Genomic DNA, 1,153,433 nt, shown 5'->3' with positions numbered 1-1,153,433 from the left:
AGTTTCACTAATTTCAAGGTGTAGAGTTAGATGATACTATTACATTGAACTGAATAGTGTGATTATATCTGATCCTTTTACTTCTGACATTCTTTATGGAAATTTCAAATATACAACAAAATTAAAAGAATTATTTCGAAAACAGAACAAACTTGATTTTTCTACTATTGGAGAGAACATAATTTGTATCACCTAATGTACTTTGACCAGATAAGCCTAGGCTGCGGGCTGTTATTTTTTTCTGTGACCCTTCAACACTGAAAACTCAGGAGTTAAAACCATTGCCTATGTGTATGACAAGCTGTGGATAGTACATGTCATGCTTGTAGGGAAAATTCTAAAATAGAGTGTACAAGAGCTATCCAAACCCTTTTATCTACTGTCACTATTTACACAATAGTGAAAAATTTTCATAAACAACAAAATACTGTACATCAAAGTGTGTGATTGCTTTGAGATGAATATAGGCTCTTTTATTCAGAAGTTCTGATGCTTTTATGAATAAAAGACTCGAGGAGATCATTGCTCTGGACTATTCTTCATATTTGCGTAGATCACATTTTCTCATTATTTTCCCTTGCGAGGATGGGGTTGCTGGAGGAAGTAGTATAAAGGCTGCCAATGAAATTTTAACTGATTTGAATGTGCACTAATCTTTTCTGATTTTCCCATGGTGATAGTTATGATTCAGGTGAGAGATTTTTGGCCCACAAAAGAATACTTGTTTATCGTCTTCCTCTGTCAATCTTCCATCTTACTCAGTATTCTTCAAATAAATTGAATCTCTTTTATTCCTGTTTAAAGATGGCTTCTTGAAAACTATAATAACAATTAAACTATGACAGGCATCTTGAGTATAAAAGAAAAACAAAAAGAAACAGAGGTGCAGCTCTAGGCTGTGATTTTTTTTCTCAGTGGATTTGAGCATAGCATAGATAGGTCATTCCCTTTTTTTCTGAAATATTAGTGATTTAAAATAATTACTGCAACATTTATGGGAAACTGCTGGCATTTTCAGCTTATGGAATTGCCTTTTAAATGTGCATAGGCTATAACGCCTTTGTTCCTCAGGCTGCAAGCATCCAACCAAAACTAATAACTGTAAGCTACTCAGTGCAACACCTGACAGATTGTGATTTGTTTCATAAGTTAGTGAATGATTAAAGTTACTGCAATGAGAAAATATGTACATGTAGACACATACACACACCCACACACCACACATGGGAAGTATGAAAAGAATTGTGTGGAAATATGTATGCAAATATACACATATGTATGTATTTCTGTGCGGATAAAATTATTCTGTGTAAAACTAAAATAACTTGTAAAGTTATTATATATTTTTGCCTTAGGATCTCCAAATGCAGCAAGATATTTTATAGAATTCAAAAGAATTTTTTTTGGACTCTCATGAGAGAACCTGAAAGGAACTGTGAGGGCCATTAATCTGAGCTTTGAGCATGCAGTTATGCTCTGTATTAATCTTCTCTATCATTTTTCTTATCAAACTTGTATTATTGCAGAACACAGGATAGATTTTTAAAATCTTTCTTTTGCTCTATGAACCATGCAGGTAGCTGACTCTTGATCTCAAATATGTGTCACTTTCTGTGATGGGTAAGTACTGAGTTTTTTCCTAAGATATAATTGGAGATTTAGCACCATCTTGAACAAAAGACTTTCTCAATATAGCTCTTACTCTTATCTGCTATGGAGAGAGAGGTTAAAGTAAGAGGGAAATAACAGCTTTCCCCCTATTGAATTTTGTTTTTGATTGGCACTGTAAGGATCAAAATTTTGTCTTAGTTCTTCATAATATTGTTACTAAGCACCCCCTGACTTATTCTTTACTTCAAGAAGAACCCGAGATTGCAGGTTATATGAATCATGTCTTCCACAGCCTTCCAAGTGAGACATTTGCTAACCAGATGAAGATAAGCTTTTCCCTTTTAGTTGGCAGATCATTTGAAATTGATGCCCATGAAGAAATCAGGTAGTTTGCTTTTAACTCACATGCCCTGAGAAGCACAAGGGCAGCTAGATATAATTAAGGGTCATCATGATTATTGTAAGGACATTTGTTCAGTTTGGAAATGTTTTCAAACTCTTAAAGATGTATTTACTTGTGTTCAACTGAGACAGGCAGCTGAGCTGTTTCTTTTTGAATGGTATTGCAGACATCCCAATAGGTCAACCATTCCTCAATGTGATTATAAAAATTTATTTGGTAGGAATCAATTCTAGAGAGCTCATAAAATTATTACGTCTTCACCCTGTTTTCTGGCATCTTAGTGAGATGAGAGCACCCACCAGAGAATAAAATTCTTCATCTATTATTATACATGAAATTCAATGGTTTTTAAGATTTCGTGGTTAATTTTGAGATTGTAATATGGCCACAATACTTCTCTCTTCTCTTCCTTCCCTCCAAACCTTCTCAAATACCTTTCTTTTCTCTACTTCGTAGCTACGATCTCCTTTTTCATTAATTTTTGTCACAGGCATGTATGGATGCACATATATACTCCTAAATATAACCTGATTAGTCTATATAATGTTACTTATATGTATGTTTACAGTGCTATTAATTCAGTATTAGATAACTAGTTATCTGTAATTATTTGTGTAGTGTTAAGATCCAACATTCTAGGGACAGTCTAAGTTCCCGTTGTAGGGAATTTATAGTTTTTTTCAGGAATTACATTAAGTATCTGTACGTGAAAGTCAAGAGTACTTAGGTTTTGAAATTTCTTCTTTGAAAAGGATATATTTAGGGAATTTGGCAGGCCTGTGCATTTCTAGGTACCACTTTCACAGTCTATGTTTTCTTTATTCCAAGTTTTTTTTTTTAATTTTTTTATTCCTTGGTCTACATGCATTTTTGTCCTTTATTTTATTTTATATACCAACCAAGTTTCTTTTCCCTCTTTTCTTTCTGTTTTCTCCCCCACATCTTTCGATCCTCCATCTACTTTTCCTCCATCTTTATTCAGATGGAGTAAGGTTTCCCTTGGGAATCAACAAAGCATGGCTTCCCACATGCTTTTAGGTCTTCATTTTTTTCTCTCTTCTATGGCCTGAAGTATTAGCTGGTGTAGAAGTTGATACACTTCACTTAGAAATCATCAAAAGGAAAGAGCATTTTCAATGAATAGAACAAAGCCAACAAAGCCATTAGTTGTTTTGGTCAGTATTGGGACACTCCACATTAAGTAGTGTATATGCATGAACATCTTAGAATACCTGTTGTTTTATTTAGGATTTCTATTGCTGTGAAGGGACACCATAACCATGGCCACGATTAAAACGTTTAGTTGGGGCTGGCTCATAGTTTCACAGGTTTATTCCATTATAATCATGGCAAGGCATGCTGGTATGTAGGCAATCATGGTGCTGGAGAAGGAGCTGAGAGTTTACATCTTGATCTACAAGCAGCAGGAAGTGAACTGTGCCACATGGCATAGTTTGAGGATAGGAGACCTCAAAGCCTGCCCCTACAGTAACATACTTTCTTCAATAAGGCCACACTTACTCCAACAAGGCCACACTTTCTAACAGAGCTTATTGGGGCCAATTATATTCAAACCACTCCACCTGTGCTATGTCCTTTGGGATGGTTTTTCTGATAATTCTCATAGTTTTTCAATTTTGTAGGGAGATTCAGGTGTTGCCTGAGATGACACATGAATCAGAAGCAGAGAAAGAATATACCTCTAACTCTTCTGCTATCCACAGGTATGGAATTTATAAGTTCCTGCAAATTGATAATTTAGAATGTTCTCACATCCAGTATTCAGGTTCTTATCAATGGTCATATAACAAGCTAAATTGGACAAGTAAGTTGCAAGCCTGCTTCTGAGCCTGCTAACTGGAAATAAATATAATATTCTTCTGTGCATTGCAACGCAAGCTATTTTATGCCACATGGTTGCCATCTGTCTATATTGGTTCTATTCACATGGATAAGCATGAAAAGAGTAATCAAATGAGCACATTATAGTATCAGTTTTTTGGGTACATTGCATTAATTCCTTTGACTAACTCTGAAATTAGTAGTAAAAGAAACCAGGAAAACACCTACTTTAACCAAGAGATAGTTTTTCTCCATTAGAGAATTCAATAATATACTATTGGACACAGTTGTCAATTTACTGGTTGTATTGTATATTTAATGATTTATTGCATTCTTATTAACAATACATGACAATTCATTTTTTTTCTGGATTGAAGTCAAGGTATAGATTTAGGTTGCAGTTATATCTGAAGCTTGGCATTTTTTTCTCCACTCACTCAAGTTGTTGGCAGAATTCTGTTAATGAGGTGATAGGAATGAAGCCTTGGCTTCTATAACTGTCTTTTCCCAGGTACAGTACTGTTCATGATATACTGTGCTTCTCCTAGGCCTTCTTTTGTGGTTTTCTTTGCTTCGGATCTCTGTGACTTCTGTCTACATCTGTAACTCATTCTTGAAAATTCCCCCCCCCCTCTCTTGTGTGTGTGTGCACATGTATGTACTGAGGTCAAGGACCAATGTTAGGTATGTCTTTTATTGATTCCCTCCTTACTTTTTGAGACATGGTCTCAAAACTAAAAGTGATGGACTGTCTAGATTTGATGGCTAACAAGCCCTTAGGATACTCTTTTTGTTTCCCAATGCTGGGACTACAGGTCCACACCAAAACACCTGACTTTTCGTATGGGCACTAGGGGGTCTAAACTCTAGTCCTCATGCCTGCACAGTAACCATTTTATCCAAGAACATCTTTCCACTTTGTGTTTTTTCATAAAGCTCCTATCTGCTTAGGTCATGTGCACTTTGGACAGTCCCTTTTTTAGCTCAGTTTATTTTTAGAGACTTTGATTGTACCTGGAAAATTCTTTCATGCATTCCATATAACATAATCTAGTTACAGATTCTGCCCATATGCCAACCCAAGAGATGATGGTCACCTTATCTACAAAGGGGATGGGATTAGAGGTCATCAGAAACTTCTTCCTTCCACAATGAGAATGTAAGAAAACCATATATGTTTTAAAATGGCAATAATACATATAATATCCTGAATAAAATGCTTTCTTGGCCTATTTGGATTTTTTTCCTCTTTGAATACATTTTAAAATAACTTCACATATGTATACCATATTTCTTGCTCATTTATATGCCTCAGTTCCTCTATCCAGCTCCCCTGCTCCCAAATGTAACTCTCACCTCTTTTGTAACCTTTTAATACATATAATACACGTGTGTGTGTGTGTGTGTGTGTATTATATAATTTTTTCCTTGTGCAGTGAAGACATAGCACCGAGTTTGGAAAAGGTCAAAATTCAAAACAAGCCCATCCCTGTTTGAGAAGCTATTGTCATTTTCTGGCTTCTGGGAGAAGGAGAGTATGATTTCTTCAGTGATGTGCTCCCTAATAGATTATAGTGGATGGCCTACTTCCATGCTCATAAAAGCAGCATTAAATGGACTCAGTGGGTTAAAATAAGAGAATCATGAAGTTAAGAGGGAGGCATGATATGGGATTTTTTTGAGGAGCTGAAAGACAGTAGAATGTGGATATGATCAAAATACATTGTATACAAATACAGAATTTTCATATAATAAATATTAAAAAGTAAAAAACAAAACAAACTCTATAGCCAAGCTTAGTGAGAACTGGACTTCTGTATTGCACTAACTTGCCAATGCTAACACTTGTTTTGAGTAATATCTGTGTTTCCAAACTCCACTTAAAATACAGAATAGTTTATTCTTGTTATTCAGAGACTACCACAAGATAACTCCTAAATTATGTTAGCAATGAAGTAATCTGATCTAGACAGACAGGGTAAAGAACACTCACAGGAAATATATTTACATCTACCCATATCCCAGACATGTTAGCAACTTTCTGAGCACTTGTCCTGGTTTACATTAATGTCTATGTATGATGGTGCATTTTCCTTTGAAAGTAGAAAGGATTTGTGTTCAAATCTTTTATTCCATCTTGTCAGATCATTGATAATTCTGTGCTATACAATTTATGTAGGGTTTTCTTTGTAAGCAGAGCTGAAAATGGGCTCCTGTTTAAACAGTTTGCTACTAGAATTTGGTATCCAGGCTATTATCTTATAGTTTTCATTTTCAGTGATTTGTTTATTAACAAATGCAACTTCAAATCCACACTTTCAAAACCAAAGAGCATTTGTGTATTATGAATACTTAATTAAGCCATGAAAATATATAAAAAATCAACACTAATTGTAGGACTTAATTTTACATGGTCTGTATAAAATTTGGAGTCTGTATTTCTGATAAACCTTGTTTAAAAGTAACTGTGTGTCAGCCCAGCATCTAAAAGCTTTGTTGAAACTCATGTCTTATGGAATGGAAGTAGGTCATCCCATGGTGGGGATGAGGATGTGTAGGGTTAGCTTAAGAAAGAAGGCAGAGTCAGCACTTCTTGTCCTCATTTAGCTGACATCATGTGGATTTGGATGTGCCAGCCAGGGGGTCAGCAGATGCTTCAGCATCCATTCCTCTCTGAACATTCTGGTTATATTAGTGCATCATCTGTCTATCACTCATTGTCTCCCAGCATGGATTTCTACCTGATTCATCAGCAAAACTTCAGCAGGATGCTAGCAATATTACTTCTTTTCTCCAAAGCAGTGAACTTATTATGTTTGAGAAAGTGATCCAAGACTTCATCACAATTGAATATGAAGATCATCTATATTTAATTTGTTCATTATAACAAAGTGACCTTTAATATGTCTTTTGTATAAAAAAAAGAAAGAAAAGAAAAAAAACAGAAAAAACAAAACAAAGCACACATACACACAAAACATAAAATGAGGACTCAAGGAGGGCCGGGGTTACTCTGAGGCCATTCTCAGTAACAGCTTTTCTTCTTAGGACCATTTCTTTCTCATCTCTGCTGCAGGCTTTTAGCCTTCTTTTTAATAACTTACATTTTGTTCTTGAAGGAGATGCTGAGCACCTCATTGTAATGAAAAAGTTTCCAAATTCAGTTGTTCAAAGTGCTTGTTTCTATTTTTAGAGTATATGATACTTTCAACATACTTAGAATTTCACATATTTAAGAACATCTCTTTTCATAAAATTTTAGTTAAACTTCAATTTATTGCTCTTATCATTCTTGTTTCTATAGTTAGATCTTCTTGAAGCTGGAAGATCAGGTTTTAATATACTCTGCTTCATAAAATGGAAATCACTTATATTTTACTATAAGACATAGAGTAGGATACTGCCAAACTGCTTCCAAAACGCTAATAGCTTAGATGCTTGCTGACAGTAAAGGAAAGTATCTGCTGTATGTCTTACTTAGGTTTTACATCCTTGTCATTTTCCTGGGCACCAAAAAAACCATTGTTTGAAAAGTTTAAAAGTTGAGAAGTAGCACAGAACATTCTTTCCTGGATGAGGTGCAACTAAAGAATAGGAGGATGTTAGACCTAACAAAAGATGAACTTGCACATAGGGGAAGAAAAGAGACCTTAAAATGAAGGACTTGGAGAACCACTTGAAGTGTCTTACAGGATAGAGTCATGTATTTGAATGTTTTTCTAAGCATAATTTAAGCATTTTTTTTTTGTGCTGGATACTGACATACTGGAAACAGAAAGACCTGTTGGGAAATTGTCAGTGTATTCTAGATGGGCCATAATGAGGACCTGAACTACAACAGGATTCCAGGACAAATGAAAATAAATAGGTTTTATGGGACTAGCACAGAGTATACTTAACATCTTTGGCTTTCTGTCTACGTTTTTTTTTTTTTTTTTCTAGTGTCTGAGAAGACAGTGAATTTGTAAATCTGGAAGGAATGCAGGAGAAGATCAAGACCGAGGGGAAAAGAAATAAACTCAATAACTGACAAGTACAGTTTGAGGGAGCTTGGGAAAGACTGAAGTCAAGGAGGCATTGTGTTTGAAAGTCAGCAGAGAATTTGCCTGATGGGCTTAGGGCATTTCCACATGTAGACAGTAGTAAATACTCTGTGGACAATGTGAGGCAATATTTACTGAAGAACAAATAAGACTGGCATTCTCCTGTAAACAGATTGGTGATTACCCTAATTGTCATCATAAAACCTTCATTTAGTAGCCGGGCGGTGGTGGCACACGCCTTTAATCCCAGCACTCGGGAGGCAGAGGCAGGCGGATCTCTAAGTTCGAGGCCAGCCTGGTCTACAAGAGCTAGTTCCAGGACAGGCTCTAGAAACTACAGGGAAACCCTGTCTCGAAAAACCAAAAAAAACAAAAAAAACAAAAAACAAAAAAACCTTCATTTAGTAACTGATAGAAGCAGATGCAAAAATTCACAACCAAGCTCTGGGCCTAGCTCCTGGAGTCAAGTTGAAAAGAGGAAGAAGAGATTATATGAGCAAGGGGAGTGCATCAAGATCATGAAGGGGAAACCCACAGGAACAGCTGATCTGAGCTCCCGGAGCTCATAGACACTGGACTGATAGCTAGAGAGCATGCATGGGACCTAACTAGGCCTTCTGCATGTGGACAACAGTTGTATAGGTTGGTCTGTTTGAGGAGCCACTGGCACTGGGACCAGGATCTATCCCTGGTGCATGAGCTAGATTTTTGGAACCCATTCCTTATGGTGACTGGGATGTCTTGCTCAGCTTTGATGCATCAGGGAGGAGCTTGATCCTGACTCAACTTGATATGCCAGGCTTAGTTGACTCTCTAAAGGAGGCCCTATCCTTTCTGAGGAGTGGGTGGAGGGTTAGAAAGGAGGTAGGGGAGGGAACAGGAGGTTAGAAGGAAGGCAAAACTATGGTTAGTATGTAAAATAATAAAAAAAACTAATAAAAATACTGGGATTGAATTCTGAAGAATTTAAGTTTGAGAGGTGTGTGTAGAGGAGGGGAAAGAGACACAGAGAGAGAAAGTTTAGAAATTTGCTTACTTAAACTATGTCATTAGAGATGTTATTTATAGTTGTTACTACAACTTGATGAGAGCTATAGACAAGTAGTAGTATAAGAAACTATAGAATCTAAAGTGATTACTTTGAAGGGAATATTGGTCAAATTTGAAATGCCCATACAAATACATTTGGTGCCAATTATTGGTTCATTGGTCTTCCACTGGAGTACTGTCTATTTACTAAGGTCCACACCCATTAAGAAAACCGATTCTCCCTCTCCCAATAGCTATCAATGTAAAGAACTTCTCAGAGAGGAGTGAAACTTCATATTCAACTCTCCTCTCTCTGCTGGAATTCTGCCTGGCTTGAGCGTAAACAGGTCTTATAAACACTGTTTCAACTTCTGTGAATCCATATATGTGACTGCCTTACTGTGTCTGGAGAACAGTTTCATTGTCCTAATACAGTCTCTCTTGCTGTTAGAGCCTTTTCTTCCTGTCTTTCCCAATGATCCATAAGCCTTGGGAGGAGGGGTTATGATATAGATGTTCCTTTTAGAATTGACAATTCCTCTAGTCTCTTATTTTATCCATGTTGGACAATTGTAAATCTCTATTATAATCACCATCTATTGTAAAAAGAAGTTCCTCAGATGAAGGTTGACAGAGTACTTATATATGGGTATATTAATAAGTCATTTAATATTCTGTCCATTCAACAGTAGTGGTTTATGACTTGTTTGGCCACTGACTTTTAGCCCTGATAGGGTCCAGGTATGGGTTTGATCTTGTGAAATAGACCTTAAGTATAATCAGAAAGTTTAGCTTCATGACATTTATGCCACTTGTGATGGTTTGAATAAGAAAGCCCCCACAGGCTCGCATATATTTCATGCTTGGTCATCAGGGAGTGACACTAAGAAATAGAAGGTCTGACTTGTTGGAGGAAGAATGTTGCTGAGGGGTAGGCTTTGTGGTTTCAAGAACCCAAACCGGGTCTAGTTACTCTTTCTTCTGGCTGCCTGCAGATATGGATGTAGAACTTTCAGCAATTTCAGCAATTTCTCTAGTACTATGTCCACTTACATGTTGTCATACTCTCAGCCATGATCACTATGGACTAAATCTTTGAAACTATAAGCAAGCTCCAATTACATGCTTTCCTTTATTTTTTTTTTATAAAGTTGCTATGGTCATGATCTCTTCACAGCAATAGAACACTGACTGAGTTACCACGATTACACAATTAAGCATTTCTCACCAGACCAGCAATTTTTGCAGCTTATAGGATTCACAGCTGGGTAAGACTGATCATCATTTTTCTTCCCCGGTGGTGTGAATAGCACTTTCTATAAAGCTATCTAGTAGAGATCAAACTTCTGCCTCAGTACCAGATTTCTCCATGTTCTATGACTCACGTATTGTAGTGAGAGCTGTGGGCCACTTCCTGCCGCCCAGCTCCCAGCCGCCTGGCTAGCTTATGCCCCGAAATAACAACACACAAATTGTATTCTTTTAAACACTGATTGGTCCATTAGTTTCAGCCTCTTAGCTAATTTTCACATATCTTGCTTTAACCCATATCTAATAATCTATATAGCACCACGAGGTGGTGGCTTACTAGGAAGATTCTAGCTCACATCCATCTTGGGCCAGAGCTTCATCGCATCTGACCCAAAAAGGAGAGGTATGGCGATTGTCTGAGCCATCTGCCTCACTTCCTTCTTCCTGTTCTGTCTACTCCACCCACTTATGTTCTAACCTATCAGGCCAAGCAGTTTCTTAATTAATTAATCAATGAAATCATCAGATAGAAGACACACCTACATCAACGTATGTTGTGTCTTCAGCAATAAGGTCTTGCTATAGAGTCCAGGGGTTGGGGGAGTTTATGTGACACTCATTCTGGGGAGACACTTATTTACTCCAGATAGGCCGAAGTACAGATTCCACTGAAGTGACACTTAGTGAGTGAATGAGTTTTATTGATGTTGCTTACAGGAATATGTGTGAGGATTTAGTTAGAGGACAAATATAAATCAAAGATAGCTGCATCACCCAAACCCACCTTAGCGTGGGTGACAGCTCACAGAAGCTGGAAACCTGGAGCTCACTGTACAACCGACAAGTGATTCAAGAGGTTAGAGAGTGTCCTTCTCTAGAAACTTGTCTTATGTCTCGTTCCTGGCAGCTCAGCTTGTCTTAGAATGCCTCACAGCTGTTATTACTGCTCATATATTTGTGTGGGAAGAAGGACCTTGTGAATCTGGTCAGTTTCAGAAATTTCTTGAAGCTGCTTTGAACTGTTTACTTCCTGGGCTTAAGGAGCATCTTTGAAGGATTCATTGTTTAAGCTTCCTTTAGAGCATCCTGCTGTTTATCTCCCTTTTAAGATCCCATGTCTTAATAAGCTTCCTTCCAAATAGAATAGTTTTATCTAGGAGGAAATTGCTACACAGTAGGAGTGTAACGAAGAGAAATGGAAACAGACTGCACTATTTGGAAATGTCTATGGGACTTCACTGACCAACAACTCTCAAAGAGGTAAACCATTTCAGAACCAGGATTGCCATTTGTTCACCTGAGTGAGCTAGTAGGAACATTGCCATCCCTCTTAAAGGTAATGTCATTTTAATTTTTATATGTGTGTATATGTGTATATTTTCAGGAGCTTCTACAGTCATTGGCTTGCATATTATTTTGTTAAAAGGTTTTATAGAGCAGGTTGTACTTTTGTATTTAGGAATATACAAGTGTGTGTGTGTGTGTGTGTGTGTGTGTGTGTGTGTATAGCCGATCTTTCTCTGTCCTGCCTGCCAATTCCCAAATAACCACAAGAAGACTTCTTATTAATTGTGAAAGCTTGGCCTTATCTTAGGCTTGTGTATAATTAGCTCTTATAACTTATATTATCCATTTCTATTTATCTGTGTGCTGTCACATGGCTCATGACTTTTAACTCTCCTCCTGCATGTCCTTCTTCTTCTGTATCCGACTGGCAACTCCCCCTCTCTTATTCCCAGAGCTCTCTCTGTCTGGGAGTTCCACCTATACCTCCTGCCTAACTATTGGCTGTTTAGCTTTTTATTAAACCAATCATAGTAGTATGTCTTTACACAGTGTAATCAAATATCTTATAACGTGTGTGTGTATTATAAATTAAGGGCTGACCTTTTATTTTTGCACAACCCATTTGTGTGTTCTTCCCTCAAGAAAACTGTATCACTATATCTCCTATGCTTAGCACTCTTGGTTCTTATGCAAGGTTGAGAATCTGTGAGTTTTCACCCTGCCCCTACACCACATAAGCATATATATTGGTGTGCCTATTTACTCAGCTCAGTATTGGTAATGACACAATCTCACTGCAAACTCTGAAGTGTGATTAATCAAAACTCAGAGTCAGAAATTTGGGTTCAACCTGAAGGTCAGTAAAGCAAAATAGCTAGTCACTGGCTCTTACCTCAATCTCAGTATGAAAATGGCAATTCTGCCTCCAGAAATCTCAGAATGAGACTATGCCTGAGAGCTGTCTCCTTCTGTTTTATAATCTTCTCTAGGACTGGGTTTAAAAGCGTGTACCTCTGGGATTAAAAGCATGCACCACCCAGTTTCCATGATAATTTTTTTTTGTTTTTACTCAAGCAGTCTTTAATGAAAACTGTATGAGACGCCCCTACTCCTGAATCTTCTCAATTGTTTCTTCCTTGTATTTGCCCTTCTCCTTTCCTACTTGTCGAGACTTGGCTTTCCTTTCCAGAATCTTCTTTCGGTCTTTGTCCAGCTTTAGCCTGGTGATCAATACCTTGCTGGGGTGGATGCCCACGTGGACAGTTGTGCCATTAGCCTTTTCTCTCTGCACCCGTTTAATGTAGATGACGTATTTCTTCCTGTACACCTGGACCACTTTGCCAATCTGCTGGCCTTTGTAGTGTCCCCGGACAATCTGAACTTCGTCATCCTTTCAAATGGGCATCGAGCGAACATTGTACTTCTGTCTCAGCTCTTTGGAAAGGGGGGAAGACATGGGTTGCTGGGATTAATGGTGTATGTTATTGCTGCCTGGTCTGTAAGACTGGCCAATGTGGCTGTTTTAATTTTCTGATCATCAGGCATGTTTTATTTATTAAAATACAAGTGAAATGCAACCTCAAAACTCCTTGATCCTCTGGTTTATGTAACTGGAGGTTTCTTGTCCCTCATAGTCCCACAGCAGCTTTTAAAATATCCACTCAGAGGCTTAATATTAATTACATACTGTTTGACCTATTAGCTCAGGCTTATTACTAGCTATCTCCACCACTTAAATTAACGTATTTTTTATTTGTTTATATTTTACCATGAGGTTTGTGGCTTGTTACCTCATATCCTGCTTCACTGGCAGCTGCTTGAATCTTCTTCAGCCCCACCTTCTTTCTCCCTGAATTCAGTCTAGATTTCCTGCCTGCCTCTATTTTGCCCTGCCATATGTCAGAGCAGTTCCTTTATTAATCAAAGGTAATAAAATCATATTCACAACATAGAGAGGGGCATCCCACATTAGATTTACAGTGTTTCTTCCCCCATTTTTACAGCAATCCTTGAACGTTAAGTGTAAGAGTTGTGCTGTAGCTATATCATCTGTACTGGTATATAAACTATGTATTTTGGGATCCACAACTCTGCATTTTGATTGGTTGTGGTTTTCTGTAGTGGTCTCTAGTTGTTTAAAGAGAGTAGAAAACTAAAATTACTAATAAAAATTGGTATTCAGCACTACAACAAATTGTATATGTGTATGTGTCTAAGTGGCATGAATTTTTCTCCTTTTCTGGACATTTTTATTAGTTACTTAATATTAAAATCCTAAATAATTATGATTAAACATAATACACTTGAGTTATAAATAACAGTTCATGAATAGGTAACTGAGTGATGGAAAAGCAAAACAGGTAGGAAGTGTCATTTCCTTGAGTCTTTGGCAAAGTTACGGCAGTATACTTTCCTGTACGCTTTCTCACAACCCTGAAATGGAGCAACACTAGCATCTATTGGCTGCTGCATATCTTCTGTCTATCTCACAGAGATCATGGAGTAATATTGAGAAGTGTGTATTAAATAAGCAAGAACCCTCAGGATAGGACAACATCAAAGATGAATTTTAAACTATTGACAAGCTAGTCAAGAGCAAAGTGTCTCAGAAAAAAAAGTGTCTCAGTGAAGGCACAGGTTCTCACCAAGGATGAAACTGAAGTTCCTATTTAATGAAAAGGAACACTGTGATAGTTTCTTCTTCATGGTTCCTGCAGTGCTATAGCTAAGAGGCATGCTTGTTTATTTTTCTGTGTAAGTTCCTCAAGGGCAGAGACTGTGTTTTTGCCCAGCAGATTGATTGGTGTTCAATAGACATTAGAGAAATAAATCCCTGAGAGCACAGACAGTGAAGTCCATTCTGAAGATGTTCTATTGGCACTAGGCTTGCTATCTAGCTTCCCTTTTCTTTTCCTAGTCAGATACTAATAGTTTGGGAGTTTGAATGATAAGTACACATTTGCTTTCATTTTATATATAATTACAACAGGAAATCTTTCTTTCAAAAATTCTTCATTTTTATTATAAGAAAATCTTTTAGGGACTAATTGAATATTTGGGCTAGTTATGTCAAAACTATAAATTGACTAACAATTTGCAACAATAAGTTTATGGTAATTGTTTCAAATTCAGTAACTAATTAGTATAGTGGTAGAATTATCATGCCTACTAGAATTTAATATATATTAACAAAAAATACCAAGTAGGTCTAATAGAGACCACAGTGATTATTGAGGAAAAAAATCTATAAGAAAATATCTATTTCTTATAATTTGCTGAATTATTTTGATTTTCTCAGCCTTTTAGTCACTATATTATGTAAGATTAAAAGTCACAGAACCTCAAATATAATCTTAGACCATGATTCATTAAGCCATATGGCAATATAGTAATTTTGTGCTATTAAATCATAATAAAACCAAGAAATTTGTTGGGCACATCATTTTATAGAATCTTGAGATATATTGCAAAAGTTTTTGTTCATTTGTTTGATTTTTTATTTTAAAATGCTACTGTAATAGATTGGCTTGAAAACTGAACATATTTTCCCATTCCTTCATGTAACCCTAGATTGCAATTTTAATTTTCATGAATGGTTCTTTCTCTACTGTCCTTAGAGATATTTTAGTAAGTTCCCCTGGGCTGCTGCTGTCTCTGAGCCTGAACCTCAGGCAAACTTATGGACTTTTCCTTTTGGAACCATACTTCCCCATGTTATTCCACTCAAATAACCTCTTGGAGTGGGGTAGACTGGTTGTCCCAGGTAGGTTTGCCTTAGACCAGGCTATTTCTACTTGACTTGCTAGCAGGCACATGACTGATGCCATGGAGCCCAGATGAGACAGCAGAACCATTTAGTCAATCAGAGCCTACCCAGCATACATTTTGGTGTATCCTACTTGACTACTAAGATTTTGTGGTTATCTGTTAAGGAAATGTGAGGTTTCCTTTTATTAATATGAAGGCATTCAATTCAATTTTATTTATTTTTTATTTTATTTTTTTTTATTCAAGATTTCCATCTCCTCCTCTCCTCCTCCCCCTTTTCTCCCCTCCTTTCCACCCATACCCCCACTCCACCCCTCTCCAAAGACAAAGAGCCATCAGGGTTCCCTTCACTATGTTAAGTCCAAGGTCCTCCCAGCTCCCCCTAAGTCCAGGAAGGTGAGCAACCAAACTGACAAGGCTCACAGTGAGCCCGTCCATGCTGTAGAGTTCATGTTCATTGCCATTGTCCTTGGTTTCTCAGTCCTCCTCCACCGTCAGCCAGATTCAGAGAGTCCGGTTCGGTCCCCTGTTCCATCAGTCCCATTCCGACTGGACTTGGTGGTCTCCCGTTAGATCTGTCCCACCGTCTCAATGGGTAAAAGCACTCCTCATGGTCCTGGCTTCCTTGCTCATGATCTCCCTCCTTTTGCTCCTCATCAGGACCTTGAGAGCTCAGTCTGGTGCTCCTATGTGGGGCTCTGTCATTTTCTCCATCCAATACCAGGTGAAGGTTCTATGGTGATATGCAAGATATTCATAAGTATGACAATAGGATCTGGACATTTCTGGCACCCTCTCCTCAGCTGCCCAAGGAACTAGCTGGGGGCGTCTTCCTGGACACCTGGGAACCCCTCTAGAATCAAGTCTCTGCCAATCCTAGAATGGCTCCCTTAACTAAGATATATAATTCCTTGTTCCCATATCCACCCTTCCTATATTCCAACCATCCTATTCCCCCAAGCTCTTCCCATCCTCCACTTCACACTTTTCTCTCCCCATCTCCCCATCCCCCCATCCCACCCCACCCCCATGTTCCCATTTTTGTCCGGCAATCTTGTCTACTTCCAATATCCAGGAGGATAACTATATGTTTTTCTTTGGGTTCACCTTCTTATATAACTTCTCTAGGATTTTTTTTTACGAATTATAGGCTCGATGTCCTTTATTTATGGCTAGAAACCAATTATGAGTGAGTACATCCCATGTTCATCTTTTTGGGCCTGGGTTACCTCGCTCAGGATGGTGTTTTCTATTTCCATCCATTTGCATGCAAAATTCAAGATGTCATTGTTTTTTACTGCCGAGTAGTACTCTAATATGTATATATTCCACACTTTCTTCATCCATTCTTCCACTGAAGGGCATCTAGGTTGTTTCCAGGTTCTGGCTATTACAAATAATGCTGCTATAAACATAGTTGAACAAATTTACCCAAGAGATGCCCAATCATATTTCAATTTTTATTTTTATTCAGTCTTTGTGGATTTAACATCACGCATTCTGATCCCTCTTATCTCCCTGTCCCTTGCATCTTTCCTCTGCCCTTGCAACCTCTCCCCAAAACAAAACAAAAATTAAAAGAAAAACAAAACCCAAACAAAACAAAGCCAGAAACAACAAAAAGAATCTTGTTGTGGAAGCTGTAGTTTGACCTCTTGAGGTACGTAATTTACCCTTTAGTCTGTTCATCTTTATTTGCAAGTGTTCATTACCACGAGTCATTGGTCTGGCTCCAGGCCTCTGGTTTCTGCTACACCACTGATAATAGACTTTTACTAGGATCTCTCTTGGATATCCTGTTGTTATCCTGTGTCAAGGAGATACTGATATTTTGGATCTGTAGGTGTGTTTCCTTTACATGCGACAACAGTTAATAGATTTGGTGGATGTTGGGGCAAGCCATTTCGGCCCTGGTTCCATGCCTAGGTTTTGGTCAGCTCACTAACATTCCTTCATCATCACTACCTAGCTAGCACTACCTCACCTAGCTCATCCAATGCAGCTTACAGCAAGGAGTTGGGGCAAGTTTTCCTGTTCTTGGGTTTTTGGGTCTGGGCCCCCCTCACTTATAATGCCAAGGCCAACTTACTGTCTTGCCCAGGCAAGGTGTAAGGCATTCTCCCCTGATTGCTGTAGGGGCCATATGAGCAGATGGTGGGATCAGCTTTCCTATTCTTCTCTCAGGGCTGGTGCACCTGCAGCAAAGTAACAAGGTCAGCTTTAGTGTGTTGCCCAGGTAGGTTTCAGGGTTAGCTCTACTGTGTGTTATAAGCGGTGTAGGGCAAGGCTAGTTCTCTTATTCTTGTGCCCCTGGGACAGCTCTATTTCCTGCCACAGTTAGCAAGGGATAGAGTGGGTAGGCATCTTTCCCTCATCCATGTCACCAAATGGCAAAGGGGTCAGGGTCACCTCTGTAGCTCACATACACTTAGAGCTGGCTTACCTGTGATCCCCAAAACAGGATTAGTTCTAGTGTGCTTCCAAGGTGAGGTACATGCTTATGGTGAGGAATGGGACAAGCTCTTCCTTGAGGGGTAGGGATGTAAGCAAGTGTGAGTGCTGTAGCTCTGGAGTAACAACAATATCCTAACTTATTGGGAAGCCAGGCTACACCTAGAGCTGCAGCAATAGGACTGCTCTGGATGGGTAGAGCCACAATAGGACAGCTTTGGAAGGGGGGACCACAATAGGACAGCTCTGGAGGTTGCAACTGCAATAAGACAGCTCAGCCCTGGAGGGAAAGGTGTCTTGACTTGTTAGGAAGCCAGACTACCTGAAGATTGGGTACAGTGGGTGATAATCTCCCTCTAGGAAATAACAATCCTGCTTCTCTCTCAGAAAGCAGCTACAGCTGAACTTTCCTCTGTCCCTCTAAAGGAATGTTCTAGAAAAGCTATCCAAGTCTACACTCTGCTAAAGGGAAGCCCCTGCATAAATGTAGCAATATCTTCATGTTCCTGTGAAAAACTGTTACTGTTTTGGTTCAGCCTTGCTCAGGCCCACTAGGGGAATGTCTCAGCAAGGTTTTTCCTCCTTAGTCTGGGGATGTATCAGCAAGGTTCTTTTATTCTGTACTGACAAATGAAGATTCTTCTTCATTGAAGATTTTTTTTGGGGGAAGAGATTTATTTGGGAATAGACAGAAGAATGGCTGTCTCTGCCAAGGTGGGAAAGGAAAGCCTGCAACTGAACAGGCAGAGGGGCTTCTACTGTGCCTCTTAGGGGTGGAGTTCTCCCAGGGAGAAGCTTTTCTGTTCAGGGATTGGTTAATTTCCCAGTTCAGGGCTTGGTTAGTTTTGTTGGTCAGGGACAGAGATGACTCTGATTTCAGGGCCAAACTGTGTTTCTTTCACTGTTCCTTTTTAGTCCTGTAGCTCTAATTTTGGGTCAGGACGTATTGTTTTCACTGGCTCTGATTCTAGAAACAAAGTATATTTCTTTGGCCTTGGTTTCAGAGTCAGGGTGTGTTTTTTTTGGTTCTGGGTTCAGGGATAAAGTGCTTTTCTCACTGACTCAGGTTTCAGATCTTGGATATGTTTCTTTCTCTGGCTGTGGGTTCAGAGTCAGGGTGCTCAGGGATTGGTTGGTTTCTTGCTCATGGAGGGATTGGTTAGTTTTTCTGCTCAGGGATTGGTTGGTTTGTGTTTCAGTTGGTCAAGAGGAAAGATGGCTCTGATTTCAAGGCTAAACTTTGTTTCTTATACTGGTCCTTTTTAGTCTTTGGCTCTAATTTTAGGGCCATGGGATATTTCTTTCACTGGCTCTGATTCTATGGACAAAATGTATTTTGTTGGCACTGGTTTCAGAGTCAGGGTGTGTTTCATTGCTTCTGGGTTCAGGGCTAAAAGCGATTCTTTTCCTGGCTCAGATTTCACATCCTGGGTGTGTTTCTTTCACTGACTCTGGGTTCAGAGTCAGGGTGCCTCAGGGATTGGTTGGTTTCCTGCTCAGGGATTGGTTGTTTTTCCTTGGCTGGCCCTTTTACCCTAAGAAGGCAAGTTCTCCTGCTGCAACATCTAGTTAGGAGTAGGACCAGCCATTCCAGAACCAGTAAAGGGCTGGGATGGCTCAACACATCATTGTTCCAATGATCCCTGTGTTAACATTGGCCATGGATATTACCACAGACCCCAAGCTGCAGTAGGACCATGGACCCAGATGTAGTTCTCAGCAGCAGCTCAGTCCCAGATACCACCACGGCTCTGGTGGCAGCACAGGCCCCCCAGTTCAGCATGGTCCCAGCAGTATCATGGTCCCTGGGCATCAACATGGTGTGAGGTGACTGGCCAGACTCCTGGCGTCCTTATAACCTTCAGTAGCAATTGAAGCCATGGAAACCACCCCAGAAAATGGCCACCATAGGACCACAAACCCAGACATGACCCTAGGGAGCAGCCCATTGGTACCAGCTGGCAGCACCAGCCATCTAGATCAGCATGGCCCTGGGCACGGCGTGGTCCTCGGACACTGACATGGTCTTAGGTGGTTGACCAGACTCTGATCCTCCACATGGCCTTTGGTGACAATAGACATCAACTCAGATCCTGGCATGGTCCTTTTCAGCAGTCCTGGCCCAGATGACACTATGACTATGGGTGACAGTACAGGCTACTCTGATCAAGATGTAGGTAGTAGCATGGTCCTCAAACACCCTCGTAGCCACAAGTTGTGGCCCAGACCCCAGGAATCTATGTCACCTTTGGTGGCAACATGGGGCAAGGGCATCAATACAAACCCTGACTATGGTAGGACTACAGAGCCAGTCATAATCTTATGCAGCAGCCTGAGCCCATATATCTCCATGATGCAGGCCATCTGGACCACCATGGCTCCTGCAACAGTATGAACCTTGGATACTAACATAGCCCCAGTAGAAACCTAGACCCCTGACATTGTCACAGCCTTCGATTGTCTCAGAGCCACAGACATCAACACAGACCTTGTTGTTGTAGGGCCACCGTCTAAGACGTGACGCTTGGCCACAGCCCTGGTCTAGATGATACCATGACCCTAGATGATAGCCCTGGCCACTCAAATCAACTTGGCAATGGAAGCGGCACAATCCCTAAACACAAACATGGCCACAGGCTGTGGCCCAGACCCTAGGCATCCACGTGGGCCCTGGCAGCAACATGGGCCAAGGACATCAACACAGACCCTGGCTGCACCAGGATCACATTCATTCAAGTTTTTAAGAACACCATGTCAGTCAATCAAAACTCTGTGTCTATAAGTTCAGACCATAAGGCCCATTTTTGACTATTTAAAATATGACTTCTGACATGTGTTCCATTTGCTGAATATTTATCTTTAATGACTTTGAAGCTGGCTGCAGGGGAGAGGAATTGTGCACATCCTCTCCTTGGAGAGGATCCATTGGATCCAATGGATCCATTCTACTACCTTCCCTTATTACATACCTAGAGGCTAGAGGATACTATCTAACCTGCTGGAAAACAAGTACAGCATCTGGAAAGAACTGTGTCTGTGTTGCACTTAAGGCACTTCCCTTTGGTGCAGAAGAGTTCTCTGAGGCACTGATTAGGTATTAACTTTCAGAGCTTTATCCTAGCTGTCAGAGCCCACCCTGAAATGAGTCTTATAAGTCTCAAAGAATAAACTCTTCATGAGTTTTACACATACAAAGTTTCAGGTTAGCTGCAGGTTATATTTTCCCCTGAATATCAGAAGAGTAAAGAAATAAAAACTTACATTAGCATGCCATTGTCATTTTGGATACAGTTCAGAGGTTCAGGAAGATTGAATACACAGTCTATTTAAAATGAATTTGGTAGTTACAGTGTCTGCCTTCATTTGAGACTCTCTCTTTCTCTCTCTCTCTCGCCACATACAAACACACACACAACTGGTAGTAAAAGAGGGTTGCAGAAAGCACAGGAACGAACACAAAGATGATCCTTAACTTATGATAGGCTACAACCTGATGAATTCACTGCAAGTTGAAAACATCATCAATAGCAATACACTTAATACCCCTCACCTGCATAACATCACAGATTAACAACATGGTGCCACAGGGTATTTGTTGCTTCTTCTCATAATCACATGGCCAACTAGTAACTGAAGCATCCTAACACTGCCTGGAATTAAGGAAGCAAAAATTCTGCACATTGCTAGTTTGGAAAAAGATCATAATTCAAAAGTACAATGTCTACTGAATCCATAGCTCCTTTGCACCACTGTACATGAAAAATAATTCAAAGGACTATAAGAATGACATGTAAATGAGATATCTAAGAATGACTTTTAAATATTTGAAGTAGAAAATGAAGAAACACCAGAAGAAAATTCAATCTTTCAATTATCCTGTTAGAAATTGCAGAGTTAACGAAACAGCAGAATTGTGGTAGTAGCCATAATGCTCACTGGCTAAGAAAAGAACCAGAGAGGGTTTATTTCTAAGCGCTTCCATTCCTTCCATGACTGCTTATATTTGCAGGGAAAGGATCTTGCTAGCACAGAGTAAAACAGCGACTTACCAAATACAACTTAAATGATTGACATGGGGGACAGCTAACATTTCTCTAAATAGTAGCATCCCTAATGGTAGAAGAATTCATCTGTTCAGATCACTAATGAAGGCTTATAATAAAAATATTAGCTACAACTAAAGTATTTTACTTATGTTCCTAAAGTTTCATATTTATTCACCTCTTCCATAAAAGTACATTTTCTTAATCTTCTGGCTGGTTGTTTATTTATTCACCCCGTGATCAATTCAAATACTGTTTATTGTGTACTTTAGACATTGCAAAGGCCCTGCAATGCAGTATTAAAGAAGGGAGTCATGTTCTTCAATGGAATTTACATTTTAACTGGTGAAACAAGTTTGTAAAAAATTATTAACACATGCAGATAAATTTACATGACTTTAATAATATCAGTTATGTACCAGATAAGGAGAATAAAGGAGTGGACTTTATAGTGAGAAAATCCTTGTGTACAGAAAATGCTTTTACAGACAAATATCAATAGGAATAAGCCACCTTGAGGACAGTTTTCACTGATGAGCAAGTAGTTCGGTTTTGAACAGTTCTCCTGCTGAGAACCATTATAGCTGTCATGAGAACAAAATCAAAAACATTTACTATCAGTGAAGCATCAAGTCAGTGTGAATATATAAGAAAACAGCTAGAAACGAGTTCTATATTTGACACCAGCTTTTCCCTTGAGGTACCTATTGATTCAAAAATGGTTGCTTCTGAGAAAACAAGTTAAAAGCTTGGTTAGAGAGTCAGATGCTAAGCAGAGATTTTTAGAATCTCTAGAGGTGAGGCCCTTGAAAGAAAAGGAGAATCATAATATTTACCTGAAGGTTTAGTTGAGTGCCCAGAGCAGGAATCTCTAAGATTGACAATATACTAATAAAAAACAAAAACTAAACAAAACAAAAAGCTCTACAGATGATGAATGTTCAGTCAAGTTTGTTCAGTGCCTGAATAAATTATAGTTATCTTTCTCCAGACTAGTTCCTTGCCAAAAGCAGTTGTAAATCCTTTCTGGTGAGAAGAACACAACTGAGAGCTTTGTAAGTATTTGGCACTACCCTAAAATATCTACATGTGTATAAAGATAATTGAATGATGGCCAATAAAACAAAAAACCCTGGAAAGCAGAACCTCTTTCATTGAAGAATCAAATTTACAAAATTATACAAATTGGAAGGTACAACAAATGATTAATATTATTAACATGACTTAGAATAAAAATAATGGTTTCAGTAGAGAAGTAGAACTTTTAAAAAGATGATAAATATTTTATGATGATAGAAATAACTGAAACCAAGAACTGATTGAAGAGTTTATCAGCAGATTTATTACAGCTTGAGAGAGAATTGATAAACTGGAAGGTAAGTCAGGAGACAATATTCAGAATGAAGCTCAGGGAAATAGTGGAATGGAAAATGGGAAAGCACGTATTATAAATGTTATCCTGGCAATTAGAGGGCCAAGGAATGCAGCAAAAATCACACCAGACCTCATGCAAAGAGGGAACTCAAAAGGCTTCCTCTGAGCAGGAATGGGAGAGAGAGAGAGAGAGAGAGAGAGAGAGAGAGAGAGAGAGAGAGAGAGAGAGAGAGCGAGCGAGCGCATGGAGCATGAGAGCCTTGGCTTTATCGGGGGTAAAAAGCATTGACATAGACACAAGGAAAATATGTGACAATGGTGACATGGGGATGCATGTTTGCTCTTTAGTAAGGTGGGGTGGGGGATAGGGGAGTACCTGCTTCTGAAATGTAGGTGGTTCTAACATTCCTTTCTTTTGTGTATTTTAAAAGGTAAGGAAATAAGAAGGGGTGACTGGTAAGGTAGGAGTGAGGCTAGCATACTCTTTAGGCTGCTTACTATTGTCTGGGGGCTTTAACATTTTTGGGGAGCCAAGAAAGCTGGAATACTGGCCAAAGATGTGAAGAGCATGTTGTTTCACTTGCTGTCTAGACTCTGCAGGACCATCTGGGACTTGGGAAATGCAGGCTGCATTGGAGTAGTTTGCAGTCTTTAATAGATCTGAAAATCTGATGAAATATAGGACAAAAATTAATGTTAAGGTACTTAGGGGAAATTCTTTTTCTTAGTTGTATATTTGAAATTTTTAGATCCATGGTCCTGGTAGTTGTACTTCCAAGACCAGGAATGGGGTGTGGATCCTGCACTCAGGAATAAGCAGAATAGGAAGGTGGAGAAAGAGGCTGCTGATTGATAGTACTTATCTGGAGTCTATTTAACCTTCAAGAGGTGGTGCATTCAAGTGAAGTCATTGAAGCTTACAAGAATTATTTTAAGTTTACACAAAGAGATAAGTTTCTGATATATTAGAATTACCACCTAATATGGTAATGATATGTTTGTAATCTACACTGATATCCTCACTGTAGAAAGAGAAGTAATATCAATGCTTTGAGTTATAGTAGAAGCTTAGGGATCCAAAATGATTTTGGATTAACACCACTAGTGTTATTTCCAGGTTAATTACACTCATAAAAACATAGGAAATGAGTAATATCTTACCAACAACACCAAAAGAAGAAACACACACACACACATACACACACACACACACACACGGCACCACCATCAATAACAACAAAAATATGAAGAATTAGCAACTATTGGTCATTGATAATTCTCAATATCGATAGTTTCAATTCACCAATAAGAAAACACAGAGTAACAGAATGGATGTGAAAACAGGATACATACTTTTGCTGCATACAGGAAACACATGTCAACACCAAAAATAGACATTAACTCTGACTGAAGGGTAGGAAAAAGATCTTCCATGAAAATGAACCTAAGAAACAAGCTGATGTAACCATTCTATTATCTAACAATATGGACTTTAAGCCAAAATTAAACAAAAGAGATAGGGCAGGACCCTATCAAAGAAAAGAGCCACCAAGATATTGAAAAATTCTTAATATCTGTGTCTCAAACAAAAGACCACCAATATTTGTAAAAGAAGCACTTCTAAAGCTTAAATCACATATTGAGCATCACACTCTCATAGTGGGAGACTTTAGTATTCCACACTCACCAATGAACAAGTCATCCAGACAAAAACTAAACATAGATATGACAGCACTAACTGATGTTATAAACCAAATGAACCTAAAAGATATTTATAGAAAAAGGATATTTATAGAACATTTCTTCTCAGCATTTCCTTGGGAAGGAGAAATAAAATACCTTCTGGGTGTGTGGCATGCTCAGCTATAAATGGGTCTCTATAACACAAATCCTCTTCCTAAGGTTCATAAGGTTTAGGAAACATTATGAAAGAGGATACTAAAATACTGTAAGAGCCATAGCTTTGAGAAGACCAGGAAGAAGGTATCTTCTGTGCATGACAGAACTGCTGCACTCATAAGGTCACAACTACCACTGTTGCCTTCACAAGATCTTCACAAAACCATGCCAGTCATCATTCTAGCATGGAATGGGAAGGGATTTATGAGCTCTTGATTTTTTTCAGAAAAAATATTGATAGTTGTGTTTTTGGATATTTGTACACTGTGTAAAAATCTATTGCTGTGATTAGTATAATAAGAAGCTGAATAGTAACAGCAAGGTAACAGGTATTGGTGAGACTTCAGGGCAGAGAGAGAACTCAGGGAAGAAGAAGATGCAGTTTCTAGCCATCATGGAGGTAGCAGCATGACCAGTATAGAAAAATGAGAGAATGAGCCACATGATAGAACAACAAAAACTTCTATCATTAGGGGACAAATCAAAGTATTTGGAGCAAAAGTTTTACTTCCATAAAATTGAACTCTGCAGCCTTTAATTGGATTACTAAATCCATATAAAAGGCCTTTAGGATCTTTCAAAGATCAGGGGCACAAACTTTGCAATTGTTCTGCTTAAACACTTTGCTTTAATGACTTTGCTAATAAATTCAGATTTCTGGAAGGAGATAAATTCCTTAGAGTATTTCTTCATTCAAAATAAATGCAGAATTACTGGCATGCCCTGATGCCATTATTTGATTTATAAACCAAAGAAAGTATGGTATGTGGAGGAATATTTGGTGTTTAGAACAGGGTTACTATCTGGATGTCTTAGAGACTTCCTTGTTTGGGACAGACTTGTCATGCTTTTTGACTGGGTAGAATCTCTGCCCTTATATACCAAAGGAACCTTACTTAAACTGCACACCCAAATACATACCTGCCCAGTTGCCTAAGAACATATTCTACTTCTTGCTTTGTACTTTCCTCCGGCAGCCAGAATCACAGTCCCTGATGCATGCTGGGCAGTTGAAGGAAGCAGAAAGGATGTATTGCTTGAAGGCCAGCATGCTCATAATAAAGTATGTTCACTGCTAACAGGCTCTTTGCTACATAATGTATTTCATTAGGCATAAAATGATTTGTAAAGCTGCAGTGAGCATTTAAGAAGAGTATAGATGAATTATTTGACAGGACAACATGTCAGGAAACTTCGGAAATGATTCATTACAGGCAAAAGCAGTCAGAGTAAGCAGTGTAACTGAAATCCATTCTTTGGATGTGTTGACAAAAAATTATACTGAATTATCCCATAGCAATAAAGCATATGTTATTTGATTTCTTGTCACGATTAGGGAAACTGATAGTTTTAAAATTGTTCAACTTACATTCAATACAAATAGTTCAAACTAATGAATAAGTATATATTGACAGCAAGTATTATTTGATGTCATATTTCAGTTATGAGAGATACTTTGAACTTCAAGTTAAAAATAAAATGATGAACAGATAGGCTATTTATAAGCATCAGACTCTTGGGTACCAATATTCTGTATATTGATTCACATTATTTTATGAAGATTAAAGCCAGGACTACATGATAGAAGATCTAGCAGGAACTGTTTGATATTCTTATGCTCATAAGAGTATAGAGGGATCAACAGTCAAACTAATGACAGATGCTGACTTTAATTTGCAAACACATCTCTTCTTTATTTGGAACAGATATGGACTTTTGTTTATAATATTGAATTTATAATCTTTTTGTCTGAATTTAGGATTATTATTTAAATTATACTGAGAAATTTCAAAGAATGTCAAAACCACCTTATGTTCACATTTAATCTACAAATAATTCATATGATTTACAAAGAAAGTATATAAAACAATTAACAAATTTATGGATATTTGTACAAAAAAGAAGAGAGAAAAACAAGAACTAATGGAATAGGAGAGCATAAAAAGTACACATCTAAGGGATGATAGAGATGCTAAGAAAGATAGAAGGAAGTGCAGACAAGGACTAAAGTAGATTGCTGCCTAATGTTTTTATTGTTAACTTGAATATTACTGTTCAATTTAATATATTTGATACATACTCAATGCAGTCTATTACAGTTGAATCTATAACATCATATTACAGCACAGTATGTTGATTTGTTGAAATGAAAGATATGTTGCTATTTACTTTAGTAGTCTGGTCATTTATATTCTCTGTAGTTTTACTCCAGAGTAAAGTTATATTTATGAGATTATTTTGTTAACCGGAAATGTTCTCAGGATTGTATTTTGCTAGCTTTAGTAAAAATGACTTCTGCACAATTCACATCTTTGGAATCATATGAGACATCTGTCTTCCCACATTAGAGACATATTTCACAGATATTGATTTGCATTTTCTGTCTCTCTGGTACAGTGACATCATATTGTGCTTTTGACTGCATTTTGCTTTAGTTATACAACACTTGTAATAATATGATCTGGATCAGGAACAATATATGCAGGCTTGACAAAACTTGAAGACAGGGTGGGAAAAGGTCATAGCAGGGCAACTCTGAGGTTGAGATCCTGTATAGCTGCAGTTGTGATAATGTAAGCTTAAAAGAAAAGACACAGCCAATGCAAGGGCTTTTAGGGAAAAGAGAAATTCACTTGAGGTTGAGGTATAATTATTACTTTATAATGGGTTGCCATGGCGTTGGATTCGTAGGCTTGCTAGTCCCAGATCATTAAAAATCATCTTTCTAAAAAGCTTCATTGTATCATTCAATAGTCATGTTCCAATAATAAATCAAAGTACACTTTGAAGAAAGTACTAGAAAATATTAAAGTTTCCAAGCAAAGTTGTAGAATTGTGCAAGGTTGTGTCTGTATGTCCCTACACAGAACTCATTTTTACCTGTTCATTCCATTAATGGTGAACTTCCATAAGGGTGTACAGATTCTGCACAGGGGTGATGTCACAGATTAGGGAAATAAGTAAGTTGTTTGCTCATGTGGTCACTTAGATATTACAGTTGCTTATTATAGGAGTTTACATGTGGGTGAAGATCTTGTATTTCCAAAAGCTTTAGTCACATTTTAATCTTTAAACAATTTGACAGGCTAAAGAAATATTGAAGTATTGAAGTTTGATCCTGAAAATGCCTCTCATTTTATCTTCACAGTATAATTTCAATAAAAGTTTGTCTTTGAGTAGAAGAACTTCCAAGTAATTTTGGTGATATACTGATTTCAAGGGTGAAACTAGAACTTGTGCCTTTTCCCCATGACATTTTTTCTCATTTTTAATGACTTTCATATTTCTTTAGGTAAAATGTTGTCACTTTAATGAAGATGCATTTATAGGAATGGTTAGTTACCCGTGGCTGGAAGTCACATATTGCTGTAGAGTTTATTGGGCTATATAATTAGATTTTGGGGTAGTTTTATTACATAGAGTTAAAATGTGATAAGAAATTTGACTTACACATGATAAGGATGTCTCCTATGTTCACCTGTTAAGTTTCTACATCTTTGTACTCAAATGAGAGTAATGACCTCTCTCAAATCTTGGCTTATCTTTGAGGCTTAGTTCTCACGCGTATGGCAAGTTGTACCACGTATTGAAACCTCTGAGATCTGGAGGAAAAATGAGTTAAGTATGTGGTATCTGAGTGCATTCATATTTTATTAGAAAGAGTCAATCAGCACAAGATAAGAAAAAATAGTTATTAATTAGAACAAGTTATTTCTTTTTAAGATTTTATGCTAATACAGATAGAAATTTGGTATGGTAGGCAATGTTCTTATTTAGCAATAAAGAGTGACAAGAAACTGGAGAAATGCCTCTGCTGTTGAAAGCGTTTGTTGCTCTTCCAGAGTACTGAGTTTGACTTTTGGCTTTTATGTCTGGTATAATTTAAGCTCCAGAGGATCCAACACCCTCTTCTCACCTCTGTAGGTGCCTACAATTATGTATTCATGCAAGTACACAGATACATTTACAAGAAATATTGGAAGGAATGACAAGATGTTTTTAATCTTCCTTTCGACTTTGCACATATCTTCCAGAATCTATCTTTGCCTCTTGACTTAGAGATTTTACTTTTGAAAATTCATAATTGTATATTCATTCATTTGCTTTGACATGAAAGTCTAGAACTGAGAACTGTCTTTCTCAAGTTCCTGGGAGTCCTTTCTCCTAAGTGAAATAAACTGGGCCTGTGTGTGAGATGGCTAAGCATCAGGATGAGGGTTTGATTCCTAAAACCCATATGGTCAAAGGCAAGAACAGATTCCTGATAGTTCTCAGATTTCTGTACATTCCATGATATAGGCGCTTTTACCATACATGAACATGTACATGTAAAATAAGTATCATTAAAATATTTTTAAAAGAAATAGAATCATCAAGAAACATACCACTTCCTCCTATTAAGTTTTCTTTATTTTTTCACCCCTTTAATTAAATATAGATTATTTTATCATACAATATAATCAGAATGTAATTTTTCCTTCCTCTACTCCTCCCAGTTGCCCCTGCCCCTACTTCTGTCTCTCATTAGAAAAGAACAGACTTCTAAGAGATACAAACAAATCATAACAAATGTAATATAATAAGATTCATCACATCAAAGTTGAGCAAGAGAAGTCAACAGAAAAATTAGAGTCCCAAAAGAAGACACAAGAATCAGGAACTGACTTGTTTACACATTCAGGAGTTGCATCAAAACACTAAACTGAAAGCTATAGTATACACATGCAGAGGACATGTAACAGGCCTGGGTAGGCTCTAGGATTACTGTTTCCATCTCTGTCAGTTCATATGAACTTTACTTTGTTGTTTTAAAGTGTCTTATTATCTTATTCTATTTTTATTCTTTATCTTCCTGGTCCTCCCAATTCTTTCTGTCTCCTCTTCCACACAGTTCCCTAAACTCTGACGGGGGAGATTTGATGGAGGTATCTCTTTTAGAGCTGTGCTTTTCAAGGTCTCTCTCTCTCTCTCTCTCTCTCTCTCTCTCTCTCTCTCTCTCTCTCTTTCTCTGTCTCTCTCTCTCATGCATGTGTTTGTTTATGTAATGTCTGGTTGTTGATTTCTGTATGTTCTTCCATCTGTGACAGGATGAAGCCTCTCCAATGATTCCTGAACAAGGCATCAATCTATGAGTATAACAGAATATCATTAGAAGTCATTTTATTGCTACTTTAAATACATAAATGCATGCATACACACACATATAACACACACTCATATATATATATATATATATATATATATATATATATATATATAAAATTTAGGGTATTCAGTCTCTGGTTCTTGGTCACTGAAACAGTGTTGAGTATGGGTTCCATTTGTGGACTGGGCCTTAAGTCAAATAAGACATTGGTTAGTTATTCTCACCAGCATTATGCCACTATTGTCCTGGTATATTTTGCAGGCAGAACAGATGGTGGATCAAGGTTAGTGGTTGGGTTGGTGTTTCGTTATTTTGTTGTTAGTCTGCTAACTATCTTCCATTTCAAAGACACTAGAACATGGGTGTAAAAGTTCTTTTTAGGTACCAGTTTGAGCTCTCCATGTTCAATGATTTATATGGGTGTTGTCTTCAGTAATGGGACTTTACCAGTTTGTGGAGAGCAAACTGTGATCTTAGCAATACCTCAGGTTGTTTGTTTCTTTGGTGCATTTGCATGGAATATCTATTTCTAATCCTTTATCCTGAGGTAATGTCCATTTTTGATGTTGAGGTGTGTTTCCTGTATGCAACAAGAGGATGGATCCTGTTTTGAATTTAGCTTCTGTCTTTTTAATTATTATTTTTATTATTATTAAAAATTTCTGCCTCCTCCCCGCGTCCCATTTCCCTCCCCTTCCCCCCACACTCCCCATTCCCTTCTCTTCCCTCTCCAGTCTGAAGTACATTAAGGGTTCCCTGCCCTGTGCGAAGTCCACAGTCCTCCCCTCTCCATCCAGGTCTAGGAAGGTGAGCATCCAAACAGACTAGACCCTCCAAAGCCAGTTCATGCAGTAGCATCATAACCCAGTGCCATTGTCCTTGGCTTCTCAGCAGCCCTCATTGTCCGCCATGTTCAAGGAGACCGGGTTTATCCCATGCTTTGTCAGTCTCAGTACAGCTGGCCTTTGTGAGCTCCCATTAGATCAGCCCCACCATCTCAGTGGGTGGATGTACACCTCGTGGTCCTGACTTCCTTGCTCATGTTCTCCCTCCTTCTGCTCCTTATTTGGACCTTGGGAGCTCAGTCCTGTGCTCCAATATGGATCTCTGTTTCTATCTCCATCCATTGCCAGATGAAGGTTCTACGGTGATATGCAAGGTATTCATCAGTATGGCTATAGGATCGGGCCATTTCAGGCTCCCTCTCCTCAGCTGCCCAAGGAACTAGCTGGGGACATCTCCCTGGACACCTGGGAACCCCTCTAGAGTCAAGTCTCTTCCCAACCCTAAAAAGGCTCCCTTAATTAAGATATATACTTCCCTGCTCCCATATCCACCCTTCCTTTATCCCAACCATCCCATTCCCCCAAGCTCTCCCCATCCTCTCCACACTTTTCTCTCCCCATCTCCCCTTAGCCCCATCCCAACCCACCCCCAAGTTCCCAATTTTTGCCCGGCAATCTCATCTACTTCCAATATCCAGGAGGATAACTATATGCTTTTCTTTGGGTTCACCTTTTTATTTAGCTTCTCTAGGATCACGAATTATAGGCTCAATGTCCTTTATTTTTGGCTAGAAACCAATTATGAGTGAGTACATCCCATGTTCTTCTTTTTGGGTCTGGGTTACCTAACTCAGGATAGTGTTTTCTATTTCCATCCATTTGCATGCAAAATTCAAGATGTCATTGTTTTTTTACCGCTGAGTAGTAGTCTAATATGTATATATTCCACACTTTCTTCATCCATTCTTCCATTAAAGGGCATCTAGGTTGTTTCCAGGTTCTGGCTATTATAAATAATGCTGCTATGAACATAGTTGAACAAATGCTTTTGTAATATGATAGGTCATCTCTTGGATATATTACCAAGAGTGGTATTGCTGGGTCCTGGTGTAGGTTGATCCCGAATTTCTTGAGAAACTGCCACACTACTTTTCAAAGTGGTTGCACAAGTTTGCAATTCCACCAGCAATGGATCAGTGTTCCCCTTACTCCACAGCCTCTCCAGCAAAGGCTATCATTGGTGTTTTTGATTTTAGCCATTCTGACAGGTATAAGATGGTATCTCAACATTGTTTTGATTTGCATTTCCCTGATCGCTAAGGAGGTTGAGCATGACCTTAAGTGTCTTTTGGCCATTTGAACTTCTTCTGTTGAGAATTCTCTGTTCAGTTCAGTGCCCCATTTTTTAATTGGATTAATTAGCATTTTAAAGTCTAGTTTCTTGAGTTCTTTATATATTTTGGAGATCCAACCTTTGTCTGTTGCGGGGTTGGTGAAGATCTTCTCCCAGTCAGTAGGTTGTTTTTTTGTCTTAGTGACAGTGTCCTTTGCTTTACAGAAGCTTCTCAGTTTCAGGAGGTCCCATTTATTCAACATTGCCCTTAATGTCTGTGCTGCTGGGGTTATATGTAGTGGGAAGTACTCTACAACATATGGGCACAGGAGACCGCTTCCTATGTATATCTTCTGTCTTTTTATTGGGAAATTGAGACCACAGATATTGAAAGATATCAATAACCAATGGTTGTTAATTCTTGTTATTTTTTTGGTTGAGGTAGTTAAAAATTGCTATGGAGAAGGTTAAGGCTCACAGTGAGCCCGTCCATGCTGTAGAGTTCACATTCATTGCCATTGTCCTTGGTTTCTCAGTCCTCCTCCACCGTCAGCCACATTCAGAGAGCCCGGTTTGGTCCCCTGTTCCATCAGTTCCATTCCAACTGGACTTGGTGGTCTCCCGTTAGATCTGTCCCACCGTCTCAATGGGTAAACGCACTCCTCACGGTCCTGACTTCCTTGCTCATGATCTCCCTCCTTTTGCTCCTCATCGGGACCTTGGGAGCTCAGTCCGGTGCTCCTATGTGGGGCTCTGTCATTTTCTCCATCCAATGCCAGGTGAAGGTTCTATGGTGATATGCAAGATATTCATGAGTATGGCAATAGGATCTGGACATTTCTGGCACCCTCTCCTCAGCTGCCCAAGGACCTAGCTGGGGGCGTCTTCCTGGACACCTGGGAACCCCCCTAGAGTCAAGCCTCTGTCAACCCTAGCGATGGATGGAGATAGAGACAGAGCCCCACATTGGAGCACCGGACTGAGCTCCCAAAGTTCTGATGAGGAGCGGATGGAGAGAGATCATGAGAAAGATAGTCAGAACAATGAGGGACGCGTTCACCCACTGAGACGGCAGGACAGAACTAATGGTAGACCACCAAGTCCACTTGGAATGGGACTGATGGAACATGCGACGAAATCGGACTCTCTGAGGGTGGCTGATGGTGGAGGCTGACCAAGGAGCCAAGGACAATGGCGATGGGCTTGGTCTCTACGACATGGACGGGCTCTGTGTGAGCCTTGTCTGTTCGGTTGCTCACCTTCCTGGACCTGGGGGGAGTTGGGAGGACCTTGGACTCAACATAGTGTAGAGAACCCTGATGGCTGTTTGGCCTCAAGAGGGAGGGAGTAGGGGTGTGGGTGGAGGGGAGGGGAGGGAAGGGGGGGGAGGAGGAGAGGAGGAGATGGCAATTTTTAATAAAAAATAAATAAACCGGAAAAAAAAATTGCTATGGATCCCCGAGTAGCTTACTGCAGGATTCCTGGCAGGCAGGCGGGTCTCCGAATGTGGCTGGTCCCTGGCAGCTAGCCATGTGGCTGGTGGGCGGGTGAGAGAGACAGATAGGAACACCATGCAGAGTGAAGTCGGACATTTATTAGGTGGGTTATGAAGAGGAAGGACACTTATGGAAACATGTGACATCCTTAGCCATCAGTGAAATGCAAATCAAAACAACTATGAGTTTCCATCTTACACCTGTCAGAATGTCAAAGATCAAAAACACTGATGGCAGAGGCAGGTGGATCTCTGAGTTCGAGGCCAGCCTGGTCTACAAGAGCTAGTTCCAGGACAGGCTCTAGAAACTACAGGGAAACCCTGTCTCGAAAAAAACAAAACAAAACAAAACAAAACAAAAAAACAAAACAAAAAAAAAAAAACACTGATGACCGTTTATGCTGGAAAGGATGTGGGGTAAGGGAAACTTGTACAGCCAATTTGGAAAATAATATGGTGATTTCTCAGAAAATTTCAAAACAACCCACCTCAAGACCCAGCAATATCATTTTGAGTGAGGTAACCCAGATAAAGAAATACAATTATATGATCATCTAAATAGATAAAATCCTATAAAAATTCAAGGTGGGGATAAGGGGAGATGGGGGAGAGAAAAGAGAAGGGGGGATGGGGAGAGCCTCAGGGAATGGGATTGTTGGGATGGAGGAGGGGTGGTTGGGGGAACAGGGAAGTAGATATCTTTTAAGGGAGCAATTTTAGGGTTGGCAAGAGACAAGACTCTAGAGGGGTTCCCAGGTTCCAAGGAGATGTTCCCAGCTTGTTCCTTGGGCAGCAGAAGAAAGGGTGCCTGAACTGGCCTTGTCTTATAGCCTCACTGATGAATATCTTGCATATTATCATAGAACCTTCATCTGGTGATGGATGGAGATAGAGACAGAGACCCACATTGGAGCACTGGACTGAGCTCCCAAGGTCCTAATGTGGAGCAGAAGGAGGGAGAATATGAGCAAGGAAGTCAGGACCGCGAGGGGTGCGTCCACCCACTGCAACAGTGGGGCAGATCTAATGGGAGATCACCAAGGCCAGTTGGAATGGGACTGATGGATCAAACCGGACTCTGAATGTGGCTGACAGTGGAGGCTGACTGAGAAGCCAAGGACAATGGCACTGGGCTTTGATTCTACTGCATGGACAGGCTTTGTGGGAGCCTTGTCTGTTTGGATGCTCACCTTCCTGGACCTGGGGGGAGTTGGGAGGACCTTGGACTTCCCATAGGGTAGGGAACTTTGACTGCTCTTTGGCCTGGAGAGGGAGGAAGAGGGAGAGTCGGGGAGGGAAGGGAAGTGCGAAGAAGGGAGGAGGTGGAAATTTTCAATAAAAAAAACCTTCAACATCTCTTCATGATAAAGCTATGAAGAAACTAAGAATAAGAGAAACACAGAACAACATAATAAAAGTTATAGATGGCAGACTAAGAGATAACATCATATTAAATGAGGACAAAGCATTTCCTATGAAAACAGTAACCAAAGTGCTCTCTCCACTCTTATTCAATAGCCAGAAAAACAAGGCAAGATAAAGAAATAAAAATGTTAAAAACAGGAAATAAGAATGTAAAATTATCACAAATGACAGATGATCTATTTTATAAAGTCTCCACTGGAAAACTCTTAAGATTAAGAAACACATTCAGCAAAATAACAGGAAACAAAATCACAATGATAAATATCAGGACCTAGATATCAATAATGAACACACAAATGCAATCCTACTCACAATATCTTCAGAACAAACATACACACACACACACGTGTGTGCCTGTCAACTATAATTTTGTTGTATTGTAAATTTTTTTTTTTGCTTTGCAAAGATGGATAAAAAACGGTACCCTTTTCTCATCATTTTGTTCAGGGTTCTAAGTTGAGATATATTGTTTCCATAGTGAATTTGGTAGTCAATATTTGATGCCTGCATCTAGTCTTTCACTCTCTACTGTTGATTTTAGGCTTCTTTCTATATTCCTTCTCGTGTCTTTCTTTCACTAACTGACTGTATGTCTTTTTTGGAATCATGGGTATTCAGGGGAGCTGTTTATCCCTACTTGGCCATTTTTCTTCTCTCATAAAAATCAATATTTTAATCATTCTATTTATTTGGTTTTTTATCAAGGATCTCCTGTGAACTGAATATTAAAAATATGTTGATTTTAATTCTCTCAGTATCACAACTCAATCTTAATGGGATTTAAAAAATGCAGGCAAAGTTTTAATCAAAGGGTATTAGTGCATGTGGTATTTATAATAAATTATGATAAAAGAAGCATTGATGACATAATATCAAAATACAGGAATCAAATAGAACAATTAGCATTGAAGTACAAACACTGATTTTCCTGGGGTGGCTTGTTACAAGATTTTCTTAAGTTCTTTATACTTTTTTGCTGTAGGAATTCCTACCACCAGAAGCTGTTAAGTTACCCACCCACTTGGGCATGGCCTCTTATACTATTTATGCTGATGTAAGGCACATGTCCAGCCTCTTTTCCTGCTGTGCGATTTGGTTGCTGTTTTCCATTCCAGCAGAGGATTCTGATCTGTGAGTCTACCTCAGAATAACCCTCTATTAGTCTCAATTCTGAACTAGTGTGGGATTTCTTTTAAGTTTCCTTCTTCACTTTTTGCAATTTAAAATTGAGAAACAATTTATCTCACCTAAAATCTTTAAAAATATGTCACTTCTAAAACAAACTTTGTGATTATATTGAGTATTATAGCCTAAGAGCAAAGTATTTGCTAATAACTCTTTAGAATTATTAGTTGTATAAGAGTAAATATACATTGTAAATACATTCTGTGAGAATGAATATATTCAACTTTATATTTGAAATGTGGCTATGCATTCATAGTCACAATCTTCAATATTTATTACAATTACCTACTTTTGAAATTTTATTGCCTCTGTTATCTCAACTTTGCAAGGTCTAGTGGGAGATACCTTTTATATAAGTACTTGGGAGGCAGAGGCAGGTAGGCTGTTGTGAGTTAGGAGGCCATATTGGATTACATAGTAAGTTTCAGGCTACATCAGACCCTGTCTTAAGAAAAAAGAAGAAAAGACAAAAATTGAAATTTATATTGTAAAATTTTGAGATTTTTAAAAAAGCTTTTTCTGCAAGAATTATTTGTTTGTGTATGATGAGATAGATTCTTATTTGTAAGAAAATATTTCAACTCTAAAATTAACAGTATCAATCATTCTTTTTTTTCTGGAGAGGTTGTGGGGTAAGGGGTACACTCATCCATTGCTGGTAGGAATGCACACTTGTGCAACCACTTTGGAAAGCAGTGTGGCGGTTTCTCAGGAAATTCGGGATCAACCTACCCCAGGACCCAGCAATTCCACTATTGGGAATCTACCCAAGAGATGCCCAATCATACTACAAAAGCATTTGCTCATCTATGTTCATAGCAGCATTATTTGTAATAGCCAGAACCTGGAAACAACCTAGATGCCCTTCAGTGGAAGAATGGATGAAGAAACTGTGGAATATATACATGCTAGAATACTACTCAGCGGTAAAAAACAATGACATCTTGAACTTTGCATGCAAATGGATGGAAATAGAAAACACTATTCTGAGTGAGGTAACCCAGACCCAAAAAGATGAACATGGGATGTACTCACTCATAATCGGTTTCTAGCCATAATTAAAGGACATTGAGCCTATAACTTGGGATCCTTGAGATGATAAGAAGGTGAACCCCCCCAAAAAGTATCAATCATTCTTATGAATTTTATTCTCATATTTGTTTCCATGGCAACTCAATTATACTTTACAGGCTGGGGTATCATACTTTCTGAGGTGTAGAGACGAGATAATGTCTTTAAATTTTTCTCCATTTTCCTATGGCTTGGAAGTTTTCTTTTAAAGTGATTAAACATATCTTGAGATGACACAGAAACAGGAGTAATGGCTGCACTATAGGGTGAGTAGGACCTTTCTATTCTTTTCAGTTTCTTGGGTCACACTTTTCCCCAAAACCTAGGCTTGTATTTGAGGCAAAGCCCTTATTTCTTAGCCTTTTTGACTGAGATGAAGTCGTGGTGGGGTGAACTCATTCTTTAAAAAAAATGTCTTTTAAACTATAATGACCCCTCTTATTTCCTGTAGATCCATGGGTTGTGAAGGAGAATGGACTAGCCCACAAAAGCTGCTACTTAATTTTCATTTGTGAAAGTCACAGGCGTTGTGCTTCTGCGATTTAAATAATAGAAAATTAAATTTCTATTTGACTCAATTTCTCGAAATTTTCTATTTCTAAGTCACAAATAAGTCCTTATGACTTAACTAAAGTGTGATGAATAGGATAAATAATTCAGTGTGGAATAATATTTTTGTATTATTTATGTTTTAAGTTTTCTTTCAATTTCCTGTGTTAATTACTAGAATATTATAGGATGATAATACAATAATTTGAATTGTTCATAAAGCTCATGAGGTAGAAGTATATGTGTTTTTATTAGATTCATTGTATTTAAGAAATTTTCTTTAAAAATATAAAAAAATAATTTGTACTTTAGACAGTTAAATACTAAATTCTGTCCATTAGGAAATGTTAGTGATAGTTAGTTATGTATCTTACTGCAAACAATAAAATATCTTTTTTTTCACAGTGGTCTCATTTGATTTGAATGATTATTTCCAAAACTGATTATAGAAATCCCAAATTATTTGACTTTTAGAGTTACTATGAACACTTGTTCTATTTAATTATGGTTGTTAACATTTTTGCCTAAATTTTTTGTTAGAATATTTTGGAGGTGATGATTATAAAACAATTTCTTACCAAAACTACTTAGATTAGATCTTTTTTTTTCTTTTCTTTTTTTTTCTTTTTTATTTTTTTTTTATATTTAAAAATTTCCATCTCCTTCCCTCCTCCTCCCCCCTCCCTCCCCTCCTCCCCCCCTTCCCTCCCCTCCTTCTCCCCCTTCCCTCCCCTCCCATCCACCCATACCTCCCCTCCCTCCCTCTCAAGGCCAAGGAGCCATCAGGGTTCCCCACTCTCTGCTAAGACCAAGGTCCTCCCAACTCCCCCCAGGTCCAGGAAGGTGATTGACCAAGCTGAGAAGGCTCCCACAGAGCCCGTCCATGAAGAACAATCAGAGCCCAGAGCCATTGTCCTTTGCTTCTCAGTCAGCCCCCCGCTGTTGGCCACACTCAGAGAGACGGGTTTGGTCGCATGATCCATCAGTCCCGTTCCAACTGGAGTTGGTGATCTCCCATTAGTTCTGTCCCACCGTTTCCATGAGTGAACGCACCCCTCTCGTTCCTGACTTTCTCCCTCATGTTCTCGCTCCTTCTGCTCCTCATCGGGACCTTGGGAGCTCAGACCAGTGCTCCAATGTGGGGCTCAGTCACCTTCCCCATCTGTCGCCAGCTGGAGGTTCCCTCACGGTCCTGACTTTCTTTCTCATGTTCTCTCTCCTTCTGCTCCTCATCAGGATCTTGGGAGCTCAGTCCGGTGCTCCAATGTGGGGCTCTGTCATTTTCTTCATCTATCGTCAGGTGGAGGTTCTTCTTATTATCTTCTCAAGGATCCCAAATTTATAGGCTCGATGTCCTTTAATTATGGCTAGAAACCGAATATGAGTGAGTACATCCCATGTTCATCTTTATGGGTCTGGGTTACCTCACTCAGAATAGTCTTGATCTGAAACCAAGAACTATTCAACTACTATCTAATAAGTCGATATTATTCATTTCTTAGAACCAGGAGAATGCAATGCTTAATAGATTTTTCAAAAACAGTATTCATAGCTTTGATAGGAGGAAATTACAGCTTCTTCTCCAAAGAAGTATTCTCCCTAGTAACTGAAATGGTGTGTAGATGGTCAAACCAACAGAAAGAGTATGGAAGAATAAGTTTGAAGCTAGTATTCTGCCCTCTGACAAGAAGCACCACTGAGGGTCATGACAGGAGAGCAATGGGAAAGAGTAGTTACATAAGTCCAGAGAATTGTGGAGCAAATGCAGTGTTATCAGCCAGCACCTGGCAGTGAGATGAGGAAAGAGACTCTGTAGCTCCCCTCCCTTTCATCTCTAATTTGCACCTGAAACCTCTCATTGGCACCTTCTCTCAAGCAGAGTCCATAGGTTAAAGACAGCCTCCTGGACACAGAGCCAAGCAGGGAAGAATGAAAAGCATAACTGGTTCAGGACAATGGTCTGTATTCTGTCAATTATGTTTTAATTAAACGCTGATTGGCCAGTAGCCAGGCAGGAAGTATAGGCAGGACAACCAGATGGGAAGTAGAGGCGAGTCAATGAGAACAAAAGAATTCTGGGAAGGAGGAAGCACATTCCTCCCCAGTCCTGTCCAGACACCGAAGAAGGAAGATGTTACCTGCCCCACCGAAAAAGGTACTGAGCCATATGGCTAACACAGATAAGAATAATGGGTTAATATAAATTATAAGAGTTAATAAGAATCCTGAGCTAATGGGCCAATCAGTTTATCACTAATATAGATCTTTTTGTCATTTCTTTGGGACCTAATGACTGTGGGAACTGGGCAGGACAGAAACCTCAGACAAAACACAACTAGAGGAGAGATGGAGGAAATTTCTGTGACACTTGCTATTTGAATTCAACGAGATAACATTGGAGACAGCACAAAGGTGTAACAGGACTCTCTAGTGTTTCCAAGAAACCAGAATCTGAACATGATTCTATGAATGCAGTGAAAATTCAAATAGCCTATCAATAAGGTCACAAGCAGTGTTGGGACTATTTTTGAATGCCATAAAAACAACGTGTATTTTACACACCCAATAATGTGAATATGATTCATGAGCAAGCCTAGGTTTTCATGCAAATTTATATATTTAGCTTAGGAATAACTCATATAAGACCCCCAGGTTCAGTGTGGAAGGGGTTACAGAAATTGAAGGTTTTTTTTGATACTATCAGACAGAGATAGTACATGTCCATGCTTTATACCACACTCCTATGTGAAACCAAAGTCAGCTTTGCTGCAAAGTCTTTGTCTATATCTACTATTGTGTATAAAACTTATTCTGCTTTGATTCATAGAGAGGTAGTGACAGCCAGAGACTGAACCTGAAAAAATATAATAGCAAAAGGGGAAATCTTGCATTATAGAAAAAAGTCATACTATGATTCAAGAGCTAAGGTAATATAATTGCTTCTTAAATATTTCTTAATTATGGGAAATATATATCTTCCATATGTATTTTAAACTTTTACTTCAAATTAAATTTTATGTAAGAATCATTAATTTATAACAGTAAATGAATCTTTTACTTAGTTTTTATATTCCCAGTATGAATAAAAAGTAATAATTTGATCACTGAAATATTCATAAAATGAACTATTAGGCAAGAATATTAAAGCAAGATTCGAGAGAAAATAATAATAATCAGTATTTGCCTGAATAGGCTGATTTGTTCAAATAAAAATGATATGGATTGATGAGACTTATTTGGGAGAGTACTTGCCTAGCATGCTTGAAGCCCTAGGTTTGATCCTCAGTGCAATATATACTGGTGATAGTGGGGCATGCCTGTAATCCTAGCATTCAGGAAGTGCAAGCAGGAGGATCAGAAGTACAAGGTTATCATTTATAGAGTTCAAGGTCAACCTGGGCTACAACACAAGGTACTATTTCAACAAACAAAACTAAGCTAACCAAATAAATAAAATAATTATGTACAGCAGTAAGATATTTCAGAAGACAGAATATATGTATTATATATTTAAAAAACCTTCACTCATTAGTATGACTATAAGATCTGGCCTTTTCTGGCTCCCTCTCCTCAGCTGCCCAAGGATGCATATTACCATAGAAGCATCATCTGGCGATGGATGGAAATAGAGACAGAGCCACACATTGGTGCACCGGACTGAGCACCCAAGGTTCAAATGAGGAGCAGAAGGAGGGAGAACATGAGCAAGGAAGTCAGGACTGCGAGGGGTGCTCCCACCCACCGAGTTGGTGGGGCTGATCTAATCGGAGCTCACCAATCCAGCTGGACTAGGACTGAAAAAGCACGGGATAAAACCGGACTCCCTGAACATGGCGGACAATGAGGGCTGCTGAGAAACAAAGGATAATGGCACTGATTTGGCTCCTACTACATATTCTGGCTTTGAGGGGGCCTAGCCTGATTGGATTCTCACCTTCCTAGACCTGGATGGAGGGGGAGGAACTTGGACTTCCTCTTTGCTTATTGCTCTTTGGACAGGAGAGGGAGGGGGAGAGGAGGGGGGAGGGGGAGGTAAATGGGAGGCAGGGAGGAGGCAAAAATTTTTAACAAAAAAACCCTTCACTCTTTTGTCTATAGCAATTAGCCATATGAACCATCTTAATGTAGTTTTGAAAAGTATTCTAAATCTAGTTGTATGTGTTTAGAGTTAGAGATAATTATTTTCTTTTTGCCTTCAAATTAACACCACTACAAGTCAGTAGCTACTGAAAGATTTTCTTCAATATCCTCTCCTCACTTTACTTAATAACTTCTATTATACTTTCAGCATCTATGTGGAAGACCTTTTCAGTTTCCACATATGAATAGAGATTGCAATATCTATGTTTCATGCCTCATTTTACATAATTGTCTTTTAGTTCCATACATTATCATAATGGACATGATTTCATCCTTTATAATGGTGAGGTAGTATTGTATTATATTCATATAGCTTATTTTGGCACTTTAGTTTATTCTACTTGACTGTTATGATTAATATTACAATAAATTTGAGGCATATAGAACTTGTCTTGAACATACAGATTTAATTTCATTATATATACCTACTAGTGAGATTGTTAAATCATAAGACAGTTTTATTTTAATTTCTTGAAGAACATCCATATTTCTATATCTGTGTTAATTTATATTCTGATCAAAGCTATGTAAGTATTTTCCTTTATCCATATCCTTGCCAACAGTAGCCTTTCTTTTTATAGAAACCATTCTTCTAAATATTTAGAACTGCACATTTTTTTCACCACTTTAATTCACCCAACTCTTCCCATGTTCCCCACTTCTTAAATTCCTGAACTCCTATTCTTTAATTATTACTGTTATACATATATGTTAATAAATATATAAATATAATCTGCTGAGTCCAGTTAGTGTTGCTTGCATGCACATGAACTTATGGCTGACTACTGTTGCCAGTTGGGACAAGAAGGTCATCACAACAAAAGTTATGGAAACAGTAAATGGTTCAATGTAAGGAATGCATGCTGTTTCATCAACAGGAATGATACCTAGAAAGATGTACTTTTGCAGCATACTGCCATAAAAAAGAACAATCTCAGGAAACACCTCTGCAGTGTAGGGCATGGAGAGACTGTGGAGTTCAATATTGTTGAAGGAGAAAAGGGTTCAGAGACAGCAATGTTACAGGCCTTGAAAGAGTTCCAGTTCAAGACAGTAAATACACAACAGAACAAAATAATTATAGATGCCACCCACATCATAGGGGGTCTCTGAGCAATTAACAGCAAAATTACCAGAGTTTTCCCACAGGTTAGTTACCTTTGGATATGTGGTTTACTTCTGGTCTTTTTACTTTGTTGTATTTTGCATTTTTTAAAAGAAATCATTGAATTCAGCTTTGAACATTGGGTTTTTCCTCACTTTTTAAATTTTGCTCATAAGTAGTAAGTATTTTGCAGTCTCTTTTCTCGGAGGTGATTCCTGGTAATGCAGTTGCTAGTGTTCTGACTATATGTGTATGACATGAGTTTTCTAAATCTTATCAGCAGAATCTCCTTCTCTTGTCCTCTGATTGGAGAATCCATGCCCTTATTTCTTTCTGCTGTGTAATTTGGAAATAACACCTTTTTTGTGATGTAATTACTGTTCTAGCACTGTGAATGCACACCATGACAAGGCAGCTTATAGAAGAAAACATTTAATTGGGAGTTTGCTTATGGTTTCAAAAACTTAGTTCAAGATTATCATGGCTAGAAACATAGAAACATGCAGCCAGGAATAACACTGGATCAATACCTGAAAGCTTTATATTCTAATCCACTAGCCTGAAGCAATTAGAGCAAGATCAGGCCTGATATGGGCTTTTGAAACCCAGAGACATACTTCCTTTAACAAGCCCATACCTACTCCAACAAGGCTACATCCTTCCTAAATAGTCCACCAGCTGGGGACTAAGCATGCAACTAATGAGCTCAGAAAAGCCATTCTCATTCAAAACACCATAATATGTATATTTTTATGTCATGTACCTCTTATACATGCATGTGACAGTCAGAATACAGCCTTAGTAGTTTTGGTGTTATTTCTCAGGTGTTTAGGGATATGGCCTCTCATTAACATGAAACTCACTTATTAGACTAGACCCCAGAGAGCCTCATATCCCCATATCCTACTAGGATTACATTATAACATACTTGGTGTTTTATGTGGGTGGTGGGGATCAAACCCTGGTCCTCATGTTTATGTAGAAAGCACTTTAATAAATAAACTATCTTATCAAACACATAAATATTACAATTTTAAATGTGGATACTGTGGGATAATTTTCTTGTATAGATTTATATATATATATTCTTGTAAAGATTTATCACTCAGATTGGTTTAATAGAACACTGATTGGCCAGTAACTATGTGGTAAGTATAGGCTCAGTGATCCAAATAAAGGTAAGGAGAAGAAGGGCAGAGTAAGGAGTTACCCGCCAGACACAGAGGGAGCAGGAGATAAAGATGCTATGCTAATAAAGGTACTGGTAAGTGGCAGAGCATAAATAAGGAATATGAGTTAACTTAAAATATAAAAGCTATTTAGTAACAAGCCTGAGCTATTAGCAGAACATTTATAAGTAATATTAAGAGTATGCATGGTAATTTGGGAAGTGGTTGCTGGATATTTCAGAATGAGCAGCTCCACGACAGGAAACTTCCACCTACATGTGGAACTTCAGTCTATCTACAAACCTGCAAGCTTAACTCTAGTGTCAGGGCCTGAGAACCCTTTGCTGGTAAGTTACTTCCTCTGTTTGTTATCTACCATTATTTTTTCTCAGTGCTTCCCTGAGTAGTGATCTCCATACCCACAGGAATAGTTCTAGATGGGTGACCTTCAAATTTGCTTTCTTTCTTTTGACTGGGGAGATTTTCTTTCGCTCTCCCATCCTTCCATCTGCCTGCTGCCATCTGTACCCATAAGCCTATCTCCTGATTCATGGTTTGGGAACCATCTTCTTCTAGTCCAATTAAATAGCTTATCTCCCAGCTTTACCTTTTCTATCTCAGATCACATATCTCCTGCATCAGCCCAATCTGTCACATCAGACACATAACCAAAGAATGAAGTCCACGCGTCTAGGTCAAACAGCAGAAACAAAACAAAGCAAAAACTTGCGAATGGTCAAGACAGTATGTCTTCCATCAAACCCACAATCTGGTAGAATGATTCTTTCATGAGAATTGCCTAGATGAATTCCAGGAACCAAAATTTGAAAGAACAATAATAAATTTCATCAAAGAATTCACAGAATTGAAAGAAGACATGAGTAAATACTTCATTGATTGAACTCCTAGAGAATTTTAATGAATACTTGAGTGATTTCTAAGAAAATACAAATACACAGTTGAATGAGCTAATGAAGAGAATTCATTATTTAAAAACCAAATGCAATAAAGAGAAATACATTGAGGAGAACACAAGCTAAAATGAACAAGATATTAAAAAAAACTCAATATCCTAATTAGAAAGCCTTAGAGACAGAATGAATCAAGAAGCAGATGCTAGGACTCAGAGATAAAGTAGAGGATCTAGATGAAATAACTAAATAATAAGAAAAAATTAAAGATCACAAGAAAGAAACTTGTAGTAAATGTGGGATATCATGAAAAGACCAAACATTCTGAATTATACATTACATTTTTAATGAACTACACAATCACAATACCTTAAGCAAGAGCAGAAATACATATACATATGAAAAATTGACCATAAAATCCATACCAATGCAAAGTATTCATATCTATATCATACCCCCTTTCAATGTAAAAGAACATTTGTAAACAATATTTGGGAATGTGGGTGCAGTTATTTCTCTCCAAACTGCTTCCTGCTGAATGGGATGCTGTTAATCAGATCTTTCATGGTGTAACCTGTGTTCGAGGTTCCTCTCAGTCAGGAGTTGAGCAAAGTAATTTTTTGAGAGTGTTCACAGCAGCCTTTCAGGAGGGCGTGGTCTATCATACCATATTGGGATAGAAGCAATCCATAGGGTCTCATCTTCCGTAAAAACAAAAGAAGAACTTTTCCAAAGCATCATAACCTTAGATTCAAATTTTGAAGTCAAGGTATTTTCAAAATATCTATGTTGGATTAGTTCAGCAGCATTTATAAACAAATATCTTTTAGCAGCTGTTGCTTCTTTTTCAGCATTCAAACAATTCAAAGAGAACATAATAGTGTACAGTATCAAGATTCTCTGTGTATTTTCCATCTTTGTGAAGCTTTATTTTAACCTCTATTTCATTTATTTTTACTTTTATATTTTGAGACAGGTTCTCTGTATATCTTTGTCCTAGAATAACTCTGTAGACCAGGCTGTCCTCGAACTCAGAGATCCTCCTGTCTCTGCCTCCCAGGTATTGGGATTAAAGGTGTGTGCTGCCACAATTTGAAGTCACAGAGGTCAATCTACCTCTACCTCCCAAGTGTTGAGATTAAAGGTGTGTACTACCACACCCAACTACTTCCTTTTTTTCTTTTTTACTTTTAAGAACTTTGACCTTTAGCCTGAATATATTTTTAACACATAGTAAACCATTTAGACATTTTCTTCGACTTTGAATATTTCTTTTACTGTATATCTCTCTTTTTGTGACCACATGAGTCTTTAATTTATGAAATAATATCGGTAGGACTAAAGCTGTGACTTTGGTGGATGGATCCAGCCCATTCCTTAGCTTTCCAGCCTCATGGCAGAGGTACTGGCTGTAGCCATTTTTATTGTCACAACTCTATGGCATTTCAAGGTCCCTGCCAGCAAGCAAGCTGCAGCATTCTGCTCACAGACCACACTCATTCGGATTGCCTGCTTGAAAGAGTCAGAGTTTGTCCTGGCAGGATGGCCCAGAAAGCCAGCATTTTAAAACAGCACAACTTTTTTCCTGCTACAGCTGAAAACCTAAAAGCATGCAGTTGGCTTTCCTTCAACACTATGTAAGTGTTTCATGGCAGGACCTCTCTTTTTTTTAGGGTTTTGCAGCTAAAGTTGAGTCAGGAAGCCTCTCTTAGATTAAAGCACTTGGTTGCCTCTAGCAAACAGAGCAGACCTGAGAAATTGCTGCTACCAAGAAAACATGCTTTACTCTAATCTTTCCCAAGCTTTCTTAAGCTTTCTGTGGATTCAGTTATCCATGTCTGGGAGCCATTCTGTAGTGAGGAGGTGAGCAGGCCTGCTTATCATCCCACCCAGCTCCCGCATGGCTAGCTCAGTTGGTAGAGCATGAGACTCTTAATCTCAGGGTCGTGGGTTAGAGCCCCACGTTTTTGCGCCATTCTGTAGTGAGGAGCAGATGGGCCGCGTTCCTGCCGCCCTGCTTCCTGCCACCCAGCTAGCTTATGCCCGGAAATAACAACACACAAACTGTATTCATTCAAACACTGCCTGGCCCATTAGTTTCAGCCTCTTATTATCTAATTCTCATATCTTGCTTTAACCCATATTTAGTAATGTGTGTAGCACCACGAGGGGTGGCTTACCAGGAAGATTCTAGCACATCCATCTTGGACCGGAGCTTCATCACATCTGACTCACTTCCCTTCTTCCCAGCATTCTGTTCTGTCTACTCCACTCACCTATGTTCTATCCTATCAGGCCAAGCAGTTTTATTTATTAATTAACCAATGAAATCAACAGATTGATAGAAAACACACCTACATCAAGGGAGAAGATGCCCAGTTCAATAACACAGACCAGATAAACAAAAATCATCTAAGGAACCCCAAAATTCAAAAAATTTTTTGTAATATTAGCTTGTAGGCAAGTCTGTAGGGCATTTACTTAACTAGTGATTGATGTGGGAGAACCCAGACTATGGTGAGTGGTGCCATATATTGGCTATTGGCCCTGAGTTCTCTAAGAAATCAGACTGATCAAGCCATGTGAAACCAGCCAGTAAGCAGAGCTCTTTTACAATCTCTGTATCAGCTCCTGCCTCCAGGTTCCTGCGCTGTTTAAATTCCTGTCCTGACTTCCTTCAATAATTAATAGTGGTTTGGAAGTGTAAGCCAAATAAATGCTTTCCTCTCAAAGTTTCTTTGCTCATAATGTTTCATCACAACAATGATAACCCTAACTAGGAAAAAATCTTTAACTAAATCAGAGATAAAAAATCTTTCCCAATCTAAGGAAAGACCCTCTCATACAAATACAAAACACAGAGACCACTAAATAGACAAGACCAGAAAAGAAACACCCCATGGCATGTCATACTTAAAACACTAAGTATACATAATGAAGAAAGTGTAGGAAAAAAACCTCAAGAGAAAAAAAGCACAAGCCATATTTAAGGGAAAACCCATCAGAATAACAACTGATTCATCAACGAGAACTTTGAAAGCTGGAATAGCTTGGAGCAATACACTTCAAGTGCAAAAAGACCATGACTGTCAACCTAGAATACTGTAACAAGGAACAACTATCTGTCATGGTAGAAGCAGAAATAAAAACTTTGCATGTTGCATATGTTCTAAAAACTTAATATTCAATGATGATGATAAAAACAATAAACAACTACTAAACAGAATACTGCAAGCAATACTTTGAACTGAAGAGAGGAATACAGACAGCCAAGTAAATCTAGAAAGAAAACAAAGATATACTTTAAAAAGTACAGAGCATAACTAAGAAAACACACATTTCAATAATAGTTTTAAATATTAATGACCTCAACTCTCCAAAAAAACTACACTCGCTAACTGAATGAATTAAATAATGCAATCCATCTATCTGTTATTAATTATAAACTCATCTTAGATTTAAAGACAGGTCCTGCCTTAATCTGAAAAGATGGAAAAATTTTTCCAAGTAAATATGATCAAGCACCAAGCAGATATTGCCATTCTATAGACTTCAAAGTAAAAATAAAGAGTAGGGTAAAAGAAGGGTATGTAATTCTAAACAAGAGATCAATTAATTAGGACAATATCACAATATTAAGATATAAACCAAATTCTGGCACATCCAATTTTATAAATAGCATAATAATAGATTTAAAGGCACAGATTAGCATGTACCCCATAATTATAGGTGATTTCACTACCTTACTTTCTTGGAGAGGTCATCTGAACAAAAACTAAACAAAACTCAGCAGCAAATGACATCTTATATCAAATGAACTTAATGAATATCTGCAGAATATTTCACCCAAACACCAAAGAATATATTTTACTTGGCAATACACATAGTCTTCTTTAAAATAGGCCATATGTAAGGTCACAAAACAAACCTTAACAAATACAGAAAAAAAATGGAATAATTTCATGTATTTTATCTGGTCATTATGAAGTAAACTTAAAGTCAACAGTAAACAGAGCTCCAGTAAGTATCTACACTCATGGAGATTAAGAAACTCCTTGATGAATAATGGATGGGTCAAAGAAAGAAATTCAAGAAAGGAATGAAATATTTCTGTAACTAAATGAAAATTAAAACAACACAATTTAATGAAAGTTCTGTGATATATCAAAGTTTTTCTAAAAGTTTAGAGCCCTTATATCCCTAACTACATACATCAAATGGCCAGTAAAACATGCAAACAAATGACTCAGTGATGCAGAACAATAATTTGGAAAAACAAGAACAAACCAAACCAATTCCTCATAGATGGCAAGAAATAATAAAAATCAAAGCAGAAATTAATGAAATAGAAACAAAGAAAACAATACAAAGGTTCTTTGAGATGATAAATAAAATCAATAAACCTTTGGCTTAGTTAGCTAAAGAAAGAAATTACTCAAATCAACAGAATCAGAAATGAGCATAGAAACATGATTAGATGATGAAAGTCCTAGAGAGCATTTGACTGGAGGGAACCTACTTCAACATAGTAAAGGGTATATATAACAAATCCACAGCCTATATTATCCTAAATTGGAAAAAACTGGAAGCAATACTACTACTACTAATAAATAAAATAATAATAATAATAATAATAATAATAATAATAATAATAATAAAATCAGGAATCATCTTTGGGCTTCTATTGCTATGACATGATCTCATGACCATGACAACTCTTATAAAGAAAACATTTAATTGAGGCTGGCTTACAGTTCAGACTGGGTTTAGTCCATTATCATCATGGTGGGAAGCATAGTGACATGAAGGCATACTTGAAGTAGTTACTGAAAGTTCTATATCTTGATCTGTAGACAGTAGGAATAGAGACCAACACTGGGACTGGCTTGAGCTTCTAAAAACTTCAAAGTCCTTTCTGGTGACACACTGCCTCCAACAAAGACACACCTACTTCAACAATGTCACACCTCCTAGTAGTGCCCATGGGCTTTTGGGAGCCATTTTCTTCAAACCTCTGTGGATAAAATGTTCTGTTAGGTCCTTTTCATTTATAATGTCAGCTAGATCCAGCATATTTCTGTTGAGATTTTTCTCTGCATGACCTGTTTATTAGAGTGGGTTATTGAAGTCTCCCACTACCAGTGTGTGAGGGTCAGTATGTGATTTAACATGTAGTAATGTTAAATTGTTGTTTCTGCCTTCACCTGTCATCTACTGGAGCCTCCTTCTGCGCATCACAGGTCCTGGGTAAGGGAGGTGAATTAGTAAACAGATGTGAAACAGAAGCAGATACTGTGGCTAAAGGTGGGGCATCTTTCAAATAAAGACAGGATCCAGATAGAGTGTTATGATGACCTATGAACCCTCCATTTAATTTCAGACCTGATAGTTGAGCTGCTTTGGTTTGTGAAAAGATAGAGAAGAAGTTAGATTATTTCTTGTTGTCAAAGAGAAGAGACCGCAATTTTGAGAGATCTCTGTGTTTTTATGATAGGAGTTTCCAGAGAGAGATAGCCTTATTCACATTACCTCTTACTATAGACACTTACTCTTTATTTACCTCAACATGCAAATGCTGGTGTTAATGGTAGAGGTCTTTTAAGAAGTAACTTTACTCTCACTTATAAGTCATGTTGAATTAAATTGAAGCTGTATATTGTTATATAAAGAGTGCAACTTTTAAAGGAGCAAGTGCAACATAAGAAAGAGGTTTTTAATAATATGTGTTATGGTATATAGAACTATGAAAAGTAGAAATTAGAAAGTGGAACCTTGCAATCATAATGATTATTTCTAGACAATAGAATTGTTAGCAATTTGAAATTATTTCTACCTTTTTGAATTGCATTTTAATATACATTATTTTATATTTATAAGTAAAATATTTTGAGAAAACAAGCATATATATAGCAACTAAAATGCATTCACATACATTAAAATATATAATAAATCTATGCATGTTTCTTCTTATCTCACAGAAAGTTTTAGGGGAATCATTTTACAGGTATGAATATCAATCCTTTGAAGAAATTCACATACAAATATACACAAATATAATGTAATTAATTTCTGTCTTAGAAGGTGAGACTTTCTGGTACATATCTAGTGATTTTTGGAACATGTTCTCAAATATTAGTGACAATTTTCCCACATGTAAAGCTTCCTCATCTGCTTCTTATACAGTACAGGTATACTTCTCCATAAATAATTAAAAATGGTCTTTGGTTACAGCAGTCAGAAGAAATTGTTCAGTTTGGAAGCATTCATTAAATTCAAATGATTCCAATATTCAAGCAAATTACTCAGATATGAAGCAAAGGAAAATATAAAGTTAACTTTTTCCAAGAACCATAAGTTATTTTTCATGCCTCACCTATCTACTATACTTTGGGGCACTCTTAGCCTATAATACAGCAATGTTAAAGTATCTAAGATTTTTCATTTAAAATTTTCCCTACAAATTTTATAATGCCTTGTTATTTTGTGTGCTTATATTGTAATTTCACCCTAAAACAATATATCACATTAAAAATAACCATGTATATACATGGGAAACTTGGTTAACTGTCTTGACTTATTTTTCTTTGAGGACTTGCATGAAGAAATGTTTCTCAAAGAGAGCCAAAGTATTTTACCTGAAGCAATATTAAATAATAAGTTAAAGGCATAGTTTATAATATCCTCAATGGAAAATGTATTGAGAGTTTAGTGGCTGCTGTAAGAGCAGACTGAATACAGAAGAATTAGATTTTTCTTTCCTCCGAATACAGAAGAAGATGAACAATTTTCTATGGTCATAAATTTGAAAATATTAGTTTGTTGAGAATATTATCATGACCTTCAGGGAAGACAAGCTCTGAGTTCTCTGTGATTTTGAGGTTTGGAGGTTCATTGACTAGTCTGAAATAATAGTAGAATGAGCAGAGTTTACAAGGAAGCAAACCATTGAAATATGGACAATGATGTGTCAATGTTAGTGAGAGAATTTGCTGGGGGAGGGAACTGTGTGACTCAAAAACAAGTATGGAATTAAACTTCAAAGTCATTGATCAGCAAAGATATTAGTATAGCAAGAGAAGGCAGTATAAGTTGGTAAGAAAAAGATCAGTAGCTTAGGATCCAGATATGGAATATCTTGAACACCAAGCAGAACAGCTGAGATTCAGAATGTGGTCAAATGTTAATGAGTACTAGAGCGAACAAGCTTTATGACAGCCTGTGCCATCTATACCATGCAATTAGTCTGGCAGTAGACTCAGCTACATTTTTGGTAACATGATTCAGGTTAGGTTAATATTAAAAAATCAAGAATGGGTGCATAAGAGTTTCTAAAATTCAATAGAATTTGTCTACTGATCAACACTGAATGTAGATTTCTTTTCATGATTTACTTTGAACCTTATATTTTTAAAAACATGTGTAAAAGAAAAACAATTTAGATGCAGAACTTATATAGAATTTGGTCTGTGACATTTGCAAACATTAGGACACTGAATCCTTGCAGAAGTTAAGGATCCTTTTGGATATTATTCAGCGATGTAGTTTTCTAACCTTGATTTGATATTAGGAACTTTGTATTTAGCTCTAGACTGATTCTTCTGTGTTTTAATTTTTGCAGACAAAATTTTAAATCTCTGAAATGTTTTATAAAGATATAGCACCTGGGTTGCCTGCGTGCAAGCTTAGGTTGAACATTATGAGTATTGGATGCTTTGACAACTGCAAGTATCACACAATAAGTAATGATGTGACTCATAGGCACACAGAACTAGAATGATTCAAACCTTTTAATTCACTTTTCCTTTGATTCATTTAACATACAATCTTATTCTTGTCATGTTCTTCTAGAGGAAGAAGTCTCAGAAAAACAATCCCTTTAAATTTAGTGTTTCCAGGACTCAATTACAATATATATATATATATATATATATATATATATATATATATATATATATATATACATATACTTGAATGGAATATAGAAAACAGGTATATTTATTTTAAAGTAATATTATCTATTTCAAAATCTTTCTAAAATTAATTTTGAAATCCTTATAATGAGTAAAGGAATTAAATGACTACAAAATAAGCATAGAAGTTAATTTGTTTGCTATATAAGAACAAGCACTAGTGTCTCCAAATAAAATGATGGTTACATTTTCCCCCATAAGACCCAGAAGGCTGTGGTTTCATGGGTTCTTTCCATTCTCATTTAGGCATGCTTTTTGGTGTCATCCTTGTTCATTTAATGTTTTGCACCTATGTTGGTGAGTCTTTATTGGAGTACTTCTGACATTTGTAGAAGACATAATTTCACAGCAAACTCTTTGATCTTACAATCTTTCTGATCCTTCTGCAGTTTTTTTCCTGAGCCTTAGATGTGGGGGTGTTTTGCAGATGTATTCACTGGGATTGGGCTCCACAACTCTGTATTTTAATTGGTTCTATTTAATTAATTAAGAGATAAATGTTCTTTGTTGCAAAAAGAAGTTTCCTTGATGAAGAGTGAAGACTACAGTTATCTGTGGGTTTAAGGACAAATATTTAGAATTTAGTTAGAAATTATGCTTGTTTAGTAAAGTGGCAGTTGAAGGTTCTATAATATGTATCTAACAACAACTAATGGAAAAGAGGTTATGAATTTGAAAGAGAGTCAGGAACACTATATGGGAGGGTTTGGTAGGAAGAAAAGAAGGGAGAAATGATATAGTTATATTATAATCTCAAAAATTGGAAGAAATAGCTTTAAAATTAGGTAAAATATTTAGATGTAACAGTTAATATAGTAAAAATGTAACTATTATGTTGTAAGGTGAATATCTTAGCCCAAGAGAATCTAAGTCTACAAGTTCTGCAGGAGACACTGAGCACAGTGGTCCCCATTGTTATTTTCCTTTACATTTTTCTGAAGTCTATAGCTATAGTCACTGACTACTCAGCAGTGCCTAAGGTGTGTCATATGATAGTTCTGTCTTTAAGTCATGATAACTTACTATTTCTATATCACTGTGCAGAGTTATATTTTTACCAACACTTCACAGTTTCCCCTTCTTTTATCTGCTCCAATACTTGTTTTCTATCTGTCTGTCTGTCTGTCTGTCTGTCTGTCTTTCTGTCTCTATCTATTTACATATGTATATACATATATGTAATACTGCTTTGTATCTTTTGATAATTACCATTCTAATAGAGTGAGGTAATCTTTTTTCCTTCCTTCCTTCCTTCCTTCCTTCCTTCCTTCCTTCCTTCCTTCCTTCCCTTTTCTTTCTTTCTCTTTCTTTCTTTCTTTCTTTCTTTCTTTCTTTCTTTCTTTCTTTCTTTTTCTCTCTTTAACCGAGTAAAATTGACTTTTAAACTGAAACATATCAAGTATTTGTGGCATTTGTACGAAAAAGTAATAGTATCAATGAGTACAATATAGGCTAAAATAACAGTGATTTAGAAATTTGCTCACAACCACATTAATTAATAGACTATTTCTTAATTTGTTCAATATTGGTTTTCTTCAATTTAACAAAATTGATTTGGTAGATTAAGGAATTATTGATGAAGTTAAATATTTTAAAAGTTTACAGGTGATTATGTAATTTATCATGCCAATTCTTCATGGACTTTAGTCAGATTTGTCCTGCTTTAGGGATTGACCTAACTGGAGGGGAGCGAATGAATAAAAGAATAGACACTGTAGGAATGACAGGCACACCATACACAACAAAGTTGTAATAGAGTGGATTGAGCTTTTGGGTAGGTTAGCCCAGAAGCTCAGTGTCTTTATTAGGCATGGTTATTGTATACATCCGATAAGCAGGTAGGATTTATGATATACAGATAAACAAGGAGGCAAAGTTATTATATACATCTGATCAAAGAGGTGGATTTATTTGATGTTTGCACAGCAGCCACTGGAGGGGAGCAGTCTTCAAATCATAACCAATGGGGGAAGAAAAAGCTATAGTGGATATTTTCTGTATTACCAGTCTCATGAGTCTGAAGCCTTATTCTTTGACACGTTGTGCTCATGTCAACACCACAAATTCTCTCAAGACCTCACTTGATTCCTACAGAATGTTTCTGGAGTTTTATATGTCTTGGATATTAACATCTAATTAGGTGTATGGTTTGCAAATATTTTCTCCCATTTTGTAAGTTGTTTATCCATTCTTTTGGCTGTTATCCATACTGTGTAGAACATTTTGCTTTGATACAACCCCATATGTCTGTTTTTGTTTTTCTTGCCTGTGGTTTTGGGCTGATATCTACAAAGATGCTACATAGACTAATATGGAACTCTTGTGTTATGCTTCCCAATAACTATTTTTGATATTTTATAGTTTCAGTTCTTATGATTTAAATTCATTTTGGTTGATGTTTGTGTGTGCTGCATTAATAATTCTGCATGTGACTATTCAATATTTCCAATATAATGTATTTAAATACCACGTCTTAGTAAGCATGCAGAACAACAGGCTTCATTATTACATTTTCATAAATGTGTATTCTTCCTTGCTGTTCCTTTCTACTCTTAAAGCAGTTCACTCTTTTACATGGTTTTTTTAACCTCTGTTATTCTCTCTCACTCTACTTCTCTCTTTGTGTGTTTTCCTCTCCTTTCATAGTCTCTTTTCTTCAGTGTCTTTTACACACACACACACACACACACACACACACACACACACACACACACACACACACCTTAGTTACTGGAGTCATTTTAAGAAAGTTCTTCCTTATTCCTATACCAGGAAGTATTTTTCAGGTTTTATATTTAGATCCTTGATATATTTTTAGTTGATTTTTAGACAAGAGACAATAAGAATATAGTTTCATTCTTTTAAAATATAGATATACAGATGCATTTTAGGAACACCATTTATTTAAAAACTATTTTTTCACTGTTATATATATTTGGTACCAGTGACAAAACTTAGGAGGCTGTAGCCACATGGCTTTATTTCTGGGTCCTCTCTTTTATTCTGATGTTAAACTGTTAAACTGTCTGGTTTTGTGCTGGTGCCATGGTATTTTTGTTCCTATTTTTTCTTGTACTGTAATTTGAGACCAGATTCTGTGTTATTTATCATTAGGCTTAATTTGGCTACTCCCAATCTTTTTTCTTCCACATGAGTTTTAGGATTGATTTTTATAGTCCTTGGAATACTGTCATTGGAAAGTTGATATTAATTGTGTTATTTTTATAGGTTGAGTTGGAAATATAGAAATTTTCACTATATTAATTTTTCCAGTGCATGAGTAAAAGTTGTCTTTCCATCTTTTAGACTTCTGAATTTCTTTCTTTAGTATTTTAAACTTTTCCTCATATTTCATCTCCTTGGTTAAGTTTATTCTGAAGTTTACTAGTTTTTGAAGCTATTGTAAGGGGTATTTCTCCTCCACCTGATTTCTTTTTTTTCCTTTTATTTTTTTTATTAAAAATTGCCATCTCCTCCCCTCCTCCTCCCCCTTCCCTCACCTCCCCTCCACCCATACCCCCACTCCCTCCCTCTCCAGGCCAAATGGGACTGATGGAACATCCGACCAAACCGGACTCTCTGAAAGTGGATGAGGGTGGAGGCTGACCCAGAAGCCAAGGACAATGGCGATGGGCTTGGTCTCTATGACAAGGACAGGCTCTGTGTGAGCCTTGTCAGTTTGGTTGCTCACCTCCACCTGGTTTCTTATTCATCAAATATATTATTACTATCTAGAAAAGTTTGTTATAGATTGCTGTTTGTTGAGTTTTCCTTCTGCTATTCTGCTCTGTTCATCATTATAGAGTCTTTAGGATCATGGCATATGCAGATAGGAATAATCTGAATTCTTCCTTTTCTATTTGGATCCTTTTTATTTCTTCCCCCTTGCCCTTTTTCTGTGGCTGAGACTTCAAGTAGCATTTTCAATAAGTCCAAATAGTGGACATTCTGGTGTCACTCCTGTTTTTAAATTTTTACCCCATTTATTACAATGGTGCCAATGGATTAGTTGTATATAGCCTTTGTTATACTTAGCATGTTCCTTCTCTTTACAGTTTCTTCAGAGACTTTACCAGGTCAGAATTCTAATATTTCTAGTTGCTTTTCCTCTGCTTATTTATATGATCACGTGACTTCCTCCTCTTCTTCTTCCTCCTCTTCCTCCTCCTCCTCCTCCTCCTCCTCCTCCTCCTCCTCCTCCTCCTCCTCCTCCTCCTCCTCTTCTTCTTCTTCTTCTTCTTCTTCTTCTTCTTCTTCTTCTTCTTCTTCTTCTTCTTCTTCTTCTTCTTCTTCTTCTTCTTCTTCTTCTCCTTCTTTCTTCTTCTTCTTTATTCTTCTGTTCCTCCTCATTGTCCTCCTCTTCCTCATCCTCCTCATCCTCCTCATCCTCCTCTTTCTTCCTCCTCATCCTCCTCTTTCTTCCTCCTCGTCCTCCTCATCCTCCTCGTCCTCCTCGTCCTCGTCCTCCTCCTCCTTCTTCTTTTTGATTTTTTGAGACAGGCAACCCAATAAGACAAAATGAGTACCAAATGTAGGCAAAAGAGTCAGAGACAGATCCACTCCCACCATTAGGAGTCCCACAAGAACACCAAGCTACACATATGCATAGCATATATGCAGAAGACCTGGGTATGACCTATACAGACTCTCTGATGGTCAGTTAAATTGCTTTGAGCCCCTGAGCCCTGGTTAGTTGATTCTTTGGGTTGTGTTTTTTGTGGTGTCCTTGACCCCTGGCTATTACAATTTTCCCCTACTCTTCCAGAGGATTCCCTGAACCCCCATCTACTGTTTGGCTTCTGGCATCTGCTTCTGCTCCTATTAACTAATGAATAAAGCCTCTGTGATCATTATGCTAGACTCTGCTCTACGAATATAGCAGAACATCATTAGGAATCATTTCATTGACTTTTTTTGCCAGTTGTGCTTGTTTCTGTCTTATTTCTCTGGATGTTCAGTATCTGGTTCCTAGCCATCCTTGCAGTGTCAGACTTGGGATACCTCCTGTGGTATGGGTATCAAATAAGATTAGTCATGGGTTGGCCACTCCCACAAGTTCTGTGATGTGGGAATCCCTTCTGTATGCTGTGAATAAAGAACTGCTTTGGGCCGATAGCAGAGATATAGGGGAACAGAGCTAGGCAGGAAAAACTTAGCTGAATGCTGGGAGAAAAGGGGGGAGTCAGGAGAAGCCATGGAGCCTCTGCCAGAGACAGACACGCTGAAACTTTACTAGTAGGCCACAACCTCGTGGTGCTGCACAGATTAATAGAAATGGGTTAAATTAATATGTAAGAGTTAGCCAATAAGAAGCTAGAGCTAATGGGCCAAGCAGTGATTTGATTAGTACAGTTTCTGTGTGATTATTTTGGGGCTAAGTGGCTGGGATCCAACAGGCAGCCTTCATATACAGTTCTGCACCACCTTTACTCCAGCATCTCACAAGCAGGATAGATTATAGATCAAAAGTTTTTTGACTGGGTTGGCATCCCAATTCCTCCACTGAAAGCCTTTCTTGTTAATGGAGATGGCTTGTTCATTGCCCTTTATTCCCTAGGAGTCTTAGCTAGGGACACCTTCATAGAATCTGGGAGTTTCCATTACACCATTTTGTGAGCCTTCCTGTGGTATCTTTGACCCCTCTGACTCCTACACTCCTTTCTCCCCCCCTCCACAGGATTCCCTAACTGCCCCTAATGTGTAGTTGAGAGTCTCTGCATCTGCCTTCATCAGTTGATTGATGATGCCTTTCTGATGGCAATTGGTCCAAGTACTAATCTGGTCACAGGAGATGGCCAATTCAGGCTATTTATATATACACTTTTGTTAAGAGTCTAAGCTGTGGTCCTCCCCATAGGCTCCTGGGAGATCCCTCTGCACCATGCTTACACCTTACCCCCAAATGCCATCCTCCACAAGTTCCCCTCAGCACTCTCCCTCTCGGTGCTCCCCAAAACCTGAGCACTCAAGATCTTATCCTTACCTGCCCTCAGTCCACTTCCAAAATCTCTTCTATATCCCCTTTACAGGGAGATCTGGTTGTTCTGCCACAAACCCTCCTTGTTACCTACTCTCTCTGGGTCTATGAATTATAGCATAGTTATCTTTTATTTTACAGCTAATATCTATCTACTTATGAGTGAGTACATACCATGTTTGTCTTTATTGGTCTGGGTTACATCACTCAGGATGATTTTTTCCAGTTACAACCATTTGCCTTCAGATTTCTTGGTGTCCTTGTTTTTGGTAGTTGTATAAAGGTACCATATTTTCATTATCTATTCCTCTGATTAGGGACATCTAGATTGTTTCAAAGTTCTAGCTATTACAAATAAAGCTGCTATGAATATAATTGAGTAAGTGCCCTTGTGATATGTGTGAGCATCCTTTGGGTATATGTCCAAGTTTGGTATAGCTGGGTCTTGAGGTAAATTGATTCCCAGTTTTCTGAGGATTTGCCACACTGAGTTCCAAAATGTCTATGCAAGTTTGCACTCTCACCAGCAAAGGAAGAGTGTGATGATATTCTGTTTGTGCTTTAATAAATAAAACCTGCCTGGAGATCAGAATGTGGAGTTAGCCACAAGTTAGCCATAGAAGCCAGGCAGTGGTCACACACACCTTTAATCCTAATACTTGAGAATCATACGCCTTTAATCCCAACACTAGGGATATGAAAAGAAGAAGGGATGTCACTGGACAGAGAGAGGAATATAAGATGGGAGAGGATAGGAAGTCAAAGCATTATCCTGAGAACTTGTAGAGACAGGATACCCATTCAGTCTAAGGTTTTCATAGAGGTAAGAACTAGTGGCTGGCTACTTTGCTTCTCTGATTTTTCAGCTTTCACCCTATAATATCTGATTCTGGGTTGTTATTATTAAGACCAATTAGAAACCATACTACAGAGGAATATTCTCCTTGGTCTACATCCTCTCTAGCATCCTTAGTCATCAAGAAAATGCAAATCAAAACTATTTTGAGATTCTGTCTTGCATCTTTTAAAATGGCTAAGGATGCTGAGCATTTCTTTAAGTATTTCTTCAACATTTGAGATTCCTATATTGAGAATTCTCTGTTTAGATCAATACCTCACTTTAAAATTGGATTATTTGGTTTGTTCATGTCTAGCTTCTTGAATTCTTATATATTTTGGATATTTGACCTCTGTCAGATGTGGAATTGGTGAAAATCTTTTCTCATTCTGTAGACTGCTCCTTTGTCCTATTGACAGTGTCCTTTGTGATGCAGAATTTTTTCAGTTTCATGAGGTCCCATTTAATTGTTGGTCTTAGTGTCTATAGTATGGATGTTCTTTTCAGGAAGTGTCACCTGTGTCAGTGCATTCAAGGCGCTTTTAATCAGGTACAGTATATCTGGTTTTATGTTGAAGTCTTTGATTTACTTGAACTTGAGTTTATATGGGGTAATAAATATGGATCTATTTGCATTCATCTACATACTAACATGCTGCATCTCTGGGATGAAGCCTACTTGGTCATAGTGCGTGATCCTTTTGATGTGTTCTTGGATTCAGTTTGCACACATTTTGGGGGGTATTTTTGCATTTATGGTCATAAGAGTAATTGGTATGTAATTTTCTTTTGTTGAATCATTGTGTGGTTTGGATATTAGCGTGACTAGGCCTTATAAAATGAATTTTGCTATGTTTCTTCTTCTATTTCTATTTTGTGGAATAATTTGAGGAGGATTGGTGTTAGTTCTATTTTGAAAGTCTGGTAGAATTCTGCATTTCAAATGGTGTGGCCCTTGGCTTTTTTGGGTTTGGAGACTTTTACTGACTAATGTTGTTGTGGTTTCTGTCCTGCCAGTTCCCACAATTGTAAGTCCCATCCTGAAGTCCTGACCCAGCCACAGAGCAAGCAAAATGTTGCTGGCCCAGCCACTGCCTTACTGAAAAAAGGTACCAAGCCATGTCACTAACATAGACAAGAATAATGGGATAATATAAGCTATGAGAGTTAATAATAAGCCTGTGCTAATGGGCCAGTTTATTGTTAATGTAGACCTCTGTGTGATTTCTTTGGGACTTAACGACTGTGGGAACTGGGCAAGACAGAAACCCCAACAACAAATGCTGCTCAACGTGGGGCTCAAACCCATGACACTGAGATTAAGAGTCTCAGACTACCTCTGCTTTCTTGAGGGCTATATGTTTATTTAAAGCAATTATCTGATCTTGATTTTCAATTTCTTTTAGATTTTCCAATTTTGTAGAGTACTGGTTATAAAATTATGGCTAATGATAGGATTTCTTAAATATCTGTTGTTATGTTCCCTTGTTCATTTCTGATTTTGTTTATTTGGATATTCCCTCCCTGCTTGCCTTTTAGTTAGTTTAGATAAGAGTTTGCCTATCTTGTTGATTTTCTCAAAGAACCAATTATTTGTTCCATTGGTTTTTATATTGTACTCCTTGTTTCTATTTTATTGATATCAGTCCTCAGATTATTTCCTGCCATCTACTTCTTCCAGAACTTACAGGTGTTCTGTTAAGTTTATGGTGTGAGATTGCTCCATTTTTTTTAATGTAAGCACTTAATGCTATGAACTTTTCTCTTAGTACCACTTTCATTGTGTCCCTCAAATTTTGGTATATTCATAGAATTCCAAGAATTGTAGAAAGTCTATAATTTCTTTATTTCTGTCTGACCCAGAAGGCATTCAGTAGAGAGTTGCTCAGTTTCCATGAGTTTGTAGGATTTCTGCTCTTTTGTTGTTGCAGTCCAGCCTTAATCTATGGTGGTCTCTTAGAATGCAGGAGTTATTTCAATTTTATTGTATCTATTAAGACCTGCTTTGTTACTGAGTATGTGGCCAATTTTGAAGAAAGTTCTGTCAGGTGCTGAGAAGTAGGTACGTTCTTTTGAGTTTGGGGCAAAATGTTCTATAAATACCTTTTAGGTCCATTTGGTTCATAATGTCTGTTAGCTTACCTTGATTGTTCATTTCTAGAATTTCCTCAGTTTGTGTTTTCTTTATTGATTCTTTTTTCCATTTTCAGGTCTTGAACAGTTTTAATCCATCAACTTGGAAAAAAATCTTCATTCAGCACATTTGATTCTAAGACAGCATTTTTCAACCTTCTGAATACTGCAGCCCTTTAGTGCAGTTTGGCATGTGGTAGGTAATCCCCAACCATAAAATTATTGTTCTTTCTACTTCATAACTGTAATTTTGCTACTGTTATGAAATATAATGTAAATATCTGCATTTTCCACAAGGGTCTAGGTGACCTTTGTTGATAGGGTTTTTTGACCCAAAGGGGTCATGACCCATAGTTTGAGAACCACTGCTTTAGGAATGTATTTTATCTCAAACAATTACAAACTCTAAATGTATTCATTTAAATATGTATATATATATATATATATAATTTTGCACTGATAAAACTAAATTCTTCATACATAAAGCATTTCAAAATCTTTCTTTTCCCCCTCTTATTGAAAATAGATTATCTTCTCATACATATATATTAATTACAGTTTTCCATTCCTCTCCTCCTTCCAGTTGTTCCTCACCTCTTCTCTCATCTGTATCTACTACCTTTCTTTCTCTCATTAGAAAAGAACAGGCTTCTAAGTGATAACAACAAAATATAATATGATAAAACAAAAACCATTACATTGAAGTTGGACAAGTCAAGCCAACAGAAAAATGAAAGTGAAGACACAAAAAATCAGGGATCCATTCATCTTTACATTCAGGAGTCCCATAAAGTACTAAACTGAAAATTATAATATATATGTAGAGTACCTGGTGCAGACCCATGTAGACCCTGTGATTGCTGCTTCTGTCTCTATGAATTTATATGAAACTTGCTCAGTTGATGTAGAGGGCCTTGTTCTTCTTGTGCTCTCTGACTGCTCTTATTTTTCTTCTGCCTCTTCTTCCTGAGAATTTTGTTGAGCTCTGAGGAGAAGGAGGTAATGGAAGACATTCATCTAGAGTAGTGTGTTCCAAGGTCTCTTTCTCTTCATAATATCTGGCTGTGAGGATGACCCCAGCTAAGAGTCCTTGTAATATCAGATATGTAGCCTGAACTGGCCACCTCCTGTGAACAGACTGGGCCAAGCCTGTGGTGTCATCAAAGAGGCTTCAGCTACCAACTGCTGGAAACAGATGCCAACCACAGTCCAACATTAGATGGAGTCTGGAGCATCCTGCAGAAGGGTAGGGGACAGGATTGTAGGAGACAGAGGGGTCAAGATCACCACAAGAAACTCACAGCATCTACCAACCTGGGCTCATAGGGGCTCACAGAGACTGAACTGACAACCAGGGAGCCTACATGGGACTGACCTAAGCACTCTGCATGTATGTCACATTGTGTAGCTTTGTCTCCTTGTGGGACACCTAACAATGGGAACAGAGTCTATCTCTGACTCTTTTGGGATCCTACTCCTCATACTGGGTTGCCTTGCCCAGCCTTAATGCAACTTAATATGCCATGTTTTGTTGATATCTACCAGAGGCCTGCCTTTTTCTGAATAGAAATGGAGGAGGAGTGAATGGGGGAGGGGCAAGAAGGAGGTGGGGGTGAGCTGGAAGGAGAGGAGGGAGGGGAAACTGTGGCCAGGATGTAAAATATATAAATAAATGTATAAAAAAACAAAAAAAATCTGGCTGTGAATCTCTGTATTTGTTCTCATCTGCAGTAAGAAGAAACCTTTCTGATCATCACTGAATAAGAAAACTATTGTCTTGGCAACATTTTGGGTTGTTTAGGGATTTCAATGGTACCACTGTGGCCAACAACTTAATTGGATATAACCCAGTTCCAGTACCGGAAGCTTTGTTTGGTGACAAGAGATGATCAGGGGAGACTCTTACCTCCCTCATTATTTGGAGATTTCATTAGAATCAACTTCATATATTTTAGGAAGTTTCCACTTCACTAGGTTTCCATACCACTCAATTTCCCATCAATTCAAGCTGTTTCTTACTGCATTTCCTCCCTCAAACCCATATCCTCTCTCCTTCTTCTTCACCTGATCCTCCAATTCCACTTCACAATCTGCTCCTTGTCCACTCATAAAATCTATTCTATTTTTTCCTTTTATTAAGATGCATGTGTCTTTCTGTTCTCTCTATACCTAGCCTCTCTGGGACTATGGATTGCATATTGGTCATCATTTATGGAACAGCTAATATTCACATATAAGTGAATACATACCATATTTATCTTTGTTGGTCTAGGTTACCTCACTGATGATTTTTTTCTAGTTCCATCCATTTACCTGCTAATTTCATGATGTCATTTTTAAATGGTTGAGTAATACTCCATTGTTTAAACATAATAAATTCATTTATCCATTCTTCCATTGAGGGATATCTAGGTTGTTTCTAGTTTCTAGCTATTATGAATAGAGCAGCAATGAACATGGATGAGTAAGTGTCCTTGTGGTAGAATGAAGCATTTTATACGTACGCTCAGGATGGTATAGCTGGGGTTTGAAGTAGATTGATTCCTCTTTGTGAAGAACCACCATACTGTTTTTCACCATCAATGGAGGAGTATTTTGCTTATTTCATATCATTGACAGCATGACCTAATACTTATTTTATTGATCTTAGCAATTATGACAGTTGTAATATGAAATCTCAAAGTATTTTGATTTTTATTTCTCTGATGGCTAAGGATATTGAACAGTTCTTTAAGTGTTTTTTGACTATTTAGGTTTTCTCTATAGAGAATTCTATGTTTAGACATGTGCCCTATTTTAAAACAGAACTATTTGATTTTATGATGTTTAGTTTCTTGATTTCTTTATAGATTTTAGATATTAGTCCTTGACCAAGTGTGGAATTGGTAAAATCCTTTTCTATTCTGTAAGCTACTGCTTTGTCTAAATGATGGCATCTTTTGTCTTACAGTTTCATGAGGTCCCATTTATTAATTATTGATATTAGAGCATGCACTAATGGTGTTCTATTCAGAAAGTATTCTCATGTGTCAATGAGTTTAAGGCTTTTCTCTACTTTCTCTTCTATAAGGTTTAGTGTATCTGGTCTTTTGTTAAGGTCTTTAATCCATTTGGAGGTGAGTTTTTGCAGAATGATATGTATTCGCATTCTTCTACATGCAGCTAGTGTTGACTAGCACCATTGATTGAAGATATTGTCTTTTTTCCAGTGTTTATTTATGATTTTTAAATCAAAACTGAGGTGTTTCTAGGTATATGGACTGTGTGGGAGGTCCTTATGTCTATGTGTTGCTTTTATTGGTTAATGAAAAAAGAACTGGCTTGGCCTATTATAGGAAGAAGACCTGCTTATTGGTTCTGTTGCCCAGTTCTTGGACGCCCTACCAGCTTAGCCCCAAAATAACCACACAGAAACCATATTCATTAAATCACTGCTTGGTCCATTAGCTATAGCTTCTTATTGGCTAACACTTACATATTAATTTAAACCATTTCTATTCATCTGTATAGTGCCATGTGGCAGTGACTTACCAGTATTGATTCAGCCTATCTATCCCTAGAAGCTCCATGATGTCTCACTGACTCTGCCTCCTTTCCCCCAGCATCCCATTTAGTTTTCCCTGCCTGCCCAAGTTCTGCCCTATCAACAGGCCAAGGCAGTTTCTTTATTCATTAATGGTATTCAAGCATACAGAAGGAAATCCCACATCAACCCCCTTTTTTATTTAAATAAAAAAGGCTTTAATTTAACATAGGAAAACCACATATAACAAAATGGTTATCAAGCAAGAATTACAGTTACAATATTTATATCTACTTCATCTTTTATCATAACTAAGGGAAACTATAACTATAAATTCTTCAACTCCATCAAAGAATCCAGTAGGATATATTACCTAAGTAAACAGGAAGTACATTGTAAGCAACTTCCAAAACTCTAGAATTGACAGAGGCATCTCACTGCCAGTACAGTCACCCAAAGTTCTTTTGTACTGTTGGGGCATCCATTTTCAGCCTACAGGCTCATAGACTTTTCCATAAAGCAGGAAATTTCAAAGACAGTTCCACTTATATTGGTAGTTTGTCAGTCACATTTTTCTGTGTCCTGCAGAATGTCTAGCAGACTCTTTCATGAAGCAGGAACCCCGAAGGATCATTTCACCTAGTCAAGTTCAGCAGTCATTTCTCTGTGGGTCCTGGAAGTTCAGTTAAGCAGTCTAGGCAAGAGCAGTTTTTTTTTCCCAAATGGCTAACAAACTCCATTAGGAGCCTCTTCGATGCCCAATTCCTCTTGAAGTAATTGGTGCTGCCAGGAGCAGATGTATCTCATTGTCATGAAAATTCCTAAATTATTAAAATATTTTAAATGCCATATTCTGAAAGTCTCTGAAAGATTTAAAGAATACCTATATAACTGAAATATATCTCTATATATCTAGAGAATCTAACTAACATGACTACAAGCTTGACTCTTATAGATGATTATCTATTAACCTATACTTCTTAAGTATACATTATATTTTTAAATTAATTATACAATCACACTACCTTAATCAACAGCAGAAATATACATATAACAAAATTGACCTTAAATTTGTATCAATAAACCAAGATTCATACCAATGCAAGTTATTCATTTCTATATCATATCCTCCTTTAAATGTAAACAAACATTTATAGACAATATTTGGGAATATGAGCATAGTTCTGTCTATACTGCTTCCTACTGTTTGGGGGCACTGTTAATCAGGTGTTTCATGGTATCTTGTATGCTAGGTTCATCTCAGTCAACAGTTGGGTAAAGTAATTTTTTGAGGGTGATCACAACCACCTTTCAGGGGGATATGGTCTATCAAATGATATTGGTCTGGAAGAAATCCACAGGTTCTCATCTTCTGTGAAAACAAAAGAAAAACCTCTTTTCCACAGCAACGTATCCTCAGACCCAAATTCTGAAGTCAAGATATCTTTATAATAGACATGCTGGTTTAGCTTAGCAGCTCATACAATAAAATGTCTCTCTGTACTTAGCTCCTTCACAGTCAAAAAATTCAAAGAAAACACAATAATATACGTAATCCAGACTCTGTGAATTTTCCATTTTTAAGTGACTTATTTTTCTTTACTCCTTTTAATCCATACTATCTGTACTCTGTCTCATTGAAGACTTTACTCTTTTTTTAAAGCATTAACTTAATTTAATCTATACTTTTTTTCTTCTCTTTTCTAAGACTACCTACATTTATTCAATACTATGAGTCATCTGGATTTGTCTTTATTGCGTATCTATAATTCTTTACTGTCCAGGAGCACTTTTAAAAGTGCTAAGTGCTTCTTAAAAACATAAGCTGCATCATTGGTAGGGGTAATATGGTACTTTTTGTTTGCCTTCCCAGTCTAAAACTTAAGCTGCACTAGTACTATGATATATATGGTACTTCCTCCTTGCTCTGCACAGTCCGGCATGATGGAGCCACTTGCACCTCTGAGCCATGCACACTGCTTCAATTCCAGGTACAGAGCTGGTCCAAGGTGCCATCAAGCAAGCCACAGTACACTGTTCACAAATCACATCCAAATATTCTGTCTCCTGAAAGAGCCAGAGATGGCAACATGGCACAGAAAGCCAGCATTTTAAAATAGCCATGGCTTTTTTCCTGCTAAGGCTGAATCAGGAAAATCTCTCTTAAAGGAGCTGTGGCAAGCCACCAGCAAACAACAAGAAGCTGTGTTAAACTCTATATTTTTTTGTATAGAATTCCTTTTCGAGTCATCTCAGGTTTTAAGTGGATTTAGTTGGCCATGATGGTACCAATTTGTAGGAGGAAAGCCTGCTTGTTTGTTCTGCTGCCCAGATCTTGACCACCCTGCTAGCTTAGTCCCAAAATAACCAAACAGAAACTGTATTCAATAAATCATTGCTTGGTCCATTAGTTCTAGCTTCTTATTGGTTAACTCTTACATATTAATTTAACCCATTTCTATTAATCTGTATAGCTCCATGTGTCAGTGGCATATTGACAAAGATTCAGCATGTATATCCCTGGTGGCTCCAGGTGTCACCCTGACTCTGCCTCCTTTCTCCCAGCATCACATTTAGTTTTTCCCATCTACCTAAGTTCTGCCCTATCAACAGCCCAAGATAGTTTCTTTATTCATTAATGGTATTCATGAATACAGAGGGATATCCCACATCTGCCTATAGCATGGGAGGAGGAAGGTGGAGTCACAGAGAAGCCATGAAGCTGCAGGAGACAGATGCTGGGAACTTTAGTAAGCCGCAGCCACGTGGCTATACATAGATTAATAAAAATGGGTTAAATTAAGATGTAAAAGTTAGAAAATAAGAAATTAGAGCTAAGGGGCCAAGCAGTGATTTAATTAATGCAGTTTATGTGTGATTATTTTGGGTCTAAGCTAGCTGGGCAGCTGGGAACCAACAGGTGGCTTTCTCGTAACATATGGATTTATGTCTGGGGCTTCAATTTGATTCCATTGATCAATATGTCTGTTTTTATGTCAATACCATGCTGTTCTTATTTCTATAGCTCTACAGAACAATTTTAGGTTAGGTTGGTGATACTTTTGCAAGTTCTTTTATAGTTCAGGATTGTTCTAGGTTTACTGTTTTGTTGTTGCTTTTGTTTTTGTTGTTTCTTCATTTTTATATGAAGCTGAGAAATTATCTTTTCAAGTTCTGTGAAGAATTGTGTTGGAATTTTGACAAGGATTTTATTGAATCTATAGACTACATTTGGTGGATGGCCATTTTATTATGTTTATCCTAGTAATCCATAAGAAAGGGAGATCATTTTATTTTCTGATATCTTCTTTGATTTCTTTCTTAAGTGATGTGTATTTTTTATCATAAAAGTCCTCTGCTTTCTTGACTAGAGTTAACCCAAGATATTTCATATTATTTGAGGCTTTTTTTAAAGGTATTATTTCCATGATTTCTTTCTCAGTCCATTTGTCATCTGTATATTGGAGGGCTACTTATTTTTGTGAGTTAGTTTGGTATCTAGATACTTTGGTGAGAACTTTCTGGTACAAAGTTTAGGGTTATTTATGTTATACCATATCACTGCAAAGAAAGATAATTTTACTTATTTTTTCTAATTCATATCCCCTTGATCTTCTTCAGTTGTCTTATGGCTCTAGATAAGACTTAAAGAGCTATAATTTTGTTGAAAATATTTTTTAATATCTTTGACCTGGATTTCTTCTCTTTGTTCTATTCCTATAATTCTTAGATTATGTATTTTCATAATGTCCCAGATTTTCTGGATATTTTATGTCAGGAGTTTTTAGGTCAACATTTTCTTTGATCAACTGACTCATTTTTTTTTCTATTGTGTCGTCAATGCCTAGGAGTCTTCTACATCTTGTGTATTGGTGAAGCTTGCCTCTATAGTTTCTGTTTGAATTCCTAAATTTTTCATTTTCTGAACTCCCTCAGTTTGCGTTTTAGAGTTCCTTCAGTTTCATCATAAAATCTACTTTCATTTTCATGCCTTGGACCGTTTTATTCATTTTCTTGTGGTGTAGGAGGCTTTTCTGTATTTATGTTGCATTCATTGGTTGAATAAAGATAGTGCCTTGGCTTTTTGATAGGGCAGCCCTCGTGTAGGCAGGGAAAACAGAAGGCTGGGAAGAAGAGCAGAGTCAGGAAGATGCAATGAATCTCTGGCCTGAGATGGACTTAGGTTAGAATCTTGCTGGTAAGCCACAGTTACGTGGTGATACACAAATTATTAGAAATGGGTTAATCAAGATGTGAGAGTTAGCCAATAAAAAGCTGGAGCTAATGGAACAGGCAGTAATTTAATTAATAAAATTTCTGTGTGGTTACTTCAGGGGCTAAGCTAGCCAAGTGGCAGGATGCATCCCACTGCACCACTGCTCTTACTAGAGATTGGCTGCCCAACATGGCCAATTAAATTCACTTAAAAACCTGAGGGAGCTTAATTTTAAACACAGAAAAACCAGAGTTTAATGCAGCTTTTTGCTGTTTGGTGGCAGGATGCTGCAGAGAAATTTTCTTGACTCAGCACCCTCAGCAGGAAAAAAGCTGTTCCATTTTATAGGGCAGCTTCCTGGGCTGTCCTGCCAGTGCAAACTCCGGTTATGGAGCATTTGTGGGTCCAGATGTTTGTGTGTCCACTCGGGGTCGGGAACAAAGTACTCTGAGACCATGACAATGGCTCAGTGCTCTCTGTCTGGGCAGTCAGTGGGATCGAATCTACTAGGCGTGCATAGGCAGGAGAACATGGTGGACTCCTGCCACCATACACAGAGATGTTTCCAGGCTGTGCAGTGCTCTGCCTGGCAGATTTGCTGTAACTCAGATAAAAAGCTCAGTCTCAGAGTTAAAGTGCTGAGTATGGCTCCTTCCTGGCAACCCTAGAGCTAGCAGAAATGGTATGTTCACCATTTTGAAATTGGAGAGAGGTGGAGCCAACATTAAGAGAAGTCCTGCCATGCTAGCAGTGCAGTGCACACATCTCAGAGGTACAAGTGGCTCTGCCATGTTGTTGGACTGGGTGGGGCAAGCAGGCAGTACTTGTATTTGACCTGGGATTGTCACAGCTTAGAATCTTAAGAGCTTAGCATTTTAAAAGCTCTTCAAGAAAGTAGAGAATTAAAGACAATGCAATAGAACAGATTCAGACATAAAAGACCTCTAAATAGGTCATAGTGTTAGATAAAGTATGCAGGCTTAGGAGAGAGAAGAAAAGAAGTATAGAAAGTCATAAAATAAAGTTAATACTTTTTTAAAAAGTAAAGTCTTTAAAGAGACAGAGTACAGATAGTTATAGGTTAAAAGAAAAAAATAAGGCATGTAAAAATGAAAAATTCCAGAGAGTCTGGATTATGTGTATTATTGTATTTTCTTTAAATTTTTTGACTGTGAAGGAGCTAAATACAGAGAGACATTTCATTGTGTGGTCTGTTAAGCTAAACAAGAATATATGTTGTATTTAAACTCTTCACCTGATCTTGATTTAATTTTGGTATATTGTACTTATCTAAAAAGTGTCCATTTCTTTCACATTTTCCAATTTTGTGGCATACAGGCTTTTGTAGTAAGATCTAATGATTCTCTGAATTTCCTCTGTGTCTGTGGTTATGTCCCCCTTTTCATTTCTGATCTTGTTAATTTGCATGTTCTCTCTCTGCCATTTGATTAGATTGGCTGGGGTTTGTCAATCTTGTTGATTTTCTCAAGGAACCAGCTTTTTGTTTCATTGATTCTTTGGATTGTTTTCTGTGTTTCTATTTTGTTGATTTCAGCCCTCAGTTTGATCATTTCCAGTCTTCTACTCCTCCTGGGTAAATCTGCTTCTTTTTTTTTTCTAGAGCTTTCAGCTGTGCTATTAAGACACTAATGTGTGCTTTCTCCATTTTCTTTATGTGGGCACTTAGTGGTATGAACTTTCCTCTTAGCACTGCTTTCATAGTGTCCCATAGGTTTGGGTATGATGTGTCTTTGTTTTCATTGAATTCGAGGAAAACTTTGATTTCTTTCTTTATTTCTTCCTTGACCCAGGGGTGGTTCAGTAGATGACTGTTCAGTTTCCATGAGTTTGTAGGCTTTCTGGGGTTAGAATTGTTGTTGAATTCTAGCTTTATTCCATGTTGATCCGATAGTACACAGGTGGTTACTACAATTTCTTTGTATCTATGGATGTTTGCTTTGTTACCAATTATGTGATCAGTTCCATGTGATGCTGAGAAGAAGGTATATTCTTTTCTGTTTGGGTGGAATGTTCTATAGATGTCTGTTAGGTCCATTTGGTTCGTTACATCTTAAAGTTCTCTTATTTCTCTGCTGAGTTTCTTTCTGTTTGACTTATCCATTGGTGAGAGTGGAGTGTTGAAATCTCCTACTATTAGAGTGTGGGGTTTGATGTATGCTTTGAGTTCTAGTAATGTTTCTTTTACATAAGCGGGTGCTTTTATATTAGGGGCATAGATATTCAGGATAGAGACTTCCTCCTGATGAATTGTTCCTGTTATGAGTATAAAGTGTCCATCTCCATCTCTTCTGATTGATTTTAGTTTGAAATCAATTTTTTAGATATTAGTATTGCCACACCCGCTTGTTTTTTTTTTTTTTTGGTTCATTTGATTGGAAAATCTTTTCCCAACCCTTTACTCTGAGGTAGTGTCTATCTTTAAGTTTAAGGTGTGTTTCTTGTAAACAGCAGAATGTTGGGTCCTGATTTCACATCCATTCTCTTAGCCTGTGCCTTTTTATAGGTGAACTGAGTCCATTGATATTTTGATATTAAAGACCCGTGGTTGTTAACTCTGATATTTTTTCTGGTGGTAGAGTTTGTGCGTTTCCCTTTTGAGAGTTTTGCTGGTGGAGGGTTGCAGATGTTTGTGTTATTATGGCTGTTGTTGGCTCCCTTGGTTTGTGAATTTGCTTATAGTATTTTCTGTAAAACTGGGTTTGTGGCAATGAATTGTTTAAATATCTTTTTGTCCTGGAATATCTTGTTTTCTCCATCGATGGTGAATGCAAGATTTGCTGGATATAGTAGTCTGGGCTTGCATCTATGGTCTCTTAGTGTCAGCAGTACATCTATCCAAGACCTTCTGGCTTTCATGGTTTCCATTGAGAAGTCAGGTGTGATTCTGATAGTTTTCCCATTATATGATACTTGACCTTTTTCACTTGCAGCTCTTAATATTTGTTCTTTATTCTGTATGATTTGTGTTTTGATTATTATATGGCAAGAGGATGCTTTTTATGATCCAGTCTATTTGGTGTTCTGTAGGCTTCTTGTATCTTCATAGGAATATCCTTCATTAGGTTGGGAAAGTTTTCTTCTATAATTTTGTTGAATATAATTTCTGGGCCTTTGAGTTGTAACTCTTCTACTACTCCTATTATTCTTAGGTTTGGTCTTTTCACAGTATCCCAGACTTCCTGGATGTTTTGTGTTAAGAATTTGTTGGATTTGTTTTGTTCTTTTTTTTGTTTCCTAACCCTGACCCTAAAACCTAACCCTAACCCTAACCCTAAACTAACCCTAACCCTAACCCTAAACCCAACCCTAACCAAACCCTATGCCTAACCCTAACCCTAAACCCTAACCCTAACCCTAAACCCTAACCCTAAACCCTAACCCTAACCCTAACCCTGACCCTGACCCTGACCCTGACCCTGACCCTAACCCCTAACCCTAATCCTAACACTAAACCCTAATGTTTTGTTCTTTAATCAGTGAGTTTATTTCCTCTGTAGTATCTTCAGTGTCTGAGATTTTTTCTTCTGTCTCTTGTATTCTGTTGGTAATACTTGTCTCTGCAGTTCCTGTTCATTTACCCAGATTTTCCATATCCAGCTTTCCCTCGGTTTGTATTTTCTTCATTACCTCCATTTCATTTTTCAAGTCTTGAACTGTTTCCCTAACCTGTTTGATTGCTTTTTCTTGTTTTTCTTGGGTATCTTTGAGAGATTTATCCATTTCCTCAATCTTTTTGTTTGTCAACTCTATTTCATTATGGCAGTTTTTCACCTCCTGTTTAAGGTCCTCTAATATTTTCATAGTGTTCTATTTAAAGTCAATTTCTTCTATTTCTTCTGGAGTAGGATGTTCAATTCTTCTTGTTTTGTGATCCCTTGTTTCTGGTGATGTCATGTTGCCTTTCAGGTTGTTGGAGGCATTCTTGCATTGGCACCTGCCCATCTCTTCCTTCAAATGGAGCCAGGAGAGACTTGGTGTCTTAGTCCAGTCTGCTGTGACTGACTCTCTGGGTGGAACTCCTCAGTGCAGGAGCAGGAACTGTTCCTGTCCCTTGGGATGAAACTCCTCAGCACTGAAACAGGGATACCTGGTATTCCAAGGCCACCTCAGACCCAAGGGTGGACATGGGGCCAGGGCAGGGTAGGATCAAGTGGAGCAGAGAAATCCTGCAGCAGGAGCTGGGGTGGGGGTCTGTGCTCTTTTGGGACAGTCTGCCCCTGGATAGCACACACTCACCTGCCTGGATGAAACTCCTCAGCACTGAAACAGGGATACCTGGTATTCCAAAGCCACCTCAGACACAAGGTATTTTCTTGATTTTTAAAAATAAACTGTCTGATTATCCTATTGTACAATGGGATTTTATAAAAAATGGTTTTAAGTCCTGAATCCATTTTACCATATGAATTTCACAATTGGATCAGTGTTTCTCCAACAGAAAGTTTTATAAAAGCTAGAAAGTAAGTTGGATATATAAAATATTTTATATAATGAGCAAAAACTAAAAGTACATGTTTGTGATAGTTACTGATTATTAGGGTTAAGAGAGATTATAAAAATCATAATGGCCAATGGTCTAGGACTGACTCTCTCTCTCTCTCTCTCTCTCTCTCTCTCTCTCTGTGTGTGTGTGTGTGTGTGTGTGTGTGTGTGTGTGTGTGTATACATCTCTATGCACCTAGGGCCTGTGCAAATGATTCACCCTAAAGAATACTTATTTGTAGCTCTTAATATAAAAATAAAGGGCATTTTAATTTGTTTTTAAGCCACATCTTTTTTCTTTCTTTCAATGAAAATTCACCAAAATGTGGCACAGATAAAAGGATAAGTGTGCTGTGCAGCATTTCAGCAGATGGCTGTGTTTAACACAATGTTTAGAAAAGCAACATGATGACATTATGCAGTAGCTGGAGCATACAGACATTCCCCAATGTGTTAAGGCATCGTATGCTGAAGACTGGGAAGGTGGAGCTGAGGATTCTGACCCACGCTGAAGTTTATCATTCAAGTTTCTGAAATAAGTGTTCCTTAAAGTAATGTTTGCGACATAAGGAAGGTCTTAGACATTTTTAGTTCTTATGTTGAGGTTGGGTGCTACAGGCATCTGGGGTGGAGGCTAGGCAATCAGTGTTATGCTGGGAAGTCCCCCAAATAAGCACATTATGTGACCACAAATATCAGTAGTGCTAAGGGCAAGAAAAGAATTGAGCTAAGGTAATTTATTTTAATTGAGTTTATTTTACATTGATGTTATTGCAATCACTTCAAAATAAGCACAACAATGGTTTAATGCAATATTGTTCCAAGTCTATGCTATTAAGTATCAGATATTCTGTGAGAAAAGAAGCAAATATGTGTAGGAACAATGCATAAGATGTTGCCATCTTCTAGATCAGTGAGGAAAACTATCACCTTGTAGGCTCTGATGGGTCCTGTAAGAAGAATCTGCTTGGTTCTGCCACCACTTTACCTGTATTCCATTGTGTAACATATCTGACATAGTCCCTATGAATGATGATGCTTCAAGACACAGTTACTTTTTAAAAGTCCTTTAACAATCTGCCATACTGGAATAAACCATTTTTAAGATAGAACCTAGAAAAAATCCTCAGCATTTTCACTTAAGCCCTTTGTCCCAATTTATCCTTTCTCCTTCATTTCTGAGGCCAATAGAAAATTTTGTTTTAAAAACATTTGATATTTAGTGTTAGAGGATAACTCTCTGTGTTAGTTCTCTCCTGCCTCCTTGCAGGACTCAGGGATTGGACCCTGGTCATTAGGCTGTGTGAAAGCAGCACTTTCCTACCCAATTTTTATTTTTCTAATCATACAATTAAGATAGTATCACTTTAGAAAATATATAAAATGCATATAAGCAAAAAAAAATCTCCCATAACTCTGTCACTGTTAATTTAATATTTTCAAATTTATTTCAGATTGATTAAAACACAATATAAATGTGACTGCTTCTGTTTTCTTTTAATTAAACATACACATACAACTTTAATATTATTGTATGATTATAATAATAATGGTAATGAATATTCAGGCATTATTTTGGATATAGAATATATTTGATATATTGGCTCATGGTATTCAATTCCTAGGGATGGATCCCTTACATTACAGAGGCTCCCTATTAAAGGACATTATGTTTATTTGTAGATGGAATGGCAGGCTGCGTCCCGCCACCCATTCTGTAGTGAGGGCTGTGGGCCGCATTCCTGGCGCCCTGCTCCCGGCCACTGGCTAGCTTAGCCCCAGAAATAATTACACCGAAACTGTATTTTTTTAAACACTGCCTGGCCCATTATTTTCAGCCTCTTACTCACATCTTGACTAACCCATATCGAATAATGTATGTAACACCACGAGTGGTGTCTTACCCAGAAAGATTCAGCATGTCTGACCTGGTGGCTGGCTTCATGGCAACTCTCCCTGAGGAGAGGCATGACAGTCTGCCCCAGAGAGGAGAGGCGGGGCAACTGTCTGAGCCATCTACCTCACTTCCTTTTTCCTGTTCTGTCTACTCCACCTATCTAAATCTTGCCCTATCAAAAAGCCAAGGCAGTTTGTTTATTAGCCAATGGGAATCCTCCATCATTTATTTTGCTGGTTTTCAGGGTACTCTCATGAATGATGACCTATATATACATTTGTACATACTATTATTTCCCGGAAGTGATGTATGAAACAGTTGGGAAGGACGTTGAGTCAGGGCTATACTACTGGTGCTGATGAATGTAACTTTAAGGCTTTAGTACTAAAAGCTTTCCTTCCTTCCTCAAGGTAATGGGTATGAGTGACACCAAGTCTTATATTTATGTGTATGTCTCTCTATGTTTACACATGCATGTGTGGTTCTCAGTTCCTCTAGATCAAGAGATACAGGCAGTTGTGATATGCCCAGGGTGGGTGCTGGGAATTGAATTCAGGTCTTCTACAAGATCAGCAATCACTCTTAACCACTGAGTTGTCTCTTCAGATTCTAGGTTTTTTATTCTTATATCATTCCTATTTATCTGTTCCCTTTTATTTTGCCTGTAATATTTTTAGGCCCAAATGCTGCTGGCTCCTTGGTTTTCAGATTGTCTTATTACATCCTCATTTTCTGTGCTCATGCACTCAATTCAAATTCTGGATTTAAAAAAAAATTCTTCTGGAGCTAGAGAGATGGCTCAGAGGTTAAAAGCATTGCCTGCTCTTCCATAGGTCCTGAGTTCAATTCCCAGCAACCACATGGTGGCTCACAACCATCTGTAATGGGGTCTGGTGCCCTCTTCTGGCCTGCAGGCATACACAGAGACAGAATATTGTATACATAATAAATAAATAAAATATTTTTAAAAAGTCTTCTTGTTTTAATTATCAGTTATATTGACTTTCACATTTCACAGTTTGATATTGCCTATGTTGCACTGAACTGTATCATACATTCATGTGTTTAAAATGTTTCATTTTATGTGGTGTGTGTGTATGTGTGTGTGTGTGTGTGTGTGTGTGTGTGTGAATGTGTATGGAAGCCTGTATACCATGCACATATGTGGAGATTAGATGACAATTTGTGGAATTTGTGGTTCCTTCCCCCATATGAATTCTGGGACTTGAACTCAGGTCCTCAGGTTTGGTGGCAAGTGCCTTTATGTGCTGAGCCATTTTGCCAGCCCTTGTGTATGCATTATTCCATTGGTCTCTCCAATTTATGCATACTAATGAAGTCTACATCAGAATGTTAAGTAGGTCTAGTCACTGTATGGAGCTCCCAAGGCTATTAGAATAAAGCGGACCTGTATGTTGTTATGAGTGGCACACTGTGCAGTGGAAACAGAGAAGCTAAAATGAAAAACAGTGACACAGTGAAAATGACGATAGGTGTAAAGACTGAGACCTGAGAACTAGGAAAGGCTTCCTGGAGGACAGGTCCTCTGCAGGAAGATGAGTAGTGGTCTGAGTAGGTGAACACAGAAAATTATGGATGCTGACAGCATTTGTGTTTGTGTAACATATCAGAGAACACAGCCTGCTAGGGAGAAAATATGAATTCTACAATTGTGAAATAGCAAGAAACAAGCCTAAATAGAGACAAAGCCTGAAGTGTGAGTGAATGATCTCAGATTTGTTCTGGTAAGAGGAGGGATAAAGAAGTAGATTGATTGATTCAAAGCACTCTGGGAAGTTATGATTACAATTCATTTACAAATTCATAGTGTCAAGTATGGGTTAGCCCCAAGACTTGTGTGAATGTATTTCAAAATTTCATATATCACTTTGTACCTGATTTTAGAAAAGGATTATTGGCTCTGTGATTTAATTTCCTGGGCTTTACTATGCTTGTTAATATGGCAATTGTCATCAGAAGTATACTTCAAGTACTGGACCTACAATAATCAGAAGGGTGCATGGAATATATTATTTAGCAAAACTTATCTGAAGTGTAAATGTTTTGTTTTGTTTTCTACTCCTGTGTGAACTGGGCATGATTATGTAGGTTTTGTGTCCTGCTGCTTCAACATAAGCTTTTCCAGAAAGATTTTGATATGGGTTTATTCCTTTGCATTTTGCTGGGACACTTACTTCATTCCACACAGGAGATTAGTGAATAGTACCAGTAGGTGGGAAAGACCTTTCTTGGAATTATATTGTCAGGAAATGAAGATAATTTTTATTCTACAGAGAAAAGGAGACATTTTGTTTGTGCTACGGTCTTAATATTTTAGAAATTTTATTAAAGAAAATAGACAACTTTCCGGATAAATATCACTTAACAAAATTAAATCAAGACCAGATAAGCAAATTAAACAGACCTATAGTTGCTGAAGAAATAGAAACAGTCATCAGAAGTCTCCCACTAAAAAAAGCCCAGGACCAGATGGTTTCAGTTTAGAATTCTACAAGATTTCCAAAGAATAACTAACACCAATACTCCTCAAATTATTCCACACAATAGAAACAGAAGAAACATTGCCACATTCTTTTTATGAGGCTACAATTACCCTGATACCCAAACCACAGAAAGACATTACTAAAAAAGAGAACTACAGACCAATCTCACTCCTGAACATTGATGCAAAAATACTAAATAAAATACTGGCAAATCGAATCCAAGAACACATCAGAACCATTATCCACCATGATCAAGTCATCTCCATCCCAGAGATGCAGGGATGGTTCAACATATGAAAATCTGTCAATGCAATCTGCCATATAAACAAACTGAAAAGTGAAAACCACATGATCATCTCATTAGATGCCGAAAAAGCTTTTGACAAAATACACCATCTCTTCATGATAAAGGTCTTGGAGAGAGCAGGGATACAAAAATAAACCTAAACATAATAAAGGGAATATACTGCAAGCCAACAGCCAACACCAAACTAATTATAGATTTTCATATAAAACTTTGGACTCTGAAAATGTAGCCATCATGACAACAGACAACACTGAGTTCTTGTTCTTTGCCTGAGAATCTTTACTCATTTTAAGCCTCCATCATTTAGGGTGGCACAAGACATCTGTAGTTCCTACTTTGTTCATGTATTTGAAAGAAATAAAAAGATGGGTGGTTTCTAGAGAGAACATTTTATTCTCTTTTCTGCCTGAAGTTGAGATGCTGAGAGTAAGCTTTCACACTTTGTGGATTATAGAATAATACACAACCCAGACAAACAGTATAGGGTAACTGGAATTATTATGCAGAAAAAATAAAAACTCTTTGAAATTTAAAAATATAATTTCAAGCAAACTGTCTGAAAATCTTCATCAGACACAGACTCCCCATGAGGCTACTGATGCTTATCTTATGGATGGAGACATCAAAATCAAGTGATTTTTTTTTCTTCAGAGTCTGAGGAAATATATGTAGAAGACCTAGCATGGATAAACACATTATTTCTTTTGTTGTTATTACATCACTTTGTTATCATGAACTCACAAATAAATCTTCACACAACTAGATTATGATAACCATAAAACATTTGCCAAATCCCAAACTCTATGCATCATAATGGATGAAGTTGTGGAGCTTTGTACTTTTACATCAATTATATTTTTATAGACATGATCACACACACAAAAACAACTGTGACAGTGTTGAAACTAGAAAAAGAATTAGCTTTATGTCCCTTTTCAGGACTCAGTTGTTCTTTGCCTGCATTTCTTTCTTCCCCATTGTGCCTTTTAGTCTCTTTTCTGCATGCTATACTAGCTCCATACTGACAAAGTTTATAGATAATGTATACAACATTTCTTAGGAATTCTTCCAGGACTTTCCTTAGCACAGTATCTAGAACATTCTCTATATCTGCTGGGAGGATGCACCTGTAATGCACTGCCTGGGGCAACCAGGTGAGTTTCAAAGGCCTCCTTCTTTGAGGTTTACTCTGAGGGCCTTTTAAGCTTTCTGAAGTCCTAATAAATCCCGAATGATTGTTTCTTCATTGGTTTCAGAAGGGGACTTATTGACATGTAAACATTTCAAGAGTCACTCATATCATCTCAAGGTTAAGTAGAGTTACATTCTGCTGATGTACTAGTGATTGCTGATAGAAGTTTCAATAACAAAGAAAATTTAGGATTGCTGATTAGAATTTAAGCAGTAGATATTTGTGTTTCCCTAAGGAACTAAGGTTTAACTAGAAGAATTAGATTTCATGTTTATAAATAGAAGCATTAACTTATTGTTAAATTTTAGTAGAAGATAATTCCATTTAAATTCACCTATCTTGGAATTTGTAGCATATTATTTACTTTATTTTCTTTGCCACTCCAAAAGTTTCATGTGGAAAAAAAAGTTTCTATTTTTGAATATTTTGGAAAGGTTGTATATGGAGAAAAATGAGCCATTTAATAGTTCAGTTACATTAATAATCATTACCAGCAGAGCCTATCCTGGCAACTCTGACAGTAAAAATCTTCAGTGACAATCTATGTCTTGGTTGAGATGTTCAGATCTACCTCTTATGCCCTTAATGATCCTTGCATGACTAATCTGCAGTGATATTAAAGGAGCTCTCATCTAAAACCGTTAATATTAATTTTGAAAATACTCATCTGTGGCATATTTGCCAGCAAGAAATGAAGCTGAGAAATTCTTAACATCTTTTTCATAAGTGTTTACAGAATGCTATAGGATTTGTGTTTTGTGACCACAATGTCCAAAACAATAAATAGAGTAGAATACAAATTTAAAATACAATTAAAACATTTTTAGAAAAGCTTTCTGTATATTGAAAGGGAATATTTGAGAGCTTGATTGAGGGTACATCCCAGTGAAAGAAGTGGAGTAAAAGCAGGACAAGGCTCTTTGGCAAAAGCAGGAGGTGACTGTGCTGTTGTGTGATGCAGGTTGACTGTGTAGGATGCAGAAATGACTGGAGCTCTAAAGATCCCCTGTGAGTTAGTATGGTAGCCCCTCACCTCATCAGGAGGAACTTCAAGCTAGATTGTTCATTTGGAAAAATGTGGGTGAAACTGTCCATTTCATTTGACTAGTTTCATTGGTGGTGAGAGTCTCCCTTAATGTTCCCAAGACTTTTTTTCCATGTGGACACACTCCATGTGTAGACAATATGTTCAGATGCTTGATTTGAACTCTCTATTCTGAACCTGAATGGGAAAGAGAGAGAGAGAGAGAGAGAGAGAAAGAGAGAGAGAGAGAGAGAGAGAGAGAGAGAGAGAGAGAGAGAGAGAGAGAGAGAGAGAGAGAGAGAGAGAGTTGTTTTCATCTCCTGGTGAAAATGGTCTTCAGTATCTCTCTAGATATGAACAGCCCACCACACCTTCCTTTTTAATCAATTAATCAGTCAATCGAACCATCAATCATCAATGCAGTAGTCTCTATCTGTGTACCTCTTTTTAAAATTATTTTGTTTTGTTGTTGTTGTTTGTTTTTTTTTCCAAACAAGGTTTCTCTGTGTAACAGCCCTGACTGTTCTTGAATTGGCTTTGTAGATCCGACTGGCCTTAATCTCATAGTCATCCTCCTAGATTTGTTTCCTGAGTGTTGCGATTAAAGGTGTGCACCACCACTCCTGATGAAACCTTTCCTTCTTCAAATTATAGTCCTACTGAATGTGTACCTCAACCTGAATGTATGTATTATTATTTTTCTATATCTATCATATGCACTTGTCCTTAATTTTTAAAATCCCTCAGCTTGGCACTATGCCTGGGGCAGCTGTATAAGTCATACATTTCTCTCTCTGATCATAATTTCCATTCCCCGCCATTGGCCTCAAGTTGAGTCTGCATTGAACTCAAACAACTGCATGAAACCATGACTTGACCAAACCAAATCCTTGACCTGAAACTCATTTCCCAGCCAGACTTCTGGTAGCCAGCTGTATTCAATTTATAATATCACAGGGAATTTATATGCCAGATAACCTAAGACAGTATATTCTAGTGACAACATCAAGTCTTGTAAAAACTTGATTCTACAGACACATTAAGGATCAACTGACATGTCAAAGAAATGTTCTGACATGTTAAAGGGCATTGCATTCTTCATCATCCCTTTTTGTGTGTTCACGTACAAGTACTTTAAAATTATGGGCCTTCAAATATCTAGTTTTTGTTTTTTAAAATCCTTAATCATTAGATCTCTGCAAAAATTTATGGAATAGTGTTCTGTATTTAATAGAATCATTTTTCAGATGTCAAAACAATAAATAACAATGTAGAGTCACAGTTAAGAGATATCTGCCCTTGGATGCACTGATTGGTCATGCCAGGCAAGTATTCCAGAGTCAGGGAGCTTGGGAGTTGGAGCACACAGTGGAGATAAGCTGGGTTTCTTATAGTCTCTATACATGGTGTGTTATTGGGTGGAACACAAATGAAGACAGATGCAAATGAGTGAAAGCGAGAGAATGAGCACATGTGCCCCATGAGAAAACAGCATATTTAGTGAAATCTTGGGTAAATATTCAGCATTGAGATGACATAAGATCAAATCTGGAAAGTAACTTAAAATGTTGGTGACACAAATACAGAGAGAGAAAGAGTGATGCAGCTGTGGGAGGAGGAGGAAGTAGAATCAGTTCCAGATGTGAGCACTTAGGAATTCAATACTTGTTGATTTGTTGCTGGGGATGGTGGCAGAGCCACAGGTTGAGTAATCTGTACTGAATTCCAGGACTCAGAGGGAAAAAGGAGAACAAGAAGCAGCTTTACCTGGCGCAGTTTTCCCCTGACCCACACATTGGGATCCCCTGATGAGCTCTATAAAGGAAGGATTCCTGGGTCCCACATCCAGGGTGTTAAATTTAATTGTTTAGTGTGTGACTAGGAAGCTGGATTTCAAAGTTGTCCAGCTAATTGTGATGAACAGCCGAAATCAAAATTACTACTTTAGAATTCTAAAAGATATTTTAAGAAAAATCTGAAGGTACAGTTAGAATATTTTAGCTTTCCCAGGTCTAGGCTATACTTAAACAAGGATATGAGTTTTATAGGGAAGGAAATAGGAAATTAGGATTAAAAGCTATACTATATTTGATATACACACACGTATATGTGGAAGGAAGAGTAATAAACTAACCAAGGGGGGAAGAAAATGGGAGCTAAGGCACACATCAGCAACTCTCCAATAAGCTTTCACTTATTTACCCTTTTAACAGCTGTACCCTGAGCAGAGCACCTCCTGACACGGACACTGACCCTTGACAGAGCTTCCTGTTCTAGGTACATCAGTAAAATTTAACTCATAGATGCTCATCTCATGGAACATATATTTTAAATTGTAATTATGTGTGGGGGAGTAGGTTGAGAGAAGGTAAGAGAGGAAATGGGGGGAATACTTGTCTTAAGAGTAATGAACAAATTGGGATGTGAACTTTTACAGAGTTGTGTGACCCCCCCCCCCCACACACACACAAACAAAAATAAACATGTGTGGGTTGAATTAGTCTGAACTAAGCACATTTGTGACTTTTTGAGACAGAAAATAATCTTTAGATTCCCAAATATCTTGATAGGAAGCAGGCCTAGTGCTAAAGACATGGAACATTTGCTCCACTGAGCATTTTAGACATGGCTAGGTTGATGAAGGACAGGAACGAAGGGCCTTCTTCAAGAGCAAAACCAAGGTCAAGGACAGCAGTGGTCTAAGAAATGGCTTTGGAGAGAAGAATTAAAGCCCCGTCAAAGAACAGCTTCCACCCTCTTGCATATATATCTTCTAATCGCTACCCTCACCTGTGATCGATCTTCTATGTGTGTGTGTGTGTGTGTGTGTGTGTGTGTGTGTGTGTGTGTGTTGGATAGTTTTATTCTCTTAAAATTCTCTTTCTATTTGAAATTTCATATTCATTTTATATAACAACCACAGTTCCCCCTCTTTCCTTTCCTCTCACTCCCCCAAGCCCACCCCCATCTACTCTTCCTATGGGAAGTCAACAAAGTCTGGCACATTCAACTGAGGCAAGACTAAGCCCCTCCCCCATGCATCAAGCTTAAGCAAGGATCCTATCATAAGAATGGGTTCCAAAAAGCCAGCTCATAAACCAGAGGTAGATCCTGGTCCCACTGTCAGAGGCCCCTCAAACAGACCAAGCTACACAACTGTCGTCACACACAGAGGTCCTAGTTAGGTGTCAGGCAGACTCCCCAGCTGTCAGCTTAGAGTCCATGAGCTCCCAAGACCTCATGTCAGCTGACTCAGTGAGTTTCCATGCTGTGATCTTGAACCCCCTTATAAACATATAATTATGATTATGCTCATATAATCCCTCTTTCCTCTTTTTTAAAGTTTCTTCTAATTTTTTTTGTCTTTCACATCATGCATCTTGATCCTGTTCATTTCTCCTTCCTGTGTATCTGCCCTCTGCTTTTTCTGCTCTTGCAGCCCCGCCCTGGCCCAATAAAATTAAAGAAGAAAAACGAAAAGGAAAAAAGTGTGTGTGGGGGAGATCTCATCATGGATACTGCAGTGTGACATAGTGAGTCACCTTTTTGTTCATATATCTTTACAAGTGTTTATTGCAAAAAGTCATTGGTCTGTTTTGAGGCCTCGGTTAATGCTACACTATGGATGCTGGGCCCTCACTGGAACTCCTCTTGGTTATTCTATTGTTACCTTGTTATGAAATCCTTCAGTTTCGACTCTGCAGGATGGGTCCCTTCACATGCTCCAGTAGATCACAGATAGGGTGGATATTGAAGTGCGCCAACCTATAACCCTGGTTCTTAGCCTGGGTATTGCAGGATTGATTAGACCACCAGCTCTCCCTTGTCCTCACCACCAGGGTAAACTCTCCTATAGGGGGCAGGGTCAGTTCTGCTTTCATGTACTCATGGTTGAATCTCCCACACCTATACCTTCAGGATCGAGTCTACTGTGTTGCCCAGGCATGGCATAGGAGCCACCCTGCTGACTGCTGCAAGAGATGAAAGGCAAAACATCTTGCCCACTGTTATAACCTCAGGGCCAGCTATCTCCTACCTACCTCGGGTGTTGATGGGTGAGATGTGGTGAAGAGAAACCTTCTTCAGTCAAGGGTCTTTGAGAGGCTGGACCAGTTTGAGTCTCTCTCTCTCTCTCTCTCTCTCTCTCTCTCTCTCTCTCTCTCTCTCTCTCTCTCTCTCACACACACACACAAACACACACACACACACACACCTGGATTTCATTCCTGTTCCTTGTGATCTGTGAGTTCTCCTTTAAATAAAGAACCCCATTATTATACCCTATTTGGAACTAGTGTGGGATTACTTTATTCATGTTCCCCTTCATTTGACACATTCCCTTTCATCTGGCAGTTTGTCCTTAGGGTTAGAGTCATTAATTAAGGCTTGATTATAACTGGTATAGGGTTGGGGGTAGAATGAAAGTTTTGTAGGCTCAGGGATTTCATTTAAAAAAAGGGAAATTGAATGGGATAATAGGTAGATTAGTGTGAACTTACTCACACTAATAATAATAATGAGTAATAGAGTGAATACTTGTGAGCTATTATTTATAGACAGTTTACAGTGGGATAGATTCTTGTATATTGATACAAATTCAAATTATATTTGTTATATTAAATATGCTTCTATTTCTGTTTATAATATTTATACATCTATACTAATATAACTATATTTTGTCATATTTTATGTTTGCATGCATGTTTCTACCTATGTTTAAGATATTTTGTATACTGACACAATTTTAGGATATCTGTATCATATTGCATTATATATTTCTACCTCTGATCAAGATACTTATACATTGTTTACATTTTGAGGTCATTGTCCTCATTTGCTGCACAGTTGTTTAAAGATTGTTTAATGTTCAAACATGAAGTGTTAGTCTTTAAGTTATACAGGTATTAAGTATTATAGGTCAATAATTATCCATGTTTGTCATACTTATAGTTAGACTAATCAGGTTATTTAGATACATAGAGATTGTATTCTGCATAGACAGACAATCTTCAACCACTTTAAGAAAGCTGTAAAATAGGGCATTTAAATAACTTATGGTTCTGATGACCTGACATATGATTGCTCCTGGCAGCACCAATCTATTCCTGAGAGAAAATTGAGACCGAAGACACTTGGTGCTTGTTTTCTTCTTGGCAATAATGGCTCTTGGGCAAGGAACTGACCATACCTCGACCACTGACAAAATGCACAGTGTCCAGACTAGACAAGCAGGATACAAGAAAAAAGACTGCCAAACCTTGCCAAGACAGGGTAAGATGGTTTTGAAAAATTTCCCACCTCTGAAAATGTTCTGTCAGTTACTCTAGGCCTTAGACAAAATTGGTTATTCCAACATTACAAATGGGACTTTGGGTGATTGCCCAGGTAGCCAGTTGTCTCTGTCTCTGTCATTTGTTGCAATTGTCATTGGAAGCTGCTTGATTGTACTTCCTGCCTACTCAAGTAATATTATTTCCCTTCTTAGGCCTTTCTTAGATCATTGTGTTACTTTCCTCTTATGACTTAGCCAAGCCATTTCTAATACAAGACTTAGACTCCCTAGGATAAAATAATTATTAAAACATTTAGCATATGTTTCTTGCCTAATATTGTTGTGTAATTCTAATTTTTGTACTTGATATCTGTTCTTATTGTGTATAGTTTTGTTTTGGGTTTGGAACTCTCTTATTTAGACAAAAGGAGGAGGTGATGGGTAACTTTTGAGAGGCTGGACCAGAATGGGAGTGGCTTTGGGTACCAAAAGGTACCTGTCTGCCACTTCCCCCCACCCAGAGCTTTCACACCTGGATACTGGATTCCATTCCTGTTCCCCATTGTGATCTGTGAGTTCCCCTTTAAATAAAGAATCCCATTATTATACCCTATTTGGAGTTAGTGTGGGATTACTTTATTTGCATTCTTTTTCATCTGGCACATTCCCCATCAGAGTGGGACATCTTTCTTCCACACATACTGCCACATGACAGGTGAGTAATGGGGACAGCTCTCCCATGCTTTACAATTTAGGGGCTGGCTTGCCCATAGCTCTGCCAATGGGCCTGGCTCTATTGTGCTGCCCACTCAAGGTACAGGGCCTGCTATCCCAAGTTTTCCAGATGGTGGCAGTCAGGGACAGCTCTTCCACCCTTCTGACCTCAGGGCCTGTGGCTATCTTCTAATCTCCACTCTGAGGTGTGATTTATTGATCTATCTTTTAATCTCCATCCTAAACTATGATATATATTCTAATTGCTGTGGGACACTGACTACTTTTATCCTTCTCTCTGTTCTCACCACAAATGTGTTTATCACCCTTATCCTGATTGTTTTTTTACTATTTTATTTAGGGTGTACACAAAAGCTTATTATAATTATTAATTCTATGTTACCCATGTTAAAGGAAGCTTAAACTCAGGGGAGAAGCTGTTACATATTATTAGGAGATCCTGGACCCAAGCTTGAAAACATGCCAGATATGATGTTCTGTTGTCCCCATGGAGTGACAGATTCTGGGGATGTTGCAGAAAAACAAAGAGATAATGATGGTCATGAATAGGGAAATACAAGTAAAAATTGAGAAAATCTTCAATTCAAGATGTATTTTGAGGGAAAAGGGCAATTGCTAAGTACTGGAAGAGACAGAGAAGGAAAGGAAGAATCAAAAATAATTTTGAGGTTGCACTGTGATAATGTGTCTTGAGACAGGAGGAGAACAATAAAAGGTTTAGCTTTGGACATACTGATACTTAGATGTGTGTAAAACAGTTAAAAGTTGTGAAAAGTAGCTTTTTATGAGTTTGGATATTAAGTTATGATTGATGTAAGAAATCAAAGTTTCTGGGAGACAATCATAAAAATAGTTTCAGTCAAGATACATACACTTTCATAAATGTAGAAAAGAAGCTAGGCCAGGCCCGAGCACTAAATATTATAAACATTTTATGGATCTAGTGTTGGGGAGTAAGAACCTGTGAAGGAAGGAAACAAGGGATGAACGAGAAGTAGGAGCACATCTTGGAGTCAGAATTCTCAGTTCTTCCCTCAATAAAGGATGGAGTAGTTAGCCTAATTACCTGAGTGGTTAGGGATAGAAATGTACATACCAGAGCAACAGAGACAAGATCAGACAGAAGTGGGCTGAGGGAGAAAAGAGGTAAGAAAATAGAAGGCTTAAAAAAAAAAAGAATTTACTCATGATCTCCCTCCTTTTGCTCCTCATCAGGACCTTGGGAGCTCAGTCTGGTGCTCCTATGTGGGGCTCTGTCATTTTCTCCATCCAATGCCAGGTGAAGGTTCTATGGTGATATGCAAGATATTCATGAGTATGGCAATAGGATCTGGATATTTCTGGCACCCTCTCCTCAGCTGCCCAAGGAACTAGCTGAGGGCATCTTCCTGGACACCTGGGAACCCCTCTAGAGTCAAATCTCTGCCAACCCTAGAATGGCTCCCTTAATTAAGATATATAATTCCTTTGGACGGTGGGACACATCTAACGGGAGACCACCAAGTCCAGTTGGAATGGGACTGATGGAACAGGGGACCAAACCGGACTCTCTGAATGTGGCTGACGGTGGAGGAGGACTGAGAAACCAAGGACAACTGCAATGAGCTTGAACTCTACAGCATGGACGTGCTCACTGTGAGCCTTGTCGGTTTGGTTGCTCACCTTCCTGGACTTAGGGGGAGCTGGGAGGACCTTGGACTTAACATAGTGAAGGGAACCCTGATGGCTCTTTGGCTTGGAGAGGGAGGGAGTGGGGGTATGGGTGGAAGGGAGGGGAGGGAAGGGGGAGGAGGAGGGGAGGAGATGGAAATTTTTTATAAAAAAAATAAAGAATTTAAAAAAATAATTTAGCTATGTGGTAGAGTTCTAATTTGCATTTCTCTGATGGCTAAGGATGTTGAACATTTCCTTAAGTGTCTTTCAATCATTTGAAATTTTTCTGTTGAGAATTCTCTGTTTAGTTCTGTACCCCAATTTTTAACTGGGTTATTTGGAATTTTGATGTCTAATTTCTTGTGTTCTTTATATATTTTGGAAATCAGTCCTCTGTGTGATGTGGGGTTGGTAAAGATCTTTCCCATTCAGTAGGCTGCCTATTTGTCTTTTTGATAGTGTCCTTTGCTTTACAGAAGCTTCTCAGATTCAGGAGGTTCTATTTATTTATTGTTGCTTTCAGTGTCTGTGCTACTGAGGTTATATTTAGGAAGTAGTCTCCTGTATCCATGCATTGAAGGCTAATTCCCACTTTCTCTTCTATCAAGTTTAGTGTAGTCAGATTTATATTGGTGTCTTTGATTAATTTGGACCTGATTTTTATGCATAGGGATAGATATGGATCTATTTTTATTCTTCTACATGTTGACATACAGTTATGCCAGCACCATTTGTTAAAGATGCTTTCTTTTTTCCATTGTATACTTTTTAGCTTCTTTGTCAAAAAACAGGTGTCCATAGGTGTGTGGATTAATATCTGGGTCTTCAATTTGATTCCGTTGGTCAACCTCTCTGTTTTTATGCCAATACCAAGCTGTTTTCTTTACTGTAGCTCTGGAACAGAGCTTGATGTAAGGGATGGTGATGTCTCCAGAAGTTCCTTTATTGTACAGGATTGTTTTGGCTATTCTGTGTTTCTGTCTTTCCATATGAAGTTAATTATTGGTCTTTCAAGGTCTATGAAGAATTCTTTTGGGATTTTAATGGGGATTGCATTGAATCTACAGATAGCTTTTGGTAGGGTTGCCATTTTTAACATGTTGATCTCTATCCAAGAACATGGGAAATCTTTCCATTTTCTGGTATCTTCAATTTCTTTCTTCAAAGACTTAAAGTTCTTGTGGAATAGTTCTTTCACTTCTTTGGTTAGTGTTACTCCAAGGTATTTTATGTTATTTGTGGCTATTGTGAAAGTTGATGTTTATCTGATTTTTTTCTCAGTCCCTTTATCATTTATATATAGGAGGGCTACTGATTTTTTTTGAGTTGATCTTGTATCCTGCCACATGTCTGAAGGTATTTATCAGCTGTAGGAGCTCCCTGGTAGAGTTTTGGGGGTCACTTATAATTTCTTATAATTTTATATATCTTATAATTTGCAAATAATGAAAGTTTGATTTCTTCCTTTCCAATTTGAAAAATTCCCTTGATCTCCTTTTGTTGTCTTATCTATATAGCCAGAACTTCAAGAACTATGTTGAAAAGGTATAGAGAGAGTGGACAGCTTTGTCTTGTTCCTGATTTTAGTGAACTTGCTTTGAGTTTCTCTCCATTTAATTTGATATTGACTGTCAGCTTGCTGTGTTATATAATATAATTTTATTATATTTAGATATGTTCTTTGTATCTCTGATCTCTCCAAGACCTTTATCATGAAAGGGTGTTGGATTTTGTCAAATGCTTTTTCAACATCTAACAAGATGATCATATATTTTTTCTTTCAGTTTATTTATATGATAGATTAAATTGATAGATTTTCGAATGTTGAACCATCTCTGCATCTCTGGGATGAAACCAACTTAATCATGGTAGATGATTTTTTTATATGTTCTTGGATTTGGTTTGTCAGTATTTGATTGACTATTTTTTCATCTTTGTCCATGAATGAGATTGGTCTATAATTATCTTTCTCAGTCTTTGTGTGGTTTCGGTATCAGCGTAAATGTAGCCTCATAAAAAGTGTTTGGCAATGTTTTTTCTGTCATAGCAGCATTATTTGTAATAGCCAGAACCTGGAAACAACCTAGATGCCACTTAACCAAAGAATGGATAAAGAAAATGTGGCACATTTACACATTAGAGTACTACTCGGTGGTTAAAAAAAAAAAAAAACAAAAAAACAATGACATCTTGATTTTTTTTAATGTAAATGTATAACACTAGAAAACACCATCCTGAGTGAGGTAACCCAGACCCCCCAAAAAATAAATAAAAACCACAACCAAAACCAAACAAACAGAAAACAACAGAAAAAAACAAATATGGTATGTACTCACTTATAAGTGTATACTAGCTATAAACAAAGGATACTGAGCCTATAGTTCATGATCCTAGAGACGCTACATGATAAGGTAAAACCCAAGAAAATCACCTAGAAAGTCAAAATAGACAAGGTCATCTGACAAAATTGGGAGCATGGGGATGGGGAAAGAAGGGAGAGTAGAAGGGGAAGAGGTGGGGAAAAGGGTAGGGGTAGAGGAGTACTTGAGGATACAGGATAGTCTAGATAGAGGAAAGAGAGATGAGAGCAAAAAAAGAGATATCTTGGTTGAGGAAGCCATTATGGGGTTAGCAAGAAACCTGGCTCTAGAGAAATTCCCAGAAATCCACAAAAATGTCCCCAGCTAAGATGGTAAGCAATACAGGAGAGGGTGCCTGAACTGGCCTTGCCCTGTAGTCAGACTGATGACTATCTTAAATATCACCATTAAACCTTCATCCAGCAACTGATGGAATAGAGGCGGAGACCCGCATTGGAGCACTGGACTGAGCTCCCAAAGTCCAGTTGAAGAGTGGGAGGAGTGAGGATATGAGCAAAGAGGTAAAGACAATGACAGGGACACCCACTAGAGAAGTCTACCTGAGCTAATGGGAGCTCACCAACTCCAGCTGGACTGGGAAGGAACAAGCACAGGACCAAACTAGTTCCTCTAAATGTGGTTGACAGTTACATGGCTGGGGCAGACTGAGGGGTCACTGGCAGTGGCCCCAGGATTTATCCCTACTGCTTGTACTGGCTGTTTGGGAACCTATTCTCTTTGGATATATACCTTGCTCAGCCTAGATATAGTAAGGAGGGCCTTGGACCTTCCCCAAAGCAATGTGCCTTACCCTATCTGAGGTGTGGATGGGGGTGGGGTGGAGTAAGTGGAGGGAATGGGAGGAGGTAGAGAGTGGGAACTTGCATGGGGTATGTATATTGAAAAAAATAGTTTGTTTTCTTCTCTAAAATAAATAATTAAATGAGGAGCAGAAGGAGAGAGAACATGAGAAAGAAAGTCAGGAACGTGAGGGGTGCGTTCACTCATGGAGACAGTGGGACAGAACTAATGGGAGATCACCAACTCCAGTTGGAATGGGACTGATGGATCATGCGACCAAACCCGTCTCTCTGAATGTGGCCAACAGCGGGGGCTGACTGAGAAGCAAAGGACAATGGTGCTGGGCTCTGATTGTTCTTCATGGACGGGCTCTGTGGGAGCCTTCTCAGCTTGGCTGATCACCTTCCTGGACCTGGGGGGAGTTGGGAGGACCTTGGACTTAGCATAGAGTGGGGAACCCTGATGGCTCCTTGGCCTGGAGAGGGAGGGAGGGGAGGTATGGGTGGAGGGGAGGGGAGGGAAGGGGGAGGAGGAGGGGAGGGAAGGGGGAGGAGGAGGGGAGGAGATGGAAATTTTTAAATATAAAAAAATTAACCATGAAAAAAAATATTTTAGCTATGCAAATGTGAGCAGAAGATTTGGGGATTGATTACTTTTTTATTTCTAATATGCCATGATGAGTTTGTACAAGACGGAATGTTACAGTAGAGAGGGAAAAATGGCTGAGCAAAGGGGGAAGAAATTGCCTGAAGTCCTTGAGTTGAGTGGTGATGATGGGAAATGAGCTCATAAGGATGAATTGAACTTTGAGAGGAGAGAGGAAGAAAGGAAATGAATTCAGATAAGCAAAGTTTTGTGAGTTTAGGGCAGAGAATATAAAGCAGATCATTGATTTTCTTATTGTCTGGGTAATGTGGTGAGACTTTTTTACTCAAGCGAGGAGAAAGTATGTGTAAAATAGTCCATGGCGAGTTACAAAGTAATACTGGCAGAGAATTACAGTTAGTAGTGAGACCTACTCATGGCTCATTGCTACAAATGTCACATGAAAGCATCAGGTTGGTTGAGTGATTTTCTGCTTAAACATAGGTGTTATTAGGCTAACCTATCCCCAGGACTAGTAAAATGGAGTCAGAGAAGGGAGTTCATTAACAAAGCAGTGAAAATGGTGGGTTTGAGTAGGGACTGCATAGGAAAATCTGTGAGTAAAACCAGAACCTATAGAGGGTGAAGCCAACAAGTTAGAAATTGAAGATTTCTGTGGCTAGAGGAACAGGTTGTGGCAGGGGAATTTGAGGCAAAGATGGAAAATTGAGGATCATGAGGGTAGGTGGCTGCGGTGGTATTGGAGATGTTGAATTTGGAGCAGCTGTTGGCCATCTGAAGGCTGTTGAAATGAAAGGTTGAATATGATCATGGTTCCTAGGAAACTGTGATTCTGTAGATAAAATGTTTCAAAAATGATGCTGAATGAGCAAGTGTTTGAAATATGACTTCAGCAAAGATGGGGCTAGAGAGACATGTCTGTTTGGTGGAGGAAGACGTTTTAGGAGGTCTGCAACATGGAGCATCCTCAGCAGTGTGTTTTCCTATGGCAGGCAGGCAGGGTGGGTATGCAGGGTAAATGTTCAAACAAAAGAGCTTTTCTTCAAAGGAAGTGTAGGGCAGGTAGCATCCAGATACCCTTTTGAATATTCCAAGCAGAGGGAAAGGAGGGTTTGCTGATTTTGCAGAGAGGTTCCAAAAAGCAGGTGTGGGTGTCGTTTGTGGGACCTGGGAGGGAGGCACCTTGTTGATGATACAGTCCATAATAATTTGTATTTGGGAGAACATCTGAAGACAAAATTCTCTGAGTGGACTCCTCAAGAGCCACTGTTGCAGCAGCTTTCTAGTTTTATATCTGCATTTATTATTGGTTTTCTAACCCTAATTTGTGTTCATCTCTGTACTGTAGCTTTTCTTTTGTTCAGGGAGGATCTGGAGTTTATCCACATTAGCATTTCTTACCCACACTAGATGTCACTGTTGCTTGCCTTCTAATTTCAGTCCTAAGCTTAGTCAGTATGATTGTTCAGTGTGGCAGTCTTCACCCTGGGGCCACCCTTTGCCTTACCCAAACAAAGACACACACATAAGGTTTAATGAGACTCTGGTGCTTATAAAACCACTGAAGTGTTAAATAGCTTAGGGTTAAACAGAGCTTCTTATGGATATATTCTATGAAGCTGATTATTTAGCTTTTGGGGGGAAATTAAAGGCTGAGCATGAACTCAGACTGGAATTCTTTGCAGAAAACATCTACTTCCTCCTGTGAAAATATAGCATTGTACTCCTAAATTCAAACTTCACTAATGAGGGGTGTCCTTCCTTTCAGTTCTGGGGAGTTGGAAGCCTGGTGTTAAATTACATTTAGTCACCTCTATCACCTTGATGTGTGGTAGGTGATTTTCCTGGTCTAAGTGCAAATGTAGTGTCAATATGGTTTATTCTAGGGCACAGCCATGAAAACTTTCTTAGTCCAAAAAAGAGGGACTCTGCCAGCAAAAGAGCATTCTTATAGTGATTTGGGCAACTGGCAATGGGCAAACGTAGAAGCCCCTTTTACTATCAGAACTAGAAGTTGCTGGTGGGTAGGCAGCTACTTTTCTTTTTTCCCAGCAAGAATCTATTCATTCAAAAAGCGTTTAAGAGAAAGGGAGTTGGGGGTGTGGAGTGAAGCTAATTTCCTTTAAATTTGAAAAGATCCATTTATTTAACCAATCTGTACAAGTCTTTATTGCGCAGTCACCATATCTCAGGTGCAGCTCGAGGTGCTGGGGACACTATGGTAAACAAAGGCAATCCATTTCTCTTTGAAGAATCTCTGCTGTGAGATAGAAAAGACTGAAATAAATAGGGAGACTAAAATTCGAACTTGTTAGAAACAAAAACAGAAAGATAGGATGTACATCTAGGCCTGCACTTAGCTAGTAGGAGATAACAGAGTTGATGGGAGGACAAAGACAATTCGTACAGAGAGAACTTGACCCCCCCACCCCCAGGTTCTTCTTCAGAAGGGAACAAAAAAGAACAGGCCAGAACATATGGGAGAGGACAGAAGGCTTGAAGTGAGGAAAGGTGAGAGTTTTAATCTACAAATGTAGAAATCTTACAGGTTACACGTTCATGGCTTAGGTTTTTCTTTTTTCTAAGTGCAAAGGTGAATGACTGGGAGTTTTTAAGGAATGATAAAGTGATTTGATTTGTCTTTTAAACAGATTGTCCAGAATGTTACCTGAAAGCAAGCAGGGGCCAGAATGGAGAGCAAAGCCATCTGTTAGAAAGAAGGAGCAGTGAGCTGAGGGATGATGGCGATGAATCAGACCAGGTCACTGGGGTTTGAGATCATTTGAGATCATTTCTTCAACAGTTTGATGTTTTATCAGTCACTTATTATAGAAGGGAAGTGGGTAGTGGAAGAGGAAGGATGGGAGCCAAATCTTGAAAGGGCAGGCAAGAATCTAAGAGCCTTTCCCCAATAGCTGCCTTCACTGTATCAACCCTAATGCATTTTCACTCTGCAGCAAACTCACTGCTCTTCCGAGAACAAAGGTGAGGAGATGAGAGTTCCTTCCCTCTCATTAGACATGCCAAAGGATGGAGACTAACAATGTCAGCAGCACAGCAAATAGACTCTCTGGGGGCCTGAGGCACAGGGACCTCATAGTTACCTCTAGAGAAATCCTCAAGGGACCAGGAGAGAGAGATGCTTACAGCTGTGCTGACCTTCCCAACATGATTTTCAACAAACGTTATGTGGGAGCCTAGGAGAAAGAGGGTTGGGGGAAGGCTGTGGGTGTACAAAGGGACAGCACACACCACTGTGTGGGGCTGAGTGGCAGATGGGCCTGTCATTCATGCACCTTATGCACACACAGCTTCCCTGACTTCAGCTCATCTCACATTACCCCTGGGAACAAAATGCCAGCTGCATACACATACCATTAGGCCAAGGCAGGAAAGTTAAAAAAAAACCACTTGCTGCTCAGCAGCCAATCTGAACTGACCCCCAGAGCCATGGGCTCAGGAATCATGCTTTAGTGTTTCTCAAAGTCTCTGCGTAGGTACACATTTTTTTTCTCACGTACATGAACTTGGACATGTGGAAATTTTTATCTCAGTGCTTATGTTTTATGAAGAAATCTTGCCTTTAACAGTGAAAAATCTGTTTTGTTTTTTTTTTTTAGTGATTAGAGTCTGTCTACAAAGCCTTTGTTGTGCTTATTATATAGCATAGCCCAACCAGAATAAAAATCTTTAGTGTTTTCTTCAATCCTAATCTGTCTCTAAAACTGTATTTCTAACTGGTAAATACTTAAAAACTATACAAGTAAAGCCATGGAAGAGTGAGTAAATTCCTGTCAAGTATTACTTTGAGGCATAAAAGGAAAGCGTGGGGACAGCGCTGGGAGCCCCTTACAGTAAGGAAATCTTCCAGGTGTCAGTCCAGGCTTTGTTGCAGTTGTCACAGGCTGATTCTCATTAACTCCTGGAAAGATGGATCTGTTGGCACTGTTTCAGAAAGCTCTCTGGTTTGTGGAGAGGCTGAGGGATATGAAGAGTGACAGGAAGGCAGGTAGTGAGGACTGCAGTCAAGGTCACAACAAGGGAAAAACCTGGGAAGGACCTGCTGCCACCATGCCACACTAGCCCCACGAAGATGCTTCTTGGAATGCATTCAGAATTTTTCCCATTTCTTAGGTCACTTGTGAACAATTTCAACTCCCTGACAGGATGGTCCAAGCCTTAGTTACCTGCCCAGCCATTGGCTGACAGCTAGAGGTTTCTCTGACACCCTTAGATGTTCGGAGAAAAAAAACCTTGTCTTTCACTACATAGGGAGTTTCAGATGCTACACAGTGAAAAAGCTGGAAACATGTGAACTGTGATTGTAGAATATTTTAGGCATAAAATATTCATATGAAAAATTTAAGGCAACATGGTTATTGAAAGGAACTACATCAATGATCTCAGAATAGCTTGAGGTCAGGGGAGGGGTCATTTCCTCTCTATTTGCATACAGATGATCTTGCCAGCCATTTGGTTTTGTGTTAAGAATCCCAATATGACATTATGCAGTTATTGGAATAAAGACTGGTTAGCATCTTCCTTCCATTTATTTCATTTATCTCTGATAGGCATTGTGGGAATAGTTGTCAGTAATCCAAGCCATCAGAAAGCCTTTTACACATTCCTTCTGGCTATGTCTGGTTTTCACTGTGTTTGGAATAATCAGCTATTTTTTTTAATGGAGCTCATTCAAATCAGCTCCTCCCACCCCCCAAAGGAATGCTGTGTTTTTGAATTTTATTGTTCTAGTCAGAGATTAAGCATTTGTGTCACTATATTCTGAAATGTACACAGGCAACCTACTTTATCATATGAACACTGATGTGACAAAGTTTTAATTCATGCAGTAATTACAGTGTTTGCCCCTAGTTTTCAAAGCAGAGATCAGAGGACATTCAAGGGACAGTTTGAAATCATTAATGCAGCATGCTTACTTTTAATATGCAGGAATTTTATGTTTCTATGATAGGAGGATAGTCAAATTAGACTATTAGAAATGAAAATAAATTCATAATTAAAAATACAGCCAAAATAAAATTAACAGTGCTAAATTTTATGGAAATTGAACCTGTCAGAACAAAGCATCAAAGAACTAGAGTAGATCTATTATATTTTTATTTACTTAAAGCAACCAACCATTAATCTTGTTTTAGCAGGGACTACTCAGTATCATCTTGCTACTGTAAGACTTGACTCAAATTATTTATGCCTCTCCCATTCACTTGCAAAATCTACAAAAATTATGACTTTAGAAAATAAAGTATTTATGTTATTCAAGTTCCCTTAGTCCTTCTTCTCTCAACACTCAAGTGACAATTCCAGATTAATTTCTGGAGTAAGGATAGTGCCAAAGAGCCTGAAGAGGCATATTCAGTCATATCTCTGAAAGAAGAGCAAATACTGTAAAATTAAGAAAAATATAGGATTAAAACATAGAAAGAAGTAAGTAGAAAATTTAACAAAATAAAATTCTTTGCTATATACATTTTGGGGGAAATGTTCCATTAGAAAGAGTGTTGTGTATTTTATGCTCTTAGCATGTGCTAACTACTTATTGTTTTTCTGTATAACACTAGCTTCCTGTTCTGACAGTTTCTCATATTGCTGCGTCTGGAGGAAATCAATCTTTCTTTTTCTTCTCTTCCTCCCCCATCTGAGCCTCCCCCATCTGAGCCTCCGTGTGTGTGTGGGGGGGGGGGCGTGTGTAATATATGTGTGATTGGGACATTAATGTGAACATGACATGCAGGTACACACATCCCAGAACCTGCATATGTGGAGCTGAGTAGGATTTTCCCTTCCAATCTCCCTGCCTCATTCTCTCAGTGAACCAGAAACTCACTGTTTCTGCTAGGGTGGCCAGGCAGTGAGTTTTCAGAAACCTCTTTCTGGTTCCCATGGCTTAGATAGAGGCACACAGAACCATGCCTGGTGTTTTAAATGGCCCTAGGGTGTGAAACTCAAATCCTCGTGCTTGCACACCTAGCCCTACAATGCTTCGAGTCATTTCTCCAGCTAACCAAATGTTTTCCATACTTGATTCAGCTTGATCATTAAATAATGCCACAGGTAAGTGCTGTGAGCTAAAAAGCTGAGATCTTGAAACACTGAAACATTTGTACCCTACCTTGGTTTCTGTGTCTATCCTGACACCCCGTGTTTCACTGAAGCCCTCCCACGGACCACTTTCTTTAATGTCCTTGCGTAAAATCACATTATTTCTTAACATGTGTTATTCGAGAGCAGAGGACATATTCTGACTTTAGACATATAATGATGACCTAGGCCCGTGGGAGGCTCAGAAATGATCAAAATGATAAAGTTCTGATTTCTCTAGCTCTACAATGAGCCTCTCACGGATATCATTAGGTTTCTTTACCACAAGTTCAGGAATCCATGTCAGCGACTTTGAAGTTATGTCCTTCTAGCTACCTGAGTATGGTAAAGATTGGGGTGAATTCTTATAATAATGAATAAGGACAAAGACCTATTGAGATCATGTGAGTAAGGACAAATGCATGTCACTAAATGCATGACAAAAGTCATGTCACTAAGGACAAAGGCGTGCATGAGCAAGCTCCTCTTAGGCTAAGAGTTTCCATTGGATTTGTACAGCTTGTTGAGTAAGTGTTGAGTAAAAGCACTAGTTTCTAACAGTGATCCATATCTGATCATATTTATAGCACTGAAATATGTTGGTAGGATGGAGTAGAAAAGGGATGTGTTGCTGGTAGACTTGTCTTTTTTTTTTTATCACTTTTGACTTCGAGGCTATAGCTTTTCCTCTTGAATCTGGATTTGATGCTCTGCATCACTACAGGAATGAGTCACTTCATTATTTTAAAATAAATTCAGCCGGGCGGTGGTGGCGCGCGCCTTTAATCCCAGCACTCGGGAGGCAGAGGCAGGCGGATCTCTGTGAGTTCGAGACCAGCCTGGTCTACAAGAGCTAGTTCCAGGACAGGCTCCAAAGCCACAGAGAAACCCTGTCTCGAAAAACCAAAAAAAAAAAAAAAAAAAAAAAAAAAAAAATAAAATAAATTCAATATTAAGTCTTTAGAATTAATCAGGAAAACACATGCTCTCACAACATAGCTCTCATAATCTATTTGTTTAAAAATAGGAAAATTCAGAAAGACATCAATTTTCATACCAAAATATTCTTAATAAGAAAAAGTATAATTTTATAAACTTGTTATATGTCTGACCTCACAAAATTTGAGAAAAAACACATAAGACAACTAAATTTAGTACATGTTATATATGCTTCAGAGTTAAGGAATCTAGGCTAAAGTAGCTACAGGAACCCCTTTATTGTATTTTGTCCTCACATATGTACTTATATTGTTTGAAGAAATGGCATTACATCATATTACATTATTAAATCAAATGTTTGAAATGTTTGGAGGAGATGAGATAATGTAGACAAGAAGAGGTATGTGGAAAGCTCAGCACTTAGAGGGTATCTGTGTTCACAATTGAAGGAGAATGACAGAACCCACTTTTTGCTTTTTCAAATACTTCTTCTGGCATGAGCATCTGCATTACACATCAGTGGCATCACTTGAAGTTTTATTTGGAATTGAGGCAAAGCTTGCCAAAGGGCAAATTTCTTACTTAAGTTAGTATTGTTGGACATGTTTCTTTATTGTAATAATGGATTGAACATTGTTTGTTCCTTCCTTTAATAACTATTTTTGTTGACATTTCGATGAAGGGATGCATACATTCTTTGGGCATCATGTCATTTTTTATAGGCCCATCTTGGTGTCGACTGATATCTATGTAATTAGAGTATATATAATGTTTTATGAGAAAGAGCCTCACTTTGTGGCTCAGGTTGACTAAAAATTTTGTAGCCCAGTCTTGCTTAGAAGCCATGACAATCTTCCTGTCATAGCTTCTCAAGTAATCAGGAGTATTTACTGAAAATCTGTTATATGTTTATGCATGGATATAGTTACAAAAGTAACATTGTAGTAACTGTTTAGTTAGAAATCACCAAACAAAACCCAATAGTTCCATATCATGAAGAATTGTGATTGTCAGTTTGTGGTGTCAGGATGAAGATCTGAGACTTCTGTTCAACTTGATGAACTAGAGGGTTTTCCTGAATACCTGGGCCAAGTCATGAAGCATCAAAATATAAGATTATTACATTTACATGCTCTTTAGTATAGTCTCTTCTTTGTAAATTAGAGATTGGCACTTTATTTCATTTATCCATTCAATTTTTGCATTGTCAGTGAATTATTACTTGGCACAGCTGAATTGCTTATTAATTAGTAGTAACTGCTCATCACGTTTAGTTTTCAGAACCAACTCATATTTGTGTTAGAGAATAAAGCAATTGACAGAGAGAAGAGAATACTTTTCTCAATCTTAACTTGGAAATTTTTTGTCAAAGGAGGGCAGAAAGTTGGGGGATGTTGGAAGGGCATTGGCTAAACATTTCTGGTATTTCTTCCCATTATCTCTCCTTTCCCAACCCCCAAGTTCACTGTAAGGTTTTTGGTACATTTCTCAACGTCTCGGCTTTGTCCTAATGCATTATTTTCTGTACTATTCTTATCTCATCTCAGGGAATTTAAAGGCCGAAATCCATCTAAGTCTGAAAGTCGCTGAGGCTTGCTTGTTAAATGGCCCAATTCTAACAAGCAGAATGAACCCAGGACCCCTGTACATGTTTCTCTCTTCTTCCCCCATTATGTTCATATATAACTAAAGTCTACAGTCAAAAGTCAATGTATTTAAAGTGCATCTCCTTCACAACCCTTTTTTAAATATCTATATTTTATTTGAAAAAGGACAGGAGTGATTTGTTTATCAACTGCTTTATTGTTTTTTTAAAATTTCTTGCCAGCAATTTATTTGTTCATCTTTTTCTATTCTTAGTCCTTTGAGACTATCCACCACTCCTCTCCCAGCTCTTCCCAGAGCTACCTTCACTTTTATACTCGCATATTTTTTCTTTTTTACTTTTCCCATGAACATACATTTTGTTACCCAAACCTTCTCAGATATGTGGTTTCTCACTGAGGTATGGTCAGCTTGCCAGGTGCACGTAGAGAAAACTATTTAGTGTCTAACATTGCCAAGAGAATTGGAACGGAATGGACTTTTTTCCAATATTCCCTCTCCATGCTTGAATTTTGTCTGGGTTGGGCTTGCACAGTTATTGTGCATGCTAGCACAATCACTATGAGTTCATATGTGTAGTTGTCTTGCTGTGTCCAGAAAACATCATTTTCTTGTGCTCATCCACCATTTCTGACTCATACATTCTTTCAGACACACTTTCATAATGATTCTTATGTCTTAGGAGGAAGGCTTGTGGTATATATGTTCCATTTATGGTTGAAAACTCTGTAGTCTATTATTCTTTATCTATTGGCCAGTGTTTCTACCGGTTCTATTCTGAAAGCATTTAAAATCATTGTGTTGTGAGTCTGTGTGGAGGTGTTATGTGTGTGCTGTGGTATGTGGTATGTGATGTGTTTGGGTTTAGTGTATGTCTATATGGATATGTGATATGTGATATATGTGTGTGTGTCCGCATGTCATATATGGTGTGAATCTGTTTGAAGGCATTATGTATGAGTGGTGTTAAATGTGATATATAGTGTGTGTAATCAGTGTGTGTGTGTGTGTGTGTTTGTGTGTGTGTTGTGTGCTTGTCTAAGTGCTAGATATTGAATCCAGTACCTCAAACATTCTAAACACGTTCTCTATCAGTGAGACACACACCCAGATAAGAAGCACTTTAAAATATTGCAACCCGGGACAAGCCTACATTACAGTTACACATTCATAAGGGTATTTCCCCTCCCCAAAGTTACAGCAATTTACTTTCCAGGCTTATTTCTGAATAGTCCTTCCTCAAGGGATGGGTGTTTGAGTAAGATTGTTTCAATTTCATTCACATCTTTCTAAATAAAATGTAGTCCTTTGGGATTTTATAGCTTTGTGAGTGAAGGTCGTTTTATATTGTAAAAAATCGGGCACTTTATGGGTCCATTCATTACACCTGATTCTACAGTCACAAACACAGAAGTCAAGAAGGATCAGTGTTTGGCGAAGCTGATTTTAAGACTACTAGAAACCTTGGCATTCATTCATCATTATTTCTTTTCATGCCAATTCATAGATTAATTTACAGCTTTAAAAATATTTGATCCAATATTTTCTTTATTTTTCTGGGCATTTATTTAGCTCACCAGATTGGTGGAAAGTGAGTTGGCAAAATAACTACTAGAGAGCCCTGATCCAAATTCTTCAGAACACTCAACCACATAGGAGTAAGATACGGAAAGAGTGGAAACTGAGCTGCTGATGGAGACAACCAGGGTCCAGGAATATTACTCTATTTATAGATTATCCCAGGCCCTTTGCTTTCTTTTCTGCATTTAGAGACCTTATCACAAGACTTTACTCTGATAGGAACCACAGTATTTAAATCTAATTTTTAATAGAAGCTCAAACCCCATACCATATCACAGAGCCCATTTGACCTAAATTTTACTGTCCAAGGTTCATACAGCAGCAGTGTTTTTAACAGTTTGTCAGTTTACTGATTACCAGGCTGCTGCTATGTTCTTCTTCCATTATACTTCTCTGCTATTTTCCAAAGCTTTCAATACTGTGTGTGCTCACTGTCAGTCCTGGGTCTCCTTGATTTTAATTGGCCTTTGTGGGCATTGTCCTCCCTCTGACAAGAGATGCCATTTCCAGGTATGTAGATTCAGCATAGCTTAATGGATCAGGCAGCCCAGCAGGAGCAGCAGCAAACCGTAAAATCCATGATTTTAAAGTGTCAGGATCAGTATTTCATGGATCCTCCTGTTAATTCTAGAATCAGATCAACTGGGAACAGACTTTGGAGCCAAATGTTGACAGGTGCAGCTACTGCCATAGTGCCACTGTGCTTTCTCTAATGTGCCCATCTGCTCCCAGGATCCCTCTGCTTCTCTCTAAAAAAGTCCATCTTTTGCTTTCATTGCCTCAAACGGCCCACTTTGTCATTGAAGACAAAGTCCACACAGACAAGTCGATGCAGACAGGAACAGAGCTATTATATGCCATTAGAGTGCCGAAGGCAGCCTCTCTGAATAATCCCATCCTGCAAATTGGTTGTTCTGTCTGTGCTTCTCTAATTACCCAATATTCTCTGCATGCATTAGGATTTTTCCTGTCTGCACATAAGCAAATAAGAGAGGTAATTAAACTATTGGTAATGGATAAAAATGTTTCAGTGAATTTATTCATATAAATGTTTTCATAAACAACTAATCACTAAACATTATTTTTCTGTTATGGTGGTTAATAAAAGGCATTTCCTACTCTCGGGAGTCTATAAAATATAGTATTTATTAGTAAACTATTTACTATTAAAATTCGGTATGAACTATTTTTTGAAGAATCAAAAGGAAAAGGTAACTACTTTGTAGGGTATATTGTGAGCATGGGCTAGACCAGATTGAGCTTCTGTGCTGCACAAAAAGCAGGGGATGAACTGTAGCTGGTCAAGTGGCTGGGATTTGCTAACCCTTGCCTTAGAATAATGACATTAAGATTTATTCATTCTTCTCCCTTCTCATAGGGAATAGAAGAACTTGGGTCAAATAAGCAGAGATTTGCATGTTTCCACAGCTGCTTACTTCACAAGGGTTTGTGTGGTTTTTCTTTTCTGTGCTGTGCAGGCTTCTATGCAGGATAGGAGTTGGATGGGAAGTTGGGTGAACTATGGGTTTCCAAACTTGATGGCAACCACATTGCTGTGTTTGTAGCTGTTCCCTTTGCTCTGGAGTGAGAGACTCATATGGTTTGCACTTTCCTACCTCTTTGAGAACATGTCTGCTTAGTCTAATCCCACTCTAGTTCATAAGAATGACAATAAAAGGTTCAAATATGTTTCCTGTCCCTTTATCCTTTTTAGTCACGTTTTATTCAGTTTTTTTTTTATTTCTGACATTTTTCCAAATATCCTGGAATTCCACATTCAGAGAGAAATACAATATAATTATAATAAGTTGTTAATGAAAAATTAGGTTAAATTATCATTCATGAGGCTTTGAACTTTGAGCACAAAACATTATATAATAAAAATATAAAAAGAAAAACTTTGTACTACCATTTTTAAATTTAAAACTTCTTAATATTTCAGCCATTACTATATTTATATTGCTTCCATCCATTTCCTTCCCAATTCCATCTCCTTCTATGCCCCTACTTTTTCTGAAATTCATGACCTTTTTATTTAATGTCATTTTGTGTGCGTGTACAAAGTACTGAATGTAGCTCCTACACGTGTTTAGAGCTAGAGTTTGTCTAACTTGGAGAGCTCATCACTAAAGAAAATTGATTTTTCCTCTCTCAGCTGCCATTGATTGCCTAAAGCTTTCATTTAGAGGTGAGGCCCTTACAAAATTTCCCCACTCAGTGACAGCTCACCAGCTGTATTGTCATTAGTGAGCATGCATTGTTTAGGTGACATAATATTGGTATTTGAAATGTAAAGTGTCTGTATCATGTGTTGTGCATTGTTTTGACCCGGTACCCTGGTCCTTTGATTCTTAGAATCTTTCTACTGCTATTTCTCCTCTGCTCTTATTGTATGAGCAAATCATTGTATGTTTTATGAGTCAGAATGCAGAGAGTAAGTGACCATGGGATGCTCAGTCCCAAATGCTGCAAGGGATTTGCGCAGTCCCAAATGCGCAGATATGGAGGGACTGGGAAATGAGTGGGATTTGGGTACATAATGTGAAATTCCCAAAGAATCAATAAAAAGTAATTTAAAAAAAAAAAAAACAAAAGCATAACTTAGCTAATGGTTAAAGTATCCCCACCTTTCTATAGTCTCTTAAAATAGGAAGGTAGGGCCTAGATACCTGTATAAAATACATTTAAATGAACTATAGATTGTCTGAGTTTGATCAATTGACTTAGGTTTTATTATTGTTAAACACTTTATACCATGATGCAAAGTTAAGAATCCCAACTTCTAATGTCAAAATTTGATCTTTTTTGGGTTAGGGATATATGTTGAGATGCTCTCACATGGTCTTGGTAGCAGCAATGGCTGATCTCCCAGCCTGCTAGGCCATCCTTGTAACAGTTATGGAAAATAACTGATACTGAACACAGAACTTCATTTTGTGTTTTATGCATCCCATCTTGTTTCATAGTCTGCCCCATGATACTTTTAAGAACTACAATTATTTTCTTAATATGTGACTTTTCACAAGGATGGGGGAATATTTCAAAGCTGTATCATAGTTCAGGAGAACACTACCAGTGTTTATGGTGTTTAGGGCTATTTTGGTAGAAGAACATTGGTTTTAATGACCAACTCTGACACTAGTTGTCTTGGACAAATTCTAAACTTATCTCATTTTCCTCAGCCAAAATAGTTGATAATAAGAGAAGGAGGGACATTGCATATCCTATGAATTAAGAAATTCTTTTTTTTTTTTTTTTTTTTGGTTTTTCGAGACAGGGTTTCTCTGCAGCTTTAGAGCCTGTCCTGGAGCTAGCTCTTGTAGACCAGGCTGGTCTCGAACTCACAGAGATCCGCCTGCCTCTGCCTCCCGAGTGCTGGGATTAAAGGCGTGCGCCACCACCGCCTGGCTAAGAAATTCTTTTTGTTAGCAATGAGCATTCATTTTTAAACCCTGAAATATATCACCTACTGTTTACTTAATATAAGTAGAGAACTGATATTATATATACATTATTCCTATATTCTTTAATGATTCACCATATAAAGCAAGTATTTTCCCTATGGACTTAGTTAAATTATTGTATGTAGACATTGCTATCATGAAAAAGAACAGCATTTCTATGATAACCATCTCTGAGTCCATCTGATGATATGAGTGTATTGCATTCTTCTCCTTAACTGAATATATTCACTCTCTTCTGAAATGAGTTGGTGCTCCCAAAGAATCATAACAAAAAAGTGTAATTCTTTTTTTTGAGAGTAGGCACATTACCTTTTTTTTTCTCCATCCTTCCACTTATAAAGATCCATATGACAATGAAGATTTGGAGTTGGAGAGAGCTCTGTATATATGCCACTACTGCCACAGCTATCTGATTCCAAGTTTCAGTCTTTCCACTGTGATATGGGGATAACAACACAACATAATCAAGGGGTTTTAGGATCTAATATAATGTTTATAACTTTCATAGCTCATTGCCTGGCTTAATAATTGCCAACTCTTACAATAAATTTAAAGATATGTTTGCAGTATTATATGGATTCATTTTCTAATTAAAGTCTGGGAAATGAATCTTATGACACAGTGGTCTGTAAAAATACTTCTGTTGCCAAGGCTCTCCAGATCTCTGAATTATCCGGCCTCTGATTCTCGGTGCTACAGGTAGTGTCACGGGTGGGCTACCTCTTGTGGCTTGGGTCTCAGGCTGGACCTTTGGTTGATTGGTCACTCCCATAATTTCTGTGCCACCTTTACCTCAAGGCTATCACTGTAAGTTTTAATCAAAGATTCAGGTATGTGTAATTACTTTGCATTTCTGTTTCAAGATTTCCTCAGGACATACTCAAAAACAAATACCTTACTGTTGGGTGCAATATGGAAACAGACTTTGGAGCACTAGATGCAGCCAGTTCACCTATGACTGCTGCTGAAATACTGAAAGTGGTTCCAGCAAGCATAAAAGAGAGAAGGAATGATGAGGGAATGGTTACAGAAAATAATTGCAATAAGATAGATTAACTTTAGAAACATTAGTATTTTTCAACCCCTTTGAGTTTTCACATGAATATATTAATATTTTTAGAAATTAAAGGAAAACTACAGAAAGCAAACATTTAAAAGCAAATTGAACAAAACTCAATTTCTTTCCTTACCCCAAAGGCATGGCCTGATTATGTCTAGTCTATTTGAAAGTGACATTAACTCCTTGTAGCTTTAAGGTTGGTATTTAGTAAAAGATCTTTTCACTTCAATTAATAGAATAATATCTTAGGATAATTATATGATATTTTGGGAAACTTTGAGATTTTCAGGATTATTGTAGATAGAACAAGGCTGCAAGATGCAATGCTTAGTTCACCAGCTCCTTTCAGGAGGATCAGCACCTCTTAGATAAAAAATGAACAAGGAGGGTCCTGATAGGAAATGAGGTCAAACAGGCAGCCATGGGCCAGTGACAGAGGCAACAACCCCAGAGGAACAGATTGAATGGTGAACATACTAATACTAAGGGAATTATATCACATGGAAGACTGGGTTTATTTTATTAAATGTCAGACTTTTATTCTCTCTCTGTCGTCTCTCTCTCTCTCTCTCTCTCTCTCTCTCTCTCTCTCTCTCTCTCTCTCTGACATAGTATACATGGAGATCCTAAGACAGCCTTCAGGCATTGGTTTTCACCTTCCACCATATGAGTTCCAGGGGTTGAACTCAGGTTTGGTAGCAAGTGCCAATAGCAGTTTCACTGCCTTCCAGAATTGAGTTTAACAGAAAGAAGTAAACTTATGACTAGTCTAACTAGTCAAAATTTGGAGATTCAAGTGACTGTTGAGTGCTCAGATATAAAGGAGATACCTATATCACCCCCTTCTAAGATTCAAGAAGCATGATAGAAAAGACAATGTAAAGATTGTAAAAATCAGGGGATAAGTAGAAGTTCTAAAAATGATGGATTCTGGATAGAACATGGCTGATATACTTAAGAGTATGCAGAAGCTTTGGCTACCTGAACAAAATAATAAGGCATAGAAGTAGGAAGAGGACTAACTGGGAAGGAAAGAAGGAGATCCAGGAAAGGGAGGGAGATGAGCGAAGGTAATGGGGGTGAAAATGATTACAATATATTGTATACAGGTATAAAATTGTCAGTCATTTAAACTATTCATCAAAGATGTATTAATTAAAACAAAACTGTAGAAATTGGCAAGAGCATCCAAGAGTGCCAGGTGCAAAGAAGGGGTTAGTTTTCAGAATTAAACAAAAAGATCAGGCTAAACTTTATGGGTAGGGAAAAGACTTGGAAAAGGTTCAAGAAAGAACTATGCAAATAACCAGAACTCACAAAACCAGACAAAGACAGCAGTGAGTGCAAAGCCTCAAGGCAGGGTGCACCACACAAGTTCAGATACCAAAAGGGAGATTAGTGTGTCTTATGCAGAATGAATTGAATAAGTACAAGGCACAGAAGAGGGTCAGTGGGCTAACTGGGAGTTGTAGCATTCAGGGTTCTATGGGCTTTTAGATAGGTTTTATTCAGTGTGAAACTGAGAGAAGTCGCAAGGTTTTGCTTAAGATTTTTATAAGATCTATCTATGTATTCTGTATATTTAGTCATAATCCATGTGGAAGGAGATAGATAGGGTGGTAAGAAGAGTGTCATTCCATGAACTAAATAGAAGGTTATGCAACAATGCTGTCAAAACATGCTGGTGACTCAGACTAAAATCCTGACAGTGGAAAGGATGCTGCCATTATCTGCAGTATTTTGCCATTTTCTGTCTCTGAGTCCAGGTTTTTAATAATCAGCTGAGTAAACAATTCTAATTCTCTCCAGCTGCTCATGACAGCACATGAAATCATTTAAGGATGTACTTGACCTTCCAAGCATACTGAACAGAGGCAGAGGATGGTGGAGCTTGAACATGGATATCCTCTTATAAGATGATTCGCCAGGCAAGGAATGAGTATAAGCAATAGAGGAAAAAACTTGACTACAGAAGATGCCTTTGCCAGCTGACAAAGCTATGCATACAGGACGAGGCTCAGGGTACTTTGTGTCCATCACAGTATTTTATTTACTTATTTCTAGTAATGATTATTGTTTAGTCTTTCTTCATTAGTAATATTTAGGTAAAAGGAGTTGTGAAACTGTAAACATCAATGGATATATTTCAACAGATTTCTTGCCCAGACCCTTCATTTGGAATTGTGCCACAAGAGTACTGGTCTGAAGAGTTACATGGGTCATTGTTCTCAGAGACAATCTCTGCATATTTGTCTGTTAAATAAACATCAAAGCATGCATGTGTGTCATTAACTTGTTTAAGGCCTCTGGAAAAAGCAGCACCCACAGGCCCTGACTAAGTTGTCAGAGTGTGGCCTTCTGTACCTTACTTTCCACACTGCGGCATAATTCTTCAGTTCAATTTTCATTTGTTGGGATTTCTAATCACAAGCATCAAGGCTAAATCAATTTAGTATGAAAATGAGTCCTTTGGATGACAGCTTACATAATTACTAGAAACACTAAGTCTAGAAATGGCGACAAAGGAGGTCAGTCTCAGTGGAAAACAGAGCAGGTCATAGCTCAGGTCAATAGCCTGCCAGAACTCTGCTGGAGACCTCCCAGTGCACCTTCCCTAGAGCTGGCAGAACTCTGGTCTGGGCCTCCAGTCTAGATTCCATTCCCTAACAGGAGTACTCAACTGACTAATGGCCAATTGTGTGACTTGTTTTGGCTCTCCGAGTTCAAGGAAGAACCCCTAGACCCTTCAACTGCATCATCAAAGGTATTTGGTTTACTTGCATCATACTATGTCAGATTTCTTTCCTTGCAGAAAATATCATGTTAGATAGTTATACAGAGGAATGCAATTAGAAACCCTTGAAAGGACAAACCCAGTGGAATACATAATGCTTGGCGCATATAATACCTTTGTCCTAATGGCCTTACTCTATGTTTTATTCTAGGGCATGTTTTTATTTAAAATATTAGCACTAACTTAGAAATTTCTTTTTAAATTTTTTTTTAAAAAAATTACATTTCTTGTACTTGCATGTATCTGTGTGGATCAGGTGCTTGTCTGGTACCTGCAGGGTAGAGAAGAGGACAGTGAACACTCTGGGACTAGAGTTATATGTGGTTGTGAACTGCTATGGTTGGGAGCTGAGAAAAAAACTCAGTTTATTTTGCAAAAGTAGCAAGTGCTGTGTACTGCTGAGCCATCTCTATTGCCATAACCTGGAAATTCTTACAGATTGAATATGTGTCTCTTTGAAGTTTATATGTTGAAAGTCCATCTACCTCAGGAAACCAGTGTAGCACAAGGGCTCAGACTGAGTACTCTGGAGTCAGACTGTTGATGTCAACCACATAATATGATCCCAAGACTGGATTGTTAAAAAGATTCAGAGCCTTGTTATGTGTATAGTAGTGGCCATGGCAGGCTATGCAGGCTATGGGCAGGGCAAAAGAGAAGTCATTGTGTTCATTATTACACTGTAGCTGTGTGAAAGATTGGCTATTCCTTATCTCATTGTTGTAGGGTCCTGGGATAATTTTTAAGACACCAAGATAATGAAATAAGCATGTATGTTTATTCATTTAAATGATTTAAGTCAAATTCAAGAATATTTTCCATGCCAAAGAGTTCTTTAAATTAGCTTTATTTATTTGTTTGTTTGTTTGTTTATTTATTTGTGTGTGTGTATGTGTGTGTGTGCATGCGTGTGTTCACAAGTGTGCTAGTGAAGAGGTCAAAGGAAAACTTCAGGGGTCAGTTTTATTTTCTATATTTGGGTTCTAGGAATTAAACTCTCATCAACAGACTTGGAGGCAAGACTGCTTACTCACTGAGCAATCTTGCTGGCTCTAACTTTCTTCTTAAATGAGACTTTGAGATGGCTTAGCACTTAACACTTGTTCTTGCTGAGAATTCAGGTTCAGGTCCCACATAATGACTTACAACTGTCTATAACTTTAGTTCCTGGTGATCTGATGCCTTCTTCTGACCTCCTTGGGAATCAAGCATGCACATGGTACACATATATACATGTAGACAAAAGACAAATTCATATGAAATTATTAAATGGATCTTTGAGAATTTCATACTACAAGTGGTGACCACTGTTAATCCTATAATTTCTTCTTGATTTGCTGTTTTAAATTGTCTATTTTCACCCACCTTCACATAGTAACATGTTATCTTGAAAATTTTCAAACTTGTATTAAAATATTATGAATTTGAAAAGGAGGTCCTTATTCCTAGTTTAGATTTCTATAATTAACATTATCACATTCATAATATGTACATTATATATTTTGTTATAGTAGAGGAGTAAGGCATATGGGCCTTACAGGCTCTTTTTTCTGCCTGTATTATAGAACCGATTATAAGACTCCTTCCTAATTTCTTATTTTTAAAATTGAATAACGTTATTGATTTAAAAGTCTCAGGAAGGTTGAGATGACCAGGAGTATGACAGACATTTGATGAATGTTACTTTTTCTCTTTTCTCTTTATATTATTTATTGTCACAATGTTTTAAATAATTGTATTGTGGATAAGTGGCCATCCTTGAGTATTCTGCCTTTAAAATCCATAAATGAAATTGATACAATATATTGAGACGCTCATGCTGGAAACAGGTAATGTGCTGATATTATGCAGTGATTTGCAGATTACATTTGGGCTTTTTCTTTACAATTTCAACTTGTTTTTAGTTGTTGATGTCCCATGGCTTTTCATAAGTTAGGTCAACTCACTACCACTGAACTATAGCCCTAATCAAAGCTAGGATTTTTTTTTTGAAGCAGTAGTATTAAGCTCCTCTGCTTTATTTTTCCTGACATGCGATTTCATGTTTCTTTGTTTTTTGCTTCAGTCTTAGAAGCATTGCTTTCTTTCTTTTTTTTTTTTTAATTTGGGATACATTGATTTTCCTTGAAACCTTTCACAAAACATTTTGACCTGCTCCCCGTCTCATTTCCTTGTGTGTACTCCTCACTGGTCATACCAATCTCCATTGCTCACTTTGCCTCGTGCATTCCTCACTGTTGTTTCTTGATCTTATTCACAAAATATGCAATCAGAAAGCACTTAAGTTGTGCCTCTGCCTGATCCTTCTTTCCATTTTAAGAAATGCTGGTGTCTTGTGCATCAACCAAGCTATTCTCTGTGTACTTTAAGGCTTTTCTTGTTGGCTTTGCAGCATGGAGCACATTCTATTCCCCAGCTTCCTCCATGTTTGCAAGATCTGCTATTGGAAGATATTCTTTTGTTTTTCATTTTGTCTTCATGTATTCTTGTATATTCCTAATGCAGTATTACCCATAAGGAATCTACTTTGAATTCTACCTTTACTCTATATAGAACATTTCATTGACAAATAATTGAATTCAAACAACTGTTTAGAAGGCCATCATTATTATTGAGGATTTAGCTTTATTTAATGCTCAGTAGATTCATTTCAACAGTTTTCTGTTTTCGGTGTTCTAGTGTATATGAATGTTCACATTCCTTTTATCCACAAATATTTAAATAATAGCCAGTGATGGATCTTGGCTTCTAGTTGTCAACAAGTCATTAGCTACGTTTTAAATATTTTGCATCTTAAAATTATATATAAAAAAGTTTTGCATCCAAATAATTAGGTTCCATATTTATGAAATGGCTCAAGCCCCAAATCCTAGATTTTATGAAGATAAAAATCTACCATTTACACCAAGATCTTCTCACATTAATGCTAGTTATTTTCCTGACTCTTTGCTGTAGGCTCTAGCACTGAGGGGGCAAAGCTCTGATGAATCCTGTGTGGGAATCCTAAAAGCATGCATCCTAGAAGCTTCTTGCTTTCATTTATGTCCATATGAAATTTCCAATCAAACAATGATCACTCGAAAGCTAAAAAATACTTTCAAATCAGTGTCTTTTAAAATAGTAGTATCTGGACTATAAAAAGAACTATTGAAGCCAATAGTAAAAACAAGTAAACAGTTTATTTCAAACATGATAATGTACATGAATACATATTTCACCCAAAGAGATGTTGATGGCAAATAAGATTAAATAATTAAATTTCTTTTAATTTATATTAACATAATGCAAATCTAGAAGAAAATGCCAATAAATGGTCACCAGAATGATTCAAATGCAAACAAGAAATGGGGCAACACTAAATCTTCCCCAGAATAAAACAGTTGAGACTTTTTTCGTGTGGGTGCTGTATATTGAACCAGAGCACAACATGCTGTGAACTATATCTTTATCCCTGCAGTTTGAACTCATATACACTGCTGATCAGAGATTCAAAATGCTACAATCATTGTAAAAAAATCACTAGGGCATTGTTCATTAGGTGGAATGAATGTTTGCCACATTCCCAGCCCTCCAACTTTTAGGCAATTTAAAAGAAAGCATCAGAAAGCATATAGTAATAACTACAGTAGCTTTGTTTGTAATAGTCCAAATTGGACCAAAATAACCAAAATGTTCTTCAGCTGGAAAATGTATGTACAACCTTCAGTATATCCATAAGGCATACAGGGAGATGGACTACAGATTCATGGAGTGATGTGCATAAATCTAAGACAGTAATTATGTTGAGTGAAAGAAGCTAGTTTGAAATTGCTATGTATTATATAATTTATTTATATGTAACCCTTATAAAAACAATACAACAGGCCATTATCAAATCAGTGTTGTCAGGTTATAGGAGGAGAGGAAGAAATCTAACACAGGAATGAGCAGATTTCCTGATAGGAAGTAGATTTTTTTTGATGTGGGTGATACAATTGTATTCACTTTCAGGACCAATCACACCAATAATAGAATTGTACTTTTAAAATGTTAAATGTACTCTATATGTACATTGTATATCAACAAACAGAACTGAAAAAACAATAGTCTTTGATTTAAAAAATTATTTTAAAGTGGAATTGATGGCGTAGGTCACACACATCTCATTTTCTATTTTTTGACTAAGATCAAGAGTAGTATTTGTTCTTATCAGTTTAATATTTAGTAACACCAACATTCTATCTTCTCACTCTTTTCAGTTTTTCGAGACAGGATTTCTTTGTGTCTCCATGGCTGTCCTGGAATTCTGTCTGTAGACCGGGATGGCCTCAAACTCACAGAGATCCTCCTGCCTCTGCCTCCCAAATGCTGGGATTAAAGGTGTGTGCCACTACTGATTGGCTTTACTTTTTAATTTGCTAAGTATTGTTTTAAGGAAAAAAAGACATTTGGAACATGCAATTCATGAGATTTAATTTTCTCTTGTCTTTAATGCTAGTAACATTCATACTTAGTAGACAATATTTATTAAGGGACTGTTAATATGGCAACATGTGAAGTTGTTGTTTGTTGACACTTCTGGTCTCAGTAGTGGGTGTTCTTTGATATATTATGCTGTATCTCAGGATTATAATTATAGTGCCACAGGATTCTCAGATTTAACCAAAAAATTGGATATATTGTATTCCGGGTCCTTATCATCTGTGGTAATGCTATAGCTTCTGCAATGGTAAGACCTAGTAGTTACATATTAAAGTTATTTTGGTATTTATTTTTGTATGATTTTGAGTAATTCAGGACTTTACAAAACTGTATCTCTTAATACTATTCCAATATAATAATTAATTTGGTCTTGAATGGTGTTGCCATTGAACATTTTGTCATCGATAGGTTTTGTTGTAAAGTGAGTCTAATCATCCTCAGATGACTGACTTGGTTCACATACGTGACAAGGGAAAGATGGAAAGCTGTGAGTCACCAATATATCCTGTGTACACAATCCCATTCTGTTAGTTCCCAATACTACAAAGTGATTGATTTAAATAACCAAAGTATATCAACTCATTTCTGGAGCTGTAAGCCTACAATAAAGTTATCGATTGGTAGTATTCTCTGAAAGGAACCAAGAAAAGATATGATCCAGGCTGTTTTCTTGGTTCCCAGGCTTGAATCTGTAGACATAGATTCTTCACCAGTATTCTTTTTTTGCATGAGAATCAACATTGAAGTATACCTTTGTCAAGAATCTCAGTCATGCTGGATGTAGAGCCTTTCTAACTCGAGTACACCCCTGTTGAGTAGCTATGTCTACATAGGCTCTATATACAAATAAGGTCATATTTTAAGTACAGGGTTTAGGACCTAAACATATGAATTCAGTGGTACTGAATTCAATCAATAACTCCTATGTTCTCACATATGGAAGATGTATGATGACAGAGGTAGGGATCTGAGACAAAGGGAGAGACCATGAGTGCAGACCACTGTGAAGTCAAAAACACTAGCAGCACACCATCACCCTGACGTTGTATTTAGAGGAGGGCTTTGCACTTATTTTGCATCATAGCTACCACAGATAAGATATTTTGAGTTCTGTCACCGATATCCGCAAATTTCTATTTTTGTTTCATTTGGAATTAAGCTCTTCTTTTGAGAATTAGTGATAAAGACCAAATATTTCTGGTCAAAGATCAACAGCCAATATTCAGGTTTCAATGTATTCTTTGTTCCAAAAGAAGGATGAAAACGATGGATTTACACCTTTAGAAATGAGTTTTGTTCTGGAAGAATTTGCTATTTCTAAATGCCTGCTCTGTTTATGGACTTATTATCATTAGCTTTGGTCATTCACTCTTTTCTCATTTCTTGTTTTCACAGCATGTTTTAGAATTGGTCCTTTGAGGCAAGTATTTGATGAAAACATATAGAAAAAGGGGTTTAGGGAAGCTCAAACACTAGATAGAAATGTCAGCTGGGTCCCCACTCCCTTCTCAGTAGGCTCATTCTCTAGTGTGTGCCAAATCATTTCAATGATTTATTTTTTCTAAGGTATTTATGCTTGCATATGGTAGGCATTATTTTACCTTTCAATTTATTCTTGCACAGAGTATTTAGAAATGGCATTGTCTAGTTTTTCTCCTTGATAATTAATTTAAAAATAATTCCCCATTTCATGTCTTACAGTATCTCTGTACATATTTCCTTTTTATTTCAGACATTTTAAACTCAGCAGGAGAAACTAAATCCTACTTTTGGTGTCATTGTAGCACCACAGACAGTGGTGATTACTCTCCAGGTTAGATAAAAACCGAAGGTTCCAGTCAGCTATTCTCTCTCGGTAGCTTGTCACAAATAGAATCATATGCTGTTTCAGGTCTGTCCTCAGGCAGCTAAGGTCATTAAAGGTCATTCCACTGAAGGAGAAGCCTCTCTGGGTTCTCACTGTGCCTGTCATTCAATTAAGTTCTTCAGTATGTGTAACTGGCAGAGGCAAGCTTTGTATTTCTTCTCTGTGAAGCAGAATGTGAACTTATAACTGAAAGCTGGTTCATGTTGAGGAATCTGGTATTTCTAAATAAAGACCATGACCACGTTGTTCTTCTACCAAAGGATAAGAACCAGGCAACTGATTGGACGAGGCACTGACTGAATCCATAGTTCTGTGAGCATTTGTGGAAGGGGGGAGGGCAAACAAAAGCAGTTAACCATTCCTTTTTGAATTCAGATTTATCTGATCATCAGACTCTCCATTCAAAACACTTACTAGAAATCCAACGTATCTATTTTCACTAGAGTTGCTAAATTTATATATACTGAGTTTCTTTTTGCCAAGAATGTTTTGACAAAGAATTCCTATAGTCATAGAGAATAGCTTACACTCTCACTTTTAGGAAGACCTTACTGAAGTGATTGGAAGAGGCAAGAGGAAAGCAGGACAGGATTTCAGATCATTCTCTTGAGAATACAATGGCTCAGTGGAGATTATTGAGGATGTTAAAAAGAAAAATTTTTTCTCACGTGAAAATTGAGATTCTGGTTTTTCTTTCTATTCTTTAATGTAAAGTACATTTGTGTTTGTATACATTGCCTATTTGGTAGATTATTATTTGGTAGACTATTATAATTATTTGGTGGATTCTATAAAGGTATAAGGACACCTTAATATATAAAGACAATTGATATATAAAACATAAGAGCATATACATTTACCACAGTTTACCATATATGTACCACTGTTTACATAGTATAAATCAGTAGGTTCAACATACCCAACAAGCTCAAAGATAATTTCTTTGTAGTGAAAGTAGTCCTCTCTCCCAACTTTCTAAAACTACTGCTTTTAGTACTCACCCAACTGTGCTTCTCCCTAACTATAAATTCTTTCCCACTAACTTTTATTCGCCCTGGTCTTTGGTAACCACCACTCTAGTCTTATTTCCTTGAGGTCAACTTTTTAGTGTTCAAATACGGCATAATTTGGTATTTGTCTTTCTGTGTCTGTGACTCCTGTTACAAGGTTATATCATTCATTTTTTACTCTTAAAGACTTATTGTTGACTGAAGTAAGAATCAGAAGAAGTAGCACTCAGTAGGACTGCCTATATCTCTTGACAGTATGTTCCTGTTGCTTTGCTTTAGCTTTTTTCATTCTTTTGACCAAAAGTATAGGATATTATACAGCCTCTTCCTTATTTGTCATATCGTGTTTCCTTACATTAATATTGAGAACAATAAGTCAGCATTTGTATTTCAGGATACATGGAGTGACAAGATGATGAATCCTTGGGTTCTTTTATCCTGGGCTTCTTGCCTTCTTTATTTAAGGGGTTTCTGACAACATATTGGCAGGCATCATCTTATCATCATTTTTAGACAGATTGAAAAGTTTTCAGGTTTTGCTGTTTCTTTTGGGTCCCAACCACTAAGGTATGACATCAGTCCAGGAATATCCCTTTCTCTCTCTGTCTCTGTCTCTCTGTCTCTGTCCCTCTTTCCCTTTCTCCCTCCCCCCTCACACACCAAGTTAGGAACACTAAAATCAGCATCCACAATGCATTTGGTAATTCTTCCTTGTTGTAAGAGGCTGCTTGTTTGTTCCTCACTGCTCAGCCCTGAAACAATCACACAGAAATTATATTAATTAAATCACTGCTTGGCCTATTAGTTCTAGCTTCTTATTGGCTAGTTCTTACATCTTAATTTAGCCCATTTCTATTATTTTATATTTGCCACAAGGCTTGTGGCCTACCGGCAAAGTTACAGTATGTCTATCTTGGTAGTGGCTACACTGTACCTCCTTCCTCCACCTTCTTTCTCCCAGCATTCAGTTTTGTTTTCCCCGCCTACCACTATTCTGCCCTGCCAAGTCCAAGACAAATTCTTTATTAACCAGTTGTAGTCACAGCATACAGAGGACAATCTCATATCCCCTTCTCTTACCAATTTCCCTTAATCTAGAACAAGAATGATTCTTATGAAGTCATAATGCTCTTATGACACAGGAGTCACATCCTACTGTGGCTCATGGGAAAGCTTTGTTTGTTTTTTCTATAACTGATTTTAACAACATAACCCACATTACACTGAGAGCATTAACAGCTACTTCTTATAGAAAGTATAAAGTTTGAATTTATCATATAGTTAATGTAATTTCTGACAGCTGGTGGGTGGAAACTATATACTCAACTTCATCTGCTGTCAGCCTAGGAGATGCCAGGATAAAGTTTTATCTGGCTCTTAATATAATCACCAGTTTCATCTATATTACATGACTTCATTCTTTTTCAAGACTGAATGGTATTCTATTTCATCTATGCACACTTAATCATTTGTCAGCTAATAGATCTTTGAGGTGTTTCTTGTCTGTTTTCAGTAGTGTTACAATGAGTTTAAGAATGCAGGATCAATATGACATGGTGATTTCATGTTCCTTTGAAGGACTCTTTAGTTTGTTTCCATGATTGTTGTAATTTTCATTCTCAAGAACAGCATGCCAGATCTCCCTTTTCTACATCTCTGCATGCTCTTTTGTTAACAGCCATTCTTGCTGAGGCAAGGTACGGCTAACTGTGATCCCACTTTGTGTTTCTTGATGACTAGTAATGCACATATTTTCTCATTTATCTGCAGGCCATTTGGTGTTTCTTTCCAAGAAATGTCTTCTTATGTTTTTACTCTATTTTCTCCCAGGCTTTATTGTTATTATTAATTGAGTTTGGGGATTTGTTTCGTATTCTTTACCAAATAGTGTTACCATGATAAGTAGTTTACAAATATCTTCTCTGTAAGTTGTTTATTTATTTGATCAGTCTTTTACTCTGTTGAAGAGATGCCTTTTAGTTTGATTAACCTTCTTTGCCTATTTTCACTTGTCTTTTTGGGTCTTTGGGTTTCTTGTTAATAAAAGCTTTCATCTTTTCTATCGTCCTGACTATTTTTTTCTTTCAGTTCATGCTTTTAAGCATTCTTAAAACATTATCAGCTTTTTTTTACAGCCAGTAAGAAATAGGAATCTGGTTTTGTTCTCTGTGTGAACACATTTTCCATAACAGTATTTATTAAAACATAGTTATGCAGTATATATTTTTACCATCTTCATCAAAATCAGTTGATCATAGAAGCATGGATATGTTTCTGAATGCTCTATTCCATTATATTTGTCTATATTTTAACCTATTTCATATTTTGTTAAAACTGTAATAAACATATATTTCCAAAGAGAACAAAGGAGGCATTCTACTACCTGACTTCATATAGAATAATATATAAATTTGGATATTGTTGGCATTTAAATAATGTTGATTCTTGCAGTACATGAACACAGGACATCTCTCTGTTTGCATGGGAGTAGGTATCTATAACTTGACCCATTGGTATTTTACCAATGGTATATACCATTTTAACTGTAGAGAGTTGTTACCAGCTACTATTTCAATTTATTTCTAGGTAAATTATTTTAGTGGTAGCAAATGCTTTCTCTATTTTGATTCTAAGTAATCTTTTATATCCGAGTAATAATGCTACTGAATTTTGTGTATTGATTTAATAATCTGAAGCTTTTTATAACTTTTTCAGTTCTAATAGTTTGTCATTGTTTAATTTTTGGTGAAGGTTTGAGTTTTCAGCACATGAGATCAAGATGTCTGAAAATACTGAGAATTTGTTTTGGTCTTTTCTAAAAGATGTTGTTTATTTCTTTTTCTTTCTTGGTTACTGCATTGGATTTCCAATGCTGTGTTGAATAGATAGTAAAAAAAAAGATACTCTTGCTTCTTTATCTCCAAGGTAAGATGTTGAAACTATCTATTCTCAACTTTATTGTAAGTTACCTCAAGTTGTTCTTAATGCTTCAGTTATGTGTTGTTTATTCTATATACTTTGCATATTAAATATTCTTCCAATTCTTATTTAATAATAATTGTATGAACTGGTAAATTAAACAATAGACAGATTGTCTATTTCATTTCTAAAATCCTCTAATCTGTGTTTTTGTGTTTATATGAAATGAGTGATTAATTACTGGACTTTGGACAGACAGTAAGACTAACATAAAAGAGAAAAAATATTTACTCTATTTTATCTGGCATGTCATTACCATTTAAAATAAAATCTTGGAGTTCTATTCATGCTCTGTCCTGGATCCTGGGAAGCAGTGATCTAGCCCATAGAACATAAACCAGAATATATAATCTGCCATCTTGAATCTCTGGTTGGCATTTTGGAAATTGACATTTAACTTATCCTTTGTGACAAAACATTTATAACTTTTAATGTGATTGGGTGGAATAAAACTTAGTATATTGAATTTCTGTGTTTCCTCAATCCTATGCTCTTTGAGATATGCAATAATAAGATAAGTGAGGAAAGTCCCTCTTTTTCTGTATAATAATACAAACATACAAACATTGATATAAAGGCTGATCAAGTATGCTATACCTATATGTTATACCACAATCTAGAGTCAAAAACCTAAGTGAACAAATTCATATAATATACAGGATCATATTTACATCCTGTAATAGTAGATGAAGAGAGGGACAGGGTTTGACTGTTGAAAGAAGGACTTGAATAAAGCTATTCTGGGAAAAACAGTCTGCATTGTGTAGCTGGATATAACCATAGGCCAGGGTGTATTTGAAAAGTAGTGGGAAATAAGTTTAAAAGGATGTTGTAATCTTGTTGCAGAGTGACTGAGTATCACACCAAAAATCCATACTTCACTTAATTGAAAATAGAGAGCAATGAAGGAAGATTGAAAAAGTATGTGTTATGCATCCACGTTCAAAAACTTAGATAAAGATATATGTTATCAGAGTATGGAAGATATATTGGGAAATTACTCATGAACTAAAGTACCTGCATTAGTAGGAAGTAATGAGATTGTAAGGCAGTGAGAGGCATTATCAGGATTCAGACAAAGACATACTAGTTGGAAATTTTAGACTTTTATAAAGAACTATTTTCTAAGGTGTGAAGAAGAGCTAAAGCTTCAAGGGACAGTTATGTGGTCGTTTCATACTAGTTGGGGCAGGGACAACCACCACCCTTTTATATCTAGTGGTTTGGAATGGAAGCATCTTTAGTGATGTGGATTCAGAAGGAGAGAATTGGGTGGAGAAGAAATTTAGAATATAGGGATGGAGTCTGTCTTAGTTAGGGTTTTAACTGCTGTGAAGAGATACTATGACCACATCAACTCTAATAAAGAAATACATTTAATGAGATGGCTTATAGTTTCAGAGGTTTAGTCCATTATTATCATGGTTGAAAATGTTGGTATGTAGGTAAACATGGTGCTGGAGAGGTAACTGAGAGTTATATATCTTGCACAGGCTGCATAAAGTGGTTTGAGATACTGGGTGATATCTTGAGCATATATGAAACCACAAAGCCTGCCTCCACAGTGATACACCTTTTTCATCAAGGCCATACCTACTTCAACAAGATCACATGTCCCACTAGTGTCTTTCCCTTTCAGGACAATTTCCTTTCAAACCACCATATTCCATTTTCTGCCTCCAAAGGTTTGTAAACATATCATAATGCAAAAATGCATCCAGTTCAACTTTAAAAGTTTCCATAATCTATAACAGGTTCAAACTTACTTAAAAGTTTAAAGTCTTTCCTGAGATTCATGCAATCTCTTAAATATAATCTCTTGTACAATAAAAACACAAAAGCAGATCACATAATTTCAACATATAAAGACACAAGATATACATTACCAGTCTGACTCATAGAAAAGGGAGCATAGTGAGGAAATACTAGACCAAAACAAGGCTGAAAAGCATCTAGGGAAATGATAAATCTGCATCTCCATGTCTGGTGTCAAAGTGTTCTTCAGATTTTCTTTTTTTTTTTTTTCCTCATGGTTTATTTTTTTTTTATATTTAAAAATTTCCATCTCCTTCCCTCCTCCTCCCCCCTCCCTCCCCTCCTCCTCCCCCTTCCCTCCCCTCCTTCTCCCCCTTCCCTCCCCTCCCCTCCACCCATACCTCCCCTCCCTCCCTCTCAAGGCCAAGGAGCCATCAGGGTTCCCCACTCTATGCTAAGACCAAGGTCCTCCCAACTCCCCCCAGGTCCAGGAAGGTGATCGAACAAGCTGAGAAGGCTCCCACAGAGCCCGTCCATGAAGAACAATCAGAGCCCAGAGCCATTGTCCTTTGCTTCTCAGTCAGCCCCCGCTGTTGGCCACATTCAGAGAGACGGGTTTGGTCGCATGATCCATCAGTCCCATTCCAACTGGAGTTGGTGATCTCCCATTAGTTCTGTCCCACCGTCTCCATGAGTGAACGCACCCCTCTCGTTCCTGACTTTCTCCCTCATGTTCTCGCTCCTTCTGCTCCTCATCAGGACCTTGGGAGCTCAGTCCAGTGCTCCAATGTGGGGCTCAGTCACCTTCCCCATCTGTCGCCAGCTGGAGGTTCCCTCACGGTCCTGACTTTCTTTCAACTCCTTTCAGCTTTGTTGTCTGCAGCACACATCTTTCTCTTGTACTGGTTCCATCCCTGTTAGCAGCTTTCCTCAGCAGGTATCCCTTTACTCTGACATGTCCAACGACTTGAGGTCCCCAAGGAAATCCCGGCTTCAACTTCACAGCTTCACACAATGGCCTTTCTAGGTCTCCATTCAGGGACACCCCTGAAACATGCCTGGCCACAGTAGCTTTTCTTAGTTACAGAGGAAAGTTCCATAACCACATTCTTCTATCCTTAACTCTATAGCCAGAACCACATGGCCAAAGCTGTTAAGTTCTGCTGCTTTCTTGGGCTGAAACAGCATCCCTTGCTAAATTAATATCTTCACCAGCTTTCTGTTTTTTCATGGTTTCCTTCACTTTCCAAACTTGGCTGTTCTCGAACTTGCTCTGCAGACCAGGCTGATTCCAAACTCAGAGATCCACTAGCCTCTGCCTTCCAAGTACTTGTATTAAAGGAGTATACCACCACACCTGACTCTAAGCTTTTTTTTTAAGTTCCTTTACATAAGTTGGAAATTTAGCTGGTTGGGATCTTTTTCAAATCAGAGCCACACAACTACAGGCACATAATTTTTATGGTAAGATTTGATCCATAATAATTTATTAAATGACTGAAGGAGAGATACATGAATAGTCTATTACATAAGAGTCAGTCAAATTGGCCTCTGGGGCTAGTCTTGACATCTAACCTGTTCAACTCCTTTACTGAAAACTAAACTTGCTTAAGTATCCCATCCAGCAGGACCAAACGGGGGTTCCTGATAAACCTGGAGGGAAGAAATGGAAGGGCAAGAGACACAAGAAATGATAGCAAGACAGTCTTTCTGATCAAGCTGCCCACTTTATTATTCCTCAAGAGCTGTTATATAGCAAACAGGCAGGAAGAGGGGAGGGTGCCAGGAAAGTCAGGTCTGCTGGAGTTCAGGTCTGGAAGGTCTCTTGCTGAGAGAAAGAGATATTAACTATCAAAGGAAATGCTAATTGCTTCTAAAGCCTGGAGTCTGCAGAACTCACTAGGAGATAAGATACCAAGTTAATTTCTTAGACCTGGAATTTACCCTACAGAGGTGATAGAGGTGAATATTTTACTTAACTTGTGAACTTAAGATGGCATAAACAAAATACAGGTCTCAAAATACAGGTCTTTCCTTCCGGCACTTAAGTTCTCTAAGAAAAATCAAGAAATTAAAAATTCCCTTAAAGTTTACTGTAGAAGTTAAGTGAATTATTAATATTTTCACAATTCAAATGTTGAGGTCAAATTACATATCTTCTGGATAGAGTTCTTAGAATAAAATATCATCATTTTATCATCTTTCTGATTTTGTCCAAGAAAATGGATGACATATTTCTAAATGTTTTATGATGTGTCATATTCATTGTTCAGTTTACAGTATATAAATTAAGATATTGCTGATTACTCATAATGTGATCATAGTATTGTGAAATTAGTGACATCAAAGTGTTTGGGCCAGATGATAAAGTAGAGTCCAGTATGAATTGTGAATGATAGGGAATTGTAACCACTGATTTCCTCAAACAGAAGAAGAAAATTCTCTCATCATTTTCATGTTAGGTGAAGAAGCACACTAAAAAGAGAAATACTATACTAGCTCAGAATTGAGTATAATAAAAGGTAATTTATTTATTCAGGGGGAGACTCACAATCACAGTCCTCTGCTGGAACAGGAAACAACTGAATCCTGCGAGAAAAAAAGGCAGGATGCATGCTTCTCATCTCCATACATTGTACAACAGGCCACGCCCAAGTGGGTGGGTAACTTAAAGGCTACTGGTAGTAGGAATTCCTACAGCACCTCTCCCTTTTATTTAAATAAGAAAAGTTCTAAGCCTAATACAAAGTTATAATCAAAAAGAACAAATATTAGGTATAGAAATTAGAATTACAACCAGCATAAACAATATCAATCAAGAAACATGTGATAAATGTTTATCCTATCCTAATGAGTTAAGTCCTGTATAACTTGATCAAGTCATGAGAGGAAAGTAACTACAGATATCTAGTCTTCAACTTCATCGAAGACCTGAGAAGGGAAATAATATTACTATAGTAAGCAGGAAGTGTAATCAAGCAACTTCTAAAATGATATGCAACAAATGACAGAGGCAACTGGCTACCTGGGCAATCACCCAGTCTCATTTGCAATGTTAAAGCAACCAACTTTGGTTAAGGCCTAGAGTAACTGACAGGCCATTTTTAGAAGTAGGAGATTTTGCAAAGCTATCTTACACTGGCAAGATTTGACAATCATTTTTCTTGTATTCTGCTTGTCCTGTCTGGACATATTGCATGTTTTCAGTGATTGTTGCATGGGCAGTTCCTTGCCCAAAGGACAGTTTCACCAAGAAGAAATCAAGCTCCAAGTGGAGTGGCTTTAGGGCTCAATATTCACTTGGGAATAGATTGGTGCTGCCAAGAACAATCATGTCTCACTTCAACAAAACCCTAAGTTATTTAAATGTCATATTATACAGCTCTTTGAAGTGGTTGACGATTACCTATCTATGCAGAACACAATCTCTATTTATCTAAAGGACATGATTAGCCTAACTATAAGTATGACAAACATGGATGACTATTGACCTATAATTCTTAATACCTATATAACTTAAAGACTAAGGCTTCATATTAGAATCTTAAACAATCTTTAAACAACTATGCAACAAATAAAGGCAATGATCTCAAAATGTAAACAATGTATAAGTATCTTGATCAGAGGTAGAAATGTATATTGCAATATAATAAATATATCCTAAAATTGTATCAATATTAAAAAATGTCTTAAGCAGAGGTAGAAGCATGCATGCATACAATAAGACAAAATAATTTTGCCTAGGTATACAAATATTGCAGATGAAATTAGGAACATATTCAATATAATTTAAGCTTGTATCAACATATAAGAATCTATACCAATGTAAATTGCCTATAAATAATAGCTCACAAATATTTACTCTATTACTCACTATTATTATTAGTGTGAGTAAGCTCACACTAATCTATTCCATCCAATTTCACCCCCCTTTTTTCAAAGAGATCCCTGATTGTACATAATTTTCTCTCCAACCCCCAACCCTATACCAATTATAATCAACTCCTAAATGATGTCCCTAACCCTGAGGACAAATTTTTTTGGGAGAGGGGATGTTGTCTTCTAGAATTACTTCCAGCTGTCATTGGGGCAATGTTCTTTCTATGGGATCCTGTGAAAGTAAAATGATGGTTATATTTCAAGATTACTATTTGGTATAATTCAAATAGTCTCTTAGTATTTGGTAGGGTTTTTCTGAGGTTCCTATTTGGAGTTCTGGCCAGAATGTTGTAAAAACGTATGCCATTTCACCTAACCAACTTGGAAACATCTGGATCAGCTGGAACCCAAAACAGGTTTTATAGTAGCACTATCAGCATCATGATGTTGTATCAACCAGGTGGAGTTGTTGTTGTGGGCCCCAATCTTCTTCCTGGAAATGTCAAAGATTACTGCAGGAAAATTCATTGTTCATTTTGAAAAACTTAAACATTATTTATATAGACATATACAGACATATACATTCAGTGAAAGGTGAGATAGAGAAAAAATAGATATGAAGAAAAGCAAATTTTTTCTAAATTCTTTCTTTTTTCTGTCCCATACCAGATACCTCTTAACATGAGACAGAAACTGAATTTCTGTTTTAACAACATGCTTGGATTTAGAGAAGGACTGTCCTATTGACCAATTCCAAAGCCAACCTGTTCTTACAAATCACATTCCTTTTCCTTGATGATCCTTATTGAATAGTTACTTTTACTTCTGTCACCATCCAAGCATCGAGGGTCTTTTGAAGATATATATTTTCCTGTAAAGACAAGAGAAGAACCCTGCCCTAAACCTATATGGTTTCCTTACCACCTGTATGGTTTTCACCATTGTGAATGAGTTGCCATTTCTCTTTCTACAGAGATTTCTCTTTTTCAAAGTGAATGTTTATTAATTTTGATGATATCCATAGTTTTTCTTCTGTGAAATCAAGATCAAAACCCCTTTCCCAACATAGCATATCTCCTGGCTTCCATTGTGAAGTCAATACATCCTTGAAATACACTGGCTGATTTAATTCAAAAGACTTTTCTATTATCTAGTGTCTCTCTGTTGCTGTTGTCCCTTTCTCATTAGCGTTAAGAAAGTTTAAGGTTAATAAAGTATTACATAATCTACTTCTGGGGTATTTTCCATCCTTTTCTGTTTGTTTAACATATCCTTTATAGTTCAATTTGATTTTTCTACAACTGCCTGACCTGTAGGATTATGTGGTATACCTGTAATATGCTTAATATTATAATAAGCATAAAATTGTTTCATTTTTAGAGACATATGTTGGACCATTATAATTTTTATTTGTGCAGGTATAACCATAATGGCCATAACTTCTAATAAATGTGTGATTACTAAATTAGCCTTTTCTGAACTTAAAGCAGTTGCCCACTGAAAACCTGAATAGGTGTCAATGGTGTGGTGTATACATTTTAATTTCCAAATTCTGTAAAGTGGAACATATCCATCTGCCAGACTTAATTCCTTTGAGTACCCTTTAGGTTAGTCCTTTCAGTTAGTGGTGTTTGGTTATAGAAAGAGCAAGTATAGAAAGTAGCTTGTTGCCACAAAATAGAAAACTTTTTCTCTAAACCTTTGCTATTGACATGATGTTTCTTATGGAATTCTGAGGCTTTCAACGCACTTCCAATCAGTAATCAACCAATTTCTGCATTACCTTGTGCTAGAGGACCTGGTAGACCTGTAAAGGGATTGTATGTGTGTTGTGTATATGGGACAAAACCTACACCTGACTATATCTTGAACCTGTATGAATAATAAAGTCAATTCTGTATCATCTGGTATAAATTCAGTGGTTTAAATATACAAAACAACTCCTTCTACATATTGTGAATCAGTAATAACTATATTAAGAGGTTCTTTAAAATCCTTTATCACCATGAGAATAGCATATAATTCTTCCTTTTGGACAGAATTATAAGGGCTTTGTTCTAGCTTAATTAATTCTTCTAATTTGTAACCTGCATTCCCTGAATTATTTGCATCAGTATAAAATGTTCAGGTTCCAGTTATTAGAGCAGCATTTACAATTTGGGGAAGAATACAAGAAGTTCTCTTTATAAAGTTAAGTCTATTGCTTTTGGGATAATTGCTATTAATGTCTCCCAAAAAATTAGCACAAGCTCTTTGCCATGGTTCATTGTCTTCTCATAACTTTTATTTTATCAGTAGTAAAAGACACTATAATCTCTACTGGGTCTATACCTGATAATTGATGAAGTCTCAATTTACTTTATGTAATTAATTCAGAGACTTTTTCCATGTAAGGTTTTAATTTTTTACTTGGTTTATGTGGTAAAAAATTCATTATAAGATAATATCTTTCCTTTGTGTTTAAATTTCTATATAGGAAATTCTGGAAGGCAATATGACTAGAATATAATTAAGATTTGGAATCACCCTATCCACATGTTCCTCCTGTAATTTCTCCTCAATAATTGCTTCAGCTTTTAATTCTCTGGGACTATTCAAGTATTTATCATCATCTAAGGTGTTGTTTAAATGAATTATTAGATCAGGTGTTATCCCAACAGCTGGTCATAGACTGGAAATGTCTCCTAACAATCTTTGAAAGTCATCAAGAGTCTGAAACCGATCTCTCCTAATTTTTGCCTTTTATGTCCTAATTTTCTGTAAACCTATTATATAAGCTAGGTAATTGACAGAATATCCTCTCTGTATTTTTTTCAGGAGCAATTTGTAATCCCCATTTTGGCAAAACTTTCTTTACTTCAAACATTCTTTCTAAAGTATATATGTTTGAATCAGATAACAAAATGTCATCCATGTAATAGTAAATTATAGACTTAGGAAATTGCTATGTATTATTTCCAATGTCTGACTTACATTGGCATAGGGTAGGGCTATTGAGCATGCCCTGTGGAAGCATTTGGGGGGGTCTGGTGTGTTCTTTGGTGGGTGGTGTCATTTATTTAACACCCTCATCAATACATGTAACACTTAGCTTCATCCACAAACTTTTGTTTAACTGTAAAAAAAATCATATGCCTACTATTTAACATTTATTGTTTTATATGATCTTCAACACATTAAGAGAATGAACATGTTTAAACAATAAAATGTATTTATAAATTTTATACATCCAGAACTGAAATAAATGTATAAAATTTATAAATACATTTTATTGTTTAAATAAAACTAGTAAAGGAAAAATGATATTATCTGTGTAGTGGTTGAATAGTAAGTTTTTTAAAAACAGTCAAGATGTTCATTCCATATTAAATTATAGTTTAATATGGTGTTAGGGATACTGAGCCTTTTGATGCTGTAAAAACATCACTGTCTTGGTCTGATTATAAATCAGAAACACCACCTGTGGTGTCTCTGCTAGACTCAAAGGACTCTCTGATCATATAAAAAAGTCAAAAATCCATGGTAAATTGGGGCTTTCAGCATCTAAGCATGTGAGTGTTTTGGGGCATAGGAAAAGTATATTTCCAAGTCATATCTTGGTGGATTCCAGCTAAGATCTTAGCAAGAATAAAGCTTCCATGGATAAAACCATTTTTTCCATCCTCTTGTTTACACTAAACCACTCCCTAAAAGTATTACCAGATTGTTTATTCCTTTACCAGATCCACTGGAAAGCCAGCATCATGTACAGCTTTGTGTTCTTCACAGTGAATATCTGCTGCCTGCCACATGATAGGTGCTTAGTAGAGTGATTGCAACAAGAGCAACTGCATGTTGGAATATGGCATAAGGTAGTTGTGTGCAACACTATATTAAGCTCAACCACAAACTGATAGACATTTGTTCAGTCAGTTGATGCTGATAATTTGGAAAAGGTATTGAGTAAAGGAGCACTTATTTCAGTTTTGAAGCTATTGGCCTTGGGAAAGGCTCAGCAGAGTATGCTCCCCTCACCTAAATAAATAAAGTATTTGAAGAGGAAAGGAGAAAGCACACTCATTATATGTTCAATGTGCAGTTAGAAAGTTCTTTTGTAAGGTGGGAAAGTTAAAATTCAGTTCCTGTTAAATACTTTTGGTATTGACTTTTTGTCATGTATTAACCCATTTCAAAACATCTCGGTAAAAACCACAGAATTTCAGTTTAGAATAGGTTTTTTATATAATTGTTTCATTTGTTCTCACTTGATTCTCACAAGTACCCAAGAAAAATGCTTTAGGTATTTTTATTTTAATTTCAACAAGACTAATTCTGTAACTCAGATAGATATTCATTTTCCTCAGTAATTCATGATTATCTATTAGAAAGTGGAACCAGAATACAGAATTTTCTGACTTCTGTTGTGGTATCATTTATATAAGATGTTGCCTGAGACATAGAAATGAAGTTATAGATCTTTGCTAACAATTCTAAATTACAAAAGCATATACAATATTCAGGCATGGTTTACTATTATATATGATTTGGAGATATACATCCTATCTTATTTCAATTCATGACATATTCAAATTAAATACCAAGAGTAAAAAACAGATTGAAAGGCATAATTCTGAGGCTTCTCAATTAATTTCCTTAGAGTTCATTTAACAGAATTTTCAAGGAAAATTATGACAATGGTCTACCTTCCTCTACTGATTGCTCAATTTCCTCCTTCTTAATCCTTGACATTTTTTAGTTTGTTCTCTCACTTCAAAAGAGGAGTCAGAAGCTGGTAGTTTTCTGACTTCCACAACAGCCAGAAATACATAGCGAGACCTTGTTTCCAAGGCAAACATACAAAAAAGAGGAGGCAGCACCCTATAGAGAGGGGTAACTTGGTTCCGCAGCATGAGCTGTCCAAGTTCATTGCAATAGTCACTCAAGCAAAAAAAAAAAAAAACTGAGAATTTCAATTGCCAGTATGAACCCCCAAAAGGAATTATAAAGAAACAGATAAAATACTATAGACTATAATTATATCTATAATTATATTCTACAAGGATCTACAACAACATAATTTTCATAAATTGCCTTCAAAGAAGAGGAAAATGGCCATAAGCATTATTTTCTCTTGTATGATTTTTGCCACTTTAATGATTTGAAGAATTTAAGTGAGTATACAAAGAAAATTACCTCCTGTGTCTGTGAAAAACAACATCCATACTCAAAGGAGAAGTGATGTAAATGGATTTTTATGTATTTCTAATTATGAAATTATCCTTATGGGGGCATCTTGCTAAAATACTTTACATAGGTAGAACATCAGTGGATATTTATGAAGTCCTTCCAGTGTGTGTGATGCTAGTGGGATTTTCCAGTCTCATCTTCAGAGGATTTTCAGACTAGTGGAGCATATACAGACTAAGCATCTACCATGAACTATAAGAATTTATAATCTTTATTGAGGAAGAACAAGCAAAAAGTATGGCAGATCAAAGAATCAGGAGAGGCGATTTCTATTTGGAGGAAAACAAAGAGTTTTGTAGGGTAATTAACTTTTGGTTAGACCTGGAAAACCATGCAGATTTCAAAATATGGATATAAACAATACATGTTTAGTATGATCAAAGGAAAATTTGTAACAAAATATTAGAAAGGTTAGCTGATTTGCATTTCTCTGATGGTAAGGATGTTGGGCATTTCCTTATGTGTTTTTCAGCCATTTTTGATTCCTCTGTTGAGAATTCTCAGTTTAGGTCTGTACTCCATTTTTATTGGATTATTTGTTATTTGATGACCAGTTTCTTGAGTTCTTTGTATATTTTGGAGATCAGACCCTTTGTTTGATGTGGGGTTGGTGAAGATCTTTTTCCATTCTGTAGGCTGCTGTTTTGTGTTGTTGACCATGTCCTTTCCTTTACAGAAGCTTTTCAGTTTCAGGAGGTCCCATTTGTTAATTGTTTCTCTCAGTGTTTGTGCTGCTGGGGTTATATTTAGGAAGTTGTCTCCTGTGCCAATGAGCTCAAGTGTACTTCCCACTTTCTGTTCTATGAGGTTCAGTGTGGGTGGATTTATGTTGAGATCTTTGATTCATTTGGACTTTAGATTCCATCTTACACTGGTAAGAATAGCCAAGATCCAAAACATTGATGACAACTTATGCTGGAGAGGATGTGGAGCAAAGGGAACACTCCTGAATTGTTGGTGGAGGTGCATATTGCTATAGCCCCTTTGGGTATCAGTATGGCTATTTCTTAGAAAATTAGGAAACAACCTTCCTTAAGACCCAGCAATACCACTTTTGGGTATATATCCAAAGGATGCTCAATCATACCACAAGGACATGTGCTCAACAATGTTCATAGCAGCATTGTTTGTCACAGCCAGAACCCGGAAACAACCTAAATGCCTCTCAACTGAGGAATAGATAAGGAAAATGTAAATGTGATACATTTATACAGTGGAGTACTATACAGAAGAAAAAAATAATGACATCTTGAAGTTTGCAGGCAATTGGATATCTAGAAAACATTATATTGAGTGAAGTAATCCAGACCCAGAAAGACAAATATCATATGTATTCACTCATAAGTGGCTTTTAGTCATAAAGCAAAGAATACTAGCCTACAGTTGACAATCCAAGAGAACCTAGACAATAATGAAGACCCTAAGACAGACATACATAGATTTAATTTACATGGGAAATAGAAAAAGACAAGATCTCCTGAGTAAATTGGGAGCATGAGGACCATGGGAAAGGGCTGAAGGGGAGGGGAGAAAAAGGGAGGAGAGCAGAGAAAAATGTATAGCTCAAAAAAATCAATTAAATTTTTTTTTTAAAAAGAGAAAGGTTAGCTGGAGACCAAGAGGAATTTGGATTTATTGTGTGGACAAAGGAAAATCACTTAAGGTTCTTGAGCCATGAGTGAAATGATCATAGCTCTGCCTCTGAGATATTAACCTGTAAAGTTGTATTAATGAGAGAAATCAATGGGAACAGAGTTATAGTTATTTGACTATTGAAGCAGCCTAGAAAAGTAAGTACATGACTGAGTTAGACTAGTAGTGGGAATGGAAATGAATGATTGTAATATGAAGGGCCAGCTTGTTGGGGTTTCTGTCCCGCCTGGTACCCCACAGCCAGCAAGTCCCAGAGAAAATCACACAGAGATCTCCATAAGTTATAAAACTGATTGGCCCATTACCTCAGTCTTCTTATTAGCTCTTGTAGCTTATATTAACCCATTATTCTTATCTATGTTAGCCATGTGGCTCAGTACCTTTCACAGAGTGGCAGATTACATGTTGCTTCTTCGGAGTCTGGGCAGAAGTGGGAGAAATAGGCTTCATCCTTTCCAGAATTCTCCTGTTCTCATTGCCCTGCCTCTACTTCCTGTCTGGTTGACCCACCTATACTTCCTGCCTGGCCAATCACCATTTTATGAAAATACATGATTGACATAATACAGACAATTATCCCAAAACAAATGATGACTGAACACTCAGTGTGTACTGGAGACCATGTATTCTGTGAGGCTTTGATTTAATATTGATGAGTAAAAGTCAAGTGATCCTTTGCCTTCTAAAGACTTTTAAGATATGGGGAAGTTATTAGAACACTCTTTTCCTTACTTAATTATAAACACAGAGTGGACTACATGGTTAAGATGACATCTAAGACCCAGTTCTATGTGAGTGGTAAAAGAACATTTGATGAGAAATCAGGTTAGGAAAGATATATGTATATGTATATGTATGTGATGTATATGTATATGTATATGTATATGTATGTGTATGTGTATGTGTATATGTATATGCTGAAGCTAATGAATAGCATTCTAGTCAGATGAATGATCTGGGAGAAGTTGGGGAGGGGAAATAATATGATCAAAATATATTGTATGCTCTTCCCAGGGAAGAGCACACCAATTGGTTATTTAATACCAAATAGTCAATCTTAAAGCACACAAATATATATAGACTGAGCAGGGTATATGTAGTATATGTATGTATTTAGGAATATATATGCATATGTAGACATGCATGTGAAAACAATTACTGAAAAAAAGCACAGAGAGCAATATGAGAATGTGTGTGTGTGTGTGTGTGTGTGTGTATGTGTAGAAGCAGGAACACACAGTAGCTGTTTACATTGTGTCTGAAGTCAGAGAAGTTTGGTGCTCAGCTTGCTTTTTTCTTTTATTCATTCTAGGACTGCAGTCATCTCTCCTGTCTGTCTGTCTGTCTGTCTGTCTGTCTGTCTGTCTGTCTATCTATCCATCCATATCTATTCCTATATCTATCAATATCTGTTTCTCTCTATATAGTTACAGATTAATCTATCTCTATCTCTGTATCTATCTCTATATCCTATCTACCTATATCTATAGATGTATCTATATAGACATATATTATATATAAATATAAGGTATAGATATATACTTAGATACCTATAAATATAGATATATTTATAGATAGAAATATAGATATGGATATGATGTAATTATATTACAATTTTAAAATAAAATAAATCTTTTTTAAAAATGAAAATATTTAGAAAGTCCTTGGGATGAGAAACTGGCATTAGGTCAAGCAACAGAGGGAGACACTGAAGCACAGTAGCGAAAATATAGACAAAAAAACCTGAAGTTCTAGGGACACAAAAATGGGAAAGATCTTTTAAGGTAAAATATGTCAGATTAAGCCTATTTTAATCTAACAGGAGTGACTTTAAAATAGGAGAGAGATTAGTGTGTAATTTAAACAGATCATAGTTAAGGCTATATGGAAAATGATATAAAGACAGGAAAATTTGAGCTGGGGAGGTAAGCAGTTCTGGTAAAATAGCTCAAAGATGAGGTCACAATAGGTAGAAATAATTTGCTTGAAGGACATGACAGAGAAGAAAATTATGCACAACACTGGCAACCTAGTTGAAATTAGAGGCTAGACATAATTTAGAATATTTATTGATTCTTGAAGCTATTCAACAATTAGGTAGAAAGCAATGAATTTCTCTTTTTCATTTTTTAAAATTTATTTTACATACAGACTACAGTTTCCCCTCCCCCCTCTCCTCCTGTTCCCTCTAACAACCTCCCTTCAACCTCACTTTCACTCCTCCTCCATCTCTATTCTAAAAGGGCCAGGCCTCCAGAGAAGTATTTAAGTTGTTTTGCCTAAGTATGTACCTGAGATGAATACTCAGGTCTGAAACTGGATACTGGGTGGATGACAGTATTGGCAAGTTAAAAATTAGTACTGGCTAGGAGAGAATGTATCAGTATAGACAATGGAGAATGTGGAGCCAAAGATAATTGACTGAGGAGCATCTTAGGAGAAAAGGAAAGAAGGCTCAAAAGTGAGTCACAGTGATGTGTGTTGGTGACCAAGTACTGAGTATATCCCCAAGAGGTGCACAGGATATCCTCCTCAGGGTTAGCTTTTGGGTGACACAGGGATCCCAGTGGAACAAAATGTTCAAGGTAAAGCTTGAAGAGACAGAGATGAAAGCAGCAAACCCAAACCAAGAAAACACTTAGGAAAGGTTAGAGAACAGAGAAAGTGAGATGGGGTGATAGCTAGAAGAAAGAAATGGAGTTGAGATTTTTAAAAATAGAATAACCTCCTTCAGAAAATTATTTGAGTCACTTTGTGATAAATGTTAAATGTACTATAAGGTCTAAACAGAAGTTGAAAAGTGCAATCCAGTGGAAGCCGGGCAGGCAAACACTGTTCATGAGAGGTGAGCTGGTAATTGAATACTGAGTTTTGCTTAAGATGGCCTTCAGACTAACAATAAGAAAACATTGTCACATAAGCTTCATTAGCTAATGGCAAAGGTAAGAACAATTCATATTAATCCATGACTTCTGAGATGTATGCAGTAGCTCATTTAGTTTTTGCTGAAGCACATGAAGTCATTATTTCTATAAATTTTATTTTCCATAGAGAGTAAGTAGGCAAGATTATGAAAGTGGCAAAATAAAGTATGAAGTGAACACTTTGACTCAGAGCCCACATTCATTCCTGACTCTGCTACACAATAAGATGGGCACTATTCTTCAGAGAAGTAAGAGTTCCTGCTGCTGTGAACCTCCAAAAATAATTGGTCATATGGGATTCTATAGGGTAACATCATGGGGGCTGTCCATGTGCTTTTAGTGGACACCTCAGGCAGCTTATATAGGTGCATTCCTGACCCTACAAGGGGAGCTGGTGTACCTGTCCTCTGTCCTGTACAGGGAGCTTGTCCAGGTTCTGCTTTTACCTTACTTTAAAACCTTTGCTCATTTACTTTGTAAATTTTCCATCTGGGTCTCTATAAAGGTCCAATTCTATTGAGGTTCATAGAGTGTTTTAACAATTGATGTGGTCAGGCTGTTTCTCCCTCTTTCACTTCCACCCTTCCTCCCTCCCTCCGTTATACCTTTCTTCTCCCTTCCTTCAGCCCCCTTTCTCTCCCCTTCTCCCTCCCTCCTGTTCCCCTATTCTCCTCTATTTCTCTCTATCTTCCTCACACTAATTTAAAGGATTGGTATATAATCATCACATAAAACTTGAGGAAATTAGAAAAGATAAAATAATGACAAAATTAAAGATACTTAGAAGCACTTCCTTTTAAAAATGATTTATCACTATTTTATCATTATTATTATTATTATTATTATTATTATTATTATTATTATTATTTTACATCCTAACCGCAGTTTCCCCTCCCTCCTCTAATCCAAGTTCATGCTACATACTCTCTGACCCTACCCCTAACCATTCCTCTTCCCTTTATATTCAGAAAAGGGCAGGCCTCCCATAGATATAGATTAAATATGGCTTATCAAATTGCAATAAGACTGGGCACCCCTCTTACATTAAGGCTGAACAAAACAACACAGTGTGAGGAAGGAATCACAAAAACTGGCCAAAAAAGTCAGAGAAAGCCCCAATTACCACTGTTAGGAGTTCCATAAGAAGAACGAGCTACACAACTGTAACATATATGCAGAGGGCCTAGGTGAGTCCTATGCAGGCTCCCTGGTTGTCAGTTCAGTCTCTGTCAGTCCCTGAGTCCGGGTTAGTTGATTCCATGTTTTTTCTTGTGGTGTCCTTGAATCCTCTGGCTCTCACAATCCTTCTTCTCCCTTTTCTGCAAAATTCGCCAAGCTCTGCCTAATGTTTGGCTGTGAGTCTGCATCTGTTTCCATCAATTGCTAGATGTAGCCTCTCTGATGACAACTGAACTAGGCACTGATCTGAATACAGCAGAATATCATTATGAATTATTACACTGACTTTTTTCTCCAGTTGTGTTTACATCTATCCTAGGTCTCTGGGCCATTCAGCCTCTGGGTTCTGGGACCCAAGACGGTGTCTGGTGGCATGTGTCTCAGGCTGGACCAGTCTTTTGTTGGTCACTCCCACAATTCAGGTTTTCTTCTTGTTTGACAGTGATGGATGATGTTGTTTTTTTATAAAATGATTTTCTGTGCATAGAAAGGATTTTTCTTCCTTGAAGAAATTTTAAGAGTTTAAATTGCTATGTAAAAACAGCATTTTATATTCTTAGAATTAATATAAACAATAGCAAAATTCTGACTTAGACAAACTAGCTTGTCTCGAAAGAACTGTTCTTAGATTAAATGTGATTATCTGTAGAAAATGGTGAATTGCTTTTTACTTACTAGTTGCTCAATAAAAGATGGTAATTATTATTCCTGATTTGTAAACTGTGATTGATCATTGAGCTGAGTTATAGGGGATATTAATCTTGCATGGGAATAATTTTCTATGAAACAATCATTTTATTATCCAGTTCCCTTATAGTAACTGTTTTATTCTAGTATTCCCATTTGAAATCATAATGAGAAATACTTCGGTAGCTTTCAATTTGGCAAGCACTGAATTAAGAAATCTTTTCGTGTGCAGATGTCATTAGTCTTCACACACATGCACATTGTTATTATAGTCACTTTGCAGATGAAAAATTGTCTGAAAGTTGTCACATGAGACATCCAAGTTTGTACATATTGCAGGTAGTGGGGTCTGGGCATCAAGCAACCCTAACAAGACCAGTGCCTACCCGTAGTTGCTCTGGAGAGAAGAAAAATAAACTGAACGCAAGCTAACAGTGGGCCAGTCTACTTCTTGTTAACTAAAACCCCCTTTAAAATCTATCCTCATGTTTTTATTCCATTTATTCTCTCAAAATCTATTGTTATTAATCACACAAAACATTTATTTAAGGCTCCATCAGTTCTGATTATATTTTAATATTCATGCAAGCACGTTTTTGACAGTTTACACATTAGTGAACTGATAAGTGGGGTTGAGGGATGGTATTGTCAAGAGAACTCTAGAACATATTACCTGCTCAGGAAGCCTCCTTTTAACTACCTGCCATCCTTCCCCCTCCCATGCTTTCTTTATTCTCGTCATCCTTCTCCATTATTTCTCTTTTCCCTCTCTTCTTCTAATTTTCTGACTTCTCTTTTATAACTTACTTTAAATGAAAATACAATTGTAACAATTCTCCCCTGTCTTCATTCCTACTTTTCCCTCTCAAAATTATTGTTACATATATATGGAATGTATATAATATCTAAATAAATAAATATATAATGCAATCCTCTGAGTCCACATAAAGCTGCTTGTAAGTATCTGTTTTTAGCATTGACCACATTGCATTAGATAACCAATTAGGAGCCCCATCCTTGGCAAGATTGATATTCGTTCTCAGCAGTTGTTAACTGACTAGCTCTTCATCAAGTATTTCAAGTACTTTGGCATGCCACCTAGTGTTGTTATTATTCAGGTCTTCTTTAGACAGCCACCCTCTTCAGATTTCATGGGTTTCTATTATTGTAACACCATGACAAAAACAAACAAACAAACAAAAAACCAAAAACAAGTTGGGGAGGAAGGAGGAAGGGGTTTTATTCAGCTTACCCTTCCACTTTGTTATTTATCACTAAAGGAACTGAAGACAGGAACTGAAAAGGGCAGGAACCTGGACGTAGGAGCTGATATAGAGCTCTGGTAGCGGTGCTGTTTACTTGCTTGGTTACCCTTGCTTGCTCAGCCTGCTTTCTTAAAGAACCCTGAACCACCAGCCCAGGGATGGACCCACCCACAATGGGATAGGCCTTCCCCCATTGATTGCTAATTGAAAAAAAAATGCCTTACAGCTCGATCTCATTGAGGCACTTCCTCAACTGAGGCTTCTTCCTAACTGTTAACTCTAGCTTGTGTTAAGTTTACACAAAACTGTCCAGTACATCTGGCATGTTTCATTCTTTCCTGAGCTATTTTTAGAGATCAATTTCTAGAAACTATCAATAAGAAAAGTAATACAAATGAATCAATCAGTGCTCTTGGAAACAAACAAAATGATGTTTGTAGTCATTAATTTGTGTTCCTTCAAGAAATTAGCACTCTGTGTATTCAGTCCCCCAGGAAAAGCATTGTCCTTGCTCATTCCAGTGAGGAATGAGTAGACAAAAATTGGTGGAAAACAATAAAGCATCTGCGTGAATTCCTAACTTTTTGCATCGCCTATGATCCTGCATTATCCTCAGTAGAAGGATGGCCTCTAACTAAAGGAATGTATTTAAGAAAATGAAGGTTACACAATATTTTCCCCCCAATGATAAAGCTGATTGCTTTTTAAAGCTTTGCCACAGTTGCTGCTTTGGGAGAAAAATGTGTATAGAAGTGGTTCAAGACTATCATTTTTCTTGATTTTTTCTTCTTTTCTTTTCTAAGTGGGTGGAGGAAGATTTTGTGGGCTTTAAGAATGTGTAAATAAATGTTTTCTTATTTACTGAGTTTATGTACTATAGCCCTAGTGATGTCACGAGATATCAGTTCATCCGAAGTCACTTTGGGCATTAGCATATTACCTTACCTGACTAAGAGATTTCCCTCAATAGAGGGGACAGGTTTAAGACCGGTAAGTAAAAGTTAAGAGCAAAAGCCTGGTAGAAACTAATGGGCAACTTACCAGTTTACTCTGAAGTTTTCTTGCTAGGCTTTTCCATAATGCAGTGCCACTGTTTGGAAGACACATTAAGGATTGCCTCTTTTTCTCAGTTAGCTTTGTTGGTTCTAACCAATTAAACCATCTGGCCCTGGTACATAGCTTCTCAGTGAAAAGAGGTGGTGATTGTGAAGAGAAATACAAGTTAAATTCTTGTCTCTATTGTTTGTTTATGAGAGTACCCTTTTCTACCCAGCGTGTGCTTTTGTGCATTAACTTGTGAAGTGGGCTGAGATGGGTTGATGTGGAAGAAAAATGTGATTCTTCCCATTATGATAGGTGGATTACAAGGATGCAGTGCCCTGGATTTCAACTCTAGAATGTTAATTCTCTCATTGTCAAGAGCTGTGTTTACTTCTGAGGTTAGAATAGGATAGGTATTTCTGAAATAACGAAGCTTGTTTTTTTAAAAAATTTTCCCTACAATATATTTTAATCATGATTTTCTCTCCCCAACTCCTCCCAGATCTTCCTCACCTCCTTCCCCACCCAATTTTAATGTTCTTTGTCTTTAAAAAAGGAAAAAAGACCTATATAAACAAATTCAAAAAATAACCCAAAAAACATAAAAAGGAAAATACAACAAACAAATAAAAAAACCCAAATAAGACAAAAAGCTCAAACAAAACAAAATGAAACAATAAGGAACAAACAACTATGGACTTTGTTTTGTGTTAGCTACTTATTCTTGGATATGAGATCTTACCTTGAGTCTGGTTTATATATAAGAATCCATTGAAGCAAACTGATTTTCTCTTTGCTAGTGTGTATCAATTTCAAATAGCTTCTTGGTGAGGGGTGGAACCACATGTCTACTTCCCCCACTAGGTGCTGGGATCCTGTCTGCTTTGAACCTGTGCATGTCTTATGTGTGCTGCCAGTATCTGTGAGTTCATATGTGTATCAGTCCTGTTGTGTCTGGAGATACTGTTAGCTTGGAGTCCTCTATTATCTCTACCTCTTTGTCTGTACAACCTATGCCTGAGACCTGACACTTGCTTATTCCTTGAATGGATCATCTACCAGTTTGGTTTCCAAGTAGCTCTTAATGTCTGGTTATCTCTTCCACAACTTTTCACCTCAAAACTTACAGTTTAATCATATTATCAGCGTGGCACTGGGATTGATGATCAAGTGACATAAAGAAGATAGGGGATACCTAGTTGGGCGGGCCTTGGAAAACTGTGAAGAATTCAGAAATTTGAAGGAAACAAACAAAGCATTCCTAAACATGATGTGGGATTCCTTCTGTATTCTATGAATATCATTGGTGAATACAGAAACTGCCTTGGCCTGATGATAGGGCAGAACTTAGGTAGGTGGGGAAAACAAAATTGAAAGCTGGGAGAAAGAAGGCAGAGTCAGGGAGAAGCCATTGAGCTGTTGCCAGAGACAGATATGCTGAAAATTTGCTGGTAGGCCATGACCTCGTGCAGATGAACAGATTAATAGAGGTGAGTTAGCCAATAAGAAACTAGAGCTAATGGGCTCTAAATAATATAGTTTCTATGTGAATTTTTCAGTTCTGAGCTGCTGAGCAGCTGGGAACCAACAAGTGACCTCCTTTCAACAAATTGGCTTCCAACAAAGTGGCTGACTAAAATCCACTTAAAACCTCAGAGATTGAAACGGAATTCTAGACACAAGAATACAAAGTTTAACACAGCTTCTTGCTGTTTTCTGGCAGCATGCTGCAGCTCCTTTAAGAAGAGTTTTCCTGACTCAGTGGTAGCAGAAAAAAAACCCACACCATTTAAAAATGCCAGTTTTCTGGGTCATGCTGCCCATGTGACTTCTGGCTCTTTCACGGGGCTGAGCGTTTAAATGGGCTTTTTAAAAATGGGGTAAGCAGCACATTACAAACTGCTTAATGGTGCGACATAGACCCACTGATACTTAGAACTGGGGCGGTATGCATGGCTCAGAGGCAATGAATGGACCTCCTCCACCATGCTGAGCTGAGAAGGACAAGCAGGATGTGCCATATATACCCTAGTAATGCTGCGGCTTAAATTTTTAAGATGTACTTAGCATTTTAAAACACACTCCTGGACAGTAAAGAATTACAGATGCACAATAGGACAGATTCAGACATAAAAGACCTCTAAATGGGTCACAATGTTGGATAAATGTATGTAAGCTTAGAAGAGAGAAGAAAACAAATATAGACAGTTATAAAAAGAAGTACATGGTTTTAAAAATGTAAAGTCTTTAAAGAGACAGAGTACAGACAGTCATAGATTTAAAGAAGTACAGAAAGAATAAGCCACATAAAGATGGACTATACACAGAGAGCCTGGATTTTGTATATTATTGTGTTTTCTTTGAATTTTTGACTGTGAAGGAACTAAATAACCAACATATATACTTTAAAGGTAATTTGTCTTCAAAATTTAGGTCTAAGGATATGTTGCTTTGGAAAAGCTGTCTTCTATTGTTTCCACAGAAGATGAGAACCTGTGGATTCATTCCAGGCTAATGTGGTTTGATGAACCAAAACCCCCTGAAAGGTTTTCATAAAGATTCCCCCCAAAACTACTTCACTCAACTTCTGACTGAGATGAACCTACCACACAGGATATACCATGAAAGACCTGATTAATAGCTTCCCCATTTAGCAGGAAGTAGTCTAGAGAACTATGCCCATATTCCCTAGTATTGCGTATAAATGTTTACATTTAAAGGGGGATATGATATAGAGATTTGCATTGGTATGGATCTTGGTTTATTGATACAAATGTAAGGTCAGTTTTGTTATAATGTATATATATATACATATATATAAATATATATATATTTAAGCTCTTGATTAAGGTATTGTGATTGTGTAGTTCATTTAATTTAGAAATACAGGTTAGTAGTCATCTTTAATAGTCAAGCTTGTAGTCCTGTTACTTAGATTTTCTAGTTGTATAGAGATGTATTTCAGATGGATAGGCATTCTTCAAACCTTTCAAAGACTACATAATAATACACCATTTAAAATGTTTCAAAAACTTAGGACTTTTCATGACAATGAGACTCATTTGCTCCTGGCAGTATCAACTACTTCAAGAGGAAGATGGGCATTGAAGAGGCTCCTTATGGAGTTTTCTGGCCATCTGAGTGAGAGACTGCTCTTCCCTGGACTGCATGACAAACTGTACATGCAGGACCCATGGAGAAATGACTGCTGAACTTGCCTAAAAGTGAGACAGTCCTTCAGGGTTCCTGCTTCATGAAAGAGTTTTCAGGACATTCTGCAGGACACAGAAAAAAGTGACTGACAAACTGCCAAGATAGGCGAAACTATCTTTTAAATTGCCTGCTTCATGGAAAAGTCTGCTGGATACTATGGGCCTGTAGGCTGAAGATAGATGCCCCAATGGTGAAAAAGAACTTTGGATGACTGTCCAGGCAGCAAGATGTCTCTGTCAATTCTAGAGTTTTGGAAGTTGTTTACAATGTACTTCCTATTTACTTAGGTAATATTATATCCTTCTGGAGTCTTTGATGGAGTTGAAAATTTTATAGTTATTGTTTTCCTTAGTTATGATAAAAGATAAATTAGATATAAATATTTTAACTGTAATTCTTGCTTGATAACTTTTTTGTTATATGTAAATTTACTATGTTAAAGTTAAAATCTTCCTTTTCATTAAACAGAAAAGGGGAGGTGATGTGGAATTCCCCTTTATATACTGTGAATATTACTGGTGAATAAAAAAATTGCCTTGGCCTATTGATAAGGCAGAACTTAGGTAGGTGGGGAAAACTCAACGGAATCCTGGGAGAAAGGAGGCAGAGTCAGGGAGAAGTCATGGAGCCACTTCCAGAGACAGACATGCTGAAACTTTGCTGGTAGGCCATGACCTCATGGAAATGCACAGATTAATGGAGATGGGTTAAATTAAGATGTAAGAGTTAGCCAATAAGAATCTAGAACTAATGAGTCAAACAGTGATTTAAATAATATAGTTTCTGTGTGATTATTTTAGGTCTGAGCTGCCAAGCAGCCAGGAACCAACAAGCAGCCTCCTACAACAACATAAACAAAGAAACAGACAAAAAAAAACCTATAGTATAAACAAAAAGAAACCATCCTACAGTATAGAAGTTCAGATCTCCTAGATTCATTTGGCCTTTGTGTGCTGTCTCTGATGCCCACACAGAGCCTGGCCTCTTGGATGCATCCCAGACTGGACATTCACAAATATGTTTGTAAATTCTTGCCAAGCAAAGGCGGGAGAAGGGAGCCATCTGGTCTGGGAGGTACATGCTGGTTAACTCTATCAGGAAGCAGGTGGCTGGACAGTAGGGGTTTCCAGGCTGAGAACTAAAGAAAAGTGCACACTGCTCTGGTGTGATGGACACTGGGCATCAGCACAAGAGACAGAAGTATACTAAGTGGGTAGAAGAATTTCATGAGGAGAAACAACCCAGTTTGCTGCATTTTCTCTTTAGATAGTGTTTTATTTTGTTCTACAAGCATTTATTCAATGCCTATAATGTATAGGATACTGAGATTTGGGGGAATAAAAAGAAATATCCTACAATTAAAAAAGAGATATTCTTTAGAGAAGAAATGATTCTGATTGGTTCAAGGCTTCATAGCTGCCTAAGTGTAAATTCGTGACTCAAACTACACTGAAATCCAGGTTTGCTCCTTACAGGAAAGATGCTCACTGTGTTTGCAATACACATGTCCTCTATGGCAGCTTACTTATTTTGTTGCTATCACAACTTAAGAGCAAACATAAAATCTTCTAAGCTTATTTTAAAATTTGATGTGGCAATTTCTTTATTAAAAGACTAAGTGAGGAAACCTCAATGTTTTGCCCAAGTTCACATGATTTATTAGGACTAAAATTTGGGAGGGTAAATTTACATGTCTTTTAATCTAGAGGATACAGCATGGTGCACTTGGCTTCTTGGGCATGGGAAATAAAGCACACTTTATTGAATATGTGGATGATACCCTTTCCGTGGTTACTGTCTGGGAAACCCAATAAGGCTTAGCAAATTTCCCTCTGACCTGCAATGATACCCTCTGTGACATGCAGTCCTAATAAATCCATCATTTGTTTAAAATATCTGTGTGATCTTTAGTCAATAGCCATACAGCAAAATTTTAGAGTTATTTTATTGTTATTTGTTTCAAATTCTAGTACAATTAAATTTTTTATTAATTTCTAAATTAACTGTTTATTCACAAGTAAGCTTTCTGAAAGTATCCTTGACTGTCTGGAACATTAAGGTTATTCCATACTTAAGAGAAAAAACCTTGTGATAGTTTAACTGCAAACAATATTATCCCCAGAGTTGTTTCATGCCCAAGCCCAAGCCATTGACTTCCTTAACTGTCTCACATGGTAAATGACACACAGTATCACTAAAGAGCATTGGTTTATAAGGCCTCAGATATAGCCAGAATATTCCTAGTTATGTTTCTAATGACTCTGCTCAGGTCTAAAACTCCCCTAGTGTAATAAACTTGAAAAATTATTTTGCTATAATTTATATGTGGTGATTTAGTGAGTACTTTGTATATAAAAGACAGAATACTAATATTGGTTTAAGGATGTCTATAAAATGTTGTATGTTTCTTCTAGATGGCGGTGGCACATGCCTTTAATCCTTGCACTCAGGAGGTAGAGGCAGGCAGATTTCTGTGAGTTCAAGACCAGCCTGGTCTACAAGAGCTAGTTCCAGGACAGGCTCTAAAGCTACATAGAAACCCTGTCTCTACAAACAACAACAACAACAACAACAACAAACCCCAAAAACCAAAACCAAAACCAAAAAACAAACAAAATGTTATATGTTTCCTTTCCCTTTCTCCCTCTTTCACTCTGTTCCTCCCTCCCCTTCCTTCCTTCCTTCTTTCCTTCTTTCCTTCCTTCTTTCTTTCCTTCCTTCCTTCCTTCCTTTCCTGTTTAGACAATGTCCTAAGGTGCATTAGAGAGAGCTTTGAACTTGCTGTGATCTGCTCTTTCAGTTTTCAAACTACATAAATATTTTTTCTTAATCTAATAGAATTTTGTCAGAAAAAAAACGACAAAAAAGCTAAGGAGTTGCAATCAATGTTTCAGGAAAGACTTAATTAATTATAACTTTGAAAAAAAATCTGTTCTTGCTCTGTATTTTATTTATAACCTGATTTTACAAAGACACATTAGAAGAAACCATCCATTCTGGCACACACTGGATAACTCAGTGAGTTGACACTGTCTAATTAGCTATAAATACTAAGGCCCTGGTGAAAGCTGTTGCTGCAATCTGCTGCTCAGCCCTTTCTGCTCTTTCTCTATGTGTAATAAGTTTACTTTAGGTCTACCAACGAGTGTATATAATTCTGTAGTGATAGATAATTCCATAATAAAGCTAAAATATTATATGCAATTTTTAAACTACCCTCATGCTTTTCTACTGACTAAGGCTTCTGGAGATTGGCACCATGCTGTGTGCTGATATAGGATCACAACCTTCACAACAACCTGGAAGGGAGCTATTTCCATTATTCCCATTTTACAGATGAGAAACCTGGTACTCATAGAGATGAAGTTAAATTCCAAAAGCCTTCAACCAGTTGGTGGGAAAATTGAACCTTGAATCTGATTCATCAAACCCAGAGACTGTGCACTGATACTGTAACACAGATTCGAATTGTTTCTGTCAGCAACTTAGCTGATAAGTTTGTAGTCAATAAGGTTCTTCCTGCTTGGTCCCATTGACAGTAAGTTACAAAAAAAACTTAGTTGAGGTATGAAAGTAAAATTCTTATCATTAGAAAGAGAATTGTTGTCATCAATTAACTTTCCTTAAGGAGGTGAACAAGCTAATGATGGTAGCATCTCCTGGGGGCGTGTTAGTGCAACTTTGGTCTGTGCCAGAGCCCTTCAGTGGCTTACATGTATGTATACCAAATAGTTTCTCATCTCAAACAGTACATGCGGGCTGAGAAGAGCCTGACTTGTTTGCCGTGACCTTTCTGCAAGAGAAATGCAGTGTGGTTTGTTTTTCTTTTATTTTGATCTTTAGATAAATTTAATACTGCAAAATTTCATTTGAAACATAAGTATATGATACTTAAAAGAGCTGAAACCCACATTTCTGTGTCCAACAATGAGTGATACATGAGGAAAGTAGAGTTCAGTTAATGAATTGCCCAAAGCAGACTGCTGGCAGATCCTAAACTGAAACTCAGATATCTATTTGTCTTCCTTTCAGTAATACACACACACACACACACACACACACACACACACACTGCTCCCATAGGCCCAAAGGAAGTGGCACTGTTAGGAGGTGTGAGTTTGTTGGAGGAAGTGTGTCACTAAGGTCTCAGATGCTCAAGCCAGGCTCAGTGTCTCACTTTCTTATTTCTGCCTGGTGGGCCACATCTCATCTACCTCTCCAGCACCAAGCCTGCTTGCATGTTGCCATGCTTCCTGCCATGACAATAATGAACAAAACTTCTGAAATGTAGGCCAGTCCCAATTAAATACTGTCGTTTTTTAAGAGTTGCTGTGGTCATGGTGTCTTTTCACAGCAATTGAAGCCCTAACTAAGAGAGAAGTTGATACCAGGGTCTGGGGTACTGCTGTGATAGGCTGGACCATGCTTTTGTTTGGAGGAATGTGTAACACTTTGGAACTTTGTACGAGAAAAGCAACTGGATACTTTAATTGGGTCTTAATGGGCATACTAGTAGGATCATGGAAAGAGTAGTGGCAAAGGTTATTTGAACTATGGGTGCCAGTTCAAGGGGTTTCAGAGTAGAAGAATACTATTATGTGGCCTAGAGACCATTCTTGTAATATTTTGGTGAAGAATGTGGCTGCTTTCTGCCCCTATCTAAAAAAAAAAAAAATCAGCTGAGGTTAAATTGAAGAGTTTTAGATTAACAAATTTGGCAGAGGGTATTTTCAAACAACCTAGCAGTGATTGTGCTATGTGGCTAATAGTGGCCAGTCTTACTCAGAGTCACAGTGAAAAGGAATGAGCTGAACAAGAAAAATACAAAACATACAGTTGGAGGAGAAAAAGAAATATAAAAAAGATTTTAAAAGGACCCAGTGCCAAGTGGAATAAAGGTGACCTCAGAGAAATACCTCATCCATCAAAGCTTCAAATTTGTGACAAGGAATTATAGAAAAATTAAGATAAACTAAAGAAGATCTCAGGGTAAGACTAGTGGTGCACACCTTTAATCTCAGAGCATAGAAGGCAGAGGTTGTAGATCTCTGAGTTTAAGACTAGCTTAGTCCACAGATCAAATTTCAAGACAACCAAAGAGGCTGTGAAGGAAACCATTGAAAACAGAAAGCTGGTAAAAAAATGTATTTGAACAAAGGAGCCAGGGTCCAGCCCCAGCAAGTAGTAGAACTGGGCAATTTTGGCCATGTGGTTCTCGCTTTAGAATCAAGGATATAAGAAAAGGGTTATGCAATCTGTTTTCATGGCTAAGAAAAGCCACGCCTGCGCTGGGGGTGTCCCTGTATGGAGGTCCAGAAAAGTCATTAAATGAAGGATTGCCTTGAAGAACCCCAAGATGTTGGAGAAACAAGAGTGTGGGATACCTGCCAAGGAGAGCTGTTAACAGGGAGTGGAACAGTAAGCAGTGTGTTGCAGTCAATAATGCTGAAAGGAATTGGAGATCTGGAGTACTTTTTTTAATATGGTTTATTTTTTTATATTTAAAAATTTCTATCTCCTCCCCTCCTCCTTCCCCTTCCCTCCCCTTCCCTCCACTCATACCCCCCTTCCTCCCTCTCCAGGACAAGGAGCCATCGGGGTTCCCTACTCTATGTTAAGACCAAGGTCCTCCCAACTCCCCCCAGGTCCAGGAAGGTGATCAGCCAAGCTGAGAAGGCTCCCACAGAGCCCGTCCATGCAGAAGAATCAAACCCCAGTGCCATTGTCCTTGGCTTCTCAGTCAGCCTCCACCGTCGGCCACATTCAGGGAGTCCGGTTTGGTCTCATGTTCCATCAGTCCCATTCCAACTGGAGTTGGTGATCTCCCGTTAGTTCTGTCCTACCGTCTCCACGGGTGAACACACCCCTCATGGTCCTGACTTTCTTTCTCATGTTCTCCCTCCTTCTGCTCCTCATCAGGACCTTGGGAGCTCAGTCCGGTGCTCCAATGTGGGACTCAGTCATTTTCTTCATCTATCGCCAGGTGGAGGTTCTATGGTGATATGGAAGAAATTCATCAGTATGGCTATAGGAACTGGCCTTTTCAGGCTCCCTATCCTCAGCTGCCCAGGGAACTAGCTGGGGGCGTCTCCCTGGAAACCCGGGAGTACTTTTTGACATTAGACATGGAGATGCACAGTTTGGAGTGTGCCCAGCTGGTTTAGGTCTTGCATTGGTTCAGTATTTCTTCACTATGCTCCCTTTCCTCCTATTTGGAGCAATAATATATATCCTGTGTCATTCTATCTGGAAAGTATGTGATCTAATTTTTTGTTTTATTTTCAGTTATAGGGGTTTACAGTTAAGAGATTGAGAGTCTTGGAAGAGACTTTGGTCTTTTAAACAAATCTGAGATTGTTATAGACTATGGGGACTTTTGAAGTTGGGCTGAATATATTTTGTATTGTGATATGACTATAAGCCTGTAGGGCTAGGGAGTAGAATGTTGTGGTTTGAATGAAAATGGCTCCTATAGGTATATAGAGAGTGACACTATTAGGCAATGTGATGTGGGATTGCCCTCTGTATGCTGTGAATTCCCTTGGTTAGTAAAGTAATTGCCTTGGCCTGTTAATAGGGTAGCATATTGGTAGGCTGGGAAAACTAAACTGAATGCTGGGAGAAAGAAGGAGGTAGGGAAAAGCCATGGAGCTGCCACCAGAGATAGATGTGCTAAAAGTTTGCTAGTAGGCCACTACCTTGTGATGTACAGATTAATAGAGATGGGTTAAATTAAGATGTAAGAGTTAACAAATAAGAAGCTAGAGCGAATGGGCCAAGGAGTGATTTAAAGAACATGGTTTCTATGTGATTATTTTGGTTCTGGGTGGCCAGGATAAACAAGGGGTCCTTCCTTCAACAGCAATGTGGCCTTTTTGGAGTAGATGTGGCTTTGTTAGAGGAAGTGTGTCACTAGGGGTGGTCTTTGAGGTCTCACCTGCTCAAGCCAGGACCAGTGTATCACTCTCTTCCTACTGCCTGCTGATCTAGATATCAACTATTTCTCCAGCACCATGTCTGAATGAATGCTGTCATGCTTCCTGCCATGAAAATAATGGACTAAACCTCTGAACTGTTAGCCAGTTCCAATTAAATGTTTTATTTTATAAGAATTGTTATGATCATGGTGTCTCTTCACAGCAATAAAAACCCTAACTAAGAAATACATGTGTTGTACAGGAATGGCAGAATATGCTTACAATGAAAAAAGTAAGTGTTTTATCATGGAACTATCTAAAATCAATTTGCTGATCCAGTTTCTGATTTAATTTTGATGGCTATAAACATAAAGGTGAATATATTAGTTTTCTTGACCACAAATTGATAGAAGCTCCTGTAGCCAGGAAGGATTTCTTTGGACTCCTAGTGCTAGGGGGTTCAGCCTATATGGTCAGGATTGAATGGTAGCTGAAATTGTTTGATCTCTGGTGGTAGAGCTTATGGATAGCTTCTAATACCTTGACATATGAGGAAGCAGAGTTCAATCTAGAACTACAAGCAGAAATCATCTTCAAAGTTTGTTCCCAGTGAGCTACTTAGACAAGGTAGAAACCACACCCAAAGTATTCACAAACTCACCTCCAAACAGCTCCCCTAATGGGGACCAAATGTTCAAACATGAGAATCTGTGGAGGATACTTTATATTCAAAATAATGGAGATACACATAATCTTTGTTTTCATCCAACATTTATATCCAAAGATATAAATACTATCACCAAATTACTAATATGGCTTCATTTTTATACAAGGTGAAAAGTAATGTGCAAATTATACTATAGTAAAAATAAATGAATTATAACAGAATATTTTAAATAAAAATCAAAAGGTTCTCTTCTCCCCTGCCCTTTGCTATCACTCTTGCCCCATAAGCAAGCACTGATGTATCCATGTTCTTACTTCTTCCAGGGATTTTCATCAAGCAATGTTACATTTTATGTTACAAAACTGATATTTCATTTTTGAAGGTATGTCTTTTGCAGAAGAGGAGTTAGTGGTTACTTGTATGACTATAAATTATATACTCTTTGTTTACTTATATATTTAAAATATTTCTTTTAAGATTCCTATCTCTCCTGCTATTTCCAGCAATGTAACAACTATTGTTAACTCTAGAATTTGATTCTAAAATTGGAAAGCTAATACATAGCCTTTATGGAAGTAGGATAATATAAACATTTTATGCAGATTCACATTAAAAGGCTCTCTTGTTGATGCCCTTACCCTGAGTGTAGGTTCAGCATTTGATTTGGATTTTATGACTAGAGTATGACAAACGAGGCAGAATGTTGTCCATTACATTATAATTGTATGGCGTGTGTGTGTGATGTGTGTGTGTGTGTGTGTGTGTGTGTGTGTGTGCATGCAGTCTCTCTGTCTGATAGGGGGACTGCAGATATAGGTCAGTGGTTGAGCATGTGTTTATATATATTAAATTCTGGCTTTAGTCCATAGTCCCTGAAAGAAAATAGAATCGTCAGTCTTAATATCACACAGGATTAATTCTATCAACAACAATGAGAATGAGCCAAGAAGTGAATTCTTCAGTCCTGTCTTCAGATGAGAATGCAGTCATGTTGAAAACTAGGCTCTAACATTGTTTAATCCTGAGCAGAGGACAGACTAAGCTCTATTCAAACAGCTGACCAGCAGATATCACAAACTAATGCATATGTGCTCTTTTAATATCCTACTTGTCATATCTTGTTTTTTGAGTTGGAAAACTAATATAATATAGATCCAGGAAGAATTATTTTATCTATGGAGAAAATGCTATTTTATGTCACTAAATCTATAGTCAATCAAAAACAGAACTTCCACATATTAATCTCAGTTTCCCTCTAGTTACCAAATGTTAGTAGGACTCCTACAATGAGCGGAGTCAATTGGGCAGCTCATTCTTCAACTGATTACCATGTTTGATTCATACATAATCTTCCATTCTTTTTCTCTGTCTCTTCTTTTAACTCTCTGTCTCTGCTCGGTCTCCTATGTGCTTTATCTCCCTAGTTCCCATTTTCACTCTATGTTTACACTAGACAAATATCATAAAATTTAATGTGTAGCCATTTATTTGCACAAGTTCAATATACATTCATCAAAATAGTGATTGCCTCATAAAACACTGTCATAGATCTCATTTTTTTTTACCTTTTCTACTAGCATTGTGCATTTGGACCTCCCATATTGTGCATACAACATATTCTTGTTTCAGGAGTTCACAGAATAGCCAGGAGTAGTGGTTTACTATAGTCCCATTACTTCAGGGTGCGGTGGTTTACACATCTAATCCCAGTACTTCAAGGTGTTGCAGTGAGTTCAGGACCAGTCTAGACTAACATTGCTATCCACAGTAAAAGGCTGCAGATTACCCCATGGCAAATTCATTCTGATATCATTAATTTTCCTAAGAGACCCAATCATATTCTTTAAATTCCTGGCACCACAAATAATACCATTTATTAAATTTTATTCTCCCACAAAAATTCATACTATGATTACTGATTCAATTAAAATTGAACTAGAATTTTGATTGGATCAGAAAAGCATATTGATTAGTCAGAAATATCTTCCATCCTCATACTATTAATGTATACCTTTTACAAACAGAAGGGCTATTGATTTATATTGTTTACCAGATATTCCTGCATTATCACATTCAAATCTTTTATTGTTTTATGTGTAATTAATGCCCCATAAATATAATTACATAAATGTAATTGTGCTTTTCCTCTTTTCTTCCTTCTTATTCTTTAGTTTTTCCCTTTTCTTTCTTCATTTTCTACCATTCCTCTCACGTAAATATTAACATAATTTGAAAAGAAAAATCTTTACATTTTTATTTCAAATCATGTCTCTTGTTCCTTTTATAAGTAAGAGTTACCTAGGTCTCTTAGTTGGGATGCATCACACAGTGTTGTAAGGCATGCTTGTTTGTTCTTGACCCTTAATTTTAATCTAGTACTTAGCTGAAAAATTAAATAATTCTCTCCCCACAGGGCTCTTATTCACCACTGCATATCAAGATGTCCAAAGCTTTCTTTCTTTGTAATTTTTAATCATTTTTAAAACTTTTAATGTAAAATTTCAAAGACACACAGGAGACAATGTTAAATGAACCACTACAGAACTGTAAGTAGCCACAATTACTGCTGTTTTGCTCATTTTATTTCAACTCCCATCCCTCCCTTCCTTTCTTCCTTAAGTATTTTATAGAAACTCCCATGCTATTTCACTTAATGTGTATCTTTGGCTGAAAAGAATTTCTTTAACAAAACTGTCATCTCATTGTAACACCTAACTAATGAACTACCATTCTTTAATATCATTTAATATTCAGTCTATATTCAACTTCCATCTAATTATCTGAAAAATATGTCTTCAGCTGTGTTGAACAAGACAAGATCCACTCATTACATCAGGCTGTTAAACTTTTTCAGTATATTCTATCCTATAATTGTTTTCAGAATATTAAAAATATCCTGTGAAAATACATTTTAAAAAGTCCCACAGTCTGGGAATTTATGATATGGATTTATGGATTATACCTTCCTTTAATAGGTCGTTTCCTATTCTTTATATCTATAAATGGCTTCACAAATTTGATTAAATGGGTGTTCTGTTCTGTTCTTTATCACAACATTATTTTTAATTAACAGTAGACATTTTCTTCTGTGTCAGACACACCTCAGGAAGGACATTTTCAGTGCCCACCACTGAAACTTTGTGGAAAAGTGGCTTTAGAATAGGACCTCTTAGAGGTAGCATACTTTCCACTCAGGGGGGACAATTACAAAGCCGTGGAATCTTCATTCCAGGGCTGGTGTGGAAACCAATGGGCTATATTTCTCTTTTCAGAAAATTTAAAATTGATAATATGTGTCTATTTTAAAATTGAATTTTAATTTCAGTTTTGCTCACTATTACTTTTATAATTATTACTTCTTAGACTGGGGCATTTTATTCTCTAATTAAATACAAATTTTTCTTTTAAATCACTTTTACCAAAGTTTCTAGAGGTTCTTTTTTCTCCCTACCTTAATGTACGTTATCTACTATTTTTATCATAAGAAATACTAGGTGACCTACGTTATAAACGCCAAATATGAAAAGATGTTTTTTTTAGTTAAAGAGAATATTTGATCAGCTGGTAACACATAAATGGATAAATAGTATTTCCAGATTTTGTTCAATTTCATTGCAAGCTTTGCTTTTTTGAAATGATTTTAGAAGTCAAGAAATAGTTTAATGAGATTACTTCAATAGATGTTCACCCTGGGATAATGTTTTGCCTATTTCATTGAGTTGTTTTGCATTGACATGTGGTTAATAGAATACCTGATAGATCTGATGATGTCACACATAAAAGGGAATTTATTTATGCGGGTATCTCAGTTAGGGTTTATTTACTGTTATAAAACATCATGACCACAAGTAGCTCAGAGCGGAAAAGGTGTATTTCGGCTTACAATTCTCAGATAACAATGCATCACCTACAGAAGTCAGGGTAGGACCTCAAGGCAGGAACCTGGAGGCAGAGATCTGATGCAGATATTGTAGATGAATCCTGACTATATTCTTCATGTCTTTCTCAATTTGATTTCTTATGAAACCCAAGACCACCATCACAGGGGTGGCATCACCAACAAGAGGCTGCCCCTCCCACATTAGTCACTAATTAAGAAAATGCCCTTCAGATTATCCTACAGTCTGATTGTATGGAAGCATTTTCTCAATTGAGTCTCCTTCCTCTTTATTGACTCTAACTTGTGTCCCGTTGGCATAAAAATGACCAGTAAAGGGGCTGGAGAGATGACTCAACAGTTAAGACCATTGGATCTTCTTACAGTGTACCTGTTTTCAATTTCATCACCCACCTGACATCTTATAACTGTCTGTAGTTCCAAGGTCTGATACCTTCACACAGACACACATGCAGACAAAAACCAATCCAAATAAAATAAAAACAAAATTTTAAAAAAATAACCAGTAAAGTGAACTTCTCACGCTTTGAAATACTGAAGACTGAAGTCAGAATATAGAATCATTTAATAAAGAGAATATAGAGAAATTCCTAGAGTGGTCTCTCCTGGAAGTTATTTCCTCATAATTATGCAGATTTTATGATTGATCAACAATGGCCTGCACTATGTAATAGAGCTTGATTTCATAATTACTTTACTGGAATTGGAAATTCACTTTGGTGAAAGTTTTTCAGTGAAGATGTAAACAGGTGTCAATAGAGCAAGGAGGCTTGGCTTGTATAAATGAAGCAAGGGGAATGTTAGGAACAAAATAAAGCTCAAGAAAGGATGGTTGCCTATTGCCAGGGGCACTGGTAAACTGATGTCTGGTAATCTAAAGTCAGTGAAGTAGGCTGGGATGTTGAAAGATGTGTCCATGTATTTTATAGTAGTGATGCTTCAGTAACAACACTGGCTAAAGTTGAGTGGAAACTATTGGAGAGATAAATAACAACATTAAGAAGGTCTGTTGTTAGGGTGGTGGCCTTGTGAGGTTCTCCCCATCCATTTTGGTATGTCCACTATGTTTCATTCTTATTCAGCTCACATTTGGACTTTGGACATTCATCATGTTGGTGAGTCATGACTATAGTTTCTGACATTACTAAGAGACACAGTAGCAAAGAAAACTCCCCTATTCTCTGGCTCTTACATTCTTTTCTTTTTGCTCACTCTTCCGAAATGTACCCAGAGCTTTAGGTGTGAGGATGTTTTATATCCATAGGGAAGATATCACAAGTTGGTTGACCAATGCCAAATGGTCAGCCCTGAAAACATACATATAAGTACATAGAAGTAACATTTTATTGACTGAGTAGGTGATATTTAAGAATAATATATTTATAAAGTATAAATTATATATAATGCATATATGTATATATAATACAATAACAATAATGAAAATATCATGAATTTGAAGGAAAATGGAAAGGGATATTATATGGAAGGGTTTGGAGGGAGAAAAGGAAAGGGAGAAATGTAATTATATTTGATCTCAAAAATAAAAAGTAAAATAAAATATTAAAGCTCATAAAATAAAAAAATGAAGTCTGAATTACACATGATGTGTACTTTTGTATGAAACATTCAATTGACAACTAAATACATACACACATATGATTTCTTACTGCTTATAGAGATAAACCAGGTGAATGTACTCATCTAGGATTCTGGCAGTAGGTCAAAATAAAAGGACTTTTCTTCTAAAAGTGTTTTTCCAAAACACAGCAATAGACCCATTAACAGGAGAGCAGGCATGGTCAGAAGTAAGAGTTACAGAATTATGATGTGGGAATCCCTTCTGTATATGTGATGCTTTTATTGGTCAATGAATAAAGAAGCTTCTTTGGTTTGTGATAGGGCAGGATAGAGCTAGGCAGGGAATTCTGAACTGAATGCTGGGAGAAAGAAGGCAGAGTCAGGGAAAAGGCATGTAGCCATCACTGCAGACAGATGTGCTGGAACCTTGCTGGGAGGTCATAAACCTCATGGTAAGATATAAAATAATAGAAATGGGTTAATTTAAGATGTAAGATCTAGTTAGATATATGCTTAAGCTATTGGCCAAGCAGTGTTTTAAATAATATAGCTCTGTGTGAGGGTCTGAGTGGATAGGAACAACTAATAACCTCTACCTAAAGGATTAGATATAAACTGATGTTGACCAGTTCAGAACTTAGAAGCAGGGGAGAGGGGGAGTCGAGATATTCCTTTATGTGCTGATTGACATGTTTTCCTTGGAGAGGCACGATTGCTTTAAGGATTCTTTTTAGGGAGTGCCTAGCACTGTCAGTAGTTCTTTATGCTCTTATCCCTGCAAATCCCTTGCTGGTACTTTAAACAATAGACTCAGTGTAAGGTTACTTAGAGAAAACAGAAATCACAAGGTCACTTAAGCACTCAGTTTAAAGTGTGGCAGTACTTTAAATAATAGCTTACCCTATGTTTTCTTTTGTATTGGTCTTTAGGGACATAAAAACTTGCAAAACAAATAGCCACTGAATACATTTTGCGGTAGATGAGAAAGATTTATCTCAACAGATTGATATTCAAGCAAGTATTTTTCTTAATTATAAACATAAACAGTGTCTAGAATACATTCTCAAGCTATTCCACAATCAAATGGGTGCAATGAATTGGTGAGCTGAACAAGTAAATAAAGCAAATGTGAATGTTTCTTATTTAGGGGCCAAATTGAGCTGCATATAGATAAGACAGGGACAAAGGAGGAAGTTCTGGATGCATCAGTGATATGTAGATTAGGAGGGAGACGTAGGTAAGGGGTGGGTATAGTAGTCTACCATAGCAATCTTTCAGAAGATAATGAAGCATTTTAAGAAAGAATGTTATGTCTCAGCAGTAATTTAATAATAAGAGTACAAAGAACCATTTTCTTGTCATCATCAGTTAGGTATCTGTTAGGGATCTTATAAAGTTTGAATGGTAGAGGCATAGATAGAACACAGAGACTATCTTGAATTGTACTGCTTCTGGGCAGTATGTGGTGACTAGACAGAATAATATCATGTGCTAACTTTTTGTATTCATCTATCATGCTTATTTATTTTTTATTACTTTGTACTATTATTACTGTAGAGATGAAAAGTCATTTATTCATTCAGTAAACATCTCAGCTAGGCAGTGGTAGCACAGGTCTTTAAACCCCGGTACTTGGGAGGCAGAGGAAGAAAGATCTCTGTGAGTTTGAGGCCAGCCTGGTCTACAAAGTGAGTTCCAAAACAGCTAGGACTGTTACACAGAGAAACCTTGTCTCAAAGAACCAAAACAAACAAACAGACAAACAAAAACATCCATTATGTACCTCACATTCCATTGAGAACAGTTAAGTGGAGGCCAAAGTGAAGAGGAAAATTCATGGTCTCAGAGCTCTGATGACTTTCTCAAAGACTGTCAAATCTGAGGAGGGGAGCGTGTTTCATAACCCACTGAACGTTCCACAGAGGAAAACAAGATGGATGTGGTGTTCCTTCCCTGAGGCAGTAAACATCTGCTCCCTCTGTCTTAGTTCTATAATTTGTTACTGCTAAGACATCACCACCTCTGTGCTGAGACTTCTACTGATACTCCCCGAATTGTACATTTCCTTTTGTTGTGTTGAGATCTATATAAGGAAAACATTTCCTAACTTTTTGATATATCTTAAGAAAATAGAATGAATTTTTAAAATCAGAACTTAAGATGATCTTTTTTTGGAGTCTGTGCCACTGTGGATTGACTTCCTCTGCTTCGCTGTAACAATCTATGTATGACAAGTTCCTGCTGCTTGAACACCTTGACTGCAAGTGAAGACTGAATGTCTGCAATCATCTCCTTTAGAGCCTACTTAGTCTGTTGACATCTATTGGGCATCTTGTTACTAAAAGCCAATGTAATTTACAATATGTCAGTGACATTATATTTAATAGCTAAATATATCTGCAAGTTTCAACTGAGCCAATGGCAACAAAACCTTCAGAGTTCTTCTTATAAATTAGCAATTTCCAATCTGATATTATATGTCGGTCTTTTGTGCTAATGGATTAATTTTCTTTTTCTGAAATGTGACCTCTTCTCTACCCTGTGATCTAAAGATGACAGAACTGAATTTCGATATCTTTTAAACATTTTTGGTTTTGTTCCCAAAACATAAATTTTATATCTTCATTTTAGATAGAGTTGTATTTGAAAAACTATTAAGCATTCTGTTCCTACATGTAATCCTGCTCAGCAAATTTTAAGAGCAACTGCTTCTTTCTAAATCTTTGTTTTATAGAGAGTAATATTTTAAAGTGTATTTTATTGTAGCAATATGCCATCAGATCTTTCCTAAAGTGTGCAAATATTTCAACCTTAAACAACACATCAATTCAAAAGTTATAAAAAGATGCTTAGTAAAGTAAATAGCTGGAGGAAAGAGACTTTCAAGTACACATAGGCAAAACTTTGGTGGAATGCTTAACTGAGAGTTAGGAAAGGACAGAGTATTAAATGAGCACTAGAATTTCATTTTATTGTGGTTCAAAATGTGACTATTGAAGTAGAGTCTTCAGGTGGTATAATCCCTTCCTGCTATCCTCAGATAAAACCATGGATTGGGGTTCAGTTTACAAAGAACTTCTGAAAGGACTGACTAAAAATATTTAATCTTATCCAGAACTTTCTGGAGACAGCCAGAAGCAAAAGTTGATGGTGATGCCTTATTAGGATGCCATCAATAATGAAGGAAAAGGAAGAAGCAGAGAAGGAGGAACAGGGACTATAAGGTGGCTCATTATTAAACTGGCATGGCTACAATAAAGAAGAGCAACTGCTTGTATTTCACCATGGAATTAAAGTAGGTTCCGAGAACTAGCCCACTTTGAACAGTCTATTAAAATGTGAGACAGACAGGAGGGTGTTATCTCTCACCACAGTCTCATACTTCTGGGTCTTGTCACTTGTCCCATTTAAACAACCCCTGTGGAATCTATGGAAAACATGCAGCATGGCATTTCACTGAGATTATGTTGTAGAATATCAATTTAAGATATGTTACATTTGTTTATTCTGTGGCACATGTGATTTAATGATGTAAAGATGAGTTGTATTCTTTTATGTTGTATTTGTTTAACGCTGTGAAGCTGTGCTACTTTGCTGTCTGAAACACTTGATTGGTGTAATAACATGCTAAATGGCCAACAGCAAGGCAGGAGAAAAGATAGGTAGGGCAGGCAGGCAAAGTGAGTAAATAGAAGAGGTCTGGGAAAAATAGAGAAGGAACAAGAAAAGAAGGATGAGGACATCAGGGACCAGTCACCCAGCCACCCAACTATACAGCAAGCCACCGAGTATGCTGCAAAAAAAAAAAAAAAATGTATACAGAAATAAGAAAAGCAAAAAGCCCAGTGGAAAATGTAAAGGGATGATTTAGGAAAAGCTGGCTAGAATTAAGCCAGGCTAAGGCCAGGCATTTATAAGTAAGGATAAGCCCTTGTGTAATTGTTTGGGAGCTGGGTGGCGATCCTCCATAAGATCAAAGAATAAAGAGTTAAAAGAGTAAAAGCAATGAACTACGAGGCTTAGAGGGATGAAAACGGCACAATCTTGGCTTAGAGTCTGAAGCATAGTCCAGCCTGATCTTGGGAGCAGCGTGCAGCTGATAGTGCTCCAAGATAAGATGTTTCCAAGGCTTTCTAGGCAATAGAGGCCGCAAAGCAGATGAGGCTATGCACATCTGGGAAAACACAAGTTGTTTCTCTTGGAAGCCACCTCTTGCACCTTTCAGATGCACCCACTTATATACCTCAGTGTGGGACGTCTAGGTTTTAAGAAATAAGTCTGTCATCTTATCCCTGAGAAAGGAAGGGTACCCTATCAGGCAACAGTTCTTTCTTTCTTTCTTTCTTTGTTTCTTTCTTTCTTTGTTTCTTTCTTTCTTTCTTTTCTTTCTTTCTTTCTTTCTTTCTTTCTTTCTTTCTTTCTTTCTTTCTTTCTTTCTTTCTTTCTTTCTTTCCTTACTTATTTACTTATTTTTCCATTCAAGAATTTACACTTCCTCAAGTTCTCCCATTGCCCTCCTGCTCCCCCACTCAACCTCCTCTCTCTCCCTCCTTCCTTAAGAGAGGACAGGGAACCCTGTCCTGTGGGAAGTCCAAGGCTGTCCCCCCTACATCCAGGCCTAGGAAGCTTTGCATCCAAATAGACTAGGGTCCCAAAAAGCCAGTACATGCAGTAGAAACAAGTCCCAGTGCCTTTATCAATGGCTTCTCAGTCAGCCTCCATTTTCAGCCACATTCAGAGAGTTCGGTTTGATCACATGCTCATTCAGTCCTGGTCCAGCTGGATTTGGTGGCTCCCATTTGAACAGGCACACTGTCTTAGTGGGTGGACCAACCACTCGCAGTCCAGACTTCCTTGCTCATCTTCTCCCTCCTTCTGCTCTTCAACTGGACCTTGGGGTCTTCAAACTCTATTACAGAGCTACAGTAATTGAAACAGCTTGGTATTGGCATAAAAACAGAGACGTTGACCAATGGAATCTAATAGAAGACCCGGATATTGACCCACAAACTTATGAACACCTGATTTTCGACAAGGGAGCTATAAGTATACAATGGAAGAAAGAAAGCATCTCCAACAAATGGTGCTGGCATAATTGGATGTCAACCTGTAGAAGAATGAAAATAGATCCATATCTATCACCATGCACAAAACTTAAGTTGAAATGGATTAAAGATCTCAATAAATATCCGACCACACTGAACCTGATACAACAGCTCTTTCTTTAAGATGACAGCCACGTGCAACATCTGGAAAGGTCAGTCTCTAAGTCAATGGCAATCCCCTCTAGTATTGTTAATGCTTCTGAAGTATTTGATGGTGTGTTTTTCAAGGTATTTTAACTGTAAGAATTGTTCTCTTTTTTTTTTTTTTTTTTTTTTTTTTTGGTTTTTCGAGACAGGGTTTCTCTGCAGCTTTTTTTTTTAAAGAGCCTGTCCTGGAGCTAGCTCTTGTAGACCAGGCTGGCCTCGAACTCACAGAGATCCGCCTGCCTCTGCCTCCCGAGTGCTGGGATTAAAGGCGTGCACCACCACTGCCCGGCTGAAGAATTGTTCTCAATAAGGTATTAGCATCCTTAATTGCACTAGATTTGGTGGAACAAGGCAGATGCTTATCCACTGAAGATTGTCCTGCACAAGTCAACAAGAAGAGAGTCCTGTGAATTCTTTACATTTACAAACACTCCTTGCTCAGTTATAAGCTCAACTTGCCTGGTAAACAGGTTTTCCTTAACTCTTCCCCTCCTATAATTTCTTTTTATTTCTTCCTACTTTCCAAATGACATGACAAACACAAATGGTCATGCGATTGTCATGTGGTTTAATTCAATAGAAATATTAATGTTTTCCGACAGAACAGGCAACCTCTACTACTAGACTCAAGGTTCTTAACCTCCAGATCTTACATCTTAAGTTTGGAAATTCTGCAAGTGGCTTGCCAGAAGTGGAGGTGGAGTTGTTGAAGAAACACATATAAGCTATAGAACACACTTTATGGTAGATTACAGATGGGCTTACAAAGGGGATGGAAATAGATTTTTATGGACACTGTTGAATATGCAACATGAAGCTAACAAATATGTACATATAAAACTAATATTTAAAAGAAACAGACTTAGGGCTCAGTATAATATCTGTTAAATACAAATTTTCACTCTCTTTCAACTAACTGTGCTAAGGCATTTCTTGCGAGACTTTTTCTCAATTGCTGTGGTGTTTGGAGATTACCTATTTGGCAGCTGAAAATCCCTCGGCTTGGAGTCTGTACAGCCTTTCTTTCTGAAAGGTAGTTTATTTTGGAGGAAGCTGTCATTTCACTCCCAAGGTTCTGCTCTCTGAAGCCATTGAGGGGGACATTACAGGTTTGGCTCATTGCTTATTACAGATTTACATTGAGGGTAGACTTCAAATTCTCTCATAGCTTCTCATTATTTAGTGCTTTATAGTTTCCAGTTAAATCAGGTTAAAAAGATAGAGAATTTATGTGATTACTGTTCATCCCTTCTTTCTGCTAAAATTCTTGTGTTAATATTCAAGCAGAAGCAAATACAGCAGTGACAGAGTACCTGGCCTACAGTTCTGATAGTAACAGGGCTTGGCCATTCCCACTGATTAGGTTTATATGTTTTTAGTGCTTTTTCTAAAAATTTGGTATGAATCCCTTTAATGTCAAACTAGATTATTACTTGTGTTAAATTGTGGAATTCTTTCATTTTTGTTATTTTAAATCTATTCTCACAACTCTCACCAATTTTCATCATTGTTTTTCCCTAGTCATCTAGTGAGTTTTCAAACTTTAAGTGAACAGTTTGCATGTGTGTTTGCTTTTTGTGTGTGTTTGTTTGTTTGTGTGTGTTTGTGTATGTTTAGAGGTTCATATATATGCAGGTATAAATATAGGTGTGTACACATGTGGAGGCTGAAGATTGAGGTTTAGTGTCTTTCTCAATCTCTTTCCATTTTTTCCCACTATTGAAATTGTTTATTGTGTGTATGAGTGTCAAAGTGTTTGTGTAGAGGTTACTGGACAACTGGGGGAATTGGTTGTTTCTTTCAACATGTGGGAAAACTAAACTCAGGTCATCTGGCTTGGCACCACATGCCTGAACACACTGAGTCACGTTTTCGGCTCTCGACCTTATTTGCTGAGGCAGGATCTCTTTCTTACTGGAGCTCATTATTTGGCTAGTTTGGGTGCCCAGCAAACTCTAGGGATCTTCATATCTCTGCTTCCATGTGCTGGGATTATCCACATCTGGCACTGTTCCTGGGTCTGGGCATCAGAGCCTAGCCCCAAACTTCCCAACCAACACTTTACAGCTAAGCCATTTCCCAGCCTGTCCATTGTTTTGAAGTTCATTCTTATTTTCATCTTTGTTGAAGTTTACTCAATATTTGATCTTAACTAAAAGTTTAGAAGTAATTATTGAATTTTATTTTTAATTTATGTGTATGACTTTCTGTAAGGAACATTTATGCACAAGTTTATGTAAAGATTATTCATATCTGACCATATTTGTTCTTTACGGTATACTGCCCAGATCTTACCTTGTAATTTTTACCCTAGTTGTTAATGTCAGCAAGCAGCCATCAGCGTTTGAAATGTCAAGTGGTACAAAGGGAAGTACAGGCAACTGAAGAATGCAGAAGACAGGACTAGTCTTCCTTAGGGAAGAGCACATGAACTATTTATCCAATAGTAAATGGTCATACTTGAAAACATACATACAAACATCACATAAACTGAGTTAGTGGTACTTATGTATTTAAGATTAAACACACACACACATGCATGCACACACAGAACAAAAGTTAATGAAAAATGGCCATGAATTTGAAAGAGATAAAAAGGAGAGTGAGTATATGGGAGGTTTTGAAGGTGTTAAAGGGAAGGAGAAAATGATCTAATATAATATGAAAAACAGAAGAAATAATTAAAAACAAGTTATAGATATATTTTTCTCCATGAAATATTCTCACAGCAAATACTAGTTCTTTAAATGTTTTGGTTCACTCTTTCCCTTGAGATTTTGTAATTTTGTTTTGAAATTAATTTGTAGCATGCCATTATGTTGGTGTCAGCTCACCAGTTGCTACTTATGTGCTAGAGCCTTCTCCTTTCATTTCATGTGCATCAAGCAATCCATTTCCACAGCTTCACTAATGGCTGTTACTGGTGTCTCTAGTTCTCTGCTCGAAGAAACAGATGAGGAAACTTACTCCGGGTCACAGGGTCATACAACAGTGAGGCTGGAAATCAATCTCTGGGGCAATCCGACTCCTCTAGGGATATATTCTCAGTTGCTATATGCAGCTTTCCAAAATATATTTAAAGGACTTTGGGGCTGGAGATATTAACAGTGGGTGCTATAAACTATTTTGGTTTATTCATGAGTTTGATTTGTTTCATTAATATGAAAAGTAAGAGCTAATTGAGCCACATAGAGAAGGTGTCCTATGTAATTACTAGATCACTCAGATAATGTGCTATGTTTAGAGAGATGAATGCAAGAAAAAATGTGTTTAACCTTTTGTCTTTATTTCCAGATAGATAATGCTGTCATTTGTGTTTGTGTGTGCGCGTGTGTTTAGGTACTGAAAGTGCCAAAATTTTACTCTAATTGGCTTTGTAAAAAGTTCTATGTATAGAATCAATCTTGTTAAACACAAATAGAAACAACGTACCATAAACAAATCTAGACACTTTACATCTCAAAAGCAGCAGGTTCAGTTCATGGCTGATAAGGCACCGATTAAAACAGAAGATCTCATGGCTTGTTTTCATGGGCAGCTGGATGACTGATCTCTCAGGACTTATTTTCAGTCAGCAATGTTTATATTTTGGGAAAATGCTTGTAAAGTATTTAAAGAATGTTTTCAGTAGGAGAGATTCTGATTATTTTATCCCTACTTGCACCTTTTAAACACCATTTTGAACAGCAGATGTTTGAATTCAGAAAACATAGGATTTAAATCACTTTTTCATTATTTATAGCTTAATATTTAGAACTCCTCACTGTAGCAAGCCTTGTTGTTGGCCATCATCTCACAAATAATGACTTCTTAGCTTTAGCTTAGGCTTGTCCCACTAGCTCATATAACTTAACCCAATATATTAATCTACATTTGCCTTCTGGCTTTTTTAAACCTTTCTTTGATTCTGTATGTTCAACCCCCTCCATGTCTCATTGGTGTCTCCTGCACAACTAGATTCATCTCCCACTTCCATTCTCTTTGCCCAGAGGTCCTGCCTATTTTTCCTGCCTAGATGTGGGCCATTCTGCTCTTTATGAAACTACTCACAGTAATATATCTTCATACAGTGTACAAATATCCCACAACCCTTCACCTCAGGAAAGAAAGGAAGATCACCAGTTTAAAACACAATATATTTCAGAGTTGCCTCTGTGGGTAGAAGTAGAAGCCATGTCTTTTGTCTGCAATGCATGTTTCATCCATCCAAGTAAATGTGGCATTGTGATCCCAGCTGTCGGCCTTCACCTTTCCTATGCTGCTCTCACTTTAAAGAGAGTCAATAAGCTCCAAATTTTTAAACATGTAATAAAATAATGCTTTAATATATTTAAAAGTTCTTCTGCCGATCAGACAGTTATTTCTCTTTAAAACCACATTGTACAGTATTCTTGGTGTCAAAAGGATGTTGGAGAGGAGAAATTATACAGTGTTATTTTTATTTATTAGTGTGATGTTCCATCCTGAATTTTTTTTGTAGAAACTCTTTATGGAATGGATTGGAAAGACAGAGTAAATGTTAGTTTTTAAGAACACTAGTAAAATACCAATTCTTTGAATTCTTTCTTTCCTCAGCTGAACAGAATGACATATTCATTATAGACCTCTTACTTTTCACACACGGAAACAAAATAAAGCAGAAAGTATAAGAACCCAACACTTTGTAAGATTTTGTTTCAGGTTTTGATTCTTGTAGGTGTATAGTGATATTAATTTTATCTGTAAGAATATTACAAATGTCTATAATGAGCAACCACACAGCTTCTCCCAGGTTCTAGTATGATATATAATTTTAATATACCATAAATTCCATTTTAAAGTGATAAATTTGAAACATAGTTACTAGAAATTTAAAATTTTTCACATGATCATAACCAATATTAAATGTTACTTGTGGGGGGTATTTTCTTCTCTTCTTCAACATAGTTTAGCAATCTACATTAAAAATAAATACCCAGGAAAAACCAAGCTCCATGGGAGTGGGAGTTGGGAGCCCATTCGGTCCAGGACACTGGCAAATCAGGATTGAGCCAGCAACCTGGTCCAGAGCAGTCCTAAGACAGCAAACTACACCAGAACAGGTACAGGGGAGTAATTGATGAGCCAGAGCCAGAGACTGATGAGGGTCTGGACATGAGCCTTGGATTCACAGGAACCTAGAAGATTAATCAACGGGATCACAGACAGCCACAACCACACCTATTAGAGGAAAATATGAGTAGAAAAGGTGAGAACACATGCAACACCATAAAAAGAAACACAACACCAGTAAAACCTAAAGACACTACAACAGCAAAACTTGAACAACCAAATATAGATGAGGTATAAGAAAATGACCTAAAAATTAATTTCAGGAGAATGTTAAAACTCTTAAAGAGAAAATGAAAAATTCCCTCAAAGAAATGGAGGAAAAGATAAACAAAATATTGGAAGGCATCAGTAAATCCCTTAAAGAAAACCAAGAAAAAAAAAACAATCAAATATGAAAGAAACTATTCAAGACTTGAAAACTGAAATAGAGACAATAAAGAAAACACAAGCTGAAAGAATTATAGAAACAGAAATCATGCGAAAATGATGAGGAATCACAAATGCAAGCATGAACAGCAGAAAACAAAAGATGGAAGAGAGAATCTCAAGCGCTGAAGATACAGTAAGAGAAATAGACTCATCAGTCAAAAAATAAACATTAAATCTAAAAAAAGCTTAACCCAAAATATCCATGAAATATGGGACACCATGAAAAGGCCAAATCTTGGAACAATAGGAAAACAGGGAGAAAGAGTTAAACTCCAAAACACAGAAAATATATTTAACAAAATCATAGAAGAAAACTTTCCCAACCTAAAGAAAGATATGCCTATAAAGATACAAGAAGCCTACAGAAGACCAAATAGACTGGATCAAAAAAAGTTCCCTTGCCTCAAAATAATCAAAACACTAAACATGAAGAGTAAAGAAAGAATATTATGAGCTGCAAAGGAAAAAGACCAAGTAACATATAAAGGCAGACCTATCAGAAATACACCTGACTTTTCATTGGAGACAATGAAAGCTAGAAAGTCATGATCAAGCATTATGCAGACATTAAGAGACCATGGATTCCAGCCCAGACTACTTACCCAGCAAAACTTTCAACCACCATAGAAGGACAATACAAGATATTCCATGACAAAACCAGATTTAACCAATACCTAGTCACAAACCAAGCCCTACACAATACTAGAAGGAAAACTCCAACTCAAGGAAGTTGGTTATACCAACAAAAACACAGACAATTGATGGTCTCATAGCAGCAAATCCCAAAAAAGGGGAAAATGCACAAATTAACATCAACAACAATAAAAACTAAAGTAACAGGAGATAGCAATAACTGGCCATTAATATATCTTAATATAAATGGACTAAACTCATCTATAAAAAGACACAGGCTAACAGATTGGATACAAAAACAGAATCCATTCGTCTTCTACATACAAGAAACATATCTCAACCTCAAAGACAGACATTGTCTCAGAGTAAAGGATTAGGAAAATATTCCAATCAAATGGACATAAGAAACAAGTGGGTGTAGCTATCCTAATATCTAACAAAATAGACTTCAACCTAAAATCAATAAAAGAGACAAAGAAGGTCATTTCATATTAGTCACAGGAAAAATCCAGAGGAAATCTCAATACTGAGCATCTATGCCCCAAATAAAAGAATACCCTCATATGTAAAAGAAACACTTCTAAAGCTTAAATCATACATTAAAACTCACACGCTAATAGTGGGAGACTTCAAGACTCCCCTCTCACCACTGGACAGGTCAGTCAGACAAAAAATGAAGAAAGAAATAAGAGAACTAACAGATGTTATGACTCAAATGGACTTTAGACATATATTGAATATTCCATCCAAACGGAAAAGAATATACCTTCTTCTCAGCACGTCATGGAACCTTCTCAAAAATTGACCACATCCTCGGTAACAAACAAACCTTAACAATACAAAAAAAAAAAAAAAACCTGGAATAATCTCATGTATCTTATCAGATCACTATGGTTTAAAACTAGAAGTCAACAGCATGACTAATTCCAGAAAGCCCACAAACATATGGGAATTAAAAAATGTTCACCTGAATCATCAATGGGCAAAGGAAGAAATAAAGGGAGAAATTAAAGACTTCCTAAAATTCTATGAAAATGACCACACAACATACCCAAATTTATGGGACACAATGAAAGCAGTGTTAAGAGGAAAGTTCATAGCACTAAATTCCTACATAAAAAGCTGGAAAAATCCCACACTAGTGAATTAACAGAATATTGAAAACTTTAGAACTAAAAGAAGCAATCTTACCTAAGAGAATTAGATGGCAGGAAATAATAAAATTGAGAGCTGAAATCTACAAAATAGAAACAAAGAAAACAATACAAAGATTCAATAAGACAAAGAGTTGGTTCTTCCAGAAAAACCAACAAAATAGACAAACCTTTATCCAAACTAACCAAAGGGCAGAGAGAATATCCAAATTAACAAAATCAGAAATGAAAAGGAGACATAACAACAGACATGAAGGAAATAAAGAGAATTATCAGGTCATATTTTGAAACCTGTACTCCACATAATTGGAAAACTTAAAGGAAATGGACAACTTTCTGGATAAATATCACTTATCAAAATTAAATCAAGACTAGATAAACAAATTAAACAGACCTGTAATGACTGAAGAAATAAAAACAGTCATCAAAAGTCTCCCATCCAAAAAAAAGCCCAGAACCAGATTATTTCAGTGCAGAATTTTACAAGATTTTCAAAGAAGAAGTAGTACCAATGCTCCTCAAATTACAATAGAAACAGAAGGAACAGTGCCAAATTTTTTTATGAGGCTACAATTACCCTGATACCCAAACCACAGAAAGACATTACTAAGAAAGAGAATTTCAGACCAATCTCACTCATGAACATTGGTGCAAAAATAACAAATAAAATACTGGCAAATTGAATCTAAGAACACATCGGAACCATCATCCACCATGATCAAGTAGACTTCATTCCAGAAATACTGGGATGGCTCAACATCCAAAAATCTGTCAACGTAATCCACCATATAAACAAACTGAAAAGTAAAAACCACACAATCATCTCATCAGATGCTGAAAAAGCTTTTGACAAAATACAACATCCCTTCATAATAAAGGTCTTGAAGAGAGCAGGGATATAAGGAACACACCTAAACATAATAAAGGCAATATACAGGAAGCCAACAGCCAACATCAAACTAAATGGAGAGAAACTCCCAGAGATTCCACTGATATCAGGAACAAGACTAGTTTGTCCACTCTCTCTATATCTCTTCAATATAGTTCTTGAGGTCTCAGTTAGAGCAATAGGACACCAAAAATGATCAAGGTGATACAAATTGGAAAAGAAGTCAAACTCTCACTGTTTGCTGATGATATGATAGTTTATGTATGCAACCTCAAAATTCTTACCAAGGAGCTTGTACAACTCATAAACACTTTCAGTAATGTAGCAGGATACAAGATTAACTAAAAAAAATCAGTAGCCCTCCTGTACCGATGATAAGAGGGCTGGGGAAGAAGTCAGAGAAGCAACACCCTTCACAATAGTCACAAATAGCATAAGATATCTCACAGTAACTCTAACAAACAAGTGGAAGACGTGTATGACAGGAACTTTAAATCTTTGAATAAAGAAATTGAAGAAGATACCAGAAAGTGGAAAGATCTCCCATGCTCTTGGGTAGGTAGTAAAAATGGCAATCTTGCCAAAAGCAATCCACAGATTCAATGCAATGCCCATCAAAATCCTAGCAAAATTCTTCACAGACCTTGAAAGAACAGTACTCAACTTCATATGGAAAAACAAAAAGCCCAGGATATCCAAAACAATCCTGTACAATAAAAAACAATCCCTGACTTCAAACTCTACTACAGAGCTACAGTACTGAAAAAAAGCCTGTATCGGCATAAGAACAGATAGAGGGCCAATGGAACTGAATCAAAGACACGGATATTAATCCACACACCTTCAAACACCTGGTTTTTATCAAAGAAGCAAAGAATATCAAATGAAAAAAAGAAAGCATATTTAGCATATGGTGCTGGCATAACTGGATATCATGCATGATGCAAAGCAGGCAGATTTGGATTGATGGTTGATTGTTAGGAAAATCCACAATAATGCTATGCTGAATATTTTCCTAAGTGAGCTCAAGATAACTCCAGGTATCAGTAAATAAAAGAAATCAATAAATTCCATAGGATCAATACACAAAAACAAAAGAAAAATTGGGCCACAGATGATTAGAGTAATTAAGAACTATGTTTTTCTTTTCATTCTTCCTTCATTCTACTTATCATGTAAGGAGTTTTGAGTCTTAGTTATGTAATATATTAGATCTGAAGTGTTTTCTGAGCATCCAGTAGGATGCTCTAGAAATTCTTTGTCAAAGATACCACAGGTTTTCCTATCTCATCATCCACCAGATCTGGATATTATCTATGACTCATTTCATTATATTCTGTTTTCAATTTTTTTATAGGACAAACTTCAAAATGTTAATGAGTCTCAACCACTGAGGCTAGTAAACAAATTTACTAGTCTTTCTACTAGGAGTCCTGTTCTAACATACATTTTCTAGAAAATGGGACTACATTTTAAAATTGTGAATTAGGATGCTAGAGATGTGACTTAGTGGTTAAGATCTGTTACTTTTCTTGCAGAACTCAGATTTGATTTTCAGCATAAGCATGGAAGCTCGCAACCTTTAAGTCCAGTTTTAGGGGATCCAATGGCCTCTTTTGACTTTTGAGGGCTGCTGAGCATACGTGGTACACAAAATCTCATACAGGTGCACACACATACTCACAATAAGTAATAAAATGTGTATCAGATCCCTCTATTCCATAACTTAGGTAATGATCTTTCACTTCTAGAATGTTATACAGGAAAGGTAGGATAGGATAAGTAATAAAGGTAGTTAGTATAGTAATCATAGGTGAAGTCCAAAACTAAAACAAAGTTTAAAAATTCATACATATAATGCCTTTCTTTTAGGATGAGGGATTGTTAATTATTTCCTTTGGGCCACAGTCACATGAAGTCAATGCATAATAACTCAGAATGGTGATTAGTCAAGGACTAGAGGTGTAAACATATTACTTAAACACATGAGAAGAGAAGTGATAGCTAACACAGTGGGTTACTGGGGTGTTAGCATATGATGTACAGATATATTTATATAATAAGAACCATAAATAACATAAGCTAACTAGGATAGATGATTTTCAAAGTTCATTTATATTATTTAGAATTTTAGCTTCAATCTCTAATGATTAATATTTGCACAATTTAAATTGCTCATCGTTGGAAATTTAAATTTAGGCAGAGTTTAATGGAACTGTTATTTATATTCACCTATATGTTTCTCCCCATTGCATCACAATCTGGAAGATTGACACTTCATTGGAAGGAAAGAGGTTTCTCCCCAAAATTCTCCCCTACTATCTTTTGAGATCTTTAAATTTTCCTCTTGTGACGGGTTTCTCTCAATTATCTTTTTGAACCAAGAATACTCTCTGAAAGAGATGACCTAAAATGTTAATCAATGTATTTGTTTTTTATGTCAGGATTGCCTGCATTTGTGAATACATATATGCTAAGGGAGATCAAAGATACTGGAATATTTATCCCTGTGCACATATTTTCACTAATAGAAGCCTTTGAATGGATTTTCAAATTAAAAATCATTGTAAAGACATTTTCAAAAGAGATTGTCATGAAAAGTAAAAATAAATATCTGTTACAGATATTTTCAAACTTCAGTAAATATCAAAGCAGTGGGAGGGCTTTTTAAAGTAGGCATTGCCTTCGAAGTCTCTGGCTGATATTTCACATAGGGTGTGGCATCTTTCAGTTTTACAAGATGTTACAGAAGTCTAGAGAATGAGTGTAAATTATCATCATCATAAAAATCATTGCTCTAGAATTCTGTGTTTGTTTTACAGATATTAGACCCATCAAGATATAGAACAATTATTACAACTCAAAATTCCTAAGTGCTGTTTTCATTCATTCCCACTGTGCTACACTGACAAAAAACAAAAACCATTCATTTGCTGTTATCATAGATTAGGTTGCCTTCTTGAAATGCTTTCCAGCATCTTGTGCTTATGATTAATTCAGGGTTCTCATATGAAAGTTTTAGGTTTTATTGCTGATTCATGTTAGGGTGTATGCATCCAGCTGGCTCTAGTCCTCTCATAGACCTGCTTCCAAGAGATCAATCCTGCCTGCTATCATCATAGTCCTTCCCAAATCAACAAACACAATGAAGTTAATCTTTCACAGGCATGCCTGGAGTTCCATTACAAAAGTGAGTCTAGATTTTTTTCAGGTTGACAGTTAACAATAACCATCACACTGATTATGTAAAGGAGTTACATACATAAACACAAGAAAATAATTTTATGCTATTTATATAATGGTGAATTCACACATAGACATATATTGCAAAGGGATGATTCAGTTGTCAGTGGAGTACATACATCATGGTGGCTTCACAATTTAAAATAGGCCTCAGTGAAAATTTCCTTTTGACTAGTGATGCTGTGCTTTTCAAAAGATCAGAGTGCAAAGCATTACTTGTGTGTGGTAATTAATAAACTGCACTGTTAGTTGTTTAAAAGTACAAACAAAACTCTTCATAGTATGTAATACTTGGCGATGATAAAAAATGATTTATGGTGCTTTTTCATGTGTGTGTTATGCCATGCTACCTATCATTGCTATTTTAGAGTATACTACTTCTAGTTATAAAGGAGTTCCTGATGTAATATGGTACAACTTGATGGTAACAGCCCCAGGCACTCTATATTCGCCTCATTTCATTATTACATTAAGGTGCTAGACAGAAGGATTGAGTTTTACCATGTTGGTGTTTGCAGCTTTAATTTATGAAATCTTCACAATGGTCAAATCATTTGACAATGCATTTTATAGAAGTAAGCCTGATTTCTGAGTGATGTTCAGTTATTTGGTTGTGAGTTACTTAACAGGAGTATGCTGGTGTCAAACATTAGTAAAGTTCTGTGAAACTGTGGACAGATTTTTAAGATGGAGGAAAAATATGGGGTGGACATTGTTCCCATGTGAATCTATGCTTCCCAAACTTCTTAAATAAATAGTTTGTGATAAATTGTATTCTTTTTAGAAAGAAAACAATTTTTGAAGTGGAAATCTTTATTTATTAGCAGAGTTAAATGGAACCAGTGTCTAAAACTAAAAACACTAAAAATTATAGATTCTTTTTAGCAATGAGAAGATACTGAGAAATGCTCTGGGGAGACTGTGATTGGAAACAATATCCCGCCAAGTTTGGGAAGCACATCCCAGCAATCCCAACATGTAGAATGCATACCAGACTTTAAAGTGTCCACAAGAACTCACTGCTCAGGAGAGGAGATGTGGAAACTTACTTCAAGAGTGGTTCAAACTGCACAAATCCTGAAATCCGGGACAGATTAGAAATTTAAAATAATGGCAAGATATCTCTTTAGGAGAGTATATTCACAGTCCATTGAGATGGGTTAGCAACTAAAGTGCTTGCTGCCTGGAAGCAGAGCCCAGTCCCAGGACCTACATTGAGAAAGAAAGGAATTAACTCCAAAGTTGTCCTCTGATTGCACACAATCAATTAATTAAGAAAACAAATACATTTACTTTATATCTGGCATATTAAACCATAAAAAGTATATATATATATATACATATATATATACATATATACATATGTATATATATATGTATATATATATATGGCGTTAAATTTTAGGCGCAAGAACTCCATACAAAACTCCATAAATGAGAAATTCATGATAGATCTTTATTCAACATTGAAATAATAGGTGATTCAATAGGAGACAGGCAAGAAAATGAATAATAATAAAGTATTTGCTTTTTACTTTAAAAAAAATATAGGTATGAAAGTATTCTTTCTGTAATTCTAATTTAAAAAAATTATTATATTCAATCTTAAACTTTTCTTTAGATAATTTTCTATGTCTAATTGTTTTAATTTGGATAAAGTATAGAATTAAACTTTCTGATTTAATTTTTATAGACCTACTTAATTTAGTATAATATATATTCTTCCTTATTTTTCCAAATTTGTTTAAATTGTATATTTTTGTGCTCTTAAGAGCACAAAACTAGGTTGGTATGGTGGCTCACATCCATAATCCCAGTTTGTGGGGGGTAGCTGATTCAATAGGTTCCCTGCAAGTTCAAGGCCAGCTTGGATTATATAGTGAATTTAAAATTGGCCTGTACTACAGAGAGGGATGTTGTCTTAAAACAAACAACAATCTTTGAAACCACTTCTGGAAAAACAGACAAAATAGTCATGAAAAACAAACTGGATGGGGGGATGCAGCAATAGGTTGAAAGTTCTGATAGCTTTCAAACTGCTTTGAAGTATTATCTTTTAATTTCTTTATAATTTGATACAAGATGAAAAATCAATAAATATTTTTTTCTCTGGAAAGAAAATACTTTTACTTTTCCATAACTAGTTTGAGCTGACATTGGGGCATTGTTATCAGAGCTCAAGAAAAACTGAAAGGTTATTCAAAGGTAAGGAGAGATTGAGCAATGGGGCATTCATCAGAAGCATCTAGTTTGCTGGCTGCACTGAAGGAACAAGGAGCATTTATCTAGGCTACAAAGGTCCACATAAACTTTCAGCAAATCCAGGGCTTATAATCATTTGGAGCAGACTGTAGTCCACAGTTGATGCATGGATATGTCTGTTAGCCAAGTGGAAACCTGTTGAGACACATTTAAACTTGGAACAGAAGTTAAAATTTATGAACTTAAAGGAAAATATTACATTTGAAACTTTCAGGTCCATAGTCTTAGTAAGTGGGAAGGGAAGTAGTACCAAGACTAGGGGAGAGAATAATCATCCTCTGGAATAGACAGGTAGGGAAATCTTAGGTTGTACTTATCTGGAATCCTTTTGACCTGTGAGAAATGGATGCAAGTTTTTTTTTTTCTGAAGCCTACATGAATTTTTATTTTAGAAAAAAATATAAAAGTTTTAGATATTTTAGTATCACCAATCTGTACTGAAATCTATATTGTAAAAAAGCAGGTAACAGGTATCTGTAAAACAGCAAAAATAGACTCATACCTTTGAATTCTAGCAAAAACTACAGATTTGGGTTAGAAGCATGTGCATTTTCTTCTATTCTGAGATCCATGTATAGATTGTACAGAGATATTTTGGCCTGATAAGAAGCACTTTAAGCTTATATTTATTTGGTAACCAAAATAAATCCAAAATCTTGCACATTTGACTGAGCAATAAGTAGTACATAATAATAATAATAATAATAATAATAATAATAATAATAAGTAGTAGTAGTAGTAGTACATAATAAGCTTTACAAGTTTTATCAGAACTCTGTTAAATGCTCAACTCTGAACATAAAAGTAGAAATCAATATAAAACATGGTTTATATCTTAAGGTATTTATTTGCATTTTATGATTTGCATTTACATTGCAAATCATTTTTGAGAACCTCAAAGTTTATAAGTTTTTATATCCTCATACCCTTTTTTAAAGACCCATATCAAGGCTTGATTTTACATATAAAATGAACTAAAAATCTGGCTTTAAAGAACCTGGTTGCCTACTGCTAACTTGAGTTAGTTATAGCTAGCCCAGCCATCAATACTATCAGAGATCCAAGAAGGATGAATTATACCTGAGTGTAGACCAAGCAGTTTCCAGGTCTACTAAAAATGACAGGGACCAGTTCATACCCAGTTAGCCATACCCAGGTCTCCATAACATTGAAGGCAGAAATATCAGAATAACAGTCTTCAGCAGACCCATAAGGTGACGGTCTTTTAAGTGGAGGAACATGGGTAAGATAGACCTTATTTTGTCTAAGCAAAAGAGGTGCTATCTACTCTCCAGTGTCCTGTTGCTTGTCCATAGTTTGAGCAGGGTCCTGGCAGCAGATGTTGGGTTGGGTCATCTTGCCCAATAGTCAGCATTGTCAAATCCAGGTGGTGGCATCTTCTTTGGAGACCTTGAGTCACTGTCAGGATATGGGAGTCTCTGTCTGATAAAATAAGCTTTTAATAAACATTTTAAATGCAGTATTCTATTGATCTCTGAAGTATTTGAAGGCCAACCAGGTATATCTGAATACATAACTTTGTTTATTGCTTTACAATTAAATTTTAAAGTCATATACTGGGGCCTAAGTAAGTTTTATCCCTGTATTTAATTACATCAGTATCACTTAGCATGGCTATAATTAATGAACTTGACCATTTATAAGGATAGTTATTAATTTGTGTTTCTTAACATTCTACAATAGGTTAACAGCTTTGACCTTTTAATATAGTTTCCTATGTTGTGGTGACCCCCTCACCACAAACAAAATTTTTCACATTGCTATTTTACAACTGCAGTTTTGTCATTGTTATGAATCTTAATACAAACATCCATCATGCAGGTGGTCATAGGTCACCCCTGTAAAAAGGTTTTGTAACCTCTAAAGGGTCAAGACTCAATGGACTAAGAAACTGCTCTAACCCCTTTGTCAGACTGCTTAGTTCATTGTCTTGCTACATCATAAGAAATGAACATCATAGTTTCTGGCTAGCGTTTGGTGCTTATGGCTATGACCTAGTTATATTATTAACAACATAAAACATTTTTAAGTACAAATGTTCCATAGCCTTATAAATTTAAATATTTTAAAAACCGTTTTTTAAATTAATCTCTTAAATGTCTTCCTGCAATATCAAAAATAAAGTACCTTTCTCACCCCTGCTCCCTCTTTCTCTTTGTAAGAAGCTAGGATTCCTCTTTGGCCCTATTCTCAACAGCATATACATAGCTTGCATTTTAGAGTTTAGTCTGTCCCATTTTATTGTAGCTAGTGCTTCTGGTGACTATCACCTGGCACTGGCATTTCTAGAACTGTTGCATGTTGGAGGAGAGCCACTTGTTCGTCTCCGCTGCCCAGAACCAAAATAACCACACAGAAACTATATTAATTAAAACACTGCTTGGCTCCTTAGCTCTAGCTTCTTATTGGCTAACTCTTACATATTAATTTAACCCATTTCTATTAATCTGTGTATCGCCATGTTGCTGTGGCTTACCAGCTAAAGTTCTCAGGTCTGTCTCTGGCAGCTACATGGCTTCTCTCTGACTTTGCCCTCCTCCTCCCATGCTAATTCATTAACCAATAAAAGCAACACATAGACAAAAGGACCTACCATACCAGTTACGGTTCATCCTTGTAACGCTACACTCTTTGGAACTCTAGTTCTGCCATACATTTGCAAACCTCAGCTGTTCCATAGGATCCCTTCATGTCTTTAAAAACATTATCACCAGGGTGACTTTTAAATTATAAAGTTTAACTAGAAGAGCAACGTAAACTCTTGAGTATAAAATCACTGAGGTACAACTTTAATATTTTAAATCTTATTTTTTATGAAACTAGTTTTAGGACAGGACATGAATTATCATATAAAATCTATCCCTGTCAAAATTATCTTGGAGAAAAAATTATCTTGGAGACTATCTAGTCAGGCCCATTTTACATGATCATCTCCAATCAAGATGGTGGTGAAATCCTGTGACATATTTTTGTAACTCCAGCAAAATGGCAACCAGCCATGTGACTGACTGAAAACTGGAGGCAATCCAAATTGAATTCATGTTATATGATTTCTTTAAAATTGCCCATATATAGATTTTAATTATTAATTTTCAGTGTTACTAGTTCTAGTCTTTTATCTAACCAGATTTTTAGCCATATCTGGTAAAATAAATTTATCAATTTTTTATTTGTTTGTTTATTTACTTACTTACTTACCATTTTGAGACAGGATTTCTCTATAGCTTTGGAGCCTGTCCTGAAACTAGCTCTTATAAACTAGTCTAGTCTCGAACTCACAGAGATTCACCTGACTCAGCTTCCTGAGGGCTGGGAATAAAGGCCTGTGGCACCACCACTGCTAGGCTTTTATAAATCTTTTTTTAAAGATTTTTTAATATATATATATATATATATATATATATATATATATATATATATATATATATATATATATATATAGCATTCCTTCCATGTATGCCTGCATGCCAGAAGGGGGCACCAGATCTCATTATAGATGGTTGTAAACCACCATGTGGTTGCTGGGAGTTGAAATGAGGATCTCTGGAAGAGTAGTCAGTGCTTTTAAACAATGAGCCATCTCTCCAGCCCCACTTTTATAAATCTTAAGTTACAGAATGTTCTTATAAACCAAGTCCAATTGTTTTTGGCTGTTCTGCTTGCTTTTCTTTTCCTTGTTACCGTGTTGCAGGCTCAGACTGGAGGAACAACACAGAGGAAGCTTTCAAATAGTTTTCCTGGGCCTAATCCAGTTCTAGAGGCAACTTTCTAATAAAAAACAGCATAGAGCAGTTTTAACATTATCCACATCAAAAAGACTTCTGAATTTTTGCTAACCCAAATTCAGGGACCAGCTCTCGGAGCTACATTCTGAGGTCATGCCCATAAATGTGGCCACTGCAGTGGTGGGTGGTGACTGGCTGTTGTTAGCAGCAGAGACAGCAAAAATAGATAAATCATTTCTGTTTCAGCTCTATGTTTGCATCAAAACTTATAAACACACCAGAAAATACAGACAAAAGTTTTCGACAAAACAAGCATACACAACTTTCTCAAGAAATAGACAAAACTTTCCAACAAGACAAAGGCAGAAATTCCCTGCCCTTGACCAGTAGAGTAGCCAAATCTTCTCCATGTTTGGCCAGAAACAAGGCAGACAACCCCCAGGGCAGGCTGAGGGAACCCCATGGGGGTAAAAGATTGTTAACTTTTCTGGCCATAGCAATTAACCCCAGATTCTCTGTTCCGTGTTTGAAATACTACTGGACTACACTCACCACTCGCAGAGACAGGCTGGGCATGAGCCACTGCCACCCGCAGTTCCCATGCCCTTGCCATCAGCCCAGCCTGGCCTCTGCCTGTTTTGGCAGCCCCTGCCTGTGGTGAGGGGCCTGTCAGGCATGGAAGGCTAGCTGCCTCTGTGTGTGCATGTGCAAGTGTAGTCCCTGGTGTACAAGTCCTCTCCCTCTTGCCAGTGCTGGCTCTCAGCCCTATCTCTAAAATCAGTCTCATAAGTCAGAAAGAGGATGGAAAAAAGACAAAAACAAAACCGTACACAGAACAATACAGAGTCCTTTGGAAGCAAAACTGAACCTAAGACTCAGCTCCAAACCAGAATGAACATGTGACCCACTTGTCTTTTTACAGAAACAAGAGGAATTCGATCTCAAATAAAAGGATCTGGTCCTGGAACCCAAATTAGCCAGAGGAATCCATTTCCATACATATGGGTCTTGGAACATCTTCTTGGGTACCCCGCCTGTAATCCTTTCATGCGTTTCTGCTCAGACCATTAACCAGTTCTTTCAGATTCTCGACCCATTTACAGAAGTATATCCAAAACAGAAAAACACAAAAGAAAAAGTAAACAGAGAAAACTTATTGGCTGGCTGAAGGCTGTACAGGCTGGTGGTCCCGGTGGGCTTGAGAGATCCTGGATGAGCCCCCAAATGTTATGCTCAGATCATGAAGTCCCCCCAAAAACCAACTAAGAGACTGAGTCCTGTATGTAAAAGCAAAATGCCTTTATTTTTATTCAAGTTCAAACTCAGACTCTACATGTGTCCAATGTATTGGCACAATCGGAGAACCCCAAGCTCAGTTGGGGTTTTTATGATAGCAGAGGTTGGGATGAGGGACTTCTAAGGTTCAGGACCCTCTGATTGGCTGACATTTGTCTATGGCTGTCTTGATGAAAAGCGATGGGTGTGTGCTGGCAAGTGATCGTATCTACAATGGTTGGAACATTAAAAATTTTCTTTGAAAGGTCTGTTCCTGGGTGGTGCCTGGGTGGTTTCTGTTTGTGGTCTTTCTTGAAACCAGACATTGCCTTAGGGTAAACTGAGACTTGGGCATCTTTTGAGCTTGTCATGGCTGGGTCATGTAGTGTCCTGCATGTTTTTTCTTCTAATGATTAATTTTCTTCTAATGATCCAATCAAATCATTAAAATGACTTAAACATATCAGAATGTCATTTGTTTCTTGCAATAGTGTTCCAATGAAAAAATGATCATTATGATCTCTTGAAAAGGTCTTAATTGCTCTATAACCTACGACAGTGGTGGATGACTAGTAACATCCATTTGGCACTTATGAAAATTATGAAGTTTCAGGGTTGAAAGTTCATGCCTGCCTAAGAGTGGATAAAAGTGCTTCTTCCATTTTCTTGTTGTAATTATATGGAAAAATTAAAAGCAGTCAGAATTTTAAACAACCTCGTAAGCTTGCTTCAATCAATTTGGTGTCTTGTAAGATTTAATTTAGGCATCTTAGCCTAGTTATCATTGACCACAAAAAGGAAATGTGAATTCCAGGTCAAAATACTTTTTAATAAAATGTATTCAGCATACAAATTTGCTGTGTCTATTAAAAAACTATTTAAATTCAAACTGTAGAATATCATAGGTTAGGGAAGAGTAATATCACAATGGTGGGAAAATATTGTGTAGAATATATATACATATATATATATACACACAAACTTATAACAGTATCATTTAATGAATATAATAAAGATATACAATTAGTAAGGATAAAGTCAGACTGATTTGCTTTGTCATTCATTGGTTTATGTATTCAAAACATTTAATAAGCTGTTTCAGAAAGTACAATAGGTGCTTGTGGTAATAAAATTTTTCTTTTTATAAAAACTAGCTTGCCATTTGTAAAATTATACATGCACCTTGGTGTTTCTCTGAGAAGTCTCCCTAGTGTGGAAAGGTGGGTTAAGGTGTGTTCTGAAGCAGGTTTTTCTAATGAGCAACAAGCTACCGACAGAAGGAGGACATCTATCTGCAGAGATGCTCAGCAGGTGCAGAGGATAAATGTGATATTTAACTCTGATAAGAATAGAAGACCTGCAGAAATTCACCAAATAGGACTGGGTGAAAAGACAGCAATAGACATGACAACATACATAGGGGTCCAGAGTCTGAAATGTGTGCACCACAGTGAGCTTCCTTCTTAGGTGCACACAATATCAATCATTTTGTCAAGAAAACAGAATAGTCACCATGAACATACAAAGAAATCTATTAGGGATAGAAAGGTATGAGGGAGCCAGTGACAGGGAAGAAGACATAGGGATCTTTGTTTTAAAAAATCATAATGAAACTTAATTGTAAGCAAATAAAAAATTAATTAAAAAAACAGTGGCCACTATTATGCCTGGGATTCTGCTGATATAAACTTGGTACACATCACAAGTCATTCCAAGACTAGGAGACCTGGAGTAGGAATATTGGGGATTTAGAGACGTTCACGTGTTCGAGATCACGTGTTTCATAAACTCATAACTGATTTCTTAAGAGATGTTACTAACACTATAATATACAAATTGGTAGAGAATCTATTTCTCACCAATGCAGAGTGAGCTCTCCAGATTCACTCAGCTGATGAATTTTCAACCCCATCACTGAAGCACTTGCTCTCTGTTTGATACTCTGTTTGATACTCATTGCTGATGTTCCCAAGACTCCATGCATGGAGTGCAGGAATTATTCGGACCCAGGGGAGAACCCAGGTTAAGGTGTTCCATGGCTGTGAATAAGTAGGAACAAAGAACCAGGAGTCTGCATCTGGGTCAGCTTGTTTATTGGGGTACCAGGCTAATTTATATTGCTTGAAGACAAAGGGACAAGCTATAAACAGTTAGTTTGCATACACTGAGGGCAAGCAGATGTTCTCAGCTCAAATACCAAAAAAGTTCCCATTCAGGAAAAGGACAGGGAGGGAGTGGGAACATTGTATGTAGCAGCAGAGGTAGCACATCCCTTAGTTTTTCCACTGACAGGCTGTCAGCAAAATACCAATTAAAGTATGTTGGCATCAACTTTCTGGTGGGGAGGGAAGGACTTGTCGGCTTTTAAAATGATGTGACCTTTTGTGCCTATGAAGTGGATCTCATTTTTGCATCCCAAGTGAGGAGTGAATCCCTGACTCCTGCCATAATTCTCAAGGACATTTTGAGAGTCTAGGTACACTCTACTAACTAATTTGATTCTGGAATTCCACAACTCATAACAATCTTCGACTCTTCATTCATCTTATATCTGTCTCCCAGTCATGCAACATTTTGACAGGCACTCTTAAAGTCTGTGAAGGTATATTTCAGTTATTTGGAATCGACACCATAATGTCTCTATAAGTGTTGTCAGACATATTGGAAACACTCAAATATTTCTAATTCAAGGAATAGGAATCTTCTTGAAGACTCTCAAGAGCTTTCCCAAGGTCTTTCCTAAAGCCTCAGGCCTTTGTTCTCCATCTGTCTCAGGAATATTTATCCTTACTGACTTTAGCTAAAGATGTGAAAGGTAACATATTATCAATATCCCAAGGATATCCTGGGTTAATTTGTCCCCAGAATAAGCACAAATAAATATACATATATGTATACATATATATGCATCTATATAGTTTGCTTGCTATTTATATATATTATCTCATAGATAATACATTTTTATCTAGTGCTCAGGAAAGCTAACATTTTGATTTTTTGTTATTGAAACATAAGTAAATGAAAACAGCTGAATTTAGTTTGGTATCTTGAACTAAATACAAATTTTTTTAATTTAATCATAATTACAGAAATCTTCTTTTCTCATTAATACAATTACTAATATTCATATTAGCATAAAAATTTAAGGTAATACATATTTAATTACAATATTTAGTTTTACTATGTATGCTTGCTCATTTTAATTGTAAATTATCTGGGCATCCTCTATCAGGCTAACTGTGGTAGGAAAACCCATTTAAATATGGCATCCCCATCCACTGGCAGCACAGATAAAAGGGAAAGCTTTCTGATTCTTGCCTGCTTGTTCAATTGCCTTTGTGATGTGTGATTCTGCTCTGTATGCTGTGAATATCATTGGTTAGTAAAGAAGCTGTTTGGGGCCTGAGATGGAGTAGAGCAGAGCAAGATGGGGAAAACTAAACTGAAGGCTGGGAGAAAAAAGAGGGAGTCAAGGAGAAGCCATGTAGCCCTGCCAGAGACAGGCACTAGAATTTTATCCTGTAAGCCACAGCCTTGTGGTGATATGCAAATTAATGGAGATGGGTTAATTTAAGATATGAGTAAGCCAGAAATATGCTTAAGGTACTGGCCAAACAGTATTGCAAATAAAATGGTTTCTGTGTGATTATTTTGGGGCTGAGTGAACAAACAATTGGCCTCCTACTACAAATTGGCACAGAACATGTGCTAGCTAAATCAACATAAAACCTGAGAGGGCTTGAAAAGGAATTCTAGACAGTAAAAAACAAAATTCAGCCACATTTTTTTTTTTCTGAATGGGCTTTGCTTGTTGGTGGCCTGCTGCAGCTTTTTTAGGAGAGGTCTTCCTGATTTAGTGATAGCAGAGAAAAAATGCAACATGGTTTTGAAACTGGCAGCTTCTTGGGCCATTGGGTCATGCTGCCAGCACTCTGACTCTTTGTAGAGGTCCAGCTATGGAGCCTTTAAATGGGGTTTGTGAGCAGAATGTTACAACTTATGTATTGGCAACACAGACCTGCTGAGACCCAACCCTGGATCTGGGGTGGAAAGAATGGCTCTCAGAAGCAATGAACAGACCTCCAACAAGCTGGACTTGGTGGAGCCAAAAGGCAAAGCAGCCTTAGCCATAGTAATGCTGCTTAGCTTTTTAAGAAGCACTTCTGGGCAGAAAAGGATTATAGATATGCAATAAAGACAAATTCTGATAAAAAATCTCTAAATGGGTCAGAGTTTTGGATAAATATACATAGCTTTGGGAGAGAAAATGAGTATAGTTAGAAAAAGACGTAAATGGTTTATAAAAAAACCAAAATCTTTAAAGAGACAGAATATAGACCATCATAGATTAAAAGAGTAAAAAGCAATAGAGTATAGTGAGGAGCTTCGGGCCAGCCTGCTTTTCATCCCGCCTGACCTCCTGGCTAGCTTATGCCCCGAAATAACAACACACAAACTGCATTCATTTAAACATTGCCTGTCCCATTAGTTCCAGCCTCTTACTCACATCTTGATTAACCCATATCTAATAATCTGTGTAGCACCACAAAGTGGTGTCTTACCGGGAAGATTCTAGCATACATCCATCTTGGGCCGGAGCTTCATCACGTCTGGCTCAGAGAGGAGAGGTATGGCATCTATCTCACTAAGGAGAGGCGTGGCATCTGACTGAGCCATCTACTTCACTTCCTTCTTCCTGTTCTGTCTACTCCATCCACCTAAAGGCTGGCCCATTTAATGGGCCAAGGCAGTTTTTTTTTATTAACGAATGAAATCAACTCAAACAGAAGACTCTCCCACATCAATAGAGTAAGAAAACTAAGTCATATAAAGATAGCAAAAATACACAGAGTCTGGATTATGCATTTTATTGTGCTTTCTTTGAATTATTTGATTGTGAAGGAGCTAAGTAGCCAACATATATACTTTAAAGGTATCTTGTCTTCAAAACTTTGGTCTAAGGATATCTTGCTTTGGAAAAGCGACTCTTCTTTTGTTTCCACAGAAAATGAGAATCTGTGAAATTCTTGCAGACTAATGTGGTTTGACGGAACATGACCCTTTGAAAGGCTGCTGTAAACACTACCAATAATTACTTCATCTAACAAAAAGCAAGAAGCAGTTTGGAGAGAACTATGCACATATTCCCAAATAGTGTTTATAAATGTTTTTTGTTTTGTTTTGTTTTGTTTTTTACATTTAAAGGAAGATATGCTATAGAGATTTTCACTAGTATGGATCTTGGTTTATTGATACAAATTTAAGGTCAATTTTTGTTATATTGTATACACACACACACATATATTTCTGATATTGGTTAAGGTATTTCATTTGTCCAGTTTATTTAAAATGTAATATATAATTAAGAAATACAAATTAATAGAGAGTCATCTATAGTAATCAAGTTTATAGATGTAAGTTAGGGTTTCTAAGTATATAGAGATATATTTCAGTTAGATAGGTATTCTTCAAATCTTTCAGAGACCTTCAGAATATGGCATTTAAATGATTTAAGAGCTTAAGACTTTTAATGACAATGAGACACATCTGCTCCTGGCAACACCAATCAACTTCAAGATGACGGTCATTCAAGAGCCTCTTCATGGAGTTTGCTAGCCATTTGAGCAAGAAGCTTCTCTTTCCTGGGCTGCTTGATGCTATGCTGTATGAACTGGACATACAGGACCCACAGAGAAATGACTGCTGAACTTGTCTAAAGGTGAGATGGTCCTTCAGGGTTCCTGCTTCATGAAAGAGTCTGCTAGGCATTCTGTAAGACACAGAAGAAAGTGACTGACAAACTGCCAATATAAATGGAGTTGTCTTTGAAAGTTCCTGTTTCGTAGAAGTCTACTGGATACTATGTACTTGTGGGCTAAAGACTGGATGTCTCAATGATACAGAGGAATTTTGGGTGACTTTCCAGGTAGTGAGATGTCTCTGTCAATTCTAGAATTTTGGAATTTGCTCATAATGCACTTCCTGTTTCCTTAGGTAATATTACATCCTTTTGAAATCTTTGATGGAATTGAAGGATATATAGTAATAGTTATAGTTTTCCTTAATTATGATAAAAGATAAAGTAGATATAATTATTGTAACTATAATTCTTACTTGATAACTGTTTTGTTATATGTAATTTTACTATGTTAAAGTTAAAACCTTCCTTTTCATTTAAACAGAAAAAGGGAGGTCATGTGGGATTCCCCTCTGTATGCTGTGAATACCATTGGTTAATAAAGAAGCAGTTTTGGGCCTGTGATAGGGTAGAGCAGAGCTAGGTGGGGAAAACTAAACTGAATGCTGGGAGAAAGGAGGCACAGTCAAGGAGAATTGATGTAGTCCCGCTGGAGACAGATGCAGCAACTTTACCCGTTAGGTCACAGCCTCATGGTGATATACAGATTAATGGAGATGGGTTAATTTAAGATATGAGTTAGCCAGAAATACGCTTAAGCTATTGGCCAAACAGTTTTGCAAATAATAAGTTTCTGTGTGAAGCGGCCTCCTACTACACCTTTGGTTATTGCTAAAAATTGGTCAACTTTGCTTGCCACTGCCGCTACTGTTACTCCTTTGCCGATATTAGTGTCCAGTTTTATTGAGCTTTCAGTGTAGACAGAAGGACCTCAGCTCTCCTCAATGCCTTCACTGCCAGACTGAAACTGTTGAGGCATCCAGGTTTATACACTGCACAGTTTTGAGGTTTTCAGCCTGTGTAAAGACAGGCATGGTTGGGCCATCGTGATAGTATTTTTTAAAATCAAACTAATAAATCCCCTTTAAAAACACATTCCTTTCTCTTGGTTCTGTTCCTCTAGTCAGTGATGTTCAACCTGTGGGTCATGACCACAGGGGTCACTTAAGATCATCAGAAAATACAGATATTTACATTACTTTTCATAATAGTAGAAAAATTACTTGTAAATACTTGTAAAGTAGCAGCAAAAATAATTTTATGGTTGGGGGTTACTACACATGAGGAATTGTATTAAAAGGTCACAGCATCAGGAAGATTGAGAACCACTGCTCTAGAGAATCTTGAATAATCATAGGATACATAGTATCAAAAGTAGTAATGGTAAAGTAAGACTTTTCTCATGTGCACACACGCTACTATAATAGTTGAAAGGACTTGGAGGGCGGGCAGACCAGAGCTCAGACAGGCTTTCCTGGTAGTCGTAATAGAGAGTAGGCTTTAGTTTTGGTTCATTAAAATGGAACAGAGCTAAACAGACAGTTTTATGGAAAACCACAACTTAGGAACAGTCAATCAGCAGGTGTCCCATAGCCTTCTGCTAACTCAGCAGGCACCCCAGGACCCCTTCTGCTGACTCAGCAGGTCCCCAAAGTTCCTTTGCTTGCTCAGCAGGCAACCACAGTCTCCTGATAACTAAAGATAGCTTTCTCTACCCTGCTGTTGAAAGGACCTCCTACCATTCAGCCCTAGATTAATCCCTCCTCCCCGGAATCCCCCTAACTCCATTTAAAAGAAGCTTGTGACCTACTGTGAGGGTCACCAAGTGCCACTTCAACGTTTCAGTTAATAAAGTGCTCTTGTCACTACATATGTTGCTGTTGGTCTTCTTTGGGGGCTTCTCTTGGACCCTAACAGTAAATAAGCATTTTGATTTTGCTGAAATCAAGCTGGAACTCCTGACACTGGGGAAGAATTTGTAAACACATTCCTTTTAACCTTTTGAAGTTGTGTCCTAGCTTGTCTAGGCTGTAAAGTTAGAATTTCAAAGGCTCTCCTAAATCCTCATCAAAAATTGGAGAGAACTCAAGATTAGATGATCAAATTCCTTACCACACGCTTCAGGGTCATCTTAAGGCAACAGAGGATACATATCTAAAAGAGGCTTCAGTAATGGAGCTTAGGTAGCATTGTTTTCATTTTTGATTCTGCTTGCACAAGAAAAATCCTTTTTTGACTGTTTTATCAGTTCTAAAGTTTGATCACCAGTTTATATTTAGTCAAGGAATTATCCATCTCTTTGTCATGATTAATATCCTTCTTATCTTCTTTCAGTATTTTAATAACAGTTTGAATTAATGTCCAAGTGACCCAAATTGAATGTGGCTCTTCCTTTTCAGTGTTGTTTTACATTATGCCCTATACTTCTTCTTCCAGAGGTCCATCTTCTGGAAACCAGGAATTATAATCATAAACAACTTGAAAGCCATGTAAACATTACAGCTTGGATAGAAAGTCATCCTGGCATTCGGGAGCCACAGAATACCACAGAGTCACTGCAAGCATAGCAGTTTATGACTAGCTTTGCTCCAGAGAAAGGTTTCCCCAATGTAAAAGTAACAACTCTGCTTCCCTAGGGGAGGGTTTCCCTAGAAAAACTGTTAGAGCTCCCCTCAGGCCCCCTGGAGTATAAAAACCTGTTCCTCTTGGGTAAAGTTTCCGGCAAAAGTGTTACAGTTCTGTTTTGCTTAAATTCTTGCTGCTAGGCTCTGCTCTGGAGAAAGTCGCACAGGGCACAACAAACCCCACTCCAGAGATTTATTGGGAAGGAAAAATCCAGGCCGGTGGCTGTCTCTATGGTGAGAAGCAGTAGCAAACTGAACAGGGTACAGAGAATATATAGGGTTTCTTGGAAAAGGGGGGAGCTGTCCAGGGTGGCTTTGGATTGGTGAGTTTTTTGGTCTGATAGTGGAGCAAGCTAAGGGATTAGTGGATTTTGTGCTTAGGGTTTGGTAGGATTATGAATGCTGAGTCTGGGACAAACCCAGGGATTGGTGAGATTTCAAACCCTGATCCTGAGGTCAAGTCAAGGTCCGAGTGTTTTTTCTTGGTCCATATCCAGGATCTAGCCAGGGGCAGGTTTTTTTTTTTTCCCTTGGCCCTTTTCACCCTACAAGCAATCTAGTGATTGTGATTTTAATACATGTATTCCACCCTTCTTTAAGAAATGATAAACATGCACAATATAAGGCAAAGCCTTCTCTGATTTCTGACCCACTATGCTCACTCATCTCCTTATGTGAGGGTCCCTACCCTGTAATCCCATAGTCAACTTCGGGTCCCTGCTTAGTGGTGCCACTTTGTTTACCCATTTACTCGGCAGAGTGAAACTGGGAGAGCAGGACCTAAGGTGAGGTGTGTTAACGTCTCATGCAATTGCCAATTTTATTTTGAACATCCGACAATTTATAAACTGTGGATTAAGAAAAGTCACCTGAGTAAAGTGTGCAATTACAAGGACAAGCCATATGTGTCCAAAGCATGCTTTTCCGGAGGCATATGAAAAATAATAGCTAAGGAAATGCACTTCTTTCTATTATACCTGGTAGGAACACAAAAACACATTCCAAGACAATTCTCTGTTCTGCATAAACAGAGGTAGACTCATGTCTTATTTTGATACAAACACTTGGAATTCTCACACAATTTCATTCTTAGACTGTGATCCACAAATACTTATCGAAATTTGCATATACTTATTAGGCTTTTCAGTTTGTGCACAATTAAAATACTTCTGTACTCATGGGACATTCAAGAAAGTGTTACTCATTATTCCCCAAACTCTTGTGAAAGAAAATGAAGAAAAAAATGACTGAAATATGGTTTTTGTTCTCCTTTAAATAGTCTCAGGATGGGATGAAATGTCCATACATTCCTGATGTGTGGAGTGTGTGTTGAGGAAAAAGTAGACCAGAGACTGAAGATAGAGTTGGGAGGGCTTTCCAGTGAATACTGAATCCACCCTGAGTTGATTTTTTATAGCCAGTTTACATACCCAGCCAAAGGGGAGGGCAAAAGATTATTATTTATCATGATACAAGAATGATTACTTTTGTAATACTAAAAACATCTAATATCTATGGCCTAAGGCAATGCCTTAGGCCAAATGTCCAGATATCTAGGCAAGACATACAGCAATTTTACCTTAGGCCAAACATACTGTTGTTTGACCTTGTAGAGGCAATAAAAAGCTCAAACTCTTTGGCCTTATTTCATATTGGAGTAGAGCCATTTCTATGGGTCTTAACAACAAACCCAGTACATTAGGGAGGTTCTCATGCAGATTGAATTTTATTGTCCCTTTCTCTATGGATTTTGTATTAGCTTCACTATGACATAGCCATATTAAGACATGTGGGAAAGGTCTTTCATGGAGCAATACAATGATATATATTGCCATGCACATTATAAGACTGTTGTCTAGAGTTATAATTTGTTCTCTGAGAGAACTTATGAAAAAATTCCCATAGGGAATCACAAACAAGTCCTTATTTGTGTTTCTTCCTAGAAACACGTTTTATACTAGACACTATACCAGTTAAGTATAACTAATGTTCCTGTTTGTACTAGGCTGGATGCTAGGAAGTTGAATTTTATAGTCCTTGTCCAGCTAATAGATAACATTTTAAAGCATGTATTAGGGAAGGGGGAGGAAGAGGGGAGGAGATGGAAATTTTTAAATATAAAAAAAAACCAAAAAAATGACCAACAAAAAAAAAAAACAACACATCACAGGACACATAATGGGTGACATATTCCAAAGGAATATATTGTTAACTCTCTGAATACAAGTGCAATAATATATAAATAATAAAATATGTATGACATTGAAAAAAAATTAACCTCATCTGTTTTAATATTCATTTTTCCTCTTACTTTTCTATTTAAATTTTTATGTGCTTTTCTGTTTTGTATATACTGTCACGATAAAGCATTTCTAAAGTAAGGGGAGGTATAAGAAATGAATCTGTTGAAGATCTAAGCAATTGGCTCTGAAGAACTGCCTGGAAAATAACTCTGTTCTGTATTAGTCCTAGGTGTCTACTTGATCTTATTTAGTATGTTACACACACTAAGCTCTTTTTATGGAGAAGTTTCTTTTCATATACTTTCAATACCATATTGACTAAAATCCTCTATGCATTGTCTCCTCTGCCAGTTCACATTTCAACCTGGCACTAGAGCTTTGTACAGTGTGAGGAGTTCTGTATTTTCTGTTTTCTTAAGATGTATTCCTCAGTACTGATTGTCTGTACTCCCAACTTTCCTAGTCTCAGAGTATTCACTCTTGGTTTTGTGTCTCATAGAAAGCCTCATAAAACTTAGACATGGGGGCTTTCTAAGTTGCCAAATCATTGTCACAGTCATCATCAACATCGCAACTAACTTCAGCTCAAAGAATTGTGTAAGCCAGAGAAGCTCAAACCTGTGACTCACTTGACTTGTCAGTAGAGGAGAATTTTGTCTCTTGCCTTTACTCACTTACAACTATTTATGTCACTGTTATTACATTCTGCTTATATGTGCTTCATTGTAGGAGGAGGGCCCGCTTGTTCATCCTGGCTGCCCAGCTATCTTATACCCAAAATAATCACACAGAAACTGTATTAATTAAATCACTGCTTGACCCATTAGCTCTAGCTTCTTATTGGCTAACTCTTATATTAATTTAACTCATTTCTATTGCCATGTGGCAGTGGCTTACCAGGTAAAATTCCCACCATCTGTTTCTAGTGGCTCCATGGCATTCCTGCTGACTCTGCCCTTCTTCCTCCCAACATTTAGTCCTACCTTTCCTGCCTACCTAAGTTCTGCCCTATCAACAGGCCAGGACAGTTTCTTTATTCACTAACCAATGAAAGCTGCACATAGACAGAAGGAACTCCCATAGCATTTCATGTAGGAGATTTTTTTTAAGAGTTGAAGGTGTGTGGTAGCTTTGATTCAAGAAAAATTACTAGTGCCATTTGTCCAATAATACGATCTTACTTTTTGTGTTCATGTCACTGTTTTGAATTTCTCTCAATATTTTAAACTTCATCACTTTGCACGATGATCTGTGACATATAATCTCTCATGTTACTATTGTAATCATTATAAGGTGCCCTTTAATGATGCCAGTATAAGATGGTGAACTTAATTGATAAATGTGTGTGTTTTAGATACTTCACTGACAAGTCACCTGATCAGCCTCCCTATTGCCTTAGAAACAATACATTTGAAGGTATGTTAAATAGTAACCCTGCAGTGACCCTGAATTGTTCATTGAAAGAGTCCCATGCCCTTCACCATAAATAAAAACTAAATAAGCATAATGAGGAAGGGATGTTGAAAGCTTAGATAGGCAATCCCCTTGTGATAAACAGTTACATATTTGTAAATTAAAAAGACATGTTTTAAAAGAAATTAAGAGTGCTATTGCAGTGAGCCCATAGATGATTAAGTGAGGCAACCTGTTACTGATGTGGGAAGGGTTTTCACAGTCTGGACAGAAGAGCAAAACTGCTACCACCCCTTAAACCAAAGTCAAATTTAAAGCAAAGCCTTGACCCTTACAAAAGGTAAGGGAGATGAAAACAGTGAAGCTAAAATGCTTGAAGCTGATTGAAGTTAATTTACAAGGTTAAATGACAACTCATCTCTCAAAATCCAAGGTGAAATACATGTTCTGAGGTAAAACCTATAGCAAATCACACAGGCATTCTTGACAAGACAGTTGGTGATGGGGGCTACCTATATAGAATTTAAATGTAGAAATGGAACCCAAAGCTGTATTGGGATTGCTATAATCCCATGGCAAAACTATAACAAATGAGGAGTTCTAATTGGTAAGTAAAGTACAGCTATCTCCTAGTAAAGATGCCATGAACATTGCTGAAACAGGTTACAGGGGTGTTAGAATTTCACATAAACTTCATTGGCAAAGCAGTGTCAAGGTTGAGGAGGATTGACTCTGCTTCTCAAAGAAGTGATAGTGTGCATAAAAGGAAGAAATTGTTCATTTCAGAAAGTTCCATTGGCATGACATCTTCCATTTTTGTTTTACAAAACTACTGACTTTTAGCCTTTAGCAATCACTCCCTTTATAAATTATATGAAGAAAGGAATATTTCTGTGGGTGACTGAGCTCAGATGTTCCATAGCATGTTTCGGGATTGTGTGTGTGTATGTGTGTGTTGTGTAAGGGTATAGAGTTTCTTTCTATGGCAAAAGATACCTCACAGGAACAATTTAAGGGGAAAGAGCTTACTTGGGTTTAGAGTTTTGGCTCAATTATTGTGCCAAAGACAGCTCAGAACTCATGGCAGCAGAAACCTGTGATGGAGACATTTGTTACAACACTTGGTCCAGTACTTGGAAGAAGAGGAAGCAGAGGCTCACCTGAGTGATTTCTCTCTGCCAGAACATCTTCCACTTCCTAAGCCCATCAGAAAAAAAACTACCTTCTGGGAATAGGCATTTGATGTATGGCCTTGTAGGCCACATTACATATTGAAACCACAACAGGGACTATAATAACAACCACATGACCTATTTTAGCACAATACTTGGCTATATTCCTGTGGTCTGGAATGAAAGTTTCAAGCATGTAACAATGTGTAAACCATGAGGAAACTGATTTAAAAGAGAATAAAATCTCTAGAAAAAGCTGAAGAACCAAAATAGTCCTATAATGCTATTAGGCAAGTAAATAATCACTACAATAAAAGTGCACCTAAATATGACCTGCCAACCTCTTCCTGAGAAGGCTAATTTCTACTATTTAGAAATAATTTGTCAGTATGCCTGCTATTTGTTTGTATAAGTGATGCTGATTAACAAATCCTTTTGCATGTGAGGTAAGTTATCTACCACTAACTATGACCCCAGCCCTCTTTTATACTTTCTGAGACAGGACCCTTAAAGGCTTTCTATGCTGATCTTGAACTTGCTATCTTTCTGCCTAAGCCTCAGAGGTTGAAATTCAAAGCTGTACCACCAGTACCAGTTTCTCTTAATTTTTATGTAAGTATATACTCTGCTTCCTATAATAATAATATTATCAATAATATTCACTAAATGAAAGTAGAAAGAAAAACAGAAGGGTACCTTCCTTCCGAGAATATTCTGGGTGAATTACTACGTGACACTTTCTATGCTGACGGTAATTATTAAACTGTGCTCTCATTTGTCCTCTAGATGTGAACTAATAATTGTTCTGGAAGCTGGAATAAAAGATAATTAGTATATTTAACAAGAGAAACTGAACAGATACTGCTCTTTATATTATGTTAAATAAATTGGTACACACAACTAAAAATGCTATTTTGGCCTGGAATATGTGCATATTAAGAATGTGTTGGATTTTTCAGATATTTTAACTCTGTGGTATTAAGATACTCACTTTAATTTGAACTGTCCTGACTGAAGTTGACTATGAAAATTATATATGTTATGTGTGTGTTTAAAATAATACATATATGTGTATATTCTATATAAATTTTGATTGCACTGTCTACATTTTTTGTTCTTCATTGATAGAGGACTCTCATTGGTTAATAAAGAAACTGCCTTGGGTTTTTGATAGGGCAGAATTTAGGTGGGTGGAGTAGACAGAACAGGATGCTGGGAGTGAGGCAGATGCCTCGGGAAATCACCATGCCTCTCCTTTCTGTGACAGATGCCATGGAGCCAGCCACCAGGTCAGACATGCTGAATCTTTCCCGGTAAGCGACCACCTTGTGGTGCTACACAGATTACTAAATATAGGTTAAAGCAAGAGAGAGTTAGCCAGTAAGAGGCTGAAACTATTGGGTTAGGCAGTGTTTAAAAGAATACAATTTGTGTGTTGTTATTTCGGGTGTAAAGCTAGCCATGCGGGAGCCGGGTGGCGGGATGAAAAGTAGGCCTGCCCGCACCTCCTCACTACACTTTATATAATGTTAACATATAACAGCTTAATGTTCTAAGTGTACACAAGAATAAGGATCTCAATATTTACACATGCAATAAAAACTTAAATTTTAACTTCCTTTAATGGTCATGCTCTACCTTGTCCTGCATAATTGTTTTTGTGTGTAGTTTTTTGTTTTGTTTTGTTTTGAATGCAGAATAACCACAAAAGATTCAAGAATTCAGAGCTAAAGGCTGGCAGGAGTCACACCTCATGTGTTCATGTTAGTGAACAGTGTGAGGCTTTGGCTCACCCTTACCCAGTTTTGAAATATAGAACTGAATTGATATTGCTAATGTATTTTTATTTGTTGCTTATTAAGATATTAATCTGTGGCTAAAGTATGACTAAAATACCCATGCTTGGAAATTTTATCATTTAATATATTTTCAAGGGTAAATTCGCATGTTCACAGGTGTAAAATCTCATTTCCATATTCATCCTTGAACTACATGGAGATGGGTGTGAAGCCTGTTTCCTCCTAAATTTATGACATTTTGTATAAATGTGTGACCAAACACTGACTTTTGACTGGCTCCTACTAGTAACTACTTCCAATCTACTGAATTTCTTTCCTCAACTTGGCCTTTCTGCTGTTTTCCAAGAAATGAATGGGAGATAGCAAAGATTGGTGGCCTCCAAGCTTCCTCTTGGTTTCTTCTAATAGCTTATTACTGAAGGATGTGACTTTTTTTTTACTGCATACAAAGAAGTAAGGAAATGGAAAAAATGGCAGTAGGATAGAAAATTAGAATTTGTTTAAATAAAATGTTGTATTTTATTTATTATATATGAAATATTTCATTCCAAGTAGGAAAATGGATTTCTATTTTTAATCTGTCTAGAAGAGATTGAATGAAGGTAACAAGAAAGCAACTACAATCTGAAGATTATTAAAATGTGTCTACTATAATAAAACTATTACTTTTAATAACAATTATTATTTTAATAACTACCTAGCTATGATGTGCCATCAAGCTTTGAGAATCACTGATGAAAATAAATTTGCTTAAAAGTCAAATTTATCATTAAAAATGAAATTAGTGACCTTAAACGTTGTGAGTGATTTTTGTTGGTTTGCAGATAAGATGAAGCCCTTATTAATTCAGATTCTACTTAATTTGGAATTTGTGATTGTTTGCTGGCTGACATTTCTTTTTGCATTATCTGGAAAGTTTTCACTGAATTGATGAATAGCTTAAAGAAGATGGAGGAGGCCATTTAACCTTTATAAAAGAGACAACATAATTTTAGAACTCTTTATAACATTGTTTATATGCAAATAGATGCTATTATATATGAATTGATTTTTGTCTAGTTACACAAGCCTAGACTAATTTGTTTTTATAAATATAGTTTTAGTTACTCTTGCATACATAAAATAATTTCAGCTAATTAAGGACAGTGAATTGTCTATGCTTATTAGTCATTCAACTGCTAAATAAGTATTTGTTGAGGAATGTTAAAAGACCTATAAACAGATTAGACTCAGACATCATCCTTTTTACTGTGCAGGGTTTTATTTTTTCAATTTACTATAGTATTTTAAATCTTTATTTGCTTAATACTGTTATTAAATATGTTTGAAAATTTACCACATTTATCTGTATACTTTGTAGAATTTTCAAGACAGGGTCTCATATAGCCAAGGCTGACTTCAAATTTGTTATGTAGCTGGGGCTGACCTTGAATTCCTAATCCCTTTGCTTGTACCTTCTAGTTCTAGAATCACAGATGTATGCTAGCATGTCCAGCTGACATATGTACGTTGATTTATAAATCACATGCATGTAGTATTCTACTATTACATGAATTATATTAAAAGTCAATATAAGGATAAATAGAAACAGGATAAGGTAAAAGAAATACAACAAAATATTTTAATAATGAATCTTGGTAAATGTATACTATCTTTCTCTCCTGCTACTTGTATGGAAAACTGCTTAGTAGGTGCTTAGGCATTGAGTTAGAGAAGGAAAATACATACGTATTTCTAAATATAGTAAGTACTATAGGACTATGATACAGCTCAGTGACTATGTGTCTGCTCATAAAAACACAAGACCCTGGGTTCAATTCTTACCACTACAAATAAGTAAAGAAACAAAGTAGAAGAGGGCAAGAGAGAGTCATAAGATGTAAGTATTATTACATTCATTGTATTCCTGTGAAAACTGGCAAAAATTAAATAAAAGCTATTATACTGGAAAAATAATGAGAAAGAAATAGGGGCTGGAGTCATACAGTGAGGTTGGAAATACCATACTGAACAAGTATTTGAATTGAGTCCTGAAAAAACCAGATCAAAAAATGGGAATTCAGAGTTTGTGGTGGGAAGGAATTTGGTGTCTATGAGCTGAAAGGCAGCCAGGAAAGTTGGGCTGTAAGGATTAGGTCTGCAGCAACAAGAGTGTTTCATAGTTAAAGTAGGATAAGAGTAAGAAATTTGGAATTTTGTCTCAGTTCACTGACAAACAGATGCAGGGTTTTAGGCAAGGAGTTTTGAACTTTATAAATGCAAGTTGCTAATGCTAACATGGAGGTTTTGCCCTCAAAATACAGTAGTTGATGCTCTGTGTGCTGAGACAAGTAAAACTGGAAAAATGGGGTTATATTAGGAGCATGCTATGCTTGAGACTGTATTCGCAAGACTCATGTCAGCTTTCATAACAAATTCTGCATTGCAGTAACATGACAGACAAATACATTGCTTCTGTCCATACAGTCAGCAAGTAGTTAAGGAAATTTACATACTGGGCATGCAAACTGAGACAACATGGTCCTCTGAAATTGTTACTGGAAAGGAAAGAGTCTGAAGAATTCACACTCCCTTCTTGTTATACTTATAGCAGAAAGGCAACTATCTATTGTGTTCATATTTGTTTGAAAGGGAGTTAATTACAACATCCTATCAAAGTGTAAAATACACTCTTGGCATTGACAAGCTCAGCTTTCTGAGATTCCACATACAAATGAGATTATGAAGTGTTTATCTGTGCCTGTCTTCGTTTACTCAGCACAGTGTCCTCCAAAGTGGCTAGAAATATGAGTAGAAAAAAACAAAGTACTTTAACATAGACACTTCTCAAAGTGTCATTTATTCTGAAACACTGCTTTCTAAGTATTTTCTCTGGAACATGAATAAAGCAATGACATTTCTGGTAATAGAAAAAAGGCATTCACAAGTGAAGAAATTACGAATATAAACATACTGTGCATGCAGTTTCTCTCTCTTTGAGTGTGTACGTGTGTGTGTGTGTGTGTGTGTGTGTGTGTGTGTGTGTGTGTTTGTAGTGAGATACATAAGGTCAGTTTCCCTTACAATAACATTTTTTTGAGTGTGAAGACAGGAATATGGAATGCCTTTTCTAATGGTGATAAAAAAAGAAATATCTTTGTTTATGGGTAGAGGATGAGGGTATGACAGAAGAACAGATCTTTAATCATGTCCAAGGTTTTCCATGTGAGAAAAAAAAAAAGAACATTAATCTTGAATGCTGGTAGAGTCATAAGTCCTGGTTTGTCAAACCCTAAGCCTTGTGACAGGTGTTTGCTGTCACTAATGACTTTTTCCTTTTCATCATTGCCCTTTGTAAGGGACATGAAGGATCTTCCCACATATTTTTTCCAAGTGTGACTTTGCCAATTATTTTTCTTACTGCTTTGAGGTTTGAGGTATGTTCAGTTGGACTTCAGATTCGTCTTCAATTTTATGTTCACTTTTACGTTATTGGCACTGGGAGAGACAATATACTAGGCATTTCTTAGAGGTAAATAGTTAAACAGCCTTGTGAGTGTACAATTAGATTTTCTACTGATTTGGTACACAAGTTGTTACTAAAATTTGCTTAAAACAATATATATGCATGCATAGTTAATTAAAATTATTATAATTAATCATAATGATAAAAAGACAAATATGGAAAATTTATAGAACTGTCTATGCTAGAAAAGAGGAAGAACAATTCTTTCAAAGATGGAATTAACTATAAACCAATCTGTCAAAGACAAAGGACACTCTTATTCTTCTGAGAGAGAGTTCTGCAATTTCACACCACTCATGCATGCTGATGTTTGGACTAATCAACTAGACCTCTGCTGTCCCTCTTCAAACAGTGGTACCCCAAAGTGTTCTCTCCCTGCAGCTGGATATCCTTTTAGCTCTTAGAGTTTCAGAGGAGACTCATGTTCCTTTCACACATTTTCTGAGTAGTCCTTTTCTTTCTACTTGATTTGACTTTACACTGTGACCTCCTCACTAAGGTTGCACTAGCATTTTCTCCCCACAATGTCAACAACATTCACACAACTTAATAAAAACTGTGTTTTGATCAGAAACAGATATATACTTACTGAAATTAAAATAATTAAAGCTGATTTTCATGAAGAAAATGCAAGTGAGACATGAAAATTAATTCTGAAAGTTTAAAAAGTGGTATTTTAAATTAAGGACTGCTTTTAGCAATCTTTGGAAATAAGAGTATTGTTAAGGAATCATAATTACAAACAAAGTAATTTAATTTAATGTATTAAATAAAAATATTAATCAAACATGCAGAATCATGACCTTTGTCTCCTGTCTCTAAACTTCTCAATTATGTTCTGTTTCAATTGATTATATTATATAATAAATTAAGTTTATCTAGTTTGATATGTTATAAATAATAATGTCTTGAAAATTTATTAAATAAATTTTCTGTTTTTCATTTATAGATATTTTAAGGTGAACTAATTTTAATTTCTTAGGTCTAAATTTATACATTGTGCATAGGTAGCTGTGTAAAATAGAAAATGGAATAAACCTCAAGATTTTAAGATATATTTTCTTTTCTAGAAGTTGGGGTAAATTTTTCAGCTTCTATCACAAAACATTATAACCATAAAATATCAATGACATACTAATTATTTCTGATGCATTATTATTGCTCCAAATAATACATGAGGAAATTGAGATTCATGCTCTGCAGTAGATACTGCCAATGCCCACCTGTGCCTCTTTGATTGCTACACTAGCTTACTTTCAAACTGCCAGTGAATGTGAACATGTACCTTCCTAATCACAATCATAGCCCACGGAGTGCCTGACTTATCCTAATGGAATTTCACTTGGTGTTGTGTGGTCCAAGGAGGCCACTAGCATGACAAAAAGATGGTCTGAGGGCCTGTTAATTCTAATATTGTGTACATACCTGAAGTACTTGGCTTTGTGATATACTGTAACTTTGTTAACTATGTGTCACTAGCTTGGGAACTGAGTTCTGAAAAGGGAGAGCCATTATATGATGCTGTAGATGGAAAGAGAAATGAAACATGTAAGAACTACATAAATCAGTATCTGTTTGCTATTATTTGTGGTTCCTGTGCCCACAGCTTTAAACTTTCTGGATGATAGGTCACACGCCATACTCTAACACATCTAATATAACCAATGTGTAAAAAGAAAATAATTATTTTGTTTCAAGATTTCAGAGGTTTTCAAACATAGTCATTGGTTCTGTTGGCCTGATTCTGTGGCAATGAATCAAATAATAGAAGAAGAGCCTGAAAGAACAAATTGCTCACTTTGTGACCAGCAAGAAGAAAAAGGAAGTGACCAGGATCCTCCAGTACCTTTGAGAACAAGTTTCTCATCACTTACCTTCACAACGCATTAGGTCTTAAAGTTTTCACTACCTATACTGCCAAGCTGTGGGCCACCCCTTTTACACATGAGTTTTTGAGGACATGTCAGTTTCAAATTACAACTGATCTCAAAAACAGGAAGCAAGGCTTCTGCCTATGGATGTGATAAGTGTTTCATTTAATCATAGCTATGGTTTGCACATAGCCAGTTTGTGATTTCACAGATAAGCAGCCAAAGAAACAAGTTATTCTGACTCAAAGTTATCATTCTGGTCCTGGCTATCAAGCGGAGAGGAAGTTTTTGTTACACATAAATACAATTAGCATTCATGGAATTTTTCCACATTCCATTCCCTCATACCTAATTATAATTGTGAATGGATAATGCAGAAGTTCAACCTGACCAAGACATAGTACATAGGAATGTAAAAGCTCAAGAATGAGAATGTGGGTCTCTATGCCAAGTAAGTGGCTGGAGGTGTAGCAGCAGGAGCTGAGGGTGCTTTGAGAATGAGGCAGAAGAAGTGACAAAGGGCAGAGCTAATGCATGCCATTTCTGGTTTCAGTTTCAACTGATGCACTCAAGTTTATTCTGTTGCATTTTTCAAAAAGTAGTTGCGAATATGTAATAGGAGGGAGTGACTCTCACACAATGTGAGTAATTATGAGTTTTTCAAGGAGAAAGTAGCAAGACATCCACCCTAGAGCCCTAGTTTAGTGTTTTCTTACATCTTAACTCTTTTCCAATTGATAGAACTTGTGGCTCTTCAGTTGTAAACTTCTGCTGCCCGGCAGATGCTTCCCTGCCTGCAGTAAAGTCGGGTGGATCACCCCTTCATCCTGGCATATATGAAATGCCACTATGCTCTTTATCTTTTGATAGAAATTAAATCTCATGCCTTACTAATCTTTAGAACCAAACTTTTTCATTTCACAGAGTTTAAGCCACAGCTGTCTACCAGGATATCTTGGTTCATAACTGACTTGTTATAAATTTCTTTCATTTGTTTCTACTCAGCTACTAGTATTTGGAAATCTCTTTCTAAGCCATCTCATCATAGTGAAATATTTAAATTAATGTGTGCTTCTGAGAAACCCAAACTAAGACAGAAAATGACTTGCTAATGTTACCACTTAGTGACAAGAGGACTTTCATTACTACCTGACAGAACTGTACTACATCCATGGGGCTTGCAATGTATTAGCTTCAGATCCTTATGTAACAAGTTACATTAAACAAATCATACAGGAAAATAAGGAGCCATTGAATTTCTCTTCCATCTTTTTTGTTTAGTTCATTAAAGGTGATCAATTGAAATAAATTTTAACTTTAATAAGAAAATTTAATGCATATCCCTAAATTCTTAGGTTTCCTTTCTTTGTATTAGTTCTTTTTCTCATTTCTGTGACTAAGTATCCAACATTCAGCAAATTAAGTGAGGAAGAGCCTACTAGGCTCACAGTTCTGGGAAATACAGTGTATTGTGGAAGAAATGAATGGTATCACCCCACATGTGTAGGCAGAAAGCTGAGAAAGAGATGGTCTTCTGCCTTCCTCCTCTTTTGAAGCAAGCTTTCTTGTCAGTGTTGTAGAATATTATCTTAAGGTATGTTACTTTTTTTATGCTCTGGAACATTTGTTTAATGATGTAAAAATGTATTGTTTTTATTTACATTGCATTTGTTTAACTTTGTTAAACTGTGATTCTTGGCCTGTTTAAAACACCTGATGGTCTAATAAAGAGCTGAATTACCATTAGCAAGGCAGAAGAATGTATAGGTGGGGATGGTAGACAGAGAGTTTAAATAGAAGCAAAAATCTGAATTGGAGGAGAAAGAGAGAACAAGGCGAGGGGGATCAGCCACTCAGCTAAATGGCAAGCCATGAAGAAAGAAGTAATGAAAGGTATACAGAAATATAGAAAGCAAAAATCCCAGAGGTAAAATGTAAATAGTATAATTTAAGTTGAGAAAAATTTGCTAGAAATAAGCCCAGCTGAGACCAGGCACTCATAAAAAGAAAGAAAGAAAGAAAGAAAGAAAGAAAGAAAGAAAGAAAGAAAGAAAGAAAGAAAGAAGAAAGAAAGAAAGAAAGAAAGAAAGAAAGAAAGAAAGAAAAGAATATGCCTCCATGTCTCCATGTGTATGATTTAATTGGGAGCTGGGTGGTGGGCCCCCTAAAGAGTAAAATACAAGCAAGAACATATTGGACTCTCTTTGGACTGTCAGCTCACAAATAATGGCATGGAGACTTACTATTAATGAAAGTTTGGCCTTTCCTTAAGCTTGTAACAACTATCTCTTATAACTTAAATTAATCAATATGCATCAATTTATATTATGTCATGTTTCATTTCTTCTTATCTTTCTTGCACCTCCTGTCTCTTTGTGTCTGGATGGTGACTTTGGTTTTCTTCTTCCCAGAGTCCCCTGTGTCTTGAGAAATCCTGGCTAACCTCTTTGTGCCTAGCTATTGGTCATTCAGATCTTTATTAAACCAAAAAGAAGATGCCTTGGGAAACACACTTCTTTAGAGGGTAAAAAACCATTGCAACATTTCCCCTTTTTATCAAAAATATAGATCATTATTTAACTCCATCACAGTAAAGCTATATATAATAAGAGCGGTTACGCAGTAAGAATTACATTAACAGGGGCTGGAGACATGGCTCAGTGGTTAAGAGCACCAACTGCTCTTCCAGAGGACCCGGGTTCAATTCCCAGCACCCATATGGCAGCTCACAACTGTCTGAAAATGCAGTTCCACGAGATCTGACACCTTCATACCAATGTAAATACAATAAAGTTGAATAAATCATTAAAAAAATTAAAAAAAAGAATTACATTAACAATGTCCAGTCCATTTCTATTTGGCTTATTTGGAAAAGTTCTATATTATCTTATAGATGGACGTTTCTGTTCCATCTCATCCCACAGATATTCAGTCTCAAATAATCGTGCAGAGGATTATAGTAATTATAAACTGATTGCCTGTTGCCCAGGCTTATCACTAACTAGGTCTTACAATTTAAATTAACCCAAAATTCTTATCTATGTTTAGCCATGTGGCTTAGTACCTTTGCTCAGTAAGGCATTCTCATCTTAATGCCTCTACATCTGGCTTATGACTGCATCTCTGGTGTTCAACTTCCCAGAATTCTCATCTGGCCACCCCATCTATATTTCCTGCCTGGATATTGGCCAATAAGCATTTTATTAAACCAATATGAATGGAAAATCTCTATGGTGTATATGAGTAATATCCCATAGCATTTCTCCTTTTTTCTTTTCAAAACAAGAACTTTGAAACTGATCTCTTTTTTTTTTCACTTTTCTTCTGAACATTATCCATAACAACTTGCAACCAACATTCTAAACAAGGACAAACAATCCATTGTTTGGGAATATGGGCATAGTTTTCTAGGCTAGTTCTTGCTGAATGGGGGCACTGGTTATCGCTGGAGGACCCTGAGAAAATTTAGGATTATGGTAAAATATTGACTAGAGTGTTCTGTGAGCCTGGACTGATCACCTTGAAGTTCTTCTCGATGTAGAACTCAGAGGAAATTCCAAAAGAGGTTCTCTAAGACATTGGATCATTTGAGCCATCAGCTCCTTTTGGAGATTTTTCAGGGTCTCTTCCCCATTTAAACCTGATTTTTCTTAACTCAGAATGAATCCACATTCTCTCATCTCCTGTGGAAATAAAAACAGAACTTCTTTACCAAAATAACATATCTTTTGACTTAAATTTTAAAAGAAAAACATTTTTAAACGTATAGGTTGGTTTAATCTAGAAGCATTTATAATCAAATATCTTTTAGCAGCTGTTGTTTTTTCCTCAGCAGTCAAACAATTCAAAGACAATGCAACAACATACAGTATTAAGATTCTCTGTGTATTTTCCATCTTTACATGGATTTTTAAAAATTACTCTTTTTAAAGACTTTCTCAATATTTTTTTCTCTCCCAAGCCTATGTATGTTTTTAAACACACTGTGAGTCATTTAGATTTTTTCAACTGAATCTGTCTTTATTGTGTACTTCTATCATTTTTTGACCACATGAGTCTTTAATCTGCTAAGTACTATGGCTTTGGCAGTGGACTCCACTGTCGGAGTCTAGCTTGATGGTATAGGTACTGGCAGGAGCCACATTTATTGCTACAATTCTTTGGAGTTTTTAAGTCCATGCCACCACCAAAAAGCATGTTGCTAGATGCTCATTAATATCTTTTAAGTGTTTGGTAGCAGGGCCTCTTAAAAGAGTCACAAGGATTTTGCTGTTAACTCTGAGTCAGGAAGTCTCTTTTTAAAAAGCTGTGCTTCTGCTTTCGTCTAGCAAACAAAGTCCACATGAGAAAATGTTGCTTCTAAGGAGCTCTACTTGACTCTTCTTTTTGTCTAAAATTCTTTTCCAAGCTTTCTTCAGGTTTTATGTGGCTGTATTTGCCAAATATTGGGCTCTATTTGTAGACATAAGTTTCTGTCCCACCTGGTTGAACAGCCTTTACTCCCAAATAATCACACAGAAACTATATTAATCACAAACTGTTTGGTCTATTGCTCAGGCTTATGACTAAATAGCTCTTATAACTTATATTGTCCCACAATTCTTATCTATGTTTATCCATATGTCTTTGTACCTTTTCTTAGTGCAGCATTCTCATCTTGCTTCCTCTACTTCTAGATTTGACTGCATCTCTGCTTTTTCTCTTCCCAAAATTGTCCTCATCTGGTTACCATGCATATTCTTCCTGCCTGGCTACTTGCCAATCAGCATTTTATTAAACCAATATGAGGGACAAATCTTTACAGTGTACAAGAGCATTATACCACAGCATTATCTATCATGTCTTATTGAGTCTAAAGTTTTATCCCTAAACCACTTTTTATCATAACTTATATTACCATCCTGAAAATCTTTTTAGACCTTAAAATATCTTCTTAGACAAACAACTTAAGCTTTTATGTTTCTCAATCTTGTAAACTTAACATATCTTATGTAAGATTCTTTTCTGAATTTGGTAACAAGGAAAACTTTAATTATAACTATCAAGTTTTTAACCTCATCAAAGTTCTAAGATGGATGTAATATTATCTGAGTAAACAGGAAGTGAATAGCTAACAAAAAGCAAAACTGTAGCAATCACAGAAACAGCAGGCTACTGGGACAGTCATTCCAGGTTTTGTTGCAAGGCTAGAGTATCCATCTTTAGCCTACAGACCTAGAATACTTAGAAGGATGAATTTTGAAGGATTGTTATACCTTTTCATGCAAAGTTTGGCAGTTACTTTGTTTTGTGCCATGCTTGTCCAATTTGGACAGCATAATGTCAGCAGCTGTGGCAAGAGTAGTTTCTTGCCTAGTGACCAACTCTATATGCCGTAGATACCATTAGTTAATAAAGAAACTGTCTTGGGCCTGCACAGGTAATAGAGGTAGGCAGGGAAAACTAAACTGAATGCTGAGAGAAAGAAGGAGTTAGAGAGAAACCAAGTAGTCCTGCTGGATAAAGACACTGGAACTTTAGATGGTAAGTCACAGCCATGTGGCAATAAACAGATGAATAGAGATGGGTTAAATTAATATGAAAGGGTCAATAAAAATATAGAGCTAATGGGACAAGCAGTTATTTAATTAATAAAGTTTCTGTGTGTTTATTTTTGGGTTCTTGGCAGCCAGGATGAACAAGCAGCCCCCTACAACAAATTGGTGCCTACGTGGCCAACTAAAATACACATAAAGCCCTCTAAATAAGTCACAATGTTGGATAAATGTATGTAGTCTTGGACGAGAGAAGAAAAGGAGTATAGAGAATTATAAAAGGAAGTAAATGGTTTATAAAAAATATAAAACAAAGAATCAGAGTACAGGCAGTCATACATTAAAGGAGTAAAGATAATAAAATAAATATTAAAAAGTAATAGAGTAAAAACAAGCCTCACAAAGATGAAATATGCACAGGGAGTCTGGATTATGTATATTACTTCCTTTTATTTGAATTTTTGATTGTGAAGGAGCTAAATAAAGAGCGACATTTTATTGTATGGGCTGCTGAGCTAAACCAGGATTTATATTAAAAAAGTATCTTGACTTTAAAATTGAGTCTAAGGATATGTTGCATTGGAAAAGAGATTCTTCTTTTGTTTCCACAGAGGATGAGAACCTGTGGATTGCTTTCAAACTAATATTATTTGGTGCACCAAGACCCACTGAAAGATTGCTGTGAATACCCCTCAAAAATTACTTCACCCAACTGCTAACTGAGATGAACCTAGCATTAAACGTAGCATTAAAGACCTGATTAACAGCACCCACAATCAGCAAGAAGTAGTCTAGAGAACTATGCCCAAATTCCCATATATTGTTTATAACTATTTCTTTACATTTAAAGGGGGGAATATGCTACAGGGATTTGCATTGGTATGGATCTTGGTTTATTGATGTACCTATATCTGCTCTTGACTAAGTTATTGTGTTTGTACAGTTCATTTAAAAATGTAATGTATACTTAAGAAATATAAGTTAATAGGGAGTCATCTATAATAGTCAATCTTCTATTCATGTTAGTTAAGTTTTCTAGATATATAGAGATATATTTCAGTTAGATAGATAGTCTTCAAACCTTTCAAAGACTATAGACTATGGCATTTAAAATGTTTTCATTGTCTTTTCATGACAATGAGACACATCTGCTCCTGGCAGCACCAATTACTTCAAGAAGAAGATGGGCATTGGGGAGGCTCCTCATGGAGCTCTTTTTTTTTTTTTTTTTTTTTTTTTTTTTTTTTTTTAGCAATTTGGGAAAGAACTGCTCTTGTCTAGAATGCTTGATGCTATGCTGTATGAACTGGACATTCAGGATCCATAGAGAAATGACTGCTAAACTTGCCTAAAGGTGAGATGATCCTTCAGGGTTCCTGCTTCATGAAAGAGTTTGCCAGACATTCTGCAGGACACAGAAGAAAGTGACTGACAAACTGCCATTATAGGTAGAACTGTCTTTGAAATTTCTTGCTTTATGAAAAGTCTGCCAGATACTATGGACCTATAAACTGAAGATTGATTTCCCAATGGTACTGAAGAACTTTGGGTAAGTGTCCAGGTAGTGAGATGTCTCTGTCAATTTTAGAGTTTTTTTTTTTTTTTTTTTTTTTTTTACTTTATTAAAATACTGAGTTTATTTCACATGTATATTTGTCTCCCTACCATTTCCACATTTGACCACCACTATTACTATGTCCTATCATAACATTCCATACATACTTAAAACCAAGTAAAGGGTGGAGCTCCATCCTTGAAAGTTGCTTACAATGCACTTCCTGTCTACTTAGGTAATATTACATCCTTCTAGAGTCTTTGATGGAGTTGAAGAATTTATAGTTAGTTTGCCTTAGTCATGCTACAAGATAAAATAGATATAAATATTGTAACTATAATTCTTGCTTGATAACTCTTTTGTTATATGTAATTTTACTATGTTAAAGTTAAAACCTTCCTTTTTATTCAAACAGAAAACTGGAGGTGGTGTGGGATTCCTCTCTGTATGCTGTGAATATCATTGGTTAATAAAGAAACTGTCTTTAGCCTGCACAGGGAAAGGACGTAGGCGGGAAATACTAAAATGAATGCTGGGAAAAACGAAAAAGTTAAAGAAAGCCATGTAGCCCTGCCAGAGACAGACACTGGAACTTTAGCCAGTATGCCACAGCCACATGGCAATAAACAGATTAAAAGAGATGGGTTAAATTAAGATGTAAGAGTTAGTAATAAGAAGCTAGAGCAATGGGACAAGCAGTTATTTAATTAATACAGTTTTTGTGTGATTATTTTGGGGTTCTGGGCAGCCAGGATTAACAAGCAGTCCCCTACAACATAAAAGCAATGTCCAAATGGAGGTTCCTGAATGCACATCATTCTTCTCTAAACTAAATTGGTACTGCCAAGAGCAGAAATAGTTTGCTATCATGACAAACTTTAGGATATTATAATGTCTAGAAGGCTATTTCCTATAGGTCTGTGACATTTGAAAACCATCTGCCTATCTGGAATATATCCCTGTTTAACTTTGAAAACAAACCTAACATGACCACAAATCTCATAGTTAAATGACTTAATATATACACATTTACATATATAGATAGTATGTTATAACAAATATAACATTTAATTTGTATCAATATACAAAAATCCATACCAATATAAAATATTATCCTACCATTCTAATATCCCCTTTTCACAACATAATAACTGAAACTAATCTCCTTTGCTTAGTTGCCTCTATGAGCATAAGCAATAACAACTTATAACCACACTCCCCAAATGATGACAAACATTATTACCCACCAAATGACCCAATCACCCACCCCATCTTGGGAATGTGGGCATCAATTTCTCCAGACTATTTCCTGTTGTCTGGGCAGCCTGAGAAAATCTGAATAATGATCATGTCCTGGACGAACTTGCTGTATTGATATCTGTTTAGTCTCTGTGGGACACGAAAGTGCAGGGTTTATCTGAAGTGCTGGAAAAAGTAGTTTAAGAGGCTGGACAATCTTAGTTAGCAGCTTGGAAGCTGTTCTGAATGCAGAATTTTGAGAAAATTCCAACAGAGGCTTTCTGCGAGGCTGTATCACCTGGGCTACTTGTCTTTATTGTTGTTTGGTCCTTTTCATTCTAAAAACATTAAAGCAAGTATGGAATTTGTGGTGTTCACAAGTCACCTGAAGATAATTTTTGTTCTATGTTTGAGTAGGTAAAAGGCATCTGTCAGTGTTATAAGTCCATTTGGTCTCTATAAGAAAACTGTAATATGAATCTTTATATATCCCTGTGCAAAGATGACATGTAATAATAAGTCATGAGGATTCTGTAGCCAACAAGACTTATCATGTCTCTTCTAGTCTCAAAAGGTTCCCATGCAGAGGGATCAGCTTACCTGTCACAAACCCTGTAGGCTTTCCTGATTTTCACCCTCATGTCTGTAGCCGAGGTCCTTAGGGTGTCTCCTCCTATCAAATCTCATCTTTATTAATTTTGAAAGAATCCATAGCTTTTTGTTTTCTGTGGAAACAAAAGCAAAACCTTTCTCTTAGTGCAACATATTTTTTGACTTCCATTCTGAAGTTAAGACATTATTTAAATATATAGGTTCATTTGGCAGCTTTCATAATACAATGTATCTCAGTAGCTATCATTTTTTGTTCATTAGCATTTAAAAATTGAAAATCAACAAACCACCTTATAGGATCGAGACACAAACTTCTTGTGTTTTTTTCCTTTTATATTACTTAGCCCTCTTGAGAGTTTATTATTATTAAATTATTTATTTTTATATTATTTGTCTATACCTATTTTCTTTTCTTTCTTTAGCCTCTCTAAGCACATTTTAATCATGTTATATCTCTTTAGAGGTTTTCTCAGTCTGGACCCGACTTTCTAAGCTCCTATAGCTGTGTACTTGCAGAGTTCTGTGACCACAGGATCCAAACCTTAAATGCAAAGTGACTGATAGGCCTTCTGCTGCCTGGATCTGTTTAGCACATGCCCTAGTAGATAGCTTCCCCCTTCATGTCAATGAGAATGGAGCCTCAGGCCCCGGTCTGGAGCTGGCAATTTCCCCAGTTCTCATAGGTGCTTCTACCTACTCTCCCACCTACAAATATCACATCCCCTGCTGCTTATAAGCCCCATTAAAGTGCTTGCTAGCATGGCCTAATAAGAGAGAGGTGCCTCTGTATCTAGCACTGAACCTACTCAGAACTTTTTTCTTTAAGTTTTCTCAGGCCCTACTGTGGATTTACATGACACGTGTTGGGCACCAAATGTAGCTAGCTTTTTAGTTGGCCACTGGTTCACAAATAACAATAGGACACTTATTATTAATTATGAAAGCTTGGCTTTGGTTTAGGCTTTTTCTCATATAGATCTTATAACTTAGTTCCCGTATATTTTCAATCTATGTTCTGTCACAAGACTCTGTTAACTTTTCTCAGTATGGCACATCTGACTTGCTCTGAGTCTGTTGGTGTAATCTGCATGCCTAGATTCCTCCTCCCAGTCTAACCCCCTCCCTCTTTCTCTTTCTCTCTTCCCAGAACTCCCAACTAACCTCTTTTGGTTTTGGCCTAGCTAGAGGCCATTCTGTTCTTTACTAAAACAATCAGAAGATACCTTGGCACAGTGTAAACAAATATTTTACAACACTCCCTATTATTCAGTTTAGAACCCACAGGCTATAGGATGGTGCACCCATAATCAGAGTTGTCTTCTCGCCTCAGTTAAAACTTTCAAGAAACACGAGTGAAAACACATCCATAGATATGTTTCCTGGTGACTTAATTTACAATCAAGCTGATAATGAAGATCAATTAACACATGCTCTGATACTAAAACTAGGTGGGAGTAGTTGATCAGTTCCTAGGTGGGAACACTTGGTCAGTTACTGGGTAGGAATATCTGGTCAGTTCCTAGCTGTCAATACTTGGTCAGTTCCTGAGCTTTCCTTCATTGTCCAGAGTCTGGGGATGTGTTGATGGGAGAGAAGTAGATTTCCCTCCATATTCCTTCTGTATGAACAATTGTTCAAGACTGGATCATTCAAGTTTCTAGAGAAGGCCAGGAACAGATGATGTCCAGACATGAACATGAAGGATAAGAAACTGGAAAGTAGCATATACTTAAGATTTGCTTCACTGGTGAGCTGAAGTACTACTACATTTAATTCTTGATACAACAAATAAAACACAGAAGAGAAAAAATAAGCTGATGAGCATGGTTTTCATGAAGATCTTAACTGCATGAAGAATTTGTAATCACTAAGTAGAGTCTTAACTGAATTTCACTATTTTTTTGTGTTTTCTTAAGAGTTAAGTGCAGATTATAAGTAATTTTTATTTAATTTTGTTTGACAGTTTCTATGATTGTGATACCATATCTCAGTAGATCACAGCAGACCCCTGTAATTTTCAGGTTAGAAATAATTACATATTCTGCAGCAAATATAGCTTAAATAAAGTTCCTTCTAAATTTAATTTCTGGATCTTCTTTTACCTGTGTAGGAGGCTTGTAGTTATGATGAGACAGCATGACTACCCCTGAATGTGAGGTAAAAAAAGAGCAAAGAAGTAAAGAAACAGAACAGGCTTAATATAGAAATGGTATCAAGAGAAAAGGGTCTAGAACCCTTAGAACAGCTGTGTTCTTCAATTCCAGGCAAAAGGCTCAGGTAGTTCAGCTATTGAAAGGGTCAAGGGAAGGAAAGACATAGTATATGCTCAGGATTCTCCTTAAGAAAAGAAGACTGACTACAGTAGAGCTGGCCACTGGAAATTTGCCTAGAAATGACAGCTCAGTGATGCCTCTCAACAAACCCACTATCACTGTCCAGGTGAGCTGCAAATGTGCACTTGCACAAACAAGCTGAGTTAGTATTGAGAAGAAAAACAAAAAATGGTATAGGAAGGAAGGTAAATGAGTCCAGCTGACTTCACTGTTGTGTTTCTCTTTCAGGACAAGTTGAGGGAAGGGCTTCCTAGGAAATGTGAAAGGGCTTGTTTAGTTTGCAAGGACTGGGGCTGGTGAAGATGCCTTCAATAGAAGAGGACACAGGGGGTTCAGAGAAGTCATTCAGCCAGGTAACGTTGATTAGAAACCCAGTTAGATTGATGGCAACGACAGCAAGAGATATATTTGAGATAATTAAAATTCTTGTTAATAATGGATTTTTTACAAGCTTCAGGTTGGTCTGAGGGAAAGGTGAATTCAACTTTACGAAATACATATGAAGGAAAAAGGTGACCAGGAACTCTGCTTGTGTTTTTAGTTAATCTGAATGAGGCAAAATTAAAGAATTACAAACAAAGAATTAAAATAAAAGTGAGGGGCAAAAATGAGTTAAGGTTGGCTGTGGCAGTGGTACCATTATGGCATATGCATCAAAAGTGAAAAGAGAATAGGGCAGAAACTTCAGGTAGAAGTATGCTGAGCATGAATGACAGCAGAATGAGAGGAACTTCAAAGAAATTCTTGTGAGAAAATTTGTTCTTAGTTTAGTGCTGCTGAACACAACAAAAATGAGCTTAACGACACTGAAGTAAAAACAGTCCATGAACTAGGCACATTGGCACAGGCCTTCAATTCCAGCACTTGTGAGGCAGAGGCAGGTAGATCTCTATGAGTTTCATGCCAGCCAGGACTGTATAGTGAGCTCCTGTCTAAACAAACAAACAAGACATGAAGCAGGGTACTCTTGAAATTCTGATTAGCAGAAAGGTATTTGAAGGAGAAGCTAAACGAAAATCCTTTTGAAGCTGGGAGGCAGAAGAAATAGGTAATGATCTGCAGCTGTTAGGAAAAGGAAAGTGATAAGGAGAAAAGCGAAGACAAATTTTACTTTTAAAACATTGCGGAAACTAATGGCAGAAGCTTTCTGAACTTTGTTCCTGAGAGAGAATTAAATGCCCATTGCTGAGCTTCATCACTGATACCCATGGGTGGAAGGAAAGGAAGTGTAGGAAAAGAATCTGAGGAAAACAAACAGATCAGGAATCTCTTGCACAGAGTGAAATGACCATAAGGGAAAAAAAATGGAATAGTAACAAATGAGCACAAATAGCTACTTGATATGCATATTATAACAAAGAGCTAAAGCAAAGCATGTACATCAGCAGCTTGGTACTCTAGCACATGAAAGGCTTACAAAACACTGTCTCAAATACTGTTTGTTGTGCTAATGGAGAATTGGGAGGGGAGTGAAAGGAGGATGTAGGGGTGAATGAGATTTAAGTTCCAACTTCACACATAATATACTTTCTGTCACAGGATACTTTAACTCTCATTACCACAGCATATTGGAAAGGCAAAGATGTTGATCTTTCTAAAAACCTTCAAAATTACCATATTCAAATTAGAGTTTAAAGTCATTTTTTAAATTAATATGTTTAAATAATAGGATCATTTCTAATTTAAAATATTTTTATATTACTGATACCTCCCAGTCAGCTCTTAAAAGGAGTATATTTGACCACTTGTTTGTATAGTTGTAGCTCATGTTCTTCCCACGTTTGTGTCCCTTTCATAGCATGGGTCTAAACATTTCATACTTGTCCTAACCATTGAATTTTCTTCTTGAATAGCTAGAGCTGAAGAACATCTAGACCTTATGATTTAATCCCTTTTCCATCCATGCCCATTAACCATGAAAAACGGGGGAGATCAAGAGGAAGGAGAGAGACAGAGACAGAGACAGAGAGATAGGATTCATAATGACAGAGTGTTGTGGATATTTTGAAATATATTTCATTTTAAAAAGTGCCAGAAAGACTTGCCAAAGTAAAGTTTTTTTGTTTTGTCTTTGTTTTGTTTTTTTGTTTCTTTTGCTTTTTGAGTCAGGGAAAGGATGATTGTGTTATTTAGTGAAATTAGAAAGATTGCAAAACTGTTGTTCATGTATTAAAAAACTCATTTAGAGCATGCCAAGCATGAGATACCTATTGGAAATCTAGGTAGAGATGTCAAGTAGAAGCAGAATATGCAAGAGTGGTACTTCATGCTAGATATAAGATTTTGTAAGTAATTCAAAACAAGAAATTATGTTTGTGTAGCTAAAGGGCTTAGAAATGAACTCCTCAGGACTCAGCTTCCCAGTATTATCAGCTGTAGGTTTGTCTCTCTCCCTGATCTCAAGTTCATATGGTAAAACACTAGCTCCTATGATCTGTTTGTTATTTGGAGGGTCACTGGTAGGCAATTAGGTCCTGAGGTGGATCCATTATAAACAGGTTTAATGACTTTATAAAAGGCACCAAGAACTCCTTTCATCAATGTGTAGCTACAACAGATTGACTGACTGACAAATAATAACATCATCAATGTCTGATCATGTTCATGATCTGATTCTAATTCTGTGTCCAGGATTGTGAGAATTGAATTTCTGTTTATGGTGACTTGCTATAGTGGCCCAAACTGACTAAGACATATCTTAAGACATTGGAAAGGAAGCATACATGGGAGATGGTGGGCAGAAAAAAAATGGAGAATTATAAATATGTGATTGGACAGAAGTAAAGCAAAAACCATGCTAAGTTAAGAGTGCTCAGTTAGTAAGAGGCAAGGCAGGAAAGTCCAGCAAAGCAGAAATGGGATTGAAAAGGCCATAACAACCTATTGGTGAATAGTATGACTCTAAAGTGGAAAAATCCTGACTAACTGAAGAATGAACGGAAGGTGAGAAGGGAAGACCAAGAGAGCAGGTGTTTAAGAAAATTTCCTATGAATCTAAGGAAGTTCAGAGTTGAGGGAGAAGGTTTATATTTTGAAGGTAGTATAGTAGAATCTTGAATATGTTACTGGCAGCTTGAATAACGTGATAGGAAAGAGAGATCAGCAATGTATGATTGGCAGGGCTAGCCATGAGCATAAGTCCCAAAGAAGTTATCTTAGGCTTTCTATTGTTATGACAAAACACTGTGATAAAAATAACTTGGGGATGAAGGGATTCATTTGGCTTTTGCTTCCACATCACTGTTCATCACAGAAGTAAGTAAGGACAGGATCTCAAACATGGTAGGAACCTAGAGGCAGGATCTGATAGAGGGGTTATGGAGGAATGCTGCTTGCTGGCTTGCTTCTCATGAAATCCTTAGCCTGATTTCTTATACAAGCTAAGGCCACCAGCTCAGCCGTGGCCATACTCAGAATATTTTTGGTCATCCTGACCAATCACTAATCAAGAAAAGGCCCTACAAACATATATTATGAAGATATTTTCTCAGTTGAGGCTCCTTCATCTAGCTTGTGTAAAGTTATCAAAAAGCCAGCCAGAACACAAGGTGAGTGAGCAGTCATGGAAGGTAGAGTCCCAAAGGAATGAGAGTGAGCAGTCACAGGACTAAAGACAGGGAGTATCAGAGTTTGTCTTCCATTACAGCAGAAAGTGGACTTTAGAAAGTAGGGAAGCCCACTGATTGGGTTTGTAAAGACAAGGGTGACTCTCTGTGTTCAAAGAAGTGTGAATCTGCATGAAACAAAACCTGGAGATATTTCAGCAGGAAAAATGTATATAGTGGCAGCCTTGTTGGCTAAGAGACAAAGTACTTCCATACTGGAGATGTGAACCCCAGCTGACATTCACATCATATAATAATCTTTATGCATTTTTCTTTATGGAGTGTATATTCAGGTATTGACAATAAATCCATTATCATCTCCAGAAAATTTTCAAATAAAAACTTTTCTGGAGGTTATTAAAAGTAGATCTAGGGATCTATGGAACTCTATCTTTTACCAGGTTGCATTTATACACTGCTAGAGGATGAATAATGCAGATTAATTAAAAAAAAAACTTTGTTACATTTGGAATAATATTAATGATGAGAAAAAAGAGCTTTCCAGTTACTAAAGAGTTTTGTTTCAGCATTGTATTGAACATCGTGCATTGATTGTCCCATGGTATCATGAAAACAGAGCTCTGAGATGTGAATAGCTTCAGTATTATGTATGAGATGTTTCATTGTTTCATTGCTGTTAAGAAACACCAAGAGCAACACTTAGAAAGGAAAACATCTAATTGGGGCTTACTTACAGTTTCAGAGGTTTAGTCCATTATAAGCATGGTTGGAAGCATGGCAGCATACGTGCAGACATGGTCCTGGAGAAGGAGTGGAGATCCATACGGAGCAAAAGAATGAGTCATTAGGTCTGGCTTGTGCTTTCGCAATCTCAAAACACAGCTACAATCACACATCTCCTCCAAGAAGGCCACAGTACCTAATCCTTTCAAATAGTGCTGCTCCCTAAAAATATAAATATATAAACCTGTGGTATTATTCTCATTCAAAATGTATGTGAGATAAGTAAGGTTGGCCAAGAAAGGAACTTATCCATAAGCATAAATAGCTAGAGTGAATTTATATCAGTACCTTTCAGAGGCAGCAAAATGTATGTGTATCTGTATTTATGTTGTGGATCTATATATGTGTCTCTGTGTGTATTTGTCTATGTATGTGTGTCTATATGTGTATGTGTTTCTGTATGTGTGTATATCTGAGCACATGTTCATGAATGGGGTAACAATCAAGTGTAAGTTTTGAAATTGACAGATTTAAATAAAATCTACACATTTTATTTTCTCTGAAGTAATATAGAAATCTGAATGATTCACCAAAATAAAATTCAGGCTAAAGTAAATAAGCATACCAAGTGCTATAATATTGAATAATTTGTCACTGGAAAGAAGGAGAGGTAAAATGTTGAATATGTTTTAGTCTTAAAAACCAAGTGAAGGCAAATGATCAGAAGGCATGTAGATAAATAGATTCATGATAAACAGGTGTAGCACAATTAATAAAACCCCAGAAACAGATATTAAGGTTCAATCTGTGTGTCAGAAAAGCAAAACAGCCAGTCACTAGTTCTTACCTTTACTTCAGTCTGAAATTGTAATCCTGCCTCCAGTAATCTCAGAATGAGATTGTGTCTGAGAGCTGTCTATTCCTGTTTTATATTCCTCTCCAGGGCTGGGATTAAAGTTATGCACCACTACCACCTGGTTTCTATGGCAAACTGGTGTGGCTACTGGGATTAAAGGTGTCACCACTGCCTGGTCTGTAAAATTGATCAGTGAGGCTGTTTTTACTCTCTGCTTTTAAGGCGAGATTTATTTACTAAAATACAAAAATATCACTACAGACAGCAGTAAGCTAGAGTTTAGATTGTAGAATTACATAATTTTCTGCACTGGAAGCTACATCATATAGCACCCAACTGACCTCTCATGGATAAAAAAAAAGTGAGACCACAGTGGGAAAATGATTTACCTGAGTTTGACCTGGAAATTCATACTCTGGGACTCAACCAAGATTTCTTGCCTTGTTTATACTCTTAATTGTATCATGAGATTTTTGCAAGCACAGATAGAAATGGTCAGAATATTTATTAAAACATAAACATTAAAAGATAAGAGACCAGCACATACTTTGGATAGGGAGAATAAAAGACAAAAGAGATGCAGGTGTTACTTGACCTCCTAAAACATCAAGAAAAGTATGCTCAGTAGCATCAGGGAAGATGGTCAGGTTTAGATGAGTGTGGGGAGAAATAATAGGCTGTTTTATTTTATTTTATTTTTTGGTATTTTTATCAAGACAGAGTTTCTCTGTAGCTTTGGTGCCTGTCCTGGAACTAGCTCTTGTAAACCAGGCTGGCCTCAAACTCAGAGATCCGCCTGCCTCTGCCTCCTGAGTGCTGGGATTAAAGGCATGGGCCACCACTGCTTGGCTTTAGGAGGCTGTTTTAAAATGAGTTTAGAAGTCACTACAGAAATAAAACAAGCAGGGGGCAAGAGAGCCCTGTCTGTCAAAACACTTGCTGTGCAAGTTTGTCAACCTGATTTTATCTTTAGAACCAACTGTAGAAGGAGAGATTCAAGTACTGAAAATTGTCAACAGATGTGTGTGCATTCACACAATAAATATTTGAAGAAAGAAAGCAAACCAGCAAAAGCATGCCAAATGTTAGATAGAATTTGAAAGAGGAAGAAGACCTAAAAGCTTGGATAACATTACAGTTATCTTGGGTGTGAGAGAGTTAGAATGGTGATATCTAAGAAAACCTCAAAACTCTTCAGTGATGCATAAAATGTATCAGATAGCTGCATTATTGAAATAAGGCACTGATTATTTTATCAAAAAGAGAATGGGCAGAAAGAATGTCCTTTTCATAATGCCTTTCCCCATAGTCTCATTGCAAATATTCTCGAAACTGTTACTGATTGATGCCTTGCATCACAGTAGTCTTTCATGAATCAGAAGAGAATTACCAGTGAACTGAAAATGACAAAATATGCTGTGAAGAATGTGGGGGCTCCTCTCAGGACTTTCCTGAGGCATATGAGGACAATACATCTGAATGAACCTAGTCTGCCTACATACCATGGAGGTGGGAAAAGACAAGATGACAGGTAGAAAAAAAATCATGTCTTTCTCATGTAGGTGGTCCCTATTGCTCCTCATAAAGAACTGTGTTGTTTTATTGCAAGCTAAACTACAATTGGGCACTTCCAAATGAGAAGGAGATAGGTGGGTACTGTTTGACACATGATATGGCTTAGAAAGAAGCAGGAGGGTTATAAAAAATGCCTGAAATGCAATATCAATAAAGTGAGTATTGAAGAACATTAAGAGAAGTAGGCATCAAACTTTAAAAGGATATTTTAATACACTTTGTATACACTATACAACTGTTATTCTCTGTAATAGAATATATTTGTGGTTGTGACACAATGTGACAAAACTTTGAGCTATTAACTTTCAGCATGTATAATTACAAATATTTTAATTTGCAGAAGCCCTGAAAGTAAAACATTGATACCAATACACTTTATATTACAAAATATTTTTCCTCTGTACTAAAATGAGCTAGCTTGAACAAAATAATAAAAGTGGATTAAAAAAATTGAAATTAAACAGGGTAACATTTTGTTTTGTTTTTTGCAAAAAACAATAAAGCAAGGGAATTTTTTAATGTCAGTGTGGTATGTGTCTTTTTTATACTTTGGATTAAGGTAAGAATATTGTATGCATTTTTTCTTTATGATATCTACCATTTAAATAAAATTTTGTTACAAATAAAAGCTTGTGTTTTGTTCTAATTAAAGTATAGTCTAAGATTGTTGTTCTCCTATTTTTAGGAATATTTAAATTTTAACAATGTAATTTTAGTAGTCTAGCAATTAACCATGTGTTACTTTCCTATCATTGCTTCAAGTTAAAATACCTACCACAAACTATCTTCAGTTTCAATTTAGGTAAGTTTAGGTATTTGCAGAAAAAAGTTTCTATCTCACCCAGTCCCACAGCCATTCAGTCCCAAATAAACACACAGAGGCTTATATTAACTATAAACTGTTTGACCTATTGCTCAAGCTTGTTATTTACTAGCTCTTATAACTAAAGTTAACCCATAATGCTTATTTAGGTTTAGTCATATGACTTGGTACCTTTTCTCACTAAGTTACTCTTATCTTACTTCCTTTGAATCTGGCTTGCAACTGCATCTCTGCCTTTCCACTTCCCATACTTTTCCTAGTCTAGTTGCCTGCCTTTACTTCCTGTCCGGCTACTGGCCAATCAGCACTTTATTAAACCAATACAGTTGACAAATCTTTAGTGCACAACAACACTATTCCACAGCATTTTCCTTTTATTTCTTTTCAAAACAAGAACCCTGAATCTAATCTTTTTTGTATAGCTTTTTTTTTTCTTTGACCAATACCATAGCAACTAGTAACCAACACTCTTAACAAAGACAAACATCAATAATCCATTCTTTGGGAATGTGGGCATAGTTTGCTAGTCTATTTCCTGCTGATTGGGGGCACTGATCATCTTTGGGGGACCCTGAGAAAATTTAGGATTATTGTGAAATGCTGACTAGAATATTCTGTGAGGCTGGACCAGTCACCACAATGAGTCACCTTGAATCTTTTCTCAATGTAGAGCTCAGAGGAAACTCCAACAGAGGTGCTCTAAGAAATTGGATTATTTGGGCCATCTGTTCTTATTGGAAATTTTTCAAACCTGATTTTTCTTAACTCAGAATGAATCCATAGCCTCTTATTTCCTTTGGAAATAAAAGTTGAACCTCTTTCCCAAAGTAACACAGGTTTTGACTTAAATTTTCAAATGAAGACATTTTAAAAATATATATGTTGGTTTAATTTATCAACATTCATAATCAAATATCTTTTAGCAGCTCTTGCTCCTTCCTCAGCAGTCAAACAATTCAAAGATAATATAATAAGATACAATATCCAGACACTCTGTGTATTATCCATTTTTACATGCCTTTTTTATTATTACTTTATTTCTTTTTTAAAAACTTTCTCTTTGGGGGCTGGAGAGGTGGCTCAGAGATTAAGAGCATTGCCTGCTCTTCCAATGGTCCTGAGTTCAATTCCCAGCAACCACATGGTGGCTCACAACCATCTGTAATGGGGTCTGGTGCCCTCTTCTGGTCTGCAGGCATACACACAGACAGAATATTGTATACATAATAAATAAATAAATATTTTAAAAAAGAAATTTCTCTTTCTGTTCACTTTTCTTTCCCAATACTATGTATGTTTTTAAACACACCATATTCTGTTTAGAGGTATTTTTTTCTACTGAATCTGTCTTTACTGTGTATCTCTATCATTTTCTGACCACATAAGTCTTTAATCTGTTAAGTAGAATGGCTAGGATTAAAGCAGTGGCTTTGGTGGCTGGCTCTGCCACATTCCTTGACTTCTTAAGAGTTTAACTTTAAGACTTGGGTAAGTTAGGAGCCACATTTATTACCACAATTCTGCAGAGTTTCTAGATCCTTGCCACTACTGAGAATCATGCTGCTGACTTCTCATAAACACCATTTAAGTGTCTGGTAGCAGGGTCTCTTAAAAGGGCCATAAGGTTTTTACTACTAACACTGCATCAGGAAGCTTCTCTCAAAGGAGATGTACCTCTGCTTGCATCTAGCAAACAGATCCCACCCAAGAAAATGCTCCTACCAAAAAATCCTGCTTGGCTTTTGTCAAGCAGTTCAAAAGAGCTGTTCAGAAGATTTTAATGTTAAAATTATATGTTCTAAAATATTCTTCATTTTCTGTTTACCTGGAACTTTCTAATCCTCAGCCTTGGCTCTTACTTTTTTATACATTGTTCTCTATTACACTGGAAATGGAATGTTCTAGGATCATTGCTATGATGGTGTTAGTTTCATTAATAAGGGAAAACTGATGAGACTTGGAAGTTGTGAGGACAACAAGGAATGTTGTTTTTCCACAAGTAAGGGTAGGTAGCTAGTTGTGTGGCCTTAGAAAGTATTAAAGTCCTTGATATTGAAATACTGTACTTTTCTTCTAAATTACACTAGTATTACATCTACAGCTTGCAAATATTTGCATGTGTATAGGTTTGTGTAACTGATACCCTAAAATAGTACAGAATACTTTTTATCACATGAAGAATTTCTCCATGTCAGGTGTCAAACATATCCACCATCCATTACTAGATGTATCCATATTCCAACTTCTAGAATTGTAGATTACTTTTGTTTAAATCTGATATTAATTTTCATTAATAGACACACCTATATATTCACTTGCATGTGACTTCTCTCACTTAGTATCATGTCAATAAGATGTACCCACGTTGTTCCAAGTGATGATATCTTATTCTTTTTAGTTCCATTTTAGCAGTCTATTGGAGACTATGCTCTGATTTATGATCTGATGGATATTTGAATTCTCAACAATTTTGGTTTTCATAAGTAAAGTTTAAATTATCATTTGCATACATATGTCCTCAGCAGACATATGGAATAATGTCAATCTACTGTAGTATAAGAGCTAGACTTTCCTGAAGTGTCTCCTGTATATTGTGTTATGGTTACTAGATAGGCCATCACTGTTATCTGATTGTCAGTGGTTCCTGACCTAATCAGATTTCACTGAAGTCTGGTGATAATTTTGAAGGACAAGAGGCCTTCTTTCCCCTCTAGAATATTTTGAAGTACAGAGCTTTCTTTATTCAATTCCAGTTGGCTTGACATACTAAAGTGGGATCTGATTAGTAACTGAAATGTTTGCAAGATATTAACTGTCAGAGAAAAAGAACCGGGGCTGTTTATCTCACTAAGCATTGCTAGATAAACTACAACATTCCTAGCTACACTTGAATTTCAGATAAATAACAACTAATGCTTCATTCTTACGGTGCCCATTCAATATTTAGATATTCATTTGCTAAACTTACCAGCCTTACATGGATCTAGTGTGAAGGAAGCTAGTTTCTCACTAGCAGACACAACTAGATCAATGGAGTGTACAGGAATGCTGTTACTGTTAGTACAGCCAGTGGTTTCCATGAATAAAACTGAGTGATAATGAGAGCTTTGGGAGTCCTGAAAATATGCTGCCAAGTACAATAAATCTCAACTTGTTAGTATAATCTGTAAAATTTGGATGATTAAAAATTTATATCAGAGTGTCACATTAAAAATCACTTAACATATTTTTATTTCAGTAAATGATATGAATCTAACCTAAAATAATTGTCCCAAAGAGTAAGTTCACTCATCTTAATTTAAAAAGGCTGGGCAACTCCAGACCCAAGTATAGCCAATGTGCTACTTTGGTAATTGCCAGTATCTTGATCATGCTGCATTTTAAAAATTATTTATTAATTTATTATGTACCATAGCTTCACATAATTAAATTGTAAAATTTGGTTCACGTTGACCTATTTATATACTCAGCAGAAATGTATGTCATGTCCAGAGAATTTGTAAACTCTTTTTTCTGTCTTGTCTTTTTTCTGGTTTCAGGAAACCACTATTCTGTATTTAGTCACTGTAGATTAGTTTTAGTTTTTTATTGATTTTTACTGAGTTCTACATTTTTCACTGCTCCCCTCCCTGCCTCTTCCTTCCCTCCTTCAACCCTCCCCCAAGATCCCATGCTCCTAATTTACTCAGGAGATCTTGTCTTTTTCTCCTTCCCACGTAGATTAGATCTATATAAGCCTCTCTTAGTGTCCTCATTGTTGTCTAAGTTCTTTGGGGTTGTGATTTGTAGGCTGGTTTTCTTTGCTTTATGTTTATAAACCAATTATGAGTGAGTACATGTGGTAATTGTCTTTCTGTGTCTGGGTTACCTCACTCAAAATAATACCAATCAAAATTTCCACTTTCTCCCCTCCTTCTACTTCCCTCCCCCCTCCAGTTCTAAGAGAGGGCAGGGTGCCATGCCCTGTGGGAAGTCCAAGGGCCTCCCCACTCCATCCAGGCTTAGAAAGGTATGCATACAAATAGTAGCGAATCCAGCTGTACTGGGACTGAGCATGGGATAAAACTGAACCCTCTGAATGTGGCTGCCAATTGGGGCAGATTGAGAAGCCAATGATAATGGCCCTGGGATTTGCCTCTACTGCATGCACTGGCTTTTTGGGATCCTATTCTATGTGGATTCTATTTGGAAGAACCTTAAATCTTTGAAGAAAGTAATTGAAGAAGATACCAGAAAGCTGAAAGATTAGTTTTAGCTTTGTTCTACTATGCAAGTATACAACAAGCGATCTGTTATCTATTGGTTTATTTTTAATAGGATCAGAACAAGTTTAGGATTATTGAAAATAATGTTACTTTGGGTGTTGAAGTATAGACTTTGTATTGATAGCTGATTTCACTCTTTTTCAGGAAATATTTAATGGAATGACTATTTCATATAATAAGTGAATTTTAAGTTAATAAAGTTCCAAATAGTCTCTAAAGTGATTACTGTTTTACATTTTCACCAGCAGTTTATGTGAGTGATTTCCCTTCATTACACTACTAGCACTTGGTATATAAATATTTTTTAATTTTAGTTAATTGATTAGATAATTCATATATTATTAGCCATATTTACTTATACTCATTTGTCTCTGTATATCTTGGTTAATGTATATTCTGATATTTAACTGATTTTTTAAGAATGGGCAATTTCCTCATTTAGTTTTAAATGACCTTTCTATATTATAGTTACAGATTACTATTAGATGAATGGCTTTTAAATACTTTTCCCTTGATTTGTTTCTGTTTTTGCGGCCTCATAAGTCATTCTTCAAACAATAAAAATTTTCTTCCTGAAAACATTCAATCAGGTTTGATGGAGGAGTGTCTAATAAAGAAACTGCCTTGGCTCTTTAAGAGACAGAAAATTAGGTAGGCAGAGTAGACAGAACAGAACTGTGGGAGAAAGGAAGCAGAGATGGGGCAGACACTTCAGGCAGTCGCCATACGCAGTTGCCATGCCTCTCCTCTCCGAGATGGACGCAGGTTAAGATCTCTCTTGGTAAGCGACCACCTCGTGGTGCTACACGGATTACTAAATATGGGTTAATTAGCCAATAAGAGGCTGAAACTATGGTCCAGGCAGTGTTTTAAAAGAATTACAGTTTCCGTGTAATTATTTTGGGTAAAGCTGCTCCTTCTACAAAGGTTTGTGAGGATCTTTGCTAGCCATATTTGCAGTAACTCAGTCACAAAGATGGTTTATGCTTGCTCTAGACCTTGCATTTTAGTATATGCCAATCAGATGTGTCTACTGAAGCAATTGGTGTTGTGGGCAAATTCAGAATGTCATACTTGGGATTGACTTAATCTGGCTCCTGTTGCCAAAAGGTGATCCTTTTCCCAGTTGCCTGCCTCTGAACTACTATTCAAAATCAGTTTTTTGCTTTATATAAACATGTATTAGTCTATTTCTGGTGTCCTTATTCTCTTTCATTAAACTGTTTCTTATTTCTTAATCAAAGTTATACTGGCTTGAATATCATGGTTCATAGTCATCCTTGAAATTAGTAGTGACTCTTGCAACTTTGTTTTTTCTTTTTTTACTATTTTTCATTAAAAATTTCTGCCTCCTTCCCACCTCCTCCCAGCCTCCCATTTCCCTCCTTCTCCCCCCATTCTCCTCCCCCTCCCTCTCCAGTCTGAAGAGCAGTAAGAGTTCCCTGCCCTGTGGGAAGTCCACGGTTCTCCCCCCTCCATCCAGGTCTAGGAAGGTGAGCATCCAAACAGGCTAAGCCCCTCCAAAGCCAGTACAAGCAGTAGAATCAAAACCCAGTGCCCTTGTCCTAGGCTTCTCAGCAACCCTCATTGTCTGCCATGTTCAGGGAGTTCAGTTTTATCCCATGCTTTTTCAGTCCCAGTCAAGCTGGCCTTGGTGAGCTCCCATTAGATCAGCCCCACCATCTCAGTGAGTGGGCACACTCCTCACCATCCTGACTTGCTTGCTCCCTCCTTCTGCTCCTCATTTGGACCTTGGGAGCTCAGTCCAGTGCTCCAATGTGTGGCTCCGTCTCTATCTCCATCCATCGCCAGATGAAATTTCTATGGTGATATGCAAAATATTCATCATTATGGCTATAGGATCGGACCATTTCAGGCTCCCTCTCCTCAGCTGCCCAAGGAACTAGCTGGGGATATCTTCCTGGACACCTGGGAACCCCTCTAGAGTCAAATCTCTTGCCAACCCTAAAATGGCTCCCTTAATTAAGATATATACTTCCCTGCTCCCATATCCACCCTTCCTTTATCCCAACCATCCCATTCCCCCAAGCTCTCCCCATCCTCCCCTTCACACTCTTCTCTCCCCATCTCCCCTTAGCCCCATCCCACCCCACCCCCAAGCTCCCAATTTTTGCCCGGCAATCTTGTCTTCTTCCAATATCCAATATCCAGGAGGATAACTGTATGTTTTTCTTTGGGTTCACCTACTTATTTAGCTTCTCTAGGATCACGAATTATAGGCTCAATGTCCTTTATTTATGGCTAGAATCCACTTAAGAGTGAGTACATATCATATTCCTCTTTTTGGGTCTGGGTTATCTCAATCTCACTCAGAATAGTGTTTTCTATTTCCATCCGTTTGCATGCAAAATTCAATATGTCATTTTTTTAACCGCTGAGTAGTACTCTAAAGTGTATATCCATTCTTCTTTATCCATTCTTCTACTGAGGGGCACCTAGGTTGTTTCCAGGTTCTGGCTATTACAAATAGTGCTGCTATGGACATAACTGAACAAATGCTTTTGTAGTATGATTGGGCATCTCTTGGGTAGATTCCCAAGAGTGGAATTGCTGGGTCCTGAGGTAGGTTGACTCCGAGTTTCCCGAGAAACCACCACACTGATTTCCAAAGTGTTTGCACAAGTTTGCATTCCCACCAACAATGGATGAGTGTACCCCTTACTCTACATTCTCTCCAGCATAGGCTATCATTGGTGTTTTTGATTTTAGCCATTCTGACAGGTGTAAGATGGTACCTTAGAGTTGTTTTGATTTGCTTTTCCCTAATCGCTAAGGAGGTTGAACATGACCTTAAGTGTCTTTTGGCTATTCGAACTTCTTCTTTTGAGATTTCTCTGTTCAGTTCCATGCCCCATTTTTTAATTGGGTTAATTAGCATTTAAAAGTCTAGTTTCTTGAGTTCTTTATATATTTTGGAGATCAGACCTTTGTCTGATGTGGGGTTGGTGAAGATCTCCTCCCAGTCAGTAGGTTGCCTTTTTTTCTTAAGGACAGTGTCCTTTGCTTTACAGAAGCTTCTCAGTTTCAGGAGGTCCCATTTATTCATTGTTGATCTTATTGTCTGTGCTACTGGGGTTCTATGTAGGAAGTGGTCTCCTGTGCCCATGTGTTGTAGAACTACTTCCCACTTTCTCTTCTATCTTATTCAGTGTGGTCAGATTAATCTTGAGGTCTTTAATCCATTTGGACTTGAGTTTTGTGCATGGTGATAGAAATGGATCATGGAGCCTATTTCTGATGTAAATAATACAGAAGGGACTTTGTTTGGCAAGTTTCAGCTCAGACTGCAGCTGTCCAACACGCTGATGCAGCAGATGGATGGAGTGCAGCGGGGAACTCAGGAAAGGGAGGGTTTTTTAAAGGAAAACATCACAAGGAGGAGGTTACATGCCTTGAAGTTTCATGATTGGGCCAGGGGTATGGGATAAGGTGATTTTTTAAATTTTTGGTCAAAATATAGGCACAAACTTCTGCTGACAGGATATCTGCAAGAGCCAGTGAACTGCCAACAGGATGTCTTCAGAAACATTTGGACCTCATTAAATTCTATTGCCTTGTCTTCTAATTGACTGTATCTAGGGGTATTTCCTCAAATTTGCCACCACAGCACACTCTGTGGTTTTCTTTTGTTCTGGAACAACTTCAACCCCCTGTCACCAAATGGTGGTAGATAGACATGCATATTCAGGATGGAGTCTGAGAGGCTAAGAAGGTTTTACTAGGTCTTTACCATGGTGGATGCTCTTTTTTGATGTGCTCTTAGATTCAGCTTTCCAGTATTTTATGAGGTATTTTTGCATCAATGCTCATGATGGAAATTGGTCTGTAATTCTATCTTTCTTTTCCTTTGTGTGGTTTGTGTATCAGGGTAATTGTGGCCTCCTAGAAAAAAATTGGCAATGCTCCTTCTGTTTCTATTTTGTGGAATAATTTGAACAGCATTGGTATTAGCTCTTGTTTGAAAGTCTGGTAGAATTCTGCAATAAAATCATCTGGCCTTAGGTCAGAGATTTTAAAGACTGCTTCCATTTCCACAGGTGTTTTCAGTCTATTTAAATTCTTTATCTGATATTGATTTAACTTACATAAGTGGTATTTATCAAGAAAGTTGTCTGCTTCTTTTAGATTTTCCAATTTTGTAGACTACAGGGCTTTAGAGTATAATACAATGTTTCTATGCATTTTCTCACAGTCTTTTGTCACCCCTTTTATTTCTGATTTTGGTGATTTGGGTATTTTCAATCCCCCTTTTAGTTTGTTTGGATAAGGGTTTATCTATCTTGTTGATTTTCTTGAAGAACCAGCTCTTAGTTTCATTCATTCTTTGTAATTTTCTCTTTGTTTCTATTTTACTGATTATTTCCTGCCATCTCTTCCTTCTACGGTATGCCTGCATTTTTTTGTTCTAGAACTGTCAGCTATTCTGTTAAATCATGGCATGGGGTCTCTCCAAATTCTTCATGAAGGCACTTAGTGCTATGAAGTTTCCTCTTAGCACTGCTTTCATTGTGACCCACAAGTTTGTGTAGTGGGAGGAGGTTGCTTGTTTAGTTCCCAGCCACTTAGCAGCTCAGCCCCAAATAATCACACAGAAACTATTTTGTTTAAATCACTGCTTGGTCCATTAGCTCTAACTTCTTATTGGCCACCTCTTACATATTAATTTAACCCATTTCCTTTAATCTGTGTATCATCACGTGGTTGTGGCTTACCAGCAAGGTTCTGCATCTGTCTCTGGTGGTGGCTTCATGGTTTCTCTCTGATTCCACTCTTCTTTCCCCCAGCATTCATCATAGTTTTCCCCACCTACCTAAGTTCTGCCCTATCAGCAGGCCAAGGAAGTTTCTTTATTCATTCACCAATAAAAGCAACACATAGAAGGAGCTCCCACAACAAGTTTGGGTATTTTTTATACTTATTTTCAATGAATTCTAGAAAATTCTTAATTTCTTTCTTTCTTTCTTTCTTGACCCAGGGCTGATTCAGTTGGCGATTGTTCAATTTCCATAAGTTTGTGGACTTTTTGTAATTAGTGTTGTTGTTCATTTCTAACTTTAAGCCATGATGATACGGGGAACTATTCCATTTTTTTGTATCTGATGAGGTTTTGTTTTTTTTTTTTTCCAAGTATGTAGTCAAATTTAGAGAAAGTTACATAAGATGCTGAGAAGAAGGCTTATTCTTTTGTGTTTTGGTAAAATGTTGAATAGATGTGTACTATACCCTTTTGAGTCACAACATCTGCTAGTTCCTTTATTTATCTGTTTAAGTTTCTGTGTGGCGGTCTTGTCAAGTGGGGAGAGTATGTGATTTGTACTTTAGTAACATTTCTTTTACAAATGTGGGTGCCCTTGTTTTTGGGTTATATGTTCAGAATTGAGACTTCATCTTGATGGATTTTTCTTGTGGCAAATATGAAATGTCCTTCTTTATCAATTTTGATTGATTTTAATTTGAAGTATAGTTCATCAGATATTAGAATAGCTATACCAGCTTGTTTCTTAGGTTCATTTGATTAAAAATGTTTTTATAACCCTTTAATCTGAGGTAATGTCTGTCCTTGAGAAAGAAGTATGTTTCTTGTATGCAGAAGAAGGATGGATCTGGTTTTCATCTCCATTCTGTTAGTTTGTATCTTTTTATAGATGCAATTACTGGTTTTTGAATTCTAACTTTAAATCTATTGAGATTTCCTTTGGTTCCTTGTATGTGTGGTCAGTTTTAGAGAAGGTTGCACAAGGTGCTGAGAAGAATATATATTCTTTTGTGTTTGGGTTAAATGTTCTGTAAATATTTGTTATGTCTATTTGAGTCACAATGTCTGTTATCTCCCTTATTTCTCTGATAAGTTTCTGTCTGACAGACCTGTCCATTGATGAGCATGGAGTGTTGACATCTATCACTATTATTGTATGTAGTCTGATGTATGATTTAAGATTTAGTAATGTTTCTTTTAAAAATGTGGGTACTCTTACACTTGGGGCATAGATGTACAGAATTGAGACACCATCTTGTTGGATTTTTTGTTAATGAATATGAAATGCTCTTCTCCATCTCTTGATTAATTTTGGTTTGAAGTATAATTTTTAGGATTAGGATAGCTATACCAGACTGCTTCTTAGATTCATTAGTTTGGAAAGTCATTTTTAAAGCATTTACTCTGAAGTAATATCTATCTCATATGTTGAGGTGTGTTTCTTGTATACAGCAAAATGTTGGATCCTGTTTTCATATCCAATCCATTAGCCTGGTGAATTGATTCCATAGATAAAATGGGAGAAATTAATGGTCAATGATTGCTAATTCCTATTTTTGATTGATGGTGTTGGTTTTGTGTGTGTGTGTGTGTGTGTGTGTGTGTGTGTCTTTTTGTTTCCCTTTGGAGTTTACTGGTGTGAGATTATCTATTGCCTGTATTTTTATGTGTGTAGTTAACATTCTAGAATTGGAGTTTTTCTTTTAGTACTTCTGTAGACCTGAGTTATGGATAGACATTGTTTAAATTTTATTTTGTTCTGAAATATCTTGTATTATCTATCTATGGTGATTGACAGTTTTGCTGGTAATAGTAGTCGGGGTTAACATCCATTGTCTCTTAGACAATGCAAGGCCCTTTTGTATTGTAAGGTCTCTGCTGACAAGTTGGGTTTGATTCTAATAGGTGCCTTTATATGTTCCTTGGCCTTTTACCCTTTGCAATTTTAATATTTTATCTTTGTTCTGTATGTTCTATGCTCTGATTATTATGTGGTGAAGAAATTTTCTTTTTTGATCTAATTTGAGTGATTTTTTGTAAGTTTCTTGTACTTTTATAGGCTTGTTTTTATTTAGGTTGAAAAATTTTCTCCTGTGATTTTGTTAAATATATTCTTTGAGTTTTTGACCTGGATTTCTTCTTCTATTCCTATTATTCTTATGTTTGATCTTTTCATAGTGTTCCAGATGTCCCAGATGGTTTGTGTTAGGAATTTTTTAGATTTAACATTTTCTTTGACTGATGAATCTATTTCATTCATTGAATCTTCAGCACCTGAGATTCTTTCTTTTTTAATATTTATTTATCTATGTATACAATACTTTTTCTGTGAAGAGGGCACCAGACCTCATTACTGATGGTTGTGCACCACCATGTAGTTGCTGGGAATTGAACTCAGGACCTTTGAAAGAGCAGGCAATGCTCTTAACCACTGAGCCATCTCTCCAGTCCCACTGAGATTCTTTCTTCCTTCTCTTTTATTCTGTTGCTGATGCTTATATCTGTAATTCCTATTCATGTACATATTTTTACATTTTCAGGATTCCCATTTGTGTTTTTTTTATTGTTTCTATTTCCATTCTTCTATTTCTCATTCCTTTCTTGAGAATTTTTCTTGTCTGGTTGTTTTTGATTGTTTTTAGTTTTCTTTTAGGGATTTATTTATTTATTTCAATTTTTCTTCAATTTCTTTAAGGGATTTGTTTATCTTTTTAAAGGACCTCTAGTATCTTCATAAAGTAATTTTAAGACCATTTTCTTGTGTTTCACCTGTGTTGTATTGTTAAAATCTAGCTGTTGTAGGATAGCTGGACTCTGGTCATGCCATATTGCCTTTTCTGTTATTGACTGTATTCTTAGACTGGCATTTAGGTGATGTGAGATTCCCCTCTGTGTGCTGTGATTACCATTAATGAATAAAGAAACTATAGCAGGGCAGAATTTAGATAGGCAGTGAAAATTAAACAGAATATTAGGAGAAAGAAGGGTGAAGTCAGTGAGAAGCCATGGTGTCACCAATGATAGATACTGGGATCTTTAACTTTTAAGCCACAGCCACGTGGTGATACACAGATTAATAGGAAAGGGTTGAGTTAATATGTAAGAGTTAGTCAAAAAGAAGCAAAGAAGCTAGAGCTAATGGGCTAGTCAGTGCTTTAAATAGTATCGTTTCTATGTGATTATTTGGGGCCTAAGCTAGCTGGGCAGCTTGGAACCAACAAGCAACCCTTCTCACTACATTTAGACATCAGGATTTAGGATGATTTTAGATCTAGGTTCTGTGTTTATTTTTGTTGGATGGATATTTTGTTCCTTGGTTTCTCTTTCTTCTTTGGTCTTCTGGTATAATTTGCCAAGGGTTCTGGTGAGTTACATGTCTTCAGGTTTAGTACAATATTGCCTCTAGGTTTTGGGGGCTTTGGGTCCTATAGCCTGGCCTTTGTTTAGACTGTAGTCCTCTTCTAAAATTGACCAGGACATGAAGACCAGGAGAGTGGAGGAGTACTGTGGACTCTAGATCTGATCTAGCTTCTATAGTCCATAGGATCACCCTGGCCTCCAGTAGAACTGCAGGTGCTGGGGTCATTAGATCAGTTCTGTGTTCTAGTAAGGCTTCTAAATTCTTCTGAAGTTGAAGACCTGAGATTCCTAGATCCAGCCTGGCCTCTGGGGTTCCTAAAACTTCTCTGATCTGTACAGCTACTAGGAACTGTAGTCCTTAGTGTAGTCCAGGGGAGGGGGTTTGGTCTCAAGTTGCTAGGCAGGCTTTAAGGAGTATTAGTGATAGGCATTGTCTTACCTGGGATCCTTGATCCTACCTGGCCTCTGGTAAAGTAAAAAACTTCTTTTAAAATAGTATGCCAGATTATGAGATCCAGGAATGGGAATGCAGTTTGTGGTTGTTGGACAGGCAACTAGCAAGGGTCAGAGCTATCTCTCCTACTCTTGTGACCCCTGGGCTAGCTCTCTCACCTACCACAGGTTGCCATGTGTGAGGAGACCACTTTCCCTCACCCATGCCACCCCATGCCATTTGGAGGGGACAGACTAAACTTTCCTGCTCTCATGCTTTCAGGGATATCTCATCTGTGTTCCCAACCACAGGGTCAACTCTAGTATGCTTTTCAGATGAAGTACATGAGTATGGTGAAGGGTGGGGTCATCTTTCCTGATTATAGGGATGGAGGTGTGTTCTCCCCTGAATGTAGGACCAGCTAGCCTGCTGTAATATACAGCAAGGGGAAGAAACATCCATCCCAGGGACAGGGAAGCCAGGGCTGGCTCAGCACAGTATGAATCCAATAATGCTCATGCTACTAACAGTCATGGACAACACCATAGATGCCATTTTTACCAGTATCATGAATTCAGACATGGACTTCAGCAGCTGATCAGGCCCAGATACCACTATGATCCTGGTGGCAGCCTAGGCCATTCAGATACAACCCTGGCAGCAGCATTGATCCCGGACATCAGCCTGATCCCAAGTGGTTGTCTAGACCCTGGGTACTTGAAGAGCCCTCAGAGGCAACTGGTGCCATGGACACCACTCCAGATCCCAGCTTCTACAGGGCCATGGATCCAGACAGGGCCCTTTGCAGCAGTCAATGCCTGGAAGTTTCTATGTTTCCAGGTGGCAGCTTTGACCACCCAGATCAGCATGGCCACAGATGTGGTACGATTCTAGAACACTGACTGTTCTAGATTCTAGAACTCAGACACCAATTAGTAAGAGGTTACAGGCCAGACCCTGAACACCCATGTGTGCACTGGTAGAAACATGGGCCAGGGGCATCAACATAACACCAACTATGGCAACACCACAGTAGCAGTCTAGGTCCTCAACTCAACAGCAGTCTACATTGTCACCATGGCCCCTGGTATTCATGCAGGTTACCCAGAATGGTACGAACTCTATGGAAGCATGGCCTTTGGGCACTGATGTGACCCTACCATATCTGCTAGTGATGACAGAAACCACAGACAAAAGCACAAGTCCTCTCAAGTGAGGGAACTGGATCAAGACCCGGTATGTGGTCATAGTTCAGGCCCTGACATCTCCCTGGACTTAGATACCCAAATGGCCATTCACATCAGCCTGTTCCTCACCATTCTTACCTCTCTGAATCCACTTCTTTCCTCAGACCATAAATCACTCTGCCTCTCCCTTTCTTCCAACTCCACAACTTGTACTTTCTCACCACAATGTTGTCAAACAGTACAGTGTAAAGATTTTGGTTGGGTCACAAGTAGCACTTGATTGAATACTACCCATTGAGGCCATAAGGGATGCCATACAGTTGTTGTATTTCCTTTCTTCCATGCCTGGACTTAGAGACTTCAGCCAGTACTTGGTATAATGGTATCTGATCGTCTGGTATCTCTGGTGACTCAAAAGTCTAAAGTAGGAGGTGCTATTGATGTGGGTTGTCCTTCTGTATATGTGTTGCTTTATTGGTTGATAAATAAAGCTGTTTGGCCAATGACTTAGCAGAGTAAAATCAGGAAGGAAATCCAAACAAATATATATATATATATATATATATATATATATATATAGAGAGAGAGAGAGAGAGAGAGAGAGAGAGGGAGAGGGGGAGGGAGGTACTTCTCTCTCTCTCTCTCTCTTCTCTCTCTCTCTCTCTCTCTCTCTCTCTTCTCTTTCTCTTGTCTCTCGGTCGGCAAATCCAAAGAGACACCATGTAGCTGATGAAGGAAAAAGATCATTAATCCTTACTGGTAGGCCACAGTAATATATAGATGAATAGAAATGGGTTCATTCAAGATGTAAGAGATAGCTAGAAATATGCATGAATCTTGGCCAAACAGTGCTGTAATTTATATTAATTAATATTAATTAAACTATATTGTTTCTGCATGATTATTTAGGTCTGGTGGCTGGGAAACTAATGAGCAGTCACCACTTACAAAATTGGGACTACCATCTGGGGCACAGATCCACATAAGACATGAAAAAATGTTTAGGAACAAAAAGTCAGCTTCTAGACCCACAAAAATGGAAGTCTGTAGTAGGAAGTTTCTTGTTTCTTCCTAGCTGTTCCACCCTGAAATAACCACATAGAAACTATTAATTACAACACTGCTTGGCCTATTAGCTTATACATATCTCTAGCTCACTCTTATTTCTTAAATTAACCCATTTATATTATTTTATATTTTACTATGAAGCTTGTGACCTACCAGCATGGTTGCAGCTAGCAGCTCATACCTTTCCCTCTGGCAGTTACATGGCATCTCCTGACTCTGCCTTTTTTCTCAGTTTAGTTTTCCCTGCCTAGCTCTATCCTGCTAATCCACTGGCTGAAACAGTTTCTTTATTCATTAACCAATAAAAGCAGCACATATATAAAAGGACTTCCCACACCAGGAGCCAAGCACAGCCTTTTGGTAGCTGAATATTTTTTTCAGATAGAAAAGAAATTTATGTTTTCCTGGCAGTGAGAAGAGGCATGATTCCTGTATGGAAAGGTTTCCTTACTTAGCATTAGCAGCAAAAGCTGTGTGGCTCCTTTAAGAGCTGGCTTCTATGGTTTGTGCTGGTCCTGTTACAGAGTACTTAAGTGGGGTCTGTGAATAGTGTGTTACAAATTGCTTAATGGTAATATAGACCCACTGTGTCCATGCAGCTGGGGTAGTGAGCATGTCTTGCAGAGGCAGAGACCATACCTCCTCCATGTTGACTGGGCAGAGCAAACAGACAGAGTCATGGAGTTGGTCCTAGTCATGCCCACTTAGCATTTTAAAAAAAAGGAGCTCCTGGCCAGAAAATGATTATAGATACATAATAAAGAGAGCATTATGTATACTATTGTGTATTCTTTAAAATTTTTGACTGTGAATGAGCTAAGTACAGCAAGACTTTTCTTTACCGTGAGACATGCCTGCTCTGACAGCACCAATTACTTCAGGGAGGTTGATGGGCACTGAAGAAACTTGTTATGAAATTTGCCTTCAATAGGATAAGGCTAGCCATTTGGGCAAGAAATTGTTCTTGTCTGGACTGCTTGACTGTAAGATGTATAAACTGGACATGCAGAACCCACAGGAAAGTGATTGCTGAACTTTTCAAAAGATGGATGGCCATTCAGGATTTCTGCTTAACAGAGGAAACTGCCAGACATTCTACAGGACACAGAAGAAAGTGACTAATCAATGGCCAATATACACAAAACAATCTCAAAGTTCCTGTTTCATGGAAAAGTTTGCCAGATACTATGGGCCTGTAGCCTGAAGATGGATGTCCCAATGTTACAGAAGAAATTTGGTGATTGTCCAGGCAGCAAGTAGTCTTTGTCACTTCTAGAAATTTGGAAGTTTCTTACAATGAATGTTGTGTTTACTTATGTAACATTATATCCTTCTGGGGTTTTTATTGTAGTTGAAGAATAGATAGTTATAATTACAGTTTCCCTTAGTTATGATAAAGGATAAATTAGATATAAATCTTTGGACTCACAAAGATAGGATAGTTCGTAGGGTATTTTCCTTAATTTGCCAAATGTAAATGGACTAAATATTGTATCTATAATTTGCTTGGTAACTATTTGTATATGTAATTTTACTATGTTAAAGTTATAACTTTCCTTTTTAATTAGACAAAAAATGAGAGATGATTTGGGAAGTCTTTCTGCATATGTGTTGCATTATTGGTTGATGAATAAAACTGTTCTGTTCAATGACTTAGCAGAGTAGAGGCAGGTAAAAATCTGAAAAGATCTCTCTCTCTCTCTCTCTCTCTCTCTCTATATATATATATATATATAGTGTATGGTTTTCCACTTCACTGATATTTCACTGGAATTCCCAGAAGTTTGTCCTTTAGGTGATTGTACATCCTGGGAAAGTAAAACAGCCACACTGGCTGGCCTTACAGATCAGACAGCAAAGACATATACCTTTAACCCCAGTAACCACATGACACACACCTTTAATCCCAGTAGCCACACTAGCTTAACATAGAAACCAGTTGGTAGTAGTGCACACCTTTAATCATATATATTTATATATATATGTATATATATATACATATATATATGTATATATATATCCATTGCCTATTGAGGCCTGGGTACAGCTGGTGACTCCTGGTTGACTGTGGCCCCCTACAGTCCCAATAGTCTGAGGCCTGTTCTTTTCTAATGAGAGACAAAAAGGGAATAGATCTGGATGAGAGAGGAGGTGGGGAGGAACTGGAAGGAGCAAAGTGAAAAGAAACTCTAATGAGGATATTTCATATGAGAAAAGAATCTGTTTTTAATAAGGGGGAAACACCTGTAATGTGTTACACAAGAGAAAGGTCACAAGAAAGAATAGGGTTTCAGTCCTGATTTGAGTCACTAGTTTAGTAGGGGAGTGGCACAGGAGTCTACAGAATGCAAAAGGGATTATAATTTCTGAAAATATTGTAATTCACATCATCACAGGAAACTAATCTTAAATTTTCTGTAATAGTACAGGGTCCTCTAGAATATAAATGCTTGAAATAGTGATAACAAACAAAACATATTTATCAGGTTATTTATCTCAACAAACTGGGGTGTCTTTTTAGTAAGTAATCCTCTTTATATTCACTAGGTAAATCTTTACCTGAATAATGTAATTATATTTTTGTGAAATCTTGATTGTGTTTGATGTACTAACACTAAAAATAATTATCTCTTTATGCGCAGATAACTAAAATATCTGGACTGCAGATGGCTAAATTTTAAAATTTTTTCTATCTGTACTACAATATTCAGTTTGGTAAATTTCTGCTAACCATTTGAGATGGTTTAGGTAGTGAATTTATTTTCTTGAGTATTTCATTATGCTAGAGATTATCAATCCTTGGATTTAGAGACTAGAAGAAGTAACATTAATTCTGTCACTAGCAACTTCTTGTGTTGTACATGCTTGGCCGGGTGAGAGTGTAGCAAAACTTGTCACATGGTTGGTGCATTAAGTATTATTACTGTACTTTTGTTTGAGATTTAGGAGCAAATCAGGTAAAGGGCTGTCAGAGTAATTTGTTATGGTTCTTTTTGCTTCCTGATTTTCTAATTGGAATTTCCTTTGGTGTTGGCTCTTACAGCCAAGCTTAAGCAATGGTTTTTATAGAAAAATGTAGCATTCATTGAGCAGGTAAATGAGATCACACAGTGTATTAAGATGCTAAGAAATTCTATTTCAGTTTTTAAGCATAGTATTAACCATCTGCTACAACATAACTGTAGAAGTAGCCATATGTTTAGGTTGTTTTTCTCATCCAACATATAGTTTATTAAAACTGTTAGATTCTGATGTTTAAATACCCTACAGGGTACTTCTTATTATCACTTTTACTAATTCAGACCATTTATTTTGCGAGGTATTTTTTTTATCATAATGAAGTTGAACAAAAATGTTCTTGTAACACATTAAAAAATTTAAGTCAATGGTGTATGTATGTTTAGTTTTTAATTATTCATTAAATTCAGTAGCATTTTAAAAGTTTACATATATAATGTATGTAAAATTGAAGCACATTATTTTCATTTTCAAAAAGATCCTGTGAATTATATATTTGGCAAGTACATAGTATTTTATGCTGAACTTGATAAAAAGTGCTACATTGACTGTTTTAACTTTATGTAGAAACTTGTGTTAGTCTATTGCCAAGATCATAATGCTTAATTTATTGGTTTATAGTTTTAAAAACTTTCAATATACATGTCATTCATAACCCATAAGAAAAAGCATCTTGAAATTTCTTGAGCGCATTCACATTCATAATAGTATGACTCACAAGCCCAAAAGGTAGAAGCAACTTGAGTGTCCACGGAGGCATGAGTGTACAAATGGTACAATGCATATGCACAAAAGATTATCATTCATCCCAAAACCTATATTTTGGCAGAGGTTACCTACTGATGAATAATGAAGTCAAATGCTGAGAGAATAAAACAGGGAAGAAAGGACAAACACTGTTTGAATCCATTGTGTGCCTTTCTAGAATAGTCAACTCAGAAAGAAAACAAAACAGATTGTCAGGGGATTAAGAAAAAGAGCAATTGACTTTTTGTTTCACGGGTAGTAAAAACTTGAGTACTGAAGACAACAATGTTTTGAAGGTTATTTGCACTGCAAAGCAAATACACTTACAAAAGTAACTTAGGGAGGGAGGGTTAACTGTGACTCACAGTTCCAGGGTGCTGTCCATCATGGCAGGGAAGTCAGTGTCAGAGACACGAGGCAGGTGGTCACATTGTAGGCTAATAAGTAGAAGATGAAAGCCAGTTCTCAGCTCCTTTCCTCCTTTTTACTCAGAGTGGAGCCCTAGCCCACAGATTGGTGTTCCTATATACAGTGTATGGTTTTCCACTTCACTGATATTTCACTGGAATTCCCAGAAGTTTGTTCTTTAGGTGATTGTACATCCTGGGAAAGTAAAACAGCCACACTGGCTGGCCCTACAGATCAGACAGCAAAGACATATACCTTTAACCCCAGTGAACTGTAGAAGGAGCGGCAGGCTGCGTCCTGCCACCCAGCTAGCTTTACCCAAAATAATTACATGGAAACTGTATTCTTTTAAAACACTGCCTGGCTCATAGTTTCAGCCTCTTATTGGCTAATTCTCACATCTTCCTTTAACCCATATTAGTGATCTGCATAGCACCACGAGGGGTGGCTTACCAGGAGAGGTCTTAACCTGCGTCCATCTCAGAGAGGAGAAGCATGGCTACTACATATGGCGACTGCCTGAAGCATCTCCCAACTCCTGCTACCCAGCATTCTGTTCTGTCTACTCCGCCTACCTAACTTTCTGTTCTCTTAAAGGACCAAGGCAGTTTTCTTTATTAATTAACCAATGAAAGTAACATAGACAGATAACTCTCCTCCATCATTTCCCCTTTTTCTGTTTAAACAAAAAAGAAAGGCTTTAACTTTAAATAGTAAAATTACATATAACAAAACAGGTATCAAGCAAGAATTACAGTTACAATATTTAAATCTATTTTATCTTTTATCATAACTAAGGAAAACTATAACTATCTATTTATCTTCAACTCCATCAAAGACTCCAGAAGGATATAATATTACCTAAGTAAACAAGTCATATGCAACTTTCAAACTCTAGAAATGACAGAGACAACTCGCTGCCTGGACAGTCACCCAAAGTTCCTCTGTACCATTGGGGCATCCATCTTCGGCCTTCAGGCTCATAGTATCCAGCAGACATTTCCATGAAGCAGGAAATTCCAAAGACAGTTCAGTCACTTTCTTCTGTGTCCTGCAGAACGTCTTGCAGACTCTTTAATGAATCAGGAACCCCAAAAGACCATCTCACCTTTAGGCAAGTTCAGCAGTCCTCTTTCTGTGGGTTCCTTGTGTCCAGTTTATGCAACAGTCCAGGCAAGAGCAGTTTCTTGCCCAAATGGCTAACAAACTCCATAAGTAGCCTCTTCGATGCCCATCTTCCTCTCGAAGTAGATTGGTGCTGCCAGGAGCAGAAGTGTCTCATTGTCATAAAAAAACCCTAAGTTATTAAAACATTAAATGCCATATTCTGCAGTCTTTGAAAGATATGAAGAATGTCTATCTAACTGAAATATATCTCTACATATCTAGAAAATCTAATAACATGACTATAAGCTTAACTATTATCCATTATCCATTAACAACTTATATTTCCTAATTATACATTACATTTTTAAATGAACTACACAATTACAATACCTTAATCAAGATCAGAAATACATATACATATAACAAAATTGACCTTAACATCCATACAATGCAAATTATTCATATCTATATCATCTCCCCCTTTAAATGTAAAAGAACATTTATAAACAATATTTGGGAAAATGGGCACAGTTTTTTTCTCTCCAAACTGCTTCCTGCTGAATGGGGCGCTGTTAATCAGATCTTTCATGGTGTAACCTGTGTGCCAGGTTCATCTCAGTCAGTAGTTGAGTGAAGTAATTTTTTGAAGATGTTCACAGCAACCTTTCAGGAGGGCGTGGTCTATCATACCATATTGGGATAGGAGCAATCCACAGAGTCTCATCCTCTGTGAAAACAAAAGAAGAAACTCTTTTTCAAAGCATCATGTTCTTAGATCCAAATTCTGAAGTCATACTCTTAAGATGTCCTTTCTGGTCTAGCCTGGCAACCCATATAATGAAATGTCTCTCTGTATTTAGCTCCTTTACAGTCAAAAATTTCAAAGAAAACACAATAAAATACATAATCCAGACTCTCTGTGAATTTTCCATTTTTACATGGCTTATTTTCACTCTATCACTTTACTTTATTCTGTCTCTTTAAAGACTTTACCCTTTTTAAGGCATTAACTTTATTCTCTCTATATTTTTCTTCTCTCTCTCAAGCCTACATACATTCATCCAACATTGTGACTCATTTAAAAGTCTTTTCTGTCTGAATCTGTCCTATTGTGAATCTGTAATTTTTTTACTGTCAAGAAACGTGTTTGATTTGTGCCTTTGCATAGCTAAGTGCTTAAGACTCTAAGCTGTGACAATCCTAGGTCAAAAACAGGTACTGTGTGCTTGCCCTGCCCAGTCCAACATGGCGGAGCCGCTTGTGACTGAATATGTTGCACCTCTGAGCTGCAGAGCTGCTGGGCCATTCTGGATGTTGGCTCCACCTCTCTCCAATTTCAAAATGGAGGATGTACCATTTTCTACTAGCTCTGGGGCTGCCAGGTAGGAGCCGCACTCAGCACTTTAACTCTGAGACTGAGCGTGTGTCACAAAAACTCTTTTCATCCAAGTTACAGCCAAATCTGACGCGCAGAGCACTGCAGAGCCTGGAAACATCTCTCTGTATGGCGGCAGAAATCGCCATGTTCTCCTGCTTGCCTAAGCCTGATTCCGCCATCTGCTCAGGTGCAGGCAGGGAGCAGGGAGCCATTGGCCCGGTCTCAGATCACTCTCCTTCCTATCCCAAGTGGGAACACAAATATCCAGTCCCATAAAAGCCATTGAAATGCTTTAAAGCCAGAGTTCGCGCTGGCGGCACAATGCAGAAAGCTGCCTTTTAAAATGACTCAGCTTTTTTCTCTGCCGCTATTGCCGAAACAGGAAATCTCTCTACAGCACGTCCTAGCAAACAGCAAAAAGCTGTGTTAAACTCTCTCTCTCCTTTATTTAAAGCCCTTTTAGGTTTTTAGGTGGATTTAGCCACCACGTTGGAGCGCCAATCTGTAGAAGTAGTGGCGGCACCACCCGGCTAGCTTTACCCAAAATAATTACATGGAAACTGTAATCTTTTAAACACTGCCTGGCCCATTAGATTCAGCCTCTTATTGGCTAATTCTCACATTTTCCGTTAACCCATATTTAGTAATCTGTGTAGCACCAGGAGGTGTGGCTTACCAGGAGAGATCTTAACCTGCGTCCATCTCGGAGAGGAGAAGCATGGTGACTGCATATGGCGACTGCCTGAAGCATCTCCCCACTCCTGCTACCCAGCATTCTGTTCTGTCTACTCCGCCTACCTAATTTTCTGTTCTCTTAAAGGGCCAAGGCAGTTTTCTTTATTAATTAACCAATGAAAGTAACATAGACAGATAACTCTCCTCCATCAAGTAACCATATGACACACACCTTTAATCCCAGTAGCCACACTAGCTTTACATAGAAACCAGTTGGTAGTGGTGCACACTTTTAATCATAGTGGTTCATACCTTTAATCCCAGAACTAGGGAAGTTTATAAAATGAGGTTACAAATGTTCACTCTGTGTTTTGCACTAGTTAAACTGCTTTAGAGTTGTAAGCACTTCTGCTAACATAAATTATTTGAGGTTTGCAGCTTGACGTCACTGAAACTAAAGTTGGGAAGAAGCTTGGGAAACTGCTTCTATAAAAACACCTACCTAAAACTACTTTTAATTTGTGCTGGAATTAAAGGCATGTGATTCCAAGTGCTAAGATCACCTTTGTTTCAATTCTTTTTCTCTTTTAGAGTGGATCAATTTCATGTAGCCCAGTGTGGCCTTGAACTAACAGAGATTTGTCTACCTCTCCTAAGTTCTAGGATAAAAGGTGTGTGTCACCACTGCCTGGGCTCTAGAGGCTTAGTTCTGCACTCTGATCTTCAGGCAAGCTTTATTTGTTAAAACACAAATAAATTATCACTACATAGTACCCAGAAGGCTAAGGCAGAAGAATAAAGAATTTAAGGTGAGCTGGGCTTTATACTGAAATCTAGGCAAAGCCTCTCTATATAGTTAGAAATTGTTTCTCAAAAATAACAAACCAAACTCCAGACAGAGAAACAGGAAGACAACTGCAGATCTTCACTTCTCCCTCAGCTCACTAAAAACAACCCTTATCCCAAGCTCTGTAGCACAGCAACTGCTGCAACCACCTTCCTTAACCTAGCCTCATCTCCTACATATTTTCTTCTACTAAATGCTATCCCCTGAATCATTGCTTTATTGTAGGACTCAACTACAGGAAGAACAACCTAGGAACATTATTCCACTCCAGCCAGAAAAGAATGTAGGCTGATATAGGTGGGTCTTCTGTTTTGTGTTGATTTCATTGGTTAAATAAATAAACTGCCTTGGCCCTTTGATAGGACAGATAATTAGGTAGGTGGAGTAAACAGAACAGTATGTTGGGAAGAAGGGAAGTGAGCCAGATTCCATGACTCTTCTCTCTGAGACAGACGCAGGTTAAGATCTTTCCCGGTAAGCCACTACCTCGTGGTGCTACACACATTAATAGAAATGAGATATGAGATATGAGATATGAGAGTTAGCCAGTAAGAGGCTAAAGCTAATGGGCCAAACAGTGTTTAAATGAATACAATTTGTGTGTTGTTATTTCCGGGGCTAAACTAGCTTTGTGGGAGGCCGGGTGGGACAAAAAGCAGGCCTGCTCGCTGCCTCACTACAAATGGTGCCCAATGCGGCAGAACGCGGCCCGTTGCTACTTCTACAGTAGGCTAACTGCAAATCTTCAACTCCCTTTCAACTCCTCAGAATCCAGTCCCCCATCCTCACTTCTGCTGTGACCTATTTTCACTAGCTGCCCTCATTCCCTGGGGACTAAGGAGATCCTGATAGAACATCCTTCTTTCCTCACTCTTGTGAACCTACTCATCCTTCTCCCCCAGTGTTGGAGGAGGCCGCTTGTTTGTTCCTAGCTGCTTAGACCTGAAATAATCACACAGAAAACATATTATTTAAAACATTGCGTGGCCCATTAGCTCTAGCTCCTTATTGGTTAACTCTTACATATTAATTTAATCCATTTCTATTAATCTATGTATTGCCATGTGGCTGTGGCTTACTGGCAAGATTCCAACCAGTGTCTGTTTCTGGCAGCTCCATGGCTTCTCTCTGACTCTTCCCTTTAGTGAACTAGAGGTTCACTCATCTACCATAAAGTGTTAGAGCACGGAGCCTTGCTTTAAGAGCAGCTTCCTTGGAGTTTAAAAACTTACTATTATGATTTTCCCACCCCATAGAGGTTAAGAGGACTTAGAATTTTACTAATTTTGAGAAAATAAAAGACAGAAAAAGGTCTGTTTGGTGACCTGGTCCTGTGTCCAACAAAAAATTACATTTTCAGTGGTCTTATATGTAATTTTCAGTTTGACTTCAGAAACTTTAAAATATTCAACTTTCAAGTCATCACTTGCTTTAGGAAACCACTTCAGAGAGCAAATAATTGAGCTTATACCCATTACATATTAAAATCATAATATAAAATATTCTAAGAATTAGTGACTTGACAAACTCTGGAAAATCTAAGCACTGACTTAGATTATCTCTGCCAAGTATATGTTACTGATCCTCTCTTCATTTCCATTTCAAAAATAGTGAGCATTTTCTCTGTGTAAGAAGAATCCACATGAATTTACAGTGAAATGAAAGCTTCTTGACTTTGTGAAATTGGACTTGAGAGTCTCCTTTCAATGCTGTAATTGGTGTCAGAATCTGTAACTTGGGCATTAAGGCAGGTGTGATGATAATCTTGGTTGGGCTGGAAGAAAGCTAGTCTTTGTGCCTGCACTGATGTCTATGTCATCACTGAAGCTTTGGTCGGTTTTTGCTCATGAGGCTGGTTTAATAAGGGACGCAGGAATTGAGGAGACATTTTAATCCTCATATAGCTGACACTGATGACTAAGCCTTCCTTTGATGCCTCCTTGTTTTCCTCTTCCTTTTTTTTTATTATCATCAGTCATTTTGGCTACTGTTTTCTAACATTTATTCATTGTCACCTCTATGTTCCCATGATCAGAATGTTTTATTTTTTTAACTTCATATATATAAATATTTTGTCTGCATGTGTATGTATGTGTGAATGCATGTATGTATGTATATGAATCACATGTGTGCCGGATGCCCATAAGGACCAGAAGAGGGCATAAGCTCACCTGAACCCACAGCTACAGATGGGGGCTGGAAACTGAACCCTGAACCTCTGGAAAGCAGCCAGTATTTTTAACCCTGAGAGTGCTCCTTAACTCAAGAACTGGTTTCTTGTAGATCTGAGAGAAAAAAATGTTTTATTTGTGTGAATCTTTCCATATCATGCTTTCCTTGTACATTAAAATAATTATTTCCTTACCAAATTCTACTGCTTTCACCTTGAACTCAGTATTCTAGTTTTTGTTCCATTAAAAGTATGTCTTAATTAGCAATTCTAAGTATATGATTCCATGACTCATCCTTTTGTAGTTCATCATGCTTTTGTTTATTTTTCCTCCTTGAAGATGCAGGACAAAGCCTCCTCTCAACTCTTACTATTTATTTTGGATGTGTAATTTGACTTTGTCCAAATGTCTGTGCTTTATGAATTTTAATTATCCCAGAAAATTGTTTTCTTGTGACTAGTACCAATTTCTCTGTAGTTCATATATTTATTAGGGTAAATCTGTATTTGGAGAAAGTATAACTTTATAGAATAACGTTAGAGGTGAATAGTATGTCTAACTATCATTCTTGTAGAGGCAGAAACTTAATCTCAAATGTGTTCCAAAAAGATAGCATACAGATATGTTAAATCATGTTAACAGAACACACAAAAACCAACATATAAAACAAGAAAGTAGATAACAATTTGAAAAGAAAAATATAATTTTTGAAAGAATTAGGTATTTCTCATTGCTTGCCCTGCCTGATTGTCTATCTATATAAAGTGCTTGGGTTGGGAATTATGGTGATTAGAATAAGATTTACTGTAAAATAGGAACAATACATGATAGCATGCATGTTGGCAAGCTTGTTAAATGCAACTCCAGAGTAGAAACATTCTGTCCAGATCAGTGCTATGTCTGTGTCTAACGAAAAGGTTCTTTCTTTATCAGTGGTCTTTTCTTCTCAGTGAAGATGCTGCCTTCTGTAACAACCTTTCTTCTTGCTGCTATGCTGTATCTTTCTCTTGGTTTACATGCTTTTAACATACTGTTAGCATGAACATTGATTCAGTTGTGATCATTTTTTTTATTCTTTCATACAATGCATCTTAATAACAATTTCCTATTCCTCCACTCCTCCCAGTTCCCTTGTTTTTCCCTTTTTCCCCAGATTCATTTCTCCTCCTTCTCCCATTAGAAAAGAGCAGGCCTCCCAGATATACCAACTGAAAACAGCAGAGCAAATTACAATAAGACAAGGCAGAAACTCATATCAAGGCTGAGCAAGGCAACCCAAGGAAAGGAAATCAAGAGCAGGTGAAAGAGTCAGAGACCCACCCTCTCCCACTGTTAGGAGTTCTGTGAAAACAAGCTAACAGATTTGTAGAGGGCCTAGTGCAGATTCATGCAGGCTCTATGATTGCCACTTCATTCTTGGGGAGCCCTTGGGAGACCTGCTTAGTTGATGTCTGTGGGCCATGTTTTTCTAATTTCTTTGATCCTCTGGCTCATAGAATTCTTCCCCCTCCCCCTCTTCCTCAAGATTGTCACTGCTCTCAGGGAAGGAACCCCATAGAGAGCTCCAATTTGGCCTCTCTGCCTAATGTTTGGCTATGGGTCTCTGCATTGGGTCCCATGAGCTGAGGGAGGAAACCTCTCTGAGTATTATTGTGCTAGGCACTGATCTATGAGTCTAACAAAATATATGATTAATTTTTGTGTGCCAGAGTATATTTATACTTATTAAGTTTATTGTTTTCAATTATTGGAAAAATATCATTTTCTTGCAACAAGCTTTGATTATTTTCTTAATGTGCTTTAATTAAACTTTAATAATAATACATTTAATACAGGCAAATTTATACTTTTAAATGCACACCATGTTAAATTTAGATTTTTATAGTTGCACATCCAGCCTTAAAAATGTGGCAAAACCAATTATGTATGCTTTCAATTCCTTTCCTATTTCTAAGTACCTGGCAGCAAGTCCATATATATATATCCTATTTTGACTTTTTAATCTGGTTGGCAAATGGAGAAAACAGTCAATGTATGCTAAGCGTAGATTGTGTTGAATTGGAAATCTGAAATTGTAGCTTTTGTAGTAATTTGGACATGTGTTTTCAGAGATGAGAAACAACAGACAGAATTATGTCATCAGTTTTCCTCTGTGCACCCAAATACTTGGGAAAGACAGGGTTAAAGTAGACAATGGAGTATTTTAGCATAGAGAATGTTTTAGAAGTGGAACGGTGGAAATCAGAGCTATTTCTTGAGAGAACAGAAGATTGTAAAAAGTGATATTTGAGGTGTGAAAAGAATGAGTATGGTTTTCACTGTCAGGCTAGGGAAGCATGGCAATCTCCATGGGAACACAGCACTCTCCAGGGGAGTACAGCACTCTCCAGGGGAGCATAGTACTCTCCAGTGGAACACAGCACTCTCTGGGGAGCACAGCTTTCTCTAGGGGAGCACAGCTTTCTCTAGGGGAGCACAGCTCTCTTTAGGGGAGCACAGTTCTCACTAGGGGAGCACAGCTCTTTCCGGGATAGCACAGCACTCTCTAGAGAGCACAGTACTATCCAGGCAAGCACAGCATTCTCCCAGGAGCATAGTTTGATGGAGGAGTGTCTATGTGTTACTTTCATTATTAATAAAGATACTGCCTTGGCCCTTTAAGAGACAGAAAATTAGGTAGGCGGAGTAGACAGAACAGAAATATGGGAAAAAGGAAGCAGAGTTGGGGAGACACTTCAGGCAGTCGCCATAGGCGGTCACCATGCTTCTCCTCTCTGAGATGGACGCAGGTTAAGACCTCTCCTGGTAAGCCACCCCTTGTGGTGCTATATAAATTACTAAATATGGGTTAAAGTAAGATATGAGGGCCGGGCGGTGGTGGTGCACGCCTTTAATCCCAGCACTCGGGAGGCAGAGGCAGGCGGATCTCTGAGTTCGAGACCAGCCTGGTCTACAAGAGCTAGCTCCAGGACAGGCTCTAGAAACTACAGGGAAACCCTGTCTCGAAAAACCAAAAAAAAAAAAAAAAAAAAAAAAAAAAAAGATATGAGAATCAACCAATAAGAAGCTACAGATAACGGGCCAGGGGCCAGGCAGTATTTAAGTGAATACAGTTTCCGTGTAATTATTTTGGGTAAAGCTAGCCAGGTGGCAGGACACAGCCCCGCCACTCCTTCAACGATAGTTCTCTCTAGGGGAGTACAGCACTGCCTATATTTGAGAGCACTGGTCTTGTTGAAAATGGGATGCCAACATGGAAAGATTAGCGGTGCATGGTTCTGAAGGCTCTTATTCTGATTGCAAATCTTGGTTTCTTGCTGCCGGAGAATGAAAGTGATGAAGTCTTTTAGGCAAAAGAGTACTGTGACTCCCTTGTGTTTGGTTTTGAAAATTGATATCTGGACACTGAAAAAGTTGTTTGGAGGAGAATCATCCTAGCAGCAATGAGTGCAACAATGTTGTTATTGGGTGAGTTTAGATAAGTAATGAATATTAAATTGAATTGTAGTAGTCATGTGAAAAGGGCAACAGATTTAAAGCATATTTCTAAAATAAGTATTTATGAAACTTGGTCATATTGACATAAAGAAAAAGTGGAGGAGCAATGGTAAAATTGGTATTAACAGAACTAAGTAGAGTTGTCTTAACAAGACAAAAGAAACAGGTAAGGCAGACAGGATGAGAGGTATCTAGTTTGTGTTGACAAGTCAGGTGCTTTCCTTCTAGTGTGTCCATGCCATGACATACCAGGAAAGAAATGCAAATATGAGAGAGACAGAAGTTAGAATTAGAGAGGTTACAGATTACTGCATCTTAATTACAACCAGACAAGCCTATAAGCTGTGAAGAGAAGTTAAGGGTTTTAAGGCAAATACAAATGTCTGTATTCATGCAATGCAAGGATGCCTGTAAAGAATGAAATGAGAGCACTAAACACATTTTAAAGGACTGAAGGTATACCTCAGTGCCAAACTGTTGGTCTAGCATGCACAAGGCAGTTTGAGTTTCCAAAAGTAAAAAGTGTAAGTCATCACTATGAAGGAGTATTTATGGAGGCATTAATTCTAGCAACCTTTGAAGATGCTACATGTGTGAGAGGAATCAAGAAGTGGCTCACCATCCTCTTCTACTCATTTCTAGAGCCCGCAGTCTTATATCTGGATGCCAAATAAGCTTTCGTTCCCAGCAACTTCATTTCTTCAGACTCTCCTTTTTTTTCCTTCTGAAACTGTGTTGAAAATGCTCCTCACCCTTTCTAGTTTTCACATGCCCATCTGTTGCTCTTTGCAACAGATTCTTTTTCGAGCTAAGGAGTACTCCCTCAGCGTTCAATGTATCTTTATATATCCATTGTCCGTTCCTTTGACTCCATCCAGACAACCATCCCCTCTGTTTGCTTACTTCATCCACTAGAGCCTTGTCAATTATCCTCCCACTCTTTCCTTTTCTTAGAAGAATTTGCTACTCTTTGTCAGCCACTTGAAAACCCTTTATTAAATTTGTTTGTTGACAGTTTTGTTCAGGAATATATGTACTCTGATCATTTTCACTCCCAAGTTGTCTCTTATCATTACTCTGCCCCTTTTCATTTCCTCTTACTAGTTTCTTTCCCACCTTCATGTATTTATTATGTTCCTGACCCAGAGAGTTTAGTCTGGGCTATCCATGTGACCATGAGTTTGGAATTATTCATTAGACCCTTGGAGGCTCATTGGTGGATATGCATTGGAAGACAATGATTTTCCTTTCCCCATTAGTAGCCAGTAGTTCAGTAGGAAATGGTTTTAGTTACAGTTCTATTGCTGTGGACAGATACCATTACCGAGATAGCTTATAAAATAAAGCATTTAACTTGGGGCTTTATTACAGTTTCAGAAAGCAGAAAGTTGTTCTATGACCATCATGGCAGAAAGTATGGCAGCTGGCATGTTGTCAGAACAGAGCTTTCATCCCAGTCTGCAGGCAAGAGGGAAGGAGAGAAGGATAATGGGCCTATCATAGGCTTTTAAAATCTCAAAGCCCACCCTAAGTGACACACACCCTCCTAAAATGCCACACTTTCTAATCCTTCCCAAATAGTTCTATCAACCAGAGACCAAGCATTCAAACATATGAACACATTGGGGCCATTCTCATTCAAACCACAACAAAGGAATAGGTCTGGTGGGCATCTCTCTGATCCATATTTCAAACACCTTGCAATTTGAAATCTACTTTAAAAGAAGTTGTTCCTTGATTTATATGACAATATGCTTCAATACCTTTTAAAGAAAGATTGTCCTTTATAGTTACAGTTATGTCTTATAAATACGGAGTTTTAAAGTCTTTTAATGCACCAAGTATAAAATCCTAACATAGAAATGTTTGAAACTAATGTTTATAGAATTCTATAAGTGCTAATATTTCACCATAAATGTTTGCATATAATTCTTCCTAAGGAGAGGATCATATTTTCAATTAATTCATGAGAGTCTACTTGAGTGTTTAAGGATCAAGAACTCATCTTCAACTTATGAGACAGATAAACATGATTAGATTTTATATGTATTTGTAATGATTTGTGTGAATTTATTTCATTGTGCTCCCTCCTACTCTACTTAGTACATTCAATAAGACACAGCAGTTACAGATTGCCTTTCCATAATAATAGATGACTTATAAATATTTCTGAAAGAAACTCTACATAAATTTTCTCTTTGGGGAAAAAAATCTTTTTCAATAACAAAAAATCAGAAACAGGAAAGTGTAACTTTTGGCAGTGTAAAAGCAAAGTATGTAATTTTCTAGCCATTCAGCTGCCACCTGCCTTGCCACCAGAGATTCAGTCTAATTATCCTCACTGATCAAGCCAGGCACAGAAAGAGACAAGATATATGTGAGGGGGAGAGATTTTTTAAAGAGTTAAAGCAATCTTTCTTTATACATCGGTTCTGTTTTTGCCTGATGCTTACTTTAACTGCTTCTTCCTGCCCATGACGCAAACTCAGTTTCCATAGAAGTAGGTGACAGAGTGGAAGATGACAGTACTAACATTAATCATGAGGAAGTCTAATTTCTCTAGCCTTCAGTTGCACTAAGCAGCAGGGTGATTTTCACTTTTCTCTTCCAGAATTCTAATGTGCTAGATGATATTTAGACTTCCTTAAAGTCTCCCAGTGTCATACTGACAAATGACCATGTCTTTTAAATGCTGCCAGGGTTTAGACCCTGAGAGTAGCTATTTAATTTTTTTCTATTATAGGCAAATTCTGATCTAGACAGTAAGGGTGTTTTTCTGTTGGGACCATGGAATTAAGCCAGTGTCAAAGCCCCTCATGGTCATCAACTTATCTAACATTGATATAGATAGCACAACTGCTTTTGCACAGATTGTTTTTAGTTATGGAAATGCAATGGTTTGTAGGTGATGTTGCTAACCTAAACCTGGACGGATACCTGTCAGACAATTATGACTTCTGCAGAGTTACTGTAGTTCAGTTGAAATTCTCTTTTTTTTCACAATTAAAAAAATGTGGTTCATCACTAAAAGATGCAGTCCTAATGAAGGCTTTCAACTGTAAAGTCAGCACATTGCCAAGTTCTTACATTAGCCTTATCTACAGTTTCTCTTGGACTATATTAGGATGGAATGACTTATAAAATGGTATTAATTTCATCTTTCTTTGTTTTAAGCTAAGAAACTTATTTAAAAACATTTACTTTACATGCTAGATGTTAATAATTTTCTATAGACCTTAGGCTTAACAATTAAATTGTTTTATAGAGATGAATCAAAAGTCATGACTTCTTACTTTAATCTTTTTCCATTGTGCTTTCTAAAAACCCATCTCTTTTCTTCCAAAGTATTTTTTTTATCTTTTTATGCTATCTTCCTAAATCAGTATTATTATACAAATATGACTTGAATATGTGTCATAGAATATTTTTAAACAAATTTATTTTATCTAGAGTCTAGTGCATAATGATATAGAATACATATAGATAGTAAAATAGTTACTATACTGAAGCAGATCAAAATATCCATCATTTCATATAGTTTCACTTTTCAGATAGAAAAGCTAAAATCTACTTATTTAATGACATAATGCAGGTTCATTTATTTTTCATATTGCATATTAGCTCTCAAAACCTGTCCATTTATATATTTGCTAATTTAGATCCCTTTAATCACATCTCCCCATTTCTTATCTTCTTCTTCACCCAGATTTATTTTTCTACTACTATATTTTAGATCTTCCTAAGGACTTAATAGAGATAACATGAATGTTTTAGTCATGATTCTATTGCTGTAGAGAAACACCATAACCAAGGCAGGTATTATAAAAGATAGCATTTAGTTTAGGATTTGCTTACAGTTTCAGAAGCTTAGTCCATTTTCATTATGGCAGCAATCATGATGGCATGCAGTCAGGCACTGGAAGAGTAACTGGGAGCTAAATTATAATTATATAATTATAAATTATAATTCACAGGCAGAAATAGAGAGAGAGAGAGACAGAGCCAGAGACTGAGAGAGACAGAGAGAACTTGGGTTTGTGTGGGGCTTTGAAACCTCAAAGCCCAACTCCAGTTGGCTTCCCCTAACAAGGCTACATCTTCCAATTCTTTCAAATCCTGCCGCTCCTTGGTGACCAAACATTCAAATATATGGATCTATAGGAGCCATTCTTATTGAAACCACCACAATTATGCAATATGTTTGTTTTGGTTCTGTTTTTTTTTAACCTTAACTTGCCCTTCAGGTATACCATAAGAATTTCTATTTATATTAGCATATAAATGTATAAAAATTAGCTTTATTGTAACAAGTTCACACACATAGATAATGTATTTTGATCATATCCACCTCCCTTTACCCTCTTGTTTCCTTCCTCCCTCCCCTGCACACTAGCCTGTTTCTACTTTCAAATCATATTTTAGTATTTAAAATTAAGAAATATTGTTAGGCACAGTGTTAGATTATATAGTCAATCTCTGCTCTTCTTTTGTTGTTTGTTTGTTTTCAAGACAGAATTTCTCTATGTAGCCCTGGCTGTCCTGGAACTCATTCTATGGATAAGGCTGGCCTGAAACTCAGAGATCTGCCTGCCTCTCTGTCCCAGTGTTGCTATTAAATTATGTACTACCACTGCCTGTTGCTCTTCAATATTGTAACAAATTATACAGACTCCATGGCTTTGGATTAACATTCATGTACTAGTTTTATTTTTAAAATATATTTACTTAGCTGACAAATCTGAAGTCAAAGCAATAACTAAATCAATTCCTTTCTGGAAATTTTAAGCAAAGACCCCTTTTCAGGTCATTGTTGTTAGAATCCAGTTGCTTGAGCTTGTTGATCTGAGGAACCTGTGTCTTGTGTTTGCTATTAGGGGTGATCACTCCCAACTCCTAAAACAGCACTCCTGTCAAAGAAGCAGGTAGGCTGACTGCAGAATTTTACCTCTTCTTCTGCTCCTCCAGACCCAGTTCCCCAGTCTCAACTCCAGGTCTATACCACAACACCTACAGCTGACTCTTTTCTTTCTGACCCTGTTTCCTACTGATGACAAAGATCTTCTCCTTCAACTTTTCTTCCCCTAAACATTTCCATAAGGCCAGCTTCCAATGCCAGCAGGCAATCCTTAAGAACATACCAACTGAGCCAGCCAGAGAAACAGATAAGCTAACTGAAGAAATTCATCACTCCTCCTTTTCTCCAAATCCAATTCCACAGTCTCATCCAGAGCTCTACCACAGAGCACCTGTTCTAGTCTACCCCCACCAATGCACCTGTAGAGCCCACAGACCTTCCTCTCCTAACCTCCCTCCTCCCACCCAATGCTTTATCTCAGTCCAAACTTCAGCAGGCACTTTCTGCTAACTCCAAGGCTACTCTTGCCAGTGAAACAGGTAGTCTGATGGAAAATCTTCCACTCTCCTTCTGTTTTTCCAGATCCACTATCCCAGGCTCATTCCCAGCTTTATAACATACCTTCTGGGATTAGTTCTCTTCACTCTCAGCCCACATTCCAAAGAGATGAAATAAGATGATCCTGGTTAAACACTGCTCTCCTCCCTTCTGGGAATGCCTTTAGACACTTAGTCTGTCCTTATTTTCAAGCGTCAGTTCCCAATATTCAGAAACACATTTTACCTGCAACCTTAAGTGGGCACAACTACCAGATCCACAGAAAAACTCCTGCCAGGCAACACACATCCACCACATGTTCCTAAAATCCAGAGAGAAAACAGAAGCCCAAGAAGAAAACCCCCACCCTAAAAAGGCAAAATCATATATTAGCATCTATAACTATATTCTTCCCAATCCCAGATGCCTTAATACTAGCACAAAAACAAGATCAATAACATTCACGACAATATGCTTCCACTAGAGCTTGGCAATCTTACCGTAACAGGCACTGAATATTTTAACATAGGTGAAACACAAGAAAAAGACCTTAAAATAGTTTTTAGGAATATGATAGAGGTCCTTAAAGAGGAAAGGAAGAAAGCCCATAAAGACATCCAGAAAACACAAATGGAAAAAAACAAACAAACAAACAAAAAAGCCGGACGTCCTCTTCAATTTCTTTCTTCAAAGATTTAAAGTTCTTGTCAAATAAATCCTTCACTTCCTTGGTTAGAGTTACTCCCAGGTATCTTATGCTGTTTGTGGCTATTGTGAAAGGTGATGGACATGGGAGCAGGGAAGCATATATCTTAATTCAGGTAGCCATCTGAGGGTTGTCAAGAGACTTGACGCTAGAGGGGTTCCCGGGTTTCCAGGGAGACGCCCACAGCTAGTTCCTTGGGCAGCTGAGGAGAGGGAGCCTGAAAAGGCCAGTTCCTATAGCCATACTGATAAATTTCTTGCATATCACCATAGAACCTCCACCTGGTGATAGATGAAGAAAATGACAGAGCCCCACATTGGAGCACCGGACTGAGCTCCCAAGGTCCTGATGAGGAGCAGAAGGAGGGAGAACATGAGAAAGAAAGTCAGGACCGTGAGGGGTGCGTTCACCCATGAAGACTGTGGGACAGAACTAACGGGAGTTGGAATGGGACTGATGGAACATGAGACCAAACCGGACTCTGAATGTGGCCTACAGTGGAGGCTGACTGAGAAGCCAAGGACAAAGGCGCTGGGCTCTGTGGGAGCCTTCTCAGCTTGGTTGATCACCTTCCTGGACCTGGGGGGAGTTGGGAGGACCTTGGTCTTATCATAGAGTAGGGAACCCCGATGGCTCCTTGACCTGGAGAGGGAGGGAGGGGGGTATGGGTGGAGGGAAGGGAAGGGAAGGAGGAGGAGGAGAGGAGGAGATGGAAATTTTAAATATAAAAAATTAAACCATATTAAGTAAAAAAAAGCCGGGCGGTGGCGCTCGCCTTTAATCCCAGCACTCGGGAGGCAGAGGCAGGCGGATCTCTGAGTTCGAGGCCAGCCTGGTCTACAAGAGCTAGTTCCAGGACAGGCTCTAGAAACTACAGGGAAACCCTGTCTCGAAAAACAAAACAAAACAAAAAAAACAAAACAAAAAAAACCAAAACAAACAAACAAAAAAAAAAACAAAAAAAAAAAAACCCAGAAAACACAAATGAAGAGTGCAAAGAAATGAATATGACCAGAATGTTTAAGATCTGAATATGGTAATAGGATCAATAAAGAAAACCTAAACTGAGGTAATCCTGAAAATGAAAATTTTAGGAATTTGAACAAGAACTACAGAGGCAAGCTTCACCAACAGAATACAAGAGATGAAAGACATAATCTCAGGCACTGAAAACACAGAAGAAAAAATGGATACATTGGTCAAAGGAAATATTAAATGAACAAACTTCTGACACAAAACATCTTAGAAATCTGGAACAATATGAAACAACTGAATCTCAGTATGACAGGAATAAAGAACTGAGAATGACTTAGGGGTATCATTGCTGTGAAAAGAGACCGTGACCATGCAACTCTTACAAGGAAAAATTGAATTGAGGTACATTGCTTAGAGTTTCAGAGGTTCAGTCCATTATCATCATGGCAGGGAGCATAGCAGCATGAAAGAAGACATGGTACTGGAGAAATAGCTGAGAGTCCTATATCTTGCAAGCAAAGTACAGACACACTGGGCAGTAATACTGAGCATAGGAAACTTCATAGCCCACTACATAGTGACAAACTTCCTCCAACAGTACCATACCCACTCCAACAAAGTCATTGCTCCTAATAGGACCACTTCCTGTGAGATTATTTGAGCCAATTACATTCAAGTTACCATAGAGAAGTCCAGGTTGTCTTAGTTTTTATTGATGTGAAGAGACTCAGTGACCATGCAATTATTTTTTTCTTCTTCCTTTGTGTTTATTCATAATCATATAATTAACTCTGCAGTCTTGCTAGACTTAGAGGGGAATGAGAAGAATATGAAACCCAAAGAACTTCAGTGAGAGCAAAGATTACAGAATATTGGGAGCAGATGGTTTAGGGGTGCTCTTCTAAGCTACAGAAGGAATGGTCTTGTGAGTAAGAAACCCAAAAGTCAAAGATTAGAGTTGTCCACAGTCAGAAATGATGTTCTTCTTGTGTGTTTTGCTATTTCTGGACCCAAAATGCTTCATGACTACCATGATGTTTATGACTTTTTTCACCTTCCCAAAGACCACAAGTTTGTCATCCAGCCACTCAGTCTTAGAGGTGCAGGTAAAAAACTGAAAATCATTTGTATTTGGGCCAGCATTTGCTGTTGTCAAGATGCCAGGTCTTATATGCCTCAGAATGAAGTTCTCTCTCTCAATTTTTTCTCTCCATAGATGGATCTGCTGCCAGTGCCATTATGGCATGTGAACTCACCATCCTGGCACATGAATCCTGGAATAATTCTGTAAAAGTACAAATCCTTATACCCAAATCCCTTCTCTCCAGTGCTCAGATGCAAAAGCTTTTTGCTGTCTTTGGAATTTTTTCTGCAAATAGCTCAAAGGAGATGCAGTGCAAGGGCTTGCCATTGCCTGATGTTGAAGAACATGGCTGCAAGAAGTGGCAACAGGAGACAGTAAGGTCTACAAAGCAGTGACTATAGCAACTCTCAAAGAGAAAACATTTAATTGAAATGGTGACTTACAGTTTCAGAGATTCGGTCCATTATTATCATGATAGGGAGCATTGCAACATGCAGGCAGACATGGTGCTGGAGTAGCTATGAGTCCTACATTTTGAAGGCAACAGGAAGTTCAGTGACTGTCACACCAAATGATGTTCGAAAAAAGAAACCTGAAAGCCTGCCCCCACAGTTACACACTTCCTCCAATATGACCACAACTATTCTAACAAGGCCACATTTCCTAAAAATGCCACTCCCTTTGGGGCCTATTTTCTTTCAAACTGACATATTCCTCTCCCTAGCCCCAAAGCCATATCATATTGCAAAACCATAATGCAAAAATGCATTCAGTCTAACTTCAAAATCCCCATAGTCTATAACAGTCCCAAACTTGTTTCAAAGTCCAAAGTCCCTTCTGAGACTCATGCATTTTTCTTTAAGTGTAATTGTTATGGTTTAGATAAAATGCTGTGGATCCCCAAGGGGTGCAGCAGTGGGACTCGAGGGTCAGCAGGTCCTAGGCCAGGAGCCATGTGGTGGGTGAGAGACAGAGATGCATAGGCATGCCATGCAGAGTGAGGTTGCATATTTATTTAGTGGGCTATGGAAAGGAAGGAAAAAGGGGAAGGGAGGGAGAAGGGGGACAAGGAGAGAGAGGCAGAGAGAGAAAAAAGAGAAACAGAGGTGGCGGGGGAAGGGAGGAACCACAGCAGCAGTTACCTTTTCAGGAGAAAGATGGAAAACAAGGAGCTCAGGCTAGAAGGGGAAGGAAGATCTACTTGCATCAGTGGGGGAGGGGAGTGGGCACAGTTTGTCTCTTAAGGGCCAGGACAGACCATTATAGTAATCCCCTGTAAAATTAAAATAAAAAAGCAGATCACATTTCTTCAACATATAATGGCACAGGATATACATCACCATTTCAAAAATTCTGCAAAAGGGGCATGTACAGGAAATAATGGATCTAAACAAGACTGAAAACCAGCTGGGAAAACTCCCATTCTGCATGTTCCTGTCTGGTATTGAAATACTCTTAGGCCCCTGCAATTCCATTGACTGGAAAACACTTCTTTCTTTTGGTCTAGTTCCACTCCCTGTTAGCAGCTGTCCTCAGTAGGCATCCCACTACTCTGGCATCTCTAATATCTTGGGTTCTCCAAGGTGATCCAGGCTTCACATTCACAACTTCTCTCAATGGCCTCTCTACTAGGCTTCCAATCATGGACACCCTTGACACATACCTGGCTTTATTCCATAACTCATTTCTTCTATCCTTAACTCTAAATTCAGAACCACAAGGCTAAAACTGCCATGTTCTGCTGCTTACTGGAGCTGGAACCTGCTCTCCTAATTCACTTACATCTTCAGCAGCACTATGCCTTTTACTGCCTAAGTTGGGCTGTTCTGAAATGTTCTCTTTAGACCAGAATGGTCTCAAACTCACATTGGGCACCAATTTGTTGTAAGGAGCACTACTTGTTCATTCCAGCCACCCAGAACTGAAATAATCACACAGAAACTGTATTAATTAAATCACTACTTGGTCCATTAGCTCTAGCTTCTTATTGGGTAATGTTGTCCATGTTAATTTAACCCATCTCCATTAATCTGTGCATTACCATGAGGTCGTGGCCTACCAGCAAAGTTTCAGCATGTCCATCTCTAGAGGCTGTTCCATGCTCTCTCTCTCTCTCTCTCCACTTTTTTCTCCCAGCATTCAATCCAGTTTTCCCTGCCTACCTAAATTCTACCATCTCAACAGGTCAAGGCAGTTTCTTTATTAACCAATAAAAGCAACACATAGACAGGAGGACCTCCCACACCATGGAAATCCACCAGTCTGTCTTTCTACTGTTGGGATTAAAGGCATACACCACCACATGTAGCTCTAAACTTTTCTTTAGTTCCTTTTCACAAATTGAAAATTTAGCTGGGTAGGATCTTGCCCTGAGGTGACCACTCACTTTATTCCATTTCTTTAACTGTTTGTCTCCTTGAACATAGGATTTAGCTCCATTCTGCTTTCTGGTATCCTTTTCTTCTCAAATATTTTTCTTTTCTCAGTTTGTTCCTTTTCATTATAAATCTTCATTAGAGTTGTCACTAATATCCATGTGACAGAGTCTATACCATGCTGTTTTGATATTTTTTCTGCCTATGAAATTAATCTGAAACTCTTTAGCCTCAGGCATACTTTTCAGACAAGGACAAAATATCAAAAAATCATTTTTCAGAAACCTCTAAAATTCTCTGAAACCTCTTGAGCCAACTCCTTACATTTAAAATCATTATCATCACCATTGTATTCTAGTCTCCTAGCAGTATGCTCCACCCTATTAGGCAGTGCTTAAAGCATTCCACTTCTTTATTAACCCAAAATTTAAAGAACTACAAGCCCTAGTGAAATAGGAACAGTTCTTAAAAGTCTCTCTCCCTCCCCATGAAAAGCACAAGGTCAGACAGTTTTAGAATGGAATTCTACCATACTTTGAAAGAAAAGATTGTTCCAATACTCCTCAAATTCCTACAAAATAGAAACAGAAGAAGCATTTTCAAATTCATTTTATGAGGCCACAATTATCCTAATGAATAAACAAACCACATAAATATTTCCAAAAGAAAGAAACAGAATTACAGACCAATTTTCCTCATGAATACAGATGCAAAAATACTCAATAAAATACTTGCAAACTTAATCCAAGAAAACATCATAAAGGTACTGTGATCAAGTACATTTCATCCTAGAGATGCAGATACAGCTTGTGGTAATTTGAAGTAAAATGATCCCGTAGAGAGTGGCACTATTAGGGTGTGTGGCCTTATTGGACTAATTGTGGCCTACTTAGAAGAAGTGTATTACTGTGTGGGTGGGCTTTGAGGACTCATACATGCTCAAGACAAATCCAGTGGGACAGTTCACTTTTTGTTGTCTGAGGATCAAAATGTAGAACTCTCAGCTTCTTCTCTAGCACAATGTCTACCTGCATACTGCCTTGTCCCACCAGATGACAATGGACTAAGCTTCTGAAACTGTAAGTCATTTCATTTAAATGTTTTCCTTTATAAGAATTACCATGGTCATGGTGTGTTTTCACAGAAATAGAAACCCTAACCAAGACATGGACCAACATACAAAATGAATAAATCCACTGTCTAAACAAACAAAGAAAAAATCCACATGATAATTTCATTAGTTGCAAAAAATAGTTTTTGACAAAATCAAACACCAATTCATAATTTTAAAAAAGCCTTAGAGATATTAGGGATATAAATGGAATATCTAAACAAAATAAAGACAGTTTGAACACATTTGACATCATCCTAAATACAGAGAAACTCAAAGTACTTCCACTAAAATCAGAAATAAGACAATGTTGTCCATCCTCTCCGTATCTATTCAATAAAGTTTGAAGTTCTAGCTAGACCAATAAGACAACTGAACAAGATCAAGGGGATACAAACTGAAAAAGAAAAAAAATCAAATTATCTTAAGTTAAGGATAATATGATTATATACATGAATTATCCTAAAAATTTTAGCAGAAAGCTCCTATGGTTAATATACACTTTCAGCAAAAATGGCTGGATACAAAATTAACTCACTGAAATCATTAGCCCTCCTACAGACAAATGACAGAGTGAAAAACAGGGAAGCAACATTTTTCACAAAAGCCTCAAATAATATAAAATATCTTGGGGTAACTCTAACCAAGCAAGTGACAGACTTGTATGATGAAATCTTCAAGTCATTGAAGAAGGAAATTGAAGAAGGTATCAGACAATGGAATGATCTCCAGTCCTTCTGGATTGGTAGAATGCCCAGAATAAAGATGCCCATTCTACCAAAAGCAGTCTACAGAGTCAATAGAATTAGAATTAGAATTCAGACCCAATTCTTTACAGATTTTAAAAGGACAGTGTTGGGGGATATTTGGCCATACTGTGAACCCCCAGTTTTCATTTACCTTAATTATATAAGATCAGCTTTCGGTCAGGAGGTGGAACAAGCAGTTAGTTGACAGAAAGTAATCATAGAGTAAGAGGGAGTCTGGAAAAGGTATAGAGAGATGTGTAGAAAGTAGTAAGGAGGGAATTTGAGTGTGGTTGTCTTTAATTTTTTGTTTTGGTTTGGTAAAACATAAGCATGTTCTCTTTCTGAAATCCTGGCAAAAACAGAGGGTCAACTAGTGGCTTCTCAACCTCTCTGAACTGGCAGGTTTTCACCCCAGTCTCAGATTCCCATGTCTTATTAATAAATAGAATGATAGAGACTTAGCTAAAAGCTATTTCTAGTTGCAGCAAGAGAAGGTAGACTCAGTGGGATGTAAAAGTCCCACAAGGTTGCTGCATGAGAAGTGGGCCAGTAACTTTGGGTCACAATTACTGGCTGAAACAGCAGGAAATTCAGGTACTACAGTCATTGTGACAATGGAAATACAACAATACAATTCTCAGCTTCACATGAAAAAACAAAAAAACCCAGGATACATCAGACAGTACTGAACAATAACAAAGTTCCTAGAAGTATCAGCATTCCTAATTTTGAGTCATACTACAAAACAGCATTGTCATGGTATAAAACAGACACCTTTATCAATGGAATTATATTTAAGACCCAGGCATAAATGCACACACCTATGTACATTTGATCTTTGAAAATGAGTCCAGAGATACCAACTGTAAAATATACCCCTTCCACAAATACTTTTGGCCAGAAAATGGTTATGGATTTCTGCATGTAGAAGGATACAAATAGATCCACACTCATCATCCTGAACAAAATTCAGCTCCAAATATATCAAACAGCTCAACATAAATACAGATGCACTGAGCCTAAGAGAAGAAAGTGGTAGATAGCTTTAAATTCATTTGGATAGGAGACTTAATGAACAGAACACCAGTAGCACAGGCACTTAGATGAAAAATGAACAAATTGTATTTCATGAAGCAGAAAATATTCTGTAAGGCAAAGGATATAGCCAATCAGAAAAAAATGGTATCATACAGAATAGAAAAATAATTTTTACCAATTATACATCTAATAGAGGAGTAATATTCAAAATATATAAATAACTTAAGAAGACAAATAACCTAATTAAAAAAGGGGGTGCAGATCTAAACAGAGTATTCTCAGTAGAATAAATAAAGTAGAAGAAACTCAAATGTCTGAGAAACACTGAAAGAATTTTTCAAAATTCTTATCTATCAAGGAAATAAAAATCAAAACAAGTCTGAGATTTCATTTTACACCTTTCAGCATTGTCAAGATCAATAACAAAAGTGACAGCTCTCTCTGGAGAGGATGTTGAGCAAGGGGAACACTCACACATTGCTGATAGGAGTGCAAACTTGTACACCCACTGTAGAAATCAGTATGACTGTTCCTCAAAAATTTGGAAATCAATCCAACTCAAGATATATCTATACCACCCTTGTGCATGTACCCAAAAAAAGAGTCATCTTACCATGAGGACACTTACTCAACCATATTACTTGTTGCTCTATTTATAATAGCCAGAAATTGAAAACAACCTAGATATTCCTCAATAGAAGAATGGAAAAAGAAAATAGGGTATGGGAGTATTTACACTATGAAGTACTACTTGTCTGTTGAAAATATAACATTGTTGCACTAGGTTTCTAAATGACCCTGAAATGACCCCCTTTCCAGAGGGTTTTTCAGTATTCTTTCTCCTTACCCAAACCTGATCCCTTATTTTTCATCCACACCCACCTCCAGTCCACCCATGATATCTTTTTATTTCTCCTTTCTAGGGACATACAAGTGTCCCTCTTGAGACCTCCTTGTCACCTAGCCTCTCTTGGCCTGAGGATTGTAGTATGATTGTCCATTAATTTATAACGAACATCCACTTATGAGTGAGTACATGTCATATATGGGCCCGTCACTCAGGAAGATATTTTTTACTAGTTCCATTCATTTGCTTTCGAATTTCATGATATTACTGCTATGATTCAGCACAATATGTGTGACACTTCTGGGCTCCAGGGCCATGCATGTGCAGACAAGCCCTGAGGCGTGACCCACATGTGGCAGGTTGCATCACCTACATATGACGCAGCTGTGTGAGCTCTTACACGCATATGTGAGCTCCATCATCTGCATATGACATACCCACATTACTCCCCCTCGTGCACATGTGCTAGGCAGCCTTTAAAAGCTAGACATGCCTTCTTCACCTCTTTCTCTCTCTCTCTGCACACCGACCTTCACCAGGCCTGTAAACCACCCCCCAATAAACTCTTAAGCGGGTTTGTTGCATGTTCTGTGTTTCCTTCTCACTTGCACCATGTAATTTCAATTATAGTTTTTAACAGCTGAGTAATTCTCCATCGTGTAAATGTATCACATTTGCTTTGTCCATTCTTTGGTTTTGGAGCATCTAAGTTATTTCCATGTTCTGACTATTATTATTAAAGGTGCTATGAGCATATCTGAGCAAGTAAACATGATCCCAGATAAAACTATTAGCAATAATGAATATGTAGTCCAAACTGGCCAAGTCTATGGCCAGACAAGTATTCCAGTGGAGGAATTGGTACACCAACCCAACCACACAACTTTTGACCTACAGTCAGTAAGGGATGTGCCAGAATAAGGGTGTCCCACACCACGAAATCAAATTTATACCTGACACTGTTTGGTTACCAAACAGTGAGAAAATCCAGAGACATAGGGTGAAACCAAATACTATTGGGATATTTTTTAAATGCATGATAGAATAACTCCTAATGACATTCTGCTATAATCATAGACCAGTGCCTTATTCAGCTGTCATCACAGAGGCTTCCTCTTGCAACAGATGGGGACAAATACAGAGACCCATAGCCAGATATTATGAAGAGAAAGAGAGACCTTGGTATGCACGGATCCAAATAGGTTGTTCTATCAAATCTTTCCTCTCAGAGCTTAGAGAACCATACAGAAGATGAGAAAGAATGAGTGTAAAAGAGTTGATGGAAGACACCAAAAGAAAAATGTCCTCTAAATCAACTGAGCAATATTTATATGAATTTGCAGACTGAAGTAGCAAGACCAGGGACTATATGACTTGGTTTTTATAAGGTCCTCTGCTTATATAAACTTATATAAGCTCAGCTTCCAGTTTAATTTTTATGGGACTCCTGAGTGTGTGAAGGAATGTTCTGATTCTTGTGCCATCTCTTAGCATTTTTTTCCTCCTGTTGATTTGTCTCATCCAACTGTACGTGATTTTCTTTTTTATCATGTTCTATTTTGTTTTGTTTATATCTCTTTGATTTGAAGCTTGTTCTTTTCTAATTAGAGATAGAAAGAGAATGGATCTAGATTTGGGGGAGGTGGAGAGGACCTTCAAAAATAGAGGGAGGAAAAACTGTAATAAGAATACACTATATAAGAAAATAATCTATTTTCAATAAAAAGAACACAAAAACTTTTAAAGACAGTCACATTGCTTTTCATATTGCCTCCATCTTCTGGCCAGCCAAAGTAATTTATCTTTTGCTTTTCTGTCAATGATCCCTAGATCCATAGTCAGAACGTTGTGTGAATAGATTAGATTCTATATGCAATATAAGTTCCCACTTTAAGACTAATAGATCTGGATCCTTAATACATCTGTAAAAATCTGCCTCAGAGCAGTTCTTACACTGGGCTGTTTTGTTTATTTGTTTTGCTTTGAACTAATCTTCTATAGTTTAAAAATATATAAATATCTACTACAGTCTGTTAACTTATATTAACACATTAGCTCTCTACTCGCTCTGGACTATTTTGGGAGTGTAATCTATTTCCATAAACTCCAGTTCCTTGCCTATTAGACTGGTCTATTAATTGTGTCTCTTACTGTGAAAGACCCAACAGATCATGACATTCAAGTGAGTCTCACCCTACTGCTGCTACTGTCACCCGTGAGATACAGCCAAGGCAGGTCTCATTTTTTGTCAAATCTAAGCTAAACTTCAAAAGAGTTTCATGGACATTTTTTTGCCTTCATTATATCTTTTCCATTAAACACCAAAGGAAGAGAAACAAAAATAAACTTCTTTTTCATTGTTGGAAATCCATGGTTGTGATTCTGTTTATCCCATAAGGAGGGAGAATAGTTGGAATAAAATGTAAATCAGGTTTCTGTCAAATACAGGACAAAGTGCCCCTCTCAGACTCTCCTGTTTTTTTCTTATGATCTGGTTCCCATAAACCTCGCCAGAAAGTGCTATACTCTCCAGCTCCTAAAGGACATCTTATCTAGGGTGAATGAAGGAGAAGCTCCACAGAGAAAAGGAGCAGAATTATCTCTCCCCCATGAATAATTTATCTTGTTAAAAGCTGTATTTTATGTAACATTACCTTTTCCTCTTCTCAGGACTGTATTTTGTCTATCTGTTCAAGATAAGTTTAAGTGTGTAAATGAAGAGTAAAGATATATTTGAGGTCTGACTTGTGATCTTCAAAATGTATAGCTTATGAGCCCCTTTAGTTATTTAAACAACCTGGAATCCTGATTATATGCATCTAATGACACTGAAAATTCCCAAATGGAATGAAATAGTAGGAAATACACTAGCTGCTGGAACACAATTGAAAACAACTGATGTAGCATTTAGAAGATGTGATTCACAATCCCTGGCTGTACTCCCAATATGTATAGAACGTGAACTATGAAGATGGAGTGAAGGCGGGGTCTGTAGTTTGCCAGGTCTATGGTTCTTTTGTCTTGGATTCTTTGGTATAAGTGACATGTTCTATATATAGAAAAATGGTCTGCCTTTTTGAACTTTTGTGTGAAAGCTTTCCCTTCTACATAAAATTTCCAGATACATGAGGTATTTTGATATCCAGAATCCCTGTCTTGTTAAGTCATCAGAAGAAAAAAAAAGACTTGAATACACAGTGCAAATATACTTCATTTCCTCTCCATGCTGCACCTTCCTCAAATTGATAGAGATCAGGACATTATTTAGAATGAGAGTAATGAAGTGTTTGTCTACAAATCTCTTGAGTCTATAAGTCTCAGAATGTTTCTGGTACCAGCCAAGAGAGGATGGAGCAACTAGTGTTACTTGTCCAGCCCACCTTCAGATTTTTTTTTCTGTAACTTGGAAATTTTGTTGATTTTCTTGCTACATGTTCTGTTTCTGCACCTGAGTAATTGGAGGCAGAGGCTGACCTTGTTATATAAGAATAATTTACAACAGTAAATTCATCCCTTTGTATTTTTCAGGTATAGGAAGTCTTTATTTCGTGAGGCATCATAAATTATCTACTCACAGGTTCTGAAATTGTCTTTCCCAGCTTCACAGCTTCATTTAAAGTTCATGGAGTTTGATGTGCATATTTAATCTATGATTAATCCCAGACCCATGACCTTATATCTCTTAACATATGGGTATTTCCTACATGACATTTCCTATTAAGATCAAATCTGATTAGAATGTAGATGCTTATTTCTAGAGAGAAGTTGGTTGTAGCAACTGTTTTTCAATACATGTCTCAGTTGCCACTACATCCACTCCTTATAAAACCTTATTTGTATGAGCTATTTTTGCTTTGCTTCTGTGATTAACATTTACTTAACTTTGATTTTTATGCCATTTTATATTTAACCAGTCATATGTAAAACTATAAATGAAAGAAACCACTTGAAATATGTAAAAAAAATTACTTACATTTAGAGCTGTAAATGAAGAAAAAAGAGCACATAGATTGGAGTTAGTATTTACCTAAGCTTCCATCAGAATAACTGACCAATTTTCAAATAACTTCCAAAAATTGAGCTAAATCTTTTGATCTTTACTAGGAAATAATATATTTCTGCTTTTTAAAATGTAAAAGTATTATAAAGGAAGTTACATTGGAAATAAAATCTTGAAAAGAAACCCTATCTTATGGTCCTTTCTCCCAAGGTCAGGTATCACAGTTCTTAGGAATACAGTATCAAAAATAACAGAACAACAAAATAACCCCCAAAATATAAAAATCTTCAGTTTTCTAGTATTGTCCCAAACACAGCAACTATGGATTTTAAGTTTAACTCTCATTTCAGTTAGATAATGTGTGTGTGTGTTGTTCTTTACCATACTTATGCTTTTATGTAATCCAAAGATTAAAAGAACCCATCTAGGGTCAAGGTCTATAACCACAAATACACTTGCTTTATATAGACTATAAGGCTATAAATGTCTACATATGCTGAGCATAGGAACCAAAGCAGGAAATTAGACTTGGAGGTTACTTTAGAACTATGTTTTCCTGTCTGAAATGGTCTTAATAAAATAGGCAGGAGGAAACAAAGCACATTAGCCATGATGCAATTTATTATGACTAACTCTGATAGGAATATTCAAGTCTTCAAAGTACAATGTGAGTCCACACTGGCTACTAGACAAGCATTTCCAATTTTTGTATGGATAACTTAATTTTATGTACTAAAGAGATTATAAAATTAGCTAGATGTACATGGATTCAGAAATGCAGTTATCTATAATAAGACAGAAGATGAGGAGTTGGTATTAAAAGTAAGATTACCAAAAAACAAACAAAATATGGATAATAAAGTGATGTGGGAAGTCCTTCTGTATTGTAGTGACGGGGTGAGCAGGTCTGCTTTTCATCCCGCCCAGCTCCGGCTTGGCTAGCTTTACACCCGAAATAACAACACACAAATTGTATTCATTTAAACACTGCTTGGCCCATTAGTTCTAGCCTCTTGTTGGCTAACTCTCACATCTTGCTTAACCCATTTCTAATAATCTGTGTAGCACCACAAGGTGGTGGCATACTGGAAAAGATTCAGTATGTCTGACCTGGTGGCTGGCTTCATGGCGACTGACCCAGGGAGGAGAGGCATGGCAATTGCCTCACTTCCCTCTTCCTCCCTGCAGTCTGTTGTTTCTACTCTACCCACCTAAGAGCTAGCCTATCAAATGGCCAAGGCAGTTTCTTTATTAACCAACACAAAACAGAAGACCCTCCCACATCACTGTATATGTGTTCCTTTTATTGGTTAATGAATAAAGAAGCTGCCTTGGGTTGTGATAGCACAGAATAGAGCTAGGTGAGGAAAACTAAACTGAATGCTGGGAGAAGATGGCGGAGTCAGGAAGAAGCCATGTAGCTGCCAGAGGAGAAAGACGCAAGCCATCACTTGGAACCTTGCTGGTAAGCCATAAGCCTTGTGATAAAATATAAAATAATAGAAATGGGTTAATTTAACATATAAAAGCTAGTCAATAAGAAGCATAAGCTAATTGGCCAAGCAGTGTTATAATTAATATAGTTTCTGAGTGGCTATTTCAGGTCTGAGTGGCTAGGAAATGAATGAGCAGTCTCCATCAACAGTAAAGGGCTAGGAACCATAAGAAGAGATCTGTTTTGTCCTCAAAGGTCCTTAAGGTCATAATGTCCCAAGGTGAGATGGCTTGCTGAAAAATATGGCCTATTCAGGATTCCAAATCCTCTTTGGCCTGAGGGAAAGGGGACACAAAAAACAAACAAGTAAATTTGTGATGTAACCATATAGACACATGTTGGTATAACCTTAAAAAAAGCAAAGGACTTCAGGGGCTATATTGCATGACTATTGTTATATCAATTTTATTACCTATAATATGGCAATAAAATGTTTTCATATCTCACCAGGTTATTTGAAGATTAAAAGAATAACTCCTATAATGAGCATCATAATTTGGCCATTGTTATACTTTGTATATGTAGGTTCATATTTAGTACCAATATGTTATACTATGTTTATGATTATTCTCATTTGACCCATACCAAATGTTGGAATCATTTCCATACAAATATTATGTGCTTTTCCATATTTGGATACCTATAGTAGCCTCAAGTTCAGCATATATTTTCCTACTCAAGGAGATGTCCTTGCTATTGTTTATTTGTTTGATCATGAACATATACATTCAAGAGCATGAATTGTATGTTCTCACTGAAGATTCTTCTTAGCATGATAGTATCAATGAGATAATTTCAGAATGGTAAGTACTCTAAAGAAAGAAACAAATGGACAAAGGTGACTAAAATAGAGAGACCACTAACTATTAACTATTGAATACAGGAAAAAAGCCTGTCTACGCAGATGGCCTTTGAGCAGGGATCTGGGTAAAAAGAAATCACCACAAGGTCTTTCAAGAAAAACGGAAGTAGAAACTTGTTCTACTTAAGTTTCACAGGTTCAGAACCAAGATTGGTATGCCTGGGCCTGTACCGACCCAGATGAGAAATGGCCAGGAGGGTCAGTAGATCATGAAACTGGAAGGCTCTGTAATGTTTCTGGTTAGCTTTTATTCAGCTACCAAATTAGCATTGCCACTTGACTATCTCAGAAATAGTTCAAATGGAAAACTTTCTCTAAGCAAACCCTTTATGGGTATTTTGGGGGAGGAAAATACTATAATTTTATTGCTTTAGTATTTGGTCTAAAATAAATTTGTGCTTTCATTAACCTATTTGAGTAGCCAGTGGTGAATTTGGAGACTAGCTATACTCAATTTCCAGAATCCTTATCCTGATCCCCTTTCAGGGGTCCAATGTCTTGGCAGTTTTCCTTGAAACTTAGAAATCTGAACTAGGCATGGTGTCTGGCCTATTAACACCCCTTTACAGAGTCATCGAAATTGCCTGACCACAGCTTCTCTTGTTCATGGACACAAGGAAGGGTATCTGAGGCTTTTAGTCACTATAGGTATAGACCTGAAATAACTCTGAAACCCAGGAAAATTCTTGTCATTACCAAGATGCATGCAGCCAATTTAGACATTCCATTGATATCCGCAATGAGTTTAACATATATGTGTATATATATGTATATAGAGAGGCATCTCAGTGATTTACAGAAAATAAGTACTCTTTTAGAGTTACTTATTTTCTAATATGAAGGAAAAAAAGGTTTAGTTTCAGACCAAAGGAACTCAAGGGTGGGTCTAAAATAGGCTTAGCCACTGTGTTCATTTTGTATGCAGGAACCTTATATTTCATCCTTTAAGGGACTTGTTAACTGAAATGTGGTGTGCAAGTTACTTGTACTTCATGATCCAGTAATATTCTGCCATCAAAATTTCTGAATCCAACATCACATTATTCTTATTGGCTTTCCAGGATTAGCCTCATCACTTAATTTTGAGAAGCTTGTCACTAAGCCAAGGACATCATTCCTTTTCATTAAATGTTAATGCCCATTTTTTTTGGTGAGTACCATGCATCAACTACTCTGTTCCAGATACGGCAATTAATAATATAGTTACAGACCTTGTCATCATTATAGTGAAGTGAGCAGGGATTTTCAAGTACCAGGGAACTTTAAAATACTGTGAGCAGAGTGGCATGCCTAATTTAAACAGTATTATCTATTTTGAATTGTATATGGGAGAAGATAAAGACAGGAATAAAGAGTTGCACTGGGGATGAGGTAAAGTGGAGCAACAATTGTTTATTAGTGATTGAATAACTTCCTTGTGTATTATTTGACAATACTGGATTATAATGAATTACTGCACTTAGCCACTTCTCAAATTTATGACTTTTTTGTCTCATTGTTATTCCTTCTCTTCCTACTAAAGATGCAGTGACTCCCCATCTTCTTTGTGCCCTTCATTGTGTTCTGTTTTAACCATCAGAAAAGTTTCCCACTCACACTTGAAGCTTAATTTAATCCCAGCCACAAGGAGACAGTAAGCCTGAGGACTACAGAAACCTAAGACAGACTAGTTCAGCAATCACCAACTGAACTCAGGTGCCTGGGTTGCCTTTTATAATTATTGAAAATATTAAAATTAGTTCTATGTATTTTGATCAATTCCATTTCCCCTCCTCCCCTCCCTTCAGATCTACTGCTTTCCTATCTACCTAAATTTGTGATATTATTTATATTTTTAAGCTACAGATTTTATTTGTGCATTCATTTGCACATGAATATATGGTTATCAATTTTACACTAGTGAATTTGGGATCATTTGTATACAACATCATGTAGCAAAAGTTACCAATTATAGATCAAAATTATTAAAATGTTGACATCAACAATTGATCTAAGGTTTATTATTATATTTGTCTGTAGTCATGTTTTCTTATTATGTGCCTTAGCTTCGCAAAAGTTTTGGACAAACTTGTTTACCTCCAGAGAAAATAAATCCTTCCGTAACCACCTTGATTCTGTTCTTAGGCCATGCAAGCATATAAAGAAGAATGAGAAAGAATATTAGCCATTGACTGGATCCTGTACACTAATGTTCTCTCAGACATTTTGCTATAAAAAAGACCTATTTCCAACTTTTGTTTCTGCATAGATTTTTCTAGGGAAAAGATTTTGAGATTTTTCTCTAAGTTTCATGTTTGAGATTCTGCTAGGAAGTGGAAATACACAGGGAGCCAAACAATCTTGAATAATATGTTCGTGATATAGTTATCTCTTCACTTATGACCAAAACTCACATATTTATGTCCTAACCACAACATGACTGTCTTCTCAGATAATATTTAAAGACATAATGAAATTATAAAAATATTGCTAAACTTGTCCCTGATTCAGTATGACCAGTGTACTTCTAAGAAGAGGGACTTGGTTTATATCAATCAGGATACTGTTTTCAATTTCCATCCTTTTGCATGCAAAATTCAAGATGTCATTGTTTTTTTATCGCTGAGTAGTACTCTAATGTGTATATGTGCCACACTTTATCCATTCTTCAGTTGAGGGGCATCTAGGTTGTTTCCAGGTTATGGCTATTACAAATAGTGCTGCTATGAACATAGTTGAACAAATGCTTTTGTAGTATGATTGGGAATCTCTTGGGTATATTTCCAAGAGTGGTATTGCTGGATTCTAAGGTAGGTTGACTCCCAGTTTCCTGAGAAACCACCACACTGATTTCCAAAGTGTTTGCACAAATTTGCATTCCCACCATCAATGGATGAGTTTTCCCCTTACTCCAAATCCTCTCCAGCACAGGAAAAAAAGAAGAGGGACTTGGAATGTAGACACCTACTCAGTGGAGAGTGCCTTTTTAAAATTTTGAGATTACAGTATAATCATATATTTTCCTTCCTTCCCTTTCCTCTCCCGTGTACCAAGTACAACTCTTTCAAACTCATGACCTGTTTTTAAAGAGCTAATTACAATGTGTGTTTGTGTGTGCATGTTCCTAAATGCACAAATACAACCTTAACAGTCCATATAATGTTACCTGTATATACATATTTTCAAGACTGACTGTTTGATATTGAGGTAACTAACTGATATGTCTTTCTGTGGGGAATACTATTTTTTCTGCTCATAGGATTCTTTACTTACCTGTAGTTTTTTTGTTTTTCTGTTGGTTTTTTTTTTTTTTTTTTTTTTTTTTTTTTTTTTTGGTCTGGGGTGATTCTTCATGAGCTTTCCCTCTTCCAGGATGACATGGCATTAATCTTGCCCTTGTTCAGTTTATGAATAAACTAATATGACTTAATGAGTATAACTTATATGACATTTCTAGAAAACAATCTCATAGGATGCTCCCTCTTCATCTGGCTCTGCTCCCTCTTTCACAATGATCCCTGTTCCTTAGGTTCAGGAGCTGTGTTGTAGATGTATCAGTTGTGACTGGGCTTCACAACCCTGTGTTTAATTACTATAACCATATTTTCAAAATAAATTATAATCACAGACGAAACCAGGTTAGATTGCGAACCTAAGGGAAAACCTAATACTATTACCTGCTAAAGGGACATAGCAATGTTCTTAATGCATACTATTTTATGTTGCTTAGCTTAGGTAATTTTCACTTTATTAGTTTTTGCTGATATGTTTTTATTTTCTTTTTAAGGTTTTTGGATTTTTGTTCTTTTTTTAATTTTATTTTGTTTTTGTTTTTCTCATTTTTGCTCTTTTCTTTTTTGGAAGAGAAAAAACATAAATTTAGGTGGGTATGGAGGTATAGAATATCTAAGAGAAGTTTGGGAGTAGAAAACCATAATCACAATATACTATATAAAAATTCAATTGAAATTATATAATTAAAATCATATAACAAATCAAATAAACATGGTCTGTCCAAATAAATATTTTTTAATGAAAAAGAAATGTCATACTCAGAGCATTATGAAAAAATAGAGAAGAGATGAAACAATTTTCAAGAATGAACAAACAAAAAATAAAGTCTTCATTAAATGAGCAGTGTTTAGAATTAGAATGATGCCATAGTGTGGCAACACAGGGACACATATATTAGTATATGTTGGTTTGCTGAAGGTACAAGGGAAAGGAGGGGCAGATAAGGAGTAGACACTATGAAGTTAGATGGCTCTTAGATCGGAAAACACTATTTATTTAAAGATAAACATGTAGAGTTTTTTATATAAGTGAACAAACTCAAAGAGTTAGAGATACCAAAACTGTAGGTAGTTCCTTTATAGAATGCACATGCCCAACTGTTATGTTTTAAATAAAATGCTGGGTCTTCCTGAGAAGCACAGGAGTAGAAACGCTGAAGGTCCTCTAGTGGTGGCAGTGGGCAGTAAGTAGGTCATGAGACTCCACCTCAGGTCCCTAAGCAGCAGAAGGCAGTGGGCAGGGAGCCACATGGTGAGTGAGAGACAGATACATGGATAGGCATGCCATTCAAAGTGAGGTTGGATATTTATTTAGTGGGCTATGGAGGGGTAAGGCAAAAAGGTATGGGAAAAAAGCAGAGAGAGAGGGGGGAGAGGAGAGGAGCCACAGCAGCAGCTACCTCTTTGGGAGGAGACTGAGAGGAAGAGTTCTGATCAGAAGGGGAAGGAAGATTTGCCTGCCTCAGTGGTGGATGGGACCTGTCCCTTAAAGGGACAGGACAGACCATTACATTCCCATCTCTTTTTTATAGTAAAAAGGCAGGAGGTTAGACATAACAGGTTAAAGGAATTGGGGTGGTAGATTCTTAAGACTGCTTCCTGCTTATTTGTTGGCATAATCTTGCGGGGGGGGGAATCCTGAGAAAAGCTAGGTACTGGTCACATCCTGAGCAAGTCACAGCACTGATGAAATTACCTGGCAAGATGAGAAGGAAACAGAACATGCAACAAACCCACTTAGGAGTTTATTAGATGGGGTATGTGCAGGCCTGTGGAAGTCAGTGTGCAGACAGAGAGAGAGAGAGAGAGAGAGAGAGAGAGAGAGAGAGAGAGAGAGAGGAGAGAGAGAGAGAGAGAGACAGAGAGAGACAGAGAGAGAGACAGACAGAGACAGAGACAGAGACAGAGACAGAGACAGAGACAGAGACAGAGACAGAGAGAGCATCCAGCTTTTAAAAGCTGCCTAGTGCATACACACAGGGGGTTGACATGACTATGTCATATGCAGATGACAGGGGCTCATGCATGCATGCAAGGGCTTAGCTTAGTCATATGTGGATGATGCAACCACACTGCATGTGTGCCACACAGGGCCCTTTAAAATCCCTGGGGCCATTAGGCACTTCTGCCTGAGGGCTTGTCTGCAAGTGCATGGCCCTAGAACCCAGAAGTGTCAGATTTATTGTAGCTGAAAACATCACACCAACTTTTTTCATTCTCTCAAAGCTTGAACATTATTATTGCAATGTGTAATAATGGAAATTGCCATGATATTAAGATGTGTGTGTATGAATATAGGAAAAAAAGACAATTAATACATAGGATATCATTGCAAAATTATATATTAAGGTATACCATGATGTGAAAAAGCAGAATCAAGCAAATAAAAGTTAACATTGTAACCAAAAGGTGAGAGACAAGCCTGAATGCAAGGAAAAATTAACTGGCTATAGCAAGATCCCAGTGAAATGCAGCATAATATTGATCTCAGACTGAAGAAATAATAGTGAGAATGTAATAGATTAATTAAAAATGCTGTGGATCCCTGGCGGTTACAGCAGCAAAAACGCTGCAGGTCCCTGAGCAACAACAGTTGGCCATGTGGTGGCAGGCAGCAGGCACTGGGTCCTGAGAGCAGCCAGTCCCAGGCAGGGATGGCACAGTTCCCCAAGTGGCTGCAACAGGCCAAGAAGAAAGAAAAATGGCTGCAGTTCTCTAAGGGTGGCTGGTTCTGGGCAGGGAACCACACTGCAAGCAAGAGACAAATGGATAGGCAAGCCATGAAGAGTGAGGTTGGATTTTATTTAGTGGGTTATGGAAGGGAGGGGGAAAAAGAGAAGAGGAGAGGGAGACACAGAGAGAGGGGGGGATAGGAAGGTAAGACAGAAAAGGGAAAAACTAAGGCTGGAAGCTGAAGATCATCCTGCATTAGCAGATGGAGGAGGGAATGGGTGTGGCTTCTCTTTTAAAGAGACAGGACAGAGCATTACAAAGAGGAGAGAGAAAACCTAGAAATGGGATTGAAAAAAACAAGTGGAGAGAGAAATGCAAAAAAGCTAAGAACGGTCACAATTCTTTTGTTCTGAGTCTTAAGTGACAGTGATTCTGATATTGTTACTGGGAATTAATGCAGCAGGAGAAAAGGAAAGATTTCTTTCATTTCATCATACTGAAAGCAAGATACAGAAGATAACTTTAATTGGGCAGAGCCTGTGTGAGTAAATTACAGTGAGAGGTCACCACTTCAATCTTTCATTTTTATCATTATGAGAGAAATGATTAGAATTTAAAAATTACCCTGTCTTCCAAAATACTCATTTGACAAATTCTCCATATATATAAATATATTTTCTGGCATCAAAAACACATCCTTGACTCCCACGTTTTCTGGTTTGTGGCTACTATTAAGCTTTAGTTTTTCCAGTAAAATGAAAATGTTGAATGCTTCATTCTAACACTACGTTATTTTGTCTTATAGTTTGTCTAATGTCATCTCTGAGGCCAAGGAGGAAGAAAGGAGAGTCATTATGTAAGAAACTGATCCCTCGATAGCAACAGATAAGGTGGTTTTACTTGTCACTAGTTTCCAAATAACTCTTTATCACTATGTTTAAGATTGAAATGATTACATTCAAGGCATTTATATTTGAATTTGTATCAATAAAGATAGGTTAATATTACAGTAAAACCCTCCCAACTCTGAGAACTTAACAGGAAGTATTTCACTCAGTCAGTGTGTGCAGTGAGTTGGAAAGAAAACTCCTTGCATCATCATCACCCTGAGACCCAGGGGAGAGTAGTATTTTGTAGGCCTGAGCTTCTAAGGTCACTCTATTGGTGGGAAGAAAATATGGTAAAGCACATAAAAGTCTAATACACAAAACGGTTTTCAACGAAAGTGATTTCTATTATAATCAGACTGCCGGTGTCAAATTGGGTAAGATTTAAATTTTCTTGACAGATTGATTTTAATTCTAATATCTAACTCCAAACGCTTTTGGAGGGAAAGTGATATTCCTGAATTTCTATTAGTTATTCTTATCCTACATCCCTACATAATCAGTGCACCAAATGTTCTTTCATTTTATAGACTAAGTAGTTTCCAAAGATAAAACTTTAAGTTAGTTACACAAGTTGTAAAATCATGTGTGTGTGTGTGTGTGTGTGTGTGTGTGTGTGTGTGTGTGTGTGTGTGTGTTATAAGGACTGAAATTCCATAATTGTTTTTAAGATGTACAGATCAGGGTGAGAAAAGTAAGTAAAACATTGAGCCTGTGGGAGAAAGGAGACAAGTGGATTTTTCTTATTGGGATTCTCTCCAGAAAGAGTCATCTGGTAAGTTGGCAAATATACAATTGAACAGCTATGTGCCAGATGTGCACTGCTGTTGTTGGGCCATCTGCAGTCTGCTTCTCACCATATGCCACTTTTACATTTCATTGGCTGGGATATCAGAGGGAGAACTCATTGTGCAATTGTTTTTGTATTATTCTTATAAATAAGATCAGAAAAATGAACATAACCAGATTTGTTAAGGTGTAAGTGTAGCATAGTTTCTGCAGAGGATGAATACTTCCAGAATCACATAGATCTTATCGGAGGAGCTAGAAATAACTTTGGAACTAATGACAAAGCAGTGACTCTCAGGTATCTTTGTTATTGTCAGCTGTCTCTAAACAATCTTTTCTTATTTCACTTTGTGATTCCTCTAGTCAATGGGTTGCAATACTGCTACTGGAAATAAAACATAGCCAATTACTTTCTCTTTATGAGATGTGGGTACCAATTGTAGTTAAATATTTCTGAGTTGTCTCACATAGTGATGTATAATATAAGGGGAGAAAGGACACATAGCAACACACATACAGAGAAGGAGGAAGAGAGAGAGGAAAGGGAGAGAAGGAAGGAGAGATTTCTTTTACATTAGGCTGTTTATGTAAAATAATAATACAAATGTCAACCTAAGAATAGACAAAATGGATTATTATTGGACTATGGTATATTTACACTTAATATCCAGGATATAATTTCTTGGTTTCCCTACCAGGTTCTTCCAATACATCAGCCACTAATGACCATATATCAGTTGCTTTTTTTTTTTTCAGTCAGGTAAGAATGTAGTTGAAACTGAACTTCAGTTACTTTTCGGCATCATAGCCTAGAATTTTTATTAAGTTAATCAATGGCTACATTTTTAGTAGAAGTGGTCCTAACACTTGAATGTCTCCTACTGTTCATGTTAATATTTTGAAAGTGGTTCCTGTATATACACACAGACACATACATACATTTCATGCATGTACAAACATGTGCATGTGTGTACACATGCATATATACATACACATAGAAATGCACATATACACAGGCACACACATGTCCAACATGGACATATGTGGAAATACATGTATAAAACAGACATACAGAAACATACATACAGGCTCATACATACATACACTCATATAAACATATATGCATATATGCACTCAAATACACATACATTTGCATGTACTATACATTGTTCATGCAGAATAAGGAAGTCCAAAGGACTCTAAAGAAATATAAATAATAGGTTCAAAGGAAAGGAATCTAGAGAGGGTAGCATAAGATAAATTAGTATATATATTACAAATACAATGTTTCAATTCTATCTTAGGGATCATTTTTGTAAATTTTGTAATAAGTGTTCTCATCTTATAAAATTGATAAAGTTCATAGTACTTGGTAAATTCATATCATTCTAAATTTTCACTTATGTTAAGTAATATTTTGAATTTTAAATTAACAGCAAAAGTTTCTCTTACATATTTGCCTTTAAAATTTGAGTTCAGAGCAATTTTGTCGCATCTCAAGAAATTATCTCTATAAGAAACATGTATGTCTATAGACCACACACGATCTTATATGGGGATGGTGAAGGGGTTCTCTATCAACAGCTCAGCTGGATCGTTATCTGAATCCCTATTTGCATGAGATGATCATATTTATATTCAATTCTTAAGTCACCTGACTATCACTTGCAACACTTTGTTTTTGTATTCTATGGCTGTCTCACTTGTTTAAAATGTAGAGAAGAGTTGGAACCGTTCATAAAAAACTGAGGAGGTATGGCAGAGTATTGACAGGAAATGTGTTAGATGCTCTGTGTGTTTCTCTTTTAATCACCAAAGCACACACTTGATTAGACAGTGCATATGAAGTTGCAGGTCAAAACTATGTTATCTTCTGCAACTTCATGTAGTCATTCCAAATGTTTTCTCCCTAGTATACAGACAGATACACTGAGTCCTAGAGAAGTAAGTGGTTTCTGTAGGTTCATGAATGTTAAATATCCATTCAGGTATATAAATATAGTTAACACTTCATAACACTACTTTAGATAACAACTGCCTATAAGTAGACAGGACAGGTCTCTATTTAAATAGCAATAACAGGGCTGGAGAGATGGGTCAGCCCTGTTAAAAAGGCTAGGCTCAGAACCAAATATATAAGAGATAACATGCTAGAAGCCTTTCAAATGGATTTTTATTTATTTATTTTTTTTTCTCATGGTTTATTTTTTTTTATATTTAAAAATTTCCATCTCCTTCCCTCCTCCTCCCCCCTCCCTCCCCTCCTTCTCCCCTTTCTCTCCCCTCCTTCTCCCCCTTCCCTCCCCTCCCCTCCACCCATACCTCCCCTCCCTCCCTCTCAAGGCCAAGGAGCCATCAGGGTTCCGCACTCTATGCTAAGACCAAGGGAAGAATGGATGAAGAAACTGTGGAATATATACATGCTAGAATACTACTCAGCGGTAAAAAACAATGACATCTTGAATTTTGCAGGCAAATGGATGGAAATAGAAAACACTATTCTGAGTGAGGTAACCCAGACCCATAAAGATGAACATGGGATGTACTCACTCATATTCGGTTTCTAGCCATGATTAAAGGACATCAAATGGATTTTTAAAAGGGCTGATTTTGCTTCTGTTGTTGTAATCTGTGGGCCTGATCTGTCACCTGGGTACCCTATCTCTTTAAGAGACAAGCCCCACCCACTACCAACCTCTCCTCTTCCAAAGAGGGGAAGCAAGGGGATCTTCTCTCTCTCCTTTTTTTTTTCTGGAGAGACAGTTTCTGCCTCTCTCTTTTCTCCTCCTCCTTCCCTCCTTCCCTCTTCCCTTCCCCCTCCATAACCCACTAAATAAACTCTATACCCCAGGCTATAACCCCCCCTCGCCACCCAGCTCTCTCTGTATGGCATATCTATTTGTCTCTCAACTGCTGTCTCTGCCAACGAGACTCACCAAGGCCTCGGATGCCCCTCATGGGACCAGTCTCAGTTCACCTGCCTTCATGAATGATAACCCCTATCACATGGCTTTTCTTACAAGATAGCCCAATTTTTATATGATGGTTCTTGACAAAGCTATAAAAATACTGCTGTTTCAAATGTGACTAATGGTCTATAGTCTGCTTTGTGTTTTAAAGAATAAAGTCAAATAATATATCAAGAACATCTACCAGAAAATTTGACTCAGAGTTAAACTCTTAACTATTAGTGTATATCCCTATTTTATTTTTTGAAAATTTCATACATGAATATGAAATTTCATAACTATGTTTGCATAATTTCAGCCCTTACCTCTCTCTGTTCTAATTTCTCACACATTCTCTCACTCCTCAAATTCATACAATTACACACACACACACACACACACACACACACACACACGCTGAATTCATTTCATATAGCTCATATGGATGTGTGCTTATGGCTGACTGATCTTGTCCCAAGACTAATTCTCCTTTTCTTAGGCATCATAAATTTCTTCTATTTCTTCATCTCAGGGTGGGACCTTGTGAAATTTCCTTCAACCAAATTTCTCCCTATTTCTTGAGCCTATACTTTATGCACCAAGCTTCCCCTATTTTCATTTATTGTATACAGTGAGGAGTTATTTGGCTAAAGTAATTATTTTTACCCTAACCTCCATTCTTTTTCCCAGACATGATTTGGAGCAGAATTAATTTTCAGAATTTCTCAGAAAAACACAATGAAAGTTGGAAAAATGTGGACATGAGAATAAACAGGTCCATTCATATGTGGAGTTGTAAAGTTCTGTTTTGTGTAGCTAAGCAGATTGAGAGGGGGGCTGATGGTTTAAATATTTCATTCCAAAGATATTCTGCTCCTTTTAAGAAGTTGTGACTAGTGGGGCTTTGACCTAAGAATCATGCATCACTCATTTGCATCCTATTAGAAAGTACTTGTGAAATGTTTCAGATTATTATTTAGTTAGTTAACTAATTAAATGTTCTGCTCTTTGTTTTTATTTCTCTGAATGCTACTTTCCTTTGGAAAATTCTAACCACCATCTGCAGTACTGGGAACTAGAGAAGTTATTATGACAGTTATATTTCAGATTTGCGTAAGATTACTGGTAAATTGCATGCATTAGCTTTTATAAATTTGGGGCAGATTCTAAACACCTATATTCTAGCTTTTAAAATAAAATGTGTTTCTCATAAATGTTGGAAAATTCTCAAAAAAGAAAAGAACATAAAATCTGTTCACTATGTTTCTTTGAGAATATTTTTCAGAACATAAAATCTTAACTTCATTTAATTAACTGTGGTTGAAACAGAACTAGTTTCTATTATCTCTTTTTAATTTTTTTATTTATTTTCCTGAGTTTTGAATTCATTTTTGACCTTAGAAATACTATGACTCAGTCATAGTATATCTATATTTCTATACATGTGGTTTCTTTATTCCATTGTCCAAAAAATATAGGATTTTATCTCTAATGTTACTGTCTTCTTTCTTTACACTTGTAATGGACTCAGCACATATTTCTCTATAATTTGAACAATTACCTCAAATAGGTGACTTCAAGTATCATTGTCAAGTGACTACCATATTTTCCAGCTATAATTCACATTTCCCACTCTTTGACAATACCCAGAAGTTCCCACAGCATTAGAGTTGAGTCATGTTCTTTTGAATATTTTCCACTATTTTGAAACTTAAGTAAAGAAAAAAATAATTAAAACCTATGTTGCATGTTTGATTATTTTATTTCCAATTCAATCTTTTACAAAACAGTTATTAAATTCTGTTAAAACTTGTGTTTTCTTCGTCCTTTTTACTGCATGCCCTGTTGAATATTTCATCAATTCTAACAAGAGTGAATCTTTTTTAAAACTTTAATATTCTGAAACTGGCACATGTCTTATAATCCTCAATGTATTTAGATTTTGTCACATATTAATTAAATTAACATTACTTCAGGTTCTTTTGTGGTAGTACATAAATAAGGACACTTCTTGCATTTGGTAGTGGCCAAGATCTGAGGTTTCATAATAAGTGAATTAATTATTGCATACTTGAAAAATGATTGGTTTGTCAGGCTCCAGCAGCTTTATTCATCATTATTAGAATATTCTTCTTAAAAGAATACTCTGATCAATCATTTTCTTGTTCAGGAATTATTTCCACTCACTAGTTGCTGTATTAATTCCAAATTCCACATATTGACATTAAAAGTCTCTGAAATTTGATCCAAATCTAACTTGGTATTTATTTGCGGGGATTCTACACTTCCATCTCACATTCAACCCAGAATCACTGAAGAGGATATGGTACACATTCTTTCTCTTGTTTATTGGCAGAGCTAGTCATCAAGAACTACAAGTTTTCATTCTTTTTCTTTAACATTAAGTTGTAGATCAAGCAATAGTTTAAAAGATACTTTCTGTGAAGGTTGGATGATATGCCCAGCATCAATAATTCCTCTCCTTCATAAAGAGAAATATTACTTTTCCCATTGTTATTTTATTTCCAACTTCAAAAGAGAAGAAAGTACAATTCCAAAGAACTATCTTCTAAGAAACTGAATAAAGGATGACAGGATTTAAGCCTGGGTCTGTCTTACTTGAACTAATGTACGCTCTCTAGTTATTGATAAAGTCTAAGCAATGAGCTAAAAAGATCAAGATAAAAGCTCCAAATTATACTTTATTTAGTATATTAGTCCTTAACATACATAATTTTCAACTGTGCTTTCTCATTTTTATAAAGAAAACATAAAACTCTTAGATTTATTATTTATCTCTGTACACAGTACTGTAGTTATTTGCACAGCATAGAGAGATGCATTCAATAATTATATGTCAGCTATTAGTTTATTCTTAAATTAAATTACATTAGCACATCACTGGTATTTCATTGTGTAATTCTAGCTTGGGCAGTCCCATTTTTGAGATATTTTACATGCAAATTTCCTGTTATATCTAGAAGATATTGATGGAGGCTTCCCATTGGCTAATAAAGAAACTGTCTGGCCCATTTGATAGACCGCCCCTTAGGTGGGTGGAGTAGACAGAACAGGAAGAGGAAGTGAGGTAGAAGGGTCAGTCAGATGCCACACCTCTCCTAAATGAGACAGACTACCATGCCTCTGCTCAGAAAGAGAGACGCGATGGAGCTCCAGCCCAAGATGGACGTACGCTAGAATCTACCTGGTAAGGCACCACTTTGTGGTGCTATACAGATTATTAGATATGGGTTAGTCAAGATGTGAGTAAGAGGCTGGAATTAATGGGCCAGGCAGTATTGAAAAGAATACAGTTTCCTTGTAATTATTTCGGGTGTAAAACTAGCCGGTGGCCGGGAGCTGGGAATGATGGAGGCTTCCCATTGGCTAATAAAGAAACTGTCTGGCCCATTTGATAGACCGCCCCTTAGGTGGGTGGAGTAGACAGAACAGGAAGAGGAAGTGAGGTAGAAGGGTCAGTCAGATGCCACACCTCTCCTAAATGAGACAGACTGCCATGCCTCTCCTTAGAGAGAAGCCAGACACGATGAAGCTCCAGCCCAAGATGGACATATGCTAGAAACTTCTTGGTAAGGCACCACTTCGTGGTGCTACACAAATTATTAGATATGGGTTAATCAAGATGGGAATAAGAGGCTGAAAATAATGGGCCAGGCAGTGTTTAAAAGAATACGATTTGTGTGATGTTATTTCGGGGCATAAGCTAGCCAGTGGCTGGGAGCCGGGTGGCAGGAAGCCGCCCGCACCTCTTCACTACAAGATATAATATATTAGCATATTACTTGTCTTCTTGTTGCTATGATCTCTGCCCATTTTCCATGATGTTCCCTGAGCCTTTGGTATACATGTTGTATTGAGAATATAATAGTAGGGTTGGGCATTTCATGTTCAGTTGTTTCTTGCATTTTGATCAGTTTTATATTTCTGTTATAATAATATATTATATATATTATATATTTTACATATAATAGTCTTCATCTGCTTCAAAAAGAGGCTTCTTTGATGAGGGTAGAAAGATGCATGTTTAGAATACAGTTAGAAATTACACTGTTTTGGAAAAAACATTGGGATGTTTTTTCTCTGGGGTTCATGACTTCTCTAACTGCAGTGTTTGTCTAGATTTACAGTAAAAGGCATGAATTATCTATTTTTGAGTGGACCTTAAGTTCAATTAGAGAGCTATGCTATCTCCAAGATAAAAATTTCAGACTCGTTGATCCTGGTTGATCATTGTTGTAGTTCATTATACCTAAAAAGGTTTAATAATTGCTCCTTTCCTTTGGCATCTTGCTCTGTACCTTTAGATACTATGAAGGTTTCAAGTCTGTTCCAGCCCTATCCCTCCAAGACATTTTTTCAGACTATGTGATGTTGTGAACCATAGAGTCTTCTCTTCAAATTCTTGGATGCATCAAGAGAGGTGCCAAGAACTTATATTGCTTTGGGAATTTCTTGGACTATCCAGAGTAATAATGTAAGTTTTTCCTTGACTCTCACTAAATTTTTATTCAGTAGTCTACAACTCTTGGAGGGAACATAATCATCCCATATGTGAACTTCATGTATTTGTACATATATATGTGTATATGTATGTATATATATATATGATTATTTATAGATTTTTTTTTAAACATCCTCAGTGTTATTTATCCCTCTGTCTTCCCTTTCCTTTGTGTACCCTCTTAATTCCTCATGGGTTAAGATCCACTGGTAATTTTTCCATTGCCCCTTTCATAGTACCCGTGTCCTACTAACCACATTTACAGAGCTTTTTCATGCTACAACCCTATGGTACTTTTCTATTTCCTGTGGTTACTCCAGGCTATATACTTGTATCTAAAGATTGAGACCTAGTATTTACACACACACACACACACACACACACACACACAAAAACAAACAAAAAAAAACATGAGGTGTTTGTGTATCTGGGTATGAGTAACCTCGCTCATTGTAATATTTCCTGTTCCATCAATAGACCTGCAAATTCTATAATTTCATCTTCCTTAAGAGCTGAATAGTATCCCATAGTGTGCATGTACCATTTTTTATTATCATTCATCTGTTGAAAGACATTTAGGTTATTTCCATTTTCTAACTATTATGAATAGAGTGGGAATAAATATAGCCATGCAAGTATCTGTGGAATAAGATGTTGAATACTTAGGGAATATGCCAGGGAGTTGAAGAGCTGAGCCATATAGTAGATCTACTTTTTTCTTTCTTCTTTTTTTTTTCTTTTTGGTTTTTCTCAAGACAGGGTTTCTTTGTGTAAGCTCCTTGCCTGTCCTAGAACTTACTCTGTAGACTAGACTGGCCTTGAGATTCACCTGTCTCTGTGTTCCAAGTGCTGGGATTAAATGCGTGCACCATCACCACTTCCCAACACAGATCTACTTTTATCTTTTTGAGAATTCTCCACACTGACTTTCACAGTGGCTGAACCAGTAGATATGCTAACAAGAATAAGGGGATATAATAAAAAAGAAACTAATATGCACATGGACACACATGGGGGAGATAGAAGTAGGTTATATAGTCCAATTTTCCATGAGAATAAAGAGGGTCCTTTCTATATCTCCATACAAATTTCAGGTGTTTCATAGAGGTGCTAAAGAAAGACATCTTGGGGAAGTGTCTTATATTGTGCTAGTTAAAGTTTGTACCCATTATACTGGATGTTGCAATTATATGTGGGGGAGAGAAGTTGTTTAGTGTAAGCTAAGTGTTTTTGATTCAATAGCTCATATTTAAAATTCAGCACTGAGTCTCTTCATAACATGTGCGTTGAAATTATTAAGCATCAAATCAGGTAGACTGACAGCAGATCTTTACTTCTCCAACTTTCCCCCCAGATCCAATCCCCTAATCTCATCCCTAGTTCTACAGAACACCTATAGCATCCTTCCCTGTCCCAACCCCATTTCCTGTGGATCTCACATATCATCCCCTCCTAAGCACTTTCTACCCATTTATTGTATTTTGCCAACCCCCAGTGTCAGCAAGCACCCTCTGCTAACGTAACGGTCACTTCTGCCAAGTAACCAGGCAGGCTAAGTGTAGATTTTCTCCTCTCCTCCTCCCCCAGATCCAATCACTTGGACTCAATTTGGGATCTGTAGAAAAACACCTGCTGTAGTCTCCCTTTACTCTCTGACCTCATTTCCAATAGATCATAAAAATAAAACTCCTTTTCAAAAGTTCCTTCCTCCAACTCATCCCATCATTTCATCCTCTAACACCAATAGACATTACTTAGGAGCACATCAGCTCAGAAGGTCAAGGAAATATGTTCACAAAAAAATTGCTATGAGGCAATAAGTAGCCATCACACTCTCCTGAAATGCATAGAAAAACAGAAAACAAGGAACAAAATAATCACCCAACAAAGACAAAACCAGATACCAGCACCAAAAACTATAATTATTCCAATACCTGATGCCTACATACCAGAAGAGAAAAAAAATAACAGCCAGAAAAAGATGTTTGCATTAGAGCCTAGCAACCCTACCACAACAGTCTCTAAATATTCTAACATAGTTGCAGCACAAGAAAAAGACCTGAAAACAGCTTGTATGAATTAAGTGTTACTTAAAGAGGAAATGAAAAAAATCCCTTAAAGAAATCCAGAAAAGCATAAATAACTATAAGAGGAAATGCATAACTCCATTAAAACAATACAGAAAAATACAAACAGTACAAGTAAAAATAATTTAAATGATTTTTGATCGGAAAATAAAAATAGAATCAATAAAAAACTCAAAATTAGGGAAATCTTTAAATAAAAAAATTTAGGAATTTGAACAGGACCAACAAAGGCAATTTTCTACCACAGAATAAAAGAGATAGAAGAGAGAATCTCAGATGTTTAAAATGTGAAAGAAGAAATAGATACATCAGACAAAGAAAATGATAAATAAACAAAATAACATGAGAAAACAATTCCCAAACTAAAGGAAGAGATGCCTATAATCATACAAGAAGCATACAGAACAACAAATACATTAGTTGAGAAAAAAGAAATTCCCCTCATCATGCAATCATCAAAACACTAAATGTACAGAAAAAGAAAGAATAGTAAAAGCTGCAAGGATGAAAAGAACAAGTAACGTATAGAGGTACATGTACTAGAAATACACCTGACTTCTCATTGGAGATTCTCAAACCTTAAGGTCCTGACAGATTGCTGCAGACTCTAAGAAACCACAGATACCAATACATTACTATATCCAACAAAACATTCAATCATCAGAGATGGAAAAATAAGATATGCCATGGCAAAACCAAATTTAAACAATATTTATCTACAAATCCAGCCCTATAGAAGGTCCTAGAGGAAAAATCCAACCTAAAAAATTAACTATAATCAAGAGGACACAAGTAATAAATAATCTCATACCACTAAAATCAAAAGAAGGGAAACACCAGGACACACACACATATACACAGACACACACCCTCACATATTTTATGACTACCACCATGATCACCACCACCAACAACAACAGCAGAATAAAAGGAATTGAATATCATTGGTCATTTATATCTTTCATCAGTGGTCTCAATTCCCCAACAAAAAGACACAGCATCCATGAAATACATCTCAACATTCAGAATAAACATTGTCTTTGGTAAAGGGGTGAAGGGATAGAGAAGGATATTAGATACTAGTCAATGAGAGAATCTACCCAGAAGATATTTCAACTCTTAACATCTCTGTCCCAAGCACAGGGTCACCCACATGTGTAAAAGAAGCACCACTACAGTTTGAATCACATATTGATACTCACAGACTAAGATTGGGAGAGTTCAATATCTCATTCTCACAAATAGATAAGTCATACAGATAAAAACTAAACAGAGAAATCCTGGAGCTAAGTAATATCATAAATCAAATGGAATTAACAGGTATTTACAGAACATTTCACCCAAAGAGAAATGAATATATGTTCTTCTCTGCTCCTCATGCAACTTTCTCCAAAACTGACCACATTCACAGACAATACAATTCTAAGTAGATATGAGAAAATTGAAATAATTCCTTGAATCCTATCAGACCACCACTGTTAAAGCTGGATACCAACAACAGAAACATCTGAAAGCTTACAAATTAATGGAAACTGAACAATTACCTATTGAACAAAAATGGTTGAAACAGAAATTAAGAATGAAATTAAAGACTTTTTAGAAATAAATGAAAATCAATACACAATGCACCAAAGTTTATAGAATACAGTAAAAGCAGTTCTGAGAGGCAAGTTCAGAGTACTAGTATATGTATAAAAACAAATAAGCAAACAAAAACTTAACAAAACAAAATAAAAGACTGGAGAGATCTCATAAAAAATAAGTAATCACATCTAGGTGGTGGTGCATGCTTTTAACTCCAGCACTTTGGAGGCAGAGGCAGGCATATCTCTGTGAGTTGGAGGCCAGCCTGGTCTACAAGAGCTAGTTCTAGGGCAGGCTCCAAAGCTCCAGAGAAACCCTGTTTTGAAAAACCAACAACAACAAAAAGCAATCAAACGCAAAAGAAGTAGATGACAAGATACCGGCTGGAATCAATAAAATAGGAATCAATGAAATAAGAGTTTGTTCCTTTAAAAATTCAATAAAAAATAAAAAAATCAATAAGATCAATAAACTCTTAACCAAATTAACTAAAAGGAGAGATAATATGCAATTTATAAAAACCAGAAATTAAAAAGGGTACATAACAATAAACACCAAAAATCCAGAGAATCATAGGGATATATTTTAAAATCCTGTACTACAACAAAGTGAAAGATATAGAAGAAATGAATAATTTTCTCAATAGATACCTCTTATCAATGTTAAATGAAGATCAGATAAGCAATTTACACAGACCTATAAGCCACAGTGAAATAGAAACTGTAGGCCCATATTTCAATATGGCACAAGAGCCATAGGCCCAGTCTGAGGTGGCCATGGAGCTTTGCAGACAAGCTGTCTCAGCCTAATAGCCGGGATCTGCTGCTCCTTCCACTTTTGTTATTAATGTAGATTACCTGAGGAGAGGTGTTGACTGAAGCTGATCAGGATGTTTGGCACTCCTTCCTTTTGTAATTTGGAGGATGTCTTATAGAGATGCTAATTTATGGCCTACCTGACAGCTAGCATTCTCGCAAACAGGTAGATGACAAAAAGCCATTCACTTGGTTACTTAGGATAATGTATCTCCCCCCCCCCCCCCCCCCCCCCCCCCCCCCCCCCCCCCCCCGCTCAATTGATGGGATGATATATGAACTGTTTGGAGAATGAACGAGAGAGCTGGCCCTTCAAGGATGACCGTGTAAGTTGTGTCCTATTATTCCTCGCGACTCCGTTCCATTCTAGTTAGGGAAAATAGTTTTCTGTGTTGGAGCCACACGGGCTTCGACAAGAAACAGCCATTAAAATTCTTCCAACCCAAAACAGTTCTGGGACAGATGCTTTCAGCTCAGAATTTTACCATTCCTTCAAACAAAATTTATTTCCAATACTTTTCAAATTATCCCTAAAATGAAAATAATAGGAAAATTTCCAAATTCATTTTATGAGGTCACAGATACCCAAACTATATAAAGACTCAACAAAGAAAGGGAATTATAGATCAATTTCCCTTATGACCATAGCTACATAAATGCTCAATAAAATACTTATAAACTAAATCTAAAAACACATCAAAAAGATTGCCTACTATTATCAAGTATGTCTCATCTCATAGATTCAGATAATGGTTTTATAAACAAAATTCAGTAAATATAGTCCACCAAATAAATAAATTGAAAGGAAAATAATTGACATGCTCATATCATTAGATACAAAAAAGCCTTTGAAAAAATACAACAACCCTTTATGACAAAAGTTGTAGAAATTTTAGGGATACAGAGAAATTACATAAACACAATTAAAGCAGTGTACAGCAAGCCCATAGCCAACATCAATTTAAATGGATAGAAACTCAAAGCAATTTCACTAAAATCCAGAACAAAAAAGCTGTCTGCTCTCCATACCTATTTAATATAGGATCTGAGGTCTTAGCTAGAGCAAAAAGAAAACTAAAGGAAATCAAGAATATGCAAATTGGAAAGAAAAGAGCCAAAGTATCTTTATTTGAAGATATGATAATATACATAAATGAACCTAGTAATTCCACTAGGGAACTTTTACAGTTTATAAATACTTTCAGTAAAGTATCTTGATACAAAATTAACTCACTAAAATCAGTAGACCCCCCCCCCCCCACATACAAATGACAAATGGACTAAGGAAATAATCAAGAAAACAGCATTTCTCTGGGATAATGCTCTTGTACACTATAATGACTTATCACTTGTATTGGTTTAAAATGCTGGTTGACCAGTAGACAGGAAAGAAGTATAGGCACAGTGACCAGACTAGGAGAATTCTGGGAAGAGGAATGGCAGAGGCATAGTCACAAGCCTGAAACAAAGGAACCAAGATGAGAATGCCTTACTCAGAAAAGGTACCAAGCCATGTGGTTAAACATAGATAAGAATTAGGGGTTGTGTGTGTGTGTGGGGGGGGGTGGCACACGCCTTTAATCCCAGCACTCGGGAGGCAGAGGCAGGCGGATCTCTGAGTTCAAGGCCAGCCTGGTCTACAAGAGCTAGTTCCAGGACAGGCTCTAGAAACTACAGGGAAACCCTGTCTCGAAAAACCAAAAAAAATAAATAGAATTAGGGGTTAATTTAAGTTAGAAGAGCTAGTTAGTAATAAAGCTGAGCAATAAGCCAAAAAGTTTATAATTGAATTAAGCCTCAGAGTGATTATTTGAAAAGTGGCAGGTGCAGCACCTTTCATAATAGCATAGCATAATATAAAATATTTTGGGGTAAACCTAACCAAGAAAGTGAACGATTTGTATGGTGAAATTTCAGGTCTTTTAAGAAGGAAATTAAAGAAGATATCAGAAAATGGGAAGATCTCCCATGCTCATGGGTTAGCTGGATTAACAAAGTAAAACTGGTCATCCTACCAAAAGCAATCTACAAATTTCGTGCAATCCCCATCATAATTCCAACACAATTCTTCACTGATTTTGAAAAAGCAATTCTCAGCTTCACATAAAAAAAAGCCCAGAATAGCTAAAACAATCATAAACAATGAGGGAATTTTTGGAGGTCACACCATTCTAGTTTTCTAGTTTTACAACAGAGCTATGTTAATAAAAAATACATGCTATTGGCATAAAAACAGACATACTTATCAATGGAATGGAAATGAAGTCCCAGACATAAATTTGCATATGTATAGTAACTTGATTTTTGATTAAAAAGTCAAAAATGCATGCTGAAAAAAAGACAGTATATTCAAGAAATAGTATTGGTCAAACTGGATGTCTGCATATAGATGAATTCAAATAGATTTATACTTATCATTGTTCATAAAACTCCTTCAGCTGGATCAGAATCTTAACCATAAAACAAGATATCTGGACTGAAAAGAAAGTGAGGAATAGGTGTGTACTCATTTCCACAGAAGAAGGTTTCTGAACACTGAGAGCAAGGCACCAATTATCAATTAATAAATGGGACCTCATGAGATGAAAAAGTTTCTAAAAGGCAAAGGGTATCATCACTTGGACAAAGTGGCAGTGTACAGAATAGGAAAAGATTTTTTACCAACTCCATATCTATTAAAGGACTAATATCCAAAATATATAAATAATTTAAGAGACTAGATATAAAGAAAATAAATTACCTAATTAAAATGGAGTACAGATTTAAACAGAATTCTCTATAATGAAAACCTGAATAGTTGAGAAACACTTAAAGAAATGTTCAACAACGTTAGCTATCAAGGAAAATGTAAATCAAAGCTACTTTGAAATTTCATCTTTCACTTGTCAGAATAGCTATGATTGATAACAAAATTGACAATTCATGCTGTTGATGATTTGGGATAAGGGGAAACATTCATCATACTAAAGGTGCTTGCTCAACTGTGTTTCTTGCTAATCTATTGACAATAGCCAGAAGCTATAATCAGCCTAGATGCCCCTCAACAGAAAAATGGGGGAAAATGTGCCACATGCACAATGGAATATTACTCAGCTGTTAAAACAAAATCGCAAAATTTACAGGCAAATGTATGTAACTAGAGTAAAAGATCATCGTGAGTAAGGTAACCCAGATCCAGAATGATAAATACTTGTGGATATTAGCTCTTAAATAAATGAAAACCAATCTACAATCCATAGACTAGACAGACTAACTATACAGGAAAGGACTAAAGAAGCCACATGGATTTCTCTTGGAGTGAGAAATAGATTGGATTTTATGGATGGACTGGGTTTAGGAGAGACCAAAATAGAGAGATAATATTTGAAGGTGGAAGAAAGCTACAGAGGTAATGTGGGGAGAGAAAGAATTTAGGGGTATTTGAGAGTGGAGACTGCATTACACCAAACTGGCCATTTATTTTCACCAAATGAAGCTTCTAGTACTGGGACAGGTTTACATCAAATTCAGCTTTTAGCCAAAGGGATTCCATGGGAATCCCCCAACAACCCAGACCATTGCGAATCCAGTAAGTTTCTGTCCACAAACTAATAGCAAGGCCCCATTTCTGAAGACAACACCCACAGAATTCATTGAACATGGAGAATTTGAACCAGTGCCAACATAGAACCTTCACTCCCATGTTTTAGTCTCTTTGGTAAAGGAAAGTTCTCTACAGACTACCAAAAAAAGACATGTATATTCAAACTCAGTGACAAATACAGTGACCTACAATGTTGCACTGCCTGAAAAATAAGCTAGGGCAATGGTAGCATAATGTTAGTGAGAGTAGCCAATCAATGTCTGATTTGACTTAAGGCCTACTCTATGAGATAGAGAACTCTTAGCCAACAGTGCTTGGGTGACAACGAAACAGAAATTAAATTTCCCTAGGAGACCTAGGAACCCCATAGATGAGCAGGTGGAAACAGTGTAAGATCCAGAGGGGATGAGGACACCAAAAGAACAAGATTGATTTCAGATGAACTCACAGAAACTGCATCAGCAAGAACAGGGCCTACACGAGTCTATACCAGGACTGTTGTGTTTATATTATAGTTTAATAGCTTTCAGTTTAGTACTTTTATGAGACTCTGAGTATATGAATGAGTAGATCTCTAATTCTTGTGCCTTCTCTTGGGGCTATTTTCCTTTTCCTTCTGTTGACTTACTTTGTCCAACTTTGGTGTCATAATTTTTGTTTTATCTTATTATATTATATGCTTTGTTATTTCTTAGAAGCCTGTTCTTTTCTAATGAGAAACAGAAAAGGTATCGATCTGGGGGGAGAAGAGAAGTAAAAGAAGGGGAAATTGTAATCAGGATAGATTTTTGAGAAAAAAATGTTTGTCATAAAAGAGAGAATAAACTGTACTTTCCGTCAACTGCCTACTCATGAACATCATAAAGGTAACAATTTACTGTTTGTCATTAGTGAAGGCAATACAACATGCATGCATTCATTTTTTATCTTCCTCTGGTTTAACAAAAATATAAGTATACCAAAAATTGACTTTGACTTCATTATTTTATTGAACAAATGTATTTTCTTCATGTGAGTGTATGTATTATATGCTTATGTATATGTCTGTACATGTGTGTATACATTTGTACATGGAATCCCAATATGTGTGTATTATATGTTTATGTACATGTCTCCACATGTGTATATTTGTACACGGAGGCCCTGTGGACATGTGTGTATGCATGGATATGTGTGTATGCTTATGTACATATCTGCACATGTGTATATGTATTTATACATGGAGGCCTGATGTCGAAGGTGGGTATCATCATCAGTCAATTTCCACCTTATTTTTCAAAACATGATCTCTCATTGAAACAAGAGCTCACCAAATGTTCAGTCTACCTGGCCAATAAACTTAAGGGATAAGCCTGTTTCTGCTTCCCTTCCCTACCCCCTATAGCTATAGCTTCACTTGTGTACCTCTGGGCTTGGCTTTTACTTGGGTGTTAAGGATCTGAATTCAATTTCTTACGCTCAGTGGTAAGCACTTCACTGTTTGAATCAGGCTTGGAAACATATACCCAGTGAATCTTAAAAGTATTATATTACACATTTTTGGGTCGAGAACTAGGCTTAACCAAACTAAGGATGATTGTGTTGCCTTTTGTATCCAAAGGACAATTGTTAACACAATCTGACCAGAGTCCCTTCAGGAAAAAAATGGTGTGATGTAGTCCAGTTCTAGTTTTTATTGTATATGGAATCATAATATACAACAGTGGAAAATGCCACTATTTATATAATAAATGTTATTTATATCTCTGAAGGAGGGGGAAGATTATGTGGATTAGGTATCAAAATATTTTCATCACTTGCTAGGGAATATAATTTAGGATATTTAAAAATATATTTATTTGATCTACAAAAAGTTCACTAAGTATTAGTGATACTCCTCTTTTTGGGACTTATTTGTTTGTTTGCTTACGATACTGCTTCATTGTTGCAAATAGTAGTGCCTGGTTCCCTTCCCTCACTTTCATTTGCATTGTATGTATTCATAAAAATTTTCTTTTCCATTCACCTATTGAAAGGCATTTGGTCCATTCTGATATTTTACTATTAAGAGTAAGTCATGATTAATATACTCTTTCAGTGCTGAGAATTGATCACAGGATTTGCATGTCCCGAGAAACTGTTCTGGCACCAAGTTGTAGACCATGTGTGGACACTCTTGATCAAGCTTACGTGGACATAAATTTTCTTTGTTCTTGGTTTTTTAGTGTCTTTTATTGTTTATGAAAAGAAGTACTAGGGAGAGAGGGTTGTTTCAGGCTATGTTTTAAAGTAGTGTCAGTGATGGGGAAGTCTAGGCTTCAGGAGCTTGAAGCAGCAAGGCATATTCTATCCACAAAGAGAAATGGATTCAAATTGTTTTTTTCAGTTTTCTTGTTTCATTTACAGTTCAGATATCAGACAAAGAATGATTCATGGACAATGGGTAAATCTTTCCTCTTCAATTAGTGTAACCAAGGTGATCTCCAATGAGCATGCCCAGGAGATTCTAGAGTCTGTTAAAATGACATTTACTAGTAATGATCACACTTATCAGTATGATACACAAGCATATTTTTAAGTCATAACCTTCTAGTGTGTGTCCCCTATGCTCATATAATGTACATTGCATTTAGCCTAGTATCCAAATCCCCACAGTCATACCTCAACCTATAATGGCACAGAGTAAGCATTCTTTATTTTTTGTAAAAAAAAAAAAAATTAGGGTACAGTAAGAAATCAAAATTCAAAATTCATCAGGGCAAACATTGTATCCTATAGCTCTTTGTGGAACAGTAAGATAAAGTAATTGGTCGGACTGTAATGAGATTGGTAGCCCCACCTCTCAACCTCTGTTACCTATAGCACACAGAGATTCTATCCTGGGCCAGCTCTACCTCACTGCCCAGTTATCCTTATCAAATGTCCCACAGTGGGCATCTCCAATGTTTTGGGACATCTACTGGAGCTGAAGCTTCAGCTTCACACAATAGCCTCTCATGGCCTTACTGCAAGGACTTTGTCACTTCAACATATTGCCTAGCCTCAACTGATCTCCACCCTCCCAGCCTTCAAAACTGGCAACATGTCGATGATACTGCCCATATAGAAGAATCTGGCTACTTTGACCACAGCTGTTCTATTTTGTTTGCTGACCCTGGGGAAATCCTTTGTAGGCAGTAAATAGGGAACTCTTTCACTCAGGCAAGTTTATTGAAAGTGTTTAGCAGATATAAAATGTTCTCTTGAAAAAGGGTGTAGGGATTTTTAAGTATGGAATTATGCTATCTGCCAACAGGGATAATTTGACTTTTTCCTTTCTTCTCTGTATGCCTTTTATTTCTTTCTCTTGTTTTACTGGTCTTTTTAAGTCTCTGAACACTATATTGATTGTGAAGGGAATGGGAAACTTTGTCCTATTCTATTGTCTAGAGAAACTACTCTTCATTTTTTTCCCTATTTAGTATAATCGTGGCTATAGGTTTGTAATAAACTTCCTATATTAATGTATTGACTTAGTTATACTTTTATGTTGTGATGAGACAGCATAGAATGACCAAGAAAACTTATAGAAGAATGGGTTTATTGGGGGCTTAACATTTAAAAAGTTGAATCTAAGGTCATCATGGTGGGAAACATAGAAATAGGCAGGCAGATATGGCACAGAAGCAATAGCTGAAAACTTATTTTCTTATTCAGAAGTAGAAGACAGAAAGAAAAAATGGACTGGGAATGGCAGGGGCTTCTGAAACCTCAAAGTCCACACCCAAAGATATACCAACTTCAACAAGACAACACCTCCAAAGACCACACCTCCTAATCCTTCCAAAAACATTTCCATGAGTTTATGAAGGTCATTTACATTCAAACCACATTTATATTCTTTTAGTTCTTTATTCCTCAGAACTTTTATGATGAAGGTGTTTTGAACTTTGTCAAATGCCTTTTCTTCATCTACTGAGAGATCATGTGATTTTTGTCATTAAATCTACTCATGTTTTTTTTTTTTTTTTTTTTTTTTTTTTAATTTTTACATGTTGAACCAACCCTGCATCCGTAGGATAAAACCAACTTTACTGAAACACATTGTCTCAATATGTTCATGAGCTTCATTTGTATGTATACAGGGGAGTGTATTTCTCTAAGAAATTTGTCTGTAGCTTTCTTTCTGCTGCTGCAAAGTCATCCACTTTTGGTTTCAAAGTAATAATGGATTCAGTGAATGAATTGTCTGTGTCTCTTGTTTTTATATTTGGTGGAACCATTTTAAAAATACTAGTTCTAGATTTTCTTTAAAAATTCAATAAAATTCAGTGGTGTATATAAACAGCCTTTGGCATTTGTAGGGAGATTTTAATTACTTTTTCAACTTCACTGCTTGCTGTAGGTCTGTTTAAATTATTGATAGCATCTGGACTTAATTTTGGTGGCTCTATAAGATTGGGAATTTACCTGATACTTTATAGCTTTGTAGCTGCCTGGCATCTAAGTTTTCAAGCATTGCTGGATGATCATTGGATTTCATAGGTTTCTGCTGTATAACTCCTTTCATTTTTAATTTTATTAATTTAGTCTTGTCTTTCTCTGTGTTAATTTCCCTCTCTTTTGACTAATATACCTAGGGGCTTGTCAAGTGTATTAATTGTTTTAAAGAGGCAATAGATTTTTAATTGAGTATATTCTCTTAGCTTCTGTTTAGCTAATTTTTGCTCAAATCTTTATTATTTCTTTCTGCTTATGGACTTTGTGCTTGGCTTCTGCTTGTTTTGTAAAACCTTGAGATACAGCATTTGATATTTTAATGTAAAATCACTTATATCTATAAACTTTCCTTTTAGAATGTCCTTGGCTGTGTCCCAAGTAGGTTGTGTTATCATTTTCATTTGATTATAGAAATTTTTATATTTCTCCCTGGTTTCTTCAGTTACTCACCATTCATTCAAATATTTGTTATTCAGCCTCTATATATTTATGTGGTTTCTGAGATTTTTCTTGACATTAATTTTTAGTTATTTCACTCTGACCTGATATGGTAAAGACATTATTGAAGTCACTTTGTATTTGGTAAGGTTTGCTCTGGGACCTATGATATAATCAACTTTAGAGATGGTTCCATGAGCACTGAAAAGTATTTGTGTTCACATCTATGATATAGATTATTCTGAAGACATCTTTTAATCCCAATGTACCTATTGTGTAATTTAATTCTGCAAATTTATTTGATGTTTTCTAGTTTTCAAGACTTATCTAAAATTGAAAGTAGTAATATTATACTGTGTTTTTATCAGCTTGACAAGAACTATGCATATTTGGTTAAAGGGAATCTCATTAAAGAATTGTTTCCATAATATTGGCCTAGGGACATAACTGTAAGGAATTTTCTTGACTGCTGATTGATGTGGGAAGGCCCAGTCCATTGTAGGTGGTGCCATCCATGTGCCTGGAATGTATAATAAATAAAGTTGAGCAAGCCAGAGCTAATAAGACAATAAGTGCAACATTTCTCATGAGCCCTGTCTCAGTTACTGCAAACTAATATAAAACCTTGTATGATTGCCGGGCGGTGGTGGCGCACGCCTTTAATCCCAGCACTCGGGAGGCAGAGGCAGGCGGATCTCTGTGAGTTCAAGACCAGCCTGGTCTACAAGAGCTAGTTCCAGGACAGGCTCCAAAGCTACAGAGAAACCCTGTCTCGAACAAAACAAAACAAAACAAAACAAAACAAAAAAACAAAAAACAAAACAAAACAAAACAAAAAACCTCGTATGAGAGAGTGGGATTTTGCTGTGACAGATTTGTATAAATATATAAATATGATCTGTTCGGCACATTTAGTGTTACTAGTATGTATATGTGGAAAAAAGTGGTCTTTCTCAGGGATGAGCTCCCTTATTTATCACCCAAACCCAAGTGGTCACCTATGAAAGTTCTCAGCATTATTATTTTCCAGGCTCCCATACAATCTCACATTAATCTCTGAGTACTCTATTGTTTTTCCAGGCAAAGTTACAAATGCCCCCACAATCTTCTCAATAGCATGGTAAAGCCTGCCACAGCAAAATGTCACTCTCTGGTAACAATGTCTGTATTAGTTTGCTTCTCTGTTACTATGATAAAGCACTGTCCCAAACCAGCTTGCTGAAGAAAGGATGTGTGTCAGCTTGCAGGTTATAGATCACCATTGGAGAAAACTGAGGCAAGATCTCAGGGCAGGTGCTGAAGTAGAGCCCATAAGAAATGCTGTGTACTGTTTAAGTGTGTTATTGTGTTATTATCTTGACTTTTCCTTCCACTTCTAACACTGGTTCTTCTGTTTGGATGACACTTTATGCTTTTGTGTGTGTGTGGGGGGGGGGTCTTTTTATTTCTTCAATTTCAGAACTTCTGTTTCTTTCTTTTTCTGATATTTTAATTTCCTGCCAAATTTTTCTTTTTTGAGTTTTGACTTGTTCCCCAAGTTACTGACTGTATTGTTCTCTTTGGAAATTTCCTTATTTTTTTTTGTCTTAAATTGATCTTACTTTTTTCATCTGCTAATTTGACTTCTCTAAATGGCCACTGATCCTTAAAAGTAAGACTGAGAATGCATTCTCTTACATTGCAGCAATTTCAGTTTTTGGTGCATTTTTTTTTGTTTGGAGGAAGCTGTTATGTTTTGGATGTCTCACTTTGGGTTATTGTCTTACATTGTGAATTTTTTGTTGTTTGTTTATTTTCTGTGATGTATGTGTTTTCCAATTTTAATTTTATTCCTTTTTCCTTGTCTTATGATTTGTGTGTTTAGTTTTATGTGAGTTCTCCTGGACTCCTGTCTTCACTAGTAAGTATATTTTTTTACTGCTTTTAGAGGAAAGATGTCTTCAGTTCCTTTCTGCTGGTTTATCAGATGTCCTAGCAGGGATTTGTAGTAGGAAAATCTTTTAACTTCATTGTGTGCTTGATAAGGTTCTGAGACATTGATATAAAATACTAGTTGGGGAAAATGTAGTTTGTAGAAATTTTTTATAGCTAAGTTTATCAGTATTTAAACAATGAAATGAGAAAGAATGGGGAAATTAGGAAGGAGGGGTTAAAATGTATGTGAGAAGAAATTTATATGGATCGGAGATGTGAGAGCTAGTAACAGGACAATTGTAGATAAAGATATACACAAAGATTATTTTATTAGTATAGGAAAGAAACATAGAATCGTTTCTTTAAGTCTTTATTGATGTTAAAAATGTTTAAATACAACATCCTAACAAGTTGCAGACTTTTAAACAATAATGAAAATGTAGAAAAGCTAAATAATAAGTTAAAAATCAGAACTGCCAAAAGAATGAAATACTCATTTTGCCCTTAGTATTTCTACTCCCTGGGATAAAGCAGTAATTTATTCACTCACTTTGCATTTTCTTTTTTTATTAGTTTCCACAGGTTGGGTGAGGGGTGATGCTGGTCTCAGTGACTCACCCATGGTAAGTCAGTGTATCCTTTCAGGTGAGAAGGCGTTAATTGAGCATAGACTACTTTCTGTCACAATTTGTTTGCATGTATCCCATGTCCCCACTCCCAGGAAGATGTAGTCCTATTCCTAGTGAATTACTTAGTGAACTTGCCACTGGCAGGGTTTTCCATGACCCAGGTTCTGAAGGCTGTGGTAGAATCTTCCCCATGAAGACCTTCATAGAGCACTCAGCTGGACTCTGTAGACTCTCCCAACCCCAGCACCATCTGGGTAGAGAGAAATTGTTTTATCTGCTGCCTGGCTTATGTTAAGCTTCACTGTTATGCTTCTGCTATGCACACTCATTCCTATTTTGCTCAAGTCCACTCTCTGTGCTTTCTTTCCACAGCCTGAATTGTTTCTCTGTGAGTCTCCTGGTGCTATTCCTGTGGGTAGGTCATGTGGCTGTGGCATTTGTAGCAGCAGGGCTAGCAGTGGTGGCATCTGTCAGGCAGCACATACTTCATCTTTGCAAGAGGTTCAAAGGTATGTATAGCAAGGCTCTTAGGCAATCAGTGAGAAAACTAGCTGTTTTGCCCAGCTATATAACCGTGTTAGTCCTTCTTCTTGTATTTGTATTCACCATTTCACACAGATATTGCTTCTCATTATAACCCATAGTAAAACATGCTTTGTTTTTTAATCTTCATGTCTTATCCCTGCTTTTTGCTTTGTTTTGTTTTTCTTTTTCTTTTTTTTTTTTTTGGCTCACAGTCTGGTCTCCATCACAATGTAGAATAGACACTCTATGCATAATTTTTCTTGGGTATCTGGTTTCAGGGAAAAATGATTTAATCTTTAGCTACTGAGTTTTATTTTAACCCTATTGGTATGTATCACTTATTAGATTGAAGAAGCTCATATTTATTCCTAACAGATATCAAATTCTGTTAAAGGCTTTCTCACAACTGTGATTTGGTTTTCATGTTTCAGTAAATTGAATGAGTTTCAAATTTTGAAGCCACCTCACTTTCCTTAAGAAATTTTTTGCATTTTTAATGGTGTAAAACCACTTTTAGATATTGTTAGATTTGGTTAGCATGTATTTTTCCACAACATTTTAAACTTATAAGAGATGCTTATAGCCGGGCGATGGTGGCGCACGCCTTTAATCCCAGCACTCGGGAGGCAGAGGCAGGCGGATCTCTGTGAGTTCGAGACCAGCCTGGTCTACAAGAGCTAGTTCCAGGACAGGCTCCAAAGCTACATAGAAACCCTGTCTCGAAAAACCAAAAAAAAAAAAAAAAAAAAAAAAAAAAAGAGATGCTTATAATATTTGTCTTTATATTAAAGAAATGTTATTTATTTATTTATTTATTTATTTATTTGTCTGTTTCTATGCCTTTCTTTTCTTTTTTTAAAGGCAGGGTCTGTCTCTGTAGTTCTGTCTATCCTGGGATTTGCTGTGTAGAGATCAGACTGAACATGAACTCATAGAAATCCACCTGACTCTGCCTTGCAAGTGATTGGCCCAGACTAAATAAAATGTTAATATAAAGTATGTTGGTAAATTTTCCCACTTATTTTACTTTGTGAAAAAAATTGTTGTTCTTTGGATATTATTCATTCCTAAAATAATGTATATACCTTACTGTTTAAGCATTTGGACATCTTATTTCCCTTGACATGACTGTGAACTAAGAAACTGATATGCTGCTCAGAATTTTTTTCACTTAGTTTTACTTCTTTCAAATAGCTTGCCAGTTCAGTCTCACACTAACAGCTTAATTGTAATCATGTTTCCCTAGTCCAGAGGTATCACACATAGAGTGTGTTTCCAAAAGGGTTCCAGAGTACAACACACACAATGTGTGTGTGCCTACAGGGGTTTCAGAATACCACACACACAACACGTGTGTGTGTGTGTGTGTGTGTGTGTGTGCCTGAAGGGTTACAGAGTACCACACATATAGACTGTGTGTACCTGGAAGGTTCTAGAGTATTTCAAATAACAAGTGCTAGTTTGTTGTTTAGTAAGACTGAATGTAGAACAAAACACTTATTGCGACAAAATACAGTAAATATTTAATAGCAATGAATAACTATATAACAACACCAATTCAAAATATTGAATTTACAATATGATACAGGTAAAATTGCCCTGATGAATGGGATTTTATTATTTTTACAGAGTTAGAAACTTACAGGAAGAAAAGAGTGCAGAACGACACCTTGTTTGTTACTTTTCTCACTGGTGTAACCAAATACTTGACAAGAAGAAATTTAGGGAACGAAGCGTTTATTTGGGTCTATAGTTTAAGGAATAGGATTCATCATGGTGGAGGAGTCATGGTGGCATTATTTAATTGCACCTCAGTCCGGAAGCAGAAAGACAATGTCGACAACAGCAACAATGACCATCACCATGCTCTGTGTACCTGTGGCAAGGTTTTTCTTGAGACAATGACTGTGCAAAGCTCATTTTGTAGATTAAATATGAAAATAAAACAGGTTCAGAGAGGCTAATAAGCCTGTTTACCATCTCCAAATTGTATCCATCTCAATTTCCAAGTAAATGAAAGGTTCGTTTAAGTTAATCAGTACATCGTTACTTTCAAATTCAGAGTACAAATATCTAATATTCTAACTGTTGAAACAAAATTCACAACCCAAATAACATTCTGCTACACTGACAGAAAATTCCACATTTTTGAGCTTCTGAGATTAATGATCAGGGGGCCTAATCACAACTGAACACTCCTAGTTTCTTCACTGATTGTTAATCATTTATCCATGTCATAGAGCCATGTCACATAACTTTCTGCTTCTCAGTACCAAGTTAGACATAAATTACTAATTTTATTACTATACTTTTTGATTTTATGTGCACAAAATCTTGTTCTCCTGAAAGATTCAATTAAGATTACATAAAGGTTTACAAGAGTCCTGTTGTGTAAATGGTTCAACATTCCAACAACAAACCAGATAAACATTTTGCCAATCACTAATTAAAAAGCTGGCTTTTACTACAATAACCTGGAGTCAGTTTGCATTCACATTTCTATTAAAGGCTAATGAATACACAGCTAAACTAATTTAGTCAAATTGTTCCTTCATTGTGTTCAAAGTTAAAACGAACAATTCAGCATTAGCCCTCCATCTTTTAAATTATTTTTCCTCCCCTATTGAGTAAAAGTCTAATTAAAAGCTTTTAGTCTTTCACGTTGTGCAGGCTGCTAAGTGATATTGTTTAGTCTGCAGGGATTCAATTATTACTTGGCTTTAAAATATACAGTTCTACAAAGATATTTTTTCACCCACTTTGCCTGGATAATTTTGTGTTCTAAAATTTTTAATCTGATAGCAATTTTTATTAAATTGTGAGGCCAAAGAGAGAAAAATTAAGTATTGGTAATGAGATTTTAATTCAGTTCCCCTCAAAGTGGAGATGTCTAGCATAACCAATGTGATAGTGGATGGCATCATACACCGTGACCCTCGCAATGAGGTGGCATGGGAAGAGGAATTTCAAATTTGCGGCCAAATTGGGAAACATAGCAAGATCCTAAAACTAACTAATGAAATAATTATGTAATCAAAAAAGTATAAAAATTCAATGTGGTGTATGGTAGTACATCTTTGATCTCAACACTCAGGAGGCAGAGACAGGCAGATTACTGTAGTTCTGTGGTATATGGTAGTGCATCTTTAATCCAGCACTCAGGAGGCAGAGACAAGCAGATTATTGTGAGTTCTGTGGTGTATGGTAGTGCATCTTTAACCCAGCACTCAGGAGGCAGAAAGAGGCAGATTACTGTGAGTTCTCAGTCCAGCAAGGGCTAAATGCTAAGACTCCTCTATTTAAAAGAGAAAAAATTAAATATTTTTAAATTAACCCACCAAAAGGTACATATTCAAAGGAAGTGAAGTCAGTAAGGCAAAAAGACTATCTGCACTTCTTTATGCATTATGAAACTACCCAAGATAACCAGAAACAGAAACAAGCGAGGAAACATGACGCACATATTCAATGGGACACTGCTCAGACACAAAAGGATGGAATTCTGCTATTTGAGACACCATGGGTGTCCATTATGCTCTGGGAGTTAGCAGACACATTGAGACAAGTAGTTCATTATCTCATCCCTGTAGTCAAAGTCAAAGAGCAAAGGAAGAAAGAGCATTTAAGATACAATTGTCAAAACGACCTTCACAGGACCCATACAATGTCTCCTGCCACAAAGCCTGATGACATGAGCTTGATCTCCAACACCCACATGGTAGAAGGAGAGAACTTGCTTTTGTGTTTTGTCTTCTGGTCTCCACCCATGCTCCATGGTAGGCACTCATACACCTTCACACGCACATGCCCCTAAATATGTACACTTAAAAAATATTAAAGAGTAATTTCACATCTTGGTGTTATTTTTAAGTTCAAACATTTATTCTATCAAATCATAAAGTATTTCAGTCATCAGTAAATGTCCTTTTAAATAAAGAAATATATAGAAGAAAAAACTAAGAAACTATCTGGAAGAAGAAAATAATTTGCAGTTCAGACCAACAATCCTTGACTGCTGTAGATCAAGGTTTCTGATGCAAGGTTGCAGAGAGATTGAGGCCTCAGACAGGAAAAGACCTTCTGAAAACTTCAGGAGAGTCTGTGGGCCACAATGTTTCAGCAGCAACCAGTACACTGAACACCAGAAATGTCTATTAGGACCCCTAATCATTCATCTTTGAAGCTCAAAATAGGCGGGGTATTTTTTGGATTTTGGTGGTGTTTTTTTTTTTTTGTTTGTTTGTTTGTTTGTTTTTTGTCAGTGTGGTAGAATGAGACTTGAGTTTTCAGTTTTGTTTTAAAACTAAGACTGTATTGGGCTTCTGCCCTCTGCACTTGGAAGCCAAGCTGACTTTCTGGGCATACAAACTGTATTTGCACAAGCACCTATTGTGAGAATGGCTATCCCTGTGGTTTAAAGCTCACAGGTCACTCACTACATAAGAAATTTCAGACAAGTTTTTTTTTAATTTCATTTGTATTAGACTCCACAAATTATATTGTTGTTTCTGTTTATGAGAATGAAAAATTAAGCCTGTGTAGACTGCATAATGACTGTACTTTAAAGAGAGAGCAGAGGGCATTGGAAGAGTTAAACCATTTGACTATGGAGAAAGAAAGGAGGACATAGGAGGAGTCAGAAAGGAGAGAGACCGAAATGACATAAATCACTTCTCAGCTATGAATTCTCAAAATAATGATTTTTGACATCTCAAAACAGTCTATTATTTTTGACAGATATGTATCTTAAAAGCTGCGTTTTTGTCTGCTCTGAGATCAGCTTAGTTTGGTTGCAGAAAGTGAGAAGATTTACTACTTGTTTCCATGTTTCTGGCTAATTCACAGAGCATAATGATCACCCATGGTGTCTCAAATAGAAGAATTTCATTCCTTTGTGTCTGAACACTGTTTCATTGAATATGCATATCAAGTTTTCTTCTTTATCAATTGATGGTACCTTCACTTGTTTCCTTTTATTTATTTATTCACTAATTTATTCATGCATTCATGTAATGTTATTATGGGTTGCTTTGTGATGAATAAAGCAGTACAGATGGTCTCTTTGCAACACTGTAGTTTTTTTGCATGTGTACACAGTAATGGGATTCCCCAGATTATTTTACATAGCCAGTGGTGAAAGGTATACTAATTTCTATTCTTACCAGTGGTGTGCCAGATTCCCATCCCATTAATTCTCCCTGACACTTGCTATCATCAATGGTTTTGGAAATAGCCATTCTAATGCCAAGGAGGTGGCACTGTCAAAGTGCACTTGTTTAATATTTAGTGATATTAAGTTGCTTTTTTCTTTCTTCATACCAGTTGTTCCTGTCGCTCTTTTTGGTTTGGCTATTTGTGTCTTGCTGTTGGATATTTGCAGTTCCTCTTAAAGTCTTGGTAGCAACTTGTACCATACTTACAGCTTGCAAATATTTTCACTCAATTTTTTCTTCAGTCTTCAGATGTCTTTTTCTAAGATAGGTTTTACCATTTTAATTAATATATAATTGCCTTAGTTCACTCTTTTCCTTTCCTTCCCCAGTCCTTTTGTTTCCCTTCCCTTAAACCCTCTCATTCCGCTACTCTCAAACCATTGAACTCTTTGAAACAAAATTTGTTACACACACACACACACACACACACACACACACACACATATATATATATGCAAAAATATATAAATATAACCTACTGAGTCCATTGTTATTTGTGTCTATATGGTTTCAATCCTGATCAACCTGCATTATGTAACCAGTAAAAGAACTGATCTCAAGTGTGCAGAAGCTTTTTATTTTGTTGTAATGCTAGCCCTGTCATTTTCCATTATTTATAAGATTTAGTTGTTTTTAATTATATGGTGTGTCTGCATGTGCATGTTTGTGTGTGCTTTTGACATTCAATAATGCTACTGATATTTGTATATGTCCTAGAACTTTGTTAAATTTATTTATTAGTTGTAAAACCTTTTGATAGAGTCACTCAAACACTATTACCTACAGTGTTTTCTATAGGTAATATCCTGTCCCTCACAAACAGCAACAATTTGGCTTTCAGTTTTATAGTTTAAATCCTACCTTTCTATTGGTGAATTATTCTGGCTAGGATTTCCAGTGAAATGGATTATATATGATGATTACATGTCACTGGTTGATTGTTTGTGTAATTAAGATTGTGATTGTGTGCTCATATTTATATGTGTAGAAACATGTGTGTCAAGGGATCCATTTGGGAGACAAAGGACAAATGGGAAGGGATACCTGGGATCTAATGAAAGTTGTCAGGGTTAGTAAAAGTGCTTTCACTTACTGAGCCATCATGCTAACCCAAGTAATATGTTGAAAAAATGTGACAGACAAATCTTTGTCTTTTTCTAGGTATTAAATAAAATGCTCCCAGTGTGATGCTGAACATTTCTTTATTATATGAAGTCTTTATAGAGGTGAAGTACATTTTCTTTGTGCTAAATTCATAATTTTTATCAAGACAAATGTTTAATTTTACTAAATGCTGTTTTTATATTTAATGAAATTATTTGTAAATTTTACTCCATTATTTTGATGTTGTATATTGCATTTATGTATTTATATATGTGAAATATCCATACTCCCTTGAAGAGGATTCTTGGTCATAAAATGATGTCCTACTCTGGGATCTGGTTTGCTAATATTTTATTTTATTAATTTTATATACCAAACACAATTCCTCCCCCCTCCCCTCTTCTTGCTCCCACCACCACATCCTCCCACCTCCTTCCACTCAGAAAAGGTTAGGTGTCCCATGGGAGTCAACAAAGCCTAGCACATCAAGTTGTAGCAGGACCAAGACCCTCCCCCCACATAAAGGCTGAGCATGGCATCTTCACATAGAGAATGGGCTCCAAAAAGCCATCTCATGTACCAGTGATAGATCCTGGTCCCACTCCCAGGGGCCCCACAAACAGACCAACGCGCACAAGTGTTGCAGAAGTTCTAGTTCAGTCCCATGCACGCACCCCAGCTGTCTTTCCAGAGTCCATATGAGCTTGAGTCAGTTGTCTCTGTGGGTTTCCCCTTTATGATCTTGACTCTCTTGCTCATATAATACCTCCTCCCTCTCTTTGACTGAACCCCAGGAGCTTGACCCAGTGCTTAACTGTGGATTTCTGCATCTGCTTCCATCAGTTACTGGATGATTCTATGATGACAGTTAGGGTAGTCATCAGTCTTATCACAGGAGAAGACCAGTTCAGGCAGCCTCTCCACTATTGCTAGAAGTCTTATTTGGGTTCATCCTTGTGGATTCCTAAAATTTTCCTAGCACCAGGTTACCCAGGAGATCTTATCTATTTCCCCTTCCTAGGGCAAACCACGCATCCCTCATAGGGTCCTCCTTGTTAACTAGCTTCTCTGGGACTGTGGATTTTAGCATGGTTATCCTTTGTTTTACATCTAATATCTACTTATGAGTAAGTAAATACTGGGTTTGTATTTCTGGGTCTGGGTTAGCTCACCCACAATGATTTTTTTTCTGGTTCCATCCATTTGCTTGCAAATTTCATGATGTTATTGTTTTTTCTACAGCTCAGTAACACTTCATTGGTTAATACACCACATTTTCATTATCAGTTGTCTGGTTGAAGGTTTCTTTCCAGGTTCTGGATATTATGAATAATGCTGCTATGAACATATTTGAACCAGTGTTCTTGTAGTATGATTGAGTGTCTTTTTGATATATGTCCAAGGGTGGTATTGCTGGGTCTTGAGGTAGATTGAATCCGAATTTTCTGAAACATTGTCATACTGATTTCCAAAGTGGCTATATAGGTTTGCACTCCCACCAGCAGTGGAGATGTGTTCCCTTTACTGCACAGCTTCTCCAGCTTGGCTATCATCAGTGTTTTTGATCTTAGCCATTCTGATAGGTGTAAGATGATATCTCAATGCCATTTTGAAATGCATTTCCCTGATAATTAAGGATGTTGAACAACTCCTTAAATGTCTTCATCTTTCAGCTATTTGAGGTTCTTCTGTTGAGAATTCTCTGTTTGGATCTGTATCCCATTTTATAATTGGATTATTTGATACTCTGAAGTATAGTTTCTTGTTTCTTTATACATTTTGGAGATTAGTCCTCTGATGTGGGGTTGGTAAAGATCATTTCCCATTTTGTAGGATGTTGTTTTGTTTTATTGACAGTATCCTTTACTTTACAGAAGCTTCTCAGTTTCAGAAAGTTCCATTTAGTAATTATTGTTTTCCCTGTCTGTACTACTGGTGTAAGTGTTCTCCTGTGCCAATACACAGGAGTAGGGTTGTTTCCTACTTTCTCTTCTATCAGGTTCAGTGTAACTGGATTTTGGTCTTCTATCCATTTGGATTTGAGTTTTGTGCAAATAGATATGGATCTATTTGCATTCTTCTGTTGACATTCAGTTATGCCAGTACCATTTGTTGAAGATGATTTTTCCCATTGCACAATTTTGGCTTCTTTGACAAAAATCAGGTTTCATAGATATGTGGATTAATGTTGGGATCTTCAGTTCATTTACATTGACCCATGTGTCTATTTTTGTTACAAGACCTAGCTGTTTTAATTACTATAAATCTATAGTAAAGATAGAAATCAGAGATGGTGGGTGATGCCTCTGGACGTTCCTTTATTGTATACTGTTATATTAACTAGCCTGGGTTTTTTGTTTCTCCACATGAAGTTGAGTATCATTATTTCTAGGTCTGTAAAGGATTGTGCTGGGAATTTGATGAGGGTTACATTGAATCTGTAGATTGATTTTGGTAAGACTGACGTTTTCACTATGTTGAGCTTACCAATCCAATAGCATGGGAGATCTTTCCATTTTCTGTTATCTTCAAATTTTTTCTTCAAAGACATAAAGTTTTGTCATACAGAGCTTTCACTTGTTTGAACAGAGTTACTTCAAGGTATTTTATATGATTTGTGGCTATTATAAATGGTGATGTTTCTCTGATTTCTTTCTTAGCCCTATTATCATTTGTATATAAGAGGGCTACTGATTTCTTTGAGTTAATCTTATATCCTGAAACATTACTGAAGGTGTTTATCAGCTGAAGTAGTTCCCTGGTAGAATTTTTGGGGTTAATTATATGTGTATATATATATATATATATATATATATCATCTGCAAATTATTTATATATATTTATATATTTATATATATGTTTATATATATCATCTGCAAATAGTAAAGGCTTAACTTCTTCCTTTCCAGTTTGTATCCCCTTGATCTCATTGTTTTTTATCTTACTGGTTGGGCTAGAACTTCATGTACTACATTAAATAGAAATAGAGAAAGTGTACAACATTGTCTTGTTCTTGGTTTTAATGGAATCACCTTGAGTTTCTCTCCATTTAATTTGATGTTGACTGATGGCTTGCTGTATATTGGCTTTATTATGTTTAGTTAGGTTCCTTGTATCCATGATCTCCTCAAAACCTTTATCATGAAGAGGCACTTGATGTTGTCAAAGGCTCTTTCAGAATCTAATGAGATGATCATGTAGCTTTTTGTTTGTTTGTTTATATGGTGGATTACATTGATAGATTTTCATATGCTGAACTATCCCTGCATCTCTGGGATAAAGTCAACTTGATCAAGGCAAATGACTTTTATTATGTGTTCCTGCATTTGGTTTCCCAGTATTTTATTGAGTATTTTTGCATCAATATTCATGAGGGAGATTTGTCTGTAATTGTCTTTCATTGTTTCATCTTTGTGTGGTAACTGTAGCCTCAGAAAAAAGTTTAGTCAAGTTCCCTCTCTTTTTATTGGGTGGATCAATTTGAGGAGTATTGGTATTATTTCTTCTTTGAAATTCTGTTAGAATTCTACACTGCAACCATCTGGCTCTGGGGTTTTATTTATTTATTTATTTTTGGTTGTTAGATTTTTATTTGCTTTGATGTGTGTGATTTTTTTATTTCTAAGCCCATTTATCATATTTGTAAAGAAAGGCTACTGATTTTTTGAGTTAATCTTATATCCTGCTACATTACTGAAAGTGTTTATGAGTTTTAGAAGCTCCTTGATAGAGTTTTTGGGGTTGCCTATGTAAACTATCATATATGATCAGCATATAGTGAGAGTTTGACTTCTTCTTTTCCAAGTTGTATCCCTTGACTTCCTTTTGGTGTCTTATTGCTCTAGCTAGAACCTCAAGAACTATAATGAATAGATATGAAGAGAGTGGACAATCTATCTTGTTTCTGATTTCAGTGAAATTGCTTTGAGTTTCTGTCCATTTATTTTGATGATGGACTACAGAATGGGAAAAGACCTTCACCAGCCCCACATCAGAAGGCTGATTTCCAAAATATACAGGTAACTCAAAAATTGGTCATCAAAAAAAAAAAAAAATCTAATAAAAATGGGGCACAGACCTAAACAGAAAGCTCTCAACAGAGGAATCTAAAATGGCTGAAAGACACTTAAGGAAATGTTCAACATCCTTAGCCTTCAGAGAAATGCAAATCAAAACAACTCTGAGATTCCATCTTAAACCTGTAAGAATGGGCAAGATCAAAAACACCGATGACAACTTATACTGGAGAGGATGTGGGGTGAAGGGAATATTCCTACATTGCTGGTGGGAGTACAAACTGATACAGCCACTTTGGTTATCAGTATAGCGATTTCTCAGATAATTAGGAAACAACCTTCCTCAAGACCCAGCAATACTATTTTTTGGCATATCCCCAAAGGAGGTCAATCATACCACAAGGACATGTGCTCAACTATGTTCATAGCATCATTGTTTGTCATAGCTAGAGCTGGAAACAACCTACATGCCCTCGACTGAAGAATGGATAAGGAAAATGTGGTACATTTACATAATGCAGTACTACACAGCAGGAAAGAATAATGACATCTTGAAATTTGCAGGCAAATAGATGGATCTAGAAAGCATCATACTGAGTGAGGTAACTCAGACCCATCATATAGTGGCTTTAGAGATAGTAAAGAAAACCAGACTACAATTCACAATCTCAGAGAACCTAGACAACAATGAGGACCCTAAGAGAAACATACATGGATCTAGTCTACATGAGAAGTAGAAAAAGACAAGATCTTTTGAGTAAATTGGGAGCATGGGGACCATAGCAGAGGGTAGAAGGGAAGGGAAAATGAAGGGAGGGGAGCAGAGAAAATGTATAGCTCAATAAAATCAATAAAAATAGTTAATAAAATAAAATAAATAATGATAGGGAGAGAAGAAGGAGAAGAACTCCAGCTCAAAGGCATAGAAAAGATAATAAACAAAATCATAGAAGAAAACTTTCTTAACCTAAAGAAGGACAGGTCTATGAAGACACAAGAAACTTACAGAACACTAAAGAAACTGGACCAAAAAAAGTTTCCTCACCATATTATAATTAAAACACTAAATATACAGAATAAAGAAAAAAATATTTAGAGCTGTGAAGGGAAAAAGCTAAGCAACATATAAAGGGATTAATCAGAATAACATCTGACTTCTCAATGGAGACTTTGAAAGCCAAGAAGGTCCTGGACAGATGTTATACAGACACTATGAGACCATGAATGCCCTCCTAGATCTTATACCCAGCAAAAATTTCAATCAGCATTGATGGAAAAAAGAAGATATTCCATGACAAACCAAATTTTAAAAATACCTGTCCATAAATCCAGCCCTGTAGAAAGTACTAGAAGAATGACTACAACCCAAGGAAGTTAACTGAACTCATAAAACACAGTCAATAGATAATACCACACTAGCAAATCCCAAAGAAGGGAAACATCCATACACTACCAACAACAACAAAACCAAAAATAATGGGAATTAACAACTGGTCATTAACATCACTTAATATCAATGGACTCACTTCACCTATAAAAAGACACAGGCTAAGATGATGGATATGAAACAAGAGCCATCTTTCTGTTGGATACAAGAAACACACCTCGAGGGGGGCCTAAAAAAAAGAAAGAAAGACAAACATTACATCAGAGTAAAGGAATGGAAAGAGATTTTCTAATCAAATGAACCTAAGAAACAAACTTATATAACTATCCTAATAACTAACAAAAGAGACTTCAAACCAAAATTAATCAAAAGAGATAGAGAAGGACATTTCATATTCATCACAGGAAAAAAATCCATCAAGATGAAGTCTCAGTTCTGAACATTTAAGTCCCAAATACCAGGTCACACATATTGGTGAAAGAAGCATTACTGAAGCTAAAATTATACCTCAAACCCAATAAACTAATAATAGGAAATCTAACACTGCACTCTCATCAATGGACATGTCTGCCAAACAGAAAATTAACAGAGAAATAAGGGAACTAACAGATATTATGACTCAAATGGGCTCAACAGACATTTATAGAATATTCCATCCAAACGCACACACATAAAAATATATACATTCTTCTCGGCACCTCATAGAACCTTCTTTAAAATTGACCATACAAAGTCACAAAGCAAATCTCAATATGTACAAAATATTAATAACCCCCTGTATCTTATCAGATCACTGTGGGTTAAAGTTAGAATATAGCAACAACACAAATTACAAAAGGCCTACAAACCCATGGAAACTGAATAACACTCAACCAAATCACTGGATCAAGGAAGAAGTGAAGAAAAAAATTAAAATTTCTTAGAATTCAATGAAGTGAATTTACAACATATTCAAACTTAAGGAACACTATGAAAGCAGTGTTGAGAGGAAAATTCATAGCATTAAGTGCCTATATAAAGAATACAGAGAAATCTCACATCAGTGACTTAGTCAGACACCTGAAAGTGCTAAAATAAAAAGAAGCAAACTCACCCAGTAGAAGTAGATGACAGGAAATAATCAAATTGAGGGCTGAAATTAATGAAATAGAAACAAAGAGAAAAATAAAAAGAAACAATTAAACAAAGGGTTGGTTATTCAAGAAAATCAAGAAGATAGCCAGACCCTTACCTAAACTAACCAAATGGCAAAAAAATCCAAATTAATAAAACTAGAAATGAAAAGGGGGGGCACATTAAAAACAGACACTGAGGAAATCCAAAGAATCATTAAAAACCTGTATTTCAAAAACCTGTACTCCACAAAATTGAAAAATCTAAAAAAAAAAAAAAAAGAAAAGAAAAATTTTTTGGATAGGTACCACATACCAAAATTAAATCAAGACCAGATAAACAATTAAATAGACCTATAATAACTAAGAAAATACAAGGAAGCCCTGAATGACATGAACTTTAAATTTTTGAAGAAAGAAATTGAAAAGGACACCAGAAAATAGAAAGATATCCCATGCTCTTGGGTAGGTAGAATTAACATAATAAAAATGACAATCTGACCAAAAGAAATCTACAGATTCAATGCAATGCCAATCAAAATTTCAGAAAACTCTTCATAAACTTCAAAAGAATAGTACTCAATATCATATGGAAGGGCAAAAAAAAAACCAGGATAGCCCAAAAAATTCTATAGAGTAAAGGAACTTCTGGAGGCATCACAATCCCTGACTTCAAACTCTAATACAGAGATATAGTTCTGAAAACAGCCTGGTATTGGCATAAAAAAAAAAAACAGACAGGAGAACCAATCAGACTTAATCAAAGACCCAGATATTAATCTACACACCTACGAACACCTGATTTTTGGAAAAGAAGCAAAAAATGTAATATGGAAAAAAGAAAGCATATTTAACAAATGGTGCTGGCATAACTGAATATCAACATGTTGAAGAATGAAAATACATCCATATCTATCACCATGCATAAAACCCAAGTCCAAATGGATCAAAGACCTAAACATAAATCTAGCCACACTGAACCTCATAGAAGAGAAAATGGGAAGTCCACTTGAACGCCTTGGCACAGGAGACCACTTCCTAAATATGACACCCATAGCACAGACAATAAGAGAAAGAATTAATAAATGGGACCTCTTGAAACTGAGAAGCTTCTGTAAAGCAAAGGACATGGTCAACAAGACAAAACGGCAGCATCCCTGTCATTCTTAGGCTTGGTCTTTTCATGGTGTTCCATATTTCCTGAATGTTTTGTGCTAAGAGTTTGTTGGTTTTAACATTTTCTTTGACCAATGATGAATCTATTTCCTCTATTGTATTTTCAACTCCTAAAATTCACTCTTCTATCTCTTGCATTCTGTTGATTATGCTTGTGTCTGTAGTTCCTCTTTATTTACCCAGATTTTCCATTTCCAGTATTGAACCAGGTTGTATTTTCTTTATTGACTTCATTTCAATTTCAAGTCTTGAACAGCTTTTGTTTTATCATCTCTTTGATTTTTTTTTTCTTGACTTTCTTGGCTTTCTTTAAGGAATTTATTGATTTCTCCCAAACTTTTGTTTGTCTTTCCTCAATTTCTTTAGGTGATTTTTTTCATTTCCTCTTTAATGGCCTCTATCATAGTAATATCATAATTTCTAAGGCAATTTTTTTTCTCTTTCATCTGTGTTGGGATGCTCAGGTCTTCCTCTTGTAGAACCACTAGGTTCTGGTGGTGTCATATTGCTCTTTATGTTGTTGACTGTATTCTTACATTGCTGTCTACCCATCTTCCTCCAATCAGGGCAAGTGGTACCTGTACCTCAGGGGTTGCTGATGCTGAAAGGGGTGGTTCGTGGAGGAGGAGGACTCTAAATAGTATAAAGTCTATGTGGAAAATATCAACCATCTACTTTTACTATGTATACTTTTAGCAGACATGGTTGGTTCCCATGTAAAACTTCACAATGTGAAGAATGAAAGACTGATTATGCAGCTGGAGGAATAACAGAGCACTGAGGCCTAGGGGATGTTCATTTACATCTCAACAGGCTTTATTGTGTCTTACAAAGGAAAAACATCTTAGAAACATAATTTAGGATTCTTTCCAAAAATTCAGTACAGACTTGGCCCATGTGTTTCTTCCAACTTTGTAAAGAATTTGAGATGTTTGTTACCAGTTTGATCACATTATTTATGAAATTGAGTATTTGAAATATATTACCTATGTATCCTGGCTCTCCTAAGCCTCAATTACATAATTCAAATAGAAATTAAAGTTGCCTCTTGGCCATAACAAGTAAGAGAAATCTGAATTTTTCACATCCTGTCTAATAACTGTAGTTGTTTCTTACTACCAATTTGCCTAGTTAGTTTCCTCATTCTCGCTCCTTCAACTTTTGTCAAAATCCTCAAATGATATGCAAAGAACACAAATGTAGGGTTTTGTTTTGTTTTGTTTTACTCTTTGGTTTTAATCTTTACTTTTTTGGGGGCCCAACTCCCAGCTCCCTGATTATTGCACGGAGACTTTTTCTTTCTTATAAATGTCTGGCCTTAGCTTGGCTTGTTTCTAGCCAGCTTTTCTTAACTTAAATTATCCTGTTTATATTTTGACCCTGGGCTTTTACCTTTCTATAAAACTTTCTTTACTTCCTACTCTTTTGCTTGCTGTGTAAACTGGGTGCCTGACCCTTGAATTCCTCCTTTCCTTTCTTCTCACTCTTTGATCTTTTCTTCCCAACTTTCTTATCCTATTTATTCTCTCTGCATGCCAGCCCTGACTGCCCTTTCTTCTGCCTAGCTATTGGTCTTTCATGTCTTTATTAGACAAATCAAGTGTTTTAGACACACAAAGTAACACAGTTTCAAAGAGTTAAACAAATAGATTGTAAAGGAATGCAGCACATCTTTGCATTATTAAACAAATATTCCACAGCATAAAAAATGTAATACATCTTCAACTAATATTCCAAAGCATACCTATATTCTTATATTTATTCAACATGCTCTACATTAGCATATGGATTTTTGTGATGGCTTTGGCACTTTTTACTCTAAATGATTCCTGAAAACTCACTTTCTGCCTAAGCACCCCTCAGGGGTTGAAAGCCTCAAGTAACAGCTTATAAAATCTTGTTTTTAATATGATGTCTTACTCATGTTTCTCATTTAAAGCTTATAATGACATCAATTAGGTAGAAATGATTTTCCCTGTCATTGTCAGTGTTACCTTAACCACATTTCTTCAGAAATGGAGAAAAACAGAATCCTACAAGATATTCTTAGAAGAATTTTATACAATCTTAATCCCAGCTTCAATAAGAGGCAGCATCAATTGGAAACCTTTAGGGAGTAGATAATGGCCAAAATGGATCCCACTTATTACCTCTACAAAATTTTCAACTTTGTGGCATAAAACTTTCTCACCAACAATTAAATTAAAAAGTGTAATTGAATGAGATGTCAGTACAGGGGAACGAAGAGGGGAAGTTGTCATTTACACTCAATTTTCAATAGTCTGACTAAGCCAAGTCCTTAGTCAGAGCTATTATGTGGGCAAAGTGGTCATATCTATAATCATCTAGTTAGTGGCATTTGTTTCTATCACTGCATTTCTTATCAGAGTTGTAAGTTTCAGTGACTTTCTACTCATAGAAACTGAGTCATCTTTGGATTTTCTATGACTGTCTTTGAATACTACATTCTTTTCTCACAAAATTATGATGTCATATGTCATCAAAGCAATGGCATCAGAGAGGAGGATGCCATGAATGTAAACCAATTTTTCCAAAATATTTCATTTAAAACATATTTTAACTGATATGTGAAATCATATAAATGATCATCAATGGGTATAATATACTTTGATGTGTGTATGTACATACTGCAAAATTTAGACATTTATCTCCTAAAACATAATTTCTGTTGAAGACTTTTAAAATTCTTTCTTCTTGATATACAAAATGTCAAGTGTGTTACTATTATTTGTAGTTATGTTGTTAAGGAACACCATACCAAATTTTCTTGCTTCTATCTCACTTTAACTTAATATAACCCATCAACATTACCTTATTTCCTGGTCCCCTATCTCTTAATAATAATTTTGTTTGAAAGCTGGTGGAGCCTAGAAAAATTATATGAACTCAAAAAGGGATGATAAAATTAATTGGTTGATATAAAGTTCTCTTCTGGTCAGAAGCAGAATTGAAACAGATCTGGGACTCTACTACTTTTTCCAACTAAACAATATATAAGGTTATTGGTTGTATAATGTTTCTGATTCAACTAATTTTCATTTTTTTAGTCTTTCTGTATGCACATATTCATTCCATAACACATCTGAACATATTATTTTTTAATTTAAAAATTATCTGGATGAATATGTTTTTAAGAAACATATGCAATTACCAACAAATACATAAAAAGAAATGCTGTGCAAAATCAAATCCACATTGGCAAAGCCACACATCTACTGCAATGCATATTGTCAGCAACAAAATTTTAACTAACTCTGGCAAACCAAGAGGAGAAGAACATATATTGTTGGTAGAAATGTGAATAAGGGAGAGGCTGTCTGCCAGGCATGCCTGAAGATCTCTGCAAGGGAGTGAGGGCACCTTCAGCTTGTGCTGCAGGGTCTGCTGTGTTCTACTCGACCCCACCCTGCCCCTACGTTTGCCCTTTTGTCCGCAGTATTCTTGGGCTACCAGGCATCCCTGAGTCAGTGCTGAGGAGTTCCATCCGGAAAAGTGAGTGTGTGCTATCCCGGGGTGGCCTCTCCTGGAAGAAAGCACAGCTCCCCTTCCCCAGCTTCTACTGCAGGGGTGTCGTTGTTACATACATCCCTGCCTCCCCCAAGCCTGCCACAGTGTCTGCAAGGTCCTTGGCTCAGGAACAGTTTCCAGCTCCTGCACCAAGGCCACCCATCCAGAAGGGTGAGATGCTGCCTGCCAGGCAGGCCTGAAGATCCCTGCAAGGGAGTGTGGTCACCTTCAGCTTATGCTGCAGGGTCTGCTGTGTTCTATTGACACTGCCCTACCCCCACATTTGCCCTTCTGTCTGTGGTGTCCTTGTTCTACCAGGCATCCCTGTTTCAGTGCAGAGAAGTTCCATCCAGTCAGGAACAGTTCCTGCTCCTGTGCTGAGGAGATTTACCCGGTGGAGTCAGTCACAGCAAAGATTGGACCAAGACACCAATTCTCTCCTGGCTCCATTTGAAGGAAGAGATGGGCAGGCGCCAATGCAAGAATTCCTCCAACAACCTGAAAGGCAACATGACATCACCAGAATCCAGGGATCCTGAAACAACAAGAATTGAACACCCTACTCCAGAAGAAATAGAAGAAATCGACTATAAACAGTACTTTAAGAAAATAATAGATGACCTTAAACAGGAGGTGAAAACTGCCATAAAGAAATGGAGATGACAAACAAAAAGGTAGACAAAATCAATAAATCTCTCAAAGATACCCAAGAAAAACAAGAAAAAGCAATCAAACAGGTAAGGGAAACAGTTCAAAACTTGAAAAATGAAATGGAGGTAATAAAGAAAACACAATCTGAGGGAAGGCTGGAAATGGAAATTCTGGGTAAACAAGAAGAAACTACAGAGACAAGTATTACCAACAGAATACAAGTGATAGAAGAAAGAATCTCAGACTCTGAAGATATGATAGAGGAAATAAACTCACTGATTAAATAACAAAACAAATCCAACAAATTCTCAACACAAAACATCCAGGAAATCTGGGACACTGTGAAAAGAACAAACCTAAGAATAATAGGGGTAGAAGAATGAGAAGAATTACAACTCAAAGGCCCAGAAAATATGTTCAATAAAATTATAGAAGAAAATTTCCTCAACCTAAAGAAGGATATTCCTATGAAGGTACAAAAAGCATACAGAACACCAAATAGACTGGATCAAAAGAAAGCATCCCCCCACAATATAATAATCAAAACACAAAACATACAGAATAAAGAACAGATATTAAGAGCTGCAAAGGAAAAAGGTCAAGTAACATATAAAGGGAAACCTATCAGAATTACACCTGACTTCTTTTTTTATTTTTTTTTTTATTTTTTTATTTTTTTTCTCATTTTTAATTAAAAATTTCCATCTCCTTCCCTTCTCGCTCCCCCTTCCCTCCCCTCCCTTCCACCCATACCCCCACTCCGCCCCTCTCCAAGCCAAAGAGCCATCAGGGTTCCCTTCACTATGTTAAGTCCAAGGTCCTCCCAGCTCCCCCTAAGTCCAGGAAAGTGAGCAACCAAACTGACAAGGCTCACAGTGAGCCCGTCCATGCTGTAGAGTTGATGCTCATCGCCGTTGTCCTTGGTTTCTCAGTCCTCCTCCACCATCAGCCACATTCAGAGAATCCGGTTTGGTCCCCTGTTCCATCAGTCCCATTCCAACTGGACTTGGTGGTCTCCCGTTAGATCTGTCCCACCGTCTCAATGGGTAAATGCACTCCTCATGGTCCTGACTTCCTTGCTCATGATCTCCCTCCTTTTGCTCCTCATCAGGACCTTGGGAGCCCCTCAGTGGAAGAATGGATGAAGAAAGTATGGAATATATACATATTAGAGTACTACTCAGCGGTAAAAAACAATGATATCTTGAATTTTTCATGCAAATAGATGGAAATAGAAAACACTATCCTGAGTGAGGTAACCCAGACCCAAAAAGATGAACATGGGATGTACTCACTAATAATTGGTTTCTAGCCATAAATAAAGGACATTGAGCCTATAATTCCTGATCCTAGAGAAGCTAAATATGAAGGTGAACCCAAAGAAAAACATATAGTTACCCTCCTGGATATTGGAAATAGACAATATTGCCAGGCAAAAATTGGGAACTTGGGGGTGGGTTGGGATGAGGGTAAGAAGAGATGCGGAGAGAAAAGTGAAAAGGGGAGGAGGAGGAGAGCTTGGGGGAATGGGACGGTTGGGATAAAGGAAGGGTGGATATGGGAGCAAGGAAGTATATATCTTAATTAAGGGAGCCATTTTAGGGTTGGCAAGAGACTTGACTCTAGAGGGGTTCCCAGGTGTCCAGGGAGATGTCCCCAGCTAGTTCCTTGGGCAGCTGAGGAGAGGGAGCCTAAAATGGCCCAATCCTACAGCCATACTGATGAATATCTTGCATATCACCATAGAACCTTCATCTGGCAATGGATGGAGATAGAGACAGAGCCCTACATTGGAGCACCGGACTGAGCTCCCAAGGTCCAAATGAGGAGTAGAAGGAGGGAGAACATGAGAAAGGAAGTCAGGACCGGGAGGAGTGTACCCACCGACTGAGATGGTGGGGCTGATCTAATGGGAGCTTACCAAGGCCAGCTGGACTGGGACTGAAAAAGCATGGGATAAATCCAGACTCCCAGAACATGGCGGATAATGAGGGCTGCTGAGAAGCCAAGTACAATGGCACTGGGTTTTGATTATACTGCATATAGTGGCTTTGGGGGGGGGGGGGGGCTAGTCTGTTTGGATATTTACCTTCCTAGACCTGGATGGAGGGGGGAGAACCTTGGACTTCCCACAGGGCAGGGAACCCTTACTGCTGTTTGGACTGGAGAAGGAGGGGGAAGGGATTGGGGGAGGGGGAAGGAAATAGGAGGCGAGGAGGTGGAAATTTTTAATAAAAAATAATAATAAAAGAATTACAAAAAGAAATGTGAATAAGGATATTCATTATTTTAAACAGTGTAGAGTAGTTTCCAAAGTAGAAACAGAACAATTATATAATACATATATTCCAAAATATGGAAAGAAGGAAATTGGTTTGACAAGGAGATACCTGCCAGTTTTATTACTATTTATACGGGCCAAATAAGAGAAATCAACCTAAGTATCTATCAGCAGATGAATGGATGAAGAAAATGTGGTATAATTTTTCTTTTTAGCCTATTGTACTGATAGACTAAGTATTTTGAAATATTACATCAGATCTTTACCCAAAGTAAGTCTTTAATTAGCTATGTTAAGTAATTTATACCTTGTTTATTTGTTTTGTGTATAGATCATTAATTTTTTATATAGATAATTAAAATTTTATATATAAAATTTTTGCTTAGAAAAATTTTATCTATGTTTTTTTTTAGTATTTTAGGGCCTTATGTTTGTTGTATTAATGCTTTTTATGGTGTCAAAGTAAGTATTAAATTTGTTAAATTTACATCACAAAGCACTAAATAAATTCAAGTGTAAAACACTAAATAAATTCAAGTGTGGTATAGTCATTAACTGTATTGATGTCAAAAAATTTGTATGCATCTCCATAAAAATATCTCTGCAACCATTGAGTATCATTCAATGCCATATCTTATGTGTTACTTTCTGTGTCTATACATCTGCCTAATTTTGGTTCTGAGTATTATCAATCCTGCTTGTTTTCATTATTTATCCTTCTGTGTTTAGATTATTTAAATAAGGATTTTTTTCAAAGACCTCTTTACACTCTGACAAGTTTCAAATTTTATTTTTTATATGGCTGATATTTTTATTGAATGTTTATGCTACTACTAATTTACCTATTTATTCATCTAAGGGATAAGTGTTTTCCCACACTTTGAGTACTATAAATATTGCCGCTATCTATCTATCTATCATCTATCTATCTATCTAACTATCTACATATATATTGGTATGAACAATATCTATGAAATATCTGCCTTCAATTCTGTAATATATGCATGTCTCCAAAAAAGAATGGAAATTTATGTTATATAGTGTCTTTAGTTTTAGTTTTTTTTTTTTGTTGTTGTTTTTTGTTTTGTTTTGTTTTTTTTTGTTTTTCGAGACAGGGTTTCTCTGTGGCTTTGGAGCCTGTCCTGGAACTAGCTCTTGTAGACCAGGCTGGTCTCGAACTCACAGAGATCCGCCTGCCTCTGCCTCCCGAGTGCTGGGATTAAAGGCGTGCGCCACCACAGTTTTTTAAAGATAATTTCTAACATTTTTTCTGCTGGTTGAACCACTTTACATTCTTACGATGGATATAGGAAGTTTTTCCTTTCTTTATATCCTCTTCAAATATATTTATCATAGGCACTCTAAAATCATAAAGTGAGAGGTTCTATCTTGTTTAGATTTACACTCCATCATGCTTAGAGATATTGCTATTGTTTTTATAAACCTGCTAGCCATTGAATGCCTCCTTTTGCAAAGTCCATTAAAACCCTTTTTCATTTTAAAGATTAAATATTTCTTTATTTTGAGTTATTTGAGTTCTTGTTAGATTTGGGACATTAATGCCTTATCAGATGTATGGGTAGAAACTCATGAGCCTCTTCTCCATCTATGCTGAAATCTCAAATGGCTTGCTCTTGTGCTGGTCTTGTGAAGACAGCCAGAGCTGTTGTGAGTCCATGAGTGTCACTACTGTATTAGGTACAAAGGAGAGTATTTCCAGCATTCCTCCCTATCTTCTAGGTCTCAGAATTCTTTCCTCAGTGCTCTCTGGTTTGTGAGGAGGAAATAAATCCATACGTCCCATTCCATGATGGGCACTCACAGTCAGTTATTCTTAGCATTGTGAATCTCTCGATTAACAACTGTATAATTCGGGAAGATGCTTCTTGGACCGAAATAGTGTCAAACACAAATCTAAGTACAAAAAAATATTTAAAAGGTAGTTTAGCAACATAATTACTTAGCAAAATAACAATTCTAGGCCCTGTAACCTTGAGAATCAAGGACTTTTAACGAAGTTAACAGCCCTAGGCATGAATTCCTCTCTGAGAAGCTGACTTCAGTTTCAAAAAGGAAGCAGTTACCCCCACTGTAATCATACCATTATTGTACCATTAGGTACTTCTTGTCTGGTAGGTCAGCTTTGTAGGTTTCAGGGTACATAATAGGTAAAACCACTGTCTTTTTTCTTCCAGAGGCTTGCATAGCAACTTCTACTATTGTGAAAATTGTCCAGAACACTTGAAGCTTTCTGCTTGGTTTCAGATTGATTTTAAGAAGAGAACCTCATTTGGGAAGAGACTCCCAATTGATGGATTATATAGATTGTGTTGGTTGGTCTGTGGGCATATGTTTGGGAAATTAATTTGATTATTAATTGATTATTTTTGAAAGACCTGACCCATTGTGAGTAGTATCATTTTCTAGGGAGGAATCCTGTTCATTACAGAACAAAGGGAATCTAAATAGTTAAAGAGACTTTATAGGCCAGCTCTCTAATAAACACATAGAGACTACTTGTTAATTCTAAAAGCTTGACTGATAGCTTTGGCTTATTTTAAACTAGCTCTTAGAACTTTAACCCATTTCTTTCAATCTACTTTTTATTTAATGGCCTTGTTACCATTATTCTGAACTTCCTATGCTGTTTCCTCTGTCTGGCAAGTAAACAGCTATTGTTCTCAAAATTCTGTGTGCCTGAAAATGCTGCCTATCTATTGGCTATTCAACTTTTTATTAAACTGATGGGAGTGACACATCTTTGCAATGTACAAAAAGATTATTCCACAACAAGATTGCACACTTTTAAAAGTATTTCTTAACCAACTGTATTATTTATTTTCAAAGCTGTATGTTTAGTTCCATTTTGTAAATGTGTTGTTGGTTAACTTGGTTACCATGAACTATGTGGCTTAAGTCCTGAAACCTGACTAGGAGCAACTAGGGAATGAAGAAAGAATAGACACATAGACACATGTACAGAAAATCTGGAGTCAGGTGAGATGCGTGACCTCTGATGGAATAACACTAACTACCACAACAGCCTAGAACCTCAGCCTTAATAGTAGGTACAGTGCAGGGGAGAGGAGTTAGCTGGTCTAAGTAGGCAATTAGTATCAGGATGTAAACGTTTGTTAAGACAAAGCGGTAGTTGTTACGTTTTGTACACACGGGTCAATAATTACTAAATATTTGTATTTTGACCTGAGAAAGATTTTGCCCTTCCAAGCCTGACCCATACGGGGAAGCTTTGTTAATTTCCCATAGGTCTGAGATCTTTGCCTTAACATGGTTGTATTCATGTCAACAATACATTTTTCACTCAGTAATTTGTCTGTTCTCTCTGTAATGTCTGTTACACATTCTCTTTTATGGCTTTTATGGCTGCCTACAGTTGTTATTTACTTTCTTGGTTCACTGTGTCCTCCACTATCTTATCTGCCAATACATAGCTGACAATAACTTTCTTCCACTCTATGTGCTGCATCTTCAATCAACTGTTAGTTTTGTTGTATAGAGATTATTTAATTTTGGAAGATTCTATTTATTAATAGTTGCCATTATTTTTCCTTCAGCCAGAGTCCTATTCAAAAACATTATTACCTATACCTATATTTTGAAACATAATCTATATTTTTCTCTAACAAATTCATAATATTACATCTTATGTTGAGGTTCTTGATGCATTCAGTGTTGAATTTTATACCAGATTAAAGATAAGAATCTATAAGAGAGTTATCCTCCATGACTAGATGTTGTGGTTTCTAAAAGCAATGGGTTGCTAAAATAGTTCCTTGTTTAAGGTATGAGATACCTTTGCAGAATTGGGTCAGAGAGGGCCAAGTTGCACCTCAAGCAAGTTCTTGCCAGCCCTCTTGGTTGCACACAAAAATAGATGATAAGATCACATTCTAGAAGATACCATACATCTTAATTACAGCAGGATGGGCTGTACCTGGGAACTTCCTTTCTAATGGCTAGGATTCAAACTATAAAAGTGATGAGTGGGCTGCTGGTGGAGAAAATGCATCATTGGCCTTGCCCATCTGTGAACCCTATGAACCAGAAGGCCAACTTGCTAGGAAAGATAAACCTATCTATACAAGAGCACTTTGAATGTTGAGATAATAATCATCTGCCTCTTATTGGATCTGAGGCACACAGCTTTGGGGAGGGGGAACCCACATCTGGTACTGTAAATCTGGCTAGCAACCAAGGACTGATGAGGCTGTAGGCCTAGGTGGAAGACTTACTCCTATTGATAAACTAAATTGACAGAGCATCAAACTACCTTCTGCCTTTAACCTATACACAAAAGTTGCTCCAAGTTTGTAACAGAAGTCTTTCTTTCCTTATAATTAACAGCAGTGAATTTAGGTGCTCATGTCTCTCTAAGATGGTGAATAAGTGATGGTTGTGTGTTTAAACTTGAAGAAGACATTTATACAACCCTCTTAGGTCTCAGAGAGCATTCAATAAAAGGAGATCAGAAGTATGTAGGATCCAGAAGATTTTGTGAGGGGCTATGAAATGCTATTTTCTAGAGTCAATAGAAGTATTAATTCACAATCATGGTTACCAGCAGTGGACAAACACAAGAGTGATCCTATCAATAACCAACTATGGAAGGGATAGGGATCACAGGCCTCTACCATTTATCATTAACCTATTGACTGATTTTGGGAGAGTGTAATTTTTTTTAGTTGAGTGACCACTGCTGTGATCCAAAAGCTCCACTAAATAGCTCCAAATCTAGTATCACACAGATGACCCTAGCTAAAGTCAGTGGGTCACAAAACAAAACAAAGAGACCTACATATGCATGAGACACTTGATGGAGCAGAATAAATGAACAGTGGTGGTAGAGAATGGTTAGTATGCATTGTATATATGTAACTAAAATAGGCAATACAAAAAATAAAAAGATGGAGCCAGCTTCCTAATGAACCCAATCATGAGAAATATCCCATTGCTACAGCTATGTCATGTCTTCCCATGATGGTCCATGATCCAAAACAAGCTTTTCTCCCTTCAATTGTTTCCTGTCATATATTTTCTAAGAAAAAAAGAATATTAACGAATACAATGATGATGCAGTCTATCTGAATTTAGGTAATTTTCTTTCTTTTCTTCTAATTTGTTTTTTTTTATTTATATAAGAATTATGTTTAGAATTTGGATTAAAATGAATTGCAGAAGCAAAAGTAATCATCCTGACATTTTTTTAAAGTCAGGTTTATTTTGGCCACCTTCATTTTGAATTATTTTCATAATAACTCGATTGCATTTAAAAAGGTTTCTAGTTTTCTAATTTTTTAATAGTTTCATGACTTTGTCAAATGAATTTTCTGTGATTCTTTCTTTCCTTTATTTACTGTGATGAATATATTAACTTTCAGATATTAAGCCATGCTAGCTTTTCAGAGAATTATTACTGGGTTATAGCAAATAATCAGGTGATACGCTGTTTGATTCAAATGACTAATATTTTGTTGCATTTTTGCATGCATACTCAGTCATCAGATATTTGTCTGTAATCTTTCATTATTGTATCTTCATTTGATTTTGGCATTAGATTTATTATTTGGCATTAGCATTATTAAAACTAACTTCATAGAATTAATTATTAAAAAATCCTCATTTCAAAGATTTAGAAGCATTTATGAAGAGTTCATTGTTCTTTAAATATCTTGTGTAACGCACAGGTACCATCTGGTGCTTAACATTTTTTGTTGGTTTCTGTTTGCAGATTTTATCTATTTTCTGAGATTTTCTATTTCTTGATTTAAATTAGGAAGGTTGTGTGTTTTGAAGAATTTGTTATTTTCTTCTAGGTTTTTTATTTTCCTCAATGATTCTGTAGTATAATTCTTTTTACTGAGTGAAACTGCTAGTAATATTTCTGCATTCCTTTCTTATTTTAGTTATTTAAGTCTACTTGTTTTTTGTTAGTATTCCTTAAGATTGATATTTTACTTAGCTCTTTAAAAAATAATGCTTCATTTCATTATGTTTTCTCTATTCCTGTTAAATTTGTTTTGATTTCTACTCAACTCATATTGTTTTTCCTCTGCCTTGATTGATTTAGTTCAGTAATCTTTTGCCAGTTCCTTACAGTAAAAATCAGGTATAGATTTAGTATCCTTTTCATTAGATTATAAATATTTACAAACATTAATTACTCCCTAGGTGCTTCTTTGCTAAATCCCTTACATAACTGTCCTTTGTATAAACTAATAGCAACAAAATTTTCATATTTATAATTTTATGACATAGAGTCATAAATGCAAACAAGGGACACAAATTTATATTTTTTATATTTATACCATGCTTGATGGGTGACCTTGACAAATCATTTTACATCTACTTTAACCTAAATTTTCTTTGTACTAGAAATAAAAGAGTATGTGTATCATCTACCAAAGACTCAATTCTTAGTATCAAAGATAATTGTGAAGATATGTTTGCCTTTAGTCTGAGAATACTCTTACTCAGAGAATATTGACTTTTAAATAAAATTAGAATTCATTACTTATCCTGTTAGCTTTTGACCCTGGACAAGAAGTGGGTTTCTGGCATAAGCAAAAGTCAGGATTAAAATTTTCTTTTTTCCATATATAGTACAGGACTAGCCAAAAATATAGCTATTGCTTCTAACACAAGGAGGTACTTAAAGAATACTCCAATTTTTTGGAGAAAGGAATTGATTTTAGCTGTGTGTGTTAGTATAATCTATGGTTTCTGAAACAATGTTATCTGAGTTGTTGTGGTGGTTTGAAAGAAAATGTCCCCCAAAGGGAGTGTTTCAATTAGGAGGTGTGACTTTGTTGGAGTAGTATGGCCTTGGAGAAAGTATGTCACTGTGGCTATAGGATAGGGCCAGTTCAGGCACCCTCTCCTCAGCTGCCCAAGGTACAAGCTGGGGAGATCTCCTGGGATACTTGGGAACCCCTCTAGAGTCAAGTCTCTTGCCAACCCTCAAAGGGTTCCCTTAACTAAGATATCTACTTCCCTGCTCCCATATCCACCCTTCCTTTATCCCAACAATCCCATTCCCCTGAGCTCTCCCCATCCTCCCCTTCACACTTTTCTCTCCCATCTCCCCTTAACTCCATCCCACCCCACTTCCAAGTTCCCAATTTTTGCCTAGCAATCTTGTCTATTTCCAATATCCAGGAGGATAACTATATGTTTTTTCTTTGGGCTCACCTACTTATTTAGCTTCTCTAGGATCCTGAATTATAGGTTCAATGTCCTTTATTTATGGCTAGAATCTACTAATGAGTGAGTACATACCATATTCATCTTTTTGGGTCTGGGTTACCTCATTCCATAGCCACACTGATGAATATCTTGCATATCACCATAGAACCTTCATATGGGGATGGATTGAGATAGAGACAGAGACCCACATGGGAGCACTGGACTGAGCTCCCAAGGTCCAATGAGGAGCAGAAGGAGGGAGAACATGAGCAAGGAAGTCAGGACCATGAAGGGTGCACCCACCGACTGTGATGGTGGGGCTTATCTAATGGGAGCTCTCCAAGGCCAGCTGGACTGGTACTGATGGAGCATGTGATTAAACCAGACTCTTTGAATGTGGCTGACAATGAGGGCTGACTGAGAAGCCAAGGACAATGGCACTGGGTTTTGATTCTACTGCATGTACTGGCTTTGTGGGAACTTATTCTGTTTGGATGCTCACCTTCCTAGACCTGGATGGAGGGGGAGGACCTTGGACTTCCCACAGGGAAGGGAACCCTGACTGCTCTTTGGACTCGAGAGGGAGGGGGGAATGGAGGGAGGAGGAGGGAAATGGGAGGAGGGGAGGAAGTAGACATTTTTAATAAAAAGAAAAAATAAAAATAATAATAATAAAAGAAAGTGTGTCACTGTAGAGATAAACTTTGAGGTCCTATATATACTCAAGTCACACCCAATGTCTCAGTAAACTTCCTGTTGTCTTTGTATCAAGATGCAAGGACTCTCACCTACAGTACCACTTCTGCCTGCATGCTGCCTTACATCTCAACTTGACAATAATGGACTAAATCTCTGAACTATAAAAGAACCACCTCAATTAAATGTTTTCCTTTATACGAGTTTCTGTGGTCATGGTATCTCTTCACAGCAATAGAAATCCTAACTAAGACCAAAGTTGGTACCACAAACTGGTGTATTCCTGTGAAAGGTCTGACCATGCTTTTGTTTGACGGAATATGGACCAGAGGACCATGGATTAGAAAAGCACTTGAACTCTGTAAATTCTGCTTAATGGGCAATCCTTGTAGAAACATTGAAGACAGTGGTGCTGAGTGTGATTTGAATTGTAGATGCCTGGATCAGGAGTTTTCAGTGTGTGGTTTAGGTACCACCCATCTTGTGATATTTTGGGGAAGAATGTGGCTGCTTTTTGTATTGTCTTGATGTGGGAGAGTCTTCTGTTTGTATTGATTTCATTCGTTAATGAAGAAACTGCCTTGGCCCATTTAATAGGCCAGCCCTTAGGTGGGTGGAGTAGACAGAACAGGAAAAAGGAAGTGAGGTAGATGGCTCAGACAATTGCCCCGCCTCTCCTCTCTGAGCCAGATGCAATGGAGCCAGCCACCAGGTCAGACATGCTGAATCTTTCCCGGTAAGATACCACTCGTGGTGTTATACAGATTATTAGATATGGGTTAGTCAAGATGTGAGTAAAAGGCTGAAACTAATGGGCCAGGCAATGTTTAAATGAATACAGTTTGTGTGTTGTTATTTCGGGGCATAAACTAGCCGGTGGCCAGGATTTGGGTGGCAGGAATGCTGCCTGCAGCTCATCACTACATTGTCTGAAGAGTCTGTCTAAGCCTAAAGTCTGTCTAAGCCTAAAGAGTTTTAAATTAATTCCATTAGCAGAGGAAATCTCAAAATACTATAGTATAGATTCTATCATTTGGCTATGTGTGGTAACTCTAATGAAGATTTATAATGAAAAAGAATAAGCTGAGCAAGAAAAAAATACAAGCTGTAGAACAGTTTAAGAAGCAAAGGATCATCAGGAGGTGAAATGGAATTAAATCCTGTGTTCAAGAAGATAAACATATTAAGAAATAGAAGAGAGGGAGTGGTGACTTCAGGACAAGACCCAAACCAGCTAAGTTTCCAATTTATGAAAAGGTATTAAAGAAAACCTTAGAGCTAGATGTGGTAATATTTGCATTTAATCCTCGCACATGGAAGACAGATGCTGGCCTGGTCTACAGAGCACATTCCAGAGCAACTAAGCTCAGGCAGTGATGGAAATTATGGAAACCAGAAATCAGGTGAAGATGTAATTGAATGAGCAGACCATGTAAATGAATGAGCAGACATGCTCCAGGAAGTAGCAGAACTATGAGCTTTGGCCTCTTAGTTCTGGTTTTAGTGTCAAGGGTAGAAAAAAGGCATTATACAATCTCCCTCCACAACTAAAGAAAGCCTCTGAGGCCAGGAATGTGTTGCGGATGGATGCCTAGAGAGGCCATTGTGTGAAATTGTTTAACTGAAGCCAGATTGCCTTAAAGACCCCAAGATGTTGCAGATGTCACAGATGTTGCAGATGTCACACCTGCCAAGGTGAACTGTTAACAAGGAGTAGAACCAGAATAAGAAAAAGTATTTTGCAGTCAACAAAGCTGAAAGGAGTTGGATATCTGAATGGCATTTTGACAATAGACATGGAGATGAAGAATTTAGAAGTTTGCTTAACAGGTCAGTTTTGCTTTGGTCCAGTATTTCCTCACTATGCTCCCTTCCCTGCATTTTGTGTATATGATGCATGCTGTGTCATTGCATATTAGAAGTATATGATCTGCTTTTTTATATTAATTTTATAGGGAACTACAGTTAAGAGATTGATGAATCTCAAAAAAGATGTTGAACTTTGGGCTTTTAAACATTGTTGAGACTATGACAGACTTTGGGGACTTTTGAAGTTGGACTAAATACATTTTGTATTAGGATATTTTTGCAAGCTTTTGGGGGCCAAGGAGTGGAATGTGGTGATTTGAAAAAAAAATGGCCCTCAAATGGAGTGGCACTATTAGGAGATGTGGCTTGGTTGGAGTGGATGTAACCTTGTTGGAGGAAGTGTGTCACTATGGACACAGGTTTTGAGGTCTCATATATGCTTAAGCTACACCCAGTGTCTCAGTTTACTTCCTACTCTCTTGGAATCAAGATATAAGGACTCTCAACTCCACCACCATGCCTGACTGCCTGCTGACTTGTTTCCCTTCATGAAGATGATACACTAATCCTCTGAACTATAAGTAAGCCACCCCAACTAAGTGTTTTCCTTTATGAGAGTTACTGTGGTTATGATGTCTCTTCATAGCAATAGAAACAGTAGCAAAGACAGTTGTATACTATGAACTCTTTTGTATAGTCCATTTTGACTTGCATTTTTTATTTGATGTAGAGAACTAACTTCATCCTTTCTGTAGCTAGTCATTCAGGACATTTAATAAATTTTTCTACTGTTTATTTTTCTAAAATCAGTAGACTGCATTATATGATGTCATCTCTGTCTTTCATTCCTGTTTCATTTTTCTGCCCTTCTCCCAGTCCCAAACTCCTTGATTGCTGTTGCATTGTTGTAGACTTTTGCTTTGGGACATGTGAAATTTTTTACTTAATTCTCCCTTTTGTTTTTATTTTGGCCATTTGTGATCTTTTTCATTCACAGGAATTTTAGAACCATCTTATCTATATTTATGAAAAAAGCAGTTAGAAATTTGGTAAGGTTTATTTGAATGTGTAGATAACTTGATGTGGTATGTGGGATAAATTAATTTTGGAAATGGTGCTTCTTTATATTTCAAAGTCATGAACCTTTTGTTAACCATTTATTTAAATATTTTAAATTTTCTTTTCGTTAAATAATTTCTTTGAAAACATTTTGTAGTATCCACATATAAGGTTTTATACTTCATTGATTAAATTTATTTCAATGTATTTTACACATTTTGGATGCCTTGGAAAATGAAATTGTTTCCTTAATTCCATTTTCAAATTGTTTATTAACTAGCATGTGGAAATACAGTTGATCTTATGTCCTGAAAGTTAGTTGACTATGTTGATAGTTCTGGGGGATAAGAACATGTCTTCTTCTTCTTCTTCTTCTTCTTCTTCTTCTTCTTCTTCTTCTTCTTCTTCTTCTTCTTCTTCTTCTTCTTCTTCTTCTTCTTCTTTTCCTCTTCCTCTTCTTCTTCTTCTTCTTCTTCTTCTTCTTCTTCTTCTTCTTCTTCTTCTTCTTCTTCTTCTTCTTCTTTTCTTCTTCTTCTTCTTCTTCTTCTTCTTCTTCTTCTTCTTCTTCTTCTTCTTCTTCTTAAAAAAAAGCTTCACTTAATTCTTTCAAATATGGAGACCTTTAACATATTTTATCTGATAGATCTGGCTAGGACTTTTAGTGCAATATTATGTATAAATTATGAGTATAAAGACTCATGTAGACCTTGTTCATGATGTTCCAGTCTCTGCAAATTAATATAAGCCTTGTTTATGTTGATTTAGAGGGCCTTGTTTTCTAGGTGTTCTCTATACTTTCTGGCTCTTGAATTCTTTCTGCTTCCTCTCCTATGGGATTTCCTAAGCTCTGAAGGGAGGGGTTTGGTGGAGATATCTCTTTTATAGCTGAGTGTTCCAAGGTTTCTCTCTTTCTGTATGATGTATGGCTGTGGGTTTCTATATTTGTTCTGATTTGTTGCAGAAAAAAAGCTTTTCTGATGATGTCTGAGCAATGCATGATAATGATACTTCATTTCTTTTTTTTTTAGCTAGCAGTTAGGGAGTTTAAAAAAACTAAATTTTATTAAATTTTTCAGAAGCTAGCTTGCTATTTTACTGATTTTCTGTATTGTCATCTGATTCCTATTCATTCTTTGTAGGTCCTTCTCACAACTTTACATTAAAGTTTTACCATAGATTTTTTTTTCCTTGTGGGTATTTGTATGCATGGAATTTTGTGTACTATGTGCAAGAAATGCCTCTGGAGTCCAGAAGAGGATACTAGATCCTCAGGAACAGACAGTTGTGAGCCACTATGTGGTGCTGAGAAACAATCCTGGGTACCCTGGAAAAGCAATCAGTGTTCTTAACCTCTTAGCCATCTCTCCAGACTACTACTTTGCATATAACTTGTTCTTATTTCCTTTATTTCTACAGAAGAAGCAAAAATCACTATTCTGCATTTTTCTCTCTGACATAGACTTCTCTAAAGAAGACTTTATTTTAACTTTCTTTGAGTTAAAATACATTGATGCTTTTTTCATTTCTTTTTCAATTTGGGGCTATTTATAAATGTACTATTTCATGTCTAAATATTTGAGAGTTTCCAAGATATTCTTCTGTTGTAGATTTTTCAAGTCCCATTATGGCCAGAAAGGCAACTTTGTGGACTTTGCTCTTTTAAAACTATCAAGATTTGTTTTCTGTTCCAGAATATCCATCTTGTTAAATATTCTATGTACATTTGAAAAAAGATGCATATAGTCATTGAGTGACATGTTCTATATATGTCAATTAGATGTTATTGGTTGATATTACCTTTCCAGACTTTTATGTCTTTATTGATTTTCATCTGTTCAATTTTGCAGAAGTACTACTAATGAACAAATAAAAATAAGGATGTTTTCTTGCTTTTATTAAGTGAGTTTCTGTTTTCTGTGTATCAAATCATTGTCATTGGGTTCATAAACATATAAGGTTATGATTTCTCCATGACAAACCTAAATACTTATTATAAAGAATTGACCTTCTATGCTAGGATATATTCTTGGTTCGAAATCTAATATATCTAACTGCTTCAATTGGTTTTGATTAATGATTATGCAGCATATTTTTCCTTATCCTGTATTAATAAGTTGCTTGTATATTTATATGTTTCTTTTATAACAGCATAGAGCTGTGGTGTGGGAGGTCCTTCTGTCTATATGTTGCTTTTACTGGTTAATGAATAAAGAACTGGCTTGACGTATAGCATGGAAGGAGGAAGGTGGAGTTAGAGAGACACCATGGAGCTACCACCTGAGACAGATGTGCAGAAATTTTGCTGGTAGGTCATGATCTCATGGTGATGCACAGACTAATGGAGATAGGTTAAATTAAGATGTAAGAGTTAGCCAATAAGAAGCTAGAGCTAATTGGCCAAGCAGTGATTTAATTAATACAGTTTCTGTGTGATTATTTCAAGTCTAAGCTAGCCAGGGTGCTGAGAACCAACAAGTGGCTCCCTCCAACAAAATTGTGTCTTACAGCTTTCAAATTGGGAAGGTCTAAGTTTAAATTGGATTGTTTAGACAACATGTGAAAAAGTTATTTGAGCTAATAAGATAAACCAACATGTAGAGGTGATTTTTTCCAAGACAAATGATCTGGGTTTAATTCCAAGAATCCATATTACTAGAGAAAATTTACTCCAGCAAGTTGTCCTCTGAAGTACACATCTGCATTGTGGAACATGTATCAACCCTACAGCCTCCTACACAAATAACTGAATAAATAAAATGTAAACATTTATAGGCTTAAATTTCAGTCTGTGTTAATTATTTACCTCATATCTTTGTTCTGCTTTTATTTTTCCTTAGTATTGTTTTAGATCATTTAAATTATTTGTTTGATTTACTTTTTGCTCTATTTATTAACTTTAAATCATTTTATTACCTATAAATCATTATTATTTTAGGATTCGCTTTAATCATTTTAGCTTATCACAGTTAGTTATGCTACTGGACTTTGAGCATCAGTCTTGGGTTCTGCCAAGTCTGTTAAACTCTGCCTAGCATATCATCAATCCCCAATAGGCCATGTAAAGTGTTAATAATGAAGACCAGAGAGAAGGGGGATTTGTTCAAAGAGGCAATGATGACAAGCAGAACAAATAAAGATGACCAGTAGGCCACCTCTACCCCAAGTTCATCTTTGGGATATTGGCCTGAGGTTTTGGTTTAAATAAAGAGCAAGAAGTATGCATAGCTTGGCACTCTTTGTCATGGTTTAGCCCCAACCATTCACCCAATGTTTTCTAACCTCTTGTCTGTCTTCAAAGTGGTTTGAAAAGTTTTCAAAACTGTTTGAAATCTCTTTCCAAATCTCCTCCTCTGACTGGTAGCAAGTGTCATGTCTGCATGGCTCCAGGGTTGGAACTAATTAGGGAGGCAAAAGAATAAGGTAATGACAGGTACACAATAGGTGAGATGAGGAAATGACAGGTACATAGATACAAGAGGTGGGATTGGGTGGACTAGGCTTCTTGATAGAGAAATCACAGCATGCCAGAAATTCAGTATGTTTGTTAGATAGTTGAATAGGGTCATGGAGGTTATTGAAAACAACTATATAAGGTTGTATAGTTATTACATATAGATAAAAAGAGGCAGGGTTTATGATATACAGCTGATCAAGAAATGTCTGGCTAATTTTTATAGGAACAGTCTCTGTAGGAAAAGCAAACTTCAGGCCATAAATATCCAGGGGAGAGAGAGAAAAAAAGCTATGGTGAACATTTTCTGCACTTGCTATTAACATCTGCACATACCCCAGAGGAAGGATCTGCCATGCCTTTGAGCCACATTGCAGTGAAGATCTTCCATATAAAAATGGATCTGTGCATATGGTTCTTGATATAGCTAAGTCAATGTCAGCTGCATGCATTCATTGAGGATCTCACTCATTTAGGGCTTCCTCCACCCCTACAGTCATGATGTTTACTTTCCACTGTGAGATTTCTGAGGAAGCTTCAATCCCTGGGGTCCTTTTTCTCAATGGCTTGTCATTTAAAGGGAATGGCACAATGCTTATCTTTAGAATATTTTCATTCTTGTCAGGAAAGGATAAGCTAATTCCACACTCTATGTTTGTTTTTAGACCTCAATCTTGAGGGATTTTGTATGAAACTTCTTGAAATATTTTTGCATCTAAAATATATACCACAAGCAAAATATACATAGGAAACAAGGTTAGACCCCATTTGGGAAGTATAAGACAGCTATGTGTGAGAATCATTTTTTCTACAACTTCTTGGTTTTACTTACCTTTGTAGAACTTGGCAAAGTAACTATTTTCACTGTTAGTTTTGAGATGGGGTCTTGCTGGGAAACTCTGGCTGGCCCTAAGCTTAGAAACTTCTGCTTTAGCTTCTAAGGAGAAGTTGCAGTGAAACACTCCATGCTCAGCTATGACTTTATTTTAGTCCTGAAAACTTACTCCCTTACTTGCAGGTAATATTCTCTGAAGATATTGCTGATTGACCTCTGGATATCTTGGTCTCAATTACCCTTCTCTTCTAAGATGAAAGCTATCCTGTCAGAACAAAGTCCAAGAATGGAGCTGTGTGAGGGGAATTCTGAGTGCTTGAGATAAATCTATAAGAAAATAAATAAGACATGAGTTTTGTGACCTCATTTTCTTCAGAACATGGAATTGTCCTTGGAAATGGTTTGTGTATTCCTCCCAGGCATACGAAATAGGAATTCATTTCAGTTGTTGTTATTCATGTGCCTCTGTAGAAAAACAATTTTTTGCCACATAGGGCTTGTCTTTGTTATTGTCCACTTTACTCAGGTAACTTTCTTTAAATTGATGCTAAGAGTAATGTTGACTATTGAATGAATCTTTACTCTGCCTCATGTTTAGACTTCTGTTTTGCCAGCTTCATGATGCCATCTAGAGTGGCAAACATATCCAAGTAGGTATGATATGATATCATATTTGGGGATGAGAGAACAGTAAGTGTCACATGCCAACGGTTTAGTCTCTTTTATATTTTTTCTCAAAGCAAGATTTGGAGAAAATTCTCTTCTCCATCAATGTCTATGCTACAGCTTCTTTTGGCAGATAGTGCAGAAGCAAGAGGACACCCCCACACACACACCAAACAATAGTTATAATTTCAAGTGTTCTTTGCCAAGTCTTGAATTCTACTTTACATAGAAGCTAATAAATAATTATGTTGCCAGCCCACATAAGCTATAAAGAGGCACAAAAGTCCCAAGTTATAGAGAAAGGGATTTGTAATTCATAATACAGAAAGAAAAATGAGCTTTTTGTGTTTGTGTCAGTTTTCTTGACCCTCGGGGGCTCATATGAAAAAGAAAGGGAACAGGTGAAGGCATAATGGGCAAAGGTTTATACTATAGGGGAACAATACTGAACTTTAGAGGGTGTTACTATTTTTCTTTTCTTAGGACATTTATGAGTTGAAGATCTTACTCTATAGCCCTGTATGACTTGGAACTAACTATGTAAATTATGCTGGTCTTAAACTCAGAAAAATTCATCTGTCTTTCCTTCCCAAGTGCTGGGATTCAAAACCTGAATTACAAAGCTTGGCAGGAACCTATGCTTGCTTCATAGTAAGGCTAATGGAAGGAAGAATAGCACTCTATCCCTCAATATTGTTTGATATAAATATATTTAATACACATAATTTTTATATTATTTATAAGACCTTGTGTTTATGGCACAGTCCAAAGAATCTGTAGGAATATTACAGAACTAAGGAAGGATATGCCTTTTGATGATGTACAATATAATAACACAGCAGCATTGCATGTATATTTCTCTTGTTGTTTTTGTTGCTTGTAGAAGGAGCAGCAGGCTGTGTTCCTGCCACCCGACTCCCGACCACCTGGCTAGCTTATGCCCTGAAATAACAACACACAAATTGTATTCATTTAAACACTGCCTGGCCCATTAGCTCTAGCCTCTTACTGGGTAATTCTCACATCTCGCTTAACCCATTTCTAATAATCTGTGTAGCGCCACAAGGTGTTGGCTTACCAGGGAAGATTCAACATGTCTGACCTGGTGGCTGGCTTCATGGCGACTGTCTCAGGTCGGAGAATCATGGCGACTGCTCAGAGAGGAGAGGCATAACGATTGACTAACTTCCCTTCTTCCCAGCATTCTGTTCTGTCTACTCCACCCACCTAAGGACTGGCCTATCAAATGGGCTAAGGCAGTTTCTTTATTAACCAATGAAATCAACTCAAACAGAAGACCCTTCCACATCAGTTGCTCTCATGCATTTTACATGTAAACACCTGTAAAATTCCATGAATAATCCACTTGTGTCTGCTTTCTTTTATGAGTCCTCTTTAATCTGCTTAGAAAGTTTCCCCTCCCTAGGTTATATCAGAGGCTTGTTTAGTTATGTACATCCATGACCACTACTCAGTTGTATATTCTATAGTTTTTCATGGAACCTTCCTGGGATGATGCCTATGTAGAATTCTCTCTTCTTCCTGTCAACTGTCTAAGCACCCAGACATGGCCTCCCAGCTCTGCATTGTGATTGAGTTTCCCTTCATTGGCCTGTGCCTAGGAAATTCAGAGTGTGTCACATCAAACAGAGCTGACTTTAGTTGCCTTCCTTCAACACACTCTGTCTTATTTCCTCAGTGGTTCAGGAGATGGGGAAATCTGGTTTCTGTTTATCTCAGACATAAAACTGGAATATTTTTGATGACTGATTTATTTTTAAAGATTAGTTTTATTCATGTTTTCCCCTGTGTTTTGGTTTAGTTATAGTAATTTTTTTAAAAAAAACTTTTCAGTTTAAAACCATCTTATATTTATTGCACAATGACTAATCACATTCTTTAATAATAGTTACATAGTTACACTTCTGCTTTATCTGCATATATGACTTATTGCTAATATTTTCTTTGATTGGTTTTGTAATATAATTTGTTCATTTTCTTAGATGTTTTATAAAGAACAATATTTTTCTTTGCTAATTCTATTTTATCTTTTTAAGCAGGGAGAACATAGGATGACCTGCCTTTATTCTACTTTTGTTATACATGTATACATTATTACAAATTAAAATATAATTCTATTATTTCTTCCACTTGCTTTCCTCCATCTGACACTTTCCAGTCTCTCTCAAATTCATAGCCTCATTTTCTTGATATGTTATTATTACACATATGCATAAGTGCATAAATATATAAATACAACCCGCTAAGTCTGTTTAGTGTTATTAGTATGTATATGATTTAAGGGCTTATCATTTGGAATTGGATAACCAATTAAGAGGCTCATTCTTTAATGTTTGGTTATTTATTTTATTCATTAGACTTCCTTGAGATTAATCCATTTTTAAATACATAGGTATATCCTTTGCCTCAATTTTTTTGTTTATGTTTTCTTTCTAAGCACCAAAGACTGCTAGCCAATATTTAGCCCATGTTCTAAGTATGTTAATATTGTGATCTAAGTACTTTCTAATTTCAGACGCACATTATTTTCTTCCTTTGGGTTATACATTACTTAGAAATAATGTTTTAAGATTCTGGTATCTTCCTCATTTGCTTCTGCAGATTAAGTATGTGATTGCTTCTGCTCTCATCAGTTTTTAGTTCATCTTTGTAGATTTTCTGGCTTGAATTGTTTTCCCTGATGTTAGGGACTGTGCTCCTGGTTAAGCCCTTTTTATTCTATATCCATTGTACCTCAGTGCTTGACACCATTTCTGAGTCCTGCCATGGATGGTAAATGTTTATTTTAAACGTCTGCTCAAGTACCTCATCCTCACCAGTGGGGCACAAAGGAGCCTTTTTCTCTATATTCCTTCTTCTCCTTTTATTGCAGATAGATATTTTTTCTCACATAGAATATTCTAATTATGGTTTCCTGTCCTTTATTCCTTATGGTTCTTCCCTACCTCTGCTCCTGTCTGAATTAATCTCTTTCTGTTTCTCATTAGAAAAATACATGTTTCTATGGAATAATAATAATAATAATAATAATAATAATAATATCCTGAGTGCTGGGATTAAAAGTGTGCGCCACTGCCACTACCTGCAAGAAGTTCTTTTTATTTTTTAATGCTATCTAGTAATCCTTTGAATCAGTTACAACTGAGCTTTTCTACTGTTGAACAGTTGTGTTTCTCCTTGAAGATCATTCCAAATAAAGCTACTGTCAATTTGGAAAAAATAATAATAATAACAGTAATAATAATAATAGTAATACTACTACTACTACTACTACTACTACTACTAATAATAATAATAATAATAATAATAATAATAATAATAAGAAGAAGAAGAAGAAGAAGAAGAAGAAGAAGAAGAAACAAAAATTAGTGCTTTGCAATAGGGACAAAATGAACAAACAGAAGGAAAACTATGCAAAATAAAGTACTAGAAACAGAGACTTTCTCATTCATACACTCAGGAATTCCATAAAATCACTAAACTGGAAGCCACAATATATACTCAAAGGACCTCAGGTAGACCAGGGTGGGAAGACTCTGTGCATGATTCCTCAGTCTCTGTGTATTCATATGAGCTTTGCTTATGTTGATTTAGATGGGTTTGTGTTCTTGATATTCTGTATCTCCTCTGGCCCTTATGCTCCTCCTGTCTCCTTTTCTGCAGGATTCCTTGAGCCCCGAGGAGAGGAAAATCATGGAGACTTTCCATTTAGAGCTGAGGGTTCAAATGTCTCTCACTCATATGTTGTCTGTTTGTAGGTCTCTGCACTTGTTCCTATCTGTTTAAGGAGAAAGCTTTTCTGAGGATTACTGAGCAAAGAAGAATCCTTGTCACTGAAATCTTTATCTGAGAAACCCTAGTTTGTGACTAGGATATGGGATTTCACTTTTAGTCAGCTAGGATGCCCAAAGGTTTTGATCATTATTCCTTCTTTGTCTTAGAACATTTTACTCCTTTAATCTTAAAACCAGTGTCTAAGTGTAGGAAGTAGTGGATCAGGATAGCAGTAGCAAGAAAAGACTCACACTCAACCCACCAGTGTGCCCAAAAATTTGCTTACAGTCTCTTCATTCAGCTGTCCAGCTGTGATAAAATAAGGACATCTGGAAGTTTATTGGAGGAGACTACTATTATGTGTTGAGCTGCTGCTGAGATTCTTTTTTGGTTTTTCTTGGCTATATATTAGTAAAATGAGATATATTTTCAAGCATTTGAAGCATCTGGAAATAGTTTTCCATAAGCCCCTTCTGATTTTTACTCCTTACATTTGGTGGAATATTACCAGCAGCTTCCTGGTAGCTCCAAGCACTAGCTGGCCCTTGCTTTATACTTAAATTCTCTGCCTGCACACTTGTGAAAATCAGGAGGACCCTGCCCAATTGTTCAATAGTTTAAGTGGTTTCTATTAGTGCCTCATAAGCCTTGTAGAAAATAGTAATTTTGACTAACTAAACCAACACTGGCTAATTGGTATCCTCAATTAACATTTTGTTGTGATTCATCAACAGGGAGTGGTAGGTTGGCCCTGAAATACCTTGGGTTTTGCTTTCAGAAAAATAGTTTTTACATAACCTAGAAGAGAGGATGTTTGTTCTCACAAACCATGTATTTTCTTATGTTTCAGAGTAGAAAGGAAGAACATAGAGAGATTATGAGCCAGTAAGTGTATATTTACTTTTGACATTCAAGACCCACATTTTCGGGTTCAAAACAGGTAATAAAGTGTTGGCAGAAGACTTTGCCAAACGGGAGGATGCATGACAAAACTTTTAGAAACCTATGACATTTCAAGCCAAGAAAGAATTCTAATGAGAGGGACTATTAGAATACAATTGACATGAAAGGAGGTGGGGCAGCATGCTCAGAGTTTATGACATGATAGAGGGGTTGGGGACAGGAGACAGTAACGGGTGCTCAGCCAAAATTAATGTGATACATGCAGTATCCTTATGGAAATTCACTCATTTGTAAGTTAATTTAAAATCTATTATATCATCTATCTATCTATCTATCTATCTATCTATCTATCTATCTATCTATCTATCTATCTATCTATCATCTATCTACCTATCTACCTACCTATCTGTCATTTATCTCTCATCTATCTATCCATATATCATCTATCTATCTATCTATCTATCTATCTATCTATCTATCTATCTATCTATCGATCGATCATCTGTTATCTATCTGTCATTAATCTATACTAAAAAGTAGTTGGAGCAGAAATACTTTCTATGGGTAGACAAAGTTACTCCTAAAAAGGCATGGGGTTTTAAATAAAAATATCAGTGCCAGCAATGAATTTTGTTGGTCAGAGAGTCTCTCAAAGTATATATACTCAACACTTTGACCAGCCATGAGGCTCTGTACTAATCACTGCCAACTGCAATAAGCATTTATAACCAAGGATGTGAACAGCACAAATCTTTAGTTATATAGACACAAATATTTAGAATACAGTTTGACAACATGACTGTCCAGTAAGACAACAGCAATGAGTGGGTGTCCCTCTCTAGGGCCTACAATAGCACACATCATGGGCTTTTAGCCCTGTTATACTATGAGGCACAAAATCCCTTCAGTAGAGAAAGCCTCACACCCAATCAAAAAGTGGTTGGTTATGCCTAATAACTCTTATTCCATGATTTTATCAGTGGTACAATTTGCCATCGGGTTGATATGGGAGCATGTAGAGTCCAGTGCTGGGCAAGACCATTGATATCTTTTCTTTCTCAGCAACCTACAATACACATTCTGATAGTATGTAAGCTAGCAAGCAGGGAGAAGGTTTGCAGCAAGATATTGATTTCTATATATCCTGCATGCAAATTGAGTGTTTTTTCCACAAAAGAGTCTTACTACCTAGTTACTAAGGGTAAGTAAGTTCAATAGCAACAACCTTTGTCATTTTGGGTGCCTCTAGAGTAGTGGTTCTCAATCTTCCTAGTTCTGCAACCCATTTTCCCAACCATACAATTATTTCATAGCTACCATAATTTTACTACTGTTAAACATCTGCAACCCCAAAAGATATCTGGACCCAAAGGTTGAGAACTGCTACTCTAGAGTATCCAAAGCTCAAGGAACTTCCAGAAAGATATGGCAGAAAAGAATTTAATAACTGATAGACAGGTACAAATGCTTCCCTCAGTACGTGTCATAGCTGTTATATACGTGACCTCAAAGCATCTGTGGTAGCCTACACAAGACCTGCACAAGACTGAGCCATTAAAATTCTAGCACATAGAGGGGAGGTCGTCTAAAGTACTCAAGACATTATGGAAGTTAGTGGTTATTGATGGAGTGAGAGTCACTTAACCTTGGGAACATGGCCCAGTGGATGACATACACCCATGCACATATGAACCACACTAATTTAGCTCAGGATTATCAGTACTAACAATAAATAAATAAACAAATAAGAACATGAAAGTGGGAATAAGAGAGGATGGGGTCACTAGCAAGTTTTGGAGAGAGGTAGGTGTAAGTGAATGTTTCTCTCTCTCCCGCTATTTCCTGAATAACCACTCAGAGGCTTATATTAATTATAAATGTTTGGCTAATTGCTCATGATAATTACTAGCTAGTTTTTACATTTAAATGAACACATATTCTTATCTATGCTTTGACACATGATTCGTAGCTTGTTACCTTATTTTCTGTATGTCTTGCTTCTTCAGTGGCTGGCTGGCATCTCCCAGACTCCACCATTCTTCTCCTGTATCTCTGTTTTTATTTCCCATCTTGCTCTATCTTGCCTTTTCATAGGCCAAAGCATCTTTATTTGTCAACAATGAGAACAACACATATTACAGAGTACAGAAAGACAATCCAGCAGCAAGTAGGGGTTCCTGGATATGACCAATATATATTACATGAATATTAGTAAAAGGAAAAGAAAACCAAAATATATTATTTTAAATTTTGTGTATTTTTATAAGAAGTTATTTCTCCTTTCTATTCTAGAATTCAGTACAGTATCTCCAATGTTTTCATTCGTAGGATGCTAAAAAAAAACATTTTATACATGTCAGAATTCAAGGGATTAAATATCTCATTTGTTAAATGAGACACATACCATGCAACACAATCACCCATTGTTGCAGTAGAAAGGAGTGACTCCAAGCTTCATTTTTGATGAGGAATTGTCTGGCGGAAGAAAGCAGGAATGAGTACCACTGGGAATCTGAGGGTGATGGAGTGACGTCTAAGTGGAAGAGGCTTTCTATTTAGTACTTTAGAAAATCCTATTCATTCTTTAGAAATAGTTATTCGAGGCTGAGAAAAATCGGAGATACACATACACAAACACACACACTCTCTCCCTCATGTATGTATCTGTCTGTCTATCCATGTTTCATTTAGTCTTTTGCAAAGAAAAAAGTGGGAGTTAACGAGAAATTTTTGAGTTTCTAATGGAAGCTTTAGAGTATATAATAGGAATGAAAAGAAGACAGGAGGTCCAGCAAAAGTGCTGCTTCTTAAATTGCATGTTGTGGAGGAGTGCTTGGGGAGCTTTGAGATGGCCAGAAATAGAACTGTTCCTCAAACTTTCTAGGCAGACCAGGTGCCACCCAATATAGGCACTAGGTTTTCTGTGTGCACAGCTGGTTGTGGGTGGAACAGCTATATCCACCCAAGCTAGGAATTGAAAACCAATTTCTTTGAAATTGTCTGAATGCATTCTCTTCTCTCTGAACCCACTTGTTACCATTAACACTGATTTGGTTTTTTTTTTTTTTTTTGAGTTTTAGTTTAGTTATGTTTTTTGTTGTTGACAAAGATGGGTTGGGTTTATTTAGAATTTTTTGTTTGAATATTCAGTTTCACACTTAGGAGGTTTTGTACTTTGTGAAATATATTCATTTAACTCATAGTGGGCATGTTCATTCTTAAAGAAAAGGACAGAAATGACCAGAAAGACTCACTACTGAGAGAGAATGGTGAGGATTTCACTCATTTATGGTTTGGATTTGGAAAAATGGAAATGATTCAGGCCATTGTGCACCCTTCCCTTCCACATCTTTCTCGGGAAACGAGATCATGATTTTGTGGTCAACTTTAGAAAACCACTTGGTTTGAGGGGATGGTAAGGTTGTTTGACCCACAGGCAAAACTGAGGTGTATGCTTTCTCCACTGACTTCTAAATTCCTATAAGTATGGTTTCTTCTGTTTCTACTTCTGTCATGGACTTGGCCTGGTGTATGGGGGAGGCTATGCACTCTTTACACTCCAAAACCCGGGTGAAGCATTGTTCATATGTTCTCCTTCATTTTCTTCTCCAGTTCCTCTGCTCAGATCTCTAAAATGATTATATAGAATAATGCCTATTTTGCATGCTACAATGGTTTTGGAATGCTCATGTTCCCTGTTGTATGAAGTCATTAATCACTACATAATAAAAGCAAAGAAAATATAATCAGAGTTTATCTTCACAATTTTTCATATATAAAGACAAACTGTGCTAATAACCAAATGAATTAACACTGTCTCCAAACTCATGGGCATATCAAGGTAAAGATGACCTAGAAGCAGCCTGTTGTGAAAGGGAAATGTCTGGATGTGGAAGAGCTAGAGTTGCTGCTTTTACTCACGTGACTTTGGTATCTCTTGACAAAAGCAGTTTGCATGCCAATTATTGCCATGAGGTAATTTTTTCTATTTTATCTAAAATATTTTCATTTTAATATGTGTTATGGGGAGTGATGGAATATCCTTGGTATCCTGCTTCTAGCGGACATTTTCCATTTATCCTGTGGCAAAACATTTTGGAATGGTTGTTAAATTTAAAAGGTACACATTTTTATTTATAAAAGAGATAAACATTTTGAATTTGCTAAATATCTTCATCATCAAGAAAAAGATTTTGAGCATTATGCTATGGTAATTAATCAAGTATTTCTCTCTCAAAAAGGCAACACCTAAACAAAAAGTGAGACAGTAAATCCCATCTAAGAAAAACTTAGTTTGTAGTATCATTTTCAAAAATTAATTATTTAGAAAACTTTCCACTGCTGTGTAACTTTAAGGCTGAAATTAGCACCTCATATAAAATATCTCCCTTCAATACAAAACCCCATGTACCCACAAAATAAAAAAAAATAAAGTATCTTCATGTATTTGAAATCTGCAAACCATATTCATTCAGTGAATTTTGAAACCCATTGGTCAAAAATAAAAGGACCCTCCCATTTGCTTGCATAAACAATGTATTGTGAAGATGGATATTTATTATGTGAATTTCAACAAACATTGTTTAATTGATAGAATTGAAGAGGAGCAATGTTGTGCTTTAGCAAGAATAAGCAGTAAGATACCTTTTATTTGAAGCTCTATGTTTTGAGTTACTTTCTCAATTATGGTATCAAATAAAGCTTGTTATTAAAATAAAATAAATATAAAACCAGTTTCAAAGAGCTAAATAACAAAGTTTAAGTCAAACTTCAAGAAATGATAAGAACTTGGAACTGGAGAGATTGTTCAAGGGTTAAATGCATGTTGAGTTCCCACATGGTCTCTCACAACCCTTATAATTCCAGTTCCAAGGGGGTGGGTGTCCTCTTCTGACCTCTACATAAACTCTGCATACATGAAAGTGAAATGCTCATAAACACAAAAAATACATCTAAAATATTTTTAAATTGTACAAACTCATTTTTGTAATAGGGATGCAATATATGAGAGAATACATTTTAAAAAATATATAAACCCATCTAGCATTCTTATTGTAAATAGTACTGCAGAGGGGGGAGTTTAACTCCTTAATTTAAAAATAATATTTTAATTATTTTTGTATTAACTTTGTGACATCCCTCTAAATTTATTCCATAATGCTTCAAATACTTTAAGCAATATGTTAAGACATAATATCCTATATACATGCAGTGTTGGCTGAGGTTTCTGTCCGGCCTGCTCTTACAGCCATTCAATCCCAAAGAATCACATAGAGGTCTACATTAATCATAAATAGGTTGACCTATTAGCTCAGGCTTTTCTTATTAACTCTTATAATTTATATTAGCCATAATCCTTGTTTGTGTTAGCCATGTGGCTTGGTACCTTTCATAAGTGAGGCTTCTCATTTTGCTTGCTCTCTGTCTGTTTGACAGCCACAGACTGAATCTTTCCTCTTCCCCAAATTCTCCTGTTCTCATTGTCCTACTTCCACTTTCTGCCTGGTTACCTCGTCTATACATCCTGCCTGGCTACTGACCATTTAGCATTCTATTAAACAGGTACAAGAAACAACTCTTTATAGGGTAAAACCATTGTTCCACAACAGTGCAGGGTGAATATTGAAAAGTTTTTGCTACTGTACATCTTTATCAAGAAAATGTACTCTGTTCTCTTACAAAGAACTATCAGCAGGTTGGTAATCATGGCATTCCTAGTAGCAGTGACCAAAAATGAGTAATTTCTGAATAGAATTGTCACAGGTAGCCTGTTTTATCTTGATTATGCCATCATTGCTCTCCTCTAGGTTTTTCTCATTGTGGTATACCTAAACAGGCATGCTTCAACTATTAGCTGTATTTTGGATGTTAGAACCTCTGAACTTGCCATACTCTGACAGTTTTGATAATGCAACTTCGTCCAGTTGCCAAGTGCTTTTTGATCTTTACTACCTATTTTTGACCATTTGCTTAAGTATGCCTCAAATCATTTAAACTTGATTTTGAGGTATAATGAGATAACCTTTGCTTGTATCTAAGGAGAGTACAAGTAGTATAACTTTTTTACACAGTTTAAGAGTCAACATTGTTTGCCAAAAAACGAAAAGGAACAAGCAAAAAGAGAAACATGGAAATTGGTAGACAGTCAGTTTGGGGAGATCTCGGAGAACTCACTGGCTGTATTTATAGTTCAGAAAGCTTAAAACAATCTGTAATTCTATTTCGCAATGGCTATAGAATCCCTTTTCATTATAATGGATTCAAAATCAGAAAATCCAATTGAATTGAACAAGCCTGCCACTAAATTGCTCTCTTCATACAAAATCCCTGTAATAAGAACAAATAGTACAGTGGACAAGACTTCCTGAAGTCAGTAGACATCTCAACTAAATTAGAAATGTAAATGATTGAGATGGAAATTTTTAAATATAAAAAAAAATAAACCATGAGGAAAAAAAAAAAAAGATTTTCTGTAAAGAAAAGAAAAAAAAAATGAAATTGGAATATCTGGCCAAAGACTACCAGGGATAAGAATAAAGAATACAGAAAAGTAACACACAGAAAGAAGGACAAGAATAAAAAAGATTTCCAAAGAGGATTATCAGATGGATGGATCAGGAAGATGAAATTAGGACTGTGAAATGTTATGTATCTTTTACTTAGTTTTGTAATAAGTGAACATATATCATTTTTAATAAATGACGGCTGAAGTTTAAAAAAAAAAAAAAAAAAAAAAAAAAAAAAAAAAAAAAAAAATGTAAATGAACACTTCACACATCACATTTTTCCGTGAATGTTTAGGTGGTAATCTTGGTCTGTTCTCTTAGAAGTTAATATGAGCTTAATTCATAGCTGTATCTTGAGGCTAGATGCTCAATAGAACTTCATGACACACACTGTTACTACATTCCCTAGTGACCAATGGAAATGATATAACAAATAGCAGACAAAATTGTTAAGGGTTGTATGGGGAAAATGGGTGCAAGAGATTGTGTAAGAGAAAGATCTTGTTGGTTCCCAGCCACCTGGCTAGGTTAGACCCGAAATAATCACACAGAAACTGTATTAATTAAAACACTGTGCCCATTAGCTCTAACTTCTTATTGGCTAACTCTTACATTTTAATTTAACCCAGTTCTATTAATCTGTATAGCATCAAGAGGACATGGCCTACCAACAAAGTTCTGGCACATCTATCTCCGGAGGTGACTCCCTCCTCACCTTAGCCCTCCCAGCATTCAGCTTAGTCTTCCCTGCCTACCTATATTCTACCCTATCAGTCCAGGCAGTCTCTTTATTCATTAACCAATAAAATCAACACATAAACAGAAGAACCTCCCACACCAAGATTGTGTTTATGGGCAGGATTGAGGCAACAAAAAAGGAAAAAAGGATAAATAATGCTAAGGATGTTTTAAAAAGCCACAGGGAAACACATTATTATATTTTTAGTCAAAATTACATATTATACATAGAATATATGTATATTCACTATATACATATTCAATACATATAATCAATGTTGAGAATGTTATTTTAAGGTGTTTATATTGCATTTGTTTAACTCTGTGAAGCTGTGATACTTGTCTGTTTTGAACACCTGATAGTCTCATAAGGAAGAACCAACCAATAGTGAGGCAGGAGAAAGAAAAGGCAGGGCAGGTAGGTAGAGAGAATATATAGAAGGAGAAAATAGGGAGAAGGGGTTCTGGAAAAGCAGCCAGAGAAGAAGGAGGGCATTAGGGGCCAGCCACCCAGCTCCACAGCAATCCACAGAGTAAGAGTAAGATTTAAAGAAGTAGACTACAGAGATGGCTCAGCAGTTAGAAGCAGCGGCTGCTCTTCCAGAGGCCCTGAATTCAATTTCCAGCAACTTCATGGTGGCTCACAACCACCTGTAGTAGGCACTGAATAAAATACTACACGCAGATGGAGCACTAATATAGATTAAATAAATAAGTAAATAAATAAATTTTAAAAAGTAAGAGAATGGGAAAAAAAAGCAGAGTTAAAACATAGACAGGATAATATAAGTTAAGAAAAGCAGACAAGAAACAAGTCAAGTTAAAGCCGGATATTTATAAATAAGACCGTGAGCTGGGTGGTGGACCCTCAAAAAGTCCAAAGAGTATAACATCAAATATATATATATATATATATATATATATATATATATATATATATATATAGAGAGAGAGAGAGAGAGAGAGAGAGAGAGAGAGAGAGAGAGAGAGAAACTGGAGGTTACAAAGCTCCTATCAAATGTCTAACAAAAGTCCCAATGTTACACACGAGAAACTTCTGAGTTGCAGGTCAGGGGATCCAAGAGTCCCTAAAAACAATATAGGTTATTGCCACTGTTTTTGGTTGCTATCTATAAGAAGAATGTAAAATTATATTGATGAAGACACCACATACTTAAGACTAGAACTTGGTGGAGTCAATCTGAATCTGACCTGGTAGCCTCCTTTCTGAGGACTACCTGCCATAGTACCAGAAGAAGCAATACAAGCCACCAAGATATAAAAGCAATCAATAATCCTGTACAGATGCAACATCTATAAACCACAACAGTAACCAGGTTAACAGTAAAAAATTCGCAAACTCTAATAGTACCAGTTATAGCCTGGGGTAGCCAACTGCCACTCCATAAGGAGGGAATTCATCCCTGTACTGTAAACTTAGCCAACATGAAACTTAGAAGATAACCTGCTACCCATACTTTCCTCAGACAGTATAATATTCAGCTACATACTGAATATATATTCTTTTATCTTAGGTTACCATTTATTGAAGAAGCTTCTGTATCTATGACTCATCAAAATATACAGGACAAGACAACTAGCCATGGGATGTCCAGCTCCAATGAATACTCTTACAAGACCACCTACTCACTTAAGACTTAGGGAACATTGAAGTAGAGGTGGGGAAGAATGTAATAGCTAGGAGAGCAAGATGTTTGCTGTGAGGTAGAGAGGGGGGGAGGGAGGGTAAAAGTATATAAGAGGAGGTGGATTTGGATCCTGAAGTTTAGGGTAAATATGATCAAAGTACTTTTGTATTAAGATTTTTAAAAAATTAAATCCATTATTTTTAAATGTATAATATAAAATCTTTAATATTGAGTCCCAATAATGGAAGTGTCTGATATGTCTGTATCAAACATTTTTTTAAAGTGAATATTATTCTTTGAAAACTCAAATCCATGAGAACTGGGCAAGAAACTACATCAAATTCTTATCCCTATGTTTTAAACATCTTTTTATACTCAGGTTTTATGTATGTATGTATGTATGTATGTATGTACATATGTATGTATTTATGTGTATGTGTGTGTGTATAGGCATGTGCATGCACACACAAGTATTCCACAGCATATGTGTAGAAGAATTTGGAGACCTTTGGGGGAATTCTCATTCAGCTCTGTGGGTTCCAATGTTCTTAGGTTGTTAAATTAACAGCAAGTTTCCCTATCTATTGGACCATCTCACTGTTTCTCTGGTGCATTTGACAGAGTCTCATATTCCCTTTCTCAATATTAAGAAATCTAATATACTTAAACAAATCTGTCCAAATTCTTCCTAGTTTACTTATTTCTCTGGGATGAGAAGCATTTAGGTTGTCTGTCTTCAGTGGCTCATTGCCTCTGTCCTCTTTTCATCAGAGTTAAGCTTCTCTGGGAGACTACTGAAAGACAGAGTACCTTTCCTCTGTTCATCTTACTTAAATAAAACAAGTAAACATACAGTGACAAAGTCAACTTCAGTTATTAAACACAGAGTGCAAAGCCTGCTAGATGAAATCAGGGCTGCAGAATTTAAGAGGACATATCTGAAATACAAACTAGTCCCCAAATATCTCTTTGCTTCCCTCCAGTTACTCCCATCTCTGTGGGAAGCTAGGAGAGTAGGTTCTTAAGAATTTAAACAAGTCATGAATTTTCCTAGAAGTTTCAAAGGCCAAAGTACATTTCCTACACTAGCATGACTCCCATGTAATACCTCTCAACATTCTTCTCTACTTATTCTACTCCTGAAAGAATAAAGAACAATCTCCCCTTCTCAGCTTTGCCTTCCCTTCCAAGAGCACTAATCTGAATAGAAGGACTGGTGTGGTGAATGCCTTTATGCTTCAGATAGAGTAACCATCTCCTGACATTCCCTCAATAGACTAATAGTTAGGTTTCTTGTCAAAGAAGATGATTTTATATACTATTTTCCTCAGTGTTTTTTCATTTCTAAAACTGATTTGGATTTCATTTATAGGAAAGCAAGAATTGGAATATATTTTCATTAGTATTCTAAACAAGTCAGTTTAAAGGAGTGTTAGGAAACCAGGACATTTATTGCACTTCCTGGGAGGAACAATGATGTTAGTAAGATTTTAGGACCTCACTAGAAGAGGGCCTTTTCAGACTTGTACACGCAGGCTGAAAACTATGAGTAAATGATAGCAAAATGCACTGGAATGATAGTGGGACAGTCTTTATTAAAAGCACCAGAAGGAAAGCAGACTAAACATAATCTATAAATGAGGCTTTCTCTCATAAAACACGGGAGATGAGAATAAGCTGGTGGTCCAAACTTCGGACCTAGACCTAAATAATGGAACACATGGGTCAGGTTCATATTATTTCTAATCTAAAATGTTATTTCCCATTGTTAGCTGTGTCTGTCACATCATCCTTTTCCTACATGTGAAGCACCCTGTTTTCTATGATTCCTTCATCAAAACTGACATCATGGGCTTTTTTCAGAGATTATTAGACTATCTGAGATGAACATGAATTTAAAGTTCATAACAAGTACTTAAAGAACTAATAATGGGAAGAGTTCAGTGGCAATTTCTGCAGAAAGTAAAATCTTTGAAAATTTGAAGAAATTTTCTTGGCTCAACCAAAAGATATTTGTGGTTTATCCTCATACTGAAAATTATTACTTCAGTTTGTCTTCTCTGTGTGTTTATGAGCTCTCCCTTGCAAGGCATTGCTTTGCTATATTCCCATGTGTTTACATTGCTTGCTCCTTGATGATTAAATAGGGGCTATGCCATATGAGTGGACTCATTTGAGTCTGTTTATCTAATTAATGATAGGAACTTCCAAATGTGCTTTTATCAGTGTTTAGTACTGGAGATCATATTTGTTTATTTACTTTGTTCAATGTGCACACAGCATATAGTAGCAACATGATGCCGGTTTTCTATCTTCTAATTGCATATCTTGAATGAAGTAAGGCTCAGAAGACCATAGAGATCTCAAAACCACTGCCCTTAAATAAAATTGCCTCTTTTCTTTTGCTTGTAGACTCACAGCTGGGTCTCTTCAGGAAAAAAGAGCACATAATAATTACACTAAATATGCATTAAATTACTTTGCAAAGTGAGAGTGGCATCCATTAAAATCCCGTGTTTGAGGGGTTTAATCAAAAATTTAAATTTTCATCAGCATGCAAGTTAACATAAGAGTTCCAGGACAAAGACATTCTATTTACCACATAAATATTTGTTGATTAAGGGAAGCACAGGCCCCCACTCTTTCCTTGAGTTTCAGAAGTACACACAAATATCTCAGGAACAATAAATAAAAACTTGAAATTTAAAAACATATATAAATGGAATTCTGATACATTGTTTAGTTGGCACCTATATTACTTATGAATGGTATCCTACTTCACAGTGATTTAATATTAATAATATTCCTTAGAAAATCAAGTTTAAGCAAGTGGAGTAAGAGAATCCAAAAATGCTAATAAAATGTATTATATAAAAGCAAAGTTAATAAATGCAAAGAAAATGAGTTGCTGATTGATTCTCAAGGTTTTATTTAGTTTCTTCCGTATTAAATCTTCTGTATATCAGATCGCTTAAATCAAAATAAAACAAAATGGATTATCTGAGGTTATAATCTCTTATATTTTTAGTACGTACTGAGCCTGAGTTACATACAGGTATAGAATATTGATTAGCTTTATGAAATATTTGGTGTATTTTGAATTTGCTGGGCTCCAGTGGGGCATTGCGGGGATTGTAACTTCTAGACTCTGTCACAGCAGGGACCCACCTTTGGAGTTTAGGGATCAGAGCAAGTCCTGACAGGAAAAGTAGGAGGGAGGGAAGGAAGTAAACCAGGCCTCTTCACCCTTTGCTGGGGATAATTGCTTTTTTAAATAAATGGATGGATATTCTACAACCTTTCCCTGGAATAACTTGTCACTCTAAGGTAGAGGGCAGGAATAGTCAAAGAGACCGGTGGAAACAATGAATGAGTGTGCTCATAGGGGGCAGGGGAAAATGTGTATTTGGATAGTGCAGCATTGCTCTTTGAAAGGGAGTTTGTAAAGCCAAGAATGCTAGACTTTTCATTCATTTTTAATACTTCTAACAGGCAGCAATTACTCCAACAGATAGAAACTTATAAAGATTAAAAAAATAGTTAAATCTGATATTTTCTTTGCAAGAGATAGCTTAAACCACAAATGTGTGTTCTCAGGAAGTCAGGTTCTATGTAGTGTCTTGTATTTCATCTGAAAAGGAGGTTTAAGTTCTTTTTAATCACTGAACCTGCCCTTATATATAGAATGGCATATACAGTAGATGGGAGCAGTACATGACCATCTACTACATAACATAATAGACAGGCATCAAATATTTATTGAATGGGGGACTAAAGGAATGAAGTCTCAAGAGGGTGAAAGAATAGATGCATGGGTGGGTAAAACAGCTAACGCTCAGCTGGCAGAGAACTTGCCCAGTATGTGCAAGGTCTTGGGTTCAATGCTCAGACCTCGAAAAAAGAACTTAGTTTCAAAGCTCTCCCATTGCTATCCAAGAATAAGTTCCGAAGCAAGTAGTAGTTTTGCCTCATTTGTTTGCCACTACCCCATATAAATGTAAAGAAACTAGTCTGTTTAGGAGAAGCACAAGGATTTCTTCTTGCACACTAATGTGAAGACCTGTAGCTCAAGATCTACTTTCCTGCCTAGAGGGTCTTGTGTAACACACCAGGGAGTTTTAGATGTGTGTCTTCTCTTCTTTTGTTGCTCTTGTGCTATCACACTTCAGTTGACAGAGTAGGTTACTATCAGAAGACGCTGCTCCTCCACTCTGAGAAGTAGAGTTGGGCAGAGCACTCTTATCAGAAGGAAGTGCCCTGATTTCACACACTTCAGTCACTGACCAGCTTGTGAAGAACTTACAATGGGGTCTATTCCTGCTGCATGTTAACAGGACCCAGGAATGATTATGTTGGTAATTGAGATTTGAAGGTAAGTTTTCTCTAACATCATATCTCAATGAATGGAACGCAGACCACTCCTTCCATTGCTCTGTGGGTGCATATGCGCTTTGTGCATGGGTGTACATGCCCCAGCATCTACCAGCACAAAGGAAATAATAGAGATAGAATCCTGAGGCAGAAAATCACCAATCCTTTCAAAAACATAAACTCTCTTTTAAGCAGCTTTTTCAGTACCACAATGGTGCCAATTAGTTTACAAAGCATCTCTCTGGTTGTATGGGAAAAGACTGACTTAGAAATCTAGTATGTTCACTTGGGCAATGAGAAGTTTTGTCTATTCACAGAATCTTTAATCTTTCTGCCTCTCTGTACTTCAGGATAATAGCTGTGCTGCTAAAATCTTTCCTGATTTTGAGGCTCATTTCCTTTTTCTTCCTTCCATTCATTTGGGTTTAATCACACACTTTTAAAGCCCCTTAAAAATTTTCTCCTTTCAATGTATTTAATCACTTTTTCTATAAGTATCTGAAAGATGATTTTTGAAAATTCTGCTCATTTAAATACTTTTAAGCTAATCATACTGCTTATGTGCTCTCATCCCTCTCCCCCACTTCTCATAATATTGTGGAATGTAACATACCCTTGGCAAGAATTTAAACTGTATTTGGTTGAACTGAACAGCTGTTCTGTTTATTTGATATTTGGAAACTCACTGTAGCACTCGCTGGCTTTCAAGGTAAATAGGTCTGTCCCTTTCCTTCAGAATGGGTGGTCACTTTGTATCTTCAATGTCTATGCCTTTCTAGTCTCCCAGTCTGTCTTATCATTTCCTCATTTTTTTTTATAAATTTGCACTATTACCTTTTGGAAATTAATGGAAAATGGATTTAAAATTCTTCTCCCAGACTTCAGAGGAAAGGGGAATCATGAACATAAAGACACATTTGACCCATACACTGAGAGAACATTCTCCACAATTGGGGCTCAAAGAGGCTAAATCTATTGAGGAAAGCCACGGAACAGATGTTAGTGCTATCAACTCTGTATCTAGAGACCCAAGTGCTTGTGAAAGTAGCCAGTATATCAACAAAGGACCTAAAGATGACTTTACAAACTACAATAATGTGAAATTACACTGGGATTTTTATTTCTTTGTTCTTATTTCTCTAGAAGACTAAGATTTTCAGTCATGTTTATGACTGAGCCTGTGGTTCCCAGGTTAGAGAAACTGCTAGCTGAGGACTTTAGCCAATCTTCTTCTGGGGTGTTTGCTTGCTTTCTTCCTAAGCATGCCCGACTTGTCTGAACCCGTTTGTGAGTATGAGAGTAATTTCTTGGCTTATTCCTCAAATCACACTAAGCAAACTTCTGTTGGTCTTACATGGATAAGTTCTAAGTTATATTACCTTGCTTATCCCATAATTCTCAGAGAATAAAATTTCTATCCCTGAAACTACTTCTCAAAGTTGATTCTCTAAGACCTACTGCTATGTTTCTAAAGGTGGCACTTTCTCTTTATGTTCTAGATAACCAGCTCCCTTGGCAGAATGGTTGAACTGAATTTTTGATAAGATATAAAACTTTTTTGTTGTTTTTAATTTTTATTGTTTTTATTGAGCTATACATTTTTTTCTCTGTTCCTCTCCCTTCCTTCTTTTCCCCCCTCTACCTTGCCCTATGACCCCCCACATTTCCATTTTACTCGGGAGCTCTTGTCTTTTATTCCTTCTTCTGTAGATCCATGCATGTCTCTGTTAGGAGCCTCTTTGTTGTCAGGGTTGTAGACTGTATGCTGGATTTTCTTTGTACTATCTCTAAGAGCCATTTATGTGTGAGTATACATTATAAATTTTTTTTCTGGGTCTAGGTTACCTCATTCAATATGGTTGTTTCTAGATCCACCCATTTGCCTGAAAATTTCATGATGTCATTATTTTTTACTGCTGTGCAGTGCACCACATTTTTAATATCCATTCTTTGGTTGAGGAGCATCTAGGTTATTTCCAGGTTCTAGCTATTACAAATAATGCTGCTATTAATGTAGCTGAGCACATCTCCTTGTGTTATATTTGAGTCTCCTTTAGGTATATACCCAAAAGTGGTATTGCTGGGTCTTAAGGTAGATTGTTTTCTAATTATCTGAGAAGTCACTATACTGATTTCCAAAGCAGCTACATAAGTTTGCACTTCACCAGCGATGGAGGAGTGTTCCCTTACCCCTCATCCCCTCCAGAATAAGATGTCATTAGTGTTTTTAATCTTGTCCATTCTGACAAGTGTAAAATGGAAATTCAGTGTTTTTTCGATTTGTATTATTCTGAAGGCTAAGGATGTTGAGCATTTCCTTAATTCTTTCTGCTATTTGAGATTTGTCTCTTGAGAGTTCTCTGTGCAGGTCTGTACCTCATTTTTTATTGGATTATTTGTTCTTTTGATGTCGTTTTTTTTTTCTTGAGTACTTTGTGTATTTTGGTGATCAGTTTTCTGTCAGATGTGGGATTGGTGAAGCTCTTTTCCCATTATGTAGGCTGCCATTTTGTCTTTTGACCATGCCCTTTGTTTTACAAAAGCTTCTCAGTTTCAAAAGGTCCCATTTATTAATTATTGCTCCCTGTATCTTTGCTACTGGGGTTATATTTAGGAAGTGGTCTCCTGTACTTCAAATGTACTTACCATATTCTCTTTTATAAGGTTCAGTGTTGCCATTAAGCAAGTTTTAGCACTCTGCTCACAAACCCCATAAAAACAAGCTGGACCTCCCAAAAGAGTCAGATCCATGCATACTGGAGAACCAGGAAGCCCCCGTTTTTTAAAGAAGTCACACAATTTTTACTGCACCTCTCTTAAAGCAGCTGTGGCAGCCCTGCTTTCAGTAAGCCGATTTAGAAAAAAAATTATAGCTAGTAGAAACTGTGTTAAACTGTTCTTTTTTTCTAGAATTCTTTTTCAAGCTCCCTCAGGTTTTAAGTGGATTTAGTTGGCCATATTTAATTAAGAGCCCTTGCCTAAAAGAACAAGATAGAAGAAATCAAGGAAAAATTCATTCATTCTTTCTTTCTCTCTCTCTCTCTCTCTCTCTCTCTCTCTCTCTCTCTCTCTCTCTCTCTCTCTCCCCTTCCTTCCTTCCTTCCTTCCTTCCTTCCTTCCTTCCTTCCTTCCTTCCTTCCTTCTTTCTTTCTTTCTATCTTTCTTTCTTTTTTCTTGTTTTTCTTTCTCATTTGTTTGTTTTTGTTTATTTGAGACAGGGTTTCTCTGTATCTTTGGAGCCTGTCTTGAAACTAGCTTTTGTAGACCATGCTGGCCTTGAACTCACAGAGACTTACCTGACTCTGCCTCCCGAGTGCTGGGGTTACAGGTTTGCATCACCACCACCTGACTTTCAAACGTGTGCTCTTACAGACATGTGCAAACATACACGAATAACACAATACACTAAAAAGAAAAAGTGGAGGAAATCATTTAAACAATTTAGATGCTATGTATCAATCATACAGCCTGTTTATAAAATAAAAACTATTTGCCTAAAATAATAAGACCTAACTTGTAGAATGCTTTGCATTGGAATAAAACTATATTTAGAAACCCCACCCTTTTAAACATAAAAATGTTACAGTCTTCAAAGGTATTAGCAATACTGAATCGCCAGAATCATTATTAAAACTTTTTGAAGTTATTCTGCTGTTGATGATTTAAGCTTAGTTGTATGTATTATTCAAGCCCAGTATTCATGGTATTGATATTGATGGCCTCGTTTGCTATTTCTGCCATCACATATATAATACCATTTGGGGATACTACATTTTGACACCATGCAAGAAATCTAAACTAAACCTTGCTTCTCAAAATAGCATGCATTGGTAATAACCTGTAATTGTTTTCTTAGTTCATGTCTAAAATGCTGTAAACTAACATAAAGATCTACTTCATTGGCAGATTTAATATGAATATTTTATATTTTAATATTTATTTATTAAACCAGATCTTTTCATTTTATAAAAATATGACTAACTATACAAGTCTGACTTTTAATTTAAGGTGTGTTTAGCTTGTAATTTTTTACATGTATTTAGATGACTAGAAACCATTTTCAGTGATGATTAAAATTATATTAAGTGAATCTTGCAAAATATAACACTAAAAACTATTATAGTGATACTAATCTGATAAGTCTCAAAAGCAATGAATGTCATTAGCACTTTAGACAAATGGAAAACAAAAATCAGGACGGCAGAAAAAAATAAATGTGATTATGTTCTTAATGTTTGAAAGGTTTGTCGGGAATGTTGACTATGGTAGTTTGAATAAGAATAGCCCTCTTAGGCTCATATGGTGTAGGAGGGTCTCCTGTTTATGTGTTACTTTTATTGGTTAAATAAAGAAGCTGCCTTGATCTTTTGATAGGTCAGCCCTTAGGTGGATGGAGTAGACAGAAGAGAATTCTGGGAGGAAGAAGTCAGTGTGGCAGACGCCATGGCTCTCCTCTTTGAGATGGATGCTGGTTAGACTCATGCCGATAAGCCACAGTCAAGTGCCGATATACATTAATGGAGATGGGTTAAACAAATATGTAAGAGTTAGCCAATAAGAGGCTAGAATTATTGGGTCAGGCACCAATTTAATTAATACAGATCTCTGTGTAATTATTTCTGGTAGAAACTAGCCGGGAGGCAGGTTGCAGCCCACTCCTTTTTACAACACTCATATATTTGAATGCTTATTCATTACAGAATGGCACTACTTAAAAAGATTACAAGGATTAGATGGTATGACCTTGCATTACTGGTGATGGGTCTTAAGGTTTCAAAAGTCCATGACAAGTTTCTTTCTCAGCCTTCAGATCAAGATGGAGCTCTTAGCAACTACTCTAATGCCATATGTGCTGCCAGGCTCCCAATTCAATGATAATAAACTAAACTTCTAAAACTGTAAGCAAGCCCTCAATTAAATGTTTTTTCTTCTGTAGTTGCCTTGGTCATGATGTCTCTTCAGTGTCTTAATGCCAAGACACTGAGTTTAGAGCTTTAGAGGCTCTTCCAGAAGGTAGGTTTCCAAGTCCTTGCTACCCTACGTTATTAGCAGAGGCATAATGCCAAAGTTCTTTCACAAAATACTTACTTTTTTGGGGGGGGGGAACCCATACAAATGAACAAATACCTACAAACAGCAAAAGAAAAGAAATGTGGGAGATATACTGTAGATCTGTGTAAATGTATTATGTTCACAATCTCTAAGTTGTTACTCAGGTCTTCCCATAACCTTCATAGGCATCTTCAACTTGGAAACTACAGGGATATTACAGTCTAAGTGACTATTGACACATCACTGAAAGCATTATCGGATACTCTGATGAGAATACACAAGATAATGCTTATTTATGAACAACTTAGATAAAGGAAAGATGGCTCAGTGTTTAAAAGTACTTGTTCCTTTTACAGGTGACACAGTTTGACTTTCCAGCATCCACATGTAGGCCAACATACAGAGGTATAGCGACATATAGACTAGAAAAATACCATCCAAAAATAAAAATAAGTAAATCTTTACATTAAAAAAAAACTATGTCAGGGGGACTACAATATTATATGTCTCCTTAGGGTCAGCAATTAGATCCAGGCACAAAGAAAGCCACACCTCTAAAATGTTGATACTTACCAAATTGTGTCCACAAGTGCCTCTGGCATGCAAGCTACAGAATATTCTATACAAAATAATATATTTTCTTTTCAAATTAAACATGAGATAATTAATTCTTTATATCTCCATTCTCCCCAAAATAATATTTAAAAGAAATGAATCCAATTTTGAGTTCTTCTTAAAATTGGGAAATAAAAAAAATTCTAATTGAGAAAAGTTCTCTTAAATAAGATTTTATTTAAATAATATGAAATATTACCTAGCTAACACACCAAAATGCCAGAACAATTTTTATTTATGGCCATTTAATTTGATCTGTCACCATAAATGCCTCCTTCTTGCTGAAAGTTGGTTCAAAAGAGTTTCCTTAGCTTGCAAAATCTAAGGCTTTTTATATTTATTTTGACTTGGTTGGTTAGTTGATTAGTTGATTCTGAGGCAAAGTCTTACTAGGTAGCCTTGGCTGGTAGGGAAGTAGCTATGTAGATCAGGTTGGCCTCAGTTTTTTGAGATCCACTTAGCTCTGCCTTCAAAGGCAGGAATTAAAGAGGTGCTAAACTGAGAAAAAAGTAATGCAGTTTTAGTACATGCAGGGTATAAAAAATTTGCCAGGCAGAGTTGGGGGAAGTGGATCATGCTTTGAACAGAAATAAGAGCCAGAAATGTAGCTAGAAAGAGAATCTGATGAAAGATGGTCTTTAATGTCACGCAACACTGTCACCAGGTTTTTTTTTTAATATAAAGAAAACCTGGTCCCCAGAGAAATGTACTAAAATTGTTTATAGTATATTTTACCATAAAAGAAAAGTTATATTCTGGAATAGTGTAAATTTACTTATCTCATTTTATTCCTTTTATTTTAGGACAAAGGGTAATGCAATAGTGCATATTACATCTGAATAACATTTTTCAATTTGTGAAATTAAAATAGAATTACATGTTTTCTACCCTTTTCCCCTCCTATGTACTTCCTCTCCTTTATTCTTTCTCAAACTCATGGCCTCATTTTTATTATATATCAATACCAAACCAAATATATTCAATATTTTTATTACCCTTGCTAGTTAGGTTTTGTCAACTTGATACAAATCTAAATTTATCCTGGATTTAGGGACTTCAATTGAGGAGTTCCTTACATTAAAATGACCTGTGGTGGTCAAATTTGTGAGGCATTTCTTTGATTAGTGGTTGATTTTGGAGAACCCTGATAACTGTGGGCAGTGTCGTCCCTGGGCAGATGGTCTTGGATGTATAATAAAGCAGGCTGAGCAAGCTAGTAACAGTGTTCTTCCATGGTGTCTGCTTCTATTCTTGCCTCCACGTTCTTGACTTTAGTTCCTTTCCTGATTTGCCTTTATGATTGTCTTGTTTTGGTTTTCTATTGCTCTAACAAAACACCATAATGAAAAAACAAGTTGGCGAGAAAGGGCTTATTTGGCTTATATTTTTTTCACTATAGTCTTTTCTATTTATTCACTAAAAACAAGTACCAAAATTCAGCTTAGATGTATGTAAACACATGTATTTCTTTTTTAACATATTAGCCAAGGCTCATATTCTAATATGTAGATGTCCATTTTCAATTCCAATGTTTGCAATTATCATTATGTCTCTTATTTCATTGAGATTATAATATAATTACATCATTTCCCCTGTTCTTTCCTCTCTCCAAAAGCTCCCATATACACTTCGTTGGTCTCTTTCTCTTTTAAAAAAATTTATTAAAAAATTTCCACCTCCTCCACTCCTCCCATTTCTATTTTTCTTCCCCAACTCCCTCCCCTTCCCTCTCCAGTCCAAAGAGCAGTCAGGGTTCCCTGCATTGTGGGAAGTCCAATGTCCTCCCCCCTCCATCCAGGTCTAGGAAGGTGAGCATCCAAAGAGACTAGGCTCCCACAAAGCCAGTACATGCAGTAGTATCAAAACCCAGTGCCATTGTCCTTGGCTTCTCAGTCATCCCTCATTGACTGCCATGTTCAGAGAGTCTGGTTTGATCACATGCTCCATCAGTCCCAGTCCAGCTGGCTTTGGTGAGCCCCCATTAGATCAGCCCCACCATCTTAGTGGGTGGGCGCACCCCTCACGGTCCTGACTTCCCTGCACATGTTCTCTCTCCTTCTGCTCCTCATTTGGACCTTGTGAGCTCAGTCCAGTGCTCCAATGTAGGTCTCTGTCTCTCTCTTCATTGATCACCAGATAAAGGTTCTATGGTGATATGCAAGATATTCATCAGTATGGCTATAGGATAGGGTCATTTCAGGCTCCCTTTCAGCTGTCCAAGAAACTAGCTGTGGATATCTCCTTGGACACCTGGGAACACCTCTAGAGTCAAGTCTCTCCAAACCTAAAATGGCTCCCGTAATTAAGATATATACTTCCCTGCTCCCGTACCCACCCTTCCTCCATCCCAACCGTCCCATTCCCCCAAGCTCTCTCCATCCTCCCCTTCTCACTTTTCTCTCCCTATCTACTCTTATCCCCACCCCCCACCCCCAAGCTCCCACTTTTTGCCTGGCAATCTTGTCTACTTCAGTTATCCAGGAGGATAACTATATGTTTTTCTTCTGGTTCGCCTTCTTATTTAGCTTCTCTAGGATCACGAATTATAGACTCAATGTACATTATTTATGGCTAGAATCCACTTATGAGTGAGTACATACCATATTCATCTTTTTAGGTCTGGGTTACCTCACTCAGGATAGTGTTTTCTATTTCCATCCATTTTCATGCAAAATTCAAGATGTCATTGTTCTTTATCACTGAGTAGTACTCTAGTGAGTATGTATCCCACACTTTATCCATTCTTCCATTGAGGGTCATCTAGGTTGTTTCCAGGTTCTGGATATTACAAATAATACTGCTATGAACATAGTGGAACAAATGCTTTTGTAGTATGATAGGGCATCTCTTGGGTATATTCCCAAGAGTGATATTGCTGGATCCTGGGGTAGGTTGATCCCAAATTTCCTGAGAAACCACCACACTGATTTCCAAAGTGGTTGCACAAGTTTGCATTCCCACCAGCAATGGATGAGTGTTCCCCTTATACCACATCCTCTCCAACAAAGGCTATCATTAGTGTTTTTGATTTTAGCCATTCTGACAGGTGTAAGATGGTATCTCAGAGTTGTTTTGATTTGTATTTCCCTGATGGCTAAGGAGGTTGAGCATGACCTTAAGTGTCTTTCGATCATTTGAACTTCTGTTGAGAATTCTCACCACCTAAACTCTGGGTAGCACCATGCAGCATATAAACCCTTTTTTTCTGAGTAGAAGCTAAATCCACCATGCAGTACACTGTGTAGACTGGAAATATATCTGTATGGCAGCAAGAATCTGCCATGCTCTCTTGCTTGTGCATGCCTAGTAGACCTGACCCTGCTGTCTGCCCAGCCAAGGAGCACTGGGATGTGGGCATGGTATCATCTACTTTCCTCCTCACCCCCAGTGGGCACACAAACAAACAGTAACCCAAATGCCATCCAAATTCTCCATAGCCAGAGTTTGTGCTGGCAGCATGGCCCAGGAAGCTGTGGTTTTAAAATGGTGCTGTAGCAGCAGGCTGCTAGTTTGTTCCCGGCTGCTTAGCCTTGAAATAATCACACAGAAACTGTATTATTTAAATCACTGTGGGACCATAAGCTCTAGTTTTTTTATTGGATAACTCTTACATATTAATGTAATCCATTTCTATTAATCTGTGTATTGACATAAGGCTGTGGCTTACTGGGAAATGTTCTGGCATCTATCGCCGGCTGGGCTACATGGCTTCTTTTTTACTCCATCCTTCTTCCTCCCAACATTCAGCTTAGTTTTTCCCACCTAGTTAAGTTCTGCCCTGCTATAGGTCCAAAGCAGTTTATTTATTAATGGTAATCACAGCATACAAAGGGAAGTCCCACATCATAGCGTGTGTTTTTTTTTCTGCTAGTGATGAATCAGGAAAATGTCTATTAAAGGAGCTTCAGCACATCACCAGCAAACAGCAAAAAACTGTGTTAAACTCTTTATTTTTGTATCTAGAATTCCTTTTCAAGTTCTCTCAGGTTTTTAAGTGGATTTTAGTCAACAACGTTGGGCGCTAATTTGTTGTAATATGCTCCTTGTTGGTTCCCAGCCACTCATCCCTGAAATAATCACACAGAAACTATATTATTTAAATGACTGTTTGGCCCATTAGCTCTAGCTTCTTATTGGCTAATTATTACATCATAATTTAACCTATCTCCATTAATCTGTGCATCACCATGAGGTTGTGACCTACAAGCAAAGTTTTAGTACATCTGTCTCTGGTGGCAGCTCCATGGCTTCTCCTTGACTCTGCGTCTTTTTTCCCAGCATTCAGTTTAGTTTTCCCCAGATAGCTCTGTTTGCCTATAGCTCTGCTATAGGCCCAAAGCAGTTTCTTTATTAACCAAAGATATTCACAGCATACAGAGGAAAATTTCACATTAGTGTAGCAGAAAGCAGAGACCCCAGACCAGACCAACAACTCTCCAATAAACACTTGCAAGTAAAGACATATGGATAAAAGGTTTACTGTGTGACTCACTGGGTCACACTGCTGCTTCCATGTTGAGACTGACTTTTCCCTTTTATAAAATTTAACTTAATTTTATTTTAATTTTGGTGGGGGAAGGTTACAAGGGCAGAGGACAGATATGATTGGATAGAGAAATGAATGGGTGATGATGCATGATGTGAAATACACAAAGAATAAATAAAAAGAATGTTAAACAAAGAATAATTGCTTATTACTATAGCAATACTGAAACAGCCCTCCCCAATTTAATATACCTTTTATTTCTATTCAGTTTTTCTTAACAATGTCCATTGTGTCTCACATAGGTTATCTTTGGTTATAAGTCAGCCATCACTCCAAAGATCCTTGACTAAAAACATAAAACATAAAATTTGAAGCCATATTTTCATTCACCTGAAGGAAGCTGGCTTTTAGAATAAAAGGTGCTCTAGGTTAGTGTCTCAGAAATCAAATCTTTGACTTTGGATCAAAGCTGATTGAGGCTGTAGTAGGTAATTTTATTCTCAGAAGTCTACATATTGTAATCATTAAGCAAGCTTTAACAAAACAATCTAAATTGAACCACTACCCAAGACTATTCATAGGGTTAGCATAGATTTATGATGCAGTAGGAGGCCGCTTGTTCATTTCCCAGATACGTAGACTACCAAAAATAATCACACAGAAAATATATTATGTAAATCACTGCTTGGCCAATCACTTAAGCATATTGCTAGCTAGCTCTTAAATCTTTGGTTAACCCGTATCTATTATTTTATATTTTACCACCAGGTTTTTGCTCTCCTGGAAAGGTTCCATCTGGTAGCACATGTGTTTCCCCTATGGCAGCTCCATGGTATCTCCCTGACTCTGCTTCCTTACTTCCACCATTGAGTTTAGTTTTCCTTGCCTAGCTCTATTATGCCCTATCACCTGCCAAGCAAGATTCTTTATTCATTAACCAATAAAAGCAACACATATACAGAAGGACTTCCCACACCAATTTGAGACTCTGGTTCCTCCAGTGGGAAGCTAGTACTGATAGATCTATTTCTAAGAAAGAAAGAGAGGTTTCCACAGTCCTGTGACCTTTCAAGAGAACACACTTTTGTGGTCTATGAATACTGAGTAAAGTTTATAATAAGTAAAAGGTATATATCTTTTGCTCTTCTGGCAAGTGAAAATAATACTTTTTGGACATCAATTTTATTATACATTTATTATATTAGTCAGTTGCTTGATTTTTGTTTTATTTTATTTAATAAATGCCTCTCAGGTTTATGACACTCGGGCTTCTGTATCATTTGCTGTAGCAAGGATTGAGAGCTTGGCTTAATTCTTCAGGGTCTAGGACACTGACCAAATCATGCTGTCATTTGATAAATACTTATAAATAAAAAAGTATCATTAGAAGCCAAGGGTTAAGAATGAAAACAACTGCTGGGTGGTGGTGGCGCACGCCTTTAATCCCAGCACTCAGGAGGCAGAGGCAGGCTGATCTCTGAGTTCGAGGCCAGCCTGGTCTACAAGAGCTAGTTCCAGGACAGGCTCTAGAAACTACAGGGAAACCCTGTCTCAAAAAAAAAAAAAAGGAATGAAAACAACTGCCAGGTGACTGTGCTAAAATATGATGAACCATCACATAATAGAATAATACTGTAGTAAACAAAGTAGTTCTATGACTGCCATAAATATGATCAAAGTATGTGTAGACAACTCAAAGAAGACACAACACCTTCCAAATGCGAGGTAAAAAAGCAAAAATCAATGCAAACACAGTCATTCAAATTAACGTATTAGTTATAAAAACATTTAATCTATCAAATTGTTTCTTAAATGTGATACTCAATGCTATAAAGTGTGTTTTGACCACTATTCTCAAATGAGGTCAAGTTCTGGGGAATTACATGTGAAAGACAAGAGAATAATTTCTACTGACCAAGAACACACCCCAGGGAAATATAATCAATTTAATTCAGTATTTGAATGCAAGTATATGTATCTCAGCATCTTTTGCACAATAAAGATTCAAATATTCATGTTATTTAGAAAACAGAAAATGTAAATAAATCATGTTATATGAGTCCATTACCACTATGACAGTGAGAAATTACTGCCAGTTATAAAATTAATACTATTATATAAAATATAATGCAAGAAAATGAATATTGGTATAAAATGGTAAGCACTATGATTTTATATATATAAATATTCAAAGTATTGAGTTATTAGCTTGATATTTAGTTTTAATCATTTCTATTTGAGGCTGTGAAGAATTTCTGTGATTTTAACCTTTATAATAAACCATGATCATATTGAATATATATTGCTAGCTAGCTCTTAAATCTTTGGTTAACCCGTATCTATTATTTTATATTTTACCACCAGGTTTATGCTCTCCTGGAAAAGTTCCATCTGGTAGCTCATGTCTTTCCCCTTAGAAATATACTTCATATATTTCTAAGAACTTCACTTTAAGCCTATAAAACGAATGGAGCTATTGTCTCTATGTCACTAGTGAGGATCTGCATCAAGGTCAAACCCTCACAAGTTTCAGGGTTCATGTTTTACAAAGCATTTTTAAGCTTATTTTTGAGATTGCATCTTAATTACATTTCTCTCTTCCATTTCCTCCTTGTAAACCCTACCTAAACTCTTTCTCATTCTACTTCAGCTGATGTTATTGCATGTATACATGGATTGGTACATGCCTGAATGTTACCAAACACAGGCTGTTAAGCCCATATATTGTCACGTGTATGTTTTCAGGGCTGACTGCTAGGCACTGAATGACCAATTGGTGTGTCTTTAGCCACCTCTCCCACTTCCAGCTACACATAGTTGCCTGTCATTTTGTTGTGTAGAGTTTAGGCCTCCTGGGCTCTTCACCATGCAGTTTGGCCTTTATACCCATAGATAAATGTGGTCTTCACCCCTCATTAAGGAAACATCTCTTTGCAACAGACAGAGACCACTATGGAAAAGGATTTTTAAAGCAGTCAGTTCCAGAAGAATAATAAGTTCTGAGGAAGCTGTTGTTGGCACATTGTCTGCTCTGTAGTCCATATTCTGGACATAGCTTATCCAAAGTTGGAAAAACTAGCTCTATGGTGGTAGAGGGCTTTAGAAAGCAACTCCTATCTCTTCTTCTCCATTGATAATAAAGACTTACAATGGATTTGTCTAATGCCATTCTATATGTGGTCTTTCTTTAAAGTAAATGGTTGTCAAAGTGAATGATCCCAGCTATACTGTTGAGGAAGTGTTGGAGGCCTGACCTCTCCCTTCTGACAATTTTTCTTTCCTGGAACCACTGACTGCTGGTGAGTGTTCCCTGTGGAATAGATGCCTCTTCTCACCTATGTGGAGTGCCATTGGAAATAGCCCATACAGCCTTCATTGAGCTTCCAAACATTAGTTCTGAGTGAGCCCAGACTGTGATAACCAGAACTGGAATGGGTGTCATGAGCCATGTTTTCTAGGTTCCTGTAGTGGGTTGCAGGTCTTCTCCTACTAGCATGTCCATAGAAAGAGGACACTGACAAGTACCTGATTTTTCCCCATTACTCTTATTACAAACAAGAGAGAAGGGAGTGTGAGAATCTAAGTTATTCTGGGGATTGGGTGTTAGGTGGATTAAAGTTATATGAAGTGTTGTGTTGTCATTCTGTTTTCTTTTTTTCTTTTTTTCAGATATTGTCCTGAATCCTGAATGTGACCCTTCTGTACCCCAGGCAGCTCAGGCCTTCCTTATCTATTGGGGCAAAACTGACTCTGAGCAAGCCTATGCTGGAACTGCAACCACGATAAAACTTGATAGCTTTAGATGAAGGTCGAGCACTTGTGTGTAATTTTGTTCTCTTTTCTTTTAACCACAATTATTTTTTATATTTTTATTTTAAAGCCTGTCATTAGGATTTTTAGCAGGGTGGTAGTGACTTTTTTTCATAGGAGTTTTAGGTAAGAGAGCATCTGGAAGTCATGGAGGATGAAACACAGTGAACATACAAAGATGATTACATTAATGAGATACAGCATATTATTGGACTCTGAAGGGGTTTTCTGCTGCTAAATCAAGGTTTGTTATTTAGCACCTGAGTACCACAATCCCTAGAGATCCCATAGCATGTTTGAACATAAGATAAATGTCCTATTTTGTTTTACAAAACCTCATTTTTCCTTTCTAAAGGCCATTTGTTTCTTACTAGCTATCACTGATTGCAGAGGCTCATGGTTACAAGTATAAATTGCTTTAAAGCACTTGCTTAAATTTTGTCTGTTTAGGCAGATTGTGCCATCTAATAAAGTTCAGTAAGTCTTGCTTGAAAAAATATGTGCTGAAAGACATAGAATGAAATATTTGGGGTTATAATATAAACTCTGACATCCATAGCACAAACCTAGTGGTACTTTGACACGTTATGACAAACGTTATCTTTACTGGTCACAGTAGTGGGCTGAGATCTTGAGCAGTATGCTAGAGCAAGCAGGGATCCCCTGTTGCCTCTGTTGATCCTCACAATAAATTTCTACCTGCCGTTTTTTCTCCCCAGACTTTACATGTGGTCTGCTGTCTTTTGCTTGCAATCATACACAACTCTAGCTATCTTCATCCTGTCTGATGAGAAAAGCTCTTGTGCTCACCTGTATTATTTGAATGGAATTAACTACATTGGTAGGATCAATGAATTGAAACCAAATAGTAATTTTAGATTAATTCTATGAGTAAATGAGTTTCCTGTAAGTTCAGATAAAATGTTAGGGACTATTTGAAATATATAGTAAACAAAAAATTCAGATATAAGAAGGCAAGGCACTTTAATAAGAAAATGAAAGAGAAACATTTAAAAGATTTATTTTAAAAAATCAGTGTGCATCATTAGCTAATAAGAAAGAAACAAGCAAGATAAAAGAAACCAGTAGAGCTAGCAAGATGGCTCCATGGGTGAATGTACTTGCTTTGTAAGGCTGGTGACCTGAGTTTGATCCTCATAGCCCACATACACATAGGTGAAAAAAAAACTCCACAAAGTTGTCACACCTTATGTGTCCTGTGATAACCCCTCCCCATTATAAATGTGCATATACTAGTTTCCCTGCTCCAGGCATTGCCCATCTCCCTGGGCCTCATTTTCTATTTCCCCCACTACCAGCTTTCTCCTCAGCTCCTGGCATTGTCCCGGCCTTACCTCCTATTCCCCTCTCCACCACACACACCAGCTTGCTCCTATGTTCCAGGTGTTGCACCCCCTCACCTCCTGACTTCCTCCCATTAGCTTGCTCCTCTGCAGCCAGCACTCATGCCTGACTACTCACTACAGCCTTCACACTGGCTACGTTGTCTTTCTAAAGTCTTTGCCTTCAATAAGTGCATATTTCATACAAAATAAAAGTAGCATTTCAAATAATGAAGAAAAAATTAGTTCTTAGATAATAGAACAATTACTTAGTCTACTAAAGAAGCATATTTTTCCATAGAAATGACTGTTAAAATGTTTAAAATATCCCTATATCTGTAAGCTTTATTTCTACAGAAATGCAGATACCCCTCCACACATACATACATATGCACACACAAACCCCCCTTTATGAATGACAATTTGGAGAAAAGAAAAGAGAATAATATACTTATTTATCAATCCAAATTAAACCACTGTCTCATGGGATAGTTTTAAAGGGCTGTGGTGCTAGTTTACAAAGATGTCTTATTTATACTAATTGGGATTGCTTGTTTCCAAGATACTGCTTGGTGCAAATGATAAGCGTCAGTATATCCTTTAGTTTGTGTTTATTATTCTTATTCTATAAATGTATGTCCACATAGTTATTGATCTAAAATGCACAAGATATTTATACTATTATGCACACAGAGTGAAAAATAGGAAGCATATTTGCTGTTGCTAATATGCATCAATATGCATTATTTTTCGTTTTTAGGAACAAAGTTTTCTTTTGGGGGTTATTTTTTCTTTTCTTTTTTTTTAAATTAAATCACTGCTTTAACCATTAGCTCTAGCTTCTTATTGGCTAACTTTTATATCTTAATTTAACCCATTTCTATTAATTTGTGTATTACCACATGACTAGCTTACTGACAAGCTTTAATATGGCATCTGTCTCTGGTGGGGTTACATGGATTCTCACTGATTCTACCTTTTTTCTGTCAGCATTCAGTTTAGTTTTCCCCACCTAGCTAAATTATGCCTTCCTATAGACCAAAGCAGTTTCTTTATTCATAAACCAAGGCAACACATAGATAGAAGGACCTCCCACACCAAGAAATGAGTTGATAATTTATGTAGCTCAGTTAGCATTTGGCCAAAATTATTAATATGTGTGTATGTGTATATGTGGTATTTTTGTATGTGTGTGCATCTGTACATTTACTTGTGTATATGTGTATATGTAGTATATTATGTATGAAAGTATGTATGTATGTGATCTGTATGTATTTTCTATGTGTGTGTTTGGTTGTGGTTTTTATTAGGTTATATGTATGTGTTCTGTGTGTTTTATGTGCAAGTAATGTGTGTGTGTATATATATATATATATATATAAAACAAAATAAGTATAACTAATCAATAGTTATAATTCAAAGAAATTAAAAATATAGCAAGTGTCAGTAACCCCATGTGGGTGAATCATATGAAAAGAATTTTCATAAAAGATTTTCTTAATTGATTTTATTGAGCTTTATATTTTTCTCTGCTCCTCTCCCTTCCTTTCCCCTCCCCTTAACACTCTCTCGTGGTCCCCACACTCCCAATTTACTCAGGAGATCTTGTCTTTTTCTACCTTTTATGTAGATTAAATATATGTATGTCTCTCTTAAGTCTAGGTTCTCTGGAATTGTGATTTGTAGGCTGGTTTTCTTTGCTTTGTGTTTAAAAACCACTTTGGCTGGCTCTTTAAGGGGCAAGTTATGCCCACTCCCGCTACCTCTGACCTCTCATCGCCATCGTGGATCCTTCTCTTCCTGCCCTCTCTTGGCGTGTGCACGCGTGTCTCTCTGTCCCTCTTCTCTCTTCTCTCTTCTCTCTCTCTCTCTCTCTCTCTCTCTCTCTCTCTCTCTCTCTCTCTCTCTCTCTCTCTCTCTCTCTCTCTCTCTCTCTCTCTCTGCCCCCTTCTCCCTTTCCCCTCTATAACCCCCTAAATAAACATTAAACATGTTGTGTCTGTCCATGTCTCTGTCTCCTGCCTGCCTGCCATGTGTCTGCCTCTCGTCGCTGGGAATCTGCACCACTCTGGCAGCCGTCTCTGCCGGCCTGGCGGCTGCTTCTCAAGCCTGCCAGGGACCCGCTAGCAATTTAGGAATTAAAGTGAGTACATATGATAATTGTATTTCTGGGTCTTGGTTAATTCACTCAATATGATGTTTTCTAGTTCCATCTATTTGCCTGCAAATTTCAAGATGTCATCATTATTTTCGGCTGTGTAGTACTCCATTGTGTACTTATCCATTCTTTGGTCAAGGGGCATTTAGGTTGTTTCCAGATTCTGGCTATGACAAACAATGTGCTATGAACATAGTTGAGCACATGTCCTTGTGGTTCAATTGAGCATGCTTTGGATATATACCCAAAAGTGGTATTGCTGGGCTTTTCTGAGAAATTGCCATACTAATATTCAAAGGGGCTGTTCAAGCTTGCACTCCCACCAGCAATGCATGAGTGTTCTCCTTATCTCACAACTTCTCCAGCATAAGTTGTCATCTGTTTTGATCTTGGCCATTCTTACAGGTGTAAGATGGACTCTCAGAATTCTTTTGATTTGCATTGCTCTGATGATAAGGATGCCAAGTATTTCCTTAAGTGTCTTTCAGCAATTTTAGATTCCTCTGTTGAGAGTTTTCTGTTTAGGTCTGTGCTACATTTATTTTTATTGAATTTTTTGTTCTTTTGATGACTACTTTCTCGAGTTTTTTGTGTATTTTGGAGACCAGCCCTTTGTCTGACACGGGGTTGGTAAAGATCTTTTCCCATTCTGTATGTTGCATTTTGTCTTGTCGACTGTGACCTTTGCTTTACAGTTTCAGGATGTCCCATTTATTAATTGTTTCTCTCAGTGTCTGTGCTACTGGGGTTATATTTTGGAAGTTGGCTCCTGTGCCAATGCATTCAAGTGAACTTCCCACTTTCTCTTCTATGAGATTCAGTGTGACTGCCTTTATATTGAGGTCTTTGATTCACTTGAACTTGAGTTTTGTTCATGGTGATAGATATGAATCTATTTTCATTCTTCTACATGTTGATATCCAGTTATACCAGCACCATTTGTTAAATATGCTTTCTTTTCTCCATTCTATATTTTTTCTTCTTTGTCAAAAATCAGGTGTTTGTAGGTGTGTGGATTAATATCTGGGTCTTTAATTTGGTTCTAATGGTTCTCCTATCTGTTTTTATGCCAATACCAGGCTGTTTTCAATACTATAGATCTGTTGTAGAGTTTGAAGTCAGGGTTTGTGATGCCTCCAGAAGTTCTTTTATTGTGCAGGATTGTTTTGGATATGCTGGGTTTTTTGCTTTTCTATATAAAGTTGAGTATCGTTCTTTCGAGGTCTGTGAAGAATTTTTCTGGGAGTTTGATAGGCATTGCATTGAATCTGTAGATTGCTTTTGGTAAGATTGCAATTTTTACTATGTTAATTCTACTTACACAAGATCATGGGAGATCTTTCCACTTTCTGGTGTCTTCTTCAATTTCTTTCTTCAAGGATTTAAAGTGCTTGTCATACAAGTCTTCCACTTGTTTCATTAGAGTTATTCCAAGATATTTTATGCTATTTGTGGCTATTGTGAAGTGTGGTATCTCTCTGATTTCTTCCGCAGCCCTTTTATTATCTATGTACAGGATGGCTACTGATTGTTTTTAGTTAATAATGTATCCTGCTGCATTACTGAAAGTGTTTATGAATTGTAGAAGTTCCTTGGTAGAATTTTTGGGATCGCTGATGTAAACTATCATATCTTTAGCATATAGTGAGAATTTGACTTCTTCTTTTCTGATTTGTAGCCCCTTCATATCCCTTTGTTTTCTTACTGTTCTAGCTAGGACCTCAAAAACTATATTGAATAAATATGGAGAGAGTGGACAACCTTGTCTCTTGTTTTGATTTCAATGGGATCCATGGGAGTTTCTCTTCACTTAGTTTGATGTTAGCTGTTGACGTGCTGTATATTGCCTTTCTTATGTTTAGGTATGTTCCTTGTATTCATGCTCTCTCCAAGACCTTTATCATGAAGGGATGTTGTATTTCATCAAAAGCTTTCAGCATCTAATGAGATGATCATGTGGTTTGTATTTTTTAGTTTGTTTATATAGTGGATTACACTGACAGAACTATCCCTGCATCTCTGGGATGAAGTTGACTTGATCAACATGGATGATGGTTCTGATGTGTTCTTGGAATCAATTTGACAGTATTTAATTTAGTATTTTTGCATCAATGTTCATGAGTGAGATTGGTTCATAAATCTCTTTCTTAGTATTGTCTTTCTGTGGTTTGGGTATCAGCATAATTGTAGCCTCATAAAAAGAGTTTGGCAATGTTTCTTCTGTTTCTATTGTGTGGAACAATTTGAGGAGTATTAGTATTAGTTCTTCTTTGAAAATCTTGTAGAATTTTGAGCTGAAACTATCTGGTCCTGAAAGATTTGGTTGGGAGACTTTTAATGACTGTTTCCATTTCTTCAGCAGTCATAGGTTTATTTAATTTGCTTATCTGGTCTTGATTTAATTATAGTAAGTGATATTTATCCAGAAAGTTTTCCATTTCCTTTAAGCTTTCTAATTTTGTGGAGTACAACTTTTCAAAATATGACCTGATGATTCTCTGGATTTCTTTGGCATCTGTTTTTATGTCCCCCTTTTTTATTTCTGATTTTGTCAATTTGGATGATCTCTTTCTGCCTTTTGGTTAGTTTAGATAAAGTTTTGTCTATTTTCTTGACTTTCTTGAAGAACAAATTCTTTGTCTCATTTATTCTTTGTATTGCTTTATTTCTATTTTTGTTAATTTAAGCTTTCAATTTGATTATTTCCTGCCATCAAGTTCACCTGGGTGAGTTTGCTTCTTTTTGTTCTAAAGTTTTCAAATGTTCTGTTAATTCACTAGTTTGGGATTTTTACAGCTTCTTTGTGTAAGTATTTACTATTATGAACTTTTTTTAACACTGCTTTCATTGTGTCCCTTAAATTTAGGTATGTTGTATAGTCATTTTCATTGAATTTTAGGAAGTCTTTTTTTATTAAAAATTTCCATCTCCTTCCCTCCTCCCACTTCCCTCCCCTCCCCTCCACCCATACCCCAACTCCTTCCCTCTCCAGGCCAAAGAGAAGTCAGGGTTCCCTACACTATGGAAAGTCCAAGGTCCTCCCAATTCCCCCCAGGTACAGGAAGGTGAGCATCCAAGCTGTCAAGGCTCCCACAGAGCCCGTCCATGCAGTAGAATCAAAGCCCAGCTCCATAGTCCTTGGCTTCTCAGTTAGCCTCCACCTTCAGCCACATTCAAAGAGTCCAATTTGATCCCATGCTCCATTGGTCCCATTACAACTGGCCTTGGTGATCTCCCATTAGATCTGTCCCACCATCTCAGTGGGTGAACGCACCCCTCATGGTCCTGACTTCCTTGCTCATGTTCTCCCTCCTTCTGCTCCTCATTAGGACCTTGGGAGCTCAGTCCATTGCTCCAATGTGGGTCTCTGTCTCTATCTCCATCAATCACCAGATGAAGCTTCTATGGTGATATGCAATATAATAATCAGTGTGGCTATAGGACAAGGCCAGTTCAGGCTCCCTTTTCTCTGCTACCCAAGGAACAAGCTGGGGACATCTCCTTGGACACCTGGGAACCCGTCGAGAGTCCAGACTCTTGCCAACCCTAAAATAGCTCCCGTAATTAAGATATATACTTCCCTGCTCCCATATCCCCCATCCTCCATCCCAACCATCCCATTCCCTCAAGCTCTCCCCATCCTGTCTTTCTCTCTTCTCTCCCTCCATCCCCCCTTATCCCTACCTAACCCCCACCCCCGTGCTCCTAACCCCTGCCAGGCAATTTTGTCGATTTCTAATATCCAGGAAGATAACAATATGTTTTTTGGGGGGTTTAACCTTCTTATTTAGCTTCTCTAGGATCACGAGTTATAGGCTCTATGTCCTTTATTTATGGCTAGAATCCACTTATGAGTGAGTACATACCATATTCCTCTTTTTGGGTCTGGGATACCTCACTCAGGATGGTGTTTTCTATTTCCAGCCATTTGCATGCAGAATTCAAGATGTCATTGATTTTTTACCGCTGAGTAGTACTCTAAAGTGTATATGTGCCACACCTTCTTTATCCATTCTTCTATTGAGGGGTACCTAGGTTGTTTCCAGGTTCTGGCTATTACAAATAGTGCTGCTATACACATAGTTGAACAAATACATTTGCAGTATGATTGGCATGTCTTGGGTATATTCCCAAGAGTGGAATTGCTGGGTCCTGAGGTAGGTTGACTCCCAGTTTCCTGAGAAATACCACACTGATTTCCAAAGTGGTTGCACAAGTTTGCATTCCCACCAACAATGGATGGGTGTTCCCCTTAGTCCACATCCTCTCCAGCATAGGCTATCATTGGTGTTTTTGATTTTAGCCATTCTGACAGGTGTAAGATGGTATCTTAGAGTTGTTTGATTTGCATTTCCCTAATCGCTAAGTAGGTTGAGTATGACCTTAAGTGTCTTGGCCATTCGAACTTCTTCTGATGAGAATTCTCTGTTCAGTTCAATGCCCCATTTTTAATTGGGTCAATTAGCATTTTAAAGTCTATTTTTTGAGTTCTTTATATATTTTGGAGATCAGACCTTTGTTGCGGGGTTGGTGAAGATCTTCTCTCAGTCAGTAGGTTGCCTTTTTGTCTTAATGATAGTGTCTTTTGCTTTACAGAAGCTTCTCAGTTTCAGGAGGTCCCATTTATTCATTGTTGCTCTTATTGTCTGTGCTACTGGGTTTCTACATAGGAAGTGGTCTCCTGTGCCCATGTGTTGTAGACTACTTCCGACTTTCTCTTTGGTCAGATTCAGTGTGTTCAGGTTAATATTGAGGTCTTTAAATCATCTGGACTTGAGTTTTGTGCATGGTGATAGAAATGGATCTACTTTCATTTTTCTACAGGTTGACATCCAGTTCTGCCAGCACCATTTCTTGAAGATGCTTTCTTTCTTCCATTGTATACTTTTAGCTCCTTTGTCAAAAATCAGGTGTTCATAGGTTTATGGGTTAATATCTCGGTCTTCTATTCAATTCCATTGGTCGACTTCTCTGTTTTTGTGCCAGTACCAAGCTGTTTTCATTACTGTAGCTCTGTAATAGAGTTTGAAGTCAGGAATAGTAATGCCTCTGGAAGTATTTTTATTGTATAGGATTGTTTTGGCTATCCTGGGTTTTTTGTTTTTCCATATAAAGTTGATTACTGTTCTCTCAAGGTCTGTGAAGAATTTTGTTGGGACCTTGATGGGGACTGCATTGAATCTATAGATTGCCTTTGGTAGAATTGCCATTTTTACTATGTTGATCCTCCCAAATCCAAGAGCAAGGGAGATTCTTCCATTTTCTGGTATCCTCTTCAATTTCTTTCTTCAAAGACTTAAAGTTCTTGTCAAATAGATCTTTCACTTCCTTGGTTAGAGTTACCCTAAGATACTTTATACTATTTGTGGCTATTGCGAAAGGTGATGCTTCTCTGATTTCCCTCTCTGCTTCTTTATCCTTTGTGTATAAGAGGGCAATTGATTTTTTGGAGTTGATCTTGTATCCTGCCACATTGCTAAAGGTGTTTATCAGCTCTAGGAGTTCTCTGATAGAGTTTTTGGAGTCGCTTGTGTACACTATCATATCATCTGCAAATAATGAAAGTTTGACTACTTTCTTTCCAATTTGAATCCCCTTGGTCTTTTTATGCTGTCTTATTGCTATTGCTAGAACTTCAAGCACTATATTGAAGAAGTATGGAGAGAGTGGACAGCCTTTTCTTGTCCCTGATTTTAGTGGGATGGCTTTGAGTTTCTCTCCATTTAATTTAATATTAGCTGTCAGCTTGCTGTATGTTGCTTTGATTATATTTAGGAATGAACCTTGTATCCCTAATCTCTCCAAGACCTTTATCATAAATGGGTATTGAATTTTGTCAAATGCTTCTTCAGCATCTAATGAAATAATCATATTTTTTTCCTTCAGTTTATTTATATGATGGATTACATTGATAGATTTTCATATGTTGAAGCAGCCCTGCCTCTCTGGGATGAAACCTACTTGATCATAATGTATGATTTTTTTGGATGTGTTCTTCTATTCGGTTTGCCAGTATTTTATTCAGAATTTTTGAGACTTTAAAAGTGTCTCTTTTAAATATGAAAGTGCCCATATATTTGGGGCATAGATGTTCAGTATTGAGATTTCCTCTTGATGGATTTTTCCTGTGACTAATATAAAATGTCCTTTTTGTCTCCTTAATTGATTTTAGTGTGAAGTCTATTTTGTTAGATATTAGGATAGCTACACTTGCTTGTTTCTTAGGTCCATTTGATTGGAAAAATTTTTCACAATCCTTTACTGAGACAATGTCTATCTTTGAGGTTAAGGTGTTTCTTGTATGCAACAGAAGGGTGGATTCTTTTTTTAAAATGTTTATTTATTATGTATACAATATTCTGTCTGTGTGTATGCCTGTAGGCCAGAAGAGGGAACCAAACCCCATTACAGATGGTTGTGAGCTACCATGTGGTTGCTGGGAATTGAACTCAGGACCTTTGGAAGAGAAGGAAATGCTCTTAACCTCTGAGCCATCTCTCCAGCCCCAAGAAGGGTGGATTCTGTTTTCATATCCAATCTGTTAGCCTTTGTCTTTTTTTTAGGTGAGTTGAGCCCATTTATATTAGGGAATATTAATGACCAGTGATTGCTATCTCTTGTTAATTTAGTTTTGCTAGTGATGTTACTTTGTGTGTTTTTCCCTTCTTTGGAATTTACTGCCTTGAGTTCATCAATTGTCTGTGTTTTTGTTAATGTAGATAACTTCCTTTAGTTGGAGTTTTCCTTCTAGTGTATAGGCTGGGTTTTTGGCTAGGTATTGCTTAAATTTGGCTTTGTCGTGGAATAACTTGTTTTGTCCTTCTATAGTGATTGAACATTTTTCTGGGTATAGTAGTCTTGGTTAACATCCATGGTTTCTTATTGTCTGCATAACGCTTGATCACTACCTTCTGGCTTTCATTGTCTCCATTGAGAAGTCAGTGTAATTCTGATAGGTCTGCCTTTATATGTTACTTGGTCTTTTCCCTTTGAAACTCTTAATATTCTTTCTTTATTCTGTATGTTTAGTGTTTTGATTATTTTGTGCGAGGGTACTCTTTTTAGATCCAGTCTATTTGGTGTTCTGTACACTGTTAGTATCTTCATAGGCATATCTTTTTTAGGTTGGGAATGTTTTCATCTATGATTTTGTAAATATATTTTCTGTGCTTTTGAGTTGAACTTCTACTTCTATACCTATTATTCTTAGATTTTGTCTTTTCATAGTGTCCCATATTTCCTGGATATTTTGTCTTAAGCTTTTGTTAGATTTAATGTTTTCTTTGACTGGTGAGTCTATTTTCTCTATTGTACTTTCAGTGCTTGAGATTCTCTCTTTCATTTTTTGTATTGTGCTGTTTATGCTTACATTTGTGGTTCCTGATTGTTTTCTCATGATTTCTGTTTCTATAATTCCCTCAGCTTGTGTTTTATTTATTGTCTCTGTTTCAGTTTTCCAAGTCTTGAATACTTTCTTTCATATGTTTGATTGTTTTTTCTTGGTTTTATTAAGGCATTTGTTGTTGTTTTCCAATTTTTTGTTTGCCTTTTCCTCCATTTCTTTGAGGGAATTTTTAATTTTCTCTTTCAAGGCCTCAAACATTCTCCTACAGTTATTTTTAGGTCATCTATATTTGGTTGTTCAAATTGTTGACCCTTTTTTTTTAGGGTCACTAGCTTTTACTGGTGTCGTATTGCTCTTTGTGCTGTTGCGTGTGGTTCTTGTCTATCCATTTTTTTTCCTCTGATTGGTGTAGTTGAGGCTGTCTGTGACTCTGATGTTCAATCTTTCAGGTGCCAGTGGATCTAAGGCCCAGATGGTTACTCCTTGAGGTGTAGTCAGTGCGATGGTTCCAGTCTCCCTGTTGGTCACTTTGCTTTCCTAGAGGTTCCTCGGTGCTCCTGGGGTTTGCTCTGCTCTTGTGCAGTTCTCTGTCTCAGGGCTGCTCTGGCCTAGGTTGCTGACTCAGTCCTGTTTCTGTAAATGTCACTGGTCTGGATCCTCTCCTGTAGAGGTCTCTGGCTTGGTGCTAGTTCTACAAAGGTCTCTGGCTCCAATCTACTCCCTTGGAGGTCCCAGACTTATGCCCGGACCTGCAGACATCCTGGCTCAGGCTTAGTTCTTCTGATGTCCCAGTCTCACATCCAGACCTGCAGAGGTACCTGGCTAGGGCCCACTCTTTCAGTGGTTGCTCTCCTATACCTGCTCCTGTGGAGTTTGTTGTCTCAGGCCTGCTCCAACCTAGGCCGCTGGCTCAGTCCTGTTTCCTCAAACGTCTTTGGTCTGGACCAGCTCCTGCTCCTGTGAAATTCACTGTCTCAGGCCTGCTCTGGCTTAGGTTGCTGGCCCAATCCTGCTCCTGTGAAATTAGTTGTCTCAGGCCTGCCATGGCCTAGGTCGTTCCTTGGCTCAGTCATGTTTCTGCAAATATCCCTGTTTCTGGATCCTCTCCTGCTCCTGTGGAGTTCACCATCTCAGGCCTGCTCTGGCCTACGTCACTGACTCAGTCCTATTTCTGCAAATAACCCTGGTCTGGATCTGTTCCTGCTCCTGTGGAATTTGCTATCTCAGACATGTTCCAGCCTTGGTCGCTGGCTTAGTCTTGTTTCCACAAATGTCCCTGGTCTAGATCTGCTCCTTCTCCTGTGGAGTTCTCTGTCCCTGGTCTGATCTGACCTAGGTTGCTGGCTCAGACCTGTTCTGGCCTAGGTCACTGGCTCAGACATTTTCCTGCAGAGATCACTTTCCCAGGCATGCTCTGGTCTAGGTGTCTAGCTCAGTCCTGAGCCCATGGAGATGGCAGTTCTCAGTCCTGCTCTGGCCCAGGTTGCTAGCTCAGTCCTGTTTCTGCAAATAACCCTGGTCTGGATGGACTTCTGCTCCCATGGAGCTCACTGTCTCAGGCCTGCTCTGGTCTAGGTCACTGGTTCAGTTCTGCTCCCATGGAGCTCTCTTCCTCAGGCTGGCTCCGTCCTAGGTTGCTGTCTTGGGGGTTATTTTTTCAAGACAGGTTCTCCCTATATAGCTCTGACTGTCCTGGAATTCACTCTGTAGATTGGTCAGTTTGGCCTAGAACTCACAAAGATCCACTAACCTCTGCCTCCCCAATGTTGAGATTAAAGGTATATGCAAATACATATACACATATATATATGTGTGTATATGTATATATATATATATATATATATATTTCAATTTTTGATGATGAGGCTGTATTTTTAGAGTTTCAAAAGAACTAGAAGGAGATAATAAATACAAAAACATCTCAGAAGCTTCAAAGTCTTTGTCTTACTTAAGAGATTTAGGGCCACAAACTCAACTAAAGAATGTACATGATATCTTTAAAAATTGATTCGGTGAGATTAAAAATGGTAATTACTTCTGGATAATAAATTGTAGGATGTGCAATCTGACTTCTTTTCTATGAGGTCTTGAATGCATTGCCTTGAAAAAGATCTTCCTTTTCTTTTTATATAAATTCCTTATTTTATTATAACTTTGGTTATTTGAGAATTTTCTATCCATATACAAGGAAATAGGATCTTATCCATCTCTTATTTCACCTCTCCAACTGCCCCAATATTTCCTCAACACATTTCAAAGCCTTAAACTCATTTCTTCCTCCTCTCCCTATTTCTCCTCCTTCTGTTCCTCTTCTTTTTCATTTTTCTCCCCTCTTTCTTTCCTCTGTTGTGCAATGTTAAGTCTCATTCCTGCTGCCCATATTTGCATGAGTAAGGGGTCATCTACTGGAGTATATGTTTTTATTTTGTTTTATTTTGGGGGAAGGGTCTGAACTCAAATACTTGGTAATCCTCCTGCCTCAGCCTTGTGAGAGCAGGGATGACAGGTGTGAACCACCATGCCTCCAGCTATTGTTATGCTTGTTGATTTCTATCAATGATAAAAGATAAAGCTACTTTTTCTAATCTTTCTAATTGAGTTCATTTTGTTCTTTGAAACGTCTATATCTCCTAATATTTGAGAAATACACTGAGTTTGTGCAGTGTTAGAACGGGACTTAGCAATTTGTCTTTTTTAAAATGCTAATCCTTAGAACATTTTAAACCTTGAAGCGCACATCAATCACCTAGTTACACTGAATAAACTGGAACATTTTCACTCAACTAGTTGACTTCTTTGAGAAAGAAGCTTAGCAAGGAGCTATAAAAAGGCATACGAAAGTGATTTAATCCATTCTTGGAGATTCTGCAATTAACGTGAATAAAGCAACATTGTATAATGTAATCTTAATTCTGAAGATAGCAGCACACTTGAGCAAGAAAATGTTAAACAAAGACAATATGAATTATATAGAAAAGTGAAATTGTGCAGCCTGGGCTCCAGCAAGCCTTGGTACATAGGGAGCAAAGAGCAACAGAATCTCCTGAAGAAAAATAAGAAATCCAAAGTGCACATTCAGCATTTAGTTGATTTGTAGAAACCATCAGATGGCCAAAGCTGGTGATGAACACAGCAGTGAGCCAAGCATATAAAAGTAAGTTTAGCATTTATACTTTCAAAAATAAAACTATATCAGCATTGATTTCTAGATAATAAATTCATTTTCAGCTGGCAATTGAATGAGGAGTAGATTTGTAATGTTTGAGGGAAATATTTTCTATTAAATATACGTATTTATAAACTTGAAGATGTGTAATATTTAAACTACTTTGAAGTGAAAGTTTAGAGAAAGTTTAAAGCTGGGCATTACAAAAAAAAAAAAAAACCCTTTGGCATATGTTGGTGCATACTTATACCAAAAACATTTTGAAGCCTCTTCCAGGAGAATTACTGATAGCTGGGTTACATAATGAGTTTGAAGCCAGCCTAGGCTATATAGAAGATTCTTTACCAATATCAGCTATATAGTGAAATCCTGTCTCCAAAATAATATTTGTGAAGTTAAGCATAATTTACAACCAATTAATCATAAATAGTCTTTTACTCAGTTTGGAATTTGGACTTTACAAATATTTGAGTTAATTTCTTTTAAAGATTTTATTTATTTATTATGTATATAACATTCTGCCTCCGTGTATGCCTGCAGGCCAGAAGAGGGTGCCAGATCTCATTACAGATGGTTATGAGCCACCATGTGGTTGCTGGGAATTGAACTCAGGTCCTCTGGAAGAACAGTCAATGCTCTTACCAACTGAGCCATCTCTCCAGCCCCCTGAGTTAAATATTTTTAACATGTCTAGTTTGTGTCAATATTCTCCAAATACATCAAGTTAACTAAATGTGTCCTAGATTTCTATGCAGAGATAATAATGTTTTAATTATTTTATTTTTCAAAATCCTACCAATAGGCATTAAGAGACTGGTAGACAGATAGTTTATGAATAAAGTCTATTTGATTGAACTTAGTATCAAAATGACTTACCTGGAAGTCCTGGTTTCCTTAAAAATGCCAATTCCAAGTCTTTCTAACTGGTTACATCATTATGTTTCTGAGGAACTCAGACATTTTCTTCCTTTTCATTTCTCCTACCCCACTGCCATGGGGAGTTAGTGGAGTTTGGATTGTTGTCTCTAAGTTCAAAGTACTTGGCATATATAGTCTTTGAAGCATTAAATAATTTAGCTTCACATTTGGAACTTGAAATCACTCCACATTTAAATCTTCTTACACTAAGCATGTTCTGAATTCCCTAATGTGTGCAAAGAGAAGAAGCTTGCTAAAAACCAAATGTGTTTTCAAAAATTATTTAACTCTAGGTTGTTTCCAGGATCTGGCTATTACAAATAATGCTGCTATGAACATAGATGAGCATATGCTTTTGTTGTATGATTGGGCATCATACTTGGGTAGATTCCCAATAGTGGAATTGCTGGGTCCTGGGGTAGGTTGATCCCGAATTTCCTGAGAAACCGCCACACTGCTTTCCAAAGTGGTTGCACAAGTTTGCATTCCCACCAGCAATGGATGAGTGTACCCCTTACCCCACAACCTCTCCAGCAAAGATTATTATTGGTGTTTTGGATTTTAGCCAATCTGACAGGTGTAAGATGATATCTCAAAGTTGTTTTGATTTGCATTTCCCTGATAGCTAGGGAGGTTGAGCATGACCTTAAGTGTCTTTTGGCCATTCGAACTTCTTCTGTTGAGAATTCTCTGTTCAGTTCAGCGCCCCATTTTTTAATTGGGTTAATTGGCATTTTACCATCTAGTCTCTTGAGTTCCTTATATATTTTAGAGATCAGACCTTTGTCAGTTGCAGGGTTGGTGAAGATCTTTTCCCAGTCAGTAGGCTGCCTTTGTGTCTTAGTGACAATGTCCTTTGCTTTACAGAAGCTGCTCAACTTCAGGAGGTCCCATTTATTCAATGTTGCCCTTAAAGTCTGTGCAGCTGGGGTTATGCATAGGAAACGGTTCCCTGTGCCCATATGTTGTAGAGTACTTCCCACTTTCTCCTCTATCAAGCTCAATGTGTTCAAATTAATATTGAGGTCTTTAATCCATTTGGACTTGAGTTTTGTGCATGGTGATAGATATGGATCTACTTTCATTCTTCTACAGGTTGACATCCAGTTATGCCAGCACCATTTGTTGAAGATGCCCTCTTTCTTCCATTGTGTACTTTTGGCTCCTTTATCAAAAATCAGGTGTTCATAGGTTTGTGGTTTAAGATCCGGGTCTTCTATATGATTCCATTGGTCAACTTCTCTGTTTTTATGCCAGTACCAAGCTGTTTTCAATACTGTAGCTTTGTAATAGAGTTTGAAGTCAGGGATGGTAATGCCTCCAGAAGAGCCTTTATTGTATAAGATTTTTTTGGCTATCCTGGGTTTCTTGTTTTTCCATATAAAGTTGATTATTGTCCTCTCAATATCTGTGAAGAATTTTAATGGGACCTTGATTGGGATTGCATTGAATCTATAGATTGCCCTTCAGTGGAAGAATGGATGAAGAAACTGTGGAATATATACATGCTAGAATACTACTCAGCGGTAAAAAACAATGACATCTTGAATTTTGAGGGAAATGGATGGAAATAGAAAACACTATTCTGAGTGAGGTAACCCAGACCCAAAAAGATGAACATGGGATGTACTCACTCATAATCGGTTTCTAGCCATAATTAAAGGACACCGAGCCTATAAATTTGGGATCCTTGAGAAGATAATAAGAAGGTGAACTCCCAAAAAAAGATATAGTAATTCTCCTGGATATTGGAAGTAGACACGATCGCCAGGCAAAATTGGGAACTTGAGGGTTGGACAAGACTGGGCCAAGGGAAGATGGGGAGAGAAAAGTGTGAAGGGGAGAACGGGGGGAGCTCGGAGGAATGGGGTGCTTGGGATATAGGAAGAGTGGATATGGGAGCAGGGAAGCATATATCTTAATTTAAGGAGCTACCTGAGGGTTGTCAAGAGACTTGATTCTAGAGGGGTTCCCAGGTTTCCAGGGAGACGCCCCCAGTTAGTTCCTTGGGCAGCTGAGGAGAGGGAGCCTGAAAAGGCCAGTTCCTATAGCCATACTGATGAATTTCTTGCATATCACCATAGAACCTCCACCTGACGATAGATGAAGAAAATGACAGAGCCCCACATTGGAGCACCGGACTGAGCTCCCAAGGTCCTGATGAGGAGCAGAAGGAGAGAGAACATGAGAAAGTCAGGACCGTGAGGGAACCCCCAGCTGGCGACAGATGGGGAAGGCGACTGAGCCCCACATTGGAGCACTGGACTGAGCTCCCAAGGTCCTGATGAGGAGCAGAAGGAGCGAGTACATGAGGGAGAAAGTCAGGAACGAGAGGGGTGCGTTCACTCATGGAGACAGTGGGACAGAACTAATGGGAGATCACCAACTCCAGTCGGAATGGGACTGATGGATCATGCGACCAAACCCGTCTCTCTGAATGTGGCCAACAGCAGGGGCTGACTGAGAAGCAAAGGACAATGGCTCTGGGCTCTGATTCTTCTGCATGGACGGGCTCTGTGGGAGCCTTCTCAGCTTGGTCGATCACCTTCCTGGACCTGGGGGGAGTTGGGAGGACCTTGGTCTTAGCATAGAATGGGGAACCCTGATGGCTCCTTGGCCTTGAGTGGGAGGGAGGGGAGGTATGGGTGGAGGGGAGGGGAGGGAAGGGAGAGAAGGAGGGGAGGGAAGGGGGAGGAGGAGGGGAGGGAGGGGGGAGGAGGAGGGAAGGAGATGGAAATTTTTAAATATAAAAAAAATAAACCATGAGGAAAAAAAAATAAAAAAAATAAAAAAATAAATTATTTAACTCTTTGTTGTCACCTTTCAGGATTTGGCTTTTACTTTTGGAGAAAAATGTGAAGTTGCATATTTAAAGATTATTCTCTTCTTTCCAATTTAAAAAAGCAAAACAAAACAAAACAAAACAAAACAAAAAAACCCAAAACCTGCAGTTCATGTAACCATCACAGTTTGTGTCTGGCTCTATCCTCATCTGAGTGGGGTTTATGAATTTTTGTTATTGCTGTTATAGTTGCTTGCTTTGCTTTCAAGATCTTTGCTACAGACCATCTAAAACCCCCTTACAGGTTAGAGCCAATTTCATTACTCTGTCCTGCTTGCTTTCTAGTGATTTTTAATTTGCTGCCCTTTAAAGAAGGGCACTAGTGTGTTTAAAGCTTTGTCTAGCGTCTGTGTCTTGATTTTGAACATGCTCACTGCATCAGTACCCATCAGAGGGCAGTAAGCAACAACAGAGCACAGAGCACTTGTAGATGAAGTGAAAAAAAAAAAAGCCAAAAGGATGAGATTTTTCTCAATCCCCAAGTACATGAAATTAACTTTTCCACTTAATGTACATTTGTAAAACACATGGTGTAGTTCATGTATGTTAAGTAGTTTGTCTGCAGTTAGGTTATGAGAGTTTAGTCATCTGTGAGGAAAAACAAGAATGTAATAAAACCTAAGAAATATTTTGGTCATAAACACATTTAAAGTTATAAGTATGCTAATTATTAAATATTATATTAAAATATACTTCTGCCATTAAACGCTAAATGTCATTAAAACTAAAGCTTCAATGTCAAGAGCTCTTGCATAACTTCTGTTTGATTTAATTAGTTTTGTGATTCTTACACACACAATTAAGCACTAGGGAAAGTAGGAAACTTAAAAATGCATGCCTATTTCTTCAAAGGAAGGATATATTTATGTGTCTTTCCTCCAGAATGTTGTAAATAAATGCAGTTTAAAAATTTGGTGATCTTTCATTCTCTGTAGTGCCAGGCTTAACCAAATCCTCTAGGCTATTATGTTTGTTTATCCTAGATGTTATCCTTATAGATCTTGAGCATTGCTTCTCAGTCCATAAAACCCATCCTTATGAGAGGTGTCACCTATATTTTGCAATAGCCTAAGTAACTTCTATGATTTTTCATGGCCAAATCACTCCTGATTTGCACAGACTATTAGGTTTACCTAAGTCATTATGTCTAGACCAGTAGTCTTCAACCTGTGGGCCATGACTCCTTTGGCAAATCTCTATAAAAGTAGCAAAATTACAGATATGAAGTAAAAATGAAAATAATTTTATGGCTTAGAGTCACCACAGCATGAGCAATATAAAAGGGTCCCATTTTAAGAACCACTATGCTAGACCCTTACCTTGAACGGGTTCTAAGTTAATAGAACCCATCTTTATGGAAGGGAACATATGTACTATGTTTAGAGTTTCAGTGTAAACATGTATTAAGCTTTGTTATATACATAGAACTTAGTTAATAGTCATTGGGGAACTTTTTTCTAAAATTGTGTTATACTTAAATATGGCTCTAATAAACTCTCTGGGGACACACTGTAGATGTTTGAATCAGCATCAGTTAACTAAGTTGCACTGAACTAGATTTTGTCCTAGCCACTTAAAGATTGTTTCTTAGCTAACCTTAAGTGTTTTCAGGGACCACCACAATAGATAAGTTTCATGAATTTTTACTTGTATGATAGGGATACATTCTTGTGTACAATGGATTATTATGTGCCTAGTGGGCAAAGGTTCTAACTGGTAACAACCGTGTAATCCAATTTAGTTAAAAAAATAAATCAGGGGGCTGGAGAGATGGCTCAGAGATGAAGAGTACTGACTGCTCTTCCAGAGGTCCTGAGTTCAATTCCCAGCAACCACATGGTGGCTCACAAACATCTGTACTGAGATCTGGTGCCCTCCTCTGGTGTGTAGGCATACATCGAGGCAGTATGTTGTATACATAATAAATAAATAAATCTTTTTTAAAAAAGAAAATAAATCAAAATATACAAAAAGATTATGTAAGAGTTTTCACTTTTCCAACTGCTACTTTGTGCTTTTAAAACTCTTAGGTAGATACATGCCTCTGGTAACCGCTTTGCCTCAAGAGTCTAAATGATCCAGAGCATTCTTTAAAAGAAAACTTAAAGAAGTGGAGATGTTAACCACTTGGATGAGATTGTTACTTACTCTGTGTATGTAATAAGTAGAACATGGAAGCTCAAAACCTGTAGAATTATTATCATAAGTAAATCTGCCCTTGGCATTTTTTCAGTTGCCTCACTGGGAGCTACTTTCTTTCATTTTTAGTGTCCTAAAATTGAACATTTAGTGTTCAATAAGTGACTGTATTCAGAAAATGTTATTTTTAGAACAATGATATCTTTCTGGGTGTGTGATTTTATTTTAATTAATTAATTAATTACAAATTTCCACCCCCTCCCCTTGTCTACGTCCAATATCCAGCATGATAAATATATGTTTTTCTTTATGTTCACCTACTTATTTAGCTTCTCTAGGATCACGAATTATAGTCTCAATGTCCTTTGTTTATAGATATAATCCAATTATGAGTGAGTACATACCATATTCATCTTTTTGGGTCTGGGTTATCTCACTCAATACCCAAGAGATGCCCAATCATACTATAAAAGCATTTGGTCAACTATGTTCATAGCAGCACTATTTGTAATAGCCAGAACCTGGAAACAAGCTAGGTGCCCCTCAATAGAAGAATGGATAAAGAAGGTGGGACACATATACACATTGGAGTTCTACTCAGTGGTAAAGAACAATGATATCTTTATTAATTTCTAATCATTTTGATAAACTAAAGATTATATATTTAAAATGGATAGGCACACTTACAAATATTCAGTGTGAACAATGGAGAAATTGCTGAAAATAACCACTGATAGAAAAATGGAAATGTTATGGAAAATGTGAGGTAAGTATTCACCAGGTTAGTGAGGAAATTGGGGTGACTAGATGTTAAATGGGAGAACATAAAAATGGATGAGACAGGGAAGATTGAAACAGCAGAAAACTGTTGTTTGAAATACCACTGGGAATCCCAAAGTGGTGATGTTACAGCTTGACAGTTATTTGAAAATCTACAATGAGTAAATTAAATAGAAAAAAAAAACACCTGGTAACCTGAGTGAAAGGACAGGCTGAGTTCTACACAGCCCAGTAACCCTCAAGGTATCTTTAATGACAGGCTTTGCGGGAAAGAAATATACTATAAAAATTGCAATGTGTGGTACAAACATCATCTGTCAGTAGTTCAAAAGCATTTCTATATTAATCAAGAAGATTTTGATAACAAAATGATGTTTGGTAATCTGAAGTCTTGGATTCTTGCATTGTATCTTAACTCACAACATCCAAATAATATCTCTAGAGAAGTCATTAAACTTCTCCTTGCTTTGGATGGTGGAAATATAATTTCCCAGAATTTGCAGAGTGATGGAGTGTATCAAAAATGAGATTAAAATAATGCATATTCTTTACGTGATTAAAATGTGTAAAATATACTTGTTGTTTTTTTTTGTTGTTTTGTTTTTTTGTTTTTTTGTTTTTCGTTTTTTTCGAGACAGAGTTTCTCTGTGGCTTTTGGAGCCTGTCCTGGAAAGACTGGTAACTATGATTAAAATTCCTAAACTGGGAGAATAATAATTAAAACACCCTGAAAGTTTCCTTTTTTATGATACCACATTTCTAATGCTTCACAAGTAGAAATTGTATTGCAGAGAATGTCAGTAACTCTTGATATCAGATAGCAGGATTCTGGGAGAAGAGGAACCAAGCAAGGAAGTAAATAGTGGGACAGCTTTACTTACATTTCAGGGATGGAGTTTGACTTTCATTATAATTAGCAAATTTGATGAGGCCCCTTTTTAAAAAAATCACAAGGTAACTTTTAAATGAGTGCAGTTACTCAGCCTCTTAAGTGCATACAGAATTCTAATTGATGCACTGTGATATTAACTTTAAACATGCTTTTATAAAAGGTTAAATTTGCATTTAATGGAAACTTAACACTGACAGTTGTCAAAGATATGAAGGAGTGAACACTTTCATGCAATCTCTAAAGAGAAGAAGTGCTCTGAAAGGGGAACCTTGGTGAATCTCAGCCACATTTTTTTTTGTTAGCATTGTGTTTCTTTAGGTTCCTGTGGCTGTTTTACAGCCCTGTGTAGCAGTTATGCAAGAGTGTACACAACAGTTCATCTTTATGCACACCTTCTTTTTACCTAGCCAGAATAGTTTAATAAATATAGTGGGTTTCTTATCAGCTTTGCCAGTGCTAAGCAATGGCTGGTGGTACTGTAATAAATCTTTGTGAATAAAGTGGTTATTGTAGATGAACAGTACGATACACAAGGAAATACTGACTGTTCACGTTTTCTACAGAATGAGATTTGTATCAAAGTAAAGTACTTCCACACCAAAGCCACATTCTGCTAAAAATAAAAAAATCCTTATGCTTTTGTGATTGCAGTAGAATAGGGTGAATTTGGGTCATAACTTGCAGGCTTTCGAGTCTGGTGATTCTTTGATGGGAGGGCAGGCTAGAAGATTCACAAATTAATCTGGAAAAAGATGAGGACAATGAAACATTATTTACTTCCAGATTTTCACTATGGAATTTACTACAAAGCAAAAATAGGAAAAAAAAAAGTAGAATAAGAAAAGTCTATATTTGGATACTTTCCACATTATGTTTGAAAGATGTTTTCACCGTTCCACTGAGGAGAATGAAGATGGTTTTTCTGGCAAAGGACAGCAGGTGGAAGGTGTTAGGTCATGTGATTGTGTGAATTTTGTGGACATTTGCAGTGACTGGTAGAATGGTAATGGAGCAGCGCAGCACAGTGAACACATACTTCCATACTTCTACTCTGTACACAGCTCTTCCGCCCCTCCAAGCATGGGTGTTCATTTGAACCATTAAGTCCTAATGTTTGAGGAGGAAACTTAGTCTCACTTTTTGCTCATTGGGTCTTGTAAATTCTTCTAGAATCTGTTTCAGCAGCTGGACATTTTGGTGGGAGCATGGTGGGCAGAAGAGCAAGTAAAAAGATGTAAAAGAAGATTATCCCCTAGAGATAGATTCAAAACTCTTGTCTTCATTTTCTAAACTCTATGTCTCGTGCATTTAATAGGATTATGTTTACTGTTGAACTGTAGAAACCTATGATGATTAAATTTCCTACCTTGAATAAAATACTTTTGGCAGGTACTGATATTCACAACTAAGAACCTCATCAGAAGGGAATTATTCTTAGATGAGGCTGCAAATATGCCCAGAAGACTAGCTTCTCAGGCTCACTTAGATTGGAAAGAGAATCTATCTAAAACCTTAATGGAGGTAGTACTTAGAGTTGGCAGGATTGAAGATGGGAAGACTTTGCATTCCAGAAGAGGATTACCACAACATGGAACAGCCCAGAGGGATGAGTTTGCAGGCATGTATTCTTGGCCTTCACTTTGCAAATGTGTGTGTATACACCAATAAAAACAGCACTGTTTATAGAATTCATTTTTAAACTCTATTCTATATTTCCTAAGAAACTGTATGTATAAATATGATCACGAGTACTGTAAATAAGCTCTCAAGGAAGGAGCATTCCATTTTCAGTTGGGGACTTCTCTAGTGTGAAACTTAAGAAAGACATGGGACATATCTCATTATAGTCAAACATACAGACATTTCTCTGTAGCTTCATGTATTATCTCACAATTCTTATAAACGTGATCTTATAATATAAAATATGAATGTGGTAAATGATAGACAAAATTGAGGGGGATTTGAGGTATGGTATCGAAACCTAGTGCAGTAGAAACAACCTAAAATATATGAAGGTGAACCCAATGAAGCCTCCAAATACTGAGGAAGACAGTGTCCCAGCTGTATATCTCATAACACCAAATGTAGCTTATATTACTGAGACTGGGTTATATTCAATTGAGTTGTTGGCCATAGGGGCCCTAGGGATACTCCCGAACAATCCAGTTTGTTACCAAGACAATAGGTGTCTCTTCACAAATGACAGCAAAGCCCCATTGCTGAAGACAAAACCTACACAACTCATTGAACATGAGAGGTTGAGCTGATGACTACATAGAGGCTTCACCTACATCCTAGTGTCTTTGGTATGAAAAGGTACTCTTTAGTCTACCAAAAGAGAAAAGTAAACACTAACACAGCCACAAAACCTTGATCTACAATGCTGTCCTGTCTGCAAAATATACCATGGTTAGCACAAAGCTTGTGAGAGTAACCAACTAATGCCTTATTTGAATTAAGACCCACTTGATGAGATAGAACCCATACCCAATACTGCTTGGATGATGAAGAAACAGACTCTACATTTCCCAGAGACATAGTGTAATACTAAATACTACTAACCTAAACAAGATATTAGTGATAATGAGCTGGCGAGATGGCTCGGTGGTTAAGAGTGCTGACTGCTCTTCCAAAGGTTCTGAGTTCACTTTCTAGCACCCACATGGTGGCTCACAACCATCTATAATGAGATCTGGTGCCCTCTTCTGGCCTGCAGGCATGTAGGCAAAACACTGTAACATACTCAATAAATCTTTGAAAAAAAAAAAGTCTTAGAGACTTTCAAAACAAACAAACAAAAAAAAAAAGAAATTAGTGATAAAAAATAACTCCTAATGGGAACGTGGGGTGGGGTGGGTTGGGGGCAAGGGGAGATGGGGAGAGAAAAGCGTGAAGGGGAGGATGGGGAGAGCTTGGGGGAATGGGATGCTTGAGATATAGGAAGGGTGGATATGGGAGCAGGGAAGCATATATCCTAATTAAGGGAGCCATTTTAGGATTATTAAGAGACTTGACTCTAGAGGGGTTCCCAGCTATCCAGGGAGATGCCCCTAGCTAGTTCCGTGGGCAGCTGAGGAGAGGGAGCCGGAAAAGGCCAGATCCTATAGCCATACTAATGAAAATCTTGCATATCACCATAGAACCTTCACCTGGCGATGGAGGGAGATAGAGACAGATCCCCACATTGGTGCACCGGACTGAGCTCCCAAGGTCCTGACGAGGAGCAGAAGGAGGGAGAACATGAGAAAGAAAGTCAGGACCATGAGGGAACCTTCATCTGGCGATGGATGGAGATAAAGACAGAGCCACACATTGGTGCACCGGACTGAGCTCCCAAGGTCCAAATGAGGAGCAGAAGGAGGGAAAACATGAGCAAGGAAGTCTGGACTGCGAGGGGTCCCTCTATCCACTGAGATGGTGGGGCTGATCTAATCAGAGCTTACCAAGTCCAGCTGGACTGGGACTGAAAAAGCATGGGATAAAACCGGACTCCCTGAACATGGCGGACAATGAGGGCTACTCAGAAGCCAAGGACAATGCCACTACTGGATTTGGATCCTACTACACATACTGGCTTGGGGGGGGGGGGGGGCTGGCCTGTTTGGATGCTCACCTTCCTGGACCTGTATGGAGGGGGAAGGAACTTGGACTTCCCACAGGGCAGGGAACCCTTACTGCTCTCTGGATAGGAGAGGGAGGGGGACTGGAGGGAGGGAGTTAATGGGAGGCGGGGGAGGAGGCAGAAATTTTTAATAATAATAAAAAAAAAAACTCCTAATGACTAATTCAGCCATCTTTCCTACAGTAGATGAAAACAAATGCAGAGACCCACAGCCAGACCTTACACACACACACACACACACACACACACCTGCGAGAACGGGGATGGAGAGGAAGACAGAGACAGAAAGAGAATTAGATACCTCTAAATGGGATACCTTCATCATAGCAATCCCCTCAGATCTCAGAGAACCCCACAGAGGAGGAAGCAGAAAGAGTGTATAAGCCAGAGGAGATGGAGGGCATCAGAAGAACAAGGCCCTCTGAATCAACTGAGCAAGGATCATTTGAACTCTCAGAGACTAAAGCAGCAAGCAGCAGCAAGCACAGGGCCTACATGAATCTCCATCTGATTTTCTGTATATATACTATAGCTTTCAGTTTAATATTTTTACGGGGCTTGTGAGTATGAAAATGAGTGGGTCTGTGATTCTTGTACCTTCTCTTGGGCTCTTTTCCTTCTATTGATTTGCCTTGTCCAACTTCGATGTGATTTTTTTATTTTATTTTTTTTATTTATTATATTTATTTATTATATTTTTTAATTTTGTTATATTTTGCTGTTATCTTTTAAAAGTCTGTTCTTTTCTAAGGAGAAAGATAGAAATTGGATATGTATAGAAGGACAGTTGTGGAGGGACTGGGAGGAGTAGAGGGAGGGGATACTGTAATCAGGATTTATTGTATGAGAAAATAACGTTTTCTATAAAAGGAAAATATGTATCAGATAAATTAAAACAAACAAAAAAGAAAAAGAAAACAAAAATCATTTAAAATTCCTTTGTCAGAAAAACTAATAATATTAAAATCCAACCATTCTTATTTTAAATTGAAATATCCTAAAAAATAAAAAATAAATAAATAAATTGAAATATCCTAATTTCTGAGTAGTTTTGGAAAATCAACACCACACAATAATGGCTGAGCATGCTGTAGCTTCAGAATCACAAAATTCTACTATCTGCTTGTTTGGGGATTTTTGACAATTTAGTTATCAATTCTTAATGCTTGTTTGTTTAAGACAAGTTCTTTCTTTGTAGCCCTGGCTGTCCTGGAACTTGCTATGTAGGCCATACTGGCCTAAAATGCACAGAGATCGGCCTGCCTCTAGAGGTCCCCGGGTGCTGGGATTAAAGGTGTATGCCACCACACCCAGTTTAGTTCCCAATTCTGAATCTCCATTCTATAGAGAAAGTGGATACGTGATTTTTAAGTATTAAGTGAGAGACATTGTGCAGTACTTATGAAGCGCTCATTAGCGGTGTTACAAGAAGTTGCTGAGATATATAGTTTAGTGAGTTTTACTGTTGGAAAGGAGTACTTCCTCATACAGAGATTTTATGAGGCAGGAGAGTACCTCTGGAGATGGTGTGAACTAATGTTAATCTGGAAAGATGTGCATGCCAAATTCTAGGTTCACTTCAGTGTCACAGTAGGTTATCAAAGGGTTAATGTAATTCCTCACTCTGCCCCTGCCCTGAAACACTCCTCCTTCATTTTCCATCCCTACCTGACATCTCAGATTTTTCTGGGAAAATTATGATTTTCCTTTAATTAAAATTAATTTCATTTTTAGTGCCTATTATGGTTGTCGTCTTAAGCATCATGTCAAAAAAGAATTTTCTGTGTTTTATTTTCTTTCTGAGGCTAGGAAAAGCACAGGTAGCAACTTCATTCTTCTGTACATGCGAACATCTGTTATCACAGAGGCAGAATCTGGGCAAGCTGCAGCACAGTCTAAGATAATAAATGGACAATTATTCAGCAAACCTAGGGAAAGAAATACTGGAGGGCAAATCTTCCTTGAAGTGACTTTAATAATGACAATATAAAGCATCATACATATCCATATTTTTCTATTTCCCTTTGCATTTTCATCTACCATAGAAGGGCCCAGTGTGATTTGTAGCTGTATTCACTCCCCCAGTTACTTTTATAATTTTAAAGATTTTTGTATCTTCCTTACCAAAGAATAAGTATTTGACCAGTGTAGCATAGCACTCATTTTCAAAGTAATTTAGAGTGTAGATATTTAAAACTTGTTCAAGCCTTTAGCAATTTCTACTATAGCTAGTAGAAGATTTAAATTCTCTTATCTGCTGTAAAAGATAGAAACACCTAGAAAATTTCAAAGATAGACTAGTACAGTGAATGTCTGTCAAACTCAAATTTTCCATGGAGCATTGGGGACCTTGCTTCATGACAAGTGGAACCTGGTAGCTATTGTATGTTTGGGTCTGTTCAGTCAGCCATTAAAATTATCATAGTCTAGGTGGCTTAATCAAAAAATATGCTTATTTCTTTTAGTTCTGGGAGCAAGAAGTCAGACAAGGTTACAGTAGGGTAAGAGTTTTATTCCTGACCCCTTGGGGTTGTACTCACTGGTCCAAGAGAAGAAACAAGTGTGCTCTATTATATATATTATTATATATATTATATATATATATATATATATATATATCAGGGTGCTGATCTTATCATGAGGATCTAACTCTATGGCCTTACCGGATCTGTATTATCACCAGAGGCCACATTTCCAAACACCATCATAATGGGGAACAGGGCTTCAACAGGAATTTGGATGGCAGACACCCCTCAGCGCATTACCTTCACATCTTGCTTGTTTCTTTCTAAGGTTGGTCTTGGCTTTGGACAGCAGGGCATCCTTAGCGTGGTGAAACTAACCTGTGCTGACTCTGTTCTGACCTCGATGGCACCATTGTACTTAACAGTTTTCATTTGTCAAGGCAGGTTTAGGTTCACAAATTTAGGCATAGTGTACAAAGAACTCCTCTGTACCTCGTCACTCATACAGCATCACTCAGACTGTCCCCGCATTTGTGCTTCACATAGAATGGCGCATTCACTGTCACTAAGGAACCTTAAAATATCATTATTTTAATTTAATTTAAATATCATTATTCCCTAAAGAGAGTAGTTTACGTTAGGCTTTACTCTTGATATACATTCTACGAGTTTTGACAAATGTATAGTATCATGGGTCCATCATCTCAGTGCCCTAAAATTATCTTTGCTCAGCTTATTCCTCTCTCTCCTATAAATCCTTGGCAAATACTAATCTTTTTGATACCCATATTGATTTGCTTTTTTCATAATGTCATGTGGTTAATTTCATAGTAGGTAAATTTTCAGATTGTCTTTTGTCACTTTAGTCCTAAGCAAAAGTTTTGTCACAGCTTTGGTAGTTTTTGTGAGCTGGATACAATGTTATCTTTAGGTTGTCTGGAGTACTGTATTGACCTATGATTCTTAGTACCTTAATTTGATTCCAGTTCTCTCCTAACATGTTTGAATCTCTGCCTCTGAAGCTCACATATTGATTCTCAGTGTCTGGGATCTATACTCTCTCTGCTTTCCTTTTGGACTTCTTGTAGGTCCATAGCCATCTATCTTATATAAATTGGCATCTCATCAACAACTATGCCTTTTGTAAGCCCCCAGTTTCTGCTTAACCCTACACACTCATTTTGCCTTCTTTTGTGTCATATTTTATTCTCGCCTCAATTGGCATAGGGGTTATCAAGCAGATGACAGCTATAGCCCTAGAAAACTTCTCTGCTCTTTGTGAAACTGAAGTCCACTGTAATCAGCAAACTAGAATCTTAGTCTTTACAAGATAATCCTGTTGTAGGCAATATAAATATTACTTAAAAAATCAGGAGATGAAAAGATGGCTCAACAGTTAAGAACACTTGCTGCCTAGTACTTAGAGGACCAGAGTTCAGTTCTCGGCATTCAAATTGTGCAGCTCCCTCCAGCTTCGGGGATCTGATGTTCTTTTCTACCCATGCACACATATTGTATGCTTACCCAGATAAACAGACATGATAAACAAACATACACATAAAATAAATCCTTTTTAAAGTCACTCATATAGACACATGTCAAAACAAATGTGTAAAAATACAAAAATGGTAGCATAGTCTAATTTTCTGGTGTTATTTTTAGGGACTTTTAAAACTTATCTATTAACATCTGTTCTTTTTTTTTCAGCCAACAATTCACATTCAGAATGCATCACTCTCTCTTATGTCCTTTTCTGTTCTCTCCCAGCTGAAGTTAAATAATTGAAGACTCCTGCTAGCAGCTTCCTGGGTGCTCAAACTATAACAAGTTAGGGAGAAGCAGAGAGCCTAGGCTTCCTGCCATTCTGAATACCATACTTAGGTTGCTGGTTCAGCTCTTTTCTCTTACCTGTGACTGAGTTTTTCTTTGTAGAAGAATAAAATTTTATATGCCGAAAAGACTCTGAGAAAAGCCTGGGGGTCTTTCTTGGTTTTTCTTTAGTGGTATAAATGGCATACCTGTATTTTGCTCTTGGGTCCATGTATGATCTCTAAATAGATATGGGAATTTATCTGTGATGTGTCGTGGCCCTATGAACATATGAAAAGATCTCTGTATCTGGAAAATTTTACAACAGTGCCAAATCCCTCTGTTGTTTTACTGCAGCAGTTGTGAATGAAAGGGAAGGGGAGCAGGATTGACTAACAGAGCTGCATCAGGAAAATGAGGCAGTTGTAACCTTTGGCAGGCACAGTACTCTCTTTGAATGTTCTTTGATGAGAATGCAGACAGCACCAGGATTATGAATGTATGTCAGAATTATGTTCAACTGCATTAACAATGACCTGTTGTCGACCCATCTCTGAGAACAGTTTGGTGATTGTTTCTATTCTGGTGGAGATGTTGAATCTCTTTTGTTTCACTGGAAGGGAATGGCTCAATTCAGTGTTACAAAACCACTGATGATTTAACTTAACATGAAAAAACAAAAATAAACTTAATCCCACCTTGATTTTTGTCAGCATTGTAATAGTAATCTCTTTTTGCTTCTGATATTGAGCAAGATCTAAGAGAGAAAGCCTTAGCACTGGAGAAGCATCATGCTGTCTGTCCCCAGGGAGAAAAGAAATCTGTCCTCTTTTTGAAATAGCTCTTGGCTAGAGCTCAGAAACACTCAATGGGCAGCTTTAGAAATTGTAGCACTTTCGCTGACAAAAAGAAACAAATCACTGTATGTCTGTGTACTGTTAAAAGAGACAGGGGAGCTTAAGGATTAGATACAGAAAGCATTATATTCTTATAACAGGCGGCATGCTATTCAATGTTCTTGTTTTTTTTTATTAGAAGAAACATGTATTTTTTTTCTGTGAAAATGATTTTAAAATTTGGAGACATATTCAATTTCAATGACTTTGTCATGTATCCAGATCATTTATTTGAGCCCTCCATGACAGAGTACACATAATATGTTAATTATCATTAAAAAGAATCTGTATCACAGTTGCAGTGTTTCTTCAACATCTTCAGTCTTCAGAAATATCTTTACTTGAAGCAGGTTTAGCAGAAGTGAGCTGAAGCACGCACCTTCCAAAGTTTATCAATTGTATCTTCCTTGCACTTGAAGGTCTCAGATTTCCTTTACCTTTCTATTGCAGACAATAGAAACTATAGCTGAAAATCTTACAATCAGTTTTGAACTTGAAAAGCTTATATGGCATCAGTAGTGTTGGAAGTTAAGATACCTTTCTGTTAAAGTTATTTCAGCCAGGGAGAAAAATCAGCCACAATTTTTGTTGTCCCTTAGAAACTGTGAAAACTGACAGATAAACATGGCATTTCAACAATATACTTAAGTAAAGCTCTGAAAATTAGTTTATAGTTCTCACACAGTTTTGGAGTTCTGAAATAAAACCAGTTCAATAGAAAACAGGGAAATCTACTTTAAAGATTACTTGTAGTATTAATCTGAAACCAAGCATTTTACCAAAATGTATATTCATTTAGGACCTACCTATCTAGTTTATATTACATTTTTGATAGCAGAGCTCTTCTCAGCAAACGCTGTGCAAGAGTATAAGCTTTGAAGCTGGGCTTGGTACGCTCACCTTTAATCCCAGCACTTGGGAGGCAGAGGCAGGAAGATCTCCGAGTTTGAGGCCAGCCTGGTCTACAGAATGAGTTTCAGGACATCCAGGGCTACTCTGTCTCAAATAATAATAAAAATAAAATGAAAACAAAAATAATTTTTAAGAAGAATATAAATATTGGAAGTAAGCAGAGCCACACTCAGCAACCAATGAGCAGTCTGAGTGTCTGAAACCCTGGGGAGGCGCTGTCAATTTCAGGTTTGAGAGAGTGTAAGGAGGATCGGTTGAAATAAAAAGTGCAAAAAAAACAAACAGTTTTTTTCATATAACAGTTATTCATTAAGAACGCATGCCCTCTTCCATATTCAAAAGTATGTAAATAAAGATGCAGGAGTGCGTTAAAATAGGATTGTGTCACCTATTTTTTCCTTTATTAACTTATATCAGAATTGATAGGAGAAAGCTAACTGTGGATACCTTAACAATAATAACTTAATGATTTTAGGGAAAAGAAAAAAGTAATAAATGTAGCAGTCATTTTGAGTTGGTACAAGTAAAGGCATCAAGGAATTGCTAGTTTGTACTGGACTAGAAGACCTGACCCTCTGAGGACAAACACAAAGGATTTTAATCCTTAAAATTGTTATCCAAGGACAAGAAACCAGGCCTATGTCTAAAACTTGTACAAGTGCATTGGTCATTTTATTCTTTTCATCTAATTTAAATGTAGGCTTGAAACAAAGGAAACAAAATTTTGATTTGGAGTTTACAGGTCTAAAACCTAATTTTATCTTAAATTAATATATCTTAACTGAAACTGTAAGTGTATCCAAAATATGATTCATGTAGTGTATTACATTAAAAATAACACCATCTTTGTGATCAACTTGATTTAGTTTATTACAGTGCTTTCAGGATAATGTCTCCATCAGTACCCACAGATGGGTATTTGTTTTCTACTTATTCTTTTCTATATGTTTTAACCATGTCCAGGAGTATTACCTGCCATGGTGTTCATGTGAAAGTCAGAGGACAACTTATAGGAACCTATTTTTTTTCATTTTACAAGGTGGCTTCCAGGGATCAAATCTTGGTTTTTGTTCAGGCTTGATTACAAATACCTTTATCCACTACACCATCTTGCTAACTTACTGTTTATTAGATGTTTGACAGGCTCTGGGAATATAACATAACTAAATAAATAAAGGTGTTTCTATTCCAGTGTGGTAACTGTTCAAAAGAAGGACAATGGCTCTGGGCTCTGATTCTTCTGCATGGACGGGCTCTGTGGGAGCCTTCTCAGCTTGGTCGATCACCTTCCTGGACATGGGGGGAGTTGGGAGGACCTTGGTCTTAGCATAGAGTGGGGAACCCTGATGGCTCCTTGGCCTTGAGAGGGAGGGAGGGGAGGTATGGGTGGAGGGGAGGGGAGGGAAGGGGGAGAAGGAGGGGAGGGAAGGGGGAGGAGGAGGGGAGGGAGGGGGGAGGAGGAGGGAAGGAGATGGAAATATTTAAATATAAAAAAAAATAAACCATGAGAAAAAAAAAAAGAAGATACAAGAGAATAACATGACAGAGTGCTACAACTAACTGTATCTGCATGGCCAGGAAGTCAATCTTGGACAAGGTAATAACTAAGATCTTCGAAGCAAAAGTAGCTCAACTCCATGAAGATCTAGAGGAAGAGAACCCCAAGCAGAGGAAAGAAAGGAAATATGACACAGAGAACAGTAAGCATAAGGTTCACGAGGCCAGAAGGATCATAGTGTATTCCAGAAAAGGAATAAAATCCATTTTTTTCCTGGACCATTGATAGGAAACTAAGTTTAAAGATGAGTAAGCTTTGCAGAGCTACTAAAAGGGGCCAGGAATTACAGGAATTCATTAAATGGAAGCAGGAGCAGAGGGCTTTAAGCAGGAAGGTGTAATAATGTGAGCTCACTTTGATGCTGTGAGGAGAATGGATCAAAGGGTAAAGAGAAGAGGCAAGGATATAATTTAACACATTGTGGTAGTAGCCTAGGAGGCAAGTAGCTGTGACTTGGGTAAATTCTTGATAACTGCATTAGTTACTTTTGCATTATTGTAATGAAATGCCTGACACTGACAACTTAAGGAATTAATGATTGGATTGATTTATTCATGGATTCAGAAATTTTAGTTCATAGCTGGTTGTCTGCACGTGCATGAGAAGAAAAATATGGCTTCAGAAGCCTGTGTAGAAACAGACTCTTCCACATCATGGAAGAAAGGAAACAGTGAGTAAGGGACTGAGGAGTATGTGCATTCTTCTAATGGCTTGCTTGCTCCACTAGCTATCACTGCAAAGGCTTCTATAACTTCACAAAATAGAACCACAAATTCAGAACCAAGCATTCCACACATGTGACAATAGGGAACAGCAGTCATATGTAAAGTTGGTAAAGATTTTTTTTTTTGTTCAATCAGTATGTTGCCTCTTAACTCAAATGATGCTGTCCACTGTTCTTCAGAACTCATTCTTTTCATGAAATGCCATTTATCAATGCTTGCTCTTAGTTTATGAGCTATCAGGGTTCAGTTAAGAAAGTTCTTTCATCAGAGTGGCTATAGTATAGGGCCAGTTCAGGCACCCTCTCCTCAGCTGCTCAAGGAACAAGCTGGGGACATCTCTTCAGACACCTGGGAACCCCTCTAGAGTCTGGTCTCTTGCCAACCCTCAAATGGCTCCCTCAATTAAGATATATACTTCCCTGCTCCCATATCCACTCCTCCTCCATCCCAACTGTCTCATTCCCCCAAATTCTCCCCATCCTCCCCTTCTCACTTCTCTTTCCCCATCTCCCCTTACCCCCATCCCACCCCCACCCCAAGCTCTCAATTTTTGCCTGGAAATCATGTCTACTTCCAATATCCAGGAGGATAACTACATGTTTTTTTTTGGGGGGGGGGGAATTCACCTTTCTATTTAGCTTCTCTGGGATCATGAATTAAAGACTCAATATCCTTCATTTATGGCTAGAATCCACTAATGAGTGAGTACATACCATATTCATCATTTTGGGTCTGGGTTACCACACTCAGGATAGTGTTCTCTATTTCCATCCATTTGCATGCAAAATTCAAGATGTCATAGTTTTTTTTTACTGCTGAGTAGTACTTTAGTGCATATATATTCCACACTTTCTTTATCCATTCTTCCATTGAGGGGCATATAGGTTGTTTCCAGATTCTGGCTATTAAAAATAATGCTGCTATGAACATAGTTGAACAAATGCTTTTGTAGTATGATAGGGCATCTCTTGGGTATATTACCAGGAGGGGGTATTGTTGGATCCTGGGGTAGGTTGATTCCGAATTTCCTGAGAAACTGCCACACTGATTTCCAAAGTGGTTGCACAAATTTGCATTCCCACCAGCAATGGATGAGTGTTCCCCTTACTCCACATCCTCTCCAACAAAGGCTATCATTAGTGTTTTTGATTTTAGCCATTCTGACAGGTGTAAGATGGTATCTCAAAGTTGTTTTGATTTGCATTTCCCTGATGGCTAAGGAAGTTGAGCATGACCTTAAGTGTCTTTGGCCATTTGAATTTCTTCAGTTGAGATTTCTCTGTTCAGATCACTACCCCATTTTTTTTAACCATCATAGAACCTTCATCTGGCAATGGATGAAGATAGAGACAGAGACCCACATTGGAGCACTGGACTGAGCTCCCAAGGTTCAAAAGAGGGGCAGAAGGAGAGAGAACATAAGCAAGGAAGTCAGGTCCGCGAGGGTGCACCCACCCACTGTGACGGTGGGGCTGATCTAATGGGAACTCACCAAGGCCAGCTGGACTGGGTCTGCTGGAGCATGTGATCAAACCGGACTCTCTGAACGTGGCTTACATTGAGGGCTGACTGAGAAGCCAAGGACAATGGCACTGGGTTTTGATTCTACTCCATGTACTGGCTTGTGGGAACCTAGTTTGTTTGGATGCTCAACTTCCTAGACCTGGATGGAGGGTGGAGTACCTTGGACCTCCCACAGAACAGGGAACCCTGACTGCTCTTTGAACTATAGAGGGAGGGGAAAGGAGAATGGGGGGAGGGGAGGGAAATGGGAGGAGGTGAAAATTTGTACTACTGCTACTACTACTACTACTACTAATAATAATAATAATAATAATTAATAATAATAATAATAAAAGAAAAGAAAGTTCTTTCAATTTCTTTGAAGAATTATACTGCAATTTTGATGTGGATTGTGTTGATTGTATGGATTGTTTTTGGTAGGATAGACATTTTTTTTTTTTTTTTTTGGTTTTTCGAGACAGGGTTTCTCTGCAGCTTTTTAAGAGCCTCTCCTGGAACTAGCTCTTGTAGACCAGGCTGGCCTCGAACTCACAGAGATCCACCTGCCTCTGCCTCCCGAGTGCTGGGATTAAAGGCGTGCGCCACCACCGCCCGGCCTAGGATAGACATTTTTACCACATTAATCATAACAATCCATGAGCATGGAAGGTCTTTTCATCTTTTGATATTGTTTTAATTTCTTTTTAAAGAGTTTTGAAGTTTATATTTTCCAACTCTTTCACTTCTGAAATGAGATTTATTTGTGGGCAATTGGATGGAACTGGAAATAATCAGAGTCAGGTAAGTAGATTTAGAAAGAAAAACATTGCATATTTTCTGTTGTGTGTAGAAGCTAGCTTTGAATTTTTAGATATTTATTTCACTTGAAATAAACAAGAGATCAGGAAGTTAGTAGGGTGCCATAGGAATGCTCTCAAGGAAGGGGGGATAGAACAGAGTGGTATAAATATTTAAATCAGAATAATGGAAGAGAAATAAATAAATGGGATATGAGATGGGAGGCAAAGATAGAGGAGCTTCATCAGAGAAGCTTCTTCTTACATGGTGATTTACACAACAGCCCAGAACTGGTCAAAATGAAGAGAATAAGAAATCACAGAGGACTCATGCACAAATGGAAGATCTGTGACATAATCCTCCTCTTAAGTCTCAGAGATCATCAAAGAACGGGTGTACAGAGTCAGAAGGACATGTACAAAGAAATAGCGTTTTTCAACACACAAGTGGTCAGTTGTACGTGTCAACTCACAGATACTGTGATAGTATGTATGCACAATAGCTGAGCAACCTCAAACCAGATCAAATCCTACCATGAAGAAGGTGGTCAGAAAAAGAGTCTTTTGCCTAAATGAGGAGCTATTGGCAATTGATAACTCCTGGAAAAGGAAGAATTAGTATTAGTTTTCTTTGAAAGGAAAATCCCTGGTAGGAAGATCAACCATGCTTCATGGGATGAAAATCCACTCAATTATATTTGGACATCATAAATTTGATTTTATGGGTTTAAAAAAGAAAACAAGAAGAGGACATGGGGGTGGAGAGATGTTTCAGCCTTGACTGCTCTTCCAGAGGACCAGAGTTCATTTCCAAGCACCCACATGGTAGCTAACAACTGACTATAGCTCCAGTTTTAGGGGATCTGATTCCATTCTTTGGCTTCCACAGTTACTGTTTGCATGCTTTACAAAGACACACATACACACGAAAATAACAAATAATCAAATAGATATTATAAAGGGGACATGAAATTGGGTGGGTAGGGAAATGAGATTGGATACATGGAGAATATGACCAAAATGCACTTTATTAAATACTGAAAGAATTAATAAAACAAAAAACATAATTTTTTGGAGGTAGAGCATGCAGTATTTAGTAAAGAATTTTCAAGGCTTGAAGTCAGAAAAAGGAAAATTATAAATAACTCAGAATTTGTAGCATAGAATATTGCTACAAATTTATTGCCACTCATTCAAATGAAAAAAAGAGTATTTGAAAATCATTTGGGGTAGATTTAGGGCTCTGATAGTGACTTGGTCCTACTAGGCATTCTAAATCTTTCTGTAGTTGAGTTAATCTCATTTCACACTTTTTGTTCAGTTACCTTTTCCAAGTTACCTTAGTTCAGTCACCTTGAGTTACTTTCTCCAAGATACCTGTCGGATTACAAAGGAGAATATATTAGTTCTTTTGAGTTAAGTATCAATCTGTGGAATATATACAAAAGCCATGACATTAGATTAATTCCCTTAACAGTAAAAGAGAAGTTATAAAACTGAATATAATTCTAATATGTATGTACCAACAAGATAAAGAATGACTCACAAAGAAAACTGAAGAAGAAAAGCCAAAAATACAGTCTTGCAAATATTAATAATAAAATCTTTACTAAAAAGTGTAGTTGTCTGGTATATAAGAAGTGCTTCTCATGGGGACCTTAGGGAAAGGTTGAAGGGAAAGGGGAGAGGCAGGGAAGGAGCAGAGAAAAATGTAGAGCTCAATAAAAATCAATAAAAAATGCTACTGAGGATGATGAGATGGCTCAGTAGACAAAGTGATTGCTGCCAAGTCTAATTATTTGAGATCAACACCCCAGGGTCTTTTTTTTTTTTCAAAAGAAGATGGCGTAAGAAATTAGAAATAACACCATACCCCACTAAAGGAATTTGCTTCTGAATACTATGAAAGAAATATGTTTTATAACATTAATATAGAGCAGTGTGTCTATACCAACAGTAATGTATTACCTTCAGGTTGTGGGGGTAACCAAGAGCTTTTGTAATAACTTTATTACTTGAAGGGACCCCTTTAGCCAATAACTCAAAAAGAAAGATGCAGTCCATTACTGATATTTGGAGTTTTATTTGATAGCATGTCTAATTGGGCTAATACAATATAGTGTTATAAAGATATAATGGGAAAATTAGAAAAGCAGGATTAAAAGAGGGAGATGGCAAGATAAAGGAGGGGATGTGGGAAGGGGTAACTAACACTAATGATGTTCTGGAAATCATTATGGATTGGAAATCCGTAAGTAGAAGCTTCCTAAGACATAGAAGGAGTTTAAAAGGAGTAACCATATAAAGAGAAAGAATTGTTCTTTTCTTTGTTCTTCCTTCCTTCCTTCCTTCCTTCCTTCCTTCCTTCCTTCCTTTCTTCCTTCCTTCCCCCCTCTCTCTTTTCTTCTTTCTCTTTCTCTCTCCTCTCTTTTTCTCCTCCCTCTCTCTTTCTTTCTTTCCTTTATTTCCCTCTTTTTAAGGGTTGAGATACAAGAGAACTTTCAATTCAGAGCACCAGTAATATGATGACTGTGTGTGAAGGGTGTGTGTATGTGCCTGTGTTGTGTATGCACACATGTACATACATGTGCATGTTCACAGGAAAGCTAGAGCAGGACACCCTGTTCACTTAACCTAAAGCTAGGCTGGCAGCCAGCAAACATTTGTGAGCCATTTTATAATAACCCAAAAGAGCATCTTTCCAAACAATGTCTCAATCATACTCACAGGGGTCAGATAGACATGAGATTCGATTCAAACCACTAAACACCAACTGCTTCATTTTCTCCAAAATGGTTGCTTGTTTGGTTACAAATACTGGTAAGAGTATGGTTGAATTAATTAATGTAATATTTATAAACAACATTATTATCTTTTTTCCTAATTATATTAATTTTATCATTGAATGACTAAATTAACATTTTAGTGTTTTCCTAAATATACACAACTCATTTTTTTAAAGTTTCCTTAAGTTCATTTGAAAAAAACTCTATTTCTGATTATTTTGATTGAAGATCCAAAACAAAATACTCAATATCTTTTACAGCTTGGTTCATTGTAAATGATATGAAACCAAGGGTTTTGCTGAAAGAGGTTAAGCCCTTTTTGGAGTTATAGCCTCTGCCACTGTGGCTTTGCTCTGGATTTCATCATTAAGCCATGATGAAAGTAAACGGTCTGAAAACTCACTCCATGCACCAGAGACCACAATATGATAATAGTTCTGAAAGTTAATGATCACCATTTTTTTTAACTTCAGGAATCTCACAAAATTTACTGTGTAATTGATAAAACAGAAACTCAAGAGTCTGACTGACTTAAAAAAGAACGCATTTGAATGGAAGTTCAATTGTCAAGACCCTCAGTTCTATGATATTCTTGCTCTGCAATGAAACTGACCTGAGACTTTCTCTATAATTAAAAGATGATATACCTCTTAAAATTCTTTAGGGACTGTTTCATAAAATCAGAAATAAGTGAAAAGATTTATAACTGCTAGAATCTACTCACAAGTGAGACAAATGCTTGTAAGTCTGGCCTTTGACATTGTACCCTCATTCCTAATTCCTTTGTTGTGTCATCAATACAATTAATTCATATAAGTATAAAACATGATACTTTGTTTCAAATGAATGAATTTAGAAAGAAAATAACAAATTTCTTATTTAGCCACCAAAATAGTAATTTCTATTCATTAAACATTATTAGTTTCAATATTGCAGATTATTTTCATCTGTTTTATTATGTGTGTACACATTTTTCAGAAAAATGTTAAAGTCTAACATTGTCAGTTTAGGAGAACACAGGGACAATGTGTTTAAACATTTCTAGTTTGCAAACAAGTCATGGTTGGGTAGTTCTGTTCATCAAGTAAAAATGCAGTCAACAGAACCTTAGTCCCTACAGTCCACACAAACGGGTAAATCAGCTTTTGAGTTTTACATGATCAACTACATAAAATATTGATGCAGTTAAGTGATGCGATTCTGTTGCCATCTCTTTCTGCTCAGATTTAGTACGTGTTTATAGAGGGATGCTGGCCGCTAGTGGATTGAAATGATTAGACATTAAAAGTTTGTTGGGACAACAGATTGCAAAATAATAGTTTATTTTCTCACTCGTATTTCCCATTTTCATATGTACAGAGAATATGAGCCTGAGTTTTTATTCCTGTTTGTTTCCCTTTCATTTTAAACTCATTCCCTCATCCATTAATTTGCAGAATTAAGAACCGTAACTGAATTCTATTACCTCTGTCATGTACTTTCCAACAGGGCATGCCTGTGCTAGGCCATGGCTGTCCTGATTGAGCAGCCCACATGATTCTTCAGCAAGAACAATATGCAGAATGTGACCACCAGAGTGACCACTTTTTAATGAAAATCATCCCTTTATGACCAGCTTTCCTGTGATAAGAAATTTGAAACTTTTTCCAATTGGGATTACTTTTAAAAATCATCCAAAGGAAGTCAACACACTAGTCAGCTCTGAAATTCTACCGCATGGATGATCTCTTCAGAAAGGTACTGCTACTGGGATAGTCCCAGGTCTGTACTGAAATAATTTGCTTTAGGGTGAACTCTGTAAATTGTTAAGAGAGTGGATTTTAAATGTTCCCACAATTACAAAGAAAGGTAACCTGTGCAAGTGTAGTTGTGGTGACTTTGATTCCACCCTGTGCATGGATATCAAAGTAGCACATTTTGTGCCTTAAATTTTTTCAAATAAAAATATATAAAAGTTATATTCAATGTTCTAAACCAGTTTTCTTTTCTTAAAACCTGTGACATAAGCATGTGAGTTCTATATTACCACTAAAATTATCTATCACCACAATATTATTAGAAATCATCTCCATGTTTTGTTTTGATACTTTTACTTCAGAGCTAGGTAGTAAAAAGTATTAATTACTGTGAGGTATAGATTCTTCCATAGATAAAAATAACCTTAAAAATCACTATTTTGGTGGTCAAATAGTTACCACCAAAAGTAGGTTTATAATAAGTTCTCACTTATTGCAAATATGACATTAGCAGAGTGTGTCTATTAGGCTTTTTTTTTTTTTTTTGAGAAAGCTCTTAGAGGTTCAAGTCATTATCTGAAATTTACCATGGATTTTACAAAGGTTGAAAGGAAGACCTCAATTTACTCTTAAGCCACCTTTCTGTCCTTTCTGTATTTATTTGTTTTTCTGCTGACTTTATTAAGGTTTTGGTGGAGGGAGCAGGTTTGTTCAGCCCAGACTGCTCCATATTCTCCTGACCTTACTATTCATAACTATTTCAAGGAGATTTGTCCCTCAAATCCTAGAAACATCTGGCATCTTTTACTAGAAGAGACATAGATCTGGGAAACATACCATTTTCTTCCACCAGCCCCCTCTGATGTACAAAGATTTGAATTCTAACTCTTTCTTCATCAGCAGTGTTCCAAGAGGCAAATTACATAACCTCTCTGTTTTTACTTTCTTATCTTTAAGATAAAATTTTTGCCTGGCAGCACTGTTTAGAGAATTAGATGAGGTATTTTGTGTAAAAATGTGCATAAACTAGAGAAGATTTAAATAAATAATACTTCTCCAAGTACTTCTCTTCCAGAAAATGGAAGAGAGCCAGATGAATGAAGAAAATATCTCAGGGATTTGTATTTAAAGAATCTTGAAGATACTGTCCTTAGCTTTGGGGAAATGTATACTTCTAACATGTGTGTCTACCCACTCCACATTGAGTGAGAGGTTCTTTCCACTAGTCCATACTCCTTACGCTTTTAACAGCATTTTTCCTTTCTTGTTGGTTATAGAATGGAGAATCCAGGGTATAATATTTTCCAGTATAGGATACCTCTCTAACAGATACTACTTCTGTCTACTCTGACAGTACATTTCAATTTTTCCTTAGTGTTTTCTAAAGAATGAAGAGAAGGAAATGTCAAAATTTAGTAACAAAATTTACTATGTGTGTTTAGAAATATCTTGCAAAGAATATTGCTCACATTTTTCTACATTGTCTTTATTTTCCTGGAACACTTGTAAGTACTTGGTAAAAAAATATGCTAAGATAATAAACACATGGAAAGCAGTCGAAATAGGACACAGTCGTCTGTGAGTCAGCGAGAGTAGAAGCAATAATAATGAGATAGGTTATGAGAGACAGTACAAAGAAATAAAAAAATCGGAATCTAGCTACTACATTTACAGAAAGGATGAGTGAGTTGTTGGAACATTCAAATACTTGTAAGTCATAAAAATAGAGTGGCCCTGAGTGCTGGCCAAGAATCTAACTATATTTCATTATCCTTTCAGACTCCCATGCTTCTAGATAAAAACTCCACACTTTATTCTTCTAAAACATCTAATATCTTCTCTCCTTAAGACTTTCAGTTTGTTTTTTTAATTTTATAAAAAAAACCACAAAAATAATCAAGAAAGACCTCATATCCTCTTCCTATACTTATTTTTTCATTTTCCCTTCTTGCAGAGCTCAGTACTGAATTGATTATGTGGGACCAAGAAAGCAGCATCTGTCAGAATGGAGGTGAAAGAATGTGGATTAAGGTGATCTTGAAGCAAAGTAGTTCACCATGGGGCTTTAACACTAACATAGTGAACTCTTAATACCGTATAGGAACAGTTGGCATTTGTATGATATACTCTTATCTTGTAATTATTTTGCTAAATTGATCCATCTCTACTTGGACTAGTGTTTACCCTTTCTTAGTACTCAAGGACAATCACCCTTTGTTATTCCTCTTAAGATACTAGCATGCTGTGCCATCTGTCTTTTCTTCAGATTTAAAACCCTTCATCCTACATTGTCCCTGAGATGCACTCTCTTTTATCTTCTCTTTTTAAGAGCAAAATCCCTTGGAAGTTTTATCATCCTTCAGTTCTCTTATCTTTCTTAAACTTAACTCAGATATGCATTAATCCATACTTGCCATGCTCCAAGTCTGCTCTTAGCAAGGTCCCCCAGTACATCATACCAGTATATATCACAGGGAATTCAGTCTCAGTAGCATGCAGCTAATCTGAGCAATGTTCCCTTTGTGGGGATACACCAGCACATTGGTCCTTCTACTATTGCATGCATTCTTACTATTTCCTTTTGTTTCTTTCATACATATGTTTTAAAAATTTTGTTCCTAGTCCTGAAACTCCTTTAGTTTCCTTTCTACAGTTATCTCCTCTATTATGCCATCTCTTCTACATGATAGCTAGCAAAACACATATTTCATCTCTGAACTCTGAGTCCATGGTATAGGTCTGTCTTTTTAGTATATATTTGTCCAAAGGCAGACAAGAGTATATCCAAATTTTCACTCACTATTCAGTTAGATTCCTGCCAAACCTATTCTAGTGTTTTCTTTATCTCAAAAAATAGTAACAATGCTCAGATTAAAAACTGGAGCTATTCTTTATTTGTTCCATCTGCAAAATTCCCCATCTTTACTTAAAATATACTTCATATCAGTCACTATCTTCATGGCTTCATCCACAGTGAGGTCTCAACTGGTTGTTAGAGTAGTGCCCTCCTTGCTTGCTTTGCTTCTACTCTGAACTTTGTTATGACTATATTGTCTTAGTAAAACAGGAAGGGTGCCTCATTTCATGTGTCACATTGTACTTCTCCTGTGGTTACAATCCGTCCATGTTGCCACCAGGGAAAAATCACAGATTGCCCAGGACATGATTATGACTCTCTGCTCCTCTCTGGAATCCTGATCAGTTTCATGCCTCACCTTTGAGAACTGATTTCTTTTTTTCTTTTTCTTTTTTTTCTGTTCATTAAATGCTTTATTCATGGTTTGACTTCCAGTTCTTTATAGTTTTTATTTTTTCTACTTAGAACTTTTTTCCTCCAACTATACCCTTTTATCACTTCTCAGTCACCACTGTAATGCCAACTAAGCACGAAGACAATGCCTATGTCCTGTGTCTCACAAAATAGCCTACTCCTCACTGTTGCCTTCTTACCATGCCCTGCTTTGATTACTATTTTTTATTTTTCTCTGCAATACTCCTTCTTATCTTACATCTTACTTATTTTCGTTTCTATTTTGCTGTCTAGGTCAAACTCTAAGAGGGACATTTTCAAAAAAGTCTTCATTGCTATTTTTTAGAACCTTAGAACATAAGTAATAGTATTATTGGACTAATGTATCCAAAGGCATTGAGACAATGAATAAAAATCCTTCCATCAAGAATATTTGACTAAGCCTATGTAAGTCATTAATAGTTATATGTATTTTATGTCCAATTACACCAAACAAAGTAATAGACAGAGCAGGGAGGGAGAGAGAGTGAGGGATGGAGAAAGGGGAGGAGGTATTAAGGAATCTTAAGAATTAGGTGGGAATCAGAATAGCTAGTCTCTAGTCTTGCAACTGTCATTAACAAACTCTGATTCTAAATACACATTTTCATCTTAATTTCCGCATTTGTCAGGTAATATTATATGACCAGACTAGCACTGCTGTGCACTGCTAGAAAGCAGTAACATTTCTGCCACATTCTGAACAGGCTACTCTATTTCCTGTCAGCTTGGATTTTACTATTTATAGAACGATGACACTGGATAAGATGGTTCAAAATACCACCTTTCATTTCTGCATCTAAGTTAACTTAGCCAGGTTGAAACAAAACAAAGAGAAAACACCAAAATAAATCAACAGTGAGCTCCTTGAATAGTCAAAAGAAAATATGGAGTGGTCCTGTACCCATCTTGGGGACTGGTTGACCTTTCCAAATATGGAAGATGCTCATAGGGCAGCTGAAGGCATAGATTTTTATCGTTTCTAGAATGGAAGTAGACTATAAATCCTTAGATGTTTAACTCATATATTTTGGAATATTAAAGATGTGTTACATTCTTTTATGCTGTGGAATATTTATTTAATGATGCAAATATATATTACATTATGTTGCATTTGTTTAACTCTGTGAAGCTGTGTAATTTTGCCTTTCTGAAACACCTGATTGGTCCAATAAAGAGTTGAATGGCCAATAGGCAGATAGGCAAGAAAGAGAAAATGGCAAGACTGGCATGCAGATAGAATAAATAGAAAAGAAGAGAGAACAGAGAGGAGTGAGGAAAGGAGGAGAGGAGGATGCTGGGGGTTTGCCTCCCAGCCATACCTTCAGACATGGAATAAGAAGGAAAGAAAAGATATACAGAAACAGAGAAAGGTAAAAGCCCAGAGGCCAAAGGTAGACAGGATAATTTAAGTTAAGAAAAGCTGTCTAGAAATAAGTCAAACTAAGGCCAGGCATTCATAAGTAAGAATAAGTCCCCATGTATTTATTTGGGAGTTGGGTTGTGTACCCGCACAGATAATAGAAAAACAATAATAAAGAAAACAACTACACTAATAGATTTTTAAATAAATTATAAGAAATATCTGTGTAGCAGTAGAAGGGTTTAGATGGGTTAAGTGAATTTTACACTATAATGTTCTTTTGTCAATCTCCATTTTTCTTTAGAATCTAGACAACATTTTTGTCTTTTAAAGAAATAAATTTGTCACATGCATAATTTTGATTTGTTCCATTCTTTTCTCAACTCTTTTCCCCTCTTGCCTTGCCCTTGGTAGGGCTCCTTATATAGTTCTTTGTAAGTGTGAGCTTTGTCCTGGAAAAGAAATCCATAACTACATTCTAAGTTCACACACTCACTGAAAGAGATTAGTTCATAGGCCTTCCATCTCCAAATACAATGTGGGACAGAGGACATCAGTGGGGAAGGTTGATCCTAGCACCTTCATGCCAGCCTGTCTGTCAAACACTTAAAACAAAATAAGATACTGTCCCTGCTCCATGGACTCAGATCCACTGGCAAGCAGCTGGATGCCTTTTACCTAGCGATTTCCCTTGGATCTACGGGCAGGTGCCTTGCCTCCCTCCCCGAAAGGAGGTGTGTGGATATTAAGATGAAATGGAGAGTGTCTTTGGCTAGTAGACAAGTTGTCTTCATTACTCTCATCGGGCAATGAGACTGAATGGGGCATTTTTTTTCCCCCTGAGCCTGGCCCTAACTGTACTGTGCTTGGAGGGCCTATTAGCCTGCAGGTCACAGCAGCTGGAGCCCAGGCGCCTGGAGCTGGTCACGCGTCTGTGCTGTCCGGTCCAGGATGCACAATGGAGTCATTGACTATTTATTTTCTTCATACAACAAGGCTGCTGTTGCCTTAATTACAGGAACCTTCTAGCCATCCCCGGGATCTTTAAACCACAAATGGACTTCTCCATGCCACGAACTCATCTCTGCCCAACTTAAGCTGTAGTCTCCCAGAGGCAGCTAAGCACAGTAGGTGTGGTGTGGTGTGTGTGTGTGTGTGTGTGTGTGTGTGTGTGTGTGTGTGTGCATGCGGGATGGTGCACATGCATGTTCATGTGTGTGTTTAGTCTCGGAGAGGCAGCTAAGCACGGTGAGTGTGTGGTGCGTGTGTATGCATGTGCATGTGTGTTTATGTGTGTGGGGGGTGTAGAAGCCTGGGATGGTGAACAATGTCGGTGGTAGAGACTGAGGATTTTGGTAGGACTGAATCAGATGCTAGCCCAGTGTGTGAGAGGTGACAACACAGAGACAGGTCAGAAAAACGGATTTTACTCAATTTGATTTTCAGGAGTTGCAATGACTTCAGGGCAAAAATCACAGCAAAGGGACAAATGCTCCTTCGCAGCCTGTTGGGCTACTTTAGGGTAAAACCTGAGCTTCTGTGCTTCCAGACCTTCAGAATTAGACTGGCATGCCACAGGGACTACAGCTGCCTCCAGCATCCACAGCGCCTAGGAATTCCACCTGGCCGCCTTCCTAGTACAATCCCTTTGAAATTTGTCTCCTGGGCGGATGTGCAGAGCCTGTTCAAGCTTGGCCGCTTTTAAACCTCCTCGAGAATAGTCGCTCACCAGTGTACTCTGGAGGGAACTGCCAAGTCTCCACTCTAGTTAATATTGTAGGGCTGAGGATAAAGTAGCAATGGTATTGAATAGATGTTGACTTTTCTGACCCAGAGGAGCGCAAATCCGGGATTGTTTGCGGAAGCTAATCGCTCCCTCAGAGAAGCAGCAGGAGACTGTTGTGCTCCTTGCCTCCTGCCCCCACCCCTGACTCCGGGAAGCAAGCTTAGGGAAGACCATAGTACTCAGGCATCCCCTCTCACTGCTCATTAAAAACCTCTCTCTTATATATGCACATTTCCCCAATAGTGGAGAAGAAAACCCCAGGTTCTGTGCCTGCTAAGTCTCAAATTCCCTCAGCATTCAGAGATCTATTGGGGAGAGCAACATCAGGTATTAAGGGGTTAGACCTGTGCAGAGATGGCCTGTCAGCTTTCTTATACTGGAAGTCCTCTTCTATGCTGACAGCGACCAGGAGTCACAGAAACTCATTTACCCTGCGATGGTATAGAAGTAGGAGCATAGATCAAGATGATCCCCACAAATCTCAAAGGGAAATGCAGTAGTTGAACCAAAAGGGTCACTTTGGAGACAATCAGCTGCTCTCCAGATGTTGGCAACAGAGAAGTCTTGTTGCCATGGTTTCGGGGCAGCATAAAAGAGGCCACCTAGAAACTGACAGGTTAAAATTTCTTATACCCTATGTAGCTTTTTAGAGGCAAGCAATTTCCTTGGCCGTTTTTGCCTTACCCACTGTCATTCTGAACTTCTCGGTCCCAGTTCCCCTATCCTTGGATGTGGATGTGCTGGTAGAGGACGAAATCAGTGCCGAGTGTTCTGGAAGCACTAGAATGTCAGCACCCGGAATTCTCCCACAAGAGGTCTTGAAATAAGGAGTGCATGGCGCTGCTCCCTGGTGGGTCTGGGAGCCCTGGACCTAGTATCTGCTGCGGGAAAGAAACGCGGCTCCTTTAAAGCAGGAGGCGAGGAACCCCCGCCAGGAGGCGTGTCTGTCTCCAGCGCCACTGCTGCGGCTCCGCGGTCGCGGTCTCCTCCGCCGCCGTCACTCGCGCTCGCGCTGGCGGCTGCGTGGCTGAGGCTCTGAGCCCAGGACTTCCCGCTGGATCTCCTCCCGCCGCGGCTCCGAGGGTACCACCCCAATCCCTCCCCGCCCTCTTCACCCAGCTCCAGGTAAGCAATCCTTGGTCGTGGACCCTCACTGGAGCTCATTCCCAAAGTGTTTGCTCTTGGTACGGAGGAGCCGGGGACCACGGAGGATCGCTGACAGCCAGGAGAAAAGGAAGAAGCGCAGCGGCTAAGCACGGCTGAGTCTGTGCGCTCCAGGCACCTGCTGGATGCAGGTCTCTTGGAGGGCTTTGTCCCACTCGCTGCAGCCAGTCCCCGGTAGGATGCAAGTGGCTCATATACAGGCGCGCTTGTATTCTCTACATAAAATATCTTAATAAGTGTCTAAGCCAGGAAGTGGCCTCAGCTACTAGGACTCATGCTCAAGACGAAGAGAAGAACAAGCAAGAAGCTGTGTGTCTGTGTGTCATAGCAACTCCTCATCCCTCTTTCGTCCACCAATCCTTGGATTGCCCTGATCCATAGCTCTGGCCTGAGAAAGTAGAGGTTTTAACTAAGGACAGTATTAAAAGCTTCAGAAAAGAAGAAGGAAGGAAAAAAGGAAGGAAGGAGGGAGGAAGAGAGGAGAGAGAGAGAAAGAGAGAGAGGGGGGGGAGGAAGAAAGAAAGAAAAAAGAAAGAAAGAAAGAAAGAAAGAAAGAAAGAAAGAAAGAAAGAAAGAAAGAAAGAAAGAAGAGAAAAAACTCTCTCAAGGCATCCCGTAGGGGTTAGGACTGGCTGCATCACCAAGGCGGATCATAAATGTTCAGAACTTTTAACCAACCACATTCCCCCACCCCATATTTTTATCTTCAGGTGGAAAGGAAGGAGAGAGAGAGAGAGAGAGAGAGAGAGAGAGAGAGAGAGCTAGAGAGAGCGAGAAGAGAGGTGTTGGGGGAGAGAGAGTGGTGGTGCGAGCTGTGTGTGGTTGAGTTTTGTTTCCCACGTCTTACTCGTCTCTCTGAGATCTCGTATCTCTCTCTCTCGCTCTCTATATAGAGAGAGAGAGAATATCAAATAAGACTGGAGCTACTAAGATAATGATTTGGATTTAGAGGTTGGATTGAGAGGTTGCAGGGTGTTAGGAACTACCTTCTAGTAAGGAAAGGAACAGATTGCCTTTTTTCTCATTTCTTCATCTTCATACTGTAAGTATTCTCTCATCGAAATTATCTGTGGATTGATTCTTTTCATCTCACGAGATAAGAATAAATCATTTGAATAAGTCTGCAGTTTAGCTGCTAGAAGATGTGCAATTATATTTCAATTTGTAGTTGTTTTAGTTCCTTACTTTATAACTTGGTAGAACCCATTCATGCAGCAATCAAGTAAGCTAATCAAATCCCAGTGACCTTAGAAACTTACATGTTAAAGAAATTGAAATATGTAGGAGAAGGTAATACAGAAATGACTAAAGGCTAAAAACACCTATGTCTTTTCTTTTAAATTTCAATCTACTGAAGATTGTGCATGATGAATTTTAAAGAAAAGATCTCTACAGACATAAAATAATTTGATTCATTCTCTTAATTAAGATACATTTTCAGCATCTAAACAGTAATTAAAGTGTAAATATTATTAGCCACCAACATAGCTGAATGTTAGTAGATGAAGTGATAATGTGTTTAGAATCCTAAAGAATGGCATAGTAATCATAGTTAGGGTGGATCGCATAATATGCAACAATGTGGGTTCCAACAGATCTCTGCCTCAGACTTTATTCTGTGGCCCCATTAATGTTATGGTTGAGCAAGCTGTTTATTTTAGCTAAACCTCAACACAATAGGCCACTTGCATGGAATAATGCCTTAGGTGTTACTATAAGATGAGGTTTCTCAAATGTCCCATAACAACAGGACAGCAACGTGAGGTCAAGTGGAAGTCTCTCACTTGTGTGAGAAAATTAAAACACTACACATATGACATGGAAGAACCTTAGAGACAGCTTTGAAATTCAGAATGTTCTAGAATAATTTGCTCTTTCTAGCCAAAGGTATAGGAATTGTCTTTTAAAGGTTTTGCTATAAGGATTATTACACGTTTGCTCATGCCCCAGCAGGTGGCAGCTAACTAGAATATGATTCATTTTCACCAGGAGACTAAGAAACTAAAATTGCTTCTCAAGTAATAGTGCCCAAGAATAAGAGGTCATTAGTGTCAGGTAATACAAAATGCAGTGAAAGATGAAGCTAACGCCTTCTGTCGTTCTCATTGTCGTTGTTGTGTTGCTGTAGGAACAAGGTTTGCACGAATGTGATATACATCTTCTTCCTTTATTATTCACCATAGGCTTGGTAGTTTTTTCATAACAGCCTTCTTTGATATTTTAAGGCTTTCTTCTTGACATAGCTTCTCTGTGTGTGAGTATATAAGTGTGTGCTTACAATTTTTCATTTCTGCTTTGACCTTGGAACCTTCACAGCTTTAGCTCCTAGCAATAAAGATTGCCATGTGGTTGAAATAACTGCACAGCAAATGAATCTGTAGGATAAAGCACACAATTTTCACTACTTTTAAATATAAACGATCACTGGAAAGCTAAAAGTATTTTTCATTTTCTATTAAGAAATAAGCAAATGCAGAACTGGCACAATTTTAAGGTAATTTAATGTGATAAACAAAATACTTAATAGCCATTAACACTAAGAACTGTAATTATAGTGTCAGTATTGAGGACATTCTTGTAATAACTTCAAAATATCCATATAACAACCAAGGCATCTCCTACATTATCACATCATTTTGTTGTGTTTGAAAGGTAAATTATTGTGTTGTTGCTGTTGGTCTGAAGAGTGACGCTTAGGAAGAAGGGATAGAATTAAACCATTTCACCCTCTAACAGATGGAAATCTGGAGGTGGGCAATTAAACGTGATAACTAATTGTACACTTCAGAAATGTCTTAAGCCACTGAATATTGACAGCATGTTTCAGAATCCAAAATTCTTCCACGCTATTATTTTTTGTATGAGGAAACAAGTTCTTTAGACTTCATGAGGGACTTCACAGTGAATACGTGGCTTTTTGTAGTAGTATGCCCTGGAAAGCAATCACTGTGTATCTCAGGCATGTTAAACAATCCATTACTCACATTAAAAATACACTCAACACAGTTCACAAAATTGATTTCTTGACAATATATTCTTCAACGAGTCAAACTACAAAATATGCATACTGTCACTTCAAATGGCACATTATTTATCCATTTATTTTACCATTTTGAAAATCAGAGGAAATCCATGCCCGAAGTGCTGTCCGAGGTTCTGAATAAAGGTTGTCCCTGGTATTGAAGAAGTCCAGCTGGACAGGTGGAATTGCTGTTATGTTAAAGCTTTTCAACTTAGTTGTTGGATGCAAATGAAATCAATTGACGATATGTATAAATTGGCTCTTTGGAGACCACTTAGTAATAAAGAAAATTTACATTAGACTTTTTTTTAGCAGTTTATTTTGTGTGAGTTTCATAAACCCAAAGCTTTTCCTTTTCACTTTCCCACTAAACATCCAATGATGATGGCACATGAGCAGCTGAGAATGCTAGGTGTAGGTATAATGATGACAAAACCTATGACAAATACTGTTATGGCAAAAGAATTCATGAACAAAAATTGTGGTACAGCATGTTTACTCTGGTTCCATGAAACACCAGTTACATTGCAAAAATTGCAGAAATTTGAGTAGTTACAACTGAACATGTTATTTTCAGGTAGCTGATATCAATTATATTGGGAAATGAAAACAACCAAGAATATGTATTTTCCCTGGCTGTTGTTATTATTTCTACTAGGGTGAAGACTAAAAATGAACAAATAGAATGGAATAAATGAGACAGCAAATACAAGACAGGGCATGTTGGTCTTTAACGTATTGTATAAGTGATGTTTCAAACATGGACTGAAGGAGTCGCTAGATACCTTTGGTTTCAGCTCTAGGCATTCCTTTTAAAGTGCTCAAATAGTGGAATTGTTTGACAGGATTGCCTGCTAGATTGCCGAACTAGCTATTCATGATACTTATTTTTGACACTGCAGTTATGCCCCCATCTTTTAAAAAATCAATGTCTCTTAGTGCATCTGAAAATGTAGATTTTTTCAATCAGCATTTTATAATAGTATCTTAAGAAAATATAGATAGTAAAAGTCAGTATGATGAAATGAATATATTGTGGTATCTTCTTACAATGTAGAAACAACATAGCCATAGTAATAAAAGAACTTAATTAACACTCAAACTACTCCTTTAAAATTAAGTATTCTTCAGTATGATACAATCTTATAACTTTTATAAGGTCGAACTTATGCCCTATTTGTTGATAATGAACAGAGATTAATAGTAAAGCACAAGTTCAACAATTTGCCCTTTGCACTTCTTAATAAGGTTAAAGTGTCATCGATGGCATTGTTATTGCTTTCCTCATTAGCTCTTCCTACTAATTTAAATGGTAGTAGTGGATTTGGAGCTAACTGTACTACTTGTGAAGTATATTGCCCATTTCTGCAAAATATTCATATTAAAAGAAGTGTACATTTCTATATTTTTACCTTGAATAAATTTCTACTTGTGACAGTTCAGAGGGGGAAAATGAGTTTAAATATTTCCATCAGAAAAATAGACGATGACAAGACTGTTTTTAGACAAAACTTTGATCCTATATTCTAGTTTTAAAAGAAAAAAATAATTTTAAAAAGATAAAATGTGGGTACAAAACCTCTGGAATCTGCTGCTGCAGCTCAAAGCCCATTATCTTTGTATAAGATTATTTCAGGTATGATAAATGAGTTGGAAAAATGATTCCCCCATTTCCTCCCGAAAGTCCACCTGAGGAAATATCTCTTTACTAATCAAGGAATATGTCACTCACGTTTTTAAAAAACAGATTCAACTCTCCAGTTGCATCCCACTTATTATTCCATTTAATCTTTTCTACTCAGATTTTAAAATATAAGACTCCTTCAGCTTAACAGCAAGTTAGATTGACAGCACAGTTCTCTGTTTTAGAGCACATCCTTTTTAAAAATACAACTCCTAGACAAAGTGACTTTGACTTAGATAGTCAATTATTAAAATTCATCAGCTGATTGTAAGAAGTGTGTTTGCATACGCCAGGCACTTTCTGCAGGGTCTTACTGAAAATCAAAGCAATTTTCATCGCATCCCGTAAATAAATCTTCTTTTTTGGCTACTCAACGCGAGCTATCAGAACGGTTGCATAATATATATTGGGAAGCTCAGTGGCAGGAAGCAGCTATCTCAATTTTTCTCACTTTATCTTGGCTTAACGTCAGAAGCTGTGCAGCAGTGCAGTGGAATAAGGGCCTGGCGAAACCCTTGCCAGCAAAGCGCCCTTTGTGTTGGGACTGTGGTTGGATTTCGACACCTAGTCGTTGCAGGGCTGGACTTCCTATTGATTTTCCTTTTCTTGTGCTCTCCCAGGCTCGCGTGGCTGGACATTGTGCTTACTGGATTTCTTCCGGATGCTCCCCGAGTAACATGGATGTCCCACCATCCCTTGCAGTGGAAGCTTGCTCCTTGGTGCAGTGAGTGAAGAACATGCAGCGACTGCTAATGGGTTCGGGAAGCGGAGACTCCTTCCTCTTTCTGTGACCATGCCGTGATTGTGTCTGCGGTCACTACTCCACGAATCCTTCTTCTTGTCCAAGCCCGGAGCCTAACGCTAGATCGGGGAAGTGGGTGCCGCGCGCGCAGGCACGGAAACATCATGAAGATTATTTCCCCGTTTCTAAGTAATCTAGTCTTCAGTCGCTCCATTAAAGTCCTGCTCTGCTTACTGTGGATCGGATATTCGCAAGGAACCACACATGTGTTAAGATTCGGTAAGATTCCCGGTATCTCACCACTGCCTGTGTGGGCTCCGAGGCGCCGGATGTAAACAGGCAGTCGCTCTGCTTGGCGTGGGCTTGCTGCTTCCAGACCTGCTCCCTCCCTGGTTTTAGAGACCGCCCCCCCCCCAACCTGCTTTCATTTATCCTCCCTTTTTATCTTCATTTTATTTTGGGCCCCGAGAGGGTGAATGAGGTCCTAGTTCGTGGTACTATTTACTGGCCGACAGATCGCTTCACCGTAGCCTGCCGTAGGGACAGCGGTGATGGGGCACAGCCAGCCTAGGATGCTTTGGTCTCCCTGGGAACCCTCCAGCTGTCTGGGTGGCAGGGTCTGAGCCAAAGTGAGCGTGAGCGCTAAGGCTGGCAAACCAGCAGCATGTGCTACTGATGAGTTAATGTCTGGTAACTCTTCTATGAGTTGCATCTGTCCGCTTCTGCCCAGACCTGCCTAGGTTCTCACTTGCAAACCCAGGGCACCGTCCTTCTGATTTCTTCTGTAAGCAAAGCTTATTGGTCAATTTAATCTTGGTGGTCTTTTTCATATGCAGCTTTAAGAAATAGTGCTATATAATTTAAGGCTTTATTTCATATTGGGAAGATGCACTCAGTGCAGCGAAATAGCGACTCATGGCAGGCTTCTTGTTTGTTTTGTTTTCCTTAACTTGCTGAGTTCTTTCACAGCGCTCCCTCCCTGTTCTCCCCTCATACAGAATTCCAACCTAATAAATAAGGAATAGTAGTAACTGGAAGCGAGGGCGCCACGGAGGAGGGGAGTTGAGCGTGGCGTTCTAAGTGCATCTTTGTTTCACTCTGACATGTGTTAAAGATCCTATATAGTTACACTTGAGAAGGATTTATAGTTTTCCCAGAAACCCAGGCTTCTTTCTCTCTTGAAAGAAAATCTAAAAGTCGGCTCTTCCAGTCCAGTCACTAGTCAGGAAGTTTGCTTAAAGGAGATGAAATGTAGGAAATGCTCAGCTGCCTGGATGACCAGTGGGATATTTTCAGTGAGCTGGGAACTCATCAAGGAAAGTTCCCTAAAAAAAGGGCATTGCAAAAGAGGAGAAAGTCAACAAGGCTTGAGCGCCCCACTCTAGGTGCCTTCTCTGTCAGCTCTAATAGGATCTAAGCCAGAGAGGGTAGGGCATAAATTCAGAGTATGCATCTTTGAAGTAAAAGTAAACACATTAAGTTTTCTGTCTGATATATAGCAGAGGTTCCCTGTACCTTCTGTAACACTAGTATCATCTATTTTTCCAAAGTGATCTTTCATGATAAAATTAACTGTCTTCCCCAAGTGGAAATAAAGTAGAAATACTTTTACATATATTTGAAAATGTAGCCCCTCCCCATATGCCATCTAGAGTCAAAAAGAGAAGTAATAACATGAGACAATAGAGTATATCTAGATTCTGGCTTGAGTATTTTCCTGCTTTCTTCAGTCTTTAGATGGTACTTAAGCATGTTGCTCTTAGCAACAAGCATCCACAGGAATGCTTGCTTCTTTAAACAGGATTAAAGAAGTCCTTATATTCCTGGGAACTGTGTGTGAAGATATGTATGGTATGTGTGTCACAGCAATTTGGCCATTAGCATGGAACATGCTATACATGGAATCCCCACCCCCAAATATTTTTTAATCCAAAGTATTTAAACAATTGTGTATGTCATCTCATGTGTGTTCATGAATGAGTATGCATTGGTAAGACTGTACATGATTGGGGGAAGGATGAACTGGGGCCTGAAAACTGTGACTAATACTCTTCAAGATCTAATTATTGCTGTTCTAGTCCTATAGCACAATATTTGCTGAATCATTAGATTGTTACATTTGCTGATCATTTCATATCTTCATATTAAAAATCTTGGTGTCTGTGGCAGTGTAACAGCTTTCTAAAAGAGCACACACACAAGAGCCTAGATTCTTGGGAAAACTATAAATCCTTCTAAAATGAAACACACATACACACACACACACACACACACACACACACACACACACACAGGCACTCACATGGTTTTCCTAGACAAACTCTAAAAATGTCCTTAAGAAACAGGGCACTAGGTGAAGTCCTCCAAACCAGTCCCTTCACACCCGAGACCAACTTTCTACATGATTTCTGTTTCTACATTAGCGTCAAATGTCTTCCACCTGGAGATCCATGTTCTCTAAATCTGAATTGATTCACCAGGAAGGATTGTGTACAGTTGTAATCATTGGAACATTTCCCTGTTGAGACTATTTTGATGCAGTGGTGGGAGTTTTATTTTCTTCCAGTGTAAAAAAGTACTGAGTGGATTGGGTGTTTAGTTAAGCTTTTCTGTGTGCCTGTTGAAAATGTTTATTTTAAACTTTGACTCTGAAGTTCAACCATCGCTGGCCTCCTGCCCTAGAAGAAAAGGGCTGGGATTGTTATTGGGCGGCTGGGCTTGAGCAGTGGCCGACAGCTAGGTATGGGTGGAAGCCACAGCCTTGCATCAGACCTCTTCCGGAGGTCTTAGAGTGAGGATACAGCCTGTCCCGGAGAGAGGCTTGGGGCTGCCGGCTTCTGGTGCTTCTGCTTGGCGCTATGGCAACCGGGAAGCTGACTTGAGGCCACCCTAGCTCTCTTTCCCCCAACTGACGATGAAAATTCACCTTCATAATCTCTGTGCCCGTCTTCTCCCTGCTCCCAAAAGACGTGACCCCTTCCTCTTGCTATCACCTTTTGGAAAGGCAGACTTCCACACAGCTCAGGGTGTCTTGATCCTGGAGTACCTTCTTTTCCCTGCCTTCTCTAAGCCAACCCCTCCCTCAGTCTTTTCTCTCCCCGCCCCCAAACAATGGAGCTGCAATGGCGTGGGAGGGGCTCTGGGTGGGGTTGCGCTGTTGCTATCTTTGAGAAGGCCACAGCGACTTTCTAGGGCCAAAGAAAACTTTGCAGCTGCACCCAGGAGCAACCCTTTCCTTCTGCAAGGCCGGACTTTGGGCACTGTGTACTGTGTTAGTAGCTGCTAGGTAAATTACTCTGCAGTGCTGACCCCTGGGTACTTTCCCAAAGCTGTAAGGCCATGTGAGGTAGTGAGGGAGAGCACTCAAATGTTGCCTAGGTGTTACCTAATGGCCAATGGGGCTGAGAGGTCTGGACATAGGGGTCTCTTATCTTGGGTCCTGGCAGTTTCATTACCTCGGAACCTCAGACATAACTTGGCTTTTTCAGAAGGTTACCCCCCACCCGGTTTTGGGGGAAGGGCGTGTTTTCCAGGGCAGAGGTTGTGCTGCTGAAAGTCAGGCTCCCCAGTCCTTGTCAAGTTGGATATCTACAGCATGCTGGGTTGGGCACAAAGCCCATCACTGCCCCCAGGCTTTTCACCAGACCTTGCACCAGCGGCCACACTCCACTGCCCAGCCATATGGAAATGAGATACCTTTGTTCTTATGCAGCTGCTTCTAAGAGTGGGTCAACAGGATGCCCAAGTGGGTGTGTTCCTCGGAGTGAGTTTCTGGGGCCACAGTTTTACCTAAGACGTTTCTTCTATTACTTAAGCGGGCTCTTCTCTTCGGGCTGCTTCTCTTCTGCTCTGTTCCCAGTCTCCAAAGATGCAGCTGCAAAGAGACTTCATTACTGCCCTGGTTAATCTCTCTGGATTTCGGCTTGTTTGTGCATCTTTTTTATTGTCACTACACCCCAAACTGCTACTCTCTCTGAACCTGCGATTCGATTATTCAGTCTTAACCCGCATTGCTATTTAGGACGCTGGGAGCACAGGCATTAACCAAAACCTTGAAACTGAGCGGTTTCTCCAAAATAGCATTTTCCAATAAGGTGAGCAAATAAATGGTCTGTCACTCCTTACTATGTGACGTTTCTGCTTTTTTTTTTTTTAAGCCAGTCCGCGGATTGTTTTTGTTCAAAAATTTCCGAGTTTATGTCTTCCTCCCAGATTTGCTGTGATTTTTTTTTTTTTTTTTTTTTTTTTTTGGCACTACACTTCAGCCAGCTGTTAGCCACTGCCCCAGTTTTGCATACCTGGTGCACAAACCCTAGATGAAGGCACAGCCAGGAGCAGTCCACTAGTTTAAAAAATAAAATAAAAATAATAAAAACAAAACAAAAAACACTCCGGAAGGAAAGAAACCAGTTCTTGTGGAATTTTTCCTGTACTCCCAGAACAAGACTTCCTGGCAGATATACTTCAACATCTAGGAACTGAGTGCAGTTGACTGAGAGCTGGGAAGCTGCCACTCTCTACAAGTTCTTTGAAAGAAATTTTTCTTCCTTTGGGAGGTAAAGTGGGAGGGAAGGAGGAGTGGCCTTATGTCTAGGAGTTTGAAAACTGAGAGAGGAGATGGGAGTGATAGCAGGCAGTAGCTCTGAATAAGATAACACTTGGTCACCTGAGCTCTGGATGGCAGGTGAGGAAAATCTGCTGGAGTCACCAAATGAGGGTGGGTTTTTTCTGAAGATTCCCCCTTTCTGAAAATTTCTAGCTTAGTTTTAAAGCATCAAAGAATAACTTGATGTGATCCATCAAGGGAGGCACCATCATTTCAGAAAATGACTTTGAGAAATGATCTTTCTGTCTTCAGAAACTGCTCTCCACCCAGTCACATGGAACTCAGCAGTGTTTTCTGGCTTTGTAAGGTTGTCTTTCAGAAGTGAACAAGGGTTCATATATCGATGAACATTTTTTCAGAGAAGTTTGGCTTTTGGTTCAATTTAAGTGATCAGTAAAGCGTGTTTATTCTCAGATTCTATACTGACACTGTTTCAACATTTGTTCTGCATGGAAAGTTAATTTAAACTGCTTTCACACGAAGGGGAAAAATACTATAGATCAGTGGTTCTCCACTTTCCTAATGATTTGACCCTTTAGTACAGTTCCTCGTGTTCTGTTAACCTCCAATATAAAATTGTTTTTGTTTCTACTTCATAACTATAATTTTGCTACTGTTATGAAATAATATTTTTGGAGATAAAGGTTTGCTAAAAAATCATGACCCACAGGTTGAGAACCACTACTCTAGCAGTATTGATTATCAGAAATTTTCAAATTTATTCCCAGACTATAAAGTGTCATCTATAATAAGACATAATAAGACATCTATAATGACATAATCTCTTATGGTGTTTAGTTATCATAATTTCTGATAAATAAAATGTTTTTCTTGTTTATGCTACAAATTTAACATTTATGTGGATGAATGAATTCATGTGTTTAGGATTTTACTCTGCTACTGTAGCCTCAACATTACATATTTCTCGAAAATTTTTAAATAGAGTCAAATATAGTCTACTGGCTTTCAAATGTGTGGACTTAAATTATTTTCTACTGCATGCATAGTACTTGAGGTATGCACATCGTTTTACTATAGTGGTGCCGTGTGTTGGGATGCACGTATTTATTTATTTATTTGAGTAATGTATACTTATCTTTTTGTAGTTCACTTATCAAAATATTAAAAGTGCTCTGAATGAATCTTAAATTCTAATTCTTGGCATGAAATGGAAGGTCAAAAGCCTCCCAGAAAGGCAGGAAGTAGGTGCGCATCATCATTCTTGATGAGTCTAGATTAAACACTGGAGAGGTAGACTTCTATCTGATAACGTCATATGGCTTCGTGTTTTTCTTTGCTGCTTCTGCTGACAATTGTGTAAGGTAATTAAATTGGCTGATTGAAGTCACAGTGGTCATGGGGCGATAAAGACCATTTGGATTTAATGGAATTTAAAACAACAGAGCACTGAACACAACTCTTACCGAACAAGTATTTTAATGGCCCATTCAGGGTGCTGACTAAATAGAAAGCCCTTAACAAGTTTAATTGAAAGGGCAAGGCAGATTAGCACTATATAGTCTTTATGGTTGAAGATTGGGGAATTAAAATTATCCGTTTAAAAGACTCATTAATGCATTATCAAGATTTAATGTAGGTTAAATAAGTCTTCTTTAGACCTTCTTCATGTACTGTGAACCTAGGTTTAGAACTGAGTTTCAATAAAGAAATATTTTTAAGATGACTTAGTAAATGGAATTACAGGTCTCTCTCATCTTAAGAGCTAAGAACATTTTAGGGTTTTTTTGGTTATATAAAATGTGTAAAGTGTAAGTTTTCAGGATGAATCTTTTATTTGTTGTAGTGTAAAACAAAACAAAGCAAGCAAACAAGCTTGATTTCTCTTTGCAAGTTTCGAAGCGATCATTTTTTTTTTCTTAGAAACAAAGCTTGTTTGTCATAGGGAAGCTAGAGATGGCAAAGAAAGCTTTGCCTTCTGCAGTTTCATGACAGTAATAGTAACAAATATTGGTCCTGTTTGTTTTGTCTTTGAAATACTGACCTTTGTCTTAAGGAAGCATTTGCAATCTGTTTAACACTTCAGTCACTAAAGTTTAGTGTCTCCATATTCTTCTGCCAAAGGAACAATTTCTTGATTTGCATTGGAAAACTTCAGGTGTGGTCGTCAGTCCAAAGATAAAATCACAATCCTGCCATTTGGCCACTTGTGGGCTTATTCATTCCCCTTGATTCATGTTACCTAAAAAGGTCTACTTGTTACCAATTCTTTTGATATTTCCAGAAAATATTCCATGTGTAAGGATCCAAAATTTTAATTGTATACAGTTTTGGATATTGTTTTAAAAATCTGATTTGGACAAATTCAAGCCATGTAGCAGCAGGTTGGCTAGCTCCCCAAAGTCACTGCTTTGATTTCTTAGCCTATCCCATATTATTCAGGTTTTCTAAGCCTCACCCGATCTTCTCATTAATATAAGTAAAGAAATCTATCTGCCGTGGCTCACATCTGTAACACCAAACAATTAGCTATTCTGATAAAAAATCAATCTTTTTGATTTTTTTACTTAATGTGAGTAGGTGGCTTGAGAAGACCCATTAGGCCTTCCTTTGAGATTTTATTTTTTAAATTTTGTTTTAGTTTTGTATTTGAGCACTGAAGATTTTGTTCATTGATGGTGGTGCTCAAATTTAATTTTGTTTTTAGGTTTATTTCTATTGATCAATTTAAATCATTTATTCTTCAATTAAAAACTGAAAAGTCCTTCCTATATTTTGTAGAGAGCCAGGTTACTTTAGCCAGCAGGACCATGTGTGAAAATCTGAAAAATTGTCTGAGAAGGTGTTTTCTTTCAGACATTTTCCCTCCTGATGAATGAAATTTGATCCGCAGCTCTTTTTGACTAAGTATTTCCAGTCTCCCTTCATCTTGTTTTAACAGAAGCATATTCAGAAAGAGAAGGTACGTAGTCCCAAGACTGTGCAGTTAGGATGAATTTATTAGATCCAATGTTTGACAGAGATGCTCAGATACAAAGGATCCTGGGTGCAGAGGAGGCTGAGATAGACAGCAACTAAATGATATGATTTCTAGGTTCATTGCCACATACCTCAGAGTTTTGCAAATTTATCTTTGTTATTACTTTTAGTCCAAAACTTTGAGCATTTGTGATTATTTTAAATAAGATGTCAATGATATTATATAGACATATTTAACAAACCTTCAATGCTTTCTGCATTTTAAAAAAATCAGCCAGTTTAGTTTCCATCATTGAATTAATTAAGTGAGCGTTTGGAAGGTATTGTGTCTCGTTTTCATTTCTAACTTTAGCTCACCTTTCTTCTATTCTCTGGGGATAAGGCTTGTTTTAAATGATAAAATAAACAAAGCAGATATTAAAGAAAACTTCCACTTTTGAAGTCCAGCATATTCATAGATATTTGGCCTCTGGGATTGACTTTGATCTTTATTTTTAGCTGCTAAAGCATTTGCATGATCAGTATAGCAGCCCCTCGTAAGTTCAAACCCTTTCTTTCCTAGAATGGAGAAATGAAGTGGGAACTCTCAAGATAAATGGAAGCTATAGGATGCTAAATTATTTGAAGCAAGCAGACTTCTGAGAGCAAGTCTAGTGTTCTAAGCTTCTAGATGAATCAACAGGGACAGTTAAGCAGCCTGCTCATGATGTGTCAGGCTTTTGAGCAGTCTAGTGATGCTTTCACTGAATTATAACATTTTCTCAGTGTACTTTCTGCCTCCCTCTGCTTTACACATTTTGAGGGAAATTAGTGGATTGCATTAACTCCCTGTAGTTTGTTGCCCACCTTTCCTTCTCAGAACACTCCAACAGGTTGTTATCTTTTGTAGCTCTTTTCATACCTGCTTTTGTCTTCCTTTTTCCAGTGCTTAAATCGTTTGTCACATTTATTCATTTGACAAACAGTGTTAGGCAATTTAGAAATAGCATTTGAAGACTGAAGTTCTGACTTCAAGGATTTGTTATTGTACAAGGTATATGCACATGATACACCATTAACAAAATAAATATATTAGAATCTCCTCAAAAGGAGGTTATGATGAACTTGAATTTTTATAGTAGTTGAGACTTTTGTTGGTGCCTAAATATATATATATATATATATATATATATATATATATATATATATGGAATAGGATGGGAAAATGAGGAAGAATTCCTATGAGAGAAAGAATTTGAATATGAATTAAAAAGTAAACTTTATGAGAGTTAATGGATAGGCACTATGGTGACATAAATATTATCTGGGCTTTGTGGAACTTTAGTCTCAGGGTTATAGGACTTGGGAAGCCAGTAAGAGGGAGGCAACAAGCCATCAAATGGTTTCTTTTGTCTTTTGTCTTATTCCTAGCCAAGATAAAGAACTAGTGGGTCACTATTTACTATATGCCTGAAAGGGACTCAAGGATAAACTTTTGTCCTTTATCACTGGAATCTTTAAGAAATTATGTGATTGGGGTATGTCTCAAGGTAGAGTGCTTACCTAGGATATGCAAGGGAATTAAACTCTAATACCAGGGAAAAGTTTTTGACCTGAAATTGCAGATTGTATTAGCCATGACCTCCACATAAACTAGAGCTGCTTAGGGAGGGTGAGCTGTTTTCCCTGCTCTTCCAATGTGAACGTCATCAAGAGGCATCTTCAGAATCACACCAAGAATGTTTGACCAAATGCCTGGTAAGCTGTTATCTAGTCAAACTGGGATATAAAATAACCTATCATGGAAGGAAACAAAGGCTGTTTCATTAGCAGGTGGCCAGGAAGTGTGTGAGTTAATCTTCAGGAAGTTCATTGGAGGACAATTTAAGTGTATGATTTGCTTCTTTGAAGGATATAATATATTGTTTGAAGGAAATCTCAGTATTCTATGCCTTGTTCTAAGACACTTCTAGCACTTGTATGTGTATGTAATGAATAACATACATCATTATGTGCATAATTTGTGCTAATTCACAAAATATTTTAGGTAAAAATTTAATATAGAAATTAAAATATTGCAGTGAAATAGATTATTTATATACTATAAGTATACATGAACTCAAGAACCTGGACTATGAGTTTAGTCGTCTGTTCTTATGGTAGTCTTAAATTAGGAAGAATAATTAAATCTCCTTTCTGGAGAATGCTTATTGCTTTCCATCTGTTAAGCTTCAAGGGTGTAGAAATTAATAGGAGAATGCATAGAGCTTCACATTTCTAGTGTGTAAAGGCTTTATTTTAATTGAAATTATATTGGTGATTTAGTATGTACATGTGGAATAAAGAACTGTTTGTTATTACCCATGAGCTTCTTGCTCAATTTCTTAAGACTGTGACTAAACCTTTAAGGTAATATAATTTTCTAAATTAATCTTAATAATCCTTCTTTGACTGCACCAGAATCTAGTAAAAAAAAAAAAAAAAAGGAAGGGGGAGAAAATGCTTTCTGGAGTAACAGAACAGATTTCTTTCTGGTAGATTTGTTTCATGGAAGGGAAGGTCCATAGCTTCTGTTTTATTTTTCCGTATCAGCACTTTAACTGTTCTTCTCAAATATCCAGAAGTAAGTAGGAAGCAAAGCAAACTAATAATCAAAGAGATTATGCTAAGTCAGGAAGACTTTTTGTTTCATTGCAAGAACATACCCACGCAAGCCATTTCTGAAAGGCCATGCTTGCTCTAAACCATGATTCATTTTTCACCTTGGAATGTAAAAGGAAAAGTGTGCTCATGATTGTATTTTAGCCATTTGTGATGCTTCAGGAAAGTTTCAAACATCCTAATATGCTACATTTGTTTGAGATGAACAAGAGGACCTGTTCTGCCCACTGACTGCTACAGCAAGGAGTTGTCTCAGACAATATTTCAGCACTCCCCTTTTTATGTGAACAGACTGTGGTGTTACCCTGAAAACCTACCTCACTGTTGTTTTCTAGGACTATTCTGAGGTACTATTAAAGATCTAACCCCAAATTGAGGAACGAGCATAGAAGTGGTAAGGAAAAATGAGTGATAAGCAACTTGAATCCCCTCAACAAATATTATCACATCAAGAGTCATTAAACTATTTAGAAAATCAAATGAACAACTTATATTATATAGAGAAAATGTTATTTTTATTTAAAACATTTATAACATGATTTTGATTAGAAAAATTTCCTGAGTCTTGAGGATATTAAGATTTTATTTATTAATTTATTTGTTTTATATTTGTTTGTGGCCTCTCTCTCTTTCTCTCTCTCTCTCTCTCTTTCCCTTTCTATCTCTCTCTTTGAGACATGGTCTTACTAAGTAGCCCTGGATCAGGCTAGCCTCTAACTACTGGAGATTAATCAACCTATGCCTCCCAAGTAACTAGATTAAAGGAATGTGCCACTACAATACATCAGACATTGATGTTTTAAATGCTTAGTTTGCAAAAATGTCAGAGGCAGTCTTGAGATTTTTTTTAAAGTTAAAATGGAAATAGACTAAAGTTTAGTTTCATAAAACACACTTAATTTTATGTATAAGTCTAGGTTTTCTTTTTAAGTTGTTTCATTAATCTTTAGATATTCTAGATTTATTTGTCTTCCTTTACTTCCACATATCAACTATGCCTTAAGATTTGAGCTACATTTTATTTTCTTCAAAAGGTAGATTTTAAACAGGTGTTCTGCTATATAAACTCAAGCGTTGATTAGACAATTTCTTTAGCTGAATAGTTCTCAAACTTTTTTTTCACATTAGAAGTGAAGAGACTTTAAATAATGTAAATTCCCAATTCCTAAAGATGAAGATTCTGTGGTTGAAGATGACTCACTTTTTCATGGACTTGAGACATTTTTCTATTTGTTCTTTTGTTTCTTTCATTGAGTATTGTAGCACAATTAATAAACACTCAGAGACAAATATTGAGATTCAACCTGAAAACCAGAGAAGCAAATCATCCAGCCACTGGCTCTTACCTCACCTCAGTCCGAAAATGGTGACCCTGCCTTCAGGAATCTTCAGGATAAGACTAAGAGCCAGTAGCTAGTGGCTTTGCTTTTCTGGTCTTCATGTTGAACCCCAAAATCTGTTTCTGGGTTTTTATTACTTATACTACACGGTATTTTATAGTTGGTAGTGTTAATATTTTTCACATTTTGGGTTAAATTTATTTCTCATTCTTTTATGAGAATTTCATAGTTTTATGATACAGGCCCCTCCTTCTTTTCTTTTCTTGCTCCTCCTTGAGTAACTGTGCTTAAAAGAACAAAATAAAACTACGCTAGGTAGATTGAGAATAATTTTCTGAATTACATTGTCCTGGATTTTATAATGCTTAACTTACTTCTCCTGTACATATAATGGACAGGATTTGGATTGACAGTTGATAGTTATGTCTAAATTATGCAAAATAGTGAATAAACTTGGTATATAATTTCTGGGGACTGGATATTATATCACTCACAGAAGACAGTGTTGTGCTGTCAGCAAGCCTCTGAAGGGATGACTCATCCTTTATATTTGAGCTCTTTGAATATTTCTACGTGTTAACACCATAGCCCAATGGGATCTTAAACAGGTGTTGTTTTATAAATATTGTCTAAGATGATGTATGATTGTGAGACCTTTTTCTTTTCAATTTTCCACTAAAGAAGGCTGTAATAATTACTTGCTAACTTTTACCTCAGAAAACTTACTTTTGTTTTAGTGTAGTTTAACATTACGTATTTATGTTTGGAGATGTTTGTTCTTTAATATTGGAAAATTATACCTTTAAATACATATATCTATGATTTCATGTCTCAGTTTGTTCAACATGTCAATATTCCAACATAGTTTTATTGTTTCAAATTTTTAATTATTCATTTCAAAACATTCAACTAATTATACAGTGTCAGACACTACATTAAGGCAGCCCATACTTGTAGCCTGGACCTTACATTTCTCCCAACCCCCACCCCTTGGCCTCTGATTGACAGAAGTTTGGTGTCTATCAGCTCTCACTTCCAGGTGTTTCTATTGCATATTTAACTTTACTCCAATAGGTCTATCCAATGTTCACATCTTATTTTGGAAAATGATCCTGTTCTATATTTCCTGGTCCACAGGGCTCTTCTTGCAATCTGAATGAAAGTCTTCATGATCTCTTAACTCTTACATTCTGTATGTTCCCAAAGTCAACATTACATAAATAATGATAAGGTGTCCACTGCTAGCTCATGAGATGATTGCCCCCATTTGCACAAATGACTACAGTAACCTCAGGACAGCTGAGGATGGTGAATTAATCCTGGTGGAGCAACTCATAGGAGGCTTTCTGTGTGCACGTTACTCCAGCAATCTCTTCTAAGAGTTTTTCAAATGTGCCTGTATTTTTACAGCCTTTGAATTGTGATGGGTTCGTAGGATGTCCTCAGACCATAGCACAGCAAAAATATTCCAGTGCTTGGCTCTTTGCAATTGTTGTACTTCTTAATCAATGGTATTGCCCTTTGTCACAACTTTACACTGGGTGATTTAATCACACTGTAAGGTTTTGCCTTCTGATATTCTTTTGCCTCTCTATCCTTACTGTTAGTTGGATAAAAGCAGCTCGTAATAGCTATGTAACAACCTGAATGATGGACTTCGATGAAATTTTGCTTTCCAAATTAATTAATCCATTACCTTCCAGTTTATTCACACATTACATTTTAGGGGATGAACAAAATGTAGATAGCTTAATTTTCTAGTACCTATACTTTTATAGTGACCTATACTGTCCTCATTCCTCTCTGCAGCTTCATGAACACAGTGCTCACCCATCTGTGATGAGTAGCATAACTGTAAAGATATAAAATCACTTAGGAGATGGGTCTATAAGGATGCATGTGGGCGAGTTTCATTAATTGATGTGGAAGGACCCGCCATTCCCTAGCTGACATCATAGTCTATATAAGTGGAGAAGAAACTGTACCACATTCACATTTTCAGTGTTCTCTGTTCCTCATTATGGATTTGATGTTATTACACCACTCAAGCTTTTGTTGCTGGGAGTACCCCACTATGATGAAATATAACAGGGAACTGTGAGCCAAGAGTAAACTCTAGCTCCCTTAAGAACATTTTTATCATAGCAACAGGAAAGAAACTAAGAAATGATTTTTTTTATTTTTATTAAAAATTTCCGCCTCCTCCCCGCCTCCCATTTACCCCCCTCTCCCCTCCACTCCCCCTCCCTCTCCTGTCCAGAGAGCAGTAAGGGTTCCCTGCCCTGTGGGAAGTCCAAGTTCCTCCCCCCTCCATCCAGGTCCAGGAAGGTGAGCGTCTAAACAGGCCAGCCCCCCCCTCCCCAAAGCCAGTATGCCTAGTAGGATCAAAATCCAGTGTCATTGTCCTTGGCTTCTCAGCAACCATTGTCCGCCATGTTCAGGGAGTCCGGTTTTATCCCATGCTTTTTCAGTCCCAGTCCAGCTGGGCTTGGTAAGCTCCGAATAGATCAGCCCCACCATCTCAGTGGATGGGAGCACCCCTCGCAGTCCAGACTTCCTTGCTCATGTTTTCCCTTCTTCTGCTCCTCATTTGGACCTTGGGAGCTCAGTCCGGTGCACCAATGTGTGGCTCTGTCTTTATCTCCATCCATCACCAGGTGAAGGTTCTATGGTGATATGCAAGATATTCATCAGTATGGTTATAGGATCTGGCCTTTTCTGGCTCCCTCTCCTCAGCTGCCCACTGAACTAGCTGGGGACATCTCCCTGGATACCTGGGAACCCCTCTGGAGTCAAGTCTCTTAATAATCCTAAAATGGCTCCCTTAATTAGGATATATGCTTCCCTGCTCCCATATCCACCCTTCCTATATCCCAAGCATCCCATTCCCCCAAGCTCTCCCCATCCTCCCCTTCACGCTTTTCTCTCCCCATCTCCCCTCGCCTCTAACCCACCCCACCCGCAAGTTCCCAATTTTTGCCTGGCAAACTTGTCTACTTCCAATATCCAGGAGGATAACTATATGTTTTTCTTTGGTTTCACTTTCTTATTGTCTTCTCAAGGATCACAAATTATAGGCTCGATGTCCTTTATTTATGGCTAGAAACCGATTATGAGTGTGTACATCCCATGTTCATCTTTTTGGGTCTGGGTTACCTCACTCAGAATAGTGTTTTCTATTTCCATCCATTACACGCAAAATTCAAGATGTCATTGTTTTTTACCGCTGAGTAGTACTCTAATATGTATATATTCCACAGTTTCTTCATCCATTCTTCCACTGAAGGGCATCTAGGTTGTTTCCAGGTTCTGGCTATTACAAATAATGCTGCTATGAACATAGCTGAACAAATGCGTTTGTAGTATGATTGGGCATCTCTTGGGTAGATTCCCAATAGTGGAATTGCTGGGTCCTGGGGTAGGTTGATCCCGAATTTCCTGAGAAACTGCCACACTGCTTTCCAAAGTGGTTGCACAAGTGTGCATTCCCACCAGCAATGGATGAGTGTATCCCTTTCCCCACAACCTCTCCAGCAAAGGCTATCATTGGTGTTTTTTATTTTAGCCAATCTGACAGGTGTAAGATGGTATCTCAAAGTTGTTTTGATTTGCAGTTTCCTGATAGCTAAGAAGGTTGTGCATGACCTTAAGTGTCTTTTGGCCATTTGGACTTCTTCTGTTGATAATTCTCTGTTCAGTTCAGAGCCCCATTTTTTAAATGGGTTAATTAGCATTTTGAAGTCTGGTCTCTTGAGTTCCTTATATATTTTAGAGATCAGACCTTTGTCAGTTGCAGGGTTGGTGAAGATCTTTTCCCAGTCAGTAGGCTGCCTTTGTGTCTTAGTGACAGTGTCCTTTGCTTTATAGAAGCTGCTCAGCTTCAGGAGGTCCCATTTATTCAATGTTGCCCTTAATGTCTGTGCTGCTGGAGTTATACGTAGGAAACGGTCTCCTGTGCCCATATGTTGTAGAGTACTTCCCACTTTCTCCTCTATCAAGCTCAGTGTGTTCCGATTAATATTGAGGTCTTTAATCCATTTGGACTTGAGTTTTGTGCATGGTGATAGATATGGATTAATTATTAATTTTTATTTAGCTCTATATTTTTCTCTACTCCCCTTTTTGCTTCTCCCCTCCCACCCTTTCCTATGCTCCCAATTTACTCAGGAGATCTTGTCTTTGTCCCTTTCCCATGTAGATTAGACCTACGTATGTCTCTCTTGTCCTAAATATAACCCCAGCAGCACAGACACTGAGAGAAACAGTTAATAAATGGTCACCTGGTCCCATTACTTTGCGCTTGTATGGAGGAAGGATATGGCAAATTGGGTATAGCAGAGTAAATGTTCACCTTATGGCTTCAGTGAAAGGAGAGAGAGAGAGAGAGAGAGAGAGAGAGAGAGAGAGAGAGAGAGAGAGAGAGAGAGAGAGAGAGAGAATCACAAAGACCCACATCTTTCAACTAAACCTCACTCCCTTATCTTCACAACTTCTAAGTAATGTCACAATATCATAAAACTACCAACAGATTAATCCTCTGGTTACACCAGAGCTGTTAGGTTACAGCCACTTTCCAAAAGCCCATGTGATGGTAATCAAACCCTAAACTAATGAATCAGGGGGTCATCTCAGATATCAAGGGACAAAGTTTATTTATGTGAGGACATAAAGAATGAAATATACATATCTGAATCTCTCCACCACTGTAGGGGAGATTGGATCCTTTTCGAGACACAAAGGCTGTAATTACTAAGTCTAAAGTAAAGTCTGTAATTACTAAGTGTATACTAGGCTGGCCCTTTGGAGTGTTGCCTCCTTGTCCATGCTTGCTCAGTGTTGGCTCTCACAGAATGGGACAAGGAGTGGTATAGTGCCTTGAACAGGATTTGTCCCCTTCTGATTTGCTAAGCAAATTCCACGTCTCACTTGCTAATCACACTATTATCGTTGATGCTTAATTATTTTCTGTAGGGAAATAGAGTTGTTTGAAGCTTTCAGGAAATTAAATTGAACTTCAAAAGCCACCTCCACATAACAATTAACATTTTGAAATAGGTAATTCCTCGGGGTTTCTTGCTAGCTGAGTTTACTCAGTTCTTTTTTTTTTCTTCCTCCTTTAGGAATTCTTTGAAATAGTGAGGAGTTTATTTGTTCAATTAACTTGAGATTATGTTTTTAAAAGTTGGGAATATTAAGGTTTCACAGGTATCTACAAAAATGCAATAAAATATATGGCTACAACTTTTGATAAATACCAGTACAGTCCATTATGGGTAGGAACTTGAAGTTGATTGCTTCATGTCCTCTGTTTAGGTGAAGACTGTAACTAATTTCTCAGTTTAATCAGAGAAGTAGGTTCTGTGTTAATGCAGTAGAGCTGCCTGAGAGCCACCTGCTCATGTGTAGGAAAGTGAGTTTCCATGTGGGTCTTGTAGAATCAGCCTCAGCACACATGCTTCCCTTGCTATTTCAATAAGCCAGGAGTTCTAGAGATTCTGCATGTTGCATGCGCACTGTGTCGTTCTAAATGGCCCCCCATTTTAAAATTAGTAATTCTTAATTCCTTCAGTTTTTTCTCGAGTGTAGTACTTACTGATTTGCTTGCACACAGATGGAACCAATTTAAAAACTGCATCTTCCTTTAAACCGTAGGACTACAAAATTCTCCTTAGACTATTGCCATGCATTTGCTGTTGAGACACATTTTTAAATTATGGAAACCATAACTGCTAATAATCTACTTTTGTCAGAAGTTATTGTACTATCCTAGAGGAGCCACAGAAAATGTGGATAGAAAATCTTTGATTCCAGGATCACTTCTGAGACAAGTTACTCAAATACTGAGCTTCAGTTTTTTTTTTTTTTTTTTTTCTGGAGTAATAAGATTAATCATTTCTGGCTTGTGTGTTTGTTCTAGGATTATATGAAATAAAGTCTGCTTTTTGGAAAAAAAATTTAAATCACACCTCTTTTGCCTTCCTGAAAATTTGGGGTTGAAGGAGCCTTTGAACAGTAAGTAGCTCTGTATTCTGCAAGAGCCTGCCTGTCAGGTTCTCTTCTCTGAGTTTATTGACTACTAGCTTCAGCTTCTATGAAGCTGAAATACAAATTCAGCCTTGGGCTTTTATCCACAGATCTGAAAGGATGAAGGCAGGCAGGCACCTGTAATTATAGTGGCAGTGATGAGCTGCAGCTGAATTGCATAGTGTGTGAGGAATTTTCTGTGCTACTTGACTTGGGTTTTGCTGTAATGATTCCAGCAGTAATAGGCAATATTTTACAACGTGTTTGTCTTTCTATTATCATCCTTACATAAGCCCAGAATCTCCACAGACTTGCAAGGTGCTTTTTTTTTGTAGATATAATGATTCATTTATACAAACTGATATTTGCAGAATATAATAGCCCTTTTATGGATGTTTCTAGATTATACATGGAGGGGTGGAGTGAAGATTGCATTTTCCACTGACATTTGCAAAATTTTAGATTCACGTTTTCATGATTAAAAAACTTTACTGTATAGAATCCTAAGACTCTATGCTTTGCAAATGGTTGTCTCCTTTCTTCAGTTCCTGTCTTCAGGTTTGATCATGATATCTGCCCACTTGGTCTACCCATAAGGTTCTTTGGGGATGGTTGGAATTTCTTTGAGTTTGATAATAGTACAGTTAAAGGAAGCTAGGTATGAGGACCAGTTTGTTCCCAATGAGAATCCATTTTCATCAATTAATCTATTTGTTCCTGCTTCCCTAAAGTCCCATAACAGAAATCTATGTTCAACCCCGATTGAATGGGAAAACATTTTTCTTAGCAGTCTCTGCAAAATGATATTTATGAAATCAAAAGAATCTGATTCCCCTCAGCTCACTTTCCATTTTCCTCCCTTTAGTTGAGAACCCCAGTAACAAGGTCCAAATGATGTGTTAAGGAGACATAAAATTCTTTCCAGAATTTATTAAGAAAGCTGTTTGTTTCTTGGTTTTAATATTATCAAGCTCACATGACTTTTCTAGAGTTTAGGAACAACTAGCTGTACCCAGAACAAGAAAGATGAAATCGTTGTGTATTTTACACTGTTTGTCCTCAATTTGCCTTTTCTAATTCATTCTGGTGGACAGATGTTGTCTTGTTTTTTTTTTTCCTCAAGGTTAAGCACCTGACCTATCTGCAACTCTTTCTAGCATCTCTCCCTCTTCCACTCACCAAAGCATACAATTCTTGAAGACTTAAAGAATTCTATTACTTTGAAGTCATAATTATCCTGGGGTCATATTTTTAAATTTTCTGTCTCTTTTGTTTTCCAAGACAAGGTTCCTAGGTGTAGCCTTGAGTGTCCTTGAATTTGCTCTCTACAGACTGGCCTCAAGCTCAGAGATCCACCTCCCTGTGCCTCTGGAATTCTGGGATTAAAGGTGTGCCACCACTGCTGGGCTGTATTTTTAAATTCTTTCTAGATAATCTTTCTCAAAGCAACATTTAAGCACAGGTCATGTAGCTTGAAGAAAACCCAGCTTTTCCGAAATTATCACTGAAAAACTTCCTCCAAAAGAAAAAAAAAATCTTCTGTTGAATCCCCTTGAAAATAGAAATAAAAAATTCTAGTAAATGAGTACTGAATCTAGTTTGGATATCCTCACTTCTATTGGTAACAAGTCAGGAAGCTGAGAGAATATTTATGGCAGCATTAGACTTGTAGCATGCAGAAAGAGGAAGGGTATTTTGTAACAATTTATCTTTTAAGTACAGTTGACACTTTTTATGACATTAAAAAGATTGCCCATATTATTAACACTTAATTTGAATTACATTCCCAAGTGTAATTCTGGCCTTGCTTCAGAAGAAATGACTTTCATACAAATAGCAGCAGTTGGATACTTAGTAAAAGGCAACTCAAATGCATATCAGGGATTAGGAGTGGATGCCCCACTTCAGAGAATTCAGTAGAGTGTTCAAATAATCAGCACAGGCTCATATTCCAGTGATTGAATTAGATTTTCCCTGCTTTAATGTGGAGGGGGTTTTCTAAAGGTTATGAAATCAATGCAGGCTGCCCTTGTATGGTATTATTCACTTGAATTCAGGATCCAGATTCTTCTCATCGCCTGAAAGACAAATCATATTTTTTTTCTCCTGGAGTCCTTCAGAAATTCCCAGAGTATGCTCAAGTATTACATGAATAATTCATTTTACTCAGTACACATTACAGCACTTAACAAAGGCTGCGGCCAGAATCCCCTCCTTAGGGAAACTAATTTGAGCATCATTACAGCTGTGATTCTACAATGTTGAGCAGTTTTATGACCCACCTGATGAAGTCCTCCCTTCTTGTTCAGACCTTTATATAGAAATACTTCAAGTTAAAATTTCACTGAGCATATTCTTGGATGGAAACTCTTATAGGCTTTCCTGTTTGCTCCACTCCCACTCTTGAGTAAAAGAAATCATTTTTAAAATACTAATTGGATCCCCTCCTTGCTAATATTTTCTTATCTTTAAAGTCAAATGGTGTGATTTTAATGCCATATAAATACTTTTCTCAAATTACTTAATATTTCAAGTCATATTCAACCAAGAATAGCAGTTATGAGAAAATATGTGTAGATTTCACTTAGAATTCTGTATGGGTTTTCTGTGCATGTTGTTGGTGTGATTTTCTTGTGCATTTCTAGCAGGAATTCACATTGCCATAATACCTCAGTGTTCTCTCATTTACAACTCATTGCCATGTGAGTTTGTGGAGGCGGTCTTACCACCGAGTGGATGGGCCTGTGAACTCTAGCATGCTAATGCATGAACAATTTAAGGGGATCTGACTTCCACCATCTTCGCCAATGAACCCCAGTCTGAGTATTATTCCTGCGTTGTTGGTTCATTATGTATCGAAACAATCCATTAAATGAATTGTTCATTCTTCCATGTATGTGAAGAATACTCTTGTATTCCCTAGTTTTGGCATCTCTTGTTTCATTGACTAATACACAGCTGAATATATTGTTTTAATCACTTTGATTTGAATGCCCAAATGGAACCCGTTTTTAGTCAGATGACTGAAGTGGATATAACGTTATTCTTATAGCACTTGTTTTAGATTTTGATGGGCTATCCATACCATTTTGCTTCCTTTACTTGCCATTTTACAAGGCAGCAATAATATATAACCATTTCAATTTTTCCTTATTTTCACTATGATTTAGAAACATTTAAAAATAATCTGCCATGTGTGTAACATTGATTACCTTTTATGTGTCTGTTGGCCATTTGTATGTATTCCTGGAAGAACTGTGTTCATTTTCCACATTAAAATGTTAAAATATTTTTTTTGTTATTCCTGCTGTGTTGTAGGACTTCCTTGTATATTTTGGATTTTAAATTCTTTTAATCACCAATGTTTTCCCTGACAATTAACTCAAAAGTATAAAAATCAGAATTTCCATGGGATATGTACACTCATGTTTATTGCAGCATTATTTCAAATAGCCAAAATTTAGAAATAAGCAAGCAATAAAGAAAATATAGTATATATACACAGTAGAACATTATTCAGTTTTAAAAACTGGAAATTCCTTTTGGTCAGACTTTGCATGTGTAGCTTCTGATATTACTAGGAGATACAGTCTCAAAGCAAACTCCCTGATCTTCTGCTTCCTCTTCCACAATGTTACCCAAGCTTTAGATACAGGAGTGTTTAGAGACATATCTATTGGAAATGGGCTCCACAACTCTGCATTTTGATTGGTTGGGATTTTTGTAGTAGTCTGTATGTTGCAAAGAGAAGTTTTCTTGACGAGGAATTAAAACTACACTTATCTGTAGGTATAAGGTCAAATCTTTATAGATTACTATTAGGGATGATGATGTGGTGGTTGTAGATTTCCTTCTAGTCACAATGAACATACTAGCACCGATTGATTTGTTTCGAGTACCAGGCATAATCTCCCTCTTTTTTCTTTTTCTTTTTTGGTTTTTCTAGACAGGGTTTCTCTGTGGCTTTGGAGCCTGTCCTGGAACTAGCTCTTGTGGACCAGGCTGGCCTCGAAAGATCTGCCTGCTTCTGCCTTCCAAGTGCTGGGATTAAAGGTGTGCTCCACCACCGCCTGGCATGTTCTCCCTCTTATTGAGCAGGTCTTAAGTCCAATTAGCTGATGGTCCACCAAAGTGTGTGTGCTACTACTGTACCCTTAGGGTTATCATGTCATTCTGCTGAAAACTGAGCTTAACAAGGATGACACCAATGAACATTCTGAACTGGACAGAGGAAAGCCCACAAGGCTTCAACCCTACATAAAGAACTATAGTCAACTAGGAAAGCTGGGAAAGATGTGCTTCATTAGAGAAGAGCACAGAAATTGGTTGCATAGTGCCAGTCAACCTGGTAAACATATATACAGATAGCATTATACGGATTTAACAGGTTATATTTAGGAATATATATATATATATATATATATATATACACACATGTATGTATGCAATACCAATTAATGAAAAAAGAGGCAATGAAGTTGAAGGAGAGTAGGGAGGAGTATATAGTGTGTTTGGAGAGAGTAAAGGAAGTTATAATCTCAAAAAAGTTGGAAACTCCTAATAAATGTGACTACATGCATGGATCTCGAGGAAATTATGATAACTCACAGGACATATGCTGCATAATTCCATTTATAGAAGGAATCTAAAAGAGTCCAACTCATAGAGCAGAAAATAAAATGGTGGTTTCTAGAGACTTGAAGAATGAAAAGCAATAGTTTCTGTTTAACAACTACACCCTCTTGCTGGATGACTTAGTTCTAGAGACATGCTATATAATAAATACTACAATTAAAATTAACAGTTGTCTAGTATTTACTCACTTAAGAATTTGGCTGTAAGGTAAACAGGGAGTTAAAAGTCGTCATTAATGCCATTTAAAAAAGGGAAAAATGAATAATCTTAGAAGGATATTCTCTAAAGAGAGAAAAGAAATGAATTTTTTTCCTTTTTCTCAGCATTTGGTCAATGTGCTTTTGAAAGGATCCGCAGAGTTTTCTAGCAGCCGGAGAGAGGAAATTGGAAACAAGTAATAGATCATTTCACACTCATTAGCCTGACTGCAATGGAAGAGAACTATAGCATTCATTGCTGTCTGCAGAGTAGGGGGAAGAGTGATTTCATATAGCATAGATGGAAATATGAGGCAATATAGGCTCTTTGGAAAGCCATCTGGTAGTATGTATCAAAATTAATTATAGACACAGAAGCAGTATACTTACTAACTCCTATCTCACTGAAAAGGAAGTAGTATCTGTGAAGACATAAGTGAGTGTATGTTTATTTCCATGTTGTTTGTTATGACAAAATAATTTTTAAGAATATATAGAATGAATAAATTATGATATATTCATAATTTTAATTCACATAAAATGAAAATATTAGGATTACAACAAATGAGTTGAAAGAATTTCCAAAAACAATTTTTCCATTGAGATAAATGGGGAGTGAAATATAAACAACATAAATTTTCTTTTGTTCAACAGTAATAAAAGCCTCTGTGTTCTATGCCTTTGTATAATGTGTGCTATGGTGTTTTTATATCTATACATTAGTAAATATAGATCTGCCGAAGATCATCCAGACATAGATAAGAACCACACTGACTGCTAACATGAATGTTTAGAAGCAAGAGGACATAGATACACGTAGAGAATGCAGATTTCAGGAAAAAATAAAGAGAAGAGTGAACAAGAAAAGAAAAAAAAGTAGGGAGAGAAGAATCAGCATGACCACTCTTATTTCCATAATCTATCGTGTGTACTGACAAACTGATTTTCTTAAGATGGAATTTTGCTAGTATGCATGGGTTCCTTTTCTTTTATTTCATATCAGCCTTCAACTTGTAATCACTAAATGAAATCCAGATCATTCAGGTTGCATGTCAAGCACTATGTACTCAGATTTCAATACCTATTTCCAGTAATTGCCTGTTGTACAGAAAATAACATGTTGTTTTTCTTAAAATACCCAGTTTAAATGTAAAATATAATGCATATAGTATCTTGTCACACACATGCATAGATCTATATCAGAGTCTTAGGAAAGTAGCCACCAAAATTTTAGCTTCTTTATTGTGGCAGGCCCAATGAAAGAGGCTTATCTAGCTGAGATAGAGGGTCATCCTGTGGAACATTGAGGCAGAAGCCAATTACCACTTGGTATAGGTGGAAGTGTCTCAGTGTCCTTTAACACCTTATATGGATGAACTGAAGCATACTGACTAAAACTCAGCCCAGAGAAGATACCCATCTCATGACTCTCCTGTTTATAGAACAATATTTGTAATATCCATGTATTTAAGAGGATCCAAATGAAATATGACTTCCATGTTCATTGCTTTAACTTTCTAAAATTTCAGATAATTGGTGGAGGTTACTCATTGGTTCCCTGTTGCTCAGACCAGAAACAATTACTCAGAAACTATATTATTTGAAATACTATTTGTCTAATAGCTTAAGCATATAGCTAACTAGTGCTTATATACTAAACTATCCCATCACCATTAATCTGTACATCACCATGAGGTTGTAGCCTACCGGCAAAGTTTCATCAGTCTTCGACAGAGCCATCTCTCTCCTGTGGCAGCTACATGGCTTCTCACTGACTCTGCCTACTCTCTCTACATATCTTTTCCATTCTGGCTATATTCTGTTAAGCCATTGGCTGAAAGCAGCTTCTTTATTAACAAATAAAATCAACACATAGCTAGTAGGACATTCCACACCTACTAAAACAATTCTGCTTTAGTAATTCCATATTTTTCCTCTTTGTTTTTACTTTTCTACATGAACATATATGATTGACAAATAATTGGTTAAAGACAGAGGTTGTACATACCTCATCTGTGTACTTGCAGTCTGGAGCTCTTATAGTGGTCAGCCAGGCAAGATTTGCTGAGTGAATCACTGAACCAACATACTTCAATACTTCCTTTTATATTTTGCTGTTGAATGTTCTTGGGCTTTGAAGTATTTTTGAATATGAAGTAACAGTTACCAGATCTGGATTGTGGTGATATTTTGCATCTGAACTTTCTCAACAGATATTGAAATCTGAAGGAACTGACTCATTTAGGTAAATAGATCATTCACCTCACCCCATCACTGGGTCATTCTTTGCTTGGTCAGACTGTTGTTTACTTTGTATAACATTCATCCATTTACTTTCTCCTTCCTCCAATGAGTACCAGTGATTCACAGCTAAAGGATGGCTATTATTCCTATGCCATTGAGAAGTCACTGAAGTGATATGGTTGGCTCAGAGACAACTTTATTAAAACAAAGTTGCAATTGCTTTTCTTAGTTCTAACTTAGAAGGCAGTTCAAGAGATATGTCTTGCTTACATACTCTGTAATCAGGAATTACTATCTGTGTTGAGGCAACAGCCAATAATTTATAGTCTGTTAACAAAAACATCAGTGATTTATTTCATATAAACCATACTAACAGTGTCTTCAGAATTCTTTAATTCAACTTTGATTTGTTAACACATAACTTTCATTTTTACTACCATCCACATCAGAATTACAGAAATGCATTTCTGCTAATGGTACCTATTTTTATAGCATTAAGTAAAAAGAACAAAAATGAGCATGAATGCATTTTGTGCACACAGTAGAAAAAGCTGAAAGCTTTTAGCATTTAAAAAATCTAACCTTTGTGATGTAATTTTAAAAAAATCTGTGTAGGATATTTGTCATTTGATGTTTAAAAGAGTCATGGAAACTTTGATAAACCATAAGGAAAACTATTCTGAGTTCATGAAAGAAATTATGTAAGGAGATTATCAACATTTTGAAGATGTCTGTTTTAATAAACAACTAAGCATCAATGAAAAATCTGTATTAGTTATAAACAACTCCCTCCCATCAATGCAAATATGGTGATCTAGTTAAGAAATCTGAAGACTGGCATCAAGGATTAAGAATTTGAAAGGAATTCCAACCCCCAACCCTATACCAGTTATAATCTATAACCAACCCCTAATTGATGTCCCTGACTCTGAGGACAAACTTTGTTGGAAGAAGCAATGTCATCTTCTAAAATTACTTGCAGCTGTCATGGAGGCAATGTTATTTCTATGGGATCCTGTAAAACTAAAATGATGGCTAAGTTTCAAGATGACTGTCTGATATAATTGCAAAAAAAAAAAAAAGAAAAGAAAAAGGAAGAAGAAAGAACTTGCAAGGAATTTAAAAGACTAACAGTGTACTGAAGTTTCAGTGAAAACACACAGGTCAGGCATCTGGAAGAGCACAGACCTAGGAAGAGAAGAAATACTGGACTAGACATTGGGAGACAAGGACTAGTAAATTAATCCCTTCTCTTTTTGTCTATCTTCCCTTTGTCCCTTTTTTCTCCTTCTGTTCTTCCTTTTCTCTCCTGACTTCCTCCTTTTCTGTCTTTATTCCTATTTTCTTCACTTCTCTGTGCTAAAAATGAAACTTGGACCATCCCACGCACTAGGCACTTAGGTTTCTTTAGAAATTTGAAAAACCATTTATTTATAATTTTGGTTGTGTGTATATGTGTGTGTGTGTCTTTGTGTCTGTGTATGGATCTTTGTATAGGAGTGCAGGTGCCGTGGAGTGTGGTAGTGAGCGGCGGGGCTGCGTCCCACCACCTGGCTATTTTACACCCAAAATAATTACACGGAAACTGTATTCTTTTAAACACTGCCTGGGTCATTAGTTTCAGCCTCTTATTGGCTAATTCTCACATCTTGCTTTAACCCATATTTAGTAATCTGTGTAGCACCACGAGGTGGTTGATTACCAGGAGAGATCTTAACCTGCGTCTATTTTGGAGAGAAGAAGCATGGCGACTGCCTGAGGCATCTGCCTTACTCAGCTTTCTTTCACTCACAATTCTGTTGTGTCTACTCCACCTACCTAATTTTCTGTCCTATTAAAGGGCTGAGGCAGTTTCTTTATTAACCAATGAAATTAACACATAGACAGAAGACCCACCTATATCAGTGGAGGACAGAGCTATCTGATGCCCTGGAATTGGACTTGCTGGAGGTTATGATATAGACACTAGTAATAGAACTTGAGTCCTATGAAAGAGCAATAAGTTCTCTTAAGTGCTGAGGGTTCCTCCCGTTAGGTTTATTTCTTAAAAATTCCTAAATGAAATTCTATGACAAAGCCTTACTGAGAAAATTGATGGCTTCATATTTCATTTGTGTTGCTGGGGGTGGCTGCTTTTTTGTCCTGGCTGCCCAGAACTGAAACTGTATTCATTAAATCACTGCTTGGCCCATTAGCTTTCCTTTTATATTGGCTTAACCCATTTCTACTACTCTGTGTATGGCCACATGGTTGTGGCTTACTGGTAAGGTTCTGTGTCTGACTCTGGTGGCGGATCCATGGTATCTCTCTCTGACTCTACCTTTCTTTTTCCCAGTATTCTATTAAGTTTTCCCCACCTACCTAAGTTCTTCCCTATCAGCAGGCCAAGGCAGTTTCTTTATTCATTAATGGTAATTACAGCACACAGAGGGGACTCCCACACATTTGTATTATTATCTTGTTTTATTAATCAATCAATATTTTTTCTTAAGGACCACTTTTAATCACTGATGATTAAATTGCAACCCAGTGAAAACTGCAGGCCTGGTGGTATGCTTTTAATCCCAGTACTCAGGGTGCTAAGGCAGGACCATGCAAAATTGTAGGGCATCCTGGGCTATATACTGAGTTTCAGGCCACCTTTGGACATGTAGCACAGCCTCATATCAAAACATCAAAACCAAAAAACATAAAACCCAACAAATAAATAGAGGTTATTAAATTGTTTTCATGTTGCCATTTTTATTCTAAGTTACTTTGAGAATTGCAAAAGTTCATGGTTTAGGATTGTCCAGTCTGGGAAGGCTTGTGAAGTACAGGTGAGCTACATGTGTTTTTTGGTTGATGTATTTAATGACTGAATGAATTATTCAAGCTTGAAAATACTGTCTGACTTGGTGCTTTTATAGCTATGTGACCTTGAACAAATTTCTTAACCCTTTTAATCCTTAATGTCATCATCTATAAAATAAAGATGTTAATACCTACATTGTATAATGCTTGTGAGTGACATAACACAATTCTAGAACTAGGCTTAGTCTAGTTCTTTGTACGTGTTATAAATTCAATGAGTTCTCGTTATTATATTTGAGGATAAAACCTTATATTTTTCCTTATTCTCTGTTATCTTATTTGTTCAAAAATGCCTAGGAGTTTTCTTCATTAAAAGATCGTTTTAGATAATTAACATTTTCCTATTGATCTCATTTTGTCTTCTATATTTTGAAAAGCAAGATATATTTTAAAATCTCACAGTAGAATAAATGGCCAAGAAAGGCAAGAACACCATACTTTGACTAGAGGTGAGCAGTATGATTAAAAGAAAGAAGTACACATTTATTTATTCCCTATCTACTTGCATTTGCAGTCACCCAACTTAATAGTCACTAGTTGCCTATGAAAATTGCTCCCAAAAGTGTTTTTGTGAACACTTTATGAGTCTTACAGATCTTGAATAGATCTTAAAATAGGTACTAAATATGTGAAGTCTTTTCTTATAATGTTAGAATAAACAGTGCATGACAAGTCTTAGCCGTTCAGTAGCCCTGAATTTCTCTGTAGCCCTCTGACATAGAGTAATGTAGAGGAATTGAAGGTCAGTATTGAGTATATAAAAACACCTGGTCATGACTCATTTTACATGCTAGAAGGAAACAGTGGGAAGAGTAGCTTCCATGCCTGCTTTTTCTCCTGTGGTCAGATGGAGTCCCTTGTGCAGAAGAACACTGACCAGTAGCTTTTCTGGGACAGTAGAGATGAACAGTAGAACACAAGCCCTGTTTGTTTAAGAAACAACCACTCCTTAAATAAAATATCAGAGGAGCCTAGCTCACCACTACAAGGAAGGTTCTCACAAATACCCCTTTATATTTGGGTAACCTTCACATACTCTAGTAGGATCTTTAACCACCAACTAAACATTATCTTGCTTTGTAGGGTAGTTTTCTAATTCAGTGAAAAAAACTTGTGGCATGAATACACTTCTTATTAATTTAATTTTTAGTTTTTTATTAGAGGAGATAAGAATAAGACAAGTAATTTGTATATTTTCCCTATGAGAAGTATATGAATAAACTATTTACACTTACTGCATTTAATGGTTTAAATAAGTATTCTCTTATCTACCACTTTCTAGAAGAAGATAAAAACTTTTAAAATGGGGGGGGGGTTACATTTTACTCAACTTCTTCGTGATTGTCTACTCTCACACACCCAGTTCCCTGTGGTGAGCTGCCCTTTCATCTTAAGGTCAGAAATGTCAGCTGAGGCACACTATGAATAGGACACTTCTCTCCCCAGTGGGTAACTGGTGTTCCTGAATAAGAAACATGCCCCATAAGAAACACATAGTGTTTTGCTATTTCTCTCCCTGAGGGAGTGTTTTGGGTACTTGGCACATCTGGTTTTATTCTTGAAGAGGAATCTGAGAAGAGAAAATTTCGTTCTATGTAATTTAGTCTGTTCAAACAAAACCAGTAACAAAGAAAGTAATAGATCACATAGTCCCAGTTCTTAGAGCTAAAATTGTTTTTCTTTCTTATCTATTGATTCTACTTCTGCTGTCCATATATATATATATTCAGACCAGATTTCTGAGTACTTTCATTCAGAGCTAGAAGACATGCTTCTATTTTGTTGATACCATATGGTAAAACCACAGGTACTGTGTCCTGTGGTCAATTCCCTGGTATTTGTGTTATGAATCAATGGATAGCTTTTTTTAAATTTTTTTTAAATAAATTATATTTATTTAACAGTAAAAAAAAATTCTGATTATTTTCATACCCTACTATCAGACAATCTTATTCTCATCTCATAATTTCTTGGGCATAATCTAAAGTTAACATTGATTTTTTTAAATTTATTTTTTAAAACAATTTTTTCCCATTTTAAATACCAATTCCAGTTCCCACTCCCTCCCCTCCTCCTGCTTCCCTCTACCTTCCCCCCATTCTACCCACCCCATCCACTCCTCAGAGAGTGTAAGGCTTCCCAAGGGGAGTCAACAAAGTCTACCACATCACCCTGAGGCAGGACCTAGGTCCTCCCCAATATGTTTAGGCTGAGCAAGGTTTCCCTCCAAGGAGAATGGGTTCCAAACAGCCAGTTCAAGCACTAGGGATAAATCCTGGTCCCACTGCCAGTGGCTCCACAGACTGCCCTAGCCACACAGCTGTCACTCACATTCAGAAGGCCTAACCTGGTCCTATGCAGGTTCTCCTGCTGACAGACCTGAGTCTGTGAGCTCCCATTAGCTCAGGTCAGCTGTTTCAGTGGGTGTCCTCATCATGGTCTTGACCAGTTTGCTCGTATTATTGCTCCTCCCTCCCTTCGACTGGACTTTGGGAGCTCACCCCAGTGCTAGCTGTGGATCTCTGCCTCTGCTTCCATCAGCTCAGGTGTTCTTGGCGACGTCTGGTCTCTCAGGTTTAATTCAAGTATCAAAAGTCATCTACTCACAGGCGTTCTGCCTTGCTCCGTTTCTGTTCTAGAAATCTGAAGATGATACAGCAGAAGAAGACATTTGTTCTAGTCCTAGAAGCCTTGAGATGAAGAGGTTTTAAGTTGGGCCAATGTAGACTCACAAATTCCCTCAGGAAACGGCTCCTGAGCACTGTGGTGTGCCAGGTGCCTTTCTGGGTGACGTTGGATAGCATCCAAACAAACAAGGCCCTCGGCCCCAGGAGTTCCTAGTTTCCCTGGACGAGACAGGCGCAGCTCAGTACGGCGACAGCTCCAGGTAGAGCTGAAACAAGTGACGGGACGCGGAGATGTCTTAGATCTGGACGATAGAGACGGTCTCTGCGGTAAGTGACAGCTAACTGAGCCCTAGATGACAGAAAACCACCTGCCGTCTCAGGAAGAGCCATTCCGGAAGAGGAAACGCAGTGGCAGAGGTTTGGAGTGAGCTATGCTTGACAGGACAGAGAGAGAAAAGAAAGCCAGAGTGGTTAGATTGAGCTGTAGCCAGGTCCAAGTGAAATCTCATAGGTAGACATGGACTAGACGATGCGTTATTCATGCCTGTGTTAACATGTTAAAAAGCAAATATTGTGTTGCACTGTGCTGTGCCATTCATTGTCCAACACGATATTGTACACTTCTGAATGGATAGCTTTTATTGTCCTTGTTGGTATCCTGCCATTCAGAGCATAACTCAATTCTTTAAGGATTTAAGGTTGAAGATCTCTGATTTATCCAAGCCCCAAGTAAGACAGATCTTCTAATTGGTTTACATTATGAAGATAAAGAGTTTATTTGCAGTGGAAGAATGTTTGTAACAGACAGTTTAAAGTAGTGTACATCAGTCACTTACCTAAATCTCTCCTCTAACACCATATATATTACCAATCCTTCCAGTTTTTCTTTGTGGTCCCCAAGCCTTTCACTCCTATCCTACAAGCTACTGGTGGAGTCTCTAGGTCTCTATCTACACCATTTGCTTCTGTGTCAGTAGACCAAGGAATTTCCTTGCATATATGATTCTTAAGCATCTGGGTTTTTAGAACATCATTTAAAGTTCTTTCAGTTTCTCAGGTTCAATTTTCCCAAACAGTGCCCATTTTGTCTTCGCAGAACCCACTATTCTTAGAATTGCCACTGGCATTCTTTTATTATTTGAACTAAGTATCTTGGATTTTGCTTTTGACTTCTGTCTTCCTTTCTTGGCACTGTTTTCAAACTCAGAAGTACTTCACAAGCCCAAGGCTCCTTGACCTGGCCCTCCTAGACAGAAAGCAGGCATGTATAGCATTTGAGATGGATAATTATAGTTGCCATCAAATAGTCTCTTTATCTTCCTTTTGACTTTAAAAAAGTCTTTATTAAAATGTTGAAATGTGCAATACATACTTTATGATGATATGCTTATTAATTATAAAATTAAATGTATGTCTTTCTGAACACAGTTTGCCCTATTGAATTTTAAACACAATTTTGTTAATAAGCTTCTTACCTAGTCAAAGTAAGATTCCAGAACTAACACTTCATGAAATGCTAATATAGTGACCATTTTATGAATTTTTTGTTGTAAGAAGCCAGGGAGTTTTCCCGGAGTACCTTCTTTTGAACATCTCAGAACAAAACAGATAGCTTCTCTCACCTGTTGATGATTTGTTCTTCTAAGTGAACTCTTCGTGACTGTTAGACTTTTTCAGCTGCACGGTAATGTACTGAGGCATTTAGCATTTGCCTCATGAGAAAAATGTTCTGTGGCCAAGTTTGAATATAGTGGGGGTGTGATAGATAATTTTTTCCATATTTAGATCCTTTAATTTATGTTATTCTTGCCTTTACCGTGGCAAGATTTTTATGTGGGAGCAAGGACTATTGTGGATGAAAATTAAGTTATTTTGAGGAGTTGGTATCTTCCACAGAATTTTAGATTTCTTTCAGCCAATTTTATGCATATATTTTTCTGGAATTAAATAACAAGATCTTAGATCTTGAGTTATCCTCTATTCTTCTATATTAGAGGTTGTTTCGGTCTTTAAAATTATTAATAATTACTTGAATAAACTCTTAGGTGTTTAAAATTAACAGTAAATACCTCCTAAATTGAGATTAGATATGACTTTCATTGGTGTTTTAAATAGATTTTGACTTGTTAAGCAAATTTAGATTTAAATAAACATATAAACACGTATATTGTATTTTGTAAGCAAGTTAACATAAAAAAGATAAATGTCCTTATTGAGATAAAAGACAAAATCCACAAATTTACCAAGGGCTAAGGGGGAGAAATAAAATTCCTGTCACTTGGTGATGACAAGCAACAAAACAAGTTTCACTTCTGTTTTATTTTTATATGCTGAAAAATATCTTCAGTTTTCTGTTTTCATAATTGAAAAGACATGGGGAAAAGTGTCCTTTGCCTTCCCCTCATGAGACCTATTTGTTTAGTGTAAATCTTAGTGTGTTCTTTTAATTTTATTGATAATCAACTGGCTACAACAAAGATGCTAATATTGTTATGTCTGATGTACCTTACACGTGCCGACAACAGTTTTGATTAAGGCAAAAAAGACTGCTGCATTTACAGTCATTTCAAAGACCTCTCTAACATTTCCACTTGCCATAGAGTAAATATTATTATTTAAATATTCCAACACTATTTCTCCATTGTTATGTTTGGAAGAACATGTAACTTCATAGGATTAATTAGACAATGTTATACATAAATATGGGCATGTTCACAGTATTTTAGGGACTGGGAAGGATGGCAGCATATTGATTTTCCTGTGGTTCGTAGCTTACAATACTGTTTCATTTTCCATAGTGGCCAAATTGTCTGATTTGTCATCTAAGTGGCCTTGAGCACTGAACATAATTTCCCAGTCTCTGCTCCTCACTGTAAAATAGGGATATGCAGGATTACTATGGTAAATAGAAGAAATGTAGTACATAGGACATTTCTAGCAGAGTACCTTATACTTTCCCTTGTAGAGAGTTCCCAGGTCACTTCTGATATATCACTCTTCTCTTATCTGGCTAGTGTAATCATTGTGAGAAATAAATTATAAAAGAACAAGGAAATAAAATATAAAACAATATGCAAAGAATATAATAGGAAAACTGGAAAGAAGTCCACCCCTCCATATCCATCAAGTTTCTAACAAGCTGATTTTGTTATTCACAGCAGTAAGATCTTGGTTTGATCAGAAGGTCATTCTGCATCTCTGTTGCATTCATCAGCTGATGGATTGACTGAGTGTTCCTTGACAAAATGCCAAATGTGTTACATAGAGAGGAAGGCTTGCTACCATTTTCAGAAACTCTCAGTAGTCCTTGTGGATGGAAATACGTGATTGCAGAAGATATGGAAGATTCAAGTGCATAAAATATATTTGAGAAGATGATTAGAATATTTCTTGCTCAAGGGATGAGTTTTTTAAAAAAAGTTTGATCTAAATCATGCACATCTTTGAATTTTTCACAAAATGGCATGACTTATCAAAACAATTTGTTATGAAGTAATACTGCTCACTAATTTAATTGCTTTAATTCTTTAGATGAATTTTATTTGGGAGGTTTAAATTACAAAGGACAATGCACCTCGTGAGTAGCTTCAGCATGCACTTACCAGGAAGTGCTTAAGTGGAATTTCATGCAACATAGGCCACCAGGTCCTCTAGTAATAGGTGTCACATGCAATCCTAATCAACAAATGTCTTCTTCTTCTTCTTGTTTTTCTTCTTCTTTGTTTTCCCCCTTTAATTGAAGATAGATTCTTTTCTCACATCATATGTCCTTATTATCGTTTCCCCTTCCTCTACTTCTCCCAGTTTCTAGCCCTCCTACGTTCTTGAAATATACTCTCTTCTTTTCATCATTATAAAAGAACATGCTTCTAAGAGACAGTAATAAATATAACAAATAAACTATAATAAATTAAAACAGAAACCATTAATTTGAAGTTGTACAAGACAAACAGAAGAAGAATCCATGCATGAGAAGGCATATGAATCAGAGGCCTACTCATTTGCCACTTTATAGAATCCCATATGTATATATTCCACACTTTCTTCATCCATTCTTCCACTGAAGGGCATCTAGGTTGTTTCCAGGTTCTGGCTATTACAAATAATGCTGCTATAAACATAGTTGAACAAATGCTTTTGTAATATGATTGGGCATCTCTTGGGTAAATTCCCAAGAGTGGGATTGCTGGGTCCTGGGGTAGGTTGATCCCAAATTTCCTGAGAAACCCCCACACTGCATTCCAAAGCGGTTGCACAAGTTTGCATTCCCACCAGCAATGGATGAGTGTACCCCTTACTCCACATCCTCTCCAGCAAAGGCTATCATTGGTGTTTTTGATTATAGCCAATATGACAGGTGTTAGATGGTATCTCAATGTTGTTTTGATTTGCATTTCCCTGATTGCTAAGGAGGTTGAACATGCCCTTAAGTGTCTTTTGGCCATTCGAACTTCTTCTGCTGAGAATTCTAAAAACACTAAACCAAAAGTCATAATATGTACTCAGAAGATCTGGCGAAGACTCATGTAGGCACTGTTCTTGCTGCTTCAGTTTCTGCTAGTTCATACAATCTTTAGTCGTGTTGTTTTAGAGGTCCTTGTTTCCTGGATGTCCTCCAGTCTCTCTGGCCCTTACACTCTTTCTGCCTCCTCTTTCCTGTGGATCCCTAAAATCTGAAGAGGAATTTGATGGAGATCTCCCATTTAGGGATGAATATTCCAAGGTCTCTCACTTTCAGCATAGTGTCTGCCTGGGGTCTCTGTATTTGTTCATATCTACTGCAGAAGAAAGTTTCTCTGATGAGATGGTAGTGAGCAAGGCACTGATCTGAATTCAGCAGAATATCATTAGGAGTACTATTATTGCTACCCTTTTGATTGTTTGTTTTGTTTTGTTTTAGACCAGTAGTATTTAGTTTTACCCTAGGTCCCTGGACTATCTAGCCTCAAGAACATGTAAAAGTGACATGTCAAATGCGCTTAATATTTTCTAAGTAAACGAATAAGAAACAATTTTTATTAAAAGGAAGTTACAAACAATGGGAATTTGGGAATCATCAGCATGCAAATTGCCATTTAATTCTGGAGCAGATTAGCTTGACTAGGGAGGACAGATCTATATTGACAAGGCAACATATGCTTACCTAAGTTGCAGCTTTTAAAATAAAAGCTCGTAATCTTTATTATTTTATTTTATAGCATGCACAATGCATGTCTGTGCATCTCTTAAATGCCAGTTGCCAGTAGAGCCCAGAAGAAGGCACTGGATTCCCTGGGAGTGGAGTTCAAGATGGTTGTGACCTACCATGAGGATGCTGGGAATGTATTATGTGTTCTCTGAAAGAGCAGCTAGTTATTTTCAACACTAAGCCATATCTCCAGCCCTTGTAACAATTTTTAATAAAAATAAATTTAGGGTATAGAATGAATGAGTTATATATATTTAGTTGATCTTGGTTTTAGAGACCTCAATCCCAATTTTCTTTTAGATTTTCTAAGCCTGAGAATTTAAACAGGTTACACAGATAATTAGTTAATGTCTCAGTTTATTACAGCTAATAGCTATAACTTGTTGACAACCTGCCTGGTGCACTCAGAATTCTTAATTCTAAAAATGAGTTTTATTGTACATATGTTTTTCTATCATATGGATTACCATCATTTCCCATTCTTTGTGAAATTTATCTCAGAGGTAAGTTTATATAGATGTGTCCATTTGGCATTAATCTCTTGCCTAGCTAACATTGCCCTATAAAGCAAGAATGGTTTGGAGAATGACTTTTTTGTAGAAAGCACTTTGGCATCGTATCTATTGAAGGTAGACATGGTTTTGGTAGCTTTGTAGTACCTCATAGGTGCCAGCATTTCAATGTCATATCTAAGCAATTTATAAAAATTCATATAATTAGGCAGTATTTTCATATTCCACAAATATGAAATATCATATAATATTGACTCTGGTAAATAATCTTTTCAACCTCCTTGATTGAAGTTGCTTTTGTACTGGAATATGTATATTAAACATTAACTGTAAAATATACATGCTATATGTTGTTAAAATTACAGAAACAAGAGAACACCTTTATACTGAACAACTAATCCAGGTAGTTAGTTTACCTATTAGGTGATAAAATTTAGAAGCAATTCTGACTTTGGCTCTGGGTCACAGAGAGAGACTTAGTGAAAGACGACCTTGAAGACACCTTAAAGAGCATTCATCTTAGTGAAAATCTGAGTTTAAATACTGCCACTATGGCAACAGTGTTTTTATTGGCAAATGACCACGTTAATGTTATACAAATACTTATAAGCAAATATAAAAAGTGCTAGTAGAAATAATTTAATTTCCTAGACCATACTTAAGATCATACATATACAGTTGTGGAAAATGATAAAAAATGACTTTCATGAAAAAGTACTTGAAAGGGAATCAATAAGATAATGTAATGCCAAAATATTTCAAAGAAATCTAATCTCCAACTAGAAAGACAAACTTTCAAGAAGATTAGGTTTGAGACACAGCAGGAGCCAGTCTTATATGGCAAGAGTCAATTGTTATCAATAAAACTGGAGAGAAATACTGGATTTAATAAAGAAATGAACAAAGTTGTAGTTTATCTCAGTTCTTTAACTTAATCAGTAATTATTATAATCCTGCTGAGACACTTGAATCTCTATTTCTTTACCCAATGGTTTGGAACCACGAAAACCTTAGGACAAATGTGTGCACAGTCGATCTGGTTAATCAGTCAATTCTAAGACCAGTCAACTTTGAAGGAAAGTCATTTGAGGAAGAGTATTAAGCACAGCTGGAGGTAACTAGACTAAAGAACCAGAAGCTACAAACGGCTGGGAACCTGTACGCAAAAGGACAGGCTAAGAACATCCTTTATTTCCTTATTTTTTTTCCACTTAACTAATTGAAACTGATGTCCAGATTCTAATTGTGGCACAACTCAACCTTGGAAAATACACATTTCTTTTACTTTGAGTTTAGGACCTAGGATGGACCAAAGAATTTTGTACAAATGTATAACACAGCACATCATCATGCTTGTCTCACTGCCCTCCACAAATTTAGAGACCAAAAGATTATTATCCTTCTTACCAAATTCCAATAATTGTTTTTAAAAATAAAATGCCTTGAAGAGTCACTGATGGAGAATGTTAGACTTCAGACTCGGAATCCTCTACAAGTGTGTCTGGTTTATAAAAATAAAATGCATTGAAGAATCATTGATGGAGAATGTTAGATTTCAAGCTGGGGATCCCCTACTCGTGTGTCTTTCATGTCCTCTCTATTCTCAACCCTTTAGAGAGTCATCATGGCTATATATTCTGTTTGCTGCTTTGTGATACATTCTCAATAGTCTACTATTCGTCTCCTAGCATCCTTGCTTTTGAAGGGCAGTATCTTGACAGGCCAAGGCCAGATATTTGAAAATGCTTGTGAATAAGGTTCTATTTTGATGTTACAGTGATAGAAAAAGGAGTCATCATTTCCTACATTTCTAGAATATCTATAACTTATTTTTCATGACTCTAGTGAAGGGACAGATTTTTTTCTGTGCTTATTTTGTTTAGTTTTACCACTTAGTATGTTTGTATGACCCAGAACAAGGAGTTGCCTGCTTTAAGAGATGATTTATCAACTTGAGAGAATGGAAATCAACAATTCTGCCTCAATTGGACCTGAACAAGCCCAGGAAGCCTGGCATTTGTTTGGCCTTATTGTGCTGCAGGAGCAAAGAAACTCCTTGTAGTATATTTAGGTCCCTGTCTTTTGACTAAAGAAACGTGTAGGCAGAGAGAATTTTTCCAACTCTTGGAAGAGAGAATTCAAAGATAAGGCTGAGAGGAAAATAGTTCCAAAAAGGAGGAAAGTTCAGCTGATATTCTCAGGTCTGGTAGCAAATGGTCATTGTACAGTCTTGGCTTTGACTATAGAGGAGTCCTGAAATCTGGTTCTTGCTCAGTTTGATATCAAATGTCTGGAAACATATGCCAGAAATGCGTTTTTGTTTATGATGACAATATAACTTCATTTATAAAATTAAATGACAGTCAAATTTGGTCTCACAGTGGTGCTTTTTTCTTCTTGCTAGACTTTCCAGACATGTTTGCTGTGTCTCCTGTTATCAATACAGGTTTTTTTTAGCAATGCATAGACAAGATAATTACTGTGCTTCATGACTAGGAAAAGAAGCAGAAGACATACTCCCTGTGTTATTCCTTCTTTTCTTGAATTGTTCCCAATAGAATTTCACATGAATCATTTTGTTTTTATTGTTTCCCTTGTTTGCTTTCTATGATTGTATTTTCATCAGATCTCTCAAGGAAATAGAGGACATCCTAGAATAATCATCTTAAGCGTGACTCAAGCGTATTTGTAAATATCCAAAGTATAAAAGGGATCTTCAAGAAAGAGCACCTACGCTAAGAGTAACTTTCAGTTTAGGATGCTGAAAGCATTCTATGTGCTGGTAAAAGAGTGAACAGCACATACTGTTTTTCTCTCCTAGAACAAAACAGTGCACTTGTGAGGAAATAAAGAGGAAAATGCAAACTGGATGGTGATGGTGCACATGCCTTTAATCCCAGCACTCGGGAAGCAGAAGCAGGTGGATCTCTGTGAGTTTGAGGTCAGCCTGGTCTACAAGAGCTAGTTCCAGGACAGGCTCCAAAACTACAATAAAGCCCTAACTTGAAAAACCAAATAAATAAATGAAAATAAAAAGAGGAAAATGCCCCAGTATTTATCATAAACTAAATCAATTAATTCAAATTTAACTGTGAAATACTATCATGAAGAATAACACTGTAAGATAACTGACAGAAAAAGCAGAATACATTAAATATCAAAAAAGTATATGGTCATACTATGTTTATTCATCAGGACAAAGAACAAAGAAATGGATAAGTGTTTTTGAATTTTAACCAGGGAAGTCAGTTCTGTTCAGCCATATGTTCTGAGGGAACAGAAAAACTCCTATCAGGCATGTTTTAGGTGCAAGGAAACATTGTTATAATTGTTTTAAGTGTGCTTGTAATTGTTATATATCAATAGTAACTATTACTATAAATTCAGTTTGTATTATTACTTATAATAGTATAAATACTTATGCCTAAATACATATATATTATATCTAAATGCATATATAGGTGTAGTAGGTTTGATACTTTGAATATGAGCATATGTGTAAACAATTCCAAACTAAAGCCAAGTAATAGTTTTCTCTTATTCTTAAGTACTCATCCCTGAAATATGATCCCATATGAAACACTTATTTGTACTGTTGTAGACATAATTATCTATATCTCATCTGAAATTGTATTTATTCATAAATTATTTTCTATCTTTTTAAAGAAGAACATATCCATTTGATTGATGGAAAGTCTTGAAGCGATATTTGCATTTATTCATGTAATTGTTACTGTTATAATTTTGGAAATATTTTTATATTTATACCAATATAGTGAGTTTGTTCAAATGTTTCACCTCTAAAACTTTGCTATATGACATTGTGATTTTCAAATGATATTATTTGGTAAACATAAATGATTTTGAATCAATATAGGAAATATCCTTGTTTTTCTAATATCCTGTGATGACTATAAGAGTATAATTTTCCTTTAAATGCCATAATGATCCAGATTCACAAAATTCCTCTAATTTAGATGTTCATCTTGATTATATTTTGTTATAAGACCATAAAGTTTATGCATTAGGTAATAATTTCTGATATGGCATAGTGCTTTTTTGCACTTAGTATTTGTACATTGTTAGAATAAAAGACCAGGTGCTTACTGGCCCTGCAGGGTGAATGTACTAAAAGCTTCTCCATTAAGTTCTTTCGATCCACTCAGTTCTCTGGTTCTCTATTGAACCATGGCATTACTCTGTGCATTAATGGAAAGCTCTTCTTTTTCCTACCATATCATCTTATATACTCATGTTTTGGCAGTTCTGGCCTGCAGGCCCACAGAGCCACTCTGCCCTATGTCTCCCACTTTGCTACATGAATTTCTCGTTCTTTTGGGAACAAGCTCATCATATAGTTGAATTTTTTTCTTGGAAGTACTTCTGTTTTCTTTTAAAAGCACATTCATCTATTTATTTTGCGTGGGTAGGAACAGATGCATGGCCTACATGTCCGATCAATGGACAGCTTTCAGGAGCTGGTCCTCTCCTTCCACCATGTGGGTCCTGGGATTTGTTAAAAAATTTAGGCTTCATGGCAAGTAATTTTACCCACTGCCTCACTCAATGGTGTGCTTTCTGCCTTACCCCAAATGTGACTACATCCTTGCAATTCCTGTTCATGCCAGGCTGTTTCTCTATTAGTTTCCTGAGTGTCTTGCAACTGTGAGAATCCCCACTAACTTACTCCTCTCTCTCTAGTAACTGAGTTGTTTCAGTGGCATTTTCTGCTGTCGTGTTTAGTGATCCATCAATCATAACATCTGATTAGCACTGTTTTTCCTCCAAAGGCCAATTTGACTCATTCAGTCTCAGCCCAACTGAGTTCCCCATCATTGTGACTATACTCTTATAATTTGCATGTATTCCATGTCTAACATTGCTGACTTCTCCCAGTTTCTATGAACACTATACCTTACTCTCATAAAGAACTTATTAATGTCCTCCCTTGAGTCCTTCTGTCCTTCTCATTTGCCCTCTACATCTTATTCCTTCTTGTTCATCTGCTTAAATGCTTGGCTTGTATGCTTGGGGCAGTCATTTCAAAAGTACACATGCATCTGGTTAATAATATATTTATCCCTTTGTCCTTCAGCCAATTCTTATAACTTTAACAGGAATTAGGTAACAACTACATTTCCCAACTTCCATGGACTCAGTCACTGTTTTTCCCTAAACAATCCCTCAAACTTTCAGGACTGGTGAGATATTTCTTCTTACCAACAAACTCAGAAACTGTTTTTTGTATAACTCTGTTGACTAAGGTTCATGTACTGGCTTTATTTATGTTCATGGGCATTTTAAAAATGATATATGTAGAAATAAATTGTTATAATGACACTGTATATACAATGTAATTGTTATTCCATAGGCTCATCTTTCACCCAGACACATTTGTGTTTTATTCATTTGGTATCTACTCATGATAGCTTTGCCCAAATTTCAAGAAAGAGCTTAAATACTAGATTATTCTTTATTACTTCCTCAAACTCACTGCTCACACATTCCTATTGGCTTTGATGGGTATCTATGCTTGGTAAACCTGCTGTAAAATCCTCACTCCTGTAACTTTAGTGTTATATAGTTCAGTGTTCTGTTGAAGCTAGCTGAGTGAACCTGTGCTGAACTAAATTAAATTGGTTGATATCTTTTCGAATTTAAAAACATGACACCAAAGGTGTGACTGAGTGCGGATGACTTCTCCATCCTCCTTATTTATACAGTTCATAGTTAGCTTAATTACAAAGAACAAATTTAACACCTAAAATGAAATCATGTAGTGTTTGATTATAACAAGTTTTCTGAATTCTATTCTCCAGTGATACTATCCCTTTCATTTATATGATATTAATCTTATAATCTTAATAGCATAAAATTGTCACCTTGTAAGAGAGCTTGGTCATGTCAGCTCCTAAGGCTCATATGCATAAGTCCTTCTTTCTGAACACATTCTGAGGAAGGAAAGCGGATTGACAGATAACTTATATTGTCCTCTTTTTTGGGAAGAATAACTTCATTCAACTGAACCATATATTTTCAAAATTGCCCTTAAAAATTCTGCACCTTGAAGGACAACTGGATTAAATGTCAAAACAATTTTACAAACAGTCTATACATATGGTTTTATTAGTATGTTTGTGAGAAAATTTATGGGAGCACCAGCATCGCTTCAGCAGAGTAATTTCTGTCATCATTTATCTTTGCTTTTGACTATGACACACTGGCTGTGAAAAGGAATTTATGCATGCACCACAGATTCACAAAGTGGTTCTTCACTGTTTGCTTTGCCAATGCATCCTTCATAAAGAGCAGCTCCTAGAAACATTGCTTTGCCATCACAGTAGAAGGGTAGTGGGGCATTCAGAATTTGTGTGACCTGGAGGGAATTGTTTGTGAAAGATCTCTACAGTTTGTAAACATGTCTTCAAAAGGTGAAAAAGTGTCTTCTTTACACAAGTTCTTCTCTCTCTCTCTTTCTAAGAAAAAAAGTGTATGAAATAAATATTTGCAGCTATTGTTAGTCTATGTTGCTACTGAGATATTTTTCATAGGTTTAGTAAAAGTTAACATGAATTTCTACATCACTATTTTATTTTCAAATTCTGTATTGTATATTTCATGTTGAAATAATTTTAATTGAACCATTCATCCATATATATGATCATAAATAGAAAGCCATATTTTGTAATAATCATTAAAACTGAGATCTGAAGCACTTGGTGAGAAAGGAGTTGATTGTCATCCACTTGCAGTTAATCAAAAATCCACTGCTTTTAGGAAGGTTTGTTGTGATAGCTAGATACAAAAAGTAGAAAAGACATTAAAAAACTTATAGTTAAGTCAGACAAACCTGAGTAATGTTGGATTAGGGAAGGCATGATTGCTGAACAGATTATGATTTTAAAATTATGCCAAGTACTTTTGATTAGAAAAGTAGTAAAGATAGTTTTAAGCATGCCAGCAATTCATCAAAACTCCAGGAGTATGAAAGACTATGATCGCTTAAAAGACTTTCCTTTAGGAATACAATGTGCATTTTTGGGACCCTGCTATAGAAGTCTGCCTGGGGCTCATTACTGTGGAACCCTTTTATCATTCTTATCTAGCCACTTAGAGGCCAAAGAGCCTGTGGTGCCATTGGCGTCATCTAGTGATTGAGGTGCTATCAAACCTTGGCATAATTCAGGTGACACCGGTTTTCAAGGGATACATAAAACATAGATTTATGGGTCATGGGTGCTTCCAATGATATATAAAAGAAAAGCCTGAAAGTCCAACCAACACATAGGAGTATCAGAGTTCTTATAGGCAGCTACTGAGAAAGTGATGCATGAAGCAATTAGGGTGAATACTCTGTTGCAGGGGAAACCTAAGGGAGACAGAGGTGTGAGGAAAAAGGACCATCTGGCACAGGAAGCCATAGGAAATAAATGTGCCTGCTTAAAGAGTGGGTGGGCTGCAACTAGTAAGGCTGGAGCAATGGGACTACAGACCTTTGGAGCACATATCATAACACCATTTCTCCCAAATGCTAGGGATGGAGGTACAGGATTAAGTGCTTGCCCTGTTAGATTTTGGTCTTGCTTTGGCCATATCCTTTTTTCCCCCCATCTTTGATGTTTCCCTTTTGTAATGAGAGTTCATACTCTGTGACATGATTTCCTAAAAAGTAAGTCACTTTCATTTGACTTTACAGAGCCTCATTCTAACCACTGAGTTTTCCTTGATTTCCAGATGAGACTTTTTCTTGAAATTTTATACAATATTGGAATTTGTAAGGGTTTGGGCTTTCTGAGAAATTAACTAAATGAATTTTCGTTGTGAGATGGATATAAAACTTTGAGATCTGGGTCTAAAATGTCCACTACAGACTCCTGTTTTGAAAATTTACTTCCTAATTGGTGGTATTCTTTATGAAGCTGGTACAACTTTAGGAGGGAGCAGTCTTGCTGGAAAGTTACACCCTGCCCTGGTTTTTCCACTGCACTCTCTCCCTGCTGCCTGACTGATGTGAAGTGAGCTATTTTGACCCCATATGTCCATCACACTAGGAAAACCTCTTAAGCCAAGAGCAATATGTCTTCCTTCCAATAAGCCATTTATAGCAAATATTTGTTGTCTAACGAGAAAATAAGAGAAAAACCGAAAAGTTTTATTTAATGTAAGTTTTATCTGATATAGGAACCTTAAAAAAAGAAAAAACAAATGTGAAATTTTCTGTTTTTATGTTGAACTTTGATTTAAAAAAGGTAGTCATAGAAAATCAAAATTATACAAAAGTATATGAGCTAAAGATAATAGAAAGGACATTTAGAATTTTACTTGCATTCTTCATTGTGTCAGATCTTCAGAGATTACAGAACTTTCTTTTCTCCAGGCTCAGAGTGGTCTCTTCTCATTGGACATGCTTCAGTGGAAGATCAAGAAATTCCCCATAGGTTTTATAATCTGCTTTAAGATAGAAGAGGAGCTCAGAAGCATCTTCCTGCTTCAGTAGTTTTTTGAAAGTAAAGGCCATGTTTTGTGCCTGCATAACATCAACAACATAAGTAAAGATTTGTTCTTGTGTGATTATAATGACCTTGTATAAGAAGAGCACAAACAGAAGGAACATTATCTTAGAAGTCTTTATTGGGACAACTTTTGGTTATTTTTAGATCTTTCATTTTAATAATCTAAAGAGTAGTAGCATGTAATTCCATTAGGCTTTTGTTGTAGTAGCACTACTTCTCTGACAAAATTATGTTAATTATCAGTGAAAATGTGGATGCCCCATCCCTTTGACATACCAGTGGTAAGATCTTCATCTTTGGGAAAGTCTGGATAACAGTTAAGAGAAAATCTGGTGCATGTCTTGCATACAGGTGTTTTGATACTGTGAGATCAATTTGCTTGAGTGGGAAGGAGAAGTTTTAGTTGTTCTGATGATGAAAATGTTGATATATTTGGTCTGATTCTACAGGATGAATTGTATTTAATAGTACAGTGTATTTGCTAACATAAAGGAAAAAGCTTGTGTATAGAGTAAATTTGACTTATAAAATACTCATAGTTGACTCATTTACTGCAAGGTTAATGTCATAAAAGGCTTACAGCACTTGCAAATATTTTATCATGATTTTTCTTAGTTAAATATTTTGAGTTTCTTGTTATATCCAATAGATGTTAACTTGGTCCAATTTCAATACCAAAATTATGACATTTTAATAATTATGTTATTGCTTAGTATTGATTGCAATATTTTAAAATTTATATTACATTTAATCAATATTTATAACTCAAACAACTATTTGTTTTCTATAGAACACAACTAATCTATGAAATAACAGCTTTTTCATTTAAACCATTTTAAACGTTGTTCTTGCACATAAATAATCAATGTATTTTGGTCACGTACTAGTCCCCCCCGCCTTCTGCTCTCTCAACTCCTTCAAGACTTTCCCCACTATGTCCTTCTCTCTACTCCATGCCCTTTTTTAAAATAATTAAGTGATTCTCACTGGTGGTATCCATTTCTGCATGGATGGTGACATGAGACATGGGTGATTTATAAGGTACCATATTGCTGAAGAAAACTGACTCCATTTTCCAAGAAGTTATTAAATGCCAATACCTCCTCAACAAGGGGTGGGGCTTTGTGAGTTCTTCGTGGATCCTTAACAAAATGTTAACTGTCTTACCCTTGTATAGGCATCTACAGTTGAGGCTTGACTACACTACACTGACACAGCCATGTCCAGAAGATACTATTTCACAGCTTTCAGTTTCTGGCTCTGACATCCTTGTCAGTGATGTTCTCTGAGCTTTAGGAGGAAGGACTATGATGTACATGTTCCATTTATAGTTGAAAACTCTTTAGCCTTTTATTATATGCACTTTGAGCAGTTGTGAGTCTCCATATTAACTATTGTCCATTGCGGGAAGAAGGAAGGAGGGAATGAAAGAGACAGAGACAGAGACAGAGAGAGACAGAGAGAGAGAGAGAGAGAGAGAGAGAGAGAGAGAGAGAGAGAGAGAGAGAGAGAGAGAGAGAGAGAGAGAGGAGAGAATTTTCTGATTATATTTTGGAGCTGCAGTAATCATGAGCATAAGGTTTTTTATGCTTATTTAGAAAGCAGTTTGTTACCATGTTCATTTAACATAATAGCAGTAGTATGTTCCATTTAGGGCCTATGATCTCCCCAGCAATGGGTTTTGGGGCCTGATTGATACTAGATGTCAGCTCTTTCCTGTGGAAGAAGCCTTAAATATAAGCAAAGAATAGTTGGATTTTCCATATTGTATTTAAATTATTTACATGAAGAGGTTCTTTAAAAAGTATTTTATTATAAATATTACATTGTTTATTGTCAATGATAGAATACTTTGAATATGTCTATATATCAATATTTTGGTTCTTCTTTTCATTTTTGATGCTGGGAATTTGATGTTTTTGGGGGCCTTATACATATTAAGCAAATGCTCTAACAAATACTGCTCCAGACTTTGAATTTATTTACTAATAAAATGATCCTTTCTTTCTTCAATACATGTATCAGCATATTAAAAGAGAAATACATTAAGTACATTGAAGTACAGAGCCTAATAAAATAAAACTGGGGGAGGGGCTTGGAAATGGATATATTTTCCAATTCATAAAAAGTTAAAGAAAAACAAGAGCATTTTAATTTACTCCTGTCTATTATATTTTTAGTTTCTATGCTTAACACATAGTTTTTATAAATTGTTGCTTTGCACATTGAGAATAGATTTCAGAATACCACAAAGTCTATTGTAAGCCATCCTGAAATTCAGGAAAACCAACTGCCCTAAAGACCGTCAATTGTCATCATCTAGTTACACAGCCAGAGATATTTAGAAAATCACTGACTCATTCAGACAGCCTGAAATGTAGCATTAGTAATAAGACATCCAGGGAGTGATTAATATATGAAAAACACCATGGGTTTAGACTTAAGTAGATTTGCAATAAGTTTGGAAATAATTTTCTGAACATATGGAATGTGTATTGAAACAATGGCTTCATTGTTGCTAATTTATTGATTCTCTAGAATGTCACCAATGTGGCAGATTGAAAGCCAATAACAGGCCAGACCTGTTGGAGTCTAAAGACCTCATCAAGGATGTGGTTCTCAGCCAGAATCATTTTCAGGATCTCTTTTAGAAATTCTGGTCCACATTCCAGCTGGCATAGCGTTTGCTAGACTCTACATAAAACATGTATTTCCCTAGTAATGAATGACCCTTGTGACTGTGATCTAAACTGTTTTCAGGGTTTCTCATGGCATGAGAAATTTCATTCAACTTCTTCCCATGCTATTTAACCTTCTCTGTCTACACTGTTGAAAAAATATACTGCTAATTCCTCCTAAAGAAAGAAAGCAAAGTGAAAGCACAGGGCAAAATAAAACCAAACAAAAGTAGAAAGACAAGGAAAAGTAAGGAAATAAGAAGGAGGAAAATAATGGAAAGAAGAGCAGAGAAGGGTTAAGAGCTTTGCTGCTGCTTATCTTGGCTGGCCGCTCAGCACAATGGAATGGTGGTGAGGCAAGGTTATCAGTTCAGTTTCTCCTGGGTAAAATCAGAGGATCATGATGCTTTGAGTCTGTCTTCTGTTACAAGTAGAAAGGAGAGGGCCTGCTTTTCATCCCTCCTGCTCTGCTAGCTTACACCTGAAATAACCACACAGAAACCGTATTCATTTAAACACTGCCTGGCCCATTAGCTCTAGCCTCTTATTGGCTAACTCTCACATCTTGATTTAACCCATTTCTAATAAGCTGTGTTTACCACGAGGTTGTGGATTACCGGGAAAGATTCAGCATGTCTGATCTGGCATCTCCATGACGGATCTCTCTCTCTCTGCTTTCCTCCTCCCAGCATTCAGTTCTGTCTTCTCTGCCTACCTAAGTTCTGCCCTATCAGGCCAAGCAGTTTCTTTATTAATTAAACAATTAAAGCAACACACAAACAGAAGGGCCTCCTACACCAGTCTTCATGGTTCTTTGATTTAGTTTCCTTGATGACACCTAAACCTTTTTCTCACATCATCTTTCTCCATGTCCTGAGCTTTTACCTGATTAGATGACTTGTACCAGTTTTAGCCATTGTCCCTCTTTTCTGCCTGATGAATACATTGTCTTTGCCCAGCTCACAACCTGTCAACACTCCTCTTAATTCATACTGAATTCCATTTCTTTCATCACCAGAGCCTTCCTGATTCCTGCTATTAAAACATTTTTTTTTCTTTTCCTCTTGTCACCATAGTATTCTTTCTATGCTTTTAGCATAGAATTTAATGTTCTTTTTTATTGTTCAACAAACTGTTTGTTTCTGAAGGGACTTACTGTTTGCTTATCATTCTCTTATTTAATGGAAAATATTTAGGATTTAATAAGTCAAAATGGTGCGATACAGTACACATCTTAATAGTGTATATCTGTTAGTAAATATAGGTTTTTCATTTGTAATTTCTATTCCAAAAATTGTGTTCTTCCATATCTGTTATAATCCATAGCATTGACTAATAGGCAGTCAGTCAATGGTGGACTGAGCAGAGCTGGGTTGACTATGGAATCCATTTAAGATATTTGTCTGTGCTGTCATATGACTCTGAGCTATGCAAAAGCTTTCAATAGAAACACTGTGATAAGGTAGGAAAAGTAAAACTAAATAAATATTTGCACTCCCTTAATAATTATTGTATTATTTTTTGAAAATAAAAATTACAGTATCTTTATTTTTCAGCTGTGACAAGGAAAGAATACCAGGTTCTCAGTTTTGTTTTAAAAAAGTAAAATGATGTATTTAGTGTAATGAACTAGAGAACATAAACTTCAAATGTCAGTTTTCTTTCTATTACTCTCTTAGTGAAAGTTAGAAACTTTTTTTTGAGAAAGGGTTTCTCTGAAGCTTTGGAGCCTGTCCTAGAATTAGCTCTTGTGGATCAGGCTGGCCTTGAACTCACAGAGATCCACCTGCCTCTGCCTCCCGAGTGCTGGGATTTAAATTAAAGGTGTGCGCTACCACTGTCCAGCTTGTCTTTTGTTTTGTCTTATGCTGTTTCCTGCATATTCTGGAGAGACTCTTGATGTTTGACTTTGAGTCCATCACACCTACTAGTGTATAAACAAAGCATTTACTAAATATCATAACTGATATTCTATACTTTGTTCTAGTAAGTAGATTCCATGAAATTTGTTTTTATATTATTTTGTTTTAAATTATGGCATCAGTGTATTAATCAACACACATAAGTATGATGTGCTTATTATGAATATAATACAAACTAAAATGATATTTTGAATGACATGCATAGACATATAGCTGGTGGATTTTCAATAGAATCATATTGATCTCTGTAGGTTTAATTAAGGATGTCCTCTCCAAGTATTATGTATTTGCTTCATGAAGCATCACAATAATCACAATAGTATTGATTATCATCATAGTGTAGTACTGTGACTTAAAAAATTGAGTCATTCATTTAACAACAGTGAAAGATGTAATAGTATTTTATTAAAGCATTACTTTTAAAATAATGTTTCTTTTTTTTTTTTTTTTTTTTTTTTTTTTTTTTTTTTTTTTTGGTTTTTCGAGACAGGGTTTCTCTGTGGCTTTGGAGCCTGTCCTGGAACTAGCTCTTGTAGACCAGGCTGGTCTCGAACTCACAGAGATCCGCCTGCCTCTGCCTCCCGAGTGCTGGGATTAAAGGCGTGTAAAATAATGTTTCTTAATGTGGACTACTGACCAGAATTACTGGGGAAAACTTTAAACTTTAGTAATGCCTGAAATCTTACTTAAAGACATGCCACTTAAGTAAGTGATCTGGGCCTCAACTCAGGTAGTAGCTTTCCCTCTTTCTCGGTTTGCATCATGTACCCAGAACACAGAACTACTATCAAATAAGACACCTTTTAAAAATGTTCTTTTAAAATGACAACACTATTTTTTCCCAAAAAGATGGTAATGATAGTACGAAAGATATTTGCTTAACACTTAAGGTGTTTTTAGGCATCAAAAATTGAGGTGCCTTAAAGCTGGTCCTAAATAATGCAAACTCTGTTTTTATTGGGGAGCAAGTTAAGATTCCATTTCAGTATGCTGTTTTCTTTCTTTTCCATCTTAAGGAAAAAAAAAAAAAAACATTGGTTGCGATGTAAACCCAGAGTCTTTAGGATGGTCGGTGCATGCCGACACTGCTATTTAAATGTGATTCACAGGTATCAGTATCCTTTAGTCTCCACAGCAGAAGGAATCAATATTCTAGCCTTGTATTTAATGACCATAAAAATAGCAGTTTTGTTTTGGCTGTAAGTTTGTCCCTCTCAGTTACTATAAAAATGTAGTGTCTGTAATGTGATCATGCATAGAGTGTTGTTTGTGAATAGTGTCCATTCTACACATTCATATTTCAAAATGGATATAATTTCTTTCGTTACAGTGACCTCCAAAAGATAATGTTATTTTTTAAAAGATAATGTTATTATGTCGCAGTAAGCTGCTATTAAGAGTAGAATAGGAAAAACAGCTTTAGGTTTCTCACTCACCCTCTGTATTGTTTTTGTTTTCTACCAAGTAGTTTCCTTTAAAGAAAAAAATCATCTTCATATTTATCCATCCTTGGTAATTCCTAGCTGGAGGAAACAAATTAAGAAAAAATTAATTGACTTTATTTGCTTTAATGCTGCCAGCCCATATTATCTGCTTTCTTAAATGAGTTTGGAATTGCCAGCTTTGAGGGTATTACACTACATTCTGGGTTGCTGCCAGCATATCCTGAGCAAATATATTTAAATCAAAGCAAAGCTGCTTAAATATTCATGTTAAGCTCTTATTATGGTTTAGAGAAATGTGAAAACATTTAAGATTACATGGCCAAAAATTTCTTTGAACTGTCAGAAGTACACTTTAGATTAATAGTTAATTTAGATTAATATGGAAAAATTTCTTGTCTCATTAGCTGTGATATCATTTGTTTATGCTTTTCCAATTACTAGGACAATACAACTGTATTCTTTTAAAAAATATGTTAGAATTGATTCTTAGTACAGTTTAAGTGTTGTAGACAGTTTGAGTCCAAGTGCTATAGCTCTGTTCTTTGAATGTGAAAACCCCCTTTGTCTCATAAACATTACATTTTATTATGATGTTAACTTTCTTTCCTTGCTTTACTGACTGCTTCTTCAACATATAGGTATTTGGCCAAAGAGTATGAATGTGGAAGATATGGCCCTGCCCTTCCTCTGCCATGTGGCAGCATGGGCAAGGGAAGAATGTCCTCCCTTCCACCCCTCTACACCTGAGGCAGGTGAGAGAGCTGGCCCTGTGGTTGTAAGAGTAGGAGAGCTCCCTCACCAGCTGCAACCTTCAGGAGGGCAGGACCTGCACCTCTCCTGGGCAGCACAATAGAGCCAACTCTGATAGAGGAGGTGTGGGTGAGCAAACTCTGAAGTTGTGAGCATGGGAGAGCTGTCCCCACCACTCATGTGCCGTGTAGCGGTATTGACCAGTCATTTGTCCCTCACTGCCTGCCACAGACAAGGGAGTTGACCTTCCCCTTACCAGCTGCAGCATTAGGAAAGCAAACCCTGCTTTCTACCTGGACAATGCAGAGAGCTGACCCTGTTGGTAGAGGTGCAGGTGAGCTGGTCCTGACAGTATGAGAGTGGGATAGTAGGCCTCACCCTTTTTTTCTCGATGTGATGGTGAGGGTGGGCAAGAGAGATGACCCTCCCTCTTACCAGCTCCAGAACTCCTGAAAGTGGACCCTGCAACTCACCTGGGAAGCACAGTAGAGCTGACCCTACTGGCAAGGGCGCAGGTAAACTGACCCAAGATTGTGAGCCTGGGGGATCTGGCTCCATCCATCATCTGTCATATGGTAGTGTGACATGGGAAGAGATGTCCTCTCACCCTCTGTAAGGTACCTGCAGCAGGTGGGAGAGCTAGCCCTGATGTATATCTAGGAGAGCAGACACTGAGAGCCTGAAAGCAGAACTGGCCCCACCCCTTGCTAATCACTACAAAGGGGGCACAATCCAAGGCGATGTTGGAGAGCTCACCTTGGTGATGAGGACTGGGGAGAGCTGGTGAACTGACCAACCCTGCAATTAGCCAGGTCCAGAGCCAAGGTTATATGTTGGCCGACCCCAACATTCACCCCATCCATGATCTACTGAAGCGTGTAAAGGAAATGGCTCTGCAGACTCAAAGCTGCAGAATCTCCCCAACAAAGGGCAACAACAGGATATCCATGAAAAGTCTCAGTGAGGGCACAGCATTAACAGTGTATTAGAAACCAGAGGCCCCAAACCAGACCAAAGACTCTTTGCAATGACTGCTTGCAAGCAAAGATATATGGATACAAGTGTTTACTGCCTGACTCACCATGTCACTACGGCATTGATGAAGAGATTTTTTTTCCTTTTTATTCTTTTATTCTTTATCTTTTTCTCCTAAGTTTGTTCTGTTTTATTTTGACTGGGAGACGAGGTGGTTGCAAAGACAGAAGGTAGATAAAAGGGAACCAGAAATGATTGAGATCGAGATGCATGAGGTAAAAGACAGAAAGAATAAATAAAGTTTTAAAAATACACGTTTGAGAACATGGCTTAGGAGGTGTGAGGACTTGTTACTCAAACATGAGGTCCTGAATTCAGATTCTCAGAATTCATGGGAAAAGCTAGGCCTGATCATGCATGAACTGGTAACTCCACAGCTGTTAGAGGGGGAGGCTTCCTGGATTCCAGCCTTGCTCTAGGTTCACTGAGAGATCCTGAGAAAGGCTCATCTCTTTTGGCCTCACTGCCTATGCATGGATATACAACCTACACACAAACATGCACATACACTGTGTAAATAAACCACACACACATATACACAATGCATGTTTTAAATTTCACATAAAACATGTACTTACAAGCAACACGTTTTGAGGATTTTCATTCACTTAAAGTATGACATATAAGAAGAGTTAATCTACAAATGCTAAAATGTAAAAAATTCATTACATGATCTAGAGTTAGTATATATGTGGAAGATTTCACTATTTTACCATATAGACTAAGGCCAGATGATCTATCTTTCTGTGACTCTCTTACTCCTAGTTCCTTTGCCTTTCCCTTTCTGTAGGCCTTTTTTTCATGGCAACATAAATGGTTGCATACATAAAGCATCTGATTTGGTATAAATCAGGCTTATTCCCTTTACTTTCTTTCTAGATGAAGAGAGAGTTCACAGTTTATAAGTTCCAGAATGTCATGTTATGTGTTTACAATTATAGTTTCTAATAATAGTAGAATGAACAATGATTTATGAATTGGAGCATTTTTAAAGCATTCTGAGAAATTCAATATAAATTCATGAGACACAAGTGAAAATCCCCATTGTCCCTCCTCTAGTTATCACACAGATGGGGTCAATATGCTAGACCTTCCCAGGATGGAAAGAACCGGAGCTGTTTCATGCCTTCTAGTTGAGCACTCTAATTTCAACCTAAGAGATTTACTAGTTATAGTCATAGGATGTGACGCTGCACTGAACTTTTCTTAAAATTCTTAAAAACAGAACATTTGACTGATCTAATCCAACCAGCAGTGTACACTGATTTCTGCTTTATTTGTCATTGTGTTGAAGATGAATAAGTTTCTCTGTGTAAAAACTATAATTTATGTTTTGTGTGCTTGTGTGCATGCCTGTTTGCATGTGGTAGCCAAGAATAAACCCTTCTGTGGCAGGATATGAAAGGATCTCACGAACAATAGTATTGGTGTTTAGCTAAGAACAACTTATGACTATTTTAAATTAATTTAATAATTTTTGAGATACCCGACTGACAGTGAGCATTAATAATATCAATGTAACTGAGAAGTTTAATAGTGCTGTTTCTTTACTGATATTTTCCATGAATTTCTGATTTTACTTGCTGTGTAAAATAAGTGTTCAGATGAGATAATTTAGAAAATTTTTTATAGTTTGTTCACAGGGTTCAGTGATAACAGAATGGAAATTATTATTTTGGGGAGCCTCTGTGTGCTAGACAGCCAGGCACTTGGAATGCAGGGTGGAAGATCAGGTTACAGAGCAGGGATTGTTGATGACAAAGTGAGATGATTTGTTTGGTTTTGCTAACTATCTTGTTTATGTGTTTGAAATAAAAATAGAAAAAATGAAAACATACAGTATATGGTAGAATATATTTTCATATTGGTTGTCATGAATTTTAGTAACACAGTATATATGTTGGTCCTTCTTTCCAAGGAAAATCCCACAATTGAAGATAATATCTATTACATGTCCAGAATGGAAGAAAGAAAATTTCTTCCTAGTTTGGGGTTGGTAGTAGAAAGCCATATTGTTTCACAACTTACTTTCTAATTGCCTTCATGTTCTCTCAATTGTTCCCATATCATCCTTTCCAGAATACCATGTGCCAAGAAAGATGAATGTAACTACATAATAATTATATCTGTGCTGTATTTATACTTATGTGAATCTTTGCATTTATACTTTAGTGAATATTTGGGAAATATGTAAATTGAAAGTACAACATTTTCATAATTTTTGTTCAGTGGTATATTATTTTGCCCAAAGAGATAATTTAATTACAAAATTTATCAGGAAATAAAATCACATTGATCATACACTCCTACTTGAATATTGCAAGCATTAATCAATGGGGAGAGGAGAGTGATGAATGCTGTTTGTCTCCTGTTGGGGTGCCTTGTTTTCTGTGTCTGTGTGATATGAGGTACACTTGCACCTCTGAGGGCAGCTGCCATTAGAAACCGTATCTTCAGCAGCAGGTCTGCTCAATATAGAACTGAGTGGACAGCTCACGCCTTATTCTGAATCAAGAGATAAAAAGTCAGAAGGTGAGCTTGAAATTACATTAGAACTTAAGTTTCTTTTTGAGGAACTAGATATAAGGCTTTAAGGAGATAAAGAAACAGTTTTGGCCTAAATTGCAGATATGTAAATGAAGGAATTTGTCTTCAAGGTTTTGAAATACACTCAAGATATGAAATGTCCTTTAAATACAGGCTTGTCCTGGTGCCTGAAATTTCAGCTATTGCCATAATCCTGCAGTTTAGGGAACTGCCTCCAGATAGTTCCCATTAACATGTAGTTTATTACTGTGAAAAGTAATCCATTATCCCAATAGGACGTGTTAGCACATTACCTCAGCTTATCAGATAAACCTGCTATGTTCATTAGAGAAGCTATCCTGCCAGGGAGCTGATGCTGGGCCTGACCCAGACCAGTCCCCAGAAATACTCAAGTTATTTCCAAGGGACCATACATGGCATATTTGATTAAGAAATTTGATTTGAAATGTGAGGAGTTTTTAATGGAGGGCCAGTCTTATTGGCCTTGGATACCTTAAACTGTTGGAAAGTTGCAATATTTGGTACACTTTTATATGGAAAGGGATACGTGAACGTGTGCATATACAAAATTAAACCTTACTAAAATTAAGATATTTTTATTATACACGTGTTCTGTAATAGAATATAGAAATAGCTACTGGTACATTTTGAATTTGAGTCTGATGGTTTACTTTATGTTAATTTAAACTCACTATTGTTTTGGCTAAATATTTTTTTTCAAGGAAGCTACTTAGATGTAGGGAGTGGATGGTACAGAAACATAAATCTTTGTAGTTTTAGCCCTCAAAATAAAAATCTGAAAAATAAAGCGCAAAGTTTTGTCTAATATCAAGTAATTTTATGAAATAAATATTCTCCATATCTATTGCAGTTGTAGAATGGTTTATAGAGCAGAATAAATGGTACTTAAGTTTTATTGAATGGAAATAATATTTTGAGTTTCAAATATGTTTGCTACATATGTATACATACATTCATATGAAAGTCCAAACATAATTTTAAAATATGATAGTTATGGAATATAAGCTATTTTCTGTATTTCATGATTTAATGAAAACTGGGATCTGGAATGTGGAACTTTTTGCTTATAGCCATCTATATCTTTAATTGTGTTTTATTTATATACATTGTATTTTTAAATACTATGTGTATGAGTATTTTGCCTGCATGCATGCATATGTACCATATGTCTACCTGGTGCTTGAGGTCAGAAGAGGGATCTGAGCCTTATGGAAGGTTGTGAGCCTTCTCTTTAGGCTCTAATATTTTTATTTTTTTAATCAAGAAAATGTAAATTTCTTTCTTAGTTTGTAATAAATGTGGACAAAAATGATGCATAGTCAATCCAGAGGAGAGATGATTTCCAAATTCTTTAAAAGTTCCCCAAACAGAACAATTAGTTGCCCGCTTGAAGTAAATTGTTACAAAATGTGGCATTCAGTATATTTGGGTTGATGACCTGTTGGAAAACTATCGAAAAGGAAGAAATGCAGCTTTTGCATATTTTTTATGATTAGTCAATAATATCAATAAAAGTGATATTCTTATAAATCTACAGATATGTAACAGTCAGTAATCAGGATATTATATAGGAACCTTTGAAAAAAATTCTGTGTCTACTTTCCTTTCATACAACTTAATAAAATAAAATTTTAATTTCATAAGCTAGGTAATTGTTGAAAGTATTCTAAACTTGATAATGTATAAGCATATGATGATTAATTAACACCTCTTAAGGTCACTTACTGAGTGCAAACAAACCTTGTTACCTTTGATGCATATTTTTAGTAGAGTAAATGCTTGTAGAAATTGTAGGACAGTGCACCAAATGAAGATTAACACCATGGCAGTATGATACTTAGCATCAATAAGATGTCAATAGTTCTCTGCATATTTATATGCAGTCTTATCAGTCACAATAGTCTGTTCATGATTTACTCTCATGCAATATTTTTTTTTCATTGCTTCTCCTCGTTAATCATCTATGAAAGTTCAATGAGTCACTTGAAACATTTTTCTTTTGGGGTAGAATTTGACTCTATACCCCAGGCTTCCCTAGCACCTGCTTTGTAACCCAGGTTGTTCTCTGTCTTGCCATCTTCCTGCCTCATTCTCCTGAGTATCTCTATCACAGGCATGTGTGAATGTTCAGCCTCATCTTCCGTTACTGAATTAGGAATTATAACCCCATTAACTTTAATGGCTTTGATACTTCAAAACATCATTTATTTAAATATTTTTGTACATTTCATATTTGATCTAGAATTATAATTTACAAATAGCACCATGTTCAATTAAACAGCTCTTGGATGGCATGGAACCTGTGGCTCCATCCTGAAAACAAAGGTGAGGAATCATTAATAGTTTAGAAAAAACATTTCACAGTAATTTAAAACAGTTAATCTTTCTATAACACTTTTATTTAAAATGGTAAAATACATTTTTTAAACTTGAAAATAAATTGCTTTGAAAAACAAAAACATTTCAAAAACAAAACTTTCTATAGATTCTTCTGTGGAAAATTAAATGCACTCATGAAAAATATTCTGCTTCCTTGGAAGATGTTAAGATTCAGATACAGATTTTTGTTATTTAGATGGTCATTACTTCTATGACTACATACTATATAATTTTATTTTTGTATAAAACATACATAATCGATAAAGCATATGTTGAAATAAAAAATACATATTTAATGTGTAATATATATGCATGTATAGTATATATGCACACACGTGTGTGTGTGTGTGTGTGCTTGTGTAACCTCTTCACAGAGGGCTCTTAATATTATCAAAAATTTCTTAGTCTTGACATTAATAAAAGAACTTTTACCACTGATGATCCCATAATAACATGTCTGTAAGAAACTAAGACATGTCTTTCTAGCTAGTCTGTTAGGCAGATTGTTGATAATGATACTCAGTTCCTTAATTTAATACTCTAGGTACCTTTCTCATCATATATATTCTTTTGGGGTCAATGGAAGAATGCTATCAGATGGAATCTGATGGCCTAGGTCTTTGGTTCCCAGCTTCATATAGTGGATCCCCAACACTGTACTTGTTGAGAGCTGCTGATGTAGCTGAAGCTGTTGCTATTGGCTCAACCTCTTTGAAGCATTAGTGGTACATAGCTCCATCAGAGACAGTAACCATCCTTTGTATCTGTGTCTTTTTAAATGTTTACAGGAAATTCCAGTTGCATCTGGTAATAGAGCCTATAGTTCTGGAGTGTGGTTTCTTTAGCAGAAAAGGGGCACCTACCAAAGAGGCTCATTTATTCTGCTCCAAGTATTTATTACTGTGCTCAATTAATTTGAAAATGCAATACCTATCTGTTTAAGAGGTCAGATAATTATCAATTTGAAATAAGAGTGTAACTGGTATCAGTTAAAGATTCTAATCTCTAAAAAATTTTCTTGTGTTTATGATCACAAAGTTTTATGACTTTAATATTTAGAAAACTAAATAAAAGTTAAAGCAGGAATCCTAATGATCTGTTAGGCTGGCTGAGGGTTAGTTACCCAGCCATTGCCTGCCCAACACACATAGAAATGCGATAGTCCCTTCCTTAGAAGCCTTCTCCAATGCTCGAATCTTAGCTGTTTTTATTTTGTTTAGATTTTGTGTAGGTGACCACAACATATATACAACACCTGTGCTATGTTCAGGAGACATTACTCCTCCAGATCTGGGCTCTTACATTCTTTCCACCTCTTCTATCAGCTATGTTTCCTGGGACTTGAAATATGGGTGTGTGTATATATTTCGTTCTTTTGTGGCTGCTCACTCACTGTTGTTTATTCTCAGGACTCTGGATAACTCTAAGATATTGTACTAACTATTGCCTAGGGCTACAAAAAAAAAACTCTGGATGGGCGGTGGTGGTCCATACCTTTAATTCCAGCACTCAAGAGGCAGAGACAGGCATTTCTTTGTGAGTTCAAGACCAGCTGGTATACAAGAGCTAGTTTCAGGGCAGCCAGGGCTGTTACACAGAGAAACCCTGTCTCAAAATAGGAGAGAGAGAGAGAGAGAGAGAGAGAGAGAGAGAGAGAGAGAGAGAGAGAGAGAGAGAGAGAGAGAGAGAGAGAGACTTAGAAACTTCTCTGACCAATGTTAATAGGATGTAGATTAAAAATATAAATACTAGGTAAAACTAAATCAATAGGTACTCTCTCCTTGGATCTATGATTTCCTGCTCATGAATTTGACCATGTTTATATTACCATGAGTGAATTCTTTCTAATTTAGCATCCAACCGGAGGAGCTATTGCTTAATTCCATTAAAAGGCTTGCCACCATTGCAGCAGTGAGCACATCTTGCCTGAAAAGTTGTTATTGTAGCTTGCACAGTCCAGAACTTGGTGAGATCGTTGATGCCATTTCTTCCCTAGTGGTTTTCATAGCACCTTTCAGCCTGCAGGAGCTAACCCGCAGGAAGAGTTTCCTGGTGAGTTCGAGACTGATTTCTCTATGTCCTGCAACCAAGGTATGTGGTGTCTTCAGAAGCAGGAAATTCCCATCAAGTTATGGTGGGCAAATAAGTGCAATAACAATAGTCTGTATTGTTTTGTCTGCCCCTGATGCCTTGCTGGCTAGTAGAAAGGTAGCATGTGCCTGGCACTACGATTTTAACTTAATAACCCTTGGCACGTGGAAGCAGGATTGTTCACCTGTGTGTGTATCTCTCGTCAACAGTTCTTTAAAATTATATATTTTCATATAGTTTAGCTTACAAACCAATAGTGCTTCATAAACTTTTTTTTTATATATCCTTAGTTTGGGTTACTTCCTTTCTCCTGTTCTTTATACTCCCACCGCACTTAGCACTGTACCTCTCAGTATTGTCTCCAATGCTTTCTTATCATGTGTGTTCTACTAATCTCACAAATTATATCCTTTTGGTTAACACTTCCCCCACTCTCTTAATTTATTTTTTAAAAAAAGAATATGCATCTTGCTTGGACACAGTAGTGATGATTCTTGGTGGTATAGGTGGATCATTCAAAGCAGCCAAAGAGCTAGTTCCCACTATCATGACTTGTTGATAAAAGCCTTGTAAGACCTTCTAATCGAATCTGTGGCACTTTGATGTGGGTCATAGAAACTCTGTATCTTTGTTTTAAACCATAGTATATCTTCAAAATTCTTTCTCTACTAGTCTTTGTGCCTCTCCCTTCTTATGTCTTCACTTTTCCAGATGTGTCATGACAACCACAGAGCCACAATTGACTGCTACCTCTTCTGTGATGTGTTTTCTGGCTTCTGTCCAGTTTTGTGTCCCTCAAGTCTCTCAAGCTTTGTGGCAGTATATTTTCCCTGAGGCCATTTAGCACATTTATACTTGCACAAATATTGAGAAGAGTAAGATAATCCCTCCAGAGCAGTGATTCTCAACCTTCCTAATGCTGCCACCCTTTGACACAGTTCCTCATGTTGTGGTGACTGGCATCATCAAATTATTTTTGTTGCTCCATGACTGTAGTTTTGCTACTGTCATGAATCATAATATAAACATCTGACATGCAGGATGGTCTCAGCTGACCTCTATGCAGGTGTCATTCAACCCCCAAAAGGGTTGCAACCCACAGGTTGAGAACTGCTGCTCTAGAGTATCAACTTTATTTACTGCAGCGTGCAGAAAAGCCTAGTAGAACACTCCAATGAAATTATAGAGGGAATTTTGTTTATTGACTGGCAACTTGCTCCTTTTAAAATAGAAAGGTAGTTCTTAAAGTAAACTTATTACATAAGTTGTATAATACAAGTTTATAATCTAATTTGTAGCAGTATACATTCTTAACACTGATAGGAATGGTTGCAAATAAGATAGAATAGTCTTTGGAGTTTGATTTACTTCCTAATATAGTAAGGATGATACAGTAAGTACATTATCACATTGCAAGTTGGTTCATTTCATGTAGATAGAGAGGATATTTGCAGCTTCATCCTGGAGATATTTGCATTTAGTTTTTGCACAGCAGGGGGTTATCTGCATATAGAAAATCTTCAATTTTCACTATGCAGTTTCTTAATTTTCTCTGGAAGATACCTGTAGAACTTCACACAGACTTGCTAACATCAAATTTTGTCCTTAGATGCCTGAGGGAAAACAGAAGGACACTCAGGACAAGTCATTTTTTTCTCTGATGAGAAGTCATCTGTCTTTTCTATTTTGGCTTAGGAATAAATTGACTCATAATGAGATTTATGTAGGTACTCATTCTATTATTGCTGTTAAAGGTGACATAGAACAACAGAACTGTGTGTAGCAGTGTGTGCCATATATATATATATATATATATATATATATATATGTGTGTGTGTGTGTGTGTGTGTGTGTGTGTGTGTGTATGCATGCATATATGTATGACATAATTCTATACATCACCAATCACCAGAGAGAATCAGATAAAAAGATGAGGTTCTGTGGGGATAAGGTGAGAGCGTTTTTCTATATTTTGATAAACAGAATGAGCTTGCTTCCCAGTACCCAGTTGCTATGAATAAAGCCATCTTATAGTAGATATATATTTTTTTTGCTGATACAACAAATTGCTACCAATATAGTGACTTAAAATAATACAAATTTGTTATATCACTGTTCTGAATATGCAAGCCAGCTCTAGTTTTTATGGAAATAAACACAAAATCTAGACATGGCTATACTGTGTCTCAGTGATCCAAGAGAAGTAACATTTCCTGTTTATTATAGTTTCTACTAATATACTGTTCCCTGTGATTGTAGTACTGAAATTCTGTTCTATTTTTTACCTTCTTTAGCACTTGTCCTGGATGGCAGCACATTCCCTGTCTCATGGATCTTCAAATATGATAGATGATCTTAAAGAGCTCTATGTTAAGTGAAATAAACCAGGCACAGACACATGCTATATAACCCTACTCATATATGAAATCTAAAACTGTTATGTATTTAAATAGAGCGTAGAGTGGCAAACACCAAAGACATGAGTGGTTAGAGAGAAAGAGGACGAGTAATGTGATGGTGAGCAAAATCTATGCAATTATAGTATTTTTCAAGGAAGTGTATAATATAGGCAAATAAATGCAGTAAAAATGGGTAAGAGTCTACTATGGCAGAGAATGGTATATGTGAGAACAGGAAAAGGCAGAGTGCAATTGGGAGTGATTACAGATGGACTTTTTGGAATATGGTAAAAAACATTCTGAAACTGATTGATGATTGCCATTCTGAACAAATTAAAAAACATTGAGTTATATACTTTAAGTGAAGGAATTTTATGATTATTTCTAATTAAAACTTTTTAAAAAGCATCCAAAATAGTAAGAGACAATCAAGTTCTCATACAATTTTTCCATTTTTAATTATTCATATGAGAAGACTAGGCCCTCTTGGATGTCATGTGATAATCACATTCCAGGATTGTGCCTTAATTTCATTACTCCATCACATTGGTTCCATATGGTAACATTTCTCAGATGACATATACATACTAAAAGGTAACTTTCTGTACAAAAAAGTCAAAGAAAATAATTTTTATTCTTCTCAGTTCTCATTAAGTATTTAGAGTCTAGATTTGCTATGGGATTACCAGTTTGAGTCAAATTGTTCCAAAAAAGAAGAAAACATTTAGATAATACTTTTTTTAAAAACAATTTCAAGTCCCCATACTTCTGGTATTTAATAGTTTAGCCATGGACTCAGCATGTTAGATTGCAATGACCCCTGTCAGTATTAGTCATTCTTACAACACGTAAAGCTGAACACTGCTTCAGAGGACGTCTGATATTGATTTCAGTACTGAGTTACATGGTTTTTAACTTCAGAATCGTCTTTGGCATTTATGTAATCCATGTGCTTAACTTTGCTCAGGAAAAGCAGAGGAACAACTTAGATGATAATAGTTAATATGTTCATGCTTGTTGAGTTTGTCAGGTCACACCACTGTATAGCAGTTTTATATTGTTATTATAAAGCCAAACATAGCTACTACTTAAACCCAATGCCCCAATAAACATTTTTTCTGATATAGTAGTGTGTGCCATCTGCTATTAGAACCAATTATTTTTAAAAGTGATGACTGATTAGAGAATGGATTGATGGAGGAGGGTCATCTGTTTATGTGTTACTTTTATTGGTTAATAAAGAATTTGCCTTGGCCCTTTAATAGGACAGAAAATTAGGTAGGCAGAGTAAACAAAACAGAATTGTGGGAGAAAGAAAGCAGAATTAGGCAGATGCCTCAGGCATACGCCTTAGCTCTCCTCTCCGAGATGGACACAAGCTAAGATCCTTCCCGGTAAGATACCACCTTGTGGTGCTGCACAGATTACTAAATATGTGTTAAAGCAACATATGAGAATTTGCCAATAAGAGGCTGAAACTAATGGGCCAGGCAGTGTTTAAATGAACACAGTTTCTGTGTAATTATTTCGGGTGTAAAGCTAGCCGGGTGGCTCCTTCTACAATGGATGGCATAAGAAGCTATGTTTCAAAGCTGAACAAATAGTGGATGTTTCCCAGAGAAGGTTGAATTTACCTTTAAGTTTTCTTTATTATTTTAAAGTCACCATATACTTTTCTTTCAGAAAAAATATAAGGATATATTACTAAATTAGGGATTTTTCAAGGTTTTGAAGATTTTTTCCTTACTCTAAAATCTGTTTTAAATGTGTTTAATTTTTTCTTCTTAGAAAAGGACTATTTAGGGGACCAGCTGCAAACCTTGCCTGTAGTCATAGGTCATTGCATTGTACTTCATTGAAATTTTTACCACATCTTCTTATAAAAAGACTGCAGTGAAGTCTTCAAGGTAGAATAACACAGGCTTTTGAAAGGATTTACACCTAGCAGAGATGGAATCTATCAGGGAATTAGATCAATAGAATTTATAAGCCAGTTGACAACAGAGCTCCTAAATTCTTCCTCCACTGTTTCAATGTACTCCTTTTGGTAGTCTGGAAATGCAGTGTGGCCAAGTAGGTCATTGATTTGAGAACAAGTCAATCTTGATTTTCCTTGGAGAACTCATTATAAAAGTATATTGTTAGACTTCAGATTTAGAGAAGCTGACTTAGTAGATCTATAGTGGGATTCAGAGATCTCTATTTTTGATGACTTTCCCAGGTGGAGTCTTGGGTATGAGGTCCAGGGATCACTGTGAAGAAACTGTTCTTAAAACTTATGACTGCAAAAAATTGCTCTCTGTCTAGAGAACATCAAGCAGGACACTCATGTTATTTTTTTTTTTTAATTTGTTGAATTTCATGTTTAATTTATACAAGGATTTTAAATTTATATACAGTATTCTAGGCATTATAATAAGAAAGGTTTTATCAGAGTTAGACATCTTATTTTATTTTTTTTTTCTCATGGTTTATTTTTTTTTATATTTAAAAATTTCCATCTCCTTCCCTCCTCCTCCCCCCTCCCTCCCCTCCTTCTCCCCTTTCTCTCCCCTCCTTCTCCCCCTTCCCTCCCCTCCCCTCCGTGTGAGAACATGAGGGAGAAAGTCAGGAACGAGAGGGGTGCGTTCACTCATGGAGACGGTGGGACAGAACTAATGGGAGATCACCAACTCCAGTTGGAATGGGACTGATGGATCATGCGACCAAACCCGTCTCTCTGAGTGTGGCCAACAGCGGGGGCTGACTGAGAAGCAAAGGACAATGGCTCTGGGCTCTGATTGTTCTTCATGGACGGGCTCTGTGGGAGCCTTCTCAGCTTGGTCGATCACCTTCCTGGACCTGGGGGGAGTTGGGAGGACCTTGGTCTTAGCATAGAGTGGGGAACCCTGATGGCTCCTTGGTCATGTTATTTAAATTAAGTAAATTCACATATATTAAAATACCAGTCATGTCAAGTATTTAGAAACATTTTCAGAAAGAAAATTATCCCTAATTTGGAGAAGAAGATTGAATTAGCTCAAGTCATGTAGGGATTGCGTGCTGTTTTGACTAGACAGTGGCTTTGGAAAAAGCAGGAGATAATGTCAATGTGATCTTCCAAAATGAGCTAAAAACACAAGAACATCAGTAAATCAAATACTGGTTTATTTAAATTTTGGCCTCCAGTCAATGCTGTGGTCATTCACACTCTATGCTGTTTTGATCCTCATGAACTCAGTTGTTTCTAAAATATTTCATGTTGTCATTACCAGTATTGTTAATTTGTCAAAGTGATTCTTTCTGGGATATGGTGCCATCACCTTGAAACTTAAAATTCATCTACCACTAAACTCAACCTATTGCGTTCTTAATTCTCTTTACTTCAAAGAAGTACTATATACTTTAATGTTTACAGTAGTTTTTGTCCCGCCCAGTCCTGCAGCCTTTCAGTTCCAAAGAAACATAGAGAAGCCTAAATTAATTATAAACTGGTTGGCCTATTAGCTTAGACTTCTTATTAACTAACTCATACATCTTAAATTAACCCATAATTTTTGTCTGTGTTAGCCATGTGTCTTGGTACCTTTTATCATTGATACATTCTTATTCTGCTTCCTTTGTGTCTGGATGATGACTACAGACTGAGAATTTCTTCTACTCAGAATTCTCTTATTCTGGTTGCTTGGCCTAAACTTCCTGCCTGGCTACTGACCAATCAGTGCTTTATTAAACCAATACAAGTGACAAATCTTTACAGAGCACAAGATCATTTTCCCACAGTACTTTAGGAATGTGTTTTAAATACAATTTTCATTAATGGATTCTATTTTATTTTTACTTAATATATAACTTATAGGTGCCAATGCATGATTTGTGGTTTTTATCACTTAATTTATGTAAAATACTACTACCAGTAGTGCTTCAATGCATGGAAGAGCCTGAAAGCAGAGCAACAATAAGTAGATCATTTGAGTGTTGCAGCTTGAGATACTCATACACTTACGGCCAGGAAAGTAGGTTCTTCATGTCTTTGAGATGCTAGCTGCAAATCTGGCACTCATTGAAAAGCTGATTCAGTCCTTTAGCTTGTGATGTGACATTTGTTTTTTTTTTTTTCATTCATGCTTTTTCTAGTACATAAGAAACTTTTTCAAGATCTTAATCTTTGTTCAGTGGAAATTGCACTGGCACCAGTACTTTCTATTTAAAAGCTCTGTTGTAATTTTTTTAAAAGATTAATTCTAATTTTAGGAATTTTATAAGGAAATTCTTGTAGGGGATGAAGGTAGAAATCTAGAAATGTTTGTGGTTATCTATAAAATAAGAAATTAGAAGCAATTTAGTTGATTCTCAAAGGATGGGTGAGTTTTGAAGGTGTTCATTTATTGATTCCAATAACAAAAAAATAGATTTTCTTTTGATATTTGACTACCTATCTGGCAATAGTTATATCACATTACACAAGGAAGTGTAACATCTATTTTTTTTCATTTCTTGTTTAGTAAGTTTCATGTAACAAAACATATGCTAAATTTATTTTTTCCTATTTCATATATGAGTGCTGCTGTTATATAATTTTCTCTCTTCTACCTCCAGTTCCCCTCAATCCACAACCACCAACTCTTTCTCAAATTCTTGGCCTCTTATTCTCTAATGATTAGTAGAGGAATCAGCCTAGAAAATACCAGAAAGACTCTTCTATGAAGACTAGTACACACACGCACACACAAAGAACAATTTACTGAGTTAATTAATTTGTGTGTGTGTGTGTGTGTGTGTGTGTGTGTGTGTGTGTGTGTGTGTTCAGGGCTTACCTGTTGGTTTTAGATTATCTCTCAGGGGAGCTTATTTCTGGAGAAGACTGATTTACCCTTTCTCATTAGTTGCCTATAGTTCTTCATTTAGGAATGGGACATTGTGGGATTTCTCCCTTTCACAATGACTGGCATATCTGTGTTGCCATTTTTCAGGACTTGTCTATGTCACCATGTTTTTGAGATGTTATGGTATGCTCCCTTATCTTATAGATGACACTATATTACAATAGATGTCCTGTCATCTGGATCTTATACTCTCCCTGCCTCTCTCCACGATATTTTGTGAGCTTCAGGTGTGGGGGTTGTGTTCTATCTACTGGGCCTGGCAAACCTATACTCACTTGTTCTTTGTGTTTCAACTAGGTTTGACTTTCTCTAATAGTCTCTGTCTTTTTTTAAAAAAAGAAAATTCATTGATGAGGAATGTGGAGTACACTTATATGTATGTGGTTGTAAAGGTATATATAATACATTTAGAGGTTATTTCAGTTTTGAGAAAGGGTTCTCTTCTAAGGTCAGGCACTAAAGTAGTTAGCCTTATAGTACCTGGCATGAATTCTCTCTTATTGAACATGACTGACATCCTATTAGACAGCTGTGGGTTACCCCCAGGATATGTGCTACTATTGCACATTTTGGAACCTTGCCATTCTGGTCATTCTTGAGGTTGGTGGACATTACAGCTGGGTAAAAGACTATTGTTTTCTCTACTCCCTTGTCTACTTGCATAGCTTATTGCAGTGCTCTGAGAGCTCGTCTTCGTGGAAGAGACTTTCTCTTCAGTTCCAACTTGAATTCTCTTTGTCTAAAGTGTTTCATAACAATATACATTTTATAACCTTTTCTAGCTCTAGAAATATAACTTTATAGTATAGTTTGAAACCATTTTCTTTGTAATTTTTTTTAAATAGGATATTTTAAAACTGCATTGTTTCTGTACAGAAGAAGCCATTTGAGTGGGAAATGCATATAAATAATTGAAATATGAATTAGAGAAAAAGCCAAGAATTCATTTGCAGTTTTGAATAAAGCCAAATTTCATTTAATTATAGAGTAGTGGGCTTTAAACATATATTTTTCGTCAAGTTTGTAAAACTGCCAGGTGCTAAAGTAACATTGATAGGCCAATTATGGACCATGCTTCATAGACAGATTTTTTTTTTTTTACAAGATAAAAGCTTTCAAGATTTGGCTCTGAGACAAGGATTTCAATGCCTCTATTTAGTTGGTGAAAATGTACAATGCTTCAAATGAAGAATAGGCAAAGTTAAGAATTTTTCACATAATAAATGTGGGGTTCTATCTCCTATTATTTAATGCTGTTCTTACTTGCTAGAGTGAGGAGCAAAGTAGGTAAGAACTTAGGAAGGCGCCACTCAGGATATGTTAACACTCTAAATTTTATTAGTTATAAATTCCTGAATATTTTCTTGGCATCTCCTTAACCTAATTACCTTGCATGTCTCTTTACAGTGGACCTTCACTTTTGAATGCATTCAAAGTTTTAGCTACTAGCCAGGGGAATTACATTGAAAATTTGAAGGAAATGCTGGAATGATTTCATTTTGATTTAAAAAGTTGAAAATGCTGTTTTGGGAGTGATTTGAAAAGTTCAGATGATAAGTACTTGCAGTTTTGGTTAGAAGTAAGTTTAAAAGCCTTCCCCTGGGCACTGGATAAGATACATATGTTTTACTTGCTCCAACTTGCCTTTCTGGAACTTTGTATAACTGAACTATATGTGGGTAAGGTAATCATATTTTGAAGGTAAAACCTTAGGACCTTTCCTGGCACTATGATAAGCATCAAAATTAGTTAATATACTTTTCTAAATTTGACTGGGGCATAGAAGAATTTCTACCATGTGTTATGATGTTCCACACTCCTTCATACAAGCTCCATCTTCCTGCCCTTCCATTACAAATCACCTGAACTTATTATATTAAGGGATAATGAATACAGATTCATATAGACTGGGAGTGAGTGAGTCAGATTGGAGGAGAGGGACTACTTCATTTTCAGCAGGACAGTGGTCACCAGAGCTTGAGTATATGTCTTTCAGAAATCTAAAGGGATGATTCTTACTATGTGTTCTGGAACAATCCCACAACTACTTGATCCCCTAACTACAACTCCATAATTGAGAAAATGAGGTTGTTTGTTCAAGGTTTTGAGAATTCTATGTATTCATATTAATTTATCTGCATGACTGTCTAAACTATTGTATTCTATGAAATGTGACTTATTGTTTTAATGCTGTTGAAAAATGCAGATTTTGTTAAATGGGAGAAAAATTACTGACATGCAAGATAAGGAACTACATTATTCATAGTTTTTAGTTCAAGACACAGTCTACTACACAGAGAGACCCTGTATAAATTAACAAAAACAAATACCAAACAAAAAGAAAGCAAACAACAACAAAAAATTAAGATCCATACTAATGAAAATACATATTTAAAGTTTTCTTTCTCTTCTTTTTTCTAGAGGTTGTTCTCCAAGGGACTGTTAGGTTAACAGAATTTCCAAATAGGATTTTAGTTACTGCTTATGAAAACTATATTGATGGGCTCAGTGAGTGAAAACACTGTCACCAGGCTTACCAATTGACAAGAAATCCCACCATTGTTGAGGGGTCCTCTGACCACACACACACACACACACTATGTGCACACATGTATCCATGCATGTGTACATGTATTCATACAAATATAAAATTTGATTATGAATATTATTATTAAATAATATTTTAGATGTTTAAATGTTTAACATCAACAGTGAACTAAAGATTTGCAAGGGAAAGTTATTTTTTAACTACAAATTTAGTTGGTAGTGATATACAAAATGCTTAGTGGGCTTTTTAAACAATGAATATGCTAACCACACTGTCTTAAGTATTTGTTTCCGATTCTTTAGCACTACCTTGAAAAAAAAAAACACAGTATTTTATAGTTGTTTGAATTCTAAAGAGGTGGACCAGTTTTGTAACCTGGCTTTAATTTAATTCTGTCCAGACCAGAGTGAGGAATGTCTTGTTGGAGTGACACTTGTATTCTGCGTGTAATCTACACCTGGAGAGTCCTCTTCCCTACCAATCACTCCCATCCACACCACCTGACCCTCTGCAAATGGTTGTTCTGGGTCAGAGAGGAAACAATGCCAGAGGAAGACACATTCTTTCCTCCCCTAACTAGTGCTGTCATCATTTTTACGACCAAGGATTAGAGTTCTGCTGTAAAACATAACCCTCTGTATGGACAGCATGGGGACACATTCACATTCACCAATGGCACTGAGGCACCTTCCCACTTAGCCACTTGATAGAGACCTGATTGTATTTCATTTTATCAGGAGGACTTAAAAAAGGTCTCCTTCTCTTAACCAATCGAGTAACCTTTGGCCCCTGCTCCTGACATAGGATGGGGATGAAAACTGCTTTATTGTATGCTTTTTCTTAATCTCTTAATAGGAACCATAATTTAAAGGGACAAACAGATAAGCTGTCATTATGTAATCTTTAAAAGGGGAATAAATGACAGTTTTGCCTTGTTGGTGAAGCCTCCAGCTTTTAGGGGTCAGTCATTTTCAAAGCATCTGACACACATAGGGAAGTACTGCACGTTTGGGGCTTTTAGATCCTCGAGATGGGGGACAGGCAGGTGATGTTGTCTTGGAACAGTGACTTCAGTGCTTATTGGAGGATCATTTTCTTCAGATTTAGTGAGCCTTTGCCCCCAGTCTGTAAGCTTACTCACCAGTTTCTGAGAAACAGGAAATAGCCTGTCACTGTCCTCCCACACATGAGTATTAAGCTGTATAAGGGAAGTATGAAGAAAACAACTTACAAAAGATTCTTAGCATTTTCCAATCGAGTAGCAAGCGTTCCTCTTTGTCATTATGTTTTATGCACATGAAAGTGTGTAGTGGACAGATACCACAGAGTTATAAATAGCAGTATATATTTGGGAAAAAGTTTTAAAGTGAATTCAGTAGAGCAAATATGAACTTTACCTCACCTTCTTTTCATGTCACTATATACAATAATAGTTGTGGATTTATCAGTTCTGTATTTTCTTCTTGTCGTCTTAATATTTCAGTTTTTATATGCATTGGGACAACTCCTAAACTTAAAATCTTTCAACAGAGTTCAGATCTTGATTCTTTGTGATCATGTTGCTAGGTGATTTTGATCAGTTCTCAAACCTTCCATAGTTTTTCTATACAGCTTAATTTTAACACTTCATAAATTTATTCAAATGCTTGCCTCATTCTGAAAATTAATGTCAATGTTAAGGAGATGATATTTAATTAATAATTCGATGTGTGTCACTGGATGTTTCTCAGCTCGTAATTGTTATTCATAACTTTAGAACAACCTTCTCGAAGTATGCCTTTGAGTTAAGTTAATGATTTTGGTTTCTGTTATTTAGCAATTTAGAAATTAAGTTATGGGCATATCATATAGGTAAATACTAGAAGTAAGAAAGAATTTGAAGATATTAATAGAAGGTAACACGAAACTGAGTTGATTTGATTAGAATGTATTAATACACTCACAATTTTATGATTTGTAGTAATTACTTAGAAAGTATATAATATGCTATATTCTGTTAAAATACTTACATTACAAATTCTTTAAATGGATGGCTTAAACATCTGAAAACTTTTTTTACATCTATGCAAAGGATCAGCGTTCTATTAATTACCAATATCTGGGAGAATTCTTACCTTTTGCATGCTTCTCTCATTAATAGCAATGACTCAGTTCCCCCTTGAATGGGAGGGAAGGAGGTCAGCATGTGCACAGTATGAACTCTGCATTCTGTGTAGGCTATTATGTCAAGGGTGTTTCTTCAGTAAGGAATTCTTTCTGCCTATCACACCACAGTTGATACTGTTTTTATCATAAGGATGCCATTGTTGGATTTGTGTTGCTAAGCATTTTGTTGCTACTTAGCCTAGATTATATAGCTACAGCATTTATTTATCATAAAGCCATCATCTTTTTTAAACAAAATGATTCCTCCTGGATGATTATCTTTTGTTTTCTATTTTTCTTCTGATGCTGTTTTGTTTGTAGGTATTTGGATTTCTTTCAAGCTACTCTTTTGGAGATTATTTTCCTTACGGAAATTTCAATCCTGAAGTTTTCTTTGGAAATATATTCTTTCTTTTATTTGAATTTATTTTTCCTTAGAGATATAATACTATTTAGAAATGGTTATATTGAAGATTAGCTTTTGTTCTGGCATTTTTCAAAATGCCCAGGGTTATTTATTTTGACTACAGTATTCAGTTGGGGAATCCCATGTGATACATTATGGATTTCTCACTCTGTATATATGCATTTAAAAGAAGTAATCTAAAACATATTTATAGAAAAAGAAATGTGCCACCATTTTCTTTTAAAAATCAGTAGTTTCTGTCTTGAGAGTGGTAATAAGCAGCCCAAGGACTACTCAAAATTCATGAAGTTTGTACAAACCAAAATTTATTTTTATGTGTTTGAATAAGAAACAATTTCCATTTCAGGTTCTTTTTGAGCCTGCACAATGCATAATTACAATTAGCTGATTGGCAGTGATTCCTTCCAGCGATTTAAAATCATTATGCAGTTTGTTTCACTGTCCGCTTTCAAAGTTCTTTGATTGCTAATTTTAAAGACTTATACTCATTTCAAAATGAGAAATGTTATATATTCAAATTTGGAGAGCAAAGATTGTATTCATTTTCAATTTTTTACTTTAATAGAAACTTTAGAATAGATGAGAGAAGAGAAGGAAAGGCAGCTTGATAACTAGAATCCAGACTGTTTCTAATCGAGCTTATCTCCTTGTGTTGAGTCAGCTCATTTCAAAGAAATTCTTTCATTTCCTGAGTTTTTAAAAATGTGTATAAGGAAGCATGCACAAAATAAAAAACTCGATACCAGTTTTCCTGAAGTTCTGTGTGTTTAATCCAGACTCTCACCTTCTGCTTCAGAAATGTAAAATAATCAATTTATATCACCTGTCAGGTTATATTAACTCATTTTCCTTTTAAGAACTTTAGGGTTGTGCTATTGTTTGTTTGAACCACACAAATAATGACCATGCAAAAATATTCTGTTTGACTGAAATTCTCATGCTTCTACCTTCTGCTTTATTGTTCTGATATCTACCTACAAAACAACATAATTGAGAACCAAAGATTTCTAGTGACTGATTTTGATTAGTACCCAGTATCGAGATAACTTGTATTATTTCTGTTCTGGAACTAAATAGTAATGGTATCAGTTGATACCATTACTTGTTAGTTTTGTGTCCACTTTTGCTCACATTTTTAGCATACTAAATACTCTGAGGCTTACAACACATTTAACTAATCTCCTGTGTCACAAAAAAATATTCATGGGCTTTACGGAAGTGGTCTGGTGATAGACCACAGGAAGAAAAGCACACACATGCACATGCACACACACAGGAGTAGCAAATGCTACCTATTTGAATCTTGCTTTGTTTTACATATTACAAATTAAAATACAAATTATGCTTAATTACTGGGAAGTGCATGTTCTTCCTATTCTATGGCTAATTGTCAAATCCATCGTTCCCCTCTCCGACATGACATACATCCCTGACGCGTACTGTGTCAGTGCTTCCAAAGACCAGGGTGGTGGTGTGAGGCAAGAAAAAAGCAGAACAGCAAGACTGTCCCTTCTGGGATGATGACCATTTGGATGAAAACAAATGTTACTGTTAGTTTTGCCACTGAAAATAATCAAATTTAGGCAGAACAATGCTTAAAATACATACAGTACAGATCTTAAAATGCCCTAATCAACTGACTGAAGACTTAAGCAGAATTTCATTTCTTAAGAACAGACATTATTAACGAATGTGCTTGTCTCAGTATGGCAGAGATGATCAGAATCTGAGAATGAGTTCTAACACCTATTTCTTTCTTAATAGTGGTATTATTTGCTTTTAATGTCACAAATTTCCTTAAAAAAATTGAATGGGGGTCTCTAGGACAAGGACGGGCTCTGTGTACCTTGTCAGTTTGGTTGCTCACCTTCCTGGACCTGGAGGGAGTTGGGAGGACCTTGGACTCAACATAGTGTAGAGAACCCTGATGGCTCTTTGGCCTGGAGAGGGAGGGAGTGGGGGTATGGGTGGAGGGGAGGGGAGAGAAGGGAAGGAGGAGGGGAGGAGATGGCAATTTTTTAATAAAAAATAAACTGGAAAAAAAATAAAAATAAAAAAAAATAAAAAAATTGAATGGGAGCAAAAGGTATTGCACAAGTTAATGACTTACACCATGCAAGTTTATTAAGAAATACCATCTTGTATATAGTTTTTAGGAGGTAAATAGGACAAAGTCAACAGAAACTGATCACAGTGGGAAAAAGTCAACAGGAAGCTAACCAAGCACTGTTGTACAAGGGAAGCCCAGGCTATCTCAAGGGCATCAGAGACTGAGCACACAGCAGAATGGGGACTGATGACGCCAGACTCCTCCTCAACTCCTGTGAGGCCATGGTCCCAGTCCCAGACCAGACATTGACAAGTCTGTTCCTGACCAAGTAAACAGAAATAGTTAACTCTTTCTTCCAATGGTGTTTTATACTATTAATGCCGACGTAAAGTCCACTTCCAGCCTCTTTTCTTGCTGGGGGATTCAGTTGCCGTTCCCTGTTCCAGCAGAGGATTATGATCTGTGAGTCTACCCCTACATAAATAACCCTCTATTATATTAAATTCTGAACTAGTGTGGGATTTATTGTAAGGTCCTTCTTCAATGGTACCTCTGAGAAGTGAGAAGCTTGGATCCTACTACCTGCATTCTATTTAATAGCTCACTTAATTGTTCCATTTCAGTATACAAGCATAGAGCTTTGTGCTTTTCTACAAGATGCTAATGTTGGTATAAATCGGTAACTTGTGCAATACCTTTTGCTCCCAACTTTCCAATCTTCTTTATCTTCTAATCCTGGGTCTTTCCCATTAGGACCTTGCTATTGGTAAACTGTCTGCTGAGTCCAGGTCAATAATCATATATTTGAAAACAGAAAATAAAACAGGCAGATAAACCTGCATTTCTCTCTCTCTCTCTCTCTCTCTCTCTCTCTCTCTCTCTCTCTCTCTCTCTCTCTCTCTCTCTCTCTCTCTCTCCCTCTCTCTCTCTCTCTCTCTCTCTCTTTGTGTGTGTGTTGCGGGGAGATGGTCAGACTCTTGGGCTTGTGATTTCCATTCTCAGTTGGGTTAACTCTTAAACAGAGAAGAGTGTTTGGGACAGTTGGAATATTATGTCTCTGCTGCAGTCCCAGAAGTAAAAGATACATTCTATTCTTTTTTTTTTTCTCGTTTTTTTTTATTCAAGATTTCCATCTCCTCCCCCTTCCCTCCCCTCCCTTCCACCCATACCCCCACTCCACCCCTCTCCAAAGACAAAGAGCCATCAGGGTTCCCTTCACTATGTTAAGTCCAAGGTCCTCCCAGCTTCCCCTAAGTCCAGGAAGGTGAGCAACCAAACTGACAAGGCTCACAGTGAGCCCGTCCATGCCGTAGAGTTCATGTTCATTGCCATTGTCCTTGGTTTCTCAGTCCCCCTCCACCGTCAGCCACTCTCAGAGAGTCCGGTTTGGTCCCCTGTTCCATCAGTCCCATTCCGACTGGACTTGGTGGTCTCCCGTTAGATCTGTTCCACCGTCTCAATGGGTAAAACACTCCTCGCGGTCCTGGCTTCCTTGCTCATGATCTCCCTCCTTTTGCTCCTCATCAGGACCTTGAGAGCTCAGTCTGGTGCTCCTATGTGGGGCTCTGTCATTTTCTCCATCCAATGCCTCCCACTATTGGGAATTTACCCAAGAGATGCCCAATCATATTACAAAAGCATTTGTTCAACTATGTTTATAGCAGCATTATTTGTAATAGCCAGAACCTGGAAACAACCTAGATGCCCTTCAGTGGAAGAATGGATGAAGAAAGTGTGGAATATATACATATTAGAGTACTACTCGGCGGTAAAAAACATTCTATTCTTTTGATCAGGAGAAGGCCATTTTGTCTTAATGTTCCTCCAAATGCCCAGATAACACTACCTTTATTGTACGACAATTTTTTATTATTTATTTATCTTTATTTTATGTGCATTGGTGTGAAGGTGTCAGATCCCCTGGAACTGGATTTTCAGACAGTTGTGAGCTGCCATGTGGGTGCTGGGAATTGAACCCAGGTCCTCTGGAAGAGCAGTCAGTGTCTCAACCGCTGAGCCATTTCTCCAGCCCTATTGTATGGCAATTTAAGTCTAAGCCACAGCATACCTAAACTTTATCTTTCTAGTGTTACCAGGCTATGACCCAAAACTTCACAGACTGCAAAGACCACTGTAATGATACTGTATATATTATACATTTTATTAATGGATTGTATAAACTAAATAAAACTTTTGATAAGTACAAAATATTCACTGTTCTTTCTTATATATATTATTTGGATTTCAATTCCAAATTTTTAGTTGAATTTTATAAAATAAATTTCTATGTAGTTTCTTGTTTTTCTTTTATTGTCATATTTGGTAATTAATTAATAACAACCATGGATAATATAGAAGAGAATATGAAAAAACATTGAATGGAGTTAAAATATTTCATCTATTATGAAGAACACTGTCTTGATTTTTATATTTTATACTTTCACCTTAGAGTTTTCTAGTAATTTACAATAATACCATCAAATGTTATTTTTCACGATGGTAATATTTTAAGTCTCTTACTTTTTACACAATAGTCTCACTAAACTATAACATGGGCCATTTTCATACTTAAGTCGGTGAAATAAACTCAGACTCTACAAGAGAAGAGTAGAATGATGACCTTTCTTCATTCTGTCTTTTCACTGACCAGACCACAAAATTTTCAGTAATGTAAAGCCTCGATTATACCTTGCTTATTAAAAAAAAAAAAAGACAAAACAAAACATGCCCTCCCCCAACCAGCAACCTCTCACATGTATATTCTAACTTAGTGACAATCTGGTGTTTCCAACTTTGCATCAGTAGTTCCCCTTTCACACACACAGGTGACAGGTTTTTCTTCTTCCTGCAGTCTCATGAAAGCAAACACTTGAGCGCTTCATTACATGGATCATTTGTGCTTCCTAGATAGCCAGAAGGTGTGACTCTCTCTTGTGTTGATCAATTATAGGAGACTTCCCCTGAGGCCTTAGAAAATGAATTCTTGAACGACATTCCTGTCTGTGTGGCTGACTCTCTCTCTCTCTCTCTCTCTCTCTGTCTCTCTCTCTCTCCCCCTCCCTCCCTCTCTCCCTCTCCACCCGATGACTGATAACATGTCTAGAGGTTAATAATATGTGTTAGGAGCAGACATGGGTTTGGAAGAGGGTAATGTACCCTGGAGAGCTGATGCTTTCCTTCACTGACTGGAATTCTATCGCCCCTTAGTGAATTTAGCAAAGTCAACCAGGTAATCAAACTCATCACAGAACTGATATTTTTCACACCACCCATTATGCACCTGTCTGAGTCCATGAGAATGCTGGAAAGAACATATATTAACATTGTGTATGAAGTGTGTTACAGAGAATGTAGTTAAGAAGCATTAGGCTAAAGAAATATGATGGATTCTAAGCTTAAGTTTAAAGTTTGGATTTGATTTAAGAAGTGTATAGTTTTTTATAACTTTAACATTCTTCTAATTCAAATGCTTTGTAGGTTTTGTTTTATTTAAAAAAAATATTTATTTATTTATTTATTTATTTATTTATTTATTTATTTATTATGTATACAGCACTCCTTCCATGTATGTCTGCAGGCCAGAAGAGGCACCAGATCCCATTATAGATGGTTGTGAGCCACCATATGGTTGCTGGGAATTGAACTCAGGACTTTTGGAAGAGCAGGCAATGCTCTTAACTTCTGAGCCATCTCTCCAACCCCCTTGGGTTTTTCTTTTTAAGTATTGTGCTGTACTTTTGTATTGCCCTGCATCTGGCCTATCATAAGGAAGGGAGGAAAAGACTTCTTCCGCCTCACTGTGGTTAGTAGCACTTTTTGACAGCTTGTGTAATTATTAATGATGCCAAATGTGTATAGTGCTGGAATTCAAGTGCAAAATAGACAGTGGCTATGAAATTCAGTATAATATAGGATATTGAATGAAAGTTATTGACTGTTCAATGCATGCTGGAAATGTGGGTGTGTGGTTTAGGGCTTGCCTAGCATATACAAGGCCTTGGTTCTGATTCTGAACATTACACACAAACCACCTAGTCAAATGAAATAGACTCTTACAATTTGCACACAATAAGTACAGATGAGTAGTTTTATATACTAAAATTGCATATAAAGGATATAAACTTTTAGATGTCTAATAAATACATCAGAAAGAATCATGTACATATCACAGTAGTTGATTGGCATAAAGGCAGTATATATATATATGTGTGTGTGTGTGTGTGTGTATGTATATATACATATATGCATATTAAAAACATACAACTTACTTTGTTCCAATTTTGGATTTTTTTGTTCTTGTAAAATATTGGAAGAAATTTAACATGGTTATGCTATCTTTTCCTTTTTGTGATTACAAAACCAAACCAAAGAAACCATTCAATTAACTTTGAATGTAACTGCTAATGGGTTCAATCAACTGCATGTTTGTTCATGCAGAAAATTGAACTTTTGGAGAATTGGTAGCTTATGTTATGGTGTTGTCTTAGTCCACCCTCCATAAAAATATTTATTTCAGAAGTTTATGAACCTTTCTTCATAAATCTGTTATTTTTAGTTTTATTGTTGTTTATTTTGGGTAAATACAAAGTAGAAAAATAAAAATATTCTTAGGAGAAGGATCCAGTTTTTAGAGAGTTAACTGCAAGGATCCTTTTCTGTTGACCACTGCTTTCAAACAAGTTAGTAGACAGTATATTGTGGCAATTGAAGGAAAGACTGCAGGACCCAGGAGACTGGATACTCTGTGTGCTCTTTTAATCTACGAAGTAGAATGATTACAGTGCTTATTTTATTGGCTTGCTGGGAAACCAGAAGCATAAAGAGCTTGAAACTTTACTGAATTATGTTGCTATTTTTGGTAATTATATAATGGTTAAGAAAAAATGATTATAGAATATTTACTAATAAACTTTTCTCATGGGGATGTTTACTATTTGAAGAATCTCATTTTGATAACCTGGAAAATGCTGCTCTCGCTCATATGTTGAAATATCTGCTCATTTTCTCTGGTCACCTTGTATCAATGCTATATTCAAACTAAGCACCATTAGGAAAACTTTATGAATGATTTTTTTTTGCAGGATTCTAGGAAGCTATGGTTATTACTACTTAGAATAACACACAAGTAATATGGCCAATGTAAAAGAACATATAATATTAAAATATCAAACAATAATTTGTCACAAGAAGGTGAACTCATTTAAAGGTCATTGTCTGGAATTAAAGATAACTATAGCTTAAAGTACTTATAAGATTCCTCATAGTTATTGTTATGTATATATTTTAAAAGACATTAGAATTAATTTAAAACCACAGTTGTACAAGTCCATATTTTTTAAAAAAATATGTATATAATATTTAAATTTAAACCAAATTTCAAGAGTGAGTAGTTTAGGTGGTGTGCCCAGAGGAAAATAAAGCCTGATCCTGCTTTGGGTTTTGTGTAGAGGAGAAAGAGGGTGAGAAGGGTGATATTGGGGGAGAAAAGTTAAAATTTATCACAAGAATGTTGAAAAAGTTTGAAAAATAAATGTTTTGTTATTTTAGAAATTATTCATGTTTGTAAAGCTTAGGTCATTGAACAATTCATTAAGTTATGTTTTTCTTTCATTACAATCTTGCTTCCTCTGTAGCTGTTATTAGACTGGTAGCCATGATGAGGTATGGAATTTGAGGCAGGATTTAAGCATGTTAGGTACTTTTCAGGCCATTCTATTGGCAATGTGGACTTTGACCATATGGTAACTCAGGGCACTTACACTCATTCGAGAGGTTTATTCATATCTGCCTGCTGCAAGAAATTAGCACTGTTCACACTTGTTTAGCCTTAATCAAAATCTTAGCAGAAGCAGAGGGGTAAGGTCACCATCTGCTACACAGGAATGCCAGTATCAAATGAAATGCCAATATCAAATGAGCACCAGGACTTAGGTGTGTTTTAGTCTTCTAGATTTTTCAAAAATAACTTTATATGGATTAAGTATAAATTAGTTTTCCCTCTCATCTATTTGGATCATGATTTAAATTTTATATTGCCAGCTTCATGATAACAGCTGTGAAATCAAGTGAATACTGTTTTGTCATCTCTAGAGATAGCATGATAGTAGCATATCTTTAAGATCCAACATGCTCTTTGGGTAAGATACCACTTGAAGCTTCAGCTGAGGACCTGAGTAGGCACCTTTGAATTTTTTAGAAAAAGTATTAGACTTTGAATTCTCTTGACTAAAAAGTAAATTTTTACTGCAACTTTAATGTAAATGGAATTTTATGTTGAATACATTCATTGACAATAGTAAAAGCTATTAAATGCATATATAGATGCCACATTTAATATGAGCAAGTCTTTGGGAGTTACTAAGCACTTCTAAAATCTGGACTCAAAATTTAACTTGTGAGATGGCATATAAAATACTGACAATATTTTGGTTGTATCTTTGAACTTTGCATAATATATTAACTTTAATTTACTTAGTGTATCTGTAAAAATATCATAATTAATGGTCAGTGGGCACACACACACACACACACACACACACACACATATATATATATATATATTGATTACATTTTCATATTTATGTATTTATGCAAGTATATGTGTATATATGTATGTGTGGGAGCCCATGTGCCACTGACTGCAGGAATGGATTATGGTCTTGGGGATCAAACTCTAGTCCTCCAATTTGTATGTCAAGGGATTTGCTACACTGAGCTACCTTGTAAACACAGATAATAGAGTTTCTAAATATATAATAATGCAAACTAATGTGCTTAGTCTTTGATTATAATTTTTCTAACACAAGTTTTTGGGAAAAAAACGATAAAATTGAAGTCTGTATCTAATGTTAATGAACATTTTTGTTTTGGTCCACCACTTCCACTATGTTTGGTCATATTTCTCATTTGGTTTAGTATTTATATCAGTGCACCATTAAATTTTCAAACGTGTATCAATGTATTTTCATGGAAATAGATTTTTTTTAGATAAGAAGAAAATTCAGTGAGCAACAGATAAAAAATGAACCAGATAGTTGATAGCATATCTTTATTTTACTTTTATTTTAAAATTTAGTCTTACAATGATACAAATTAGACAAGAAAAGTCTAGACAGATTCAAATCTCTTTTCCATTGTGATGGCTACTAATCTCATTTCTTTGACCTCATTTTTCTCTGTGACCTTTACATCTTCACAGTCTGCACCATTTATTCTAATTTTATTAGCAAAGATCATGGGGATGTCTCTTTTAAAGATGCTGGCAGGTGCTTTTTTTGCTTTCTTTTTTTGGATGGTTATCTCATATATGTAACCCTTTTTCAAAAAGAAGACCTTCCTTTTCTTATATTATAAAGTTAGTATTATTTTCATACTAATACAATATTAAAAATAGCTCGGGATGTCATTATTGTACCTATTTTCTTTGTGTTTTCATTTTTAAAATTTCATGTAGATAAGGAGACAAAAATAGGTTTGGGAGGAGATAGAGGGGCATTTTGGAGACATATGATCTAAATATATTTTATGCATGTGTAAATTTACCAAAGGCTACATTTTCAATTGAAAATAGATTGTTTTCTCATATGATGACAAAATAAAATATAATAAAATGAAGCAAAAACTATCATATTTAAGTTTGATATGGCAAGCCAACAAGAGGAAGAGTCCCAAGAGCAGGAGAATCAGAGACCTACTCACTCTCACAGTCAGTAGTCTCATGAAATGCTACGCTAAAAACTATAATATATATACATACACAAAGAACCTGATGTATACCTATGTAGGCCCTGTGCATGCTGCTTCAATCTCTGTGAGCTCATATGTGCCATGCTTAGTTAATTCAGTGGGCCATGTTCTCCCTCTGTCCTCCATTCCTTCTGCCTATTGTAATCTTCCCACGCCCTCTTCCATGGGATTCCCTGAGCTCTGCCAGGAGGGATTCGATGGAGACCTCCAATTTAGACTGTCTACGTAATGGCTGGCTTTATGTGGAGTATCTATGCACCTGTTCCTATGTGATGACAGAGGAAGCCTCACAGTTGATAACTGAATAAGGTACTGATCTATGAGTATAGCAGGATAACATTACGAATCACTTTGATTTTTGTTTTTAGATCAATTTGATTTTTCTCTAGGTCTCTGGAATATCTAGCCTCTGGGTTTTGGTTACCCAAGCAATATCAGATATGGATTCATTCTTGTGGAATGTGCCTTAAATTAAATTAATTATTGCTTGGTTACTACCATAAGTTCTGTGACACCATTATCTTAGCATATTTTGCAGGCAAGACAGAATTTAGGCCTCACTTTTGTGAATAAAATCTCCATTACCCAAATGGTAGGATTGATCATCCTTTGGCTATATGCTCAAGAATGGTATAACTGAAGCTTAGAGTTGTACTTTTAAGGTCTGTAAAGAATTAGGCTGGAATTTTAATGGGGATTGCACTGAATCTGTAGATAGCTTTTAGAAGGATGGCCATTTTTTTCTGCTAATCCTATTGATTCATGAGCATGGGGGGATCTTTCCCCTTCTTTAATATCAAAGACTATATTTTAAAAAACATGACTTGAGATCTTCAAGATAATTTAAAATAAAAAATTAGTTCTGAAAATTACTATGATAACTGCAGAGTTTTTAATAACTTTTAATGCTGGAATTATTTTTTGTTAAATTCCATTGAATTTCCTCATTGGCTTATTACTTAGTGAAGCACGTTACTAATATTACCATGTAGTTACTGATGTGTTGAAACAAGTTTTGCTGTAGGTAGCTTATACACACAGTTACACGTTAGTGTTTGTATGTCCTTCAAACTTGTACTTTTAGAATCTATCATGCTCTGTTTTGTAAATTAAACTCAAACAATTTGATGGGTCTTTATATGTTAGATGATTATATATAATTGTTTTCATTGTGTATTGTGACATTTTTTATTGTGAATATTCTCATTCTCACATGGAGACAACATATAATAGTTAATAGAGAGATTGTAGAGCCTGCCAACTCTGATGTTTTTATAAATCAACTCACATGTCAACAGATGATTTAAATTGGTTGTAATCTCACTTACCAGCCTGTGTGCAGTCATATCTTTTTTCTGAGACTTCTGCAAATTTACAAAAGGACTTTCAAAGTCATTCTGCTAAAGTAGTTTTTTCTGTTTCTAAGAGAAGTTTTTATAGTACATGGCATAAACTTGGGATTGAAACCAGACCTCTTCATCAATGCCCATAAAACAGATTTATACCAATTGTTGTCAAGAGTAATAAACTGCTGATGATTTTTGAAGAAGCAAACTAAAAGGCTTTATCACATCAATTCTAATTACCTTAAACTATTGCTCAACTCTGCCATTTTGTCCTCTGTGGAGTTTAGTTTACTTCCACTTCGTTACTTTCCAGTTTTCCTTCTCAGCCTCCTGTTTAAAGCTTCTTTCTCTCTCTGTAGGATACAAACAAATCCAACTGTACTCTATTGGAAGCTTCATTTTCCTAGTCCCTATAGAGCCTCATTGCTACTGTAACTGGAACCTTGACCAAAACATTTCCTTCTATGGATTCATAAGACATTTACATATATAAAAATGGTTCCTGATTGTTGGGGGAGGCTGCTTGTTTGTTTCCCAGCCATCCAGACTCCCAAAATAATCACACAGAAATCTATATTAATTGCAATACTGTTTGGCCAATAGCTTAAGTGTATTTCTGGCTAACTCTTTTTATCTTAAATTAACCCATTTTTATTAATCTGTGTATTGCCACTTGGCTGTGGATTACTGGCAAGGTTCTGGTTGGCTCCAGCAGAAGTATCTGTCTCCTGCAGGCAGCTACATTGCTTCTCACTGACTCCTCTTACTCTTTCTATATATTCCAGCATGGCTATATTCTGTGAAGCCATTGGCCAAAAACAGCTTTTTTATTAACCATTAAAAGCAATACATATGCAGAAGGACTTCCCACACCGCCTGATATAGTGTATTAAAGCATTGTTAAGATAGAAATGTATCTATATCATTACCAAGATTTTACTTTACAGATTACTGAATTATTAGGTGCTTTAAAACTCTGATAAATACAAATTTTACTTTCTTTACTTTTGAAGTTTCTTTTAGTTTGGAAATATTATTAGCTTAGTTTTAAAGGAAACAAATCTTCTGTAGTCATATATAGATAGAAAAACAAAAGAAACTATTTATATTGTGGAAACAATGAAGATACAAACAAGAAGTCTCTATATAATGTGAGAAAAAGAGTCATGAATAATGAGGTGTCAAACATGAATGACATGTATAGAGTAACATGTATGTTGCATAGTTTTTCTCTTCAATGTGACAAAATACTTTACAAAAACAACTTTGAGGCAGAAATAAGTATTTTGGCTCGTGGTTTCAAGAGAGTTAGTTAGCGTTTTCTTGAATTCATGTATTCTTGCAGAACGACCCCGGATAGTAAGACTGTGTAGTGACTGAGAGATGTTAACTTCATGGTTGACCAGGGAGCAGAAAGTAAAGCCTGTCTTTCTAATCCGTTAGAGTTTTTTTTTTTTCCCATCCATGGCCCCAAGCACAATTTTTCAACTCACAATTAGGGTGGGTCTTTCTTTCTCAGTTAATCTTCTCTGAAAGCATCTTCATGGGCACATCTAGAGATGTGCTCTCTACTCACCTAGGTAGATACAATCAGCATCACAGTGAAGAACACAATTAGAAGTCATATTTTGCTAATCTATAGAAGTTCTCCTGTGAACACAGGGATTATTTTAATTTTTGAATAACTCTGCACTTGGTTGATTTTATTCTGAATTTCATGTAATTAAATGCCATCCTTAGTGACAGGTTGGGATTAATAATCCTTTGTGTTACTGAGGAAATACATGGTTCTGATAACTTTCACATGTTCACATATATTTGAAATATAAATTTAGAAAACTGCATTATTTTGAAACTTGTGTTTATAAATGACATTTATATAATTGTTTTTTATTTAGAATTAATTCAGGTCATTTTAGTTTAATGGATGCATTGTAAATGCAAAAGAAGTACTCATATCTTATTACTTCTGAGATAATAATTATTAATTAAAAATAAATTAATTTTTAACCAACATATATGTGCTTTGAGAATAAAACACTATGAGGACACAGCAAGAATTATTAACAGTATTTGTATAACACACATGTTTATATTTTTGAACTATTCAGTTCTCTTAATGTTTGTAATTATTTCTATCAAGCTATAAGGAAAATCAGGTTATTTTGAGTATTTATTTCTATTAAATTGAAGTATTTTTAGGGAATACAATTTTCTTTCTTTTAATTACAAATAATAATGGGTAACCTAAGAAATACTTCAAATACACTATATCATATGAAAGTTTTGTTTTGAATTTAATCAGTAAACAAATTTAGTTGTGACACATTTTTTAACATGCTTGTGAAGTCAGAATCTAATATTTGAATTCTTTGGAATTCAGATAAAGTTCCCTATATATATATTAATCAACTCAATATACCTTTATTTGGAACCCACCATTTTTAGGCCATTCACAGTGGAAAAGACCAATGAATCATTCTCTCTATGGAAGCAAATACTACGAATTTCATCAGTAGTGAAGACACTGATTACCAGGGCTAGCTGCTGACCAAAGTGAAGTTGTTAGAGAAGGTGGAGATTCAAGACAGTCTGAGAGGATCCACAAATCAGGTGATGTCAGATGGGCCTCAGAGGCTATGCTCTTATACAGTGGTTCTATAGTTGCAGGTGAAAAACCATGCTGTGTTATTAATCCACACCAAGTAATTTCGGTTGCTATAGAGAAGAACATACATGAAGTCAGAGCTCCAGATGCTACAGAGACAGGCTTACACAAGACAAGGAAAATCATTGTGACTCAAGATAGGGTCTGTGAACCACAACTTTTGAAACAAGAAATAACATTAGATCTATACTTTAGGGGCTTCATTACAAGGAACTAGAGTTTTTAGACAGATTTGAGGCAGAGACAGAGATATAGATTAAAATAGAGAGATATATTATTAAATAAGAGAGGCAAGAAGTAGGAGGCCTAGGTTAAGGTGGCAGGAATGGGAACAGAGAAGTAAAGTAATGTATGGGTGAATGGGATGAAATACCCAGTCTAATTTAGGATCTACTAGAAACAAGAAACAATTGGAAGGCTGGATTTGTAAAAGATCTTCTTCATTACAAACCACTTAAATCCAGCAATCTTTCAATATTTATGGAACTGTGGTTTTACATTTATTTAAACAAATTGTTCAAAGAGAGACAAGTTATTATTTTATGGTCTATAATTTTAATAAGAATTTTATTTGTATCTAATGTGTAACACATATATTAGCTGTATATTGTTAGATATTCCGGTAAAATTAGTTATAAATGTATTGTAGAGTTCATTGGTTATCATCTATAATCTTTCAAAAGCAGAAGTCATACTTTAAAATCATCCTGTATAGTTTTAAGATGATGCAGATACTCTCTCATGTTCATATGGTTTTGTTTTGTGACACGTAGGAAGGAAGGGATTGATGATATGGGTGGGAGAGAAGAGAACACGGGAGCGAGAGTAAGAACACGGGAGCGAGAGTAACTCTAGTGCTTGTATGCATGTACAGCGTTGGCAATGCAAAAGTTTATTTATTAAAAATGCTGATAAGACTGACAACAATTTAGGAAGGCTTTTAAATTTTTGTTTTACTTTTTATTAGTTCTTTAAGAGTTTTATAAAATATTTTTGTTCATATTCACCCCCTACCCAAATGCTACCAAGATTTTCTCACCTTGCACGCACAACTTTGTGCTCTCTTAAGAATCTTCCAACTAATTCTGCTGCCTAAATATTCTTGGATGTGTGGTCTTCCATTAGTGAGTGGTTCATTTATGAGAGCTACATTCTTAGAGAAAACTGTATCTTCTTCTTGCAGAAGCTAACAACTGCCAGGAGCTCCACAGCTAGTAGTAGGATTGAGAGCCTAAATCCCCTTTCCAGAACAGTTTTAGTCTAGTTTAGGTTTATACAGGTTTATGCATGCTCTCCCAACTACTGTGAGTTCATATATGCAGCTGCCCTGCTGTGTCTAGATGTTTCCTTGTAGTAATCCACTGCCTCTGACTCTTGCATTCTTTTCTACTTCCTTTACTTCATGGAATGCTATGCAATAGACAACGATACTTTTCTCTTTTTATCTTTTTTTTGTTTTTTTTTAATTAAATTATATAATTTTACAAATTTTCACCTCCTCCCCTCCTCCTATTTCCCTTCCCCTCCCCCATCCGCCTCTCCCTCCCTCTCCAGTCCAAGGAGCAGTTAGGGTTCCCAGGCCTGTGGGAAGTACAAGTTCCTTCCCCATCCATTCAGGTCTAGGAAGGTGAGGATCCAAACAGACTAGGTTCCACAAAACCAGTACATGCAGTAGAATCAAAACCCAGTGCCATTGTCCTTGGCTTCTCAGTCAGCCCTCCTTGTCAGCCACATTCAGAGTCTGGTTTGATCACATGCTCCACCAGTACCAGTCCTGTTAGCCTTGGTGAGCTCTCATTAGATCTGTCCCATTGTCTCGGTGAATGGACGCACCCCTCGCAGTCCTGACTTCCTTGCTCATGTTCTCCCTCCTTCTCCTCCTCATTTGGACCTTGGGAGCTCAGTTCAGTGTTCCAATGTGGGTCTCTATCTCTATCTCCATCCAACACCAGATGAAGGTTCTATGGTGATTTGCAAGATAATCAGTGATACTTTTCACAATTTTGTTTTATTATTAAAGAGCACTTATTGAGTAAGTACCTTTCTTCCACTCCATTTGAATAGTTTTCAGTATTATTATTGTGTTAAGAAATGCTACCCATTCAATTCTTGAATATATGATTGCCTAGATTCTTTTCTGGCTACAAGCTTTCTTATCCATATTTGTCTTTTAGAGGCAGAATGTGTAATATCCTTCCATTCCTAAATATTCTAGATTTTTTTTATACATTAGAAACATTCCCTTGACTATTTTTCTTGTTCTTTATAGCAGTTTTGTTGATCTACTTTCCCTTTCTCCTCAAAGAGTTAAACTAAAACTTAATATGGATAAGTTACCATCTCATTACTTAGATCATAATGAGTCAGGACACCTGTCACTGTACTTTACAAGAATTCATTATGTGTAGAGAAAAGTGTCAGCATTGGCTTATAACATTGCTTTATATTTTATTTTTATAACTTTTTAGTCAATCCTATTTTCACTTACCCTAAATAATAATTCCGCTGATTGCAAAAGACACAAAATCTAAATGAAAATTTTAGCAGAGAAAAGTCTCAATTCCTCAGCTCCTTTAATAGTGCACATGAATTATTCACCATTTGTATTTAATAGCATGTGTTTTATTCCTTAATACATCTATAACAATCTCATTCCAGAGGGGAAACTACACTGATACTTGTGGTTTGTTTATTTAGTTTCTCAATGAAAGCTGAAGACAGCATTGGGTATTTCCTCTAAGGACTACTACTGGCATATACTAAAATTCATCACATCGCTGGCTTTATAAAAAAGATTTCTTTGGCAGTTTTACAGATGTAGAAAATATATTAGAGTTTGAGATAATTTTAATTGATTCTTATACTGTACTTCTATAATCCTTAAACTATATATACTTAATTATACATGTGTATATTTATGATGTATACTAAATCGGTATTGATGTTGCTCATGAGGAAAAAAATCTGTTTTTAAAGTGTTAAGATGAGATTTTAAAAATGTCTCAAAGTATAGGGAGAATTTTATATATATTATTATCATTGTGTTTTATTAGACTGTTCCAGAAGTTAGAAAAACTAGAAGTAAATATTTATGTGTGTATATATATGTATGAATATATGTATATATATTTTCTTTAATCTGTAAAATATACTTTTGTTTTTTTCTCAACAATTTCTGTTTTATCTCAATGTGTATGTTGATTGTCTATTTTTTGGTAACTGTGAAATTATGGGTTCAGAACTTATGAATTCTAAATGTTCCTTCTATCATTGACAACTAAGTTAATCACTGGAAATATTTATCACTTTCATTGGCATAGCTGACAGACACTAGACTGCCGCTGTCTTTAAAGAATAAAGCTGCAGAAACCTGTCATAATTCAACTGAAAGACATTTGTCCTATCAGGAAAATGAAATTGCTTCAAAATGCTCTTGACTTTACCTAGTTTGGCAACTACTTTGACTAAACACAGAATGTTTACTTCAGCAATGGGATATGCTTAAATATCAATACAAAAAAAAAATCTCAATCTCACTCCAAATTGTGCATACTGCGTTCATTAATTACTGTTCTACTGTTTATGTGACCACAACCCTATAGAAACAGCATCCCGGGGAAAGACTCATTTTGGCTGCCGGTTTCAGATTGTTCTGTTCGTAGTCACATGGCACCTTGCATTTGAGTTGGACACATGGTGTAAGGTGGATTTCTTCATTTGTGAGGACAGGAAAGGGGAGCAGACAGCAGTCCTAATATGGCCTTCAAAGCAAAAATCTTGGTCATCTGCTTCCTCCAGTGAGACCACACTTTCTGAAGTTTTACAACTTCTCAAAACAGTGTCAAGAGCAGGAAATCAAGCATTCAAAACACAGTTTAGGGAGGATCTTTCATGTTCAAATCATGACACTAATTATTAGATTTGAAATCATACATTGTGAAGGAACTAGTGCTTTGATTTAATTCAATTTAATAATATTATAGATGAGAATATCTAAGTTCCACAGAGGTTAAATTGTTTTTGTAAGATTAGGCAGCTGGGTAGTAACTGAGTATAGATATAATATATGGCTCATGACTGTAGTCCAATCCAATATTCTTTGTGCATGAATTAAACTTAATTATTTTGAGGAGTAATAAGCTAATTTGAATGATTAATACATTAATTTTAATGGGAATTTTTTTTAAAGTGACACAGAAATTTAATCAGTAGATAGAAATGTACTTGTAACATTTTAGGGGGAACTTGCTCTGTGATGTTTATATAAAACATAGTAATAAAATTGTATGTTCATAATTTGTATTAGTCATTAATTCTGGAAAGTAATTCTTACAGAATTTAGAGGAGAATTTACCCCATAAATATTAGTGATTTGATTACACCAGTCAGGGAGGTTTTATGGGGAAAAGAACCATTATATTGAAATATACTTGGATGATAAAACATGAATATAAAATGAAAGTCTTTAATATCAATATTTGTTTAAGAAAAATAACATAATTACAGCTACATTTCTGCATAATTGTCAAAGAGAAACCATAGTTCTTTTGAGCTATGATTCAAAGGAGTTTTATATTTTCCATTATGTTGCCATTTTTCTGGTTGGTAAAAAAATGTAATTAGCTTGTACTGTTGTTTAATTCTATATTTTGTAAAATAGATTTACTTGCCTCTGAAGGGTAGCTGGGAGTATGTATTTATTTATTTCACTATGATATGATACCTATGGATTTCTAGGCATTCTGCTTTACAACCTTGTAAACTTTATTCTGTCATCTTTATAAGAATGAGATAGGTAAAAACTGATGAGCTTATTCTCAAATTAGATATTTTTACTAGAAAATGTACAGCACTTGAAGGAAATTGTGCCCTAATGATTTTACTCTCTTTTGGTCTAGATTTTTTTCTTTAATATTTTTTAATAGTGATGATTGAACCCACAACTTTGCCCATGCAAAACAGATGTGTTAACCACTGTAGCAGAGCTATATACTCAGATCATTATTTCTTTCCTTTTTATTTTTTAAAATATTTATTTATTTATTTATTTACTATTTTGATTCAGAATCTATGTATCCCTAACTGGCTTCTAATTTGCAATGTTTCTGCCCTGGCTTGAGTGTTCAGATTACAATTTGCTTTGCTAGACATTGTTGACTCCCCATAGGAGGCCTTACTCCCTCTGAGGAGTGGATGGGAAGCTGACATGGGGGTGGGTGGGAGGGTGGGAGAATGGCAGGGAGGAAGAACTGGGGTTGGTATATAAAATGAAAACATTAAATAAAAAATAAAGTGCTTAGTAATAAATAAATAAATTAAATAAATAAAGCCCTAAGTAAAAAAACAAACAAGCAAAAAACAAAACAAACCAAGTTGGTATCATATTCAGATTGTCTAGAATTTTTATCAAGTAAAATGTATGAGGATTTGTCAGCTAGTTTAGCTAGTAAAGCAATTGCCAGGCAGTCATGAAGTCCTGAGTCCAGATTTCCAGAATACATAATGAAGTCAGGTATCTAGCCATCATTTGACCCAGGAGCATGGGATGTAATAAGGAGATAAAAGAGAGAATCCCTTTTGTTTGTTGACAGCTAGTTTAACCAAAGTGACCTTAATTTTTAGTGAGAGGCATTACAAATAAAGTAGAGAGTTCTGGAATAGATATTTGTTGATCTCTGATCTCTAGTGGGCACACATAAAACTTGTACAAAATATTTTGTTGAATTAATATAGTACAAATAACCATAATGTAAAGCTTAATGTTTACTACTATTTTGATAAAATAGGCCTAAAGGCCTCTAAATCATTTTCATATAAACTTGGATAGAAACCATAATGTTTTATGGAAATAAACAGAGGATTAAAATGTCATGACATTGACCATTTTAGGACAAAAGAGTAACCCACAGGTTGAGAACCACTGATCTACTGTGAAATGAAGGTTATATTATGAGGGATTAGACCTATCCGTCTTTGCGGATGTAAGGACAAGTGTTGAGAATGCAGTTAGGAACTACACTGGCTAAGGAAGTTGATAAATGTGGGCTCTCCTCTATGTTTCCTCCTTTCACAAGCTATGAGTAGTTAACTATGTTTACACAACCTGACATGATTTAACTCCTTTAGAGAGTGGGCCTTACGTCAGATCAGACAACTGTTGGTTACTGCCAAGAGATAAATGCCACTAGAACCTTTGTGTATATCTTGCCTTGTTCACCATTGTTGTAGTGACACTGCTAGGCAGGACTATTGATTATTTTTCTCTCTTGGCAGCTTATATATCACCTTTATATTTTACTAGAGCTAGTGTCTAATGGCAGGAATCCCAGGTTGATTCCAACTTGTTTCCTCCAAGTTCTGTGTCTGAAGTATGTGGTCTCCTTAGCAATATGGACTTACCTTCAAATTCATTTAGGCAAAAAAGGCAATGGCAATAGCCTATATTTCTTGGGAAGTCTCTTGGGTTCACCTGACCAACAACATGTAAGAAAGTTTCTCATGCCTTGCCTTATTTTTTTCTTTTTTAAAAACTTAAATATAAATGTAAAATAAGTCTTTGATGAAGTATTATCATTTGAAGTAGATTAGCTTTCTTTAATTTTATGCACACATACAGAAAAACATGCATTTGTATATTATATGTAATTTTAGGTGAAAATAAAGTAAAATGATTCCTTATGCTTTTTAATCTATTCTTTGCATTATTCTTTCTCCAATACTCTTTGTATTGCTCTCCCTTTCCTCTCCCTAGCTAGAGACACCCACCATTTTTACCATTTTTCCTTCATAGCTATAAATAACTTGGTGTTACTTATCCCTCAAAAGTTCTTTTTCCTTTTGCCATCACTTTTTGTCTTCCTTGTTTCTTAGCTCACTCCTGGTTATGCACACACATCTACAGAGTCAGAATTAGTGTCTACAATAAGAACAAACATGCAGCGGTTTTCTTTTTAGGTCTATGTTACTTCACTTAATTTATTTTCCAATTTCATCAATTTATCTGCAAATTTCACAGTTCCTTTTTCTACACAACCGAATCAAATTCCATTATCACATGTATCATATTTTCATTACCCACTCACCAGTCGAAGGTCTTTTAGGTTATTTCCATTTCCTAGCTATGTAAATAGAATGGCAATGAACACAGCTGCAAAGGTATCTGTGGGGTAGGATATAGACTTCGTTGGTCATATGCCAATGAGTAATATAACTGGGTACATGGCAAATATAATGTTAGCTTCTAATAATTCTACACAGATGTGGGTCTCCCTCCTCATGAACAATTGTTGGTCACTGGTCTGCAAAGGAAAAGGGAGTAGAAATGGGGAACAGGGTTCAGATACTTGTGGGTACAATGGAACTAGCTCTCCTCTAGGGGAGACTGCTTCAGTATTACAACTCATTTTTTTTTTCAGAGTGAAAATATATAGTGTGGGAATAGTAGCTGGGGCAATCACTTAATTTGCATTTGACAGCATGGTCCTACCATCCAACGGGAGCAAAAAAAAACCTAATTATCATATGGGCTGTAGGGGGAGAGCATCTGCAGGGATCTGTGTTACAGGTCACACTTGAGATTTGTCAGACATCCAGGCTTAGGGACTGCTTCCAGATAAGGTCAGGCACCAGAGCCTAGAGACAGTATCCAGGTAGTAAGGGAGCCTTGCTGTAAAGGAAGTCCTCCATTTTATGTTGAGCTCAGAGATTCGTCTGGACAAGGTAGACTGTGACCTTAAGTTAAGGTATTTCAACACAAACATTGATTTTCAGAATCTATAGTGACTGATAGTTATTTCTTCACATCCTGACCAGCATTTGTTGTCTCTTCTTCCCTTCATCTTGCCCCTTCTGGTTGAAGTATAGTGAAATATCAAAGTTTAATTTCCGTGTCCCAATGATCTAATAATGTTGAACAACTATGACTTTTGGAAATTCTTATGTTTATTTTTCAAATGGATAAGTTTGGTGGCTCATTCCTAATAATAAATGCATTTTTCTCTTATTCATGAGATGAATTTATGTTTATAGAAAGCTTGCCCATATGGCCATTGGTATTTTCTTTTATTTTTAATGGCTTCATCCCTTTTATTTTTATTTTTCATCTCTTTTTTCTTTTTTTATTAAATTATATAATTTTCACAAATTTTCACCTCCTCCCCTCCTCCCATTTCCCTTTCCTTTTCCCCTTCCCCTCCTCCTCCCTCTCCAGTACAAGGAGCAGTCAGGGTTCCCTGCCCTGTGGGAAGTCCAAGGTCCCCCCCATCCATCCAGGTCTAGGAAGGTGAGGATCCAAACAGACTAGGTTCCCACAAAACCAGTACATGCAGTAGAATCAAAACCCAGTGCCATTGTCCTTGGCTTCTCAGTCAACCCTCCTTGTCAGCCACATTCAGAGAGACTTTTTTGATCACATGCTCCATCAGTCCCAGTCCAGTTGGCCTTGGTGAGCTACCATTAGATCCGTCCCATTGTCTCAGTGAGTGGACACACCCCTCGCAGTCCTGACTTCCTTGCTCATGTTCTCCCTCCTTCTGCTCCTCATTTGGACCTTGGGATCTCAGTTCAGTGCTTCAATGTGGGTCTCTGTCTCTATCTCCATCCATTGCCAGATGAAGGATGTGGAGAGTTTGAGGAATATTTGGCAAGATCAAAGAAAGAAAACCTGAATAATCTTTCCAGAGGTAATTTGCTTTTTGAAAACAAGTTCAGTTTTGCTTAAGATACTTTCCTCTGAAATAGTTATAGAGTAAATCAGCTGTATTTTAGTATAAAAATTGAGAATGTTCTTTTGGAAATTTTATTATTAGATTTAAAATTTCAAAAACATTTACGTTCTCGTATAATGCCCCTGTAATATCATTGTTCAAATGACAGATCTTAAAATGTCACGGATACTCATAGAAGATATTTTTCTCCTTTGCATAAGGAGGTGATATATGGTTAGCTTACTTTCAGAATAAAAATCAAACCATCTCAGACAGATGATTCTATTAAATAATTGGGTAGTACTCATTAGAAATGAGTCAAGGAAGTGCCCGGATGGCATGTAGATAGGTTACTGTGAAAGCTTACTCAATATCGAGGAGTCCTTGGTACTTTTTTCCCTCAACACCCATCCTTGAGAATATTCATACTTTAATGTGCCTCTTCTAAAGCTGAATCATGAAAGATATGTCTTACCAACACAGTGACAATATTAGAAGTTCTATGCAAACTTACCAGATTATTCTGTTTTTAAGTAATTTGTTGAAGTCAAAGAAGTGTGAGACACTGTTTGAATAACTAGCCATAGTTCTTCAAGGAGGTATGGTCTGTAATTTTCTTATTTACTGAGGACATGATATTATTTGAGAAAGGGCAAGTAAGCTAAAGCATTCAGCAATTCTCCAACAGGTCATTATGAATTATGAATCCCATTATTTGAATGTTTGTCCTTAAAGTTAAGCAAGTACCTGCTTAGCTGGCTTTAAAATAGATAAAATAAATCTCCTAAAATGTACTTTCCAAAGCCAAAGGATGCATATACATTATTGAAACTGTCACACGTTGGGCATCCTGGCTACAGTTAAGACTCCTAATTAACTTGCATGCAAGCCTGCCCCTACCAAGAGACAGAGTCCAAAAACCATTTACTCTACATTTTCAAAAGAAGCATAGGTAAAGAAAGCCGGAGTCATCTTTGATGATATTTGAAATATATGTTTTAAAGACAATGAAGACATATGAACAAGAGTTTACTTGATGAGAATTGTCTTGGAGAGAGCATTACTGTAAGACTAATTTATCTTGACTATGACATTTTGATTATTGGATGACTAGATGTGTTTCTCCTTGTTTATTTGGTTTCCTCTCATATATAATTATCTCAACAAGGAGAAAAATGACTATAGTACAGTAACCTTACAGAAGCAACGGTAATAGCAACAGCCAAAATGCAACACAATCTGCATGTTAATGTCCTTGTAATATGCATTACACAACTTTTTATTGAATCTTAATTTTTATTTACGTGATAAATTATGAAATAAATACACACAAAGACACACACACAGAAATATTCAGGTATGCATTTTCCTAAATGTATGGCAGCATAAAAGCAAAACTAATATTCTGAGAACTAAGATGAGTCTTCAGAGATCAAAAACAGTGTGAGAGATGATACTGAAGATTTTTATACAGTGATCCTAAGATTCCATGTGAAGACATGGACAGAACATTATTTTTTGGCAAGGAACAGTTTAATAGAAAATATTTTCTATAACGCTGGCCCCTCCGACAGGCTAAATTCTAAGTAAAAATACAAGAAAAAAATAGAACAACAGAAAACCCTGTTGGCTTGAATACAGATAAGTACCTGTTTGTCATTCTACATTTTGATCCAGGTAAAGAGGGAAAACACAATAATCATAGTATTTAAAAACCCTCACACCTATTTGATGATATTACCCTGTGAGAGGAGCATGAGTAGTTTTCTAATATGGTCATATCTTGAATTGCATCCTAAGTACTTGAAAGAAACAAATATGTTCCTGTTTTATCTGAAGAATTTAAAGTAGTATGATAACTATGAAAAATACAACACTAAGTATCAAAATAAAAATACAATGAGCCATTATAACCCTCTCACTCAGATTCTTAAAACTGTCAGTATTCTGCTCAGTTTGTATTGTTTCTGTCTCATCTCCATCTCTATATTTTTATATCATTATTTATCAATGTAAAATTGCAAACTCATAGCTTTAATATAAATATTTCAGTATACAACTCAATAAAAATCATAATGTATACAATACTTTTAAACAACTTTCTTTAAACCTTATTATAAAAAACATCACAAATTTAAAAAATCACACACTGAAATTAATCAGACTGTAAAATTCGTTGAAATTCTACTTAAAGTAGCCATTTGAGATGAAAGTTTTGGAACTTAAAAGTGGATTATATGTCTTAACTATTAAATATATTTTTATGCATTTATCTACCACCAAAACTGAAAAATCCATGAGAAAGTTAGAATTAGAAAAACAGTTAGTTGTATATTCTCTTTTATAACTAATGTTTCTTGTCTCCATCAGTCCTTTCTCATGTCCTAATGATCAGCCTTTCTTGTTCTCTTCCTACAGTCTATACTATACCCACATATATGTTTGTTTGCATATAAATATGTAGTATAAATAATGCATATAGATATAACATATCTTACATTAATTATATGCAGGATAATTTACAAGAGTATTATCTATATTTGGATCTCTATAATTTGTGCTGCCACCTTTCATACTAATTGCTTCTCATACTGAGTTCTAGACTAGTTTACCCTTATATTCTCATATGTAAAAAACATAGATGTGTATATTAAATATAGGTATTATGAAAGTTAGTTCTAAAATTTATTAGGTATAATTTAAATTTTTGGCATTAATTGCTTTTTTATGAATTTCACTTTGTACCTTACTTGAGGTGCATAGACTATTACACCACTCTCTTAGTAATCTTAAGGTGAGCCAGGCAGCTAAAATAGCTATACACACAAGATTTCTATGTAAATATATTATTTTGCTTTTATTACTACAAACATTCAATTATTTCTAGTTGAATAACTATTATCAAGATTCACTTATTTCATCATCATAGGTATATTAATTATCTTATTGAGAGTTTATATACACTAACTGATATTTAACAACTATTAAGTCATACTTATTTACAGTGATGACTTTTGTTCATCTCCCATTCCTTTCCACTAAGGAAAAATGATGCTTTCCAAAGTTGACAGATTTCAGAAAAAAAGCTATTAATACACAGTCCATTCCCAGAAAATGCAAATAAATGACTCTTTTCTCCATTCCTTCTGCTAGCTGAGCATGAACGTGGAGTCTCTTTTCAGAAATTTATTCTGTGAGTTTTAATAAGTTACTTCTATTATCATTTCAGGGGTCCAACCACACTGTTAACAATCAGGTTTGGTATGTCTTTATTTGTTACTGAAAGAATCTTTTTGTGTACCATGAGGTATTATAGAAAAAAAAACTGTTTCTTCCTTGTTCCAGACATGGAATATTTTGAATATCCAGGTAGCCAAACTTAAGAGTTCTTTGAAGATGCACAGGCTATTTGGATAGCAGTACTAGTAAAGTATGATAATGATAAAAATTCAAAAACAGACTTTCATGGTTATCATCAGAGACAACAGAATGCAATTTCTCATATCAGTCCTTTAAAAATTTAATATTACAACTGCATTCAGCAAGGAAGCAAACATGTGTAATGTTCATAGATTTAAAATGTTGATATATTAGTAAAGTAACAAGTAAAAGATAATAAAAGTGACCTTGCAGATTAGAACTTCTTGGAAGAGAAACAAAGCAAAGCAAAAAAAGAAAATAGAAAAAAAAAAAAACCCTACAGGAGAAAAACTCCTTGATTTGGCCTTGACAATGATTTTTTTTATAGTATACCAAAAGATCAAACACAAAGATGAATAAATAGTACAATACTTAACCCACCCTAATACTTCTGTACTGAGAAAAAAAGCCCAACAATCTGAAAGGACAATTAGCAATTTAGGAAAAGCATTTACAAACTCTGATCAGATAAGGAGTTGTGGGTGTGATTGATAAGGAACACATAGAGCACAACAGAAAGAACATTTATAGCCCAATTAAAAAATGGTTTAGGACTTTGATAAACATTCCTTCAAAGCTGACATGAAATATTTCATGTGAGTGAAAGGGGCTCAATATCATGGACTGCCAAATTACTAAGGCAAAATATATTACACAAACACATACATACATACACTCCTATGAAAATCTACTTTACAGATATTAGGGTAACTATTACAAAAAGACAGGATGGCTGTTTCAGTGCTGCGGAGTTTCATCCAGGCGGGTGAGTGTAAAGACTATAGAATATGACATTTAAAATGTTTTAAGAACTTAGGACTTCTCATGATAGTGAGACACATCTGCTCCTGGCAGCACCAATTATGTCAAGAGGAAGATGGGCTTCGAAGAGGCTCCTCATGGAGTTTGCTAGTCATTTGGGCAAGAAACATCTCTTGCCTCAACTGCTTGATGGTATGCTACATGAACTGGACATGCAGGATTCACGGAGAAATGACTGCTGAACTTGCTTAAAAGTGAGACTATCCTTCAGGGTTCCTACTTTATGAAAGAGTCTGCCAGACATTCTGCAGGACACAGAAAAAGGCACTGACAAACTGCCAATATAGGCAGTACTGTCTTTGAAATTTCCTGCTTCATGGAAAAGTCTGCTGGATACTATGTGCCAGTAGCCTGAAGATGGGTGCCCTAGTGATACAGAAGAACTTTGAGTGATTGTCTAGGCAGCAAGAAGTCTCTGTCAATTCTTGAGCTTTGGAAGTGGCTTACAATGCACTTCTTGTATACTTAGATAATAGTATATCCTTCTGGAGTCTTTGACATAATTAAAGAATTTATAGTTATAGTTTTCCTTAGTTATGATAAAACATAAAGTAGATATAAATATTGTGACTGTAATTCTTGCTTGCTACCTGTTTTGTTATATGTAATTTTACTATGTTAAAGTTAAAGCCTTCCTTTTTATTTAAACAGAAAAGGGGAGGTGATATGGGATTTCCCTCTGTATGCTGTGATTATCATTAATGAATAAAGAAACTGCTTTGGACCTATAGCAGGTCAGAACCTATAGCAAGGCAGGGAATACTAAGCTGAATGCTGGGAGAAAGAAGGCAGAGTCAGAGAGAAGCCATGTAGCCCTGCTAAAGATAGACACCAGAACTTTTCCCTGTAAACCACAGCCTCATGGGAATACACAGATTAATAGAAATTGGTTAAATTAATGTGAAAGAGTTAGACAATAAGAAGCTAGAGCTAATGGGCTAAGCAGTGTTTTATATTAAAAAAAAGACAAGATGTAGATGCTGCTGAGTGAGAGAGTAGAAAAAAATAATACTGCTTTACCCTGTTGGGAAGAAGGTAGACCAGACCAGTCCTTATGTGAAATAAAATTAAATAAACATATTAAAACACAATCAATTCATGCCATGTAAAATGTATTTCAGTAATTAATTCTGTCCAATCTGTACCAATAAAGAGAAAGAAAGAAAAGAGTCCATAGTTAATGACAAGACCCCTAGAAATACAGCAAGCCTGAATTCTAATGTTCATGAAACCTAACAGAAAAATACACATCAGATACATTACAGTGAAACTGCACAAAACAAGGACATAATGACAAACACCTTAGTGGTAACTGGATATAAAATACAGCTTATCAACAAGAGACAAAATATAACTGATAGTTATCCTCTGGATACAAACAACAAGAGCTAAAAGATAGTAAAATATTATCTTCAGATTTCTGAGATGCAGTTTCAGTGAAGAATATGTATTACTGATGAAGAAAGTGTGATACATTTACATAACAGAATACTACTCTACCATTTATAAAATGAATTAATAAAATTCACAGGTAAATGGGTAGAACTAGAAAAATATCACTCTGAGTTAGCCAACCAAGACTTGGAAAAAATATGATATGCATTGTCTTATATGTGAATATTAGCTGTTAAGACAATGGTAACCAAGCCACAATCTGTAGAATGACAGAGGTTAGGTACAGAGTAAGGGACTAGATGGATCTCCTTTGGTAGGTGATAGAATAAGCAGATGTGATTAGATGGGGCAGTGGAGATGGAATGGCGGGATCAAATGCAGAAGGCAGAGAAAGAGGGGAGAAGGGAGAGAAACAGAAAACCTTCAGGATAATTTCCAGAGTTGCATGGAAACCTAATACAGTAGAGGCTTCCTAACTGTACATACATATAAAGGTGACCTAAATAAAATCGCAAAAGAACAGGGGAGACAGCCCCAACTGGACATCTCTTATCACCAAATGAAGCTTCAATACTGGGAATGGAATACAGTTGTTTGCCGACAGTTCCCCCAAAATTGCAATACTATAGCTTGCTCTCTGCAACTGTTGCCAAGCCCCTATTGCTGAAAATAACACCTACACAACTCATTGAATATGAAGAAGTCAAGCTGGTGCCTTCCTAGAGCTTTCACCCTACTGGCTAGTATTTGTGGTACTGCCCGTCACCAAAGGAAAAGGGTAAACACCACTCCATCTTCAGATCTTCTATCTAAAATGGTGTCCTGTCAACAAGATATCCTAGTGCAATGGTGACATAAAGCTTGTGGGAGTAGCCAATCAGATTTGATTTAAGGTCCACACCATGAACTGACACCTATATCTTATACTGCTTCGCTGACAATGAACCTGAGACTAATTGTCCAGTGACTTAGGAGAAAAAAAAAATACTACTGATCAACTACTACTGATCTAGAATAACTCCTAATGACACTCTGCTATACAATTATTCAGCCATTATCAGAGAAGCTTCCTCTTGCACCAGATGGGAACAAATACAGAGACCCACAGCCAGACATTATGCAGTTAGCAACATCAGAGCACTCAAACCTACATGGGATGACTCCATCAAATTCCTCCCCTCATGATGTGGGAGAGTCTTCTCTTTGTGTTGATTTCATTCGTTAACAAAGAAAACTGCCTTGGCCCATTTAATAGGCCAGCCCTTAGGTGGGTGGAGTAGACAGAACAGGAAGGAGGAAGTGAGGCAGATGCCTTGGGCAGTCGTCATGCCTCTCCTCTCTGAGAGAAACGCAATGAAGCTCCGGCCCAAGATGGACGTATGCAAGAATCTTCCAGGTAAGGCACCACTTTGTGGTGCTACACAGATTATTAGATATGGGTTAATCAAGATGTGAGTAAGAGGCTGAAACTAATGGGCCAGACAGTGTTTAAATGAATATAATTTGTGTGTTGTGTGTTGTTATTTTGCATGTAAAGCTAGCTGTGCGGGAGCTGGGTGGCAGGATGCAGCCCGCCGCTAATCACTACACCCTCAGGTTCAGGGAACTCTAAAAAGAAAAGGCAGAAAGAGGGTAAGTGTCAAAGGTGGGTATAGAACACCAAAGGAAGAACACCATTAAATACAGAAGGACCAAACGAAGCTCTTAATCAGAGACTGATGCAGCATACACAGAGCTTGTATAGGTCCACCATATTGGTTTCTAAAACCGAAAGGACAAGTAAACACATGCTTAATCCAGAAGTAACCTTCAATTGAATTGATAACCACTTGCAATTAAAAAATAGTTTTTTTCCAATGGAGTTTCACTGGTGAAGCAAACTACTCTTATTAAGGGTAGGCTGGATATGTAGTAGTAGATAGCCAAAAGAAAACAAACTCAATGGCATATTTTGATCTACCTTTTCTCATAATGGCAAATCAAGACCTTTTATTTTCATTTTTACATTTATTTGTATATTTAATGTTTTTTATCCAACAGGTTTAGTGTACATATTATGGCTCCAGTATGGGATTTTTTTTTTTTTTTTTTTTTTTTTTTCTCATGGTTTATTTTTTTTTATATTTAAAAATTTCCATCTCCTTCCCTCCTCCTCCCCCCTCCCTCCCCTCCTTCTCCCCTTTCTCTCCCCTCCTTCTCCCCCTTCCCTCCCCTCCCCTCCACCCATACCTCCCCTCCCTCCCTCTCAAGGCCAAGGAGCCATCAGGGTTCCCCACTCTATGCTAAGACCAAGGTCCTCCCAACTCCCCCCAGGTCCAGGAAGGTGATCGACCAAGCTGAGAAGGCTCCCACAGAGCCCGTCCATGAAGAACAATCAGAGCCCAGAGCCATTGTCCTTTGCTTCTCAGTCAGCCCCCGCTGTTGGCCACACTCAGAGAGACGGGTTTGGTCGCATGATCCTTCAGTCCCATTCCAACTGGAGTTGGTGATCTCCCATTAGTTCTGTCCCACCGTCTCCATGAGTGAACGCACCCCTCTCGTTCCTGACTTTCTCCCTCATGTTCTCGCTCCTTCTGCTCCTCATCGGGACCTTGGGAGCTCAGTCCAGTGCTCCAATGTGGGGCTCAGTCACCTTCCCCATCTGCCGCCAGCTGGAGGTTCCCTCACGGTCCTGACTTTCTTTCTCATGTTCTCTCTCCTTCTGCTCCTCATCAGGACCTTGGGAGCTCAGTCCGGTGCTCCAAGGTGGGGCTCTGTCATTTTCTTCATCTATCGTCAGGTGGAGGTTCTATGGTGATATGCAAGAAATTCATCAGTATGGCTTAAAGATGAACATGGGATGTACTCACTCATATTCGGTTTCTAGCCATGATTAAAGGACATCGAGCCTATAAATTTGGGATCCTTGAGAAGATAATAAGAAGGTGAACTCCCAAAAAAGATATAGTAATCCTCCTGGATATTGGAAGTAGACACGATCGCCAGGCAAAATTGGGAACTTGAGGGTTGGGCAAGACTGGGCCAAGGGAAGATGGGGAGAGAAAAGTGTGAAGGGGAGAGCGGGGGGAGCTCGGAGGAATGGGGTGCTTGGGATATAGGAAGGGTGGATATGAGAGCAGGGAAGCATATATCTGAATTTAAGGAGCTACCTGAGGGTTGTCAAGAGACTTGACCCTAGAGGGGTTCCCAGGTTTCCAGGGAGACGCCCCCAGTTAGTTCCTTGGGCAGTATGGGATTTTTTTGGGATTCTCTTGAGTGTGTGAATGAATATATCTCTGAATCTATATCTGTTTCTTATTCCTTTCCTTGGCTCTTTTCTTCTGTTTGTTTTGTCCTGTTTTGATTAGTTTCTTTTTGTTTTGTTGTACTATATTTTATTTTATTATAATCCCTTGGGGGTCCTGTTTGATTACTAACCAGAGGTAGAAAGGGAGTGGATTCAGATGGGTGGTCCGGGTTGGGGAGGAGCTTTGAGGACTAAAGGGAGGGGGAAGTGTAATCAGAATATAGTGAATGAAAAAAATCTATTTTTAATTAAAAATAATGTGATTCCATAACTCACCATACAAGCTGCCAGGCCTCTTTTCTCTCATTTTTAGGGCAGAAAATAAAGGAAAATAGTTGGGTGAATGAATGTCCTATTCCAAGAAGATTGTTATGTGTTAAGAAATTAAATCCTTTTTTGTGAAAATGTATATATTTAGCAGAGTAAATTTCTTAAACCTAAGTAAAGTAAAAACATCTTTCAGATCACAAAATTTGTGAAGTTTATACTAGGCTATGAATTATTGAATCAAAGTTTAATGAATATAACTTAGGAAGAAGAAAGAACGGCCTTGAAATTAGGTCAGGAAAATAATCACCATAGAAATATTAGCAAGTAGAGATATAAAACATCTTGAACATACAAACCAATAAGTATGTCTTGTCTGTAAAGCTATAATCTTTCAGTTTAAAATTGGGAAGTTGTTACCAAGCCTCTTACCTTAATGCTTGGGGAACTACTTGGAAGAAGAGGCAGAAATAAGAGCCAGAGATGGTGAATGATTCCAAGGAAACAGTGTCTTCCAGACACAATAAGGTTGATACACACATTTTAGCTAACAGAGACTGTAACAGCACACACAAGAGCAGGGCAAGTTCAAACAAGACAAAATCCCATGGAGAAAGGGAGGTGGACACAAAGACTCATTCCTTGCTAAGAAACTATTTGCAAAGGATAGCTGCTCTGAAGGGGAAAATCAATTTTTACCTATGAGCGACGCTGGGTATATTAAACACCCCACACAGGGCAAGTCACATGGCCAGAAGTGGCTGGACAATACAAAAATAAACTCCACGTTTTTCCGTTTGTTTTTGTTTTAGTATTTTTTTGGCTTCCTGGTGTTTTTTGTTTTTATTTATTTTGCAACTTGAGAGAATGAGAAAACATGAAATCAGGTAGGAAAGGAGGGGCAAGGACCTGGGAGGAACTGGGGTAGAGAAAGAACATGATTAAAATGTGTTATATAAGAAAATAAATGAAATAAATAAATAAAAGTGTATTTATGTACTATATGGATATAATTAAAGTGACTACTAACTGAACGTAGAACATATGCTTTTAAGAACAATTGCAGGAATTAGAATGATTATTTTTTTTGCATCCTTGATTGTCTGAATTGAATTTTTCTAATCTGTGTGATAAAATTTCTAGAACAACAACAAAAATAATGGAAATAAGTGTTTAGTTTCCATACATATAGAGGGCAAACTACAGACAGGAATATGTAGTGGTTCTTCCAAGGAGCTTGGGTAGATTATAAGTCCTTGTATAAATAGAAATGTGATTTTAAAAGCAATACAGAATAGAAAGAACCTTTGGAGATTAAAAGTGAAAATTAATGATTGTCCTGTTTTATTTTTGTAAAACCAGTAGATATTCATTATAATTGATCTACATAATTATATAGTTCAAGTAAATTTCACACAAAGTCAAACATTTAAAAATACACAAAAATAAAGAAAATTATGATTAGTTTACATAAAATTATTTTTACATTAAAGTACCATATTAAATCTTTTTCTGCTATTAATTTTTTATACTTTTAAATGCATTTATATTATTTATATATTGATCGATTATCTAATCCACAGCACACTGAAAAGACCGCTCCAAGCTTGGTTTCTAGTTGCTGAGAGTCCATCAACTTCTCATTAATGTTTGGGAATTCTTGGGCCCATTTGTGTATTTGGTTATCTTCTAAGAAATACAGTGTGAAATGACTGTATAAATGATAAGGGGTTTAAATACTTAAAGTACTGCAGCTACTCATTTTGCATATTCTTTTGTACCTACATCCCTTTTCTCATGGAATTCTTCTACACAAACATTTCATTAATTTTCCTTTCCTTATCACACTAAAAAGACGATAGATGAAGAAAGCAGAAAGTGGACTGGTATTTTCCTGATATTGTTTATATCTGGCATTTTTCTAAAAAGAATAATAAAATTGCATGGTGTCTTCATGCTTAAAAATATCCGACCTGAAAATAAAGCCTTTTAGGGACCACTGGTGTGACACAATGCCTGTGATTTACTTTGGAGTTATGCCCATAACTCCCATTAGTAATAATGAAAGTTAATGACATGTCTTATGGGATCTGACAATGTCTTCAATATTTGGAACTGCTTTCTGGGGTAGAAGCTATTTAGTGTTGTCAGTGGGTGTCAGTTTGTAATTACAAATTGTACAAACACTATGCACGGTACGTATTTTGCCAACAAGGATTAACTTGGCATCTAAAAATGCTTCATTCTCAGCATCCACGGAAAGCAGAATCTACGCCATTTAAAGTAACAAGGTTTGTAGAGCAGCTAGGCAGCCATGTAATAGGATTTATTGCTTTCACCTTTAATGGATGAGAATGTGTCCATGGAAGTTTTAAAGTTTAAATGATCATTTACTAAGATCAGACTCAAATAAGGAGATAGTATGGATTCAATTAAAAGATCTGTAGTTACTTTGAGCTTGAAATGTCACTAACTTTAGATCTTCGTACAGCTCACTTAATTTAGCAATTAATTCTCTAGCTCAAAAATTTAGGGATGAAATAAAGCTACGAAATATGTAGAACAGGGTTTGAGAAATAACTTTGTTTATTATTGGATTCCTGTTTCCTACTCAACAAAAGGAAGTAAATCAGCTGCAGAGAAATTTTAGGGAAAACTAAATTTTCAAGAACCTAAACAGAAATTCACCTGGTCTCCCCTTCTATTCCTACTCATTCCCCTATAGCTACTCTCAGCACTTACTAGATTTTGTCCCATTTAGAAACTTCTAAGGATTCTTAGGAATTTCCCTAATGCCTGGTTTCTCACAATCCCCATAATGGCTCTCTCTTTCAAGGTATCCCTTTTTTTTTTTACTTTCCCTCTCTGTCGTTCACCCAACTCGAATTTCCCAATGCCTCATGTTCTCCTGTCTGCTTCTCTTCTTCCCTCTTCACTCCCCTACCACCTTCCACTCTCACCCCAAGCTGACAATTTACTAAAGAGATCTTTTCTACTTCCTAATTCCTATAGGATCCATGTATGTCTCTCTTGGGGTGCAGGCACTAGGGAAATTCCCAGGAATCCACAAGGATGACCCCAGCTAAAAATCTAAGAGATAGTGGAGAGGGTACCTTAACTGCCCTTCCTGTGTTGTTAGATTGATGACTACCTTAATTGTCATCATAGAACCTTCATCCAGTAATTGATGGAAGTAAATGCAGAGATTCACTGCTAAGCATTGGACTGAATTCCTGGAGCCTAGTCAGAATGAGAGGAGCCATATTATGAACAAAGTATCTAAGACCATAATGGGGAAGACCACAAAACAGGTGACCTAAGCAAGCTCACTGACTCTGGACTGACACTTGGAGAACCTGCATGAGACCAAACTAGGTCCTCTGAATGTTGGTGACAGTTGTGTGACTTGAGCAGTTTGTGGGGCCACTAGCAGTGTAATGAGTACTTATCCCTGGTGTATGAATGGGCTCTTTGGAACCCGTTCCCCATGGAGGGATACTTTGCTCATCTAGAAACAGGGTGGGAGGGCCTTAGTCCTTCCTCAAGTGATGTGACAGACTTTGTTGACTCTCCATGGCAGGCCTTACCCTCTCTGAGGAGTGAATGGGGGTGGGTGGGGAGAAAGTGGGGGAGTGGGAGAAAAGAAGGGAGAGGGAACTGGGGTTGGTATGTAAAATAAAATTGTTTTAAAAATAAAGAAGGAAACGTCTTATAGATGTTCTTTTTTGTTTTCTAATAACTATCTCCAACAAGGCAGTTTAAGAACACATACTCTTTTTCTTCATACATAACCTTACCACCACCTAGAATTCTGTATTCATTTTTTGATTTCATTGTTCATCCTATGCCCCACACATTTAGATGACAAAACCCATGGTGCCGTAGACCTGTTCAACTTTCAGTCATCTTTCCATGAGTGATGACGCTGAGCATGTAGAAGATGTTCAATAAACTCTCTGTTGCCATAATGTTTAAAATAAAAAGTCATCACATTACTTAACCAGGAACTTCTAACTTTTTGAAATAAAGCTCTGTTAATCTGAAGGATTGACTATTTTTATGTGTTATTGTACTTGTCTTAAATATGTTTCCTACTTTTGACTTCTAAATTTTCAAAATAAAGTAATAACATTTTTTATTTCACCACATGAAAGTACGAAACTGAAAAACTGATCAACACGCTGTGCACTTTATTGTTGTTTTTGTTTATATCTAATATAATGAAGTTTCATATTTGGCATCAGTGATTTATTCCTGATCTATAAAATGACATATGCTCACCCCCACAGCAATTTTAAAGTTAATTTCATATTAGGCATTTTAAAGTGTTATCACATTTTACTTTAAAATAAGTAGATTTATTGTTAAATTAGTCTAAAATATGCTGATTAAATATCCTGATTTAAATGTTTAGCATTTAAAATCTTATTAACAAATAGTGCCAAAATATTATAGTGATGGGATCCTTTTACATATTTTTCTTTTTTCTTTCTTTTTTTCCTTTAAAACAGTTTTATTTTACACACCAATCCCAGTTCTCTCTCCTTCCTATTTTCCCACTGCCCCCACATTTTCCCCACCCCACCCCAATCCACTCCTCTGAGAGGGTGAGGCCTCCCATGGAGAGCCAACAAAGTCTGTCACTCACTTGAGGAAGGACAAAGGCCCTCCCCCACTGTATTTAAGCTGAGCAAGATAGCCTTCTTAAGTGAATGTGTTCCAAAGAGCCAGTTCATGCAGGCACCATGCATAAATACTGGTTCCACTGCTAGTGGATCCTTTAAAGTAACTTTAGTATATGGTGATGAAGTTTTACTCAAGAAAAGTTAATAATACTTATAGTGTCAATACTGTTTTATTTCCTTTAGCAAGTAAGTGTCTTTGATAATCTAAAAGAAAATATTTTTTGAAGCAAACTATGGACTATTAGTTGGTATGTTAATACATTTTGTTGCTATCCTGATAATGATTCTATTTTAAAACATTCAATAATTCTATAGCTATAGTATTTAGATTATACTGGTTTATAAACGTAGCTGATATTTGAACACTTCACACGGGTAGGTTTCTGGTATATAGTATTTCTGTGTAGCTTATGTTGGCATGTAATCATGTTGTAGCCCATACTTTTCTTAAGCTCATGAACCTATGCTTTAGCCTCCTGAGTTTATGAATTTCCAACTTCATGCTTATCTTTAAGTTCATTTTAATGTGATATGCTTTTCTAATTTTTTGAATTCTTGCTTTACTTTGAATTTCTTCTTTATTTTTTTAGATAATTCATTTATAGAAACGTGTTTTTAATTTAAAGCAATCATCAGGTATCTCTTTGCCTGATAATTTAATGTGTTTTAAAGTTAGACTATTTCATTCTCCTTTGTGACTTACTGTCATTTTATAGGCGTAGGCTTTGCTGTAAGATCAATGGTGGGCACTGCGCTTCAATGTCAGTGACCAGACTTAACACATAGTTGGTGCCTTGTGAATATTTATTTTTTTGCTTAGTAGATAAAGGGGAAAAATAAACTGTTGTTTCCTTATGGTAGCAGAGAACAACTTGTATAGGCATTCTATGGAGTTATATTGATATTTTATATAAGATGAAGCTTGTATAAACTAAAAATTGGCAATTTGATTATAATTTAATCTCCACACTTGGATGTAGAAACATGAGACACTGGAATATGAAATGATTTGTCCCAATAATCAAGCTTTGCAATAACTGATTTCAAATTAACAAATAAGTTTTACTCTGTATCACAATTTTAGCATAGCTAACCTTTGTACAATTAGAGAGTAATAAAGTTTTTCCACCAATAATTTGAAATTTGTACATCTTTTTATTAATGAGGTCACAATTATTTGGAAATTTTGAATTATAAAAAATGAATTTAATCCAGTGATAAGCAATTTCAGTTACATGTAGACTAACCAGCATCATGGTAAATTAGTATTTATAACACAAGTTTGTATAAGAATAAAACCTGAAAGCCCTCAATTTGCCAAGATGTAGCATGTTTTTAATGTTTTTCTTAATGTATATTCTTCTGTTCTTTTGATAGAACTAAATTTATTAAAACATAAACCTGAGTAAATTTTCAGAAATATTTTATGTTTTTTAATCCAATCTAGATGAATTTCAATATACATTAAATTAATTCTGATTCAATGTATACTTTTATTTAGGATAAAATTAATAAAAGTGTGATTTTATTTCTTTGGGTAACAGTCTTGCCACAGTCTTGTAATTGTGCATAAACAACTGCACAATAAGAAACAAATATCAGAAAGACTGAAAAATTATTTGAAAGTAATTTTTCTTCAGTGATTGTTCTTTTATTCATGCTCTTTGGCAGTTCTTGTTACTATTGGTATCTCATTGTGCATCTTAAGGTATGTAGCCTAGTAGACCCACCTTTAATAGCCCAAGCCCAGGTTTGTGGTCAACTCAAGTTTTATTGTTTTATCAGGTAAATTGAATTTAACTTTTTCTATCCTGCAAGATTTTAATGCAGAGTAAGGTAAGTTGTACCAGTGGCTAAATAACTTTCCATGAGATTCTTTATAAATGCTGGGTAATATTAAAAATATTAATATGTTATAATGTTCTTCAACATTGGCCTCTTCTTTAAAGTACAGATTGATTAATATACTGATAGAAATATGATATTGTTTGCCTTCCAAATATTGACTGATGTTTTCTCTACTTGGAAGTCAACTAACTTGACCATTCCATGAGAATAGTCTTAGAAGTTAAAAACCTCATTTCAAAAACTAGTGTATATTCATTATACATTATGATGTTTCACGCACCTAGATAATGTACATTGATTATAATCATTCATTACTCTTTTCCATGAATCTCTCATCCTATTCCTTACCTTTCCTTTGATCTAGTTTTAAATATTTAGCTCCCACATGTGGGAGAAAATGTGTAATATACGTCTATTAGAGACTTGCTTATTTTATATAATATAATGATCTGTGGTCCCATCCCTTGTGCTCAAAATGACATGTTTGCTGTTCCTAAATTTGAACAAATTGTATTGTATATTTATACCATAACATCTTCATATTACCTGTCTGTCAATAGACAGTCAGAAACAGTCTGTCTACATGACTGGGTAATTGGGACAGTGCTATATATTGAGTTAGATAAATGTTTGAGAAAACCTTTCTAATACAATGACTTGTATTTTCCTGTTCCTATTTCTGCCTGGCTATATTTGAGAGTGATTTAAATTCTATTAATTAGGAAAACTACCTTTAGGATTTTTATTTATTTATTGAATGATTTTATTGAGCTATCCATTTTACTTTGCTTCCCTCCCTTTCTCTCCCCTCCCCTTCAACTCTCTCCCATGGTCCCCATGCTCCCAATTTACTCAGGAGATTTTGTCATTAAATTGTTTGACACATTTAATAAAACCTCTTTGTAATCACTAAACTTTCATTGTGGCAAATGGACATTTCAATGGCTACATGTGATAAAAAACATAGGTGTTTTATACATGTACAGAGAGTCACTGAAGAAAGAAATAACAACAGCAATAACAATTATAGAATTAAAGTCACTAGAAGAGGATCTCATTTTAGGATTTGACAGTTTGTTTGTATTTACCATTTCCAAGAAGAACTTAGGAGCCATAAAAAGAATCTCAGAAAGTATGACAAGTGCATTGGTGCTGTAACATTTAGTAACAATATTGGGTAAGGAAGGCCAGACATTGGAGTCAGGAGATGAAAAAGTTGTTTGCTATCATAGATGTATTCAAATATTAACAACTACAGCAAAACATGGCTAACAAATTAAAGTTTGAGAATGATAACTCATTAAGTAGATAATGTCAATAAGGAAACAGAAATAACCAACACTATCAAATAGAAGGTTGGAATTAGGAAGGAATAATAATTGAAATAAAAACTAATTTGGGACTTATATTAGTTGATGTTCTCACAAACCCAGAATCCTTATGTTTAGCTAACGCTGTGCTGCATAGTTTTATGTCAACTTGAAACAAGCTAGACTCATTTAGGAAAACTATACTCCAAATAAGAAAATTCCTCCAAACAGATTCACCAGTGATAAATCCTGTGGGGCATATTTTTTAATTGATGAATGATTGATATGCCCAGCTCACTGTGTGCACTGCAGTCCTTGGGCTGGTAATCCTGGGTGCTATAAGAAAACCAGCAAGCCACATAACTCTATGGCCTCTGTATTAGCTTCCGCATTTAGGTTCATGCTTTGGATTCTTGCTCTAACATTCCTATGTAATGGAGTATAAATTGTGGAATTAAATAAGCCCCTTTCCCCCTACTTGGTCTAGGCATAGTCTTTTATCACAGTAATAGAAACCCTGATTCAGACAGCAAGATTTGTATGCACCCAACTTCTACCCATTAAGAGATGTGGTGCCACCCACAATGGGCTGGTCACTAGTACATCAATCAAAGGTCAAACCAATTTCCCACATTGTCCCCCATAGGCCAATCTGATCTAGACAAATCCTTAATCAGTCCCCACCCCCCACCAGGTTATTCTAGGCTGTTCCAAGATAAAAATGATGATTAGAATTCTGTCTACCCTCTATCTCAGGTCTAGATCTAAATCCAGACATAGAATGCAAATCTCCCCTCTTCACTTTCTATTTTACCTCTATTTTTGCATTTAAAATGATTATTCTCATAAAATATATTTTGATTATGTTTTCCTTCAAATCATCCAAGATTCCTTTGGGTATATGTCCAAAGGATGCTCAGTCATGCCACAAGGGCATGTGCTAAACTATGTTCATAGCAACATTGTTTGTCATAGCCAGAACCTGGAAACAACTTAAATGCCCCTCAGCCAAAGAATGGATAAGGAAAATGTGGTACCTTTACACAATGGAGTACTACACAGCAGAAAAAGTAACATCTTGAAATTTGCAGGCAAATGGATGGAGCTAGAAAACATTTTGAGTGAGGTAACCCAGACCCAGAAAGACAATTATCATATTTACTCACCCATAAGTGGTTTTTAAATATAAAGCAAAGAAAACCAGCCTACAAATCACAATCCCAGAGAACATAGACAACAATGAGGACCCTAAGAGAGACATACATGGATCTAATCTACATGGGAAGTAGAAAAAGACAAGATTTCCTGAGTAAATTGAGGACTTGGGAGAAGGTTGAAGTGAGGGGATAGGCAGGGAGGGGAGCAGAGAAAAATATAGAACAATAAAAATAAAAAAATATATACTGGAATAGAACAAACAAAACAAACAGAAGGAATAGACCTCAAGAAAAAGCATGAGAAACATATATAAACACATGTTAGTGCATGTATTAATTCCATAAACACAAACTCAGAATATGCAGTACACATGCAAAGGATCTGGAAGGGGGGAAAATGACAAAACCTTATGAGACAACGAGCCTTCAAAGAAGATGCTCCTAAATTTGTTTTATGGTGTCTAGTTACTACTGGAAATGAGACATGCCCTTGAGTCTAATGTGACTCCTTTGGGTAAACTAAATTCTCATTTGCAAGTGGTTATCAGTTGAGATTTGCTTCTGAGTTAGTCATAGGGGCATGTGTTCACTTGTCCTTTTAGCTGTAGGATACCATCTGGTGCAACTTTGCAGGCCCTGGGCATGCTGCGTCTGTCTCTGTGAGTTCATACATGCTTCAGTTCTTCTTTGTTTAGATGGCTTTGTTTCCTTGTTGTCTTCCATCATCTCTGGCTCTTATATTCTTTCCATTTCCTCTTTTGCAGGGTTCTCTGAACCCTGAGCAGAGGAATTTTATGGAGTCACCCCATTTATGGCTGAGCATTCTAAGGTTTCTCACTTTCTGCATATGCTGACTGAAGGTCTCTGTATTTGTTCCTATCTGCTGAATGAGGAATATTTTATGATGATGGCTGAGTAGGGCACTGATATAATTATAGCAGAATGTCATTAGAAGCCATTGTATTGCTATTTTTCCTTTGTAGAACAGAAGTATTTGATGTTCCCCAGATCTCTGGACTGACTATTATCAGGTTCTTGCCCACATGAACAGCATTGGACATAGGTTGCCTGGGCTGGGTCATAGATCGGATCAATTATTGGTTGGTGACTCAAACAAGCTTTGTGCCACTATTTCAATAGAGTGTCTGTAGCCATGTCATCATTATAGATAAAAACATTTGTGGTTGTGTTGTTGTTTACCTTTCTCCTTTGCTAGTGTGCTCCTTACCTTCCAGTACCATGAACACATAGCAGTATTGGCTTTCGATAGGCACCAACTTGACTTTTTCACTGCTAAAAGTGTTGTGTAGGTGGTATCTTCAGTAATAGAACCTCACCATCAGAAAATTACCCTTCTAAATGTGTGAATATTTTACAATAATTTCTAAACTAATAAGAGAGCCCAGGGCCTTAATCTAGCTTCACATTTCTAAGATTTATCACTAATTAAAACTGTAGAGATCAGTCAATATTTGGAATAGAGTGTTTACTATGAAGTCTTTATAATAAGTAATGATTTTTTCTATTACTTCAATTAAATATATAGAAAATATAAGAATTTAAATGTAATTAACATTTAAATGTTTATTCACTAATACCATATGAAGTATTGGGCTGATGAGTAGAAGAAAGAACACTTTGCAGACCACTTCTCTTAAAAATATTTAGTTACAGGTGTGATGGAGGAGGTAAAAGAAAATGAGTTCTCTTTCTCTTTGTTATATCTTACTGATTTTAAAAGATGATTTTAAATCGTTGATACCTATCGAGAAGCATCATTTTTGGGAGATGTTCAAGCTTCAAGTGATTAAGCAAAAGACTAAATGAATTCCATTCAGTTTGTAATTAGATTTTCTTGGATGGCTTCCAGAGAAGTTACATTGCTCTAATCTCAACATGTTTTATAGTCTGAAAAGAGTTTTTGTGGTTAAAAGGGTGGTTAGAAACCTTACACATTTTCTACAGTTTTGTGTCTTAACCCTCATTTCTCATGCTATTTGGCACTTTTCCTTGTTTTGCAGTTAGTGATAGTTTGGCTTTCATCCTGTCTTTTTTTTTTCAACTAAGCTCTCCCTCTCCTTCAGGTATACTTAACTAGACAACAAAACAGCAGGAAATTCTGTAAAGAGAGTATGGGCTGATCTAGACACAGTGAGTGGAGGATACTTGGTTCAAAGCTTGAAGCACACAGAGCAAGGTTTAGCCTACAGAATTACCTGTACATTTTATAAAACCATATACTTCTAAATAATTTTCCATTATATATACATATATAATGTGCATATATAATAAATGCATATAAATTAAAAATAGATCCTTTCTAAATTGCATATGTCTTTGACTATACTTAAGTTACCGTATTGAAGCAAGCAAATGGTTTTTTGTGCCTTTTCTTGAGACAAAGACAAAGCATATTTGAAAGTGTTCATAGGTCTGTCAATAATATTGTACTAAGTTTATAGCTATAAATCATATTACTGGATCAGTGCACTACATTTCTATATTATTACTTTCTGACTTAATACATGACTATATAAAATTTCGATATAATAAACTGAGAAAAACACATCATATTATCATTCAGACATGAGCATGATAAAATTTTTAAATAATTTTCCCTTTAATATTTTTTTCCATTTGAAGTAACTTAAAAAATAGAATGACTTACTTGGTAAAATACCTGCAATACAACCATGAGGAACTGAGTTTAGAACCCTGTCTCCTACAAAAAAATGGACATGATATCACCTACAATCCCATTACTGATGAGGCAGAGACAAGGAGATACCTGTGGTTTGCTGCTCAACTAGCATGGCTAATTCAGTGAGGTGAAAGATTTTTTTTTTCAAAAAGTAACATGGAGAAGCAATTGAGGTAGACACTCAGTGTGGAATTATGACCTTGAGACACATGCATCCTTACCTGAATACACATGCACATTAACATTTATACACATACACAAACGTGTGCTCACATATAACAGCCCCCCACAGAAATTTCAAAAAAGAAATATTACATACCTATGTTAGGGTATGTAAGGACAAGAAATTAACATAAATTATGCTAGATTATTAATATATATATAGTGTATATCACAAGCTATAACTTCAATGTATCATATGCTACTTGAAGTATATCACATGTGATATATATGTATAAATATACTGGGTCAGCACAGTATAGTGCAGAGAGCTGTATTTAATACTAGAATGTTTAAGCATATATTAAAGGAAAAGTTATGTTTTATTGTATATTTCCTACTATATTCCTTTTAATTCATTATGGAGTTTGTGAGTCCATACATGAAGAAATAGGGTAATATTTTATTCAAGGAAGAAATTGCCTACAAACTTTATGCTTGAGAATAGCTTCACATGGATTGGTTTGTGTACACATACCATCAGAAATATGCAAAATAGTGTGCCCTTGGACTCAATCCTGGTGAGTTGTAGAGATGAATGAGAAACTATTAGTTTTGGAAATCTAAATGTCATACTTACCCTTTATTTGTTATTATTTGAAATAACTACACTAAAAATATTGTCTTTGTGTTTATTTGATAAAGTGTGTCTGAGGTACTTGACATGATTCTTTAAGAATATTTTTTTGGATTTGGTGAATTTAGTGTCTTAGATAATTGAGAGCTGATGTTTCATCACTCACATATCTCAATTAGCATGTACTTGTATGTTTTAATTCATGTATTTGCATGTTTTATCTCCTCTATGAATTGTTCCATGGTTTATTTTTTTATTTAAAAATTTCCATCTCCTCTCCTCTTCCTCCCCCTTCCCTCCCCTCCCCTCCACCCATATTCCTGTCCCTCCCTTTCCAGGCCAAGGAGCCATCAGGGTTCCCTACTCTATGTTAAGTCCAAGGTCCTCCCAACTCCCCACAAGGTCCAGGAAGGTCATCAACCAAGCTGACAAGGCCCACACAGCCCGTCCATGCGGTAGAATCCAAGCACATCGCCATTGTCCTTGGCTTCTCAGTCAGCCTCCACCATCAGCCACATTCAGAGTGTCTGGTTTGGTCGCATGTTCCATCAGTCCCATTCCAACTGGAGTTGGTGATCTCCCGTTAGTTCTGTCCCACCGTCTCCATGGGTGAACGCACCCCTCACGGTCCTGACTTTCTTTCTCATGTTCTCCCTCCTTCTGCTCCTCATCAGGACCTTGGGAGCTCAGTCCGGTGCTCCAATGTGGGGCTCAGTCATTTTCTTCATACATCGCCAGGTGGAGGTTCTTCTGATTATCTTCTCAAGGATCCCGAATTATAGGCTCTATGTCCTTTAATTATGGCTAGAAACCGATTATAAGTGAGTACATCCCATGTTCATCTTATTGGGTCTGGGTTACCTCACTCAAAAATAGTGTTTTCTATTTCCATCCATTTGCATGCAAAATTCAAGATATCATTGTTTTTTAACGCTGAGTAGTATTCTAACATGTATATATTCCACAGTTTCTTCATCCATTCTTCCACTGAAGGGCATCTAGGTTGTTTCCAGGATCTGGCTATTACAAATAATGCTGCTATGAACATAGTTGAGCAGATGCTTTTGTAGTATGATTGGGCATCTCTTGGGTAAACTCCCAAGAGTGGAATTACTGGGTCCTGGGGTAGGTTGATCCCGAATTTCCTGAGAAACCACCACACTGCTTTCCAAAGTGGTTGCACAAGTGTGCATTCTCACCAGCAATGGATGAGTGTACCCCTTAGCCCACAACCTCTCCAGCAAAGGTTATTATTGGTGTTTTTGATTTTAGCCAATCTGACAGGTGTAAGATGGTATCTCAAAACTGTTTTGATTTGCATTTCCCTGATAGCTAAGGAGGTTGTGCATGACCTTAAGTGTCTTTTGGCCATTTGAACTTCTTCTGTTGAGAATTCTCTGTTCAGTTCAGCGCCCCATTTTTTAATTGGGTTAGTTAGCATTTTAAAGTGTAGTCTCTTGAGTTCCTTATATATTTTAGAGATCAGACCTTTGTCAGTTGCAGGGTTGGTGAAGATCTTTTCCCAGTCAGTAGGCTGCCTTTGTGTCTTAGTGACAGTGTCCTTTGCTTTACAGAAGCTGCTCAGCTTCAGGAGGTCCCATTTATTCAACGTTGCCCTTAATGTCTGTGCAGCTGGGGTTATACATAGGAAACGGTCTCCTGTGACCATTTGTTGTAGAGTACTTCCCACTTTCTCCTCTATCAAGCTCAGTGTGTTCAGATTAATATTGAGGTCTTTAATCCATTTGGACTTGAGTTTTGTGCATGGTGATAGATATGGATCTACTTTCATTCTTCTACAGGTTGACATCCAGTTATGCCAGCACCATTTGTTGAAGATGCCCTCTTTCTTCCATTGTGTACTTTTGGCTCCTTTATCAAAAATCAGGTGTTCATAGGTTTGTGGTTTAAGATCTGAGTCTTCTATACGATTCCATTGGTCAACTTCTCTGTTTTTATGCCAATACCAAGCTGTTTTCAATACTGTAGCTCTGTAATAGAGTTTGAAGTCAGGTATGGTAATGCCTCCAGAAGTACCTTTATTGTATAAGATTGTTTTGGCTATCCTGGGTTTCTTGCTTTTCCATATAAAGTTGATTATTGTCCTCTCAATATCTGTGAAGAATTTTGATGGGACCTTAATGGGGATTGCATTGAATCTATAGATTGCTTTTGGTAGAATTGCCATTTTTACTATGTTGATCCTCCCAATCCACGAGCAAGGGAGATCCTTCCAATTTCTGGTATCCTCTTCAATTTCTTTCTTCAAAGACTTAAAGTTCTTGTCAAATAAATCCTTCACTTCCTTGGTTAGAGTTACTCCAAGATATTTTATTTTATTTGTGGCTATTGTGAAAGGTGATACTTCTCTGATTTCCCTCTCTGCTTCCTTATCCTTTGTGTATAGGAGGGCAACTGATTTTTTGGAGTTGATCTTGTATCCTGCACATTACTGAAGGAGTTTATCAGCTGTAGGAGTTCTTTGGTGGAGTTTTTGGGGTCGCTTATGTAGACTATCATATCATCTGCAAATAACGAAAGTTTAACATCTTCTTTTCCAAATCAAATCCCCTTGATTCCCTTATGTTGCCTTATTGCTATTCCTAGGACTTCAAGCACTATATCGAAGAGATAAGGAGAGAGTGGACATCCTTGTCGCGTTCCTGAATTTGATGGATGGAATGGCCTTGAGTTTCTCTACGTTTAATTTGATGTTAGCTGTCGGCTTGCTGTAAATAGCCTTTATTATATTTAGGAATCACCCTTGTATCCCTAATCTCTCCAAGACCTTTATTTTCTTTTTCTTTCTTTTTTTTTTTTTTTTTTTTTTTTTTTTTGGTTTTTCGAGATAGGGTTTCTCTGTAGCTTTGGAGCCTGTCCTGGAACTAGCTCTTGTAGACCAGGCTGGTCTCGAACTCACAGAGATCCGCCTGCCTCTGCCTCCCGAGTGCTGGGATTAAAGGCATGCGCCACCACCACCCAGCTGCACTGATAGATTTTCGTATGTTGAACCAGCCCTGCATCTCTGGGATGAAGCCTACTTGATCGTAGTGGATAATTTTTCTAATGTGTTCTTGGATTTGGTTTGCCAGTATTTTATTGAGAATTTTTGCATTAATGTTCATGAGTGAGATTGGCCTGTAATTCTCTTTCTTGTTGAGTCTTTGTGTGGTTTAGGTATTAGAGTTACAGTAGCTTCATAAAAGGAATTTGGCAGTGACTCTTCTGTTTCTATATTATGAAATACCTTAAGGAGTATAGGTATTAGGTCTTCTTGGAAGTTCTGGTATACTTCCACATTGAAACCATCTGGTCCTGGGCTCTTTTTGATAGGGAGGTTTTTGATAAGAGTTTCTAATTCTTCGTGACTAAAAGGACTATTTAGAGCATTTACCTGGTCCTGGTTTAACTTTGGTATATGGTACTTATCTAAAAAAATGTCCATTTCTTTTACATTTTCCAATTTTGTGGCATACAGGCTTTTGTAGTAAGATTTAATGATTCTCTGAATTTCCTCTGTGTCTGTGGTTATGTCCCCCTTTCCGTTTCTGATCTTATTAATTTGTGTGTTCTCACTCTGCCGTTTGATTAGTTTGGCTAAGGGTTTGTCAGTCTTGTTGATTTTCTTCAAGAACCAATTTTTTTTTTCATTGATTCTTTGGGTTTTTTTTTCTGTGTTTCTATTTTGTTGATTTCTGCCCTCAGTTTGATTATTTCCAGTCTTCTACTCCTCCTATGTGAGTCTGCTTCTTTTTTTTCTAGAGCTTTCAGGTGTGCTGTTAAGTCTCCAATGAGTGCTTTCTCCGTTTTCTTTAAGTGGGTACTTAGTGCTATGAACTTTCCTCTTAGCACTGCTTTCATTGTGTCCCATAGGTTTGAGTATGTTGTGTCTTGGTTTTCATTAAATTCAAGAAAGACTTTAATTTCTTTCTTTATTTCTTCCTTGACCCAGATGTGGTTCAGTAGTTGACTGTTCAGTTTCCATGAGTTTGTGGGCTTTCTGGGGGTAGCATTGTTGTTGAATTCTAATTTTAATCCATGGTGATCCGATAAGACACAGGTGGTTACTAATATTTTTTTGTAACTGTGGAAGTTTACTTTGTTACCAAGTATATGGTCAATTTTCGAAAAGGTTCCATGAGGCGCAGAAAAGAAGGTATATTCTTTCCTATTTGGGTGGAATGTTCTATAGATGCCTGTTAAGTCCATTTGGTTCATTACTTCCATTAAGTCTTTCAATTCTCTGTTAGGTTTCTGTCTGATTGACCTGTCCTTTGGTGAGAGAGGAGTGTTGAAGTCTCCTACTATTAGTGTGTGTGGATTGACGCCTGCCTTGAGTTCTAGAAGTGTTTCTTTTACATAAGTGGGTGCTTTTATATTAGGGGCATAGATATTCAGGATTGAGACTTCATTCTGAAGGATTTTTCCTGTTATGAGTATAAAGTGTCCCTTTCCATCTCTTCTGATTGATTTTAGTTTGAAGTCAACTTTGTTAGAAATTAGTATGGCCACACTGGCTTGTTTCTTATGTCCATTTGCTTGATAAACCTTTTCCCAACCCTTTACTCTGAGTAGGTGTCTGTCTCTGTCACTGAGGTGTGTTTCTTGTAAACAGAAGAATGTTGGATCCTGTTTTCATATCCAATCTCTTAGCCTGTGCCTTTTTATAGGTGAATTGAGTTCATTGATATTAAGTGATATTAATGACCAGTGGTTGTTAACTCCTCTCATTTTTTTTTTGTAGTAGAGTTTGTGTGTTTCCCTTCTTCTAGTTGTGCTGGTGAAGGGTCGCTAGATGCCTGAGTTATTGTGAGTGTTGTTGGACTCCTTGGTTTGTGATTTTCCTTCTATTACTTTCTGCAAGGCTGGATATGTGTCTACGTATTGTTTAAATCTGTTTTTGTCCTGGAATATCTTGTTTTTTCCATCGATGGTGAATGCTAGCTTTGCCGGGTATAGTAGTCTGGGCTTGTATCAATGTTCCCTTAGTGTCTGTAGCACATCTATGCAAGACCTTCTGGCTTTCATGGTTTCCAGTAAGAAGTCAGGTGTAATTCTGATAGGTTTCCCTTTATATGTTACTTGACCTTTTTCCTTTGCAGCTCTTAATATCTGTTCTTTATTCCGTATGTTTTGTGTTTTGATTATTATATGGCGTGGGGATGCTTTCTTTTGATCCAGTCTATTTGGTGTTCTATAGGCTTCTTGTAGCTTCATAGGAACATCCTTCTTTAGGTTGGGGAAATTTTCTTCTATAATTTTGTTGAATTGATTTTCTTGGTCTTTGAGTTGTAATTCTTCTCCTTCTTCTACCCCAATTATTCTTAAGTTTGGTTTTTTCATGGTGTCCCAGATTTCCTGGATGTTTTGTGTTAAGAATTTGTTGGATTTGTTTTGTTCTTTAATCTGTGAGTTTAGTTCCTCTATAGTATCTTCAGAGTCGAAGATTCTTTCTTCCATCTCTTGTATTTGGTTGGAAATACTTGTCTCTGTAGTTTCTATTCATTTACTCAGAATTTCCATTTCCAGTCTTCCCTCGGATTGTGTTTTCCTCATTACCTCCATTTCATTTTTCAGGTTTTGAACTGTTTCCCTTACCTATTTGATTGCTTTTTCTTGTTTTTCTTGGGTATCTTTGAGAGATTTATTTATTTCGTCTACCTTTTTTTTTGTCATCTCCATTTCTTTATGGCAGTTTTTTACCTCCTGTTTAATGTCCTCTATTATTTTCATGAAGTACTGTTTAAGGTTGATTTCTCCTATTTCTTCTGGAGTAGGGTGTTCAGTTCTTGTTGTTTCAGGATGACTGGCTTCTGGTGATGTCATGTTGCCTTTCGGGTTGTTGGAGGAGTTCTTACATTGGTGCCTGCCCATCTCTTCCTTCAAATGGAGCTAGGAGAGACTTGGTGACTTGTTCCAGTTTTTGCTCTGACTGAATCTGGGTGCATCTCCTCAGTGCCAGAGCAGGAGCTATTCCTTGCAGCACAATCTGAAGGTGCCCGCACTCCCTTGCTGGGCTCCTCAGACCTGCCTGGAGTGCAGCCTCTCCTCCCTGTGGTTAGGTGGCCTTGGTACAGGGTCAGGACACTTGAATACACTAGGGAAGGCTGTCCAGATGGGACTCCTGTGTCTTCTGGTCCTTCCAGATGTGTCTTCTGGTCCTAATATCCAGTGTCTTTGCTCTGACTTTGGGGTCTTGTGGTGTGATCGGAATACCGGCCAACAGGGATAAAGGTTATAACACCCCTGAAGCTTAGGTTCCTGATAATTTTCAAGTTGTTTCCCGGCCCAAAGCCACGTCTATGGAGATGAAGAGGAGGAAGGGGTGGATGCTGGAAGGAGGGGGCTGCTCCCTCCTCTATGAATTTTTTATGGTTCTGTTTTCACACTCTCTGTGATTTGGGATTTATCTTTGAAACACTGCTCATGCTGATGCCCATTGCTAAAAACCTTATGATGTGAACCCACGTTGAGTTTATGTTGATACTTAGTTTAGATGAGTATTTATATTCTAACTCTGCAAACCCACTCCTCTTTCACGCGTCAGTTATCTGTGGTTTCTCTAATATCCTGTACTTACCTGAAAATGTGACTAGCTGTTGTAGCATGCATTGGAGGAGAATAACATGAGGACTCTACGTCAGAAACATTTAGTTCCCTACAATGTTAGTTTAGTTTCAGAGAGTACAGAAAGTATTTGTGGTTAAGATCTCAAATGAATGGGAGAAGAAATAAGAAGGAGTGAGGAGTTATCAAGTCACTTCTCTATAAGATGAGATCCCAAGGATGACACAGTGAGTGTCCTGCATACCTAACAACTTCTTAGAAAAGAATCAGAAGGCTGGGCGGTGGTGGCACACGCCTTTAATCCCAGCACTTGGGAGGCAGAGGCAGGAGGATCTCTGTGAGTTCGAGGCCAGCCTGGTGTACAAGAGCTAGTTCCAGGATAGGCTCTAAAACTACAGTGAAACCCTGTCTCAAAAAACCAAAAAAAAAAAAAAAAAAAAAAAAAAAGAATCAGAAGGCACTCACTTTTTCATTTGAAAGAATCAAAATGAAAGTGTCAGTTTAGTAATTATTTTCTTGAATAGTATATTTGATAAAACCAAAATATATTAAAAGTCAAATTCCAGAGAATAAAAAATATTTCAAATTAGGATGAAATTAATTATTAGACATCTTGGCACACAGAAACATAGTAATCAAAGTATAAATCTCAACTGTGTACTCACTGATTTTCATACTCAATTATACATTGTAGTTACTTTCATTTTATAGAGAAGTTCATGCATCCTATGGTTCACTTATTGTTCACAGCTACACAATTAGGAAGTGTGGCATATATGCAAACCCAGGGAGAGTGGCTTTAGCTCCCACAATCTGCACCCTTCCCCTGAGTACAGTCAGTCAGGTCAACTGCTCATGGGTATTAACATTAGATTCAAGGCAGGTTTTTGTCTTTTCAAAGGCATGAGGCTAAATTATTGTCTTAAAAATTATTTTCCTGCCGGGCGGTGGTGGCGCACGCCTTTAATCCCAGCACTCGGGAGGAAGAGGCAGGCGGATTTCTGTGAGTTCGAGACCAGCCTGGTCTACAAGAGCTAGCTCCAGGACAGGCTCTAAAGCTGCAGAGAAACCCTGTCTCGAAAAACCAAAAAAAAAAAAAAAATTATTTTCCTTTGAAAATATAAAACAATTATCTTTTTTCTTTTACAATGTGATATCAACAGTGTTCGGTACATTTAAAATGTGAATTGTATTTCAAATGGTTTTCAATAAAATATATGTTTTCAAGTTCATGGTTTTACAAAGCTGAAGTTTTCCACTTCTACTCATGCTTTGAATTCTACATCTACCAAGTGATTGTGCACACTCTGAAACATCAGAGTTTCCTGTAATGGAATCAAAAATCAGTCCTTGCAGGTGCTAGCTTTTTCTTCTGACTGTGGGAACTAGTGATAGATAGGATCAGTAAAGTGTTACTTTCTAATTGTCGAAAAATTTGCTGATATTGAAGCCCATGATCCATTTTTTTCATTTTATTATTATTATTATTATTATTATTATTAAAATTTTCATCTCCTCCACTCCTCCCACTTCCCTCCCCTCCCCTCCACCTGCATCTCCACTTCGCCCTCTCCAGGCCAAAGAGAAGTCAGTGTTTGTTCCCTACACTATGGGAAGTCCAAGGTCCTCCACATTCCCCCCAGGTACAGGAAGGTGAGCATCCAAACTGACAAGGCTCCCACAGAGCCCGTCCATGCAGTAGAATTAAAGCCCAGCGCCATTGTCCTTGGCTTCTCAGTCAGCCTCCACCGTCAGCCACATTCAAAGAGTCCGGTTTGATCACATGCTCCATCAGTCCCATTCCAACTGGCTTTGGTGATCTTGAATTAGATCTGTCCCACCATCTTAGTGGGTGAATGCAACCCTCATGGTCCTGACTTCCTTGCTTATGATCTCCCTCCTTCTGCTCCTCATTAGGACCTTGGGAGCTCAGTCCAGTGCTCCAATGTGGGTCTCTGTCTCTATCTATCTCCATCCATAGCCAGATGAAGCTTCTATGGTGATATGCAAGATATTCATAAGTGTGGCTATAGGAGAAGGCCAGTTCAGGTACCCTTTCCTCTGCTGCCCAAGGTACAAGCTGGGGACATCTCCTTGGACACTTGGGAATCACTCTAGAGTCAAGTCTCTTGCAACCCTAAAATGGCTCCCATAATTAAGATATATACTTCCCTGCTCCTATATCCCCCTCTTCCATCCCAACCATCCCATTCCCTCAAGCTCTCCCAATCCTCTCTTTCTCCCTTCAGTCTATTTAAATGACTAATAGCTTTATACTTTAAAAACCTTCAAACCATAGCACTAAGTTCATATTTTGTAAAGCACATAGCTGGGATAAAGAATTGATGGAGAATTTGCAGAAACAAAGCCTAATATAAAGTATGATTTATATTTTAATATAATATAAACCATTAAATATTTGATATCTATCTAAATTAGGTTGAAATTGTTCATAAGTGGCTAAATGTAGGATTACTTAAACATGAGTGTTAGATTTTATTTTATGAACTTGTAAACTTTGTATCTAATTATTCTGCTTTAGGTATCTTGTCGTATTTTACTTGCCAAGTCTGACTCAGTTTACTTTGTGTAAAGCATTACTATTGTTTTGGAAAATCTGTCTTTCCATATGTGTTTATATTAATGACACATACAGCTACTTTAATATATATGATAGGTAGTTCCAGTACAAAAAAGAGAAAATTTAATTTGCTTCAAAGAGGTTATTTGTGTTTTAAAATACCTATAGGTGAATGAATCAATTTGTTGTTTCTATGCTCAAACATATATCATTGTTTTCTTAAGTCATATATTTTCAACCACTTTGTTTTATATTTAAAATATTTCCTTTAGGATTAAGGTCAAGTTTCTTCTGAAATGTATAAGATTGAAATTTTTCACAAAAATCCCCTAAACTCAAAAAGGTAAAATCATATTATAAATTTATATAATAGGCTATTATTTATTGTATTGTGATATGATTCATTGCAGCTTAAAAAAAGTTATATTGCAGAAAAGTGGAAGGAAAAATACAAATCATAGAACCACCACAGGATACCACCCATTATAATAAAGCTCACATAGACGTAAACTCTAAACTTTGTCTTGTTTGTCAGTTAACAAATATATGATGAACCTATTTCTAAAAAGGAGGAGTAAGGTAAAGGCATACCTCAGGATGATGCACTCATGAGGAGGTCAGTTGTAGCAGATGAGTGGGTAATGGGAACTCTAGGATTTAAGTCAATAGTGTAGTGATAAAAGCTTTACTATGATGCTCCATGGCTTACTTTAACATTAATTATTTTTTTCTCATGGTTTATTTTTTTTTTTATATTTAAAAATTTCCATCTCCTTCCCTCCTCCTCCCCCCTCCCTCCGCTCCTCCTCCCCCTACCCTCCCCTCCTTTTCCCCCTTCCCTCCCCTTCCCTCCACCCATACCTCCCCTCCCTCCCTCTCAAGGCCAAGGAGCCATCAGGGTTCCCCACTCTATGCTAAGTCCAAGGTCCTCCCAACTTTTTTGATCCATTAACTACTGTACCACATAGGGAGGTAAAAGACAGCAGTAATTTTATGCCTATGTGTCACTGTGCATGCTTTAGAAGAAGTGAAATATTTAGGTGATTAGGTGGTACACGTTAAAAACACTGGCCTTCCTGATAATTTGGAAGGACTGCATAACAGTGTTTCAAAGCTACTATGTTTTAATTTTCACTCAAGGGTGAGACCACTTTAGAACCAATTGTATGAGAGAAAATTAAGTGTAACAAATACTTATTGATTCCACTGGTTGCCTGTCAGGTCAGGTGCTGGGTACTGCTGACTCAGTGAGTGAGATAAATTACTGCTCTTTTGGACCTTGGAATTCATCGGGGGACAAAAAGGATAAATGTTTCTACTATTTGAATTTCTACATATTCTGCAAGCACAAAGTACTAGGTAAATTTAAATGATGGAGATTTTGAGGCTATATTATCTTCTAATATAGTATAAGAAAACATAAATAAAGCAAATACAAAATTATAATTATTAATAATTTGATTAACTGTTTGCTTCTTTCATAAAGTTATATATTTCATACCATTAGGAGTTTTTTTCATAATTAATATATTAAGGTAAATGTATCAATTATATAAAGTAATAGCAATATTTGTTGATCCTAAGAAATATTTAAGACATAGAGTTTCTCTGGTCTTGGAGAATGACACACAGACAGGAAATGATCCAAAGAAAAGATGAAGAATCCAGGTAAATTTCCTTCTATTTCTCAGTTTGGTACTAATGTCAGCTTTGTTAGTTAGATCAATGTCCTGTCTGTAAATTCTCAAATACCAAGGGAAATTCTAATCAAATAGGACGCAGCACATGCATTCCAAATGATATCTGGATTATTTGCAATTTGGTATTTTTTACTCTGTGCCTTAGCTCTCTTAGTATGTGTTATGGAATTGACTCTAGAAATGTCACCACTGTGTGCAGACATAGTGCAAAGTGTATAGTTTACATTTCAATCTCTCCATTCTCTCTACTCTGTTCAATCCTTTCCAAAAAGAAAACCAAACAGAGAATCACTTTTAATTTATATAGTATTGTGTTTTATTTATTTAAGAAATACATGTGGAATTTTGAAGCACATTTAAAAATTATATTTGTTTGCTACATTTTTCTGTCATTGATTAATATTTAGAATTATAGATTTAAGTTATCTAAAGCAGTAATTCTCAACCCGTGGATCTCAATCTTTTTGCCCCACCTATATTTCAAAAAAGTATTTACATTATGGTTCATAAAAGTAAGAAAATTATAGTTATAAAGTAGCAATGAAAATAATTTTATGATTGGGGGTCACCACAACATAAAAAACTGTTGTAGCATTAGCAAGATAGAGAAGCACTGATTACAATTTTAAGAGAATTATAGGTAAATACTTCAATGACATTTAAGTGAACTTCAGTTTATGATTTTTAAATAAAACCTACAGCTATGCTCTAGAAATTAGAACCATTTGAGTGTACCTTGAATTTATTATGGTAGATAAAGTTATTTATTGTAAACTTAGCTTTCAAAAAAGAAAAAAATTGAAATCATAAAGCCTTCACCCCTCCTAGATAGCATCTTTGGTATAGGAAGGTACTCTGCAAGCTACGGAAGAGGACATATAACCACCAATCTACCCAGAAGCCTGTGACCTACAATGGTGTCATATTTGCAGGCCATGCTAGTGCAATGGTGGTACAAAGCTCGTGAGAGTAACCAACCAATATCTGACTTGACTTAAGACCTACTCCATGAGATGGAACCCATACCCAGAACTGCTTGGTTGATCAAGAACTTGAGACTAGATAGCCCAGGGACCCGGGGGAAAACCAAATAATAATGCTCTACAAAAGAAATAGCAATAAAATAACTTCCAGTGACATTCTGCTGTACTCATAGATCAGTGCTCAGCCATCACCAGAGAAGCTTCCTCCTGCAACAGATAGGAACAAATACAGAAACCCACAGTCATACCATATGCAGAGAGTGGGAGGCCTCAGAACACTCAGTCCTAAATGGCATGTCTTCACCAAATCTCTTTCCTCAGGGTTCAGTGAGCCCTGTGGAATAAAAGGCAGAAATAGTGTAAGAGCCACATAGGACGTCAAGGAAACAAGGCCTTCTGAAATCAAAGTAACAGACATATGAAGCCAGAGAATCTGAGGCAGCATGCACAAGACCTGCATGAGTCTACATAAGATGGGTCCTAAAACTGAGAAAAATGAACACAAGCCTCCATTCTAACCCTGAAGTTACCTCCAATAGATGATCACTTGCAAAGAAAAAAATTAGTTCTACTCAAGGAAGTCTCACTGAGGAAATAAACTACTCTTGAGGGTAGGTTGCCTGCCAGACAGAAAGTAGATGGCCAACAGAAAATGAACTAAAATGAATTAAAGTCTATTTAGATTGCTGATGAAACAGTACATGCAAAGAATGGAAGGTTTGATGCAGGTGGTGTGAGCACTGGGACTATTCCATATTTTGCTCAATTTTGTGATTAAGGAAAAAGGTAGAGTCATATAAGATGGAAGAAAGAAAAATCTTGTTTTTAGCTAGAGATATGGAAATAGTTAATATACACGTCATGCTAGCACATTTATGTGCTATGTTATTTTTTATGATTTTATATGATTTATGAGAGAGAAATCTCTTATGAAGAGAAAGGGAACTATCTAGAATTCTTGAGTGGAGATGGGAAAGGATTAGACATTAGAATACAGTAAAGTATGTGGGAAAAGCAGTCACCCAAGACTACTGGAGGTCATTGTTTGCAAAGATGCTGCTACATTTACAGTTTTACCATCTTAAGATATTCTTCAGCTGTGTTTACACAATATCATCCTAAGTACCAGGGAAACTTATTGTCCTTTAGTATGATCTGAGGGTTGAGGAGGAGACTTTGGAGAGGAGACTAGATTGTGATTGTATTACTTTTATAATACATTTATTACTTGAGACAGAATCTAGGCTTAACAAGGTATTACTCCATAGGGAATTGGCTCCAAAAAGGCAGTTCATGCACTAGGGATAAATCCTGTTTCTATGGCTAGTGGCCCCACAAACTTTCCAAGCCACACAACTGTCACTCATGTTCAGAGGGCCTTGGAAGGAAGGTGGAGGGAGACAGAGGTGGGGAGGTAGGGGAACTGGGATTGGTAAGTAAAATTTAAAAAAAAATTAAAAAAATAAAAAGATAACAATAATGTTCTTCTCCTCTCTCTCTCCCCATCTCTCCACACACACTCATAGGCCAACTTGTTTCACACTGGAAGAAATTAAGTTTTTATGTACTCACCCATATACTGGTAAGGCACTCCCCTCCCCATCCCTCTCCAGTCCAAAGAGCAGTCACATTTATTGTTATAAAATTTCTAATAAAATTTCTTTGGTGGTTAAAAATAAAAATCAAAGTGATAACATGTATTTTCTATTTGGGAGATATTAGAAATACAGGTATTTTAAGGTAGTGTTTGGCTACCTCATAATTTATAAGAGAATTAAAGTTGTAACAGAAAAATATCAGAAGTTTGCAATGGATTGAGAGTGTAATGTTAAATTATGCCTTCAAGAAAGATATGCTCTGTGAAATTGTGCAAAACATATACTTTCATGTGTTTTTATTCTTGAGAATAGAATGAGGTATCTTTTCATATACATTATAAAAATATTGAGATTCTAAAATGACATGTGTGATTTTTCAAGATATCCTGTCAGGAATTGTAGATAAGGCAATATTGTGTTAACAGAAGAGCAACCTTCACAGGTTAAATAACCTGAAAGAAGAGTGCCTATATGTTATACAGTTTTCATTTACATGCACATAGCATATTAAAATATAGATTTAGATTCATCTGAAAATTTGGCTGCCTTACCAGTATATGGGTGAGTACATAAAAACTTAATTTCTTCCAATGTGAAACAAGTTGCCCTATGAGTGTGTGTGGAGAGATGGGGAGAGAGAGAGGAGAAGAACATCTCTGCTTTGGTTATGACTATTTACATCATATAAGTTTATATTTGAAATAAATTCTCAGGTCAGTATACAATTAATAGTCCATTGTTTCTTTTCTAGAGTACATATCCAGTCTCCTACACCTTCTATTGGATTCACTAAATTTATATACTACTTGGATCATTTTTTATTTTATTAATATATGCATATGTGATAGGTGTGTTGCAGTGTTAAATGGGAGAGCTTTGAGAGCTTATGAATATGTGGGAGGTAGTCAGTATTCTGTAGAAGGCAGGCATGCTTGATACTACACTTGGACCTGGGATCAAACCTGACACTATGAACTTCAGATATGTTGCTTGCCTTGTAGAGGTCTCCATATTTACATCTGAGAGGGAGGTCAACACAGAGATAATGATATTTCAGTGTATGCAGGGATCCTCAATAGGCATAAGATTAAGTGGTAAAACACAGTTTTGATTTGTAAGCCTCTGGTTTAACTACTGGATAAATATTTTCTAAACAGATATTGGATAATGTTTAATGGCTTTCTCATAAACATTGCATATCACACTTGTGACTTTATTCAACATCTTTCTGTTTTTGAAACAATAGTTCAAATTATTCTATTTGTTAGATATTTTTACAGGCCAATGGTACTTTAAGTAGGTTGAGTATGGAGACAGTAAATGTTCTTGTTAGTCCTACTACATATGAACTATCCTTTTTTTTAAACGATTTTATTTTAAAGTAGAGATATAACATACTATTTCTTTCATTCTCTCTCTTCTCTCCAACACTTCTCATGTCCCCTTTCCTCTTCCTTCCAATCCCTCTCAAACTCATGGCCATTTTTGCTATTATTACGTATATAAATGCATAAATAAATACATACAACTTTGTGAGTCCATTTAGTGTTGCTTGTAAGTACATGATTTCAGAGCTAACCACTTGGTGTTGTATAATCAGTTAAGGGGCTCATATCTGGAGAAGAATATATCTCTCAGTCAGCATTTTTTAGTTGCTTTTAGTTCTTTATCTATTGGTGGTATCCACTAAGATTTCTTCTTACATCTTAACAAGTCTATGCTCCTTTTCAGCTTTGGTAGCCATGTTGCTGACGTGAACATATTGCTCTGCTTTCTTTACATTTCTCATGAGAAGGAAGAATCTGCTGTTTCTGTTACCCACTACACAGTTATGTATCTATTTTAGGCTACATCTTTTCCATCTTATAGTTAATCATTTTTAAATGTGAAAAAAATTATTTTTTATCACTAGGGCCATTATGAATGTTTCAAGCTCCTAAGTGTTTTGAGTTATTAAAATGGTAAGATAAAGCATTTATTGGAATGTGCCTTGTTGTTAAGACAAATATGTTGGCCATTCAGTTGAAATGTGCTATTGCAAGTGTTTGCTTAATTGTAGTGGCAAGAAAACTGTCACTGTTAATGTACAACAGCTTTTAATGGCACTTCTATGTGTGATAAAAGCAAAAAGTACTTTCATTAGTTAAAAAGATCAGTCTAGCTTTGGATCGTCCTTATATAATAGCAGCTCACACACTGTTTGAATTTCTAGTCTATGTACTTTTCTTTTATTAAACATGATCTGTCATCAAGCCAGCAAAAGCTGTGTACCTTTTCTGCAGCATATTGTGCTAGTTGTTCAGAATCTCAAGATTTTAGGACAAGCTATGCTGTACCCCACCACCACATTGGAAAGACAATAAATTCTCCCCCATTAAACAGCAAAGCCAGCTGATGTGTGAATAAGTGATGAATCTAGTGTCACTGAGCTGCTTTTCCTGAAATATTCCATTAAGCACACTTCCATGAAATGTGCCAGAGGAAGATTGGGTGGTAAAATGAGCTTAGAAGATGTGGCTTAATGTGTATTTCTTTGAGATATTTGCAGCAAACTCTTACAAATTATGGAGTCTTAAAATGCCTGCCATAAAGAAGCCTATAGAAATTATTTTACTATCAATGTACTATGTTGGTTTTAACCATTACTTGAATTTTTTGTTAACAGAACAACATAAGAAAATATTGCTTGATTAAGAATTCAACTGAATACATTAGCAGGTTATTATATGCATAGGTGTACACACAGACAACACGCACACACACACACACACACACACACACACACACACATATATATATATATACATATATATATATATATATATGCAATTAAAGAAAAAAGAGGCCATTAATTTGAAAGACTGAAAACTGAAGTATGTTTAATAGTTTGGAGGGAGAAATGGGAAGGGAGGAAATGATACAATAAACCGGACTCTCTGAACATGGTGGACAATGAGGGCTGACTGAGAAGCCAAGGACAATGGCACTGCGTTTTGATCATACTGCCTGTAATGGCTTTGATGGAGCCTAGTCTGTTTACATGTTCACCTTCCTGGACCTGGATGGAAGGGGGAGGACCTTGGACTTCCCACAGGGCATGGAACCCTGACTGCTCTTTGGACTGGAGAGGGATGGGGAGGGGAGTGGGGGGAGGGAGAGGGAAATGGGAGGTGGGGAGGAGGAGGAAATTTTTAATAATAAAAATAAAATAATATCAGATGAAAATTGAAAGGCATCAAGTTAATTACACAGAACATGCTCTTAAATGTACAAACACTGTTTAGTATTAAATATTGATTTTAAAACAGTTTTTTATTTAAAGATGCATTATTGAGGCCATTAGAATTTGTTATGACTCGAATTTACTTTGACTGCAGATTCATGCTTTTAGAAATTTACACATGTTCAGAAGCTTTTAATGCATAGGCTTGTCTTCTGAACCAAGAGCAACCTCATCAACATGCTACTTGATAACTTACAGTTGCTTATAATATTCCCAGGGATGTACCAACTTACACAGTACATACTACCAACATTAAAAGCATAGACAATTTACAGAACGTGCCAAGGTAAAGGAACAATTAATGGAACAAGCAGAAACCTTATTAGCTTTGGTCTGTAGGCAGAATTATAATGTGTAACATCAGTGCACTCTTTATTTTAAATTCCAAGTCCAAAACTACCAATTAAAGCAATATAGAATTAATAAAAGTTTTTTAATTGTACTGGTGGCACTGATATATCTTATACCATATCCAGGTTTAGAGTAATCTAAATATCATATTGATTTAGTCCAAAAACTGAGGTTTCATGTAATCTTCCTGGGGTCATTCTGCTTGTAGCTATTGGAGATTGGTTTTGCCCTTTGGAAACGTAGATAACCCTACTTATTGGCATAAGAGTGTTAGGTAGCTCCGAGAATAAAAAGTGTATTAGTGTTATTAATAAATGTTCTCAATCAAAGACAGGCCTTCTTTCCATGTGTTCTGAAATTTAGACTCTGTGATTGGGTTACTAATGGGATATAACATAAGAGACCACGAGTCACTGTGAGCCCTTGATTTACAATTCTAACCTACATACATCAGGCTGTAAATTCTGAACTTTTCAGTGTAAATTGGAACCAGATTGATTAGACATCTGGATTTTCATTATTTACTCTTTCTAAGGGATAATTTCCAATATGGATGTGATACATGCAGTTTGGATGATTTTTAAACATTTTAGATAATTAGTCAAAAATGAGATAAATTAGTGTATTTGTTCTAATGAAGCTAATAAAAGAAATCAACAGGGAAATAGATGCTTCAAAATCACAAGGAATTAATGGAAATTCCAAAATGACCTCCATTGTCATGGTTAAACTATAATAATGGTGACTGGTATATAAGGATTCTCATGTGGGGATTTCTGTGCACATGGACATGGCTGTGCAGATGCGCAGGTCAGGATAGATAATTGCAGAGGTCTCGCTCTATAGCTCTTCATGTTGTTATCATGCCACAAAGTCTCTCACTGAACCTGAGGCTCATCTGTTGCTGGAATAGCTGGAAGGCAAGCTCTGGGGAACCACCTGTCTTTCCCCCATCAGTCCTGGAATTATGATCACATGAACTATGCCTTGCTAAGTTAATGGTGTGGCTTAGAACTCAAAGCAAGCTACTGAGCCATCTCTCCTGTGCCCACTCCTCAATTATATGGGGATTCTTAGTGTTAAATATTGGTCTGTATGTTATTCTAAATATAAGAGAGATATTATTCAGCCTCCATAAATATTTTAAGTGCATAATGAGTTGTCTTTTCTTTTTTAATTAAATTAAGTTTTATAAAACAATCTTTCCTATTTTACATACCTATCCCAGTTCCCACTTCATCCCCTCCGCTGCTTCCCTCCCCTGCCCCTAGCTCCAGTTGCCACCATCTACTCCTCAGAGAGGGTAACGGAGTCAACAAAGTCTGATAATTCATTCTGAGGCAGGACTGACCCCCCCCCCCCCGCCCTGCCCCGCATATCTAGGCTGAGCAAGGTATTTCTCCAAAATGAATGGGTTCCAAAACTCCACTTCAAGCTCTAGGGGCAAATCCTGGTCCCACTGCCAGTAGCCCCACAGACAAAGGTGTCAAGACCATAACGAAGATGACCACAGAAACAGCATTAAGAGTTCACTGACTGGACTGAAAGCAGGGGAACCTGCACAGGACCAAACTAAACCCACTGAATGTGAGTGACAGTTGTGTGGCTTGGCCACCCTCCATAAAATTTAAAGTATCAATATTTCTTTGAACTTTTCCTGAAATTTATTAGTTAATTGCTACTGCTTGGAAAACATTTTCCTTAATATTCAGAGGTATTTTTACTGTTTGCTTATTCCTGGAAGAAACTAACACCTGAAATGTTAAATGGGCTTCAATGTTGAGTAGGCAGCAGAGATTTCTGTATAGGGGATTGCATGATGATTAGTAACTGCTGATAATCCTGTGTGGCACTGGATAGCCAATTTAGAGCTGTATGTAATGAGCAAGTGGCACATGTAGCACAAGCAAAGCAGCTGTAATTTTTTGTTCAAAATTCCTCAAAACTATCAAAAGCAGCAAATAGACCATGGACTTCTTGTTTAACTTGCACCAAAATTTATTTGTCACCTTTTTATAACTCCTGCTTCAGAAAATTATTTTTTATATCCAATATTATGAAATAACAGTTTTTAAGATGCAAACAAAAGCAAAATAATTTCTTGTACATAAAAGAATACAATGCAATATTCCTAAATATTATGCACATGTGATGAGAAATCACATCGCTCCGTGAGAAAAGACAAAGCAGTGTCTGAAGATCGCCAAGAAAAACTCAGTTTTGCATGATTGCTTTCACAGAAAACACACAGAATGTTATTCAGAGATTTCCAGAGACTATTGCATGTATGCATTGGGACACCAATGCTATATGCACAAGAAGTTTAATTTCTAGTAAAGCACTTACCTGAATTCAAATGAAAGTTAATCAAGTAAAAGAAACAAGTAAAGTGTTTGGACTTGGTTTCCTTCTTTCTTTCTTTAGGTACTTACATATATGGCTTTGAAGAAAATGGGGCTTTCAGTTTAAAATGTTTACAATCATTTTCTATAATTAGTTTCTCTAAATAAATGAAAATATAAAAATACAATTCTAAAGATTAATGTGAATTTGAATTTCTAGGAACTAAAGTTTCAATGTCTATAATTGCTGTAAAACAAAATTACTTTATAAGTTTAACTCATCTGTCTTTAAAAAATTTTAATATGTTTTGATACTAGATTAAAATTTATTAAAATAAGACTATTGATACAAATCATTAACATCAATAAGATTTTCTATATATTTAATAAGTATTATTTCATGGTATGTTAGTTCCAAAGAAGCCATGTAAAAATTTTGACATTTATATGTTATTTTTATTTTCAAGTCTGATGCAGAGCTGTTTGGAAACATAAAGCTACAGTCTATCATGGTTGAAGTGTCTAAATTACTATTATTTGATAATTGAAAAATCCCAAAAAGGAAAAGAAAAATCTTAGTTTGCCAAATCTGGTGGCACATGCCTATAATATCCCTGTGCAGACCAGAATACAAGTTGTGGGAGTCATTCCTCTCCTTTCACCACATAGGTTCTGGGAATGGAATGGAGATCTTCAGATTTTTTTTTTGCAAGCCTGGTTTTATTTTATTTTATTTTATTTAGCTGCAGTGTATCAGTGTGTAGGGTAGAGCAGCCTCAAACTTGGTGTTCTCTTGAGTTCTAGGATTTATGGGCATTACTTGATAGTGGCTTAAGCTTTGTATGTTTGTGATACCTTTTTGAGATGAATTTTACACCAGCCCTATTTAAAAACAATTCTTTTTATACATGTACTTTTACCATTTTTAAATATCAAGGTGGAATGCTTTATTCTTGTTGTAGAAGGAATTAAATCTCTTATAAATATATAATCTTGTAGGATTCATAGTCAACTTTTTTTTCAATGTAGGTTGACATTTTATAAAGTTTAATACTAAGAACACAGTTTTATATATAAGTATATACTAAAAATGGCAAATGAATGTGTAGGGCCATTTCAACAATTAAAATTGTCATCTTGAACCAATGATGCAACTCAGCTAATGATTTTAGTTTTATAAAATTTGTGTCACTAACTTTTAAAAGTAAACCTTGTAACATAATACAAGCTAACTTTATACTAGTTTAATGTAGTCTGTGGAAAATAGGAAAAATATTAGAAGATTTGTTTGGTAATCATTATTTTGACTTAAAAGCAGATACTTTGTAAGTAAAGCATACTACCATCTTGAATCTGAGACAAGATGTCTCAAGAGTGTCAGTTAGCAGTATGTGGTATGAAAACATGTGCAGAGCATGTTCAGAGCCTGAGCTACAGAGAAATCACAGAACTCAACTCTGCCATGTTCCTTACATGTTGGATTCTGAATTGATTTTCCATCATGTGCATTATGAAACCTTTACTCGTGACATTTGTATGTGTGTGTTCCTCCCACAAGCTGCGTTTTCTAAAACTAAGATTCAAAGAACCAACTTTGAAATTCTTAAATGGGCAAACTTGTGCAGTAGCTTATGTACCTTCACACTCCCCTTTTAATACCCTGATTTTTAAGGATGAGTCATGCTTTCCTGTGCTTTAGAACCACTTTGCGAAACAAAAGTACACTGTCAGTTTAAAATAAAACCTACGTGAACAACTTTATGAAAATACTCTGTGCTGGATAATCACTGTCATGTGCAGGAGGACTGTTAAGTTTTCATATTAACCCAGCACACAGTTTCCACTCTCCTCCTCTGTTACTACTAGAGTTTCCAGGACTATGTAGTACGGTGACCGAAAAGCAAGAAGACAGAACAAAAGCAAACCAGTGCAGCAATAACAAAGGCTGCCTTATTATAGGAAATATGATGTGGTGAACAGAGAACAGAGAAAAAAGCCCAACAAAGTACATTAAAATGTACAGCAAGGTACATTAGGACAACATAGGTTAGTGTGGAGAACCAGGAAAGGAGGTGTGATGCTTGATAGCTGATTACAAAAGTGTGTGCTGGGAACTACGTGTCTAACAGCCCCAATAGTTGAGAACACACTTCATGTTCTCCATAAACATTCTTGACTTCAGGTCAGTAAAAAGAAAACTTTTAGCTTCTTGAAAATTAGAAATATTTTCAAACCTAATGATTGGATTCAGGTTTCACTCATAAAAAAAGCTTAATGAAAGGATCATTTAGATAGCAAACTAGAGATTGGAGAGATTGGCCAGAATTTCTCATGATGAACATAGTTCTAAGATACAAATTTGCTAATTTTAATGAGAAAAGAAAAACAGTATATTTTATTTTCTATGCTATTGGATGGATCATTTAGAAACATGAAAGTAGCTCCTTTATTACATTATCCGACCTTAAATATGGAAAATTTTGTAATTAATTATTGATATATTGACTAACAATAATTTTCTACCTCTAAATGTGAAGGTGGTGAAGATCCATTTTCCCATTAGTGGGTAAGAATATTGTAGAAAATTAAAGCTGTCTTCCTTGTCTCCTAGCACCCAGAGGGCAATAAAGTATATGGTCCCAAATCAAGAAATAAAAGCAAGGAAATCTTATCCTGCACCCTGACTTTCACACAAGTTATTGGCATAGAAACTAAATAGAATTGTTCTTTCAGCCCATGCTCTTGGGGAAGCCCCAGTTCTTTTATTGGTTCATAGGAGAGAGCAATTTTCTTAAAAGTATTGGATTATATTTTCTGGTGTTCTTATATAAAACATGACACTACCCCAAAGTGATAACTATGTTTCTGAGAATGGAAACATACCTATTAGGGCAAGCTTGCTAGTACAATAATTCTAAGCATATAACTAGGACTGAATAGATAATACATACAGAAGAAAAGATTTCTTTTTATATATACACCATTAATATTTATTTTAAAATTAGGACAGATAATCTCATCTTTTCTGAATGAGGGTGGCTATATGACTAATTGACTGAATGGGGAGTCTAATTTATTTTAATTTTATTGAGCTATATATCTAGCTCAATAAAATCAAAAAAGAAAAAGTTTCTTATGGACATCTCTCTGATTCTTAGAATAAATTCTCATAAGCTGATCTTGTCTTGCTGTATGAGAAACATTATTTATAAACGATATCTATATGTATCAACTCATAGAGGTATCTTGTTTTTCTACATTACATTCTGAAGTATTTCAGGGATGACCTCATGTCCAGAGGCAGGGGATCACCTACAAAGTATCTGTGCTTAATTTTCAGGTCCCATGTCTGTGTGCTTACAGCCATCAGGTAGTAGTAATACCTGTGTGCACATTGGGGCTCATTTTTGTGTCATCCCTTGACTCTCTTTATTTAATGTTACTTCAAACTCTTACTATGTTTATGGAAATATTTTATTTTGTTATTAGTTTTTAGATGCCTGCTTGTATTTTAAGCAGAAAGGAAAAGAAAGGGTGTGGATTTGGGAAAGTGGGAATGTAAGGAGGATCTGGGAAGAACTGGGGAATGTGGAAACTGTAACCAGTATATATTGTATGACAAAATCTGTTTTCTGTTAAAATATTAAAAAAGAGAAATTTAGACAAAGTGAGGAATAGATTATTTGCACTGAGAAAAGCCCATTTGTTGGAGTATGATGTGGAGTGATACTGTAGCTTAACCTGAAACGATAGTGTCTTAAAGGCAAGACCAATGGCTTACTCTCTGTCTGGTTATCAGCCCAGAAGGAGTATTTGGGTCCTTCTCAGTAGTGATGAGTCTTCTTTTTCATCAGAAAAAGCAGGAGTGTCTAAGAGCCCCAACCTGGCTAATATTAAATTTTTATTAGAATTCATTTAAATCATGTCTTTCTAATTTAAAAATTCTTTTGTGGGGTCTACTGATGATGGAAAAACTCAAAATACAGTTCATTTCTATCCATGTTTTGCTTACTCTTTAAACAACTGAGAATAATCAGTAAACTAACTTTGTAGGATTTTGCTTGACATTTATAGAAATGATAGCTAAATGAATGTATCCATACCCAGTAATTCCACTTAGTCTCCAAGGCTCACCACTCATTAATTGCTTTTCTAATTGCTTCATGAGAAATTACTGTTTGATAGTTTTTTTCTCTTTTTTCTTGTCCTGTCAATGACAGTTACTAATTTACTGACTAGATGATTTAGTATAAGTTACATAATTTATTTGAACATTTACAAATAAATTTAAAATGCTGAATTCTGAATTGCCCTTGTGATATAATGTTCTCTTCTGATCTATTTTAGACAGTCATTAATTCAACAGTTTATTCCACAAACAAGTTTTGAATGTTTATAATGTGCCAACTACATTGAGCCAACTACAGTGGAATATTTTTTTTCTTAAAGTTGTTTTCATTTTATTTTGAAAAAAAAAAAGAATAAAACAATCAGAATTCAGAGTTAAAGTTTTCAAAGTGTTGACTATAGTGGCCTGCATAACCTTTGGGGATTCAAATGAAAGCAGGAGATCATCTCTAGGGGAGGTATTTGAAAATGATTGTATGGAGTACATTTCCTTAGCAGTGTAGTGAAAGAACAGTCTGTGGTTATGTATGCTTCCTGCTGTTCCATGGGACCTCAATTCAGTTTCTAGTATCCATATTAACTAACTATAAGTAAGCACCTGTAGCAACAGCTTCTAACCCCCCCTTCTGGTTGCTGTGGGAAGTGCATGTATAGTCACACACACACACACACACACACACACACACACACACACACCACAAACACCTCAAAATGATAAAGTTATATGTATATATTTATATTTTTATTTATATATTTTATGAATATATTCTATAAACTATATTCAATATATGAATAAAAGTGATGAGGAACATATAGATGAGAAGCATCTTGGAAATTGTAATAGAAGCTTTTGGATTTACAGTCCCCAAGCAAGTTTACATAATTTGAAAACAACTTCATCTCTGTGCTTGATTCTATCTACCCATTAGTGTATGTGTATGGATCTATTCTTGGTTTACTGAGAACTTTAATTGCCTATGTACAGCTCTCAAGTCTTTTCTGCATTGTAGGTAAGCCAATGTTCTGTAAAACTCTCTTAACAATGATCTTAATCAATGGCCCCCAAAATAAGAGAGTTGGCATTTCTTTGTGTCCCAAATATACTATATCTGGTATTGTTTTATGAGATGTACTTTCTGAGTATCTCAAACTTATATCTTTCTCCTCCAATGTCATTTTGCTGCTACTTATCAACTGGAATACTGTAATAATCTCTTGATTTCTTTGCTCGCACCCAGATTTACCCAGAGCCCATTAGACAAGATCACTATTTAAAAACAGCTATACTTTACTTTTCTCTTTGAAATAGATCTCAGTTCCTTAGAGAACAAATCACATTCTCAGATCAGATGAGTGCCCTCTATGTTTCAGACTGTCTACCACTGTTATATATAATATTGCTGCTCCAATAATCCAGACCTTACCGTAGCTCCCAAAACTCCACATGACTATTAAATATTTTATTAATTCCTTTCTCTAGAGTGTTGTTTTCCTGTTTTTGAAGAACCTCTGTTCATGTTTAGATTGAGTTCAATCACCAGCTCATTAGAGTGCCATTTGACAACTCCCTTTCTTAATCCCTGAATGTATCTTTTGCAATATTTGGCTTCTGTTTTACATTTACTACATTCTTATGCCTATGAGGTGTGGTGTTTACTATGAATTCCAAGAGACTTTACATTTACTCTGGGACTAGGATCAGATATAAAGTATTCAATCAATGTGTACCAACTTTCATTAAGCATAATTAAATATATTCTTTGCTATTAGAATGATTATAGGAAAGAGTAGCGATAGGAACAGGTTCACAACACTAAGTTGTAACAGAATAATGTATCAGATTTAATTACTGAATATCTGCATATGAAACCAATATTTTCAGAACTTTAAGGGATTTTTATGCAGAAAGACATAAAACAAATTATGGGATATTGGAAAAGAGTCAACACAGGAAGACATGTGTGTAAGAGATGTGCACCACTGTCATTGCAATAAAGACTTGAGTGGAAGGGATGTGCTCCAGTGTCATAACAAGGAAGGAGTTGTATGCAAGGGATGTGCTGCAGTGTTTGACAAGTAAAGACATATATATATATAAGGTATGTGCTCCAATGTCATAACAAGGAAGGGCCTGTATGCAAGGGATGTGCTGCAGTGTCTGACAAGGAAAGATGTGTATAGAAGGGATGTGCTGCAATGTCATGACAAGGAAAGGCTGGTTTGTAAAGCATGTGTTCCAATGATATGACATAAAAGCTTCTGTGTAGGGAATGTGCTTCAGTGTAATGACAGCTAAAGAGAGAAATTTTCCTGTGAGTCTTTTGTCTTTCTTTCTTTGCTCGTATTTCCTTACATTCACATAGAGCTGTAGGGAAGGAGTTAAATATCAATGTGAGAAATAAAACAACGGAAGGGACACAATAAGAAAGGTTAATATGTTAAAAGCCTAAATATAATTAGGCAGATGCATATACCCTCCTTTTCAATGAAAATTTTAAAATAGTCTGCCCTCACCCTTTTCTTTTAGCAATATTCATTTGTAATCATATAGGAAAATTAACTTGAGGCCACAATAAAGAGGATTTTGTATATTTTAATGAGAACTTTTACTGAGGTGAATGGGTTTTTTTTTTTCTTTCTTAAAGGAAGTTCCTCCCCAGAAAATGAAATTTCATTTAGAAAGGATGCTTTCTTGTACTATGTGTGCCTGGCTATAAAATTGAGAACTTCTCCAGGAAAATAATTGTGTACTTAATAAAAATATCAAAGTACCAGAAACAGTGTAGGAATCAACATTTCAGTGATCCCAGAAAGAAGTGTTCAGGTTCTGTCTATCAGAAGGCAGCAACTGGAAATCAGTTACATAGAGGTTGTAACAGAAGGGTGGTACAAGTTGGAAAGAAAGACTGCGTCCCCTTCTTAGGATGTTATTTATGCTGCCACTAAAGGTGGTTTAAAGCATATAAAATGATCCTCATAACTGTTTAGAGAAGGCAAGCCTTCTGAAATGTTATGAATTATTTTCTCAAATAACTAAGGAGTTGTGAGACTATCCTACATCGTATCTTAATTTTGTTGGTAGGCCACTGAAGACACAATGCTGAATATGCTCTAGCTTTGAGTGTGATTACCTAACTGTAAGAGATAAGTGATTTTAGTACATGACAGTTGTGGCACCATTTATTTTCATTCTGAAGAAGTTAAAATTTTCCTGCATGATAAATTCAGTCTCTGAATATCCAGTTGTTTGTTCCTCTGGGATTTAATATTGTTTTGGATATTTCTGTGTTTATTTTGCATTTGTTCTCTCCAATGTTTGAAGATCTCATTTTTACTGTATGTCCTCTTTTATTTCACATTTTCTCTTCTTATGGGCATGGAAAAAGAATTTCCAGATAAAAGATTCAGTTCTTACAAATATATTACATCTTGTCCAAGGATGATGCCCTCATTTTCAAAGAGGGTGATGGTGAGCTAATAAGTAGATGCTGCTGGAGAAAAATGAATTTCCTCTTCCCACCAGGTGTGAATTACAAATAGCTTCTTGGTTGGAGTTGGACTTTGTGGCTTCTTTCCCTTCTTTGTGCTGGGATTTTGTCTGGTTTGTATTTGCATAGGTTTTATGCATGCTGACACAGACTTTATGAATTACATGTGCATTAATCTTGTAGTGTCTAGAAGATGCTATTTCTTTGGAGTCATCTACTACCTCCGTTTTTTGTTTTTTTGATTTGTTTTGTTTTGTTTTTACAAATATTCCACATAGATCTCGAAGCCTTGGGATTGGGGCCGGGTTGATTAAAAACACCCCATTTAGGACTGAATGCTTCAGTTTCTCACTCTGCCTGTTGCATCGCTATGGGTCTCTCTCTTGGTCAGTTTCTTTCCAACGGAGTATCACTAATTGTAGCAACCATATGCCAGGGTAGACCAGGAGTGGTTTGCCAACACAAATCAGACTACATGATTTTAGGGAACTTTTTGCTTTGGTATTTATTGTCTTACATATTTGGTTGTTTGCTTGACTGTTTTTTTTTTTATTTTTCTCTTTGTTTTTAAAGAGAGCATAAAGTTACATTCTCTCTTTAAAATGAAGTTAGGGATAGTTAAGAAGGTAAAGATGATCTGGGAGGAGTTGGGGGAGGGAAAAGAATAGGATCAAAATATATTTTATGATAAAATTTAAATAAAATTTGAAAAATGTTCTTAGATTAAAATAATTGATGCTGTGATATTCATGAAATTTGAAATTTTTACTAATGTACTTTTCAAAATTTAGTGCTATTTCTAATATTGGAAAACAATCTGAATGTAAAGGTTTTCAGTTTTGTGTTTCTTACTATTTATGACTGGTAATAGATTTATCTCATATAGTTTATATTCAAAAGCTGTATTGAATATAATGAGTATATTTTTCTAAAAGCAAAAGTTTCTGGCCTATTTGTGGCCTAATGTCGGAGGATGCGATGCATATCTTTATATAGCCTGTATCTCTTGTACAGTAGTTTGTTTATTTTCCTTAAGTATTAAATTTACATTTTGATATGATTTTAAGTGATTTTGATGTCAATAATGTGATCCTATCCATGTATACAAAAATGTTATTATTTTATCATCTTCATTGTAAATGATGAACTCCGAATGCAATCTGGAGTTCTGTTGAGTGTTGACATAGAGACTTTACATATAGAGACTTACGTTTACTGGCTTTAGTTGGAGGGGTTTTTGTTTTTAAATAAAATCTGAAAAAGCCTGTCTATTTGTGTATAAATCTTTTAAAGCAAATTGTTGTATGAACTCTAGAATATCATTGTATTTCTTTTAGCTACTAAACAATTACTCCTAATGTATTAAGAACAAAACAAAATAATTAATCAATTAAAAATCACCAACAGAATCTCAGTGTTTTCCTCCGAGGAAGAACAAAGAATCACCACCATATTGATCCTTTCCAAGGCTTTTGATTTTTCTCTTTTTATTCTTACTTGAAACCAGAAGATAGATTTATAAGCCATGTACTCGAACAGCAAAATCATTTGCCATTTGGTGAAATTGGCTGACATTTCATTTTTTCTGGGCAGATTGCAGATTACTTTGACATTATTTTGCTGGGCTCTGAGCTGCGTCATTAACATATTGCTTATTACTAAAAGCAAAGTAGTTGCATTTTGTGGCATAAGACCCCACATTTTCTACAAGTAGTAAAGAGTGTGATTTCTCTGCAAATAACTAGGTATTGCTTCTGCCTTGCAGAAAAAGAAACTCATACCAGTCTATTAATGTAACAAAATGCATCACTAAAATGGTGTGTCAAAGGGGAAGGAAAACCTCCATAAAAGCATGCTGTGTTTACTGTTGATATCTCTAAATCTTGGCTAGAAATGAGAAACATTCATGAAATATTGGGCTTAAACTGAGATTACATCAGTATGGAAGCAATACCATACTTGTCAACAAGCAGAATATAACTGTCTGGTTGTACCACATCAAAATAAAAATTCACTTTTTGATCTGGATATAATTCTTATTCCGTCCATGTTGTACAATTTTTGTTTTAATGTAAGGAGAATAAGGACCTTGCAATTTTATTGCAGGATTCTCTTGCTTGGTAAGCAAGCAGGTAAGCAATTAGCTGATCATATTGTAATTAAAATGCTGATCAAATGCTAGCAGCACTCATCTTGTAGTCCTTGTTTCATTTTCTCACATCCTGTCCTTCCTACACTAAATTACATACAGTGTATATGGTAAACAGGGTCACATTGTACATTCATTGGGTTCTCTTCCTCTAACAAGGGAGTTGTTATAATTATATCCAATAAGAATGAGCTATAGTGAACAGTTCACATACTGTGTTTTCCTTTCCAATCACTATGTTGACATATTTTATGAAGACAGACTATATCATTGCAGATAGCAGCTTTTACCGACAGTAAGCACCTAAATGAAGTATTATAGCAATGTTTTGGTCACCCCCACACACTTCAGTGTTTAAGCAAAACATCGTATTAATTAGTAAGCCAGGCTTGAGAGATAAAATATATAGTCAACTAGCAGATCTTATGCATTCCCCCCACCTTTTCCACCTTCTTCCTAGCATGTGGCAGCAGAAATAAATTTATAATTTCATGGTCATCTTAAATAATTATTTTACTAATTACTTATCATTAATTCAATTTACTATTAGCTTCACTAACATTTAAAGAAAAAATTTAAAAGGAAAAGAAAGAAAAGGCAAAAGAGGTTGTTTTCTGTGAAGTTGCTTTTAAACCCTTCATTGTTTCTTTTGCAGTAAAAAGTGCCTAGGATGATAAACATTTCTTCAGCTCACTCCATTCATATTGTGCATTAGAAATGACTTGTTTCTATAATTCCTTAAGAAGAATGCTATTAAGCGAGAGAAAAAAAAGATATTTAGTTTCTAAGAGTGTTCTCCAGTATATCAGGCATATTTTCTTTTTGTTCTGGCATGCATATCTTGCTCTCATTCAAGCTACATATTAGGTTAAGTCAGAAGGAAACCTGTACATTCCGTTCTCTATAAATATAAAATTGAGTACATATGGAGTGGAGAGAGGAATAGCACACAAAGAAATAAGGAAAAAGATTTGCAAATAGTATGCTTAGAATTACAGACTTTTGATTCAGCCTTCTCAGTATCATGCTTTCCCGATTTGTTTTTATTTTTATTTAATGGAAGGACATGGTTTAAGTTTTTTTAAAAGATTTCCATGAATCATCACAAGCTTGTTTTTCTTCTGATGTCAGATTTATGTTTGATAGCTTTAAATAAATATTTACCATCTATTTTAAATTATAACCAGATTATTATAGTCATAATTTTTTCTTCGGATGATTTTTTACATGCAATTTAGATTATTTCAGTTAGTATTTACTTATATTAAAGGTATTTGTTCTAGTTTAGTGATTTATAATTTTTATTTTGAATATGTTTTCATTGTAGAAGTACATTACTTTCAATTCCATTCCTTCTTACACTACATCCCAGTTACCATCCCTCTTTATTGTTGCAATATTAATGAACTTCCCATTACCATAAAATAAATTATTATTTTTATTTTCATACTGAGAGAACAAAAAAATCTAAATATGAGTTTTGACATGAGTGGAATGTTGTTAATATGGTTTGGAAATGGATTTGACATGCTAACCCTTTATAATCCGTGTGGCTATGCCTTTGTATATTCTTCAGAACAACCAGAATAACATTCAAGTAGGCTGAGGAGTAAAAAAATTCTGAAGTGATCCATTCATTGCCATGTAGCACTTTTGGCTCTCCACAAAGGCTCCTTGTTATTTGTAAATCATATTAAATATAAACCATCCTTCTTAATTTGAATGATCAAAGAAATGTATTTTAATTGAATATTATTGCGATCGCAACTGGGATAGCTTATTTTGTTTACTGAAAATTATTACCATTCATAGTGCATCCATTCCTATTTCTTCAGGAACTAATTGCTGTGTTGTAACCTTTCCTATTTCTTAAGGAGCTAATTGTTGCGTAAGTAGTATTTCAATAAATTGTTTTATATCCTCAAGTATAAAAATAGGGAGGAGAGAGGGAAGTAAGAGGGAAGGAAAAGAGAGGGGGAGGGAAGATTGGAGGGGGAGGAAGAAGAAAAGGAATATGAATGGATATATTTCACTGGCTCATGTGGTGATGGAAGTGGAAGCCCAGAGATCTGCAATGATTTTTTTTTTCCTGAGATAAAGTCTTTGATCAAAAGCTCCTGTGATCTACAAAGGGAGATTATCATGTTGGCAAATTGGAATGGAATGAAAGAGTTGAAGACTTTCTGTGAACAGCCAGGTGGTGATGGTGTAAGTGTTTAATCCCAGGACTCAGGAGGAAGAGGGAGGCAGATCTCTGAGTTTGATGCTCACCTAGTCTACAAAGTGAGCTCCAGAAGAGCCATGGCTGTAAAGAAAAAACTCAATAAAATAAAATAAAGATTTCCCGTGAAGTCTTAAGAAGTGTCAGTGATTTTCTAGGTTGCTACTTAATTAAGAAAATATGACTGGCACTAGTATGTGACGCTTATAAGACGGGATACAACTGGGAGAAATCCCAAGATCCTTTTTTTTCAATCATATTGCTTTATATAGGCTATCAAACAACAATACTCAAGAATGCTTGAGGGAATACCTTACTGTAAGTGTGCATTTCTTAGCATATGCTTATCACAATGGTATTTTCCTATTTACATAGAATTGTTTGCATAAAGCACTCTGAAATATAAAAGATGAAATATTCAGGTCTAGATTGACTACAATAAAGCTTCAATAAAGGAACTATGCATTGCCATAGAAATAAGGATGTGTCCACAGTGACATTTGATACAAAAGGAGCCTTGGTAACAGTACATCATAAGGTAACATCTTTTGCCTCCTGAGCAATTTTGATTCTGCTTTTTTCTCAAGTACACTTGTAAATTATGCTTATATGACATTCTTAACATCGTCTTAAGACACAAGATGGAATATAACTCAATTAGGTTGTTCAAAGTATAAAATCCTTCAATATAAGCATAGTGATGGCAACCAAACTTGAATTTATTTAACTAAATTCAATCACTTTTAGAGTGGCGCATAAGTTATAAAACTTATCCTGGCATATTATTTTTGTGATTTCACATATCACCAGCATTGCTAGGAAGCATGCTCTTCAGCATAACTTTGAATGTAACCCAAATTGCCCTTTAAAACTAGCAATTTTAAACATTTTAATTATTCATGTAAAAATTTTATTCTTGGAAGTATATTCTCACTTTATATATTTTACATTTTTAATTGATATTAAATAAAATGCATTAGACATTTAAATTTTCTCAACTTTTGGGTTCATAATTAGCCTAGTGATGATATTTTTCTGTGGCACACAAATGTTTCCAGGACCATCTTGTGCATGTGCGTGTGAGTGTGTGTTTGTGTGTCCTTGCTGTATTTGCTACAAATGGAACTGCTCTGTCACAGTGTATTCTACCTGTGACTAGTGATCAGTGCTATTAGTACATCCTCTCCATGATGAATGCTTAATTATCATTCCATATATCTATAAATAGATGAGAAGTCAGAGAACAAGAACCAACTGATTCTGAAAACCTCGTATGGAATATTTCATATGAATAATCATGTGTCATAAAGAATATTTTATAAAATTTACTGATAGCACTTCCTTATAAGCTCTTATTAAATTTAAATTTCATGTGACTGAAAAATTAGAAGACTAGATCATTGAGAAGCAGGGTCATTATTATTCTCTTAAACTACTAGAAACACTATTGTCCAAAGGAAAAAAGCAGGCAAGCAGGAAAAAAAGAGACTTCAGGTCCACGTAGAAAGTCAATTAAACAGTATTGAATCAATCAACAAATAATCATTACTTAGAGTCAAAGAAATTGAACTGTCACTTTATGCCATAGGTTATATAATGATTAACAGGCTCTTGATATTAAGGATATTAGAGCAACTGAAGGGTAATTCATTTTTGTCCTAGACAGAAAATCGAATTGACTGGTCCTATTGCTCAGAAAAAATATCATAGCTTCCAAATCTTAGTGGTGACCATATGTAGCAGGAAGACAAAAAATTTGTTTAAAAAGAAAAAGCCTGCCTAGGAGGGTCATACGGTAAATTTTTATGTAAATCTCAAATCACAGATCATTAAATTCTTCAAAGTGAAAGAAAGGAGTTTGAAGGAGTATTAAAATCTTTTTAAAAATCTTAAGTTTAAAAATAATCAAATGATAAAAATCACAAAATTAAAAATTTAAAATTACTGTACTTTATCATCTCAGGTTAACTGCTTTCAATTTTAAGGTAATTTGGGGATCTTTGCAATAGTTTTCGGCTTAAGAGGGGCATAATGAGCAACAAATGATCTTCATCCTTCAATGTGAGTTTCCGGTGGACATCCCATTTATTTTTCTGGTATGATAACTATCAAGGGCAGACTCTTCGAAATGTATTTCTTTAAAGCTTGATAATTTAATAAAGCATAATTTAATCAGATCCTCTTCAGTACTCTAGCTCCTGCCTGTCCTCCCCACCTTAGTACTTACCAGTACTTACGCAACTTACCCATATTCTTAATCTTAAAAAATTCTAAACCTAATCAAAAAACTGCTTTGTATTGGCTAACTAACGAGCTTGAAGTTTGTGCTGGAGTGTTGTAGATGTACTCAGTATTACAGATCAGTCTTTTGATGGTCTTTGCCTGCTGCCACAATCTCTGAGAGTTTCTATGTATTTGCACTGTTGTGTCTAAAAATCATGAGAACATTAAACTTTCTTTTTTTTTTTTTTTGGTTTTTCGAGACAGGGTTTCTCTGTGGCTTTGGAGCCTGTCCTGGAACTAGCTCTTGTAGACCAGGCTGGTCTCGAACTCACAGAGATCCGCCTGCCTCTGCCTCCCGAGTGCTGGGATTAAAGGTGTGCGCCACCACCGCCCGGCAACATTAAACTTTCTACCCTGTATTTTCATTATAGATGACTGAGTCCTAAGAAAAATGACTGTTCTCAAATCCTCAGTCATATTTGTACAAATAATACTTTATTTTATTTACTTTATTTGATTTATTATCTTAAAGTCTTGTCATGTATTAAAATGATCAGACATTTTATCTTGGAGCTCTAGTTTTCAAAGCAGTTGACAATTTTGTTTAGAAATCCGCAGTTAATTCCTATGCATCGGTCTCTATGTAGTAGTGTCAAGGTTTTTTTCAACATTAGCTACAAGTTTTTCTTGGTGCTAAGTTTTACTAAATTACACTAAAATTTGGAGAATGCATTTACATCTTTGATATTTGGTCTTTTAATCTGGTTACCTGCCAAGGAATAGTCCTTTCGGTGGCAGCTTGTCTTTAATAGTCAGCCCTTCTTGGTATTATTTTCACTTGATCTTTTTATGTCCACTCAAGCATGGCTATTTTTCTTTGGTCAAAGTTGTGATCCCTGAAGATGCATATTCTTTTGCCAATCCACTTTATAAGAGAATGAGTTTATTCTGATCCCATAAGAAGACTGTTTATTAACGTAGCTATGCAATTACATTTAGACCTACGTAGAAAATGACAAAGAACATATTTTGTTCATTGAGCAGTTATAAGATGAAGATGTATGAGGTAACCAACTTTCATTTCAGTGCCAGATCTTTCTGACAAGTAGAAGCTTGAACAATAGACTTTCTCCTGTGGTGTGAACTCCACGTAAAGCCTATTAAAGGGATTTTCAAAAACAGTGATATGGCTCAGAATAATAGAGAGCCTTCACTAATGCAGGTTATGCTAGGACTTGGACTTCTGATGGATGTACGCAGTCGTCGTACGGGCACAATGATGGTAGATTAATCCAACAAGAAATGTTCCTCATGGAGTAATATTGATTTTTTGCCTGCATTAGTATCTTCCAGGTACTTACAACATTGATCTCTAGATGAGCAGGAAATCTATAATTTTATGAGTTTGTCACCGTTTTTCGTTTGCTTATTTTTTAATGGGGTTGAAATTGCCAATTTTAAGCATGAGCTTAAAAAGTAAAGTTAAAAAAGAATTCAGTTTTTTTTATAAAATACAATTGTTCCCTGAGTAGCTTAACACACAAAAATTTCTCTATTAATAGGATAAAAATTTCAATGACTCTTTGTATTTTCCCTCTCTGACAGTAAATGCTTGGGTCAAATCTGTAGCAATCTGAAAATGTCCTAAAGTCCAATAATGGCTTCCTAAATATACAATAGGATCAAAGTTATCATGCAGCATTCTTCACATAAATGGAATTTTATTTTATGATTAGACACCAGTTTTTCAAAGTTTAGTTAATTTTTTATTTCAGCTGTGAATCATTTACACTGTCACAGTAACTACATAATAACGGAGCTACAAAAATGCCATAAATGCTAAATGGTTTTGCCACACAGCTATTTGTAAGTAGAGTTTAAAAGCTGCTGACTTGTGATTATTTAACCTACATATAGTACATGAAATAGTGCAGCACATTATCTTTTATGTATATTTGCTGACATAAAAAACATTTTAAAGGAAAATGCTACCACGTCTATATTTTGTGCATCAGCCATATTCTTGCTTTAGTGACCATTTTTTAGATGTGCATGTTATTGATATGGAAGCATTTATATAGATGATATGCTGGAAAAATGTAGAGAACTCTGAGGTGCTGATGATATTTATTTAAATGTTAAGTCCAATGAATATGATGTCCATTCTATTTGTTTTTAAGATAGTCATTTAAGAATTCAGGCAAATGGTGATGGCACATGTTTTTAATCCCAGCACTCTGGAGGCAAAGGCAGGCAGATTTCTTTGAGTTTGAGACAGTCTGGTATACAGAGTTAGCTCCAGAACAACCAGGGTTGGTACACAGAGAAAGCCTATCTGGAAAAATCAGAACAAACAAACAAACAAATAAATGAATATTAAGTAAAATAAAAGAACTCAACAACAATTTCAGTTTATTAAAAATTAAAAGCTCTAGGTTCTCTGGGATTGTGAATTATGGGCTGGTTTTGGACCCTACAACATACATGGATCTAAACTACATGGGAAGTAGAAAAAGATAAGATCTCCTGAGTAAATTGGAAGCACGGGGCCCATGGGAGAAGGTTGAAGGGGAGGGAAGAGAAAGGGAAGAGAGCAGAGAAAAATGTATAGCTGAATAAAATCAATAAAAATTAAAAGCTCTTGGAATCCTCTTATGATCCTGTATTTTTTCTTTGAATTTATAAGAAAAAATCTTTGAAAGCTAATTATAACTATGATTATATTCACTTTTGAACTGGATTTCATCAAAGCTTAAAAAATCAGTTGAGAGACTTCATTATTATTTTCCTTAAAATATGGAAAACAGTAGACTCCAAGATATTTTGGCAATCAAATTTAAGGCCTATCTGCAGTGCTGATGTTAGATTGTTATAGGAATACCAACAGAGTGACTCTTATTAACTACACTTTGTTAAGAAAATAAATTTGCTTTGTCTTATGGCTTATAAGTATATATTAGAAGAAAACAACAAACTGATCAAGGGAAGAATGGAAAGGAGAAGTTTAGCAAGGAAGCAGGAAGGATGAAGACCGAAGTGTGAAGTTTGATTCACTTCAGTTTACAATGCAGTGTTTGGTGTGTATGTAAAAGGCTCTGGAGGTCAAGGGTCAATAGCTTGATTAAAATCATCTATTTGTATTGAAGAATTTTGTCCAGTATACTTTCAACCTATGTTACTTAAATTCATTTTTTATTCAGTTGAGATTTTCTTCAAGTATTTACACATAGATCTAATAATTGCCAAAGACTACAGGCAACAGTGAAGATTTCACGGAGAGCAAGATTTAATCCTTGACATCAAGGATCTTAGAGGAGACTGAGACAGAAATAGATTATAAATGTACAAATAGCCAGGTTGTGGTGGCACCCACCTTTAATATAAGCACCTGGAAGGCAGAGACAGTTAAACGCCAGTCTGGTCTACAGGGTGAGTTCTACACAGCCAGGTATATTCAGAAACACTGCCTCAAAAAACAAACAAACCAACAAACAAAAACACAGAAAAAAAACAACAAAAAAAAAACAAAAAAGTACAAATCTTATATGACTTGCAACATTTTTTACCTCCACTTTATGATTTTGATAAGATCTTTATATTTTCTTTTATGAAATTCCCAGTAAATCCCCTGTTCAAGCCTTGCCTCCTCAGCCAATTCTCTTGGCAGTCCTTGGTTCTGAAAAGGTTGTAGAACCAGTACCTAGCTTTTCTTCTTCAACCAATGTCCTTTTCCACCTCCTGTTTGGCCCCACCAGTAAGTATACTTATTTTGACTCCTCTGTTTTCCCTGAAATATGGAAACTGAATATGCACACAAGTTTTAGAAGGTTTCAAATTAACTGGGTCTAAACATTTTATGGTGAGATTCAAAGCTGCCAGTGACTTTATTCTGTTGCAAGGCCCAATGTCAATATTTTTATTCAAATGTGAAATTTTGGGTGGCTTCGCAAGCGATCTGTTTTTTGTTTGTTTGTTTGTTTTTGCTTAGTTACTAAAAATGGTGTTAAAATCCTTTCTGATTTATAGTTGCAGTTTATCACTGTGAAGCATGAGACTTTGTCCAGGGACATAGGTGCTCCAAGGCTAAGTAGTAAACCATACTAAATGAAGTAACATCTCAAGCAAGCACCATATATTTATGCTTTGTATGTGGAACTCATAGAAACTGGAAATTGCAAAGAATTTTATGGCAAGATTACTATCAGGTCTCTTACCCACTATTACCTATGCTTATGAATAAAACTTTTCCACCTCTAACAAACAAGCAATAATTTTGACTGGTGACACGTGTCAAATAAGCCGAACGAGAATGAACAATCATTGTATTTTTGTATACTATTAAATCACTAGATCCTGCCTGAAGGACTATATAAAGTCACGAATTCCTGTGACTGGGTCCCAACTCCAGCTGCTCATTAGCTGTGTGGCCTTAGCAAGGTGTTGACACCTGTTTGTTTGGATTTCCCCATTGTAACATGGAGATATCATCCTTTGTTCTTAGAATGAAGAGTGATAATAGTTGTTTACAGAGTGTTTTAACAATGACTGGTATGTGTATAATGCTGCATACTTTAAGAAATACAAATGCAATCAAACAATAATTAACCAGTTAAAAGATCATGCATAGCCACTGGTTTTTATTTGCATCATAATGGATGTCCAGTAATCAAGAAAAATTAAGGAAGCAGAGTATAATGTAACAGAAAAAGTGCTGTAATCTTGGTGGGACACTGGTTGAACATACGTCAAGAATGCAGGATTGTAATTATATAAAATAAACAGACACTGGGTTTTCTCGATAGAATATCAAAACAACACCAATCTTTGTCTCACTTGTTTGCACTCCTTTCACCATATGCTTCCTTTGTATCTTCCCACTACTCTGTCATTACTACTTGTATATTTTTTTAAAAGCCAGAGAAAATTTTTATCCTGGGGACAGAGCTACTGTATGTCAGTATTGAAATACACTCAAAAATTATTTAAGAAAATATTATTAAGAAAATTAATAGAATTTTTATTGATAAGTTCACTGTATAAACCCTTTCACGCCCTGGAAAGAATTTCCCAACAATCTTATTTCATGTCATAACACATAGCAGGTTATTCTCTCTTCCAGGCTCATCAAATCCACACGAGAGTGATTTTCTATTGCAGTATTTGTATTCCAAAGAATAAAATCTGGTCTTTGGCTCTGTGTGACAAACTGATTATGCCTATACGTTTCTGCTCCTTCTATTCCAGGTCACATTGAGTAAGTCAAAAGTACAATGCTTATTCTATTGCTTTCCTCTCTCTTTATCTTATATGGTCTGATTACAATAATATACATTCTTTTATGTTATATGTGAGATTTATTTCAAGTTATTATCTCTTCTTTGTGTGTCTCTTTGGTACTCCTCTGTATTTCAGATGTGTTCCTCACCACAACTCTTGGTTATAGTAAGCACCTAATTTATCATATATTTGGGAAAATAGATTTAGCCCATAAATCAGGTAGTTATGGAGATGAAATTCAAATTCTGCACCTCTTACTATTAATACCAGAAAATTTTCTAAGTCTGAGTTGAGCTGTGCTCAAGGGATAAATATGGAGAACATCTTCCAGGAAAGAATTTTCTACGATGTCATAGCCTCATCAAGGGATTGATTCTTGATTAGGTTACAGTGCTAAAAAACCAAACAATCCCCAGTGACCATTCAGAGCTGACCTAGCATTGCCCAGTTGAGCTTATCTTCAGAGGCCATTTCAAAGTGAAATCATGACCCTCTACAGAGAATCCCAAGATGAAGAAATCTGTTTTTTATAGGACCCTTCAAAACCAAATTATAGAAATGTTTCTGAAACACATTGCACTGTACAGTAAAAGAACAGAGAAGGTGAATGCACATTCTTTCACAGATACAACTTGATTTTTGAGAATATGAAAAATATATCATACCCAGAGTAGTAAACAAAAATAATTCAAATATATATGCCATTTTATCATGAACAGGTCTCAACTGAGTGAAGCTTTTCATTTTGAGCGAATGTGGCATACTAGATGTGTAAATATAGCATCTAGGTCTTAAACCACAAACCTCAAAGTCTTCCTCACAACAATTTTTAAAAACTCTTTGGGTAAGCAAACAAATTATTGAATTAATCAGGCTTCCTTTTCATAATTAGTATTATTCCATGTCATGTGTTTTATTTTTTTAATTAACTTTATTTTTAAATTTTCATAAAATATGTATTTCTTCTGTTGTTCCCTTTTCTCTGACCCAGTGCCATACCTGTCTCTCCCATTCTAGAAGCCAATAAAGTCTTTCCTACACTTCTTTTAACTATTCTGCACAAAATTTATGATTATTGTGATTACCATCACAAAGGCAAGAGTAATACTGAAATGTGAAAAAAACTAATAAACTTGAGAGAACACTTTTCTAAAGTGTTATAAAGAGAATATGATTATTTTCAGTTCCTATAAAAGTGATTTCAGCCAAAGTGGGTCAGAATCTTTTCACTTAAACATTGTGCTGGAGCACTCCAGGGTGACTAGCCTGATGCCCTGATGCTGGTTCTATGAATGAACTCCATGGTTCTCAAATTTGTCTACTAAGTATTAAAATTATCTATTCATACTCTGAAAACACTGCAGTGGAGCAGATAGAAGGGAAGAATGGATGCAAATTCTAAGTGTGAAATTCCTTTTTCATTTTTCTATTTCTCCCCTTTTGTTAAAAAGCTACTTTACAACAATAAGATTTTGAGCCAAGTATTTCTTAATCTTGCTGTATTCTCATTTCAGAGCATAATAAGAGATCTTATCACACAGAATTATTTGAGTGCTGTGTAAATTAAATTAGTAATATATATTAGGTTATCTTTATTATGTTAATTATACAAGTAATGAGTTTTCTCATGACATTTTCATATGTTTTAATAAATATAAATTACCTACACGCTGTGATTGTTTCATAGGTATTTATTAATATTTATATTATTATTTATTGAATTAAAATGCTTTTCTATTTTTCTGTAACTCTCATCAGTTTTGGCTTATTTATCTCATGTATCATTTTGAAGTAGATTACTTCTGTGTACATTATTGTATTTACAACATGTAAAACTGGTGAAAGCAGAGAAATTTTCTAATGTTCCTTCTCTAAATTACAATCATGGTAGTTGCAGTATGGTGTCAGTGGTGTTGCCTATTGCTTCCAGCATGGCTGTTACCATAGTCATCTTAATCATATCCAGGAAGATCCTTTGATCATGTCAAATAGTTATGGACTATTTAGGATTTACCAGGAACTCATCTAAGCACCGTACATTTACTAAACCAATTACTCTTTCTAAAAGTCATATAAAGTATGTCACATCGTTATCCTGTCATAGACATGATAGAAATGCAGGAATGTTGATGTCATCATCACTTCGGCTCATTATGACCTTTTCATTGTCTCAAAAAAACCTTGTAGCTGCCTTGTTCCCTTAAACTTTGCACCATTTCTTCCCTAATTTTTGATCCACATTTGAAAATGGTAGGTCAGAGGATGATAAACCTAATGTCCATTATTTCCTTCAGGACAGTTCTGAGGATGGATTTTGGGGGATATTAAATGTGTCAATGGTTGAATATACATGGATCAGTTTGTGGGTTTTGGCAGCCATTGAATGAGAGGCAGAAGCACGTACAACATCCATTGTGGCATGAAATGAGAGTGAGTTTCTGTGTGGGGATTCACTGAATACCTCCTAGGACAATCAAATGTAGGAGGCCCAGCTACAATGAATTACAAAGATGATGGCCTGTAGAACTGCTCTCTGTGGAAGTGGCCAGCTGGGTAATGTGGGGGAGGAGGTTTGGCACTTTCCAGAGGCAGATGCTAGAATGGATTTTGCAGGTGGTTTTATGCTCCTTCACGGTGGGCTCATTGGCAGATCTTTCCCTTGGCTCTTTTAGTTCGATCCAAGCTGGAGGTGACACTATCTCTCTGCTGATAATGACCTTGCTCACCTTGCCATAACTTTTCCAGTACACATTAGAAAATACTTTGATTTTCATTTGATTTTAGTGATGCAATGTCTTTCCATTTAAACTTTAGTGAGACATTTTAGGGATGGAGCTTCTATCTCAGCTATCATGATTTTCAACCATATAAATGCTAAGATAATTATATGTATTTAGATCATTGCTCTTATTTGCATGTATGTGCAAAACTTGCAAATGTATAATATTTTAAACCAAATATTAAAGGCTAGCACTTGCTGGGTGGTCACCATATGCCAATGTTTCAGACACTTTGTATAGATGCTTATTTTTAATTCTCTTAATGGTCCAATGAAGGATAGAACTATAATGATTCCCAGTTTACCATTTTTTTAAATGACAGAATCATCAAATTACCCAAGGCCACAGAAAATATAGTCAAGCAGGACTTGCACCAAGGCCTCTATATCCAGAATTTAAGCTCTTAACCATGATACCACCTCCCTTTGTCTCTCACCCAGGTGCTTTATGCACAAGCTATTTTTTATAGTTTTCAACAGAAATGCATAAAAAGCTCTTTTCACAAGACATAAAATTATAGCTTGTTTTGTGTGTATGTATGTGTGTTCTCCGCATTTAACTGGCTTGAGAATAGGAGACCTGATGTTTTATTTTAATTAGGAACATTGAAATACATGAAATAGAATCTTTGGCAGCAGCTGTGTATTCTCACTTTGACTTGAAAACTACATTCATTGATATCTTTTTAGTCTTTGGAAAGGAATCCATTGTCCATTATAGCTGCTGTTGCGCTGAACCTTTTTGATAATTGTCCATGCAAGAGCCTGCTCTGTTTTCTTTGGGAAATAATAACGGCATACTGTACTTCACAGGTGCAAAAATGAAATGATTTGCTCTATCATTTTGCTTGCTTAATTTACATCTTTCTGTATTTAATTATGCCTATTGTTCATAGATTGGATATTGAGGATCCAACAAAGATGGTATTTTGAATCAGCTTTGTAATGTCATTGAGTAGGTCTTACACTGCAGGATACTTAAATCTTTTCTTCAATTGTGACAGTTTGGATATCCTCAGGGGTTCCAAGCTGTCTTCAATTATGCCAGCTGTCTGAATGTGGAATATAAAACTACTATTACAGTGGAAAATTAAATATTTGGCTCAATTTTACCTTTTTAGTCAACAGTGACTAGCTTCTGTATAGTCATTGATGTGTGTGTGGGGGGGGGGAGAGACAGAGACAGAGACAGAGAGAAAGAGAGAGTTGATAATAACAGTAAGTGCAAAAGTCAAAACATACCGTGATATAGTTTTCTTTTAAACAATATGTTGTCACTGGTAGGTTGAATACCATAGATGTGTGTATGTAAATCTTTGCTTTTCATTTTCTTAATTCTAAAAGTAAAAGATTGTTATGTGTGTTTTGGAAGGTGAACTAGAATTATGTAAATTCTATAATCATGGAAATTTTGCTGTTATTTCTCTATTCCCCCTTTTCTGATGAGTGTTGAAAGTCTTGAATTTGCACTCCTGTGGCTTATCTCATGGTACTACACTGTTCCCATGGATGGAAAACTTTATCAGTTTACTGTGATCTTAAAATTCTCACTGCAACATTATTTTGAAAGATGTGCCTGATGCATTATCCTAAAGCCATTCAGAATGAAATTTAAAAGGAAAAAGAATTCCTTTTTTTAGAACTGTTTTTTTCTGTATAAAGTACTGTTATTATTTGGAAATGTGACATTTGAAAATTGGTGACTTGGGTGACATCCTTGCTCTAAATGGCTGGGGGTGATCATTTGTGAGCCCATAAGACCTAGTTCATTTTTGAATGCCACTACTTTGAATTCACTAGTTCACAGTTGCATGCCAGGTTAGGGATCTGTCATTTCATATACACTATGCATAATCACTACCCACAGGCATGCAGTTATTTTTGTTGATTCATTTAACAAATAAGAAATTTTGCTTTCAACAAGAAGCAGACACTGTTTTAGGTCCTGGAACACAGAGGTGAAGAAAACCAACTTGGCCTCTGGCTCCATTAGACTTACGTTAGGAAAGTTTGATGTTGAGGTGTGAAATGAGTTTCCTGTACAAGATTGTTCTGCCTCTTCATGCTGTGTTCCTATTAGCTTTGCTCTTTTCTTTGTTGGAATACTATCTTCCCACAAAAGCAAAATAGATAGTACTAGGAAATAGTAATGTATTAAAATAGCAGACAAAATGTGATTATAATGGATTCTCACTCTCTGATAATATGTAAAAAATGTAAGTTGGGAAGGCTAGTGTAAAGCTCTGATGACAGACACAATGATGACCTGAGGTAATAAGATTAAAAATGAAAAATTCTGGATGTTAATTTGTTCTGTGAGAAGACGTAGCTGTACAGGGAGTGGCTGGGAGTGAGGCAGACTTGTGCTCTGATTCCTATACTGTAGGTAGAAGATAGATAAGGACTGCCCTTAGTATTATAGAAAAGAGAACATCATGCAATTGCGAGAAAGCTCACATATGCATTAAAAAAACAAACATACGCTCTTGTCATTTGGCAGTTGAAGATATTTGAGTTGAGAGATCTCAAATGACATGTCAGAATTATACAGAATATTCCTGAGCAGTTTATTGGTTCTGGGAGAATGAAATTGTGAGTTTTTCACCTCATAGCTTTTCGGATGTCAAATCTAAACTTTATCCAGAGGATCTCCATTCCTTGTTTTCTTTCCCTCTGTCAGTATTTTATAGGGTTTATGTGATTATTTTACTGCTTATGCTTTCTCTCAAGGTGTGTGTGTGTGTGTGTGTGTGTGTGTGTGTTTTTCTATGTGTGTGCATGTGTGTTTATTCAAGTTTTTGTATACACATGTGCCCATAGAGGTCAGAAGCCAATGTCACATGTCCCTTGCTTATAGAGGCAGAGTTATCACCTGAAGCTCATTGGTTCAGCCGGCTTGGCTGGCCAGCAAAGTCCAGCAGTTCCTCATCTGTTCAAGAATTACAGGCATATGCTAGCAAACGTATCTTTATATGAATGCACTAAGGATCAACCTCAGATTCTAATACTTTTCTAGCAAGCACTTTTCTGATTCATCTCTCCCCATCTTCTTTTGGGAGTTCTTAAGAAAGAATGTTTTATATCCCTTTCTACCTCTGCATTGTCTTAAAAAGGCAACAATTCTATGGTTAAAGAAATAACCATTAGAGCTTCTTGAAGGATGATTTTTCCCCAACAAAGTTTTCACCCTGCACTCTCATGGTATTAAGGATGGGAAGGAAATTTTCGTGTGAGGTGAACGCTTCAGATTTTCTGATGCTTTGCTGTACACAAAGCTCTGCTTAGCACACATGTGCCTAAACAGAGAGACGCTCCTAAACTTATGATTTGAAGAGTGATAGTTCATCAAATTGTGATGATATTATTTCTCTTGATGCTTCAAATTCAGCCAATGAGGACATCTCAGTCTCACAGGGATTCTTTTTATCTTTTAACTGGTGCTCATGGTTGATCAATTGTGAGTAATCTCAAATAGTGAGTAATCTCAAATACTGTGCTTAGATAGTTCTATGTAATAAAGTGCTTTTAAACTTTGTAATAATTATGAAAATGAGCATGGGTATATACTTTTGTATCAAAACTATCTAATTGACTATTTTACTCTCATTTACTCAAGAGTCAAGACCAATATGGGTTATGTACAATCCGTCAAGAAATCCAATTTGGAAAAGGAGGCAGATAAGAGAAGTAATTGAAGTAAAGCATCTTAAACACCCTAAGAAATTTATGAAGCGGGTGTTATAGGTATAATGAGACATAAAAGTGTTCATATGATGACAGTTTTATCAGAAAGGAGCTAAATGGTTCCAGCATTCCTGTTAGGGGTTGAATATGAAATGGTTACTTAGTTCATGTGTTGAATGCTTGATTTCCCACTGATCATGCTTTTGTGGTTTATGGATAGAAACTTTAAGAGCTAGTGCCTAACTCGAGAGCGTACATGAACAGGAGTGTGACCATGAAGATTATTTATTACTCTGAGACTCTTCTTCCCTCTCTTCTTCCTGTCCCCCATGATGTCAGCAGCCTCACCCTCCTTCTCCTCTTACTGAGGTGCTGTCCTACTTTCCAACAAGCTCAGAAACACACTACCAAGTACCTAGTTTGTTTTGATTATGAAATATTCAATATAAGCTATTTGCTTAGGGTTAATTGCCAGTTGATGTGTTTTGAAAGTAATTGGCTTCTGAGTTGTGATCTAATAAACAGGTAAATCCTTAGATGCATTCAAAATATAATGGTGTTATTGAAAGGTGTTGAATTGTAAAAGGTGGGATCTAGCTGGTGAAAGTTTATCACTGGGGCCTTGACCTTATCCTACCTCCTTCCCTGTCCCTTTGTTGAATGCTATTTCTTTGCTTTCTCTTTGCTGATGGTAAAGTTTCTCTTTAATATACTTCCACTATCACAAGATTTTGTACCTGCTAAATAAGGAAGCACAAACTACCCTCTGAAACCTTGAGCCAAATTTAACATTTTTCCCCTTAAGTTTTTTTGTTTTGTTTTTAATGTTAGAAATTATGTGTGCCCATGGACTGAGCCCTCTGAAACCTTAAACCAGAGTACATATTTCTCCCTTAAATAGATTGTTTCAAGTATTTCGGTCTTATTGATGAGAAAAGTAAAGAAGAAAATTCTCAAAGCTTTGGCCATGTCAAGTTAACCATAGTAATAATTACATAAATTTAGTAATACAGAGGGTGTGTTTTAGTTTCTGGCATCATCTTATTTTAAGTACCTTTTCTTGTTAGAATTTCTGGTTAATAGAGAATTGCTTTGTTTGTTATAACTTCACAATCTACACGAACTTCTAGAATACAGTATGTGATGTATTAATGTGTAATAACAAATAAACTGTCCTTTATATTAACAGTGTAGTTAGGGTTGGGCATGGTAACATGTGCCTTTTGTCCTAGCACTCTGGAGTCAGAGGCAGGTGAGTGCCAGTGAGTTTGATGTCAGCCTCATCTACATAATGAGTTCCAGCACAACCAAGTTGACCAAAACTTGACTAATGAGACCTTGTCTCAAATAAAGCAAGCAAAACAAACAGTATAGTCATAAGAATTTGATTGTTGTTTTGTTTCCACACCTGAAATACCAGAGCTCAGTAGGCTGATGCAGGATCCTTACAGCAAGCTCAGTGTCAGTCTTAGTCTACATAGTGGTTTCCAGGACATCTTGTGACACAAAGTGAGACTAAATCAAAACAACAAACAAAAAAAAGGAATTTAATAATGAATTTGATGTTAAAATCACACAGAAATAGCGACAGTTTAAACACAGTTTAAACTGTATTTTGTTAACACGGGATTTGATTTATGTAGTATGTTAACTGAACTGAAAGGCCAAGGTTGAAATTGCATTCCTTCTATGAGCAATTTAAGAATTTTGTTATGAAAGAAATCAGGGAAATGATATGTATGTGCTCATTGTAGTGTCTAATAATGCCTGGTTCCAAGTCCACACCTGATGCTTACAAGTAAAACAATTGTACCTATACATTGAAAGATAACTGTTATTAAATACTTAAGTATTGAAAAATGTCCCAATCAGAATCTGCTGGACATAGATCAAATTTTAGAGAATTAAAAGGGGCTGTAGAAGTTGAGTAAAAATAAAGGCCAACTCAGAAGAGAGCAAGAGGTAACAAAAGTCATGCCAGGGAATCCTGATATGTCCTGTTAGCTCTTGCTTGCTTTGCTCAAAGGAAACTGTCCAAATGAACTGTCATGGCTTCTAGGAGTGGGTGTTGTTGGTACCACATCCTTGTCTGCATATGGACAGATTGTGGTGGATTCAAAACCCAATCAGGCACCAGAATTTGAGCTATGTCTACAGGTAAACAGCAAGATTATAAACTGCAGACATCCAATAAGAAAGTTCTGACTGAAGGCATGAAAGTATAGCAACCACAAGGCAAAGAGTAGATTGCAATGCAGGAAAAATGGAGCGCCATTGCAAAAGAGATTAATGCCTGAGATTTAGACACAGTTTCTTGACATTTCTGAAATGTGTCCCAGTTCCTTGGAATTGCCCTTACTTTTCCTCATTTTTTAACATAAAAAAGACTTTTGGTAATACTATTAGAGGTATTTCAGTTGAACTTTTGTTTTTTTCTTTTTTTTTCTTCATGGTTTATTTTTTTATATTTAAAAATTTCCATCTCCTCCCCTCCTCCTCCCCCTTCCCTCCCCTCCCCTCCACCTATAGCCCCCTCCCTCCCTCTCCAGGCCAAGGAGCCATCAGGGTTCCCTACTCTATGTTAAGATCAAGGTCCTCCCAACTCCTCCCAGGTCCAGGAAGGTGATCAGCCAAGCTGAGAAGGCTCCCACAGAGCCCGTCCATGCAGAAGAATCAAAGCCCAGCGCCATTGTCCTTGGCTTCTCAGTCAGCCCCCACAGTCGGCCACATTCAGAGAGTCCGGTTTGGTCACATGTTCCATCAGTCCCATTCCAACTGGAGTTGGTGATCTCCCGTTAGTTCTGTCCCACCGTCTCCATGGGTGAACTATCCCCTCACAGTCCTGACTTTCTTTCAGTACTAGCTTATTGCTATTGGGATATATTTGGAATCAATTAAACTGTCCTAGCAGTGAGAAGTAGAAGTAGACAGGGACTCCCACTCCTAACCAAGAAGTTATCTGCAGCTGCTACCCACTGACAAAGGGAAAATCACTTTTCCCCAGAGAGTCTCACTAGGTGTATTAACCACAGCTCAGTGCAGGCCCCATGCCCAGGAGCAGTGCTCAACACAACATGAATTCAATAGATTTTTAATATACTTTTGTCTCATTGTGTTATTTTCTTGTCTTACTGGTCTTTCGCTTGTTTGGTTCCATTTTTGTGGTTTGTGAACGGTTTTTTTTATGAGTCTGTATCTTGTTTTTGTTTGTTTCTAAAGAGGGAAAGAGAAAAAAACAAAGTTGGGAGGGTAGGGAGGTGGAGAGGATTACGGAGGAATGGTGAAAGGAGAAACATAACCAAAATATATCATATTAAAATGTTTTCAATAAAAATTTCAAAAGAATTTCAAAGGCTTAAATGTCAAAATTGTAGTCATCATTAATAATACTATAATTATTTAATAATAAAGAAAATTTTCATGATAATATACTAGAAAATTTTTACCAAAAAGTCATGTTACAATAATTTTACAAACAATATTTAGATGGAACCAATTTAAATTACTTTTCCCATCTCTTCTGTGCACCCACATTCTCTGGAGCCTGTGCTAGGTGCCCTTGCAGTGCTGTCTCTCAAACTCCGTGACTTTCATGGACTTTGAAATCCTCTCTTTGTGAGATTCTATTCTGCATCTCTTCCAGAGCCAATCTTCTTCTAACAGGAAGGTTGTGAATTTTCTCTTCTGCCTATTATAATGTTCAGAATAGTGCCCCCAAAACCATGGTTCTGAGATCATTCCTCAAGCATACTTATTGAGGAAGTAATTATACCTGTACATGAAAAGGATATTCTTTGTTATTAAATGCATTGTTTTAATTACTGTTCCCTTCATATCAGCCATATTTATACTTAGCCATTCAGAAGAAAGCAGGTGATATTTAAAAGCTATGGAATAGCTAAATAATAGAATGTGTCATATCTAAATTCAATATTCATATGATTTCCTGACCACCTTTTAGTACTTTTGCTTGAAATGGAGAAATTTCATCAAAGCTGACAGGAAGTCTGTTGAAATCATCAGTTGAGACTCCTTTCTCCAGTCACTCATTACCATTTTCATTTTCCTCCACAACAGGTCTTGAGATTAAGGTTTCTTTTTACAGTAGTGACTAGAAACAATAGTCTTATTAGACCTCTAAATAAGGGATTGTTTTCTACAGTGCTTTGGTTTGTAGAACCCCCACCCCCAATCCCTTATCATTACAGGTGCTTGTAGAAGGTGAGTAGAGAGCACCTCCTGTCACAGGTGTGCTACAAGTGATCTCTCTCTTGACTTTCAGAAAATCTGGCTCAGTACTCTTGGCTCTTCTTTTCAATGTCAAGTTTGACATATTTGCATATAAGACAGAAGATATTTTAGAATAACTCCTACATCCTAAGGGATAGGCACCTCAAGGTTAGTCAGGACAAAGGAAGATCCAGAATGATATTACGGAAAATATTACATAATAGTCCTTCTATTGGGAACATTCTTCCTCTTACAAAGAGCAGGGGATGTTTTTGTTTGCTTGTTTCGGTGGTGAAGATGGGAGCCGCTGCCTTGTAAACTTTAACCATGGCCTCTCTTCCTGAACTACAAACTTCAGTGCAGAATCATTATCTTAAACTAATGGATTAATCTGGAGTCATTTTTTAAAAAACAAATCATTGCATAGGAATTGTTTCACTAAATGTTACTGTTCCAAATGCATTTTCATGATTCAGTAATCTGTAAGGTAAAAACAAGTACCACATACTTGGTCATTATGACTTCAGTATGTAGTACAATTTTTATGGGTTTTTATTGAGGCCAACCTAGAAAAAGGCATTAGTAATGAAAGGAGAATTTTGGAGAAAAAGATCCCTTGGGTAGGGCAAAATCTAATTAACACCTGAAACTCTGTGTATAATACAAGAATGAAAATCTAAATAATGTAGAATGAATTTGAAGAAGAAAGAAGGGATCCAGTTTATGAATGGCACATTTCACACCGAAGTTCAGTAACAGATTGCAATCTTCCACATCAGCATTTCATCCAGAAGCATTGGAATGATAACACTGATATTTTTAATTACATGTATATTACATATGTGTCTCCATGTTGCAAATATCAACATATCTTTATAAACATTGATTATAAAGACGTAACACTTTTGGAAACAATAAAAAGATATTTTTCTGTTAAATATTTTAATAGTAAACATATCAAAACATATCATTTCTTGTTCACTTTTCTCTCTTGTATTGAAAGATTTAGCAAGGTATTATAGGTATTTTCACCTGTTTTGTCAAGAAACACCATATAGATATATAACATGTTGTTAATATTTTTAAATGTTTCAAAAATTGGCTAGTACCTGTTTATCTTATAGTTAATCTTTAAAACTTTTTTCAATTATTGAATAAACCTATAGACATAAAATTATGAAAAGATCATTATTGAAATCATTAGCCCCACTTCCTAAAATCTTACTCTGTTCTACATGTTTTATTGATTTTTTTTTATTTATTCAGCAGGCTCTTTTACTCTCACAAAAGCTCTTCAGCTATTGATGCACATTTTTTTCTCCACTTATCAAAAGAAGTAGCAGGTGTGGACACTAAACTATATTGCCAAGATCACTTACCTAGTAAGAAGCAGATTGAGTATTCAAATAGGCCTGCTTAAAGCTAACACTCAGACTCCTAACAAATTTACTATATTTTAGTAAGCTCCTTGATTATGATATTTTGAGAAAAACAAATGATATGATGAACTTGAGGTGTTTTAAAGTGGATTAAAGTAACAAAAATATTTATGATACTTGAAATTTTAAGCGAGTTCTGTAAATTATTTAAATAATTTCTTGCTTTATGTGTTTATATTTAAACTATTCTGTTATCTGTCTTAAGCATTTTAGTCAAGAAAGAGTTTTAAGTGATTAAAAGTTTTATTTGTTAATATATTCTAATATTATAAAATAAATTAAGATTCTGACTATAATGGTATCACTTTAGACTTAATAAGACTGTATTTTTAAGATTTGAAAATAGTAAATTACATTCATATTATAACACACCATTAATTATTGTTTTCTGAATTGTTTGTGACTTGACTATCTTGATTTCTTTTTAGACCATTTAGTGATGTGAAAACCTGATAATCCAAAATCTAAGGCAGATTAAGGTCATAAGTTGTTGGAAACATCTTAAATTAGTTCTGTGATAATTACATCATTTATGAACTGACATAATTCCTCATTAATCCTACTATTTTAAAGTAAAATTTTCTTATGTAAAATGGAGATGTTAATGTTTATTATTTGCTACTTAACAACAAGACTTTTATACATTTATTTTCAGTTTACATGAGGAGTTGTTCTGTTTTCCTAATTTTTTAGTCATGTAGCCTTTTTTTAGTCTCCATTCCAGTTTTTATATTACTAACATTCTGTAATAATTTAACAAAACAATGAGCACTTAGTTATAGAATTCACCTTCTTAATTATTGTAGAGGTATCTTAGATTTCCCATCTGTGGTGGCTTGAAAGCAAATGACCACCAAAGGCAAAGGCACTATTAGTAGGTGTGACCTTGGTGGAAGAAATGTGTTGTTGAGGTTGTGGGCTTTGAGGTCTTTTTTGCTCTTCGGTATGACTGCCAGTTGACCCCTGTTGCCTGCAAGATGTAAGTTCATCTACACAGCTACTCCAGCACCACTTCTCCCTGCATGCTTCCATGCCCCCCTTTAGATCAGCATGCACTGAATTTCTGAAACTGTAAGTGAGCTACCTCAATTAAATGTCTTCTTTATAAGAGTTGATGTGATCATGGTGTCTTTTCCCAGCAATAAAAACCCAAACTAAGACACCATTTAAACAAATCTTTCTGTCATAATGTCTACTTCTCTTCACCTTTCCATCTCATAAAAAATATACACTATGTCCCTTTAGTTTGCAAATATCACTTTCCTTTAACTTTCTGTGTCACACAGTTGCATCTACTATTTCATGTCTTAACTATTTCTTCAGTTAATAAATTTTCTCAACTTTTACTTCACCTTTAATTATTTACCTTATGCTTTGGTTGTGTTCTCTTAAAGTCACTGTCTCATCTCTCAGCTGTTCTTCAGCAGTTAACTGTGTACACAGTGATCTGCAGATTTTCCGTCTAATTACCACCCACTCTTCTCTTAATCCTTTATTTTCTTGGCTTCTGCCCACAGCACCACAATAAAATTGTTCTTGCAAAGGTCATCGCTTCATTCTAAATAGCCAAACCAAGCTTCATATTCTCTGTGCTCATAATACAGCACAAGGAACACACTGTACAGCAGAGAGCAGAGGAGATTACACAGAAGAAATGGTATTGAGAGAATCCATGGTATTTACAATAATTAGGACAGATTAAACAGTACCAGAAGGCAGAGAATTGGAAACAAGTACATCATGGTTTCAACATAGCAAGTGTGGTTTAACCTTGCAGCCCCTAGTAAGGGGTGTGTGTGATGGAGGAAGTTGGGAAAAGTTCAGAGCTGGATTGTACATCTTAAAACATTTTCTCTATTGCTTTTTTGTGCTTGCTTGCTTTTGTTGCCATTTCCAGTGCCAATTCCCAGTGTTCTTGAATCTGTCTTCAGAATAAAGTCTTTTCTCAAATGACATCATGCTGTAGATTATCCTGTGTCACACTGTATACTTCATGTCTTCAACCATTTCTCTGAAAATGGCAATTTACAGAGATTAGTAACATTTTGTTACTGACTTTGAATGTCAAATGTGAATTTTTATCTCTTGGTCTATCTAGTTCATCTTAAATCATAATATGTTAAATTTTAACAATTTTTACTTCTGAAATCTTTACCTTATTCAGTGATTGCCATCACCTTAAAATTTTCAAGGATAGGTGAGACCATTTGTGTTAGTTGTCAACTTGAAAGAATCTAAAATTGCATGGGCACTGGGACTCTGAGATTGTCAGTGAGATATTATCTGAATATTAATTGAAGTGGGAAGGTGAGCCCGTGTGTCTGTCTCCATTTCATAGGCAGGGTTCTCCAGACTCTGTAAGAGTGGGACTGTGAACTGAGCAGTAGCATGTATTCATTCACTCCTCTCTTCTAACAGGTAGTATGATGTGATGAGAGCCTCAGGTCCTAGATGCCTTAAATCCTCTGCCATGGTGGACTATATCTTGTAACTATAAGCAAAAATAAGCATGTTCTCCCTTAAGTTGTTTTGAAAGGTTATTTTTGATCACAACAACAAACCACTTAAAATAGGAAATATTGTTTGAGTTTTGTTTCTTGTATATAATCCCTTACTGATCAGTGAAAATATGTTGAACACAGAATACAGAACCATATTAATCTTATGCAATTTTATTCAAGTTTGGGATATCTTTATGCTGATGAATATGAAGTCCTTTAGAATGTGGAGGAGAAGATATTTGTAGTACATTTTCACTGGAAGAAAATAATTTGAGAAAGGTATTTATCCTGCAAGTCTTGATGCTGAATAGAATTTGTGATGGGATTGAAAATATTTTAATCCAGGAGACATCATGAGGATATTCCCAGAATCATGAGTGACTGGCATCTTAGAGGATGTCATAGTCATTCGTACAACAGGGACTAAACAGATACACAAAGTGAAAGGAGAAGAGAATGGAGACATTTGTTGTAAGAGAGAGGAGTGGCCCTGCTTTTCATCCCAGCCACCCAGCTAGCTTACATCTGAAATAAATACACAGAAACTGCCTGCTCCATTATTTCTAGCCTTTTATTAGCCAACTCTCACATCTTGATTTAACCCATTTCTAATAATCTGGATTCACCACGAGGTCGTGGCTTACCAGGAAAGATTCAGCATGTCTGACCTGGTGGCTGGCTCCATGGCAGCAATCTTTGACCCTGCTTTCTTCCTCACAGAATTCAGTTTTGTCTACTCCACCTACCTAATTGCTGCCCTATCAAAATGCCAAGGCAGTTTCTTTATTCAACCAATGAAAACAATGCATAAACAGAAGGACCTCCTATACCATTCCCCTTTTTAAAAAAGAAAGGCTTTAACATTAACATAGTAAAATTACAAATAACAAAACAGGTATCAAGCTAGAATTACAGTTACAATATTTACATCTATTTTGTCTTTTATCATAACAAAGGAAAACTATAACTATTTATCCATTCTTCGATTCCATCAGACTCCAGAAGGATATAATATTACCTAGGTAAACAAGAAGTAAGCAACTTCCAAAACTCTAGAATTGACAGAGACATCTCGCTGCCTGTACAGTCACCCAAAGTTCTTCTATACCATTGGGGAATCCATCTTCAGCCTACTGGCCCATAGTATCCAGAAGACATTTCCATGAAGCAGGAAATTTCAAAGACAGTTCAGTCATTTTCTTTTGTGTCCTACAGAATGTCTTGCAGACTCTTCCATGAAGCAGGAAAGCTGAAAAACCATCTCACTTTTAGGCAAGTTCAGCAGTCCTCTCTCTGTGGGTTCTTTGTCCAGTTTATGCAACAGTCCAAGAAAGAGCAGTTTCTTGCCCAAATGGCTAAAAAACTCCATAAGGAGCCTCTTCAATACCCATTTTCCTTGGGAAGGAGCTTGGTGCTGCCAGGAGCAGATGTGTCTCATTGTCATGAAAAGCCCTAAGTTATTAAAACATTTTAAATGTCATATTTTGTAGTCTTTGAAAGATATGAAGAATGCTTATCTAACTGAAATATATATCTATATATCTAGAAAATCTAACATGACTACAAGCTTAACTATTATCGATGATTATCCATTAACAATTTATATTTCCTAATTATACATTACATTATTAAATGAACTACACAATCACAATACCTTAATCAAGATCAGAAATATACATATAACAAGATTGACCTTAAATTTATATCAATAAATCAAGATTTATACCAATGCAAATTGTTCATATCTGTATCAGACATTGACAAAGGGAAGATGGAAATGTGGGAGATGTGACTTCTATATTTTTTGTTTAATAATTAAGCTCTCATTTAAAAAGGCATTGAGAGACATTAAATGCTGTAAAATTGAGTATCAAGGTAAATTTAAGAAAGATGACTTGGAAAAGAGTAGTGAAGATAGAAACAGCAATGACATGGCTGAGACACATTTTTAGTTCATGTTGTTTACAGACAACTAAAGATCATGAAAATTATCAGAATAAAGTTGAGGGTAATACAAGAGAATCGGCAGGTATGCTGACATCATATAGCCCAGGTTTCTCAGGAGAGGCAAGAAGAGTACAAGTTTGTGTCTTGCCTGGGACACAAAGTAAATCAAGAAAAGTCAGAGTAACATAGTGTAACCTTCTTTCAAAATAATGAGAGGAATATGAATTTGGGTCAGTGGTAGAGTACATCCCTGATATGTGTTTGTCCTTGGATTCAATCCCCAGTGCTAGGGGAAATAATAGTATGAAATAGCGTGTATACAAATAAATCAGAAGAAAAAATGCTGAACACTGAGAATGTTGGGGACTTGTATAATATTCATAGTAATGTTTTATAAAATAAAAAATTCATAAGAAATTGTTTCAGATAAAAGCAAAAGATGAATCTTTGAGGTTCTATAATTTCCAATTTGCCACTGGAGTAGTAGATGGAATTTTATAGTAGCCTAGTAGACAGTAAAAGATATTATATGGTAGAATTACCTCCAGGGAATAGAAATATTTGTGAGTTATAATTGTATATGAGTAGTATGGTGGTTTGAAAGAAAATGGCCCTGAAAGTGGTAATATAAGGAGGTGTGACCTTTTTGGAAGGAATTGTTTCTGTCGGGGTGGACTTTGAGTCCTCCTATGCTCAAGCTATTCCTAGTGCCACAGTCTACTTCCTGTTACTATATGTCAACATATAGCAACTACCTTATCAGCCCCATGTCCTTCTGCATGCCACCATGTCCACCATGATGATAATGGACTGTATTTTTGAACTATAAGTAAGTCACCTCAATAAAATATTTTCCTTTGTAAGTGTTGCTGTAGTCATGGTGTCTCTTCACAGCAAATTGAAACCCTAACTAAGACAGAAATCGGTACTAGTGACTAGGATAGTGCTGTGATAGACCAGACCATGTTTTCGATTGGAGGAATTTGGACTTTGGTACTTTGGTTAGGGAAGCAGTGGAATGCTTCAACCACTGCTTAATGGGCCTTACTTGTAAGAACAAGGAAGACAATGGCATTGGATGTGATTTGGTGAACTGTAGGGGCTTGCTCAAAAGGTTACAAAAAAAGAATTTAAGTATGTTGCCTAGAGATCATTTTTGTGATATTTTGCTGCTGAAAGGGGCTTTTTTTTCTTTTTTTTCATTTTTTTATGTTTAAACTCATTTATTTAGCTTTTGAGACATGGATTTGCTCTGTGATCCTGTCTGTCCTGGAGTTCGTTCCTTATTCAGTGTGTATCTAGGCTGGGCTCAAACTTTAGAGAATCTCCCAAGTATGAGATCATCAGTGCACACCGTCTACTTGGCTTAAAGTTATCTTATTCTTTTGGGATTGTATCTAGGGACTCACGTACACTAGGTGAATGCTCAGCCACTAGGATATACACAGCTCCTCTTTTAACTTTGTTTTTATATTTAAAAATTTCCATCTCCTCCCCTTCTCCTCCCCCTTCCCTCCCATTCCCTCCACCCATACCTCCCCTCCCTCCCTCTCCAGGCCAAGGAGCCATCAGGGTTCCCTACTCTATGTTAAGATCAAGGTCCTCCCAACTCCCCCCAGGTCCAGGAAGGTGATCAACAAAGCTGAGAAGGCTCCCACAGAGCCCGTCCATGCAGAAGAATCAAAGCCCAGTGCCTTTGTCCTTGGCTTCTCATTCAGCCTCCACCATCGGCCACATTCAGAGAGTCTGGTTTGGTCTCATGTTCCATCAGTCCATTCCAACTGGAGTTGGTGATCTCCCGTTAGTTCTGTCCCACCGTCTCCATGGGTGAAAGATCCCCTCACGGTCCCGACTTTCTTTCTCGTGTTCTCTCTCCTTCTGCTCCTCATCAGGACCTTGGAAGCTCAGTCCGGTGCTCCAATGTGGGGCTCAGTCGTTTTCTTCATCTATCACCAGGTGGAGGTTCTATGGTGATAAGCAAGAAATTCATCAGTATGGCTATAGGAACTAGCCTTTTCAGGCTCCCTCTCCTCAGCTGCCCAAGGAACTAGCTGGGGGCGTCTCCCTGGAAACACGGGAACCCCTCTAGAGTCAAGTCTCTTGACAACACTCAGATGGCTCCCTAAATTAAGATATATGCTTCCCTGCTCACAAATCCACCCTTCCTGTATCACAAGCATCCTATTCCTCCGAGCTCCCCCCATCCTCCCCTTCACGCTTTTCTCTCCCCATCTTCCCTTGGCCCCGACTTGCCCCACCCTCAAGTTCCCAATTTTTGCCAGGCAATCGTGTCTACTTCCACTATCCAGGAGGATTACTATATGTTTTTCTTTGGGTTCACCTTCTTATTATCTTCTCAAGGATCCCGAATTATAGGCTTGATGTCCTTTAATTATGGCTAGAAACCGATTATGAGTGAGTACATCCCATGTTCATCTTTTTGGGTCTGGGTTACCTCACTCAGAATAGTGTTTTCTATTTCCATCCATTTGCATGCAAAATTCAAGATGTCATTGTTTTTTACCGCTGAGTAGTATTCTAACATGTATATATTCCACACTTTCTTCAACCCTTCTTCCACTGAAGGGCATCTAGGTTGTTTCCAGGATCTGGCTATTACAAATAATGCTGTTATGAACATAGTTGAGCAGATGCTTTTGTAGTATGATTGGGCATCTCTTGGGTAAACTCCCAAGAGTGGAATTACTGGGTCCTGGGGTAGGTTGATCCCGAATTTCCTGAGAAACCGCCACACTGCTTTCCAAAGTGGTTGCACAAGTGTGCATTCCCACCAGCAATGGATGAGTGTACCCCTTACCCCACAACCTCTCCAGCAAAGGTTATCATTGGTGTTTTGGATTTTAGCAAATCTGACAGGTGTAAGATGGTATGTCAAGGTTGTTTTGATTTGCATTTCCCTGATAGCTAAGGAGGTTAAGCATGACCATAAGTGTTTTTTGACCATTTGAACTTCTTCTGTTGAGAATTCTCTGTTTAGTTCAGCGCCCCATTTTTTAATTGGGTTATTAGCTTTTTAAATTCTAGTCTCTTGAGTTCCTTATATATTTTAGAGATCAGACCTTTGTCAGTTGCAGGGTTGGTGAAGATCTTTCCCCAGTCATTAGGCTGCCTTTGTGTCTTAGTGACAGTGTCCTTTGCTTTACAGAAGCTGCTCAGCTTCAGGAGGTCCCGTTTATTCAATGTTGCCCTTAATGTCTGTGCAGCTGGGGTTATACATAGGAAACGGTCTCCTGTGCCCATTTGTTGTAGAGTACTTCCCACTTTCTCCTCTATCAAGCTCAGTGTGTTCAGATTAATATGGAGGTCTTTAATCCATTTGGACTTGAGTTTTGTGCATGGTGATAGATATGGATCTACTTTCATTCTTCTACAGGTTGATATCCAGTTATGCCAGCACCATTTGTTGAAGATGCCCTCTTTCTTCCATTGTGTATTTTTGGCTCCTTTATCAAAAATCAGGTGTTAATAGGTTTGTGGTTTAAGTTCTGGGTCTTCTATATGATTCCATTGGTTGACTTCTCTGTTTTTATGCCAATAGCAAGCTGTTTTTTTTTTGTTTTTTTTTTTGTTTTTTTTTTTTTTTTTTGGTTTTTCGAGACAGGGTTTCTCTGTGGCTTTGGAGCCTGTCCTGGAACTAGCTCTTGTAGTCCAGGCTGGTCTCGAACTCACAGAGATCCGCCTGCCTCTGCCTCCCGAGTGCTGAGCAAGCTGTTTTCAATACTGTAGCTCTGTAATAGAGTTTGAAGTCAGGTATGGTAATGCCTCCAGAAGTACCTTTATTGTATAAGATTATTTTGGCTATCCTGGGTTTCTTGCTTTTCCATATAAAGTTGATTATTGTCCTCTCAATATCTGTGAAGAACTTTGATGGGACCTTGATGGGGATTGCATTGAATTTATAGATTGCTTTTGGTAGAATTGCTGTTTTTACTATGTTGAACCTCCCAATCCACGAGCAGGGGAGATCCTTCCAATTTCTGGTATCCTCTTCAATTTCTTTCTTCAAAGACTAAAAGTTCTTGTCAATTAAATCCTTCACTTCCTTGGTTAGAGTTACTCCCAGATATCTTATGCTACTTGTGGCTATTGTCAAAGGTGATACTTCTCTGATTTCCCTCTCTGCTTCCTTATCCTTTGTGTATAGGAGGGCAACTGATTTTTTTGGAGTTGATCTTGTAGCCTGCCACGTTACTGAAGGAGTTTATCAGCTGTAGGAGTTCTTTGGTGGAGTTTTTGGGGTCGCTTATGTACACTATCATATCATCTGCAAACAACAAAAGTTTAACTTCTTCCTTTCCAAATCGAATCCCCTTGATTCCCTTATGTTGTCTTATTGCTATTGCTAGAACTTCAAGCATTATATTGAAGAGATAAGGAGAGAGTGGACAGCCTTGTTGTGTTCCTGAATTTAGTGGGATGGCCTTGAGTTTCTCTCCATTTAATTTGATGTTAGCTGTCGGCTTGCTGTAAATAGCCTTTATTATATTTAGCAGTGACCCTTGTATCCCTAATCTCTCCAAGACCTTTCTCATAAAGGGGTGCTGAATTTTGTCAAATGCTTTTTTAGCATCTAATAAGATGACAATATGTTTTTTTTTTCCTTCAGTTTATTTATATGATGGATTACATTGATAGATTTTCGTATGTTGAACCAGCCCTGCATCTCTGGGATGAAGCCTACTTGATCGTAGTAGGTAATTTTTCTAATGTGTTCTTGGATTCGGTTTGCCAGTATTTGATTGAGAATTTTTGCGTCAATGTTCATGAGTGAGATTGGCCTGTAATTCTCTTTCTTGGTTGAGACTTTGTGTGGTTTAGGTATCAGGGTAATTGTAGCTTCATAGAAGGAATTTGGCAGTGACTCTTGTGTTTCTATATTATGAAATACCTTAAGGAGTATAGGTATTAGGTCTTCTTGTAAGTTCTGGTAGAATTCCGCATTGAAACCATCTGGTCCTGGGCTCTTTTTGGTAGGGAGGTTTCTGATAACAGTTTCTAATTCTTCGCGACTAACAGGACTATTTAGTGTATTTACCTGGTCCTGGTTTAACTTTGGTATATGGTATTTATCTAAAAAACTGCCCATTTCTTTTACATTTTCCAATTTTGTGGCATACAGGCTTTTGTAGTAAGATTTAATGATTCTCTGAATTTCCTCTGTGTCTGTGGTTATGTCCCCCTTTTCATTTCTGATCTTATTAATTTGCGTGTTCTCCCTCTGCCGTTTGATTAGTTTGGCTAAGGGTTTGTCAATCTTGTTGATTTTCTCCAAGAACCACCTTTTTGTTTCATTGATTCTTTGGATTGTTTTCTGTGTTTCTATTTTGTTGATTTCTGCCCTCAGTTTGATTATTTCCAGTCTTCTACTTCTCCTAGGTGACTCTGCTTCTTTTTTTTCCAGAGCTTTCAGGTGTGCTGTTAAATCACCAATGAGTGCTTTCTCCGTTTTCTTTAAGTGGGTACTTAGTGCTATGAACTTTCCTCTTAGCACTGCTTTCATTGTGTCCTATAGGTTTGAGTATGTTGTGTCTTTGTTTTCATTAAATTCAAGGAAGATTTTAATTTCTTTCTTTATTTTTTCCTTGACCCAGGTGTGGTTCAGTTGTTGACTGTTCAGTTTCTATGAGTTTGTGGGCTTTCTGGGGGTAGCATTGTTGTTGATTTCTAATTTTAATCCATGGTGATCCAATAAGACACAGGTGGTTACTAATATTTTTTTGTAACTGTGGAAGTTTGCTTTGTTACCAAGTATATGGTCAATTTTCGAAAAGGTTCCATGAGCCGCAGAGAAGAAGGTATATTCTTTTCTATTTGGGTGGAATGTTCTATAGATGTCTGTTAAGTCCATTTGGTTCATTACCTCCATTAAGTCTTTCAATTCTCTGTTAGGTTTCTGTCTGATTGACCTGTCCTTTGGTGAGAGAGGAGTGTTGAAGTCTCCTACTATTAGTGTGTGTAGTTTGATGGCTGACTTGAGTTCTAGAAGTGTTTCTTTTACATAAGTCGGTGTTTTTATATTAGGGGCATAGATATTCAGGATTGAGACTTCATTCTGAAGGATTTTTCCTGTTATGAGTATAAAGTGTCCCTTTCCATCTCTTCTGATTGATTTTAGTTTGAAGTCAACTTTGTTAGAAATTAGTATGGCCACACCGGCTTGTTTCATAGGTCCATTTGCTTGATAAAACTTTTCCCAACTCTTTACTCTGTGTAGGTGTCTGTCTTTGTGGTTGAGGTGTGTTTCTTGTAAACAGAAGAATGTTGGATCCTGTTTTCATATCCAATCTCTTAGCCTGTGCCTTTTTATAGGTGAATTGAGTCCATTGATATTAAGTGATATTAATGACCAGTGGTTGTTTACTCCGGTCATTTTTTTTTGTAGTAGAGTTTGTGTGTTTCCCTTCTTCTAGTTGTGCTGGTGAAGGGTTGCTAGATGCCTGAGTTTTTGTGGGCATTGTTGGACTCCTTGGTTTGTGATTTTCCTTCTATTACTTTCTGCAAGGCTGGATTTGTGGCTACGTATTGTTTAAATCTGTTTTTGTCCTGGCACATCTTGTTTTCTCCATCGATGTTGAATGCAAGCTTTGCTGGGTATAGTAATCTAGGCTTGCATCCATGTTCCCTTAGTGTCTGTAGCACATCTATCCAAGCTGTTCTGGCTTTCATGGTTTCCATTGAGAAATCAGGTGTAATTCTGATAGGTTTCCCTTTATATGTTACTTGACCTTTTTTCCTTTGCAGCTCTTAATATCTGTTCTTTATTCTGTATGTTTTGTGTTTTGATTATTATATGGCGTGGGGATGCTTTCTTTTGATCCAGTCTATTTGGTGTTCTGTAGGCTTCTTGTACCTTCATAGGAATATCCTTCTTTATGTTGGGGAAGTTTTCTATAATTTTGTTGAATATGTTTTCTGGGCCTTTGAGTTGTAATTCTTCTCCTTCTTCTATCCCAATTATTCTTAGGTTTGGCCTTTTCATGGTGTCCCAGATTTTCTGGATGTTCTGTGTTAAGAATTTGTTAGATTTGTTTTGTTCTTTAATCTGTGAATTTATTTCCTCTATAGTATCTTCAGAGTCCAAGATTCTGTCTTCCATCTCTTGTATTCAGTTGGAAATACTTGTCTCTGAAGTTTCTGTTCGTTTACTCAGAGCTTCCATTTCCAGTCTTCCCTCAGATTGTGTTTTCTTCATTACCTCCATTTCTTTTATCAGGTCTTGTACTGTTTCCCTTACCTGTTTGATTGCTTTTTCTTGTTTTTCTTGTTTTTCTTGGGTATCTTTGAGAGATTTATTTATTTCGTCTACCTTTTTATTTGTCATCTCCATTTCTTTATGGCAGTTTTTTACCTCCTGTTTAAGGTCCTCTATTATTTTCATAAAGTACTGTTAAAGGTCGGTTTCTTCTATATCTTCTTGGGTAGGGTGTTCAATTCTTGTTGTTTCAGGATGTCTGGATTCTGGTGATGTCATGTTGCCTTTCATGTTGTTGGAGGAGTTCTTGCATAGGAGCCTGCCCATCTCTTCCTTCAAATGGAGCCCGGAGGTGCTTGGTGTCTTAGACCAATCTTTGCTGTGGCTGAATCTGGTTGGATCTCCTCAGTGCCAGAGCAGGAGCTATTCCTTGCGGCACAATCTGAAGAAGTTCTCACACCCTTGCCGGAATCCTCAGACCTGCCTGGAGGCCAGAGTCTGACCCCTTTGGGTGGATGGCCTTAGTAAGGGAGCAGGACACCTGAATACACTAGGGAAGGCTTGGGAGAGGCAGGGACATGAGAAACAAAGAGAAGCCTGCAGAGGGAGCTAGGGGAGGGGGTCTGTGCTCTATTCCATGGTAGGTTGCCCCAGGGTAGCATTCATGCACCAGTCCAGATGGAACTCCACTGCACAGGATCAGGGATTCCAGGTAGCCCAGGGAAGCTGCCAGGACAAAGGGGCTGAAAGGGGCTTTTTGACCTTGTCCAAAGAGTTCTTCTCAGGCTAAGTGATGAGTTTTGGATTATTTCTGCCTGCAGAAGAAATCTCAAAACAACCCACTATAAACTCTGATATATGTTTAATAGTGTAAAAACTGTTGAAGATTTATAATGAAAAGTAGCAAGCTGAGCAAATAAAGACTGAGAAAAAGGGCATCAGGAAGTGGCATAGCTAAATCCTATGTTCGAAGAGATAAAAGATTAAGACAGAATAAAGGGAGTGGTGACCTCAGGGCAAGATCCCACCCAGCTAAATTTCCAACTTGTGAAAAGGGATTCAAGAAAAGCTTAGAGCCAGGTGTGGTAGTGCACATCCTTAATTCCAGTACTTGGAAAGCAGAAGTTGGTAAATTTCTGAATTTGAGGCCAGTCTGGACTATAGAGAAAGTTCATGGACAGCCAAACTCAGGCAGTAAAGGTAACCATCAAAAACAGAATGATGGTGAAAATGTAACTGAATGAGGGCACCATGTTCCAGTTCCAGCAAACAGCAGAACTTGGCAGCTTTGAAAACATGGTCCTGACTTTAGAGTTACGAATAGAAGAAATGGTCTATGGAATTTCTCTCTGCTCCTAAAGAAAGCTAGACATGTGTGTCAGGGGTGTCCTTGAATGGAGGACTAGAGAGGAAATTTTATGAAGTTTTGAAGTTGAAGTCTTATTGCCTTGGACCCCCCAAGATGTTAGCCATTCCAGATTTTTGGGCTATCTGCCAAGGAATTCACTAACAAGTTGTAGAACCAGCTTAAAGGAAAGAATATGTTGCAGCCAAAAAGCTAAACAGAGTGAAAGATCTGAAGAGCACTTTGACACCAGAGATGAAGATTCAGAGTTTGGAGTTTTTTCAGCAGTCTTTCAGTCTTACTGTGATACAGTATTTCCTCATTATGCTCCCTTCCCTACATTTTTGAGTGGTAATAATATGTCCTTTACCACTATATGTTGGAAGTATGTGATCTACATCTTGATATTGATTTTAAAGGGGATTGCAGTTAAGAGATAGCATGAATTTCAGTAAAGACTTTAAACTTTAGACTTTTAAACAAATTTGATACTGCTATAGACTATGGAGACTTTTGAAGTTGGACTGAATGTATTTTTGCATTTTGATATAGCTAGAATCCTTTGGGATCCAGGGAGTGGAATGTGGTACTTGAAAAAAGCCCCCAAAAGAAGTGGTACTATAGGAGATATGGTCTTATTGTATAGGTATGGCCTTGTGGGAGAAAGTGTGTCATTGTGGAGGTTGGATTTGCATTCTCCTATGCTCAAACTACTCTTAGTGTCACAGTTAACTCCTGCTACCTGTAGATAAACATGCAGCAGCTAGTTCTCCAGAACTATATCTACCTACATGCTGCCATGTCCCATCATGATGATAATGGTCTGAACCTCTGAACTCTAAGCAAATCACCCCAGTTAACTCTTTTTCTTAATAAATGTTATTGAGGTCATGGTGTCTTGTCACAGCAATAGAAACACTAACTAAATATGGAAAGAAAAAATTCTTTTCTTGAAATAATGGAGACCACAGGCAGACATGAAAATTCACATTGTTTGATAATTATTGTTATTTTTCTTACAATTCCATGTTTCTATAAATAGTAAGGGTATTGTTTTTGTTTGTTTGTTTCTGTTGTCATTGTTCTTTGATGTGTGATGTCCTTCTGTATATGTGTTGCTTTTATTGCCTGATGAATAAAGCTTTTGTGGCCATTGGCTTAGCAGGGTAAAACCAGAAGGTAAATCCAAACAGAGATGTAGAGAGAGAATACGTGGAGTCAAAGACATCATGTAGCTGCTGAAGGAGACAGATACTGGAAACTTACTGGTAGGCCACAGCCCCATGGTGATACATTGATTAATAGAATATAATTTCTAAATAGAAGTGGGTTAATTTAAGATTTAAAAGCTAGTTAAGAGTATTCCTAAGCTATTACTCAAACAATGTTGTGATTGATACAGTTTCTGTGTGATTATTTGGGTCTTGGGTGGCTGAAAAACAAATGAGCTTTCACAGTTTTCAGTTCTTGTTTTTTTTTTTAATTTTTAAGTTAGACATTAGAAAAATAAATAAAACTAATTCATATCTGCTTTTTATTATAAAGATAACTGGGAGATTGTTTTGATTTTGATTTGTTTCACAGTAACTTATGTGTGACAACAGGTTATTGCATTGCTGTGACAGGAGAATGTTACTTTGTTCATGTGACTAGCAGATGTTTCATTTGGTATACATTTAGTCTCTTTGTGCATTTTCTCATCTCTTACATCAGTGTTATCATAATACCTTAGGACTCTTCTGATAATATGTTAAATAATATAAAATATATGTGAAGTTAGGAAACCAAGGTTGGTGACTTGGCCCAGCAGATAAAGGTACTTGCCATCAAATCTAATAACCTGAATTGGATCACAAGGGCCCATAAGATGGAAAAAAGAGTATACTATATAAAGAAAGTTGTACTAGAAAGTACAAACAAACAAGACCTAAAGTTGTGTGTGTGTGTGTATTACCTATTTATATATTGTGTATTATATATATATATGTATATATATATATACAATAAATTAAAAATTTCAGGCTGGATTAGAAAAATAACTCAGACATCAATGTGGAAGCAGCAGAAGAAAGATTATTACAGTCAGAGATGATGTATGGCAAGAAGGAAATTATCATGTAGACATGACAAAATCAGAGTTGATTCACATATAAGCTCACAGAGGTTAGGACAGCATGCACAATATCTGCACATGTTCAAACTAGACAAATCTTCATTCTCAGCAATGGTCTATCATGGATCCTGTGACTGCCTCATTCTTATCTATTTTCACAACTGAGATTATTCCTCAAAGTCTAGCAGGTAAGAAAGTGTCATTCAATTCAAGTAGTTAGTTTTTTGTGTAAAGCTTTGCTTTGCCTTCTTTTAATGTGTCAAATTTTAATAGTATGCTCAGCTATGTTGATAAGAAAAACATCTTGAGTCTGAAGTCACAGCATACCTTGGTGGAGATTAGAAGAGACACAAATTATCAGAACCACATGGATCCAGAATTTCTGCTTATATGTTTATTAAGTTTGAAGTAGCTTGGCTATCTACAAAAAAGTTTTAGCTACTTTAGGGTAACGTCTTATGATTTTTATGCAGCACGAAATGGAGCATTTATGATGCCTAAACTTAATATTTCTCTAGGACAAGTGCTAGTTATAACATAAATAAAACCTCATCTTTCTCTTCTTTTTGTCCAGATAAAATTATTATTCTTATTGAATAATAATGTACAACCCTTGTGTTTGTGTTAAGGAAACTGATACACTGACCACAATTTTTATATGAATGTTCAAAATAATGCACATTAAGCAAGTATCTGTCATGTTGTGAATGGAAGTGAATTTTCGTATTGGTATCCAGTGTTATTAAACTTTTTGGTTGTTTTCATCTAATGGAAAAAAATTTAGAAATTTCTTTTAAGAAAATGATGTTGTGATCTCTAAATACATAAGACTTTCCTGTAAAAATGGAGAGAAACTTCTGAGACATGTAAGGTGCTTGAACACAACCATTTTGAAGTAAATGCTTGTCTGCTATTTAATGTTGTTTATATATCAGTGTTTTGTTATAGAAACTACTATGGAATCACAAACATAAGCATTTCAGTACAGAAAAATGTCCTTGTGACATATTTGGCCATATTCTATAAATATATAATAAAAATGTTTTACTTTTTTAGCCTGTTGTGTTAATCACCTTGTCTTTAGGAGTGAATGATAGCATTTTCAATTTTGCTTAAGAAAAACAACTGTGAGGTAGTGCACATGTTAATTGGCTACATCTAGCCATTTCATATTATATATATATATATATATATATAAAATGTATATACATATATATATGTATATGTATACATCTGGATCATAAATATAAAATTTGTACTGTTAATTCAGAGTGAATAATATATGATTCAACACAGGTGAAAAAAATGTTGTACATGATAAATTCATACAATTTTGTCTGTGATTTTTAAATAAAATAAATAATTTAATGAGAAATTTAAATAGTAGAACCTGGATATTTTAATTGTGTCATTAGGTATTATGTATTAGATTTATTAGGCATGATTTTCTTTCTTTGAGTGTTGACTTACATATGGTTCCATAGTCACTATCTTAATACTAATATTTATCAAAAATTTGTTAATTCAAAAAACAAAAATTATTCATAAGTTATTAAATTTATTGTCCATGGTGTGATAAAGTAATTAATAACGTATTGGATCTCATGACATTGGATGAGTCTCAGTAAGTCAATACAATATGTAATCTTTTCCTCCTGTGAACATAACTTTGAGAAGGAGGGATAAATACCATTATCTCATGTCTGGACCAGAGGTTCTGTGTTTCTGGGAAAGGAGTGAGGGACACATGCAAGAAGTAAAAGGTTAGTGAAGATGCCTGTAATCTGGCTTGCTTTCTGTGTTTGGCGTCCCCATCACATCATTTCAGTCAATTCTCTTTATCTTAGATTCTTGGTGTCATGGGGTATTAATCTAGGTATGATACCCCAGTAGCCTGGTATGTTTATATGTCCAACAGTGTGTTTCATAGGTGACAATTTGCAGGTTTACATAGTGGTAAAATAAACCCACTTCCTTATTTACCTGGCTCCTATAAAATTGTGCCTAATTTTTAAAACATGTTGGAGGAGGCAACTTGTTTTGTTCCCAGCTAATTAGCCCCCAAATAATCACACAGAAACTATATTATTTACAACACTGTTTGGCCCATTAGCTCTAGCTTCTTATTGACTAACTCTTATATCTTAATTTAACCAATTTCTATTAACCTGTGTATTGCCATGTGTCTGTGGCTTACCGGCTGATGTTCCAGCATCTGTCTCCAGCAAGGCTACATGGTTTCTCTCTGACTCTGCCTCTTTTCTCCCAGAATTTAGTTTATTTTTTCCTGCCTAGCTCTATTTCTCTATAGCTCTGCTATAGGCCCTAAGCAGTTCTTTTATTAAGCAATGATATTCACAACATACAGAGGGGAATCCCATATCAGCTTTTTTTCTGTTTAAATAAAATTACATATACAAAATGGGTATCAAGCAAGAATTATAGTTACAATATTTATATCTACTTTATCTCTCATCATAGCTAAGGAAAACTATAACTATATATATTTTTCAACTCCATCAAAGACTCCAGAAGGATATAATAAACAGTAGGTACATTGTAAGTAACTTCTAAAACTCTACAATTGACAGAGACTTCTCATTGCTTGGACAGTCACCCAAAGTTCTGTACTGTTGGAGCATCCATCCATCTTTAGCCCACAGGCCCATAGTATCCAGCAGTCTTTTCCACGAATCAGAAATTTCAAAGATAGTCCTGCCTATATTGGCAGTTTGTCAGTCACTTTTCTCTGTGTCCTGCACAATGCCTTGCAGACTCTTTCATGAAGCAGGAAACCTGAAGGATCATTTCACCTTTAGGCAAGTTCAGCAGTCATTTCTCTGTGGGTCCTGCATGTCCAGTTCACATAGCATACCATCAAGCAGTCCGTGCAAGAACAGTTTCTTGCTCAAATGGCTAACAAACTCCATGAGGAGCCTCTTCAATGCTTGTCATCCCCTTGAAGTGGATTTGTGCTGCCAGGAGCAGATGTGTCTCATTGTCATGACAAGTCCTAAATTCTTAAAACATTTTAAATGTCATTTTCTGTAGTCTTTGAAAGATTTGAATAATACCTATTTAATTAAAATATATCTCTATATATCTTACTATTATAGATAACTATTAACTTATATTTCTTAATTATACATTACATTTTTAAATGAGCTATACAAACACAATACCTTTTCAAGATCAGAAGTACATATACATAGTATGACAAAACTGGCCTTAAATTTGTATCAATAAACCAAGATCCATACCAATGCAAATATCTATAGTATATCCCCCTTTAAATGTAAACAAACATTTATAAACAATATTTGGGAATATGGGTATAGATTTCTCCAAACTGCTTCCTGCTGTTTATTAGGTGAAGTAATTTTTTGAGGGATGTTCAAGGCATCCTTTCAGGTGGTTTTGGTCCATCAAACCACATTAGTCTGGAAGAATTTCACAGGTTCCCATCCTCTGTGGAAGCAAAAGAAGAACTTCTTTTTCAAAGCAACATATCCTTACACTCAAATTCTGAAGTCAAGATAGCTTTTAAGTATATATGTTGGTTACTTAACTCCTTTACAGTCAAAAAATTCAAAGAAAACACAATAATGTACCCAATTCAGTCTCTCTGTGTATATTATATCTTTATGTGATATCTCTACGTATATTATCTTTACTCCTTTAATATATGAATGCCTGTACTCTGTCTCTTTAAAGACTTTGTTGTAGTTCTTAAAAAACACTACTTCTTTTTATAACTTTCTATACTTTTTTTTCTCTCTCCCAAGCCTACATTCATTTATCCAATACTGTGACCCATTTAGAGGTCTTTTATGTCTGAATGTGGCCTATTGTGTATCTGTAATTCTTTACTGTCCAGGGTTGCTTCTTAAGATGCTAAGTGCTTCTTATGAACTTAAGTGGTGCCATTGCTAGGGGAAATAAGGCATTTCCTGCTTTCCCAGACCAGCCCAGCATGGCGAAGCTGTTTCCTGCCTCTGAAATCCATGCTCATAGCCCCATTTTTAGGCACATAGCCAGTCTATGTTGCGATTAAGCAAATTGTAGCACATTGCTAACCAGTCCCATTTAAATGCTCAGTCTCTTAAAAGAGCCAGTTGGCACTTGCAGTAAGCCCTCCCTCCCCCCCAAAAAAGGCATTTTAAAACTGTAAATTTTTTTCTGCTATGGCTGAATCAGAAAAACCTCTTTTAAAGGAGACATGCCTCTACTTGCTTCTAGCAAACAGAACCCACCCAAGAAAATGCTGCTGCCACATAATGCTTATCTCTGTTCTTTTGCATCTAGGATTCTCTTTAAGCTTTCTTAGGATTTTTTTTTTTTTTTTTTTTTTTTTTGGTTTTTCGAGACAGGGTTTCTCTGTGGCTTTGGAGCCTGTCCTGGAACTAGCTCTTGTAGACCAGGCTGGCCTCGAACTCACAGAGATCCATCTGCCTCTGCCTCCCGAGTGCTGGGATTAAAGGCGTGTGCCACCACCGCCCAGCTAGCTTTCTTAGGTTTTACATGGATTTAGTCCATCACATTGGCGTGGCAATTTATTGATAGAGGAGGCTGCTAGTTTTGTTTCTTGCTGCTCAGCCCTGAAATAATCACACAGAAACTATATTATTTAAAACACTGCTTGGCCCATTAGCTCTAGCTTCTTTTTGGCTAACTTGTATATCTTAGTTTAACCCATTTCTATTAACTTGTGTATCACCACGTGGCTGTGGCTTACTGGCTAAAGATCCAACATCTGTCTCTGATGTGGCTACATGGTTTCTCTCTGACACTGCCTCCTTTCTCCCAGCATTCAGTTTAGTTTTTCCTGCCTAGCTCTGTTCTCCTATAGCTCTGCTATAGGTCCAAAACAGTTCCTGTATTAACCAATTATATTCACAGCATACAGAGGGGACTCCCACATCAAGGAAATGTGCTGAAGTATCAGGTGGAAGCTCAGGAAGGTCACTGGTTCATTACTGTAGGCCTCCGAGGAGCCACTCTGTAGCTTTAGGAGAAAGCTGAATTCTGCCTACATGTATTTATTCTATTGTTGAATGAAATTGGAAGATCAGAATCATGTTGGCACTGAACTGGCATTTCATTTTGTTTGAGTCTCTGCTCCACTTTATAGCAGAATACCACAGCCAGAAAGCAACCAGTCTAGATTAGTATGTATGTTGGTGCCAAGAGAACTAATCAGAGTCTACCATATGGGACATTTAAAGAAGGAAATGGATGTTAACTACCTAGTTGTACATTTGGACTGCTTCAGATACATTTGGGTTTTGCCTGGTAACTGGAGAGGTAGTCTTTGGGGTATGAACAGCTGTGGCTACTCTACCTGTAAGTAGCCCAAATTGCACCCTTTGGTATTCTTATCTTGTCCACCTGAAAATTCTTCTTGCACTCTATGGATGTTTTTCTGAACTGCCCAGGAAATCTTCGATGAAGGATTATTTCATGATTTGAGAATGAAAGTCATGTTGATGTCCTAAAATCACATTTAGTGAACATCTGTGGAATTTCTCACATGCCTCAGGCAAGGTATAAGTTATACTTCTTGAGATGCAAAATGAACAGTAGTTAAGAGCAATTGTGTAGCTAGATCTCACAGGTTTGCATGGCAGTCCCTGGGATTTTCTAGTGTATGACTGTTGGCATTTAACTTCCTTGTGTTTCATTTTCCTCATCAGTGAAATGAAGATTGTAATCAAAGTCAGCATATTAATGCTAAATTAATGAGCACACATGCATGTAGACATAGACCAGGACTAGATACATTAAAAATAAGTTATAACAATACACCAACCCATAAAACAAATTATTCCAGTTATATAAAAACAGTATTGCTTTTCTTTTAATGGGAGGATGAGGGGGGAAGTTTATGTTAACTGGATGTTTTGGTATCATGAAGTAAGAAAGAGTTAAGATAAAAACAAAACTTTGAATTGTTTGATTTGTTTTTTTTGTCTTTTATAATTTCACTTCTTTTATGTGTTTTCTTTTCTCATCCTTGATATTATTTCAAACTACTTTTCTAACTCTGCTGCTTTTTTTCTGTTTTTTTAGTTATCTATATGTATCTTTTTATATCATGTATCTTCACCCCATTCATTTCTCCAGCCTTTCACATTCAGTCTCTGCCCCTGTACCTCACCCCCCAAAAAAAATTAAGAGGAAAGGAAGGGGAAGAGAAAGAGAAAAACAAGCAAACAATTTTTTTAATGAATGAGGGGTGGGGCCAGTTCTGCTTTCATGCCCTCAAGATTGGCTATACCATACCCACTTCATGAGGGTCAGCTTTATTGTGTTGTCCAAATGAGGTAGAGGGGCCACTCTCTGGAGTACTGCAGCTGTTGAGGGGTACGGACAGGCCTTACACTCTTAAGGACCACAGAACAGCTCTTCCATCTGTCTCAGTCACTGATGTGTGTGGCATGAGGGGAGAAGGCATCTCTCCTCTGCTCATTTCACCAAATGTCAGATGACAAATGGGAACAGCTCTCACTGGCTTACAACACTAGGGATGGCTCAGCCTCACCTTCAACTGCCGGATCACCAGGCCAGCTCAGATGTGCTTCCTAAGTAAGGAGTAGGGACTACTTTCCTGAGTGTTGCTGCTGCTAAGGGGGAGGGGGAGCTCTCATGTCTGTTGCAGTCAGGAAGGGGTGAGATGTATGGGAGGGCATCTCTCCCTCTCCTACACCACCACATGACTGACAAGTAGTGGAAACAGCTCTTCCACACTTATAACTTTGGTACTGGCTCACCCACACTTCCTGCAGCAGAGTTGGTTTTATTGTGCTGCCCTATGCGGGGCTAGGCCTGCTCTCCCAAGTGTTGCATCAGGTGAGAGCCAGAAATAGCTCTCCCACTCTTGTGACCTCAGAGCCTGTTCTCCCACCTGTCTCAAGAATTGATGGGTGTGTGTGGGGGGGTATCATCTTTACTCTGCCTATGTCACCTTAAGACAGATGGGAAATGGGGACAGTTCTCCCATGCTCATAATTTCATGGTTGGCTCACCCATACCTCTTATAACAGGCTTTGGCTCTGCTGTATTGCCCTGGTGAGGTGCAGAGTCTCCTCTCCTGAGTGTTGCAGCTGATGGGGGTCAAGGCCAGCTCTCCTGCTCTTATGACCACAGGGCCATCTCTCTCACCTTCCTCAGGCATTGGTGGGTAGGGGGGAGAATAACTCTCTTCCACCCATACCACCTCAAGACAGCTGAATAATGTTGACAGCAATCCATTGCTTATTTCTTCAGGGCTGGCATCCCATACCTCCAACAGGGTTGATTCTATTGTGTTGCCCAGGGAGAGTGCAAGGCCTGCTCTCCCAAGTGTTGCTCTATTGCTTCTTCTACCCTGCCCTGTAATCGCTCTCTTAGTACCTGCTATGTATTGAATACTCTGTACCCACTATCCTGTCTTCCAAACGGGATACTCTCTGGGCTTCTGGGCACCACTTCATTCCAGTTCCTTCCAATCACAAGTGCTCTTTCTTGGTCACAAATGAAGTTTTTTAACCTCCTCCCTATATTTGGAAAGTTTCCCAACTCCCATTTCTTTTTTTTTTTATGTCTTTTCTTGTTGGTTTTGTTGTTTTCTTGGTATTTTATGTAATCATTATGAGATCAAATCTTGTTAGTCTTATGGCTCTCAATTTTGTATCTTAATCCTAGCCCTCTGTTCCCATATGACACCTCAATCCTGAGTCATTTTGGTTTATTGGATTTTTAAAATATCTTCTGTGAATTGGATTGTTCTACCCAGTCAGTTGCAAAGTCCTTTAAAATTCATTTTTGGTAAGTTTTCTCTTCCCCTTCTTCCCCACCTGTGATCTATCACCTAAACTGTGAGCTTCGTTTTCACATTATATCCAGAATCTAAGCACTTCTCACGACCTTTACCCTGACCCACTTAGGGCGCTCACCAGCATCTCTTACCTACATATTACAGAAGCCTCCTAGGAAGACTTTCTTGTATTACCCTTTCTTTTCCTAGGGACACAATAGTCAATGTAATTTTTCATAGAGTAGTAAAAGAATCATGGAGTTCTATTGGAAAAATGTAAAGCCTTCAGAACTGCCTTTAATGCTGTAGCAGACCTCCGCCCCCCTCCCCATCTCTCTTCTCTGAGCTCTCGTGCTATTTTTCTCTTGCATCCTGTAAGGCTTCCTTACTGCTTCTTGGACATAACAGGTACCCTCCCACCTTTGAGGACTGTCACTATTTTGTTACCTTTAACAGGAACTCTGTGCATTATATTACAAATTTCACTACCAATTATATTCAATCAGAAAAATAACTGCCTTCTCTCCTATCAACACACACACACACACCACCCCCCCCCCCACAACACACATGGGTATACATAGACAATGCTGCTATCTACTTGTTTTTGCCACTGATATAATACAAGCTCTAACATATTAGAAACTTTTCCTCCTGTTGTTCATTAATTTAGACCCAATCATGTACAATTCAGTCAGGAAGTTTATGAGTTTATATGTACCACGGTTTTGTAGGTGCCTCTAGAGTTCAGTTGACATCAGATCCCCTGGAAAAAGAGTCACAGGCAGTTGAAAGACACCTGGTATTTTTTCTGGGAACTGAAACAGAGTCATCTATGGGAGCAGTAAATGCTCTTAACTTCTGAGCCATCTCTACATTCTATTGTTCAGCTATTAATCAGAGCAACAAAATAAAATTATGATATACCAGCCAGGTGGTGGTGGCACATGCCTTTCATCCCAGCACGCAGGAGGCAGAGGCAGGAGGATCCCTATGAGTTCAAGGCCAGCCTGGTCTACAAGAGCTAGTTATAGGACAGGCTCCAAAGCTACAGAGAAACCCTGTCTCAAAAAACAAAACCAAAAAACAAATATAATATACCAATTTGTTTATAGCCAATAAAATTAATAGTAGACAAAGAACCTGTGAAGAAACTGTTTTTCAATCAGAAGTGATACTAAAATCAAGATTATTTTCTGGAAAGTTGAACTGTAAATTAAAGATTACAAAATAGAACCATTAAACAGACAAGGACGAAAACATGCAACAGAAGGGTCAGGAGGCAAAGAAGAATCAGAGTGAGCATTAGGAAGTAGAAGTCATAGTTATATGTAAGTGGAAAGAGGCTGCAATCTGTGGATGCCTGGAATGAGGTTGACTAATATGAGCAAAAATATATACTGTGAAGAGCACACTGACAATAGAAGCAAAATCATTCAGGAAGACACTCTGTGAGAAGCTCGTTCTTGGTAAACTCCTAAACCATATAATGAAGTATATTGAGGTTGAGGAGACACATTGGACTGTTGGAGAAATGAAATGAGTGCAATAGCTCCTGAATGACACAGGTCAATTCCAAGAAATCTTTCTGTATTAGTGCCTGTGTAAATATGTCAAATGTCATTTAATGTATTTAAGATTTAAGATTATCTCAGTTATTAATACTCACAATTTGATATATTAAGAAAAAACTTTCTCTTGTAACTTATGATGCTACAGATGGAGTTGACTCAGATCATTTTCAGGATTTCATAGAACATTTTATCCTATTGAATGCTCAGTTGTATATTTTACATCATGATCACAAAGAGTCTATTGTAGTTTTGACAGCTGGACAAATGGAAAAATGTTTAATTAAAACTTCCTTTTTTTCCTCCTTTTATTATGTTTGGTGCTTTTGTTTGATACTGTGTTTTACCCTTGGAAGATGCCACTATGCTGGATAAATGGAAGTTTAATTGATCTCATCAAACATGCTGCCTAATAATTTGCTTATTCTGACAGTAAAAATTGAGAAGTAGCACTAATATGGGCAAAATCCTTTTTAATGTGGCATATTTCATGCAATGTGGATGTATATAATGAGGTTTCTTTGTATCGTGTTCCATCTGTCATTGAACGGTGGCATGATGGCCACTGTAGTTGTTATGTGCTTAACTAAAATCATAAATGAATGTTTTCTGCCATGTACTTACTGCTTTCTAATTATTCTATTAAAGAAAAATGATAAAATATAACTGTAATATCATACCACAGCTTATATTTATAATGTAGAAAAATTATTAATTCTGTTCTTTTAAAATCAATATAGAAATTAATATAAAAATTCTACCTCATTTAGTGTCCCCAGCTACTCACATATAATTTAAGCTATATTTTATATTCCTAGAATTTGAATTATTTTCTCTGAAGGAATGTATTTTTCTATATAGTACTTCATTCCTATTAATTTTAAAAGAAAGAAATGGTTACTTAATATAATTTAATAGAACCTATTAGTTGTTTTCACAAATCTAGTAAAGTCTACTTCTTTATTCTTCAACAGGAAATATTTCCTTAACATCCAGAGACAGTGGTAAGTGTGGTTTCCAGACATAAAGCATATTTGGTTAGTATTCGTTACATAATGGACAAAGTGAACATAAAAATTTGGTTTCTGGATACAAGAAAGATGAATATTTTCAAAAAAGAAGGGGCAGCATATTTTAAAATTATTATTTAAAATATGAAGCACAAAGAGAATAAAAAATAAGTTTAAAGTAAATTACTACAATAATGAACTTCTGTGATCTGGCAACTAGTCCAGAGGTAGAGTCCTGTAATTAAAAACCAGGTATTATTTTGTTGCTTAAGAATAGGGGAGCCAGGGCTGGAGAGATGGCTCAGCAGTTAAGAACATTGCCTGCTCTTCCAAAGGTCCTGAGTTCAATTCCCAGCAACCACATGGTGGCTCACAACCATCTGTAATGAGTTCTGGTGCCCTCTTCTGGCCTTCAGGCATATACACAGACAGAATATTGTATACATAATAAATAAATATTTAAAAAAAATAGGGGAGCCAGGTGGTGGTTGCACATGCGTTAATCCAAACACTTGGGAGGCAGAGGCAGGCAGATCTCTGTGAGTTCAAGGTCAGCCTGGTCTACAAGAGCTAGTTTCAGGACATTCTCTAAAGCTACAGAGAAACCCTGTTTTGAAAAACCAAAAAAGAAGAACAACTATGTGATGGTTTGGTTCTGAATACCCTTCAGTGGTTCCAACGGTGATACAAGTCTACAAGACCCCAGAGTTCCAAGATGAGGCAACTGAGCAGATTGCAAATAATAATAATTTAATTTATAGACTATGAAGAGATAAATTGTAGTCAATTGGAGGTCAGTCCCATGCAGGTTCCCTAGTTGTCTGCTCAGTCTCTGTTAGCCCTTATGACTCCAGGTTTGTAGTGACAAGTCTGCTTGGTCATTCCAGGCATTTAGACCCAAAATAATCACACAGAAGCCATATCATTTAAATCACTGCTTGGCCCATTAACTTTAGCTTCTTATTGGCTAACTCTTACATCTTAATTTAACCCATTTCAAGTAATTTATATTTCATCACGAGGCTCGTTCCCTACCAGCAAGGCTACAGCATATCTGTTCCTGGCAGCAACTTCATGTCTTCTCTTAAACTCCTTCTTTCTCTCAGCATTCAGTTTAGTTTTCCCTGCCTAGCTCCGTTCCCCTATAGATCTGCTATAGGACCAAAGAAGTTCCTTTATTTATCAATGGTAATCACAGAATACAGAGGGAAATCCCACATCACAGGTTAGTTGTTTCTGTAGGTTTTCATGTCGTGTCCCTGTTCTCTCTGGTTCCCACAGTCCTTCCTCCCCCTCTTCCACAAGATTTCAGAAAACTCTGCCGAATGTTTGGCTGGGGGTTTCTTCATCTGTTTAAATCAGTTAGTTGCTGCATGAAGCCTCTCTGATGACAACTGAGGTAGGTACTAATCTATGAGTGAAGCAGAATATCATTAGGAATCATTCTGTTGACCTTTTTTTTTTCCCCCAGTCCTGTTTGATTCTATCCTATGACTCCAGGATATAATTCTTTCCAGGTCTATATTCTTCTCCAGGTCTGTATTTTCCTCTCTGCATCCAGATATTTATTCTACTTCTTTACCTCTTTCTACCAAATATCATTATCTCAAAATTGATCTCAAGTTTGGTTTAAAGGACTTTATGATTATGGTAATTGAACGTTTAGCCTCTCTAAGGCGGCAATTTTTTTTTTCTTCTAAAAAATGTCTTTTTTCTCACATACTTTAAAATGTACTGAAGCATTTAATATTAGGTAAAAATGAAACAGTGAATTAATATAGGTGCCCATTGTATACTTTTACATTGAAATAGACAGTGAAGCATTGAATAACATGATTATAAATGAAGAATATGTGTGTAGATCAAAGAACAATTTAAAGAAATTGACTATTTTTCTTCATAATGTGTTCTCTAGGGATTGAATTCAGGTTGTCACACTTGGATGCATCATACTGTGTCTCATAGTCATCATACTGGCCTAAAAATAATTGATTTTAACTGACTATTAAGTGGAATTAAGAACTTCTTGTGAGTAAATGAAGAAAATAAAGATGATGCCTTTTGTGCCCAATACATATTTTTGGTGAAGTGGATATTAGTGACAGGAATTTTATAGAAGAGAGGGAAATAACAAAGTTGGGCAAACGGACAAAGAGACAACAGAAGGGTCACATGTGGGATGAATTATAAAATAGGGAGATTCTAAGCTGAGGTGGCACTTAGGGCTGTCACAGTTGGAGCGATGGAGCTGATACTTGTGGCATGGTATTGATCACCCATTGGATAAGAACTCTCCTGGAAAGAGATGAGCTTTGGGCACAGGATTCATCAATGTCAGTCCGTGAGAGGATTTGACGGCTGCCAAGCACCTGAAGAAATATACCTTTCAGTCTTGAAAGGAGATGGTTTGGAGTGCAGGGCAGAACAGCTAATATTTTGTATAGTTTTGTTGTTGTTTCTCGTAGACAACAGTCTATCATCATTATAAGGAGGAATGTGCTTGACAGCAGCACAAATTCTAATTGGTCTTAATAATTAAAACCTAGAGTCTGATATTAAGGGGTGAAAGCTTAAAGATTAGAGAAGCACAGCAACCACCCACTAGTTCTTACCTCTACAAAATCCTCCGACTGAATAGGTATCCTGTCTCTACAAGTCCTCAGACTGAATGCCATGGCTCCTGTCTCCTCCCACCTTATATCCCTCTCTCTAGCTAGTCGTATCCCTTTCCATCTTCACCTCCATAGTGCTGGGATTAAATGTGTGTGACTCCTAAGTACTGGAAATAGAGGCATGTGCCACCACCACCTGGCTCTGTTTCTTTTTGAGTCGGCATCAATATAGTGTACCCCAGGGTGGCCTTGAACTCAAAGAGATCCTTCTGCCTCTTCCTCCTGAGTGCTGGAATCAAAGGTATGTGCCAACAGTGTCTGACCTTTATGGCTACTAGTGGCTACTACTGGCTACTCCTCACTCTGATCTTTTCAGGCAAGCTTTTTGTGTTATAGCACAAATAAAATATCACCACACTTGGCAGATTTTTTTTTAATCTATCCTTTTGTCAGGATAAAGTTGAAGTAAAGTCATATACATAATCCAGGGATGTGGGTGTGGTTAAATGGTTAAAGTGTGTCCCACTTATAATGGTCCTTGGTGTCTGACTTGGAGACTGGACAAAGAAAACAATACAAGGGAAAGGAAAGTATGAATAACAGTTTGATGAAAAAGCAAAACAGATACCACGAGGAATTACATACTACGCTACATGATTAATTGCCAAATGAGCCCTGGGAAGTTTTTGCTGGAACAAATAAAAACAAATTGCAGGATTAATGATAGAAACTGTTGTTCTTAAGGAGTTTAGTTGAAGGGAAAGTTAGAGAAACTGAACAATTGGAGATAAGGCTGGAAAACTTCAAAGTAAGAAATATAGGTTGCATCTCCTAAGCCCCTTAACAGTTGGTGATTGTTTAGCAAGACTGTGGATAACATAGTAAGAGCTTGGTCTTGTAGCGCAATAAAATAGCTGAGGAAATGATTGGACCTGCTAGGCAACTGGTAGGTAATTTTCCAAGACTTGATATGTGGTGACAGAGGTGATGATTGGAACAGAAATAGCTTCTGTCATAAAGATTTCACTAACTCAGCTCCCACTCTGTTCCTCCTACTCTCTTCTCCCACAGGCCTCAGTATTTTTTTATATAGTATGATCATCTACAATTTGCTGTCGTGAGGTGACCATAATATTAATAGGAATTTTCATAGTTACTTATGTTTTCAGAATGCTTTTCCTGACTGTCTGACTTCTCTAGACATACCTGGAAGTGTTATCTCCACATTTAGATGTTGACACTTAGCCTAGTCGTTTCAATTTAATTCCCTTATTGACAATACAATTTTGTAAATTAAGAGTATATTCCCAACCTTAGGGAGTCTAGAATGGGAATTTAGAGAGCAAATTTTAGTGGAATGAATTGAAACTCATTAAATTAAGTATTTTAGGTATTACTGCCAAAACGATGACTCCTAGTTATATAGAAGGTGATTTTCTCATTTTTGTGTCAAAATAAGCATTGTGTAGTTTCTGAGTCAAAGACAGTTTATTTTGGGTAGGACATTATACTAGGGTTAGGAAAATGACCTTCTCTTCTCAATGTCAATGATAAATTTCCAGAACTTTTAGATATGTTATGTTATATTTCCTCCAATAAATATGCTACTAATGAAAAATAGATGTATATCTGCATATGCTTTGTGACAAAAAGTCTCAGAAACCATGCATCTAAGAATAATATTATGAACTGTTTTGCATGAGGTGTTATATTTAAGCAAACATAATTTCTGTAATTATTCTGTAACTGATTAACCAACATATTTTCTTAATTTAGCAAGACATTCTCTTTCTTCTGCTATTTTGAAAAAGGGAAGATTACAGAAAATTTTATTAATATAAGTTTGCAAAGATACATCCAAACATGTGGATATGCTATGTTGTTCTGGTTTCATTATTTATTAGGTCAAAATGAGAAATATCCTAAATAAATTGAAATAAATTGTCTCTGGGATTTCCTTCAGCAATATTAACATTTATTTAACATTCGATATATAATGGAAGCTGGAGACACAAAAATTTGAAAAGCATTTGTCTGTCTTCTTAGGCCTTATTCTATGAAAATGTGGCATTTGATGAGTTTATTTTATATACCAGACTTGAAGTAGATAAGGGCTTATGCCATACAGAACAGCAAAGCTTATTTTTAAAATTAAAATGGTGGAACCATTTAAAAACAAAAAGTGTAGTATATTCTTTATTTCAAGAATAGTTTCTAGTCTTAGAAACTATGAGAGAACAAGTTTTAACTATAATACAACAAAACCTGTTACTGAAAATGTTTTAAGGAAGAAACAAACAGTCAATTATTGTTGAGTTTTTTTCTTTGTGGTGTCTAAGCAAGAATTCAGTGTACTGACAAGGCAAAGTCATACAGGAAGAATTCACATGGCGAGTATGTGATAACAAGGAGGCAGTGACATATAGACTAGTATGAAGCAGGTTTGTAGCTTAAATGGTAGGGAACTGCAGTCACTTTGTGTAGCTTCCATGGGAGAACAGAAAAATTTTTATATAAATAGGAACAAGACAGAGATTTTGGCATGCTAATAAACTCTAGAAGCTACTTGATCAGGGCAGGGGTAGGTGGGTAAGCTTTGGGGAATGAAAATGTGCAGTGACGCTGGGTAAAAGTACAGAGAAACCTCAGGTGAGATGCTTAAGTAGTTCAACAAATTTAAAAATCCTGAAGTTTTGAAGAACCATTTTTGAGAACATGCCTGAAGTAAAAAGCGTGATAACAAAAGAGGAAAATGAGAAGTGGGGAGAATAGATGGAGGGAAAGAGAGGAAAGGTAGATGAAGAGGGACATCAGCAGGAGAGGAGAAGAGGGTCAGGAAACATTTCTGTGAAAGATCAGGCAGTAAAATCCCCGACCGTCAGAACCATTCTATCTGCTCCTCTGTCCTCAGATCCAGCCACACAGAAAGCTCTGATGCATGGGTGTCATTGTGTTCCAGCAAAGCTTCACAAAAGTGCTTAACTATTCATTCCAAAAATGAATTTCCTGGCACCAGATTCTCATGATCCTTGACTTTGTCTGGCTAGAAACAACTTAGTTGGTTTTGTTTTCTTGAATTTAAGAATGAAGATAATGCATCTGTCCACATAAACACACACACATATAGTTTCATACTTATTGGCATGCAGTCTACCTTACCGCTGCCTACCTTTTGGAGTCAAATTAGAGCAATGTGACACTGTCTGAAATTTCAGGACCTTTTATTCTTTTTATCATTTCTGTTTGTGTTTTTTTTTTTTCCTTTGCATGGGTTGGATCTCTTCACTTCCTCTGCCTAGAGTGAGGTATGATTCATATTTCTTATCCTTGCTCACCTGCACTTCAACTGCAATTCCCTGAAGGAAAGGTTTAGTGTTGAACATTATTTCTGTTTCATTAAAAGTCATGTGGGAGGGGATAATGGTCCTTGCATTATGAATCACATTGCAAATAACTTCAATTTTCATTTGATTTTAGATATTCATGTTCACAAATCCTTTTAGTTATTATGCAATCAAAGGATTCCAGCTGACCTACTACCTACACATAAGTATGTATCAGAAAAAGTTTTTTTTCTCATTATCTCCCCTTTCTTGTCACCCTCAGAAGAAAATAAATGAATAAATGGTGCTACTGAGAAGTCAGATTACTTTTTCATCGCTCTACCAACAACCACTGTAGTCAGAAGTTTCTGTCCTAACCTTCTGCTCCAAAATAACCTGCAGCCACGTCCCAAATAACTGACTTAGAGATTTAATATAAATTATAAATGCTTGGCCAATAGCTGAGGCTTAATACTACCTAACACTTACATTTTAAATTAACCCATATTCCTTATTTACACTCTGCCACGTGGAGGAAACTTTATTAGCATAGCATGTTCATCTCCTGCTCTCTCTGCATCTGTGCGAGACTCCAGACTTCTCCCTTCTCCTTCCCTGTATTCTCAATTGGGCTTTCCCACTTAACTTCATCCTGTTCAGCCATTGGCCAGTCATCTTCTTTATTAAACCAATTACAGTGACAAATCTTGATAGTATAAAAAGGATTATTCCACAGCAAGCCACCTGCCAGAAGTGCATGTTTTTATACGAAAATTTATCTTTAAAAAAAAAATTCTTAAGCTAGAATTTTAGCATTTTTAGGTGATCTAAAACTTGGCACCTCTGTAATCATATGAACCCTGTACAGAATTGTTTAAAAAAGGACAAAGTTTGGAGCGTCATTATTCAAAATCATTATTAGTTATGTTCAATCAAAATGAAAGTTTATGGGAATGTAAACATCATCAGCCCAGGGATCTTGATTTTCTCAGTGCTGTGTTCTCAAGCAAAAATTAATTCCTGAATAGTAATTACTGAATTAAATAATTTAGATCATCCTTATCTTTAAAATGAAGTTAGGGACATACTCTATACCTCTAAAAATAATGGAGCTCAATATTAAAAGGCTGCATGTTTGGGGAATTTCTAGGAAAATCTTGGGAACATCTCAAGAGAGAACTTTTCATGTCTGGAACCCTGGCTAACTACTCAATGTTAGTACACCATGGGTAATGAAGGAGAATTTGCAGCCACAAGTTTACCAAAGCAGCATAATCCCTAACAGCAATCTCAACATTTGTCCTCATACCACAAGTAAGTTTAGTCTTCACCTCTCACTAAGAAAACTTCTCTTTGTAACAGAGAACACTACAAAAAAAAAAAAAAAAAAAAAAAAAAAAAAAAAAAAAAAAACAGCCAATCAAAAAGGATAATTATGGAGCCCAGTCCCAGTGTGAACATCTATAAAACATTCCTCCAACAAAGGCTCAGGGAATATTATAGAAGAAGAGGCAGAAAGATTGTAAGAGCCAGAGGGTAAGTGAGTTTGCTGAGATTGTGTTTCCTAGTAATGTTTAAAAACTAAACCCATAAAGTCTCAGCGAGTACTCATGGGACAGAGGCAGGTGGATCTTTGTAGGTTCTAGGCCAGGTTGGTCTCCATAGTAAGTTCCAGGACAGCCAGAGCTACATTGAAAGACCCAAACTCAAAGGACCTATAAGAAAAAAAATCTTTAAAAGTCTTAAAGTATAAGGAGTTTTCATATTCAAAAGTTGTTTGGAATATGACATAATAATACATTATAATGTAATCAATAATTATTTTTGTCACCTTAAAAGTTCATGTTAAAATATGGATCATATTGATATCTGTTTTCTTGCAGAGCACCATATAAAAATTACATAAAAGTCAATAGTTTTCTGATTAACCACCAAAATATAGTAACAAATAATCCAAGAAATTGTCATTAATAGTAGAATATGTAGGAATATGTGAAAATAATGTTTTCATTTTTAAATTGGATTTCTAAATTTCATTACATCTTAACTCTGTCTATATAGCTAAGTGTATACAAACTCACACACACACATATACACATCCATCCTGTGTATAATAGAGTTGTTGGATACTTGTGATTTGAAGGATTGGAGTTGTGGTTTCTGTCACTTCTCTACTGTGTGCTTTTGAACAGTCATTTTCCTTGCCATGGAAAATAAACTTTAGAATGTCAGAGGCAGTCTAGCCCAGCAAGATATTACTTTTGGAGTACAGAAGAGTTCCACAATAGCACAGAATGGAGTATAACAAAGGTTAATTTATCTGGGGAAAAACTCACAGAAAGAGTAGTGATGCATAGTCCACTATGTGCGCTGGGAACTGGAACTAAATCCATCAGGCAAGAGGCCTGTGCAAGCTTTATATCTGCATTTATATATAGTACATGAGACCATGCCTAGAGTAGGCCGATATCTTAAAGACTATTGGCTAAAGGAGTTCCCACAACATCGTACTGCCCTTCTGGTTGGTCTACACATTTATTTTCATCATAGTTAATAAATGTCTTGTATGTACTGTAAATTTTGCTGGATCCTGGAGTGCGACAAATGAAAAGAAATCAATGATCTCCCCTTCCCCTTGCTCTCCAAGCTTCTCTGCCATGATTAGGTCAATTTGGGTAAAAGACACCTAATAAACAAGCTAAAACATCAGTTATTTTCAAAAATGGGGATTAGAATCATGGCCCCTGGTTGAAGAGATGGCTCAGCAGTTTAAAATGTGCCTACTGCTCTTGCAGAGGACCCAGGTTTAGTCACCTATACTAAGGTGGCAGTTCTCAAAAACCCATAACTGCAGCTTTTGCTTATCTGATGTTTCTGTCCTCTGTGGGTACCAGCATTCATATGTACATAAATCCCCACTGATACACACAAGTGCATATCATTAAAATTTTTAAAAAATATATTTTAAAATAAATCTTAGCACTTTTTAATTTTCTCCTTCAAATTCGTACATGATTGAAATGATATACATAGCATTTACTGGTATCAGCAGTATATCCATTTTCATCAAGAGATACTAGATAAAATTCAGGTGAATTGAGATGTAGGCATTATGTATAACAGTCCAAACATCCTTAGTGCTTTAGAGAGAAAATAGCTTTGATTACATTTGTACCATTTTTATGTGTCTTCATTTTGTGAATGTGCCTGTAAATAACCTTCTCTCAGCTTTCTTCTAATGTGTGCTTTGTGCCACAGTTCCTGTGGCACAAATCAGTATGTGAGACGAAAAACAAAAGATGCTTTTGTCCAGATTAGGAGTATGCGTTATTTGTTGTCCTCTGGAAAAAGTGACATACATATTCATGGCATCCTGTAAATGTAGTACAAATTCCTCCCATAACTCTAGGCTGCCTTCAAGTAGGTCACACTAAGCAGTAAAAGACATATGCTGCTTCTCATATGTCTATTGGGAGGAATAGTATATGAAGGTTGGATTAGAAAAGAATTTTAGTTGTTGGTTATGTATATTTTATAAAAGTTACATTTATTCTTTCTCACTTAGTTTCCCAGTATGAAGCCTTGTATCAGTTCATTCTGACAGTATTGGAAGAGGCACATGTTTTAACCTCTTTTCTTTTGTAATTATATAAACATGTACACTGTAGATGGTGACCAGGGAATGATAATCAGAACATCTGTTATGATACATGAAACAGGGAATGGGACTTGAGTTTTGAACTGTAACGAACTAAATGTCTTTCTTGTGATCTGTGGCTTTATGCAATGGGAATGCTTGCAAGTCTTGCTTAAACCTGTCACTTTTTAACTCCCTAGCAGAGGAACCCATGGTTGCTCTTCAGTCCTCTCACAGGGTGCTGCCCAGTGATGGAGCCATTTGCCTTTGTTGATATCAATTAAGTTACCCTTTATAGTAATTTGTGTAGCAGTGTAAGCACCTGGAGAGGATAAGAGAGTATTGGCTTAAGGACCTAGAAATGACTAGAATACCTTCATCTGGTGGAGTTCTCTAGCTTCAAACTGCACACCTTAATGCATTTTGGTTTGAGTAGCAAGAGCTGTCAGGTAAAACTTAATAAAGTAAACAAATCTAAATAAATAATACAGTTATCCTTGTTCCTTTTAAATTTCTAAATACAGGAATAGTCCCATGTTGAAAAAAAAAAAAAAAAAAAAAAAAAAAAAAAAAAAAAAAAAAAAAAAAAAAAAAAACTTCTGCCAGTTTTTTTCTGATTCTTTGTAACCCTCCCTTCACCATATCTAAATAGCCTATCTCAGGGGAATTATTAGGTGCCTTTTCCTTTAGCAGCTTGTCTATATACGAGAGAACTTTAGAAATTACCTTAAAATTAATTTTCATTTACTTGTTTTGCACTAATTTCCAAGTTTCCAATTTAAACAGATGGTTTGTTTTTGATGTAAACAGTTTGGTTGTGAATCAATAAGCACGTATGAGGCCTAGGAAAAAATTTCAGCAAACAAGTTATTTGTGTATTCTGTTAACAAGATCAGTGCTTTGCTGGGGGATGCAAAGGTGACATTATATTTGTCTGTTGGTAGGTGCCTCTCTAAAAGATTCTCTTTTTGTTTAACCTTCAAGGGCATTTTTTATAAAGCTAATGTAATTAATTTCTATAATGAATATTTGAATCAATATTTGGATATTTATTCTGATTAAAAAGATTCTTCCTTTTGATTCTTTCCAAGTGTTTTCCCCATAGAGCCTTTTGTGCAGCCCTAACTGTCCTTGAAAGCCCCCTGATGTCCCACTCCCACCTCCTGAGTGCTGGGATTATAGTCATGAGACACACCCAGCTTCTCTATTTCTAAAGTTAAGAATACATAATTTAATAATATTATATCGCAGGTTTTCCTATCAGGAAAAATTTTTAACTATAATATGATATCAGGAAGATGTTATTCCCCAACATCAACAGAATAATATAACCTGTGAGTGGGACATAATTAGTACTTGTCACATTATTTAAGGGACATTTATATTCATGTTTATTTAATTTTTATATAAAAGTAATTGTATTGTCATAATTAAAGAAGAATAAATTGAATTTGATGAAATCATGATTTGTTGTTGTTTGAAAAAATGAAATGTTTTATCTCAAATATTCACCATCCTATGAAGACAGTTCTCAGTGATTCCAGTAACAGCATTTTCTTAAGAATTTAAAAAAATAGCTATAATTAAGTAATTTCCCAGGACTGTGAACAAAATGAATAAGCTATATTTTGAGCAGAGTAGAATAATTCTAAGGCATTATTATTTCATACTGTGCCATCATACATGGTTTTATTAACAATATATTCTGAACATTTTTATAACAATTAATACTCATCTTTGTATTTTAATTAATGAATAATGTTTTAGGTAGCTTATTTAATTTGCAGAACCAATGTTCATATATATATATATATATATATATATATAGAGAGAGAGAGAGAGAGAGAGAGAGAGAGAGAGAAAGAGACTGGGATTTATTTAAGATTTTAAAATAATTCTGTAATGATCATATTTGTGTACAAGTAATGTTTGATAGTCCTTGTATTAAAGCTGGCCTTTCTGCCCATAAAATTCTGATCCATATAATTTCTACCTCAAAGCCTATATCTTGATTGCACAACTCACTGGAATTATGTTAGTATAAGAAAAATTTAAGTGTCTACTGTGTAATGCTCAGCAAAGAGCTGTGGTTTTACCATAAAACAAAACCCAAGGAGATCCCAGGATGTTGGAAGTGCCAAAGCCAGGGGATATCTTCCAGGGAAACCTGCATACTAGAGAGGATTGTGCTTCAGTCAGAAAACCTAGAAGGATATAGTCATGTAAGCATTTTGACATCTGACATAGAGCTATAGGATATGGAGTTTCCTGATCAATTTCAGTCTTGCTTTGGTCCAGCATTTCATTAAGCTGACATCATTAATTCCTTTTGGATTGGTAATATATGTTCGGTGTGATGGTATGTTAGAAACATATAATTTGACTTTTGATTTTACAGGACTAACAAGAGAGTACCTTGAGTTTCAGAAGAGACTTTTGATGTTGGAAATTTGAACTGTGTAGGAACTATGACAGACTATGGGGACTTTTAAAGTCAGACTAAATACGTTTTGTTTTATAATATGGACAAATTCAAAGGAATATAAGGAGTGGAATGTGGTGGTTTGAATAAGAATGACCCACATAAGCTCATGTTTTCAATGCTTGGTCCTTAGTTCCTAGAACTATTTGAGGAGGATTTGAAAGTATGGCCTTCTGGGAAGAGGTATGTCCATAATTTTTCCAGTGAGCTGTCTGTGACTCATGCTTGTGGATAAAATGTAAGCTCATAGATTCACTCACTAAAACTGTAATCCTCAATACATTTCTTTTTTTATGTGTTACTTTCTTTTTTTATTAAATTATATAATTTTACAAATTTTCACCTCCTCCCATTTCCTTTCCCCTCCCTTCATCCCCCTGCCCCTCCCTCTCTAGTCCAAGGAGTAGTCAGGGTTCCCTGCCCTGTGGGAAGTCCAAGTTCCTACCCCATCCATCCAGGTCTAGGAAGGTGAGGATCCAAACAGACTAGGTTCCTACAAAGCCCGTACATACAGTAGAATCAAAACCCAGTGCCATTGTCCTTGGCTTCTCAGTCAGCCCTCCTTGTCAGCCACATTCAGAGAGACTTGTTTGATCACATGCTCCATCTGTCCCAGTCCAGTTGGCCTTGGTGAGCTCCCTTTAGATCAGTTCCATTGTCTCGGTGAATGGATGCACCCCTCGTGGTCCTGACTTCCTTGCTCATGTTCTCCCTCCTTCTGCTCCTCATTTGGACCTTGGGAGCTCAGTCCAGTGCTCCAATGTGGGTCTCTGTCTCTATCTCCATCCATCGCCAGTTGAAGGTTCTATGGTGATATGCAAGATAATCATCAGTGTGGCTATCATGGATATTAGAAGTAGACAAGATTGCCAGGCAAAAATTGAGAGCTTGGGGGTGGGGCAGGATGGGGATAAGGGGAGATGGGGAGAGAGAAGTGAGAAGAGAAGGATGGGGAGAGCTTGGGGGAATGGGACAGTTGGGATGGAGGAAGAGTGGATATGGAATCAGGGAAGTATATATCTTAATTAAGGGAGCCATTTGAAGGTAGGCAAGAGATTGGACTCTAGAGGGGTTCCCAGGTGTCCAAGGAGATGTCCCCAGCTTGCTCCTTGAGCAGCTGAGGAGAGGGGGTCTGAACTGGTCCTCAATACATTTCTATAAGTTGCTTTGATCATGATGTTTTATCACAGAAATTTAAAAGTATCTAAGATATAATTTAAGTATTATAGCAATGTCTGATATATGGTCTGATCTCAATAAATAAATAAATAAATTTATGGCAAAAAAGTTTCATCCTTCAGTAAGAGGAGACTCATACACAAACTTATTTGACAGTGATTTAGCATTCTTAAGCATCAAATAGAAAGAGTATGAACTACAATGTTTAAATGGATCTGAAATTACGAGAACACAAAACTAAGACAAAGATTTCTGAAGGTGATTTTCACTGAAGAATATAAGAGAGATGGCCACCCTTTCCCCTGAGTGCATAATGCAATTATAATATCATTGCAAATGTGTGTGTGCCTGTGTATATATGTAGAGACTTGGTTCCTGAGCAGATAAGTGCCATTTGCCAAGAGGCAGAGGTATTGGATTCAGTTTCACTAAGGAAGCAGTACGTGGTTTGTGGTTTGAGGTAGTTCTGGGTCTCAGGGAAGTAAATGTGGTAGAAAAGAACCTAAGGCTAGACCATGAAGAGGCCATAAGCTTAAAAAGAGACCATGGTGGAAAGATTTTGTTAAGTTGAATGACTAATTCAAAAACACTCTTTAGAAATACTACCCTGGTTGAAATGTACAGAAATAAATGACACTAGCAACAGTGAGACAGAAATTTGGAAATTCATGGGGAATACATGACTACATATAAAAGAATACAGTTGGGCTTAGTCAAGTATCTGAAATATTTACAGTGATGTTACTGATGATATGAGGGAGACTTGTACTCTGTTAGCTGGAGGAATGTGTCTTAGTATTCTATTGCTGTGAAGAGAAAACATGCCATAGCAACATTTATAAAAGACTATTTACCTGGGACTTGCTTCAGTTTCAGATAATTTGTCCATTTTCAGCATGGCAGGGAACATGCGACACTTAAGCAGATATGATGCTGGAGAGTAGCTGAGAGTTCTACATCCATATCCATAGGTAGCAGATGGGGAGATATTGGAACTTGTTTGAGCTTCTTGAAACTTCAAAGCCCACCCCAGTGCTGTAATTCCTCCAAGAAGGTCACACTTACTCTTGCAAGGCCACATCTCCTAATAGTGTCTGTTAATCAGTCATTCCAATCTATGATTCTTTGGGGGCCATTGTCATTCAAATGTAGGATATCAACAATAAATATGCTAAGGTAGATGGAGAAAGCCCAGGAGGCCTCAAATCCACTAAGGTAATATGGGTATTTAAGGAACTCTGAAAGCAGAAGAAAGGCTTTCCCAGGAAAGAGTACACTAATTGGTTATCCAATACCAAATGATTAACCCTGAAAATATACATATAACATTATACTGACTGAGTATGTTATTATATTTAGAAATATCTATGTGTACATATAGGTATATGTTGTAACTAATGACAAAAAGAGGCTATGAATTAAAAAAAACAGGTACTATATTAGAGAATTTGGGGGGAAAAGAAGTGGAAAATAATGCAATTTTATTATAATTTCAAAATTTAAAAATTATATATATGATGTAACAGCACATTATATAAAATTAAGAACTGTTAACAATTTTTCATTTTCTGAGTAATTATTTCTACAAAATTACAAATGAGGAGACATCTGGTCAACTGTGCAGAGGTACATGAAAAATAACTTTACTAAAACAATTACTCAGAAATCAAGTGCATATTCTGGGAAAACAATGACTCAGAACATTGACTTCATATTGAATTAAAAGTCTATGGTGCGATGATTGTACCCATTTACAATGAGACCTCATATTAGGCATAGATGTTTTTTGGTCATCGCATTAATCATAGGTTTATGAGTCATACAATCCTCTGTAGTATTTTATATTGATCTACAGAAAAGAAGCAAGGCAATGTTTCAGCAACTGATTAATAAATATTTTATTTCATTATTGGATGATATTTGTTTGTAAGTTTTGGCATTGTTTGTTCTGTAAGTTCCTTACCATTTAGTCTGTGTCTACAAAACAGTGGTGAAACTGTTATTTTTTCTCCAAGTCTCCACTCCTTCTTCTAGCAAACCAATGATAGAATGCTGAAACCTGTTAATTTTTAATATGAGCCAGGAAAGACAACTGCAGATATTTTATTATTAAAATAGAAGCTATAAGACATAATTCTTTTCTTTGAATTCACAGAAACAAAGCAAAGAAACATAAAGCTTTGAGAATGATAATATTATTCTATGTGAAAAAAATCAAAGGTAAACGTGGAAAGGCAGTAAAAATTGTCTGGATCCTATAAAGAGTAAAGAATTTGAAAACCTCAAGTGTCCCTTGAATCCCCAAGTTTGAAACTGGATAAATGCTAGTGTAAGGCCACCATGAACACACTTATAGATTTCTAAAATGCTGTTTCAATATCACACAGGTCTATATAGTTATCACTCTAGAATTTACAAAATATGATTTGTGAGCTATTCAAGTAATCCTTTCTTAAAGGATTACATGTTACGTACAGTTCTGATGTCTCAGAGTGAAGTGAATGAGCCTAGTTACAGGCACCTGTAAAGAAGACATATGACAAACATAAATATTATTTTTCAATGTTCAAAATAAATATTGTTTTTTTTATAGAGAAAATGACCCTTCAAACTTTGTGATATATTATTCTTTTTTTTTTTTTTTTTTTTTGGTTTTTCGAGACAGAGTTTCTCTGTGGTTTTGGAGCCTGTCCTGGAACTAGCTCTTGTAGACCAGGCTGGTGTCGAACTCACAGAGATCCATCTGCCTCTGCCTCCCGAGTGCTGGGATTAAAGGCGTGTGCCACCACCACCTGGCTTGATATATTATTCTTTTGTAGTTTTCTGTATGTTTAGAAGATTTTTTTGCTATTTGGTTTCTGTGGAGGTTTGTAGCAAGAGGGCCTGCTTGTTTGTCCCAGCTGCCCAGAACTGAAATAATCACACAGAAACCATATTCATTAAAACACTGCTTGGCCCATTAGCTCTAGTTTTTATTGGCTAACTCTTACAGTAATTTAACCCACTTCTATTAGTCAGTATATCACTATATGGCAGTGGCTTACCAGGTTAAATTCCCAGAGTCTGTTTCTAGCAGCTCCATGGCATCTCTCTGACTCCGCCCTTCTTCCTCCCAGCATTCAGTCCAGTCTTCTCTGCCTACCTAAATTCTGCCTTATCATGCTAAGGCAGTTTCTTTATTCATTAACCAATATGAGCAACACATAGACAGAAGGACCTCCCACACCAGGGGATATTACTATGAAAGTACAAGAAGCATACAGAACACCAAAAGACTGGATCAAAAGAAAAATCCCCTTGCCATATAAGATGCTTTCTTAATAGCAATTTGTATCCCAAATATATACTTTCACAATAAAACAACAGTTTCTTCTTTAGAGAATCAATACAACATATTTCACTTTTTTGTCACATGTAGAATATTTGTCACTTAAATCCCCTGCCAGTCTCTACACCAGTGCATTACAGAAGAAGAAACATGTATGATGTGTTCTCTTTTCCATGATTTTCTTCCATAACCAGCCTTTATTTTTAACATTAAAAAATTTATATAACACCAATCTTTCACGTCTGACCTCTTTAATTTAATGTTTTGTTTATAGTGTCTATCTTGTGTTGCATGAAAGTCTGTAACTGTGCCTGTATTTCCTGGTGCTGTGAACAATGCTGCACATATTTGTTTGATGATTCTTACATTTTTTCTGGTTATCTATCTCAGAAGGAAAATTGCTACTTCACACAGCTGTATGTTCTGTGTTAGAAGACTAAGAAACAAGAATTTTTTAACTTAAAATTTATGCATGTTTTCTTTTCATTTTAGCTGGCTATTCTGATGAATAGAAAATTGTTTGAATTCTGATTTTAACTTTTAGTATCCTGACTGTTGTGAAGTTGATTACATATCATTTGTGTACTATATGATGCTCTTTAGGAAGGTGATGCTCCTCCAGTTGTCTACACATAGAGAAATTTCCTTACTCTCACTCTCTGTTAATGCAAATTTTAAGATACTTCCTCTCTGTGACATGCACATACATACATACTCACATACATACATATGAAATTCTTCCTTTGACTATGTGTCAATATTGTCATATATAGCATGTTTTTATTCTCTTATCTTTTTAAAGTAAACCTGTGAAACTTATGCTTTTCTTTCAACAAAATTATTATTTCATTTTCACATCTGAGCATACAATTATTGATGTTTGAATGTTATTTTATTTTTTTGTGAATGTGTATGGTGTATATATGACTGTGTATATGTCTGTGTGCAAACAAGGCATACATGTAGAGTCACAAGAAAACTTTCCAAGTTGGCTCTCTTTCATATGGGTCCATCTACTGGCCTAAGGTCTTCTTGTTTGTACAGTGACCACTCTTGCTGATCAAGCCACTGTACCTCATCTGTGAACATTTATTGAAGTTACAACTCTTTCTTTTAGGAACTATACCATCATCATTTGTATTTTTACAAATATTCACTTAAACAAGTGTGAGGTGGTAGGGCACCATAATCGTAATATGTGTTTCCTGTTTATTGGTTAGCATGTTTTTACATATTTATAGATTTAAGCAGTTTATATACTCACTACCCATTTGTCTGTCTTCCTTTGAGATTACTGTGAATGGACATCGAGAGCAAATTGGGTAACTAATATAAATGGTTAAATTTCTAGACGTATGCAACCTGAGTTATGAATAAACAGAAAAAATTTAACTGAGCAAAAATGAGTGAGGAGATTCAAACAATAATATAAATTTGGTCAAGTCATGAAATTCCAGGACTTGATGCCATCATTGATAAAAATCCAGCAACCATTTAAATAAAAAATATTGCTATTCTTTCTAAAACTTGATAGTAAATATATAAAATACAGTGTGAAATACAAACCAACATGTACTTAGCATCCCTAAACCCTAACAACAAATTATTCCCTCAAAATAATTTTCAAGAGCATATTTTTTAAGCTTAGTGGGAACTGTCATTGAAAACTATTAAACACAGATGAAAAAGGATGAGAAAAAACACATAAATAGAAAGACACTCTTTGTTCATGGGTAAACAAGTCTGTGGCAGGAAATCAAATAACCTGGTCAATAATTAAGAAAGGATTTGAGTAGACACCTCAAATCAAAGATACTACATTTAATTTAGAAGTATGCATATTTTTCTGTCATTTTATGTTGTTATTGTTTTTTCTCTTCTTTATGATCAGTCATTTAAAGAATTTAGATATTTCATTAATCCTTCTAAACTACCAAATTAGTTGTTCTTGCTTTTTTTGTGGAACATTTTTTCCATTTTATATATTTGTGTTCTATGTTTTATTGTTTATTTCTTCTTATTTTCTTGGTTATTTAGCTTTGGTCATTCAGATTTCTTTGATTGGCTCATCATTTCCAGTTTTCTAGATTGTAGCTCAACTTTAATTCTCCATTTTTCTTAGTCCACTTACCATACTTCCTCCAATTTTAAACATTTGTGTCTGTGATTGTCCTCTGAATTATTTTTGTTTCCTTTTTATACAAAGCAGTTTGTTTTTCTCATCAACTCTTCATCTTTTGCTATCATTATTAGCTTAGTCTTAACTCTAGATTATATATATATATATATATATAAAACCATATAATTCTAAATTTTCATTTGTGAATAAATATCAAAAGAAAATAATATAAGGAAGCATTATCAAAAAGAAAAGAGAACTGAAGCCTAGAGTCTAGAAGGACAATAGAAAGAATAGAAATTCCAAAATGTACATCCTCTATGGTAAGGAGAACTCCAAAATTTAGTAGTGAAGTGAGAATCTTTCTCTTTATGTTATCTGTTATTGTTATGGAAGGGCTCATTATACGGCCACGACAGTTATTGTTATTGGCATGGTATCTTGTATAATCCTTATGACTTGGGGCTATATAGATCATGTTAGCTTCAAATTTGCAGAAAAAATTTGAAAATCTTCCTTTGCCTCCTGAGTACTAAGATGAATGTGTGCTGCTAGACAAGGCTTAGAACTTCATTCTTTTAGGTGTTCTCTAGAAAACAGATAAAGCAATTCACAAAATACTGGGCTTGTTCCCTCCTCCCCACCCTTCTTTAGTTAAGTAACAACAAGGAAACAGATCGTTTGTTTTTCACAGTTAGAAATCAGTAATGTTTTTTATAGCTCAATATGCATATCTGTGCAAAATGTAGGAAGGGTAGTGCATTGTGTGTGAGTATTATTTTGAGAGGTTGAGAAGATCATTCAGCACCATCACTGTATCTTCCTTTAGTTCTCAGATAGGTGGTAGTCTTCATTCTTACCATAACCTGAATCAAAATTATATTTATGCTTTTAAGATTTCTCTTGTGCTATAGCTAGCCCTGATTATATGTGTTAGTAGATCTTCAGAGTATTCATTCAGCTCTGCTTTCAGATATCCAAATAAAACCCATTAACACAATGAAGTTTCATGAATACCCATTAACACAATGAAGTTCCATTAATACCTCCATGTAGAAAGCAAGCGCAGTTCGTCCTTACAGTGTCACTGCAGCATCTTTTCCCCTTTGACCTAGCTGTGGATCTCATCTGGTCATCCATCTTCTGAAATGAAAACTGTGTTTGATAACTGACTAAAAATATCCCCACTTTCTAGCTGAACAAGAAAGGTCAGTTAATGTTGAAAAGGCTGATATAAATGTGAAACCCAGCCTTTCTGTATATCTGGTAACTCTTCAATGTATTTTTTCTTGCATGTATTCCACCTACATTGACTTTGTGATGGTTATATTGCCTAACAAGTACATTTGTCATTGTACAGGTAGTATATCAAAAGAAGAACCAGTGGTTGATGTATATATACATATATACATGATCTATATATATATCATGTAAGGTAAAACTATAACTGTATTATATATATATATATATATATATATATGTATGTATGTATATATATATTGACCATTTCAATATGTCACACAGAAATTCCATTTTTTATGTTATTTGGGAATTTGTAAACTACTCCATATTTCCAATTCCTTAATGACATTTTATTCATAGTAAACTTTGACAGTACTGTGCAGATGCAAGTCTTTTTTTTTAGTTCTATGTGTAAAATCTACAATATCTAATTACATCTTATTGAAACCATCTTATCACAGAGTGTAGGAAATTCTGTGTGTTTTCCCTGAGTGAAGTTTTGAAGAACACTGCTAATTCATTGTGGAATAGGCAACAGTTTGAAGCGAGCTGTAGACAGATTGTAACCTTGGCCCTGTGACATTTTAGCTTGTGGTTTTGGTATTGGGAGCTCATTCTTGTTAAAATTTCCTACATCTTATTACTTTGAAGACTTAGTGAATTTCACCCTTGTCGAATGCCTTCTCTTTTCAGTGCTTAGTATAAGCTAGCATTTCATCTTTAAAACAACTCTATCTAGTAGAATTTCTTAACATCATCCCACCTCAAAAAACAAAACCAAAAAAAAAAAAAAAAAAACAAACTTAGATTGGGATTTCAAACAAGTGCCCAGATTGATACAGTGGCAAGTGCAGAGCCAAAATGTAAATCGGTTTTGCCATTACAGATTCTCTTCAAAGCACCGTGCCTTCAACATATGCAAGGCCATGTTGTTTAGTTATGAATAACATTGGAAATGTAAATTCCTTTTATCCTTTTGCTTAACTTAAGCCATGAATAATTTTATATACATTAAAATTCTATTTCTCTGATTGATTGCTTTAGTAACTACAATATTTATTTAATTATTTTAAGCCAATATGACATCAAATTATAAATTTTCTTATTCTTCTTGAATGTAAATTTTTCTTATCCCTGTGTTTTCTGAGTTCTAATTCCTCCTAGTTAGAGTAGGTCTTACCATAGCATACTTCTTATTAAACATGAGTGAGTAGTTTGCTATCCATGGTACAAGGTGATATTTGGACATTAAAGTAACTTTTTTAGGGTATGAGTTACCAGCTTAGAAACTGATTCATTTAGGGAAGTTTAGTTGGTATATGATTGTGTTGAAAATAGATGGTTTGGTTGTTAAAGAAGTAAAAGACTTAGATTATTCATCTTTTCAAGCACCCATTTCTCAGCAACAGATGTTGTAGAGAGTTCTTGTGTAGGTATGTCCCCTTTCTTTGTGTTCACCAAGCCGACAATAAAGAAAAGATTCTGTGAAAGTCAGACATGTCAATTACTCAATTACATATGAAGAGGAGGAAATGATACCAAAGAGAGGGAAGGCAGGACAAGGGTGAAGAAGTGAGACGGGGTCATACACACTGAGTTACTTACAGTTCTTTAAATCAGATAAGAGAGGAACTTTGCTTTTAAAATCAACATTTATGACTGCCATGTCTTCTGAAAGAGACAGCTTAGTAAAATTAACAGAACAAAGCTAGTTTTTCCAATTTTATAGAGGAAAAATGCTAAAATTTACATATCTTCATACTTTTGTGTTTTTATTTGTGTAAATATTTAAATATTAAATGTTATTATTTTTACAAATTTATATGTGAATACAGTTAAAACTAAATAACCTATCTGGGGGTCTTAGTCCTGGAGAAAACTCTTTCCCTCTCTCAGTACCCTTTGACTGATTGCAACTTTTCATCTTGGTAGGGGTGGGGTCATATGAAATTTTCCCAGCAAAATTGGCATGTCAACTGGCATTGCCATTTTGAAGGTCTTATTCAAGTAACAATGTTGTTGAGATGTCATGGGTGTAGGATTCCAATCAAATCTTGTAGACACTATCTGGTAATGAACATCATGATCGTTTGGCTCTTCTAATCTTTCCACTCTTTCTTCTGCAATGTTCCCTGAGTCAGGTATGGATCTGTATTGTAGATGTATTAACTGGGGTAGTGCACCCTGCAATCATATACACTCTGTGCTTTGAACCATTATGTAATCTGTAGTAGCTTTTGTTTGCTTCAAAAGGTTATTTTTTGAGGAGTGAGAGTTACAGTTATCTTTGTATATATGCATAAGCATTTATAATACAGTTTATTATATTGGCTTAGGAAAATAAGGAATAGCAGGTGCTCCTCTAGAGTCTGTGACTGTTCCAGCCATAGGAAATTGGCTAAATTTCTAATATCTAGCCTGAATTTTCAAGTATTTAGTATGTTTTAAGTCCAATTAGATATTTGTTGGCTACCCTAAGATGTAAATGCACTATTGTACCATTGTGGATATTTTGCCAAGACTGTCACTGTAAATATAAGCAATGGGCTAAAGAAGTGTGATATCTTACTTAATGATGATAAATTTAATTCAGTCTTCCTACGAAAAACATTACAGTTTGGAATTATTCATTATCAACAATTCTGTGTTAGTTCATTAAAACAGCATATCATTTCCAGCTAATGTTTGTTGACTTAAAATAAGTGATTATCAAACATGAAGGAAAAAGTACCTTTAAACAATGATAACCCAGGTAGTAGTGGCACACACCTTTAATCCCAGCACTCGTGGGGCAGAGGCAGGTGGATCTCTGTGAGTTTAAGGCCAGACTGTTCTACAAGAGCTAGTTCCAGGGCAGGCTCCAAAACTATAGGGAAACGCTTTCTTGAGAAACAAACAAAAAAAGTTAAATTATGCAAAAATTCTAATTATATGTTATTATATAATATATTATAATATATAATATCTAAATCTTCATAGAAAAAGTAAGTACAGACTTGGTGGTGATGACATATTCCTTTAACTCCAGCACTTGGGAAACAGAGACAAGTGGATCACTGTGAGTTTGAGGCCATCCTGGTCTACAGAGTGATCTCCAGAACAGGCTCCAAAGTACAGGGAAATCCTGTCTAGAAAAATGAAAAAAAATAAATAAAAAAGAAAGAAAAGAAAAATAGTAAATACAACTCCCCCTGTAAAACATTATCACACACATACACACACACACTTACATATACATGTATAATTGTTTCAAAACATTCAGACAATTTAATGCTTCTACAATTGTTCTCTTGCTTTGCTAGGTGGTATTTTTGAATATGTGGAGTCTGGTCCTATGGGAGCTGAAGAACTTGCGTTCAGATTTGCTGTGAACACAATCAACAGGAACAGGACTCTGCTGCCCAATACCACTTTAACTTATGATACCCAGAAAATCAACCTCTATGACAGTTTTGAAGCATCTAAGAAAGGTAAAGCTATGTACTATGGTTTCTAGAATTTAGATTTCTAGGTGTGCTTAAGAGAATTCTTGGTTCCCTTATGTAATTAATAAGTTATCAAGAACATTAATATGGAAGGATTTGTCTTTAATATCTGCATGCATTTCATTAGAGAAAATGTTGATGTAGTTAGCTTTTTAAAAAGAAAAACAAAAACACTTGTAAGTAAAATTAAATTTGTGGGAAATAAATTGTTCTTCTCTACTGATCTCTATGAAATGTTATTAAAATTAGAATAAATTATAAAAGAATTCTTCTCAGGGACCCAGGTTAAAGTCTCAGCACCCAAATCGCAATGAACAAGTATCTGTAACTTTAGTTCCAGAGTCCTGACTTCCTCTTCTGGCTTTTCATGGCACTTGAAGCATGTGGTGTAGAGATTTACATGTGGACAAAAAACAAACAAAAAAGCAATATAAATTAAATAAAATCATTAAAGCAAATTTAAAAAAGAGTCATTACCCAGGCATATATTATGCAAACAGCAGTATCAGTAGTGAATCTGTTTGGTGGGTACATATTTACATATTGTCACATAGATGATCTTTTCTTATATAGATGATATTATAAAAAGGCAGGTCCTATCTTTGGCACAGTTACCATTTATGAAATAGACATTGCCAGAGATGACTAAAATAACCTTTGTTGTCATCATATACTTTAAAATGTTGTTTACCTTTCTGTAATGCTAATATTGTTTTACTAGCTACCTCACATCGATGGAAACATATATAATTATTTGTAATTCTAATTTGATGAAATGTTCTTCCAAGCATATTAATATTGATGACTGTTGATAAGGTACAATGCTGCTCAAGATAAAAGTCTCTTTCTTTTCCCAGATGCTAACCTGTGTTTTTCAAAGCCATATTCTGCTTGCCCTTTGAATTCATATCTTTGTGAATGTAAATTAGTTTCCACATTTCAGATCCATGTCATAATGATAAAAGGTTTAAAAAGACTAGAGGGAAAAGGTTAGAGTTGACTGTAAAATGTTCTGTTTGTCACGACTAAGGCAAGGTAAGTCATTAATTGCAAGACAAGTGCATTTATTAGTAGCATAGCTCATGATTATTCCCATTAAAGGAAGAATAAACTCTGTGGCTAAGTAAAGCATTCAGACTGAATCTTATGGAGGAGAAAAATGCAGATAAAATATTAATAGATATCATCTTGGTGACTTCAAAGCCTGGGTGTAAAATTAGAGACTCGGATTTTCCTGACAGCAAACAGAATACTATTGGGGAATGCCCTAGCACAATTCTTAGGAAATAAAGCCAACTGGTTTATAAAATGTTATAAGAATTGTATTGAGTAAGGGGTTGGAGAGATGGCTCAGAGGTTAAGAACACTGGCTGCTCTTCCCAAGGTCCTGAGTTCAATTCCCAGCAATCACATGGTGGCTCACTACCATCTATAAAATCTTGTGCCCTCTTCTGGTGGGCAGGCATACATACAGACAGAACATTGTATACATACTAAATGAATAATTTTTTTAAAAAAAGAAAGAAATTCACAGAGTAAACATCCATTAATAACTCATTTGTAATCTGGCGAAGATCTAGGAAAACTTGAATAAGTAACTTTCTTTGACACATGTAAAAAGGGTTAATTCTATCTTATGCATCTTGTTTGAGCTGTTATTGCTTAGGTTATAAAAAATATATAAAGGAAGCAAGATCCAAAGTAGATCTGATAGAGTTCCTACCCTACAAATGTATACAATGATAATGACATTAATGACTAACTTTAAAAGAATAACCAACTGTGACATTTAAACGTATTTTTAATCTTTTTAATCCAAAAAGAAATAAAATGTTAAATTTTGGATTTTTTTCCTGATGCTTCTTTTCTTATATATTTCATAAATTATACTACTAGGCTCCATTAGTGAATACTTTATAATTGTTTTATAACTGGATTACTAATTGATTCATACAATACTTTTAGTCTCTTTTTAGCTAGGCAGATGGCACAATTCTATCGTCCTAACTCCTCTGGAGGCAGAAAAACCATGCAGATGAGGCCAGCCTGGGCAGCAAAGGAAAACCAGTTCTCAAAAACTAAATAGATTATTTTAAAAAAACAAACACTCCTGTGTTATTTAAAAGCACAGAAAGATTCCAAATGTTTTCAGCTTTTATTGGATTTTGATTTGTCACAAAACAAGTGAAGGAAGGTCATTGGTCTCTAAATATATTAATTAAAAACCCATTTTGAGTGTGATTTCAGAATTGGTCTTTCACTAATTTAGAGTTCTGATCATTATTTGGAAAAAAAGTAACTAGTGTGTTCAAAATCAGATTATTTATGTAATATGGAATTCTTAAAGGAAGCATAAGCAAGTGATTTTTTACAACTAAATTTTACCTAATTTTAAATGTATGTGTTCATGCTTAGGTATTCATTTATCACATATTTTATGCTGAAAATATTCCTTTTATTTTTTCTTTTGCCACCACTCCTTGACATTATTTATAGAGTTATTTGAAGTTCCTACTAAATTGACTGAATAAACTTTCTTTTAATAAACTGAAAATATTCAGTCATAAGTTCATGAGGCCTCAGCCCTAGACAATGACCTAACAATAGTCCACTGAGGAAAGCTGAGAGCAGGAGACACTGTTTCGTGGGAACAGCACACCAATTGGCTATGCAATAGCAAATAGTCAACTAAGAAATTAAACAGAAAAGTAACATTTTATCAATGGAACTGCTTTTATTTGTGTATTTAGGAACACACACACACACACACACACACACACCAATTAAAGAAAAGGAGGATATGAATTTAAAATCTAAGGAGAGAAGGGGAATGTGGAAGAAGGTTTGGAGAGATGAGAGGGAAAGAAAGAATGATGTAATTATAACCTCATATATAAATACATATACATACATATATACATATGTGTGTATATGTATAGATATATGTTTAATGAAGTGCAGAGTTATACATAAGAAAAAAGATCTTTACCAGGAAGAATTTTTTAGAGCTTAATAGTGGTTCTCCCCTTCCTTTCCCCTCCTTGTTAACAGACTCCTTTCTCCTCTTCAGCTTGTGATCAGCTGTCACTTGGGGTGGCTGCTATCTTTGGGCCTTCACACAGCTCATCAGCCAATGCAGTCCAGTCCATCTGTAATGCCCTGGGGGTTCCTCATATACAGACCCGCTGGAAGCACCAGGTGTCCGACAACAAGGATTCCTTCTACGTCAGTCTCTACCCAGACTTCTCTTCCCTTAGCCGAGCCATCTTGGATTTGGTGCAGTTTTTCAAGTGGAAAACGGTCACAGTTGTGTACGACGACAGCACTGGTAAGAGCAGCGGCCTCTGTGGCTGCTTTCGGCACCTTACATTCTGGAGTGCATCCCAGGTGCTTTCTGTTCTTCTCTGCTTTGTTTTCCTTTGTTAGTTTAAATTTGTTGTTGTTCGTTAATTTATTATTTTTATTATTGTTGGGTTAATGTAGAAAAACTACAAGGTATTTGGAGCCAAATATCAAAACTAGCTCCAGAAAATAACAACCCAATCAAGTACATTTTCTTTGTATATATAAAACAAGCATCAGGAGTTTGAACCGTACATTGAAAATAAAGTTAATATGGTTATCATGTTAAATTATTATTAAAATGATTTTAGTTAGGTTAAGTGGTTTCCTACTGCAAAGTTTCATGATACCCTCTCAACATCAATAAATTTACAATTTGACATAAAATTTTATCTGTTTTATGCAAATGATGTGTATAGTGAGTAATAAAATCCAAATCTTTAAGTATCTTTAAATAGTATGTTGAAATTTAAACTTTTGTTTTTCTAAATAGTGGAACAAATGAGAGTATCAAAATATTTAAGATTTTGGGGACTATTGTGTAAAAACAATTAGAAATTTAGAAAATAAAATTACAAATAGAATTTAATGAAATAATATTCATGCAACTGCTTAAAACATTTCAAGAAATATTTTCTCTACAGTGTTGTTTTAATGGCTATTAAAATGGTTGATTTTTATCTTACATTATTAATTTAAAACAAGTCTCAAAGAACATCAGAAAATAAACAGTAAAATAAAACCTGTAGTTTTCTTCTGACAGTTATTTTAGCAAAATAATTGCTACATTTATCATGGTAATTGATTTTATTTCAGGAAAATTTTCAGTATTCCTAATATTACTTTAGATGCAACAATTTTATTTTAGGTCTTTTTGCTATGCCTTCAAATTTACATTGAGATTGAAATTTATTTAAATTTAAGTTCTCCCAAAATATGGCAGGAACATGCTTTGTTCCCATTCACTTTTTATGCTTGCCATGAATAAAACTTTGTGTAGAAATTTATCCATTTTATGAGGAAATTATCAATGCAAATAAACAGATAGGAACTCTGCTAGGAGTACAAAGAGTTTCAGGGTTGGAAGAAAAATGAAAATAGTTTTAAACATATTTTCACTGAGCTAAGAAAAACCTAGCCTTAATAGAAGTTAATAATCTTTAAATTGTTGAAAAATATAAAAATATTTATTATTAATTTTAGCTTGTACATTTATCAATAAAATCTTTAAAATCAAAAGTAGTTTTAAGAGACCTTTTAGCTTACATTAGATTTATTAATATTATTATGTTTTCTTACCCAAACCATTTCCTTCATGTAGTTGGTTAAACTCTCCTAGAAGGCTACCTATTACTAGCGCTCCTGGGTTGGAATTATTTGGAATGCCTGGAGAATCTTCAGATACAAATTAGTCTGCTCATGTTTATGTCCATAGATAATCATATGCCCACACATAGAAAGTGGATGAAGTCATTCCTGTATTCTCTCTCAATAAATTTGACTATATGTTGCCTAAACAGAATACATACCTAATTTTACATGTATAAATGTTTATATATACATATATAATAGCATTCTACATTTTGTATTATTTTCACACTGTTTATAATTAGAAAGGAGTTGGCAAAAGATTGCAGTGTAAATAGATATGCCATGTTTCTTCATTTATGTGGAAATGTTCATCTTGAAGAAGTAAACAAACAAACAAAAGAATTTGTAATTAGTTAATATCTCTAATTGGTAAAGATTCATTCATAAGCCACACATTGGGGTGACATCTTTTGGGACCCAGCCTCAACTGAGATTAGCACATTCCAGGGTAGGAGCGTGAAGATTAGAATTATTAAGCAAAAAGAAAACAGAGATATGAGAGGAATAAAAGACAGAGACACAGAACAGCATCAGGAGGGAAATTCAGTGAATACTGAATCGCCTACATTTATTTTCCACATGCTTATATACTTCACTCCAGAAGGGGAGGGGGAAGACAGCAGACTTCATTAACATAATATTAGATATAGACCAAATATCCTGGAGGCACCTACTCCCTGGAAACTCCTGCCAATCTCCTTTGAAGGAACAGGAATAGCAAGGTGGGCAGATTCACCTCTATATTCAAAATACTAATTATCACAACCTAGGTCAGGATCTCTTGTTTGTAGCCACACCTGCTGTCAATAACTCTGGAAGAGAAAATTTTAGCTCAAACTCTCTGAGCTTTAGTCAAGGGGGAGCAGGTTCACATCTGTGGGCCTCCACAGATTCACATGCAATTAGTGTTTCTAATCTATAAATAATATTCTTAATATTTCTATCACTAGTAAAAATTTAAATAAACAAATATATAGTCAATTAAATACTGTAGAGATCTTGACCTCAAATTAAGTTTATTACATTTCAAATTTCCGTTTAAAGCTTTACACCTATGCATGGTTCTGTGTCTCGGCTGTAATCCAAATGTGTGTATGGATCATATTACCTCTAGTTTAAGATCAGCCTGGGCTACAGAGCAAGTCCAAGTGATACAGCCTGTGAAACAGAGTGAAATCTTCTCTCAAAATCCACCTACTGTCCATAAGAGAAGATGCTTTTTTCACTTATTTTGGAAGTTAAGTAGACATTTCATAACTATTTAATTTTATAAATAATATATATTAATTTCAAAGAAATTATAGATTTACAGAATAGGTATATCTTAAAGCCTCAAAATAAAAATTATGTATTTATGCAACATTTAGTTCAACACATGTTGATTAGGCACCTGTTGTTTAGAAATGGCAGTTGTAGATATGATCCAATGCCAATTGAGGGGACAAAGATTACACCCTCATGCTTCTACATGACATTTATGGATACTTGATTATTCAAATTTTGTATTATTTTAAATTAACTAGTTACATTGGTAACAGAATTTTTATCCTTTTGAAGTTTAAAATTTTACTTTTGAGAACTTGCTTTTCATTTTTTTATATATAGAAATGATTTTGGGGTCAATTGAAAAGCATTTTGAAGTGCCTTCCTAAGTATATAAAATTTGCTGCATATAATTTGATGTCTCAAATTTCTACAGATAGAATTATTTTAAAAAAAAACCTGTAAATTGCCCAAATAGAGTAGATTAGAATTTGAAGTTGTGGAAGAAATCAATTGCAGTCAAGACTGTGGATTGAAAGGGGCTCCTATAGTCACACAAATAAAGACAAATAATGTTGATTTTATTGTGGACTGGTGTATAAATTGCTTACTGAAGGATATACATGTGCTGTTTTCATTTGCATGTTTCTTTCTCCAGACCTATATATTGCATATGCTATCTCCTATTTATATTCATTTCTACTTTGTTGTATTGTCCAGTTTGATACATGATAATTTCATCCAATTCTTGCTCCCAAACCCCAAACAGATGGATGATACACGAGATGTATTTCTGGACTAGGATAACTTCCTAAAATGATGTTAGCAGGAGCTATTTATTTTTTATGATAATTAGCATTTGTTGTTGTCCTGGATGAATGCTTTTAAACACCACAAAAGTCTGTTATAGCTCTGAATGGTGTCCAAAACGATGGAAACGAATTGGCTTCAGAAACAAAGCTGTGTTTCTGTCAGTCATTTAGGAACATATGATTCATTTTAAATATAAACTAAAAATAAATTGAATAGCTGTCAGCTTATAAGCAATTCCAGGATAAATTGTGAATATTTGCTTTTAAATTCCTGTGTTTCATCTTTGTTTATAGATCAGCAGTCCATTAACAAAGAACTCTGATCTGGTAAGCAGAAGCCTAGGATTCTATCCCAGACTTGCTGCTAAATTACTGGAACACATTGGAAAAGAAGTAAGGGGATAGGAATGACTACAGAAGAGCTAACATGCATTAGATATTATGCAAATTCTGTCATAAATTATTTTTCTTAATCGTCAGAAACAATTCTCTGAGTCCCAAAGGAGACAGGTTATCATTTCTTCTGGCCAGCTTCCTTGCTGGGCCTCCCGCTCAGCAGCAGCCTTAGAAACATGAATATCTCACTCAATTCCTTCCTTACTTGGGATTCACAGTCAAGTTCCAGTAGCCATTTGTTAACTGCTCCATCTCTCAAATATACTGTCCTTCATGTTGTGCTATTTTAGGACAAAAGATGTATCATTTTTCATTGTGTTTGTTACTAATCTTTTTTTTCCAGTTTATTTATTTTTTATTAAAAATTGCCATCTCCTCCCCTCCTCCTCCCCCTTCCCTCCCCTCCCCTCCACCAATACCCCCACTCCCTCCCTCTCCAGGCCAAAGAGCCATCAGGGTTCTCTACACTATGTTGAGTCCAAGGTCCTCCCAACTCCCTCCAGGTCCAGGAAGGTGAGCAACCAAACTGACAAGGCTCACACAGATCCTGTCCATGTCGTAGAGACCAAGCCCATCGCCATTGTCCTTGGCTCCTCGGTCAGCCTCCACCATCAGCCACTTTCAGAGAGTCCGATTTGGTCGCATGTTCCATCAGTCCCATTCCAAGTGGACTTGGTGGTCTCCCATTAGATCTGTCCTGCCGTCTCAGTGGGTGAACGCATCCCTCATGGTTCTGACTTTCTTTCTCATGATCTCTCTCCTTCTGCTCCTCATCAGAACTTTGGGAGCTCAGTCCGGTGCTCCAATGTGGGGCTCTGTCTCTATCTACATCCATCGCCAGGTGAAGGTTAAGGCTCACAGTGAGCCCGTCCATGCTGTAGAGTTCACATTCATTGCCGTTGTCCTTGGTTTCTCAGTCCTCCTCCACTCTCAGCCACATTCAGAGAGCCCGGTTTGATCCCCTGTTCCATCAGTTCCATTCCAACTGGACTTGGTGGTCTCCCGTTAGATCTGTCCCACCGTCTCAATGGGTAAACGCACTCCTCACGGTCCTGACTTCCTTGCTCATGATCTCCCTCCTTTTGCTCCTCATCGGGACCTTGGGAGCTCAGTCCGGTGCTCCTATGTGGGGCTCTGTCATTTTCTCCATCCAATGCCAGGTGAAGGTTCTATGGTGATATGCAAGATATTCATGAGTATGGAAATAGGATCTGGACATTTCTGGCACCCTCTCCTCAGCTGCCCAAGGACCTAGCTGGGGGTGTCCTCTGGGCACCTGGGAACCCCTCTAGAGTCAAGTCTCTGCCAACCCTAGAATGGCTCCCTTAAGTAAGATATATAATTCCTTGTTCCCATATCCACCCTTCCTATATCCCAGCCATCCTATTCCCCCAAGCTCTTCCCATCCTCCACTTCACACTTTTCTCGCCCCATCCCCCCTCCCCCATCCCACCCCACCCCTATGTTCCCATTTTTTGTCCGGCAATCTTGTCTACTTCCAGTATCCAGGAGGATAACTATATGTTTATCTTTGGGTTCACCTTCTTATATAGCTTCTCTAGGATTTTTACGAATTATAGGCTCGATGTCCTTTATCTATGGCTAGAACCCAATTATGAGTGAGGTTACCTCACTCAGGATGGTGTTTTCTATTTCCCTCCATTTGCATTCAAAATTCAAGATGTCATTGTTTTTTACCGCCGAGTAGTACTCTAATATGTATATATTCCACACTTTCTTCATCCATTCTTCCACTGAAGGGCATCTAGGTTGTTTCCAGGTTCTGGCTATTACAAATAATGCTGCTATAAACATAGTTGAACAGATGCTTTTGTAATATGATTGGGCATCTCTTGGGTAAATTCCCAAGAGTGGAACTGCTGGGTCCTGGAGTAGGTGGATCCCAAATTTCCTGAGAAACCTCCACACTGCATTCCAAAGTGGTTGCACAAGTTTGCATTCCCACCAACAATGGATGAGTGTACCCCTTACTCCACATCCTCTCCAGCAAAGGCTATCATTGGTGTTTTTGATTTTAGCCATTCTGACAGGTGTAAGATGGTATCTTAACGTTGTTTTGATTTGCATTTCCCTGATTGCTAAGGAGGTTGAGCATACCCTTAAGTGTCTTTTGGCCATTCGAACTTCTTCTGTTGAGAATTCTCTGTTCAGTTCAGTGCCCCATTTTTTAATTGGGTTCATTAGCATTTTAAAGTCTAGTCTCTTGAGTTCCTTATATATTTTGGAGATCAGACCTTTGTCTGTTGTGGGGTTGGTGAAGATCTTTTCCCAGTCAGTAGGCTGCCTTTTTGTCTTAGTGACAGTGTCCTTTGCTTTACAGAAGCTGCTCAGCTTCAGGAGGTCCCATTTATTCAATGTTGCCCTTAATGTCTGTGCTGCTGGGGCTATACGTAGGAAGCGGTCTCCTGTGCCCACATGTTGTAGAGTACTTCCCACTTTCTCCTCTAACAGGTTCAGTGTGTTCAGATTGATATTGAGGTCTATAATCCATTTAGACTTGAGTTTTGTGCATGGTGATAGACACGGATCTACTTTCATTCTTCTACAGGTTGACATCCAGTTATGCCAGCACCATTTGTTGAAGATGCTTTCTTTCTTCCATTGTGTACTTTGTTACTAATCTTATGTGATCTAACTGAATTCTCAATTTCGGTTTCAATCTAATCAATTTTGTGTTGATAGTCTTGTCTCAATACGTCACTTAGAGGTTTGTTTTCTGCCTTTTTAATTTAAATTTTTATTCATTTATACATACCAATCAGAGTTCCCCCTCCCTCCCATCCTCCTTCTCCCCCCACCTTCACCTCCACCCTCTATCCATTCCTCAGAGAGAGGGTAAGTCCTCTTATGGGAATCAACTAAGACTGCGATCTCATGTTGAGGCAGGACCAAGTGCACCCCCCACCCCTGACATCTAGAATAAGCAAGGCATCCCACCATAAGCAGTGGGCTCCAAAAAAGTTAGTCATTCACCTGGAGTAAGTCCTGATCCCACTGCCAGGGGTCCCACAAACAGACAAAGCCACACAATTGTCACCCACATTCACAGGGCCTAGTTTGGTCCCATTTAAGCCCCCCAGATGTCAGTCCAGAATCCATGAGCTCTCACTAGTTCAAGTCAGCTGTGTGTTTCCCCATCATGATCTTGACCCCTCCTTGCTCATATAGTCCCTCCTCCCTCTCTTTTCCTGGACTCCTGGCGATTGGCACAATGTTTAGCTGTTGATCTGTGCATCTTCTTCTATTAGTTACTGGATGAAGGTTCTATGATGACAATTAGGGTGGTCACCAGTCTGAATATAAGAGAAAGCTAGTTCAGACACCCTCTCCATTATTACTAAGAGTCTTAGGTAGGTTCATTCTTGTGGATTCCTGGAAATTTCCTCAGTACCAGATTTCTCACTAATCCTGTAATGGGTCCCTCTATCAAGATATTCCTTTCATTCCTCTCCTTCTTTATTCCTACCTAACTGGGCCATCCAATTCTCATCTCCCATCGCCTCCCCTACCCAGTTTACCCAGGAAATATTATCTATTTCCCCATCCTATTGTGATCCATACATCCTCCTTGTTGTGGACTGCAGCCTGGCTATCTTTCGTTTTACATCTAACATCCACTTATGAGTGAGTACAGAATATTTTTAGTAATGAAATTCTGGTTGATACTCCCTTTAATGACTTCTTGGCTCTAAAATGTCACCAAAACATTTGACAAGTTCTGCAAGTAACCTTGGTTCTGAATCTCTTCCTGACATTTGAATTTAAATATTTCACTTAACGTTTGAAAGTTAAGTTTACAATTGAACCATTAAAAATCCTTCAGTTGCTAGACATATTATTCTGTTAAGATGGAAATCACTGATTCTAGCCAGCTCCTGACCATAGGATTCACATACCTGTATGTGCACAGTTTTACAAGCAGGCTATCTGTCTTTACTGCCCTCAAAAAAAGGCTTATCTGGTCCCTTTTTCTAACATCTGAAAGAGTTTCCCAATTTATCCTAAAAGCACCATAGTAACTCTCACTGTGTCTTGGTTTTCCTGGCTCTATTTCTCTGGGATAAATGTTCATCTAAATAGAATAGACTCTTAAGACTTAAAAGCTTCTAAAATAGCTCAACTCTAAGATGTATCTTAGTGATAACTTACGGTCTGAAGATATGAAGACATCCTTGTGTAAATTGCTTAGAAAAAAGTGTACATCAATGAGTTAGATAATCTTCCCAAAGTCAAATATAGTTAGTAACTTAGAAATCCCTACTGAATATTAATAGAATCAGTAAAAGGTTTGAGGTACATATACTTTCTTCCACAACTTCAAAAGAAGATTAATGTGAATTGCATTTATGTACATTTCAATCATAATTAAATGTGTATTTATTAACTTAAGCAATCATAAACAGACCCTTTTCTATAAATCACCTTTGGCAGAGAGCACAAGATTAAAACTATGCCTCTGAGAGCTGAGGCAAATGGCAGGGAGGAGATTCCATGACCACAGTACCTTTTTAGTGCGACAAGCTCAGAGAAAGGCAAGACAATCTAATATGTATGAGGGCTCAGCAGCAGAGCTCAGAGACTCTTGGAAAGGGCAGAGGACACTTTGCAGTTTTGTTTTCTCCCTCACTAATGGGGTAGGGGAAAGTAAAAGCATCTCAGCTGGAGAAAAAGCGGCAAGGTGTCATGAAAATGTATAGATGTCCAAGGAAGCCAGGTTGTTAGGGACTGCAGACACTTCATTGTGAGAGATTTGGGGGAAAGAAAGATGAGGGAAATGCATACAAAAGGCTAATAAAGATAGATCACCTGGAGCTTCTGATGTACTGTTCTGCTTATCCTTACCTGACTTCTCTGGTTATAACAGTGTCTGTGAGGTTTGTATGACATGAATGTACCTTTCAAATCACAACTGTTTCATAGCTGACCATCTAATTTCTGATTATGTCCCAAGAAAGGGAGCTAGAGCAGAAGGATCTAGAAACAGAAACTGATGTGGGTGCTATGATCTTTGGCTTCATAAAGCTGATAATGGCACCACTGTATTACGTGGGAGAGTCTTCTGTTTGTGTTGATTTCATTCATTAATAAAGAAACTGCCTTGGCCCATTTAATAGACCAGCCCTTAGGTGGGTGGAGTAGACAGAACAGGAACAAGGAAGTGAGGTAGATGCCTCGGGCAATCGCCATGCCTCAGCTTGGTGGGACAGTTGCCATGAAGCCAGACACCAGGTCAAACATGCTGAATCTTTCCCGGTAATTCACCACTCGTGGTGTTACACAGATTATTCAATACGTGTTAGTAAAGATGTGAGTAAGAGGCTGAAACTAATGGGCCAGACAGTGTTTAAATGAATACAGTTTGTGTGTTGTTATTTCGGGGCATAAACTAGCCAGGCAGATGAGAGCTGGGTGGCGGGAAACGGCCTGCAGCTCCATACTACAGCTGTATAGTTTTCAGTAAGTTGTTTGTCCTTTGAAATCATGAGTCTGGGGATTTTTTAGTTGAAGATCATGTATACTCCATAGAATTGTTGACATGATTCATGAAATATGGAAGTGCCTCACTGAACATATATAATAGATGCTTATAAACTTGTAGCAACTAAGAAGCTATGTGTTACACACTGTGTGAAAACGAAAATGTTACTGCTACCATTTTTGTTATAGAAAGTCTATATGCAGTGATTTGGCAAGTTACAGAAGAATATAGATCTTGGATATAGACCTAATCAATCAGTTCTGGAACTCAAAACCCATTGTGCTGAATAATGTTATAACATGAAATTTGAATTTATTTTTGCTTCCTTTAAAATTCATTTTTGTCATTATTTTTAGTAAGGTTATAGTGCGATCAGAACTATCTATAGTAAAGATTTTCTAGTTGAATTGTGGATAATGCATTAGGGATACTGAATTATAGATGGAAATAGGTTGAAAAGTAAATAATTTCAGATTAGGAAAAGGAAAGTGTTTCACTTAAAATGGAGTTTACAATAAGACAACAGAGTAAAGATTTTTTAATACTTAAAGCAAACAAACTCCAGAGTTACTGAGCAGACTGGGTAATTAGGGGTGAAGAAGTATTAAAGCAATAAGTGTGTCTGTCTAAAACAGTAGAAAATTAGATTAGTGGAAGAAAAGATGCTTAAGAGAAGAGGTATAAGTACTTTAGAATAAGGTTGAAAGGGAGTGGAGAGGCAGAGAGGGGAGCAGAGAAAAATGTAGAGCTCAATAAAAATAATAAAAAATCAGTTTAAAAAGACTTATTTGCTTTTTATTAAGGGACCTCCTGTATCATAAATATATCCTGCATCATCTCTTTAAGATATTAACAAAGAATTACTATGAGCATATAGAACTCCCATTGGCTTCTACTTTCCTTATAGATGTCTTTGAAGTATCATAAAATAAGAATTATCACTTTTCAAAGTAGAGTGTATTCATAGTATAAGAGAGACCAGAGCTCTGCTAGTGAGTGGATAGTCATGGAAATGAATTAGAATGAGAATGCCTAAAAAGAGGAATATAAATTTGTGTAGTTAGGGAATGAAAGTCAATCCCTAATTTTGGATTTCAAATACTTAACATCTTAAGCTTTAATTCATTTCTATGATATAATCATCGGGGAAAAAGAAGCCCAAGAACTTTGTCTTAAGCAAAACTCAAAGTTTTAGTATTAATTTGGGTGGAGTACATTTATACATTATGTGTGTGTGTGTGTGTGTGTGTGTGTGTACCTTAAGGTATTTTAAGGTTAGTTTGATAAAAGTCAATTAATAGAGAAGAATGTTTTTTTGTTTTATCTAAACCCTACACATAAACAGGATATAATACCATAAATGGATTCAGTAGAATATGTTAATTTAAGAATATATATTCCTAGAAGATATAATATAGCAATTTTTACATTTTGTACAAGAATCAAATAATCTTAGGGAGTGGGGTAATTTAGGTCTAAGATGATTATATGTTGTACATTTTAAACACAAAGCTATAATTGCTGTATTCTATAATTCCAAATTAAAATACAATTAGCAGTTACAAGTTCAACCTAATTATTTGGATATAGTTGATTACATAGTCTGACATAGTACGGTTTACACTGTTGGTTATATTTGAACTTGGGTTTCTTTTTCATCCCAATTTTAAAAGCACAAAATTACTTACTATTTCCTAGGGTCTAATTACATGGTATTATTTTGGATATACTTATAGGATAAAATCTTTAAATTTTTCAGTATTTCTAAAAAATGTAGCACTGTAAGACAAATATAAAATCTTTTATATATAAAATACATACTTTTCTAAAGAATTGCAAAGAGGTTTTATAGAAGCCTCACTGATGATTACTTTCATCTTAGTTGTAGAAGAAAAAGATACTGTGAAGAACAATAATTCTAGCAATGATAGGAAGACAATCACTGTTTCCCTAAAACTTAACTTTCCCAGATTTAAAGACACTGAAAAGAATAAATTGTTTCCTTCCCCTTCTTCGTGTCCTGGTTTTTTTTCCCTCTCTGTGCAGCCCAATAGGAATAAAAGAACTTTAATGATCTCAATGATGCACCTGACAGGTTCTTTAGATTGTTGGGTATAAAAATGAAACTCTCTAGCTTAGACTGGGAGCCTTCGTGGTTTCTTTCTCTTGTCTCATTCTCAGTCACTGATACTCAATTTTGTACTCTTTTTGTTTGTTTTCTCAGAAAATCATTTTTTTATTGATTTTGTTGAGCTATACATTTTTTTCTGCTATCTTTGTTTGTTTTTGTTACCATACAAATAATTAAAAAATATCTATTCTGTGTCAGCATTGTTTTTGATTGAGTAGACAGAAAACAAAACAAAACAAAACAAAAAAACCCCAAACAGGCCAATGGAGTTTCTAATGCACATTAATATGTATATATACATATGTATGTGGATATCATATTGTCACAAATATTCTACACTAGTCACCATGATAAGTGCTATAATGAAGAAGAGAGTAAAAACATACAGGGAATAAAAGTAAAATATCTCTTGAAACACTGGGAAGGTGTTTAAGACTTTAATAAACTCTGGATGTTTATTCTAGAATAAAAATGAGGATGTCTGAAGTATGCCTTTCAAATAATAGCAGTGAATGAAACAAGAGAAGGAAAGAGAATGATAGTTTTTAGATGAGGTGTTTATTTCATATGGAAAGAAAACTTCTGGGAAAATCTAATTTCTGTGGGATATTTTGTGATATGCATCATTTTATTTTTAATTGAAATTAGATTCTTCCTTCATATGAACATCCCAACCACAGTTTCCCTTCCCTGCAATCCTCCTGGTTACTCCCACTTCTATCTTTCCCTGATCCACTCCCCCTTTCCCTGTTCTCTGTTTTACTACATAACACAGGAGTTTTTCAAGAGACATCAACCAAAAATACAAAAGAAGGTAACAATAAAGCAAGCAAAAGTCCTCATATCAACTTTGGGCAAGCAACCCAATTGGAGGAAAAGAGTACTAAGTGTAGGCAAAAGAGTCAGAGATGTTCCAGCTCCTCCTGTTGAGGATCCCATAAAACTATTAAGCTGAGAGCCTTAATGTAGACACAGTGGACCTCATGTGGACCCATGGAGGCCTGAACTTGTTTATGTGAGCCCTACTTAGATGATTCTGTGGGTCATCCTCCACTCTCAGTTTCTGATAACCACCATCTGTCCCTGTTCACTATTGTAGGTATTTGAAAACTACCTTCTCGCTTTCTTTTCTCTTAAAGCAACTTCCTTAGCTTTCCTAAGTGGTCCCACTCTAAGTGATATCATGTGTCACTTGTCTCTCCATGCCTGGCTTTGTTTACTTATATATTATATTCTGCTGACACGTCTATGACGCACATGGTAGAAATTAGTTTTCTGCTGGATTATTTGTATACATATACAAAGATAAATATGATGCAAGCACATACACACATGCATTACACTTTAAAAATTTTACTCTTTGAGAATTTCATGTTATTTTTCTTTTCCATCTCAAAAATCTGTCTGCCCACTCAATACCTATCCAACTTTGTGCCCTCTAGTTTTAAAATACCAACTGTGTTCAATAGGTTCTGTCCTTACTCTCTAAGGTATGTGGCCATCTCCTGGAGTGTGTTAGGCCTACCAGAGTCCACACATTAAAGAAAGTGAACTCTCTTTCCCTGTAAGCTATCAAATACTAGTAGTACCTCATCTGGGGGTAGGATTTTTGTCTGCGTAAGCTTGCATAGGTCTGTGCATGCTGTCATGGTCTCTGTATTGCATTTTCTTTGCCATTGATGTACATTTAGGCTACACTCATACTTTGACTATGGTGAGCTACGCAGAACTAAGCATAGCAGTTCAGTTTTTGACAAATACACAGTAATGATATTGTTGTATCACATAATAGTTTTATTTAATTTTTTATTCTTTGCTTTCCTTTTGAGATTATGACATAATTTCTTTTTGAGAATTTTAAGATAATATAAATCTCCTCTCCCTCCTTCCCTTAATCCTCCAATATACTCCTCCTGGTTCTCTTTCAAATTCATGGCCTGATTTTCATATATGATATGAAAATATATACATATACATATATATTTTCAAAAGTTTCTTGTGATGACTGTTCATTATAACTTTGAAATATTATTCTATCTCAGCCTACAAAGTACCAGGAAAGTAGGCGCTTGCCATGGCTCCCAGCTTTTTAGTTCTACTTTTAGTTTTTTGAAGTTGAGAAACTTCCACATTGTTTTAGTGGACATACCAACTTACTTTCTCATAAACAGTATATAAAAATTTACTATTCTTTGTTTCTTCACATTTATTAGTACTTATAGTAGGTAATGTAACTAGAGTAAGATGTAATCTCATATGGTTTTATTTGTATTTTGCTCATGGTAAGTGAAGGTGATTAAATTTTTCATGTAACTGGGGGCCACTTGTTTGTCTTCTGAGAAATTCCTATGCATATAAATGACACTTATTTTAATTTAATTGATTTGTATTTTGGCTTTGGTGTTTAGTCCTAAAGGTTTATTAGTTTATTAAGTTATTTAGTTGTAGAACTAGATCAGTGAGCACCCAGTATATCATATATTTGTTTGTTAGTTTGTGGAGAGCTATGACTCATGTTTTAGGTCCAAGAACAGCTTGCAGAAGTTGGTTATTTCCTTTGATCCTAAAAATTTTTGAGATTGATCTAAAGCTATTAAGTTTAGGAGCATCTTTACCTGCTGAGACACTTTACCAGTCATGAGACAGAATTTTAGAAATAAAAAAAAACCACGAAATATTTTTTTATTTTTTTATTAAAAATTTCTGCCTCCTCCTCGCCTCCCATTAACCCCTCTCCCCCCTCCACTTCCCCTCCCTCTCCTATGCAGAGAGCAGTAAGGGTTCCCTGACCTGTGGGAAGTCCACCATCCAGACCTCCATCCATTTCCAAACAGGCCAGCCCATCCCCCAAAGCCAGTATGCATAGTAAGATCCAAATCCAGTGTCATTGTCCTTGGCTTCTTAGCAGCCCTCATTGTCTGCAATGTTCAGGGAGTCCTGTTTTATCCCATGCTTTTTCAGTCCCAGTCCAGCTGGGCTTGGTAAGCTCCGAATAGATCAGCCCCACCATCTCAGTGGATGGGGGGGACCCCTTGCAGTCCAGACTTCCTTGCTCATGTTTTCCCTCCTTCTGCTCCTCATTTGGACCTTGGGAGCTCAGTGTGGTCCACCAATGTGGGGCTCTGTCTCTATCTCCATCAATCGCCAGATGAAGGTTCCCTCACGGTCCTGACTTTCTTTCTCATGTTCTCCCTCCTTCTGCTCCTCATCAGGACCTTGGGAGCTCAGTCCAGTGCACCAATGTGGGACTCTGTCTCTATCTCCATCCATCGCCAGTTGAAGGTTCTATGGTGATATGCAAGATATTCATTAGTATGGCTATAGGATCTGGCCTTTTCCGGCTCCCTCTCCTCAGCTCCATGGAACTAGCTGGGGGCATCTCCCTGGATACCTGGAAACCCCTCTAGAGTAAAGTCTCTTAATAATCCTAAGATGGCTCCCTTAATTAGGATATATGCTTCCCTGCTCCCATATCCACCTTCCTATATCCCAAGCATCCCATTCCCCCAAGTTCTCCCCATCCTCCCCTTCACGCTTTTCTCTCCCCATCTCCCCTTGCCCCCAACCCACCCCACCCCCAAGCTCCCAATTTTTGCCCGGCAAACTTGTGTACTTCCAATATCCAGAAGGATAACTATATGTTTTTCTTTGGTTTCACCTTCTTATTGTCTTCTCAAGGATCACGAATTATAGGCTCTATGTCCTTTATTTATGGCTAAAAACTGATTATGAGTGAGTACATCCCATGTTCATGTTTTGGGGTCTGGGTTACCTCACTCAGAATAGTGTTTTCTATTTCCATCCATTTGCATGCAAAATTCAAGATGTCATCGTTTTTTACTGCTGAGTAGTACTCTAACATGTATATATTCCACAGTTTCTTCATCCATTCTTCCACTGAAGGGCATCTAGGTTGTTTCCAGGTTCTGGCTATTACTAATAATGCTGCTATGAACATAGTTGAACAAATGCTTTTGTAGTATGATTGGGCATCTCTTGGGTAAATTCCCAAGAGTGGAATTACTGGGTCCTGGGGTAGGTTGATCCCAAATTTCCTGAGAAACCGCCACACTGCTTTCCAAAGTGATTGCACAAGTGTGCATTCCCACCAGCAATGGATGAGTGTACCCCTTACCTCACAACCTAACCAGCAAAGGCTATCATTGGTGTTTTTGATTTTAGCCAATCTGACAGGTGTAAGATGGTATGTCAAAGTTGTTTTGATTTGCATTTCCCTGATAGCTAAGGAGGTTGAACAAATTTTTATGTGAAGCATTAAGTGCAGAAAACTATTGGGTTATGAACAAAATGCTGATTAAACATAGATGTTAATAAAAATACAAAATCCAATTATCACCTCTTTGTGAGTTGCTATATCGTAGTCCAAGACCTTATTTTACTATTCATCAATAATTGAAGTTTAATTGATGCCACTGACTGGAATTTTCTAAACAACTGTTAAGAATAGAGTTTTCTCATTCAACCTTTATAAACTAGTAACTGTAGGTTTAAACATATATAAATAAGTGTTTGCATTTGTAGCAAGAAACATAAATAAGTACAGTGGGCATTGTTAATAGTTCCAAATATCTGGTTATCTTCATGTCTAAACTGTACTGTGCTGCAATTCTTTAATGTATTCTTTAAGTATGTCTAAGTAAACATCTTTAGTAAATTAGATCTGATGATGGTCTTATCAGTATCTGCATGGACGCATATAATCGCCTGACCTTTATTTCTCCAGATTATTCATTCTTCATAACAACAATGATTGCAATAGTTCAAAGCATTCTAAAATGTTTAGAGAAAATAATAATTCTAAAGAATTGTCTGGTCCTACATCAGTCCTTACTCTTAGAAACATAATATGTCTTATTAAAATACTATGATTTATGAAATGGTTGAATTTTGGCAGTTTTTTTCTTATTTCAGCCTTAATAAAAGTATTAGAAAAGCTTAATTACAATACTACTGTTTGGCTGTACCTCTATTTTGTAGTTTGGCAGGCAAGAAATGTGTTATCTCTAATTTTTTCCAAGGTCCTAGGCCATTGAGTGACCATAAATTAATATCATTTGATGTATAAGATCTTGCCAAATACATATACTTTCACATTCTTAGAAATAATTGATATTAAGGTAACACTGTCAGTATATCACACAATAGTATCATTTGTTAAACCAGATATGATTTTTGTCAAACTTAAAATGGTTGGTTTTATAATGATTTGAGATTGGCAAACTTATCAATCACTTTTGTAGAATACTTATTTTAAGTGTCTAAATTTCCATACTAAATAACTTCAATTCTGTTAAAATATTCTTACCTTTAAATTATTTAAAACAGTGTGCGTATGGGTTGTGAGATGGCTTGGGGGTAAAGGCTCTTTCTGAAGAGCCTGACATGAATCTAAGACCAAGAAATCATGTGGTAGAAGGAGAGAACTGACTGACTAATGTTGTTGTTTGACCTCTATATATGTTAGCACATCCCCAAATAAATAAATGCAGAATAATTTTTATTAATCTAACATGCACAGAAAGATTATTTAGCTTACTAAAATTGTCAACTATAAATTCAAGTCTTAGAAATCCTATACATAGAATTAATTCTTTATAACTATTTTGTCAAACATTATAAATAAATTTTATTTAATTTCTTGATAATTTTTCTAAAGTATACCTTGTGAGAGTAGTGCTTCTGATTGGTTAATCAAACATTTAAAAATTCTTCCTTTCCATCTTCACAGTGAACTTTTTATCCAGTTGAGCTAATTGAGTTGGCATTAAAAAGAAAATTAAGCCAGCACTTGAAATCTTAACAGAGCCTATTAATTACTCTATTAATTAATACAATAGTAAATGACAAACTTTAAATCTCTTTCCTGTAATATGGACAAATGTCAGAGAGAAAGCTGACTGACATACCAAGGTACCGAAAATGACAAATGATACCAATTTTTTAAAAAAATGCCATGATATATTATCAGAAACACAAGAATCATTAATGCATGCAATATTTAAGCATACTTAAATAAGTATATTATTCAACATTCAAGGAATGAGAAACTGTAGAATGTTCAGCTCTAAATGGGACATCTTTGTTATTCCTCATCTCCCCCCAAACCTAGAGGTCATCATGAAAAAAGGGGAGGGCAAAATGAAGGAGCCGGACAAAGTAGATGTCTACATTTAAATATCATCTTGGCATTATAACATACTTAGTTGTACATATGAACTCACTGTGGCAGGGACTCATGAACAAAAGTTTCACAATACCAAGCCAGCTAAAATGCCAGCATGGATAAGTAAGAGTCTCATGGAGTTCCACCCTGTTAAAGGAGCTATTAGCAACTGATCATTGTTGGTAGAGAGGAAATTAGTTTTCTTTAAGGATGCAGACACTTTGAGGCTACCCATGCTCCAGTGTATTGTCCCTACTGATGCACACACAGACAATTGTGTATTTGTAAGATATAAAGTGAGCACATGAAGTTAGGAGGGAATGTAGTGAAAGGAATGCAATGAATTAGAGTGATGGGGATGCTGGAGCGTTTTGGCCAAGATACAGTATATACCGTATAAATGTTAAAACAAGTCTAAACTCAGAGATAACCAATCATATATGATATATTTTAGAGGTAAAAAAAGCAAGGATACTCTCTCTTCATATACAAAAAGACAAATAATGTAAAGGTTCTATGATGTTGCCCATGTGTTGGCAAAAGCCCTGAGGTAACAGAAAAGAGGAAATCATATTCACATAGGTTGAAGGCTAAACAGAAATCATCGGTCAGCCTGAATATTTTTGCCATTAAACAACAATTTCTTCTCTCTTTTCTTTTCTTCCCACTTCCTCCTTATATCTTTCCCATTCCTGCCTTTCATTTTCTCCATCGCTCTACTGAATTAGACAGCATAAATTTTATATATTGATTATTGTGTTTTTCTGGCTCATCACTGAAACATTTTCTTTAGTGATATTTATATTCTAAATATTTTATTATTTGAGTAAATATAATAGTCCTTGTTAGTTTAGGGATGAAAAATGTTTGTCCAAATATACGTATCATATCTTCAAACATGTATAAAAACAGTTTCTAAGTCACCATAGTTTTAATTATTAGTATATGTTCTCATGCATAAAGTAGAAATACATTATCTTATTCCCCAAAGTTAGTGAATTCTGTGTGATTTTAATTGTCAAATAATATAAATTAGCATGGTTAATCAGTTGATTTTGTACACTAATGATAACCATCACATCCTCCCCCCATACTTTGATTCTGATAGTGGTGATGAGAGCATATTTCTAGATGTATTTTCTGGAGAGCCTGAGGTGTGTAGACCCATCCTACCAGTTGATGTTAGATGGAACAATTAGAAACAAAACTAAGTTCTTTAGTCCCCCAATCAGGGGAATGACAGTCTTACAGAAACCAGAAAAATATTGTGATTTATACCTCTATTCAATTAACAATTAGTATGATGAATTAAATTCCTATATATTCTGCATATGAATTTTCATATATAGATGTTTAATTCACCATACTGCTTGTTAATTTAATTATTTTAGCTGATCACTGTGTTGTCTCTCCTTCTGTATCTTTACCCTATCCTCTCTCTGCCAAATCTCCCTTCTCCTCTGTCCCCGTGGAGTTTTTTTCTCCTATAGTAGTTGCTGTGTTGTGACACAGTTTGTAATCATAAGATGGTAGCTTTAGACTTTCTGATGTTTATACTGGTTATCACTGATTTCTATTTTCCTTGGGGAAATATGATACTCAAAATATTTTGAATCAGTTATTATATTGGTGTGCAAAGTATGTGGTAACTTGTAAGATAAACAGTACATGCTAAATGGTGTGTTTTTATTTCTGGATAATTTTTATGGAAAGTTTAAAGTTTTATTGTATCTTTAAGATCTAAAACTCTTTTATTCAAGGAAATTGTAGCATAATGCAAAAATCTATTCCCTCAAGCAACTAAATGCCTTGCTGTTCTTTAATGGTGTGTGAGTTCATTTAATTAGCTGAAATTTTTATGTCAAAGAACATTATTTCTTGATATTTTGTTAAATTATTACTTATTTATGGTTAAACAAAATATACTGAGTGAACTGCTAAGAATAAGTTTTCAATTCTGAGTCCCAAGTCAATATTCTGAGGCAATTATAACCCTTTCTGAGAATTTTAAGAGAAAAGCTCTGGTTGTCTTCTTAATGATTCAATCACAGTGCTGCATATGTATGAGACAGTTTAAGATTTGCTTGTATTAATACAAATATGCTTGATTCATATCACCTGACCTCCCTAAAAGTAGTCATGGTTTTAAGGGACAACAAGATTCCATGATCCTGTGATATAAATGGTTTATTGTGTTGATTAGGTAGATGATTTCATGGTGGAAACACTAATCAAACCTTTAACACTTCAAATATAATACATTAACAAAAAGTCAGAAGAAAGTCAAATTGTAGTATCTTGAAACTGTACTTTTTTGTAAACCTTGGCTTCTACTTTCAATATTTTCTAGAGATTTTACCACAGATATTGAGATTGGGTTATAATTTTGTCGTTGCAGTGCATTAAGTTTCTTGGGAAAGTGAAGTTAGCAATGTTACATTTCTACCTTAGTTGGAAAATGCTGAAAAATTAAAGTCAGCATAAAATTTTCACTCTCAACAAGGATTAGATGGAAATGTAGAAGAATAAAAATATTTTGGAGAGAAAATTATCCAAAGTTATTGAGAAGAAAGAGATAATCTTGAAAGACTAATGTCAATAATGGTCAAAACAGAAGCTATTAAAGCTATGAAAGTTGCTACAGGCCAACTATAGTCTGAATAGTTAGCATATATGTTCTTCATTTTGATCCTATCATGAGAACTCTTTCTGTGACCTCATATACACAGGTATAAAATATCAGCTTTCATGACATTAAGAAACTGAGAAGAAAATACCAACAAATGTCACAGTTAGGATTCAAATGGAAATTGATGAATCCAGTGTTCACATTCTTTGTGATAATTCTGTCTTTATAACATATAAGGAAGAAATAAATTATAACAAATAAAAAGGTCTATGTATAGACAAGTATTATACAGGAGCCTACCAATGCCTATCTCAGCAAAATGGAGCTGTGTTATAACTAGTTTACTTGAGATACAAAAATGCTATGACACTCAAAATGCATTAAATGGAGGTATTACCTTGATTAGTCTTGCAAACATTTGTAAAGCATTCATTTTTGATGACTCAAACTTCTCCTTAAAACTATAAGAAATTGTATTTTCAGCCAAGTTTTATTTTTATGAGAAATAAGAAACTATAGCCAGGGAAAAACAAGAGATAGGCAGATGTGAGTAAATGGTGTATGGCATGTTTAATTTTATAGAGGATAAAGATTATATCTGAAGCAGCCTACTGTCAGTATGAAGAAGATTCATGTACTTAATGCAAACCGTTCAGCATTTTTGAGCAAATAATGAATTGGCCCTGACATACTACAAAGAACAAGCAAAGAAAAGTTCAGTCATGGAAAATATACATAAATGGACAGGCTAGATATTTTAGGAAGTAGCCCATAAGACATCCAGTATGGAAAATAGCATTACACAAGACAGTGATGTGTATCATAGATATCTGTGCCTTAGGCCACAGATTCTCAGCATTGCTGTATATTTTTACCGAGCAAGGTGTTTATTTGCTGTGGGGACTAGTGTGTATATTGCAGGATGTTTAACAGCCTTTTTTGCATCTACCCACTAGTTGTTATTTGTGATTTTAACTGTAGTTGTGATGATCAAAATATCTTCAGCATTACTAACATCACACTGACAAGCTTGTTGGATTATGTTCCTAATCATTATTTTGTTGATTAAAGGAGCATAATAAAGACATCCTATTATGTGTATCTGGCTTAGAAATCTTAGTTTGGATACTAATAAAATTGGGATCAGAGCCACTGGTTTTGGAAAAAGAGTGACTTTATTTACTGATGATAAACACTTAATAAACTTAATGAACACTTAATAAATTAATAATTAATACTTAACAAATAAATACTTAATAAACTTGTTAAACACCCCTCATTCTTCCAGATGTAAAGAACTCCTATGAACTCAGAGATTCCATCAAGAGTTTAGTAATACAGATTCTCCAGAGTGTCACAAACTACGTTTGATCCCCAGATAGTGACACCAATTACTTCATGACTATGTTAAAATATGTTTGCTTACTTTTGATTTTCCTGGGAAATGGTTATAATTGTGGCTATAGTATTTCTTAGTTTTCTGAATAGACCATGACTTTTATCATTCTTGATGCAAAGAAAGATGAATTTGTGAATTTACTTGATAAATTGAAATTATAAAGATTTGCTTCTGACCTATAATCTCATATATTTACTGTTTAGATAGTAATTCTGTTTTATAAAAATTATACTAATGTTAGAAAATTGTTAAAGTATTAGTTGTCACAAGTAATTCCTATAATCACTCTCATTTCTAGGTAAGCAGTTTTCCCCTAACTCTTGTTTACAAGAATGAAATTCAGGAACTTAGGTAAAAATGATCAAATAAGGAAGGATGTCACATAAGTATATTTCCAAAAACTGTATAATTTCTATCAGTTCTCTTATTAATTATTTGAATAGTCACAGAAAATAGAAAAAAATAAGTCCTGTAACTCATTTAAAATTATATAAGACTTGTCACTTTTGTTTGGCTTTTTAAAAATTCTCTGATATATAAATGATGAATAATTCTCTGTTCTAATAATTCTCTAATTAATATTCTCTATTCTACATCTTTCCTTTTGAATCCTGGCAGTTTGTAGTTATAGATAAAGGTTAAATAACCATTTCCATATAGGTGATGACCAATATTTACTACAACATAAAAGTTTTCAAGGATCCTAGTACTAGCATTACTGGAGGCCCTTTCTTTTAACCTGTATTCTCCCATATGATACAAACTTGCTTTGATCTCCTATATTCTTGGATGACTATATTATTTTATTTGGAAATTTACTATAGCAAATAAGAAACTGACTTTACAAAATGTTCAAGACATTAACAAAATTTCTTTGCTTCCATGAAGGTTCAGAAAAATCATGATAGCTATCATCAAAGAATAAAGAAAAAAATCAGTGGCCAATATAATTGGAGACTGCTTTTTTATTTCCCAGCCACCCAGACCCGAAAATTCAAACACAAACTATATTAATTACATCACTATTTGACCAGTGGCTCCAACATAGTCCTAGCTAGCTCTAATCTCTTAAATTAACCCATTTCTGTCATTTTCTATTTTACCACAGGGCTCATGGTTTGTTACCTCTTTTTTCTTTTTTTTTTTTTTTTTTTTGGTTTTCGAGACAGGGTTTCCCCACTGCTACATGGCGTTTCACTGACTACGCCTTCTTTCCTCTTTTATCTCTGCTTGGATTTCCCGCCTTGCTATATGCTTTCCTGACATAAGCCAAATTAGCTTCTTTATTTACCAATGGTAATGAAATATAATCACAGTACACAGAAGGAAATCCCACATCAGGCCGAGGCTCATAGCTTCTGGACTTATAGCTGTGCCACTGATGTCTGTCGTTGTTTAGCGAAATGAAGGAAGGGAGAATAAGAGTAGTTATTTCAAGAAATCAGAGGGCACATAGATGTACTAGATGTAGTGAGGAGCTGTGGGCCGGCTTCCCGCCTCCCAGCTCCCAGCCACAGGCTAGCTTTATCCAAAATAATTACAGGGAAACTGTATTCTTTTAAACACTGCCTGGCCCATTAATTTCAGCCTCTTATTAGCTAATTCTCACATCTCTTTCTTTAACCCATATTTAATAATATGTGTAACACCACGAGTGGTGTCTTACCGGAAAAGATTCAGTATGTCTGATCTGGCGGCTGTCTCCATCGGGTCTCGCTCCCTGAGAAGAGGCACAGCAGTCTGCCCCAGAGAGGAGAGGCAGGGCAACTGTCAGAGCCATCTACCTCACTTCCTTTTTCCTGTTCTGTCTACTCCACCCACCTAAAGGCTGGCCAAGGCAGTTACTTTATTAAAACAGAAGACCTTCCCACATCAACTAGAAAGTTGTTAGTATGTTTGTCTATCTAAATGACCATTTTCTTCTGTGTGGATCTATAAGAAAAACCATGCTTTCTGAAGGATACAAGGGAGGGGTAGGGAAGGATTTTGAGACCAGTGTATTATGTATCCATTTCTAATTTACTTTAGCCCAACTTCCTCATCTAAACATTCTTACTAAAGTAAAACTAAAGAAAAAAAAGCAATCTTATAATCACTTGTGCCCAGTATCAGCTGAGAGAGAAGGGAAATGTATTAGCAATAATTGAGTCCAAGCAGCAAGATCCTGTGACAGTTGGCAAGCCCAGGGCCTCCTAGAGAAGACTACTGTCTGTGCTTCCAAATGCCTGCTTCCCCTTTTTGCTCCATTAGAAATAACCACTACTAAGTGGCCCATCATCAGTGCCAGTGTGGCTTTTTTTCACATTTGCTAAAAGCTTTTCCCTTGGCCCACTTTTATTTTTTTTTCTTTTGTTTCTAAGTAACTATTTCATTTTCCTCCTTATTTTGCTTTTACTGACTAGGAAAAAAGAATGTCATTTGTAATGGGGCTTTCAGATGGATTTTTCCTGTCTTCCTGGATAGCCATCCCCAGACCCGGTAACATATGCCACATATGTATTAGCCAATATGCCTATTAGTAGGACATTATTTTGTACTCGACAGACAAAGAAGGAAGAAAACTCCAGTTGGAACCAGCTCTTTATATATATGCAACAAATAGCTTCCCTTTAAATCACAATATGGAACGTCATTGAGGCCTTAAATTGCTGTCATCTAAAATGTTTTACTCCCATCATTATTTCCCTAGATTATGATCAATTTTCTCCTGGAATGAATTATTCAAATCGAGGCCAGTCTTCTGAATCCTTAGGAAAAAACAATGCATGAGCACTTTGTGTCTGCCCTCCTCAGTTATCAATTGGCACAGTCTGTCTCATGCTGGCAGAAATGCTTTTTTAAACATATAATTCATTTTCCAAAGTGGATTGCAAGCTTCTCAAGATTAAAGATCATGCCATGTCATTTATTCATTTAACAAACATATCTGAACATCGTTGAAAAGAAATTTAATCAAGCAAAAGTCCCTCCCTGTTTGGGATTTACATTCTAGTGGGGGGATATAGAGATTAAAAATTAGTGTTGCAAATCTAGAAATATAAAATATGTTGAAAAGTGGTTAGTACAGCAGAATAAAGAGCAATGTATGAGAAATCTGAAGTATAAATTGAGAGGCCTTCAGTTTCAGCAGAATGATTGGAGTGTGTGAGAGAGCACAGTCATAAAAAAGAGTAGTGTATATAAACACATACTTTGATACAGGAACCTTCAGAATTGCTATTAACTAATTTATAGGATAGAGAGGAACAGAGAAAATATGTGAAGTCTGAAGATCCTGGAGGCATCCCAGTGTGATGGTTTTAACCAATGGATATAGGTGTCTAAGCCTGAGCAAGACCTGGGCTGGAAATATATATATATATATATATATGAGAATAGTACAGAGCCATGGACTGAGCTGTATAACCACAGAAGCAAGTGTAAACAAAGAAACCTTGGAAATAAGAAAATAAGGCAGCTACTAGAACATGGGCCCTCCTGAAAGAAACAAATTAGGGAGTAATGGTATTGTTGATATGTCAAGAAAAATGAAAGCTGAAATAACTACAGAACTTACCAACCTGCAATATTGTTGGTTCTCTCAATAAGTGCATTTTCAGTGAGGTGATGGAGACAGCATGCTGAATCCAGTAAGATTAAATGACAGTATGAGGTGAAGTGGGGGTGAATTTGTATTCCTTCATGAAATGGTCATCCAAATGTGATTGTTTTTAGAAGTGTGCATAGTGAAATCCAACACAGTTGATGCTGCTTTGCTTTTTACATCACATCTTCCCAAACGATGGAGCATATTAAATTTCAACAGTAGCCTACATTAAGACAAAATTTTGTATCATTTGTGTGTAGGATGCTATTGGAGTAGAGTGCCTCTTCTGCTACTGCAGTCTTTTTCTACTTTCAATATGGTGCCACTTTCAACTTAGTAGTTCTTTGACTATTCAAAGTATTAACATATCTTATGGCTGGGTGTTAGTTATAGATGTACGAGAGCCTCTGGACAGTTTTCTGACACTGACTTTGATATTATTTCTGCTTTCTGGACCATTTTATACACTCCATCCATCTCCTATCTACCTGTGTTTCGAGACATTTCCTTTTTCTCAGGCTTCACCTAGCACTTAGTTTCTAAGCTTTCATTGTGTTGATGGCTTTGTAGTTTTAACTTTAAGTTCATATTATATCAGAAGTTAAAAAGAAGATGGCATTTTATGACAGAGGATTGAATGAGTTGGCATTACCATATTTGAATCTTGAATACTATGAAAGCTATGCTTAAGAAACTTCAAGTGACATACAGGTTAATTTTAATAGAGCTTCCTGAATTCTAGTGATGAAGAAAGGTTCTTTAAAACCTCATGGTATCTGTGATTCTGAGGCACTAATTGAATGTCTTTTGTTTTCTTTTCCTCAGTCTTAGGCGCTTAGGTTCTCTGTAACTGTAAACCTAGATACAAACATATTCATACATCACAAGAGCTAGGAATATTTTTTAGTGACAAACTATTAGGATATAATGTGTGTCATAAGGACTGAATTCATTAACTCTGTAGTTGACTAAATTTTCTTCTAAAAGAAATTATTTTGGTAATTTGTTAGCTGTGGCAAAAACAACAACAATAAAACACCAGCTCATTTTAATGTAATTTCTTCACCTATTTATTTTTTTATTTTTTTTTATTTAAAAAATTTCCATCTCCTTCCCTCTTCCTCCCCCTTCCCTCCCCTTCCCTCCCCCCATACCCTCCCTCCCTCACTTTTCAGGCCTAGGAGCCATCGGGGTTCCCTACTCTATGTTAAGACCAAGGTCCTCCCAACTCCCCCCTGGTCCAGGAAGGTGATCAACCAAGCTGAGAAGGCTCCCACAGAGCCTGTCCATGCAGAATAGTCAAAGATCAGCGCCTTTGTCTTTGGCTTCTCCGTCAGCCTCCACCTTCGGCCACATTTAGAGAGTCTGGTTTGGTCTCAGGTTCCATCAGTCCCAATCCAACTGGAGTTGGTGATCTCCCGTTAGTTCTGTCCCACCGTCTCCATGGGTGAACGCACCCCTCACGGTCCTGACTTTCTTTCTCATGTTCTCTCTCCTTCTGCTCCTCATCAGGACCTTGGGAGCTCAGTCCGGTGTTCCAATGTGGGGCTCTGTCATTTTCTTCATCTATTGCCAGGTGGAGGTTCTATGGTGATATGCAAGAAATTCATCAGTATGGCTATAGGAACTGGCTTTTTCAGGCTCCCTCTCCTCAGCTGCCCAAGGAACTAACTGGGGGTGTCTCCCTGGAAACCTGGGAACCCCTCTAGGGTCAAGTCTCTTGACAACCCTCAGGTGGCTCCCTAAATTAAGATATATGCTTCCCTGCTCCCATATCCACCCTTCCTGTATCCCAAGCATCCCATTCCTCCGAGCTCCCCCCATTCTCCCCTTCACGCTTTTCTCTCCCCTATTTAAATAAAGACAGTATTTGTTCAAAATTTTTAGTGGAAAATAAATTCTTAACTTTTACTTTTAATTGGACAATTGGCATTGTACATACATTGCATAAAGTATAAATGATAAATATACTCCATACTGAATTTGGAGAAACAGTATCTAGTCTTTCAGTTAAAGGCACAGGCTTCCAAATATATTTGTTTTCTCACTTTTTTTTTATTAAAAATTTCCATCTCCTCCCCTCCTCCTCCCCGTTCCCTCCCCTACCTTCCACCCATACCCCCACTCCGCCCCTCTCCAAGCCAAAGAGCCATCAGGGTTCCCTTCACTATGTTAAGTCCAAGGTCCTCCCAGCTCCCCCTAAGTCCAGGAAGGTGAGCAACCAAACTGACAAGGCTCACAGTGATCCCGTCCATGCTGTAGATTTCATGCTCATCGCTGTTGTCCTTGGTTTCTCAGTCCTCCTCCACCGTCAGCCACATTCAGAGAGTCCGGTTTGGTCCCCTGTTCCATCAGTCCCATTCCAACTGGACTTGGTGGTTTCCCGTTAGATCTGTCCCACCGTCTCAATGGGTACACGCACTTCTCACGGTCCTGACTTCCTTGCTCATGATCTCCCTCCTTTTGCGCCTCATCAGGACCTTGGGAGCTCAGTCCGGTGCTCCTATGTGGGGCTCTGTCATTTTTTTATTGTTACATTTTTCTCTGATCCCCTCCCTGACTCTCCCCACTTCAGCCATTCTCCAAGGTCCCCATGCTCCCAATTTACTCAGGAGATCTTGTCTTTTTCTACTTTCTACGTCCCATGTAGATTAGATCTATGTATGTCTCTCTGAGTGTCCTCATTATTGTCTAAGTTCTCTGGGATTGTGGTTTGTAGGCTGGTTTTCTTTGCTTTATGTTTAAAAACCACCTATGAGTGAGTACATGTGATAATTGTCTTTCTGTGTCTGGGTTACCTCACTCAAAATAATGTTTTCTAGCTCCATCCATTTTCCTGCAAAATTCAAGATGCCATTTTTTTTTCTGCTGTGTAGTACTCCATTGTGTAAATGTACCACTTTTTTCTTATCCATTCTTCAGTCAAGGGGCATTTAGGTTGTTTCCCGGTTCTGGCTATGACAAACAAAGCTGCTATGAACATAGTTGAGCACATGTCCTTGTGGCACGATTGAGGATCCTTTGGATATATACCCAAAATTGGTATTACTGGGTCTTGAGGAAGGTTGTTTTCTAATTTTCTGAAAAATCACCACACTGAGATACAGAGGGGTTGTACCAGCTTGCATTCCCACCAATCCACAACCTCTGCAGCATAAGTTTTCTTCAGTATTTTTGATTTTAGCCATTTTTACAGGTTTACAATAGAATCTCAGAGTTGTTTTGATTTGCATTTCTCTGATGAGATAGCATATTGCTACATTTGTTTCCTCTCTACCCTATGATCTCATAAGTAATATGTTTACTTTTCATACTTTTGTATTTGTCTTTACATTATAGTTTAAATCATGGAGTTCATGCTACCACGTGTTCACATTTTCAAAAATAAATATTTAAGCTGCATCTTCAATGAGCACACTTATTGAAAACTTTGGGGTTAGTGGTGCTTTCTTCTTGGACAATAAAATAAAAGATAAAATTCTGAGTTTCTAAAGAGTCGCCTTCTATTTCTCATTTTCACTAACACATAGTAGTTCTGATAACTATTGTCAGTTATGGGCGTAACCACATAAAGCTTCTTTAGCTGTTTTGTCAATGTCAACATTAAATCATATTTGAGGGCTGGAGAGATGGCTCAGAGGTTAAATGCACTGCCTGATTTTCCAAAGGTCCTGAGTTCAATTCCCAGCAACCACATGGTGGCTCACAACCATCTTCATTGAGATCTGGTGCCCTGCAGGCATAGATACAGACAGAACACTGTATAAATCATATTTGATGTATTAAGTGGAAAGATAAAACCAATAACAGCAGCATCCTGGGACACAGCCAGCGTTAGAGCTGTGAAGGATCATTTGCTGCTTCATAACTGTGCTGACCTGGACACAAGTGGGGATTAGAGGACAGCAGGCTACCTAATCAGTCCCTGTCTGGAGAGCTTGCATTGGGTTATCACAAGCTGAGAGTGCAGTGAGAGTACTATGGGGCAGGTGTATGTCTGCGCCAGTTGGCAGGAGAGAAAGGAGTTTGCTTTGTAGCTATCAAAATTGAACAATGATAGTCCCACTGGGGGAGGGCTGTTACATAGCCAGGATAGCAGGTGATGGATTATATGTAAGGAAATGTGAATTATGCTAAGAAAGAAGAGGAACAGAATACAGAACTCTTACTTTATCCAGGTATTATTGATTTAATTATGACATCCTTAATAATTGCAATTATCTGTATTACTCCTAAAAGGTTTCCAGCCTATGGAAAAATACCAGTGTCTTTATAAACAACCAAAGAATCAAATTAACAAATGCCAGTTAAAAATTTAACTGTGATCATGAGCATGCTCTGAGAGTTCCTAAAACATTGTTATTTTGTGGTTTTGGTGTGTATATATATATATATATATATATATATATATATATATATACCAAATATATATATATATTTATAATATATTTTATATATTATATTTTATATAAATATATATATATTATATTATATTTACTTGACCAGAATCAATCTGTGGGAGTTGTTGGCATAAACCATTCAGGAGAGGTTCATTTTCTTCTTACTATTTTCGATGCTGTGGGTATAAGCATCTAGCTTCAGTGCTTCCTTTCCCACAAACAACTCATGCTAGGCTATACTTAGTTTCTCCTCAGATTTTTTTTAACTGATTATTACTGAGCTCTACATTTTTTTCTCTGCACCCTCCCTGACTCTCCCCTTCCCTTCAACCCTCCCCCAAGGTCCCCATGCTCTCAATTTACTCAGGAGATCTTGTCTTTTTCTATTTTTCATGTAGATTAGATCTATGTAAGCCTCTCTTAGTGTTCTCGTCTAAATTCTCTGGGATTATGTTTTTTGGGTGGTTATCTTTGCTTTGGTTCACCACCCATTTCCAACTTCTTGTTCCAAAAAAATATCTCTGATTCTTTTAGATTCTTGCTTTATGGGCATATATGTATGAAGAAGGACACTAAAAAGAAATCCCACACTAACTCAGAATTGAGTATAATAAAAGCTTTTTTATTTAGGGGTAGACTCACAGATTACAATCCTCTGCTGGAACTGGAAACAGCAACTGAATCCTGCAGCCAGAAGAGAGGCCGGATAAGAGCTTTACATCAGCATATATACTATAAAAGGCCACGCCCAAGTGGGCGGGTAACTTAAAAACTACTGGCAGTAGGAATTCCTACAGCATATATATAGTTATTTCAAAGAGCTTTATAATAAATACCCATGTGAGACATAATATGTGTCTCAAGAATGATAGTACCAATCATTTTCTGTTAATATTTTCAATAACTCTGACCGGATTTGCTAAAAAGCTAGATATGGTCTGTGTCAGAAATAGAGCAATCGGAGAAGAGACCTTGTCTTTTACTTTATATATAAAGGTTATACTTCCTAGATAGAAGCATAAGAGGCAAAAAAAAAAACAGCTTTAGGGAACAGACAGTGGAAGTGCCAGGTTAGTTTTTATTTAGAGTATCGACAAGACATCAGAGTGAGCTATTACATTGTTCTGAAGTTCAAAATCCTCTTACCTAACCCTCTCATTTATAACAGATAAAAAGTTCAGTGCCTCTGCAGTGACCCTAATTTCTATCACAAATTGTAATTTCAACTGTGGTGAAGATCATCCTCAAGTTTGGTATGACTTACAGAATTCATTGGAAGTTGTTAAACTGACTGTTTCACTGTTACAATTCATGACAGCTAAAACATTCAGTCTAAAATTAGCCTAGAGCAGAGGCACTTATGGCCAAACCTAAAAAGATCAAACTCCAAGCTCCCAGTTTCCATTCCAACAGTGTTTATGAATAATGCTCATGTTTCATGTAAAAGCATTCATGGAATATTGCCAACCATGAAAACTAACGTGTGCTTTTACATAAACACCAAATAGTTTCTATTGGGCATGAACTTTGTAGACATGAATGATAGCCCTCTTCTCATGGTCTTCAACAACTGTAGGGTCCAAGCTAATAAATATAAAATGACACAAAGCACCCCACCCCCAATATATCATTATATCTTTTCTAGTTGGTCTGAAGCATTTGCTTAAGTAAAATGCTCTTTCAAGAAAGGATATTCTGGAGTCTTAGATAGTACCTCACAGAAGCCAGTAGCAAAAGCCACAGATTCCAACAATAAAAGTGAAATTAGAGGTCTGTGGGTTTGGGGAAACAGTCTGGTAAGACCTCTATATGGAAGTTTGAAATCCATAGAAAGTGTATTGGTTAGTTATTTTCTATGTTGTCTGCATTGAACATAAATAATTCACTCCAAGGAAACAGTGATGTGTGTGTGTGTGTGTGTATTTTTATTTTTTGTAATTGGATACCTTGCTTATTTGCTTATTTTTATAGCATTAAGATACGTTAAAATATATTTTATGAGTGTACATACCTTATTCAGTTCATTTTGAAACACCAATGTAGTCTAAATTTTTCTAATAAAAATAACTCATCAAAACTATTTGCTTTGTGTTCTCATGTATTTTCTTTTCTTAGATTGAACAAAGAAGAGATGATGAAACACAGAATCCAGAGTAGTCGTATTTCACATTGTTAATTTTAAAATGCATTTTTTGTGAGTCTATCTTAGCTTGCTTAAAAATCATATTAACCAACCTGATAAATGGGCCTGGACAGTCTGCCAGGTGGCAAAACTCTAGCGCATTTGGCTGCTGAAATTGATACCTGGGTGTAGGAGGAAGCTGGGGACTCCCTTCCTGGGGCTAGGGAAGCATAAGGCTACATGAGATGTAGTGTGATTGATCTCTGTAGAGGAGGGTGCCAACTGGAGTGTGTATAAATGGTTCCTTCTGGAGTCTCCTTAAAAGCTAAATTGATGGCAGTGTCTGAAAAGAGCAGTTCAGACCTTTGTCCCCAAATGGTAAAGAAAACCTTGATGTCAGTCACTACTGGAATAAAGAAGAGTATAAAAAAGGTTAAAAACCAACAATAGCACACATGTAGTGATGGATTCAGAGGTAACAGGATGTTCCCCATCTACCAAATAAGGAGGTAATTGCAGGGAGAACTTTTTGTTACATTCTAGAAACCCAGCTGTGTGGTGTTCCTTTTTATTATTATTGTATAAACTAATTACATTAGGGGAAAGGGATATTTAATTAAAGGTCTTTTTTGCAGAGTTGTAATTCTGTTCTGCCATTAAATAATTGGTTGCCAAATTTGTTAAGTAAACAAAACTTCTGAAATGTTGCTGGGAAAGTATTTGTATGGAGCATATTTTCAGGAAAATGTCTGTGCTCTTATTAAATCGAATAGATGTGTTATTGTATTTCTCCATAAACACCAAGTTAATATGAAACAGGACTATATATAAGACTTGTCAACTGCTTTGAAAGATTTTTCTCTTAAACAAAGAAAAAGATGACCTTATAAATCTTATAGGGTATATATAAGAAGGTATATTTGTTTGCATATGGTAAATTTGTGTAAGACTATCTTGTCAGAAAAAAATACCATGTTACTTAGTCATAAGTTGCAAAGAAAAAGATATTTGAGTTAGGTGGAGTAATATATAATGATGCACAGAAGAAACACATAGCTAATTTTGCAATAGATTTTTAAGTTTTATGCTGATTTTCCTTTGGAGGAAATCTCCATCCTACCTGGAGAGTAGAGTAACAAGATTGTTAGTGGGATAATTGCTGCACAATATATGTTTGTGTGAATTGACCTTGGTAACATGAACATTGGACTTATAAAAAATGAAATAATCTAACTGATGTGGTTTTCCCTGGGGAACACTTTTCGACTCCTAATATTCATTAGTTGGCTACAAGAAGCATGCCTACATTTGGTGTCCTTGTTCAGCTTGTGTTTAGGCTATAATTATGTATTTAGGAATATATATATATATGCATATATGTATGCAACATCAATTAACAAAAAAGAGTATATGAATTTGAAAGACCGAAAAGGGGTTAAAGGGAGGATTTGGAGGGAGGAAAAGAAAGGGGGAAATTATATAATTTTATTATCATCTCAAAAAATACCTAAAAATAAAAAGATAAGCTAAAATAAAAATTTATCCCATCAAATATATTAGTGGAGTGCTATCAAATATTTCGTATACAATAAGTAGGAAAATATTAATACTCTTGATGTCTTAAATGCATTAAAAACTACTTTGTTAGTCCTCTCTTTTTTATCCAAGATATTCAAGATACTAGAATTTAGAGAGGGATTTCTGTTAAAATATTAGGGAAAGGAGAAGGCAAGGGAAGAGAGTAGATATGGAAAGATAGAAATTATATCATGTGATAGAGCAATGGAAGACTGAGAATCCACAAGCAGACTCCAGCCACCTGTTAGAGAAGGTGACAGAAAACAAGAATATAAAACCATGATTCCACTTGACTTTCAAACTGCTCTTCAGACTCTATCTTTCTTATCAAAATACTGGGAGATTTTGTTCAAATATTTAAGGGTGAACAGCTAATGGAAATTACATTTGTATAGAAATGCTTCCTTCACCTCTGTTAATTACAGTTAAAGACTAGATAAAAATGATTATTGCACTGATTATATTTATGTACAAAACTGCATCTTCCATAAAGAAGTCTTGCACAAAACACATGTCAAAAAATAATTGAAGACAACATTTCACTCAAATTCTCATGTAAGAGAGGGCAGCTCCTACTAGCAACAGTGATTTATTTTTTTCACTCTTCAATATCATCCCCCAGGGAAGCTGGCAAACTGAAGTCTGTTCCATTAATACCAGCGGGGATATATATGTGTGAAGAGAATAAGCAAACATTTATTGTACCTGATGGCTCAATGAACTATCCACATGAGCTTTTAAAAGACTTGAAAATACTTGGCAGACATTATATTTGGAGGAACTCTGCAAAAACCACTCTTCTGAAAATGTCTATTTTTAAGTCAGTTGAACTTTTTCAATCCAAACTGTTAAGTTAATCAGTAACTTGATAGCTCCATTTTTCCTTTGTTAACATGTGAATCTCCCAAAATCGTCTTTAAAGTTTTGAGATTAGGTTTTTTTTCCTCTCTAAATCAGTGACAAATGTATTCCAGGAATGGATTTAAAAATATTTATTTTTCCTCACGGTCCTGGCTTCCTTGCTCATGATCTCCCTCCTTTTGCTCCTCATCAGAACCTTGGGAGCTCAGTCCGGTGCTCCTATGTGGGGCTCTGTCATTTTCTCCATCCAATGCCAGGTGAAGGTTCTATGGTGATATGCAAGATACTCATGAGTATGGCAATAGGATCTGGACATTTCTGGCACCCTCTCCTCAGCTGCCCAAGGAACTAGCTGGGGGCATCTTCCTGGACACCTGGGAACCCCTCTATTTTTCCACATCAACCAATATGCCAAAAATGGAAAATTGTCATTTATTGAAGGCCAACTTCAACAAGTTCCTTTTTGCGTTTTATATGTTAATCCATAGCCAGTGTTATCTTATTAGCACTGAGAGGCTTGCACAAAGCACACAGATCATTGTCTGCTGAACTCAGAACCAAACGCATCTCCCAAGCTAGAGTAGACTTTGAATTTAATTGTAATATAATCTTTTAAAATAAATGGGATAAATAACTATCTTATTTTTACGCAGTCAAGGTTAGTATAGGATTTGTTTGCATTTATATACTACATGCTGAGTAGACATTTAGTTTTTAAAAATCTAGTCTCAATTTAAATGAGTGATTCTTAGAAAATTTTGCTTTTTTATCCCTTTACTATTTTAGTAGTTGTGTCTCCAACAGCATTTATAATATTGCTATATTATTATACTACATTGATAATGAAAATAAAAATATTTTATAATATTTACAGTTAGTTAAAATAGCAGTTGTGGTTTTGTTCTCATGATCTGACAGGCACTTTGAATACACGGTGGATTTTTAGTTGAGAAATTTGTCTCCATTTCTGTTACCAAACATAATTAGGCAACATGCAAATGTACATAGAGAAAAGAGAGAAAAAGGGGTGGGTTAGTTGTTTTAAAATCTCTTTACTATAATAATAATAATTTTCATCAAAGCAGTTGTTTATAGAAAGGAGAAAGACAGTGAAAGAAACATACAGGTGTTTCTACAGATGTAAGAATGAAGAGTGGGAGGACACAGGACATTTTTTGACTTGATCTAAATCACAAAGAATTCAGTGACATGTTTTAACTAAGGGCTCTTTTTTGAGTGCCAGGGTTCTGTGTATCAAATGTTAACCGAGTTTCAGCACTTGAAAATTATTTATATCAATAAATTACAATAGTATTTAAAATAATTTATGATCTACTAAGATAGTGATTTGATATATTTTGAGCCATAATTGAAAGATGTTTTTCTAGAGATTGCACATTTCTTAATATCTGAATTTCTGTATATACTAGTATATTGACTTGACAAAGCTGTACAAAATTCAGGAGACTGAGGCAGGAAGATCTCTGGGAATTCATGGCCACCTTATACTACAGAGTAAGTTTCAGGCCCTATTAGATGAAATAATAAATCACTGCTTAAAAGAAAAAATAGACAAGAAGAAAGAAATTCCAATGCTAGTGTCATGACCTGCACCAAAGCACCTACATGTGACCAAGATAATTATATGTCAAATTTACATTTCATTATTCTATGACCTGTTCTTGATTTGCTACAGCTTTTTTCCCCCTTTTTTATTAAAGGTCTCATTCGCTTGCAAGAGCTCATCAAAGCTCCATCAAGGTACAATCTAAGACTTAAAATCCGTCAGCTGCCAGCTGATACAAGGGATGCAAAGCCTTTGCTGAAAGAAATGAAAAGAGGCAAAGAGTTCCACGTAATCTTCGACTGCAGTCATGAAATGGCAGCGGGCATTTTAAAGCAGGTAAATTTCAAGTTACTTAAATTCTTAGTTTCATTATAAAATTTTCTTTATGCTATGTTCTAAATGTAATGACTTAGTGTTACATCATTAAAAAGTCAGAGAATGAATCTGAGCATGATTTTATTACAGAAAATCTGATATTACTTTTAGTTAATTTATTTTAGGAAAAATGTAAAATCAATATTGAAAATCTTTGAAACACTGCAATTTTGAGATGAATTTCAATTGTCTGTTGATTATTGTGACAGTTTACTAATTTACTCAAACCACCATATTGCACAATATTTTATAACATTAATAGACAAAAGCAAAGATTTGAGATCCAAACCATATATATATATATATATATATATATATATATATATATATATATATTGGTTTTTTGAGACAGGGTTTCTCTGCAGCTTTAGATCCTGTCCTTGGGCTAGCTCTTGTAGACCAGGCTGGTCTCGAACTCACAGAGATCCGCCTGCCTCTGCCTCCCGAGTGCTGGGATTAAAGGTGTGTGCCACCACCGCCTATATGGTTCAAAAAGTGCACAAAGTTTTGCATTTAGTCTCCAGCAGCAGCCCGCCCCCTATTTAAAGAGAGACTACTCTAGATTGCAGATACAATTATATAATGTTCACATAATGGTAACTTACTGAAAAACCAAAAAAAATTGAAATTTTCTTTTAGTAAGGCAAGGCTTTATTGTGGAACGAATACTGAGAACATCATTTGGTTAGGTGCTAATTTCTCTGCACTTTCCTTGCTAGTAGTATGTGCTGTTCAAGTCACCCAGTCTCTCCAAGATTAGACTGGGATAGCTCAGCTTCCTTTGGTTGTGAGGATGATGAAAAAGAACACATACGTAAAGCATGAGATACTAGACACAGGCTGAATCTGCGCTTTAAGCCTTTAAGTGTAGGATAAAATACTTGTAGAGCATTGTGAAGATTTGAATATTTCATTGGATATTTTTCTAGCTTTCTGTGCAGGTGATAAAGTATGTGAGGGATTATGCTTGGCTTTGGTTTTTGTTTTGTTTCAGTATGAATGTAATGATGGAATAAACACTAAAGCAGAAGTGAAGTTTTTCATATTTCCTGAACAACACTTGATTTAGAGAAGTGGTCTTCTCTTTACTCTGACAGACAACTAGCTTATACCTATTCTCTGGGCTTCTAGCAAGCAATAGATCAGATTTTTCTTTTAAGATCTAACTTATTTGTGCTTATGTCTGGAAGATGAGAAAACCTCCAATAACAGAGAGTATTCTTCCTTCTATTAGATGTATCCATTATATTATAATGTTCCTTAGATAAACCCTGCTCTGCTTGAATATGAAGACAAATTCCAAATAATATTTAATATTTAAATATACTCAGTAGAGAAATTGTTAACATTAGATTGGCCTGTGTGACATTTTCTTGATTTCTGATTGATGGGAGCAGGGCCCAGCCAATTGTGGATGGTGTTATTCCTAGGCAGGTGGTCCTGGATTGTATAAGGAACTTGCTGGGTGTAAGCCAAGGATTACAGTAAGGACTGTTTCTCTGTGTTCTCTGCTTCAATTCCTGCCTCTAGTTCCTGCCCTCAGTGATGGAATGTGTATTTGGAACAGTTACTCTCAACCTTCCTAATGCAAAAACACTTCAATACATTTCCTCATGTTGTGCTGACCCACAATAATGCAATTAGTTTTGTTGCTATTTCAGAATTGTAATTTTGTTACTGTTATGAATCATAATGTAAATATCTGTGTTTTCCAGGGGTCTTTGGTGACCCCTGTGAAAGGATCATTCAATCCCTTGGAGTCACAATCCACTGCTCCAAATCCAAAAGCCAAATAGACTCTTTCTTCCCCCACATTCTGTTCAGTCATGGTGCTTATCACAATAATGGAAATCAAACTAAGACGAGGCTGAAGTGTGATGTGATATATGTGTGTTTCTGAGATTACGCACCATTGGCTGGTGGAGGACTACCAGAGATATCTGTTTAGAGCTGAATAGCACAAGTAGGTGAGTTTTCAGAAGTGCTCCATCCAAGAGATCTTAGAAAAACCAGAAAATAATGGCCTTAGTCATCTTAACCTTGTTGTTTTCTAATAAAAAAAAAACATAAATTAAACAGTTCTTCAAACTAACTGCATTTTTTGCCTCAAATCCCTGAAAGAGTGTGAAGCCCAGGACAGACTAGGTATCCTTAGAGGCAAGTTTCTTGCACTAATCAGCAGAAACGCTTAAGCAGCAGATAATTAAACCTCTATTCAGATTTCTGACAGAAAATTCTCTAGAGCAAAGCCAAGATGCTCAGAAGAAAAGCCTCAGGAGGACATTCTATCACACAGGGCAATCATAACCAAGGACTTCAAAGTTGAGATCAGATAATGTAAGATTAAAAAAAAACCTTCATCTTGGACTAAATGTAAAAGCTAATGCAAATATACCCACAGCAAGAAGTTATAAAGTAAACGTAATATTTGATATTTGTATTTTCCCTCTGTCCTTCAGTTTTGTTTAGTGGGAACAATACTATTGCTGAATCTAGCAGGCAGAATAGAAAGCTTACACACTACGTGCCTGAATGACGAAACTGCTAGCTGCATGCTGCAGCTTCCTAAGAGTTTATCTCAAACAAGTTCGTTTGTGGTCTTCATGAAAATATGATGTGTACCACAGTGTACTTCCTTTGAGGTTTTCCCAGCAATATCATACTCAAGAAGGTGCAAATATTTTTCCTTTGTGTGGTTTGAGGTTTGGAAAGACACCTTGGTGTGTAGTTAAGGGGAGATACAGAGCAAGCAGCTATGAAGCTAATCTTGCTGGTTAATAACCCTCTTTTTTCTGAGGTTATCAAATGAGTACTAACATCTTTAGATCAAATATAGTATATAATTTATTCTTAGTTTCAAAATCAAAGTTTTAAAAAAATGTTAAATAAATCTATAAACCAACCTGCTTTTTATTATAGACCATTCTTCAAGGTAATAAAGAAAAAAACGTATGGCAGTTTACCCCACCCCCTTACCATGGATCAGCTCCTATCCCCTGTTTCACAAGCTGGCCTGAATGGATAGAAGTTACAAATTATCAATGAATATTTTTTAGAATTCACATATTTTTAGAAAGGAGTCAACATCTTTGAGAATATATAACATACACTTTTATAAAATGTTATGGGTGAATATGTAGGAAAAATGCAAATTGAATGCCATTAGTTTGTGGTGGTTAAAATGGAGTTGGGAGGCATAGTTAATGGAGAACCCATGATTCCAGGACATGTCTCCTGAAACATTAGTGTGCTTTGGGTTTAAGCTGAATTTAGACCAAGCCAAGATGCTGTTTTGCAAACTCTTTTTTTGTTTTGTTTTGTTTTTGTTTTTTCCTTTTTTTGAGACAGGGTTTCTCTATAGTTTTGTAGCTGGTCCTGGAACTAGCTCTTGTACTCCAGTCTGGCCTTGAACTCACAGAGACTACAACCGACTTTGTCTTGTAAAGACACATTCCCTTCTGACAGCAAAGGTCACAATTTTCAGACCAGAGATGTGATAGTCATTCCCCTTACAGGTTTAACCTATAAATATACCTATTGAAGTATGAAAAGCTCTGTGAATTTAGCAGAGACTGTTCTCACACATTCACCTGGTTTTTGTTGACTCGAGTAACTTTGTTTTCACATTTAGTGTCTGAAACTGTCTTTTAGTCAGGTCTAGACTCCAAATACTAGAGATGGAGCCATCTTTACTCTGTTGGGCATATTTTTAACTTTGTTATGTGCTAGTTTCCTGCCAGTACATATATTAGTTGAACCTACATTATGAAGTTTTGATAGTTTAAATATTCAATATATTTAATTTAACTTTTATATACCTTAGTAATATCAATGATATTTTATTTGTACAACTTATTCCTTATCTGTCTCTGCACATTTTGTGTAGTGAAGGAGCTGTGGGCCACTTGTCGCCACCCGGCTCCCAGCCACTGGCTAGCTTTTCCCAAAATAACAGCACACAAATTGTATTCATTTAAATACTGCCTGGCCCATTAGTTTCAGCTTCTATTTGGCTAATTCTTACATCTTGATTAACCCATTTCTATTAATGTGTGTAGCACCACGAGGCGGTGGCTTACCGGGAAAGATTCAGCATGTCTGACCTGGTGGCTGGCTTCATGGTAACTGTCTCAGAGAGGAGAGGCATGGCGTCAGACTAACTTCCTTTCTTCCCAGCATTCTGTTCTGTCTACTCCACCTATCTAAATCTTACCCTATCAAAATGCCAAGGCAGTGTCTTTATTAACCAATGAGAGTCCTCCACCAATTTTAAACTAATGTTTTTAGAAACAATGGTAATATTAAGCTGCCATTGATTGATTGTAGATAAGAAGGCTTCTGTCCATTTTGTTGGCAACAGACATTCTCTACTGTAACAGATAATATAAATGTTTAATGCGGAAATTACCCCTTTACTTTGCTTAGGGTAACTTGACCAGAAGTTACAGGGATATGGAAATGTTACTAATTCAAGAGAAATAGAAATCAGTGATTTTTTCCTGTTTATTTTTCTGTGTTTAAATCTTTAATTTGCCAAGCAGTAATTGTTATGTGTTCTATTTTAGAAAGTGGTTATTCCCTTTTTACTGAATGACTTTTGTTAAAATTTACAAAATTTAGTCTACATAATTGTGAATGCCAACCTATGAAGCTTTCCTATTCATTGCACACAGGTAGTAGCTAAGAAGGCTACTTCGCAAATGATTTTTGAATAGTAAGAAGTGTGTAGGAGACTATCAGATAAGAATACTTTCTTCCAACTAGGAGTTCTTCCTTCAACAACAACAACAAAAAAAAATGTGTGTGTTTTCAGTTTCACTGTCAGCTATTCATTTCCCTTACTTTTTTAGAAGTGAAAAAGACAGGCGTATTTCTCATCCGTGCAAATTTCAATATAAAAGGAACTTGACCTAAAACCATTGTCAGTCAGAAACTGTTAAGAGCTGTAGGAAAGAGAAACAAAAACAAATAATCTTATCTGATCTTTGAATAAAGTCAAAATATTCTATTAATTATCCATATTTTTAACAAGTTCTGATTTACATTGCCTTTCTTAATGTTACAATTATTCCTAAGGTGCAGAGAAAGGGTACTACTTTACCTTGTTCTTTGTAGCTCTTCCTGCTAATTTCTCAACAACAACAACAACATAAAAAAACTAATCAAATAAAAGGATGTCCCTCACTAGGATATTTCTAGTGTGTGTACTATATGTAAACCCAAGGAAAAAATGTGCTGATATCAAGTTTTATATCAATTTTAATGTTGTTAAACTACATATCAAGTTTTACATAAACTTTAATGCTGTTAAACTATAATGCTATCAATTTTACCACTGCAAACATTCAAGGAATAGCTTTACTGTCAGAAAAATAGGTTCAAAAATTACTTTTAAAAATAATTGTTTTCTTACTACTGGAAAAATTAAGTATAATCCAATTTTATATACCATGAGTGATGGAAGTTAACTATATATCAGTTGTATATTTTGTCATTACCTGCCATACTGAAATAATATATTTCACATTATATGTACCCTCAATGCTAATCTTTTTGTTTCTTTTAATTTTTTACCTCTTAGGCATTAGCTATGGGAATGATGACAGAATACTATCATTATATATTTACCACTCTGGTAAGTAATTTATTAAAACATAAAAATAATGCTGAATATTTTATTATGACTATTAAGAGGGTGGAAAATGTCATTTTTGAGTGAGAAATAATGTAATGAACACCACATTTCTACTTTATACTTTATTTCATTTTAATACAACTTGGAAGGAATCATGAGACAGAACTAATAGCTCTTGGGGGAAACTGATGGCTTTGAATAATATCATTTCAGTTATCAATTGAAAGTGTTGTGTGTCTAATTATGTGGCTCCAGAGCCTTTAAGGGCATAGTAAGTTTTAAAATTAGCTTACCCACAAAAACCCCAATGTATTAGGCAACCACAATGTCTTATGCTATTATCTTTGCTATTTATTGTTTGTTTGATGGATGGATTTGGGTGTGTTTTTGAAATCAAGCCTTTTAAATTACCCTCTCAGTTGACTAAATTGTCCATATTTAGTAACATTTTAGGTCAATATGATTAAATTTGCAATAAACAAATTGCATATTACTTTTACATTTTTCCTAAATACCCATGACATTTTCTTTTTTATGCAGGAAAAATTGTTTACTATTTTTTAAATGGTTCTTTCAATCCTGCCTGTTTCTTATGATGTTAGGATTATATGTGTACATACCAAGGCCATGTTTCGCTTATTTCTTTCTCTATATAGCTTACAGTTTTGATTTCTCCTGAGAAATAGCTTTCCATCTCTTTCACTAGACCTTTCTTTCCCATTTCCAGCCTGTATCCTATTATCCTTTACCTGTAGATTGTCATATCTTGAATGATCAATTACCACATTTGCTTAAAGAATGAGTAAACGCATCTCTACAGTTTTCATGGTCATTATAGTTTAATTCTAAATATTGTGGTATTGATATAAATGGAAAACATCTAAATATCAATTCATTATTTCCCAAATCAATTCTTCTTTGATTTTATTCAAAATTTCAAGTATCATTGATTCTTATATCATCCATAAAATTCTACTCGTTTGTTCTTTTCCCTATAGCTTCTATAACAGTTTGTTTTTCTATTCCATTTAGGAACAGTCCAGTAAGTGTTCTTGCTATTTATTTTTAAATATTGAAATTACTTTCCTTGATTTGGCAATTAGTAAAATCCTGTTGTTCTCAATAGCTTTCTGAGAGATAATGATTCCTCCAGGAGGATTTATTGCACAGCTCTATCTATCTATCTATCTATCTATCTATCTATCTATATATATATATATATATATATATATATATTGTGTGTGTGTGTGTGTGTGTGTGTGTGTCTGTTGCCGCTGGCATGGAGTGAGCTCAGTCAATAGCTGTTTGCAAATATGATTGGATGAAAGTGCAGCATCATCTAGCAATAGTAAATTAGGTGAAATAAGCAAAATCTGTTTATTCAGCGTCTCCTAGAACTGAGGAACTTTCAAATATTGTACAGCAGTCCTCTAGAATAAAAGACTTCCCTCTACATTTTTTTGTTATGATTAAATTTGTTCTTTGAAAAATTAACAAGTGTTTACAGTACATTCTGTTTATTTTCAAAAACACCTCCTCTTATTTCCTTCCTACCTCTGTAGTGCCCTGTCCTCTTCTGCGCAGGTCATTATTCCATGTTTGTGTCTTTTTGTTTTGTTTCATGGACCATAGATTTTAATTAGGACCATTTGAGTGTCAGTGAGGGGAACTCCCTGGTGGGGCCTGGGTGTTTGGTACCCAATTAAAAACAATAATACCACTCCCTTAAAAACCATCATAGCCAATGGATCAACATGAAGGGTAAGACCTACTATTCTATGTTTATGATTGACTGTTGACAACTTGAATCTTATGCAGATCCTTGAATCTTATGTTGCCCCAGTTTAGACAACTAGAGTTGCTTAGATCATGTTTGCAATGACTGTGCATGCCTTGAAGCTAACCTTTTCACAACCCTTCACTCTACCTTCACATTCTATTTGTTCTGCTTTTGCTTCTTTCATGTTCCATGAGACTTAGAGAAGGTGGTATAAATGTCCTGTTTAGCACTAACCACTCAGCAATCACTTAATCTAAGTGCCTTAGCAGCCTTGAGTTTCTGCATTCTGCACTGTTCACTGTCTCACTACTCCAACAGTGAGAAAGTGTGTTAGAGACGAAAGAGGCTCTCATAACCTATTTTAAAAGGATGTAGACTAAAAGAATCCTTTTATGGCCCTACTCTGGGAGAGAAAGTTGAGAGAAGGTCAGTGAGTAACCTTTTTGCTTCTATACATTTCTTTTTCGTTCATCTTAAAATACTCAGGACGCTAAGCCTCATATTTTGTGTAAAGTGGTTTGAACCACATTACAACTCAGATTCTGTTTGCTATTTGAAATGTCACTCATGATAAAAATCACCAACGGGCTTGTTTGTTTTTAACTTCAAATTTGCTTATCATTTTAAGTATTTTTCCTTCTTGGCATATATCGCCATACATTAATTACTTCCATCTTGAGTAAAGGATATCTTATCTCTTTGGATAGATCATATAAATTGAATACTAAAATTGTAAAGATTCCTCTGCAGCAAAGTGTACAATGCCAGTTGCTTTCTTCTGGATTTTATGCCTGTCCCCTAGAAGGTATGGCAGTGTGAACAAGAAACAAGATGCACACAGGATCAGTGAAATACATGTGCCTTGGGATTTCAGTTTATCTAGAAAGAGCTAAAACTTTCCTCGTGGTAGTTAGAAAGTGGATGAAAGTCTCAGATATGATGACATCCAACTTCGTTGATAGCTTGGGTCTCATATTTCCCAGGAAAACTAAAAGGCAGAACAAGGATTTTCATGGTATACAGATTTTAGAGGTCAACAGAAACAATGTTAAGATGGGTCATGTAACAAAGGAGGTGCAAATTTCCTATAACTAACAATATTCGTAATGTTAACATTTTTCCTCATCTTTTATGGAGGTATTATTTATTAGAGCATTATTTCAGAATTGGCTTCTCCAAAAAAAAAAAAAAAAAAAAAAAAAAAAACAAAAAAAAAAAAAACCCAAAAAGGAAACAAAACAAACAAACAATAAAGTAAAGTAAAAGAAACACAGAAATGCAGGCAAAACAAAACTAAAAGGTGACTAGTTGTTTAAGAAGTAGGACAAAGAAAAAATACCCTTGTTAGTTTAAAGAAAAGTACCATTGCATAAATTATGAGATCAAGTTATCCTTTAACAAAAAGATTATAGAAATGATACATGTATGTTATTCTGTTGTTTAAATAATATTGTAATCAATAGATTTGTGTTCATGTGCAAAGTATGCTTGACATCACTTGAGATACACTGCTGTAAGTTTCTAAGGAAAATATCTTCAGTACTGTAAGTTTGTGAATTAAATCTACTATTTGTAACACAGGAAATTTCTGTTTCAGGACCTCTTTGCTCTTGATGTGGAGCCCTACAGATACAGTGGCGTAAATATGACAGGATTCAGAATACTAAATACAGAGAATACACAAGTCTCCTCCATCATTGAAAAGTGGTCTATGGAACGGTTGCAGGCACCCCCAAAACCTGACTCGGGTTTGCTGGATGGATTTATGACGGTATGAATACCTATTTAAATATCAGCTTCTGTGTTTTTAAGTAGTATTGCATAAATAATTAAATCCCCTGAGTGCAAAGAGTAGTTTGATGTTTTGACATAAAAATAATATCAGAGTTTTGATTGCCTTTAGCTCTACATTATTTCTGCTCTAAAGGTGGTGTGACATAGGACAATGGAGGTCATAAATATGGCGTCTTAAAGTTCCATGCAATAGCCAATTTTATTCAGCTCTTCAGACAATTTGTACTCTGAGGGTTAAGAATTGTCATAAGATAATCCTAACAGTCTATATGAATTATAAAATAAGGAACGTTAGTGTGTGAATGTGTATGGAGAATGAACAAAGGGTGTGTGTGGGTTTTAACCAAATATTATACTTTCTGTAATAATGGGAGCATAATAGAATGGAAAGATGAAATTAAAGCAATTTCTATGGCTGAAAATAATCTTACAACATAACCAGAATCTGAAACACCATTTAAGCAGTTATGAACTAACAGTAATAAATGAATCAAAATAGCCAGTTCCACCCATTGGACTGAATAAAAGAAGTATTAATAAATTGATAAATATCGGAACCATTAATTTTTCTTATACTCTTAGAAAAGCTACCAATAAAATATGTATCTGTCTGTGTAATGGGAGAAGGTTGGATAAATTTTGTAATCACAAATTTGTTCTTATGAGAAAATACCATAGCTTACAGCTGGAAAATAATTTCCTATCTTTCCATGGTAAACTGAAAATGAAATTTTAATTCATAGTCCTGTAATGCTTTTAAAACTATTGTTAGTTCAAAAAAACATAATACAGCATGGATCAAATTTATTTAATTGATGAAATCTGGTCTTCCCCTGATTTACTAATTAAGCAAGAAAAGTAAGCAAAGAAGTTAGTGTTTTATTGTCCTTGAGATATAAATAAATTCATGCCAAAGGCTTATCTCCTTTGGATATAACACCCGTAGGAGAAAATTTAGTGGGGAAAATATGTAATTGTAAAGGAAGTGAAGTATACACTGGATCCACAACTGCCTTGTTTAGTCTGGTTAACATAGCGGTAGTTCTTCCTTTAACTCTCAACTACGTGCGGACTATATAACACCATCTCAATTTCCTCACTTTTAAGTAGATTGTAGTACACAACTAGGTATTGCTAATATGGGACATGGCCAGTTAATGTTCCCTAGTAATTTCTAAATGTCATTAAGTGTTTCAAAATTGCCTCATCTAATTTACATATTTGGGGAGTATGGGTTCATTGTCATCCTACTAAGTAGCTGTCCCAAATATTTCACAGTTTCTGATCTTTGTACTCTTTCAGGTTTAATAATAAGCCCATTTTATGTAGTATATCTTTAGTCTTACCATATATGGAATATTGCTCTTCTTCTTTGAAGGTGAGATTGTTCATATAATGAATAATATAAGCCCAAGGGAAGGCCTGCCTCACAGGCTCTAAAATTTTTCCCACATAGTGTTGACACATAATAGGGGAGTTTTTTTTTTTTTTTTTTTTTTTTTTTTTTTTTTTTTTTTTTTTTTTTTTTTTTGCCTTGAGGTGGTATGGTCCTTTGATATCAAAGCTGAGTTTATTTATGACTTAGTAAGGGAACAGAAGAGGCAAAATGCTCTTTATCTTCTGAATGAATGTGTATAGTATAAAAGCAATTTATTAAATACAACATTATTAAAGGCTAATCTTTAGGAATAGTTTTGGGCATAGGTAAATCAGGCTGTAAAGCTTCCATTGGCCACATGGTGGCATTAACATTCTGTAAGTCAATCAACAATCTCCTTTTACCAGATTTCTTTTGAATTACAAAGGCAGGAGAATTTTAGGGAGAAAAAGAGGGGGTTTTGTGCCCATTCTCCAATCATTCTCTGACTAACTGCTAACTGAAGTGCATGGAGCTTTTCTTTAGAAAGAGGTCATTGAGGTGTCCAGACAGGCTCACTAGATTTCTTTGTAATTTATACAGGTGGCATGAAAAACCCAATCCACGTCAATCCACGTTTATGATTTGTCTTTGTGGGAATATAGGTTCAACAATTCCTTGCAATGCTTCCTCACCTGTTCTTTTTGATATCCCATTCTTTTCTTAGCCAAAGTGCTTGTGAAGAATAACATTAGAAGTGAGAATATTTCACTTTGTTTCCTTTTAGCTCATAGGACCAAAGTTAGGGTCAAATTTAACTTCAAAATGGGCCATTTCAAGGCCCATTCTTCTATGGTTATAATAGACATATTAGCTCCAGAAAAAATTAATCCTGTAGAAGTTTTTCCTTTTATTTTTAAATCCAATACTGGTTAACCACTTTTCTTCAGTAAGGTTCTTAAAGCTGCAAATATATCTTCCTCTCTCACAAAGCATATCTTTTTTTTAATGAAGGTACTAAAAAAGATATTCATAATAATTGTTCAATATTATCACCTGCTTTAAATTACCAGTCAGTGGGCACTGTGATCATGACTATCTTTTTCCCTATACTATCTTCATTAATGATTCCAGTGTTAACTATGCTTCTTTTCTGGGATTCAATAAAAGTCAAACTGTTCCATTAAGTATAGGTCCCCAATACTCTGTGTGTAACATTGAGAAGTTGAAGTGGCAATATCTTTAGGGCAAGGAATATCAATAGCAGCACTTCTTTGAGTAGCAGCTTACAACAAGGGAATAGATTTACAATCCGAAGCTGGCACAAATGTTTTTGTTCTTGGGTTTAAACCCTCTAATTTTACAGAAACTGAGTGGGGCCTTCAATCCATTGTCTTGCTGTTGATTTGTATTGTTATTGTTGCTAGGCAATGCATTGCCCCTTCTTAGCATATTTAGATTGGCATTTCTTAGCCAACTGCTTCCCTTTCTTTGCTTTAGGATTTAAGCCAGGAGCTCATTGATTCTGAATATTCATTTGTTGTAAGAACAATTTACATTGTTTCATTAAGTAGCCAGGTGGGCCACAATTGAAAGATTTTGCTGACATCTGTCTTTGAACAGCATAGGATTCTAAAGCAGCTAATTTTACTCTATGTATTTATGTCCCTATATTTCTAACTTCAGGAAGTTCACATTTCCTATCTCTCTTTCTGATGTCTTACTACTCCTTAACAATCTTCATTTGTGTTATCAAAGTCAGGTGTTTTAACAATAACTCTTGAGTTTGTTCCCTTTTTTCTTTTTTATCAAAGGCATACTTAAGTATCCCCATGAAATCAGCATAAAGCTCAGAGGGACCTTGTATAATATTAATATAAGTATACCACAAGTCAGATACCACAACAGTTTTCATCCAAGTGAATGTGGCTACATCCCTAATGTGGGAGAGCTGCAGGAGGTATGCTATGTAAGGTATGTTAGGTAGTCTAGTGATGCCCATCTACCAGTGCCTGTCAGCACTTCACATGTGACATATCCAGTGTCACCTTAAGTCTAGTTGTTGAACTTTTCCATAGCCTTCATCTGAAAGCCACATTTAGCATTAAAGAAATTAGAAAAGGCTAGGAACCACTTTAGCAAGGATATGAAAATAATGTGGCAACCACTGTGCATGATTGCTCCAATCCAAATGATGCTCATAACAACATGGAGCCATAGGTCTAGAAAAAGCAGAAAGAAGCCTTTTAAAAATCTTTCATTATATACACGTCTAATCCCTGATAGAAACTTTGATTTTGTTGAAGTTGCACAAGAATTATCAAGTACAGCTCATGAGGCCAGGGAGGAATTGGTAAATAAATTCCTTTTCTCTGCCTTGTCTTCTCTATGTAGTAAACTTAACATTTTCATAGGGCCTCATAAATACTCATTGGGAAGTGGAGAGAGTTCAAGATTAGATTAAATATCATATCCTTCATCCCATTCTTCAGGATCATCTTCAGTTAATGTCAAATATGTATCTAAGGGTGGCGCCAGTATGGGAGCTAAGGAAGTCATCATGGCATAGTTGTTGCTGGCACTAATTTTACTTTAAATTTTGCCTGACTGAGAAAAATCTTTTTTGCCATTTTTACCAATTTTAAGATTTGATCATCCAGCTTTTATTCATTCAATGATTAGTATTTTCTTCCTAATGATGGATATACTTCTTCTGTTCCTTAAGTATCTTGATAACACTCCAAATTAATGCCCAAGTGACCCAAAATTGAATGAAGATCTTCCTCTTGCTTATATACCTTTTCATTATTCTTTGAGACCCTGTCCCACAGTCTTTCATCTAAAATTTGTTCTTTTGCAAGTTAGGAATTATAATCATAAATAATTTGCAAACAAAATAACAGTTGTGATTTTAATACTTGTCTTCCTCCTTTCTTTAAAAAATGATAGAAAACAACCTTCCTCAAGACCCAGTAATAGCACGATGCTCAATCATAACACAAAGATATGTGCTCAACTATGTTCATAGCTGCATTGTTTCTCATAGCCAGAACCTGGAAACAACCTAAATGCCCTCGACCAAAGAATGGATAAGAAAATGTGGTACATTTACACAATGGAGTACTACACAGCAGAGAAAAATAATGACAGCTTGAATTTTGCAGGAAAATGGATAGAGCTAGAAAACATCATTTTGAGTGAGGTAACCCAGATTCAGAAAGACAATTATCTCATGTACTCGCTCATGAGAGGTTTTTAAACGTAAAGCAAAGAAAACCAGCCCACAAATCACAATCCCAGAGAACTTAGACAACAATGAGGACCCTAAGAGAGAAATAAATTGATCTAATCTACATGGGAAGTAGAAAAAGACAAGATCTCCTGAGTAAATTGGGAGCATGGGGACCTTGGGAAAGGTTTGTTGGGGAGGGGAGAGGTAGGGAATGGAGCAGAGAAAAATGTAGAGCTCAAAAAAACAGGAAAAAATGATACATGTGCTCCACTTCAGGCAAACTCCTGCCTGTTTTTTCCCTGTTATTTTTAATCCTCTTTCTTTGATGAGGATGTCCACTCTCTTATCTTATAATTGACTTCAGGATCCAATTTGGGTGCCACTTGTCACCACTCTAGAAGGGATGAGACCTGGGATAATGTAGCCTATAAATTGGTGGACTCATGCAATATCCAACTTTATTTATTGCCTCAGATAATTTCTATTTTGATGGTTAAGAGGTCATATAAGTAAAGATCTCATGAGTTCAGTCTATCTATATGCCGTCACAAGGACAAGCCACATGTGGCAAAACCATGCTATTCCATCGAGGCATATAAAAGACAGTTTGAACATTGAATTGAATAAGAGCAGCAAGCAATCATACATAATCTGAAGCAAACTCACTCCTATCTCTTACACCTGGTTGGTGGTGCAGGAGGGGAGATACAGAAACACATTCTAAGAACAATTCTGTGTTTTGAAGAACCCGAAAACACAAGACTCTTCTTTTCATGAACTGTTCTCAAAAGCACTCAGAATTCTCCCCATACAACTCCATCTCTAAACTATATTCCAAAACTAAGAGACATATGTACAGTCTCATCCATGTAAGACCAAAGTCATGAGAAAGATCACTAGAGGTTTAATTACTAGCAGCAACACACATGAATGATTGCAAAACATATAAATACAAGGGAAAGTGTATTGATTTCTCATTAGAGAGGCAGATTTGCTTGGAGATACTTAACCTCCAGAAGGTAGAAAAGGAATGTGGGGAAGAACATACACTTGCATTGTCTCTTTATTTGAGTCCTTCCTCCCTCTGTCTGATCTTCTGAATTTGCAAGTGATTTTGTGAGAACGAGCAGAATTGAAATGGTAGAAGTGAAATGAATTATTAAGTAAATATCTCAGCTAACAAAAATTCTATGCTTTATATGTGCAGCTTAAATTTTAAAATTTTCATTTTGTAGAGTCCTGAGACTCAAGTGTCATATTAAGAGAACAGGTAAAGTTCTTCCATGTGTTTTATTGGATTTCCTGATAACTGTAAAGATTAATGAGTCTTGTCATGTAGTATTTTTATGGTAAGCAATATATCATCATAGAATGTTTTGGAGGTAGACACGAAGTTTACGATAAGAGGTTTTTACCAAGATGAATCCTGGTTACATTTTCACAATCTTCCTGTTGAAAATGGATAAATATTAAGGTACATAACTGTAACCCACATACAGAGGGCGTAGGTCGGTCCGATTCAGGCTCTCAAGCTGTTGGTGTAGAGTCTATGAGTTTACTAGCTCAGGTCATTGGTCTCTGTTGGTTCTCCAGTCATGATCTTGACCCCCCAACCCCCTTGCTCATACAATCTAGTTTCTCTCTTCAACCGGACTCCGGGAGCTTGTTTGTAGGGGCTCTAGCAGTGGAATAAGGAACTGATCGTGTTGCATGAGCTGACATTTTGGAACCTATTCTCCATTCTGGGATGCCTCAGGCAGCCTTGATGCAGGTGGAGGTGCTTAGTCCTACCTCAGTTTGATATGTTGACTCTCATAAGAGGCCTGCTCCTTTCTGAATGGAGAAAGAGTGGATGAGGAAGGTAGATGGGAGTGGGAAGAGGGCACAGGAAGAGAGAAAAAAGGGAAAACTGTTGTTAGTATTTAGAATAAGTAAAAAAATAATAAAGAAAAAATTGATAAATGCTTTTTAATTATAATAATATAAAGAATATACAAAATTTGGGAATGCTGAGGATCAAGTGATGTACCTTGAGACTACTAGGCAAGTTTTCCCTTATATCACCAGTACAAAATATTTTAATTATACATTAGTAATTATTAATATAAAATGCATTTGACTTTTTACAAATACCATATAGTAGATATGGATTAAAATAGCAGTATATTAATGCCTTGTGCAAATACTTTTTCTCTAAAGCATCTTTGTAGTCAGTCATTATGCATGGAGGAAATGAAAGCAGTAGATAATTTCCTCCAGAATGAACAGAGACAAAATCAAGATATGAATCAGAAGAGTAAAAGAATTATAGTCTGACAGTACAGCATTGGCAACCCTCCTTCAAGAGACACTAGTGTTTGTATGTTTCTTGTTCTTTTTCCTTATGAACCCATGAAAATAGAATTATCAGCAAAGTCCTTAGTCCTTGGAGCAAGCCCTGTCATTACCAGTATCATAGTCATTTGCCACCTCATACGATCATAATGTTTAGAGTTCTACATTCTTTATGTCAGCACTATAAAAGGAAACAACAAATTGGATTCATACATTTTTTTCTGGATGAGTTAGCATTTTAATTGTCACACTAGGATAACTGTTAATTATCTAAATGAGTATTAAAAGCAAGACAACGTCTGCAGTTGTAGTTTCTTCCAGTGTGAGTAGCAGTCTTATGAATAGTAGGTATGGCCACATATTATAATCCAGCTGATGTTCTCAGCTTCCTAGACATGAGTTCTTATCACAATGCTGTTTCTATTTCTATTCTTTGTTGAAGGATCACAACTATTCATGATTCTACAAGTGTGGAAGTTCCTCTCTGCAAAATTATCCCTGCCCTTCCACTCTATAATCTGCTGTCATTTCCCTCAGTGTTCTGTACAGATATAGACTGCTATCAATGAACAATTACCCTTAATTGAAACTTCACTTTGAGTAGTTACTATAGGTTGAAAGTACAAAGATTTATTATGGTTTTATTATTTATTTGTTAATTTTTCAATAATATTGTTCAAGAGAACTAAACCAGGTAAAAACAGTTCACTTAAATTGTTAATGCTCTAAATAAAACCTAGCAAACATTCCCAATAATCCCAGCTGGCTTATGCATACTAGTAAAAATATACTCATTACTCATTCAGTTATATAGTCATTATCAATGGTATATTTTTCTTCGGACCCTTAGTGTAAATTTCAAAACACTCTGCTACCCTATAATAAAGTTTAGATGATCTAGTTTCCTTTTTTTGAATTAGTTGAATTTTCTAGATACCTTGCAAATATGTTCCTTCATTTATATACTTTACATATGATTTCATATTCAAATTTAACTATAATGTTTGTTTGTGTTCATATTATTTCCCAATAGACTAAGGATTCTACTTTATGGGTGCAGGAATTAAATAATTTCAACTTTGAGGCTCCAGGATTTATTTCATTTGCAGAAAATTCATTTTTAACTGTTCAAGACATAGGTGAGTCTCTTATGATTTCAAATTCCAGTGGCTTCAAAAAAATCATTTATTTAGTAACAAGCCAAGAGATTTTAAAATTTCTTTCACTACTTAATTGTCTTAATTCAAAAATAAATATTTCTTCTATATGACTCATAGCATGAAATTAACTCCAGGAGTTAAGGGCCACTCTGCAGTAGACTGATCAATTTTTGATAAAGTACGTAGAGACGGAGAAAGAGAAAAAAAACAACAAAACAACAACTCAGGTTGTCTGAGGCTATTGTATCACTATAAACTAAATTCTACTTTTATCTTAGAGCAAGAGCTCTGTAATCAGATTCTGGCCACATAAACCAAGTTCCGCCATTACATTCTCTCTAAACTGTCATTAACCTCTTAAGATTGCAAAGGCTCAGTCACTTCATCTTTTCAATGGAAATGTGATACCCGGATCATATTGTAAATCTCATGATCAAGTATAACAAATACATCTCAAAGGTGATATCTGGCACATAGTGACCGCTCCATAAATGTTTTCCTTTTATTACAAGAAAAATGTCATTCCTGCTCATCAGTATGCTACTCCTGCTAGAATGAGCTTCAGCTCTCTCAGTCTTGATGCCCTATTTGTATAATATTGCAAATGAATATGAATGTAAATGCATAGATTTACCTCAAAACATATTAAGCCATATATAGTTTACAGTTTAAAGCTCCAGTAATAAATGAGTAAATAAACATGAATTATAGATAGAGTTAGCACCAAATCATTTTGTTTTTTCCTGATAATGCTATCTAAATAGGTGTATTTATAACAAGTGCCTAATATTTTAAGAGTATAGTCTGCATTTTTGTGACATAAAGGTTTAAGAAATGAAGAAGGTCCTACTTTGATGCTTTAATTTCTGAACTGTGCTCAGACCAATACTCTTTAAATCCACATTAATAAATCAAAAGAATATTTCAGACAAAATGAAATGAGGAGTTTTAGGGTGAATTTGCCTAAGGGATATTAGGAATTCTTTTGCTTTATTATGCAGAGAGGAAATATTATGTTGATCTTTCATTTGCCTTTCTAAAAGAACTCATAAATATTTTATTCATTAATCTTCGGAATACCCCGTGACCAAATTGAACCAGGAGAGAAAAAGTAAGGGTTTTTTTTTTTAAACAGGCCCAGATATTGAAATGGTATGAAGTCAATCTTTTATAAAAAATTCTGTGAACTGTTATTTAGCCACTCATTCTGTAAATAGTTAATGAACACTGTATGCAATGTGTGATAGTAGATTATGTGGAGAATAAAGAAATAACACACACATATGCACTCATGCACACATACAAACACACACACACACACACACACACACACACACACACATGAAAGATTAGCAGTTCAAATGTGCCACATTAGCTACAATTAATTTTTTAAATAACATACAAATAGTGATTTTATAAGAATCCCCCCATTCTTATGTGTAGATTCCAAGTTAGTTTCTTATAATGTCTCAGCTTGAATCTAAGGAATATCAAAATAGGAAGAAAACATTGGTCTTCCTCTGTAGTTCTCTTGCTGGTTAAAAGCACCTCCCCATGATGAATTCAAGAAATTCAGAAATGGAATCCCATTGATCAGACCACACTAAGGGGCCATGCAGCTGAACTCTGAAGTATGCTAATAATCAAAAATTTTATAAATAATACCAGATTTGGACAAATGTAGAAAACACAGTTAAAAGCCTATATCCCAACTTTTCTACTGAAAATATATCAAGATGTTCCATACCAGGCTCTGGAATTGTTTAATAGCATGACTTCTGGGGGGAGCATTAGCTACCTGTGCGAGTGACAAAAGTCATAAGAAGAGGAAATAGTTTTAAGAAGAGTGAAAGTATGTCCCTGGAAAGTGGAGAAGTGAATGTTCAATAGACACATAGGACATTTGATGGGCAGATGGACAGTAAGGGTTGAGTGAGTTTTGCCATCATTATCCTGCCGCATAGAAAAGGGCAGAGAGTTAACATACAGGGCCTTTGTTTTCTCTAAGTGAAAAAAGAGTGAATGTTAATAGAAGTAAGCTGACTTAGGAAGCTACATTGCTGTGGCCTCATAAGCTAATGAACTAAATGTAGGAATTCAGGGAAGAAAAAGTAAAATATCTCATTAAAGAACTAGTTGTTCCTTCTGCCTATTTCCTTAGCATGACTTCAGTTGAACCAGATTTCCTAAGCACGAATCATTGACAGATTCAATGATTTGACCCAACTGGATTGTAAGGTCTAATCAGACATTCTGTTCTCTTAACCAGGATTTTTTTTCCTCTATTCTAACACCACTAAAAACCAAAAGCAAAATAAAAGAATCAATGGCTAACATATATTTAAAGTATATAAAACTCATATAGAATTAAAGGAATTATAGCATCTGTGCATGAATGTTTTTATATGTAATTATTCTAAAATTATATTACCTTAGTCCTTATATTTCATTTTATATAGAAACTCTGAGGAAACATGCTTTGCCATTGAAGGAATGAAAATTTTCTCTGAAAAATTAGTTGACTAAGCTTGTGTTATCCTCCCAGCTAAATAACTGGGCCTTGCAAAATTTAAGCATTTAAGTATTTAAGCTGATAGCCATGGTAGTGACTGGATGGCAGAGTTCAAACATGCTTCTGACTCCTGCCAAGCCTCTTATCATGTAGCTTCAGGTTTTGGCATGGCTTTAGTATGGCACACAATCATTTGTTCTTTCTTTGCCATGGAAGGCAGAGAATTTTTATATGTTCAGTTCTCCTGTCATAGGAGCTTGACTAAAATGGTGAATTACACAATGGTTTCTGTGTTTTGGAAAGAGTGTTCTGACAGGGTCAGTCAGGAAAGCTTATCTTAGCCACTGGGGTTTATATCACAAGAAGCAAAAGTTCATATAAAACACTTACATGCACTGCCACTATGAGATATATTTGCTCTTGTGTTGATGTGATCAGAATGACATTAATTATGTTATTAATAAGAAAAAAAGCCCACTGATGGATCCTAATTATTAAGTCTGTTCAGGAAGAAGACATTGAAAATGCCTTCTTTTTTAAAAATTGATTTTGGGGGCTGTACATTTTTCTGTGCTCCCCTCCATTCCTCTCCCTTCCCCTTCAGCTCTCTTCTATAGTCTCCATGCTCCCAATTTACTCAGATCTTGTCTTTTTCTACTTCCCACGTAGATTAGATCCATGTATGTCTCTCTTACGGTCCTCTTTGTGGTCTAGGTTCTCTTTGATTGTGAATTGTAGGCTGGTTTTCTTGGCTTTATGTCTAAATGCCACTTATGAATGAGTACATGTGATATTTATCTTTCTGGGTCTGGATTACCTCACTCAATATGATGTTTTCAAGCTCCATCCATTTGTCTGCAAATTTTAAGATGTCGTTATTTTTTTCTCTGCTGTGTAGTACTCCATTATGTAAATGTGCTACATTTTCCTTATCCATTCTTCGGTCGAAAGGCATTTAGGTTGTTTCCAGGTTTCGGCTGTGACAAACAATGTTGCTATGAACATAGTTAAGCACATGTCCTAGTGGTATGGTTGAACATCCTTTGGATATATGCATGAAAGACATATTGCTGGGTCTTGAGGAAAGTTGTTTCCTAGTTTTCTGAGAAGTCACTATACTGATATCCAAAAAGGCTGTACCAGCTTTCACAACCACCAGTAATGCAGGAGTGTTTCCATTACCCCAAAACCTCTCCAGCATTAGTTGTCATCAGTGTTTTTGATCTTGGCTATTTTTACAACTGTAAGATGGAATCTCAAAGTTATTTTGATTTGTATTTATCTGATGACTAAAGATGTTGAGCATTTCCTTAAGTGTCTTTCAGCCATTTAGATTCCTCTGTCGAGAGTTCTCTGTTTAGGTCTGTACCCCATTTTTTAAAGATTTTTTTTTATTTTTCTCAGTTTTTATTAAAAATTTACATCTCTTCCCCTCTTCCCCCTTCCCTCCCCTCCCCTTCACCCATACCTCCACTCCCTCCCTCTCCAGGCCAAAGAGCCATCAGGATTCGGGTTCACTGTGTGATACTCCACCCCGCACTGTACCCCATTTTTTATTGGATTATTTGTTCTTTTGATGACAAATTTCTTGAGTTCTTCATATATTTTGAAGATCAGCCCTCTGATGTGGGGCTGGTGAAGATTTTTTCCCATTCTATAAGCTGCCATTTTGTCTTGTGAACCATGTCCTTTGCTTTACAGAAGGTTTTTAGTTTCTGGAGGTTCCATTTATTAATTGTTTATCTCAGTTTCTGTGTTACCTGTGATAAAGGGTTATATTTAGGAAGTGGTCTCCTGTGCCAATGCATTCAAGTGTACTTTCCACTTTTTCTTCTATGAGGTCCAGTATGGTTGGCTTTATGTTGAGGTCTTTGATTTACTTGGACTTGAGTTTTATGCATGGTGATAGATATAGATCTATTTTCATTCTTCTACATGTTGATATCCAGTTATGTTAGCACCATTTGTTGCACATGCTTTGTTTTTTCCATATTACATTTTTTGCTTTTTTGTCAAAAATCAGGTGTTCATAGGTGTGTGGATTGATATCTGGGTCTTTGATTTCATTCCATTGGTACTCTTGTCTGTTTTGATGCCAATACCAGGCTGTTTTCAGTACTGTATCTCTGTAGTAGAGGTTTTTTTTTTTTTTTTTTTTTTTTTTTTTTTTTGAGTTTTAATTCAGAGGTTGCGATGCCTCCAGATGTTCCTTTATTGTACAGGATTGTTTTGACTATCCTGGGTTTTTTGACTTTCTATATGAAGTCAAGTACTGTTCCTTTGAAAAGTCTGTGGAGAATTTTGCTGGATTTTTGCTTGGCATTGCATTGAATCTATAGATTGTTTTTGGTAAGATTGCCATTTTTACTGCGTTAATTCTACTTATCAAACAGCATTGGAGATCTTTCCATTTTCTGGTGTCTTCTTCAATTTTTTTCTTCAGAGATTTAAAGTTCTTGTCATACAAGTCTTCTACTTGTTTGGTTAGAGTTACTCTTGTAGTGAGGAGCTGTGGGCCGGATTCCCGCCGCCCTGCTCCCGCATGCTTAGCTTTACATGCGAAATAACAACACACAAACTGTATTCATTTAAATACTGCCTGGTCTATTATTTTCTGCCTCTTACTAACATCTTGACTAACCCATATCTAATAATCTGTGTAACACCACGAATGGTGTCTTACCGGGAAAGATTCAGCATGTCTGACCTGAAGGCTGGCTTCATCGCATCTGGCATCTCTCTGAGGAGAGGCACGGCAGTCTGACTAACTTACGAGAGGCGTGGCATCTGACTGAGCCATCTACCTCACTTCCTTCTTCCTGTTTTGTCTACTCCACCCACCTAAGGGCTGGCCAAGGCAGTTTCTTTATTAAAACAGAAGACCCTCCCACATCATTTCCCCTTTTTTCTGCTTAAACAAAAAAGAAGGCTTTAACTTTAACAGCAAAATTACATATAACAAAACAGTTATCAAGTAAGAATTATAGTTATAATATTTATATCTACTTTCTTTTATCATAACTAAAGAAAACTATAACTATCTATTCTTCAACTCCATCAAAGACTCCAGAAGGATATAATATTACCTAGGTGAACAAGAAGTAAGCTACTCCCAAAACTCTAGAAATCACAGAGACATTTTGCTGCCTGGACAGTCACCCAAGTTCCTTTGTACCGTTGGGGCATCCATCTTCGGCCTCAGGCCCATAGTTTCCAGCAGACATTTCCATGATGCAGTAAATTCCAAAGGCAGTTCAGTCACTATCTGCTGTGTCCTGCACAATGTCTCACAGACTCTTTCATGTATGAGGAACCCTGAAAGATCATCTCACCTTTAGGCAAGTTCAGCAGTCCTCTTTCTGTGGGTTCTTTGTGTCCAGTTTATGCCAACAGTCCAGGCAAAAGCAGTTTCTCGCCCAAGTGGCTATCAAACTCCATAAGGATCCTTTTTGATGCCCATCTTCCTCTTGAAGTAGATTGGTGCTGCCAGGAGCTGACGTGTCTCATTGTCATGAAAAGCCTTAAGTTATTAAAACATTTAAGTGGAATATTCTGTAGTCTTTGGAAGATATTAGGAATGCTTATCTAACAGAAATATATCTCTATATATCTAGAAAATCTAACATGACTACAAGCTTAACTATTATCAATGATTATCCATTAACAACCTATATTTCCTAATTATACATTACATTTTTAAATGAACTGCACAATCACGATACCTTAATCAAGATCAGACATACATATACATATAACAAAATTGACCTTAAAATCCATACCAATGCTAATTATTCATATCTATATCATACCCCCCTTTAAATGTAAAAGAACATTTATAAACAATATTTGGGAACATGGGCGCAGTTATTTCTCTCCAAACTGCTTCCGCTGAATGGGGACACTGTTAATCAGATCTTTCATGGTGTAACCTGTGTGCCAGGTTCATCTCAGTGATCAGTTGAGTGAAGTAATTTTCTGAAGGTGTTCACAGAAACCTTTCAGGAGGGTGTGATCTATCATGCCATATTGGGATAGAAGCAATCCATATGGTCTCATTTTCTGTAAAAACAAAAGAAGAATCTCTTTTCCAAAGTATCATATCCTTAGATCCAAATTCAGAAGTCAAGGTATTTTCAAAATATCTATGTTGTATTAGTTCAGCAGCATTTATAAACAAATATCTTTTAGCATCTGTTGCTCCTTCCTCAGCATTCAAACAATCCAAAGAGAGCATAATAGCATACAGTATCAAGGTTCTCCGTATATTTTCCATCTTTGTGCAACTTTTTTTTAACCTCTATTTCGTTTATTTTTACTTTTACTTTTTGAGACAGGTTCTCTGTATATCTTTGTCCTGGAATAACTCTGTAGACCAGGCTGTCCTTGAACTCTCAGAAATCTGTCTGTCTCTGCCTCCCAGGCATTGGGATTAAAGGCGTGTGCTACCACACCTTGAAGTCACAGAGGTCAATCTCTGTCTCCAAAGTGTTGGGATTAAAGGTGAATACTATCACACCCAACTACTTTCTTTCTTCCTTTTTTACTCTAAAAACTTTAACCTTTAGCATGCATATATTTTTAACACAGTGTAAATCATTTAGAAGTTTTCTTTTTTTTCAGTCTCTCTTTACTCTATCTTTTTCTGACCATATGAGCCTTTAAATTACTGAGCAATATGAGTAGAATTCAAGCCGTGGCTTTGCCGGCTAGATCCAGCCCATTCCTTAGCTTTCCAACCTCATGGCGGAGGTACCCACTGTAGCCATTTTTATTGCCACAACTCTATGGCGTTTCAAGGTCTCTGCCAGCAAGCAAGCTGCAACAGTGTTAAACAACAATCAAAAGCTCCATAGTCAGGATCGCCTGCTTGAAAGAGTCAGAGTTTGCCCTGGCAGGATGGCCCAGAAAGCTGGCATTTTAAAACAGCACAGCTTTTTCCCTGCTACAGCTAAAAACCGAAAAACACACGTTCAGACCCGAGAAATTGCTTCTACCAAGAAGCCATGCTTTATTCTTTCCCAAGCTTTCTCAAGCTTTCTGTGGATTCAGTTGTCCACGTGGGTGCCATTTCTGTAGTGATGAGTGGTGGGCTGGGCTTCCTAACACCCTGCTCTCGACCACCGGCTAGCTTAAAACCAGAAATAACATCACACAAATTGTATTCTTTTAAACACTGCCTGGCTCATTAGTTTCTGCCTCTTACTCACATCTTGACCAACCCATATCTAATAATCTATGTAACACCATGAGCGGTGTCTTATCGGGAAATATTCAGCATGTCTGACTTTGTGGCTGGCTTCATTGCATCTCGTTGTAGAGGCAGGGCAATTGTCTGAGCCATCTACCTCACTTCCTTCTTCCTGTTCTGTCTACTCCACCCACCTAAGGGCTGGCCAAGGCAATTTCTTTATTAAAACAGAAGACCCGCCTCCATCATACTCTGAGACAGAAAAGGCCTTTTTGGAGACAACAAGAAAGCAGCAGAGAATCTAGTGAAGTTGCAAGTGTAGACTAGGAGAGCCTTGCTTCACGGAGAGCTTTTACTACTTGTGGGCCTTTGGATACTGATCGACTTTCTGTTATCTCATCAGTCAAATGTGTCCAAAATTATAATGCAAAGTGTGATTGTGAAGAAGAAATATGACCATATTTATGCTAATATTTTGGGATAGTAGTTTTGCATTTATGAAAAGTCTTTCTACTCTAGCATCTCGAGTTTCTGTCAAGAGCCACAGAACTCTATGACCTTTACTGTGTCATTATAGTATTAAGTATATTTCAGGAGTGTTTAAACTTAGACATCAAGATAAAATACATATACAATAACTAAAGCTGTAGAAAATAAAAGCAGATCCCTTGATCACAGATGTAGCTTTTCCAGTTTTCCAGTCTTGTGAGTATCTCACTTTACATACAGACAGATTCACTCTTGGGGTCCCAGACTTCTTGTCAAGTACAGTCTTCTGGCTGTGAGGTAAACCATGTAATCCCATATGTTCACTGAAGGATGTTTCTGGTAACCTGCAATCTTGATAACACAATCAGTACAGATTCAAATACTGGAAACATTAAAAGGGTGAAAGTGGTCTTTAATATACTCCTTAACTGGGTTTCTGCCTATAGATGTCCTGAATCTGATGAGAAGCTTGATGTGATACTTCACACAATGATCCATATGTTTTTTTGAGCTAATGGTAAAGCAGGGAGAAAAGAAATGAGTCAGGTCCTTACACTCAGAGGCCCTACTTATGAGGAAGGCAGTATTTGGTGAGTTGTGAATAAATGCAACAGACAGAAAATTTGTGAAATATTCTTCTTAAAATTTCCTGATACATGAACTTACTACCCTAAAAATTACCTAATTTCTGAGTCAAGTTACTTCTTGGAAAAAGATCATACATACTTTGTATTTTCCTGACCTAGAATATAGAAAAAATGTTGGAGAGCTACTATATGATGTATCTTAGAAGACTCATGGTTTCTTTATATGAGCTGTGAATATTTTTATTGTAAGTAAACTTTTCTATAATTTTACATCTCTTTTTTCAATTCAAGGAAGTTACCACCTCTTGACTCATATACTTCAAAACGTTTGTTTCTTTGCATTCATAGGAATGATGCCCAGATACACTATGAATAAGAGGAAAAAAATGCTTGAAACGAATCATTCCTCTTCCTGTGTGTGTCCACATCCATACTTGCTCATGTCTGGTCTCATCTTGAGAATCACTGATCCTCAGGCATTCTGTTTGAGCCTTCTTGTTGCCATCTATTTTGCTATCTTACAGGCTTCTTTGTGTGTTTATTGACTAAGGTTCTTTTTTCTACTGAAGAACCGGGAAGGAGAGAGCTCAAGAGACTTACTCACCCCAGAAACCCAGAACTAAATCACGTAATTGATTAGCTAATATTTCAGTTTTATTACATGGAAATTCTAGAGATTTTGTCTAGTTCTTTGTTTTTTTAAATAAGTGTGTGAAAGTACATATGAGTAAAATGTTGTTAGTCTTCATTATTTCTTAGTAACTGTTAATGATAGAAATGTGGCCTTGACTTATGTGTTCAAAATAGTGATCCAGAGAAAAATAGAGTACCTAAACAATATGTTGCTCAGTTGTCAGAGACTGCTCCAACAAAGTCAGCTAGAGTACCAAGAGTGGAGTGCTGAGGCTGAAGGAATGTTAGATTGAGAGAAATTGAGACAGAAAACACAGGATAGATTTGGGAGGTCTGTTGGTCACGACAAAGTAACCCCAAATTTATTTATTAGCCATCATATATACTATACTCAAAAAGCAGATGAAAGAACAGAATAATCAATTAACTTCTTCCATGCACTGTTTTTGAGAGTAAGAATCAGGTATCCTCATCTATCCAGTGAATCCTGTTAGCAGCAAAGTTTTTATTTCTTTAACTGGAGGTGCCTTTGACTGGCATTCAACAGTATGTGTCTCAATAGATGATGTGTTCTTGGTCGTGGGCAATATGCTATATCTCATGGGATTAAAAAGAACTTTTGCACTGCTCTCAATGATACTGGATAAGGCAGAGCGTGCAAGCTTGAGTTGTAATGACTGTTAAGGCAGATTGTACTCCAGATGGAAACTGAGTCACTTGTGGGCTACCACATTCTAGGGGAGGTGAAGGTCCTGGAGAAAACACTTTTTAAATATTTGTTTTTGTTAGTTGTTTTTTGTTTGTTTGTTTGGTTGGTTGGTTTTGGAGACGGAGTGTCAAGTAGTGAAGGCTGATTCCAAATGTCATGCCTTGGACTCCAGATCTCCCTGTGCTGTGGTTGCAAGTGTTACGTCAGCGTATCCCACTTTAAAAGTGCTTTACCTAAATGTACTTTATTTCTTAGCTTTGGGTTGGTCATTGCATAGAGCCTGTATTTCACTGTTTTTCTTTTTAGGCTTTGGTGTCCACTGCAGGGTATTTAGTGATAGCCCTGATGTTCCTGGTCAGTGGATAGAGCCTCACCAATGTCGTTTTAGAAAAATTTCAGAGTGTTTTGCCCATTGATGTGTGGTAGGTTCCTCAGTTTTCTCTGGAGTTACATAATTCACAAGGGAAAGCCATGCCTTGCTATGTTTACTTTTATAATCATACCTACACACACAGTTAATATTTACTATTTTAAAAAATGACAGATTGAAATTTTTCAGAATGTAAACTCTGAGTATTTAGAATAATTTAACAAAACAGTGTTCTTCAAAACATATCCAATATAATCATGGAAATCACTCACTATATAGTAAATCCTTTGCCAAAGATAGAAAAATTCCTATAAAAATATTTAAAAACCATCCCAAACTTATGGTGTGTCCATCTGTGTTTTGAATTTGTTTCCATGATTTAAGATAAAAAAATTCATAATTTTAATATGAAATCTGAAGAGTAACATTCACAGCCATATGCTTATGTGTGTCTTTCCTTATTGTGTATTCATAATATTAATAAAGTGCACGATGCAATAATTTGCATTAAAAGAGATGGTTATGTTTAAATAACCTTATCCTTACCTATTTCCTAATTTCCTATTTCTCTGGGGGAACCGTGTTGTGTAGGGGCTGCGGGCTGCATCCCACCACTTGGCTCCTGGCCGCCCTGCTCCCGGCCACCGGCTAGCTTATACCCCGAAATAATTACACGGAAACTGTATTCTTTTAAACACTGCCTGGCCCATAGTTTCAGCCTCTTATTAGTTAATTCTCACATCTTCCTTTAACCCATATTTAGTAATTTGGGTAGCACCACGAGTTGTGGCTTACCAGGAGAGATCTTAACCTGCGTCCATCTCGGAGAGGAGCAGCATGGAGACTCCTATGGCGAATGCCTGAAGCGTCTCTCCCACTCTACTTCCTTGTTCCCACAATTCTGTTCTGTCTACTCCACCTACCTAATTTTCTCTTAAAGGGCCAAGGCAGTTTTCTTTATTAATTAACCAATGAAAGAAACATAGATAACTCTCCTCCATCATTTCCCCTTTTTCTGTTTAAACAAAAAAGAAAGGCTTCAACTTTAACATAGCAAAATTACATATAACAAAACAGTTATCAAGCAAGTATTACAGTTACAATATTTAAATCTATTTTATCTTTTATCATAACTAAGGAAATCTATAACTACCTATTTATTCTTCAACTCCATCAAAGACTCCAGAAGGATATAATATTACCTAAGTAAACAAGTCATATGCAACTTTCAAACTGTAGAAATGACAGAGACAACTCGCTGCCTGGACAGTCACCCAAAGTTCCTCTGTACCGTTGGGGCATCCATCTTCAGCCTACAGGCCCATAGTGTCCAGCAGACTTTTTCATGAAGCAGGAAATTCCAAAGACAGTTCAGTCACTTTCTGCTGTGTCCTGCAGAACGTCTCGCAGACTCTTTCATGAATCAGGAACCCTGAGAGACCATCTCACCTTTAGGCAAGTTTAGCAGTCCTCTTTCTGTGGGTTCCTTGTGTCCAGTTTATGCAACAGTCCAGGCAAGAGCAGTTCTCCATAAGTAGCCTCTTCGATGCCCATCTTCCTCTCGAAGTAGATTGGTGCTGCCAGGAGCAGACGTGTCTCATTGTCATGAAAAACCCTAAATTATTAAAACATTAAATGCCATATTCTGCAGTCTTTGAAAGATATGAAGAATGCCTATCTGAAATATATCTATGCACATCTAGAAAATGACTAACATGACTACAAGCTTGACTATTAATCGATGATTATCCATTAACAACCTATATTTCCTAATTATACATTACATTCTTTAAAATGAACTACAATCACAATAGCTTAATCAAAATCAGAAATACATATACATATAACAAATTGACCTTAAAATCCATACCAATGCAAATTCATATCTATATCATCTCCCCCTTTAAATGTAAAAGAACATTTATAAGCAATATTTGGGAAAATGGGCGCAGTTTTTTCTCTCCAAACTGCTTCCTGCTGAATGGGGGCGCTGTTATTTAGGTCTTTTATGGTGTAACCTGTGTGCTAGGTTCCTCTCAGTTGGCAGTTGAGTGAAGTAATTTTTTTGAAGATGTTCACAGCAACCTTTCAGGAGGGCGTGGTCTATCATACCATATTGGGATAGAAGCAATCCACAGAGTCTCGTCCTCTGTGAAAACAAAAGAAGAAACTCTTTTCCAAAGCATCATGTTCTTAGATCCAAATCCTGAAGTCATACCATTAAAATGTCCATTCTGGTCTAGACTGGCAGCCCATATAATGAAATGTCTCTCTGTACTTAGCTCCTTTACAGTCAAAAAAATCAAAGAAAACACAACAAAATACATAATCCAGACTCTCTGTGAATTTTCCATTTTTACGTGGCTTATTTTTACTCTATCACTTTACTTCTTTTAATCTATAACTATCTGTACTCTGTCTCTTTAAAGACTTTACCCTTTATTTTTAAAGGCATTAACTTTATTTTCTATATTTTCTTTTTCTCTCTTTTAAGCCTACGTGAGCCATTTAAAGGCCTTCTATGTCTGAATCTTTTCTATTGTGAATCTGTAATTTTTTACTATCCAGGAGCATTTCTTAAAAGGTTAACCACTTCTTAAAATAATACGGTACTGCCTGTTTATAGCCAAGTCTAAACCTTAACTGCGCTGTTATCATGGTAATTACGATAGTTCCTGCCTGAGGTCAGCACAATTCAGCATGGCGGAGCAGAGCCAAAGCCGCTCCTGCCTCAGTCATTTGGTGCCCCTGGGCCGCACACAGTTCCAGGCACACAGCAGTCGACATTGGAGCCGCACTCAGCAGTTTAATTCTGAGACTGAGCGTGCAGCACAGAAACTCTTTTCATCCAAGTTACAATCAAATCTGACACGCAGAGCACCGAGCAGTCTGAAAAACCTCTCTCTCTATGGCGGCAGGAATCCGCAAATGCTGTCCCGCTCGCCTAAGCCTGATTCCGCCATCTGCCCAGGTGCAGGAAGGGAGCAGTGAGCCATTGGCATGGTCTCAGAGTACTTTCTTTCCGATCCCAAGCGGGCAAGGTTTTTAAGTGGATTTAGCGACCACGTTGGAGCGCCAATCTGTAGTGGGAAGCGGCGGGCTGCGTTCCCGCCGCCCAGTTCCCAGCAACCGGCTAGCTTTCCGCCACCCGGCCGCCGGCTAGCTTTGCCCAAAATAATTACACGGAAACTGTATTCTTTTAAACACTGCCTGGCCCATAGTTTCAGCCTCTTATTAGTTAATTCTCACATCTTCCTTTAACCCATATTTAGTAATTTGGGTAGCACCACGAGTTGTGGCTTACCAGGAGAGATCTTAACCTGCGTCCATCTCGGAGAGGAGCAGCATGGAGACTCCTATGGCGAATGCCGGAAGCGTCTCTCCCACTCTACTTCCTTGTTCCCACAATTCTGTTCTGTCTACTCCACCTACCTAATTTTCTCTTAAAGGGCCAAGGCAGTTTTCTTTATTAATTAACCAATGAAAGAAACATAGATAACTCTCCTCCATCAGAACCGATGATCAATTTTTCTGAAGTAGGGGATCAAATAAAATTTTGTTTATGCTTTGATGATAATTTGTCAATATATGCTATTGACTTAATGTAAATTTATAAAAAATGAAAGTTTATTTAAGTATTCCAAAGGGAGCAGCATGTTTTCGGAATCAAAGCTAATTCATGATAGCTATTTTTTTTTTTTTAAAGAGAAGAAAACAAAACTTCATAAGTATGGAAGGATAGTTGGATCTGGAAGGACTTGGCAGATAGGGGAATGCAATTGAAATATATTGTAGGACATTATTAAAATGCTATTTTTAAAAAGAAGTTTGTTATGGAAGACAAGCGCAGCAGAGAATTCTCACAATCTGATCATAAAGAATCATGACGGAAAACTTAATTGCATTTCATTTACTCTGTACTTACCAATTAGTAACCATCAGCCAAAGCATTAAAAGTAAAGCTTTTCTCTCAAAAATATTAGAATGTATCATCTAGAAAGAGTGCTTATCATAGTTGTTTCCTTAATACTTCTTTTGCAATTAATACTAAAATTATATTTATCTTATGTTTCAAATTTATTTTAATTTCAAAATAATGAGCACAAATGACCTTAGTTTGATCGACTTATCTCCAGATGACTAAGCAAATTTGTAGCTAAACAAAAACTAGAATCTAGAAATTTTATTAAAATGGAATGAATGCAATCATACCTCAAAGTTTAAAAGCCACTAATTTAAAATATCACTATATGCTTGCTGATATTTTTTCATATTTAATCGCCTACAAAATTAGGAAAGTAATTAAAACACTTATATATATATGTACTTATATATATATGTTAAGATATATATATATCTTACCAAACTAGGCTAAAGTAAAACCAATTTTCTCATAAAATATTTAGTATCTTCTTTGTTGTCTGTACATTCCAGATTGAAAAGCCCAACAATTTTTTTTCCCAAAGAGTGTGTTTCTTTGGTATAATCTTATTTTCTATGGCTGGACATGGTAGCTACTAGTGAGATTTGAAACTATTCACATGGTTCATGGAAGTGGCATAGTGTCTCATCCCCAGGAAGGTACACAACAGTCTCATATTAAGGCAATGTTATTAACTCTCTGATTATTTTTACTTAACTAGGTCTTCAGCAGCACACTGAAATTTGTTTAAAGTTTCTGCTTGATTTTAGATAGAGGACAGTTATGTGTTTTTAAATACACCAAGTTTAAATAGACACAAACTTATAATTACAACTTGACCTCAAAACGTTGAAATGCTTCTACATATAAAACAGTTCTTCAAATAACAGCCCTGTCTACTTCAGTATTTGTTGGGTTCCAAGGCAAAGACCATAGCACTGAAATAATTGATATAATTCAGAGAAGAAAAAAATAAAAACAGTCTTCCTATTTTCCCCTTATATGCTAGAAATTTATCAAAAGGTTAAAGAATAAGGGAGGGACTGAAGACAGTCCTTCTCCCTCTTCTAAGTGCAGGAAGACAGAGCTATGGACAAAGGTCAAAGCAGCTGTCTTTCAGGTTATGACAACAGTGTATGTTAAAAAGAAAAATTACACCATTAATTCACTAAAAGGCATGATGTCTGTCATCATTACTGATTTGTATGCATGAAAAACCTTCCTGACCTTTTCTTCTCTAAGTTTTATAACTACTGTGAATGCAGCTTCCTTAAAGCCTGATTAAATGATGCTTTTGCTTCTTGACAATGCTGTTTTCTAATTTCCTCCTGATGGTGGGTTTATGGAGAACCAAGGGATTTTTTGGTTCCAAATATATAAGTATGCCACTTCTCAAGCCTATTTAATTAAATAAAGGAAGTTCTTCTAAGTATTTTGATTTTTGCTAAAGGAAAGGGAAGAAAGGGCTCTGTTTTCTTCCATAAGGTTGTTGTAAGATGTTGAAAATAAGGTTCTTCTCCATGAGGTTGCTGTGGCATCTCCATAACTGTCTCTCCTCAGTCTGAATCTGTACAACCAGTGACTTCCTGGCTAACATCTTCACTAGTATAAAACTATTCTTTTGACAAGCAGTATTTAAATTTTTCCTTTTATGATCATGGTTAAAGGAAATAGCATTGTAATGATGAATTTGACTTTCTAAACCTTGTCTTTCAAAAATATTTGTCCTGTTGTCAAACCTACACAGAGAACTAAGGAATGCTCACAAGAGAACACCATGCTGCAACAATTTTCAAAAGGTGACTATGAATTGAAAACAGGTTATGACAGAAGAAAGGAAAGTGGAGGAAGAACTATTGTAATTATATTTTATTTTCATAAATAAAGGAGGAAAAAGGAAACAGTTCTCTGTCTGAAGCAAAGCCAAGGACTTACCTCTTTACTGTATCCTCATCATCTGCACTAGGAAATTTGAGATGAGAAAAGTGTCAAGTATGTAATGACAGAAACTCTGTCTTGGCTTAATTTGTTTTCTTTTCTTTATATTAAAATAAGCTAAACTTAGAAACTTTTACCCTTCAAATGAGACTTACATCTTTTTTTTTCTTTTTTTTTTTAATTTTTTTTTAAATTTTTTTTTTCATGGTTTTTTTTTTATATTTAAAAATTTCCATCTCCTTCCCTCCTCCTCCCCCCTCCCTCCCCTCCTTCTCCCCCTTCCCTCCCCTCCTTCTCCCCCTTCCCTCCCCTCCCCTCCACCCATACCTCCCCTCCCTCCCTCTCAAGGCCAAGGAGCCATCAGGGTTCCCCACTCTATGCTAAGACCAAGGTCCTCCCAACTCCCCCCAGGTCCAGGAAGGTGATCGACCAAGCTGAGAAGGCTCCCACAGAGCCCGTCCATGAAGAACAATCAGAGCCCAGAGCCATTGTCCTTTGCTTCTCAGTCAGCCCCTGCTGTTGGCCACGCCATACTGATGAATTTCTTGCATATCACCATAAAACCTCCACCTGACGATAGAGACTTACATCTTTAAATATGAAATTTCTTCTTAGAAAAACGTGTCTTTCCTTCTTTATATTAGTGAGATAAAAAAATCAAACATGTTAGAGTCATGTTCTCATCTGATGTTTTTGGAGGCTGTTGGAATGAAGGCTCTCATAGCAAGAGACTTTGCCTAGAACTGGTAAAACAATGTAGCATTGTCTACACACAGAATTTTGCAACAAATGGAAAATTGTTCAACTGTCCTAACAGTAAAAAAGCCAAAAATTAAAATGTGAATCATACTTCCAAAATTAAAATTAAAATGAATTAACTCATGAAGTTTTAGAGTGATTGAAAATAATTTACATGAGGTTCTTGTGAGTTGTATATGATTGGTCATTAATAAGCAGGAATGAATTGCTGCTTTGTGCTTTGATTCACATGGTTCATCCCAATCATGTTTGTGTTCTAGCACTCTCTCTTGCTCCTACCTCCATATCTCTCTATTTAAGAAGATTGTTCAATAAGCATTTGAGAGCTTAAATATAAAAATACTTAAATTTTTATTCCTGGTTATCCTATAAAAATCCATTTGAAGCTCACTTTTGATTATTTTTAATTTTTTATATTTTGAAATTAAAATTACATCATTTCCCCTTCCTCCATCCAACTTTTCTTACCTCGCTTCCCCCTCCTCTCTCTCTCCAGTCCCCATACTGTCTCTTGAACTCACAGCTTATCATTTTAAATTGTTGGCATATGATTTCAGGACTGACAATTTTGCATTGGATATTATTTGGAGAAGACACATTCTCCCACTCTTAATATTTGTTTGTCGCATGGAGTTCTTTGTCTATGTTTGAGATCCTGTAAGATACTCCATTTATGCTTGTTTTCTTCTCAATTATCATTTGGACTTTCTTCCAGAGTCCTTTTCAGAAATTATCACACGAATTTGTGCCATTGTTTTTGAGATAGCACTTGTTCACATGCTTATATTATAAACAAAATCAAATTTCACATCTAATATTTCACATGGTAATTCTTTTTGCTTTGTGACTTTTGTTGTTTATCTTCACTGTGGTTCACTTCACTTAAAACTCAGAAATGTTTGTTTCTAACTTTCAATAAGAAAAATTTATTTGAAAATAATCTTATATAGAGTAAATGTTTGACATAAGAGTATACTCCTGTAATTAGCAGGAAGATTGTAACAAATTCAAGATTGATTTGATTTAATTTAATGAAATCTGTACTTACAAAAAAATCTATCTAAAGTAAAAACTCAAACAAATTACTATAATATTAAATGTCGTAAAGTCATCTGAAGTGTTTCCCAAGTTTAAATGACAATTGCTGTCTAAAAAAATGCACCAACACAATATATAAAGCATATAAGTAAAAGTTTATACTAAGACAAAGGTTGAATGAGTGGCTACAATATTTACTATAAATATATATTTTAAACCTTATATTAGATTACAGGATGATAAAATATTTTACAAAAAATGAATTTAGACAATAATAATAATTAAGAAAATCTGGTTTTAGTTGACTGAAATTCTAAAATGTTTTATCAACATTTGAAAATTCTATCTCATCTTTTAATTACCTTGAAAACATGAATATTTTTGTACATTTGCGGAAAGAATTTGATTTATAAATATAAAATAATGGAGTTTATTTTCAGGTGGCTTAGATCAGACAAAATAAATGTCACTGGGGTTGCCAAATGCTTGTCAAGAAGGAATATGTGATTGGGAGAAACATTCTAGAAACTGGTTTGATATGAAGGAGGCCCACACAAAAGGCTTGAGTCTCAGCTGAGAACTGGAGACAGAAGCCCTCAATCATAGCATGGGCGTGGCAGACTAGTGCAGGTCCTATGATGCATAATACACACAAACTTAGAAAACCACCAGTGGATTAGTTTGCTTTATGTCTATTATGGTCTTACCTATTAAATTGGTACCTTTAATTAATTTAAGGATATAATACAATCTAAACAATTGTCCATAAAATTATAAAGTTCATGAATGTTTTCATATGATTTTCCTAATTCCACATTATGAAGGCAAGTTATACCTAATATGACCAACAGACTTGCAAGCAGAGGAAACAATGGGAAAGAAGACTAGGAAAAAAATAAATTACTAAATAATATGTCTACCTTGATTTTATTTCTAACTCCAGTGTATAAACTACTAAGAGATGTTATTCTTGGCATTAAATTTCTTAAACATCAATAAGAGGTTCATATTTGTATGTGTGATAACAAAACAGTTGTTAAGTCAGAGAAAAAAAAAGTAGTTCTGAGTAGAATCCTTAAAAGGAGTCTTGAAACACAATCCCTTATGATTCTACATTTTACCCCAAGCCATCTACCCTTCCGAGGACCCTATACAAAACCTACCCCTCTTCTCCATCTGCCCTTACAGCCTGTACTTTCTCTTTCCAGCTCTGGAATATAGACAATAAAAGGCAAAATACAATAATTTGAAAATTAGGTGTCCTGTTATATCCTGGTATTTTTAAACTGTAGTTTTTCTCATGTTAAAGGTGGCTAATAATAACCTAGTTGGTAAATGACAGAAGAGTAAATAGAAGAGATAATTTTTGAGATGGGAGTGCACTGTATTAAGTATATTTTATTGGTGGCAAGGACATATCACACCATACATCAAACTATCACGTTTGAGCTTTAATGAGGAAAAAAGGAGGGGGTTGGAAGGAAGAGGCACAAAGGTCTGCCTGCCTTTCAGAAGCAGAATGGAAAAGAAAGGGGAAGCTGATGGTACTTGCTTTTAGCACACAGAGACTATGAAGTGATGTCATGCATGCACACACACTCCATAGTATTGGGGGAAGTATCACTTGTTTGTCCTGGCCGCCCAGCCCGGAAATAACCACTCAGAAAACAATATTATTATTTGCATTACTGTTTGGCCAATAGCTTAAGCGTATTTCTGGCTAAACTCATATTCTAAACTAACCTATCTTTATTATTCTGTGTATCACCACGTGGCTGTGGCTTACCTGCTAAAGTGCCCACCGTCTGTCTCTGGAGGCTCCATGGCTTCTCTCTCTGACTCCGCCCTTCTTTCTCCCAGCATACATCCTAGCTTTCTCTGCCTACTACTGTTATTCACTGACATAGGCTCAAAGCAGTTTTTTATTCATTAACCAATAAAAGCATCACATAGACAGAAGGACCTCCCTCACCAACATAGTGACAGCCTTCAAACCCTGGGTTGGCCATGTATCTGCCTAAATGCTGACAATACATGCACCAGAGGATGATTTGCTCTGTATAGCTCCAACTGAGGACCCTTTTCTCAAGCCCCTACCCACCTCATTTCCCTCTTCCCCCAAACCTTCATCCACTCCTTCACTTGTTGACTTCACTGACCTAAGAGATGCCTTTGTACTGGACCATTAAGAATTTAAAGTCTTGTGAAATGAAATCCATGCCAATGAAAGATTTGCAGTAAACACAGCTAGTCCCATTTCTTTGGCTAATAAGTTGAGATTTCCTAAAGTTAAAGATGCAGCCAGGATGCCTTTGGTGTCTTTGCTGTGCCCTTTCCTTTACCTTGCTTTCAGCCTTTACCAGCTCCACAGGAATCACTTTCTGAACCATCAGCTTTCAAAGGCTTCTTGATTGCTCCCTAATTATAAATACTTGGAGGAAAGTGTGTAAATTGATATGCAAATGATCTTTTGCCTTAGCAAATTAGCACTTTCCTTCCATCTAATTAAGTAGCTTTGTAAAGGAAATGGATTTTTGAAAGAAGAATAGAAAGTGTTTGGATTTTTTTTTCTAGTTTTATTTTTTCTTTTGGTTTAGAGTCTCCTGGATGAGGTATAGAAAAAAGAATCAGGTGTGGGGCAAGTGAAAACAAAACTAAGGATAACAAGAAAGAGAGGGCACAGGAGGACACAGGAGCAGAGTCTCTGGGACCTCCATGGGAAATGAGTCTTCTGGATATTAGCTTTTACTTTTCATTCATGCGATAACCTTTAAAACATGTACATTCTCTCTCTCTCTCTCTTTCTCTCTCTCTCTCTTTCTCTCTCTCTCTCACATACATACACACACACACACACACACACACACACACACGCACACACAGAGGAATAGAGAGAAATATAAAAAACATCTGTTTCTTCTCATGCTTTAGATAATTTAAATGTTACATTAAGATGTTACATTAATTAGAAATAAATATATTCAAGCTTAAATAGCTAATAGTATATAATACTGATATGTATAAATTTATGGGTTATACTATATTTGGGATAAAAGTAATTACAGAAATATATGACAATGTTTCTTAGAAAAGTAAGACTTGTGATAGAAATAAACAGGCTAAAACTCCCACACATTAAATGTTAAATTATATATATATATATATATATATATGCACATATATAATGAAATATTAAGAACAAAATGTAATGTAGCTCCTGGAGCTCAGTTGAAGAGAGGGAGGAGAGCGCATATTAGGAAGGGGCTTTAAGACCATGATTGGGAAAACCACAAACACCTTAGCTAGTTGGAGCTCATGAACTCTGCACTGACACCTCAGGATCCTCCATGGAACTGAACTTGGCCCTTTGAATTTGTGTGACAGTTATGTGGCTTGATCTGCTTGGCAGTAGGACCAGGACTTATCTCGGGTGCATGAACTGGCTTTTTGGAGCCCATTCCCTATGGTGGAATACCAAGCTCAGTCTTGAAACAGGGGAGAAGAGCTTAGTCCTGCCTCAACTTGGTATGCCAGACTTTTTTGACTCCACCGGGGAGGCCTTACCCCCTTTGAGGAGTGGATGGTGGGTGAGATAAGAAGAGGTGGGGGTGGAAGAAGGGAAGGGAGGGGCAATTTAGACTGGTATGTGTAATGAAAAATGTTTTTTTTAAATAAAACAAAAATTTAGCATATGTATATTGAACATGAAAGTATGGGCATACATGATGCCAATTTATAATTATCATTGAAACAAGTAAATCAAATTCACAATAATATTTCATATCTACCTTAAATATCTAAAATTATGCTTATGACTTTAATAAGTGTTTATGATCTATAGATAAATACTTTGTTGTATGTCTGAGGAAGCCTTTTAGTCACTTTTGAACATTACCATTCTGCCTCATTGAGCACTCTTTCGTATAAGTTACACAACACCATATTACATTGTATTAGCCAATCACCTCAAGTATATAAATATGTTTATTAATAAGATCTTATTTACCATCTCACTCATGCTATTTTACAAGATATCATTATCTTCTCCATACCACAAAATTACCTTTTAATTCACATTATTTATTATTAATAATTTGTTGTTTTGTCAAATTGTTTTTGAAAGAATAAAATAAGATTTTCATATAGTTATCAAATTGAGAAGTCTAGGAAGACTTAACACTACTTCTGGCAAACCCAATTATACTAATTTAGGTGTCCTTAAAGAAAAATGAAGAGCGTTTCAGGTTATGGCTATGACAAACAATGCTGCTATAAACATAGTTGAACACATGTCCTTGTGGTATGGTTGAGCATCCTTTGGGTATATACCCAAAAATGGTATTGCTGGATTTTGAAGAAGGTTGTTTCCTAATTTTCTGAGAAATTGCCACACAGATATCCAAAGGGGTTGTACCAGCTTGCACTTTCACCAGCAATGTAAGAGTGTTCCCTTTATCCCACAACCTCTCCAGCATAAGTTGTCATCAGTGTTTTTAACCGGGGACATTCTTACAGGTGTAAGATGGAATCTCAGAGTTGTTTTGATTCACATTTCTCTGGTGACTAAGGATAATGAGCATTTCCATAAGTGTCTTTAAGTCATTTTAGATTTCTCTATTGAGAGTTCTCTGTCTAGATCTGTACAATCTACATGTTCCTCGACTGAAGAATGGATAAGGAAAATGTACTTTTACACAATGGAGTACTACACAGCAGAAAAAAAATGACATCTTGAACTTTGCAGGCAAATGGATTGAGTTAGAAAACATCATATTCAGTGAGATAACCCAGACCCAGAAAGACAATTATCATATGCATTCACTCATAAGTGGTTTTTAAACATAAAGCAAAGAAATCCAACCTACAAATCACAATTCCAGAGAACCTAGACAACAATGAGCACCCAAAGAGAGACATACATGGATCTAATCTACATGGGAAGTAGAAAAGGACAAGATCTCCTGAGTAAATTGGGAGCATGGGGACCATGAGAGAGGGTTGAAGGGGAGGGGAGAGTAAGGGAGGGGAGCAGAGAGAAATGTGTGTGTGTGTGTGTGTGTGTGTGTGTATAAAACAAAGAACATATATTTGCAACATTCTAGGAGATTGCAGTATATTGGACATAGTTACATAATAAAACTGGTAGAAAATAATGAAATGACAGGTATAAAATTATGGTAAAAATTTAAGAACCATTTTATTCTAAGCATTTCTATGAATATATTGACAAATAACCCATACAAAAGGAAAGGTCAGATATTCAGTTCTTAATGTTACAGAATACTAATATTCTACAAGGAAGTGAATAGAAATAAGTGCTGTAAATTTTACTACTTTTTTGCAGAAGGGGAAATAACTATGTGGTTCAGAACCTGCATTTTTCCCACCCTCCCTCTTCTGGTTTATGCCCTTTCTAGCATGTTGTTGAAGCTCTTGCGAGATAAGTTTTATGCTGATGAATCTACTCTTTAGCACAGGAAGGACCTAAGAGATTACCTGTCTTTATTATCAGATAAACAGGCCCACAGAAAGAGTTTTAGAGTCCTGTCCCTGTTTTTCCTTGAAATGAAAAATTACTGTGATATTTGTTTTGCGATCATCACTAAAGACAGAGTTTAAATCCTGCTGTAAGATTAATCCATTTCTACTTTGATTTCAAAACACCAAAAGTTTTTCCTAATAAAGTAATGACATTTATATGGCTCATCATTCGAGTTGATAGAGGGACCAAACTGTTTGGTGCCAGCATGTTGGAAAGGTCTCACTAGCTGCATCACACCACAGAGACAAGGAATAATATGTGAAGAGAAGGAACCGATCATCCAAAAAGACAGGAAGGCAAACAGGCAGATTTAGGAGACAGGTTTTCTCCTTTCATGACAATGTCCTCTCATGTGAACAAGCAGGTTCTTCCAAATCAGAATGTTTTTCAAGGGTAACATTTGAGAACCTAACCATTGTTCTTTGAGCCTGTTTCTTAAGAGTTAAACAAGAGCTAGCTCCAGGACAGGCTCTAAAGCTGCAGAGAAACCCTGTCTCGAAAAACCAAAAAAAAAAAAAAAAAAAAAAAAGAGTTAAACCATCACACTGGATACCAAGTTGCTAACATGTGAACAGTTGGGGAAACACTCATGTCATATGCAAATACATTCCGTTGGTTCTTTATGCTTTGAATAAAGTGGTTACTCAACTCGATTATTTATCCCATAAGACAGTGTTGACATATCACCAACTTGATGAGGCTACTATAATTATTTAATATGCGCAGGATAAACTTAATGATATGTTTAGTGTATTCTTTCGACAATAATTTTAACCTGTTACTCAACCAACATTTTCTCACTATGTTTTCCAAGAACAATTCCTAAAATTTTTTTTCAATTTAAATGTTATCTAAAGAAGTGATACAGATGCATTATCTGCAATGTGCAACATGCTACATGGTCTTCATTTTTATGACTACACAATTGTCCTAAGCATTTTTAATTTGTTGCATGGCAGATTTCCCGAATCCAGTAGTAGCTATTCTGGAAAACCGTTAAGACCCTTTCCTTCAGGCCCACTGGTTACTGTTTTGATTTCATATCTTTATCATTAACTACACAGCAGCTAAAGCAGAGGACTTGTTAACAAAAGATACTTTCACTCATAACCTATTGTTAATAAGTGATTTTTACAGTACTGGCTTCTGTCTATATGTTTTAAACCAAAGTGTTATCCTCTGACTGGAAGGAAAGAAGAAGGTATGTCTTGGGTGAAGGATAACTAAGTGACAGTGAGTTATCAAATAAGCCTCAATCTTTTTTTTTTTTTTTTTGAAAGAAGCCTTCAATAAACTAGAGTAAAAGATCATTACCTATTTGGAATTAAGTGGGCAGCTAAATGCACTAATGGCAGTGCTGGGCTGGAAAACATAGATTTTAGTGGAATCTTTTGTGAGAAGGTGATTGAAAATTATGATATGAATAGCTGTGCTAAGTGTGTGGTGGTTTTCTGCCAGCACAGGAAGTGATTAAGGCCCCTTCCACCAGATGAAGACCCTGGGGAAATGCAATGGTGGTAAACTGAAATCTGAGAACAGATCATTTCCCATATAATAGTCCATTGAGTCTGTAAGGATTCCTCTATGTTTCCATTTCATAAAAATGCACAGAATATCTTCAGAAGAAAAAGTGGGTATGGAAACAACATGAAGTTTGGCAGTAAGCATAAATGGAATTGATTCAATTATCAATTTCAAGAGATATTTTGCTTTTGTTCTTGCTGGGGATTGAATTTCTCATTTCCTTGCCATTTTCCATTTAATCCCTCCTCTAGGGAGCTACATCACAGTTACAAAAATGGACTCTCTATCATTATTAAGTCCCTAGTGTGATTGAGTAGGCACCATCTTTGCCATTCAAACTTTAATTAGTACACCACTTAAAACACTTAACAATTACTTTCCTTGCCTTTGTGTGTTTTATGATCTAACACTATATATGCTAAATATATTTTATTATCTTCAGTCATGATTTGTTTAGGCACAACAGTTATTTGTCTCCTTCATTTTTGTTTGAGATAAACTGCCATCTTTCTTAGAATAGTCTCAACTCCTTCTGTTGTTAAGGAGGACATTGTACTTCTGTCCCTACCTATTCTTAGTGTTTCGTTTATAGGTGTGTGCCACAATTCCTGGTTTTCTGATGTACTGGATCCTAAGCTCAGGGTCTTGTTGATGCTACATAACATTCTACCTATGCTCTACATCCTACATCCTATGCTCATTTTTTCTCTTTTTAAGCAATTATTCTATTCATCAATATAGTCACACTTGGTTAAGATTTTTAGAAACTGCAACTATGATATCATCAATTAATCATCTGTAGTATTTCGACCAAGGTCCTGAAAGCTCTGTCACCATGGTACTGATATTTCTTTCATGAAGCATTCTAATGTAGCCACTTTGCATTTATTTACTAACATCACTTGGTCTCTTAGCACATCTCATATACGTACTTTTGAAAATAGGACCAGAAATAATAATTCAGTCATTTGAGATCTGTGAAACACGGTTAATAAAAACTCAAGGAGAGAAAATAAGGTTCAACCCTGCACATCTGAAAAGCAAGGCAATGCACCACTCTCTTTTACCTCTACCTCATCTCAAAATGATAATACTGCCTCCAGGACTCTCATGCCTTCAGGACTCTCAGAATGAGACCATATCCGAGAGCTGTATCCTCCCATTTTATAATCATCTCTAGGGCTGGGGTTAAAATCGTGCACCACTGGGATTAAAGGCATGTACCACCTGGTTTCTACAGCAGACCTTTGTGGGTGGATACTGGGATTAAAGGTGTGGGTTACCACTGCCTGGTCTATAAGTCTGACCAGTGGGACTGTTTTACTCTCTAATATTCAGGCATGGTATATGTATGAAAATAAAAATGAAATATCACTATAGATCTACTTATATAGGAAGTGTTTATTTCCATGTAGTGTTAGTAATGCACTGAATCAAACTCCTAAGATTCCAGGAAGTAAAAGGTTTGTGATCAATTCATTTGTGCCCTATTAAAATATAGTTAAAATCCAGCTGCATTCTTTTCTTTATTTTGTAAATGGGGGAATTGATTTCATATTAAGGATTTCAAAATATAAGACGACATCCTCAAAGCCAGAAAATTGACATATATGTTTGTTATATTTGTATTTTTTATTACTATAAAGCTTTCCCTTAAAAATCCTAATTTTGTCAAGGTTTGTAACTGAATAAGAAGACAATAGAGCAATTTTTTAGTGTGCTGAACTGAAAAACATGATGCCTGGATCTAAGCCTTTAGATAAGGTTACCATGTCTATCATGCCCCTTGGCTTTTGAGGCTGATAGATTTTTTTTCTCTTTTTTTATTAAAAATTTCCATCTCCTCCTCCCCCTTCCCTCCCCTCCCTTCTGCCCATACCCCCACTCCCTCCCTCTCCAAGCCAAAGAACCATCAGGGTTCCCTTCACTATTTTTAATAACTTGCTGCTCTTTGAATTAGGCAAATTCTTCTAATCTATAAGTCGTCAGGAAGCTTTGGTTTATTGACTGTTGCTTCTTTTTTTTGTGTGTCAAAGTCTGTAACTATCCACTTATTTTGAAGTCTAATATTTACAGGAGTAAACAGTTCAGAAACTATTATGATTACTTCCATTGCGTGTTTCCTTCTTTATGCAATTAGTTTTGCAATGTCCATTTTTCTTTGTCCTATCTTTTTCTCCATCCCTTCTGCAATTTGGTTTTGTTTCTAAGTTTAGTAACCAGCTAAGGAATTCTGAATTTTTTATATTGTTGTGTATGTTACCTAAAATACAGAAAATATGTGCCATCTATGATATTTGTTTTAAAGAAATGACTTCCAGGGGCTAGAAAATGGCTCAGTGGTACACACAACTAATTGCAAAAGATCCAGCTGCTTTTGCCAATGATCTGGTTTAGATTTTCTGCACCCACAAGGCAGAACAATTGCCTAAACCTCTAGTTTCCGATTATCTGGTGACCTCTACTGGCGATGGTGAGAACTGCAGGCACATGATACACATACATGCAGACCAAACTCCAATATACATAAATATAAATAAATAAGTCTTGAAAAGATAGTAACTTCCAAATTTCCATTAAGTCTATGATTTTAAAGACAATAAATATTTCATTCATATGTTTCCTTAGCTTTTTTTCTTTATTTTCTTCTACTATTTAAGTACATAAGCAGTAGAAATACAATTATAACTCAAATGCACCTCTGTATCTTCATTATCCAAGGTGGGGTAATTGAACAATGTTAGTGGTTTACTGAATATCTTTTGATTAGATATTGTGGGTAAATAGGTTAATTGAAGTTATGATGATTATTATTTACATCTATTTCTTAGCTACTTTTTTTTTATTGGATTTTCTTTTTGATACAGAGAGTCACTAAGTAGCTTAGTCTGGCAATAATCTCAAAGACATCCTCCTGCCTCATCCTTCTCAGTACTGAGACTTCAGGTGTGAGGCACCATGCCTGAGTCTCTGGAGATGCTATTCTTTATTCACAACAGAAATAGATTAGAATTTGTATCTCTCTTTGTATAATCTATATCTGTAGTCCATCTTACAAGATACCAGTAATTTGGTTTTATTTTGAAATGTGAATACATTAAAATATGTTCTTTTATTCAACTTTTAATTTTCATATATGTGAAACGTTTTACTATATATACCATGTAATTTTGTTTCTATTGAAATCTTATAACTTCTGCTAAAGCTGTATATATAAATGAACATATTTAATGAGGAATCATACCCATAGAATGTATAATGTCAGTGAGTACAATGGCATCAGTTCAGATTGTATTTCTACTGCTCAGCCAGGTAGTCCACCTGTGATATATATTATGAGGATAGAATCTAGCCTTGAAAGTTATTTTAGAATTGATTGTTATTAAAAATTGATAACTGAAAAAATAAAATGGTATGCAATGGCAAAGAGGGGAAAAGTCCTCTGTTCCAATCTGAAGAAATAAATAAGATGGTACTAGAGTCAAACGATAAGCATCTGATACCAGGGTTTACAGATGAGAGCAAACATACAAGATGCAAGAACCAGTGAATGAAAATGTTGTTTGTGGAGAATGGTTTGCAGTGAGGATGTCGCCTTGACTGTAAGCACTTTTCAGTTGCCAATTCTTACATGGATTCAGCTTCCTGCTTTGAAGGCATTGTGTTCTGGAACTGCATCTTGCTGCGGGTCATCTAGCAAGTTATGTTCATCTATATTTTGAAATAAATAAGGCATACAGGGTATGAATTCCAGGGCTTCTTTAGTAAAATGAACACAGTGTATGCATTACTACAGGTAGGCTATGTAGATTTTCAAATATGAAGGATAGCCACAAATTGTAGAACTAACTGATAGAGAAGAACACATGGGAAACATTCCTGTTGTTCACAAGTTTATAGTTCCAGAGAAACTGATTGCATAAGTAAAGTTTTCACACAGAGACAAGTGCAAAATTGTTTATGATTCTATTAATGGCATCATAGAACTCAGTTATGAGTCATGTTGACAAAATGACAAATTTATTCATTGCAACATTTATGACAAAAATACTTCAGAAATATCAGAAACACAGATTGCAAAATCATTAGTTCTCTGTTGTCTAATAAACCAGTTGCTAGAGACTTGCAAATGTGTTGCTCTCAGAAACATCTTACAACTGCCTGAATTACAAAATGCACCAAGCCTTTGGCACATTTGAAGCACTGTGTAGTAACCTGCAGTCATAGATTCGGAAAGTACCTCAGGAGCAGTGGGTTTAGTTTTTTTCTGATCAGAGCTAAGAAGTCTAATACTGACTGTTGAAGTCATAAATATTAAAGAGAATAAAAAAGCATTAAGAAAAGATAGCAACTCCTATGTAATAAAGAATAAACATAAATGTAAATTTAAACATGACACACTACTCATACTGAGAAGAATAATGTTAGACTTCTGCTCTTCTGGCTGAATGCAAAAATCTCATGGAAAAAATTCACTGTTAAATGTATATTGTCTAGATATTATGTTATTTAATTCTTACTTATGCTTATTTCACATTATATAAAGATTTTAATGTTATTTAAGCATCACAGATATTTTAACTGATTTCTAAAATTATTCTTTCAACTGTATTTTTTTAAAAAAATCACTGTTTTTAACATAAGAGATGAAACTCTATTTTTGTCAAGTACACATTGTACTATGTTACAATATTTTTTATTAATTCAGAATTTAATATATGTTGAGTATGTTCACACCTCCCCCCACAGCTTCTCTTCCTACCACCCTCTCCACTGTTCCATCACATTCCTCCCAACTTTGAGATACCTTCATTCAGATTAGTTCTTTCTTTCTCCATGGAGTCTATTCTGTGTTCCCAGCTAGTTTTATGACTGGATACTATCTGGAATCTGCTCAGCCTAGATGGACTCACATCATTAAAGCAAAAGAAAAGGAGAAAACTACTAAACCTCGTTTCTCCAGCCTCTATCCAATGTTATCAGGGCCTCAGCTAGTGATTGTGTTACTCGGCCCATCTTCTCTTCCAATGCTGGGATTTTTCTGGTGGGAGATTCAAAACAATATAAATAAACTAATAAAATACTTGAAAAATAAAACCCCAACCTATTAATTGGAGTGACACATTGAAGCATGTCATTCAATGTATTTAAAAAGGTGTTGTGTTACAGAGTGTGTTTAGTAAGAGATTGTCTTTAGATTTTAAGCACTAGAGTTCAGAACTTGAAAGGAACTTGGGAGGATGCACCAGAGAAGGGAGTCGGCTTCCAAAAGAAGAGTTTCCACATTTTTATTTTAAATATCAAAGTCAAACCTCTAAGGAAATAGTAGAAAATTGTTATGATTTGGAAAGAAATGCTAATGGTGAAATTAAAAGGTGAAAGCTAAATTAGTTTAAGTAGGGAATATTAGCTTTAAAGTTAATATTTTAAGTTATTCCATAAAAGATCTTTCAGAATTACACACCATATGTTTGTCATTAGCTTCTAATTAATCTTAAAATAATTAGCTTCTACTCTTTACATTAAAATTAAAAATATGACTTTTTTGTTATTAGTCACTTAATTATTTTTTCTTTGTGTATGTGTTTTTTTGTGCATTTATGTCTAGAGAACACATTCTTGCCTTGTGTCCTTAGAAGACAGAAGATGATGTTGGGTTCTCTGGAACTGGAGTTATAGACAGTTGGGAACTACCATGAGAGCTTTGGAAATTGAATCTGTTTCATCTAGAAGAGCAGCTAGTACTTTTAACAACTGGCTTTCCAGCTTCTTGTTACTAGCCTTTTAAAAATTATTTTTATTCCTAATGTAATTACTTTTTCCCTTTCCTTTTTTCCCTTCAAATCTTGTCAGATACTCCCACTTGATCTCCTTCAAATTCATGACCTCTTTTTAGACTATTTGTTGTTACATGCACATATATGTGTACAATATATTTCAAAATATATTCTATTCAGTTTATATAATGCTACTTGCATGTATGTTTTCAGGGCTTTCCTTTTGACACTGGGCAACCAATCTGAGTGCTCGCCTCCAAGGAAGATCTCTCCTGCTCTTAGCTTTCCTCGGTTGCCTATACGTCTTTATGTAGGGTTGAGGCTTGTAGGCTTTTCTCAGTCTTGTTAGTTCGTCTGTTGGTGTCATTCTTTTTCAGTTCAAGTTTGGACAGTCATGTTGGTGAGACTTCATGAGTACAGCTTCTGATGTTACTAGCAGACACAATTTCACAGCAAACTCCCTAATCCTATGGCTTCTATCCCCCTTTTCTTTAATGTTCCTTGATGAGTAGGTAAGTGTATATGTGTAGGTGCAGGCAGTATAATCCCTAACAGCAATTTGGAAACTGATACTGAAAAGTTTCTCCTCTTACTTAGGAAACTTCTCTTTGCAACAGAGAACAATGCAGCAAATAAAAACCAATCATACCTCAAAGCAGTGGAGTCCAGGAGCAATGTTGTTAATTCTCCATCTCTGTTTCATTGCTGTGAAGAACCACCATGAGCAAGGCAACTCTTATAAAAGAAAGCATTTAATTGGGACATGCTTAGAGTTTCAGAGAGTTAACCTATTATTATCATGTGAGTTAGCATGATCACATGCAGGCAGGCAAGGATTTGGAGCAAAAGCTGAAGACTACATCTTAACCTATAGGCTGAAGGGAAAGAGAGAGAGAGGAAGAGACAGAGAGAGACAGATGGAGAGAGAGATATTGGGTCTTGTTCTAGCATGGGCTTTTGAAACCTCAAAGCCCACCCCCAGTGACATACTTCTTCCAAAAAGAGCAAACCTACCACAAATTCTCATCTCTCAAACAGTTCCATTCCCTGGTGAATAAGCTTTCATATATACATCAGTCAATGGGGGCCATTCTCATTCAAATCATCATATTAACCTGTTATTTTCACTAGATATGGTAGATTTGACATATATGTGAAGAACCATAACAATCACAGATCTCTCTCTCTCTCTCTCTCTCTCTCTCTCTCTCTCTCTCTGTGTGTGTGTGTGTGTGTGTGTGTGTGTGTGTGTGTGTGTGTGTGTGTGTGTGTTTAGTTATGCCAAAAATACAATTTGATTTTTTTGGAGATGCTAAGAATGAACCAGTGCCAACCAATAAAAAATTGGAATCTTTCAACTATAGATTGGATTTTTTCTGTCTAGCATGTTTTAGAGATTAGAAAATCCATACTACATCAAAAAATTAAAAGATGCATTAAGTCAGGTAAAGTTTTCTGTGGTCATACTACTACCGAAATTGAGGTGATATAGAATGGTTCCTTATAAAGTAGAAGAAAGTCGAAGTGTAGACACATGTGTAACTTAGGTCCTTTTGTTCCTTTACATTGTCTTTTTATAAAATGTTCGATAAACTTGTATTGTGGCTACAGTTTTCCATAGGGGGTGGAGTGTATATTCTGTTTTCTCCTTCATATCCTTGATTTTTTAATAGTTTAGTAATTAATAAGACCCTTACCTATTCTTAAAGATTCCCCATTCTTGCTATTAGCATTGTATTTGTTCACAATTCCAAATGGCATTATGTAGCAAATAAATGCACCTGTGAGAATATGGTTAATCATGGGGACAGTAATAAGCTCTCATCAAAGTACAGTCCTGTATTTGGAAAACTAGAACCTGGCTATGGGGAAAAGACATAATTAGATGGTTAGTATGTACCTTTTCCAGCAACAGAGTGCAGTATACAGGTAATGAATAAAAGGACTCAGAAAAGTGAGAGGTTCATGGACTGAGATGATGAACTTTGCTCTCTTTCCCTTTGCTCCATCTAAAATTTCCTTAACCCATCCATATGCCCTAAAGGAGTCAAGAAATCTAGACATGCCTTTCCTTTCCTTTCCTTTCCTTTCCTTTCCTTTCCTTTCCTTTCCTTTCCTTTCCTTTACTTTCCTTTCCTTCCTTCCTCCTTCCTTCTTTCCTCCCTTCTTTCTTTCCTTCCCTCTCTTTTTTTCTTTTTATTCTATTGTGCATGAATAGGCATATTTGTTATATACCACAGTCTCCACCACTATCTTCTTCAAATAATTTTTTTTCTGTCTGGATTTAATCTTGTAGATGCTTTACCAACAATCAGGTTCATGGCTTTCCACAGGTAGCAATCATTCACAGATCAAAGAGCTGTTTCTTCATGTACCACATGAGGCCTTTCCAAGTAAATCTTGACAGTGTTTGATGTCATTTGTTAGTTGTTAGGGCTTGCTTTTATGCATAGTAGAGTTTCAGAAGTAAACCCATCAAGAAAAATATTTGAATATTTGATTTCAACATATTTTGGAGGTTATGTGACTTTAGTTCTATGATAGTATGCAAGCATTAAATCTATAGTCATCACTATTTTAATTTGTGTCATGTTTTCTCTACTGAAAATGCAATGATATTTGTGTTTAATTTTGGACACTATTTCTCAGGCAGTGAAAATTTAAGTATTTCTATTTGTACTGACATTTGGGACTGCAAATCTATCTATCTATCATCTATCTATCTATCTATCTATCATCTATCTATCTATCTATCTTTCTACCTATCTTTCTACCTATCTATCTACATATATATATATATATATATCTACATATATATATATATTTGTATTTCTATTTGTCCTGATATTTTGAGACAAGAGGTATGTAATTATAATAGAGAAGACATTTTCTTTTTATATTTATGGATAAATTATTAGAAAATATGGAATATTTATGTTGCTTTATAGACAGCTTTACTATAAGGATGACTCATGACTACTTATTCTTTAAGTACATTGTTACCTTAGTTATAGCAACATTCCTTAAATTATATAACTTTAATCTTTCATGTTTTTAAAACTTCAGATGTCTAGACATAATCCAAAGAGATATCATTTTACTGGTCAAGGACAGTACAAAGACTGATTTGACTTTGTTGTTTGTATCTCTGTACATTGTATTCATCCTTGAAAAGTAAAACTGTGGATTTACTCAACATATGCTTAAAATAAATGGTGTTTTATTCATTTTTCACAGAGGAAGTGTATGGTGAATTTTGTATGGAACCCATTTAAATAAAAGTTAATTAAAAATTAACTTTTAAAATCAAACTCTTAATTTAGTAAAACTATTACTGCATTTTTTGGAAATGAGAGAATACAATAATATGTAACAACACTAGATGAGCCCCAGATAATTTTTGTAATTTTCTTTCCATAGGAAGATTAGAAAAATAAGCCTCCTATATTAGATAAGCCCTTATTCCTTGTCCAAAGAAATATATAATCTACATTAAAAATAGCTATACTCGATTAGTCTGTATGGTTAATAGAAAATCAAGTCTTTCTAGTGCAGATAGAATCTGTTGATTCAAAAGATCATAGCATAGGTTTCCCACAAATGAAGAAAAGCTCCCATAATGAATAATACTATAACTTGGGCATCTTTTAATGCTCATAGAAAATTTGAATGCATAATGTCCTCCTGAGTTGGTTAGAGTCCTGTTTGGACAAGAAAATTTTATACATAGGTATACAAACAGGAATGAATTGTGACAGCAAGGAGCTCCAATACTTGTAATTTTGATAGGAGCTACATTTGTGACATGTACACTAGGCTAAAGTACCTGCAAATTAAGAAAAGAATTCATTTAGACAGATCAGGTTATGTCCACATTGTAGCTCACTGTGAAACTGAGAAATGGTGACTACATTTGTGCAGAATGCACAGGACATGTCAATGAAATTATGCCACCATTTTTAGGATTTTATGAGCATGATTGTTCTTTTCTTGATTGAATTTCATGTCTTATATACATGAACAAACAAAATAAATAAAAATGATGAGGGACTATGAGCATATGTGTGTATTGAAATGAAAGCTTGCCCTTCTTAATATTTTTTCCTTTTTATTTATATACAACTAGGAAACAGGTCACAAAGGAAGACATAGTAGCACTGTACTTGACATTGTTATACATGTGATGAATTAACCTGGATGTAACCTATTACCTACTTAACACTGTCAAAGATTATAATTTTAAGCAATATTTATTTTACTTGAACTGCATCTCTCTTACTATCAACCCTTTTGTATTTTCTTGTGGTAAAATTTACACATCTTTTTAACAACTCATCCTTCTATATTCACAATTGCTTTAATGGTAACAGACTAGTAGAAGTTAAGTTTAGTTTCAGATTTCAAGACATAAATTTTTCTAAAGCATGCTCATAAATGTGAGATAAACAGTAGGTGTAGGAGTTCTTTCTGTTTGTGTGTTGCTTTCATTTGTTAATGAATACAGAAACTGCCTTGGCTTAGTTAATAGGGCAGATTTTAGGTAGGCGGGGAAGACAGAACTGGATTCTGGGAGGAAAAAAGCAGAGTCAAGAAGAGAAGCCATGGATCCACGGCCAGAAATAGACATGCTTTGCCGGTAAGCCACTGCCATGTGGTGATACAAAGATTAATAGAAATGGGTTAAATTCAAATGTAAGAATTAGCCAATAAGAAACTAGAGCTAATGGGCCAAGTAGTGATTTAATTAATACAGTTTTTGTGTGGTTATTGCAGAGCTAACCTAGCTGGGCAGCCAGGACAAACAAGCAGCCCCAGGCCCACCATGCAACAAACAGTCAGATTTATATGCTCTCAGCTATGATAACAGTCTGGTGAGAAAAATCTGAGAAAGATGGATAGTAACTGAACCTTGATAATACCGAACTAGAAGATGACAGAACAGGGCACTTGATAACAATATTTCTCTTACTGAAGAAAGCCCCAGTACTGTTATCTCTGACCATCTTGGCCTGCAATAAACTCTATGAACACAGGATGTCTGAATGGTTCATGCAGGTCACTAGACACTGTCTCTGTTCTTCCCTTTGCTTGCAGGTGACGTACAATAGACTCCTGTTTTATCACTGATTCCTTTCAACCTCTTATGTCTTTAAATGCTGTTTCTGTCTGATTTTTCCTTTTCTTGGTAGTAGAGTTATGTAACTGTGGTTTCAGGTTTCTGCTATGATGAGTGTGTGATACACTTTCCACGGGGCTGTGCACAGAACACAAAATATAACACTGAAGAGGAAGTGGGAATGTGAAGTAAGAATTGGGATGGGGATTTGGCTTTGAGATGTGAACACTAAACACATAAAGAAAAGATGAGGACTGTTCATAATGAACAACTATCTATTTGCATTTAAGCATTTGTGCAAGGAGGTAAGCACAAACATATCTGATATATCAAGGTCTAATCAAAAATGAACCACATGCATATAGTTGTGAATTCATGGCCACATGTTGCCTGCTCAAAGGAAGAAATGTATTTAAAACACAAATTTTTTTTGTTCACATGCTTATAGACAGTGCTTGATAGACAGAGGCACCAGGTTCAAGGCTAGCCTATAGTACACAGTGACAGCCTTTCTCCAAAATCAAAAAGTGAGTCAATTATATAATATATTGATAAGAGCTTTCTAAGTTGAACGCCAACAATGATATTTGAAATTAATTTTATTAACATCATATATATCACAGATATAAACATTAAGTAATTTATAAACTGTCAACAACTAATTAAAAGTAATAGCTCAGAGTGTGGAATATGTGCTGCCACTAGACATATTTGACATCTTCATTTAATTATATAAACACAACCTTGCACATTTTTGAAAAGGGTGATTGCAGAGGCAAACCCGCTTGCCTGAAACACAATGACATATTTGTACCCACATTTCTAATAAAAAGCTATTGTTTTCAAAATGTAGGTATGAAATAAGGAAAATATTAATAAAGAGAGCCCAGGCTTTAAAGTTATCTAGACTTGGCTTAACAATCTGGTAGCCAGGTAGGTATAGTATCTGTGGGGGCTTACACAAATTAATTATCTCACCTTAGACTGCATTTCCTTGTTCATAACATCGGAGTAAAATGCGTACAGTAAACCATGTAGATTGTGGTTCTGCTGCTGATTGAGCCATCAATAAGTATAACACTGTTGATGTTCATCCAAATATTTTAAGGGACGGGGGTTGAATTTGTCATCAAACCAGAACAGCATAATGACAATCTATCTGTACTCTTTGTTGTGACCCCCAAATAGCAGAGGCCTAAATAAAGTGAGTCACTTATCATTTCATTTTAAGCTCATCCCATGTTGACATAGGTGCCTTGTGAACATTGCTTGGTAATATTGCTAATGTAATGCGGATGCATTAAAAGCAACTCTTTCGACAACCATTTATTAGCACTGTGCAATTAAACATATCAGCAAGGCTTGTTTTGCACATTCTTCCAACCATAGAACACTGAAGATGTATATGTTATAATTACAATTATCTTTTCTCTTCATTGTCCTGCTGAGGAATACACTGTAATTCTGGCAGCCAGAATTCAGAGTCGGCTTGCTTTCCTTGATTGCAGATGTCTAATTGCAGGCAACCATTTTATTTAAAATGGCTCATTAAAGTAGAAACTATTTAGCATCCTAACATGGATCAGTATCCATGATTATGCATTTAATTAAGGAAGTGCGTGGTGGTTCCTTCCCACATTCCTATTTTATTCTACACATCTATGTGTATATGTATGTATATATGTATGAATTTATGTATCTGTCGTCACATATATACATAGGCACACTCATTCAGTTTTATACACAACCTTCCTTAGCCATTTGTTTTACTACCATGAAATAGTTGAAATTCTTTGGTTCTTGTTTCTTGGCGTATGTAAAGACAGTACTAATTATGAAATTATAGGATATATTTGATTTACTATAAGTAGGTTGGAGATTTCATATATGAACAAATGTTTGCTCTATAGCACTTCTAGATATATTTCAACTTGTGCCTTTATTAGCTGGATGAAGCATTGCTTGTTAATATCTTTTCACAGAATTGTCCAGTCATGAAGTAATTAGTTATAGTACAGATAAAAAGAATATAAAAACTTTTCTTTTATACCATGAAGATTGAACCAACATTCTTATAACAAAAGGCCGGTGGGAAAAGAGAAACACATATTCTGTGTAATGAATATTTTATGTGACCTGGGAGCTTTCAGAAAAGAAAACAAGAAGACAGAGGGAGACATGTTTTAATGTTTAGATCTGATGGACTCGCACAGAATGGTGCCATCACCAAGGGTATGTTCGTTAGGACCATGGCAATACCCAGGAAGAGACTGTCCATCTGGACTTCTTGGTCCTTCAAATATTTCTTCTTCCTGAGAATGAGAAAGGAATCTTTTGAAGTGACAGTTATCAAGGTTCCGGAGAGAAAGTGACTTTTTTTAGTTTGGCTTTATTGACTTTTTGAAAAAGAATAATCCTAGTTTCTATGACCTCCTCTGAAGAACGTGAATTATGGTTTCTCTAAAACACCTATTGTGGGAAAAGTGGGGTACTGTAGACAGCAGGACAAGAGAGGTCAGAAGAGAGAAACTGGTTCTGAAATAGGTCATCTCTTGGCTTCAGTTTAAGGCCTTTGACATAACAAAGGATGAAGGGTGATGTGGGGATTTTCTGTCATCAGTAGAGTTTTGAAGTCACTAAAATAGAACAGCAGAGAAAAGAGGAAAGGATAGAGGGAGGGAAAGAAGGAAGAGTGAAGAGAAAGAGAAGAAAATGGAGTTGGGAAACAGGGAGAAGAACATTGCTATTTCTCATTTCCATACATGGAATATAAATCACAAAATGCTTTCTTCTGTTTCTCATATTGCTTATTTGAAAATATTTGTTCAAAAAAAGAATATTTGTGCATTTTTGTCATTTTACTTTTAATGGTGATATTTTTAAAAACATAATTGGAGAAGAGGTTGTTTCTACACAAATCTTTGAGGCAACAGTGATGCATTTTTATGAACTACAATTATTTGACAATTAGGTCTATGTTCACATAATTATTTGTAATTTATTTGCAAATGGCTTTAAGCTTTTAACATCTATGAATCCAATAAATGAAATGTCATTTAGAGGCTTTTATAAAAATAACAATAATTACTAAGGATAAATAGGTAATCTTTTATTAGCTTATCTTTTCATTAAATAAAACCACTACTTGATTCTGCAGACTCCAGATATGCTGATGTTGTCTCATATGTTTCTCTAAGAACTGTAGTCGTGGTAAAGAATTATTTTGAGAACCCTGGGGGCCTAAAGTGCAAAAGGACTAGGGTTATGGCTCAGGGTGGAGCCTTTGTCTCACAGGTTGGTGGCCTTGCAATCAGTCTCCAGTAAGGCACAGATAAATTGAGTAGGAAATGAATAGTGTGTAACACACAAATAAAGACCCTCTGTTAGAAACACTGTGTGTACTTGGGCTTCTTTGAGAATGTTACTCAAACTGGTGTATGAATTGAGAGCATGTGTTTAATCTAGGCCCAGTAGTACAAGCCTATAATCTCAGCTACTCAGGACAGAGGTTTCAGGAAAAACACATACACACACACACACACACACATACACACACACACACACACACACACACACACACACACATGCACGCACACACAGAAAAACAAACAAAAAACAAAAACAAATACCAAACAGACAAACAAAAAACCCACAAATTGAAAGTCATTTTGGAATAAAGTCTGAGTTAAAAGCTGGTCCTGACAATGTAATAATACTCTGTCTCAATAAAACAAAATGTTGTTACTTGAGGTATTTGGGATGTTTTGGAGGGAGTTAGGAAGGTAAAAGAAGAAAGAATTAATATAACTAAATTATACCTGTTAGCTTTCTTCTTCATTTCTTGCTCTTCTTCCTCACCATCTTCTGTTTCCTTTTTTGTTCACCCATAACACTTTCCATTATTTCTTTTTTTTTCAAGAGTAGTCTCACATACACACATGCACACAGACACACACACACGCACACACACACACACACAGAGTGAGTGGAAATCAACCTAATTAAATTATTATGTATGAAAAGACCTATCATCAAATGCTGCTGAGGATATAGGAAAAGAGGAACACTTATGGACATTTCTCAAATATTAAAAATAGTCCTACAAACCCAGTTATATCTACTAGAGTGAATATATCCAAGGAATTGTACATCCTATTGTAGAGCTTTGCATCTCCATGACTATTGCTGCATTATGTATAACAGCAACAAAATAGAAACAACCTTGATATGGAAATATAGGCAATAAATTTGTAGCAACGTATACAGTGGAATTTTATTGACTGTTAATAGAGATGAAATTTTGCAGAAAAATTTTGGAACTTATAATTATATTAAATTGAGTGACATAGTATCAAAAAACGAACATAGAGTTCTCTCTCTCAGATGCAAGACCTAAATTTTAATGCTTGTATGTAAGCTAATAGGCAGTTGGGAGAGCAAGTATAGACTACAAAACTGTATAAACTGAAATAGGGAATGATCAGTGTTGCAGGGGTGCAGGGCAAATTTTATCTCTAACTGGGAAATGTAAAGGAGATTACTGCGTGAGAGAGTATAAGACAGAGAGGTTCAAAAGAATCATATTGTATATTAGAATTAGAAAGATGGACGGGGGCTTGGGGAAGAAATATAAGTTTGAAGTGATAGAAAATCCTGCTCTTCACGCACTGCAATTTACCTGAATGATTTTTCAAAGTGTTATCAAATCTTATCACTGGATTGAAATGCAAAGTATGTGATTGGTTGTTATTCATAGTTTTCCAACTGTCTAGAACTTTTGTCTGTTTTGCAAACAAATCTTAGAAAGCATGTATGCATTGAACAGTGCCGCTCACTTTAGGAAGGATAAAATCCGAACTGTGACTCAATGATCAATGGGCAATTTTCATCCCAATTTAGTTGCTCAAGAAACTATTTTAGTCCATTTGTTTCTCATCTATGCCCTCAGCTATTCTACTGCATTTTTACTAAGGAGACAAAGGTCAAATCTCATTGTACTAAGAACCTTAGAAGAAATGAAGAGGGGTTTATTATCTTTCCAAGCTTATCTTAATCGAGCAAACATAACATACAGTACTGTACATCTCAGGAGAAATATTAAGAAGTATGTGATGAAAAAGAATGTAAATTTTAGATTTAAAACTGCAGAGATAAAAGACATGCATTCCTATGGGTGAAATTTTTTATTGAGTTTGATAGCAAAAACCTAAATCATATAATATGTCACAAAATGGTAAATTTTTAAATACTTTCAGTTTCAAAAATGAATGCATGCTAAATGTTATATTAAGGGGAACTGTTCATAAGTTATAGTTATTTTGGTAGAGAACACAAATCTTTGACAAGTTCAGCCTTAATTGTGCTATGTTACCAAACTTTTTGTAGGGAGTCACCAGGAGCCTCTAAGAAGAAAAATAAACACATTTGATATAAAAAGAGCCTAATATTTAGAAGAAATACAGATAAACATTAGAAGCAGTGTCATTTTTGATATATTTGAATATTCAATGCTTAAACAATATTTTGCAAATATCCCTTGAAATAAAGCATGCACTAGGTAAAAAATGTATTGAAATCTTCACTTCATTGGGTTTTCTAGGCTTGTGCTACACTACATGAGATTGAAAATTTCATTGTTTGTTCTATTTATATTGTTTTTGTATCTGTCAGCAAAACATATTCTCATAGACTCTACCTCACTTTTGGCTATAGATGTAGAAGTGGGTAAATGGTGGGTTGTGGAAGAAGAGGTTGTTCAAAATCAAGCCATGACAAAATGCACTAAAAATCAACACATTTTCCCATCAGGATATCTAGGATGATGCCTACAGATGTATGATCTCAGAAGATAAAGATGTATATATTGTTTTCTTTTTTTTTGTTTTTTAATGGGAATAGACAACTCCCCTATGTAACTTAGAAATAATTTGTTGTGGGGCTGAAGAGATGGCTCATCCTTTAAAGTCTAGGCTCACAACCAAAAATGTAAGAATTAGATTGTTGTGACAAAGACCTGGGAAATTATAATAGCATAATATGTTAAATACTGTAAATGATACTTTACATATATAATTATATATACATATAGATCTTTTATTAAAATCATCTCACATTTTAATTACTTTTATAATTAGTCTTCAGTTATTTAAATATCATGAGATTAATAACACACTGCCAAGTTTTACTTTGGGATATGTGCTTAGAGACTATAGTAGAGTTTCAACAGTTTGCTTTCCCCTGAGAATTGCTTTCATATTCTTACGCAACCTGTTTTCACAGATATTGAACCTCTGCTCTTTCTTCTCTGATACTAACACCATCCATCCTTGCATATGTGGCAGAAACTTATCCAGTGGAATAGAGAATCTGTGTTTTCAGACCTTTCATTATGGAAGAAAATTACTCGGGGTTGGCACTATTTATATTTGGGGCTGGATAATCCATGTGGTATGTGCCTTTCTATGTAATGTATAATGCAGAAAAGCAGCACTGGCCTCTTCCTACCAGGAACTGCTAGCACTCAAGGAATTATTGCAGATATTACCAAGTGACAAAAATGACCAATTCTACCCTCTAGAGAATTGCAGTTCTAGGGTTAAGAGGCAGATGGCAAATAGACACGACTCAACATAGTTTTGGTCGTGACAAATGCTGTTGAGGAGTAGAAATGGGATGTGGTAGGAGAGGGAGCAGGCAGAAGTTCTAAAGCTTTATTAAGACAAGCCTTCTGCATGGTACAAAGAAGCAAGAAACCCCATTTCCCTTTGCATAAATGCTTATCATTCTCTGCAAGACTGTCTGTGAATTTGTCCTTTAAAGCAACAACCTGATATATTATTTACATGATTAAATTATTTCAGGCTTTTGACTATTTTTAAAATGCCGCAGTCACAGTAAGATGTTTTTGAATATGTGGAGCACCTCAATTGCATAAGTATTTTTAAATTTAAATAGACTATTGTATGCTATTGACTTCACTATCCTGTTTTGCGCACTGGGAAACACAATAATCAATAAGTCACATAAGTCCTCTGTCAGAGACTGGAGGGTATATTTACTTTAAAAAAAATCTGTTAATTTCTGTTTACCACATTACTTAATCTATCTTGAAGCATGTCTGCCATTTTTATGGACTTTAGAAGCATCTGGACTCTGAATGCAAGACATTATGACAGGATGAATGAAAAGGCATTGGAGTTTAACATCTGGGAGTGGGCTCAGGCTCTGTATTGACTGACTTGCGGTACATTTAGCCAGTCATTTCACACATTAGGCTACTATACTTTACTTACTTCCTAATTTTTATTGAAGAAATGACATTCTAAATTTAGAATCATTTTGAAAATTTTTATGAGAATGTTTGTAGGTCTGTTTTTGGAAACATTAGGTAAACATATGTATTCCCCCAGATTCTATTAAAGCTTAAGAAGAACAGTTATCAGTATTTTAGTTGATTGGTGTTTGTTTACATCAAATCTGCTTGAGAACGTAGGTACTAGCACAGTGTTAGTAAACTTAATGTGTTTTACCATCACGTCTCATGTTTGGCCAAAAACTTAACAGAATTCTCTGTTGGTTATGGCCTACAATAAAAGAGAGTATCCTGAGACTATAACTGCATGCAATAAGTTGGCAGAAGTAAAGAGAGAAGAAATTTATTGCCTAAAGTGATGAAGAAGAATGCAAAGCAAATATCTCCCTAAACCAAGGGAACTAGGGTATTTCACTTAGGGATACTATGCCAGTTCATGCTCTAAAGGCATTAAACATTTCTGTAGTTCTGAGAATTTACAGTTTAAAGTCATAGATCATATTCAATAAGAAAATGTGGCAGACAGAAACTCTTCTGGGTATGTAAAGTTCAGTGTAATAATGGGGAAGTTTACTCTAGGTCACCTAAAAGCATGAGTTGGAATGACTTGGTGATTTGACAATCTTTCTCCCATGAGTTTTAGGTAAATTAAATTAATATAGGAGTTTATTTACCATAGTGTCTAACAAACCATTTGTTTTTGATTGATGACTCTTTTGTGTTTAGTATCAATTCCTCGATAGTCAAGAAATCCTTTTTAAAAAGTGAGTATGTTTTTAATAGTTCAACAGATAATGGTACAAGCCTATACTTTTCCAAACAGTGTAACTCTCTGTGAATGGAGAGAATGGATAGCTGGACTTAAGTACTCAACTCTCTTTTGTTTCTTTTCCTGTTTGAGAATGCTCATTTTAGCATTTCTTGATTCAGTAGTTTGAGTCTACTGTATGTGTACTGTGGAGAAAACTATTCACTTAACAGAATCAGCCCTAAAAAAATCTAACCTTCCATTGCTGACTTATCCTTCCTATAAAACATAATGACATGAAGAAAGTTGGCTTAAAAAAAAGAATTATGTTGGCTGTTCTTGGTTTGTTGGGAGAATTAATTGAGGGTACACATACTGTCTTAGCTTCCATGACCAATGTTAAACATTATAATTTTTGCTCAATATATGTTACAAAAAAGAAAATTCAAAAGGAAATGGGGGAAAATAAGCCTAAACTAATGCTATCTTTTTAATCATGTTCTATATTTGGGCAATAGTTATATTAATTTTATTTTTAAACTAAATATGCAGAATATTTTTGCATGCATTTTTCTTCTATATTATTAGTTTGATCCTGTATTTAAGCTATTGTTTGCTATTTTACTTGGACTTTATGGCTTTCATCTTCAGGTAAAAAGTGAATAAATAAGCAAAATACTACACCTAATTTAAGGAGTTGTGAATGTACACATGTTCTAGAACATTGGGGAAATTTCCTTCCATTACACTGAGTTCTATTTTAATTGTATTCTCTGGCCTGGAGTATAACCTAGATGCTGGAAGACTTTTAAAAACATCTAGTAAAAATACTGGAAAGTTGGATCAAGCACCACTACATAGTTAGATAATAAAAATCCAATTGAATAGATCATTTATCATTAGAGTTTTCATAAAGTTATCTCATGAAAATCCATGTACAGCTACTTTGAAATTCCTACTGTTAAGAAGAAACTTTTTCTCTACTCTGTTAGGGTTAAATTCTTCGGGGCGTTGAGTTAATGGACTGATTATCAGGAGAAAAAATAAGTTTTAGTTACATATGCATATGAGCCTAAGGGAGAATGCTGTGATAAATAGCAAGCTGAAAAAAAATAAAGATACAAATGTCATTTTAAGAAAATAAACACATTTTCTATCTCAGGCGCCATGTGAAAGCTTTTAAGGGTGGATCAGGCACTTTGATACTAATGAGAATAGGCAGTCTGTTTTCATGCAGCAAGTTCAGAGGAAAATCCTATGAAGAGGGTTAATGGCAGCCGTTTTTGAGGACATTCTGTCATAGCCAGATAAGCAAAGTTCACATACGATTTACTTTTCATCTTCAGCTCAAATGTGTTCATTTTAAAAATAGTTTTCATGTCAAACTGTAATGCCTTTGCATCTCATGACTCTGAAAACCAGAGATACATAAAATGAATCAAACTACCTCAAAAAAAGTATTAGTGTGGCAGGGCTGAGTGTTTGCTATGTTCTGGTTTTGTTTAGTCAGTTCAGATACTTTGTACATGGTCAACAGTTAAACAGTACAACAACCAGACCTCCAGATCAGTGCTATTATTCTGTTCTGTTCAGAAAAATAATACTGTGCATAAGTAAAATTTTGTGCTTGTTTCCATGGAAGCCAGAGGTGTAATTGGCACTAGAGTTGCATCTGACATGAATGTTGAGAATAAACTCAAAACTCAAATAAGAGCTGTGAATTCCCCTTAACCTCTGGGACATTTGTCTAGCTGCTCCATACTGCTCTTAACATGTGCTAATGAGCACTGTGTCCTTTTAGAGTCCTCCTAAAATTTATAAGCTAAAAACTGAATTTGGTTTAGGTGGGTTTTGGTTGTTTCTTTGTTTGTTTTCTTTATGCGTGTGTGCGCATGCGTGTGTTTGTGTGTGTATGCATGTGCATGTATGTGTTCATGTGTGTGAAGACTATCTGAACATATAACTTCAGGCAAACATCACATTTATGACTCTGATTCTTATGGTCTTAACTTATTATTTTATTGTTTTATATGAAATTTTATCAGTACAATCGTAAACATTTCCCTTGAAAATGAAGCTTATTAGGAATCTTATTTTGAGGAGCCACTAGAGTCTCCACCCTTTCTAGCTATATATGTTCTCTTTTTCATATGGGGAAAATAAATAGGAAGAAAACAAATTCTATTTATTCCTATTCTGCTTGTGGGGTCTGATTCCACCCTAAACTTCATTATTGTCAGCAACTCTTTTTGTGTGGTATATACTGTCATTTCCACATTTTTCTCTTATTGAAAATTAAAAGACTTTAAAAAGAGGGTGTAGTAGAATTTCAAATGTATTTTAATAAATAAAGACTGTTTGAATATCTGAGAGTATAGCAGTCTCACTGGTCATCTTTACAAACCAGAATGTGGTAACACATAACCTTTAATCCCAGTAGCCAAAATGACACACACTTTTAATTCCAGTAGCCATTTTATTTGCCATAGAAATCAGGTGGTATATGCCATTAATCCCAGTGGTGCACGCCTTTGATCCCTGTCTAGAGAGGAACATAAAACAGGGTGAGACAGCTCTTAGAAACAGTCTCCTTCTGAGATTCAAGGAGGCAGGATCACCATTTTCACACTGAGGTCTAATTAAGAGCTAGTGGATAGGTGTTTTGCTTTTTAGATCTTCCAGCTGAAACCCAATTTCTGACCCTGAGCTTATATAAATGGTGCTTCAGGAGGGCACATTGAGACAAATGTTAGGAATTCCCTATGTTAGCTTAATCTGAACAGTATTTAATTCTGAGCCCCCTTTTAAATCTGAACACTATTGACTTTTGTATAATCTTCACACAATTCAGAAGAAATACTTTCTATGCTCTAGGAGACAAATATGAAGTTTTATTTATAAAGTAAACTTAAAACTGTGCTTCTTCTTCTTTTTGTTTCTTGTGATAGATTCTGGCTATAATTCTTAAGCTGCTCTTAATTTTTTGGTGCCCTGCTTCAGCCTCCTAAGCAGCTGGAACTATAGGACAATGACAGTTTTCTTGGCCTGGTTCTAATTTTACCCTAGAAACTGTTTTTATGGTTAGTTACTTTGGATAAAAGCTGTTGACATCATGTCAACTTGCTTTTTAAAGATTGGTAGTAAAAGAATATTCTAAATTAGAAGCACACATTTAAAGATAAAAAGTTAGATTCATGTAGCTTCTGGAGAATTATCAGAGTGAATTGTAATCACACTGAGCCACACTCAAGCCTCAGTCATGAACGTTAGACTTTGGATGATACTTTACCAACAAGCAATTGGTACCCAAGTCTGTTTTCTGCTGGGCACCCCCAGGATGTGTGGGAAAGCATGTAGAAAAATTACATTTATTAAAAAGGTTGGGTGGAATTTATTTCACAAAGGATATAAATATACAACAGTTTATAAATAGATGTTCAATAAAAAGTTATAAGATAAAATTTAGTTTTATTTGAATGAATCTTGAAGTTTCAGGTCTCTTACAAAATCTAAAATAAAGAAAGGAAAATAAGAACAATTTTCATAACCCTATTTTTTTATGATTTTCCCAAATGTTTTAAGAAAGTATAGTCATGCAGTATGTAGCCAATTCAGAAATATTTCTCATGTTTCTTAATTTCTTTTCTTATTGGAAACATTTATGATTGTAATATTTCAATTTTGATTTTTTGAAAAAACTATCTTAATCATCAATGAAGTTTATTATGTGATATTATTCCTTGGAAAATACAAACAAATGCCTGGAAATGCTCTATAATGCTTCTCTTTCATAACTACCTTTTCATAATTCTATTATCTGTTATTACTATTCTGTAAATTTACTTTAATAGCATCTGAGTTATATCAATGATTTATTAGAGAAATAGTAATCTTCACTGTCACAAAAGTTTCTAGGCCAATGGTTTTTTTTTGTTTGTTTGTTTGTTTTGTTTTGTTTTTTCGAGACAGGGTTTCTCTGCAGCTTTTTTAGAGCCTGCCCTGGAACTAGCTCTTGTAGATCAGGCTGGCCTCGAACTCACAGAGATTCGCCTGCCTCTGCCTCCCGAGTGCTGGGATTAAAGGCGTGCGCCACCACCGCCCGGCAATGGTTTTTATTTGAAAATCTAAAACCATAATCTAAAATCTAAAACCATAATCATTCCTCTACCCATATAGCCAGTTGCTAAGTATTTTTTCATTCCTTAATCACATATTGAATAACAACATCCTGGTTCCAGGAACACTTTAGTTTTCTATATATGTCATTGGATTTCTAAAATGGTTTCATTTTGTTGTTATGAAATCACTAATATCCTCACATACCAGCAGGCATTTATCAAGTGTATAAGAATTGTCAGTATTTCTGCCATGTTATGGTAACTTGCTCTAGAAACAATACTCTGTTTGCCATGTCAATTTTATACAATTCATTCTTTGATGGGTGACAGGCATTATTCAAATATACAATCAAATCATTTTTTAAAAATGGAAAATTTTCACGTGATTCATTAAGTTTTGTTTTATGGGATCTTCTGTAATTTTTTCTATATATAAAAATTAAATATATATATATATATATACCTTCTTAGTTTACTGTCAATATTAATATCTTCCTAGAATAATCTTGAGTTATAACAATAGTTTGTAATAACACAGGCACTAATATTGGAAGACATCAGTTATCAATAATAGGATACTAGAAAGGCTATCTGAATGTTAATTAAATGTAGATGGAAATAAAGAGACATTCTGTCCTCATGCTATGCAATTTTAAGAACATAACTCATAAAGGAGAGCAAAGTACAATTCAGGATATATCATTATATTGCCATATATTATCAAACAACAATCACGTATTTCTTTTAGCAGTGGCTGGCAGGCATATGCTATGGAGGACAGGAGCCAGAGTCTCTGTAGGAGGTTTCTAGACATTGCCAAGTCAAAAATAGAGAGCAGCCAAGAAACCTTGCATTGTGATTGCTAGAATTGCTCCTAAAAATACACTAATCAAATGCAGATACTGGTTGGGTTAACAAGTGACTGGATGGAGTGAACACATCAGGTGAAGACTAAAAATTATTATGCAGACAAAGTAAGTGAAAACTCTGAAGTTATCAACTTCTTATTTTAAAGTTTGTTAGAAATGAAATAGGTGAAGATGAATTCCTTGTGTGTGAATGTAAAATATAGTCTTTACTTTGTTATCCTTTGATCAGGGTAACACAAAAATATAATGATAAAATTTATGTACATTTTTAAAATAATCAACTTGGAGTTGATTATTATTGTTTAAAGAATAGATTAATGTTAATCTGTGGGGCAGATATTAAATGATATTAAGGTAGATATTATGATTAACATTTAACTGTATAAAGTTTCCATTTTGATGTAGATTGTCCTTCTGTATATGTGTTGCTTTGATTGGTTGATGAATAAGGCTTTTTGACCAATGGCTTAGCAGAGTAAAGTCAGAGTAAAGATGAGAAATCTGAACAGAGATATAGAGAGAAAGAAGGCAGAGTCAAGGAGACATTATGTAGCTGCCAAAGGAGAAGGAAACCAGAACCTTACCAACCTAATTGGGAGCTTACAGCCTTGTGACAATACACAGATTATTAGAAATTGGTTAATTTAAAATGTCAGAATTAGTTAACAAGAAGCCTGAGCTAATAAGCCAAACAACATTGCAATTAATTTAGTTTTTGTGTGATTATTCAGATCTGGGAGGCTGGGAAGGAAAAAGCAGTCTCTGCTTACAAAATGGCACCAAACTTGGGGCTCAAACCCATGACCCTGAGTTTAAGAGTGTTTATATTTACAATTTCATATGACACAGACTCAATAGTACTTAATGTACTATTATCATAAATATTTATGTGAATATATTTCTGCCAGTTCATAAATTTCAGTCGAGAAGTGTTACTGTTACTTTTATCCATACAATATAGAGCAATGTCAGAAGGTGTTAAAAATGTTGAATTATAAAAATATTTTATATGAAAGCCTGAGATTCAGCCCATGGGCGGTTGTATCCAATGTGTTGTATGACTTTGACTGTATATAATGTATATTATAAATATGTATTAAATTTATTTAATTATGCTATGTTTTACTTCATTACAAGGCTTATATAATCATAAAACTTATATATCTTTTGAAAAGATGATGTTTTTAATCTGAAAGATAATAGCTCATAAAGACTCAGAACTTTGGTCTGAAAATAAGAATTAAATTTGTAACAAAAAACTTTAAAGGAAATGTAACCTATTTTAATCTTGTATTCTCACTTTTATTATTAAAAAGAGAAACTTGAAAAAGGGAAAGAAAAGAATTTGTAATTAGTAAGCTCTCAGAACAAGGAAGATAGACTTGCATGTTCCACTAAATTTACACATTGCAGATATTTAATTATTTGTGCTAAAAGGATTTTAAAGCTGAGGTCTGAGGAGCTGGGTGAGCTATGCAAAGCCATTAACCAGTTCCTGATTCTAGGGCTTTTCCTGAAGCAAACCTGACATGTATCTTCCTTCAATTTGGGATTTCCCAGTATTTCTTCAAGCAGGCCACCAGAGAATATCAAATGGTGGACTTATTTCATGTAATAATTATTTTATTTCCATGTAAACTATCTGAAGAAAGCTGACTTTTCTTTTACACCAAGCAGGCAAGATTGCTAACCAAGGCAACTACTTAATGTTTCTTAGTGTGTGGGCTTTATTAAATTGTAATAAGAGCAATACAAGAAAACCACCACCCACTAGACATGCATACTGACTTCTGTGATGTGCTATTATGCCCTGTCTCCATGTCACCTACATAATTACCACATTGAAGAATTTCAATTCCATTTTGCTATTGCTTGATGAGATCAATTTACCCAGTGTCACATAACAGGAGAAAGGCATTGCTGGTATTTGAACATGAATTCACAGAATTGAATATCTATATTTCATGATCATAATAAATTCTGCTGCAAGATTTTGTGATATATCTGTGATGCTTCCTTTTTTGATTCTTTAATTCAGCTCATGAGACCTGGATAATGTATTTTCAAACACTCAGTCACATTTATTGGATATTGTGTGGAAAAGAAAACTATGAAATCTTGCAGAAAAACCCTTTCTTCTCTCAAATTCATGGCCAAAATTTTTCAATGGGCAACTGTTTAACACTACACAAAGCTACAGGACTATTATGTATATGTATAGCACAGGCTATAGTAATAAGATTTATGAGTGTCTCAATGACATGACAAAAACATTCAGGGAAAAGAATGCGATTGCCATGAGTTTGATTTTGTTTGTTTTAGTTCCTAGTTTGCTAGTTAGGGAATGTTATCAATTGAATAAGAGTTGTGTCTGTAAAGGTCTAGGCTGAGCCTTGGGCATTAGTTGCAGAAGTTGATGTGCTTCTTATCCTTTTCTCATGGAGTTCCACTGGCGTTTTTCATTCACTTTTCATGTCTTTCCTATATTCAATATGGAAAATCATTTATAAACATTTTCTTTAAAAAATGGCTACTGGACATCTTTTCCTAACCTTCATGTGTTATTTTAGTGGAAAAAATGAATTAGAATAACAACCTAGATTTGGAAGGAAACTATTGAGATTCTAACCTACATGTTCCACTGTAGGCTCATGAGATCAGTTTTCCTCTTTAAACTTCTTGTCTTGTTTTCTTTTTTACTTTTAGTTTATATCATGGGAAAAATGAAAGTTGGTATTATATTACATATGAAAGTTGTCGTTAACTCTCATGTCTAACAGGAATAAATGTGATTAGCTCTCACTGAGAACTTGTTTCCTCTCTGTCCACTCCACCTTCACATTTTATATTAAAATAAATACTATTCTGATATAAAATAATTAAGTATTTTTATAAATACTATAGTATATATTACTAAAAAGTAATAATGCTTAAAATAACATATAACCAAAATTCCAGTAATAAAGTACTTTAAAATTAACTAATAATTATTTGATATCATGAACTATACAATGTTATAATTGTAAATTGTCTCATATGCTTCATATTTTCCCTTATAGTAGATTTAGGTATAGAATCCAAATAAGGTCCATTGCTTAAGATGAGTTGCTGTTATTATTACTCTCTGGTCATTTTTACTTTTTATTTTTCCCACATTCACTAATCTAAGGACACAAATAACAGCACGATTATGTATTGTAATGATAATAGACATGAAGCATAGTAATATATGGAAAATTCACTAGTAATACAATGACACTTTTAGCTATAATCATGACTGTAATTTGGGATTATTTCCATACATTCTCATAGAAAGGCAAATGTTAAACCTATAACAAATTTGAAAGAAAAACTTATATTGTTAGGCAGACTCAGAATTGTTTATCTGAAACATTGTAAAATTAAATACTTTAAATCAAGATAGGAAAGTATAAGGCTATATTATTCTTTTCTAAGTTCCAAATAACTTTTTGTTGTATTCTTCTTATAACTTTTGTTAAATTTATAATTTGACAAGTTTATACATGTAAAAACACATTAAGATAGCTCTCCTTTATCTTCTCTTACTTCCCTTCAACTCCAGTCAACCCACCTCTTCCTATAAGACGCCTATCCACATTCAATTTTTTTGCTCTGTTTTGTAATATCCTGAGTTTGAAAAGTGCTATCTGTATAATCATGGTTTTGGAAACTTTCCCAGTGGGTACACAACTTACAACTGTCCCTACCTCAGAATAAATCAGTAGCAAATAAAACCATAAGATGAGGCAAAATCCTTTAAGCCCTTCCCTGGTCTGTGATTGAATGATGCCAGAGTAGTCTTGTACAGGAACAGTGCAGTCAAATACAGCTATGCGGGACATGTTTGCAATGGTTGTATCATACCTAGAAGTTGGTGAATCTACTGGTATCCTTATCTTCTGCTTGATACATTTCTTCTTCTAACTCTTCTATATCTTATCTAAGGTCCAAATCCACCTTGCTCTTCTTTGCCAATGTTAATACAATTTGATATTTCCTTCATGTAAAATTACAAATGAGCACAAGTGACTTCGGGGAAATAAACTTGATCTATCATTATTAAAAGACGGTGCACAAGACAAGTATTAGTTTGTAGATAGGGCACATCAACATCCTTTTTGTGTTTCACTTTGAAAACTGTTTTGATCATTAATATTTAGAATTGATTAGGTTTTCTGTCAAAGGCTAAGCAAATAAAAAGGATCAGGTCCCTAGTGAAAATAGGTGATATTTGGGCTGAATAGTAGCAGATGGTTTCATGAAATTCTGATAAGACTCTATTTTGGCTTTCTGCTGTAGAAGGTAATATAAATTATTGGTATGTAGAATATAGTAACATAATACTAAAATTATTTTCATTAAATTAAATTAGTTAAATAGTATTATTTTATTGGTTGCAGCTATCTGTTAATTAAAATTTTGCAGTACTGTCAATTTAAGTTTTAATGATATTGGTTATGTGTGAAAGTTATTAAATAATATTACATTTTAATTAATTTAGCAATTATGTAAAATATGATGGTACTATAATTTTATTTTTATTGTTGAAGAATGTCACATCATTTTCTCTCTCAATAAAGTCTTCTTTGTTTATAAAAATCATATTGATTATAGCAAGTGTAATCTTGTATTTGATTGGTTTATTTTCCTCTTTTTTCATTTTTAGAATTCAGAATTTAGTTGTAAAAGTTTCTCCACAAACCACACCCACTCCTTGCTACTACCATTCTACTCTTTATTTCTATTGGAAAAGGGTTTTTTGGACTCCACACACCAATAAGATCTTATTTGTTTTTCAGTGTCTGACTTATTTCACATACTTTATTATTCAGACTGATTCATAATGACACAGTGAAGGTTCTCCATGTAGACTGCTCCAAGGGAATTTCAAGCTTTCTTCCCTTGCAGGTGTGATGGAAGGAAATAATGCCTATATATCTCAATAAACCACTGAGCTGTCTGCCTAGGTTAGGCAAAATCAGTGGAAAATGATTTCTCATTTTTTGGACAAGGGCAGTGTCATAGGACAAGATAAAACATAGCAAAAGAGTTAATTATGAGCAATATTATTCTCTTAGAACTATGTCTAGCATACTGGCCAATCTGATTTACCTAATTCATTTCATCTTAGGAAAGCAATTTATGAAACATTTCTATAATAGTATTTATATTTCTTCAATTAGTTGTTAAACACCAAGACTTTAATCCTATGGGGGAAAGGTATATAAAAATAAGGTGTGTGCTGAGAGTGAGCATGTAGGCATTTAATTAGAAAGGTTTGATACTGAAGGACTTTTTCAGGAGATTTAAAGCTTCTTCCCCTGATTTTGTTCTTTAATAATATCTGAGCCCAGTATCATGCCATCCCTTGTTAGCATGGCTGCTGCACATTACAGAAGAGGCGAGGGAAAGAGGTAAGTTTCCCTAAGGGAGGCGTTAGAAAATTAATTAACCTGAGGGATGCACTGGGATATTTAGAAAACAAATTAGAATTAAGACCAAACATAAACAAGAACAAAAAGGAACAATGTGGGCCCAGGGCAAACATAATCTATTACATGATATTTCCTCCACAAATATAAAAGAAATTTGAATATTTTTTCTTTCAAAAATAGCATTTTACAGCAACCTGTATTTGTAAAAAAACATATTTATACAATATAAATATTTTACTCCAATATTATAAAGGATTTGGTTACCTAATAAGCTTTGTGTTAAACACAAGTCTTACCCTGACAGTTTTTGAGCTTTCCACCAAAAAATAGTCTGAGAAGAGCTGGATCTTGAAGTAGAGAGCCCAGTCTAGATAGAACATCACCAAAATATAAAAATCAATCATTTATAAAAATTATTTTCAAGTATGATAGGTTATTAGACAATCAGCTTTAATTGTTTTTCTAATTTAAAGCATAGAGCTGATCTGCCTAATTTGTGGATTTACTGAAAGACAGCTTAATCAGTCTTCATTAATATTATTCAGCACATATATATGGGAAACAGGTCAGTGAAGCTCAGTTCTTTGAGAAACATATGATTGTGTGGAAGGAAAGTCAGTATAAAAACATTATTTCAATTTTGAAATTTACTTTTAATTTAAATATTTAAATTACACCTTATAATTCATTATATAATAATAATTATATTTATTATATATAATTATATTGCATATAATAAGAATTATATTTATATGTTGTATATAGTATATAACATTATATACTGTATATATATAATTTGTGTGTATTATATATATAATAATTTGTGTGTGTGTGTGTGTGTGTGTGTTTGAAATCACCAAGTGCCCGGTGTTTATTATATCATTGTAGTTTTCAGTGTGGGACTAAATTTTGCTTAATTTCATAAAATCAATTTGAAGTAAACACAATGCACTCATTATTCTGGGCCGTCGGTTAGTATGCTGAATTTAGAGAGGATGAGGCAGTTTTCAAAGCACACATTATCCTTTGCCAATGAATCCTGACTTCCTACGTGTTTTATGACTTGACTTCTTATATACTGCCTGTTAAAACCTGGGAAAGATATCCTAGAGAGTATTGCAAGAAGTCATACTCTTCAAGGTGTGGTATTAAATGTACTGTGGATTTCTACAAATGGAAAACAATAGGGCCCAATTATTTAGCCAGCCTGGCCTCAAATATAGATCCCTCCTCCCTTCCTCTGCTTCTTGGCTACCAAAAGAACAAGTGTATAGTACCAAGCCATTTTTACCCCACATTCTTAAAAAGTATCTGTTTATAATTTCCATATGAATTAAAAGTGCTAGTGTTATTTTTAACATTAAGAAGTAAAAGCATTATCTGATTATTACAATATATGTATGCTTCTATGTAACCTATGTAATTTGAATATTATGGGGTTCCTGGGAAGATGTACATGTATTTTCTGTGGTGTAGTTGCATATCTATTTTCTCTTCTCTGAGTCATAATATATGACATGAGGATTATTATTCATCCTGTGCCTTCTCCATAATGTGTGTAGATGGAGGCTGGCACAGGTTCTTTTTTTATTAAAAAAAATCTATTTTTAATGAAAAAATAGATGCTCCAGTGAACATAGAACATGTATTCTTGGGGTAGTTTTACTTTAAATAAAGTTAGATCCTTTTTTAAAAAAAAAAGTTTAAAATGGCCCAGAAAAAAAGGCCCCGTTTCTGTCAGTCATCTTTCCCTATAGGTGAAATTTATACAACCATTTAGTTTTTCTAATATTTTTTATTAATTTACAAATAATACCATTGAAAATTTCCACTTCCTTCCTTCCTCCCACTTCCCTCCTGTTCCCCTACTCACCCTTCCCCCTCCCCCTTCCCCTCCAGTCCTAAGAGAGGGCAGGGTATCCTGCCCTGTTGGAAGTCGAAGGCCCTCCCCCCTCCATCCAGGCTTAGGAAGGTGTGCATCCAAATAGAATAGGATCCCCAAAAGCCAGTACATTAAGAGCACACTGTGGTAACTGAAGAACTTTCTGGTGTGTTCTTCTATTGCTCCCACATGGAAGATAATTTGGTGGTGAAAATCAACTTTTATTGTCTCTTTAATTTTGCTCCAGGGTAAAAAGAAAATATGTCTAGAAGATGAAACACTAGGTCTGATAAGAGTACAACACAATTTAACAGTTCATAAAACAGTGAAATTTAATTCTGGGTTAATAAATTTATTAAATTTCACTCAGCAAAAATAGAGTATGGGATATAGGAACAAGTGAGAATTAAGTGAAATTATTTTGGGGGTAATAGCTTTTATTACCTGATAAAGTGAGGAATTAATTGTTTTTTTAGAAGCTATTTATTCCTAATTCATTCTTTGGAAATAATTATCACAAAAGCCGTTTGGAAACAAAATAAAATCTAGAAACAAATGAAGTTTTTATTTGTTTAATTGCAAAACAATAAAATTGTCTGTCTAGAATCTTAAGAAAATTAACCCTGTATTCATTTGAGATTTGGAGAGACTGATTTATTTCCCAATTATATAATTTATGACAATACGTGATTGCATGATTTGACTTTTCATTTCACATGAGGTAGTCAATTAAACACATTTAGACATTTTTATCTTTTAAATTTTAATTGTTTTAAATTTTTTCCCATTCTGTGGACTGTTTGTTAACTTTGTTTACTATTTCTTTTGCTGTATAGAAGGTTCATTTCCACGTAGTCCCATCTGTTGTTACTTGAGTTCCTGTGCTATTGATGTTTATTTAAAAAAATTCTTAATGTCTGGGCAATATAATTATTATATATAATAAGAATTATATTTATAATATGTTGTATATAGTATGTAACATTATATATTGTATATATATAATTTGTGTATATTATATATAAATATAATAATTTGTGTGTGTGTGTATGTGTGTGTGTGTGTGCGTGTGTGTGTTTGAAATCACCAAGTTCCCTGTGTTCGTTATATCATTTTAGTTTTCAGTGTGTGACTAAATTCTGCTTTATTTGAAATGGGTAATATTTTTATTTTTTAAGTTTGTGTTTTCCTTCACTTTTTATTATTTAAAGGATTAATAATTTGAATATGCTATTGAAGAGAAGGCCATATCTATAAAGATATATATTCAAAATTTTTATTTTGGGGGGCTGAAAAGCATTTTGATTTAAAAAAAAACTATGAAAAGCTAAAATTATCTTTATTTGCACAGTAAAACAATAGCAGTGTATGGGTGAGTAAAGTTCATGACACACTCTTATTCTTCATGTTAGAAGTTGGTGCAGTAAGTAGGACAGGGATTATTGTTTCTGTTTTATAGCTGGGAAAAATGAATTTGTGCATGGTATATATAGTTGATCAACACAGAAAGAATTTCAAGTTAGTTGTTTTAGTTATGATCATAAAATAGTTATAAGCATTTTGTTCTATGTTAACCAAGTAATGTTTAATAACAATGGTTGTTAGTATTTTATAGAATTTTATTTCAGAGTTTTAGTTTTATTTGTAATAATTAAACATCCAGCAACAGTTCTAGCAAAGATCTTTCTAATTAAAATGAGCTATATCTTTTTAGTAATCAAACTTGGATACCTACAACATTTTATTGTTACAAAAAATTTACCTGTTTAATATAATGATACTGATGATACATATATGGAAGATTTTTATTACCTCTTTATTTTTTAAGATTATAATATAATCTTACAGCATTTCTACTTTCTCTTTCCTCCCTTCATACACTCCCATGTACTCCCTCCTCACTCAATTTAATTGCTGTTTTTTACATTAATTGTTGTTATATTCATATGTGTATATATTCAGTCTCAGTATTCTTTAGTTATCCTTTGTGTAGTGTAGTGTAGAAGTCTCATAGTCTTTTCTATGTCCACTTTAGCATGTCTTTACAGGCTACCAAAATTTAATTCATTAACATTTAAATGAGGTTTATAATGCAAAGAATAACAGCATTAACATAAGCTGTCCTGCTTCCATTGTGTATTGTTTTGTTTTTATGTATCTATATATGGAGTAAAATTGAAGAAATGACAGTATAATTCAACAAAATAATTTTCTAATCTTTTGTTGGAACATACATGTTTTATATCTTCAATACAGCTATCTCATAATAGACACTTGAAATGTGATTTAGCAGAAGTTAAATATCAGCTGCTTATTGGTAGTTAACCTGACTTCAGTGATATTTCAGTAGAGGAACTGACAAAATACTCCTGACCAGGATATTTCACTGTTATAGTTACAGCAAAATCAAATGTAAAAATAGAAATATAACACGTTATGATACCCCTATTCAAAAAATATGTCTTCCTAACCCCTGAGAATGTGTGGAAATGAACTTGAGATGTTATTTGCTACTGACCTGGGTATGCAGTGTGATGTGAAAGACTTCCTTTGCTTGGTTTTATAAAAGACTTTTAGTATAAAATTCTGTTATTATGTATATGACTCAACCAACAGAGCTTGACATTTGATCAACTTCAAGGTATTAGATCATAGCTTTCTTTCTTTAGTTAACATTGAGTCAAAAATGGTATTTGTCAGATGGGCCAGTTTTAGATATCTGTGAAATTAATCAAGGCATAGTCTAAAGTTATATCAAACTATAATGATATCAAAATATTTTATATAATTTTCTGAAAATGGAATTGTTCAGTTGGACAACTTTTTTGCCTGAATTATTAGCTCTAAAGAGCTAGCTTTTACCTCATATCCTGTTGAATGAGACTGATTAGCCTCAACAGCGGGTCGTGGAGATCCCAGGGCTGTCTTCTAGGGCTGCGTGCCAGGAACATCATGCCATGCATTCCTTGGAGATGTTCATGGACAAATGAAATAATGTTTCAAAGAACATCAAAGGCAACCTCCAGAGTAGCAAGAGATGACAAAAGGACAATGTACTGATCTAGGGCCTTGGCAGGAAATCACAGGCATTGTCCCCATTGCTTTGATTCAGTGACAATGTGGTAAGAACACTGGTGTAGCAGGATTTGTTTTTAACAACTCAGTGATTCCCTTGACACAAAAGCTTTGAACTAGTGTAATTGTCCTAATTCACTCAGCCCTGAAAATGGCTTGGTATTTGAAGTTTCTAGAAACAGAATATTGATTTTATTTATTCACTCTCTGTTATTTGTTGGTCTCTGATAAAACAACACCAACTAACTGGCAGATAGAGTACACTATAAAAGTTTATGTAGCTTAGAAAATAGACATTTCCTCTCCAAGTTTTCCTTAAAGTAAGAAGATTAGCATCTTATTATCATATTAAATTTACTCAACCAATTAAAACAATCTTTGAAGGAATTACCCACATCTACTTCTGTGAATTTTAAGTGACATTATAATGTAAAGTTCCCGGGGAGACATTACACATCTCATTCTAGGTAGGGAGTGCATGACAGACCTAAGTACGGTTACCAACAAATTCCAGTTTGGTGAACCATGTATTTTATTGGGGTTACTTCCAAGTATATGGATGAGGGTCTACTTACAGGAGCAGAAATGAATTAAAGCCAGCTGCATCACTAAAGCTCACCTGATATGGGTGACAATGAACAAAAGCTGGCACCTGGTGCACACTGCACAGCCTGCAGACAGCTGAAAGGATGTCCCTTCCAAGTGACTCAATTGTTCTTCCAGGCAGGAGAGACTTCATGAAGCCATTCTGAGTTCTTTACCTCCATGCTTATAGAACTTCCCTGTAACATGTAATATTTTAATCTCCAAGGAAACTGTTACATTGAAACTACATGGAACTTGTGGATTTTGTCTTCTTTATTGTTTGTCTGTTTTTAATGTTTAAAGATCTTTGGAATGTGGACAAATAAAATACAGCAAATCTGTGCAATTAAAACATTCTTGTCTAAGTCATCTAAGCTTGATTGAAACTTAACAAATTATTCCCAGTGCTAATTTCATGGATGTGTGACCTGAAGAGTTGTTCAGGATCTTTTAACTAGTAATGTTTGACTTGGGAGTCATGGCTTTTCGTTTTTCACCAGACCCTGTAAATTGAAAAGCCACATACTTTTGTTCTCAGAATTTAAACAGAGTCAGAGTTTGTATACTTTACAAATTTAAACCTAAAAGCAACTTACAGTTTGTTGTCTGATTTGGTAGATAGAAAAAATATTTTTCTTGGAGTAGGTGAAACATTATTAAGAAAAGTACACAAACTTTAGATTCTATATTTGGCTTTTCCAAAACTACTTCTGATTTCCTGTCTCCAGCACCACATCTCATGCCCTTTGCCCTTTATCAGTTATTATATCAGTGACACTTTTATGTAAGACTTTTTTCTTCAGTTCCACATGCTTTTCCATATACTATTTGCCTCTGTGGTTGAGTTCTGCATTAGCTTATGATTTCCAAGTTTCTACCTCAGGTGTTTTTTGTCTATTAATACATGAGCTCAGGTACCTAATCTACTTTCTAGGCACCTCCACTTAAAAAGTTTGGAGAGGAGTTAAATGTAACTATGTTTTACCTGAAAATGCCCTGTCCACAAATGTAGATATAATAGTTAGTTACATTTGGATATTCCTAAAGCAGAGAAATCAAAATCATATAACTGTATATATGTGTGATCACAGAAGAAAAATTTTAGAAGTGAGAAGATAAGAATAACAGTGAAGACACACCTCCTATATCTTGATAAGTCAAGTTTAATCTCTGTGAATGTTATAACCTACTGACCATAATTACAAATCTAAACATTAATCTAGGTTCCCCACTCCTCACCATCATTTCCTTCACAAAACTGTCTAGAATTTAACCATTCATCTCCCTGGAGTTATTTTACAAGTTATTGAAGCTTCCTTCACCTTTGATTTTGCATTTTTCATATTTTCTACTTTCAAAAACATTTGAGCATGTCTCCCTTGACAATACTTTAGAGGTTTCCTAAATCCAGATAAAATTGGATGAAGCCATCATTTTTCTGGTTTTGGTTCACTCTTTCAATATTATCCTAAATTATAACTGTAAGCCCTCATCTTAAGTGGTGCTACTGTCTTCAACTTCTGAGTGCTCATTTACTCTTCCCCTTTCCATCTCTTCCCTCTTCCTGGGTGTCAATATCACTTTTTTGTCTTCTGTGTATCTTTCAACTTTCATTCAGGTTTCTGGTGTATGTTTGTTATCGTATCTGTTACTGATTTTCTATTTAGTATTCAGCATCCTTTCTTTTCACTGAATAATAAATTACTTAACATTTTTTAAGCAATGAGCTTTCACAAGGCCATGTGCTATGTCTGTTCTGCTTATGTCTGTGTCTCCTGCATTAGCATCAGTACTTAATATAAAGCAGCTGGGTGCTGAATGCATATGCACTATTTGTCTTTTGTACTTATTTCCTTTTGAATCTAAATGCTATTGTGAATATGGTAATGGAATACTATCGAGATACAAATGCTTATTGGTCACATTGTATAGGGCTTTTATAACTGACACATTTATATGAAGAGGGGTATAATGATTTAATTATTTCAAATTGGAGTTTCATTTACATACTGCATTTATTTTTCTGTTTACAAAAGTTATCTGGTTTAATGTACTAATTTTCTCATTTAATATTTATCTGTCTTTCCCAGAAACATAAACCAGACATGCTCAATAGAAATATCATGTGTCACAGAGTCATTATCATCTAAGATTAGCCCCATATTCTCCTTCTCCATGAAGCAGAACTTACTCTTATACTCTATTTTCCTTCAACTCTGTATTATCTTGAAATTGGGTTAATCAAGATGCATACTGGTATGTAACTCTTTATTTAGAAATCAGAAAAGTGAATGGCAAGTTTGCATTTCCTTATATATAGTTTTGAAGCTTAATTTGTCAAAAAGTGCTATGGATGGTTGATTTTGTGGTATACTATCTTTTGTGTATTTGAAACCAATGAATTAATTTCAAAATGTTATGTTAGTTTGATCTCATTCAAGTGCAATCAATTTTTCCCAGTTATTCAGCAATTCTGCTACTATGTGCACAGTCAAAACATATGAAATCTACACATCAAAGAGTCGTCTGTGCTCTCGTATGCTTCTTATGTAGTTAAAATATTCAATTAGCATAAACGACCACCAATATATGAAAGAATAAAGAAATATGTGAACACAATGGATGCTGTTCATGCCTTTAGAGATGTGGTAGTCTTAAAATATTTGTCAACATGGATGAAACAAGAAGATATGAAGCAGTGCAAACCAGGTATGGAAAGAAAGAAACTGGATGTACTACTCATATGTGCAATTAAAAAAAGTTCTTACAGACAGAATAGTGATTACTAAATCCTATGATTTTAAGAGAAAGAAAAATATGGGGAGATGTTGGCAGAAAAATTGTAATTAGTTTGCAGGGATAGCTTCTTGAGATGTCTCAGATCATCATGGTTAATATGGCTAATAATAACATAAAGTGAGGAAACTAAAAGTTATATGGAATAATAATTTATTTAAAGATAACAGTTAGCTAGATTTAAGTATTGATTGATTTTCATACACTTAAAATTATTGTACTATAATATATAAAACATGAGTTAAAATACAAATCACAAAAATTGAAAACAATTCTTGATTAAAACACTTTAAAGTACTTTGTTAGGAGAATGCACTGATCATATTAAAAGTCTAACACAATATTTTAAATATTTAGATTTTATTAAAAACCCCTAGGACCTTTAAAATTTTACTGTATTTTATTTTATTTATTTTCTCTCTTTATTATTTTAATTAAATTTATTTATTTTATATTCTACTGCAGTTTCCCCTCTCTCCTTTTCTCCCATACTCTACCCTCATATCTCCTGTTCCCAACCCCAATCCACTCCAGCTCCATTTATGTTAATAATGGGGCAGGCCTCCCACAAATATTAATAAACACGGTATATTAAGTTTTCATAGGTATAAGCTCTTCCCCTTGTATTAAAGCTGGACAGAGCAGCCGAATATAAGAAATCAGTTCCCAAAAGCCAGTCAAAGCATTAGGGACAGTTGCTGCTCCCACTGTTAAGAGTCCTACAAGAAGAACAGGTCACACAACTGTCACAATTGTACAGGGTCTAGATAGGTCCAATGTAGGCTCCCTGGTTTTTGGTTCACACTCTGTGAGATCCAATGAGTCCAGGTTAGTTGTTCATTTGTTCATTTCTTTTAAATTTTCCAATTTTGTAGAGCACAGGCTTTTGAAGTACATTGGTGGCTTTGTATTTTTTGCATAGATGTTCAGAAGACCACATTAGTGTATTTTACCTTAATGAATATAAATGTCTTTCTCCATCTCTTTTGACTAATGTTGCTTTAATGTCTATTTTGCTAGGTATTAGGATAGCTACACCAGCTTGCTTCTTAGGTCCATTTGATTGGAAAATCTTTTTCCAGACCTTTCCTCTGAGGTAATGTCTGTCTTTAATGTTGAGGTATGTTTCTTGTATGCAGAAGAAGGATGGATCCTGTTCTTGTGTCCATTTTGTTAGCCTGTTTCTTACTATTGGAGAATTCACTCCTTTGTTATTGAGAGATACAAAGGAGCAGTGATTGTTAATCCCTGTTATTTTTGTTGTTGGTTGTGGTGTTTTTTTTTTTTTGTGTGTGTGTGTGTTCCTTCTTTGAGTGTTGCTGGTGTGTGAATATCTATTGCCTGTGTTTTTGTGGGTATATTTAACATCCTTGGGTTGGAGTTTTCCTGTGATCCCTAGAACCTGGCTGACCTCCTGTAAAGCTACTTGGGTTATGGGAAAGTGGGAGGACCATGGGATATGCCCTGAGATTCAGCATCGGGTAGTGGGCAGCTCAGCTGTGAGGCAGGTCACCCACCTCTTTATCTGGCCAATTCGAAATATACCTGAGTCTATGGAGTCTGTAACACTTGTAGGGAAAGTTGGTTAGGAGAGCAGGATGAGATGGGAGGGATTAGGTGGTGGAGTGGCTCTTGGGGTACAGAATACAGGGGTAGTGATAGTCCAGCTGGCAGGCAGGTCACTCATGCACTCCCTAATGGACTAGTGAGGACTCCAGAGTGAGAAGCAGGATCCAGCAGTAGTGTTGGTTCTCAGATGGGAGAGGGGGTCAAAGGATGTGCCCTAGGCATCCAGGTCTGGGTATTGGGGCAACTCAGCTGGGAGACAGGTCATTCAGCTGTTTTCTGACTGCTGTGTATTGTACCTGGGACTATCAATCTAATATAATTTAAGAGATTTTATTTATGGAAGTCACATTTATTTTGAGATGATTAACAGACTAGAATCATATTCAATTCATATATTTTATGTACATATCCATCTATTTTTATCATAAATACTATGCACATTAAGCTTCTTGTTTTAGAACAATCACAACAAATCAGCCTTAACAAACAATGGATGAGCATATTATTAAGTTTATCTTAACAATAATTACAAATTCAGATAACTTTTTAAGATAGAGTCTCACTATGCTACCCTAGCTGATCTGAAATTCACTATGGAGAAGAGACTAGTCTTGAAAACATGACGATCTTCCTGCTTCTGCTTCCTGAGGGCAAGAAAGAATTGTGAGTGGCCTTGATTTTAATACTTTAGAAGGAGTTTGTAGTTGAAAATCTAAAATTAACACATCAAAAGGTGCCATGAAGATTTTAGGCCTCAAAGTCATGTACTGTATAAATGAATATTCTCCAACTGGGATAATAATATCAGTCATGCCACTTACAAATTATTTTTAATGCTAAATTTGATTATGAATAAACTCATAAATAACTACATTTGTTTCAAACATTGAGAGGTCACATATACTTGTCAAACCACCTTAGGTAACTAGAATATATCTTCAAGGCCAAGTGTCTAATGCAAGTATTGCTATCTAGATCTGAGTCAGCTACAGACAAGTCAGCTCCAGAGAAGTAGAAATGTCTTACCACTCTTCCAAAAGAGCCCTATTCTCAGCAAATGATGCTTTAATTTTATTTAGTATATCATGTGCTCATTTGCAAGAAATAATGTACCTTGTTAATTAACTGAACAATGCTTTGGAAAAGCTTTAAGGTATTTATAAATAACTCCATTTGCTGTTCATATTTGTAAAATAATTACATCTCCTGAAATAGAAGATGCCATAGCTAGTTGTCTGTGCCTGTCCATGGGTCTGCCATTAGACTTATATGTTACCTGAATAGTTTGTTTTTAACATAACTTGGCAGTCTTGGAATTAACTCATTTCTGGTTCAGTTTACATACATAATGTAACCAAGAAATTGAAAGCAACTAAGACAAACTACAAATACTTTCTAGAATTCAGAAGAAACAGCTTATTTTAAAATATATTTTATTTGCATTTTATCTATACATTCTGAATTTTTATAGGAACAATTTTTATATAAACATAGAGATGAACTTTAAAATTTATATACCAATAATCTTGTGAATATTTTGGATTTATCATATCTCTCTCTTCTTGTGTATTTATAATGATACATGGATACAAATATATTAGTTAGTTGTTTTAAACTACATTTCATTTCAAGAATGATGTACCTTTTTGGAATTAATAAACTCAATTTAGTTTTTAAATATAATAAATGGTCTTTTTAAAATACATTTTAAATTTATTTTGAAGTTTATATTTTATCTTTCTTTTTAATTAGGGTATAAAAATGATTTTAGGATATGTTATGTATCTTCACAAATCAATGATGTTGACTGTAATTTTAAACAAAATTAGAAGCATTGATTACATGCTTAAATATTTTTAAAATATTTCCTGTGTATAATTTATTATAATATATATATATGGAGAGAGAGTTGTAATTATCTATCCATTCATATCTGTAAGCATAGCTCAAGATAACAGTTGTAATAATGTTATAATGTTTAATTTTAAATATAATATATTCAATCTCACTCAGGAACATTTAGGATATTGTTTGTACTTTGGAAAGCCCACAAGCCACACTGTAATGCACACATATACTTACTCTTGTTTCTATAAACTGTGTTCCAAGTTACATCATGATGCTTCAGTTGGTGCTTGACACATATATCTAGAATATTCTATAGCATAGTATTCTCACTTTTTTTCTAGCTCCCAATTATGGGCACCAGTATATTATAATTCAGCTGTGTCTGGTGAGAACATTGCTTTCTCTCATCTAGAAATGTTATGGGTTGCCTCTTGTCTCTAATCACAAAAATGAGGTAACATAATGATAGCTATGTTAAATAAAGTTTGTTTCATAAATCACATTATATTATTAACATTAGAAAAGTTAGTCTCTAAACTAGATGCCTATTTGATATTTTAGGCATAATGTTTCATAGATACAGAGCATTGATGCTTTTTGCTTTATCATCGTGCTTTAGCCAGACAACAAACAAACAAATAGGATCTTGGAAATAAGTAGGCCTGGGATCAATGTTGGCTTGACTCTTATATTTTCATGGTCCACATTTCATTTATTCAAAAAATTAAATTAATAATGCTTAAAAATATAGCTCATAATAATTCAACAAAGAAAATGCTATAGGAAGCAATATTACAATTAATGAACTTTTCTCTGTGAAATATTTATATCTGTATTTCCTGATTTAAAAGTACATTATCTTCCAGGCTACATAGCTAAAAACTTACCAGACATTAGCTAATATTACATATCCTATGCTTATTATTCTGACAGTAAATTTCATTAAATTTTTTTTTATCATGGGTACTCTTTCTGGTTCAACTAATTTCAAAAGTACAAAGAAGTAAAGGTAAACTTTATGTTCTTTTGCATGAAAGATAAACACAACCTTTTCCTTAAGTAAAAAAAAATGTATTTAATTTTAGTCAAGAATTAACATAGGATGGCTGTTAGATTTTCAGCAGTTTATTATTCAAAATGCAGGAGAATTAATGTTTATCTAGTGAGTCAAGTTAAAAGGTTGGAAGAAGGAGAGAACATTGGAAAATAGCTGTGGGAAAGAGAAAATAAGGTATTTGTGGAAAGGAAGTGAAGATGAAGGACTGTAACCTGAGTCATGATACTCTGGAAGTGTTCCAAAGATCACTTCATTCATTAAGGCACTACATCATAATATCAGGTGGTGCACATGTCTTGAGGACTCTCTAAGACTCTGAAGTTCATTGGCTGGATGAAGTTGCAAAAATTCTGAATAATTTTTGAATTATTTAAAAATAAATTTGTCAGATTTCTTTGTTTTAGTTACAAGCACATTTTATGCAGTCATCTGTTTTATTCTGAGTTCTTTTTAAAATTCGCCCTTGCTTTTTGTGGGGAGTGGGGATTCTCACACCACTAATAGCATTTTTCTATTGTCTTGGATCAATTCTCTATATACTACTATTACTTCTGGTTCTCCTTAGAATTAGCTTGTATATCACTCCTTCTTTGGTTGTTGCTGTTCAGTTAAAAAACAATTAATTGAAATGTATGGCATTATTTTATTCTCCCAAGTAAAGTGCCATTGCCTCCTGGTCCTTGTTTACTTCAAGTTAATTTTCTCAGTGGCTTAAGATACTGGACAAAAATAGCAGTAATGAAAGTCTTTTCTGTTTGGGTTTGTAGTTTATTATTTTCTCAGCAAGCATAAATATCTAGTGAGTAAATATCAAGAATTATTTAGTACACCTTAATGATTATTGCCTTTTTGATGTATTTCTCAAAACATACTGCATAAAAGGACATTATGGTATCTTAATTTTTATTTTGTTCGTAAATATTTCATGATTTTTTTTAATGTTCACAGTCATAAAGTATGAAAAGCTTTTCTCATTTACTTTAAGATCACTAAAATCATAGACTGTAATATATGAATGAATGAATGCAATTTTTATTAATATTAGAATTATGGTTTGACATTTTACCTAACTCTGCATTCTTTCTGTCTTGGGTTTTTTTAGTTCTTATTGCTATTACTTTCTGAAGTTATTGGTGTTAATAGAAAACTATTCTTCAATTCTGATACATATTAATCTAAATAAAACTAAATATTCCCATTTTAATATGCATGTGGTGTTATGTGAAAAATAGTTTGTTGAAGTTATATGCTCAAATCATCTTTCTGTTTTAATACATAGTGCATTATTGAGGGTATTGTAGAGTGAATCAAGTATTCAAAAAGGTCATAGAGACAATGGAAAAATGTCAAGAAATTTTAAATTAAATTTAGTAAAGTATTGAAGAAACCTTAGAATAAGCAAGCCCAGGACATTTTTGTATGGCATTAAAACAATATTTAATCAATATATTTCAAAATTAGGTAATAATTTAAGGCCGCATACATATGATGTAATTTTTTAACCATTGTGGCATGTCCTACTCAGCATTTTTCTTTTAAATACTACTCTATCATTTATGCTGATATTATTCATTGTTAACATATTTTTGCTTTCTGTTAATAATTTTCATAAATGTGATCTACTGATAAATATTTGACTATCTGGAAAGAATTATTTGCAGAATGCCAGTATTTTTGAAATAGTAAAAAGATCACAAACATTAAAAGATTTAGTAGTAGTCTTTAATCCATAAAGTGATCATGAAATTTTTATTTTTTCATGTATTATAAGAAATTGCCATAGAGATAAATAACAAAGTAATAAATGTACAATAAGAAAGCATGCATATTAGTATTATATTTTGCATATATTTTTTCAGAAACTTATTCTCTGAATAAGTTTTTACCTAAAATTATTTGCATAATTTTACCTTTGCTATGGATAAACTATCATTTTAGTACTTTCATAAATTTTTAAGAATATACACTCATATGACAATTTTATTTTGGTTTTTGAATATGCCCTGATCTCAGCTTATAAAGAATCACAATCTATTAAAACCAGAAAAATCAATTTTTATTTATGATACTGAAAATGTTAAATATGAACAATATTGATGAATTTGCATTTTTAAATGTAAGCAGCTAAGTTAAGCTGCAAACAAAAGATAATTGAATTGGAGATCAGCAGGAAGTCCCAAGAATACTTCTTCTTGATATTGACTCTTTTCTAGATCAATAGTAGTTCCAAATGTAGTAGAAAACAGACAAGATCTAAATTATTAAAACGAGTGTAGAGTTTATTAACAATCCCATCAATATAGTATGGTTCAGGGACACTGGTAAGAGCTTCATGGGACATTTTAAAACAGAAAAAGATATCACAAAAGACTGATTTTAGTGGGGGAATTTAATTAGACAGGAATGATTACATTAGTTTAATGGAACTTTTAATTGAAAATCTGCTAGCATTTTAACCTGCTTCACAGCTGCCACTTAATCAGATATATCTTAAAATTGACGAGGTTTCCTCATGGTATTTGAAAACCACCTAAATAGCTTGGAATTGGTTTATAAATGTTTAAAGATATTTTGAAATTATGCTAAAAACAAACAATAGATAGGACCTTCTGCTTCAATATGGTGCATTTAAAACTATATCAGGTAAACTACATTGACAATATTCATAATAATTCTTAGAAAGAATTCAAAAGGGCCACCTTCAAAATATTGATGATTATGTTTAAACCACGTTCATTGTATTCCATTACTTACAAAACTCTAAAAGCTATCTAAAATAATGCTGTTTCCAGAATTATATTGTATCTTGTTAAGGGTAGTGGTATTCATCACATGTTTTAGGAAGATTGAAAATTCCAACTTCATCATCATTATCATCACCATCATCATCATCATCATCATCATCATCCTCACCATCATCTTTGTCATTATACTGTATATATTTATATATTATATCCTTGTTCAAAGAGTAGAAATCATATTTACTTCATTTATTAAGAACAAGCTAGTTAGCATTCAATGTTTTTGCTAGATTTAACACTGAATAAGAAACCATTGGTTTACAGAGAGTTACTCAAACTATGAATTCAGAGGAACACCATGGAATTGGATCAGTTATTAGTTACTTATAGCATTAATTTAGGCTTAGGTAGTTTCTCACAGGGAGCTCAACAAGCACTGACATGAAGGCCTATCCTTTCCACATGATCTTAATATCTTGGCTGAATGTGAATTTTCTTTTTTAAATAATCAGTAAGGCCATGTAAGTAAATCAATTCTATTGTTTCCCTCTTTTCATTTTTATAGTTTATTGTCTTGTCTCTTGTCTATTTTAGGCCTCATGGATACCAAATGCTGTAGGAGTAAAGACAAAGTATATATGTTTATCTCAACGTTATTTTTCCTATAATTACTGGAGGGATATCTTTTAATCTCACATATCTGCAATACAGAGATCTCATTGGTTAGATCGAAAACAGGAAGCATAGACATAAAGTGTATCAGAGGTTATAAAATACTGGAATACTAGGAAATAGCCAGTAGACAACAAATACTACTTTTATTTCTCAGAGTATGAGGGGCTAGAAGAGTTTTAATGTGGGCAAGAAGCTTAATAGTTTTAAAAAAAATAAGAAACCACAACACAAAGAACATATTTTGTTGTTGAAGGACAGATTGAGACGAATACGTGTACAGATATGGAAGAAGAAGAAAAATGAACCTTACCTTTCCTAATTTCCAAAGGTTTATGAAATGTGTATATGAAAGATTATTAAATAGACACGGGACAATAGATATGATGTGACCAAAGGTCTCAACCATCTACACATGTGGCTTTACTGCAAACATAGATGCACGTGACATTCAAAGATGAATAAACCCTTTCATTACTAAATTGCTTTTTCTCAAATTATTTTATCATAACAAAAGAAAATGAAACCGAAGAGACACCCTCACTCAACCTAATCAATTCCCTACCAGACAACAATATAATAAGTAATACTTTTCTGGGGTCATATTTCTGGTATGAAGTCACCTGCCCAATAGTGGTCCATTAGCATATACATTAATATATAGATGTATATCAGGCAGTATAATAGTTTACTGTGTATCTTTATTCTTAATTTCTAAATTTGTCAATAAACGTAATTTTGAGAATTTTTTGCTCTAATTTCCACTGAATCAGGAACATACTTCAATTTATAGAAAAAAAGTTTCTATGAAAATGATCCCGCTTGGCCTCCCTTTCCAGACCCTGATGTGTTTTCTTGAGCAGCATAGACCTATACCCCGTTTAGGACAAAAGTATGTTCAGGAGAGTTGCAACACTGCACTTTTTAAAAAGGCTCCTGATTTGGCCCAGTGTCAACCTTGAAGTGATTACCAGTCTTCTGATGATCAACAACAGTATCCGACGACACCTGCTGTATGCCATTTGCCAGGAACTAGGGAAACTGCTTTAATGTATTACCTCATGCAGCCCGTGTGGTCCATGCAGCTGCTGGTAAAGAACTCTTTTCAGAGTGGGACAAAGAGCTGGCAGCAGAGCACACACCATGGCAGCTGCAGAGTTACAGGGAGAATTGTCTCACAATTGGTTCCTGATTGGTTCCGAGGGCAGTTCGTCCTCATTCACTTACTGCGGTTAGCAGGCATCATGTACTTCCATTGTGAAGGACAGGGAGCTGGGCGCAGTGTGCCAGCTGAGAACACCGGCTTGCCCTTCCTGTGTGCCCCCTTCTGTTGTCAGAGAGGTGCATATTTCTCAGTCCTGTTTCAAATTCTGCTGACTGTGCCCAGGAGCACCCAAGGCCAATATCCTCCTCTCTTCCCATCACACTTAATATCCACCTCTTCTCATTGAATCATCAACAGTTGCAATTACTTTTCAACTGCAACTATCTAGTTTTAAAAGAGATAATTGTTTTCCCATAAAGCAATGCTTTGGAAAATCTTTTTGTTTTTAATTTCTAAGAAAAAAAACACACAGAAAAAAGGAAAATAGAATTACTTTAAATTTTGATTATTTGTTTCAGTTAAGAAGCCAAGTCAATGAAAGAGTAAGAATCCATAGACTTATTTTCCACTAACTGGAGGAGGCAGCTTTTTGTGCTTTGTATGGAAACTCAGATGGGATTTCAGAAATGAGCAAAATCTGAAACCTAGGGGTTCCAGAATGGATCTGCCACCTGCCAGCTAGCTTTAGATCTCAGAGGAGACCTGCCTGTATTTATTTAATGGAAAGATAAATGTGTTCACAGAACTGTTACTATAAATTCATTTGGAATCGGGACAGAGGTTGCACACATATTCCTCCCAGACTGGAGCTGCTGGCAGATTTGGTTCAAGGTACCTTTGGGAGGCAACACATTCTAAGGAGATGGCAAAGTGTGATTGTTATTCAGAGTGCCCCAACACCTATTTCTTCTACTATAAAAGCAAACTTTTTGGCAGAACTTTTACATTTATTCTTAAAGATGCTATTATATACTTACTATATGCAAGGCAGCAATGGAAAAACATGTGTGACCTGCAAAGTTGGTGTTGTGATTGTCCAGAAGTGCCTGTCATGTAGAAACTAAGCTAAGTAGAAGAGAGAAATGAAAGTATAGCATGTAGAACATTGGGTGAGTTTTAGTGTTTCAGTCCGGACCAAGAGTGAACACAAATACACACAGCTACAACTTATGAAATTAAAGCTTTTAAAAATTATTTTAAATAAATACACCTCTTAAAAATGACTGTATCTCCATTTCGTTGTTGGTATTGTCATTTGTTTGTTTACTTAAGATAGGTTTTTCTCATTACCTTAGCTGCCTTGGAACATACCATGTAGTACAGGCTGATCTGGAATTCGTAGAAATCTGCCTCCTTCTGCCTCTTGAGTGCTGGTATTAATGGTATATGTCACCAGATCCTGCCCTTATTTTTCCCTGCTTAAATTTAATAGGGATATTTTAAGGCCATTATTTCTAGGGTACAGATTTGTTAAAAATGCAGAACTGCAAGAAGTAAATTATAATTGATGAACTTTTGCTAAAATAAATCTTTGGAATATTTTAGAATTTTTTCATTAATCTTTTCATGTATGTCGGTCAGAATGATTTGACTCCACTTATTTTTATTCAAAACAAATCTGTTGCTTATTTTTTTGTGGGGAGGGACATAATTGTCTCGGAGTGTCTATTTCAAAATTAATCAGAAGACGTGTTGATCAAACATAGACATGCTTAGTATCTATGGCTTTGTAAAGGGAGCTTTTTAGAAATAAATTTCAAGTCTATGTAAACATTTTAAAAGTTCAATACATTTGCTATTATGTTTTTATATTTGGTTATGTTTTAAGGATAAATTAATAGTAAGAATGCTATAAAGGAACATATTAAGAACATTTTATACACAGTTGGAGTTTAATTAAAATGAATAGGAAATCACTTAGGTGATATAAGACACTTCCAAGAGGTATATTTGGACTTTTCTGGAAATATCCATCATTCATTATCTTAGTGGTGACTATATACAGAATAGTGCAAGCTTTAGAATTTAAATTTTCAATGGAGTTCTAAAGGGTCCTCCTCACCCATTTTTTTTTCTCAACCAAAGAACAAAAAAATTTAAAATGAACTCAAAAGGAAGTGTTCTATAAGGGTGTTTTATAATGTTCCAGGACATTCATTAGAAAAGTTATCTTATGTATACTGAAAGGAATTGTTTCATATCACAGATTTTAAAAGAGTTGAAAGACACATTTTGCAATGCTAAATCATGTTTTTATTTTAGAAAATTTAATTTGAAAAGAATCACAAAGCTCCAAAGCTGAATACTGTCTAAGGTAAGCCTCCAGGGTAGTGCTCATTCTAGTGGATAGATGCTTGACTAGCCGTGATGCATGGGCCTCTCCTTCGGTTTAATGGGATTGAAACATAACTTGCTAATCTTCACTTTCTTCTTATATGAACCCTGTCAGGGAAGAGTGTTCTCACTATTTTCCCTTCTCCTGGTTTGAACTCCAATGTAAACGGAGGCTTTAGCTAGCAAAGAAGTGTGACACATACATACTTTACACAAATGTGTGATTATACTTGAATGTTCAGGCAACAAATAACTCAATTTTTCTAACTAGATGATCTGAATTTAGTACATAAGTAGTTTTGTAAATATTAACTTTTTATAGTCAATTGTGTGTAATTTTAAATATTATCTTTTGTATGTAACTCCAAAATACCCTTTAGAGTTGATATAATGAAAATTGAATTGGGAACAAAATTATATTTAATTTAAATACCACCTCATAAATTTACTTTCAAAAGAGAACAGAGTCATAAGTGTTTAGTTCTCATCAGAACTTCCCAAAATCTGAATAATATCTGCATGAAATCATGGTTCTTTTTTAAATCATTGTACAACCTTCTTTCTGCTTTTCATAATATCATGCAAATTTAAGGGTCACCAACAGTGTATAAGACCTTTATATTCTTGCTCTCTTTGTCAGCACCTGTTAACTGTTGTGTTTGGACAGAAGCAACTCTTACTGAAATGAATGACATGCCATTGTCACTCTGATTTGTTTCTTTAGTTATTAAGGAAATTGAGAAACATTTCATGTACTTATTGAGGATTTATCTGGCTTTTGACAAATGTCTATTTAGCTTTGTTGCCAATCTATAAACCATGTTGTGAGCTTTTCCTCCCAATATTAAGTGTTGGATGTCCTCAAACATATCCTTTATAACCTTATAAATGCATGTTTTGCAATTACCTTCTTTCTATCTAGATTATGATGATATTTCCTTTGGTGTAAAGAAGTGTTATTTTGTTAGTAGTTTTCTTCACTGATCATTTCATTTTTATATAGTTCCATTTGTGCATTTTTACATTTGTTTTCTTTTGACTTTTTCAATATTATTCATCTAATGAGATTTCCAATGATGCTTCTTTTAGTAGTTTAATGTATTAGTTGAAACCAACGAGGAAGAGGCTTTCATTCTCAATTAATAAATGGCTGGCCATTTTGCTAGCTCATTTTTTGATGTGTTTTTCCTTTTTTCACTGCCTATCATTTCACCTTTGTCAAAACTCAGTTGACAACAAATACCTGTTGTTGACAGAGGTTTCTGTCCTGCCTGGTCCCACAGCCATTCAATCCCAAAGAAAAACACAGAGGCTAACATTAATTATAAACTGGTTGACCTATTAGCTCAGGCATCTTATTAACTAACTCTTATATATTAAATTAACCCATAATTCTTATTTGTGTTAGCCACTTGGTATAGTACCTTTTACCAGTGAGGCATTCTCTGTGTCTTGGTGACAACTAAAGCTCTTCTCAGAATTCTCCCATTCTGGTCACCCTGCCTATACTTTCTGCCTGGCTACTGACCAAACTGCATTTTATTAAACTAATACAAGTGACAAATCTTTACAGGGCACAAGACCATTGTCCCACAGATAGTTATAATTATATAATTATAGTTTTCATTAGTTATTATAAAAGATAAAGTAGATGTAAATGTTGTAACTGTAATTATTGTTTGATACCTATTTTGTTGTTTGCAATATTTCCATGTTAAAGTTGAAATCTGCCTTTTTATTTAAACAGAAAAGGGGAAATGGTATGGGAAGTTTTCCTGTATATGTGTTGCTTTTATTGGTTAATAAAGAAGCTGCTTCAGGGAATGGCTTAATAGAATATAGCCAGTTTGGAATATATATATATATATATATATATATATATATATATATATATATATATGTAGAGAGAGAGAGAGAGAGAGAGAGAGAGAGAGAGAGTAGGCAGAGTCAGTGAGATTCCATGTAGCAACCAGAGGAAATAGATAACAGCCACCAGTCAGGGTCTTGTTGGTAAGCCACAGCTACATGGTGACACACTGTCTGATAGATTAATTTACTAAACTAATTCATTAGTTAATTAATTAAATGGGTTAATTTAAGATATAAGAGCTAGCCAATTAGAAGCTAGAGCTAATAAGCCAAACAGTACTGTAATTAATGTAAGTCTCTGTGTGTATCTTTGGGACTGAATGGCTCTGTGACAGGGCAGGACAGAAACCTCTGTTGATATCCTGTTTTCATTCTCTATTTTGTTCCAATTGTTGGTGTGGCTATTTTCATGTAAGTGTCATGCTATGTTTATAACATTTTTTTCAGGTAGTTTAAAACCTCTAGTTGTATTCTTTTGGCCCAAGATTATTTGATAATTCAGATCCTTTTTCAGTTCCATAGAGTCTTTAGTCTTCAGTTTTCCAATTCTGTGAAGAAAGTCATTGCTATTGTAATAGGGGTGATCTTGACTCTGTTAGCCACTTTAGATTTTATACAAATTTTCACAATATTAACCCTTCTATTACCTGAACACAGGAGTGTTACCATTTACTCATGTCTTTTTCAATTTATTCTAACATGTTTTATAGCTATATTGTAAAAAATCCCCTGTTTGCATTAATATAGTTGTATATATTTTATTTTATTTTTATGATTATTTTAAGTAGGACTTCTTTGATAATTTCTAACTCAGACAACTCAATATTGCTATAAAGCACTGTAACTTATTTTGATGTTGATTTTATATCATGCTGCTTTGCTGAATTAGTATATTAATTCCAAAAGTGTTTTGATGGTATGTTTGGTGTTTCTATATATAAGATTATGATAACTGTAAATAGTGACAATTTGATATTATTTTCTTTCCGGGTTAGATGCCATTTATTTTATTTTCTTGCCTAATTGCTCTGGGTAGGACTTCTGGTGTCATCTTGGATAAAACTAACAAAAGAGGGCATCCCTTTCTTTTGTATCTTAACACATAATGTCAGTTTTCCAGCATTCAATATGTTGTGAATTGTTGTCTTATTATAAATAGACTTTATCATACTGGACTCTATTACTTCTAAGCTAAACCATTTAGTACTTTATTTCTAATCAGGAAGGATGTTGGATTTTATCAGATGTGATTTCTGCATCTCTTAAGATGATTTTGTTATTTCTTGTTAATGTGCTTTGTCAAAGAATCATGTTTATAAACTAATGTACATTTAACAATCCTTGAAAATCCTTAGAACTAAGGCAAATTCATCTTGATTAAGTTGAATAAAGGTGTGTGTGTATGTGTGTGTGTGTTTGTGTGTATGCATGTGTATGTTATACATGCTCATGTGGATGTATACTTGTATATGCTGAGGCTAAATATCAATTTTGAATAACCTTCTCCATTACAGTTCACCTCTTCTTAAGATAAGGTAATTCTCTGAACTTCAGACTCATTCTCAATAATTCTTTTAGAGTACTTCTTATACTAAAAACTCTGTTTACTAGTATTTTCTTGAGGATTTTTTTGTTTATGTTCATCAATAACCTAGGCTTTCATCTCTTTGTGTAATGTCCATGTCATGTTTTAGTATCAGGGTAATTGTGATTCAGAGTATTAGTCTGGGAATGCTTCTTTTCTCTTTCTGTGTATATGTGTAGTAGGAGGCTGCTTGTTCATTTCCCAGCCACCCAGACTCCCGAAAAAACACACACACACACCGTATTAATTAAATCACTGCTTGGCCCATTAAATCTAGCTTCCTATTGGCTAACTTTTCCATCTTAATTGAACCCATTTCTATCAATCTGTGTATCTCCACATGGCTGTGGTTTACTGGCAAGTTTCCAGTGCATCAGTTCCCAGTGGGGCTACCTGTCATATAGATACTGATTGCCATAAATGCTCCTTTTACTACTCAATAGTTTTTTTTTTTTATTTTATGTCTCTGTTTGTATTTGTGTTAAGGTATTTTTTTTTTTTTTTTTTGGTTTTTCGAGACAGGGTTTCCCTGTAGTTTCTAGAGCCTGTCCTGGAACTAGCTCTTGTAGACCAGGCTGGCCTCGAACTCAGAGATCCGCCTGCCTCTGCCTCCCGAGTGCTGGGATTAAAGGCATGTGCCACCACCGCCTGGCTGTGTTAAGGTATTTTTATGCTCTTTATATCTATTGTGATTCACCGTTTGCTAAGGATTGAGTTATTTCTTCCATATTTGTTTGGTTTCCTAAGACTTTGTTGTTATTCATTTCTGGTTTTATTATATTAGAGCCCCAAAAGATACTTAATACAATTCCAACTTTTTTTTTTTTTCTTTTTTCTTTTTTTGGTTTTTCGAGACAGGGTTTCTCTGTGGCTTTGGAGCCTGTCCTGGAACTAGCTCTTGTAGACCAGGCTGGTCTCGAACTCACAGAGATCCGCCTGCCTCTGCCTCCCGAGTGCTGGGATTAAAGGCGTGCGCCACCACCGCCCGGCTACAATTCCAACTTTTAAGATACCTTTAAAATTAATGTTAATATGTTGCGAGAGCACCTTCTGCTCCTTTAGCCAATAGCCGCTGAGATACCAGCCCATTGGGGCATGGTCTCTCTTTTTAAAAATGCGGCCACTTCCCTCCGCTGGAGGACTAGGCTCCCTTCCTAATTGCGCAGAGGGCTGTTGTCTGGGATGGTGATCTGTAAGTTTTTTCCCTTTAAATAAATAACCATTCTATTAATCATAATTCCAAACTGGTGTGGGATTGTTTGTGATTTACGCCATCATCTGGTGCCCAACGTTTGGTTTTAGGACCCCTCCTTTCCCCACTCGGCTGCCTGCCACCAGCTCGGCTTGGTGCGAGCCCTCCCTCCCTCAGTAGCGGCCTGTGCCTTGTGCATGGAGACAGCGTTTAATGTAAATTACACACAGTGGCTCTTCTTGCTGAAATTCTTTATATTTTCTCTTTACACGCCTCAGATTGACTCCAAGTCCCCATGCACCCTATCGTTTGCCTCCCTATGTGGATTTAAACTCCACAGGCCCGCACAGTCTCTGCCCGCCTGGCCTACTCTTTTCTGAGACGCTTTTAAATCTCCCTTGCTAGCGCAGAGCGCTTGGGTGGCGCAAACCAGCGTGTTGGCGGTTGACAAAAAAAAAAAAAAAAAAAAAAAAAAAAAACAAAACTGCAACCCCTCAGGGCGACTCTGTCACGTGGAGGCCATACACAGCTGCGGCTTCCAGGTTGCTACCCCTTTTCCCACAATTCTGTTCTGTCTACTCTGCCTACCTAACTTTCTGTCTCTTAAAGGGCCAAGGCAGTTTTCTTTATTAATAATGAAAGTAACACATAGACACTCCTCCATCAGTTAATACTTTTTTTCTTTTTCTTTTTTTCCATTTATTTTTTTATTAAAAATTGCCATCTCCTCTCCTCCTCCTCCCCTTCCCTCCCCTCCCCTCCACCCATACCCCCACTCCCTCCCTCTCCAGGCCAAAGAGCCATCAGGGTTCTCTACACTATGTTGAGTCCAAGGTCCTTCCAACTCCCTCCAGGTCCAGTACTTTTTTCTTATTAGTGATAAGCCAGACTTTGAAATAATAGTTTCTTTTTTATTGTTCCAAAAATTTCTTGATAAAAGCTACTTAAAGAAGGAACAATATGTTTTGCTTCACAGTCACAGGGTTGAGTCTCATGACTGGACTGGTAGCAAGGGAATGAGACAGCTGGTTGTGTCTGCAGTAAGGATACAAGAGCAGTATATATAGTTCTCTCTCTTGTCTTTTTTGTCTTCTTATAAATTTATCCAAGGATGATAGGATAGCCTTTGGTATGAAACAGCTATTCATGTTAGTTCCTTGTTCCTCAGTTAAGCATCTTAAGAAATAGCCTCCTTCCAGAGGCCTGCCTCCTAGATGACTCTAATGCAGTCATGTTGACAAGACTGACTATCACATAACAAAATGGAATTTGAATTTAGAAAGAGAATGAATGCTTTAAGGTATTTGTCTGTGGTAATATGTGAAACTAGCCTCTTCATAGTACCTGCAAGATTTCATCTCTGCCTATCTTTCTCAGACAGGTATATGTCATAAAATTTCATTGCATTTTAGAAAAAAATACAGTTTTCAAATTTGGTAAGTACATTTAGGACTAGCAGTGTGATATACCACATACATTCTTCAGTTGTTAACTTAGATCCAAACCAAGTAGTGTAATTGTATGTTTTATACTGGATTTCTGTATCAAATTCTCTCCTCTTGGTACCACAATGCTGTTAGTAGAATATATGAAATTAGCCATCTGTTATTTAAAAAAGGAAGTTTGTGACTATAAAGGACAACATGACTACTACTATATACTTTCATTGCAGTGTACTATTTAGCCTTCTTCAACTTCTTGTGGTAAAGCTCTTAGTATACATTTGAATGGAAAAATAGTCTCCTCATTTTGCCTTGTATTGTAGCACACAGTATGATCTACAGGGTTCCTATTCAATTTGGAATTCATTTCGCAGCCCACTAATTGTGTGATTGAGAAAGGGAAATATTTGATTTTATTGTAAAGCATGCCAAACAGATGGCTTAAATTTCACTGCTACCATCTCTGCTAATGTGACCCTCTCTTGTAGGTATGAAATCTGGCATGGGTCCCAAAATCTTGGGGAGAGGGTCTTCTTAACACATCTCTTGACAGTCACTGAACCTCTTGTTTGTTATATGTTATAACCATTATTTTTTTTTTTATCATTAAGTCAAAAGGTGGCTGGCTACTTGAGCAGGTGCAGAACAGTAGAATTCATATTCATTTTACTTGAGAAGCCAAATGAACTCTTATTGATATGGAAATTTTGAGTGAAGAAAACAGCAGAGGAGATTAGGCTTAGATTTTTGAAAAGGGATTAACACTTACCCTGAGCAGTCTGTAGAATGATGCATCATAATTGAGAATGGATATTTGTAAATAGAGCTGGAGACAAAATCTGTGCTTATATCTTTAAGCTTTTTGAGTAACCCTCTTTAAAATCTCTTTTCTTCCTCCTGGATAGGGGAACTTTTTACTTACTTCTATGGATATGTGAGCTACATAATCATCCTAAATGTCACAATTTCTTCCAATTGTATGTGTGGTGAGACAGAGTAAGATAGACAGCAGGAGATTCAGAAAAGAAATAAACAGTGTCTTCTTATATTTCCAGTACAAAAGGAGTATCAGGGCACTGTATAACTTGGCTATTGCCTTCTAAAAAAAAAAGGCCAGATGGATCAACTGTTCTTAATGAGTTGTTGTATTGCCATCACATTGTCTTCACTGAAAGAACCACAGAATGCAGAGTAAATTACTTTTCAGTAAAATACAGAAACCCTAAAAATTTGTGTTTTCCTTACCCCATTCTTCACATGATGCTGCCTGTCCTGTTGTATATTTTTGTGAACTTGGATGTCCTGTTTCTGGGCTTTCAGACAGATGCGGCTCTGATGTATGATGCAGTACACGTTGTGTCCGTGGCCGTCCAACAGTTTCCACAGATGACAGTCAGTTCCTTGCAGTGTAATCGGCACAAACCCTGGCGATTTGGGACCCGCTTCATGAGCCTAATTAAAGAGGTAAGTAAAGAAAGAACGGCAAATGAGCTCAATGCAGTTAGTTCTTTTAGCGCTTTATTTATTAAAACAGAACAAACAAAAATCAAAAATCTGAAACATTCTTTTTCCTCTCAACAATTAAAATCTCTTTTTCTTTTTAATTTTAACTGAAAATGCATTATTCTCTTACACAACACATACCAACCACAGCTTCCCTTCCATCCATTCCTCTTACCTGTGCCCTCCACATCCCATCTTCCCAGACCCACTCCCTCTCTGTTTCCTCTTCAGAAAAGACCTCCACAAGTCAACATCCAAAGAGGACAAAACAAGGGAAAATGAGACAAGCCAAAATCCCTTATGAACAATTAAATAAAAAGTTTTATTTTACAAACAAATCTATGCAGTAGCCATCAGCATGTCTATGATGACCTAATCATATGAAACCTATGACCCATTGATAACTTAATTGATGATTTTAAGCTTATTTTTGAAAATCTATCTCTCTGAATTTTTATTTAGGTATTTATTTCTTTATTTATTTTCTAAAGAATTGTAATTTAGGCAGTAAAATATGACGTATATTTTTAATATGAATGTCATTTAGCATACATAAAAGGTAAAATAATATATGAGGCATAGCTATTTTCATCTCTGCAACTATGTGAAACAAAGTGTACAATTATTTTATTTATATTAACTAGTCATGTTAAAAATGAATACATTGATGCTAGGATTATAGTTCAATAGTTCAATATGCTTGCTGAGCATATAATACCCAAGTTCAATCCCTATCACTTTGAAACACAAAACAATAATAATATATGGATTCACAAAGTGCAAAATTTACATCACACTGGGTAATTGAGTGGTGTTTATGACTATGTATTGTTTCCCTTTGGATTTTGATCAAGCCTGAAACAGGAAAAAACAAGTGGAAAATTCTTCATTTACATACATGTACATACAAACCTTTTTTTTTCTTTTGTATTTTTCTCTTCTTTCTATGAAGGGAAGTCCTTTGTTGATTAGCATACTCCTCTTCGGTGAAAGTTTAAACGGACTTCCTCTTAGTTATAAAAGCAATCTTAGTCATTTGTATACTTAAGATTTTTTATCATTGTCTTAAATATAATGATCAGTTCATTTTATAATGGATTATTCATCATGGAATGAAAATACAAATAAGATCAGGAATAGGAACAGCATTATATTGGTAAACAATTTCGATGCATTCCCATTGTCTACTTTTTCTTGAATTCAACTAGGAGTCCTGATTTTCCCTGATGAACGTAGTGTTTATTAGTTGCTTCAGATTCTGCATTCACTTCTGGTTTAAAATACTCTCCACTCCCAGAGCTCTACTCATAGATCATAGGTCTCAGTGGTTAAAGAATCGATTTTTCTGAACTCAGCATTTGAGCATTATGACTGAGATACATGTTGACTGGCCCTGAAAGAAACAGCTATATGACATCCCCCACTGTATTTATTGTAGGGTGTAATTGAGATCCTTGTCCACTAAATCATACTATTCCTGTAAGAGGACCAACAAGAGAAATTTCTCTCAGGTTTCAGTACCAGGAAGCACTGTTTATCCCAAGCAGCTGGAATGCCTCCAGATATAAATGCTGCATATTACAATTTTATCATCTTTTCTTTTCTGCTTTGGTTGCTAGGAAGCTTAAAATTGAGTATGTTACCGAATTTTTATTACTTGCCTGTTTTTGCCTGTTATGTTTTTGCTGTTCTTTACCTAGTTCCACTTTGCTATTCTCTACATATATTCTGGCTTCTTTTTATCCTTTTGTCTGTTGTTACATTATTAGAAATTCTGTTGGGCACTTGATTATTTTTTTCTTTTGAAGAAGTTCGGGGAAATAAGTCTTTTTCTATTGAAGGCACATTTTAATCTCACAAGATAATTTCTGTGTTTTCTATTTCATTTAGAATTTATTAACTGAAATACGTGTACACTAGCACTAGTGTCTGAGAAACAAGCATGACAACTAAAAATGATGCACTGATAATATCCATTTACATTCACTACTAAATTATTAATCATAATCTTCCAACATCCATGTCTTTTAGCTCTTAGTGTATATTATTTAAAGTGATAATATTGCATGCTTACACTGCATCATTTGAAATTTTCAGGTAATTATTTTTCCAAGTTTTTTCCAGATGTTATATAGTAGAAAACATATAATTTTTGCTAAATAACAGACAGTATAGGAAATATTTTGTATTTAAAATAATATCCATTTTTTTGCTTACATTGGAAGGATTATATTCCTACCCTATTTTCCACTGGGTACATCATTTATAGACATTATAGTCATATATAATAATTGTGATATATTTTCCCCTGTGTTTCAGAGAAAGATAGCATTGATTATTATAAGGGAAGTTTGTTAACTGAAGAAATACAACAAACTTTTCTGGATTCAGTTTTGGCCAGAGTCATACATTTCTTGGTGATATGAATTTAGGGCATTAGTCCCATCATATTGTCTGAATTATACTAAGTAATATATTCAGTATCTCATCTCATATAATATACCTTGCTAATTATTCTTTGTTAAGTGTACTTCAACATATAAAACAAAATCATTAAATAAATCTAAGGAAAAAGCTTATAACCATAAACATTGATAATATAAGATGAACATTTATATTTCGTATAGAAGTTAGGAAGTTGCTGAGGAGAAAATCTTTCATTTCATGATATGTAAAGCATCTTGGTCCACTAGTGACCACAGAATGCCATTACAAAGCAACTAAAGTTGCCAGTGACCACGAGGATACTCTTGTCTTCTGTGTCTTCCTTGTTAATATAAAGCAGCTTAGGTTACCAGTGATAGCAGGACGCTGTCTTACCTTGTATCTCTTGGTTGCTAATTGTGGGCATTTTTTTTCAGGCTCACTGGGAAGGCCTCACAGGCAGAATAACTTTCAATAAAACCAACGGCTTAAGGACAGATTTTGATTTGGATGTGATCAGTCTCAAGGAGGAAGGATTGGAGAAGGTACTTGAATCCTTCATTTTGAATATTTAATCATCAAATGAAATATGATACTGAAAAAAGGAAAACATCTTTGTTAAAGTTACATTTCACGTTTTTTATTTTTATTCAATAATTTCTATATACTTCTCTAACATATTAAGTACAATTCTTGACAACTAATATTTCAAACTAAACCATTTTTGTAATCTTTTTTGTTTTTTGTATTTTGTTTTATTTATTGATTGATATTTTAAAAACTAAATTTTTGCATCACAATACCAATCCAAGTTCCCTTCCCCTTCACTCCTTCCCCTTCTCCCATTCCCTCCACATATGCTCCCACTTCACCCCATTCAATCCTCAGGCAGGGTAAGGCACATTGCTGTGGAAGGTCTAAGGCCTCCCTACTATATCTAGACTGAGCACGGATTTTTAAAATTATATTTATTTTATTTTCATGTGTGTGAGTATTTTCCCCTGCATCATTGTATGTGTACCACAATCAAGCTTGGTATCTATAAGGTTCAGAAGCTGGAGTTACAGATGACTGTGGCTGCCATTTTGCTGCTAGGAATCACTTCTAATTGTTTCATACTTGTAATATGTTCTTAAAATAATTTTTAATAAAAAACAAACCTTTTCATACAGGATCATTTTAGAGTGAAGCATCTAAATTAGTATACAAAAGGTGAATTATGTGGATACATGGTGGAAAAGGTAACATTGTCTCAAATTATTTAATTCTGTGTCTAGGGTTCAAAGGCTAACTGTAAAAATATGTTAGTGTTTTAGTGTTTCTGATATATCAATTTACATTTCTTATAGTTCATTGAAGAGTTGAGATAATCAGATATTATGATAAGAGTACAGAAAAGTTCTTTTTAAATGAAATAGCTTTGCCTTAAAGACAGTAAAGAAGATTTTATCCAGCATATGGAGTTTAATGAAGATAATGATTTCCCCACTCTGACATATACCAACATATTTGAAAGATAGTTCAAGTTAACCATGGAGAGAAGAAAAACATACATTTTTAGGGTGAGCAAGGTGTACCTCCATAGGGAATAGGCTCCAAAAAGTCAATTTCATGTACTAGTGGTAAATTATGATCCTACTCCCAGTGATCCCAGAGACTGCCCAATCCACAGAACTGTCAGCCACATGCAATGGGAGGATGGGAGGGGAAGGGAGCTGTGGTTGTCAGGTAAGATTTTTAAAAAAGATTATAAATAAGAAAAGTACACATTTCTTATATGTCATGTAAAAAAATGTGCATACATTCTGACCAGTTGATGACCTGGGCAATAGAACAATAATTCCATCCCACTGAGATGTTTAGATTGTACCACTTGATAAAAACAATGTAAAGTGAAGAATGCAGTATAAGAAACTGGAATAAAACTAAAAAATAAGAAACTGGATGACACAGTGTTTTCTGAACTATCTTGCTTCTAGGGTGTGAGCATTTCTTGGATCTAAGTATGGAGCTGATAATAGACTTTTATCTAACAACTTTCTGGGATGTGATTACATTATAGAACTATCTACATCACCAGGATGATCTCTGATGATGATGACATTCTTAATATTATCAATGATCCAGTCTTCTATTTGACTCAAAATTAAGAAAAGTGAGGAACGTTCCCATGTATTCTAATGGACTTACCAAAAGACCTATATACAATAATTTTCATGTATATGTGATAATCCTACAATGCAAGAAAAGCGAAACTGTAAAATATGCATATTGCCATAATAGTTCAAAGTGACTTGTGAGCACTCCTGAAACATTCATATTTGCTTGTACATTAATAAAATGATAATTCTACTCAATGTTATTTGAGTCAAAGTCCTCAAAAAGGCACACACACAATAGATGATTAATATTTCTGAAAAAAACTGAAGAATCACATTAGATGAGGTTCAGAGAATTAGCCTTCTAATAATGGGAAAATATTGAGACCAGTTTTTCCTTACTATGTCTCCTTTTATATTTTTTAGAGTGAAAAGCTTATTTTGTGTAATTGTATGTTACAACCATGCAGCTCCTTTATTATTTTATAGAAGCACATAGTTAAAATATTGCATTGAGTTTCAGAAGAATCATTAGACTCTAGAATCATATTGGAACTGCTTAGGGGTAAGGAGACTTTTAAAGTAAAGTTTAATTAATTTTGTTTTCTTGTTTTCTTTTGAGATGGATCTTATATATGGTAGACTGGCCTCAACCCCCATTACACAGCAGAGAATAATGCTAAACTTCTGACCTTCCTGCCTTTTTCTCCTGAGAACTTAAAAGCATGCATTATCATGTTAAATTTATTTAATTTTTTGGATCAAACCTGATGCTTTATGCATGTTAGTCAGCCATTCTCCCAAATTAGCCATATCTCAAACCCAGAAAGTCTTTTATGTAAATGAGATTCTCAGTGTAATGTTTTGATGTTTAATGTTGTCAGTTTGGCAAGGTCTAGAATTACCTTTGGAAAATCCCTCTGATAATGCCTCTTATGGTGTCTCCAGGAGGGATTTGATGAGGTTAAAAGACCCATAAAATTAGGCATCACTGTACCTCAGGCTATGGTCCTAGTCTTAGACTAAATAAAAGTAAAAGCAGACTGAAAATATTACCAATCTCCTCACTTTCTGAATGAATTCAATTTAACCAGGTGTCTTAGGCTTCTATTAATAAGTGTTCCCAACAGGATGGACTGTACCTCAAACTGTGAGCTAACATTAACCATTGATTCCTTAAATTCTTATTTTCAGTTATTTATAAGAACAATGGACAGAGTCACTGATATAGTTTAATAACTACTGAAATATGAGCCTGCTTAGATTATTAATAGAAAAAACATACTTCTTATAATTACAACTATGTAGAAGATAATCTAGAAATAGCAATTAGATTCCTATAAAAGACAGAGATGAGAGAGGAGTGTGATATCCTCAGGGTTCTGAGCCTGGAATTGTGTTATGATCACCCTCTATTTGAACAATAATTAAGATCAAAATACTCTTCCAATCTATATTGGCAGGTGCATTGATTGGCAGTGGATCAATAAAGATCTACAGTATTCATCTTTGAAAGTATCTAAAGTCTATTTCAATAATAATTAAGATCAAAATACTCTTCCAATCTATATTGGCAGGTGCATTTATTGGTAGAGGATCAATAAAGATATCCAGTATTCATCTTTGAAAGTATCTAAAGTCAGTGGTTTCTTTCAAGCAGAGCAGGGATACTAAGAACCATTCCAAATTTTATCTATGTTAGCCAATAAAAAAGGTGAATTTCTTTCTGAAGGGTCTTTTGTGTATAAGATTAAGAAAATGAAAAGAAGTCCTTCTCAACATTTAAATTATTTTCATCTAAACAAAGGTTATATTTTTTATTGTGAATTCAAAATTTGCTTAAAATATTCCACATTCATTGATAAAATAACCCAATGCATGTTTTACAGTATAACTATGGTGCAATCCTCAGAATCATCTTAATTCTATTCTCATTAGATTCCACTCATCATACAACAACAGCCAGATAGGTTTTGCCTAAACAAGTTGGTCCTAGCTATATTTAAACCCTTCTTTGGCTTATCATTTTGCTTTGCACAAAATGATGTGGGATTCCCTTCTGTATGCTGTGAATACCATTGGTTAATAAAGTATACTGTTTTGAGCCTAGAGCAGAGAAGGACAGAAAGAGGTAGTCAGGGAAAAGTAATTTTAATGCTGGGTAAAAAAAGGTTTAGTCAGAGAGATTCCATGAAGCCTGGACAGAGACAGATGTTAGAACTTTAGCCAGTAAGCCACAGCCACATGGTGATGCATAGATTAATATAAATGGGTTTAATTAATATGTAAAAGTTAGCCAATAAGTAGCTAGCCCCAATGGACCAAACAGTGATTTAATTAATACAGTTTCAGTGTGATTATTTCAGGGCTCAGCAGCCAGGAACCAACAAGCAGCTCTCTCCTACAAACTGGTGCCCACGTGGCCAACTAAAATCCACTTAAAACCTATGAAAGCTTGAAAAGGAATTCTAGACACAAAAGAATAGAGTTAAGCATGGTTTGACAGTGGCAATTTCTTAGGTGACCTCTGTTTGCTAGAACCAAGCAGAGGCATGATTCCTTTAAAAGAGATTTTACTGATTCAGTGGAAGCAGGAAAAGAAAAACTGAGCCATTTTGAAATGCTGGCTTTCTGGGCCCAGCTGTCAGCATGAACTCTGGCTCTTTTAGGAGAACGAGCATTTAAATGGGGTTTGTGAGCGACAAATTTGCTTAATGGCAACATTGTCCTGCTGTGTGCCTTACACTGGTGCAATGTGCATGGCTTGCAGAGGCACTCAATGGACTTCCACCATGTTGGACTGTGCTAAGCAAGCAGGAAGTACTGTACATACCCTAGTAATGCCACAGCCTAAATTTTAAAGAAGTGCTTAGCGTTTTAAGAAGCACTCCTGGACAGTAAAGAATTACAGATATACAATAGGACAGATTCAGACATAAAAGACTTCAAAATGGGCCACAGTGTCAGACAAATGCATGTAGGCTTTGGAGAGAGAAGTAATAGAGAGACATTAAAGGAAATAAATGGTTTATAAAAATAAAACAAAGTCTTTAAAGAAAAAGAAAAATAAGCCATGTGAAGATGGAATATGCAAAGAGAGTTTGGATTATGTTTTCTTTAATTTTTTTTGACTGTGAAGGCTGCTAAATTTCAAAATATGGGTCTAAGGATATGTTGTTTTATAAAGAAGTTCTTCTTTTGTTTATACAAAGGATGAAAACCTATAGATTAATTCCAGGATAATAAAATCTGATGGACCAAGAACCTCTGAAAGGTCTCTGTGAACACCCCAAAAGCATACCTTACCCAATAAAAAGCAGGAAGAAGTTTGGAGAAGTACTACACCCATATTCCTAAATAAAGTTTGTAAATGTTTCTTTACATTTAAAGGGGGATATGCTATAGAGATTTGCATTGGTATGGATCCTGTTTTATTGATATGTTGTCTTATTGATACAAATTTTAGGTCAATTTTGTTATACCGTGTATTTCTGCTCTTGATTAAAGTATTGTGTTTGGGTAGCCTATTTGAAAATTTAATGTATAATTAAGAAATATAGGTTAATAAGGAGTCATCTACAAGTGAATCCCATTGTCATGTTAGTTAGGTTTTTTAGATATATACAGATATATTTCAGTTAGATAGATATTCCTCAAACCTTTCAAAGACTATAGAACATTGCATTTAAGTGTTTAAGAACTTAGGTCTTTTCATGACAATTAGACACATCTGCTCCTGGGAGTACCAATTACTTCAAGAGGAAGATGGGCATTGAAGAGGCTCCTTATGGATTTGGTTAGCCATTTGGGCAAGAAACTGCTCTTACCTGGACTGCTTAATGAACTGCACATGCAGGACTCACAGAAAAATGACTGCTGAACTGGCCTAAAGGTGAAATGATCTTTCAGGTTTCCTGCTTCATGAAAGAGTCTTCCAGACATTCTGCAGGATAGAGAAGAAAGTGACTGACAAAAGTGCCAATATAGGCAGAACTGTCTTTGAAATTTTCTGCTTTGTGGAAAGGTCTACTGGATACTATGGGCCTGTAGGCTGAAGATGGATGCCCCAATGGTACAGTAGAATTTTGGCTGACTGTCCAGACAGTGAGATGTCTCTGTCAATTCTAGAGTTTTGGAAGTTGCTTTTAATGTACTTCCTGTTAACTTAGGTAACATTATATCTTTCTGGAGTCTTTGATGGTAATAAAGAATTGATAGTTATAGTTTTCCTTAGTAATGATAAAAGATAAAGTAGATATAAATATTATAACTGTAATTATTGCTTGAAACCCGTTCTTTATTGGTAAGTTTACTATGTTAAAATTAAAACCTTTCTTTTTTTACTTAAACAGAAAAGAGGAGGTGATGTAGGATTCCCCTTGTATGCTGTGAATACCATTGGTTATAAAGGATGCTTTTAAGCCTATGCAGAGCAGGGCAGAAAGAGCTATACAGGGAAAACTAAAGTGAATGCTGGGAGAAAGAAGGGTGGAGTCAGAGTGATGCTATGTAGCCCCAAAGGAGACAGACACTGGAACTTTAGCTGGTAAGCCGCAGCCATCTGATGATACACAGATTAATAGAAATGGGTTAAATTAATATGTAAGAGTTAGCCAATAACAAGTCAGAACTAATGGTCACCAAAGACTTATAGACATATTATAATGCAAAAGATACATTCAGTCAAACTTCAAAATATCACCGTAGACCATAACAGTCTCAAAGTTGTTTCAATATTCAAAGTCCAAACTCTGAGAAGCAAGGCAATCTCTTAACTATAGTCCCTGATAAAAATCAGATAAAAAAACAGATGACATACTTCCAACGTATAACAGCACAGGATATACATTAACCATTTCAAATTGCAGGGAAGGGAACATAGCAAGAAAATACTGGACAAAAATAAGCCCCAACACCAGCTGGGCAAACTTCAAACTCTGCATCTTCATGTCTAATGTCAAAATGTTCTTCAGATATCCAATTCCACTCAGCATATTTGACTGCAACATACTTCTTTCTCTTGGGCTGGTTCCATTCCCTCTTAGTAGCTCTTTATAGCACGTATCATGGGACTCTGTCAACTCCAACATTATGGATTCTTCAAGGCAATCCAGGCTTCAACTTGACAACTTCAGTGACCTCTATACGAGGCCTCTATTCAGGGACACTCCTCACACATGCTTTATTCTATAATTCCTTTCTTTTATCCTTAACTCTAAAGTCAGAACCATGTCATTGAAGCTGCTAAGTTCTGCTGCTTGCTATGACTGGAACATGACCCCCCTTGTTCAATTATATCTTTACAAGTTTTCTGTCTTTCTCTGTCTAGGCTTGGACTGAAAGTTGCCCGGTAGACCACAATGGCATCAATCTCAGAGATCTCCCACCCTCTGTTTTCCCAGTGCTTGGATTAAAAATACGTACTACCATATCTGGCTCTAAATTTCTTTTTAATTCTTTTTTGCAAGTTGGACATTTAGCTGGGTGGGGTCTTGTGCTGAGGTCACCACAACCTTTATTTAATTTCTTATTCTCTTTATTTTCTTAAGCAAAGAATTTAGCTCTATTCCTCTTTTTGATACCCCTTTTCTCCTCAAATATTTTTCATTGCACAGCTTGCTCTTTTTCATTGTAAGTTCTCATTATAGTTAACACTAATAGACACATAACAGATTCTATACTAGGCTGTTTTGAGATTTCTTCTGCCAAGGGAATTAGTCCAATACTATTCACTTTAGCCTCAGGCAGAGTCTTCAGACAAGTATAAAAGGCCACCACTCTCTTCACCAAAATATTAAAAGAACAATATCTAGGCAAGATAAGCAAATCCTTTTCTGAAACCTCTTGAGCTGGATCCTGACATTTCAAACCATTATCAGCACCATTGTCTTCCATGGTCCTGTTGGTCCATTAAGCAGTGCTTAAAGCATTCTACTGTTTTCCTAACCCAAAGAACCAAAGTCCATATTATTCCAAGCAAAAGCATTGTCAGGTCTATCACAGCAATGCACCTGTCCCTGGTAACAACTTCTGTCTTAATTTTGGTTTTCTATTGCTGTGAAAAGATACCATTACCACATCAGCTCTTATAAGAAATACATTTAATTGAGTTTGTGGCTTAGAGTTTCAAAGGTTCAGTCCATTATCATCATGGCAGGGAGCATGCCAGTATGCATGCTGACATGGTGCTTGAGCTGAAAGTCCTTATAACTTCATTAGCAGACAGCAGGAAATTTAGTGACTGTCGCACTGAGGGAAACTTGAACAAAAGCCTGCCCCCACATGACACACTTTCTTTCATAAGGCCACACCTCCTAATATTGTCACTCCCTTTTAGGGCCACTTTCTTTCAAACAACCCCAGAGGATCACTGCCGTTTTCATCTGTTTATGAAAAACATTATTAGGCTTTACTTCTCTAATGGAAAAGTGACATTTTTAATAGAAATCTTCTTATTAATGGCCTACATAAAAGATGTTTGAAAAGGATTTACAGCATTGGAGGAGGACCCGCTTGTTCATCCCAGCTGTCCAGAACCAAAATAATCAGACAGAAACTGTATTAATTAAATCACTTCTTGGCCAATTTGCTCTAGCTTCTTATTGGCTACCTCTTTCATCTTAATTTAACCCATTTCTATTAATCTGTATATCACCATGAGGTTGTGGCCTACCACCAAAATTCCAGCATGTCTGTCTCCAGTAGCAGATCCATGGTGTCCCCTGACTCTACCCTTCTTCCTCACAGCATTCTGTTTAGTTTTTTTCTGCCTAGCTCTGTTCCCCTATAGCTCTGCTATAGGCCCAAAGTAGAGTTCCTTTATTAACCAATGAAAGCAACACATAGACAGAAGGACCTCCTATACCATTTATAGTCTTCAAAATTTATCTACACCTAAATCTCCAAGTCAGATAAATAAAAATTATTTCTTTAATAGAATTCTAGATACATGTTTCACAGAAGTTTTTATATTGCATGCTTTATTGTATTTGATACATGCATCCCGTTCCTTATGGTAGCAATAAATCTAAATTTCTCAGGATCTGATTTCTATTGCGTCTCAATAGGAAATATTTGCCAATGGCAACATTGTTTAGTGCTCTTAAATCTGCCCAGAACTGGGGGCTGGAGAGATGGCTCAGCGGTTAAGAGCATTGCCTGCCCTTCCTAAGGTCCTGAGTTCAATTCCCAGCAACCACATAGTGGCTCGCAACCATCTGTAAAGAGGTCTGGTGCCCTCTTCTGGCCTGCAGGCATACACACAGACAGAATATTGTATACATAATAAATAAATAAATATTTAAAAAAATCTGTCCAGAACTATATTCTCATTCTGGGTTGCATTAAGTCCAATGTATTTGATTATATATAACCAGTATTATAGGATTATCATATAATGCAACTCTTATTTAGAATAAATCAGAAACCTTAACTCTGTGACTATTTCCATCTTCCCTTATTAGAGTTATTGTTTTATTTAAAAATTTAAATCTTCAGTTAGGTAAAATATTTTTTAAAATCATTTTTGGATGATATTTTTTGCTTAGATACAAGCAGTATTTCTTCATTTGTGAGCAGAAAGTTTTGTTCCAACCAACTAAATTTCTTATTTGTCTCATCAGATAAGAAATTTAATTAGAAGTTTTCTTTCTTAATGAATTTTAACTAAATTCACTATGTATTTAAAGTATTAGGCAGGAGATTTTTCAAATCCAAACTAATCTAAAGTGCATATATCTTTGGAAAGTGACACTTTTTGTGACCATTTAATTAATCAATTCAAATTTCACTTAAAATTGTAAACAAAACACCAAACCATTAAATTGTAATTAAACATTTGGTTACATTTGTTGTAGACAAAAACGAAAATCCTAAATGTAAAAAATAAAAGTTTTTATTACTAACTCTTTTTTAATAGCAAATTGTTCATTTTTTGAATTTCTGTTCTAAAACTGGCACTATACTTCTCAAATGATAAATTCAGGGTTTTTATTTGCATTGAGTTTACATGTCAATTAACATATGTGAATGTAGCCTGTTTCCTTTCATGCTAAGTAGTCAGTTGTAGTAAGCACAGGTTTTGTATGAAATTATTTCTGTATTTCTTTGTGAAATCAGGTGTTAGATATTATTTTCATCATAACTCATACTCAAGTAGATACAGAACTATCAAATGTTGATATCAATGATCAATGAAAAATTTTCAGGTAACTACATCATTATTTTTAATATTTAAGGATCGAGAAGTGTAACAGGAAGCTAAAGAAAATCTTTAAATTCTCACCAGCCCTTAATAAGAAACTGTTTTGAAAAAAAAGTCCCTAATTCCATTTTCATGTGCTGTGTTGACTTGAGAAACCTTGAGTTTCAAATTTTTCAGAAATAATTGGGTTGTAGAGTAGTAGGCATTTCACCAGTTTGTATTAAATCAAATCATAAGAATAACTATCTTTTAATTATATGTCAGCACACTTTTTAAACTTATCATCCAGCTTTTTACTTCTCAGTTCTCTCAGAAGTACAATAAAATATTCCTTTTCCCTAAAGAGGAATAGTTAATATACACAAGGCAAACTAAACATATGCATCATGTGGTTGGACAGCATACATTACTGAGAAAATGTTTTCTTACAAATTATTCCATGATAGAGATTTCACATTATGCAATGACTCAAACAGAACAGCTGAAATAGTTCCTCATTACATCACCAGCTTTTCCTTTGAGAACTGTTGCTATAATGTTCTTCAAGACTGACCATTTGTCTCATACTATGTCAAGCTATGTGTATAATAAAGATGAATGTTTTATTATTATGTGTATTTTTATGTGTGCTCCTGCATGCATGTACTTGAGTACTGATTTTCAATACTAGGTTCAAAGACAGGCTGTGTGCTAAGCAAGTGTTCTATCAGACCCTTACACTCCAACTCAATATTATCTTAATAGAAACAATGGTGATAATTTAAAACCTGTAAATATCCAATTTTCTGCTAGAAAGGTTCAGTTTATCGGTATAATGAAAATTTTGATAGAATTTCATTTTGTCATTTTAAGCAGGTAGTTTAATTGAAAATGTTATTTGTGTTTAAATAAGTTTTACAACTAATATTTCCAGACCTAGTTTAGATTAATCATTTTATATTTAAGGATGTTTCTGATATATATATATATATATACATATATATATATATATATATATTGGTTTTTCGAGACAGGGTTTCTCTGTGGCTTTAGAGCCTGTCCTGGAACTAGCTCTTGTAGACCAGGCTGGTCTCGAACTCACAGAGATCCGCCTGCCTCTGCCTCCCGAGTGCTGGGATTAAAGGCGTACGCCACCATCACCCGGCTGTTTCTGGTATTCTTGCCAGGTATCTGATTACTAAATGATATGCCCAGTAATTCTGCTTAAAACAGAGCTGACATACAATTTTAACAAAAACAATCTCATTGCTTATAAAAAGAAATGAAAATAGTTTTTGGAAGTAAAATATTATGTGAGAGATTAAACAAAGGGGCATTATTCTAAGAACACTGTCAACACATAAAATAGTCTACTTATTGTAAAAACACAATTTAAAATAATTATAAACACCAATTTATATACAAAGACAAATAAGACAGGCACTAAAGAAATATAATTACTGAAAATTGTATTAAGAATTTAAAGATTTCTGAGAATTTAAATTACAGATAAAATATTTACCCAGAACAATTAAACACTCTAAGATATCTATCAAATAGGTAAATTGTGTGTGTGCGTGTGTGTGTGAGTGTGTGTGTGTGTACATGTGCATGTAACAGTAACAATTAAAAAATAGAAGTCATGAATTTGAGAGGGAGGTTTGGGTGGGGGAAGTCAGAGGACAGTGACAGAAATGGAAATGATATGGATACATCATGCATGTAGAAAATTCTTAAAAGTATTGTTAAATAATTAAAAGAGAAATCAAAGATAGCTTAGGAAAGTAGAAAGTATATGGTAAAGATAATAATAAGATAAATCTTGAAAAAATAATACATGGATATAAATGAATACAGGGAAGCCTTTTGATTCTGGTCTTGTAGTCTACACATAGCTGATATTACCAATCTATACTACCAGGCTCAGTTATATTTATGTGAAATATTAAATGGTCAAAATTTAACTTTCTTCATTGTTGGTGGAAGTTGTTTATTTATCGGTCACCCAGACCTAAAATAATCCCACAGAAACTATATTATTACAACACTGCTTGGCCTATTAACTCATGCTTCTAAGTAACTAGCTTTTATATCTAATCTAACCAATTTCTATTAATCTGTGTATTGCCACATGTTTGTGGCTTACCAGCAAAATTGTGTTCAGTATCTGTTGTCTGTCTCCTGTGGTGGCTACATGGCTTCTCCTTGACTTTGCCTATTCTCTCCTCCTCTATCTGCTTGGAATTCCCACCTTGCCCTATTCTGTGCTGCAAGAAGCCCAACACAGTTTCCTTATTAACCAATGGTATTCACAGTATACAGAGAGTAATCCCATATCATCTCCTTTTCTGTCTAAATAAAAAGGAAGGTTTTAACTTTAACAAAGCAAGATTACATACATCAACACAGTTATTAAGCAAGAATTATAGTTATGATTTTTAGTCTATTTACATTTAGAAAGTTAAGGAAAATATCTATCCTATCATTGTGAGTCTAAAGTTTTATGTCTAATCTATCTTTTATTATAACTAAGGAAAACTATAACTACCTATTCATCAACTCCTTCAAATACTCCAGAAGGATATTACATTACCTAAGTAAATAGGAAGTACATTGTAAGCAACTTACAAAACCCTATAATTGACTGAGACTTCTTGCTACCTGTACAGTAAGCCAAAGTTCTTCTGTAACAGCCTACAGTCCCATAGTAAACAGAAGAATGTCTGGCAGACCCTTTTATGAAGTAGGAACCCTGAAGAATGGTGTCACCTTTAGGCAAATTCAGCAGTCACTTCTCTGTGAGTTCTGCATGTCTAGTTTATATAGCATAACTTCAAGCAGTCCAGGTAACAGTAGTTTCTTGCCCAAATGGCTAACCAACTCTATAAGAAGCCTCTTGGTTGCCCATCTTCTTGTTAAAGTATATTGGTGCTGCCAGGAGCAAATACGTCTCATTGCTGAGAAAAGTCTTAATTTCTCAAAAATGCCACATTCTGTAGGTCTTTGAAAATTTAAAGAATATCTGTCCATCTGAAATATATTATTGTACACTAGAAAACCTAACATGACTACAAGCTTGAACTATTATAGATGACTATCTATATTTCTTAATCATACATTACATTTTAAATGAGCTACACAAACATAATAACTTCAAGAGCAGAAATATACATATAACAAAATTGACCTTAAATTTGTATCAATAAATCAAGATCCATAACAATGTAAAATATTCATCTCTATAGCATAACCCCCTTTAAATGTAAACAACATTTTAAAACAATCATTGGGAATATGGGTGGAGTTCTCTCCAAGATGCTCCCTGCTTTTTGTTGGGTGAAATATTTGGGGGTTATATGGAGAGCTTTCAGGGGGTCTTTGTCCTTAAAACCACATTAATCTAGAAGGAATCCACAGGTTCTCTTCCTCTATGGAAACAAAAGCAGAACCACTTTTTTCAAAGCAACATATCTTTAGGCCCAAATTTTGAAGTCAAGATACCATTAAAACATATGTGTTGGTTTAGCTTAGCAGCCTGAATAATGAAATATCTCTCTGTGCTTAGATCTTTCCCAGTCAAAAATGTCAAAGAAAATACAATAATATACATAATCCAGACTCTTTGTATTTTCTATCTTTACATTATTTATTTTTCTTCACTCCTTTTCCTATCACTGTCTGTACTTGGTCTTTTTAAAGCTGAATCTGTCTTTATTGAGTATCTATAATTATTTTCTGATCAGGAACACTTTTTTATTTTTAAATGCTAGGACCAGCTCTGTAGTCCTCCCTGTTGGCTCCATCCAGTCCAACATGGTGGAATCTTGTTCACTGCCTCTGAGAGTCATGCACCCTGCCCCAGCTCCAGGGTTGCATCGAGATTATTTCACCACTTACAAACTAGTAGCATGCTGCTCACAAACTTCATTTAAATGCTCCCAACTGAACCTTCTGAAAAAGACAGAGCCATTTGTGCTGACAAACCATGAAGTCACCGTTTTTATTTATTTATTTATTTATTTATTTATTTATTTATTTTTGGTTTTTCGAGACAGGGTTTCCCTGTAGTTTCTAGAGCCTGTCCTGGAACTAGCTCTTGTAGACCAGGCTGGCCTTGAACTCAGAGATCCGCCTGCCTCTGCCTCCCGAGTGCTGGGATTAAAGGCGTGCGCCACCACCGCCCGGCGAAGTCACCGTTTTTAAAGAAGCTGTGCAGTTTTTGTGGCACCTCTCTTAAGAGAGCAATTGTGCCCCTGCTCACCACCAGCAAACAGAGCCCATACTATAAGCCTGTAGGCTGAAGATGGGTGCCCCAATACTATAGAAGAACTATGAGTGACTGTCCAAGCAGTGAGATGTCTCTGTCAATTATAGAGTTTTGGAAGTTGCTTACAATGCACATCCTGTATCCTGTTAACTTATGTAATATTATATCCTTCTGGAGTCTTTCATGGAGTTGAAAAACGATAGTTATAATTATAGCTTTCCTTAGCTATGATAAAAGATAAAGTAGATATAAATTTTATAGCTATATTTTTTGCTTGATAACTGTTTTGTTGTATGCAATCTTGCTATGTTAAAGTTAAAACCTTCCTTTTTTGAGACAGAAAATGGGAGGTGTAGTGGGAAGTCATGCTGTGTATATATTGCTTTTATTGGTTAATGAATAAAGAAGCTGCTTGGGCCTGTGACAGGACAGAATAAATAGAGGCAGGAAAACTAAACTGAATGCTATGAGAAAGAAGGTAGAGTCAGAGAGAAGCAATGTAGCTGCCACAGGAAACAGATGCTGGATGCTGGATGGAACCTTATTGGTAGGCCACAATCATGTGGAGATATACAGATTAATAGAAATGGGTTAATTTAAGATATATCAACTAGGTAGAAATATACATAAGCTATATTTCAAGCAGTATTTTAATTAATATTTTTTCAGTGTGATTATTTCAGGTCTGCATGGCCAGGAAATGAATGAGCAACCTCTGCCTACACTTCGTGATGAATTCCTCTCATTCATTCACTTGCATATAGGCTATTAAGCATACATCATAGATACTTACATCTATGTCTTCCTCATTATTTGGAGATGTCATTAGGATCACATTTATATATTTTAGGAAGTTGCCACTGCACTAGTTTTCCATACCACCCCTCAAATGCTCCTCTATTTTAGCTGCCTCTCCATTAATTCCTTCCTTCAATCCCATCTCCATTCCCCCTTCCCACATGATTCTTCTGTTCTGTCCCTGATCCTGTCAACAGTTCCCTAGTAAAATCCATAGTGGGTTTCTTTTCTCTGACTCTTTACTTTTTTGGGGCCCTCTACCCATCTCCCAATAAGTACATGGAGGCTTATTATTTCTTATGAATCCCCAGTCTTTGTTTGGCTTGTTTCTCTCCGGGTTTTCTTAACTTCAATTATCTATCTACCTTATGCCACTAAGCTTTCATCATTTTTCTGTATGTTGTTCCTTACTTATTACTCCATGGCTTGATGTGTAGCTGCATGACTGGCCTGGAGTTTTCTTTTCACTTCTTGAACATCTCTTCCCAGATTTTTCCTAATATTTATTCTCTTCCTGACAGCCTCATCTAGCCTTTTTTTCTGCCTTGTTATTTGCCTTTCAGCTTATAATTGACCAATCAGATATTTTAAACATGCAAATTTACACAGCTTCACAGAGTTAAATAAATGCAGCATAAAAGAATTCATTACATCTTTGCATCATTAAATAAATATTTTACAACATAAACAAATATAACACATCTTCAACTAATATTCTAAAACCAAAATCTATTCTGTTTTCCCATCCCAGGGGAATCTATGAGTCCATTCAGTGCCTTCTATGTACCTAAACTCTCTGGGTCTACAAATTGTAGCATGGTTATCATTTATTTTATGGCTAATAAACACATATAAAGTAGTAGATAACTTATTTTTCTTTCCAGGTCTGAGGTATCTCACTCAAGATGAGTGTTTCTAATTCCGTTAGACTACAGATTTCATTTGTAATTTGTTTAATAGCTGAATAATACTAGATTTTGTAAATGAACCTCATTCTCTTTTTCTATTCTTCTGTTTAGGGAGATCTAAGTTATTTCAAATTTCAGTCTAATATAAATAGAGCAAAAGTGAATGTGGTTGAGCATGATCGCAGGAAAATGAATATATGATCAAGAGTTGGTATAGCTGGGTCTTGAGATAGATTGGTTTTTATCTTTTGGAGGAAGTAACTTGTTTGTTCCTGACCAGTTAGCCCTGAAATAATCACACAGAAACTATAGTATTTAAATCGCTGCTTGATCAATTCATTCTAGCTTCTTCTTGGCTATCTCTTACATATTAATTTAACCCATATCCATTAATCTGAACATCACCATGCAGTTGTTGCCTACCAGCATATTTTCAGCACATCTGTCTACATATAACAAGGCAGGAATCAAGCAAAAATTACAGTTACAATGTTTATATGTAGAAGGAGCTGTGGGCTGTATCCTGCCACCTGGCTAGCTTTACCCAAAATAATTACATGGAAACTGTATTCTTTTAAACACTGCCTGGACCATTAGTTTCAGCCTCTTACTGGCTAACTCTCACATCTTGATTAACCCATTTCTATTAATGTGTATAGCACCACGAGGTAGTGACTTAACGGGAAGGATCTTAGCCTACATCCATCTCAGGTCAGAGAATCATGGTGACTGACTCACTTCCCTTCTTCCCAGCATTCTGTTCTGTCTACTCCATCCACCTTTATTCTGACCTATCAGGCCAAGCAGTTTCTTTATTAATTAACCAATGAAAGCAACACATAGACAAATGACCCTCCTCCATCATTTATATCTACTTTATCTTTTATCATAACTAAGGAAAACTATAACTATTACACCATCAAACTCAAGAAGGATATAATATTACCTAAGTAAACAGGATGTGCATTGTAAGCAACTTCCAAATCTCTAGAAATTACAGAGACACCTTGCTGCCTGGACAGTCACCCAAAGTTCTTCTGTACAATTGGGGCATCCATCTTCAGGCTACAGGCCCAGGGTCCAGCAGACTTTTTCATGAAGCAGGATATTTCAAAGACAGTTCCACTTCTATTTGTCAGTCACTTTCTTCTCTGTCCTGCAGAATGTTTAGCAGACTCTTTCATGAAGCAGAAACCCTGAAGAATTGTCTAACCTTTAAGCAAGTTTAGTAGTCATTTCTCTGTGGGTCCTGCATGTCCAGTTTATGTAGCACACCATCAATCAGTCCATGCAAAAATAGTTTCTTGCCCATATGGCTCAACTTCATAAGAAACCTCTTCAATGCCCATCTTCTTTTTGAAGTAATTGGTGCTGCCAGAAACATATGTGTCTCATAGTTATGAAAAGTGCTAAGATTTTAAAATATTTTAAATGACATATTCTGAAGGTCTCTGAAAGATTTGAAGAATACTTATCCACTTGAAATATATCTCTGTATATGTAGAAAATATAACTAACATGACTACAAGCTTGACTATTATAGATGATTATCTACTAAGCTATATTTATTAATTATACATTATATTTCTAAATGTTCTGTACAAATACAATACCTTAATCAAGATCAGAAATACATATACACAGTATAACAAAATTGACCTAAAATTAGTATCACTAAGCCAAGATACATACCAATGCAAATCTCTATAGTATGTTTACCTTTAAATGCAAACAAAAATTTCTAGACACTATTTGGGAATATGGGCATAGTTCTCCCCCAAACTTCTTCCTGATGTTTTTTTTTTTTGCATGAAGTATTTGTGGGAGTGTATTCAGAGTAATCATTCAGGGGGTCTTAGTGCATCAAACCATATTAGTCTGGAAGCAATCCACAAGTTCTCATCCTCTATGGAAACAAAAAAACTTCTTTTTCAAAGCAACATATCCTTAGACCCAGATTATGAAGTCAAGATTCCTTTGTAATATATATGCTGGTCTAGCTTAGCAGCCCATATAATGAAATGTCTCTCTGTACTTAGCTCCTTTACAGTTAAAAAAAAATCAAAGAAAACACAATAATATACATAATCTAGACTCTCTGTGAATTTTCCATTTTTATGTGGCTTATTTTTCTTTACTCCTTTTAATCTGACTGTTCTCTGTTTTTTAAAGACTTTGTTTAATTTTTGTAAATCCTATTACTTTTATAACTGTCTATAGTCTATTTTCTTGTCTCTTCCAAGCCTATTTACATGTATCCAACACTGTGACCCATTTAGAGGTCTTTTATGTCTGAATCTGTCCTATTGTGCTTTCACAATTCTTTATTCTATAGGAGCACTTCTTAAAATGCTAAGCACTTCTTAACTACTTAAACTGTGCCATTGCTCAGTGAAATATGGCACTGTATGCTTGACTAACCAAGACCAGCCTCTGAGATCCATACACACTGTTCCATCTCTAGGCATAAAGATGGTGCATATTGCCACCAAGCAAGCCATACCATATTGCTCACAAACCCCATTCAAATGCTCAGTCTCCTGGAAGAGCCAGAGTTCACACTGGCAGAAAGACCCAGAAAGCCAGCATTTCGATATGATGCAACTTTTTGGGGGGGCTATGGCTGAATCAGTAAGACCTCTCCTAAAGGATCCACAGCATGCTGCCAGCAAACAATGTCCATTAAAAATGCGACTAAACTTGTTTTTAATTTTATTTTGTATTCATTTATTTTTGCTTCTAAAGTTCCTTTCTAAGTTTTCTTAGGTTTTAAGTGGATTTTAATTGTCCACATGGGTGCCAATTTGTTGGAACGAGGCCACTTGTTAGTTACCAACAACTGAACCCTGAAATAATCACAATGAAACTATATTATGTAATTCACTGATTGGCCCATTAGGTCTAGCTTCTTATTGGCTAACTTTTACATATTATTTTAACCCATCTCCATTAATCTGTACATCACCATGAGGTCATGGCCTATCAGCAAAGTTTCAGCATGTCTGTCTCCAGCTGTGGATCCATGGCTTCTCTCTGATTCTGCCCTTCTTTCTCCCAGCATTTAGTTTTCTCCTCCTATCTGTTTCCCTATAGCTCAGCTATAAGCCCAAAGCAGTTCCTTTATTAACCAATGATATTCACAACATACAGAGTAACCAGAGTAACCTTCATACTGATTTTCATTGTGTCTGTTCAAGTTTGTACTCCTTTCAGCAATAAATGATTGTTTTCTTTGGCTCCACATACTTCTCAACATAAGCTTTCACTTTATTTGTGGATTTTAGCCATTCTGACAGATATAAAATGGAATCTCAAAGTACTTTTCATTTGTCTAATGGCTAAAAATGTCAATCATTTCTTTGAGTGTTTTTCAGCTATTTAGTTTTTTCTAGTTATCTAGTTATCTGAACCCCATTTTAAAATTATAATCCCATCCAGTCTCTTGAGTTCTTTATATATTTTGAATATTATTTTTCTATGGGATATCTAGTCAGTGAGTATTTTCCCATTACTTTTGGCACTGCTTTGTCTAAATGACAGTGTCATTTTTTAAAATATGATTTTTAGTTTTATGAGGTCCCATTTCTTAATTGTTGATCTTAGTGTCTATGCTATCAAAAAGTATTCTTCTGTGCCAATGCATTCAAGATGATTCCTAGCTTTGTCTTCTATAAGTTTCAGAATTCATTGTTGTATGTTGAAGTCTTTGATTTATTTGGTGTTGAGTTTTATTCAGTGTGATAAGTGAGGATCTATTTGCATTCTTCTACATACCAATATACAGTTAGACTAGTGAAATTTGTTGAAGGTATTTTCTCTTTTCCAGTGTGTATTTCTGACTTCCTATCAAACAAGTAGATGTTCATAGGTGTATGAGTGTATTTCTGTGTCTTCATTGGAACTCCATTGATCAACTTGTTTTTATTTATCCTGATACCATGCATGTTATTATTATTATTATTATTATTATTATTATTATTGTAGCTTTTCAGTTCAACTTTAAATCAGGCATGATGACAACTTTGTATTGCTCCTGTTCCTAATTTTAATGGAATTTCTTTGAGTATCTCTCCATGAAAATTAGTTTGTGCTATTGTTTTGTTGAAAGTTGTCTTCATTATATTTAGTTTAGTGCTTTGTACTGCTAATCAATTCAGGACCTTACCATGAAGGTGTGTTGGATTTTGTCAAAAACACTTTTCTGTGTCTAATGAGATGATTATTTGTTTTATTTCTTTCAGTTTTTTTATATGGCAGATTACATTTACTGATTATATATATTGAACCATCCCTGTACCTCTAAGATGAACTTTACTTGATCTTGGTGGATAATATCTTTGATGTGTTCTTGGATTCAGTTTGTGAGATTTTATTGAGTGTATTTAAATATTTGTTTATAATAGATACTGATGTATAATTCTCCATTTGTGGGTCTGTATGTGGTTTGTGTATCAGGGCAACTCTGAAATCATAAAATTAATTGGAAATGTTAATTTTGTTTCTATTTGGGGGAATAATTTGCAAAGTATTGATGCTAAATGTTCTTTGAAAGTCTGGTAACATTCTGTACTAATTACATTAGGCCTCTGGGCTTTTATTAGTTGTCAGACTTATAATGACTACTTCTATTATAGTAGGATTTATAAGTCTGTTTAAATTGCTCATCTGATTTTGACTTAAATTTGGTAAGTTGTTCCTAGTGAGAACATAGGGGAAGCATAATTTATTTAATAAATAATAAAATTAGTATAATAAAGTTAAAAACACATTAGTTTGAGTTCTTTAGTTCTCACAGTGGTGAGAAATTTGAAGAAATGGAGTTTATATATCCAAGTTATCTGGCAATAAGTGGTGACACCATAGTGGACAATCTGATATTCATCCCTTCAGTTATTGCTTATGTAATTTAGGTTATGAAAGAGTCTATTAACAAATAGGAAAAAAATTATTGATAAAAATGCAGTAGGTATTAGCTGTGATTTATTTTGTATCTTTTCTATAGTTATAATTTCATGGCAATAAACATGCATTTTATGATATAAAGAAAAATTTGGCAGCTAACAGGAGTAAGTTAAACTGACCGAAATAATTATACTATTAATATTATTGTTGTTATTACTACTACTATTGCTACTACTACTACTACTACTACTACTACTACTATATTCTAACCACAGTTTCTCCTCATTTCTTTCTTTCCAGACCCTCCCCTATACCTCCCCTCTGCCCTTCACTGCTAAGCAGTTCTTGTTTCTATTCAAAAAAAGATAGGTCTCCATGGTTATCAATAATCTATGTCATATCAATTTCTAGTAAGTTTAAGTTCTGACCCTTGTATTAAGGCTGGACAAGGCAACACAATATAAGAAATAGGGTCACAAAAGCCATCAAAATTGTCAAAGACATTCACTGATATCACAGTGGTGAGCTTCCCAGAAAAAGACCAAACTATATAGCTGTATGTATATGCATAAGTCTTAGTCTCATGTAGGCTCCCTAGTGTAAGTTCAGTCTCTGTGAGCCTTGTAAGTCCAGGTTAATTCATTCTGGGGGTTTTCTTGTAGTGTCGTTGACCCCTCTGGCTCCTGCAATTCTTCTTCCCCCTTTTCAGCAGGATTCTCTGAGCTCAGCATAATGTTTGGCTTTGCATATCTGCATCTGTTTCCATCACTTCCTGTATGGAGCTTCTGATGACAAATGGTCTAGGTACCAATTTATGAGTATAGCAGAAGATAGGCATCATTACAGTGATATTTTTCTCTAGTACTATTTGTTTCTATCCTAGGTCTCTGAACCATCCAGCCTCTGGGTCCTGACACTCCAGACAGTGTCAGGGGTCAGTTCACTCTCATACTGTCGATCTGATGCTGGAACAGTCATTGGTTGGCCACTTTCATAAATTTGTACCACCCTTACCCCCATCATATCTCATAGACAGGACAGATTGTAGGTCAAAGACTATGTGTCTGGGTTGGTGTTCCAGTCCCTCTAATGAAGTCTTGTCTTGTCATAGGAAATAGCCAGTTCAGGCCATGTATCCCTTACTGCTAGGAGTCTTAGCTAGAGTCATCATTTTAGATTACTTGGAGTTCCCTTACCCCAGGTTTGTACCTCAATCTGAAATACACTCCCTTTTCTAGTCATCTTATTCAGTACTCTCCTTCACCAGCCCCTCAACCTGATCCCTCATGTTTGCATCCCTACCTGTCCCAGTCTACCAACAAAATATCTTTAAGATAGTTATTAATTTCCTCCAATATTTTGATTGTCCTTTCCTTGATTTCTTTAAGAATTTATTCATTTCCTTTTTAAGGACCTCTATCATCATAACAAAGTTAGTTTTAATGTCATTTTCTTGTGTTTCAGCAATGTTAGAATATTCAAGGAATGTTATAATGGAATGCCTGGTCTCTGGTGATGACATTACCCTTGATGTTTCTTGTGTTCTTACACTTATGTTTAGGCATATGGATTTAGAGTGATTATAGGACTAGATGCCAATTCCTGAATGTGTTCTTGCAGGTGGAATGTCTTATTATTATTTGGTTTTTGTTTCTTCTCTGGGCATCTGAACCTCATGACCTGTGATTTAGTAGAGGGTCTCCACCATCATTGGGAACTGAACTTCTGATGACCCACATGGCCTCTGGTCCAGCAGGGGCTTGCCACTCTCATTTTGGGGCTAGAGTTCTGGTTATGGGTGTGACCTTTGATCTGGCTGGCATTCTTCTGGGCTTTAGGATTCCACTGTGGCTTCTGGTGGGGTAGGAAGCTTCTGACTGGTTTTCAGAGAGTTGCCATGGTCTCCCCAGTTAAGGATTTTGTCATGGCCTTTGATGGAGTGGAAAGTTTCTACTGGAGATCTGGCCTGGAATATAGTGACAATGAGATGGCTACTGATTTTGCTGAACACATGCTGGAAGGGCCAGGGGGTGTGTGGAGTGGTGGCTTATCCTTTAGAGAGGTGACCTGGCCTATGGTAGGGTACCCGCCTTATCCCAGAAGCTTGGCTAGATATGGTGATGAGGAAATGGAGGAGTTGAAGTTGTGCAGGAAGAAGGTTGAGTGGGGTGGGCTCTGTCTTCCTTGGGGTACTGGGTGCTGACCTGGCCTCTGGTGAAGTAATAGACTTCTACAAGGTATATAGGCCAGGATCTAATAAAAACTATTATACTGTATTTATTGCTTCACCATTCACAAAAGTAAAGGTGCCTCGATGCCCACAAGTGATGAGTGGATAAAAAAATGTGGTGCATATTCACAACTGAATTTTATTCAGTAGAAAAGAATAAAATTACAATATTTTTAGGAAATTAGAAGGAACTGGAGATATTTGTATTTGTGAAATAAGGTTGTTTCAGAAATAAACACAGTAATTATGGAAGTTATAAAAGTTTACATTTTGCGTACAAACTTGTGATTTATAGAAGGTAACAATGAGCACCATGGCTGTATAAATAAACATATGAACTTAAATAGCTTAGATCAAATTCTTCTTATCAAAGCAAACTATAAAGCAACCAGAAGAGAATGAAACTAGATAAGTAAGTTTAAATGCTGATATGCTGATATTCTGAATTAGTAAGAGAAATTATGTTAAGATTATTTTCAATGCCCAGCAAAATCCAAGCAAAATCCTTCACAGACTGCAAAAGAACGGTACTCAACTTCATATGGAAAAGCAAAACACTCAGGATAGCCAATACAATCCTATACAATAAAAGAACTTCTGGAGGCATCACAATTCCTGACTTCAAACACTACTACAGAGCCACAGTACTGAAAACAGCCTGGTATTGGCATAAGAACAGACAAAAGGACCACTGGAACCAAATAGAAGACCCAGATATCAATCCACACATCTTTAAATATCTGATTTTTAACAAAAAAGCAAAAAAGTATCAAATGGAAAAAAGAAAGCATATTTAACAAGTGATGTTGGCATAACTGGATATCAACATGTAGAAGAATGAAAATAGATCCATATCTGTCACCATGCATAAAACTTAAGTCCAAGTGGATCAAAGACCTCAACATAAAGCCAGCCACACTGAACCTAATAGTAGAGAAAGTGGGAAATACACTTGAACATATTGGCACAGGTGACCGCTGACTAAATATAACCCCAGAAACACAGACACTGAGAGAAAATTAATAAATGGAAGCCCCTGGAACTGAAAAGCTTCTGTAAAGCAAATGACTTAGTCAACAAGACAAAACAACAACCTACAGAATGAAAAAATATCTTCACTAACCCCACATCGGACAGAGATCTGATATCAAAAATATACAAAGAAATCAAGAAATTGGTCACCAAAAAACCACATAATTCAATAAAAAATAGAGTAAAGACCTAAACAGGGAACCCTCAGTACAGAAATTTAAAATTGCTGAAAGACACCTAAGGAAATGTTTAACATGCTTAGTCATCAGAGAAATGCACATCAAAACAACTCTGAGATTCCATCTTATACCTGTAAGAATGATCAAGATCAAAAACACTGATGACAACTTATGCTGGAAAGGTTGTGGGGAAAGGGAACACTTCTGCATTGCTGGTGAGAATGCAAGCTAGTACAACCCCTTTGGATACCATTGTGTTGATTTCTCAGAAAATTAGGAAACAACCTTCCTCAAGACCCAGTAATACCACTATTAAATATATATCCAAAGGATGTTCAATCATGCCGTGAGGACATGTGCTCAACTATGTTCATAGCAACTTTTTTTTTGTCATAGCCAGAACCTAGAAACCACCTAAATGCCCGTCGAAAGAAGAATGAATAAGGAAAATGTGGTACATTTACACAGTGGAGTACTAAACAGCAGATAAAAATAATGGCAACTTGAATTTTGCAGGCAAATGCATGGAGCTAGAAAACATTATTTTGAGTGATGTAACCCAGACACAGAAATTTGGTGCAGCTGGATTATTTGGAAGATATGTTTTAAGATTTTTTGAGGAACCTCCATACTGATTTCTAAGTAGTTGTACCAATTTGCATTTACAATACCAGCGGATAAGTGTTTTCTTTCCCTAATACCCATGCTAAAATTTGTCATAATTTGTTTTTGATCTTAGCAATTTTGACAGGTGAAAGATGAAATATAAAAACAATTTTAATTTTCATTCGCTTGATGGCTAAGTATGTTGAACAAGTTTTAAATGTATTTTCAACTTTTTTATTTTAATTCTTGAGAATTGTTTATTTAATTTCATGCCCCATTTATAGTTTTGGCTTTCCTAAACCTCATTTTGTAGAGCTATTCTCCATTTTACAGAAGTCCTATTTACCCTTCCAGCACAATTTCGGTAGTAAAGGCATGGGTTAACATACCCAGTTATAAATTCCTTTCTTTTATTGGGATTTTTTACATTTATTTTATGAAGGAAATATGTTTGTAATTTTGTTTTTATTGTGTGTTTATTTGGTCTGATATTAGGTACTGTTCACTTTAGAAAAAAAAGTTTCTAATCTTTTCATCTGATAAGATTATTTTTCTTAAAATTATGTGTATGAGTGTGTGTCTGGGGACATGGGTGTGCACATGCATTCAGAGGTCAGAAGACATTATGAGATCCCATGCAGTTAGGGTTACAGGTGGTTGTGAGGTGCCTGAAAATTAAACTAAGTTCCTCTGACACAGAGGTAAGTGTGACTATCTTCTGAACAATCACTTCATTCCAATAAAATTGTTTTTTTTATTACTGTTATGTGCATTAAGTGAATTAAAGAATGCTTTTCATCAGTAACTTTGAGGGTAATATTAGGTAGGAAATGGCGGGGAAATTATGACCATTAATGCATTGTTTAATAGAATTACAGCATTTAAGATCTGGCTATTTCATTAATGATGGAAATAAAAATAAATTATCTAAAGGGAAAAAATTGACAAATATTGGTTATAAACCACAGATAGAAAAGTGGCAGTCACTGTGAGATACCATTGAGAGACACTTCATGTTTAGTGTATAGAGAACTTTTAAAGATTTTTATATTTGAATGATTTCAGTAAATCAGCAGTCATTTTAAATTTGTACTCTTTTCTCCACTGCGCCCAGGCACCTGGAACAGCCTCCGCTTTTGTGACCTCATAATAGTCATAAACTATGATTTTACATGGTAAATAATTGTCAGAAAGTAATTTATTTTGAAAATAAAAAAGAAGCAATTTTGGGTCTTCTTTCTCTTGATGAATTCTTTAAATTTTTCATTTATTGACATAAAAATATTTAATGTGATTATATAGTTATTAATAAAATAAAATATTAATTAATCATGAGATAATGGTAAAGAGCTGTTTAAGATATGTGCAAAATTATATAATTTTATAAATCGTTTATATTTTTTACAGTGTTCAAACATTATAATGGAATTCATGTTTACATAAAACTATCTGAATGCTGTATATATCATTCTTTCATTTAACAGAAAATAGTCATACTTTTCCAATTTTTATTCAATTAAAATGAAAGTAGAGGTTTAAAATTTAATAAGAAAATCATAATAAATTTGTGTCTACAATAAAATGCAAGAAAATTAAGGAATTTTAATCATGTTACAAGATCTTTAATATACTATTTATGTAACATCAAGAATAATATCTGCTAAATCAATGTTACCTTCAAGATAATTTTGTTTATGTACAGAGGTTGGTTTTTATAAAAAAAATTGATGCTGTACTTTGATGAAAATAAGTAAGATAATTAGCTAGGGGAATATGAAGACAAATTTCATTACTGATAATCCTCAGGTATAGAAGGGTAGCAATAGAGAAGTACTTTATACACAGTTCTTCTTATGTTCTGTTTCACTGATGATTAACACTTGTGGGGCCATGATGTAATGTAGTTACTATTAAACACCCAACCTGTGCCTTCTGTGAGGTCTTGTGTTTGTATGTCCTTTCCTGGAGACTGACTTTGTCATTCCACTCATTGTGTTCAGTCGCATAAACTGTCTACAGACAAATAATATGGAATATAGCCTCACCTATAGGAAGACATTGGCTCATTAAAATCTATTTAAATAGAGGACACAATGAATCACTGGGGTAGGTTATCTAGATGATATTGTACTAGAATCTCCTTTCCAGAATTAGTTTATTACTACAAAAGATTATTTTAAAAGCCCCAAAGATATCTTGATATAGATTTACTCTACCTGCAGTTAGACAGAAAGGTAGTCAATCCCTCCCATAAGCCTGTCTATACTTATTAATTATCCTCAGTCTCCAGGTTTTCCCCTGTCTTTTAGCTTTGTCTGTGATGTGGAATATTCTCTTTACAATGAGAGAATGAAATAGGGCCATTACACTAAAGGACGTACCCTATCCGTCAGTTTCTAGTAGCTACCAATGTATGATCAAATGTGGTTTATCTTGGAGAATGAATTTAATGGAAAATGAAGCTCTCATACTGATGGTGGCAGTATGGTGAATTATTTTCTTATTTAATGTCACAGTTCGCTAGACACATTTCACAGAACAGTGAATCATGCTTAAAACAAGCAGTCTATACTTCAATGACAGAACATAATGCTTCAGAGGTGAATAGTAAGTGTTGGCAGTCCTAACTTTCCCTTCCAGAACCTTCTCTCAGGTGCCTGATGGACAATTCACAAAATACATTTGCTGTTTTATAGATTGGAACGTGGGACCCAGCCAGTGGCCTGAATATGACAGAAAGTCAGAAAGGAAAGCCAGCGAACATCACAGACTCCCTGTCTAATCGTTCTTTGATTGTTACCACCATTTTGGTAAGTTTTTGTTTCTCGATTATTTTAGATGAGTGTAGATAGAAAAGAACATTTCAATAGGAATACTAATGAACAGAATGCACTGTTTTATAGTCATTTAGCAATGACTATAAAACAGAAAACTCAATATTTATTCAGTCCACATTTTATTTTGTTAATTTTCAGTGATATAAGTCACATAAATATTTGAGGTATCTGTATTTAAAAACAGCTTTATGTGTTATTGGAAATCGTGACATTTATACAGAATTTATTACTATCGATGAATTGTCAACGTCCAGATTTGAAAACCTTATAGACATGTAGATGCATATAGTTAAATGAATAGCCAAAAGTAAATTCTTTTACTGAAATTGTATTTCACAGTATATAGAAATTATTTTTCAATATATCCTATAAAAATTACATTTTTACCTTGTTTTCAATTTCAATGTTTCCAGCTCGACTAATAACTCTCATTTTACTAATTTTCCTTATGAAATAAAATAGAAAGTAATTTTAAAAACCAGAAACATTTCACTGCTACCATAATTAAACCAAAGTTGATAAATTAGGTATTTTACCAATGAAATAATTACCTGTTTTAATTAGATTGCCAGTAATTATCATTCATGGCAATTGCAAAGAAGAATCTTATTTTTAGAATAAGCAGTAGCTTTTAGATTATTTAGTCAGTATTTTCTATTGTCAATATAAGTTATCTAGTGCTTTTTCTGTTTCTCTTGACCAGAGGAAACAAAGCTAGCATCTCAGAAAACCGCTGTAAATATTAAGTATCTATAATCTCTAAATTTGAGTACAGTGATAAATCATTGCAGGAAAAATCATATTTTTGAATCTTAGTAGCAAGAATGGATGTCAAAACTAGAGGCACTCAAAATGAAATAGTTTGGATTAAAAGTTTTTAATAGTGAAGCAATACTGGCAACAATGACCTAACAGCCTTGGTGTGATGAAGTTTTTTATTCTCTAGCTGAGGATTTGAGACTCTTCTTTATTTTATCTAAAACCTTTAAGACCCTCTTCAACCTAATATTAGTCTCCCCCTGTTTCTTTTCAAGCATAACCTCTATGTGCACAAAACAAGAATAATTCTTCAGCCATAACTTTAGTACAGGCAACAACACATCTGACTTCTTGTTCATCAAACCATTTGTCCCAGATGTCATGATTTCCTATTATGATTGTTTCAGGAGACATGTACTTAGTCCTTCTGCTGAAAGCCAGCCTATTCTCCTGGGCTTTTTATTGTATCTATGCAATATTACTATTTTTCTAATTTCATACCATACAAAATTTTAAATAATTCACAGTGATCATAGATAGTTCATCCTTGACAGTCATGTCTTTTACAGTCTTAACTCTTCCCACTCTGTCTTCATTTCCTCATCAGGAATCTGTGTTCTGATTAACTGGGATTAGCCAGGTACCCCTCTATTGTGATTGCTTAACCCTTGCGCGCTCTCTCTCTCTCTCTCTCTCTCTCTCTCTCTCTCTCTCTCTCTCTCTGCAAATGTTCTTGTGACATTTTTGCATTTTCACTTATACACAATTCAGAATTTAAAAAAAGAATGCTTTTTTTGTTTTACATGTACATCATCTTCCAGAATATTATTGAAAAACAGAACTTGACTCAGTCTCTCTATTTTACAACATGTATTCCACAAATCTTACAGAGTAAAGATCATCTGTAGCCTTCTGTAATCTGGGCCTTTTGTCTGCCCAAACAAACTATGAAATGTGACCTCTATTTTATAATGACAAACCTTTACTCAGTTTTTTTATTTTCTCCTTATATTTCACATATCAACTCATCTTTCTAGCCTCATCTCTGAGGTGGCCATCCCAGCAAGGGCTGTAGTCACTCTGCTTAAATGAGTGCTGGGGTGGGCAATAGTGTGCCTTACACTCACAATTTCTCTCATCACATTTACCAGGTATTACAAAGGGATTTTTAATTTGCCCATTTCTCTATTGCCTTTATTGTGAAATTACATAATAGCAATAATCAAACTTTATATATTTTTTGGTTTCTTACTGCCACAGTGCCATTTATATAACATGATTAATATTTATCAATATTCATAAAACTATTTAATGATAATTAAATTAAAATTATAGAAAATATTACCTTTTAATAATCATATCTAAATATTTTTAAATATTCAGGCTACTTAATTTGTCTAGGAAAAGGAAGTAATCCAAATCACATAATTTTTTAATATTCCTTAATGACTTAGGACTATTTTAAAAAATAAATTTATATATATTTTTCTCAATCATAAACAACTTTGTATTTGTTAATATACAAGTACCATTTGATTACAGATTTTGTTTGTCTTGTACTAGGGGTTGAACTTAGGTTATTGGATATCCTATACAAGTGTGCTAGCTTATTTTAAGACAGGGTCTTGTTAAGTACTAAAGCTAGCCTAGATCTACAGCTATTGCTCAGGCTGTCTTTGACTTTGTGATCAGCTCAGACTCCCCTATAGTTGAGATTGCAGGTTTGTTTTAGAAAGGCAAGGTAATTGAGAATTATGTCAGAGTCAGCTATAAGCCAAAAGATATTTTACACTACAATGCTGAAAGCAAACCTGAATAATCTGAAATAACGTCTCTGTGTTTTAGGCTTAGCTATTTTATTTATAAGAGTTCCATAGATAGTAGTGATTTACAGTGGTACTTGACAACCACCAGTATGTTCAGCATTCCTTAAAACTGATGTAATTATCTATCAAACATGTATGATGACTTTTTACATTTTTGAGTATTCCAATATGCTAGTTCTTAAAAGATCCTATAATGTCCTAAAAGGAAAAAATAAATAATCTTGTCTTTTTATCCTTAATGTTTTTTCTGCTGTTTATTTGTTTGTTTTACTGTTGATGTTTTGCATAATACTCTGGTCATCAAGAATATATAATAAAAAACAGAATAAATTTGAAGGGATTATTTATCATGTCTATATTGAACCATTACAATATCTTGACATATAATTCATAAGTGTGACATCTGATTGGACTATTAATTACTTCCTGTCCTCAGTAGCTTGCATAGTATTTCTGATACCATGAAAGCTATATAGAAATAAAGGGGCTTTTAGGATATCCAGTTCACATTTATTCAGGTTCTGTGTTCTTAGTGTACTGTGTCTTCAACAATAGGGAATTCTGCTTCTGAGAGGCAACCAAGGGTAATGGCAATAGTCTATATTGATCTAAGAGTTACTTGCAATACCAACCATTTGAAAGGAGGTTTCTTATGCCTGGTACTGGGTTTTTGTTATTCTATGACTTATGTTTAGAGCATTTCCAGTTCAAGTAGCTTAGTCCCTTTAAGTTATATATGTGCATATACACATGTGTATGCATAAATACACTTACTGTATTATGTATAATTTTAAGTAATTATAAAATAATATGTTTCCATGAAGGTTTAATCCTCCAACTTTGATGTTATTTGTTTTTTGTCCTTCCTCCTTCTGTACTGAATGAACTTCTTTTCTACTCCCAAGTTGGAATTTCATTTTTCTGTTTTATAATACTTGTATTCTGCTATACTAAACAAAACATCTGTTTATTGAATAATGATGATACACTAACAATTTTTTACTGAAAGCCGTATTTGATGAATAGAATATATTTAGTTTGAGCTTATACACATTTGGAATTACAATGATGTAACAGAAAACTGCATACATGCACATAATAGCCTGTATTATGAAAATGAAAAAGTTGAATCTTTGATGCTTTAATTACAGGTTTATTCTGAGAATATGGGTGAAAAAATGTCACATTAAGACTCATTAAAAATTGGCAGTTATGGATTTTTGTTATAGATTATATTATCATATTGTTTAAGTATATTAGAGGTTGTCAATTATCCTCCAATAATTATGGCCTCACTAGCATGGAATAGTTATGATTCCAGTACTAAGCATTGTTTTCCTCTTATGAAAATGGTCTATAGTATAATTAGATATTTGTTTGTTTCTGCCAAGGTATATGAGTCACAACTGCACTTTATTGTTATACTGTTCAGATACATCTAAAACAGTCCTGAAACTAAAGTTCAGGGAACGTTATAGAAGAGGAGGCAGTAAGACTGTTAAGAGCAAGAGGATCAGACAGTTTGATGTCAGATTATGTTTCCTAGAACATTAGTAGCTACACCATAATATCTCAACAATATGTATTCAAGTCTTAGGGAAGAACACACCAATTGATTTTCCAGGGTCAAATAGTTAACTCTGAAAACATATATACAAGTAACATTATACAGATGGAATAGGTAATATTTAAGAATATATTCATATATACATATACACATATATACAGTATAACAATTAGTTCAAAAAAGGCCAGATATTTTAAATAGAGTAGAGATGTGTATAGAAGAGGATTTGAAGTAATGAAGGGAAGGGACAAATATATTTTAATCTATAAATTCTAGCATCTTAGAGTTCCATTTCTGTTGATGAACTCCATAACTGAAAGCAACTTGTGGAGGAAAGGTTTTATTTTATTTCACAATTCCAGGTAACAGTCTATTCCCTGAGGGAAGTTAGGGTGGATACACAAGCAGGGTGGAAATCTTTAGGCAATCAATGAAGCACAAATTATGGGAAACTGCTGTTTATTGGCTTGCTCGTCGTGGCTTGCTCAGCTTGCTTGCTGTCCCCCATTCAGTTTGGCACCACCCATAGAAGAGAAGACTTTTTACATCAAACTTTAATCAAGAAAATTCTCTCCAGACTTGCCTTCATGCCAATCTTATGAAAACATTTTCTTAATAAGATTTTCACTTTCCAGACATGTCTAGTTTTGTGCCAAGTTGACAAAAACACTACATAGAGAAGCCAAAGCCCAAAGTTCAAGAAGAACTTAACAAGAAGTGAGAACAGCGAAGTCCCTAACACATAAAAAGATTTCAGATGATTTTAAGTTGGCCATGGGGATTAGGTTGGCACAGTGACTTGTGTAGCAACTTTAAGTGAATGGAATATGTGCATATGGTCAATTATAATCTACAACAGCAGACATTTATAGCATGCTACCTCAGTGCCAGGTATAGATCAAAGCATTTGCCACATATTTTAGCTTTCAGAATATTTTTTTTTATTTTTTATTTCATTTTATTTTATTTTGGTTTTTCGAGACAGGGTTTCTCTGTAGCTTTTGGAGCCTGTCCTGGAACTAGCTCTTGTAGACAAGGCTGGTCTCGAACTCACAGAGATCCGCCTGCCTCTGCCTCCCGAGTGCTGGGATTAAAGGCGTGCGCCACCGCCGCCCGGCCAGAATAATCTTTTTAAAATAAGGTCGTGTACCACTATACCATACAATTTACTTTCTTTTTTAAGCTCTACTATTTATATACGTTCTGTTTTAGAGTATTTTGGCTTCATGTATATCTTTGCACCATGTGCATACCTGATGACCATTAGGTGCAGAAAATGGAAGTTTCATCTCAAGGAATTGTAGTTCCAGATGGTTTTGAGTAACTATATGGTTGATGGGAGCTGATTTTAGGTCTTTTGAAAGATCAGTAAATGTTCTTAACCACCGAACCACCTCTTAAGCCTCAAATTTTCATAATAATTTTTGAAAGTAGATACAATTGTTCACAGTTTCATAAGTGAGGAAAATAATATGTAGAATGCCTAAAAATATACATTTTATACATTGCTCATGGCTACTTATCTGCAAGGTAGAGTGGTAGGATTTCCTTCAAATTATCTGGCTACCATAAACTACTGATACTACAAAATGAGATTTGTAAGTTTTTAGTTATATACTATGGAAAAGGGGGAAAACTTATAACTAGGAACAAAATTTCACCTTGACTGAGAACAATTTACCTAAAACAATACTTGTATTTATATATCTCATATATTCTAGAACAGTGTTGTCTTTATTGTACATCCTTAATACTTCCTTTTTCTCCTTTATAGAGGAAAGTACTTGGGTACCATTTCTTTGATATTTTGGGCTTCCAGTCTGTACATGCCTAATAGAGCTCAGTTCTCTTTCAGCCTCTTTGGGTAAAAGGCTCATATCAAAACTGTGATGTTTGAAATTATTTTTAGACTCTCCCCTCAATAACAAGTTTTAGACCTGTTGTAAGAGGTCTCAGCCCTGAAAAAAACACACAGAAATTGTATTAATTAAATCACTGCTTGGCCAGTTAGTTAGTTATAGCTTCATATTGGCTAACTCTTACATCTTTTTTTTTTTTTTTGGTTTTTCGAGACAGAGTTTCTCTGCAGCTTTTTTAGAGCCTGTCCTGGAACTAGCTCTTGTAGACCAGGATGGCCTCGAACTCACAGAGATCCGCCTGCCTCTGCCTCCCGAGTGCTGGGATTAAAGGCGTGCGCCACCACCGCCCGGCTAACTCTTACATCTTAATTTAACCCATTTCTATAATCCTCACCCACCTCTATTCTGCTCTGCACAGGCCAAGACAGTTTATTAACCAATGGTATTCACAGTATACAGAGGGGAATCCCACATCATCTCCCCTTGTCTGTTTAGATGGCAAGAAAGGTTTTAATTTTAACACAGTAAAATTACATATAACAAAATAGGCATCAAATAAGAATTATAGTTACAATATTACTATCAATTTTATCTTTTATCATCACCAAGGAAAACTAAAATTATTTATTCTTCCACTCCATCATAGATTCCAGAAGGATATAATATTAACTAAGGAAACTGGAAGTATGTTGTAAGCAACTTCTAAAACTCTAGATTTGACAGAGACATTTTACTGCCCAGACAATCATCCAGAGTTCTCCTGTATCATTGGGGCATCCATCTTTAGCCTACAGGCCTATAGTATGCTGCAAAATTTTCCATGAATCAGAACATTTCAAAGACAATTTCATCTAGAAGTTTATAAGTCACTTTCATCTGTATCCTGCAGAATGTCTGGCAGACTATTTAATGAAACAGGAACCTTGAAGGACATCTCACCATTAGGAAAGTTTAGCAGGCATTTCTCTGTGGGTTCTGCATATCCAATTCATACAACATACCATCAAGCAGTACAGACAGGAGCAGTTTCTTGCCCAAATGGCTAAAAAACACCATAAGAAGCTTCTAAGATGCCCACTTCCTTTTGAAGTAATGGTGCTCCCAGGAACAGATATGTCTCACTGTCATAAAAAGTCTTAAGCTCTTAAAACATTTTAAATGCCATATTCTGAAGGTCTCCGAAAGATTGAAGAATACCCATCTAACTGAAATATATCTCTATATATCTAGAAACCTAATTAACATGACTAGAAACTTGACTATTATAGATTATCTATTAACCTATATTAATTATAAATTGAATTTTTAAATGAGCTGTACAAACATAATACCTTAATCAAGAGCAGAAATACATATAATAAAATTAACCTTAAATTTTTATCAATAGACCAACATCTATACCAATGCAAATCTCTATTGCATATCTCCTTTTAAACATAAACAAACATTTATAAACAATATTTGGGAATTTGAATGTAGTTGTCTTGAAACTGCTTTCTGCTTTTTGTTGGGTGAAGTAATTTTTGAGGGGTGTTCATGATAACCTCTCAGGGGGTCTTGTCCCATAATATGACATTAGTTTTGAAGATTACATAGGTTTTTATCCTCTGTTAAAACAAAAGAAGAGCCGGGCGGTGGTGGCGCACGCCTTTAATCCCAGCACTCGGGAGGCAGAGGCAGGCGGATCTCTGAGTTTGAGGCCAGCCTGGTCTACAAGAGCTAGTTCCAGGACAGGCTCTAGAAACTACAGGGAAACCCTGTCTCGAAAAACAAAAAAACAAACAAAAAAAAAGAATCTCTTTTCCAAAGCAACAAATTCTTAGACCCAAATTTTGAAATCAAGATATCTTTAGAGTAATTATGCTAGTTTAGTTTAACAGTCTGTACAATAAAATGTCTCTCTGTACTTCATTTGCAGTCAAAAAATTTAAAGAAAACACACAATAGTATACATAATTTAGACTGTGAATTTCCCATCTTTACGTGGCTTTTATTACTCATTTTTAATTTATGACTATTTTTACTCTGTCTCTTTAAGAGACCTTTTTCTTTAAACCATTTACTTTGTTTTATAACTATTTTTTTCTTCTCTCTCCTAAGCCTACATACATTTATCCAATACTGTGACCTATTTAGAGGTCTTTTCCATTTGAATTTGTTTTATTATGTATCTTTAATCCTTTTCTGACCAGGATTGCTTCTTAAAATGCTAAGCATTTCTTAAAAACCTGAGCTGCGGCATTGCTAAGGCAAATATGGCCTTGCCTGCTACCTCTGTCCAGTCCAACATAGTGGAAGTCTGTTCACTGCCCCTGAGACTGCTGTATGGGAGCCATCCTCAACATCTCAACTGTGGTAACCAGTTGGCTCATGCTGACACCAAGTAACTCGCAGCATGCTGCCCACAAACCCCATTTAAATGCAAAGCATCCTGAAAGAGCCAGAGTTTGCACTGGCAGCATGGCTTTTTTCCTGCTATCTCTGAATCAGGAAAACCTCTTTTAAGGGAGAAGTGGCATGCTGCCATCAAGTAGAGACCATAGGAAAAAATATAATGTGGCTAAACTTTTTGTGTGTGTGTGTTCTAAAATTCCTTTCCTAGCCCTCTCAGGTTTTAAGTGGATTTAACTAGCACACATTTGAGCACCAATATGTTGTCGGAGGCTGCTTGTTTGTTCCCAGATTCTCAGCCCAGAATCTGCATTCATTAAATCATGGCTTGGCCCCTTAGCTCTACTATCTTATTGGCTAACTTTTACCTCTTAATTGAACCCATTTCTATTAATCTGTCTATCACCACATGGCTATGACTTACTGGGTAAAGTTCCAGCATCTGTCTCTAGCAGGGCTATATAACTTCTCCTAACTCTGCCTTCTTTCTCCCAGCATTCAGTTTAGTTTCCCCTACCTTTCTCTATTCTGCCCTGCACAGGCCTACAACAGTTTATTAACCAATAATATTGTTTTATACCATGTGGAATAAAATACACATTTACACTAGGAAAGAAATTTATTTTAGAAAGCATTAAATATTTTTAAGTGCCTATGTCTTTAATATTTGAAATAGGAGGAATGAAATTACAAGCCTGGAGATTAATTGATCTAAATTTGCCACATCAACCTCAGGTCTCCCCACTTTTCAACTTCCTACTGTGCTTCCTCACACTACATTGGACATCACAGTTAAAGTGAAATTGTTCTTGAAAGTCTTTGTTTCTGTTTTCAATTTTAGGCTACTGTTTTCCCTTAAGATACTTTATGTAAGCTTATATGGGAAATATCTACTTTCCCTGTGTGTTCTTTAATTCAATGCTTTACCTCCTATTGAGATATGTTGAGTGTTTCCCACTGTTTTGTTTTGTGTAAGAACTGATTTTTGTTCATCAAAAGATTGCTTTCCCTTACATGCAAATGTACATTTACTCTCCTTCCTCACTATAAAACCTAGTATACAAATGACAGCCTTGGAATTCTGTAGACTTCTTGGGAAAGAATTTGCTCTCCAGAAAACTTTTCCCTATAGTTCAAGGAATTTAATGTGTGTGCCCCTAACTTAGCCTCTTCCCTTTAGTGCTCTGGAAGATTGTATATTTCAGTGTCCAGTTTACTTGCTTAGGCTGATAAACTTTTTTTATGTATTAGACACAGACTTGTCTGAGAAAAAAAAAAAAACCCAAATGACAATAGAAGAGTTCAGGATATAAAAGAGAGATGTGACTAAGACATCAACCTAAATAGGTTTGCAGATTTTCCTGTACTATCAACAAAATCTTGTTTCTAGAATTGCTGAATTCCCCTCTGATCCTTCCCTTCCTATTATGAGAGGATTATCAAGTATATAATTCTTCTCAGAGAGTTAAATAGCAATCAGCCTCAGAAATCCAGACACTAAATCTTTCCCAAGAAAATAATTTTATCTTTACAATCTGCATACAATTTCTATGTAGCTTTACACACATATTGAAAAGATAAAAAAAATCATAATAATTTAAGGAATATAGACTGTGTAGATACAATATGTATACCTTAAATGTTTAATATGTGAGATGACAGGAACTCATTCAAATTTAATTTCCTTATACCTGTTCACTCACTTAAACTACTTGTTCAAAGGCAGCATAACTTCCCACACTATATTTTTGGTGCATTTCAGGGACTGTGTTAGCATTACAGTTCCTACTTCTCTTTTTGCCTTCTTAGCCCAGCATATTTAATTCTAATATTTTAATTTGTCATTTTCTCAGTTAGATAAATAAGAAAGTATTTAATGATGTAATTAACATATCAGAAGATCAGGGATAAGATCAAGGAAGAGGTAGTGGAAATATTACAAGCCAGAGTACTAAAAGGCAGCTGATTGATAGTGTTCTCTAGTCATGACCTAAAAATTCTACCCTTTAAGAATCAGTAGTATGATTGCCCTAATGCACCCCGAATAATGGCAACACCAGTTGACATGCCAATGTTGATAGGAGAAATTTCATAGTGTTTCATCTTTAGATGAAGAACATGTAGTCAATGGTTGCCAAAAATGGGAGTGTTATTTCAAGTATACTTGCCCACATAAGTTGTTGATTGCCAAGTAGTTAGCTCTGTACATTTAGCAAAGCTAAATAAATTTAGATTTGTTTTGTCATTGTGGATTTTTGGTTTTGTGTGTTGTGTATGTGTGTGGGGGGGAGATAGAGATAGAGTGACTAATAATTAAAGAGAAAGTTATGAATTGGAAGGAAGCAAGGAATAGTTGAGGTGTTAAGTGTAGGAGTGATATAGATTCTTTGTTCACATTCGAAGTGCTCAAAAAATAAATTTAAAAAGATAGGAAACCAAAAGACAATATTAAAACTTTAAGTGAAATTAGTAATGAGCTTAAAAATTCTATTACTTTAATTTTTAATGCCTTGATAATGACCAATACATAAAATCAAATGCCCATGTATATTCTTGGCAATTTTCTTAAATTTTCTATGATAGAACTTTTAAATATTTTAATTTTGGACTGTATTCGTTATCAAACATTTGGCATATATTAGAATAACTACATCTACTCATTTCCTATTTTTATTTGCTTGAAATAGCTTTCTCTATCTGAATTTGGTATCATTCTTTAAGAGGGAGGTGTGTTTCATGAAAGCAATCATTAATGGATCCTGTTTTCTGATGGATTTCACATTGCTTTGTCAAAGAATTGAAACCATTAATGTCAGGGTCATTTGTGAATGATGTCCATTAATATTTGTCATTTCTTTGTATCTGTTGTATTTTCTTAGAACTCATAGTATTAATTTTCCAGGAATTGTTTTGATCCTCTCTGATTACTGGTATATTTCTTTTGATATCCTTATTTGATCTACTTTTGAGGTCATAAATCCATTAGACTGTTTGTATCATGAAAAGTTTTTTTTCTATTAATTCCAGTAGATATTTTGCTTGGTATAATTATGGGTTAGCAGTTATGGTCTTTCAGAATACAGTTTTTCAAGTACTTCTTGGCCTTACAATTTTCATATTTTTATATACTTGAATTCTCACATGGCTTTATCCTATTCTCTTGAAGTTTTAATGGTCTTTCGTTTATGATTTTGGTATTTTAGCCATAATATGTCATTGGGAGTTTTTTTTTTTTTTTTTTTTTTTGAGTACTGTTTATTTGTTGTTATTTAGCCTTTTTGTACCTGAGCGGACATTTCTTTCTCCATGTATGGGGCATGTTTTTCTATGGTTTTATTAAAAATAGTCTTTGACTTTGACTTTGGTGTGGGTATTTCTTTGTCTATATCCACACTCAAATAATTTGATTGAGGCAGATTTTCTTCCTTCCTTCCTCACTTCTTTCCTTCCATTTTCATTTCCTTTCTTTCTTTATAAATTCACTATTCTTTTTTTTTTTGGAGGGGGAAATGGGGGTTTATTTAGCTTACACTTCCACATCACCATTCATCATGGGAGGAAGTCAGGATAGGAACACAAACATGGCAGGAAGCTGGAGGCAAGAGTTGATACAGAGGCTATGGAGGGGTTCTGATTACTGGCATGCCCATCAAGGTTTGCTTAGTCTGCCTTCCCCCCTTTTTTATTACTTAAAAAATACCAATCCAAATTCCCACTCTCTCTTCTCCTCCTAGTCCCCTTCACTAACTATTCTTTAAGTAGGGCATTTGTTATGCTAAAGGGATATTGTATTAGGGTAGAAAAGTCATTTTTCTCAGGACCTGGGGCCTATTCCTTATCTTCTGAGTGTCAGCTTCTCTGGACAGCCCCAGTCATTTTCTTTTTTGTGGGGGGAGCGGAATGGATGTTTCCAGACTGGTTTCTCTGTATAGCTTTGGGGCCTGCCCTGGAACTAGTTCTTGTAGACCAGTCTGGCCTCAACCTCACAGAGATCTGCCTGCCTCCACCTCCTGAGTGCTGGGATTAAAGGCATGTGCCACCACTGCCCAGGCCCAGTTACTCTTTCTTTTCTTTTTCTTTATTTTTTTAATTTTTTAAATTTTGTTTGATTTTGCAAAACAGGGCTTCTCTATAGCTTTAGAGTCTATCCTAGAACTAGCTCTTGTAGACCAGACTGGTCTCAGAGATCTGCCTACTTCTGCCTCCTGAATGCTGGGATTAAAGGGATGCACCACCACTGCTCAGCCTCAGTCACTTTCTTATTGTTAACATCCCCCAATCTTGACTCCTCTTCCTTTGATTTCTAGTGTGGCTTTCTTCTCAGAAGTCCTACTCTGGTCAGCCTAGCACTCTTCTTTATTCAGTAGCCTTTCAGGACTGTGGAACTCTACATAGGTACGTTCCCTTGAGCCAGCTCCAACCTTCTCCCTGCTTCCACAGCTCTTGACCAAGTATTGTGGGGCCTGTGTCTCACCTTACCCTGGTTCAGCTCTGTCCCTATATCCATGTCTGAACCTTCTGTTCACTGTTGTGGGACTCCCCATTCCACTGCACCCTGTTCTGTGTCAGCTTCTGCCCCTTTTACTGACTCCACAGCTTCTGATTGCAATGTGGAATTCCCCATACATGATTCAGTTTCAACATCTTCCTTGGTTTCCCAGGTTCTCCTGCAAGTTCTGGAACTCCTGGTGTCTGGGAAGCTCATCTGTGGGTCCCTACACCTGGATTCATTATCTCTTAGCTTCAGTCTCTTTCCAACTTGTTTTCTATTGGAGATTCTAGTAGTCTCCTATTCAACTATGCCAAACGCTTTATGTGTTGTTTTGTTTTGTTGATATTTAGGTTGTTTTAAAAACCTATGTTTACAATGTAGGCAATTAAACTATGACATGTTTATTCTAGGAATGTCCTACAAAGATTGTGTTAATCAACCATTGTTTAACAAATGACATATATGATTTGTTCATGAGTTTTACTAAATAGAACATTATTATTATGGAGTCTATGCTGAGAGGTAATGTATCTAGGAAAAAGATGGCAACATTCAGGAATCAAATATGGAGTGTCTTGGAGATAGATGAGATGGGGCAAAAATCTACTGAGAAAAATATATGACATTTTAGGGGTAAAAGCCTGGGGGGGGGCACGATGCTGTCATTACTGGAGAGCATTGTGAGGATACGGGGGGAAAGAGGTGAGCTTTATTGATAGACGGAAGAATGAAGATGTTGGGAATACATTTTGTGCCATCAAATCTTTATAATAAATTAGGGTCAGTGATGAAATGCAGCTGAGATATTAGCTAATATGTATAATTTCCTTTCTCACTGAAATGTTTACTAGACAGCAATGAAATGGTACATGTGATTGAATTGAATGTAAATCCCTCACCCTTCTGTTCTCCTTTTCTTATGAATTTAGTTAGTAGAGAATTTAATGTCCAAAGCACAAATATTAACAGAAAGACACTAACAACCAAGTTCCCCATTAATACTGATAATCAAGTAAAAGCTAGAATTTTCTTTATTTTTGTATGCATTCTAATCACCATATCAATTTCTCCTTTAAACATTTGCTTTTATGGCATGGACACTTTACTAAAATAGCACACTAGCAAGGCCTTTGCCCTTCCTAAAAAAGTTATTGCAAATATACCACACAGCCCTTACTTCTCTGGGATGGAATTTTCAGTTGAATACATACTTCTTTCTGCAACGCAGACATATTTATCCCATGTAACATTCTGGTTCATTTTTTGTAGTCATAAGAGCAAAACCAAAAATATTTTCCAGGATGGTAGTTATGGCCAACAATGACTTAGGTATATTAACTCTGTGTACCTTGAAATCTAAATTATTTTTCCTAAACGGGATAAACACAGGCTGTAACAACTAAAAATGTGATTGTGCCTACATAGTTTTTTGATGTATTTTAATGTGTGATTGAGAATCTACAATGTAAAAGAATACCTTTGAGTGTCATGGTGACCACAAAGAACCAACAAAAAAATGGGTTTTATAGGTTGCCTCAGAATATGCCTATTAAAAACAAAGATAAAAAACTAATTTCCTATAGATAATGTATTGAAGTTGTTAATGCTAAATAAAGCTAACTCATGATGTTGCTGCTAAAAGTTAAGTAGCAGATTCTGAGAGCTGTTCACTTCTCCCTATGTGTCCAATGTCATAATTACTTTTTAATAGTATCTTGATATACTATATGCAAGATAAGCAAAATACAATGAGATATAGGGTTTTCCTGAAAAGAGAAAAGTTTATAAAGCCATCTGTAGGTTCTTCATCAGTTTTTGATTCTCACGATTTTATGGTCTTTTGGTCTTTAGTTCTTTTTTAGTTTCCTCCTGGCAGCTGCAAGGGTTTTCCACCTCCCTCCTGGCACTCTCACCTCCCATTGTGATAACCTGTTGTGCAACTTTGGTTTCTGATGAAAGTGCTAATTAGCGATGGCAGCATTCAGACTTTAAGAGTCACTGAGAATAAAAGGTAATTCAAAGCCCAGATTCAACAATGGTAGGCACGAATCCGGATCCTAACTCTATACAAGTAAAAGCACAAGTTAGGAATGTCAAAGGCTAAATTAAAGTAAGCAAACAGTAGTATGGTCAATGAAGCCATAGCAAACTCCAGCTTTATTTTTCTTATAGATAATTTATTGTGCTTATTGCTTCTTTCTTGTGACTGGGTTTTGAAAATTTATTCTTCCCTTCAATCATTTGGTTTCTGAGTAGTTTTTATCCTGCAGCGTTAGGGGACTGTGAAACATTGGGATGTAATGAAATTACTCCCCAGTTAAACTTATTGTCAGTTAATTCCCTCAGATCACTTTCTCTTTTTGAGATCAAAGTTTTTGTATTTTACTGTTTCCTTATGAAATGTTCTTAATTTTGTTTAAGAAAAAGTGATTGAAGATCAGTTCAGAATGGTAAAATGTAATTTAGACAAGAGATGGTGATCATTATGAGAACTGAATTGAAATTACAAGTACAAAACTATATTCTCTGAAAAGAATACAAAGTAATAAAACAAGTAAATTCATTTTGCTAATATTAGCAATATTGGACTCAATAAGTTTTGCAGTTTTTAACTTTGATTACTAGTGACATGAATACAGGCTTAAGAAGTGAATTTTATATGTAAAATGTAAATGTTTTTCTGCTGCAAATCTTTTAAAAGAAGTCAAAACACTTCTTGAACTTTAAAACACTTAAATATTATTATGTTTCCTGCTATGGATAAATTTAAAATACTTTTTAAAATCATTTATCAATTGTGAGATCCCTTCTAGTAAGGAATAGTAATCAAATATTGTCTACAAATGAAAATTATTCTTTCTAAATGTCATGCTTCTTAAAGAAATATTCTTAAGGAAAAACAAAACCAAATAACAACTCTTTTAAAGTTCCTAATGATAGCATTTTCTGAAGAAGCAAGTTCAATATATTGATGTTGTTAATACTATATAATGCTAAATCATGATTGTGAATAGTACATGAGATTCTTGCTCTATATTCTTTTCAAAGGAGTTTGATTATGGCTTGATGCCTGACTGACAGATGGCCATTCTCCCATGCAAGATGTCACATTGACAAAGAGGCCTGGGTAGTGACTTTAGGAAAGCTACTTAGGATATCCCCAAGTTGAACCTGAAGGAAAGCTGAAGAGATAATGTACAGCATCTACATTTCCAGAAAGACTGGTCTTTTGTTATAGGTGCCCTTAATATGCTTTATTTGTAATTTACCTTTTCAGGTTTGATGCATCTTTTTAGAAAGTCTGGAGCTGGTTTATATGTAAAGGTACTTATCTGAACAAAATATCCCCTATTAGGGTGATAATGACCAATACCATCATTAATCTTAAGTATTAGCATCATCTTTTCTTTCCACAAATTAGACTCTGATCAAAGATTGCAAATCTATTTTTAAAAACTGCAGTTTTATAAACTCATTTTGTTAGGGATCCACATATCATAGTATGAGAAGAATGTTCTTATATGTATTTTAGAACTGATTGTTCTTATTTTATAACTTTATTCCACAAATATAGGACAATTTAATTTTGATTAAATTTTGTAATTGTTCCTGAGATAATCTTTAATCCAAGAGCTTTCTGCTTACAGAATAAATAAAATCAACCATAGGTTAAGAAGCAGAGCAAGCAACCAGTTGACAGGGGAAAAAAACCTAGAGAATAAGAAGGAGCCAGGAGGATGGGTAGAGATTGGACACTATAGGAAGCAAAGGAAACTTTGAGTATCTGAAGGCAAATGAACAAAGTCTCTTACTTTGTGTTGTTCCAAACAAATCTCTTAATTCTTCTGTTTCTGTTCTAATTCTCCTGTCCTACTTCCTATCTTCTTCTCCTCTAGCCTAAAAATTCTGTCTCCCCTGCGAAGCTTGAAACAATGAAAGAAATTACATGAGTAATCTCTCATTGGTCAAAAGCACATTCCTAGGTTAAGCAATGAGGCACTTAGCCGTTTGCCATGGCAACACAGGGTTTCAAAGTTTTTGGAATAAGATCATGACCAGAAAGAGGGAGAAGCACATGCCCAGTGACAAACTCTGAGACAAGGTCTATTTTTAGCAGACTTGGCAAGTGAAGAATTGGCATGCTTTTCTTAGGGTCTTTGTGTAGTAACATTGGTTGGACATCTGCGACTCTGTCCTTGTACATAGCTGTAAAGTTTTAAACTTATGATCTATTTACAAAAAGCCTTTAGTCTAGCTTGAATTTGCTCTGAGGTGGAAGTTAGCTAATTGTGAGGATTTAGTCTGAGCAAAAGGAACAAAGAAGGCTCTTAAGTATCTATAATCCTCATAGGCTAGTTAAAGAGCATGTCATAGTATATTTTTTAAATATGAAATGTATGCAGCTAAATGAAAATCATCTTTGTGATCACACACATATACATGTATGCCCAATAGGTGGAATATTTACATGAGATAACACAAGCAATGAGTGGAATTACACCCAAAGCTACTCTTAGGGAAGAAATAAAGTAGTACATGAGAGAAATTACAGATATAAGTGACCAGCTATCAGAACAATTATGCATCTCTCTGTTGGCTGCCATTCCCATTAAATACTTTATCTGACCAAGGCTGAGATCAGCCAAGATCTGTGAAAACAAATGTAGATATTTAGAAGGAGTTTTACAACCTGACCATTGAGCAACTCAATAATATGAGGGTCTGTCCTAAGTCCTATGATAACCACAGCTATGGGCTTTGAATTTGTTTGGTTATTTATTATAAAAAGATATTTTCAGATAACATGTTTTTATCATGTTTTCCCTTTCCATCCCTCCCTTGAAACTACTTATTTCCTTCCCATCCAAAATATGTTTTCTTACTTTGTTTCTTTATCTTTCAGAAATAAACCCCAAACACAGAAACAAAAAATCAAAACAAACAAATAAAAATACAAAATTATAAAATTAAACTAAATGAAACAAATAGACCCCATCTCTTCATACTCATAAAACCACAAAATTTGTTTTGTATGGGGCAACTACTCATGGACACAGGGACTTTCCTAGAGTGTCGTTCGTATAACCAATGACACCACATAGGAGAAAGTTGATTTTCCTCTTTGTCATCAGGTATCAGCTGTAACTTCTTAAATAGAAAGAAGTTGAAGGAATACAAGATAAAATTAACTTTAAATATATGTTACTTAATTTTCCTGTGTCATATTTATCCATGTGGAATTTATATATGTAGTTTTTGAACTCAGAAGAATGTTCCTACTGGAGATAAGGATCAGATTCTGTGGTAGTTGGCATTGTGTGTCTTAGTATGATTACTTGTGCCCATTCATTAAGTATATTCTGTTGTTGATTCTTCTCAATGTGTGTGTTCAGTTTGGCTTGATTAACAAATACAAATCCAGTGCTGACAGGAAGATTAAAAGATTGTGAAATAAGCCAGGCATGGTGGTTGATGCCTTTAATCCCAGCACTCTGGGAGTTAAAGGATGGCCAAGAGGATTTCTGTGAATTCAGGGCCAGCCCAGATTATGTATAGAGTTCCAAGATGGATTCCGCAGCTACACAGAGAAACCCTGTCTTGAAAAAAAAAGGATTTTGAAATAGGAAATAATAAGCAGGTTGTCCTTGATTTTCCATAATGTGATCTCTAGATAAGTCCATTGTTAAGGTGATCATGATGTGGCTGGAAAAGGTGGGTTGTTGATATTACCCCATGACACTAAAAATTATCATCTTGTATATTGCAGTGTCATTTGAAAGGAAAGTTTACTGGATTAGCTTTTCTTTCACACTTTTCCAACCTTCAAATGGTTACCTGAACCCCCATTAAGAAAGGTACTGTGACTGCTTGTAAAGTTTGGAAGTTCCTATGTGTTTGAGGAAGATTTCTTTGCTTTACAACCACAATGCATTTAAGACTATGTCAGGTACTTCCAACTTGACTTCTCTCTCTGGTAGATATCTGATTCCTAAGCCTAGAGTTCCTGTTCTTTAAATACAATTGATTACCTGACATTGATTCCTAATTGATTCTTTTCACATGAGTCTTCTGTGGCAGTCTCAATGAATTACTTTTACTTCAATTTATGCTTCCACAATGAGGGAAGAGAGAAGTGCAGACCGCTTTTCCCAATAGGAAGCTCCTATTTAGCCTCAATGAAATCACTAAATCAAGTGCTTTTTGCTCATAAATCCAGAAAAATGATGTATGCATGTCTTTACTTATCTATTATTTCATTAGTTGTAATTCCATTGACGTTTAGGTACAATGCCATCAATTAATCCCTGAAAGGAACAACTATTCTTAACAATTTAAATCTCATAAGTGATATGCTTTGATATTTCTGTGTTGATTGACCCTATATGTTTTTGCTAATAAAACAAAAGTAACCTTGTGATTTCTTTTTACTCTTGTTTTAGAATGAGCCTGCATTGACCATTTTTGTTTTTTTTATTTGTTTGTGTTTTATTGTTTTTGCTTTTTCCTGTTTTTTCAAAGAATAAATAGAACACAGTGACATTACAAAAATGGTGCTTGGTAACATTTTTGTTATATGAAATATAATTTCTTCTTTACTTACCTGTAATTAGAAGCAAAGAAAATAAAATGTATAAATTCATATATGTCTTAGTTTTGTTTTCTTAATTTGTACCTGCTGTTTTGAACTTTTAAGATGTCTGCTTTTTGGACGGTAAATTCCTGTCTGATTTTTTTTTTATTGCTTTTTATTGAGCTCTACATCTTTCTCTGCTCCCTCCCTGCCTCTCCCTTCCCCTACAACCCTCTCCCAATGTCCCTTTTCTCCCAATTTACTCAGGAGATCTTGTCTTTTTCCACTTCTCATGTAGATCAGATCTATGTATGTCTCTCTTAGGGTCCTCATTTTTGTCTAGGTTCTCTGGGATTGTGATTTGTGGATTGGTTTTCTTTGCTTTATGTTTAAAAACCACCTATGAGTGAGTACATGTGATGTCTTCCTGGGTCTGGGTTAACTCACTCAAAATGATGTCTGTCTGATCTTGAACAGAAACAAAACAGAAGTTTCATAGCACAACATTCATTTTCTGTGTCCCATAGCCATAGCTTTTGTGCTCATTGTTTACTTCAGAATTTTTGGGTGTTCTCCATAGATTTGTAGTTAAGTCATAGGAGAATTTCTTTTTTTTTTTTTTCCCATGGTTTATTTTTTTTTATATTTAAAAATTTCCATCTCCTTCCCTCCTCCTCCCCCCTCCCTCCCCTCCTTCTCCCCTTTCTCTCCCCTCCTTCTCCCCCTTCCCTCCCCTCCCCTCCACCCATACCTCCCCTCCCTCCCTCTCAAGGCCAAGGAGCCATCAGGGTTCCCCACTCTATGCTAAGACCAAGGTCCTCCCAACTCCCCCCAGGTCCAGGCAGGTGATCGACCAAGCTGAGAAGGCTCCCACAGAGCCCGTCCATGAAGAACAATCAGAGCCCAGAGCCATTGTCCTTTGCTTCTCAGTCAGCCCCCGCTGTTGGCCACACTCAGAGAGACGGGTTTGGTCGCATGATCCATCAGTCCCATTCCAACTGGAGTTGGTGATCTCCCATTAGTTCTGTCCCACCGTCTCCATGAGTGAACGCACCCCTCTCGTCATAGGAGAATTTCTAAGAGGATTTTTGTGGATAAATAAAGGTCAGACAGACAAACGTAAATAAAGTTCACTAGTATCCTTGTCATGGCTCTATTGCAGTGAAGAGACACCATGACCAAGGCACCTCAATGTAGTGGCATTTCATTTGTATTTCAATAAAGAAAGCTTGCCTGAAGGTCAGAAAAGCAAAACAGCCAGCCACTGGATGTTACCTCTACCTCACTGTAGCCCAACGCCTGCTCTAGTGCCACACCCTACAGTACAGTTAGCGAGTCAGGCAAAAGGTTGGTGTTTGAAACTCTCTCTCTCTCTCTCTCTCTCTCTCTCTCTCTCTCTCTCTCTCTCTCTCTCTCTCTCTCTCTCTCTCTCTCTCTGACACACACACACAGATACAGAGATAGACAGTGCCAAGAATGCCCTCTTTATTGTGTTCAGGACACCTTATATAGGGTCTCCTTGACTAATGGCCATGCCCTCACTCTCAGCTGCAAGCCCAACGGAAACCACTCCCATGCCATTAGAAATTCCTGAGGGTTTGTGCTCAGGGCAGCTCAGCTGAAAAACAAGTTGTTTGCTTAGAGCATCTGCAAGAATAGGAAAACAAGTTGTTTACTCCTGGAAACAGAGGCTCACCAAAAATTTAGTATCTGGGGGTTCACAGTCCCTAACACCTCAGTCTGAAATGGCAATCTAGTCTCCAAGAATTTCAGAATGAGACTGAAACTGAGAGCTGTCTCCTCCCCATTTATTATCCTCTCTGGGGCTGGGATTATGGCCTGCATCACTGAGATTAAAGGCATGCACCACCAGGTTTCTATGGCAACTAGTGAGGCTGCTGGGTGTCAGTTACCATGCCTGGTCTGTAAGTCTCACCAGTGGGGCTCTTTTATATCTGACCTTCAGGCAAGCTTTATGTCTTAAAATACAAATGAAGCATAACTACACCTCTTATAAGAAGAGGCTTTTAATTTGGGGCTTGTTTTACAGTCTCAGAGGTTTAGTCCATTATCATCAAAACAGGGACCTGACTGTATGCAGGTAGTTGCTGGAGCAGTAGTTGAAAGTTATAACCTGATCCCCTGATCTGCAGGTAGAGAGAGAGAGAGAGAGAGAGAGAGAGAGAGAGAGAGAGAGAGAGAGAGAGAGAGAGAGAGAGAGAGAGAAGGGAGGAGAGAGTGCTCTCTTAGAGATCTCTAAGCTCTGATCCTACGAAGCTTCTATCTGTTCTTTCTTGTGGAGGGAGGAGAGAGAACAGTTTGGGCTTTTGAAGTTTCAAAGCCCACTACCAGTTCTTCCCACAAGGTTTCATGCCTACTCCCAATAAGGCCTCGCTACCTAATCATTTGAATCCTTTCAAATAGTTCCACTCCCTACTGATAAGCATTCAAAGACATGAACCTATAGGGACCATTTTTGTTGAACATGACACCAAGATTTCTTTTTTTTTCTCATTTTTTTATTAAAAATTTCCATCTCCTCACCTCCTCCTCCCCCTTCCCTCCCCTCCATTCCACCCATACCCCCACTCCACCCCTCTCCAAGACAAAGAGCCATCAGGGTTCCCTTCACTATGTTAAGTCCAAGGTCCTCCCAGCTCCCCCTAAGTCCAGGAAGGTGAGCAACCAAACTGACAAGGCTCACAGTGAGCCGTCCATGCTGTAGAGTTCATGCTCATTGCTGTTGTCCTTGGTTTCTCAGTCCTCCTCCACCGTCAGCCACATTCAGAGAGTCCGGTTTGGTCCCCTGTTCCATCAGTCCCATTCCAACTGGACTTCTTTGTCAAGGAATCTTTAATAAGATGGTGCTTATTGCGTATACATCAAAGAATTTCCAAGTATTTTAAAATGTGTTTTCTTGAAATCATAGTTTGTAGCATGTTTTACCAGAAAAAAATACAGTGAGGAAAATATATTAGCCTAAAAAGACTAGAAGTTTTTACTAATAAATATAACTGAATTTATTTAAATATGCATATTTATGAATAAATATTAACCTTTTCCATAACTACATCATACATAGTTTCTGAATTGAATATCGATCTCAACAAAGGCCTTTTAGTTCTTCAAGTTTGAAGGACAACAGGAAATGAGTATTTATTCACAAAATTCTAAAAACAAAATAAATGTGACACTAGTTTGAATGATCATCAAGGACAGCTGCTGAAAGATATTTCATGTAGCAAATAGAAAAGGCTTCACACTGGCGGTTTGTCTGGGGATCATCATGCTTCTGCCTTCCCCTGTAAGCTCAGGAATGCAGCAGGCTTTGCATGACTCACTTAAGTTCCTAGGGGGGTGAAGGTAATTAGCATTTGGTTTTTATCTCATATTTTTCTTATAACTATATGTCACCTTTTGGCATGTAAAGTCAGAAGAGAGGCAATGTTACAGCTTCCTTTCTAAAAGCAGAAAGTCTTCAAACTCAAATTATTGCACTGGGCAAAAAATTCAAAATATGAATTATGTGTTGGAAAGCAAGTTAATAATCCCATTTTATCATTTTTTGGAGACAAAGTGGATAACAGCACATTTGAGACCAGCCTGTGTGTAAAAGTAAAACTAAAATCAAGCCCTGGGAACTTGATGATCAAATTCTCTTCCAAATGTTTGATAATGTCCTTCTTACACCCTTCATTTGCTCCATCTTTATATCCACATTTAAAGTCTGAATTCTAAATAGTGATATCAATAACTTTGAAAAGATTATCAAAGAAAGAAGTTTATAAACTCCCCTAGATTTTTGCTCCACATTTCCTCACTTGTCAGTTGCAGGTATGTACACAGAATTTTTATATTTGACTATATTAGACTCACTACTTTTTCCAACCTCTTTCTAAAATAAAGATGAAAAAGAATCCTAAATTTAAAAAAAATATTAAGAATCTCACAAGGTGGGCAACAGAGCATGAGATCACACTGCAATGCCTTAGGGGTGATGGCTGTGTTCTTATAGGCCCCATTACACTAACAAGCACCAACTCCCCAGTAACTCTGCTAGAAGATTATGTTTTATGTAATGGTGAAAAACCCACTATTAAAACTTCGTTTCCTTAAATCAGAGTCTCTGGGGGCACATCAAAGGCCTTCATTTATAACTTTGGCTATGCATTTTAGATATTAGAATAGCCACACCTGCTTGTTTTTTAGGTCCCTTTGATTGGCAAACCTTTTCCCAACACTTTACTCTGAGGTACTGTCTGTCTTTGAGGTTGAGGTGTGTTTCTTATAAACAAGAGAATGCTGGATCCTGTTTTTGTGTCCATTCTTTTAGCCTGTGTCTTTTTATAGGTGAATTGAGTCCATTGATTTTAAGTGATATTAATGACCAGTGGTTGTTAGCTCTGGTTATCTTTTGGTAGTAGTGCTTGTGTGTTTCCCTTCTTTGAGTTATGCTGGTGGAGGATTATCAGATGCCTGTGTTATTGTGTGTGTAGTTAGTTTCCTTGGGTTGTGGTTTTACTTCTAGTACTTTCTGTAAGGCTAGGTTTGTGTATACGTATTGTTTAAATCTGTTTTTGTCATTGAATATCTTATTTTCTCCATCAATGGTGAATGCAAGCTTTGTTGGGTATAGTAGTCTGGGCTTGCATCCATGGTCTCTTATAGTCTGCAGAACATCTATGCAGGACCTTCTGGTTTTTATGGTTTCCATTGAGAAGTCAGGTGTAATTCTGATAGGTTTACCTTTATATGTTACTTGACCTTTTTCTTTTGCAGCTCTTAATAGTCTTTCTTTGTTATGTGTTTTGATTATTATATGGCAAGGACATTTTTTCTGTTCCAGTTTATTTGGTGTTCTGTAAGTTTCTTGTAACTTCATAGCTATATCCTATAATTTTGGTGAATATATTTTCTGCGCTTTTGAGCTGAAATTCTTCTCCTTCTTCTACCCCTATTATTGTCAGGTTTGGTCTTTTCATGGTATCCCAGATTTCCTGAATGTTTTGTGTTAAGAATTTGTTGGATTTAATTTTTTCTTTGACCAATGAGTCTATTTCCACAATAGAATCTTCGCCATCTGAGATTCTTTCTTCTATCTCTTGAATTCTGTTAATTATACTTGTCTCTGTAGTTCCTGTTTGTTTACCCAGATTTACTATTTCCAGAGTTCCCTCGGTTTGTGTTTTCTTTATTACCTCTGTTTCAAGCTTCAAATCTTGAACTGTTTCCTTCACCTCTTTGATTGCTTTTTCTTGGTTTTCTTGAGTTTCTTTGAGGGATTTATTAATTTCTTCCAGGTTTTTGTTTGTCTTTTCCTCCATTTCTTTAAGGGAGTTTTTTTTTTTACTTCCTCTTTAAAGGTCTCTATCATTTTCATTAAGTAATGTTTAAAGTCATTTTCTTCTATATCTTCTGGGCTAGGAAGATCAAGTCTTCCTGCTGTGTGTCAGCTGGGTTCTGGTGGTATCATGTTGCTTTTTAGAATGTTGGAGAAGTTACATTGGTACCTTCCCATCTCTTCCTTTAATTCTTATGTCTACAATAATTGGTCTCCACGGAGCTAGCAAGGAAGGATGCCTTGGGGATGGGTAGATGGCTGGCTTGCAGACAAGATCGCTGCTGGCTGCTAGGAATGCCAAAGGTGCCTGGGGAGGGGGCACCTAGCCTTTTTCCCACATGGAGGTTTTAGGGTATGGGGGGGGTCCAGGGTCCCAGTGCCACTGTTGTCTCACCTCTTATGTCCACCAAGTTTTGCCTCCACAGACCTCGCAGGGAATAATGCATTGGGGGCAGGGTAGATCCTATTTTATTTCTTTCTCTCAAGCCTACATACATTTTTTAAAATACTCTGTGACCAGTTTAGAGGTTTCCTTTTGTCTGAATCTGCCTTTATTGTGTATCTGTAATTTTTTTTTTTGTTTTAAATTGCTAAGCAGGCATAGCTAGTACAAAAAATAGAGCTTGGCTCTTGGCTTTATCCCTGTTGGCTTCCCAATATGGCGGAGGTACCCAGGAGAGTCTTGCTTACTGTGCGCCCCCCTCATATCTGTGGTTCCTGTTACTACCAGGTAGCTTGCAGGTAGCCCCAAAACTTCTTTTGTCTGCGTCAGTAAAAACTAAATCCACCACACTGCATGCTGCCCAGCTTGGAGATGTTTCTGTGTACTACCATGGAAATCAATGATGCTGTGCTCAGTCCTGAATTCCCTGGCATCTTTGTACCAAACCCACATGAGAGACACAGTTACAATTTTTTTCTGGGTTTATGTGTTTTAGCACCTGCTTCAAGTATCTCAGGGCTTATGTAGAAATTCCTGCCTCAGGAGTTGGGCAACAAATGTAACTGGAGGCTTTACTGTGTTCCACCTATCCCACCTGGTCCTTCTGCTGCTTGTAAAACAATCACTCAGAGGCTTAATATGAACTATAATTGTTTGGCTGATGACTCAGGCTTATTACTAACTACCTCTTACATGTAAATTAATCCATTTCTATTAATATCTGTTTTACTATGTAGCCCATGACTTACCAAATAATGCAATGACATTTTACTCCTCTGGTGACTGTTGGCATCTTCCAGACTCAGCCATCTTCTCTTTATATTAAGTTTGACTTCCCAGCTTAGCTATATTCTGCCCTGCCATAGGCCAAGACAGCGTTATTGATCAACCAATAAAAGTCACAAATCAGCAGTGTACAGAAGGACATCCTACATCATTCATCCACTAGATTATCTTTGCAGGATCTTGTGCTCCTTAGGCAAAGATACCATGTCTGCCTTTTCATATCCATAACACCATCACACCTATTAGTTATATTTGTAGTAACTACTAAATGATTTTCAATGTATGAATGTTTTATTAGAGAGATGCTAACATGATTCACTAATGGAGATTAATTGAAGAATAAAGAAAGTAAAGATAATTATACTGGTTGATAATTTTAAAATAAGAATAAAATCATCATTAGAAGATGCAATAAGATAAATAAGAGATTTGAGATATGATACCTAAATATGTTATTTTTCATTGATGGTAATTTAGCAATATAATAGACAACATAATTCTGTCCTTATGAGGATTTTCATTACTCATAGTAAACTTTTAGTGCTGAGAAAGAATAAGAGAAAAATTAAAGGATAAGAAAACATGGAGGATTTTTAGACAGAATTATGAAAACTACATTTCCCTATCACAGTGGATGTCTGAGGGAGAAAATTGTAGTGAAGAACCCTTCTAGAAATACTGTACAAATTCAAATAACATGAGAATATAGGCAGTGTTTTTCTGTAATCAACTTCATGAAATATAATTTTCCTATGTGTCAGGAAAATCATTGTATCACATACTTGTTAATATTAATTATTCATGTTCACATTATCAATATAGCATATCAAAAGTTTTCTTAAATTTCTATTTACAGAGCCTGTGCTCAATGTAAATACTATATTTATAAATAGCTCTTATTAAACTGCGTATAGAATATGCCATGTTTATTTGGGGACATGCATGATTTATTATTTTCATTGTTTAGCTTTTGAAATGTTTTTCCAGAATCTAAATCAAGAAGACAAGATATATGCTTTAAACTTAGTTTGATACATTTTTATTTTTCACTCTGGGTTGTTGAGATGAACAGAACTGATAAAACAAATCTACACACACACACACACACACACACACACACACACACACACACACAAGAGATGTCTTAGAATAGTTCACAGATTGTAGCCTAGGTAGTGCAATGGCTACCAATAGAAGGTTCAAGAGTCCAGGAATTGTTCAGCCCATAAGGTTGGATGTTTTAGCTGGCTTACTGGATTCACAAAGAATTAGGCTCTAATACCAGTGAAGGAATGAACTTGCTAGTCAGTGTAAGGACAAGCAGCAAATAGAAAAAAAATTCTTCTTCCATAACCTCTATTTATAGGCTTTTAATACAATGTGACACCCAGATTAAAGGTGTATTTTCCCACCTGGAAGGATCTGGATAAAAGTGGGTCTTCCTGCCTTAAATGACTTAAAAAAAATTGTGCACAAAAGTTAAATTATTTTCTGTTTACTTTTCATCATGAGGCTTTCAAATAATGTACCCACATGCATCTATCAAAGCTTAAAGTTACATGCTTTCAAATGTGATAATTTATTAATCATCCTCAGAAACTTTTATGTCAATATTTGTTAAAAGCCAAATAATTGCAGCCTATTTAAGTTACAAATATGTCAAATGAAAACATATCTTGCTATTGTAGATTTTTTATAGTTTTCCCTTTAGATATATAATACTTGAAGGATTCTAAATTTTCCTATTATTTTTATGGGACAGGTAGAGATCAGTTAGTTATGTGTTTTATGAAGCAGAAATATATCTCTGTTAGAAATCATTTTCCATGCTACTTGCTTTTATTCATTAGTGTTAGCAAGATTTCTCATATAGATTTCATTATTTAAGAGCAGTTTTGCCTATAATAAAATTAGACATCCATAAGTATTGAAAATAAACTTTTAGTTGTCTAATCTTCTTGCTTTTAAGTTACACACACACACACACACACACACACACACACACACACACATATGTGTGTACATGAGTGCAGACCATGATACCTAGAAAAAAAAGCATGAGCAGGAAGACAGATCTTAAAGAAATTGGACAGAAGAAGCAGGCTAGACCATGTGTGGAATGAAAATAGAAAGGAGAGTACTGTAGGAAGGGATGTGAGAGGGACAGGTCTAAAAAGGCAAATTGCATGAGCATGTGATAATGAAGTCCATTATTTTATATTCTAACAACAATAAAAGTAATTATAGCATAATAGGAGAATTAAATAACACTTACTTACTCATGTTGCCAGATAGAAGAATTTTAAATACTTAGCCTTAGTGTTAGAGCATGGGTGGAAAGAGAGAATCTGGGAAATGATCATTAATAAATTTCCTCTTGTTATTATAACCTTCCTCACATAATTGTGATCCAAAATTCAGTATTGTTTTGACAATGGACAGGAAAATGCATGTATTCTGTTCAGTTTTGTTGCCCTTGTTCTTTGTGAAGTATGACTTCTACAGATTTATCAGCTGACCAATCTTCTATCAGAGCTGACTCAGCAGCACCGTTGTTTCCTCTCAGCAATCTGTGCTTTCCATTCATCTCCTGCTCTTTTCTGTCCTTTACACCTTATAATTCTTGTTTTTTTTTTACACTCTTGAAAATTTTTTTTCTCTCCTATTATTTATGAGAGTATATTTTTTTGCATGAGAAAAGTAATAGAATGTAAAGATAGAAGATATAAAGTCAGAAATGGGAAGGATAAAAGTGATTTTGGGGAAAGTATGCACTGTTAATCTGTAATTATTATTATTATTAGATACTTTTTCTTCCATTTGCTCCATGGAGATTTACATTTCTTTAGTTTTTTCAACAGTCTTACTGAAATGTAATGTACCATATACAAATCATTTAAAATGTTTTGACAGTTATATACAAGTATGTTTTCAGTTGGTTGCTACTAACAGAGAATAAAAGTCTTTCAGTTATAAGATAAATTCAGAATCATACTAGGCTACATGAATATTTCTTCTTATTTTTCAAAGTATGTGACATAAAATTTCCTGTGCTGAGGTTCATCAGAATCCCCCAAATGTGCACCCAATACTGTTTTTATGGAAACACTCTATTTCTGATGCGTAATGAAACAGGATATTCATGTAAATAATTCTGATATTATAAACAAGAATTTAAAAACACTCACTGGTTTATAAGTTTATAAGGACATGCTTTTCTCCATTTTTCTCTTTCCTAGGATCCAGAGTATACTTAAATTCATTCAATGCATCTAGAATTAAATATGTTAACTAGTTTAGTGTTACCAAATATTACATACATGTAAAAAGTAATTTTCATTTTATTTCCTCTTAAATTGAATAGCATGTTATGACAACTATTTCACAGAGCCAATATTTAGAAAAGAACTTCAAACCCCAGATGATTTCTGAGAAATATGTTATAGATTTTTAAGTTATTAGTTTTATTATATTTAAATAAAACATTTTGTTTCATTCAGCCTTAAAGATATATTGCTTCTTCAAGAACTCATTTTAGTTTCATTCTGTACAAACTCCAAGGTTAATGCAAATAAAAATCTATGAACTATTGGTGGGTTCCTTAAAACTTGGCTTGACAGTGGAAATGCTGAAAAATCCTTATTACCCATGCCAGCAGAATAAAGTGCTTTTGCTTCTAGCAAATGCTGATGTGTAGATTTGAGAGCATATGAAAAATTGGTAAACTTTCCCAGAAGAGTTTTATCATGTTATTCACTAGACTTGGTGTGTGGTATAGTAATTGCTTCTAGTATATTTTTTTACAAGGTTATTACTTATACATATACCATGTGAAACAAAAAAAACTGTAAAGAAGAGGTGATGTGAAACTATGATTAATACAATATAACTAGAAAAAGGAATCACAGATAGAAAATGGTGTCTTATTTATCAAAATTAAGTCTGAGATTAGAAACATTTGACATTGTGGAGAACCATGAATGCTAACAAGATACATGTGCCCTAAAGTTTTCTCTAGTCATGTATAATTGTATTTAATATTTTTAACCACTTAGAAATATATAAATTTATTTCCCTATGACATGTGTTTTGTTATTGTCTTATACATAAATAAAATTAAAATGGTAAGTAGAATTGCTAGTTGTACAATTGGATGAATGAGATTAAGTGGTTTAATATTTCTGAAGTTATTTTGCTATTTTAATTATTTACACATTATTTTTATACCCAACACACTACATGTTTATTATTAATTATTATCACATTCTCTATTATATCTAAAAATTTCATATTATTTTAAAATACTAACAATATTTTAGAAAAAAAACAAAAATTTCCCAATTATGACTTAATCTTAACAGCAAAAAATAGTGGAAATAGCATGTATTTCCATCTCATTCTGATAAATAACTTGTGCTATTTTTACGAATACATTTATGTTTAATAAAGATATTCCTTTGTTCAGGAAATGTTGGTTGAGGTTGGCTCCTGCAACTGTTAAGTCCCAAAGAAATCATACAGAGTTCTACATTAGTTATAAAATGATTGGCCCATTAGCTCAGGTTTCTTATTAACTCTTAAAACATATATTAACCCATTATTTTTATCTATTTTAGCCATATGGCTTGGTACCTTTTTTGGCAAGGCAGTCACATCTTTCTTCTTCTTTGGCTGGGAAGTAACTGTATAGAATGAGGTTCCTCCTTCCCAGAATTCTCCTGTTCTCATTGACCCACCTTATTTCCTGTCTTGTTGTTCTGCTTATACTTCCTGCCTGGCTACTGGCCAACCAATCACGTTTATTTAAAATATAATTGACAGAATACAGACCATTCTCCCACACCTTCCCCCTCTTTTTTTAAACAACGGAAAATATCCATAATCTATCTTTTGGGAATGTCGGCATAGTTTTCTAGGTTACTTCCTGCTGGTTGGGGATGCTGATAATCTTATGGGGACCTAAATAAAATATAGAATTATGATCATGTTCTGTCTAGAGTATCCAGTGAGGCTTGATCATCTCAGGCAGCATCTTGATTCTGTTCTGGATATAGAATTCTGACATCTGGGCCATCTGATCCTATCAGAGATTTCTCAGGTGGTCTTCCTTGATCAAACCTGATTTTTCTTAACTCAGAATGAATCCACAGCCTCTCATTTTCTGTGGAAACAAAAACAAATACAATTTTCCAAAGTAAAATACCTCTTGATTTCAAATATATTTTCAAAATACCCATCTTGAATTAAGCAGCACTTATAAATAAATATCTTTTAGTAGCTGTTGTTTTTTCCCCAGCATTCAAACAATTCAAAGAGAACATAATAACATACAGTATCCAGACTCTCTCAGCATTTTTTATCTTTACATGGATTTATTTTAGCCTCTATTTCTTTTATTTTTACTTTTAATTTTTGGCTGTTTGAGATAGGTTCTTTGTATATCTTTGGCTGTCCTGGTACTCCCTCTGTAGACCAGGCTGTCCTTGAATTCACAGAGATCCCCCTGTCTCTGCCTCCAAAGTGCTGGGATTAAAACTGTGTGCCACCATGCCTTGAACTCACAGAGCTTGGCCTGCCTCTCTCTTCTAAGTGTTGGGATTAAAGGTGTGTACCACCACACCTAACTACTCTCATTCTTTTTTTATTTTAAGGACTTTAACCTTTTTCTTTTCTGTCCCAAGTTTGCATATATTTTTAACACACTGTAAAACATCTAGAGGTTTAATCTCTCTTTGCTGTATATCTCTTTTTCTGACCATGTGAGTCTTTAATTTGCTAAGCAATATGGAGAGGGTAAAAGCAAAGGCTTTGACGCTGGATCCAGCCCATTCCTTAGCTTTCTGAGATTCCAGCTTCATGGCTGAGGTAATGGCCAGAGCCATGTTTATTGTCACACCTCTATGGTATTTCAAGGTCGTTGCCAGCAAGCAAGCTGCAACAGTGTGCTCACAAACCACATTCAAATCTTTGTAGCTCGGACCTCCTGCCTGAAAGAGTCAGAGTTTGCTCTGGCAGGATGGCCCAGAAAGTTGGCATTTTAAAACAGCATGGCTTTTTCCCTGAAAACCAAAATGCATGCAGTCAGCTTTTCATCAACACCATTTAAGTGTTTTGTCGTAGGACCTCTTCAAAGAACTGCAACATTTTATAGCTAAAGCTGTATCAGAAAGACTCTCTTAAATGAGATACATTTGTTCTAGCAAACAGAGCCCACCTGAGAAATTGTTGCTATCAATAAGCTGTGCTTAATTCTATTCTTTTTGGTCTAGAATTACTTCCCAAGCTCTGTCAGTCTTTATGTGGATGCAGTTGTCCACATGAGCACCATTTGTTGTCTGAGCTTTCTGTCCTGCCTGTTTCCCACAGTTTTTAAGTCCCCAAAAATTCACACAGTGTTCTACATTAGTTATAAACTGATTGGCCCATTAGCTCAGGTTTCCTGTTAACTCTTATAACATATTTAATCCATTATTCTTATTTATTTTAGCCACTTGGGTTGGTACATCTTTCAGCAAGACAGTCATATCTTCTTTCCTCTGTGGCTGGGAAATGACTGCAGAGGAATGGGCTTCCTTCTTCCCAGAATTCTCCTATCTCATTGACCCACCTATACTTCTTGCCTGGCTACTGGCCAATAAGTGTTTATTTAAAATAAAATTGACAGAACACAAACCATTCTCCCACACCAAGGAAAGGGTGTTAACTTATCATCTAGAAAGTTAATTTTTTTGTATTATATATTTATTACTTACTCTCTTCTTTAATGATGTCTTGATTATGCTATCCAATTAGTAATACCATTTTGCATGTAATATAGCCCAATGTCTAATCCCAGTTGATTAAAAAATCATAAAGCAATACATGTATTCAGTCATATAATGAGTTATGCATAATTATGCATTCACATGAAATTTCAAAATGATTGTTAAAGATTAGTGAATAGACAGGCTTATACTGAAGAGTTACAGAAACACTAGTAAATGCATATATGCTCACTGCTGGTCTATGGCAGAACTTTAAAAAAATTTCTCAGCATCTCCCCCTCAGTTTGCTTTCTGTAAATTGAAAAATATATCATCACCAATATCACATAGAGTTTTTTAGAAATATATAATTAAAGAACTTAGAGCACAGTAAGTAGCTGGATAAATGTCAGTTAGCATTATTGCTTAACTCATGGACTTTAACAAGGTATCTACTCTATGCAATTTGAATAAAACCAAACAAACATCATCCATTTATTTGCAAATTACACAATGATTAAAATCAGTATGAAGTCTGTAGAACTAATCAATTGTAATTACATGATTCTTTTGAATAACATTCTAACAACCCAAAATTTAGGCTGTTCACTCCTCTACAAGGGCACATTATCTTTTTCTCCTAAATATTTAACCCTTTAATATGGATTCAGGAGCTATTGAATCGCTAGTACCACACTGTAACCCAGTATAAACACTTAGATATCTCTGAATTTTTTAATACTTCTTTTCTTCTGGTTCAGGAATACATAGTGTAAAAGACAGTATTAGCCTATGGCTGCTTTCCATTATAAAGCACAGAGGTCACATAGATAGAATATATCCTTCAGAGTTGTGTTTTTTAATATATGGGACTGGAAGGCCAGTGATGGAAGGGAAGTGTCCTTTGGTAGAAAGATACATTCACATCTGTCATACTTGTAGTGATCTATTTCCCATTAGGAATAAATTGTGAATATGAGCACATGAGCACATGATATATATGCACACTTACCCATATTACAGCATCTTAGAGGAAACAAAATTCTCTAACTTACTTTAGAATAAATACATGTATGTGTTTATCTTAGAGTAAACACAAGTATCTAGTATCTAGCTCTGGGCGTACTTATAGAATAACAACTGATTCCTGTCTGTTTAACTTATGTCACATAAAGACCTACCATTTATGTTTTTTTCAAACAATCTAGTGTTCTTCAAAGAAGCATAGGAAATTTCGAAAAATACATTTCACAAAATTAAAAGTAACAGAATAGGTTCACACTTCTTTCACTGTTTTCAACTGTTCACAGTGTTTTAGCTTTGAGACTTGAGAAATGTATTTAACCTCACCATACATTCATGTAATAACTATAAATCTGTCCTGATAGAAAACTTATTGAAGTTTTTGAAAACATGTTCAATATCATGGATTATCAAGAAATTCCAAATTGAGACAATAGTGAAACTTCACCACAAGCCATTAATAATGTCCAAATGTACACAACATTGATCATAGTAAGTATTGGTGAGGAACAGAACAACAAAACTCAGAATGTTCCTACTGCTTCAAAACCTGACTATTGTGAAACAAGGCATTTACTTACCAAAGACACAGCACCATATAGTTTGAAATTTACCCAAATAAATTGCAGTCATGTGTTGACACAAGATCTGGAACACATGTCCATATGGAAGTTTTGTAGGTCTTTCTTTGTTTCTTTAGCAATAAAATTAACAGGCAACTTTGGTACATATACACAATTTAATATTATTGAACCCCAAGGGGAAATAGGCTTTCAAGCCTAAAAAGGAAATGAATGAATCTGAACAGCACACTGCCAAATGATGTAAAACCAACCTGAAAAGATTATATACTGTACTTCTCCATTTATATGAAGTTCCATGTAAAACCAAAACTTGGCACTTATTAAAATAATTAATGGTTGATATGAGTAAAGAGCAGTAGTATGGCCTATGCTAATAAAATTTTCTATCTACTCTTCAAAATATACCCAGGTCTGAATTCTATTTACACTTATAAAGGCTGTTCACATTCAATGTGGAATAATATATAATTATACAATTATAATATATATATTCTGATTGCTGTGGTAGAGAATCAAAGGTATTTTGCTTGACTCCTTAAGTTTCTCATTATAAATCTGTTCAACACTCTTTCTCTCTCCCTGAATTGGTTGTCACTTTAAACACAAGAATAGTTGTTATTTTCATTAATGTTCCTATGTCATTTTGATCTTCTTGCCTTGACCTGAAATCTACTTTCAAATTTTTAAATCTATTGCCTCTGTTTTCTAATTTAGGATGTATCTTATGTTGTACTTCCCTAATAAAGGCTTTGGGGGTCCTAAGTCAATTTTGTTTTATGTCTCTGTCTTACCAAGTACCTTGAGTTTTCTCTATTCTATTGACCCATTTTATATCTCTTTATTACTAACTTTCATCTGAAGTTCCATGATTGATCTATTTATGTTTTTAATGTTTCCTAAAAAATTAATGCCTTGACTTAATGATTTCTGTCATGTATAAGTAGAGTGGGCTCACAATAAGAACACAAAATAACATAGAATGAATATGACTCAAACATTGAGCATCAGAATATATCTCTGGGTTTTAAGAGAGACACTACTTTTTCTTCTAAAATTCATTGTTGTACTTTTAACTTGATGATTTTATGACAAATGTAGTAAGAATTCAGAATTTTTTCATTCATAGATCTGATTGAAACAATATTCAAGGTATTTTATAAATAGGTTAATTCAAATTTTTCATCCAAAAATTATATAGTACATTTATAATATCATATATGCATAGTATATGCCATATGTCAAAAATATATCAGACATTATATATTTATGATTATACATGTGAGGATTTTATAGTTTAATATTTTCTTGTTAGGCACAAATATTCCTTAAGAAATATTAGTATCTATAGCACAAATAAAAAAATCCCACAGACAGAAATTGGCGTTCACTATCTCCTTTCTTAATATTTCAAACTATGTTCAAAAGAATCAGAAGAAAATTAAATTGACTATTCTTCTAAATTAATGAAGTATTTTCTGTCTTCCAAGAAATATGATTGCTCTGATGCTGTTTCCTGGTTGACTGATGTGTCACTTTTTCATGTTTAATGTTCCAGGAAGAACCCTATGTTCTTTTTAAGAAGTCTGACAAACCTCTCTATGGGAATGATCGATTTGAGGGCTACTGTATTGATCTCCTACGAGAGTTATCTACAATTCTTGGCTTCACATATGAAATCAGACTTGTGGAGGATGGGAAATATGGAGCCCAGGATGATGTGAATGGACAATGGAATGGGATGGTCCGTGAGCTAATCGATCACGTGAGTATCCTTTCCCACTTCCTATCACTGTTGGATGATTGTTGTATATATTCAAAGCATATATTTTTGTCACTAAAAATGAACAAGTCCAAGAAGATTCTATATCCTTCTTTGAGAAAGATGTCTGCACTAAATTATTTTAAATTAAGTAGCTTAATATTTGCAGATAGCTAGTCTTAATTTTTCTGTCATGATGTTATTTCTCAAAAGTGAATTCATTTCCACTGTGATAACTTCTAATAAGCAGAGAATAAACAATGCAAATTCTAAATATCTTATTCTAGGATATGATACTTTGAGATAAGATCATTGTACCTATGTGGAAAGAAACATAGAATCATATAATGTACAAAAAGAATACAAGCAATTTAATCATAAGAATAGACTTTTAAGCTATTTTATCCATCATTTGACTTGTTTTCATTGGCAAAATAGATGTTCTTTATAAGCCAGAAAGTACTAACTCAGAATTACTGTTTCAAAAAATTTATTTATTTGAAATATATTATTATATTTTAGAACATTTTATGGCATTGCATTTTATTTTATATATTGTGAAATTTGTTTCATTTGAGAATTTCCATAGGAAGAGTCATAATACAATTAATATTACAAAATACATTTATTATTACTAAGGTAAGAAGTGTAGAAAATAATGAAAATAATTATCTTTAAAAAATTAATGTGTTATTATGTCTGATAGTGCAAGAGTATACTCCCAGTTACTTAGGAGGGTGGGACAAGAGGATCACAAGTTCTAGACTGGCTTAGGCAGCTTGGTGAGGCTCTGTCTAAAAAAAAAAAGGAAAAGGAAGTGTGGAAAGAAGTGCAGTGGAAGATTCCTTGCCTAGCATTTGAAAGGTATATGTTTAATTACCAATACTGAGAATAATAAAAAGATAAGAAAAAGAACAATATAAACTGTTATCTCAATAAATCTCTTACAAATGCAAATAAAATCTATACACATTCTGCTCACCATTTTATATCAAATTTTACATTATTTTGTTTTTATTCTTTGACAATTTAATACATGTATATAATGAATTTTAGTCATATTATTTCCCTATTCTCCTATTACATTCCCTTCCATTTCCTGCTAAAATTCTCCTTTTCAAACCCCTCTGCTCTTTCCACATTTTCTTATTTTTAATTGTTTGATCCTCTTTTTCTAATCTGAGTTGTTTTGACAAACATGGATTAGAAGTTATTTATTGGAGCATGGACAACTTATCTGTGGCTACACCCTTGAAGAAGTTGAAACCACTTCCCCTAGCATCCAATAATTGCTCATAGACATGCAGAGAGAGGTGGAGCCTCCTAGATCCCTCTACTAACCTTGATGACATAGATGCCCCATCACTTAGTATCAACATTTTTCCTGCTATGGGATTGTGCATTAACCACTGCCCATCAACTTGCACATTATTTATTAACAGCTCTTTGCTGATGTTTATTTAGTGTTGTTCCATAAACTTTCTATCCCAGAGGCAGGGGAAGAATGGATTTGCTTTGATCAGAAACTGAATAACAATACAAATAAATTATTAATTTCATTCAAATCATTCATATTTCTCTTATTTGCCTAGGACTTACTAAATAATATTTCAAGTTCTAGACTTTATTAGCTATTTTTCAGAAGTTGCATGACTAGGACATTTATATTTTAATTTTACATAGTCTTTTAAAATCCACTAAAATATTAGATTCTTTTTTTCATCTTGCAGCCAAATGTAAAATATTAAACTGTACTGTTACTATCAATTTAATATTTGTTATTACTATAACTTACTAATTGTAATTGGATAGCTTATTAGTGGTTTAAATGGGAATGTTTAAGTAGAAATTATTATTTATTGTTTTTCATCTTTGTAAAGTAAGGGATAGTGAATGGACCTGGTATGGTTTTGTCCACAGCATTACGATGTGGTGTTTACTTGTGACTGCTTGTATGTTTCCCTAAATATGCCACCAGAAAGTCTAGATTACCCCATAAGAAATTCAACAATTTCACCCTGATTTGTAAAAGTCTTCAAATTGTATTTATTGTTCTTGCCTAGTTCCTAAATCCAGAGATAAGTATTTTGTGAAGAAAAACAGACATTATGAGTAGTGGGTATGTATGAAATATGTAACTCAAGCAACAACCTATGATGCAATGTCAGTTCTCGTATAGAACATATAAATTTTACATGTAGGAAGTGGGTTTTCAAACAGAAATGAAGATGGTTATTGCTGAAAATATGTGCTGCAACTTCTCCAATTGCTACAATGTGTATACCCCATAGAAATCTGTGAGAACTTATTTGGTTAGAATATAGAAATTTTACGTAACAGACATTTTAAAATATAAGTTGTCTCCATATATATGCAATTAATACTTTTGTAATTGGACATTGTGTGATTGAATTTTGAAAAACAGTTTTATAGATTTTCTATAATTTCTTCCTTTATATATTATCTGTGTATATTTTCTCAAGGAAGTCAAAGAGTCAAAAATGGTGACTAGGAAATAATGTGTTAGAGTAATAGAAAATGGCATACCATATCAAAACTAGGAGTGAGACACACAGCTTTCGCTCAGTGGTGTGATTTCTGAGTAGTATGCACAAGGATCCTGCAGAAGCAGCATGCAAACACACACACACACACACACACACACACACACACACACACTGAGGAATATGTGGACATCATTACTTTTATTATTCCTCAAAAAATAATTCTTTTAATATTGAGACCACTGGTATATATTCAGGTTTTTCATTCATTTTATTCTTGCTTCCATGACTTAATTTGTTTTATTTTTGTCCCTAACAAGACAACAGTCTACAATTACCTACTTATTTCCATGTCTCTGTTTCCCCTAACTCCATGGTTCTCAATATTTAGTGTTCATATTAAGCTAAGATGATTACAGTCAACATAAGTTTTCTTTCTAAAATTTTATCTTAGCTTTCAAATTTGTGGACATGCACACTTCTACCCAATTTAGTAATTCATACTGGTAACCAGACTAGCATCATTTACCTCCCATTGCTTATTTTTCTTTTATCAGGTTATACTCTGTGATTACCATGCTTATACTAAACTTTCAACGTTATTTGTCCTCATCTCTGAGTTTTACATGTGCCTTACTCCATTTACTGTGTTTTCATCATAAATATGTCACAAGTAGCTCTAAGGCAACATGTCCCAAACAGAATCCATCTTCTATCTTCCTTAAGCAGAGGATTTTTGAAGGCTTCTCCCTGCCTGTTCATATTATAAAAATTCAATACATTTTCCAGCCTAAAATTTAGTAGTCATTTTAAAATTATTTCTCAATTCTTCATAGCTTATTCAGTATGCCACTTAAGTAACTCAGAAAGCTGACCAACTCTGTCAATGTTAATATTTCAGCATAATGATATTTCCCTTCTAATCCATCATCTATATTGTATTCTGTTAGTCTTGTTACAGAAAGAGAAATTTTATTATGTCTATCCTTGCTTAAAGTTTGTCATGAATTTGAAATGCTCTGTTGCTATATAGCCACAATAATATATTTGCAAGCCCTAAACGAAAACAAATTATAGTTTATATTATAGTTTATTTCTAAAAAAAAAAATTTCTTGAGTTATTCTCAATCTTTACCAAAACTTCCCCATCGCCTCTGTGCTAGGAGACTCTTGTACAAGGACTGACTCAATACAGCTCAGCTAGGTTCAAGGAGGAAGGAAATGAGGACATAGTTTCTCTATTTTTTTCCTTTAGAGGCTGCATAGGAGTGTTTGTGCCAATACCTAGACTGCCACAGTTCCTAACACTGATGGCTGCAATATGCAAGCTTCTCTTTCATTCTGTTTCCTATAGTCCTTTGTTAGATTCCTTCTGCTACTAGCCTCAACTATATTTTTTCTTTGCCAGAGATTCTTAAGCTATGACCATCAGTCCTTTTGACTGTACACCACTTACACGCTTGATAGAAATTCATTTTACTCTCTGCCCAGCAAGCCTCTGAATTTGGAAGCCCAGACCTGGATTGGAAATTTCTTTTGGCTAGTTCATTCAGTGTGTGACTGAGGTTTTCACTGATGTACCAGAGCCAGAGCCAGTGCTTTGCCCTTTGCTCTCATCGTTACCTGTGTTACTAGTCCCAGTGAAATAAAAACCTTCTCAGTTTCTATTTGATCATCTTCTCTGTGCCTCTTGAGAGCCAACTGACCTGTCTTTGTATTTCAATTTGTTTTCATTTTTCCAGCTGAACCCATCTAGAGTGATGTTCTTTTACTGTCTTAATGTAAGCAAGGTTTTTTTTTTTTTTTTTTTTTTGGTCACCTCTGTCCTCATCCCTCCCTCAATTCATGTGTTCCTAATTACTTTTCTTTAGGTATACTCTGCAGCAGTATTGTAACTCTCCAGAGAAGAACATGTGTGACACTTCCACAATTCTTTTTATGGTAACAGTAGTACATATTATTTTAGTTACTGGATTAACAGATACTTTACTTAAAATATATTTCACTTGAAATACATACACACACATATATACATAATGTGCACATAGCTAGTATTAAAGCTTTGACTATATAAAGTAAGTTAAATACTGCTTCTCACTTAAAACATCCCTAGATATGAGGTTTTAAAATGTGCCTCTAAGGTGAGTGTGGAACAAATACTTGTAATCCTCATTAATTATGGGTCAGATCTTGAAGTCAGTCTAAACAACAAAATGAAAACAAGTCTATTACAAAAGGAACACCAAAATTAAACATGTCTTTTTGGTTTTAGCTACTTACATACATATTTGGTTATTAGTCATTACCTGTGTGCATGAGGCAAAGATGTTCCATGGCTGCTCTAGAATATTGGATATGAAATACTGGCCAATTTATGACTTCCTTGCGTCATTTGGAAAAGTTCAGAACGTTTTTGCTGTTCTTAAATTCAACATGCTCTTAAACATCTAACACGATAGCCCTTTACAATAGAGAACTATCTGGAAGAAACTTTCCATTCTGTAGGAGATACAGTGCTCTAGGTTAATTTATTTTTTTAGTCCCCATTTAGAAAGGCAGAGATCCCTCTTCCCCACATTTTAATCAAAATCACAATGTGGATATTACCAGAAGAATTATTGGACTCACCCTTAGAACATGTGCCTACTTCAGAGCTAATCCCAAATCTGGGTTTGGGAGGGAACAATCTTAGTGTCCCATGTCTGGAATTGTACAATCACACCATTTATGTCACACTTAGTGTAATTTTATGTGAGCTTTAGTTTGCAGGCAGTAAATACATATTTCATACAAGATTCTTTTCTAGAGTTCTGAAGCATATTGCTATATTTGGCAGGGGAAGTTTAACTCAAATGGACATTACAAAACAACTAAAATGAAAAATAAAAGGTTGAAGAAATCTCAAAATTACAAATATGGAAAACATGTAATTAAAAGGATGAAAACCAGAAGTTCCACTTATGTACCTTGTATTGTAGAAACATAATTAAATATGAAATCCTCTTCCAATTTAGAAAACCACTCCACAAAAGTAAATGATACAAATTTGATTATTGGATAGGCATTAAAGAAAATGTGATGACAGTCATTATCTCTCAGCTAAGTAATTTCAAAGACAGAGCATTCCCAGTCTTTCACAGAGACAAGCAGTGCTGTGTTGATTTGAATGATGAATGTGCCCCAGAAGTTCACGTTTACAAGGTACCCCATTGGGACTGATGTTAGGGAAATCTGGGTCATGGAGCCTTATTGGGGAAAATAGACCTTGAGAGTTTAACCTCTCATAGCATTTGCAGTCTGTGTTCGGCTTTGTGCTTGTTGTTGAGGGTATCATTTTTCAGATTCCTTATCTAACTCCCCTCCGCCATGTCTCCCTACTATGATGAATTTCCTCTGGAACTGTAAGTCCAAATAAACTTCTTGATAAGTCACTGTTGGTCAATGTGTTTTATCACAGCAATTGAGAAGTAACTAATTAAGATGGTGCTGAATATATGCTCTCAACATCATCACTGTATTTATTATTCTCTATGTGAGTATGTTTGCCTAACATGGAGTTGTTCTAAATTCACGTAGTAACCATCTCTGTAAGATATCTAATTTTATCCACAGAGAAAATAAATTAAAACTTTATGGCAAGAAGTAGATTTGTGACTTTGAGTCAAGCTATTTGGAAGTTAACTTTTTAGCTTCAACAGATCTTGAAACATAAGGGCCTTGTCTTTATTCAAGATAATATTTAAAGGACATACTTCCATGTTTGTGAGAATATTAAAATTATCTAGATACTCAAATACTGCATAGGTATACCACACATACACTCACACACATACACATGCATGTGTGCATACACACACACACACACACCACACACACTTCAAAGGGAGAGAGAAGCCTTGAGTGAGCATTTATCAAAGGAATAATAAATTTCTAGTGCAAATTATCTCCTGAAACATTGGCTTTTGGGTAGACCTATAGTATCACACATGAAATCTCTGTGTGAAATAAACCTTATATCTAATCAGAACATATTTTATTCTTCTCCACAACTGTCTTGCTGCTGTGCACCAATGGACACATCTTTACAGTAGGTCAGTATTAGAAAATGCTGAGTCCAATCCTGGATAAGATCATTTCTGACGTTTCTCTTCCAAATACTGAACAGCATCTCTGATCTTTTTTTTTATATTTATTTATTTATTTATTTATTTATTTATTTATTTATTTATTATGTATACAGTGTTCTGTCTGCCTGTGTGTCTACAGACCAGAAGAGGGCACCAGATCTCATTACAGATGGTTGTGAGCCACCATGTGGTTGCTAGGTATTGAACTCAGGGCCTCTGTAAGAATAGTCAGTGCTCTTAACCTCTGAGCCATCTCTCCAGCCCCTAGCATCTCTGATGTTATGTAAGATTACCAGCTTGGAGAGTTTCCTGCTCAATTTTAGATTTTTTTGTGCTCTTCATCTAAAGTGAAAAATGACTTCAGCTATAGGGTCTTATTATACAGTTATGGTAGTTAGCAAAGAATAATGACAGTAGCTGTGCTGGTTTTGGTGTTTGGGGGGCCTAACTGACCAATAACTGATAGGAAGGCATCCCACACATGGCAATGAGGTCTTCATTTAATAATGCAAGGGCTTAGTTCTATTTACACTCCATATGACATGTTGGTTTTTTTTTTTTTTTTTTTTTTTTTTGGTAGGCTTGCAAACAAATGGATCTTATAGTTTTAATTTTTCCTGACCCACCACTATACATTTTCATCTTCCAAATCCCTTTATTACCAGGCAAACTTATCCTTGAATATGTTATTCCTCTCCTTTAATGACACTTACTTTACTCTGTGAATGATGCTTTTATTCCTGCGGTCCATGTAGTTTTTTCATGTGTTCCTTTTCTTTCTTGGTAAAGCCTTCCATCAATACCTCATTTCCCTATCATCCCTACCATCCTATTTTCTATTTTGAATAATTAAAAAAATTCTCATACAATGTATTTCAATCATATTCATCCTTGTAACTTCATGCTCTCTCCAAAGAAAGAAAGAATGAAACAAACAAAAAAATGCACTGAAAAAAGGACAAAAAATTTCAAAAAGAAGAAACAAAAAGTCTACAACAAAATGTGGAGTCCATTATGGGTTGGCTAATTACTTCTGAGTACATTCCTGCCCGAAAATATATTTGATATACTCAATGACACTCCATTGGAGAAAACCACATTTCTCTTTCCCAATAAGTATCAGTTGCAAAGAGTTTTTTTTTAATCAGTTGTGGAGCTTATACCACTTCCAACCTCAGTTCTCAGATTTTTAAATCTAATTTTACTATGTGCCTTCCCATATGATGTCGATGATCTGTGACCTGTTTCTAGTTTTCTGGCTTCCAGATCCACTCCAAGTTAAGATAAATGAAGATTTGAAGTTAGGATACATGTATGTAAAATGAAATGCAGCATTTGCCTTACTGGGTCAGGTGTACCTTCTTCTTCTTCTTCTTTTTTTTTTTTTTTTTTTTTTTTTGGTTTTTTAAAGACAGGGTTTCTCTGCAGCTTTTTTAGAGCCTGTCCTGGGCCTAGCTCTTGTAGACCAGGCTGGCCTCGAACTCACAGAGATCCGCCTGCCTCTGCCTCCCGAGTGCTGGGATTAAAGGCGTGTGCCACCACCGCCCGGCAAGGGTGTACCTTCTACCATCCATGGCTATGGTAAGGTCACAGAAGAGGGATGGAAGACATCAGATAGAGAGGGGAGTTTCAAAGTGCAGACTTTTGAACATGATGTGGTTGCTGTATAACTCAGCCCACAGCAACTGGGTTGAAATGCACAAAACCTGAGTAAAGCCAAATTGAACAATATTCCAGAAAGAATGGAGGAGGGAAACCCACCTCCTGTTGGAGTTATATGCAGTTGGTTGTTGCTTAAGGAGATAAAGACACTCTTTTTATGCAATTGGTAGGTTATCAATGTCCCAGTGGAGGGACACACACCCAGGAGCATATAGATAGTACTAATTGCATTCAGTGAGTTTCTAATAAAAAACAATAAAAGAAGGCATAATCATTGAAAGTTAGATGAGTTGGGAGCATTAAGTGGAGTGGGACAAAGTCAGATGGTTCTAATCATGATAATTTGTATAAATGTATAAAAATTTCAAAGAATAAAAATATATTTTATCAATAAAACAAATAATTTTTGCTTCGCAAGTTGACTATATATAGAATTAACTAAAACCCAAATGGCTTGGTACACCTGCGAAAGATTTTCTTTTTCTCTTCTTTTCTTTTTCTCTTCTGTTTTCCTTTTTTGTCCTTATAATTGTGGATTGTATTTTTCTTTTTAATTTATTGTTCTCATATATTACATCCCAACAACAGTTTTCTCTCCATATTCTCTTCTCAGACCCTACTCCGACTCCCTTCTTCCCCATATCCATTCCTCCTCTGTTCCCCTTCAAAAAAAATAGGCCTCCTAGAGATATCAATCAAAGATGGCATAACAAATTGTATTAAGTCTGGTAACAAGCTGTATTAAACACACTCGTAGTGATATTTCATCTGTATTTTGATAAATGAAGCTTCCCTGAAGTTCAGAGAATAAAAAATCTCCACACTGATCAGCATTACATGCCAGGAAGTGGTGACACACATCTTTAATCCTGGTAACCATAGTAGTTTGCCATAGAAACCAGGCGGTAGTGGTGCATGCCTTTAATCCCAACATAAGAGAAGAATATATAAAATGGAAGGAGACTGCTCTCACACACAGTCTTATTCTGAGATTCCTGGAGGCAGGATCGCCATTTTGGATTGAGCTAGAGGTAAGAGTAGGTGATTGACACTTTTGCTGTTCTGACATTCATTCTTGATCCCTATTTCTGTCTCTGAGTTTTATTAATCATGCTACATACCCTCATATCAAAGATGGAGGAAAGAGTCTAGTGGGAGGAAAAGTGACCCAAAAGCAGGATAAAGAGGCAGAGACAGGTCTGCTTCCACTATTAGGAGCCCCACAAGAAGGCCAAGCTGCACACAACCATAGTACATATGCAAAGGACCTAGGTCATAGCTATACAGGATCCCTATTGTCAGTTCGGTCTCTTTGTGCTCTATGGGCCCTGGTTAGTTGATTCTTATGTTCTTGTGGTTTCTTTCACTTCTCCTCTGTCTCCTACAATACTTCTTCTCCTATTCTGCCAAATTTCCTAAGCACCATCTAATATTTGTTTTGGGTCTCTGCATCTGCTCCTATCAGTTGCTGAATACAACCTCTATGAACATGTTTGAGCAAGTGTTTCATATTATGTTTGAAACTTTCTTAGGGTATAACCAAGAGTGATATACCTGTATCCTGAGGTAAATCCATTCCCATACTCCCAAGTAATGGCTACACTGATTTCCATTGTGCTGTGCAAGTTTGCACTCCTATTAGCAACTGATGAGTGTTTTCTTTATCTACCTTCTTGTTGGGATTAGCTGTCATCTGTGCTATTGATCTTCGCCATCCTGACACAAGAAAAATAAAATGTAAAAATGCCTTTCACTGATGGCTAAGAATGATAAACATTACTTTAAGTGTTTTTAGCCATTTTTGTTTCCCATTTTGAGAAATCTCCTTCTAGTATAGTACCCTATCTTTTTTTCAATTGGAATATTGACTTTCCTGATGTTTAGTTTCTTGAGTTCTCTATGTATTTTGAACATTAGCCCTCTATCAGATATGTGGTTGTGAAAAACTTATTCAATTCTGTAGGCTGCAGCTTTTTTTCAGACGTTGGTTTCCTTTAGCCATGAGAAAGCTTCTCAGTTTCATAAGGTACAGTTTATTGTCAGTGTTCGTGCATACACTATTGCATTCTGTTCAGAAAGTCATGTCCTGTTCTAATGAATTCAATGAGTTCAAGGCTATTCTCTGCTTTCTTTTCTATCAGGTTCAGTGTATTAGATTTTATGTTGCAGACTTTGGCTCTAAGATTTTGGATACTATCACACATAGTCTTTCATTTTAAGAAGTACCAGTTGTTGAAGATGCCTTTTTTCCAGTGTGTATTTAGGCTTCTTTATAAAAAAAATCAGATGTTAATAAGTATGTAGATTTACATCTTTCTGAGTTTTTGATTTAATTCTTTTGATCAGTCAGTCAATTTTGAGTCAGTACCATGCTGTTTTTAGTACTATAGATTTGTAGTATAATTTGAGGTCTGGGATGGTGATACCCTTCATTATTTTGGATTGTTTTAGCTTTCTTGAATTGTGTGTGTGTGTGTGTATGTGTTTGTGTTTGCATATGAAGCTGAAGTGTGTGTGTGTGTGTGTGTGTGTGTGTGTGTGTGTGTTTGCATATGAAGCTGAAAAATTTCCATAGTGGTTATATTTTTGATGTGTTCTTGGATTCTGTTTGCAAATATTTTATTGAGATTTTTTAGTTGAAATTTGTCTCTAATTCTCTTTTTTTGTTGGATCTTTATGTGGTTTAAGAAGTAGGGTAACTGTGACATCATAAAACGAATGAATTGATGTTTATTTTATTTCCTTTTGGAGGTAATGCAAAGAATATTGGTGCTAACTCTTCTTTGAAATCTAGTAGAATTTTAACTAAAATAATCTGGCTTTGGACATTTTGTTATTCATTTATTTATTTATTTATTTTGGTTGGAAGACTTTTTGCAACTGCTTCTATTTCACTATGGGTTATAGGTCTGTTCAAATTGCTAATTTGATCTTGCTTAAACTTTCAGAAGTAATATATACAGAGAAAATTATATATAAAATTATTTGAGATTGTGCAGTTTAGTGACCTCAGGTTATTAAAGTATATTCTGATGATTCTCTGGATTTCTTTGGTGTCTACTGTTATATCCCAATTTTATAACTAATAATCTTTATATATTCTCTCTTCATGACCTAGTTTATTTTAAACGGGGTTAATAAACTTATTGATTTTCTCAAAGTTCTCCTCTTTGGTTCAGTGTTTCTTTGTACTGTTTGTTTTTGTGTCTATTTTACTGATCATTTATGAGCTTGATGATATTTTGACATCTACTCATTTTGAGTATGATTTCTTCTTTTTTTCTAGAGCTTCAAGGTGTATTTATATGTGGCATTTCCCTCTGTATGCCATGAATATCATTGGTTCATAAAGGAACTGCTTTTGGGCCTATAGCAGAGCTATAGAGAAACAGAGCTAGATGGGGAAAACTAAACTTTATGCTTGGAGAAAGGAGGCAGAATCAGAGAGAAACCATGTATCACTGCCAGAGAAGCACATTGGAAACTTACTGGTAGGCCATGAGCCTCATGGAAAATATAAAGTAATGGAGATGGGTTAATTCTAAATGTAAGAGCTACTAGCTAGCAATATGCTTAAGTAATTGGCCAAACAGTGTTTTAAATAATACAAGTTAGATGTTATTATTTGGGGGCTTAGTGGCCAGGAACCAACAAGCAGCCTACCTCCCCTCCAACAAATTGGCACCAATGTGCCCACTTAAAATCCATGTAAAACCTGAGAAAGTTCATAAAGGAATGCCAAACACAAAAGAACAGAGTTAAGCATGGTTTGGTAGCAGCATTTTCTTGGCTGGCCTCTGTTCGCTAGAAGCAAGCAGAGGCATAACACCTTTAAGAGAGGTTTTCCTGATTTAGCAGTAGCAGCTTTCTGGGCTGTGCTTTCAGCATGATCTCTCTCTCTTTCAAGGGGATGAGCATTTAAATTGTGAGCAGTCTGCTACAACTTGCTTAATGGCAACATAGACTGGCTGTGTGCCTAAAAATGTGACTGTGAACATGGCTCTCAGAAGCAGTGAACATACCTCCACCTTGTCGGACAGGGTGGAGCAAGCAGTCAGGCAATATATACCCTAGCAAGGTCACAGCGTAGATTATTAAGAATCATTACAGATATGCAATAAAGACAAATTCAGATGAAAAACACCTCTAAATAGTCACAGTGTTGGAAAAATGTCTGTATGCTTGGGAGATAGAAGAATATAGACAGTTATAAAAAGAAGTAAATGGTTTTAAAAAAATGGTAAAGTCTTTAAAGAGACAGAATACAGACAGTTATAGATTAAAAGAAGTAAATAAAAATAAGCCATGTAAAGATGGAAAATTCACAAAGAGTATGGATTATATATTATTGTGTTTTATTTGAATTATTTAGTTGTGAAGTAGCTAAGTAACCAAAATTATAATTTAAGGGTATTTTATCTCCAAAATTTAGGTCTAAAGAAATGTTCATTGGAAAAGAGGTTCTTCTTTTGTTTCCACAAAGAATGAGAACCTGTGGATTTATTTCAGGCTAATGTGGTTTGATTGACCAAGAGCCCCTGAAAGGTTGTTTTGAACACCTCTCAAAAATTACTTTACCCAATAAACAGCAGTATACATTTTGGAGAAGAACTGCACATATATTCCCAAACATTGTTTATAAATGTTTATTTGTATTTAAAAGGGGATATGCTATAAAAATTTGCTTTGGTGTGGATCTTGGTCTATTGATGCAAATTTAAGGTCAATCTTGTTTTATGTATTTCTGATCTTGATTAAGGTATTGTGATTGTGTAAATCATTTAAAATGTAATGTATGATTAAAAATATAGGACAATAGATAATCATCTATAATAGTCAAACTTGTGGTCATATTAGGCTTTCTAGATATATAGAGATTTGTTTCAGTCAGATAGGTATTCTTCAGATGTTTCAGAGACTTTCACAAAATGGCATTTAAAAGTTTTAATAACTTAAGACTTTTCATAACAATGAGACACATATGTTCCTAGCAGCACCAATTACTTCAAAAGAAAGATGGGCATCAAAGAGGCTCCTTATGGAGTTGGTTAGCCATTTGGATAAGAAACTGCTCTTGCCTGGACTGCTTGATAAACTGGACATTCAGAGTAATTCAGGGTTCCTGCTTCATGAAAGAGTCTGCCAAATATTCTGCAGGACACAGAAGAAAGTAACTGATAAATTGCCTATGTAGCCAGAATTGTTTTTGAAATTTCCTGCTTTTTGAAAAGATCTGTTTGATACTATGGGCCTGTGGGTTGAATATGGGTGCCCTATTGTACAGAAAAACTTTTGGTGACTGTCCAGGCAGTGAGATGTCTCTGTCAGTTCTAGAGTTTTGGAAATTCCCTACAATGTACTTCCTGTTTACTTAAGTAATATTATATCCTTCTGGAGTCTTGGATAGAGATGAAGAATTGATTGTTATATTTTTCTTAGTTATGATAAAAAATTATATATATACATATATATATTATAACTGTTATTCTTGCTTGATACCTGTTTTGTTATATGTAATTTGGCTATGTTAAAGTTAAAACATTCCTTTTTCTTTTTTTATTGATTTTTATTGAGCTCTACATTTTTCTTTGCTCCCCTCCCTTATTATTTAAACAGAAAAGGGGAAGTGATATGGGATTTCCTTCTATATGCTGTGAATATCATTGGTTAATAAAATAACTGTTTTGAACCTATCTCAGAGCTATAGGTAAATAGAGCTAGACAGGGAAAACTAAACTGAATGCTGGGAGAAAGGAGGAGGACTCAGAGAGAAGCCATGTAACCCTGCTGGAGACAGACATGTGAAACCTTGCTAGTAAGGCATGAGCCTCATGGAAAAAAATATAAAATAGTGGAGATGGGTTAATTCTAGATGTAAGAAATAACCTGCAATACACTTAAGTAATTGGTCAAGCAGTGTTCTAAATAATATAGTTTCAGTGTGTTATTTCAGGGCTTAGTAGCCAGGAACCAACAATCAGCCTCTCCTTCCAACACTGTTAATTTACTAATATAAATCTCTCCAATTGTAAACACTTAATGCTATGAACTTTTTCCTTAGAACTGCCTTTATTGATATTTGTAAGTTTGGGTGTGATGTATATTGATTTTCATTCAGTTCTAGAAAGTCTTTGATTTCTATTTTGACTTATTTTTCAGTAAGTAATAAGTAAATTGTTCACTTTCTACAAGTTTGTAAGCTTTCTCTTGTTTCTGCTGTTGTTATTGAGATCAAGGTTTGTTGGCTAGTGGTCAAGTAGGATGCAGGGTCTTATTTCAATTTTTGTGTGTCTGTTAAGACTGGCTTTGTGTTTGAATATATGGTAAAATTTGGTAAAAATTCCAGTAGGAACTGAGAAGAAGGTGTATTCTTTTGTGTTTGGGAAAAATGGTTGTATAAATATCTGTTCAGTTCATTGGTTTATAACATCAGTTAACTCTAGCAATTATTGGTTTAGTTTTTGTCTAGATAACCTGTCTATTGGCAAGAGTGGAGTATTGAAATATTTCACTATCCATATCTAGTCCAATATGTGATTTAAACTATAGTAGTGTTTCTTTTATGAACTTAAGTGTCGATTTGTTTGGTAGATATATGTTAAGAATTGCACATGTTCTTCTGGTGGATATATACTTTTATAAATATGATCAAGTGTTTGTTCTTATCTCTTTTGGTTAGTTTTAGTTTAAAGTCTATTTGGTTAGATATTAATATGACTATATCAGCTTGCTTCTTAGGTCAAATGCTTACAAAAATATTCATCATTTTATCCAAAGATTATGAATATTTTTGATTGTAACATATTTCTTGGATGCAGAAGAAGAATAATCCATCCTCTTAGTCCATGTAGTTTTATTGGGCATTTAAAACCATTGGTTCTGACAAATGTCAGTGAGCAGTATTTGTTGATTCCTGTCATTTTGTTGTTGTGGTAGTGGTAATGTTTGTATGTATGCACATACATCTGTACTCTTTTGATTTGCTGGTGTGGGATGGTTTATTATTCATTCCTTGTATGTTCTTGTATATGTTAACTTATATGTTGGAATTTTCCTTCTAGTGCCTTCTATTAGTGCTAGATTTGTAAATAGATATTGCTTAACTTTGGTTTTGTCATGGAATGTATTAATTTCTCCATCTATTGTTACTGAATATTTTTTCTGGGCCTAATATCTGGACTGGCATCTGTGCTTTCTTAGAGTCTGTTCAACCCTATCTGGCTTTTGTAATCTCCATTGAGAAGTCAGGTGTTATTTTACTCCAGCTGTCTTTATATGTTACTTAGTGTATATCTCTTGCAACTTTTAAACATACTTTGTTATTTTATACATTTATTGTCTTGATTATTATGAGCTGAGGTGAATTTCTATTCTGGTACATTCTACTTGGTGTTTTGTTTCTTCCTGCACTTTGATAGGTGTCTCCTTCCTTAGACTAGGAAGAAATTTTCTTTTGTGATTTTGTTAAAAAAATCTTTCTGTGTGTTTTACATTGGTTTCTTCTTCTTCCACTACCCCTATAATTCACAGATTCTGTCCTTCCAGATTTTCTGGAGATTTTCTGCCATGATATTTTTCAATTTGACATTTTCATTGACCAAGAAATCCATTTCTTCTATCCTGCCTTCAATGTATGAAATTATTCCATCTCGTATTATTTTGGTAATGCTAGCTTCTGAGGTTTCTCTTTGAGTCCCTATTTTTTCCTTCCTGATTTTTATTTCCTCTTTAAAGGTCTCCATCATTTTCATAAAGTTACCTTTAAAGTTTATTTCTTTTACTTCTTCTGGATTAGGATGATCAAATCTTCCTGTTGTGTGACAGCTGGGTTCTGGTGTTACCTTGTTGCCTTTTAGGTTGTTGGAGAATTTCTTGCATTGGCGCATACCCATCTCTTCTTTCAAGTGAGGCCCACAGTGTCTTTGTCTCTTGGTCCAATCTTTGCTGTGGCTGTTTGAGTGTTTGTGAGTTTTTCTTGGTTTGCTCTGTACCATCGATTTCTTTTTCAGAAAGCCTCCGAGGTCTCTATATGTCTGTTATCTTGTTCTTCTCTCCTGATTTGCTCTCTTGATGCTTTCTTTTAATCCCCTCAGTGTTGTAGCAAGCTCTTGGTCCTTCTTAAATCTCCTCAGTTTTGGAACAAGCTGTGTTTCAGAGTTCCACTGAGGTTTCAGGAGGATAGGCAGGTTTGGAGGTGGAGTATGGCTAGTAGTTTGGATGGAGGCTGGATGGGTTTGGGTTCCGGGGATTCTAGCCGCAGGAAAATCCCTGCTGGCTTACTAAAAATGTCAAGGGAATTTGGGAGGGGCCCAGGGTTTTGTGCCACTATGGACATCCTAGAGAGTGGGGTGTCCCACCTGTGGCTGTTCATTTACCTTTTAAGTCTCTTCAGTATTGGAGCAAACTGTGTTTCAGAATTCCACTGATGTTGCAGGAGGATAGGTGGGTTTGGGGCAAGGTGTAGCAAGTAGTTTGGATCCCAGATTTTCTCAGTTTGGGTTATTTATTGATTCAATTTCCACTTTCAGGTCTTGAACTTTTTTATTTACTTCCTTCTATTGTTTGTGTTTTATTCATTTATTCTTTAAGAATCTCTGTCATATTCATTAAACTATTCCAAAGTCTTTGTTTTCTCTTTCAGCTGTATTGCAATTTTCAGAACCTATTCTAGTAGAGTTGCTGAACTTTAATGGGTAATGTTATCAAGGCTATTATGGACTGTGTTTTTAAACTGGTGTCTAGGTACTTTGGCTTTGTAAGGTACTTCTAAGTGTTTATTTTAGGTCTTGTGTTTTTGAGTGTTGTTTGCTTGTTTGTTTTTTTTTTTCTTGGCATCTGATCCCTACTATAATTCTTATGAAAGTATTGCCTATTCGTTAAGCTTCTGGGATCCTCAAAGACTGGGCATTCATGAAAATGTGTTTCTAGGTAGTAGGAGCTGATACTTTAAAATTGAGATAGATTAGGATGGGGATCTGAGATGGTACAAAGAAGGGATGAAAGCAGTTTGTTTCACCAGGTTCTGCTTATTACCATGGAAGTGGAGGCAGAGAGTGAAGAAAGGCCACGATATACTTAAACAATATATTACACAGCTGGGGATGAATCTGGGGGATTGTATTTCCAGGAAAGGAGGGAAAGTGAAGATCTGAGCTTGCCTACCTGCTTCATTAACCTCCCTGTTTTTCTGGAAGCTTTGACTGGTAAGTTCCCAGGGAATGCCTGCTATAGTTGGCAGATGGGAAAATAGGATGAGTAGAAAGAAGGTTAGAAGTAGGAAAAAGGATGAGTAGGAAAAAGGAACAGAATGGAAGAAGAGATTGGGGCAGGAAGACTGCTACAATGATGGTGGTACAGGAAGACTGAATTTAGAGAAGTAGAGGAGAGGTGACAAATTGTAGTTAACCTACCTGTTTCCTTTGCAAGAACCTAAACACTTGGGGTTTTTTGTTTGTCTATTTTGTATTTGTCTTCTTTTTTTGTATTTATATGTTTCTCATACAAAACATCGTGACAACAGCCTCCCCTCCATATATTTCTCCCAGCCACCCACCCTTCACTTTCCCCAAGATCCACTGCTCCTCTCTTTTCCTTCAGAAAAGAGAAGGATTACAAGTTGTATTAACTGAACATGAAATAAAAAGATGCAATAAGAATAGACACAAACTTCATATCAAGGCTGGATGAGGCAACCCAGTAGCAGGAAAAGGATTGTAAAACATGCAAAAGAGTCAGAGACACTCCCATTTCCACTATTAGAAGTCCCTTAAAAACCCCAAACTAAAATACCACAGCATGTATGCAAGTACTTAACATAGAGACATAGAGATGTGCAGACACTGTAATTGCTACTTCAGTTTCTGTGAGACCCCACTGAACACATGCTTTTAATATTGATTTTTTTAGGTGTTCTTGGAGAAAGCATGTCATAATACATTCTTATGCTAGCAACATTTGTTGGATATGCTTTCTTTTTTCATTTCATTTAGCTTCTTTCTCAAAAAATCGGGTGTTTGAGTGGGTGTGAATTGATATCCGGGTCTTTAATTTGATTTCATTGGTCTTTCTGTCTGTTTTTATGATGCTGCTTTCATTACTGTTGTTCTGTAATAAAGTCTGAAGTAAGGGGTGATGATGCCTTTAGAAGATTTGGCTTTTCTGGTTTTTTTTTCCATATGAATTTGAGTATTGTTATTTTGAGGTCTGTGAAGACTTTTGCTGGGATTTTGATGGGCATTTCATTGAATCTGTAGATTGCTTTTGGTAAGATTGCCAGTTTTACTATATTAATTCTACCTACCCAAGAGCATTGGGTATCTTTCCATTTTCTAGTGTCTTCTTCAAATTACTATTTCAAAGATTTAAAAAGCATATAGAAGAGCCCAAATAGATCTATATCTATTGCCATGCTCAATACTGAAGTCTAAATGGATCATAGACCTCAACATAAAACCACCCACACTGAACCTCATACAAGAGAAAGTAGGAAGTAACCTTCAATGCATAGGCACAGGAGACAACTTCCTAAATATATCACAAGTAGCACAAACACTGAGAGAAACAATTAATAAATGGGGAGTCCTAAAACTGAGAAGCTTCTATAAAGCAAAGAACACAGTCAACAAGACAAAACAGCAGCCTATAGAATGTGAAAAGATATTCATCAACCCCACATTAGACAGAGGCCCAACCTCCAAAATATACAAAGAACTCAAGGAACATGACAGCAAAAGAAAAAATAACCCAATAAAATATGGGGTATAGACCTACACAGAGAACTCTCAGCAACTGAATATCAAATGGCTGAAAGACACTTAAGGAAATGTTCAAAACCTTTGGCCATCATAGAAATGCAAATTAAAACAACTCTCAGATTCCATTATACATGTCAGAATGGCCAAGATCATAAATACTGATGACAGCTTATGCTGGAGAGGATGTGAGGTTAATGGAACACCGCTCCATTGCTGTTGAAAGTGCAAGCTTGTATAGCCACTTTGGAAAGCAGTATGACAATTTCTCAGAAAATTCTCAAACAATCTACCTCAAGGACCAGCAATACCATTTTTGGGTATAAGAATGCTGACTCATACCACAAGGACATGTGCTCAATTATGTTCATAGTATCATTATTAATAACAGCCAAAACTGGAAATAATCTAGATGCTCCTTAAATGAAGAATGGATGCAGAAAATCTGGTACATTTACACAATGGCGTACTACTCAATGGTTAAAAATAATGACATCTTGAAATTTGCAGGCAAATGGATAAATACAGAAAGAAAAACTATACTGAGTAAGGTAACCCAGATCAAGAAAGACAAATATAGTATGTACTAACTAATAAGTGGCTTTTAGACATAAAGAAAAAAAAAAAAACAGCCTATGATGCAAATCCCCAGAGAACAAAGAAGATTTTAAGAAACACATATAAGGATCTACATTGGAAGGAGTAAAAAAAAAATGTCTCCTGTGTAAATTGGCATTGTGGGTGGCATGGAAGAGGACAGTAGGGGCAGTAGGGCAGTAGGGGAGGAAAAGAGGGTAGCAGAGAAAAGTGTATAGCTAAATAAAAACAATTTTAAAAGCAAAAAAAATATATTTTCTTTGTATAAAATGATATACTGTTGTAGTCAAGTCTTTTTTTAGCTAGAAGACTTGAGTTTTGTGGATGACAAGTTTTTTTTGTTTTTTTTGTTTGTTTGTTTTTTTGGTTTTTTGAGACAGGGTTTCTCTGTAGCTTTTTTAGAGCCTGTACTGGAACTAGCTCTTGTAGACCAGGCTGGCCTCGAACTCACAGAGATCCACCTGCCTCTGCCTCCCAAGTGCTGGGATTAAAGGCGTGCGCCACCACTGCCTGGCTGTGGATGACAAGTTTATATCACACTTAAGGAAACACAGGGAAGTGTTAACAGTAATAATAGAGCACCAAAAGTGCTATTAAATTAGTAATATGTAAGAAAGTTAATATCAACTCTATTCTTCAAAGAACAAAGTAAATATTTTTGGAATAATAGAAAAATAAGGGGCATTCATTTTTCTTAAAATTTATTTTATATTTTTAAACCCCATTTTAGTTATTATTAGAAAAAAACATTTATTTGATTCTAATTAATTGTAAAAATTTGTGATTCTTTGAAAAAAATCTTAAATTGAAGGAGAATTTTAGAGAGAAAAAAGGAAAAGTGAAGGGCTAACTTTCTAATGTCAGAGAGACAAGGAGAGGGGAGGGAGAGCCAGGAAGGTGAGAGACAGAGAGAGACAGAAAGAGAAAGCACAGAGACAGAGAAAGGAATACTGAGGAAAGTTACTCCCTCTATCCACTCTCTATATAGGTCATATACTCTATAATGTATTCAATGGATAATGATACATACTCATAGGATGATTACATGAATGAAATGTTTTATTTTGGAGTGGAACATAAATAGAGTAGCAAGATGGGCTTGAAGGAAGTGACAAAAGATCCAAAAATCAATGACCTGAAGAAATAACAACACACAAAATGCTATGGGATAGTAATGTAATGGGGATTACTGTAGGCTGTATGTTTGTAGCTTCCTATGAAAATATAGTGACTTCCTTTCTTATTCACACTTGCAGAATATTTAAAAAAATCTACACTAGTTTAAAAGCCAGGGAGATTTGATCTTTTGCAAACTTGCACAACATTATCAGGATGATAAAAATCTTAGCATGGATAGAGGAGGAACTCACAAACCTACTACTTACTTAGGAGTTTGGACAATTTAGAACACTGTGAAAGGCACAGTCAATTTTTTTTTTTAATGTAGACCCTTCTAGACTCCCCCATGCATGTACTAGCAGAACTAAATGTACTGGAATGTTAAAGTTTGTTAATGTTAAATATGAAGTTTGGAGGGGAATGTGGTGTTTGAGTGTTCTTAGGTGTAGGAGTTCTGAGGATTGATTAAGGTATGCATTGGATCAAAACACATTATATTTTTGTATAAAATTCTTAAACAATAAAATAAAAGTTTTACAAAAGTAGGTTGAATTGGAATAAGCATGGGAAAGGTGGGTCATGTGGTATAAATTATACTTACATGGAAGAAATCTATTCTAGTAATATTACAATTATTCTTAAGATAACTAGAAGAGTGAATTTTAAATGCACCCATCTTAAAGTTGGTAATAAGTTATACTCATGTATGTTCTAACTATGCTGACTTGGTCTCAGTCATTCAAATTCATAAGTCAGAACATCATATGTTATCGTAAGTTCTAGTTAACTTTCTGTTGCTGTGATTAACATCATTGGGGAAAAATCAACGTGGGGGAAACTCTTGGGTCACATTGCTGTAAGAAGTTAGAACAAGAATCAGGATATGATATTGAGGTAAGACATGAAGAAGAGGAAACAGAAGGCTACCGCTTACTGGTTTACTTTTCTAGGCTGTCATCTCCCACTGTGGACTTGTCCTTCTAGCATTTTGAATTATGGACGATGTGTATACATCCCCATAAACGAATCTGTGGGAGCAATTTCTTCATAGAGCTTCTCTCTTTTAAGATGACTCTGGTTTGTGTCCAGTTTACAAAATCCAAACAGCATAAACTACACATATTATGCATTCATAAAATGTAATTAAAATAGATTATGCTAATTGATCTGGAGTGCATCTGAATAAGTAGAATGTAATTCTGTGACTGAACTCATCAAGCAGCTTCACACCAGTTGGAGGAAGCTGACTCTTATTTAGTACATGAGTGCACTATGCAAGCCTTACTATAGTACATGACATGGAAGCAACATTCAATGCAACTGCTGTCATTATCACAGTCTTTACACTGACGATAGTTGTATAATACTTTATATTTATACATCTTCTTGATATTTATTTCTATCATAGTCCATCTAGAGCATTACTTTTATGATAGATTATACTTATAGATAGTTCATTGATCAATGCTTCCTTTAAAATAAGATTCTTTGATTATTACTTCAATGTTATTCTTGATTTAAAAGAAAACAGTTTAGTTCTAACAGCATGTCTCACAAAAAGAAGAATGAGGATAAAAATCTATTTCAGCACATAAACAGCTATGATAAAATCAGAAGTCTGTTGTGACCTAATTCACACACATTTTGTATCAATTTTTTTATAAGAAGCCTCACAACCACCAGTGGTCCAGCTGTCTGAATGCTTCTCAGCATGCAGCCCTGGCATTGCAATTGGTGTTTAACATTATCAAGTCTTTTATGACTCATAAAAAAGGCTTAAAGGACCTCAATGCACTTTGCATTGCCTCCTGATTGCTCTTTTATTATACATCAGGAAGAAAATCAAATATTTGGTTTTCAGGAAACTTAAAAAGACTCTGGGTATTATTTTGAAAATGGAAAAAATGAAATAAAAAACTAATTTCTTTGAAGAGGATGTAGATTTGGCCTGTATTGCTTCAAATTGTGATAGCATGCCATTGAATTTTCTAGCCTCGCTTAGTAATGAGTGAAGAAACAAGGAAAACCACCACCCCAAACCAAAAACATGATTATTGAATCAGGTAAGATTATTATTAATTAATTTCAGGAAAATTTACTAAAAAATAGATCTGTTTATTCATCACTTCTTATAACCCTAAGTTGACAATGGTTAATGAGATTATTGCATTCAGTAGAGGCATCATTTTTACTGTAACCATATATAGCATTACAGGTAGTTTAAGGACATAAGCTTTTAAAGCTGGTCAATTTTTAATATTTCAAGTCAATCATAAAGATTGAGTGTCTTTATATTCATCCCCAATATGTCCTTATGCTCACATATTAATGTTGTCCTTAAACTTACCAAAGGAACTTCACTTTGCAACAGACAGAGACAATTCCAGAAAACTACAACTAATTAAAATACACAGTTATGTAATCTAGTCCTAATGGATGCGTCTAAAAACACTCCTATAGCTATGGGTCAGTGAACATTGACCTTGAGAGATGAAAAGACTGTAAGAGTCAAAGATTATGGACTTTGGTGAAACTGTAATAGCCTGGTAATATTAGAAGTCATATACATAAATTATCACTGTCTATCTAAGCATAAGTTAAACAAGGACAGAAACAATAAACATCAAAGTGGCTAGTTAAGACTGTGAGGCTTCAACTGAACACAAAGGATACAAGTAACTATGGAATGTTTAGAGTTACTGAGTCTTTTCCAGAGAGTATCACACTAATTGATTATCTGAGAAAGAATGTTTAGACTGAAAACATATTACAAGTCACATTATAAAGAATAAACAGGTTGTATTTAATACTACAAGTCATCATCAATGATAAATTTAAAGGAAGCCATGAATTTTTAAGAGGGTAAAGAGGGGTATATGGAAGGTTTTAGAGGACAAAAATTACTTATTTATATTGTAATCTATTTAAAAAACTGAAATCAAAAATATGTGGGGAAAAAAACCTACCACTTTAAATAGAAGATTTATGGTGCGTGATGGTGTGTGTGTGATGGTGTGTGTGTGTTTGTGTGTGTGTGTGTGTGTATTTAAAAGTTTGTTTATCTGTTTGTAAGCAGGTCTTGTCTAAATCTTCAAAATATAGGATTATAGTTGTCATCTCACCTGTTTTTGTGCAACTATTTTAATAATTCCTCCTTCCTTCTTCCTTACTTCTTTCATTTCTTCCTTCCCTTCCTCCCTCCTTAATTCCTTCCTCTCTCTCTTCCTTCCTCCCTCCCTCCCTCCCTCCCTTCCTCCTTCCTTCCCTCTCTCCCTCCCTCCCTTGTTTCTTTCTTTCTTTCTTTCTTTCTTTCTTTCTTTCTTTCTTTCTTTCTTTTTTTTCTCTTTTCTTTCTTCATAAACTTTTCTTTTATCCTTCAAGTTAAATTTAAAACACTTAGAGAGTTCAGACAAGTATTTTAGGATTGTTAAAACTGACAAATGTTATAAAAGCTACTATAATTGTGATATGCACTATATTAGATTTTGATTCATTTGACATTATTTGACAGTAATTTCTCAACATCTTTCTGGTGAATGTCTATTCTGGGAAAGACATTTTATTTTCTTAGACTTCTACCACTAAGCAATATTTGCATGCTCTGAAGTGCTACTTAAACAAATTTAAAATCTACCTTTCATATTTTTAATTTCTTCTAATTTTGAGATTATAATAAAATTATAATATTTTTCAATCTCTTTCACAAAACCCTCTCAAATAACTCCCCTTCTGTTCTTTTTTAAATTCATGGCCTTTTCCCTCTTTAATTGCTGTTACATGCATGTCTATGATGTATAGTCAGAATTTTTTTAAAAAACTATTTTCCTAAAAATAATCTCTTGATAAACTGCTATGTATTATAATATCATTAAAACATTACTAAGTGTTATTGTATTTGATAATTGTAAACTGTTGAATGAATATTTCCCATATATGATACTAAGAGATTCAAATGTTTCCTGAGCTTGAGGAAATTAAGTATCTGCAATAAATGTTTAGATATAAATACTATAAGAAAAATAAATGAAGCCGGGCGGTGGTGGCGCACGCCTTTAATCCCAGCACTCGGGAGGCAGAGGCAGGCGGATCTCTGAGTTAGAGGTCAGCCTGGTCTACAAGAGCTAGATCCAGGACAGGCTCTAGAAACTACAGGGAAACCCTGTCTCGAAAAAACAAAAAAAAAAAAAAAAAAAAAAAAAAAAAGAAAGAAAGAAAGAAAGAAAGAAAAATAAATGAGGAAAACTTTCTAGGCTTAAAACATATTAAAATAACATAATTTCCTTAAATTTCTCCAAATGCATAGAGACTTCTATGGACTCCAAGAAATTCTCTCTATATAATTTTTTTCTAATGAGAGTAAGACAATGACCAGTTCCTCACTATAGTGCAGAGTCATTTTGCTACTGGACAGTATTTGTTAAAACAACCTTTCCACATGAACAAAGTAAAGTATTCTTGCATGGATATGGAGACTTGGATGAAAAACAGATGAAATTTATTAACTCAGAAATAATGTCTTACATAAAAATGAACATAAAAAATGTAACAAAGGCCAAAGGTTTTCTTTAAAATGTTGCCTATAAAGCATGTGCAGAACACTAGCCCTGTTTCAACCAAAAGCCTAGTGTGTGTATGTGATTCAGAAAGTAAGTTTACAGTGGCACAGCTGAAATAGTCAGCTGGAAATTTTTCTGTAGTGTTGATACCATTTACCTGATCTTAAATAGTAAATGCTGATTGCCATATATTATTATCAGAGAATTAGATGAAATGGAACTGAAAAACAAACAACAAACAAAAATATAATTTCCAGGTCTATTTTTTAGAACACAGAAAAATCTAAGCAGAACAAGAAGCAAAGAAAATTAGAAACAAAAGATGTATTAATGTTTTCATTGAGAGAATAATGATAGCTGAGCCTTTCTTAATAGAAGAATGCTATTTCTTTGTTATGGAGACTAGATTTTTTATTTCATATGAATTTTTTTGTCAAAGTACTTTTGATAAATGGAAATACAATCTTTATGATAATATGTTCTTTATGGTATTATTAAATAGAAATATAATTTAGTGTTATTAATATGGTATTTTTGTGTCAATCATAGTTTTTGGCACAGATTTAAAAACATGCAAAAAATTACAGTTGAGATAGGCAATATTTTCTTGTAATTTCCATAACACAATATTTGGGATATATCAAGGCTATTTCAGGAACCTGAGGGTATATCTAATCTCATTTGCAAGTACCATGGCAAGGGAAGGTGCCATTTTTAACCTGTAATAAAGTGACAGATGCTTGTATCAAATCAGCATTTTAGGAGATGCAGTTCATTTTAGCCCATACTTGCACCTGAGGAACTTCATTTGCATACTGCCATGGGTGAGTGAAGCCGTGAATTGTGATTTGCTTAAGCTCATTTCAGGGTGTTGAAGAACAGCTCGGTTTATGACAAACTTTAATCTGATTCATAAAAAATTAAAGAGAAGAATGCATAATGTTTCTTTGCTTCTTTCTTAAATATCAAGAAATTTATTCTACCTTCTATTCAAGTATGAACTGCCTATGGAAACTGTACTTCCCCTGGTTAGCCTAATAATTAAACACTGTTGTTTTATGTTACAATCCTAAATTTTCATAAAAACAAATTCTAAATCAATTCTATTTAATATTTATGTGTTCTGAGCACTTCTAGAGTTCAGTACGTTGATATTACAGTTAACGTACTTGAAAATTATTTTAATATATTAATTTAAAATGTGAAAAATATGATGATTTTTAGTGGGTCACATTTTAAGAAAGCATTTTCTTATTTAGATCATTGGGAAAGCAGGATTGTTTGCAAGGTTTATTAATTTATACATTATTTTTCCTATATTTTATTATTCTATATTTATATTTCTTTCTTACTTACACTTTGTTTAATATTTAATCCTATTAAATAGTTGTTTTATCCTTTAACTTTTTGAAATTTGTATTTTTAAGGTATATATGAAGTTGTTTGTGTTAATTCTATGTAAGTGTGGGTATCTGTGTAGCACAGAAAAGGGAGTTGGATCCTAAGTAGCTGGAGTTACCTGCAGCCACCCAACATGGATGTTGAACTCTAATCCTTTTCTAGACTCTGTGTCCTTTAATTTTATATCTTACATTCACTAAAATATCTGTTTAATATAGATTTGCTATTTTTTTAAAATTTACATGAAAATCTATCTGTCCTTTTAATGTTTATCTTTTTAATACATTATTTTATGAATTCTTTCTCAGTTTATATATTACTTTTGAGAAGGCAGGAACTATAGCTTTTCGAGTCACACTATTACCTCAAAGTTATTGGATAATTACGCTTTTTTTTACTGTATGTTGCCTATGGTTTTCTACTGGGAAAACCATGTCTACACCTCATATCAGTATGCATACAATGTTTGTATTCTAAATATAAATATTTAAAAGTTTTGCTTTGTATTTGTAAGTGACAATGTTATGACTGAGGCAGACACAATTTCACCTTCTTCTTGCATCTTTCTAAGTATACTTACTTCAGGGCCTTTCTCTTGGCAGAGATAGTCAACTAATTATATCATAAATATGTAGATATAAATTTTTCTTTAACCTCTTTTTCTGCACTGCGGGATAGCAAAGAAAATGTTTCTGTATCTGTGTTAACTTTAAAATAAAGCTATATACTATCATAGATTCATTATGTAAAAGTAAAAGGGTCAAACATTATTGAACTGGTTGACTCCTGGTGATATCTACAATTGTATTTCTAACCTGATTCTTCTTTAACATACTATTATTTTATATAACCATATTGGTTTAGGTAAGTTATCCACTTGCTTTTTTCTTCATTTATTATGATTATATTATTTTATCACAGACTTCTTTCTGTTTAATATCATTTGTTTTCTAGAAACACAGACACACCCAGACCCACAAAAACATAAACCACATGATGGTCAAGTTTTTCAATTTGAATCAACATCTTAAATAATAATGTTATTTGTGTTATAAATAAGATTTGAGAACACTATTTAATGAGCAAAATTTAAGAATAGAAAATATGTTTTTAATTTAAATTGTGTTATTTATGTGGATAGGTGGAGGTAGCACACTGTCCTTTTTGTTATTAAAATAAAATACCATATCAAGAATTTTACATAATTTGGTGTATGCACTTTCTACCTTTTGTCATTAAAATGTTCATAAATATACTTTTACCTAAGAAGAAAGATGTTAAATTAATTTATTTAGATGAAAATGTTGCAAATATTAATATACTATATTTTATACACTTCTAGATGATCACAGTTCTAATTAATACAAAAATAATTCCAAATTATTAAGACGTGCTTTCCCACAACATCAAATGAAAAAATATAAAAAAAACAATAGATACACAAATCTCATTTCTGCAGCCTTGTTCAAGACCCATATAATTCTGAAAGTGCCAGAGACCTGTTACTGTTGTTTAAGCCCTGGCAAAGTTCACAGAGAGCTCATCAATGCATAGTGAGAATTAATGTGCAATCCTCATTACCCTGCAGAGTCCCTTTGTTAAGGCAGTCAATTCCTTGCTGTTTGTATGGTTGTGCTGTTGTAATCCTTGGATGTTTGCCAGGAAAAGTCCTCGTAACAAAATGTTTTTTGTTATCCCCCTGTTTTCAAATTAATCTGTCATCATGGTGCAAAATATTTTTTGAGATATGATAAAACTTTCTGTCAGTCAGTAATCTTAAGTCATTATATCACCCTGAATGAACAATATTAATTGTTATGTATGCATAATTGTCAATACACTTATTTCCATGTATTTCTTTCTTTTTTTTCCTCATGGTTTATTTTTTTATATTTAAAAATTTCCATCTCCTTCCCTCCTCCTCCCCCCTCCCTCTGCTCCTCCTCCCCTCTCCTCCCCTCCTTTTCTCCCTTCCCTCCCCTTCCCTCCACCCATACCTCCCCTCCCTCCCTCTCAAGGCCAAGGAGCCATCAGGGTTCCCCACTCTAACCAAATTATTTAGCATGTCTTACCAACAGCTCAGGTTGAATAGTTAATTTAATTAAATTTATAATGTACGTATTTATCATTATTAAAAATATTATCTGTTATGCTACATTGAAAAACAATCAAACTTGCCCTTAACTTTTAAAAGTAAAATTTTATAGCATGTACCACATGACAAGTATTTTCTTATATGTTTATATTTGCATAGAGAAATTTGTACTGATGTGCACTATACCTATGAATATATATTTTTCTATATGTAGATAAATATTAATAATATGTCTGAGAAGTAAAGAACAATTTATGTATATAAAATTTTCTGTTTTTCAAGAACAATGACTCTTTGCTTATTAGTGTCAATATAGAGCTTGAATAATTTAGTGAATATTTGTCCTTGTTTTCCCCTCTGAAATTCAACTTCAGTTTAATATTTCTTAACACCTTTTTTGTTTTCAGTTGAATGATAACCAATTTTTCAAATGTATTTTGTTTTAACACAGTTTAACAAAATATACCCTGTATGATGCTACTGAGTGGGTCAGATTTCACACCCTTCTTGACTCTTTATTGAAATATGATCTTAACCAATTTGTGAAAGTCTCTGAGACTCACTTTGCTCTGCTAAGACAGCATAAATATGAAAGCATGTGTGTCACAGGTGACATTATGTACCATGAAAAGTATGAAGTTCATTTTATAGTGCTAAGTATCTTATAAATATCCAGAGAAGTGGATATCCTTGCAGAAGCATGAAAATGCATTGGACCAGGTGAGAGCACAAATAACATATACGCAAAAGAGAATAATACATTTAAAAATAAGATCTTTTGATTTTATTTGTGAGTCTAGCCATCTCAGAAGTCAAAATACAACACTGGAAAAAAGACAGCATCAAAAAGTGGAGCTAGTCAAAATGAATGTCTGTTGGTAAAAGAATGCATATGGATCCATATCTATCATGCTGCAAAAACTCCAGTTCAAACGGATCTAAAACCTCTACATAAAATCAGATACAATGTATATGATAGGAGAGAAAATGAAGAATTGGCACAGAAGATGACTTTATGAACAGATCACTGATTTCACAGACACTAAGATCAAAAATTTACTCTCTAGGACATTCAAAGTGGGACAAATTCTGGTCCTTTCCAGGAATTCCTCTCTTTTCTAGACAGCCATAAGGAGAGGTTCCTGTAGGTAGGCTCCTCCAAAACCCAACACTATCCACCAGACTTCCCAATCTACTAGCCACACCCTGCCCACAAAGTCGCCTATCCTCCTGCAACCTTGTTGGAACTCTCAAACACAGCTTGCTCCAATACTGAGAAAACTCAAGATGTGAGTGTGCAGCCAAATGATGGGACACCCCACTCTCTATGACCTCCACAGTGGGACAAATCCCTGGGATCCTCCCCCAACTCCCTTGGCTTTTCTAACCACCCAGGAGAAGAGTTTCCTCCCCAAACTTAACCCATCCACTGGACCCGCTAAGATACTAGCCCCACCCTGCCCACAAACTCCTGCAACCACCGTGGAACTCTGAAATACAGCTTGCTCCACAATGAGGAGATTTAGGACCCGCTAAGATACTAGCCCCACCCTGCCCACAAACTCCTGCAACCTCTGTGGAACTCTGAAATACAGCTTGCTCCACAATGAGGAGATTTAGGACCCGCTAAGATACTAGCCCCACCCTGCCCACAAACTCCTGCAACTTCTGTGGAACTCTGAAATACAGCTTGTTCCACAATGAGAAGACTTAAGAGCTTGCTACAATACTAAGCAGACCAAGAGAGAGGACAAAGAGAGTGAGCTAGGAGAAAAGACCAAGAAAGCAGGCTTAGAGAGACCTCAAATGCTTTCTGAGACACAGACATTGACAGTAGAGAGAAGACCAAGAAAAAATCCCAAACACTCAAGACAGGTACTGTAAGGATTGGAATAAGTTGTGAGACACTGACAGCCTCATTTGCAGGAAGAGATGGGTAGGCATCAATGCAAGAATTCATTCAATATCCTAAAAAGCAGCATGGTAACACCAGATCCCAATTCAGCATTCAACATTCAACAGGAAGACTTGATCAAACTAACCCAGAAGAAGCAGAAGAAAATGACATTAAGTGTAGCTTTATGAAAATGATGGAGACCTTTAAAGAGGAAATGATAAACTCCCTTAAAAAATAAAAATAAAACAAACACAAAATTGGAAGAAATAAATACCTCAAAGAAACACAAGAAAACCAGAAGAAAAAAAAAAGACAATCAAACAGGTGAAGCAAACAGTTCAAGACTTGAAGACTGAAATAGAGATAATAAAGAAAACAAAATCAGATAATTCTGGATGTGGAAAACATGGGTAAATGAACTAGAAATACAGAGGCAAGTATAACCAAAAGAATATAAGAGATAGAAGAAAGAATCACAGTTGTTGAAGATACTATAGAGAAAATAGATTCATTAGTCAAAGAAAACATTAAAACAAAGAAATTCTTAAAACAAATCATCCAGGAAATCTGGAACACCATGTAAAGACCATCCTTAAAAATAATAGGGGTAGAAGAAGGAGAACTCCAGCACAGACACAGAAAATACACTCAACAAATCATAGAAGAAAACTCCCCCAACCTAAAGAAGGATATCCCAAAAAAGGTACAAGAAGCTTACAGAGCACCAAATAGACAGGGGAAAAAAGTCCCATTGCCATATAATATTCAAAATGCAAAACACAGAACAAAGAAAGAATATTAAAAGCTGCAAAGGAAAAATATCAAGTAACATATATAAAGTAGAACCAGAATTACATCAATTTTCTCAGTGGAAACCATGAAAGCCAGAACATCCTGGGCAGATGTGCTGCAAAACTAAGAGATCAGAGATGCAAGCCAGACTACTAGACCCAGCAAAGCTTTCAATCACCATCTATGGCAGAAACAAAATATTCCATGTAAAAGAACTGACTTAAACAATACATATCCAAAAATACAGCTGTACAGAAAGTAGTAGGAATAAAACCCCAACCCAAGGAAGCTAACTGCACCTACAAAACACAGGCAACAGGTAACACCCTACTAGCAAAAGCCAAAGAAGGGAAACACATAAACACTACTACTGAATTAACAACTTCTGGTCATTAATAGCTCTTAATATAAATGGACTCAATTCACCTATAAAAAGACATGGGCTAACAGAATGAATATGAAAACAGGATACAGACTTCTGCTGTATATAACAAGCACACCTTAACCTCAAAGACAGACACTACCTCAGAGTAAAGGGTTGGGAAAAAGGTTTTCCAATCAAATGAACTTAGGAAACAAGAGGGTGTAGCTATCCTAATATCTAACAAACTAGATTTCAAACTAAAATCAATCAGAAGAGATGGAGATGGACACTTTGTACTCATAGCAGGAACAATCCATCAAGATGTAGTCTGAATTCAGAACATCTATGCCCCTAATACAAGACCACACATATATGTAAAAGAAACATTACTAAAACTTCAATCATACATCAAACCCCACACAGTAATAGTAGGAGACTTCAACACTCCACTCTCACCAATAGACAAGTCAAACTTAACAGAAAAATAAGAGACTTCCTGGTTTCTTTACTGACAAATTCTTGATGTTTTTAGATCCCAGGAAAACAATGCTTCTTTGAGGCTTAGTCCTCTGTGTATACCATTCTTCTTCTTATGGTGTTCTCACCTACACACTTTTACAATTACTCATGTACTATTAAGTTTGGTTGCTGACTCAGCCTTTCTCTTGAAGACAGTCAATTTAATTATTCTTGGTGAGTTCAGTGTTTTTATAGAAGATCATCAATCACTCTGAACAGCAAAGCTTCTTGAATTCATGTCTAGATGCCTCTCAACTGCCTCTCTTACTGTTATATTATAATTTTCTGAGTCACACTATTTGAAAATGAATGCTACATAAATTCAATGCTGCCTTCTGCTTATTCAATAACTCTTCCTTAGTATACCAATATATAAGCTGAATGGTCATGTAAGTTATTCCTCATATTTTTCTCATCGGTATACTTTTTGTTGCTCACTATTACTGCTATATCTATGTCATAATTCGTGCTTTATCTGTTGGTTCATAGCACTTACCATTCTATAAATATGACCCAGTGCTAATGACATTATCTGTTTCACTGTCCCTCTTATAGAAAGGTAAACTAAGATTGAGAATGATAATGAGATGGGAAAAATAAAATCTGTATAAAATATACACAGATCGCTAATGCTTGAGGAGGTTCCCTGCAGAGTCACTGTAGCCAGCATTCTCTAATTTATGTTAGAATGGTGCTCTAAATTTTTCCCTTACTCCTCGTAGCTGGCGATATAGGAAAACATATCCTTGAGCTGTAAAAGATATTCTTGTGTCCTAAAGAGAATGATAACTAATGTATCAAAACGTTCTTCTTCAGTGTTTCCTTCCAAATGGATAAAATGCTTTACTATCATGTTCTTACCCCATCTCACTTTTTGAGGTGATCAAGAAGTTGGTCATTTTTTACATAGTGTACCATTTTTATTTTTATATTCTGCTTTGATTTTTTATGTACAGGAATTTTGTATACCTCATCTCTTTCTCTGTCGACACCATCCCTTTCCTATAGATTCATTTTTATTATTTTTAAATGATTAGGTCTTAATTAAAGAATAGAATTTCTTTCTCTCTTCTCTAGTGTTTTAGGTAGCTCATTGAGGTATTTTTTTACAATATTGTATTCACTATTACTGTGAATTGATAACTCTTCTAAAATTTTTGATCTCATGTTGCTTTAAAATTATTCCTATTAATGTTTTCAAATTGCTGACCAAGAAGATGTTTTTGGCTTTATTTAGCTTTACTTATAAGAACCTGCTCAAGTATCTTCATCTGTTGTATGTATGTATGTATGTATGTATGTATACATGCATGCATGTATGCATTCATTTATCTGTGTATGTATCTTCTTTCTACCTCAATCTAACAGACTATCATCTATCTATTGGTCATCTATCTATCTATCTATCTATCTATCTATCTATCAATCATCTATTTATCTATCTATCTATCATCTATCTATCTATAATTTATGTATCTATCTATCTCTTTATTCCCCCATTCTCTCTGGTCTCTCTTTTACTCTCTTTAGAGTATATTTTCCATTCACATCTGATAAACTGGATCTTTATTTCAAGGTTACATACTCAATACTATGAATAGAAACAGATTAGCCATTTTACTAGCAATTTCTTTAAGAAGCCTAATTGTTTAATACTAGATAAGATATGCTACTAATAAAATTGTAATTTGTGAGCACAACTCATTTTTAAATAATACAGTTGAGAGATGGAATAGTAGAGAAGAAAAACTGAGTGGAAGATAAACAGATACAGTGGAAAAGGACATGTCAAGCTATGTACAGAGAGTTGAAAAACAATAGAGAGGGGAAAAACTCACAATAACCAAATATGTTAAAAAACATAAAGTTACCCGTGATATAAAATATAGCTATTAAAAGTTATAATATAAAAATCAATCCATCTATTTTATTATAATAAATGACAAAAATTTAAAGAAGGTGATAAAGACAACAATATTTTAATGTCAATAATCTATGTTTAAAAGAATAAACTCCACAGCACCATGAATTTTAAAATTAGGCAAATAATTTGACAATGATAGTTTAAGTTACTTGTCATCAAAAATGAACTCACTAGATTATATTTAATATAATAAGTTAGTTAAGTGAAGGAGATGTTCATTGATTTAACTAACAGACAGTGCAGAGGGACTCAAATAGAGTCATTGAAAAGACTAAAAGATATAGAGGGCAGTCAATGTATCTAGTGTGCCTTGAGGAAGAAGAAGATAACTTACAGGAGAACATACTTACTATTGAAATCAAAACTTGATTATAAAATATAACCCCAGCAGCATAGACACTGAGAGAAACAATTAATAAATGGAACCTCCTGAAACTGAAAAGCTTCTATAAAGCAAGAGATTTGGTCAACAAGACAAAATGACAGCCTACAGAATGGGAAAAGATCTTCACTAACCCCACATTAGACAGAGGTCTGATCTCCAAAATAATCAAAAAACTCATGAAATTGGTCATCAAAAGAACAAATAATACAATAAAAATGGAGTACAGATCTTAACAGAAACTCTCAACGGGGGAATCTAAAATGGCTGAAAGACACTTAAGGAAATGTTCAATATCCTTTGTAATCAGAGAAAGGCAAATCAAAAAAAAAAAAAAAACTCTGAGAGTCCATCTTATACCTATAAGAATGGCCAAGATTGGATACTGATGACAAGTTATGATGGAGAGGTTGTGGGGAAAAGGGAATACTTCTGCATTGCTGGTGGGAAAGCAAGCTGGTATAGCCCCTTTGGATAGCAGTATGATGATTTCTCAGAAAATTAGAAAACAACCTTCTTCAAGACCCAGTAATACCACTTTTGGGTATATATCCATAGGATGCTCAATTGCGCCATTAGGACATATGCTCAACTATGTTCATAACAGCATTGTTTGTCATAGCTAGAATCTGGAAACAACCTAAATGCCCCTTGACAGAAAAATAGATAAGGAAAATGTGGTACATTTATACAATGGAGTACTAAACAGCAGAAAAAAATCTGACATCTTGAATTTTGCAGGCAAATGAATGGATTTAGAAAACATTTTCAGAGAGGTAACCCAGATACAGAAAGACAATTATCAGATGTACTCACTTATAGGTGGTTTTTAAACATAAAGCAAAGAAAAACAGCCTACAAGCCATAATCCCAGAGAACTTAGACAACATTGAGGACACTTAGAGAGACTTACATAAATCTAATCTACATGGGAAGTAGAAAAAGACAAGATCTCCTAAGTAAATTGGGAGCATGGGGACCTTGGGGGAGGGCTGAAAGGGGGAGAGGAGAGACAGGGAGGTGATCAGAGAAAAATGTAGAGCTCAATAACCCCCCAAAAATCCAGAAACATAATGTTTAAAATAATTGATCCATTACCCAGTGAAAGACAACACACACACACATGCATGTACTCAAGCACACACACATACACACAAAGAGTGAGACATGTAAACACATAAAAAACCATCAGATAAATCTCTAATATATTTGTTGATGAAAGACATTTAATATATACTTGATAAGAAATTTTAGTATTCTCCACTGAGACAAGAAACCCCTTGGAGAGCTACGGAAGTTCAGATTGAATAAATACATTTCTGGGGCAATCAAACATAGGAAGAAATATCTGTAGAGAGTATAAGTCACAAGTCAGTTCAGAATCCATATTTGTTATCTGCAATATTTCTTGCTCAGAATTAGTATAAAGTGTCTTTTAAACCTTCCCCTAAACACTCCATTGAGTTCTTTATCTAATTGACTGTGATGTTATAGTTCTTCTGGTGTTTGGCTTCTAGGATCCTTACGAGCATTGAAAGGATTACATTTTAATATGCATTAGACTCTTCCATGTCTATCACTAAATTGTGATTAATAGATTGGTCACAGTATTTCATTGTTGAGAAAACTTAAATATTTTCCACTTCACTATAGGTTATAATATGAATTTTTAATTTAATTAAGAAATTATAATTAATTTATGAAATGTTAGATATTCAATACCTGATGTGGGGAATCATTCTGTATGTTTGTTTCTTTTATTGATTCATGAATAAAGCTGTTTTGGCTAATAGCTTAGCAGAGTAAAGCCAGGCAGGAAATCTAAACAGAAATATAGAGAGTAGGCAGAGTCAGGGAGAGCTATGTTTCTGCCAAAGGAGACAGATGCTGGATGGAATCTTACTGGTAGGTCGCAGCCTCACAGCAATATAGATTAGTAGAAAATGGTTAATTTGCCATAAAAGATTCATCCTGGAATATTTTTGAGCCCATTGACCAAACAGTGTTTTAATTAATATTGTTTCTGCGTGATTAGTTGGGTTTTAGCAGCCAGAAAATGAAAAAGCAGTTTCTGTTTATGTATGATATTAATGTGGGCTGAATACATCCATAAAACATGAGAGAACTTGGGTAGGAATTCTAGACACAAAAATAAACAGAGTTAATAAATGCATCTTGGTAGTAGCATTTTCTTTGGTGGCCTTTGTATGGTAGAGGCAAGCAGAGTCATGATTCCTTTAAGAGAATTCTTTTTGACTCAGTGTTATCAGCAAAATATGAGTAATTTCTTTAAGAGTCAGCTTCCTGGTTCATGCTGGTAATACAAAACTCTGGCCCTTTCAGGTCCTGCACTTAAATGGGGTTTGCAAGCAGAATGATACTAGTTGCTTAATGGTGACAGACCTACTGCATCCCTTGAGCTATGGCCTTGAGATTGATTTGCAGAGCTGGTGGTTAACATGCCTCCACCATGTTGGACTGGGATGTGACAAAAGGCAAAGCATCCATAGTTCTAGCCACACCACCTAGCATTTTAAGAAACTAGTCACAAAATTATTACAGATACAAAATAAAGGCAAACTCAGACAAAAACAAACCACTGAACAGTTCACAGTTTGTTTAAAAAATGAATGTAGACTTGGGAGAGAGAGTAAAAAGAGTATTGACAGAAAAACAAGCACAGACAATCATAGAGTAGAGGAGTAAGATAATAAAATGCATATTAAAAAGTAATAGAGTAAAAATAAATAAACTACATAAAGATGTAATACACATAGTCTGGATTATGTATATCATTGTGTTTTCTTTGGATTTTTGACTTCAGAGAAACATTTGATTCTGGGGTCTGAGAAATTAAATCAATATAAAAGTATCTTGACTTCAAAATTTGCATCTAAGGATATGTTACTTTAGAAAAGAGGGTCTGACTTTGTTTCCACAGAAGATGAGAACTTGTGAATTTCTTCCAGGCTAATGTGGTTTGATGAAATAAGACCTCATGAAAGGTCTCTATGAAGCCTAAATACTTTGCTCAACAAACAGCAGAAAGCAGTTTGGAGAAAACTACACCCAAAATACCAAAATGATTGCTTATAAATGTTTGTTTACATTTATAGAGAGATATGATATAGAGATGAATACTTTACATTGACCTAGATCTTGGTCTATTGATACAAATGTAAGCTTGACTTTGTTACACTGTGTATATGTATTTCTGCTCTGGTTTATGGTATTTTATTTTTAAAGCTCTTTTTAAAAATATAATGTATGATTATGAAATACAGATTAGTAATCTTCTGTAGTCAAAGACTGCTTGTTTCCCAACTGCTCAGACCTGAATAAACACACAAAACTTTATTGATTAATATGCTGCTCAACCAATAGCTTAGGTGTCTTTCTAGCTAACTCATTTCTTAAATTAAACCATTTCTATCAATCCATGTATTGCCATGAGGTTGTGGCCTACCAGTAAGGTTCCTAAGGTACAGTGTGTTCTTCTGCAGCTATATTGCATCTCCTTGAGTCCATCAGCTCTCTATATCTTTTCAGTCTGGCTATATTCTGCCAAGCCACTGGCCCAAACAACTTCTTAATTAACCATTGGTAATAAAACATATTCACAGCATACATAAGGGAACCACACATTACCTTCCCTTTTCTGTCCAAATAAAATGGAAGGTTTTGCTTTTAACATAGTAAAATTACATATAATAAAATAGCTATCAAGCAAGAATTATAGTTACAATATTTACATCTGTTATCTTATCATATCTAAGGAAAACTATAATAATCTATTCTCCAAATCCATTAAGACACCAGAAGGATATAATATTACCTAAGTAGACAGGAAGTACATTGTAAGTAACTTCCAAAACTCTGTAATTGACAGAGACATCTCACTGCCTGGGCAGTTACCCAAAGTTCTTGTGTAACATTGGGACATCCATATCCAGTGTGGCAGACTTTTTTATGAAGCAGGACATTTTACTTCTATATTGACAGTTTATCTGTCAATTTCTTCTGTGTCCTGCAGAATGACAGGTAGACTATTTTATGAAGCAGAACTCTGAAGGACTTTCTCACCTTCTTTAGGCAACTTCACCAGTCATTTTTTTCTATGGGTCCTGCATGTCCTCTTTATACAGCATACCATCAAGCAGTCCAGGCAAGAATAATATCTTGCCCAACTGGCTAACAAATTCCAAAAGCAGCTTCTTTGATACCCATCATCCTCTTGAAATAGATTGGCACTGCCAGGAGCAGGTGAGTCTCATTGTTATGAAAAGTTCTTAAATTTTGTATAACATTTTAATTGCCATATACTGTAAGTTTTTCAAAGATTTGAGGAATACCTGTCCATCTGAAATATATCTCTGCACATATAGAAAACCTAACAAAAATGTCTATGAGCTTGAGTACTATAAATAACTTTCAATTAATCTGTACTTTTTAATTTTATATTACATTTTAAATTACCTGTAGAAACAAAATACCTAACCAAAAGAAGAAATGTACATAAAACAAAATTGACCTTATATTTATACCAATAAACAAAAAATCTATACCAATGTAAAGTATCCATATCTATAGCATATCCCCTTTAAATGTAAATGAGCATGTATAAACAATCATTTAGGGGATTTGGACATGGTTCTTTAGAATACTGATGTCATAGTACCCTCTATGTGCTGTAATTACCATTAATGAATAAAGAAACTGCTTTGAACCTATAGCAAGGCAGAACTTAGGTAGGCAGGGAAAGCTAGGCTGAATGCTGGGAGAAAGAAAGACAGAGGTCAGAGAGATGTTGTGGAGCCGCTGAAACTTTGCAGGAAGGCATTGACATGTAATCTGGGGATACACAGATTAATGGAGATGGGTTAATTTAAAATGTAATAGCTAGTCTTATAGGATATTAGAGCTAATAGACCAAGCAGTGTTTTAAATAATATAGTTTTTTTTTAATTATTTCAGATCTAAGCTAGCTTGGTGGCCAGGAACCAAAAAAGTGGCTCCCTTCACCAACAGACTACTTCCTGTTGATTTGGGGTGCTGTTAATCAGGTCTTCCATGGGGTGTCCTGTGTGGTAGGTCCATCTCTGCCAGCAGTCCTGAAGCTGTCATGGATGCTGGACAAGCTGTCATGGATGCTGGACCATTTGGGGCATTGTTTCAGGAGGTCTTGTTTGATCAAACCATATAAGCTGGTGAGGAATCTACAGCTTTCAATCCTCTGTGGAAACAAGAACTTCTTTTCCAAAGCAACATATCCTTAGACCCAAATTTTGAAGTCAAGATACCTTTAAAATATATGTTGGTTTAGTTTAGCAGCCTGTACAATGTACTCAGTGTACTTAGCACAGTCAAAATATTCAAAGAAAACACAATAATAAGTATAATATAAATTTTCTGTGGATTTTCCATCTTTACAAGGCTTATTTTACTTTTATTCTTCTAACTTATGTCTGTCTGTATTCTTTTATATTACTTTTACTGTCTCTTCAAAACTTTATTTTTTATAACTGTCTCTACTCTTTTTTCCTCTCTCTCCCAAGCATATATAATTTTTTAAATATACTGTGTGTCATTCAGAGGTTTATTTCTGTCTGGATCTGTCTTTATTGTGTATCTGTAATCATTTTCTGACCAGGACTGCTTTTAAAATGGTAAGCAACTTGGTCGCAGTGGCCCTGGATGCTGGTTCCACCTCTCTCAGCCTTTCAAAATGATGGAGGTACTTTTACCCCCAGCTCTGGGACTGCCAGGTCCTCACCACCTCATCTCTGGGAAGAAGTTGGCCCATGTTGCCACCAAGTAAGTTACAGCATGCTGCCAAAAATCTCCATTCAGGTGCTTGGCTTCCTGAAAAGTCCAGTGCTGTTCATGCAAATAGCACAAAACAGGACACCTTCTTAAAGGAGCTGCCCAGGTTTTACTGCTACCACTGAGGCAGGAAGCCTTCTCTTAGAGAAGCTGTGCCTCTGCTCACTGCCAGCAAACAGAAGATGTTTGAAAAATGAAAACACAGCTACCAAGAAGCTGCCCTTGGCTCCCATTTTTGTTGGTCTAGAAGCCACATTGAGGGCCACTTTGCAGTCAGACACTGCTCATTTTTTCAGGATTGCTGAGACCAGAATAATTACACAGAAACTATACTAAATACAACACTCTTAAACCAGTATCTTAGGCATCTTTCTAGCTAGCTTGTTTATCTTAAATTAACCCTTTCTATCAATCTGTGTACTGCCAAATGTTGTGTCTATCAGTAAGATTTCTAAGGTTCAGGCGCTTTCTTCTCTTTTGGTGCTACATGGAATTTTCTTGACTCCACCCTTTCTCTATATATATCTCTTCCAGTCTGGCTATATTCTGCTAAACCATTGGCCAAACAGCTTCTTTATTATGTAATGCTAATAAAACAAATTCACAGCATACAGAGGGGAATTCTACATCAGTTTCCTATGATGATAAACCTTTATTCATTTTAGCTAGGTTTTCTAGATATACAGAGATGTATTTCAGTTATATTAATAATCTTCCACACTTCAAAGACCTACAGAATTTGACATTTAAAATGTTTTAAGCACTTAGACTTTTTAACAGGGAGATAAATCTTCTCCTGGTAACTCCATATTACTTAAGAGAGGTTGGCGAGCGTTGAAAAAATTATTATGGAATTTGCCTTCAATGTGGCAAGGCTAGTAGTTTGAGCAAAAAAAAAAAAAAAAGCTGGTATTACCATCACTGCTTAATGATATGCTGTTTGAACTAGACATGCAGGAGGACCCACAGTAAAGTGACTGCTAAACTTTCCAAATGAATGGGTGGTCCTTTGGAGTTCTTGCTTTATAGACGAAACTGTCAGACATTCTGCAGCACACAGAAGAAAGCAACTGATGAACTTTGCAATTATAAGGCAAAATAGACCTTTAAATTTCCTGCTTCATGGAAAAGTCTGCCTATACTATGAGCCTATAGGCTGACAATTGATACTCCAATGTTACAAAAAAAATTGGGTGACTATACAGATGTCTGTGTTAATTCTAGATTATTGGAAGTTGTTTACAATGCACTTCCTGTTAAGAGGTAATATTACATCCTTCTGGTGTCTTTGGTAGAATTAAAGATAGATAGTTAAAGTTTTCCTTAATTATGATAAAAAATTAGATGTAAAATTTAAACTCATAAAGATATGATACATGATAAGGTATTTTCCTTAATTTGCCAAATATAAATAGTATATATATTTCTATTGTAAATATAATATATATTTATAATATATTATACTATATATTATATTTATAATATAATATACATAATAAATATAATATATATTTATAATAGAAAGAGAATAGTAAATATTCTCTTTCTCTGACAGTTTGCTATGTTGTTCTTTCAAACTTTAGTCTTGTCCGTTATTTTTCTTTCCCACATAAGTATTTTATTTACTCAACCTCTTAATTTCCACAGACTGTGATCTCCCACTTCTGCGAACTTTTTGAATGGATGCGTGAATGAGTGTGTGAGTGAGTGAGTGAGTGAGTGAGTGAGTGAGTGAGTGAGTGAGTGAATGTCAACTTACTCTTCTATGACTTCCTTGCTGGTTTCTTAGATATTTTGAATTGTTAGGTCCTAAGAGTAGTTTCCAATTGGTTCTATGTGTAGCCAGTTCTATCTATTGCTGAGTTCACCACATAAAAACGAATAAACTTTCTACATTATTGACTCATTTTCCTTTTTTCAGAAGAAGAAATAATAGAGAATTTATTTGAAGATTAAATGTTATAGTTCATATGAAGTTCCCAATATAATACCTGAGCTACAGAAAATAAAGAATACATAAATAATTATTCTAAAGCTGGTATTTCCCTGATTTATAAACATGAAGTATGATTATAAACACATGAGATTCTGGAGGACACTTTGTTTTCTCAGTATTTGGAGAAACTACTTCCAAAACAAGTGAATATTTCCTACTCCTATGTCCTTCAACATATTAAAGCTTACAAAATAATATTGCCAACAAACAGTACTCTGGAGAAATTAATTGCATTTATTATTTAGTTTTTTTCCCTTGTGCACTGTAAATTGAAAATTTTTACCTCAGAAAGCTCTTTATGTTTTTCAAAATAAAATGGGTGCAAAAATATAGCTTCTTAGCATGGATACGTTTATCACATTAAAATATTACAATGACTCTTCAAAGCATTAGAATATTATACTTCCACAATGTTATTAGAATATTATAATGACCTCATACAATTTTTAGAGCATCAAACCACCCTGGATAGATGGCTGTAAAATGAGTTTAAAGCATTGGTTATTTAAGATATTTAAGGCACCACAGAAATTAGCATCCTCATGAAATTGAAAATCTTATGTTTTTATTTCTGGTTGTTATCTCTTAAAAGCCTATTTTTTATTAAAAATTTCCATCTCCTTCCACTTCCCTTCCCTCCCTTCCTCCCACACCCCCACTCCCTCCCTCTCCAGGCCAAAGAACAGTCAGGGATTCCTCCACTATGGGAAGTCCAAAGTCCTCCCAACTCCCCCCAGGTCCAGGAAGAAGAGCATCCAAAATGACAAGGATCCCACAGAGCCTGTCCATGCAGTAGAATCAAAGCCCAGTGCCATTGTCCTTGGCTTCTCAGTCAGCCTCCAACATCAGCCACATTCAAAGAATCCAGTTTGATCAGTCCCATTCCAGTTGGTCTTGGTGATCTCCCATTAGATCTGTCCCACCGTCTCAGTGGGTGAACGTACCCCTCACGGTCCTGACTTCCTTACTCATGTTCTCCCTCCTTCTGCTCCTCATAAGGACCTTGGGAGCTCCGTCCAGTGCTCCAATGTGGGTCTCTATCTCCATCCATCACCTGATGATGGTTCTATGGTAATATGCAAGATAATCATCAGTGTGGCTATACGACAAGGCCAGTTCAGGCACCCTTTACTCTGCTGCCCAAGGAACAAGCTAGGGACATCTCCTTGGACACCTGGGATCCCCTCTAGTTTCAAGTCCCTTGCCAACCCTAAAATGGCTCCCATAATTAAGCTATATACTCCCCTGCTCCCACATCCACACCTCCTCCATCCCAAGTGTCCCATTTCCCCAAGCTCTCCCCATCCTCTCCTTCTCCCTTCTCTCCCCCATCTCCCCTTATCCCCACCTCACCCATACCCTGTTCTTCCACCCCCTGCCCGGCAATTTTGTCAATTTCCAATATCTAGGATGATAACAATATGTTTTTCTTGGGTTCACCTTCTTATTTAGCTTCTCTAGGGTCATGAATTATAGGCTCTATGTCCTTTATTTATGGCTAGAATCAACTTATGAGTGAGTACATACCATATTCCCCTTTTTGGGTCTGGGTTACCTCACTCAGTAAAGTGTTTTCTATTTCCATCCATTTGCATGCAAAGTTCAAGATGTTATTGTTTTTTTTAACCGCTGAGTAGTACTCAGTGTATATGTGTATATGTGTATAAATGTATATGTGCCACACCTTCTTTATCCATTCTTCTATTGAGGGGCACCTAGGTTGTTTCTAGGTTCTGGCTATTACAAATAGTGCTGTTATGAACATAGTACTATCCCTGACTTCAAACTCTGTTACAGAACTACAGTAATGAAAACAGCTTGGTATTGGCACATAAACAGGGATGTTGACGAATGGAATTGAATAGAAGACCCAGATATTAATCCACAAACCTATGAACACCTGATTTTCGACAAAGGAGCTTAAAGTATACAATGGAAGAAAGAAAGCATCTTTAACAAATGGTGCTGGCATAACTGGATGTCAACCTGTAGAAGAATGAAAGTAGATCCATTTCTATCACCATGCACAAAACTCAAGTCCAAATGGATTAAAGACCTCAATATCAATCTGAACACACTGAACCTGATAGAAGAGAAAGTGAGAAGTACTCTACAACACATGGGCACAGGAGACCACTTCCTATGTAGAAACCCAGACAATAAGAGCAACAATGTATAAATGGGACCTCCTGAAACTGAGAAGCTTCTGTAAAGCAAAGGACACTCTCATTAAGACAAAAAGGCAATCTACTGACTGGGAAAAGATCTTTACCAACCCCACATCAGACAAAGGCCTGATCTCCAAAATATATAAAGAACTCAAGAAACTAGACTTTAAAATGCTAATTAACCCAATTAAAAAATGGGGTATGGAACTGAACAGAGAATTCTCAACTGAAGATGTTCAAATGGCCAAAAGACACTTAAGATCATGCTCAACCTCCTTAGCGATTAGGTAAATGCAAATCAAAACAACTCTAAGATACCATCTTAAACCTGTCAGAATGTCTAAAATCAAAAACACCAATAAGAGCCTATGAGGATGTGGAGTAAGGGGAACACTCATCCATTGTTGGTGGGAATGCAAACTTGTGCAACCACTTTGGAAATCAGTGTGGTGGTTTCTCAGGAAACTGGGAGTCAACTTACCTCAGGAAACAGCAATTCCATGCTTGGGAATATACCCTAGAGATGCCCAATCATACTACAAAAGTATTTGTTCAACTATGTTCATAGAAGCCTATTCTTCTCTAGTGAGAAGTAGAAAGGGAATGGATCTGGAGAGGAGGAGAGATGTAGAGGAACTGGGAGAAGCAGAGAGAGGAAACTATAATCAGAATATAATGTATGAAAAAATAATCAACTTTCAATTAAAAGAAAATGTGAAAAAAAGACAATCTCATTTTTAATGTGATGTATACAATGGCATGAGGATTTTCATTAAATAATATAAAACAAATTAGAGGAATAGAAATAAAAGTTTGGGGTTAGTACACAATTCTCAGTTTTGTGTGATTTAAAGAATGTCTTAAGTATTTAAAGGTCAAATGTTTTGGCTGAACTATTCTATATTTTTGAAAACTAAACTTTTTACATTCTTATATGTGTATGTATGCAAATGTATGATTTGTTTATGAGTGTTGGTACTATACATATGGAAATCAGAAGACAATTTGTGGTTGTCTGTTCTCTCTTTCTACCATGTGGGTTCCAGGGATGCACCTTAGCTTGTCAGATATTGTAGCAAGTTTTTACCTGCAAAGCCATCCCCTTTGTCCAGAAAATTATTTTTGATTGAAAGGTAAATAGTTTGAGATGGTCATCACTACACTTGTAATTCTATCAATATATGCAGGCAAGTAAAAATAAAATAAAAATTTAAGACTAACAGTAAAAGCAATTATTAAAAGTTTCATTATGAATAATTTTATTTACTGTATTACAAGTTTTATTTTTATTCCATAATTTTATCTCTTTTTTCCTAATTAGTTACATCAAGGCTGATGTAGTAACTGGAAGCACATAGGAACTGGTAACTTACTAAACAGTAAATCATCTCTTTAGAGTAAAAAACACTGTTGATCTTAACGTAATCATTACAAAAATTATTATGTGTAAAATCTTCAGTTACAGATATTTTACTTGTGACTTAGATTCAATTTTCTTCATTATTTTCCTGTTTTTCTGTTTCTCTCCACAGAAAGCTGACCTCGCAGTTGCTCCACTGGCTATTACCTATGTTCGAGAGAAGGTCATCGACTTTTCCAAGCCGTTTATGACACTTGGAATAAGTATTTTGTACCGCAAGCCCAATGGTACAAACCCGGGCGTCTTCTCCTTCCTGAATCCTCTCTCCCCTGATATCTGGATGTATATTCTGCTGGCTTACTTGGGTGTCAGTTGTGTGCTCTTTGTCATAGCCAGGTAACATGCTCACTTTTGTGATTTTTTTGGCAATTGTTACCTCTTTTTCTAACTAATAATTGTCAAAAGTCACAATCTACTTTCCTTCCTTTCTCTTGGGGTGCCGTAGATTTACAAACTTCTAAGAATCATATACACTTACTTTACAGACTATGCTACCATTTGTGGCAGAAAGCATGCTGGTTGTGTCATTAAGCTGCAAGTGTGGTAGGTAGACATTAGTCTTTATAGTCAAATTCTGAAAGCAGTCCTAATTATTGAAACGGCTTTCTGCTACTTTTAACTAAGATGATAATTGTGCCTCGAGATTCTGAATTCTACTGGTACCATAATGACACTGAAGTCCATTATGTTTTTGAGTTTTTATACTTTGTGGTAAAAAGTATTAGAATTTAGATGTAGATTTTTATGTTAGATAAAAATTCTCATAATCTATGACTATGTGCATTTATGTGCCTGATAGTCAAAATTAAATATGAATTTTTTAAAATTTTGTAACAAAGAATATTTGAAAACCTTTTGGAGCTTTCTTTAAATTTTCTGATAAAATCATTTACTTTCCTAGAAGTAGGGCAATACTTTTTTATAAAAAGAATAAAATAAATTATATATACAGCATAAATCTTTACATATTTATATTTCTGATAAACTTATACATAATTATCTTTTTAATTTATTATGTTACCTAACTGTTTAATGTTAAAAGTTGACTACTTAAGATCACAATAGTTTGCATTTGTTTGTAGCAAGCAGCTGTACAGCAAGTGAACCTATGTAGCAGGGCTTTTTTTTCAGTTTTTTTATTCTTCCTCAAAACTCAAATTTAGATTGTAAAATTTGTGATCCTTTAGCTTCTACTTTTTTATGATCCTAGGAAACACAATAAGACATTTTTAGTGTCTTTAGATCAATAACAAATTTGTTTAGTAACCAACAAAAGCCAGTGCAAATGTTTTTTTTCCAGAATTAAAGCCTAGAATAGTTTTCAGTCAGCACATAGAACAAAGAGAAGCTACTCCACATGAACAAACATTTTTGTGTATCTTCCCATGTATTCACTCTTCAGCAATGTATATATACTGGAAGAAAGGCTCCTAATACCACACTGTCCTGAGAAATTGTGTAGGCATCACTCATGCCAAAGTCTAATAGTACTTCTTTTGAACTCTTGAACTAGACTTGAGTTTATTTTCCAGCTGCAGATACACTAGCTAGTAAAAAACATGAGGTATTTATACAAAATTAACAAATAATTCAAAATACTTATTAAATTCTCCTTTTTTATAAAAATGAGATGTTATGTTGACGTGTTACCTGTATTGATTAAAAAGATAATAAGGTAACTCCCATTCAAAGAATGTGTTTTTCAATTTGAAAATATAAGGTCAGGTAGTATGTCATATTCTATTGACTTTATGTTTAAGAAAATGACAGACTATATTATTATTTGTTATTTAATGAGTAAATTTGAAATCATCTTGCTCTATCTTATTTCTCAAAGAATGAAAAATAATTTACTGAATATCTAAAAAGCAATATAAAACAAACACCTTATCAGAAAGCTCTTAACTATTCTATTAATTAATGTCTGATAATTTATTAAACGATAAACTGTATTTATTAGTCTATGTAAAGAGTGTAAGCCTATGTCTAAGTTTCCAGAATACCTTTGTTTATCATTACTAATTAAGATGAGCAGAAGAATGTCTAGGTTCAGGTTAATTTCTAACGCAAGCCCCCAATTAAAATGAATTTGTATAAAACCAGTTTTTCCTAGTATGAAAGCAGCTTTGATATGCAACCCCAGAGGAAATGAAATGGTCTACAGGTAGTAGTTAATTGCTCTTCTAAATCAATAGGAAGTATAATTTTTATTTTTAATTTAAAATATAGTATTTTGCTTTTACTTATAAGTTAAAATTATATCATACAGAGAGCTGCAATGAATCAATGACATTACTGAAGTCAGTATACATGTTATTTTTTATATTTTTATAAAGAATACATACTCTATCTCCATTAAATTATAGAAAAGAGAGAGGGAAACTATTCAGCAATGATGTAGCTCAGTGGCAGGGCACATGCCTATCCTTCGCAAAGCCGAGAGATTGGACACTAACACAGAAAAACAAAGAAACTGTTAGGTGTATATCTTAGTTTCCGTTATTGTTGTCATGTGATAATATTACTGTGAACAAAGCATTAAAAGATATATTGTTTATTTTTCGCTCACATTAGAGGTCACAGCCAACATGGCTGGAAGTTGAGTCAGCAGGGAATAATGCAGCTGGTCACACTATGTCTACACATAAAGGATGCCTATGTAGCTTATTTTCTGTGTTTTAGCCTGTCTATTATGACAGGCCAGGCAATTTTTCAGATGTCAACAATTAGGGTGGGTCTTCTCACATCTATTAATGCAGTCAATACAGTTCCCTACAGACATGCCCATAGGTCAATGTAGTCTGAGAAGTCCTTATTGAAACTTCTTTCCCATCTGACTACTAAGTCTGTTGAATTTACAGTTAATACTAAAATATCAATATGTGTGTTATCTTTATTTGAAATCGTCAACACTGATGCCTAAATCAACCACTGAGTCTATAACAGAATTCCTACTTATATATTATTGAGATATACCACACTGAAATTTTAAAAATCATATAACACCTAATAAGGAAAAAAGCACTGACTGCACAATTATATTTAACAAATATTTTAATATTGTCTGAATTTATAATTAATTATTTTTGACCTGTTAAAATTATAATATTGTTTCTATTCTTATTGAAACAATTTACCTTCTATAACTTTTGACCTTCACAGATAAACTTTCAGCTTTTATTCTAGTTGTTTCATTAATCATTCTCTCATTTAGTAAAATATTTGCTGTCTTTAAAATCACACTTATTAGAATCTCATAAAACACTAAAAATTTCTTTCTGTTTACTAGTTTATTTAACACACATGCATGCACATGCAGACACATACATATATTATTTATTATATAATATATGGCATACACACACACACATATATATATATACACACACACAAATTTTCAGCAATGTAATAAAATATATAATAATTATCCTGAATCTTAGTTTTAAGGATTATATATTTAAATTTTATATTAATAAAAATGACTTACATTTTCAAATGTGTTTAAAGTTGACTAAAACAAAATAAAGTATTAGGCAGACTGTCATCAGTCATTTCAGTATCTACTAGATGCATTCTCTATTATCATGTTAATACCTTTAGTCTCATGAAAACTTTAAACTAAATATGAATTGATAGTGTTCATGCTTTTAAGGCTAGACTTTAAAGTATATAATGCTTTTAGTTATTAAAATAGCATGGCTTCATCTTTAGTATACAAAAAAACCCACACCTAATGATACTTTACAAATTTAGTATATTTAATGGTTACTAAGTTACTAAGGGAAAAATGTCCCAGATATTTTTGTGTTGGTTTACTGTGTCATGTGGTCTTTATAGACTTATGATTTATTATTTGTAGCATAATGACACAATCAGCATCCTCTGATTTAGTAGAGAACTTGTTTAGGAGAATATGTAAGGCTGGGATATTGCATTCTAAAGAACAAATGTCCCTGTACTAAATATCTTAGCAGTTATTCCTGACTGACAGATAGAAAGTCTTTTGTGTAACAGTATTTTCTTTTAGTATTTCTCAATCTTATTGCCCATCTTCCTTTCTCATATGCTTTAATCTAGTTATACAATTAGGGAGAAGATAGTCATATGAAAAGGCTGATTAGGGCACCCACCCTATCTATGCATAAGATTTGTTTTTCACCTTGCTTCAAATATTTCCCACATTAAGCAATATAGAATGCCAACAATGAGGTATTTGTAAAATAGGTTAATTTAAATTCCCATTCAATTAAATTCCCATAAAGAGTAGAGGATCTATCTTTCAACCATAGATATCTCAAGGACAACCAGAGCTACTGAAATTTCATATATCAGGTTTGTTTTTGAGTTTTCATAATTTGTAATACAGATATACATAATGGATATCAATGCACAAATAAAGGGAATAGTGGTACACACATTTCCCTCCAACAGGATTGATGTCACCTGAATAATTACACACATTAGAAAATAAAATGTAAACAACCTTAAAAGAAATATGATTCATACACTAAATTTTATAAGAATCTTGATACATAACTATACTTTAGGCTTCTTACATGAACAACACAGTATAATTACACACAGTTCTACAGCAGGAGAGTAAGCTAAAAAAACATTGTAATGCGTTGAATATATAATGGTTTATTTTCTAAGAAAAAAACAATATAGCTTTTCACATTGTTTATTTTTATTATTTTCATAATAATAGAGTAACAACTGGTGCATTATTGACTAAAGCAGTAAAGATCAGCTCAACATCTATTTAAATGTTTATAATTACAATTTCCTCCCTCAGTGTCTAGCATTATGTTTTAGCTAATGTAGCTGTGGTCACAAAATGTCAAGCCCATGTCTCACTTAGAGTCTTATACATTAAAAGCAAACCTGTATTTCTCTTGGAACTCAATGATTTTAAACATAGAGTCTTTGATGGTTTATTGAGTTTAAAAACCCAAAATGTTCACATTAACAGCTTTGATCATATTTCTGGAGAAGTATGCAGTAACTCATACGCTTGTCACTGTGATGAGTGACAGCTCATGGACAGTGAAGGACAAATAGGGCTTATTATGCACTTAGGAATGGATTATTGTTTTGGTAGCTGTGTAATGGTAAGAAATTGGCTGGTAGGAAGACTTGTCACATTAAAATAAAATACCAATTTTCCTACATTCCTGTACCATCAACTTTCCAACGTCCTACTCAGAAAATATTTACACCTTACCTTTCTGTAACACTGCTTTATGCAAACTAATTTGCTTTTATTTTTAATGTAATGTTTAAGAGAAGTAAACTTTAGGGAGACATTTTTGGTTTTTTTCTTCTCATGTAGCACACTTCCTTGAATATGCGTAAAATTGGTTTTTGGAGAGTGCTATTCTAATATGTCTCTTACACACATAGAAAAATAGTTAAAAAGGACCATGTCTTAAGATTTATCTGAATAATATACCTAATGGTTAGCACAGAGTCAATCTAAAGACACTTTGAAAGTACAGACTGAATTTTATTTTTTTAAGTTGTGAGGTTTAATAAGACCACAAAGGGAGCATATCCGTATACCTCCATAGTTACTTGACCACCACACTATAAAATTACACATCTCTTCAGTGGTCGTGGTTACAAAATGGCCATTGTTGTAAAGCCGATATTGAGTTTTCATGCTTGTTAGAAGAACCAAACAAAATGGCACTGAGTAGAATCACCTATGATGAAGATGTTATCTGGGTAATGCAAGGCAATAGAGATCTAGACAGAACTGATAGATCTATGAGGAGGAGGTGAATTCTAATACTGACATGTAGAAATAAAAATGTTTTTCAACTCATAATTTCAGTACAGTAAAATATAGACATTAGAACAAAATTAACTAATGCAAGACAATATAAGATTAAAATCATTTTTAGTAACATTTTGTAATCAAATACCATTGGTATTTTGTTTTATTTTATTTTCCCAGTCTTCAGTCTTTATTTCCTTCAGCTTGCATTGTAGTCTTTTTTTTTTTTTTTTTTGTCAAACAGTAGGCCTCACACATGCTGGGCAAATGCTCAGCCTCTTATGTACTGTCCAGCTTAAAATTATTTTTTCTTTATGGTAAGACAAAATAAAATATAAATGCATGAGAAGACATTTAATAGTCCAGTTTTTCTAATACTGTAGATACATAATTTGCCTTTGTTTTCTATTTATGACCCAATGGCACTGCTGAGTCCAGATGCTCCCAGAAATTTGGCTGCTATCTCCAGGGCACTGTTCAGCGTACACATTTCACAAATGATGTGACAAATGCCTCCGAGAACTATACACAACCTGTAATGACTTGTTTCCATTAAGGAGGTACACAATATCTAACTCAGCAAATCAATATATTTTTATACAATAAGTGCTAATTTTAACACATTGAAGTTTAATGATTATTAAGTTGTTTTCTTTAAAAATTCAGTATGCAGGGTGAAGTACTGTCCTTGGTAGTTGCCACTATGCACTCTTACCCCTCATCAGTTAACTCAGGCTCAGGAAACCAACAACAATACAACTAAAGATTTGTTTCTCTCCCTTTTCATCTCTTCTAGTCACTTCATTCCATTCTGCTCCCTTCATCCTACTTCTTTTCATTCCATTCCATTCTGCTTTGTTCTGTCCTATTCAACTCTTACCAAATTTTATTCTTATTCTATTTTATGAAATCCTCTTCCATTCCCCCTCCCCCTTTTTATATCTTTGGGAAAGAATCCTTATGGTGAGTCTATGAGTCTGTTACGACCAAATAAGCTAAAAATGAAGCACACTTTCCACAATCCATATACATATTCCACTCTGATCCTTAGTTTCCAAGTATCTCTATGACCTCAGCTGAATGTTCCGTGAAAGGCTGTTCTGAAGCTTTCTCCGAAAATGGCTCGTTCTGTCAGCTTTGAACACAACGCTTCTGTTTTACCACAGACACTGGAAAAACTTTTGTGTGTGTGTGTGTGTGTGTGTACGGGAGAGGTTTCTCAGTCACACTGATAAAATTCTTAGTTTACTGGTTTAGGGAAGACAGTGTCATTTATTTTCATGATTATTGAACAGTTTATTCTTCAGTGTCTACCCAAGGCAGGGCAGAACTATTATTTGCAACTTTGCTTTGAAACAATTGAGCCTGTGTGGGAGAACCAGAGAAATACCAAAAGAACATACACACTAGTGTTTTTGTTTTCTGTATATTTTTCTGCAATAAAAATTTAGTGCCTCTATACAGCATTTTTTTTTCAAAAGTGTAAATTGTAGAGTGGTAATTTTTAATAGTAAATGTGACTTTTATGTTTCAAAGCTATTGTTTTAATGTCATTATTTTATGTTATGAATTTCCAAGATACACATTCCCCTTGTGAAGGAAAGTCTTGAAAAAAAGGAAAAGTAGTCTGATAGTATGCAAAAAAACAGCTACTTTACACTAAGAACCACAGAGATAATCACTTATTTCCCTATTTTAATCCACTGTGGATTTGTAGAATAAAATCTCATACACCAGACCTTATTACCCATCCCTGGCACAGAGGAAATTAAAAGTATTTTTTCTCTCTTTTTAAAGTTCGGACTTGTTATTACAGAAAGGTTTTCCTAAAGAGAGTGCATATATATATGGTTGATTTAATCAACAATATTTATAATCAAATGACTTTTAGCAGCTATTGCTCCTTTCTCAGCACTCAGAGTTCAAAGAAAACACAATAATGAACAGTGCCAGACTTTCTGTATATTTTCCATATTTTATATGGCTTTTTTATTCATCTGTTTCTTTTTTAAGGACTTTATCCTTTTTCTTTTCTCTTCCAAACCTATGTATATTTTTAAATACACTGTATAACATTTAGAGGTAGCTTTTTTGTTCATCTGAATCTGTCTTTACTACATATCTCTATCTTTTTATGATCTCATGTGTCTTTAATCTGGTAAGCAGAATGGCTAGGATTAAGGCAATGGCGTTCATTGCTGGCTCTCTCCCATTCCTTGGCTTCCTGAGAGTCTAGCTTCATGGTAGAGGTACTAGCAGGGGCCAAACTTATTGACACAACTCTGTAGAGTTTCTAGGTCCTTGCCACCACCACCATGACACTGATTACAAATAAACATCATTTAAGTGTTTGGTAGCAGGGCCTCTTAAAAGAACCATTTTTTTTTTTTTATGTTAGCACTGAGTTAGAAAGCCTCTCTTAAAGGAGACACCACTGCAAGCCTCTAGCAAAAAGAATCAACCCAAGAAGTTGATTAACTCTGTTCTTTTGTGTCTAGAATCCATTCACAAGATCTCTCAGGTTTTATGTGGAATTAATTGCCTCACAGTCTGTGCCATTTGTAGAAGGAAGTTCTACATCCCCTGATCCTGCAGCTACTCAGTTCCAAATGAGCACAAAGAGACTTACATTAATTAAAAAGTGTTTGCACTCTTACCTCAGGCTTATTACTAACTAGATATCACTACTGAAATTAACCCATAATTCCTATCTATGTTTAACCACATAGCTTATTACCTTTTCTTTTTTTTTTTTTTTTTTTTTTTTTTTTTTTTTTTTTTTTTTTTTTTTTTTTTTTTTTGGTTTTTCGAGACAGGGTTTCTCTGTGGCTTTAGAGCCTGTCCTGGAACTAGCTCTTGTAGACCAGGCTGGTCTCGAACTCACAGAGATCCTCCTGCCTCTGCCTCCAGGTATTCTTATCATACTTCCTCTGCATCTGGCTGCTGAGTGTAAATCTGCCATTTCTTTTCCCAGAATCTTACAGTCGAGTAGTCCCACCAGTTTATTCTCCTCGCTACTGACCAATCAGTATTTTATTAAACCACCATAAGTGAAAAATCTTTACAGCGTAGAAGAGCATTATTCCACAGTCATAAAGGTTAAAATATATTGTCAGAATATTCAACACCTAGACAAAGAACTCAGTAAAACATTAAGCCTTATTTACCTGTGCTCTGGACATCCTAGCATTCCCCTCTTTAAAAGTCATTGCTTTCATTTGGTAAAAGAATAGGAAGATTTGTGAAACTCTAGGGAGAATAAAATACATTTCATGTTTTGATCCAGCTCATAATTTATGTATATGAGAGAAGTTTCATCAATATTAAATGAAAACAAAAAGAAAACAACTGTGGTGATTTATGACTTTATTTCTTCATGTTAAATGAAATAATGTTCTCTCTCCAAATTATTAATGAGTAGGAGATACAGCATCATCAGCCAGTACAACTTCATTCATTAGAGCATGCCACAGCACCTTAATTGCTATAATTTTTTACATTCCATTACATAATTACATCATTCAAATTAAATTGTTTTTATATCAATCCTGTTGAGTATGTGTTTATTAAAGTACAGAAATTAGCTTTTCATTCTTTATGATAAAAACTTTTCTAATGAAGTAATTTCATATATCCACATTTTAAAACTAGAATGAATATATTTAACCTAGTGTATATTGAATTTCAACTTTTATTTCTAATGCTTTTAATTTTCATAAAGTATAAGTGTATATTTTTTCAGCCTAGACGTTAAAGGGTTTTTTTTTGTTATTTTAGGAAAGATATGTGACCCTAAATTAATTATTGAAAAAAATCTATCCCTTTCTGTCATACACCAAGATGATAAAATAAGATGAATTGACTTAAAACAGATTTTCCTATTAATTAATGCATTTAATATTTGAAGCAAAGGTGAAATGGTAGGTTTTCAATGTTACTGGCATGATAAACATTATAAACAGTTGGGCTACAACTGTCATCTAAGTTGGTTCAGAATATGCACCTGAATATTATTTTAACATAATAAAATTAGGTAAGTGTTTCCTGGCTTCCCTTACTATTATTGGAATTCAAATTGGGGGTGGTGGGTGGCTTGCTTCAATATAAATTTATTGAATTGTTCCTCTGAGATATGATTTGGAAACAATAAAGAAAACCTGAATTTTGTTAATTGATGGATATATACAAAAGAATACAAAAGAGAGTCCCACTTTTAGAAATAAGTTCATTGCAAAATGTTCATATTACTCTTATTTTATATTGCTTATATTATATTATAAATATTCATATTACTCAGTTTCTACTACTTAGTTTATATTATAAATATTCATATTACTCAGTTTTAACTAGGGTTTGAAATCATTTGAACTAGTAAGATTCGAAAGCTATATTTCAAATATACTTTTGGAGAATTTAAAAATATTCATTTTGGTAATTAATTTGGATAATATAGATTAAAATAAATATTTTATTTCTAAACATACTTCAGTTGTCTTAAGAACTATATGGTATACACATTGTAAATAATACATTAAAACATTTTATTTGTTGATACAAATACTATATTTCAATACATTTCTAACATTTTAAGTTGAAAGGCAGAAAGCCCACATAAAAAAATTGTGAAAGTTTTTACAAAAATAAATTTTATAGTTAAAATATTAGTAAGTGAAGAAATTATGTACTTTATATGTTTATGCCTGCTAATGGTTAATATTTCCTGTAATCCTGATAACATCAGTTAAATCATTTTAAATACTTAAATCAAGCATTTATATAAGACGCTTTCTATCTTTTGAGTGCCTTTTTTTTTTTTATAAAAAAGGTATAGTTGGTTTCATGTTTCAGTATAGACAACTCATGACCAGTGGTCTGTACCCTGACTTACTGTGTTATAAGCTTTTAGCATGCATATTGCAGGCTAACTACTTTCCTCTGATATATAAGTCTAAAAAAAACATTTTAAATGGAATATTTTTGTTTGTGTTATTAAAAGTAACACCTATAACATTTAGTATCCTATATTCAAAATATAATTAACTGAGTAATAAATAAAACTTTGTAGGATAAAATTAATTTTTATAATACAACACTGAAATCTGAGCCATTTTCCTGCTAATTCTCAATTTAAAGCCACTCTTATATGAATAAAATTGTACAGTTGAGTAGTTGGTAACCATCTCATGAGGTAACATGAAAACTATTGTATAATTTCAGAAGTATATTCTAATTTTCAGAATACAATAAATTTTTCTTTCATGTTGAAATCTGTAAAAATATTTAATGGCAACAAATATTATTACTGTCTTATTTTTTGCATAATATATAGATGTTATAATAAATATTTTTAAATCCACAAAATAAAAAGCAACTTCAGACAAATTAAATAAATAATATATTGCTATATAGTATTATCAACTTTCAATGTATTAACATCCTAACCAGCTTATTATTGAAGTTAATTTTCCACAAATTTTACATTTAAGTAGAAGTCTTCAGAAAGTGCTATATTTCAATGATACTCATTATTTTATTATGTTTTTTTCATTATCCATAATTTAAATTTGTTTTCATCAATGCATTACAAATCAGTGGATATTATCATTCTTATCATTTCATTAAGCTCTTATCCATTTATAGATTCTAAATAATATGTTCTATAGCATATTATTACAATGTTTATATAAAGTAATCCTGGCACTTCATACCTATAAATAATTACTTTCCTGGCATTAAAGGTACCAACTGATGTCAATGTTAAGTAATTTAAAATGTATTTAATGGTGTAGCTTTAAATTTCCTATTTTCTCAAGAAGATTGTATGGTTTTTAAAAACATACAGATAATTTATATAGCCTATGTCAACAAAGGATTATCTGTTTTGCATAACTAGGTAATTTTCATGATTTAATATCCCTTAAATATGAAGGTAGCCTAAGGTGTCTCTGAAGATAGCCTTTGGGAAGCTAAATGAAGTTTTCTCTGTAATAAAGGGTAAGGAGACTTCAGCTTGCCACTCAAAAAGAAAAAGAGAAAGGAAAAGAACAGGTCCCACAGGGGATTTCAGTTGCCCAGGCTAAAAATGTTAATGCATAGCTGTGCTGAACATGCAAGAGGCCTATTTAGAAAACAATTGAGAAGACTAGAGCCTAGAAACATGGCAAAGCAACTGAGTTTTATCAAGTTATTGGAAGCATTTCTAAACTCAAACATCTTTTTTTTTTTTTGGTTTTTCAAAATCCTACCATCATGACAGTAATTTTGATATCTAATGAAATATTAAAGTGTTTTATAAAGATAAATGCTTGTGAAAATGTCTGTGAAGAGTGAAAAAAGTAGTCATAAATAAATGAGGTATTTGATTTCATTGTGATCAATAGCTGTGGATGTTTATAGTTTACTACTTGTTGAGCTCTTTTCAGCGAGGAAGAAGTGTTCTCTTACTGAACAGTTTTAAATCATGACATACTCTCCCTTGTTATAAATTTAGTAAATTAAGAGTAGTATGTTTTTCTAAGATAGTAACCTTATCAAAAAATTGATAGTTGATCTCTGGAAGCTGAGCAATAGGTTCAGAACCAGTTTATTTTATTTGTTTGTTTGTTTATTTTTTAAATGGTTTCACTGTGGTTAAAAGGAAACCTAACAAAATAGTTATTCAAATATGTGTGTGTGTTTCTTTGATTGCTATCAATACAGAAAGATTTTAAAAATAAACTAATTTAAGCCTTCTGGAATGTTTTACTGGCAGCATTATCCTTAGAGTGATGGTTTCAGTTTCATAATTACAAGATGACTACTGGAATATCAGATATCATCTAATTCTCACACCTAAGAACAGTACAAAACACAAAAGGCCCAGAAAACAAAATTGGGTATTGGAAGTACAGTTACAGAGGACTGTAGCCACCATCCAGTTGATGGACTCAAACCTGTGTTAAGAGCATCCAGTGCACTTAACCACTGAGATATCTCTCTATCCCAAGATATTGGTTTTTTTTTTTTTTTTAATTAGGAAGAAAGGCTTCCTTTATTTACGCCTTGATATCTAGAATTATTTAGGGCACAGTGTGAGCCTAAGATTTTGTGGATCAAAAACCTGATAATCCCATGGGGTATGTTTTTGGCAGTGACTGCTACAGGGGTTTACTGATTTCAGACAGTTGCCTCATCTGGCCCTGAGCTGACCTGTAACCTAGTCTCTCCTCAAACTTATCATATCGTGCTGCCTCAGTCTTCTAAGTGTTAAGAATTATAGTATACATTAAAGGTTATATTTGTAGATGAGAATTTATCAAGTTTGTTTTGAGTGTTACTCTAATATCTTGAATAATTATATAAAATTACTCCATGTTAGAGAATGTAATTATTTGATATGTAATATTTTGAGATAACAATATTTTCCCAACTTTTTATAAGTCATGAAGATAAAAATTGTTAATTATAGTATCTTGTCTACTTATTAATGTATTGTGACCTATAATAGAATAGCTTTTACTAAAGAGCAGATATCAAATAATTTCACCTATAGATAAAGGAAAAGAACTCTGTGGCTGAATAAAGTCAGTCTATGTTTTGATTCAGCTGAGATTCACAATTAAAAACTGAATATTATACAATAAAGAAATTAATTAATTTAACCAACTTTTCCTGATGCTTCCATTGTGGAATGTTTTCCATCAATCTAAACTTTCTATAACAGATCAAAATGAATCAAAATGACTGCAAATCTAATGACTAAACTTATAGGCTAGGAAGGGGATGAGAGTACTAAGTACAATTCTAAGAAACAATGGGACAAATGAATATAAGCAAATAGATAAAATACTAAGAGAAAATAAATCAGTAACATAATGTTCACCAAATCTTTAAATATAACTATGTTATTTAACAATACAAAGAATTAAACTTTTGAATAACCTTAAAACAGAAAATCTAGCCGGGCGGTGGTGGCGCACGCCTTTAATCCCAGCACTCGGGAGGCAGAGGCAGGCAGATCTCTGTGAGTTTGAGACCAGCCTGGTCTACAAGAGCTAGCTCCAGGACAGGCTCTAAAACTGCAGAGAAACCCTGTCTCGAAAAAAAAAAAAAAAAAAAAAACAGAAAATCTAGAATGACAGGTATGGTCTATTAATAAGATCTAAATGAAGTGTGACATTTAGGAGAACTGAATTACATGTCAAAGATAAGTAATTTACTATTTCATAGCAGAATATCCTCTGAAATTCTAAATTCTTAAATAATGAATAATTTTAAATATATAATTAATAATGTTAAATATATAGAAGTTTTAACAAATATAAGAGCTCAACACGAATCAAGCAATCATATAACTGAAGACAGACTCATGAAGACATGCTACACGAAGCAAGAGTTAGCCATCAGGGGATTTTTTTTTTTTTTTTTTTTTTTTTTTTTTTTTTTCAGTAAGATGTAAGGTTAAAGCCTAGAGTCTCAAACTACAGGAAGGACTTTAACAATGTGACTGACATTTGATCCCTTGTTTTTAAACCATAAATAGAAATAACATGGTTGTCAAGTCCATTTGAGTCTTTCTGTGTTCTCACTCTGTGAGACATATATGAAGCAGGATTTCTGAATATCTCTGTTATTATCCTGCTGTCCACATTTTGGCCATTTTTCTCAGCACTTCATTTTTTGGTAAATGTTGCTATTTGGTATGGATCTGTTTAAATATCTGACAGTTTCAAAATTTTATATTATCTTACATTGTCTATAAATTAACATGAAGAAATGCTACATTGAATAAGTATTTTTCTGTGATTTTAGTTGTACATTTACATACCTATTTATAAAAGTTGATATTTCTTATCTTTCCCAGAGCCTTATAGTTATGATAATGCCCTTGTCTATATTACAATGAATAAAATAAAATTGTTCCATTAATTACCTCATTGCTAGATAAGATATGATTAATATCATTGTTAATTAAAATAATAATTTTCAAGAATTATGTTACCATATTACCACAGAAAAAGGTCAGCAGAAGGCAAAGAAATACATAAATAATAAAATTAAGGAGAATTAGCAAATAATTTTATAAGATTAATACATTGAGTTCAATGTACGTAATTGACGGAGTGTAGTGTTCACAAAGCATATATATTCATATGAGAGTTATTCTTTGAAAAGACAATAAAAAATAAAATGTGGACTGCAGACATTAATGTAGAAGCAGAGATACCCTAATTAAGAAGAATGTCCCTATATGTGACAGATTGGTATCTTGGTCCTGGATATGGGAGCAGTGGCTGTCCCTGGTGCTTTGATTGGCTCTTGGAAACCTATTCCTCAGTCCAGCCTGAATACAGTGGGAGATGCTTAAATCTTACAGCAGCTTGATATGCCTTGCTTTCCTGAAGTACAGAGGAGGCCTGCCCCTTTCTGAGTGAATAGGAAGGAGGGGTGGATTGAGGAAATGTCTTGGGGAAGTAAGGGAGTAAGAGGAGGAGAAGAGGGAGAGGAGGCTGCAGGTTGGAATGTAAAAATAATTAAATTAAAAAAGAATGTCAAACACATATAAAGACCTTTGTAATTTTTAAAATACAGGTTTACTGGCTTATGTGTCCGGGAAGCACAAGCCTAGCATAGAGTTCTTGTTTGACACAGAAATAGCAGTTACTTAAAGTTGTAATATAATTTCATAAATAAAAACTGCCTAATTAATTAATATTTTGGTAAGTAATTACCAGAAACTATACAATGTAAGAAAAGCCATTTACTAGTATCTAGGTGCACAAATGCTGCTACCAATGTAAAAGGAATTTTTATGGCAAATGATTTTGTAAACTCTTTTGAAGTGTCCTAAACTGTGGAACAACTATTTATAAATACAATTGTTTATATAATATTTTAGATTTTCTATAAAGAAGTGCAGGAAGAAATAATTTGAATCCTTTAACTATACTAAGAGATTTGTGTGGAAGGTTTTTGCATGTAAAACGAAGAAGATGGGTGATATTTTTTGTGAGATCTCTTGTAATTCAGGAAACAAATCTGTTGAAACATGTTGAAGCAGCCTAGCTGTTTTATGAAACAGATAGTCAATCTATTGCAAAAAATATTTTGAGAAATTAAAGTTAAAGGACTGATAACAGAGAAATGAACAGCCAAAGATGGCCTTCTTGGCCTGGTTTCATAAACATGGTTCCTGTTTCACTAGCTGGGGTGAAGTTAAGCTTCTTAACACGAATGGAAAAGAAAAAGAAAAATGCTCTTGTTGAAATATGTGAAGCATTTCTGTTGACTTTTTGAATTAATGTGTTTACATGTGTGTCCATGCACTCATTTATAGACAGTAACTGCATGTGCATGTGGACATAAAATTTATATACATACAACTGCAAGTGTTGATATCAAGGCATATTCTTTTTCATTAACAAGAAAAAATGCTATTATTACTTGTAAGAAATATTAATAAAATATTCACAATCACATAAACCTAATATAAAGAAATACTGATAAATTTATTCTAACTATAATTGGAAATTTTATAATTTGAAAACTCATAAACACATAAACAATACTGTTTAAAATTATTTTATAATTCTCAAATTACATATTCTAAAACTTTTAAATATATTTCCATAGAATCTAAATATTTAAAAATAATTTAAATATTGGCTTTATTATTTTCACAGATTAAAAGACAATTTTATTAGATATTATAAGCAATTTATTTTCTATATTAGAGAACAGAAGATGTGTGATTATATTCTAATGTATCAATATGCTTCATATGCTATTTGCACCCAATTTTTACCTCAAATGTTTACTTCCAAATGTGTAGGTAAATAGAGAAAATTCTAAAATATTTGCATAAAAATAATAATTTACAATGTGTTTGATTGTTGTTTTAATTAAAGTAATTTAAAAAGTTTATGTCCTTAATAAATACATGCAAGTTTTGTAAAATACTAAATTTAATATTTTTAGAGAAGGGAACAAAGAGACATACAGGCAGAGACTGAGACAGAGAGAGACCTAGTCCAAGAGAGAGACAGAGACAAAGAGGACTTTGTGATCCAGTCTCCCAGAACAAAAGTTAGTTGCATTTTTCTTTAGGCAGCCAGTTAAATTGTATATGCACTTAGCAGCACGATGAACTGGAGAATGCCAGGCAGATCTAAACTTCTGCTGTTTTATCTTAAAAAGAGCAGAATTCTTTTACTATTATTTTCAGAACTGGAAAAATACAATACACCTTTTAAACAGCTTTTTGGTTGCTGGTACTTAACATTCCAGAGTGTGAAAAGGATTCCCCTTCAGTCCTACATTTCCATGAGCCCTCAGTGTTTACATGCCCTGCTTCCCCTTCGTGCTCAAGGATTAAGGTATCAACAATGATTACCAGCAGTGGGAGAGCTGTTCCTGAAAGAACAGAATAAGGCTCAGACTCTCCTCTCTCTTGGCACAGCAAAAGCTGTTCTTTCATTCATAGCCAAGATTCTGCTAATGGGCGGGTATTACTGTCCACACTCTGCAGTCTCCTGAAGAGCTTTGTTGTTTCTTAGTCCTTCTGAGCCACTGCAGCTACTTTCAGAAATTTTTCTTTTTCCCGAACTGTTAGAAAATATTTTGTGGGCCCCTAGTTATTTTATGCAGTGTACAGTGAGTCCAGAATCAAGCAGTTGCCTAAGGTTAATATTTTCATCTCCTATAAATAAAAATATGTCTTATGGGGGAAATTCCAACTGATTTCACCAGTCACTCAAGTAGGGGAACTTAAGGGTTACACAGCCGTTCTCCCTTTATTTTATTTTAGCCTATTGGTTGTCCAGGCATTTGATTTACTGTTTAGAAAAAAATTTTGCTGGATATAATAGAAAAAATGTTATGGTTCTTAAGCTATTTTATTATCTCAAAATTTAAGACAATAAGATTTATGCTATCAATACTTGAAGAAAATACTCTGCCTTGAAAAAAGTTCACAAACACGTAGGCAGATAACCAGGGTTTAAGACAAATACTGTTTAACAAAGTTTCAAATATCAGTTACCTAATGATATCAATTTTTTGCACTTAAAGAAAAATCAAAATGAAAACAAATATTTCCTCATTTTATAAACTCTATATTTACATATTATACATAAGAAACTTCATGTATTATTTAGTGGGAAACATTATTGTAATTATTCACTAGGAATGCAACACTACTCTGAGCCTTCAACATGCAGTTGTGCCACATTTTCTAAGTAACACTGAACAAAGTGTTACAGGATTTTATTTTTAGCATATAGATATTACGTGATGTAGCATTATTTATTAAGCACTTAATCATCTCTCGTACTACTCTAATGTTGCAAGAGATACAAAATTATAGTGGCATGCATACATTCTTCCTTTAAAGGGTTTATTATCCAACTATGTAAATTAGTAATAAAAATATAAATAAAATGCTATTAAATATACCATAATAGAAAGAGCATTTGAAATGGTGAAATCTGAAAAAAAACATAACATATTCTTCCAGTTAAAGGGCTAATCATCCAATAGATAAATTATCCTTAAAGTATGAGCAGGATTTTAATTAATTGACTAGAATAGAAAAAATATTTCTGTTGGAAGAAAGAAAAATCAATAAAAGTGTTGAGGTATTTTATGAATGCCATGTGACAATTTAATACAAATGTAAATTACAAGTATTTTATTGGTTTGTTTGGAGAATTCATAGATTTGCTAATCACTATCATGACAGCTTTTACAGTCTTGAAATTTGGGGAGAATGTTATAAGAGATGTAAAGATAAAACTGAGTTTCTGTAGAATTTTAATAAATAATGAAAGAATAATAGAGTATGGAAATATTTTATTAATACCCATATGTAGGGTAGAACAAAAGAAACATACATAAGGGACTCAAAGGCATTTGGTAGAATGTATCCAAGGCCCAAAATAATATTGTAGGAATAAGTCTGTTATGAAATGAAGACCAGAAAATGGCCCCTGAAGAGCAAATTCAGGTGACTGCCTGAATACAAGATAATGGGAAAGGCAGACAAGTGACAGAGAACTCTCTCTTGAATTGTTAGAAGATGTTTGGATTAACTGTAGAACTGAATTCCTACACAGATAGCCATTATTTATTCTACAGATAATGGTAAGTTTTGGGAAGCCTGGGTGTGATGTATGAAAGTTTATTAAAGTTGAGATATCTCACAGTAAGGTAAAAATTTTAAACAAAACACGAAAGTGCAGGCTATTTTTAGCATTATATTCTATTTGGCCCCAAGCCAATAAACATCTACATTGAAGAAAGACCAAAAGGGCAAGCTAGATGATGCCATAATTATGCCTGCATGAAAAGTTGACCTACAGTGTGGAATTGAGTTCTGAGTAGAAAGCAAGTCGCCATACTTGTATCAGCACTAATATGCTAAAATAGCGTCAATTTCCTCATTAAATGCTATCAAGAGTATATAAATGACAGCTAACTTTATGTGCTTTGAGGTTTATTTTATTAAACAAAGTATAGTTACATTCACTTTTGTTTATTCAATGGAAAATTACTTTATAAACTGGTGTGTTATTATTTCCTATGTTATATAACATTTCTTATTTTTTTCAATTTTTCTTGTCACCTTTTCTTAATCATAATCCAACTTCATTCAACCTCCTCATTTCAATTTTAGAGAATGAACTGTCTGCATCTTAGCATAGAAGACACAGAACAGCCTTAACAAATATCCTGCTCATTAATAATTTGGAAACTACTTGCAGTAAATTGTACCTACAGAATTATATTTTCAGAAACTCTTGAAAGTGCCTGGAATTTAACTGAAGGGTGTGCACATGCTAGGCAAGTATCCTACTATTAAGCTCCAGTCTAGCAAAGAAAATATTTCTTAAATTAATATAGACAGGGACAAGTTAAAAATTCTACATAGGCTTCTGTATCTCACATTCACCTGCATACACAACTAATGCATACAAATTTAGTTTCTTTTATAATTGAATGCATTTGAGGTATTTTTTATGTAATAAGAATGTTGGATACATAATCTTAGCTGATTTCAAATACCAGCCATCCTTACTTCTGAAAATGAAATTATTTAAGAACATATAAACTATTAACTAAGAGCAGAATACAATATAAATTTATGGCTAATAAGGGTTCAGAAATTAAATCAATAAAAAAAGAAAATACAAAAGTAAGCAATAAAATGTACATATAAAATAACACTTGCCACGTATAAGAATATTATAGCCATAAAGCAATTTCTGAGAATCAGTTTCATGTGGTAGTGTAGCAGTTTGCCGAAGAAAAATATTTATTTTGTTTAAAATGGAGCAAACACTATTCTAGGACATTCTGTTTCTTTAATGCAATAGCAAAGTAATATTCGTTAACTATACAGATTTACATGTGGGAGGCAAGGGTATTTTCACAAGGCTCATGTGATGGTTTTTTGGTGTTTGTACTAGTAGCTCATGTGATTGACTGTTCTTGTGGTGTGTGCAACAGCAGCGCATGTAACTGTGCTATGGCATGTAGCTTTTGTACCAGCAGCTCAGGTCATCATGCTGTGGCTTGTAAACCAGCTAATTTGGCAGACATCTGTTTGATATGATGCTTTCCCCAGAACTTTTGACATTATAATTATTAATTTGCTAGAGTAGAAACAAAACATTTCATATTAATTCATATTTTTTTCTGAGAAGTTATTTATTAAAGCTTTTGCCACATCAACAGCCTGCCCTAAAGGGTATTTTTTTAGTCCAACAATTTGTTAATTCCTTTAATAAGATTTATTTTCCTAATTACACTATGATGATTCTCCAACATTTAAGACTAGGAATTCATAATGGATTCAAATAGTGACTTTTACTGAGCATATAAAGAAGAAATACTCTATAACATGTGCAATGCTTTATCTCATTGTTATAATTCAAAAAAAGAGATAAATAAAGAAAAATAATATTAAGCTAATTTTAGAGTTCAGAAGAAAAATGATATCCCTTAAAGAATTCATGGTCAGGGAGCTAACTCATAGGCAAAGATAATCTCTTTCAAACCACTTTGATCACTGAGTTTTATCCCTGGGTGTCACATGGTAGTGGGAAGGAAACAACTCTCACATATTTTCCTCCAACTTGCATACAAATTATATGGCATACTTGTGACCATACATACACACACACACACACACACACACACAAATCAAAATTAAAATTGAGTATTTCAAATATATGCATAATTATTTAATTTTACAATTTGAGCATATGCATAATTAGCACTTATAGTAAATTAAAAAATAAATATTTGTTTTATAATATTTTTAAAAGAAAGCTGGATGTCACCTAATGCACTAACTAATTTAAACACAGTCTTTTCATAAATGTTTGTGTTTTTAGTGTGTCCTGATGATATCTGAGATGCAATTGCAAATTTTAATTTCTGGAGGATTTGGCTCCACAAAATCCACTATGCAAACACACTAAAAGGTGTCTTCTGTTCTAAGTGAAAATGGAAAAGGTCCTCATTTTGAGTTCTATGGGAAAACTAGAAAAAAAAAACTTACTTAATGGAAATTTAATTTAATTATAAGAATTTGATTTTGTTTTTCTTTGGGGTAATGAACAAGACTGCCATGGTGGCTGAGATGGATTCCCAGTGAGGTACCTGGCTCCAGCCTTCTGTGCATCTTGGGAACCAGAATTTATTAACATTCCTCCTTTATACTAATGATGCCAACATTCTTAGATTATGTGCAACGATTTAAGATGAGCTAACACAGCTCAACGACTAATAATTGGCATGAACGACACAACATAAAGTGGTAATCATTTCTCATTTTCTGGAGCTCATTATTTAAATCTAACTAGTCTGGAGTCTTTATAATTTGACATGCCTCATGTTAAAACTATGATTTTAGTGGAAGGCATGCTTTCTCTTCACTGGGTGGAAAAATTCTCAGTTTACATCTGTTTCTTCCAGGGAGATCATTAAAACAGCATAGTTTGAACAGGACTAATCAAAGATGTGGTCAGATCTTTCTGTGATTTGCGAAGACATTTTCCTTCTTTTCTGGGTTTCAATCTGCTTTTCTGTCCACTGTGACACTGCATGTGTCCCTGAGCTTAATGATAGCTTGCTTCCTTGTAAGTTGCTCTTGTGGCTCTCAGCCCACCAGGGTTTCTTGTAGAGAAATAGTACATTATTTGTGGCTGCTTGCCGAGGCAGGACCTTTATAAAATTCTCTCCTCTGCTTTGCCTCTTAAGTAAATGCTAAGTGATAAATCCATCAGGGGTCCATGATGGTCTTGTTGGCACAAACATGGTTGGACCATCTGTGTTGGAAAAGGACATGGCTTAACTGAGTGGCAGTGACCTTTAAAAATAAATAAGCAATAAACAAAAGTACAGCTGAAGACATGGCATCCAGTCACCATAAACATCTGCCATAGTATATAACAACTTCAAAAGACAAGAGTATTATAAAACGTATGCATCAACAGTCATCAGATTATTTTAAAATATTCTAGAATTTATATTCTTTTTATGATTCATGATTCTACCAAGTATATTAGAAACATAGTTAAATGTGCTATAGACATTTACTACAGTGTGCTTGCATAAAACATAATCTTACTACTTAAGTATAACAATAGTGGGATAATACAATGTTGTATTAATCTTATTTTCTTTCAAGAAATTCTTGAGACTTCGTTAGAGAAATTAAATAAATCCTCAGCAAATAATTATCATTATCCAAAATAAGACTGTATTCATAAGTTGTTGAAATATGAATAGAAAAATTTAAATACCATTTTTGGAGACTTTTTTTTTTTACTCAGTTGAAACATTGTGCAATATCAGTTGTTCTCAAATCCTCAGCTTAATTATATGATCACAAAAGGAAAAACATAATCACAGTAATTAAGCAGAGTAAGGCTGAATAAAAACTCAGAAAGACACAGTGACCACAATTCAATTTTTAAGATTTGCATTGGATTTAGTTATATCATAATTCAGCTGAAGGTTTTTATTTATTATTTGGTAATAATAATTGTTAGTTAACAACTAATATGAGTTAAAATATAAAATAGGGTAGACATTTCAGCTTAAAGATACTGTAGGGGAAAGGTATTTTAATGTGTGGAAGTAAGACTTGGTTCCAACTAATATATAATGTTATAAAACAATTTTGTACTTTCCATTAAGTGTAAAATAATTTCACTCCATAAATCATAAAAAGTATTGCTCTATATACACAGTGGACAGTAGAAACTGGTTGGTTTTAAAAGGGAGAAGTGGAATAATTCATAACTTAGTATAAGGATCAATTTACAAAATAAAATGTTCAACATGTCCAACATAAGAAGCAAGTGAGGTCTCCTTTATAAAATTCCATGATTTGAGAATAAGACCAAAGTGCAAGAAAAGCTGATGGAATCAGCTGTGGAACTGTGGAAGCAGTTCACAAAACATGAATACGCCTCTAATGTAGCTTAGAGTTAAGAAGGAAAGAGAGCAAAAGAAAATGGAAATAAACTTTGTCTTAAGATCATCTAAAATGGTGAGTCTGTTTAAGTTGGAAGAAATTAGGAAAAAGAACAAATGTGCTAGGATCCCTGGGTTTATTTTAAACACTTTCAGTATGAAGTAGTGGTAGCCTTCTAGGCAGTGACTCATAGGATTAAATAGAGTATACACAAAGAGAACCTATGGCTTCAAGGTGAGAGTTTTGAAATCGCTAGTGTAGTATTTAAAAGCCATGACAGCTTTAGGTGATTAGAGACAGAATGGGGATCTGAGAACTGACCAAGCCATAAGCAATGAGAAGGAGGGTAAGAAGAAAGAAGCAGCCAGTAATTAAAAGAGGTTACAGTGTTATATAATGTTGTTAGAAGTTAAAATAATCAAAAGTGGTCTTGAATAAAAACATGATAATAGAGATTTCACAGAGACAAACTCTTAGGGTTGAGGAGAAAACAGGTATAGATAAGCAGGACTGTCCACAGGTGAGAGGACTGGCTTAGACACAAATGCAAAATAAAGTAGGAAGAACACAGAATTTCTGAAATTATTCAAATGCTTAAAATCTTGTTTTAGAAATTTTAAATACACAAAGCTAAACAAAACATGGTATGTCATGCATTACTTTACAATGAATGTAATTTAAAAAGGAGACATGTGCATTGATTTATATTGAAATAATTAAATATAGATTATGCTATTTATGGCCTGTTGTTCTTTAGTGGCACAGATAAGGAAAAGAGAAAATAGCTCTCTAATGGACAAAGCCCAAATGCAGAATGTAAAAACTACGAATGTTTACTCATTCAGTGAAATCCTGATATGGAGACTGTTGTCCTCATCATGAAACATCCAATACTGTTCTACTCATCAATTTTCCTAATTTAATGAGAAAAAAGAGTTTATGACAAAGATTCTATAGCTAAATATTAAGATATATTTTGTCCATATTCAAAACTCAAATAAGTTGCATTGCAGAAAAAACAGGAAATAGAACTGCAATTAGGTAGCATTATTCAATTTTTTTCAGGAATGGAGGTGGAAAATGAGAGTGAGTCACAGTCTTTATCATCACAATCCCCCAAGGAGGACAGAGAATCAGGAAAGATATACCTAAGCAGTGGAACTTGAGGAAGAGTTCAGCATGTGAACAGCTGTGAAGTGCTATGAGAATGACAGGATAAATGGCATGAGGGAAGAAGAATTGATAAGAATAAACAGAAGGATTTTGCTTTTAAATAAGGTTTTTACTTTTAAGGAGTCAGTAGCCCAAGAAGCAGGAGATCGCAGTTTGCAAGGCAAAATAGGTGGTTAAGTCTGTAATGCCATTTTGGAACATGGTACAAGCAGTGTTGAATTTTATTTCTAGAGACTTTTTTTTTCTTTTTAATGAAGAATATGGGCATTATTGAAGACTTCTCTTACACGTAGCTGTGATGGCTCCAGAATTATTCTATATTAAAACTGAATAGGAACAATATTTAGAGAGGAAGAAAATATTTCAGGCAAGCAAGCAAAGTCTCCATATATATATATATTGCTGCACATTATTGTATCTGTAGCTAGTGTAGCACACTATAGCAATGGTCAAGAACAGGCGGAGAACCATAGGTGTGGTAATGTAACTGACAAATGTTTGTAAGTTATAATGTAGTTGGAATGGAATGTAAAGAAAGGAAGATGACACAAAGCATGTTGACCTTTAGTGAGCAAAGGGTTAGTAGGGTGCTCTTCACATAAAGATGTCATAATGTTATGCTACCAATGGATATTGAGTGGATATTCAATGGGAAGGGTGGGATGACCACTGTGAATTAATATTGGTCATCTCATTATTGTCAAGCACAATACTGAATATTTGAAAACACATGTTATATCAAGTATTAAATATGAATAATTAAGCAACTAATAATTCTATGTGTAGAAATGTAAATTTTGAGGCAAATCATGATTTGATTATGAATCTGAAGGAATTGGAAGGGATATATAGATATTAATTGAAGCAAAATTTTTAGGCAGTTGAGAAGACAGAGGTAAGTGGAAGATAGAAGAAATTTAACATAGAGAAAATTAATTAGAACCAGAATTGGAGCTGCTGACAAATGTGAAGGGGACAAAACAGATATGGAAATCAGTGGAGTCTGTGAGGGGCAAGTGTTCCCTGGAAGCATGGTGTGAAAGGAAACAGATGACTTATGCATTCCGGCTAGATGGCCTTGTGGCTGCAGGCACAGCGATCATCTAGGTTTGCATCCTTTGGGCATGTAATCCTCATTTTTTTAAGCAGAAAATAATCTTGTAAAATGTGTACAGTATTTTACTTAAAGTGTCTGTTTACCCTACATCTATTACTCTCTTCAGTTTAACTTATGAGACTCCTGCACCATGGAAGGGATGCTCAGAGGCAGTGCTGGGGCCTTCCTCCCTTCCTATTTCCTCTTTTCCTTCTGTTCTTCTTTCTGTGACTCACTCCTCACTCTCTCATTATTTCCTTTCTTCCTTCCACCTAACTTCTATATATGGGAAAGGGAAAGCAGGACCCTTTATATTTATACTTCCACCTCTCTGACCTTACCACACCATCTCTTTTCATGGAACTTATAGCATCCCTAGATTTGTCTCTGTCAAGTTCATAGCTTCCAAATTTCAAGAACTTAGTTATTTTACACAGAGAGTTTTGTGGTATTCTGCATGCTTCTAAGATCTCCAATTTGTAAACAATAAATATAACTCCACAAATCAGCTTTATGTTTATAGTTTACAGACTTTCAAGAATAGGAAAGAAATACTTTAATTTTCAACATTTAAATATGCCAATTAAAAATGCAGCTTTGGCCGGGCGGTGGTGGCACACGCCTTTAATCCCAGCACTCGGGAGGCAGAGGCAGGCGGATCTCTGTGAGTTCGAGGCCAGCCTGGTCTACAAGAGCTAGTTCCAGGCCAGGCTCTAAAAAAGCTGCAGAGAAACCCTGTCTCGAAACCCCCCCCCGAAAAATAATAATAATAATAAAATAAAAATAAAAATAAAAATGCAGCTTTGGTGAAAGCATAATATTTAATAATATTTATTTAATGCTTTTATTGTACCAAATCGCTGAGAAATTCCTATTACAATAATGCTAATGTTCCTTTTAACATTTTGGGGAATAAAGTATTACTATTCATTTTTATTTTTTAAAGTATAGAACTTGGGTATTTTATTATAAGATGTGAAAATGTGTATTGTAGTTGCAGAACCCTTTTCTATCCAAAAGATCATACTGCCTCTCATATGAAATGAGGTTCTCAATTACCATTTCTATGGTAATAAAGAAAATTTATATAAAGATGATTGCCAATATTCTGGCACTCAGAAATATGTTTTAGATAGCACAGATTCTTCTCATTCATTTAAAATAACTAATAGGATCTAAATAAAATCGATGTCTACCACTTAAATCAGTTCTATTGCAGAGAAACACTCAGCAAATCTCATTGGAATGTTTAATTACTATTCAATCAAACTTTCTGTTCAGTGTGTCAGTTTAACTTAGAGAATCAAACAAAACACTTCTTTGTTTATCAAGCAGAGACTATTAAAACAAGAATGTTCTAAAACTGCATCACAAGATGAAAATACATTATTTGATCTTTTGAATTTTAATGTCAGAAGATTATTGTGAAGAAAATTAGGCTCTCTGACATGACAAATGCTTATTTGAACAACTTTGATTAAAAATCAGGTTTGTAAAATACATTCCTAAAAGACACATATAGAAATTTAGTTTATAAAAGAGTGGCTTTAATATTTGAGATATTGAGGAAAATATTTGCTCACATAATAATTAAGGAAAATACATTTAATTATGTGGATGGTGTTTTGGATAGTCTCTTAATTGATGACTGTATTTGGATTATAATTAGCACAAATCAATTTATGCATAAAGATGACACTTTTTGAAAGTTAAATATTAACTATTAGATAATTAGGAATAATAATATATAAAAATCATTAGTAATTGGTCTTAAGAAAAAATGTGCTGTGCTTTCAAAACAATGATTCAAATGAGTTACAAATTTGCAAATACATAATTAGAAAATAGGCAGCCTCAATATGCCCTCCTGTTTCTAATATTCACTGACATTATGTATATTGGGTTGTGATCGGACATCTACAGGCATGCCAAGTCATGAAAATGTGGGCGTTTCTGGCTTTGAAGGTTAGAGTTGAGTTCGTTTCTCAAAACTGTGAATGCACAATACTGTTCCTTACATAATTAAATATTCATTGATTATTTCAGTGTCTGTCAGCTTGGTGGTGTCTATGATAATAATAACATGTTTTTTATGTTTTTCTCCTCACAATTATTACAGTCTTTAAAATGCTCATTTTATAACAATTTTTAAATCTTTGATGATTTTCTAGGCTTTAAAAATGATTTTAAAACAGTACATATATATGGAAGTCTATATTAAAGTATTCTTATGCAGACTTTCTTACAATTACAATACAGTGAAGAACACCACTTCTTATAATAGTTTGGAAATGAACTATAAAGCTTGGGATATTTGAAATCACACTGTTGTCATACATATGAAATCTTGTGATGATAAAAATGCCTTATTTCTGGCTTTATTTAAACTTACCTATTATTTTTTTTTGTTTCTCTTGCAGCAAGAATGTTGGATAGAATCTTCTCACTGCTATTTAAATATATTTTTTTCTGTCAATTACCACAGGTTTAGTCCCTATGAGTGGTATAATCCACACCCTTGCAATCCTGACTCAGACGTGGTGGAAAACAATTTTACCTTGCTAAATAGTTTCTGGTTTGGAGTTGGAGCTCTCATGCAGCAAGGTATACGATTCAGCCTGCTATTTCCCTTGGGCACCATATCCCACTCTTTGCTGGGGGTGACAGCTCTCGCTGGCACAAGTCGCTTGCATGGGTAGCCTCTGTGCATGTAACCATAATCCAGCTTCTCCATCTATTTAATGCATTTAGGCCTTCTCAAATCCCATTTGAGAGAGAGTCTGAAAAAACAGCTCTGCAAATCCACATAGAATATAATCATCTAATACTTTTTATTAACCCACAGCAGGTACATTACTCCATAGATAAGCAAGCTAACCTGATTCATTAGTCAGAAGCTGCACTGAAAGCAATACTAAAATTACATCTCCTTGAGGCAAGAATCCATTCTACATTTCCTGTTTCCTGTCTCAATTTGATGTAAAATATTCTCCTCTTTCATTGCATGATTACTAAATTGATTGCATATAAATTTGTAAATTTAAATATAAATCCATTTAAAGTTATGTTTAAGATAAAATAATAGCTATACTTAATAACTTATTAGAATATAAAATATTGCATGCCTAGAAGTGAATGCAGAATATAATATTTATTAAATTATTTAAAATTAATAATATAAAGGTTAAAAGTAAAAACTATAGATTACAAAATGAGAGTACATGCAATAATATTTCTATATGGTTTGTATTATTTATTCATTATTGGCATTTCCAGGTAGAATTTTTATTTTTTATGGTGTTGTTTATTTTGTTAATATTATGATACTTAAATAAAATTCAAAAATTACCAGAAATACATATTATGATAAAATGATATTTTGGCCAAGACTATATTATATATTGTAAATGTATTTTTTAAGTTTACACTTACTAAATAGAACAAATTATCAAAAGTTTTAGCAATTGACAATAAGTGAAAGAAGGAAAATGTATTTTATGTATTTAGTATTCACTTTGAAGAAACTCATTTAATGATTGCATTAAAATATGGAAAGTGATTACTTACTGTTTAATTAGTTTAAAAAGGACCATGACATTGCATGTTTAATATTCTGTATAAACCCATTAAGTCGCAACTATTCCATTTATAATCTGTTTCCTAAAGCAAGAATAGTTGTTAAAAGAAAAAACTGTTAACTTGCCAATAAATAATATTAACATATTATAGGAAAATCCTACTAAGTTGAAATAACCATTTCCCTGCAAAGTTATGAATGTATATTATGAATTGGTTTACATGTGTGGCACATCTTTCTAAATAATACTAATGAAAAGTCAAAAGTTGTATTTCCCTTTCTATCATTTGGGTACAAGGTAAGGGTGTTTTTCCTCGTTAGTAGGGTAACAACCTGGAGTGCTCTTGGTGTCGGTAGTTGTGGAGTAGCATAATTTGCCTAGGCAGTCTGCTAAGAGTTAACCTCAGGTGTTTGCAACAACTAATCCTCAAAATCAAGCTCAGACCAAATAAACATGGTTCTTTTAAAATTTTGATACCAATATGAAAATTAAAATATTCTTGATTGAAATTTATATTTTCTAAAATTTTGGAAATCTTTGAGAGGTGGTCCATTTACAAAATGAACTTAATTTATTAGTGATAGCAATTAAAAATAAGTCTATTTACACTGTCTATAAAGATAAGTAGCCAAAACAATAGAAAATTCAGAAATGCCTTTGCTTGGCCATGTCCTCACCTCTCGGCTGGTGGATACATGAAAGAGGAACCCATCCTATCTGGCTGATGCCCTGATCCCCAGGAATTAGTGGGATATAGTGCTGGACATGACGTTGCCTTGAGTACATGACAGTCAGCCCCTAACCAGGCTCTGATTCACAAGCCTAGAAGGTGTCTGGCGAATTTCAGTCTGTGGGTAAGATACAAACTTGTGGTAATTGGGACAATTTTGTCAAATGTCTCCATCCACTATGCTTTTATTTCCCGGTCTCTTTTGACTTTATTGGTTTTTGTTTTGTTTTTTAATAAATAAGCAGTAAAACATGCAGCCAAAGCCGCTGGTTGTCTTGGGTGTGTTAGTGTTTCAGTGTCCAAGTATGTGTCTGGCAGGGCCTAGGAGTAACTACACCAGAAAGGTACCATTTTGTTTTGTTTTGTTTGTTTTCTTTGGCTTTGCTTTTCTTCCCTTACAGAGTGGTAGACAAGAGTCTGGAGCTGGAGTTGGCTGTCATGTCCAAGTCTGTCTGCTTTTAAGATTTTGTGTATTCGAAATTGCCAGGGTAAGATGGACAGAAGTGTAAGATGGGCCATTTCATACAGGACGTTCATGCTATCACATGTGTTCGATGTTAGCATGAATAATTTGTTTTCATTACGTCTAAAATAGTGCTTCCTCACTGTACAGGTGATTACATTGAAGATAAGACTATAAAACACATCAGCAAAATGAGTCCATCTTTACTTCGTTACATTTTACTCAAACTCTATAAAATATTAGCTACTTCATGGTCTTGCCTTTTTATTTTAGATTCAAAATGAATAAAAGTGGATGATCTATATTTTTTATATATTGATGACTTTAGTACATACTCTAAACAAGAATACCACATTCTGATATAAAGATGCAATTAATTAAAATTAAAATAAGAGACAAGATTTTATATTTTAACAATTTCCTTTATAAACTAGATAATCTAAAATTAATAATAATGAAAACTAAAATATTTTTCTTTGATCCCATTCTCAATAATATCATGGGCAGGCAACTCCAGCCATTGAAATGTGATACTTTTACGTAATATTACATATGTGTAAAGATAAATTTGTGTTTGCTTACTCACTTAATTACCTTAGTGGAGGTTAAGTTTCATAATGGGAGATATTTGCTTAATCACAAGTAAATAATTTATTATTTTATTTTAAAATGAGCACAGGCCTAATACCTTACACCTTCATAAGGCATGTGAGTAAATTAAATATTTTATTACCATATAACATTGCTATTTTAAATGTGAAGTATTGCTTCTTTGCTCTTTGTCTAAGATCTTGTATAAATAATGAAGCAGATATATTTGAGCTATCTGTCATTGAAAAAAAACTTTCACAAATGTATTAAGAAAATGGATCTGAATTTACATTCAGTGATTAATTCTGGAAAACGCTTAAATAGCAAAAACAGGAACAAATTTGCATGTAGTTTATAAATTGGAGCAGATTATACTCCTCCCTTCTAAGGTTACTTTTCTAAGACGTTTTACATGTTAAAGTTTTAATTGTCCCGTGGAACCATTTCAGGTAAGACCAGTCTCCTGTAACTATATTTAATACGGTGTTTCCCGAAGTGGCACAGTGCTAAAATTGACCTCTGCTCTCCTAAACGTTGTTTCTTGTATACTGAAGCAGTGTGTCAGTCTTTGGCTTAAACTTTTGTTACACAGTGATCCCGTTCTTCCACTGTGACCAAACATGTCTGACAGTTGATCGAATTGTCTGTATTCGTTTCACCTTTCCCCCGTTCTCTGTTAGGTTCTGAGCTCATGCCCAAAGCGCTCTCCACCAGGATAGTGGGAGGCATTTGGTGGTTTTTCACTCTTATCATCATTTCTTCGTACACTGCTAACCTAGCCGCCTTTCTGACTGTGGAGCGCATGGAATCTCCTATTGACTCCGCTGACGATTTAGCTAAGCAAACCAAGATAGAGTACGGAGCAGTGGAGGATGGTGCAACCATGACATTTTTCAAGGTAAGTCTTACTTGCTACTGAAATATAATCACAGAATCACAAATAATCCTTTCCATTCATAAATGTAATGGTGAAGTTATACAATTATGTGTGCCATATAAAAATAGTAACGTTAACTTAAAAGGAGATAGTTGTACAACTAAAATTATGCCCATCATGACTAATCCTATTAATACTTGAGACAATGAGAAGTACAAATGCCATGAATAATAATACAAGTTGTTTATTGTGTATATAGAAATATTGAAATTAAAAATTTAAAAATAGTGTAACATGAGGGGCTTCTTGTTGGGGTTTCTGTCCTTCCAGGTTCCCACAGTCGTTAGGTCCCAAAGAAAATCACACAGAGGTCTCTGTAAGTTATAAACTGATTGGCCCATTAGCTCAGGCTTCTTACTAGCTCTTATAAGTTATATTAATACATTATTCTTATCTATGTTAGCCACATAGCTTGGTACCTTTCTTAGTGGGGTAGATCACATCCTGCTTCTTCAGTGATCTGGGCTGGACTGCAGAAAGAGCTTCCTTCTTCCCAGAATACCCCTGTTCTCCTCACCCTGCCTCTAATTCCTGTCTGGTTGACCTGCCTATACTTCCTGCCTGGCCAATCAGCATTTATTTAAAACATGATTGACAGAATATAGACAGGTTTCCCGCACCAAATTGTGTATTTCCTAATTGGTAGCAAATATAAATTCTTACTAACCATAATGTTTTTTAATGAGATTTTATCTTTGGGTAAAAATGTGATATCTTTACTAAAAATTGAATAGTAGTAGATTCCAATCCTATACATAATGTAGTATTAAATACTTGCCTTTAAGAATGTTTTGAATGCATGCATGTGTTTCAGCTACAATAAAACATATGCAGCAACTGAAGGAAGAATCCGTTTTTATGGTCTGTGTATTTATCCAGTCTAAAATTAGGCTGCATTATTCAATTAATAATGGCCTCTAGAGGACCAACCTGTGCAATATTTCTATGAATGGCATAATTGTGTGGTCTTCCTAACGTATAGTGCCTTGGAGTCTTCTTTCTTCTCTCATCCTTATTCCTGCTCCTTTCATCCGAAAACAATATAGCAAATAGAGAATTTTCAACTAGTATGTAGTGATCTGTGTTTGCTTTTGTAGTCATCAAGAACTTGCTTTATAGATTAGTATTCTTTTTAAGTACAGGCAAATGCCTTCATTGGTCACTCAAGTACAACTGATCATTAACATAAAAAAGAAAATTTTATTTAAAAGTTGTCTCATGTTATTAAACTATTTCATAAAACATGATTTAATAGCCTACCTAATCTGGACTACTGCAGTAACTACAATCTAGAAATTTATTCTTCTATCTGTAAACAAACTACATTCAAGAATGTAGAAGTTTGTTTACAGATAGAAGACTAAATTCACAGTGACATCATTATTATAAACCACAAGCACACAAAGTATGCATTTTTGTGAAAATTCTTATAAAACTTTACAAGCTTTGAACAATAGAATTCTAAAAGAAAATAGAATTTCCAAATAATAATTAGATTTCATTTACTTAACTACATATTATTTAAAATTTTAATTATTTTTGAACTGAACATATTTATCTTATTGTCAATATAAATATTAGATATTTTATGTTTAATTAAAATCATTACAATTTAGTGAGATTTATTAATTATATATCACTTAAACATTTAATTCAATATGCACTGTGGTTACAAGTAAACTTATCAATTTTTTCCTTATTATGTGGGATTATTAAAATGTTTTATTATAAAATTATTCTTGAATTTTAGATATTTTCTTACAAACATCACTTGTAGAAGTTTCTAGATGTATGTTGTCAGTATGAAGTACTTCATGGGTAATATATCTAAATTATTCCAATGCACAAGGACCTTCTATAGCTGAGCTTGTTTAATTATACAGGCTAAGTGTCCAACACAGTGATTTGGCAATACAAATGACTTATTTCTGTACCCTGTGGATTTCAGAATTTGAATTTTGTTTTTATCTTCTAGAACACTCATATATCTAGTTACAAACTGTAAGCCATTATCTGAATAGCACATGTTGAAGAACATGAAACTTCAGAAATATAATTCTCTTTTCTCTATTTATTGTTTTTCTTGTTTAAATTCCTCACTTTCTTGGCTATCTCTTCAACTCTCTGCAGTTTCGTACCTCTTTTGTTTTCTCCTGTGGCATGTCTGTCTACCTTTCCCCAGAGGAAACTGAAGTAAAATCAAATTATAGCAACAGCACCAAGTCTATGAGAGGAATCAATTACTACAGAGTGTTACCTTAGTAGTACTAAGATAATAAAGTGGATGGAATTTTAGGATATTATAAGAAAGCAACAAAAATGAAATCCAAGTCTTTCTCAAGATATGATAATTTGTATATTAGAACTAAAATGGGAGCTCACCAATGCCAGCTGGACTGGGACTGAACGAGCATGTGATCAAACCGGACTCTCTCAATGTGGCTGACAATGAGGGCGGACTGAGAAGCCAATGATGATGATACAGGATTTTGATTCTACTGCATGTCCTGGGCTTTTGGGAGCCTAGTCAGTTTGGATGCACACCTTCCTAGACCTGGATGGAGCAGGGAGGGCCTTGGACTTCCCACAGGGCCAGGCACCCTGATTTCTCTTAGGACTGGAGAGGGAGAGGGAGGGAGAGTAGGGGGAGTGGGAGAGAGATAGGAGGATGGGAGGATATGGAAATTTTTATTAAATGAATGAATTTTAAAAAGTGTGCATAGTGAACTTAAGACTTCAAGCTGATTTCAGTCTTTCTGAAGCAAAACACTGTAAAGTTTAATACCTACCCACATTCTATCCTCCATTTTCTTTCTCCTTCTTTCCTTCCTTCCCTCCCTTCCTCCCTCCTTCCCTCCCTTCCTCCCTCCTTACTGGTCTCTCCCTCTCTGCCTTCCCCTTTTTCTTCCTCTATAGGGAAACTCAAATTTACATTTTAAGTTCCTGTTTATAAATCATCGCAGATAAGTAGAACTTATCATCAAGGTTATTTAAAAAGGGGAAAAAAAGAAAGCATCATTTATTTTGAAACAACAATCAAAGGCTTACAGAATCACAGTCACAGTAGTAGCAAAGGTGTTTTATAATAACCATCATCACATAATATTTTATGTAATCTCAGCTCCTGTTTTGCATCTAATGCTACAGCCGCCCATATGCACCCTAGTGCCATAGGTTCACTCATTTTATATTAATTTTAAAGCTTTTTATTTCTACATTTGTTTGTTTTGTGCAAATATCTATATATGTATGTGATTAGTCAAATGTCCTGTCTTATGTGTAGAGGAGGTCTGATAAATCACTTGATGGGAATTTGTTCTTTTTCTTAATCTTGTGGGTCCCAGAGATCTAACTCTGCTGTTTGATCAAACTGGTTTCCTAAATATTCACTTTATGCCACCTTCACTTGTCCTTTATCATGTGTCACTTATCCTCATCTTACCAATTAAGTCATCTCTTCACATTATATCACTGTGGTTATTAAGCTAAAGTAGCCTGCATATTTTTGCAGTGCTTATTTGAGTGCTTGAGTGATATTTTTTCTTAAAGTCTATAGGAGTGAAAATGAGTTTTAAATTGAGAGATAGAACATAAAGTGATTTTAACTAACACCATATTTTTAATTACTGTTAGATTTATAAAAAACAAACAGTATATCTTTAGTCCTAACTTTTTAGTGTTCTCAAATAATACTTCCTTTGTTTATTTTATTGCAAGACCTGTGATGGTAGTACAAAAGCAGCATATTTACTAAAACAGGCTCAAGAATTATGTGCCAGCACTTGAATGAAATTTGGGTTATGCCTTCTGGTATGCACATATTTCCAACTAATATTCAGACTCTACTTAGTAATTTCCACTGTGCATTATTAGAAATTCTTTATGGTACTTCAGTAAGTGCAGAGATGATTTCTCTCGACAAATAATGCTGATTTATATGACAGCAGCCTTACCGACTTTGGTGCTTTATCCTGAGGCATTCTCTGTTCATTTCATTGTCATTCATTAAGAGCCAGTTTAAGCCGATTAATTAAATCCTCTTTTCTTATCAGTACAAGAGGAAAAGAAATTTATCACAGGGTCAATACTGCATGCTTGCCTAGAAATCTAAATAAAATTGGGGATGCATTAGGGACAATGAGTTCTAGAGGGAGTTGGAGGGAGGGATTGGACAATGAGTATGAGCTAGATACAGTGTACACATATATGGACTTATCAAAGAATATGCTTTTGAAAAAAAAGATCATGTCATTTCCAGGAAAATGTAAAAAAGATAGTTATTAAACTTAAGGAGTTTAAAGTTATTAAACTTAAAGTTATTATAAAATTATCACATATGGATTTACAGAAAGATAGATCTTGATTGAGAGATTTCAGATCCAGACTTGTGCAAGTTTCTCTTTGTGCTTATTATACTCCAGTTATTCAAGGAACAACTTTGACTCCCTCCTCTGCTATAGAAGAATCAGACTGATTTTACTGATGAGGGTTAATTATCACACAGTCCTAGCTCATGTTTCTTTTTCCTTAGTGGAGAAAATCAATTTTTAGATTTAAGCAGTGTGGTAGTTTGAATAAAAATGGCCCCATAGGCTCATAGGAAGTGGCTCTACTAGGAGATGTAGCATTGTTGGAGTGGGTGTGGTTTTGATGGAGGAAGTGTGCCACTGGGAGCAGGCTTTGAGATCTTTAAGCTCAAGTTAAACCTAGTGGCTCTACTTTCTTCCCCCTAATTTCAGATCAAGATGTAAAACTCTCAGCTACCTCCCTAACACCATGTTTGCCTGTGTGTCACCATGTTTCCTGCCATGGCGGTAGTGAACTAAACCTTTGAAACCATATGCCATTCCAGTTAAATGTTTTTTTTTTTTTTTTTTGAAGAAATTGCCGTGTTATGGTGTCTATTCACAGGAACAGAACTCTAGCTATGATAAGCAAATTATGTGTCAATCAAATTCTCTTCCTACTTACACAGTGGAAAACCTAATGTACTTAGTTTTCCAAACCCCAAACTACTCTTGACAATTTCTTGAAAATGAAAAATTTATTAATAACTAAATATTTATAATTTATATAATTGTTATTTTTGAATACTTGATTAGAGCAATTTAAATGTTTTATGTGTTTGAACACCAATTTGACTGAGCAATCATGTTAGCTTACTTATTAGTACAAAAAATGAAATATCAAATATTGACATCTCTGTGTGTTCCTCTTTCTTTTAAAAAATTCTTTTAACTTTTATTGATTCTTTATAGATTTCACATCATGCATCCTAATCCCACTTACCTTCCTGTCCCCTCACATCCACTCTGTGCCCTTGCAACCTCCCCCCAAAATAAAACAAGATTAAAAAAATAAGCCAAACACAGAACAAAAAAGATGCTGGAGAGAGGAGGGAGTAAGGAAGAAAGGGAGGGAGGGTAGGAAGGAGAGCAAAAGAGAGAAAGAAAGAGAATAATTTGGTTATGGAAGCTGTAATGTTTTTACTATTTAGTCCCTTCATCTTTACTTGAAAATATTCATTGATATGAGTCATAATATGGTTTGCGACCTCTGGTTTATGATACACTATCAATAATGGTCTCTTACTGGGAGTTCTCTTAGACAAAATGTTGCTTTCCTGTGTTGTGCAAATCCTTCAGTTTTCGGTTTGTAGGTTAAGCCCTTTCACATACATGCTCCAACAGTTTATAGATAAAGTGGATGTTGGGGTGGGTTCACTCATAGCCCAGGTTGTGGATTTGGTGGTAGCTGTGTGGTCAGCTCACGAGATTCCCAGCCCTGTCTCAGCTATCTCACCCAATGCCACCTACAAGGTGTGGAGCCCGCTCTCCTGCTCTCCGGACCTCTGATCCTGCTTTCCCTGCACTCAGACCACCAGGGCCAGTTCTTTAGTCTGTGTTTTTCATTATCAATAAGAAATACCTAATTGAAGATTTCTTTAACCCTTTCAAGTAATTTTCACTTTGTTACTTATACAGAAGTATTGGTTATAAGCAATACATTAAAGGTAACATTAAGTTAAGAGGCAAAGCCTTTTTAAAAAGGTTGAAATCTTTAAATAATGTGGCAGTCTTATTTAGTCATGTCTACTATAGTTTTTATTTAAATTAATTCTTCTGGAAATAACATTAAGACTAATTCTTTACTGCACATTTTTGCATTTGCATTAAAATGAGTTATTTTTATTCAAGGAGAGTGTCTCCCTCCCTCTTTTCTCCTCTAACACACAACTTATTGTATGTGAGCCTGATCCTATGTTTATTACAGGGATTTACTATGTTCCCATTGCAAGAAATAAAATGGTGCCTTTGAGTAAAGCAGCTTCATCAGACACCAGTTTAGCATGCCAAGTTAAAGCCATCAATGGAGAAGCAGCAGATGTGAAGGCTACTTGGCATCAAAGCATATGAGTCAAAGACTTTCCTATGGGAAAGCAAGTGCTTCATTACACTTTATCTGTAGTGAGAACATTGGTTCTATCAAGTTGTCTGGAAATTAGAATATGATAGGTTTTATTGCCCTCGCTCTGCCAGAGAGAATTCAATAGTTAAAAAGAAAGTGATAACACCATTTTGGGAATTAGAAGTGATTAGAGTGTTGGTGTATTTAAACTTGGAAGAGCAGCAACTTTTATCTTAGAAAGAAGCTTCCGTAACATATCTGGGGGACAGAAGCTTAATCCCTTTCTAATTGTTACATTTGCAATATGTAGTAATGCAGCTTTGGGACACTTTAATTGAAGAAAAAAGTTATGTTTCTGACTGAAGTGTAAAATCTGTTAAACAGTGTTTTAATTGGCTTGGAAGGCAAGTGCCTAAAGTGGCTGCAATTCCAGAAAGCAGTTGATTCTCTCTCTGGGCATCCCCTCCTCCATTCAATACAAAGATCATTCCTGCTTTTGGTGAAATTGGGAGGGTAACTCAAATAGGGTGTCACACCTCATCAATCTTAGGAACAAAGGCCCTACAGGGACTGGGAAAATTCTAAATTTTGTTAATGTAGTTATGCTGAGCTGGAATGACAAGTGCTGGTTAATGTATAATAGTTGTCAGTATAAGTTTTTCACCAATGGTCAGACAGCATTTGAAGGAAAAATAAAAGGGCATAAAACTTTTGGAAGCAAAAGATAAATTGAGATAAATATTCCAAAATAGTTTGGAATTTAAAACTAAAGTATTTATTTCTTAGGTAAAAAGGTGAAGTCTCAATTCCTCATGTTATACAAATTTATGAAGGAAAACATAGTGTTTAAAAGAATTCAACCAAAGAACGTAAACGAAAGTTCATTAACAATTTGAACTTTTTTATTGTCATTGTGATTAGTCATTTTGATTTTCTTTTCCTGCCTTCCTCGTTTCTTCCCTGCCTTCTTCTGTCTCCTTCTGTTTCATCTCTCTTTCATATTTTGTTTTGTTTTGTTTTTAGGACCAATTTCCAATATTAGAGTGCCTGAGAAACACAGTGTCCCTACTCTTCTGGTAGTCCATAGGATGAATTTCCTGAAATTATCCTTGATTCATAATCTCCTTGACAGTCAGTGCTCCTGGATTTGGAGGAGTTTTTGCTTTCTGAGAGGGAAAGTTATCATTTTGTAGATATACACATATTAAAAATATCTTTCATCTTTAGCTAACTGAATTTCTTGTGAATTAGATGCGTATGTTTTCAGGTATATAGGTAGGACTGTTTGTGCACAAGAAAGAGAGAGAGGAAGAGAGAGAGAGAGAGAGACAGAGACAGAGACAGAGACAGAGAGAGAGAATGTAGAGACCAGAGTTAGATGTCAGTAGTCTACAGTTTTTCTCTGCTTTATTAATGGGAACAATATATTTCTTTCATCCTGAAGATCATTGTATAAGTACATGATGACTAAGATGGCCAAGAAACTTGAGGGATCTGTCTCTCGCAACTCCTTGATCATGAATTTACAGATGTCTGCAGATACAGGTAGCTTCTCAAATGCATACTGGGATCCTAACTCAGTTTATCATGCTCTCACAGAAAGCACTTAATAAACTGATACAACCCCAGAATCCCTAAATTTTCTTTAATAGGATTTAGTATGTTTTTCTCAAAGATAAATTAACAATAACATTGCTTCTATTCTATTTTGGGAAGAGCTGATTTAAAAATTTAAAAACTGATTAAGACTTTGCTTCTTGACTCATAAAGTAAAGGTACAATATGGATTTTTGTACCTAGTCTCATCTTCAAAGCTTAGGTTTTTATTTAAATAACAATGCAATGATGTTTTGTTTTGTTTTTTTCCCTGAGAGGAGCAAGATGTCAAGTCATGTCCCTGTCTGATGCTTAATGATAACACCGTTCATGCATATTCATAAAGAGAAAACACATCTCATTAACTATCTCTGTGTTATATGCTTCATTTGAATCCCAGATTAGTCTAATCTCTGTTTAAACTAAAATAATAGTGCTTTAAACATAAAACAGTCACATATTAAAATGGAAAATGCTTTGCTCTTGAAATTGTCAGGTTGTGAAACAAACTGCAGCTTCGTCATGCTGTGATATTAGCAGCTGTGCTTATACTTAGTGCTGTGTGTCTAATGTATAGTTTGGAACCTGATATATTTAGAGAAATCCTTGGTTAACTTCATAAATAGCAACATTTTTAAATGACCGAATGTGTCAGAATGTGTCTTTTCACATGTATGTGAATGAGTGTGCCCTGTAAGATGCATCTTAAAGAGACGTAAGTAGGCATGACATATTACCAGTTCTTACACCAAAATCCATACCAAACCTATTTTAGAGGATAGGAGTTAAGGGTGGGAATAAATTAGTCTCTAACACTTCCTGAAAGCATGTGAATATCGCTTCTGATTGTTATTAGCTAGAGGTATACACTTCCGCATTAGTGGAGGTCACTGAAAATATATGATAACTCTAAATGTAGCTATTTCATTTATTAATTATCATAAATATCACTGATTAGAAGGTACACAACATATTAGCTTGCTTTGAAATTCCCTTGGCTGTTTTCAGAACTCTTTAAGATTTAGTTTCATTTTAAATTTATTACAGAACCACCAAATAAAACCGAAGAATAGAAAGTAGCATAGATGGATAGAAATAATTTCTGAGCTGGGCGGTGGTGGCGCACTCCTTTAATCCCAGCACTCGGGAGGCAGAGGCAGGCGGATCTCTGTGAGTTCGAGCCCAGCCTGGTCTACAAGAGCTAGGTTCAGGACAGGCTCTAGAAACTACAGAGAAACCCTGTCTCGAAAAATCAAAAAAAAAAAAAAAGAAAGAAAGAAATAATTTCTGGTTCAATATAATGGTCTAGTATGATAATTATAAACAGACTAGGAGCTGTGTAAAACCTGACATTTCCACTTATTCAGGATATATTTAACTTCTTTCGACTTCTTTTTTTATACATAAACAGGTGGGGTATTATTATATGCTTTGTCAATTGCTCATATAAGCACTAAATATATAACAACTTCACAGTACGTACTTGTTGGATATCTTATGGGCATGGCAATTTTGCTGATATTTTAAACTTCTATAGAATGTTCACTCTTTTTACTTCTTATGTACAGTTTTGCTCCTGGAAATATAACCAATTGATCTTGCAGGAGAATCTAATATAATTATATTATTATTTCATTAATAGTTTGTGCTCAGGTATTAGGTTTGTTCTCTGATATAGTAGAAATAAAATACATTAAGAATTCCTTATATCTATAACACACACACACATTTATACACACACACACACACACACATTCTCTTTTTCTGAATAGTTGTTTTAAAGTAGTTCAAGTATGGTTTCAAACTGTAATATACAGAAATATACAGAAAATATAAAAATTTTCTGTATAGTTCCCATTTGAATACATGGATACCCTCTTCCATTGTTAACAGCTCTCACTACAATGGCTCGAAAACCCAAAAAAATAAATAAATAAATAAATAAATAAATAAATAAATAAATAAATAAATAAAATAAGCTATCTTTTCATTATATATACCAATCACAGTTCCCACTTCCTCCCCTCCTCCCATGTCCTCTACTTACCCTCCTACCCCCAATCCATTCCTCAGAGAGGGTCAGACATTTCTTTGGGGAAGCTCAAAGGCCCTCCCTACTATATCTAGGCTGAGAAAGTTGTCTATTCAAAGATAATGGGTTCCCAAAATGTCAGTAAAAGCAGTGGGGATAAATCCTGGTGTCATTGCCAAGGTCCCGCAGTTCCCCAGCCAAACAACTGTCACACACATTACATTCAGAGGGTCTAGTTTGGTCCTATGGTAGTTCCTTCTCTGTCCAGCTGAGTTGGTGAGCTCCCATTAACTCAGGTAAACTGTTTCAGTGGGTGAACCCATCATGGTCTTGAACTCTTTGCTCATATTCTTACTCCTCCTACTTTTCAACTGGACTTTGGGAGCTTAGGCAAGTGCTCTGCTGTGGTTTTCTCCTTATGATTCTAATAGTTGCTGGATGAAGGTTCTTTGTTGACATTTAAGATATTCATCAATCTGACTACAGGACAAGACCAGTTCGAGCACCCTCTCCTCTATTGCTTAGGGTCTTAGCTGGGGTCATCCTTGTGAACTCTTGGGAATTTCTCTAGTTCCAAGTTTCTTGCTTACCCCATAATAGTTCTGTTAATGAAAACGTCTCTTTCCTTGCTCTCCACATCTGTCCGTCCTCCAGCTCCACAAGGAGTTCCCTCAAGCTCCCTTTCCCCTCTCCTTCTCCCTTCTTCTTTCCCCACTATACTCCCTTCTCCCCTCACCTCCATGCTCCTAATTTTGTCAGGTGATCTTGTCTGTTTCCCCTTCCCAGATAGATCTATACGTGTTTTTTTTTTTTTGGGGGGGGGGGTTATCTTGTTACTTAACTTCTCTAGGGTTGTTGACTACAGGCTTGTTATCCTTTGCTATACAACTAGTACCCTCTTATGAGTGAGTACCCTAAATAAAATATGTTGCTAAAGTGTACCCATGTGTCTTCAGATTTATCTATGGCCAGCAGGAACCATTTTTTTTTCACTTGCATTTACACTCTGGTTCTTTGCTCCTAATCTCAGGCCAAATGTGCCCTGCATACTGTGTTCTATTAACAAGGTCACCATGATTTGCTTTTATGGAGCATTAATACACTTCTAAATATTTTGCTCTCATCCTTTTCCTTAGATTTTTTTCTTTAGCTGAATCTTTTGATTGGATACTCTTTTGAGTATTGTCAAAAGTATTATGCTATAAAACTTGTCAAAGAAGTATTATATTTTTGACTATTTCAATATGCAGAGAAAATGTGAGTGCTACAACTGAGAAAGAAAAGTGCCAACATAACATTTTAATGCAATTAGCAACTTGTAATTTTAAGACAAAAGCGGTGTAAGACATTGGTCTACAATTATATTTCATTTTACTCTTGCTATATATAAGTTGTATTGTAAAATATGTTATCTTCTCAGGAGTTCTTTCCAGTGTATTCGTAAATACACCAGTCCTCTAGTCAGTGATAATGAATTTCTTTAGTGCAAATGATTTGTTCTTCATGCTCAGGTACCATAAGTGGTTTACTTGCATTTTATGTAAATAACATAAGTAATAGAGAAACCTACTTGACTCTATCTGATAATTATATTGAAATATATACTATCAATGTAAATTGATTAAAATTAGTTGTTCTCATAAGAAAAGATAAAAAGATGAATTTTCCAACTGAAAATTCAATTATGATTAATCAAGTATGGTTAAGTGTAAATAATAAGTCTGGAATCCTACTTAATGAAAAAATATCTAGAGATAAATTTGGTTCTTTCAAAAGGCTAGAAAGAATGACTTTGAATATATTAAAATAAGTGCTAAATATTTGAAAAGGTAGACATGTTCCGCCTTCTTTAAACATCGTGTGGTGTACCTACATCAAAATATTATGTGGTGATTTTATATATGCATAATTTTATTCTTGCTCCTCATGCCATTGACTTTGAATAGTGCCTCACTGTTAGTTCAACCTGGCCTCTAACTCCTTATTTTTATACTACAATTTCCTTAGTGTTAATATGGCAGATTTTTTTGTATTCTGCCAAAAAATTGTATATGATTTTGTCAATAAAAATATATATTGCATTATAATCTTTAATTCTATGGTCAAAATATATCGTTTTAAAATTATTTCTTATAATATCTATACTCTAAAAAGCTAAAAAAAAGTTACTAAATTCAAATTAAGTATAAAATACTACTTATTGCAACCATGAAGAATAAAAACTGAATGCAGACACAATAGAAATTTTACACTAACAACAATTACATATTTTGCAACAGATCAAAATTGAAGAGTTTGGATTGTATAGCGTAAGATTACATATAAATATATTTTAAGTGGTCATTATAATGATGTCTCAAAAATGCATAGAAAACGTTATATCCAGTTTCTTATTACTAGTGTCAATTAATCAAGTTATTAGTTAACTAAAATTCATCATGAAAATGGACCTCACACCTGAGTAACCAATACAAACAACAACTGTTTCTCAGGAAAATTGTCTTAAAAAAACAATAAAGTCAGTGTTCAGGAATTTTCAATATTTTATCAAATTTAGTGAGGTTGGTCCTTTAAAGTATTATGAAAGTACTTGGATTGTTAAATAAAGCCATTTTTAGTTTAGTGTAAAAATGATGACTTAAGTTATGGAATTCTTATTATAAATTAACAATAAAATCATAAGAAATTATTTGTATTATAAATTCTTTAACCCACTAAATAATTTCCTCTAATAGACATATAAACTCCTTGGCCACAAAAACTTTGTTGATCCAAAAATATTTAACATATGAGTATGATTTAAGATTAATATGAATTACACAGTATGAAATACTATCTAGATTATAATTTGGGCATGTTTTTTCATAAAAGCCCAGATTTTGAAAGAAATGTCAAGTTTTGAAATAAAAATTGAAAGAAAGAGTGGAATACTCAGTTTTTCTGTGATCCATGGTTTTAACAGAAGAATTTCATATAGAGTAAAAATTTAGTTTACTATAGTAATGATGGTTGATACTCAAGGTTATATTAGCTAACTCAGCTCAGATAAATTAGAACTTTTAAACAAGATGATTTTTTTTTCTCCCTGTCAATATAAATGAAAATCACTTCTGGGTTATTTCCCCAAACTTAGTCTGGTAGGGACTGTGAACTGAACTGATGATATTATGTGCTGTCCATGTGGATAACGACACCTCTCTAAGTTGTATATGGAGTAAAAATAGAGTAAGAGATGTGGGTTTGGAAGCCATTTTGCCATTAGCTTAGTTTATATTTGTTCATTGTTTTTCATTTTTGTTTTTGTCACTATTACTTGTCAAATGCTTTTGTGCTTGAGTAAAAGATAAGATATTATACCAAGAGTTAATTTTATTTATTAATACTGTAATTCTATTTCAAAATTTTATGAAGTCATGGAAAGAATTTGAAATGCCAAGTAATCAAAGTTCCTCTATAACACTGGGGCATTCAATTCTGGCCTACAGGCCAAGATTATCTGACAGACTTTCAGGTGATTCATGGAATTCTGAAGTACTGTCCTACATTATCTTGGCAATGCTTGACAGTTGCCTTTCTTGTGTCTTGCTTGTCCAGTTTGAAAAGTTACTGTCAGCAATTGAAGAAAGGATGGTTTCTTGGCCTTCATGGTTAGCTTTTGAAATAAAGAAAATAAATTTCATATAAAGAGTCCTTGAGGTCCATCATTTTTCCTGAACTAGATTGTTGCTGCCAAGAACAGTTATTTCTCACTGTCATGAAAAGAATTAGGTTATTAAACATATAAAATGTCATATTCTCTAGGTCTTTGAAGTGTTTGAAGACCATTATCTAAATATATCTGTGTATGACCTTGGAAACATACCTAACATGACTTTAAGTTTGACGATTATAGATAACTAACTATTAATCTGTGTTTCTTAATTATATATTAGATTTTTTAAATGAACTGCATAATACCCTAAACAAGAGTAGAAAGATATATAAAACATAACAAAAATAACTTGATATTTGTATCAATAAACTAAAATCCATACCAATGTAAAATACTCTGAAATTAATAATTTAACTACTTTTGTTTTACCTTTTTATGAATATTACCAAACAGTTTTTAACTAACTCCTGTTAAATGATAATAAACATCCATAATCCATTCTTTGGGAATGTCGGCATAGTTCTCTAGATTACTTCCTGTTGTTTGGGGGCATAGGTAATCTTTGATATAACTTGAAAAAAATCAGGATTATTGTTAAGTCTTAGCTAGAGTATTCTGTGAGGCTGGATCATCTCAATTAGCAGCTTTGAAGCTGTTCTGGATGCTGGATCACTTGGGCCATTTATATTCATTGGTGTCTGATCCTGTTGCTCTGAAAATACATAATCTTTAATACAAGTATAGATTCTGCATTGTATACAAGTCATCCAAAGATTTTTTTATGTTTGAGCAGGCAAAATATATAATCACATCTCTTGTAGTTCTTTTAGGTAAATTTCTTTAGGTCTGCAGTTAGGGTTTAAAACCTGATTTTCTATTAACCACTGTGAATTCACAGTTTCTCATTTCCTGTGGAAATAAAAGCATAACCTTACTCTCAAAGTAACACATTTTTTACTTAAATTTTAAAGTCAAGATTTTTTTAATGTATAAGTTGGATAAATCTAACAATTTTCATAATCTAGTGCCTCTTAGCAGACACAAAATACAAAGACAACACAATAACATACATGATCCAGATCTATTTCCCACCTTTATGTGATTTATCATATTTTTATTATTCTATTCATTTTAAAGGACATGCTCTACCCATTATCTTTTCTCTCCCATGTCTACTTATAATTTTTAACACCTACAACTATTCAGATTCTTTTTTTTTTTTAATCTGAATCTGTTTTTACTGCATATCTTAAGGTTTTTTTGTTTTGTTTTGTTTTGTTTTGTTTTGTCTGCAGGAGCAAAAACCCCAAACCTATCAAGAGGTGTGCTGGTGGAGCTTGCACTGGTAGTTTAAGTCCACAGGCAGTGCAGTGACTGAAAGACTCCTTTCTTTACCATCCCACCCCACATGTTGTATAAGAAACATCAGGAACCTGCTATGCAATTTAGCTCCTATCATACTGGCAGCTGCCAGGAGATGCCTCTCTTTACCATGGCCAGCATGAAAGACATGAGCCTAGGAAGCCAAGTTTAGCTACATTTTTGTATGTTGAGAACCTTTTTAAAAGCTTTTTCGGGTCTTACGTCAGTATATGCCCCACTTTGGGCACCATTTGTAGACACAGTTTTCCTGTTAGCCCCTCTCGAGTAACCAACATAGAGACCTAAGATTACTTATGAATAACTCAGGATTATTACTAAATAGCTCTTACATTTTAAGTTAATCCATATTTCTGATTCATCCTCTGCCACATAACAGTACTTTATTAACAAGGCACATTTATCATCTGTTCCCTCTGTATCTGGCTGTTGACTTCAAACTGCCATTTCTCCTCTCAACGTTCTCTTTGTCCTCCTCTCCTTCTTACTCTCCTCCTTATTCTTTTCAGCTATTGAACAGTTAAATCTTTTACTAAACCAATCACAACGACATATATTCTCATGGTGTAAAGGCATATTCCACAGCAAAAGTGTTGTATTTACATGAATGACATCTTTATTTCATGTCATACACATGACATAATTCATATAAACACAAAACTTTCAAGATCAAAATCTAACATCTAACAGATTTTAAAGCAAAACTAGCAACCTATCTTCATTACACAAATGAATCAATGGACATACAATGGCTACTCTGTGGCAAACCCAGGACAAATTTAATTTGCACCCGGGTCCATTTACAGGCCCTTGTTTTTATAATTATAGGAGTTGCATTAAATGTACCATGTCTTTCAATGATCACTCCCCCGCTGTTTAAAACTGTGTTCTGAATAAAAAAAGCCCAAGCACTTATAAGAATTATTTAATCAAATTAAATCTTCACTCGCACTTATTAAGAAAGTCTTGCAAACTAAATGTAATGCTGTGAACAGCATGTGAAGTTGGAATGTGCATGTGTCTCTCAGTGTTTAAAGACTGAGGGCTACTGGTTCAGGTCAGCTAGTTAGAGGCAAGAGTGCTTCTTTGCTTACATTGGCAATTCATTGTGCATTGCTTCAAAGATATGTGGTATAATTGTTCAATTGTTTTATTAAACTAATAGGATCAAAATGAATTATAATGTATAATTATAGAAATTATTTTATAGTAATTATAAAATGTCTCTTTTAGTTTAGTAATGTTTTAGTTGTGTGAAAATCTAACAATACCCATAGTAATATACCCTGTCCAGTGCCTAATAGTTGTCATATTTGGAAGAGATGCTTTAATATTCTTTTATTTTCAACCAATGTATATCCTTGAATCTAAATTTATATTTTTTGTTTGGTTTTATTTTTGTCCTGTCTTTAGATTATATTTCCAAACATTTCAATATCCAAAACTATTATTAATGAAATTAGATGTTTCAAAGATAAATATAAGATAATAAAAAATGAAGTAGTTGCTTTGAGATATAATTAAAAAATAAATTTAAAAAGGAAAAATGTAAAGGATCTACAATGAACTAGTAGATAACTAGGAAGTTATGACTAGGGGAGGGGAGATGACCCATAAGTAAAATGTTTGCCTAGCAACCATGAACACCTGAGTTCAATACCAAAACCAGTGTTTTAAAAATTCTTACCATAAAAATCTTAATCTGTGAAATGCTCTTTCACTATGTTTGCATTCTTTATGTTCTCTCTATCCAAGTTTCTCTATCTGTCTCTGTGTATGCTTTCTCTCTCTCTCCCTATCACTCTCTGTCATAACTCTTTCTTTCCTCCTTTTCTCCTTATGAACAGATTCAGAACATATACTATGAGTAAAGAAAGTTAATACTTACTTCTAAAATAAATAAAGAAGCAATGACAATATTACATTGATAATATTAAATGATTATTATCTCTTGAAATAATTATTTATTTGTTTATTTTTATTGATTTTTATTGAGCTCTATTCCCCTCCCTGCTTCTCCCTTCCACTACAACCCTGTCCTAAGATCCCCATGCTCCAAATTTACTCATGAGATATTGTTTTTTACTACTTCCCATGTAAATTAGACTTCTGAATGTCTCTCTTAGGTCTTCATTATTGTCTAGGTTCTCTGGGATTGTGATTTGTGGGCTGGTTTTCTTTGCTTTATGTTTTAAAACATGTTATGAGTGAGTACATGTGATAATTTTCTTTCTGTATCTGGGTTACCTCACTCAAAATGATGTTTTCTAGAGCCATTGATTTGCCTGCAGAATTCAAGATATTGTTATTTTTTTCCTGCTGTGTAGTTTTCCATTGTGTAAATGTATCACATTTTCCTTATCCATTCTTTGGTCGAGGGGCATTTGGGTTGTTTCCAGGTTCTGGCTATGACAAACAATGCTGCTGTGAACATAGTTGAGCACATGTCCTTGTGTCACAATTGAGCATCCTTTGGATATATACCCAAAAGTGGTATTACTGAGTCTTGAAGAAGGTTGTTTCCTAATTTTCTGAGAAATCACCATACTGACATCCAAAGGGGTTGTACGAGCTTGTATTTCCACCAGCAATGCAGCAGTGTTCCCTTTATCCCACAACCTCTCCAGCATAAGTTGTCATCAGTGTTTTTTATCTTGGCCATTCTTACAGGTGTAATATTGAATCTCAGAATTGTTCTGATTTGCATTTCTCTGATGACTAAAGATGTTGAGCATTTTCTTAAGTGTCTTTCAGCCCTTTTAGATTTCTCTGTTGGGAGTTCTCTGTTTAGGTCTGTACTCCAACTCTTTGTCTCATTAATTCTTTGTATTTTTTCTTTGTTTCTATTTTGTTTCTATCATCTCTCAATTTTATTATTTCCTGCTGTCTAGTTCTCTTGGGTGAGTTTTCTTCCTTTTCTTCTAAAGTTTTCAAATGTTCTGTTAATTCACTAGTGTGGGATTATTCCAGATTCTTTATGCAGACATTTAGTGCTATGAACTTTCTTCTTAACACTTTCATTGTGTTCCATAAATTTGTATATGTAGTTTGGTCATTTTCATTGAATTTTAGGAAGTCTTTAATTTCTCCCTTTATATCTTTCTTGACCCATTGATGATTCAGGTGAGCATTGCTTAATTTCCATGTGTTTGTGGGCTTTCTTGAATTAATATTGCTGTTGACTTCTAGTTTTAAACCATAGTGATCTGATAAGATACATGGGGATATTCCATTTTCTTTTGTATTTGTTGAGGTTTGTTTTGTTACTGAGTATGTGGTCAATTTTTGAGAAGGTTCCATGAGGTGCTAAAAAAAAGCTATATTCTTTTTTGTTTGGATGGAATATTCTATAGATGTCTGTTAAGACAATTTGAGTCATAACATCTGTTAGTTCCCTTATCTTTCTGTTCATTTTTTGTCTGACTGACCTGTCTAGTGGTGAGAGCGGAGTGTTGAAGTCTCCCACTATTAGTGTGTGGGGTTTAATGTATGATTTAAGTTTAGGAGTGTTTCTTTTATATATGAGAGTGCCCTTGTATTTGGGGCATAGATGTTCAGTATTGAGATTTCCTCTTGGTGGATTTTTTCCTGTGACTAATATGAAATGTGTATCTTTGTCTCTTTTGATTGATTTTAGTTTAAAGTCTATTTTGTTAGATATTAGGATAGAAACATCCACTTGTTTCTTTGGTCCCTTTGATTGGAAATTTTTTTGCCAACCCTTTACTCTGAGTCAGTGTTTGTCTTTGAGGTTGAGGAGTGTTTCTTGTATGCAGAAGGATGGATTCTGTTTTTATGTCCAATCTATTTGCCTGTGCCTTTTTATAGGTGAGTTGAGTCCATTTACATTAAGGGATATTAATGACCAGTGATTGCTATCTACTGTTAATTTAGTTTTAATTGTTGGTGATGTTAATTTATGTGTTTTCCCCTTCTTTGGGATGTGTTGCTGTGAGATCAACAATTGTCTCTTCTTTTGTTGATGTGGCCAACTTCCTTGGGTTGAAGTTTTCTTTCTATTATTTTGTGTAGGGCTGGGTTTCTAGTTAGGTATTGGTTAAATCTGGTTTTGTCAGGGAATATCTTGTATTGTCCTTCTATGGTGATTGACAGTTTTTCTGGTTATAGTAGTCTGGTCTGGCATCCATTGTCTCATAATATCTGCATATCGCATGACCATTGGAGACTTTTCATGTCTCCAATGAAAAGTCAGGTGTAATTCTGGTAGGTCTGCCTTTATGTTACTTGACCTTTTTTCTTTGCAGCTCTGAATATTCTTTCTTTACTCTGTATGTTCAGTGTTTTGATTATTATCTGGCAAGAGGATATGTTTTTTTTTTCCTTTGATTCAGTCTATTTGGTGTTCTGTAAGCTTCTTGTATCTTCATAGGTATATCTTTCTTTAGGTTGGTAAAGTTTTCTTCTATGATTTTTGTTAAATATATTTTCTGTGCTTTTGAGTTGAACTTCTTCTTCTTCTTCTATACCTATTATTCTTAGGTTTGACCTTTACATGGTGTCCCATGTTTCGTGGAAATTTTAGGTTAAGCTTTTGCTAGACTTAATGTTTTCTTTGACTGGTGAGACTATTTCCTGTGTTGTATCTTCAGCACTTGAGATTCTCTCTTCAATCTCTTGTTTTCAGCTGTTCATGCTTGTGCTTGTGGTTTCTGATCATTTTCTCATAATTTCTGTTTCTATAATTCCCTTGACTTATGTTTTCTTTATTGTCTCTATTTCAGTTTTCAAGTCTTGAGTAGTTTCTTTCATGTGTTTGATTGCTTTTCTTGATTTTCTTTAGGGATTTGCTGATGTCTTCCAATTTTTTGTTTGTCTTTTCCTCTATTTCTTTGAGGTAATTTCTTATTTCTTCCTTAAGAGTTTCAAACATTCTCCTAAAGTTAATTTTTAGGTCATTTTTTTTTCTGCTTCATCTTTATTTGGTTGTTCAAGGCTTGCTGTTGTAGTGTCTTTAGGTTTTACTGGTGTCATGTTGCTCTTTGTGGTATTTGCATGTGTTGTTACCTTTTCTACTCATCTTTTCCTCCAATAGGTGTCTTTGGGGCTGTCTGTGATTCTGTTGATAAATCTAGGTGCCAGTGAATCTGAGGCTCAGATGGTTGTTCCTCGTGGTACAATCAGTGCCACAGTTCTAGTTACCCTACTGGTTACTCTGTGTTTCTGGAGGTTGCCCAACACTCATGCCTTTGTTCCACTTCCTTGGAGTTTGCTATCTCAGGCCTTCTCTAGCCCAGGTTGGCAGCTCAGACAACCTGTTTCTATAAATGTCCCTTGTCTGGATTCATTCCTGCAGAGGTTCCAGGCTTGGAGTTGGTCCTTTAAAGGACTCTGGCTCCATTCTACTCCCTGGGAGTTCTCAGGCTCGGGTGCTCCCAGACCCTCAGAAGACCTAGCTCAGGCTTGCTTCCTCAGAGGTCTTAGACCAACACTTGGACCCACAGAGAACCTGGCTCAGTCCTTCTCCCTCTGAGGTCCCAGACTCATGTCAGACCCACAGAGATATCTGGTCCCTGTCTACTCCCTTGGAGGTCTCAAATTCACACCCAGACCCACTGGGGTCCTGGCTTAGGTCTACTCCCTTAAAGGTTCCAGATTCACTTCCGGACCCTCAGCAGTCTCTGGCTCTGGTTCACTCACTCAGCGGTTGCTCCCCTGTACCTGTTCCTTTAAAGTTTGCTGTCTCAGGTCTGCCCTGGCCCAGGTTGCTGGCTCAGTCCTGGAAAGCCAATCTAATTTATTTGTTTTTATTTTATGTGTATGAGTGTTTTCCATGCATATTGTTTGCATCACTTCCATGCAGTACCTGCAGAGGTAAGAAGAGGGTATTAGATTCCTTGAAACTGAACTTATAAATGGTATAAGACACTCTAATGATGTTGGGCCTTAAACATAGGTCTCTGGAAGAACAGCCAGTGTTCTTAGTTGATGAAACATCTCTCCAGTTTTCACATACATATTAATAAAAATACTTTAGAACGTGCATCTACAATAAACTCTGAGGAAAAAAAATCAAGAAATTGAAAATATTTCATTTATGGGTATACAAATTCATGGACTAGTCATGTAAAGCACACATTGCTCAGTCAATTGGGAAGATGTTTCCAGTGTTAGAAGAAAATAAGACTTAAATGGTTGTCATTTTAGTTAATAAAAGTTGAGGTTTTAAATAATGGTGCCAATTAAAATTGGTTGGTTTTATGAGAAAAGTGTTATAAAAATTTCATTAAAATAAGAAAAATCTTTCCTTTAAATGATGGCGTTTCAGGTTACAGGGAGATTACTGAGTGATTAAGAGCACATTCAGAACACAGAAGTAGTTCCTAGCAACCATATCAGTTATCTGACAGTTGTCCGTGACTGCAGTTCTGCTAATCTCTTGTGTTCTTTTAGCCTCCTTGGTACCTGTATTATATGCACATACCTCAAAATAAACACACATTTAAAAAAACCTTCAAATATATTTTAAAAAGTACTTCCCCAAAAGGTTGCAGTTTGGAAGAGAAACTGCTTCTTGAAAACAAATCTTTCTCCCAGCTATTCATAGCTGTTCCTGATCCCAGCTATGCCTTAAAATTTATAATACAGGATAGGAAACAAAAAAATCCAAAACAGGAAGATTAAATAAAGCAAAATCCAGTCTGTTTGAGTCATAACCAGCTTTTACTTAGATGCCGTTTTATGTATCAATCAACCTAAAAAAAGTATAGGCATTAAAAATAACTGTGATAAGCTAATTAATTTCTATTCAAAGCAGTTGTTGGTCTAGGATACAGGTCTTATTAGGGAGTCCTATCTATCATCTATCTATCTATCTATCTATCTATCTATCTATCTATCTATCTATCTATCTATCTATCTATATCTATCTATCTATCATCTATCTATCTATCTATCTATCTATCTATCTATCTATCTATCTATCTCTATCTATCTATCATCTAATCATCTGTATGACTGTCATCTATCAATCTAGATAAGCCTTAACTTATCCAGACTAGAGTCCTAGCCCAGCATAAATGTGAAATGATGGCACTTGCCACTCATCCCTTTACTCACAAGAAAGGAATCAAAATTTCAAGGCCATCTTGGCAATATAAGTCCAAGGCCCGCCTGGGATATATGAGATCTGGGTTAAATGATAACTAAATAGAATTCTGATACTTAATTTTCAAATGATGTTAATGATTTACTTTAAAAATACATTAAATTCTAAATTGCTTTTGCAAAAATAAAAAAATATATGTTGGGAAATGTAGAAAGAATATGCACCAACTATTTTATCTCATTAGCAAGAAAATTAGAATCAAAATATTATTCGCTAATAGATTATAAATTAGTTGATATCTACAATTAAATAAAGTATGTATACATACCTTTCTGTGGTATATAATTCAGTTCTATTGCAAATATCCATAGTTAGTTTATATTTCTCAGAACAAAATAAATGCTTCCTTCATTGTCAGTTTTTCATAAAATAATGTGTGATCTAATAGTTTATCTATTTGTAGAGTATGTACTTATTGTCAAGTAATCAGATAATCCCTGAATAATCTATTAGACAATAACTCAAATTCCATAAGGAACACTCAGGACTCCTTTTATATAACTACTTTTTTTGGACAGTATTTCTTTATTGTTTTTTTCACTGTGATTTTTTACAATTTGTTGTGATTTTTTATTTTGGTACACAAAGCCTGGCCTCATTAGGTTAAGGATGATTGATGATTGAGTGTACACAAAACAAGTTTTACTGTAAAAGCTTTGCTGAAATTGTTTGCTAATACTGTTTTTTATTTTCTTTCTTTCTTTCTTTCTTTCTTTCTTTCTTTCTTTCTTTCTTTCTTTCTTTCTTTCTTCTTTCCTTTTGACATGTTTAGAGACCTGCAATGTTTCCCAGACACTAATTCTTAGATATGGGAGTTTTCATATGTAGTCTTGTGAATATTTAGAAGGCTGTCCCTGACCAAGGATGGATATTTTCCCCAGTGCTTTTACCACTGACATCTTTCTACTTATAAATTTTCTCTGTTTTTGAGATTCCAAAATCTAAATCTAATTGCAAAATTACATTTCAAAATCTATTTTTTGAGAGTCTAAAAATCCTGAAATAATTGAATATCACTTTGAGCCAAACCTAGGCAACTTGTTCCAGGATGTATTGTAGTTACTAACTATACCTAGGAAGCCAGGCATTGATTTTGATAATAATCTTGCTATTCCAGGTTGAATAGTAATTATTGTCTTTGTGTGACTCTTTTAGCAAGGTTGAGATTGCAAATTCCAATTCCATCTTAGTAAAAAATAGTAATATCCATTTTTGCAGAACCTATAAAAATCATTAAATACCATAAGGATTTAAATTCTGAATTTTGGGCATGAGTTGGAATTAGATGTTATGGAAACTCACTTATTGTCATTTACAAGTAATTTATAGAAATAATACATGACAAAACATTTTTGGGGGAGACTCTGTGCACATATCTACTCACCCCAGACAGAGTGTCCATGATAAATTAAAATACAGATACCATGAAAGTTGAACTTGGTAAAAATATTAATTTTACTGGGCTTACTTACAGGAGTATGGGTAAGGGGTTACTTATAGGAGAAGAAAGGACTCAAAGACAGTAGCACACTCAGAATGGTTGCTAGCTCAGAAAAGCTGGGATTCTAGAGCACACTATATAGTCTACACAGAACTTAACAGGCTGGACAATGCCCCTTCTGCTAATGTCCTAGAGTCATCCCACAAAAGAACACAACCCCCATAAACAATCAGCAAGAGAATTTATTATGTCAAGAGTACATGTTCCAGCATGCTTGGGTCATAGACCTGACACAAAGACAAAACAGTGACCCTGAGAAGAGCAGGCAGATTCTTTTTTAAGCAAAGATGGGGGAGTTTCACAGACAGTTATGGCATCATATCTGTGATTTGCTAAGCACCAGAAGGTACATTAGTATGTCTCTGAATTGTTAGGGCTAGCAGGGGTTGACTAGGGCATCTTTGAGTATGTTAGGACAAGTCCCAAGGCCTGTCCCTATTTGGCCATTGCTTGAGGTATTGTGTAGTTTGAGTCAGGACTAGAATGTGTTATATCAATCCTTGTACTTTTAGAAAACTAAAAACTCAGGCCTAGTGTAAAATGGGGAAAGTTCAGACCATTCATCTTTCAAATGATTTAGTTGATGTTTATCTATTCCAAGCAGCTCAGCAGGCCTATGGTTCTTCCTGGTAGCTGGTCTACTCTGAGAGTTTTTTTTTTTTGAAGCTTAATTTGGCTGAGTCTCTTAGCTTAATTTGTCGAAGAGAGGCTCTCAGCAGTCTTTATTTGCTTGCTTTAGCAGGGAGGACTCTAGTGAATCTAATTAGTTTCAGGAACTTCCTAAATCTATATAAAGATGTTTACCTTCTTGTCTAAAGTGCTTCCCTGCAGGATGAAATATTTCAGTGTCAGAGGAAATTATTTCATAGAAGATAAATGTTTACATGTTTCCTTATAGTGTCACAAAAGTATAACACAAATATTGACAAACTGGGGGACAAATAGTCTTGGTTAAATTGCTCACAATAATTCATTTTTCATTGAGTAACTCTCATTCCTTTTTATTATAAAATGACAACAACCTACTCTTATGTAGCAAATCTACCTTTGAAAAGAAAAACCTGTAAATCCTGGCTAAATCAAATGACACAATTTTCTGAGTAATGACACATCATTGATTATATGTAAGGGTCTATTATCTTAAATATGAATATGTGAAAGAACACTGTGAAGACTTCCCTTGAGGATGTGAAATGTGTTTGTTAAAGGTATAAACTCTGTCTTGAAGATACAGTATATTAAGTTGTTTAAGCATCAATTTTAAAATGAAGAGCTATAATACTCTATATTAAGGTGTGATACATAACTAATTTATAAAAGTTGAATTAATATATTCTATAAGAAGAAGAGTTGGGAAAAGCTAATGAGGGCAATGCCCTTATTCAAGACCTCTTTGATACTTACACCAATAAGATTTAACTTGTTTCATACATGCTGACAAAGAAGGAACATCTTATTGAATCATTGAAAACTGTGTTCTCAGTTATCTCAGAACCGAAGTAATTTGGAAATATGGTTTACAAAAGCAAACTTCATTATCTTTGTTACCTTTAAATAACTGTTTAAAACAAAGTTTATCTTATTTTCTAGGAATCTTTTAGGATCTAAGGCAATGTGTATCATATGGTAATTTTTTTTTAATTATTGGATTTATCAGAAGAGATTTTAGCCTTTCGTAAAGATGTGATCACCATGGAACCAGAATAAGTATGCCATTACATATATATTATTCAGTATATAATTATTCAGTATATAATTATGTTGTTCCATACTGCATAAGCACATACACACACACAAACACACTGACACACACACACATGGACAGACACATTATATATATACAGTAAGAAACAACAATGAAGAAAAGGCCATGAATTTGAAAAAATAAAGAGATTAGTATGGTATTATTTGGAGAGAAAAATGATCTTAATAATAATGTAATTTTAAAAATAAAAGTAATATTTTTATTGAACACAATGAGATAATGCATCCTGTAACTTTTAGTTTTTTCAATATAAGTCACTTTTTATAAAGAGCAATAAATCATCATGCAACGAGATTAATGTATCCATTCAAACAAGTTCTTACACAAAGTCAAAATCTATACATCTCACTGAACTTCTATATAGTTAGTAAATCCATTCAGATATGATTAACCTCCACTTTGTATTTTTCAATATTACTACCAAGTACATTTTCATGCACTTGCCTACCACAAAAAACAACAAGGTACCACCGAGTAAAAATGAGTAAATCAATGAGCTTTGCATATTCTTTTGGGATTCAGGTGTCCATTATCCATTTTTCTTTCTTCTAATTAGCTAAAGCTTCTTTGTCTCAGCCTCCTTTTTCTCTGAAATTTGGAAGTTTTATGCAACAATAGAACTACCAGAAGCTCACCCAGAACACCTACAGAACAGTTGGAAAGTTTTCCCAGCTTTACATCAGACAGCAGGCTAATATCCAGAACTTACAAAGAACGGAAATTAGATACCACAGAAATAAAACTACCAATCAACAATGGAGCAATTTTCAAAAAAAAAAAGAAACACAAATGACCAGTAACTATTTTAAAAGATGTTCATTATCTCCAGTAATTCAGGGAATGGTAACTAAAAGTCTTCTGAGATCCCATGTCACTCCAATCAGAATGGCTATCATCAAAAAAATCTGTCAACAAATGTTAGAGATGATGTGGGGAAAACGAACGCATACCTACTCTTGTTGGGTGCATAGTATATAAATATTGCAAAATTATTTGTAGGTTCTCCAAAATTTAAAATATAAATACAATTTGGCTCAAGCATTCATACTTTGGAATACACAAAAATTATTCTGTACCATACCACATAGATAACTGTATTTCTATGTTTATTGCTGCACTTTCATTATAACAAGAATGCATAACCAACAACATCCATCAATACATGAACACATAATGAAATGACATGTAGAAAATAGAATTCTATTTAGCTTTTAATCAAAATGAAATGATAAACCTTTGTAGGAAAATGGACTGACTTACAGTGTTTAATATTAAAATATATATTTCAGTATCAGAGAACAAGCCAAGATCTCCTTCATATGAGTATCCTAGGTGCAAATACACAATGTGTAAGCAAATGCATATGATATGAATTTAAAAAATAGTTTTAAATAATACACATATACATTATTATAAGTTCAGAAAAGTTGTTAAGCACATAGCTTCTTTATTTAGGTTGATATACAATTGAGGAATAATGAATTATAACCATTTATTTAGAAGAGAAAAGCAAATTTTATAAAACAGTATGCCTGATTTTATTTTTATTTTTAGAAAATGTTTATTCAAGCTGTTATATATACAACAAATGGCAATTCTTATTTTATAGATTTTATTTTTGTTATGCACAGCTATGCAAGGTAGCTCCAAGTAAGTAAATTGTATTTTGTCCTTCCATGCCTCATTACCTTCCATCATAGCTTCCCATTAAGAATGCATTTTTAAACATTTTATTTTATTGCATTAGTGTGTTTGGTCATTTTACCTCCATGTATCCTACATGTGTACACTTAGGAGACAGGAAGAAGGTGTTAGATTTTCCTGTATCTGCATTTATGGAGGGTTGTGAGCCACTATATAGGTGCTGGAATTCAAACCACATCATCTGAATGCTGTTATTAACAACTGAACCACATCTTTAGTCTTTAATTTTCTAATTTTAAATGATTATGACTAGGTTTATTAGGCACAGAGAAAACATAAAATAACAATTAAACCAAATCAGAAATTCAGATTAAATAGATGTTAATGGCAAATCAAACACAAATGTTATGAAAATGAAATGAATTCATTTATATTATTCAACATATATTATAATCTTGTATATGTCTTCCCCTTTCAAATCATAAATGAAATTTGCTAAGCATCTTCCACAGTTTATCCTAATCATTAAAATGATTAAAAACAGAACAACACAAAATTTCCTGGCCATTTAAGAATATCCATCTGGACAGATGACTAAGCTTTTACGAACACTGACTACTCCTACAAAAGATAAGGTTTCAGTTACTACCACCCACATAGTGACTCGCAACTATCTGTAGTCCAAGTTGCAGGGTTTCAATATCCTCTTATGACCTTCTCAGGCACCAGACATGTGTGTACTATACAGACATACATGCTGGCAAAACACACAGGTACATAAAATAGTAAGAAAATCATTCCGAAAAAAGCTTTCAGAAGAACAACATTCAATTTCTATGAGTGATTTTTAAAAAAAGGTAATTGATGATTTTGTTTAAGGGTAAGCAGTGTGTCATTCCCTAGAGAATGACAGCTAAGAATATATTTGTCCAGTGCAGACAATGATCCACAGTCTCAAAGACATTTGAGCTATAAGCTTACCTCTTTGTCTGGAGGTCACAGGACCAGAGAAAAGTTCTCTTTACAACAGATATTAAGTCTTATCTTTACAGTGTGCATAAAATATTTTCTTGGTTGTTTTAAGGTCTCACCTAACAGACAAAAAAATCACTTACAAAGTACATTCTGAGTCATTTTCCTTCGAATGAGAAGTGATTTTCATCATTCATGTGACAGAGATCACAAATGGTCAGAAAAACAAACCAAAAACTCAATCATTGCTGTCACTAACAAGAGATAGTGCATGAATCATACAAAAACAGTATAAAATCACAGAAAAAATAGAGACACACAGAAAAAATGAAGAATCAATGTTTAGAGAGTTTTTTTGACACTCAGGAGTCTCTCCAGTTGAAAAGATTGGATGCAACTTGTCATAAATAGCCCTAGAGGAATATTGATTTCTCAAGCAGTACAGTTTGTTGGGTTCTATCGAAAAAATTCATTTGATCACCTTTTTAAGTAAGTACCAAAAATGAAATAAATAAAACTTTCAAATATGTTTATAAACCTAAATCTTGAGCAAATAGGAAAGAAGCAAGGCTTTATAAAAAGCAGTATATCCAACACAGATAAGAACTCACAAAGACTACAGCAACATGCATAGTGTAAGCCTGTGTGTACACAACACCAAATTGGCCTCTAGAAAAGAGAGACTTGAATTAAAACCCTAATTCCTACCCCAGAAACTATCTCCAATTGATAAACACTCATAAATGAAAAATAAGTTCTCTCTAACAAATTCTCACAGGTGTTTGGCAGGTCTTATATCCAGCACAGGATGGCCAACACACACACACACACACACACACACACACACACACACACACACAATTGACAGCATTTTTGGAGGTTTTTTGTCATAAGATATTTTATAGGTGCATTTTTTGTAACTCTTCAAGTTCTTTGTGTACATATTATGGTTCTGGTTCAGTCAATGAAAGATAAGAGATCATCTGCCCCTCTCCTTTGATTGTCATTGTCTCAGTATATTAGTGGATTGAGGATCTCACGGACTAACAATAGTGTTAGTCCTGCCAGGTTCCACAGCTGTTCAGTTCCAAAGAAACATACAGAGGCTCATAACAATTATAAACTGTTTGGTCTATTAGCTCAAGCTTATTATTAAATAGCTCTTAAACTTGAAATAATGCATAATTCTTATGTATGGTTAGCCATGTGTCTTGGTATCTTTTTTTAGGTAAGGCATTCTCATCTTGCTTTCTCTGCATCTAGCTGGGAACTGTGTCCTGCCTTTCCTCTTCCCAGAATTCTTTTAGTCTGGTCATCCCACCTATACTTCTTACCTGACTACTGGCCAATCAGTCTTTTATTAAACTTATACAAATAACAAATCTTTACAGTGTACAAGAGCATTATCCTACAGCATTTTCTTTTTCTTTTCTTTTCAAAACAGGACAGTAAATCTAAAATCCTTTGTTTAACTTTCTCCTGATCATTATCCATAACAACTTGTAACCAACACACAAAACAAAGACAAATATCCATATTCCATTTTTGGAGAAATGTGGGTATAGTTTTTTAGGCCACTTCCCTCTGATTGGGGGGTTTATAATCCTATGGGGACCCAAAGAAAATTTAGGATTATGGTCAAGTTCTGACTGGTGTATTCTGTAAGGTTTGATCATCTCAGCCATCAGTCTTGAAGTTGTTCTGGATGCAGAACAAAGAAGAAACTGCAACAAAGGTGCTCTGAAATGTTGAATCATCTGAGCCATCAGTTCCTATTAGAGATTTTTCAGGGGGAGTCTTGCTTGATCAAACCTTATTTTTCTTAACCAGGAATGAATTCACATTCCTTTTTTCTTTTTCCTTTTTTTTCAGGACAGGTTTTCTCTGTAGCTTTGGAGCCTGTCCTGGATCTAGCTTTTGTAGACCAGGCTGGCCTTAAACTCACAGAGATCTGACTGCCTCTGCCTCCCAAGTGCTGGGATTAAAGGAGTGTACGACCGCCACCCAGCCCTGAATCCACCTGAATCTACATCCTTTCATTTCCTGTAGAAACAAAAGAAAAACCTCTTCTCCAAAGTAACATCTTTTTTCTTACATTTTCAAATCAAGGCATATTCAAAATATACAGGCTGGATTGAACCAGCAGCATTTATAATCAAATGTCTTTTAGCAGCTGTTGCTCCTTCTTCAGCAGTCAAACAATTCAAAGACAACACAATAGCATACAGTATTCAGATCCTCTGATTATTTTTCATCTTTACATGAATTTTTCTTATTATATTTCTTTTTCTAATTTTTATTTTTTGTTTTATTTTTTGAGACAGAATTTCTTTGTGTAATCTTGGCTGTTCTGGAATCACTTTGTAGGCCAGACTGGCTTCAAACTCACAGATATCCCTGCCTCTATCTCCACCCCATTCCTGAGCTTTGTGAGAGTCTAGCTTCATGATGGTACTAGTGGAATCATCTTTATTTCCACAATTCTGTGGAGTTTCTAGGTCCCTGCCACTACCAAGAAGCCTTGTTCTGACTATTCATATACACCATTTAAGTGTTTGGAGGCAGAACCTCTTAAAAGAACCCTGTGGTATTTTCTGCTAATGCTGAGTCAAGAAATCTCTCTTAAAAAATCCTGCACCTCTGCTCACTGCCAGCAGACAGAGCCTACCAGATAAAAGTCAGTTACCTATGAGGCATCTGTATGACAACATCTAGTATGAATATAAAGGAATGAAACAATAATGGTCATGTTGTACAGTTATTAACAGCTGTGATTAAAATCTCAGATATAAGTACAGTGTATCATGGTATAGGAAACAAAGGAAGGTGTTTAGAGTGACACAATTCTTATTTTTAAAAAGCCACTTAAGGAAAATAGTTAAGAGGATGAAAGAGAGATAGAGGTAATAAGAGAGAGACAAAGAGCGAGAGAGAGATACTTCAATATGCAAAGTTAGAGATACCTTAAAAAGTTCTATCCCAAGAAAAGCACAGTGTTGTGGATGTTCAGTGCAGCTGAGACTGTCAAACATGGTAATGTGCCCATTACAGTGAGACTCGGAGGCCATCAGAAAAGTAAAGTGAAAACAATTATGGAGTTTTATTTTGGAGTTAAGCCCATTAAACCTCTCAGGGTTCAGAAAGATTCACTATAACAGGTGAAAACCTGACTTTTAAGGTCTGAGGATAAATGAGATAAATTAACTCAAGTATGTTACTTCTGCATGTTCTTTATTCTTTGAGCGAAGAAGCAGAAAGAAGGTCTAATGTCTACTATGTTTTTAGTTTTCCGGGAAAACTCGACACTACCCAGGAAGGGCCAGCATACAAAGGGATGCTGACATTCCAAAACATTAGTGAAGGTTACTAAACATCCTTGAGCCCTGGACACCCATGCCTAGACCAGTTTGTCAGTAAGGGCAGGCATGCTGTCTTCCCATCTTTGAAGAATTACTACATGGTCTATTAGCAAAGGAAATTGTGCAGGATTGACTTTATGTAGATTTGGCAGTTGTAACAAAGAGTGAATGTTAATGCTCTAAGGCCCTGTGGAAGATCAATCATTGCCCAGGTAGGAGGAAGTTACACTGCTGAGATATTTTGGGAATGAATCTCATTTTGAAGGGGAAAAAACTCATGGCTTCATAAAATTTTTACAGAAAAAACACCAACTATCCTAGAAAAGACATGGGCTATCCAAAAGACAATTGTTCCTGAAGCTCTGTAATTGGGTTCTCCATACGGAGTGTACATACAATTTCCATAGATCTGTCAAATGATTTGACAGCTGTATATTCATGGTATAGTCTTGTGGGCATGAGACAGACAATGAACAAAGATCAGGTAAAGAGAACACACAAGTGTAGGTGAATAATTTGTAAAAACAATATGAAAGATGCTGTAATTCAGTGAAGTGCAGGGAGGTCAGGTACAATCATGTAGTTTTTCAGTCATTTAATAATAAATAATTATTTAATAAATGTTTCTGTGTTTTTATGTATTTACAAATGTATTCTATAAAACAATTCATGATATATACTCTGACTTTTTGTTTGTTTGTTTGTTGTTGTTTGCCTTTGAGTAAAATGATGAAAGAGAAAGCAGAACAGACTCTGACGTAATATGATATAGGGAAGAATTCATATCATCTAGTATTTGAAAGACAAATGAATATGATTTTTTGAAAATAAATTAATGACTTTCATTAATTAAATTTAATTTAATTAAGAACAGGGTTCAAAATGTTTTTAATAGTTGGAGAGGAAAAGGAGTTTAAGGTGAGAGGGAAGGCAAAGGATGCAGTATATAGTGGAAACAATTTACATTTTCTCAGTGAAGACTGGAGAAATGGTTGAATGATAGAAAACCTTCAGAGCAGGTTTGAACATGTAATGGGATCTTTTGAATTTCAAACATATTCATCATTTTCAGTTTTGTGACATATTTTTAATAGAATTTAAAGTTTCAACATGTTCATAAAAATATGTATGTTGGGTAAAGATAATAAAGCATGGGAACTTTATCTACTAATAAAAAGCCATTAAAAGGTAATCTGTGGACAAATATACAAGTAATAGTACATGGATTAAAAAATATATATTTTGGAATATATGTACATAGAGATATACACATGTATGTAATGACAGTTAATGCAAAAAGACCATGAATTAGAAGGAAAGTGAGGAGGAGCATATGAGAGATTTGGAGGGAGAAAAGGGAAGGGAGAATCATTATAGTCAAATTTCAAATTCAAACGACAACAAAAATATTTGAACTTTGAATAAGGTCTGTGAGATTACAAAACAGGGACATATACATTAAAATTAAAGCAAAGGACACAGAAATTCCAGTCTCCCATATATGAGTCATTATAGAAGAATTACCTAACAGATAAGAAGATGGGTATTTTCTAAGGTTTCTAAATTTTCAGTAGAATGGATTGCTGAAGAGCTGGAATTGTTGTGGAAAAGTTCAAGTATTCATAATATGTGGATACCTATTTTTGGATTTTTACATGCTCATAAATTTATCATAGCATCACATAAAATATTAGAGTGGTGAAAATTATGGCACAGTGATATGCAAGTGATCGATTAACACAGGGGAGATCCAGAAGAAGGCAGTGATGGTCATGAACTGTAAATAGTCTTCTGTAATTGTACAGTGTATACTGCTTAAGAGAGAAGTTCTTTAATAATGTACACAAGAGACTATATCTAATACAGTTGGTAACTATTGGGGACCATATGTCATGAATGCATCAGTGATCTTAGTGAATTAGATGCCTAAATGGACTTGGGAATGCTGAGATTTATTGGGAAATATCTATGAATAGTTAAAAAAAAATGAGAGGGCGAGCATTAGATAAGGAATGTATTTTTCAGAACACAATTTCAGTTTGATAAATGTGAGCAAAGATGAGAAAAGGCAGAGTATTGGATAAGATTAAAGAACAAACAATTGTTCTGCAATAGCCAGAAAATGACTTTATATTTAATCATTGACCTTGAGCAAGGAAGGCATGAAACTTTCCAGTAGAATCGAGGTGACCTCAAGGAAGACTCTGAGGTACAGTCCTGGAGACTGCCAGTCCCTTTGGTGTTTCCTAAAGAGAGATCTTAGAGGGTGATCATGTCTGTGTACATTGTCCTGCCAGGTGTCTCATCCCTCTAGCAACATTATCAGTGCCTTTTCTTAAAGCACTTAATGTAATTTCATTGACTTTATTTTCTCTGGAAATCTATTAAAAATTGTTGACTGGTATACACAAATTTCTTAGAAATTTCAAGAGGTAGAATATGGGTCAAATGTGATATGGATCAGACAAATTTATTCTTTATATTAGAAGGAGCAATCTACGTTGTTAACTGTAGAAACCCAAATAGATCTGAGTCTCATTATGGATGCAAAATTATAAAGTACAACAAGATTGGTAGCGTTACTGCATACCTCACAGCTTTCTGAGTCAGAAGTATTTGTGTTGTCAGAGGCTAAGCCCCAAGCGTAGAAAGCAATTGAATGCTTATCTTCATGCAGAGCAGCTCTTGGTTGTCAGTGTTTTAGCATCAAACCTGGTGAGTTAGATATGTGTGCATCACAGATGCTTCAAGACTAACATCCTGGGAGAGTTTCTTTGTCTGGGAACTGTCAGTTGTATGCAACTGATTATACAGTTTAATCTTTAATTGTGAGTTTAAGAATAATGTGCCCACAATCTTTCACACATGATTTGAACATTGAAAATGACATTAATTATGAAGTTATGAGTAACAGAAATACACATTTTTGTAAACTTCTCTATTTCTTGCCTGGCATATAGAAACAGCATTGTATGTTTAATTATTTCAATATTAGTCAATTAATACACACTATATCATCACCATCATATGTCACGGATTTGAAAAAGTCTGAAAATTTCTAATAATATATATATTTACTTTTCTTCCTTATGGTAGAATTGCTTCTATGTCTATAGCTACATAAACATGAAACAGTAGTGGAATTAAAAGATTTCTGTGATGTATATGTACTTACATTTAGACTATTCCTTCAAACTCATAGAAATTTATACCTAAAGTTTTGAATGATTTGCCTCTGTAGTTTTTTTCCTAAATATTATAAAAGTGTTTTTTTCTCTTTCTTACTGATAATTATTATAGTTGTTTTTCAGAATTAGCCAAAGACTTTGAATGGCCCTCTTCACTGGTTTCTTACTCTAACTATTGGTAAAATTAGGATAGGATCTGAAAGACTTTTTGGTTTCTCTTTTTAATGTTGAATATATCAGTTATATGCCTCAATACTCTATTTTCCCTACATAATCAGTTTTTTTTTCATGGTTTATTTTTTTTTATATTTAAAAATTTCCATCTCCTCTCCTCCTTCTCCCCCCTCCCTCCCCTCCTCCTCCCCCTTCCCTCCCCTCCTTCTCCCCCTTCCCTCCCCTCCCCTCCACCCATACCTCCCCTCCCTCCCTCTCAAGGCCAAGGAGCCATCAGGGTTCCCCATTCTATGCTAAGACCAGGGTCCTCCCAACTCCCCCCTGGTCCAGGAAGGTGATCGACCAAGCTGAGAAGGCTCCCACAGAGCCCGTCCATGCAGAAGAATCAGAGCCCAGAGCCATTGTCCTTTGCTTCTCAGTCAGCCCCCGCTGTTGGCCACATTCAGAGAGACGGGTTTGGTCGCATGATCCATCAGTCCCATTCCAACTGGAGTTGGTGATCTCCCATTAGTTCTGTCCCACCGTCTCCATGAGTGAACGCACCCCTCTCGTTCCTGACTTTCTCCCTCATGTTCTCGCTCCTTCTGCTCCTCATCAGGGCCTTGGGAGCTCAGTCCAGTGCTCCAATGTGGGGCTCAGTCACCTTCCCCATCTGTCGCCAGCTGGAGGTTCCCTCACGGTCCTGACTTTCTTTCTCATGTTCTCTCTCCTTCTGCTCCTCATCAGGACCTTGGGAGCTCAGTCCGGTGTTCCAATGTGGGGCTCTGTCATTTTCTTCATCTATCGTCAGGTGGAGGTTCTATGGTGATATGCAAGAAATTAATCAGTATGGCTATAGGAACTGGCCTTTTCAGGCTCCCTCTCCTCAGCTGCCCAAGGAACTAACTGGGGGCATCTCCCTGGAAACCTGGGAACCCCTCTAGGGTCAAGTCTCTTGACAACCCTCAGGTAGCTCTTTAAGTTAGGATATATGCTTCCCTGCTCCCATATCCACCCTTCCTATATCCCAAGCACCCCATTCCTCCGAGCTCCCCCCGTTCTTCCCTTCACACTTTTCTCTCCCCATCTTCCCTTGGCCCAGTCTTGCTCAACCCTCAAGTTCCCAATTTTGCCTGGCGATCGTGTCTACTTCCAATATCCAGGAGGATTACTATATCTTTTTTTGGGAGTTCACCTTCTTATTATCTTCTCAAGGATCCCAAATTTATAGGCTCGGTGTCCTTTAATTATGGCTAGAAACCGATAATGAGTGAGTACATCCCATGTTCATCTTTTTGGGTCTGGGTTACCTCACTCAGAATAGTGTTTTCTATTTCCATCCATTTGCCTGCAAAATTCAAGATGTCATTGTTTTTTACCGCTGAGTAGTATTCTAGCATGTATATATTCCACAGTTTCTTCATCCATTCTTCCACTGAAGGGCATCTAGGTTGTTTCCAGGATCTGGCTATTACAAATAATGCTGCTATGAACATAGATGAGCATATGCTTTTGTTGTATGATTGGGCATCTCTTGGGTAGATTCCCAATAGTGGAATTGCTGGGTCCTGGGGTAGGTTGATCCCGAATTTCCTGAGAAACCGCCACACTGCTTTCCAAAGTGGTTGCACAAGTGTGCATTCCCACCAGCAATGGATGAGTGTACCCCTTACCCCACAACCTCTCCAGCAAAGGTTATTATTGGTGTTTTGGATTTTAGCCAGTCTGACAGGTGTAAGATGATATCTCAAAGTTGTTTTGATTTGCATTTCCCTGATAGCTAGGGAGGTTGAGCATGACCTTAAGTGTCTTTTGGCCATTCGAACTTCTTCTGTTGAGAATTCTCTGTTCAGTTCAGTGCCCCATTTTTTAATTGGGTTAATTGGCATTTTACCGTCTAGTCTCTTGAGTTCCTTATATATTTTAGAGATCAGACCTTTGTCAGTTGCAGGGTTGGTGAAAATCTTTTCCCAGTCAGTAGGCTGCCTTTGTGTCTTAGTGACAATGTCCATAATCAGTTTTGATAACATGTCATTCTTATTATTGCTTTATCTGAAAACTAACAGGAGCAAGCCAATAACATGCCAAAACTCAAGGTGGCATGAAACCAAGAAAGGCTTCAATAGGATGATTATCGGAAAAGATACAATGTGGGCTGGGTGAAACTAAAAGACTTGTAGAAAACTGACTAATGACCTTAGATTTGGATATTTTAATAATTACCACATTTAGGGAGTGACTTATTATTTTAGATTTTGAAATGTTTAAAAAATACTGTAATACAGAGAAAGAATAATAGGAAAAGGGCATTCCAATTACTGGTAGTGGCAGGCAGATAGAAAAAGACAAAAATCAAACTTGCCGTCTCTAGAGATGGTTGCTGCTGGCAAGAAGATGAAAGCACTATTTTTAGGAGGCAACTGCAAAATCAAGGTGATTGAGCAGCGCAGGCAATAGCTTTGTATGGAGAGACCTTTGCCAGAGCACATCCTGAAAATACGTGAGAACTGGGTGTTATACTAGATTGGCAACAAGAAGTTATTCCCTCTTCTTTATTTTAAAAAATTGTGTGTGTGTATATATATATATATATATATATTTCTATTATTATTATTATTATTATTATTATCACAAATTTTCACCTCCTCCCCTCCTCCCATTTTCTTCCTCCTCCCCCTATTCCCCCTTCCCCTCCCTTTCCAGTCCAAAGAGCAGTCAGGGTTCCCTGCCCTGTGGGAAGTCCAAGGTCCTTCCCCCTCCATCCAGGTCTAGGAAGGTGAGATTCCAAACAGACTAGGTTCCCACAAAGCCAGTACATGGAGTAGAATCATAACCCAGTGCCATTGTCCTTGGCTTATCAGTCAGCCCTCCATGTAAGCCACGTTCAGAGAGTCCAGTTTGATCACATGCTCTATCAGACCCAGTCCAGCTGGCCTTGGTGAGTTCTCATTAGATCGGTCCCACTGTCACAGTGGGTGGACGCACCCCTCGCGGCTCTGACTTCCTTGCTCATGTTCTCCCTCCTTCTGCTCCCCATTTGGACCTTGGGCGCTCAGTCCAGTACTCCAGTGTGGGTCTCTGTCTCTATCTCCATCCATCGCCAGATGAAGGTTCTATGGTGGTATACAAGATATTCATCAGAGTGGCTATAGTATAGGGCCAGTTCAGGCACCCTCTCTGCAGCTGTTCAAGGAACAAGCGGGGGACATCTCCTTGGACACCTGGGAACTCCTCTAGAGTCCTGTCTTTTGCCAACCCTCAAATGGCTCCCTTAATTAAGATATATACTTCCCTGCTCCCATATTTACTCCTCCTCCATCCCAAAAGTCCCATTTCCCCAAGTTCTCCCCATCCTCTCCTTCTCACTTCTCTCTCCCCATCTACCCTTACCCCAGTCCCACCTCCACCCCCAAGCTCTCCATTTTTGCCTGGAAATTGTGTCTACTTCCAATATTGAGGAGGATAATTACATGTTCTTTTTTTGGGGGGTTCACCTTCCTATTTAGCTTCTCTAGTATCATGAATTATAGACTCAATGTCCTTCATTTATGGCTAGAATCCACTAATGCCTGAGTACATACCAAATTCACCTTTTGGGGTCTGGGTTACCTCACTCAGGATAGTGTTCTATATTTCCATCCATTTGCATGCAAAATTAAAAAAAGGCAACCTACTGATTGGGAGAAGATCTTCACCAATCCCGCAACAGACAAAAGTCTGATCTCCAAAATATAAAAGAACTCAAGAAACTAGACTTCAAAATGCTAATTAACTCAATTAAAAAGCGGGGTACTGATCTGAACAGAGAGTTCTCAATTGAAGAAGTTCAAATGGCCAAAAGATACTTAAGGTCATGCTCAACCTCCTTAGCTATCAGGGAAATGCAAATCAAAACAACTTTGAGACACCATCTTACACCTGTCAGAATGGCTAAAATTGAAAACACTAATGATAGCCTTTGCTGGAGAAGATGTGGAATAAGGGGAACACTCATCTATTGCTGGTGGGAATGCAAACTTGTGCAACCACTTTGGAAATCAGTGTGGCGGTTTCTCAGGAAATTCTGGATCAACCTACTTCAGGATCCAGCAATACCACTCCTGGGAATATACCCAAGAGATGCCCAATCATACTACAAAAGCATTTGTTCAACTATGCTCATAGCAGCATTATTTGTAATAGCCAGATCCTGGAAACAACCTAGATGCCCCTCAATGGAAGAATGGATAAAGAAAGTGTGGAATATATATGCATTTACTCAGCGGTAAAAAACAATGACATCTTTACTTTTTTATTGATTTTTATTGAGCTCTACATTTTTCTCTGCTACTCTTCTCTCTCCTCCCCTTCAACCCTCTCCCCTCCCCTTCAACTCTCTCCCAAGGTCCTCATGCTTCTAATTACTGAAGAGATCTTTTTTTTTTCTACTTCCCATGTAGATTAGATCTATGTATATCTCTCTTGGGGTCCTCTAGATTCTTTGGAATTGTGATTTGTGGGCTGGCTTTTTTGCTTTATGTTTAAAAGCCAGTTATGAGTGAGTACATGTGCTCTTCTTCACTTCTTAATAGAGGTGAGGTCACCCAGTACTACTTCTAATTGATACAACAACTGGTGGAGTATCTTACACTTGTTCAAAAGTTCATAAAATGTCCTGGCAAAGTCTATTCTGACATCGTAGGTATGCCCTCTCTCCATTTTTGTGATGGGTAAATACTTTCAAAAGTGCAAGTATTTTAGATATCTTTTTTTCTTCATCTGAAGACTATTCAACACCTCCTTATTTTCCTGTAAATATTAAGTCAGCTATTACTGTGCCTAAAGTGTACCTTGAAGAGGCTGTGTCTTTTGACTGTAGGTGGAATTGTGTCACACATGACAGTAAATTGTAGAGAGAGACTACTTCTGGCCAAGAATCATAAAACTGAGGGCCTAAGAATGAGTGTTCATGGACTTTGAGCAGGTGAGTTTAATATTTTCAAAGGGATGCTGCAGAGCAGCTGGGGAAGCCTATGGAGTTTAACCTGCCCAATGAGATTCAGGGATGAGAAACCAACGCTACTGCAGCTTGGGCTTTTCATGCATTCTGCTCTTTGAACCTCAATTCCTTGTGTGAGTCACATCTTCCAAGCACACATGGATTGTGAATTTTCAAAAAACAAAATCTTTTAAATGTAAAGTTGATGTATTTTTCCAGTTAGATAAAGGGAAAGCAAGCTTCAATATTACTCATACTCACCAGGCTGCTTTTTTTAAATGTCTCTTCTGAAGGAAATAATCTCAGAAGACACTAAATAGAAGTAGATTGTAAGATTTCTAAAGTGAATCTTTATCATAATGTCAAAAGAATTTGAGGAGCAAATGAGGAATAGAAGAGCAATAATATAGGTTACATGAAGTATTTGAAAAAAGTATTGTTTTGCCTGGCGGTGGTGGCCCAAGTCTTTAATCCCAGGACTAGGGAGGCAGAGACAGGTGGATCTTTGTGAATTCAAGACCGAGACCAGCCTGGTTTACAAGAGCCAGGACAGGCTCCAAAGCTATAGAGAATCCCTGTCTCAAAAAACCAAACTATATATATATATATTTTAATTATACATAGAAAAGTAAGGTACCTTTATACCAAAATGCTGGAAATGTTCATGGATACCTACCCTGTTCCAATTGCTTTGAATAATACTTGATAAATATATAATGCATATATTTATATACCATTGGGGTTGAGGATCCAACTCGATCATTTATACCTTTATAAATAAGATTATCACTGTCTCCAAGACAACTTATTAACATTTATTATAAGAAAAATTATGCCATGAATAGCTGTTTAAGAGGTTTGAATTCATCTCAAGAATGTAAAATAAACAGGATATATAATAAGCAAGTGAAGTAATTTGTTTGCAAAATAAATGAGTTGAGGTATCAATTTCATTATCACTCAGTGTTTTTGTCAGAACACACAGCATGCCTTATGTTCTGGTTCATCAGCTGTACATATGTCCTTTTTTGTTCCTTTTAAAGTAGTTTTTTGTAAGCCATGTCTTAACACAGCAGAATTCTGCCTATAGTGATTCAGAGTCCATTCTGCCACCTTATTTGGAAGATATGAGTGAGCGCCACTGGCTCATGAGCTAAATTTACCTCAGGAGCTGGACCTTCCAAATGTAAAACAAAGCACACTGCTGTTCTCTGTGAATATGAAGAATTATATAATTATTATCTAATAATGAACAATTATTCAGCAGTTAGAATCACTCTAAACCAAAATGTGTGTCATGTATGTGAGTTATGTGTCAGTAGTGCCTCTTCCTCTCATCTCAAATAGAAATTTCTTTTATAAATCAATGAGTGGCTTTCTCATTTAAGGAATAAACAAAGGAAAAGGAGACATCCAAGTAAAATTAAAGATTTTATTTTTAAGTAGGGTTTTTGTAACATTAATTTTCAGGAAAGTGACCTACAGTTAAGACTTCAAAATGAAAGTGAATTACATTTGTGGATTAATGTGCTCACACATGGTTTTGTTCCTATATATGGTGTTTTTTGATGATTCCATTCATGAAACCTAGGTTAGGTCTGAACTCAACATGGTTCTGCCTCACTTTTCCACATACTGTTATTTTAGGTATGACCCTCCAAACTACTAATTTTACATTTTTTAAATTAAAGAATCAATAGATACTTTTCAATTACACTAATATTTTCCAGTATGTGCAGGATATTCTTGGCGAGTTCTTCATTATCCAATTAATACAACATAGTTATTGTAAAAAAAATATCAGAAAAAAGAAAGGAAGAAAGTATATGTATTCTTTTTTAATAAAGCAAAGGTGGTCAGTAAATAATGGACATCTTTACCAGAAAAGTAAAACACTCTCACTCTGGGTAGTCTTCCAACTTTAAAGAGATCAATATTTAATAATCAGTTGGAAGAAATATCCCAATTTGGCATAGAAGAAGATTTGAGAATAAGTGCATAGCACATGAATTGTAACAGAAAGATAAACAAGAGAAAATTTTCATTATGAAGGAGATAGAACAAGCAAATGAATGTCAGTTAAATATATGCATAAGTTGGGAAGATATGCCATGTTTATAGAAATCTATACATTTGTACTATGTTTGCTTTGTTATAAATTGCTTTATATATATTCTCTTAAAGAAAAAATTATAATATAAATTTATTGCAATTTTTCAGCATGCCATTAAATATTTACCATTAAGTTTATGTCATATGCATTTTACACTACAAAGAATAGCATTTGAATATAAATTTATGCATTTCTGTATCATTGTTTGAGTTTTATAGTCTTGTAATTTACAAATTAAATTGAACTAAATGTATTTATATGCTTTTAGCTGCCATTTGAATTTTTCTAAATTCTCATAAATATGTCCTTGTTTTAATACACTACAGTTGTCAATACCCCAAATGAAAATATTTTTTCTTTCTTCACATCACAAAGGATTACATTTTTTAAGAACAGGATAAAGAGAAACATGGTTAAGTTGCCCTTCTAGCTTAAATTCATATAGTTCAATATATGTGTGAAATTTTGACTTGTACTGAAAATGAGAAAATCATTCATCATGTAATGATGTGGTTCCAATGTTGCCTAAGTGCCTTCCCTGAGCTAACCATGCATTTCTGTTTTCACCAATCCTTGGTTGCAGAATTTGCCCTTGGTAGTTGTCTTGTCATTGAAAGAACACTGTCACTTATTGTCAGTGACAGCATTGGCAATGATGTCATGAGGGACTTCGAAGTTTAATTGCTTTTTCTCTTTGGCATGCTTCAGGATAAAGGAACATATTTTGTTAATTTTGTTTTGACTCAATAGTACTTTACTTCTGCATCAATGGAGGATGCAGTAGAAAATGTTGTCAAGATCTGTTTAGCCTACTGTGCTAAGAAGCAAGTCAGGAATTATTCTGTCACAATTAATTCTTTAAGGTGTGCATCATAATCATTGATGTAAAGAGTGATTCTTCCAAAACAGTGAGTATTATATAGACAAAATAGTTTCAAAATATCTCTTAGCTTAGGAGTTATGGTATGATGTCACTTCATGAGAGATGATTTGTATTCAAGTTCCTTGGAGTGCATATACATTTGTCAGCCGTTATTGAAGGCACAGGAGTATCTACATTTTATATTGCTATTTAAAATCATAATATTATGCAATAAGTGGTAATCTCATAATCATTACAAAATCAGGTATATAATTTTAATTTAGTAAACATATATGCCTAAATTTTAAGTATGTACAAACAGATGTTAGATACTGTTTAATACAACAGCAATCATATTTTCTGTGTAAATAGTTAACACTTGACTTTCATATTAGGAGTATGATAGTGTAAGATTGAGTATGGTAAGCTTGTTACTAAATTTATTAATATCAATAGTTTCTGAATTAAATTGGATGTGTGCTAATTACTAAGATAAATGGAATATGCAAGTAATTATATATAGTTATATATAATTTCATAAATGTTTTGATTTTTACTTATAGGTTTCTAATTAATATTATAATTTTCTGAGAATCTACTAAATACATATTTGTAACATATAATGTCCATATGAAAACAACATAAAGACATTTTCAGAAACTTCTTTTTCATATTTTTTATACATTTAGTTTTTCTTTAATTTGATTTGCATTTATGATTATAAAATGATGCCATTAATTTCCTTTTCCTATAAAATATAGACTCTTTTGTACTCCAATTTTCAGATACAGAATAAGTTTCCCTTAAAAACTGTGAAGAGCATCATCTCCTTACTATTTATTCCATCACAAGACAGAGTTATATTTCATGGATCTGTTGCTTCAAATAACTAAGTACTGTGGGAATGGATCATTTCTGCATTATTCTAAACTTAGATGTGTGATTATATTGTGGATGACTATTAAAATAATTGCAATGATCTTGTATATTAATTTACACTTACATAAAAGAGATATTGAAATAATTTCTTTCATCAACACTTTAGCACTAGAAACTGCATTGGATAATGTTTTTTTTTTGAGACAGGGTTTCATCTGTAGATTTGGAGCCTGTCTTGGAACTAACTCTTGTTGACCACGCTGGCATTGAACTCAAAGAGATCTGCCTGTCTCTGCCTCCCAAGTGCTGGGATTAAAAGAGTCTGCCACCTGCCACATAGTATTTTGTAAGACAAACATGCTGAAAAATTTATTGGTTCAGGATATTTTTTTATTTCTTTCATTTTGTTTTTGACTAAATTTGATTTTCTATCACATACCATTAGTTTGATTTTAGACTTGCTACTTCATGCTCAGTAACTTTAGATATTTATTGTGCTAAAACCTGTCTTTATTTTTAATGTTAATACTGCATATAGAATTAACTTTATTTAGTTATATTTGGTTAATGAATATGCATTTCTTCTTCTTTAGAAGAAATAAATTTACTTTGACATGCCCATGCCACTCATTTAATGTACATGTTTTCTAATAGATGAGCACTCTAATAGCAAAATCCCAATTCAGCCTAATGCCCATCAATAGATAAAGGGATGTAAAGTGTGTGATTTTAATACACAATAGAGTTTTATCCAGAAATGGAATATTGGTGGAATTATAGAGCCTCATAATCATGAGGACAAATATCATATTTTTTTCAAAGAGTCTAGAATGTAATTGTGTGCACAAATGTGTGTGTGAGCATGGGTGTGTTTGTGTGTGCATGTGCTTGTGCATGTGGAGGTGCATGCACAGTGGTGCATGTGTGTGTATGTGTTTATTTGTGTTTGTGTGTGTGTGATAACTGATTATTTAGGAAAAGGGGATTTATTGATTGGAGCAGACAGGAAGGCCAAGGGGAGTTACCTATGTGATAAATTTGAACAAAATACATGATTCAAATGTATGGAAATGCCAAAAATAAATCTTTTTCCACAATTATTTTATGCTAATAAAATAAAAGTATCACATAGTCAAGGTTTTAAGATTTAAGAACTTGCTCAAAATTACAAAAAGCAATAGCCAGGCAAGATTCAACTTTAGCAACAGTAGACTAGATAGCTTTGCACTCAGTATTTGTTTATTTTCTAAGTTTAATTTCCAATTCGATTTGTTTTCCTCTGAAAACAATCATGTCAGAGCTGGATAGATTTCCCAGTGGTTAGAGTACTCATTAATATTATAGAGGACTTGAGTTTGAATCCCAACACTCAAAATCTGGCTCATAACCTTTTGTATCTCCAGTCCCAGGAGATTTGAGACACATTTCTGTTTCTGTGGGTACTACAATACACAGTACACAGATGTACATACAGGTAAATACTCTTACACATAAAACAAAACTAGGTAAAATATCATGATAGAAAATATATAGGGAAATAAGTCAAAACCTAAGATTTCTTAGAAAGGAAATAAAAATTAGCCCATTGAAAGACACAACACATGGAAGCATGAGATGAACATTTATGAGCATGCAAGCATGTTAAAGAGCTTGATTAGAAAAAAGGCCTCAGAACTTGTTCTAATTAAACAGTGGTTTAAAAAAGAATTTTTAATATTGGTCATATATTTTTAGGTAATAATAATTTGGTGTCTTGTTTTCATCAAACAATATTCTTTCTTCTTCAAGATAGATATACATACTAATACCTAAAGAATGAACATAAATAAATAATAAATGAGTGAGACTGTCATGAAGATACTTATTTTTACCAGAATGTTGTTGCAAGAAGACCGCTGGTATGTCCTGGCTGCCCAGCCCCAAAATAAAATTACAAAGAAACTGTATTCATTAAAAAACTGCTTGGCCCACTAGTTCTAGCTTTTTATTGGCTAACTCTTACATCTAAATTTAACATATTTCTATTAATCTGTATATCACGACAAGGTCATGTCCTACCAGCTAAGTTTCAGCACATCTACCTTTGGCCCTGGATCCATGGCATCTCTCTGACTCTTTCCTTCTCTCAGCATAGAGTTCCTTCTTCCCAACCTACCTAAGTTATTTCCTATCAACAGGCCAAGGCAGTTTCTTTATTCATTAATGGTAATTACAGGACACAGAGGGAACTCCCACATCAGAATGTATGTCTTATTTTTTTTCAAATCTCATTAGTCAATATTCCATAAAAAAGAATATTATAATTATGCAATGTTGTTTTGCTTGGTAGAAACCATACACAATAAATAAATGCCTTATTATCAGTAATTAATACCTAAAAGTTATTATTTACAATAATGTATCAAGAAAGATTCTGGAAATGGAAGATGCACATGTTAAGATATTCATCAGCATTCTGTCACCTCCTAGAACAATTACTGACTGATATTTTCCTCTGTAAAGAGCATTGAGTGTAGCACTAATGCTAGGGGGTTTTAGCTGTTCTGTGCTATGTCTTGCCTCTATTCCTAGAGGTTTTCTAAGTGTCTCAAAAAGAAGCTTAGCTAAGTCTTTATTTTCCTTCATTATCCTCATCATATGAAAATGATGAGGCTCAAAAAAGTTTAGTAACTTGGATTGCAATTTTAAACTAGAGAAGAAAAGATAGGTGCAACAGTTTGTTGCCTATCATTTACTACATCCAATTCTTTTCTTTCATAAATTATAAAATTTAAAATAATAACAATGTGGTTCAGGATAATATAACATGGAATGTTTTCTCAAAGAAATTCAGAAAATGTAGTAAATTTCCATTAAGTTTTTCCATCCCAACCCAAATCTCTTTGAAAAGAATTACATACATATGTATATTTCATCATTTAACAACAAAATAGTGAGGAAATTTGAAGTGGAGGGTTTTCATGTTTTCAGAGGAGTGTACACAGGCTTATACACCTAGACTACATTCAGTTTAAAGATATTTGTCCTTCTTTTATTTCTACTCTAAACAAATTATTGTTGGTTAGAGAAGCAGATATATCAAGTTCTATAATTTAATACTATTATGGCATTTTTTGGGCAAATATTTATGCCTACGGTACTTACCTTCTAAGTCATTGAGAATAAATTTTGTATACACACATGTTTATGAACATAATTTATGCTGCCAGTGGGCTAGTGGAATAGTGAAATTACTTCTTTTAATTTCCATTTGTATTTTTGATCACTGGAAGTTTATTTTTTGATTTTTATACAGATGTCCTTTAATTCCCTAGAACGAATATTTAGGAAAATTAATAGAGAACTATAAATGAGGAGATCAGTCAGCTACAAACTTGATCTAGGCAAACAGATTTTCTATAAAGGTTCAAGATTTTACCCTTAAGTAAGACACAGTAACATGACCTCCACTTAATCTTTCCTTATTATTTGATTTTTTTGAATAAATAAATTGCACTATGTTCTCAAGGTAAAAAAGGTTGATGTATTCTAACATTGCTGCAGCATCTTAAATGGCACAGATAAAAGCCTATTTAGCAGGGCATAAGATCACCATAAACCTCTTGTCAGTTTCTAACGAATGTAGACATATCAAAAAGGACTAAGATAAATAAGAAAGAGGAAAGATAATGAGCCATCAAAGCAAATGCTTATTGCAGCTACACTTTGATACTAATCAGACCTCTTGTGAGTAAGAGCTAAATGAATGAGGTCAATAGACAGGATTTGGGTTAAAGAAAAGAGAAAATCTAAGCTGGTAACGTCAGACAGTTTAAAATTTCAAAAGTAAAACTCAAGGTCAGAAAGTCATGCTATTTTCAGAGTTACCTTAGGTCAGCCTCGAATCCATGGTCAAGCTTTAGAAGAACAGCCCACCCTATACTTTTTAGAAAATCTAACTTTCTTGTTTTGCTTATTTTTATCAATGGAAAATATAATTCTAAAGATTGTTAAGAAACTTTTCCTATTCTGGTAATTATAAAGCAACCTTTTCTAAAAAGGACTTAAATGTGTGTAATTTTATATTCAATATTTATATGTTATATATGAATATTAATATATTCAATTATATACATTTAAAAAAATTTTCTCTCATACAATATATCCAAACACAGTTTACCCTCTGTCTTTGCCTATCCTCCACCTCCACTCTTCCCAGGATCCACACCCCTCTGTCTTCCATCAGAAAAGAGCAGGATTCCTAGACATAACAAACACAAGAAAACAAAATACAACATGGCAGAGAAAAAGCCATCACAGAGAAGTTAGATAAGCCAATCCAACAGGAGGAAAGGAGGCCGTAGAGCAGGTAAAATAGTCAGAGACACACACTCCAACAGTGTAGAGTCCTATAAAAACAACAAATCACAACCTATACACAGAGGGTCTGGTACACACCCATGCAAGACCCTTTTATGTGCGAGAACAGAGAATGTAGATGTGTATGTAACTAAAGATACTTTTCCTTATTAAATGTAGCTTCCTTTAATATTTATGTGGCTTTAAAATTGTTTTTGACACCTTATGTTCTGAGAACTAATTAATTCCCTTCTGTACATGCTTAGTGAGGGACACTTCTATTCCAACCATCAATATGAAGATACTGATTTTTCAAAGAGTAGGAGGAGCAAGAAGAGGAAGGGGTGATGGAAGCAAACAGGAGTAGAAACATAATGTCATTTTACATGTGATGCAAATATTTACTTGCTTATCAGCTTGCATAATGAGTTTTAAGGACATTATGCTTTTCTTAAATATTTTCAAATAGTTACTCTTGTTTAATTTTGTTCATGGAAAGTTTGCATAGCTAGACATCTCCCAAGGCTAATAAAGTACTTATATATTATAAATATTGATAAAATAAATATGGTATTTGAGTCACAGCCATTCCAATATAGTGGAAATTCCCTAAACAACCACGAATTGGAACTCTTGGTTATTTAGAACACATTCATATTTCATAGTTGGGTATAAAATTTTGCAATTTTCTTTTTCCTGAGAAATATGCACATTTTTTTCTATCTGTCCATATAAATCATTCCTTGAAATATATTTAAACTTATACTAGCACACACACACAAACACAGAGAAAGAGAGAGACAGTGAGACAGAGACAGAGAGGCAGAGAAATGGAGAGAAAAGGACAGAACAAAGAGACAAAGAAAAAGAGAGGAGATATTCTAAATTACTGTTGTAATCTGTCTATTCATAATTCCTTGGTTCACTGCTGCAATTTTCTATTTTATTGATATTGTGATTCCAAATCCTGGGACTTTACACTTAACTCATATACTCAGTTATACTTTATCTTCATTTAACTTCATTGTATGTTCTAGTACAAATAGCTATATAATAATTTGATGAAATAATTCATAAGGAATAAGAAGATAAATATTTCAAGATTATATACAGTTTTTAAATAATAATAAAAAGTCTCATTTTTCATATTTTTAAGTTATATAAAATTAGGCTGGGATGAATTTCTTAAATATATTTTCAATTGGAGTACTAAAATTATTTATATATGTACTTAAATATATTTTTAATTAAATACTATATAATAAATTATAACTATTCATTTATAATTTCATCTGCAAATTTGAGAGTCTTCTCTTTAGTTTACTGTCAGACCTGCCCAGAGTTTCTCATCATGAAGGCTAAGCTGGTCCCACAATCTACAACTACCAGAACTGAATATGGGACTTCTTTTCTGAAGCTTGGAATGCACACATGCTTCAGCAGTTCATGAAAATTCTGATAAACTACATGTATACTCATTTAAAAATCAGTTTTTTCTTTATTCTCATTATAATATCCTTATTTTAAAAATAAACCAGAAGGTCACCTTATATCCAGCACATAGGAAAAAATAAAACAGGAAATATAAACTTTACCAAAGTAATTTATTTTGAGACTATTTGTATTCACTTCATATTAATTTACTTCTAATAATGAAACAAGAATATTTAATTAACTTACAGGATATAAGTTTTTACATATAAGAATTTTATCTGTTTTGGAATGCATCATTATCTTATATCCTATAAACTAAACTCCTGAGTAATTAGAATATACTTAAAAATAAGTTCAAATGGACAAAAGTTTATAATCCCATCATCATCATCATCATCATCATCATCATTATTATTATTATTATCCTCATCATTTGTTTTTTGTGACATGGTTTCTCTGTGTAGCTTTGGAGCTTGTCCTTGAACTTGCTCTGTAGAACAGACTGGCTTTGAATTCACAGAAATCTGGCTATCTCTGCTTCCTTGGTGATGGAATTAAAGGCATGTTCAACCACCACCCGGCCACTCCCTTTTTAAATCAGTAACTTACAACTGGTGGTATAAGAACTGTTCTTTATAATATGTATTTAATTCTTAAATTTACATTTTGTGTGTGCCTGTGTTGTTTCTGTATATCTCTGTATATTTTTGTGTTGTAACTCTGTATATGTGTATATGTGTTATATGCATGTTGTTTTTGTGCTATGTCTGTGTTTGTGTTAAGGATCTAACTTCTAAATAAATAACCTAGGTAAAATTTTTCTAGCTATCTTATTTCAAGATCATGGAAAAAATTTTAAGCCCAATTCAATTTTTATGTAAAAAATAAATATTTTTTAATATGTGCTAATATAACTGTATTTTATATAATCTCAGATAACTGTTTTCACTTAAGCTCTCTATAAGTGTATTTAGGTAACTTCAGAGTAAGGTCCATGTGAGGGTAGTTCAGAGAGAATGTGAAGCTGAAGTTTTGGCAGTGTACTTACAAGTGATTGCATTGAAAGTAAGGCACTAGTAGGACACTTCTTTAATCCCAGTAGAAAGGAGTCAGAGGCAGGGGATCTCTGTGAGTTCAAGCTCAATCTGAGTCCTGTCTCAAAATAAAACAGACAAACATATAAACAAAATTGTGTGTGTGTGTGTGTGTGTGTGTGTGTATTTAGTTTTCATCGAAAAACTGCAATGAATCATTTTCATCTTAATAATACATTACAGTTTTGGTTCCATCAATTATTACTGGAAATTCTAAAGCATGTAGTACCACAGTTTTATATGAATAACTATCTCTATTTTAAAACAGTTTTTGAAATGTCACCATATTGATGTTCAAGTATAATATAATGTATGACAGAGACACAAAATGATAGTAAATAGTATTTACCCTCTTTTGGTTTTCCTTTACTTTTATTTACATTAAGAATTTGTGTCAAAAATGCTATTATATTTTGTGGAAAAACCTCACCTGAGAATAGGTGAGTTTATGGCTCAAAAATGGAAGAACTACCCTTTTACAGCCTTTGCAGTTAGGTTGCCTTCTTTGTTATTGTATTATATGATCATCGCTGTGTTCTGGAGCTACCCAAAGATAAATGAGAAACCAGTCCTTTTGCTACCATAGTCTCTCAGCAAAATGTTCTTTAGGATCAGAATGGACAAACATCTCATTTCATTAGCTTAAAATGCTAACTTGATGAAGATACATAAATTCTATTGGCTTCTTTATCTTTTCAAAAAGAAATAATTATTTTTCTATATTCCTCTATGTAGAACTTTCATGAATTGATCTCATTCTTATTTTCTTATTACTTTCACCAGTTTATGCAAATTTCTATTTCAATTTACTATTTTCAAGTAAAGAACGAGTCAAATACTTTTGCTGCTAGCAGAGACACTAAACCACAAGAGTTGCTTCCATGTTCTCTTTCCAGTAGGAACTCTGGAAATGTATATGATGTATGTATTTGACTATATCTTTAGAACATGTGAGACACTGTTCTAAAACAAATATTTTAAATTCATGTTTTATGTAGATCTATATTTATAGTGACTTTTAGGGATTATTAATGATTCTTACTGTACAAAAGTCTGAAGAATCTGTGTCCATCAAATTTTATTTTTCATTTCCAAAGTGCTAAAAGATATGTGGATTTTAACCTCCAGAAAACTACAAGTTATTTTTAATAATAATCACTGTATACTGACAATATATCTGCAACTCAATTGTGATACCAGTGATATCATGTTAAAACATCCATTCGCCTATTTATATGTACTTGCCTATCTAAAATCTTTCTAACTCTTTAGTTTCTCTATAATCTCTGTAATCTTTATAATTTCTACTTTGTTTGAAATCCTTAATTGCACTCAACTAAACTTTTTCCATATTTACATTAAATTTACTTATGTACATGAAGAATATACATTAAATGTTTGACAGCGTACATATTTCCTTTTCCCCTGATTTCTCAAAATCCACCTTTCTATAGGAATTTTCTTTGACAAATACCATATTGAAAAACTTTAACACACATATTTATAGTATGTATATATCTGTGCATGTATGACAGAATTTCATATATGTGTGTGTGGACATATAGTATGTATATATTTGTGCATGTATGACAGAGTTTCAATTGACTTTAAACTCACTGTGTGCCTGATGATGGCCTTGAACATATGGAGATCCTCCTCATTCTGCCTCATAAGTGCTGGGAAAAGATTGGGCCACTGAACCTGTCATTATACACAAAGTTTGAAATAAATATTCCAAGGAAATAGAAAAAAAAAACTCTTTAACTTAGCATTAGTAAGTGTTCAAATTAAAAAATAGAATGAATTTTTCATGTATACACACCAGCAAAATATATTAAAATCAATTGGAGTTGAGGATATGTGAACAGTGGTAGTGGATAAAATATTAAGAGGAATAAACATCACTAAGTCTTTGAAAAATGGAATACTACTATTTTAGATACTTCCTAGAGAACTAAAGCATATATATATATGCCTATACATTTGCATATGTATATATATGTGTGTGTGTGTGTGTGTGTGTGTGTGTGTGTGTGTGTGTAAACAGACACATATATTGAGAGAGAATGAGAGAAAGGGAGAGATTTTAAATGGAGTTACTCTGTGACGGGTGTACAATACTCCAATTAGATACCATATGCTAGCAAACTTAAAAAAAAAACCAAGTACTTTGAAATATATTACCTCTTCTTGAATTGTTGGCCACTAGAGTCACAAAGACCCCCTCCGTAAACATGATTGGCTATTTGCATTGTGTATGTCTACCTTCCAGAACTTGACAATATTGCTAAAGACAACATGTATATGAGTCAGGGAACATGGAGAAATCAACCTGTTACTTGCCTGATAGCTTTATTCCTACTGATGAGATTTCATAGTGTGGAAGGTTCTATGCATGTTACCATAGGAGAAGAGTAACCGATCTTACATATCTGTAAGACTCTGTAATGACTTCTTGGCAAGCTATGCCCCCTGGTGCCTTAGTGGCATGAATATTGTTTAAGTAAACAACCACTCTCTGGTTATCTTTATACAAAAAAAAATACTTTTATATTTCTCTTTTTATACTTATTGATTAGAAATATTAAGTGAGATTTTTATTAAATTATGAGTAACTATGTAATTTTATTTAATTTTACAATAATAAAATTACCTTAAATTTTGTCTAACACTTGACAAAAATAATAACATATGCCTGTTTAATTTCACAACGAAGAAGAAAATTAATTTTACTATAAATTTTCACAGTATCTTGATAATTTGAAATTTTCAAAATTCTAACATGCTGGGAATTTAATACAAAAAATCCAATCTATCATTTCACTGTCTTTCCATATATTGAGATTAGATAGATAGATAGATAGATAGACAGATAGATTATATCTGTCTACAGATTATACCCATCTGTCTGTCTATCTATTGGCCTATTTATTGATCTATCTATCATCTATCTATCTAACTAGAAGAGGATATCTAACTATAGATAGTATATAGATATAATTCTGTACTTTGGATAAGACAAATATAGTGAATATTATTCTAATTTTTCACACAAATGTTTCTAATGAAACTATGTGCCTATCTGGACATGAAAGATACTTCACGGGGCTTTAAACAAATGGAATTTGTTTGTAGATTCTGATGCTTGATGAAAATCTTCTATTTGTTTGGAGCAGTGGAGGGAGATGAGAGAAATGTATGGTTAAAATTAATTTAAAGGAAAAGAGATTGCAGGAGAAAATTAAGAATTCATTGTACAACTTTATATGAGAACAGATTAAGTACTAAAACAGAGTAAACTGTGAAAAGCAAAGATTAAAAGAAAATAAGAAAATATTGAAGAACTGAAAGTCATCTGAAATGTTCTTTCTATATCTTATCTTTTAACAATTGTACATTCTTCTTACTAAATATGGGTTAGAACAAGATGTGAGAATTAGCTAATAAGAGGCTGAAACTAATGGGCCAGGCAGTGTTGAAATGAATACAGTTTGTTTGTTGTTATTTCGGGGCATAAGCTAACCAGGCAGCCGGGAGCTGGGTGAAAAGCAGGCCTGCTCACCTCTCACTACAGTAGATTTGGTAAAAAGAGCATTAGGAGTTTGTACTCTACTCTAGGATCAATGGCCTCACTATGTGCAGTTCAGTAAGTTTATGGTACCAGGTGTAACACCCGATTCTGTGTTACCCCCTCGGTACAGTTCGCGCGCCACTGTACCTTACGCGAGTCGGACAAGGGCCTGGAGATTGAAAGAACACACAAGAGACCTGGGTCATTCGAAAGGAGATCAGCCGAATGCCGTTTATTTAGCCTTTGGGAAAATCTTAAATACCCCACTCCTGCCCAAGGAATTCCACCCAGGCAGGTGGGAAATTACCATATCTAACTGCTGCACAAGGACTCCCACCTAGGCAGGTGGGAAATTACCATACCAACAATAGAGTCAACAATGCCCTACAACAAATCACCAGGCGGGGCAGAAGGAGCACAAGAACAAACAGGATGCTTAGTCATCTGACCAGAAACCGTCCTCAAGATGAGCCCCAGGAACAAGGGCAGACCCGGGCCCTACAGGTCCCCCTTTTATATAAATTATGACTAGGCCTGTCTTGGGTGGCATTGGACGTCAGGCAATACCCCTTACCCGTCATGGGAAAGCATCCAGGTCAAAACACATTTCCTGTCTTAGGTTGGGGTAGCCCCCCAAAAACCTTTCCCGTCATTGGCTCACTAGTCACCCATCACCGAGTTCAGCCAGATTTGTGCTGAAAGATTCTCTGGGGCAATTGCTAAGAGGACTTGCCACGTGGCAACATTGACCTGAGTTTGCCTTTGGCTCTGGCACCATGAAACCATGAAGATGATGCTCCAGTGCATACAAGCATTCCTTAGGAGACTGTGCCTGCTTAATAAGTCTGCCCAAAATGTAGTCCTTTAAGTAAGGTCTCAGCACTGGTGAAAGGAACCCTGGTATAGTAAACTAGAATAATCTCAAGAGCCAATTAGTAAATTGTATACTCCAGGGTCCACGAAAAACAGCAATAAGCCTTTACTGTAACCTAGCAGTGGACTTAAACCACAACCAATAGCAAAATTAACTGCAATATTCATTTGTAAATTTAGCTCAATTTGAATGGCCAAGGCATTTGCAATCTGCCCTAAGAGGGTATCCATTGTGCAAGCAGAAACAACTGACTGACTAATGGAAAATCCAGCAGCTCTAGCTGCTCTGGCAGCCGCAGCAATGGCTGCATTATCATGGGATGGGTAGATAGGTCCTTAGCACTCGGACCACAACAGCTAGCTCCTCAGGATCCCAGCAACTCTTCAGTTGACAAGCCAGTATCTACTTGATCTCTTGGCTCTGTCCTGTCTTCAGGCTTCTAGACGGGAAAATCCACAGCACACACCAGACGCTCAGGTACCCATATTGGATTGTCAGCATCCTGTGGGAAAACACAAACAGCCCCTCTTCCCCACACCAGTACAGGATCTGGACCATACCAGGTGCCATCTGCTAGATTCTTCCATTTAACATGAGGCATCCCGGAAGAATCTGGCCGCCAGTGCCGGTCAGCAGCGGTATGAGATTGAGCATCAACAGTCAAAAAATTTAAAATGTATAAAATAAAAGACAAATGGTCTCTGGGGGTGGAACCATATTCCCCCTTTCTTGTTTTATGCAGATAGGCTTTGAGCGTACGATGCGCTCGTTCCACTATAGCTTGTCCTTGAGGATTATAAGGTATTCCCGTTTTATGGGAAATGAAAAAGTCAGAACAAAATTTAGTAAAGCCAGAGCTGGTGTAGGCTGGCCCATTATCAGTTTTTACAGTTTTTGGAACTCCCATGTAGGCAAAGGCCTGGAGACAGTGACTTTTAACATCACGTAATTTTTCTCCTGTATGAGCTGAGGCAAAAATAAGATGAGAATATGTATCCACGGTTACGTGAACATATTGCAAACGCCCAAAAGAAGGAACATAGGTAACATCCATTTGCCATAAATGATTAGGAGCAAGCCCACGAGGATTAACTCCCAAATGGGGAACAGTTAAAAGTTCTGTACACAGAGAACATTTTTTAACAATGTCAGTGGCTTGCTCTCGAGATATCTTAAAATGAAATCTTAACGACCCAGCATTGAGATGAAAACGATTATGAGCTTTTTCCGCGGCTTCATAAGATTCTAGACTAACCGCACAAATTTGGCGGGTAAGCTGATCAGCCAATGCATTCCCCTTGCTCAAGAGACCAGAGAGGTCAGTATGAGCCCGTAAATGCCCTACGTAAATGGGAACAGACCGGGCCCAAAGCAAAGTTTGAATAGCCAATAACTGCGTCTGGACTCGAGATACAGAGGCAATATAAGCTGCAGTTTCCAAAGGTGCAAGAATTTTGCTTATATACTGACTATCAGTAAAAAGGTTAAATGGAATATCAGCATATTTCTCTAATGCCATTTGAACAGCGATCAATTCAGCCACCTGAGCAGATTTAGTATCAACAGGCTGAATATCAAAATCAGGAGGGGAGGCTACCACAGCTCTCCCTGTGGAAGATCCATCAGTAAACACATTCCGAGCCCCTGCCAGAGGCTGCAAAGAAATAACTTTAGGGAAACATACCGGATGATTTTTGAAAAAGGTGACCAACTTATCAGAAGGATAATGATTATCAAACTTGCAGGGATTAGTGCATAAAAACAAGGTCCAATCTTCAGCAAAATTTTTAACCAAGTCATTTCTGCCTGGGTATAAGGCGTAATAACCTTATCAGGCAACATTCCAAAGGTTTGCAAACTAAGTTTATACCCTTTCTGAATAACACGTAGCACAGCTGATGGGTACGAGATAACAATTTTTACAGGTGACACGCGTTCATGTACCCATAGGATGGGTCCTCGCTGCCAAAAAACTCCAGTAGGACTATGCTGAGAGGGAAAAATTATCAATAGCAACGGCTGACTATAGTCAATATAATGAGTATGAGCAGAGGCAAGCTTTTTCTCAATTAAAGTAATATATTTCTTTGCCTGAGGTGTCAACTCACGAAAGGAGGTTGGGTCTGAATTTCCCTGTAGAATGTCCATAATTATTTACTGCTCTAAGATCTTACAGCAACCTCCATTTACTAGACTTTTTCTTAATAACAAAGATAAGAGTATTCCAGGGAGAAGTGGATGTCATTATGCATCCTGCCTCTAGCTGTTCTAGGAACTCACTCTGAAGACCAGGCTGGTCTTAAATTTATAGAGTTCCACCAGTCTCTGTCTCTAGTTGCTGGGTCTAGTTGCTGGGATTAAAGGCTCGTGCCATTACACCTGGCTTTTTTCCTGGGCTGATTAACCATCCCTTTATCTGCAGGGCAGTTCCTTTTGTTGTGTCCTGACCTTCCATATTGAAAACAATTCCTTAACCTGGCTTCACCTTGACCTTCCTTAAGGGCAGAAACAATTACCCTACCCATCACGTGAGTGCCATCAATGTCCCAGCCTAACCGGATAAAGTCATTTAAATCTCCATCTCTATGGGGGCGTAAAACCTCTTGACAAAATCTATTAGCATTTTCGTAGGCCAGTTGCTTTATGGCTGGCATAGCTGAGTCCACATCCCCAAAAATGCTACTCCCCACCTGAAGCAGGCGGTCAATGAACTCAGAATAAGGTTCTGAAGATCCTTGAAGGGTCTTAGAAAGCTGATCTCTTGCTCCTTTGTTAGGTAAAGTTTTCCAAGCTTTAACAGCTACGGCAGCTATCTGAGCATAAACCGCAGGGTCATAAGCAATCTGTGCTGCTAAATCAGCATACTGTCCTTCACCAGTTAACTTGTCAAGGTTATGCTGGGGGAAACCCGCCTCGGCATTTTCCCGTGCTGTCTTTTTGCAATTTTCCTGCATTTCACCTCTCCATAACAAATAATCTCCCCCTGAAAGACAAGCCCTGCAAAGCTGCATCCAGTCATTGGGCACAAGGTTGAGTTCTGCAAAGGATTCCAAAAAAGCTATAGTGAAAGGAGCATGAGCTCCATAGTCCATACCTGCTTCTTTTAACTGCTTAATATCCTTAAAGGCCAGGGGGTTATGCTGCCTGACCTTCTGTCCTTGCGGATCAATAGTTTCCACAACAGGATAAATCTGCCTCTCTCTACTTAGACTATTTAATCTGTTTTGGATCTCTCGGATTTCTGCCTCTAAGTCTATAGGGGCGGAAGCATTGGTATAAGGATTTGAAGTGTCAAGAAATGTATTTTGCGGCGGAGGTCTCATGGAGACATCTCTGTTTGCTTCCTTCCTTTCCTCTTTTTCTAACTTCCTTTTTATCAGTGCGATCTCCTTTTCTAAAATTTCTTCTTCCTGTTCTATATCCCTTCTAATACTCTTAACTTCCTGTTCCTCAAAACTCTTAATAGAACTCACAGATTCTTCTTCCTGAATCTCCTCAAGGGTTTTGTTCAAATTCTCTAATTGCTCTTTTACTTTAACATCATCACTGAGAAGAGCATCTCTGACTAAGCGCCATAGCGGAAATACTGCTATGGGGAATTCTTCTGGCCCTCGATCTTTTAGAGCATTTTGAAGGTCAGCCTTTACCTGCTCCCAATCAGTAATATTAAAACCCCCTGCATGTAGAAACCAGGGACTAAACTCTAAAACCGTCTTAACGATCTCTTGTGCTGTCTCAACTTTAATACCGGTGCCTTGTTTCTCCAAAAGACTTAACAACTGGCCTGTTAACCGGCCCCTTAACACTGGAACAGAATTACTTGCACCCATAACCAATACACCCTCACCACTCAATTTCTTACCTGCTGGCCAGACTTCCGAGGGCGACCTCTCAGGAATCCCTACTTCCCGATCTCGCAGATGGGTCTCCGACTGTAGTTGATGATGATCCCGGCGGGGCCTCCAATTGTAACACCCGATTCTGTGTTACCCCCTCGGTACAGTTCGCACGCCACTGTACCTTACGCGAGTCGGACAAGGGCCTGGAGATTGAAAGAACACACAAGAGACCTGGGTCATTCGAAAGGAGATCAGCCGAATGCCGTTTATTTAGCCTTTGGGAAAATCTTAAATACCCCACTCCTGCCCAAGGAATTCCACCCAGGCAGGTGGGAAATTACCATATCTAACTGCTGCACAAGGACTCCCACCTAGGCAGGTGGGAAATTACCATACCAACAATAGAGTCAACAATGCCCTACAACAAATCACCAGGCGGGGCAGAGGGAGCACAAGAACAAACAGGATGCTTAGTCATCTGACCAGAAACCGTCCTCAAGATGAGCCCCAGGAACAAGGGCAGACCCGGGCCCTACAACCAGGAGTGTTTTTGCTCCTGTTAAATCAGTCTTGAGTCGAATTAGAAAGTTGTTGGTTTCCAGCAAAATGTATAGGTCACTATGCAACTTAGTAAAGCTTGTCTTAGTGGTTATTGTTATAGTTCATAGGCATAACTGTTAGGGAGAACTATTGATTTATTTCCTCCACTAACATCTTTCAGTCCTATCATGATGCTTTACCTGAATTTATGCTATGGATGTACTTCAGCAGTTCTACACAGGTTGCAGTATCTTTGAAGATATACCATCAGAAGCAGAGAGGGCTTGTATTCTGAATGCCCTTTCAGATTGATTAGGATTATCTGTAACCCTGTCAAGTAGTGTACAGCTAAAAATGTTACTTTTGAGAAGTCTTCAAAAAGATCTTGATACTCTGGAACATTAAAAATTGCTCTTCCTGTTCTGACTAACTCTTCATTAAAATGCATCAATTTCAATGCTATCATTTTACTCAGACTCCTATGAGCTTTGGATTCTAGAACTAGGTTCCAGCATAATCTGTGATTAAAACCTCGCTTCTCTTTTTAGTTGTTTCTTTTGGTGATAGCCATCACTTCTTCTAATAGTCAGATCCATTACTCTAAATTAACATCCATTCAGTTACAAGACCAGTTTTTCTGATTGAAGTTCTGATTCCCAAATACATTTAATACCACAAGTTTCAACTTCAGTAATTTGAGACTCCCTGTATATGATTCTTTTTTCTTTACAAACTCTAGGATTGTATTATTCCCTGTGCACTATCTTATTAGTTGATTTCTAGCTTCTTGGTCACTTTTCTTATTAGGAAAGAATAAAGACTTCCAAGTTTCTTACTTTCATATTTCTTCATAGTGCCCATGAAAAGTCTTACCAAAAAACTAATAATTTTACCAACCTTATAGGCTTACATTTCTGAAGTGTAAGAAACATAAGCACTATTTTATAAGGTATTTTAACTGCATTTTATTTGAAATAATTTTTCAAGGACTGTTCTTTAGAATGATGCTAAAAAGAATTTTAGACGATACCCTTTTCCACCTATACAACAGCCTTGATATAGTGACAGCATTTTCTTTGGCTCGATCTAAGTAGATTGTTCATTAGAAGCATTTGTTCTGACAAATCAGATCACATTTCTGCTCATTTTCATCAAGTGAAAAAGATAAATCAGCTGAAATTTAGGTCTGGATAAGCCAAACTGCCATCTTTACCATCTGGTTTTAAGCCTGCTTGACATAGTTCTTTCTGATATTGCATGAAGTCACCATGTCAGCAAAGGCAGAACCCTTAGACATCTGCAGCTTTCTTCAAATCAACAAAAGCATCTGTTGAGGTTGCTTTGACATCCACCACAGCAGGTGCTGAATCTATACTAGCTAGGAAATAGATTTTATACATTATATATATTCTGTACATTATATATGCATTTATACATTATATATATAATACACACACACACATATATACACACACACACACACATTTTAAGTTGTCACAATGACAATAAAGACTGACATTCTAACCCACATGTGTGTATCTTTTCACAGGGACAAATTTGTCTCCTAACAGGACTGAAAAGGAATGCATTTACTTGTTATATGTAGACACTGATTATTTAACTTCTTCTCTCAAGCATATCAGTTCTTTGTGTTTATAGGTGTTTTGTTGATTTATTTAATTAGTACAAACCCAAACAGGAAGTATGAAATATATATTCCAAAGCGCACCGTGACAGTTTTGTTTACTTTTTTCTTGCTTTGTTTTGTTTTTATCAACTTGATGCAGGTCAATGTTATTTGAGAAAGAGGAGATGTCACTTAAGAATCTGACTCCATCAAATTAGCCTATACATGAATCTTTGGGCATTTTCTTAATTAAGGGCTGATGTAGGAAGGCCTAGTCTAGTATGTGCAATGCTACACTTGAGCAGGTAGTCTTGGGCAAGTTCTATAAGAGTATGAGAAAACAGGCTGAAAAGTCATGGGAGTATTGTTCTTCCATGACCTGTGATTCAGTTTCTCCTACCGGTTTCCTGCCCTGCTTGAGTTTCCAGGTACTTCTCTTAATGATAGGCATTAAGCCAAATAGTTCTTTTCCTTTTGAAGCTACTTTTGGTCATAGTGTTTATCACAGCAATAAGAAAACCAACCTACATACACACCCATATTAGTACTCATTTAAATGAAGAATAGTTTTCCCTAGTTTTAAAAACATCCTGTCTTAATCTACTTAAGCACACCTTTAAGTATTCTTGTAGACCAATTGTAGACCAATCCCTTTCTATGAATGTCCTCATAGTTGACTTTCACATTTTGTTAGTGTTCATATCCTTAATTTATTGATTCCTTAATTGAAATATACAAATTACCTCTATATTTCCCATATAAATGTCACAGGATTTAAAGAAATACATTCTTTATTTTGTGGAAATTAAGTTGCCTGTTATCTAAATATATATATATATATATATATATATATATATATATATATATATATATATATATATAGTAAAGAAAGGTCACATAGATTAAAAAGATAGTAGAATAAAAATACTGTAGAATTGTACAAAGAATGAGCATATCTCATAGAGGAAACTTTAAAAGAGGCTGCCTATGATACTGTAACTACTAAAAACCTATAACATCTTCCATTTTGAAATTGTTTTTATAATATGTTAGCCTATGCAGGCAAGAGCAAGCTGCTCTTTTGTTTTAGAGGAAAAGTGAATAATACTTATATGAACATATGCAGAAAAGATCCTTTCTATATGTGTTCATTAGACCAGTTAAATTTCAGATAGTATTTATATGTTTAAGTCAATTCTATTAATATTACTCATTGACTTCCATTAATAATTTGCTAATTATGTATTTAATTACTTTTTAATATGCTTTAAGAGTAGTGGAAAAAATTCTGCATTTAGCCTATGTTTTCTTCAGATATTGATTGACATTTTTATAAAAATACTAAGGTGACTTAATTTTTATTTTGCATGGTATTTTCAGTTGATATCTCTTTTATTTAAATAAATTCATCCACATCTAATTCTCATGCATTTTTAGTCATGGCTCAGTACTTCTGCCTATGTATTATGAAGGTTGTATTATGGTTATAATTTCTTTTAAATATCCTTGAAACTTCAATTCACTCTGAAATGAATTTTGAATTTTAACAACTTAGGGAACTGACAATGACTAGAATTTAGCTGAGTTTTAAATCATAGCACATACTTTTCTCATTTGTTTTCAATACAGGACAGCTAACCTGGTGCCAGTATACAGAATAATAAATGTTCTCCATGTAAAACATGTCAAAATATTATTGATAAATATAGGAATAGCTATATATATATATGTTAATTAAACTAATTTTATTGTTTATAATGATAATTTGAAGTGTTAACCACAATTCTTACTAGTTATTCAAATTTATTTTCTTTCTTAAGATTTTTTTCTATAACTTGACAAACTAAGGAAGTAAGTTAACTAGCTAATATTTCAAAATTTATTGCATGAACAATGATAGTATTATTTGAATCTGTTAAATTCATTAAGGGAAAGATATATTTCTTGTCTTAATAGTGTTTCTTGTTCATAAACAGAAGCCAGTTCTGTGACTACATACTTAAAGTCTGACTTATATGTTAGCATGGTCTTTTATTGCATTTTATATTTTAATTAGTATCCTCAATATATGAAATATTCTACTATAAGTTTGTTTTAAAGAACAGATAAAATCATGATCATTTTTATAAAATACCCTAGTGACTAAAATTTGGCCAGATGTATAAGTGAGACTGAACAAACTGTCATATCACACATGCACACACACAAACCTCAACTCTTTTACTAACTTTAAAAGAGGAACATAACTGTTAAACGTGTGTGTGTGTGTGTGTGTGTGTGTGTGTGTGTGTGTGTGTGTCTGGTCCAAGTGTATGGATGAAGGCAAAATCTAAAAGGTAACATTGATTCTCATCTCCAATATCACTGTGCAACTTCTTTGATACAGAGTTTCTCATTTTTCTGGAACTAACCAGTTCTCTGTACAGGCTGGCCAACAAGCCCCAGGGTTCCTCATATCTGTACTTCCAAGGGGTGGAGTTACAGGTATATGCCACATCACTGCCATTTTTACCTGGATTCTGGGGATCAATTTCAGATGAACTGAGTCATCATATCTGATCCATTTTTAATCATTTTTGATAATTTTCAAGATCTATGAAAACTTTAAAAATCAACCAGATTGTCAGTCACCTAGAATATCAACATTTCTTATTTTTTTTGTTGCTATTATAAAATACCTTGATAAAAGGGTTTATTTTGTCTCACAGCTCCAGGTTGATGTCACATAATCAGTAGTCATGATCACACAATATCCATAATTAGGAAGAGAGACCCTTGAATGCAGGCTTTTTGCTTATCCCCTTTATATAGAACAGGACATGTCCATGGAATGATATCACTTACTTTGGGCATGTTTTCCCACAATTAAGGCTATCAAAATAATTGCCTACAGGCATCCCATAAATCAGTTTCTACAAGGTGAGTCTAAATTTTATAATATTACCAATTACTAATGTGCAATTAAAAATTATAGCAGCGGTTAAAATGCACTATCAAAATTTATATGACAGTCTTATCATGAAATTTCATTAATGTTTGTGATTCCATCATTTGTACTCAATTGAATACACAACGTACATTTTTTTTCCTCATGGTTTATTTTTTTATATTTAAAAATTTCCATCTCCTTCCCTCCTCCTTCCCCCTCCCTCCCCTCCTTCTCCCCCTTCCCTCCCCTCCCCTCCACCCATACCTCCCCTCCCTCCCTCTCAAGGCCAAGGAGCCATCAGGGTTCCCCACTCTATGCTAAGACCAAGGTCCTCCCAACTCCCCCCAGGTCCAGGAAGGTGATCGACCAAGCTGAGAAGGCTCCCACAGAGCCCGTCCATGCAGAAGAATCAGAGCCCAGAGCCATTGTCCTTTGCTTCTCAGTCAGCCCCCGCTGTTGGCCACATTCAGAGAGACGGGTTTGGTCGCATGATCCATCAGTCCCATTCCAACTGGAGTTGGTGATCTCCCATTAGTTCTGTCCCACCGTCTCCATGAGTGAACGCACCCCTCTCGTTCCTGACTTTCTCCCTCATGTTCTCACAACGTACATTTTCAAAGGAAGAATAGAAATGCACATTCTCTTAGAAAGAATAAAAACAAGTAATGGGTTTATAGCTTGATACACATGCTGGGGATTTTTATTCAGTCATTACTTCTTTCATCGTAAAAGTAATAAGGAGCCGTTATTTCTATTATATTAGTAAAGAGAGCTCTGAAGTCAGTTTCTAAAGGAGTTTGGAGTTTGTAAGGCATGTAGTGCTGAATATTGGACAAGTCAATTGAGTTTTAAATAATATTTTAGTAAAAATATGGACATCCTTGGTAGGTTTACTCAGTTTAATTTCAATAAAACATGGATTGGAAGATATATAGAAACAGCATAGAACTGAGAGGATACAAGCAGAATAGTGAACATAAAATGAATTTAGTATGATAAGGAGGAAGGAAATATAGCAAGGGCATGGGAATATACACGAACCAACAAAAGAAATTGAAGACAAGAGACTAAAGCATGTGCATGAGAAGTCAGGTTAGGAGAAGTCACAGTAGAAAACTGTTGTGTGGCAGGGCTGTGATAAAAAGCAAAGGAAAGCATGAAGGACTCACTGTAGAAGGATTAAGAGGTAAATATGTTTTGTTGTGAAAATACTTTTATGTATGAAAAACTTGCATGTGAGTCTTTGAAATTCAAGATTTGTGTGTATAAAGGAGACCAAGAGTGAATTAATTCACAGAAGAATTGGAGTTTCAGAGAAAGACAATTCAACATAGAACAAGTTGGGAGAAGTGCTGCACTTTCTAAGAAGAATTGAATATGGATCTCGGCTTCTCACTGTCTCCAGCAACTGTGGTGACAGTACAGTTGTTTTTATTTGGTATTAGTGGAGCTTATCTGATAAGAAGAGAAAGCTTTGAAGGAATCCTTGGCAATACACGGAGAAGCAGGATTATGGTCGTCCACATTAATGAATTGGATATCAAAGTCAACATCTAATAATTGTTAATGAGCACATTTAAAACATGAGCATCAAAAGTATTTAATAAATAAAGCCAGAATAAGAGGGTTTATGTGAAATGATTTTGAAAGTGAGCTCTTTTGCTGAAAGTCTATTTTTTGATGTGTGTGGGTAGCACAGTCACTAAGAAGATTATTGGAGATGTTCGTGGAACTCCTGAGTAAAGGCTCAGGGCTTAGGCAAAACAGTAGAATATATCAGATCATGTTTGTGTTTCTCAAAAAGCTTTATAACTTTGGCGACATCAGCCTTATAGCTCAAAATCAGTAATAGTTAGAAAAATTACTGTAAGGTAGAAAAAATATCTACAAACCCAATACCCCTAACAAAACAAATCTTTATTACCCAGAGAACCAGTGTTTAAAAAGTTACTAATACATTACCAAGAAGAAGGAACAATATAAGTAAAATTATGAGATAGTACATAACTAATTGCTGTCTGTGACTTGGTATGATAAGATTTGCATGAATTCCTAAGAAAGTTCAAAAACATTAGGCAAGAATAATGCTGACAACTCATAGGTCTTTTGAGACTTTCAAATATACAGGTGTTTTTCTTCATTGCTTTTCTATCTGTATTTAATTCAGTACCCGGTTGAACAAATGTAAGAGCTTTGGCCATGCCATGACTGATTATAGAGGGCAAAAATTCTTTCTTCTGACATTGTCACTCCACCCTTCATCTGTGTTAGTTACATCCCATTTGTCATTTGTCCTAATATCACAAGATCTTGCTAAGATTCTTAGTTTGCTTGCTATACATTGTGAAATCTTAAAAGATATTAAAAGCCGTGCCTGGACATGCTTTGTTTCTTAATTAACCTTTCACATGCAGTTCCTGAAATGATCCTTCATCCTTTGTGGGTGCCAAGCACCTCTTATGATAAAGAACAAGTGAAGAAGCAGGGCGGTGGTGGCGCATGCCTTTAATCCCAGCACTCGGGAGGCAGAGGCAGGCGGATCTCTGTGAGTTCAAGGCCAGCCTGGTCTACAAGAGCTAGTTCCAGGACAGGCTTTAAAAAAGCTGCAGAGAAACCCTGCCTCGAAAAACCAGAAAAAGAAAAAAGAAAAAAAAAAAAAAAAAGAACAAGTGAAGAATGAGTAAGTAACAGAACTACTGGATGAAATGTACTGAGCTTTCCATTGAGAGTGCTGTGCCTTTCAGGCTTCTCACTTCAAACAGAGGCATTACAGGCAAGGGTAGCTACAAATTCATTCTCCACAGCAAGAAAACCATTCCAGCTGCTTTCACTAACCTTGCTTTCACTAATTCATTGATATCAGTCTTGCAAAGTAATGTATTCAGCTCACAAAATGGTTGGGCGTAGTAACATGTTTTTGTGTTACTACAAGGTCATGTTAAAGAAAAGAGTATAAGCATAAGACTGCATTGAGCATATGAAAATTATCTTTATTTTTAATTACATAAATCATGCTCAAAGAAATTCTGATATCTCTAGAAATCTTTATGATTTGTCAAAAAGCACTTCATAGGAATATACTTTTTTCTTAAGCAGTTTCTATAATAATAAGAAAGCTTTCTGTTATACATGGCTGAATAATTGTGTCTTATGCAACAAGGTCTTGAAGAGGCACTATGTGTTCAAATTTCCTAACTTTATTCCTACCTCTCTACCTACCAGTAAGAAATGTTGTTGATGAGAAGTTGAGTAGGAAAGTTAGACACTGAATTAAAGAATAAAATTCTATAACCAGAATGCTCTTTGAAGGAGAAAATAAACTATCTATTACTGCTTCAAATATCTAAACATAGCATTCTACCTACCGATGTTTTGAACCTGCTGCCTACCTTACATGTTTAGAAATACAGCTTCTATTATAAACTCGGTGTAACACAAAACTCAACACCCTCTGCTGCAGTGCCCTTCCCTTCAAATATTTCGTTTAAGAAGTTGCAGATGCTTTGAGATAAAAGTAGCGCAGTTATTCCAAGGACTGACAGTTTTGCTCACAGCCAAGGCCATTCAGCTTGCTGCACCAGAGTCAGATCCACCTCTGGTATGAACCACATATGGTATCAGTCCTGTTCCCCTGAATTAACTCTAATTTCCTAGTGACCAAGGTCAGATGAGTCCAGACAGAGCTCAGCTGTTCCTACCTAGCACATATGTTCCAGTGTGGTTGGTAATTTATTTACTGTAATAAAAAATTAAAATGCAAATCTCAGCCAAACACTCCTTCCCCTTGCTATGAGCATTTCTCAAATCATACATTTGGAAATATTACATGTGACTTGCTCATCACTAAATAGAATTTGCTACACACAGAGAAACATTTCATACCAGAAAGAAAACTTTTATATGAAATTTGTTTAAATGCAGTAATTGAAGGACTAGACACTGCAAAATTTACTTAATTATGGTAAATGACTAGAAATTCTTTTATTTTCTTAATTTTTCAATATTTATGTATATACCAAATTTATCTAATTCTGCCAGGGTTATGATATACAAAATCTATAGTTATTTGTAAATTATTGCTTTTTAAACTAAAATAATTTTTCATGGAAAATGTTTTTCAAAATTTGTTTTATGATACTGTGGGTATTTTAATACTTGATTAAGGTTTTAAAGGAGGTAGTATGAAAGTTAACATTTCTTTTTGTTTTGTTTTTCTTTCACTGATATTTTTTTCTCATATACCATATCTTGAATAAGATTTCCCATTCTTCTCTCCTCCTGGTCAATTTCCCCCCAGAATCTGGATCCACTCCCTTTTTGTTTCTTTGCACCACCATTGTCTTAGCATGTTCTGCAGGCAGGACACCTTCGTAAATTAAAGGATGTTTGTGTTTCTCTTTTGGTAACCTACAGAGTAACGTCCTGTACCAAGGATGATAAGACATAGGGGAGAAGGTTCTATGTAGGCAGCAGCTGGACTTCTCCTTGCTCATTGAGTTTTATAGGTGTTGTTGTCCTCGGTAATGGAGCCTTGGTTCAGAAAACCTATAGAATTGGCAACAGCCTGGGTTGTTTGGGAGATATCCATAGAATCCCTTTGGCCAGACACTCAGTTAGCTGAAACTTGATCCCAGTACTGGAAGCTTCATTTGGATATGATAGATGTATACTTGGACGCCACAATTATTTGGTAAGTTTATTTAGATTGTGTTGATAAATGTATATATTTAGAAAGCAACTACTTAGGCTTAATTTTAGCTGTTTTTCCTCAATTTTCTCTCCCTGATCTCCCTCTCTCTTCCTTCTGTCCACACAATTCTCTCTTCCCAGTCTCTCTATCCATCTACAACTATCTTATTTCTCTTTCCTTTCAGGATCTATCTGTACTCTCTAGTCCCTTACTCCATTCCTAACCTCTGTGGGTCTACAAATTGTAGCTTAATTTAAACCATTAAAATCCACACATAAGCAAATAATTACCAAATTTGCTTGAGGGTCTAGGTTATATCAATCAGGACAAGTTTTTCTAGTTTTATGCATTTACCTGTGAATTTCAGGACTATTATTTTAACAGCTGAGAAATACTCTATTATATAAATAGAGCACATTTTCTTTTCTTTTGTTTTCTTCTCTCACACATTACAACCTGACCTCATTTCCCCTCTTTCCACTCTTCCCAGTCTTCTCACACATAGCTTCCCTCTTGCCCTGCTCCATTCCTACTCTGTTACCCTTCAGAAAAAAAGAACAGGCATAGCAAGTTACAATAAAACAAGGTATAAGCAAACTTTCATATCAAGGCTGGATGAGGCAAGAGCAAACAAGAGAGTCAGAGACACACCTCAGTCCCCCCGGTAGAAGTCCCTCAAGATCACCCAGTTATAAAACCATATCTTATATGCTTAGGACCTAGCTCAGATCCATACAGAATCTGTGACTATCCTTTAAGTCTCTGTGATCTTCTATGAGCCATGATTGCTATATCCTATGGGCTGTGTTCTTATGGTATCTTCAAGCCCTCTGGCTCCTACAATTCTTCCTCCCCTTTTCTGTGGAAATCCCCTACATCTGCTTAGTGGTTGACTATAGGTCTCAGACTCTGCTGCTGTCAGTTGTTGGATCGAAATTTGGGTAGGGACTGATCTATGAGTATGGCAGAAATACCAATAGTGATCATTTCATTTTTCCAATTTTGCTTGGTTTCACCCTATGTCTCTTGACTGTCCAGCCACTGGTTCCTGGCCATTCATGCAGTGTCAGAATAGGCTTTTTCCACTGGGGGTGGGGCTCAAGTTGCACCAGTCACTGGTTGGCCACTCCCACAAGTTCTATAACACCAGTATCACAGCACATGTCACAGGTAGGTCAGGTTGTACATCGAAGGTTCTGTGACTGGGTTGTTGTTCCAGTCCCAGTGCTGGAAACCTTGCCTCGTTATAAAATATGGCTGGTTCAGACTCCATATCTCCAATACTAGGAGTGATCACTAGGGTAACTCTTATAGATTCTATGCTAGGAGTCTTCACTAAGGCCACTCTCATCGATTCTAGAGAGTGTTCACTGCACTTGGTTTCCACATCATCCCCTCAAGGGCTTCGAGTCCTGTCCACTTCTGCAGTCCTCTCTCATATAATAGATTTTATGGCTAGACTGGGAGAAGGTAGGGATGGGAATAGAAAAGATGAGGCACCGCATTTTCATCATCCATTATTCTGTTGAGGGGCATCTAGGTTGTTTGAAATTTCATACTATTATTAATAAAGCAGCAATGAAGATGATAGAGGCAGTGTCCTGGGAGGATGAAATATCTTTTGGGAATATGAGATCTTGAGATAAATCAATTCTCATATTCCTGTGGAACTTCCAAACTGGCTTCTATATTGGCTGTTTATTTACAGTCTGCAACCAACAACGGTTGAGTGCTCCTTTATTCCAAATCCTTGACAGCACGAGCTGTCACTTGTTTTATTGATCCTAGTTATTCCGAGGGAGGTCAACATTTTTTTTTTTAATTTTTATTTTTTTGGTTTTTCGAGACAGGGTTTCTCTGTGGCTTTGGAGCCTGTCCTGGAACTAGCTCTTGTAGACCAGGCTGGTCTCGAACTCACAGGTCAACATTTTTAATACTATAAATAATAAACATTAAAATAAGTTTGAATTTTCTTTCTACCCATGTGTGTGTAGATTGAAAACAAACTTCTATAACAGCAATTCAATTTAATTCATGAATACAAGCTTTTATTCTATGGGAAGCATATTCTAAATGTTATTTCTAAATCTTATTATTAAATATTGATCTGGGCAGGACATTGTCTTGTCATTTCTAAACTGTGTGAGAGAGTTGTAAGATTGAAACCAATTAGAAAAAGGTGCTTTCTAACTTTAATTTGTAAGTATTTGAAAGTATACAAAATGAATAACACTACAATTTCAAATGTATATTAAAAAACAAAGATATTTTTCAAGCTGAAAACATCATATGAAATTATGTTTAATAGGACTGAAACTTATGGTCCTTCACAGCATCTCAAACACCATTTCCAGGGTATTTCCAATATCCTCTTCTAATGTCCATGGCCACTGCAAACATGATATATACTTACATCAATGAAAACAAACTAATAATAAATAAATTTAAACAAAAACCCCACAACACAGTTAAGTAAAATAAATGAAAATCTGTAGTGATGAGCAGTGGGCTGTGTTCCAGCCACCCAGCTCCCGGCCACCTGGCTAGCTTATGCCCTGAAATAACAACACACAAATTGTATTCATTTAAACACTGCCTGGCCCATTAGTTCTAGCCTCTTATTGACTAATTCTCACATCTTGATTAGCCCATTTCTAATAATGTGTGTAGGGCCACGAGGTGATTGCTTACCGAGAAAGATTCAGCATGTCTGACCTGGTGGCTGGCTTCATGGCATCTGTCCCAGAGAGGAGAGGCATGGTGCAGCCTAACTTCCCAGCATTCTGTTCTGTCTACTCCACCCACCTATGTTCCAACCTATCAGGCCAAGCAGTTTCTTTATTAATTAACCAATGAAACAGCAGATAGATAGAAACACTCCTACATCAAAAATCAATCATAAATAATGTTATTTTTAAAAATATTACTTCTAGTGAAAAGAAACAAATGTCTATGCAGTCACATGAGTAATTTTTCTCACTAGTTTTAAGGCGTATTATAAAAATAGGAACATATTTTAAGACATTATCTTTAAGTGAATATTTTATAAATTTTTATATTCTGGATCTTAAATATTCCAGAAAAATAGACTGTATCCCTCACCTTTTTGATAATTGAGAGGAACCAAACAGTTTCCAGATAGCAAAATTTATTTTAGCAGAAACTAGTATACCATTGCTTTATATATCACTAATTGTGTCTTTAAGATCTTTTTGATATTTATCTTCTGTGAGCTATGTAAGCAAAATGTACTTTAACCACTTGAGTTAGCAAGTGTTACATATCTTCTTCTATCAATTTTTATCTTGCCAATGATCTTCCTTTTCTGTTTTTCTTAATGTTCTATAATTCAAGGAACTGCTTTTATAAGCAAACCGTACCTTATGGACCTTCTATATTGGTCTGTACTGTTCTAGTAAAAGTTGAATCAGCTCATATGCCTCCACATTTTTAAATTAAAACGGCTAAACATCAACCCACTAAGACCATTTAAAGTAGTATATAATTGTCACTAGTGTGCGCAGATCTGAGAAAGGGATAGGTAAAACTGTAATCCCCTCTAATAATCACTGGGGAAGATATAATAAGCAGGAGGATATAATACGATTATTTTATTTATAAAGCTGAAAATTCTTCCCCACACTGGAGAGATGGTTTAGCAGTTAGGAGCACTGGCTGCTCTTCCTTGGGGCCCAATTTTTCCCAACACTCACATGTTGTCTAGGAACTTGTTGTAACTCCAGTTCCAAGGAATCATGTACCCTTTTCTGATCTTTGTGGGTACCAAGGAAGCACATAAACACTCATACACATAAAGTAATCAAATGGTTTTTTTCCTATATTGCTTTATTTTATGTGTATTTTTCAATGTTTCTGAGACAGGATTTAATCTTACTTCCTGGCTTTCTCTGTCTAATGAATAATTTATTGAAAGGATAATTCTTAGGAATTTTTAAAATTTTGTTCAAAGAATTTAACATCTCCCTATACAATTAAAATTCTTCTGTACAGATCAGGTCATGAACTTTTCCCTGTTTTCAGGGGTCATGTTTTCCTTAGCTAGTAGCTTTATTTCCCCATTCTTGAAGGGAAGGTGCAGCACATCATGCACAGATTTCTCCTTCACTAGCTCATTCTTCCACATAGCTACAGTTGACTGTGCAGTTTCTCTATGCAGTATTTATTGTTTTCTCAGTTGTCTCATTTGGGGCAATTATTTTTACAATGTTTTTAACTTACTGCCTGCCTTTGTGTTTTTAATTATAACCAGTTCTCCATACATAGCCCTGTTGGAAAGCATGATGAAGACAACAGTGACCTGCCTCTGCCTCCATGTGCTGGGATTAAAGGTGTGAGCCATTGTGAGCACCTTAATCTTTCTTTTTAAATAACATAGTGTTAGCATTGACCAGGCCAGTCTGAGACTTTTCCAGAATCTCTCTTTGCATGGTGTCCTTCTCCTTGTCTTGCCACTTCACTGTATTAGAAGTTCCTAAAAACAATGGAATTATGGCTCCATTGTCCATCAGCCATGAAGTCTCTATTTCTCCTTTTATCTGGCTCACTTCCCATCTTTCTCTCTGAAATACGTTGCTTCATTGAAGTAAACTGACCACAAGAAATTAACAAAATTTAACATAGGTGTTTCTTCTGTATGCCTGCATGTTTCCCCCTAAAATGTTTAATCCATGCTGCAAACTGATGTCTTTTATCAACGCCAATGTGTATATATGACATTGTCATTTCACATACAAATATTTTCTTTCTAATTTTCTTATAGTTACTCATTCAGTGTCCTTGCAGTTTATTTATCACTTTTAATATGTCATAATTTCATCTGCTGACTTCTTCAAAACTTCAAATTCTTATTCTAAGGATGTTTTACAGTTATCTACCTTTTTAAAATTAAATATTTCCAATGAAACTTATTTCTTCCAAATATATCAAGTGTTACATGATAATTACAGTTTCATTTATGTTCTATATAAATATTATGAAATCAGAAGTCTAGTCAACTGAATGTTTTAAGTTTTCATTCATTCAACTTGAAATCAATGTTATTCAGTAAGCTCTGAAAATTTCTATTATTTATTCTAGCTTTCTTGAAGTAAAACTGTCAAAATTTCATACATTTATATAATGTAACACAATAGCTTCATGTAAATGTGTGTGGTATGTGTGTAGTAAGGAAGCTGCTTGTTGGTTTCTGGCCACTTAGCCCAATAATAATCATGCAGAAACTGTATTATTTAAATCACTGCTTGGCTCATTAGCTCTAGCTTCTTATTGGCTAACTCTTACATATTAATCTAACCCATTTCATTAATCTGTGTATCACCACATGGCTGTGCCTTACCAGCTAAACTTTCAGCATCTGTCTCCAGCGGGGCTACATGGCTTCTCTCTAAGGTCGCCTCATTTCTTCCAACATTCAGTTTATTTTGCCCACCTACCTAAATTCTGCCATATCAACAGGCCAAGGCAGTTTCTTTATTCACCAAGGTTATTCACAGCATATAAAAGGAAATCCCACATCATATGTGTATTTGTGGTGTATGTGGGGTGTGTGTGTGTGTGTGTGTGTGTGTGTGTGTGTGTATGTGTGTACATACACAGGAAAAGATTGTCGTAATCAAGCTGACTAGCATATACTTTATTTTACACTTCTTTCATGGCAAGGACATTTTAGACCTATGTAGAAAAGTTCAAGTATATTATATAATTAATTGTGTCATGCTGAGTGACAAATGCCAGGAACAGAAGGACAAATGATACAAAATCTCATTTATATGTGGAATCAAAGTGTAAGCTCTCAAAACCAGAAAGTGGGCAAGTGAATGCAAGAGAAGCAGGTGTGGAGAAAATGCAGCCATCCAAAGGGTCTTTGTGTTATTGATATTATTCTTCCTTTGACTTATTAAACATTTTTCTTTCTTTTTAAATAGCCCCACTGGCATTTAACATGCTCAAATCTCTTCAATCTTTGATAATCTTACTTAAATCAAACACTTTTTTCTCTCTACTAGCCTGATCTCTTCTCCACTATCAGGCTTTGAATTTATTTTTCTCTAACTGCCACTAGCATTCTTTTCCCAAATCCTTCCTAATCCACTTGAAGGTGATTTGTATAAGCTTCATTGTTCTCAGTTAACCAAGAACCCCTCTAGTGTCACGTCAAAGGAACATAGGTATTTGGTGTTATTTAGTTTTTAGTGAAATCAGCACAGACATTCACTGTCTTACAGAATATGCTCTTGCTTCAATCTCTGAAATATTGAAGTTCTCAAAATATTCTTACATTATTTTTGTTCATTTTTTTATGACTTATTTGATAGAAACCTTGGTCATAGGACTTTTTTAATTTTTAGAAAATAATCTCTCATGTGTCTACTATTTTATCACGTTTCGCAATGATAACTAAAGTGACACTTTTAGTTCACACTCTTATACTGAACTTCAGATTGGTATATCCAAATTGACACAACAAATCCTACGTATGCCAAAAGGCATTTCCAACTTACCACTTTTGATAATTTTGTTCCCTCTTTTTACCCTTTTTAAGTGTTCTCCCCCATTTAGTAAATACCATGCTTAAATCAGAAAATATGCTCATTCAATCTTAACTCCTTAAGTTTTGCTGATGTTATGATGTATTTTTGTGCATATTTCCCCCTCTTCAACACTGCTTCCTATGGAAAAATTCTTCCCTTCTGATGCTGCATGATCATTAAGAATACATCACACCCATATTTATGATCCATTTTCCACACTGCAGCCTAGTAAGTTCTTCAAAACTGGTAGTTCATTTTATTGTCCCTCTCCTACCAACTTCTTGCTTATTTCCGTTTTTCCTTCTTCTAGCATTATGGAAAAAGCTTATTCTGTTCCTCCATGCTAACTAATTGTGATGTGTCTATTTTTATAAGTGTCAACTCTTATACCTAGAAAATCAAAGTAAATTGATAAATACATTTTAAAGAAGAGAATGTCTTGAACATATGACTGTTATATTGCATTGAGGAAAGTTCAACTTCAATGCTGATGAAGGCTTAATAAAAGGTAATTCTAGTAAGAAAAGAGAAGCCAAGTCTGTTGAAATATAAGTTGAGTTTAGAACCCAGATGAGTTTTGAGGGGTAAGGCCATTTATTAGATTTAATAAAAGAGTAGAATCATAAAAGTATGTTCTTAGTTATTCTTCTTATTAAAAAGCAATAGCCTTTCTCATAACTTCTTGATTGAGGAATATTCAGACTTAAAACCACCAGCTAAAGTAAGGCTCTTTCCAAACCATAAAGAAGGGCAGATAAGATAGAGACACTTTCTTCCCTGGTGAGTTATACTTTAGGAAGATTATATGCCCAAGCTCTGGAGCTATCACTCCTTGTTTTCAAATTGCCTAGAAGGTTTGGAGATTCACATTTCAAAGAAACGAAGGGGGATTTGTATATCTCATACATTTGTATTTCTACATCTTCTAAAATAAATAAGGTAAGGAATGTAAAGAGGACCACCATGTTTGAGGCCCTCTCAATTGTGTAGTGACTTAGGAAGAAGTTAGGATCTGGGACCCATAACAGAAAAGAACATGTGAAAATTAGAAAGCCTGGCTACTTAAAAAACCCATTTTGCCATGATTCTTTATAGAAATATCTGACTTTTGATGCTCTTTGGTGATCCTACACACTTATTTATGCCAAAATTATGTCTGAATTTTTTATGATAATCCCACACATTAATTGGTGCCAGCACCGAGTCTGAATTTTGGTGTACTTAGTTGAGCCCACGCATCTATTTCAGGACACAGGAGCCATCATACTGATGAAAGTTACTTAGTCTAGAATATTCTTATTTTCATTGTGTATTACTGACTCTTCTTTAGTTCATTTATTCTCATCCAGAACAAAGTTTTCTTTTTTATAAGCCTTTAATTTTAATCCATTTAAAAACAAATCTCTTGTCTACCTTCAACATTTCACTTCAGATATTAAATTTGGAAATCAATTTTTCCATTTTTTCATTTTTTTATCAGTTTCTTTAATAAATTATATAATTTTACAAATTTTCACCTCCTCCCATTTCCCCCTCCCTCTCCAGTCCAAGGAGCAGTCAGGGTTCCCTGCCCTGTGGGAAGTCCAAGTTCCTCCCCCATCCATCCAGGTCTAGTAAGGTGAGCATCCAAACAGACTAGGTTCCCACAATGCCAGTACATACAATAGAATCAAAACCCAGTGCCATTGTCCTTGGCTTCTCAGTCGGCCCTCCTTGTCAACCACGTTGAGAGAGTCTGGTTTGATCACATGCTCCATAAATCCCAGTCCAGTTGGCCTTGGTGATCTCCCATTAGATCTGTTCCATTGTCTCGGTGAAATGGCGCACCCATCACGGTCCTGAATTTCTTGCTCATATTCTCCCTCCTTCTGCTCCTCATTTGGACCTTGGGAGCTCAGTCCAGTGCTCCAATGTGGGTCTCTGTCTCTATCTCCATCTAACACCTGATGAAGGTTCTATGGTGATATGCAAGATAATCACCAGTGTGGCTATAGTAAAGGGCCAGTTCAGGAGCCCTCTCCTCAGCTCCTCAAGGAGCAAACTGGAGACATCTCCTTGGACACCTGGGAACTCCTCTAGAGTCCAATCTCTTGCCTATCTTCAAATGGCTCCCTTAATTAAGATATATACTTCCCTAATTCCATATACACACTTTCTCCATCCCAACTGTCCCATTCCCCCAAGTTCCCCCCATACTCCCCTTCTCACTTTACCCTCCCATCTCCCCTTACTCCTATCCTACCCCCACCCAAAGCTCTCAATTTTTGCCTGGCAATCTTGTCTACTTCCAATATCCAGGAAAATAACTAGATGTTTTTCTTTGGGAACACCTTCCTATCTAGCTTCTCTAGGATCCTGAAATATAGGCTCAATTCTATGGCTAGAATCCACTTATGAGTAAGTACATACCATATTCATCTTTTTGGGTCTGAGATACCTCACTCAGAATGGTGTTTTCTATTTCCATCCATTTGCATGCAAAATTCAAGATGTCATTGTTTTTTTACCACTGAGTAGTACTCTAATGTGTATATATTCCACACTTCCTTTATCCATTCTTCCATTGAGGGGCATCTAGGTTGTTTCCAGGATCTGGCTATTACAAATAATGCTGCTATGAACATAGTTGAACAAATGCTTTTGTAGTATGATAGGGCATCTCATGGATATATTCCCAGGAGTAGTATTGCTGGATCCTGGGGTAGGTTGATCCCGAATTTCCTGAGAAACCACCACACTGCTTTCCAAAGTGATTGCACAAGTTTGCATTCCCACCAGCTATGGATGAGTGTTCCCCTTACTCCACATCCGAATCAAATAGAAGACCTGGATATTAACCCACAAACCTATGAACACCTGATTTTTGACAAAGGAGATAAAAGTATACAATGGAAGAAAGAAAGCATCTTCAACAAATGGTGCTGGCAGAACTGGATGTCAACCTGTAGAAGAATGAAAATAGATCCTTATCTATCACCATGTACAAAACTCAAGTCCAGATGGATTAAAGATCTCAATATCAATCTGAACACTCTGAACCTGATAGAAGAGAAAGTGGGAAAGAGTCTACAACATATAGGCACAGGAGACCATTTCCTACGTATAATCCCAGTAGCACAGACAATAAGGGCAACATTGAATAAATGGGACCTCCTAAAACTGAGAAGCTTCTGTAAAGCAACAGACACTGTCAATAAGACAAAAGGGCAACCTACTGATTGGGAGAAGATCTTCACCAACCCCACAACAGACAAAAGTCTGATCTCCAAAACATATAAAGAACTCAAGAAACTAGACTTTAAAATGCTAATTAACCCAATTAAAAATGGCATACTGATCTGAACAGAGAATTCTCAACTGAAGAAGTTCAAATGGCCAAAAGACACTTAAGGTCATGTCCAACCTCCTTAGCAATCAGGAAAATGCAAATCAAAACAACTTTGAGATACCATCTTACACCTGTCAGAATGGCTAAAATCAAAAAAAACACCAGTGATAGCCTTTGCTGGAGAGGATGTGGAATAATGGAAATCAATTTTAAAATATTTTTTCTCAGTTGTTTATATTTAGTACTACACTTCTTTAGAAATTTTATGCCACTTCTTTTTCAGCTTTTGTATGTCTTTTGTCAAATGTATACTTATTCATGACTAATTATATTTAGCAGTATTTACTGATTTTAGAAAGCATTATTTCCAGTTCTGAAGCCATCTCATTGTCACAATGCTGCAAGTTTCACTGTAGGGGTCTATAATGCATGTACCTGGAAAATATATTATATATGTGTCATTAGATGAAGTGAGTATAGTATAATGATTGAGAAAATATACCTGTCGATAAAACAAGCCCAAGTTTTAGTCCTGTTTTTAGAAATGAGCAGTCATCTGTGCTTAAAAAAATATTAATATCTCCATGTTTTTTAAACGGGATTCATAATACCTATCTAATACAATTCTTACAAAATGAATTGATTTAGCATAGTAAATTATTAACAGTTATTGATTAAATTATGAAACATATTTTTGTTACTTATTATCATTATCACTATGAATCTGCAAATGTTCTGCTTCACTGAAATGGAAATAACCCAGGATAGTAAAAGAAAAAAAAATACTGAACAATAAAAACACTGCTGGAGGAATCACTCTCCCAAAACTCAAGTTAAGTGCAAAGCTACACCAAATAGAGTATCATGATACTGCAACAAAAACAGGGCAATTGATCAATAGAACAGAAGTAAGGACCCTCGTAGAAATGCACACACTTTTAGCCACCTCATTTTTAGATCAAGAGGATAATAATATCCAATGAGGATGTCATTATCTTAAGCAAACAGTGCTGTGTAAGTAGATAACTTACATGCAGAAGAATGAAACTTGACCCTTATGTTTTATCCTGAATTAACTCGACTCCAAGTGTATGGTAGACCTCAACATAATTATTGGTTCCCCAAATTTGATAGAGGATAAAAAAGGGAATAGGTTTAAACTCATTGGCACAAGACAGGACTTTCTCAACAGTGTCCCAGTAGCACACGAATTAAGACCAAACTTAATAAGCACATACCCATGAAATTAAAAAGGTTTTGTACAGCAAAGGATTCTATCACTTAAGTGAAAATGCACCCTGCTAAATGAGTGGGGGAAGGGAGCTTTTTACCAGCTATACAACTGACAAAGAGTTAATATATAATAAATGTTGAACTCAAAAATTAAACCTCAAGAAAACAAATATGGAGATTGTAGTAAAAAGAGAATTATCAAAAAGTGAAATACAAATAACAAACACTTGTAGACATTTTCAATATCCTTAGCTGTGGGATTAATACAAATCAAAAGTAATATGATATTGTCTCTCCTCAGTCAGAATTGCTAAGAGCCCCAAACCAAATGAGAACATATGCTTGTATAGATGTGGAGAAAGAAAATCATCTATTCACTGTTAATAGAGTTACAAACTGGTCCAGTAACTATGAAAGTCCACGTGGAGGTTTTCAAAAAGCCAAAAATACATTTCATTCAGAAATATCTTTTATTTTTTTATATTTTATTATTATTAAAATTTCGTCCTCCTCCCCACCTCCCATTTCCCTCCCCCTCCCTCTCCAGTCCAAGGAGCAGTCAAGGTTCCCTGCCCTGCAAGAAGTCCAAGGTCCTCCCCCCTCCATCCAGGTCCAGGAAGGTGCGCATCTAAACAGATTAGGATCCCCCAAAGCTAGTACATGCAGTAGTATCAAAACTCAGTGCCATTGTCCTTGGCTTCTCAGTCAGCCCTCCTTGTCAGCCACGTTCAGAGAGTCCAGTTTGATCCCATGTTTTTTCAGTCCCCGTCGAGCTGGCCTTGGTGAGCTCCCATTAAATCAGCCCACCATCTCAGTGGGTGGGCGCACCCCTCAAGGTCCTGACTTCCTTGTTCATGTTCTCCCTCCTTCAGCTCCTCATTTGGGCCTTGGGGGCTCAGTCTAGGGCTCCAGTGTGTGTCTCTGTCTCTATCTCCATCCATTGCCAGATAAAGGTTCTATGGTGATATGGAAGATATTCATCAGTATGGCTATAGGAAAGGGCCATTCAGGCTCTCTCTCTTCAGCTGCCCAAGGAACTAGTTGGGGACACCTAGCCACCCTTCCTATATCCCAACCATCCCATTCCCCCAGGGTCTCCCCATATTCCCCTCCTCACTTTTCTCTCCCCATCTCCCCAACCCAGACCCAAAAAGATGAATTTGGTATGTACTCACTCATAAGTGGATTCTAGACATAAATAAAGGTCAATGAGTGTAGAAGGGAACAGTGGGCTGTGTCCCGCCAGCCGGCTAGCTTTACACCCAAAATAATTACACGGAAACTGTATTCTTTTAAAACACTGCCTGGCCCATAGTTTCAGCCTCTTATTGGCTAATTCTCACATCTTCCTTTAACCCATATTTAGTAATCTATGTAGCACCACGAGGTGTGGCTTACCAGGAGAGATCTTAACCTGTGTCCATCTCAGAGAGGAGAATCATGGCGACTCACTATGGCGACTGCCTGAAGCATCTCCCCAACTCTACTTCCTTGTTCCCACAATTCTGTTCTGTCTACTCCGCCTACCTAATTTTCTGTCTCTTAAAGGGCCAAGGCAGTTTTCTTTATTAATAATGAAAGTAACACATAGACACTCCTCCATCAAATGAGCCTATAATTCGTAATCCTAGAGAACCTAAATACGAAGGTGAACCCAAAGAAAAACATATAGTTATCCTCCTGGATATTGGAAGTAAACTAGATTGCCAGGCAAAAATTGGGATCTTGGGGCTGGGGGTAAGGGGAGAAATATATTTTATTATCCTACTTTTAGAATTTTAAGAGGGGAGAGGGATAATCAGGGAGGCGGTTCTTTACCCATGGTAGCTGTCTTCAGCGTTTGTCTTCTGGATTCAGTTTATGCCCTGGCTCTTGCCTTTCCAGAGAACAAACTTAGGTCTTTTGCAGGTAAAATATATCAGTCACTGGCTCTAAGACTTTATCTTATCAAAGTAGTATTACAGTACATAATAATTTGAGAGGAATGTATAATTAACCAATCTCCCGAGTGTACCCTAAGTGCTGTAGTAGATTCTAAATCAGTTCATTAAAATACACTTACATTTAAGTTTTCATTATGCTATGTTTTGTTTCTTCCTGTTCACAGTGGTAGACCATGTCTACATAATACTTAATATTACTTGCCTCATTTTTAAAAATCAAGGGAAATCCCTAATATTATATAAAGTAGCCCATACACATTGGTCACATTTCATCTTCAGAATAACGCTATGAGTCTGTGTGGTAGTGTAAAAGAAAATGCCCCCCAAAGGAAGTGACACTATTTGAAGGCTTGGCCTTGTTAAACTATGCCTGGTCCTCTTGAAGGAAGTATGTCACTGTGGAGGTGGTCTTTGAGGGCTCACATATGCTCAAGCCACACTGAGTGAGACAGTTTCACTTGATGTTGCCTACAAAATGTAGAATTCTCAGATCCTTCTCCAGCACTATGTCTGCCTGCATGCCACCAGGTCCTGTGATGACAATAATGGAGTAAACACCTGAACTGTAAGTCACACAATTAAATACTTTCCTTCATAAAAATTGCCATGGCCAGGGTGTCTCTTCAGAGATATAGAAACACTAAGATAGTCTGAAAGTAAGACTTACATAAAAAAATGTATGTTTTTATTATGTAAGCTAAAAGTGGGAGAGATCAAGCAGCTTCATATTAACAAGATGGAACTAGTGTTCATTACATCAGATCAATAATGTCTTTTCTGAGTTTCTATTTAAGTTACTTAAAGTAACCAATTATTAAAGAATGTTCGTATTAGTAACAATAGAAGCAGCTTCATATTCAGCCTAAGAATTTGCATAAAATACCTTGCAAGTAGTCTGGAAGTCTCATTTAAATGCTAGATTTAAGTAAAACTCATGTCCTTTTCTTGTTTCTAAACCAACAATACCATGACCATCACTAAAAAAATAAAAGTAATAAAATAATCAAAAGGTATTCAGAATTAATCATTATATATTTGTAAGGAAAAGTACAAGTTGATGAAATTCACAGGTTATAATTTTACAAATCTGGCTTGATTCATATGAAATTTTTGGGGAAGATCATATAAGGGAGAAATAGTAGAAAAGGCAGGTTATAGGTAACCATGAATCAGAAAACAGCCATCCTTAAAATTTTAATATGTCCTCTTCCTTGTGTCTTGTATTGATATAGAATGTCCTAGAAGAGGTGAGCAATTTTCAAACACACACATACACATACACTTATAGAAGAAAAACACAGACTCATACATTAAACTACAAAGGTAGTGATGGCTTTAATCTATAACTCCAATATGTTTTTTTCATATAGCATTTTGTATTTAGAATAGGAATATTTAGACATTATAATCACACAAGAAAACACGTAAAGAGATTCCAAAGAAACATTGTTAAATGGTGGTCCTCCTGTAATTTGTGTCTAGTTGTAAATAAAAGATATCGATTGTAACACCTGATTCTGTGTTACCCCCTTGGTACAGTTCGCGCGCCACTGTACCTTACGCGAGTCGGACAAGGGCCTGGAGATTAAAAGAACACACAAAGAGACCTGGGTCATTTGAAAGGAGATCAGCCGAATGCCGTTTATTTAACCTTGGGGAAAATCTTATATATCCTACTGCTGCCCAAGGAATTCCGCCCAGGCAGGTGGGAAATTACCATACCAGCAATAGAGTCAACAATGCCCTACAGCTAATCACCAGGCGGGGCAGAGGGAGCACAAAAACAAACAGGATGCTTAGTCATCTGACCAGAAACTGTTCTCAAGATGAGCCCCAGGAACAAGGGCAGACCTGGGCCCTACAATCAATAATTCTTAAAATTTGGATTTTACATTTATTGTAAGAATTAAAATAATTAAAGTGATCTTTCTGCCCAAGTTATGTGCCTTTTGAAAGAACAAAAAAAATATGTGGACCGGGAGACATTGTTCAGTGGTTAAGAGCTTAGACTGTTCTTCTAGAAGACCTGGATTTGATTCCTAACACCTACATAGTGACTTACAACCATCTGTAACTCCTGTCCCAAGGAATCTGATATCTTTTTCTGGTATTAAGTCACTGCATATATGTGCACAGTATACATGTTGCTAAAACATCCATACATGTAAAAGTAAATTAGATATTTAAAGTTATTTTTAAATAATAGAAGGGTTAACATTTTTCTTGACAGGAAGAAACAGGAAAGCTATACTAAAACTCTATACAACAAATGATGAAAACAAGTGCTCAACAGTGAAAGAGCTTAGATGACAATAGGAAATTATTACCTTTAATAGAAACCTTAGAACGTGCTCAGAGAATGGAAAAAACAGCATCAAAAATATTTCAGGTATTTTAAATGAAGAAATACTTCATAAAATAGTAGGTTTTTTCCAATTAAAGGTTAGAAGAATTCTGATAGTAGATTGAGGACAGTGTGGTGTTGAATCTTTTGGAATTAGAGCTAAAGGTGGTTATGAGCCACCATACAAGTACTGGGAATCAAACCCAGGCCCTCTAAAAGAGCAACGTGTCCTAAACTACTTAGCCATCTTTTTATATCCTTTTTGTTGTTGTTGTTGTTTGTTTGATTGATTTTTTTTTTTTTTTTTGAGACAGGACTTCCCTGTAGCTTTGGAGCCTTTCCTGGCACTTGCTCTGTAGACCAGGCTGACCTTGAACTCATAGAGATCTGCCTGCCTCTGCCTCCTGAGTGCAAGGATTAAAGGCATGCCTCCTCTTTAATCTTCAAAAAAATTACTGTCTGTTTTCAGACACCAAGCCTACACTTATAATAAAAAAATAGTGCAGTAAAGTGTAGATTTTTTTCCATGTTTTTAGTCAGATTCACAAAATCAAAACTGATGTCAATTTTATTTCTTTATACAAACTTACTTCCATCTGCAGATGAGCTCTAATTTTTATTTTATTCAGATTTAAATGTCAAACAAAATATTAGAAAAAAGTTTTCAAGGGGGAAAGGAAGCAAACTGTATGTGATCCTGCTCTCTTGATTCTGATAGTTAAGGGAACAAATACATTTGAACTCATTGTCAACTTCATGATCTCAAACAAAATTTCACCATAATCTTAAATACTTTTTTTAGTTTCCTGCTTTTAACCCCACAAATTTGTACTTTTTCTTGAAAATAAAAGTGTGAAGTCTCTTCTTTTTGTTTCCATGTGGTCAGTGTTATCTTGCCACTCCTATGTAGGTTTTAAATACAGCTGGGAGCTTGCAGGTATTTTGAACAGCAGGCAAGAAGCTGGTTAGTATTTATGTTCTTCCAAGAGCTCTAAACAAAACTCGTTTCTTTCCTTTAAAATGAAATTCCAGTAGAGCTCCATTGAGATTTTCCAGTTGCTCATAAATCTATTTAATTGAGTGATCCAAGTGTTTCTAGTTAGCAATCTGGAACAACAGATTTCTACTTGTCTTTGTGTAGACTCTGGGGGCATCTGTGGAAACTGTATCTTGTATAAGTGGAAATATGGCTATTTTTATTTGTAATTTCCTTATATGCAATAAATTTTCCCCATCTCTTCAACTATAGCTTTATATCCTAGGAAACTGATTTGATGTCTGTGATAGAGTCACCAAATTGGTGAAATACAACAAAAATCACTGTTGCATCACAGTGCCAATCTGTGTCCAATATTTGTCATTTCTTAATTTGATGTTAAGCAACATAAAAAATACCCACAGGAAACTTGCGTACACTGAAATCAGGAGAGTCTTTAGTAAGCTCATTTGCATCTCTAATTCCTACTATTTTTTATAATTTACTAGTTTGAATTTTTAGACTGAGACACTTTCAATATATTTGTTAAATTGTCATTTACCCAGAAATGTAATTAATTACTAGATACATGTTGTATAAACCTTGATTTTTTTTGTAAATGGGACAAATATAGACTGGCCTGTGAAAAACTGTGAATTCTATTTTGTCTAAATGTTGTAAGACTCTGTAGAATGTAACATATTTTATTAAACTTATGTTACTTTTCTCCAGAAATCAAAAATCTCAACGTATGACAAAATGTGGGCGTTTATGAGCAGCAGGAGACAGTCTGTGCTTGTCAAAAGCAATGAAGAAGGGATCCAGCGAGTCCTCACCTCTGATTATGCTTTCCTAATGGAGTCAACAACTATCGAGTTCGTTACCCAGCGTAACTGTAACCTCACACAGATTGGCGGCCTTATAGACTCCAAGGGTTATGGCGTTGGCACTCCCATGGGTAGGTTACCAACAGCCTCTGTATTTTTTCACTAATCTGAGTTGTTGTTTAAAGGGGGAAAGCAAGGACTCTACACAGTTCACAGAAAAACCTTTACCTAATACATCTTAACGTGGTATTTATATTTCTGAGAGAAAGTTAAAAGTTTTGGCATAAAACAACCTGGGGAAGAGAAAAGAATATAATCAAAATATATTGTATGAATATTTTCACAAGTTGGATATTACTTCCAATTGAGCATGTCAAAAGAAAAATTAATTTATATCAGATATCTGGCTGATAATGTCCTTTGTCTAGGTTGAAACATTTGGAACATGTTCATTTTAGAAATATTCAATTCTCAAATTTATAATTATTATTATTGTTTTGATTTTTTTGAGAAATGATCTCAGTCTGAAGCCCAGGCTTACCTTAAGCTTACTATGTATGATATTGAGATTTCAAATGTACAGGCCACACTCTTGCCTCAGCCTTCAAAATGAACAAATGAGAGATATTGCAAATATAAATTTAAATCAAAAATTCATTGTACCTGGCTTCAAACTTTTTTATTTAGTTTTATAAATAAATTAAAAATTGATAATTTTGTTTTGTTTAAAATTTGGAGCTTATTACATTATTAAAGTTAACTAAAAATGAAGTTTATGTTTGTTCCTACAAATATTGTTTCACTGAAAAGAATTAGAGCAGAATAATTAGCAGTGACATATCTATGATATTTGATGCCAAGTATTAACTGCCTCTAACATTTCTTCAGTTATATGTGTTAAAATTAGTTTTAGTCACAATAATATAGTGAAATAAAAATAATATAAGATGATATTATATTGCACATTTGTATTTCGACACACTCCTGTGGCTGGCTGGAGGATTGTTTGAGTCAGGCCTGGAATAGTCTTCAAGATACTACCTCAAAATGAGAATGAGAATGATAATAATAATACCAATATCCTTTCCAGGAAAAAATCAATGGGAATTTCATAATGTGTGTGCCAATATTTACAAATTTATATGTGCTTATTGTTTATATAAATAATTGCTTTAAATGATTATCATATCCAAGGTGTACCTGTAGAGGACAGAAATAAGGGTTCCTAAAATGGGCTCATGCCTTGATATTTAGAGCCTAAAAATGAGTATCTTAAACAAAATTATGCTGCAGATGTAACTAAAGTTATTGAAATAGAAAAAAATTAGCCTGCTTAATCACATTGGTTTAAATATAATCCTAGTGCTATTAGGATAGGCAGATGGGGTCTCCAACTGTAGCAGGAAAATAAAATAGAAGAGGGAAAAGGGACAGAAAAGGGAGAAGACAACAGACAGGACACAGAGATAGAATATCACATGCTGGTGCTACTTCATTTTGTCATATAATGTAGTTTTGTGTTTGTTTCTCTTTCATTTAATGCAAGTGAGTTCTTGACTTTAGTGGGTTCTATCTTATTCAAAATTAAGATTTATCAAAATGTTTTCCAAGTCAAACACATCAGGAATGAACTTCAATTCTCTCATAACTTTCATCAGAGAAGTTTGATATACAAACAGACAACTCACACTTACCCCTTTTTTATTTTAATTATTTTTAAGTTGTTTTATAGTATTTATTGAGCTATATATTTTTCTCTGCTTTCCTCCCTTCCTCTCCTATCCACTTCTACCCTCTCCCATGGGCCCCATGCTCCCAATTTACTCAGGAGATCTTGTCTTTTTCTACTTTCCTGGTAAATTAGTTCCATGTATGTCTCTCTTACGGTCTTCATTGTTGTCTAGGATCTCTGGGATTGTAATTTGTAGGCTGATTTTTCTTTGCTTTATGTCTAAAAACTACTTATGAATGAATATATATACATACATATATATATATATATATGATATATATATATATGATATTTGTCTTTCTGGGCCAGAACTACCTCACTTGATATAATGTTTTTTAGCTCTATCCATTTGCCTGCAAATTTCAATATGTCATTATTTTTTTCTGCTGTGTAGTACTCCATTGTATAAATGTACCACATTTTCCATATCCATTTTTCGATTGAGGGGCATTTAGGTTGTCTCCAGGTTCTGGCTATAACAAACAATGCTGTTATGACCATAGTTTAGCACATGTCCTTGTGGTACGATTGTGCATCTTTTGGGTATATACTCAAAAGTGATATTGCTGGTTCTTGAGGTAGATTCTAATTTTCTGAGAAATTGCCATACTGATATCCAAAGGGGTTGTACCAGTTTGCAGTCCTATCAGCAATGGAGAAGTGTTCCCTTTACCTCATATCCTCTCCAGCATAAGTTGTCACCAGTGTTTTTGATCTTGGCCATTCTTACAGGTGTAAGATGGAATCTCAGAACTGTTTTGGTTTGCATTTCTCTGATGACTAAGGATGTTGAGCATTTTCTTAAGTGTCTTTTAGCCATTTTAGATTCCTCTGTTTGGAGTTCTCTGTTTAGGTCTGTATCCCATTTTTTATTGAATTATTTGTTTTATATGATGACCAATTCCTTGAGTTCTTTGTATATTTTGGAGATCAACCCTCTATCTGATATGGGGTTGGCAAAGATCTTTTTCCATTCTGTAGGCTGCCATTTTGTCTTGTTGACCCTGTCCTTTGCTTTACCAAAGCTTCTTTGTTATGTAATTCAATATTTTTTGACCAATGAGTCTTTTTCCTTTATTGTATCTTCAGCACTTGAGATTCTCACTTCTGCCTATTGTATTCTGCTGTTTTTGCTTGAATTTGTGGTTTCTGATCATTTTCTCATAATTTTCATTTGTATAATTTCCTGTTTTTGTTCCCTTTATTGTTTCTATTTTTAGATTTCAAGTCTTGAATCATTTCTTTCATCTGTTTTATTGTTTTTTTTTCCTTTAAGGAATTTGTTGATTTCTTCCAATATTTTGTTTGTCTTTTCCTCCATTTCTTTGAAGGAATTTTTCATATCTTCTTTAAGGGCCTCAAACACTTTCACAAAAATTATTTTTAGGTCATTTTTCCTGCTTCATCTATATTTGGTTGTTCCAGTTTTGCTGTTGTAGGTACGCTAGTTTTTATTGGTGTGTGCTGCTCTTTGTGTTGTTGAATGTGTTTTTACCTTGTCTAGCCATCTTTTTCTCTGATTGGGGCTGTATCACTGGTGATCAGTCTTATAGGTTCCAGTGAATCCAAGGCTCAGATGGTTTTTCTCCATGGTGCAGTCAGGGCCATGGTTCCAGTCACCCAGGAAGTTTCTCGGTGTTCTTGTAGGTTGTTCAGCATTCCCAGGGTCATTCTGAAATACTAGGAGTTGTTAGGGTCTGCTCCCATGGAGGTTGCTTTTTTGGTCCTGCTCTGGCAGAGGTCGCTGGCTCAGGCCTGCTCTGGTGGAGATACTGGTCTTGGACCTGCTCTGATGGAGGTCATTGTGCCATACACCCAGTCAAGCAGAACTCTCTGGCTTAGCCCTATTCCCTCAGTGGTGGCTTCCTTGTACCTGCTTCTGTGGAGGTAGCTGCCTCTGGCCTGCTCCAGTGGAGGTCAGTGGCTCAAGCCTCCTCCTGTGGAGGTCACTGGCTTGGGCCTGTTCCCGCAGAGGTCTCTGGCTCAGGCCTGCTCCCTCAGCATTTGCTTCCTTCATAGCTGCCTCTTAAGACACATGACTCTGTGGGAAAATATTCCAGGCAGGAATTTAAAACTTCCTATTTTACACCTTGGCAAGAAGTATGGTTTCGTGAATTATTTTTACTTTTTCATTATTAATAAACACAATGACACACAACTATACTTGAATAAAATAACCTTTCATTCAGAACCATATCCACAATTCTGAAATAGGTGGCATTTGGTTCCTTATCATTATCAATCATTCTGAAGACTATTATTCTGTTATTATTGTATTTACTCAGTGTAAATCTTATTTACCCATAAGCTAACAGAAGAAAAATTTAAAGGAATATATTAGTGTGTGAAATAATGACACTTTGGGCTTTTTCTCTTTTTCCCAGAGAGTTAGAAATAAATCCAGAGAAAGGAATATAATGCAGGCTTTGGTTTTGGAAAGTTTAGAGCACCTATAGGAATTTTCTACAGTCCGACTTTATAACTTTAGTACTGATACCTTCAATGACAACATTGAATTCTAGTGTAATCAGAGGAAGGAGCTTTCTTTTTCTTCTTCTTCTTCTTCTTCTTCTTCTTCTTCTTCTTCTTCTTCTTCTTCTTCTTCTTCTTCTTCTCCTTCTCCTTCTCCTTCTCCTTCTCCTTCTCCTTCTCCTCCTCCTCCTCCTCCTCCTTCTTCTTTTTACTTTCATTCAGTTTTTTTTTTCTTTAGACATTGTCTTTTGGTTATATGTGTCTGGGAAGTAAATTAATGAATGAAGTAGTATAATAGTTATTGACATGAGAAATCTGAAACGACTCTGAAAAATGAGACTGTGCCTGCCCCTGAATTTTGTTTTGTGGTTTACAGAGATGGTAGTCTGCCAGGCTCCTCCTCCATGCTTCATATGTGACTTCCTGTTCCATCCATCACTCTTATTGTGATGATAACTGCCTAAAGTGTGCTGTGAACATGCTGAGTGGCTCAGAGAGAAGCTATTTAATTAGGGCAGCTCTGTTTACACGAATACCTTAGTAGAGACATGCAGGCAAATGCTAAATAATCACAAGCTGGTTTAATTAAGTGTGTGGTGGTGTTAAATCCCTTTCACAGTTTCCCTGATAGCAGCACTATTATTCTAATGTGACATTTACTGTGTAGTAGAACTTGGAAGCTGTAGATGTTTTTACACCTAATATGTTGACTGAATTTCCTAGTTCACTTGAAATAATATTTTAGAAAAGCTCTGGGAGTGGTAAAATTCAAAAGTCAAATCACAGGAGTTTCCTTAAGGAATATTTAGCACATGCGAGCAGCTGTAATCTTTCTTCTTAAATACGCCATAGGTGATAATGTGCTTAGAAAAGGAGGGGGCATTTCTCTTTAATGGAACTTTTTGCTCTGTACTAGAAGCTCTCTGATTTCTCATTTTGAAAGATTGAGTGCATATTACACTTTGAGGACCAGGCTTGCCATCTGATAGAAATGCAGTTTTTAGAAAAAACAAAAAAAGCTACACTAGTGTCAGTTAGCATTTTTATGTTTTGCTTTTGTCCAGTTTGGTTTGGTAGAAATACTGTAAACAGCCTGGAAGGTCTCATTACTATTACTTTTCATAGCAATGGGCTAATGGCATGTTCCTTCCATTTGCAACTTTCCTCACAACTTCCACCATCACAGTTGAGGCCCTGGGAAGAACATGTGGAGAACTGTGCTCATGGCTCTGCGCATCATGTTGTCCATGATATCAGGAGCGCCTGTGATCTGGGTGATACCCTTTTACATGCAGAGTTAATTCAACATGATAGGAGCTCCAGCTCCTTTCCAATTCGTGTTGTCTATATATTCTGCCTTAACATACAAAGACCTAATTAATTTGCATGTAGTGAATTCAAAGATGATATAGGCATGTTTATGATACCCCAAAAGGTTAAATTTGAAGAGTATGTTTACTGTACATGCAATTGTTAAAAATTTATCATTATGTTTAATGATTTAGGTATACATTTTACTCCTGTAAAATATTTTATATTATGAATGTAAAATACTTGTATTAGTACTTCTTGAACAAGTTTTAACTTAACAATATCTGTACCCTCCTCAGCCTGCCTGCAACCATGAGTTTTATGTTATTAAGTTTTATTAAGGCAATACTGTACTCTGACATGTAAAAATATGAATTTCTTTGTTTTGTTTCAATTTTAGTATTGAGATCTAGTGGTCCTTTATTTTTCATTATTTAATGAGTAGGAGATATGTAATCGTACCAAATGAGACACATTGTTTGAGGCAGATGCCAATGTTTATAAAAATATAAATCAGTATGAGAAACATGTTTTCTCCTGGTTATACTCATCAACCATTTCTAGAATTCCCAATTCATCATATAATAAGTACTGTAATATTCATCATTACAGATGCATGAAATTGCCGGCCTTCAGGTTTTAGGCTTTACTGAAATGAATGAATACATTTGTCTTCATTAGTTTAACATAATGCACAAAAATTGATGCAAATTATTCATCTTTCTGCAGGTCAACTCTTCCATTAAAATGCATTCTATTTTTCTTTGCATAAAGCAGGATAATTTTAATATTACTAAAATGATTTGCAAAAGAAAATTGGAATATAATAAGTTTTAGAAACTGAAGTAGACCAAAAGAAGAAAATTACACCTATAGATGCTATGTATTTCTGGCATATTTGTTTATTTCTAGATTACATGTCACTAAAAACAGATGAGAACTTGGTACGTTTTGCTTGTTCTGTGGATACTGACAGTCTCTGCATGCTGGAACCTAGGAAGCTTCCAGATTTGTGCAATTGGTAACAATAGAGTGAGCAGCCTTCATTAATATTGTAAATGATGACCAAATGTAACCAAACTGTGTAGAAATGCATAATTCTATACATTTTGATTTTCTTTTATACACTATTTAGCTAATCTTAGCATAAATATATACTTACATTTCTTTTTGAACACCTTTAGTTCTGGGTGTGGAGACCTTGGTGGTACTAAAGTACACACTGAATAATGTTTCATAAACATGTGGAATAACAGAAGGTAGTGGGAAAGGTAACTGGAGCTTCATAAGCTTTGCATACAGAGGCAGGAGGATTATACTGATAGAGACAAGCACAGAGGTCTCAAAAGGAATAGCACATATTGGGCAAATGGTGCAATAAGGTTAGTAATTATTGTTACTGGAGGTTGTAGTTATAAATAAGCAGCTATTATTTTCTTGAAGGCAGTAAAAATTGACATTAATATAAAATACATTTTTTGAAATATAAATATGAAGGAATTTTCTTCTTTGATGGTTTTGGTTGATCTTAATATACTTGGTTCATTAAAACAAAGAAAAGATATACATAATAATAGAATTCCGCTTCCAAATTTGGATGGATCAGGTACCACTTCCACTGTTAGGACTTCAACAAAATAAACTGAGAGCTCTCATACACATATAGGAATATAATCCAAGTGCCATTCCTTGAACAATTTTGACTCTGAATAAGAAAATATTTAATATCTATAAAACTGATGCCAAATGACAACCTTCATTAATTCATAAAGAACATATTTTTGGAGACAGGGTTTTTCTGTGTAGCTTTGGAACGTGTCTTGCAGTTCACTCTGTAGAAGAAACTGACCTCAAACTCATGGATATTCACCTCTGCCTCCCAAGTGCTGAAATTAAAGGCATGTACCACCTCTGCACAGGCTCCCATACATATTATAAATAATTTTCTGTTTGCTTTTTAATGTGTAGATATAATCCTTATTTTGCTAACACATATTGTTTATTAAAAAGTAACATTTGCCACAGTAATCAAAACTTTTCACTCACAAATTACTTAAAAATAAAATGTAAATGATATTTCCAAAAATGTGACTCAAGATTCAGTTTGGGAAATATCATTTTGCGTTCTAAAGAAAAATATTTATAGAAAAGATTATCTCATTTCTGACATTTTTAATTTGTCAAATAATATCAACTTCAAATTTAAATATAAAGAAAAATGAAAAAGTTTGGTGACACATACCTATGACCTTAGCAATTTGGGAGACACGCAAAGGCTGGAGAACTCTGAGTTAGAGGCCAACCTGGACTACAGGATAAATAAAAGAAACATTTGTAGGTGCTTTAGAAGATTGCTGAATGTGGCTTTTGTTTTCTTTTTTTTTTTATTATTAAAAATGTTCGCCTCCTCCCCACCACCCATTTCCCTCCCACTCCCCTCCCCTCCCTCTCCAGTCCAAAGAGCAGTCAGGGTTCCCTGCACTGTGGGAAGTCAAAGGTCCTCCCCCCTGCAGTCAGGTCCAGGAAGGTGCACATGTAAACAGACTAGGCTTCCTCAAAGCCAGTACATGCAGTAGGATCAAAACCCAGTGCCATTGCCCTTGGCTTCTCAGTCAGCCCTCATTGTCCGCCACGTTCAGAGAGTCCTGTTTGATCCCATTGTTAGGAAGAAAGACTACCTTCCTATTGGCACACCTCTGCCAGCATCAAAGTCGTGTGAAGTCCACTTACCTCATTATAACTCTATCGTTATTGATGTGAACTGAGGAGGATGAGGAAAAAAATATGTGTGCATAGATTAGAGGGCATTATTACAGTTAATAATACGATGGATTAGGTCCTGCCGGCTTATACCTTGGAATAGACAACACATCTTGAAATTATTCACAAGTAGGCACAAAGAATAGTATAACGGAAGAAACAGGCAGGAACATAAGGAAAAGACAACTGGAAAAGATAGATGTAATGACCAGTGAAGGGAAGAAAAGAGATAGGGAGGCAAAGTAGCAAAGGAAAATAAGAAAAGGACATGTACAACTCAAAGTAATGGACAGGTAGGGATAGAGAAAAGAGGGACGAGAAAGAGGGAAGGGCCTAAGGAATATAAGGACTAAGGATAGAAGGAATGAAAGGAGGAAGGGAGGAAGGAAGAAATTATCTCTAATAATAAATTCACAAATTATTTAAGACATAATTTGTAATCTGTATAATCTTCCTTAAAAGCTTTACTATACTATTTGAAAATATTTTAATGAGAAAATAATTTTGTATAATAACTTAATAAAAAATTGATGTTTAAGATGTTATGAATAACTATGTAGCAAAGCAAATGCTAAATCGCTAAACATATGCTTTTTTCTTAGTGCATACATTTATAGTCATTGCATTTAGAGTAATATAGCATCCATGTCCTGACCAGGCATAACTCTTCTCTTCTCTGCTTAGATACATTCAGGTGTGCTTAGAGTAGTCTGGTCACAGACTGAAATGGTCTCTATTCCTTCGTAGAGGGCTTATTTTAATTGTTCAAATTGTAAGTATCTGACAGATCCAAATATGTCCATGGAGTAAACATACATCTATGCCTTCTTCCTCCTGAATCTATCTTTGCTTGTCCCCCTCTCTCTTCCTGCTTATATAGCTAGGTAAAAAGTATGTACTTTGTTAACTTACAAAGATATAATTTCAAAATTATAAAGTACTTTTCAGGCTGTAGAACACTTTTAATAACTGAGGAATATCCCAAGAAGAATAGAAAAGAAACTATCATCGGAATATTTTTCTCTTTTTTGTTGCATTTTCAAACAATTTTTATTTTTTAATTGAATTATTTTGTATTTTGATATCTGGTTTCTTGAGATCTTTATATATTTTGGAAAGCAGACCTCTGTCAGATATACAGTTAGTAAAGAACTTTTCCCATTCTGTGGGCTGCCATTTTGTCTTATTGACTGGGTCCTTTGCCTGAGGAAGCTTTGCAGTTTCAGAAGTTTCCATTTATTGATTGTTGCTCTCAGTGTATGTGCTACTGGTGTTTTATTTTGGAAGTGGGCTCCTTTGCCCATGTGTTCAAGACTACTTCCCAATTTCTCTTCAATCAGGTTTAGTGTAACTGGATTTATGTTGAGGTCTTTGATCCATGTAAACTTGAGGTTTTTTTTCATGGGGGATAGACATGGATCTAATTGCACTCTCTACATATTGGCATCCAGTTACACCAACACCATTTGATTATGAAAAAGCTTTCATTTCTCCATTGCACAAATTTGACTTCTTTGTCAAAAATCAAATGTCCATAGGTGTGTGGATTAATATCAGAGTCTTTGATTATATTCATTGACCCACATGTCTCTTTCTAAGCCAATACCAAGCTTTTTATTACTATAGCTCTGTAGTAGAACTTGAAGTCAGGGATGATGATGCCTCCAGAAGTTCTATTATTGTATAGTATTGTTTTTGCTATCCTGAGTTTCTTTTGGTTTTCCATATGAAGTTGAGTATTGTTCTTTCAAGATCAGTAAAGACTTGTGTCGGGATTTTGATGGGGATTGCACTGAATCTGTATATTGCTTTTGGTAAAATTGCCATTTTTCTATGTTGATCCTACTTATTTAAGATTACACTGACCAATTTCTGTATGTTGAACCATCCCTGCATTACTGGGAGGAAGTCAAATTGATCATGGTCAATGATTTCTTGATTCATTTTTAGATTCCATTTGCCAGTATTTTATTGAGTGTTTTTGCAGCAACATTCATGAGGGAGATTGATCTGTAATTTCTCTTCTTAGTTGTATCTGTGTGCTGTTTGGGTATCAGGGTAATTGTAGCCTTATAAAAATTTTGGCAATATTGATTCTGTTTCTATTGTAGGGAACAGTTTGAGGACTGTTGATATTAGATCTTTGAAATTCTGATAGAATTCTGCACTGAAACAATCTGGACATTGGGTTGGGAGACTTTTGATGGTGTTTCTATTTCCTTAGGGACTATAGGTGCATTTAAATTGTTTATCTCAGTTTATTTCAGATACATTTAATTTAATTTTGGTATTTAGTACCTATTCAAAAAATTGTCCATTTCTTCTACATTTTTCAATTTTGTTGAGTATGTTTTAAAATATTCCCTAATGATTCTGTGCATTTCCTCATTGTCTGTTCTTAATGTCTTTTTTCATTTCTGATTTTGTTAATATCGATGTTCACTCTCTGCCTCTTGGCCAGTTTTGGTAAGAGTTTGTCTATCCTGTTGATTTTCACAAAGAACCAACTCTTTGCATCACTGAACATTTGTATTGCTTTTTTGTTTCTATTTTATTGAATTCATCTCTCAAATTGATTATTTCTTGGCATCTACTCCTCCTGAATGAGTTTGCTTCTCTTTGTTTTAGAGCTTTAGGTGTGCTGTTAAGTCACTAGTTTGAGCTTTCTCCATAATCGTTATGTAGACATTTAGACTCTTAGTTGGGGGTATTTTGTACTTTTTTGTTAAATTCTATGAAGTCTTAAATTTCTTTATTTCTTCTTAGATCCAGTAATAATTCAGTTGAGCATTGTTCAATTTCCATGAGTTTGTAGAATTCTGTAATTAGTTTTATTGTTGAATTCTAACTTTAAGACATGGTGATTCAATAAAATACAGAAGGTTATTCCAACTTGTTTGTATCTGTTGAGGTTTGCTTTGTGAAGGAATATTTGGTCAATTTTAGAGATGGTTCTGTGAGGTGTTGAGAATAATTTATATTTTTTTGTGTTTGGGTGGAATGTTATATCGATATATGTTAAGTCCATTTGAATCATAATATCTGTTAATTACTTTATTACTCTTAATATTCTGTCTGGCAAACGTATCTAATGGTGAGCATGGGGTATTAAAGTCTCCCACTATTAGTGTGTAGGGTTTGATGTGTGATTTAAGTTTTAGTAATGTTTCTTTTATAAATGTGGGTGCCTTTGGATTTGGTGCAAAGATGTTCAGAATTGGCATTTCATCTGGATGGATTATTCCTGTGATGAATATGAAATGTCCTTATCCATCTCTTTCGATTAATTTTAGTTTGAAATCTCTTTTGGTATATATTAGTATAGCTATACCAGTTTCCTTCTTAGATCCATTTGATTACTAAATTTTTCTCAACCCTATACTCTCCAGTTATGTCTGTCTTTGAGTTTGAGGTTTGTTTCTCATATATAGCAGAAGGCTAGGTCCTGTTTTTGTACACAATTCTGTTATACTAAGGTAAATTGAGTAAATTCATATTGAGAGCTATTAATGATCAGTGATTGCTAATTTCTGTTCTTGGTTTTGTTTGTGGTGGTGGTATGTTTGTGTCTTTCCCTTCTTTGGGGTTTGCTAGAGTAAGGTTATCTATTGACTGTACTTTTTGCGGGTACAGGTAACTTCCTTGGGTTGGAGTGTTCCTGCTAGTGCTTGATGTGGGGCTGGATTTGTGAATAGATATTTTTAAATCTGGTTTTGTCTTGGGATATTTTCTTTTCTCCATGTATGGTGATTGAGAGCTTTTCTGGGGATAGTAGTATGGGCTCGCATCCCTGGTGTCTTAGTGTCTACAGAAAGTCTGTCGAAGACTTTCTGCTTTCAGAATTTCCATTGAGAATTCTGGTATAACTCTGATGGGTCTGCCTTCATATGTTACTTGGCCTTTTTCCTTTGCAGCTCTTAATATTCTTTCTTTATCCTGCTTGTTTAGTGTTCTGAGTATTATATGATGAGGGTACTCTTTATTTTTGTACCAATCTATTTAGTGTTCTGTAAGCTTCTTATACCTTCATAGGCATATCCTTCTTTAGGTTGGGAGGCAAAGGCAGGTTGATGTCTGTGTTTTCAGTGAGAGGCAGAGAGAACTGGATCTCTATGATATAAGTTCAATCTTGTCTACATAAGTGATTTCTGGTCAGGGTGGAGTAGTGAGAACATGAGAACTTTCTACTTTTTTTTAGTCTTTTTTATTAAAAATTTCCATCTCCTCCCCTCCTCCTCCCCCTTCCCTCCTCTCCCTTCTACCTATACCCCCACTCCACCCCTCTCCAAGACAAAGAGTCATCAGGGTTCCCTTCACTATGTTAAGTCCAAGGTCCTCCCAGCTCCCCCTAAGTCCAGGAAGGTGAGCAACCAAACTGACAAGGCTCACAGTGAGCCCATCCATGTTGTAGAGTTCATGCTCATTGCCGTTGTCCTTGGTTTCTCAGTCCTCCTCCACCGTCAGCCACATTCAGAGAGTCCAGTTTGGTCCCCTGTTCCATCAGTCCCATTCCAACTGGACTTGGTGGTCTCCTGTTAGATCTGTCCCACCGTCTCAATGGGTAAACGTACTCCTCACAGTCCTGACTTCCTTGCCCATGATCTCCCTCCGTTTGCTCCTCATCAAGACCTTGGGAGCTCAGTCCATTGCTCCTATGTGGGGCTCTGTCATTTTCTCCATCCAATGCCAGGTGAAGGTTCTATGGTGATATGCAAGATATTCATGAGTATGGCAATAGGATCTGTACATTTCTTGCACCCTCTCCTCAGCTGCCCAAGGACCTAGCTGGGGGCATCTTCCTGGACACCTGGGAACCCCTCTAGAGTCAAGTCTCTGCCAACCCTAGAATGGCTCCCTTAACCAAGATATATAATTCCTTGTTCCCATATCCACTTTTCCTATATCCCAACCATCCTATTCCCCCAAGCTCTTCCCATCCTCCACTTCACATTTTTCTCTCCCCATTCTCCCCTCCCCCCATCCCACTCCACCCTCATGTTCCCATTTTTTGTCCGGCAATCTTGTCTACTTCCAGTATCCAGGAGGATAACTATATGTTTTTCTTTGGGTTCACCTTCTTATATAGCTTCTCTAGGATTTTTTATGAATTATAGGCTCGATGTCCTTTATTTATGGCTAGAAACCAATTATGAGTGAGTACATCCCATGTTCATCTTTTTGGGCCTGGGTTACCTCACTCAGGATGGTGTTTTCTATTTCCATCCATTTGCATGCAAAATTCAAGATGTCATTGTTTTTTACCGCTGAGTAGTACTCTAATATGTATATATTCCACACTTTCTTCATCCATTCTTCCACTGAAGGGCATCTAGGTTGTTTCCAGGTTCTGGCTATTACAAATAATGCTGCTATAAACATAGTTGAACAAATGCTTTTGTAATATGATTGGGCATCTCTTGGGTAAATTCCCAAGAGTGGGATTGCTGGGTCCTGGGGTAGGTTGATCCCGAATTTCCTGAGAAACCTCCACACTGCTTTCCAAAGTGGTTGCACAAGTTTGCATTCCCACCAGCAATGGATGAGTGTACCCCTTACTCCACATCTCGTGTCTATCACCATGCACAAAACTCAAGTCCAAATGGATTAAAGACCTCAATATCAATCTGAACACACTGAACCTGTTAGAGGAGAAAGTGGGAAGTACTCTACAACATTTGGGCACAGGAGATCGCTTCCTACGTATAGCCCCAGCAGCACAGACATTAAGGGCAACATTGAATAAATGGGACCTCCTGAAGCTGAGCAGCTTCTGTAAAGCAAAGGACACTGTCACCAAGACACAAAGGCAGCCTACTGACTGGGAAAAAATCTTCACCAACCCCGCAACAGACAAAGGTCTGATCTCCAAAATATATAAGGAACTCAAGAGACTAGACTTTAAAATGCTAATTAACCCAATTAAAAAATGGGGCACTGAACTGAACAGAGAATTCTCAACAGAAGAAGTTCGAATGGCCAAAAGACACTTAAGGGCATGCTCAACCTCCTTAGCAATCAGGGAAATGCAAATCAAAACAACTTTGAGATACCATCTTACACCTGTCAGACTGGCTAAAATCAAAACACCAATGATAGCCTTTGCTGGAGAGGATGTGGAGAATTTTCTACTTTTGTGAAAGAAAATCCATAGTAATATGGCTCCTCACATCCTCTAAGCTTACCTGCAATGCCATCAGTTCCTTACTTTCATGTAATAGGCAGATGTAGCCTATGTTTTAGTAGATTTTCCTGTTACTTTGATAGAATACCCTGGCAACATAAAATTAGAAAGAATTTTTTTAGATGACAGTTGAAAGTATAGTTCGTCACTATGATGTGGAAATTAAGGTGACAGTGAGAAAACAATAATTAAGCAAGAAGATATTTTTCTCCATTTTACACAGTCCAGGATCCCCAACCAAGTAAGCAAACCATCCATATAAGATAGCTCCTCCCCTATTAACACAATCAAGATAATAGGCAGACTCAAAAGCCCAGCTCCCAAGTGTTTCTATATCTCTCAAGTTAATAATTGACACTATCATACTCTGCAATTGATACTTGAATTAAGCTTAAGACTATTATCTGTGTACTTCATTGCTGCTAAATGTGAGTCTGTGTATATGAATGAAGAAATTCCTGTTCTTTGATTTCTGTATGTCTTTGAGATATTGTGACTCAATGATATGATATTCCACACTTGATTATAGCTTTGCCACAGGTATAAATCTTCCTTAAAGAGTAACACATTGTGTATAAGGGATGTAATAGCTGATTTTCAAAGTCCTTGTCTTAGTTTCTTTTCTATTGCTGTGAAAAAAACACCATTACCAAAACAGCTTATAGAAGAAAACATTTAGTTTGAGGCACATGGTTATAGAAGAACAGAGTTATTGACCATCATGGCAGGGAGTATAGCAGCAGGCTGGTAGGCATGGCACCCATGGAGGGGCTGAGAGCTTAAGGCTCTTTTAAAAAATTGAAGTATAAAGTTTTTTTAAAATTTCTATTTATTTTTTTCATTTTTTCCATTTATTTATTTATTTATTTATTTATTTATTTATTTATTTATCTATGTCTTTTTGTGTAGCCCTGTTTGTGCAGGAATTCACTCTGTAGACCCAGATGGCTCACTCAGTTATCAGGTGATGGGATTAAAAGCATGCACCACCACATCCAACTCTTATTTTGCAACATTTCTCTTTATCTTTTTCACTTTTTGAACCATCCTGTAAATGCCCTCTTTCCCTTTCAAATTAATGGCTTCTTTATTTATTTTGGTTTTTCGAGACAGGGTTTCTCTGTGGCTTTGGAGCCTGTCCTGGAACTAGCTCTTGTAGACCAGGCTGGTCTCGAACTCACAGAGATCCGCCTGCCTCTGCCTCCCGAGTGCTGGGATTAAAGGCGTGCGCCACCACCGCCCGGCTAATGGCTTCTTTTTTAACTAAGGAACTTTTAAATAGAATCTTTTTCATATTTTGCATAACTATCCCCATTCTTACTTCCTCCTATTCTCCCACATTTCCCCCGTTATCCTACCCAACCCCCCATCCCCTCTTAAGAAAGGGTAGGGCTTCCCATGGGGAGTCAACAAAATCTGATAACTTCACTTCCAGGCAAGAACAAGGCCCTCCCTGCTATATCTAGACTGAGCAAGATATCCCTCCGAAAAGAATGTGCTCCTAGACATCAGTACAAGCAATAGGGATAAATCCTAGTCCCACTGCCATTGGCCCCACAGACTGCCCAAGACTCACAGCTGTTCCCCACATTCAGTGTGCTTATGTAGGTTTCCATGCTGTCAGTCCAAAGTCAGCAAACTCTCACTATCTCAGGCCAGTTGTTTAGTGGGTATCACCATCATAGTCCTGACCCTTTGCTTCTAGTATCTCTCCTTCCTCTTTTGGGCTGGTCTCAAGTAGCTCAGTCAGGTGCTTTAGATCTCTGTATCTGCTTCCATCAGTTGCTGGTTGAAGATTCTATGATGATAATTAAGAAAGTTATCACTCTGATTACAGGGGAAGGCCAGTTTAGGCATCCTCTCCACTGTTGCTTAGTCTTTGCTGGGGTCATTTTGTGTATTCCTGGAAATTTTTCTAAGGCTACGATTCTCAATAACCCTTTAATGGTTCCCTCAATCAAAATATCTCTTTCCTTTCTCTCCCACACTGTCCTTCCCCTTATTGAACATCCCATTCCCTCATGTTTTCCTCCTCCCTCTTCTCCTTCCCTTCCCCTACTCATCCACCTTTCCTTCTCTCCCCCCTCCTAATTTTCTCAGGAAGTCTTATATGTTTCTCCTTCTAGAGGCATCCTTGTATGTCTCTTTTAGTGTTCTCCTCTTTACTTAGTTTATATGAGATCAAGGATTATAGGTTGCTTGTCCTTTGCTTTACATCTAATATCCACTTTCATGTTTGTCTATTTGGGTCTGGGTTACCTCACTCATGATGTTTTTTGTTTTATTAGTCCCATTTCTTTGCAAATTCTGAAAATGTACTTACATCATACATACTAAAAAAGTTTTATTCAGTAATACATACATACATACATACATACATATACATAATTGAATGTAATAACAATTACTGAAAGGAGAGGTCTTATATATTGATTAACAAGCATGAGGCAGAGAGAGCTAACTGAGATGCCATGGGCTTTTGAAGTCTCAAAGCCAAGGCCCAGTGTCACTTCTCCTTCAACAAGGTCACAACTCCTCATCTTTTGCAGATAGTTCTACCAAGTGGAAACCACATATTTAAATTTATAAGCATGTGGGGACAATTCTCATTCAAACTAGCGCATTACTATCCCTTTACAAGTGATTAAACTAAATCAGAGACAGTTAAGTCAATGTCAGTTATTTACTGTCGATGTTTACATTCCTTTCTCCTTGATTTCTATATTGTTGATATTCAAAGGGAATGTTCTATGACATTAATATGTGATACTTTTTAGCAGTCATGCCTGACTGTCAACTTTTGGGGGGTAACCCACTGCTCTGAAAATAATCTGTGAAATTTGTGTTTGACTATAAGAGCATTTTGGTCAATAGCCTGAAAAAATGAGGCCAGTTACTGGTACTGAGTGTTTTATTTGATACCATAATAATTTTTGGTTGGTGTGTCTACCCTTTATATAATAATAACATTTCATAAGCTATGTAATCTTTTGTATGTGTGTATATTTCAGCAGGTTTCTAAACTAGTAAGCTTAAAAGAGCCTTTAGTGTGTTGTTCCTCCCTGTAATCTCTTCCCTATCCTGACCTCCCAACTCTCTTCCCATTCTGTCCTCCTGTTAGAATTTCCAGTTTATGCCTTTGAAACACTCACTATATTGTCTTTCCTCCTTCTTGAAAGATCCCTTTTGTCATCCTCACTGCTAAATGATTTGTAACAGCTGTAGATATTTTAAAAGAAACACACATATCCATAGCAGAAAATATGCAATGTTATCTAGCATAGTGTTTTGAGACAAGATGTCACAGAACTCAGGCTGGCTCGGAAATTACTTTGTAGCCAGTGATGATCAAGAATTCATGATCTGCCTGTCTCTACAAGTGCTGGGAGTACAGTATACCTCTTTGCCGAACTCAATCCATAATTTTCAACAGAATATTATCAGATCATGCCTAAGATTTCCCTTTATTTAGCTAAGAGGTTTATAAGTAGAAACATATTTATGTAAATAATCATTCACAGCAGTGAATTAACTCTTTTCTCTGCTAAGCAAAAAAGTATTATACGAAAATTTGTGACCCTACACAAAAAATATAAAATATTGTGTTCTTGGAAGCAACTTTGGAAACAAGCTTTCAAGTTTGGCATAAAAAAGACAAGTCTCTTGTGGCCATTGTTGAAGGATGCAGATATTTTGATATTTCTAACTGGGCTCTGGGCATCCTATTAACAAGATTGCATGTACCATGTAGTTGCTAATATATGTGTATACTCATAAGAACAAATACTAAATTTTGCTTATATTCTTGTATTTATAGCAAAGAATGCCACCCAAAAACTTAAGATTATTAATATCAAATGATATGTATTAACACTAATTGGTCAAAGTTTCCTGAAAGTATAAATGGCAGTGCCATAATGATTCTTTATTTCCCAAGCCTAAGAAACCAGTGAAATGTTATTGACATCAGAGAATACCAAATGCCCTATGTTCACACACTAGTAAATGACGTAGAAACTTGCCTGCTAATCAAAGCAGCCTTAACTTACTGCTTTAAATACAGAGACATAATTTTCCACAGCTTTTCTAGAAGTGGAAAAAGCTGTTTTATCCATTCTCTAGCTTCAGTGTAGAATTGTTTCCTGACATTAACTAACACTGTTGTTCTCTAACCATTTCCCTTGTGACTTTCTGTTTACTATTTTATTGATTACTTGATACTCCAAGTCTGTCTTTTAGATGGCGTCTGTTTCTGTCATACACATTAGATATCGTATTAGACTTTATAATCTAAATTTTCATCATTTTGTACAAAGAACATAAACTAACAAAAAGTCTAGAAAGCCTACTTGCTTTAGTTATCCTATCAAAGTTTTGATTATTGTGTTTTTCTGTGCTGTTTTCTCTACTGAAAATGAATGCTGATTCTCGTAAGGATTTGTAAGATCTCTATTCTTCACTCATGATCTTTAATTGTAAAACTCTGCTTTCCTTGAAATAGTTAACATACATTCTTTTTCCTCAGGTTCTCCATATCGAGACAAAATCACCATAGCGATTCTTCAGCTACAAGAGGAAGGCAAGCTGCACATGATGAAGGAGAAGTGGTGGCGGGGCAATGGCTGCCCAGAGGAGGAGAGCAAGGAGGCCAGTGCCCTAGGGGTTCAGAATATTGGTGGGATCTTCATTGTCCTGGCAGCCGGCTTGGTGCTCTCTGTTTTTGTGGCAGTGGGAGAGTTTTTATACAAATCCAAAAAAAACGCTCAATTGGAAAAGGTAAATGTCACATTTTTGCGATTTAAAACACTTATGTTTCTTATGATAAAACACAAGTGACAATTTTTTCTATCAAACCTGAGAATTGCTTTGAGCTATGACTATTAATTGTCTTCTATCATTCATTATATAACTAAAATATGTATTTTGTGAAATATATCTACATATTTCACAAAGATTCATGATCATCATCATATCTTTAAACTTATTAACAAAATGTTGACTTGTCAGTTTGCAGAACAAATAGATATATCAATCTTATTTAGGACGAATAAGGAGAATTTTTTTGCTTGGAGTGCATTGCTGTTAGATTAATTGAGAGATACAGTTACTGAGGAAGAAAAATCAGAAATTGTATTAAAAAAATAGAAATTCCCTGTCAAAAACAATCCTAGGTTTTAAGGCATATAGTAATTTGAAGTTACATAGTAAATAAATTTGAGTTCAGTAGAATTAGTCTCATAATTTTTTATTAGAATATCTTTATTAGTACATCATAGCTTGCATTAGAAATATTGCTAATTTTCTAAATTAATAAATATATACAAATATTATGATTTTGCAACTGCGTATTTTTCTTGTTAATCTTTTCCTTACTCTAATCAAAGTAATTATGAAATATGTATAACCACAGTAGTGTTATAATTTAGTTTTTCTTTGTACCTCAATATATTTAGTCACCTGTAGAGAAACTTTTTTATGATAGTTGAAAAGTTTGTGTAATCACTTAGCTTCTATATTCCTAGTTCTAGACTTTTTTGTTCCTATAAATATGAAGAAAATCATGAAAATAACACAGACAGCACACCTCACCTCTGTATGTTCATTTATAACTCTGGAAATGAAATGAACACTACTTTTTTCTATCTTTCAGTGTTTTATTTTTTTTGTATATAATAATCTTGGATTTTGATTTTAATAGAAACATATTTTAGGTGTTTAGTAAGTGTATGAATGAGGTTTTATTCTCTTTAGTATTTGCAAAGTTCACGTAGTTTATTGTGAAAAATACAAATATTAGAAGATATGGTATTTACAAACATAATATCATTCTACTTCTATTTGTTGAATATATATATATATATTTCAGAAACTATTTTTGTAAAATTATAGATGACAAGTATCTTCCTTTGGCTTTAATGATTTATGTGACAATTGTTGACCCACTCTTGAACTAGACATTTAAATGCATATGTTAAAATTTTACTTATTGTATTTCATGACAACTTTTAGTCATCTTTGACAAATGAATATTTTGATACCCCTATTCTATCTGACATAATAATGTGTAAATTTTCAAATTTTCAGACATTCATATAGTTTATTTTCTAACAACATTATGGTTGACTATTTCTGGTAACATGGCTAAGCCAAATTCTGTTACGTTAATTTTACTTCGCTACATAAAAGTCCATTCTTGATACTGTGGTTCTTTCTGTGGTGTGAAAAGGGGTTTGTAAGAAAATATAAAGGACTAAGCAATGAACAATCTTATCAAGTCATCAATTGACATTTTTCAATAATTTGCCAATAACTGATATTTGGTTACTTTATAATAACTCCTATATATATGAAAGATTTTTTGGTTTTCTAGTGAGAATGTCTAACCATCCATATGTAATGGTTCTCTTAAGTTAATCTTAATATTAAAATAAAACAAATTGAATCTAGACACTATTGGTATTGTATTGTTGTTATCTCTAGATGTTTCCTCATTTGATTTACTTGAGCTATGTTCTTAAAAATTAAAAAAAATCATTTTTTTTAAATCTCAAGGGGTGTGGTTATTTAATTTTTAAAATAAATCTAGTTAGCTGTTACCACCTCTCACTGAGTCAGTTGAATTCTTCAGATTCTTAACATTAGCAATCTGTGGCCTTAAAATTATTTTTAAAAATCTATTAAATAAAATAATATATATTGAGAGTAGCCCAGGCAACAACTGTACTAATAGCAAATGAACACTGAGCCCCACTCAATGACTTTCACACAGACATGTGTTGCTTCTATAATGAACCCAAGGTTCTCTATCTCTGAATATCTCTATCACCTGTCCCTGGCCATAGCTACAGGGTTTCAATTTCTCCCTAGCTTACACATTTCTCTGACCACATTAAATTATTCTTGGGTTCCCAGGGTTATTCTTTTTTGTTTTGAGTGTAGTGATCATAGTCTTTTGTTCTTCTGTGTATAATCCCACCAGTGATTTCAGGACAGGCAGTAAGATTGCACATTAAATAGTCCAGAAAGATTCGCTTACTGTAGTGGGTAATGTGTCTGGTCACTTGGCATAAGTTTGTTTCTGCAAGAGATAAATGTGATGAACAAGAATGAGACTTGCATATTATTTTATGCTTAGTTAGCTGTATGTTACATCATTTGAAATATTCCTCCCCACAACATGACAGGTGGAAGGTGATATACTCTTATAAAAACATGCTCAAACATTAAGTCTGGCTATCTTTTATTTATAAACCTACCCTATCACCAATCTTAAATTTCTTAATACATTATATCATTTATAATTCTTATTTCAATATAGATGTCTTCTTTACAATTTTATTTTCTCTCTTGAAAAGAGAAACCTAATTCATCACTCCACTTTAAAATCAGGAACACCTAAAAGGCAAATCTTCAAAGCAAAATTAAATCTATCTCTATGTATCTATGTATCTAGCTATCTAGCTATCTTCTATCTATATATTTTCCATCTTTTTAAATATATATAATTATCATATATCTACCTATTTTTCCATCTACTTCCCTTAATCTGATTTGTCTAAAATAGCTATCATCTCTTACCACTAAATTAAAAATAGAAATAATTATAACTATTTGTAAATATATACAATGGGGATATCACTGATTCTATGTAATTCAATATATTAGATTAAACAGTTATTGCATTATTAGTATTGATACCTCCTATTTATTATGATAATTTAGTTTCTGGTTTCATTCCTTATTTTTCTTGGAAATTTTTTTCTGCCTAGATTATGCAGCAGTTCAATATAATTAAACAAATATCTGGATTTTCTTGTGAATTAAATCTATATATACACAAAGTCATATTTTAAGTCATTATGCATTTATCACTTTTTAGCTTAGATTTTATTATAAATTAAAATAAATACTTGTGAAGTTTCCAAGTTAATATTTTTTAAGAAAAATTATCTTCATGTTAAATTAAACAAAAAGCTGTCATTCAATAATCCAGTCCCAAAGTGCTCCATTATCAGTTTCCTTTTCTTCACCATCTTCACTCTGTCTACAGTATTTTACAAAAAAAAATCCGAATAATCTGTAATAAACAAGACACAGACCCCTACTTGATTACAAATTGTATCGTTGAAATTTATGAACAAGTGATAGTCTATGTAAATTCTCATCTCTAATGATAATAATGAAGTTAAAATAGTACATTCCATTTCAATATAGAAATAAAATGTGTTTGAGATCTCCTCTTCTAAAATATAATTTAAAACCAAAATTATTAAATCTACATCTTTTCTTATATTTATGATATATTTTAAAGTTAAACAAAAGGCAGGCTAGGTAAAAATGAAAGAAGCTGAAAATTGCATACTTTACTGATTTAAAGTTATAATTTTTTTCAGATAACTACTTAATGGTGTCTTCATTTTCAAATTAACAATTTAATAAAATGATATAAGTAATAACTCATCAAAAACTTTATTTTATATATAAACTATTATGATAAGTATTTTCCTTTATATTTCTCTATTTTACTTGACAACTTTGATTATATAAAATGTTTTGTCTGAATAAAAAATTTATAACCATATATATTTAATTTTTGCATTATATTTTCTTTGACTTTATAAATGTTGTCTAAGATTCCAGTAACTGGTGAATTTATATAAACACTCAAAGAACTATCTGCTCATCTAAGATAATGTACATTTGTTTTAGGGCATGGATCTCTCCTTAAAAAGCTCCCCATAACTGAAAGGAGCTGCTTAGCAAATAGAAGTTTGATTCTCAAAGCTAAAAAGATATTGCAGCAGTTAAAAGCACTTTTTGCTCTTACATATGAACTGGGTTCAATTCCCAGCACACTAGGACTATCTATAACTCCTCTTCTGGAGGGTCCAACATCCTGCTCTGTTCTTTATCATCACTAAGCATGAAATGCATAGACAGACATACAGAAAAAAATAACCAGACATATAAAAATAAATGCATAAATAAACATTTGAAAGAATTTTGCCTTTTAGCTATTATAACTGAATTTAAAAACATATTTCTAAAAAGTTTAATTTTTATAAATTTATTTCTAACATTTCATATATAAAATCACTTTTTAACTACTCTGAGTTTGCTTTTTGTAAAAGGTAGACATAATTTGTATTATTTTGTTTCCCAGCAAGACTAATAGCATGACAGTTTGATTTTTTTATTTGGTTTATTTATGTGACCATTTTTTCATTATGTAATTAAAATAAATTTTCCCATACACATTGTTTTTATTGTATAGCTGTGTTTGTATTGTATTGTACAGCTATACAATAAAATATATTATATAAATTATTTTATATATATAATATATATTAACGAGTTTCTCAACAGAAGAATATAAAATGATCTCCAAAATGTTTACTTATCATTTTAATCACAAAGTAAATATAGTTCACATCTGAACATTATAAACTAAAAGTGAATACCAAACTATTAAAATCTCAATATGTGTATTCTACCCTGAAAACATTCCTGTCCTGGCATTACACCTACATGTTTGGAATATACAGCATCACAAAACTATGAGAAACCATTGTTCCAATCATAATCAATTTCTGTCAATAGCTTGTTACTTACAGAGAACAATGGGAAGTCTCAAGCAAGACATTTCTAATTTATATATTTCATGGAAATCAAAACAAAATGTGTGTGTATACATAGAAAGTTTTTGTCTATAATTATAATAAATATAGAAGATAACTGTAAATATAAGGAGTAGAGGAACAAGAAATTTCAACTGCTCAGTTTGGTTTCTGATAAGAGGAAATCAGTTACTTAGTTTAAATTTTCAGGACAAAAGATACTAAATTTTAAAAAGAATACATAAACCATTCCATAGAAACCCGAAAATTAAAACAGGCTGTACTTGTAGCCTTCTGTAAGAATTACTTTCAGAGTTTTGAAGAATGGTTGTAACAGAAATAGTGCTTTTTATAACAACATATATAAGTATATATATATATATAGAGAGAGAGAGAGAGTCTAGCAATACAATCTAAGAAATTGTACATAAATATTTTATTCAAAAATTTTCATTTTACAAGTGATGCTTAAATAAATTACCAATATAAACACCAGCTGTATTTAGTGGAAGAAGTTCAACTGCATTTTAGTTTTCAAAAGTTAGAAGTTCTAGGATGATGTTCAACAAAATACATTTTAGCTGTAAAATATATGTTTATTTAGAACTCAAACTAAAATTGTGAATAAAACTGAATAGGTAGTCTATTTGTTGTAATTTGTATGTCACTGTCTAGAAGTATGGTGTTCTGCTTCACCAATGATATACATAAGGACTAGTAGGTAACTTTTTAAAATGTCTTTTATATAAACTTCAACTACATAGGATGTTTGTCTTCATGGTTTTCACTAATCTGTCAAATCAGATAATCTATTCCTGTCATTCCTGCCATAGCCCATCTTCTATAGTACTGAGATCTGTATACTAAAACCAAAGCTGGACTTTAATAAATAATTATTCTACTTTTTTAATGTGTGGCTTTACAAGTTTTAAAACACAGTTGCTAATTTAAGTTAAAGAAAAAAAGGAAGGAAGGAAGGAAGGAAGGAAGGAAGGAAGGAAGGAAGGAAGGAAAGAAGGAAGGAAGAAGGAAGAAGGAAGGAGGGAGGGAGGGAAGGAAGGAAGGAAGGAAGGAAGGAAGGAAGGAAGGAAGGAAAAGAGGAAATTCCCAAGACCCTTGAACTTATTAGTAGAGAACAAGATATGTATCTCTAGAGTTAGTTATACTTTCCACAACCAGAGACACTGATCCAATACTATTTAGACAATTTAAGCTATAGAAAATGTACCTATAAATTTCATTTATTTTTGTTTTTTAATATTTATTTTAATTTTTGAGATTATAAATTAAGTATAACATTTCTCCCTTTCATCTCCCCTCTTCAAACCCTCCCACATTCCCCTCCTTACTCTCTGTCAAGTCAAAGTAATTTTTTTCATTAATTGTTATTACATAAACATATGTACTTAGTTGTTTCTTTAAAAAATAACCTTCTTTAATATTATTTATGTGTGTCTATTTGGAAGTCTGTGAATGTTATTGAAGGTACCCATGGAGGTCAAAGGTTAGATGCCCTGGGGCCACTTGATGTGGGTCCTGTGGCTGATTTCTGGTCCTCTGCAAGAGAGGGAAGCACTCTTACAAAGCCACCTCTCCAGATTCTGTGTACCTGTTACTAGATTGTTTCTTTTCTCATGAAGTTGTATTGAGAACATGTGTAAATTAAGTAGTTAAAATCAATAATATGATGGAAGCCTTTGATCATACTTACTTTTTAACTCTTTCTGTCACCAATGTTTGAAGAATTGGTTTTGGAATTTAAAAGATGTAGAAGCAGAGCTCACTATTTTATCACTGAATTTAAGGCTTCTCGGGTTCTCTTCCAAAAATGACTCAATATACAGAATTCTGAATTAATATTTAAAATACTTTAAAGGTTGTGATATGAGATCCTGTCATTTCTTACATGTGTGAAAATAGGAACCCTTATGTTAAGAATGATCTCAGTCGCATATGGAAGCTATAATTGTTGATTAGATAGAGGCTAAGAGTAGAAATGTAGTTTTCAGAAGTTGGGACAATAGAGGGTAAGGAAGGGGAGGGGACGATTGAACAGTGGACAGCAGGTTATCCTTAAGGAACTATAAGCAAGTTCTGATTTGACCCAACTTTTACATACAATTATTAATGTTATTTAAAGTTAAAGATTTTAAATTTAAAAAGATCAAAATTAATTATTGTGATTATTCATATAATAGTAATATGAATGTCATTTGCTATTTTAATAGCATTGTTAAAAAGGATAAAGTTTGTACATCTTAGCTGCTTTGGCTTAACAACAGAAGCTTCCTGAGCCTGCCTGTTAGTTGTGTGGATGAGACTTTTAGCAGGATGTGATAATCAACACCTTTCATCTTAAAAAGCATCCATTTCTACACTGAAAATGCTACACTGAAAAGCTTCTGAAACTTGCTGCCCTTCTTTATTGGTCTTTCTAGTTTAAGTAAGGTTAATGTAAAATGTGGAATGGTGCTACACTTTCTCAGTCTCATTAACTTGAAAACTGCAATATAAAATATTGGGTAAATATTGTTTGAACTGAAGGTTTCTGAGAATATTTGTATTTATTATTGTACTTATTAGTATGTTTATTATTATAAAACACCCCAGGCTGAGAGTAGCATGCTTCATTGTTTAGTGCTCTGAAAAATATTTTTTCAGTTTTGTATACATTTCCATTTGATTTATAACTGTCATATGCAATCATTAAAGATTACTCAAAAGAGAATCTAGGTAAATGCTCAGTTGGCAATGAGCTCAGGACAATGGAGACTGGTGCTATGTCACAATATTCAGAGAAGAAAATTTAAATAATAAGGTTCTTGTCTCCCCTCTGTTACTGTTGATGTGTATAGCTGTAAACTAGAATTTGGATTTTCAAGGCCAAGTTTTATTTTCTCTAAAATTACAGCAATTAAGTGAAACTATGCCTTAAAATTGGATGTGTAAATTTTCCTCTGAGAAGGCTTTTGTAAATATCCTAACTTTTTCAAAAAAGCTGCAATAACACAATATTATGATCAAAGTTGCTAAAGTATTTGAGTTTCAATGATTTAGCTAGTCATTTATATAACTCACGGCTTCCTTCTTATGTTCATGTAGCTGAAGGTCAATTCACATTTCTGATGTATGCCTTAGGTATTTTATATTTAACAACTTTCAATTATAATCAAATAAGTCAGGGGAGAAGTTTTATTTGTTCACATAAATGACATTTATTATTCTTAATATGTCGATATTTAGGTAAATATTATATAACATTTACATGTTTCCTACAATTTACTTGACTCACTAGATATTACTTAATGTGATGTAATTTCATGTTACTGTTCTCAACGACTATTTGATTTCTTCCCTCTGTTTATGACCCAGTTCTTGAGTACGTGACTAATAAATCTTTCCATAGATGTTTAATCCCTTGAGGCAAAAAACGATTGTAAATACTTTTCAATGAAAAATAGAATAATATTTACATAAATTTTTACTTTTAAGGAATAGGACAAGGGGTAGCCAAAAATGTTGGCGGATAGTAAAATATATCATATAGTTATATCCTCAGATGACAAGTAGATTTATTTAACATAGGGTTAATAAACTTGAAAACAAAGGAACTAGATCTTTTTCATCCACTGTTGGTTTTAACAAAAATTTCAGTGTTGTACATGGAGCATATTTATAGGTAGATTTCTTATATTAAAACAATTCTGTGCTGTCTAATTACTTCTGCCTTGTGAATCATGCATCTATAGGTTAGAAAGCCAAGTTATTCAGAAAAAAATAATTCTGGCAAACCAACAATGGTAATTTTAAATCATTTATATTTACTGTTTTTACTTTTAATAAAAATATAACATGGGACTTTTCAATGAGCCATGTAAAAGAATTCGAGGCCTTCATTTTCAGGGATGTGTAAATAACAGGTTGCTTCATTCAATGTAGTGAATTTTATGAAGAATTTTACTTATATTAATGCAATTATACATGCTAACAGCTCAAAGATTTAAATTTTCATTTTCAGGAATCTTCTATTTGGTTAGTGCCACCATACCATCCAGACACTGTTTAGTAAACTTTTGAAACTTTCTAAAAGAGGTTTTTAATGATGGTTAGTATCTTTGTGCCTTTACTTTCCTTTTTGTACTCTGTTGCCTTAATGTGAAGAAACATTTTACTGTTGTTTTCACTGTAGGGAACACCCCCACCTGAATGACACAACACATAGGTTTCACCCCCAAAAGGGTTTGAAAGTCAAGGCACTCTGCTGCCCCTCACTGCCTTGCTGCTTTTCTCACTTCCTTCCTTCCTCTCTACTCTATGTCTCCTTTCGTCCTCTTTCTTGTTACTCTTCCCTCCTATTTCTTAATGACAATTGGGCAAAGTCATACTAAGTGCACAGGAGTATTGTAAAGACATTTCAAATTTAAATAAAAGTGAATCCCAATCCATATTTAAAGCTAAGAAAAGCAACTGGTCTCTTTTGAATGAAATGGAATTAAAGTTATATTTAAACATTATAAGAAATTTTGGCAGTGCAAACTAAAATAAAGGCTCATCAAAAACTGTGTGAATTTTCTGGAGACATATACACATATCTATTTGGGAAATTTGTAATTCAGAACTGAGGTAGATGAAATGAGTAAACTGTTAGTAAATGAATAAAGATTAATCAGAAATTTAATTCAAATTTTACGGTAACAAAATTTTTTTAAAGATCAGAATGAGAAAAAATAGAAGAAAACCTGTTGTTTCGTAGTGCTTTGATTAAAAAACTAAACTATTTTTTTCTGGAAATGGCACACTGATAGGTGAGGAAACTCCTGGCAAATTTCAGTTCATTCAGAGAGATAATTAACCAAAACGGTATTTTGAAATTATATAGTAAAGACCGCAGATTGATTAATAGTTCTCTGACAAAAACTTTCTCTATTTCATATTTGTTTAGAAAACAAGTTTACAAATTATGATTTATAGTTTTGATATGGTTTTAAAATGTATACATATCACTTAAGATTATAAAAGATAAAAATTATTGGATATTTTACTTAAGCAAGATTTTATGTTTACTATAAATTTGGTAGCGTAGGATAATAAGTTAAAAATTTTATATGTATCAATGTATAGTCTGAAGCAAGTACTAAACACCAAGAACTAAATACCTTATTATAAATGAATTAGAATCTTTCCTAAGAGAATGTTTATGCTCATTGATATTTTTCCCATGGAAACAAACAACTTAGCCTATTCCTTTAGCCCAAATATTAATGTTTACACTTTGTTTTGTTGTGAATCTTATACAATAAAATTGTCTCAGGTTAAGATTGAAAAAGATGTTAAACAGTAGCTGATATTTGGAAACTCTATATTAAGCAAAACCGTCTTTTAAATTATTTACATTCATTCACATCTTATATCAGTTTTAAATGTCAATGGGTTCAAGTTCTCCCTTTTTATTTTAATTATATCATATTAATCAATTCTTCTATTAAATGTTTCAACAGAGAGTCAAGACTATTTTACCTCAAGACAATGTATTCCTCTCCCTTTTGGAGTCAGATTTTTCCATTTCTACCGTGTTGTCATCATCACCATCCTCCTCCTCATCATCATCATGTTGTTAATAAATACATCTAATAGAAGGTATTAAGTAATAAGCAACACCATTCCAATGTACAAGCTGGCGGTGGTATACATAGCCTTAAATTAAAATATGTCATGAATTTCAAAAGCTATAATTAAAAACACAGTTCATAATTCCAGGCAACAATTCTATAATCCTTGGATAAGTCATGACTAACATCTAATCTTCACCCATTACAAATTCTAATACATTAATTGTTTTATTCTTTAAAGGTACTAAGTCTTGAAGATTTTCATTGTGTTTTGTGAAGTTCCTAAGATGCAAGCAAACCTTTATGCAATATATTCAGAGGCACTGTTAAATAAAAACAAAACTGTACCGGCGGTCGGAGGGGTTTGGAAATAACCAAAATAGTCCTTTTATAATAAATCAGTTTTAATAAAAGGAGAAAATAAGGGAACTTACAGAACCAAGGGTCCAGTGAAGTAGAAGGTAACGCGGGGGACAAGAACAGGGCTCCTTCCGGGGCCCGGTCCTTTTTAAGGGTACCCTACTCCCCTGGGGCAGCCACGCCCCTGAACGCAGGGATTGGGCCAGCTGCCCCAACACAAAACACTAGAGTCATGCACAGCTATGGTTAGCTGGATTGCTATTTGAAGAGCATAGATGTGCATAATCAACAAGAACTCAATCTCTTTACACTTCAGTGAGAGTGGAACTCTAAAACTCAAAGGCTAAAGATAAAAGAACAATGAGGGAAACATAGTGAGGGAAGAAAACTAAGTTGAATGAAGATAACGTAGCCTATAGGAGGCTTCTGAACAAAACTTTGTGTGCTGAAGCAATTAAATAAAGTTAGAATCACACTATGCTTTTAAGGACTCATCACAGCAGGTACAAGAACAAGAAGTCAGAGAAGTTGGGTAGAGACACCCAAGCAGAGACAACTGTGTGAAGAAAAGAGAAAGACTATGGAAGGGCAGTAGCGATATCGGTAATGACAATGGAATGATTCAGAGAAGTTTGGAGGCAAGACAGGAGACACAGACTTGACTTATTTTTATATGTTGATAAACATATCTTCTTTTATCCCCATTTTTTTTTTAAATATCCGCCTCCTTCCCGCCTCCCATTTACCTCCCTCTCCCCCTCCACTCCCCCTCCCTCTCCTGTCCAAAGAGCAGTAAAGGTTCCTTGCCCTGTGGGAAGTCCAAGTTCCTCCCCCCTCCATCAGGTCTAAGACGGTGAGCATCCAAACAGGCTAGCCCCCCCCCCCCCCCAAAGTCATTATGTGTAGTAGGATCAAAATCCAGTGCCATTGTCCTTGGCTTCTCAGCAGCCCTCATTGTCTGCCATGTTCAGGGACTAACTTCACTCTTAAAGACTGAACAAAATAAACACAGATTTAAAGAACATTTTAGAAAAGTGAGGATATAGGCATAAAAAAGATATTAGAGCTATGTCAATATCACAAAACTATAGACAGGCTGTTTTACTGTGTGTGGGAAGTTTCAAGTCACTTTTTCTCTGAGTTACTTTCCACCAACAAACTGAGACATAAATAATCTGTAATATTACTTTGAGTGTCACAAAAGATTATACATGCAAAATTGTTTTAAAAATTAGACACATATGATACAGTATTTTGTCTTGAATTCTAAGATGATAACTGCAAAGCAACAATGATTAACTCAATAGTATATCTCAAAATACCTATTATTATCTCATCATGTTTCATATCATCTTTCAGATTTAGTATATCTCAAAATACCTATTATTATCTCATCATGTTTCATATCATCTTTCAGACTTTTGTGAATCTTTATAAATGTCTATCTTTGTATTTTGTGTACACTTTTTTTTACAGAAGATCCTAATTTCAGACTCAGATCATCTAAATTTCAACTATAGTATGGCGTTGATTCAGGGATCTATTCTCTGTGTGTCTTAGTCAAGAGAGGAAAGAGACTAACAAAATTTATTTCACATTAATGACTCTATGATTTTCATCTTATTGGCAATAGGTTTTCCACTAATTCTGTATGAATATGTAGGGATCATTAGTACAGCTTCTGGCTATTCATAATAGAGGCATTAATGTGAAAAATGCTATCATTTTCACCTGCGGTAAACTGTTTTCTGCTTTCTGTTATGAAGGCCTTTATAATGAATTACAGATAATGTTTGCTTAGGTGTTTAAAAATTGACAATTTTCCATTTCATGATTGTATCTTGTATGTTTCTAGTCACTGTCAATGTGTATATGTATAGTAATAGCAAAACTTGTAATTAAATTACAGAAATTGTGTTATATTTTTGTTTGTCTGATGCCATTTTTGTTATTCTAGTTAAATAGTGGAGAAACAATGTTTAGAGACCATTTGTGTATATCATCTTGTAATCCAAAAAGTACATTTTCTATTATAATTAATTAGAAAACACCATTGAGTATCTAGTAGAGATTTTTTTAATGTTTAAATTTTAAGGTAGACATCCTCATAAAGCTAACCAACTTTACATAGTATCAAAATATAACCTAATTCAATCTATTTGAATAACAGAAATTATTAATGGAGAGAATATTTCACTATCAGGTTGTAAATTTCTATAAATAGCCCAAATGCTATGGTATTCTCATTCTATTTTTCATTTAAAATGTAATAATTTTTTAATCATCATGTAATAGTCTAAATGTTTTAGGCTGGCAGGCTGGCCAGTATGTGAGAATGATTGTAGAATTTTGTCCCTCTATCACTTTTATAATATCCAATCTCTCTGTGTTCTTCTGTAGCGGTCCTTCTGTAGTGCTATGGTGGAAGAACTGAGGATGTCCCTGAAGTGCCAGCGTCGGCTAAAACATAAGCCACAGGCACCAGTCATTGTGAAAACAGAAGAAGTTATCAACATGCACACATTTAATGACAGAAGGTTGCCAGGTAAAGAAACCATGGCATGAAGTTGGGAGGCCAGCCACCCAAGCACAAACTGTTGTCTTTTTTTTTTCCAAACAATTTAGCGAGAATGTTTCCTGTGGAAATATGCAACCTGTGCAAAATAAAATGAGTTACCTCATGCCGCTGTGTCTATGAACTAGAGACTCTGTGATCTAAGCAGTTGCAGTGATCAGACTTGATTCACAAGCACCATGGATCAACCAAGTTACACGGGGTTACACTGTTTATCATGGGTTCCTCCCTCCTTTTGAGTGAATGTTACATCCAAATGTTGTGGCTGGTTTAAAATGCAGTCCAGAGAGAAACTGCGGGTTCCTTCAGAAGTTCAACTGTTGCCATGAGATAGAATTTTGGTGCCCAAAAAGGAAACCAATAAAAATGTCATAAGAATAAAAATGTGTGAAATCAGCAAAAATTATAGAGCTGCAAGAAACAGTATAGTCCCCCGGTCACAACAATAATCGAAGAGATGTTACTAGCCCCCAGTAGTCAGTATACTCAATCATCATCTGAATAGACAATGTGTGCTTACAGAATGTGGAAAATGTAATGCTAAACACATCAGAATTCCATAGAGGTGAAACAGAAAGCAGACCACTTCCATTATTTCTTTCTTTTTAAAAAATAATCTGTGTCATGGATTGAGATATAAATGGCAATTATAAAGGCAATAATTTTTTTTTCTGCAAAATACAGCAAGTATTAACAGGCAAACCAATCAGATTCCCACATGTTCTCCACCCCCCCCCCTACCAAAAAAACACCTTACCCTAACCTACACCTGAAATAAAATACTAATAGTTGGTTCAGAGATTCTACATTAAAAGATGATGTTTTGCAATCCTTATCATACATTGTAAAACAGGGCTTAGTTTTGCTGGTTATGTGGAAGACTGAAGATTTCATTCTGTCATTCTGTTTTGCCAACTGAAAGTCTCTTCCCTGCTGTAGACATCTTGATGGAGCCTGGGCAGATTTCATTGATAAAGAATGGGGACTTGTCACCTACAGAAAAGTACATGATAAAACTCTAACGTGGACTGCATTTAACAAGAGTCGCAATGTTAAAAGAACAAAATTCTTGAGCAGTTTTTTTTTCAAAAAAAATGTTCAGGTTTATTTGTGGAAATGCAAGATTTCTATGAAAATAGTTTTTGTATGGAAATTTTTGTAATACTTTTTATCAACAAAATAAGAACATGTGTTCCTATCAGGGGTGTGATGTCAAGCATGAATGGTAGTGCGTGTGCACCACCAACGTTTGGTGAAAACTATTTTTATCACGAAAAAGGAATCATAGAAGAGAAATATTTTCAAGTTAGATAATATAAAAGCTAGGTGCACTACCACCACTGCTTACCATGCCACACCCCTGACTCCCACAGGCGGATAACATATTGTAATGAACAATTGTGTGTAAATGGTAAAATGACACAGATTTCTTGACAACATTGTGAAAACAGTTGAGTGCACACAGTTTGCTGTTTGAATCCAATGCACAAAAATTTTAAAAAATCCATTAAAATTATCCATTTTACTTTCAGCTTTGGCTTTGATTTCTCTTGCATGTGTAAATGAATGTAACATGTGATTTGGTATAGGAAATGTACATCAGGAATTCTTAGGGTCTTCAAGTTAGTATTTTCTCAACCTCTATCAAGAAAATGACCAGCAAGAATTCCTAGTCTCACTCTCTCTCTCTCTCTCTCTCTCTCTCTCTCTCTCTCTCTCTCTCTCTCTCTCTCTTTCTCTCCACACACACACACACACACACACACACACACACACACACACACACACACACACACAGGACACATTCACAAACACATTGTTTTTAAACTTAGGGTAGGTGGTATGAGAAAAACCATGGTTGTGGAGATGGCAACCCTTGTCTTGTCTTACTTTTAATTGGAAATGTACTTCATTTATTGTTCTTTGTTGTGCTGTGTAAAGATCACTTATCTATTTGAAGTTCCACTCATATCTAATTTAAGAATTTCCTTTTCGTTGACAAGTCAATAAAGTTAACCAGTGGAACAAAGAGAGACAGTATATTAGTAATTAATTGTATATCTTAACGCATTAGTAGAAACTGTAAAACACAAATTATATCACATTTATGCTTTGAAAAACAAATTTGTAAGATTCAACTGATTTCCCTGATTAATTAATTAATTCTACTTGTGAAATTATAATTGGAGCTTCTGGCAGTAAACCATTGCAAAAATTTCCTAAATTTTTTCTTAAAATGTTCATAATTATATAATCAAATTGCCACAATTTAATTAAAATTTATACAAATGAATGTTTTAAGTATTTTTGTACTAAGATTATTGTCATAATTTCACTTACTATTTTGTTTATGCTGCAACTTTAGAGTTATACAAATCACTGCTAAAAATATCAGTACTGATATGTTTAGTGGTAAACAAATTCAAATAACATAAATAACATTAACTTCTCAGATCACAAAAGTATTTTTACAATACAAAATTTAATTCTTTCAACAATATTAATTTTTACAGTTAAAAATCTAAAGTATTTATATTTTATATTGTGAATATATAGAATCCGATATGTTGAATTTGCACATTCAATGAGAAATTAGATTAAAAATAGTTATTTGAAACAGTTCACTAAATAAAAAAGAACTCTCACCAGACATTTCTTAAAAATGCTTTAAAGAAATAATTTTATGCATTTTTATAATCTCATATATGTTATAAAGCTAATTTTTAAATAAATCATATTTTAATTTTATTTTAAAGTACTTTATAAACTTTAATTGGTTTAAGATTTACTAATCTTAAACATTGGACATAAAATTAGAACTTTATTGTTAAGTAGTCAGAAGATAATGACTTTGGTTTCTAGTAAAATTTGATAATGATTTCATTAAAATATTGAGTTAATGGTTGTCTAGATATGTAACAAGCTTGCTGCATTTTAACTTTAGGAAATTTTTGGATACTTATGATATATATATATATATATATATATATATATATATATATATATATATATTCTGTACAATTCTAATTCCTGAGGAATGTTTACATTATGGACAGATATTTTCCTCTATTAGGTGCTTATACATTTATGAGATATTAATTTGGGTTGTAATAAATAAAATCCCCAATTACTTTTAAACCTAATATTAAACAATGAAAAGAAATTTGTTAAGAAGAAAGCCTATGAGAGACAGCATCATTTTCTAGAGAAAAATTTTTAGAAATCAAAGGAAACACCTGCTCTACTCACCATCATAACTTATGACTTGAGAGGATAGTTGGAGGCACATGAAACCCAGCAGAAGGAAGACACTAGAGATTAAAATTCACAAATACCCCAACCGAATAACCTGAATCTCTATGGGAACACTAAAGAAACACACACAGTTACTACTGAACAACCCTAACCTTTATGAGAACACAAGGAGACTATAGTCTAGTTTACAAATATATAAGATGGAAAAAAATAGTTCATTGAAGACAATGTTTCAGAAATTTTGTTGCTCATTTACATGTATATAAGTGCTTATGTGAACAAAATACAAATTTCATAGCACCATTATTTAGTATTATGTATATTAAACACTACTGATTCCAAAGTGTTTTAGGATCGTGACACTTTTTGATGTCTGTTTATTATGAAAACTTGTACTTTAGGAAAGGACATATATTCACAGATTCAGGCTAGTCATTTTAGTGCTAGCCACTGTTGTGTCATATAGTCCAGGTTCATTGAAGGTACTCTAGTTTATGGATAAAATTAGCAGAGAAGTTGCAGCAATCTTAGATCATGAAAAGTATAATAAACTCATCTGTGTTCGACTATGCCAATAGACTGTGCACAGCATTTTAAAGAAACTATCTTGGGATTTAGTGTCAGCTTTTAAAGGTAGAACAGTAATAATAAGAATTTGTGTTATGGTTGTCCTAAATGTATATAAAATTTCAGTCACTTTGCTCCACTATGTGCTGGAAAGTAAACACACCGGCAGCATGTGCAACTGTGAAGTTTTCTTTCCCTTGTCTTCTGGTGATGCTGTCTCATTGCTGTAATGATTCTATTCTTTCCCACAACATTTTCAATTTATTTTTTTATTTATTTTCAAGTTTTGTTAGCTTTAATAAGAATGCTGAATAGACCCATTGGTTTTAGACATTTTATGTCTAAAAACACTTTTATTTTAAAATAATGCACAATACTTTGGCCTTGCCTCAAGTCTTTCTAAGACATTTATTCTTTTCTCCTCCCTATCTTCCTCTCCTTCTATCTCTTCTTTACTCCTCAGCCTCATTTTTGTGTTTGATTTTCCTTATCTTCTCATTCAATGATCACACTGCTATCAAAAACATGAATTCATGGGCAGACAATCACAGTTCTTCAGAATTCTCCTCCTCCTTTTTCTCCTCCTCCTCATTTTCTTTCCTCCCCTCTCTCTGCATTCTCTACTCTCTCTGTGTCTGTTTATGTCTGTCTATCTCAGTCCCTCTCTTTCATACTATATGTGCATCTATGTGTTTCTAATGTACTAACCATTGTTAGACTTTTCAATGTAGCTACTATTTTTCAGTTTCATGAAAAATACCTTAAAATAATTTTCTACTGTCTTCCTTTCTTTATCTTTTTCCTTGTTCTCTAGAGAGCTGTTCTTATGACTTGTAACTTATCAAATTTGAAGACTCAGTGTATATTCCTCCTATTTTCCCCTACCTATTATTTTAGTCTCTGTTCTAAAATATTTCTTGTATTTCTCTGATATCTGAAACTATTTTAATATTTGTGAGCTCCTGTTTGGTACCTCTACAATAGACATTTTATACCTAAGCTTTTTTTTTCTATTTTCTTATATGTGGTAAAGGTTTTATTGAGACATTAGTTCATACTTTCCCCTTCCCTCAACTCCCAGCTCCTCCGCAACTGTCCTACAATCTACTCCTCTCTGGCTCTCATTTACTTTATTTATTTATTTATTTATTTATTTATTTATTTATTTATTTATTCATTCATTCATTCATTCACTTATTCATTCGTTTATTCATTTATTTATTTATTATTATTACTACAGATTTTCACCTCCTCCCCTCCTCCCATTTCCCTCCTCTCCCCCCACTCCCCTTCCCCCTCCCTTTCCAGTCCAAAGAGCAGTCAGGGTTCCCTGCCCTGTGGGAAGTCCAAGGTCCTCCCCGCTCCATCCAGGTCTAGGAAGGTGAAGATCCAAACAAATTAGGCTCCCACAAAGTCAGTACATGCAGTAAAATCAAAACCCAGTGCCATTGTCCTTGGCTACTCAATCAGCCCTCCTTGTCAGCCACATTCAGAGAGTGGTTTGATCACATGCTCCATAAGTCCCAGTCCAGCTGGCCTTGGTGATCTCCCATTAGATCAGCCCCACCGTCACAGTGGGTGAGCGCACCCCTCAGGGCCCTGACTTCTTTGCTCATGTTCTCTCTCCTTCTGCTTCTCATTTGGACCTTGGGAGCTCAGTCCAGTGCTCCAATGTGGGTCTCTGTCTCTATCTCCATCCAACGGCAGATGAAGGTTCTATGGTGGTATGCAAGATATTCATCAGTGTGGCTATAGTATAGGGGCAGTTCAGGAGCCCTCTCCTTAGCTGCTCAAGGAGCAAGGTGGGGACATCTCCTTGGACTCCTGGGAACCCCTCTAGAGTCCAGTCTCTTGCCAACCCCCAAATGGCTCCCTTAATTAAGATATATACTTCCCTGCTCCCATATCCACTCTTCCTCCGTCCCAACTGTCCCATTCCCCCAAGCTCTCCTCATTCTCCTCTTCTCATTTAAAAGAACAGACTTCTAAGAAATAAAAATCAAACACAACAAAATGCAATATCAGATAAAACAAAATCCTTTACATTGAAGTTGGACAAGGAAAATCAACAAAAGGAAAAGAGAGCCCGAGAGAAGGCCCAAGAACCAGACTTACTCATTCACTTTGCGTTGTTGATTTAGCAGAGGTTCTCAATCTGTGGGTCATGATTCCTTTTGGAATTCACAGGTGTTGCCTAAAAGACAATTGGAAAACACAGATATTTACATTACAATTGATAACAGTTGCAAAATTAGAGTTATGAAGCAACAACAAAAATAACTTTATGGTTTACTGATTAAAGAGTTCCAGCATTACGAAGGTTGAGAATCATTCTGTTTTATAGGATCTTATTCTTTCGGTCCTTCATGCACTCTGACACCTCTTTCACTCTTCCCACCTCCTCTGCCATAGAGTGTCTCTGAGCTCTGAGGGGAGTGATTTGATGAAGACATAACATTTAGTGTGTGTTCCAAGGCCTTTTGTTTTGGAGATTGTCATTAGTTAACTCTGTCATCTTTATGATGATGTACAGTAGAATAACCATCAGTTGGGAACGTTGTTTATTGTGAGAGAAGGCTCATCTAACTTGAGTGATGATGTAGCTGAATTTATGTGGGCTATTTATTGAGAAATATTTCAAGGTACCTCTGACCCCCTCCAAACACACCTTGGGCATATTAGATTTCCTTGAGAGGTGTCTTTTAATTTCATTACTACAACCTTAAAGCACTGACCACTAATATTTCAGCAACTAGAGAATCCAGAGATTGTAACCCCAAATTCTACATGGCCAGTAAAGAAAATCAGGTTTTTGCTCCATTTGTTCTCAGATTTTATCTTTTAATTATATTAGGTATGTTCCACACTGGAGTCTATGTTTTCTCCCCTATAAAAATATTTAGAAATAAACACACTTTTTTTGTGTTAGATTAAAAAAAAATGAAAGCTACGATTGTCCAATTCAAATGAAATGATTCTTATGTTTTCATATTAATTTGATTCTGTTTAGCTCTTTCCTGTTCTTTTGTGGGGTTTTTTGTGACATTATTTACTGATTCCAAACTTTTGCTCAGACCATTTTGCATCGGACTTTGCACAGTTCTGCAATTCTGTGTCTGTGTGTATCACTTGCTGACATGGCCATTCACTTCTAACTTTTATTGCCTTTTCCCCATTGTTCTAGATGTTTTATACTGGAAATTTCCTCATTATTGAAACTATATTGTCGCATACAGAGCTAAGTTTTATTCACATAATATATCATTTACTCTTCTCTGAAAAGAGAACTTTTTCTTTAACATCATTTCTCAGAAATCTAATTCTGAAGCAAAAAAAAAATGTGTACCCATTGTGTTCAAATTAAGTATGTACAGAATAGGGTTAGTTTTTAAAATGAGAAAGAATATGTCTCTTTTACTGTTTTCTTCTTCTCAAATGTTTTATAATTGTGTAAGAAAATATGTTTAAAATTCAAATGAGTTTTACCTTTAAGAAAATACTGCAATTAAGGGGAATGCAAAAAATTTCTTATAAAGAAATATTTCTATTTTATTATCTATCAAATAATGCTAATTTGGAATCCACTGTGATATGTATCTTGAGGGGCAATCTCTAATTCAAATCTTTAGAATTTTGATCTAATGAAATTTAAGAAACATGCTAAAGTGTAGATTAGGAAGCATTCTTGTGAACCACCACAAACAGCAAGGTTTTAAGAATCCTAATTAATGATTTTCCTCACACTGTTGTATATACACATTTGTTAAGAGCCCAATTTAAAAGTAACTTTAAACAATACATCTCTGGCTGTTCCTAAAAATTAGTCACTACTTTCTAAATTTTAATGGAGATTACCACATTATACTAAAACTTTAGTACTGTCAGATTTCAATATTTAATGTAAGATTAATTTATATAATTTAATATCTAATTAAAAATATTTATTTTGTGTTTGGAGAAAGGATTCTCGGTGTAACACCTCTGGTTGTCTTAGAACTTACTTTGTAGACTGACTGGACTCAATTTCACAGAGATCTACCTTCCTCTACCTCCCATGTTTTTGGATTAAAGACATGTGCTACCACTGTTCAACACTAATTAAACATTATTAACTCACTGGAAAAAATAGACCTTTTCATTTTAGACAAAATTTATAAGTTAAATTATTCAATAGAAAATATATTTTGCTCATATTTTATTGATATATTTTAAATTTTTTGTTGTTTATCATGTGTTTCAAGTGTCTCTTTCAAATTTTACACAGTTTAAGATAAATATTGTGGCTCCACACAGGACATGTATATGTGCATGTGTATATGTGTGTGTCATACGTATATATGTGTACATTTGTGTATATGTGTATGTATGTTTATATGTATGTATATCTCCTAGAAAAATATATATTTGTGTGTCAAATATATATGTGCACGTATATGTGTCTGTGTGTGTGTATATATGTATTCATGCTTGTATATCTGCTACGAAAAATATATGTGTCATGTGTATATAAGTATGTATGTGCACACGTGTGTATGTATGTATGTGTAGATTTATATATCTTCTAGAAAGTAGTACTGAAGGAACTAATATATTTTATCCCCTTGCGGGTACTTATTAAATATTATATATATTCTACCAATCAGAAATTAGTTATGTATCACTTTCTTATAAGAGAAGCTAGAAAATGTAGACATTAATTAAAGCAGAAATATGCTGGCAAAATTGAAGACTGTCACTGAAGAAAATTTAGAAATAGAGGAAAGTGTTTGTGATCTTGATTGCCCTGGTATTTCTGGGATCTCAATCTTATTTGCATGCTTTGCCAAGTTTTCCTGGCCACTTTCTTTGCTTACTTATTACAGCTTCTATGATGACCCTTCTTCACTTAATCATTTTTTTTTTCTAATCTTAATGGTTCACTTCACATTTGCTATAGCTCTTTCTCTACCATAGTGACTCTCAACCTTCCTAATGCTTAGACCCTTTAATACAGTTTCTCATGTCATGAAGACTCCAACCATAGAATTATTTTTTATTATTTCATAACTGTAATTTTGATACTGATATGACTAGTACTGTAAACATGTTTTAAGGTAAAGGTTTGTCAATGGGGTCATGACCCACAGGATAAGAACATCTGCAGAAAGTTGGTTTTTCTCATATGGCTCTCTTGAAATTTTGCAAGGGAAGAAAACACTTAATAGGCTGTCTGTACCTCTGAGTATCTTTAGTTTAATTATTTATAATGTCTACTTTATATAGGCATTACTTCTTCAAATAAATTCTTTTTGATTCTTTGACAACCTAGTCACCATAATGAAAGTTGACATTTGCCCAATCTATGAAAAATCATATGCTTACTAGTTTATTTTTAAAATCCCAACATATAGACAGGAGGAGCTCCAAAGGCTCCACCCTGAGTTTTAGAGCTATTGGCAATTAATTAATGATTATTGAGTGAGAAAGAGTTACTTTTTTAGTGATGTAGCCAATGACAATTTAGTAATGCACTAATGGATGACCCCATACCCAAGAAAGGAGTCCAGGAGGAGTTGGAGAGTAGGAAAGAGGGGGCAATTGTACTCAAATTATATTTTATGCATCTGTAAACATCTTGAAAATTAAAAGTATAAAACCAGCTAACATGTATTAAAAATCAGAATTTGTGGTACTGATAATGATTAAAATGTGTCTTGATGCTTCCTGTCAGGGTTTCAGAGGAGACAGACTTAATAAAATATTCTACTAACAATATATATACAAACTGGAAAGTGATTTTACAAATGGAGCTTGATTTAGTCAGATTCTGTTGTCTGATGATAGGTCATTTGCTAACTAATCAAACTGGTAAATTTGACAATAAAAATATAAACATATATATTTATAAGAATAAACAACATATTGACACAATGCAATTTCTCACAGAAATACCTAATTTCTATTACCATTATTGCTGGTTGTATGTTCTTTGGTATAAAGATATATATTATACTTTTAATAACTCATACTTCGTAACCCATTTTGGCTATTTCTTATTTATGTGCAAAGTATAAATCCCTAATTTGCCTTGCTTTCCAATCTTAAGTATTTCATTTGTGCCTCATGTTCCTATTGATCTCAAATAGCTAAGGTGAAATAATTAACATGTTCATTTCGTCTCAAGCTTCCCACAAGTTTTGAGCAGCTGAAGTAAACAATGTCCTAAAACTTGATTTCAGACACTGAAAACATTCATACTGATATTGAGTGAAACAAAATCAGGTTGAAATAGCTGTTGTTCACACAGTTACAAGAAAGTGCACTTGAGTCTCTCTCTCTCATACAGTAATAGAAAGTAGACCTAAAGCTGTGTAAGAGTCCCTAAAAAGCTCAGCCTGCATGAATGTGGCTAACTCCTTGCAAATCGTGTTTCCCAGATACAGAAACAGTGACCAACAGGTATGAATAAAAAAAGCAGTAGAGGGAGCAACAGAGGTTCTTTAAAAGGGAGCTTAAAATCCAACACTACAGTCCTGCAGTGATCTTGTGACTTAGCCTTTGAACACAGAGCAGTGAGAAACTTTAACATTCTTAAAGGAAAATTCGTGTGTAAGGAAAATCAGGTCTTCCACTTAAAGAAAGGCTTAAAAAGGTATCAATATGGGTATGAAATTTGTTATGATGCTTTATTATTCACCAAGGAATCTAGATTATAATATGATCACTCTGAATATTATGATAAAGTACATTTAAATATCGAACAGAGTGAGATTTATGGTAATTTATTAAAACAATATAGATATTGTTAAAAATTGTCATGTCATGACTTTTCCTAAATGTTTCATAGAAAACCCAGCCAAAATCAATAGGAATGGCATATATTTGAAGAACTGGAGCCAGTTTGACTTGATAACTCTTATACCATAATTATATCATAATTTTTAATGACTGACTTCCTAATTCTCTGATAAAGACCAAGAAGCAAGGACTAAAATGGATCATCATTTAAAAAAATAAGGAAACTGCTGAAATGACAATATTCTTATGACTGTCTAAACTCAGTGTGTATGAACCTTTGATCACTGTAATTAATAATGGCTTTTGAAAGTAAAGGTTTGGCTAGAGCCCTCTCAGGCTGGGTAAAACCCAGAAAGGCCACCCTCCCCTGAAATTCCACACTCTATCACTATCTTGGATTACCCCAAACCCTATTGCCAGCCCTTTTTCCTCCTAGTCAGCATATTCCAGGGGGTGGAGAATCCTCAGCTCTACCAGAGACCAGATCATTAATAGAAAGCCCATCCCTCAACTGAGGTGAAGATTTCCTACTCCATCAGAGACCACATAGGATAGAAGTACAGGTAAGCTGCCTGCCTACAATTATTCTCAGATTACAACTGGGTCAGAAATATAAAAAAAAAAAAAAAACCATAAAAAAAACAACTGGGTCAGAGTCTCCCTACTTTACCAGAGAACAAACAGCCTGGAAGAAGTCCATGTGAAATAAATCAGAAGACCAGAGATGAAACAGAAACCCGAGAAGAAAACACCCATCCAATAAAGACGTCAGAATTTGTCTTTAATTATCCTAAGCCCAGATGTCTAGATACCAGTATAAAAACACAAGAAACAACAGTCAAGGCAATATGTCACCAACAGAACTTATCCTCTACAACGAGCCTTTAATATTCCAACACAACAGAAGCAGAAGAAAATGACCTCAAAACCAACTTTATTAAGATGATTGGGCTCCATAAGGAGAAAATAAATAAATAACTAGTAGAATTCAGGAAAATACAGACATCCAAAGAAATGAATAAATTCCTTAAAGAAAGTCAAGAGAAAAAAGAAACAATAGAAGGAAGCAAATAAAACTGTTAAAAACCTGAAAAAGAGCCGGGCGGCGGTGGCGCACGCCTTTAATCCCAGCACTCGGGAGGCAGAGGCAGGTGGATCTCTGTGAGTTCGAGACAAGCCTGGTCTACAAGAGCTAGTTCCAGGACAGGCTCCAAAGCCACAGAGAAACCCTGTCTCGAAAATCCCCCCCCTCCCAAAAAAAAACCTGAAAAAGAAATACAGGCAATCAAGGAAAGACAATGTGAGGGAAAGGGGAATTTTGGAAATAAAAATTCTAAGTAGAAGAACAGGAACCATAGATAAAAGCATCACCAACAGAATACAAGAAATGGAAGAGAGGGTATCAGGTGTAGAAGATATGAAAGAAGGAATAGATATGGTTTTCAAAGAAAATGTTAATTCTAAAATGTTTCTGACACAAAACATCCAGGAAATCTGGGACACTGCAATAAGGCAAAACCTAAAAATAATAGGAATAGAAGAGGGAGAAGACTCTGAAAATATCTTCAACAAAGTCCTAGAAGAAAACTTTTTGAAACTAAAAAAGCAGATGCTACAGAACTCCAAATAGACTAGACCAGAAATGAAAGATCCCATCACCACACAATAACCCACCCACTAAATACATAGAACACAGAATATTAAAAGCCACAAGGACAAAATGGCCAAGTAACATATCCAACTTCTCAATGTAGGCTCAAAAAAACAGAAGGCCCAGGACAGATGTGCTATTGACTCTGAGATACCACAGATGTCAGCGCACACTATTATATCAGGCAAAACTGTTGATCACTATAGATGAATAAAACAAGGTATTCCATGACAAAGTCAATTTTAAACAATATCTATCTATAAATCCAGCTCTATAGAGAAGGTGCTAGAAGAAAAAGTCCAACGTAAAAATGAAGGTTTACTTTTTTTTTCTTTTTGGTTTTTTGAGACAGGGTTTCACTGTAGTTTTAGAACCTGTCCTGGAACTAGCTCTTATAGACCAGGCTGGCCTCGAACTTGCAGAGATCCGCCTGCCTCTGCCTCCCAAGTGCTGGGATTAAAGGGAAGGTCTACTTTTTGTTTATTAAAATAGCTGATTTTAGTTTTTATAATACATTTTCTACAGCTATTGCTTTCTTTGTGGTTTTATAATCCTAGTTGATTTAATCCTTTAGTTCCATAATGTCCACATATGGCCACTTCACTGATCACTTTCATGTCCCTTCAGTAGAATCTAGAAACTTTGTGACATGATCCTGAACATTTACAAGTCACATTAAGCTTATAAAATCTATTTTTTTACTTTAAAAAGTTGAGATTATCATATAATTACATTTATCATCTTCCTTTTTTTCCACATCAAGCCCTCCCACAAACTCCTTCTTGCTCTTTTCTTTTAAATTAATGGCTTCTTTGAATATATATATCCTGCACGTGTACATGTATATATGTTTTCAAAGCTGAACTTTTAGAATTAGATAACATTAGTTGCCTGTATTTCTTTGTGTAAGGTCAAGACTTCATGACATTTAAAGGAGAAACTTTGATTCCAGTGAACAAATACTGCCACCTAGGTTGGGTTTTTAAAAGCTCTACCAGGTTCAACCTTTTTCTGGTTTACCGTCTCATGTATTATAAGAGAAAAATGAATATAGTAGGGAAAATTTTAGATTTGTGAAAAAGAGATGTATTTTTATTTTAATACTGATGAGGGCACCTTTGAAATTTGAGCAGAAAATTTCTTAGAAAAATTGCTTACATGTATACAAGTCATAGTTCCACTCTTATGTAAAAGTAGATACTTTAAAGGCATCCTCTTAGAGATACTGCTCGTAACTAAATCCATGAATGTAGTAGATACATAGGCTCAGCCAAAATAACCAGCAAGAAGAAAATCTTTAACTTTTTCATACTTTGAGCAAGGAAGATGAGCATGGAAAATGGATGGAAGGGACATATTCACTGTCAGTCAAGCAACGATACTTCAAAATTATTATTTTCCACATTGTCCAAAGAAGAATCCATGAATAGCTCCTAATGACCAACACATGAAAAGTTGAGAAGTTCATTACTGTGGTAACTTAAAAATCCACTATTCTTAACTACCAGAAGAAAAATCAATGCCCTTTATGCCATAAATATGAAGAACCTGAAATAGGAATCTGGTGGCAGTTTTGACTATGGCTAACATAGAAATAGTGACATCAGTGTTCTTTCTTCCTGGGAGACCCAACTGATTCCTACATTAAAGATGGTAGGTTTTTTTTTTCACTCTTCAAATTTTCAAATTTTCAAATTTTTTCACTCTTCAAAATGATTTTTTTTTTTACTCTTCAAATTTTGCACTAATGTAGGAACAAGGTTCTGGAACCATCCTTTCAACACTACGTTGAGCAGCACACATCAAGAGATACTTGGATTTTGCCATATTACATAAATTGTAAAATTCAATCCTGCATCATATATACTTGGTGCTGACCTAGAAAACTTAGGCAATATAGACCAAATCCTGTGATGAGATATTGAATTCTTATATGTCTTTCTTTTTCTAGGCAAAGTCTCCTAGAAAATGTCATCATTCTAAAGGTTTACTTAATGTTTTGAGGGCTCTAAAGAGCCTAAATACAATTGATTTTGCATGATTTGGCTATAATTTCCATAAGTACCTTTTACCATTATGCCATTTACAGTTTACTTTCCTTAAAGTATATTCCAATGAACAAAGGTTTGCCAATTTTAATGTCCAGATTATTGTACTGCTGATTTATTGTCAGCATTTTTGTGCTATTTTTAAATGCTGCTTTTATTTAGTTTCTCTTTATTAAATTAAATTAAGTTTTATCTTTACCAATTTCATGCACATAGACAATGTGTTTTAGTTACTGTTATTCTCCAATCTTTTTTATCACCCTCTATCCCCCCTCCTCTGGCTTTTCCCTAAAAATCCCCTCCATAAATTAATATCTATTTGTTTGTTTATTAACCTGAATTTAGCCAAGGCTGTCCGTGTAACTGTGGAATCAGGGCTCTCTGTTGGAGCCTAGTGAGCTCACCAGTAGTTTTGCAGCTGTCGACAATCATGTCTCTTCTCCCAGAATAGTTGGGGTCCATCAGTTCTTGCTTCCCTGATCCATGACTGACAGTTTTCAGGGCTAGTTTTTGCAGGCCTAGTGCAGGAACTTTTACTTCTATGCATTTATAACACAGATAGCTATGCCGTGCTTTGAAGATGGCATATTATATCCCTTCTCCCTGTGTTCTAGCTCTTACACTCTTTCTACCCACATTTCCACAATGTTTTGTGAGCCTTTGAGTGCAATTTTAATTTATTTTGAACAGTTTTATTTCTTTGATAATTTCATACATAATCTCTGTGTTACTCCTATACACTCTTCTCCACTTCCAACTCTTCCCATAATTCCCTTCAAATTCATGACCTTTTCTTTAATTATTATTGATATATTGTTGCTTTCATTGTCAACTATTAAGATTAAGGACCATATTAAAAGCCATCTATTTTCTGAGCTTGCTTTCGGAGGCTTACCTTCTTTTAATAATTCCTGTACCTACCTGTAGCCACCAGTACAGTGTATTTTTAATGTACTTATTATATACTTAGCAAATGTTTACTGGACTATTTATATTTTGATGTCTATGATAAGCATCAGGTTACAAAGAGTAACATAAATATGGCCTTTGCCCAAAGACCAACCTTATAAAGTATAATAGAGGAAAATAAACAAAGACCTCAAAATATTGCATGTTCCATGATACTCAAAGTATACAGCTTAGTTTAATTATAAACCTTTTTTAGCTTTCTTTTTCCTTATTTCTTGCTTTTTAATTGACTCTTCACACTGCCAACAGACCTATTCAAAAAACATAAAGGATAATTTTTAAAATGTAAGTAGTAGTCTTTGTTCTAATGCTAAGAATGACTGAAATTTTTAGATTAATTCATTCTAAGAAAATTGGAATTGAACTAGTAGAGGACTACTTAAAAATTTTGGTCTCTCTCACAAATTGTTGTATTTCTTAGTAACATATAGATATAGATATATGTATGTGTGTAAAAAATGAATGTACATTTTCATAATATATTATAGAAAACAATATCTTAATGTAGTTCTTTTATTTATATAAAATTGTAGTTTATTAAAGGTGATAAAACCAGTTTTGAAAGAACTGTGTTGTACTCATTTATTATTACTTAAGAAATTAATTCTTACAGAATATTTGATACTGTACAAGTTGTATAGTGCATTTTCAATGTTTTTAAAATTGTTGACCATTTAGTCTCAAATCATCAATACTAAAATGAGGTCTCACATAAATATATACCACAAATTATAGGAATACATTTAGGATTATTTATCAGTTGTTAGAAAACCTACCCTAATATCAAGCAAAAGTTTATTTAATAATGTTACATGAAATTTAATTCAGAAAATTTAACAGTTGTTTAAAATTTAAACATTTCAATTTGAAACAAATAAAGTATATGCTAATGTGATTCATCTCTGCTGAATAATGATAAGAAAACATTAATATTTTTTCATGATTAAACAATTATAGTTCTATAAGAGCACAAAGTTTTGTAGTCACAGAGAAAAACTATCACCCTTTGCAATGGTCTTGCAGCCAAAGTGCTGTACATGCATCTGATAGCATTATAAGGCATGGCAGCATGTGCAGAGTGTGCACACTGCATGTTAAGTTTGAAGACTGCAATGAGGTCACACACTACAGCACACCCAAGCCTTCCAGAAACAACACAAATTCAGCAATTATATTTTAATTAGTTGTTGTTCATTTCTAATTCAGTAATCATTTTTGCAACACTTTTGTGATCCTGATCCAAAGTGTTAAGAAAGAATAGATCAAACTTAGAGAGGAAAGGGACATGTAGGTAACTGCAAGTAGGAGGCCAGAAACCCAGGTAGGTTTGGGGATGCATCCAGACCAACCTGAGTGAGGAAACTGTGACAGAAGTTGACAAATAACTATCATCTCGTTTGTTAACAATCTCAATAGTCACCTGATCAAGTCAGTGTCTTCCCTAATGCAGTAAGAATACTTGAAATTGTTTTAAGGGAAACAATTTGTGCTACTTTTAGTCTAAAAATTCAATTTTGAAACTGTTTCAATAAAAAGTATCAAACATCCACTAAGTGCATTTTATAAGCTTTAGATTTCAATCAAACGTTTCAGTGACTGACTCTACATCAACAAAAATGGGCTGATGATTTTCCTGCTTAATGCAAAAATCTTTGTGTTTTAGTTTGTGAGGAGGAATCTTTCTCACCTGTGCAACAGTATCCTATTCCTTATGAAATTTCTCTGGTGCCTATGGTACAAGTTTGTGACTTACATACAGTAAAACATGCTACTCTCGCACTCTCTTACATCTTTCCCACCACTGTCATCTCTTCCTCCTCTCTATTTCTTAATGTATTTTTTTTTTTTTTTTGTATTTTGTGACCTACTATGTTTAAACAGCAATGTCTGGGAGACCATAAGTATGTAAATATTTGGTGGAGCCTGAAAGGCTCACAGTTGATAATATGAAGATAATGACTTTGCTGCCTCCAGAGCCCATCAGTGGTCAGTAGTAGGGAAGAATGGTAGGCTTACTAATTCACCCCACTCATGCCTGGTGACAGGTACAGCTTGACGAAGGTAATTTATCTGCTGCATGTTGGTGACTGGAATAACTGTGTCAAACAGAGAAGATGTATTTCAAATCTCCTCTCACTAGTATTGTTAGGTTTTTTATTATTATTTCTCTTTGAAACTTTGATTCTTTTGGGGCCCTGCCACCCAATTCCAAAAAGAATTCACATGGAAGCTTATTCTTAATTATAAATGCCCAACTTGATTTGCTTTATTTCTAGTCTGTATTTCTTAAATTATCACATCTACATTTTGCCTCTGGGATTTCTTTCACTCCTTACTTCATATATTTTACTTTCACTTTTACTCCATGCTTGGCTGTGAGGCTGAGTGACTGGCCATTAGCATCCTCTTCTCTTTCTTTTCTTGTTCCTTTTTTTAACCAGATTTCTCCTCCTATTTATCTCTCTGTCTCTCAGCCCTGCCTATCCTTTCTCCTTCCTAGCCATTGGCTATTTAACTCCTTATTAGACCAGTCACGTGTTTTAGATAGGCAAAATAACACAGGTTAACAGAGTTAAAGAAATGCAACATAAAAGAATGCAGCATATCCTTGCATCATTCAACAAATTTTCAGCAGCAGAAATAAATATAGCAAATCTTAAAATAATTTTCCACAACACACTACTTCACCCTCTTATATTCTTTCTTCTCTTCTTCCATATTTTGGGTTCTGTGAATTCTATTTAGGACAAAAAAACTCAACTGACTGTAATTGTTAGCTCCTTAGATAGCCAAGAGTCTCTGAATTCATAATACTCATGGCAAGTAGAAGATTCTTATATAAATAATGAAAGTAGCATTTGTCTATGTGTATAAACAAAGATGTTTAATTAGCTTGCATTTTTTAAAATACACAAATAATGACATCTCATAAAAATAAAAGCCCCTAGTTGCTCTAATAAACAAAAACTAGTTGTATGGTTTTGGAAAAGACTACACAGGTAACCCACTGGTACCAAAGTATTAGAAGACACATGAAAACTTTCAAGAAAAATTAATTTAAAGTATTAAAAGACAACGTAGTATTAAAATGTTATGGTGTCAATAAACCAGCACAATGACCATCTGAAGTGATAAAAGAAAGTTTAGGTAAAGTTCTTTTTTTTTACTTTAAACTTTTTAATGTACCTGTTCTCAGCCTATGGATCACAACCCCTTTAAATAGAATGACTCGTTCACTGGATTTATGTATCAAGTATCCTGTATATTAGTCATTTACATACTGATTCATATAAGTCACAAAATTACAGTTATGATGTAGAGATGATAATAATTTTATGGTTTGGGTCATTACAACATAAAGAACTATATTAAATTAACATAGCATTAATAAGGTTGAGTACCACTGTATAATGGAATTAGATTAAGAAATCATGCCAACATTATTACCCATCACAGAGATTTCACAGAAACAACTAATCTGGGCTCAAAGGAGCTCAAAGACTCTGGACTAATAGCCAGGGAGCCATACATGGAACTGACCTATCCCATCTACATATATGAAACAGTGTGTAGCTTGGTCTACTCGTGAGAATCCTAACAATGGAATTAGCCACTGTCTCTAATGATTTGGCTTGCTTTTGGGAACCTATTTCTCATACTAAGTCACCTTACATAGCCTTTATACAAGGCGGGGAGCTTAGTTCTAACTCAACTTGATATATCATGCTTTGTTGACATCCATGGAACTCCTACACATTTCTGAGCAGAAACGGAGTAGTTGATTGAAATGGTGGGCAGAAAGGAATTGGCATAAAGGAATGGTTGGGGAGGAGTCAAGAGAAATGGGCTGGGTTGTAACATAAATAAATAAATTTAATTAATAAAAAAGACCAATATGTGTTTAAATTACTACTTAGTGTACATAAATGAATTTCTTCCTTTTATCATGCATAATTTCATGGTAAAATATTAAATTGTCTCAAAGAACAAATCAATACTGAGTTTATCATAGTTAATAAATCCACAGGAAAAGATATGGACTACCTGAAGAAAAATAATATTAGATTTAGATCTTTTAACTACTGCAGACCAGTTCTTAAACTTGTAAGACAATATTCTAAGCAATTCTCACTGCTCGGGGGAATAAAGTTAGCAATAAAAGAAATTGTGTCAAGACCCCGCCTCACTGTTGTCTTTTTCACACACAGACACGGTGGTGCGAGAGTCTGAATTTTATAGAAACACTGTCTAACTCAGAAGAAAAGCTTGAAAGCAGGAGTGTGGTAGCCTTTTGAGGTGACGCATGATGCCTAATCCTAATATGACCAAACACAAAGCCACACAAGCAGTGACTGCTGTAGGGAGCATGCGCCCAAAAGCAAAGATGGTATAAGAAACAAGACCATGCTTAGTCAGAGAACTCTGAAGTATGGTCCAAATTTTGCAGCTGGCCTTGCACATTTAAATGCAACAAGGAAAGAAAGATCCTACAGTAGTTTCATTTATCCATGGAACTATTGGGAATCATTTGCCTGTGTTCACAATTTGAAAAAAATATCAAATCAGTATGTGGGTTAGGAAGGGTTTGAGAAAACATTCATATCAAGAAAAATATCTAATAGGGAAATAAGGTCCCTGCAAGTAACATCAAAGCCAAATAACTTGTAAAATCAAAGGAAATAATGATGAAAAGGTTTAGCCTAACTGAAAAATTAGCACCTCTAATTAAAGGGCTTAGAGGGTAGAAGATACGATTGTTCCAGACATGAAGATGCACGTAACATCAAAGATAGTTCCAGGTATTTGACAGTGAGGGTTTATGTTTTATAATGGAAGAAAAAATAGATGCAACAAATGAGAATTATAATTTACAGATTCTCCATATTGGCTCTATTGCCATCAACTTGTGTTTATTTTCCTTGATGGTATTTTTTAATGCACATTCATAAGGACACACACAGAGACAATTTTTCTTTCACTTCGACTATCATCTAATTTAGAAATGATAAAATTCTTTTCTCTGTAATCCTAACACTCAGGAAGCTGATGAAGGGAGTTACATGTTCTAGACAAGTCTGTGATAGATGACACTCTGTCTCAAAAATTCATGCAAACAAACAAAAAAATCTCCCATATTCAATATAGTATTAATGACAGTACACACTGTAATGTTCTTTATATTTCAAATAACTCTGCTTTGTGCTGTTGGGTTCTTGCATCAATAATCTGTTAGTTACTTGTATTTGCATTTCGAGCTCCTACCATATTCCTCAACAAAAGGTTACTGCACATATTGTTTTTTGGAATAGTGAATAAATGAAAAAGTCCATGACTGACTATCAGGAATCTTTGTATATTTTTCAGTTTTAGAGAAGAACAGCAACCGCCTGGTTTTTTGCTTCCAAATTGCTGAGTGTTATTATCACAAAAAGTTTGAGCCAAAGGTTCATAAGGCATAGAAATGTTATTTCTCCTGTGTTATGAATTATTTTCGTTGGTATCCTTGGAACTATGATTTTGGAAACTGTGTCATTTAACTTGGTTCTATATCCATTCAAACACCTATTGCTTTACTCTTTGCATTTTGACCCCATTGTGTTGCTGGAGCACTGTCTGGAAGGAGAATTCTTTGAGGATGGAAAAACTCAGCCTGTACTATGCAGTCAAGAAGCCAGGAGACACACATGACTTTAAGGACTATGTTATGACAGGTGTAAATAGTAAAGAGAAATTGCTTTTTAATTTTAACTGCTTTAAATTTAAGAGTAAATACTCATATATCTTATTTTATTTATTTTATAATACAGTTCTTAACTAAGGAATAACTATTTCACTCCTATTTCTTTATATATTTAATCTTTATAGACAATAGGAAACAATTAAATATTGGATTCTCTTGGGGGTTTTGCATTTTCAGTATGTCAGACTTATGTTGACTATTTATTCGCCCTTTAGACTAGAACTAATATATCTATCATAGAATCCCCTTTGTGTCTCTTTCCTAGCCTTAAGGCAGTCTATGGCTTATTTCATGAAATCCTATTTTGACTCTTCATTCTGGCATAGTATCTTCATTAGTTAAGCCATTCTGAGATGCAGATCTAGATTGTAGCAGTCAACACAATCAATCAAAAACAAGGTATTTATGGTTTTACTAAAAAAAACAGCTTATAACTAAATGCATAATAACTACATGATGTTTTGTCAGTTATGCTCTATCATTTATGAAAACCTACATAGAAGTTAACATTTAGTGAAGCTACAAGGCTAGAAGGTAACACAAATTCAGATAATAGTTTAATGATTTTTAACAGTATGAACAATCAAGGTGTCTTCTGACTGATGGCGTCAAGAATATTGAGTATGAATACTTGTATCAAAAGGCCAATAAATGCCCTAACTACACATTGTGTCTTAGGTGAGTGTTTTATTCTTTTAACTGTTTTTATTGAGCTATATACTTTTATCCCTTACTTTCTCATCCCCTTCTCACAACTCCCATGGTCCCCATGCTCCCAATTTACTCAGGAGATCTTGTCTTTATCTACTTTCCATGTAGATTAGATCCATGTATGTCTCTCTTAGGGCTCTCTTTGTTGTCGAGGTTCTGTCAAATTGTGAATTGTAGATTGGCTTTTCTTTGTTTATGTCTAAAAACTACTACTGAATATATGCAATATTTGTCTTTCTGGGTCTAGGTTACCTTCCTCAATATGATGCTTTTTAGAGCCATCCATTTGCCCGGAAATTTTAAGATGACATTTTTTCTGCTGTGTAGTACTCCATTATGTAAATGTACCATATTTCCCTTATTCATTCTTTGGTAGAGGGGCGTTTAGGTCATTCCAGGTCCTGGCTATGACAAACAATGCTGCTGTGAACATAGTTGAGCACATGTCCTTGTGATACAACTGAGCTTTCTTTGGGTATATACCCAAAAGTGGTATTACCAGGTCTTGAGGTAGGTTGCTTCCTAATTTTCTGAGAAATCACCATAATTATAATCAAAGGGACTGTGCCAGTTTGCACTCCCACTGGTAATGAAGGAGTGTTCACTTTATCCCACATCCTCTCCAGCATTAGCTGTCATCAGTGTTTTTGATTTTGTCAGTTCTTATAGGTGTAAGATGAAATCTCAGAGCTGTTTTGATTTACATTTCTCTGATGGCTAAGGATATTGAGCATGACCTGAAGTGTTTTTCAGCCATTTTCAATTCCTCCATTGAGAGTTCTCTGTTTAGGTCTGTATGCCATTTTTATTGGATTATTTGTTCTTTTGATGACCAAATTCTTGAGTTCTTTGTATATTTTGGAGTTCAGCCCTCTGTCCAATGTGGAGTTGATGATCTACCCATTCTCTAGGCTGCCATTTAGTTTTGTTGATCATGTTCTTTGTTTTACAGAACCTTCTCAGTCTCAGAAGGTCCCATTTATTAATTGATGTGCTCAGTTTCTATAATACTGGGGTTATATTTAGGAAGTAGTCTCCTGTGCCAATTCGTTTAAGTGTATATCCCACATTCTCATTTTTTGAGATTCAGTATGGTTGTTTTATGTTGAGGATTTTTATCAATTTGAACTTGAATTTTATGTATGGGGATAGATATGGATCTATTTTCATTCTTCTAAATGCTGATATCCAGCTATGCAAGCACCATTTGTTTAATATGCTTTCCTTTTTCTATTTGATATTTTTTACTTCTTTGTCAAAATTCAAGTGTTCATTGGTGTGTGGAGTGATATCTGGGTCTTCGATTCAGTTCCATTGGTCCTCCTCTCTGTTTTTATGCCAATACCATGCTGTTTTCAGTACTGTAGCTCTGTAGTGGAGTTTGAAGTCAGGGATTGTGATGCCTCCAGAAGTTATTTTATTGTACAGAATTGTTTTGGACCTCCTGAGTTTTTTTTTTATTTTGTTTTGTTTTGTTTTTTGCTTTTCAATATGGAGTTGAGCATTGTTAATTTGAGGTCTGTGAAGAATCTTGCTGGGATTTTGATGGGCATTGCATTGAATCTGTAAATTGCTTTTGGTAAGATTGTCATTTTTACTCTATTAATTCTACCTATACCAGCATGGGAGATGTTTTTATTTTCTGGTGTCTTCTTCAATTTCTTTCTTCAAAGATTTAAAGTTCTCGTCATACAGGTCTTCCACTTGTTTGGTTAGAGTTACTCCAAGATATTTTATGTTATTTGTGGCTCTTACAAACGGTAATGTTTTTCTGATTTCATTGTCAGTCCATTTTCATCCATTTCAGTAAATGAGGGCTACTGATTTTTTTGAGTTATATTTGTATCCTGTTTCATTACCAAAGGTATTTATGAGTTTTAGAAGTTCCTTGGTAGAACTTTTGGAGTCACATATGTAAATTATCATATCATCAGCAAATAGTGAGACTTGTTCCTAATTTCAGTGATATTGTTTGGTATTTCTCTCCATTTAGTTTGATGCTGCATGTTGGTTTGCTGTATATTGCCTTCATAATGTTTAGATATGCTCCTTTTATCCCTGGTCTCTCTAAGAACTTTACCATGAAAAGATGTTTTACTTTGTCAAAGGCTTTTTTGGCATCTAATGAGATGATCATATGTTTTTTTTTCAGTTGGTTTATATGGCTGATTATATAGACAGATTTCTTTGACTGATGAGTCTACTTCCTCTATCGTATCTTCAGCACTTGAGATTCTGTCTTCCATCTCTTGTATTCTGCTGTTTATGTTATTTTATGTCATTTTCTTCTGTTTAATCTATATTTGGGTGTTCAAGTCTTGTTGTAGAGCCTCTAGTTTTCATTGGTGTTGTATTGCTCTTTGTGATGTTGAGTGTGTTCTTACCTTTTCTACTGATCTTTTCCTTTGATTGGTATAGTTGATGCTATGTCTCTGTTGATCAGTCTTCCAGATGCTAGTGGTTGCAAGGCTCAGAGGATTGTTCCTTATGGTGCAGACAGGGCCTTAATTCTAGTTACCCCAGACGTCACCCAGTGTTCATAGAGGCTGCTTGACACTCCTGGTGGTTGCTTTGCAATCCTGGAGGTTGTTAAGTTTTGCTTCCATGGAGGTTTCTTGCTAGGGTTTTTTTTTTCCAGCAGACGTAACTGCCTTGGACCTCCTCAGGCCGAGGTCACTGGCTTGGTCCTGCTCCAATAGAGGTCTGCAATTCATGCCCAGATTTGCAGAGATCTCTGGCACAAGCCTGCTCCCTCTGCTGTTGCTCCTTATACCTGTTTCTAGGCTCAGACCTTCTCCAGCAGAGGCTTCTGCTTCAGGCCTGTTCCTGTAGATGTTCCTGGTTTTGGCCTGCTCCTGTGGAGTTTCCTGGCTTTGGCCTGGGCTTGCAGGGGTCTCTGGCTTTCGCCTGCTCCCTCAGAGTTCTCTGAATTCTACCAGGTCCCACAGAGGTCTCTGATTCGGGTTGGTTCCTCAGAGATGGTTCCCTTGTGGAAGTCAGTGCCTTGGGCGTGCTTCAATGGAGGTTGCTGGCTCAGGCCTATTATCGCAGATATCCCCGGCTTGTGCGTAGCCCTGTTGGGGTCCAGTCATGCAAAGGTCTTGGCTCGGGTGTGCTTCCTTGGCAGCTGTTTCCTTTTACCTGCTCCTGCGGAGGTCCTGCCTCAGGCCTGCTCCTATGGAGGTTGCTGCCTTGGACCAGCTCTGGGGAGGTCTAAGTGATCTATTTATACACTCCATAGTTTTAGAAAATTTTTTACATCTAAAATCAATTAGAATTAGTTTTACACTTCTTTCCTCAAAGATAAACAAATCATTTTCACTTCTTTGTAGTGCCAATCCTATTCTTTCTTTCCAGACACAAGATGTCTTTGCTGATAACTCCAAGTTCTTAGTCTTTTCAATGTGTTATTCATGTCTATACCTATACAATCTCCCAAGTATTTTTGAATTAAGTCAATGATCAAATAAAAAATTACTTTCAATTTATTAACTATTGAGTATATTGAATGATTTAAACAAGGTTAATGAAGGAATATAGTAAATTGGGCCCTACCTTTCAAAAGCTTTCAAAAAGACTATTAACCTTCAAATTCCACTTTTATTTGCTGGATCAAATAAATAAGCTGACTGATGCTTTGTGTTTTATCAATATTGCCAACTTTTCTTCAAATAATGTACCTATACTTAAGTATAATGAACAATGAAATGATCATTTAATGGTAAGCAATGTTATGAATTGAAAAATAGTAGGATTAAGAAGAAATTATTAAGGAAGAAACATGATTTCATATTTATCAAATAGTAATGGTAATGTTCTACTTTGAAATCTATTTTGAGAAAACTAATATGAGGAATTTCCAAATTTCAACATTTTTGAATGAAGGAGAAATAAAGATATCATAAACACCCAATATGTGAATGTAAGTTGATTAGACTAGCAATGTATAGGAACTCATTTATCTGTGATCATGGATAAATAATGATAAAAAAATGAATCACATATCAACAATTACATGATAATAAATATTTTGAATTAGAGATTTCTTCTGCAAATTAAAAAATGTGCGTGATATAGATTAGTACAAGATACATGTATATGTGTATGGATGTGTGTAAGTATGTGTATGTGAGTATGTTACATACACACCACAGCAAATTCTTGGAGATCAGAAGACAGCCTTAGGTGTCAGTTTTTCTCTTCTATTTTGTTTGAGATAGGATCACATTGCAGTTCACACTTACAAATGACAAGATAGTTGGCCTATGAACTTAAATTTTCTTTTGTCTCCACCTCCTATTTTGTTATAGAAAAAAAGGGGTTACAAGCCTTGACTAATATACCCAGCTCCATAAGACGTTTGGAGACTGAAACTCAGGTTTTCACACTTTCACAGTATATGCTTTGCTCAGAGAATCATCACATAAGCTTGTGAATTATAATAATCTAAATAACTAAATAATAAATTAATTCCACAAAAAGACAAAACATTCCTTGATACGAAGAAAAAAACAATATTTAGTTAAAAACAAATAGAATATAGGTTTATATCTGCTTCCCAATATATTAGAAAGAAATTATGGTAGTAGATAAACATGTACTTAATTAATACTTGGGTTCAGCAACAAATATTATTCAATCATTTGAAGTACTTTTGTTTATAAAGTTGTATTCAAAATAATTCTAATACAAATGGTCCTAGAACAGCATTACAGAGAATGTCTTTTCAATGCTTATATGCAAAATTATTTATTTTCCATCATTTATGAGAACAGATTTTTAATATATAAGAGACCACAAAGTAAAATACTCATTAGTTTAAATCCAACATATTAATTATATGATTTTTGCCAGCTTAATAATCCCATTTCTTTCCTCTGTACTTCATAAATTTAGATGGTTTCAAGAAGCTGTGCTACCTAGCACAACATCCTTACTTCTTATATTGGAGAAGAGGTATATTTTTATTTTCTCTCTTTATTTTGATACTGGAAATGCTTCAAAACAATACCTTGAAAGAAAGGCTTATTAGCTATTGTATTAAAAAATTTAAAACCTGGAGCTGTGTAATAAAACTGTGAGAGAGGAAAGGATTATAGATAGACAGATCTCATTATGAAGTATCTTCTATGGAGATGTAACTTTATGCTTATGAGAGAAATTTGATACTAAATATGTAGGGATTGATCAAGAAAATTTGAAAAATCCATAATTTTAAAATTGTATTCAGTGAAATTCAGTTCTTAATATTTAATATAAAAAGCGACACTTTTGTTTAAATGTTTGTTTGTTTACTAGAGGAATATGTTTAGAAAACTTCTCTTCAGTTTGTCTAGATTCATATTATTGAATATAATTTCAAACAATTTTAAGTGCACAACATTTATTATTCTTATTAAATTATCTTTGCTTTCTTCTTCATTAGTAAATGACCCTAAAGTAATTTGATGTAATGCCAGCAAGGCAATAAATACAATGTTAAAATAAACCATTGCAACAAAATGTTGTAAACAAATCATTGGAGAAAATAAAGAATGAAAATCTGCAATTACTTGTAAATGTATAGGTAAATCCTTGAGTGTAAGCATTTAGCTGTGCCATCTAGAAAAAGCATGCAAATAATAATATGAATAAATAGTACAGAGTTTGATTCTCAATTTGGGATGATAACATTTTTTATTTACCATTACTATTGTTTTGACTTTTACACAATAATTTTTATAATATAATAAAGTCATAAAGCATTTTATTTCAACTTTCAAAAGTAGGACATGATATGACAGTAGGGAATTTAAATGTACAAACACAAATATTTTTGAAATTAAAGACAAAATAATACTATTACAAATTATAATATGATATTTTTCTTTTAAAGGCAGAAAGTAAAGAGATGTAATTCCAACTTCTATTGCTTATGAAAAAAGAAAGGGAAAAATACATTACAGTTTCACAATAATTACAACTTCAGATTCTCTAAGACTACTAGAGCTTATTGGTCAGTGATGGTACATGTCTTTAATCATAGCACTTGGTTGGTAGGGGCAGGCAGAACTCTGAGTTTGATGCCAGCCTGGTCTACATGAGCTAGTTCCAGGAAAGGCTTTAAAGCTACAATAAAACCCTGTCAAAAAATACAAATTTGGCACCTGAGGTGAGACTATCTCAAAGTATCAGAAGCAACTAGCAATAACCAAAATTACAACTAAAGTAGTAACTCAATATTTACAAATATCTTACGTACATCTTATACAAAGAAGTTCCAGCATAAATATAAACTCAGAAACTAAACTAAAATAAAATTCACATCTGGCTTCATTTGGTTTATGTTATTGTGATAAATCACCAGACAAAACAGCAACACAAAGAATTAATTACACTTTATAATTTATAATTAATTGCTGTCAAACAGTGGTCTTGAACTTTGTAAAGATTTGTCGCTTGTATTACTTTAATAAAACATTGATTGGCCAGTAGCCAGGCAAGAAGTATAGGCGGGGCAACCAAAACAGGAGGATTCTGGGAAGAGGAAAGGATGAGTCTGTAATCATCACCCAGACACAGAGGAATCAAGATGAGAATTTCTCGTTGATACAATGCCAAACCACATGGTTAACACAGACAAGAATTATGAGTTAATGTAGAAGTTAATAAGAAGCCTGAGCTAAGCGGTCAACCAGTTTATAACTAATGTAAGCCTCTGTGTGTTTCTTTGGGACTGAACGGCTATTGGACAGAGAGATTCAGAAACCTATGTCAACAATAAATTAATCATGGAGGGAAACCTGAATAAGATTTCAAGATGGGCACCTGGAGGCAAGAAATGAAGGAGAAACTACAATGCTGCCTATAGGCTTGCTTTTCCTGTGTTTCTTAGCTACTTTTCTTTTTGTTGTTGTTGTTGTTGTTGTTGTTGTTTTGAGACAGGGCTTCCCTGTAATGTCTAGAGCCTGTCCTGGAACTAGCTCTTCTGGATCAGCCTGGCCTCAAACTCAGAGATCCGACTGCCTCTACCTCCCGAGTGCTGGGATTAAAGGCATGCACCACCACTGCCCAGCTTAGCTACTTTTCTTATATAACTTTTCTTATACAACTTAGGTCCACTTGCCCACAAATGTGGCTGTCACAGTAGGGTGGGCCTTCCTACATCAATTCTCAATTAATTAATTGCTCCAAGGATGTTGTAAGGGCACAGTTTGTTGGTGGAGGCCACTTGTTGGTTCCCGGCTGCTTTCCCCCCCAAAATTACACAGAAACCATATTATTTAAATCACTGTTTAGCCCATTAGTTTTAGTTTCTTATTGACTAACTCTTACATCTTAATTTAACCCATCTCCATTAATCTGTGTATCACCACCAGGTTGTGGTCTAACAGCAAAGTTTCACAGTATGTCTCTGGCAATGGCTCCATTGCTTCTCTGGAGTCTGCCTCTTTTCTCCCAGCATCCAGCTTAGGTTTTCCTGCCTAGCTCTTTTCTCCTATAGCTCTGTATCAAGCAAGAATATAGTATCAAGCAAGAATTATAGTTACAATATTTATCTCTACTTTATCTTTTATCATAACTAAGGAAAACTATAACTATAAATTCTTCAATTCCATTAAAGATTCCAGAAGGATATAATATTATCTAGGTAAACTAGAAGTTCATTGTAAACAATATCCAAAACTCTAGAATTGACAGAGTCATCTTGCTGCCTGAACAGACACTCAAAGTTCTTCTATAACATTGGGGCATCTATCTTCAACCTATAGGCCCATAGTATCCAGCAGACTTTTCCATGAAGAAGGAAATTTCAAAGACAGTTCTGCCTATATTGGCAGTTTATTAGTCACTTTTTCCAGTGTCCTGCAGAATGTCTGGCAGACTCTTTTATGAAACAAGAACCCGAAGGATAGTCTCACCTTCTTTAAGCAACTTCAGCAGTTATTTCTCTCGGACCCTGAATTTCCAGTTCATGAAGAAGCCCAGGAAAGAGCAGATTTTGCCCAAATGGCTAACCAGCTACGTAAAGAGCCTCTTCAATGCCCATCTTCCTCTTAAAGTAGATTAGTGTTGCTAGGAGCAGATGTGTCTCACTGTCATGAAAAGTCCTAAATTCTTATACATTTTAAATGCCATGTTCTTTAGTCTTTGAAGGTTTGAAAAATACCTATCTATCTGAAATACATCTCTATACATCTAGAAAATCTAAGTAACATGACTACAAGCTTGACTATTATAGACAATCATCTAATAGCCTATATTTCTTAATTATACATTACTTACTTCTATGTATTTACCTTCTTAATAAATAAGAGTAATTTGTAATTTTTCTGCATCTGCTTCCTGAGAAGCTGGAATTTCATGTCTGCTTCATCAAGCTTAGCTCAATATCTGTCTTATAACAATTTTTAGAAATATTTTCAGCAATTATAGAATAGACAAGTTCCAAAACTTGAGTAAACAGATGCTTTGAAATTTGTATGGAAACTCCTTAAATATACTAGTATTGTTATTAACAATATCATTTATTAATAGCTCATTCTTTTATATAACCTTTTAGTGGTGAATTTTATATAATCATATCTTTCATTAATTTTTCTGATTCTCTACAAAATATTTTTATTCTGTGACAATCTCATCTATATACATATTATTTTTATCATATTCAACTTAAATTCCTCTGCCACTTCTACCAGAATCCAGAAATATTGCTCTTCATTTATTCTGTAAAAAAATAACCAATGGAGTCAAACTTATTCTGCCTATATAGGCATGCATATCGGAACAGAGTGGGCAATCGTGTAGATGGTACATTTCTAAAGAAAAATTATTTTCTCTTCCTCAGTCATCATCAGTTGCTTTCCATGGGCAGAACCTCATGAGTCTCTCTCTTATACTTGGGAAGATATTAACTAGATTATTCTATACAGATGTTTGCAGGTGACTACAGGTGCTATTCATCATAAATGCAATGGGTATGTCATATCCAGAAGACAGAATTTTGTAGCATATCTCTCCTTGTCCCAGCTCTTATTTTCTTCTGCCCAATCTTTAATGCTATTCCCTGAGCCTTGGGTGAGAGCTGATTAATGTAAATAACTTCTTTATGTCTGAGAACTCAACAATCTCTCTTTTTCCACACTTTGGTCAGTCTCTGCCTTGTCTGTCACTCACTGCAAAAGAAGCTTCTCTATCCAAGGCTCACAGAAACACTAATCCATAATTAAACTCTAACTGTAGTAGGCAGTTCGGCACTCTGTCCATTTAGCAAAGTAACAGGTGCTACGAACTCATCATCAGTGTTTTGTTGTTGTTGGATTCAATTTTCCCAAATTTAAGGGATCAGGCATGAATTCCCTGATCTCAAACACAATCAGACTGCATTTGGTTACTTCCATGAATGTCACACCATTATTGTACTAGTAGGAACATCTTACTTGCCAGGTCAGTATTGTATTATGGAGTCCACCATTAATATGTCTATTAATGACTTTTCTTCTTTTATTAGTTCAATCTTCCTGAAAAGAGCTAAGAAAGATACTGAAAAAGAACTGCTAAGCCATTCATGAAGCAGTACATAAAGTAAACACCAGCAAATTTCTTATACACCTTTCTTGTAAGTTGTTTTCCTAAAATAGTTAAATTCACTTGATAGAACACAAATATGTTTCACACTGTAGTGACAAGTACTGAATAAAGGCACCTCTGTAAAGGTTGCTCATCCTCTAACTTGAAATCAGGTCAAATAATATGCCCATGATTGAGTCTGAGTGGCAAAAACTTTACTTATCTTTGCAAAATATTCCATAGGGAAAATAATTACATAATCCAAAGCTGCCCAAATAGATACAACATTTAGAAACACAGCTGATATTTGCTGTTACTATAAGAAAAGTGGGAAAGCACCCCATGAACTCATTATGACTCGTGGATCTGTCTGATATCTGTAGCTAAATGAATATTCTTAGGAAAAACTAGCAGAAGAAATACATAAATAGTGAATCTGATACATTATGAAATATTGAATAGCTCTTTTATATTATTATGATTATTTTTAAGATTGACAATAGTGTGATCTCTGAGTACATTTTCAGTCTTCCATATAATTTTCATTTGGCTCCTGTTGTAGTGTCAGAGAAGTCTATACCTCTTGCTCTTGGTTTATATGATTCCTGACCAAGGGGGCTTGGTTAGCCATTAGTTAAGAAGTTGTCCAGTGAAAAATTGAGGTTATAAATTTGTATATAATCTATAATCTTGAATAAGATGCAATTTGTTCCTACTGCATATATTTTAAATGCTATAAAGATATCTGATATTTTTTCCTACCTGATCCTCAGTCATGTATAAGAAAGACTTCATTCTTATCAAAGGTAATCTTTGTTCTAGAATCCAATATTTCAGGGAAATTCTGAAGCCCCTTACATTGATCATGGCTACTGAAGGAGCTGAGTGAGGTTCTGTCAAATTTGTGGCATGATATTACTCTCACTTACTAGTGCAGATCAAATTGGAAGCAAAAATTTATGACCTTGAAATAGCTGACAGACAACACAGGGCAAATGCAAGAATGATGAATTCATTTTTAAAATGTCAGAATTTAAAACAATTTTAACACTTATTAAATCAAATTAAAGTCATTATATATTAAACTATAAATCATTAGTTTAGCCACATGTTATGGATAAGAGACTATTTTATAAATAAGAAGCCAATATTTTATTGTCATGAGAAATATTGCGATCTTATTCCATTTTCTACATAAATTGAATAAAAACCCAAATATCTTTCTGTGTGTTTATTCTCCTTTTTCATTGTTTTAATTTTGTTTTTTTTTATTCCATTAACCAATTATTGGGCATTTATAATGTTTCCTTATCTTTGTCACCACAAGTAGTATTTTAGTAAACATGGGGATACTAGTATCTTTTAGACTAATTTCACTTTTTTTTTCATTTGCCTGTTTTCTAGAAGGAGAGGAAAAGAACACATAGAGGTTTCAGTGTAAATTTAGTGTCCTGTAATTTTCCCAAATAAATTTGATAGCATTACTAGATTATGTCTTCTAACGGATTTCTTTCTTTTTCCTTCTTTTTTTAGAATTATACTTTTTCATCTTTTTTATTTTACCTTTTCAAAAAGCTATCTTCTCTCATTTTACATGCCAAATCCATTTTCCACTCTAACTCCTCCTCCCATCCCCTCTCCTCTCCTCCATCCAAACCCCATTCATCCCTCAGAGAGGGTAAGGCTTCCAATTGGGGAGTCAATAAAGTCTAGCTTTTTGCTGTGAGGCAGGACCAAGACCCTTCTCAATGTATCTAGGCTTATCAAGATATTCCTTCAGAAAGAATGGGTTCAAAAACGCCAGAATATACAGTACAGATAAATCCTGATCTGACTAACAGTGGCCCCAGAAATATAACTATCACCCACTTTCAAAGGACTAGTTTGGTCCTATGTTGCTTCCCTCAATGTCAGGCCAGAGTTGGTAGGCTTCCATTAGCTCAAATCATCTGTGTCAGTGGGTATCCCCATCATAGTCTTAATCTCTTTCCTGGTTTTCTACTCCTCCCACTCTTGGACTTGAATTTGGGAGCTCAGCCCAATGCATCTTTGTGGATCTCTGTTCCATTATGTTGAATGTTGGTTCTATTATGACATTTAAGGCAGTCATCAATCTGACTACAGGGCTTTCTATATCTTATGCAAACAGATGTCTATATATTTGTGTCCTTGTCTGTGCTGTTTTTATTTTTTATTTGACACATTCCAGGAATCTTATGATTATCAGTTTCTTGATAGTGTTCTTAAGGGATCCATTTTTAAGTACTCTCATTTATCATCTATACCAGGACATGCTTGAGAGTGAATGCTGTACTATTAATAATTATGAACTGCTTGGCAAACTGATATGTCACCTTATTTCCAGCTCTTAAGGATATTAACAGAGATCCATACTGAACTTCATACTACAGAAAGGAAGATATATTATTTATTTTCTTGATGAAAAGGTGGGCTTAGCTTTCAAATCGTTATGGTTACATAATAATAGAGACAATCTGTATAAACATTATTTTTGCTGATGTTGCATTTCACAATGTTTAATTGATTAATTAATTAATCATTTAATTAAATGAGTATCTGTGTTGGGGAATTTACGTGCTATACCAGATATATAGTTGTCAGAGTCAGTTCTCTCCTTCCAACATGTGAATCCCTGGGTTTGACCTCAGGTGGTGACACTTGGAAACAATTGCCTTAATGATTAACTGAACCATTTCACCAGTTCTTAAAAAACAATTTTAAACATAGTATAATATATACTAACTGTTAATCAAAAAGAAATGCTTAACCACACTATTAAGTGTTAAAGTCTTATACATGCTTAAGAGAATCACTATTATAAATAAACACAGAAAATACTACCTCCCGTTTGAACTTACCTTGATACCTTCCAAAAAATTATAAATTATTTTCATAATAATAAAAGTGCTCACCCGTTTTTATTTAAGATTATCTAAGTAGAGATTATGTTGATCTCTAGTCATCAGTACATCTGTCTCATGCTCATCAATCCACAATATTTGTGATCTTGAGGGCCTTTTTTTTCCTTTTCATGCTTCATTAAGGTGAGAATATAAGTTTCTCAATACCATCTAGACATTTCTGCTTCTGCCCTTTCCATTGGCACTTCTATACCACAGAAGAAATAAAGGAAGCACCACTCTTCACACACAGAGAAACAGATATCCAACCACAATTACAGGCAGACAACATACACATAAACACACACATATAAGTTTTATATGGATTTTTGGGTAGGTACCTGTTCATTTGTGTATGTATGTGTCCACACACATTGAGTGTGTTTCTGTGTATGTATGAGTGTGTGTGTGTATGTGTGTGTGTGTGTGTGCATGTGTGTTTGTATTCATGAGTGTGTATATGTATATATGTATGTGTGTAATTTAGTTTCGTGGGCTTTCTAGCTACCTTCCCAATAAACTATTGTCTTTCTAGTCCAAAATTCCACCTCCAATAATAGACTTAGTATGTAGTTTTGCCTCTGATTATTTTCAAAGGAAATCACACATTAAACAGTGCTGATTCCATATACCTGTAAGTGAAGTTTCTTCCACTTATAAAAAAGATATAGATTTTTTTTACAGTTTTTAAAAAATTTCTTTTATTCATGAGTATTTCATCCTTTCAAAGTAAACATTTCTGAAATTTATTACTTCCTCTCCACCACTAACTGAAATCTTTCTTTTTGGGGGTGTCACCTTTATCTTGGTCCTAAAATACAGCATTCAGTTACTATTTAAACTGATATTTCCTTCATGAAAACCCAGTGTTTTTTCCTGTTAATAGTTTTCAATTTTTTCCTTTTAATAAAAGGAGATTTTTTTTCTCATTCAATACATCATGACTAAAATTTTCCCTCCCTCAGTTTATCTCAGTTTCTCCCTTCCTCCCTTTTTCCCTTCCTCCCTTCCTCCCTTCTCTTGGGATCTTCTCCCTTTCTGTCTTTCAATTCACAGGGCATTGTTTCCCTTTACTTTCTACAATCTCTGCAGGATTCTCTGAGCTCTGAGATGAGGGATTTGATGGAGACCTTCCATTTCAACTTTCTCTCCATGATAGGGAAAATCACAGTAACTCCTAATCTGAACTAGAGGGAGCTCACAGACTGTCAACTGGGGATGCTGCATGGAACCAAATTAGGCCCTATGAATGTGTGTAACCATTTTGTAGCTTGATCTGTTTGTGGGCCCCTGGTAATGGGACCAAGATTTATTCCGGGTGCATGAACTGGCTTAAACAGACCTAAAGAGAGAACTCTCAACAGAGGAATCTAAGGAAATGGTCAACATTCTTAGTCATCAGAGAAATGCTAATAAAACAACTCTGAGATTCTATCTTAGATTTGTAAGGATGCCCAAGATCAAAAACACTGATGACAATTTATGCTGGAGAGGTTGTGGGGAAAAGGGAAGACTTCTGCATTGCTGGTGGGAATGCAAGTTGGTACAACCCCTTTGGATGTCAGTGTGGCTATTTCTCAGAAAATAGGAAACAGCCTTCCTCAAGATCCAGCAATACCACTTTTGGGTATATATTCAAAGGATGTTCAATCATGCCACAAGGACATCTGCTCAACTATGTTCATAGCAGCTTTGTTTGTCATAGCCAGAATCTGAAAACAACCTAAATGTCCCTCATCTGAAGAATGGATAAGGAAAATGTGGTACATTTACACGATGGAGTACTACATAGCAGAAAAAAATGACTTCTTGAATTTTTCAGAAAAATGGATGGAGCTAGAAAACATTTTTTTTTGAATGAGGTAACCCAGACACAGAAAGACAATTATCACATGTACTCACTCATAGGTAGTTTTTAAACAAAAAGCAAAGAAAACTAGCCTACAAACCATAATCCAAGAGAACTTAGACAACGAGGACACTAAGAGAGACTACATAGATCAAATCTACATGAGAAGTAGAAATTAGAAAAATAAAAAAAAACTACTACAGCTTAAACCACATGTTAATCTTAAGACAATGATAAAACATTTCACCTAAACAAAAAAGAACATTTCTTCTTCTCTGCACATCATGAAACTTTCTTCAAAATTGAAAGCATGCTTATATACAAAGCAAGTCTCAACAGAAAAAACAACTTAACTATCCCCCTGCATTTTTTCATATCACCATAGTATAAAGCTAAATATTAACACAGCAGACAAACAGAAATATCACAAACTCCTGGAAACTAAACAACTTTCTGCTGAATGAAAAATGGGTCAAAAAAATAAAGAAGTGTTTTAAGAGGGCAGGTTGTGGCCCGCCGTCCGGCTAGCTTACTCCTGAAATAACCACACAGAAATTGTATTAAATAAATTACTGCCTGACCCATTATATCTAGTATCTTCTTGGCCAACTCTCACATCTTGATCTAACCCATTTCTACCAATCTGTGTAACACCACGTGATTGTGGCTTACCGGAAAGATTCTAACCTATGTCCGTCTCAGGCAGGAGATTCATGGTGTCTGCCATACTGTCCTTCTTCCCAGCATCTTGTTCTGTCTACTCTACCTATCTAAGTTCTTCCCTATCAAAAGGCCAAGGCAGTTTCTTTATTCAACCAATGAAAGCAACATGGAGGGAGAACATGAGAAAGAAAGTCAGGAACATGAGAGAACCTTCATCTGGCGATGGATGGAGATAGAGACAGAGCCACACAGTGGTGTAACGGACTGAGCTCCCAAGGTCCAAATGAGGAGCAGAAGGAGGGAAAACATGAGCAAGGATGTCTGGATTGCGAGGAGTGCTCCCATCCACTGAGATGGTGGGACTGATCTATTTGGAGCTTACCAAGCCCAGCTGGACTGGGACTGAAAAAGCATGGGATAAATCCAGACTCCCTGGACATGGCAGACAATGAGGGCTGCTGAGAAGCCAAAGAAAATGACACTGGATTTGGATCCTATTATACATACTGGCTTTGGGGGGGGGGACTGGCCTGTTTGGATGCTCACCTTCCTGGGCCTGGATGGAGGGGTGAGGAACTTGGACTTCCCACAGGTCAGGGAACCCTTACTGCTCTCTGGACAGAAGAGGGAGGGGAAGTGGAGGGGGGAGGGGTGTAAATGGGAGGTGGGGCGGAGGGGGAAATTTGTAATAAAAATAAAAAAATATAAAAAGAAAACTCTCCTAGACCAAATAAGTAATATAAAAACTTTCTAGATTTCAAATGAAAATTAATATAGACCATATCTAAATTTATGTAATACAATAAAAGTTGTGCTAAGAGGCACATTCATAGCATGACATGCCTACTGTAAAACACACAAAAAGAACAGCAACAGCAAAAAAAATTAACTGGAGAAATCTTATACTAGCAATTCAACAGTGTACCTGAAATCTCTAGAATAAAAAAAAGTAAGTATACCCAAGTGGAGTAAATGGCAACAAATAATAAAATTGAAAGCTGAAAACAAAAGGATAAAATCAAGGAAAAATTAGAAAAACAATCAAGGAAACAAAGAGTTGTTGCCTTGATAAAAGTCAACAATATAGACAAACCATTATATGAACAAACTCTAAAAGACAGAAATAGAGTAAATAAATTCAGTAAATTAGAAAGAAAAGAGAAGATATACCAACAGAAATGGAGAAAATTTCATAAATTATATTAGGTCATACTTTAAAAACCTGTCCTCCACAAAATAGGAAAATCTAAAGAAATGGCAATTTTTTAATAACTACTACTTACCAAAGTTAACTCAAGATCAGATAAAAATTTAAATAGACTTATAATAAAATAGAAGCAGTTATTAAAAGTTTCCAGACAGCAATAACACCCCTAGAGCCAGATGGTTTTAGTGTAGATTTTTACCATACTTACAGAGAAGAGCCTAGACCAATACTCCTCCAAAGCTTACAAAAAATAGCAATAGAAGGAACATTGCCCATTTCATTTCATGAGGCCACAGTCACCCTGTTACCAAAACCACACTAAGCCTCCACAAAAAAGAAAATTCCAGACAAGTTTCTCTCATGAGCATTGATGAAAAATACTCAATAAAATACTCACAAGCAAATCCAAGAACCCATCTAAAATATCATCCAAATGATCAATGAGGCTTCATCTCAGATATTTTGGGATGGTTCAACATACCAAAAAAAAATCTGTCAATGTAATTCACACTATAAACACACTGAAAACAAAACAAAACAAAAAACATATGACCATCTCATTAGATGCCGAGAAATTCCTTGACAAAATGCAACACCCCTTCATGATAAAAAGTTTTGGAGAGATAAAAGATACAAGGAAGATAATTAAACATAATAAAAGCAATCCACAGCAATCTGATAATCAACATCAAATATTATATTAATAAACTAAAAGCAATTCCACTAAATCAGGAACCTCACAAGGCTGTACACTTTCTCCATATCTATTTGATTCAGTGCTTGACATTAGACAACTGGAGAATACCACAGGGATTCAAATTGGAAAGGAAATATTGAAAGTATACAGCTATTTGCTGGTCATAAGATAGTATACATAAGCAACTCCAGAATTTTAACCAGAGAATTCCTACAGCTGATAAACAACTTTAGTGAGGTTGCTGGATAGAAGATTAGCTTAAAAAATTAGCTGCTCTTCTATATACAAAGGATGAATATTTTATAAAAGAAATTGGGTAACCACACCCTTCACAGTAGCTACAAATGATATGAACTATCTTGAGGTAACTCTAACAAAGCAAGTAAAAGATCTGTTTGACAAAAATTTCACATCTTTGTAAATAATGAAGAATATATAAGAAGATGGAAAATCTCCCATGCTCAGGGATTGATAGGATTAGCATAGTAAAAATGGCCATCTTACTACAAACAATCTACAGTCAATGCAATCACCATCAAAGTTCCAACAAAGTTTTTACAGACCTTGAAATAACAGAACTGATCTTCATATGGAAAAAAAATTCTGTACAATTAAAATAAACTTCCAGAGGTATTACAATCTCTAATTTCATGCTCTATTACAGAATTATAGCAACAAAATCTTTATGATATTAGTATGATAACAGTCATATTGATCAATGGAATCATATTGAAAACCCAAACATAAATCCACACAGTTATGGACACCTGATTTTGACAATGAAGCCATAATTAAACAATAGAGAAAAGAGAACATGTTTAACAAATTAAGGTTTATCTAACTGGATGTCTCCATGTAGAGGAATGCAAATAGATCCAATTTTGCACAAAACATATCACCCTGCACAAACTTAAAGTCCAAGTAGATCAAAACCTCAAAATAAAACTAGATACACTGAAGATGATTTAAGAGAAAGTGGGGAATAGCCTTGAATGCATTGGCACAGGAGACAACTCTCTGAATAGAACACCAGTAGCGCAGGCATCACAACTGACAAATAAGAAATGGGACTTTAGGAAACTGAAAAGTTTCCTTAAGGAAAAAGACAATGTGAATATCAGGAAAAGGCAGCCTATAGAATGGGAGAAATTGTAAACAACTCCATATATCCCAGAGGGCTAATATGGAAAATATATAAAGAAATAAAATAAACTATACATCATCAAACCAAAGAACTCAATGAAAATAAGAAACAGATTTAAGCAGAGAATTCTCAACAGAGGAATCTCAAATTGCTCAAAAGCCCTTAAAAATATTCAACATCCATAACCATCAAGGAAATGTAAATCAAAATGACTCTGAGATTCTATATTATACCAAAATAAAAAAAAAAAAGCGTGTGACAGGTGATGATAGAGAGTATGTCAGAACAAATGAAACACTGCTCCATTGTGCATAGGAGTGCACAGTTAAAGAAATGCTTTGGAAATCAATAAGGTGGTTTCTCAGAAAATTGGAAATTTATCCACCCCAAGATTCATATATAACATCCCTTGGTATATTCCTAAAGGACACTGCCTTATGTACAATTGCTCAACTATGGTCATTGTAATTTTATTGATAAAAACCATAAACTGAAAACAATATAGATGTCCCTCAACCAATGAATGGATAAAGAAAATGTGTTACATTTATACAACAGAGTATTACTCAGCAGTTAAAAAGAAATGCCCACATAACATTTGTGGGCAAATTTCAGGAATTATAAAAATATCTTCTTTAATGATATGACCCAAACACAGAAAAAGAAACTTGGCGTGTACTCACTTATAAGTGGATATTAACTATGCAGCATAATTACACTATTCTTCACAGACCTGGAAAGGTTAAGTAACAAGGAAGACTAAAATGGGCATGCATGAATTTCCCTGAAAAATGGAAATATTTTATTTTTTTATTATTTTTTTTTTTGTTTTTTCGAGGCAGGGTTTCCCTGTAGTTTCTAGAGCCTGTCCTGGAACTAGCTCTTGTAGACCAGGCTGCCCTCAAACTCAGAGATCCGCTTGCCTCTGCCTCCCGAGTGCTGGGATTAAAGGCGTGCGCCACCACTGCCTGGCGAAAGTGGAAATAGAATAGATATTTTAGATAGACTTATGTGGTGGAATTTAGGATGAGAATAAAAGGAATGAGGTAGGGGAAGTATAGAGTGAAGGAGTACTAGAAGAGACAACTGGAGTTGGGGGACATCTTAGGAACAAGCTAGAAACCTAATGCAATGGAAACTTCCAGAAATCTACAAGTGTGTGCCAAGCAAATTCTCCTAGCAATGGGAGATAAGAGCCTGAATGGACTACTTCCTGTAACCAGGTAAGATTTTCAGTGGAGACACTGAGACATCAACACAGACAGAAAACCTACAATTTGTCCTTCTTGAAAAGTGTAATGAGATAAAGGTGGTGGAGAAATTGTCGGAGTTACCACCAATAACTGGGCCCATCCTGACACTGCCTAGAGTGTTGTAAACCAGAGACAGGATAGTTCAGAGACCTAGGATAGAAACAAACACAACTAGAAAATAAAAACAAACCAACAAAAATGTCAGTGAAATGATTCCTAGTGATATTCTGTTATGTTTGTACACAGGAGCCTGGGATCATTATCATCAGAAAGGCTTCATGTAGAAACAGATAAAACAGATATAAACTCCCATTGTCAAAGATGAGGAGGAGCTGGGAAATCCTGTGAAAGGGGGAGGAAAGAAGTGAAAGATTCAAGGAGACAACAAGAAAACCCACAGAATCAAGTTACTCATGGGGACTCACAGAGACTGAATGGCTATTCAGGGAGAATTTATGGGTCTGACCTATTCCCTATGCATATAAGTTTCAGGTGTATATCTTGGTATTTTTGTGGAACTTTTAACAGTGGACGTGAGGGCTATTTCTAACTCTTTTGCCAACTTTTAAAATTCTGTTTTTCTAATGCATATATATTCCACACTTTCTTTATCCATTCTTCCATTGAAGGGCATCTAGGTTGTTTCCAGGATCTGACTATAACAAATAATGCTGCTATAAACATAGTTGAACAAATGCTTTTGTAGTATAATAGGGCACTCCTTGGGTATATCCCCAGGAGTGGTATTGCTGGATCCTGGGGTAGGTTGATCCCGAATTTTCTGAGAAACCGCCACACATATTTCCAAAATGGTTGCACAAGTTGGCATTCCAACCAGCAATGGATGAGTGTTCCCCTTACTCCACATCCTCTCCAGCAAAGGCTATCATTGGTGTTTTTGATTTTAGCCATTCTGACAGGTGTAAGATGGTATCTCAAAGTTGTTTTGATTTGCATTTCCCTGATGGCTAAGGAGGTTGAGCATGACCTTAAGTGTCTTTTGGCCATTTGAACTACTTCTGTTGAGAATTCTCTGTTCAGTTCAGCACCCAATTTTTTTTTTCTCATGGTTTATTTTTTTTATATTTAAAAATTTCCATCTCCTTCCCTCCTCCTCCCCCCTCCCTCCCCTCCTCCTCCCCTTTCCCTCCCCTCCTCCTCCCCCTTCCCTCTCCTCTTTCTCCCCCTTCCCTCCCCTCCCCTCCACCCATACCTCCCCTCCCTCCCTCTCAAGGCCAAGGAGCCATCAGGGTTCCCCACTCTATGCTAAGACCAGGGTCCTCCCAACTCCCCCCTGGTCCAGGAAGGTGATCGACCAAGCTGAGAAGGCTCCCACAGAGCCCGTCCATGCAGAAGAATCAGAGCCCAGAGCCATTGTCCTTTGCTTCTCAGTCAGCCCCCGCTGTTGGCCACATTCAGAGAGACGGGTTTGGTCGCATGATCCATCAGTCCCATTCCAACTGGAGTTGGTGATCTCCCATTAGTTCTGTCCCCCCGTCTCCATGAGTGAACACACCCCTCTCGTTCCTGACTTTCTCCCTCATGTTCTCGCTCCTTCTGCTCCTCATCAGGACCTTGGGAGCTCAGTCCAGTGCTCCAATGTGGGGCTCAGTCACCTTCCCCATCTGTCGCCAGCTGGAGGTTCCCTCACGGTCCTGACTTTCTTTCTCATGTTCTCTCTCCTTCTGCTCCTCATCAGGACCTTGGGAGCTCAGTCCGGTGCTCCAATGTGGGGCTCTGTCATTTTCTTCATCTATCGTCAGGTGGAGGTTCTATGGTGATATGCAAGAAATTCATCAGTATGGCTATAGGAACTGGCCTTTTCAGGCTCCCTCTCCTCAGCTGCCCAAGGAACTAACTGGGGGCATCTCTCTGGAAACCTGGGAACCCCTCTAGGGTCAAGTCTCTTGACAACCCTCAGGTAGCTCCTTAAATTAAGATATATGCTTCCCTGCTCCCATATCCACCCTTCCTATATCCCAAGCACCCCACTCCTCCGAGCTCCACCCGTTCTCCCCTTCACACTTTTCTCTCCCCATCTTCCCTTGGCCCAGTCTTGCCCAACCCTCAAGTTCCCAATTTTGCCTGGCGATCGTGTCTACTTCCAATATCCAGGAGGATTACTATATCTTTTTTTATCACCTTCTTATTATCTTCTCAAGGATCCCAAATTTATAGGCTCGATGTCCTTTAATTATGGCTAGAAACCGATTATGAGTGAGTACATCCCATGTTCATCTTTTTGGGTCTGGGTTACCTCACTCAGAATAGTGTTTTCTATTTCCATCCATTTGCCTGCAAAATTCAAGATGTCATTGTTTTTTACCGCTGAGTAGTATTCTAGCATGTATATATTCCACAGTTTCTTCATCCATTCTTCCACTGAAGGGCATCTAGGTTGTTTCCAGGATCTGGCTATTACAAATAATGCTGCTATGAACATAGATGAGCATATGCTTTTGTTGTATGATTGGGCATCTCTTGGGTAGATTCCCAATAGTGGAATTGCTGGGTCCTGGGGTAGGTTGATCCCGAATTTCCTGAGAAACCGCCGCACTGCTTTCCAAAGTGGTTGCACAAGTGTGCATTCCCACCAGCAATGGATGAGTGTACCCCTTACCCCACAACCTCTCCAGCAAAGGTTATTATTGGTGCTTTGGATTTTAGCCAATCTGACAGGTGTAAGATGATATCTCAAAGTTGTTTTGATTTGCATTTCCCTGATAGCTAGGGAGGTTGAGCATGACCTTAAGTGTCTTTTGGCCATTCGAACTTCTTCTGTTGAGAATTCTCTGTTCAGTTCAGTGCCCCATTTTTTAATTGGGTTAATTGGCATTTTACTGTCTAGTCTCTTGAGTTCCTTATATATTTTAGAGATCAGACCTTTGTCAGTTGCAGGGTTGGTGAAGATCTTTTCCCAGTCAGTAGGCTGCCTTTGTGTCTTAGTGACAATGTCCTTTGCTTTACAGAAGCTGCTCAACTTCAGGAGGTCCCATTTATTCAATGTTGCCCTTGAAGTCTGTGCAGCTGGGGTTATGCGTAGGAAACGGTTCCCTGTGCCCATTTGTTGTAGATTACTTCCCACTTTCTCCTCTATCAAGCTCAATGTTTTCAAATTAATATTGAGGTCTTTAATCCATTTGGACTTGAGTTTTGTGCATGGTGATAGATATGGATCTACTTTCATTCTTCTACAGGTTGACATCCAGTTATGCCAGCATCATTTGTTGAAGATGCCCTCTTTCTTCCATTGTGTACTTTTGGCTCCTTTATCAAAAATCAGGTGTTCATAGGTTTGTGGTTTAAGATCCGGGTCTTCTATATGATTCCATTGGTCAACTTCTCTGTTTTTATGCCAATACCAAGCTGTTTTCAATACTGTAGCTTTGTAATAGAGTTTGAAGTCAGGGATGGTAATGCCTCCAGAAGAACCTTTATTGTATAAGATTGTTTTGGCTATCCTGGGATTCTTGTTTTTCCATATAAAGTTGATTATTGTCCTCTCAAGATCTGTGAAGAATTTTAATGGGACCTTGATTGGGATTGCATTGAATCTATAGATTGCTTTTGGTAGAATTGCCATTTTTACTATGTTGATCCTCCCAATCCATGAGCAGGGGAGATCCTTCCATTTTCTGGTATCCTCTTCAATTTCTTTCTTCAAAGACTTAAAGTTCTTGTCAAATAGATCTTTTCTTTCTTGGTTAGAGTTACCCCAAGATATTTTATTCTATTTGTGGCTATTGTAAAAGGTGAAGTTTCTCTGTATTCCCTCTCTGCTTCTCTGTCCTTTGTGTATAGGAGGGCTACTGTTTTTTTCTTTTTTTGAGTTGATCTTGTAACCTGCCACTTCACTGAACCCAGACCCCACAAAGATGAATATGGTATGTACTCACTCATTAGTGGAGTCTAGCCATAGAATTGAGCCTATATTTCAGGATCCTATAGAAGCTAGATAGGAAGGTGAACCCAAAGAAAAACATGTAGTTATCCTCCTGGATATTGGAAGTATACAAGATTGCCAGGCAAAAATTGAGAGCTTGGGGGTGGGGGTAAGATGGGGGTAAGGAGAGATGGGGAGAGAGAAGTGAGAAGGGGAGGATGGGGAGAGCTTGGGGGAATGGGACAGTTGGGATGGAGGAAGAATGGATATGGAATCAGGGAAGTATATATCTTAATTAAGGGAGCCATTTGAAGATAGGCAAGAGATTGGACTCTTGAGGGGTTCCCAGATGTCCAAGGAGATGTCCCCAGCTTGCTCCTTGAGCAGCTGGGGAGAGGGGGCCTGAACTGGCCCTTTACTATAGCCACACTGATGATTATCTTGCATGCAGCCATAGAACCTTCATCTGGCATTGGATGGAGATAGAGACAGAGACCCACATTGGAGCACTGGACTGAGCTCCCAAGGTCCAAATGAGGAGTTGAAGGAGAGAGAACATGAGCAAGGAAGTCAGGACCTTGAGGGGTGTGTCCATTCTCCGAGACAATGGGACTGATCTAATGGGAGCTCACCAAGGCCAACTGGACTGGGACTGATGGAGGATGTGATCAAACTAGACTCTCTGAATGTGGCTGACAGGGAGGGCTGACTGAGAAGTCAAGGACAATGGCACTGGGTTTTGATTCTACTGCATGTACTGGCTTTTTGGGAACTTAGTCTGTTTGGATCCTCACATTCCTAGACCTGGATGGATGGGGAAGGAACTTGGACTTCCCACAGGGCAGGGAACCCTGACTGCTTCTTGGACTGGAGAGGGAGGGGGAGGGGAATAGGGGAAGGGGAAGGAAAATGGGACGAGGGGAGGAAGTGAAAATTTGTAAAATTATCTAATTTATTAAAGAAACTGATGAAAAATAAAATAAAATTCTGTTTTTTCTTACGGAGTTGCCTTGCCTAATCTTAAAATGATGTGACGTACTTAATCTTATAGCAACCTGATATGCCATCTTTGGTTGGTTATTCTGGAAAGCCTGCTTTTTCTAAAGGAAAAGGAGGTGGAATGGACGGGAGATATGTACTGGGAGGGGAAGAAGGAGGGCAAACTAAGGTTGGAATATCATATATGAGAAAATTAAAAAAAACTCAGAGGGCTCTTTTGTGGGATGTTAAAATCATGATACAGATTATAGAGGCCTGTGGTGTGGGAAGTCATATATTGTGTTGCTTTTATTGGTTAATGAATAAAGAACTGTTTTGACTGTGATAGGGTAGAATAGAGCTAGGGAGGGAAAACTGAACTGAATGCTGGGAAAAAGAAGACAGAGTCAGCAAGATACCATGGATTGGCCAGTAGTCCATGAACCTAATGGTCAAATATAAAATAATGGAAATGTGTTAATTCTAGATATAAGAGCTAGTGAGCAATACACTTAATCTATTGACCAAACAGTATTGAAAATAATGAAATTTTTGAGTAATTATTTCAAGAGTCTAGGTCACCAGAAAAAGAACAAACAGCCTCCTTACAACAGGCCTGGTTTTTGAAATTTCAGAAGGAAGTACATTCCACCAAGACAATTTATAATTTGATTTAAAAACCACTAAAATAAAGCAATTGCTTTGCTATCATGATTGATACTGGTAAGTTGGGGATGAAGAAACAGCTGTGATTAAGAAAAAAATATCATTGAAGCTAAATATTCTGGAAAATTTTTCCTCAAGGTCAGCATGAAGAAGTTCTAGTCCAGAAGCGGCCTCATGCTGGCAATAAAACTTATTATATGACATTTTCTTAGGTTACTCTAATTCTAAAAAAATATGACATGGTTATGGAAATCATCCAGGTTTTGTGCTTTAGAACACAAGAAGAGGCTATTAGTGAAGATGCAACTTCAGAAGCTCCAGTACTAAAGAGGACTGAGTAAAGTTGAAGCTGCCACCTGAAGGGAGCTCAGAAAAGGCTATTGATGTTGCAGTCCAGTTTCTGTGGAGACCTCAAGATTCTGAAGATGTTATGACCATGAGATGACCGCCAAGGACAGCAGCAGCTGTGGAGTGGGGCTTATATGCACCAATGAGAAGAAATATTTGTTCTGTATATGTAGAAGCAAGAATGGTGAACCTATTCAAGACTATTGACCCCTCAGAAGGTTATGAGTCTCTGGAGACTAACACTGATGTTTACACTGTTAAACCTTACGTTTGCTTTGATTTGATGTAATTCTGTCTTGTTCTTCCCTTTCAAAATTAGAAATTATTTAATTTTTTTTGTTTTGTTTTGTCACTATAGAGCCTAAAGCTTTGAAAGAGACTTTGGGTGCTTTAGAGGGACTGAACTATATTGAGCCATTGATATTAATATAACGTCTTAAGGGAAAACAAAAAGTAAAGATTATAATTAGTGTTTTAAAAAACAACATCAACTATGCTCGTATATCTCACCATTGACTGGAGGTATCTAGAAGCTCATCTTCAGCAAATGATATGATATATTCTGTGCAAAAATATTTATGTGTTTCCTGCATTATTTTTATGTGTAGTAATGAAAATAAGAATATCTAAAAGGCTTGAAAATTTCAGCAAACTGCTAAATATAAATATGTTACATAGAAATTACTGCATAATATGTAAGGATACATATTAAAAGTGAAAGGCATTAATGATTAAAAATAAATACTTTTAGAGACAAAAAGGATAATAAAGACAGAAATCTCAAAAATATTTTATAAAATTGTATCAGTTTATCTCCACTCAAAAGAGGAGAAGCTACGAGGTCTGTCAGTTAGACACTGTAAACCTGGACTCTCTACCTATATGAATATGGAAGGTACTTTGACTTTCTAATTTACAACTAATATCTTTCTTTGTAACAAATCATTTTAAGTCTCATGGCTTAAAACACAAATGTATTATCTCCTATTCTCCATTGGTCTCAAATCTGGGCATATGCTTCTTGTCAGTATGGGTTTCAAAAGGCAGAAGTTAAGGCACCCAATTCCTTTCTGAAACATGGATTATGTTTGAACCACATGTGGTTGTTGGCATAATTAATTTCATGTAGCCATAGAATAAACAGATGCTGCTGTAATTGCCTGGCATTTATCCGTGGACTGATTTCAGACTCATAATTCCCAAAATATTTCCCTAGTGTGTGTGATGTTTGTGAAAAAAAATTACATTGAAATATATATTATTCCAATATAAGGTTATATGTATGTATGTATGTATGTATGTATGTATGTATAAAAATATATACCTAGGAATATATAACATGCACATATTATATGTTTATATTTTATATAATATGTGTATGGTCTTCTGGTATATAAAAATACGTTCTGGTATATATACATATATACCATATATATATATATATATATATATATATATATATATATATATATAATATGTATAATTTTCTGGTATATAAAATACCTTTTCAAAAACCTTGTTGCATGGTAATATTAAATATAAGGAATGAAAGGAGAAATAACCTAATAAGTTTAGGATGCACCAAATCATGAACCACTCACTTTATTGGCTGAAAAACATCCAATAGGAACCATCACATGAAAGTATATGCCCATCATGGTCACAGGATTTGGCAATGAAAAGAATCTGACTGACTATGAACATGCCAGGTATTAAGAATTTATGTACTGTCATAGCAGTCTGTCTATGACACATGTGCATACACACTTGGAGAGAGAGATATATATATATAGAGAGACAGAGACAGAGAGGGTAGGAGATTAGTTTCTTATTTCAATCTAGCAAATTATAATTTCTTTTATACTTTCTACTTCAATCCATGTACATTTTTCATACTCTATAGAACTATGAAAAAATGCCAGTAAATGGTCAAATGATTCTATGAAACTTATACCTCAAATTTTACAAAATAAACTGAAATGATATATCCTAGCTAAGTTATTATTTGGAGATATTTATACTTCCTTTCTTACATTTTTTTCCAATGTGAAGTTAAATTATCCATAAGATCTTCTAGTGTGAATTTGTGGAAAAAAAGACTTTGGATCCTGTTATGTTAGTAGCACATTGACTAAAAACTTCTCACTCTGTGATAAATTCTTTCTAAGATGCCAAGATTCTTGTCACTTTACCCTCACATCATTCTTTGGGAGCAAAGATTCTATATTGCAGATATGGAAGGGAAAGTTGGAGAAATTCACAGAACTAATAAGAGTCTAAGTGATACAAGTATCTTCTACATACCTGTTTCTCTATGAAAATTATTACTCTAAATCATAGTCATCCATGAACTCAGGCCCCCTGAGGAACAATAAGGTACCACAAAAATGATGAAGGACAGGGCAAGTGAGGTTGTCTTCATAGATATGATTTTGAGTAACAGTAAATTATTTTGTTAAAGTCAGTATTACCTAGGGATGATTTATGTCTGCTTAAATTACTCAAACAATATATATCAATACCAGAAGAGCACTGGGATAATGTTGTAATATAAATCTCTATATACAGAGAAATTGTAACACATGAGAATCTCCTATGTATATGCCAAACAGGAGCACCATATATGAGTTTTACTCCATTTATTGTGCCAAATCTTTCTTCAAATATGCACATACACATGATTATATATATGTATATATTATATGTATGTATATATGTACATATATATGTACGTATATATGTACATACACACATATATAATCGTTTTGTGGTCAGATGGATCTTGGAGATACTATGTATCTTATATCTGAAGTCAAATATTTCATGTCTTTTAAAAACTATTAGCTCTCATTAGGCAAAATTTTCATCTCTGTAAATTTGCTTAATATGTCAATACAAAGTAAAGAAAATTCTTCCACAGGTAATCTTTTTAATTCGTGAAATGTTTAAAATTTTAAATATATCCTTGGTCTTACAATTTGGTCATTAAGAGTGAAGATATTGCTCTTTCCTGTCAAGGAAAGTGGATTGTTATTTATTATTTTCTTCTTACCAGTTGTTTTATCCCATGCAAGTGACAATTTCTAAACTTTCATGAAAACTATATTACTTCTTCCTGTTCTGAACACTTAAAAGTACGTTTTGTACTTTGTAACATTCTTAAGCTATAAAAAGCACTCAAATTGTAGCTCCACCATGTATTTCATAATGTTAGGAAATCATTATTCATACTTAGTATCAATTGATTTCTATTTATTCAATATTATATTTTACATCATCTTTTAGTTTCTGTTAGACTAGATAAATATTATTTATGCATTACTTTTTAGACAAACTTTGTACATGTCCTTTACATCAATAGATCCAGGATATATCTGATGAAAAGTTTTATCATGACTGATATGCTGGGAATTACTCTGATTGCTTTGCTAAGCATGTATTAAGATCAATAAATTTCATATTAAATGTGATTTAATATATCAATTATTCTAACATAATCTGGTTGTATTTTTTATAAATTTAAAAAAAAGTATTTTCTGTCTTCAGATTTATGAATATATATTCTTCATTTTTTGAAGTATTTAAGAACTGACTTTCACTCAAATTTCAATTGACATCAAAAGTACTTGATAATAATGCATATTTTTCTTGTTTTGCTTAGTTTGCTAGGTAAAAATCATTTTATTTAAAATTTATTTTAGAACAACTTTTTTCCAGTTTATTAATTTTTTATTAAAAATTGCCATCTCCTCCCCTCCTCCTCCCCCTTCCCTCCCCTCCCCTCTACCCATACCCCCACTCCCTCCCTCTCCAGGACAAAGAGCCATCAGGGTTCTCTACACTATGTTGAGTCCAAGGTCCTCCCAACTCCCTCCAGGTCCAGGAAGGTGAGCAACCAAACTGACAAGGCTCAACAGAGCCCGTCCTTGTCGTAGAGACCAAGCCCATCGCCATTGTTCTTGGCTTCTTGGTCAGCTTCCACCATCAGCCACTTTCAGAGAGACCGATTTGGTCGGATGTTCCATCAGTCCCATTCCAACTGGACTTGGTGATCTCCCGTTAGTTCTGTCCTGACATCTCAGTGGGTGAATGCATCCCTCAAAGTTCTGACTTTCTTTCTCATGATCTCTCTCCTTCTGCTCCTCATCAGGACCTTGGGAACTCAGTCCGGTGCTCCAATGTGGGGCTCTGTCTCTATCTCCATCCATCGCCAGGTGAAGGTTCTATGGTGATATGCAAGATATTCATGAGTATGGTTATAGGATCTGGCCTTTTTCAGCTCTCTCTCCGCAGCTGCCCAAGGAACTAGCTGGGGGCATCTCCCTGGACACCTGGGAACCCCTCTAGAGTCAAGTCTCTTGACAACCCTCAAATGGCTCACTTAATTAAGATATATGCTTCCCTGCTCCCATGTCCACCCTTCCTATATCCCAAGCATCCCCTTCCCCCAAGCTCTCCCCATCCTCCCCTTCATGCTTTTCTCTCTACATCTCCCCTTGCCCCCATCCCACCCCACCCCAAGTTCCCAATTTATGCCCAGCAATCCTATCTACTTCGATCATCCAGGAGCAAAACTGTATGTTTTTATTTGGGTTCATCTTCTTATTGTCTTCTCAAGGATCACGAATTATAGGCTCGATGTCCTTTAATTATGGCTAGAATCCGATTATGAGTGAGTACATCCCACGTTCATCTTTTTGGGTCTGGGTTACCTCACTTAGAATAGTGTTTTCTATTTCCATCCATTTGCTTGCAAAATTCAAGATGTCATTGTTTTTTACCGCTGAATAGTATTCTAATATGTATATATTCCACAATTTCTTCATCCATTCTTCCACTGAAGGGCATCTAATAATTTATTTTTTATTCTTAAAAGAATGCTTTGTTTCTATATGCAAAAGGGCAGTAGTAAATGGAAACAATAATTAAAATATTTTATATGACTGTATGGAAATGTCACAATTAAAATTTTAGTCTGCATAATTACTATTTACTTGTGGAAATATAATTCATGCTTCATATCATCTATCTATCTATATATCTATCATCTATCTATAGATAGATAGATATACACATACACACAAATACACACAAAAAATGTATAAATTGATCTTTAAACTAAAGAGATTGTAGTCTGTGTAGTACCCAATAGAAAAATATTTTTTCTTTCACAGTCAGATTGTAAATTACTCTAATCCAGGACACCAAGAAAAGTACAGACACAATCCAGACTCCATTCTATTGAATAAATGTCTTCAGACTGAACACCACTTGGATTTGAGAAGCAATCAATACTTGAGATTATTCCAGGTACCTTAATCTTGAGAATGAATTCAGTACTATTAAAGTCATTAGAAATTCACAATGCCCTAAAACTATAAGTCATACTATCTATCTAAAAGCAAATTTTGCAGATTACATGAAAATCAGAAAAATGTAACATAAGTTAGAAAGAAAAGTCAGTCATTCAAAACTGCTAATTTCAATATCTCCTGTTACTATTTTCACCTCATATGTGTCATATTATCCAGCAAAGAAGCAATACATGTATATATGTATGATTATATGCATACTACATATTATACTATATGTACATACTATATATGTGCGTGATATATGTATATATACATATGTATATATACTTTATGTATATCTGTATGGATTTGTATGTGTACACATGTTTGTGTGCAGTAAGACTCTGAAAGTCAATGTAGGATAGGTAGCAAACCAATAAACTGATAAAAATGACCTTCAGATTGGAGTCAACAATTTTCTGAGAGTACACACCATCATAAAAAAAATATGTGCAGATGGCAAATATGCAAATGAAAAGATGCTCAACACCATTAGTGATTAGAAAACTGATCATTAAAACCAAAATGAAATTCCAGTATGCAAGTATCAAAATGGCTGAAATTAAAAGGTACAGATATAAAAGTATTGGCAAGGTTGTAGAGGAGCTAAGCTTGATTCCATGCCACTGGGACTATGAAATACTGCAACCACTCTAGGAAAATGCCAGCATTTCTGTGATGTCCGAATACACTCCTGGCACATAATACAGTTATTCTGTACCTAAGCCCACATTTAAGTAATAGACAAGCATTTTTCCAAACAAACATTCATCCATAAAAATTCATTGCAGGTTTGTTTGTAACTGCCACAATCTAGCAATAACCAAAATGTCCATTATCTGCTCAAGTGATGAATAAACTATAAAATGTATTGCATGCTTATCAAAGGATATTTCTTAGTAATAGAAGAGTAGGTTACTGAAATGCAATTTGATATTTTGGATGTCAAAGTAATCAGACTTACTGAAGATACTGCATATGAAAATACAGACTGAATGTTTCACACACAAAACTTTACAAAAATGCAAACTGTAATGGAAGAATAAAGCTGTGCTTGGCTCCAGAAAAAAAGTGTGGAAAGGAAATTGAGAAGTTGCCAAGTAAAGTATTTTACCAGACTAATATATTCATTCCTTTTATTGAATGTGGTGAAATTTTATCACATAGATTTTCCAAAAGTGTATTAAACTATGTACTCCAAATATGTATATATTATTATCCATTAACCAGAGACCAGCAATGATTTTACTTCTTAACAGCCTAGACATTTGAAAAAAAATTGTGATTGCTATTATTTAATTGAAATGCATTATTGAAGTTTAATAACCTTGTTTATTGTTTTTATTGAAACTCATTAATTAATCTTTCCATTCATTTTTAATCTACCTCTGTGCTAAATATTCCCTCTATAATTCAGTTTTGTTTAGCAGAAAGTTTATAAATAAGACAGAAATAGAGAAAGTATAAAGTTTTTCTAAAACTATTACATTTAATCATTAGAAAGTTCTGCTAGATTCTCTTTTGCCAGAAATGTTGATTTAATATCTTTTGTAAAAATTTATTTAGCATTGTCCTTTGTTTGATGTTCAATAAATTGCTCCTGGTAAACAGAAAGAACTCAAAGGATAAATGCTTTCATGATGTCCTACTTAGTTAGTACCTCTAGAGGTTTGCAAATAGTGATGCTCAATCATGTTTCACAATTTGTGCATACTTTATTCTTCAATTTCTCTGCATGTATTTCCTTATAAAATATTTACATTGTCTTTTAATGTTCATTTGTAGTGATGAGCTGTGGGCAGGCCTGTTTCTCATCCCCCCCCCCCCCCCCGGCTCCTGCAAGGCTAGCTTTACACTAAAAATAACAACACACAAATTGTATTCTTTTAAACACTGCTTGGCCCATTAGTTTCAGCCTCTTATTAGCTAATCCTCACATATCTTGCTTTAAGCCATATCTAATAATCTATGTAGCACCACGAGGTTGTAGCTTACCAGAAAGATTCTAGCATACGTCCATCTTGGGCCAGAACTTCATCACATCTGACCCAGAAAGGAGAGGCGTGGTGATTGTTTGAGCCATCTGCCTCACTTCATTCTTCCTGTTCTGTCTACTCTACCCACCTATGTTCTAACATATCAGGCCAAGCAGTTTCTTTATTAATTAATCAATGAAATCATCAGATAGATAGAAGACACACCTACATCATTTCCCCTTTTTCTGTTTAAACAAAAAAGAAAGGCTTTCACTTTAACATAGTAAAATTACATATAACAAAACAGTTATCAAGTAAGAATTACAGTTACAATATTTATATCTATTTTATCTTTTATCATAACAAAGGAAAACTATAGCTATCTATTCTTCAACTCTAGCAAAGACTCCAGAAGGATATAATATTACCTAAGTAAATGAGAAGTAAGCAACTTACAAAACTCTAGAAATCACAGAGACATCTCGCTGCCTGGACAGTCACCCAAAGTTCCTCTGTAGCGTTGGGGCATCCATCTTCAGCCTATAGGCCCATAGTTTCCAGCAGACATTTCCATGAAGCAGGAAATTTTAAGGGCAGTTCAGTCAGTATCTGCTGTGTCCTGCAGAATGTCTCGCAGACTCTTTTGTGAATCAGGAACCCAGAAAGATCATCTCACCTTTAGGCAAGTTCAGCAGTCCTCTTTCTGTGGGTTCTTTGTGCCCAGTTTATGCCAACAGTCCAGGCATGAGCAGTTTCTTGCCCAAATGGCTACCAAACTCCATAAGGAGCCTCTTCGATGCCCATCTTCCTCTTGAAGTAACTGGTGCTGCCAGGAGCAGATGTGTCTCATTGTCATGAAAAGCCCTAAGTTATTAAAACATTTAAAATGCGATATTCTGTAGTCTTTGAAACATATGAAGAATGTCTATCTAACTGAAATATATCTTCTACATATCTAGAAAATCTAACTAACATGACTACAAGCTTAACTATTATCAATGATTATCCATTAACAGCCTATATTTCCTAATTATACATTACATTTTAAATGAACTACACAATCACAATACCTTAATCAAGATCAGAGATACATATAACAAGATTGACCTTAAAATCCATATCAATGCAAATTATTCATATCTAGATCATATGCCCCTTTAAATGTAAAAGAACATGTATAAACAATATTTGGGAATATAGATACAGTTATTTCTCTCCAAACTGCTTCCTGCTGAATGGGGGCGCTGTTATTTAGGTCTTCATGGTATATAACCTGTGTTCTAGGAACATCTCAGTCAGCAGTTGAGCGAAGTAATTTTTTGAGGGTGTTCATAGCAACCTTTCAGGAGGACGTGGTCTATCATACCATATTGGGATAGAAGCAATCCACATGGTCTCATTTTCTGTAAAAAAAACAAAAGAAGAATCTCTTTTCCAAAGTATCATATCCTTAGATCCAAATTCTGAAGTCAAGGTATTTTCAAAATATCTTTCTTGGGTTAGTTCAGCAGCATTTCTAAATAAATATCTTTTAGCAGCTGTTGCTCTTTCCTCAGCATTCAAACAATTCAAAGAAAGCATAATAGCATAATAGCATACAGTATCAAGATTCTCTGTGTATTTTCAATCTTTGCGCAGCTTTGTTTTAATCTCTCTTTTATTTTTACTTTTACTTTTTTTCTTTTGTTTTTTGAGACAGGGTTTCTCTGTGGCTTTGGAGCCTGTCCTGGAACTAGCTCTGTAGACCAGGCTGGTCTCAAACTCACAGAGATCCACCTGCCTCTGCCTTGTGAGTGCTGGGATTAAAGGCCTGCACCACCATCGCCCAGCTCCACTTTTACTTTTTGAGACAGGTTCTCTGTATATCTTTGTCCTGGAATAACTGTGTAGATCAGGCTGTCCTTGAACTCAGAGATCCTCCTGTCTCTGCCTTCCAGGGTGTGTGCTACCACAAAGGTCACAAAGGTCAATCTACCCCCTACCTCCCAAGTGTTGGGGATTAAAGGTGTGTACTACCACACCCAACTACTTCTTTTTTTTTCTTTTTTACTTTTAAGAACTTTAACCTTTAGCCTGCATATATTTTTAAGATATAGTAAATCATTTAGAGGTTTTCTTCATCTTTGAATCTATCTTTATTGTATATATCTCTCTCTCTTTTCTAATTACATGAGTCTTTAATTTACCAAGCAATATCGGTAGGACTAAAGCTGTGGCTTTGGCAGATGGATACAGCCCATTTCTTAGCTTTCTGCAATTCCAGTCTCATGGAGGGAGTACCGGCTGTAGCCATGTTTATTGCCACAACTCTATAGTGTTTCAAGGTCCTTGCCAGCAAGCAAGCTGCAACAGTGTTAAACAACACTCAAAAGCTCCATAGTCAGGACCACCTACTGGAAAGAGTCAGAGTTTGCCCTGGCAGGACGGCTGGAAAGACAGCATTTTAAAATGGTACAGTTTTTTTTTCCTGTTACAGCTGAAAACTGAAAAGCATGTGGTCAGCTTTTCATCAACACCACCTAAGTGTTTGGTGGCAGGACCTCTTAAAGAGCTGCAGAGTTTTGCAGCTAAAGCTGAGTCAGGAAGCCTCTCTTAGATGAGAGTGCTTGCTTATCTCTAGAAAGCAGAGCAGACCCAAGAAATTGCTGCTACCAAGAAAACATGCTTTACTCTATTCTATCCGAAGCTTTCTCAAGCTTTCTGTGGATTCAGTTATCCACGTGGGTGCCATTTTGTAGTAGTGAGTATTTATTGAAATAAAGGGGGGATTAACTGGTTTGATGGGATGATTGATATTTGTGAATTATTGTTTTTAGAAAATTGCATTGGTGTTGATCCTTGTATATTGAACATTGTATGTGAGTATGCTTCTACCTCTGTTTATTGTATGAGAGTATGCTTCTACCTCTGTTTAAAACAATTGTTATATTGAGATATTTACCATATTGCAATGTACATTTACCTCTGATATTATTTATGTAATGACATTGTTTACATTTGGAGATCATTGTCCTCATTTATTGCACAGTTGTTTATTCTCTTAGTCTCCAAATTAGATAGGTATTGAGAATTATATATCAATAGTCAGATATGATTTTCATATTTATATTTAGGATATTCAGTTTTTTTAGATACATAGATTTTATTTAGTATAGACAGTATAATCTTTGACCTCTTTTAAGAGCTGTAGAAAATGGCCTTTAATCTAACCTAGAGTTTTGTACTTATGAGACACAATCACTCCTGCCAACACCGCTCTACTCCAGAGAGAACATTGAGCACCAAAGACACTCCCCTGGGAGCTTGTCTTCTTCTTGGCAGAACTGGCCTTTGGGCAAAGAAAAGCCCATACCTCGACTACTGACAAAGATACAGAATATCCATAAGTGGATAAAACAGGATTGTCTTATCTTGTCAAGACAGCATAGGATAGTTCTACAAAAACTTCCTTGCCTTTGAAAAAATGTTATGTCAGTTGTGTTAGGCCTTAGCCAAAGTTGGTTGCCTCAACATTGCAAAACGAGACTTTGGATGATTGCCCAGGTAGTCAGTTGTCTCTGTCCTTTGTTGCACATTTTGGAAGTTTCTCATTTGTACTTCCTTTTTGCTTAAGTAATATTACTTCCCTTCTCAGATCTTTGATGGGGTTGAAGATTAGATAATTGTAGTTACCCTCTACATTATTTAAACTCCTTGAAATAGAATGTTTAGTAAAACTTTTGTTATATGTTTCTTGCTTAATATTGTTTGTTGTTTGAAATTTTATATTTATTATTTGTTCCTATTGTATATAGTTGTATTTGGTTTGGTTCTGTCTTAATTAGACAAAGAGGGGAGAAGAAGGGGAAGCCCAGCCAATCACCTTGTTTGTAAGGCATGTCCTCCTTTGGCTAATATTTACTTATAAAATCTTGTGGTTGTGTGGCCTGCCCTCTCTTTGTTATCATTTGCTCCTCGCTGGAACCTTGGATTTGTTCCCTTTTCATTACTTTATTAAAGCTGAATATTATATATTAAATCTAGTCTGGTTAATCATAACTGCCAATCAACCACGCCCCTTCATTCATTGTCAAGAATAAATTTAAAGCACACACACATACACAAACACAAACATGTTCAACTTATTCAACTTAATTCCCCAGGATTCAATATCATGATTGACCTTTACCTCAACATTTATCCTAAATGGCAGTCATTTTTGTTTTAAAAAAGAATATTTGCCGGGCAGTGGTGGCGCACACCTTTAATCCCAGCACTCGGGAGGCAGAGGCAGGCGGATCTCTGTGAGTTCGAGGCCAGCCTGGTCTACAAGAGCTAGTTCCAGGACAGGCTCTCAAAAAAAGCTGCAGAGAAACCCTGTCTCGAAAAAAAAAATAATAAAATAAAATAAAATAAATAAAAAAGAATATTTCACTGTAAATATCAAAGCTTCAACTGTACATTATATTATGAACTATGCATTGTACCATGTATACTTGGCAAGACATTGTTAATTTAAAATTAAAATTAAAATTAAAATGAGTAATTATTGCATTAAAGATTAGCTAGACTGCTGTCTTATTGATTACTTATTTATTAGAATGAGTCAGGTCAAAATTGAACCATTTCATTTTACCCAAAAGAACATTTTATATGAAAATCTCTTCAATTTTTTATTGGATAATTTGTAATTAATAATTTTCATGTTACATGACCTAGGGCCATTACCAAAAATAAGACACTGATGAATAGAAAGTTTCACACACTTCATTATTTGGGGTAATTTATTTTGTCATATAACTAATTCAAATTTTTTGAGAAGATTTTTATGATTAAAAATAGAATATGTGCAGGATTAATTATATTTCATATATTTCTTTTGAGCTTACAGATACTGACTTACCTTTGTTCATACAGTGGCTTACAATTCATGGATAATTTATGAAATTTGTCATAGTGTTTTGCATTTCCTATCTAAGGAAGTTTATTAAGTAAAACAAACCATCCAGAAAATAACATGCAGCATCTTTTGCTATTTTATAATAAAAGTTTTAATGCTCAGCTCCAAGCAGAGATCATATCTGCATTTAAATTTAATAACAGCAACTTCAAAGATATAAAAAATTTCATTTGCATATGTTAAAAGTGGAAGGATTTATGTGTTTAGTTCACAGATATTAAAATTAATTGTAAAATGCACCTAAGGGAATTTATCTTTTGATGTTTTCTATAGAGACAATTTATGTTTTCAGTTTAAGCACACACAGAAAAGAGAAAACTGAAAATAATGTATGTTTTGATACTCTGATTCATAGCTTGAAAAAAGGATATCTAAACAGTAAATGAGTGTTTTCTTTATTTTCCACTTTTAATAGCTTTATTGCTGCATATCAGCATAAATTCTATCCATAGTTTTAAAATTAAAAAGATATAGTCACTTTTATTTCATATAACAATGTGTGCCATCTCACATTCCATAATCTTTTCTCTAGAGCACTTCGGTAAATATTTAAAACATTTACTGCATAATCTGCCTTCATTGAAAATACACTATTTTATCATGCAACATATTCTGATTACAGTTTAATCTCCCTCTATTATTTCCAGGTTCCTCCTACCTCCCATCATATGCAGAGTCACTGCAACTCTGTTTCTCATTAGAAAAGAGCAGACTTCTAAGAGATAACAACAAAACATAACAAAATAAATTATAACAAGATAAAATAAAAACAAGATAAAATTTAAAAGTTCACATTGAATTTGGACAAGACATACCACCAGAAGACAAAGGGCCAAAGAATAGGCACAAACAAGAACCCAAGATCCCCTCATTCATACACTCAGGAGTATATTAAAATACTAAACTAAATGCTGATTTTATATATATACACATACATACATACATACATAGAGGACATGGTGAAAACCAATGAAGGCCTTGTGTATGCTGCTTCAGGTTCTGTGAGTTCATAAGCACTCTTTTCACCCCCTCTTCCATGTTGTTCCTTTAGCTCTTGGAGGGCAGGATTTGATGGAGATATCTCATTTAGAGAACATGTTTCTGTATTCTCTTTCTTTGTGTGTGTGTGTGTGTGTGTGTGTGTGTGTAAAGTGGTAAATTGTGTGAATGTGGATTTCTGTATTTGTTCCCGTCTACTGTAGTAGTGTTTCTAATATCACTGTTTAGAATATACTTGAAGAACACATTTCCAGTACCTTAAGAAGAGCTGAATTTCTCTTAATAATCAATAATGCTATGCTGACCAAGCATTGACTCTAAAACAAATTATGGCAATATGTAAATATTATGAAAGCATTTGCTGTTACTTTAACATATAAAGATTAAAAGGCTTCAATTAGTGGTTACTTATTATGAAACTTAATATTAAAGCCTAGTGAATTGTATTTTACATGAAATGATCTTCCTTACATCATAAAACATAGGAAATAGAAACAACATTGACCTCTTTTTCTCATATTTTCCCTTTCTTTTTCACAACTAAAATTTTTACACATTAGTATTATTCTGAGTCTTAATACTCCTTTCTGTCTCAATTCATTTCTATATTTATCATACTAATTTCTGAAGGACTTTATTTAGTCCCTGTGGAAAATGTTTGGCAAGCCCCACCCATGCATGACTGGTCACTGGTCTTTGGAATGTTCCCATCTTATACTGGAACTAAAGTAGGCACACTGAAGTATGCTGAGGGCACAGGTAACCATTTTATTGCTGAGGAGTTGCCTTAACAAACAAAGAATGGAGAGTTGAGATCATTTTTTACAAAATAGTTGAGTAGTTGATAAAAGGAAAAATGTAGACTACATGAGGATCCAATATAGGGCAAATCATAGTTAAAACCTGGTCTTCAACCAAGAGAGGAATACTGGGATTTGTTCCTTGTCTTCATAAGCTAGTAGCTGGAACAACTTGACAGTCATAAAACTCATATTAAGTCAGTGGCTTTTGAGTTCTTGTCTTGGAAAGTCTGACAGTGAAATCCTTGGATGACAGAAGATCAATAAGGGGTTGATTATAACTGATATAGTTATGGGGGTTGGAGTATAAATTTCATAATCTCAAGGACCTCCTTTGGGAAAAAAAGCAAAATGGACATATACATATGATAAAATAAAAAGGCAGGTTATTGAATCTGCTTTTTAAAGCAACTACTAGTTTTAAAAGTTTTACATTGCTTTTACTTTTGTATTTTGTATGCAAATTTATATATTGGTACAAATTTGAGATTAATTTTGTTAAACTATGTTGTACTAACATTTATAATCTTCTCAAAATATTTTACATATACAACTCATTTAACAATGTAATTCAAATTTCTAGTCCTTGAAAATTATTATCAACTGTTTAGGTCAATAAAGAAATATAAGTCAGTAGTTAATCACCTAGTATAATCGAACTTGTAGTCACAATAGGTATTTTTCAATGTCAAAGATATAATTTAGATGGATAGATCATCTTCAAACACTTCAGAAATCTCCAGATATGGCATTTTCGATGTTTTAATAACTTAGGTTGTGTTTTATGACAATGAAACATGTCTCATCCTGGCAGCACCAATATACTTCAGAGAAGATAATGGGCATTGAAGGAGTTCTACATGGAGTTTATATTTTTGTGGCAAAAGTAAGCTATAGGGCAAGAAAATGCCCCTGCCTCAACTGCTGACAGTATCTGTCCTAATTAGAAAGCAGGACACAAAGTATCTTGCTTCACAGAAAAGTCTGTCAAATATGTTAGGTCTGTAGGCTGATGGATGCCCCAACATTGTAGAGGATCTTTAAGTGACTGTTCAGGAAGCTAGCTGTTTTTATCATTACTCACAGTTATGGAAGTTGCTTACCTGCACTTCCTGCTTACTCAGTTAATATTACTTCCTTTGTGGATCTCTAAGGGAGCTGAAGATTAAATAGCCATAGTTATAGTTTAACAGAGAGAAAGCAAGTTATAATAGAAAATAAATTAGCTCTAAGACTTTGTACCCACCAAGACAGGATATATATATTATCTGAATTTGTCAAATGCTCATGGTCTGGACATTGTCAATGATTTATTACCTGTATATATTGTATATAGTCATTGTATTTATTGTATATCAATATCTTATGTTAGTTATAGCCTTTTTATTTTAGAAAAAAAGGAAAATGTAGTGGCATTTCGATTGTATTTTAATAAATAAAGACTGCCTGAAGATTTGAGAGTAAAACAATCCCATTGGTCACCCTTTTAGACCAGGTTATGGTAACAAACACCTTTATTCCCAGTAGCCACAATAACACACACCTTTAATCACAGTAGCCAGAATGATGAATCTTTAATCCCAGTGGTACATGTCTTTAATCCTAGCCCTAAAAGAAATAAAATTTTGGGAGAGACAGCTTTCAGACACATAATCTCATCCTGACATTCTCGGAAGCAGGATCACCATTTCAGACTGAGGTCAAAGTAAGAGCCAATGGTTGGCTGTTTTGCTTTTCTGATCTTCAGATTTAATCCCAATTTCTCTCTCTGAGTTATTAGTAATCATGCTTCAGAACCCCATACCTTCTCCAAATCATCCATCTTGAGCTCTCATGCTATCACTTTCTATCCTCTCTACTGCTTTTCCCCCCACTGTTTACCCTTCCCAGAGTGATCCATGAATCCCTCTTATGTCCCTACTTGTTAAATAGCTTCTCTAGAACTGTGGATTGTAATCTGGTTATCATTTGCTTTATATCTAGTATGCACTTATGAGTAAGTACTTACCTTGTTTTTTTATCTGAGTCTGTATTATCTCATTCAGGATGATGTTTTTCTATTTCCATCCATTTACCTGCAAATTTCATGATGCTATTGTTTTGTTTTGTTTTGCCCTACTTTGTAATGTACCATATTTTCTTTATCCATTTTTCAGTTAAGGGGCATATAGGTTGTTTTCTGTTTCTGGCTATTATGAATAATGCTTCTATGAACATAGTTGATCAAGTGTCCTTATGATATAATTGGTCATCCTTTGGGTATGTGCTAAATAATAAAATTCCCGAATCTTGAAATTAATTTCCAATTTTCTGAGACACCACCAAAATGATTTCTAAAGTGTCTTGACAAGATTGTACTTCCACCAGCAGTAGAGGACTGTTCCTTTTACTCCACATCCTCTCCAACATAAGCTGTCATCAGTGATTCCAATTTTAGCTATTCTGACAGTTATAAGATGGTATCTCAGATTCATTTTGATTTGCATTTACCTGATGATTAAGGATATTGAGGAATTCCTTAAATGTCTTTTGACCATTTGAGATTCTTCTGTTGAGAATTCTGTTTATTTCTGTACCCCCTTTATAACTGGATTATTTAATATTTTGGTGTCTAGTTTCTTGAGTTCTTTACATATTTTGGAGATCAGCCCACTGTCATATGGGGGGTTTGTGAAGATCTTTTCCCATTCTGTAAACTGTCATTTTTTTCTCATTTACTGTGTCCTTTGCCTTACAGAAGCTTCTCATTTTCAAGAGGTTTCATTTACTTATTGTTGCTTTCAGTGCCTGTGTTACTGATGTTACATTTAGGAAATGGTCTCCTGTGCCAGTGTGTTCAAACCTACTTCCAATATTTTCTCCTATCAAGTTTTGTGTAACTGGATTCATACTGAGATTTTTTGATCCACATGGACCTGAACATTGTGCAGGGTAAAGAATATATATCTATTTACATTCTTCTACTTATCAACATTTAGTTATGCCAGCACTATTTGTTGGAGATGTTTTCTTTTCTCCATTGTACAATTTTGGCTTCTTTATAAAAAAAATCAGGTGTTCATGGTTGTATAGATTAATATCAGAATCTTCAATTCAGTTCTATTTGTCAACATGTCTATTATTATGCCAGTAACAAGCTATTATTATTTCTATAGTTCTATATTTCTATAGTATGGCTTGAAGTCAGCCATAGTGATGCCTCCAGAAGTTTCTTGATCATAAAGAATTGTTTCAGCTATTGCAGTTTTTTTTTGTTTTAAATTTCTTTACTTTTATTCCCCCTTTAAACTTTCAACCTTTTTTTCTTAAAAAAAGTAGTTAAAAAACTACACAGCCTCACCATCCAGGTTGATTGAACTCATGCACAAGCCCTCCAGATGTTACTCAGCCAGGGTATGTGAAAGATACCTACAAGCCAGCCTGGGTTCTCATAGTCCAGGCTGGGTAAAGATATATATATATATATATATATATATATACAAACCCATCCATAGATGCAATTAAAATGAGTAAATATGTGGTAGAAAAATGGGAGTGATAGCAAAAGTGAATGGGTCATGTGCTGTGGAAAGAGGCAGAATTGAATAAGTGAAAGCGGTGAGGAATGAATGGACTGATGTTGGTAGCCTCCTTCCCCCTGGGCCTACGGTGACATCTCGGCTGGTGCTGCAACCAAGAGCCATATTTGGGTAATTGGTCCTAATAGAGTCAAGCTTTATTTTATCATTCATGACCCCTGTTGTCTCTATTGATGTGCATGGCTCTTGATACCATCAAAGGCCATGCCAATTTCAGGGGTCTGGACCCCAAACAGGGTCCATGTTTCTGTCTGTAGGCACTGAGGCAATGTGATCTGAGAGCCCTGCACTACCACCTGGAGATGTGGTGATATTACAGGCTGCTGTTGAGGATCATGTCTGGGTACATGGTCCTCTATAGCCAGGGTCTGTGTTGATGGTCATGGCCCATGTTGCCAACAAAGGCTAAATATATACATGGGGTGTAGCAGAACCTATGGCCATATTTGGGTCCAAAGGCCATTCCTCCATGAGGGTAATATCTATGTGAGTGTCCTGCTGCAGCTCGAGTTCTAATAGTTCTTAATAATAAAAGCCCAGGGTCAGATATAGGGAAAAATGCTGAGACATCAGAGAGACAAAGAAGCAAAACCACAACCACCTTACCTACTCAGACTCACAGCCAAAAAGAGAATGAAAACCTGTCTCTTCCCATCTTATCACTTCCTCTTTCTACCCAGTCCTATCAGTTCCTGTCTTTCTGTACATACCTCTGACTTCTAGTTAGTACCGGGCTTTGCCCTCTGATCTTCAGGCAAGGTTTATTTGTTAAAAGAAGATATCACCATTGTCTCCACTGCCACCCAAGACCATGGACTTCATGGTCCAAGCTTCTGCCTAGGGCCATGTCTGAGTCTGTGGTCCTGCAGCGATCAGGACTTGAGCTAATGTTCATGGCTCCTGCTATCCCCTGAGAAGGGACTAATGGATGCCTCAGGTCTGGTCTTCCACCTGAAACCATGTATGTGTTATAGGGTCATAGATTTTTTTGGTTGTGAGTGCTTCCCCCAGGGCATGATGATGTCTTAGCCCAAGCTGCTGGTGAGATCCATATCTTGGTATATGATCCTTCTACAAATGAAATAACTTTGTTTATGTCTATTTGTTTATGTTACCATAAGAGGACATATGAAACATGTGGGTTGAAACCAGAAGGTCATGCTGAGATGATCCTGCCCTTCACTGTCCCTGGGATAGCTATTCTTTCCCTCACTGTTTACTGTAGCAAGAAAGCTGGATTCACCACTTATAGAAAAGCTGGCCACAATTGCATGGGAGTAGGCAATCTGGCTCCACCCATATCCTAAGGGAGGCAGTCCCAGTAGGCTGGAACAACCATGTCCACTACCACCAAGCCCACATCCTGGGACCTGGTTTGGCCCATCTAAGGATCTATCCCATCTATGACATGCTAAAGCATGTGAAGGGGTTGGCCCTGTGAAATGATAAACACAGGATATCCATGATTCCAGGCAACATCAAGATATCCAAGAGGAGTATCAGTGAGGGTCCAGTGATGTAGTTGTGCCAGAGGCCAGAGCCCATTAACCAGACCAATGACTCATTGCAATATACATTTACAGGTGGAGTTGATGGGACAAAACAATTTGCCTGATATGCCACAGTTCCAATGTCAGTAGGACAGACACATGAAGAGGTATTAGAGAGGTAGGAAAATAGAGGAGTAATGTGACTTTTTATTGTATTGTTTTAATTAAGTTAGTGGGGGTTGTGTTAGGAGAATACTTCATGGGTAGATATGGAAAAAATATGAGGTAAGCTGTATAGGGGCATGATATAAATGCCCCCAAAATAATAAATGATTACATTATAAAAATTTGCACATTAAAATTAAATACTCCTAGAAACTGTACTATTTAATAAACTTCAAAACATGTAGAGTAATGATTTAGCATGGGAGATATGGAGCTTCACATTAGATTTTATACTTTCATCTTTGAATAAATATCTTCTTTTAAATATCTTGTACATTAGATACATTCAGCATTTCCTAATCCCCTTTTCAATCTCTTTTGATGTACCTGTTTTTACATTTGTATATGTGTATATGTATATACATAAGAAATCATGCTTTCCTAATATATATACATATATACATACATATACACATCTCTCTTTCTCTCTCTCTCTCTCTCTCTCTCTCTCTCTCTCTCTCTCTCTCTCTGTGCATGTGCATATAAGGAGAGCTTGATTTCTTATGTTCCTGAGATTGTAGAAACTCTCTTAATATTATAAATTGGGAATCCATTTATTTTTTGCAATTTTATGATATCTTTTAAAGATTTTATTAATATTCATATATATTTTCAAATATATACGAAATAAGAAAAATATCTCTCTGTAAATGTTAAGTGCTTAGTAATATATATATATATATATATATATATATATACATACATACACACACATACTCACACACACACACTTATATCAAAGGATTATACAGTGAAAATATCAAGATAGTGAAAAAGAAAATCACATAAGATACTAAATGGTGGAAATATCTAACATACTTGTGAATTAGCTGAATATCATTGAAAAATGCCTATATTCCAAAAAGTAATTAAAGATTGTACCAATCAGTGTTCTCTAGAGTAACAGAACTCATAGAATTAATATATGTATGTAATTTATTGGAATGACTTACAGGCTACAGTATAGGCAATCCAACAATGGCTATGCACAAAAAGTCCAATAATCCAATTAATTTCTAACTCCACAAGGATGGAAGTCTGAACCAGTCTTCAGTATATTCTGGAATTCCAAATATGTATGTTTCAATGTCAATAAAGAAATTGATGTCCTAGAAAAGCAAGGACATGAAGGAAAAGAGAAAAAAAAATTCTATGTATTTATATAGACTTCCAGTAGAGGTATGGTCCAGATTAAAGCTGTCTTCCCATCTCAAGATTGGAATCAAAGGTTGGTGTTTACCTGCCTCAGGATCAAGAGCAAAGGTGTGTGGCTTCCTACTTCAAAGGTTTGTACTAGAATTGGATTCATTCAAGCAATAACAATCTCTCACAGGTGTGACTTCCATTTTTGTATTATAGTTCCTTCCAGGTAAAGTCAAGTTTTCAAACAGGAATAGTCATCACATAGATTTAATGGAATATCTATTAAAATAATGATATTATATTTAACTGGTTTTGAAGAAAAGGCCTTATATAGACACACAAAAGACCATGAGTAGCCAAAGCACAAAAGAGTCAAAACACTGTTGGAGATGATTTAATAAGTAACTTTAAATTGCACTTTAGGTCTGGAGTCTCAAAGACACCTTGGTATTTGTGCAAAAATAGACAGGAAAACTAATGAAACATAAAAAAGGACCCAGACATAAAATAATAATGCTTGTTCACTTCATTTTTGACAAAAACAGCAAAACCAACAATTTTAACAAATGGTGCTTGAAAAATTAGATTTCTACCTGAATAAAAATAAAATTAGATTCTTATCTTCACCTTGTACAAAAATTCAATTTCAATGTGTGAAAGCCCATAATTTCTATTTATGCAAATATACAACTTCTATAAGAAAACAGAGTGAATATTTATTAAGACATTTGAGTAGGAAAGAATCATTGTAATATAATTCAATAGTATAGGTACTGATTTTAATTATTAACAGATGACTGAATAAAAATATTTTTGTACAGCAAAGGAAATATTTAACAGAGCAAACAGTCTACAAATGGGAGAAAAAGATCTTTAAAGCTCCATTTCCAACAAGAAGCTAATTATTATAATTTACAAAGATGCACTGAAATTTAATAGCAAACCCACCGAATAGCCACAAAAAGGTACAAAAAAGATCATTAAAAATGGAGAATATAAAGCAAAATAAATGGCCAAAATGTTTTAAGAGTGGTCAGTATACATAGCCAATCAACACTGATTTAAGATTTTTCTTCAACCCTGCATAAAGGACTATCATCAATTAATCTGACAAAACTTTGGAAGGATGTGGAATGAAAGAAAACTTTTGGTGGGTATGAAAATTAGTATTGCTATTGTACAAATGTTTAGAGCTTCCCCCATTTTTTTTTTTTTTTTAGTATAGAATTATCACACATCCAAGCTATTTCTTTTTTAGGAAAATCCCAAGATAACTCCATATGCTAATGCAAAATTATTTGCAAACCCATGGTTTTTGCTGCTTTTACAAAGTAGAGCAAAGAATTGGAAGAAATCTACTTCCCACCAACAGATATGTGAGTGTTTATTTTTCTGAAAACATTCTTTTTATTTGACCAAAAGGCGTGACTTCTTTTGTAAAGAATCCTAAAACTAGTCTCTCAAGACTAGCAGACTGGTGTCACTATGATACTGTATCAGCAAAACTAGAAGCTATTTTTTTCTGTATTAGCAAAAATGATATTTATGGAGCTCAACAATTCATTTATAGTAGTGAAAAAACTATATCTGCATTGATCTCTGCATCCCAATTGATTGCTCAGATATTATCTTTAATTGTTTAATAAAAGATTTGTTATATAAAATTATGATATTCGTTTATACTTTTAATAGCATTTTGATTAGAATTTATGAATGTATTTCTAAAGTAAATATTTAGGTTATTTTAAGATTTATATGATGGGGCTGGAGAGATGGCTCAGAGGTTAAGAGCATTTCCTGCTCTTCCAAAGGTCCTGAGTTCAATTTCCAGCAACCACATGGGAATTACAACCATCTGTAATGGGTTGTGGTGCCCTCTTCTGGCCTGCAGGCATACACACAGACCGAATATTGTATACATAATAAATAAATAAATAAATAAATAAATAAATGATTTATGTGAACAAAATAAGCATCATTTATTGTTTTCAAATAACAGAATAATATTTAAGATTTATATTCACTGGGCTTCAAATTTTAATACAAATTTATTATCAAAATTGTACATTTTTCAAGTAAAATTTAATAGGATTGGAAGAAAGAATGTTGGACAAATTAATTTCACATGTTTATAACTGAATAATTTATTTTTGAAAAAAGAATAAAAACAAAAAGATAAGAGAAAAGTTTATTAATAATCAGTGCCAGATTCAAATAAATCATTTAAACAAATGTATGTATTAAGCCAGACTCAATCTGAAAGAAAAGGGGAATTAAAAAATATCAATGATCAAAACAAAATAGCTAAATATTTAAATCTAGAAAAACATAGGCAAATAACTTCTGAGTTATTAAAGGAGAAAACTAAGCACAACATGATAAATAACAAATCAACAAAAGCCTTCTATCACAATATATTGTTAAGAAAGTGCAAAGGAATATATGAACATAGAAAATATTCTCACATATAATATTATCATGTATAATATCTTGATTACAGTTTTACCTTTCTACTCAGAAAAGTGCCTTCCCTGTTTCCCTGTCATCTGGATCAACTCCCTATCTATGTCTCATTAGAACAGAAATGGCTTCTAAGAGGTAAAAATAATATATAAAAAAATAAATTATGAGATAAAACAAGACCTATCATATTAATGTTGTGCAAGACATAACAACAGATGGAAAATAACTCTAAAGAATGCACAAGAATCAGAAATCAACTTGTTTGCATATTCAAGAATTAAAAAATATAAATTCAAAAGCATATATTCTGAAGACTTAGTACAGACCTGGTACAAGCCCTATAAATGCTGCTTAAATCTTTGTGAGTTCCTGTGAGCTTTTCTCATCATGGTATAGACATCCTTGTTCTGTTGGTGTCTTCTGGCACATATACTCTTTCTACTTCCTCTTTTGTGGGGTTCTCTGATCTCTGAAGAAAGGGCTTTGATAAAGACCTCACATTTATCACTGATTATGCTAGAGTCTCTTACTCTCTGTGTCTGGCTGTGAATCTCCATATTTACTTTCTTCTGCTGCAGGAAGCAGCTTCCATGATGATGACTGAACAAGGTGCTGATCTATGAGTATAGCTGATTATCATTAAAGATCTTGTGGCTGACTTGGTATTTACATTTCTATTTTCTTATCAAACAGTATAAAGCACAAAATTGCTGGAACATAATGGTATAGACTTTTTGTAGGAACTAGCTTGTGTAGATGTCACTGTTTTTTACCGCTGAGTAGTACTCTAATAAGTATATATTCCACACTTTCTTCATCCATTCTTCCACTGAAGGACATCTAGGTTGTTTCCAGGTTCTGGCTATTACAAATAATGCTGCTATGAACATAGATGAGCAAATGCTTTTGTAGTATGATTGGGCATCTCTTGGGTAAATTCCCAACAGTGGAATTGCTGGGTCCTGGGGTAGGTTGATCCCAAATTTCCTGAGAAACCGCCACACTGTTTTCCAGAGTGGTTGTACAAGCAATGGATGAGTGTTCCCCTTACCCCACAACCTTTCCAGCAAAGGCTATCATTGGTGTTTTTGATTTTAGCCAATCTGACAGGTGTAAGATGGTATCTCAAAGTTGTTTTTATTTGCATTTTCCTGATAGCTAAGGAGGTTGAGCATGACCTTAAGTGTCTTTTGGCCATTTGAACTTCTTCTCTTGAGAATTCTCTGTTCAGTTCAGAGCCCCATTTTTTAAATGGGTTAATTAGCATTTTAAAATCTAGTCTCTTGAGTTCCTTATCCCTTCAGTAACGTGGCAGGATACAAGATCAACTCCAAAAAATCAGTTGCCCTCCTATACACAAAGGATAAGGAAGCAGAGAGGGAAATCAGAGAAGTATCACCTTTCACGATAGCCACAAATAGCATAAAATATCTTGGGGTAATTCTAACCAAGGAAGTGAAGGATTTATTTGACAAGAATTTTAAATCTTTGAAGAAAGAAATTGAAGAGGACACCAGAAAATGGAAGGATCTCCCTTGCTCTTGGATTGGGAGGATTAACATAGTAAAATGGCAATTCTACCAAAAGCAATCTATAGACTCAATGCACTCCCCATCAAGGTCCCAACAAAATTCTTCACAGATCTTGAGAGGACAATAATCAACTTTATATGGAAAAACAAGAAACCCAGGATAGCCAAAACAATCTTATACAATAAAGGAACTTCTGGAGGCATTACCAACCCTGACTTCAAACTCTATTACAGAGCTACAGTATTGAAAACAGCTTGGTATTGGCATAAAAACAGAGAAGTCGACCAATGGAATCGAATAGAAGACCCAGATCTTAACCCACAAATATATGAACACCTGATTTTTGATAAAGGAGCCAAAAGTGCACAATGGAAGAAAGAGGGCATCTTCAACAAATGGTGCTGGCATAACTGGATGTCAACATGTAGAAGAATGAAAGTAGATCCATATCTATCACCATGCACAAAACTCAAGTCCAAATGGATTAAAGACCTCAATATTAGTTGGAACACACTGAGCCTGATAGCGGAGAAAGTGGGAAGTACTCTACAACATATGGGTACAGGAGACCGTTTCCTACGTATAACCCCAGCAGCACAGACATTAAGGGCAACATTGAATGAATGGGACCTCCTGAAGCTGAGCAGCTTCTGTAAAGCAAAGGACACTATCACTAAGACACAAAGGCAGCCTACTGACTGGGAAAAGATCTTCACCAACCCTGCAACTGACAAAGGTCTGATCTCTAAAATATATAAGGCTGTCATTTTAAAGGGCAAAACCTGTCACCTGGCAAACAGCATCAGAGATCTTGAGAACAATAGAATTTTATTTGCATTATTGACTAAAAACAATGGAGAATTTAATTGGTTGGCACCTATAGCTACTCTTAAGGGTCCTCCATGGTCACTTAGGGTTGTGCTTTTCTTTTGCTGTTTACTGCAGGGCCTTCTAGGCTAAAGAACATCCTGTGGACTAAAAAATCTGTAGGAAGACAAGCCTATCTTGACCTGAGCAGCTAAGCAGTCAATTCCAGTGATTCTGTCCACTGTCTGATGATCTTCAGTTTAGATAAAAGGTAGTTTTTACTCAGTTGGTCAGTGCTTGGTGGTTGAGATAAATTGCAGATGGAGGTTGTTTTGTGCCCATTTGTCTTCTGTCTTCTTGGGAGGAAGTATAATGCTGCTGTTAGGAACCAGTCTGTCTCTTTTTGTTATAAAGTTTTTTTTAACAATTAAATACTAAATGTCATATTCCCCAGACCTCTGAGAAGTAAAGGGCTGTTTACTGGGTATAGATAAGTTACAGATTCTGCCTGGAGAGCTGGGTTTGAGTTTGTCTGTACTGACTCTCAACTAAAAGCAGAAATTGATTAAGAGACTTAAAAGTACATACCAATTTATAACATGAGACTTGTTTTATAGTCTGGTATGAGATAAAATGAACAGGCAATTATAACATTTAACAATAAGTATAGCTGTATTTAAGTTACATGTATGCACATACACACTGAGTAGGAATTGGACAAAGTGGATGATTTGGTGGGTCCTACTAAAGGCATGCCACTGCACAAAACACACATTCAACAGCGCCAACACCAGGAAACCAGGCAGAGAATACCTCAGTAAAGATGACAGGATTTGGTCACCTGACCTGGCCATTAGTTAAGATGTTGGTGAAGTCACCTGGCTCTCAGTTAAGATAGTGGTAAGGTCACCTGACCTCAGTTAAAATGGCAGCTGCCACATATAGAGTAGACACCACATTTTTAAAGCCATAGGAGTTTTAAACATAATAACAAGAGATACATAAAGGTATGATCTGTTCTCTCACAAAGCCACTGCACCACAAACCACAGTGGGGAGCAAAGGCTGGAATTGAAAAGAGCTGCCTTACAGCTCTGACTAATCTTGTCAGTTTCCGTGGGACCAGCAGTAGCTGTGGCAGGGATAGTCTGATGAAAAGTGTAGCTGGTGGGACACTGGAAGAGCCTCCACAGGTGGGGAGCTGATAGTTTGAGGGTTTATACCATAGCTAAAAATGTGAAAACTTACAAAATCAGTAAATGAACACCACAGGGCCTATAGAAGGATGTCTCTTCTCTACAGGCGAGGTGTTAATATCTGACTATGCTCTGATCAACTTGGAAGCCAGAGGCTAGAGGCTGCTTGGAGTGCTCTTTCATGACTGGGACCATTTTTAAGTGGTCCAAAAGAAAAGAAGAAAAGAAAAGAAAAAAAAAAGAAAAGAAAAGAGAAAGAAAAATCTGAGAAACCTGGGACTCCAAAATGAATGTACCACATAGCATGGGCAATACTAGTGTGGGTGGACTACCCTGGGTTGTCTGATCATGTTTTAAGCTATGGGAAGCAACCAGAGATGAATGTCACCAAAGGGCTCAACTATAGCTGTGAAAGCTGTGGTTGACTGACTGAAAAGGGAAAACTCTCTACTGAAGCCACTGGTGCGTGTAGATGTAGGCACTTAGGCAGATAGAATGTGAAGCTGTTGTAAAGAAACCTGAATCCAGAGCCCAGGGTTACATATTTCCTCAGCCAGCTCACCCGTGGACAGTAGTGAATGTGGAGAGAGCTTGGCTGGGTCACAAGCACCAATATTATGATTAATATAAAATGGTGCCATTCCTTTAGTAGCAGCAGTGGCAGGGGGGACAAGACTATACAGCTAGTCCCAGGCAGGGAGTCACATGGCAGGTGAGAGCTGCTCAGCTGGTGAGAGACAGAGACATGCCATGAAGAGAAGGTAGGTATTTATTTAGTTGTTTGTGGAGGGGAAAGAAAAAATGGGGAAGGGAAGAAGAGAGAAGAGCAGAGAAAGAGGCAGAGAGAGAGGAAGAGAGAGAAACAGAGAAAAGGGGGAAGGGGAGAAGTTGGGGGAATGGAGAGAGGCAGAAGCTGCCTCTTCAGAAGAGAGACAGAAAGGAAAGGAACTGAGCCTGGAAGAGAAAGGAAAGATCTACTTGTCTCAGCAGATAGGGGAGTGAGTGGGTGGGGCTTGTCTCCTAAAGGGACAGGACAGACCACTACATCCCAGTTCCTTTAACCTGTTATGCCTAACTTCCAACCTTTTTATTATAAAACAGAGATGGGAATGTAATCGTCTGTCACTTAATATCAATGGAATCAACTCACATATAGAAAGGTACAGATTACTATAATAGACACAAAAACAGGATTCACTTCTCTTTGCTGTGAGAACTCTGTTAGCTAATTGCCTTTAAGATACCTGTCCACTTGGGTTTGGTTTCTTGTAATATAAATGCTGACATAAAGCAAACACAGCTTTATATCTCTCTCTTGGCTACTGGATTTGCTTCCTGTTTCCCTTTCATGCAGAGGATTGTAATCTGTGAGTCTACCCATAAATAAAGAATTTTTTATTTTACTCAATTCTGAGCTAGCGTGTGACTATTTTATAACATCCGTCTGCATTTGGTGCCCCCACGTGAATCTCAACACCATGTCTAACAGCCCAAAATGTCTCCAACTCTTTCTGCCTAGATTTATCTTACCCACTTAGCTGCAGCAGAGATAACCCTTTGGTGGGCCTTCCAGGAAGCACCTAGGCAATTTCCCAGGCTTGTGCATAGTCCTCCCCCTACCCCCCACTCTGCTTTCCCTGCCACATGGAAACTTGCACAGCGTCTGGTTTGTGTTCCTGGACCATGAGCTCTGGGTTCCTTGATATTCTGGGTACCAACAAACTCTCTCCATATAAAGAACCAATTTAATTTCTCTTAAATTTTCAAGCAAAGCACGTATGTCAATATTTAAGGAGGTAACAAACACATAATGAGCAAGACTATTTAGGCCCCAACAAGTTGCATCTCTCTGTCATATATCCACAACCATGACACCTTCTGACCAATAAATATTATTACACCTACAGCAATTTACTGAACTTTTATAACAAAGGTAATTTCACTTTATAATAAATAAATAAATAAATTTGAAAGTTTTAAAATGGTAGACATTATCACTATCCAGAAATTTAATAATTTTTGCTTATACTATGGATGGTATTCTATAAGTCTCATATGATTTTCTGATACATTTATTTATTTAATACTGAGACAGACTTGGCTTTGATTTTCATATTATATCCTTACGAAAATGGTTTGATAACAGAGTCATGTATGAGACACTTTTAGAAATGATGTAGTCTTTTCAGACTAATAATGAATAGTTAGCTGACAGGATTAATACCATCAAAAATAAAAAGTTAGCTGAAAAAATTAATACGATTGAAAAAAATAACATTAATTTGAGAGACAAAATAAAATTAAAGTCAAAGGGTATTGAGAAATTATCTGAAAGAATTTATATTATTGAATTTGATAATAAAAATCTGTTAAAAATTTATGATAACTTAGCAAATAGAATATCTTGCCAGGAAGGCAATCTGCACACCGTTGGAATAATATCCAAGGACGAGACGTTATCCTTAATTGAATAATTTCATACCTTGGAGTCATATGTGCAGAATGAGGACCAGAGGTTATATGCATCAACGAAATCAATAGATATATTGATAGGTCAATAGATTCAGGCTTTATAAAAAACAGTGGTAAAAAGATTTGAAACAAAAATGTTTTGAGCCTTCCAAAGATCAAATTCCTATTGAAGGCACTTATTATGAACTACAAGATCAATCTCTTTACACTGAACACATCTTGTCCCTAAGCCACACTTCAGCCTTCAATGATTTGGACAGAATTCCAGAACTAGGAAAAAGAATTAAATCATATATGAGGATTAAACTATGTCAAAGAGAACCCTTTGGCAACTTTTTACAAAGACTAACTGTGATGGTACAAATAGGAGTAACAGACCCAGAAATTCGATGAGTACTTATTGAATCTTTGGCTTTTGAAAATGTCAACTTAGAATGCAAAAAGATACTTGGGCCTTTAAAGGTCAGATTATCACCAATGGATCCTGCATACAATGAATGTTGATAAATTTGACTATAATACTGAGGCTTGGTTAGGAGAAGGAATTTCTAAAGTTATGAGGATACATCAAAATGGCAAATGTTTTAATTGTGGTAGACTTGGAAATCTGAGAAGGAATTGTATATAAGGCATTCCTAGAAATAATGTCTCCTCTGAGAATGACAAAAATAGATCTCAAACTTCTGGATTATGAAGAAGATGTGGCAAAGGCCAACACTGAACCAATGGATGTAGATAAACAAAAGGCAAACAAGGCAAAAACAAGGCAATTTGATACCATGAGGAAACTACCACAGACCCTCAGGTCAAACATGGTACAGTCATTCCCATTAACTGTGGAGGACATGCCTCACCAGGAAAATAAAAAAATCCAGTGCCTTCTATAGAAAACCATACTGTTCTGGATGATGGTTTAAACCTGAAGGATGAATCAAAAATTCCAATAGAAAATAGGAAACATATATTTTGGCAGTCTTCTATAAAGGCCAAAGCAAGAGTGTATATAGATAACATTTTTTTAAAGGGATTACTAGAAATGGGTGTGGATGTGACTATCATTACTACAGAATCTTGGCATCTGAGTTGGTCTATTCAAGAGGCAGATGTTCAATTCCTAGAAATTAGAACCATACGTCAAGTGAAACAAAGCATGAGATACACTAAATGCATAGGGCTAAAAGAACAGAGAGGAAGACTGAGGCCATATCTGGCTAATATGGCAGTTAATTTATGGGGTGATGACCTACTACAACAATGGAATACCCAGATTAACATTCGTATAGTTTTAGAAATTATGTTTCTGGGAAGAATATTTTAAGGTACTATAAAAAAGTGTCACCAGCCATTCAGACTGTACAAGAACACAAAACAACTATCAAATCTTCAGAGGTACCAATGGATCTACCTTTAAAATGGTTAATTGAGAAACCAACATGGATTAAACAATGATTTTTAACAGAAAAGAAATTGTAGGCTTTACAAGGCTGGTACAAATGCAACTATATTCGCATCATATTGAAGAATCAAACAGTCCTTTGAATTCTCCTATAGGTTTTGTTAAGAAGAAATTTGGAAAATGGAGAACGGTGACAGATCTAAGAGCTTTCAACAAGATAATTGCTCCTATAGGCCCTATACAATCTGGAATTACTTTTCCTACCCTACTGTGTTGTAAGAGAAGAGAGCTGCATTTCTTGCACCCGGCTAGCTTATACTATGAAATAACCACATGGAAACTGTATTAATTAAACACTGCCTGGCCCATTAGTTCTAGCCTCTTATTGGCTAACTCTCACATTTTTAAAATGGCACGGCTTTTTTTTTTTCTGCTGCTATTGCTGAATCAGGAAATCTCTCTATAGTATGCCATAGCAAACAGCAAAAAGCTGTGTTAAACTCTTAGGTTTTACGTAGAGTTGGTTACCACATTGGAGCACCACTCTGTTGTAAGAGGAAAGCTGCGTTCCCAGCACCCGGCTAGCTTATAAACTGAAATGACCATATGGAAATTGTATTAATTAAACACTGCCTTGCCCATTAGTTCTAGCCTCTTATTAGCTATCTCTCACATCTTGATTTGACCCATTTCTAATAATCTGTATCGCCATTTGACTGTGGCTTACCGGCATGAGTCTAACCAGCGTTCTCTCAGAGAGGAGAGCCATGGCATCTGCCACACTGCCTTCTTCCTACCAACATCCTATCTAAGTTCTGCCCTATCAAAAGGCCAAGGCAGCTTCTTTATTCAACCAATGAAATCAACACAAATATAGAAGGACCTCCTACACTACTGCCTAAAGGATGGCCTCTTATAGTTACTGATTTAAAATATTTGTTTCTTTACTATACCCTTACAAGAAAAATATGTCTTCACTGTGCCTGCTTATAACAATTCTCAGCCTACAAGTAGATATCAATGGACTATCTGCCCACAGGAAATGTTCAACAGCCCTACCCTGTACCAATATTTTGTAAGTCAGACATTGAAAATAACACATAAAAATATCCTAAATCTGTACTTTAACATTATGCAGATGACATTTTACTATCTGATTCAAATTCAGATACTTTAGGAAGAATGTTTGAAGAAGTAAAGAAAGTTTCGCCTAAATGAGGATTATAAATTGTTCCAGAAAAAATAAAAAGCGGAATTTCTGCAAATTACTTAAGTTATAAAATGGAGTTACAGAACATTAGAACCCAAAAAGCTCAAATTAGGAGAGACCAATTATGGACTCTTAATGACTTTCAAAGATTGCTAAGAGACATTTCCAATCTGACTGACTTTTGGGATAACACCTGATCATTCTAATTCATTTAAACAAAACCTTAGATGGTGACATAGAGTTAAATAGTCCCAGAAAATTAACAGCTAAAGCTGAGAAAAAATTAATTTTGGTTAAAGAGAAAATAGAGAAGAGACATGTGGATCAGGTGGTTCCTAATCTTAGCTGCGTACTAGTCATATTGTCTACAATAAGCTACAGGAATTTTAAATTAGATAGAAAATATTAGCTAAAAGTGGATATTTTTACCATATAAACTGAGTAAAAAATTACAAACTTATGTGGAAAATGTCTCTGAATTAGTTATAAAAGCAAAATTGAGACATTATCAACTAGCAGGGATAGACCCAGAGAGATTATAGTGCTTTTTAATATTGATGAAATTAAAAAATTAAGAAAGACAATGAACCCTGGCAAAGAGCTTGTGCTATTTTTTATGAGTTGTATAGCAATTATCCTAAATGCGATACATTTAACCCCATAAAGAGAAATACTTGGATCCTTCTCTGCATTGTACATTACACAGCAATAGCTGGAGCCTGTAAATTCTATACTGATGCAGATAAACAAGGAGAGGCAGGTTACAAATCAGAAGATTTATGTAAGGTAGATCAAATGCTCTTATAATTCTGTTCAAAAGTTAGGGTTATAGGCTATTCTCATGCTACTAAGGGATTTTAAAGAACCTCTCAATAAAATTACTGATTGAGCAGAAAGCATTGTTCCAAATATTGAAACTGGAATTCATACCAGTTGATACAGAATTGACTTCATTATTCATTCAGGTTCAAGATATAATCAGGAATAAACTTTGTCCCATATACATAACACATGTCTGATCACACATGGGTCTTTAAGATTCTCTATCACAAGGTAATACAAGAAATTGATTGATTACTGTTTGGAAATGTGCTGAAGGCCTCAGAATTTTATTTAAAAAACTCATGCCAATAGCAATGGTTTAAGGAGAAAGTTTTCTATTACATGACAACAATATAAGGAGATTTTTAAAAGATGTCCGACTTGCTCTTTATGTAATGTAACCAAACATTACTACCTGCAGGGATTAAGCCAATGGATACTTAAAGAAATGAAATCTTACTGATGAATGTGTTCCACTTTGCAGAATTTGAAAAATTAAAATATGTACACCACACCATTGACACTTGTTCAGGTTTTCAATGATCAACTGCTTTCAGCTCAGAAAGGTTTGATTTAGTAATCACACATTTATTAGAAGTTATGGCCTTCATGGGTACACCTGTATAAAAAAAGACAAATAATGGTCCAGCATATGTATCTAAACAATGAAACAGGTTTTTTTGCTTATTATAATATAAAGAACATTACAGGTATACTAAATAATCCTACAGGTCATGCAGTTATAGAAAGATCAAATTGAACTATGAAGGATATGTTAAACAAGCAAAAAGGGACAAAAATACCACTAGAAATACATTGCATAATGATTTATTAACATAAATTTTCTTAATGCTAATGACAAAGGAAAAACAGCAGCAGAGAGACATTGGCTAATAGAAAAAAACTTCTGAATTAAATCAGTCAATGTATTTCAAGGATGTGTTAAACTCAGAGTGGAAACCAGGAGATGTGCTGTATTGAGGAATGAGTTTTGCTCTTGTTTCCACAGGAGAAGAAAAGCTATGAATACCATCAAAATTAATAAATATTTGATTGGAAAAGAGAAACTCTTAAAATGAAATGACAGCTCATTCAGAGGTGACAACAATACAGGTGGTAAGGAAAGCTCATAAAGGCTGGGGTATGGTTCTGTTCTTGTCTTTCTAGGAAAATATCCATCTCAAAAAATAGAGAAACCTTGGATATCTATATGCCTAAAGAAGAGGAGTATCCAGAAAGAGTCACCAAGCAAAGACAAACCAGATTTATGAGCACACACACACACACACACACACACACACACACACACACACACGTATATATGAAAGACTTGGACAATGGCTAACCTTCTTTAAATCCAAGTGTGTTGTTAAAAGTAAATTCAGAGTTTAGTCTCATTTCAGGAGCCATCCTGTATGGGACAGAAAAAAGAAAAAGTTTAGGAAAAAATTAACTTTTCTCCATACCTATTTTGTCTTTATTGTATGTTTCATTGAATATATGTCTATATGACTAATGTTTAAATTTTCCACACTGAGCAACAAATTTTCCTGCAATAATCTTTGAAGTTCCCAGGGGTAAGATGGGGCCCCACTTCAAAAATTCCATCTGGTTGATATCAAGTCATGATGCTAATGGCACTACTTTAAGATTGGTTTTGGGTACCAGCCACTCAAAATGTTCCAACTTGTTTAGCGGAAATGGTGTTCCTTCTTAAAACATTCTGGTCAGAACTTTAAATAAGAATTTAGAAAAATCCTACCAAATACTCAGAGACTATTTAAAATTATACCAGACAGTAATCTTGAAACTTAACCATCATTTTGGTTTTATAGGAATCCCATAGAACGAAAATCACCCATGATTGCTGGAAGTAATTCGGGAAGATGATATCCCCTCTCCCAACAAAGTTTGTCTTCAGGGCTAGAAATATCAATTAGGGTTGGGGGTTTGGATGAGAATTATGTAGGCTCACATATCTTTTTGAAAAAAAAGGAAACTGGATGGGATAATAGGTAGGTGGGTGTGAACAATAATAGTGAGTAATAGAGATAGAGTGAATACTTGTGAGCTACAATGTATAAACGATATACATTGGTATTGTTCCTGGTATATTGATGCAAATTTAAATTATGTTTGTTATATTAAATATAATTCTATTTCTGCTTACAATTTTTTATACTTATGCAAAGTTATGTTTTACATTGTATGCATACATGCTTCTACCTCTGTTTAAGACCTTTTGTATATTCATACAATTTTAGTATAAATTGATCATATTGCCCTATACATTTATACCTCTGATCAAAATATTTATACTTTGTTTACATTTTGAGGTCACTGTCCTTATTTGCTGCACAGTTGTTTAAAGATTGTTTAATATTCTAATATAAGGCCTTACTCTTTAAGAATTATAAATCAAAAGTTATACATGCTTGTCACACTTATAGTTAGATTAATAATGTTTTTAGATACATAAAAAGTGTATTCTCCATAGATAGGCAATCTTTAACTACTTAAAAAACTGTAGAACATGACATTTAAATAACTTGTGGTTTTGTGGATATGAGACATGATTGTGGTAGCACCAATCTATTCCTGCGAGTATATTGGATACTAAATTTACTCCACTTGGAGCTTATTTTCTTCTTGGCAAAACTGGCCTTTGGGGAAAGAACTACCCATGCCTCAACCACTGACCAAATGCAGTGTCTGCTCAGGACAAGCAGGAAAAAAAAACCTGCCAAACTTTGTCAAGAAAAGGTAAGATGGTTTTGAAAATTTTCCTGCCTCTTATAATGCCACGTCAGTTACTCTAGGCCTTAGTCAAAGTTGGTTGCTCCAAATTTGCAAATGAGACTTTGGGTGATTGCCCAGGAAGCCAGTTGTCTTTGTCATTTATTGCACATTTTGAAAGTTGCGTGATTACATTTCTTGTTTCCTCAAGAAATATTATTTCCCTTCTTAGGTCTTCAATGGGGTCAATGCTAGATAGTCTTAGTTACTTCCCCCTCATGACTTAGTCAAGCCATTTTTAATACAAGACTTAGACTTCTTTGCATAGGATAATTGTTAAAACATTTAGTATTTGTTTCTTGCTTGATATTGTTTATGCTGGTTGTAATTTTAATTTTTATACTTGATATTTGTTCTTATTGTATTTAGTTTTGTATTATGCTTAGAATTCTCTTATTTAGACAATTGGTGGCTTTGTGGGAACTCCTTCAGCCAATAGCCTTTAAGATACCACTCTACTTGGATATGATCTCTTGCATTATAAATGCTGACATAAAACTTGCATGGACTCTCTCTCTCAGCCTCTGAATATGTTTTAACATAGCAATGGAAATATGACAAAGACGGTGATTATTTTAATTTTCTTTCTCAGAGAAGTATATTATGAACAACTGTACTAGAACTGCTTATACCAAAAAGTCTAATAGTAAACTAATGATTAGGGTTCCCAGCATTTAGTATTTAGGATTTTTTATATTAATCTTAAATAAATTGAAAGATTTTTATAAGATGTTTGTATTAATATTGAGTTTTTATGAAGAATGTATGTCAATGAATTGCCATGTTTTGTTCATGGTTTTATGGAGATAATTTTGGGTTTTATGTTGAAGGTAATTACAATCTCCTTATTTTACTTGAAATTTCATAATTGGTATATTCAATTTCTAAATATAACATTTGACTTCATTTTATTTAATATAAATACTCCATATATCTTTGTCATATATCACTTAATCAAACAAAAGTACATACTTCTGCTAAGGCATGGTTAGAATGACATGGCATGATCCATAATTCAGTATAAAGAAGTAGGACAGAATTTGTCTAAAGTGAATTTCAGGTAAGCCAGAACTACCTGGTGAAACTTTGTTCCACATACACACAAAGTATGTTTTTGTACATTAGGCATTCAGAAATGATTTTAAGGATTTTACAGCACTTTGCTAAGTCCTAGATCATTAATAAATCATTAAGACAGTGTTGTCACTGTCTTGGTGCTGTTGATGAAGGTATTATTTAGAAAAGAGAAGTTTGTCTATTTTTTTATATTCTTTATTTCTAGGATGGAAAATAGTTTTGAACGTTAATGAAATTTTATCATTAATTATTTGAATACATTAAATATACTTTTCATTTAAATCTGCATTAGATTTTGAAAACTATTATGTCATATATTACATGTCACTACATAAGTCAGAAACATAACCAAAATGTGGAATAGCCAAGTGTAATGTCTCATGCTTTTAATCATAATATTTCAGAGGCAGAGGTAGGTTAATCTCTGAGTGCATAATAGCCTCGTCTACAAAGGAAGTTCCAGGACAGCCCTGGCTACTCAGAGAGACTCATTTGAATAAAAACAGAAAGAACATAAAATATATAGAGAAAAGTGGTCACAGTGGAAGGAAATTATGTAAGATTTTATGAGGGTTTTGGATAGCTTGTGATATGCCACATTTTAATTTTCTCAGATAATATGCATCATCATATATTTCAAAATGTTTGACACTCATTTACAAAGGCCTCTAATAAATACTATCTCTGTAAATACATTTTACAAAACTTAGTTTTGCTTTTTATTATGTTTTGCTTAAAACAAGCTGTCAGTTAGGAGCTGCTGCTATAACCTTTGTGATTTAATTCACCCTTGGTTGTTAATATTTAACTGAATAATATTTTATTTGAATAATAAATTCATATATTAAAGATTTATAACAATGAAAACTCTTTCTTAAAACTTCTTGCTACTCTGAAAAGAGCTGACCTGCTCACACAGAAAATTACATGTACATTGTAGTTAGAGGGAGATAGGAACAAGTGAACCTAATATGATTATAGTCCATTAACAAGTAGAGAATCTAATTAAAATTAAAAATAAATGGGATAAAAAAACTACAGCAACAAAAATCAGCATTTTAAATCTCTGTATTTAAAGTAGAGAATTTAATTAAAATTAAAAATGGGATAAAAAACTACAGCAACAAAAATCAGCATTTTAAATCTCTGTATTTATTTTGAGATCACTGTGGTATTTAGGGACAAACAGTAAAACAGAACAACAGTTAAGACATTGTGTTATGTAGGGAATAAATTAAAAAATGTATAATCTTTCAAGCATGCCAGTTGCTTTATAATACCTACTGAAAATTTTACTAATCAGAACTGGTAAGAATGCAAAGAATTCATTTTCATTATCTAATAGCAACTTGATTTTTGAATTTCGAGTCATGGAATTTGAGCTTGTGCAAAATTTCAACTGAAAATATAAAATTCATGAAAACTTTGAGGAAACTCAAAATTCTTAAATAAGCATGATGTTAAATAAAAAATAATATTTCTTAAAGTTTGTGAAAATTTAGAAGTACTTTTTAAATAGTCATCAAAGATGTTGCCAAATTTTTGACAAACCAACTTTGGGATATAGTCTCATTAACCTAAATTAAAATGCAATTGCATCTCAAACAACCTTATATGTCTGTGGTTCTTCCAAAATGCAGTTTGATTTCTCTTCTACACTGTCAGTAATGTTCACAAACAGAAGAGAATACTGTTATCACATTAAAGGCTTGAAAAATAGCATCCTTAAAGCACAGTGCATACACTGTAATGACTCCAGAAGAGAATATTTATTCCACTGGCTCAGGATAAGGTTTCATATTGGCACAAGCACAGCTTTGAAGATTTTTAAAGACTGAAATTTCAATTTCATAGTGCATATTTCTATTTTATTTCCATATACACACTAACTTTGTCATTGTTGGACAATTTTTATTAAAAATTTGAAATTTAAAAAAAAATTATAGACCATGAAGTCTGGAAAAGCATAAGTTTTAGTTTGGTTCTTTCATCGTGAGTATTTGGTATACAAATTCATTGAGTTTTATTACTCTCTGTGTAATTAAGATGACAAACTCTACAAAAAGCCTTCTTTGGATCTTACTTCAATGGTGTGAAATTTTAAATGATTTATATAAGCTGTTCTTAGATGTTGTAAATTAGCTGAGGTACATTTCATGTTATTAATGGGTGGTAAACACAGAGAAGGAAAGTGATTTAGGGAAACAGAACTAAAAACTGAAGCAGGTAAAATATTTAAATGTTCACTGCAGATGTCAGACAGAAACAACACAGACATTATTTACTTCATGGAAACACATTAAGTATTTTTATGTTTGCCATGAGTGTATGTGAAATGTATACACACATCAGCTGTTTAAATTTAAAGTTGGACCCACTCATAATTGTTAATAGCAAGACTATTGGAAATGGCAGCAAGAATTTAGCTGGTAGGCACCTGTACAAAGAAGGAAATAATTGGTACTTAAAGTTTAAAACAACATGTGCAATAATTGAGCTTTCAAACAAAACTGTGAGTTGTATTGTTCTACCTCTCACAATATGAATTCTACATCAGAAAAAAACATGAAGAAAGAGGCGGAAAGGTATTCAAAACAAGAATGAGGCATAAACAGGTAGAAAAGTTTGATTTTGAGCATATGGTGCATATACCTGTTTGTTTTCTCAGACACCAATGGAGAGCAAGGAAGAGAGAGTGAGTTGTTGATCTTGGCTTGTATTGGGCAGGCAAAAGTAATTCAAGATGCACAATGCAGTGTGGTCACTGGAGAAGCACAACAATAAATGTGGTACTTTTAAAGATGAAAACTGTTACACTTCCCCAATATTACTATTTTGTTATATAAGGATTATTCTGAGTTATAATGGAATGTGGATTTAAGCACAAATGAATTTGTAAACTTGGAATAAATTTCAGTACAGTTTGACGCAATGTATTCATCTTCATACCACATACATTCTACCAAAGGACCTTATATATTGCCTAAGTTACTTAGTGTCAGTAACTTTTTATTGGAAGGAAAAGTAATTTTAAACAATGAGTTATGACTAATATTTCTCTAAGAAGTTAAAAATTAAAATAATCAAATAAAGCTAGGATTTAAAGATTTTTCTTCCAAATATGGTTTATTTATCAGCTATTTAAACTCAAGACTTGATTTCAGCACCTTGTAGACTATGAAGTTGGTCAACCTTTCTCTCAACCCTGAAGTAAAGTGTATTTATAGCTTTCTGTGATGTTTACACTACAGCTCTTGTCCCATGTCTAGATATCCTTCTTGACAAGGAATTTCTCTCAGTAGTTAACTGAGTATTTAAATATAGATAGCATTGCACTTATTGGTGGATAATATTAAAATGAGTATTCCTTTTTAAGGGATCCAAACACTTAAGAAAAAAGATATGTGAAATGAATAAAGTAGCACAGAAAAACGTTATAAAAATGTAGAATTTTTTGAACCAAGACAAATGTATCACAGGCTATATATCAAAATCTGAAAATGCTTTCCAAACATATTGATATATGAATGTTTATCTATTTGAATGCTACTACAATTTGTCCAGAGGTAGATTTTATGACCATACATTGGGATCAGGGTTTGCTTGTATATGCTTGAATGCCTAGGTCCTCAAATATTAGAACAAGGAATCAAACAGAGGCATGAATAATAGCAGAATTGTGGGACACAATACTTACCAAAATCACATTTCCAAGAATTGGTCTGCACTAGTCTGAAGGTAAGAAGCCCAAATTGCCTGTATATAAAAGATTGGAAGATTTTGAAGGTGTCATTTGCAGAATGTGTGCTTCCTTAAGGCATGTCCTATTACATGTGGACCTCTGTAGAAAGGATACTCCAACCTTTCTCTCTTCCAATTGTTTCATTTAATTGTCTAATTCTGCTGCCTCTGTATAAGGCCTCTTGAACCTCCCTCTCTACTCTATTTCCTTGTTTTGATAAACCCCTTTGTAGTTCCAGAAATCTTAACCTTAATAATCCCTCCCTGATGTTAAGCAATGTTTTCCCCGACTAAGAAAAAACATACATTTTTAATTATAATACACATTAATTGGAGAGAAGTCTCTGGAGCTCCTGAGTTAGGATTTGCTTGGAGTCCTTGAATCACATGTTTAATCTAAAACTGATTAATCCTAGGAGACAAATTTATAGGAAGTTTAATAATGGAAACTACTATTGATGGTAACACAATCACATAACCATTCAATCCCCCAATACCAAGAATCAGGCAATACAGGATATAATTTCTACCAGAGAACCATTTATGTGTAGTTTGAGCATAGTAATGAGATGCTTTGCTATGCTCGATGTTCTTTTGAATTTAGGAGTGAGATTCTTCAGGTTGTAGTAAAACAAAAGCAACAATAATAAAATGAAACAAAGAAACCAAAAATATGAAATAAATATACTGAAGCTATATCTTTAGAATGTTAAAATATAAATGAACAATTTTAAGAAGGAATGCCGTATGGAATGATTTAAAAGGAAAATAGTGTAAGGTCATAATCCTTGTGTATAACTACATCAATACTGTCAAAGGAAAAAATAATGGAGGATACCAAAACATAAAGAAATATTAGACCTGCCAATATAATTATATAGAACTTATATTTAGATTAAATAAATAAAGGTATTATTTTTTCTTTGAAGAAAAACTTAGGTCCTTTTTCCCCTCAAAAAATTACAGGTATAAGTAGAATTGGCTTCAAAATGCTCTATGTGGTTGAGAGGCATAAAGGAAAAGTTTTATTGTGTAGAACAATAACCTCATGAGTTGTTCCAGTTTGGTAGGAGAGGATTCTTTCTACCTCAGAAGAAACCAGGAAATTTAAAGACATATGTAAATTTTTTCTAAGGTGCTCTATCAGTATTGTGTTGACCACTATAATATATGTCTCATAGGCATCTGTATGGGATAGGTTATAGCTGAAGAAATAAGCACTGATATTCAAAGTTTCTCTTATATTTTATGCCAGGACTGCCATTGTGCAGACTTCTTTTTTTCTTTTATTTATTTAATTTTTTATTTTAATTTTTTATTAAAAATTTCTGCCACCTCCCCGCCTCCCAATTACCCCCTCCCTCCTCCACTCCCTCTCCCTCTCCTGTCCAGAGAGCAGTAAGGGTTCCCTGCCCTGTGGGAAGTCGAAGTTCCTCCCCCCTCAATCCAAGTCTAGGAAGGTGAGCATCCAAACAGGCCAGGACCCCCAAAGCCAGTATGAGTAGTAGGGTCCAAATCCAGTGTTATTGTCCTTGGCTTCTGAGCAGCCCTCATTGTCTGCCATGTTCAGGGAGACCGGTTTTATCTCATGCTTTTTCAGTCCCAGTCCATCTGGGCTTGGTAAGCTCCAAATGGATCAGCCCCACCCTCTCAGTGGGTGGGAGCACTCCTCACAGTCCAGGCTTCCTTGCTCATGTTTTCCTTCCTTCTGTTCCTCATTTGGACCTTGGGTGCTCAGTCCGGTGCACCAATGTGTGGCTCTGTCTTTATCTCCATCCATCTCCAGAAGAAGGTTCCCTCACGGTCCTGACTTTCTTTCTCATGTTCTCCCTCCTTCTACTCCTCGTCAGGACCTTGGGAACTCAGTCCGGTGCTCCAATGTGGGACTCTGTCTCTAGCTCCATCCGTCGGCAGATGAAGATTCTATGGTGATATGCAAGATAATCATCAGTATGGCTATAGGATCTGACCTTTTCCAACTCGCTCTCCTCAGCTGCCCACGGAACTAGCTGGGGCCATCTCACTGGATACCTGGGAACCCCTCTAGAGTCAAGTCTCTTAATAATCCTAAAATGGCTCCCTTAATTAGGATATATGCTTCCCTACTCCCATATCCACCCTTCCTATATCCCAAGCATCCCATTCCCCCAAGCTCTCCCTATCCTCCCCTTCACGCTTTGCTCTCCCCATCTCCCCTTGCCCCCAAACGACTCCACCCCCAAGATCCCACTTTTTGCACGGCAAACTTGTCTGCTTCCAATATCCAGGAGGATAACTATATATTTTTCTTTGGTTTCACCTTCTTATTGTCTTCTCAAGAATCACAAATAATAGGCTCGATGTCCTTTATTTATGGCTAAAAACCAATTATGAGTGAGTACATCCCATGTTCATCGTTTTGGGTCTGGGTTACCTCACTCAGAATAGTGTTTTCTATTTCCATCTATTTGCATGCAAAATTAGATGTCATTGTTTTTTACCGCTGAGTAGTACTCTCTCTCTCTCTCTCTCTCTCTCTCTCTCTCTCTCTCTATATATATATATATATATATATATATATATATATATATATATATATATATATATATATTCCACAGTTTCTTCATCCATTCTTCCACTGAAGGACATCTAGGTTGTTTCCAGGTTCTGACTATTACAAATAATGATGCTATGAACATAGTTGAACAAATGTTTTTATAGTATGATTGGGCATCTCTTGGGTAAATTCCCAAGAGTGGAATTGTTGGGTCCTGGGGTAGGTTGATCCCGAATTTCCTGAGAAACCACCACATTGCTTTCCAAAGTGGTTACACAAGTGTGCATTCCCACCAGCAATGGATGAGAGTACCCATTACCCCACAACCTCTCCAGCACAGGCTATCATTGGTGTTTTTGATTTTAGCCAATCTGACAGGTGTAAGATGGTATCTCCAAGTTGTTTTGATTTGCATTTCCCTGTATTTTGTTGAGAATTTTTGTGTCACTGTTCATGAGTGAGATTGGCCTGTAATTCTCTTTCTTGGTTGAGTCTTTGTGTGGTTTAGGTATGAGGGTAACTGTAGCTTCATAAAAGGAATTTGGCAATGACTATTCTGTTTCTATATTATGAAATACCTTAAGAAGTATAGGTATTAGGTGTTCTTGGAAGTTCTGGTAGAATTCTGCATTGAAACCATCTGGTCCTGGGCTTTTTTTGGTATGGAGGTTTCTGATAACAGTTTCTAATTCTTCACGACTAACAGGACTATTTAGATTGTTCACCTGGTACTGGTTTAACTTTGGTATGTGGTACTTATCTAGAAAACTGTCCATTTCTTTTACATTTTCCAATTTTGTGGCATAAAGGCTTTTGTAGTAAGATCTAATGATTCTCTGAATTTCCTCTGTGACTGTGGTTATGTCCCCCTTTTAATTTCTGATCATATTAATTAGCATTTTCTCTCTCTGCCGTTTGATTAGTTTGGCTAGGGGTTTGTCAATCTTGTTGATTTTCTCCAAGAACCAGCTTTTGGTTTCATTGATTCTTTGGATTGTTTTCTGTGTTTCTATTTTGTTGATTTCTGCCCTAGTTTGATTATTTCCAGTCTTCTATTCCTCCTAGGTGAATCTGCTTCTTTTTTTTTCTATAGCTTTTAGGTGTGTTGTTAAGTCTCCAATGAGTGCTTTCTCCATTTTCTTTAAGTGGGCACTTAGTGCTATGGACTTTCCTCTTAGCACTGCTTTCATTGTGTCCCATAGGTTTGAGTATGTTGTGTCTTTGTTTTCATTAAATTCAAGAAAGACTTTAATTTCTTTCTTTATTTCTTCCTTGACCCAGGTGTTGTGCAGTAGTTGACTGTTCAGTTTCCATGAGTTGGTAGGCTTTCTGGGGGTAGCATTGTTGTTCAATTCTAATTTTAATCCATGGTGATCCGATAAGACACAGGTGGTTACTAATATTTTTTGTAACTGTGGAAGTTTATTTTGTTACCAAGTATATGGTCAATTTTCGAAAAGGCTCCAAGAGCCGCAGAGAAGAAGGTATATTCTTTTCTATTTGGGCGGAATGTTCTGTAGATGTCTGTTAAGTCCATTTGGTTCATTACCTCCATTAAGTCTTTTAATTCTCTGTTAGGTTTCTGTCTGATTGACCTGTCCATTGGTGAGAGAGGAGTGTTGAAGTCTCTTACTGTTAATGTGTGTGGTTTGATGGCTGCCTTGATTTCTAGTAATTTTTCTTTTACATAAGTGGGTGCTTTTATATTAGGGGCATAGATATTTAGGTTTGAGATTTCATTCTGATGGATTTTTCCTGTTATGAGTATAAAGTGTCCCTTTCCATCTCTTCTGATTGATTTTAGTTTGAAGTCAACTTAGCCAGAAATTAGTATGGCCACACCTGCTTGTTTCTTAGGACCATTTGCTTGATAAACCTTTTCCCAACCCTTTACTCTGAGTAGATGTCTGTCTTTGTGGTTAAGGTGTGTTTCTTGTAAACAGCAGAATGTTGGATCCTGTTTTCATATCCAATCTCTTAGCCTGTGCCTTTTTATAGGTGAATTGAGTCCATTGATATTCAGTGATATTAATGACCAGTGGTTGTTAACTCCGGTCATTTTTTTTCCTGGTATTAGAGTTTGTGAGTTACCCTTCTTTGAGTTGTGCTGGTGAAGGGTTGCTAGATGTCTGAGTTATTGTGGGCATTGTTGGACTCCTTTGTTAGTGATTTTCCTTCTATTACTTTCTGCAAGGCTGGATTTGTGGCTACATATTGTTTAAATCTGTTTTTGTCCTGGAATATCTTGTTTTCTCCATCGATGGTTAATGCAAGCTTTGCTGGGTATAGTAGTCTAGGCTTGCATCCATGTTCCCTTAGTGTCTGTAGCACATCTATCCAAGCTCTTCTGGCTTTCATGGTTTCCATTGAGAAATCAGATGTAATTCTGATAGGTTTCCCTTTATATGTTACTTGACCTTTTTCCTTTGCAGCTCTTAATATCAGTTCTTTATTCTGTATGTTTTGTGTTTTGATTGTTATATGGTGTGGGGATGCTTTCTTTTGATCCAGTCTATTCGGTGTTCTGTAGGCTTCTTGTACCTTCATAGGAACATCCTTCTTTAGTTTGGGGAAGTTTTCTTCTATAATTTTGTTGAATATGTTTTTTTTGGGCCTATGAGTTGTAATTCTTCTTCTTCTACCCCAATTATTCTTAGGTTTGGTCTTTTCATGGTGTCCCAGATTTCCTGGATGTTTTGTGTTAAGAATTTGTTAGATTTGTTTTGTTCTTTAATCTATGAATTTATTTCCTTTATAGTATCTTCAGAGTCCGAGATTCTTTCTTCCATCTCTTGTATTGGGTTGGAAATACTTGTCTCTGAAGTTTCTGTTCGTATACTCAGAATTTCCATTTCCAGTCTTCCCTCAGATTGTGTTTTCTTCATTACTTCCATTTCATTTTTCAGGTCTTGTACTGTTTCCCTTACCTGTTTGATTGCTTTTTCTTGTTTTTCTTGGGTGTCTTTGAGAGATTTATTTATTTCATCTACCTTTTTGTTTGTCATCTCCATTTCTTTATGGCAGTTTTTTTACCTCCTGTTTAAGGTCCTCTATTATTTTCATAAAGTACTGTTTAAGGTCGGTTTCTTCTATATCTTCTGGAGCAGGGTGTTCAATTCTTGTTGTTTCAGGATGTCTGGATTCTGGTGATGTCATGTTGCCTTTCATGTTGTTGGAGGAGTTCTTGCATTGGCGCCTGCCCACCTCTTCCTTCAAATGGAGCCGGGAGGTGCTTCGTGTCTTAGACCAATCATTGCTGTGACTGAATCTGGTTGGATCTCCTCAGTGCCAGAGCAGAAGCTATTCCTTGCAGCACAATCTGAAGGAGCCCACACTCCCTTGCAGGAATCCTTAGACCTGCCTGGAGTCCAGAGTCTGACCCCTTTGGGTGGATGGCCTTAGTATAGGAGCAGGACACTTGAATACACTAGGGAAGGCTTGGGAGAGGCAGGGACATGAGAAACAAAGACAAGCCTGTAGCAGGAGCTGGGGGAGGGGGTCTGTGCTCTCTTCCAGGGCAGGTTGCCCCAGGGTGGCATTCACTCACCAGTCCAGATGGAACTCCACTGCACCTGATGAGAGATTCCTGGCAGCCCAGGGACACCGCCCAGACAAAAGGGCTTGTGCAGACTTCTTAAGAATAAAGTGATTCCCAATATTGTAGCTGAGAAAAAAAAAATGATTTTGCCAGCTTTTTTTTTTTATCATCAGCAGCACTCGTCAGAACAAACAAATATAGTCCTGGTGTTTTTTTTAAAGCATACCACAAATTCCCAGTATTGGAAAGAATAATTAATACCTTTACCTGTTTTGTCAACAGTGGAACTTCACTAGAGATACTCGGTAGTTCCAGTCTTTTATGGCACCTCTTGTTGAAGCAGAGGGAAATCCTTTCTTTAGAGAGTAAGACACATAATACAGTGAATTGCCTCTTTACAAATATGGCAAAGCTGTGTTGCTTAGATTCTACTTAAAACAACTTTTCAGAAATGAAAAGGGGAACATAACAACAGATACAAAGGAAATCCAGAGAATCATATGTTCTACTTTTAAAACATGTACTTCACAAAATTGGAAAACTTAAGAGAAATAGACAACTGTCTCGATAAATATTACTTGCCAAAATTAAATCAAGACCAGATAAGCAAATTTAAAAGACCTATTATCATAGAAACAGTCATCAAAATCTCCCAAATGATAAAAGCCCAGGACCAGAAGTTTTCAGCACAGAATTCTACAAGATTTTCAAGGAAGAATTAATACCAATTCTCACTATTTGTTGATGATATAATAGTTTGCATAAGTGATCCCAAAAATTCTACCAATTTGCCAAGAAATAGGGGACGAGGTCTATTAATAAATAACCAGACCAGCTCTATTCAAAAGATTTTAATAACTGAGGGAAAACTTACATGACCAAAGATCCCGCGAATGCCAGGAGTGCAGGAAACCAAGGCGGAGGAGCCCAGCACACCTGGATATTTTTATAGGCTATGTGTGTCCCCCGGGGAGGGAGGACACACCTTATACAGCATGCGATTGGCTGAAGTCCCCCATCACTTGGACACCTGAGAACCCCTCTAGAGTCCAGTCTCTTGTCAACCCTCAAATGGCTCCCTTAATTAAGATATATACTTCCCTGCTCCCATATCCACTCCTTCTCCATCCCAACTGTCCCATCCCCCAAAGTTCTCCCCATCCTCCCCTTCTCACTTTTTTTCTCCATCTCCCCTTAGCTCCATCCCATCCCCACCCCCAAGCTCTCCATTTTTGCCTGGAAATCTTGTCTACTTCCAATATTCAGAAGGATAATTACATGTTTTTTGGGGGGTTCACCTTTCTATAGCCACTCTGTTGACTATCTTGCATACCACCATAGAACCTTCATCTGACGATGGATGGAGATAGAGACAGAGACCCACATTGGAGCACTGGACTGAGCTCCCAAGGTCCAAATGGGGAGCAGAAGGAGAGAGAACATGAGCAAGGAAGTCAGGACCACGAAGGGTGCACCCACCCACTGTGACATTGGGGCCGATTTAATGGGAACTCACCAAGGCAAGCTGGACTGGGTCTGATGGAGCATGTAATCAAACTGTACTCTCTGAATGTGGCTTACATAGAGGACTGACTGAGAAACCAAGGACAGTGGCACTGGGTTTTGATTCTACTCCATGTACTGGTTTTGTGGGAACCTAGTCTATTTGGATCTTCACCTTCCTAGACCTGGATGGAACAGGGAGTACCTTGGACTTCCCACAGGGAAGGGAACACTGACTGCTCTTTGGACTGGAGAAGGAGGGGAAGGGGGAATGAGGGGAGGAGGTGAAAATTTGTAATAATAATAATAATAATAATAATAATAATAATAATAATAATAAAGAAAAATCACTGATGACAGTTTATAGTGGAGAGAACATTCCTGCATTACTTGTGGGAACACAAACTTGTACAGCTTCTTTGGAAATCAGCTTGGTGATTTCTCAGAAAATTAGGAAACAACCTATCTCAAGACTTAAGCAGTACTACTCTTGGGCATATACCCAAAGAATACTCAATCATACCACAAAGACATGTGCTCAACTATGTTTATAGCAGCATCATTTACTATAACCATTGTGTGGGAAGTTATTTTTTATATCTGTTACTTTTATTAGTTAATGAACAAAGAAACTGATTGGGCCTATTACAAGGCAAAATAGAGTTAAGTGGGAAAATCAAACTGAATTTTGGGAGAAAGTAGGTGGAATCAGAGAGATGCCATGTAGCTGCCAAAGGGGACAGAAACCTGAGAACCTTACTGGTAAAACACTAGTCTCAAGATAAAATATAAAATAATGGAGATGCTTTCATGGATTTCAGAGCTAGCTAGCAATGTGCTTAAGTGATTGCCTAAGCAGTGTTGTAATTAATAAAGTTTCTATGTGAGTTTTTTGGGTTTAGGCGGCCAGGAAATGAAGAAGCAGTTTTCGCCTTACATAGGTAAAACCTGAAAACAACCTAAATGGCCCTTGATCAAAAATGGATAAATAAAATGTGGTACATTTACCCAATGGAGTATAAACAGCAGAAAAAATGTCAGCTTGAAATTTGTAGACAAATGGATGAATCTAGAAAACATCATATTGAGTGATGTAATCCAGATCCAGAGAGACAAACATAATATGTACTCACTCATAAGTGGTTTTCAGACATAAAACAAAGAAAAATCAGCCTACCATTCATAACCTCAAATAACATAGACAACAAAGAGGAACCTAACAGAGACATACATAGATCTAGTCTACATGGGAAGTAGAAAAAAACAGAATCTCCTGAGTAAATTGGAAACATGGGATCATGGAAGAGGATAAAAGTGGAGGGGAAAGAAGGAAGGGGAGTGGAGAAAATTATGTAGCTCAGAAAAAAGCAATAAAAATATTTTTTCATGGTTAAAGTTATGTGTCATCTGCTTCTCTTATCATAAACAATTTCCCTAGGTAAGATTAGTTTTGTTGTTGAAAACCCCTGAAGCCAAATTTAAATTTAATTGAATAGTATCTGGTATCCTCCTACTGCCTAATGTCTGAAGTAGATCTAGTGATGAAACAAATTCCCAGCTATAATTGACCTTATATTTTCATAACCTTCAAGTTTTATAACTTAGCTATGTATATGTTATCTTTAATTGATATTCTTAGATATATTTTGTGACTTAGTTGTATGTTCTGCAATGTGTTTGTATCTTTGGATTTATTCTTATTTTTTTCTTCTTACTTTAACCATACTTTAGGACAAAATTGTGACTTAAAATTTTTCTAAATTTTGGGTGGTTCATCGTGACAGGCTTTAGTTTCTTATCTTTTTGTAATGGACTCTTAAGGCTTTCATGCAGGGATTATCTTGCCACATGGTCTCTAAAACTTTTGTGTAAAAAATAGAACTCCTTTCATCATACATACAAATAAAGTCAATACCGTGTGAATGAAAATGTTAAGTTCAGCTCTCAGTTCAGGATGACCACTTGAATCACATTACAGAAACTTTTGTTGCTCTCCAGGAGTAAGTTTCCCCAGACTTTTTTCTTTTTACAAATTTGAAGTCTAGTAGGATGGTGACTTGACTGAGAGCACCCCTTTGTTTCTTCAGTGCAGAGCAGAATCACTGTCCTTAATTACACTAATTTCTTTATCCTTTTCACCACAAGCATTTGCTGCAGTATTTCCTTTTTAACAGTATGCTTTTTTTCCCCTTTATGTTCTGTTTTCTCTTTACATTTTAGAGCTGCACAGGAGTCATTAAACCTCACAACAGATTAAATATTATTCAGTCCTTTACTGCCAAACCAATCAGGTCATTTCTTTTAAATTTAATGTCAGAAAGTTCTTAGAACAAGAGCAGAATGCATCCACATTTCCCCCAAAAAAGTCAGAAGAAAGGCTTGGTTTTAAAATTTTGCTTCACTGTAACACCTCTTGAGTCAGGACGCTGTATCTTTCTCTCAGCACTGTCTTCAGGCTTCTGCTAAAACAACCCATTACACTTTGCTTATGTCACGTAGCATCTTTTCTACTTCAAAATTTCAAAGTCTTACTCATGTCTAAAAAACAATATGGTCTGGCTCTTCATCACAATATCCCATTACTGGTTCTTACATTTGCATCAGTTACTTTTTTTGTTGCTGTGATAAAACAGAGTGACCAAGGTAACATAGTGAACAAGAGGGTTATTTGGACTTAATGTTTCAGAGGGATAAGAGTTTATCATTGCTTTAAATATGTTCTATTCATGTACAAAATTACCAAAGAGTATACAATTATAACTGAAATAGAAAAAAAGGACAAATGGGTGACTTTTTCATTTACTTTTAAGTTTTTTTTTTTTTTTTCCCAAGTACAAAGAAGGGTTTTCCTACCTGGGAGAATAGCCTCAGAGTGAGACTGTCTAGGGTAAGTGAGGAAAGAGGACACTAAGTCAGGAAGGATATGATAGAACAGAAGGAAAGAGAGCATAGAAACATGTAAGGGCAATATTGAAGTGCAAAGCAAGGCAAAAGAAGGGAGGCAAGAAGAATGTTAAGATGAAGGGTGAAAATGGACCTGGACTAACAAGACAAGGTAGCAAGCTAAAGCCTGTGGAAGTGGAAATGCTTCGAAGATGTAAAAGAAACTTCTACTTAGAAATGGTAGGGACTTTAGGGTTCTGTACCATAACCACTGCAGGCATTTTAGAAATATAGAACCAGTCATTTGCCTGAATATCTCGTTCTTCTAAAGTGTCAATGTCCAGTTAGTGCTTGCAGTTTGGAATAGCTCCTATCAAGTGCCTATGGAATGAGCAGAAACATTGGTGGGTGAGAAACATAAGTATTATTCCCTGGATGATTGGCTTACCAATTGATGTTGAAATTTTGAGGTCATTAAATGATAGCAAAAATTTCCATTCTCTTCTGTTTTGGAACAAAAAATTGGACCGAGATGCATAATAATGGTAAAAAGCATTAACAGTTTACTAAGGAACAGAGAGGTAAGTCAGAAATTCAATAGTCCCAGGCAGAATGGCTTAAGAAATTTTAATAGGTAATTAGCATATATAAGCATTCTTGCAGGGGATTTCCAACATTACACAGGCAATGAATTTTCTTATGATAATTTTACATCTATTATGTAAAACCTTTCAGACCTTAATCTCTGCTGTATTCTGCTGTCCCATGTCCACATGGATATCACTTGATAACCTGTTTGAAATTGAGATACTTAATATTGAACTACTAGGCCAGGAACTACAAAACTGAGCTCAAGAAACCTGCTATGTGAATCCCTATGGGTGATTCTGTTGCAAAGTCTGTAAACATTGTGAGACCCTATCACAGCAGTCTAGATTATAACAGGGGCAGCTGGATGTTCTCTATAGATTGTAGGTATTTCTATATTGAAGCAGAGTTTTGATCTCTTTAAAAATAGAATAGAAAATCACATATCTATAAATATGTGTGTGTGTTGTGTGTGTGTTGTGTGTGTGTGTGTGTGTTTGTATTTGTTTGTAGAAATTAAAGAGTAAGGAGAGAAAGATGAAAAATTGAAGGAAAGTATGTACGTGTGCAATGCTGATTGATTCAAGATTTTGTTTGTTTTAACAATATTGGAAACAGAAATATGTTATACTAAAAAGTACATTTAGAATATGTGCTTAGGGTTAATTGAATTAATATGTAATGTCTGGTGTTAGTTATTGATCTTAATTCATAAAACAATCAAACAATACTTTCCCCCAAATCATTTGCACACATGTGTATAACTATGTATGTTACTCTTTCTTCTTAATCTTCAAACAGTTCTAAGAGACAAAAACATTATTTTTTTTTCTTTGGCAATAGGCAAATTTAAACTAGAGAATCTAATGACTGGGCCAATAATTCAACAAAAAGGGAAAAAGCAGGGTTGGAACTCAACTGATTTATCTTTTATTGTGCAGCCAGGTTTTATAAGGTAGATATTTGAAGTACTAATAATATCAACTTTGCATCATAAACAGTATTCTAAAGGTTGAACTGAAGTCTGGCATAAGGTTTTTTTTTCCCTCTGGCTCTGTGTACAGTTGTAAGTTGTGTAAGATGTAACAGAAAGGACACAAAGAAAATACTATTCTTTAATGCCTAGAGACAAAGAAATATTTAGACTCCATGAATACATTCACTTTTTTGAATAGTTCAAAATTTTAATATTCTAATAATTACATTGAATGTCTCCTTTAACAAAGAACGTCCACACAGTAGTCATCAAATTGTACTTCACACTCAGCTCATACTGGTCACCAAACATTTTCCCTGATCTCATCCTCAGCAGGGATGCTCTGCTCTCCTAAACATTTAGGAAAAGTGAGTGACAGTGAGTATATCCTAAATTCTCTTGAGACTGATGCGTAAAAAAGAGATGGATGGAATGAAATAAGTTTACAGTGAAACTATCACAAATAGGAAAGGAGTATTTTTCTATTAAATGTTAATTTAAGCATGCATAGTCAGGCATTCTTAAAATGACAGAATTTTCAGCTTCTGGCTCTGATAAATGGAGTACTATACAGTAGTAAAAAATAACATAATCTTGAAATTTGCAGGCAAATCAATAGATCTAAAAAACATATTAAGTGAGGTAACTGAGACCCATAAAGATAAATATAATATACACTCACTCATAATTGGCTTCTAGATATAAAGCAAAGAGAAACCAACTTACTATTTGTAATCCCAGACAACCTACACGCTAAGAGGACCCTAAGAAAGACATACATAGATATACATAGGAAGAAGAAAAAGGCAAGGTCTCCTGAGTAAATTGGGAGCATAGGGGTCAAGGAAAAGTTTAGAAGAGGAGGGGAGTGGAGAAAAATACATAACTCAAAAAAATTTAAATGACAGATTTTCCTAAAATTGAAGTGAATATAAACATTTGGAAAGCAATATTTGGAAGTTAAATAAAATGTTCATTGACTGTGAAGATGTTAAATATTATGCTATATAAAATTATGGAAAAATATTAAGAAAACATGTGTTGAAGTCAGTGGGTTTCATGAAAGGGGAAATGATTACAAGACTAAAGAAGAAACTATTAGAAAGGAGAAAACAGCAACAGTTGATTGATTTAAAAATGAATCTCTGTGGGAGCCTTCTCAGCTTGGTCGATCACCTTCCTGGACCTGGGGGGAGTTGGGAGGACCTTGGTCTTAGCATAGAGTGGGGAACCCTGATGGCTCCTTGGCCTTGAGAGGGAGGGAGGGGAGGTATGGGTGGAGGGGAGGGGAGGGAAGGGGGAGAAGGAGGGGAGAGAAAGGGGAGAAGGAGGGGAGGGAGGGGGGAGGAGGAGGGAAGGAGATGGAAATTTTTAAATATAAAAAAAAAATAAACCATGAGAAAAAAAAATGAATCTGGCATTCAATTAAAGTTCAAGAATAAACTTTAGCAGGAGAGAGCATGCTGATCATGGGGCTTATAGCAGGGCTTGAGGTGAAAGCATAAATGGTACACTATGTTATATATGATGTGATAGAGCTTTATATGGAAAGAGGGGAAACCTTTTAAATTCTGGACAGGAAATTCATTAAGCAGCATAGTTTAAAGTAAAAAGAGAGATAACTACAATAGAGAGGATACCAAGGGAAATGGATAGACACCCTTGAGAGAAATCCCCCAAGCAAAGGAAACTAACTAACTACTTTTATGTACTTAAAAGCAGTTTCAGAAAGCTGTACACTATAAAATTTAGCCTAGAGTGACCTAAGAGATAAGAATCTTGGAGGAGCCAGGTACTGGGAAGGACCATAAATTAGAAGCTGTGAATCCATTAGCAAAGATGACTCCTTAACATGTGTCAGAACACAGATTGGTGTCTTTTGACTGTAAGATCTAACCATGTAGTGTGAACAACTCTCAAAGAGGAAGCCCATGGTCTAACATAGCAAAGCAAAAACAAAGTATAAGGAAGATAATGAAAAAATATTGTATAGATGTTAGGGTAGTGGAGGTTTAGTGTGTTCACAGGATTAGTAAACATTAAATAAGTAAATATATCAAAAGAAAGAAGTTCTAATAATTCAAGTGTAAAATACTGTCTGGAGTTCAGAAATTTGATGTGAGCTCTTGAAATGTTTTTATGCAGAGGTATCTAAAATAAAGGTTTGGGCAGAGTACACAGATGTCAGTTAGAAATTTTGGGTACCAGACAGGGAATTTCTTTTTGACAATAAAGTATCAGTCCTTCTTGATTTAAATTTTACACATAAATGTTATAATTTAGGTGGCCAATTATTAGCAAAATTATTTCCATTAATTACAGAATGTAGGAAATTTAATCTCAATGTGCCTGCAGATTTGGTGTTTGGGAAAGCCTTATTTTCTGAATTACAGCTGATGCCTCATTTTTATATGCTTGAAATGAAAACAAAGTCAAATCTATATGCTGTTAGGTACAGCGTTGAGATATAATCAGAGTGATACTTAGAGTAAAAGATCAATGCTTACCATTTTCTAGTATTCTCAGGCAGTGCTGACCAGTGTTCTTCTTTGAATAACATAAAAATTTCCATCTAATAATCTAGTGAACATAAAAAAGCCAAAACATAATGAAGACAGTGTCATAAAAGGAAAATATTAAACACAGAAGAAAAGTACTGTAAGACTACTTTAGGCAAAAGCATCATGAGAGAAATACTGCTTTATTTCTACCAGGCTCTGTCTTAAAAGTCATATTTGTGGCCTGGAGTCATAAAGCGTGAGTATGCTCTTCTTGACATTCTGTTTTTGGTTCCTACCACCTACATTGGATAACTCACAACTGCCTGTAAATTCAACACTGTTAGAATTTTCCCTCTAGAATTGTGCTCATATCCACCCTCACTGACATATGCATTTAAAAATTAATGGAGCATTTGGATTAATTTTAAATTTTGAACTAATTAGCTTTAAATAAAACTTTTAAAACCAATAATCAATGAACAATGGACTAATTTCATGAGGTTATTTTAATGGAAATGCTTTTCTTAGGCCATTTATTTTTTATTTTTTTTATTATTAAAAATTTCCACCTCCTCCCCACCTCCCATTTCCGTCCCCCTCCCTTGCCAGTCCAAGGAGCAGTCAGGGTTCCCAGCCCTGCAGGAAGTCCAAAGTCCAACCCACTCCATCTGGGTCCAGGAAGGTGCGCATCTAAACAGACTAGGCTCCCCAAAAGCCAGTACATGTGGTGGGATCAAAACCCAGTGCCATTGTTCTTGGCTTCTCAGTCAGCCTTCATTGTCGGACACCTCCAGAGAATCCGGTTTGATCCCATGTTTTTCAGTCCAGGTCGTGCTGGCCTTGGTGAGCTCCCATTAGATCAGCCCAGCAGTCTCAGTGGGTGGGCGCACTCCTTGAGGTCCTGACTTCCTTGCTCAGGTTCTCCCTCCTTCAGCTCCTCATTTGGGCCTTCGGAGCTCAGTCCTGCGCTCCAGTGTGGGTCTCTGTCTCTATCTCCCTCCATCGCCAGATGAAACTTCTATGGTGATAAGCAAGATATTCATCTGTATGGCTATAGGAAAGGGCCATTTCAGGCTCCCTCTCCTCAGCTGCCCAAGGAACTAGATCCTAGAGAAGCTACATAAGAAGGTGAACCCAAAGGAAAACATATAGTTATCCTCCTGGATATTGGAAGTAGACTAGATTGCCAGGCAAAAATTGGGATCTTGGGGGTGGGGGTGGGGTGGCAGTAAGGGGTGATGGGGAGATGTGGATAGAAAAGTGAGGAGGGGAGGATGGGGAGACCCTGGGGGAATGGGATGGTTGGGATGGAGGAAGGGTGGATAGGGGTTCAGGGAAGAAGATATGTTAATTAAGGAAGCCATTTTAGGGTTAGCAAGAGACTTCACTCTAGAGGGGGTCCCAGGTATCTACGGAGATGTCCACAGCTAGTTCTTAGGCCACTTAAACAAAATCTTTAATCATATTTTTCAAGATGGCATAACACAAGGCAGCCCTAGGAAATTTTTACTTTATTTAATATTGCCATGCATGTCCTGTACTTCACAGCTAATGAACTACAATGAAATGCTTATTTCTCTGTCTTCCTTTGCAGTTTTTTCAAGAACACTTTAAAAGTATGAAAAATTGGTATTGGAACATTCGTATTAAATCATTAAAATATGGTCCTCTATGAATCTCAACAGTCCATGAGCATTATCAAGTGCCCTTGAATCAGTCATCTCACACAAATGAATTTGAAAGTAATATGCCACTACTCCTCCAATTAGTACAGATAATCAAGAACTGATTGCAAATTTATGAGAACAGAAATCTAGTTTTTCTGTGGATCACTGTGAACAGCTTTTATTTTAAAGTTCTGCTCCCAAGGAATAGGTTCCAGGTTTTTCTATGTCTCTTTTTTTCTGTAATATGTAGTTCATCTCCTCTACAGAAAGCTAACCTTTACCATCACAATCTGTCACTGTTATTTATCCCAAAACAGGGAAAGAAATAAAAACAAAAGATATATTATTGAAAAAGCATTGAACTGTAAATTTTTCCTATCTTTTGAAAGAAACTTCTTTGATCATGAAACTGACCTTTACCATCCAATAAAATTTCTATTATAATGTTTCTGAAAAAAATTCCTTCAAAGCATTTAGTGGACAACAGGTATGAATTTGCTGTGATTTTTAAACCAAAATACAAATATTTTATTAAAATTTATTATTGACTTATACTTAAAACACTAAACATTTGACATTTATAAATTTGCAGTGATGATTACCTGAGAACCCACCAGCCTCACTAGCTAGGGAACAGATAGCATAAGTGTTGATATCCATTTCTAACTTCTCTTTTATAAATCCAATGGCCCAGTCTCAACCCAGCTCTGGAGTAGACGACATGCTGAGGCCTCCCATCCTTTACAACCCCATTTCCTCCATACAGATCTTCTCCTCCAACATGTTCTCCATTCACTGTCTTATCCTTGAAAAAAATCCCAGCAATAATGTAATTAAGCCTGATAGAGAAACTAGTTGACGAATAAAATTGGTAGGAGAGCTTCATATCTCCACTCTTCTTCCTCTTCTCCACATCACATCAAGTCTCAACCCCAGATCTATAACTGAATACCTGTAGTGGCCTCTCCTTACTCTCTAACTCCATACTGGGGACAACAAGGATATCCTGAGGAAAACCTTGCTTTGCTGAATCTTGTGCAACTAAACCATGCCTCATTAGGCCATTCAATTTTCTAACACCCAATATTTAGAAACATATATTATCCAAAACCCCAATAGCCACACAAAGGATGATCACAGAAGAATTTTCGATAAGAAAACACAGCAGAGTATTCTCAACAGAAGAAGTTCGAATGGCCAAAAGACACTTAAGGTCATGCTCAACCTCCGTAGCAATCAGGGAAATGCAAATCAAAACAACGTTGAGATACCATCTTACACCTGTCAGAATGGCTAAAATCAAAACCACCAATGATAGCCTTTGCTGGAGAGGATGTGGAGTAAGGGGTACACTCATCCATTGCTGGTGGGAATGCAAACTTGTGCAACCACTTTGGAAAGCAGTGTGGAAGTTTCTCAGGAAATTTGGGATCAACCTACCCCAGGACACAACAATTCCACTGTTGGGAATTTACCCAAGAGATGCCCAATCATATTACAAAAGCATTTGTTCAACTATGTTTATAGCAGCATTATTTGTAATAGCCAGAACCTGGAAACAACCTAGATGCCCTTCAGTGGAAGAATGGATGAAGAAAGTGTGGAATATATACATATTAGAGTACTACTCGGCGGTAAAAAACAATGACATCTTGAATTTTGCATGCAAATGGATGGAAATAGAAAACACCATCCTGAGTGAGGTAACCCAGGCCCAAAAAGATGAACATGGGATGTACTCACTCATAATTGGTTTCTAGCCATAAGTAAAGGACATCGAGCCTATAATTCGTAAAAAATCCTAGAGAAGCTATATAAGAAGGTGAACCCAAAGAAAAACATATAGTTATCCTCCTGGATATTGGAAGTAGACAAGATTTCCGGACAATAAATGGGAACATGGGGGTGGGGTGGGATGGGGGGATGGGGAGAGAAAAGTGTGAAGTGGAGGAGGGGAAGAGCTTGGGGGAATAGGATGGTTGGGATATAGGAAGGGTGGATATGGGAACAAGGAATTATATATCTTACTTAAGGGAGCCATTCTAGGGTTGGCAGAGACTTGACTCTAGAGGGGTTCCCAGGTGTCCAGGAAGATGCCCCCAGCTAGGTCCTTGGGCAGCTGAGGAGAGGGTGCCAGAAATGTCCAGATCCTATTGCCATACTCATGAATATCTTGCATATCACCATAGAACCTTCACCTGGCATTGGATGGAGAAAATGACAGAGCCCCACATAGGAGCACCGGACTGAGCTCCCAAGGTCTTGATGAGGAGCAAAAGGAGGGAGATCATGAGCAAGGAAGTCAGGACCGTGAGGAGTACGTGTACCCATTGAGACGGTGGGACAGATCTAACAGGAGACCATCAAGTCCAGTTGGAATGGGACTGATGGAACAGGCAACCAAACCGGACTCTCTGAATGTGGCTGACGGTGGAGGAGGACTGAGAAACCAAGGACAACGGCAATGAGCATGAACTCTACAGCATGGACGGGCTCACTGTGAGCCTTTTCAGTTTGGTTGCTCACCTTCCTGGACTTAGGGGGAGCTGGGAGGACCTTGAACTTAACATAGTGAAGGGAACCCTGATGACTCTTTGTCTTGGAGAGGGGAGGAGTGGGGGTATGGGTGGAAAGGAGGGGAGGGAAGGGGGAGGAGGAGGGGAGAAGATGGAAATTTAAAAAAAAAAAAATGAGAAAAAAAAGAAAACACACAGTGACCAAACCTTTCTAAGAACCACAGAGGGCAACAAAAAGTAAGGAGCAAATCACCCACACAACAAAGATAAGATGAGATATCAGTATCTAAAATCATAATCTTCCCAAAACCAAGTGCCTAGATGTTAACATAAAAACACACATAATTAACAGCTAGGACAATATTTTTCAACTAGAGCTCAGCAACCCTACCACCAAAGTTCCTTATTATTTGAATATAAGTGAAACATAAGAAAAAGACCTTAAAAGAGCCTTCATAGGTATGACAGTGGCCCTTAAAGAGGAAATTAATAATTTTAAATAAATCTATAAACACAAAAACAAACGGCAGAAGGAACAAATAAAAGAGTTATTCATTTTTCCCAAAGTAGAAATAGAACCATAGAGAAAAACACAAATGGAGAAAATTCTGAAAATAAAACATTTAGGGACTCAAAAGGGAAGCTCAGAAGGAATCTTCACTGACAAGAAAAAAAAAGATAGAAGATTGAATTTCAGACACTGGTGATACCACAGAATTAATGTATCTCAGTAAAATATATATCAAATCTAAACAGTATCCTGGAACAAAACATCCAAGACATCTGGAACACAATGAAAAGACCAAAGCTAAGAATAATAGGAATAGAGGAAGGAGAAGAAACCTAGTTCCAAGACACAGAAATTATTTTCAATAAAGTTTTTAGGGAAATTTTCCTAACTTAAAGAAAGAGATACCTATGAAAGTATAAGAAGCATAGAAAAATGTCCCACATATTTGTGACCATAAAATTAAGTCCCTTTAGCAGATAGTAAAGAAAAAACTTTTTTCAGTACAGAATAAGGAAAGAATATTAAAAGCTGCAAGGAAAAAAGACCAAGTAACATACAAAGGCAGACTTATTGGAATAATGCTTAAATCCTCAATTAGAGTCTCTAAAAGTCATAAAATACGGTAAAGGTGTTCTATAGACTTTAAGAGATAACAGGTGATAGCCAAGATTTGGAGCAAAACTTTTAATCACGGTAGAAAGTAGATGGAGAAAATGAGACACTACCTGATAAAACAAAATTTAAGCCATTATCTATCTACAAATACAGTTCTATAGAAGTCACTAGGAAAAAAACAACTTAAATGTGTTATTTACTACTAAAAAAACCCACAGGAAATAAATACTCTAAGCCAGAAAATCAAAGGAGGGGAAACACACACACACACACACACACACACACACAATCAAAGGAATCAAGAAAGACTGCTCATTTATATCTTTCAATATTAATGGTCTCAAGTCTTCAAATTTGAAAAAAGAAACAGACTAACAGAATAGATGCAAAAGTAGAATCTATCATTGTGCTGAAATCAAAAAACACACCATAACATTCAAGATGATACCATCTCAGGGAAAAGGTTAAAAAAAGGGATTCCAAGCAAATGGACCCAAGGAGAAGGCAGGTACAGCAATTTAATATCTGACAAAATAGACTTCAAACCAAAACTAATCAGAAGAGATAAGAAAAAATACTACATACTTATTAATAAAGTAGAAACAAACAAACAAATAACAAAAATAACAATATAAAGAATCAATAAAATGATGACTTGGTTCTTTGTGAAAATTGATAAGATTAATGGAGAGAGAATACACAAATTAACAAAATTAGGGATGAAAGGGGAAAAACACACTAAATAAATCCAAGGACTTATATGGACATATTTTAAATTTCTGAATTCCTCTAACTTAAATAATCTAAATGAAATCTGTAACATTTATAATAAATAGAACCTAACAAAGTCAAGTCAATATTAGATAAATAATTTAAATGATATGTAGCCCCTAGCAAAATAGAGGCAGCAATTAAAAGTCTCCCAACATCCCAACCACCAAAAAAGCATAGTGTCAGATGATTTTAGCTCAGAATTCTACCAGATTTCGAATAAAAATTAATTTTAATACTCTTCAAACTATCTCACAAAATAGAAACAGAAAGAACATTGTCCAATTCATTTTATGAGGCTAGAGTTACCATGATACACAAACTATATAAATTCCAAATGGTGAGGAGAATTGAAACCAATTTCTCTCATGAACATGCAGGCAAAAAATACTTGAAAGCTGAATATAATTCAGAACTCATTAAAAAAAAATCCGCAATGATGAAATAGGAAGAGATGCAAGTATGATTCAACATATTTAAAACAATCGATGTAATCCATCATATATAAAATATACATATATGTTCATATATATGTGCATACACATACACACACACACACACACACACACACACACACACATATATATATATATATATATATATATATATATATATATATACACAAACTGAGGACAAAATAACTCATTGAATGCAGAAAAGACTTTGAAAATTGCCAATACCCCGTCAAGGCAAAAGTCCTGAGGAAATTAGGTATAGAAGGGATAGGTCTCACTATAATAAAGCAAGTTTACTGAAAGGACAGGGTCAACGTAATTTTAAATGGAAATTTAAAAGATTTCTTTGAGATTTGGAACAAGACAAGGTTATTCCTTTTTCCATACCATTCATTATAGTATTGGATGTCTTAGCTCTAATAATAATACAACCGAAAAAGATCAGTGTGACACAGATCTGAAAGGTAAAAATCATAATACTTTTATTTGTAGATGATATATAACCATAAACAATCCAGTTCAAAATGCTATAGCTGATAAACACTTTCAGCAAAATTGCTTGATTCAAGATTAACTCAAAAAATCAGTAGCTTTTCTAGCCATAACAGCATGAAATTGCCTGAAAAACAGACACATTGGTCAAGTGACTCATACCAAAGATGTAGGCTTAAATCTACACCCAGATGGACACCTGAATTTTGGTAAAGAAGACAGAAATACATTCTAGAAAAAAGAAACAGATAAACACTATCTTCAATAAGTAGTGCTGGTCAAACTGAACTGTTATTGTGTAGAAGAATCCAAAAAATTCCATACTTATCACCATGCATAAAACTCAACAACAAATGGATCAATGACCTCAACATAAAAATCAGATACACTGAATTTGATAGAACAGAAAAATTGGGATAGTCTTGAACTCATTGACAAAAAGAATCTCTTCTGAACAGAATACTATTAGTACTAAGAACAATAATTAATAAATGAGACCACCTCATAAACTAAAAAAGCTTCTGCATGCTAAAGAACACCATCATTCATTAAAAGTACACATATAAAATAGGAAAACAGATTTACCAACTTATCCAACAGAGAGCTAGTATCCACTATATGTAAAAACTTTAAAAACTGACTATTAAGAAAACTAATATAATTCTTAAAATGGGGTATAGATATATATAAACAGAGAATTCTCAATAGAGAAAACTCAAATGGCTGAGAAACACTTAAAGAAATGTTTATCATCCTTAGTCATCAAGAAAATGAAATTTATAACTACTTTGAGATTTCATCTTGTACCTGTAAGAATAGCTAAGATCAATAAGAAAACTTAAGATTTTTCATGACAATGAGACACATCTGCTCTTGGCAACACCAATTACTTCAAGAGAAAGATGGGCATCAAAGAGGCTCCTTATTAAGTTGGTTAGCCATTTGGGAAAGAACCTACTCTTGCCTGGACTGCTTAACTGTACATGCAGGACCCACAGAGAAATGACTACTGAACTTGTCTAAGGGTGAAATGATCCTTAGGGGTTTCTGCTTCATAAAAGAGTCTGGTAGACATTCTGCAGGACACAAAACAAAGTAACTGACAAACTGCCAATATAGGTAAAACTGTCATTGAAATTTCCTGATTCATTGAAAAGTCTGCTGGATACTATGAGCCTGTAGGCTGAAGTTGGATGTTCTAATGGTACAAAAGAACTTTGGGTGACTCTCCAGGCAGCGAGATGGCTCTGTCAATTTTAGAGTTTTGGAAGTTGCTTACAATGAACTTTCTGCTTCCATAAAAAAATATTATATCCTTTTGGAGTCTTTGATGGAGTTGAAGAATTTATAGTTACAGTTTTCCTTAGATATGATAAAGATAAAGTATATATAAATATTGTAACTATAATTCTTGCTAGAATTTTACTATGTTAAAGTCTTCCTTTTTGTTTAAGCAGAAAGGGGGAAATGGTGTGGGAGGTCCTTCTGTCTGTGTGTTGCTTTTCTTGGTTAATGAATAAAGAAACTGTCTTGGTCTGATGATAGGGCAGAACTTAGGTAGGTGGAGAAAACTAAACGGAATGCTGGAAGGAAGAAGGCATAGTCAGAGAGATGCCATGGATCTGCTACCAGAGATAGAAATGCTGAAAATTTGCTGGTAGGCCACAACCTCGTGGTGATACACAGACTAATAGAAATGGGTTAAATTAAGATGTAAAAGCCAATAAGAAGTTAGAGCTAATGGGCCAAGCAGTGATATAATTAATATAATTTCTTTGTGGTTATTTTGGGGCTAAACTAGCTGGGTGGCCAGGATGAACAAGCAGGCCCTCCTCCAACAATTGTGCATCTTATGGTGTTTTGTTTTCTTTGTTTATTTTTGTTTAGGTTCTTTACTCATGAATTAGTTTTTGCTTTATTTTATAATCCATTAGAATCTTGTTTGTTTTCTAATGAGAGAAAGAAAGATTTGATGGTAGGGGAGGGGAGATGGAAATGAAAGGAGTAGAGGGAGGGGAAACTATAATCCAGATATATTACAAGAGAATAAAAGCTATTTTCTATAATATAAATGAAAAGAAAATATATAGTTTGCATGAACCAAGATCACTATATATTAAAATCTCTCCTCCTTTGATGAAACTCAGGAGAAGTATTGGTTCAACATTTTTATTAAGCCAGACTTTTGTAACTGTAACCTAACTGGTTTATATGTATGTATTGCTTTTCTCTTTCCCACAAATGACAACAGACTGAGTGTTAGCCTATTGACTTCTTATTCTACTGTCCATAAACATTTGGTTTCTTCTTACCATTAAAGTGTAGTGAGGAGAGTGGCAGGCTGTGTCTTGCAGTCTGGCTAGCTTACACCCATAATAATTACACAGAAACTATATTCATTTAAAGAGGTCATGGCTTACCCGGAAAGGGGATCTGCATCGCACCGCCCGGCTAGCTTACACCTGAAATAATTACACGGAAATTGTATTAATTAAATTGCTGCCTGGCCCATTATCTCTAGTCCCTTATTAGCTAATTCTTGCATCTTGCTTTAACCCATTTTGGTTATTCTATGTATTACCACGATGTCGTGGCTTACCGGGAAAGATTCAGCATGTCTGACTCTGGCAACTCCATGGTGGCTCTCTCTACCTGCCTTTTTCCTCCCAGCTTCCAGTTCTGTCTTTCACACCTACCTACGTTTCTGCCCTATCAAAAGGGCAAGGCAGTTTTCTTTATTCAACCAATGATGAAAGGAACACATAGAAAGAAGACCCTCCTACACCATTAAAGTAATGTGAATTTCTAAGAAAAGTTGCAGGATTCCTTAGGATTAAATTGCTGTGTCTTCTTAAATATTCACTAGATACTTCACTCATTATTCCTATATATTCTGCTGTAGTATAACTTTATATTCTTGAAAAATTTTGTAGCAGGAGAGATCGTTATTTAACCTAATTGTTCTTGCCTCAGAGTCTATGATGCCAGATACTTAATGGTTACCAAATGTCAACCTCAGATAGTGGCTCAGAGTTCATTTTTTTTCTTTTCCTGCCATTGAAAATTAAATACACAACTCATAGGACAGTATACAAATTAGAAACAGGTTTTAATGATAAGAATTATAACTTTATAAGAGAGAGAAAATTACTTTGAACTCCTTTGTTGAGGAGATTTATATGTAAAAGGCAGAACCTGGACAAAAGCTGGGTTAATCTCTACTGAGGTTTGATTCATTTTCTGAACTGCCATGGGTTGAATCATTGAAGCTCCTACAGCTTCCATGAATTACTGCTTTCCAAACCATGGAGACGTTAAAGTGCTATGCCCTCCAGTTAGGGGTGATCGAAGCATCACATCACTCTATCTATCTCTGACTCCACCATTGTTTAGTAATTGGCCTTAACTGTGTGCTGGCTGTTAGTCAGTTCGCCAGCATAACTATCTTCTGATATTGAAGGTACCTTAAGTGCTGTTAATCATACCAATCTATATTTGTTTTCATTTGATGGTTACTTTGTTTTTCTACCTAGGCAGAGAGTTATTTTTTATCGCAGACATCAAGATTTAGTCTTTCTTTATATTCTAATCCATTTGGTCCTCTGAAATATTCTTCTAGGTGGACACTTATTTTCAAAAGCTGTTACAATTTAAAAATTAGTCTTTTATGGTTAATTACATTAGAAAATATAGAATTTGACAAAACTATAGAAGATACAAAGATATACTGCTTGAAACTTTGGAGAAACATAGATTCAGGTCATTTGCCACCTTTGGCCTCTGTCTCTCCTTTTCTTGTACTGGTTAGTTTTGTTTGTTTTGATAAAATACCATGGTTGTGGTGGTTTGAATGACAATGTTTTCTTCATAGGCCCACATATTTGAGTATTTATTCTCCAGTTCTTGGCATTGTTTTGGTAGGTTTAGGAAGTATGACCTTGCTTGAAGAAATATGTCACTGGGATGAACTTTGAGGTTTTACATTATGTGATATTTCCAGTATACACTATGTTGCTATGGGATAATAGTCATGTATACTGTAAATATTTGTCACCCATATAGGTTTAATAAAATGCTGATTGGCCAATAACTAGGCGGGGAGTAAAGGGAGAGGATCTAAGAGACTTATGGGAAGAGGAAAGGCAGAGACACAGTCACAAGAAAGATATAGATGAAGCAAGATGAGAATGCCTTAATGAGAAAAGATATCAAGCCACATGGCTAAACAAAGATAAGAATTATAGGTTAATGTAAGTTCTAAGAGGTAGTTAGCAATATTCCTGAGCAATAGACTAAACATTTTATAGTTAATATAAGCTTCTCTGTGTTGATTTGTGACTGAATGGCTGTAGGACCAGGCAAGACAGAAATTTTTCTTTACACTATATGATTCTTTATTCTAGTACAAAATATGTACTTTCAGATGTCCTTGCATTATAACTGCTGCCTATTGCCATTGTTCCCTGCAATGATGGATTCCTATATCTCTGGTAACTAAATGCAAGTAAATTAAAGGTGCCTTGGTCATGGTGTATTAAGGAAGCAATATAAAGATAAATAACACAATGATTATGAGAACTTTAGAAGGAATAGTTTTTTCTACTTACAATTTTAGAGAGATAAAAATTCATCATTACTGGGAGGCCTGGAAGTAGGCAGGTATGGAAGACAGAGTAGTATACTGAAAAATCACAAATTAAATGATGAACAGAAAACAGAGCGAAGGAATTTGGAATAGATGGACACATTAGATTCTCAAAGCCGGTTCCCAGGGTCAGACTTAGAGCAAGGCTGTACTCCCTAAGCCTCCCCAAACAGTACCAGCAATAGCAAATGACTGTTCGAATATCTGATCTTATGGTAGCCATTGTTATTGAAACTCCCACATTCCTCATATCTATTTAGCTTGATTATCTAATACTCACTACATGCCATTTTATTCACCTTCCTCAGTGTTCCATACTGTGATGTGTTAAACCTTAATCTTCCTTTTTAAATTTTCTCTGTTCTCATTGCTACATGTTTGAGCAATTATTAGCAGTACCATGTTTATTAGTCAGGGCCCTCTAGAGTAAAAGTACTTATAGATATAGATTTATTAGAATGAATTAGAGGCTATGGTTCAACCAACCCATCAATAGCTTGCTGTGCATAGAAAGTTCAAGAATCTAGGAGTTGCTCTGTCCATGAGGTTGGATGACTCAGCTGTTTTTCAAAATATGCTATGATCCCTAGGGAGTAAACTCTAATTTCAGTGATGTTTTGGATTTGCCAGCAAACAGGCAAAAAACAAAATTTTCCTTTTTCTGTCTATTTATATAGGCTTTCAGGAGAATATATGGCTCAAATTAAATGCTGTCTTCCCATCCCATGATCTGGACTATAGAGTAGTCTTTTTCAGCTCAAAAAATACAGGTTAAAGCTGTGTCTTTCTCCGTCAATGATTTTTTTACCAAAAACTAAAATATACATAATTATATGTACAAATATACATGCATAAAACCCTTGATCATCTGGGCTGATGGTACTTTATCTAAAAATCAAGATCACCTAACAAAATTTTCAATACCTGACATGAGAAACCCACGTTTCTCATGAGTTGTTGTCAGTGGTGTCTAAAGTCACCCAAAACAAACAGCCTATTGCTGTTGCTCTTGATTTTCCTCTAGATGTAAAGTAATTACCTATTGCTGAAGATACCATGTACTTTAGAAGCAGGGACCAGAGAACTCTGAGCTGTTATTTACCTGAATGTTTCCTCCCTAAGGAATACATTTTATGGTCCCAGAAGAAGCTAGGGAGATTTCCAAAGAG

General features: G+C 35.8%; 1 protein-coding gene and 1 pseudogene across 7 annotated transcripts; both read left to right on the top strand.

Moving 5' to 3' along the window:
* Positions 1–114,507: 114,507 nt before the first annotated feature.
* LOC119822109 lies at positions 114,508–114,683 on the top strand (annotated as a pseudogene).
* Positions 114,684–421,829: 307,146 nt separating this feature from the next.
* On the top strand, positions 421,830–1,040,707 carry Grik2 (glutamate ionotropic receptor kainate type subunit 2). Of its 7 annotated transcripts, none has more exons than XM_038338997.1 (18): positions 421,830–422,212; positions 614,186–614,215; positions 637,446–637,613; positions 640,699–640,956; positions 676,924–677,105; positions 682,726–682,779; positions 686,157–686,330; positions 776,116–776,259; positions 779,160–779,267; positions 806,622–806,735; positions 842,702–842,908; positions 889,115–889,338; positions 917,000–917,118; positions 920,557–920,774; positions 1,006,465–1,006,690; positions 1,025,541–1,025,791; positions 1,036,131–1,036,269; positions 1,039,002–1,040,707. In XM_038338997.1, the coding sequence occupies exons 1-17, from the start codon at positions 422,098–422,100 to the stop codon at positions 1,036,248–1,036,250; spliced, it is 2,712 nt and encodes a 903-aa protein (XP_038194925.1). In that variant the 5' UTR covers positions 421,830–422,097; the 3' UTR covers positions 1,036,251–1,036,269; positions 1,039,002–1,040,707. The 7 variants fall into 7 exon arrangements, with proteins under 7 accessions (XP_038194925.1, XP_038194927.1, XP_038194926.1 ...); XM_038338999.1 differs by lacking the exon at positions 1,039,002–1,040,707 and adding an exon at positions 1,034,651–1,034,737 and having other exon boundaries at positions 1,036,131–1,036,192; XM_038338998.1 differs by lacking the exon at positions 614,186–614,215.
* The last annotated feature ends 112,726 nt before the right edge of the window (positions 1,040,708–1,153,433 follow it).

Source organism: Arvicola amphibius, chromosome 8 (genome assembly GCF_903992535.2).
Source record: "Arvicola amphibius chromosome 8, mArvAmp1.2, whole genome shotgun sequence".
Taxonomy (NCBI): domain Eukaryota; kingdom Metazoa; phylum Chordata; class Mammalia; order Rodentia; family Cricetidae; genus Arvicola; species Arvicola amphibius.
The sequence above is the reverse complement of the archived record's forward strand: the minus strand, read 5'-3'. Positions and strand labels throughout refer to the sequence as shown.

Bases quoted from the DNA above. Each gene is read 5' to 3' on its own strand.
- Grik2 (XM_038339004.1), top strand. From the start codon at position 422,098: ATGAAGATTATTTCCCCGTTTCTAAGTAATCTAGTCTTCAGTCGCTCC. The intron at 806,736-842,701 runs GTAAGTTTTTGT...TTAATGTTCCAG, and splicing joins TGATTGTTACCACCATTTTG to GAAGAACCCTATGTTCTTTT. The intron at 842,909-889,114 runs GTGAGTATCCTT...TTCTCTCCACAG, and splicing joins TCCGTGAGCTAATCGATCAC to AAAGCTGACCTCGCAGTTGC.